Source organism: Sciurus vulgaris (assembly GCF_902686455.1).
Source record: "Sciurus vulgaris genome assembly, chromosome: 2".
Taxonomy (NCBI): Eukaryota; Metazoa; Chordata; class Mammalia; order Rodentia; family Sciuridae; genus Sciurus; species Sciurus vulgaris.
The window spans coordinates 91,367,167-92,473,432 of record NC_136462.1 but is presented as its reverse complement, the minus strand read 5'-3'; the positions used below and the strand labels follow the sequence as shown (position 1 = coordinate 92,473,432).

The following is a 1,106,266-nucleotide window of genomic DNA, read 5'->3' as shown; positions in this document are numbered from 1 at the left end:
TGGCTTTGAACTCAGATCCTCTTGCCTCAGCCTCCAAAGCTGCTGGAATTATAGGTGTGCACCACCACATGGGAGCGGGGAGCCGATTTTAACACCACTTGCATTAATACACTCAACAAATATTTACAGAGTTTATTCTAGTGAGGTAGGCACTGAGGATGCAAGAAGGACCAGGGCCTACACTCAAGTTGCTCAGTGTAAGCACATGGAGAAAGAAAAATAAGCAGGAGATGATAACATAGTGGTGAGAACCACCATTGGGGTAGCCTTGAGTGTGTGGAAAGACAAAGAAAGCCAACCAATCCAGTCTTGGGATTGTGGATCAAGGAAAACTTCCTAGAGGAAGTGGCATTTAAATGAAAACTATAAGACTAGGAGTTGGTCAAATACAGGCTCAGGATTAGGAGAGAGGGTGTAGTCTACCAGCCAAGAACTGCAAGTCATTCAGAGGTGAGAGGTCAGAGTTGGGGGAAGCAAGCAGCAGGAAAAAACCAAGGCAAGAGCCAGGGGCTCAAGAACTTCTGATGGCAGTCTGGATGGCCACCGTCTTCAGGCATCTGTTTCCTCTACATCCTGGATCACAGTAACTGCCTGCGGAGTTGATTTTACTTTGCAGAGCTAAAAAGAATTCATGTGATTTAAGAAGTGCTTAAAGGACAACTAGTTCCCCACCCTGATCTGCCACAGAAGTTGCAATTTTTTGAGTGAAGGCTTTCTTGAAAGCAAAGGTTGTTTTTTATCCATTCATTTAACACGTATTGAGTACCTCTGAGCTGTATGTTCTAGACCTGAGGAATGGAGCAGTGAACAGGTCAAATAAGGTCCCTCCACCCATCCCAGCCACGAAGGCAATCCCCCAACTCCAATAGAACTCAGTATAATTTTATTCTTACAACACCCAGTACAGTTCTGGGTATAAGGAAGCCTTGTAAAGGCACTCTTTAGAAGGAGCTTCTTTTTCCTCTGTGTGTAGTGCTTATGGATCCATCAGTGGAGATGTTCTGCTTTCTCACAGCCAGACGTAGGCATGAAACTTACACTGGACCAACTGCACTCTTCTCAGGACTTTGCTTCAGAGTGGAGTAAGTCAGAGAAGGGAAAAACCTGGAACCTGTCCTTCCCAGAAGAAAAGACCCGCAGGAAAACCAGTCCTCCCTTCCATTCCTGCTGCCTGGACCCCTGAGCTGGCCTGGATTCCTCCATTTCCCAACTCTGAGCCTGGTTCTCATTTTTTCCTATCAGTCTAGGAGCTTGTCATATCCACAGCCCACTTGTGCCAGGGCAGTGGAGTAGGTTGTGGGAAAGTCAAAGAAAGTATCTGGAGACAGCATGCAAGACAAGATTTATTGGGGAAAGCTTAAAAAAAAAAAAAAAATCAGTGACTACTCCAAGAAGAGTTCAGTGGTGACAAGCTGAACAGAAAGCACCTCTGACCCTTTCGGCACTTCTCCAAGCACTGCCTCTCCCTCTAGGCATTTTGCACAAGTGACACACATTCTTTCCACAGTGCCTTCAGTTCCCAACTAGTCCCCACTCAGAGAGGGGTGCAGACACAGTAACATCATCTGCGGGGAGCCATCCACGTCTAGCAGAATCAGGCTTGTCTGAGCCATGGGATATAGAGGTCTGACTCCCAGGAACTGGTAGTCATGGGAAACTGTTTCACATTGCAGAGGGTAGGTGGCCCTGTACAGAGTGGCTCACCCCTGAGGATATGCTAATTCTCTAAGTAAATGGCTTCCCTAACTCTACCCCATCCTGTTCCTCACAGAAGAAGCCCCTCCCAGTGTTGGCCCCTTCACATGTGGGACTATAAATAAAGGTGAAGGTGGGCTTCTCATCTTAGAGGCCAGATCTGGCATGGTTGGATCCATCACACCCCCTTCCACTTGAAAAGATTATTGACTCTTGTGCTTTTTGATTAAATAAGTTTATTAGTAATTAATTTATAGCCAGTACCGCTCTCCAACAGAAATTCCTTCCCTCATCTACACTGCACCTGGCTGAACCCCCCACAATCATCAACATCAGCTAGCTTAGTTTTCTTGTCTGACCAACATCCCAAGGAGCAACTCTCCTGGCATACACGCAAGAAAGTAGCTTTTTACAGATAACACTAATTTGCCATAGTTCCCAGTGTGCTTAAGAGAAAGTCAGTGTCCTTAAGAGCATATGCATCGGACTTTCCTACCCAGGCTTGCTCTTCCCTTGGCTAGGCTAGGTTTTTGAGAACAGAAATGGGGCATTCAGAAGCATGGTGTTTTATTGTTACCCCCTCTTTAGGGATGATACAGTTTCTTCACCCTTTTGCTTTTTTGTCTAAATTGACTAAAGATGGTTTCATTTGCTTGCATACAAAGGACTTTATCTGGTTCAGAGAGACTAGGTGATTTGTTTAAGATCACACAGAAAGTCCTGTCTGACTCCAAACTCCCCCTATACCAGGGTGCCCATTTCTCCTCAGTGTCTGCCCTTTGTTCCTAAAAGCTGTCTTTGTTAGTGTCATAAACTGGTCTGAAGTTTAAGGAAGTGGCAGAAACTCTCATTCTCCCCAAACCCATGAATAACTAGAAAGGCTGAGGCTGGCTGTGGAAAGGTCAGGCAGTAGGAAACATGATTTTGTTTCCCAGGTCCTGCTCCTCCTTTGGTCTCTGGCCCTACACGGCCCACTGTCCAGCCTTTCTCCACCATCATCTGCCCACTGACCACAGCCAAGCAGCTCAGGGCAGCAGTTCCCAGCTTTCTACATATCCCTGCAGCCTGACTTTCTAGTATCCAAGAAGCACCTAGTGCCATCTTTGGGCCTGCTGCTTTTTCAAAAGTACAGGGGGAAAGAATTTGTACAATGTGCTGATCTCAGACACACCCAGATTTCCTCTGACTCCATAGGATGGGACTTGGCTTCAGAATGAACAAGAGCATGGAGCTTCATGAGGGGAGGCAGGCCATGTGCCTGGCATAGCAAGGATGTTCAGGAAACATGAATGTGTGAGAATGTGAAAAAGAGCTCCATAAATAATGTCATACTTTGGATATTATGCTAAAAATCCTCCTGAGAATTTGCTTAGGAGGTTTGGATAGGGGCAAAGCACTGTAATCAAGACTGATTTAAAACCAGGTTTTCGTCTTTTATGAGGGTTGGTCTATTTCTTGTTTATTACTTTTACTCCTGGGGCTTAGCCCTTCTGGGTCCCAGTGAAAAACCTAGATTGTTCCTTGGGACTCCTCATCCTTGATGAGTCTGAAACTCCAACCCTTCGAGATGCCAGAAGATCTGCTCAGATTCTTAGCCAATTATGAATCAACAAATGCCCCAGATGGAAAAGTGGCAGTCAGGATCAAGCTCAACTCTGTGCACTCTTCTCCTGAGAACTTGACCCCTCCAGTCCTTGCTTCCATGATGCCTTAAAGCAGATATTCTATTTCATTTGTTTATTTTAAATATTTATTTTGAGATGGGGGTTCTCTCTATGTTGCCAGGCTGGTCTCAAAACTTCTGAGCTTAAGTGACCCTTTCACCTCAGCTTCCCAAGAGCCGGGGCTATATCCACATGTCAAAACACCCAGTCAAACAGATATTTTAAATATTTTATTCAGCTTTTCTAGTTGTTTTCAACATAAGGGTTGGTAAAAAGCTAGTAGGTTGAATCTAGAAGCCAAAATCAATGAGATATTTTGAAAGAAGATTGAATACAGAAACTTTTCAGCGTGACTTGGATAAAGACTAAGGGGAAATCAGACGTGTGGGATTTGAGTTGGAAGACTTCAATTTGAAGCTAGGCTTTATCATAAGCTGTGAGATATTGGGAAAGCCTCAACTTCTGGAAAGATTAGGGATAAACATCCAGTGTGTGGACAGTGTGTGTATATGTAGGTTATGATGTCCCTTTTTAGCCTCATCCTTGGCTATGTTTGGTCTCCATCTCTGTTCTTTCATCAATTGTATCATTTTAGTATGTTCTTCTGCCATATCATGTTTCATTGTTGGTCTTCTTATGTTCTTTCAGGAATACAGTATATTAACTGATTTATTCATTAACTCATTCATGGAAATAAATGTTTACTCCCTGAAACCATTTTTTCCCCAATTAAATTGAAATGATGATCCCTTATCTATTTTACAAGATTGAGGTAATATATGTGAAATTACTTTGTAAAACATAATTACTTTATTTGTACCTGGGAGTCATGTTGAATATCCTTTCTCCTTTGAACTCCCTATCCTGTCCATTACCATGTCTTTTCAATTACTTTTCTTCTCACATCTGTCCATGTCTCTTTTCACTGACACTCCCTGACCAAGCCACTGTCATCTGTTGCCTGAACCATGGCAGTGTATCTAACTCCTCAATTTCCTTCCCCTTTAGTAACCTTTAAATAATTCTCTGGGTTTTAATATCATGCTAAGTGAGATAAGCCAATCTCAAAAATCCAAAAGACAAATGATCTCACTGATAAGTGGATGATGACACATAAGGGGGGTGAGAGGGGGGCAAGAATGGAGGAAGGAGGGACTGTATAGAGGGAAAAGAGAGGTGGGAGGGGTTGGGGGAATGAAAAAATAATGGAATGAATCAAACATCATTACCCTATGTAAATGTATGATTACACAAATGGTATGCTGTTACTCCATGTACAAACAGAGAAACAACATGTATCCCATTTGTTTACAATAAAAATAAATTTAAAAAAATAATTCTCTCGGTTTTATCAAGTGTGATATTTTAAAAATGAAAATCTGTTTGTGCTACTTGCTTCCTTAAAGTGACTTCCCACTGCTCTGAAAATAAAGCCCAAGATGCTTAACTCAGTTCTGCCTTAGTCTTCTTTGCATTGCTCCTTGCCTTAGAGCTCTGAACATGCTAATCTCTCTCCCACTCTACCCACACTTTGCCCCATGGCCTAGCCAACTCCTAATTCTTTCTGTAATGAAGTAGTATATTAATTGAGTTGTTCATTAGTTTATTCATTGAAATAAATGTTTTGTTTCTCTTAGCTCAAGTACTACTTTCTTGGAGAAGCCTACCTTGACCTCCACTCCCAGATCTGAGAGCTCAGAACTTCTCTGCTAGCACTTAACACAAGGGCAGGTGAATAACTAATGGTGTAGACACCCAGTACAGTCTCCCCCTGCAGGAAGATAAGCTCCTCGGTGGCGGGATACATCCATCAGATTTACTCCTGTACCACCACTACCTAATACAGTTAGTTCTTGGTGCATGATAACACTCAATAAAGTGAATCCTTGGGTACACACCTGCTGATGGGCTGTTCTACCAGAGACTGGGGAGCTGAAAGGTGCGGGTGTCCGTGGGAAGCAGACAGACAGACCTTTCCGGTCGCCCCTCCTTCCATCCTTCTCACTTCTCCCACTCGCTTTTTCCTGGCTAAACAAAAACACAGCAGTATTTTTCTCATCACGGACACCCCAGTTAAAATAATGCTGCAGACTGGATATTTGTATAATGCTCATGGGCACTGTACCAGGAAAAAGAGGATTCTCACTGCTAGTACCAGAATTAGAACAAAACCCACAGGGAAGGCAACCCATGCCCTCCGAGCTTTTATTTAAAAAAAAAAATTCTCTCTCTCTCTCTCTCTCTCTCTCTCTCTCTCTCTCTCTCTCTCTCTCTCTCTCTCTCTCTCTCTCTCTCTCTCTCTCTCTCTCTCTCTCTCTCTCTCTCTCTCACACACACACACACACACACACACACACACACACAAATATTAACACATAGAGCGGAGACGCTTCTGGAAGAATCCCTGCGATGGCCGACAGGGGGAGCCGCAGGTGCAGTTCAAGCTGGTGCCAGTGGGCGACTGCGGCACTGGGAGGATGACGTTCGTGAGGCGCCCGGAGAGTCGAGAAGAAGCACGGAGCCACCCGCGGCGTGGAGGGCCACACCAGCAAGGGCCCCTCAAGGTCCACGTCTGGGTCGCGGCGGGCCGGGAGAAGTTCGCGGCCTGCGGGACGGCCACTACCTCCAAGCCCAGTGTGGCATTGCAATGTCTGATGTGACACGAAGAGTCACTGGAGGGGGTCTAGGGTTGTCGCTCAGTCGTGGAGCGCTTGCCTCGCACGTGTGAGGCATGTGTTCGATTTTCAGCACCACATAAAAATAAATAAAATGAAGGTCCATCAACAACTAAAAAAATTCGAAAAAAAAGTTACTTACAAGAATGTGCCTAACTGGCATAGAGTGTGTGAAAACATCCCCATCGTGTTGTGGCAACAAAGTGGATATTAAGGACAGGAAAGTGAAGGCAACGTCTATCGTCTTCTCGTAAAGGAGAACCGTCAGTCTAGGACATCACGGCCAGAGGTATCTACGACTCTGAAAAAGCCCTCCTCGGCTCGCTGGGAAGCTCACCGAGACCCTAACTGGGAGTTGTGGCCGTGCCTGCTCTTGCTCACCAGGCCCGCCCGCTTTGGCAGGCAGCGTGAGCGTGATTCAGAGGTTGCTCAAGGCTCTGCCAGACGAGGCCGAAGACCTGGGAGAAGACGCAGCGGGAGCCCGGCGTCAGAAGCCCAGTTTTGCAGCAACTGTCCTGTGACGTCAGCGGTGCTGCGTGTGTGCCACTTTACTAAGATCTAGCTAAGCAGACACGTGTTTCATTTGTGGAATGCTGAAGGAGATGAATGGGCTTCCGAGCGAAAGTGGCAGTTACAAAAATGCTTTTGTTTTTTGGACTTGCATATTGAGCTGTTTGGAACGCAGTTGTTTCCTTCTTGAGTTTCGATTATGACTGCCACAGTCACTTCACAACATTCAGTGGTCAATCTTGTTTGTTACTGTCATTCCCATTCCTTTTCCTTTACAATCAGAATAAAGTTGTTTTTCAAATATCTACAAAAAATATTAACACATAGATATATCCTCATGGTCCAAAGATATAAAAAGGTGAAGAAAGCCTTACCTCTAGGCACTGAATTTCCCTAACTAGAGCAGTAATTTTCCAGAAATATTCTGTCAACACAGCAAACTCATATATATTCTCTTCTACCTATCCTTTACAAAAAGTTAGCACATTGTTTATATTGTTCTATAACTTATTTCATTTAACAATATAGTTTGAGGATTGTTCCATATCAGTTTATATAGAGCTACTTCATTCTTTCTCATATCCATATATAGTGTTCTATTAAGTACATGTCTCATTATTATCTACTCAATACTTTATTTATAGTACTTTCCAATCTCTTCTATTATAAATATCAATACACTAAATATACTTACATAAATTTCCTATTATCTCTATTTGGTGTTTTTTAAATTTTTTAGTTGTAGAGGGACACAACAGCTTTATCTTTTTTATTTTTTTATGTGGTGCTGAGAATCAAACCCAGTACCTCACACATACTAGGCAAGTGCTCTACCACTGAGCCACAACCCCAGTCCTCTAATTGGTTTTTGGCAAGATTAATATATAGAAATAGAATGACTGAATCAAAAGTATATACTTTTAAAGTTTTGGTAGATAGTACTTAACTTCCCTCTGTTATATACTGAATTATGTCCTTCTGCCCCTGCAAATTCATACATTGAAGCCCTGACCCCAAATGTGACTGTATGTGGAAAAAGAGCACTATAAGAGAACCACTGTTTCCCCAAACTGTTGGAGTCCTCTCTGCCACGTCCTGCGTGGATGAGAAAAGAGTTAAATGCTGGAGGATGATGTTGTCGGTTTTTCTATTACCCAAAAAAACTTATCTACTCAATAAACACACAAGAGCCAATACTCTTTTTAAATGAGAGGGGGCATGACAGGTCTGGCCATACCAGCTCTGGTCTCTTACAACAACTTGCTCAACTCTTATTTATAATATTCAGGTAAAGGGGGCAAGGACCGGGAGGATATTCTTCTGTGATGGACAGGATAGGGTGGAATTAGGGGCGCCATCCTCTTAGGGGGAATATTCCAGAAGGAGACAGGGAACCACTCTCAGGCGCCGCCACATGCTTCCTGGCAGTTCCTAGAAGCCAGGCATCTGCATCCCATGGCTCAACCTAGTTTGATTCTGCTAAATAAGGATGGCTTCCCACACCAAACTGTCACCAACTCAGAATGTAGTCAAACATTCAAATTTTATCTTTGTCATTCTGATAGGGGAAAAAATATCTCAGGTGGGTTTTTTGGGTTTTGTTTTGGTACTGGGAATTGAACTCAGGGACACTCAACCACTGAGCCACATCCCAGCCCTTTTTATATTTTATTTAGTGACAGGGTCTCACTGAGTTGCTTAGCACCTCACTTTTGCTAAGACTGGCTTGGAACTCCCAATCCTCCTACCTCAGCCTCCTGAGCCACTGGATTTATACGTGTGCACCACCGTGCCTGGCTTCAGGCGGGTTTTATTTTGTATTTATATTCGGCAAGGCTGGATATCTTTTCGGGTATTTGGGAGACATGTGAATTGTCTATCAGATCCTTCCCCCCATCTTTCTAATGGTTTGTTGTTCTTATTGATTTGTAGCCTATTTTATATTAAGGAAACAAACCCTTTGTGATGAGTTTTAGATATTTCCCATAATTTATTTCATATCTTTTAATTTTGTGAGGTTTTTCATTTAAAAATATTCAAGTAATCCAATTTTTTGGCAATAATCCAGGGTTTTCATTACTGCCTCTGGGTTTTGCAGACTATTTTAAAAGACTTTCCCAAGCTGACTTAAAAATAAATGTCACAGTAGAATTAATTGGACATAACTGTCCTAGCCTTGTATCTGTATATACAACCAGGGTAACTCCACATCATGTATAACCACAAGAGTGGAAACCTAACAGAACAAGTAATACTTTATGTTTGTATATTCTGCCAAAATACAATCTACTGTCATGTATAACTAAAACTAAAAAATAAAAATATTAAAAAATAAAATAATATATGAAAATTTATAAATAGATTTGAAAAGTGTTTACATGCCTTCCTTTTGGATTGCGAAGGACTTTCCCTAGGATCTAACTACTTTCCTGTGAGGTGAAGGACTTTTGAGGTGAAATGCCCCTGTGAAGGCTTGGGACCTTGTAAGAGGAGCCAGTCTCCCTTATCACGCTCTACTTTTGTAGATACACTTCCTGCTTGAAAACCCTTACCCACAATCATATATCTCCTATAGTGGTTTTTGAAGCCTTGTGCACAACTATGTATCATTTTAGACTAGAAATTTTGTGACACTAGATAGTCTATAAATGTTGCAAAAAACTGGTAAGGGGTGCTCAGAATTTAGAGTGCTGATCTCCCCTGGGCCTGTGGGCATAAAATAAAGCATGGTTTCTCCCACTCTTTGAGTGCTGTTTGCTGCTTCATGCATGATTCCCATAACATTAGTACTTTTAGGATTTAATGTTTTACATTTAGAATTTTTATCAATCTGGAATTTATTTTGGTGTGTGGTATAAGTAGAAAAACGATACTATCTTGGTAAGCTGATGGATCTTTATTTTCCCTCATTAATTTCAAGTGTCATATTTAGGGTATACTTAATGCCTGTGTTTGGTCCTATGGACTTGTTAAGTTACAGTAATATCATATTATGTTTTAATATTTAGGAAAGCTGGACATACTTCATTACTGTTTTAGAAATTTTGTTGTGAAACTTGGAATCAGTTTAGTTTGAAAGAAAAGTTTTCTTGGTGTTTTTATTGGGCATACAATAAAAAATAGTTTTATATCCTTCCATAGGCATCCTACGCATAGGCAGCAGGTCAGCAGCTCCTGGGCATGCCTCTGGTGACAGTCTCAGAAGTCCAGGCAAAAGCTGAGCTCCAGAAGGCCAAGGAAGGACAGATAGGAGATCCTTTCCCATGTCTTACACATCTCAGTGACTAAAAAAGGAGAAACTGAAAAGACCTAGGGCCAAGCTCCAAGATTGTTCCATCTTCTCTGGTGGGTTTTCTCAGACCAGGTGGTCTTGGAAGAGCTGGGGCCCTATCTTCTGCTTTTAGAACTCCCTCCCCCCCAACAAACTCTATCTCCTTATCTCTTTTAAACAGATGAATTCCAGACACACATGTTCTCTCCTTATATTATCAAAACAGCCCATGAGCATCCAGCAATGCAATTTAGAGTTGGACATGGGCCTCCTGTTTGTGGAGTCACCTTCCAGGGTCTTCCATTTTTGTCCAGATAACATCTCCGAGGGGGTCTTGAAACCACTGAAGAAATGGACTTAGAGGTTCCTTTGGGGATTTTCCAGCTGGTAGGTATTCCCTGTTGCATCCCTCACTTCAGGGCTGAGAGTCATACCCTTGCCTAGGTCCCCTGGCACAAGAGATAGAACTCAGAAAGGGTTACTCCCAGCAGCTGGTCCAGGAGATACCAGCAGTAAAGGAGTAGGAGAGAAGAAACCCGTCAGGGTACTCAGAAGAGGAGTGGAGAGAAATTTTGCCATTTACAAATTTTTAAGCATTCCATCATTTTCTCTCTGGGAAATAGATTCAGAGAGGGAGCCCAGAGGCAACAATTCAAGACAGGCGTTTCCTGTGCTGAAGTCGATAAAGACAGCCTACAGTCATGGGACAAGGTGAGCCAAGCCACAGGGCTTACTGACCTGTCATTAACTCCTCCATCATTATGTGTTTTCATTAAAGGATGGCAAGAGAGGTGATGGTGGGGGAGGGAAGAGGAGATGGTGTGGCTGTGGTGGAGTAGGTAAGTGGGTGCTGGTGGAGAGGAGATGATGGTGTGGCTGTGCAGTGGTAATGGGTATATGGTGGTGGTAAATTGGTGGTCACAAGTGTGATGACAATAGTATTTAAAATGGTTTACATCCTTATCCCAGGATCATCATAACCTGACTGTTCACAGTTCACTGGGCTGTGATACAAATGAGAGACACAACAGGAAAGCACGAGTCCAATGAAAGGAAAGGGAAGGTGAGGTTCAGGGAACCAAGTAGAAGGGGCAGAGGCAGACATAAACATCAAGCAGACCTGGAGGGTGCAGAAGCTTCAGAGACCTCTGCAAGGGTCTGTCAGCATGGGCTTGGGCCCGAGGCTCCTGTGGTACCTCTGAGAAACTCTCCTTAGTGCTGACTCAATGTTCTTATTGGTTCACTGTCTGAGCAAACACTGACTGGTTAACTATTGTGTTCATCACCCTGCTGGGCAGGGGATGCAGTTATGAAAAAATGCTACCTCAGGAAGCTCAGTGGGAGGGACTGCAGAGAGAAAAACAGGTGATGGCTATGAACTAAGTGCAGAAAAGGGTGAAGCAGGCTGGGGTTGTGGCTCAGTGGTACAGCACTTGCCTAGCGTGTGAGGGGTCCTGGGTTAGAGTCTCAGTACCACATAAAAATAAAGGTATTATGTCCACCTACAACTAAAATTAAAAAAAAAAAAAAAAGAGTGAAGCAGAGTCTCAGAACTCAGAGGACTGACCTCCGCCTGGAGGAGTCAGTGACAGCTTCAAAGGGAGGTGCCTTTGGATCTTGGAAGATGAGTATGCACCTACCAGGTAAAAAGGCAGGAGAAGAAACCTTCCAGACTGATCCAGAGTCCAAATGGATCCTGAAGTGTGGCTCTTCTATAACACTGTGGTCATTAAGTCATTAAATGGACTCAGATACACCAAGGGGCAAATCACATGACTGTTCACCATTCTACCATCCACCAACACAACCAGTCTAAAGAGGCAGGATTTGTCCTGGGCAGCTTTGTGCAAACAGAAAGGAATCGTTTCTGGTTTCTGAGTGCTGCCATTTTCAATCTACAAATTTCAGCCTTCCTGTGGCTAGGTTATTATTGCAATGACCTAACCAACCCACTGGTGGACAAGGTGGCAAAAGGAGCATCTAGGGACACCAGGATCAGACACACAGGAAGGTGTGTCTCCTTTTTCTCCTCTGCCCACTTTCACACTTCTTCATGTTGAACACTGTCAGGTCTTGACCCCATTTTTATATCATTGGAATCTTCCATCAGCTCCATCACTAATGAAAGAAGTATTAGAAGAGGTAGGATGTTTTCTTTATCCTTCCCTTCCACTCTTGAGCTGTAAGCTATAAAGGCTGGGAACTGATGGAAATCAGAGGCAGGAGTACCATGAATTTGCCATGTCTTGGAGCCTGAAGAATTTTGCCATTGGGGTCAGATCACTTCCCTGCAGTAGGTTAGACTGTATTCCATGGCTGTGAGCAAAAGCTTCTCCCTCCCAGCAACTGAGCCCCTGCAAACACTGCAGACCACCTTTCAGACTAGGGAGACTCCCAACAGCCCTCTGCCATCAGAGAAATTTAAAAGTACACAACTTATTGACTGCATGAGGAATTGAACTTTCTTTTAACAGTATTGTGCCTTATTTTGGACTTGCCAATGATATTTATTTTTTTTAAATTCTCTGTTCCTTGTCTTTTCTCCTCTCTGTAAAATAAGAATTGATTGACAGATTCCTATCAGACCACCTCCTTGTAGAGTTTCTCTGAATGGCATGGTGCTGAGAGCTTGGTGAGTCCCTAGGTCAAAGAGCACACATGATCTCAAGGGAGCTGGTTATACTCTCAGCCTCACTCCTCTCCTCTTTAGGACAAGAGAATTGGATTCAGGGATCTCAAAACGAGTTCTAAAAATTACTTGATTGTGTTCTAAGAAAAAATGGATAGGGATGAACAAAATTCTGGGTCTTATTCATTGCTTGGAATTGGGACCAGAAAAGGAGATCAACAATGAAAACAAGCCTTGTTCTCTATAATAATAGTAACAACAACTGTCCCTTGTAATGGGTTTTAATATGTCTGACACTATACTAAATATATATATGGATATATATATTATATATATGTGGATATATATTATATATATGGATATATATATATATATATATATATATATATATATATATGAGCTCATTTAATCCCTACAACTCTGAAAGGAGGGGCAATGATTGTAAGGAGAAGGAAATTGAGACTCAGAGTGGCTAAGTTATCTGCCTGAGGTTGCACAGCTAACGAGTTGAAACAATGACTTGAACCCTTGTCTCTGACTTCAGAATCTCTGCTTTTACTTATATTGTCACATTTACCTAGTGTCTGTAATTTTTATCTTTTTCACAACAGCCCTGTGTATCAAGAGTTGTGATTTCCAGGCAGCAAAAAACAATGAGGAACACCATACCAAGGCCATCAGTTCCAGGCACCTCATTGTGCGGAGGGGACAGCCCTTCACTATCAGTCTGCACTTCTGTGCCCCAGTCCACACATTTCTTCCTACCCTGAAGAAGGTGACCCTCATTGCACAAACTGGTAAGTGGACAGGCCTAGACATCTTTGGCAGCAGGACTGCAGGGTTTCTCTCTCCAGCACAAAGGAGAGAAACAAAGGAACAAATAGCCCACACTGTCTCGGGGTCTTAAGAAGTCCTGCCCACCTGGAGATGCCACAAGATAGTGTGCATAATAAATGCTGTCTGTTATGACATAAGAAATGCTCATAATAAATGCTCAGCAGTATTGTCACTAAGGGGTTTCTTTGGGTTGTAAATTTAATTTTTGCAGAAAAGCCTGAATGGGATCTAACTTAGGGTACATATAATATCTAATTGCCACTATTTATTGAATCTGTACATGTCCAATATTGAACCCAGTACTTCATGTGCAATATCAGTCCTCACATTGGCCTCCCCGCTCCCCCCACTTTTTTTGGTACCTGAAAGTGAACCCAGGGGCACTTAACCACTGAGCCATATCTCCAACCCCTTTTTTTTTTTTTTTTTTTTTGAGACAGGGCCTCACTAAATTGCTGAGGATGGCTTTGAATTTACAATTCTCCTGCCTCAGCCTCCTGAGCCACTGAGATTATAGGTGTGCACCACTGGACCCAGCCTTTCCCCCCTTTTTCATATTTTTTATTGGTGCATTATAGTTATACATAATGCATATTTGTTGTTATGTATTAGCACATACACACAATATAATGATATAATTTGCCAATATCATTTCCCAGTATTTCCCATTCACGTTGTCCTCAGGAAGCAAGTAAATCATTCCTCCATATCTATGGGTTCCCCCATCCTCAGATTCAACCAACCACAAATGGAAAATTCCATGGGTTGGGGTTGAGGTATGTCTGTACTGAATACATACAGACTTTTTTCAATGTTCCTTAAGCAATACGGCACACCTGGTTCAGTGGTGCACGCCTATAATCCCAGTAGCTCAGGAGGCTGAGGCCGGAGGATCCCAAGTTCAAGCCAACCTCAGCAACAGTGAGGCATTAAACAACTAAGCGAGACCCTGTCTCTAAATAAAATACAACATAGTGCTGGTATTTGGCTCAGGGATGAGTGCCCTGAGTTCAATCCTTAGTATCCTCCCCCCACGCCAAAAAAAAAAAAAAAAAAAAAAAGCCCAGCATAATGACTCCTCACATAGGACTCACATTATAAGATATTGTAAGGTATCTAAAGATGATTTAAAATTATAGGAGGATATTCATAGGTTATATGCAAATAACTATGCCATTTTATGTAAGGGTCTTGAGCGTCCTCAGATTTTGGTATCTGCAGGAAGTCCTGGAAAAAAAATTCCCCACATAAATGGAGGAATGACTATATTACTATGGCCATTTCATTGACTATGTAGGTCCTGAGCAACAAGAGCCTGTGCTCTCCTATCACCTTTTACTGTTCCTCATTATTGGATGGGCCTCTTTCATTCTCTTCCAACACTCACTTTCACCTCCCCCATCTTTGTTATACTCTGACTTTCTTATTCTGAGTTGTGACCCAAGAAGTTCAAATGACTGATTTATCATTGTGGGATCACAGGACAGCAGCCTTCCAATACCAACAAGACCCGAGTCACTTTCCCCATTTCCTCTATGGGAGACCAAAAATGGTGGAGTGCAGCAGTGAAAGAGAGAGATGCCCAGTTCTGGACCATCTCTGTGACCACACCTGCAGATGCTGTCATTGGCCCCTACTCACTCCTGCTGCAGGTCTTGGGTGAGAAGGAACACCTCTTGGGCCAGTTCACAATGCTCTTCAACCCCTGGAGTAGAGGTGAGTTTGGACCTAGGCTAGCCTGGGCTGCACGTGGACAAAGGCACTGGAGCTGGGATGCAGGTCTGGGAGGGAGCACTTGCTGCAGGCTCAGAGGGCAGCTCCCTCCAAAGCCAGCCCCAGCACGCAGTTACTGCAGTTGCCTTCTCAAATTCAGCATCCTGTCTTGGTGTCACCCTGGCAGAAACAGCCTGAGGCTTCCATTGAAACCGTGGTGCTGACTCAGGTTATTTTGGTCACATGAGTTGAGACACACTCAGATGTTCCTAGGAAAGTTACACTTTATTAACTGTACAGCTGGAAAAGACTTCAGGAATGAAGAAACCCTTGGGATGGGCTTCTCTGTCATCTCCTTGTCTTCTTCAGTCTGGCTCCAGGGTGTTGTCAGGTTTTCTGGGGCCAGGGCTTAAATTTGAAGGACCCTCTTTAAGAAAAACAATACAAAAATTTTGAATTGCTAATCCCCTCCAAGAGGGCAACCTGTGGAAGGGTCCGTGTTAATGACAATCCCCAAGCTTCATCAACTTCACAGAAAATGTGCTACTTTTGCTTTGCTTCTTTGCATTTGTTTGTTCTGTTCTTGAGACAGATTGCAGGGTCCTCTCCATATTGACCTGTCCAAATATCTAACTGGAGCCCTGTAATTCAGCCAGTCTATGGGTGGGTTCTCCTGGGTCAGGCAACGTCCTGTGGCTCAGTAGGTGGCCACCTCTGGTAAAACTGAGCCCTGAGTGAAGCTAGGGCTACTTCATGTAGAAAGGGCCATATAGAGGGGCTGAGGTTGTGGCTCAGTGGTAGAGCACTTGCCTAGCACACATGAGGCACTGGGTTTGATTCTCAGCACCACATAAAAAAATAAAGATATTGTGTCCATCTACGACTAAAAATATTAAAAAAAAAAAAAAAGAAAGAAAAAGAAAAAAGAAAGGGCCATTAGACGTGATTAATTTGCCCAAATTAGGACCCAATGGGGCTTCTTCTCTTCCTTCCCATTCCAAAGATTGGATCTTTCCTTTACTTTTTAAATCTGCCACACCCACCTTAATCCTTTGGCTCCCTGAAAGGTTGACTGGGAGAATGGGAAATAGTTCCTCCTGGCTTCCTGTCCTTGAGACATCAGACCTTGAAAGATCCTTTTCATTTCGTGAGTCTCTGTGTCAACCTGAGGCCCCCTCCCCTTAAGGCAGGGAAGGGAAGTCAGAGGAAACAAGGGAAATAAAATGCCCTTCACAGTTACCTAGGTCCTGACTGTTTCTCTGTGGTACCTGAAGCCTAGTGTCCTCACTTTCTGTATTTCTCTTATCCAGGGTGGGGTTTTCCAATCTCCACCCCGTGCTTTGGATGGTCTTGCCTGTCCTCAGTTCAGACCCTCTCTCCTGCTCCAAAGGGGTAGGCAGATGGAGCAACAGATGGGAATTAGTGTCCATTCAGGTGCCCTTACTCCATGTGGGTGAATGTGGATTCAGGGCCTTCAGCTTGACCCCAGGGCACGGCATTCCACATGGTGAAGACCTTTAAGCCATTTCTCCAAAAACAGGCCTTGGGGTATCTCTTGCTAACTGAGTCCAAATCCAGAGCTAGGGCCTGGCAGCCAGACTACAGACCACCAAAAACAGCTCTAGAACAGTGCTGGGTTCAAAGGGAAGCCAGTCTTGACTGGTGCCAGGATTCCTGGCTTCATGCTCAGTGTGCGGGGAGTCACTTAGGGAGGCCTTTCATGTGAGTGTGCAATCGTGCATGGAGGTGCTGGTATGGGCAGTGGTGAGTTGTTGGCTCTGATCCACTGAGAGGTGATCAAAAGAGGTTCAGAGAGTCTTGAGCATCTGTCTCAGCACACTTGGAGATGGAACTTTCCTGGATTCAAAAGGAATTTTTACATCATGATGAAAGTCAGGCCATGGACTTTATAAAGGAGGACTGCACCCCAGCTGAGAAGAGGTAGTGGTGCTGCCTGTGTTCTTTCCAGATCCTGGAGTCAAATACCTACATTTGAAGTGATTTCTGAAGAAGTGACATCTAACTGACTTCATAGAGAGTACTCAATGGATACGCAGGAGTTCAAGGCTCCTTGGAATACAGTTCTGTGATTGTAGACCCCAGATTTTCCAGGACTTCCTTATTTCTAATATCTTATCTTTCTCTTACTTGAAGTACTTTCATTTCAGCTGGATGCCTGTGGAGGGCCCATTAGCTTCTCTGGATGGCCTGGAAATCCATTTTGGGAGGTTGGGCAAGGCACTGGGGATTGAACTCAGGGATACTTAGCCACTGAACCACATCCCCAACCCTTTTTTGTATTTTATTTAGAGACAGGGTTTCACTGAGTTGCTTAGTGCCTTGCTAAGTTGTGGAGGCTGGCTTTGAACTCATAATCCTCCTGCCTCAGCCTTCCAAGCTTCTGGGATTTTAGGTGTGCACCACCGTGCCTGGCCTGGAAATCCTTTTAATAGTTTTCAGGACCTAATCTAATCACCCCAACTCCTTCCCACCACCAGGTCAGAGAGATAGGACTTGGCAAACAGAGCGATTCCCTGTGCTGCTCCAGCTTCCTGAGTGGGCCATGGCCTCCTCCAAAGTTGCCCAGCCTAACTCTGGGGTGAGAGAAGCAGAAGGGGCATCAGGAAGAGATAGTGGAAGTTCTAGACCGAGGGTAGAAGTCCACTACCCCTTCCTATCCTGTTTACCTCCCACTCCTCTTTCTTCTGCTCACTCCTGTTAACCTATGACTTCCCTTGGGCTGATACTGCTCTGTCTGCAAACGCCTTCTTCTTTTTAGGATTGTTTTAGGGAACCATTCTTCTTTTTAGGATTGTTTTGTTCCTATCTGCCTGGCTAACATGAAGGCCACACCCTGACTGATCCAGGGATTCTGGGCCAGGTTCCAGAGGGGACAGTGGAAGAGGGACTTCTTCCTCAATCTTTATTAGGCCCAGAGTTGCAGAGGAGGTCTGTAGCCAAATCTGACCTGGGCTAGGAAGGCAAAGACCTGGGTGTGGAGGGCAAGCCTGGTACCCTTTAAAGTCCTCCTTCCTTCCTTCCTTCTTCTTGCCAGAGGATGATGTATTTTTGCCAAATGAGGCTCAACGCAGGGAGTATTTGTTGAACCAGAACGGCCTTATCTACCTGGGCACAGCTGACTGCATCCAGGAAGAGCCCTGGGACTTCGGCCAGGTATTAGGGACCTCCAAGGGAGGAAAAGGACAGTGGCTATCCCGTAATCTTCCACGTTCAGGCCAGAGAGAGCTGTCAGATCCAAAAGCCCCCGGTTGTGAGATCATTACTTTAGCACATTTCAGCACCGTGGTACCTCCCTTTCCACTGGGTCTCATCACACCATCTTCCACAGCTGCCAGAGTTATCTTCCCCAAAGTCATGACACATGAAGCCTCTATTAAATTCCACTATGTATAGGATCAAGACTAAATTCCTTGGCCTGACACCCAAGGCCCTTCCAACCAGGTCACTGCTTTCCTTTTCCCACAAGCTGCCCAGTGTCCTAGATGCAGGGCATCCAGGCTGAATGTCCCTCTGCCTGCTTCTCTCCTTTATCCCCTGGAAAACTCCTATCTATCTCTTAAGATTTTCTGAAACAGCCTTCCTCAACCCCTAAAAGCAGAGGGATTCTCTCCATTGCATTCTCTCCTCTGCATTGGTATCTCTATAGAGCCCTATAATCTAAGGGCCATGTATGTATCTCTAGTTCTAAACTGGGGGCTCCTCCAAAGCAGGAGTTACCTTGATATTCTCCATACCTGGCTCAGGTGTGTGGCAGTAGGAACTCATGATATGAAATAAAATGAAAAAGCGCTGTCCTCAAGAGTTCACACCTCTCATGTGCATCAAACAACAGAACAGGCAAAGGTCTGGATGCTGGGACACAGGGACCAGGGGGCCCAGTGGGAGAGAAGGAAAAGACAGAACAGGAGACAAGGAAGCAGGGGAGGAAGGCCCCTAAGTCTAAGACTAAGAACCTAAGTCTGGGAGGATGAGATGATGGGGCTGTCCTGGGGAATGAGGGCCTGACCTGGAGACCCTTCATTGTGGCCATGTGTGGTCTTACAGTTCGAGAGGGATGTCATGGACATCAGCCTGGTCTTGCTAGGCATGGACAAGCATGTGGAGAAGTGGAGCCAGCCTGTGCATGTGGCCCATGTGTTGGGCACCTTGGTGAGTGAGAAGTGGGGAGCCAGAGGGAGGAAGAGATGGGACAAGAGCCCTTTGACACACCTTTCCCATCTCTATGCTCTGGAAGTCCTCAAGTCACAAACAGCACCCTCCTGGGATGTGGGGGATAGTTCCCAGAGAAGGGTCCCACTAAGGAGGGGAGAAGGACAGGCAATAACCTCCACAGGGGCAATAAAAGCAAAAAGAGGTATCATCCCTCCAGAAAAAAAGGGACTGGGGTTGTAGCTCAGTGGTAGATTATGCTTGCCTAGCATGTGTGAGGCACTGGGTTCATCTCGGCACTGCATATAAATAAATAAAATAAAGGTCCATCAACAACTAAAATAAATACAAATAAAAGCCAGCTGAGGAGGAAAAGTGACCTGGGATTCCTCAAAGGACTCCTCCCCCAACCCATCCACTGCACCCTCCCAGCCCCAACTGTAGTGATTATCCTACCAGTGCTTGCTGCTACTGTGGTCAAGGGACTTGTCTTTATTTCTAGATGGTTCCTAAGAATAATGCAGACCATGAAGGTAGCCTGGTGCTTTTCCTTGTCTCTAAAAGTTCTTCCACAGGGGTAATGTGCTATTTCCTCAGGTGCCTCTGAGGTCCACTCTGAAAACGAAGTGAGGACCAAGGCCAGCCTATGTGGAGGAAGAAAGCCTCCAAGACCAGGGTAAACCAAGTCAAAGGAGTGAGGGCAAGGGAGGCTAATGACCCATGATCAAGCACCTCCCAGCAGCTCTCTTGCTCCTCTCTGTGGCTCAAGCAGGGGGACTTTTTTATTTAAAAGGCATCCTGGGCCTGACCTCTAACAATGACAACCCAGTGGGTCTAGGATACAGCACAGAAGCATTCAGATTTAACAAGTCTCTGGTGATTCTGATTTGAGCAGTGAAGCTTCAAGTATTTCATGTATTTTATGCTGTGTAACTCACACTGACACCCACATATTTCCCCAAACAGCTGCAAACTCTCAAGCAGAGGAGTGTTCTGCCCATTCCGAAGACCCAGACTGCACAGGAAGGGGCCTTGCTGAACAAGCGCCGGGGAAGTGCACCCATCCTGCGGCAGTGGCTCACTGGCCAAGGGCGACCTGTATATGAGGGTCAGGCCTGGGTGCTGGCCACTGTTGCTTGCACAGGTACAGAGCAGGCAATGCACAGGTCAGTCACCTGGGCTGCTGTGTATTATCTGTCCTGTGTCCTGAGTTGTCCCTTGGCCTTCCATTTGGGAGGGACATCTAAAAAGTAGGCACTGCCTCCACTCTGCAGCTTTTCCCCCACCTTCATCACATCCATAAATGGGTCAGCCTTACTAAGAAACCACCTCCTTGTCCTAGCCAATCCTTCCTGACAGCTTTTGCTTCTTTTCCCCTCAGCAAAGCTGGGCCCTTTTGCAAACTCTGCTCCCTGTCACTTTCTCTCAGAAACATTCCCTCACTTTGCTGCAAAGAGCAAACTCTGTCCTCTATTCTGCAGTCCTTTCCCATGCTCTGTACTCAAGTGCTGTGTAATTCATACCTCCTTGACCAGTCTTTATATGTCCTCTTCTTAGGTGTCAGTTCTAAATTCCTAATGCTGTGCTCCTCCTTCCATAATGTCACCTGACATTTAAGACAAAGCCTATCCGAAAGTGACACTGAAAATTCTAGCCATATGCATTGTGTCCACTCCCCTGGGCCCAGGTTCTCTGCTCCCTCTGATACCCTTCACCTCTTCTCTGCAGTGCTGCGATGCTTGGGAATCCCAGCCCGTGTCCTTACCACATTTGCATCAGCCCAGGGCACTCACGGGGACCTGTTGGTGGATGAATACTACAATGAGGAGGGGCTCCAGAATGGAGAAGGCCAGAGAGGCCGCATCTGGTGAGAAGCCCAATCCAGACCAGAAGAGCTCCAAACCCATTTGATAAAACCTCATGGGAAACCCCACATCCCAAGTGGCCATGGCACCGAGAGTAGGCCTTCAGGATTCTTGGAGGCAGGCACTAATGGCCAGTCCTGTTGTGTACCCACCTTCCTGGGAATGTTGCAGTCACTTTTACCATCCCCATGGTAACAATGACTCGGCTAGTCTGCATTTCTAGAATCACTTTAATGCTCTTTTTCTTCCCATTCGCATTTGATACCTTCAGGATCTTCCAGACTTCCACAGAGTGCTGGATGACCAGGCCTGATTTGCCCCAGGGTTATGATGGATGGCAGATTCTGAATCCACATGTTCCTAATGAAGGTGAAGGTAAAACCTGGGAGTGGGCCTAGGACTATCGAGGGGTCTCTCAGAGAGAAAACAGGAGCAGCAGGTGGGGGATCTATGTTCTCAAAAACAGGAGAAGCAGAAGGAACAATGGCACTAGTAGAAGGCTGACCTGATGCCAGCATGCTCAGCCATCCTGGTCATGTGTTGTAAGGAGATCAGGACCACCTTAGAGCAACACGCAAGGAATTTGCACTTCAATGAAGAGAAGAGGGTCTTAAGATCCTGGCTAGTGGATGTACTAGGGCAAGAGATAGCATGGTAGGACTTCTGAGATTCTGGATATGGATGGGGAAGGTTTCAGGACTTAAGCCCAGAAAAGGAAACTTCAGCCACCATGGAAGGGTGGCTCTTCCTTGCTCAGGAACAGAACTGGCAGACAGTAAGTGCTCAAGGAAGATGACCTGTCCCTGTCTTGTCTGTAGTACAGCTGACCTGGGAACCCCCGTGTATGACATATGTTCCTCTGGGGTCCTTCCCAGCCAGTTTCTGAGAGGGCTCCTGCCATATACTATAACCAAAAAATATTTTTACTTTGTAGTTGGAGTCTCATCTCTCTGATGCCCTCTTAGAAACTGCTTAGCATCACCTCTGACCTGGAGCTTGGGTGGTAGAAAATAGGGGGCAGGGTAGGGACTGATGTGATGCAGTTCTGAATAGAGCAGAGGAGAGGTCTGGGAGTGGTTCTTTTACTCTTCAAACTTTCTCTCCCTCAGTCCTAGGATCCTATGATCTTGTCCCAGTCAAAGCAGTCAAGGATGGGATACTGGAGCTGACCCCTGCAGTGTCAGACCTTTTTGCTGCAGTAAATGCCTCATGTGTGGTCTGGAAGTGCTGTGAGGATGGGAAACTAGAATTGACCAACTCCAATACAAAGTATGTTGGCAACAACATCAGCACTAAGGTTGTGGACAGTGATCGCTGTGAGGACATCACTCAGAACTACAAGTATCCTGCAGGTACTGACCAGGAAAGGGCCCCAGGCTTATCGGCACTGAAATGAGGGGTGGATATAGGTCAGAGAGATATAGGCCAGGAAAAGTTCCAAACCTTTGTCCATAGTATCTATCAAGGTCTTGCAACCCTGCTGGACATTATTGACCCTTTGGACCAGATATATCTTTGTTGTAGGGGGCTGTGATCATAGGACCTGTAGCATCACTGCTGGTCTCTATCCATGAGATGTCAGCACCTCACATACCAGCTGTGATAACCAAAAGTGTCTTCAGGCATTTCCAAATGTTGTGGGGGGTGGGGTGTAAAATTGCCCCTGAGTTGAGAACTACTGCTGCTGTAAGACAATACACTCAATACTAGGCCCAGTTTCCAGAAAAGTTGTTTTTTTGTTTTTGTTTTTTGCAGTACTGGGGATCAAACTCAGGGCCTTATACTATCAAGGCAAGCACTCTACCAGCTGAGCTATCTCCCCAACCCTCCAGAAAAGTTTTGATGTTGCCTTCCTCTCTCCTCCTCCAACTCCTCAGCTCTTTCTTCATGTTAGTCAGTGGCACTTCTTTCCACCTATTTGTCTAAACAAGAAGGGAGTCTTCCCCTTTTACCTCCACATATTATCCTCACATGAATCTGCCTCCTGAGCTCTTGTCCATTGCCTAGAGTTAATCCAGGCCCCATTACCTCTTGTTTACAAGATATAAGAGTTTGCTAACTGGGCCACCTGCCTCTAGTATCTTCATCATGGTTCTATTTTCAATTTTCGGTTTCCAGAATGAGCTAAGATACAAATATCATTATGCTCCCCACCAACTCCAGAATATTCCATGGCCCCACTGCCCTTGGAATAAGTCCAAATTCCTTCACATAGGGAGATTTAATTCCCTGAAAAACTGTCCTCAGAGACAGTGTTGACTTGTTGCAAAGCTTACTCTCTCCTTATTTAAAGGACAAATTTATTGCAGTTGAAGAACTTGGTCCTTGAGTGGCTTGGAAGAAACACATTATTTGTGGTGGCTCTGCCTAACACAGGCTTTTTGTGGCTAAATATGACCTTAGAGGTTTGCAAAGTTTTTGTGACTTTGGTATCTGAACTTTAATTAGAAGGGTCTGTACCTGCTAGGTGACAGACTTGCTTTGTCTCTTCCTTATTCCAGGATCTCTTCAAGAAAAAGAGGTACTGGAGAGAGTACAGGAAAAGAGAATGAAACAGCAGAAATGCAATGGCATCACACCCTCCAGCTATGAGTGGGCTGATCCTCTCTACCTGTTCTTGGAAGCACCCAGCTCCTTTCCCTTGAGAGGGGATGCCCAACTTTCAGTGACCCTGTTTAACCCAAGCGACCAGGAGAAGGCAGTGCAGCTGGTGATTGGGGCCCAGGCCCTGTATTACAACGGAGTGCTTGCTGCTGAGCTCTGGAGGGAGAAGAGGTCTCTCACACTCAGCGCCAACCTGGGTAACTCTACGGCCCCACCAGATATCCCTGACACACCAGGCTCCACCCTGGGCACTGCCACAGATCTCCAGAGAAGGCTTTCTCAATCAGTCATTCAACACATGTTTATTGAACCTGACACTAGTGAAAAAAATCACAATTTCAACTGCAGTCAGATAAGCAAACAGACCTATCATAGCAGTGAGGAGGCATCTGAGGAGGTGAACAGAGTACAGTGGCAGAAGAGTATCTCACCCAGGCTGGAGTGGGCTGCCCCCAGATGACTCCCACCATACTGAGTCTTGAAGGACAGGCAGGAGTGACATAGACAGAAAAGTGTCTGGCATTCCAGACAAAAGGAATATGTGCACAGATTCCTCCTCCCTGAGATTCTTGTTTAATTGGTCTGGGTGGGGTCCAGACACTGGTACTTTTTTTAAAGCTCCATGTGTTCTAGGGTTGAGTCCCTGGACTAGAGCAGTCATTCTCAAACTTTGTCTACATCAGTCACCTGGGGAAGTTTAATGCTTGGGCTGCATCCAGGCAATGAAATCAGAAACTCCATGATGGACACAAACATCAGAATTTTTTAAACTCCTCAGGTAATTCCAATGTGAAGGCAAGTTTGAGAAACAGTGGGATAGAGCTTGTCTACAGGATCTCATCAGCTTCCTGACCATTGCCTCCAGTCTCTCCGTCATTGTTCCCTCTCCAAGCACAGGGCAGTGACAATAGGACCAGTGGTGACAGAACTACATGGAGCCCAGATCATGATGGGTCTTGTATATAGTGCTAAGGAGTCTGGGTTTTGTTCTCTGAAAAAGGAAAGAAGCAGAGAATGGGAAAGAACTATGTAAGCAAATATTCAACAACTATTGTGTGTCAGGTTCTTCATTCAGCATCATCTCATTTAGAACAAACCATTCCATTATTATGAGATCAGGACACCAAGGCCAAAAGAACTTGCCTTGTTCTAATTCATGGGAACTTTTCCGCAATCACATGGAAGCAGTCTACCAAGAGGGTTGGTGGAGGTGGTAGTGGGAATGGAAGGTAAGAGTAGGGTCTTGAGCAAATGTAAAGTTTATAGCTGCTGTGGGTAGTCAGGTCTCTTTCTGAACTTGGTGAGACCGTAAGTACTTTGCACAGTGTGAGGAACTATGGTTTGTTTCAGGGGTGTATGCACTCACCCCTTTGCACTGACTCTGCCCATCATGTGTTTCAGTTAAGAGAATAACCACCAGCCTGTCCTCCTCCCATTTTGAACGAAACTCACCTGAGAATAGCTTCCTCAGACTCACTGTAGTGGCAACACATTCTGAATCTGGTCTTAGCTGCTTTGCTCAGGAAGATGTCACCATTTGTAGACCACACCTTGCTATCCAGGTAGGCACTGGTTCTTTCCTGAATTGCTCTCATCTGCTGCCACTCTGGTCATTTCAGAAGGAAGATGAGATCCTCAAGCCTTAGAGTAGATGAGCATGGTGCATAATTACCTAACAATGCTAGGTTTGAGAACTCTCTTCAAAGAGATGACTTCTTACATGTAGGATTAAAGTTTAAGTTTTTCAATTTCAGATGGTTAAGTAAAGGTTTCTAAACGTACTTAACCACACTTAATAATAGGCTGTGTTGATTTAGCCTTTAGTATTTTCACCTCTTTTATTTCAATACAAAAGTCTCTTAGGTGGAACTGTTTCTATTATTCAGATGAGAAAACTGAGTCCTAGAGAGCAACATATCCAAGAGCATAAATGTAGGAAGTTCTAGAAGCTTATGGCTCTTGACCCAACCCTCTTTCCACAAGTCTACCATGGCCAAAACGAATGATATCTGGTCCCTGTTGAAGAAGTTTAGTAAAGGAGACACAACATTTCGTCTTCTACTGCTTTAAGAGAGGTACAAAGTCATTATGAGAAAACTGAAGTAAAAGAGATTAACTCTAGCTGATGGGTTTATGGACAATTTTGTGAAGGAGATGACATTTATCACGTGCTTTGAAACATGGGTATGCTTTCAGTGCAGAGGTAGAGGAAGACCACTGAAGGCAGAAAAGGACACAGAGAGGTGCAAAGGAAAGGAGCCCAAGGGGTGTGCTGGGGATGGGAAAGTCCCTGATATGGATGGAGTGTCCTTATGCAGGGGAAGAACAGACAACGTTGGAAAGTTGGTTTTGGGGCAGATCGTGAAGGACCCTGAATGCAAACTAAGCTAGATTCTGAAGGCAATGGGAGATCCTCCAAGACTTCTAAACAGAGAACAGGAACCATCAGAGTGTTAGTGATGGATCAAGGGTGAGAGTAAATGTAGGAAGATTGGGGTGAAGGCAAAGAATTCAGCTGGGCAGCTTGGGTCAGGGTGGAAGAGATGAGAGGCATAAGTGAGGAGGGAAGGGGGGCACAGGAGGAGAAGGTGTGATGGTTCTGTGCCTTTTGTATCACTTTACATGTTGCCCCTTCCCACAGATGCCAGAGAGAGCCAAGCAATATCAACCTCTTACAGCCTCAGTTAGCATCCATAACTCCCTAGACTCCCCCATGATGGACTGCGTGATCTCCATCTTTGGAAAGGGGCTCATTTACAGAGAGAGGAGATACAGGTAAGAGATTGCAAGCTTCTTATCCTGTTGATACATCTGGTCAGAAAGGCAAAGACCCAAAAACAATGATTAAAAAATCTTTTTCCCATGGCTTGGAAGCGAAAAAAAAAAAAAAAAAAAATCTCCAGAAGTTGAATTAAATGAATTACATGATTAAGGCTACCAAATGGCCTCTCTGATCCTGGGACCACAGGTAGGGGTGAGTAGCATCTGTGCAGGCCTCTCAGGCAACCAACCACTTCACCCTAGTTGTTGCCCTGATCATACAGGGAGAGCCTGGGTATTGCCAGTGAATGTGGGGAGGAAGTCAGGGCTGGTTGCTAGAAAACATCACAGGGAGGGTGAGCTGCACTCTATCACCACCATGTACAATTTTAATTTATTCCCTATTATTCTCATTCCCTACTTGCACTCACACCACTACCCTTCATATATTTTTCTATATGTGTATCCTTTCTATATGTATAAAATGTATACTGTTTCTTCATGAGTATTTTTAACTTATATAAATGTCTACTTGTATCTTTTCACTAAGAACTGATTTTAAGATTCACACGTCAAGTTCATTGTTTCTACTACATAATAATCCATGATGTACATCCATCACTTTTTACCACTTCACTCCATGATGACAGCCACCCAGAATGCTTACAACTTTGACACCATAAATATTGTTGTAGTGAACGGCCCCATGTATGTCCCCTTATATGCTTGGTTTGATGGGGTCAGGGGATATATATGCCCAGGAATGAAATTGCTGGGTTACAGGATATGATCTGGTTTGACCAGGTACTTTCAGATCTGTTTGCAAAATGGCTACAGAAATCTACACTTCCTCCAGCAGTACATGAGAGTTTCTATATTCCTACCTCTCTACCACTGGTAGTAATACCCAGCTTTTTAATTTCTTCCAGTCTAACAGAAAACAAGTAATATCTTACTACTGTTTTAACTTGCCACTCTTCATGTTTCTTCACTGTTTATACTTCCTCCTCTATATATAGTTTATCCTTACCTTTGTCCAGTTTTTTGTTGTTCCTGCCATTTTTTCTTGTTGATTTGTAGGAGTTCCTGTGTATTCTACATATTAATCCCTTGTTGATTTTAGATATTGCAATATTCTTTCAGTATGTCCATTGTATCCTTCATTGGATATACAATATAGAGTTCAAAATCCCTATTTCTGTTTTCCCTGAGGTCCCTGACAGTCAGGTTATTGAGTCGCTGCCTTAGCCTCATGGAACTAAATGAACCACCCTTGCTAGTTAAGACAGAAGGAACTGCCAACATTTTACCAGACTTTTATGGTCTACCAAGTCCACTGTATGGCAAAACTCCTCAGAAGAAATCCACACCATTCTCTCAGTCACCAAAAGGTCTTCAGCAGGCCAGGAGGCTGACAGGGGCTCCAACTACCACCTACTACACAGTAATATTCTCCCAACATGCCTGTTCCACCTACTATGCTCAGCACTAAGTGAGGGTTCCAACACTATAGTATTTTTCAAACATACTCACATCCTATTACCAAGAACTGACAGACTGAATGACAGGTGATGAAAGAATGCATCCTTCGATATTCTTTTCTTTTGAACTATGCAGTTGCCCAGTGTAGGGAGGTTCTGGCCTTCTATTCCCTTCTAACCACCTCTGGCTTAAGAGCAATGTACATAGATGATTTTTCTCATGGTCCACCTCTTCAAGCAAACACTGGAGTTACTGTAACCAGGAAACCAATAGACCTGTTGACAGAATTAGCACCTACTTTTTCCTTTATTTCAGATTAGGTTCTGTGCGGCCTGGAAATACCTTGTGCACCCAGTTCCAGTTCACACCAACACAGCTGGGGCTCCAGAGGCTCATTGTGGAAATGGATTGCAACATGTTCCAGAACCTAACCAGCTACAGAAGTGTCACTGTGGTAGCCCCAGAACTTTCAGTTTAAACCTTCAGCTCTTATCACCATTCTTCCCACCAACTCTACTCTTGAAATTACAGTCTAAAATCAAACGTGCTGGGGAGGTAAACTTTATCAAACCAATGACTCTCCATTCAGGTTGAGGGCAAGAACCAAGAACAAAGTTAAATTCCGAGAAACCAAAAGATCTGTCACCCTGGCTTAAAGCAGCCAGGAAGGCTGGTTGTTTTAGAATAGAACAACTAAATCTGAGTAACAAAAGGAAGGCTTTAAAAAGGTACTCAGATAACTTTTCAAAGTATTTCTACATATTTGGAGTGCCTTTTCAGAGTACATTCAGATTTTCTAAGTTTGGGGCTTTTCACAACCATTTTATTATTCAATAATACATTCACTAACTTAGAGGCAAAGGAAAGAACCTAGTATGCAAATCATTCTTCTGTTTCTGATGAAGTAGGATAATATTAGCTAAGAGTAAAATTTTTAGATAATCCTAAAATTACACTGATTAGTGCTACCCCTGACCATTATCCTTAAAGATCCAAAGATGACTGAACAAACATAGGTCACACACGGTGGTGCACACCCATAATCACAGTGACTTGGTAGGCTGAGGCAGAAGGATCCCAAGTTCAAGGTCAGCAATGGCCACTTACCAAGACCTGCCTCAAAAAAAAAAAAAAAAAAAAAAAAGAGGAACTGGGCTGGGGCTGAGTGGCAGAGCGCTTGCCTAGCTCATGTGAGGCACTGGGTTCAAACCTCAGCATGTTAAAAATAAGTAAATAATGCCTTTTAAAAAAAAAAAAAAAGGAACTGGGGATATAGCTCTGCTCAGTGGTAAAGTACCCCTGGGTTCAATCCTCAGTATCAATTTAAAAAAAAATTTAAATATATAGGATTGGGGTTATAGTTCAGTTGGTAGAATGCTTGCCTTGTATGCACAAGGCCCTGGGTTCAATCTCCAACACTACAAAAAAAAAAAAAAAAAAATATATATATATATATATATATACACACACACGTATAAAAAATATATGCTCATATCATACATACATATATATATATATACATGTCTACAAATACACAAATGTATATAGACACATATATATACACATGCACATGTATATATACATATTTATGTTTGTAGAGATGTGTATATATGCATGTTATGTGTGGTATGCATAATCATACTTATATACATACCATATGTACATACATATATACTATGTAGAACCTGAGAGCATATTTAGCTGAAAATAAATCTTTATTAGAATTCTATAAAGAATTCCACAACTAAAGGCTGGTATTAAAAACATGAATTTGGTCCAGTACAGAAATATGAAAATTAAGTATATAGAAAATAGGCCCTATAAAAAAGAATAAAAGAACAAGACTCCTTTTATACAGAGTTGTTTTTTTGTTTACATTATATTGTTGCTTGAGGCACTAAGTAACTCAGTGAGACTCTGTCTCTAAAGAAAATACAAAAAAGGGCTGGGGGCACTGGGGTTGTGGCTCACTGGTAGAGCACTCACCTAGCACATATGAGGCACTGGGTTCAATTCTCAGTAACACATAAAAATAAATAAATGAAACAAAAGTATTGTCTATCTACAACTAAAATATTAAAAGGGGGGGGGGGGCTGGGAATGTGGCTCAGTGGCTGAATGCCCTGAATTCAATCCCCAGTACACCTTCCCCCCAAAAATAGTTAAAACTCATTTGGCTTAAGGAATTTCAAACCTAAAGTTGCACCAGTCACTCAAAAGAATGACTGCTACTGTTAATTATACCTTAAGAAAGACAGAAGTAGGGAGCTGGCATTAGAGGTTGCAGAGACCTGTAGTACACACATAAGGCCCAATTCAACTCACCACACATACATCCCAATAGCTTTACTCTGCTTTCCAACATGTGATCTTCTAGATAGATGCAAAAATATAATTAAGACATGATTTTGCAAAAGAATGTACCATATGCCCTTAAACTTACATAAACTCTAATACATGAAAACTTTTGATTTATAAAATGTGGTATTTACCTTTGGGAATATAATATATAATACAACAATAAAACAGATATCTATAAGGAAAACAGATTTGTTCAATAAAATGGACAAACCTAACAAATGAGCTCAATACCAATATATTTTAGAGGTAAGGAGTAACCTAGGGTAATATTCAGAAGGAATTACTGATGAGAATAATATGTAACATGCTAAAACACTAAGGGTCTTTGCAGTCATTTTCTCTAAATAAATTATAATGTCAAGGGATGGGGTCTTAGCTCAGTGGTAAAGTGCTTGCCTAGCATGTGTGAGGCACTGGGTTCAATTCTTAGCACCACATATAAATAAGTAAAATAAAGGTCCATTGACAACTAAAAAAATATTTTAAAAAGTTAATGTCAAGTGTTTTTGTTCTAAATAGACTTCTGATCAGAATCAGATATTTACACCTATAAACCCAAATGAAAATAATATTCTAATCTCAACAGACTGCATTTCTGGTAGGAAGAAACTTTAGAAGGGTATTCATTTAATCGCTAGCAGGCAGACAGCATTTCACTGAAACCACTGGCATCTATAACAATGAAACAACATACTTTATTGCAAATCAGGAAGGCAGCTTCCCTAGGAATCTCTTAGATGCAATTCAGGAACACCAATTCATGTGATTACCTTTTGTATCTAGCAGAAAAATATATCACACTCATGCTGTTTATAAATAATTGCCAATCTGGCCTAACCAATAATCTCTGGTAATAGAGTCTTTTGTTAAATAGACAGGAATTCCCTTTCCATCCAGCAAGTATTCTAGCTTCATTTTTAAAAGCAGGCATCATAGATCTGGCTAGGACAGTGAGAGAGGGAGAAAGAAGAATATGAATGGGCCTGAAAACTCATAATTCAACTTCACTCTGCGTGAACTCCTTAATTCTGTTCATGCAATGATCAACAGCATTAATGAGTAAAGGGATCCAACTATCTTCTGGCTGAGGGGTCACATGACTTGCTCTGTGGAATGAAATAGGAAAAAAAAAGTTAAGTTTAGTACAAGGTGAAGGGAAAACCTATCCTCAGGAGAGTGCACAGAAGAAAATTACAGTAAAAGGCAAGTTTCTTCACAGAAATTGAAACTAAAAAGAAAATCCCAATTTTTCCTTTCCTATTCCTTGATGTGGGAGCTTGAGAGTTGAGAAAAGTCACACAGACATTCAGTTTTATTCTCAAAAGGCCATCTAGGTAGAAGTCTTCATACTTACTTTGTAATTTCAAGTGCCTTCCTTAAAACAGATACAAGTTTTGCAGACTAGAAAAGAAACAGAGAAATTATTCACCCTGAGGCCTGCCATCAAAAAAGTAAAGGACAGCTTGAATTTTTAATAAAGCCCCCAAATTAACAACAACAAAATAAAACTCATTAAAGAAGAACCTTGAATATACCCAAAACAAAAATGTTGACTAGGTTGAGGTGACAGGGTTATAAATTCTTTTCTATTTAGCAAAACATTATTAATATTGTTGCTATAACATTTTTATAAGTCTTTGGAACTTAAAATATTTTTAATTTTTAAAAAAGAATGAAAAAGGAAGAATGTAATATGAATTTGTCCTGTTTGCCAAGAGCTCAAAATATAAAGCAGAAATAACTAATGTTCTTCACTTTTAAAATGTACAGAATTTTAAGAACACCAATATTAAGTTAACATGGGGAGGTGGGGGACACAGCTCAACAGTAGAGCATGCGCTTAGCATGCACAAGAATCTGGGTTCAATTCTCAGCACTAAAAAAAAAATTTAAAATAACATAAGGATGTATGTATGCCAACAATATAAAATAAGATATTTATAGAGTACTTATTTTTTAATTGCTATAGTAGTTATTGTTTGGGATAACTGAATAGGCATATTGCTAAAGATGTCTATTTCTTAAAGAAGTCATCTTTTAAACTTAATGCTGAAACAAACAAAAAATTTAATGCTTAAAAGGACACTATTTTTCAAGATTTTTGTATACCATGAACACACATTTTGATAAATCTAATTTCCACTATCAAATTTATCAAATATTAGAAGGGGTACATCTGACTATAAAACATGTCATTTGGCAGTTTTACATCTCCTTCCAATAACATTAGAGGTAAGAACTGGAGTTTATTAAAATTACAGAACTTTCTCTAGTAGGACTTGAAATAATAAAGTCATATCTCTATTAAGAATCATGGTTAAATCACATGATAAGATGATTTATATAAGAACAGAGTATGTTTCAGGAACACTTATTTCTGCCTAGACTAAAAATCAAAAACTTGTGATTTGGGTTGAGAGGTTCCTAAAACATATAATTAAGGTTTTCTTTTCAAAACAGCATTTTCAAGGATCTTTGGGTTTTTCCAAATGATTACCCAAGTAATGATGAAAGAGAGAATTATCAAAGGTCATGACTATTATAACTCAACCTCAGCAAATATTTATAATGCACAAATACATGCAAGAACTGTGACATTACTGTTGTGATATTACTATTGCATCCAAGTATGACAAATAAGTGCCCTACAGTTTACAGGAAATACTAGTAACCAGTGAAATTCTACAGATAGGTCTATAACTCCTCCCTCAAAGTCAGTACTCACATTGATTCGCACAGTCAGGGGGCACATAGGTGGATATATGCTCAGAGCCAAATCATCCACACTAGGAACAGAAAGCAAAAATAACCATCATCATCAACAACAACAACAAAGGAACAAAGCTAGCTAGGTTGTTTCTAGTACACAACTATGGACACAACTAAGGAGAAACTGGCTATCCCAGAAATGGCTGTCAGTTCCTTAAACTGGGCAACCAGGCAACCAATGAAGAATCAATTTAACCAGTATTCGCTGAAATGTATATACCCTATTTCACTAGGAAGTGGGGGCGGGAGGGGGGAGGGAATGCCCTTGGTTAATAGGACAGGACATAATCAATTTATTAAAAATGTGAGGACTGAAATTATCGATTTAATAACTAATGCAGGCTGGGCTCATCAATGGAAGGTAAAATTTTTACATAAAAGACACCCTTACTAAAGAAGACACCACTTAAATCGTGATCAAATTTAGGACTACCAATAATGGGACAAAGCGAAATCTTGCAACTCCCCAATATGATGTAATAGGAAGCACAAAACATAACAGCTATATAATATTCTTGCAAAAAAAAGTTTAACCTGACTATAATCCCTAGAAAAATTATCCTGAATCCAAATTGTTAGCTGTTTTATAGGACAACTGACCCCGGTTTTGTTTTAAAATGTCAATGTTGAAAAAGACTAAAAAGGATAGGGACCGTATTAAACTATAAGAAACTAATGTGAAATCTTGATGGAAACCTGGATTTATATAAAACATTTTAGAGACAAATGGAAAAGTTTTTGACTGTTGGATGATATATTCAACATTAAATTTCTTGGATGTGATGATAAGACTTTGTTCTTAGCAGATAGATGCTAGGTATGTGGAGGAAAAATGTCATTGATGAACACAACTAATTCTCTAATGGTTTAGGAAAACATATGGGACATTTATTTATCAAGACATAAACTAATACGGGAAAAAAATGTGAACAATAGGTGAATCCAAATGAAAGATGTAGAGGTATTTACTGAAGTACTTTTTCAACTTTCCTTGTAGAATATAGGTCTGAACATTTTCAGAATACTAGAAACTAGGCAAAAACCTTGGGGTGGGTGACAGCACAAACTGAGATCAGAAGGCTCCAGATATTTCAAGTGGGGAACATGTTTACCTAGGGCTGATCTCATCAGAAATATCCACAATGTCATCCAGCTGAGTCACTTGATCCTTCTTCCCATTCTCTGCCACTAAGATTCGGATTTTCTTCAGGCACGCTTTGGATGCTCTCACCAGTGCAAGGCATGGGATTATGAGTTCTTGATCTTCCTCAGACCAATATAAGTCTCGATTGCTTGGAAACCCCAACACATCATCACTGTGGTTGTCCTCCTCAGAATCATTCAAGAGGCCACAGTAAGGGTCACATTCTTCCACAGCCTAAAACATACCATGATAAATGTAAATGCAAACAAAAACAAAACACCTATTTTACTTTTAGCACCATAACTGAATTATTCAAAAACCCCAACCAGGCTGAGCACAATGTTGCACCTTGTAATCCCAGGGACTTGGGAGACTGAGGTGGAAGGATCTCAAGTCCAAGGCCAGTATGGGCAACTTAGTGAGACCCTATCTCAAAATAAAATATAAAAAGGCCTGAGCATGCAGTTCAGTGGCAAAGCATGCACAGGTTTAACACCCAGTACGAAAACAAAAGCAAAAACCCAGGCTGGCTATTTCACTAACAGCTACAGAGTTGAATTACTTCATGAACCCTGTTCTCACTCTCCTTGTCCAGCAAAGGAACAAATGGAAGTGATACAAATCACATACCAGAATGGAGTGGGAATAGAAGACACAGAACAGAAGTGAGAATGGAACCAATTCAGTCAATGTTCAGGAAATCCCTTTCCTTATAATCAATTCTCTACTGGTCATGGAATTTACCCTCCAATAAGCAGCAAAGACAGAGGTTCCCTTACCTGCTCCATTTCTTCATGTGCATCCTTCACAAAATCTACATTCTTTGTCAGCATTAATAGGGCTGCAGCTTTATTATCTATGAGCAAAAAATAAGAAACACTAGAATGAGAGGAGAAACCTAATAATTCTCTTAAGACCACAAAGGACAACCAACATTGTTCCTTTTGAAGAGAGCATCAAGGTAATCTACAGTGGTGGTTTAATGTAAAACTCTTTTCACTACATCCCCTGGAACTCAAGACAGAAGGTTAAAAAGCTTTTCTTTATTCATCACAAGAAGTAAAATGGTCACATAATATTTCTTAATCACAATCCTCTTGCTGACCACTACTTCTGGCCTGATAACTGCTTTAGTGTGCCCAATAAAACTGCCACTGGGGTAGTACTAGAAAAAAACCGTATCTGTTCAGCAAGTTATAAAACCACAAGTAGAATCTGAATTTAAAAGGGAAGGGGGTATAATTCAGTCACAGAGTGTTTGCCTAGTGTGCAGAAGGCCCTGGGTTAGATACCTAGCAGAACAAGAGAATGGCAAGAAGTATTAATATCTAACTATTAATGTTGAAGACAAACTAAATATATTTTACTAAAATCTTTATAGAAATTAAAATATATAAATGTTACAAAATGGGAAGTCAGACATGAGATGTCTCTCTGTTTTGGCCAGCAGTTAATGGCTCACCTTCTACTCTTACCTACCTCTTGGTAACCGAGGAACTTGCTGGCAAGCAACCCAGACACTGTTGCAGGAAATAAGGTCACTGTTTTCAGGGCTGGGGAAAGGAATCAATTAGAATATATCAATAACCTAGGTTCCTGTCTCTAAAAAGTTCCTTCCTCATGGTCATTATTCTCTGCTTTCAGTAACTTTTCTGTTAGGGCAAGTTTTCCCCTGTCAAGGAAGCCTATTAACTGGTAACTCATACCATGGCATCAGTACCTCTGAGGTGGAGTGATGAGAAGCACTTCCACAAGCTGAGCCATGCCATCCACAATGTCCAAAGTGGCGCCCCGTACCAGCTTTCTCAGGGTGATCCCTGTGGCCAAAACCAAGGAGCCTGGTATCATTTTCAGAAGTCACTGTCCATTTTCCTGAATCTGAGCATTAGAGCTCTACAAGGTAATGGCCACTCACATGCTTTAAAGGAAGTGTCAAACATAAAACTCAGGTCTTATTTATATCCCCATGTCATTTTCTTATCCCACCCACCAGTCCTTAGAGCTGTTCTCCAGGAGATTTGGAATACAACCTTTCCATGACAGACAACATGTATTCATTCATTAAGGACAGTGGTCCCTTGAGAACTGTGGATAAAACACTAAAAAGTTTAAATCATTTATGAGTAAAGATCTATGACATGTATTCATTTATAATTTTGGCATGATTATAATCAAGATATAAATCTGTACGCAGGACTAGTGCACATTTAACCTACAGAGAAGCCTAGAAATAGAGTATGCTCTAATATGAATGGAGGAAAGATGGAATGGCTTTGGTCTAGGGATTTGGAGATGAGATTCAGCCAACATGTAAGCAGTTAGATGGAAAGGAAGAGCCAAAGAGAATTAAAAGCCTTAAGAGTCAGGCAAAGCACAGGAGATGCATATACCTTAGCATAATGGAGTTTTTACAGAGGTCAGTCACATTTTAAAATTCTCCTTGAGGTGTATGCTCAAACTGGGGAAAGGCGAAAGTCTCAGGACATACCCATCATTTTAGCAAAGATGTAGCCTACAAACACAACACTAATGTGTACACAGTAGCTTACCCTGATCCTTGGGAAGTGAATAGTACACTGCAATAATTGCTTTGGTGGCAGCACGAACTTGTTCACTGATCCTCTGGGTTTCCTATGAGATGACAGACCAATTTAATAATAGAGAAGTGGATTAGATCAGTTTGTCCAACCCATCTACTGTGAAAGAGAACAGACATCTGTACAGCATCATCAAACATTTTCTGAAATTCCATTATGAGTCAGGCCTTGTGATATACTCATTACATACCACAGAAGAGTTAGCTGGACACCAGACACTAGTTGACAACTCAATAAGGCATAAAGAAAAAAAGGGAAAAACTTGTCCTGGATAACTCTATATCCCAAGATATTCATATGTCCCATGAGATATTCACCATCTCTTAGACCAAGAGTAGTCAAACTATGGTCCACAGGTAAATCAGACCCATTTACACTTATTGTAAATAAGGTGTTATTGGGACCCAGCCATGGTCACTGGTTTACATATTGTCTATACTTGCGTTTACACAAGGGCAGTATTGACTGGTTAGCCTGAAATATTTACTACTATCTTGCCTTTTACAGAAAAAGTTTGCCAACCCCTGATTAGATCATTAACCAAATCTCTATGTATGTGTGTCTCTCTCAACAGAATCAGAATACGTACCTAAAAATAAATACTATGAACTGAATATTGCTCATTACTCTGTTAAATTATAAATCAGTGTGCTACTATGTAAAGTGTGGTTCAGATTGGTGCCACTCCACAAACTGTTACTTGTTTGTGATGAGATATTTACAGTGATTTAGAGTAAGAGCTTAGAAACTTTTTAAAATTTTTTCAGTGCTGGGTATTCAACACAGGGCCCTGCATATACTAGGCAAGAACTCCATCTCTGAGCTATACCCTGACTCTGTTCAGAAACTTTTACCGCAATACACAAAATTTTATAAAAATATTAGGTCATAAGGATTTTTAGAATTTTAAAAACAATAAACAAACCATCCTGCAGTAGGACTAAAATGTTGACATCCTAAGAAGGGGACTATGAATCTCAAATATGTATTTGGATATATATTTGTATATATTTCCAATAAAACGATGTTCTAATTTTTCATCTATGAGTAAAACTACTGTCTTGAGCATATACAGAAAAATACTTCTATGCTGTCTCCTCATTGTATCTTTCTTGCTACAAATTTTAGCAGGAAGTTTTTCTTTTCAAAGAAAGGAGCCAGCAAAAATTTAAGAATAAGGTAACATTACTACTTCCTTTGAAATAAATACACCTTCTATGAATCTTTTAAAGCACTCTCACATAATTCATCATTGTTTCCTCATTGTAGACCTCTAAGGTCTGTAAGGAGAAAGTTTATCATTGTAGTCATATGCAACAAAAGAATACATCATTTCAAAACACCTACATATAGAAATTTAAAATATTGTAAAAACCAAATAAGATAACAAATATGCCATTTTAAAATAACCTTACTTTCAAGTATAGACAGCTCTAAAAATAAAGTGAATATAGGGCATGCTAGGTCATGGTCAACACATTTACTTTCAGTTTTATAATAAAGGCTTATTAAAAATGCATGATTTCATTGTTCTAGCAATTTCATTTCTGGGAATTTTTTTCTACAAGTATGTACAAAAAGATTATATTGGGCAATTCACCACAGAACCATTTACAGTAGTTACAAGTTGGAAACAGTTTAAATGTCCACATAGGGTATTGACTAAATTATGGTTATAGTCACTCTGCTGAAGATTAAGAAGCTATTACAATTTTTTAGGTGCTGCTAAGAATCAATTTCTAAGTTAATACTGTTAATTTTTTTAAAAGGAAGGTTCAGAAGAGTGTTGACGGTATCTGATCATTTGTGTAAAAAGCATATATGTATATGTATATATATATGTACATGAATGTATATATGCATAGAATATACTGTATGTATAATAATACAAAAGGAAGTGAAGAGAGAAGGCAAAAATGAGGAACAGGGGTGGGAAGAAAGAAACATTTTAGGATACTTTGTTATCTTTTGAATTTCATGTTTTCTACATGTTACTGATTAAATACAAACTAATTCAATACCAAAGGGTATTATGTACTATAATAGAATACGTATAGCTTAGCATTCAGATAGGCCTTATTTAAATTCAACTTCCACTGCTCATTAACCTTAACCTGAGCTTCTGAGAGTGGTTGCTCATCTGTCAGGGGTCATGTATGTGAAAATAACTAGAAAACAGTGTGCACATTAAAATTATTTCAGAAAGGTATTAACCAAGCTGAATTTCAGATTGCAAAATTTATAAGACAGGTCTACCCATGCTAGGCACTGCATTTAGGTAATTTGGTTTCCACAACAATCCTGTAAAGTAAAAAATGTAATCTCATTTGACAGATGAGGAAAACAAATCTCCTGGGGCTTGAGTGTAAAAAGGTGGAAAGAAACAGAGGATTCCTAAGGAATAACAAGACAGCACAAGAATTCCAGTAAAGTGAAGCCCACCTGTGGAGACGGCAATGGAAGTCGAGAGAAGACTGTGGTCAGAGTGGTGGCTTCCCCCGACACTTTAACCGCTGCCTCATCTGGTGAGTGGGCAGAAGAGGCGGGTGCTAAGGTTAGTGCCAAAATGCTAAAGCTGCAGCTGTGGCAGGGACTTGGAAGATAATGCGTTCACTCTCCACCTTTATCGGCCTAGACGACTCAAAAACACTCCAAATATCAATGTTTTATATTTTAACCACTCAAGTGCCGAGGACCAGCAAGGTGAGGTATCCCCACCGATATGCGGATGCGGGGATATGGGGACCAGCAAGGTGAGGTATCCCCACCGATATGCGGATGCGGGGGGGAGGCCGTCACCTCCAGAGGGGACCACCAGTAGGAAAGGGGCCGGGTCACTGGGATAGGAGAGAAAGGGGTTCCTGACGGGAGAGGCACTCACTGAGTCTTCTCCAGAACATCTCCCGATTAAACTCCTCGGTGGTCTCCCGGGCTTCGCCGACTTGTGTGTGTAGCGTGGTGGGCCGAAGAGCGGCGAAAGGAAAAACTTAAGTGAGCGGAGCCACCTCCCCAACAGGGGTCCTGCTACCAGTCGCCCAGCATGGCCTTTTCTCTACCCCAAGGTCGCCCCTGAACTGCCAGTCCCCACTGCGTCAGCTCACCACGCACTCGAGGCAGGAGCAACCGCAGCTCCGCCGCCAAGTGTCGGAGCTGTTCCAAAGGCGGAGCCAGGGTGAGGACTGCGGCTGCAGAAGCAGTTTCACTCGCCATCTCAGTCGCTAACCGGGACCTGAAAACAGACGCCCCTGCCGCGGCTGCCCGAGCCGCACTGCGACTGCGACTCGCTTCCGGTGCCGCTTCCGCGAAATGGTTTCCGGCAACAACCCAGCCCTCCCGCCCCGCCCCTTTTGCCCTGAGGCCCCGCCCCTTCTATTGGCCGGTAACGCCTCCCCGCCCCATCCGTTTCCAACCTAGAGACCAGGCCACACTGTAAGGTTCAGTTATATTTCTTATTCTTCATTCATTCATTTATTTGATTAGCTGAAACACTCCCGACTAAGGAAGCAGAAAGCCCATGACCCTATGTATGACGCTGGATGCTTTACAGGGGATAACCCCCCAAAACACTGGGCCTCCTGAGATACTCACACACCCAGCCCCTACCCTGTCGATCTCCTTATTTAGGGCTTTCTCTTTGCCTCCTTAGGGAAGAAAGAAATCAAGTCATTATTTAGACTTCTGCAGTCCACTCTCCAGGAATCAATAGTTGAGTGCCAAAAGGCTAAAGCTGCAGCTGTGGCAGGGACTTGGAAGATAATGTGTTCCCTCTCCAACATCCAGGTGTCGAAGGAGCAGCAGCTCTCTGAAGCTCACTCACTGAAATCTGCCTTCCACCCAAGAGGGGCTGGGACGTGGGCTACAGATGCAGAGGCTGAACTTCTGCTCAGCTGGCAGTGATGGGGCATGGCCTTCAGGAACTCAGGTGGCTTTTTAACTGCACCATGAAGGCTCCAAACTTTGTGGAGTTCAGTGTCCACACACAACGAATGAGTACTGGTGTCAGCAATGTCAACCAGGTCCGCAAAGGGGAGAAAAAAAGAGCCAGGGTGCCCTGTGTCACATGAAGAAAGTAGCAGGAATAAATCTGCCAGATGTACAGCAGTATCATAAGTAGGTGAACAGGTATAATTTTTAAGTATTTCCCTTGATGGAGATGAGACTTGAAGTTGTGACCAAAGCATCTCTGCAACAAGCTCCAACACAGGTAAGCCATCAAGGGAATGTTAAAAAACACCAGCTGGAAAAAAAGGAACAGAACACAATGTTAGCTTACCACCAAGCCCTTGGAGGAGTCAGGTCTCATTATTGGTGGCTCCTAAGAATATGTTGCTTTCTGTCTTGGGGTTAGCTGTCTAATTTTTTTTTTTTTTATACTTTGATCACATTTACTTGTAACACAACATCTAACCTACAGTTAGTTGCATATTTGCTTGTGTCTTTTTTTTTCATCTTAAAGACAGGAATCATTTAACTTATATTGAAGCCCCGACTTACAGAACAGTGTCATATATATAGTAGATATCTGCCAGTGTTTAAACTGGAATTGGGTACACATGCATGTGAGTGCACACGTACACACACACATACACACACGGAGTATACACTCTTTTTTGATGGAATGGAGGGACTTGGATATCAGTATATTTTTCCTTATCTCTATATTTTTGTTTGAGGTAGAATGATGAGTACTAAAATATAATTAGAAGATCTAAATTATAATATGATTTAAAGGCTGTGTGATTCATCAATTCATCAATTCAACAAATATTTATTTGGCACCCATTATGTAGCAGGTAATGTGCTAGGCTCTAGGTTAGGCACACACCAGTGAACAAGTCAAAAAAGATCCATCATAGAGCTATAGTCTAACAGCAAAAGAAAAAATAAACAAAAAAAGATAATTATAGATTTTGATAAATTCAGTTAAGGAAATAATTGGGTCACAAGAGGGTAAATAAGAGAAGCTCTGTGTAGCCTGAAGGACAGGAATGAGTCAGTTGAGGGAAGTGCATTCCAGAAAAAAGGAACAAATGAAAAGTCCAGAAGTGGGAGAGGTCTTGGGCTCTGTAAGGCAACACTGGCAACGGATAATGAATGAGGTCGAAAGTGGGACTGGAGCCACAGGTTTGAGGTGGAAATTAAAGTTTCAATTGGAGACATAATATTAAGATGCCTGTTATAGGGCTGGGGATATAGCTCAGTTGGTAGAGTGCTTGCCTTGTAAGCATAAGGCCCTGTGTTCAAACGCCAGCACTGCAAAAAAAAAAAAAAAAAAAAAAAAAAATGCCTGTTATACATCAAAGGCAATATATAAAACGGCAATTGTACATAGACACTTGAAGTACAGAGAAGATGTCCACATCAGAGATATAGATTTGGGAGTCAGGAGCCTGTATAATACATAAAATTCATTATTAGTATACAATTGCTTAAATATGAATGTAAACATTTTTATACAAAAAAAAGCATGCCTTTTGGCAAGATATAGGTTTCACTTGGTTTAAGAGTGCTCCTATGGGGCTGGGGAGATAGCTCAGTTGACAGAGTGCTTGCCTTGCAAGCACAAGGCCCTGGGTTCGATCCCCAAGCACAAGGCCCTGGGTTCAATCCCCAGCACCGCAAAAACAAACAGCCCTAGGATGGGCTAGAGTTAGAGTGCTTGTCTGGCATGTGTGAGGCACTGGGTTTGATCCTCAGCATCACATATAAATAAAATAAAGGTCCATCAACAACAACAAAAAAAATAAAAAAAAAAAAAAGAGTGCTTATCTAAGAGATATCCTCCATCTATATAATAGAAAATGGAAGTTAGAGCCAGGATGTAGCTCAGCAACAGAATGCCTGTCTACTATGCCTGAAGCCCTGGGTTCAATCCCCAGCACCAAAGTATGGAGGGAAAGAAAGAGAAATGGTCCCAGGATCTACTTACATGCTGCTGTGCAGAGAATGTTGTGGACTGGGGTCAGTGTTTGCTAAGTAAAGATTTCCCCTAATTGTCCCTAATCTTGCTGATCTTGTTTTACTGCTGTTAGGAGGCTTTGAACTCATTTTGCCTAATGATTTTTGATATCTTCCAAAACTTCAAATTATAACTGAGATTTTGGTCCACCAGCCCCATTAGATGAGTGAAAACAAAGGAACTATTAGATAAATATTTTTCAAGTCTTTTTTTATGGAGTTTTGCTATGGATGAGGATTTTTAAATTATATGTTTGTTTTAAAGGAATCAAATGTAAACCTAATATGTCAGTGTTTCTCAAACAATACTGCTAAGATATCATTGCCAAGCCCAGGTCTGATTTTTGAAGTTTCTACAAAATAATTACCTACTTTTCTTGTGTGTATATTTTTCCTTTCCCTCCTCCTGAAATATTTTCCTTCTTCCTTATCATAATCGGTTTTGGTTTAACTCAAAGTATATAACTTATTCTATCATAAATCCCTTACTCCATTTTCTGCCAATGAAAAAGCACAATTAAATAAACAACAAAAACCTCTTTCACCTCTGATCAACTCTGAATGCCAAAAACATGTATTTTAAAAGTTTACACAAGAGTAGTGGAAGAAAAGGGTTAGGAAGCAAACAAAACATCAGTTATTAAACACTACCCTGCAAGTAAAGTAGGAACAATGATCTACAGTATTTAAGATTTGGGATTTTTTTTTTTTTTTTTTTTGTGATGCTGGGGATTTGAACCCAGGGCCTTGTGCTTATGAGGCAAGCACTCTACCAACTAAGCTATATCCCCAGCCCTAAGATTTGGGACTTTTAAAAAAGATTTTGGATTTAATTTATAACTGTCACACAATTGTTCCAACAAGACCAAGATGTTCTTAAATGGTATTTCTGACTTCTTACCTGGAAAATTCCAGCTACAAATGTTGCACCGCCTTGCAGGAAATGTCCATTAACAAATATCCCAAAGGAAAAGCAGAAACCCAATTTGCCATCAATGATTTCACCAAAAAACCATGGTCCTGAGGGAGGCAATGGATAGAAAAGAAGATTAAATAACTATGACCCTGATTACAAACCTCCTGAGATTCATTTATAGGAATAATGAAGATACAAGAATAGTCATCTATGAGCATTTTATTTCAGTGTTTCTTCTCTACTAAACTCTATGTTACAGCTGATATCCTAACCACCTATTTGCCCTATTTTCTCTGGATCATAAAATCATTTCCATACATGCTATACTTGGAATTGATACATAGCTTATAGATACCCAAAACAGGTTGTATCACACTCATAATTTAAAAAATACTCTCTTGCACTAATAAACTCAATATAATAACATTTCCTTTAAGAAGCAGAGGTAGCTGGGTGCAGTGGGGCATGCCTGTAATCCCAGCAGCTCAGGAGTCTGAGACAGGAGGATCACAAGTTCAAACCCAGCCTCAGCAACGGCAAGGCACTAAGCAACTCAGTAAGACCCTGTCTTTAAATAAAATACAAAATAGGGCTGAGGGTATGGCTCAGTGGTCAAGTCCCCTGAGTTCAGTCCCCAGTAACCTCCCTTGCCAAAAAAAAAAAAAAAAAAAAAGCAGCATAGGTATTCTACTGAAGCTAATTTTTGAGATATATGAGATTTACTCCTTAAAGCAATACAACCTAACCACTTTTTGATGAAAGTCTTTCTAAAATGCATTCACATACTTCTCTTTCCTACTAATATAGTGAACATACTTTAGCCTTTTCCTGTTGACCCATAGCCATTAGTTCATACACTGACTACATAATCAACAATTCTTTAACAAGACTTCTTTTTTTTTAAATTTTTTTTTGTAGTTGTCAATGAACCTTTATTTATTTTTATATGGTGCTGAGGATCAAACCCAAGGTCTCACACATGCTAGGCAAGCACTCTACCACTGGACCACAAACCCAGCTCCATAAAAAGACTTCTAAAGCACAATAAATGAAACAAAAAATCAGTAAGTGGGATGGTATCAAATTTAAAAAGCTTGTTCACAGCAAAGGAAACAATTAAGAATGTGAAGAGAATGCCTACAGAATGGGAGATCTTTGCCACCTGCTCCTCAAGGCATTAATATCTAGAACATATGAAGAACTCAAAAGTACTTGACATCAAAAACCCAGCCCACCTAGTGTGTGTGAGGCACTGGGTTTGATTCTCAGTATCACATAAAAATGAATAAATAAAATAAGGTATTGTGTCCATCTACAACTAAAAACTTTAAAAAAATAAAAATAAATAAATGGACAAAAGAACTAAACAGACATTTCTCAAAAGAAGAAATACAACTGGCCAACAAATAAATGAAAAAATGTTCAAAACTCAAGCAATCAGAGAAATGCAAATCAAAACTACATTGAAATTTCATTTCACTCCAGTCAGTATGGCAATTATCAAAAATACAAATAACATGGGCTGGGGATGCACAGTTGGTAGGGTGCTTGCCTTGCAAGCACAAGGCCCTAAATTTAATCCCCAGCACAAAAAAAAAAAAAAAAAAAAAAAAGAATACAAATAAAAGGCCAGGTGCAGTGGCCCATGCCTATAATTTCAGTGACTCATAATTACAAATTCAAAGCCAGCCTCAGCAACTTAGCAAGGCCCTAAGCAACTTAGTGAGAACCTCTCGATAATTTAATAAAATTAAAATAAAAATGACCAGGGATGTGGCTTAGGGTAAATTACCCATGGGTTCAATCCCTGGTACAAAAAAACAAACAGTTTCAAAGAAAGAATATAGATAATAAGTGTTGACAAGGATGTGGGGAAAATGGTATACCCATACATTGTTGGTAGGACTGCAATTTAATGCAACTACTCTGGAAAGCAGTATGGAGATTTCTCAAAAAACTAGGAATGGACCTACCACATGATCCAGCTATCCCATTCCTCAGTATTTATCCAAAAAGATCTAAAATCAGCACACTATAGTGACACAGTCACATCAATGTTTATAGCAGCACACTTCACAATAGCCAAGGTACCCTTCAACAGATGAATGGATAAAGAAAATGTGATATATATACACAATGGAGTATTACTCAGCCATAAAGAAAAATGAAATTATGGCATTTACTGGTAAACAGGAGCTAGAGGCTATAGTGCCAAGTGAAATAAGTCAGACTCAGAAAGCCAAAGACTGAATGTTTTCTCTGATATGTGGAAGGAATTCAAAATAAGGAGATAAAAAAAAATAGAAAGAGAAAGGTAAAAGTGTGTGTGTGTGTATGTGAGAGAGAGAGAGAGAGAGAGAGAGAGAATGTATGTGTGTGGGGGGTAATTCTATAAAAATAGAAGGGAGACTGGTGGGCTAGATGAAGGAGACTGAAGAGGAGGGAGAAGAGACAGAATAAGGGAAGAACAGAGGGATGAATCTAACTTTCCTATGTACATTTATGAATATACCATAGTTAATCCCACCATCATGCATATCTACAAGACACTAACCAAAAAGAAAAAAAAATAAAAGTAAATAGCAGAGGCTGGGACTGGGGCTCAGTGGTGTAGTGCTTGTCTTGCAATGTGAGGCACTGGGTTCAATCCTTAGCACCACATAAAAATAAATAAAATAAAGGTATTGTGTCCATGTACAACTAAAAATATTTTTAAGTAAATAGCAGAAAGATCAATAGAGCAGTGAGAAGCAAACAGGGAGAAGGTTGAAGGGAGAGAAAGGGGACATAGGGATTGAATTTGAGCAAATTATACTCCATGTCTTTTTAATTATGTCAAAATGAATCTTAATGTTACATATAACCAAAAGGAAATAAAAAAGGAAGTGTAATAAGCAATTTTCTCAGATGTACATTAGAAAAACTCCATTAATTTCAACTTTTTGAATGGAGCAATTTTTGCCCTTTAATTGCTTTTCTTTTCTTTTTCTTTTTTCTTTTTTTTTTTTTTTTTTGCAGCCCAGGAAAACCACTTGCTTGGCTCTCTAGTGCAAGACAATTGTCAAAAACAGCTCCAACCTATCTTCTAACAAGAGAACTTATCTTCAGGAGCTGGAGGTATAGCTCAGTGATGAAGTGCTTGCCTAGCAATTTCACAGCCCTGGGTTCAAACCCCCCACACTTAAATAAAAAGAGAGCGAGAGAGAAATTATCTCCAAAGGGGATGAGTCATTGCTTGCTTTATAACACTGTAGTGTCATAATTTTAGTTTGTTCTCTACTGGAAGTTACTAATGAGCAAAGTCCAAAGTAGAAAAACAGTGTAAAACAAAAACTGACTAGGCAACCAGTTAGCTAATCTACTTCTAATTGACTTTTAGTCCCTGAAGAACCCGAACAAAAAACCAAAAGAAGAGAGACTTGCAGTGCTTTCCATATATATGAACCGCTAAGTGACTTCATAAGTATTGGTATAACAATCAATACAACAATCTCAGATATGCCTATACTCATTGCTCACCTTAGCTTTTCTTTTCTGACATGAGTTTTTCAGTGCCACACATTATTCATATTCACTGAACTACATACTAAGTATTGTGCTTAGTGCTGGTCATAGAGACAGACATGATGGCAACAGATATTCTATTAAGGAAAAATTATAAATATAGGAGATAATCATAAATTCTGATATGAAATTAAATGTGATCAGACTAAGGGTAAAACTTGAAGGTAATCAAACAAGGTTGCTTTGAGGAGGTGGCATTTAAGATGAACTTCCATCTTCTACTACATTTCCATACAAATACTAATTCCCTAATGGTTTTCTCAGCATCCTTATATTAACTGGGCATTGATTAAATGTCCTTTAAATGTATTAAGAAAGAACTTTATTTCCCCAAACCATATCCCAAGAAATGATTTATAAAGACTCATGGACTATTTGTTAATACTCTCAAGAGTCTAAGTTATTCTATTGTCAAAATCTCAATATATTCTTTGACAGAATTCTCTATAATTTGAAGTTTATTAATTTACTTACCAAATACTACATACAGGGTCATCAGCAACATAGAATAGTAGAAGATGTTTATTTTGCTCAAGAGATGAAGGGAAAATGACGTCAGATTTATAAATCGTGGAGGTTCTAAACAGAACAAATTTTTAATAAGTCAGCGAACATACGCAAAATTTAATTTCTTTATAACATTTTCTAGAAGACTTTCACGGGCTATCTGCTCTATATTGAGCAAATCCTTTGTTACATGGCAACTATACAGATACCACTTTAAATTTAGAATACTTTAAAAAAAATTTAGAATACTGGTGAGCTAATAGAATTATATAGGGTAGAAAGTTCAAAAAATGGTTTAGTTATGAGACTATATATATGCATATAATTACATTTATATATACTGTAACATACTGAACTCATACATATTTTTGACTAAAAATAGACATACCTGCCAGAGGTCTGTACTATTTTATTTTCATGTAGGTTTGAAAGATAGTGCTATGTTCAAAGGATCATTAAGTCTCTATTTTCCATAGGACTTAGTAACCAAATTATAAACTTCCAAGAGATGTATCAAAAATATATCAAAAGTACCTAAAAGAAATATCAAAATTTCTCCATTCTGATCTTAAATATGAGTATCTGTTCCAATAGTCCTTCCCTATATGTGATACAGTTCTTAACAAACAGTCCTGTCATTCTAATTAAGAGGCACCCCTAAAGCTCTCCCAATTGATATGCTCTTAAAATATGATGCCAAAAAGCTCAAGTATAAGTGCTTCACTCAAAGAAGCTCCATTCTGTGGCCATGGATAATCATTTTATTCATCATGGAGCTGGTCATAAACCAATCATCAGAAGACTATGATAAAAAGTTCAATGCACACTCAGTGACACTAGACAAATATTTAAAGAGCAGGTCCTGATGAAAGACAGTCTAATGTAAGTTAAATAAGTTATGATTTTGCTAATAGGCCAGCACACTCATTTCATACTTATAACATTATTCAGCTTCCTGACAATTAATTTTATACAAAGCCTAATAACACTTTTCTCATTGTATTACTCTCTCAGATTTTTTGTTCTAGTCTGGTACTTCTCAAATTATTTATCTGATTGAGGAGAAAATATATTAATTGAAGAGGTTACGTAAAGTAAGATGCTTAGCTAATTAAGTATAGAATTGGGGACTGGGACATAGCTCGGTGATAGAGGGCCTGCTTAGCATTCTTGAGGCCCTGGGTTCAATCCCCAGCACTGAAAAAAAATTAATAAAGAATTAATCATCAGAAAAGACTATAGGGATTCAGACAAGTGAGAACTCATTATGACTTGGAATGGTTAGAGTAAAGGGTACAAGAAAAGATGGCTTCAAGTAAATCATACAGGAGACTAATATTTAAATAAGTTTAGAAGAATAATTTAAGGTAGGAATAATAGCCTGGGCATAAACACAGAAGCATAAATAAGCATAGTTTGTATAGGGAACAGTGAAAAATTATCTAAGTTGAAATTTCAGTAATTGGTTGAAGACATGGTTAGTTACTGTAAGTAAAACTAGTTTGTAGAGAATCTTTAATGTCAGGCAGAGGTGTCTGATTTTTAATCATGGCATTTCATCCATAAAATCACTTCCATGACCAAAAAGCCTTACAGATAAAACGCTGTGAGAAGGATTACTGCCTAATGATGAAAATGATAGATTAGATGGACAGAGTGGCTACAGAAGCAACAGTTAGAAGTCTGTTTGGGAATCATGAGAGGAGGTAGTATTGACATAACATTGGTTACCCCTCAAAAGGAAAAGAAACATTTGAAAAAGGTTTTAATAATATGTTGGGAGGGCTGGGGAGGTAGCTCAGTTGGTAGAGTGCTTGCCTTTCAAGCACAAAGCCCTGTGTTCAATTCCCAGCACTGCATAATAATAATAATAATAATAATAATCATTAATAATAATTATTATTAATAATAATTATTATTATTATTTGGCATTAGGGAATGAAGAGTGAATGAATGAAAAATGAAGTAAGGAATAAAGGTGCCATGAGTGACATAGGAAAATCAAACCAGGGATGAGGGGAGCAGGTGTGAGGGATGTCAGGAGTTTCTTTGTAGAAATATCTAGCAGCCACTTGGGAATTCAGTAAGCAAAATCAGGCACAGACACTAAAATGTGGGAAGTATCCATAAAACCTTGATGACTGAAGTGCTAAACAGCCTAGTTTTCCAAAGGAGCAGATGTTAAAAAAAAAAAAAAAAAAAAAAAAAAAAAAGATGAGGGCAGCAGACCTTACTTACTTGAGGCTTATGCAAAGACAAATCTGAAGAAAATGCAGAAAGAGGATCAGAGATGAAGAAAAAATAGGACAGAACACTGACATACCAAAATGAGAGTTTAAAAAAAAAAAAAAAGAACAGCAAAAAATGTCCAGTTTTCAAGCAAGAGCAAGAAAATTGACCCAGCAAGTAGTAATTTGAGAACTGAATGTTTTACTTTCTTTTTTTTTTTCCCCCTCACGTGTGGACTGTGAAGATCTTTGTATCTGCAATTCAAATTAATATTTTTTCTTTCTTTCTTTCCATTCTTCCCTCCCTTCTTTTCTTTCAGTGCTCACAGGGATCAAACACAGCCTGTGCATGCTAGGCAAGCATTCTACCACTAAACTACACTCCCGACCCTCAAATGAATATCTTTTTAAATTCAATCATTTTGGTTCAACATTTAGAGAAAGGGTCTATAAAAAGGCATATAACCCTTTTTATAGCTTGACATGAGCTGACTTGTATCCCTCCAAAGTCATATGTTAAAGTTCTAACTTCTAGTATCTCAGAATGTGGCTGTATTTGGAGAAACAGCCTTTAAAGAGGTAATTAAGGTAAAATGAGGTAATATGGGTGGTCTTAATCCAATGTGACTGGTATCCTTATAAAAAAGAGATTAGGACACAAACAACACAGACCCAGGGATAACCATGTGAGCATACAGTGGGAAGGTGGCCATCTGTAAGCCAAGAAGTGAGGCCTTAGGAAAAAACAAAACAAACAACAACAACAAAAACTTGATCTTGAACATCAAGTCTTCAGAATTGTGAGAAAACAAATATTTGTTGGTTGAGCCAACCAGCCTGTAATATTTTGTTATGTCAACCCTAGCAAACTAATATAAACTTTATTTTAAAACTTTGTCATAAAGCTTTTTAAATACACTTTGAAACTAGATTTTTTGCATCTTAAAAAGATCATATTGTTTTTAAGCCAGACAATCAAGTATGTGGAATTATGTGTTGTAGTTAAGGAAAGTGACTAGATAAAACTATTAATAAGTAATTCTAATGTTACTTTAAAATTAGTAACATAAGTTCAACCCTCAAAAAACTTAGAAGCTAATGGAAAACCCCTATCAATACCTATAAAAAGGCTATGACTTTCTATGTTCCTCTATTTTTTATTTCAGACTATAAAGTGGTTTCTAAACCTGGCTGCCTTTCAGAATCACCTGGGAAGTATTTCAAAATGGAGATTCTCAGATTCCTCCCTCAGACATTTTAGTTCGGTAGGTCTGAGATAGGGCCTAAGAATCTATATTTCTTTGAAATGTCCTTAGGTGATTGTCATATACTGCCAGATTTGGTGATCGTTACAATAAGTACAAGCAATGAAAAGAGAAAGGTTTTCAAGCAAACCAAGAATGTAGGATGATTACTCTTTACCACTTAATAGCTATCGGTCTACACAGAGTCACAAGATAGAGAATCAAAGTTAATGTAAGCAGTGAATAATGAACATAGTGGAAAACTAATGCAAAAGGTTATCCAGATGTACGTACATGCTCATAACTCTCTATTGCTAATAGTCAGTATTAGTGCTTTTACATAGAAATATTTGTATTTGTTTTACTAAGCATGAGTGGAAAATGTGTTATTTTTCTGTTTTAACATACCTATAGGCAGCTTCACTGTACCAAAAAAAAAAGTACCACTATCCAAAATATTAGCCTAGGTATACTGATAGGATACTATGTAAGAGGAAATAAGTAGCCAACAGCCTTTTGAGTGTTCCAAACCCACACCTATACAGGTTCAGTAAAAACTTTTAGCACCTATCCAAATAAATGATTATCAATTTACCTTCACTATTCAATAACTTATTAACAGTTTTCTGCTAGTCAGCTCAGTATCCTGGCAAATATAGGCAGAGAACACACACAAGGACAGACAGCTGTCCCTGGGGAAGGAAGCATTCCAGGCAAAGTCAACTCTTTTACAACTGTTCTATAGCCTGCTCTGTGTATGTAATTCAAAATTATATACACATCGTTTAAGTTTTGTCATGCTCTGCTGGGCATCATAGCACATGCCTATAATCCTAGCAACTTGGAAGGCTAAAGCAAGAAGGATCCCAAGTTTGAGGCCATCCTCAGCAACTTAGCAAGACCCTGTCTTAAAATAAAAAAATACAAAGGGCTCATGATAGAGCTTGAGTGGTAAAGCACCCCTGGGTTCAATCCATAGTACAAAAGAAAAAAAAAAAAAAGTTTTGTCAAGCTTTGTTTAGTGCCTTATCTTTGAATATCTGAACTGAAATGTTATATTCTATTTAAAAGTATTTCATATATAAAATTACATTAAATAGTTACTTATATTAAAAGTTGGCCATTCTGAGCTATATTGTATTTTACCCTCATTTTGATTGAATCTCACTTTACTGGCATAAAGCAGCAAACATAATAATAATGTTCTTCAAGATAAGAGCATTATTAGGGCTGGGGAGAGAGCTCAGCTGGTAGAGTGCTTGCCTCACAAGCACAAGGCCCTGAGTTCGATCCCCAGTACTGCGAGAAAAAAAAAAAAAAAAGATAAGAGCAGTAATGATTTGAAGAATGCATCTCACAAGCTCATGTAAAAACAATTTATATTGTTATATATCACTTCATAATAGGACAATATATGATATTTTAAAGTCTTCTAAGGATGAAAATAACCATGACTAACCTTTAAACTCTGGATATTCTAGGTACCTAAAAGTAATGAGAATGAAGAGTTGGATCAGCACAATCAGCACAAAAAGGACCCGGGCCTGCAGAGAAAAAAGATGTTAATGTGAATAAATACATGCGGACAGCTCCAGTGAAGGTTTTCAAACTGGCCTCATTAACAAAAATGAAAATGACATCTGTGATATTATGATATAATAACAAATATGAATTTTGGTTTTCAATTTCAGCTTTTGGGCACAGCTCCTAAAAACCCTTATGATTTTCTAAATGGTAACAGAAAAAAATAAAGCATCTTTTGTTATATTTGGTTTTTATGTACAGCTGGACAAGCTGTGGAATGATAAAGAAAAGGAGTGTCTTCTCTGATGAATAACAAGACTATTTCAACCACACCAGAGATGGGAGAGAGGTTGTAGGTTGAATTAATCACTAATGGTCAAGGATTTAAACAACCATGCCTATTTAATGAAACCTCCATAAAAACCCGAACTGAAGGGGTTCAGAGAGCTTCCAGGTTGGTGAATACGTGGAGTTGCTGGGAAAGCAGCATGTGTTTGGGGAGGGCATGGAAGTTCACACCCAACCCCCATACCTTACCCTAGTATCTCTTCCATTTGGCTGTTCCTGAGTTGTATTCTCTCCTAAGCCAATAATCTAGTAAGTACACTATTTTCCTGAGTTCTGGGAGGCTTTCTAGGAAAATTTTGAACCTGAGGAAGGAAGCCGTGGGAACCTCCAATTTATAGCCAGTTGGTCAGAAGCACAGGTGACATCTGGACTTATGATTGGTTTTGGGGGTGGTGGATAGTAAGGAGGGTTTCTAAGATTAAGCTTTTTTTTTTTTTTTTTTTTTTTTTTTTCCACATAAGGGAGTTTATTAAGCAAACAGAGTGTTTCCCTGCAGGGTAAGAGAGAAAATGAGGGGAAAAGAGAAAGGAAAGAGAAAGGGCGCGCGCTATAGAGTGGAAAGCAAGGAGGAGAAAGAGAGTCAGGGGGAGAGAAAAGCAAGAAAGTAAGATTAAGCTCTTAACCTGTGGGGTCTGTGCTAACTTCCAGCAGTTAGTGTCAGAATTGTGTTGAACTGTATAACACACATGAATTGGTGTTAGAAATGTGTAATTACAGAGAGAAAAGCAATTTTCATGCTGGGTGTGGTGGCTCATGCCTGTAATCACAGCAGCTCAGGAAGCTGAGGCAGGAGGATCTCAAGTTCAAAGCCAGCCTCACCAAAAGTGAGGTGCTAAGCAACTCATTTATATTTTGTATAAAACAAAATAGGGATGGGGATGTGGCTTAGTAGAAAGAAAGAAAGAAAAGAAAGTTTCTTTTTTTTCTTTTTTTTTTTAAATACCATTAACAAAAAATGACTATAAGAAAAATACAAGTAGCCAGGTGCAGTGGCTATAATCCCAGCAACTTAGGAAGTGAAGCAGGAGGATCATAAGTTAAAGGTCAGCCTCAGCAACTTAGCAAGACCCTCAGTAACTTAGTAAGACCCTGTCTCAAACTAAAAAATAAAAGACTGGGGATATTGCTCAGTGAAAAAGTGCCCCTGGGTCCTGGGTTCAATTCCAAGTACCAAAATAAATAAATAAATAAATAAAAATAAATACACATATTAAAGAGAATCAAACATCTGATCCAGTAATAAAGAAAATTATAAGTTCCCTCAGCTTAAATTGGAGATAAGTAGTTTATATAGTTAAATTAAACTTTGAAGTTAAAATTGTCTACTTTCATTGTACTAGGAGAAGGATAATTTGTTTGGTTTTATTTAAAGTTCCGTAAGAAGGAAAAAACTATCCAGCACACTGCAGACTGAGTGAGCAAACTATATTTTCTTCTGCTTTCTCCACAAGAAGTCATTTATTTAGAGATTAACTAATATGAAAGAGACATCTGAGCTAGGTACTTGCTTTTAAAAGTATGATCTTCAGACCATCACTGCAATCACATTTAGCCTATAAGGGATACAGAATCCTAGGCCCCATCTCAGACCTATTGAATCCAAATCTACAATTAATATTCTCAGGTGATTCATTTATGCATCCAAATTCCCAAAGCTTGATCTACATGACTATTAAAAACCTCCCAAAGAAAAATTTTAAAATGACCCAAAAAATCACAGTACTGAAATATAAATGCCCATTAATCACATTTTTAAAAAAAATCACACAAGTAATCAAAATAATAGTAATTTCACATTTTAAGTCTGAGAATATGCCCCCTAAAGCTATTCAGGAGATGAAATTAAGAGAGGTTGAATTTTTCTTTTCAAATTTTTAATAAATAACTTTTTGTATTTTTTATTAATGTCCAGAATAAATTAGATCTTAGGAAGGTAGAGTATAAATTACAACCACTTCTCCAAAGATAATTTAATAGTGGATATTAGAAACAAAAAAAATACTCATTTATTCAATAAATATTGAGGGCTTACTATATGCTAGGCATTCCAACCAAAGATCCCTGATCTCACTGGACTTATATTTTAATGAGAGAAGATAGAAAAAAAGTGAATATAATACAATAAATAATTTGTATAATTATATAATAAAGAAAGGAAGTATATAAAACATTACACTCACCTTTGATCCAGCAAGTTACTTCTTGGAATTGATCCCAAGAAATTATGTTAGCAATATATGCCAAACTTACTTAAAACCATTATTTATGTAGTAGAGGGAAAATTTGGAAACAAATGCCCCAAAATAGACAAGTAGTTAAATATATTAAGGCAAATCTGTTTTTTTATACCTTTATTTTATTTATTTTTTATGTGGTGCTGAGGACTGAACCCAGAACACCTGTAAGGCAAGTGCTCTACCACTGAGCCACAACCCCAGCCCCAAGGCAAATCTTAATTTATCTAACTAAGGCATATCTTTATTTAATCATTTGCCTAAAGTAACTTAATAAATTAAGGTGTATATTAAGGTATTTATTAGTATAATAATGTGTGTCTTAACATAATATAGCTAATATCACATAAAATAATATAGTCAGGCAAAGAGGTATGCACCTCTAATCTCAGCTACTCAAGAGACTAAGTCAGGATAATTGCTTGAGCCCAGGAGTTCAACACCAGCCTGGGTAACATAGCAAGACTCCACTTAAAGAAAAAGTATACATTGATATGAGAAAATAGTCAAAACAAATTCCTCAATGGGAAAAAATCAGACAGAAAGAAAGAACAAATGTATAATATTAGAGGGACCAGGGATATAGCTCAATGGTAAAAGCCTTATCTAGAATGCACAGGCCTTAGGTAATCACATTTTATATTAAAGACTCATAAACAAGTATACAACAATACAATGGTTATAATGAACAGTGGGATGAAAATTATGTGGATTTGATCTTACTTTATTTCTTAATTTTCCAAGTTTTCCACATTGAGCACGTTATTTTATATAATATATGCGCATATATGTATACACACACACACACACATATATATCTATATATATATATGTATATTTGGTTGTAGACAGACACAATACACACAATACAGTTATTTATTTATTTATTTTTATGTGATGCTCAGGATTGAACCCAGTACCTCACATATGCTAGGCAAGTACTCTACCACTGAGCTACAACCCACGCTCCCAGCACGTGTTATTTTTATATGAAGAAATATTCTTTTACTTTACCCTAATTTTAAAGAGATTATACTGTATTTTGTGAATTCCCTACAATATATACTGGTATTTGCCTAGAAAAATTAAATTAAAAATACATTTTAAAAAAAGAAATATTATTTTAGAAGTTTTAATCCTGGATTGGGTGTGTGACTCATTGTAGAGTGCCTAACCTAAGTGAGGCCCTAGGTTAAATAAATAAATAAAATTAAAATAATAGGGCTAGGTCTGTAGCTCAGTGGCAGTGCACTTGCCTAGCATGTGAAAGGCACTGGGTTCTATCCTCAGTACCCATAAAAATAAAACAGGAGATCCAAGATGGCAGACGAGAGGGAGGCTGCGTTCCTTGTCGCTCCGTAACTCTGGTTTCAAGCAGAGGATATCTGTTTCTCGGGGAGGCAGTTTTTGCTGCTTATCTATTCCCTGGTGTTTACTCCATTTGTCTGCTGTAATGACCTGCAGTCTGCCAGCATATTGACGCCTTTTTTGAGTGCAGATTGCTCACTATCAGACGCCTATCATCCGCCATTTGCCTGCCTCTGGCCGGTCCATCGCCTGCCTTACGCCTATCCGTCACCCAACGCATGAGGTTCACCTACCGATTGTCCGACAACAGTCAGCAAACTGATCACCGACCACCAATGGAGCACCAGCTGCCTGCTGTTGCCTGGAAGTTCACTGATACAGTACCTGCAGGTTTGATTACACGTGGCTGCCGCCATTTTGAGACAACAGCCAGGCCTCGTAGGATCCCTGGCTGGACTGACTGAGCCCATCTCCAGGATCCCTCAGCCCAACCGATCACTCCCTGCCTCTGGGGCCCTCACATCGACTGACTGCTCCCTGCCGCCAGGACCCCCAGACCAACTGACTGTGCCCTATCACCGGGACCCCAGACTGACTGATTGCAACCAGTCTCCAGGATCCCACAACCACACCAAACACACCAGACCTCCAGGACCCCTGCCTGACCAAACGCATCCCGCCTCCAGGACCTCCTGCTGACCAGGTCCACACCCAGAACTGCAGCTCCCCATTTGCCAACACATTTGGAAGCCAGAGTGGACATCTTGGATAACCCTGGAAGCTATAGCTATAGACCAATATCCTTGATGAATATAGATGCAAAGATCCTTAACAAAACATTAGCAAACCGTATCCAAAAACATATTAAGGAAATTGTGCACCACGATCAAGTGGGGTTCATCCCTGGAATGCAAGGATGGTTTAACATCTGTAAATCAATAAACGTAATCCATCACGTCAGTAGACTTAAGGATAAGAATCATATGGTTATTTCAATTGATGCAGAAAAAGCATCCGACAAAATACAACACCCCTTCATGCTCAAAACACTAGAAAAAATAGGGATACTAGGAACATACCTGAACATTGTAAAGGCTATTTATGCTAAGCCCATGGCCAACATCATTCTTAATGGAGAAAAACTGAAACCATTCCCTTTAAAAACAGGAACAAGACAGGGATGTCCTCTTTCACCACTTCTATTCAACATTGTCCTCGAAACTTTAGCCAGAGCAATTAAGCAGACCAAAGAATTAAAGAGATACGAATAGGAAAAGAGGAACTTAAGCTGTCACTATTTGTGGATGACATGATTCTATATTTAGAGGACCCAAAAACCTCCTCCAGAATACTTCTAAATCAATGAATTCAGCAAAATAGCAGGATATAAAATCAACACGCATAAATCTAAAGCATTTTTATATGCAAGCAACGAAACAGTTGAAAGGGAAATGAGGAAAACAACTCCATTTGCAATAGTCTCAAAAAAAAAAAAAAAAAAAAAAACTTGTGAATCAATCTAACCAAAGAGGTAAAAGATCTCTACAATGAAAACTACAAAACATTGAAGAAAGAAACTGAGGAAGACCTTAGAAGATGGAAAGATCTCCCATGTTCTTGGATAGGCAGAATTAATATTGTCAAAATGGCCATACTACCAAAAGTGCTATACAGATTCAATGCAATTCCAATTAAAATCCCAATGACGTACCTTACAGAAATAGAGCAAGCAATCATGAAATTCATCTGGAAGAATAAGAAACCCAGAATAGCTAAAGCAATCTTTAGCAGGAAGAATGAAACAGGGGGTATCGCAACACCAGAACTTCAACTATACTACAAAGCAATAGTAACAAAAACGGCATGGTATTGGCACCAAAATAGACAGGTAGGTCAATGGTACAGAATAGAGGACACGGACACAAACCCAAATAAATACAATTTTCTCATACTAGACAAAGGGGCCAAAAATATGCAATGGAGAAAAGATAGCCTCTTCAACAAATGGTGCTGGGAAAACTGGAAATCTACATACAACAGAATGAAACTAAACCCCTATCTCTCACCCTGCACAAAAATCAACTCACAATGGATCAAGGACCTCGGAATCAGACCAGAGACCCTGCATCTTGTAGAAGAAAAAGTAGGTCCAAATCTTCAACTTGTTGGCTTAGGATCAGACTTCCTTAACAGGACTCCCATAGCACAAGAAATAAAAGCAAGAATCAATAACTGGGATAGATTCGAACTAAATAGCTTTCTCTCAGCAAAGGAAACTATCAGCAATGCGAAGAGAGAGCTTACAGAGTGGGAGAATATCTTTGCCACTCATACTTCAGATAGAGCGTTAATTTCCAGAATATATAAAGAACTCAAAAAACTCTACACCAAGAATACAAATAACCCAATCAACAAATGGGCTGAGGATATGAACAGACGCTTCATCGAAGAAGATCTATAAACAATCAACAAACATATGAAAAAATGTTCACCATCTTTAGTAATAAGAAAATGAAAACTACCCTAAGATTCCATCTCACCCCAATTAGAATGGCGATTATCAAGAATACAAGCAACAATAGGTGTCGGAGAGGATGTGGGGAAAAAGGTACACTCATACATTGCTGGTGGGGCTGCAAATTAATGCATCCACTCTGGAAAGCAGTGTGGAGATTCCTTAGAAAACCTGGAATGGACCCACCATTTGACCCAGCTATCCCACTCCTCGGCCTATACCCAAAGGACTTAAAATCAGCATACTACAGAGATACAGCCACATCAATGTTCATAGCTGCTCAATTCACAATGACCAGACTGTGGAACCAACCTAGATGTCCTTCAATTGATGAATGGATAAAGAAACTGTGGTATATATATATACAATGGAATATTACTTAGCTATAAATAATAATAAAATTATGGCATTTGCAGGCAAATGGATGAAATTGGAGAATATCATGCTAAGTGAGATAAGCCAATCTCAAAAATCCAAAAGACAAATGATCTCACTGATAAGCGGATGATGACACATAATGGGGGACTGGAGGGGGGCAAGAATGGAAGAAGGAGGGACGGTATAGAGGGAAAAGAGAGGTGGGAGGGGTTGGGAGAATGAAAAAACGGGATGAATCAAACATCATTACCCTATGTAAATGTATGATTACGTAAATGGTATGCTGTTACTCCATGTACAAACAGAGAAACATGTATCCCATTTGTTTACAATAAAAATAAACTTTAAAAAAAATAAAAAATAAACAAAATAAAGGTATTATGTCCATCTACAACAAAAAATATTTTTAAAAAATTTAAAATAATAAATAAAATTATTATAATTAGTTGTAATAATAGTAGTAGTAAATAATTAACTTAAAAGTCCTAATTCCAGTCAGCACCTAGAATTTCCTTACTCATCCTGGTTTTATGGCATTAGTTAGAACTAGGCCCTAAATTACTTGTTCATGTCTCTGCTTCTTTTAATTCAAAACGACTTAAAATCATTTTATTCTTCTAGACAATATCTAAACTTTAATTTCATAAGGCTCTGCTTTCATTACACATGATTATATTATTTAGAACTTTGCATTTATCAAATCCAATAAAAACACCTGTAACATTTAATTGAATTCACTTACCACCATGCAGTGGTCAGTAAGAAGAATAAATGATGCCAGGGGATTAAATGTGAGATGAATATTCTCTTGAACAGAAAATATGTGGTGAACACTCTTACTTCTTCCAGCAGAATCCTAGTTATAAGCATAGCAGAGAAGTGACTTTCATGCATATTTAGATATGTATAATGTTCTAAATTATGTGCATAACTGACAAGAGAGTTTGCAATAGCTTTTACCAGTTATCTTTGTTGAATAGCTACCTTTTTTGTCACTTACTTTTGAGTCTCCCTATAAGTGCTTTTGACAGAATTCTTTTAGACCCTATAATTCTAGATTCGAAAATACCAGCATATACTCATAATGTATTTTCTTTTTCAAGAAATCTTTTTCCCTTTGTTCACTGAAAAGTAATAATAAACCCATAACAGCAATGAGCTAGCAGGACTAGTGCTCAGATTGTAGACTCAAGAAAACATTTTTCACTACAAGGAAACAGTGCTTCTTAGAAAAATGACTGATTCCAGGTTTTAAGTAAGAAATGCAAAAGAACTTGGAATATCTTGTCATACCAGAAACTAAAAAAATCTAATGAAGAATAATGGGATTGCGTCAAAGAAGTTAGTGGTCAACATGAAGAGGGTCCCATCAGCCAAAGATGGACCAATTTGAGTATCAGAAAGAATAAATGCTAGGGCTGGGATTGTGGCTTTGTGTGAGGGACTGGGTTCAATCCTCAGCACCACATAAAAATAAATAAAGTAATTAATTAATTAATAATAAAGGTTAAAAAAAGATAATGATTTAAAAAAGAATAAATGCAATGGATTGAAATATCATATAAGTATAAGTATATATATATCTAAATATCTATATCTGTATATCTATATCTATATATCTTTATCTATATATATGTAGTTGTGGAATTCATAATGATACAAAAATTAAATGATTCATTAGTGACCTTTGGCAGATGCTAAAGAACCAACTCATTATTCTGAAAACTGGTTTAGAAAAGAGGGGTTTGGGAAAGAATCAAGAATTTATCCTGCATTTTCTTTAGAAACTCCATACCTAGAAACTAAATAGATGAGGGAATTTTTTTCTTTATAAGACTATTCTCATTACTACTCCTATCATAAGGAGAAAGATTTGAAAATCGCCATTTTATAGATAAAGAAAAAATGAGGGTCTGGGGTTGTGGCTCAGTGGTAGAGCCCTTGCCTAGCATGTATGAGGCACTGGGTTTGATTCTCAGCACCACATATACATAAATAAAATAAATGTCCATTGACAACTAAAAAAATATTTTAAAAAAGAAAAAAAAATTAATCTTGGCAAAAGTCATTGATGGCTGCTAAAAACCCTTAGATGAAAAACTGATAGATATGTAAGCTAGCAGTGTGATAGAGGTGACTTGACTAGCTCACAAGGGTCAACTATTAAATTTTCAGGAATTTTACAGGCTGCTTAGCATTATGTTGGTACCTTAAAATCAATCATGGTAGGAATATTTTTATTATGGAAACTGGCACCGCCATAATCCATCCTAAATTGATTGTTAAATATTTGCCAACACACCATTAGACAAGGATACCAACAATAGAATATACTGATCAATGTTAGTGTTACAAAAAGAGACAGCCAAGTATTGTAGGCATCCTGATAAAAGCAAAAACATCTAATGAAGTAGTTTTGTCAAAAATCAGACTCAAATCTTATCACATTTCTAAATCTACCTACTAGTTATAAAAACTGTTGGGGGCAGGCAGAAGAATATGTTAAATGACACCAAACTGATGTAAACAGCAAAAATTCTGAAGAAACTTTATAGGACCAAAGATCTGGATTCGAAAACAAACACAAATGAAGGAAAAAAAGGAGGACATAGAAAGAAACCTACAGAGTAAAAGAGATGGCAGAAACAATTCAGCTAATTTCAGTGCATGCACCTTGTCTGGATTCTGATTTGAACCAAACAAATGCATATGTGCGTGTGCGTGTGTGTGTGTGTGTGTGTGTGTGTGTGTGTGTGTGTGTGTAGCAAATTGGGAAAAACTGAACACTAGCTGGGGTAGTTTGATATTAAGGCATTACTATTAATTTTTTCAGATGTGCCATAGTATCAGGGTTGTGTTTTTTAAACAGTATTTCTTTTAGTGATTTATACTGACATATTTGCAGATGAAATGATACCAGGGTGCGGTGGGGGGAGAAGTAGAAAGGAGTATAGGTGAAACAAGATTGGTAATGAGCTGGTAATTGTTGAGACGTGCTGATAAGAGTCATGGAATTCATTAGAGTACTATCTCTTTTTTAAATTTGTTCTTTTTAAATATATATGATAGTAGAGTGTACTTTGACATACTATACATACATGGAGTATAATTCTAATTAGGATCCCATTCTTGTGGTTGAGAATGATGTGGAATTACACTGGTTGTATATTCATAGGCAAACATAAGAAAGTTATGTCTAATTAAGTCTACTGTCTTTCCTATTCTCCTCTACCTCCCTTCCCTTCATTCCCCTTTGTCTAATCCAATGGACTTCTATTCTTTCCCTCCCCACCCTCCCTTGTTGCGGGTTAGCATTCACATACAGAGAGAACATTTGGCCTTTGGTATTTGGGGACTGGCTTATTTCATTTGGCATGATATTCTCCAGTTCCCTCTATTTACTAGTAAATGCCATAATTTCATTATTATGATGGAGTAATATTCCATTGTATATACGTACCACATTTTCTTTATCAATTCATCTGTTGAAGGGTACCTGGTTGGTTCCATAGCTTAGCTATTGTGAGTGGAGCTGCTATAAACATTGATGTGGCTGTACACTTAGTATGCTGACTTTAAATCTTTTGGATTATATACTAAGGAATAGCATAAACAGGTCAAATGGTGGTTCCATTCCTATTTTTTTAATTTTATTTGTTTATTTGGGTTTTTTTAGGTATACATGGCAGTAGAGTGTATTATATAATATAACATTATACATATATGGAGTATAACTTATTCTAATTAGTATCCCATTCTTGTGGTTATACATGACGTGGCGTTTCACTGGTCATATATTCATATATGGACATAGGAAAGTTATATCCAGTTCATTCTACTGTTTTTCCTTTCCTCTCCCCCTCCCCTTTGCTTTAGTCTCCTTTGTCTAATCCAATGTACTTCCCTTCTCCCCTCCCTGGCCCCACGGGTGTGTTAGTATCCACCTATCAGACCATTCCTAGTTTTTTGAGGAAACTCCCATACTGCTTTCCAGAGTGGTTGTAGCAATTTGCAGTCCCACCAGCAATGTAAGAGTGTGCCCTTTTCCCCACATTCTCACCAACATTTATTGTTGTTTGTACTCTGGATTGTTGCCATTCTGACTGGAGTGAGAAAAATCTCAGTGTAGTTTTAATTTGCTTTTCTCTTAATTGCTAGTAATGTTGAACATATTTTTAGATATTTGTTGACCATTCATATTTCTTCTGTGAAGTGTCTATTCAGCTCCTTTGCTCATTTATTGATTGGGTTATTTGTTTATTTGGTATTAAGTTTTTTGAGTTCTCTATACATCCTGGAGATTAGTACTCTATCTGAACTGCAGGTGGCAAAGATTTTCTCCCATTCTTCATGCTCTGGATTGTTTCCTTTGTTGTGAAGAAGCTTTTTAGTTTGATATGTCCCATTTATTGATTCTTGATTTTACTTCTTGTGCTTTTGGAGTCTTGTTGAGGAAGCTGCTTCCTAAAGCAACATAATGGAGAGTAGGGCCCACATTTTCTTCTAGTAAGTATAGGGTCTCTGGTCTAATGCCTTGGTCCTTGATCCATATTAAGTTTTGTGCAGCATGAGAAATAGGGGTTTAATTTCATTTTGCTGCATATGGATTTCCAGTTTTCCCAGCACCATTTGTTGAAGAGGCTATCTTTTCTCCAATGTATGTTTATAGTGCCTTTGTCTAGTATGAGATAAGTGAATTTATATGGGTTTATCTCTGTGTCTTCTATTCTGTTCCATTGGTCTTCATGTCTGTTTTGGTGCCAATACCATGCTGTTTTTGCTACTTCAGCTCTGTAGTATGATTTAAGGTCTGGTATTGTGATGCCTCCTGCTTCACTTTTCTTATTGAGAATTGCCTTGGCTGTTCTGGGCCTCTTGTTTTTCCAAGTGAATTTCATAACTGCTTTTTATATTTCTATGAAGAATATCATTGGAATCTTAATAGAAATTGCATTAAATCTGTATAGCACTTTTGGCAGTCTAGCCATTTTGACAATATTAATTCTACCTATCCAAGAACATGGGAGATCTTCCCATCTTCTAAGATCTTCAATTTTTTTCTTTAGTGTTGCAGTTTTCATCGTAGAGGTCTTTCACCTCTTTTGTTAGATTGATTCCAAGTATTTTATTTTATTTTTGGTGGCTATTGTGAATGGGATAGTTTTTCTGACTTCTCTTTCAGTTGATTCATCACTGGTATATAAGAACACAATTGGTTTATGCATGTTAATTGTATATCCTGCTACTTTGCTGAATTCGTTTATTAGTCATTAGGGTGTTATCTCTTTTGCATATCTTTAAAACATTTTCCCCTCTTAAAAACTTTTTAAAAAATAAAAAAAAAACTTGTACTGGTGTCTATCAAATTTTTATTGTTCAAAATATATTTATCTTATGATAAGTTCTTATTTAAAACAGGTTTTTTTTAAAATTTTGAGATGTAGAGACTTTTAGAGTTAACCCTTTAAGTTGGCAAAGGAGGCACAACAATCTAAACTAGTGGTTCTCAAACTTTAGTGCATATTAGAATGATCTAGAGAGATTGTTAAAGTAGATTTCTGGGTCCTATCTCCACAGTTTCATGTTCTTTTGTTTCTTTTCTTTCCTTTGCTTTCCTTTTTCTTTTTTAGATAGCATCTCAGCATATTGCCTAGACTGGCCCAGACTGGCCTCAAACTCCTGGATTCAGGTGATCCTCCTGCCTTAGCTTCCCAAGTACCTGGGGCTATAGATGCATTCCACCATGCCCAGCTTCCAGAATTCCTGATTCAGTAGGTTTTAGACAGGACCTGACAATTTGAATTTCTAACATGTTTCCAGGTGATATTGATACTATTAGTCCAGGATCCACATTGAGAATTAATTTAAAGATCTAATTGCTACTAAATTACCGGGAACCTATACATATTCAATAAATACAGTGACACAGGTAAAGTATTAGATAATAGTGGAATCCTAGTTAGAATAAGATATATTCCATACTTGTATAGTTATATCAGAATGAATTCTATTGTTATGTATAACTACTAAGAACAATAAAATAAAAAATAAACATGTAGAATTTATTTTATATAAACTATACCTCAATAATGTAAGAAATGTTAAAAATGACCCAATCAGGGCTGGGGAGATAGCTCAGTCAGTAGAGTGCTTGCCTTGCGTGCACAAGGCCCTGGGTTAAATCCCCAGTACCACAAAAAAAAAAAAACTAAGATTTCATCTCACTCCAATCAGAATGGTAATTATCAAGAAGAAAGCAACAGTAAGTGTTGGCAAGGATGTAGGGAAAAAGGTACACTCATACGTTGCTGGTGGGAATGAAAATTGGTGCAACCAATTATGGAAAGCAGTATGGATATGCCTCAGAAAACTTGGAATGGAACCACCATTCAAACCCAGTTATCCACTCCTCAGTTTATACCCAAAGGACTTAAAATCAACATACTACAATGACACAGCCACATCAATGTTTATAGCAGCTCAATTCACAATAGCTAAACTATGGAACCAACCTAGATACCTTTCAACAGATGAATGGATAAAGAAAATGTCATGTGTACACACACACACACACACACACACACACACACACACACACACACACACGATGGAATATTACTCAGCTTTAAAGAAGAATGGAATTCTGGCATTTGCTGATAAATGGATGGAGTTAGAGAATATCATGCTAAATTAAATAAGACAAACCCAAAAAACCAAAGGCCAAATGTTTTCTCTGATATGCGGAAGCTAATTCACAATAAGTGGGGGATAGGGAAGAATAGAGTTACTTTATATTAGGTAGAGGAGAGTGAAGGGAGGGGAAGGGGTATGGGGGAAGGAATAATAATAGAGTGAAAGAGACATTATTACCTCATGTACATGTATGATTACATAACTGATGTGATCCTACAATATGAATAATCAGAAAAATGAGAGATTACACTCTGTATGATCTATCAAAATGTATAAATGCATTCTACTGTCATGTACAACTAATTAGAACAAATATAATAAAAAATTAAAAATTAAAAAAAGTTAAAAATTACCAAGTATGTAATTTCATATTTTTACTGTCTGCAACTAAGCAACCACGTATTTCAACGTATTTCAAGGAATGTGAGCTATGGTTTTTCTTCATAAAACTACAGAAGCTGTATATCTTATTAAAAAAATAATAAGGGAATCTAAAGCAATCCAAGGATTTGGGAATTTTCCATTCCTATAGCGGGAAGGTTTCCTACAGTTGCTCCTAGTTCTTCCCCAGGACTTAAAGATTGGGAATAATTTATTCTAGATTATATGTACCTTCAAGTCTCTGTAATCCAACTTCTAATATAAAAGATAATAAGAGTTTATTCCCATTCATCCCTCCTACTTTCTGCCTGTTGGTTATTCCTTCTATGTAGAGCACTTCAAAGATGGGTAGCAAAACAAAGTGCCTTCCCTTAAAAGCAGACACACAAGTATTCCCACCTATTAATGAAGAAAAAAACTACCCATTACATAGAATTGTCATGTGGATAAAATTAAAAAGTCCTATGTGGCTGGTATCTCCTTAAAAGGAGCTCAATAAACAGTTCCTTCTGTCTGGACGTATGTCTGGGAGAATAAAAAAAAGATGATGAACTAATCATATGTGTTTTTGAGGTAATATTCAGTGTTTCAAACTGAGACTTAACATTTGAAGATTAAATAGTTAAAAATTGTCAACAAATCATAAAATTGTAGAAATTAAGAATATATGTATATTAAAAGAAACTAATTTCTGAGCACAGCTTATCCCTTGAAGAGTTTGATGAAACTGTTCTATTTTGGTAATGCTTATTACTTTCTACTCTGGCAAGTACTAATTAATTAAATGTCCCAAAATGAATCAGAATAAGGACAAGGACCCTGTTACTGCTTGTGCTGACAATGCATATTCCCAAGCAAAAAGTTACTTTGAGAGGCTGGGGTTGTGGCTCAGTGGTAGAGCACTTGCCTGGCATGTGTGAGGCACTGGGTTTGATTCTCAGCACCACATATAAATAAATAAATTAAATAAAGGTCCATCAACAACTAAAAAAAATTAAAATTTTAAATTAAAATTTTAAAAAGTTTTACTTTGAAGCCTTGAAAATTTTATGTCCTACATCTTTCAAAGAGTGACAATTCTTCTACACTTAGAAATAGTAATCAAAGGCCTGGGAATAGAAATATGGTTTTTGACTTATTCTATTATCTTGAAGTATGTTGGGGAATTTGCCCCATTATAAAAACAAAACAAAACAAAAAACAAATCTGACCAAAGTTGGAATAATTCCCTAGGGATAAAAAAGGGGAAAGTAGACTTTTAGTGTTCTCACCACAGAAATAAGTATGTGAAGTAATGCATGGTTATTAAGATTGATTTAGCAATGTTACAATGTAGACAATAGATGCCTATTCTTCTTATCCTGTGATTCTAATAGAATTATTTGAGTGCCCATTTTTAGATATACTATATATACTGTATTCAACAAAAATTTTGTGCTGTTTATTAAACTGAGTTTTGTAGCAACTGACTAAAAACAAATCCCAAACCAGAGTTCACTGTGGCAAGAGCCTAATCAGTTACATAGCAAATTGAAAATCACTAACTTACCTGGACGATTGCTTCTATGTTATGTGTCCCATTACTGTAGTTTCTGGGGTTCCACTTCAGTATGAAAATAGGACCAGACAAATGAATAGCCTGTCCTAAATTAACTCCATCAATTTTAATGGTGACAGAAGTAATAGAGGATAAGGAAAAGGCCAAGACTCTAAAATGAGAGTACATATAAAATGCATATTTTTAGGTATTTGTCATTGTTTTTACAAAGGAGTATAACACTATCGTAACCAGACATTATATAAGTACAGGCAGAAGCATCACATTGCATAATAGTAGGACCACTCATGATCTGGTTTCCTTCTGAATGGTGGCTTTTAAAGTTGTGCAATTCAGCAAAACTACATTGGTGAGAAATTAAGAACCATTCTTTTACTTCTCAGAAAGGAAAGTTTTTTTGACAAATCTAGCTAGGGTAGATTCAAAATTCTTCCTGAAGATACTCCTAAAGTTCTGTTTTTTTGTTTTTTGTTTTTTTTTTTTTTCTCTTAAGAAGAAATTATAGAGCAGGGATCTCAATTTGTTAATCTAATGTCAAGCCCTTCATCTACTCATTTGGTTTCCAATGTATTTGCCTGTATTTGCAAGGTCACAACCAGGACTAGCTACCACACTCTGAGATAATACCTTACCCTGATATCCAGCTATTATCAAAAACTGTGACTGACAGGTGTCATGACACACACCTGTAATTCAACTACTCAGGAAGCTGAGGCAGGAGGATTGCAAGTTTAAGGTCAGTCTGAGCAACTTACTTGAGACCCTATCTCAAAATAAAATTTTTTTAAAAGGTGAGACTAGGGTTGTAGCTCAGTGGTAAAATGCTCTGTATACACGAGGCTGTGAGTTCTATCCCCAGCACCAAAAAACAAACAAACAAACAAACAAAAAACAACTGACATGTATTCTACTTCATTACTAATTTAACAAAAATTTAAACAGTTTGGTATCATTTCTATCAGATTAATCACTAAATTTTTCAAAATACAGTATCCAATAATAAGAAGGTTGTAAATTTTGCACTCATATTGCTTGATAACATCATAAATTAGTATCTGTTTTTAAAAGTAATTGGTTACTTGGTACATTGCTAGTGGAAATTTAAAATACTGCAGCTGCCATGAAAAACAATATGGTATCCTCTTAAAAAAAAAAAAAAAACAGAATTACCATATAGTTCAGCAATTCCACTTCTGGGTTTACATCCAAAAGAAGTGAAAGCAGAGACTTGAACAGATATTTGCATGCTCATGTTCACAGAAGCAATATTCATTATCATCAAAAAATGGGTGGGGATATATAAAATGTGGAATATACATACAGTAGAATATTATTCAGTCTTAAAAAATGAAGGAGAGTCTTACAAATGCTACAACATGGATGAACCTTGGGGACGTTATTAAGTGAAATAAGCCAGACATGAGGCACCTAGAATGGTCAAATTCACAGGGATAGTGAGTAGGATGGTGGTTGTCCATCCTACTTGGGGGGGAAGGGTAATGAGAAGTCTGTTTAACAAGGGCAGAATTGCAGCTTTAGAAAATGAAAAAAGTTCTGGAGATAGTGATCATGGTTACACAACATTGTGAACATACATAATGCCACCGAATTGTACACTTGAAAATGGCTGAATGGCACATATTTTACCATTTAAGTAAAAAGTAATCAGATAATTTTTAGCAACAGTCATAAGAATTCAAACTCTTTTACCTAGAATTCCACTTCTAGAACTCTATTATAAAGAAATTATTCAAGTAAAGGAAAAATCTGTATGTATCAGGTGTTTATCCTCAAAGAAGAAAAAATCTCAAAGTTCACCAATAAGATGGGAAAATTATTACATAAATTATGATACATTCTCTGTGTTGAAAGACAAAAATTAGGAATTAAATTAAACCATGCCCCAATGATTAATTAATTATGTAAGAATATGCCTAAGAGAAAATGCCTATGAAGGAGCACTCAGAAATGCTAATAATAGTTCTATTAGGGGAGGGCAAAACACACACACTTATAATCCCACTATTATATTTTAAAAAGGTTATTATGTTGGATTAGTTTTCAAAATAAATATATAAAAGTATATTTTTTAAAATGCCCTTATATTTAAAAAAAAGTCATACATATTTTTGCAAGAAGAATGATAATGATATCTCATTAACATCCTATTATTCTACATCATCAAATTTACATAAGGATTATACATCTTTTGCTTTTTTTGGAAAACTATGTAGCAAAATGAAAACCAATATTTCTAATATATAATGTAAAGTTTTAAAAGTAGAATATATGGGTCTAGAGGTGTAGCTCAGTGGCAGGGCACTTGCCTAGCATAAGGCCCAGCACTACAAATAAATAAATAAAGGAAGGAAGGAAGGCTATAAGGTAATATATACATTATGATAATAGCAATGGAAAACCATGCAATAAAAAGGCTGCAATAAAATATGCAAAAATGATAATTGGATTATGGGTTTCTAGACGGTTTTAAAATTTTTATAAGTTTAAAATATTGTATTTTTTTAACAGAATGGGAATCGAATAGTAAGCAATTTATCATTATATAATGTTTAGGTTGTTAAGAAAGCTAAAGGAGGACATCTCATAGCTTTCATATGAGAATATAATCACAATGACCTATTCTCTGTCAATACAAATTAAAAGTAAATTCTGAAAAATTACCATGTACCTGATGTGTGTTGAGTGAAGGAGTCTTTCTAGTGGTTCATGTTTAGCACAACTATACAGGAGCGATTTAGGATTGGTAATAAGGACCACAGGCCAGTTTCCAAAGATCAAATCTGCAAAGCTAAAGAGGTCATGATCAAAAGCAAAGATCCGATACCTAGAGAACAGAAGATGGTCAGGCAATTTAGTTACTTTATATTATAAGAGGGCTTAAAGGTAATAGACACATGTAAAATTACAAAATCAGAATGGTTTTACGTGATGAATTTGAGTACAGAGTAAATAATATTGTCTCTCTTTCTTCTCTTGCCTCTTCACTTTGTCTTTCACATTCGTCACATTAACTAGGCACTGACTGAGGCAATGAGTTTAACTATGTCCCAAAACAATTACTGGCACAGAGCATGTACTCTTTAATTTTTAAACACTTGCTGAATTAATTTGCTTTATTTCTATACATTATTTTAAGACTACTTTGAAGTTAAGATGTAAACAGATCATAATATGTAATCAGATTATTAGCTTACTAAAATCTGATATTCTTCATTCCATTAATAATGCTACATAAAATATTAAAGTGTTGGATATAAACCTTTCATACTTCTTTTAAACTTCTATTTATATAATTTCGAAGAAATTAAAGTGAAGTCATTTTGATTTTCCAAATGTACAATGAAAGGTATAAAATATTCATTAGAGCGTAACCAAAGTTTTATAGTCTACTTCCCCTTATCCCACCCTCTCTTGCTCTCTGTTGGGGATCAAACCCAGGGCCTCACACATTGTAGGCAAGTGCTCTACCACTGAGCTATATCCACAGCCCCTATATTTTCTTTTAGAACTTAAAAAGGAAATGATTAGCTATGATACAAACAATAATGCTTACCAAATGCTCTATGGGTCCCCTTGCATTTCCTAGTCTCCCTGTATTAAATTGGGACCATGTGACTAATCCTGGCCAATAGGCTATGTGTAGAAGTGTCAAGTATTGCACTTCTGATTCCAAGTTTTTAAGAGAGTATGTAAGTTCTCTGTTCCCTTCTCTGCTCTGAAATTGACATGTTAAAATGGTAGTCTTATAAGATGGAAGAAGTCAGAATGCCCAAGTCACCCCATGGAGGACAGCTGCCCTCATGTATACTAGATTTAGAGAAATGAAAAAATAAACATTCATTGTGTTAGGCCACTGATAATTTCTTTTTTTTTTTTTTTTTTTTTTTTTTGCAGTGCTGGGGAACACTGATAATTTTTGAATTTGTTTACATCCACAAGGCCTAACTATACTGCTAATATACTGTCAAAAAGTTCTTCTACTGTAATCAGTACAATTTAAAATGTTGCAAGAGCAGTAAAGGATAGGTTCTTTCAGGATTAAAACATGAAAAGCAGATGGAAAGAAAAACAAAGGAAATGGCTTCATAGTTAACACAACAACTTGTAACTGTAGCATTTAGAAGAAATAAAGAAGCTGGCCAAAAGTTAAGAAGCCTGAGTAACAAAAGGCAATAGCAGCCCAGCCCAACAGCTTCATAGTCATGAGCAGACAGGTCTTAGCCCAAAGTAATTACAGTTAACAAGTAATAATGGGCTTAGCTCATATAGTTTCCAGAAAAGCCAAACAAAATGAGGAAGCAGCTTCTAATATGTAAAGCTGCTTGTTAATTAATGAAAGTAGTTAGAAATAGGTAACATATTCAGTTCAACAAATATTTGAACAAATAATAAAGTTCAATACTTTGGATATTTCACTTCCATATTAAAAAAATATTTAAATAAACTGTATACTTCCAGTAAATAAGTTATTTCTATTATAGAGATGTTAAACTTAATAAAAGTAAAAATAACTATTTGAAGAATTTAAATAACTAATATCTTATAGAAATAACTAGAATGGTAAATATAAAATTCAGGAGGAAAAATGACATTTCTGTTTCTAGTGTTTCTCTAAGTATGATCCACAGACAAAGAAAGACCAACACAATTAAAATCTCTAGTAATAGGGCCTGAAAATTTTTATTTTTAATAAGATCCTCTGTAATTCTTTTTTTTTTAATATTTTTTTAGTTGTCAATGGATTTTTTTTTTTTTTTTTTTTTTTTTTTTTTTTTTTTTTTATGCAGTGCTGAGCATCAAACCCAGTGCATGCCAGGCAAGTGCTCTACCACTGAGCTACAACCCCAGCCCCTCCTCCATAATTTTTGTGTATGCTGGAGTTTAAAACTATTTCCTAATGGAGTCATCTTGAATCAACATGACACAGTGATGGTAAACATCACTGCTACAACGAGGTTTTTGAGTAATGACAAAGACTACGAGATACATATATTACTTTAAAAAACGAGTATCACAATTTTTTCCTTGCTTGGGATTGTCTATCATATTATGGGGATAAATTTTGTTTTGTGGGGTAGTTCCCTTACCTTCTATTATCTTTCCAGTCTCCTACCTCAAGTTCCAAAGTGCCCTGGAAGTGACGAGTGTGCAAAACAGGCATCAATCCACCAAGTGTATGGAGGTGCCCACACAAATAAGCTGTAGCAGAACTAACCAATGAAAAATAAACAGAATAAATGAACAAAGATAACTTGGGGGGCCAAACTAATAAAGAATGTCTCTTCAGAAAAGCAAGATAAGTACAGCAACATAAATGCTATACTACAAACAATTAGTTCTGATTTTGGAAGCTTGTTTCACCTCATGATTGACCGGATTCCAGGTGATGGAGAAAGGGTAGTGGATGTTGTAAAATGTCCAAACCAAATTGTATGATTGCTCTGTCTACTTTCCTTGGCCAATAATAAGAGGTCCTTCATCTGTTTCTGAAATGGAAGAAAAATAGAAGGATCTTCAATTAGGGCTCAGGCTGAAATCCAGAGTCAACAGGTTAAACAAGTCCCCTTAAGTTTTTTCTTTTTTTTTTTTTTTTTTTTTAAAGATTTTAGTGGCAGATGGACACAATACCATTATTTTATTTCATTTATTTATATGTGGTGCCGAGGATCAAACCCGTGCCTCATACATGCTAGGCAAGCACTCCACCACTGAGCCATGACCCCAGCTCCCCCTTAAGTTTTATAATTATAATTGCATTATATCTAGGTCCTAAATTCTACTAGGTATGACCTGAAGGGACCGCTGGAAGTTTCAAACTGTTTTCACGTATATTACAATTCATATGATCCTAAAATAACTCTGCTATTGGTAGAGTAGGTATTATCCCCATTTGAAAAACAAGAAAACGAAGAAATAAAGAAATCACCACTAATCATCTCAGCTTTTTATAGCACATGGTAATAAACAAAAAAGATATTGAAAATAAACTTTTAAAACATGTTCATAGGTCCATAGAAATACTTGAAACTAATTGTTCCTACTCATAGTAGCCCCAAACTAGAAACCATCAACAAATTGTAATATATCCATAAAATGTAATCCTACTCAGCAATAAAAAGAACTACTGATATACCCAAGAGTATAGATGAATCCCAACAATATCATACTGAGCCTAAGAAGCCAGATACAAGGGAACATTCTATATGATTTCATTTAGATAAATTTTTAGAGCAACTAATCTAGAGTGATAGAAAACCAGTTTAGTTCCATAGGGACTGAAGACAGACAAGGAAACATTCTAGGATGATGGAAATGTTCTGTTTTCATTATGGTGACAGTTATGCCAGTATACACATTTGTCAAACCTGTCCAGACACTTAAAATGAGTACATTTTATTGCATGTAAATCATATCTCAGAAAATTGATTTTAAAAACTTGCACATATATAAATATAAATTAATATTATCTATAAAGTACATATAGCAATACATTTCTGGACCTTCTAATCTGGTAAGTTTGAGGTAAAACCAGGGAAACTGTATTTAGTAATACTGCAGTTGATTTTCATGTACCTGGTCCTTGAATTGTACCCTTAAAAACACTATTCTGAAGAATATGACTTAACATATGTTAATCAATCCTGAATAAAGGCAGGATTGGTACCTAGGAAATACAATAAACCAAATAAAAATTAAATAAAATGCCTAAAATAATAGAATGTATTTGGCATTATTGTGTTCACTTGATTCAAACTCCTTTAAACCTTCATATAACTAAATCTCTTCAGTACTTAGTAAATTATTCTAGTTATTTCTGTACTGGTCTTATACCCCACAACTAAATTAAATACTCTTAAGAAGTCAGGGACTTGATCTTTCACCTTTGTACTTTTACACATGAGCATATGTGTCTTGCATAGTGTGCTTATTAATACATTGTTACACCAAGAAATAATGAAAAGTTCTCATATTTGACTTTACAGATGTTTGTAATCCAGCAATAGTTTTCACCTAACCTTGTCTAAAACACTTTTAAAAGAAACTTATATAGCTCAATAGTTGTCCTTCTCTTTTATTGGCAATTGTGGGGATTTAGCAACATGCCATATAGCTCACACAGACGTATACCCTGTGCCTTGCAAAGTACATCCTGCATTTTACATATTAAATAAATATTTACTGGATAAACTGTGAAGTGCCTTTTTCCTGGGTTTTGTATAAAAATAGAGATAGCAATAACAGTGCTAAAGTAGCCAGTATCTCCTAGCCATACTTGTAAGCATAGTTAAATTTTTCTTTAACATTTCTAGGTAAGAACTTGCTTAGCTAGGACAACTTAAAGTGATCCACATATATCTCCAAAGAAGTAAAAACAGAAAAAAATACAAAGAGAAATTAAAATTTTACTGTACCTCATCTAAAATTCCAAAGAAATTAAAGGGTCTTTTAGGCCCTGGATTTTGAGTGGCATCCACAGAGATGAAAGAGTAGTTGCCAAAGGGAGTACTGTGAACATAATGAAAAGAGCCATCCCTACGTACAGCAGAATACTTCCTAAAAAATACAAGACAGGTAAGTTTTAGTGCAATCTTAAAAAGACAGAAGGAATTTAAAATCTGTATTAGGGACAGATAAATAACTAAATGAGAAATAAAATGAATAAGCTCATTAAAAGACATTTTGAAATTTTTTTTCCATTGTTTCCAAAGACTCATGCAAACTAAATCATCAATAATCAAACACAAAGTCTCCAAATAAAGCAGAAAAGGAGGCTATTTTAAGAAGTCCCCTAAATATTTAAAAAGAAATTAATTAAAATTCAGTAAAATGTAACTTATCAATCATTAAAAAATTTAATGAGGGCTGACCAAGTACTTACAGAAGTTTTGGTATAATGAGACAAAAAAGGTGTTCACCTCTTGAATCACTGAGATTTAATTCACAAAAAGATTTGCAAAGATGAAGTCATCAAGCCAGAAGAAAAATGATAGTCTAGGTCTGTCTGGGTACATCTTTTTTGATTCCTAAAAATGTAATATCATTGTATCCAGGGTCTACACTACACTTAAGGTAGTAAGGTCCTCACTACCTTAAGTGTCAAAAGTGTTCAGGTGTCCTTATAGTTGGAGAGTGAAAAGCAGGAAGAAAGGATGGGTAAGGTAGTACAGAATAGGTACCGAGTATTTTTTTTAATAAAGAAGGAAAATAAAGGTTCTATTAGGGGCATACCTATATATTAAATGTCAACCTTATAAGAAAAATTAATATCATCTTCTAAGTGTCTTATATAATATTTTACCTAAGAGCATCTATAAGAAATTACAAATAAACTTCTGAAGTTTAATGTGCTAGCAGGGAGCCATATTCAAGCAAGACCAGACATCAATTAAACATATCATAAAGTCATAAAGTAAATATATCATCACAGATATTACAATTAAAATTTAAAAATTAGTTAACCCTAATTTAGACAAAGTCAATTAGTTCTATTGTTCTCTTTTGGGTATTTTTAAAATTTCTATTTCAGGGTTTTATTCTGCTTTAAAACTTTTTTTAAAATTGTTTTTAGTTGTTGATAGACCTTTATTTTATTTATTTATATGTGGTGCTGAGAATCAAACTCAATGTCTCACGCATGCTAGGCGAGCACTCTTACCACTAAGCCACAACCCCAGCCCACTAAAATTTTGAATTTATATTTTTTCTTATTTAATTTATTTTCAGTTATTCTTCAGGATCTTATAATCTCATATATATTTCTTCCTTTCCCACATTTTTTTTTTTTTTTCTGGTACGGGGATTGAACTCAGGGGCACTCAATCACTGAGCCAAATCCCCAGTCCTATTTTGTATTTTAGTTAGAGACAGGGTCTCACTGAGTTGCTTAGTGCCTCAAGGTTGCTGAGGCTGGCTTTGATTTTGTGATCCTCCTGTCTTAACCTCCAGAGCCACTGGGAATACTGGCATGCACCACTGTGCCAGCCCTTTCCTACATTTTTTGACACACTAAAAGTCAACTGTCTAAAAAGAACACTATTGAAAGCAGAGGTTAAAATATATGATGTCAACATCTTTTTGAATTCTGGACTTTGGTATTCTCTGGGAGTATTCCTAAGAAGAAGATTTAATTTTAATATTATTTCTTTATTTTCCTCAAGTTGATTTTTTAAAATACATTTTTTTAGTTGTAGGCAGACAAATAAATGCCTTTATTTTTTTAAGTGGTGCTAAGGATAGAACCCAGGGCCTCACACATTCTAGGCAAGCATGCTATCACTGAGCTACAATCCCAGCCCGTCAAGTTGATATTTTTGTAATACCTGTATCTCTAGCAAAATGTTATTTATTAAATTCAGATAAAGTTTAGGTGTCCAGAAATAGATATATAAAGGTAAGAAATTTTTATGTGGCTAACTGCTACTTTCCCAATAATCACTCAGGCCTCAAATTCTATTGTCTTTGAAAATGTCTAAGTCCATTCCCACAGTCACCATCAAAGATGCATACAGTTATAGGAAGCAAGATATTTTCATCTCTTTTTCATGTTCTTTTCCTTTTTCATATTAACAAAAGAGGACAACCTCCTCTTCTAGTTATGGTGACTCTACTTTTATGAATTCAGTTAGTTAAACAATGATTTTTATCTTGTAATCTTCAAATTGATATTACCATTCCCATATCCAAGAACTTTGTTCAGACAGTTATGTTTTCTATACATTTAAGTCCTTTGCATATCACGACTGAACTACTGGACCCTCTTCTTTGATACATATGACTCCAACCTCCCTCTCTCTATCTCTTTTTTTTTTTTTTTTTTTTTTTTTTTTTTAACAGGGTCTAGGAAAGTTGCAAAGTTGCTGAGGCTGGCTTTGAACTTGTAATCCTCCTGCCTCAACTTCTGAAATTAATGGGATTACAGAAGCATGCCACCCCACCCAGCTTTCCCCCTTTTTAACCCTACCTTTTTCCTTTTTCATTGTGAGATTACCCCTTATAAAATACTGTTTTTATTATATTACTCATGTGCTAAAGAACCTATACTGGATTATGAACTATTACCCATCATATCCAAATTTTTTTACACCTGTTAGTTAAGACTTCCATAAATTGGTTCCAAGTTACCTATCCAATATCATAAATCCTCAATGTGAACATTTATTCAGGCAGTACCAGTTTTCTTACTATTGCCTCAAAACCTCATTCTAGCTTTTTTTAAAACATTTTTTTAGATGTCAATAGACCTTTATTTTTAATTCATTTATTTATACATGGTGCTAAGAATCAAACTCAGTGCCTCACACATGCTAGGCAAGTGCTCTCTACCACTGAGCCACAACCCCAGATCCTTATTCTAGTTTTTAACATTCTGCTCATACCTATCTGTTTGCCTCAAATTTACTCCTTAGAATTTCTTCCTTCTCCAAATGCAACCCATCTTTTAAAAGTGGACACAACTTTTACTTCTTCTATAAAGTCTTTTCTTTGTGCCCCCTGTGCTGACCTTTGCCTTTCAGATTTCACATAGTGATCATCACGTGTACCAAATGTACAAAGCATTTCATCAAACATTCCTTCATGTTTAGAGAACAATTGTTTCCTAAACAATTGCTATCTCTCTTAACTCGACTACAAGTTCCTGGAAAGCAGGGGCCAAATTTTTAACATTAGCTCTTCCATCCTTCAGACTATCCAGTGATTGACTCTGGATAAGTAACGTGCTACTTGATTGAAAGACAGAGGGGCTGGGGAGATAGCTCAGTCGGTAGAGTGCTTGCCTTGTAAGCACAAGGCCCTGGGTTCAATCCCCAGCACCCAAAAAAAAAAAAAAAAAAAAAAAAAAAAAGACAGTGCAGAACAAAACTAGTGAATACCCTATAACTAAAAGTGAAATTCCAACCAAAATAAGAATCCCAACACAGTGAAACTAGAGAATTGGGTTTTCTAACTCAGATCACCAGCCCTTTTCACATTTGTAATATTAAAGAAAATGTTAATATTTACGTGACTTGGGGTGAAAGGATAAAGTAGTCAGGTGACCACTGAGCTCTCCAGCCACCTCAGAGGCTGAGAAAATCAATATCTCAGCATTCTGAAACCCCTTCGACTTCAGCAGTCTGGCTAACAAGCTCTGATCTAAGTGAATTCTACTATGTATCAGTCACCAAAAAATCAAACCACCACCAAGAACAACAACAAACAAATTATAGTCTGTGTAGAATATTAGAAGTACCATTTGCCATCACGAAACATTAAAGTATCCAAAACAAAAGCAATTAAAAGAAAGAAAGGTTCAAAGGAACTGAATCTGTCACACAGAAAAAAGAAAGCCTCCTTTTCTAAATTACCAAAGTTTCTTTATACAGACATTTTATCTGCCAAAAGGATGTTTTCACTCATTCATTGAATTGATGGTATCCTGCTTGTAATAGACTCTACATAGTTGTTTGTCTTCTGTTCATTTGGATACCTGTAATAATTCTTGACGCTCTCCAGACTTGGAATGTTGTATGCATCTAATTAAAAAGAAAAAAGCAAGTATTCATCTATACAAAAAAGAAAAATGCAAATATGTTAATGATTAAACAAAGAACATTTTTTTCTATAACACTTAAAATGGTAGAATGGAACTCAATTAGACTGAAAAGTTTTTAAAATTTCATAAATGAAGCAAGAAGATTGCAAGATCAAGGCCAGCCTGGGAAGCATGGCAAGACACTGTCTCAAAATAAATTTTTTTAAAAAGGCCTTAGGTGTAGCTTAGGCAGTAGAGCACATAACAAGCATGGGTAAGGTCCTAGTACAAAAACAAACAAATAAACAAAAACAACTTGATAGGTTAACAGAGTATCTGGAAGTTTTAAGGTACATAATATCCTAGAGATTAGTAGTTACTTTGAGAATAATAGGTGCTTTATTATTTTTTCAAAATAAATCAATTTGAAGTTTTAAGGTTGGGCTATTGTTGTTGCTGTTATTTTAACTGTGTGATTCTAGATGCAGTGGATTCATGCCTGATCTATAGATCAGTGCCAAGTGCTTCTAAACAGCAGATCGCTTTTATATCAGGAACAAAGCCCTTTCTTAAGACTTAAAAAAAGACATTATCAAATGGTAAGGGGTAAGGTTAAGCATATCATAGAACACTCATCTGAAAGCACAATTATTTCATAGATTGATTCCCTTGTTGTAGTAACTAAAATTATCAAATTTGATTTCCAGGAATCAACAATATTTCTAATAATCTAGGAGAACAAGCCATAAGTCCAATTTAGGTCAAAAGAAATATCAATATAAATGCAGTCTTCTTGTTAAATAAGAGAACAACTCTATGTTACAGCTAAATCTCAATTAAAAACTAGCTTCTGTCCCTATTTTAACAAAAATACAGAAATACATATAAACATATATATATCTATACCATAAATGTTTATGTCATAAATCAAATTACATTACTATGAATGCCAAAGTACTAACCAAATTATTTAATCACAAATCTTTTTTTAACTTTTTTTGGTAGTTGTAGATAGACAGCATGCCTTTATTTTATTTGCTCATTTTTGAATCCAGTGCTCCCACATGCTAGGCCAGTGCTCTGCCACTGAGTCACAGCCCCAGCCCCAATCACAAGCCTTTGAAATGTGTTACTTAAAATAAATAATTCAGGAGCTTGGCTTAGAAATTTTAAAAATATATACATATTTACTACTTATTGCAAAATAACTTGGCTTGGATTAGGAAAAAAGGGAAATGTAAACATATGAAAGAGAGTTGCAAGCCAAATGTCCTGTTTCTAATTTTTAATTCCTAGCTCTTTTGAAAGAACTATCAGGCATTTTCTGATCAAATCAATTGCTATATATTTCACCAGGCAAAATTATCTCTTTAAAATGAGAGTTAAGGGTTGGGGAGATAGCTCAGTCGGTAGAGTGCTTGCCTTGCATGCATGCATGCACAAGGCCCTGGGTTCAATCCCTAGCACTGCAAAAAAAAAAAAAAAAAAAATGAGAGTTAAGGGCTGGGGAGACAACTCAGTTGGTAGAGTGCTTGCCTTGCATGCATGCATGCACAAGGCCCTGGGTTCAATCCCTACACCACAAAAAAATAAATAATTAAATAAAAAAAAAAATGAGAGTTAAAAAATCACTCATAGACTCATCAGCAATGAATAATCAAAGAAAGTAGACGAGTGCAGTATTTAACTCTAATAAGAAAGTCAACCTTTATAAAATAAACCTATTATCAGGACTCTCTTTTTGAAGGAGAGTTCATTTCCTTACTAATATAACAATGATTATCTCAAAAAAGGGAAGGGATTTTCCATTTCTCTTTCATGTCTGTATATTTGCATGCAGTTTAAATTTTTTGAAATTTTCATACATTAAAATTCATTCTTTGTGATGTATAGTTCTATGGATTTTGACAAATACATCATCCTGTATCCAAGAACATAATCAAAATACAGAACAGTTCCATCACCCCCAAAATTCACCCATGATGCCTCTTTGTAGTCAATCTCTCTCCGTCTTCCCTCCTGGCAACCACAACCTGCTCTGTCTATAGCTGTGCCTTTTCCTGAATGTGATATAAATGGAATCATACAGTATTAAGAGTTATGTGTTTAGTTCTTTCACACTTAACAAAATGTAGAGGTTTCTGTTTTTTTGTTTGCTTTTCTATTTGTTTGTTTTTTGGTACAAGGGATTGAACCCAGGATGTTCAAACACTGAGCCATATGCCCAGCCCTTTTTTATATTTTATTTTGAGACAGGGTCTCTCTAAGTTGCTTAGGGCCTCACTAAGTTGCTGAAGCTGGCTTTGAACTTATGATCCTTTTGCCTCAGCATCCTGAGTCTCTGGGATTACAGGCATGTACCACCTTGCCCAACCAAACTATAGGTTTTTAAAAACATTTGTCTCCATGAGTTTTGGTGGAAGCTTTTCTTTTATCCTAAAGAAAATATCATACTAATTTTCATCTCAAAGGATAACAGTGACATTTGAAGTTTAAAAATAACATATTATAGCTGTGTTTCAGAGTTGTGGCCTTCAGTATATTTAAACTTATGTTACTATTTCCCCACTTTATAATTTTACAATCTAAATTGAAGGATCCAGATTTTTGAGGGAAAAATATATCTAGTCTTTATTATATCTGGATCTTGACTCTTACCATGATTTCCTCTAATGTCCAGCCACTTGGTTTTTTCCATGACCCTTGTCTTCTTCAGAATACTCTGGTAAGTTTGCCATTCTATCTCCTGCTGCCTGGATCCCAACTGTTCCTTTGTTTTGGCATCTGTCAGGTCTCCTGTAGGTTTACACAAGAATTGAATCACAATGTAAAAGAAACTCCAGGGAGTTCAAATTTTTTAAAAATGCATACCAAAGGAACAAAGATACTTAAAGTACATAACATGTATGAGCTTAATAGGTGAATTCACCTATGTCCAAGCCATGACATCTAAACTAAGAAGATTGTCTCGGCAAAGGCTTTGTTTATTAGAGGTTAATGAGTGCCTATTTAACCTCCTGTGATTGTGGAAAATGAAGTATCTTTAAAGAGAGCAGTACAAAATGCAGCAAAAGACTGATAAAATAAAAATCCTTTGTAAGAAATTCTGACAGTTTGGGAGGGGCCTAATATCTATGCAACCATATTACCACATCCCAAATCAGGGTATATGATCTGACCAAGTGTTATTTTTATAGCAAGAAGCAATCTGGAAAGTGTAGTTTGGACAATGACATACCAAAATTTCTAGGAAACTAAAAGAACACTTGAAATGGGGCCCATCAATAAACTAAGGACTAATAAAACTTAAGGTGTTTCAGTAAAGTGAGTGACAGATGAGCCACCCAGCAAACAGGAGAGATAGATGTTCTTTTAGCTACTTCTCCCTACCACTTTGGGAATACATGATCAAATATTTGAAGAGTCTAGGAAATTCAAGTCACAGAAGTATGGGGGTGGAGGAAGAAAAAGTGCCTGGAGTCACCTGAAGTCTCGAACAATGGAAAGCATCAAATTAACGAATGTATGAAGAAAATGGAAACATTAGCAAAAGAAGAGAACATCTGCTTAAAGAACTTCCCCTAATGCTCTCTCAATTCAGAGCTGAAAAAAAAGACACAAATATAGCAGACAACAACACACTTACATGAACATTACAAGCCTTCCTTCACTGCTTTCACAAAACCTTAATATGTCAAATCATTTAGCCTGGACCTTGGCTCCATTATCCATCAGCAAATTAAATCATTAAGTCCCATCTCCTCTACCTCACAGAGCTCACCTGGAGTTGTGACTTGTGGCTAGTGTTCCCAACGCCCCCAAAGTGAACAACTGTAGTCCTGGCTAGCATTCTGCTATCCGGACCACTGAACACCACCACAGCACGGCAATCCTCCCTACCTGTTGCTAGGACGAGAGCTGGTTGAATGATGTCAATAGTTTCAGAACAGAACTTCTCTAAGTCTACTGCTCTGCTTGGATCGCGAAACCTGCTCACGTGAATGTCGGATATCTGCCAAAAGCAGGTATTGAACAGAGATAGATATCTGAGTCAGGAAGAGGCAGTATGGGCAGAGGCGGCCCAGTGGCTCTCTCGGGTGGAAGGAAAAAGGCAGAGATGCAGTGTGTCAAAGATACTCCCCACCCCCGAAAGGACTGAACGGAGGCCAGCACTAGACAGATCCTCTAGTGACAACCAGACCCAGGCCCGCAGCCAGTATGGTTCCAAACAGGCACAGGTCGCGCCACCACAGGTACAGCAAGGGTCTCTGTTGCCGCTCAGCACCCCCCGCCCGCCAGCCTCCCGCCGCGTCACCTGCAGGCCCCAGAAGATGTTGCTGTCTCCAGGGCCCGGCGCGGGGTGCGGCCTCTGGGGATTGTGGGGCTGGGGCAGTGAAGACGGCGGCCCAGCCAGGCCGTAGTGCTCCAAAAGCAGGGCCGCCAGAGCCGCAGCCACCAGCCCCGCGAACACCCTTAAGGCCAGCGATATTGCCATCCCGCCAGCCAGCGGGGCCGCAGCCCTCACTGGTCCTGGGCAGCACTGGGCGGCGCTCCCGCGCCCACTCCCACCCCTCCCCCTCCCCCGCCCGGCGCCGCTCTGTCCGCGCTTCCGGACTCTGTGGTCTCGCGGCCCCGGCCTGACTCCCGGCTTAGGGTTCCGCGCTGCGTGTCCCCGCGCCTTTTTCTCTCTGGCAGCGGGTGTTTCGGGTCTCGATTTGCAAATGTAATGCGGGCAAAGAAAAGGAAACTGACGCTCTCAACGCTAGGGCAGTGAGGTGTGGTGGCAGGGAAGCAGCCTTGAACCTGCAACTGGGAGGCGGGGGCTAGAGTCCTGGCTCCGCCTTGGTCAGTCATTCCTGACCTCGGCTGCTGATCACCTTACTTATAAAACGGAGTTAATGATACCTCCCGCGAGTACTTCACAGGGTTGTTTTGAGAATCAAAGTGAGTATGTATGAGGACGCCTTTTAAATTGCTGTATAGTGCGACAGCTGTTCGTCTCCGGTCCTTTCTGATGCACACGACTCCATAGGCTTACCATAGGCATGATTTGTATGTTTTGTCAAAGTTATTTTTTCCTTAACCTGATTTCATATGTGCTGGATCACATAATGTTGCAAACAATGATATGCCCCTCATCTGATATTAAATACTTCATATGGATCAGGCACATAAGGCCCTGGCCTTAATTTATCTAACAAGTCCCGTGTAGTTAAGGCATTAGATAGTTTATGTGTTGTTGTTCTGAATAAATATTTTTATATGAATAGCCCTTTAAAAAAAAAAAAAAACCCTCTTTGAGTTATTTCTTTGAGATGTATTGCCAGTATTGGTTTTATGCCAATTTCAATTCATTAAGTTCTTTTTGAGTACTTTTGGAATGCAAGAAATTGATGTAAGCAGAAATCATAATAATAAAGCCATGGTTCATTTTCTTTTTCTTATGAGCTTGGATAGGAGAGAAATAACACAAGTACATTTAATGTAAGAAGAATATGTTACTTGCCACAAGAGACAACCAAATATAAAAGTCTAGGGGAAGGTTAAAACTGGGAGAGATCTTACCTTTGGAAAGAATCAAGAAGTGTTTGATTAAGGAGGTGGCATATAAAAGAGGGTAGAATTTCTGACCGATGGAAATTGGGGTTGGGATGAGAAGAAGCACTTTCTTCGAAGACCTAACAACATGAATCAAAGCATTAAGATGAGAAAATGCAAGACATGTCGAGGAAACAACTTCAGGTTGGCAGGGCCTGCATTATGCCTGGAGGAACAGTGGTAATTACAACAGACTATTGAACCATATTATGGAAGGCCTCTATAAATGGCATGAGTGGAAACAACAGTTTTGTCAAAATGGATATGACAACAACACTGAGAACTTACTGGAGAGGACTGCAATAATGCAGTCAGTAGGTTATTACAAAGATCTAAGAAAGAAGATGGGAGAGTATAACACTGAGGTTAGAAAAAAAAGGGATCAGATGTAAAAATAATTGTAAAGATAGAAATTACAGAACTTAACAACTGATTGCACATTCTAGAGGAAATAAAAGAGATCCTAGAGCCTGGCACCATGGCACATACCTGTAGTTCTAGCTACTTAGGAGGTTGAGAACAAGGATTGCTTGTGTTTGGTAGTTCAAGGCCAGCCTAGGCAACACAGCAAGACACAAGAAAGAAAGAGAAGGGAAGGGAAGGGAAGGGAAAGGGGAAGGGGAAGGGGAAGGGGAAGGGGAAGGGGAAGGGGGAGGAGAAATGGGACCAGGGTTATTTCAAAGCCAAATTTGAAAGATATAATTGCTGGGATGTAAAGTGCTGGCAATAAGACATACATAAAATTCATTTAGAAAGGTCCTAGAGGAACCTCACAGATACAGGAAATCAAATAACAGAAATGGAATACAAGATACTGCATAATAGCAGACAGAAATGTGCCATTAAGGGATCCTGGACAGAGAAACAGTTTTAAAGTCACTAAGACCAATAGTCTAAATTTCAGATACTGAATTGCAACCAAGCCATCTTCCCCATAGTAATCAAGTACATAGGAACAGGAATTTATTACTCAGTGATGATTAATGATTCTCTAGGGAAATACTGGTTTGACAGCTAATCACTACAATTCAGTGTAAACGGTGGCTCTCAGTTCCTGACAGTCAAAGAAGAAAGGTAAATAGATCATTTGTTATCTCATAAAGAAAGAAGGCAGCAATTTACCATGAGAGAAGACTTACCTAGAACTCTAGTCAAGTAAGAATTTACAACTTGGATATTTAATAATACAATGTATATTATCACTGTATTGAATTGACTCATACATAAGATATAGAAATTGTCTTCAAATCACCATGTCATATACTGACATTATTAAAAATCCAAAAATGTAGTATTAAAACATGTTTTGCAAAGTCATTTCCATAAAGAGCTAAAGTAATCAATACAGGTAGTTTTTTTGTGTGTAAAGATTTTAAAATTGACTTTAAAATTGGATGAATTCATCTTCTTAACCACTTTTAAGTATACCATTCAGGGCCATTAAGTACATTCATGTTATGGAACCATCACCACTGTCCATCTCCTCAACTTTTTCATCATCCCATCTGAAACACTATACCCATTAAACATTAACTCTCTACTTTCCCAATCTCCCCAGGCCCTGACAACCACCATTCTACTTTGGTTCTGTGAATTTGACTATCCAGAATCAAATTTGATTGTGGAATCATATATTTGTCCTTTTATCTGTTGCTCATTTCAATCAATAGGACATCCTCAACGTTCATTCATGAAGTAGCATGTGTCAGAATCTTCCTTTTTAAGGCTGAATCATGTTCCCTTGTATGTATATCCAATGTATGTTTATCCATTCATCTCTTGATGGACAGCTGCATTGATTCCACCTTTTTGCTATTGTAAGCCATTTGTTTTTGCTTGTTGTGGTGCTGGGAATCAAACTCAGGGCCCTGTCAATGCTACACAAGCACTCTACCATAAAGGTACTTCAGCCTATTGTAAACCATTGAAAGCTGTGGTTCAGTCAAAGAGAATATGTCAATATAACCCTATGGACTGTAACCACTATGGACTGAGTCAGTCAAGGCAAGTTTGGATAACATCAAATTCACCCTTCACATCCTCTTTAAAGGTGTGGGACAGATGGAGAAACAATCATAAAGCTTTCTCATTCCTTAGATATATATGCCATCCTGCCACCCCTGCAAAGACATGAATCCATAAGACTTAAAAACAAAACAAGATACCCAGAAAAACTAACCTTCAGATTTGAAGATGAAATAAAATCCTTCCATGATAAACAAAAGTTAAAAGAATTTACAAATAGAAAGCCTGCACTACAGAACATTCTCAGCAAAATATTCCATTAGCAGGAAATAAAAAACAACAATGTAGGTCAGCAAAGGGAGGAACTACCTTAAAGGAAAAAAACCAATCAAAGGAGAAACCAAATCAAGCTGATAACCAAAAATAAGTCCAAATGACTGGGAATACAAATCATATCTCAATAATAATCCTGAATGTTAATGGCCTAAACTCATCAGTCAAAAGACAGACTGACCCTATGTACATGTATGATTACACAAATGGTGTGATTCTAGTTCGTGTATGATCAGAGAAAGAACAGTTGTACCCCATTTGTGTACAATGAATCAAAATAAATAAATTTTAAAATGCAAAAAAGGACATATACTGGTAGATTTGATTAAAAAGAAAGACCCAACAATATGCTGCCTTCAAGAGACTCATCTCATATAAAAGGACAGCCACAGACTAAAGGTGAAAGGATGGGAAAAAACCTACCACGAGCACAAACTCAGTAAAAAAGCAGGGATTTCCATTCTGATATCATATAAAGTGAACTTCAAGCCAAAGTTAGTCAGAAGGAATAAAGAAGGACATTTCATACTGGTTAAGGAATACATAAATCAGGAAGACATAACGATCATAAATATTTATGCCCCAAACAACGGCACATCCATGTACATCAAACAAATCCCCCTCAATTCCAGGACCACAACACAATAATTCTGGGTGACCTGAACACACCGCTGTCACCACTGGATAGATCTTCCAAACAAAAACTAAACAAAGAAACCATAGAACTCAATAACACAATCAATAACTTAGACTTAACAGACATATAGTATGTCCATTCATCAACGAACGAATACACTTTCTTCTCAACAGCACATGGATCCTTCTCTAAAATAGACCAGATGTTATGCCACAAAACAGTCCTGAATAAACGCCAAAAAACAGAGATACTACCTTGTGTTCTATCAAATCACAATGGAATGAAATTAGAAATCAATGACAAAATAAAAAACAGAAACTACTCCAATACCTAGAGACTAAATAATATGCTATTGAATGAAGCACGGATAACAGAAAACATCAGGGAGGAGATAAAAATTTCTTAGAGGTAAATGAGAATGACTGTACAAGATATCAAAATCCTGGGACACTATGAAAGCAGTACTAAGAGAAAAATTCATTGCATGGAGTGCATTCAAGAAAAGAATAAACAGCCAACAACTAAATGACCTAACATTACATCTCAAAGCCCTAGAAAAAGAAGAACAGAACAACATCAAAAGTAGTAGAAGACAGGAAATAATTAAAATCAGAGCTGAAATCAATGAAATTGAAACAAAAGAAACAATTCAAAAACAAAAAGTTGAATTCAGAACAACAAAAACAAAACAAAAAGTTGAGAAAACAAAAAGTTGGTTCTTTGAAAAAGTAAACAAAATAGATAGACCCTTAGCCACACCAACAAAGAGAAGAGAGAAAACTCAAATTATCAAAATTCATTTTGAAAAAGGAAATATCATGACAGATACCACTGAAATACACAACATAATTAGAAGCTACTTCGAAAATCTATACTTCAACAAATTAGAAAATCTCAAAAGACATCGACAAATTTCTGGAGACATGTGATCTCCCATATTGAACCAGGAGGACATACACAATTTAAACAGATCAATTTCAAGCAATGAAATAGAAGAAGCACCATCAGAAGCCTACCAACCAAGAAAAGCCTGGGACCAGATTCTCAGCTGAGTTCTACAAGACCTTCAAAGAAGAGCTTTGAGAAGAGCTCAAAGAAGAGCTCCTCAAAGTATTTCATGTAATAGAAAAGGAGGGACCCTTCCAAACTCATTCTATGACGCTAGTATCACTCTGATACCAAAACCAGACAAAGATTCATCAAGGAAAGAAAACTTTAGACCGATATCTCTGATGAATATAGACGCAAAAATTCTTAACAGAATTCTGTCAAATCGCATACAAAAACATATTAAGAAGATAGTGCACCACGATCAAGTGGGGTTCATCCCAGGGATGCAAGGTTGGTTCAACATATGTAAATCAATAAATGTAATCCATCATGTCAATAGACTTAAGGTTAAGAATCATATGATTATTTCAATAGATGTAGAGAAAGCATTTGACAAAATACAACACCACTTCATGCTCAAAACACTAGAAAAAATAGGGCTAGTAGGAACATACCTCAACATTGTAAAGGCTATTTATGCTAAGTCCAGGGCCAACATCATTCTTAATGGAGAAAAACTGAAAGCATTTCCTTTAAAAACTGGAACAAGACAGGGATTCCCCCTTTCACCACTTCTATTCAACATTGTCCTTCTATTCAACATTGAGCAATTAGACAGACCAAAGAAATTAAAGGGCTACAAATAGGAAAAGAAGAACTCAAGCTGTCACTTTTTGCTGATGATATGATTCTATATTTAGAAGATCCAAAAAACTCCACCAGAAAACATCTAGACTTAATAAATGAATTTATAAAAATAGCAGGATATAAAATCAACACTTGATTTTGGTTTTTTGGGCTTGGCCTATTTCACTTAGCAAGATATTCTCCAACTCCATCCATTTACCAGCAAATGCCATAATTTTATTCTTCTTTATGGCTGAGTAATATTCCTTTATGTATATAGACCACAGTTTCTTTATCCATTCATCAATTGAAGGGCATTTTGGTTGGTTCCACAATCTAGCTATTGTGACTTGAGCTATGAATAGTGATATGACTGTATCACTGTAGTATGCTGATTTTAAGTCCTGATTCTAAGGCTGAGGAGTGGGCTAGCTGGGTCAAATGGTGGGTCCATTCCAAGTTTTTTGAGGAATCTCCATACTGCTTTCAAGAGTGGCTGCACCAATTTGCAACTCCACCAGCAATGTATGAGTGGTGCACTATCTTCTTAATATGTTTTTGTATGCGATTTGACAGAATTCTGTTAAGAATTTTTGCATCTATATTCATCAGAGATATCGGTCTAAAGTTCAGATGATTGATGAATCATCTGAAAGGGAAATGAGGAAAACAACTCCATTCACAATAGCCTAAAAAATAAAATAAAATACTTGGGAATCAATCTAATGAAAGAGGTGAAAGATCTCTACAATGAAAACTACAGAAAATTAAAGAAATTGAGAAAACCTTAGAAGATGGAAAGATCTCACATGTTTTTGGATAGGCAGTATTAATATTATCAAAATGCTCATACTCCTAAAGGTGCTATACAGATATAACACAATTCCAATTAAAATCCCAATGACATTTCTCATAGAAATAGAGAAAGCAAACATGAAATTAATCTGGAAGAACAAAAGACCCAGAATAGTCAAAGCAATCCTGGGCAGGAAGAGTGATGCATAAGGTATCACAATAACACAACTTAAACTCTACTATAGAGCAACAGTAACAAAAACGGCATGGTATTGGCACCAAAATAGACAGGTAGACCAATGATACAGGATAGAAGACACAGAGACATACCCACATAAGTAGAGTTATTTTCTGCTAGACAAAGGTGCCAAAAACATACAATGGAAAAAAGATAACCTCTTCAACAAATTGTGCTGGGAAAATTGGAAATCCATATGTAGTAAAATGAAATTAATCCCCTATCTCTCATCCTGTACAAAACTCACTCAAAATGGATCAAGGATGTAGGAATTAGTCCTGAGATCATTCACCAAATAGAAGAAAAAGTAAGCCTGGATCTCCGTCACATCAGCTTAGGACCAGGCTTCCTTAACAAGACCCCCATAGGGCAAGAAATAAAAGCAAGAATCAATAAATGGGATAGATTCAAACTAAAAAGCTTTTTCTCAGCAAAGAAAACAATCAATAATGTGAAGAGAGACTACAGAGTGGGAGAAAGTCTTTTCCACACACACTTCAGACAGAGCACTAATCTCCAAAATTTATAAAGAACTTAAAAAACTTTACACCAAAAATACAAAGAACCCAGTAAATAAATGGGTTAAGGAATTGGGCAGACACTTCATAGAAGGAGATATACAGGTGATCAACAAATATATGAAAAAGTGTTCATCATCTCTAGTAATTAGAGAAATGCAAATTAAAACCACCCTAAGATTTCATCTAACTCTAATTAGAATGGCTGTTATCAAGAACACAAGCAATAATAAGTGTTGGCGTGGATGTGGGGGAAAAGGCACACTCATACATTGCTGGTGGAGTTGCAAATTGGTGCAGCCACTCTTGAAAGCAGTATGGAGATTCCTCAAAAAACTTGGAATGGACCCACCATTTGACCCAGCTAGCCCACTCCTCGGCCTATACCCAAAGGACTTAAAATCAGCATACTACAGTGATACAGTCATATCACTATTCATAGCTCAAGTCACAATAGCTAGATTGTGGAACCAACCAAAATGCCCTTCAATTGATGAATGGATAAAGAAACTGTGGTATATATACATAATGGAATATTATTCAGCCATAAAGAATAATAAAATTATGGCATTTGCTGGTAAATGGATGGAGTTGGAGAATATCTTGCTAAGTGAAATAGGCCAAGCCCAAACAACCAAAGGCCGAATGTTTTCTCTGATAAGTGGATGCTGATACATAAAAAGGTGGGGGTGGTCGGTGGGGGTGGGGAGAAGAATGAAGGAACTTTGGATGGTATAGAGGAAAATGGGGTGGGAGGGGGTGAGGGAAGTAAAGACAATAGAATGAGACAGATAGTATTAATGTATATATATGAATGATTATATGAATGGTGTGAATCTACATTGTATACAACCATAGAAATGAAAAGTTGTACCCCATTTGTGTACAATGAATCAAAATACAGTCTATAAAAATAAAACTGTAAAGAAAAGAAAAAGAGGACTAATGCCCTTACTAAAAATTAGAAAAAGCACTAAACTCAGCAATTAAAACTAAAAACTACCAGAAAAATCTTTTGGTCAATTTTTTTTTTTTTTTTAGTGTTTAAAAGTTGGTTTATTTCTTAAGTTAGTGGTAGATATGCTGGTATTCATTTTATTATTATTCTTGTTACATGCAATCATTATTTATAAAATATTTTGCACAACATTCTTATGAGCAATTTAATAAAAAATAACACACATATCATTTATTTTATCTATTAAAATAGAAAATAGGGCTGGGAATATAGCACTAGTAAAGCACTGGACTAGCATGTGTGAGTACCTGGATTCTATGCCCAGCACTGCAAAAAAAACAAAAAAAGGAAAAATATCAAAATGTACATTTTTTCGACCTGTTACTTTTACTTACCCTAAAGAAAAATATGGATAAGTAAAGAGACTTATCAATAAGTACATTCATGAGAGCAAAATATTTAATATTTAGGACTGGGGATGTAACTCAGCACTGCACTCTTGCTCAGTATATGCAAGACCCTGGGTTTGAGCTCTTGCACCACAAATAAAAAATAAGAAAATTAGAAACAAACTAAAGTCAATGTTCCACAATAGGAGTTTTTAAAATGGCACATACACACACACACACAAGGCAATACCATGCAGAAATCTTAAAATAATTTTGAAAAAAAAATTAAAGATATGGAAATGTTGTTAACATGCTAATACATATTTTGTAAAAGTGTACAGTATAATACACAGACAAACATTCTAGGCCAAGGGACTGATCTATGTACACAGAGGTGCAAGACTCTATGGTGTGTTTGTGTTGGGAAATATAATGTGGAAGAAGTTTAATGTCAGGGATAATAAAGAGGGTTGCCCTGGCAAAAATCACTTCAGGTCAGATTGAAAAGGGCTTTGAATGCCATGCTCAGAGGTTAAATTTTAGCCACAGGCACTCCCCCAATTCATGTAGGTAAGAGAGTCACATGAACAGATTTACATTTAAGAGTAATTCTGGCAAAACAGAGGATGAATTTGAGGAAGAGAACGGAAAGAGAGAGACTAATTGGGAAGGCTGCTCTTCTCTTACATGGGTGAATAATATCAAGGATTTGTTTAGGGTGGGGTAAGCAATTGAACCCAGAACCTCACACGTGCTAAGCATGTGCTCTACCACGGAGCTATATTCACCTACCTCAATATGAAAAATTAAAAGGTCCTAGGCAATTCTAATATGCAGCCAGAGTTGAAAACCATGAGAACAATTTAAAAAATGAAGATTCTAAGTAAAAGAGTTCTAAACATGGCTAACATATACAGCCATGCACTGTGGTGCACACCTGTAATCCCAGCAGCTTGGGAGGCTAAGGCAGGAGGATCACAAGTTCAAAGCCAGCCTCAGTAATTTAATAAGGCCCTAAACAACTTAGTGAGACCCTGCCTCAAAATAAAACATAAAAAGGGCTGGGCATTGGCTCAGTGGCTAAGTGCCTCTGGGTTCAATCCCTGGTGCTTCTCCAACAAAATAAAAATAAATAAATTAATTAATTTTTTAAAAGGGGCAGTACTGATAAAAATTTTTTTAAAAATCCATAATCCTGCTCTAAACTAATCCAAAATCCTGCCCTGATCTAGACAGAAAAGAGCAATAAGTTACCAATAAATTAAAGTCAGACAGATATATATTTTGAATCTAGATTTTTGTCACTTAGCAATTGGACAAGCAACTTCACTGTTTTAGGCCAGGAATTCCTTGTCAGTACAATGGTAATAATAGGAGCTATAACACAGGATTGCCGCACTCCCATCACAAGGATTGTTTTGAGAGTTACACTTTAAAATGGATAAAGAAACTCTGGTATATATACACAATGGAATACTATTCAGTCATAAAGAAGAATAATTTTATGGCATTTGCAAATAAATGGATGGAACTGGAGAATATCATGCTAAGTGAAATAAGCCAAGCCCAAAAAACCAAAGGCTGAATATTTTCCCTGATAAGTAGAGAATGATATATAATGGGGGCGGGGGATGGGGAGTGAGAGAAGAATGGGGGAACTTTAGATTATGTAGAAAGAAATGAGAGGGAGGGGGGTATGAAAAATGGTGGAAAGAGACATCATTACCCTATGTACATGTATGATTATAGGAATGGTATGAATCTACATTGTGTACAACCATAGAAATGAAACTATGTACTCCATTTGTGTACAATGAATCAAAATGCCGTCTGTAAAAAAATTAAAGGATAAATTTGAAAAATGTATCTAAAGTTGTTAGCATAGAAACTGAATTTCTAGCCAGGCGCAGTGGCCCGTACCTGTAATCCCAGTGACCCGGGAGGCTGAGGCAGGAGGATCACAAGATCAAAGTCAGCCTCAGCAAAAGCGAGGTGCTAAGCAACTCCATGAGACCCTGTCTCTAAATAAAATACAAAATAGGGCTGGGGATGTGGCTCAGTGGTTGAGTGCCCCTGATTATAATCCCCAGTACACCCTCCCCCGCAAAAGAAACTGAATTTCTATGGATAGGCCTTAGTTCCTGTGCTCCAGGAGCAAACAAATTAGGGCTACAGGTCATGAAAAAGTGTAACAAAAAGCAGTGTTGTATGTTATAAATAACAATTTTAATAGTTAATGCATCAATTAGGAAACTAAATTTTAAATACAGAATGTTCATTCCTGATTAGAAAATCCAAAATTGGGAATGCTTCCAAAGCTGAAATGTTTTGAGTACTAACATAACCTCCCAAGTAGAAAATTCCATACCATAAAACTTTGTTTTATGCACGAAATTATTCAGGCTGTGTGTATAGAGCATATATGAAACAATTTAATTTTGTATATAGACTTGTGATCTATCTTAGTGTCTATATGCAAATATTCCAAGATCTGAAAAACCAAAATCTAAAACAATTTCTGGTTCTAAGCATTTAAGTTGACTAAGGGATACTCAACCTATGATAAAAAAAAAAAAACAAAAAAAAAAAACAAAAAAAAAACACCTCTAGCTATCTTAAGCAAAAAATATATCTACTGAAGGGACTTAAGTGACTCAGAGATTCTGTAGGAGCCTGGGGATAGGATTGGAAAGCAAGCAGAAATCTGAGGAAGAGCCAGAGTACCAAAGAGCAGGAGGCAAGACCTATCTTTTAGCAATAATCTGAAAGAAAAATGCAGGGCTAGGGGTGTAGCTCAGTGGTAAAGCACTTGCCTGGTATGTACAAAGCCCTGAATTTGATCCCTAGCAACACACACACACACACACACACACACACAGTTAAAGTACAAAGTACAGTTAAAGTAGAAAGTAGAAAACAAAATTTCCACATTTCTGCAATCCGGGAATAACCAAACGTAATATTTTGGTGATTAGTATTCTTCAATAAACACATTTAATATAAAAATAGATGCATTTTTTTGTCTTATGAAAATCATATATTAATTTTTCTACACAACACTATATTTTGAATATCTTTTCCGATCAAAAAGAATGACTCTTAAAGAATGATCTTTATTAGTTTGCTTTCTCCCTTTTTAAACTTATTCCTTCACATTTATATGCACACATGTGTAAATGCATAGTTTGTTGCAATTTGTTTTTTCACACTTATCTTGATCTTTTCACATAAATCTACACACACACACACACACACACACACACTAATGAAAGAATATTGCTACCTGAGTGTACCAAGCAGAAATGAATTCTAGCCACATGGCTGGCGACACCTTCTCCCAACAAGATTTCCACGATGGAAAGACCCTACTACCCCATCTCCCATTTGAAAGTGCCTTTGGATGCAGAACAAATAAAAAGTCCATATAGCTGGTAGTGAACTCTAGCAGACACTGTACTGCATTGAAGGCAGGTATTGAGGACTTTAGGTAGGTGGTGTGTATCATTAATCTTTACAATCATCACATGAGGAAAACAATCTCATTACATCTGTTTTATAGATAAGGAAACCAAATTTCAGGTTAATTCTCCTAAGTTTCACAAAATCAATAAGTAGTAAAAATAGACATTCAAATCCAGAAAGTTTATTCCAGAGGCTTAAGTACATAGGTATTAATTCCTCCAAGAGGAGGAAAGATGCCATCACATCTGGCTAGGAGAGCAAGGAAATGCTTTTTGAACTGGATAGATTGGGTATCCCTTGAAAAATGGATAGATCTTTAAAAAAATACTTTCACATAAAGTAATGCATGTTGTAAGAAAAACTAGAAAGTACAGTTAAAGTAGAAAACAAAATTTCCACATTTCTGCAATCCGGGAATAACCAAACATAATATTTTGGTGATTAGTATTCTTCAATAAACACATTTAATATAAAAATAGATGCATTTTTTTGTCTTATGAAAATCATATATTAATTTTTCTACACAACACTGTATTTTGAATATCTTTTCTGATCAAAAAGAATGACTCTGCAACGTGGTTCCCAAATTTTATGGTCTGAGATCATTTTATACTCAGAGATCTCATGTATATGTGGCTATATCTGTCAATGTTTGCATATTAGAAATTCAATAAAAAATTTAAATATATAACAATTCTTTTAAAATAATAAGTCCAATATATGTTAACATAGGCAGCATTTTAAATGAAAATTAACTGAATTCCAAAAACAAAATTATCTGGAAGTGTGGCAATCTTTTACATACTTGCAAATTTCTTTAATGTCTGGCTTAATAGTAGATGGGTTAACTTACCTGCTTGTATATTAATCTATTTTAATGTATCATTTTAGTTGAAGTATGTAGAGAAAATGTGACCTTGAACAGATTCCCTTGGTAAAAATATTTTTATTCATTTTATAAACCATTTAAAACAACACAGATGAAGCTAAAACAACACTGACCCCTTTTCTCCTACAATCCTTTGTTGTCTTGGCCTTCAGATCTTTATTAGTTTGCTTTCTCCCTTTTTAAACTTATTCCTTCACATTTATATGCACACATGTGTAAATGCATAGTTTGTGGCAATTTGTTTTTTCACACTTATCTTGATCTTTTCACATAAATCTACCTTTTTTTTTTAACATTTGGAGATAACTTGACAGAACACTTAAAATTAGGATGTGCAAATAGTCCAAAGATATTCTTTTGAGAATTTTGACTCCCCCTTTCCTTTCAATAATCTTGAAGTTGCTGAAGAGTAAAGTTCTTATATAAATCTTCAAACTTTTGATCAAATAAATCTTACAAATTGTTCTATGAAAACAACCTTCAATTTTAGTTCTTCCCTCCATATTTAGAATAATTATCTTCCAAGATTCACAACTTTTCCCAGTATCTCCAAGAATAATTCCTGATACGAATTTTTTAGGCTGGAATCTTATTTCCCATTTAATTCCCTCATCACGGCAAAGTAACTTTCAGAAAGAGTTCTTTGAATTAAAGAGTCGTCGCATACTCATATTAGACTCTTACTCAAGCTCCTCTAGAATCACACAAACTTATCTCCAATAATGCCAACAGTTCCTACATTCCGCATCAGAGCGGCAGAGACCTATCAGCATACTTTGGATTCGCCCTCTTTCTCGACCTTGTTCTTTTCAAGAGCTGCGTGGTATTCCATAACGCAGATGTAACATAGTTTATCTTCCCTCTTCAGAAGACTGTTGCCAATTTTTTATTATTTCACCTCCCCACCGAAAAGCTGGGACTCATTGTACACATGTACAAGTGCCCGAGGCTACAGGTGGAAGAGCTGTGAGTGCTTTCTTTCATTCTGTATCCTCTGGAGAAGCACTGCAGGTATGTCAGGAGACAAAACACCCCCAGGCCAACAACCCGGCCAGCCAGGACAGGGTCTCCCAGACAGCTTCCTCCTTTCAAAATGGACGCTGAATTTGTTTTCTTTCTAGTAGACACAAGAAATCTAAGCACCAAAGACAGATACACACTCAGTCACCAGGCACTACGACTAAATTAAGGGGAAAAGCCTCCGTCAGTTCCTTCAGTTGGTGACGCCTGCTTCCGGGAAGCGAACCGGAAGCCGCTCCTCTATTCTGCGTCAAACCCGACTTCAGGGGCCGTCGTAAAAGTGTCGCTCCTCGTCACTCCGACCGGCCACAGGTTTCCGCTTGCCTCCGGCCGGGGGTCGAGAACTGCGGGCGTTAGTTTCCCTTAAGATGGCGGACGAAGAGGCCGAGGGTGCGGAGAGGATGGAAGTCAGCACCGAGTTGCCCCAGACCCCTCAGCGAGTGGCATCTGTAAGTCCCTGTGGGCAAGTTTCTTTTGTCCTCCCCCCAGTGCCTCCCTGTCACGTTCAGGAGGATGCGGGGCTTCACCCCTTATGGCGGCTCTGGGGAGGGGGAAGTCGTATGGATTGATCTGGAAGGAAGCCACCGAATAAAAAGTTAGTCGTCACCCACATTCCTGCCAGCCAAGTCTACGACATGTAATGACTGTCATTTCTTAGTCTTCATGAGCTCCAGCATGCATGTCTCAGTCCTGAAGTAGAAGGAACTGGGGATGTTATTAGGTGGTTTGATGTGGGAGCTGAGGCGAGGTTGGAGAAAGCCATTTTCTGATAGACGCAGTGCTAACCCCTCTTGATGGTAGGAACCCACGGCGCAGCACCTGGTGTTGTATCGCATAGCAGGCTGGGTGGGATCTGGTAGTGGCAGGGAATGTTGCTGCTGTCAAGTCATATCCAGATGTGGGGTGTAGGAATTGTAGTCTTTCATTATAACATTTTGAGATTACGAGGCCCAATCCTCAATGGAGAAACCCATCATCTGTCGCTGCTTTTAAGAGGTGAAGCAAGGACTCCCCTAGACATTCCAAGTCCGCGCAATACCATTAATTAATATCAGAATCTATACTTTGCTCTTGTATTTTGAGAGAATGGGAAGGCAGAATTAGTGAGCAAATTTGAGTCAGTAGTCTGACCACAGGGAGAAAGCTAACTGAGGAGGATAAGAAGTGGGGGGCAATGTTAGGGAATGTTCTGGATGTTTCCCTCCCTCCCCAAGCGTTTAGTGGAGAGTTATATAGGAAACATTCCAATATCTATCATGGCATGATGTTTTATCAGTTTTTCAGCTGCATGTAGAAAAATGTGTGACAAATGTCTCTTAATGAAGTTTCTTTGGGTTGCAGTTTTAATAAGATACATTCTTGAAGTATTTTAACTCTGTAGACACTGAGTGCTTTTTTATGAGACAACAGAGTGAACTGTGGAAATGAGTCAACAATAAATTGGAGAGACCAGCTGGGAGATAGAATAGGGATGAAATTGGAATAAGGGTTTGCATTAGGTCAGTGTTTCCTATTTTCCTCTACTTCAAATAGCACTCCATACTCACTTCACTACTTGTAGTGTAGGATGAAAATCTATTTAAGATGATAGGGAGAGAGAAAATGTGAAAAATTTAGAAGCAGCTGAAACTTTTGGGGGTTTGGGGGTGCTGGGGCTCAAACCCAAGGCCTTGGACATGCTCAGCAAGGACTGTACCACTGAGCTATATCCCCAGCCCTGAAACATTCCTTCTTAGTGATAAGCCAAGGTACTCTGGAGGCTGAGGCAAGAGGATTGCCTGAGCCCAGGAGTTACAACATGTAAGACCCTGGCTCAAAAAATAAAAAGGTAGTTTGTGCTTTTACTTGTTGAAAGGAGTAAATAAACTATGTTGTGGTCAGAAGAGTTGTTGTAGTTTTATATTACTAAAGATGCCTAATATTTATTTAAAGTTTTGATATATTCCTTACAGTTGGCACAATAAAACCTCATCAATCTGGACTCTACTAATTTGGAATTGGAGACAGTGGTACAGGAATTGAGCTACAATTTATGTAGCAAACTCTTTTAAAAAAATAACAGATTTCTTTGGGTTTTGCAAAGTCGTAGGTGGGTAGTGTAATACAGCCTCATAGACTAGTGTCACAGATAATATACTATTTCAAGATAGGATGATATAACTGGATAGAAACATGACTTAAGCCTCGTAACCACTCTTTTTAGCTTGAATCTATCTGCTTGACTCCAGAGTAGACTTGACAACTTTCTTTTCTTTTCAAAGCTATTTTATTTTCAATTTTATTCTACTGATGGAGTAAGATACTTGCTTCCTTGTTTACTACTGTCTTGCTGTTAAGCAAAACATGGTCAGTTTTAGATATTTTAAAAATAATTTGTATTTTAAATCACCACTGGAGGCAGGAGAAAAAATAATAATAAAAAGGAGTCAATTACAGAGATTTAGGAAATCTTACTAATTCCATTAATCAATCCCTGTTTATAATTTCTGATTTCCTTAAACTTCTTTTAGACCTTGGGACCTTTTTTTTCTTTTTAAATCAGACTCTACTAGTGATATTCCTAACATCACCTAATATGAAATTAGAATGAAATAATAGGTATGAATTATTAGTAAAGTCACATTATAAAAGCCATTGCTTAAGAGTCAGAAGGGGAAGGCCAGGGATGTAGCCTTATGGTAGAACACTTGCCTTGCATTCATGAGACTTTGAGAGTTCAATTCCTAGCACCACCACCACCACAAAAAAAAAAAAAAAAGAAGAAGAAGAAAAAAAGAAAAGAAAAAGAAAGAAAGAAAGAAAATCACAAGAGGAACTGACTCTGTAGGTCTGCAGTGAGTAATGAGGTTTAAGAATCTACATTTTTCCACAAGCATGCCCTGAAATCCTGGTCTGTGGGCCACACTTTGAATAACACTTAGCTAGACATTTGAAGTTATCAGTATAGAATTGACAGTTGAGGCTGTAGAAATGGATAAGATCTTTGAGGAGAAGTGTGTGTGTGTGTGTGTGTGTGTGTGTGTATACTTTTTTGTGTAAGGACTTGGAAATGAAACAACCTAGGAGCTCAGAGTAATATTCAATGTCAACTAGCTCAAAACTGAGCTAGTTTTGAGGAAAGGGTGATTTATTGGGTCCGGGTTGAGTGCTGAGAAAAATTGGAAATCCAGAGGGCATTTGGGGCAGTCTGCTAGAATTTTGCCTTCTGTCTTGGACTGAATTTTCTTCTTTATCTGACATGGTATTAACCTCTTTTCTTTTGCTTGTCTACATACTCTGTCTAGGTGATTTCATCCAGTTCTATGGCATTAAATATCTGTATGTGTTCAGTCTCTAAGTCATCTCACGTCTGAGCTCCAGATTCATAAATTCAGCTGCCACTTGGCATCTCCACTTGGATATCTGATAGGTGTTTCAAACAGGGGATCAATTCAGAAGTCACTGCAGTAACCCAAACCATATTTAATAATAGCTTGCATTAGATAGATTATCCCTGGAGATGGAGTGAAGTAGATGAATTTGAGAGAGAGTTTGGAAGTATAGTAGAAACAAAAAGACTTTCTGATGGATTAGGAAAATGGAAGAAATAAATGACATCTGGATCCCTAGGTTTTGACGTTAGCACTTATGACAATGGTTGTGTCATATTCTGAGAGGAAGGACCAGGTTCTAGAAGAAAGGGGGAAGGCAGATCAAGAGTTTTCTTACCATGCTGGGGATATAGCGCAGTTGGTAGATTGCTTGCTTAGCATGCACAAGGCCCTGGGTTCAATCCCCAGCACCACTAAAAATAAATAAATAAAGTTTTCTTATCCCTGTCTCAGTAGATGACACCTCCACAATAGCTTTTGAACACAAACATCATTCTGTCTGCATTTCTGCAATCAAGGCACTTTCTGTTGCTTGGACAATGTAATGGCCTCTTAACTGATTTCTTTGCTTCTGTTTTTGCCATCTTCTAGTCCATTCTTCACAGAACAACTAATGTAATCTTTATAATTACAGTCTTGCTGAGCACAGTGGCACGTGTTCTGTAATTTCAGTGACTTGGGAGGCTGAGACAGGAGGATTCCAAATTTGAGGCCTGCTCAGCAACTTAGCAAGACCCTCAACAATTTAGTGAGATCCCATTTCAAAATAAAAAATAAGAAGGATTGTGGATATAGCTCAGTGATAAAGCAGCCCTGGATTCAATCCCTGGTGCAATAATAATAATAATAATAATAATAATAATAATAATAATGTCTCCTGCCTGAATCCTTCAGTAGCTTCCTTTTGCTACATTGTCCTGCCCCCTACCCTTTTTTTGGTACTGGAAATTGAACCTGGTGCACTCTACCACAGAGCTACATTTCCCAGTCCCTCCCTTTTTAAAAAATTTTTGAGACAGGGTCTCAATAAATTGCCTAGTAGGACTCCAAATCTATGATCCTTCTGCCTCAACTTCCCTAATCATTGTCATTACAGGCATACATCATCACACCTGGCTGTGTTGTGTCTAAAATAAGCCCAGGCTCTATCTTGCTTCAAGGCCTGCACCTATGCTTGCTGTTGCGTTTTCCTAGAGTGCTTTTTTTTTTTTTTTCTTTTTCTCTATGTATACTCTAATAGGTGGACTTCTCTTATTCTCTGTCAAAGAACCCCATTTATTTCTTCCTTTGTGCTTGTTACAATTTGTAATTACTGTATTGTACTCTAATTACTTATTGAAATGCCTCTCTCTCTCTCCCACCAGAATGTAAGTTATATGAAGGTAAGGATTATGTCTGACTCTTCACTGTGTATCCTTATATGTGCTTGATATAGCAGACACACACTTACTTTTTTGTTTATTTTTGTTTATTGGTATTGTTTATTGACACTCACATACTTTTTTGTTTATTGGTGCCAGGAATTGAACCCTGCCCTTGTTCATGCAAAACATTTGCTTTACCACTGAACTACCACTCCCCACCCCAGCCCTTACTCTTAAATGAATCAGTAACTAAGGATCAGTATCAGTGATTTTATGTTAGAAAGATTGGTACTAGCTTGGGGATTGGAGGTTGTGGATGGAAGGAGGAGGAAATGAAGGCGCATATTAGAGTAGCATCCAACCTTGGAATCCAGGCAAACAGGGACGTTTAAAAAGTCAAAACAGGAATTCTGAGGATATCATGGGATTTGAGATATTAAAAGTCATGTCGTTGATATAATTGAAATGACTGAATGTTCTGGCTAGAAAGGGAAATTTAGATTTTGAGAACATGGGAGAATATCATGCTTCTGTGATGGTAGAGCTGGGTTACATGCACTTGTTATATGTTCTTATAGCACCTATTTCATACTTCCATTGTATGACGCATGCTTCAGGCTATATTCTGGATTGCCTGTTTATTCTGTTCTTTTTAGACAGAACATGAACTGTTTCTTGTTCATAGCTACTACCTACACTATCTAACACATTGCTTTGAAATCTTTATTGAATGCATGAATGAATAAATGATTAGATACTAACTGAGGTATAGTGGAGGTAGAAGTTATAGGAGTTGAGGAGAAAAGTAACATTATGGAACATAATTTATATACAAATAATATGCCCACGTTAAGCATTTTCTGGATAAATTTTGACAAATGTGAATATCTGTGTGACTACCACCAAATCAGGATATGGAATATTTCTATTCCTCCCCCAAATTGTCTTACCTCCAAGTGTGGAGATTTTTTTTTTTTTGAAGTTTAATATTGTTGTGTTTGTGTGATAATCATGTACATCAGGGAAAATATATCCACAATCCACATCATGTATAGAAGATATTTAAACAAAAACCAGTCTTTTAATAGTTGACTTTAAAATGTTGATGTATTGAAAGGGTGAGAAGTTACATGGCATATTCATTGGAGGTAACTTTCCTTAGAAATTGGGGTCTATACCATTTTAGACTACAGCACAACCTTTTTTTTTTTTTTTTTTAGTAAGGATTTACTTCCAGTAGGAAAACTAGATGAAAACCTGGGTCTCTTGAATCCTAACTGAAGTGCTTTGTCACCAGGTCTTATCAAGGCCTAGTACCTGTTGTTTTTTCATCATCTCATAATTTCTATTGTGGGCACTTAGGGAAATTCAGATTTTCAGCCATATTCTATATAGTTAGATATGAAGTTAAGTTCTAAAACCTCAGATCAAAGTGACAGGTTCAGTCCCACTACCTGGCTAGGGAAAGAACAGTAATTTAGTGTAGATGAACTAGAGCTAGAAACTGACTTCTTATGTTTAATAACAGATATTTTCTGGCAAATAAAAATGTTCTTGTCCTGAGTACTGCCTAAAGAATCTAGCTAGATAGATATGTGTATGAGTCAGTGATACAGTATGAAGCAGTGAGGTATCTTGCCCATCCTTTTTTTTTTTTTTTTTTCCTTGATACTGGGGATTGATCCCAGGGTGCTTAACCACTGAGCCACAACTCTAGCACTTTTTATATTTATTTTTATTTTTATTTTTATTTTTTGAGACAGGGTCTCACTAAGTTGCTTATTAGGGGCTCATTAAGTTGCTAAAGCTGACTTTGAACTTGGTGATCCTTCTCCCTCAGCCTCCCAAGTCCCTAGGGTTACAGGTGTACACCACTGAGCCTGAATTTGCCCATCCTTTATTTATGTACTAACTTTGAAGTCTGCCTCAGATTTCCCTTGCCATCACTTTATCCATTTCTCTAAAGGTCTTAGTCATATAATGTTCTAGGAAATGATTTTCCTTAAGCTTAAGCCCATTGCCTCCTTAAAACTTAAGACAAAATACTAAGACCTTAGTCCCACTGACTTACAATGAATTCTTGTGTATTCTTTCATGGTATTCTGAATTAACATCTCTACAATTGAAGGAACAATAGTCATTTGATGAGTTTGGTTTTTAAAGCATTTGATATACCTTTTTTTAATGTTTTATTGCTCTGATAAGCTGAGTGCTTATGAAAATATGCTTTACTAAATAAACTTTACTGAAAGACTCCAAGTGATTGTGGTTCCCTAAGTACCCACTTGCTACCCAGGAGTGACATAGGCCCTGGCCAGAATGGAGTTTACATTTATTCTTTTGAATATAATTCTTCTATTTGTTTATTTAATACTGTTCTTCAGAACAAAATCTATTTGACTTATTTGGAGGAGTGGGACAATAACCCCTTAATGTATCTTTTATGGGCTAACTTTTAAAATGCCATTCAACTTTGATATTTATAAGTAAGTTAGAAATGACTTTAGTCATGGGAAGGAAAATCTATTTATCCATTAATTGTTTTATGTACACATGCTCTACCTTGCATTCTTATCTAAGAAAGGATTTTAGTTGCTTTGCAAGTATAGTTTAGGAAAGTAGATTTCATTCATCCAGAGACCTTAAGGAAAACCTAGAAAATTGAGGCGTGACCTGTAGTCAGAGATGAAAAAGGAAGAGAATAGCTTACTAGAGATAGGATATTTTTAAAAACCAAATTCAGTACAGCTTAAACAGGGAAGAAAAGAGAGAGACCTTGAATGTCATACACCTCAATATTTGACCCTGGCTTATATTATCAATACCTTAAATACTTAAATAAACTTAAATAGACTTACTGCTATTATATTTAAAGACAGCACAAGGTTGCAGGAGTAACAAAACATTATAAAATGAAAAGATCTTCTTAGGCTGAGTATTGCATCAAAACTAGCAAGGTAAAACTTATTTGGGATGAAAATAAATTCCTTTTTTTTTTTGGTGTGTGTTGCTGGGTATTGAACCCAGGGCCTTGTGCTTGTGAGGCAAGCACTCTACCAACTGAGCTATATCCCCGGCAATAAATTCTTAACAATTAGGTTCATTTGTGTATAGGGCTAGGTCTCTTCTGTGTTATTGATCTAAGGCTTTTAGTTGTCTGCATACTCACTAGTCATAAGTGTGATGTGGTTGCTAGGTTAGTGCCCAGGACTAATAAATAGTCCCATTTCTCTGTACAGAAGCATACTGTGCATATTCCATAAGAGTGTAATCAACAGGAGAACAGTTTGGATACCATATCACTAAAGATGGCCAAATTTCATTTCTAGGAATGGACTAATTTCTTTGTTTCTTCATTCCAGTTTAATCCTGAAGTGTAGAAATTAATGAGACATAAGAGTTACCTTTGTTTATTGGAAAAGGCTGTCAGATGAAAGAGCAGAGTGAATTGTATTGAGTTATTTCAGGAAGGTAGTTTTTGGGTTAGTTATAAAAATGGAAGTTGGTTGAGAATTGTTCAGATAGGTTCAGGTAGCTAAAAGATATATTATAGATTGAGTTTCCTGTGGAGTAAGCAGTTGAACTAGCATTTGTTGTCATGTTTGTTTCTAAACTTGGAGCTTGTTAAATAGCATTCCAGGAAAATTTTGTGTAACCAAAGATTTCTTGGTGCATAGAGATACTCTAATTACCAATCCAATACTGCCTATGAAAAATTCTACAGCCTCCAGATTTTGTTACCATTTTAAAAAAGAATTTAAAAATGACTGGGCCTCCAAAGGCTCTATAGATGTCTATAAAAAAGAATACATAGTGGTTTGGTGAAAAAGAAAAGTACTTTTATTCTTAAATTCCTTTTTTAAAAAATATTTTTCAGGGGCTGGGGAAATAGCTCAGTTGGTAAAATGCTTGCCTTGTAAGCCCAAGGCCCTGGGTTCGATCCCCAGCACCCCAAAAAAAAAAAAAAAAAATTTTTTTTTTCAGTTGTAGATGGACACAATAGCTTTATTTTATTTATTTATTTTTATGTAGTGCTAAGAATTGAACACAGTGCCTCACACATACTAGGTAAGTGCTCTACCACTGAGCCACAACCCCGAATTTATTTTCAGTCTGGGGATATAGCTCAGTTGGTAGAGTACTTGCCTCACAAGCCCAACCCTCCTTAAATTCCTTTTTAAGAATGATGTTCTCAAACAGGCATCTATGTCCCTGGGTTGTCAAGATATCTTTTTGTCTCCATGGGAATGAGGAAAATGTTTGGATATTTGGGAATTAAAATGTTGTGAGAACTTGTTTTTACAGGATAGTCAACTGTGGGAATGCCTTCCCTTAATTTCAGATGTTAGGGGAAAATGTTTTTTTTCTGGATATTAAAGTTAAAACTTCTTAATTTTATGTCTCTTGCAAATGGAGGAAAACACTAAAACAACCAAAAAACAACAACAAAAATCAAGCCTATGCTAATCACCAATAATAATTCCTGAATAATTGCTGTATTTGTTCACCTAGTAAAAAACATACCATTTTTTTTTTCTTGTTTGTTTTGTTTTCTAACCTGGGGAAAAAGAGACAGAAAATTTATTTGAAAAATTCTTTTCCATCGTTGTGACAGTAATGAAAAGTTTTGTTATATGAAAGAGTATAACTGGACAATATCTCCCTAAGAATTTAATAAATAAAGTTACAGAAGGCTTAATGTCAAAATTTGCTTTGTTCTGTCTAGCAGATAATATGTGCTATTTAGTGATTACTGTAAATTTTTATGGCGTACTTGTGCTATAATATAAGCCTGTGGGAATACAGGGATTTGAAAGATGAAGTTCTTCTCAGGAAACTTCCAATTTAGAGGAAGAGGCTAGATTTACATATTTAAAAGTAACACCAGTGATACCAAGCAGAAGTTTGAATACAGAATAAATACCTCCTTCAGTAAATGCTGTATTAGCATTAACAGGGGAGATAAATTTTTTTGGATTTATCAGCAAAGGGTTTGTTAAGGTGGTCCTTGAGCTGGGGCTTGAAGAAAAGATAAGGAAGTGGGTGGAGGCTGGAGGGGGAGGAATAGAGCAGTGAAGAAGGAACTTAAGGCATCTGCAGACATTTTGCCCAAATCAACCAACAACATAGATATTTTAAAATATTGATTCTTCATGCTAAGGCATTTAATGACAGCTACAACTTAGGAATATTTAATAGTGTTAAAGAACGTTAGGCCATTGTTAGCTAAGAAGCTTCATTTGGAGGAAAAGATTAAAAATAAGGCAAAGCTTTGTTGTTTTGTTTTACTGTTAATGTGAACTTGAACAAATCAATAAGAGTAACTTAAAAGACCTGTGCTTTTGTATTTGTAGGGTGAGCACTGAATTCTAGGAGTTAGGATACCTAGTTTTTTCCCTCAGTGTTGGATATCAAACCCAGGGCCTTATTCATGCCAGGCAAGCACTGTACCACTAAGCTACATCCCTAGTAGAAATCTGTAGGAATTTTGAAAGTGTTTTGTCTTTTTAAAATGTTTATAAAATTAAGATTATATTATGTAAAACTTGCTTTTTCCACTTAACAGTACTTCATGGGATTCTGACTATATAGAAAGGCATTTATTGATAGGCACTTAGGTAGACTTCATCTTTTCATTTATAATTGATGTGGCAAACATCCTGGTATGTAGTGTGTATGTGCATGTGTGTGTGTGTGTGTGTGTGTGTCTTTGCACACTTGGGCAAGTACAGCTAAATGATAGATTCTACAATTTCTTAAACTGTACTCCTGTTAATGTATATTCAGGTTATTAGTGTTTTACTGTTATGAATAAATTTGTACCTGAAATGTGTAGGATTGAAAAGCTTTAAAATGATTTCTGTAAATGATGCACACACACATATATATACACACACATATATGTAAATACATATATATATGTATTTACATATATATAAAACGTGTGTGTATGCATGTAAATATGTATATAAATTGAAAATAGTAAAAAGGGTATTCAGTGAAAACTAAGTCCTTCCTAGGTTTTTTTCTTACTGTTAAATTATTTTGAAACTTTCCAGAGATTTTTTTTGTTCTCATATAAACCTACACAGATATGTCTTCTCCTCCTACTTTCCCACTTCTCCCTTTTCTTCCTTCTCTTTTGTCTCTTAACTCCTCCCCTTCCTTCCTATTTCCCTCTATAAATGGTAGTGTACCATACTCAGTGTCCTGTTGCATTTTATTTTAAAGTATAATTTGAGGAATGTTATATATCAGAACATTTCTGTACTCTCTCCCTTATTATAATGGCTGCATTGAATTTATGTTGGATGATTTATTCAACTGTTATTTTGGGACATTTAGATGGTTTCCAGTCTTTTACTATTGTAAATAATACTACTAATAAAAATACTTGTGTATACTTTCTATACATGTTTGGGTTCATTCAATGAATAAATTCCTAGAAATGGGAATGCCTGAGTCAGGATATATAAATTAAAATTTCTTTTAGATATTGATGGGCCTTTATTTTATTCATTTATTTATATGTGATGCTGAGAATTGTACCCAGTGCTGCACACATTCAAGCATTCTACCACTGAGCCACAACCCCAACCCTAAATTAAAATTTTGAATAACTATCTGCATATTGCCCTTTATAGAGAATGGGCTAATTTAATTCTTACAGTAATACCTAACTTATACAAATTTTCCACTAAGTTTTATTGAGTGGAGTTTATTTGTGAATGGAATATTAAGCTTTATAAAAGCAAATTCAGATGGCTTCGTATATAATAAAATAACTTGCATTTTCCTTAGTTATCTATTGTAAAACCTAGTATAAAATACTAATTGTAATTACATTGTTAACTTACAAAACTGCTTGGATTAATAAACTTTTGTAAATTTATCATAGCTTTAAAAGTTCCTTTTCTTTACCCTAAAAATTATGTTTGTGTTTTGTGCATTGAATCTAGGGTCTTATCTGTGCCAGGCAAATGTTCTACCACTAAGCCACATTCCCAGGCCTAAAAATTATATGTATATTTGCTTTTGGTAGCAGGGACTGAACCCAGGGAAACTTTAACCACTGAGCCACATCCCTGGCCCTTTGTATTTTTCTATTGTGAGACAGTGTCTCACTAAGTTGCTGAGGCTAACCTTGAACTTGTTATTCTCTTGCCTCAGCCTCCTGAGTCAGGATTACAGGCATGTGCAACCACACTGGCCTGAAAATTATATTTTTAACATGTCAAGGAGGCGCCTGCTAGGAAGTAGTGAACAGATACATATTTACCTTGTCGAAGCTCTTGTGTGATTTTATAAACATTATTCAGTCTTTGTTTTTACAGACTGAGACGTTTTAATTTTCCATCGGTGTTACTTTTTCTGGGGTTCCCTCATGGTAACTTTTTGCCTGGATAACTCTTCCCAATGGCTCTGACCAGACAGCATCTGATGTTTCACAGTTTGAATCAGGGATGTTCTAGTGTCATAAGGGCCAGGGTTACATAGACAACTTGTGGGTGGGTACCCTATTTTAAGTTGGGTTAGTGTATAATAAATATGCTTCTAACTTGCTGTTTATTTCTGTGTCATTTCATAGAAGGTGTAGCTATCTGGACTAAAGAAGAAGAGGCATATTTATTTTAACATATATCACTTCCCAAATTTATCTTCATTATTGTGTTAAATGAAAAATTTTAAAAAATGCATAATGGGTACCAGAATTGAATATTAGTTACTCATGTTCTATTTTGAAGACTAGAGGTTTTAATTTTGAATAATTCCAGTTTATCGGTTATATTTTCACAGTTAGTGCTCTTTATATATATGTTTAGTTGTTGATGGATCTTCATTTTATTCACTTATTTATATGTGGTGCTGGGAATCGAACCCAGTGCCTCACACATGCTAGGCAAGCACTCTACCACTGAGCCACCAACCTAGCCCCTTGAAGAGTTTTCTTCAAAAAAAGTTGTAGTTTTAAATCTCTTTTATAACTAAGTCTATGGCCCATTTTGAATTAATTTTTGTGAATGGCATGTAGTATGGTTTAAAAAATAATTTTTTTTATGCCTGGGATTGATTGAACCCAGGAGTGCTTAACTGCTGAGCCACATCCCCAGCCTGTTTTATTTTTTTTTAATTTTGAGACAGTGTCTTGCTAAGTTGTTCAGGGCCTTGCTAAGTTGCTGAGACTGGCTTTGAATTTGTGATCCTCCTGCCTTAGCCTCCTGAGCTGCTGGGATTATAGGCATGCCCCACCATGCCCTGCAAAGTTTGTTTATTTATTTATTTTTTTATAAGGGTATCTAATTGCTCCTGCACTATTTTTTAAAGTGACTATCTTTTCTCCTTTGAATTGTGTTGATTCCTTTTTAAATCAGTTGACAATATGTGTGTTGATTGGTTTTGTACAGTATTCTATTCTGTTATTATTTATGTCTATTAAGGCCACACAGAATAGCTGTACAGTAAGTCTTAAATCAGTCCTACAGTAAGTCTTAAAATCAGTTCCCTAGGCCACTGTGCTTTGGCTTTGGTGCAGGTAGCAGCTGCCATCATCAAGACAGCTTTGGGGTGAGCATCCCCAGGTAGCAAGTGGAAGCTGTTCCCAAAGGTATCTAGCCCTTACTGAATACATTTTGTTCTCCACACATCCAGTGTGAGGTACCTCCAGCTATAAAGTGGGTACTATGAGAAGTTGGATTGGCACTACTGCAGGGACCCCTTGTAGGGGAAGAAGTATGTGCAGAAGGCTGGCACCACTGCTGCCTGAAGGGTTTTGACAAGTTCTGTGCCAACACCTGTGTGGAATGTAGCAAGTGCATTGGTGCTGACTCCAAGGAGATGCACTACAAGAACCGCTACTGGCATGACACCTGCTTTCAGTGTGCCAAGTGCCTTCACCCCTTGGCCAATGAGACCTTCATGTCCAAGGAGAACAAGATCCTGTGCAACAGTGTGCCACTTGGGAGGATTCCCCCTATTGCAAAGGGTGCTTCAAGGCCATTGTGGCAGAAGACCAGAATGTGGAGTACAAGGGGACCATCTGGTGTAAGACTGCTTCACCTGCAGCAGCTGCAAGCAAGTCATTGGAACTGGAAGCTTCTTCCCTAAAGTGGAAGACTTCTACTTCGTGACTTGCCATAAGTCCAAGTTGCCAAGCACTGCATCCAGTGCAAGAAGGATTTGGTAAAGTCTTCAGTGTGGTGGCCTGTAAAGGACAATCCTGGTACAAGTACTGCTTCTGCCTCAAAGTGTGCTCTGTGAATCTAGCCAACAGGTGCTTTGTTATTCATGAGGAGCAAGTGTATTGTCCTGATAGTGTCAAAAAGTTATAAATCAATAGAATCCCCTGTCCTGTAAAATGGAATTTGCATGATGTTCTTTGTGTCCTTGCCCTCTCTGCCCAACACCATCTGTAGGGAATGAGTGGTTTTTTAACTCTTCAAAGTTGCTCATTCTGTCTTTTCTCCCATTTTACAGTATTAGTCACATAAGGGCACACAGTGATCATATTAGGATTTAGCAAAAAGCAACCTTGCAGCAAAAGCTCATTTCTCTATGGCTACAATGAAAAAAACATAAACTTAGATAGATTGACTTTTCTGCATGTTTATCAGCTAACCATTTAGTTCCTTCATGATGTAAGCAAGAAGCATAAGTGATAAAGCCCCCACTGAGAATACCTTTCATGGTTCAGCTCAGACCCATCATGTAGTGACATGACATGCTAGAGTTGCAGCATCTGCTCCAACTCACTGCTCACCCTTTTCTGAGCAGAAAAAGAACTTGCTGAAATGCATGGTTTAACTTTCTCATCAAAATTCTGATTTTCCTTCCGTTCTTTTGTGCTTTCACATGACTAACACAAATTTCCAGAAAATCGACATTTGAACTTAATGGTAATTCTCATCTGACCTTTCCGCATACTAACATTTGATTTCCTGGTGTGGCATGTTTTCTGAGTGTTCCTACTTTAAAACATGGAACATACAGGTGATTTGGAAAGTATAAACAGACCTGAGAAAACGAGCCTGTTTCAGAGCAACAGTGTCTCAGTTAATACTTAGGGAAGCTTAACAAAACTAAACCTGCTGTCCTTTTTATATTTTTAATTAATGACATTTTTGTTTTAATTAATAGTAAAATAGTTTATGGGTTTGGAAACTTGCATGACAATATTTGAGCCCCCTCACACATACCTGTAGTTTTGAGATTCATCCTACAGAAGAGACAATAAAACTCTAGAGGGATAGCTGAGCAGGTACTGGGGCTTTCATCCATGTGGTCATGACATTTCAAAACCATGATGAATTGAATCCCTTATAACATAGTAGTTGTCTGCTCTTTGTCCATGTGTTCAAGAGGACTGCAAAGTCCCTGCTCTGTAATTCCTATAACTTTTCCTTAAGAGTTTAGTTGGATCTCTGGAGGACCACTGTCCTCACTGGTGGAACCAGATTTCCACCTTCTGCTTCCTTGGAATGCAGGATCACCCACTTTCTGTATTCGTCATTATTATGTTTCATAGTATAATGAGAATATCAAAAGTAAACATGGAATGACAATACATATTAACATTCTCATAGAAGTGGTTAAAGAAGTAAGCCAGTCTCATATTCTCTTTCAACATTTCAGTGTATCCTTGCAGAAATAAAGTAGCATAGAAAGCAAGAAAAAAAATCAATCCTACCTTTCCATATTCATCTTAGTAACAGCTTATCAGTTTCTACAAAAAACTTGTTGGGATTATGTGGAATTTATATATCCATTTGGGAAGGGTGGACATTTTAACAATATTCAATCTTACAACCAGTGAACATGGTATGTCTCTTCATTTATTTAGATCTTTTAGAAATTTCTGTCCATGTTTTGTAGTTTTTAATGTAGTTTTTAATCTTTTGTTAAATTTATCTTTTGTTAAATTTATGTGTGAATGTTTTAGATAGTAATTTTGTTTTGTTTTGTTTTGTTTTGTTTACAAGCACTGAGAAATAAACCCAGGGAGACTCTACCCTGAGCTACATATATCCCAGCCCTTTTTATTTTTTTGAGATAGGGTCTTACTAAGTTGTCGAAGCTGACCTCAGACTTGTGATCCTTTTGCCTCCACCTCCTGAATCACTGGTATTACAGGCATTCTCCACCATGCCTGGCATGTTTTATATTTTTTGAGACTACAATAAGTGCTTTTAATTTTTTTTTTACTTTCCAGTTGTTTTTTGCTAATATATATAGAAATATGGTTGATTTTTGTATATTGACCTTATACGCCATAATCTTGCTGAATTTACTTAGTTTGTGTGTTTGAGTCCTTGGGAAGTTTTCTATAATCATGTCTTCTATAACAAAAGACAATTATTAAAGACAATTATTACTTCTTCCCTTCTAATGGTTATGCCTTTTTTTCCCTTGGTCAGGTACAATATTGACCTCTAGTACAATATTGAATTGGAGAGGAGAGAACAGATAGATATCTTACCTTGTTCCTGATCTTTGGGGAAAAACATTAAGTTACAATGTGCAAATATTTTCTCCCTGTTTGTGGTTATCCTTTACCTGTTTATCATCTGTGTTCTTTTTTATGCGCTTTTAAAATTTACATAAACTACATTTTTTTGTTGTTTTATAATTTGAGTTTAAAAAAATTTTTTTTGGTATTCATTTATTTTCATGTGATGCTGAGGATCGAACCCAGTGCCTCACATGTGTGAGGCAGTCACTCTACCACTGAGCCCCAGCCCCAATTTGAGTTTTGACAATTGCCAGTGGTTGTGAGACCACCACAGTTCCGTTTTGTAGTCAACCCCTTTCCCCCACTTTCAAACCCTGGCAACTGCTGTGATATTTTCTATCTCTAGTAGTTTTGCCTTTGCCAGAATGTCACATAATCTTTTACAAATTTAAAATTAGTCTTATTGAACTATAAATTTGAATGTATACAACTATACAACTGAATACACATAACTATGAAGCAAACATGCAGTACAAATAAAACCAGAGAGCCAACCCATTTGAGGTGAACAGTATTAGTTTAATTGGAAGAATGTTAATTGCAACTAAATTGCCAGTGTTGAAAGGGTAGTAGAGAGCTATTCCTTCCTGCCTGTTTTTCCTGCTTACCAAGTGCCACTGATAATATTGGGTTGGGTGGATGATTTGGGGTGATCAGACCTAACATTTAAGCTCAAACTGGCAGTGAATAATTCCCAGATGTCTGTTTTGACAGAGCATTGCTTGATATCTGGAAAGCTGCTGTTTTTGATTAAAGATAGGAGCAGAATTGTGATGTTATTGAAGTCTGCATATAATGGCTATTAAACACATTTACCATGGGAATAAGAAATTTGGCATAGAGATAGGCTTGCTGATTCACACACTTTCACCATGGTCTAAGCTGCCAAGAGAACATAGCACTTTGCACATGACTTCTTTTACATTAACACATTTTGAAGTTATCCACGATATTGTGTATATTAATAGTGCATTCTGTTTGTTAATGAATAGTACTTCATGGTTTGGATGTAGCTTAGTGTATTTATTTTTACTAGAGTTTTATAGTTATGCATAGTAGTTGGGTCATCCTGACAAACTCATACATACATGGAATTCAATTTTAGTTCATGATCTCCCCCTTTTCCCTTCCATCTTCTTCCCTTCTGTCCTCTTTCCCTTTCCCATTCTCCTTCCTCTACTACAATTCCTTTTGCTAGTCTATTTGTTTATACTTGATTGGTTCTTTCTACTTCTGCATTAAGATGAAGTTCCCTGTGGCACACACACACACACACACACACACACACACACACACATATATATGATTTTTTAAGCATTCATCCTACGTTGCCTACCCTTACCCATCCTTCCACTTTACCTCTCCATCTCCTTCTTACATTACTGATCTTCCCTTTATCCTTATGTTATCCTGTCCATCCTGCCCCCTTTCCTTTACTCTAGCTTCTGCATATGAGAGAAAACATTCCACTCTTGAGTTTGAGTTTGAGTTATTTCACTTAGCATGATATTCTCCATGTACTGGCAAATGCCATACTTGCATTCTTTTTTTATGGCTGAGTGGAACTCCATTTGTGTGTGTGTGTGTATCATAATTTCTTAATTCATTCATCTGTTGAAAGACGTGGCTTGATTTCATAATTTAGCTACTGTGAGTTGTGCTGTTATAAACATTTAGGTGGCTGGATCACTGTGGTATACTGATTTTTAGATCTTTTGGGAAAATACCAAGGAGTGGGATGGCTGGGTCATATAGTGGTTCCATCCCTCGTTTTTTGAGGAATCTCCATACTATTTTTCAGAATGGTTGTACTAGTCTGCAGTCCCATCAACAAAGTACAAGTGTACCTCCCCCTCACCACATCAGCATTTATTATTTGTATTCTTGATCATTACCATTTTGACTGGAGTGAGATGAGATCTTAGTGTAGTTTTGATTTGCATTTTCCTGATTGGTTGTTTCTTAAAAAAATTAAATACACACACATATTTATATATTAGCAGATGAACATAATACCTTTATTTTATTTATTTATTTTTATGTGGTGCTGAGGATCAAACCCAGTGCCTCACACATGCCAGGAGAGTGCTCTACCACTGAGCCACAACCCCAGCCCTGCATTTCTCTGATTGCTGGAGATAATTGAAGATTTTTTCATACATTTGTTGGACATTTGTGTTTCTTTTGAGAAATTTCTGTTTTGTTCTTTTACCCATTTATTGGTAGGGTTATTTGGTTTTTTGGTGTTAAACTTTTTGAGTTTTTTTTTTTATATACGCTAGTTATTAATTCCCTATTGGAGGAGTAGCTGGTCAAGATTTTCTCCCATTTTGTAGGCCCTTTCTTCATGCTCTTAATCATTTCCTTTGCTGTGTAGAAGCTTTTTAGTTTGATGGTATCCCCCTTATTGATTCTTGGTTTTATTTCTTGCACTTTGGGGGTCTTGTTAAGGAAGTCAGTGCCAGCACCTATACAATAGCTTGTTGACCCTATGTTTTTTTCTAGCAGTTGTAAGGTTTCTGGTCTGATTCCTAAGTCTTTGATCCATTTCAATTTAAGTTTTATATAGCTTTGTCATAAATGGCCTTTATGATATTGAGGTAAGTTTATTCAGTCCTTACTATTTCCAGCTTTTTTAACATGAATGGGTGCAGGATTTTATCAAAGGCCTTTCTTTATCTGTTGAGATGATACTGTGATTCTTGTCGTTGATTCTGTTTAAGCGATGAACTACATTTATTGATTTGCATTTGTCATACCAGCCTTGTATCCCTGAAATGAAACCTATTTGATCATGGTATATTGTCTTTTAGATGTGTTTTTGAATGTGGTTTGCTAATATTTTACAATGAATTTTTGCATTTTGTTCATCAGGGATATTGGTCTGTAGTTTTCTTGACGTGTCTTTGTCTGGTTTTGATATCAGGTTTATACTGCTTTCCTAGAATGTATTTAGGAGTGTTCCTTTTCTTTCAACTTCATGGAATAATTTGAGAAAGACTGGTGTTAGTTCTTCTGTAAAGGTCTGGTAGAACTCAGCTGAGAATCCATCTGTTCCTGGACTTCTCTTTGTTGAAAGGCTTTTAATGGCTGTTTCAATTTCATTACTTGATATAGGTCTGTTTAGGTTTTCTGTATCTTCTGGATTGAATTTAGGCAGGTCATATTTGTCTAAAAATTTGTCAGTGTCTTCCAAATTTTCCAGTTTATTGGAGTATAAATTTTCAAAAGAGGTTCTGATAATCCTCTGAATTTCAGAAGATCTGTAGTGATCTCTCCCTTTTCACCTCTGATCTTGTTGATTTTGTTCTTCTTTTTTGGTAGTTTGGCCAAGGGTTTGTCAATCTTATTTATCTTTTCAAAGAACCAACTCTTTGTTGCATTGATTCTGTGTATTTTCTTATTCTCAATTTCATTGATTTAGTAGTTGATGGACCTTTATTTTATTCATTTATTGTTTATATTCAGTGCTGAGCATCGAACCCAGTGCCTCATGCATGCTAGGCAAGTGCTCTGCCACTGAGCCACAACCCCAGCCCAACTTCATTGATTTTTGGCTCTTAATTATAATCTTAATTATGTTCTGTCTTCTACTGGTTTTGGAATTCATTCTTTTTCTAAGGCCTTGAGATGGAGCATAAGCTTATTTATTTGTGATCTAATTTTTAAATGTAGGTACTTGTGCTATAAATTTTCTTCTTAGAATTGCTTTCATACTGTCCCAGAGGTTTTGATATGTTCTATCTCTGTTCTTGTTTGTTTCCAAAAATTTCTTGACTTCTATTCTCATTTCTTCCTTGATCCATTCTTCATTTAAAAGTGTTGTTCAATCTTATGTTTATGTAATTTCTATTATTTTTCTTGCTGTTGATTTCCAGTTTCATTCCATTATAATACGATAGGATACAGGGATTATAATTTTTTTTTTTTTTTGGTAATTTGCTAAGATTTGCTTTGTGGCCTAGAATATGATCTAATTTGAGAAAAATTCCATGCGATGCTGGGAAGAAGGTAAATTCAGCTGTTTTGAGGTGAAATGTTTGTAGATGTCTCTTAAGTCCATTTGATTTATAGTGTTTTTTAGTTTGGTTATCAATATCTTTATTGACTTTATGTTTTTTCCTTTATTTTTTTAGTTGTAGATGGATACAATACTTTTGTTTTACTTATTTATTTTTATGTGGTGTTGAGCATTGAACCCAGTGCCTCACATGTGCCAATCAAGTGCTCCACCACTGAGCTACAACCCCAGCCCTGACTTTGTTTTGATGACCTGTCCATTGGTGATAGGGTGTGTTGAAATCCTACAGTATTATTGTGTTGGAGTCTATCTAGGATATAATGTTGTAGAGTTTTTTGTTTGTTTGTTTGTTTTCGCTTTTTTAAATTGGGTGCATTGACATTTGGGGCATAAAGGTTTACTATTGTTATATCTTTTTGTTGTATTCTTCCCTTTACCAGAATGTAGTGGCCTTCTTTGTCTCTTCTGATTAATTTTTGCTTGAAATTTGCTTTGTCAGATATGAGAATAGCTATTCCTGCTTGTTTTCAGGGTCTGTATATGTGGAACATTTTTTTCCATCCTTTTACGTCTAGCCTGTGGGTGCCTTTGCTGGTAAAATGAGTCTTTTTTTTTAGTACTGGGGATTGAACCTAGGGGTGCTTAACCACTAAGCCACATCCCTAGCCCATTTTTATATTTTATTTTGAGACGGTCTCATTAGTTGTTTAGAGCCTCACTAAGTTGCTGAGGCTGACTTTGAACTTATGATCCTCCTTCCTCAGTCTCCTGAGCTGCTGGGTTTATAGGGTACCACTGTGCCCAGCAAAATGAGTCTCTTGATAACTGCAATTACTTGGATCTTGTTTTTTGGTCCATCTTGTGTAGCCTAGTTTATTAATTCGCAGGTTGAAGGACAGTTGGATTATTTCTGGTTTGGGGCAGTTATGAATAGAGCTGCTGTAATATTTGTATACAAGTTTCATTTCTTTGATAAATACCTAGTAGTTTGTTTGCAGGCTCATATGGTAAGTATATGTTTAGCTTTATAAGAAACTGTCAAACTCTTGTTAAAATATCTTTGTCATTTTGAGTTCCCACTAGCACCTTCCTGTCTCATTTTTTCTGCATCTGTATTGGTATTTTATATTATCATATTTTTATTTTAGCCACTCTAATAGGTTGTGTAGAGATATTTCATTGTTATTTTCATTTGAATTTCCCTAATGACTCATGATGTGGAGCAGCATGTTTTCGTGTGTGGATGAGTTATCTGTAGAGTTTCTTTTGCATAGCAGAGAGTTTTCCTTTTTTGGTACTGGGGATTGAACCCAGGGCCTTGTGCATGCTAGGAAAGTATTCTACCAAATGAGCTACATCCTCTGCCCCAAGGGTTTTACTTTTAATGAGGTCTAATTTAACCCTTTTTTTCTTTAATGTTTTTTATGTTAACTCTTTTTGTGTTTTCAGAACTGTGGTTTCTTTCTTTCTTTCTTTTTTTTTTTTCTCTTTTGGTACTGAGGATTGAACTCAGGTACTCAACCATTGAGCAACACCCCAGCCCTGTTTTGTATTTTATTTAGAGACAGAGTCTCACTGAGTTGCTTATTGCCTCAATTTTGCTGAGACTGGCTTTGAACTCAAAATCCTCCTGCCTCAGCCTCCCATGCCACTGGGATTACAGGTGTGTGCCACCACGCCCAGCCTGGGTTATATCTTTTTGATTGCTTATTAAAACTATGGTTCCCCTAAACAGTTTAAGAATATAGGGAATACTTTGTATAACCTGTGGCTGATAATAGCATCACCTTTATACAGCAAGATTGACCATTGAATGAAGAAGAATTCACTATAATTCGTCTCCTTGCTCCCCCATATTTATTATATATGGGCAACTGCTTATTACTAAGGTTAATTTTTTAATCATCCATTTTCCTTTTGTATTGGTGAAAGATAAAATATATTGCAAATCACCTTGAAAGGCATTACTTGTGCTGCTAGGTTATTAAGAAGGAACTAACCAGTAAGAAAGTCTAAATTGTCGTTTCCTTTTCTTTCAGTGGTGGGATCAGCAAGTTGATTTTTATGCTGCTTTTTTGTATCATTTGGCACAATGGGTGCCAGAAATTTATTTTGCTGAAATGGACCCAGACTTGGAAAAGCAAGAGGAGAGTGTACAAATGTCAATATTCACTCCATTGGAATGGTATTTATTTGGAGAAGATCCAGATATTTGCCTAGAGAAATTAAAGCACAGTGGCGCATTTCAGCTCTGTGGGAAGGTTTTCAAAAGTGGAGAGACAACATATTCTTGTAGGTAAGAATTATAAATTTACAAGATTGATTATAATTACTATATTGTTATTTCATACCTATTTCATGGTTTACCATTTATAGGTTTATTATCATTTATAATATATTTACTCTTACTTAACTTCCTTTTATTTTATACTTTGAATCTGTTTTTGCTAATGCAGTTTTGTTTTTGATATATGACTTATAGTTTAAATAGTTCTCTGATTTTTTTCTTCCTGTTCCCCAAAGCATATAAATAATCCTTTTGTATAATATAGTCATTATCTGCTTATCTGAAACCATTGGGGCCCGGTGTATTTTCAGAATTCTGAATACTTTTCCAGCAGAATCAAGCTAGAACCCTGTAATCAAATCACGGGTAGATTTCTCTAAAAAAAATCTATGGCAATTCACAAGTGGTGTATAATCTATAGTCTCATGTCATGTCATGTGTTTTTTTTTTAACTACCAACTGAGATTTGGTGCAATCCAACAAAGTACTGAAACCCTTCAAGGCTTTTTGGATTTCAGAATTGCAGGGAAAGGATTGTAGAACTGGAGGAACAGTTGAATGTAGTTGAATAGAAGAGGCCAATGACAGAGAAATTCGAAGCAGGTTAGGTTTTTTTGTTCTTTGTAAGTGCAGTTGCCTTAAATATGGTAGGTCAGAGTTTTTTACTGCTTACCTGGCCTGAAATTTTTGACTTTTAGATCTTAGCAGCATCTGTTGTTTTTCTTTTTTGTTAGAGGTGGTTTAGGTTAGAAGTATGAATTTTTGGACTTTATAAGTATAGAGTTTTTGTTTTTGTATCCCTGTAATTCTAGACTTGACTGGTTTTGTATAGTTAACAGTCATTTTAAACATACTACCTTTCTTTATGCTGTTTTCTCATGAAAAAAATTAGTTTTTGCATTTTGCATACTATTTTCTTACATTGCACAGTAGGCTTGTTTATGTTCTTATATATTTATAGCTAAATCCTAATCACTTTCCACCAAAGAATGGTAGTCATTCTTAAAACATTGTGAGAACTGGGGATTGATACTGGCATCTAGTGGGTAGAGTTCAAGGTTGCTGCTAAACATCCTACAGTGCATAGGATAGTTCCCTCTGCACGGAACATAATTATCTGGTCCACTCAAAATGTCAGTAGTGGTAAAGTTGAGAAATCCTGCTCTAAATAGGTCAATAGAGCATAAATATTTTATAGAATATTATTAAGTAACCTTTACATACTTTTATCCTTTTTCTTTCTTTCTTTTTTTGGGGGGGGCGGTTACTGGAGATAGAACCCTGGGAATCATACATGTGAGGCAAGTGCTCTACCACTGAGCTTCATGAACCCTGGCACTAAAATGCATTTTTTAAACTTCCTAATTTCATCTTTTCAATTTCCCTCCACCCTTGTGGTACTGGAGATTGAACCCAGGGCCTTGGGGTGTGCTAGGCAAGCACTATACCACTGAGCTACATCCCTAGCCCTCTTGAACTTTTAAAATATTTTTTAAAAAATGAATCCTATACTTTGTACTAATTTATGTTGTTTGTAGTGTTTCCCTGAAAATATTAAATAATACATTTCAAAAGTTGTTACTAGAAGAGAGATTAAGGGAGATTGAATATCTTTCATTCACAACATAGAGTATCTACTATGTACCAGTCACCATCCCAGGTGTTTGGGGCACATCAATCTTTAAAGTAAAAGTCCTTTCTGTATCATGTTTGTTTTCCAGTGAACTTTGTCTTTATCCAAACCTTACTTAACTGTGCACAATCAGTGTTTGTAAAATATATTTATAACTGTAATTGGGTGAGGTGCAGATAATGGGAGAAAATTAAGTATATTTTGACAAAATTAATTTTCTTTTTGGTTCTGAGTATTGAACCCAGGGGCACTTAACCTCTGAGCTATATCTCCAGCCCTTTTAATTTTTTTAGTTTTGAGACTGGGTCTTGCTGAGTTCCTTAAGGCCTTGCCAAGTTGCTGAGACTGGCCTTAAACTTGCGATCTTCTTGCCTCAACCTCCCAAATCACTTAAGGTCCCAGGCTTGCACCACCCATGCCTGGCACAAGTTAATTTTGAATTACAACTTTATGGTTTGAAACCAGGTGAGTTCTCAAAGTTTTGAGGATGATTTAAGAAACAAAACTAAACATTCACATTTACACACTCAAATGTGGTTTAAATAAGGATAAAATTATGTTAACAATGCTGTCTTTGTTCAAAACATTTTTAGAATTCCATTTTTTGAAATATTTTCAGATTGTGAGGAAACTCATTCACATTATAATTGTACCTTAAGCATCAGTGGGAGTCATCTAAATTTTGGAATTTTCCATCTTTTTCAGGGACTGTGCAATTGATCCAACTTGCGTACTCTGTATGGACTGCTTCCAGAATAGTGTTCATAAAAATCATCGTTACAAGGTATGAAAATAGGTTTATAAAATCACTGGATTAACTGGAATCTTATAGCCATCTTGTCCATTTAGTTAAGACAAATACTTGACTTCCTGCTTAATAGCACTGTTATGTACATCTTTTGCCCATAGTTAAACATAAAATGTCATGGGACATCTACTACCTCAAGAAGTAGCCCCTTAGAACTTAATTGGTGAGACCTATCATGCATACACAAAAGATTATATAAAGCATATGAGTAGTTTAAAGAATAACTATAAAATAAATACCTGTGTAACCACTACTCAGGTCAGGAGGTAGGACAAATGAGATCTTATGGATCTCTTTCATTCTCTCCTCCTTTGAGAGAACCTCATTTGTGTGGGGTTTTTATTTTTTCTTTTCCCACAGTACTGGGGATTGAACTCAGGGGTATTCTACCACTGAGCTATATCCCCAGACCTTCTTATTTTAAATTTTGAGACAAGGTCTTGCTAAGTTGCACAAGCTGACCTCAAACTTGGAATTTTCCTGCCTCAGTCTCCTGAATCACTGGGATTACAGGCATACACACAATGCCTGGCTTTCCTGTATTTTGCGATAATTGTTTCCTTGATTTTTTTCCTTTCTAGCTTATCACCCAAATTATATTGAATAGCTTTATCAGTTTTTGAACTTTATGTAATTGAAATTATATGGTACATTATTCTTGTTGAGTACCCTTGTCTGTAAATGTAGTTTTTCCTTTGACCTTGTGGTGTTCAATAAACCATATTGTCTTCATTTGTTGTACTATATATGGATTCGTAGATTGCTTCTTATTTGGAACTATTATAAACAGTTCTGCTATGAACATGTTTGTATATTTTGATTCACATGTACAGAAGTATATATGTACAGGGTATGTATATAGAATAGAATTGCTGAGTTTTAGGGTATATGGATCTTAGTCACACTTGGATAATGTCAGACTGGTCTCCTAAAGTGATTATACCACTTTATATGCTCTCCAGCTGTATATGAGAGTTCTCAGAGTTCCATATTCTTGCAAGATTTGGTATTGTCAGTCTTTTTAAATTTAGCCAATCTGGTGAGTATATGATATTAATACCCTATGGTCTTCATTATATTTTTCTAATTCTTTCTTTTTTTAATTAGGTTGAAGACTTTTTCCTTTTCTGTTACATTTTTGTCAACCTTGCTGTTTAGAGCTGAAATGCATTTCTCAAGTAATAGTGCTGGTTCTGTACTCTGAGCTTAGACAGACAATAATTAATGTCTGTTTAGCTCAGATATATACATGGTATATACATGTATATACCATTCCTAACATCCTCTGTAAATATAAATAACATTTTGAAGTTATATAGATCATATCTTCCATAAACTTGAAAGTTCTGTTCATGACTTCAGACTGGCCTCAACATTGCCACTTCCATCTCAGGAAGTTTTAGGTATAAGATTTAGGTATTATGCACAAAGAAAAGCAGTTTTGGGAGCCCGTACTATATAGTGAAGTTAAAATACTTCCCTAAGTTTGCCAAACTAGTGATTGGTTCAGTTTACAAAGTGGATCATTGGTTATGTGCTCTGTGATCACTTCTGTTAATCATAGTGTGCCCTTTCCACCCTCTCTGTGCTCGGGATTAAAATCAGGGGTATGTATATACCAGGCAAGCACTCTGCCATTTATGCTAGAGAACTCAAGAGATAATTCCAGAGGTAGAAACAAGGAAAAAATAGTTAATTTCTTCTCATTTTTACTTTGGGAGAATAAAGGGAAGAGATACTAAAGAATCAAGACAGAGTTTTCAAGTTCCTTTTATTTAAAGACTGCTGTGCAGTGCTTCCCAAGATTTTGGGATTTCATGGGTCAGAACAGTGTTCAGAAAACTTTGGGGAAGACATAGGGTTTTTAACTTTTTAAATAACTAGGTTGAATTTTAAGTTTTTTTTAAAAGGGGTGAAAAATAGCAAACAAAAAAAATACCCGACATTATTTTATTAAAAAAATTTTAATTTCAAAAAGGAGGATAATTTCAGAATAAAGAGCAGTCCTTTAGGTTGATTACCTGTGGTTCTGTGAAAGAACTTGCCACAGTAGCCTTCCTTTTCTGATTTTTTGGGTAGATTGGTCAAACATTGGTCAAACATACACGTGTATGTTAATTTTGGGAACTTCTGCACTAAGCTATATAAGGATATGGGACTCCAGATGATCACATGGGGAGCTTCAACAGTATTGATAGTCTCTTAGGTTGGATGCTGGGTTCACGGGTGTTCACGTCTTTATTATATTTGTAACTTACCTCTACATTATGCATATTCTTTTCTAACAAAACACTTCAGAAAAGAAACAAATGAAACCATTAAAAATTGGAAGAAATAAGGGATATGTTTTGCTTCAGAGTAGAGATAAAAAGAAGAGTAATGACTGGGGGGTACTCAAGATTATTTATTATCTAAACAAAGGACCAAGAAAAACCTTCAGTGGCAAAATAGTACATAACTTTTGAGAACAAGACACAAAGCTTTTGGCCTTTGTTTTGCAGTATAATTTTGCTACTTATTTTGCCATCATCCTTACAGATGGGACTGATGTCTTTGATGTAATAAGTAGATAAAATTCTAAGAAGCATAGATCAGAATCTCATAACTTGGTCAGATAGAAACAAAATTGTGCTGAGTTCATCAAAGTAGAGTCTTCTGTTATCTCAGAAGATAATGCTGAAAGTCAGGCTTACTTGTAACCTTGAGAGCTATATGATAATACATTAAACACATTCAGAAGCCATTTAGAACATACCTGGAGAAGAAAACAAACCCCACTGACAGTCTTGTTTCTTCTGTCCTTTTTCCTGTTTATCCCTCTGCCTTATTTTGTGTCCTTTGTCTCCAACTGACCATGCACATCTCATGGACAAGGTTCAAGTCTTACGTACTTTATACCTCCTGTGTCTGTTATAGTACTTAGTATACAGGGGCTTTTGATAAACTTTTGTTGAAGTGTTATGATCTAAAGGTTGAAATCATAGGCAAAGCTGAAATCTAAGATTTAATCATAAAATCAACTATTAGAGTATATTTTAGTATTAGCATGCTTTATACATTCTGTAGTCCTATCATATGATAATGTATATTCATATATTGTCTTTGAAATATAAAAGGATTAAAATTTTATTTATTGAACTGGAGCTGGAGCTCAGTGGAGAACACTTAATTGGCATGTGTAAAACCCTGGGTTTGGTCCCCAGTACTGCAAAGTAAATAAATTAGTTAAAATTATTTATTAAGGTAATACATTAAAAACTACCTTTTGAAAAATTCAAATAGTGCAGAAGAATATCAATAAAAATTACAGTAGTGTTTTTGCCCTGTGGTATTTTCCTCCCCAGAGAAGAACATTGTTCAAAATTTAGTATATATACTGACAGGTTTTTTTTTGTTGTTGTTTTTTTGTTTCATTTTGTTTTGTTTGAGACAGGGTCTTGCTAAATTTCTTAGACTGACCTCAGATTAGCAGTCTTCCTGCCTCATTCTCCTGAGTTGCTAGAATTATAGATGTGTGCCACCGTGCCATGCTCTGACAGAACTTATGTTTAGTTGCTGTATTTGTGTATGTGGTGATGGTGGGGTTCTACTGTTTATTCTGTTTTGCAAACTCTTTTTAACCTAGTATATCATAGGGATCTGTTCTGATACAGATAAGTCTTGGCTTATTTAATTGCTGTATAAATTTTTTGTGTGAATATATCTTATATTTAATCAGTTTTCTTTTTCTAGACATCTAAATTTTACTTGAGCAATACAATGTTTCTTTGAATAAACATATATGCCCTTGTTTTTATATAAGAAATATTAAAGAGTGTCCAAGACTAGATACTTAGAGGTAGATTTTCTGGGTTGAAGTATATGTTCATGTAAATTTTTTAAAATATTTTTTCCAGTTTTTCTTATTGTAATGTACATATAAAATTTATCATCCTAACCATTTTAAATGTACAGTTCAGTTGTATTGAACATATTCATAATTTGCATTCATTACCACCATCCATCTTTATAACTCATTTCATCTTGTAAAACAGAGTTAATTCCTCATTCTTTGCTTCCTCCAGATCCTGCCAGCCACCAGACTTTTTGTCTCTATGAATATGGCTACTCTACGTATCTCATATAAATAGAATCATGCAGCATTTGTTGTTTTGTGACTGGTGTATTTGACTTAACATAATGTCCTCAAGGTTCCTCCACGCTATAGAATATGTCAGAATTTCCTTCCTTTTTAAGGCTAAATAATAGTCCATTGTATGTATGTGCATACCACATTTTATTTAACCATACATTTACTGATGGACTCTTGGGTACTGGGTTTGATTCTCAGCACTGCATATAGATAAATAAATAAATAAATAAAGGTCCATTGACAATAACAACAAAAAAATTAAAAAAAAAAAAAGATATGGGAATCTGGGCGTGGTGGCACATGCTTATAATCCCAGCTACTCAGGAGGCTGAGGCAGGAAGATCACAAGTTTGAGGCTGTTCTGAGAAATTTAGTGAGACCCTATCTCAAAATAATGGCCTGGGAATGTATTTTAGTGGTAGAATGCTTGCCTAGCATTCTCTTGGCAATGAGTTCTATCCCTAGTACTGCCAAAAAAAGGTATATGGAATGTTCTTATACTGGTCCCCAAACTTATATTTAATCAGTCTTAACTTTTGCTAACCTGTTAGTCAAATAATCTTATCCTAATTTACATTTTTGTTAACATGTTTTCACAGTTTAATTGTATGATTAATTTCTCTTGTATGTTATTTCCTTCCTTTACTCATTTTTCTGTTGTTTTATTCTTATTACTGTAATGTTATATAAATGCTTCCTCTTCGTATACTTGTCTTTTTTTAATTTTAATTTTTTACTTTATTCTTTTTAGATATACATGATGGTAGAGTGTATTTCGACACATAATACATACATGAAGTATAATTTATTATAATTAGGATCCCACTCTTGTGTTTGTACTGTGGAGTTACACTGGTCATGTATTCATATATGAGCACTGGAAAGTTATGTCCAGCTCATTCTATTGTCTTTCCTATTCACATCACCCTTCCCTATTGAACGGGTTTCTTCCTTGGAAGGGTGAGGGCGACAGTGTCACCTACACACAGATACCGGGGACTCCCTTGAGGTTGTGGTGAAGCAAAATCCATTTATTGCGTACAGAGCTTTTTGTTACATAGACTATGCAGCTGCTTACGTGATGGGAGGTTCCTTCTGCATCAACCAGTGAAAAAGTCATTAATGCCACTTATCGTGGATGTTCCCAAGGCTATAGGCAAGCATCACAAATCCACTGGATGGCATTCCAATCCAGCCTGAGTGGTGGGCCTTTGCTCACAACATTGACTCAGTGACTGCTGCCAAGTATGCCTGTGGGACATTACACCTCCCTTCTTTTTTTTTTTTTTTTTTGGTGCTGGGGATTGAACCCAGGGCCTTGTGCTTACAAGGCAAGCACTCTACTGACTGAGCTATCTCCCCAGCCCTCCCTTCTTTTTAAAATTTCTATTTTGATAGATTTATTGAGGCTTAAATTACATACAATAAATCTATCTAAGTGTATAGTTTCATGAGATTTGATAAATATATACAGTTATCTAGCCAGCACCACAGTCAAGACAGAAATACTTTATCATCTAAAAAGTTCTCTGGTGGCCGGGTGCAGTGGTGCACGCCTGTAATCCCAGCGACTTGGGAGGCTAAGGCAGGAGGATCAAGAGGTCAAAACCAACCTCAGCAATGGTGAGGCTTTAAGCAATTCAGTGAGACCCTGTCTCTAAATAAAAGAATATCAAATAGGGCTGGGAATGGGGCTCAGTGGTTGAGTGCTTCAATCCCTAGTACCCCCTCCCCCCCAAAAAAAGTTATCTGGTACCCCTTTGTAGTCATTTCCCTTTCCTCTAGTTCCTGGCAACCACTGATTTATTTTCTATTCCCTGTAGTTGTGCTTTTTCAGAATATTATATAAATGAAACCATGTATTCTATAGTTTCTCTGGCTTCTTTTACTTCTTTTACTTTAGAAGTACTTAAAATGCCTTTGGGATCCCCTCATGTATTGGCAATTTGTTCCTTTTGAGTACTGAGTAGTGTGCCCTTGTATGCATGCACCTCAGTTTGTTTATTCATTCATGAGTTGATGGACATTTGGGTTGTTTCCCAAATTTATTTTGTTGTTTTCTGGTAGAAGTTTTTGTGTAAGCATATGTTCTCATTTCACTTTGGTAACCTTAGAATGAGATTGCTGGATCATAAATGGATGTTTAACTTTCTTAGACTTTTTTCTGTCCTTTTAATGTGGTTTATGCTTCCGTTTATCTAATTGACATTTTAAATTTGTATGTTGTCAACTTTGCTAATTTTTTTATGCTTCTAGATTTTGTGCCTTGCTTCTATGGCATTTCCTTTTTCAAAATTATGCTTTTAAACAACTACATTTTTAGTAACAGTGGGGTTCCAACATTCATCAGTATACTACATATATGAAAGAAGAATATCTTAATTTCTTAAGATATATCTTAATTTCTTGTTACTTTTGTTCTTTTGGTTACTCTAGTGGTAATAATTTTGTCATCTAGTCTCCTTTTATCTAGTCTGTCAGTTTAGTGGTGTTCTTTGACTCTTTGTATTATCCGTTGTTTTAGTCAGGGTTCTATAGAGGAACAGAATCAACAGGAAGTATGATTATAAAAAGGGGATTTATTAGATTGGCTTACATGACCAGACGCTGGATAGTCCAAAATGGCTGTCTGTAGCTACAGAGCTGGAATAACCAGCAGCTGTGCAGTCCAAGACACAGAAGCCCCAGAGCAAGAAAGATCAATAGATCTATAGTACTACCCTAGTCTGAGACCAAGGCTTCTGGAAACTACCTGGCGAAACACTGGCAGGGTCTGCTTTGGAACTGTGAAGAAGCAAGAGTCTAATATCCTCAGATAATTGAAGCAGTGATCAAGAACCTATTCCAAGAAGAGCCGATCTCACATCTGCATCTGCTTCCTTGTTCTTCCAACTTTTATTCCACCCTATTGAGTGATGCCTCCCAGGCTTAGGGAGAGTCTCCACTTCAGTTCACTGTCCCATATTCAAATCATTCCTAGGCACGCCTTCATTGACACACCCAGAGGCCTCTTAATCATCGGCATCTCTTAATCCAATCAAATTGACAATAAGATCAACCATTACACCTGTAATCAATGATGTTCTGTTATTTTGCTTTCCCTTCTCTCGTATTTGTGTGTTTCTGAATGTCAGATTTTGTAATGTTTACATTATTTTATCCATATCTCCTCCTTTGATTGTTCTTAGCTCTACAGTTAAGGATATAAAATGGTTGCCATCATTTTTCTGTTTCCCTAGTCACCTCTTGGTTAGATGAAGCTCATCCTCTGGTGTGGGGTCAGTAGCTTGTAAGTCAAATCTGGCTTACTATTTTGTATGGCTTATGAGCTAAGAATGGTTTCAGTAGTTAAGATGGTTAGGGAAAAAATAAGAGGAATAGTTCATGATTTATTGAAATTAAATTTTCAGGAGTTGAGGATATAGGTTACCATTAGAGTACACGTTTAGCATGTGTAAAGCCTTGAGCTTGATCACCAGCACCCCCACCACCACCAAATTCAGTGCCAATAAATGAAATTTTATTGTAATATAACTACACCCATTTATTTATCTATAATCTATGGCAGCTTCTGAACTACAGTAGTAGAAATTTGAAGGAGGCTCTCTGACCTGCCAAAACTAAAAACCTAAAATATAGAAAGTTGCAGCTCTTCAATCAGACAGACTCCTTCGGAAGAGCACATGTATATAGTGTTCCCTAATTCTTTTTTTATTTTTATTTATTTATTTATTTATTTATTTATTTATTTATTTATTTATTTATTTATTTTTGGTACCAGGCATTGAATCCAGGGTTGCTTAACCACCGAGCCATATCCCCACCCTTTTTTTTTTTTTTTTTTTTTTTTTTTAATGTTTTATTTTGAGACAGGGTCTTACTCAGTCCTAAAGGCCTTACTGAGTTGCTGACACTGGTATTGAACTTGAAATTCTCCTGCCTCAACCTCCAGAGCCACTGGGATTATAGGTGCTAGCCACCACACCTGGCTGTTCCTAAGTTTTGACATGTCCAAAATGTATTTTTATAGCTTGACTAGAAATAATAATCTTAGTTTGCATTTTTTCCTTTCTTCCTCCATTCTTTCCCTTTTTTTGATCCTTCCCTTCTCTTTCCTTTCTTTCATACAAGGGATAGAACCAAGGGCCTTATGCATGCTAAGCTCTACCCCCACTCTCTGTATTTCTCATTGAAGGAATTTTAGTTTGATTAATTAATTAAGGTTTTCATATCCACAAATACTTTTTTTGGGGGGGGGGTGCCCAGTATTGAACTCAGGGGCACTCAACCACTGATCCACATCCCCAGCCCTATTTTGTATTTTATTTAGAGACAGGGTCTCACTGAGTTGCTTAGAGCCTCGCCATTGCTGAAGTTGACTTTGAACTTGAGATCCTCCTGCCTCAGTCTCCCAAGCTGCTGGGATTACAGGTGTGCAGTACTGCACCCAACCCAAAATATATTTTTTTTTTTATATTTCTAGTTGTAGATGGACACAATAACTTTATTTTTTCTTTTTATGTGGTGCTGAGGATCGAACCCAGTGCGTCACACAGACTAGGCGAGCACTCTATCACTGAGCCACAACCCCAGCCCCCCAAAATACTTTTTTAAAAAAAATTATTTTTAGTTGTAGATAGATATGATATTTTATTTATTTATTTTTATGTGGTGCTGAGGATAGAACCCAGTGCCTCACGTGTGGCAGGCAAGCACTCCAGCTACAACCCCAGCACCCCCAAATACTTTTTTTAGGTAATGTAATTTCTTTTGGAACATGGTGTTACATTGTTCTTCAACTTTATGATTGGATTTTTTTTTTAAATATTTTTTAGCTATCAATGGACCTTTATATATTTATATGTGGTGCTTAGAATCAAACCCAGTGCTTCATATATGCTAGGCAAGTGCTCTGCCACTGAGCCACTATTCCAGCTCCATTATTGGGTTTTGACTCTCATTTACATTTTTTGCTTTTCATTTTATTTTTTTACGATATATGTTCTTTTTCATATTGTGTATAGGAGTAACAGGTGCTTTCTTCTGTCATTTCTGCCTTCTGTGTAATTTCTTTGATAGATGGTGGTGGTAATGATGTGAGAAAAAGGTTTGGCATGTCTTATTTCTGTTTCTCTAGGATCCTTAATTTTCCTGTTTCCTTTTTCCTTCATTGCCACATCTTTCTGCTTATTTTCTCAGTGAATCAATGAACGCTAAACTTTGTTCAGTTTTTTTCCCTTAGTGTTTGACTTTGTCTTTGGGGAGACATTTTGTCTGTGTTTTGTCTGCCTTCTGTACCTCTTTGCTCTTTTTATGGAGTAGCTTAAGTTACCCTCTCTGATTGTCTGTACCCAGTCTTGAAGTGATAGGCATTGGAAACTGTTGACATTATATGAAGGTCATGGGTCTTTGATCCTAGTAATGCTGAAAAGTGTGGATAATATGCAGTTTTATGCCTTATTATTGTATGTTTTGAAGGGGAAAGTTTTGGGAAAAGTTAAAAATTAGATTGCTGTCATTATCTTCTACCTGAGTTAGTATATGTGTTTGTGTGTGCGTGCGCATAAATATGTATGTACACTGAAGGGAAAAAAGTTACAAGTAAGTTTTAGTTGGTGTGGGACATCAGTGTCAATGAAGATACTATATATATTTCTTTTTCTTTTTTTTGTGGTACTGGGGATCGAACTCAGGGCCTTGTGCTTGTAAGGCAAGCACTCTACCAGCTGAGCTATCTCCCCAGCCCCTATATATATTTCTTAACTACTATATATGTATCTTTGATTTTTAAAAGTCTGTTTATTTAAAAAATCGAATAACTCAAGCAATCTAGGTGGTATAGATTTTTTTGCACACTTTTCAGTCTGTTCTTCATCATCTCAAAATTTAAACAGATTTTATTTTAAAATTAGAATTACCTTTCAAAAACTTAGTTTTGAAGGTTCATTTTGTTATGATGAAGTCTTTAGGATTTTGGTGTTTTTTTGGTTTGTTTCTATTTTGGGTAATAAATATTTATAATGAGTTTTGTTATATTCATTTTCCATTACATTAAAAGCAATTAAGGTTGAAATATTTGTAAGAATGTATTATTTGAGTCATCTTCATTGTTCTTTCTTGCTTTGTGATATATTTTGATATCAAAATAAGCTCATTTCCTTTGTCAGATGCATACCTCTACTGGAGGAGGGTTTTGTGACTGTGGAGACACTGAGGCATGGAAAACTGGCCCTTTTTGTATAAATCATGAACCTGGAAGAGCAGGTACTACCAAAGAGGTAAGACTATTATTTTTAAAAAAATTGCTAACAATTTTAAAGTTGTTGAAATTAGATAAGAATAAATGTGCTGTATAGGGTTAAACTGAAATCCATTTATAAGTCCAGTATTGTTGTTGTTATTTTTAATTATAAAGAGGTTTTTTTCCACTCGAATTTGAGGACTTGATAATTTGTCTTAAAGTAGGAATGGGTTAACAGTGAAAAATTCAATTTAGAATACTCATTTAACCCTGTAAGAGTAAATAATGTATAAGCCTAAAATAACAAAAGGACATAATTATTAATAGATAAGAATAGAGTGTAATACAATAGAAAACAGAAGAATTGATCTAAATTCACTTACTGCTTTTCTTCTCTTTTTGGTACTGGGGATTAAACCCAAGGGCACTTTACCACTGAGATACCTCTCCAGCCCTTTTTATATATTATTTTGAGACAGGGTTTTGCTAAATTGCTTAGGACCTCCCTAGGTTGCTGAGGCTGGCTTTGAACTAGTGATCCTCTTGCCTCAGCCTCCCAAGCCGCTGGGATTAAGGCGTGTACCACTGTGCCTGGCAGTAACTGCTTTTCTGAAAGGAAAAAGTCAAATAGGTTAAATAGATACATTTTAGTCAAGAAAAAACAAGATGAGTGTAGACACTTAGAAATGTGATGAGGGAAATATTCTGTGGTTATAGAATCATAGATACAGAAGAATTTAAAGGATTATAAAGATTTTTATAATCCAAGTGCTAATCCATTTGAGAATGAATTGTTTTTTGAGGCAGTATAAAGTGCCTTAATGTATTCAAAGGCAAAAGAGAAAACTTGGTCAGTAACTATTGAAAAATTTCAGAAAATTGCCACAAGAAAGTACTTCCCCCAAAATGCCATGTTCACATAGTTTTGCAGATAAACCCTTTTAAAACATCAGGTAGTAGCTTTTGTGCTCTTGGAGTTCTAGATACTCCTATGGCAGTGAATACTTCTAGGACCCAGATGTTGATTTCTCTTTTTTTTTTTTTCCCTCCATTGTGGTACTAGGAATTCCAGCAGAACCTCGGGCATGCTAGGCAAGCACTCCACCAATAAGCTACACTCCCAACCCTTTTTTAAGTTTTATTTTTGAGACTGGGTCTTTTTGAGTTCCCAGTATTGACCTCAAACGTGCTGTCTTCCTGGCTCAGCCCCCTGAATATCTGGGATTCGTTGTGTGGTATTATGTGACTTCAGATGTTAATCTCTTTTGTACCATTTCCCACTAAAATAAATGAGACTTAATATAATACCTGATTCCAGGTTTGGGACATGTAAACTTGTGTGGGTAGATTTGTGTCCCAAGAACCAAGGACCCAGGCTTGAAAAGATTCCCATTGATCTTAGTTGGATGATTGGATCATCAAAACATAGTAATAGGGCTGGGGAGATAGCTCAGCTGGTAGAGTGCTTGTCTTGCAAGCACAAGGCCCCAAGTTCTATCCCCAGTACCGCAAAAAAAAAAAAAAAAAAAAAAAAAAAATCAGTAAATATCTACTGTAGTAAACATGGAATATGTAGATATTCTAAAGAAACTTAAATGAGAATTAAATAAAACCTGGTTTTCACCATGGCAATAACTATTGTTATCAGTTCCTTACTATGAAAAGTGAAGTATTTGAAGCAAATTAAATAAGCATTTATTCTACCTTTTCTGTAGGAATTATATTTCATGGTAACCAGGTATCCATAGTTCCTTAGGAAAAGCTCTTGTTTCTAGAAGAATGTAGGCTAAGAAGGGGTGATGGGATTAGGAAAATCAACATTTTGCTAACTGGTTTGAGACAAGGATCATTGATGGATGCTAAAATCATTAAGACTCAGGTTGATGAGGAATAATAAAAACATGGTTCCACATTATTTACTAGGCATAGACTATTTGCTGATGGTTAAGAGGGGAAAATGAAACTTTTCAATGGTAGTATACTACTGTTATCTCCAACCAGGCATCAGTGTTAATGTTATGACTAACAGGAATGATATGGTATCATAAGCCTTCTCATGTGATGCAAAATAAAATATTGGTTGAGTATTTTATTCAAAATGCTTAGAACCAGAGCAATTTATATTTTGGAGATTTTTTGAATATTTGCATCGATTTTACTCATTGAACATCTCTGAACCAACAATCTGAAATGCAGACTTCATCTTAAGGATGTCCAACTTTTATATAGTTTTAACATGTAAAAATCAATCAATGTAATATATCAAGTAAGTAGTAAAAAAACCAAAACTACACGATAATTTTAGTAGATGAGCAAAAGCATTTGCTGAAACCCAACACCCTTTCATGATAAAAATATTCAACAAAACTAAGAATAGAAGGGTTCTCCCACAGCCTGATAAGGTACATGTATGAAAAATTTACAGCTAATATAGTCAATGGCAAAACACTGGATGTTTTGCCCTTATGAACAAGAACAAGACAAAGATGTCAACTCTTCCCACATTTGTTCAATATTGTAACTGGATAGTCTACCAGTGCATTTAGGTAAGAAGATGTAGTGAAGTCATCCAGATTGGAAAGGAAGGAAGAAGTAAAACTAATTTTATTTGCAGATAACATTATTTTGTGTATTTTTGAAAATCCTGAGGAATTTAAAAAAGTTATTAGCACAAATAAACAAGTTCAACAAGGTTGCAGGATATAGGATAATTTTACAAAAAATTTCTTGTATTGCTCTATATTAACAATGAACAGTTACAGTTCAGAGATGAAATTAAGATGAATTCCATTTACTATAGTTTAAAAGAGTATAAAATATTTAGGAATAGATTAACAAAAGGTGTATAGAACTTGTACTCAGTAATTTTTTAAAAATATATTTATTAATTTTTTACAGACTGCATTTTGAGTCATTGTACACAAATGGGGTGCATCATTTCATTTGGTTGTACACGATGTAGATTCATACCATTTGTGTAATCATACATGTACCCAGTAATTTTAAAACATTTGACAAAACAAATGAATGAGGATCCAAATAATGGGAAAAAAAATCCCTTCTTTTTGGCTTGGAAAACAACATTGTTAAGATGCCAGTACTCTCCCAGCTGACTTACAGAGTCAGTGCAATTTCTATTACAATTCCAACTGGGAATTTAAAAACACAAAAAAACATTTTTTTTGATAGGAATGAATAAGCTGACTCTAAAATTCATATTTAATTGCAAGGGACTCAGAATAGCTAAAGCAGCCTTGAAAAAGAAGAAAAGAATTGAAGGGGCTCATGTTTCCCTATTTTAGAACTTACCATGAAGCAACAGTAATCAAGATGGTGTGGTACTGGCATAATGATAGCCCTTGGTCAGTGGAGTAGAATTGAGAGTCCAAAAATAAACCCACACGTGTGGACAACTAATTTTCAGTAAGGGAGTGAAGACCATTCAGTGGGGAAAAGAGTAGACTTTTCACCAATGCTGGGACAACTGGACATCCATATGCAAGAGAATGAAGTTAAACCTCTCCAGTCACATGCGTATGTAATTTTTGATATTTAAGAATTAACTCAGAGCTGGGCCTGTTGGCACATGCCTGTAATCCCAGTGGCTCTGGAGACTGAGGCAGGAGAATCTAGAGTTGAAAGCCAGCCTCAGCAAAAGTGAGGCCCTAAGCAACTCAGTGAGACCCTGTCTCTAAACAAAATACAAAATAGGGCTGGGGATGTGGCTCAGTGGCCAAGTGCCCCTGAGTTCAATCCCCAGTACCAAAAAAAAAAAGAATTTAGTGTTTCAGAGACATAAGTGCAGGAACTAAAACTATAAAACTCTTAGGAAAAAAAAAAACAGGGATAAATCTTCATTACCTAAGGCTTGGCAGTAGATTTATAGATATGGCACCAAAAGCCAGTGAAAAGAAGAAAATAAGGGGGCTGGGATTGTAGCTCAGTGGTACAGTGCTTACCTGTCATGTGTGAGGCACTGGGTTGAATCCTCAGCACCACATAAAAATTAATAAATAAACAAAGGTATTGTCTATCTATAACTAAAAATATATTTTTAAAAAAGAAGAAAATAAGGGCTACATTGAGCAGTGTAGCTCAGTGGTAAAATGTTACCTTAGAATATGTAAGACTGGGTTTGATTTCCAGCACTGGTAAAGAAAAAGAAAAATAAATAAATAAATTAGATTTCATCAAAATTTAAAACTTATCAATTATGCCACTCCTTGGTGTTTATCCAAAAACATTAAAATCAGCATTCTCTAGTGATACATTCATATCCATGTTTATCTCAGCACAGTTCACATTAGCCAAGATATGAAAATAGCCTAGGTGTCCAAGAAAAGATGAACGGGTAAAGAAAATGTGATTTATATATGCATAGAAGAGTCTTATTCAGCCATAAAGAAGAATGAAATCATGTCATTCAGGAAAAACTGAGACCATAATTTTTGAGTGAAATAATTCAAATTCAAAGAGAAAAGTAATGTTTTCTCACACGTTTCATGGAAGAGAGACCATTAAGAGAGGAAGTGCATCTGGGAGAGTGGAGGAGAGAGTTGGGAGCTATGGGGAATGAAATTAATCAAATTGTGTGTGTGTGTGTGTGTGTATACGTATGCCACAATGAAATTCACCATTCTGTATAAATAATATGCGCATAAAAAAGTATAAAACTGTTTTGCTCCAAAAAGCACTATCAACAAAGTGAAAAGGCAGCCACAGAATTGGAGAAATATATTTGTAGATCATATAACTACTAGGATATTTATATATAGAACTTATGAAGAACTCCTAAAACTTAATAAAAGCACAATCTAGTTTTAAAACTGAACTAAAGGTCTGAATAGACATTTTCCCAAAGAAGTATATAAGCAGCTAATAAGCACATGGAAAATGCCCAACAACATTAACCATTAGGGAAATAAAAATCAAAACCCCTGTGTACTGCCTCTTTACAACCACTAAGATGACAATAACCAAAAAGGCAGATAAGGGACTGCGCATATGGCTCCAGTAGTAGAGTGCTCGTTTAGCATGCGTGAGGCACTGGGTTTCATCTTCAGCACCACATAAAAAATAAATAAAGGCATTGTGTCCATCTACAACTAAAAAATTAAAAAAAAAAAAAAAAAAAAGGCAGATAAGCCAGGCATGGTGGCACACGCCTGTAATCCCAGCAATTTGGGAAGCTGAGGCAGGAGGATCAGGAGTTAAAAGCCAGCTTTGGCAAAAGTGGTGCTAAGCAACTCTGTGAGACCCTGTCTCTAAATAAAATACAAAATAGGACTGGGGATGTGGCTCAGTGGCCAAGTGCCCCTGAGTTCAATCCTCAGTACCCCACCCCCCAAAAAAGTTATCATTGTTTTGTGATTGCCTCCTTTTTTTTATTTTTAAACTCATTTACATGTCCCAAATGATAATTTCTTCATTTGACAAGTATTTATCAAGTGCCTAGTACTTGGTTAACATCATTAGATGTCTGTTACTTGAAATATTCTGTCCAGTCTTAACCCTTTCAGTACATTCTCTTGTTTTTGTTTTGTGTAAAGAGCCCTTTTAATTCTTAATATTTTAATTTCTTTTGATACTTTTTAAAGCATAGTGGAATGTGTGCACTGTGATTGTATGTGTGTATGTTTGTGTTGGATTCAGGGCCTCAAGCATCCTAGTCAAGTGTTCTACCATTAAGCTATATCTCCAGTCCTGTAGCACGACTCTTGATTCATTAATTGGTCTTTCAGGAAGACTGCTTTTGGACTTAGAGTAGCTAAGGAGTTCTTAGGAGTTAAGTTTGGCTTGTTGAGTTTTTATAAAACTAGCATCCCACTTTGGGGTTTTCCTGAATCATAAGACCACAAAACACTGAAGTCATTCCCAAACTAACCCAATCTTGGATTTCTTTGGATTTATAATTAGGTTCAGATGGTCATAGATGCATACTGGAACTGATTCATGGTCGGGGGTGTGAGAAAGATACCTACTTTATTGGTAGCACATAACTGATCAACTCAGGCAACACAAACAATCCAGTGTATTTAGCATTTTGCTTTCTCTCTGCTTTGGTGAATGTGGAATCCATAAGCTGCCAAATGCATGGCATTGTGCCAAACAAAATGGGAATTTACCTAGTGTAATCAGATCTGGCTGATACTAATAACCAATCACCCAACATTTGGCAATATCTTTTGAAGAGAGGCTCCTTTCTCAGATATGTAAAAGCAGTTTTCCTGTAGTCCTACAGTGCATTTCTGCTTATTAATTTATTTTGGTTTTTTTATTACTTTCATTTAAGTTACAGTACTTTTGTTCCCTTTAATTGACCATATTCTAAGGTATAGATGCTTTTCTTGAAAACTTCTTACATATTCACCAGACCTCTTCCAGAGAACTCAGCTTCTGATACTATATGAAAATAATGATCATTTAACTGTTCACCTTAGGCTACTTTTATGAAGAATTTGAGGAAATGCTGAGTGGAAAAAAGAAACAGGAATGTAATGGACCAGTAATAATCCTAGTACCTTTGGCATTTTTTCTCTCTCTCTCCAAAAAAGGCTTCTGAACAGAATCTCTGGAGAGAAGATGATCTGTCGAGGAGAGGGTATTAAAGAGTAAAAGAGTAGGTTAGTGGTTTGGTGATGATAGAGTAAAATACAATATATTAATATAGTTAATAGGAATTTTATTAAAATTTATTATTAAAAGTCTTACCCTGAATTAGTTTTATCATTTTTATTTTGCTTTGTTTCAATTTTATGTACTTAATTTTTGTCTGAAAGAGCTGATGTATATATTTTTTCTGTTTATTCCAGTTTATTGAGATGTAAATTGCATACATATAAAAATTCATTCATTTAAAGAATATAATTCAGTTATGTTTTTAGTATATTCACAGTTTTGCAACCCTCACCGTAATTGTAGAACATTTTCATCACCCAAGAAGAAATGCTATACCCATTGGAACGTCATTCTCCATTTCTCCCTACTCCCCTCCTTAGACAAACATTAATTTACTTTCTGATTCTATAGATTTGCCTCTTGTGGACATTTTATAAAAATACAGTCATGAAATATGTGGTCATTTGTAGTTGGTTTCTTTTACTTAGCATAATGTTTTCAAGATTCTTTCATGTTGTGGTATGTATTTCATTTCCTTTTATGGCCAAGTTTTCTGTTGTGTAGATACATACCACATTTTATTTATCCATTCATAACTTGATGGACCTTTGGGTTGTTTCCACTTTGAGGCTATTATGAATGATGCTGCTACGAATATTTGTATATAGATGTGTGAACATATATTTTCATTTCTTTTAGTTATATACTAAAAGTAGAATTTCTGTGTCATGATAAACTATAGGTAACATTTTGAGAAACTGCCAGATCATCTTCCAAAGTGGCTTCAGGTTTTTTTTTATGTCTACCAGTAGTATATTAGAGTTCCAGTTTGCCACAGCATGGCTAACACTTATATTTTCTGCCTTTTTGATTATAGCCACCCAACTAGGGGTGAAGTGATAGCTCTTTGTGGTTTTGATTTATATTCTATAATGGCTTATGACATAGAGCATTCAAATGCACTTTGTAGCTGATTGAACATCCTTTTATTAATGTTCTGTAATGAACATAGCATTGTTGTAGAATTTAAAAGACTCAAGTTTTAATTTTCTTTCTGTTATTTGTAGGCTCTTTGACCTTAGATGGATTCCTTATCTTTTTTTTAAATTTTAAAAATCACATTAAATTTTCCATCTTAACCATTCTTAAGAGTAAAGTTCAGTAGTATTAATTATATTTACACTATTGTGCAATAGATCGCAAAAACTCTGTCATCTTTCAATACCGAAACTCTGTACACACTACACACTAACTACCCCTCCTCCCAGACCTTGCCAATCAACTTTCTGCTTTGTTTGTATGATATGACTTCCTGTGGTTATGATACTTCATATGAGCACATTCATAAAGTAGCTGGCTGGGTTACTTACCTTCTTTTTTTTTTTTTTTTTTTTTTTTTTTTTTTCCAGTGCTAGGGATCACACACAGGGCCTTGCTTATTTTAGGCAAATGCTCTAGCACAACATCTTTAGCCCAGTTCCTTATCTTTTTTTTTTTTTTTTTTTTAAATATATATTTTGTTTTAGTTGTAGCTGGACACAATAACTTTGTTTTTTTTTTTAATTTATTTTTTTGTGGTGCTAAGGATCAAACCCAAAGCCTCACATGTGCTAGGCAAGTGCTCTACCACTGAGCCATGACTCCAGCCCTCAGCTCCTTATCTTAAAATGTCTTTAATACTTGATTTGCCTTTTTCTGAAGTGACTGTGCAAGTCTGTTGAAATAAATTATGAGTACAATTCTTATAAGATACAACCAGTTGTTACACGATATTTTCCTAATAAAGCTTCTCAGGCAGAGAAGAATATTTATAAGGGAGAATATTAATAAATTGGCTCCGTGGTTCTACCTTGGCACCTTCTGTGATCTATAACACCAACTGGGCCAAAAGAAGGTAGACTAAACTGATAGCAACTTTCTTGAGCTCATCTTGAGCAACTCTCTTAGGCTGTCATTCCTTGAAGATGTATTAATGAACTCATAGAAGTGATTATTTTAAATAAATAATATTATCATCCTCTCTGTTTATTTGTATACAGTCTTGGTTAGTTTGTTTTTCTTTACTTTCTTACAGAATTTACGTTGTCCATTGAGTGAAGAGGTAATTGTTCAAGCCAGGAAAATATTCCCTTCGGTGATAAAATACATTGTAGAAATGACTATATGGGAAGAGGAAAAGGAACTGCCTCCTGAATTGCAGATAAGGTGGGGAAAATTGTTAAAAGGAACAGGTTTTAGTGATGATTGTTTATATTGCAAATAAGTATTGAATAGCTACTTTTGTGGTTATTTGCTTCTTAATATCATTATGTAAAATATGTAGAGATTATCTCTTGGAAATATTTTCAAAATGTCTCTTTACCTGAGATGCTTTGGTAGACACTATACAGAAGTTAAACCTAAAGAGGAGCCTATTAGGGGCTTTGCATTTATAGGATAAACCAGTACTTTGATGATTTTGTTCTGAGTTTGTAAGAACCTAGCAGCCATGGATCCCAGTAAGTAAATTCCCCTGTTTGATTCTGGCCTGGACCAACACTTAGGTTTCCCAGAATGTTTGTGAACAAATAGGAACATTGGAACAGTATGTCTCTCATTAGCCCAGATCTTTTAAATCTTTTTCTAATCAAGAAAAGTTTTATGGTGGGGATGAGGAAATACCCTTTCTACCCATGCTTTGGTAATGGTATAATAGAATTTTTGCAGTTGTAGGAAATTACCTATTTTTTAGTTAAACCTCAGTAATTTCTAACAGCCATAAGTCTTTGGTGACAGTAAGAGTTGCTCTTAACTTACAAATGAAAAAAAAAAAAAGAAGATACGATTGAGCCTTGTGGGAGTTTTTCCACCTGTGTAATATTCAAAATTTCACAAAACCACAGCACAAATCTAAATACAACTATTCTTTGAATTTACTGGGACAATTTGTTTATTTTGTTTAGAAGGGAGAGAATTAAGAGTTTTACTTCACAGCACCATTAAATGTATTGTTTTGACTCTTCTTGATCCTACCTTCTTGGGGAAATAAAGATGTTGAGAAATTGTGTCTACAGATAGTTTAATTTCAAATAAGTGATAAAGTCAATTAAGCCTTTTAAGAAATTTTGAGTCAGTAAACATAATTTAAGCCATCTGCCTACCAAAATAGACGAGTTGCTTGAATGTCATTTTGTAATAGGTAGCACTGGTCTCTGGATTCACAGATCTGAGTTCTAGTTCTGCTTATTGATATATGTCACTGCTTATTGATACTGTGACTATCCATAAGTCTTAAAGTCTTAACTCATCTGAGTCTCTGTTTCCTAAACTATATATGAGGACTGAGACAGTCTGCTTTTTAAGAGTTATAAGGATCAATTGAGTATATTATAAAAGCATATTATAAATTCTTTAAAATCGATAACTTGTAGCCCATAGCAGCTGAGAATTGAACTCAGGGCCTCACACATGCTAAGCACATACTCTGTGATTGAGTAAATCCTCAGCCTGTATAACATTTTTTCTTTATACATTTACTAGAGTTGACATCTTTAGATTTTCAAAATAGCAACAAAAATTTTATTTTTTTTTTTTTGGTACTGGGGATTGAACTCGTGGGCGCTTTGCCACTGGCTATATTCCCAGCCCTTTGTACTTTTTTATTCTGCAACAGTTTTGCTAAGTTTTTAGGGCCTCACTCAGTTGCCCAGGCTGGGCTCAAACTTGAGATTCTTCTGTCTCAGCCTCTCGAGTTGTTGGGAACCTACACATGTGCCACTCTCCCTGGCTATTTTTATATTTTTTATGATATCCTCATGTGACTTTTGAATATAGATATTATCCTTTTCTTAGATGGAAAAGGCACTGTCATTTCAGCAAGATTAAGAGAGTACATGACGTGCTTAAGGTATTACAGCCTAAATGTGAGTGCTGGCACTTTATACAGCTTTACAAAAAAACCTCTTTAAATGTGTTATAATACGAGTGTTACTTAAATAAAAGCAATGCACAGAAATAAATATGATAAAATTCAGTAAAAATTAAATGTTAATAATATCTAATCATGTATTGTTGCCTGCTTGAAGCGTCTAAATCCGAGCTTGAAAATGTATCTCCCTTTATCAGAATAGTAGATAAACACAGAGTGGTATTTAAGACATAGTGGCACTAAAACGAGATTTCTAGTAGTAAGAAAAATTGGAGGAAAAACATGGAAAAGGTAATACTTTTATTAATTTGCTTTGAGATTGGGCCTTAGTAGGTTACCCAGGTTGGTGCCAAACTCAAAGATTCAAATCTTCCTTCCACCTTAGTCTCCCAAGTAACTGGGATTATAGGCATATGCCACATGCTTGACTAGGATTTTAAAAAATTCCATGGCACTATTCCACTTAAGATCATTTACTGCTGGGCACAGTGATGTAAACTTGTAATCCCAGTGACTTAGAAGGCTGAGGCAGGAGAATGACAAGTTTGAGTCTGGCCTGGACAACTTTGTGAGACCCTGTTTCAAAATAAAATAAAAAGAGCTAGGGATGTAACACAAGGTAAAGTGCCCAGTGCCCTCCTCCCCACAAAAAATCATTTCCTTTATCACTGTTACAGTATTATTTTCCCACAGATATCAGTCTATATGCTGCTTTATATAGATGTCATATATTACTTTTGACTATTTTTGTTTTTCTTTTACCTGTTGCAGTTTCTAAATGTATATCTTTTTAATTAAAAGGGAGAAAAATGAAAGATATTATTGTGTCCTTTTTAATGATGAACACCATTCATATGACCACGTCATATACAGTCTACAAAGAGCTCTTGACTGTGAACTCGCAGAGGCCCAGTTGCATACCACTGCCATAGACAAAGAGGTTTGTAGTCACCATTTGAATTGTGCTGCTATCTTACATTAGCTTCCTGGGAGTCAGGTGTTGCTGGAACCCTTGCCAAGTGCCTCAGTATTGGTTAAGTATAACCATTCTCTTTATTCCTTAAATCTTGTGTAAATTGCTAGAAGTTTGATTTTGTGTGTTTATATTTCATAGTTTTGGATCGCTATCTGTAACTTTTCCCTCTTTTATTCTTTTTTGGTACTAGGGATTAAATTCAGGGGTACTCACCTACTGAGCCACATCCCCAGCCTTACTTTTTGTATTTTATATAGAGGCAGGATCTCAGTTGCTTAGAGTCTCACCATTGCTGAGGCTGGCTTTGAACTCTTGAGCCACTGGGATTACAGGCGAGTGCCACCTCGCCCAGCTCTCTTTTATTCTTAATAATTAGAAACTTACTGAATGTTTGACAATTACAGGTTAAAATGTCAGTTTAAGGTTAATCTGTTCCTGTAGTACTTATTTATTGAATGAGTGAATTATGCATAAATTAAGAAATGTTGATCATATCTGAGATTTTCAACATGATTTATTTGTATTATTTTTAGAATAATGTTAATTCTGTGGCTTAGCTTTTATTTAACATCCATCCAAAAGAAAATGGGTTTTTAGGGGACAGAGGTATTTGAAATTAAGATTAATTTAATCCCTGCCCTTGGGAGGAATAGAATCTAGTGAAGAAAGAAAATATTAGTAACTCAAAACTTTCCAATTTTCTTTCAGTGCTGAGGTTTGAACACAGGACCTCATGCATGCTAAGCAAGCATTCTACCACTAAATTTGCAACCACCGAACAAAATTTCCATTAGTTATTTATTTTGTGTGTGGGGGAGGGGGTGTCTGTGTGTATAATACTGGGATTCAACAGGCTCTCTGCGCTGAGCTACAAACCCAGTCTTTCATATTTTTTTATTTTGAGATGGGAACTTGCTAAGTTGCCCAAGGTTGAAATCCTCCTTATTCCCCAGTAGCTAGAATTACAGTTGTGCATCCCCGTGCCTGGCTTCCATTTTTCTAATATACTTATTGTACAAAGATGGCTTAATATAGACAGAATAGGTGGTTAACTTCCCTTCTCTGTGTTTCTTATGTGTGTCTTATTTGATTGCATATTATCAAAGAAAAGACAAATGGGAGTAAAAGAAAAAGGTATGAACAGTTAATAATATTGGCTAATATTTGCCGAGCATTGACATATTTCAGACATGGTGTACTTTAAGATCTCATTTGGTTTTGAGAACAACTTTTAAGATAGGTACTATCATCTCTGTTTCATAAACCTGTGCACAGTACTTTAAGGATTAAGAAGATCAATATCTTGGCACACATATAACCCATTCCCAGTACATAAGAATTCTGGTTAGAATGTTGTCCTTAAGCTAGGCATGGTGGCACTTACCTGTAATCCCAGTGACTCGTGGGGCTGAGGAAGAAGGATCGAGAGTTCAAAGCCAGCCTCAGCAAAAGTGAGGCACTGAGCAACTCACTGAAACCCTGTCTCTAAATAAAATGCAACATAGGTCTGGGGATACGGCTCAGTGGTCGAGTGCCCCTGAGTTCAATCCCCCTGCTGCCTGCAAAAAAAAGAATGTGGCCCTTAAAATTTTAATTTTCAGCCCAAGTATGGCAGCACACACCAGTAATCCTAGTGACCTGAGAGGCTGAGGCAGGAGGATCACAAGTTCAAAGCCAGCCTCTTATCAAGGCCCTAAGCAACTTAGTGAGACTGTCTCAAAAAAAAGTGATGGGGAGCAAAGGAGCTGGAGATGTGGCTCAGTGGTTGAAGTTCCCCTGGTTTCAACCTGTGGTGCCAAAACAAACAAACAAACAAATAAAAAAACCTTTAATTTTTATGTGAAACCTATTGGGATTTTCTTAAAATGTAGATTCTAATTTAGTAGATTTGATGTGGGGTAGGCAGTACTTCATTTCTAACTAGTTCTGAGGTAATTTTCATGATTGCCTGTGCAAAGACCATATTTCAACTAGTGTGTATCTTCAACATTTCTCCCCTGTATAAATAATTCTTTATTTGCTCAAAGGCTAAAGAAATCATTTGTGGACTGGGATTGTCGCTCAGTGGTGGAGCGCTTGCCTAGCATGCATGATGTGCTGAATTTGATCCTCAGCACCACATATAAAACTAAATAAAATAAAGTTAAAAAAAAAAAAAGAAACCAGTTGTTCACTGGTATTGTCTGTGATTAGACATGAGCTGAGTTTTCTCCTACATTTTGGATGCTCTCGTATGTTAGGAATAGTCTATGGGATATAATAATTCCATGTTAATGATTAATTGGCCTCAGGTCAACTATATTTCCAGATCAAAAAATTTTTTATACTCTATGGTTGGTTGATTCTGAAGTCAGATTTATTTTAAGGAAGTGAAGAGTCTAAGAATATGAATAGGTATGAGGAGGAATGGTAAAATGTATATTTATTTACAGTTAAGAAAATTGAGCAAAAGATATAGGTCAGGCAGTCTTGAAAGAAGACAAGAAAGGAGAAGATTTAGGAAGCAAGAGAATAGTAGGAGAAAAGGCAGCTGAGAAAAGGTGGGTGGGTAGAGAAGCATAGATAGAAGAAAAGAAGAAAAAAACTGAAGTGGTTCATTTAACAAACATTTTCTAGTCCTGCACAGTGATATTAGGTTATGCCAGGTCTTAGTGCCCATATTAGTATTGATACACTGTGGTTATAGCTTATGTATAGAAGGAACTGTAAAGATTGGTCAGGCTGATGATTTTCAACTACTGGTTGAACAAGGTAAAGTCTACTTGGATTTTGTATATGTATATACAAAATATATATTTATATTCTGTCTTATTCAGAAAGGTTGAAAGTATCTATAACAACAAAGCCTTAACAAATACTCTTTCAATTCCCTTCTTAAGGGAAAAAAATGGAGACTTTTGTTTTTGTCCATGTAGGAATTTGTTTACTGATGTAGTGAGTATTAACATATAAGTCAGAAAAAATGTTGGAAACAATTGAAATTTCCTATGCCTATATTGAGAATATAGTATCCCTGACCAATGGTCCTCTAATTTCTGCTTGAATACTTAGAGAGTTTGGTTCTGTTGAACAACTTATTCATAGAACTTATTTCTACATTTGGTCAAAATCTGTCTCCATGTATTTTCAGACTAATTTCTTTTAATTAATTTATTTTGTAATACACATTCTTATTTACAAAATAAACAAAGATTGGAAAACTCAACAATCAGCAAATAATGCAATTAAAAATTGACATAACAGATAAATAGGTATTTCACTGAAGAGAATAATCAAATGACAAATAAGCATATGAAAAAATACCCAGCATTATTTGTTGTTAGAGAATTTCACATTAAAACCATAAAACCATAATGGGATACCTAAGAGATTGTCTATGGTACTACATAGCTATATATCTGTATCTATATCTGTATTCATATACACACAATGTGTATATATATACACGCACACGTGCATATATATGTATGATTATTTTTTATTTGCAAAATAAAAAGTTAACAATAAATTAAATCTGTTGTATATAATATGATAAATGAGAGAATGAACAATTGCAACAAAAGCATTCCAACAATCTTCTCTCTCAGCCTGACATCGGAACTATTCAACTCGTTTTCCAAAATATTTCATCATCAAACCTATCATTTACCCAATTCTAATTTCTTTTAAACAACCTCAAAAAGACCTTTTGTTTTCAGATGGCAGCCCATCAAGTACTTTAGGAAATCTATAATTTCTTCTTTATTATGTCTGCTTTCTTCCCTTTTTTTGGCTATTTGTTTTGAGATAATAAGCTCAGACTGGTCATACTCTCTTTCTCTCCATCTGATTCCCTTGGATAATAGTCACCTTGTTGAGGACTCTCTTAAAATATGGTACTCTGTCACCACATAAACATTTATACAGGTACTTAGAGGAAATATAAAGATGAGTCGGATTGTTCTTTGCCTTCAAAGGATCATTCTCTGCCATTCTCATGAAAGAAACAGACATTCAAAAAGATTTTAAGGATGTAATGATGCTCTTTTCTAGTCCACATTTTGCCATCTTATATGCAAAGTTAACATTGCAGATTGTAAGAGATAATCTTGGTAAATATTGTAAATATCAGGGTGCATTATTTCTTTAGAATTACTGTGAGCTAGCATGCTCCTAGGACTCTAGGAAAATACATACCAGCAGGTAAGCCAACTTCCCAGGAGAAGACTTGACTTGGGAAAGTTTGGGCCTAGGCTTTCTTAGTTTTCAAATATAATGGAAAAACCTAGATCTCCCAGTGTCTTTGTGTTATTTTACCCCTTTCCTACCATCATTTCCTTTTCTTCATTCCCCAATAAGAAACTTTTTTTTTTTTTAACTCATTCAAAAAGAAAAATAAAACATGATACATGTTAAACTAAAAAATATGCTTGGCCAGCTAGGCTGTATTGCAATTAGTCTATTTTACAAACCTGTAAAGATGTATAGTTGTATATGTGTATACCTATTATAATTAGTTGATGAGGTTTTTTTGGTGTTTTGTTTTTGGCCAGCTCAGTCCTACTAAATTAGCAGTGGAAATACGGGAAAATGAGCAGAAAGAAATGCCCCATGTATTTAAAAAAATCTGCCTTTCTTCAAATGATGTACTTCCATGTTCACCCCCCCCCATTATTTTGTCATTTTAAAAAATTTAATAGTGATAAAATTCATATAACATAAAATTTACTGTTCAACATTTTTTATGTATACAGTACAGTGGTGTTAATTTTGTGCACATTGTTGTGCAACAGATCTCTAGAACATTTTTCTTATAAAGGTAAAACTCTGTATCCATTGAACAGCTCTCCTACCAGTCCCTGACAACCATCATTCTACAAAGAGTTTGACTGTTTTAGAAATATAAGTGGGTTCATGCAGTATTTATGTTTTTGTGTTTTGATTTATTTCACTTAGCATAATGCCCTCAAAGCTCATTCATATTTTGGCATATGACAGGGTTTCCTTCCTTTTTAAGGCTGATTACTATTCCATTGTGTGTATGTACCTCATTTTATTCATACATTGATGGACACAGATTACTTCCACCTTTTAGCTTTTGTAATAATGCTGTTATGAACATGATCATACAAATATTGGTTTGAGACTTTACTTCCAGTTCTTTGGGGTATATATCCAGAAATGGAATTGCTGGATCATGGGAATTTTATGTTTAATTGTTTGAGGAACTGCCATACCTTTTTCCATAGCAGCTGTATTGTTTTATATTTCTTCTAGCAGTGTCCAAGTGTGTTCTAGTTTCTCTACATCCTTGCCAACACTCGTAATTTTCTGTTTTGTTGACAAGCAGCCATGGCATCCTATTGCATGTGAAATATTCCCACTCTCCCCACTTATATTGAGATTCACTGCTTTAGGTTATATTGTTTATTCTTTTTAAAATACATTTCTTATGACTTTATTTGTGCATTTTTTTTTTCAGTCATGGCAGTCTTAACTGGTGTAGTTAACATTTTAAATATAATTGGGTAATTTGTGTGTGCGTGTGTGTGTGTGTGTGTGTGTGTGTGTGTGAGATTGAACCCAGGGGCACTTAACCACTGAGCCATATCCCTAACCCTTTTTATATTTATTTTGAGACAGGGTCTTACTAAGTTGCTTAGAGCCTCGCTAAATTGCTGAGGCTGGCTTTGAACTTGTGATACTCCAGCTTTAACCTCCGAAGCTACTGGGATTAGAGGCATGTGCCACCATGCCTGGCTTCAGTTCTTACCATATATACTAAGGAGCTGAAAAAGGAATATTGGATGATTAGAAGTATAGACTGTGGAAATGGACTGCCTGTAATTGATATCTTTATTAACTTTCTGATTTGGAGAGAAAGTACTTAACCTTTCTGTGTCTTACTGTTCTCTGTAAAATAGTGATACCTTCTTTATAAGATTATTATAAAGGTTAAATGAGAAAGATAGTGCTTCTTCGCCTTGTTCACATGACATATATAGAAAATGATAAATTTTTACAGATAACTAAAAGAATGAGTTACCAGGAACTCCTAGGTAGATCTTTTTTAGCTCGCTCCGGGGGTGGAAGAATCATTAACTCAGCCACACCTCTTTACCCCCATTAAGGGACTACAAGTAGTTTATAGAATATATGCTGAGAAGCTCTAAATTCATTCATGAAAATATGAATTCATTTGTTTACAATATATAGTAGGAGTTTAGTAAACCTAAGTTATTATTACCTGATAAAAATAGGAAATGCACTATTATAAGTAAAGAACTAGCCAGCACCCTAAATTATAGAATTCTCTTTTGGAGATTCAGATGCTTCATAAAGGTGTTAAACATTTATGTTTATCTTCTAAGTAGTGTCCTAGAATCTTAAAATCTTTTAGTCAGCAAAATTACTTATAATTGACAGCTCATTAGATCTGTGGGCAATATATTACATATTGATTCTTCTTCTTTTTAAAAAAAATTTTTTTTTTTTTTTTTTGGTGCTGGAGATTGAACCCCAGGACCTTGTGCTTGAGCACGCTGCCAACTGAGCTACATCCCCAACCCTACCTATTGCTTGTGGTTATCATTCCACTACCTAATTCTCATTCTTATCTATAATTAGGGTCGTCGGGCTGTTAAAGCAGGTGCTTATGCTGCTTGTCAGGAAGCAAAAGAAGATATAAAGGTAACTTTCTGAATGAGAAAAAGAGATTGATAAACAGGGAGTTTTAAGAGGTCTGTATGTTTATAAGATCCCAAGTAGGACAAGTAGAATGATCATATTGTTGAAATGGTTTGACATCCTAAGTAAAGATAAGATTGGGATGAGATTTGGTACTGGCAGGGGTATGTGATGATTATCATTATCATTATCATTATTATTATTATTATTATTATTATTATTTTAAAGAATACATTGTTTAGCTGAAAGCAAAATTTACATACCAGCTTTTTTTTTTTTTTTAATGTACCTTTTAATTGTAGAGCCATTCAGAAAATGTCTCTCAACACCCACTTCATGTAGAAGTATTACACTCTGAGGTTATGGCTCATCAGAAATTTGCATTGCGTCTTGGCTCCTGGATGAACAAAATTATGAGCTATTCAAGTAAGCATACAGTCTGTTTTTCTTATTACTAATAAACTATTGTGTTTTTATAGCCATAAATTTTTAAATGTCATTGAATATAAAATAAAATTTCTTTTTTTGTCAAGAATCTATTTTGATTGTCAGGATTAAATTCTAAATGCATAAATAATATATTTCAACTGCATAATATAAAATAATATTCTTCATTGGCTCTCAAGTTTTTGATGATGGCAGAATTATTTTTGACATCAAGCATAGCAGGATTAATGTTAGTCTTTCATATATTATTATAGGACATGTACTTTAAGGAGAAATCATAAAAATAAAAATTATTTGACTTCTTTTATTTTTCAGGTGACTTTAGGCAAATCTTTTGCCAAGCATGCCTTAAAGAAGAACCTGGCTCTGAGAATCCATGTCTCATTAGCCGGTTGATGCTTTGGGATGCAAAGCTTTACAAAGGTAAGTAGACCTTTGCTTATGCTACTTATATGAAGGAAAATTATCCAATTTGTATTATTCTGTGTTGAAACTAGTTATATTGCCTTATAATTACAGTACCTTTTCATTTAATCAGAACCAGTTTTTAAAAAGTGGGTATGTATTTTCATGTAATAATGTGCTTATTACAGCTATGTTTTCATTTCAAAAATCTCAATGAACAAAAAGTAAAAGATGAGAGAAAAAGGGTATGGAAAAGGAAAAGTACAAAGTAAGAGTAGTTCTGAGTGAAACAGTGAAAATGAATGAAAAAGTTGAAAGGATAAAGTAAGATAAGGTAGTGGAAGAGATGCAGAAAAAGAAAGAAAATGCAATATATGTGTGTATTTTAAATTTTAGTTGTATTAGTATCACTTCAGTAAATGTTATTCATTCTCCTTGAGGACTGTTAGCATGTGAGATATTTTTATAATATTCTACCGCTTCTAATGGCTGGAATAATTTGCTTTCATTTTGCTTATATCCTCCTATCCCAACCCCAAATGATCTATAGGTGCCCGTAAGATCCTTCATGAATTGATCTTCAGCAGTTTTTTTATGGAGATGGAATACAAAAAACTTTTTGCCATGGAATTCGTGAAGGTAATTGCTTTTTATAAATAGAAATCAATAAACATAAATAGACATTTTGTAAATGACTGATAGAAGCAAAGGAATGATTATTTATCAAAAGAATTGAATTTTATGATTGATTTGTTTGTCAAAAGATTGATATTTTATGTTAAATAAATATTTTCACAGATGGCACTTGGTAATATGGAAATTGCAGGAGAGGAGATAGGTTTGGAAAATGATCAAAGGGCCAAGCAAAGGGAAGTTATCACATTTACACATTTGTTCTTTTTGATAATTTATTTGCTGTTAATAAAATTTTTGTAACAAGAGTAGCAGTAACTAATTGAAGGAATGACAGGAAAGAGAAACAGATATGCATAGTAAAGAAGGCAAGAATTAAATGGCAAAAGTTATACTTACCTAAGGCTAAAACACAAACTTAAAACATGCAGCTTTTTAAGTTGCTTTATTGATCTGTTATATATCCTTTATATTCTTGTATCTTTTTGTCTATCTTGCAAGTTAGATTGTAAGGTTACACACAGGAGGGACTTTGAATTTTCTGCTTTGCCTTATACAAAATTATACAATAAATATTTGTTGATATCTCCTGATTTTAAGTTGAAGACAGTTCTGTAAGACTTAGGATATGGCAGAGTTAGGACCCAGAAAGGAATTGGAAGCAGAAAGGAAAATAGTCATTGTTAGAGGCATATAATAGTGGAATGAGACCTGTGTTATATTGATTATATAAACATATTGTAACATTTGGTGTACATCTTAATCCTTGGAAGCAGTGGTAACTGAAGATGGAAAAACCAAACTTCTTAAACTCTTTAGAGGTAGAATGTTGGACTGTGTGTGTGATCTGAAATGAAATTTATTTTCTTTATCTCTCTCTCCCTCTTTCTTTTCCCTCCCTCCCTCCCTCCCTCCTTCCCTCCCTCCCTCCCTCCCTCCCTCCCTCCCTCCCTCCCTCCCTTCCTTCCTTCCTTCCTTCCTTCCTTCCTTCCTTCCTTCCTTCCACTCAAGGCCTCATGCGTGCTAGGCAAGGGCTCTACTTCTGAGCTACATCCTTACCTGAAATTATATTTTCTTATACAAAAACTAGTCTCTCAACTTAGATGATATCTTGTTGGTACAGCATGTTATCTCTTAAATTCTGTAGGAATTCTTGGAGGTAAAATTAAATATCTAATCCCACTATCCAGCTCTGTGCTTTTTTGTTTGTTTGGTTGGTTTTTGGTACTGGGGGTTGAAATCAGGGGGCACTCAACCACTGAGACATATCCCCAGCCCTATTTTATTTAGAGACAGGGTTTCACTGAGTTGCTTAGTGCCTTGCCATTGCTGAGGCTGGTTTTGAACTTGCAATCCTCCTGCCTCAGCCTTCTGAAGCAGTTTTTAAATATTTTGAATGTAATCCCAGCTGCTCCAGAGGCTGAGGCAGGAGGATTGCAAGTTCCCAGCCAGCCTCAGCAACTTAGAGAGGCCCTAAACAACTTAGCAAGACCCTGTCTCAAAATAAACTATTAAAAAAAAGGGCTGGGGATATGGTTCAGTGGTTAAGCACCCCTGGGTTCAGTTCTGGTACCAGAAAAAAATTGCCCCATATTCTGCTTGGAGAAAGGATAAACTACACTATTGCTCTCCTCCATGATTTTCACCTGTGTTTTTTATTTGGTTTTATTTTAGCAGGTCTTCAGCTCTACTTGTTGTTTGGGTAGCTGAATTCGTATTTGGTCTTTTGTTATTCTCTAGTTTAGTTTTGTTGATCATGATATATCTTGCCTCAATAAATAGGAAGTCTACATGTCATCTTCTGGATAGAGACATTCTTGCAGCACTTATTAAACTGAGATTTAAATTTTAAAATATTTTTTAAATTGAGATTTTAAAAGTTTTTAGTAGTAACTTGGAATTGATTCTCCATTTGTATCTTTCAGTATTATAAACAACTACAGAAAGAATACATCAGTGATGATCATGACAGGAGTATCTCTGTAACTGCACTCTCAGTTCAGATGTTTACTGTCCCTACTCTGGTATGTATCAATTATGTATATCCCCCACCCCCAGACTGGGCAGGATTTCTAAGTAAAGCTTGTTTTGCTTTAAGAATTTCACTTAATGTTGACTAACAATGTCATAATTACTAAGTTGGGCTAATTCCATTTGGAAAATCGAATACTATTTCATTGGTATCTGCATGTGTATTTAGTGGTACCCAAGGACCAAGTAAGTGGGCATTACTCTCATCCAGATATCCTGATCATCATAGATGACATCCACAGCTTATTTCTCACTTAATGGAGTAACTTAGGAGACTTGTATTTCAATACCAAAACTTTTTTATTTTTAACATTTTACTCTGCTTTTGTTCTTTAGTTATTCTTCAGTTTGCCTTATAGAGTAAGGTAAAACTAAGAAGGGAGAGAGTGTGCCTGTCAAACATGTGTAAGATGGTGCCACATAGGCCTGGGAGTACAGTGGATTACTTTGCTTCCTTTTTGTGCTGCTACTTTTCCTGATTCTTCTGGATAGTTTGATTAATTCTTCCTTCTTTCCCTTTTCAAAGGGCCAGAGAAAAGGATAGGGAAAAGAAATTGAACTGGGGGTGAGGAGGAAATTCTAGAGTAAATAGTAATATAGTAGAAGTCATGAAATATTTTTGTTATGGTGTGCCCATTATGTGATTACTGAATATGAATGTATATTAAATAACCCATTTAAGGGCTGGGAGTGTCTAGGCAGGTGTTTTCTAGTTACTGAGTACTAGGAGATAGGGGATTTTTTTTTTCCTTTTTCTCCAGTACTGGTGATTGAATGCAGGGACTCTCTACCACTGAGCTACATCCCCAGCCCCTTTTATTTTATTTGGAGACAGTTTTGCTAAGTTGTTGAGGCTGACCTTGAACTTGAAATCCTCCTGCCTCAGCCTCCCAAGTTTCTGGGATTAGTGTACACCACCATGCTCAGCAAGGATTTTTACTTTTAAAAACTAACTTTTTATTAGTTGCTATTCCGTAAAACTAAGGACTGTGGCTAATGCTTGATGAACATTTATTAAAAATTACTGACCAACCAAGTTAATGAATAAATTAAGCCCATGCTACTATGAGTTATTGCTAAAGACAATATTCTTGAAATATTCTGCAGGCTCGACATCTTATTGAAGAACAGAATGTTATCTCTGTCATTACTGAAACTCTGCTAGAAGTTTTACCTGAGTACTTGGACAGGAACAATAAATTCAACTTCCAGGGTTATAGCCAGGACAAATTGGGAAGAGTATATGCAGTAATATGTGACCTAAAGTAAGTTGTGAGTCAAAAGGTGAGGGCACCTGTTAAACACAGCGTGCTTTTTTACTCTGTCTTATAAGTAAATCTCTGATCCTTTTGATTATCCAGGATTCTCTTTATAATGCTGACAAGTTCAAAGGACTCTTACTGCTTCATGTTAATAGAGTTGGCCCACCCTATCCATGGGTTCTGCATCTGTATATTCAACCAACCTCAAACTGAAAATATTCAAAACATAATTGAGTCTGTACTAAACATGTATACTTTTTTTCTTGTTCTTATCTCTTAAAGCAGTACAGTATAACAAATATTTGCATGGCATTTACATTGTATTAACTATTAAATCATCTAGAGATGATTTAAAGTACATGAGAGAATAGATGTGCATAGATAAGTTCTGTGCAAATACTATGCCATTTTATATATACTGGGTTGGGAACTGGAGCCAATCCCCCCACTAACACCAAGGGATGTCTATAAATATCTTTAGTGCGGGCTTCTCCCACCCGCTTAGTGCTGGGAATTAAATTCAGGGCCTCATGCTTGTTAGGTAAGCGCTCTACCACTGAACTATATTCACAGCCCCAGTAAACCACTAAAGCCTTCTTTTTGAGTTTAAAATCAGGTTAATAAGGTACTGAGGAGACCCCTGCCACAGGTACTTGGGATCTCCTGAGGTCACCAGATGAATCTCCATTGTAATTAGCACGCCTCTCACTTACTTCCATTCACATATTTTGTGGTTCTGTCCCATTTGTATAGTCTCTTTGTGCAGCCTCATAGTTGCAGAGGATCTGTTGACTTTTTAACTCCCCTTTTCATATAAATACCAAGTATCAATATACAGGAATTTCTTAATAGTTTTTCTCCCTGAAGAGGATTGAAAGTTTCTTTTTAAACTCAACTTGTAATCACATAATAGGTCATATTTGGGATTGTTGGACCTAAAAGAAAATGAATTTCCATTTATTTTTGAAATAGATAATGTTATGAGGATTATGACAGATCAGCTATTCAATAAATCAGAGACTTCAAAAAATTCTTTAAAAAATATATTAGAAAGCCAGGCATGGTGGCACATACCTATAATTCCAGTGACTTGGGAGGCCGAAGCAGTAGGATCACAAATTCAAGGCCAGCCTGAGCAACTTAATGAGACCCTCTCTCAGTATAAAAAGACAGGGGATGTAGCTCTGTGGTAAAACTCCCTTGGTTCCATCCCCAGTACTGCAAAATAGAAAAGAATATATTAGAACAAAATATATTTCATTTAGTTTGCCATTGAAAAGCAAACAAACAGAAAACTCCAGGTGTAGGTTATAGCTAAGTGGTAGACTGCTTGCCTAGCACGTGTGAGGTCCTGGATTCGATCCCCGAAACTTCAGAAAATAATAATAAAATAAAATTGGAAGAAAAAAAAAAAAAAAAGTTCCAAGGCATATATGATTATTTATTTCTGGTCCCAAGGGGGAAGAATTCCAATTTTATCTACTTCTAGTGATCATGGCAGAGTACAGAGCGGGTGGGAACAAAAAACCTTCTAATTCAACTTTGAAATAATCTAGTCTGTTTTAAAAATAGGGCTTGGGGGTTTACCTCTGTGTAGAGCACTTGCCTAGCATGCTCAAGGCTCTGGGTTCGAGTCCCAGCACTGCAAAACAAAAACAAAAATAAAAAACCAAGAACTTGACAGATAATCTGAACTATGAGGTAGATCCTTGGTATTACTGAGGGAGGTTCTTTTTCAAGCCCTTTTTACATCCCTCAATTTCAGAATACAATTGTGGCATATAAACTTTTCTTTAAAGTTTGGTAAATTGTTGTTTTCACACCTTTGGTATAAAGTATAAAATGGAAATGAATTCAGTAGTGAATCAGCATATAAACATTGTGATTCAAATTTGTTCTGAAGCCAAATTGTGAAAGTATATATTATGCAAAGCATATAAACTAGAACTAATGGCTGAACTTAAAGGTCATCCTTGTTAAGTCAGTGAATAACCTTGGTCTGCTTTACAGGAAAACAGAAACAAAAACAAAAAAAAACCCTCGGTCTTGTGACTCTCATTACCATGCAGAAGTCTCATAAATGTGTTTAGAGAGAACTAACATATTTTGAGCACTTAATCAACAGATAACTGTAATTCACTCTCATAAGGATCTTGTGTAATTTATTTGAAACTCCTGTGTGCTGAAGAGCTTTGCTTATTTTACCTCATTTTAATGTTGTAACATTTTTATAAAGCAGGTGAGGTAATCTTGATTTGTAGATCAAAGTTTTTTCCTTAAGTTTGTTTTCATGAAACTAGTAAGTGGCAGAACTGGAATTTGGGCATAACCACTATTTATCTGTAAAACTCCTATTCATTTCACTATAATATGCAGCCTCAACAGGATACATAAAACCCCCCGCCGACCAAACCTATTCTGAAACTAGTCAGTAATATCCTTTGTTTAGCAAATAATTATCAAACCCCATTTCTGCCCGTTTTTATAGAAATTTTGCAGTCATATCTTATTCTATATACATTTTTATTTTCTACTTCTTTCTGAAATCTGCTTTTAAACCAGTTTAAACCACAAACACTTAATTTGTTTCCAGAATGAAGTGTAAATTTTTCTGAAATTTATAGTTTTCCATGGTCTAGCCATATACTCTACTTATCTGATGGTGCCTTACTGTGAAATAAATTTGTTGGTACTAGTAGATACTGTTTATCCTCTCTCAGGAAATTTTCATTCTCTCAAAATATTGCATTTCAACTTTGGAAAGCCCCTTCAGACTTTTAGACAGTTTATTGTACATTGAATTCTGTCTTTTTGTATCTTTCATAGTCTGATTCTAGCTTTTCCTTAGTCCATTTATTTATTTTTAGAGAATTTCTTTTTTATTATAATAGTGCATGTTAATTATACAAAATAGTGGGTTTGTCACATTCATACATGCACATAGCATTACTTTGATCCTTTATTCACTTAGGACAAAATCAATTCTCATTTAACTTAAGTATTTAAAGACAGCAGTTTTTAGTTTTTTCTAGGTTAAGTTGTAAACATTTAAAATTTTTTTCCTATTTCATGTTGTTTAACTTCTAAATCATTTGTCCTCCTCTTCTGAACCTGTTCCAGTTGAATATATATACCACTTATATGCCAAAAAAGGAATATAGTGCTCCAATTGAGGTCTGCCTAGAAAAAGCATAGAAGGCAAGGGTTACTCTCATTTTAGTTAATATACCTCTATTAATTTAGTCACTTGCTTTATGGACAGAATCGAATGGGTTATTTTGTTTCTCAGTTGCTAATGCAGTATGGAAATGAAACTTAGAGATGTGGTTGAACCTTGGTTCAATTAAGGAATCGTTATCCTTCTATTACTCCAACCTGTTCCTATGTCCCATTTCTGAAAAGTGTAATAGGCCCTCAAACCAGATCACTCCATTACTCTCCCATTGCCACCTACTTTGGTATACAGGCTTGGCTTGACTTAACTTGGCGTGACTTGGCTTGGCTTGGCTTGGCTTGGTTTTGTTTGGCTTGGCTTGGCTTGGCTTGGCTTCTCTTCTCTTCTCTTCCCTTTCTTCTTCCCCTTCCCCTTTCCTTTCCTTTCTTCCTGCCATTGGCATCTTCTTTACTTGCTAGGGCAACTATAAAGGTCAGGTATGAATTATGTGAGAAACTAAAAATGTAAATTCTCTTCTACTCTGGATCAGTGCTTCTTAAATTTTAATATGAGTACTGATTGTATAAGGATCTTGTTAAAATGCAGACTCTTTAGTAGGTCTGATTAGAGCCCAAGAGCTTGCATTTCTAAAAAGTACCCAGGTAATGATGTTACTGCTGTTTTATGGACTACATATTGAGTAACAGTAATATAAAAAACAAGAAGACCTTGATGGCATTTGTTTATTGTGACAGATTTTAAGCTTTAGTTTTTTTAAACCTTTAAAAGAAAAATTTAAATGATAATTAGCAAATTTCAGTTATTGCTTTGATAAGTTCTTTATAGATTCTGGAAATTAGCGCTCTATCTGAAGTATGAGTGGCGAAGATTTTCTCCCACTCTGTAGGCTCTCTCTTCACATTATTGATAGTTTCCTTTGCTGAGAGAAAGCTTTTTAGTTGCAATCTATCCCAGTTGTTGATTCTTGATTTCTTGTGCTATGGGAGTCCTGTTAAGGAAGTCTGATCCTAAGCCGACATGTTGAAGGTTTGGACCTACTTTTTCTTCTGCATTTGCTCTGTCATCTCTTCCTTCAATGCCTGCATTTGCTCTTTTATCTCCTTGTTTGCTTCCCTGATTGTTTTAATTATGTACATTCTGAATTCCCTTTCTGACATTTCTTCTGCTGTGCTGTCATTGGGTTTTATTGATATAGTATCTAGTTTTGTTAGGGACATTTTCTTCCCTTGTTTTCTCATATTGGTCAGATATCAGTGGGACTCTGAGATATTGCAGATTTCCTCTATTGGCTTATAGTGTCCCTGTAGATTTCCAGTATATCACCTCCCGGCCTTCAGTAGCCTGAAGTCTTGGAGGAACTTGATAATGCAGTGTTCCCGAAGAAAGCTGCCCCTAGCCCTACTGGGTCCAGGGCTGGGGGCTGGTTCTGCGTGGAAATCCTCTCACTGGGCAGTCCTACTCCTAGAAGCTGGCTATAGATAGGGCCTGCCCCTGCCTGGGGGAGCCAGGCTGCTAGGGGAAAGCCTCTCCCTGTCCTGCCTTGGTCCCAGAAGTCGCCTCGGGCCAGGGCCTGCCGCTGGGTTCAGGGCTTGGGGTTGGCTCTGTGCGGAAAAGCTCTCACTGGGCGGCCTGCTCCAAAAAGCTGGCTGTGGGTCGAGCCTGCCGCTGGAGGTAGCAGGGCTGCTTGGGGAAGTCTCTGGCTGCCCTGCCCTGCTCCAAGAAGCTGTCCCTGTCTGGGCCTGCCGCCCAGGCTGAGCTTCACCCAGTGGGAGACACTCACCCCGTGGCTCTATGTTGGTCCGTGTCTCAGTACCTCCCCTTCTTGAATCCTGGGTTCTGGAGCGACAGGAGATGCAGTCACCCTCTACTCCGCCATCTTGGATCTCCTCTAAGGTCTCTGATGATTGTATTTTTAATGCATAGTCACCATTATAATATCTAAAGAATGGGAATAATTAAACCACAGTCCTGTCTTTACATTTCCTACATCTGTTGCCTTGTCTTTTATGTTCTTATATTACTTCCTTTGTACATATTTTTAGTGCTTACCTTTAGATTGCCATGTCCACTGTATGTGTCTGTTTTCCTCACTGTTCTGAACTTAAGGGCAGGATATGTCTTGTTCATGTTTATATTTACAATACTTGGTAAATATAATAGAAGTATATTTTGATAGATTGAGTACAAAATAATGATTTTTTTTTTTTTTTTTTTTTTTTTCGGTGCTGGGGATTGAGGAAAGCACTCTACCAACTGAGCTATTCCCCAGCCCTCAAAATAATTTTTAATAATTGTTAATGTTTGCTTCCTGAGAAGTCATTTGGTGATAAACATTGTTCTCACTTGATATGAAACCAGTCATTGTCTTTTTATCCTAAATAAATAGTGATCTTGTAAACTGTAGGCTGAAATATGTCTGTCTGTTTGTTTGTTTTGGTATTGGAGATTGAACCCAGGGATGATTAACCCCTGAGCCACATCCCCAGCTCTTTTTTTATTTTTTCCATTTTGAGACAGGGTCTCACTAAGTTGCTAGGGGCTGTGCTTATTTGCTGAGGCTGACCTTAAACTTGGACTCCTCCTGTCTCAGGCTCTGCAGCTGCTGGGATTATAGGCGTGCATCACTACACTCAGCTTTGTTTTTTTTTTTTTTTTTTGTTGAAACTAATATATTCTGATGTGCAAACCATAATGACATAGGTGTTTAGATTCTTCTTCTAGGTTCTGAGTTCTCAAAACTTCTAGGTATTAAATCTGTTCCAATTTTCCTAAGCCTGAAAAGATTTTCTGCTTTGGATGATGAGTATGAAGAATCCTGGGAAATTTATACTGTTTGTCATTTGTCCAGAGTTGACTGTGATAAGCTAGGTTGATCTGAGGCCCACTTAATCTGACTAACCTCTGAGGTCATAATATATAGAGAAGTCAGGCTTAGCTTTGATATCTGCCTCTTATAGGGCATTCCCACATTTTGCTGACTATATATAAAACAAAACAAATAATTCTAGCTCTGCCTAGAGCTTCTAATTATTATAAGAAATTAGAATGCATAATTTTGATAAGTTAATATTGTCTATAATCCTAAGAACCTTAAAATTAGCCCAAAATAGAGAAGTGAAATATTCCTTTCTCTTTTGAAATGATATAGATATATCCTGATCAGCAAGCCTACAATATGGACAGAAAGATTAAGGATGCAGTTCCTTGAAGGTTTTCGATCTTTTTTGAAGATTCTTACCTGTATGCAGGTATGATAATTCTTCTGTATACCATAAGAGAAATTTATTTAAAAAAATATAATCTCAGTCTTTTTCTTCTTTTTCATCTTCTCCTTCTCCTTTAGCAAACTTTTTTTATGAGAGAAATTTTTTCTAGCAAACTAGATATAAAATTTAAACACTGATTCACTTTAACAGATCTATGTACCTTAGTAGTAAAGTTAGTTATTAATACCTTAATAATAAACTTCATTTCCTACTGCTACTATTATTAATGTTTATTGAATGTTTACCATGTGATAAATATATAATAAGCACTTTACAAGCATTATCTCTTTTGAGCCTTATAACAATCTTATGAGCCTTATAGCAATTTTATTTAAGGAAATAGGGGTTTAGTAATAATTTGCCTACGTTCCCAAAGCTAGAAATCCCAGACAGAGCTGGTATTTGCACTCAAATGTTCTACTTCTGAGTTGTACCCCTGAGAGCTGGGATTTGAACTGATGTATTCTGACCTAGTACAACAACCATGTTAAAATACTTCAGCATGTATTATATGAATCCCAATGTTTTTATATTTTGCCAGTGGAGGAGCAAAGAAAGAGGGTTATATGTTGACAAATCTTTTCTTGCAGGGAATGGAAGAAATCAGAAGACAGGTTGGGCAACATATTGAAGTAGATCCTGATTGGGAGGCTGCCATTGCTATACAGATGCAATTGAAGAATATTTTACTCATGTTCCAAGAGTGGTGTGCTTGTGATGTAAGTAAGATTTGTTAGTAAGTACTTTTAAAATACTCTAATAGTTATTAATAGTATAGGTTTATGTAAGTTTTTGTTATTTAATAAATCATAAATTTCTTAATTATTTAAATTTATTTTATTAAATTTAGGAGGAAAATGCAGTTTTTTACACTTAATTAGAAAATGTATCCTGGGGTGGTTTTGCTCATTTTGGGGAATTGCAGGGTTTAACAATATACGTCTTGCCTATTTCAAATGTACTTATTTATTTGAAACATTTATTTATTTATTAATAGTAATAATGATAATTAGAACCACATAGACTTTTAACTATTTCAAGAATGGAGAGGTGAATATTTTATTCTGTCAAGAGGTTTGTTACACATGTTAAACTATTCATAAAATTAATTTCAAAATACAGAACTAAGGTAGCTTCTTAAGCAATAATTTTAGGCTATAACCCTCTATTGATTGATTGATTGATTTTTTGTGGTACTGGGGATTGAACCCAGGCCCTCACGAGTACTAGGCAAGTACTGTCTCACGGAGCTACGTCCCCAGCCCCATAATTTTCTTTAAACACAATACTACTTCAGATTCCCTTTGAGGAATATGACTTATTTCTTTTCTGGGAAAATTAACATTATCTCAGTCAAATTCTATTGTCTCCGTTTTCTCTGTATTGTCATCATCATGTGTTTGTTGACTAAATTTATCTGTGTCTTCACTATTGGTCTCTGAGTCTTGTTTTATTTCTTTTCTAAAAGCAATGCCTCTACCTAGCCTCTTGGTTATAGTTTATATTATTTTTTCCTGGTGTGTGCCTCCTTATTTATCTCCACTTACATTCTACATTTTCTGCTTATTGTCTAGCAACTGCAGCACATGTATTTTAATTCTCTCACTATTATGAAATAGCTGTACAGTTATTAGGAAATTGGGTCAAGGTGTATGTTGTTCATCTTCAGATCTCCCAAACCTTCTGAAGTTGTCTACATTTACCATTCTTCATTCATTATATCCTAGTATTCCTTAGAAACTGACTCTGGCTTCAAAAATTGGCTAGACTTAGTTCAGAGAAAACTCCCAAAGGATCCAGTTAGTAAACCAAATTTAGAGATCTTTTCTTGTAAACAAATGGGATACATGTTGTTTCTCTGTTTGTACATGGCGTAAAGGCATACCATTTGTGTAATCATAAATTTACATAGGGTAATGTTGTTTGATTCATTCTGTTTTTTTTCCCCTTCCCCCCACTCCTCCCACCACTCTTTTCCCTTTATACAGTCCTTCCTTCCTTCATTCTTGCCGCCCTCCCTAACCCTAACTCTAACCCTAACACTAACCCCTCCCTCCCCCCATTATGTGTCATCATTATCCACTTATTAGCAATATCATTTATCCTTTGGTTTTTTGAGATTGGCTTATCTCACTTAGCTTGATATTCTCCAGTTTCATCCATTTGCCTGCAAATGCCATAATTTTATCATTCCTTATGGCTGAGTAATATTCCATTGTATATATATATACCACAGTTTCTTTATCCATTCATCAGTTGAAGGATATCTAGGTTGGTTCCACAATCTGGCTATTATGAATTGAGCAGCTATGAACATTGATGTGGCTGTATCTCTGTAGTATGCTGATTTTAAGTCCTTTGGGTTTAGGCCAAGGAGTGGGATAGCTGGGTCAAATGGTGGTTCCATTCCAAGTTTTCTAAGGAATCTCCATACTGCTTTCCAGAGTGGCTGCACTAATTTGTAACCCACCAGCAATGTATGAGTGTACCTTTCTCCCCACATCCTCGCCAACACCTGTTGTTGCTAGTATTCCTAATAATCACCGTTCTAATTGGGGTGAGATGGAATCTTAGAGTGGTTTTGATTTGCATTTCTCTTATTACTAGAGCTGTTGAACATTTTTCCATATGTTTGTTGATTGCTTGTAGATCTTCTTCTGTGAAGTGTCTATTCATTTCCTTAGCCCATTTGTCGATTGGATTTTTTGTATTCTTGGTGTAAAGTTTTTTGAGTTCTTTATAGATTCTGGAGATTAGTGCGCTATCTGAAGTATGATTGGCAAAGATTTTCTCCTACTCTGTAGGCTCTTTCTTCACATTGCTGATAGTTTCCTTTGCTGAGAGAAAGCTTTTTAGTTTGAATCTATCCCAGTTATTGATTCTTGCTTTTATTTCTTGTGCTATGGGAGTCCTGTTGAGGAAGTCTGGTCCTAAGCTGACATGTTGAACATCTGGACCTACTTTTTCTTCTATAATCTGCAGGGTCTCTGGTCTGATTCCGAGGTCCTTAATCCATTTTGAGTTTAGTTTCGTGCATGGTGAGAGATAGGGGTTTAGTTTCATTCTGTTGCATATAGATTTCCAATTCTCCCAGCACCATTTGTTGAAGAGGCTATCTTTTCTCCATTGCATATTTTTGGCCCCTTTGTCTAGTATTAGAAAATTGTATTTATTTGGGTTTGTGTCCGTGTCCTCTATTCTGTACCATTGATCTACCTGTCTATTTTGGTACCAATACCATGCCGTTTTTGTTATTATTGCTTTGTAGTAGAGTTGAAGATCTGGTATTGCGATATCCCCTGCTTCACTCTTCCTGCTAAGGATTGCTTTAGCTATTCTGGGTTTCTTATTCTTCCAGATGAATTTCATAATTGCTTGCTCTATTTCTGTAAGGTACGTCATTGGGATTTTAATTGGAATTGCATTGAATCTGTATAGCACTTTTGGTAGTATGGCCATTTTGACAATATTAATTCTTCCTATCCAAGAACATGGGAGATCTTTCCATCTTCTAAGATTTTCTTTAATTTCTTTCTTTAGTGTTCTGTAGTTCTCATTATAGAGGTCTTTCACCTCTTTTGTGAGATTGATTCCCCAGAATTTTATTTTTTTCGAGGCTATTGTGAATGTGGTAGTTTTCCTAATTATTCTTTCCAAAGATTCATCACTTATGTATAAAAATGCATTAGATTTATGTGCATTGATCTTATATCCTGCTACTTTACTAAATTCACTTATGAGTTCTAAAAGTTTTCTGGTGGAATTTCCTGGTTCCTCTAAGTATATAATCATATCATCAGCAAATAGGGATAGTTTGAGTTGTTCTTTTCCTATTTGTATCCCTTTAATGTCTTTGGTCTGTCTAATTGCTCTGGCTAGAGTCTCAAGGACGATATTGAATAGAAGTGGTGAAAGAGGGCATCCCTGCCTTGTTCCAGTTTTTAGGGGGAATGCTTTCAGTTTTTCACCATTTAGAATGATATTAGCCATGGGCTTAGCATAGATGGCCTTTACAATGTTAAGGAATGTTCCCACTATCCCTATTTTTTCCAGTGTTTTGAGCATGAAGGGGTGCTGTATTTTATCAAATGCTTTTTCTGCATCTCTTGGAATAATCATGTGATTCTTGACTTTAAGTCTATTGATATGGTGAATTACATTTATTGATTTCCGGATGTTGAACCAACCTTGCATCCCTGGGATGAAACCCACTTGATCATGGTGCACTATCTTTTTAATATATTTTTGGATGCGATTTGCTAAAATTTTGTTGAGAATTTTTGCATCGATGTTCATTAAGGATATTGGTCTGAAATTTTCTTTCCTTGATGTGTCTCTGTCTGGTTTAGGTATCAGGGTAATATTGGCTTCACACAATGAGTTTGGGAGGGTTCCCTCCTCTTCTATTTCATGGAATACTTTGAGAAGTATTGGAATGAGCTCTTCTTTAAAGGTTTTGTAGAACTCGGCTGAGAACCCATCTGGTCCCGGACTTTTCTTTGTTGGTAGGCTTTTGATGACTTCTATTTCATTACTTGAAATTGGTCTATTTAAATTGTGTATGTCCTCCTCATTCAGTTTAGGCAAATCATACGTCTGTAGAAACCTGTTGATGTCTTCGAAATTTTCTATTTTGTTGGAGTATAGATTTTCAAAATAGCTTCTAATTATGTTTTGTATTTCAATCGTGTCCGTTGTGATATTTCCTTGTTCATTCCGAATTTTAGTGATTTGGGTTTTCTCTGGTCTTTGTTAGTGTGGCTAAAGGTTTATCAATTTTGTTTATTTTTTCGAAGAACCAACTATTTATTTTGTCAATTTTTTGTATTGTTTGTTTTGTTTCAATTTCATTGAATTCAGCTCTGATTTTAACTATTTCCTGTCTTCTACTACTTTTGGTGCTGGTCTGTTCTTTTTCTAGGGCTTTGAGCCGTAGTGTTAGGTCGTTTATTTGTTGAGTTTTACTTCTTTATTAAATGCGCTCCATGAAATAAATTTTCCTGTAAGTACTGCTTTCATAGTGTCCCAGAGATTTTGATATGATGTTTCTTTGTTCTCATTTACCTCTAAGAATTTTTTAATTTCCTTCCTAATATCTTCTGTTATCCATTCATCATATAAGAGCATATTGTTTAATCTCCAGGTGTTGGAGAAGTTTCTGTTTTTTGCTCTTTCATTTATTTCTAACTTCAATCCATTATGATCTGATAGAATACAAGGTAGTGTGTCTATCTTCTTGTATTTGCTAACATTACCTTTGTGGCATAATATATGGTCTATTTTAGAGAAGGATCCATGTGCTGCTGAGAATAAAGTGTATTCGCTCTTGGTTGGATGGTGTACTCTATAAATGCCTATTAAGTCTAAATTATTGATTGTGTTATTGAGATCTATGGTTTCTTTGTTCAGTTTTTGTTTGGAAGATCTGTTCAGTGTTGAGAGAGGCGTGTTAAAATCACCTAGTATTATTGTGTTATGGTCTATTTGGTTTCTGAAATTGAGAAGGATTTGTTTGACATACATGGATGAGCCACTGTTGGGGCATAGATGTTTATGATTGTTATATCTTGCTGATTTATGCTTCCCTTAAGCAGTATGAAATGTCCTTCTTTATCCCTTCTGACTAACTTTGGCTTGACGTCCACATTATCTGAAATGAGGATGGATACTCCAGCTTTTTTGCTGAGTCCATGTACATGGTATGTTTTTCCCCATCCTTTCACCTTTAGTCTATGGGTATCTTTTTCTATGAGGTGAGTCTCTTGCAGGCAACATATTATTGGATCTTTTTTTTTAATCCAATCTGCGAGTCTATGTCTTTTGATTGATGAATTCAGGCCATTAACATTCAGGGTTATTATTGAGATATGATTTGTATTCCCGGTCATTTGGTTCATTTATTTTCTTTTATTTGTTTATTTATTTATTTATTTGACATGACTGGGTTCCTCCTTTATTTGACAATTCCTTTAGGATAATTCCTCCCTTTGCTGATTTGCTTCTTTGCTTTTCATCTCTTCCTCATGGAATATATTGCTGAGAATGTTCTGTAATGCTGGCTTTCTTTTTGTAAATTCTTTTAGCTTTTGTTTATCATGGAAGGATTTTATTTTATCGTCAAATTTGAAGGTAAATTTTGCTGGGTATAAGATTCTTGCTTGGCATCCATTTTCTTTCAGGGCTTGAAAAATGTTGTTCCAGGCCCTTCTAGCTTTTAGGGTCTGGATTGAAAAATCTGCTGATATCCATATTGGTTTCCCCCTGAATGTAATTTGGTTCTTTTCTCTCACAGCCTTCCAAATTCTGTCTTTATTTTGTATGTTAGGCATTTTCATAATAATGTGCCTTGGTGTCGGTCTGTTGTAATTTTGTGTATTTGTAGTCCTATAAGCCTCTTGAACTTGATTTTCCATTTCATTCTTCAGATTTGGGAAATTTTCTGATATTATTTCATTGAATAGATTGTTCATTTCTTTGGTTTGTTTCTCTAAGCCATCCTCAATCCCCATAATTCTTAAATTTGGCCTTTTCATGATATCCCATAGTTCTTGGAGATTCTGCTCATGATTTCTTACCATCTCTGTTTGTTCAACTTTGTTTTCAAGGTTAAATATTTTGTCTTCAATATCTGAGGTTCTGTCTTCCAGGTGTTCTATCCTACTGAATATGCTTTCTATGGAGTTCTTAATTTGGTTTATTGTTTCCTTCATGTCAAGGATATCTGTTTTTGTTTTTTTTTTTCAATATCTCTAACTCTTTATTGAAATGATCTTTTGCTTCCTGTATTTGCTCTTTTAACTGTCGATTGGTGCGATCATTCAATGCCTGCATTTGCTCTTTCATCTCATCATTCAGTGCCTGCATTTGCTCTTTCATCTCATCGTTTGCTTCCCTGATCATTTTAATTATGTACCTTCCGAACTCCTTTTCTGTCATTTCTTCTGCCATGCTGTCATTGGGTTTTATTGATGTAACATCTAGATTTGTTTGCAGCATTTTCTTTCCTTGTTTTCTCATACTGTTCAGGTATCAGTGGACCGCTGAGATATTGCAGATTTCCTCTATTGACTTATAATGTCCCTGAAGATTTCTAGTATGTCCCCTCTTAGCCTTTAGTAGGCTGAAGTCTTGGAGGAAGTTGGTAGTGCGGTGCTGCACAAGGAAGCTGCCTCTCTAGGGGTGGTGGCCTTCAGGTGGGGTATATTCCCTGCTAGTGGGCAGAGGTGCCTCCACTTGTTGACCAATGGTCATCCAAAGGTGAACTAGGCTGCGGGCTGAGGCAAGGCCTGTTTGGGCCTGTGTTTCTGTTTTTTCCGTCCTTGTGGGAAAACCTCACCGGGCAGGGAAGACTCACCCGATGGGGAGGTCTCACTGGTCAGTTCCCCTCCTAGAGGTTCCCCTCAATCTAAAACTACCGCCTGGGCTGGGCTGTCTTCCTCTGTAATGTTCCCAGGTGCCCGTACCTACCTCCTGGGCCTGGGAGCCTCACTCTTCCCAGTCAAGTCTCCTTAGGCTGCCTCTCCTCACAGAATCTGGAACCTTTGCTCTGCCACTCAGCTTGTCTCTGTGCGACTCTTCCACCAAGAAGCCTCCTAGGTCCTGGGACCCTGCTCTGCACCTAATCGCCTGGCTATGTGTCCCCTCCTCTGAGCAGTCACCTGGAGCCCTGTACCGTCCCTCCGAGACCCAGCGACCCGCCGCACACCTCTTCCTCCGGTTAGCCGCCCAGTGTTCTGGTGCTGTCACTAGGAGTCCAAGCAACTTGCTGCGCGCCTCCTCCTCCCGCCAACCGCCGTAGCCCTGGGCAATCATTCCGAGTCGAAGAGACCGGCCCCATTCCTCCTTGTCCTCTGGGCAGCCCCCCGGGTATTCAGGAGTGGTCGCTCTACGTCGCTGTGAGTCCATGCGACCCGCTGCACGCCTCCTCCGGGCAGCTTCCCGGAGCTCTGGTGCGGCCACTCGAGACCAAGCAACTTGCCGCGCTCCTCCTCCAGGCAGCCCCCCGGTGTTCAGGAGCAGTCACTTTGAGTCCAAACAACTCACCACTTGCCTCCTCCTCTGAGCAGCCGCCTGGAGCTCTGATGCAGTCACTCCGAGTCCAAGCGACCCACTACGCTCCTCTTCCTCCTCCGGGCCGGTTCCTGGAGTTCAGAAGCAGTCACTCCAAGTCCAAACAGCTCACTACACAGCTCCTCCTCTAGCAACCACCTGTAGCTCCAGTACAGTCACTCTGAGCCCAAGCGGCTGCACTCTTCCTCCTCCTCCTCCGGGCAGGCCCCGGTGTTCAGGAGTGGTTGCTCTGAGTCCAAACCTCAGGGCGCAGCTCCTCCTCTGGCAACTGCCTGTAGCTCTGGTGCACTCACTCCAAGTCCAAGTGACCTGCCACGCTCCTCCTCCTCATCCTCCTCAGGGCAGGCCCTGGCGTTCAGGAGCGGTGGCTTTGAGTCCAAGCAGCTCACCGCGCAGCTCCTCCTCTGGCAAATGCCTGTAGCTCTTGTGCAGTTGCTCCGAGTCCAAGCGGCCGTGCTCCTCCTCCTCCTCCGGGCAGTCCCCGGTGTTCAGGAGTGGTCACTCTGAGTCCAAACAGCTCTTCTCGCCGCTCCTCTTCTGAGCACCCACCCGGAGCCCCAGTGGTTGCTCCATGTCCAAGCGCTGTGCTGAGCGGCCTCCTCTACAATGCTCCCAGTTGTCTGAGTTCACTGCTCCAGCATGGGGAGGGGTGTCTTGCCGGGCAGCTCTACTTCACAAAGTTCCCTGCGTTGCGGGACTACTGCCCCATCCGGGACGCCTCCTCAACGGGAGAGACTCACCTGGCTGCTTTGAGTTGGTCCCAAGTCTCTCAATATCTCCTCTTTTGAATCCTGAGTCCTGGAGCAACATGAAATGCAGCCACCCTCTAGTCCACCATCTTGAAACCCCCCCCTTAGTCTTTTTAAACCTTTCTTTGCCTCTGATTTTCACAAGACTGTACTATCCTAATATTTCATTATCATTTGCCAATTTTAATCCATTATTGCTTTTCTCCAATTCCTTCTCCCTGCTTGCTAAGAACACTGAGGCATTCCCCAGTATTCTTTTATAGATCTTTATTTCTATCATTTAATTAAATCCTCATAGGGATGATTTTTCCCGAACTCTACTATCACTTTTGTTTGCCATATATTCCTTAGATATTACATTTGTATTTCTTATATTTTAATCTCAGAATATCTTTTCTTTCACATTTTATTAATGCATTATAGTTGTATTTAATGATGGGATTTGTTACTATATTTCGTACATGCACACAATATGACAATATAATTTGTCCACTATTACTCCTCATTACTTCCTTGCCTCCTCCCCACCTCTACCTCCCACCTCCTGGTCCATTTCCTCTGCTGATCTCCCCTTGATTTTCATGAGATCCCTGTTGCCGCCTTTTCTTTTCTTTTCTCCTCTCTTGTTTCCAATATGAGAGAAAACATACGACCCTTGACCTGAGCAAACTCCAGATATCTTAAGTTGATTTGTCATCATTTTCTTCTACTTCCAATTTGCATTCTCTTTTTTTGACTTCCCTTGTTTTATTAATAATATGTTACTCTTAATATAGTCATCCATACAGGAAATTTCAGAGTCACTGTATTCTGTGCGTTTGATGTTATCAGATGGTTTGACAAGAAAAATGTTCTGGCCTCACATAAGATTGGGAAATTTGGAGTTGAACAGAGAGAAACTTTTAAAGCTACTGAACTTTTCAGAACCTTTAAAATTAGACACTCTACTAATGTCTGTCCCAAAATTCATTTGGCCATGGAGTTTCTTTCTCCAAGTAAAATCAGTAGTAAAAAAACACTGCATTAAGAAAGTGACCTGACCACTTGGAAGGCTAAGACAGGAGAATCACAAGTTTGAGGTCAGTCTCACAAGTTACTACAAAGTGACATTAGTCAAAATAGTATGGTATTGTTATAAAGATAAACATATAGATCACCAAAACAAAATTGAGGGTCTAATAGGGCATGGTGGCCTAAACATGTAATCCCAGCTACTGGGGAAACTGAGGCAGGAAGATTGAAATCCAGGACTTGCTGGGCAATTTAGCAAGACCGTATCTCGAAATAAAAAATAAAAGTAGATCGCCCCTGGGTTCAATCACCAGTACCACAAAAATAAATTTAAAAAATTTTTAAGTAAGGCACATCTAGAATCCCAACAACTCAGGAGGCTGAGGCAGGAAAATCACAAGTTCAAGGCCAGGCTCAGCAATGTAGTGAGACCCTCAACAATTTAGTGAGATTCCATCTCAAAATGAAAAAAAGAACTAGGGGTGTAGGTGGTTAAGCACTCCTGGGTTGAATCCCTTATGCAAAATATATAGAGAAAGACCTTTGACTTTTCTCTTTTCCTACCATAATCACCTAGATTTGGTTCTTCCTTATCCCAAATTTATTTTAAAATCCTATCGTTTTCTGTGAGTTCATTCTTTTCCTTCTTCACTGCCCCATCCTAGTCCAGATCCTTATCACTTACACCTAAATGTTAATACTATTTTTCTTGTTTTCCTTACCCTCTCCACTTTGTTACCTTCAACGCACACATTAATTCTTTGTGGGGAACATTCCTCAAGCTTATTTGACAGCAGTTGCTAAAACCATGGTTTAAATAAACCAAATAGTCTGGAAGGAGAAACTGAGGAAATGGTAAAGACTCGCCATGGATTGTAGGCTTTTGCAGTTACTGAGGTTGAGCTATGAGTTAAGGGAAAGCCTTGCTCAACAGGCATCACAGCAAGCTTGTTGTGAGTTCACCAGTGCTGCCTTGCTTCATGCTGTGTCCTGGAGCTTGCCCTTCTCCTAGTCCTTTGTCTCAGACTAGTTGCCGGACAGACTCACTTAGGGATACTTGGTTTGTTTACATTAGTATGACGTATAGCTTACCTATAGGTTGGTTCTGTTATGTTTTAACAAGAGTCTTAACCTGATTGGATAATGTACATATATATGTCGTGTACAATCCTAAGTAAAATTAGATCTGTGCCTTCCAAGCCTGGTCTCCGATGTCTGTGTTTATTGGGGGACATCATCGTCATCACCCTCAGTGGGACTTTGGTTCCATAACTACAGTTCTTCTTGGAACAATGTGTTCACTAATGTTACCCATCAGATACCACTAATGTTTTGCTTATTTTTACGTCTCAGCATAGAATGCCACCTTCTTATCTTTCCCCATACTTAAATCCGGCATATTGTGTTTTGGTCTATTTTGGTGGTAAGGAGTGTTGGGGATGTTATATCCCCAACCCTAAATTCTGCATATTTTTTTAGGTCCCATTCAAAAGCTGCTTTGATTTATATTGTGTGCATGTATAAAAAGTAATAACAAGTCCCACCATTATGTACAACTATAATGTATCTGTAAAAAATGTGGGGAGAAAATGTGCTTTAATAAGTTATGTCTTTCCACTTGTTAGTGGTCTTTTATTTGCTGTCTTAGGGCAATTAATTTATACCATGTTTTACTTTGATTATAAGAGTGCTTATGTTACATTTCCTATTGATTTGCAGATCCTTATGAAGTAGTCCTAGTAATAATTAGAATACTTTTAGACTTATAAATAATGAATATTTATTGAATGATGTGTGGTAATATAGCTAACTTGTCAACATGTTTGTGTTTTTGTTTTCTCTTTAGGAAGAACTTTTACTAGTAGCTTATAAAGAATGTCACAAAGCCGTGATGAGGTGCAGTACAAGTTTTATATCCAGCAGCAAGACAATAGTACAATTATGTGGTCATATTTTAGAAACTAAGTCATACAGGGTATCTGAGGATCTTGTAAGCATACATCTGCCACTCTCTAGGACTCTTGCTGGTGAGTATTTGTTTTGATGGTTTTTTTTTTCTTTATTTAGTATATATAGGCATACTCAGACTAGACAAAGCAGTTAAGGGCTCTCATTGTCACTGTCCTTCAAGGAACTATTACCATAGTATTTATCAAATGATGATTATTTACCTGGACTACTTTTTGTCTGAGTTGTTTAATGAATCTTAAAGACTAACTTGACAGCTCATCTTCCACTCATATTTATTTGTTTTTCACACATAAGTTGAATAATAAGATGTACTAAATCTATGTAAAATTTCTGACACATGCTCCTAACTTTTTCTTTTTTTGACTTATTCTTTTTTTTTTTTCAATTTGTTTTTTTTTTTTTAGTTACACATGACAGTAGAATGTATTTTGACATATCATATATATATGAAGTATAATTTCCCATTCTTATTGTACATGATATGGAGTTACCCCAGTCATGTATTCATATATGAACATAGGAAAGTATGTCCAATTCATTCTACTGTCTTTCCCATTCCCATCCCCCTTTCCTTCTCCCCATTCCCCCTGTCCAGTCTGTTGAACCTACACAGACACACATACACCCGCCTATTGTAAGTCAGCATCGGCATATCAGAGAGAACATTTGACCTTTGGTTTTTTGGGATTGGCTTATTTCACTTAGCTTGATAGTCTCCTGTTCCATCTATTTACTGGCAAATGCCATAATTTCATTCTTCTTTATGGCTGAGTAATATTTCATTGTGTGTATGTACCATGTTTTCTTTATCCATTCATCTGTTGAAGGACACCTAGGTTGGTTCCATAGCTTAGCTGTTGTGAATTGCACTGCTGTGAACATTGGTGTGACCATACCACTATAGTATGCTGATTTTAAATCCTTTGGGTATATGCCGAGGAGTGGGATAACTGGGTCAAATAGTGGTTCCATTCTAAGTTTTCTGCAGAATCTCCATACTGCTTGCCAGAATGGTTGCACCAATTTGCAGTCCCATCAGCAGTGTATGAGTGTAACTTTTTCCCCACATCCTCACCAACATTTATTGTTGGTTGTATTCCTTTTTTTTTTTTTTTTTTTTATTTTTTAGTTGTAGAGGGACACAATACCTTTATTTAATTTATTTATTTTTATGTGGTGCTGAGGATTGAACCCAGTGCCTCACATGTATATGCCGAGGAGTGGGATAACTGGGTCAAATAGTGGTTCCATTCTAAGTTTTCTGCAGAATCTCCATACTGCTTGCCAGAATGGTTGCACCAATTTGCAGTCCCACCAGCAGTGTATGAGTGTAACTTTTTCCCCACATCCTCACCAACATTTATTGTTGGTTGTATTCTTTTTTTTTTTTAATTTTTTAGTTGTAGAGGGACACAATACCTTTATTTAATTTATTTATTTTTATGCGGTGCTGAGGATTGAACCCAGTGCCTCACATGTGCCAGGCAAGTGTTATACCACTGAGCTACAACCCCAGTCCACTTGTATTCTTGATAATTGCCATTCTAACTAGAGTGAGATGAAATCTCAGTGTTATTTTAATTTACATTTCTCTAATTGCTAATGATGTTGAACATTTTTTCATGTATGTGTTGACCATTCGTATTTCTTCTCTGACGTGTCTGTTCAGTTCCTTTGCCCATTTATTGATTGGGTTATTTGGTTTTTTGGTGTTAAGTTTTCTTTATATATTTTGGAGATTAGTGCTCTATCTGAGAAGTGTAGGTGGCAAAGATTCTCTCCCATTTTGTAGACACTCTCTTCACATTCTGGATTGTTCCCTTTTCTGAGAAGCAGCTTTTTAGTTTGATAAAATTGCATTTATTGAGTCTCAATTTTACTTACTGCGCTTTAGGAGTCTTGTTGAGGAATTCAATTCCTAAGCCAACATGATGGCACATGTTCCTAACTTTTAAGAAGTTAATATGACTGAATACTTGGAAATTTACTAACCTAATTAATCAGCTTTACTAATATGTTTTGAATGAATGTCCTAGATTCACCTTCATACAAGGTGGAATTTTTCTGGATTTAAAGGTGTATATTCATTCTCTGAAGAAAGGCTTCTTTACATTGCAGACTTTGCAATAAAAAGTTTGTTTCCAGCACACTTTTCTTTCTTACAAATATTATCTTTTCATTGTTTTAAATACTAATGCATATTAATTGTACAAATTAATGAATTTCACTGTAGGATTTCCATACAAGGATATATCATGCTTTCATTATGTCTACCCTCTTTTCTCCTACCCTCTCCCACTACCATCCCTTCTTCCCAACCCCTAATATTCCCTCTTCTATTCTCAGGTCATCTTTTTTTAAATTTCCTTTAGTTTCCATATATGAGAGGAAATGTGATTCTTAACTCCCTGTGTCTGGCTTAATATAATATCTTTGAGTTCTATCCATTTTCCTGCAGATGACAAGATTTCATTCTTCTTTATGACTTAATCATACTCCATTGTGTGTGTGTGTGTGTGTGTGTGTATATATATATATATATATATATATATACCTTATTTTCTTCATCTGTTCTTTTGCTGATGAATACCTAGGCCAATTTTGTGTCTTGACTCTTGTGAATAGTGTCACAATAAAAAAAATAGTGCCACAGTAAATATGGGTATGCAGGAATCTATTTGGTCTACTGACTTAATTTCCTTTAGATATATGCCTAGAAGTCGTATATGAATCATATGATAGTTATATTTTTATTTTTTTGAGGAACCTTCATTTGTTTTCCATAGTGAAAGTACTAATTTACATTCCCACCAACAGTATATAAAGTTTCCTATTTCTTCACAATCTCACCAGTGTGAGTGTGTGTGTGTGTGTGTGTGTGTGTGTGTGTGTGTGAGAGAGAGAGAGAGAGAGGCAGGGAGAGAGAGAGAGAGAGAGAATGAACTGGGTGAGATGGTATTTCCATATAGTCGTTTATTTTTCCATGTAGTTGTTTGTTTGATTTTTTTTGTTCTGGGGATCCGAAACCCAGAGCCTCATGTATGCTAGGTGAGAACTCTACCACTGAGCTATAACTCCAGCCCTTGGTATAGTTTTGGTTTGCTTTTCCTTGATGACTAAAGATATTGAACATTTTTCATCTGTTGACCATTCATACTTCTTTGGAGAAATGTCTCTTCAGGTAGGTGATTTACCCACTTATTAATTGGATTACTTTTTCTGTTAAGTTTATCGAGTATTTTCTATATTCTTGATATTTAATCTGTCAGACGAATAATGGGAAAGATTTCCTTCCATTCTATAAGTTGTCTTTTCACTCTGTTGACTGTTTCCTTAGCTTTTCAAAAGCTTTATTTATTTATTTATTTATTTGCTTGCTTATTTATTTATTTATTTATTTATTTAGTGGTACTGGGGGTTGAACTCAGGGGCCCTCAGCCACTGAGCCACATCCCCAGCCCTTTTTTTGTAATTTATTTAGAGACAGGGTCTCACAGAGTTGCTTAGGGCCTCCCTAAGTTGCTGAGTGTAGCTTTGAACTCATGATTACAGGCATGTGCCACTGCACCTGGCTGTGCAGAAGCTTTTTAATTTAATGTTATACCATTTGTCAATTTCTGTTTTCGTTTCCTGGACTGTTAGAGTCTTATTCAGGAAACCATCGCCTGTGTCACTATCTTGAACTCCTTCTCCTATGTTTTCTTCTAGTAGTTTCAACATTTTGGGTCTTACATTAGGTCTTTGATCTATTTTGAGTTGGTTTTTGTGCAGGTTAGGAGATAGTAGTCAGCCTTCTACTTGTGAATATCCAGTTTTTCTAGCACCATTTGTGGAAGAGGCTGTCCTTTTTCCAGTATATGTTTTTGGCACTTTTGCCAAAAGTAAGTTTATCTATGAATATTCTCTGATATGTGGATGCTAATACACAATGAGTGGAGGAGGAAAGAATAGAAGTTCAGTAGATTAGACAAAGGGGAATGAAGGGAAGGGAGGGGAATAGGAAAAGGAAAGACAGTGGTGTGAATCTGACATAACTTTCCTATGTTCACATATGAATACGTGACCAGTGCAACTCCACATCATGTACCACCACAAGAATGGGAAGTTATACTCCATGTATGTATAATATGTCAAAATACACTCTACTGTCATGTGTATCTAAAAAGAATTCTTTTTAAAAGTCAATTGACTGAAGATGCATGAATTTATCTCTGGGTTCTCTATTCTGTTCCATTGGTCTACCAGTCATTGTTATACCAGTACCATGGTGTGTTTTACACTGTGTCTCTGGAGTGTGTTTTGAAATCAGGTATTATGATGCCTCCAGTATTGCCCTTTTTGTTCAAGATAGCTTTGGCTTTTTGGGGTTTTTTGTATTTCCATGTGAGTTTTATGATTGTTTTTAGATTTATGAGTTTTTGGATTTATAAAGAATGTTATTGGTATCTCAAAGGGGATTACATTGAATCTATAGATGTATTTGGGTAATATGGTCATTATAACAATATTAATTCTCCTACTTTATGAACATGGGAGGTCTTTCCACCTTCCAGTAGCTTCTGAAGAAGCTTCATTTTTCAGTTCTTTGTAATTTTCATTATAGAAGTCTTTCATATTCTTAGTTAGGTTTAGTCTAGGTATCCTTTTTTGTGTGTGTGTGTGGCTCTTCTGAATGGGGTTGCTTTCCTGATTTCTTTCTCAGCAAGTTCATTAGTGGTATATAGAAAAACTACTAATTTTTGTATGTTAACTTTGTATCCTACTACTTCACTACATTTGTTTATTGATTCTAAAAGTATTTTGGTAGAGTTTTAGAATTTCTAATGTAAAATTGTATCTATAAACAAGGATAACTTGACTTCATTCTTTCCTATGTGTATGCTTTTTATTTTTTTTCTCTTGCCTGATTGCTCTGGCTAGAATTTGTAGCACTGTGTTGATTAAGAATGGTGACAGTATGGGCTGGGGTTGTGGCTCAGTGGTAGAGCGCTCGCCTGGCATGCATGAGGCACTGGGTTCGATTTTCAGCACCACATATAAATAAATGAATAAAATAAAGGTCTACTGACATCTAAAAAATATAAAAAAAAAAAGAATGGTGAGAGTAGACACCCTATTTTGAAGTTAGTAGTGATACATGACCTTATTTTTTCATATTTCTTGTGTTTCTATATTGAGATTTGTCCATCTATTGGAGTGAATGTCTTTCATTTTTATGTAGTGGTCTCTCAGTGTGTGACTTTCTTTTGCCAATATATCTTGGGGTATCAGCTTGTTTTGTAAAGTTGAGTATTTCCAACTGGACTTCACAGTGTAGTCTCCTTGTAGCTTCTTTGGTTTTGATTCTTTGGTTTATGCAGACTGTACCGTATCAGAGTCAGGGAGACATACTGTCTCTGAAAGCTTTGTAAGAGTGGGAACACTCTGGTACTTCAGACAGCTGTGGGGTAGGCAGCAGAGTATGTGGAATATGTCTTCTGTGATTCCTCCTTCTGTGGGAGTGGTAGCCCCTATCAGGAGTTGGGAATTTCCACAGGCCCCATTGATGGTACCTGTTACTTGAAATTGATTCCAATGCTACTTGCTCTTTTCCTCTGATTGGAGACTGGTACATCTTGATAGTCCATGAAGAGGAATAGGGGCTGGAATCACATTTCCTCCTCTATGAAGCTAATTGCAATTCCTCTCATCTTTTACTAAATGAGTTAGGCTAGAAGACCAGTTGCACAAGGTGTTTCACACCAAACAAGTTGAAGCACAATACTGGCAGTGCCAGTGCCAGGGGTATATTTTCTCTGGAGGGTCGTAGTCCCATGGGTTGCATACCCATGGACATGGCAAATTCCCAAGCCTACAGCAAATCTCTGGATGCCTTCAGTGTGCAAGAAGCAATTGAACCACTGAGCTCTGTGCTGGAGAAGGGGGATTAGAGGAACCTAATGATCTGCTACCCTTAATCATGGCACTTTCAGATGCAGCCTCCATTTATAACCACCCATGACTGATGTCTCTCTATGTCACAATGGGTCTGTTCTCATAACCAGTCACCTCCACATACAATAACACACTTATTGCTTTGATTCTATCTAGTGGAGGAGCATACTAGTACTGGGTGCCTCTATTCTGCCATCTTGCCCTTCCCCACCCAAACTTGAATATAATTAAATCTTCTTGTTGGCTTTAACCTTTCTCTTTGCTCAGTTTTACCAGAGTATTGTCTTTGACAGTATTTCTTCATCACTGAAAGAAAGAAATTGTAGATTCTAGCCAGAGAATTTCCATGTGAATTGGCCCTTTGTCAGGTTTTTTTTAATAACTATTGAAGTATGTATTTTAATATTTTTAATTGTGATAAAATATACATAAAATTTACCATTTTAACCATTTTTAAGTGTATAACATCATTGAATGCCTTCACATTGTTGTATAGCTATTACCAACATCCTTCTCCAAAACCTTTGCACCTTCCTAAAATAAACTTCCAAAACTGAAATATATATTAAAATTATTAAATAACTCTGTTACCTCTTCCTCATATCCCCTGGCAGTTATACTTTCTGTCTCAGTGACTTTGACTACTCTCAGTTCCTATGATGAATGGAATCATGTAATATTTGTCCTTTGGCTTATTTTATTTAGCATAATGTCCTCAAGATCCATCCATGTTGTAGTATGTGTCAGGATTCTTTTCCTTTTAAGGCTGAATAATATTCCACTGCATGTATATACTATATTTTTTTCCAACTATTCATCCATTTAACATTCTGGGTTACTTTTATCTTTTGACTGTTATTAATAATGCTGTATGGAACCTTTGTTCAGGTCTTTGATTTTGATTCTATTGATATGTACCCAGAAGTGTAATTGCTGGATGGATTTTTTTTTGAAGACCCATCATACTGTTTGCCATGGTGGCTCCACCATTTTACATTCCCAGTAGCAGTGCACAAGGGTTTCCAGTTTCTTAGCATCCTTTGTTATTTTCTGGGTTATTATTTTTTTTATCCTGAGGATTAAACACAGGGGCATTTAACCATTGAACCACATACCCATCCCTTTTTAAAATATATTTTATAAGTTGCTTAAGACCTTCCTAACTTGCTGAGGCTGGCTTTAACTCAGCCTTGTGAGCCACTGGGATTATAGGCCTGTGCCACCTGTGCCTGACTTTTTCTGAGGATTTTTGTTTGCTTTTTAATTATAGTCTTCTAGTATATTTAATGGTATTTCATTGTGTTTGTTTGTTTAGTACCAGGCATTGAACCCATGAGTCCTTAACCACTGAGCTACATCCCTAACCCCTTTTTTATTTTTTATTTTGAGACAGGGTTTTGCTAGGTTGCTGAGACTGACTTTGAACTTGTAATCCTCCTGCCTCAGCCTTCCAAACTGCTGGGATTATAGGCATGTGCCACCATGCCCAGTTCATTATGGTTTTGATCAGTGTTTCCCTAACGATTAGTGATGTTGATTATCTTTCTAGATGCTTATTGTCTTTTTATGTTCTATTCTTTGGAGAGATATGTATTCAAAGTGCTTTGTCCAATTTTTATTTGAGTTATTTGAGATTTGTTTTGGTTTGGTTTCAACTGTTGATTTGTAAGAGTTTTTTATGTACTGTGGATATTGACTGCTTATCACATGATTTTAAAATATTTTTTCTTGTTTTACTCTTGATAATGTCTGATGGTATATAGGAATTTTTGATGTAGTCTAATTTATCTATTTCTTCTTTGCCTGTGCTTTTTGGATTATATCCAAGAAAAATCATTGTCAAATCTAATTTCTCTACATTTTCTTCTAAATATTTTATACTTTTCACTCCCATATTTGGATCTTTGATTCATTTTGTAGTTAATTGTTGTTTGTAGTATAATTAACATCATGTGATTTTATGTGAATTTTGTTTTGATTTTCAAAATACTTAGTTTTTTATCCTTTAATAACTCCAAGATCCTCAATTCTTCAGTCTGATTTTTAATATAAACAGAAAGGGAACCATTGAGTCACAATTTCTTGAGAACCTCAGGTGTTCAGCAAATAATCTTTTCCCGTGTGTCTTCTGTTACCTAAGAGCCAGTTACTTTGTTTGGCAGTTATATTTTTTGGTGTTTTTTGTTTTGTTTTGTTTTGTTTTGTTTCCTGCCTGGCACTTGACTCATTGCACTTGAGTTTTTTATCCTTATAACTAAAGGATTAGGATGACTTTAGAAAGATCTGAGTTTCAGAGCTTTCCCATCTAAAAAGAAAATGTCCTAGAGTTCTGATTCTTTACCAAATAGTTCTCTGCTTTTATTTACAGCTTTTTCTTTACCTTACCCCAAATTCTGGCCTTGCAGCAATTTCCCTATGCCTTTGCCTTTCTCATTTTCTCAGAGGCTTAGGGTTTTAAATAAAACCCTGGATAAAGGAACTAAGGGGAAAGGTAGGATGGCACTTTTTTCATTGGCTTCTCCCACTCCACCTCCTTTATTTTTTAAGATTAGCCATTCTCTGCAGCTTGTTCCTTGCAAAATTAAGTGTTTAACTGCAGTTTCAAGATGATTGAAATGTGCTTGAGGCTCTTTTTATTCCCCCTTAATTTGAAAAGGCCTTGTGAATTTTATTTTAGGATTGAGTTCACCTAAACTTGCCCTAAACATCACATATTCCTTGGGTAATATTAAGCAGCAAAAAAGGGAGGATTGGGGTCAAGCCACTTATTCAGCATGGACCAAGTAGCCCTTGGGGATTACAGTATTTTCCAGGAATGGCTTTAGAACTCTATGATTTACAGAAAGCCAAGAAGGTGCAACTCTAGGTTCTACTAGCAAGCAACCTATGAAAATGTCAGACATCAACCTTTTAGTATGGAAGACTGAAGTCAGTTTCAGTCATTTATCTACCAACAGTGCCAAAAGAAAAAGTGTCATTATACAATCCATTTAACTCATAACAATATTACTCTGAGGAACTATCTAGCCATTCATCAGATCCTTGATCAGTAACTTCTGAAATCAGACATGTTCCTGTAGAAAGAATTTTAAATCATGTTGTCTGTGCACACGTAGGTATTGGGGGCGGGGGTCTGCTGAGAGTGAATGACAGCAGTGCCTCCCAATACACACAGGCATTGGAGACCAGGCTTGGAAGGCACAGATCTAATTTTACTTAGGATTGTACAAGACATATATATGTACATTATCCAATCAGGTTAAGACTCTTGTTAAAACATAACAGAACCAACCTATAGGTAAGCTAAACATGATACTAATGTAAACAAACCAAGTATCCCTAAGTGATTCTGTTCGGCAACTAGTCTGAGGCAAAGGACTAGGGGAAGGGCAAGCTCCAGCACACAGCATGAAGCAAGGCAGCACTGGTGAACTCATCACAGCTTGCTGTGATGCCTGTTGAGCAAGGCTTTCCCTTAACTCATAGCTCAACCTCAGTAACTGCAAAAGCCTACAATCCATGGCGAGTCTTTACCATTTCCTCAGTTTCTCCTTCCAGACTGTTTGGTTTATTTAAACCATGGTTTTAGCAACTGCTGTCAAATAAGCTTGAGGAATGTTCCCTGCATGCACATATAAAAAATACAGAGAACTTTGTATCAAAAAATGGCAGGGAAATCCTGCAGCAGTTCTAATCCATTTTGGATTTTCAGCTATATTTACATCTAAAACAATAGCAGACTCAGTTGAAATCTCTTCTACTTTATAAAGTCAGTTGTGGAATTCCAGGAATTCTGGTGATTATATATATTAAGGTGAAATAACCAAAAATACATAAGCAAACAGAAGTTCCCTTTTTAACAATTGACAGTAAAGTTTAGTAGGAGAGAGAACATGCAACTTCATTTTGGAACTGTTTCCCAACAAATAAGGGCTTTTTTCCCATAACACTTAAAGAGCCATATGAAAAGTGACAGCTATAGAACTTGATTTTCTAAGTATTTTACAAACTTTTATTAAGCCTAATCATAATACTGTCTAATTACCATGATCCCAGAAAAGGGTTTCTTTGTCTATTAAAAATAAAGCCCTGAAAAGCCAAAGGACGAATGATATCGCTAATAAGTGGAGGATGACACATAATGGGGGGGAGGGAAGGGTTAGTGTTAGGGTTAGAGTTAGGGTTAGGGAGGGGGGCAAGTATGGAGGAAGGAAGTACTGTATAGAGGGTAAAGAGGGGTGGGAGGGGTGGGGGGAAGGGAAAAAATAACAGAATGAATCAAACAACATTACTCTATGTAAATTTATGATTACACAAATGGTATGCCTTTACGCCATGTACAAACAGAGAAACAACATGTATCCCATTTGTTTACAATAAAAAAAATAAATTAATTAATTAAAAAAATAAATAAATAAAGCCCTGAAAAAGAAATAGTTTTCAATTATTTTGATATTTGTTTAAGAGTATATATATAATAAGCATATCTGGAGAGGCAGCAAATTAGTTTTATGTAGTGAATGCATACACCTTGCATAATATGAGATTTTAAGTGTTGGTAATATTGTGTCTAGAAATTAGAAGTCAAAAGTTGACATTTTATAGAGCATCATTTGTAAACGTAGTAAATGTACAGTGTGTGTACACGTGTTGTTAAGGACTAAACACAGGATTTTGCACATGGTAAGGAAGCACTTTATTACTGAGCTATATCCCTAACCCTAATAAATATACATTAAAATCACCCATGTTTCCAAACTTGATGAGCTAAGTAAACAGATTTATTGAGTTTAATCACTTTCTCATTTTCTTTTTCTTATTTCTTTTATTTCACTTTTTAAAAAATTTTAGGTCTTCATGTGCGTTTAAGTAGGCTGGGCGCTGTTTCAAGACTGCATGAATTTGTACCTTTTGTAAGTGACTCTGTTAAATATTGATTTGCTTATGTCATATTTTTGAACAACTCTCTGTTGATGAGTGGAAAAGAAAATAACATTTTACAACCCATCTAAGTAATTCCCATTTAGTAATTTAACAACTATATATCACATTGAAATCTGAATCACACAGACTTGGAAATCATCTAGTTCAAGTCCTTCCCATTATACAGATGAGAAAACTAAGAAATATGCAGTGTCATAACTAAGATATATCTGAGCCCTGTGAAGAATAATAAAATTGAGCTTTCTGTGTTTCAGGAGGATTTTCAAGTAGAAGTACTAGTGGAATATCCTTTGCGTTGTTTGGTGTTGGTTGCCCAGGTTGTTGCTGAGATGTGGCGAAGAAATGGTCTCTCTCTCATTAGCCAGGTATGGCAAGATTCATTATTCATATTTATGAATTGTGTTCATTTTCTAATTGCTTTTCTTTTATATAGTTTTACCCATGTTCCTATATTTTTCTGAGTGTTTGGTTTTATTCTCTTATATAATCTCTTAGAAATGAAAATTCTAGGGATCACATAGATGTTTCTTTTATCCTGTTTATTGCTTAACCTTTCTGAATTATAAGAAATTTAGGGTGCTTGAGTGGATAGATTAGGTAAAAGCCAGTAATAGCACAGAAGTTTCACTGTTAACATAGCTTTTTTCTGAGGATTACTTACTTGAAGATCTGTAGTCTTCCCGTCATCTTTCTTTGTGTAAGTTTAGGTCTTACCAACAATTTATTATTAATCTGTGAAACCCAATCACTTACCAATCATTCAGCATTTGTTGTAAAGGACATTGTTTCTTTAGGAGTAATTTCTGTCAGAACTTTGAAGGGGGAGTAGTTACCCCATTGTTCCTTTCCTCTCAGATTTTAATAAGAGATCAAATTGGGTTTTCGTTTTATTTTTTTACTGTATTGGAAATTGAATCCAGGGCTATCACTCATGCTAGACAAGTGCTAGGCACCGAGCTATCTTCCCAGCTCCTGATATCAGATCTTGATACAGGTGGGTCACGATTTAGAGTGCTTATACTTTAGGGACATTTTGTGTTCTAGTTATAGTTTTCTATTTTAGTAGTGGAGTTATCTTGAGGCTAACTCAACAGAAATTTCTAACTAAAGGCTATAAGGGTGATTGCTACATGCTTGTTTTTCCAGTTAACCATTCATACCACCTTTCCCACCCTCTGGAATTTAAGCTGTTTTTTTTTTTTTTTCAGGCTAATCCTGGAAGTTGGTACCTTTTGGCAAAGCTTAGATTTAGCAGAAGTTGTTTGAGTCCCTGTTCAGATGGTCTTTGGTTTCTCTCTGCTTGTTCACCTCTGCCTGCAACCCTGGCAGACCATACTGAGCTGAAACACTTTCCAGGGTATTTAAACCCTCACTCTGCCACCTTTCCAAGGTGGGAAGCTGGCAGAGAGATGCTGCAGTGCTTGATAATCTCTTGACCATGCTGAAATGTCCAAAGGGAGCTCTTTCCGGTGCATAAAACCAAAGTTCCAGGACATTTCAAACTTAAGGAAAATCCTATGAATCCAATACAGCATGTTCACTCTTGCCACAGTGTACTCCTTTTCTCTTCAGTGGAGTCTTTAAGAGAAAAAAAAGTCCCCAAACAAGAGAAGTTCTTACTCAAAAGCGGGGGAGTGGGGGAGGAACACTAGTATGAGCTAGGAAGCCTGTTGGGCCAACCATCCTTCTCCTTCCTGGTGTCTGATCCAAATTACCAAGTCCCTTGCACCAGTGCCTTTCCTTCACCTACAGATGAGCCCATCTTTTCTACCAGGGTGAGGGGACCCTTCATGACCCCAGGATAAGCCTTAAAGTGTCTAGAAGAGCCCCAAGGATGCTCACATATTCAGATGTCCATTTTAAGCATCTTTTTAAAATATTTTATATAAAAAGCTTCCCTTTCTAGTACCACCAGTTCCAACCACACCAAATGGAAAAGCAGAGACTGCCAGCACTTTTCTTGGTCTTCCTGTCCTCTCCCTTGATGTGTTTGTTGTCCCCTTACCCCTCCCATCCATTCACTGTTGGAATGGTTAGCGGAGGGCACCATGCGGTTCTGAAGCAGTCCTGTGTGATTCCATGACCAGTCTTTTTGTTTTTAACTGTTCTTCCAAACCAATAGGTGTTCGGAAATTAGGGGGAAAACAATCAGCTCTTACCAATGGTTGCTGTTACGATTAAATCAATAAAGATCTTGAGTATTAAAAAAAAAAGTTTATGTCTTACTGGGGATTGAACCCAGGAACATTCTACTTCTGAGCTACATCCCCAACACCCCCCTTTTTTAAAATATATTTTTTCAGTTGCAGATGGACAGAATATCTTTATTTTATTTATTTATTTTTATGTGGTGCTGAGGATTGAGCCCAGTGCCTCACACATGCCAGGCAAGTACTCTACCACTGAGCCACAACTCCAGCCCTCCCCAATCCTTTTTAAATTTTTTTATTTTTATTTTTTATTTTGAGACGTGAGGTTTGCTATGTTGCCCAGTCTAGACTCAAACTTGAATCCTCCTACCTTAGTCTCCCTCGTAACTAGGAGTCAGACATGTGCCACTGCCCCTGGCCCACTGTTTTAATCAAAGGCTACCTTTTAATTTTTCCTTCTGTTTTAGAGCAAATAGGGAGAAGCTGGGAAAATAGGACTTGTAAAGTTCTACTTGGAAGAAAAACAGTGTTAACTGAGGAAGTGTAGAATTCTTTTTTTTTTTTTTTTTTTGGTACCAGGGATTGAACCCAGGGATGCTTAACCACTGAGCCACATCCCCAGCCCTTTTTTAGGGACAGGGTCTCAGTGAGTTGCTAAGTGCCCTGCTAATCTGCTGAGACTGGCTTTGAACTCAACAATCCTTCTCCATCAGCCTCCTGGTGAAATTGGTTTCCTTTTATTGAAATATTTTAAACAGAGGGGAAATTGATTTTTTTGTTACAAATGTTGAGAATAATGGTCGATGTAGAGCATTTTTAACTCTGAAGTGTTTTCATGCCATATTTCCTCACTTTATCTTTACAAATCACTTAAAATGATCCAGAAGTTTGCAACATTTTTTGCCACTAAGGAGTTCCAGGGGTTTCTGAGAGAAAGTTTTAATAATTGTTGAGAATTTTGCTTGAAATAATTTTTCTAGAATCTTCTTTTATTTTTTAGGTATTTTATTACCAAGATGTTAAGTGCAGAGAAGAAATGTATGATAAAGATATCATCATGCTTCAGGTATCTGTTAAGTTCCTTTTTTTCATATTTATGACAACCTTCCCTCTACGTTCCTTATAATAAGAGAAGATACAGTTATTTTTAATTTCACTTGAAGTTTTCTCACCATTAAACTGAATATGATATTATAGAAATAGAAGGAGATCTACTATACTATCTTTTGTAAACTTTAATTTTCTAACAGTACTGCTAGAGACAGTGTTTCTCTATTTAATATGTAAGAATTGTGATGCTGGATTTCTTTGACAGATTGGTGCATCTTTGATGGATCCAAACAAGTTCTTGTTACTGGTACTTCAGAGGTATGAACTTGCCGATGCTTTTAATAAGACCATATCCACAAAAGACCAGGTAAGTGATAGAAACTGACATGTGAATTAATTCCAAAGTAAATATCATTGATACTATTTTATTCATATTTTAGAAGTTTATTTCTTTATGTATACAGTTGAGTCTTTCTCTGTGGGTTCTGTGTCTACAGATTTAACTTATAGTAGATCAAATTATATATAAAACATATGTGTGTATATATTTATATATACACATATAAATATATATAATTTATGTATTGATATAATATTAATATCTATATATTTACATATTATTTATTTATATTACATATAATATTAATATATACATACACTTATATAAACTGTGTCCATACTAATATGTAGACTTTTTCCCCTTATTTCCAAAATAACGCAGTGTAACAACAATTTATATAGTATTTACATTGTATTAGGCCTTAGTGATCTAGAGATGATTTAAAGTATATGAGTTGATGTATATAGGTTATGTAAATACTACATTGTTTTATATAAGGGACTTGAGCATCTTGGGTTTTGATATTCTAGGAGGAGTGTTTCTTGTGTCTTAAGGGATAATCTCCAAAATTTCCATGTATATGTATGGTGTACATATATAAACACACACATGCTTACACACACAAACTCTTTTTTACTCTAGAAAAGTTAGAATATATAGATTAACAATGAGAAATCATGTGAAACACAGAAGTGTTAAAATCTTTTGTTTTTAAAACAAAAAGAATTACATCATTCTGCATATGCTGTTTTGTAATTTGCTGCCTTTGCTTAAGAAATATGGTAGGTTTTTTTCATATTAAATAAATATACAACTATATCATCATTTTTTGCATCATTTCTAATGACTGTAAGATTTCAGTATGTGAATATATTCTGCTTTAGTTTCTGGTTGCTAAAGATGTTTTTCTAGTTTTTTGATCTTACAGACATCAGTGCCTCTGTTTTAATTACTTATCTATTTTTTTCTCAAGATAAAATCTTAGAAGTGAATTTGGTAGCTAAGACAGCATGCTCTTTATAAAGGCTTTTTATACATATCAACAAATTGATCTGAGAAAAGTTCTCTCTTTATATATACGTGTGTGCATATATATACACATCTATAATTTTTTTTAATTGTAGACGGATACAATACCTTTATTTTATTTATTTTTATGTGGTGCTGAGGGTGGAACCCAGTGCCTCTCATGTATGAGGCAAGTGCTCTATCACTGAGCTACAACCCCAGCCCAGAAAAGTTACTTCTATTTAGATTCTCCAAGTATGTCCATTTCTAATGGCACAGTATTTTTTTTAGTTGTTCTATTTAGTTACACATACAGTAGAATGTACCTTGACTTATATATACATGGAGTGTAACTTCCCATTCTTTTTTTATTATTAAATTTTTAAATTTTTACAGACTGGATTTTGATTCATTGTACCAAATGGGGGACAACTTTTCATTTCTATGGTTGTACACAATGTAGATTCACACCATTCATGTAATCATACATATACATAGAGTAATACTGTTTGTCTCATTCTACTATCTTTCCGTCCCCCACCCCCTCCCACTCCATTTTCCTCTACACCATCCAAAGTTCCTTTGTTCTTCTCTTACCCCCTCCACCACCCCGCCTTGTTTTATATCATCATCCACTTATCAAAGAAAACATTCAGCCTTTGGTTTTTTGGGCTTGGCCTATTTCACTTAGCATGATATTTTCCAACTCCATCCATTTACCAGCAAATGCCATAATTTTATTCTTCTTTATGGCTGAGTAATATTCCATTTTATATATATACCATGGTTTCTTTATTCATTCATCAATTGAAGGGCATCTCAGTTGGTTGTAACTTCCCATTCTTAAGATTGTACCTGATGTGGAGTTACACTGGTCGTGTATGCTTATGTGAACATAAGAAAGTTGTATCCAATTCATTCTACTGTCTTTCTTGCCCATTCCCACCCACTCTTCTTTCCCGTCACTCCCTCTGTCCAATCCGGTGCACCTCCACTCCCTCCCTCCCATAGTGAGTCAATCAATATCCACACATCAGAGAGAACACTTGGGCTATGATTTTTTGAGATTGACTTATTTCACTTAGCATGATAGTCTCTTGTTCCATCCATTTACTGGCAAATGAATGGCACAGTATTTTTAATCCTTGATCTGAGAGGTAAAAGAAGATATTTTAACTTTCAGGGTTTGGGATTTTTTTTCCCCCCTGTTCTTGGGGATTGACTTCAGGGATGCTTAATCACTGCGCTACAGCCCCAACCCTTTTTATTTTATCTCTTATTCTGAGACAGAGTCTTGGTAAGTAACTGAGACTGGTCTTGAACTTGTGATTCTCCTGCCTCAGTCTCTTGAGTTGCTGGAATTAAAAGCATTGTACCACCACATCCTGCTAACTCAGTTCTTTATCAGTGGAATTGTCTATTTTTTACTTTCTTTTTTTCCTTGAATTTTTTTTTTTTTGGCAAGGAGCAGAGGGGAGTGTGGAAGCAGTAAATTATCAGTTCCTGTCCTTTACCCTTGTCCTATTTTTATAAATGCTCCTTATATTTTTTTCAGTTTGCAGTTCATTTATATTGTTTTAATATTTGCAGTACTGTCTTAAAAAGTAACCAGTTTTGAAATCACATTACTTTGTTACTTCAAATTAGAAGTCACTTGCAAAAGGCCAAAGAATAGGATATAAAATAGAAACTGATTTGTAGTCACATTTTATACTTAGTAAAAATGAATTATCTGATTTGATGGAAGTACTTAAAGAAGGGATGTGTTAAGGGAAGGGTACTCTTATCACAACTATTTGAAACCAATTTCTCACTAACCCAATAAGAAGGAAGCCAATAGTAGTTGGAGACTTAAGAATTAGAATTAATTTGTTGAGTTAGGATAAATAATGATATGAGGATAATGATAATGTAAACAGTATTTAATAATTGTTATTCAGTACTTGTTACGTGCCAAGTATTGTGAATTTTATTGACTTTGATGTCAAAAAGAGAACTCTTAACCTCATAACTTTTCTGTTGCTGTGCTCTGAAAGATAATACTAGACTAGATGGACCATGAGTCTGATCCAGAAATGCATGCTTTATGGAGGGTTTTGGTTCTTATGTAACTAATTTATTCTTTTTTTTCAATTCTATAGGATTTGATTAAGCAATATAATACATTAATAGAAGAAATGCTTCAGGTTCTCATCTACATTGTGGGTAAGATTAAAACAAAATGTTGGAAATAAAACATGGGTTATTCTTTGGAAAGAACATTAATAAATATAGATCATTTTACTTTTCTTACAAATACTTAATAGAATATTAGTTAAGATTAGTATAACAAATGTATTTAATAGGTTTTGAAACTTACTTTTTAAAAATCCATACATCTTACATCTTTATTTTGGGGAAGAGTACTGGGGATCAAACCCAGGGGCACTCTGCCACTGAGCTACATCCCCAGCCCTTTTTATTTTGAAACAGGGTCTTGCTAAGTTTCTGGGACTAGACTCAAATGTGAAATCCTTCTGCCTCAGCCCCCCAGTTGACTGGGACAAGCATGTACCACCACACCCAGGTTACATCTTTATTTTTTAATACCTGATTTAAAATTGTTGGGAGTTTGAAAGCCTGGGAAATAAGTATTCCAGATAGAAGTGTAGATTTTTAAAAACTACTTGTTCAATACTGAAAATTGCATCTATATATGAAATTCAAACATAACATAGTTGTAAGTAAGATATGTTTTCATTATATCATTCTGTTAAATTACTTTGTGCAAATTTTGGCCACTCTTGACTTCCTTAAAATGAGTTAGGTAAAAGAACATTCTTTGCCAGAAATATTTATCAAGTTATGATGACATTAACCTCCAGAAATTTGTTCTGTAATTCAGCTGAAATTAATATTCTAACCTGTTAAATATGAATATATACTGTATTATAGTCTACTGATTTTTCCAGTTGGATGCATCTGTTTACCATCATTTTGTTCTTGACTTCTCATTCTGCCTTTATTATTTAATTTGTTGCACCAGATGCTGTTTTAATAGTTCTTAGGGAGGATTTTATCCCTTACTTTTTTGTCAGAGGACTAGTTGCTGGACCAGTTTTTGATCTCAGTACAAAATGTAGTTTATAAACCTTTACTGCTGAGTGAAACATAAATCCTTCAGACAGCAAGCTCTTCCTGTCTAGAATATTCCAGTAACACACTAACAAAAACTAGGTGTGATGGTGCATGCCTGTAATCCCAGCAACTTGGGAGGCTAAAGCATGAGAATTCCAAGTTAGAGGCCAGCCTCAGCAAATTAGCAAGACCCTATTTCAAAATAAAAAATAAAAAGGACTGGGGATATAGCTCAGGGATGTCATATCCCTGGGTTAAATCCCTTGTACCACCAAATAAAAAAAAAAGACACTAGTCAAAAGAGTCACCAAATTAAAATGTGTAAAAAGATTTTGAAATTCATCATGTGCTTTATCAAATAATACAAACTGGAAGGAATTTTTGTGTTTGTTCTTGGAATACTTTATGAAAAATCTCTAATATGTACAACATTTTTAATATTTTACTTTTTGTTATTTTAGTATGGTAATTTTTTATTATATTTCCTCAAACTTTACTGGGTGTTTTCTTCTGTGTGATTTGATTTTTAGCTGATACTTGATATATTCCTGAGTATAAATTCATTACTTTCAGGAATCAACATTTGTATTTCAACAAAATTCTCTGATTTTACAATAAGCAAAACATTAAAAAGTAGAAAAATATTTGGATTAGGAGTCAGAAAATCTAGTTTTGGCCTTGATATTAACTATCAACAGCCTCCCATTTATATTTTTTGGGCCTCAGATTCCTGATTAATAAAATATAGAGGAAATCTACAGGATCTTTATAGTTTCTTATAACACTAAAATTCTAGGGGATTCTCTTTTTGTTGAAAAAATATGAAAATTACAAAATGATCTAAAACTGTAAAGGTGAATGAGTGTCAGATATGAATTCACTTAACAAAATCATTCTGTGGCAAATTTGTAAAATTAATTCTCTTAGTTGAAAGTTTCTTTCTTTGTAACTCTGTTATAGATATCATAGTTTTTTGTACAGATGTTGTAATGTTGAAAATCAGTGATAAAATAAGACCATATATTGTAAATCTTCTTGAAGCAATAGGAATTAGATATCACTGACACCAATGAAGTTCCCATAGTTAACTATTTCCTCTCTCCATTTGGCAATTTATTGCAGTGAAAATGGAAGCCTGACCATGTGGGCATTTTTACAACACCAGTCATTCCTGATACGTAGTGTTTTGTCATTTAACCCATAAAGACATTTTTAAGTGTTTTGTTTTTCAGTTTTCACTTTGTTCTTTCTTATAAAACAAGTAGAGACAAAATTGAGGAAGATGTTGAAAGAAAAGCTATTCAGTGATGGCCACTGCTCATTTGCTCATTCATATGCCATCTGCCTTGTTTTCTGGATTAGAAACACATGCTAATTTAATTGAGGGGCCTTGTTTATAATGTGTGAGTATGTGTCTATATACGTATGTATATGTGTGTTTGTGTGTATGTGTGTATAAGTTAGTTAAGACAAAGCCTGGATTCTCCTTCAGGTCACTCAGTTTTCTCTCTGTCATTTAACAATAGACTCTTCTTCAGAGTTGGGGAAATGTTAAAGTTATTTTTGGTCCCCTTCTCACAGACTTAATTTAATGTAATGTTCTGTATCAGTGCATCTGATGGGAAGAGATTTAAATAGAAATCAATTAATTTTTCTTTTTCTTTCTTTCTTTCCTCCCTCCCTTCCTCCCTCCCTCCCTCCCTTCCTTCCTTCCTTTTTGTATTAGGAGAGCGTTATGTACCTGGAGTGGGAAATGTGACCAAAGAAGAGGTCACAATGAGAGAAATTATTCACTTGCTTTGCATTGAACCCATGCCACACAGTGCCATTGCCAAAAATTTGCCTGAGAATGTAAGTCCAACGATGTTGGGTTTGTTTTTCCCCCTTCACCTTAAAATGGGATGGTTTTATCTGTTTCTTTAATTGGAAGAAACTTCAAATATCAGGAAAATTTGTTGAGTGAAAAACTATAAATTTTTTACCTTTATAGATCTAAACCACGACCCCATCTCTTAAAAGACTAACTAAATAAATTAAAATAAAATAAACTTACTTTTTAAAAGTAAGTTAAGTTCGAGTACAACCAGAGAAATGAAAGTTGTACCCCATTTGAGTTCAATGAATCAAAATAAAATTTTTTTTTAAAAAGTAAGTTAAGTTTACTAATTTTTGCAGGGCTGTAGATATCTGTAGGCTTACCATAGTAGCTTAATTATGTATTTATCCTCATTTTAAATGACTTCATAAAATACAGTGTACTGCCTTCAAGAAAAAGTTCAGGTCTATCACCAAAAAATTCTGTAGAAAGTAGAATACATTAGGACATTTATACATGTGTTTTGCTATAGATTTCTCATTACATTCCATTTATTCTGTAACTTTGGTTTTAGGGATTTGTAAAGTATAGGCATGTGCCTAAATGTGGGCAGTGAACATATTACATTCAAAATTGTTATTTCTTTGAACTGTTGGTAATGCTGTGTGTGTGCGTTTGTGTGTGTGTGTGTGTGTGTGTGTGTGTGTGTGTGTGAGAACACACATAAAGGCAAACTTAGATAGCATTTCTTGTTTGGTTTACACATAGATCTTATCCTCCTAAGGAATTGGTCCATCACAATGTACCTAACTGGTTTTAGATATAACTTTTCATACTGGAAATTTATTTTTTAATTTATTGTTTACAAAGTACTTCAGAGATGAAAATGTATTTCATTTCACATAAAAGAAAATCAATATATAAAGTTAAAAATGATAAAAATATTGTTTCAACAGGAAAATAATGAAACTGGCTTAGAGAATGTCATAAACAAAGTGGCCACATTTAAGTAAGTGCCTAATATTTATGCTTATTCTGAGAGGTAGTTTGATCTTTGTTCTTATGCTTTGGATACTTTGTAGAAGCTCTGAAGTTCTCTCCAGAACTCTCAAGAATGGAATACAGATTAAAAGGGGTGAGAATGAGGGACATACAGTAGGCACTAAGTACATGTTTGTTGAAGAAATGAGTTTTGGGGACAGCTATATGAGAAATACCCATTTATGATACTAGGTGATTTAGATAGTCAACAAACCTTTCCAGTAGTCTCTTTCCGTAGTTTGAAGCCATGACTTTATTGCTTCATAAATTTTTATTTTACACGCTAATTTCAAATTTTTCTTTAGTAGAGTTAAAACAGGATTTTATAATTCTTTTATTCTTTGGGTTATATTAAATAGGAATAAAATCTTAATCGGATTAATTCATGAAATTTGAGAAATTGATACTGGTCACTGGTAGTGAATTTCTACTTGTTATAGTATTTATAGGTAAATTATTAGTTTCAGACAGCTTATAAGAGAAGATGCAGCTTTTCTTTTGCTCTAATAATGTTAAGTGATATATTAAGAATTGGACAGAAACCCAAAGCTATTTAATGTTCTAAGCAAATAAAGTATATTCCTTTTGGCTTTGCTGCTTTTCCTTATAGTACTGTATAAGGTTTCAGCACTAGTTTCATCTGCAGTTTACTAAGGATGTGATATCTCTCTACCATTTTCTATTTGACCTTACACAATGCAGTGTGCTATAATTAACTGCAGTTTATCTCTCTATTTTCCATCTATTTAGGAAACCAGGTGTATCAGGCCATGGAGTTTATGAACTGAAAGATGAATCATTAAAAGATTTCAACATGTACTTTTATCATTACTCCAAAACACAGCATAGCAAGGTAGGAAAAAGTACCCTCTTCAGTAAATAAATCTAAAATGCTTTATGTTTTTTAAGTCCACAGAAAAGTTCCTGATTATTTAGTCCTTATTATTAAAGGGCATTATCTTACCCAAGAAATTAAGAGTGACTCAATAATGTTATCTAGTGTTCAGACAATATTCAGATTTTCCTTATTATACTGGAAATATCCTTTATAGCTGTCTAGGGAGAAGAGGATTCAGTGAAGCATCATGGATTTCATGATCATGCCCTTCATTTGGTTGTCATGTTTCATTAGTTTCCTTTAATTTAGGATAAGTGTTTTGTCTGTTTTGTCTTTCATAACATTGACTTTTCTGCAAAGTACAAGCTAGTTGTCTTTTAGAATATCCTGCATCCTGCATCAAACTAATTATATTTCAGTTTTTGGCAAGAATGCCTATATAGGTGAACTAGTGCATCACATCAATAAAGCATGTAGTAAATGTATGATTACACAAATGGTATGCCTCTACTTCATGTGCAAACAGAGAAGATGTATCCCATTTGTTTACAATAAAAATGAATTTTAAAAAATAAAATAAAGCACGTAGTATCTATATGTTCCCTGAAGGGTGGTGTAAAGTTTGATCACCTACTTGATGTGATGCCTGATTTTGTCCTTATAAATAAATAACTGACCATCACATAGTACCAAATACACAGTAGGTACTAGGCAACTATTTTAGACTGAATAGAATAGGGACTAAGCACTTGATGAGGAACTTATTTTGTCTATTTTGCAATGACTTCCCCTCAGACAGCTGTTTTATTTCTAGGATAAGGTATCATTTTGAATACATGCTTTAGCATATAAAGTGTTTTAGTAGGTGGATAAATCTTTTCTGCCTACTTTTAGAAATTTTTCCATTTGTTTTGTGCTTGCTAATTCTTTTTCTTTTTTAAATAGGCTGAACATATGCAGAAGAAAAGGAGAAAACAAGAAAATAAAGATGAAGGTAAAAAGTGAGATTCTGAACTGACTCATTTTGGTTTTTGGGAGGTGTGTTGTTTTTACATCATATTTTGTTTTTGTTGGTTTTGGAAAGTAGCGGGGCTGGGGTTGTGGCTCAGTGGTAGAGCACTTGCCTAGCATGTGTGAGGCACTGTGTTCAATTCTCAGCACCACATATAAATAAACAAATTAAATAAAGGTATATTAACAACAAAAAAAATTTTTAAAAGAAAGTAGGCCACTAAAGTAAGTTTAAAGAACATTTTGATTGTTCCCGTATTAAGATGTGGCAAACATGAACGGTGATAGAATTTTAAATTGATAGCAAGTGGAAATTATTTTGGGAGACTGACATTGTAACTTTAATTTTCCTTGATGTTGATATTTTAGAACCATAGAACTAGCAAAAAATCATGTGTTTAGCACATAATCTATTTATTTCTTAGTTTGCAATTTAGTATGCAGAATAACCTCAAAAATGTATCTATTTGTCTTTTTTCCCATGCAACCCTACCCTCTGTAGCACTGCCACCACCACCACCTCCTGAGTTCTGTCCTGCTTTCAGCAAAGTTGTGAACCTCCTCAACTGTGATATCATGATGTACATCCTCAGGACCATATTTGAGCGGGCAGTAGATACAGATTCTAACTTGTGGACTGAAGGGATGCTCCAAATGGTATGTTTGCCTGAAACATTTTCTCTTGTTGAGTCCTAAGAGATATTAGGGATCTGGAGAAAATCCCTGGTTTAACTTCAGTCAGAACCATATATGGAGTACCTGATGCTTAGGGGTCATTAACATAGTTTACATGTGGCATAAGTTTCTTTAGTGATACATTTCTTGTGTTTTTATATCTCAACTCTTGGGAACCATTTGTGTTTTTAAAAGCTCACGAAAACAAAAACAGGTCTACCCATGATAGTGTAATAAATTGGCATGTCACTATTGAATCATGATATTTTTAATCATTTATTTCATTCATATTAAAAGGAAATGACATAATTAAGATTTGAAGACAAACAGGTCTAGTTTTGAATCATAATTTCCCCACTTTTCATATAAGAGCAAATAATGTTCTTCTTATTAGAAAATGGGTATAATTATTTCATAGAGTTGTTATGAGAGTTAGCTCAGATAGAAGCAGTTTTTTGTTGTTATTCTTTTTCATTTTTGTTTTATGTACTGGAGATTTAACCCAGGAGCAGTTTTCCACTGAGCTACATCCTCGGTCTTTTTTATTTTTTATTTTGAGACAAGGTCTCGCTACGTTACTGAGGGCCTTGCTAAGTTGCTGAGGTTGGCCTTGAACTCATGATCCTCCTGTCTTGGCCTCCTGAGCAGTAGCAGTAATTTTTTTTCTTGATACTGTTACAATTACCTAATCATGCCACTTTGTAATTGCTGTAACTGAATATTTATTTAGCACCTACTTAAATAAAGTTTTTTTTTTCTTGATTGTTGTTGGTCTGCAGCTCTCAGTGCAGTCATGCCATATGTGTATCTCAGTTTTTGTTACAATAGATACATGCAATATAAAATTCCATACTGTAGAGACAGGTTTGAAATCAATTTAAAATTTCCATGTCTTCTAGTGCCCAGCATAATAGATACACACTGTTAGAATTTTGCGTATTCTGGAAATCATTCCAACAGTAGCACATTATAGGTCTGGCTCATGCTTTATAGTTGCATATTTCATTGCATAAGTATACTATCATGCATTTAGTCACCTATTGATAGACATTTAGTTTGGTTTTAGGTCTTTGCTAAAATACAGAACATTAAAATGAACATCCTTATACAGACATCTTTTTATACTTAAATAAACATTTGTCATACTAATTCCTAGTCTGTGCTTCTCATTTTTGATTGATAATGTCAAATTGGCCTACACCCTTTTACTCACCCATCACCAATACAGTGAAAATTCTTTGCTTCCTAAAACATTTGCCAGCTTTGTATTTCATTAAACTCAAAGTGTTTGCCACTCTTCTTTTTTTTTTTTTCTTCTTACCAGAGATTAAACCCAGGGGGGGCTTACCCACTGAGCCCTATTTTGTATTTTATTTAGAGACAGCAGGGTCTCACTGAGTTACTTAGCACCTTTCTAAGTTGCTGAGGCTGGCTTTGAACTCTCTATCCTCCTGCCTCAGCCTCCCAAGCTGCTGGGATTACAGACAATTTCAAGTGAGGATTGACATTTTTATCATAACTTTCCATTGAACTGCTTGTATATAAGTTTTGCCCATATTTTTACCTGCCAGGTGCTTATTTTTAATACCCCCAATTAAAATATAGTTACCTAAAGTAGCACAGTTTTAAAGATTTCTAATTTTCTTCCTTCAGGCATTTCATATTCTGGCACTGGGTTTACTAGAAGAGAAGCAGCAGCTTCAAAAAGCCCCTGAAGAGGAAGTGACATTTGACTTTTACCATAAGGCTTCAAGTATGTTTGAGTATCATTTTTCAATACATGTCCATCTAATTACCAATTTTTAATTGAAAGTTTAGATAGTAAAGATTTTAATTTGTTAGACCTTAAAATGTAGAAATCCTGAAATTGTCTTTCCTTAGCATCTTTGGTTTTTAATTGATATTTTTCAGTATAATAATTTTTTTTAATTCCTACTATAATCTTTTACTGCATTATCTCCCCCTTCAACTGCTTTGTGAGGGGTGCAGGAGAGCATTACTAACATTGGTGGTTTCTTACTTTGATTCTTTGTCACAATATTTCCAAGTATTGATGCATCAACCATAGTATTCATATGATATTCATACGTAGAAGATACTAATATTTCTGAATTTTAAATGATTGCAGAGTCTTATTGATAATGTATTTATTTTGCACTGTTTTCAACTTGTAAGCACAGTGTAGGTTTATATTAGATTTCTATTAAATGCTACCTGATTAAGACACATTTCTCAAAGACATTCCAGGGACATTATTATAAAACCAATAGTTGAAAGAAAAGCATCTCACTTTCTTTTACACATTGTATTTTTGGATCATTGAAGACATCATAAACCTGTTTGGTTAATGGATATAAGATCTCCCACTTACATATTTTCTTTCTCATTAAACACTTTTGCTTAGACAGTGAGCCAAGGACATGTGAGAGATAGTCTTAAGGGTAAATATAGGAAAGAGACTTGAAATAATTAAATTTTTTCAAATATTATTTTAAAAATTTTGTACTTATCACTTCATATAATGGTAACTCAGTAAGTTTGAGTAATTGCATATTCTTCCATTCAAAAATTAAGGTAGTTAAGGGAATGATTAGCAGACCATAGGTTATCAGTGTGAGTAACGTTAATTAAGAATTGTAATTTTTACATGATTATAAAGACGTTTATCATATGTGATTTTTTTTTTGTTTTAAAAATAGGATTGGGAAGTTCAGCCATGAATGCTCAGAATATACAAATGCTTTTAGAAAAACTCAAAGGAATTCCCCAGTTAGAAGGCCAGAAGGACATGATAACATGGATACTCCAGGTAAACTAATGTAAACTGATCAGATATTGGTTTTATATAGTCGTGTGTCACTTATCAGTGAGGATACATTCTATTAAATGCACCATTGAGTGATTTCATTCTTATTTGAACATTGTGGCATTTATTTACATAAAGTTAAATAGTACCTAAGTCAGTCACTTGATGTGACCTCCTGTGCAATCAAGAGATTGAGAAAACACAAAATATGAGACTGTTGCCTGTGTAACTTGCATACCACTTACAGTAAACTTTTCTTTTTTAATAAGTAGAAAGAGAACACTCTAAAATAATGTTAAAAAGTATAATATAGGAGCTGGGGGTGTAGGTCAGTGGTAGAACACATGCTTAGCATGCATGAGGCCTCCTTGGTTGAATCTCAAGCATCACAAATCAGTTAATTTTTTGAAAGTGTTGTATTGTAAATACATAAACCAGTAACATTTATTATCCTTGTCAAGTAGCATTTGCTGTATCTAAATTCGTATGCTATACTTTTACATGTCTGTATGCCGTAGGTTTTCAGCCTTGTTATAATCTTGTAGGACCGCTGTCATATATGTTGCCCATCATTACCTGAAGTAATAGGGAGGAGGGAAAGGTAAGAATAAAGTCAGAAGGACAACAGGTATCAGATCTTGTAGTACCTTATGGGTCAAAATAAAGAGGAAGATTTTTACTTTTGATGAAAGTAGGAAACAATTTAATGATTTTAAATGACATAATCTGGTCTATATTTGTACAAGATGACTGGCTGTTGTGTAATACAAAGCTTACAGGGTATAAGCATAAAAGCAGGGAAACTACTAAGAGACTATTGCATTAGTCATAGTGAAGTGAGCATTACCTGGACAAAGATGAAGACAGTGCAGAATTGGTCTGATGAAAGCGTACTTTGAAGTTAATGTGTAGTATTCGCTAACAGATTTGATTGAAAGGCTGAGGGAAATTGAAGAACCAAACATGACTCCTAGGTTTGGTGCTTGAACTGTTGTACAGATGGCCATGCCTTTGGGGAGAAGAGAATAAAGGGTATAGAGAAGGACCAGAAATGTTACTTAAATAGGATATCCTCCTCTAAGCCAGGATTATGGAGCTCCTTTGTTACTATATTCATTCTGATGTTTACAGCTAGGTGTTATTTTGATAATTAGAATATACAGAGAATGCGGTAATTTTCTAAATTCTTATTAACTGGAAATCTTTGTGCTGATTTGTACTTCAAAAGACCAGCACTTTTTCTGTTTGTTTCCCCCACCACCACCACCAATGGTGCTGGGGAAAGAAATGAGGGCCTCATACTGCAAGTGCTCTACTGCTGAAAAACATTATCCTAGCCCTACAACACCATTTTTCTACTTAATTAGAAGTAGTCTTTAAAAGAACTTGATGTAATAAGATATGTAACTAGAAGATAATGACTTTATTAAGATTTCTCTTGAAGTAGATTGCATGAATATTTAGTATTTGTGTTAAATTTATCAGTAATATTATTATTTTTTAAAATTGTTCTCAATAGATCTGATATTTTATTTATTTATTTATATGTGGTGCTGAGAATTGAACCCAGGGCCTCACACATGCCAGGCAAGTGCTCTACCACTAAGCCACAACTCTAGCCCATCAGTATAATTATTTTTTAAAATAAAATCAAAATAGAAACAAAATAAGTAGATAATGATTCCACCTTTATTTAGAAAGTAGATTAAGCTATTATTTAGTCCAATTCATATCTGCTAGACAGTGTTATAATTTGGATGTCTATTCCCCAAAATTTATTTTCTACTAAAATATGAAAGCTTATTACCAAAATATGCAAAAATCATAAGTATATGCTCTTAGAAAAAAATCTCAGTTATCTTAGTCAGATATTTAATATGAAACCATGTTGTGAGTGTTCTTGTGGGAATTTTTCCGCATGAGACTAAGTCTTTTTCAAGGTATAAAATTGTTTTATGGATATACCATCTTATTGCCAAAACTTTGACATCTGTTAAAAATAATGAGGCAGTGATACACACCTATAATCTCATCAGCTCAGGAGGCTGAGGCAGGAGGATCATGAGTTCAAAGTCAGCTTTAGCAACTTTGCAAGGCTCTAAGCAACTCAGCAAGACTCTGTCTCTAAAATATTAAAAAGAGCTGGGGATGTGGTTCAGTAGTTAAGTGCTCTTGAATTCAATCCCCAGTACCGATAGATAGATAGATAGATAGATAGATAGATAGATAGATAGATAGATAGATAGATAGATAGATAGATAGATAGATAGATAGATGAGTAGATAGACAGATCTGAATATACTGTTGTGGAAATGTCTCCAAAGATAAAGTACAAATAGGAAGTATGAAATAGTAAATATAGTAGGATCTCTTTTGTGAAAATATGTGTAGATATAAAATATGTGTAGGTATGTGCCACTTAACATTTCAGTCAACAAGAGATTACCTAAGGATGGTAATCCCATAAAATTTTTTAAACATATTTTTTTAGTTGTAGATGAACACAATACCTTTATTTATTTATTTACTTTTATGGGTGCTGAGGATCAAACCCAGTGCCTTATATATGCTAGGCAAGCACTCTACCACTGAGCCACCACCTAAGGCCTCCCCCCCTATAAAATTGTATTGCCTAGTTATGTCATGGCTCTCAGTTTGTATAAGTGTACCCTCTGATATTCACATAATGATGAATCACTCAACATATTTCTCAGAACATCCCTACAAAGTGATATGTGACTGTGTATACAGTTGTCTCTTAGTAACCCCTTCATCTCCATTCTGCCCAATCTCTGGCTACCTAAGTGCTGAAGTCTCTAGTATAAAATGCATAACTATGGGTCTGGGGTTGTAGCTCAGTGGTAGAGTACTTGCCTAGCACATGTGAGGCACTGAGTTTGATCCTCCGCACCACATAAAAATAAATAAAGTAATAAAAGTATTGTGTCCATCTACCACTAAAAATATTTTTTAAAATGCATAAGTTTTAGCATGTAACCTATACACTCCTTCCTTATACTTTAAATTATCTTTAGATTACTTATAACTCCTAATGCAATGTAACTATGTAAATGGTTATATTGTTTAGGGAATAAGAACAAGAAGAAAAATCTCTATGAGTTCTGTACAGATGCAATTTTTTTTTTCCAAAAATTTTTGATCCATGATTGGTTGAATCCATGGATATGGGACCAATAGGTATGAAGGACCTATTCAGTTACTTTTGTTATTGCTGCTGCTGCTGGGGATTAAACCCAGGGCCTTGTGCCTGTTAAGCATACAGATCTATCACTGAGGTATACTCCATTCACAGACCTTCTGTATTCTAATAATATTTTCCTAGAAAGAAATATTGATTATTTTAGTAATTGCTTTTTGACACAGATATTATGATCAAAGATGGGTATTTGACTTTTCATTTTATATTTTTGTCTTTGTTTATCTTTGCATTAAAAATGTTATTTTAGTGAGGCATGGTGTGGCACACATCTGGACTCTCAGCTACTTGGGAGGCTGAATCAGAATTGGAATTTCAAGGCCAACCTGGACAACATAGTGAGATCCTGTCTTAAAAAAAAAAAAAAAAATAGCTGGGAATACATATACTTCAGTGGTAAAGCATTTATTTGTGAGCATGCACCAAATCCTGAGTTTAATCCCCAATATGACCAAAAAGAAAAAAAAGAGTAAAAATGTTATTTTAAGCCTGGTATTGTGATTTGTACTGTTTGTGGCCATAGTTACTCCTGAGGCTGAGGCAAGCTGATCACTTGAGCATATAAATTTGGGACCAGTCTGGGCAACACAGGCCGTATTTTTAAAAAAGTTATTTTAAATTAAAAATTTTTTTTCCTGGTGAATCTTACTAGAGCAAATAGAAGCCTGGTCACAGCTACAGACTGAACCAGCTAGTTTGCTGTAAGTGACTTAACTCAGCTGATTGCTCATTGACCAAGTTTTTTGGGGGGTTACTCCCCCCCATAAATCTAAATAGTTTAAATTGAAGGCATTTGGAGACATGATAACCAAATCAGATTAGTAATTTTTTTATCCTTCCTGGTCAGTTTAACCAAATCTTGTAATATTTCCTTTGTTTTTTTATAGATGTTTGACACAGTGAAGCGATTAAGAGAAAAATCTTGTTTAATTATAGCGACTACTTCAGGATTGGAATCTATTAAGAATGATGAGGTAAAAACACTTTGACAATAGTGACATTCTTCTGTCTTTGAACAAGATATATTTCGTTTTGTCAGGAGGAACCTGTTTATTGTGAAGTATGTGAGATCTGTCCATCTTTCATTCATTATGCTTCTGTAGTTGACAGATTTTTATTCAGTATAATTTATTTTACAAAAGCAGAGAAACTTGATGTACAGTGGAATTCTACAAGAAATGCCATATTTTATTAATTTGAAAAATATTTTAAGCAGGCACAGTGATACATACCTGAGCAATACATACACGTAATTCTAGTGATTTGGGAGGCTGAGGTAGAGAATTGCAAGTTAGCTTCAGTAACTGAGCAAGACCCTGTCTCAAATTAAAAACAAAAAGCATGGGGAAGTAGCTCAGTTGTTCAATCCCCAATTCTCCCCCCCCAAAAAAAATTTTTTTTAATGTTTAAAAGTAATATATACATCACAGTCTGTGGCATCTCATGATTTAATCACCAATATTTTTTTATTGGAAGACCATAAGGTAATGGTACATCTTCTCAATGAAATGCAGTAATGTTTAGGTCATTAATTTTTATTATGTGGTGAATCAGGTTTTAATAATTCCATTCTCTAAATTATTAGAATATCTTTACTTGTGATTATTAACTGTCCTTCCTAAGAGAAAAGCACATTGGACTTAAGTTAAAATAGAAAAACAAAAGGCACCAAATACATCTCAGTAATATTGTTAAAATTCTCAGTCATAGCAGTACGTTTAGAAATGTTAAACATTAATTAAGTTGATTTAAATTGTTTAAATATCAGTGATTGATTGACAAATGACTTTCGTTCCTTTTTTTTTTTTTTTTTTTTGCGGTGCTGGGGATAGAACCCAGGGCCTTGTGCATGCAAGGCAAGCACTCTACCGACTGAGCTACCTCCCCAGCCCTGTCCATTTAATCTTATTTCTTAATATGCCTGCACTGAACATCAAAGGCAGGTCATTGAATAATTAAGGTACTTGGTATTTTACATTAAATTATTGAATAATAATAATTGAATAAGTGAAGTAATAACAAAAGAAAAGTTGAAGTAATAATGTTAATTTTGAAACATTATATTGAATCTAGGCCTTAAATTTTTTCAGACTCTTACTCTAAGAAATTTTGCCACTGAACAGTGTACAGGTTGAGCATTTCTAATTCAAAACTCTAAATCCAAAACTTTGGAACACTTCAGAATTCAGATTAGGAATGCTTAATTGATGAAGTCTTTGCAATATTCCAAAATCCAAACTATCTTAAATCTGAAACACTTCTAGTCCCAACCATTTTATATAAGGGATACTCAGCCTGTATGTAAATTTTTAATAGTAATCTTAACTAATGTTGTGGTTTCTTAATATTCAGATTACTCATGATAAAGAGAAAGCAGAACGAAAAAGAAAAGCTGAAGCTGCTAGACTACATCGACAGAAGATCATGGCTCAGATGTCTGCCTTACAGAAAAACTTCATTGAAACTCACAAACTTATGTATGATAATACATCAGAAATGCCTGGAAAAGAAGACTCCATTATGGAAGAAGAAAGGTAAAACAAGGCAAAGTAAAAATTAACTCAACTTTTAGAGAAAAAAATTAAATATTCACTTTAAATCATGTTTTCCCAAAACATATTTTATAATAATGGAAAAGACAAAAGTGGGAACAGCAGAAATAAAAATCAACCCCTGTTACTGTATGTGCATGGGCATTTTTAGATACACATTTACATTTTGATTCCATATTGAGGGAAATTAGATAACCTTTTGATCCATGCCTTGTGAGATGTTGCATAATATATAGTATATATATTATATACACTGTTATTATATAGTATATAATAAATAGCCATAATGAATAGTGGCTATTTTGAAGTTAAAAAATAAAAGGGGGCTGGTGACATAGAGGTCAGAGGTAGAGCACTTGCCTAGCATGTATGAAGCCCCAAGTTCAATACCTAGTACCTTAACAAAATTAAATTAAATAAGTAAAAATGAGATATGAAGGTAAGCTTTCCTTGGCAAACTAGTGTAGTATAATCAGAAGTAACCAAAAACCAAACAAACCAAATCCTGAACTTTCTAAATGTTATGTATCAACAGCATACTCTTTAGAAGAAGTGAGAAGTAAGCAAAGTTATTCTCAGAGTTGGTGGTGTTAATGCTTTTATTATTCATTTTTATTGCCTGCTTAATTGAATATGTAATTTATTAGTGTTTTCTCATGGAAAATAATTCAAATGATGGATTAAATTCCCTCAGACTATCCTGTATAACCCTGATCTTTGTCCACAGACAAAAATGGTTATAAGTAACGTCTTCCTAATGCATTTATAAATATTTACATAAATAATGGATTGTTGGAGGGAGTAATCCTCACCTATACCTTCTTTTGGATAGTAGATTAGAACATGATGAGAGATTTTGTGCTAGGTGATTAATATCTCTGCATAATCAGTACTTACCCTGATTTCTCCTGTTTGAGTATTCCTAGGAAAAAAAAAATGAATGAATGAGAGTCATCTTTTGTGTTTTTAGTGGTTTCTTATTTCTTTCTTTTTTTTCTTTTTTGCCTTTTTTAGTGATTTGTTTTTATTTTACCATACATTTTATTCTACAGTTTGCTTTCTCAGTATCTTATAAATCTTTTCACATTAGTATATATAGATCTATAGTGTGAATTCTATAGCATTCTTTATGATTGCTGCACAGTCTGCCGTGACACAGATGTATAACACTTTATCAGATATTAGACCTTTAGTTGCTTCCCTTTTCCCTCATTATAATTGGTCAGAATTTTTTTTATATGTGTCTCCTTTGTATTTGTGCAAGTAATTCTCAATGGTAGAATTCAAAAAGGAAAATATCTGGGTCAAAGTTTTAATAGATATGACCACATTCCCTTCAAACTGGATCTAACCAGTTTCTACTTCCAACAGTGTATGAGCATGCCTGTTTACTTCATTCTTACTAATACTTAAGATTATTAGTACTTGAAAATATCTGATATTATCAAAATTTAAATTTATGGGCTAGGAATGTAGCTCAAATTATATTATCATGTGCAAGGCTCTGGTTTTGATCTCCAGCAGTACCAAAAAAAAGAAGGAAAAAAAAGAAAAAAAAAATCGTGACTAAATTTTTCTTGATACTAATATTAGGTTGAGCTTCTCATATGATTGTTCACCTTTTATGTTTTATCTTCTACAAATTGCCTATTGTTAAACTTTGAATTCTTTGCTCTTGTCTTTGTGATTTTTAGTTCTTTTTTTTTAAATTTTTTCTTTAAATATTTTTTTATTTTAGTTATAGATGAATATAATACCTTTATTTTATTTAATTTTTTCAATGTGGTACTGAGAATGGAACCCAGGGCCTCACACATGCTAGGCAAGCACTTTACCACTGAGCCACAACCACAGCCCATGATTTATAGAAGTTCTTTAAACTATATTTCCCATATTTTGTCCCTATTTCTTTAATATTAATTATGAAATTTAGCCATGAAGAAGTTTTCAGTCTTCATGAAGACAGATTTATTGATCTTTTAGAGCTTTAGCTTTTTGTATCTGAAGTCTTTTCCTATCCCAAATCACAGCTTTAATTACATAGTTGCATTAATACATTTTCCTTTTCAAAATGTTAGAGAAAAAGCTGAAGTTCCATTTGGGTACTAGCTCAAATCCTGGATCCCTTTCTGCTCTTCCTCAAAGATTGGTTTTAAGTTTTATATATTTTTGTCAGAATTTTTACTGTTGTTATATATAAATATGTATAACCATAGAAATTATATATTGTCATTCAGTGTTTTGTTTTAGTTGCATAAATGATATGTGCATATCTTGCAATATCCAATTTTCACTCCATGGTTTTGAAAATATGTATGTGTTCTTATACACAAAATGAGCTCACTTTTTCTCAGTCATGGCATTTGGGCAACCATTTTTTTTTCATGTAGGACTATTCCACAGATTACAGAATACTTAGCATACCATGCCTACTAGTCCTATGACAACCAAAAAGCAAATCTTATCTATATATTACTGAAATCTTCCTAGAAGCTGAGTAATATTATGTATCATGTAAGCTCATTTAAGTTGGTGAACATTTATTTCTAGTTTAGTAAATGATACACTATATTTCAGGGAACTTCTTGCACAGATAATATTGCAGTATAGTTCAGAACATGGCCTCTGAGGTTAAATACTGGCCCTACTACTTACTAGTGATGAATTACAGGGTCTGTCTCTTAACTGTCTCTAGGCCTCAGTTTTTTCCTCTGAAAAATGAAGGTACCTACCTCATAGAATTGTTGTAAGGATTGAGTAAACATAATTAAAGTATTTGGAACAGTGCCTAGTTTCATAATCAGCACATTATAAATATTACTCTTATTTATATATGATTATTGCACCCATCAACAGATCCTAAGATTTGCTAGCCCATTAAGAGTAAATCCTAGTCAAGCGAGGTGGCGTACGCCTATAATCTCAGCAGCTTATGAGGCTGAGGTGGGAGGATCAAGAGTTTAAAGCCAGCCTCAGCAAAAGCAAGGTACTCAACAACTCACTGAGACCCTGTCTCTAAATAAAATACAAAATAGGGCTGGGGATGTGGCTTAGTGCTCGAGTGCCCCTGAGTTCAATCCCTGGTACCCAAAAAAGTGTAGATCCTAAGTATGGCTACATCATTAAGATATAAGTTTTTTAGTTTTAACGCCTACCAAAATAGAAATAGATACCTAAATGCCTAGTGAGAGGAAATAAAGAAACTGTTATGCCACAAATAGTATAAGAATACCATGTAGGTTGGGTGTGGTGGCACATGATGTAATCCCAGTGGCTCAGGAGGCTGAGGCAGGGGGATCTCGAGTTCAAAGCTAGCCTCAGCAAAAGCAAGGCACTAAACAATTCAGTGAGATCCTGTCTCTAAATAAAATACAAAATAGAGTTGGGGATGTGGCTCAGTGGCTGAATTCAATCCCTTGTACCCTTACGCCATGTACAAACAGAGAAAGCCCCTGAATTCAATCCCTTGTACCCACTCCCCCTTAAAAAAAATAGAAAGAATACCATGCAGCCATTTAAAAATGTTTCTGAAGAAATTTTAATCACATGAGAAAAATAACAGAAATTTTTGTAAAAGAAATAAGAAGGATATAAGTAAATATATATGTAATATAATCTTATTTATATCAAACATATTTTATAAATGTTTCTGAAAACTGACTTAAAGAAAATATACAGGGTTACCAGTAGTTATTGCTAGGTTGTAAGACTATGTAGGAAGATCCCTGCATCTTTTTCTTCTTTATTATAGAGCTTTTTATCTAGATTCTCCAAAATTTATAATTTATTTTACCAATAAGCTAGGTTATTGGTAAAATAAATTAAATATATATACCATTTCATGATCAGCCTCTTTTTTTTTATTTATTTATTTATTTATTTTTTATTGTAAACAAATGGGATACATGTTGTTTCTCTGTTTGTCCATGGCGTAAGGGCATACCATTTGTGTAATCATAAATTTACATAGGGTAATATTGTTTGATTCATTCTGTTATTTTTTTCCCTTCCCCCCACCCCTCCCACCCCTTTTTTCCCTCTATATAGTCTTTCCTTCCTCCATTCTTGCCCCCATCCCTAACCCTAACTCTAACCCTAACACTAACCCCTCCCACCCCCCATTATGTGTCATCATCCACTTATTAGCGATATCATTCGTTCTTTGGTTTTTTGAGATTGGCTTATCTCACTTAGCATGATATTCTCCAATTTCATCCATTTGCCTGCAAATGCCATAATTTTATCATTCCTTATGGCTGAGTAATATTCCATTGTATATATATATATACCACAGTTTCTTTATCCATTCATCAATTGAAGGGCATCTAGGTTGGTTCCATAGTCTGGTTATTGTGAATTGAGCCGCTATGAACATTGATGTGGCTGTATCTCTGTAGTGTGCTGATTTTAAGTCCTTTGGGTATAGGCCGAGGAGTGGGATAGCTGGGTCAAATGGTAGGTCCATTCCAAGTTTTCTAAGGAATCTCCACACTGCTTTCCAGAGTGGCTGCACTAATTTGCAGTCCCACCAGGAATGTATGAGTGTACCTTTTTCCCCACATCCTCTCCAACACCTATTGTTGCTTGTGTTCTTGATAATCGCCATTCTAATTGGGGTGAGATGGAATCTTAGGGTGGTTTTGATTTGTATTTCTCTTATTACTAGAAATGTTGAGCATTTTTCCATATGTTTGTTGATTGCTTGTAGATCTTCTGTGAAGTGTCTGTTCATTTCCTTAGCCCATTTATCGATTGGATTATTTGCATTCTTGGTGTAGAGTTTTTTGAGTTCTTTATAGATTCTGGAGATTAGTGCTCTATCTGAAGTATGATTGGCAAAGATATTCTCCCACTCTGTAGGCTCTCTCTTCGCATTGCATGATCAGCCTCTTTTACACTTAGCATCACAAACTATAATTTCTAGTAAGAAAATTAATTAATTATAGCCAGAAATATTAGTGGGGGAAGCTTTGAAGATTATATTGCTAAATACCATTTTTATTCTTAAAGTTTTTGCCTACATTTACTTAAAATCTACGAAAATATAAAGACAAGTGACCAAAACATATGTCTTCATTTCTGGTTGTTTCTTTTGGTAGCACCCCAGCAGTCAATGACTATTCTAGAATTGCTTTGGGTCCTAAACGGGGTCCAACTGTTACTGAAAAGGAGGTGCTGACATGCATCCTCTGCCAAGAAGAACAAGAGGTGAAAATAGAAAATAATGCCATGGTATTATCGGCCTGTGTCCAGAAATCTACTGCCTTAACCCAGCACAGGGGAAAACCCATAGAACTCCCAGGTGGTATGTATTGTTTAATAAATATCCTTTTGAGCATTTCTTTTCATATGTATGCAATTAGAAAAAGTACTCTTTGAATGAAGTTTCAGAGTGAGGTTGTATTTAGTTTTATTTGGTTACATCATGATTTACCCACATGTAAAATAGACCCTAGGTTTTTATATGCCATGTTGGCTCTTTTCCTTTATTTTTTTATTTTAATTTTTGTTAGCACTTGGCCACATTATTCATTCTATCTCTGGTTGTTATTTTGTTTTTTGGTTTGTTTTTTTTTTCTTGCTGAACCACTTAAAAATAGGTTGTAGGCATTATGACATGTCATCCCTAAGCTTTTCTGCATGTATTTTTTAGAACTAAAGACAGTCTATTATATATCTACTATACTATTATCATATTTAAGTGGGTTAATAATATTTCAAGAATATATCATCTAATAATAATTCAAGAATATATCATCTAATATAAAGTACACATTTCTTCAACTTTTCTCAATGTCTTAAGTAGGTGGATTTTTTTTCCCCACACAGGATCCAAACATGTTTCACATGTTACTTTGGTCAGGTTTCTTCCAGTCTATTTTAATGTAGAGTACTCTCTTGCCTTGTTTTATTTTGTTCACGCTAATTGAGGAATGTAGGCCAGTTGTCTTGTATAGTGTCTCAGATTGTTAATTTATCTGCTGTTACCTCATGATTTAATTCATGTTAAACATTTACTTGGTTAAAAATCATAATTATGTAATTACTCCATTTCTTATATTACATCAGGAGTTAGATGCTTTAAATACCCTTGAAATAATGATAAAAGCTAATATTAATTGAATATTTAATGTGTGCCAGGTTCTAATTAAATGCTTTATATGTATTTACTTAATCCTCACAACAACCCTGTGAGTTAGTTACCAGTATTGGCCCCATTTTGCAGGTGAGGGAACTGAGGCACAAGGAAGTTAAATAACTTGCCCAAAGTCATTAGTGATGTAGTGAAATGAGAATTTGATCAATCTCTCCATAGCCTGTGCTTTTTTTTTTCCTACTAGATTATAATGTCCCTCAATATCCCTTAAAATCATCATTCATTCAAATAATTCTTTAAAATTGCAAAGGAAAATTGTTCTTAAATCAGAATATCATTTCAATGACGAAGCTAATGCAGTGTAAACCTAATGTTCAAAATGAAAGATTAAATTGTTATTAATCCACACTGATTTTAGAATCATACCTATAGTCTTGCTTTACATTTACCTCTTTTTCTTATGCTTAATAATATATAGCCTCCTGTCATGATATTGTGATACTTAGATATTCCTAAGAAATGAAAGTTTGTAATTAGAATTTTAGACCTCTTGACCGCTCTTTCCCAACCCCCATTCCTTTGTTATAATCTTGGAAGAGATGCATTCATACCTCTAACTTTTGTCTTTCTAAACCAGAAACCCTGGACCCACTTTTCATGGATCCAGACTTGGCCTATGGAACTTATACAGGAAGCTGTGGCCATGTAATGCATGCAGTGTGCTGGCAGAAGTAAGTTGTTCCTCTGACATGTTCTTGAAAGAGACTAGGAACAGTGAAGTTCACAACAGGCCACAAAAAGGCATGTTTTCTCATGTCTTCTTTCCTTTCTTCTTATTGGAATAATTAAAATAGTTTTAATTACTAATTCTGCTTGCATGATACTAATTGTTCATAAGCCTTAGAAATTGTTGCATAAAGTTATCAAGTTTAAATTTTTAGGGACTAGGAAGCCCTGGGTTCAATGCCCAGCACTGCTTTAAAAAAAAAAAATTAAAGTGTTCCTTATTCCCTCGTGTTTGCTTTCCACAATCTAATCAATAGTCACATTGCTCATCAGTATTCACATAAAAGTAATGGTTATCTTCATTTTTAAAAAAATCTCAAAACACAGTGAAAGTTACCTTGAGACAGGACAAGACTTCTCATTTTAAATCAAGAAAAGATAAAAATTCAGAAATGCAGTTCCTGAGAAATCTTTTGCATAAGAATTTACCCACTTAGCATAGGATTAAAACATAAAATTTTACTATGATATTCCTCACTACTGTAGTTGGTCACTGAAAATTGAGGGAAGTAGTATCTCCACGTATGTCAACGTGCTATTGAAGTAGGAGACAAGTTATGATTCAATAAATTAATTTTATTATGAATTCATATATGTCATGATAAATTTTCCAATTTGTCCCCAAAAGGATGGGAAGCCTATTTCTTTCATAATTTAACATGTGTATTTTTGAACATAAGTTCTACACTTGATCTTAGCCAAAAGGCCGAGAATCAATGTATGTAAGTTGTAAGTTCTAAAGATGTTGACTGGGGCAAAATTTTTAGATCTTTTTACTTGGATTAAAGCAAGTTCTAAAAGTACCCATGTCTTTGGAATTTTGCAGGTATTTTGAAGCTGTACAGCTGAGCTCTCAGCAACGCATTCATGTTGACCTTTTTGACTTGGAGAGTGGAGAATATCTTTGCCCTCTTTGCAAATCTCTGTGCAATACTGTGATTCCCATTATTCCTTTACAACCTCAGAAAATAAACAGGTATATTTTATGTTATGTTTTGGTAAATTTTTTTCAAAAACTATCTTTTAATTTTTTAATTCGTGCCTGTTTTGTTAGATTATTAGTTTCTTTTTTTACTCATTAGAAAAATTAGTATTTTTTATTTCATAACTTAAATCATATTTTAAAATGAAATTAAAAGCCCAATTTTTGGTCTTTAAGAGAACTAGGATATTCATTTACTCAAATCAGTATGTTATACATATATCTTCCACCCAACATTACAGTAGAACCCTGATCTCTGCCTTAGCACTCACAGAAGGTGAAAAGATAAGAAAAAAATTCTTTACTTTCATTACTTGCTATTTGGACTTTTGTAGCTCTAAAGGTCTTAGTATTATTTTTTAGCTCTACTTTTTTTCCTGAAGGTTCAAATGCTATAGTTTTAGAGATCTGGAAGAAAAAAACTAATGATAACAATAAAAACAATGTATATATTTTGATAATGGGTGAACATTTGGAGCTTTAAAATTTTTGTATTCTGATAATCTGTAAATGGAATTTAACAACAAATGCATTCTTTTTTTAATGACAACTGGGTTTCTTAATTGTTTCTGCATTCTTACTTTTTTACTTAATAGTACTATTTATAATTGTTGAGTTTGTTTTTATTATTTATTTATTTTAATTAAAAATCATAAATTTACATAGGGCAATATTGTTTGATTCATTCTGTTATTTTTTTCCCTTCCCCCCCACCCCTCCCACCGCTCTTTTCCCTCTATACAGTCCTTCCTTCCTCCATTCTTACCACCCTCCTTACCTACCCTAAACCTAACCCTAACCCTAATGCTAACCCCTCCTCCCCCCCCTTATATGTCCTCATCCGCTTATCAGCGAGATCATTTGTCCTTTAGTTTTTTGAGATTGGCTTATCTCACTTAGCATGATATCCTCCAGTTTCATCCATTTGCCTGCAAATGCCATAATTTTATCATTCTTTATGGCTGAGTAATATTCCTTTGTATATATATGCCACAGTTTCTTTATCCATTCATTAACTGAAGGGCATCTAGGTTGTTTCCACAATCTGGCTATAGTGAATTGAGCAGCTATGAACATTGATGTGGCTGTATCTCTATAGTGTGCTGATTTTAAGTCCTTTGGGTATAGGCCAAGGAGTGGGATAGCTGGGTCAAATGGTGGTTCCATTCCAAGCTTTCTGAGGAATCTCCATACTGCTTTCCAGAGTGGCTGCACTAATTTGCAACCCCACCAGCAGTGTATGAGTGTACCTTTTCCCCACATCCTCGCCAACACCTATTGTTGCTTGTATTCTTGATAATCGCCATTTTAATTGAGGTGAGATGAAATCTTAGTGTAGTTTTCATTTACATTTCTCTTATTACTAGAGATGTTGAACATTTTTTCATATATCTGTTGATTGCTTGTACATCATCTTCTGTGAAGTGTCTGTTCATTTCCTTAGCCAATTTGTTGATTGGATTATTTGTATTCTTGGTGTAGAGTTTTTGAGTTCTTTATAGATTCTGGAAATTAGCGCTCTATCTGAAGTATGAGTGGCAAAGATATTCTCCCACTCTGTAGGCGAGTTTTTAAAAATTTCTTTAAAACTCAGTGGTTTTGAAATGATAAATCCAAGTTCTGCTAAAGTAAGTGGTTTTGTTGTTTTAAAAAATCATCTTTGGACTGGGGATGTAGCTCAGTGGTAGAGTGCTTTTCTCTTGAGAGCAGTGATGGAGGATGGGAGAGCAGTTACTGAGATCAGGGGTCTCTGATGCCCTCATGGCTGTGGCATGCCCGGTTCCTGGGAATGTTTCTGTTCAAGGGCACAGGATGCCTCGCTACTGCAGCAATGCCCTACATGAGGAAGCTCTGTGCAAGAGCCCTATCAGTTCTAACCTTGGTCTCAGGCACACAGCTCCTGGGAAAAAAAGAATTCTTATGCTAGACAATCACAATGTTTCACCAGCTCTACTTCTCCAGTTCCTGTATACCTTCTTGAGAGCTGCACATAGCTCCTAACATTGCACTTTACAACTATGGATAGCTACTGTGGAAAAGCTACATAGATGTCCTATTTTCTGTAACATTCCTGAATACAAAGAATAATGCTTGCATAGTCTTTCACCTGATAATGAGACATATATAAATAAAGATTGCTGGCATAATTCTTAAGACCTGCATCTCCATCAGAGAACGGGCTCCACCTGATCCCAGCTTAATCTTCAAGATCTGTGTCTGTGAATGTTTATTTTCCAATCCCCCTTCGCCCCTTACCAGACCCCAGAGTTTGCCTGCTGGTCGTAACACTTTTCCTAAATGTGAGGCCCTGGGTTTGCTCCCCAGTACTGCAAAACACCAGTCAACAACAAAACCACCTTTGACATGTTTCCATAGCAAAAGAGTTAAGAAGTGATATGTTTGGCAGGTGGAGTCAAGTAATAGTTGCACTGTATCTGCTATTCCATGTCTTTGGAAAACCTGGTTTACAAATTTTTGTCTTCAGTAATTTGGGACATAGAATGTCTTTGTATAGGAAGAAGTTTGCATCAGAAAAAAAACTATTTCATTTATTAAGTAATTAATGTATTCTAGGCACTCTTCCAAGTGCTTGCTACCTTATGTTGTTTAATTCTCACAGTAAGGTACTGAAAATAGGTACTGTTATTTCCATTTAAAGATATAAGGAATTAGAGACTATGAGTAGTTTTTACATCTCCCCAAGCTATCTAACTGTACACTTGAAAACAAAAATAAATCATAACAAAGTGATTTCCAACATATTATTAACCTGCACAGCCTTTAAAAAAAAATACACTATTGTTCCCTCTAATAAAGATTATTAGGCATGTAAATTATTCTCTAAAGGAAGACTCAGCAACTTTCCTTGATGTCTTTAAGAGTAGGATCCTTCAGGGCAGTCCTTTCGAAAGTCAGAAAAACTGATTCTTACAGCCGGATCTCTTAGAACCCTGGGACGCTTACTGTCAGTAATAATTTTGTTAACTGAGAATCTGACATGTATAATTGTACATAACATTTTTATTAGGCACTTGAACTTACCTGTATAGTTGCATCTATTTGCCTTTGTTTTTTAGAACATTAGTATGAGTATAGTAAAAGTCATAAAGTTAAAAGCATATAAGGAATTTTATCAAAAGTAGTTTGATAAAATTTTGTAATATAAATTTATCAAAAAAATCAAGCTAATATGCTAGGTTTTTTTGTTTCTTGTGGTATTGAGGATTGAATTTAGGGCCTCACACATGCTTTTTTTTTTTTTTGTACCAGGGATTGAACCCAGTGGCATTTAACACCTAAGCCACATTCCCAGCCCTTTTTATATTTTATTTTGAGATGGGGTTTCACTGAGATGCTGAGGTTGTAATCCTCCTGCTTCAGCCTCCTGAACTGCTAGATTACAGGCATGTGCCACCATGCCCAGCTCCTGAATTTTTGAATTAATTTATTGATTGGTACTGAGGTTTGAACCCAGGATCTTTCACATGCTACACAAGAGCCGTACCTCTGAGCTACTTCCCCAACTCTTTATTTTTATTTTAAGGGTATTGCTAAGCCGCCTAGCAGCCCTCAAACTTTTAATCCTCCTGCCTCAACCTCCTGAGTAGCTGGAATTACAGGCATACACCTCTGCACCCACCTAGGTTAGTCAAATTTATGCCCAGATTTTGGCACAGTTCATTATATATTTTAACTCCATTTGAGATTATCCTTTTAAAAATAAAAAAGATTGTCGTTTCAATAACAGATTCCTCTTTTGTAGTCTTTTTTAATAAAATGGTTTCTGGTTCCCGTGGTACTTAGCACACTGGATCATATTCCTATCTTTATGAAATTTATATTCTATAAAAGAAATGGTGGCAATAAACAAATATTAAAAGCCTAAATACTGAGAAATTTTATGAAAAAACTAACATAACAGGGTATAAAGAGCTAGAGTAAGGCTAGTTATAGAGTTGTTAGGGAGCTCATCTCTGAGATGGTAACAGTTCATCTGAATGAAGTTAGGGACAAGTAATGTTGTTCTCTGGAAGAAGAGAATTCTAAGCACAGGCAATATCAACAAAAGACCCAAGTTAGGAACATAGTTGGCATGTTCTGGCACAGCAGGAAGACAACATCTTGGAATGGACTAGCAAGGAGGAGCCAGGTTATAAAATTGTAAGCTCATAAGTGAGCTAAGACAGGAAGTCAGAATTTAAAATTCTTACTTACAATGGGAAAACACTGGGGCATTTTGAGCAGGGGAGTCATTATCTAGTGTATAGTTTTAGAAGCTCCTTTGGGCTGCTGCATGATGAATTCATACTTAAAAAAAAAAAAAAAAGGAATGGAAGCAGAAAGAACATTTAAAAGTCTATTGATTTCAGGTTAGGAACTGCTTAGAGTGGTCTAGGGTAATAAAGGTAGAAAAACATGATCAACTTCAGATATTTAGAAAGTAAAACCTGACTGGGTGCAGTGGCACATGGCTGTAATTCCAGTGACTCAAGAGACTTGACACAGGAGGATTGAGAATTCAAAGCCAGCCTCAGCAACTCAGTGAAACCCTATCACTAAATAAAATACAAAATAGGGCTTGATATGGCTCAGTGGTCAAGTGTCCCTGAGTTTAATACTGGTAACACCCCCCCCAAAAAAAAAAGAAATACGAGCTAATAGAGTAACACTATAAAATAATATTAGCTAATAGAGTGTGAGGGAATCAGAAAAGTTAATGACAACACCTATTTTTTTACTTGAGCAATTAGAATGGCATTTCCATTTATTGTCATTTCTTACTTTTAGGTATCAAGTGCATGGAGTGGTGTTTTACTCTTTGTATTCCCTTTCTTCCCCCAAAAAACATTTTTAAATGCATGTTTCCATGACCTAGAAAGTTAATCTGGAGGAATTTTGGTATTTGTATATAGCCATTTATTCAAGGAAAGACTCTGCAAGTTTGGCTTTTTAGATTGACTTTCTACCAATGGATTTAATTTTTAAGTAATTCTTAAATGTCATTTTTTCAGTGAGAATGCAGAAGCTCTTGCACAACTTTTGACCTTGACAAGGTGGATACAGACCATTCTGGCCAGAATATCAGGTTACAATATGAAACATTCTAAAGGTTTGCTTAAAATTTTTTTATGTTAACTGTATGAAAATTATCTCAGAATTTTTGATTTAAAGAAAAAAGTAATTATGGTAAAATATAATTCACAAGTACAGATTTGCTGAATATCATGAAAGAGACACTTTTGAGGCCAACACTAAATTTGGCCTACATAATTTTCTCAATTTAGTTGTTTTTCATACTATCAGGCAGAATAGACAGTGATTAATCTAGAGTCAGACTGCCTGATTTAAATTTTAGATCCAAGATTTATCCTAATCAGTAAGATTCACATATTGTTATGTTGTCTTGGGCAAGTTACTTAAGTTCTCTGTGCCTCTGCTTTCTTATTTGCAAGTCAGGAATAATAATAATAATAATAATAATAATAATACCGGGTTGGGGAGATAGCTCAGCTGGTAGAGTGCTTGCCTTGCAAGCATAAGGCCCTGAGTTCGATCCCCAGTACCACAAAAAAATAAATAATTAATTAATTAAATAATTTAATAATAATACCTATTCCCTTGGTCAAAGAAGTAATCGAGTTATGTGTAGAGTTGCATAGTCCATGGTATATAGTAAGTGCTATGTAAGTGTTAGCCATTATTATTACTGATATTGTTAATATATTGTCATTAATGTTAAAAGCAAAACACTTTAAAATTGTTATCTTATTTGTATGTTATTTATAATTGAGAGACAAGTGTTGGCTATTAATGGAGATGTGCTTAAAAAAGTAAAAATGGCATTTTAAAATTTAGCAAAGTATTTTTCTTTACTCAGCTATGAATCAATAAGATGAAGAAGGAGAAGTACAATATAGTTTTTGTTGTTGTTGTTGTTATTGTTTTCTTTTTCTTTTTTGAGATTGTGTCGTTATTGTTTTCTTTTTCTTTTTTGAGATTGTGTCTGTGTTGCCCAGGCTGGTCTTGAACTCTTGGGCTCAAGCAATCCTTCCACCATAACCTCCTGAGTAGCTGGGACTACAAGCAGTGCCACTGTGTCCAGCTTAAAAAAATCATTTAATTCTCATTCCCTCATTGGAATTAAAATTGATGAATAGTATACCTAGAGAATATTTCAAAATATTTCTAGGTGTTTTACTCAAAATATTTATGTCTTATCTTTACCATCCATACCTTCTTGTATTTTTAAAAATTTTTGTTGTTGTTGTTATTGATGGACCTTTATTTTATTTATTTATTTATTTGTTTGTTTGTTTGTTTGTTTGTTTATTTATATGCAGTGCTGAGAATTGAACCCAGTACCTCATATATGCCATGCAAGGCTGAGCTACAACCCCAGCCCCTACCTTCTTGTATTTATCCAACTATTTCCTGGTTATTTCACCCTCTATCATGCTTAAATTATTTACAACCTTTTAGTTATGTATATTTAGGGAAATTGAAGGATGTATGCAAAAACTACAGATAAAAAATAGGAATTAAGGTTTTCTTTTTTAACACTGTAGTCAATCTAAGTTATCAAGTTTTAAGTATTTAATTGTACTGTACATTAAAAAAAACTGTAGAAGATTTTGTGTTCTTTACTTCATCAAACATGTATTTTATACAGTTAAGAGAATGTTCCAAGAAGAAATGGTGTTAATAACCATATTTTATAGTATAGAACAATAGGTCTCATAGAGCTTTAAAGAAGGAATAGATTATTAGTAGAGACTGTAAAGGAAAGTGTCATGGAGAAAATGAAATTTGAATTGACCTTAGACCAACTTTGTAGGCATGGTAGGGACAAAGGAGAGTATTCAGGTAGAGAAAAGAGAAAACATTTTTAAGGAAGTATGAACATGGCATTTCAGAAATACAGAATAAGCCTGGCGTACCTGAGTTGAGGGTACACAGTGGGGAATAAGAGGAGAGCACAGGAAAAGTTATATAGAGGGTTGTGAATAAAAATTTGGGCTTGGTTTTTAGAAATAGAAAGAGGGAAGACAGTAATTGGCAATGGATGAGTCTAGCATTGTTCTATCAGTTACTCTTCCTCCTTCATTAACTTTACAGCAAAACCTTTTTCACAACTGATGAGTATAGAGTAACAGTCTATCTGCTGAAAAACTCCTTAACAGAAGACCTTTTGCTGAGAAGTGATTTGGGGCATGCCACTTGTTTTTAACAGTGAAAATTCATTATACAGGGCTCTTCTCATTCATTTTATTAATTTTAAATGGCTTGGACAAATGTGAATAATTTTTTTTGTTTGCTTGTTTTTAAGTAGATGAGCATCCTGATTGTACATCCTTATTTTTGGGTCAAAAGTTCAGCCTTAATTTCAGGTATTTTTTTGTCATTTTGACCTTTAAATGATTTAATTGGAAGTCTCAAACATGGCTTTAAGTGGAAAGGTTCCTTTATTATTGATCAGACCACCGTGACTAGAGAACCACAACAAAAAGTAAAGAGCGATTAGTGTTTTTAAGCATACTCATTAATTTTTTTAGATGTCTGTATTTTTAAAGGAAGAAAATACTGAACATAATCTAAAGAAAAACTGTTGAAATAAAGAACTTAAAAGAAGAAATCACAGAATGATTAAACATTTTGTGCAAGTGACTAGCATTTTTTCTGGTAGCTTTTTGAAAAATATATGAGGTCTTGCTTTGTTGCCCAAACAGGTCTCAAACTCTTGAGCCTACAGGTATACACCAGCACACCCACTTCCTATGGCAGTAGTGCATTAAATGGAGTAAAGGAATGAAGAGATAACTCAAGAAGGTCAATCAGTAATTAGTTGCCTTAGTCCTGAATGAGGCAATGAGAAGTAGTGGCAATAGGCATTGAAAAGTCTTCTCTAAATGCTTTTTTAATGACTAATTGGGGAAAATAAACAGAGCCAAGAGATAGCAAAGGAAATATTACAAAGAAAGTGTAAGCATATCCAGTATTACCATTTACAAATATAGAGAGGTTAAGAGAGAAGACAGAAGATAATGGATTCAGTTTCTCTGTAATTTCATGCTGTTTGGTGCATAAGGAAATTATAAACATGGCAATAGAGTGAGATTTATCAGCTCTTTCTAAGAATGCAGATAACTATGCAGATAGTCATAAGATAAATAAGAACTTAAGAGGATTTTTTAAATTAAGCTTAATTTAATTTAATAATTTTCATAAAACCTTGTTCCCACTTTTATCAAATATCTGTGGATTACTAACAAAGATTAATGAATTGGACCATATACAAATCTCAGAAATTTTAAAAAATAGAACTGTCCACAATACAGTAAATCTAACAAAATATCCAGAAACTTAACGAGTTAGGAATATTAAAATAACTGTTCTAAGCTGGGCACAGTGGTGGCGTTCAAGTGACAAAAGCAGGAAGATTGCAAATCCAAGGCCAGCCTGGGGAACTTAGCAAGATACCATCTCAAGAAAAAGTGGCTAGGGACATAGCATAGTGGTAGATCTCTTACCTAGCATGTGTAAGGCCATGGGTTCAATACTCAGTAGTTTAAAAAAAAAAAAAAAAAAAAAAAAAAAATGTTCTAAATGCTAGGAAAAAAACTAATAAAGAAATCACTGATTATTTAAAAAATAACAATGAGAAGAGTAAAGATCAAAATCTATGGAATATGGCCAAAACCATACCCAGAATACCGTTCACGCCCCAAAAGGAATGATCACATTAGGATTATCTAAGGGTACAGTGATAGAAATTTCTTACATTAATAGGTTGAAAACTGATGTGATTGTTACAATAGATGTATTTATTTATTTTGCAGTGTTGGGGATAGAACCAGAGCCTCATAGTATGAGGCCAGTGCTCTACCACTGAGCTATATCCCCAGCCCAATAATACATTTTTTAAAAGACATTTCCTAAAATCCCAATATCTATTCCTAATAAACATAATTTCATAAAAAGCCAAAATATCTAAAGACACTAAAAAGTAAATAATAGCAGGCATATTTAAGGAATCAAAATCTGAAGAATGGTTAGTACAGGCAATGAGTTTCCTGGGGTGGAGTTTCTTCTTTATTTCCCAGCTTTGACCCAAGACCAACCTGAATCACAGAACTATACAACAGACTTGAACATACACACACCCAAAATAAGATATCCCTCTTTCTGGCCAAAGGACCAAGAGCTGGAGGATAAAGGGATATTTTATATATATTTATATTTTATTTTTCCTTTGGCCCTGTCCCTAGCTAAACCCAGTAATGGGTCTGCCATGGTGGCCATGTTGACACATAAAATTCTAAGAGTAATCCTGTCTATTTAGCCAGGGGAAATGGGAAAAGGGCCCACCAACCCCCTCCATGTTCCGAAGAAGGTGTGAGATTAATTTTCATTATTTCTCTTTGCATCATAGCTCTACCCAGGGACAGCCCCAGTCACTTAGATCTGCCTGACAGCATTTGAGACTAAAATTGAGAGAAACTTGCCATGTTGGTCAGAGAAACTGGGAAAGACAGTATATGCTAGAGAGTATGGGAGAAATCCCAGACAGGAGAGAGGAGAGAGAGATTCTGAATTTTTGAGTTTTAGGTTCACCTCCAGCCTGCTTATGTGCCGAACAGGCCCAAAGAGCATAGCAAATGCTTTGAGAAATAAACTGCATTTCAGATACCACTCAAGTTCCAGAATAACCCCTTGAGTAGTACACGTGCTGGGCCGGTAGGATAGCAGAGGAACTGAAAGCTAACATGGATACCACCACTCATAGAAGGTGAGAAAACTCATCGAACCTAAAACTGAGTTGATTGTTCTGAGAGTCTGGTATTAAATCCCACCAAGGTTTCTCTTTTCACCTATCTCAAAGAGAAGCTGTTCGACCACTTTCCTAATCTCACAGCACAGCAGCTCGGAAAGCAAACTCCTCTACTCTGCTGTCTTGACCTGTGGTTTTTTCAAAATTTTAATGGGTCCTGGAATCTTTTAATGGGTCCTGTGTTGCAAGAGCAACACAGTAGTCAAAATATCCAAGATATGACTCGGGATATAGCCCAGTAGTAGAGTGCTTGCTTAACATGCATGGGGCCCTGGATTCAATATCCAGCACAGCAGAAAAGAAAAAAAAAAATTCAAGATACAATCAGAATTATTTGACATATAAAGAAAAATCTAACCAACTCTCCAGAGGAAAATGCAAGTCTGGGATGTTGTAAATGTTAAACTTATCAGACAAAAAGTTTAAAATAGTTATGGAACTATGAAACTGAAGGTCAAGGTGAATATCCTTGTAATGATTAGCAAGATAGGAGTTAGCAGAAAGAAAACAAAAATCGAAACATGGATATAATAGAATTGAAAAAATGCTATATGAAACAAATTAATTGGATAGTCTTAGTTGTAAAGTGGAAATGAAGAGGTGTCAGTGATTTTGAAATTAGGTCAATGCAAATTATCCAGTCTAAAGAACAAACAGAAAAGAGATGGAAAAGACAGAATAGCCTGTGAGACAGTTTTTTTTTTTTCTTTAATGCAATATTTATTTCTTTAAAGTTCCAAAAAAGAAAGGAAAAAAAGAGTATAGAGGAAAATATTTGAAGAAATTATGGCTGAAAACTCCCCACACTTGGTAAAAGATACACATATACAGATTCAAATAGTTCAGTGTACTTTAAACAAACTTAAAACCCCACTCAGACACATCATAACCAAACTGCTGAAAACAAGAGATAGAAAAATCATCAAAGCAACTGGAGAAGAGGATCCTGCTCCATATAGGAAAATAATGTACAAATTTGATGAGTAAATAGATCCACAAAAAAAGTTAGGTCTCAAAGCAGGCAGCTTGGTTCCAGATGCTTTTTTTCTTATTCACTAATAATATACTGCTTTGCTAAGAGAATACATATACAGTGTTATTAAAAATGGAAGTACAGAGGGACAGTTGCTGATGAGGAAAGATATTCAATACTAGGTGAAACAGCAAGCTGCAGAACAGCAATGTATGATGATATCTTTTGTTCAAAACAAAACAAATCAAAAATGGTATGTGTAACATTTCTGTGGAGAAAAAAAGATCACTCAAATGTCATCTGTGATTGTGTTGGTGGGAAAAGTAAAGGTGATTCTTTATTGCTTATTAGCATTTTCTAGGTTTTCTAAAATGACCATGTATAATTTGAAAAAGAAACATTATTGTCAGAACTAAACTTATTATTCTCTTTCTTTTCCTTTTAAATTGTTAGGAGAAAATCCAGCAATTCCTGTCTTGTTTAATCAAGGGATGGGAGATTCCACTTTTGAGTTTCATTCAATCCTGAGTTTTGGAGTTCAGTCTTCGTAAGTATCTAAATAATTAAAAGAAATTTGTAAATAGGTAATAAAAAAGAATGAGAAACAGTTCTTCCCTCTTGCTTTCCTTCTTTATTTGTAAAATTGTTCTTTTATCCCATTTTTCTTTCATTTTCTCCAAAGTTTTATTTGTATTAGCAAAATTAAGTGCTTTGAGATATAAAAATTGTATTAGGATGGATCATGCCTTTGTGTAACAATTTTTGACCAATAAAAAATGCCATTTCTGTGTGGTCCAAGCTATACAAGGACCAGAATTCAAGAGACTTCACTTAAAGTCACATCTGACTTTCTCTGAAAAGCCTTAGGTCACACTCCTCCACCCCCATTTTTTATTTTCATGGATGTAAAATTGAGGCAGTGGCTTTCCCTACCTATCTCACAAAGTTATTGGAAAGATATTTTTGTGATGACACTTAAAACATATAGTGTGTCCAAATCAGGTATTATTTTTTGAATATGACTATATAGAGTACTTTATTCTGTTTGTATTCCTTATTTATATTATCTGTCCCATTCCTACTAAAAATATTTATTACAAATAGAAGTTCATAAAACCAAAAATTTTCACTCCAAATACATATTATCTGTCACTCATACACATAAACACACACCCCTCTTATCAGTGAACACAGAAGTATTTCTTGGTCTGTTTCCTAGATACCAAAATTGGGTCAGATCTGTTTCCTCTGAATGTTATTTGCTTCTAACCGATCTGTCCCATAATTTGGACCTGAACCCTTCCAGCTATAATCATTTTCTGCATCCTTAATGATAAACTTATATGGGGTCTCTTATCTTGTGTAACTTATATGGGTCTTTAATATTATGTAAGAGATATTTAGCTTTTCCCATCTTTTCTTATCGAATAAATCATCTACAGAAGTTCTGATCTCTAATTTGACAAAGAGCAGTTTATATAAGTCAGGAGTTCAGTTGTTTCTATTGCTTCATCACTTAATGAGCCTTCTTAGGAAATAGCTCTTTTTACTAAATTTTTGTGTATTTTTTTGTTCTATTTTTAGGATCAAGTATTCTAATAGTATCAAGGAAATGGTCATTCTCTTTGCCACAACTATTTATAGAATTGGATTAAAAGTGCCTCCTGATGAAACAGATCCTCGAGTCCCCATGATGACCTGGAGCACATGTGCTTTCACTGTACAGGCAATTGGTAAAGTCTATAAGAAAACTGGCTTGGAAGCTGGGCACAATGACACACACCTCTAATCCCAGCTACTCGAGAAGCTGAAGCTAAAGGATATCAAGTTCAAGATCAGCCTAGACAACTTAGTGAGACGCTGTCTCAAAATAAAAGGGCTGGGGATATAGCTCAGTGGTAGAGCACTTACTTGTCTGGCTTGCAAAAGACCCAGATTTCTCTTCCTAGTACTATATACCTAAGCCCAGTGACTCCAGAGACTTAGGTGGGAGAATCATAAGTTTAAAGGCAGCCTAAGCAACTTAGTGAAACTATCTCTCAAAACAAAAAACAAAAAGGGTTGGGGATACAGCTCAGTGGTAGAGTACCCTAGGTTCAGTCCCCAGTACCAGAAATACCACAGGGGCAGGGGTAGGTGGAAAGGAGAAAGGAAGGAAAGAAAGAAAGAAAAAAAATGGTTTGGAGGTTTTAGTGAAATAATTAATATTGATTGACTAGAAAGTTATTTCTTTCTTTTCCTGATGGCACAGAATAGTTTTCCTTGCTTGAGTGAGTATTACTAATATTTCAGTATAGTAGTGTGACTTGATGCCATTAGGTCTGAGAATTTTTTTATATTGATCTTCTTTTAACTACTCCTGTGCATTTTGTTTTTTGGTAGTAATTTTTAGGAACCTTCTGCATTTTCTACACTTTGAAGTATTTTTGTAACAGTATGCTGTTTCATACTTTGAATTAATTGCATTTTTTACCCCAAATTTTCCTACATCAGTGGATATCAGGTTTTAGAAATCACTTCCATAGTTTCAGTATTTTCAGTTTTATCTTCTTTTTTCTATGAATCTGTTCTAATTCTTTTTAAATTATAAAGTTACTTGCATCTGCCTTACACACTTTTTTTTTTTGCAGTGCTGGGGATCAAACCCAGGGCCTTGTGCTTGCAAGGCAAGCACTCTACTGACTGAGCTATCTCCCCAGCCCTACATATTATTTTTAAGCAAAATGGGTTACTATTACATATAAAAATTACTTTTAAAAATTTCTTGCATTAAAAAATATTAAAATCAAACATGTTTTTTGCAAGAATTCTTTATAGGTTGCTGTAGGGACTTTATCATTTATACTAGTAATTTATAGATTATCTACATTTGCTTCTCTAATATTCTCTCAAGAATGAGAACATTTTGGCATATACAAACATGAGACATTGAAGTGGAAAATGTAAATCATCTGATCAAAAATATAATTAATTGGAGACCTGGTATATAACTCAGTGGTAGAGCTTTCCCCTAACATGAGCAAGGTAGTGGGTTCCAGTTCTGCATGCCTATAATCCCAGTAGCTCCAGAGGCTGAGGCAGGAGGATTACAAGTAAAGCCAGCTTGGCAACTTAATGAAACCCTGTTTCAAAATAAAAAATTAATAGGGCTAGAAATGTAGCCCAATAGTAGAGCACCCTGGGTTCAGTTCCCAAGACCCCTCAAAAATACATATATATTTAAAATTGAAGAACATTTGATAGAAACTAAGTATAATATATAGTTGTTGCAGTATTTATTATTTTTATGTTTTTCTTATTTTTTAAGAAAACCTATTGGGTGATGAAGGAAAACCTCTGTTTGGAGCACTTCAAAATAGGCAGGTATGTATTTATAAGTAGGGTTTGTGTAGTTCATGGAATACTTTTTTTTAAGAGATGATTTTTTTTTTTTTTAATCTTCCTTTCTTTCTGTAAAGAACAGAATTCTGTAGGGAGTTAAAAAGAGCTTTCTCAGTCTCATAGGAAATGGCCTATGTTGTGCACTTTACAGAATTTACTCAATCTTGGTGGATAAATGTATTTCACACAGAGATTTCAGGTGATACTTGATTACTTTTCCTCATCTTCTCTGTGTATTGACAGATCAGAAACCTGTCATCTCTTGTGTTTTTCCCTCTCACTAATTTTTCACCATCACAGCACATTGAATATTTATGCTGGTTAGCTTAGGCAAATGATCATACTGAATTCAGGAATAAAATTAAGTCATAACTCCTCCGTGGGTAGATCCTGACACTATATGGGAGTATACTTCTTCCTCAGGCCGAAGCCTTTTAACATAGGCAACTCTGGAAAACAGTATTAAAGAAATGTGCTCAGTAGCCCTGTAAAGATGAAATGGGCAAGTAAAGATTCTCTAAACCATTTCCCTCTTATTTTCCTGATAGTTAGCATAGCAGACTATTGTAGTCCATAGTGTGCTTCCCATCCTGCTATTAGGGAAGCAGATGTATTTCACTGGTTTTCTTACCATCATTTTAGAATTTCTAGAAATACATTTGCACAGACCTAAATAGAATAAATTAGGCCAGACATTTAAGAAAACGACACTGAATAAAAAAATGGGTACTCATGGGCTGGGGATATAGCTCAGTTGGTACAGTGCTTGCCTTGCAAGCACAAGGCCCTGAGTTCAATCCCCAGCACCGCAAAAAAAAAAAAAAAAAAAAAAGGGTACTCATCCAAGCACACCTGTGCATGCCTGTAATCCCAGCCAAGCACCGTGGGTTCAATCCCTGATACCATTTAAATAAAAAAAGGGCTGGGGTTGTGGCTCAGTGGTAGAGCATTTGCCTAGCATGTGTGAGGCACTGGGGTTTGATTCTTAGCACTGCATATAAATAAATGAATAAAATAAAGGTCCATGACTGGGGATATAGCTCAGTTGGTACAGGGCTTGCTTTGCAAGCACAAGGTCCTGGGTTCAACCCCCAGCACTCCACAAAAAAAAAGAAGTCCATCAACAACTAAAAATATATTTTAAAAAATTAACAATTTTAAAAAAGAATTTTGTAATTAGAATGTAAAGCATATAATACTTGTCATCTTTCCTTATCATTTTACATTTTATTTCCCTCTTACTTACAATCTAGCATAATGGTCTGAAAGCATTAATGCAGTTTGCAATTGCACAGAGGATTACCTGCCCTCAGGTTCTGATACAGAAGCATCTGATCCGTCTCCTGTCAGGTACAGTCTTTTCTGAATTACTATGTTTTTGGTTACACATATATTTCTGGCAGTATATTTCTTTAGGAAACAACACACTGCAGTAATTGTTAGTACTCACTAATGAAATCTTAATGCCTACCACAGATTTACCAAAAATAAAGTGCACAAGTATCCCTTTAGTACTTGCAACTTTATTTAAAAATCACGTATTTTCCAAGTATTTTTAGCTTATATTCCATATTCCTTCTCTTCTCCTGGGTCATTAAACCAGTATCCTCAACCACAAACATACCTGTTTCCCAAATCTGGTTAGAAAAGGGATAGACTTGGATAGATCATTTTAAAATTTAATTTCATTGTCAAGTCAAAGTCATGTAAAATAATAGAAATGCTAAGAGTGGTAATCTCAGAACTTAGGCCTGTGTTGTTGTTGTTATTGTTGTTTTATAATAACTTTACTTATTTATTTTTTTTCTGTGGTGACTGAGTATTGAACCCAGTGCCTCACACATGCTAGGCAAGTGCTATACTACTGAGCCTCAACTCCAGCCTCAGGCCTGTGGTTTTTCTTGTTTGTTGGTTTGTTTTTTAGAGAGATAGGTTATAACTATTTCTTGCTGATTTTCTTGCATTCAAACAAGCTAGAATTATAGTAAGGGCCCATGTGATATTCTCAGTTTAAAAATAAAAAGGATGTGATTACATTTTGGTAGTCTACATTTCCATTATGCATTTAAAGTTACTACAAGAGCTCCTCTGGGCCCAAACAAATCAATTTGTTCATAAATCCAAAATGTCATTAATGGGGGTTTCAGCTTGTTCTTCCTACATAAATTCCTACCAAATAAAAATTATGTGAGTTTTTTAAGTTTTTAAGCCAAATATAGTTTTTTCCTAGCTGAATTAGCAGTCATTTTTCCTCTAAGATAGAGTATATTATTTACTTTGAAAGTTTGTTGAGGTTAATTTTTCCTCTTTACTAATCCCCACAGGCCTCTTAGGAATCTCTTCTTGAGTAGCTTTCTGCTCACTCTGATGATATGATGACTCCACAACTCAATCCAAATCTGCCTCCCAACTTTCATTAGAACTTTTCAAGGCTTAGTTTTTTCTATTTTCAAATTAACTTCCAGCTGTTTCCTGAATTAGCTCATGATAATAGGAATCTAAGATTGAAGCTGTTCCCCTAGCCACACACTTCAAAAGTTGTTTTATTTTGTTTTTGTTTTTTAATCTTTTGGTATCTCTTTCATTTCAGTCATAATCTAGATACCTTGTTTTACTAGGAGTTCCAAACAGTCTCACTGCTTTTGTATTTATTGCACATTATGGAATTTGTAATATTCAAAATATCTCAAGTGCCAAACCAGAAGACTAAACATCATTACTGATGACAGAGACAAAAATGATTATGATAGCTAATAGTTTCTGATTAGCAGTAACTGATGGGATTGATGTGCTTTTGATTTGTAGTGTAGCTTTGTGCCTATTATGAAATTTTTTCACACAAAAATTTATTAGCAGGGGCATCTTTATTTATAAGGCATTGCAGGGCTGGGGATGTAGCTTGGTGTGTTCAGTGCTTGCCTGTCAAGCACAAGGTCCCAGGTTCAATCCCCAGCACCGCAAAAGGAAAAAAAAAAAAGTATAAGGCATTGCAACTATAAACAATATTATTATAAGATTTGTTACATATTTGCCATTTTAAGATTTGTTTTTTAACTAAAGAAACAGAACCTCTATAAAAGTACACATTAGAATAGTATATTCAGATAGACAAGTTTGATGGTAGTGGCATCTATAGAGAAGCTTGATATTTGTGTGTTATGTGTATGATGCTGGGGTTCAAACTCAGGGCCTCATACACGCTAGGCAAGTGTTCTATCACTGGGCTACATCCCCAGCCCCCATGAACTTATTTTGATAAAAATAGAGGGTCTTAATGGGCTAAGGACATACTTTAGTGATAGAGGGCATGTCTAGCATGCACAAGGCCCTGGGTTCTTTGCTCATTACCACCCCCTAAAAAAGTATCTTAAATGCCCCAGAAGTAAATTTCAACTTTATGCTTTAGGTAATTAGGAATGTTTGAAAAGTTTTTGAGTGATGTGGTATTATTCATGTGTTATCAGTTATAGACATGCTAGTTGATGTATCAGAAATATTGAAAATTTTCAACATGAGGAAATGAGACCTGGAAATAGCAAGTGACTTGTCAAGGTCACACAGCTAGTAAATGGCAAAGCCCTGTTATCACTTTAGTTTGTTTTTAACATAGCCAGTATTAATAACATTATTGAGTGACTCTATGCCAAGCTTGGGACAAGTTCTTCAAAAGCATATGTGAAAGGACTTCTCAAGAGTTTGGTAAATAACATAGACTTAGAGAAGTCACTTTGCCTTGACAAATAGTCACAGCCAGTACTGGAACCCATTTCAGTCTGTCTCATGATCTTAACCTTTATACTTTTTGTTTAGAATCTTGGAATTGAGGTTAAGAAATTGACCTAGGCTGAAAAGAGTCTTCCTCATTTTAAAAAATGATAATTTTGCCAAGTGCAGTGGTGCACCAGTAATCCCAGCAACTTGGGAGGTGAGGCTGGAGGATAGTACGTTTGAGGACAGCTTCAGCAACTTAGACCCTCTCTGAAAATAAGAAATAAAAAGACTGGGGATGTAGTTCAGTGGTAAAGTGCCCCAGGGTTCAACCCAGTATAATAATAATAATAATAATAATAATAATAATAGTTTTATTAAGATAGAATCAATTCCCTCATTTTAACATAAATAAAAATCATTCCTGTTGACTTGACTTCTTGATTTCACTTTCTTGCTACTTTCCTGGACTTCTGAATTTATTGCTTTTCCTTAGATACTGATCAGATAAGAAAGATCATAGCTTTTGATCTGTCTGCATTTCCTTCAAGTCATTGGTTCATATAAACCATTATCAGTTTTATTAAGGAGAATGTTCTGCATCCTCATTTCATCTAAATTGCTTTGCACACTTTCCCTGCTCCTCCACCCCAATCTGTTCATATAATACATATCATAGAAAATTTAGAAATGTGCAGTTTAGGGGGATACAGGTAGAGGGAACATTTTGTAAAAGCAACTCTTCTTGTTCAGCATTTTTTGGGATGTGGGTTCCCTGCTGGAGCTTGAACCCAGGGCTTTATACATGTTAAGCACACACTACCACAGAGCTACAGCTACAGCCTAGCAACTATTTCTTGAACAATCTGTATTTCAATTATCCCAGTTTATTCACTTTTCCTCCTAGATCTTATCTTTCATTCAATATCTTACTTTGTATTCAATGCTTTCTTGTAGCCTTTTAGCAATTCAGTTTATCTTATATTTCCCATATCTTAAAGGTGCATATACTGGTTTCTGTGTTTTATAACCATGTTATATTTTCATTTTAGATGCCTCTGGTTTGCATTTTATTTAACTCCAATGCTGTCTTACTGACTGAATTACATTAACTTTTTGTTTTAGTTGTTCTCCCTAATCTAAAATCAGAAGATACACCATGCCTTCTGTCTATAGATCTGTTTCATGTTTTGGTAAGTGTTTAGTTAAAAAAAAAATTTAAACCCAGGGTCTTAAGCATGCTAGGCAAGTGCTTGTAAGGAAAAAAAAAAAAAATTTTTAAGTCATCAAATTTCTAATTTTATGTTTTTCTCCTTCAAATATATGCTGTCTGTTCAAGATTATAAATTATTGGTGTTCCAATGGAATATTACTTGGCTGTGAAGAAAAATGAAATTATGGCATATGCTAGTAAATAGATGGAATGGGAGAATGTTAAGCTAAGTGAAATAAGCCAGTCCCAAAAGACCAAAGACAGAATGTTCTCTCTGATGCGTGGATGCTAACCCACAACAATGGAGAGGAAGATTAGAAATTCTTTCAATTAGACAAAGGGGAATGAAGGGAAGGGAGGAGGAACAGTAACAGGAAAGATAGTGGAATGAATCAGACACATCTTTCCTACCCTCATATATAAATACATAACCAGTATAACTCTGCATCATGTGTAACTACAATAATGGGATCCTAATTAGGACAAGTTACACTTATTCTATATATGTATAATATTTCAAAATATACTCTACTGTCATGTAAAAAAATAATTAAAAAAATATATTATTGGTGTTCATCCTATTAAGTTTGGTCTCTTATCCATTCTGCTTATAATTAAGTGTAGATTTGACTGAGACCATCAAAACAACTTTTTTGGGGGGAGGCGGGTATTGAGGTTTGACTCAAGGGCACTTGACCACTGAGCCACATCCCCAACCCTATTTTGTATTTTATTTAGAGATAGGGTCTCACTGAGTTGCTTAGCACCTTGTTGTTGCTGAGGCTGGCTTTGAACTTGCCATCCTCCTGTCTCAGCCTCCCCAGCCACTGAGATTACAGGTGCACTCCACCACAGGAGGCTCAAAACCACTTTAAAAATGAAAGTACATTTCATTTCATTTTACTTTGAAATTGGTCTTGTTAGTTATATTAGTTTGTATATATTCAAATAAACTTTTGCTAATTCTGTATTATGCTTCCTTTCTCTCCCCTCTTTTCTTAACTTGTTTTTATTTTAAGCAGTAAATCACATGATGAGCTATCTTAAAAATCATTGTTTAAGCGATAGGAACCAGGCCACAGGTGCATTTAGTCTTTCCCAGAACATCTGTGGACAAATGGCAACTATATTGTGAGTTTCTTGCAAAACTTTTCCATCCTTGTGATGATCTCATTCCTTTAAACCAAGCTCTATAAAGAAAGCAGCAGTGAGGTTGGGAGCATGTAGTTGCAGTTATAGGGTTAGCCAGCATCCCTAACCCCACCCCATCCCCATTATCTAGGCCTCTACTGGGTGATTGTCAACCCGGACTCTCTTTTGAAGTCTCCTGGGAAACTGGGAAAAATGCTGATAACTGGACCCTATCTCTAGAGATTCAGATTTGGTTGAACTGGGTTGAAACCTGTGTGTCAGTGTTATTTTAACAGTTCTCCAAGTGATTGTAATGTTGAATCATGTGATGAACCACACAGTTGACCACAACCTAGAACTCAAATAAGTGGACTCAGCAAAGGGATAACATTTGTTGATGACCTTTGTCCTCCATTTATGGTACATTATATTCTAAGATATTCTGTTGAATAACTAGGAAAAACATGGTTATTTTAAAAACAAACCACAAACAATGCAGCATCCATTGCCCGTTACATTTAATTATGAGATTAATCCATGTTGGCCTTTTGTTGTTACACATGTTGATGCCCATTTTTCTCTCATAGGTAGGTGCTGTGTTAGCATTCCCATCCTTATACTGGGATGACACTGTTGATCTACAGCCTTCATCAATTAGTTCTTCCTATAACCACCTTTATCTCTTCCATTTGATCACCATGGCACACATGCTTCAGATACTTCTTACAATAGACACAGGTAAATTTCTCATCCAGGTGCTATAAATGTTCATTTATAAATAACATTTGACTGTGTTTTACTGGCAAATTTAATTATGCTTATAGTTAATCATATTTCTAAATCTTCTATTATATCTTTTGTTGAATGATTATTCATTTGTATCTTTACAGATGCCATTTAAACATACAAAGGTAGAATAAATGTGAAAAGGATAACTACCTGAAGACACTTGATTGTCTAATTTGTAGCTGTTTTACAGATAATGCAGAGACTGTTTGAGCCTACTTTTCCCTTTTTCCCCCCATATTTCTCATTCTCACGGTCTAAGGTTTATTTCTACCCGAGTAAGCCTGTCCATGAAACTGTTCTTGATTCCTCCAACTAGAATGGTAGTACTTTGTTCTCCTTGTAGAATATACCATATACTCCTTTTTTATAGTTATTTATGGTTATAGCTTATTGTTGTTTCCCTACTTCTTTCTCCCTACTCCTCCATCCTCAGTATAAGTTTACTGATGGTAGAGAATAATCAAACTCCAAAATCTTCGCTGTTACCAAGTATCTAGCAGCCTTTGTTATACTGAATAAATGCTCATTAAGTGATTTTTGAGTGAATGACATAAGTACATTATTCATAGTATTGTTATTTAGAATAACAAAAAAAAAAAACAAATAATTCAGCTATCCATAAATGGGTGAATAATCTGTGTGTATCCATATATTGAAGGGCTATACAGCTATAGGAAGAAGTGAATGACATCTGTTTACATGAAGCAATATCTAGTATATATTAAATGAAAAAAGATTGGAAAACATTGGCAGTAGTATGTAGTACCATTGTGTAAGGTATTTTATGTGTTTATATGCTTATGTATATTCATATTTGCCTATGTTTTTTTTTATAAAAGAAACAATAGAAATATAAACTAAAAATGGTTGCCTCAAAGGTAAGGTAAAAGACATAGGAATTTGAGCAAAGATTCCAGTGAATATCCTTTTTAAATACAGTTTGATTTTAAAGCCCTGTAAGTGGTTTATTTAACTAAAAAGTAATAAAATATGGGAAATAATTTTTAAAATTTGAAAAAATAAAATTTTATTAAGCATATCAAAAATGATTACTTCACATGACTTTAAAACATAGTATTTTATCTACACTTCCATTGGAATATGCTCACAACAAAAGACATATGCGTCCCCTGCATCTTAAATTGGATTTATATTAGTGATACTGGTCATAGTTAGTGTTATGTCATTTTGAAATTATTATAGGTAATTTTTAGGATAAAATAATGTCATTGAGAACCAAGCTTTTTGGTACACAGCAAAAGAGAAATGAGTAAAATCTTTAACAGCAATAATATTCCAGTTAAATTCCAGCAAGTTATTTTGTAGATATGGACAAAGTGATTCTAAAGTTTATATGGAGAGATGAAAGACCCAGAATAGCCAACTCAGTACTCAAGAACAGAAAAGTTGGAAGTCTGACACTACTCAACTCAAGAATTCTTACTTGTTGATAAGAGTGCAAAATGGTACAATCATTTTGGAGGATTGTTTGGCAGTTTCTTACAAAACTGAATGTATTCTTCTATGATCCAGCAGCTATGCCCTTTGGCATCTACCCAAATGAATTGAAAACTTATGTCTACATAAAAATCTATACATGATGTTTATAGCAAGTTTATATTTATTCATAATTGACAGACTTGAAAGCAACCAAGATGACTTTTTTGGTGGGTGAATGACAAATAAATTGTGATTCATCCAGATAATAGAATGATATTTAGTGCTAAAAAAGAAATGAGCTATCAAGCCATGAAAATACATAAGGAATCATATACAAAGTTGAAGAAGCCAATCTGAAAAGGAAACATTACTCTTAAATCCAACCACATGATACTTCAGAAAAGACTGAACTATGAAGACAGCAGAAAGATAAGTGATTTCCAGGGGTATGAGAAGAGGAGAAGATGAATAGGTGGAACACAATGAATTTTTGAGACATTGAAATTACTCAGGACAGTACTACAATGGTGAATACGTGTGTGTTTGTACCAACCAAGAGGGAACCCTACTTTAAACTATGGAGTCTGAGTGATAATGATGTGTCAATGTAGGTTCATGAATTATAAAATATGTACTATTCTGGTGCTGGATGTTGATATTGAGGGAGATTTTGCATGTGTGGGAACAAGGTAGTATATAAGAATTATAAGAATTCTCTGTACCTGCTGCTCAATTCTGCTGTGAACCTAAAGCTGCTCTAAAAAGATTAAGTTTATTGATTTTAAAAAAGTACTAGTCATCTTTTTACATGAATGCGTTTATCAAACTCATCAAATAGCTTTTTTTTTAAACATTTTTTTTAGATGTTGATAGACCTTTATTCATTTATTTACTTGTGGTGCTGAGAATTGAACTCAGTGCCTTACACATGCTAGGAAAGCACTCTACCACTGAGCCACAACCCCAGCCAAATAGCTTTCTTTCTTTCTTTTTTTTTTTTTTTTTTTTTTTTTTTTTTTTTGGTGCTGGGGATCAAACCCAGGGCCCTGTACTTGTAAGGCAAGCACTTTACCAACTGAGCTATATCCCCAGCCCCCCAAATGGCTTTCTTAATATTGCAGTTCATCATATGTTCAATTTTCTTAAAATACTCCCTCCACAAAGAGAAGAAAAAACCTATACAAACATTGAACTCTTTGAGTTTTTTGTTTTGGTTTTGGTTTTGGTTTTGATTTTCGTTCAGGGAGTTGAACCCAGGCCTTTAGATATGCTATTGGTAGAACGTACCCTACCAATTAACTATCCTTCCAGCCCCAAACTCTTAATATTTGAATTGAGAAAAATCAGTATGAATTTATAATATATTTTCTGCTTTTTAAAAATAAATTGTGCTTTTTAAAAAGATCTTACTTGGGAACTTAAAAGATCTACCAGTATTTAAGATAAGACAAAATCACTTGGGGTAATTTTTAATTGTGACCTTTCAGATGAATTATTGATTGCATAAGCAAAAGCATTTTTAAAACAACAGAGTGCTAGCCAGGCATGGCAGTACACATGTGTAATCCTAACAACTCAGGAGGCTGAGGCAGGAGGATGGAAAGTGCAAGGTCAGCCTCAGCAACTTAGCAAGTCCCTAAAAATTTAGCAAGGCCCTGTCTCAAAATAAAAAAGGGCTGGAAATGTAACTTAGTGGTCAAGTGCCCCTGGGTTCAATCCCTAGTACCAAAAACAAAACAGAGCACTATTCAAATGTGCTATAACCATCCCTCATCCTTCACAGCAAACTGCAAGGTAGACATTTTAATCTCTATTTTAAATATAAGAAAACTGAAGTTAGAGAACTCAGTGACTTATCCAGAACCTTAATGTAATAAGCAAAGTTGGCAGTTACTGGAAAGGTTTTGGAACCTTGACATTGAGGTGCAGTTTGTAAACTGGATAGCAAATTCATAAATTCATCTTGCAGTGTTTATTTTTCAGGCCTCCCTCTTGCTCAGGTTGAAGAAGACAGTGAAGAAGCTCATTCTGCATCTTCTTTCTTTGCAGAAGTTTCACAGTATACAAGCGGGTGAGTAACATTTCATTTGCTAGTTTACTTAGATAACATTTTAATAATTCTGTGTCTTTGTTCAGTTATTTGGCATTATAACATTTTTTTGGTATCAGGGATTGGATCCAGGGGTGCTAAACCCCTGGTCTACATCCCCAGCCCTTTTGTACTTTTCATTTTGAGACAGAGTCTTGCTAAGTTGCTTTGGGCCTTAGTTGCTGAGACTGACCTTGAGCTTACAATCCTCCTGCCTCAGCTGGGATTATAAGTGTGTTACCACACCCAGCTGGCAGTATAACTTTTGAACCATTTTAATTCCAATTTTAAAAAATCAGTCAAGAACTTTCAGCATGTGACTTTGCTATAAGATAGGCTTATGCTGGGGAAGCAGGAAACTTATATTGATATTTTGCCTTAAAGTTTAAGGTAGTAGGTTGGAATAACAGTTACTTTTTAATTTCTGAAACTGAAAGAAGTTCATATCTTTACCCTTGTTCTGGAAATGTAGGTAAAAGATGACAGAAGTTTAACTAATGGCAGTATTTTAGAATTTAAATAAATATAGAAAATAGAAAGTAGAGTTGTCCTTTTACAGTGAGCTATACAGCTGATGTGCTTAATTAGAAGTTTTTTAATGCTCTTATGAGTAATGTGGGAAATATTTTGACATTTATTTTTAATGTGTAATTATGTAAATAATATACAAATATATGTGTATAATATATAATTTCAAATTTATGTACCTTTAACCTCTATATAGAGGTTAAAACCAAAAATAAAATTGGAGTGCTTGCTAAACTTCCTCTGCTGCCAGGTTTCCTCTTTCCACATTTGTTTTTATCTTCACCAGTCATCTTTTTTCCCCTCTTTTTTTAAGTTAATAGACTTTGTATTTTAGAGCCCTTTTAAGTTTACAGAAAAACTGAAGAGTGAACCAATGTTAATATATTTTTATTAAGGAAAGTCCATAGTTTACATTAAACTCACTCTGCTGTATCATTACAGTATAATATAGAATGGTTTCATTGCCCTACAAATCCTTTGTCAATTTTAATATAGAAGCCCAGAAAAATATTTTTTTAATTGTCAGTGAACACAGTACCTTTATTTAATTAATTAATTTATTTATTTTTATGTGGTGCTGAGGATCGAATCCAGTGCCTCACACATGCTAGGTAAGTGCTCTACCACTGAGCCACAACCCCAGCCCAGAAAAATATTATTTAGTGAACCTAATTGTTTCAATTAGTTATTGAATAAATTTTTCTTCTCCATATTTCATTGTAAGAATTTTTAATCTCAAAAAAAAAAAAAAAAAAAAAGACAGAGCTGGGGATATAACTCAGTTGGTAGAGTGCTTGCCTCTTAAGCACAAGGCCCAGGGTTCAATCCCCAGCACCACAAAGAGAAAAAAAAAAAAAAAAAAAAAGACAACTTTAGCAAGCTTTAAAGAGAGACCTGTTTTGAGAATCAAGATTCTGTGAGGTAGATTTTCTTATTGAAGTGGGCAGTGCTGAGGATATAGCCCATCTCGTAGAGTGCTTGCCTACCATGAGCAAGGGCCAGGTTCAAATCCCCAGCACCCGGGGTGGGGGATAAATAAAAATTAAGTGGGTAGTAAACTATTAAAACTATTTATATGTTTGTGTTTTTGACAAGGAATGTGTTTGAAATCTTCAGTTTCAGTCTGATAAGTAATTTCTCCTGTTCTGGAATTATTGTCTTCTAGATGCATTGGGTGTGATATTCCTGGCTGGTATCTGTGGGTCTCATTGAAGAATGGAATTACCCCTTATCTTCGTTGTGCTGCATTGTTTTTCCACTATTTACTAGGGGTAACTCCACCTGAAGAACTACTTACCAGTAAGTAGAACAATGAAATCAGAGTAGAAGGTGGAGACTTTTTTTGTTCTTATATTCAAGCTCAAGAATACAAGGTTAGAACAGGCAAAACTATTTCCCATTCCCTATTTCTTCAATCTGTATTCACTCTGAATGTCTGTGCCCTTCTCTGATATAGGTTAAAAGTGAAGCCAAAAACTAGATTAGCGTCATAATCTACAAAACCTACTCCTGGCTCCTATCAATGTATAGTTTATGGGCCTGAGTTTAAAAATTACCTGCATACAGAATATAACTGATAGGTTAGCTAGGAAATTAGAGACATTAGTTGCCTTCAGGGAAGAGAATTATTTGACTAGGTTGAAGGAAGGCTTTATTATGTATTGTTATTTAAATTTTGAACATATGGCTATATTAAAGAATTAAAATGCTGCTGGAAAAAGCGTGCTGGAACCAACCAAAATCATTTATATTTAAGCAACAGGTCATTTCTTTCTTATTTACTTGTCTCAAAGTCAAGACCAAAATAGAGGCTTCCTTGTGGCTTTGTATGGGTCACAATCAGAACTTTTATATGATTTTTAAAGAGTCACCAAAATTGTTCTGAGTTTCTTCCTTTTTCCTTTTAAGAATTTATTAACCATGTCACCTCTACTAGATATCAACTTCCTTGTCTTGGACTCAGTTCAGTAGGGTATATATCTTATATCTGATGAAGGTTTGTCATGATGAAATATAAAATAGGATTCTACTTTCCAAGTATTACCAGTACAGATCTGTCATTTGCACACATACAAAAGTCATGTATTTGTTTAATAGGTACGACAGAAAATAAAGTCCTTTCTTTTATTGGGAGGAAACCAAATACAAACAAACAAATAAATATGTACAATATAATATCATGGTGATAATTAGTACAAAGAAAAATAGAGAGTTCTGGGACCAAAGTAGGAACTGTTTGTGATAGGTGGTCATGGAAGACTTCTCTGAGGAGAAATTGAATAATAAGCTACACAGATGGGTTTGAGCTGGACATTTAATTGAAAAGTATTCTTAAGCAGAAGAAAAAATAAATGCCAGGGCTTTGCTTGGCATAGAGAACAGTAAAGATATGGTATGACTGAAACTGAATGAACAGAGAGAAGGTAGTCGATCTAAGAAGCAACCAGGTGGCATGCATATCACCTAGGACATTATGCCACAATAAGAACTTCATATTTTATATTAAGCATGGTGATTAGTCATTGGCACTATCTGATCAGAAGAGTGAATCAAGTACATTTATGTTGTAAAATGATCACTGTGGCTTGTCATCCACAGTTTAATAGAGTACAAAAAATACTCTATTTAGAATATATAAATAGCATAAATGGGCTGGGGTTGTAGCTCAGTGGTAGAGCACTTGCCTAGCATGTGTGAGGCACTGGGTTCGATTCTCAGCACCGCATATAAATAAATAAATAAAAATAAAAGTCTATGGACAACTAAAATATTTTTTTTAAAAAAGAAAAGAAATGAGCATAAACAATGAGGAAACTACTAACAATTTGACCAGGTAAGAATAATGTACTTATTAAATGTATATTTTATTCCCTTGCAGATTCTGCAGAAGGAGAATATACTGCACTATGTAGCTATCTATCTTTACCCACAAATTTGTTCCTGCTTTTCCAGGAATATTGGGATACTGTAAGACCCTTACTCCAGAGGTACTATGGGGTATAATGTCATTGTTGGGCTCCTGTCAAATTTGAAAATTTTAAATTAAAGTTATTTACTAAACTTTCAGGTTGATTAGCATTGAGTTAGTTTCCTAATTCACACACTTAAGGAGTTGTAGACCAGCATCTTTGAACAGATGGAATTTCTGCTTGTTCCACCTTGACTACCATCCATTTATTTTACTTGTTTTCTCCTCGGCTCGTGTCTCATTCCAGTTTTAAAAAATTGAGGGGAGGAGCTGCTTCAGATATAAAATCATAAGAATCAAAAGAACCCAAATTGGGACTGTATCCAAAACAGTAGCACATCTCATGTAGGAACATACATCTCAGGAAGTTGTGTGAGTAGAGAAAGAAAGCCATTTGGTAGATAAATTTAAGATTTGTCACTTAAATTTCCTAGAGAAAAGTATATCTCCCTTTCAGAAAACTTTCAGCTCCATTATTTACTTGATCTGTTCTCAACTTCCTAACCTCCACTCTCCTTACTGTATTTTTGCACCATTTTCCATCATTTTTATAATCACTTCTCACTGTTATTCTCATTTCCCTGATGATTTTTTTCAGACTCTTCACTTTTCTTTTTCTTCCTCCCTTTTCTTTAACCAGTGTCTTCATTCTTAGGTCAGGAGTGTCAGCCTCTGTCTCTCTCCTGCCACTTTTCTTGTATGTTAAGTTCAGTGTATTAGATTCTTTTTTTTTTTTTTTTTGCTTCTTCATTTCTCATGAGGTATTCTGATCTCCAGTGTGATGAAAATTGTTTTAACAAATTAGTATCATGCTTTGTGTTGAGTATAAGCACAGTAGTTGTATTCATTTAAGTTCATGGGATAGGTAAGTTTTGGACTTGCTAGTTTAATCAAATATTAAATTTTCAAACTTCCAAACAAAAAGTTATGCTTTTTATGTCATTCCTGGACCTGCTTGCCCCATCCTTCTCTGCTCTGTAGTGTAGGAGAATGACCCTTGCAGGTCATGCATATTAGCTTTTTTTTGCCTGGATTTAGCCAGTGGAAGGTACAGCAGGATATTAGGGGCCAAGAAGAAAAAAAAAAGAAAGGTCATTTGGAAGATCTTCAGGTTGCCTGTCTGCTTTGTGGGGCATTCGTGGCATTGGTACAACTCTTCCCTGACTCTAGTTCCAACCAAACAAACCTACTGTGATTCTAGTACCCACTGGTGACCTCCCTGGCCTCCAGTATTATAACAGTTCCCTTTTGTTCCTCCAACATGGTGTGGGGCAATGATCTTAGATTGCCTTGCTTTTTTCGTTTTAAAATTGGCTTCTCACATCGCAAAAAAAAAAAAAAAAAAAAAAAAATTTGGCTTCTCAGCCCTTCCATCTTTTCTTTTCTTTTCTTTTCTATTCTTTTCTTTTTGGCATTGCTGGTGATTAAACCCAGCGCTTACTCATGCTTTGGAAGCACTCAACCACTGAGCTGTAGCCCCGACCCAAAATGTAAATTCTTAGGAGAGTCTGGAGATTAAACCTAGGACCTCATGTATAGTAGGCACTGAGCTACGTCCCCAGCCCCTATCACTTTTATTACCACTTCTCATTAAATTTCCCCTTTTTTAAAGACAATAGTTTCTATTGTTCTAGTTAGACCTTAATTGATAAAACTTTTTAAAAAGGATTTCATAACAGAGGAGGAAAATTAACTTGATAAGAAGGGGAGGGGGAAAAAAGGAGAAGACAAGGGGCAAGATGTAAGGTAAACATAGGAGGAGGAACCTGGAAAGAAGGCACACAAAGAGAGAATGGCTCATTGATGAATATTGCACTGAACCTGTGGTAATCCATTCATTTTTTTTCTCTTGGCTCCACATATAGGTGGTGTGCAGATTCTGTCTTACTGAGCTATTTGAAGCAGAAAAGCACTGTGATCAGGTTGGTTTTACTACTTAAGCCTCTTCCCTCAATCCACAAGTTATGTTTCCCAAAGTAATAGTAATTGATTTGTTGAGTATGCTTCCTAGTGTCTACCCTTGTTTGTTTGTTTGTTAAGAGTAGGATTTATTCAAGTGAGAAGAGACAGAACTCCCACAGGGTGAGAGGGGAACCAACAGGGATTGCCATATTCTGCCTCCTTTCATTCTTGCTCACTACATAAGTACCTGTATATCGCTTAGTCTTTGCCAGAAATCAGATTCTTTCTATAATTGTTTTTTCTTGGACTGATGACTCTTTCCCTCTTAAATTGTCAGAGTCCGCCAGCTCTTATGAAGTGAATCATCCTTAAGCTAGTGTATACCTATCAAAAAGCAGAGGAGGTGGCATCTTGGAGCTGCTGGTATAGTAAGATCAGAGAGTAGTGGTTCTACTTCTTTTTCTTTGAGAATAAAAATAAAAGAACTGTCTCCCTCCTCCCCTTTCCTGTCTGTATGGTTAGAAACTAATGTCTTCAAGCCTCCTATCACCCTTAAAGTTACGCCTCTATCAAAATCTACTTCTTAGCTGGGCACAGGTGTGCATGCCTATAATCCCAGCAGCTCTGAAGACTGAGGCAGAAGGATTGCGAGTTCAAAGCCACCTTCAGCGACTTAGTGTGGCCCTAAGCAATTCAGTGAGACCCTGTCTCTCAATAAATTACAAAATAGGGCTATGGATATGACTCAGTGGTCCAGTGCCCCTGGAGTTCAATCCCTGGTATCAAAAAAAAAAAAAAAAAAGAAAAGAAAAACTACTTCCACAAGTACCACATCAAATAGATGCCACCTTCTTCATGAAACCTGTCCTAATATGTGCTCACGTATACCCGCCAGCACCCTATATCACTAAATAGTAAACAAGGTGAGAGCTGCATGTTTGTCTTCTTTGTATTTCTTCCAGGGTCAGTCTGGCTTGTATTAGGTAATGTCTAATTTTTATTTTAATTGAATCACTAGAATAAACAAGCAGAGGAATTGATCCCAAACTTTAAGTACCATTTTTTAATGTATTAAACAGAGATTATGAGACAATGTACATTTGTCTCCTCTGTTTCTTATCTACTCTCATCCCTGAACTCCTTTCAACTCCAGCGTAAATGTGCATATGCCTTTTTCCCTTGTAACCCAGCTTTTGTAAGTTGGTGATAATAGATCTAGCTCCTGTGCTTCGATCCAGTAGTAGTCATATCTCACTAAGAAAAACAAGATCTCAGAATACAGAGGAAAAGAAAAATTTGCAATATGAGTACATATTTTTGGACTGGTAATCTAACATAATTTTTTTTTTTTTTCTTAATTTCAAGTCATTTTGTACCTTTTAGATGTGTTTCCCCATCATGGTACTAAAATACTCTGGGAGACTTAAAAGAGTTAAAACGTACATACAGCTTTTGGTCACGAGTAATTTACAATATAGTTATGCACATAACACTGTAGCAAAGTTATCTATGGCTGTGTAGTATATGTATATACATACACATATTCAGTCCTCATCTGATTAGGATTTATAACCAGATGTATCTAATTTCAACTGCTGTGTTCTTAACTATTACTTTATGTTCCCTTACTAGACAGTTCAGAAATATGGCTCAAACAATTTAGTCTTAGGAAGTAGTGGAACTTGAGTTTAGAAAGAAAGCCAGCTGATGAAAGATGTTGAATTCTAGACTACTAAATTGCAATTTTGAATCCTTTTATTATTTTAAAGATATTCTTCCTTTGATCGCCTTGGTCAGATTTTTAGGTTTTTTTGTTGTTGTTGTTGCTTTTTTTTTTTTTTTTTTTTTTTTAAAGTTGTAGATGGACACAGTACCTTTGTTTTTTAAATTTCTTTGTATGTGATGCTGAGGATCAAACCCAGTGCCTTACATGTGCCAGGCAAATGCTCTTCCACTGAGTTACAACCCTAGTCCTCCTTCCTCAACTTTTTATCTGGGCTTATTTACTCATAAATAAAATTGCCTTTTAAATTACCTCCTAGGTACCCTAGAAAAAGAAATAGTTTGATAGAGCTTCCTGATGACTACAGCTGCCTACTAAATCAAGCTTCTCATTTCAGGTGAGAGAGAGAAAGAATGTGTGTGAGTTTGGGTATGTCTGTGTACACGTGTGCACAAGTGCACATTTGTGTATGTATGTACTTATGTATATTTTAAATAGTTTCCTTAGTCTGTACTACCAGCAACAAACTTTTTTCAAATTGACCACTGAGCATCCTCCATAAAAGTGATTGTCATTTTTAAAAATTGAGGTAAAATCCAAATAACATAAAGTTAATCATGATAAAGTATGCAATTTAGTGGCTTCTAGTATATTCACAATGTTGTATGCCTATCATCTCTGTCTAATTTCAAAGCTTTTTCATCACTCCAGATACTTTATACCTACTAATCACTTCCCATTCCTCTTGTATCCTGTTCCCTGGTAACCAGTGATCTTCTTTATGTCTCTGAATTTGTCTACTGTGGATATATCATATAAGAGGAATCTTATAGTATATAACTTTTGGCTCTAGCTTCTTTCTTTCTCGATCTTTCTCTCTCTCTAACACTGATTTTATTGAAATAAGCATGTATATTTCCATATGTACACTTTCTTTTAATGATAAAATCTTGGGAAATTGTAGTTGAGTATTTTTTGTATGAGAAAATACTTCAAATTTTATCATCTAGAGAAAACAAAACAAACAAACAAACAAACAAACAAACAAAAAACACTAAAACTCCAAACTAGAAAATCATAGAAACAAAATTTGGCCACTCATCATGATTTTATGTAGAAGAAAACAGGTCTGTTTAGCTTCTTTTATTCAACATTTTTTTTATGGCTTATCCAGGTTGTAGCATGTATCAATAGTTTGTTCCTTTTTTGGCTAAGTAATATCCCATCATAATATATATCCTAGTTTGTTTATTCCTAAATCCATTGATGGGCATTCATATTATATTTTATAATGGTGTTGTTTGCTCATTTCAACTTTTATAAAGTTGCTATGAAAAGTCATGTACATGTTTCTGTATGGATGTGTGCTTTTATTTCTTTTGAGTATATACTTAGGACTGGAATTTGCTAGGTCATATGGTAATTCGGTATCTAACTTTTTGAGGAATGGTCAAACTGTTTTCCACAGAGACTGCACCATTTTACATTCTCATCAGCAATGTGTGAGATCTCATTTCTTCACATGCTTGTCTGTCCCTCTGTGAACTACCAGATAAATCCAAACATGTAGTTCCAGTTTCTGTAGGACAGAGTTCCTTTGGCCCACCCTGACACAAACAAGTCACACCAGAAACACAAGCTCCCATTCCCAAAACTACCTGTCATGGGGCTGTGGGTAGGGGATGGTAGCTGCTACACAAAATACTAAAATGTACCAGTCCCCTAGTTGCTGCAAATATTCAGCTAGGCTTGAGTCCCTAAAGAGTAGATTCAGGTAGTTCTTCCTAGTTCAATAGGTGGTTCATCAAAGGGACCAATACCTAGAGCTGCCTATCCCCCCATGTTCTGGAACTCCTCAAAATTTTTATATTAAGTTGTAAGAACCCTTTTAAAAAAAATCTTATGGAAACTGATCATAACAGCAAAACAGATAATAGCATAATGACTCAGAGTCAAGCCTGCTTGGATCTTGGAGAGAAGAAAATCCCCTTCAGCTTTTTTTGGCATCATGCCATGCCATTCTCCCACCTTAGTCAGAACCTAAAGCAGTGGTCCTCAAACTTTATTTTTTCTTCTCTCCTTTCATTGATTGTTTCAAGTGAAAAAAGAAGAGGAGATAACAAAGACTGAGGAGAAGTAAAATAAAATATACTCATTAGTAACATCATATATGAATTACCTATTAGTTATTTTATAAGAGAAATGGTAATAATGTCCTATAAAGTGAGAAATTTTTTTATATTTTTAAATTTTTAATTTTCTTATATTTCCCTTTCAATAAGATATTATTTAAATAGCATAAAATCAGTGACTGCCAATGAGATGTCTGTGATTGAATAGAGAAATTATATTCCTATCTGCTTTAAGCATTGGAATGTGAATATTTCATATCTGAATCACAGTGCATCATGTTTTAAAAATAATCAACCCAAAATTTTATACATACAGTTATGTATCTTGGACACTCCAGTGGAATCACATCACTTCCTATCACAAACCAAATTGATAATGATGACATGAAACTAGTAGTAATTTGTTATTAAATAACAAGAATCTCCGCAGCCTGAAAAATCAGTCTATTCGAGTCTTACTGATGATGTACTGATATTGATTGCTATGTGGTATGAAACTAGAAGGGGTTAAATGTCCCAGTAGGGGCTTGGGTATCCTATACTCCAGCCTCTGTTACAAAGAATTGATAACTCCCTTGCTAGTCGGCCAACTAAAGGAATGGTTGAGCCACTTCACTCTCATCCTTCAAAAAAAAAAACTTGATAATAAAAGATTGCACATAGCTCTAAATCCAGTGATTCTCCTTTTTTCCCCGATATTTTTATTGGTGCTCTATTGTTGTACATAATGGTGAGATTTGTTGTTATCTGTACATGTACACAATATAGTAATATAACTTGACACATCATTCCCCAGTGATTCTCCTATTCTTAGAGTTGCATTGCTACTACAGAAACCCTATCAAAAGATACTATCTTCTAAGCGTTCAAGGATATCAGATTATTTCCTCTTAGAGGGAATCTTAGAAGAGTTAGTCTTTAATCACAGTGAAGATGCTCCTGGATGATGTTGCCACTTACTGGTGTCAAGAAAGAATGGAGGCTGGGTACAGTGGTGCAGTCTTTAATCCCAGCAGCTTGGGAAACTGAGGCAGGAGAATCTTGAGTTCAAAGCCAACCTCAGCAACAGTGAGGCACTGAGCAACTCAGACCCTGTCTCTAAATAAAATACAAAATAGGGGTGGTGATATGGCTCAGTGGTTGAATGCCCCTGAGTTCAATTCCCAGTACCCACAACCCCCCCCAAAAAAAAGAAAGAATGGCGATAAATCATATGATCTCTTCCAGTTTTATTGCCATCACCAGTTTCCATTGTCTTGGATGGATGCTGCTTAGTTAATATCCTTTAGGCATATCTCTTCTTCCCCCAGTCCCCTGCCTTTTCATCTGTGGTTGACGAGTAACTTAGACTCAGCCGTCCTGCTTTATAAGATGCCGAATAAGATTTATTTATTCAGAAATAATATTTCAGCTTTATCTCAAAAGAGTTTTAAATATATTCTGGGATACCCTCCTAGAAATGAAAACACCCCCTCATCTTCAGGAGACAAGAATGGATTGCCTGTGCAGACAGTTCTGTATTCCTGTATAGGCGATGGCAGTTTTCTTATCTTGCTTTAAAAAGTGGGAATCAGAGAAAAAACTGTCAATACCCATTGGAGATTCTTTTGGTGCTGTTTATTAAGACTCTAGCTGAATCTCTCCTCTAGTTGTATTTATTTTTTACTATCCAAATTAAGGATTCTTGATGTATGTTTCCCATTATGTCCATATACTGCAGAGATAGAGTAAGGGAAACTCCTTTATTTCAGAGATAGCCATTATTCCCTTTTAGGAAACATTATAGTAAGGCTCCAGCATACCACCAAGTAAAATGGTCAAGTTTCAAAGTACTACTTGGTTCAAGCAAGTCAGTTGTCACTTTTTCCTTCTTAAGACTTGCTCTGATACTGAGATGGGAAAGTGCATCAACTCAGAGGCTATAATCTTCCATTTCAACCCTGAAGATCCACTAAGGTTCAAAGAGGAAAGTCTTTGGACACTTACTGTAAAATGTCATTTCTTTAAATAATAACGTACCTACAAGATCATATTCCTTCAACATTGGAGGCCCAGCATAATACAGGCAGCTGACTAATAAATGACTACTAGATTCTGTAAACGTCAAGGCATATTTAATCACTAAATTATTATGTGAATTATCAGGATACCATCTATTTAATAATAGATTTGCTTACTATGGATTAATCAGAAGGTTTGTTTATTAGTTCTAGGGTAAAGCCCAGGATCTCACACATGCTAAGCACATACTCTACACTGAGCTACATCCTTAACCAAATCACAGTATTTTCAAGTTCTCTTAGTGGAGAGCTATTAAAGAGGAATCACCTAATTAAATATTCCATTGTTAAGATCTTTCCTTGCTAGAAAGAGGCAAGTATGGAAACATGCTTCATTGCTAACTAATACATGGTGCTTTTTTTGTTTTGTTTTTCTGCCACTTTGATTGTTATCTTTCCTTTTCAGGTGTCCACGATCTGCAGATGATGAACGAAAGCACCCTGTCCTCTGTCTTTTCTGTGGGGCCATACTATGTTCTCAGAACATTTGTTGCCAAGAAATTGTGAATGGGGAAGAGGTTGGAGCTTGCATTTTTCATGCACTTCACTGTGGAGCAGGAGTCTGCATTTTCTTAAAGTGAGTAATGAATGATCTGGAAGTTTGATAAGGAGCTTAGGGAAATGTGGATCCAATCTAGAGGTCATTACATGGGACAGTATGCTAATAGTAAATGATTGATCAGAAGTTAGAGCATAACAGTGGCTCGGGAGGCTGAGGCAGGAGAATTGGGAGTTCAAAGCCAGCCTCAGCAAATTAGCAAACTCAAGCAACTCAGTGAGACCCAGTCTCTACATAAAATATACCAAAGTAGGGGAGGTTGTTGCTCAGTGGTTAAGTGCCCCTGGGTTCACTCCTTGTACCCAAAAAATGGAAAAGAAGAAGTTAGAGCATAAACCTTTTATTCATATGAAGTTGTATTTAAGAAGAACCGTAGAATAAGTAGTTTAAAAAGTAGCATTCTCTTCATACATTTCCATGATTTACAGAAAATCTTAAATAGGAGAGACTTTTTATAATGCTCTCGTATGTGTAATATTCAGGTGTAATGAAAAAACTTGGAGTCATGAAACTTCCATTTAAAAAATAAATATAAATTGTTACTTCTGGTGGTCCTCTGAATGTTTTCATTTTTCTTCACTTCTTGTGTCAACCTAGCATTTCTCCTAGTTTTTCAGCAAAAGATTGAATTGAACAGTAGTAATATTTATTTATAAGAGCATAGATTGCCTGAAAGAAATAAAATTCAAAGTTGATATGTATGCTTTTGCTTTCCATTCTCCCCATTTAATAATTTCTCTTTGTAGTACTTATTCATTCCTTTGTTACAAGAGTCCCAAGTCTATCTGACATTGGTTCTTTATATAATCTGCACTGCTAGAGATTGGCTCTAACCAGAAGTGTCTTTATACTGACCTAGTTGACATTATAACTGACCTTCAGCTATAAGATTAGAAATTGTGGTTCTGTTCTGTTAAGCTGTTCCCACCCCCACTCCTCAGTTTGTGGGTTAGGAAGCAGAACAGGAACACCCCAGCTACCATTTTCTGTGGCTCAAGTAGGACAGCCTCCTTCCTTTCTTCAGTATATCCAGCCAGTATTGTGGTCCCATTTCCCACAGATCTTTTTCTGTTGCTTCAAGAAAAAATAGTAATTTTTTGTTTGTTTGTTTGTTTTTTGAATAGCCACCTTTGGCTAAGGGCTATTTTATTTTCTAAAAATAGTAATGTTTGTTCTCTTTTATTTAAAGAAAACACAATGTAGTCTATTCATCTGTGTTTATATTGTCTTTATAGTGAATTCCTTACAGATACCAGTTATGTCTTTACTCTGGATTAACTTTCGTACAGTGCCTAACATTTGTACATATGAATTTAACAGTGTTTCCTGTTGGTTGTTTTGTGTTTCAGAATCAGAGAATGCAGAGTGGTCCTGGTTGAAGGAAAAGCCAGAGGGTGTGCCTATCCAGCCCCTTACTTGGATGAATATGGAGAAACAGACCCTGGACTGAAGTAAGAATTTCTCTTTCAATAGGAAGGCTTCAATCACTTCTCTTGTATAATTTTTTTTTTTTTAATTTAGTCACATTACTGTATGTGGATGGTAACTCATTGTTTAAACATAATTTTCAATAATTTTGTACATTCCTCATTTGAAGATAACACTTCTCCAGCTATTAAAGACATTCTAATGTTGTGTGTTTTCTTTTCTTTTTTTAAATATTTTTAGTTATATATGAACACAATACCTTTGTTTTATTTATTTATTTTTATGTGATGCTAAGGATTGAACCCAGTGACTCATGCATGCAAGGGAAGCGCTTTACCACTGAGCAACAATCCCAGCCCGCATGTTCTATTTTCTTTAACCAACCTTTCTTTCTAATTACTTAGAAGGTATGGCCTTGGTATATAAAAGAAAGAAATTTGTAGTGTCCAGTGAGACAATTTGGTTCAGAGTGAATATTCATTGTTTCCATTACAACATTTGAAGCTTTTCATTGGCCAGTAGTATCAGCCTTCTTTGCTTGTGAGTATCAGAAAACTTAGAATCCTGAACTTTTCTTGTTGTTGTTGTTTTGTGGTACCAGGGATCAAACCCAGGGACATTTAACCACTGAGCCACATCTTCTAGCTCTTTTTTTGTTTTGTTTTGTTTTGTTTTGTTTTGTTTTGTTATATTTAGAGACAGGGTCTTGCTGAATTGCTTAGGGCATCACTAAGTTGCTGAGGCTAACTTTGAACTTCCGATTCTCCTGCCTCAGCTTCCCATGCAGAACTGCTGGAATTGCAGGCATGTGCCACCATGCCTAGCAGAATCCTGAACTTTTCTGTGTTCTTCCCCAGAAGGTCCTATTTATGGGGTCCTATTTATAACTTACTAGAATGAGAAGGTAAAGGCCACTTTAACAGTCTCAAAATTACATAAAGATTAAATTCCCTAACAGTAAGCTATTTCTTTTTAATTTTAACTAAGATTTTATTCTTTTATTTTTCTTTTCTTCCTTTTTTGGTACTAGGGATTGAACCCAGGGCTTTGCCCATGCTAGGCAAGCACATTACCACTGAGCTACATCCCCAGCATCACAATTTTGTTCTTTTTAAATATTACTTAGAATGAATAAGCTTGGGACTTATTTGACCATACAGAAATTTTTATTGTGACAGCATTTGCCCTGACTTTAGATTTAGGGAGAAAAACACTGAATGATCTGAGTGGTGGTGGGGGAGGGGGGGAATAACAAAATGAATCAAACAACATTGCCCTATGTAAATTTATGATTTTTAATTAAAATTAAAAATTAAAAAAAAAAAGAAGAGCAACAACAACAAAAAAAAAGAAAATCTGGGTTTCACTAGTTTTATATTTTCTAACAGTAAACATCACTTAGATATGTGCATAACATAAAACTGAGTACATAGTAGGCATAAAGTGATTATTAGTTAATTGATGAAATAAGTCAACTCACTGTAAAAACTATTTGGAAATTGTGGAAATAGAAGAAAAATGTAAATAACCTATAATGCTATCATTCACACACAGATTTTAAAAATCTACTCCTATTCATTTTTAATTCCCTAATTTAGAAAATATGAATCATTCCTACCTACTTTAACTTGAAATTAAATATTAAGCGGTTGTCTATGCAAAAAAAAAAGTTAATGACTGAGTTCCAGAAAGATACAAAGCAGCCAAATTTTAAAATTAATTAAGCAGTTTAGTAGCCAACTGAGGCACCGGAATGCTTCAAGGAATGAGGATCTTCTAGTTCTCCATTATTGGCAATTCCAAATTTTAGTCATTTTGGATTAGGTGTTACACAGTGTTACAAACTGTGCACCTCTAGAATTGAAGGGGATTTTATTTGACTATTTCCTAAGCCAGACGTGGTGTCATGCACCTTTTGTCCCAGCTACTTGGGAGACTCCAACAATAGGATCAGTTGAACCCAGGAATTCGAGGTCAGCTTAGGCAACATAGCAGGACCTCCATCTCAAAAAAGATAAATATTTGCTTAGCACCATAAGGTGCTTTGTATCATAAGGATAATTGTAACCAAATATTTCTGAGTAGAAGAATGTAACCTGAGAAATTAGTGTTTGCCTCAGACCCCATCGTGTGCTTTGTAAGGATCATAAGTTGAAGCTGAATAAGCTGTTAGAAGTCAGGAAGCCATTAGAGCTCCATTGAGGCTAACTGACCAGAAATAACTTCAAGTTGTAAATCTCACTGGAACTTAAATTAGGTCCTATTATGTCTGTTTTCCTTGACCTATTTCCTGAATAATCAAGGAGTAAATTTCTGACAAAGTACTATATCAAGTTCTTAGCGCAACAGTGAAGTGATATCTCTTTTAAACCTTTCCTGGTGGTGCCTCTCAGTTCCAGAATCATGTCAAGAGTGCATACTAATTTAAACAAAAAAGATGTTACTGTTATTTGATTCAAACTTACATGTTTTGGGGCTGGGGTTGTAGCTCAATGGTAGAGCACTTGCCTAGCATGTGTCAGGCACTGGGTTCAATTCCCAGCACCACATAAAAATAAATGAATAAAATAAAGGTTCATCATCATCTAAAAAAAAAAAAAAAAAAAAAAAAAAAAAAAAACTTACATGTTTTGTTTTGTTTTGTTTTCCCCTGAAGGAGAGGCAACCCTCTTCATTTATCTCGTGAACGGTATAGGAAGCTCCATTTGGTCTGGCAACAACACTGCATTATAGAAGAGATTGCTAGAAGCCAGGAAACTAATCAGATGTTATTTGGATTCAACTGGCAATTACTGTGAGCTCCAACTCTGCCTCAAGACAATCACGAATAACAACAGTAATAAAGACTGATTTTAAATTACAGAGATCTTTCTGAGGGCTGGGGAAGTATTGGAGGGTCTTTTGCTCCATGTCCAGATTCATGTATATCAGTAAGAATTTTCTTAATGGTGTATTGCTTTCAATTAGCAAATACACTTCAAGGGGGAAAAGGACATAGACTAATCTGTTTTATGTTCTACAACACTAAAGAAATGCTTGTTCACCCCAAGTGTCTGATTCTGCTAATATTTTCAGGAAACTCATTTTCCTTCATAATCTGTCCTACTTCATATCATTTTATCCACCTGGTAGATGAAGTCATATCAAGCAGTTATGGACATTTTTATATGTTGGTTAACTCTTCTGCAGTTTTGTATTTGGTGTTTTCTCAAATAGTCAGCTAGTGTTGAATCACTGACATGATTCTAATAATCCATGATGTTCTTCTTGAAACTAAAGAGGAGTTGCAGAAAACATTCAGTGTTTTTCCATTAAGAAAGATTTCAAAAAAGTAAACTTCATTATTTCCCCTTCAAGGAAATATCTTTAATGTGCCACCAGCTGCTTTAGCCAGAAATCAATCTAAATCTTTTTTGTACAGAGTGCAAATTCTGCCAGTATGGAAAAGTATCTTTCCCTCTGTAGACCTCAAAAAGTTAGGATAACATATTTGTTATTTGTTCCTAATGCTACAGAGCCTGAAATCCTCACCTCTGACTACAAATAGCTTTGTTGAGTTTATGTTATGCTTTGCATTTTCCAAAGTCAAGTTTCTACAGTGAGATCTCTTATCTTTTGATTGGCACCATCATATTTGACTTTCAGAAACCTGTTATAGTTCTGATATAAACTATTTGTAGAATGAGGGTAAGAAAATCCCCCCCAATGAATGAAGCATAACAACTGTAAATTACAACAATCAGATTTAAGCCCAATTCTGCCATCCTCTGTGTCTTTGTAAAAGACAGATCCTTAATTTATTATCTGTGTGCAACCTTTTCATAAACTCTGATTTTATAACTACAAACAAGCCATGTGATCAGTGGTCTGTGTCCTGTTTTGCTGTGGTTGAGCCATCTTGTTTATAAATAATAGAGCTCTCCCAAATTTGTGCATAGACTTTTTGGTTCTTGGCTTTAACTTTTTATATCAAGAAGTTGTGATATAAAACAGCAGACAAATATAAAATGAAACTTTCCATTTTAAATTCTGTTGTCTCTGGTAATGTTATCAGTTTGAATGATGCTTTCAAAGATTGCATCTTTTATTGCCCATGGTTACTGCTGTCATGTTTGTGTATAAATGTTTTCCTACCTTCTTTGCTCAGCAAAGGCAAGCAAGTAAAGATATATTTGCTAAGTGATCAGTGGTGCACATTTGGGGCTAGATTTTTTGTTATTTTTACTTAAAGAAAAGTGAATTTTGCAGTAAGGGATTGGCATGAGTAGGCTTCAGAATTACAATCATGATTTTCTACTTGGATAATTTCAATTTGGAAGGTATCAGGAAATCGATGCCTCTCTAATGAATAATTTGTAACAAGTAACAGGTGAGAATGCAAAAATTCAGTTCTCAGTTTGTCACATTTGCCAGTATGATTACAAATTGAACATTTCCCTCAGTTTCTTATATAATTTTGTTGGATTGATTATTTGACTGTGAAATGTGGGTTAGTATAAACAACAGAAGATACTGACTTCTGCCCTAATTGGCTTCCATTTAGCAAGGATAAACTGACATTATTTCTGGTCTTTTTATACTCACTTCATAAATCCTAGAGTTAAACGATCAAGCTGCCCGGAGGGACTGTCTCTGGGACAACCATGGACAGTCGGCCAGCCAACCTTTACTGCCAAAGAACCCATTTCTTATTGAGTTCTGCCCAATGAGATTGAGATCTCTGCACTGTAGATGTCTCAGTGCTGCCCCCAGCCCAAGGGATTTTTAGTGCTATTCAAATGTCCTAGTAGTTTGCCTTCATCATTGCAAACAATTTAATTATGCTTATGAAGTTTACTTACAAGCAAGCAACCAAGTCACTTTATTTTCTTTAGTGTAGTACGTGAAGGAATTGGTTCAGAATGGCTTCAGAACTGTGTTTTTCTAATGTTTGGTGAGGGGTTGGTAAGAATTTTAATGATACCGTGAAGAAAAGCATATATCTGTATAATTAATTTATTATGTTGGTGTATGGGCTGTGAGTTCACCTTCTAGTGGTCATTTGTCATTTCATAACAACTATGCATTTTGGTTCACTGTGATGTTCTATATTTAGTGACTGCAACATGTTTATACCACTGATTCAAATTCCATCCATGATGAAGTTATACAAATAATACATATATTGATATCTTTTATTGCAAAAATGTAAATTTAAAACTTGTATAATGTTCTTGTGCTTTTTGAAATAAAATATATGTGTATATTTAAAATGAAAAAAGGGACTTCTCATGTTTGGGGATTTGGGTTTGAAGTATAAAAATCTATACCTAAAAAGAAGCTCTAAATAAAATTTTCTTTGTCAGTCCAGGAAATTTTCACAAAAGAAATTTTTAGTGTAAGTGGATCTCCAAACTTTTTGATCATATACTCCATCATAAATATTTTTTAAGCATGCACATCAAATATATGTATGTAGATACGTGCATATATTTTATATTTATTAATGCTATATTAATACACTAAGTACATTTTTAAAATTTTTGTTTTTAGATATACATAACGTTAAAATGTATTTTGACATACATACATTGAAAAATAGCATAAAAACAGAAGGTCAAAGATCAGTCAGATTTAACAAAGTCTACACCAAGATACATCAAGTTCTTACAGGGAAAACACAAAGAAGATTCTCAAGAGAGGAAGAAACAAATACATACGAAAGTCCCAGTTCACCTGACAGCAGACTCCTTGACAAAAATCTTACAGGCAACAGAAAGTGATGTGAGATTTCACAGTAGTGAAGGATGAAAACTGCCAAGCAAGAATACCTGGCAAAACTTAGTTAAGAAATGAAGGAGAGATAAAGATATTCTGAAATTCGAAGAAAAATATATCTCTGCCACAACTGTCCTAAAAAAAATGCTACAAGGTGTTCTTCTAATAGAAAGATGTTAGGGATGGCAGTATCGCTCAGAGTAGAGTGCTTTCTTAGCCTGCACAAGGCCCTGGGTTCAATCCCCAGCACCACCACCCAAAAAAAAAAAAAAAAAGAAGAAGAAGAAGAAGGAAAAAAAGAGAGAAGAAATTAATAACAAACAAACAACTTACTCTTCAGCAACCAATGGACTAAGAATAAAGAAGGAAATTTTGAAACAAATGAGAACTGAAACAGTACACTAAAAAGCCTATGGTGCTTGCCTTACAAGCACAGGGCCCTGGGTTCGATTCCCAGCACCGCAAAAAAAAAAAAAAAAAAAAAAAGATGGAAAAGCCAATGGAATACAGCAAATGCAATAAATACCAAAAGGGAAATTTATAATAGTAAACACCTGCATCAAAAAAGCAGAAAGAGGGCTAGAATTGTGGCTTGCCTAGCACATGTGAGGCACTGGATTTGGTCCTTAGCACTGCAAAAAATAAATAAATAAATAAAGGTATTGTGTCCATTTACAACTAAAAGAAATATTAAAAAAGCAGAAAAGGGCTGGGAATATACCTCAGTTGGTAGAGTGCTTGCCTTGCAAGCACTAAGGCCCTGGGTTCAATCCCCAGTACCACCAAAAAAAAAGCAGAAAGATCTCAAGGAACTCAAGCAGCATCTCAAGGGACTAGAAAAACAAGAACAAACCAAACCCAAAATTAGTAGAAGCAAGTAGATAATAAAGATCTGGTCAGAAGCAAATGAAATAAAGTAAAAAAAGAAAAGAAATATCAATAAATGAAGAACTAGTTCATTTGAAAAACAAAACTGACAAACCCTTACCTAGATTAAGATAAAGAGAAGACTAAACATTAGAGATGAAAAAGGAGACTTTACAATACACACCATAGAAATGCCACGCATCATTACAGATTATATTAAACAACTATAGGCCAACATATTTGATAACCTAGAAAAAATGGGCAAATTCCTGTACATGTACAACCACAATTGCATTCTGGAAAAATAGAAAGGCTGAACAAACCTATAACAAGTAACAAATCAATAATTAAAAAGTCTGTCAAGAAAAGCCCAGGATCACCAGGGCACATACCTATTTATTCTAGTGACTCTGGAGTCTGAGGCTGAAGGATAACAAGTTCAAGCCCAGCCTCAGCAACTGAATGAGAATCTGTATCAAAAGTTGAAAAAATAAAAGGACGGGATGTAGCGTGGTGGTAAAGTGACCCTAACCTCAGTCCCCATCTCTGCAAAAAAAAAAAAAAAAAAAAAAAAAAAAAGGACCAGATGGCTTCACTGTTGCATTTTCTACCAAACATTTAAAGATGAACTAATACCAATTCTTAAATTATTCCAAAACATTGGAGAGGAGGGAATTATTCCAAATTCATTCTACAAGGCCAGCACTACCCTGATACCAAAACCAAACAAGGATGAGAATTCAACAACAAAAACTACAGACCAGTATCCTGAATGAACACACATGCAAAAATCCTCAACAAAATACTAGCAAATGGAATCTAACAGCACATTTTAAAAGATTACCCCAGGGATATAGGATAATGCAACATGCAGTTCGATAAATATGATAGAACACATTAACCAGATGAAGGTAAAAAATACATGATCATCTGCAGAATAGATGCAGAAAACATATTTGATGAAGTTCAACATCCATTCACAGTAAGAGCTCTTTAACAAATATGGTATAGAAGGAATGTACCTCAACATAATAAAGACCATATGTAATAAGCCAGCATCTAGCAAAATACTGAATGGAGATAAGCTGAAAGCTTTTTCTCTAAGATAAGAATACCAACTTTTACCTCTTCATCATTGTAATAGAAATGCTATAGAGCAATCAGGCAAGAAAAAGAAAGGGTATCCAAATTGGAAAGAAAAAGCAGAATTGTCACTGGTTGCAAAAAGCATGACCTTATAGAAAACCTCAAAGACCGCACCAAAAAAAAAAAAAAAAAAAACTCTTCAGACTAAGCTAAGCAATGAATTTAGCAAAGCCTCATATGTGTGAGGAACTGGGTTCAATTCTCAGCACCACATATAAGTAAATAAAAAATAAAAATCCATTGACAACAGAAATATTTTTTAAAAAAACTGATGGTTCTTTCCAGTGGGAGGGAAGAAGGCAGGGAAAGGGGAAAACACTGGGAAATGATATCGGCCAAATTATATTGTTCATGTACAAACATGTACAAGTATAATGCACCAATAAAAATATGGAAAAAAACTGATAGCTTTTTTATACACTAGTAGTTAAATCATCTGAACTAGAAGTCAAGAAAGCAGTCCCATTTACAAGAACTACAAAATATAAAACACCCAGGGATAAATTTAAAAGATCTCTAGTATGAGAACTATAAAAGTGATGAATGAAATTGAGACACAAAAAATGTAAAGGTGCCATGGATTGGAAAAGTCAATATTGTTAAAAATGTCCATACTACCCATACAAATCTACAGATTAAATGTAATACCTATCAAAATACCAGGGACATTCTTAACAAAACTAGGAAAAAAATCCTTGAATTTGTATGGAACACAAAACCTCCAAATAGCCAAAGCCATCTTGAGCAAAAAAAAAAAAAAAAAACAGAACAAAGCAGGAGACATTGTACTACCTGACTTCAAAATACCATGGCCATGGCACTGGTATTAAAACAGACACATAGATCAGCGGAACAGAATAGAGACTCTGAAAGTAAACCCATAATAGCAACAGCCAACTTATTTTCAACAAAGTACTAAGGGTATGCTTTGGATATAGGACAGTCATCTCAATACATGGTGCTAGGGAAATAGGATATTCATGTGCACAAGAATGAAAGTAGACCCCTGTCTCTTAACCAGTTATAAAAATCAACTCAAATGGATTGAAGTCTTAAGTGTGAGGGCTTAGGAGTGTAATGCAGTGGTTCAATGTGTGCTTTGCATGTGCCAGACCCTGGGTTAAATTCCTAGCACAGAAGGAAAAAAAAAAAAAGACTTAAATGTAAAATCTGAAACTATGAAACTCTACTAGAAGAAAATGGTAAATGCTTCAGGACAACGTAATGGGCAAGTAGTCTTTGGATAAGATCCAAAAAGCATAGGAAGCAAAAGCGAAAATAGACCAAGTGGTATTATGTCAAACAAAAGCTTCTGTGTAGCAAAGAAAAAAAAACTGGATAATGAGACAACTTACAGAATGGGAGAAAATATTTGTAAACTGTACTTCTGATAAGGAGTTAATATACAAACTATGTAAGGAACTCCAAAAACTCAGTAACAGAAAACCAGATAACCCAAGTAAGAAATGTACAGATATATTTCCAAGTTCAGGAACATTTAGGTTGTTACAGCTTGTGATGATTATGAATAAAGTTTCTATAAAGAAATACAAATGGCCAAGAGGTATATTTTAAAAAGTTCAACATCTCTAATCATCAGCAAAATGTAATCCAAAGCACAATGAGTTATCACCTCCATTAAGAATCAGAAAGCAGGGCTGCAATTGTGGCTCAATGGTAGAGCATTTCCCTAGCATGCATGAGGCACTGGGTTCAATCCTCAGCACCACAACTAAAAAAATTAAATTAAAAAAAAATCAGGAAGCCATGGCCATATCAATGTTTATAGCAGCTCAATTCACAATAGCTAAACTATGGAACCAACCTAGGTGCCCTTCAACAGATGAATGGATAAAGAAAATGTGGTATATATACACAATGGAATATTACTCAGTCATAAAGAGGAATGAAATTATGGCATTCACCAGCAAATGGATGGAACTAGAGACTGTCATATTGTGAAATAAGCCAACCCAAAAAAACAAAGGCCAAATGTTCTTTCCAATAGGTGAATGCCAACACACAATAAGCTGTGGGAGGGAGAATAGAAGTTCATTGAATTAGACAAAGGGGAATGAAGAAAGGGTGGGGGATGGGAATAGGAAAGACAGTAGAATAAATCAGGTATAACTTTCCTATATTCATGTATGAGTGCAGGACCAGTGTAACCACATCATATAGGAAGTTGTACTCCATGTATGTATAATATGTCAAAATACATTCTACTGTCATGTATAACTAAAAAGCACAAATTAAAGAAAAAATTTAAAAATTCAGAAAGCCAAAGCATAACAAGTATTGGTGAGGATGGTAGAAAAAGAAACTTGCACCCTATTGATGGGAATGTAAATGAATATGACCATTATGAAAAACACTGTGAAAGTTCCTCAAAAATTCAAACTGAATGACCATATTGGTAGTATAATAAAAATATAGCCAGCACACTACTGTGTATATATCCAAAGGAAATAAAATCGGTATGTCGAAGAGGCATCTGCACTCCCATATTTTTAGCAGAATTATTCACTATAGCCAAGAAATGGAAATAACCTAAGTGTTGATCAACTGATGCATGGATAAAGAATATGTGGTACATAAACACAGGGAAATTCTGTTCATTGATAAAAAGAATAAGATCCTGTCATTTATGACAACATGGATGAAACCGCAGATCATACCTTAAGTGAAGTAATCCAGGCACAGAAAAATAAGTACTACATAATTTCACTCATGTGAAATCTAAAAAAGTGAGTTTCAGACTTGGGGTGTGACTCAGTAATAGAGCTAACCCTAGTATGCACAAGGCCCTGGGTTCAGTTGCCAGCACCACAAGAATAAATAAAATATATTGAATAAAGCTAAGCTTTAATAGAAGAAAATTAGAAATAAACTTCGTATGTGATACATATTGAGGTTATGTATAACTTTTTAAGAAATTGTCAGGCATTTTCCAAAGTTCCATGTTGTTGGTAACACTTAGTATTGTCTGCTATTTTGGTTTGTTAGTTGGTTGGTTTGTGGCACTAGGGATCAAACCCAGGGCTTCACATATGCTAAGACAAGCACTCTACCAGTGAACTATTTCTTCAGGCTCTGGTTTGTTTGTTTTGTTTTTTAATTGAAATCAACTTTTAAATTGTAGCCATTACTTTTTAAAAAATCTTTTTAGTTGTCAATGGACTTTATTTATTTATTTATTTATTTATTTATTTATTTGTATGTGGTGCTGAGGATGGAACCCAGGGCTTCACACATGCCAGGCAAGTGCTCTACCACTGAGCTACAACCCCAGCCCCACCATTACTTTTAATGGTTTTTTTTTTTCTTTAGATAGATATTTTTGGGATTTACTGTGTAGATGATAGAAGTGTTCTTTCTCTTCTAGTACATATACCTTATTTATTTTCTTCATTGACTAGAGTATATTGTGTGGTGACTTAATGGAAAGACTGGGAAATGATCATATAGAGCTTATAAGTCATGCTAAGGCCAGTGAGGAATCACTTTTTTTTTTTTTTCATAGATAAGCTATGTGGTTAAATTTGTATTTAGATCCCCTGTACTGCTAAAAAAAAAAAAAAAATGCATTTAGAAAAAGCTGTCTGGCTACAGTGTGGAAAAAAATAAGACACCAGAGAAGACTGGAGGGACAAACAGGCCTCCTGAAGTAATTAATATAGATAAGTGGTGGTGACCTAAGCTAAGGTTGTGGCAACTGGAATAGAGAAAAATTGATTTTTCAAAGATAAAATGTCTCCACTTAGCCCACATCGTGATTTAAATAAACCAATCAATAAAAATATACTCATATTTCAAGCCCTTTGTGGGGAGAACAGACATTTCTTTAGGGGAAATTCATCTCCAGATGCCACTAAAAGGAACATCTTAACAAATACTGTAAAGCTCTTAACAAAAAGAATTTGAAACAATTGGGTTCTATGTATAACAGAAGCAAAAATACTGCAGTTTAATTAATGCAAAGTCAGTTACTGTAACTTATAATTCTGCTCCAATCAGGGCAGGTCATTAGTTGTTTATGCCAGCATCAAGAACTGGTTAACTAAATTGTAATAGTTGATGAAGTCGTTTATAAGTGATATAGATCAACTGAAAAGAGTAAATTACCTGTGGCAAATAAGTTCAGATCAATTTGGGGGTGGGGGAACAAGAGAGAATCAGGAAAAAGGTGACAAAAGAAAATTTGAATTATAAAAAAAAAGTGCAGGTTATTTTAGAGAATGTAACTCATGTAGCTGTGATATTTAATCAAATCATTAATAACTCTAAAACTTTAGGTCTGTAGTTCCAGCTATTCCTAAGTCTGAAGTGGGAAGATCCCTTGAGACCAGAAATTTGAGACCAACCTGGGCAACACAGTGAGACCCTGTCACAAAGCAAACTCTAAAAGTGCCTGAATCTACTACTCTGCCTCCATTACTTTTCCTTTCTTCCTTTTGCCATGAGCCCTCCATTCATCTCACCTCTCAGGGATGCTTCATTCCTTCGGCTTCCCACAGCTTCAGTTTCATTCTAGGTCAAAAATGTCCAAGTCTGTGTGTTCAGACCTGACAACTCAGACCTGCATTTCTAACCTTTTACCTGGTAGGATGTCTGGATCTTCAAACTCATAGCGTCTAACTTTTAACTCATTTTCTGCCCCAATCCAATTCTTCTTGTTCGCTATTTGTGTTTCAAAGTACAACCGTTCCCAAAGTCATACAGGTTTGGCACCTAAACTTTCTTTGACTCTTCCTCTCACTGTAAATCACTTGCCAAATTTGCCAAATCCCTACAATTGCTTCTGCAGATTACATCCTGCACTGTACTATCTCAGTGCTGGCTCTTCTTATACCTTTTCCAGAACAGTTGCAGAAGCCTCCTTCTTGTCGTCTTTTCTCTTGTTTCTAACTTTTTTTTTTTCTTTTGCTGGTGGGGCCAGTACTAGAGAGTGAACTCAGGGGCGCTTAACCACTGGGCCACATCCCCAGCCCATTTTTTGTATTTTATTTTATTTAGAGACAGGGTCTCACTGAGTTGCTTAGGACCTCTGGTCAGATTTTTTTTTTTTTTTTTTTTTTTTGGTGCTGGGGACCAAACCCAGGGTCTTGTGCTTGCAAGGCAAGCGCTCTACCGACTGAGCTATATCCCCAGCGCCCCCCCGCCCCCCCCCAGGACTCGATAAGTTGCTGAGTCTGGCTTTGAACTCACAATCCTCCTGCCTCAGCCTCCCAAGCTGCTGGGATTAACAGGCATGCCTGCCACCACGCACGGCTCTAATGTTTTATATTTTTTTAAACTAAATTTTTACATTATCATGTTTCATCTCGAAAAGCCCAGATCCAGAATATACCTCTGATCAATATGGTAGCTTCCTTGTAGCTCCCCTTTGTTGAAAATTTTCAGTGGCTTTTGAAACCCAAGTCTCCAAAACATAACTGCAAATTATTTTTTACGGTTTTCTTCCTTTCCTTTGCAACTAGCTATACTCTTAACTTATAGTTAATTTTTTAAAATAATTTTTAACAAGTATTTAAAATCTTCCATTTCATCACCACTCCTTATGGATGGCCTATATATAGGTATTGACTTCCTTCCAAAGAAGGTAGTGTGAAAGGGGGAACAAGGGCAACTTTACACTGGAGGAAACTGATTCTATCTCAGTCAGGTGACCAAGATCATATCAATAGTAATAAATCATGTTGATAGGATACCCCTTATATGATACGATGATAATGACATTTCATGTGATTTTCTTCCACAAAGGCTTTAACCTGAACATAATGAAGGAGAAAACAAACATAAAATTTCAATAAAGGGGCATCCTACAAAACATTTGATCTGTATTCCTGAAAATCATCAAAAACAAGGCTGTCATGGCCAACAGGAACCTAAGGAGACATGACAAGTATATGTAATGTGGCACCTGGATACCCTGGAACAGAAAATGGACATGAGGGAAAGACTAAGGAAATCTGAAGAAACTATGGGTTTTAGTTAATAATAGTGTATCAATATTATTTTATTAATTGGAATAAATGTTCTATGCAGATGTAAGGTGTTAATAATAGAGGAAATTTGTTGTATGGAACTCCCTATACTAATTTCTCAATTTTTTCTGTAAATTTAAAACTATTCCAAAAAATACATTCATTAAAAAAAAAAAATCTACATCCAACTGAATTTTATACAACCTTTAAAAAGAATGAGACACGGGATGTGGTACACACTGGCAATATCAGAGACTTGGGAGGCTGAGGCAGGAAGATTGCAAATTTGAGACCAGCTTCAGCAACTTTGCAGGACCATGTCCCAAATTTTAAAAATAAATAAAAAGGAATGGGGATGTAGATCAATGGTAAAGCGTCCCTGGGTTTGATCCCCAGTACCAAAAAAAAAAAAAAAAAAAGAGGCGAGCCAGTTGCTATAGTTCATTTCTGTAGTCCCAGTTACTCAAGAGGCTGAGACAGGATGGTTTGAGCCTAGGAGTTCAAGAACAGCCTGGGCAACACAGTGAGATACTGTCTGAGAAATGGGGTGGTGGACAGGCAGAGGCTGATCTTTATGTACTAATAGTTACAGAACGCTAAGAAAATAATGGGAAAAAAAAGTTGTAGAATAGTGTATAAAGTACTACTTGCTATTCATATAATGAAAAAACTCTAGAGCTCTGTTGGTTGGCAAATGTGTAAGATATCTCTGGAAAGATAAACAAGAAATGAGTAAGAAAATGGGGGGGCTGGGGTTGTGGCTCAGTGGAAGAGCACTTGCCTAGCATGTGTGAAGTCCTGGGTTCAATTCTCCGCACCACATATAAATAAGTAAAATAAAGGTCCATCGACAGCTAAAAAAAAAAAGAAAAATAGGGGAACTGAATGACTAGGACACATGGATGGAAACGAGGCCTATTCCTTACAATATACCCTTTTAATCTTTCTCACACTTATGTGTTCTCAATCTCTCTCTTTCTCTCTCTCTCTCCTCTCTCCTCTCTCTCTCTCTCTCTCTCTCTCTCTCTCTCTCTCTCTCTCTCTCTCTCTCTCCCTCTCCCCCTCCCTCCTTCTCTCCCTCCCTCTTTTTTTTTCTTTTTATTGCAGTATTGGGAATTAAACCCAGATGTGCTCTATCAGTGAGCCATACCTCCAGCCCTTTTTATTTTTTTATTTTTATTTTTGAGACAGGTATTAGTAAATTGCTGAGACTGGCCTTGAATGTGCAATCTTCCTGCCTCAACCTCCCACATAGCTGGAGTGTGTGCCACTGTGCCCAGCCCTTTTATATTTGGAATATTGAACTGTATGACTTCCTTTTCTATTAAACAAACAAACAAATAAAATCAGAAGAAAAAAAAGATGATTTGCCAAATCCTCCTGACATTTTTAGTCAAGAAAGAAGTTACATTTCAGCTGAGAATAAAGAAACTGTTCTAAGATCTTCTCAGGAGAAGCTTCAGGATAGAAGTAAACAGTGAATTAAGGATCATAGAAAGATGAGCCTTGAGCTCAGGCAGAAATGCTTTTTACACAGGTCCATGGCCTCTTTTGAATCCTGTTCCTATTTCTCCCTTTAAATGCTGACTTTTCTCCAGGTTTCCAATCTTGCCCTCTTGTCTTCTGTTCTAATGTTCTTTTCTTCTGTTCTTGTTCTCTTGCCTTCTTGCTTCCTATGCTCTTCCTTGTGAATTTCTTCCATTCAAGTCATTGTAATTAGGGCCAGGGTCAAATGACAAATGAGAAAGATAAATAACTAAAGCTATTCTGAGCAGCAAGTCTGTTTTTTGAAGTTCAGGTCCATGGCCTATGGGGACTTAATGCTTAGGTGAGTTGGTAGAGTTTAAAGATAGGGGAAGGATAACTGCGCAGGCACGGACGGGGCGGTCTTTCCCCAGAGCCGGCAAGATGGCGGAAGTGGAGCAGAAGAAGACGCGGACCTTCCGCAAGTTCACCTACCCCGGCGTGGACCTCGACCAGCTGCTGGACATGTCCTACGAGCAGCTGATGCAGCTGATGCAGCTGTATAGCGCACGCCAGCGTCGGCTGAACCGGGGCCTGCGTCGGAAGCAGCACTCGCTGCTAAAGCGCCTGCGCAAGGCCAAGAAAGAGGCACCCCCCCATGGAAAAACCAGAGGTGGTGAAGACACACCTGCGGGACATGATTATTTTGCCGGAGATGGTGGGCAGCATGGTTGGTGTGTACAATGGCAAGACCTTCAACCAGGTGGAGATCAAGCCTGAGATGATCGGACACTACCTGGGCGAGTTCTCGATCACCTACAAGTCTGTGAAGCATGGCCGGCCTGGCATTGGAGCCACTCACTCGTCCCGCTTTATCCCCCTCAAGTAGCTTGCCTGGACAATAAAGGCCCACACAACTCCAAAAAAATAAATAAATAAATAAATAAATAAAAAATAAAGGTAGGGGAATTCCTACATTTGCTTTTTATTTTTACTTCCCTGTTTATTTCTTCCTCATTGTACATGCATGACACTGTGCTAGCTGCTATCTAAAGGTTAATAAATTTGCTCCTGTAGAGTTGGGCTATGTAGTTTGAAAAAGACCAATACAGTTGTTATCCAGTGTATAAAATGGGACAGGGTTAAACCTATGGTTGGAAGATAATCAAAATAAGTCTAACTTAATTTTTCAATTTTGGGCTGTTTCTTTCAAAGATGACATTATAGGCATTTAGAGCCATTTCTTGAAGGAATCTCTAAGTCCTAAAATAAATTTAAATAATTTATGCAGAAACAACAAAGCAAGAATATACAAATGAATAATATGAATGCAAATTAACAGTTGCAAGACAGGGGTAAACTCAGGTGTTAATTTTTCTAGGAAGTTTTTCTTAACTCTCTGTGTGGTAAATGCAATTATGTCCCCTTCCCTTCAAAAATCATCCATGTCCTTATCCTGGAACCTACAAACATGTTTTACCTTACGTGGCAAGAAGGACTTTGCAGATGTGATTAAGCATGAGATGGGGAGATAATGCTGGGTTATTCAGATGGGTCTAAACTAATTACAAGAATTCTTAATGGTTGAAAAGGAAAGCAGAAGGGTGGGTCAGAGAGACGTGCCTTGAGGACTTACTTTGTCCTCTCGTTTTTTTTGGAGGGTGGGTACCGGGGATTGAACTCAAGGGCACTCAAGCCCTGAGCCACATCCCTAGCCCCTTTCTGTATTATATTTAGAGATAGAGTCTCAGTGATTTGTTTAAGGATTCACTAAGTTGCTGAGGCTGGATTTTTTTGGGGGGTGGGGTGGGGGGAGTTGTAGATGAACAGAATGCCTTCATTTATTTTTATGTGGTGCTAAAGATCCAACACAGTGCCTCACACATGCTAGGCAAGTGCTCTGCCACTGAGCTACAGCTCTAGTCCCCAGGTTGGCTTTTTGAACTTTCAATTCTCCTGCCCCAGCCTCCCGAGCCACTGGGATTATTGGCCCACTCTTGTTTTTGTTTGTTTGTTTTTTCAATTGTTTTGTTTTTATAGTACTGGGGATGGAACCCAGGGGTGCCCTATTACTGAGCTACATCCCCAGACCTTTTTTTTTTTTTTTATTTGTTGTAATTATTATACATGATGATAGAATGCATTTTGATACATCATACATAATTGGAGTATAACTTTAATTCTTCTGGTTGTACACGATGTAGAAATACACTGGTTGTGTAATCATATGCACATGGGGTAAAAATATCCAATTCATCCTATTATCCTTCCTACCCCCATACCCCCTCCCCTCCTTTCACTCCCCTCTGTCTAATCCAAAGTACCTCTATTTTTCCCTAGCACTCCTCTTATTGTGAATTAGCATCAGCATGTCAGAGAAAATGTTCATATTGGCCCACTCTTAATGTTGACTTTGAAGTTGGAGGAAGGAGACCATGAGCCAAAGAATATGTGCAGCCTGTAGAAGTTGGAAAAAACAGGGGTCATATTTTCTGTACTTGAACCTCTAAAATGGATGGCACCTTGAGTTTAGCCCAGTGAGACCCATATCAAACTTCTGACCTACAAGACTCAAAGATAGAAAATTGTTGTTTTAGGTCTCTAGGTTTGTGTTGATTTGTTACATCAGTTTAGAAAATTGCCTCTAGTGCTTCATTTTTATCTGCTTTGGATCTTATGTAGATTCTCTATGGACTCATTTCCAAGATGGCTCACTAACACAGTTGTGAAATCCCAGACCCCATATTTTCAAACATATACAGCAAAGTTGAATGAACTTTACAGCAATCATCCCTGTACTACTACCAAATTCTACCAATAATAATTTGCTATATTTACTTTATCATCTATCCATTTATCCATTCTTCTATTCATCCATCAAACCATCTTATTTTCTGTACAAATTTTAAAGTATATTGTAGCTATCAATACCAAGCTCCCTACATAGTTCCACATACATATAATTAACTAGAGTTCAATATTCGTTAATAGCTTTTTCTTTTGATGTAAAAGTATACATTAACTGAGTTTTGATAAATGCATGCAACTGGGCAACTCAAATTCCTATCAAAATATAGAATATGTACCCATAAATACATATAATTATTATGTCAATTAAATTTTTTTAAAGGATGTAAAGCATTATCATCATTCTTCATCTTTATCAGCTAAACTCTGTCCCCATCTCCCCAGAGGCAAACATTGTTTTAAATATTTTTCACCATAGATTATGTATCCTGCTCTAGAGCTTTATGTAACTGGAATAATAATATAGTATACATTGTTTTATATGAATTTGTTCATATAAATGGAATCATATAATATGAGCTCTTTTGGTAAGGTATTTCATTTAGCATACTGTTTTTAAGGTTCATCCATGTAATTTCAGTTCCTTTTTAGCATTGAATGCTATTCCACTTTTGAATATAGTACTGTTTGTTATCTATTGTCCTATTGTCCTATTGATGAACACCTGAGCTATTTCCTAGTTGGGGCTATTATAAACAAAGCACTCTGAAAATTCTTGAGTTAGTCTTTTTGTGAGCATATATTTTCATTTCTCTTGGGTAAGTGTCTGGAAGACAAATTGCTGAATCATAGGTAGATGTATGTTTAGACTAAAAGAAACTTACAGATCTTTTTTCAATGTGAATATATCATTTACATTCCCATACAATGTATGAGAATTCTGATTGCTCCATAGCCTCACAAACATTTGATACTGTCAGTCTTTTTAAATTTTAGCCATGTAGCAAGTGTATTTTATTCTTGCCCATTTTCCACATTTTTTATTGGTGCAGTATAGTTGTGTATAATGATGGAATTTATTGTTACATATTCATACATGGATATAACAATATAATTTTGCCAATATCACTCCCCAGCACTTCTCCCCTCCCCCTCCTCCATGTCTCTCACCCCTTGCTCCTTTTTTTTTTTTTTTTTTTTTTTTTTTTTTTTTTGCAGTGCTGGGGATTGAACCTAGGGCCTTGTGCTTGCAAGGCAAGCACTCTACCAACTGAACTATATCCCCAGTCCCTTTCTTTTTTTATATTTTTATTTTTACAGGCTGCATTTTAATTCATTATACACAAATGGGGTACAACATTTTCATTTATATGGTTGTACACAATGTTGATTCACACCATTCATGTAATCATACATATACATAGGGTAATAATGTCTATCTCAGTCGGCTATCTTTTCTTCCCCCACCCCCTCCCACCCCATTTCCCTCTACACAATCCAAAGTTTCTCCATTTTTCCCTTACTCCCTCCTGCCCCCCATTATGTATCAGCATCCACTTATCAGAGAAAACATTTGGCCTTTGGTTTTTTTTTGGGTTTGGCTTATTTCACTTAGCATGATATTCTCCAACTCCATCCATTTACCAGCAAATGCCATAATTTCTGGGTTCAATACCCAGCACCACAAAAAAATTATAATTTTATTATTCTTTATGGCTGAGTAATATTCCATTGTGTATATATATACCTCAGTTTCTTTATACATTCATCAGTTGAAGGGCATCTAGGTTGGTTCCACAATCTAGCAATTGTGAACTGAGCAACTATGAACATTGATGTGGCTGTGTCACTGTAGTATGTTGATTTTGAGTCCTTGGGTATAAACTGAGGAGTGGAATAGTTGGGTCAAATGGTGGATTCATTCCAAGGTTTCTGAGGAATCTCCATGCTGCTTTCCAGAGTGGTTGCATCAATTGCAAAACCACAAGCAATGTATGAGTTTGCCTTTTTTGCCACATCCATGCCAACACTTATTGTTGCTTGTGTTCTTGATAATAGCCATTCTAATTGGAGTTAGATGAAATCTTGGGGTGGTTTTAATTTGCATTTCTATAATTATTAGAGATGGTCGATCACCTGTATATCTTCTTCTGTGAAGTGTCTGCTCAGTTTCTTAGTCCACTTATTGATTGGGTTCTTTGTATTTTTGGTGTAGTTTTTTAAGTTCTTTATAAATTTTGGAGATTAGTGCTCTGTCTGAAGTATGTGTGTAAAAGATTTTTTCCCACTCTGTAAGCTCTCTTTTCACATTATTGTTCCCTTTGCTGAGAAAAAGTTTTTTTGTTTGAATTTATCCCATTTATTGATTCTTGCTTCTATTTCTTGTGCTCTGGGGTCTTGTTAAGGAAGTCTTGTCCTAAACCAACATGATGGAGATTTGGGCCTACTTTTTCTTCTATTTGGTGAAGTATCTCAGGTCTAATTCCTAGATGCTTGATTCATTTTGAGTTGAGTTTTGTACAGGGTGAGAGATAGGGGTTTAATTTCATTTTACTGCATATGGATTTCCAGTTTTCCCAGCACCATTTGTTGAAGAGGCTATCTTTTCTCCATTGTATGTTTTTGGCACCTTTGTCTAGAATGAGATAACTGTATTTATGTGGAATTGTCTCTGTATCTTCTATTCTGTATCATTGGTCTACCTGTCTATTTTGATGCCAATACCATGCTGTTTTTGTTACTCTTGCCCCTTATTCCCTTTCTTCTACTGATCTCCCTTCGATTTTCATGAGATCCAGCCTGACCTTTATTTTCCTTTTTTCCCCTCTAGCTTCTGCAGATGAGAATAAACATATAAACCTTGACTTTCTGAATTTGAATGATTTTGCTTAACATAATGGTCTCTAGTCTCATCCATTTTCCTGCAAATTACATAATTTTGTTTTTATTTATAGCTGAATAAAACTCCATTTTGTATATATACCACTTTGTCTTTATCCATTCATCTGTTGATGGATATCCAGGCTGGTTCTGTAGTTTGGCTATTATGAATTCTGCTGCTAAGAACATGGTTATGCATGTATCACTGCAGTGTAATGATTTTAATTCTTCAGGATAAATACTGAGGAGTGGTATAGCTGTGTCATATGGTGGTTCCATGCCTAGCCTTTTGAGGAGCCTCCATACTGGTTTCCATAGTGGTTGTACTAGTTTGCAATTCCACCAACAGTGTAAAAGTTTCTTTTTCTCCATATCCTCTCCAGCATTTATTATTATCTGTATTCCTGATGACTGCCATTCTAACTGGTGTGAGGTGAAATCTCAGTGTGGTTTTGATTTGCTTTTCCCTAATTACTAATGATGTTGAACATTTTTTCATATATTTGTTTGGCCATTTGTATTTCTTTTTTTGGTGGGGGGTACTGGGGATTGAAATCAGGGGCACTCGACCACTGAGCCACATCCCCAGCCCTATTTTGTATTTTATTCAGAGTCAGGGTCTCACTGAGTTGCTTATCACCTCACTGTTACTGAGGCTAGCTTTGGACTCCTGTCTGGCAATTCTGAGGCTGGCAATTCTCCTGTCTCAGCTTTCCCAGCCAATGGGATTATAGGCATGCACCACCATGCCTAGCAGCTACTTGTATTTCTTTTGAGAAGTATCTTTTTCATTCATTTGTCCATTTACTAATTGGGTTATTTACTAATTGGGTATAAATTTTTTGAGTTCTTTATATGTTCTAAATATTAATCCTCTGTCAGAAGGTAGCTAGCAAAGATTTTTCTTTCATTCTGTAGGTTCTTTCTTCACAATCCTAATTGTTTCCTTTGCTATGCAGAAGCCTTTCAATTTGATGTCATCTTATTTATTAACTCTAAGCATTAGAAAGTTGTTGTCTGTGCCTATGTGCTGGAGTGTTGCTTCTACATTTTCTTCTTGGAGTTGCGTAGTTTCTGACCTAATTCCTAGGTCTTTAATACATTTTGAGTGGATTTATGTGCCAGTGAGATCATAGGGTCCAGTTTCATTCACTTACATATGGATAAACAGTTTTCCCAGCACCATTAGTTAAAAAGATATCTTTTCTCCAGTGTATGTTTTTGGCACCTTTCTCAAGGATCAGACTGTTGTAGATGTGTGGGTTTGTATTTGTGTCTTCTATTCTGTACCATTGGTTTATGTGTCTGTTTTTATGCCAGTACCATGCAGTTTTTATTACTGTATCTCTGTAGTATAATTTGAAGTCAGGTATTTTGATATCTCCAGCATTCTTTTTTGCTTTAGAATTGCTTTGGCTATTCTAGGTCTTTTATTCTTCCAAATGAATTTTAGAATTATTTTTTTCTAGTTCTGTGAAGAAAGTCATTGGTTTTTGTTTTGTTTTGTTGTTTGTTTTGTTTTTAGAAAAATAAAAATAAGTTCTATTGCTTTGTAGCAAAGGAGAAACACAGGGACTCCTGTCCCAGAGAATATGATTCTCCCCATCAGGGGGAACATGGGTTTTTTAAAGAGGTGGTTCAGAGGAACCTGTTTCCTGAAATTAGTGAGGAGAGATTAGGGAGGAGAAGACCAGGGAGGGAGAAGATCAGAAAGCAGATAAAACATGTCAGTTTTAGAGCAGCAAGGGATATATTCAAAGTATAAAGTGGATCACTGTTTTCCCCACTGTCAATTCCTATGTTCCATTACTATGCAATAAGGGGCGATGACATCTCCAGGCTGCTTCCTGCTGAGAAAGGGTGAAGATGGGGAAAGTGACCTGAAGTCCTTGTTCTCTAACATGTGGAGCAGGCTCCAGTAACTTATTGAGACCATGCCTTAAAATAAAAAATAATAAAAGGTCTGGGGATGTGGCTCAGTGGGAAAGTGCCTCTGGGTTCAACCCCCAGTACGCCCCTCCTCCCTCCCCACCAAAAAAAAAAAAAAAGAAAGAAAGAAAAACTAAACTTCAATTTATTAAGAAAAAAGGGACAAAGGCAATGTCCTTCTGGCAAGAACGTAGGTTAGTGCTCACCTCTACCTGTATTTAGACATACTCTATATTAGTGCAAACTTGAGTTACCTAGAGGAAGTATAACAGGACACACGATAGTATGCAGTGCTGGAAATAGCAGGAACTTTGTTGGAACACAGTGTGTCAGACTGATTGACCTGGGACTGAAAAAGCCCAAATCCTGATTTTATACTGCTATTACAACTTGTAACTTTACTAGGATTGTTCTCTCTCCTCTCTCTTCTGAGGGTTTCACACTGTGGAATTTTTCTCTGTTTATTGTTGAAATCATCCTTGTTATGTTTCTGGGTAAGATTTAAAGACTATAAAAATGCAATATATAATCATCTAAATCAAAACGTTCAGAGAAAGGCAAACCCAGAAGTACCTATAGCACTTTTTTGGAAGTTAATGCAAAATGTGAGCGCTCATATATTTTTGTACTTATTATATTTTACTTACTTTATTTATTTGGCACTGGGGCTTGAACTGTGCATCACTCTACTACTGAGCCACATCTCCAGCCCTTTTTATTTTTATTTTATTTTTTATTTTTTATTGTTTTTGGCTTTTTCGTTATTTAATGTTTCCAATTTTACAGGAAAAATATTAACTTGTTATAAGTTCAAACTTATAAATTTATAGGAAAGTAAAATAATATCTTTAGTATTTAGTAACTCTTTTGAAATTTAATAATTCTTATTTAACAAGTATTACCACTCTAAAATTTTTCATACAATTGTATGTCTTTGCAAGGCTTGTCAACATAATAAAGTAATTGAGAGTTTGAGTTCTGGAAATTGACTACTTCTACGTAAGTCAATCATTCTCCAAATAATAGCTGTATAATTTTAGGCTAAATTAATCTCTAAAATGGCAATCATAATGCTATCTACATTGCTAGTATCAAATGAGATTTTCTTTTTTTTTTAATAATGTATTTTTTTATTGTAAACAAATGGGATACATATTGTTTCTCTGTTTGTACATGGCATAAAGGCATACCATTTGTGTAATCATAAATTTACATACAGTAATGTTGTTTGATTCATTCTGTTATTTTTTCCTTTTCCCCCACCCCTCCCACCCCTCTTTTCCCTCTATACAGTCCTTCCTTCCTCCATACTTGCCCTCCTCCCTAACCCTAACTCTAACCCTAACACTCACCCTCCCCTCCCCCCATTATATGTCATCATCCACTTATTAGCGATATCATTCGTCCTTTGGCTTTTTGAGATTGGCTTATCTCACTTAGCATGATATTCTCCAATTTCATCCATTTGCCTGCAAATGCCATAATTTTATCATTCTTTATGGCTGAGTAATATTCCATTGTACATATATACCACAGTTTCTTTATCCATTCATCAATTGAAGGATATCTAGGTTGGTTCCACAGTCTGGCTATTGTGAATTGAGCAGCTATGAACATTGATGTGGCTGTATCTCTATAGTATGCTGATTTTAAGTCCTTTGGGTATAGGCCAAGGAGTGGGATAGCTGGGTCAAATGGTGGTTCCATTCCAAGTTTTCTAAGGAATCTCCACACTGCTTTCCAGAGTGGCTGCACTAATTTGCAGCCCCACCAGCAATGTATGAGTGTACCTTTCTCCCCACATCCTCACCAACACCTGTTTTTGCTTGTATTCTTGATAATCGCCATTCTAATTGGGGTGAGATGGAATCTTAGAGTGGTTTTGATTTGCATTTCTCTTATTACTAGAGATGGTGAACATTTTTCCATATGTTTGTTGATTGCTTGTAGATCTTCTTCTGTGAAGTGTCTATTCATTTCCTTAGCCCATTTGTCGACTGGATTATTTGTATTCTTAGAGTTTTTTGAGTTCTTTATAGATTCTGGAGATTAGCGCTCTATCTGAAGTATGAGTGGCAAAGATTTTCTCCCACTCTGTAGGCTCTTTCTTCGCATTGCTAACAGTTTCCTTTGCTGAGAGAAAGCTTTTTAGTTTGAATCTATCCCAGTTATTGATTCTTGCTTTTATTTCTTGTGCTATGGGAGTCCTGTTGAGGAAGTCTGGTCCTAAGCTGACATGTTGAAGATCTCAACCTACTTTTTCTTCTATAATCTGCAGGGTCTCTGGTCTGATTCCGAGGTCCTTAATCCATTTTGAGTTTAGTTTCGTGCATGGTGAGAGATATGGGTTTAGTTTCATTCTGTTGCATATGGATTTCCAATTCTCCCAGCACCATTTGTTGAAGAGGCTATCTTTTCTCCATTGCATATTTTTGGCACCTTTGTCTAGTATGAGAAAATTGTATTTATTTGGGTTTGTGTCCATGTCCTCTATTCTGTACCATTGATCTACCTTTCTATTTTGGTACCAATACCATGCTGTTTTTGTTACTATTGCTTTGTAGTAGAGTTGAAGATCTGGTATTGCAGTACCCCCTGTTTCACGCTTCCTGCTAAGGATTGCTTTAGCTACTCTTGGTTTCTTATTCTTCCAGATGAATTTCATAATTGCTTGCTCTATTTCTGTAAGGTATGTCATTGGGATTTTAATTGGAATTGCATTGAATTTGTATAGCACTTAAGGTAGTATGGCCCTTTTTATTTTTTATTTTGAGACAGGGTCTTGATAAGTTGCCCAGGTGAGCCTCAAACTTGTGATCCTTCTACCCTAGCCTCCCAAGTAACTGGGATTACATGCATGTATTAGCCTGCCATTAACTTTTTGCATTAGTGAATTAATTAGTAATTTTTGGTGCTGGAAATCAAACCTACGGCCTTGTGCAGGATAGGCAAGCCCTCTACTATTGAGCTACATTTCCAGATCTGCATTAATTTATTTTAAAAATCTTAATGAGTGTATTTAAATATTTAGAGAGTGAAGAAAGTATCGGGAAAGTGCAGTACGATAAATGATCTCTCTACAGCTTATATGATGAAAGATGTGCACAAAAACTGCTATACGTGAGGGCTGGGTTGTAGCTCAGTAGTAGAGCACTTGCCCGGCATGTGTGAGGCAATGGGTTTTGTCCTCAGAACTACATAAAAATAAATAAATAAACAAAAGACATTGTGTCCATCTACAACTAAAAAAAATTTTTTTAAATAGCATATGTGAGAACCATATCTCATATTTCTTTGATTTGGCATAGAATATCATGCAGTAACCTTGCTGTAAGTACCTGATGCATTTCTGAAAATTTTATCTGCCATCTATGAATATATTTTATTTTGTAGAATATACTATGTCCAGAAAAATACTTTAAGATAATATTTATCATAATCACAATCATCAGATCTAAAAATTATAAAAACCTCTAGCCAATGGATAATCTGCTTTGATTAATAAGACAAAAATATAATACTATTGTATTGTTTCGACAGCTTGCAGTAGGATACTATGGTCATTAGGGTGTGCTATTAGCACAGCCAATCCATCAGTCATTCTACCAATAGAGTCTGAAAATCACAGAAGGCTGTTGAGTATTTGCAGTATTTGAACACTGAACCATACTGAAAAGTCCCAGAACTTTTTCCATACTGTGACAGCTATTTATCAGGAATCACAGCATCACCTCACCATTTTTCATTTTAAAACTCTGAGTATACAAAAAGGCTAGATCATAAATGATGCTGCAACAAAAAGGAGACCCAAAAGACTAAGCAAACATGTATAGAATTCACTATTCTAATAAAACTCACAAAAATGAGCTGTTAAATTTAATGGTATAATAATTCTGAGTTTCATTAAAGTCAGGGGAAAATGGGAATCGCATTTTAAAATAACTATAATTACTGTGTGTGTGTATGATACCTGGGGCCTCACGCATGCTAGACACTCTACCATTGAGCTCTATCCCCAGTCCTAGAATTACTTTTATATACGTAAACTCTTATAGTTTTTCTCACTTAACCAGCTCTAATCAGCTCTGGTCTTCCCTGATGTTGTAGTCTATCATCATTAAACACAAATTGACAATCAATTTAAAGACGATGAAGTCATATTCTCAAAATTGCAGTTACTTGCTGAGTACTGTGGTACATGCCTATAATGCCAGCAGCTCAGAAGGCTGAGTCAGAAGAATTGAAAATTTGAGGCCAGTTTTGGCAACTTAGTGAGAAAATGCCCCCATCTCAAAATAAAAATAAAGAGGGCTGAATATAAAGTTTGGTGGTAAAGTGCCCCTGGGTTCAATCTCTAATACTAATACTAATACTAATACTACTACTAATAATAAAAATAAAAATAAACAACAAACACTTGAGAAAAATTATAAACAAAAACTTAAGGTACTTAATATATTTGGTGTGAATGCATTTCTGTCAAGTTCAAAATCACAATGCAGCTGATGAGTTTAATGGGTTCGGACACTCAGAGGATCCCAAAGATTTGGCCTATGTTATTGTTTACTGACTGTTGTCCGAGAGTATTTATATAAGTTGTATACCTCTATTATAGTTATTACAATGCCTTGTCATAAGTTTTGCATGTTTGGTAATCATTACGTTGTGAAACTCCTAAGGACAGGATTATTTATTTCTATTTATTTCTATTTAAGTTTATTTCTATTTGTTTTCACAGTGCCAGGAGAATAGGTGACATTAGTAGACCCTATGATTTTGTGAATTAATTACGTTTAAAAGAAACTAGTTTGATGAAAAATTGTAAATCAAGGCTGTTTACTGATTTACAGAAGTACTGGGCCGTAGTCCACTATTGAAATTCATAGTTCAAAACACTCTGCATTGAGATTTAAAAACAGCTTCATGAGATACAACTAACATAGAATTTAAAATTTACAATTCTGAGGTTTGTTTGGCATTAGGGATTGCACCCAGGGACTTGTACATGCTAAGCAGATGCTTTACCATTGATTTACAACCCCAGGCCCCCAGCAATGTATTTTTTGTTTTTGTTTTGATATTGGGGTTTGAACTCTCAAGGCACCCTTCTACCCCTAAAAGCCCCTGAGATTTTTTTTGGCACTGGGATTGAATCCAGGGGCACTTAACCACTAAACCACATCCCCAGCACTTTTTGACATTTTATTTAGAGACAGGGTCTTGCTGAGTTGCTTAGGGCTTTACTAAGATACTGAGGCTGGCTTTGAACTCACCATCCTCCTGCCTCATCCTCCTGAGGTGCTGGAGTTACAGGCATGTGCCACCAAGCCCAGCTCTGGTTTCTTACTTTTTAAAACTAATTCTTCACATTGTCACATATTGTTTTTAAAGACAGATTAAAAGAGAAAAGGGCAAAGGTCTCTTTTCCTTGGTTTGTACACTGATTCATATTATTGTATTGTCCTGGTAACCATGTGATATAAATGAATCTTTTAGATTATTTACCCTTTGAATCAGGGGAAGAAGGTTACAAAGTGGTGCCCAAAGATGGGTTAAGGAGAACACAAATGGAAGAGCAGGAAAAGAGGAAACAGATTCTTCAGTGTGTTGTTTATTTCATGCCAGGAGAAAAGTAAAAGCTATATAGAAAACATTATGTTTTATGTGGAGACTCCTTGGAGTAAACCCAAACCTGAATATTCTGTAAGATTCATGTTAGAATTGGCATTTTATTCCTTCAGATATGGTAATCCAGGGCCCCCTAAATTTGAGTCATTCCTTTCTCTCATTTTCTCAAATCTTTAGTTATCTATTTCTACATGACCAGTTAGTATTTAAAGCAAAGTAAACATTTATTTATTTTTAGTGCTGGGGATTGAAAAATATTTAGGAATATTTATCGTATCACACGGATTCTGTGGGTTTGGATTTTGGGAGTGAATTGAGTGGGATATCTTACAAGGTGGCTCTGAAGATGCCAGGTGGGTCTTCAGTCATCTGAAGGCTTGACTGGGCCTAAAGGATCTGTATTCTAAAGGATCCAGATTCCAAGAATAGCTCACAAATACGGATGGCAAGCTGATGCTGATTATCGGTATAGTGTTCAGTTCCTTGTCAGAGGACCTCACCTTGGGGCTGCTTGAATGTCCTCATGATATGATAATTGGTTCCCCTCTAAGAAACTTATCCAAGAGCCTTAAGGCAGAAGCTACACTGTCTTTTAGGACCTAGCCTTAATATCCACACACTGTTAACACACCTAAATTCCTGGAAAACATTATTGGCTACATAGGTTAGCCCAATTCGGTATGGGAGGAACTATAGAAGGAGGCAGGGATCATCAGGGACCATCTTGGAAGGTTTGCTACCATGTTTATTTTTTTAATGTCATACTATAATATCCAAGAAGATTCCTGAATCTAGGGCTAGATCTTGAATAATATATTACCTTGCCAATTATCCTAACAGAAAAAAGTAACTCTGGGGACAGACCAAAAATTCTTAAAATGAAAATTTCTCTCTGGTCTGTACCAGAAAGAAGGGGAGATTTTTATTGCTAGACATAATTCCAGTGGATCTGGACATTTCCCTCCATAAAACCCTTTTAATTTAAAAGAAAAATATTTACAGAAACCTTGATCGTTTTCCATAAAAATTCTGTATCTGGCCAATACTCTGAACTATATTCTATTACACAAAGTAATGGGAAAAAAAGCAACTCGTGGTTTTAATCAGTAGAAAGAAAACAATTTGGCAACTCCTTTATGTTTGAATAGAACAAGATGAGCTGCATCATCAATTGCCTTTAATGTACATTTTGTCCTGCTTTAGTCCAAAAATCTGGACATGACAGACAGGAGAGGCACCTCCTGCTTTTAAAAGAAAGTGAAGAGGCAGTGACATTTCCTGCACAAGATTAAACAGATTCTGTAAGAAGAGTTTTGAAATTTAGCATAGGATTTATATTTAATTTTTCTATATTCTGAGTCAGCTTCAATAATAATGTCACTTGATTGAAGAAAAAGATTTGAAGTGAAACCTATAATTCATTGTATCCTTTCCGACTATGGTAATTCCTGGGAGTATTTCTGATTATTAAGAAGAGCGAGCACGGGACACAGGAGGTCTAACAGACCTGTTTTGGTTCTACCACTAATTAGTTTTTTATGGCCTTGAGAAAGTTTTAATCTCTTCAGTTGAGTCTGCTCCTCTGTAAACTGGTAGTTAAAGACAGGCGAGGACCTTAATCTTAAGTTTTTTTTTTTTTTTTTTTTTTAAACCAAAGAAGAAGACACAACACTAAATACAAATTTACTCCACACAACTTCACTGCTTCACCTTCCTCACTATTCTTTTGAAAGTCTTTAAGCTACTCTCAAATACTCTTGCTTAGAATCCCGGTACTGGTCCCCACCGAAGTTGCTCGTTGAGTCTTTTAACTGGTGATGTTTCCATAAGGGAATGAAATCTTGTTCTTTTCGGGCTGTGAAACCGCAAGGGCTCTCATCTCCAGCCTGACATTCCTTTGTAAGTCCGTCTTCTTCTCTCCTCACACCTTTATGCCTTTCCCTGGCCTTTGCTGTGATTAGCTTCAGGTCAGGTGGGATGGCGCCAATTCGCGACATGCTGGCCGCTTTGGTTCAGACGAAGTGATAGATCCCCTGATCCTTGACAGGGCCTCACGATTCCAAGCCCTTCATCTCGACTGCCTCAGTGTGTATATTCGTATCTTGACCAAGCACTTTCGATTTTCTTCTTCAAAGCTCAACCTTGGGGTCACAGCCATACCTCTGTAACCAAGTTAACCACTGAGCTAGAACACCCACTTGCGCCAACCACTCTCAGAAGCCCTACGTCTCTCTTTGGGACAGGCTGGCAGTTGCGGCGGTGGCTGGAACTACGAGGCCCAGAATTCCTAGGCGCATGCGCGCTGCCATTGTGATGCTCCTTTCCCGGTAACTCGCCCTCTCAGGCAAACCTGAAGATAGCGGCAATTCTCCGGTGGGGGCGGAGACGCTCCTTGTCCGACTCTCCGCCCCCCTCGTGATAGGCAATGGGACCAGCCAACCGACGCTGTGGGCTCGCAACGCGCTTTCCAATCAGCACCTGTGGTGGAGAGGTGGGCGTGCGCACTGGCAGGGCAGGTGGGCTAGGCTGTGCCGGGTTGCGAAGGGGGAGAATAACGTCGGGTCGGGTCAGCGAGCGCTGCAGTAGTCGCCGCAGCGGCGATGGGAGCGGTGGGGACGAGGCGGCGGCGGCGGCGGCAGGAGGAGGAGCAGAGGCTGGCACAAGAGCAGCGGCTGGGGGCGGCCAGCAGCAGCAATAACAGCATCAGCCGCCGCCGCCGCCGCCAGTGAAGGCGGACGGTACCCGAGGGGACTACCCGCCCGGCCGGCCGGCCCGCGAAGCCGCGCTCGGGTCCCGCCGCAGTGGGCGGCGGGGGATGGGCAGGCGGCGGCGGTCCCGCCTGCTGAGGGTTGTCCCCTTACAGTCCCGGTTCTGAGCTGGACCGGAGCCCTCCGCCCGAAATCCCTGCGTCCGCCACGGCCCAGGTAGGACACACCCCCTGAACCCCCAGGGTGCCGCGGGTTAGCCCCCGGGCCCCGCCCTCCCCCAGTTTTGACCCCCTCCACCCGCCGCACCCCTTCCCGAGTGACGGATCCTGGAGACCAGGAGAGGAGTACCTGAGACTCCTAGGTCGCTCCACGCCCTGGGCTTGTGCCAATCCCGGTCTCCCGGAACCTCGGAGACCGTTCTGGTTCTGCCCCGTTTCCCCAAAGGCTGCTGCCGCGTTTCCCCTGAGGCTTTTGGTGTTTTTACTGAACTTGGAGGGTCATTAAGCTGCGTCTGTTTCTTTGTGGGTGACCCACATATCACTTGTACTCACGCCTATTTAGGTTCCAGGACGGAACACAGGATTGTTAGGAAATACAAGCGTTTCCTTCCCACCCTGCCTCCCGCACTATAATGGAAGCGGGCATGGGACTCTCCTTGCATATTATAAAGACAGGGAAGGCCAGGACTTTCTGATACTTAGAATGCTGAAGTAATGACCTGAGGGATTTGCTTGTCATTCGATTTAATAAAGCTGATGTTGATACCCTGAGATTCTTAGGGAGGGATAAAAGACTACACATATATGTACTATCAGATCAGAGAAGTAAATAATCCATAGGAATGCCCGGATACTTTATCTTACAATGAAGTTATTATTATTTTTTTTTTTTCAGTCGTGGCTGCATTAGAGTTAAAAATGACATTGAGTTGTACTTTGCTTTGAATTAAAGTTGATAGGTGGCAGCAATCCTGGTATTAACTCTTCTCTAACCTAGCTTTAGGAATTGTTCTTTGAACATTAAAGAGGACAGTTTTATTATAATCTGTGTATGATTTGAAAAAAGATTTGTTAATAGAAAATTGTGTGTGTGTGTGTGTGTGTGTGTGTGTGTGTGTGTGTAGGAGGGTCATGTTATGAATGGGGACACACACACACACACACACACACACACACACACACACACAGTGTGGATTCACTCTTTTGTTAACAGTGTTTGGTTCTGAGACGTTTATCACAGTTGAATTGGTATATAAACATGGATTGCCAGGATAGACAACATAGATGTATCTGCTGTTTTCTTTTGGCTAGATGGAATAGAATAACGTTCATGGGGCGGGGATGGGGAATAATTTTAAAGTACTGAGGGAGTTGAATGCTATGTATTGCTCCCCCGCTTTTTAAAGAAGCCATAATGGTGACAAATATAACAATGTGACTAATCTTGGAGAATTTGTCTTAACTCTGTAATTTCAAATAACAAGGGTTAAATACCTTGGATGATAGTCGAATTGAAACATACTGGAAGAAATCTAATTCAGAGGCTTATGTTTTCCTGTATGAAACATTTTTGTTAAGACACCAAAAGGGTTGCTTGAAATGTGATTATAAATAAAAGTTTCTCTAATAGTTTTTTCCTTTGTGATAATATTTGAAAGTGCTTTTTTTTTTTTTTTTTTCAATTTTGGACAAAGTCCATAGCTTCATTAATTTAATTTATAATATCAGTTGCAACAAATGGGTAGGGTGTAATTAAGAGTAATCTTGCTCATTATTTCCTACTATAGTTCATACATAATTTAGTGAATTCTCTTGTGTTATAGATGACTTCAGATTTTTATGTCTTGATTTTCTTTTAAGGAAATACTTTAAGAAAGCTTTATGAAGTTAGAACTTATTTGCTGTACAAATTGAACTTTCAATTATGTGGAGCTTCAAATATCTTCAGATGTAATGTTAAAAGCTAAACCTATATAATTTGACAATTTTTGAGGGCATTTTATTTTATTAATTTTTTTTTTTTTTTTTTTTTTTTTTTTTTTTTTTTTTGCGGTGCTGGGGATTATGCTTGCATGGCAAGCACTCTACCAACTGAGCTATCTCCCCTGCCCTTGAGGGCATTTTATATCTAAAAATGTGATAGTTGTTTTTTTTCCAAAATAGATTAATATTACAGAACTGAGTTAGCTCTGATCATGAAATTTAAATTTCACTTTCATGGTGGGTAGGCAGTTCTTTTCTTTTTTCCCCCCTTTTACCTGTATGCAGGCAGTTCTTCACAATGCCTTACAACTTTAAAAGGTAATATATAAAAATAATATGTACAAATGACATCTAATTTTTTTTGATGGACCTTTATTTTATTTATTTATTTACATGTGGTGCTGAGAATCCAACGCAGTGCATCGCACATGCCAGGCAAGTGCTCTACCACTGAGCCACAACCCCAGTCCCACAAATGACATCTTTTTTGCAAATTTTGGGACACCCTGAGTTAGAATGACCCACCCAAGACACTTTGAGATTTTTAATCTTCACATACTGTGTGAGATAATGCTTGTAGCATAAGAAATTGTAACAAAGGAAAATGTTTAATGACCAATATGAATTAGTGGGCTCTAGATTTACCAGCAAAACAAAAATGGCCTTTGAGAATTAATGGAAACATGATTTACTTCCTTCACCACTTTTTTTTTTTTGCAGTACTGGGAATTGAATCCAGGTGTGCTGTACCACTGAGCAACATCCCCAATCCTTTGTATTTTGAAACAGGGTCTCTATAAATTGTCTAGTCTGGACTCCAACTTCTGATCCTCCTGCTTCAGCCTCCCATGTAACTAGGATTTCAGAATGTGTGTCACTGTGACTGGACTTTTTTTTTTTAAATAGCTCCTATAGGAAAAAATTCATTTATAGATACGTGGTGAAGTCTTTTTAATTTGAGAGCATGTTATTCACACTCTTGTTGCGTATTTATTTTCTGTTCTTTTTGAGCTTATTGAGAAACTACTATAGTTCATACATAATTTAGTGAATTCTCAATATATAACTGAGGCTGTTTCTCTTTATTTGATTAGTAGTAGTGCAGGATATCTTCAATATTTATAGATTTGTAAAATTAAACACATTGTAGGGTATTGCACTCCCTTTATTTTGTTGTTAGCCAAGCCTGTTGTAAATAATAGTGATGGTAGTAATAGTAGTTTTTCTCCCCAGGCTTCAGTGGACACATCGTTTTACACTTAAAATACACAGTGTTTTTAAGTTAGATACCATACTTCTATATTTAATAAAAGAGACTTTAAATTCATATGAAAAATTTGAGTCTTTTTAGAGCTAAATTTTTGGACATAAGCAAAATACATATTCACTACTAAAAACCATTTCTGTCCTCATTAAAATTTGGTGATCTTTGATTACAGGTTTAAAACGTGAATTTAATTGTTTTATTTATATAATGTGAATATCTATTTTGCCAGAAAACTTCATCTTTCTAGGAGGTAACTTTTAATCAGACCTCTTGTTGCATTTTTGTTATATGATTTTAAGTTAAACATAATTCTCTTTGTGATTATATGCTCTTAATGCTCGATTGAACATATAGTGCATATTGTGAACATTTTGGACTTTTTTCCATTTGCATATAAGATCTTTGATGCTTTGGATTTTGTTTTGTTTTATGTTGAAACAAGATCTTACTGTGTTGCCCAGGCTGGTCTTGAACTCCTGAACTGAAGTGTTCCTCTTTCCTTAACCTCCCAAAGTGACTGCTGTTACAGGCACAGCCACCCTACCCAGATTGCTTTGGGGTGTTGTTAGCTGTTTTTAAAAATATTATTATTATTATAGAAATTTGCTTTCACTTCAGTCAGCAAAAAAACTCCTAAGGTAAAAAATTAACCGTTCTTTGAAAAGAATTTGGAGTGTAATTAATGTCTCCTGAAGAATGGGAGATAGAAAGTAGCTGCTTGGCTCTTTTTGGTAAACTATCAAGATGGAATCTGGCCATGTTTTAAGAGTCATTTATTTATTTATCAAGGGATTTGTGTTTTTATTGCAAATAAGAATCAGGTGTTTTTTGTTGTTGTTGTTGTTGTTGTTTTGTTGTTGTTGTTTGGATACCGGGAATTGAACCCAGGGGCACTTAACCACTGAGCGATATCCCCAACCCTTTTTTGTGTGTTTTATTTAGAGGATCTCACCAAATTGCTTAGGGCCTTGCTAAGTTGCTGAGACTGGCTTTGAACTCTCAATCCTCTTGCCTCAGCCTCCCAAGACACTGAAAAATCAGTATTTTTAAAATATTTGAAGGAGAATTTTTGTTTTACCATTTCATCTGTTTACCCAAAAGCCTTTTATCATTAATATTTTTATACTTCTTTTTTTTCTTTCCTGCTCTTTTAATGTAATTGCCTTTTAAGAAAATGAGATTGCATTGTTCTCTTTTTGTTCTAGCCATATGATCATCTAAATTCTGTATCTTGTTAATATTTGTCTGATATTTTAGTTTTTCACATGTGTTGTATATTGTGGATTAATCTTGTGCAGTCTCTTTTTTTCTCTCCTCCTGGTCCATCAAGTCCTCAGTTTCTAAAATATCTCAGAATGGCTTTATCAACACTTTTCAATGACTCTTACTGCAAAGATGAGAAGAAAGTAGGAAAAAAATAACCAAAGAGAAAAATGTAAGCCAAGTCTCTCATGAAATTTGATTTTTAAAAAATAATCTGGAAGCTAAATTACATAGTAGCAGTGAACTAGATTAGGACTTCATTTCTGCTTGACAATCTGGAGCACTTGAAAAATTTGACATGTCCAAGACAAAAGTCCACCCTCTTTTAAACATCCTTGGTTCTACAAATAAAGGTATCATCAGATAGTCACCCAAGCTCAAAAATCTTGATTTTTTTGGGGAGGTGGTGGGTGGATTCCTTGTTTCTCCTGGATCTACTTGCGCAAAACCTCTTTCCATCCACTGCTGCCTCCTTAAATCAGCCTCTCTGACCCTTTGAACCATGAACTATTGCAGTAGCTGCATCCATACATTCACTAAATACTTGCTAATGATCTACCATGTAATTTTGCTAGGGTTAGAGATTCAGCAGTGAGCAAGACAGAAATCTCTTCACTTCTGAAGCTTATAGTATAATGGAAGCAGACATTTGTAAAAAGGAATTGTAAGTGTTCCAAGTATTATGAAGGAAAATGTAACAGACAAACCTAAGAGTCAGGTTGAGGGAAGAACTTAATCAGCCAGAGTTGATTTTATATACTCTGCCAGATTCAGAGGTTAGTGGATATATTGCAACTATAATTAGTTAATAATTAAGAATAAATGTTTTTAAGTGAAAAATGTTAATAAAAATTAAACTTTCACATAATCCCAGAAATAACTTTAGAAAAATTTTTTCAAAATACCTGAACAAGTAATTTTATCTTGAAGAGTCTTACTTCTTCTTCCAATGTGGGTTTCTACTTTGGGTTTCTCCCAGGCTTCAATTGCTTGAGTACTTAATAGGATTCCTTTGTTGTTTCAGAGTCTGAACTCTCTGAAGTTAGAAATAGATATTACCAATAGCCAGAGTGTGTATAGTTATGAGAAAGAGATGTTCCAAGTAAGTAGTTATAGTGTATCTGTTGTAAGAATCCAGCAACATATAATTAAATGAACAATTAGGATATCATTTGAATATCTGTAAATTTAAAAAATACATTTATAAATTAGAAAAAATATATCTTACCATACACTGGCACCTAATTTTTGGACTAGAAATTGAGATTACTATAGTCACTACCCCTTAAATTGATAAAGGCTCATAAAACAAATGAATATAAACTGTTAATTGTGCATCCAGATGAGTTTTTGATCTATTCACAACTCTGTTCTATCGTAAGACCTTAAATTATTTAACCTCTCTTTGCCTCAGTTTTGCTATTTTTTAAAAATGGAAGCTACTATACTTAATATTTTATTATAAAAGATCATTACAGAGGAGGTTCTATATTGATTTTTCTTTGTCTTATTGGGAGGATCATAGACATTATACTTTGCTTGGCTAATTTGGTTATAGTAGATTTTACTCAAAGAATGATCTTGTTTACTGTTTTCTTATAATCTGGCCGTGAAAGTTACACTGTACTTTCTTTTTTTAATATTTCGTTTTTTAGTTGCAGATGGATGCATTACTTTTATTTTGTTTTTTATTTTCATGTGGTGCTGAGGATTGAACCTAGTTCCTCACCCATGCTAGGCAAGTGCTTTACCACTGAGCCACAACCCCAGCCCTACACTGTACTTCTATAAGGGGAGAATTTGTTTGTGTTGTTAGTGTTGTAGCCAGGGGTGAACTAGGTTGTTTACACTTTCATTCTGTTGTCAGTAACTGTAACCATACTGTAAAGTTTCTTTTCATTTTTTTTTTTTGTCCTAGGGATTGAACCCAGGGATGCTTTGCTATAGAGCTACAATCCCAGCCCCTCCTCTTTTAAATTTTTATTTTGAGACAAGATCTTGCTAAGTTGCTGGGGTCTGGCTAAATTATTGCCTCAAACTTGTGTGCTTCAGCCTCCCAAGTTGCTGGGATTACAGGAATGTGCAACCATGCTTGACTTCCTTTAGTATTTTTTGGTACCGTAGATTGCACCCAGGGATACTTAACCACTGAACAACTTCTCTAGCCCTTTTATTTTTTATTTTGAGACAGGGTCTCACTGAGTTCCTTAGGGCCTTGCTAAATTGCTGAGCCGGCTTCCTCTTGCTTCAGTCTCCTGAGCCGCTGGGATTTACAGGCATGTGCCACCATGCCTGACTTTCTTTACTTTTGTGATTTTCTTTTTGTTTTGTTTTGTTTGGGTGCTGGGGATTGAACCCAGGGCCTTGTGCACACAAGCTAAGCACTCTACCAACTGAGCTATATCCCCAGCCCTCTCTTCACTTTTAATAGGTATTTTACTTTCTTGGATTTATTTATTGGGCTCAGAGATAATCTGTGTAATTTGCCTCCCGTAAAAGTTTAGAAGGAACAGTTTCAGTGTGAGTGAGGACTGAATTTTCATTTTCTTTTGCTATCAGAGAGGTTATTTACAGATTGTTATCTCTTCTTACTCTTTTTTTTTTTTTTTTTTTTTTGGACTGGGGAGTGCATCCAGGGGCACTCAACCACTGAGCCACATCCCCAGCCTTTTAAAAAATTTTTATTTAGAGATAGGGTCTCACTGAGTTACTTAGGGTCTCACTAAGTTGCTGAGGCTGACTTTGAACTCACAATCTTCCTGCCATAACCTCTGGAGCCTCTGGGGATTACAGGTGTTTTTAACTCTTTAGAGGGGTTCTTGCCATGAGATAAAAACACAGACTCCCACTGGGATTATCCTATTCTGGAACCTTATTTATGCTGTTTACATAATAGGTGCCTTGAAAACAGCTGGCATATAGTTTTTGTAACCTTATATTTATGCCTAATAATGTTTTATTTTAAGATAACAATTTAGATAATTTTTATAATTTAAAAAATGTAATATTTTGACTTGAGATATAACCACTGTGCAGCTCATTTATTTGTATGTTTTTTATTAAATTTGAAAAAAATTCAGACATTCCTTCTGCCCCCACCCCTAGAATGTATTTATTTGGGCTCAATAAATGTATTCAGAAGGTAAAATAATGTTACACATGAAAAGAAACTTTTGAAGGCAATATATTTACATAAATGATAACGGAATAAAATAATAAATAGAATTACAGAATAAAAGGGTAAATGATCTCTTTTTTTTTTTTCTCTCTCTTTCTGGACTCTTTACATGTGTGGTAGCCCTTGCTGTTATTCCACAGCTTATTAATTAGTTTTTCTTTTTTTCCCCGTGTGTTTCATTTGTATAGTTTCTTTTTTTCATATCTTCAAACTCACTAATCTTTTCTTCTTCACTGCTAATCTAATGCTAATCCTATCCAGTATATTTTTTCCAGTGTATTTTTCATCTCAGATGAATACTTTTTAAATTTTTTAAAATTTTATTTGTTCTAATTAATTGTACATAATGGTAGAATGCATTTATATATTTTGGTAGATCATACGTAGAGTGTAAGATGAATACTTTTTATCTCTACAGAATGTTATTGTTATGTGCTAGCATTTTAAAAATATTTTCTTTTAATATTTTGGAATTTATTTTGGGATATAGTTATTTGTAAATAGTTTCATGCATTCAAGGCCCTGACTATTTAAAGATCTTTTTTACTCTGGCAAGTAAGTATATAAACTATTCAAAATCCTGTATTGCCATCAAGGATGATTCTGCCTGCCCCTTTCTAGTGGTTCTTTCCTTGGCCTTAACTACTTTGTGTGTGTGTGTGTGTGTGGTGCTGGAGATTGAACCCAGGGCCTTGCACATGCAAGGCAAACACTGTACCACTGAGCTACACATTCAGCTTAACTGCTTCCTTACAAAAATGCACTGATAAGTCTTCATCCAAAGTTTCAAGGAGAACTGGGTGTAGATCTCCAGAGCTTGCTGTCTGTGCAGTTCTTTTGCAAACTTTAGCCTCCTTGGCCTCTCTGTGCCTTTTAACTCTCTCAAATAACTGAGTCTTGTGAGTCCTGTTTGTGTTTCCCATTCCTGTGTTATATCTTAACACAGTGACTTGGGGCAATCATAGCACTTACTTCATTTATTTCCCTTTTCTCATGAATTCCTGTGTTGTGCTGCCTATTATCTAGTGTCTGAAATCCATTGCTTTATCTGTTTTGTCTGTTTTTTCTAATTGTCTAAGATGGGAGGCTAAATCTGGTTCCTGTTACTCTGTGGTGACCAGAGCTCAAGTGGTGTGGTAGGTGTATTTAAATCTCAAAAGGGAGTCATATTTCTCACTTTCGCTGTTACTAGAAATATATGTATTATGTTTATACTCAATATAGCTTCAAGTATATTTTCCTTACCTTTAGATACATCCTAAGCTTTTTGTATGAATAATTCTAGGTTTGTACTCATTGAGATTAAAATCATGGGGTAAAAATAATTTCCTATACTTTTCTGTTAAAGAGCAGAAACTTATATAAACTCTGTGACATAAAACCATGGTAATTATTTAATCAATTATCTAACTTCTACCTTATCTGTAGAAGTGTATCACTTCAGTTTGTTGAAAATAGTAGTAATAGTCTTCTAACTGAAGTTTTATTCTGAGCTCCTTCAATCCCCCTTGCCCTCTGAAACAGAAGGAAGTTCATGCTCTTCTTAGCCTGATTGGTAAAGTCTTAATTCAATTTACCTTTGAGGACTATGTGTTCTTTCTTCCAAAAAGAACTCTTTTTCCATTTGGACGTATCTGATCATTTTTCCATGCACTTGTATGTTATGCTTGTTTATTCTTCTGTGCCTTTGCTTCCCTCCTCCATTAGTTAGATAGTTCTTGCTTTGAAACAAGCTATCCCAAAATTTAGAGTCTAAAACAATAATTACTTAGTAGTTAACAATTTTGTGGGTTGGCAGTTTAACTGGGCTCAGCTAACTAGTTTTTTTTTTTTTTTCCAGAGGGATGGTACTGGGGATTGAACTCAGGGGTACTTACCACTGAGCCACATCCCCAGCCCTATTCTGTATTTTATTTAGAGACAGGGTCTCACTTAGTTGCTTAGCGCCTCACCATTGCTGAGGCTGACTTTGTACTGGGGGTCATCCTGTCTTAACCCGAGCTGCTGGGATTGCAGGTGGGAGCCATCTTGCCTAGCTGCCGAATAGTTCTTTTGTCTTATCTGGTCTCACTTATGTAGGCAGTCAGCTGGTATATTAGCTTTCTGTCACTGTGACAAAATACTTTAGAAAAACAACTTAAAGGAGGAAAGATTTATTTTTGCTCACTGTTTCAGAAGTTTTGGTCCTTTGTTAGCTGGCTCCATTGTTTCTGGGCAGTAAATGCATTATGGTGGAAGGGTCAGGCAAAGCAAAGCTGCTGACCTCACAGAATCCAGGAAGCAAAAAGAGAGAGGTGGAGGTGGAAAGACGAAGAGGAGGATAATGACGAGATAGAGTACCCAAGGCACACCCCCAGGGATCTACTCCTTTCAAATAGGACCTACCTTCTAAAGTTTCCACCATTTCCCAGTAGTCCATTTAGCTATGAATCTATCAGTGGATTAATCCATCGATGAGGTTTGAGCCCTCATGATCCTAGTCACTTCCCAGTGGTTCCACCTTTGAACATTACATTGGGGACCTTTGCGGGTTGTGGGGTGGATTCCAGATCCAAACCATAATAACTAACTTGGGTTTCTTCTTATTAACCTGGGTTCTGAAACCAACAAGGGTAGCCAAGCCCAGTGCATATGTGCTTTTTAAGCTACTTGGCCATGTTTGCTAATATCCCATTGGCCAAAGCAAGTCACATGGACAGTTCATTTCGGGGATGGATAAATTATCTATTGATGGGAAATGGAAGTGGTCACATTGCAAAAAGATGTACATACAGGAATGGGAAAAATGTGTTGCTTTTTTTTCCAATTTACCAAACCTCCTCTACAAATCCTATCCACCTCATCTAATATGCTAGATGATGATTATCCTATCCCACGTTAACCTCTTTTGTTCTGATTTGCCCTTAAAACAGTTTGAGGTTGGTTAACTTTTAAAATATTTTTTTGACCTTTTAAATTCAGAGAATTATTATTAATTTCTATTTTTGTTTTATGTAATCTATATCAAAGAATATTTTGGAAATAGTCATTTAACTTTTTAACTTGTTTGTTAACTCAGGGCACCACTACATATTATATTTCTTTTTACTTTTCTGTGTATTCATTGCAATTTACTGAAAATAGTATATGTTGAGTTTTCACATCAACTTTCAGTTTTTGCTAGAGGACAGTGTAATTTCATTAAACTATATGGGAGATGAAAGACATTTCACTTGTTAAATACTTACTGAAAGATTTTTTTACATATTAAGAACACAAATATGAAGACTGGGGATGTAACTCAGTGGTAGAGTTTGCCTAATATAAGTTGAATTGAATAAGTAGATAGTCTTGACCTTGAGAATTAGTTTGTTTGAAGATAGTATAAATTGTGTGCGTGCTTCTAAGACTGTTTCTGTGCTCTGAACCTAAATTTCTTTCCTTGCTTAACTCACAGAATTAACTGGATTTTTACTATTGCATAGATGGAACACTCTCCTGTCTCTTACACTTGTAGATTATTGTTGCCTACCCTATTTTATGTCTGGCTTTTTCCACCTCTTGATTTATATAACTACTATCTGCTACTGTTCTTTTTATAAAAAATATTAATCATAGAGTACAAAAACATATGTGTGCAGTTTAAAGAATAATTACAAAGCCAAGTGTTCAAGAAAGAGAACATTGCCAGTATCTCAGAAGCCTGTTCCTGTTCTCGCCTACCTTCTTTACCCCAAAGTTGTCATTTTTTAAATAATCATGCCTTTACTTTATAAACTTCCTACCTATATTTGCATTGCTATGTAATGTAGTTGGGTTGTAACTTATTATTTTTTGTGTGGTGCTGGGGATTGAACATGGGACCTTGCACATGCTAGGCAAGTGCACTAACACTGAGCCACATCCCTAACCCTTGTAACTTATTTTTGAACTTTATATAAAAGAACTTATATTGTGTGAATAATTTTGCCTTGCTCGATTTGTTTTAAATGTTATTTGTAAGACTCATCCATGTAGTTCAATGTAGTAGTTGTTTCTTCTTTTCATTTTAGTATAGATAGGAGAATGACCCCCAAAGATGTTCATCTCCTAATCCCTGAAACCTGCAAATAAGTTACCTTATATGGCAGAAGGGACTGTATATTTGCAAATAAATTAAGGTTTTGAGAGGGGAGGATTGTCCTTGATTATCCACGTGGAACCAGTGTCATCACAAGGGTCCTTATAAAAAGGAAGCATATATTTTGTCAGCAGACGTGACTGTATGTATGCATGTATCTGAGAGAGGAGGGGGGGATGGAGGGAGGGAGGAAGGGAAAGATACTGAGATTTGAAGATGTTACATTAACTGGCTTTAAAGATGAAGGATGGGATCATGAGCTGAAGAATTCAGGCAGCTTCTCGAAGCTGGGAAAGGTGAAGAAATGAATTTTCCCGCTGAGCCTCTGGAGGAAACGTAGTCTTGCTTACACATTTATTTTTAATTGAAGTCTGGACTTTTGACCTCCAGAACTGTGAGATTATAAATTTGTGTTTAATTTGTCATAATTTGTTATGGCAGCAAAGGAAACTAACAAAACTTTCTGCTATATGAATATACCATATTTCATTTGTTCTTATTTTGCTGGCCATTTGGTTGGTTTTATGGACAGTGTGACTATGAGTATTCTTGCATCCATTTCCTGGTGCCTTAGGGGAAGAGTGTAGGATATATACACAGAAGAGATACTGGGTCACCGAGTATGCATATCTTCAGCTTTATAACACAAAACTAGCATATCTTCACTAGTGGTGTATAAGAGTTCTAGCTTTTTTAAAAAAAAGGTTATTTATTTGATATTAACTTTGATAATGCTTTCTTCCTTTATGTTGGTGGGTACTCAAAATTTGCTTCAAGTCAAAACATGTCTGGGAACTAATTTATGCTTTTTCCATTGTAGAGAAGGCATTGGTTTATTTTTATTCCCTTTTGATCAACTAAGTTTTGTACTAACTTTAAAAGCAAAATTATAACAATGCAAATGCTATAATTTGTGATCATAGTTGTAGAATAATAATTTTCTCCTGCTGACAAAAACATTTTTACATAATTTTGGTAAGTAATAGTTATTTAATAGGTTCAATTCTGGACCTCCATGCAAACATCATTTTCTTTCATCAGTATTCAAGCAGTACAGAGGGACTGTTTTGGATGATATTATATCTGTGAATGTGACTATTTCTCCTATTGATGAGTACTAGACTACCTCTATTCAAATCCTGGCTCTTGTGCCTGTCACCTAACTTTTCTGTGCCTCATTTTCCTCATCTATTAAAAAAAAAGAATAACAATGGTGGCTAAAGATTTAAAATGTTCATATGTGATATTTATATACATATGTATATGTATAAATGTGTATTTATATATATAAAGTGTTTCTTCATCACAGTGCCTAGTACACTGTGCTCAACAAATGGTAGTCATTACTTACATAATTTTTTACAAATCTATTGTCTCAAGTTTTTAAATTAATTTCATGAAATTAATTATTTACAAGTGGCGTATTTGTTGCTGACTTGAAGTTTTTATATGTGTTCCACATTGGGACAGTGGGGCAAAATTTATAAATCTATTTTGTGAAGCATCCCTGAAGTTAGAAGATAGTAAATTTACCATGATATTATGTTGATTTCTCAGATAATACTTTTGTAGTATGTTCTCTGGTCTTATTTAATCTGATTTGTTTGTTTATTTGTTTTTGCAGTGCTGTGTATCAATCCCAGGGCTTTGTGTATGCTAGGCAAAGACTCTACCACTGAGCTATATACTTCCACCCTGCTTTATGTTTTTTGACATTCTTATATAATTTTGAGGGGAGAGGTGCTGGGGTATTCTATCACTGACATACATCCCCAGCCCTTTTTATTTTTTATTTTGAGATAGGGTCTGAGTTGTCCAGGCTGGCATTCAACTAATGATCCTCCTGACACAGCCTCCCAAGTTGCTGGGATTACAGGTGTGCACCACCGTTCCTGGCTCTTATACAGTTTTTTAAACATTTCCCTTTGTTCCTGTTATCATTTTTGTTGTTGATGTTGTTCTTTATCTTTTTCTTATCATTCTGTTGTATTATTTATGTGTCTCTATATGACTTAAATTACATATAGTTTAGAGCCTCATTTTGAGCTGATTAATTAATTTCACCAAATACTTGTTGATTTACTGTGAAGTGTAATAATTGGTATGGCAGAAGACATAATGATTGTGATATGGTCTTCTTGTTAAAGGTGTTTGTAGTGTAGGGTATTGTTAGTGTTTACTTATTAATTTGTTGACTATTTTCTTCTCAGTCTTTTTCTATCTAGCAAATGTTTCAAATGATTCTCTCCCCTCATGTTAGTTTACATGTTCTGTCCATATTTTGGTCCTCTTTGGGTCAGTTTTGGTAACATGTCCAGGTTTAGCATCATAGACAGAATTCATTAGAATTCATTTCTACTTTAAGTCTTACTGAAAAAAAGAATTCAAGTGATTATTAACAGCATTGATTTTGCAACCAAAGTTACATTATTTTTTCAGGTATAATCCATGATTTAGAAAAAAAGGGTATGGTACCTGTAGTTACATCCAACTTTGAGAAACTAATGCCCTGTGCCCTGGTGTTTAGTTATCTGTATTGCTGCATAGTGTATTACCGAAAACTTAGTGTTTTAAAACAACAATATTTATTATCTTGCAATATCTGTGAGCCATGATTTTGGGTGTGATTCAGGTGTGTAAATGAGAATAATTTACAGACTGCAATCAAAGTAGTCTGTAGCCATCACAAAGCTCAACTGAGAAAGGATCTCTTTCCAAGTTTATTCCGATGATTGCTGGCAGATTCAATTTCTGTGGGTTGTTGGACTAAGTGCCTCAGTTTCTTGCTAGTTGTTGATACCTGATATAAGCAGAATCATGTAATATTCCAGCAGAAGCTGCCTCAGTTCTTTGCCATGTGGGCCTTTAATGGGGCAGAATGACAGCTTGCTTCATGAGATCACGCAAAGTGGAAAGAGCCAGAAAGGGAATGTAAATAAAATAGATTCTGCAGTTTTTATAACCCATCAGGAAAGTGACATCTCATTTGGCTATATTCTTTTCTTTAGAGGCAAGTAACTAGATCTAGCTCACTACTGGGTGGGGTAGGGGTGGGGCAGTTTGGAGGGGAGGGGATCAATAATAGAAGATGAGGATCATTGGAACCTATTTTAAAAGCAGTCTACCAGGGCTGGGGTTGTGGCTCAGTGATAGAGTGCTTGCCTAGCAAGTGTGAGGCACTTGGTTCTATCCCTAGCACCATGTAAAACAAACAAAACTAATAAAAGGAGTCTACCACACCCTGGGTATCCTGTGGGATTCGGGACCCTTCCCTTATTAGTTCAGTTCCTAATTGAGACAGGTCTAAAATTTATTTCAGTGTTCTGAAGGACTCTATCCAGCATACCATTTTGTTCTATGATCTTTCCACAAACAAGTTAGAGTGAGATAATGATAAACTATTTGTCTTTTATAGTTCCATCTGAGGGGTACCTAATAGTTTTAATTTAAAATTTAAACTTCCTTTTTATTGTGGTAAAATTTATATAAGAGTTACCATTTTAGCCATTTTTCAGTGAACATTTCAGTGATATTAAGTGTATCCACATTGTTATGTATCACTGCCATTCATCTCCAGGGTTTATTCATCTTTCCAAATGGACACTCCTTATATTAAACACTAACTCCCCAGTCCTTCTCCCTGTGGTCCTCTGAAGCCTCCATTCTACTTTGTGTGTCTATGAACTTAACTGTTCTAGGTATCTGTTATATGTGGAATCATGTAATATTTGTCCTTTCGTTCTAGCTTATTTCACTTAGCATGATGTCTTGAGGGGTTTATCTGTGTTGTAGCATGCTTGAGAATTCCCTCCCACTTTTTACTATTTTTTTTGAGGTGCTAACAATCAAACCTAGGTTGCCCTACCACTGAGCTACATTCCCAACCCTTTTTATTTTTTACTTTGAGTCAGGTTGTTGTTAAATTGCCTACGTTGGCTTTGAACTTGCCATCCTCCTGCCTCAGCCTCCCAAGTCTCTGGGGTTACGGGGATGTGCCACTGTCTCTGGGGAGCCCAGGGCCTTCTGCATGTTAGGTAAGCATTCAATCACTGAGCAAAATTTCCACTCACTCTTCCTTTTTAAAACTGAATAATAATCCATTGTTTGCATATACCACATTTTGTTTATCTATTCATCTGCTGATGAACACTTGGTTTGCTTCTACTTTTGGCTGTTTTGAATAATGCTGCTATGAATCTGACTGCGCAAATAATTGGGTCCTTACTTGCAGTTCTTTTGAATGAGTATCTAGAAGTAGAATTGCTAGATCTCACAGTAATTTTATTTCATTATTTGAGGACCTACCATACTACAGCTGCCTCATTTGCATTTCTACCAGTAATGTATAATGGTTCCAATTTTTCTGTTTTGTTTTTTTTTTTTTTTTTGAGTAATGATTTTTTTTTTGGTCCTGGGGATTGAACTCAGAGGAGGCACTCAACCACTGAGCCACATCTCTAGCCCTATTTTGTATTTTATTTAGAGACAGGGTCTCACTGAATTGCCTAGCACCTCGCCATTACTGAGGCTGGTTTTGAACTCAACGATTCTTCTATCTCAGCCTCCCGAGCCTCTGGGTAAGTAATGATCTTAATGGGTATGAGATGGCATCTCATTGTAGCTTTGATTTGCGTTTCTCTGATGACTTATGATATTGAGCATGTTTTCATACATTTATTTTCTTGGGAAAATTCAAATTGTTGGTCCATTTTGTATCCTGGTTGTCATATTGTTATTAAGTTGTTGGAGTTCTTTAAATAGTCTGGATGTTAACCTCTTATATATTATTAGCAAATGTTTTTCTCATTCTGTGGTTCACCTTTTAACTTGTTTAATAGTGTCTTTGAGTGTGTGTTTTGGGAGGAGGGTACTGGGGATTGAACCCAGGGGCACTAAACCACTGAACTATATAGCTCCAGCCCTTTTTAAATTTATTTTGAGACAAGGTCTTGCTAAATTGCTCAGGCTGTCCTCACATTTGTGATTCTCCTTCCTTAGCCTCCCAAGGCTCTGGAATTATAGGCATGTACCACTATGCCTGACCTTTTGAGGCTCAAAAGGTTTTATCTTATTTTATTTTTTTTGCGGTACTGGGGATTGGTATTGGGGCCTTGTGCATGTGAGACAAGCACTCTGCCAACTGAGCTATATCCCTAAGCTCTCAAAAGGTTTTGATTTTGAAGTATAATATTTTCTTTTAAATTTTTGTTTTGCTGTCATATTCAAGTAATAAATACCAAATCCAGTGTCAGAAAACTTGCCCCCTGATTTCCTCTGAGAGTTTTAATAGTTTTAGCTCTTCCAAAGAGGTAAAAGATCTCTACAATGAAAACTACAAAACATTGAAGAAAGAAATTGAGGAAGACCTTAGAAGATGGAAAGATCTTCCATGTTCTTGGATAGGCAGAATTAATATTGTCAAAATGGTCATACTTCTCAAGGCGCTATACAGATTTAACACAATTCCAATTAAAATCCCTATGACATTTCTCATGGAAACAGAAAAAGCAATCATGAAATTCATCTGGAAGAACAAAGACCCAGAATAGCCAAAGCAATCCTGGGCAAGAAGAGTGATGCAGGAGGTATCACTATACCACATCTTAAACTCTACTATAGAGCAATAGTAACAAAAATGGCATGGTATTGGCACCAAAATAGACAGGTAGACCAATGGTACAGGATAGAAGACACAGAGACATACCCACATAAGTACGGTAACCTCATACTAGACAGGGGTGCCGAAAACATACGATGGAGAAAAGATAGCCTCTTCAACAAATGGTGCTGGGAAAACTGGAGATCCATATGCAGTAAAATGAAACTAAACCCCTATCTCTCACCCTGTACAAAACTCAATTCAAAATGGATCAAGGATCTAGGAATTAAACCTGAGACTCTTCACCAAACAGAAGAAAAAGTAGGCCCGAATCTCCATCATGTTGGCTTAGGACCAGACTTCCTTAATAAGACCCCCATAGTGCAAGAAATAAAAGCAAGAATCAATTAATGGGATAGATTCAAACTAAAAAGTTTTTTCTCAGCACAGGAAACAATCAACAATGTGAAAAGAGAGCCTACAGAGTGGGAAAAAATCTTTTCCACACACAACTTCAGAGCACTCATCTCCAAAGTTTATAAAGAACTTAAAAAACTTTACACCCGAGCGGTGACCCACAGTGATTCGGCCGCTGCGCCGGGGGGTGGGGGGGCTGCGCGGGACTCTTTTCTTTCAGACTGACCGCGGGGCAGCTGGGAAGCATGTCGACCCCGGCCTGGAGGAGGCTCATGTGGGATTTCAAGCGATTGCAAGAGGACCCACCTGTGGGTGTCAGTGGTGCACCATCTGAAAACAACATCATGCAGTGGAATGCAGTTATATTTGGACCAGAAGGGACACCCTTTGAATATGGTACTTTTAAACTAGTAATAGAATTTTCTGAAGAATATCCAAATAAACCACCAACTGTTAGGTTTTTATCCAAAATGTTTCATCCAAATGTGTATGCTGATGGCAGCATATGTTTAGATATCCTTCAGAATCGATGGAGTCCAACATATGATGTATCTTCTATCTTAACATCAATTCAGTCTCTGCTGGATGAACCAAATCCAAATAGCCCAGCTAATAGCCAGGCAGCACAGCTTTATCAGGAAAACAAACGAGAATATGAAAAAAGAGTTTCGGCCATTGTTGAACAAAGCTGGAATGATTCATAATAGACAACTGATCTGTAATCTTTTTCATCATTGTTGTGTATAATTTACCTCCCAGTAGAAAGGCTAACAAATTTTAAGTGCCACAGGTTTTAAGGATTCTGCAGAAAAAAAAGAAAAAAGTCCTTCAGTTTAGAACCTACAAAAGCTTGTGTATCTTGATTAATGTACTTTTTATTGCATGGTGTGAACTAAGTTATTGCTGCATAAATTTGTAATATATCCTGTTTGTATTTTTTTCCAAGTGTATAATGTTGGTGTGGAGTTTTCATGACAGAATATACACATTTTGTAAATCTGTACTTTTTTCAAATATTGAATGCCTTATTTTTGAATTCTTTAGATTTTTAAATTGGAGAAAAGCACTTAAAAGTTTTTTATATATGAATATTACATGTAAAGCTGTTAAAATACATAACTTCAGTGCAAGAGACTTTGTCACTTATTTCCTTATCTGTGTAGGAGGGGTTAATAAGTCTATAGCTCTCCATCAATTGATAGTTTCATTTCCAATTTCAAAAGAACATATTTCTATTTTATCAAGAAACTCTTCAAATTTGATTCTAAATACCAATTATAATCTCCAACTTTATTTCGAATGTACCTATATTAGTTCCAATTGAGTAATTTTAGACATAACTGGTTTGATTGTGTCCAACTCTGTATTAGGCCACTTGTCACAGTTTTTTCATGCATATGTTAAACTGTAAACCTTTTGTGATTTCACAATTGGCACCTCTACCATGAGCAGAGAACTGATGGCAGCTTATTCTGCTACTTGGTAGCACTTTAAAAGGTTTTTGACTAATGAAGAAAGTAAAACCATAAGCATTTACCAAAAATTCATGCCCCAGTATTAACAATGAATTGGTTGCACTGGTTTGAGCAAGGCAGATATTTGGAAGGAATCTTGGTGTAATTTAAACATTTGAAAACTACCTTTTAATGCAATTGCCTATCTGTTTATTCCGGGAAATGTTTAACACCAGGGCCTGCTGAGTTGATTTCTCTTGTGGAGACTTTTTTTTTCTTTAAAATCTCCTCTAAGTTGTGTAAAAGTTGTACTGCATCTTAGTTTACTGGATAAATTTAAAACACAGTATTGTAGAAAGCTAATACAAAGCTATCCTATGCCTTCAAATAGTATAGAAAATGGAAAATATACAAGTAAATTCTGTTGAACCACCTGTGTAGTCTCTCTAGTAGTTAAAATAGCTATTTCAGTAACCCCAGAGTTTTTTGTCATGTCCATACCAGCCTCCTAGAAATAACCAACAGCGTCTTCTCTATTGGAAGATTGGGTTACAGGATGGCAATATCTGCAGCCTCTGTTCATTAAGCAAAGTTTAACATTGGAACGGATAAGTGCTGATGTTTCCCTTTAAAAGTTATTGGCAAATTTGGGGATAAGTGTATGGTCTTAGAGAACTTTGGTACAAATGGGAATTCACTCACTGGAATCATGGCCAAAAACAAAAGATACTTTATTTAAAGGTACTCTATGGTCTTACTAATTGTGTTGATGCTTCTGTAGTTTAGCTGTAAATCAAATTATAGACCTTTACTCCAGTGATTCCCAGATTAAATAAGCAGAAGCAATGAGTGTCTCCCCTCTTATTTCATTAAGTGTTGTTGAATATTGCTTCAATACCCATTTTTATCCTTAACCTGTTTGAGTAAATTTTATAAATGTATGGTATCCAAGGATCTAGAACTATTTAGGTGCAAAATGATATTGTTAGGTTAAAGTTTAAATGCATTGGTAATGTAATTCCTTGGTAACAATACTTCTAGCAGAGAACAATCTGTGCAAGGCACTATTTGAAGCACTTTAACATATTATTTCAAACTCAAGGTAACTGGATGAGTGAGAATTGTTATATTACAGATGGGGAAACTAAGTAAGAGAGATGACGTGACTTGTTCAAAGTCAACCAGCTAGTAAGTGATAGAGCTGGGATTTGAACGTAGTCTAATTTTATAACCAGTAATTGTACTATCTCTGAAGGGTATTAAGGGAATTGAGTTTACTTTTAGATGTTCTACTAGACATAAATATTCATTCCAATTTGTGGAAATATTTGGTTAGAGGTATACCCAGACTTGTATCTATCCAAAGACAAGGTCTCCTTGACCACCATTTTTCATTTTTTTTTTTTCAATGTAAATAAGTAAAGTGTGGCCATAGGAACACACTCTGGTCTCTGATATAAAGAACTGTGATGTATCAATAAACCACATTTCCCCCTTCCTGGAAAAACAAAAAACAAAAAAACAAAAAAACAAAAAAAAAAACTTTACACCCAAAATACAAAGAACTCAATTAATAAATAGGCTAAGGAAATGGGCTGACACTTCACAGAAGAAAATATACAGGTGATCAACAAATATATGAAAAAGTACTCAACATTCCTGGTAATTAGAGAAATGCAAATTAAAACCACCCTAAGATTTCATCTAACTCCAGTTAAATGGCTATTATCAAGAACACAAGCAATAGTAAGTATTGGCGTGGATGTGGGGAAAAAGGCACACTCATACATTGCTGGTGGGTTGCAAATTGGTGCAGCCACTCTGGAAAGCAGAATGGAGATTCCCCAGAAAGCTTGGAATGGACCCACCATTTGACCCAGCTATCCCACTCCTTGGTTTATACCCAGAGGACTTAAAACCAGCATACTACAATGATGCAGCCACATCAGTGGTCATAGCAGCTCAATTCACAATTGCTAGATTGTGGAACCAACCTAGATGCCTTTCAGTTGATGAATGGATAAAGAAACTGTGGTATATATACACAATGGAATATTACTTATCCATAAAGAACAATAAAATTATGGCATTTGCTGGTAAATGGATGAAGTTGGAAAGTATCATGCTTAGTGAAATAAGCCAAGCCCAAAAAACCAAAGGCCGAATGTTTTCTCTGATAAGTGCATGACAATATATAATGATGGGGGTTAGTGGGGGGAAGAGAAGAATGAAGGAACTTTGGAGGGTGTAGAGGAAAAGGGGGTGGGAGGGGATGGGAATGGAAAAACAGTAGAGTGAAACTGTATTACCCTATATATATGTATGATTACATGAATGGTGTGAATATACATTGTGTACAACCATAGAAATGAAAAGTTGTATCCCATTTGTGTACAATGAATCAAAATGTGTCTGTAAAAGTAAAAAATATTTAAAAAATAGTTTAGCTCTTTTGTTCATAGTTTTTTGGTTTACTTTTTAAAAATTAAAAAATTTTTTTTTATTTTTACAGACTGCATTTTGATTCAGTGTACACAATTAGGGTACAACTTTTTGTTTCTGTGGTTGTACATGATATAGATTCACATCATTCATGTAATCATACATGTACATAGGGTAATGATGTCTGTCTCATTCTACCATCTTTCATGCCCTGCCCCCTCCCCCCTCTCATTTTCCTCTACATAATCTAAAGTTCACTTTTAGTTTATTTTTTGTCTATGGTCTAGCTTTATGGTCTAGTAAGGGTCTAGCTTTATTCTTTTGCGTAGTCAATTTTCCCAGCACCATTTGTTGAAAAGACTGTCCTTGTTGAATATCATTTGACCATATATTGAGAGTTAGAAATTTTAACTTTTAAAAATATTGCTTTCCATCTAATTGCAAAAATATGTGTTTACTGTAGCAAATTAACAGAAGAAGAAATCCCCACCAGAAAGTAAACATCCTACATAGAAGTAACCACTATTGAGCTGGGGGTATAGCTCAGTGGTAGAGGCTTTGCCTAGCATGTACAAAGCCCTGGGTCTGACCCCCAGCACTGCAAAACACAAAAACAGCTATAACAAAAAGAAATCAAACAGTGTTAATAATTGGTAAATTTCAGTACATGTTTTTTTAATGAAGAATTTATTAATGAGTTTTTTTTTTTAGAAATGGGATCATACATATGTGCTATTTTGTATTTTTTATTTAAAACACAAATAACTTTTCATGTTTAAATATTCTTCTATATATTGTCCTTAAATTTAATTTTTATTTTTGTCAGTTAAATATGCACAATTTAAAAAATGTAATGATAGTATATAAGTTGTTGTAGAAAAGGACATACTTCTGCCCCATTTTCCACTGTACTAAAATACTCATTTTCAATACATTTTACTGACTATTGGTATTTACATCTGTATCTTAAGCTAGATCCTTGTGTTACTTCTGATTACTTTTTCCAGTTTTAGTCATTATTTATTGGCTTTCATCTGTGGAATAAGAAGAGTTAATTTTTTCACTCTCCACTGGGACTATACATGCATAGTTAGGTCCTCCTATTTTTCCAGTAATGTCTTATATTAATTTTGGTTAGATAAGGGCTGAGGGTGTGGCTAAGTGGTAGAGCACTTACCTAGCATACTAAAGGCTGTGGGTTCAATCCCCAGCACCACCAACCCTTAGCCACACTAACAAAGAGAAGGAGAGAGAAAATTCAAATTACTAAAATTCAAGATGAAAAAGAAAATGTGACAGACAATATTGAAATACAAAACGTAATTAGAAGTTATTTTCAAAATCTATACTCCAACAAAATAGAAAATCTCAAAGACATTGACAAATTTCTAAAGATATATGATCCACCCAAACTGAATCAAGAGGACATACACAATTTAAAAAGATCAGTTTTGAGCAATGAAATAGAAGAAGACATCAAAAGCTACCAACCAAGAAAAGCTCAGGACTAGACAGATTCTCAATTGAGTTCTACAAGGCCTTCAAAGAAGAACTTATACCAATACTCCTCAAAGTATTTCATGAAATAGAAAAGGAGGGAACCCTTCCAAACTCTTTCTATGAGGCTAGTATCACCCTGAAACCAAAATCAGACAAAGACATATCAAGGAAAGAAAACTTCACACCAATATCCCTGGGATGCAAAAATTCTCAATAAAATTCTGGCAAATCACATACAAAAACATAGTAAAAAGATAATGCACCCCAATCAAGTGGGGTTCATCCAAGGGATGCGAGGTTGGTTGAACATCTGGAAATCAATAAATATAAAACATCACAACAATACACTTAAAGACAAGAATCATATGATTATCTCAGTAGACACAGAAAAAGCATTTAACAAAATACAGCACCTCTTCATGTTCAAAACACTAGAAAAACTAGGAGTAGTAGGAACATACCTCAACACTGTAAAAGCTATCTATGCTAAGCCAAAGGCCCCATCATCCTAAATGGAGAAAAATTGAAAGCATTCCCTCTAAAAACTGGAACAAGACAGGGATGCCCTTCTTAACACTTCTATTCAACACCATCCTTGAAACTCTAGCCAGAGCAATCAGACAAAAGAAATTCAAGGGGTTTGAATAGGAAAAGAAGAACTTGAACTATCACTGTTTGCCGATGACATGATTCTGTATTTAGAAGATCCAAAAAATTCCACTAGAAAACTTCTAGAAATAATAAAATGATTTCAACAAAGTAGCAGGATATCAAATGAACACTTATAAGTCAAATGCATTTCTATTCATAAGCGACGAATCCACTATAAGAGAAATTAGGAAAACTACCCCATTCACAATAGTATCAAAAAAAAAAAGCACAAAAAACAAACAACTTGAGAATCAATCTAACAAAAGAGGTGAAAGACCGCTACAAAGAAAATTACAGAACGCTAAAGAAAGAAATTGAAGAAAACCTTAGAAGATGGAAAGATCTCCCATGCTCTTGTATAGACAGGATTAATATTGTCAAAATGGCCTTACTACCAAAAGCACTATGCAGATTCAATGACATTGAATCCCAATGACATTCTTCATGGAACTAGAAAAAGCAATCATGAAATTCATTTGGAAAAATAAGAGACCCAGAATAGCCAAGACAGTCCTTAGTAAGAAGAGTGAAGCAGGAGGTATCACAATAACAGACCTTAGACTATACTACAGAGCAATAGTAACAAAAACAGTAGTAAGGTATTAGCACCAAAATAAACAGGTAGACCAGTGGTACAGAATAGAAGACACAGAGACAAACCCACATAAATATGGTTATCTCATTCTGGACAACAGTGCCAAAAATAAACATTGGGGAAAAGATAGCCTCTTCAACAAATGGTGCTGGGAAAACTGGAAATCTATATGCAGTAAAATGAAATTAAACTCCTATCTCTCACCCTGCACAAAACTCAACTCAAAATGGATCAAGGAACTAGGAATTAGACCAGAAACATACCCTGCACCAAATAGAAGAATAAGTAGGCCCAAATCTTCATGATGTCTGCTTAGGTCCACACTTCCTTAAAAAGACTCCCAAAGTGCAAGAAATATGAGCAAGAATCAATAAATGGGATAGATTCAAACTAAAAAACTTTTTCTCAGCAAAGGAAATAATAATGTGAAGAGAGAGCCTACAGAGTGGGAGAAAATACCACATGAACTTCAGATAGAGCACTAATCTCCAGAATTTGTAAAGAACTCAAAAAACTTAAAGCCAAAAAAACCCAAAAAAAAAACAAAAAACAAAGAACCCAATCAATAAGTGGGCTAAGAACTGAGCAGACCCTTCACAGAAGGAGATATACAATCAATCAACAAATATATGAAAAAATGTTCAACATCTCTACTAATTAGAGAAATATAAACCAAAACTCCCTTAAGATTTCATCTTACTCCAATTAGAATGGCAGTTATCAAGCACACAAGCAACAATAGGCGTTGGTGAGGATGTAGGAAAAATGGTACACTCATACATTGCTGGTGGAATTGCAATTGGTGCAGCCACTCTGGAGAGCAGTATGGAGATTCCTCAAAAACCTTGAAATCGCTGGTTTTCAAGATGGCGGACTAGAGGGTGGCTGCATTTCATGTTACTCCAGGACTCAGGATTCAAGAAGAGGAGATATTGAGAGACTTGGGACCAACTCAAAGCCACCAGGTGAGTCTCTCTCATTGGGGAGGTGTCCTGATGGGGCGGTAGTCCTGGAATGGAGGGAACTTTGTGAAATAGAGTTGCCCAATGAGACACCTCTCCCCCCGCTGGAGCAGTGAACTCAGACACCTGGGAGCATGGTAGAGGAGGCTGCTCAGCACAGCGCTTGGACTCGGAGCAACCCACTGGGGCTCCAGGCGGCTGCCCAGAGGAGGAGGTGCGCGGTGAGCTGTTTGGACTAGGAGTGACCGCTCCTGAACACCAGGGGGCTGCCCAGAGGAGGAGGAAGAGGAGTGTGGCGGGTCACTTGGTCTCGGAGCGGCCGCATCAGAGCTCCTGACGTGTGCCCAGAGGAAGAGGCATGAGGCGGGTCGCTGGGACTTGGAGTGACTGTACGGGGCTCCAGGTGGTTGCTCAAAGGAGGGACCGCACAGCCAGGCGATGAGGTGCAGAGCAGGGTCCCAGGACCTAGGCAGCTTCTTGGTGGAAGAGCCGCACAGAGACAAGCTGAGGGGCGGAGTAAAGGTTCCAGGACTGCGGGCAGCTTCTCTGAGGAGAGGCAGCCTAAGGAGACTCCCTGCGAAGGGTGAGGCTCCCAGGCCCAGGAGGTAGGTCCGGGCCCCTGGGAACATTGCAGAGGAAGGCAGCTCAGCCCAGGCGGTAGTTGTAGATTGAGGGGAACCTCTAGGATGGAAACTGACCAGCGAGACCTCCCCATCAGGTGAGTCTTGCACGCCGGGTGAGGTTTTCCAACAAGGATGGTAAAACCAGAGACACAGGCCCAAACAGGCCTTGCCTCAGCCCACAGCCCAGTTCCCCTTTGGATGACCACTGGCCAAAAAGTGGAGGCACCTCTCCCACTAGCAGGGAATATACCCCACCTGAAGGCCACCACCCCTAGAGAGGCAGCTTCCTTGTGGAGCACCGCATTATCAACTTCCTCCAAGACTTCAGGCTACTGAAGCCTAGCAGGGGATATACTAGAAATCTTCTGGGACATTATAAGTCAATAGAGAAACTCTGCAATATCTCAGCGGTCCACTGATACCTGAACAACATGAGAAAACAAGGGAAGAAAAGGCCCCAAACAAATCTAGATGTTACATCAATAAAATCCAATGACAGCATGGCAGAAGAAATGACAGAAAGGGAGTTCAGAATGTACATAATTAAAATGATCAGGGAAGCAAACGAGGAGATGAAAGAGCAAATGCAGGCACTGAATGATGAGATGAAAGAGCAAATGCAGGCATTGAATGATCGCACCAATCGACAGTTAAAAGAGCAAATACAGGAAGCAAAAGATCATTTCCATAAAGAGTTAAAGATATTGAAAAAAAACCAAACAGAAATCCTTGAAATGAAGGAAACAATAAACCAAATTAAGAACTCCATAGAAAGCACAACCAATAGGATAGAACACCTGGAAGACAGAACCTCAGATATTGAAGACAAAATATTTAACCTTGAAAACAAAGTTGACCAAACAGAGAAGATGGTAAGAAATCATGAACAGAATCTCCAAAAACTATGGGATATCATGAAAAGGCCAAATTTAGGAATTATTGAGATTAAGGAAGGCTTAGAGAAACAAACCAAAGGAATGAACAATCTATTCAATGAAATAATATCAGAAAATTTCCCAAATCTGAAGAATGAAATGGAAACTCAACTTCAAGAGGCTTATAGGACTCCAAATACACAAAATTACAACAGACCCACACCAAGGCACATTATAATGAAAATACCTAACATACAAAATAAAGACAGAATTTTAAAGGCTGTGAGAGAAAAGAACCAAATTACATTGAGGGGAAACCAATACGGATATCAGCAGATTTTTCAATCCAGACCCTAAAAGCTAGAAGGGCCTGGAACAACATTTACCAAGCCCTGAAAGAAAATGGATGCCAAGCAAGAATCTTATACCCAGCAAAACTTACCTTCAAATTTGACGATGAAATAAAATCCTTCCATGATAAACAAAAGCTAAAAGAATTTACAGAAAGAAAGCCAGCATTACAGAACATTCTCAGCAAAATATTCCATGAGGAAGAGATGAAAAACAAAGAAGCAAATCAGCAAAGGGAGGAGTTATCCCAAAGGAATTGTCAAATAAAGGAGGAACCAAGTCGTGTCAAAAAATAAACAAATAAAATAAAATAAATGAACCAAATGACCAGGAATACAAATCTTATCTCAATAATAACCCTGAATGTTAATGGCCTGAACTCATCAATCAAAAGACTGGCAGATTGGATTAAAAAGAAAGATCCAACAATATGTTGCCTGCAAGAGACTCATCTCATAGAAAGAGATACCCATAGACTAAAGGTGAAAGGATGGGGAAAAACATACCACGCACATGGACTCAGCAAAAAAGCTGGGGTATCCATCCTTATTTCAGATAATGTAGACTTCAAGCCAAACTTAGTCAGAAGGGATAAAGAAGGTCATTTCATCCTGCTTAAGGGAAGCATAAATTAGCAAGACATAACAATCATAAACATCTATGCCCCAAACAGTGGCTCATCTATGTATGTCAAACAAATCTTTCTCAATTTCAGAAACCAAATAGACCATAACACTGTTATACTAGGTGATTTTAACACGCCTCTCTCACCACTGGACAGATCTTCCAAACAAAAATTGAACAAAGAAACCATAGCTCAATAACACAATCAATAATTTAGACTTAACAGACATTTATAGAATACACCATCCAACCAAGAACAAATACACTTTCTTCTCAGCTGCACATGGATTCTTCTCTAAAATAGACCATATATTATGCCACAAAGCTACTGTTAGCAAATACAAGAAGATAGACACACTACCTTGTATTCTAGCAGATCATAATGGATTGAAGTTAGAAATAAATGAAAGAGTAAAAAACAGAAACTACTCCAACACCTAGAGATTAAACAATATGCTATTATATGATGAATGGATAACAGAAGATATTAGGAAGGAAATTAAAAAATTCTTAGAGGTAAATGAGAACAAAGAAACATCATATCAAAATCTCTGGGACACTATGAAAGCAGTACTTAGAGGAAAATATATTTCATGGAGCGCATTCATTATTGAGTAAAACTCAACAAATAAATGACCTAACACTACAGCTCAAAGCCCTAGAAAAAGAACAGACCAACACCAAAAGTAGTAGAAGACAGGAAGTAGTTAAACTCAGAGCGGAAATCAACAAAATTGAAACAAAAGAAACAATACAAAAAATTGACAAAATAAATGGTTCTTTGAAAAAATAAACAAAATTGATAAACCTTTAGCCACACTAACAAAGAGAAGACGAGAGAAAACCCAAATCACTAAAATTCGGAATGAACAAGGAAATATCACAACAGACATGGTTGAAATACAAAACATAATTAGAAGCTATTTTGAAAACCTATACTCCAACAAAATAGAAAATTTCGAAGACATCAACAGGTTTCTGGAGACATATGAATTGCCTAAACTGAATGAGAAGGACATACACAATTTAAATAGACCAATTTCAAGTAATGAAATAGAAGAAGTCATCAAAAGCCTACCAACAAAGAAAAGTCCAGGACCAGATGGGTTCTCAGCTGAGTTCTACAAAACCTTTAAAGAAGAGCTCATTCCAATACTTCTCAAAGTATTCCATGAAATAGAAGAGGAGGGAACCCTCCCAAACTCATTGTGTGAAGCCAATATTACCCTGATACCTAAACCAGACAGAGACACATCAAGGAAAGAAAATTTCAGACCAATATCCTTAATGAACATCGATGCAAAAATTCTCAACAAAATTTTAGCAAATCGCATCCAAAAATATATTAAAAAGATAGTGCACCATGATCAAGTGGGTTTTATCCCAGGGATGCAAGGTTGATTCAGCATCAGGAAATCAATAAATGTAATTCACCATATCAATAGACTTAAAGTCAAGAATCACATGATTATTTCAATAGATGCAGAAAAAGCATTTGATAAAATACAGCACCCCTTCATGCTCAAAACACTAGAAAAAATAGGGATAGTGGGAACATTCCTTAACATTGTAAAGGCCATCTCCATTAAGCCCATGGCTAATATCATTCTAAATGGTGAAAAACTGAAAGCATTCCCCCTAAAAACTGGAATGAGGCAGGGATGCCCTCTTTCACCACTTCTATTCAATATCGTCCTTGAAACTCTAGCCAGAGCAATTAGACAGACCGAAGAAATTAAAGGGATACGAATAGGAAAAGAAGAACTCAAACTATCCCTATTTGCTGATGATATGATTATATACTTAGAAGAACTAGGAAATTTCACCAGAAAACTTTTAGAACTCATAAGTGAATTCAGTTAAGTAGCAGGATATAAGATCAATGCACATAAATCTAATGCATTTTTATACATAAGTGATGAATCTTTGGAAAGAATAATTAGGAAAACTACCCCATTCACAATTGCCTCGAAAAAAATAAAATACTTGGGAATCAATCTCACAAAAGAGGTGAAAGACCTCTACAATGAGAACTATACAACACTAAAGAAAGAAATTAAAGAACACCTTAGAAGATGGAAAGATCGCCCATGTTCTTGGATAGGAAGAATTAATATTGTCAAAATGGCCATACTACCAAAAGTACTATACAGATTCAATGCAATTCCAATTAAAATCTCAATGACGTACCTCACAGAAATAGAGCAAGCAATTATGAAATTCATCTGGAAGAGTAAGAAACCCAGAATAGCTAAAGCAATCCTTAGCAGAAAGAGTGAAGCAATACCAGATCTTCAACAATACTACATAGCAATAGTAACAAAAATGGCATGGTATTGGTACCAAAATAGAATGGTAGATCAATGGTACAGAATAAAGGACATGGACACAAACCCAAATAAATACAATTTTCTCATACTAGACAAAGGGGCCAAAAATATGCAATGGAGAAAAGATAGCCTCTTCAACAAATGGTGCTGGGAAAACTGGAAATCCATATGCAAGAGAATGAAACTAAACCCATATCTGTCACCATGCAGGAAACTCAACTCAAAATGGATTAAGGACCTCGGAATCAGACCAGAGACCCTGCAGATTATAGAAGAAAAAGTAGGTTGAGATCTTCAACATGTCAGCTTAGGACCAGACTTCCTCAACAGGACTCCCATAGCACAAGAAATAAAAGCAAGAATCAATAACTGGGATAGATTCAAACTAAAAAGCTTTCTCTCAGCAAAGGAAACTGTTAGCAATGCGAAGAAAGAGCCTACAGAGTGGGAGAAAATCTTTACCAATCATACTTCAGGTAGAGCACTAATCTCCAGAAAGAACTCAAAGAACTCTACACCAAGAATGCAAATAATCCAATCGACAAATTTACTAAGGAAATGAACAGACACTTCACAGAAGAAGATCTACAAGCAATCAACAAACATATGAAAAAATGTTCAACATCTCTAGTAATAAGAGAAATGCAAATCAAAACCACCCTAAGATTCCATCTCACCCCAATTAGAATGGCGAATATCAAGAATACAAGCAACAACAAGTGTTGGTGAGGATGTGGGGAGAAAGGTACACTCATACATTGCTGGTGGGGCTGCAAATTAGTGCAGTCACTCTGGAAAGCAATGTGGAGATTCCTTAGAAAACTTGGAATGGAACCACCATTTGACCCAGCTATCCCACTCCTTGGCCTAAACCCAAAGGACTTAAAATCACCATACTACAGAGATACAGCCACATCAATGTTCATAGCTGCTCAATTCACAGTAGCCAGATTGTGGAACCAACCTGGATGCCCTTCAATTGATGAATGGATAAAGAAACTGTGGTATATATGTACAATGGAATATTACTCAGCCATAAAGAATGATAGAATTATGGCATTTGCAGGCAAATGGATGAAATTGGAGAATATTATGCTAAGTGAGAAAAGCAAAAATCTCAAAAAACCAAAGGACGAATGATATCGCTGATAAGTGGATGATGACACAAAATGGGGGTGGGAGGGGTTAGTGTTAGGGTTAGAGTTAGAGTTAGGGAGGGGGGCAAGAATGGAGGAAGTAAGGATTGTATAGAGGGAGAAGAGGTGGGAGGGGTGGGAGAAGGGAAAAAACAATGAATCAAACAACGTTACCTTATGTAAATGTATGATTACAGAAATTGTATGCCTTTACTCCATGTACAGAGAAACAACATGTATCCAATTTGTTTACAATTAAGAAACAAAACAAAACAAAACAAAAAAAACCTTGAAATCGACCCACCATTTCACCCAGCTGCTGTGCTAGTTGGTTTATACCTAAAGGACTTAAAATCAGCATACTACTGTAACACAGTCAGATCAATGTTTATAGGAGCTTAATTTACAGTAGCTAAACTGTGGAACTAGCCTAGGTGAATTCAGCAATTGATGAATATATATAGAAACTGTGGTATATATACACAGTGGAATATTACTCAGCCATAAAGAAGAATAAAATTCTGGCATTTGCTGGTAAATGGATGGAGTTGGCGAAAATCATGCTAAGTGAAATAAGCCAATCCCCAAAAAACCAAAGCCTAAATGTTTTCTCTGATAAGTGGATGCTGATACATAATGGGGGACAGAAAGGGGTAAGGGAAGAATGGAGGAACTTTGGATTTTGTAGAGGGAAATGAGGGTAGGGTAGGGGTCAGGGAGAAGGAAAGATGGTGGAATGAGACAAATATATGTACATGAATGGTGTGACTCTATATTGTGTGCAAATAGAGAAATGAAAACTACTCCATTTGTGTACAGTGAATCAAAATGCATTCTGTTGTTATGTGTAACTAAATAAACAATAAAAAGTTGATGTATATCATGTAACTGTCATTTATTAAGCTCTTATTGTGTGCCAGAATGTATGCTAGGTGCTTTACAAGATTAATTCTACTTAAATCAATAACTACATGCTATGTAAAGTGTTAATTATTAAATATTATTTATTTACCAAAAAAAGAGAAAAACTGAAAAAAGTTGAAAGTTTGGTTAGGCCAGTATTCAGTTTAAGTTTTTATTACTCTGTAAATCCTTTTGACATCTAGACCATGATGTATATAATGTAAGTGCCTTTTCTTTCCTATGCTAGCTTTTGTTTTACCTGGAGTAAATATTATATTTTTTCATTTGATTACTTTCTGATCACCAATTCAGTCTCAAACTTTTCATCAGTTGCATAAATTCCTCTAAATATGTTCACGTTTGTGTAGGTTTATCAATAGTGTCATCTTTGTGAAATCTCTCCTGGAGCCTGTTGATTTGGTCCAATTTGGAATGCTGTTCACCTGGCCTCTTATATAACTGTTATCTTGAAAGCAAAAATTTAAAACCTTAAATGTTTGAATCTATTTTTCCTTCATATACTTGAGAGTAGGGTTAAGTATAGAATTTTAGATTGGGAATAATTTTCCCTAAGAATTTTGAGGGTGGTGCCCTACTGTTTTCTAACACCAAACCTTGTTATCGAAAAATCTACAATCATTCTGATTCTTTGTATGGCACATTTGTTTTTCTCTGTATCCTTAGAAAATATGGAGAATTTTCTCTTCCTGAAAAAAATTTCAGATATTCTGAAATTTTTCTGGTTTGTTAGTTTCTTTTGTTTGCTACTTGATGTATCTAATCAATCAGAAAACTTGAGTATTTAAAATTGGGGAAATTTCTGGAGTTACTTGATGATTTCTTGACTTCTTTTTCTTCTTTTTGACCTCTTATTATTCAAAAGTGTGTTATCATCCAGGCTGCAGGTTGGTTCTCTGTTCAGCAAAGACTTGAAGAACAGAACACAAAGATAGTAAGCAAGCAGCAGGTTTTTTTTGGAAGAGCAAAAGTAACAAAGTTGCACTGAATCATTTTTTATGTTTGATAAATTGTTTCCCTAAAATGTAATATTGTATTTCAGTTAAAAACATTGAAATAAATCTGTGTATATGGAAACTAACTAACTAACTAAATAAATAAAACACTTAAAAATAAGTAACAAAGTAACTGACTTCTTTGAACAGAGGGGGGTCCCAGAGCTAGGAGTCTGATAGGAAAGTACTGACTTGTTTTTATGAGCTTTGGGTTTTCCTCCCCTTTCTGTCTCCTCCCCTCTATAAGCTCTGTATTTCCTACAGTTATTAGCAGGGTACTCATCAAATGTTTATTTTATTTATTTCAGCCAGGGTCTTCCTAAATTGTATTGCTTTGTTTTAAGTATATGAAGAAAATATGTCCTCATTCAGGTATACAGATGTAGAAAGGATTATTTTAGTTTACTTTTCCTAAAATTGTGGGACTTTCATTATATAAATTAAAAATTACTTTTAAAATTAATATTTGAAATTTTGATTTTTTTGTTGTTATTGTTGCAGTGGAGTTGGCGATTAAACCTAGGGCCTCACACATGCTAGGGAAATATTCTACCACTGAGCTGTACCCATAGCCCTAAATGGACATTGTTTTGGTATATAATTCTGAGTTTGAACACATGAATAGATGTGTTCATAACTCATGGTAGTTATAACCATTCATAATAGCTCATAAGCATTCATAAATAGCTCCAACACCTCTAAACAATCCCATCATCTTATCCCTTTTGTAGTCCCACCTTCACCCTGCTGCCAGCCCTTGGCAACTACCCATGTGTTCTCTTGTTACTATAGTTTTGTCTTATAAATGTAACCATACAGTGTGAAACTTTTTGAGACTGGCTAGTTATGTCAAACTTTTTTGTGTATTTACTTGTTTTTTAAAATCAAAATGTTTACTGAGCAATAAAAAGATGATTCATGTATTTATTTGTAATCAATATATCCTCTTTGATGACGTCTGTCTTTTGCCCATTATCCCAAAATTTGGTCATTTGTTCTCTTATTGTTGAATTTTAAGGTTTCTTTGTTAGGTTCAGGTATAAACTGTGATTTGTGGATGTTTGCTCCCATAGTTTAGCTTATCTTTTCAGTCTCTTAACACTCTTTTACACAATAAAAGTTTTGAATTATGGTGAATATCAGTTTATCAGGTCTTTTTCTTTTATGAATTGGACTTTTCTTGTCATGTCTAAGAACTCTGCATACCCCCTGGTCACCAGATTTTCTCACAAGTTGTTTATTTTACATGTACACTATGATACATTATTTCAAGTTAAATTTTGTGTAAGATGTGAGGTTCAGATTAACGTTCAAGTTTTCACATGTGTCTCAACCACATTTTTGGAAAGAGTATCTTTTCTATATTGAATTGATTTTGTATGTTTGGCAAATATCAGTTGAACCAGAAGATGCAAATTCATAGGGACAGAAATAAATTAATGATTGCCAAGGGCTAGGAGAGGAGTAGGAAGTGACAGCTGATAGGTATGGGGTTCCTTTTTTTTACTTTGGTACCAGGGATTGAATTCAGGAGCATTTGACCACTGAGCCACATCCCCAGCCCTATTTTGTATTTTATTTAGAGGCAGGGTCTCACTGAGCTGCTTATTGCCTTGCTTTTGCCAAGTCTGACTTTGAATTTGGCTATCTTCCTCCCTCAGCCTCTCTCACCTGAGCTGCTGGGATTATAGGCATGTGCCACTGTGCCCTGTGGTATGGGGTTTCTTTCTGGGTATGTAAAAAATGTTCTAGAATTAACAGAAGGGATGGTTATACAATCTTGTGACTATACGATATAAATCACTGAATTGTGCACTTTTTAAAATGCTGAATTTTATAATATGTGTTTTAAATGTAAACTTTAAAAAAGCTTAAAAATATTTGGGTATGTTTCTAAACTCTGTTGTATTTAATTTATATTTCTGTTCCTTTGGCTTTAGCTCACTATTTTGATTACTCTAGCTTTATATAGTAGGTATTAACATCATATAATAGAGTTCTAACAAATTTACTATTTTTCAACAATATTTTGGATATTTTGGCCTATCAACATAATTTTTTTTTTTTTTTTTGGTGGTGGTGATACTAGGGATGGAACCCAGGGCACGCTACCACTGAACTACATCCCAAGCCCTTTTATTTTTATTTGTAAAAAATTAAAAAAAGGATCCAAGATGGCAGACTAGAGGGTGACTGCATCTCCAGTTGCTCCAAAACCCAGGATTCAAGAAGGGAGGCATTAAGAGACTCGGACTGAAATAGAGCCATGGGGTGAGTCTCCCGCACCTGGTGAAGTGCTGCCCGGGTGGCAGGCCTGGATTCGGGTGGCTTATTAGAATAGGGCAGGGCAGCTAGAGTCTTCCCCAGGCAGCCCTGTGCACTCCGGCGGTGGGCTCCTCCCACAGGGCCAGATTCTCCAGCATCTCTGAGCAGGCCCCCGAGTGAGAGCCTTCCTGCACAGAAACAAGCTTTAAGTCCCTGAACCAGGGCGGCAAGTTCCTGCCCGCAGGTTGCTTCAGGGACCAGGACAGGGCAGCCAGGGACTTCCCCAAGCAGCCCGCAGCCCGGCCCCCTCCGGCGGGAAGCACCTTTCCAGGCTGGCTTCTCGGAGCAGGCCCCCCAGTGAGAGCCTTTCCACACAGAGCCAGCTCCAAGTCCTGGAACCAGTAGCGGGCTAGGGGCAGCTTTCCTTGGAAGCACTGCATTATCAAGTTACTCCAAGACGTCAGGCTACTGAAGGCAGGAAGGTGATGCACTGGAAATCTTCAGGGACACTATAAGCCAATAGAAGAATTCTGCAATATCACAAAGTCCCACTGACATCTGACCAATATGAGAAAACAAGGGAAGAAAATGTCCCAAACAAACCTAGATACTATATCAATAAAACCCAATGACAGCACAGCCGAAGAAATGTCAGAAAGGGAGTTCAGAATGTACATAATTAAAACAATCAGGGAAGCAAACGAGGAGATAAAAGAGCAAATGCAGGCATTGAAGGAGGAGATGAAAGAGCAAATGCAGGCATTAAATGATTGCACCAATCAACAGTTAAAGGAGCAAATACGGGAAGCAAGAGATCATTTCAATAAAGAGTTAGAGATATTGAAAAAAAAAAACAGAAATCCTTGAAATGAAGGAAACAATAAACCAAGTTAAAAATTCCATAGAAAGCATAACCAATAGGATAGAACACCTGGAACACAGAACCTCAGATATTGAAGACAAAATATTTAATCTTAAAAACAAAGTTGACCAAACAGAAAAGGTGGTAAGAAATCATGAACAGAATTTACAAGAATTATGGGATATCATGAAAAGGCCAAATTTAAGAATTATTGGGATTGAGGAAGGCTTAGAGAAACAAACCAAAGGAATGAACAATCTATTCAATGAAATAATATCAGAAAATTTCCCAAATCTGAAGAATGAAATGGAAAACCAAGTTCAAGAGACTTATAGGACTCCAAATATACAAAATTACAACAGACCCACACCAAGGCACATTATTATGAAAATACCTAACATACAGACTAAAGACAGAATTTTAAAGGCCATGAGAGAAAAGAATCAAATTACATTAAGGGGGAAACCAATAAGAATGTCAGCAGATTTTTCAATCCAGACCCTAAAAGCTAGAAGGGCCTGGAACAACATTTACCAAGCCCTGAAAGAAAACGGATGCCAACCAAGAATCTTATACCCAGGAAAACTTACTTTCAGATTTGACGATGAAGTAAGATCCTTCCATGATAAACAAAAGCTAAAGGCATTTACAAAAAGAAAGCCAGCATTGCAGAACATTCTCAGCAAAATATTCCATGAGGAAGAGATGAAAAACGACGATTCAAATCAGCAACGGGAGGAACTAGCCTAAAGGAATAGCCAAATAAAGGGGAAACCAAATCATGTTCAAAAAACAAAAAAAGAGTCAAATGACTGGGAATACAAATCATATCACAATAATAACCATGAATGTTAATGGCCTGAACTCATCAATCAAAAGACATAGACTGGCATAATGGATTAAAAAGAAAAATCCAACAATTTGCTGCCTGCAAGAGACTCATCTCATAGAAAGAGATACCCATAGACTAAAGGTGAAAGGATGGGAAAAAACATACCATGCACACGGATACAGCAAAAAAGCTGGAGTATCCATCCTCATTTCAAATAATGTGGACTTCAAGCCAAAACTAGTCAGAAGGGATAAAGAAGGACATTACATACTGCTTAAGGGAAGCATAAATCAGCAAGACATAACAATCATAAATATCTATGCCCCGAACATTGGCTCATCCATGTACGTCAAACAAATCTTTCTCAATTCCAGAAATCAAATAGACCACAACACAATAATACTAGGCGATTTTAACACGCCTCTCTCACTGCTGGATAGATCATCCAAACAAAAATTGAATAAAGAAACCATAGATCTCAATAACACAATCAACAATTTAGACTTAACCGACTTATATAGAATATACCATCCAACAAAGAACGAATACACTTTCTTCTCAGCAGCACATGGATCCTTCTCTAAAATAGACCATGTCTTATGCCACAATGCTACTGTTAGCAAATACAAGAAGATAGAGACACTACTTTGTACTCTATCAGATCATAATGGATTGAAATTAGAAATAAATGACAGAATAAAAAACAGAAAATTCTCCAATACCTGGAGATTAAATAATACAGTATTATATGATGAATGGATAACAGAAGACATCAGGAGGGAAATAAAAAAATTTTTAGAAGTAAACGAGAACAAAGACACATCATATCAAAATCTCTGGGACACTATGAGAGCATTACTTAGAGGAAGATTTATCTCATGGGGTGCATTCAACAAAAGAAGTAGAAATCAACAAATAAATGACTTAACACTACAGCTCAAAGCCCTGGAAAAAGAAGAGCAGACCAACACCAAAAGTAGTAGAAGACAGGAAATAGTTAATATCAGAGCCGAAATCAACGGAATTGAAACAAAAGAAACAATCAGAAAAATTAACAAAATAAATAGTTGGTTCTTTGAAAAAATAAACAAAATTGATAAACCTTTAGCCACACTAACAAAGAGAAAGAGGGAGAAAACTCAAATTACTAAAATTCGGAATGAACAAGGAAATATCACAACAGACACGAGTGAAATACAAAACATAATTAGAAGCTATTTTGAAAATCTATATTCCAACAAAACAGAAAACCTCGAAGACATCAGCAAGTTTCTAGAGACGTGAATTACCTAAACTGAACGAGGAGGACATACACAACTTAAATAAATCAATTTCAAGCAATGAAATAGAAGAGGTCATCAAAAGCCTAACAACAAAGAAAAGTCCGGGACCAGATGGATTCTCAGCCTAGTTCTACAAAACCTTTTAAAGAAGAGCTCATTCCAATACTTCTCAAAGTATTCCATGAAATAGAAGAGGAGGGAACCCTCCCAAACTCATTCTGTGAAGCCGATATCACCCTGATACCTAAACCAGACAGAGACACATCAAGGAAAGAAAATTTCAGACCAATATCCCTAATGAGCATCGATGCAAAAATTCTCAACAAAATTTTAGCAAATCGCATCCAAAAATATATTAAAAAGATAGTGCACCACGATCAAGTGGGTTTTATCCCAGGGATGCAGGGTTGGTTCAACATCTGGAAATCAATAAATGTCATTCACCATATCAACAGACTAAAAGTGGGTTGGGGATATAGCTCAGTTGGTAGAGTGCTTGCCTCACAAGCACAAGGCCCTGGGTTCAAATCCCCAGTACCACAAAAAATAAAAAAGAACATCAACAGACTAAAAGTTAAGAATCACATCATTATTTCAATAGATGCAGAAAAAGCATTCTGTAAAAGAGAGCAACCCTTTATGCTCAAAACACTAGAGAAAATTGGGGTAGTGGGAACATTCCTTAACATTGTAAAGGCCATCTCCATTAATCCCATGGCCAATATCATTCTAAATGGTGAAAAACTGAAAGCATTCCTCCTAAAAACTGGAACAAGGCAGGGATGCCCTCTTTCACCACTTCTATTCAATATTGTCCTTGAGACTCTAGCCAGAGCAATTAGACAAACCATAGAAATTAAAGGGATACAAATTGGAAAAGAGGAACTCAAACTATCCCTGTTTGCTGATGACATGATTATATATTTAGAGGAACCAGGAAATTCCACCAGAAAACTCTTAGAACTCATAAGTGAATTCAGTAAAGTAGCACGTTACAAGATCAATGCTCATAAATCCAATGCATTTTTATACATAAGTGATGAATCTTCAGAAAGAGAAATTAGGAAAACTACCACATTCACAATAGCCTCGAAAAAAATAAAATACCTGGGAATCATTCTCACAAAAGAGGTGAAAGACCTCTACAATGAGAACTACAGAACACTAAAGAAAGAAATTAAAGAAAACCTTAGAAGATGGAAAGATCGCCCATGTTCTTGGATAGGAAGAATTAATATTGTCAAAATGGCCATACTACCAAAAGTGCTATACAGATTCAATGCAATTCCAATTAAAATCCCAATGATGTACCTTACAGAAAATAGAGCAAGCAATTATGAAATTCATCTGGAAGAATAAGAAACCCAGAATAGCTAAAGCAATCCTCAGTAGAAAGAGTGAAGCTGGGGATATCGCAATACCAGATCTTCAACTCTATTACTAAGCAGTAGTAACAAAAATGGCATGGTGTTGGTACCAAAATAGAAAGGTAGATCAGTGGTACAGAATAGAGGACATGGACACAAACCCAAATAAATACAGTTTTCTCATACTAGACAAAGGGACCAAAAATATGCAGTGGAGAAAAGATAGCCTCTTCAACAAATGGTGCTGGAAAAACTGGAAATCCATATGCAAGAGAATGAAACTAAATCCCTATCTCTCACCCTGCACAAAACTCAACTCAAAATGGATCAAGGACCTCGGAATCAGACCAGAGACCCTGCATCTTGTAGAAGAAAAAGTAGGTCCAAATCTTCAACTTGTTGGCTTAGGATCAGACTTCCTTAACAGGACTCTCATAGCACAAGAAATAAAAGCTAGAATCAACTACTGGGATAGATTCAAACTAAAAAGTTTTCTCTCAGCAAAGGAAACTATCAGTAATATGAAGAGAGAGCCTACAGAGTGGGAGAAAATCTTTGCCACTCATACTTCAGATAGAGCGCTAATTTCCAGAATCTATAAAGAACTCAAAAAACTCTACACCAAGAATACAAATAATCCAATCAACAAATGGGCTAAGGAAATGAACAGACACTTCACAGAAGAAAATGTGCAAGCAATCAACAGATATATGAAAAAATGTTCAACATCTCTAGTAATAAGAGAAATGCAAATCAAAACTACCCTAACATTTCATCTCACCCCAATTAGAATGGCGATTATCAAGAGCACTAGCAACAATAGATGTTGGCGAGGATGTGGGGAAAAAGGTACACTCATACATTGTTGGTGGGGTTGCAAATTAGTGCAGCCACTCTGGAAAGCAGAATGGAGATTCCTCAGAAAGCTTGGAATGGAACCACCATTTGACCCTGCTATCCCACTCCTTGGCCTATACCCAAAGGACTTAAAATCAGCATACTACAGGAATACAGCCACATCAATGTTCATAGCTGCTCAATTCACCATAGCCAGATTGTGGAACCAACCTAGATGCCCTTCAATTGATGAATGGATAAAGAAACTGTGGCATATATATACAATGAATATTACTCCGCCATGAAGAATGATAGAATTATGGCATTTGCAGGCAAATGGATGAAATTGGAGGATATCATGCTAAGTGAGATAAGCCAATCTCAAAAAACTAAAGGACGAATGATCTCGCTGATAAGCAGATGAGGACATATAAGGGGGGATAGGAGGGGTGAGCATTAGGGTTAGGGTTAGGTTCAGGGTTAGGGATAAGGAGGGTGGTAAGAATGGAGGAAGGAAGGACTGTATAGAGGGAAGAGGGGTGGGAGGGGTGGGGGGGAGGGAAAAAAATAACAGAATGAATCAAACAATATTGCCCTACGTAGATTTATGATTTTTATTTAAAATAAATAAATAATAAAAAAATCACAGTGGATGGCTAAAAAAAATTTAAAAAAAATTTTTTAGTTGTAGATGGACAACTTTATATGTTTATTTATTTAATAAATATCTTTATTTATTTATTTTTATGTGGTGCTGAGGATTGAACCTAGTGCCTCACATGTGCTAGGCAAGTGCTCTACCGCTGAGCCACAATCCCAGACTTCTTTTTATTTTTATTTATTTGTATTTTTATTTAATTTAATTTTTTTTTCTTTGGTAGTAGTGTTTGAACCCTGGGACAGTTTACCACTGAGCTACATCTCCAGCTCTTTTATTTTTCAAATTTGAGACAGAAGTTTGCTATGTTGCTGAGGCCGGCCTTGAATTTATGATCTGCCTATCTCAGCCCCCTTAGTCACAAGGAAGGTCACATTCACCACCACTCCCTGCCCTTTTTATTTTTTAGTTTGCTAAATTGTCTAGGCTGACCTGGAACTTGGAATCCTTCTGCCTCAGCCTCCTGAGTCTCTGAGATTATGGGTGTATGCCAGCAGGTTTAGCTTCTTTGGTAATTCTTTAAGAGCAGGTTTGCTGAAACACATCTTAATTTTCCTTTATCTGACAATAACTCTATCCCTGAAGGATATTTCTCTGGATACAGAATTCTGATTTGACAGTGTTTCATTTTTAGTACTTTAAAACATATTTTTTGTCCTGCTATAATACCTCCTTGGTTTCTTTCTTGTTTTTAAATTTAATATTCAAACAGTCTTTTGGAAGATTTAATGGAAGAAAAGATTTCATATGTAACCATAACAAAAAATATACTAATATGTTTGTCAATAAAAATGTGAGACCTATTAAAAATAAAAATTAAATACCACTGAAGCCAATAATATAGACTTTCTACAAATAGAAGGACCATATTATTGTATAAATTAATTTGTAAATTTAACAAAATCTCAATGAAAACTTAATAGTTTTAAGTTGTATCACCTGATGCTAAATTTAGTTTAAAAAAAAAAAAAAAAGAAAACACAGAAGTGGGATCAACACTAAAACACATTAAAGCATTTTTAAAAGCCTAAATAATTTAAGAGTATCATACTGGTCTATTAGCAAAACAGAATGCCCAGATGTAAGTATATTCAGATACATATAGAAATTGAATGTATAAAGAGGACATCATCTCAAATCACTGAAAAAAAAGTAGTCAATAAATGTTATAGGGATAAGTAAAGTAATATCCCTGCCTTACTTTATATACCATGATGAATTCCATATGTACCAAAGATATTTTTAAAATAATAAAACCATTAAATAATAAGAAAACTTGAAAATTTTTTCTTTACAATTCTGGAGTTAGCAAGAACTATCTAACCTTTCATGACTCAAAATCTCCAAGTCAAAAATTATTTCACTGGTACTTTTTGTTACATGAAAATAATTTTTTTATGGAAAGAAGCATCATAAACAAACTTTTAAAAAAAGACAACTAAGGAAGATATTTACAGCTATATCACAAAGAGCTATCTTTTTTTTTTACCTTTTAGATTTTTATTATTAGTTCTCTCTGAAGAATCAAAATAGTTAGCAAATTGTTTTAGATTCATCAAGACTGTATATCCTTTGTATTTAGATCTTTAATGATATACAACATAATACAAAAGAAACCAAGAGTGATTTCTAAACCTAGGTGTTATTCGTGTGTCATCCTAAAGCAGGGCTGGAGGAAGAGGCTGTTCAGGGAGAGCAGGGGAGGGTTAGTGCTAGGCCACTGAGTTGTGGCCTGTTTTCTCAACCCATTCAGTGTGCTGGGAAGGGGCCAATGATTACTCAAACTGACAATAGGTTTCCTAGAGCAGGGGCTCTGACAACTTGGGCAGCAGAGGATTGTGGTCCAAACCAAGCTGAAAGAAACAGGCTGGTCAGGGAAGCATGGTGACTCCCTGGCAGAAGAGGCAAACTCAGACCCCATGGAGAAAAGTGCTTTCTTTGCACCTCAGAGACATTACAGAACCAGTGTAACACTAAAAGATTTTGTTAAAAGGGAGAAAGAACAAAATCCTGGAAGAACCTTCTTGTACTCAACTTGGATTAGAGTTCAACCCTCCAGTGCAGGTAGTGGGAGAAGTATCTAACGCCAAAGCAGCACTGAGTCTAGCCCTCCCCTTTCTCCCCACTCCTGTTGGCAGCTAGACCAGGTTTCTACTAAGGATGTAGAGACCCCAGAAAGACCAAGGTAGTCTCTCTGGAGGGCCAAAAGTGGGAAGGACACTTCTCAAATATAAATACATTTAGTATGAAGGAGCCAGAACAAGTCTGGGGCATTCTTATGCCCAAATCTTCCCCACTTTCTCCCCAGCTCAGGACCTAGGCTCACAGAGACTGGCAAGCACAGTCTCCACACCTGATCTTCTAACCCCCAAAAGAAAATCCAGAAGTGTGCCCCTTCTTCTCCACATGTGGGCTCTGCAGGGCCTCTGGGGGGGGGGGGTGTGGTTCCGTGGCAGGGCCTGGGCAGGGCCTGGTCTCAGCTGGCTCCAGCCCGAGCCATGAGGTCTTCCAAAGCATTGTCCTGGTCATTGTTGTGTAATAGCAAAACTTCCTTAATGTCTTTCAGTTCAAAGCCCATTTTCTTAAATTTGCTTATTAACTGAAGGAACTCCATCATCTTTTTTTCTAACACTGGTGCATTTCCAGAGCCTCTTCCACTAAAAGAGGTAGAAGCCCTTCTCACAAAGCTGTCCCTGTGCAAAGAGATAGTCGAGAATCTGCTTGATATTCTCTCCTTTCTTCTTCATGGCTCTCAGGACACGCTCATATGAGTAGCCCATGTTAACCATTGTCTCCACACACTGCTGCTCACTGGGGGACAGTGTTTGCAGTTCAGAATAGGCATGGGGACAGCTGGGCATTTGGGGCATTTGTGACACTGAGAAATTTGGAGGGGTGACTGTGGGACCTGTATTTGGAGGTGATGATTCTTCTGTGCACACAGACAAGACAGACTGGGAAGGCATCTGGGAGGATGTCAGGGTTGGAACCTCTGTGCCACTGTCCAAGTTCAAAGCTGAAAGCCCAAGAGTATGGTCCCCATTGAGCTCATTGGCACTGCTTTGGGTGGAAGGCTTTAGGGAATTCTGGAACATGCTACTGTGGAGGCAGTATGTGCTATGGAAAGTGCTTGCCAACTTGACTGTCTTCTGATTGCTGTCATCAGAGTCAAGTTTTGGGAAGGACAGAGATTTGATATTGCTTACTGCAGAGATAGTGGGCAGGGACACTTTGGAAGACAGCAACATCTTTTCACAGTTGCCCAACTGTGGTAAGGTTATAAAGTCATTGGGTTTATGAAGAGGCTTGAAATCTAGGGTTGCCCACTCCAAGGATGCCAAGACCTCCTCATCCTGTAACACAGACCCAGAGCCTCCTCTGGGCAAGTTATTGTCCGGTAACTGAACCATAATGTGTCCAGTGGTTCCTCCCAGAATCTCTCTCAGCTCTTCCTTCTCATCAATAGTTTTCAACTCCAGATTATCAAATGAGTCCTCTTCACACTTGGAATCAGCAGGATTGAAATCTGCCTTGTGTGGGATGGGCTGAGAACTTTCTGTTTCATGGCACTACTGCTGATCCAAGTTGGAGTGAGGATGCTGTTGTGCTGTAAGCTGGCAAGGATAGGGTTAATATGAGGTGACATTGTGGCTGTACGTGAGTCTTGGAGAAACTCATTTTGCTATCATTCTTTGGGCCACTCTTAGAATTCACTTGAGCTTCTGTTTCCTTGGCCTTGCATTCTGCTTCCTGTTGGGCTTCTTGGATTTTCTTAATATCTTCAGCCCACTCAATGGTTTTCTTTTCCAAGGAGAAGTCATACTGTACTTCTCTGACAACTTGCAAACAATCAGGCAAGGAGAAGCCAATAGGTAGACCAACTTCAGCTGGTGTTTTGAATTTGTCTCCTGTCTTAAATGGGACATCATTGAGGTAACTGAAAGTACCATGAAAATCTGCACGCAACTTCTTCGAAGCCATTTAGAACCTGGAGAAGACTAGATGATGCCAAAGATATCCCTAAAGAAAATCACTCACTCTAGGTCTGGTCTCCATTTCTCCCTAATCTCATTGCCTCACAGAGAACTAAATCTACACATTTCCAGTTCACCCTCAACTCCCCAGTGCTCAGCTTCTTTATTAAAACCTGGGTCCCTCTCCTCTACATGCTCTAGTTTCCACTGAGTTCTCCCTTCAGCCAGATAGGTGTCTACTATGCCCATCTTCCTAGTAGAGTATTAGTGCCTGTAATCCAAACTCATTTTCCCACATCTCTTCTGCCCTCCACTCCTTTAATTCACGCGTGTCACTCTGACCCTTCTCCCAGAATCTTCCCCAAGTCTGGGATCTTGGTCTTGCCCCTTCTCCCTCCCACCCCTTTGCTCCAGTTCTTTTCACCCCGCAGGGTCTCCAGCCCTTTCCCCAGGTTTCCTCCTCCGTAGGTCCCTCAGTCAATAACCCTTTTGAAACACAGAAAAGGGAAATAAAATTTGCTATTAATAAACAAGATAGTTAACTTCACTCATTAAAATAGAGAAATGTAAATTAAAACTGAGACTGAAAGACCATTTTCTTTCTCTCAATTGGCAAAAATCCAAAGTTAGCTAACACACTCTGTTGATAGGATTCTGGAGGGGAAAGCATTTTCTCATGCATTCTGACAGTGGTATGTTAAAGTCACCCAGAATTATTATGTTGTGCTCTATTTGATTCCTGAAATTGAGAAGGATTTGTTTGACGTATATTGATGCGCCATTTTTTAGGGCATAAATATTTATGATCGTTACATCTTCCTGATTTATGGCTCCCTTAAGCAGTATGAAATGTCCTTCTTTATCCCTTCTGACTAACTTTGACTTGAAGTCCACTTTATCTGGTATAAGGATGGAAACCCCCACTTTTTTTACTGAGTCTTTGTGTGTAGTATTTTTCCCCATCCTTTTACCTTTAGTCTGTGGATGTCGTTTTCTATGAGATGAGTCTCTTGAAGGCAGCGTATTGTTGTCTTTTTTTTTTTTTTTTTTTTTGGTGCTGGGGATCGAACCCAGGGCCTTATGCTTACAAGGCAAGCACTCTACCGACTGAGCTATCTCCTCAGCCTCCTGTGTCTTTGTTTTTAATCCAACCTGCCAGTCTATGTCTTTTGATTGATGAGTTTAGGCCATTAACATTCAGGGTCATTATTGATATATGATTTGTATTTCCAGTCATTTTGGCTTATTTTTGGTTTTTAACTTGACTTGGTTTCTTCTTTGATTGACTTTTCCTTTAGGGTAGTTCCTCCCTTTGCTGACCTCCATTGGTTTTAATTTCCTCCTTGTGGAATATTTTGCTGAGAATGTTCTATAGTGCAGGCTTTCTATTTGTAAATTCTTTTAACTTTTGTTTATCATGGAAGAATTTTATTTCATCTTCAAATCAAAGGTTAGTTTTGCTGGGTATAAGATTCTTGGTTGGTAACCATGTTCTTTCAGAGCTTGAAGTATGTCGTTCCAGGCCCTTCTAGGTTTTAGGGTCTGACCTGAGAAATCTGCTGATATCTCTGTTGGTTTCTCCCATATGTAATCTGATGCTTTTCTCTTGCAGCCTTTAAAATTCTATCTTTATTTTGTATTTTGGGCATTTTCACTAGAATGTGCCTTGGTGTGGATCTGTTATAATTTTGTACATTTGGTGTTCTATAAGCCTCTTGTAGTTGATTTTCCATTTCATTCTACAGGTCTTGGAAATTTTCTGATATTATTTCACTGAATAGGTTGTTCATTCCTTTGGTTTGTATCTCTGTGCCTTCCTCAATCCCGATAATTCTTTTTTTTTTTTTTTTTTCACACGAGATTTTATTAAGCAGACAGGCAGACTGTCTACAGAGAGGAAGAGGGAGGGAGAGAGAGAGAGAGAGAGAGATGGAGAGAGAGGAGGAGAGAGCCCGATAATTCTTAAATTTGGTCTTTTCATGATATCCTATAGGTCTTGGAGTTTCCATTCATGATTTCTTACCATCTTTTCTGTTTGTTCAACTTTATTTTCAAGAGTAAACATTTTGTCTTCATTGTCTGAGTTTCTGTTTTCCAAGTGATCTAGTCTGTTGGTGATGCTCTTTCCATTGAGCTTTTTATTTGGTTTATTGTTTCCTTCATTTCAAGGATTTCTGTTTGTTTTTCCCCCCCCCAGAATCTCTCTTTGTTGAAACGATCTTTTGCTTCCTGCTGTTGCTCTTTCAACTGTTTATTGGAGTGATCATTCATTGCCTGCATTTGCTCTCTTATCTCCTCCTTTGCTTCACAAATCATTTTAATTAAGTATATTCTGAACTCCTTTTCTGACATTTCTTCTACCATGCTGTCATTGGATTCTATTAATATAGAATCTTGGTTTGTTTGGAACACTTTCTTCCTTTGTTTTTTTCATGTTGTTCACATATCTTCCCTTCTAGCAGTGCAGATCTGGGGTGAAAAATATTTTTCTCTCATTGTTTCCTGAGATGGGGTGTTTTGTCTCCAAACTTATAGGCTCAAGTGAACCTCCCACCTCAGCCTCCTGAGTGGTTGAAACTACAGTCATGACCAACATACCCAACTCTTTTGTTTTCAGATTGAAAATTTTCTATAGATTTATCTTCTAGTTTACTAACTCTTCACTCTGACAATTCCATTCTTACATTGACCCACCTGGCGACATTTTAAAGTTTTAGTTATTATATATCTTTCTTATAAAATTTCAATTTACTACTTTTATCTTCTGCTTCTTCACTGAGACTTATACCCTTTTATTTATTTCTAGGATGGACACCTTCACTTCTGAGAGATTTTTATAGTAACTGCTTTAAAGTCTTTTTCTACTAAGTGCTAAATGTATATCATCTTAGAATTTGTACGTGTTGAATACCCTTTTATATGTAAGTTGAGATTTTCCTTTTTTTTTTTTAAGAACTTTACAGTTATACACAGTAGTTTGATTCATCAGGACAAACTCATACATGTATGGAATTCAATTTCAGTTTATGATCCCCCATCTTTTCCCTTTCTCTTTTCCCTCCTGCTCTCCTTCCCCTCTCCCATTCTGCTTTCCTGGTTTTTTTGTTTTTTGTTTTTGTTAGTATTGGATTGTATACTCAACATAATAAAAATTATGTTTTGAGAATTGAGTCTTATTTAAATTTTGTGGAGAATGTTGGTATTTTTGTCTTAGCTACCTAGTTGTGTTCATGTAGCAAGTTCTACTAGCCTTCTAAATATTTTGGTTTTCATATTAATTCACTTTTTGTAGTGATATTCAGACCTGTTCCCAGATGTGTCACTGGCTGGCGAGTCAGAACTGGACCTTGGTCTAAGCCTTAGTTTTATTTCCAATGTCAGTAGAATAGTGCTCTTTGCAGATTATATAATTGATTAATAAGTTTGAGTAGTATCAGTCAATCTCCATTTTGAAGTTCCATATCAACCACCCTAACCAGCATAGCAGCACATGCCTATAATCCCAGGTGCTCCAGAGACTGAGGCAGGGACACTACTTGAATTCCGGAGTTTGAGGCTAAGCTGGGCAACAAAGAGCTGAGCATGGTGGCACTCACCTGTAGTCCCAGTGACTTAGGAGACTGAGGCAGGAGGATTGCAATTTCAAAGCCAGCCTCAGTAATATAGCAAGGCCCTAAGCACTTCAGTGAGACCCTGTTTCAAAATAAAAGATAAAAAGGGCTGGGAATCCAAACAAACAAACATACATGTCAACCACCCTTTCTCTCTAAAAGAGTTTTAGCAACTGCTGAGAGTCACTACTTAGATTATTTCATTAGATACAGCAAAATGGTGAATTTTAAATGAAATTATCATCATTTAGTTTTCTTGAAATATAGTTAGTATGGGAAAGGTAGGGTAAACACTTGATTTAGTTTCCTTTTATTTATATGCAGAGTAATGGATTGATGCCATAGCAATTGTTTACAGTATCTGAGTTGGTAGATTTTTTTAAAAGATATCATTATAAAAATTCATGTATTTAAACCCACACACGTGCGTGCGTGTATGCAGTTGTTTTTTGGGGACTGGGGATTGAACCCAGGGGCACTCTACCACTGAACTATATCCCCACTCCTTTTTATTTTTTATTTTGAAATGGAGTCTCTCTGAATTTTCAGGCTGGCCTTGAACTTGCAATCCTCTTGCCTCAGCCTCCTGAGTCTCTGGGATGAGGCCTGCATCACTTGTGCCCAGCATACATTTTTATATGTTCAATGCTTCAATTCATTACACCTTTTTTTTTTTTCTTTTGGTACTGGGCATTGAACTCAGGGGTACTCAACCACTGAGCCACATCCCCAGTCCTATATTTTATTTTATTTGGAGACAGGGTCTCACTGAGCTGCTTAGTGCCTTGCTGTTGCTGAGGCTGGCTTTGAACTTGAGATCCTCCTGCCTCAGCCTCCGGAGCCACTGGGATTACAGGCATGCGCCACTGTGCCCAGCTTCATTACACCTATTCTTTTTGATACTGAAAATTTCACACTTTAATCTAGTGTTAACCCCTTCAAGTTGGTGCTTGGGTCCTTTTGACTTGTCTCCATTATCTTGGTAGAGGTGAATTTACTTACTAAGAAGATAATGCAACTTAAGCTTCAGCATTATTGTTTGGGCTTCTGTCAAGAATTTGGAACCATGGCCTTAGCAATTTTACAAAAGTAAGATTTTTAGGAGAGCAGATAGGCTGGTGGGTGCTTAACATAGAAGGTTCAACCTCCACAAAACCTGGATCTGGCCCTAGTCTTCAATATATTCCTGCTTTTAAGCAACAGCAAGATTCTAGGTTCACCTTTTATATTTCCTGTTCCCAGTCTTAAAATTACTAATTTCTCCAATTGACTGAGGGTCCTTTTGCACAATTTAGATAGGAATCTCAAAAAGGCAAAGTGCAGCTCCATTACTGTTATCAGCTTCTGTTGGTATCTCTCAGTGCTAGAATTAGCAGCTCTCTGCAGCTTTCTGGCTGCTTAGCAGTGTTACCAGATCTTAGTACAGCCTGCTCAGCTTGCTCAATTTGAGATACAAATCACATATAGGCAAAATAAAACCATTTAAACCATGTTTTATTGAGGCTTGTGCTACAGCACAAGGGAGACAGTATGAGGAAGGAATTCCTCAAGGATAAGAGGTCATCTGCTTATATAGACAAAAGGGGCTCTCTGCACAGGCTCATAATCATCTGTCCATAAACCATAGAAGTTCTGGACTGTAATGTTCTATAAATGTATGCTGGACCTGTGGGCTCTTGGTTTTCCTGAGGTATGGGGGAGGTGTTTATCACCACCACTGTAGGAACCTATTGGAAAATCCTCAGCAAGTCCTAGGGGAAGCAGACTCTAGTTGCAAACTGAATGGACTTTGGAAGCTGCTGTGCCTTAAATGGTGGTCGCCCGAGCAGCCCCAGAAGTTTGGTGTTCTCCTGAGCATCTGTTACTAGTGCAACAGTTGTTGGGGCAGTTTTGGCCCCAACTCTAATCCCCCACCTCCTCTCTACCCTATCACTGCAGGCCCAGCATAGCTCCTTAGCAGAGTTACCAGCTCTTAGTACAGCCTGCTCAGCTTGCTCAATTTGAGATACAAATCACATATAGGCAAAATAAAACCATTTAAACCATGTTTTATTGAGGCTTGTGCTAAAGCACAAGGGAGACAGTATGGGAAGCTGTTCATGGCAACAGATTTGTCAGGTGCAGTGATACCTGCTCCTGCTGACCTTGGGCATCTTTAGCCATCAAATAGCAATCTATGTACATAAAGACAGAACACACAAAAAAAAGCTAAAAACCATCCCTTTGGGGAAGGGTTTGGACCCCCTTCTATTCTGTTTCACAAGGAGTCTTGTTTTTTTTTTTTTCCCCCCCGTAGGGAAATAGTATTTTGAACATATAATCTGGATATTAGGGTTGCTTAATACCACCACTTGCATTGTTTAGAGTTGTAAAATGTGTAGTTAAATAAAGATTGCAATGTTGTTCATTTTCTTAAATATAAGATTTCAGGATTTTAACCTGACTTATTTGATATTTGTATTTATATCTCTTTATATTAAAATTTTGAATCTTAATGAGTTAGTATAATCACTTAGTTGCTCCATCATTCAATATCATAATTTTAAAACAGTATCATTATTACTTCTAACAGTAAAACTACTGAATTGCAGTTTTTGAGGTTTCTTTTTTCTTTCTTTTGCAGCCCTGGGAATCAAACATAAGGCTTCACTCATGCTAGGCAAGCATTTTACTACTGATCTGTTCCCTCCAGCCATAAGGTTTCTTTGTGGTTCATTTGTTCCCTAAGATATATTCCAGTGGGATATATAGTCAAAGTGCTATATTTTAGGGACTGGAGTTGTGACTCACTTGCCTAGCATAGGTGAGGCACTAGGTTCGGTTCTAAGCATCACATATAAATAAATGAATAAAATAAAGGTCCATCAACATCTAAAAAATTTTTTTAAATGGTGTATTTTCTTTATTTGTTTATTTGGGACCCAGAAATTGAATCCAGAGGCATGTAACATCCCCAGCCCTTTTTTATATTTTATTTATAGAAAGGGTTTCACTAAGTTGCTTTAGTGACTTGCTAAATTGTTGAGGCTGGCTTTGAATTTGTGATCCTTCTGTCAAGGCCTCCCAAGCTGCTGGAATTATAGGCCTATGTCACAGCACCTGGCCAAAATATGCTGTATTTTAAAACCACTTATAATAACTACTTTCCGTGTGATTATGGCACAAACTGGTATGCAATGGGTTATTGGTTTGGGTTTATTTTAAATTTTTAGAAATTGTACTTCCATTTTTAGTGTTTTTTTTTTTTTTTTTTCTTTTTCGGTTTAATTTTGCATTTTGACTATTTTGCAGGTATCACCATCCAATATCTGAACAAAATAGTAAATCTATTGTGTGCTATGCAAGGAATAGGTGTGACTATAGGGCATGGTTTTTTTGAATGAAGTGAACTGCTAATATATTGGGTTTGGGAATTGTGTTCAGGGATTGGTAAAACAGAAGTATTTAGGTATAGGTTAACCTGTTATCATTATTTGATCTGTTTTTTTGTTTATTTATATTCTGGTACTGGGGATTGAACCTAGGAACACTCTACCATTGAATGACATCCCCAGCCCTTATTTTTTATTTTGAGACAAGACCTTGCTAAGTTGCTGAGGCTGTCCTTGAACTTGTGATTCTTCTGCCTCAGCCTCCCCAGTCTCTGAAATTACAGCTGTGTGCCACCAAGCGAGATTTAAGTCCAGTTTCCATGACCATTTGTTACTATATTGCTTTTTTTAAAAATTTGAAGTATAGGATTTTTTAAAATCATATACAAAACCGTTACATGTTTCCAAAATGAAAACTATATTATAAGATAGATTCACAGAAGTTTGGCTTCTGTCCTTAAACATTAACCTCCATCCTCTCCCCCCATCCCCCTTTCTATTGAGTAAATGTTGGTAAGACAAATTTGCAAGTCAGATTTGACCAACTACCTACACCCTGCCCCCTCAAAATATAAACTCATTTGTTTACATATTTTAAAAAAAATTTTTTTAGTTGTCAGTGGATCTTTTATTTATTTATATGTGGTGCTGAGTATTGAACCCAGGGCCTCAAACATGCCAGGCAAGTGCTCTACCACTGAGCCACAACTCCAAGCCCCTCATTTGTTTATATATTGTTTTGACTTTTTTTGGTACTGGGGATTGAGCCTGGGGGGTGCTTATTACTAAGCCACACCTCCAGTCCTTTTTATTTGAGAAAGGACTAAGTTGCTAAGACTGACCTCAAATTTATAATCTTCCTGCCTCAGCCCTCCTACATTGTTGGGATTACAGGACTGCACCACTGCCAAATTGCTTATGGTTTCTTTTGTGTTTCAGTGGCAGAGTTTAATAACTGTGACAGTGAATGTATATGTCCTGTGAAGCTTAAAATATTTGCATTCTGGCCCTTCACTGAAAAAGTTTGCCTAATTCTGTTATGGAGAAATCATTTTCATCACTTTTTGACTTCTTTGTTCTTTGTTCTTTTTTCTTTTTTAAAAAAATAAAAGGAAATAGGGTTGGGGTTATGGCTCAGTGATAGAGTGCTTGCCTGGCATGTGTGAGGCACTGGATTTGATCCTTAGCACCACAATAAATAAATAAAAATAAAGGTATAAAATAAATAAATAAAAGCAAATATTTATATGGGGCTGGTGTTGTAGCTCAGAGTGCTTGCCTAGAATAAAGACATCGTGTCCATACACAACTAAAAAAAATTTTTTAGAAGCAGATATTTATGCTCAACATTTACTTACCTTTTACATAAAAGGAAGCATACTACAAACCCTTTACTGCATCCTGCTTTTTTCTATTGAACAATATTTCCTGAAAATCACTCTTTGTTAATCTTTAATTCTAGATTCGTTTAGTTTTCATCTCTTTTAGGCTGTGTATTTCTGCTCTTTATTTCCGGCACGTATGCTATTCTTTTTACTGTTATCCTCCTTTTTTACATATCATCGTCGATAAGGTTTGATCAAAAGCCTGTTTCTGTGTTCATGTTTATTTCCTGTGCATTTAAGTGCATTTTGTAACATTAAAATATGATTAGCTCTAATGATATTAAGGTAACTATATTACAACCTAGCAAACTATAAACTTTTATAAATTAGGTACCATGCCTTGTTCACAAAATATACTCACAGTAGTTGTCTATCAGGGTCAAATGCCATTGACCCCATGCTTGCTCTTTAGTCTCCCAATCTCAGTAATTATAAATGATGTATGTGTTTTAACAGTGTCTTTGCAATGTAAAAAAATAATGTGCTATTTAAAATATGTATTAAACAACTTTTGAGGGCTGGGGTTGTGGCTCAGTGGTAGAGTGCTTGCCTAGCACATGTGAGGCACTGGGTTCAATTCTCAGCACCACATAAAAAAATAAAGTTATTGTGTTCATCTACTACTAAAAAAAATATTAAAAAAAAAAACAACTTTGAAATAGCTTCTTTGCCTATTTCCAACAAGGCATTCTAATTAATATATAGGATTAATAGTGCTTCTTGATGTTGAAATGTTGTGTGGATTAATTAGCCCTGATATGTTGCTGTTTCTTTTGTTCTAGGTTAAATGGAAACCACCCTTGGGAGCTAGATGCCTGTGTAGCTGTTCTACCACATCAGTGTTTTGCAATGAGTGGGGGAGGAGAGCAGCCGGATATCCTCAGTGTTGGAATCCTAGTCAAAGAAAGATGGAAAGTGGTGAGTGTACTTCTCTGGAGAGTGTGTGTGTGTGTGTATGTTTGTACATATGGAGGTAAATTTTTGTGTCTTGGTAAAAATAACATTTCATTAGGCAATAATACCTACATTTTTATGTGCCTAAAGCAGTTATTTTCTTATGATTAAGTTCTGTTTATATTTGAGTCCTTAGTTTTTCTTCATAAAGTACTGTATCTTCTTAACTTCTAGTAGCTATGTTGAATAAGGTAAATGAAAGTGTACTTAGGGAAAGAACACATGATAAAAAAAAAGTGTTTGAAAGTACAATGAACTGTACTTTCTTTTAATTAAGGAAAATTGTAAGTATACATGACAGATACATGAACCTCTATGTACTTCTGACAGCCTAAAATAGTCATTAATTTATGGTTCCTCTTGATTGTTCTCTTTCACCTCCCTTTCAGAGTATTTTGAAGCAAACTTTAACCTTAGTATTTCTGTACATACTTTAGTATGCATATTTAAAAGATCAGGACTTTTTTTTTAAAACAATCATACTACCATTATCATAGCTAAAGAAGTAATAATTTCTTAATATCACAGAATAGGCGGCTTTCAGTTTCCACATTTCCCCCTTTTGTTCCCTTTATTTTTTGTAAATTATTTTTGGTAATTTGAATCACAGTCTAAATAAGGTCTGGGTATTGCAAGTGGTTTATATTACTTAAGTTTCTTTCATTTTCTAGGTTTCTGTTTATCTCTCTCTCTCTGTCTTTTCCTTAACATTTATTTACTGAAGAAACAAGGTGATTTATCTGTAGAATTTCACATTGGTTTGAATATTACTGGTTGCTTCCATCAATGTTAATATGTTTTTCTGTCTCATATATTTCATGTAAATTGGTAATTGTATTTAGAGGGTTGATTATACATGAGTTAGGTTTGTTTTTGCGTTGGGAGCCCTCTGTTTTTTCCATAAATGACATAACATAGTTTTAACTAGAAGGGCTATTTTGTGATATTAGTAGCTATTGATGTGTATTGCCTAGGTCTGTTAAATTCTTTTTTTGGGGGATAGTAGTAGTACTGGGGAGTGAACCCAGGGATGTTTTACCACTGAGCCACATCCCAGTCCTTTTTATTTTTCATTTGAGACAGGCTCTTGCTAAGTTGTCTATGGCCTTGTTAAATTGTGGAGCCTGGCCTTGAACTTGTGATCCTCCTGCCTTAGCTTCCAGAGTTGCTGGGATTAAAGCCACCATGCCCAGATCTATTAATTTTTTAGAGATTGAAAATTGCTGATATTCTATCATGTTTTTCATTTATTAGTTGAAATACACCTATAAAGAGAAATTCCCAAAAAAAAAGAAAAAAAATTTCCTATTATCAACTATTTGATTAGGAAAGCAATGCTTACTTCTTTTGCTTAGTTCCCTAGCATCCTCCAAAAGTGACCAGTGAAATTTGTTTTTTCATAAAATTAAGAATTTGTGGATTTGATGTGTATTCAGTCCATTGTAGTAACATTGTCCTTACAGATATTCAAATTGACTCATCTGACTAAGGAATACCCTTCAAGGAATACCCTGAATTCCTTTGACATGGTCCTAATGGACTATTTTTTAAAGGAATTGTTTTTGTTTTCAGTATACTTAAGTATTTTTATTGCAACTCAGTCTTTTGTTGCCCAAAGTGTTGTTCCATTAGCAGGTTTCACAAAGCCATTTTAGTGGTTTCCTTAATCTGTCAATAGATAGAAAAAAACCCTTTATCAATATATATATATATTTTTTATTTTAAACCCAGGGCCTCACACTTTGAAAGTATGTGCTCTACCACTGAGCTATATCCCCACACCCCTCTTTTTTTCTTTTTTGCAATAAAAATTTTGTTTCTGTATTACAGTATGTTTACTGATTAGTTAAATCAGTAGACTTTGAAAATTTGCTTCACCAAGTATAAAAAAAGAACCATGTCATCATCCCTGCCTGGTGCAGGGAGATTACAACAGTTGGTAATTGTTAAATCAGACATGAGTGTTGCTTTGGTTCCTAGCATTGTTCTAAGTACTGTGATAGGGCTGACTCTTCTCCAGGAGACATATCAAAAGGTAACAAACCTAGCATGGCTCTTGATTCCTGCTAATGAGAACTAATATGTTTGTGGCATTTATCCCCCAAATTTGAAAGACAGAGTGGCTTTTTTAATAACAACACAAGCTCATTATTAAGGATGGTATTTTAGTTACTTCTTGTTATATTACAAAGTACAACAAAACTTAGAGATTAAAACAGTCATTTTAATTTGCTCATAATTTTGTGGATTATAAATTAGGGACAGGTTTACTTGGGTGGTTTGTCTTTTAGTCATGTGGCACTAGCAAGATTGGTTGGTTTGGAGGATCCACTTCCAAATGCTCACTTCTGATATCTTGGGGATCCTTAGCTTTTCTACTATCCCAGTTTAGTAGTTCATTTTCTAGGAAATTTCCTATGGCTAAGACTTTTTTTTTTTTTTTTTTTTTTGGTACCAGGGATTGTACCCAAAGACACTTAACCACAGAGCCACATCCCCAGCCCTTTTTTTTGTGTTTTATTTTTAAAATCAGGGTCTCACTGAGTTGCTTAGGGCCTCAGTAAGTTTCTGAGGATAGCTTAGAACTCATGATCCTCCTGCCTCAGCCTCCTAAACTGCTCGGATTACAGGCACCTAGCCTGGCTATGGCTATGACTGTGATTTCTAAAGATGGTCACATGCATTATATTGTGTCTGACTTTTTAAAAAGTGGTTTGTATTGGTGCTTTATAATACATAATAGTTGGGTTCATTGTGACATATTCATTTGTGTACATAACACCATTTTATCACTTTCTTTCCCCTTACCTCCCTTTTTCCTTCTTTCCTTCCTCACTCTGATCCCCCTTCCTCTATTTTACTGGTGTCCCTTCTATTATTATTTTTTAATTAGTGCATTATAATTATACATAAAGTGGGATTCCTTGTGGTATATTCATGCATGGACATTGCATAATTTGATTGATTTTTTTTTTTTTTTTCCTCCTCCACCTTTTCATACTCTCCCTCCTTTTTCCCTCTTGATCCCCTTCCTCTGCTTCTTGGGTTTCCCTTCTATTTTTGAGAGATCCTTTTTTTATTGTGACTTACTTTCAAGAGACAGGAAACAGAAGCTACCAGGTAGTTAAGGGGTGTCCTCAGAACTGGTATAGTGTTCCTCTGCTCCTTTTTGTTGGTTAAAGCAGTTACAAGATTCACCCAGATTTAAGGAGGTGAGAAAATAGACTACCTCTTGATTGGAGAATGACAATGTCACATTTTCTTCTATAATATGAAAGGCCTTCTTTTTTTTTTTTTTTTTTTTTTTGCGGTGCTGGGAATTTGAACCCAGGGTCTTGCGCTTGTGAGGCAAGCATTCTATCAACTGAGCTATCTCCCCAGCCCCTGAAAGGCCTTCTTGACACTGAAAAAGAGTAAGAATGGGAGGGAGATATAATAGTGGTCACCTTTGGAAAATGCACTCTGCCACAATCCTTAATTATTTTTTAATCTGTTTATCCCCGTCTACTAAACTGCCTCTGTCTCTTAGCCTCAGAAGCATTGATAATGTCTTAGGTTTTGTCAAGCTAACAAAAAACAAAACAAAACAAAACCCGCTAATACTTTATTAATACTCAAATGGCATTATAAGAATAAACTAATGGCAAAAACATTTACTGCAGCCTATTTTTTTTTTTTTTTTATTCTGTCATTTGATAAGGTTTTCTCGTGAGGTAAAACAATAAGCCACACCTCACCAATCCATAATTAGAAGGACATTCCTTTGGAACTATTTGTGAATTTTTTGTTGTTTTAAGCAGGATCTCATTATGTTGACAGCTTGGCTGTGAGTTTTTGAACTTGATCCTTTTGCCTCATCCTTCTGAGCAGCTGGGACTACAGATATATACCACCATGCCCAGCTTATTTTCGAGTTTTTCAGATTAAACTAGGCTTTGTTTAATGGACAAAATATATATAATCATAAGCACCAATCAGGGCCCAAGAAATAGCAACATATTTAATAGAATAGTTCTGGAGCTTATTTTTTAATCCTAAACTCATCCTGTAATTCCTTAAAATATCCCCTTCCCTGCATCAAACCAAAATGAAGATAAATTATGACTCATACATGCAAAATAAATAGTTATTAAGCAACTGGGACTTTTCCAAATGCTGTGGGATATAAAGAAATAGTATAAATGACTCTGAAACTTTCTCTATAGTGGGATGGGACATTGACAATAGAAAGTTAAGCAACATGAGTTAAAAAGTAGTAGAATAATACAAGTGATATTTGAGTTATGGACTGATAAAATGATTAATTGAATGACTAAATAAATTATTTCCATAGAAATTCAGATGGTAAAGAAATTAGCATCAGTACAATAATCAGTGAAAATTCAGTGGAGAAATAAGTAGGACATGAGATGAGGCCTCTTTAGGGGTTAGGATTTAAGACCCTATGCTTCTGGTAATGACTTTCCTATGTTATATTAATCCTAGGGATTTGATAATGTGATAAGAAGATGGTCTAGGTTCAAGAAATGGAAGATACTGATTTCTTGCTATCTAACTTGAAGTATATTGCCTACTCCAGTTTCTTCAGAACCCTACAGGTCCAGTTGTCTCTAGCTCATTGGAAATTATTTATGATACCAAGACAAAATCCTGATGTTTCCCAGTTAAATTAATTTGACATCTTATTAAGAAAAATATTAAATATTTGATGAAAGTACTTAAATCAATCACAGCTTACTCTTATTTGAATGTGTAGATGTGTAACTCTGGGATAGTTTAGAATAGTTCTCTGCCTGCTCTGTGTAGCTTTTAGTTGCCTCAGAGAAGAGTCGATAGTGGTGAGAGGGATGGGTGCTGGCTCCATCTTCTGACCTCCCCTGTACGCATACACCACATTGGTTCCAGGTGAGATATCAGTTGGAAAAAGGATTTCATAGTTTAAAAAGTGTGCAAATGACTGCTTTAGAGTTAAAACAATAACTTTGAGTGGCATTTATGGAAATTCAGATACTTTATTTTTTGTGACATTTCTGATGTTTTAAAATTGTGACTGAAATAATTTCATTACTTTTTGTGGAAGAACTGTGGGAAAAGGTTTTGATGTTATTTTCAGGCTTTTTCTTTTTGCCATATACATAATTAATTTAGCAATATCAAAGGTTTTTTAATCAGAAAAGAGGCATTGTTAAATTTTATATATTTTTTCTAAATAAGAGATCTGAATTTGTTCCCAATTAGAATCTTCTCATAATTTTGAGTGTATTCTTATTTTATTTTCTGTGCAGCTGAGAAAGATTGGGGGTGGGGGCTTTGGAGAAATTTACGATGCCTTGGACATGCTCACCAGGGAAAATGTTGCACTGAAGGTGGAATCAGCTCAACAACCAAAACAAGTTCTGAAAATGGAGGTTGCTGTTTTGAAAAAACTACAAGGTAAGCTGCTTTGGATGATACACAATTTATAATTTGTATATTTTATAGACTAGTATTCTTGAACCTTGACTACATTTTCTAACTACGAATATTCTGGTGTCTGCTAGGTATAGACTTGCTGAGCATTTTTTACTTGGAAATTTTATCACTAGTTAGTAGTAATAGAAATGTGTGATTACTTAAACTAATTGTATTTTGAGAATTCCTTTTCAAGGTAAGGATGACAGAAAGTGAATTAGCAGAATCACTCTATTGCTTTAGAAAGTATTATACTAAATCTGCTATGGTAAATTTTGCTTTATTTAAAAAAATCAATCATAAAGTACCTCTGAGGTTTCTTTGGGTGTTAAAAAAATCACATTAAGGAAGTTGCCTTCAAATCATACTTCAGGATGGTTTTAAAAGAATATACTATTCTTTATGTATTCTCACTACTTCAGTTTCAGAGTATAATTCTGGCCATTTTCACTTGGAAGTCCATTGTACTACTTAGGTCCCTATGTTTTTACTCCAAGGTAAAGTAAGTTTTTTCTGATGTCAATCCAGTCATGTAAAAACCCTGAATACATTGCTAATTTGTGTTCATCTTTGTAATATGTTTAATGATACACTGTGATACTACTAATATTAAAATGTTTGATCTGAGTCAAAATTAAATAAGGATGATCATGATCATAATAAAATTATAAATCTACTTAGTAGTCATATTGAATGCAAACTTAACTTTACCACAGCATGGCAAATCAGTAAGACAGTAATAGATCGGCACCTATTGTCTCTACTAGAAAAACCAAGAAACGGAAAAGAAAGAAGAGAGAAAAAAGATGGTTTTTTATTTTTCTCACCTTTTATCCCTTTCCCCATTTCTCTTGAGTTGTTCTTAACTCAGTTATGTGGAGGCCACAAACAGGTACAGCTGGAGCCCTTTTCAAAATTGCACAGATCCCAGGATATTTGTTCTGCTCCCAGCATCAGCTTGGCCTGGACATTTATCATCACTGACTTTTCCTGTATTTGGCCCTGAGGAGATGCTTCGGTGAGGCAGGAGACAGCTTTGCAGCCCCTTTAGGAGGTTCTTCTGCCTATTTTTGCTGTACTTTATTCAGGATTTATGTGACAAAACTTAAAGATCAGTTAGTGCCTTTTATAAGTAAATCGGAGACCATTGGATATTAGTACTCTCCTTTACTTCTACTTATTTTTCCTATTATTTCCTAGTTTTTTTCTATCTGCTTCTAACCACATGATACCCTATCCCTCATAGTCCTTCATTTTCCAAAAACGAACCAGTTTTAATCTTCTGGTTTCTATTTCAATGAGGCAGTCTTGGATTCTGTTCTCTTGACTTCTTAACGTAAGCCTTCTGCATACTTATGCCTTACAATTTCCTTTTACTGATGTTGCTTTGGAATCTGGATCCTTTTGAGAACATTTTTATGGGTCTGAACTGTTTTTGCCTTCCTAAGTGACATAAAGATTTAATACTGAATGACCCCAATTAAAAGACTTAAGTGTATAAGGAAACAGTGTATAAATAGAGGCTAGCTCTTTGTAGGATTAGTTGGTCTTAAATTGATGTTCAGTTTTTGATAACTGGTATAAGAATTTGTTTTTTTTTTTAACAAGATAAAATGATATCTTATGATGAGTTTAGCCTGGATCCTAAATCTTGCTCCACTTAATAAATCAATCCTATTTCTCAGAATTCATATAATACCTTTTCTCAGATTCCCTCCATTCTCATTTATCTTTTTTGCAGTCTTTCCTGCACTGAAGAGCTCTAGTTTTAAAACTCTCATTACTGATATTTTTCTTTTTTGTTGACCTTAACCTGTGAAGTCCTTAGCATTTTATCCTGCATTTTCTTCCGAGAAATCTTTTCCATACTACTCCACCAGATTAGTTTCTTGGATCTCTCTGAAACATTCTAGATGCAACCTGCAATACTTTATTGAATCAAGCTTGGCTCTTCACTTTTCCTTGGTTTTCACAAATGTGGTTGAATGTTTTAGTCATTTGTAAACTAAACCATCTATTTTTAGGTCAAGTATTTCCATACTGAGCTGTTAGTCTCTAACCTAATAAGTAGAGCCTTAAACTCATTCAGCTTTTCTGTTTAGGAACATCATTGTTCAGAGATGAATCTATGTAACTATTTGTGTGTCTTCTTTCTCTCCATTTGTGACTATATTATTTTTATCCTTTATCAGTTTCTTTGCACTGAAAAGCCTGTGCAGAGGGGATAGTTGCCTTTCTAGTCTGTTAAACTCTTTTTTCTTTTTCTTCCATATTAAGTAAATGTTTGACAGTGATATCCTACTTATTGTTACTTTTCCATTTTAATCATCTCTTATGCTGTGTCTCAATTCATGATTGTTTCTTTTTAATAAGTCCAATTTTATTTGCAGTGCTATTACAAGATTTAAACAACTTCTGTCCTTTGACTCGGAATCACTAGTAATTCTGTAATACCTCAGGAACCATCAGCACTTAATTAAAAAATGGAATTTCCATTTTAGTCTTAACAAAATTTGGTACAAGTTTAGAATCCCAAAGTGACACAGGCAAATCTTAAACTATTTTCCCTCTAATTTTCTAAACACTATTTGAGCAGTTTAAATTCACAGGAAAATTGAGAGGTGCAGGTGTATAGAGGCATTCCACATATTGCCTTCTCTATCATACACAGCCTCCCTTATTATCAACTTTCCCTACCAGAGCAGTGCATTTATACTATTCTTGGACCTACATTAACACATCATTATCACTTCAAATCCATAGTTTGCAATAGAAAACTGTTGGGTTACTCTGTGGGGTTAACTTTTGGTGTTGTACATTCTGTTCATTTAGAGGTACTATGATATATTACAATATAAAAAATAAATACACATATTTTTCACTGCCCTAAAAATCCTCTGAGCTCTTTTTTTTGTTCTTTCTCTACCCTCTAACCCCTGGCAATCTTTTTACTATCTCCATAGTTTTACCTTCTTCAGAGTTTCATATAATTGTAATCATATGGTATTAGCTTTGTTCACTTAGTAATGTGCATTTAAATTTTCTTCACAACTTTTTATGGCTCCATAGCTCTTTTTTTTTTTTAATAATATTCCATTATCAAGATGTATCAGTTTATCTATTTACTGAAGGATGTCTTGGTTGCTTCCAAGCTTGAGCAATTATGAATAAAGCTGCTCCTAACATCTATATGCAGGTTTTTGTATGGACATATTTTCAGCTCTTTTGGGTAAATATCAAGGTAAATTACTGCTGGATTGGATAGTAAGAATATGTTTAATTTTGTAAGCAACTGCCAAACTGTCTTCCAAAATGGCTATACCATTTTGTATCCAGTGACTATAACTGCATTTTACAGTTAGCAATGAATTAGAGTAGCTGTTTCTTCTTGTCATCCCTGGCATTTGGTATTGTGAGTGTTCTGGATTTTGATCATGTAATAGATATGTAGTGACATCTTGTTTTATTAATTGGCGTTTCCCTGATGACATATGATGTTGAGCATTTTCCATGTGCTTATTTGCCATTTGTTGTTGTTGTTGTAGTTATTCCTCCCCCCCCCCCCTCCTCCTCTTCCTCTTTCTCTTCTCCTTCTTCTTTTTTCTTCTTTTGGTATTATGGATTGAATCCAGGGATACTTTACCACTGAGCTATATCCCCAGTCCCTTTTGAGACAGGGTCTCCAAGTTACTGAGGGTCTTACTGAATTGCTGTGGCTAGTCTGAAACCTGTGATCTTCCTGCCTTAGCCACCTGAGTCTCTGGAATTACACGTGTGTGTACCCAACATCTGTCTATCTTATTCAGTGAGGTGTCTGTTAAAACCTTTGGTTGTTTTTTTTTTTTTAATTGGTGTATTATAATTATACATAATAGTGGGATTCATTATGTCATGTTCATATATAATGTAATTTTACTCAATCCTTTGACCCATTTTTAAATGAAATTATTTTCTTATTGAATGTTGGGATATCAGACCTTTATCAAATAGGTCTTTCATGTTATTTTCTCTTTCACAGAGCAGAAATTTTTAATTTCAGTGAATCATTTTCTTTCATGAATTGTACCTTTGGTGTTGGATGGAAAAAGTCAGTACCAAATGCAGGGTTATCTAGATTGTCCCCTATGTTGTTAGCTTTCTTGAGTTTTTCATTTTACATGTAAGTCTATTATTGGTTTGAGTTAATTTTTGCAAAAGGTGTAAGGTTTGTGTCTAGACACATTTTGTTGCATGTTAATGTCCAGTTGTTCCAGCACCATTCATGAAAAAGATTTTTTTTCACTAATCTATTACCTTTGTCAAAGATCATTTGATGATATTTATGTGGATCTGTTTCTGGGCTCTCTTGTCTGTTCCTTTAATTTATTTTTCTATTCTTTTGCTGATATAATGTTGTCCTTATTACTATGATTTTTATACATTGACCTGTATCATGCTACCTTGCTATATAGACCTTTGTTAGTTCCAGTTTTATTGTTGATTCCTTTGGATTTTCTACATAGGCAATATTATTACTTGTAAAGAGAATTTTATTTCTTCCATCCCATTCAGTATACTCTTTATTTCCTTTTGTATTATTGCTTTACTAAGCCTTGTAGTGTGATGTTGAAAAGGAATGGTAAGAGGGGACATCTTTGTCTTTGTTCCTGATCTTAGCAGGAAAGTATCTAGTTTCTAGGGTTAGGGTTATCACATTAAATGTGATATTTGCTTAGGATTTTTGTAGACATTCTTAATCAAATGGAGGAAGTTCTTCTCTATTCCTGGTTTACTAAGAGTTTTTATCACAAATGGATGTTGGATTTTGCCAAATACCTTTTCTGTCTATTGATATGTATTTGTGAGTTTTCTTCTTTAGCTTGTTGATGTGATGGATTACATTAGTTGACATTTGTATGTTGCATTAGCTCCCTGCTAATCTGGGATAAATCTCACTTGGTGCATAATTATTTTATTCATTGCTAGATTTAATTTACTAATATATATTTTTAAAATTTTTGTATTTGGGTGCCTAAGGGATATTTCTCTGTAGCTTTCTTTTCTTATAACTTATCTTCATCTGATTTTGGTAGTAGGTTATCTGCTGGCATCGAACAGTATTCCCACTGCTTCTATCTTCTGGAAGAGATTCAGAGAATTGGTATAAGCTGGGCATGGTGGTGCATGCCTGTATTCCCAGGATACACAGGAGACTAAGGCAGGAGGACTCCAAGTTTGAGGCCAACCTCAACTACTCTGTGAGAATCTGTCTCAAATAAAAAAATGAAATGTAATGGGGAATAATTTCTTCTTTAAATGTTTGGTCAAATTTACCAGTGAAAGTACCTGCACTTGGTGTTTTTTTTGGGGGGAGATTATGTTTTTTCTTTGTTTTGTTTATTTATTTATATATAGTACTGAGGATCACACATGGTAGGCAAGTGTTCTACCACTGAGCAACAGCCCCAGCCCTTGGGGAGATTATTGAGTCAACTTCTTTAATAGATACAAATATAGGCATATACAGATTATTTATTTCTTCTTGTGTGAATTTTGGCAGTTTGTGTCTTTCAAGGAATTGCTCTATTTTATCCAGGTCATTTAATTTGGGGGCATAGAATTGTTTATAGTATTCCTTTCTTATCCTTTTAATGTCCATGTGATCTGTAGTGATGTCCCACCTTTCATTTCTGATATTAATTATTTATCTGCTTCTTTTTTTCTTTACTACACTACAGATTTACTGATTTTCAAAGAATCAGCTTTTGGTTTCGTTGTTATTTTTTTTTTTTCTATTGATTTCCTGTTTTCAGTTTCATTGTTTGCTGCTAATTTTTATCATTCCTTTTCTTCAACTTCCTTTGGATTTTTTCTCTTTATTTTCTAGTTTCTTAAGGTAGAAATTTTGATTATTGATTTTAGATCTTTGCTCTTTTCTAATTTATGCATGTAGTGCATAAATTTCCCTTAAGACACTGGTTTCACTGCATCCCACAAATTTTGATATATTGTGTTTTTATTTTTATTTATTGTAGAAGTTTTAAAACTTTTTAAATGAGGTTTCTTTGACTCATGTTTTATTTTAGAAATGTTTTGTTTAATTCCTCATATATTTTAGAATTTTCCAGTTATCTGTTATTAATCTGTAGTTTAATTCCTTTGTGTTCTGAAAGTGGACATTTTATGGTTTATGTTCTCTAAATTTGTTGAGGACTGTTTTATGATTCAGAATGTGATCTGTCTTGACAAATATTCTGTATGAGTGTGAGAAGAATGTACTCTTGTATTTTTGTTGGTTGAAGTAGTCTGTAGATGTCAGTTATATCCAGTTAATTGGTGGTAGTGTTGAGTGCAGCTGTGTTCTTATAAATTTTCTGCCTGCTCAATCTTCTATTTCTGATAGAAGAGTACTGAAGTTTCCAGTTATAATAGTGCAATTACCTATTTCTCCTTGAAGTGGTACTAAAGTTCTGTTGTTTGGTGCATATGTTTTTAAGGGTTGTTAAACACATACCACAGGTATTCTGGAGAATTGACCCATTTATCATTATCTAATGCCCTTCTTTACCTTGGATAATTTTCCTTAATTTAAGATCCACAGTGTCTGAAATTAATAAAGCTACTCCTATTTTCTTTTTAGTTTAGTATGATATATAACTCTCCACCAGTTTGCTTTAAATTTATGTCCTTGTATTAAAAATGTTTTTTTCAGCTACCTAGAAAGCCCCTGCCTCAAAATAAAAAAATAAAAGGAACTGGGGATGTTTCTCAGTGGTTAAGCACCTCTGGGTTCAATCCCCAGTAAAAAGGAAAAAAAAGGGGGGACAGCAGAAGAATGTTCTTCCCCTGTATTTCTTCCCCTGCTGGAGGCATCGCGGAATTTCCCCCAGTATTTGCCGTTGAGAACCTGATTGGACTGCTGGAGGTAAAACAGAAGTGTTGGGGTCCCCTATGACTGAGTATCCATGGAGTTTTTAGCACTCTGACTTTCCCACACCTAACTTCCAGCAATTCATCTATTTTAGTTCAGGTTTCCCTATCTTAGCAATTGTTTTCATGGTGGTTTCTGCTCTGATATGTTATGAGTCTCTGAATCTGCCTTTCTGTCCAATTTTGGAGAGTGGGGTATGGTTTGTCCTGTGATTTTAGTTCTCTTCGTAGAATACTAGTAGGTTTTTCAGTTTGTTCAACTTTTTACTTGTTAAGATGGAGTAAAACTTTCTAAGCTCCTTAAATGCAGAAATAGAAACCAGAGGTTCCGTCACCTTATTTTTTTATTATGAAAAAAATTCAAATGTACACAAAAATAGAATTATATAATGAATGTTCATGTACTCCAAACTCAGCCTCAGTAAGTATCAGCATTTGACCAGTCTTGGTGCATCTACATCTTACCCATTCATCATTTTTTCCTACCTTGCTTGAAAATGTTTTAAAAGAATTTCTGGTCACCATGTCATATGTAAATCCTCCAATACGTATCTCTGTTTGACAGATGAGGACTCCTTAGTTTTCTTAATAAAAATATTTAAATATTCTTTATTTTATAGAGTTGTGTTCCCAGCCGTATAGGGAATGCATGAGATTGAGGTGGGGGTGTCTGGAGACTTGTCAAAGTTTGGTAGACTTTGCCTACGAGAACTTAGTTGATGATTGATGATTTTGTTTAAATTGATGATTTTGATTGATTTTGATTAAGTTTTATTTATTGGAGGCTAGGATATTTTAGACACTTGAGAGAGTGGTATAAGAATGTATCATAAGTAATTTATGTTAAACATTAGAAAAATTTGGAGTATCATGGTATTTAAAAAGTGAAATAATCGCTGGGTGCATTGGCACATACAAGTAATCCCAGTGACTCAGAAGGCCGAGGCAAGAGGATCACAAGTTTGAGGCCAGCCTGGCAACTTATTGAGACCCTGTATAAAAACAAAAAGACTTGGGGATATAGTTCAGAGGTAGAACATATCTAAGTTCAGTTCCTAGTACCATTAGAAAAAAATAAAAAGTGAAGTAAAATCTCCTCTGGTGACCAGTTTTAATGTTGGCAATAAAGCCCATATTCCCAGTTTGTGTTTTTTTAATTAATATGCTGCACAATTCTGGTTTTGAGTTTGTAGAAAAATTGAGTAGGAAACAATTCTTGAATACTCAGGCCCCCATCCTGTTTCCCTCTATTATTAACATCTTGTATTGTTATGATATATTGGTTATAATAATGAACCAATATTGATACATTATTATTATCTGAGATCCTCAGTTTATGTCAGATGATCCCCCTTTTGAGTTTTATTCCTTTTAAAAATAACATACACACAGTAGTATTAAATACTTAACAAAACTAAGGGTTATTTCTCAATACCATCTAATATCTAACTAGTGTTTAATTTCCCCCATTATCTTAAAAAGGTTCCTGCCAACCACTGTGATGTCCACCTGTAGTCTCAGCTACTTCAGAGGCTAAGGCAGAGGATCTCTCAAACCCAGAAGTTCAAGACCATCCTGGGCAACAATAGTAAAAAAACAAAAAAACACTACAAATGTTCTTTGACAATTGACTTGTTCAAATTAAGATTAACGTAAAAGGCAGGCACATGGAATTGTATTTGATTGACAGGTCACAGAGTTCCCCTCTTATTTCTTTTTCATTGTGCCTTATTTATTGGAGGAATGTCCTCCTTAGCTTGGTAGAATACTCCAAATTAGGGATTATTTGGCTGTTCGCAACCTTGCAGTGCCTTTTTTTTTTTTTTTTAATTTTTATAGTGTTATTTTATTTTTTATACCATTATTTTACTTACTTATTTGTATGTGGTGCTGAGGATCAAACCCAGTACCTCACGCATGCTAAGCAAGCGCTCCATCACTAAGCTACAACTGCAGCTCCCCTTGTGGTGCCTTTAACATGTTTCTCTATTTTTCTTATTTCCTTTGAACTGCTTGTTAGAACTAGAGGCTTAAGGGGATTCATATTGCTGCCATTGTTTGGCAAGAATACATTGTCTAGATTAATTGACATTAGGGGTTATGAAATGATTATTTTTCTGATTCTTTTATTTATTGTAAAGTTCTTAACTGAAATTATTCTACAAAATAGAACTTTATTCCATCAACTATTTGTTTCCCCTGAAATATACTTATTATAAGAAGGGCAGGATAAAGGCTTGTTTTTTCTTTCTTTCTCCATCTTCCTTCCTTCCTGTCCGTCCGTCCGTCCGTCCTTCCCTCCCTCCCTCCCTTCCTTCCTTCCTTCCTTTCCTTTTGTTCCAGTTAGTTATACATGACAACAGAATGCATTTCAACTCATTATACACAAATGAAGCACAACTTTTCATTTCTTTGGTTATTTATACACAAGGCTTGTTTTTTTCTTTGTCAGTTTTCAGACTGATGAGTTGTGCTCTTAAGTGATCACTGAATTGTTTATTTGTTTAGAGGAGCATTATGAACTCATGGGTTTGTATATATTCAGTTTCAAACCTTTTTAGCCATTTTCCTTTCAATTTTAAAATTTTACATTATTGGAAGCCTATTCAAGTTGGTATCAGTGTCCTTTTGTAATGCCAGTACTCTTTGATATCATACTTGTTTCTACTGCAGCAGCGTTTTAGATTTTTCTTAAAATTTCCCTGTGCTATAGTTAGAATCTTCCTCGTGCTATAGTTAGAATCAGGAGCCTTATATTGGGAACGTATAAAAGGCCTAGTGGCCTTGTATATGGCCACTAGGGCACTAGTTGCTATTGAGTTAGCGTACTTTTCTAAGTAGATTTTAATAATTGCTATATTTTGACTTGTTTATTCTTTTTTCTAATATTTTTTAAATTATAGATGGACACAGTACCTTTATTTTATTCATCCATTTCCATTGGTGCTGCGTATCGAATCCAGTGCCTCACTTGTGCTAGGCAAGTGCTCTACCATTGAGCTACAACCCTAGCCCTTGACTTGTTTATTCTTTTGTGCACTGTTCAATTTGTTATTTATTTTCATGGTACCTGTACATGTTAGGCAAGTGTACATGTTAGACCATGTACATGTTAAGCAAATACTCTAACCACTGAACTGCATCTCCAACTCCATGTTATTTTATTTTTAAAAATAAATTTGTGTTCTCTTCTAAATTGCAAGTTTCTTAAAGGGCAGGGATTACATATATTTAAATTTGACATTTATATATTCCTCAGTGACAAAATGATAGCACAAAGTAGTTTTATATTTGGTAATAGCATACATTTGTAAATGAATGTAGGAGGATAGTATAACATAGCTCTTCTATTTCTAGTTATTTTCTCCATAAGCTTCATTGTTGATATTTTTAACTAAGGATAAGAAATATTGAGGTTCTAGAATAATTTTTTAAAGAGTTCTATAAAAAACAATTGATATAGTCACCTTTGGATGACTAGGGCTTAGTCTCTCAAGACTATGTTATGTAGAGATTCAGCTCTACATAGTAATGGAAGACAATAACTTGGATCTTCCAGAAAATAAATTTCTCTTTAAAAATTTGAGTTTTTTTAACCTTTGCATATAGGTGGGCCTAATGTTTTGGAAATTCAGAATGCTATGAAATTATTACTGTTTATACTTAGTATATCTTTCTTATCAAAGGGAGTTTTCTTGGGATCTTTTAAATTTTATGCATTGTTCATTTATTTACTCCCATTTGTTACATAAATATGTATGTAAGTGTAACAAAATATTTTCTACCAGTAATTCTGCAGATCTGATTTCTAAGTAATTCATGTATGTGCTATCTCCATAAAATGTTCAATCTGATGAAGTTTGTTGTATTTTAAAATCACTGCTTTAAGTCAGTGAGTCACTAGAAAGTTGTCCAGTCTTTCTGTCCTGTATTAGCTTCTTATTTCATGTTGTGAATGATGAGCATCATCTCTTGGAATATCAAAGCACCAACATGAGTAAAACTGAGGTTTTTCTGTTTGCATATTCCCTTGGATGTGGAGGTCACTAATTAAAGGATTATTTAACTATTTTTAAAAAATTCTCTGTACATCCTCCAAAAGCAAATAAAGATCGTAATATTTGGGGAATAATAAATACCATTGTTTGATGATTAAATAATTTTATTCTTAAGTAAGATGGTTGGGAATTAATTTGTCATTCCCACAAAAATACAGGGGAAAAATACATTTTTCTTTATAATCCATAAAGAGGAAAATGATTTTGTTTTAATTTGGGGGACCTTTTTTTTTTTTTTTTTGGTGCTGGGGATCGAACCCAGGGCCTTGTGCTTACAAGGCAAGCACTCTACCAACTGAGCTATTTCCCCAGCCCCCCTTTTTTTTTTTTTTTTTAGTCTGCAGTATTGGTCCTGGATTTTATTTTTGCTTTGTAGGCTGCAGGGCACAAATTGATAGTTGGGAAGAAGGGTTACTGTTAGAGGACAGCAACTGTACGTGTTCTGCCATCCTTCCTTAAAGTCTTCAGCTACCGCTGCAGAATATGACTACTCCCTTTCCCAGTCATAAGCATACAAAAAACATGTTATTTCTGGATTGGATCATTGGTCTATCCAGTTACCAGAAGATTGTCCAGGAAAGTTACTCCAAAGGGACCTTTTGTTGGAGAGCATTGTATTGTAGTTGCACTCTGGGAATTGAAAGTTTACTTACATCTCATTAAATCTGTTATGCTTTTGTAAATCTATAATCTACTTGTTTATTTGAACCTATACATTTTTTACCCTTAAAGTAACTTTTGCTAGCCCTTGTTGATTTTTATCATTTCATCAAAGGATGTTAGTAGAACTTTAGTTTTTGTTTAGAGTGTGTGTGTGTGTGTGTGTGTGTGTGTGTGTGTGTGTGTTTTCTTTTCTTTTTTTGAAGTGCTGGGGATTGAACCCAGGACCTTGCATATGCTAGGCCAGTGCTTTACCACTGAACTACACTGCCAGCCCCAGTGTGTTCACTTTAACATTTCTCTACTTGGAAGATTTAGCATTTTCTGCAGGCTTGGGAATTTATTCTCATTAGGGTTTAGAAAAATGATATATAGGAAACTGAGTAAGTCTAGATTATTTTAAGGAACAGAAATAATTTCCTTCAAGTGGATTATAGTGTGTGTGTGTATGTGTTTTTGCACACATAATACACACACACACACACACACACACACACACACACACACACACACCTGTATTTATATATGTTCTATATGTACAGAGTATGGTATCATAACGTAACTTAAGAAACCCTTGAAGGAATTGAAATGAGAGGGGTCGGAGAAATAGATGATCTTTTACTTTTTCTTTTTGTACCTTTTTGTGCTTAAGAAATTTAAAAGAATAATACAGTCTTTCATAATAAAGTGGACTACAAGAGTAATTATAATAGCTTCAAAATCCACTTTCTTTATTTTCTCTTTGAATTTGTATATGCTTGAAAATAGCAAAATATAATGTCATATAATTAAAAGCTATTTGGGGGTATGAACTTACTTTATAAATAGTTAGTAGTGTCTTATTTGTGTGGAGATCTGTAGTAGTGTTTGAGTGCTAACTATATGATAGGAAAAGGATTCCTCAACATTAGGCTCATTTATATTTTATCTTGCTTTTAGTTTGTTTTGCAATATTGCATCTGAAGGCACTTTACCACTGAGCTACATTCCCATTCCTTTTATTTTTTCTTTTGAGGCAGGAACTCACACTGTTGCCCAAGCTGGCCTCAAACTTGTGATCCTCTGACCATAGCCTCCCAAGTCACTGGGATTATAGGCATGCATCACTATACCTGACTTTATCTTTTTTGTTTAAACACAGCATAGATTTATTGAAAGTGAAAGTAACACTCCTTAAAGAGCAGAGTGGACTAAGCAAGAAAGAAAGTGTCTCAGGGACCCCATGTCTGGATGAGTCTTGTCTTCTATATTGAACTGTGCCTTGTCTCCCTTCCCTGTAGCCTAATTGAAGACCTTGCCCTATTAATTCCTATTGGTTACTTTTTTTTCCACCTAATTAGAATATAGAATTTATGACGGGAATTGCTATGGTAATAGGACTATACAGAACTTGTGGTGGGAGTTGCTGTGGTGATAAGCCCTCCATGGTGGGAGTTACCATGGTAATGGAACTTATTGCAAATAGAGACATGATGACTCATCTCCTGGTCTTGAACTTTAGTTGACATTTTTCTTGTACCCTGCCTCCACCATCTTGATATCCCTAAATTTCCACCTCTTTTTCCCCTGGGAAACATGACTCCAAAATTCTAATTTTAATTCTAATGTACATAATTACATGTATATGTATACAGTATCCCTCCCTCACCCAGCTCCCTATAGGTACACACACACCCAGTTTTGCAATTTGATGTGACTCCTTAGATTTAATCAGTAAGACTGATCTTCTGCTTACCTTAGTGTTCTGTGACAGGATTGATTCTTTAAACATATTGATCACACTTCCCAGTTCTTGCTAAAACAATTCAAGATCTTTTGTTTCTCAGGTAAAGTTCACACACTGTAACATGGCATATAAGACACTAAATTAACCCCTGCCTGCTTTACCTGCCATTTTTCTTGAAATTCTTGGGCTTACACTTAACATGCTGGTCATCCTGAACTTTTTTCAGTTTCTCACAAGTTTATAGCCTCTCACCTGTAAACTGCCACCTTTGTCTCCCACTTTGGATAACTCTTATTAATTTTTCATCTTTTAAAAAATGTAATATATTATATTACAATATAATATTGTATTTTTATAATTACATATAATTATAAAAATCTATATGTAAAGAAATAAAGCACAATTAAGAACTTAACTTTTTTCATAAACATACAATATCCAAAAGTTACATTTGCTTGAAAAATGTGATCCTACTTTCTTTTCCCCCTTTTCTCAGCAAGACTAATCCAGGATTATTTATTTTTAAACTTTTAATATCTTACAAAGTTATACAAATAGTTTAGTCAGTTCTACAAAGATTGTTATGAGCAACAGTAGTCCAGGTTCTGGTTCCAGATAAGATGGAGTAAGCACACTTCACCCTGTCTCTCCCACTGAATGCAGCTATATATACCTGGACAGAATGCTTGGAGTGGCTATTTGAGGACTCTGAAAAGTTAATAGTAGGAGGCAGATTGGGGACGAAGACCAAAGTACCTCTGAACCAGCGGTGAGTTTACCTTTTTTTTTTTTTTTTTTTAACTTCCAGTATGCCCCAGCCTGAACTTATATCCTGAAACTTGGAAGTGGGCATTAACATGGACAGAAAAAGCACCAGAAGTCCCCCAATTTTGACTCATGGAGAAGGAAAGGGGTTTTATAATACTCAGAGAAAGTGTGGACATCCTACATCTTTGTTTTTTCTTCTTATTTCTTTTCTTCATTCTCTTGCAGTCCTTAGAAATGGCTGCAGTGGTCTCCATGGAAGCAGGCAGGAACTTAAAACTCAAAGGGAGGGGACCCTTCCTCTCAGAATGGAGGAACTGTGGTCTGAAGAGAGTGTGACATATTTCCATTGCTTTTCTTCTCCATCTGCCCTTTTGTTGCTTGGCTCTTTCAGTACAGTCATGGGAAAATAGGCCAAGATTTAAAAAGCCCCAGCTTTTTTCTAGAGGGCTTGGAAAGGGAACTGAAAGACTACAGTAGAGGGAGGAGCTTGGGAATCTGATCACTAAAATGGCTTATGTACTTCTGAGCTGACTTCCAAGCTATGTATGTGTGCGTGTAATAGATTATACAGACAGTGAAAGTTGAATTATGAGGTAGATCACTGCCCACATCCAACTGGACACTGTGTGGGGCACTTGTGGAACACATTCAATATGACTGCAGAGGCTTTGAAAACTGAACTGACATTAGAGAAACAACCCATAGAAGACTGGTCAGTTTGTGAAGCATGAACTCAACAGAGTAAATTACTGGTTAAAACAAAAATACCAACATTCTTGGTGGTACTTAAATAAGACCTAGAGTTTCATAATTTAATATTCAAAATGTCCAGAATGTAATCTGGAATCATTCATCTTTTTAAAAAAATAAAAAATCTGAACTCACATGAAGAAGGAAAATAGATGCCACTGCCAATATCACCCAAATATTAAATTTATTTCAAAAAGCTAAATCAGCTGTTAGGACTGTGTTCCAGAAATGATGAACAAGATAGGAAGCCTTAGCAAAGAAATAACATATAAAAAAGAACTAAATGGAATTTTTAAAGCTGAGAAATAAAATAATGGAAATGAAAATCTTAATGGATGGGCAATATGACAGATGAGAGAAAATATATCAATAAGAATTACCTCAAAAAACAAACAAAAAAAGAATTACCTCATTTGAACAACAGAAAGAAAGAGTTAAAAAATAAACACAGCCTCTTGGACTTATTGAAAAGGTCTAACATTTGTATCATCAGAGACTCAGAACAAGAAGAGAATGAGTGTGGTGCAGTAAAAAATATGAAGAAATAGTGGCATATGTATTGAAAATGAGATCAAACTGTTTCTGTTTGCAGAGGACATGATTATTTAAAATCTTAAGAAAATCTTAAGAAATTCATGAAAAAAAATCCTAAAATAAATAATTTAGCAAGTGACACAGGACAGACCACAAAAAGCATTCATATTTGTGTATACCGGCAAAGAAAACTGAAAACTGAATTTAAAACACAGTAAATCCTCACCCTCATTGAAGTACTTTGGTATTAATGTAACAAAATATATGCGGGATCTCTTTGCTGAAAACTATAAAGCCCTGATTAAATAAAAGAAGATTTAAATAAATGGAGGGATATACCATATTCATGGATTGGAAGAAATTTGGTTCTTCCAGTGGATGTATACATTTAACACAATAATAAAAATCTCAGAAACATTTTTTCTTGTTATAGAAAATTTGATTCTAAAATTTCTATAGAAAGCAAAGACCTAGAATAATCAAAACAATTTTGAAAAAGAAAATTAATGTTTGAAAAAACAGTCAAAGTACATAGCAAATTTTAAGTGTTACCAGAACAAAAATATTATAAGTAACCAAAGTGCAATACATGATATTTGCTTGTTTGAGCTATTCCACAATGTATACACATTTGAAAACCTCATGTTTATATGACAAATTCATACATTTTTTGTCCACTTAAAAACATATAAGCCCCCAAAAAAGATGAAAAAAAAACTACATGATTTAAAAACTTAGTATAACGCTTTTGTAATCACAGTTGTGCTGCTGACTAAAGGGATAGACTAATAAATATCAATGGAATGGAATGGAGAGATCAGAAATGGACTGCATGGGCTGGGGTTGTGGCTCAATGGTAGAGTGCTCGCCTAGCATGTGTGAAGCCCTGGGTTCTATCCTTAGCACCACATAAAAGTATTGTGTCCATCTACAACTAAAACAAAATATTAAAAAAAGAAGTGGACCTGCAGAAATACAGCCGAAGTTTTTTTATAAAGTCACAATGAAAATTCACTGGGAAAAAATAGTCTTTTTAATAAATGCTTTTGAAACTCTTTGACATCCACATACAAAAGTAATGAACCTCAGCCTAACTCACACACATACAAAAATTAAGATGTATCACACATCTAAATGTGAGATAGAGCTGTGTGCAGGTGGTGCACCCCTGTAATCCCATCTACTCCAGAGACTGAGGTAGGAGAATTACATGGTCACATGTTCAAAGCCAGTCTGGGCAACTTAGCTAAGACCTTGTCTCAAAAAAAAAAAAAAAAAAAGCAGGGGACAATGGGGTGATGGGGGTGGCTGGGTATGTAACTCAGTAGTAGTGCACCACTGGGTTCAATTCCTAGTACCTGAAAACAACAACAACTACAACAACAACAAACCCAAGGAAACAAGAGAAGAGAATCTTCATGCCTGATTTTGACCTTGATGAGAAATGAGAAATTCATTAATGAATTAGACTTCATTAAAGAGTTTGCTTGTAAAAGACTTTCATTAAGAGAAAGAAAAGGCAGGTTGCATGCAAAATGGGGAAAATATTTTCAACTCACATCTGCAAAGACATATTCAGGATATGAAAAACTGTAAGGAAAGATAATTTAATTAAAAATATTTAATAGGCTTTGGCAGTTAATTCCTAAAAGGATATAGAGTGCAAATCAACTCTTAAAAGATGTTTAACGTAACTAAGCATTTTGAGAATGCAAAGTGAAATACCACTACACACCATTAGAATGACAAATTAAGCCTGGTGCCATGGCACATGCCTATAATCCTAGCGATTTGAGAGACTGAGGCAGGTGGATCAAAAGTTCAAAGCCAGCCTTAGCACTTAAATTTTTTTAAGAAGAGTGTTGGGGATGTACCTCAGAGGTAAAGTGCCCCTTGGTTCTATCCCCAGTACCTTAAAAAAACAAAACAAAAAAACACCAAGTACTGTTGAGGCTGTAGAGCAACTAAAACCTCACACATGACTGTTCAGGATGCAAAAAAATATAACACCTCTTGAAGAGTTAGACACATACTTACTATATGTTAAATATAACTCTTTGCTGTCCTTAATGGTAGATAGCCTTCTATTCATAAACTTTTGGATTTTATCCCTGCATTTTAAATAATGTGATGAATTATTACTTCTTGGATTTAAAAAAAAAATTTTTAGATATTATCTACTAATTCATCACAATGGAAAGGGATGATTTTGCTCCCCTTCCCCCATACACCTATATAACCTTACCATCCTTCTCTCTCCACAGGATGTTTTACGTTGACTCAGTGAGTTTTTACATTATTTTGACTGTGTTAATACTGTTCACAGCCGAGTCATGTAATGAACACATTACTTTTTTATATGTGTGGCAGTACTAGGAATTGAACCAAGGGATGCTTTACCACTGAGCTATATCCACAGCCCTTTTTATTTTTTATTTTGAAATAGGGTCTCACTAAGTTGCCCAGGCTGGCCTTAAATTTTAGATCCTCTTGTTTCAGCCTCCTAAGTAGCTGGGATTACAGGCATGTGCTACAGTACTTAGTGAATGTATTACTTTTTTTTTTTCCTTCCCTGATTTGTCTTCCCTAAGTTAATAATTTTAACAAATTTCTTGATTTTTCTCTTTTCTTACCACTAATTCAGTTTTGTGTCCCTTTATCCAGATATTTTAATTTTCTCTTACATTAATCTCCCTATGTAAACATTTATTGGTGACCTCAGATCTATTTTAGGTTTTCAAAATTGTTCTTTGATGTTAAAATTGTTTGTAGTCTGATGATTCTTTTAATTCTTTTAAAAAATTTTTTTAGTTGTCAATGGACCTTTATTTCTTTTTTATTTATTTATATGTGGTGCTAAGAATCTAACCCAGTGCCTCCCTCATGCTAGGCAAGCGCTCTACCACTGAGCCACAACCCCAGCCCTTATTTTAATTCTTAAAAGCAGAACAAGAGCACATCAGGGCAGAGAAAAGGGTCTGAAAGGTTTGAGCACATGCTGTTTTACCTAGTGCTGCTTCGTTCTTTATTTCCACATAGATGCAAACTCAGAATGACTTCTTCAACAAGCACATGTTGTACCCATGTTACCACTAGCAGGGATCATTCTTCAGTGGTTTTCACCTGAGTGTAGTTTTATCTTTTATAAAACTCAGTGAACTCTTATTCTGGCATTTGAATGTGTGTTAATATACTATCTGTTTTGTCTTGAAAAACTTTATTTTGAAAAAAAATTTTCTCTTAAGATGTACAGATGCTTTGAACTTACTATAAATTTCATTGGCATAGGGAAATTTCTCCCTGGAACCCTTTAGTATGCTCCAGTCAGGGCTGGTTGTTCTGTGTTCACACTTATCATCCTTGGATCATCCCCAGCATCTTCCTGGGGATTCCATTGCCTTTTTTTTAATACTGTATGCCTTGTTAAATTCCATGTCTCATTTTCATTCTTATTTAGTGAAGCATCCCTTTACAGCTTCCTGAATATAGGGTTCATAGGAAGTACCTTTTTGATATCTCTCTTGTGTGTCTGAAAGTGTATTTATGATACCCTGACATTTGAATGAAAAACTGGCTCTATAGAATTCTGGATTAAAGATAATTTTACTTCAGAAATTAATCTTTAGGCTTTCACTGTTGCAGTTGAGAAGTGCAGTTCCATTATGATTCTTGTTACTTTGGCATCTTCTAAGTTCTTTTTAGTCAGTGTTTTGCAATGTCATGATTATATACCTTAATATGAGTATATTTTCATTTAACGTGCCAGGCTGTGTCCTTTATTGAAACTCACTGAAGAATTTTCTTGGAAAGTTTTCGTGATTTATTTTGTTGTCAGTTTTCACTTCTCTGTTTTTTTTTTTTTTTTTTTTTTTCTCTCTCTCTCTCTTCTCTCTTGAAATGTCCATAATGTGGATATTGGACCTCTTGAGGTGGTCTCCTAATTTATTCTTTTTCCTCCTATTTTTACTTGTATTTGTTCTTCCCGTTTTTGTGTGTGATAAGCTTATTTTTCAAGTAGATAAGGTGATAAAACTGCTTCTTCTTCTTCTTCTTCTTTTTTTTTTTTTCTTCTTCCATTCTAACCACAAAAGCCTGGCAGTTTCATTTTATTAAAAGAAAAAAAATTTTTGGCACTGAGGATTGAACCCAGGGGTGCTTTACCACTCAGCCACATCCCCAGCCCTTTTTAATTTTATTTTATTTTATTGTAAACAAATGGGATACATGTTGTTTCTCTGTTTGTACTCCCCAGCCCTTTTAAATATTTAGAGATGGGAGTGGGGGTGTCAGGCGGTCTGAATGAGTTGCTAAGTGCCTTGCTAAGTTGCTGAGGCTGGCTTTGAACTCATAATATTCCTACCTCAGCCTCCTGAGCTGCTGGGATTACAGGTGTGCAAGACCACACCCAGCAAAAGAAAAAAATTTTTGAAATAGTATCTGGCTGTTTTGCCCAACTGACATTGAACTCCCAGGCTCACTCAGTGTTTTGCCTTAGTCTCCTGCATAGCTGGGTCTACAGGTATGTGCTGCTGTGTTCCACTAACTTAGTAGTTTTAAATTGGATTGATGAAATTCCTTGTTGGATGGACATCCTCAGAAAAGTTTCCTAGACCCCATGGCTGAGTTAATCTTACTAGTATGTGGTTTGAATCACTATCTTAGCAGTTAATCAAGCCCCATGGTTCTTGATGCTTTTTCTAACTTGTTGATTTCTCTGTAGTGTTTATACTTTCTCATAATTTTTTTTTTTTTTCCTCTAAGGGCTTTCTACCACTGAACTACATTCCCAGCCCTTTTAATTTTTCACTTTGAAACAGGGTCCTACTAAGTTGCAAAGGCCATTCTCGAACTTATGATCCTTCTTTCAGCCTCCTAAGTAGCAAGATTACAGGTGTGTGCCACTGCATCTGGCTAATCTTATGATTTTTAAATACTTATTTTTTTTTTAAACAAAATCGTAAATTCTTTGAAAATAAAACCCATACCTTATGCTCCCCCCACTTTTGGGGACTGGAAATTGAACACAGGGGCACTTTAACCACTGAACTATGTCCCCAGTTCTTTATTTTTTAATTTTGAGACAGGGTCTTGCTAAGTTGTGGAAGCTGGCCTTGAACCTGCAGTCTTCTTCCCTCTTTATCCTTCCAAAACATTCAGAATACAGGCATGTGCTACTATGCCTGGTGTACCTTATGGTTTTCTATCTCCCATGGTATAGATATTTTATAAATTGTTGTTATTAGGATTGTGTGTGTGTGTGTGTGTGTGTGTGTGTGTGTATGTGTGTTCCTGGAGCTTGAACTTAGGGCCTTGTGCATGCTAGGCAGATTCTCTGTCACTGAGCTACCCCCAACCTAGGATAGTATTTTTATGTTTTGTTTTTGTTTCTTTTGGTGGGGAATGGGTAAATAGGTATAGGTGGTAAATAGGTATAAGACTGATTTCATTGTGTCCTTAGCATTCCAGCATTCTAGCATTGTAGAGGTTATAGTATTTACTCATTTTTATTTACCTGAAATTTGTTCTTTAAGTCTCGGAGCAGGGCTGGAAATGAAGCTCAGTGGTAAATAGACTAGCATGTGTTAGGCTCTGGGTTCATTAAATAATTCTCAGCATTCTCATTACTGGGTTTGGGATACTTTTTCACTAAACTACTAAATTTTATTTTAAAAGGGAAATAATTGATACCCCTTTCTGATTGTTTTACTTTCTTCTAGCAGCAAGTTATATAAAATTACTTGACTTTTGTATAACATTGTTACCTAAATGAATATTTGATACTGTGATATAGACCACCATACCATAGTTTTGGACTCTTGAAATGAAAGCAAGAGTAATAATAGTTCACTATCTAAAATTGTCAGAAAAAGGAGATAATAAATTTATATGCATTTAGCTTTAGAGTACCTCAGATCTGTTCCTTAAAAAAAGACATCAAGCATTTAGGGAGGATTTTATCACTACTTGCTTTAGATGAGTTGTTATGGTTTATAAATGAGGTATCTCCCAAAAGTTCATGTATGAGACAATATGAGACCATTCAGAATTGAAATGATTGGGTTATGAGAACCTTAACCTAATTAGTGTGTTAAACCACTGATAGGGATTAATTGGGTGGTAACTATAAACAGGTAGTGTGTAGCTAGAGGAGGTGCATCACTGGGCCAGGGGTGTGCCTTCAGGATATATATTTTGTCCCTGGTGAGAAACACTCTCTCTGCTTCTTGATTGTCATGTCCTAAGCTGCTTTCCTCTGCCACACCCTTCTGCCTTACTTCCATCACACAGCAATGGACTGTGGCCACTGTGGATGAGACTTCTGAAACTGAGCTCCAGAATAAACTTTTCCTCCACCAACTGTTCATGTCAGGTCTTTTGGTCACAGCTGTGAAAATGCTGACTAAAACATGAGTGAAGGAATCCTTTTTAATATCACAGTTAAAAATCTGTGTTTTATTAGCAAGGTGTAGTATCTTATCTGTAATACCTACATTATATGTAGTAAGTCCACTTCTTTTCTTGGTTGGAGATATAACTGATAATTTCTATTTTGGCAGAGAGCTTCATGAGAAGCCGTAAGAATTCCCTATTGGGTTAGCATGGTCAAGAACCAAAATACTAAGAAAAAGTCTTAGTTTTGATATTTTAAGTAGTTTGTGAAGACATTGTTCGTACATTCAGGACTCCTTCTGTCTTTTATTTTTTTTCCCTTTTATTTTTCTTTTTGTTACCCAGGATTGGACCCAGGGTGCTTAACCACTGAGCCACATCCCCCCCCCATTGTATTTTTTATTTTGAGACAAGGTCTTGCTAAGTTGCATAGGTCCTCGATATATTGCTGAGGCTGTCTTTGAAATCTCAATCCTCCTGCCTCAGCTTCCCGAGCTGCTGTGATTACAGACATTCACCCCTGTGCCTGGCTCCTATCTTTTGTTACAGAGAATTCCTTTAACATAAGAAAGGTATAATAAAAAAGTTAAGATTGGTTTGTCGATATACTTCTATCCTGTTATTTTCTTATAGTCAACAGCCTTTGACTTCTGGAGCTCAGTGCTGCCTTGCCCTAACTACTACTTTTTCTCTAGTTGTGAGCCAGACTCTATTGTTCTTAATTTTCTCTAAGGAACTCCTATTTTAATTGTTTTGTTACTCCTTACCACTGCCTACTGCCCCCATGTGGGCCATCCTAGGTAACTAGCTTGCTAATATCTGAAAATCTCATTCATCTTGAATACTAAATGGTTGATACTGCTTCCTACAGGAATATTTAGACTTTCAGAGGAATATTTGATAGAAGATGAGATTTGAGAGGGATGTTACCTGCAAGCAATAATTTAAGCTAAAAACAAATGTAGAACTGACATTTTGTGTGTGTTAGGGAAAGGTTATTGGAGATTGAATCCAGGAGTATTATACCTTTGAACTACATGCCCAGCAGGCCCCCCTGCCTTTTTCTATTTTATTTGGAGACAAGATCCTGCCAAGTTGACTGGGCTGCTCTCAAACTTGTGATCCTACTGTCTGTGCCTCCCAAATAACTGAGATTGTAGGCATGCACCATTGCACCTGGTCTGATGTGGCATTTGAGAGGGAGAATAAGAGAGACCTCATCAGAGTGTGTAACTTATATTGAAAAACTGGGCTGGGATTGTGGCTCAGTGGTAGAGTGCTTGCCTGGCATTTGTGAGGCACTGGGTTTGATTCTCAGCACCACATATAAATAAATGAATAAAATAAAGGTCTTTCAACATCTAAAAAAATTGTTTTAAAAAAAGAAACTGAAGGAAATGAGGCTTGATAAATAAAATAGAATAAATTCTTGAATTCTAGGGTAATCATTTTAGATTTGTTTCTGTAAGCATTATAAGTCTATGGTCTTAGAAGACCATATTTCTTAAGAAGACAAATGTCATGATAAAAGTAGCATTTTAGGGCAAAAATGTGTTGAATAATGACATTATGGCTTGGCCTCGTCCAATGAAGTGTCAAATTGGACAGAATGAATGGAGCTAGGGGGAGGCATGTGCTAGAAGAACCTGGTTAATAGACAGTACTTCATTAGAGCATTATATATCAGGGGAGCCCTGTAGGATGCACAGAAGTCAGGCAAAGCACTGGACAAGATATTGGTAAACATCCAGTGCATCCAGGACATCCAGTATGAACATTTGGCATCATGGTGTGGGGTTTTGGGCCAGTGGAATGGATAAGGGAAAAATAGCTTTAGCCTGAAAGGGTTCAGATTTATTAGAGAGTTTACTAATCTTTATTTTCCTTCTCATTTCTTTATTTCTTAGATACCTGGTAAATTTGAGCAACCGTATAGTTGCTAGGGGTGTGACTAAGCCATGGTGTTTGTTCACAGGGGCTTACAATCAAGCCGGATTGACACAGAAAGGATAAATAATGACATTGTAGAATAAGTGATAAGAGAAATACATAAGGGGCTGGGGATGTAGCTCAGTGGTAAAGTGCTTGCCTAGCAGGTGTGATTCCCTGGGTTCAATCTCCAGTACCATAAAAAAAGAAGAAAAAAGAGAGAAAATATATAAAAAGGATGAACAGAAGCCAGGTGTGATGATACACACATGTAATACTGGCTACTTGGGAAGCTGAGGCAGGACTGCAAGTGTTATGGTGTCCCCCAAAAGCTCATGTGGGAGACAATGCAAGAACATGCAGAGGTGAAATGATTAGATTATGAAAGTTGTAACCTGATCAGTGGTTTAATTCACCCATATTGATTAACTGGGTGGTAACTGTAGGCAGATAGGGTGTGACTGGAGGAGGTAGGTCACAGGGAGCCTGCCTTTGTTCTTTATATTTTGTCACTGGTGAGCAGAGCTCTCTCTCTTTCCTGTTGCCATGTCCTGAGCTGCATTCCTTCACCATGCCCTTCTGCCATGATGTTTTACCTCATCTTGGGCCCAAAACTATGGAGTCAGCAGGCTATGGACTGAACCTCTGAAACTGTGAGCCAAAATAAACTTACTCCTCTATGTTGTTCTTTTTTTTTTTAAATAAGTTTTTTGTTGTTGTTGTAGATGGACATGATACCTTTATTTTATTTATTTATGTGGTGCTGAGGATGGAACCCAGTGCCCCACCCATTTGCAGCATACGCTGTACCACTGAGCCATAAACCCAGCCCCCTCTATGTTGTTCTTGTCAGGTCTTTTTGTCAGAGTGATGAAAAAGCTGACTGAAATCGCAAAAGTTTGAAGCCAGCCTGGGCAATTCAGTGAGTGAGTTTCTATCTCAAAATAAAACAAAGAGGACTAAGGATGTAGCTCAGTCTGCAAAATCCTGGGTTCAAAACCCAGTCCCCTCCCCTCCAAAAAATAAAAAAGGATGAATATATTAAAAGTTCCATGGGAAATTGGGTGTGGTGTTACATGCCTATAATCCCAGCAACTTGGGAGGCTGAGGCAGGAGAATTGAAAGTTTTTAAGTCCAGTCTCTGCAACTTATGAGACTCTGTCTCAAAATTTTTAAAAAACAAGCAAATAAAAAGGGCTGTGAGTGCAGCTCAGATATGGAACATCGCTGGGTTCAATTCCCAGTACTCCTTCCTGGCATCCCAATAAAAAAGGTTTCATGGGAAACATTGTGAAGGGAACAGGAAGGAAACTAGAGAGAAACTTAACTTTCAGAACCAAGAGTTTGATTAGGACAAGACTAGAAGTAGAGATGAATAGATGCTGATATCCAGAATATAGTACAGTGAGTGGTGAATTAAATTTTTCCTGCTGAGCAGAAGGGAGAGAATAAAGTAGGTTTGATTCTTCAGCGAGAATTAAGTGGCACTAGTAATGGACAGGAAGTGGCACAGAACCATTGAAGATTGTAATTTACAGTGTTTGGAGAACATAGAGGTAAAGGATTCTAGTTGAATGCTCTGTAAGATAGTAATGCTCTATGCTAAGGTAGTCAGTCAGTTATAGGAGTGGAGAGAGATTGGACAGGCCAAGGATAAGAACTGGAAGTCACAAAAAAAGAAACTTTTAAAAAAATAAATTAAGTATATATTCAATGTTTATTTTAAGAAATTTTTTCACAATGCCTTCATTTTATTTATTTTTATATGGTACCGAGGATTGAACCCAGTGCCTCACACATGATAGGCAAGTACTCAGCCACTGAGTTACAGCCCCAACCCCCAACAGAAAAGAAATTTTGAATGATCAGTAAATAGATGAAAGCTGCTCAGTCTCATTAGTAATTAAAAGAATTAAAATTATAATAACACATTATTTCATATCCATCAGGTTAGCAAAAATAAAAAGCCTGACCAATGTGCACATACAACTATGCCACAATGAATCCCACTATTGTGTATAATTATTATGCATCAATAAAAATTTTAAAAATGACATTGCCTGAAGAAAAAGCCTGATCACATATATTTGGATGAGAATGTGGAGAAATATGAATTCTGTCAATGTCCTGTTTGTAGAAGTAAAAATCAGTACAACTTCTGAAAGCAGTACCTATCATACATAATATTGAATTTGGGAAACATTATTTGTTATTCATTCTTGCCCGGCATTATTTTAATTTTTTTTTAAAAAAATTATTTAATTTAAATGTCTGAATTTTTTTTGAAATGGGGTCTTACTATGTTGCCTGTGTTGTCTAGGCTGGTCTCAAACACATGGTCTCAAGATATCCTGCCTTAGCCTCCCAAGTAGCTGAGACTACAGATATATGCTACTGTGCTTGGCTCTAATTATTTGATTTAATTCTTAGCCCAAGCTTTCCCCCATTTTGTAACTGAGAAAATTGAGCCTAAGAGAAGTTTAATAATCTGCAGTCACTAAAGTGATAAGAAGAGTCATTATTTTAGCTCAAATCTGACTCATTCCAAAACTAGTGCTCAGAGTTATGACACTTTGATGTTAACAGGGAGCATATATTGAGCACTTGACTATGTGTCAGGCCGTATATTAAGTATTAGATATGCATTAGCTGATTTCAACTGTGCATTAAATCTTTGAAGTAAGTACTGTTGTTACTTCTCATGTGGCTTGCAGGAGTAAATAATAAACTAACTGATAATTGAATTTATGAGCTTATGCAGTTTTTCTCCATACAAAACTTAAAGATCCAGAGGTAGAATAAGCTTTAAGCATAGGTTTACCTGTGATTATTTTATTTTCCTCTGTGTTTATCTCTTCCATATTGAGTACTTTATCCTCCTGCTGGTTTCCTGTATAGTTAAGAGGTGGTTAAGACTTAGGAATGAGCTATATCCTTTCTCTTTAAATATCATCTCTTTCCATAATTATCAAACAAAAAAAAAATGAATTTTGCTCTTCTTAGAAGTTTCTTGAAACAATTATACTTGTCAGAGAAAAGGCATACATTGATTGTCTAAGACCTTAAATATCTAGTTTTTTTCCTATCACCAAACTGATCTCCATGACAGAAGAGAAATTTCTGGATTACTCTAATTGACATAGAGCAATTAATGTGCAACTCTGGACCTGTGTGTGGATCAAGCTTACTGAGACAACAAATATATAATTAAGAGAATTCCCTAAGGGAAATTAGGGTACTGTTAGTAGGGAAGAATATACACTAGTTAATCAAGAAAATGCTTTATTAAATATATCATTAAATTCTCTTAGTAGCTCTACTGAGGAAAGTGAATCTTATTCAAGGTCCCATAAATAATTAAGTGGTAGAGTTGAGATTTTAAAACATTTTTTTAAAATACAGGGGATTGAACCCAGGGGTGCTCTACCACTGAGTTACATCCCCAACCCTTTTTGTTTTTTAATTTTGAGTTAAAAATTAAGAATTAAGTTGCTGAGACTGGCTTTAACCTTATGATCCTCCTGTCCAAGCCTCCTGAATCACAGGTGTGTGCCACTATACCTTGCTTAAATTAAAACTTAATTAAAACAGAGTACCAAAACTTAAAGAATGCAGCTAAAGCAATACTTAGAAGCAAATTTATAGTAGTAAACACCTGTAGTAAAAAATCAGAAAGATTTCCAATCAATAACCCAACCTTCTATGTTATGACTCTATAAAAAGAAGAACAAATAAAACCTAAAGCAAGCAGAAGGAAGGAAATAATAAAGATTAGAGTGAAAATTAATAAAACAGAGATGAGAAAAACAATGGAGAAAATTCAGGGAACTAAAAATTGATCTTTTGGGGAAAAAAATTAACAAAAGGATACCTTTAGCTAGACAGATCAAGATAAAAGGACTGAAATTACTAAAATCAGGAATGAAAAAGGAAACTTTACTACTGACCTTACAAGAAAGAAAAAGAATTATAATAAGGAAATAGTATGAACACATGCATGGCAACACCCACATTACCTCACTGATGAATTCTATGAAACATTTAAAGAATTAATGCCAGTTTTTTTTTTTTTTATAAACGCTTAAAAAAATAGAAGAGGCAGAAACATTTTCCAATTGCTTCTATTACCCTAATACCAAAACCAGGCAAATATATAAGAAGAAAACTGTTGTCTTAGCCTGTTTTCTGTTGCTAACATCTCAGTACTACAGATTGAGTAAGTTATAAAGAAAAGAGGTCTATTTTTGGCTTATGGTTCTGGAGGTCCAAAGTTGAGGGGCTGCCTCTGGTGATGGTCTCCTTTCTGCAAAATTCCCAGGTATTACATGACATCACATGGGAAGAGACAGGGAGCTTTGTGTTTGTATGTGTGTCTTGTATATGTATTTTCTTGTCTCTGTCTCTGTCTCTCTCTGTGTCTCTCTCTCTCTCTCTCTCTCGGTTTTTTTTTTTTTTTTTTTTTTGGACTAGGGATTGAACTCAGGGGCACTTGACCACTGAGCCACATCAACAGCTTCTGGGATTACAGGCGTGCACCACCACACCTGGCTCTCTCTTCCTCTTATAAAACTACTAGAATTGAGTTTTGGGGGCTTCCCCCTAATGACCTTTTCTAATCCTAATCATTTCCCAAAAACTCGACTTCTAAATACCATAGTCAGATTAAGTTTCTGCCCACTCAATAATTAACAATAAGGATTAAATTTCAATACATGAAGCTTTGGGAGACACAGAAACCATTTCCAAACCATGACAACCATCGGCCAGTATCTCTTAAGAACATAAAAATAATAATCTTCAGCACAATGCAACCAAAAGCAGGTGACATATAATACACACCATGGCTAAGTGAGATTTATCTCCAGAATTGCAGGTTCATTCAACTCAATTAATATAATGGAGCATATCAATAAAATAAAGGACAAAACACACATTGATGGGATTTCTTCTCACACAGAAAACCCATTAATAAAGTCCAACACTCCTTCATGACAAAAATGTTCAAACTAGGAATGGAGAGAAATTTCTTAAATCTAATAAAGGGGCATTAGGAAAAGTCTATACCTAACATGGTAAAAGACTGAATGTTTTCCCCTTAAGATCAGGAACAAGACAAGCATTTCTGCTCTCACCATTTTATTCACCATTGTACTAGAGGTTCTTTTTGAGGTACTGGGGATTTAATCCAGGGGTACTGTACCTCTGAGCTATATCCCTAGCTCTTTTTAAAGTTTAATTAATTTTTTAAAATTTTGAGGCTGGGTCTTGCTAAGTTCTCCAGGCTAGCCTCAAATTTGGGATTCTCCTGCCTCAGTCTCTCAAGTCTCTGGCTATATAGAAGGTTCTAGCTAGGGCAAGAGACAATAAAATGAAGTAAAATGTATCCAGTTTGGAAAAAAGTGAAACTCTATTTGCAGATGACATGATTTAAAAAAAAAAATCTATTTTAAAAATTTTTTACAGGCCACATTTTATTCATTGTACACAAATGGGGTATGGGTACATCATTTCATTTCTGTGGTTGTACATGATGTAGATTCATACCATTCGTGTAATCATACATATACATAGGGTAATGATGTCTGTCTCATTCCATGATTTTTCATACCCTCTCTCCCTCTCATTTCCTTCTACATAATCTAAAGTTCCCCCATTCTTCTCTCACCCCCCCACCCCTCCACCTCCATTATGTATCATCCTCCACTTATCAGGGGAAACATTCGGCCTTTGGTTTTTTCGGATCAACTTATTTCACTTAGCATATTCTCCAACTCCGTCCATTTACCTGCAAATGCCATAATACTATTATTCTTTATGGCTGAATAATATTCCATTGTGTATATATACCACAGTTTCTTTATCCATTCATCTGTTGAAGGGCATCTAGGTTGGTTCCACAATCTAGCTCTTGTGAATTGGGCTGCTGAAAACATTGATGTGTCTGCATTACTGTAGTATGCTAATTTTAAGTCCTTTGCGTATAAACTGAGGAGTGGGAGGTCTCAGTCAAGACATGATCTTATATGTAGAAAATCTTAAATCTAAAAAATATAATAAACAAGTTTAGCAAGATTGCAGGATATGACATCAATATCAAAATTCACTTATATTTCTGTACATTAGCGATGAGCAATTCAGAAATGAAATTAAGGGAACAAATCAATTTACAGTAGCATCTAAAGAATAAAAATTCCTAGTAATAAATTTAACAGAAACACAAAATTTATACTTTGCAAATTTCAAAACATTGTTGAAAAAAATTGATGAAGACATAACTACATGGAAGACATCTCACATTCATAGATTGGAAAACTTAATATTAGTGTAATGGAAGTGTCCTAAAATTGGTCTACAGATTCAACACTATACCTATTAGAATCCCAGCTGACTTTTTTGAAGAAGTAGACAAGCTGATCCTCAAATTCATATGGAATTACAAGGGACCCAAATGACCAAAAATGACCAAAACACTCTTTTATATATTTATATATGTATGTACTGGGGATGATTCAGGGGTGCTTTACAACTGAGCTACCTCCTCAGCCCTTTTTTAAGTTAAAAAATTTTTTTTTGAGACAGGGTCTCACCAAGCTGCTTAGAGTCTCACTAAGGTTGTTGAGACTAGCCTCAAACTTGTGATCTTCTTACCTCAACATCCTGAGTTGCTGGAAATGCAACCTTGTGCCACTGTGCCCAGCAACCAAAACAGGCTTGAAAAGAATAAAGTTGAAGCACTTTAAAAGTTTAAAGTTTAAGTACTTTGAAATCAGGGTTCCTGATTTCAAAACTTACTATAGAGTGACATTAATCAGAACAGTGTGGTATTGGCATAGAGATAGACATATAGATCAGCGAAATAAAATTGAGAGTCTAGCCAGGCATGGTGGTACACACTTATAATCCCAGCTACCAGGGAAACTGAAGCAGGAGGATTGCAAGTCTGACGCTAGCTTCAACAATTTAGAAAAACCCTTTCTCAAAATAAAATACAAAAGAACTGGACATAGCTCAATGGTAGATCACCTCTGGGTTCACTCACCAGTAGTACAAAGATAAATAAATAAAAATTTGTAAGCCGGGTGTGGTGGTACGTCCCAACAACTCACGAGACTGAGGCTGGGGACATGGTTTAGTAGTAAAGTACCTCTGGGTTCAATCTCCAGTATAAAAAAAAAAAAAAAAAAAAAAAAAAAGAAAAGGGAAAAGAAAAACAAAAAGAGGAAAGAAGAAGAAAAACAAAGTTTTAAGAATCAAAAGTTCAGAAATTGTCACATTATAGTCTTGTGATTTTTGGCAATAGTGCCAGAAAAAGGCATTTTAATGGGGGAAAACTAGTTTTCAGCACATGGTGCCAGGACAATTGGATCTGATATCCAAATATAAAAGAATGAGGTTGGACCTTTATCACACTTTATATGTTAACTCAAAATGGATGAAATTCCTAAATGGAGGAACTAAATTTATAGCTTGGCACACTGGCACCTGCCTATAATCCAAGCCACTCAGGAAGATCTCAAGTTTGAGGCCAGCCTCTGCAATTTAGCAAGAATAAAAATGGGTTGGGGATTGTAGCTCAGTGCTAAGGTGCCCCTGGGTTAAATCCCCTTTCTCCCCGCAACAACAACAAAAAGAAACTCTCTACTCTCAGGTACTCGATGTTATGTCAGCACAAAAGGGACAAGAACTTTATCTTGAATATGTAAAGAACTTATGACTCAGTAATAGAGAGACAAATAGCCCAATTTAAAAAAATCAGCAAAGGATCTGAGACTTGAGATTTAGCTCAGTGTCAGAGGGCTTGCCTAGCATGTGTGAAGCCCTAGGTTTGATCCCCTAGCACCGAAGGATCTGAATAGACAGTTCTCCAAAGAAGTTAAAGAGGTAGTCAAAAAGCACATGAAAAGATGCTCAGGATAATTAGTCATAATGTAAATGTAAATTAAAACTACACTGAGATGCCACTTTACTCCTACTTGGATGGCTATAATCAAAAAAGACAAGAGGTATTGGTGAAGATGTGGAGAAATTAGAACCCTCATAACATTATTGATGAGAATATAAAATTATACAGTTCCTTTGCAGAACAGCCTGGAAGTTACTGAAAAAAATCAAACATATAATTATCATATGACCCAACAATGCCACTCCCAGTATATTCCCAAGAGAATTGAAAGTGTATGTCCACACAGAGACTGGTACAGGAGTGTTCATAGCATCATTATTCATAATAGTCAAAAAGTAGGACACCCAAATGGACAATCAACTGTTGAGTGAATGAACAAAATGTGAGTTATCTATACAATGAAACATTACTGACAAAAGAAGTGCTAATACATGTAACAACATAGGTAAAACATTGAACATATTATGCCCATTCACAAAAGAACTTATTATACAATTCCATTTGTACGAAATGCTCAGAATGGGCAAATCTATAGAGATAGAAAGTACATTAGTTCTTATAGATCTGGAAGATTTGGAGAGAAATGGAAAGTAACCACTAATGGACTAATGGGTCTGGTTTTTTTTGTTTGTTTGGTTATTTTGGAGGGACCAGATGAAAATGTTCTAATATTAATCTTGTTGGTAGCTGTGTAACTTTATGAATACACTGAAAATCATTGAGTTGCACACTTTAAATTGGTGAATTTTGCCCTATGTTAATATTTCAGTAAAGCTGCTATAGGGCTAGAGGGTGTAGCTTAGTGGTAGAGAGGCATGTGTGAGGCCCTGGGTGTAAGGCCCTGGGGTTCAGTGCTTAGTATCACACATGTGTGCACACACACAAAACTGTTATTAATAAACTTAGGTATGTATTTGTTTACTCACATTGTACTTATTTATAGACTTCTTAGTATGAGTCCTATGCAAAGCTGGGTATTAGAGTCCCTGCTTTTGAAATGCTTACAGCCTCTAGGGGTCAGATTAAGCAAGCAAACGTAGTATAGCATAAATATGCTGAAACTAAGTTCATATATTATATTCTGATGATTTTTTGTGCAGTTTTTTTTTTTTTTTTTTTTTTTTCAGTGCTGGGGATTGAACCCAGGGCCTTGTGCTTGCGAGGCAAGCACTCTGCCAACTGAGCTATCTCCCCAGCCCTTTTGTGCAGTTTTGACAGTCTATAGGGATAAAATGAGGGTTGGCTTGGAGTTGAACATCATTTCTACATAGGATAGTCTTACTCTAGGATAACATGGAGATTATTTAAAAGTCTTCTATAGTAGCAGTTCTGAAAGTTTATAAGATGATTTAACCACAGATTTTGAGTTCCTGTACTATTTCTGAATCTTTCTTCTAGTCTTATTACATATAAAATTGAATAATGCTGTTTTTGTGAATGGAGAGTTATGATCAATCCTAGTGATGCATAGTGTACGACTGTTTTTGTTGCTATTGGTTTTCTAACTAGATATGACCTAGTATACTGCCTGATTTGTCATAAAAATTGGTATAGTTCTGGTATCTGGATTCTACTCAAGACTCTTAAAAATTTTTATTATTAATTTTTGCAAACTTATAATCCTTCTGCCTCAGTCTCCTGGGTATCTGGAATTTACAGCAACTTGATTCTTTTTTTTTTTTTTTTTTTTTTTTTGGGGGTGGTGGTGGTGGTGGTAGGAATGGAATTCAGGGCCTGGCATATGCTATGGACAGCAAGCTGTGTCTTGCCTCAATCAGGCTGTGCCTAACTCTGAGTTACTTTTTTTTTTCCCCCCCCTTTGGCAATACTGGAGAATGAACCCAGGATTCTTTGCCACTTAGTTATATTCCCACCCCTTTTATTTTTTGTCTTGAGACAGGGTCTTGCTTAGTTGCAGAGTCTGGCCTCGAACTTGTAATCTTCTTGCCTCAGCTTCCCAAATTAATGGGATCATATCCATATGCCATTATGTCCAGCTGGAGTAACTCCATTTTGTAAAGTGGTAATTCTCCATGAGTTATTCCATTTTGGGTACAAGTGCCAAGGTAGAATGACTCTATAGCTTGTTTGTACAAGTGAACAACCACCATCTGCATAGCACAACTATAGGCACAATCTGGCAAATTAATTGTGCTGATAAAAATGAACACCTGTGAATTTATTAAATTAAATCAGAAGCATGTGGATGCATGGGAATATTAATCTTATATCAGAAAAACTAGGGCCATGAGCTTATCAAACACACCAGATGACTGAATAAAGCAACCCTGTCACCTGAGACCCATAAAAGAAGCACCCCAAGACTGGTTATGGTGGTATACATTGATCTGTTATCCATCAGACTATTTGATGGATGTATCATGAGGTTAACAGGCAAAGAAACTCAGACTCTCTGTCCTCAAACTTCAGCTCAGCTGTTATTTACCTCCTTGTCATGGCCCACTTATCACCTTCCTATTGTCTGTACTCTGGCCTAGAATAAGTTCTGTGGTCTGACAGCTTAGTGCCCTGAACAAATTCTTGGTCTTATAATTTTATCTGACCACTTATAGTGATTTGTTTGCATTAGTATCTGCTCTTTTCACTTGTTCTTAGTTCTGCCTCCTGAAACCCTGTGTACACCTTAACCCTTCCTTAGCCTTTCTGTAACCTATATATATCATTGTGTGAATTATAATGTATGAGTTGAATATATGAATATTAGTAGTTAAGATTGGAATGAAAGAACCTTTGAATTCCCAGCTTATAACTACAGTGACCCATGAGTACTTGGAGAATTACAACCAATAAGAGTAGTGTAACTTCAATAGCATAAAAAAAAAAAAAACACCTTGAGAATCAATCTAACAAGAGGTGAAAGACCTCTACAATGAAAACTGTAGAACACTAAAGAAAGAAATTAAATAAAATCTTAGAAGATGGAAAGATCTCCCATGTTCTTGGATAGGCAGAATTAATATTGTCAAAATGGCCATACTACCAAAAGCACCATACAGAGTTAATGCGATTCCTATTAAAATCCCAATGACATGCCTCATAGAAATAGAGAAAGCAGTCATGAAATTCATTTGGAAGAATAAGAGACCCAGAATAGCCAAAGTAGTCCTTAGCAGGAAGAGTGATGTAGGAGGAATCACAATACCAGATCTTAAACTATACTACAGAGCAACAGTAATAAAACGACATCAAAATAGGTAGATCAGTGGTACAGAATAGAAGGTAGATCAGTGGTACAGAATAGAAGACACAAAGACAAACCCACATAAGTATAGTTACCTCATACTAGACAAAGGTGCCAAAAACATAAAATGGAGCCTCTTCAACAAATGGTGCTGGCAAAACTGGAAATCCATATGCAGTAAAATGAAATTAAATCCCTATCTCCCTCCCGGCACAAAATTCAACTCAAAATGGATCAAGGACCTAGGAATTAGACCAGACCCTGCACCAAATAGAAGAAAAAGTAGGCCCAAATCTCCATCATGTTGGCTCAGGATCAGACTTCCTTAACAAGAATCCCAAAGTGTTAGAAATAAAAGCAAAAATCAATAAATGGGATGGATTCAAACTAAAAAGCTTTTTCTCACAAAGGAAATGATCAATAATGTGAAGAGAGAGCCTACAGAGTGGGAGAAAATCTTTGCCACATGCACTTCAGATATAGCACTAATCTCCAGAATTTATAAATAACTAAAAAAACTTAACAAACACCAAAAATACCAGTCAATAAATGGGCTAAGGAACTGAGAAGACCCTTCACAGAAGAAGATATACAATCAATATACAAATATATGAAAATACACATATACAATATATGAAATATACAAATATATGAAAAAATGTTCATCTCCAGTAATTAGAAAAATGCAAATCAAAACTCCCCTAAGATTTCATCTCACTCCAATTAGAATGACATTTATCAAGAATACAAGCAACAATAGGTGTTGGCAAGGATGTGCGGGAAAAGGCACACTCATACATTGCTGGTGGAATTGCAGATTAGTGCAGCAACTCTGGAAAGCAGTGTGGAGATTCCTCAGAAACTTTGGAATGGACCCACCATTTGACCCAGCTGTCCCACTGCTCGGTTTATACCCAAAGGACTTAAAATCAGCATACTACAGTGACACAGCCACATCAGTGTTTATAGCAGCTCAATTCACAATACCTAGATTGTGGAACCAACCTAGATGCCCTTCAATAGATGAATGGATAAAGAAACTGTGGTATATATACACAATGGAATATTACTCAGCCATTAAGAAGAATAAAATTATGGCATTTGCAGGTAAATGGATGGAGTTGGAGAATATCATGCTAAGTGAAATATGCCAGTACCCCAAAACCAAAGGCTGAATGTTTTCTCTGATAAGTGGATGCTGATACATAATGGGTGGGGTGGAGGGATAAGGAAAGAATGGAGGAATGTTGGATTGTATAGAGGGAAATGAGGGGAGGGGAGGGCCCGGGTGGGGAAAGATGGTAGAATAAGACAAAACATCATTACCCTGTGTACATGTATGATTACATGAATGGTGTGACTCTACATTGTACAACCAAGAAATGAAAAGTTGTATTCCATTTGTGTACAGTGAATCAAAATGCATTCTTTTGTCATGTATAACTCAATAGAACCACAGTTTTAAAAAAGAGTGCTGTAACTTTGTAAATTTATTGTTATTCAATAAATTCTGACATCGTGGAAAGACAAACATATTTGGTCTATGTTAATGGCATGACTCTCTCATAATATCAACCCTGTCTCTTAAATCTTTATTTGAAATCTTTTTTTTAATTTTTATTTTTTAAAATATTTTTTAGTTGTAAATGGACATGATATCTTTATTTTATTACTTATTTTTATGTGCTGCTGAGGATTGAACCCAGTGCCTCACACGTGCGAGGCAAATGCTCCACCACTGAGCTACAACCCCAGGCCCTTGAAATCTTTTTAAATTCTCCTAATTGATATCCTTGCTTCCCATTTCTTCGGCAAATCAGAATCTAAAGGTGAACAGCAAGGGCTGGGAATATATCTTGGTGGTAGCCACTTGCCTAGCATGTGTCAGACCCTGAGTTCAATCCCTAGCAGTGCAAAAAAAAAAAAAAAAAAAAAAGAACACTTCCTTTCCAAAACAATTCAGATCATGTAGCTCTCATGCTTGAAAATTCTGGAAACCTCCTTCTCCCATTATCTCATAATGAGTTGAATCTGAATTCTTTAATGTGGCTACAAGAGAAAAGAAAATATTTTTTCCTTTTACTCTCAAAAACTCTTCTGTATGTGTGGAATTTCCCCCCACACACCAAGCAGTTCTCCAGCAGACACCAACTGAGTATCCTATAATTCAGTTAAGTTCTGGTAGATAGCATCGGATCCCGTAGTTGATGGCACATCTCCACAAGATAGTCCCTCCTTCAGTCACCAAATTGCAAATAGTATCTTGTCTACTTCTGACTGACTGGCTACAACCCATGGCTCCCATGACCCTCTCTGTGACTTAATTTGCTAGAAGGACTCATAGAACCTTGGGAAATGTTTACTTACTTATGTAAGTGAATTGCAAGTTTGAGGGCTACCCAGGCAATTAGCAGGACCCTGTCTCAAAATAAAAATAAAAAGGGCTGGGGTGTAGTTCAAGGGCTAGAGCACTTGCCTACCATGTCCACAGCCCTGGGTTCAGTCCTCAGTACTGGGAGAAAAAAGATGCTCTTCTCATCAACTTAAAATCTAATGATATCTAGTGACTTAACTTTCATTTAAAGCCTCAGAAACAAAAATTTTAAATCTTCTCTATATTCACTGCATTTTATCTATACATCATACTACATTAATTTTTTGATGTACATACATGGGCTGTGAACTCCTTGAGAGCATAGACTTAATTTTTCTTGTATTCCCTATTACCTAGTTTAGTACTTGTCACATAGTAGGTCTTCTATGTATTCTGTCACAGTCTTTATTTCCATAGGGGGGGTTGCAAGTATGCACCATCATATGCAGTTTCCCTTTTAGTTTTAATATTTATTGACAAGATGTTACTTAAATTTAAAATCTATTTCAATTTTTTTATGGCTTAATGATTAAGAAAAATGGCTCTGGAATCACACTGCTTCATCATTTTCTAGCTGTATGATTTTGGAAGAAGTAATTTAATCTCAGTAAGCCTCCATTTCTATATTTGAAAAATAGAAAAAATACTAATGTTTATGTTATTATGAATATTAAGTGCATGTAAAACACATAGAACCTCACATAAAATGCATATTTTGTGTGTGTATTCATATTTTATTAGCTGTAATTTCCTCTTAATTTGTTTATTCATAAATATTGATTGAACATTTCACTCTGTTAGATATTGATTGAACATTTCACTCTGTTAGGTATCAAGACAAGATAGATATGGTTCCTGTCCTCATGGACTGCTGATTTCAGTATGTACTTATTATTATAAGTTATTCCTACAGCTGGGTGCTGTGGTGCTTGCTTTATTCCCAGTGACTTGGGAGACTGAGGCAGAGGGATCACATGTTCAAGTGCAGCCTCAGCAATTTTGTGAGATCCTAAAAAAATTAAAAAGGGCTGGGGATGTAGCTGAGTGGTAAACTGCCCTGGATTCAATCCCCAGTACCAAATAATAAATAAATAAAGTTATTTTAACAATTTCACTAAGTGGTAGTAAAGAGTTATTGTTTAATTAAATCGTTTCCCCATACTTCTAAATGTTTGTACATTTTTATTGAACTAACTTTATTAAGTAGTTTCTTTAGTCGCATATACAAATATGTATATATGAACAGCCGTATGTGATGCCATAAAGTATGAAACAAGACAAGAACTCTTGTTTATTTTTCCCCCCCGAGGATTGAACTCCACGGCACTTAACCATTGAGTCACATCCCCAGTTCTTTTTATTTTTTTATTTTAAGACAGGGTCTTGCTAATTTGCTTAGTGGCTCACTAAATTGCCAAGGCTGGTCTTGAACTTGCAATTCTGCCTCAGCCTCTCACATAGCTGGGATTATAGGTGTATACTACCATACCCAGCAGTGAGACAAGAATTTAAGCCAGGCATGGTGATGCATGCCTGAAATCCCAGGGACTGGAGAGGCTGAAGGATTTTTTTTAAAATATATTTTTATTGTAAACAAATGGGATACATGTTGTTTCTCTGTTTGTACATGGAGTAAAGGCATACCATTTGTATAATCATACATTTACATAGGGTAATGTTTGATTCATTTTGTTATTTTTTCCTTCCCCCCACCCCTCCCTTCCCTCTTTTCCCTCTGTACAGTCCCTCCTTCCTCCATTCTTGCCCCCTCCCACCCCCATTATGTGTCATCATCCGCTTATCAGCGAGATCATTTGTCCTTTGGTTTTTTGAGATTGGCTTATCTCACTTAGCTTGATATTCTCCAGTTTCATCCATTTGCCTGCAAATGCCACAATTTTATTCTTTATGGCTGAGTAATATTCCATTGTATGTATATATATATATATATATATATATATATATCACAGTTTCTTTATCCATTCATCAATTGAAGGGCATCTAGGTTGGTTCCACAATCTGGCTATTGTGAATTGAGCAGCTATGAACATTGATGTGGCTGTATCTCTGTAGTATGCTGATTTTAAGTCCTTTGGGTATAGGCCAAGGAGTGGGATAGCTGGGTCAAATGGTGGGTCCATTCCAGGTTTTCTAAGGAATCTCCACACTGCTTTCCAGAGTGACTGCACTAATTTGCAACCCCACCAGCAATGTATGAGTGTACCTTTTTCCCCACATCCTTGCTAACACCTATTGTTGCTTGTATTCTTAATAATCGCCATTCTAATTGGGGTGAGATGGAATCTTAGGGTAGTTTCGATTTGCATTTCTCTTATTACTAGGGATGTTGAACATTTTTTTGTATATCTGTTGATTGCTTGTAGATCTTTTTTTTTTTGAGAGTTTACTTTCTTGCAAATTTTATTTCTTCGTAGATAAGACACAACTTGAGTTACGACATTATAGTTATCACATATGTTTTGATGCTTGTAGATCTTCTGTGAAGTGTCTGTTCATTGCCTTAGCCCATTTGTTGATTGGATTATTTGTATTCTTGGTGTAGAGTTTTTTGAGTTGAAGAAGGATTTTAAGTTCAAGGGTAGCCTTAGCAATTTAGCAACATCCTCACCAACATAGCAAGACCCTTTCTCTAAAGAAAAAATAAAAAAGACATGGGATGTAGCTCAGTGGTTCAAGTCCCAGTGCCAAAAAAGAAAAAGAGAAAAAGAACTTATTTAATTCTTTTTAAAAATTTTTTTTAGTTGTAAATGGACACAATATCTTTTTGTGTTTATTTTTATGTGGCGCTAAGGATTAAACCCATTGCCCCGTGCATGTGTGGCAAGCATTGTAACACTGAACTACAGCCCCAGCCCAAGAATTTGTTTAATTCTTACCTAAAATGATGAATGTACATTTTTGAATCCTAGAAAATTTGATACTGACTTTGATTTCTCAATAAAGATCTACTGTCTATTCAATTTCTTTCTTTTTTGGGAGGTTGGATACTGGGGATTGAACTCAGGGGAGCTTGACCACTGAGCCACATCCCCAGCCCTATTTTGTATTTTATTTAGAGACAGGGTCTTACTGAATTGCTTATTGCCTTGATTTTTTGCTGAGGCTGGCTTTGAACTTGCAATCCGATTCTCTTGCCTCACCCTCCCAAGCTGCTGGGATTACAGGGGGGATTGCAGGCGTGCACCACCCTGCCTGGCTCAACTTCTTTTATTCAAATGTTTTTTTATTTTTAAAAGTAGGGTGATTTTGGTATTAAGAGATAAATAATGTTTTGGTATAATTTACGATGTTTATTGTAAAAGGAGCATTCCAAGAGGAATGAAATCTAGCTTGGCCTTCTGTTTTTAGATGTCTTTGTCATAGAGGTACTGCATTTAAAATGTTACATGACAGGAAAGTAGAGTCTTTGTTTTTCCTAGTGGTGGGGGGGTCTTTGAACCCAGGGCCATATGCATGATAGGCAAGTGTTATACTATTGACCTACACCTAAAGCCTGAAAGTGGAATCTTGAAGAATAAATAATTAAAGGACTAATTAAACGTTTTAATTGTTTCTGTGAAGCAGAGGGAAAATTTTGGTTATTGACTATCATTTTATCCTTTCATTGTTATTACAGTCTACTAGACGATAAGAGTTTTTTTTGTGTGTGTGTGTGTGGAGGAGGGGGAGGACTGGGGTTTGAACCCTGGAATGCTCTACCACTCTATCTCCAGCCCTTTTTTAAATTTTGAGACAGGGTCTCACTAAGTTGCCAAGGCTGACCTTGAAACTTGTAATCCTCCTGCCTCAGCCTCCTGAGAAGCTGGAATAATGGGCATGAGCCACTGTCCTGGCTAGATGATATAGTTTTGCAATTACTTGTAAAATAAATGTGGAATGATCAACGTGTATTTTGTACACTGGGAATTGTGTTCCCATTGTACCCATTCTTGCTTGTTTATTTTTAACAAAAGCACAGAGAATGAGAAAATTGTGATAATTGGTAACCCAGATACAAAAAAGAAGCATGAAATTATTAAATGTGTCTTTATTGTATTAATATTTTGAGTTAGTCAGTGGACAAATTCTTTCTAAAATTGGTTTTGCTTTTCATCAGTGTACCAAATCTTGGTCTTATAGTCTGTGGCTTATCGTTCTTCCTCATTTTGCAAGCAAGCTTCTTCAAAGATTATCTGACATCATTGTCACATATTCCTTAACTTATTATAAATTGGTTTCTTTTCTTCCAATCACTGGTGACAACAGGCCTAATTGTTTATGAGGGAGCACTTCCTAGCCTTTCTATAGTTTTTGTCATTGGTCACTTCTATAGTTTGTGATACCCCTTTCTCAGAGTTTTCTCCTATCTCTTGGACTATTATTCCTCTATTTCCTTGAGGGGCTCTTTTATTTTTGCTCAGGCTTTAAGTTACACTTTTTCCAGAATTACATTCTAAAATTTCTTTTTTCTTTTTTTTTTTTTTTTTTGTTCTTTTACTTATTGATCTTCCATCTGCATTTGTGGTTCCATCTATTTTCCATGATAATGGTGTATCTGGAGCTCAGTCTTTTTGTCTCAGCACCAGGCCTAAAATTATAATTTTCTACTGAATTCAGTTTGCATTGTCCTCAAAGCTGGCATTCTTTATCCCTTAAAGTATATACAACCTATTTTATTCTCTTATTTCAATAGTTTTCATTTTAATTATACCAGTTAAATGAAACTACATGTTTAGTTATCTCTCAGATTTATCCTTTTTAATCTATTTCTTCTACTATAGTACTTACAGAGTTCAACCCTCTTCTTCACTCTCCCAGGTTATTGTTATTGTTCCCAGGGCAAATTCTCTGCCTCTTTTAGAGTGGACCTTTCCTGAGTCTGACATCCTCACTGCCAATACATGATATTCTAAAATGTGGTACTGTAGTAGTAATTCTTTATCTAAAAATATTTTAGGCCTGGTATGGTGGTGAACACTTGTAATCTTAGTCACTCGGGAGGCAGAGGCAGGAAGATCGCAAGTTCAAGGCCAGCCTTAGTAACTTAGGGAGACCCTGTCTCAAAACAAAACAAAACAGGGCAGGGGATGTACCTCAGCAGTAAAGTGCTCCTGGGTTCAATACCCAGTACTACACAAAATAAAACAAAACTTTTAGATCTTTCTCATTATCCAGTAGTATTTTCTAGTATCCATCCATGTTCTGCCTGCTTTTGGATCATTTAGAGAATTTTGAAAAGATCATATTCTTTATTTCCCCCACAGATTCTGACTCAGTATAGAATTTAGGAATCTTTTTTAAAATTTTTCTTTAGTTGTAGATGGACACAATACCTTTATTTTATTTATTTATTTTTAGGTGGTGCTGCAATGCCTCATGTGTGCTAGTCAAGTTCTCTACCACTGAGCCACAAACAGCCTGAACTTAGGAATCTTTAAAAAGTTTCCCAGATAGTTTTGATAAGCAACCGGGTTTGGAAGATACTGACCTATCCATGTGGTTCAGTGTAGGTCATTAATTTTTCAACATGAGTACAAGATTCTTCAGGATCTGGTGCTTATCTGCTTCTTCAGCACTATCTTATTCTACTCTCCACCCCCCTCATTTACTATATTCCAGCCAGATGCCTTTTTCTGGTCTTGAACTTACCAGGCTTGATCCATTTTTTAGACTGTGGCATGCTTTTGTTTGTTTAAATCAGATCCCAGATTTCTACCTCCTCTGCCTCTGATCCTCTTCCATTATCCCAACCAGCACATCCTTGGATTTTCACACATGGAATTCAGTTGGAAAACTGCTGGCCTAATCTGTAAGTCAGTGAGGTTCAGAAAAATGATGTAATTTGGTGAAGTTATATAATAGTGAATGGCAGAATGTATCTAAAATTCAATATGTATATTTCTAATGTTCTTATTTATGGCTTCTCTGTGCTTTCTTATGTATCGCATCTGAGCAGGTTGAGTTGAAATGACCTTTTAATCTTTTCCTTTGTGAATAAATTACTATTTATTTGTTTCTTCATTGATTTATTCATTTGTTTATTCACTCAACAACATGTATTTGCACAAGGAACAGTACAGAAGCTGGGGTGGATAGGTAAAAAATTTGAATAATATAAATTTCCTATCCTTAAATCTCAAAACATTTTTACATTAAATCATAAAACACTGTACAGAAAACAAATTATTGATTTTTTTAAGAAGAGAAACCATATTATATCCTTTTCCACTGTTTTCTTCCTTTTATATTTTTTTATCCAGGGAAAGACCATGTTTGTAGATTTATTGGCTGTGGGAGGAATGATCGATTCAACTATGTGGTCATGCAATTGCAGGTAGGTTGCCTTGAAAATGTATTTTAAAATCTTTCAGTTATGGTGAAAGTACCTAATTACAGTAGATATGAATAAAAATGACAACATTGTTGGTGTCATATCAGAATGTTTTACACTGTACAGATGGAACTTTTATTTAAATAGACTTGATATAGATTTTCTAAAAAGAGAAATGGTTGTCTTTGATAGCTATTTTAGTTGACCTGTATCTTCACTGATTGTCATCATTATATACCAGCATGTATTGTGAGATATAATGTGAGTTTTGTCCTGTCCTTGTTCATTCCTCTGCATCTTTGTTACCTTAGGCATTTAATTTCCCATTTAGGTTCTCCAATATCAACTGTGACTTCTTAAAAATTTAAACATTAGGTGAGATATACGTTAAAAACTTTTCTGTCTTTCCATTATTAACATAGCTCTGTTCTCTCTCTTTTGGATGGGGGAATTGGGTTGAGAGAGCAGAGGAAAAAAAAATTCAGAAAGGGAATATGAGAGTAATGGCTATAGGAGGGAGTAGAGGGAAACCGTTACATTTTCTCTCATACTGCCCTCCTCTGCCCCTGAAAACACACACACACTCACTCTCTCTCTCTCTCTCTCTCTCTCTCTCTCTCTCTCTCTCTCTCTCTCTCTCTCATCACCATCAAAGCCATGGTTCACTTTGCTCCTTAACTTTGCAATCTTAGGATTACTTTTCATCTATAGCAAATTTTGTTTGGGGTGTTTGGTTCCTTTGTTATCTTTCAATTTTCTGACATAACAGTGAGAGACATAGATTGAAAACAGATCATGGCCTAAATGCTTCCTCTTCTCATCAGAAGGCTTTTCTTCTTTACCTCAGCCTTCCTTCAGCATTTGATTTAGACCTAAAGATACTACCCTTTCTGTAGACTCTAACTAGAATCTCTTTGAATTATGTGGTTCACTATCTTTTGAGCCAGCTTAGTTTTATTTTTTGAAGAAACTATTTCTACAACTTTTTGGTTCATTAATGTGTACCCTGCTTTTTCTCACATTGACCATTAGTAACAGAACTGTTTGTTATTTTATAGTTTTTGTATGTATTTATTAATACATCTTATTTGATTCTCATCATACTCAAGGGAAGGAGAGGACAGGTTTACCCACATTTTGCAAATGCAGAAACTGAAGTGAAAAGGAGGTTTGTGGTTTGACAAGGACTGCTTGATGGGTTTCAAAACTTGATGGGAAGCCTGAGGCCAGTATTCTTGTTGCAATGGAGAAAACTCTTCAGTTTTATCTTCAGGTTACTGCTGACTGGATAATTATGGAGAGGAGCTTTTCTTAGACTATAGATTCTCTCTCAGTCTCAGGTCATTCTCATTTTCTTTCTTGCACTTACCAAAATCTCACTCTATAAATGGAAAATTTGTTAATACTGGGAGTCTGCTGTAAGGGGATTGGTGTCAGGTAACCACGGCCTTCATGGCCTTTGGCAGACTCCTATAAAACCTTTCCATTTGACTTACATACTGTATTTTTCCCTTTCATAATAAAGTTAACTTACCATTAAATCCCTATGCTTACAGTTATGGTTGAACCAATTTGGGACAAGGCTAAAGCTAGTATAACTGACATGGAATATAACTACTGTGTCTCCCCCATATATTTTGATAAAATTCAAATGCTGTCTCCTAGCTACCCACTGATGGTCCTAAAAACCCTAAATGCATTATTATTCTTAAATTAACCTCAATCTCTTCTTCCTGGTAGTTCAGTTATATAATATCTGCCTTGAAATTTTTAAGGAATTTCTGGTACAGTGGCACATGCCTGTAATCCTAGTGACTTGGAGCTGAGGCAGGAGAATCACAGGTTCTAGGCCAGCCTCAGCAATTTAGTGAGGTCCTAAGCAACATGGTGAGACCTTATTTCAAAAGAAAGAATAAACAGTGCTGGGGATATAGCTCAGTGATAAAGGACCCCTGGGTTCAATCCCCAGTACCAAAATTTTTTTTCTATTATGGATTTCTAGCTATTTTACCATATCAGTGGGTATTAAAATATTTTAAGTTAAAGCAATTGGATACATTTCTAAATTCTGCTACTAAGATTTACAACCAGGTCTCATCTAATGTCCAGTCACCATTGGAGCTTTACCTGAGCATCCTGACTTATCCAAATGGTGATATTTTGTGATATGTTCATCACCTAGGGAGTGGCAAAAAGACATGTTGAGTCCTATAAAAGTTCTTCATAACCTGAAACCCCTGAAGATGAGTATTTGAGATGAAAAAAAAAAATCTCCTTTATTTTAATCAGTGCATACCCTGAACAAACTTGTTTCCTTTCAATAACTTCTGTCTTCTGAGTCTTTTGTTGAGCAGGGAGCAGCACATCTTTAACTCCAGTAACTAATTAAAATGGAGTCATTTGACATCTAGAAAGGCCCATATTCTGGATTTTCTGATTATTTCCATGTGGTATTTAACATGTTCTTATGTTTCTGTGATTCCTATAAATTGATAATTAGGTAAGATTTCAGTTTTCTTTTCTTTGGCAAAGATACTTGAGAGGTGGGCATCACAGGAGGCAGCATCAGGATGTCTCTATTTTAGTTATATTAAATTGGTCACTAGGTTTACCAACTCTGGCCTGATTCACCTATTTTTAAAGTTCCCATTGGTTTATCTCCTAGTGATTTTTATTACACCATCAACAATGTTTGTCTACAATATTATTTTCAGTGGGAGTTGTAAATATGCTATTCTAATTCTACCATTTCTTCTTTATTTATTAGCCAAAATTACTCTTTAAAAAGCATTCCATTCACTCTTAGGATATCCTGATGTAATTTCTTATAGGAAAGGCAGGACTAATAATTGATTCTTTTATTTATCAATTTTCAGAAAAATGAGCTGTTTTCCTACTATTTTTGTATAGAAGACTAATAAGCTATCTCTCTCTTTAAATATAATTATGAATCATGGATTTAACATATTTGATGTCTTCCATTTATTGTAGCTTTTCTTTTTAAAGCTTACATTGTCCCATTGCCTTTTTTTTTTTTTTTTTTTTTTTTTTTTTTTTTTTTGGTAGTAGGAATTAAACCTAAGGGTGCTTTACCACTGAGCTACATCCCCAGGCCATTTTATTTTTTGAGACAGGGTCTCACTAGGTTGCTTAGGGTGACCTCAATTTGCTATCCTCCTGTCTCAGCCTCCTGAGTTGCTGGGATTATGGGCATGCACCGTTGCACTGGGCTCTCCCCTTGCCAATTTTTGACCCCAAAGGCTGGGTCCTTTTTCTCTTAGGAATTGTGGAACCAGTAATAAGACCAAGCACCAATTAAGCAGTGAAGGAGACTTTTATTCTTGACGAGAATAGAAATAGGACATAAACTCACAAATCAACTTCCCACCCTTTAGGAATCAGGGGTTAAAAATATAGGGTAAAAGAAACGAGGGTTGGCAACTTTTCACCCTGTCTCAAAATAAAAAAATAAAAAGGGCTGGGGATACAGGTGGGTAGCAGAGTCTTTTCCTAACATGCAGGAGACCCTGGGTTTGACCCCCCCCCCCAGCACTGAGAAAACTAAACAGAGGTGAGGGGAAGCATATTACTGCTTTCCGGGGGGATGGGCAGAGAGTTTTTGAGAATTTGGGCTCCTTTTTTGACTTTCCAGTTATCATGGCAGTTGTCAATTGTCTGGATGTTAGGAGAAAGTGTCATTTAAAGCATACACCAAAAGTTTGTCTGAGGTCTCTCTGGCAGTCATCTTAGATTCATCCAGTTTCAGCTGATCCATCCGAAGAACTTCTGACCTTCAGGCATCCTGTTCTGATAAGCAAGATTAGGGTGGGGTAGAAATTCTGCTGTCACTGCGGCAGTACAATATTATTAGGGCAGTGTAACACCGTCTTTAGCCAGTTGGACTTTCTTCAGGTTGAGTCCTGATTTATTTTGACAGGATTAAATAGCAGTCTTTGATAGCATTCTTATTTTTTGGATCAGTAACACGTACTAAGCTCAGTCTACATATTTCATGCTCTGAATCTGAAACCAGCCATTTCTTCATTAAGCCTTTGTTCCTTTTAATGGGGTATTTGGAGACCACAATATGGATGCTATGAATGCCTATTGTATGGATTAATCATTGTTTTTAATTCTTTCCAAGTGACTGTATCCAGGAAATACGTTGGTTTTTTTAAATACATATATTTTAATTGTAGATGAATGCAGTACCTTTATTTATTTGTTTGTTTGTTTGTTTATTATATGGTGCTGAGAATTGAACCCAGTGCTTCATACATGCTAGGCGAGCGCTCTACCACTGAACCACGACCCCAACCCAATACATTGTTTTTAAAGAAAAAGTATGCGATGGTTCACACTGTTTACAATTAAAATTTACATTAGCAGAGTTGCTAATAACGTCTTAGTTTTATCTCTTTGCCCTTATGTAATCTTTAATATATATAGATATTAAAGATATATATAGATGAAGTGATATGATTATAATTTATATGAAAATAATATAGCTTGTGTGTGTGTGTAGGAGGGGAGAGGATATGTTTGAGGAGGTGGATATAGATGAAGAAAGATTGGCCATGAATTGATAATTTTTGATTCTGGTTGTATGGTGGATACATGAATGTATATCATGTTATTTTTTCTCCTTTTGGGTATGTTGTACATTTTTAATAACAAACAAATTCACTTGCATTTGTATTGGAATCTTGTTAAATATATAGAATTACTTGGTAGAAAAGGGACTTTTCTCATTCGTTGCATATTACTGTATGAAAAGATCATTTAAAAAAATACAAATAACTCAGAGACAGATATGGTGGCACATGCCTGTAATCTCAATAAGTTGGGTGGCCAAGAGAAGGAGGATTGCAGGTTCGAGACCAGCATCAGCAACTTAATGAAACCCTGTCTTAAAATAAAAATAAAAAGGGCTTGAGATGTAACTTTTTTTCCTTAAGCTCTTGTCAGCCTATTTATCTTCTCAGTTATTGCTGATTGATCAGCAAATGTAAAATAAAACCTTTTTTATTTTTTGGTCCTGGGATTGAACCCCGGGGACATTTTACCACTGAATTGCCAATCTTTTTATTTTTTATTTTGAGACAGATCTTATTAAATTGCTTAGGCCTTGCTAATTGCTAAGGCTGGCCTCGAACTTGAGATCCTCCTGCCTCAGCCTGCCAAGTATCGGGATCACAGGTGTGCCTCACCACACCTGGCTTCATATTACAGAATAAAAAAAGTAGAGAGGCTGGAATATTTAAGTCCCTGTGACATGGGAGCCAGTCTGTAATCTTTCAGAAGTAGGACAGTTTGAGCTAGCCCCGCTTTCCTTTTCAGATTACTAGTTGTTGCCTGAGCAAAAAGGAGTATTCTTGGAGGAGCAGAATTATGAAAAAGCATTGTAAGAAAAGAACACTGTGGAGTTACACAGTCATAGATTTGAATCAAAGCTCTACCACTGGATGCAGTGATGCACACCTGTAATCCCAGCAACTCCAGAGGCTGAAGCAGGAGGGCAGAAATTCCACTTGCATTTATATTGAAATCTTGGTAAAGCACCCCTGGGTTCAATCCCCAGTACCAAAAATTTTAAAAATAAATAAATAAACCAGCTTTACCATAACAGATTAACATTATTGACTCTCTTTGAATCTCAGTTTTTTAACTGTAAAACAGGAATAGGAACAATTTCTATTTAGGGTGCTGTGAGAATTAAATGGAATCATGAATATAATAAATCTGGCCCAGGCAAGGTACCATGCATTGCTTTTATCCAATGCTACAAGTAACAATGATTGTCATATCATATTTGGAAATAACAATACTTAATATTTGTTAAGTACCTAATGTATACCAGATGGTATTCTAAGAACTTTACATGGGTCTTGCTTAATCCTTACAAAACTCAGTGAGGTGTGTATTATTATCTATTTTATGAGAAACACGGCTTGCTTAATCCTTACAAAACTCTGTGAGGTGTGTATTATTATCTATTTTATGAGAAACACTGACGAAGAAAATTAAGGGGTATGTATAGGTATATGTATTAGGCAGTAATGAGGAATTACTGCCCCGTGATGTATATTTTATATCTTTTAAAATAATCAGGGTCTATGTTTTGTTATGGTATCAGAGATAAAAGGAAACATGATGAATCAGAAACATGATATGTTAAAAAAAACTGATGTTTTAAAATTTGTCTGAAATATTTGTGTTATTAAGAGAATCTCAGGGGCTGGGAATATAGCTCAGTTGGTAGAGTGCTTACCTAGCATGCACAAGGTCCTGGGTTCAATCCCCTGCACCACCAAACAAACAACAACAACAACAAAAACCAAGAATCTGTCCTATTGAGTGAGAGCATCACAACTTGGGTAAAACCTTTGCTATTTCAGTTGCAGCATTTTTCTAATGGTGTAAATGAATAGTTTTCCAGTTTTAGTACCATAATGGAAAGTAGTTATCTGGTTTCCACAGGGTCGGAATCTGGCAGATCTTCGCCGTAGCCAGTCCCGGGGCACGTTCACCATTAGCACTACTCTTCGCCTGGGTAGACAGATTCTGGAGTCCATTGAAAGTATCCATTCTGTGGGATTCTTGCACCGAGACATCAAACCGGTAGGGGGCTTTTCCTGTCCTAGCAGAGAAGGAATTTTGTGTTATAATGGGTCACAGTAAATTACAAATGCAGTCTTCTGTGTTTTCTGTGGTTAAATACAAAGGAATATTTTTATTTCTGTGAACACCTGGAAGCAAAAATGTAACTTGCCTCTTAGTTTTTCTTAAAGTGATAATTACAAACCACAACTAATTTTCAAGAGCTTTTCTCATAACCATGAAAATATTACTTGCCATTACAGGTGTGATGGCACTTGTTTGTAATTCCAGCTACTTGGGAGACTGAAGCAGGAGGATTGCAAATTTGAGGCTGGCCAAAGTAAAATTTATAAAAGAGCTAGGGATGCTCACCTGCCTAGTTAGATGTGAGGCCTTGGGTTCAATCCCTAGTCCCTTCCTCCCAACACACAAAAGTTTCTTGCCAGCCAAATTAAAAACAATTTATGTTTGACTGATACTATTATGTGTTAACATTGCAAATTACTCAGCCTTATATCTAAATCAATAGTTATTCTTTGGATTCCCCCCCATAGTATTGGTTTATATATATATAAATATATTTTGCTTTTAGTTGTTCGCATAGTATTCTTCATTTTTCATGTCAGAAATTGTATTTATAAGAAACCAAAATGGCCTATGAAAGACTGTTTTTCTTCTGAGTGCTGCTATTTCTGTTTTTCTTAGAAATTGTGATTGCTGTACTGAAATAATGCCGTTGTTTTTTCTTAGTGGTGTTTTATTGTTCATGAGAGGAAATGACCCATTTCTGATATGCTTTTTTTTACTGTAAAAGTATCCTATAGTTGTAAAGTATAGCCATCTGTTGTTATATGATTTCTAAAATTAGTTTACAGGAAAACACCAACTAAAATAGATACAATAGAGTCAGATTTAATGTTATATAGCATTTCTCCTGCTCTTGTTTCCGTCTTCATTTGAGAAACCTAATGATTGAAGAGTTTCCATTTCATCATAAGGTTCCATAAGTCCTTTAAAAAAAAAGTTAACAGTTCTATGAAAATGTGGATTTTACCTTACTTATATATTCATTTTCACAAATTTAGAGTCCTTAAACATTACATTGTTTTTTTTAAGGAAACAATGCAAAGTATATTTTCCTTAAGTCTGTTTTAAAATGTTTCCTGAAATTGTATTTTAGATTTGGTGAAATTCAGCTTTATGATGCTTATAGGAAGTTCTTTTAAATTTCCGAGCTATGATTATTTTTCTGCCTGCCCTGCCCCCCTTTCTAGTTTTAAAAAGTATGAATTGCCTGGGCACAGTAGCACATGCCTGTAATCCTAGTGACTTTGGGAGGCTGAGGCAGGAGGAGTCCAAGTTTGAGGCCAACCTCAGTAACTTAGCAAATCCCTAAGCAACTTAGCAAGACTGTCTCAAAATAAAAAATAAATAAAAAAGTACTGGGTATGTGATTCAGTGGTTAAGTGCCCCAGATTTCAATCCCTGGTACAAAAAAAAAAAAAAAAAAGTAGAGGATAGATCAGGTGCAGTGGTGCATACAAGTAATCCCAGCAACTCAGGAGGCTGAGACAGGAGGATCACAAATTCAAGGCCAACCTGGGCAACTTAGTGAAACCCTTTCTCCAAATAAAAAATAAAGGGGCTGGGGTTGTGGCTCAATGGTAGAGCGCTTGCCTAGCATGTGTGAGGTACTGGGTTCGATTCTCAGCACCACATAAAAATAAATAAACAAAGGTTTAAAAAAAAAGGAATGCTTTTAAAAAAAATAAAAAATTAATAAAAAGGAGTGAAGTGGGGAACACTAGGAGTTAGATTTATTTTTAGACTACAATTTCAAAGATCTTAAACGGTTTTTTTTTTTTTTTTTGCAGTACTAGGGATTAAACAGAGGTGCTTTACCATTGTGCTATACCTCTGTCCTTTTTTTTTCTTTTTGAGACAGCTCACTAAATTGCTGAGACTGACCTCAAAATTGCAATCCTCCTGCCTCAGCCTCCCAAGGAACTAGGATTACAGACATGTGCTACTGTATCTGGTTAAGGAATTCAGAGTTTTGAATTTAGTTAAGTCAGTATTATATTGTGTGCAACTTGATACAGTTGTTTAAATCCTTTTTTGCTCAAAGATACCAGATGCTAGGCTAAATTATATATTAATATGTAGTAAACATCATTGACTAAAATAGTGTATCTGGAACATGTTTCAGATATTACTAGATTAAGAATTAAAGTAAAGGTAAAATTAAATATTCTAAGACTATATTTTCCTTCTTTATTTTTCTAGTCGAACTTCGCCATGGGTCGTTTTCCTAGTACGTGTAGGAAATGTTACATGCTTGATTTTGGCTTGGCTCGACAATTTACCAATTCCTGTGGTGACGTCAGACCAGTAAGATCTTTTTTATACTACTATTAAATATTTGATAATTAACCTATTATTTATGGTATCCTTCATTTTAGAGAAGTACTAATTACGTATCAGAAAGAATGTTACTTAGCTCTGAGATGTAGCTCAGTGGGAAAAAAATAGCATTTTCTAAGAAGTAGCATGTAGATAAATTAGCATAGACAAATTAATGAATTTTATCATTGAAAGTTGTCATTTTAAAGTACTGTACATTACAGGCAGATTCAGAATGGTCTGAGAGTAAGAACATATATTATCCCTTTGGGATTAGAGGTCTTTTTGCAATCTAATGACCTTCCTATGTGCTACAATTCTTCTGCTTCAGTTATTACCACAGTGTGCAATTCCAAAATTTCTATGTGTTCTCTTTCTTGATGTTCCATATTTAATGTGATATTGTCATCATAATTTACTTCTCTAATTAAACTTTTCTTTAGTTCTGTGAATACATTTATAATGGCTGCTTTGAATATCTTCATGCTGAATCTGGCATTTTAACAGATTTTTTTTTTGGGGGGGGACCTGCTTTTTTCCCCTTTCATGGGTCATACTTTCCTATATCTTTGCTTGCCTGGTGATTTATTGTTGGAAACTGGATGTTTTGGATTTTAGACCTGAAAGGATTATTACTGAAGGTGCACCAGCATGATAAGATAGAGAAGGTGTGTGATAAAAAGTTTGACCGAATATCAAGGGTGGGAAGATACCAACAGTAGAGAATTTTTGCTAAACTGACCTACAGGATTCTTGCTAAAACTGAACTAAGTAGAAACAACAAGCATGCCCCCAAATCTGGGCCTACTTGAGCAGAGATTTCAGAGGAGCTTTGCCAGAGATAGGTCAAGAGAGAAAGTCTTTGTCAGAGGCAGAATTCGAGAAGGCACTTCCATCTCACCAGCTGCATCAGCCAAGGAGTTAGCCTCCTTATCAACAAGCATCTGGGGACAAGAAGAAAAATGCCAAAGTCTTGCTCCTTGAAGAACAAAAGTCCTCTGTCTGAGAAATGAGGAAGGAGGTTAGCTCTATCTTCTTGGCTATAGAAGTCTGCAGTGGGGTCACCCTAGTTGAGCTAGGACAGGGGAAGGAGCAGTCTTGGTTAAGATGCCTGAAAAGCTTAACCTTTCCTACTGGATTTTCGTAAGTTTTCTGGAAAAGTTGTTTCCTCATTTGTTTTGCTGGACTATTTCTAGAGGCTTTAAATGATTGCTTTTTAAATGTTTGCCAGTTTCACTGGGAAGTGGGTCAGGGAGCTCCTTTCATTGTCATGGTGGCACTCAGTCTCCCACTGCGATTCTTCTGATGTTTACTTTCAGCTTTCCTTTAAACTTAGTTACTGATTGTGAATAGTTTTATTAGTTTTCATTTCTATTAGATTAGTTGCACAAAAGTTAAAATACTGGTTTTTATTGAGGCAACTATCTTTTAATAGTTATATACATAAATGCAAATTTTAATTAAAGTACATGAGAAGCTTAAGTACCTCAAAATTCTTGGAACCTCTCCATCTATGGAGAGGGTTTGTATTTTTTTAATGTCTTGCATTAATAAGAAGACAGACAATAAACTTAGATTTTTTATGTGACATTAAATTCAAATATATTTTCAAATATATCTATTCTGATGATCATATTTTATTTATTTATTTTTTCCTTTCAGGTTTTAGTTTTTTTGTTTTGTTCTGATTTTTTTTTTTCTGGTATTGGGAATTGAACCTGGGGGGTCTCTACCACTATACTATATCCCCTTTTTATTTTTTTTTAATTTTGAGACAGGATCTTATTAAGCTGCTAAGGCTGGTCTCAAACTTGTAAGCCTCCTGCCTTGGCCTCCTAGCACTCCTTGCTGGGAGTATAGTCATGTGCCACTGCACCTGGCTCAGTTTAGTTTTTAGAACACTGCTAAGTTATTGTTTATTCATTCAAAATATATTCAATGAACACATATTACATCTGAGTCATGTATCTAGATGGTAGGCCCATAGTGGTAAACAAGAGCAAACAAAATCATGGCTCTTATGGAGGCTATATTTTAGTGAGGATGACTGATAATCCACAGATAATACATAATTTTATGTAGTAATGCTACAAAGAAACAAAAGCTGAATATTGACATAGAAAGTGATAATGAGGATAAGAGACTATTTTGAGGTGTAGATTAGAAAATACCTCTAAGGAGGTATTGAGTTGAAAATTGAGTGAAAGCCATATGAAAATCTAGAGGGAGAATGTTCTGGGCAGAGGAAATAGCAATTACAAAGATACTCTGAGGTATAATAAGTAAATATGTTTAAGGAAAACAAGAATGCCGCTGTGGCTATAGAATGGTAAAGAAAGAGTATGTAGAGACAGATTGAAGAAGCCAGTAGGCCCCAGATTATGTTTGACTTTGTAAAGAGATGGATTATATTGTAATACTGATAGAAAGCTTTAGCAAAATTTTGAGAAGTGTAATTTCTTAATCTATTACATGACCTGTTAATGAGCTAATGCTTTCCTTCTCCCACTTACTTAGCAGCTTGGGCTTTCACTCTGATTATTTTGCTAAGGTTTGTATGACCACATCAAACATGTTTTAGACTAATTGTCCTCTTTGGGTGTCCTTTGGAAAATACTCCAAACTTTCTCTTGGCCTTTAGTTAAAACATTTACATAACTTCTGCTGATATCCTTCCATATGTTGATGTGATGCTTCATAAAAGTGAGCTTGAAACCTTAGATAACTTCTTAAAGAAAATATCATTTTAGATGATTAAAATATTTGTGCTAAAAATATTTGAATAGATATATCATCAAAGAAGAGATACAGATGGCAAATAAGTATATTAATAGATACTCAACATCATTTGTTATTACGGAAATGCAAGTTGAAACCACTGTGAGATAACACTATACACCAATTAAGATGGTTAAAACAAAAACCAAACAAAAATCACGAATGCTAAGTACTCATGAGGTTGCCAGACACTGGGGGCAGCAAGGAGGAGTATGGAAGAAGACTGACTACAAAGGGCCATGGAAATTTCTTAGGGTGATGGAGATATTTTATATCTTGATTGCAGCTATAGTTACATTTTTATATTTTGGTCAAGACTCAGAGAACTGTGCATACATGAAGTATGGATTTTATTATACGTAAATGATACCTCAATAAACCTGATTAAACCAATTTAAAAGGTAAACAGTGAAACTAATCTCCATTTTACTTCTACTTATTCCACTCATTCCTCTACTGCTTCTGGTCCTTCCCTGCAATCCCTGCTTTCACTTTTAGGTTTAGCTTTGCTGTTTAACTAGTTTCTTAATATATTCTTCCAGAATTTCTTTATTTACATACAACAAATACAAATGAATATTTTTACTTTTCCCTTTTTGACTCAAAAGGTAGTGTGATATACATTCCCTACCTTTCTTTTTTGCACTTACTGGTTTATCTTAGGTGATCTTTCCACCTCAATATGTAGAACTTTCTAATTCTTTGTTGCAGCTACAAAAGTTATTCCAGTACAGTATATGAATATACTTGCATAATTATTCCCCTATTGGCAAATGGTTAGGGTCCAGATATTTCTTTGTTGTTCACAAACACTGATGTAGTGAAGTGACTTTATATCCAGTATTTTTGCACAGATGCTTTTTTTTCAAGTATCAGAGATTGAACCCAGGGATGTACTACCACTGAGTTACAACCCTATAGCCCCAGCCCTTTTTAAATTTTTTAAATTTTGAGACAGGGTCTGGGTAAGTTGCTAAGGCTGGCCTTGAACTTGCATCCTTCTGCCTCATTCTCCTCCAAGTATCTGGGCATGCACCACTGCACCTGGCATGCTTGTATATCTGTAAGATAAATTTACAGAATTGAAATTGCTACGTCAAGGGAAAATACACATTTGCAATTTTGATAGATATTACTATATTGCCATCACCTGGAGAAGTTTAAGAGACTGCCTTTTCAAGGACCATTAAAATGCTGCCTGTTCTTAAGACTTCGCTTCTTCACTCTTAGTAAATGGAATTAATTCTTACCACTTCTGAGCTTTTGTACTTGTACTTTGCTAATGGTGTTTATTATAATCTGCTTTGAATTAGAATTACTTGCATATATGACTTTTCCCCAATTGGGTTTGAGTTGTCCTTACTACATTAAATAAGGTAACTGAATTTCTTTGACTTGGTATTATTTCTTTGATCAGATAATTAAGATTTCTCTAAACAACTGATCTCTGTTCAACTCAATTTTAATCTTTCATAGCAGAAGTAAGGTCAGAGCCAGGTCAGTGATACTTGAAGTGGGAAGAATCTCCTGGTCTTGTCCTGACTATAATCCATCATAGGGAAGTCTAGATGCCCAATTAACTGGGAATGAGGTTCAGAATGTGATAATAGGTCTGAAGATTTTCATCCTGCCAGTTATTGGAATGAAAATAACTGGACAAACTTGCATGCTATAAAAACAATTTTGTTTTAGCTGAGGGCTTTGTCAATTAATGAACAAATATACCTATCCTGGGTGCAGTGGTGCATGCCTGTAATCCCAATGGCTCAGGAGGCTGAGGCAGGAGAATCGTAAGTTCAATGCCAGCCTCAGCCAAAAAGCCAGGCACTAAGCAACTGAGTGAGACTTGGTCTCTAAATTAACAAAAAAAAAAAAAAAAAAAAAAAAAAAAAAAATAGGGCTGGGGATGTGGCTCAGTGGTGGAATGCCCCTGAGTTCCATCCCCAGTCCCCTCCCCCCCCCAAAAAAAAAACCACAAAAAAACCTCTGAAATGTTACTGAAAACTCTTGATAGTAGGATAGAGATATCCTCTTAGATATTTTTCTTCTAGAAAGAGAAATCTCTGACCTCAGAGTTTCACCAACCAAGTTGAGGCTATTAGATATGCCAGCACTTTACCACTGAGCTATATCCCCAGCCCAAGATATTCCTTTTTTTTTTTTAAAGGAATATAAAACTATTTATTGACCATTGTTCACCAGTATATTTACAATAAAGTAAACAATATACAGTTGGGTAACATTCTGATTACTACAAAGTTATTTTCCTGGCTTGTGTTGAACCAGTAACCCAAACACTGAAAAGATTGAGCCTACATGTAAGGAATGAATTGGGGTAAAGAAAAAACATGCAGGTCATTAATTTAGACTATAAGAATTTTCTCACCCATTTGTGAGCAGGTTGTAAATTGCCAACATCTCTAGCCATCTGATCAGGTTTCCATAAGCCAAATCTTAAGACATTCCATGAATTTATGATCTTTTAGTACACAGATTTCAACTTTTAAAAAAGGAATGGCTAACCAGAGGAACCCTGAAAATGTCCACTTAAGTCTTGCTAATTAAGACAAACTAGGATTTGTCTAGTTTACTTGTTTGGGTGCAGAAGTTGTTGATAGTATTTTTCCTTTCAGGAATTTTGTAAATAAAACTGCTGCATTTATGTGACTATAGATGTAGATTTAATGTGGTTGCTTTTAATTATCCAATTTTAATTACAGAATCATTTATTTAATCTGAAGGGTTATGGTTGCAGGAAACATTTCAATTTAACTTGAAATGACTTATAGGCTGCAGAGAATGATGGCATCTCAGGAACATGGTTTTACACCCATGGTTTTTGTTTTGGTGAACATTTAAAAACAAAAACCATTATGAAAGTATTTTATGTACACACATACACACACACACACACACACAAATAACACCCCCAGAATGGTCCTTAGGAATATGAGTTAAAAACGAATCTGAGTAATGACTATGAAAAATTTCCCCAACTTTTAGAAAAGCAGAGGAAATATACCATCATATCAAATGCGATAAAGGAAGCAACTACAGAAAGCTTTTATTTGTTCAAAGTAACCAGTGCTACTGATGCAAAACAAAAAAATAAAATGCAACAACTCCCCCAATACTACTTTCAAAACCAACATATCAAACTTGATTTTCATTAGAATGTAGTTATTTTTTCACACTAGTAAATCAAAAGCCAAGACCCAGATTTTTTATATATATATATATATATATATATATATATATATATATATATATATATATATATAACAATGCAAGCAGTTATTGAGCTTCATCTTCTGGACAAGAGTGCCAAGTTAGTCTCTCTTCATAAAAAGCAATTACAATTTGAGGACACTTCATATTTGCTTCTTTTGCCAGCACCAAGTATGCCTCATCTGAATCTTTCCATTTCATGAGAAACATCAATTCTCCACTGCTGTCTGTAGCACCGATTATTCGTTTAGGATCAAGACCTCTGGCAAAGCCTCTTGGTTTGTCAGCAGCATCTCTCTTCTTCTTTGACTTGCTATCATCAGATTCACTGTCAGATAAAGATTTTCTTTTGGTACCATCTTTTTCTTTACCAGCTTTTTGAGAGTTAAGAAATGCTTCAATTAACTCTGGACAATCTAAATTTTCTTCAGGTTCCCAAGTATTGTCAGCATCTGTAAATCCCTTCCACTTCAGGAAATATTCCACCTTTCCATTTACTACACACCAGTCTAGTACTTTTTCCACCACAAATTCTTCAGGCTCTGCCTCTTCAACTTTTTTACTCTTTCCATTCTGTTTCTTTCCCATTTTTTGCAATGTAGTTTTATTGGAGGCCATTTTTTTTATTGCAGACTTGAAGAGCTATTACGTTCGCGGCTGGGGCCTAGTGGTTCCCAAGAGCGGGAGGGAGAAAGGGGCGAGAACTGCAACCGGAGTCTTCGTGTAGGCTTTTCTGTGTCACAGCCGATGGCCCCAAAACCAGACTCCGCCTACTTCCTCACCCCTAAGAGTGGGTGCCTCCAAACGCAGAGTGGGGAATTGGGAGCTAAGGACAAGTACCCCTCTCGAAGCCTCCCCCCTCTGGAAAGGCCTCTCCTGAACCCAAGTGGTCAGCCCCAAAGCCGTTGGCCAGGGCTAGGTTTGTGCACCATGAACAGTGTAAATTGTTGACTAGCCCAAGATATTCTTGTTACTCATGTCTTAGGAAAATATTGAGATCTGCCAACTCTGATTGTTAATAACTGGCAGCTAAGAAAATGAAGGGGATTTTAAGAGATTGTAGGAAATTTGATTACTAAGACATAATATTAGTGATTATTTTGAAAAAGAAAGTCTTAAAAAAGTATTTAGAGAGAAAAGAAGTGAGAGTAGACAACCAGCTTGAATACATTAAACCTAGATTACAAAAATGAGTAAATGAAGGAAGAACACTTAAATTGTTTACTCTTGTGCTCTAGCATATAACCAAAATGATTCTGGTAAATAAGAATTTTCTTTTTTTCCCCCATGCCAGATTGCTGGGAATTGAACCCAGAGCCTTGAGCATTCAGGCAGGCAGTCTACCACTAAGCTACATCCCTAGCCCAGGATTTTATTTTACTTTTTATTAATTTTTTAAATCATTTTTTTCATTCATTGTACACAAATGGGGTACAACTTTAATTTCTCTGGTTGTACACGAAATAGAGTCACACTGTTTGGTAATCTTACATATACATAGGATAATGATGTTTGTCTCATTCTATTATCTTTCCTTTCCCCAACCCCTTCCCCATCCCTCTTTTCCTTCTACACAATCCATCTTTTCTCCATTCTTCTCCCCCCCCACCCCCACTCCCAGTTATGTATCATCATTCACTTATCAGAGAAATCATTTGGCCTTTGGTTTTTGGGGATTGGCTTATTTCACTTAGCATGATATTCTCCATCTTCATCCATTTACCTGCAAATGCCATAATTTTATTCTTCTTTATGCCTAGCCCAGGATTTTAAAAACAACACTTACTGTAGTCTTTTTCTAACAAAAATAATATATATTGAGGAAAATTTGAAATTATTGGAAAAAAAAAACAACCAAAATGTATACTAATGAAAATGATTAACTATGATCCTTTTCAAGTTTGTCAGTTTTCATATTGAGCTATTGTGGTATCTGTGACTCTTCAGGGCACTGACTTGATCTCTATAAAGCAGTAGAATGAACACAGGGTATGATTTTAAGTTGAAAGACCTTACTTGATGCCTGATTTTATTGCTTACTGAGTTACCTCTCAGAGACTGTTTCTGTGTTTGTAGAATGAACTAGACAGAGTCCTCTGCTCACAAAGAGTTTGTATCCTGTGGAATGAATGAAGACAGGCAATACATTAAAATATAAACAGTACAGTAAAATTATAAATAAAATTGATTTGAGTTAGTAAAAGGTGTTATTAAAAGCATAGCAGAATATGACGCAGCTGGTATGGTGATGCATGCATATAATCCCAGCAACTTGGGAGACTGAGGCAGGAGAATCACAAATTCAGCAACTCAGTGAAATTCTGTCTTAAAATAAAAAAATAAAAAGGGCTAACAAAAAGGGTTCATGATGTAGCTTAGTGGTTAAGTGCCCCTGGGTTGAGTCCCCAGTACCAAAAAAAAAAAAAAAGTGGCATTTAAGCAGAGGTCTTCCTATGGAATAGGAGAGATAGCCCTGGGAGGCATACAGGGAGATGGCATTTTAAAGAGTAACAAGTGCAAAGTCTTGAGCTACAAAGAAAACTGGTGATAGAAGAAAACTGTAGTGAATCTGTTGTGGAAGTAGGCAAGTGCCAGATTATGGAAAGTCTTGTAGGCCAGATAAAAAGTGTTTGGACTTTATTCAAAGTTGCACACCCCAAGGGCTAGGATCATGTATTTATGTTTCATTTTATTCCCAGTACCTGGTACATACTAAGTACCCAATAATTTGAATTTTTATTGAATAAGTTGCATACATAGGTAAGGTACAAATTGCCACTACCTTTGGATTACATTTGAATGACATAGCCAAGATATAGTTGACATCTGAGGTTATTGAGTGATTCCTTATGGTCTTTCTATATGTATTTGCAATCAGAACCTGTTATATACCATGATACCATGATGCTTGGCATGATTCTGGGTATATGAAAACATTTAATGTTTTCTGCTGTACAGAGTTGCATATGTCATAAATGCCTTCTTTTGTATGTGGTGTGAGTGTGTGTGTGTGTTGTTGTTGTTGTTGTTGTTGGGGATCCAACCTAGGGCTTCTTACTGCTGAGCTATATCTCCAACCCCGTGCCACCATATTTTAAAATGTAAGTAGAAAAAAGGAGTGAAATAAAATTAACAAAAATACCAGTTTTCTTAAAGGTGTGGTTTAGAGATATTCTATCTCTAGTTTTCTATAATTTCACAATAGAAAGTTATAGTGTTTTATTGTGGGATTTTTCCCATGTATTTATTGACTCAAGTGCACTTAATCTGTTGCTATTTGAAGTTGATTTATTATTCTTGCTTGGCTTTGTTGTAGCCTCGGACTGTGGCGGGCTTTCGAGGGACAGTTCGTTATGCATCAATCAATGCTCATCGGAACAGGGTAAGTATCTGAACCAGAGTCATGTCTGTCTGTATAAGTATGCTCACGGGTTGAATCAGATTACTTCTTCAGTTACAGTACAAAGGTGTGGAAAGTGCTTGGGAGCAGGAGATCCCTTTTATAGCTATGAATCTGCCTGAACACTAATTCTAATTCACTTTTTGTGTGGCATTAATGGTAAAAGAGTTCATAATACTGATGCATGATAAGGTGTATAGTGGATAAGAGCAGTTGCATGGAAATTAAATTTGGAGCCAAGTGAGGTGGCCAGTGCCAGGAACTGGGTAGACGGAGGCAGAATGATTGCATGTACAAGACCAACCTCAGCAATGTAGCAAGGCCCTAAACCATTTAGTGAGATGCTGTTTCAAAATAAAAAATAAAAAGTGTTTGGGATGTAGCTCAGTGGTAAAGGGCCGCTGGGTTCAATCTCTAGTATCAATAAATAAGATAGATAAATTCTTCAGATGATTCTAACATGCTTCTTTCTGTGACCCTTATTTGATAATTGCTTAAAAAAAATACATTCCATTCCTATTTTTATTGTTATTCCCTAATCATAAACTTTTAACACACTTAATGTCCAGACAGTACAAAGACTTTTCAAAACACTTGAACTCTAGTCACTGTTTTATTGATGTCCTACATTCTTTTTTAATTCTTTGTTAATATTTGTTTTAATTCTTCAAAGAAATTATTTTATCTCTTCTTGTTCAATAATTACTATTGAGAAAATCTTTGTCTACTTAATTGTTACTTTGTATTTGAATACTTTTGACATCTCTTCAAATTTGAGTATGTGTGAACTATTAAATATTTATTCTGTTTGGGATTTTTTAAAATATATTTTTTAGTTGTTGGTGGACACAAAACCTTTATTTTTATTTTTATGTGGTATTGAGGGTCAAACCCAGGGCCCTCACGTGTGCCAGGTGAGAATGCTACCACTGAGCCATAATCCCAGCCCTCTGTTTAGGATTTATTGTGCTTCCTCAATCCACATTTTCATGTCTTTCATTGATTCTGGAGGATTCCAAATTTTTTAAGTGTTCCATCTTTCCCTTTCTCTCTATACTTTTTTTTCCCCTCAAATCTCTAAATTTATCTATGTTAAATCTTCTTACTCTGTCCTCCTTAAGAACACTTCTTAAGTTCACTTTCATACTTTCTAACTCTTTGTGTTTTTGTGCTGCACAGAAAATTTTTTCAGGTTTGTCTTCTAATTTATTGTTTATCTTCTAATTTATTGTTTATCAGCTATTTGATCATTGAGTTAATTTCTGTCATTTTACTTTTTATTTCTAGATGTTCTTTTTTCAAATCTGGTTGTTTGATTTTGTTTGCTTTTGATAGAATATGTTTCTCATGACTTTGATTTCATTTAATTTTTTTTTTTTTTGGTAGCTGCACTGGGGATTGAACCTAGGGCATTCTGCCACTGAGCTATACCTGCTGTCCTTTATTATTTTTTGAGACACTGTCTTGCTGAGTTGCCCAGGCTGGCCTTCAGCTTGGAATCCTCCTGCCTTAGGCTCCTGAGTCCCTGGAATTACCAAGTATATCACTGCATCTAACTCATTTAAACATTTTAAACAGTCTTATTTCATATTCTGTGTCCTGGTAGTTGCATTTTTACACTTGCTACGGGGTATTAAACTCAATAGTGCTCTACCCCACTGAGTTACATCCCCAGCCCTTTAATTTTTTATTTTATTTTAGGCATTTATTTTCGCTTTTAGGGGTACTCTACCACTAAGCCACATCCCCAGCCCAGTTTTATTTTTTTATTTTGAGATAGGGTCTTGCTGAATTGCTGAGGCTTGCCTAGAACTTGCCTCCTCTTACTTCATCTTCCAGAGCTGCTAGAATTAGAGACTTTAGGTCACCATGCCTGCCTTAAGATATTCTTTATATAAAAAAGTTTCAATACATAAATATTGCCTATAGATTGCTGTATAGCTAGGTAGATACAAAGATACATTTACCAGAAGGTTTTATGGGAAATTCATGTAAAATTTAATTAGACCTGATAAAATGAAACAAAATGGTTAGGTCTTCAACAATAATGCACTCAGAAGAACTGGCAATGTAATGTGACTGTATTCTGTTTTGTTCATGAAGGAAATGGGAAGACACGATGACCTTTGGTCCTTATTCTACATGTTGGTTGAGTTTGTGGTTGGTCAGCTGCCTTGGAGGAAAATAAAAGACAAGGTAAGTTTAGAAACAGTGATGTCAATTTTGGTTCAAGAAAGAAAAAAAATTACTCTTTAGTAGGCACTGTTGTTGAAAATATACTTACTGAACATTGCATAACGTGTGCAAGTATTTAAACGTCACATAGTACCCATTCACATCTACAATTTTTTTCTGTCAATTAAAATATCAATTTAAATTTAAAAATGAGAAAATATACTTCCTATACCTCAATATGTATATTTTTCTCATTGTGAGCTGATATAATTAATGTTACAACTTTATTTATTTATTTATTTTTTATTACTAGGGATTAAACCCCCAGGGGTGCTCTACCACTGAGCTACATCCCCAATCCTTTTTATTTTTTATTTTGAGACAGGGTCTTGCTAAATTGCTCAGGCTGACCTCAAACTTGAGAACCTTCTCTCTGAGCCTTCTGAGTAACTGGGATTACAGGTGTGTGCCACCCTGCTGGCTTATGTTATGACTTTTTTTATGTTCATGGAGAAAAGACACTAATGTGTCATTAGAGTCATTTTTTCTGATTTGATTTATAGCTTTCCTTCTCAGCATTTTGGCGGGGGGTGCTGGGGATTGAACCTAAGACCTCACACGTTAAGAACATGTTCTTCCACTGAACTATACACCTAACCCTTCCTTCTTTTAATTTCCCTGATTATCTCTTTTTTCCTAAGCCAAGTGAGCTTTCAATTTTTAATTGTCACTTATGTTGTTGGATATCAAAATTATGAATGTGTTGATAAGGAAAAGTAGATTAGATTTAAAGTACTCTTTTAGAGATGATTACATTTGCTGATGCAGTATTCAGTGTTACTCTTTTGGTTCTGCATAGTTTTTTTCCTTAGTAAGAGCTCAGTTCTTGCTTTATAATTACCTGCTATCATATTCCCTTGTACATTCCCTTGTGAATATTACTGGGGGACTTGTATTGCTATTGCATAGCTGCCAAGAGAAATCAACTATGGTTTCTTTTCTCTTTACTTCGCAGGAGCAAGTAGGCTCCATTAAGGAGAGGTATGACCATAGGCTCATGTTGAAACATCTCCCTCCAGAATTCAGCATCTTTCTGGACCATATCTCATCTTTGGATTATTTTACAAAACCAGACTACCAGGTAACTATCTTTTTAAGTTCTGTGGATTAATTCTCCTTTCTCTCTTAGTCTCTGCCTTCACTCATTGAGCTTTGAAGTTGTTATAAATAAGTATGGGGGTGGGGGATTCTAGAATAATAACTGTTTTTTGACGTACATAGTCAGAGAAATGTGGTGAAATTAACTGATGATGAGTGTGTTTCTTCTGGCTGAACTTCATGGAAGTTTTAGGTTTGTTATGTAACAGATTTTACTATTCCTGATGTGTAATTATCCTGGTATATAGAACTGCTGATTACTCAAATTATGTAAATTCTATAGCTAATCTGCTAACCAGAGGGAAATGTCCAGTTAGGTAATGTATCTGACAAGGGCTTGAGGGCTGCTATGCTATGGGACACTAGTCAGTGAAGATTTTCAGTCCCGTTTTGTCTGTGGTCAGTGAATAATTCTCTTAGAGCATCAGTTAATGAGACCTTCTAAGAGGTGACTAGATTTATCACAAATTGCATCCCAAACTCCAGCCAGCTATATTTCAGAAGATTCTGTTGCTCTTAGGAAGAACTTGGTCAGGGATTAATGCAAAATAATTGGCTACCACTGAAAACATAAATGAAACCACACATAGATGAATAATAAGAATACGTATTAGTATATCATTTTTATTTACAAAGGAAAACACAGAGACTTTATTACCTGTTAATGGAAGTGTGCAATTCTTTTTTTTTCCCCTCCAGTACTGGGGATAGAACTCTGGCATCCCTCTACCACTAAGCTATACCCCCAGCCCTTTTCATTTTGTTTTAATTTTGAGATAGGGTCTTACTAAGTTGCCAAGGCTGACCTTGAACTTGTGCTTCCCCCTTGCCTCCCCTGCCCAAGTAGTTGAAATTACAAGTATGTGCCACCATGCCCAGCAGAAGTTTTAAATTCTAAAGTGGTGTCAGCATCCAGTCAAGACACTAGGAATACTTACAGCACAATGAATTTATGTGTACATATTTCTTGTGAAATTGCAACTTTTAAATAAAATATAAACAGAATACAAAGAAGAGAGGCAACATTTAACTTTGGGTCCTTAGACACAGTAAATGGGTATGGCCATTTGCATTATAAACTATATATAGACTGTCTACAAATTGAGAAAATACTTTGTACTTGAGTTGTTTTGGAATGTTTCTTATATTGTCATTTTATGTCTATTTTTTTTAAATGTAGAGGATTTCCATTACTTGTAACAAAATATTGAAATTATATCTGTAAGACTAGGTTCAAGAGGAGAGGAAAAGTGTTGCAACTTTCCCATCTTGGATGCTAATAATTTTTTTGACAAAGATTGCTTGAAGGTATAAGACTTTAGGATTTTGATCACGTTTGCTTCTTAGTTAGGCTTGCAGTCTAAAGAATACTATCATATTCACCAGCTAATGTTTGAAACTTACAATTAAGTTAGCAAATTATGGTTTTCCAGTTTTTCATTTGGATATTCTGTTCTTTAAAAAAATGTACTCTTCATTATTATTATTAATTTTTTGTGGTGCTGTGGATTGAACCCAGTGCCTCATACATGCTAGGTGAGCCACAACCACAGCCCCTGTAAACTGGTTTTGCCTTACCTTCTGCTGCCTATAATACCCTATTGTGGAAGTAGCACACATTTTAAAGACCTGTTTAAATTGATATTATGTTACATACCATTTGTATGACCTTTCTAAATCTCAGTTTTATAGTTTGCAAAATGGTGAAAATATCTATTTCATGGTGTTTTAAAGATTTTAATGAAGTACTATGTAATTGATTTTTAAATTGTAAGATATCATGTAAATATAAATGGTTTTACATGTATTTTAGTGATACTGCTTTTGCTTATAATTATGTCTCTCTTCATTCTTATACTCTGTTATTACTTCTGTGTTAATAGAACTTATTTTTTAATTTCCTTTATGCTGCTTTGCAATAAGGCAATAAGAAAATTGGCCTCGTTCAGAGGCACTGAGAAGCCTTGTCATATTGCCAGGCAGTTTACTCTGTACTGACTGAGTGACTGAAAGGGAAGATGGTCGACCAGGGGGTCACTTCTGAGATGCTCTAGCATCTTGAAAGGAATGGTGAAAATAGCAAGACTCTGCAGCCTCTTTAATTCATTCTCTTTAATTGGTATCCATCATTTGCTGGTTCTTTTCTCCACAGAATGAGTACAACGCAATATTTTTTTTTCTACCAAAGTTGCTAAAATCCCTCAGAGGAGCCGAGAAGTAAAAAAAAAAGAAAAAAAAATGTGCATTTCTTTCCCTCTGTTGTGCATCTAATTATCACTGAAGTGAGGCAACTTTTTTTCAGTAAATAATGTCTTTGAATTAGCCAAGCCAGCATTGCTATTGTGTTCCGTTAGTTTTTATTGATTCTTTATTTTACCATTTATTAACTGAAAATTGGAGAATTAGGATTCTCATTAAAGTTCTTATTATCATGTTACAAATAATTCTTGTTTTTGCAAAGTCTAGACTTTATCTACCTTCCCTTTGAAAGGGCAAACTGGGATTCCATATGGAGGTAAATAGGATACAACTCTTGATTGCACTTTGTGCTAAGAATAAGAGAACTTCTTCCCTAAGGCATTGTGCCTATGTCAGATGACTGACTGCCATAATGAATAAGGTTATTCTAGGTGGTGGGAGCTAGCGCCAGACATCTTTATGTGCTATACCTGATTAGGTATATGTTATTCTAGATAATATGTTTTTGTTACTTAAATTTTTTCTAGTCATTAAAAATAATACTTGGTCATCAAAAAAGTTTGGAAATTATAGAAAAGTTGTAAGTCTAAATTTCTAAGTATATCATTACCTACAGTACTTGATTTTTATTACCTTTTCCATGTCTTGAAGAATTTGCTTTAGAAAAGTTATTTTCTTGTATATCCCATTGTAAATTAGCTTAAGACAAATGAACTGCCTCTTATTCATAAGTACAAGTAGAAAGAAGATGGACACATAATCCACAATGGTTACTGAATAAAATATAACATCGCGTCTTTGCCTGTCCATGTTTTCTTCCTCCCTCCAGTCATTGGCTTCCTTCCTACTTCCATTAAGAGATTAGTTCTCCTAACAATGTTATGCTTCTAGTGTTTCTCACACTATTTTGCCCATTACTCCCTTTGCAGCAAAGTATGAACATATTTCTCAAGAGGTCTAGGAGTAAAGTGTCAGCCATAAGTCCAAACTTTCTTTGCATTCATCTAATTTATCTTAAAGGCTCATGTAAATTTTACTTTCCTAATGTCTTTGAGTTCTATTATAAAATATTATAGCCAGGCACAGGGTGCACGCCTGTAATCCAGCAACTCAGAAGACTGAAACAGGAGGACAGCAAGTTGAAGGCCAGCCTCAGCAACTTAGCAAAACCCTAAGTAACTTAGTAAGATCCTGTCTCGAAATAAAAAGGGCTGGGGATGTAGCTCAGTGGTAAAGTGTGCCTGGTTAAATTTCCAGTACCAAAAAAATAAATAAATATTATAATAAATGTAATACCTCTGAATAAAATGCTCCAAGAAGCTGTGCCAGATTTATCAGGTGACTTTAAGCTCTCTGGCATACAGCTGCATCTCTTAGGGGAACCTGTTAGTCTAGTTTGAAAAACCTGGGCTCTAAATAAAATAAGTTTGTATTTTCCAAGAATATATTTTTAAATAAAAGAAACAGAGCTAGAGGTATAGCTCAGTGGTAGAGTATATGCGTAGCAGTCACGAGGTCTTGGGTTTAATCCCCCAAAACAAACACAAAAATATAGGAGTCAGATGTATTCTAGATTCCAGTGATTATCAGAGGAGAGATATGGAACATGTCTTCCTAGACGGAGGTGTCAGAATCATCTGGAAGGCTTTTCCAGATTTTGCCCTGCCTCCATTCCAGTTTGAAAATTACTGCCACAGTCAACCCCTAGGAAAGAGTTTTATTCCCCAGAAGTATCAGAGCATAAAAATGTGAGGATCATTCAAGTTTACACAAACAACACACACACACACACACACACACACACACACACACACACGTTCATACTACTATAATTTATGAATGATTTTTATAAAGTGACTAAATTATTCTTAAATCTGAGCAGGTAACTGAGTTGAAAATTTCTGGTTTTATTATATCTTAGAAATAAGTAATGCAGTGAATTCAGTTGTCAAAAAAAAGTGAGTCCTCGAATTGTTCTGTTTATACTATCCTGATGATGAAGATTAGAATTTAGAGTTACTCTTGTCCTTAATTGGAAAATTATTTTGTTAGGTTAGTGATATTTTTAAAATTTATTTTTATTATAAACAAATGGGATACATGTTGTTTCTGTTTGTACATGGAGTAACAGCATACCATTTGTATAATCATACATTTACGTATGGTAATGATGTTTGATTCATTCTGTTATTTTTTCCTCCCCCCACCCCTCCCACCCCTCTTTTCCCTCTATACAGTACCTCCTTCCTCCATTCTTGCCCCCATCCCACCCCGCATTATGTGTCATCATCCGCTTATCAGCGAGATCATTCTTCCTTTGGTTTTTTGAGATTGGCTTATCTTACTTAGCATGATATTCTCTAATTTCATCCATTTGCCTGCAAATGCCATAATTTTATTATTCTTTATAGCTGAGTAATATTCCATTGTGTGTGTGTGTGTGTGTGTGTGTATATATTATATGTATATATATATATATGTGTATATATATATCACAGTTTCTTTATCCATTCATCAATTGAAGGACATCTAGGTTGGTTCCACAATCTGGCTATTGTGAATTGAGCAGCTATGAACATTGATGTGGTTGTATCTCTGTTATATGGTTGTATGCTGATTTTAAGTCCTTTGGGTATAGGCCGAGGAGTGGGATAGCTGGGTCAAATGGTGGGTCCATTCCAAGTTTTCTAAGGAATCTCCATACTGCTTTCCAGAGTGGCTGCACTTAATTTGCAACCCCACCAGCAGTGTATGAATGTACCTTTTTCCCCACATCCTCTCCAACACCTATTGTTGCTTGTATTCTCGATAATTGCCATTCTAATTGGGGTGAGATGGAATCTTAGAGTGGTTTTGATTTGCATTTCTCTTACTACTAAAGATGGTGAACATTTTTTCATATGTTTGTTGATTGCTTGTACATCTTCTTCTGTGAAGTGTCGGTTCATATCCTTAGCCCATTTGTTGATTGGGTTATTTGTTTTCTTGGTGTAGAATTTTTTGAGTTCTTTATATATTCTGGAAATTAGTGCTCTGTCTGAGTGGCAAAGATTTTCTCCCACTCTGTAGGCTATCTCTTCACATTGCTGATAGTTTCCTTTGCTGAGAGAAAGCTCTTTAGATTGAATCTATCCCAGTTATTGATTCTTGCTTTTATTTCTTGTGCTATGGGAGTCCTGTTAAGGAAGTCTGGTCCTAAGCCAACAAGTTGAAGATTTGGACTTACTTTTTCTTCTATAAGATGCAGTGTCTCTGGTCTGATTTCAAGGTCCTTGATCCATTGTGAGTTGTTTTGTGCAGGGTAAGAGATAGGGGTTTAGTTTCATTCTGTTGCATGTGGATTTCCAGTTTTCCCAGCACCATTTGTTGAAGAGGCTATCTTTTCTCCATTGCATATTTTTGGCACCTTTGTCTAGTATTAGAAAATTGTATTTATTTGGGTTTGTGTCCGTGTCCTCTATTCTGTACCATTGATCTACCTGTCTATTTTGGTGCCAATACCATGCCGTTTTTGTTACTATTTTTTTGTGTGTGTGTGTGTGTGTGTGTGGTGCTGGGAATCAAACCCACGGCTTTGTGATTGCAAGGCAAGCACTTTACTGACTGAGATATCTACCCAGCCCCCGTTTTTGTTACTGTTGCTTTGTAGTATAGTTGAAGTTCTGATATTGCAATATGCCCTGTTTCATTCTTCCTGCTAAGGATTTGCTTTAGCTATTCTGGGTTTCTTATTCTTGCAGATGAATTTCACGATTGCTTGCTCTATTTCTGTAAGGTACGTCATTGGGATTTTAATTGGAATTGCATTGAATCTGAATAGCACTTTTGGTAGTATGGCCATTTTGACAATATTAATTCTGCCTATCTAAGAACATGGGAGATCTTTCCATCTTCTAAGGTCTTCCTCAATTTCTTTCTTCGATGTTTTGTAGTTTTCATTGTAGAGATCTTTTACCTCTTTGGTTAGATTGATGCCCAAGTATTTTATTTATTTATTTATTTTTTGAGACTATTGCAAATGGAGTTGTTTTCCTCATTTCCCTTTCAGATGTTTCGTTGTTTGCATATAAAAATGCTTTAGATTTATATATGTTGATTTTATAGCTTGCTATTTTGCTGAATTCATTGATGAGGTCTAGAAGTTTTCTGGAGGAGTTTTTTGGATCCTCTAAATATAGAATCATGTCATCAACAAATAGTGACAGCTTAAGTTCCTCTTTTCCTTTTGTATCCCTTTAATTTCTTTAGTCTGTCTGATTTCTCTGGCTAGAGTTTCGAGGACAATGTTGAATAGAAGTGGTGAAAGAGGACATCCCTGTCTTGTTCCCGTTTTTAAAGGGAATGGTTTCAGTTTTTCTCCATTAAGAATGATGTTGGCCATGAGCTTAGCATAAATAGCCTTTACAATGTTCAGGTATGTTCCTACTATCCCTATTTTTTCTAGTGTTTTGAGCATGAAAGGGGTGTTGTATTTTGTCGAACACTTTTTCTGTGTCAGTTGAAATAACCATATGATTCTTATCCTTAAGTCTATGACATGATGGATCACGTTTATTGATTTATAGATGTTAAACCATCCTTGTATTCCAGGAATGAACCCCACTTGATTGTGGTGCACGATTTTCTTAATATGTTTTTGGATACGGTTTGCCAATATTTTGTTAAGGATCTTTGCATCTATATTCATCAAGGATATTGGTCTAACATTTTCATTCCTTGATGTGTCTTTGCCTGGTTTGGGTATGAGGGTGATATTAGCTTCATAGAATGAGTTTGGTAGGGTACCCTCCTTTTCTATTTCCTGGAATACTTTGAGAAGTATTGGAATGAGTTCTTATTTGAAGGTCTCGTAGAACTCAGCTGAGAATCTGTCTGGTCCTGGGCTTTTCTTGGATGGTAGGTTTTTAATGGCTTCTTCTATTTCATGGCTTGATATTGATCTGTTTAAATCGTGTATGTCCTCCTGGTTCAGTTTGGGAGGAGCATATGTCTCTAGAAATTTGTCAATGTCTTCGGTACTTTCTATTTTGTTGGAATACAGATTTTTGAAGTAGCTTCTCATTATGTTCTGTATCTCAGTGGTGTCTGTTGTGATATTTCCTTTTTCATCACAAATTTTAGTAATTTGAGTTTTCTCTCTCCTTCTCTTTGTTAGTGTGGCTAAGGGTTTGTCTATTTTGTTTACTTTTTCAAAGAACCAGCTTTTTGTTTTGTCAGTTTTTTGAAATGTTTCTTTTGTTTCAATTTCATTGATTTCAGCTCTGATTTTAATTATTTCCTGTCTTCTACTACTTTTGCTGTTATTCTGTTCTTCTTTTTCTAGGGCTTTGAACTGTAATGTTAGGTCATTTAGTTGTTGACTTTTCATTCTTTTCTGGAATGCGCTCCATGCAATGAATTTTCCTCTTAGTACCATTTTCATAGTGTCCCAGAGATTTTGATATGTTGTATCATCATTCTCATTGACCTCTAAGAATTTTTTTATCTCCTCCCTGATGTTTTCTGTTATCCATGTTTCATCAATAGCATATTATTTAGTCTCCAGGTGTTGGAGTAAGTTCTGTTTTTTATTTTGTCATTGATTTCTACTCTCAGTCCATTATGATCTGGTAGAACACAGGGCAGTATCTCAATTTTTTTGCATATCCTAAGGACTGCTTTGTGGCATAACATATGGTCTATTTTCGAGAAGGTTCCATGTGCTGCTGAGAAGAAAGTGAATCTGCTCGTTGATGGATGGAATATTCTATATATGTCTATTAAGTCTAGGTTATTGATTATGTTATTGAGTTCTATGGTTTCTTTGGTTGGATTTTGTTTGGAAGATCTATCTAGTGGTGACAGCAGTTTGTTAAAGTCACCCAGAATTATTGTGTTGTGGTCTATTTGATTCCTGAAATTGAGAAGGATTTGTTTGATATACAGGGATGCACCATTGTTTGGGACATAAATATTTACTATCATTATGTCTTCCTGATTTATGGTTCCCTTAAGCAGTAGGAAATGTCCTTCTTTATCCATTCTGACTAACTTTGGCATGAAGTCTACTTCATCTGATATAAGGATGGAAACCCCTGCTTTTTTACTGAATCCATGTACGTGGTAGGTTTTTTCCCATCCTTTCACTTTTAGTCTGTGGATGTCTTTTTCTATGAGATGAGTCTCTTGCAGGCAGCATATTGTTGGGTCTTTCTTTTTAATCCATTCTGCCAGTCTGTGTCTTTTGATTGATGAGTGTAGACCATTAACGTTCAGGGTTATTATTGAGATATGATTTGTATTCCCAGTCATTTGGGCTTATTTTTGGTTTTTAACTTGGCTTGGTTTCTCCTTTGAGTGGTTTTTCTCTAAGGTAGTTCCTCCCTTTGCTGACCTACATTGTTGTTTTTCATTTCCTCCTTATGGAATATTTTGTGGAGAACATTCTGTAGCGCAGGCTTTCTATTTGTAAATTTTTTAACTTTTGTTTATCATGGAAGGATTTTATTTCATCTTCAAATCTGAAGGTTAGTTTTGCTGGGTATAGGATTCTTGGTTGGCAACCATGTTCTTTCAAAGCTTGAAATATTTTGTTCCAGGCCCTTCTAGCTTTTAGAGTCTGGGTTGAGAAGTCGGCTGTTATCCCTATTGGTTTTCCCCTATATGTAACTGATGCTTTTCTCTCACGGCCTTCAAAATCCTATCTTTATTTTGAATGTTAGGCATTTTCATTATAATGTGCCTTGGTGTGGATCTGTTGTGATTTTGTGCATTTGGTGTTCTGTAAGTCTCTTGTATTTGATTTTCCATTTCATTCTTCAGGTTTGGGAAATTTTCTGATATTATTTCATTGAATAGGTTGTTCATTCCTTTGGTTTGTATCTCTGTGCCTTCCTCAATCCCAATAATTCTTAAATTTGGTCTTTTCATGATGTCCCATAGTTCTTGGAGATTCTGTTCATGATTTCTTACCATCTTCTCTGTTTGGATGACTTTATTTTCAAGATTAAATATTTTGTCTTCATTGTCTGAGGTTCTGTCTTCCAAGTGGTCTAGTCTTTTGGTGATGCTTTCCATTTAATTTTTTATTTGGTTTATTGTTTCCTTCCTTTCAAGGATTTCCGTTTGGTTTTTTTTTTTTTTTTTTTTTTTTTTTGGAGAATCTCTTTGTTGAAATGATCTTTTGCGTCCTGTAGTTGCTCTTTCAGCTTATTGGTATTATCATTCATTGCCTGCATTTGCTCTCTTATCTCATACTTTGCTTCGCAAATCATCTTAATCATGTATAATCTGAAGTCCTTTTCTGACATTTCTTCTAACATACTGTCATTGGATTCTATTAATATAGAATCTAGATTTGTTTGGATCATTTTCTTCCCTTGTTTTTTCATGTTGTTCATGTATCTTCCCCTCTAGCAGTGCAGATCTGGGGTATTGCAGATTTTCCCCTATAGGCTTATAGTGGCTCTATAGGTTTCCAAAACCTCTTCTTTAAGGGGAAATCAATATTAGCAGTGCCCAATTCAGACACTATGCAATCCTAGACCAAATAGCCCCTGAAGATGAGCTTCAAGTCTCCAGCAGGCATCTCAGGGTGGGATTTGCCCCACCTAAAGATCGGAGCTACGGCTTCCAGGATTATCCAAGATGGCCACTCTGGCTTCCAAATGTGTTGGCAAATGGGGAGCTGCAGCTTGGGTATGGACGTGGTCAACTGGAGGTCGTGGAGGTGGGGTGCGGTTGGTCAGGCAGGGGTCCTGGAGGGTCGGGTGTGTTTGGTGTGGTTGCAGGATCCTGGAGGCCGGGTGCAATCAGTCGATCTGGGGTCCCAGTAATAGGGCACAGTCTGTTGGTCTGGGGGTCCTGGCAGCAGGAAGCAGTCAGTCGATGTGAGGGCCCCAGAGGCAGGGAGTGATCGGTCGGGCTGAGGGATCCTGGAGACGGGGCTCAGTCAGTCTGGCCAGGGGTCCTATGGGGCCTGGCTGTTGTCTCAAAATGGCCGCAGCCACATGGAATCAAACCTGCAGGTACTATAACAGTGAACTTCCAGGCAACAGCAGGCAGCTGGTGCTCCACTGGCAGTCAGTGATCAGTTTGCTGACCGTTGTCGGACGTTCAGGAGGTGAACCTCGTGCGTTAGGTGATGGATAGGTGTAAGGCAGGCGATGGACAGGCAAGAGGCAGGCAAATGGTGGATGATAGGCACCTGACAGTGAGTAATCTGCACTCAAAAAAGGCGTTGATATGCTGGCAGACTGCAGGTGAAAACAGCAGACAAATGGGGTAAACAGCAGGGGATCAATAAGCAGCAAAAACTGCCTCACCAAGAAATAGATATCCTCTGCTTGAAACCAGAGTTACAGAGCGACACGGAACGCATCCTCCCTCTAGCCTGCTATCTTGGATCTCCCTAGTAATATTTTTTTTGCCTTTAAAAATACCTGCAGAGCTCTGCCCAGTCTATTTGTTCTGACTGGGTACTTTTAAGTGCCTCAGTGCTTTAAATTTTCCTCCTCTTTTTTGTTTGATGTCCTCCACCTTTCTGCCTCCTGCTGCTGGTCTCTTATATCACCATAACAGTGACAAACTATTTCCAATTTGAGGCCCAGTGTCATTTTCTAAGACATTTGATACTATGCTAATTGTAAGAAAATAAATCCATAATAAAAGGACACCTGACATAAAAAACATTTAGGACTTTCCCTTTTGTAGCACAGTACAGAGAATTTAACAGTAGCGGTCCACGTAGTCACACAGCAGGTAGGTGCTGCCTCTGTGAAAACCCTTGAGATCCTTGATTCCAGTCAGGAGAAGGGGATTCTAATAATGCCTGGCACTTCAGTTCCCAAACCCTGGGTCTCAGTTCCCCTTTCTTTCCTCCCTTGTGTTTTCTATATGCCTCTATCTCTGATGTTCTGGAGCAGCCTAAACTGAAATTTAAGTAACCTACATCAACAAAAACTGGACCAAAACAAATTTTCCCAGATTTTATAAATATACCTTTTCCAATTCCTCTTATGTTTCTTTCTTTTTCCACATTCTTTTTCTTTTTGATACTTAAATGAAAGGTAAGTTATGTGACTCTTCCAGAACTATTATTCCAAATGAACATTTATTCTCAAAATGATTTTAGAGTAACTTTTATGTGTAAAGTCAACATGTTATACCCTGGACCAGTGATGAACAAGATCAGACATGTACTGGCTTGTTGAGGCTTACAGTCTGGGTTGAAAGAAAATGAAAGTAATTAATCAGAAATAAAAAGAAAAATAACTATGACCACTAACCACAATTGAGAGGAATCAACACTGATTCCATATTATCATCCACATATAATCCTTATTCAGATTTCCCTTTTTGAATTATCAGTTTTGAAGAAAATCACACTATGAAATCTTTTTATGAATGTGGACTGCTATCTCATATAGACGAAAGTGACTATGTTTACTCTTGGCTTACGCTAGTTTTTTCTTTGTGGTTTAGCTCCTTACATCTGTGTTTGAAAATAGCATCAAGACCTTTGGAGTAATTGAGAGTGACCCTTTTGACTGGGAGAAGTCTGGAACTGATGGCTCCCTCACAACCACCACCACTTCCACCACCCCTCAGTTGCACACCCGACTGACTCCTGCTGCAATTGGGTATGTCCTAAACACTCTGTTTAGTGGTACCTTTTCTGGATGCATTGTATTCGTAGAAATTTTCCTTTAGTTTATCCAGATTCCCTCAGATGATCATCAAATGCTTAGACATAGGGGTAAACCTATGTGTTTCCTTGAATTAACCTTGCTTTTAGAATATTTGCCTTTGGAATTACTTATCTTAGAAAACATTGGTGGATCATACTCTGAAATGAGAGCTTAGAACTTATGTGACTTATGATGTCAAATATAGAGTGGATTTTCTTCAAAATGAGAGGGGAGCATTCCTTATATTTCTAGAGAATATATGGCATCCTGGAAAGAATGAGGCTCAATTATATGTAACTATATTGGGCTTAAGTTTAGTGGGAACAAAACATGTAATATGTTCCTCTTATGAAAGTAATTTAATTCACATAGTGTATTAGGAACAGTTTGTGGTGTATTTCCATGTTCTTGATGTTTGTTTTGAATGCTTTGTCCTCTACATGTATTAAATGCAGTTCCTTTTGTTTTTATTTTGTTTTGTTTTTGGTTTCCTTTCCTCTTTATCTGCTTCTGCTACATGTTGCCTGTAAGCACAGACTATGTGTGTGACTTTCAATACTCTCAAACTGACTTTCTTATTCATATTTCTGAATGTGCTATAATATTCCCAAAAAGGAATTATTTCTTGGGGCTGGGGTTGTGGCTCAGTGGTAGAGCGCTTGCCTAGCATGTGTGAGGCACTGGGTTCGATTCTCAGCACCATATAAATTTTAAAAGTAAATAAAGATCCATTGAAAACTGAAAAAATAAATTTTTTTAAATTTATTTTTATTGTAAACAAATGGGATACATCTTGTTTCTCTGTTTGTACATGAAGTAGAGGCATACCATTTGTGTAATCATACGTTTACATAGGGTAATGGTGTTTGATTCATTCTGTTATTTTTTTCCTTCCCCCACACCCCTCCCACCCCTCTTTTCCCTCTATACAGTCCCTCCTACCTCCCTCCCACCCCCCATATGTGTCATCATCCGCTTCTCAGGGAGATCATTTGTCCTTTGGCTTTTTGGGATTGGCTTATCTCACTTAGCATGATATTCTCCAATTTCATCCATTTGCCTGCAAATGCCATAATTTTATCATTCTTTATGGCTGAGTAATAGTCCATTGTATATATGTATACCACAGTTTCTTTATCCATTCATCAATTGAAGGACATCTAGGTTGGTTCCACAATCTGGCTGTTGTGAATTGAGCAGATATGAACATTGATGTGGCTGCATCACTGTAGTATGCTGATTTTAAGTCCCTTGGGTATAAGTGGAGGAGTGGGATAGCTGGGTCAAATGGTGGGTGAAAAAATATTTTTTAAAAAAGGAATTGTTTCTCTATATAATGTCAAACTGCAGATTTGGATCAAGAGAAGAAAGACAATATTAATTATGGAAGAAGTAAAAAGTGAGGAGTAAATGCAGAGGGGGATGGGTGGGTAGAAGAGAGCCTGTGTGAAAGAGAGTCTGTGTGGAGAAGATGGATGAGTTCCTTTAAGTGTGTGGCACTGTCCTGAAGCATAAGCGATAAGTGGGAAACTATGTTTGAGTGAAAATAGTAACACATTAATAGGTAGAAATGTGGTTTATTTCTTGAGAAGCAGAAGGAGGAAGTGCTGAGGAACTAAATTAGTTGGAAAGGAGGAGGATAAATGCTGAGCAGAGGATAAAAAGAATTTGGTCAGAACACTGAGTGATTAAAATGTGAAAAAAGGTGAGACTAATAGACTAGGCTTCCTGAGTTCAGATATTCATCCATTTGCCTTTACCTTTCCTCAGGAATAAAGGAGATTCTTTCAATAAACATTTGGATTACCATATGGCACATGTACATTAATGTACACTGTGACTCTTGCCATCAGTAAATGAATTATATTGAACTATCTGAAAAAAATTTTAGTCAAGTTCTATTTTTAAAAATTATTTATATATATGTGTGTATATATATATATATATATTTACTTGTTGATGGACCTTATTTTTATTCATTTATTTATATGTGGTACTGAGAATTTAACCTAGTGCCTCACACGTTAGGCAAACACTCCACCACTGAGCCACAACCCCAGTCTACAGTTGTCAATTTATTTCTGATCTTTAATTACTTTTATAATAAGTTTGTTCATTTGAAATATTTTTAGGCCAAGCTACCTTTTTAATATGATTCTAGAGTCAGAACTACAGGGATTACTTTACTAGGCTATATGGGTTTTTTCCCCCTGGAAACCATTATAAGTGCTTTTCCAGATTACTTACCTTAAATCTATTGATAAAGAGGCTCAACTAGCATTGATCCATTAAGGCAGAAGTGGGAATAAAGGTATCAAGTCAGAAGGAGCATGCCCTTAAAAAATCATTGGTCTTCTCATGAGTATATGAAGTAATTGTCACCTATGCCAGAGTATAACTGTTACCTTTCAAGTGATTTTCTGAGAGGATGCTTATTTTGCTGCTCACAATTACACCTGTTAGTATACTCTAACAAACACTGTATTTTCCTACTCTTAGATATTCTAGATCACTTGTCAGAAGAGGTTTCATTGTGTGTTAAATGCTGTATTCAGTGAGCAATATTTTTTAAAAACCAAATGAGTATTTATAATTATAGAACATTAGCACTGGCAGGGACTTTTTCATTTAATAACTAATAATTGAGAACTACAAAACCTCTGTGGACCAAGAGTCTAAGGGCCAGATGACCAGCCATTAAATAGGACATGGAATTACTTTGAAAGAAATATATAGACAAATACCAGTTAATATTTTCTATATTTTCCTATGCTAAACTAAACTATACAATTGCAGAATTTCCATTTCTTCTAGTGTAAAAATTTTTTCCCTCATCTTTGTGTTGGTAGGGCTTTGCATGTGGTGGTACTTAGTAAGAAGTCTATAAATGAAAAAAACAGTGCACATTTTATTGTATAAAAAAATAACAGAGGGCTGGAGATATAGCTCAGTTGGTAGAGTGCTTGCCTCCCAGGCACGAGTCCCTGGGTTCAATTCCCAGCACTGGAAAAAAATAATAATAACAGAGATCTAACCCCTATTTATTTCCTTACTGCCCTTAATATTTTCCTCTTTATAGTTTTTTTAATTCTCTAAGAAAAATGGATAAAGTGTAGAAAATCTTATTAAAACTGATGAAGTCTTCTTGGAAATTAGACCAAATATTTCTGAAAATGATTGTCAAATTAGTGAGTTATTGGATTAGAATTTGTATTTTAAATCCAACTGAAATTTTTAAATTCTCAAAATTTAGAAATTTATTTTGTAAGTTGATATGACCTGAGTAAGTTGATTTTTTTTTCTCTCTTAATCATATATGCACTTGATCATTTAAATCCAGAAATAAGTATAAGATAGTCCCATAGTAATTTTTATTCTGGTCTTTCAAAGTTCTCTGATTTTTTTTTTTTCTCCCCTTGCTTTTAGAATTGCGAATGCCACTCCCATCCCAGGAGACTTGCTTCGAGAAAATACAGATGAAGTGTTTCCAGATGAACAGCTTAGTGATGGGGAGAATGGCATCCCTGTTGGTGTGTCACCAGATAAGTTGCCTGGATCTTTGGGACACCCTCGTCCCCAAGAAAAGGATGTCTGGGAAGAGATGGATGCCAACAAGAACAAGATAAAGCTTGGAATTTGTAAGGTGTGTATTTCCTGCATAGGAAGTAATATCTTTCTGTGTACTTATTATTTTTTTTCTTATTGTTGCACCAAAGTATCATGATTCTCAATTTTGAATGAGAAATAGACAGAACATAGTTTTGCTATTAAATATCTCTAATTGCAGCATTTTGGTTCATTTGTCCCATAACACTCATGTTATAGATATCAAACATTAATCTTAACCTTGAATTTTATGGAAAAGGTAAAGGTGTGGTATGGTAGTGAATTTTGTAATCTCAGCATCTTGGGAAACTGAGGCAGGAGAATTTCAAGTTTGAGGCCAGCCTCAACAATTTAGTGTGACTCAAATAAAAAGTAAAAAAGAGCTGGGGATGTAGCTCAATGTACTGAGCTGAGTTGGTTCAATCCCCAGTACCAATACAAACAAAACAAAAAACCAGGCTGGGGCTGAAGCTCAATGGTTAGTACTTGCCTAGCATGCACAAAGCCCCGAGTTTGATCTTCAGCACTGAAAAAAGAAAAGAAAAGAAAAGAAAAAAGAAGGAAGGGCAGGTGAACAAAAGGAATAAAGAAAAAGAGTTTTTAAAAATAAGCTAGACATTGAGACTAAAAGCAGAGAAATATCTATAGAACAAAAATTAATAGTTTTCCTCAAGAATGTGATAAAACTCTGGGCCCTCTATGGTGGACCAGTGGAGCTTTGAGTACCCATTCTGAACACTGTCTGAAATGCAGGTGGGGAAGTGAGGAGGGCTAGAAGTAAAACACATCAAACAGATCATCAGCTAATGAATTGGATGCTAAGTAAATAATTTTTTCTTCATTAGAATGGCAAGCAGGTACATTTATTAGTATACAGAAAGAGATTTCTTGATCTTTTCCCTTTCATATAAGATGAAGATAATAGGATGGAAGGGCAATGAATTATAAATTATTGTGTTAATTTTTTGTGTGTGTGCTGCTTAAGTGTTTTTATAAAAGTATAGTTGGAGCTGGAGTTGTGGCTCAGTGGTAGAGAGCATGCCTGGCACATATGAGGCACTGGGTTTGATCCTCAGCACCACATTAAAAAAATAAATAATTAAAATAAAGGTATTGTGTCTATCTACAACTAAAAAAATATTTTAAAAAAAGTTTGGTTAGGAAGGAGGTTAAACTTATATTTGTGAAATGAAGTTTTAGGTTTATACTTATTAACATGATTGATAAAAAGTTGGCTAATTATGCTTTATGAATGGGATATTTCCTGACAAGAATCCTCTGTGATTAGTTCTGAGGACTTTGTACAACAGTTAAATTATTTAATTAAAAAACTTAAGGATATTGTCTTTATTCATTTGGGCTACTATAACAAAATAAATATAATAGGTATCAATAACAGAAATTTATTTCTCACAGCTTTGGAGGCTGGGATGTTCAGCATCGAGGCAGATTTGGGGTCTAATGAGGACCCACTTTCTGACTTCTTCTTTTTGTGTTTTCACATGGCAGAAGGGGCAGATAGTCTTTCTTGGTCCTTCTATAAGGACAGTAATCTTATTCATGAGGTCTCTGCCTCAGTGACCTAATCACTTCCCAAAGGGCCCACCTCCTAATACTATTACTTCGAGTGTTAGGATTTCAATGTATGAATTTGAGGGGGAATACAGAAAATAAGACCATAGCATGGGGACTGAGGTTGTAGCTCAGTGGTAGAGCACTTGCCTAGCATGTGTGAGGCACTGGGTTGGATCCTTAGCACCACATAAAAATAAATAAATAAAGGTATTGTGTCCATCTACAACTAAAAAAAAAAAAAAAAAGACCATAGCATGGCAGGTATATACTTTTTGTCTTGCGAGTCATTTGTAAAAACATTGTCTGCATAGAAGTGATATGCCATAATGCAGTCTGACTGAAGCACACTATTTGAACTAAGAGTGATCAGGAATGAGTAATAAAAAGTAGACAGGGAGTCATTGTTGTGGTATGTGTGTGCAATATGGTGTGGTATGTTGTATGTGTTTAAGCACACATTCTACCAGTGAACTAGATCAGACAGTTAGCCCTTAGTATTTGATTTTTGTAATATCAACTGTGGCTGTCTTTATGGTTCTTATGCCAAAAAAATCACTAGTGACATTCTCAGTTGCCATCCCATGTGGATATTGTTGTATGTGAGAGTGAAAGGGTATTTAACATAAGAGTTAAATTAGTTTTCTGTCTTTCATTTGTGATCACTATTGATCTCAGTGAAATTTAAATGACTGATTTTTTTTGTGTCTTAAGTCACTGTCCATTATTTGCCATGGCATTATGCAGCTAGGTAAAGCATTAACCTAAATACTGAAACAAAATCGACCATTAACCTTCTATATTTATTCATTCTTTCATAAATTCAACAGTTAGTGCCTTCTATTTGCAGCTCACTGAGATAGGTTCTGTGCAGTTTAAGACATAATATTTGGGGAGGGGCAGATTGAACCAGGGGCACTTTACCACTGAGCCATATACCCTGTCCTTTTTATCTTGAGACAGAGTCTCACTAAGTTGTTTAGTACCTCACTAAGTTTCTGAGACTGGCTTCAAATCTGTGATTCTCCTGCATCAGCCTCCTGCGTTGCTGGGATTACAGGATGTGCCATTGTGCCTGGTTTAAGACTTATCTTTTATTTTTCAGGAACTTATAATCTGCCTGGATAGGGATGTTTGTACAGAACCCAATATAATATAGGTGGAACACTGCATAAAACAAGAACATTAAAAGGAATTGAAGCCAGGTGTGGTGGTACATACCTGTAATCCCAGCGGCTCAGGAGGCTGAGGCAGGAGGATCTCGTGTTCAAGGCCAGCCTTAGCAAGGTTGAAGCACTAAGCAACTCAGTGAGACCCTGTCTCTAAATAAAATTCAAAAAGAAAAAAAAAAGGCTGGGGATGTGGTTCAGTGGTTGAGTGCCCCTGAGTTCTTCAAGAAAGAAAGAGAGAGAGAGAGAGAGAGAGAGTGAGAGAGAGAGAGAGAGAAAGAAAGAAAGAAAGAAAGAAAAGGGCAAAGTCATTAAACAGTTTTAGACTGTTTATCTTTGTACCAAAAATTTAAACTAAAATAATATTGAAACTGAATATAAATTAAGAAAACTTATAATGAGATAAAGTAGTCACAGTAGCCTGATCTTCTGAAAACACATCTAACCATTTATTTCTATTATTTTGAAAGTCTTCAGTGATTTCTTTCATGTATGGTACCTGGAATTTATTTCATTGTTTTATTTTTCTAGGCTGCTACTGAAGAGGAAAACAGCCATGGTCAAGCCAATGGTATTCTCAATGCTCCAAGTCTTGGTTCACCAATTCGTGTCCGCTCAGAGATTACTCAGCCAGACAGGGATGTTCCATTGGTGCGAAAGTTACGTTCCATCCACAGCTTTGAGCTTGAAAAACGTCTGACACTCGAGCCAAAGCCAGATACTGACAAGTTTCTCGAGGCCTGGTATAAAATAGTTTTTCTTACTTTTTAAAGCGTCTAAGGTATCATCATCATCATTATTATTGTTATTTATTATTTAAAGTCTTTCACTAACTCCATTAAGTTTTTATTTTTCATTCATATTTTAGTTATCATCATCCTGATTCTTTTTTAAATTTGTTCTTATTAGTTATATGTGATAGGAGAATGTATTTTGACATATTATACATATATGGAGTATAACTTCTTATTCTTCTGGTGTACATGATGTAGAATTACATTGGCTATGTAGTCACATATGCACATAGGAAAGTTATGTCTGATTCATTCACTATCTTTCCTATTCCCATTCCTCCTCCCTTCTCATTCCCCTTTGTCTAATCCAAAGTACTTCTATTCTTCCCTAACCACCACAACCCCCACTTCCTTATTGTGAATTAGCATCCTCATATTAGAGAAAACATTCAACCTTTGGTTTTTCAGGATTGGCTTATTTCACTTAGCATAATAGTCTCCAGTTCCAGCCATTTACCAGAAAATGCCATAATTTTGTTCTTCTTTATGACTGAGTATAATATTCCATCCATATTTTCTTTGTCTATTCATCTGTTGAAGGGCACCTAAGTTGGTTCCATAATTTAGCTATTGATCATTCTTGATTCTTAATGTGAATTTTCTTCTCAAATCATTACAAATTCTATAGCAAAACGTTTGGCTGTGGTAACTGCTAACATCATAACACTAGGTACAGTCAAATGAATATTTTTGCAATAACCAACAGTATATAGTTGGAGAGGGTATGATAAAGATGATATTAGGTAGGAATGAGAGGAATACATGAAGAAGAAAAAAAAGTAATTTATATACAAAGGATAGGCATTCATAAATGCCTTCTCTGTGTAAGGCGCAGTAGGAAAATATATATCAATAACTTTATCATTCTTTCACCCTAGCACCCACAAACTACCCTAAAGAGCAGGGAAAGTGAAACTTTAGAGAGCTATAATAAATACTGTAATAATGTAATATGTTGTAGGTATATTATCACTATAACAAGTTTTGACAACAAAGGCAGAAATGAAACTTTTACAAGAAGAGTTTGGGTTGTATTTATGAATTATGGAAGTTTCAATAGTATTAAATAGTATTAATAGTATTAAAACTTTCATACATTACTATTGAAACTTCCATAATTCATAAATATGTCCCTTCAATGGTATTCCTTTTATGGTTCCTATTAATAATGAAATATCAGGTTAGAAGGACCATGGATATAACTAGGAGGAAAAAAAGTGTGCCATGCTGAGAGAAGAGCTCCATCCTCCAAAACAGGATTATGGCAGGTAGAAAAGAACATTATCAGCCTGGTAGAACTTTCCTTATGCTTTATCCATATTTTTTCATCTTTGTATAGAGATAAATTTTGTAATAAATGTTTCTCTAGAATAACTGAGTACCCTCTTTCCATTTGTTTAAGCTTGGAGAAAATGCAGAAAGACTCAAAGGAATCTGTTCTCCCTGCTCTGCTTCATAAGCCTTGTGTTCCTATTGTGTCCCGTACTGATCACATCTGGCACTATGATGAAGAATATCTTCCAGATGTCTCCAAACCTGCGTCTGTCAACACTCCTGAGCAGGCAGATGGTGGCGGCAGCAATGGATTTATAGCTGTTAACCTGAGCTCTTGCAAGCAGGAGGTTGATTCCAAAGAATGGGTGATTGTGGATAAGGAACAAGACCTTCAGGATTTTAGGACAAATGAGGCTTTAGGACATAAAACAACTGGAAGCCCTTCTGATGACGAACCTGAAGTGCTTCAGGTCTTGGAGGAATCACCTCAAGATGAAAAGCTCCGAATGGGCCCTTGGGTAGAAAATGATCATTTAAAGAAGGATACCACAGGTGTGGTCTTGGCATTTTCTGCAGAGTGCCCTGCCACTGCTGTTTCAGAACAATACGTGGATAGGCTGGAACTCCAGGTTGGAGCTGCTAGTCAGTTCATTGCAGTGACACCCACAAGTCCAATGGAAGCACAAGCCGAAGGACCCCTTACAGCGGTAAGAGATTTGTTCTGCCATTATTTCTGTTATCCACTAAAGGTGCTATTAAGAAAGGACTTACAATTGATCAACTCATATTCTGTGGTAAAGGCCTTAATTTGGCGAATACATGTAGGCAGTGATGTTTGCGTTAAGTTCTATAATCAACTAATATGAAACTTTTCAAAGTGAGCTTTCCTTTCATTATATCAAACTCAATACATGAAATCATTATGACCTAGTTTTAGAATAACATTTATAATTAGACCATAAGAACTATTTATGTATGTATGTATATAAAATATAATTTTTAAAAAATTTATAATTCCAAACATATGGCATACACCTATATCCCAGCTGAGGCAAGAGGCCCACCTGGGCAACTTAGTGAGACTCTGTCTCAGAAAATTTTTTTAAAAAGCTGGGGATGTAGTGGTAAAATGCCCCTGGATTCAATCCCCAGTACAATAAGCAGGAGGGAGGGAGGAATGAAGGAAGGAAATTTATAATTCTAGAGATTTTTATAATACACTTGGTGGGGAAGGCCTCTGTATAACTATTTGCAGCTTAATCTTAACTCTGTGTACTGTTAACTAGGTCTAAGCCTTCTTTTGTAATCTGTACCCAGAAATTTCTCCTATTTTACATTTCTCTCAAATAATAGTTTTCCAGCTTTGATGCCCACTGTTTAAAATGCAGAGTCTCAGGACTCATTTCTGGAACTTCTGCTTTCACAGGGCTTAGATAGAGAAAGCTTTTAATAATTTTGGCAATTAGCTGAAGGCACTTGTGATATAGGTCTTCCACAAAGGAACATTTTGAGGAAACACTATAGCTTACTCTCAGTGTTGGGCATTAACTGGAACTATCTGTCACTCTGTTAAAGGTAAATAGCAATGTCCCTAGTGACTGTGTGAGTAAGAGGAACCTCAGAAAAGCCAGAAATGACTAAACAAAGCCCTAAAAACTCCCTAGGCAATCAGGAATCTAGTACACAATCACAGGCACTCATAGGTATATCTGTCCTTACACAAGTGGGAGCTACCAAGTTTCCTTAGACTCCATAATCATCAGGCAGCCTTATCTTCCCACTCACCAACATTGTTCCCCAAGCTATAATGCTTTCTATTAGAACACAGATTCATATGCAGGTGCCAAACAATTGGAAAGGATACCAGTGAAATTTCATTTATGTACATTTCTGTAGGAATTTGCCTATGCTCTAAATAGGGAAATAAATGCCTTTCCACTTCTCCAAGTAGAGTTTACTTTGGTTGGTCTTTCTTTCCCAGGACTGCTTTGTACAGTTGGACAAGTTCTTCATGGCATAAAGGGAACAAGTTACATCTGAAATCCAGCCCAACCTGAATTGTGATTTATGATTTTTAGTAACCCTACAAAATGTTTGTAGTTATAAACCCCCTTAAAGACAAGGGAGGGGGAAAATCTGTTTTTACTTTTTGTTTACTTAGGTCTTGAGTCTTTTCAATTTTCCAACTTTTTAAAAAAGTTTTTTATTAGTGCATTATAATTATATATAATAATGGGGTTCATTGTGACATATTCATATATTCATATAGAATTATTTTCTCCATTTTATTCCCCAACACTTCCCCTTTTCCCTTCTTCCTCCCCCCACAACCTCTCCTCTACTCTTACTCTCCCATATATACACATACTTGTATATATATATATATATTTTTATTTATTTTAATTGGTGTGTTATAATTATACATAAAATGTGGGATTCATTGGAAATAAAATTGACCAAATTATGCTATGTGCAATTTTTTTTTTTTTTCTTGCGGTACTGGGGATTGAACTTAGGGCCTTGTGCTTGCAAGGCAAGCACTCTACCAGCTAACCTATGGCCCCGGCCCGCTGCTATGTGCAATTTTACCCACCTTTTAAAAAAAAAAAAAAAAGATTTTTAGTTACAGATGAACACAATACCTTTATTGTATTTGTTTGTTTTTGTTTGATGCTAAGGATCAAACCCAGTGCCTCACATGTGCTAGGCAAGCGCTCTGCTATTAAGCCACAACCCCAGCCCAGTTTTACCCACCTTTATAGCAGAGATTTCTGACCTCCCTATTCTTTCCTTCTTTTCCTCTTCCCCCATCCATCCACATAGGCAAAATAACAATATAACAATATCTTGATCATAAATAACTAACAAATAAGCAATAGGAATAATAAAGAACGAGAGACATCATGTATGGCCTCTATATCCACATGTAACCACTACTCTGTACTGTTTTTTTTTTAACAGAAATACAAACTTGGTATATAAAAATCACAGTTCAATGATAGTGTTTACTCATAATTTTCAACACTTGTATAAAGTGTTATATAAAGATGCTTTAAACAAAAGATGCCTGTAGTAGAATTTTAATGGCCCAATGAAATTTGAATAGTTAAAATTTAATTTCTTAGGGGCTGGGTGTGGCTTAGTGGTAGAGTGCTTACCTGGCATGTGTGAGGCACTGGGTTTGATTCTCAGCACTGCAAATAAGTAAATGAATAGAATAAAGGTTTATCAACATCTAAAAAAAGTTTTTAATTTAATTTTTAATAGGCAAGGAATTTGTTTATATAAGTTAATTCTTGGCTGTATTAGGAACCACAAATTATTCTACCACTTGTATCTCTTCTAAATTATTTCTTATCCACAAACCAAAATGAGATATAGCTATTTTGTACTTACATACCTTTCATTTCTAAGAAAGGCTGTTTGGTACAATGTTGAATTTCTTGAAGTTGTTGTTATCACAGTAGCATTACAGTCTGGGAAAGGGTAATTTCTCAGTTAAAATTCAAATGGTAGTTAGGTTTACACTTAATTGTCTTCTTGCTACGTGTCTAGTTCTAAACATAAGGAAACTGAAAAATGATGCTCTGTGTGAACTGCTAAATAATGAGACTGGATGTACTCATAAGTACAAAGGTATTAGCACTGGCATTAATAAAACTACAAAAATATGAAAGAAATGGAAAACATTGATTCCCTAAATCTGTAGAAAAGTGTACATGAAACAACTAGAGAACAACAAAAAATGAAAATGATTGAAATACTACCTTAAATGGAGCTGGGTGTGGTGGCATACACTTGTAGTCCAAGCAACTGGGGAGGCTAAGAAAAGGAGGATCAGAAGTTTGAGGCCAGCCTCAGCAACTTGGTGAGTTCCTGTCTCAAAATAAAAAATAAAAAGGACCAGGGATATAGCTCAGTGGTAGAATATCCTTGGTTTCAATCCCTAGTACTGGGGGAAGGGAGAAGGAAAATAAATTTTTTAAAAGTGAAATGATGCCTTAATGAAATGTTTGTGAATTATAAAATTAAAGACATGAGCATACATGTGAATTACTGACAGATCATTTATTTAGTCCATTTGTAGCCTATCCAAAGTACAGGAATTTTTTTTATGTCTTTGTGCTCTAGTTAAGGAAGCTATTTTCAGCTAAACTCAGAATTACCTTTCTCTTTTCTGTATTCAACTATTGATCCTGAGTTTTCTATTTTTACCTTGTCAGATAATGTTTTTTCAGGTTCACTTTCCCAGACTTCATTTGAGAGCATGTGCTGCATGTTAGTAGGCTATACAAACATTAAAATCCTAAAGTCCTATCCATGACCTTTCTTGGCTGTGTTTTTTCTCAGTTATGAAGTTGTATTATTAATGGAATCTGCCTGATGCAGTGGCACATGCCTATAATCCCAGTGACTTAGAGGACTGAGGCAGGAGGATCACGATTTTGAGGCCAGTCTCAGTAATTTAGCAAAAACCTTTTGCATTCAGTGAGGTGCTGTCTCAAAATAAAAAATAAAAAGGGCTAGGGATGCAGCTCAGTGGTATAGTACAACAACAACAAAGAAAAAAAAAAAAGAAAGAAAGAAAAAAGAGGAATCCTATTAAAATATAAGAAAGTTATGATATGGAATTTGTAAAAATAATTTTAGGATTTTTTTTTCTTTGCACTACTGCAGATTGAACCCAGGGTGCTTTTTATTTTTAATTTTGAGACAGGGTCTTGCTGAGGTGCTCTCCAACTCTTATCTTTCTGCCACAGCCTACAAAGTAACTGGGATTATAGGCTAGTGCCACTACACCATGCAGGAATATTTTTATAAAATTTATAAAGTTTTTGGAAATATATGAGAGTAATTTATGTACAGTTTATTGTAATTGCTCAGAATCTTTTCAAAAAAACACAGTCTCTTATCTGATGGTTCATATATATATATATATATATATATTATAAATCCAAGATTGTCATTCCTTTTTTCATACCACACATACACATGCATTTGTATCTTTATCTTATATGAGTTTATCTCAGAAGTAAAGAAGTTAACTTTAGCTTCAATCTCAGAAGACCAGTGGAGTCTTGCAAACACTGCTGGATTCATTTTCGCTGATGTACTTGGAATTACATATAATGATGAGGTGACAATTAGTTGGTTTATTTAGAATATAGGTATTCATCTCCCTTGTTATTTGGCATTTAATATAACTGCACATCTTTTTTTCTTATCCAAGTCTCTTTTGGATCTCAAAATGAAACTTACAAAATGAATTACCATAAATTTTAGATTTTAGTGTTATTTTTAAAATATAATAGAAAATTTTCATTTGCCTGAGTATATTTTGAAATAATTAATAAAGATATATAAGTATGTGGTAACTTCCTAAAGCATAACATCACCAATAGAACTTAATGCTGTTTCCCACGGTCAGTTTAGGCCTGGGCTTATTGCCAGAGTTCAGATCTAATGCAAGCAGCTTGTCTTGAATTAGCTTGTAACTCCTCAATACCCTGGTTCCATTTGGGAGCTACTTCAGTATGCAAGTTAGATGATTTCTCCCAGCACTGGTCTTAGAACAAGCTTTACATTTCCATAAACTGAATTGCATTTCTGATACAAAGTGAAACAGATCTCAGACACCTTAGCTGACTCTGGAGTCACACTAGTGTCTTTATATCTTTGGACTAGATATTGAGTCTTCCATGACTGTTTCACATTTTCAGACCAATGTCTGTAGTCTTCACAAAATTTAATGGACTTCATTAAGAGATTTGAGCTTAGTTAATTTCTCACAAAGACTTTTTTCCTTAGCAGTTTATATAGTTATTTTTAGACTTCTAATTGTTACTTTTTTAAAAATGGAAGGTGTGGAAACTTTAGGTGTCTTAAGAAAGGGCATTCTTGTTGGGCATGGTGTTGTATATCAATAATCCCTGTTTGGGAATCTGAGGCAGGAAGATCACAAGTTCAAGTCTGCCTGAGCAACTTAGTAAAACCGTACCAAAAACAAAACAAAACAACAACAATAACAACAACAACAAAAAGGGGGGCGGGTGGCACTGAGGGTAGTAGCTTAGTGGTAGATGCACCCCTGGTATTCAATCCTCAGTGCCACCAAAAAATAACAACAACAACAGAAAGGTGTCTTATTGGATATTGAATCTTACTTAGAATTGAAATGTCTTCGGTGTTAAGGATGGTAGAATTTCACTCATCATAGGCCTGATTTTTAAAAATTAAAGATACAAAACATTAATAAATACCTCTGTTATGTCTTTACTCATAGGAAGAGGTAATATTTCTAATATCAGTTGATAGAATTTATAGAAAAAAACAATGCATGAAAATTTGGAGGTTTTCAAATGATAATCAATTTCTCAATAAATTTCCCAAATCATCCTATGTTTGAATTCTGGCAGGACAGAGATGGCACACTCAAATGGATTTGGGGAGGGGCTAGGATTGTGACTCAGTGGTAGAGCACTTGCCTAGCATATGTGAGGCACTGGGTTTGATTCTCAAAACCACATATAAATAAATAAATAAAATAAAGGTCCATCAACATCTCAAAATATATTTTTAAAAAAAGATTTGGAGAGAATTTTATAAAGGAACTTGCTATAGATGTAGTTGAAGAGAGCCAATAAGACCAGCAATAGAGGGAGCCATCTCTAACATGAGTCCTGAATGGGAAGAAAGAGGGTATTAACAGAACCTGTGTGAAAGTCATAGCTGTGAGAAAGGGGCCATGTTACAGGAGCCATGCTGGGATGGTAGAGTATAGCCACCACTGAAACTGCAGTCCCCTAGGAGGAAGCCAGAATCAGCACTTGGTCCTCTCTTTCCTCCAGTCTTCCAGTTCTCTGTTGGTGTGGTGTCATCTGTGAAAATCAAGTCTTCCAGGGCATAGAACATGCTTAAGAAAGGGCCAGGATGAACATAGAGGGAGACTGTTTTCTACAGTTCCTGAGCAGGGGAGTGTGAACATCAATATCTTTATTCAAAATTGTTCATTTTTTTCTTTGAGTTGGGCAAAACTTGGTTTATATCTGTGTTTCTTGTATATGTTGGAATTTGAAGTGTTAAATATCAAATCATGCATCTTGATTGATATTCCACATAATCACATTTAATTTTTTTTCTCCTGCCTCCAGATTACAATTCCTAGACCTTCTGTGGCATCAACACAGTCAACCTCAGGAAGCTTTCACTATGGTCAGCAGCCAGAGAAAAAAGATCTTCAGCCCATGGAGCCCTCTGTAGAACTTTTTTCTCCAAGGGAGAACTTCTCTGGCTTGGTTGTGACAGAGGGTGAACTTCCTAGTGGAGGAAGCAGAACAGATTTGGGGCTTCAGATAGATCACATTGGTCAAGACATGTTACCTGATATTAGAGAGAGTGACAAATCTCAAGACCTGGGACCAAAAGACCTTCCTGACCCTAACAGACTGGTTGTAAGAGAATTTGAGAATCTCCCTGGGGAAATTGAAGAGAAAAGCATTCTTCTAGGGTCAGATAATGAAGATGAAAAGTTAAGTAAAGGGCAGCAATGTATTGAGATATGTCTCCCAGATTTGGTAACTGTGGAAAGGGATCATTCTGCTACTACTGAACCTCTTGATGTGACAAAGACACAGACTTTTAGTGTGGTGCCAAATCAAGACAAAAATCATGAGATAATGAAGCTTCTGGCAATTGGTACTTCAGAAGTTTCTCCAAGAGTCATTGACCCACATGTTGAAGGACAGATAGGCCAGGTAGCACCAATGCAAAAAAGTATACTATCTAAGAATGATGACATTAAGAATGAAGACTTGCCAGCTCATCAAGGAGACCTCTCTACTTTTTTGCACCAAGAGGGTAAGAAAGAGAAAATTGCTCCTAGAAATGGAGAACTATTTCATTGTGTTTCAGAAAATGAACACGGTCCCCCAACTCGGAAGGATATGATTAGGTCATCTTTTGTAGCTAGACATAGTCGAATCCCTGTCTTAGCACAAGAGATAGACTCAACTTTTGAATCATCCTCTCCAGTTTCTGCAAAAGAAAAGCTCCTTCAGAAGAAAGCTTATCAGCCCGACCTAGTCAAACTCCTGGTGGAAAAAAGGCAGTTCAGGTCTTTCCTTGGTGATCTCTCAAGTGCCTCTGATAAGTTGTTAGAGGAGAAACTAGCTGCTGTTCCTGTTCACTTTTCTGAGGAGGAAGTCTTCACTCCATTTTCAAAACTGGCAGTAGATTCTCACTTGAGTAGGTCAGCTGAAGATAGCTTTCTATCACCTATCATCTCCCAGTCAAGAAAGAGTAAGATTCCAAGGCCAGTTGCATGGGTCAACACAGATCAAGTCAATAGCTCAACTTCATCTCAGTTCTTGCCTCGGCCACCACCAGGAAAGCCACCTACAAGGCCTGGAGTAGAAGCCAGGTAATACTGTGTGCTCTGAGTATGTTAATTGTGTCACATTATTTCTATATCTGCTTTACTGTAATGTCAGTGGTAGCATTTCTTTTTTGCCTGCTTTTCAGCATCTGCTTTCTTCCCTACCTTTCACAGGCCTTATTATATAGCACAGTACAAATTAATTCTTTTTTTCCAATTTTTTATTATGCTAAAATATATACAATATCTAAATTTGCCACCTTTTTAAGTGTACTATTCAGTGGTATTTAGTACATTTTATTGTGCAACTGTCATTACCATCTACTTCCATAACTCTTTTTTCATCATGTGAAATGAAACACCAAAACCAATAAATCCTCCTTACCTCCTCCCTCTAGCCCATGGCAGCCACTAATCTATTTTCTCTATGGTTTTGATCACTATACATCCCTCATATAAGTAGACTCATACAGGAGAATTTTGAGTTTGAGGCCAGCCTGGGCAACATAGCAAGACTCTATCTTTAAAAAAATTTTTTGTATGTGTGAATATACTCCCACAAATATATACACATGCATATGAAAAAAATAGTTTGACAAATAGTTAATACCCCTGTTTTAAGTTGTATTTGATTATTCATGAGACAGTTGTTTTCATGTATATTTTTACTTGAGCTTCTTTTATGAGTTATGGTGGTGCTCCTATCAAACACCCTGTTGAATGATTTTTCTTAAAACTGACTCCTTTGCAGAATATATTGAAGAAATTTTTATCCAAGACTAGTTTTGCCTTTTACTTGGGTTGTGGTACCTTTTGCTTGATAGAATAGTATTTACAAAAATGAATTTTTAAAATGACTTCTTGTTTTATATCATGCATAAGGAAGGTACTTTCAACATTAAGGTTTTTATTTAAAAGATAATTTCTTCCAGTACTTCTCAGTGACACTATGAGAATAGTATTCCTAGTGAAAGCTTGGAAAAGTTAATTGGTCTAGGGTCATATCTCTCTAGTATGTGAAAGAGTAACTTTTTGTCCTGTTAGTATATTTTCTGATTTTGGCACACATGGCACATTATGATTTGGGACATTATAACTTTTAGGCATACTTGGAATGAATTAAAATGAAAATGATTCTTCTCTGTTCTTTTAAGGCTACGCAGATACAAAGTCCTAGGGAGTAGTAACTCAGACTCAGACCTCTTCTCCCGGCTAGCCCAAATTCTTCAAAATGGATCTCAGAAACCACGGAGCACTACTCAGTGCAAGACCCCAGGATCTCCTCACAATCCAAAAACACCACCGAAGAGTCCAGTTGTCCCTCGGAGGAGTCCCAGTGCCTCTCCTAGAAGCAGCTCCTTGCCTCGTACTTCTAGTTCCTCTCCATCTAGGGCTGGAAGGCCCCATCATGACCAGAGGAGTTCATCCCCACACCTGGGGAGAAGCAAGTCACCTCCCAGCCACTCAGGATCATCCTCTTCCAGAAGGTCCTGCCAACAGGAGCATTGCAAACCCAGCAAGAATGGCCCAAAAGGATCTGGCAGCCTCTACCACCACACGGCCAGCACTAAAACTCCCCCAGGAAAGAGTAAGCCAGCCAGTAAACTGAGCAGATAGGAGCCGGGCTGCCTCTCTGGGAAAGTTGTGAGATCTTCCTCCTAAACCTGATGCATGTGTGTCTCTGTACTGTCTATTTAAAAAAATCAGTGTTGATCTTCTTTTGGAAAAGAAAGTAACACGATCAATTATTTATAAGAAGACATAAATGTATAATAAGGATTTATCTAAGGCAGGTAGCAAGCAGATTGGTAACAATCTCTTTTGAATAGGAAGGGGCAATCCAGCAAAATACAAGGGGACAGAAAACTCATTAAATGAGCTCTCTCATCTTTTAGCTGCCTTTGAAACAAGAATTGAGGGTAGAAGATAGAATGGAATTTTACTTTTAAGGAATTTCACCTAATTTTTAAAACCTCTACTCAAAAAAGATTATATAGCAAAAGTGATATTTTCATTCAAATCTTCTGACCCTTGGAGTCATTGCTCTCGTATTAGAGTATATATATAATAAGCTTATTGCCAGGGAGTCAGTACTCATGTATATTTGGCTTGTGTGTTTATCTAGTGTATCGAGAATCCACACCTTTGCTTTATTCCTAGTACCCTCCCTGGATTTCACATTTTTTAAAGTCAGCATTTCCTACTGGATTCAACCTGTCTTCCTTTAACAATACATCCCAATAGGCATTTAACAGCACATGCTGAGAATTTCAAATTCAATTACCTTTTTTTTTAGTACCCTAATATTTTTCTTTGGATCAACAGTTCTGTAACTCAGAACATTTTTATTATGAAAAATAACTGAGAAACTTAGGTACAGGGAACAAAAGTCTGAGTAGAGCTATTTATTTTACAAGCTTTAGATTTTAGGGAAAGAAGGACAGAGAGTGAGGTAACATCCTTAAAGATAGAACAACCCTTTTACAACCTGTTAAGTGTTCTTGTGGAAGGAAAATGAAGTAGAATGCTTCCTTAGGTCTTCTAGGTACCAGCTCTTTTTAATATCAACCTCCAAGATGATACTAGGGAAGCACAATGCTTTGGAATGTGACTGTGCTTTTAGAAATTTAGGAAAGAAAAACAAAGACATTAGGTATGTTATGGAGGCTTATAATCTTTAAATTTTATATTTTATACATTTAGCTAATAAGGAATGAATATTTGGGGAAATAAGAATAGGCTAAGTATTTTTCTTTCATTGTTTTATTACCTGCTTCTTCTGTGTTTTAGTTCAGTAGTTGGGCTTCTTGGCCTGATTCCCATGTAACCTCAATTTATGAAACTGTAAGGAGGATAATATTCTAATCTCCTCTGCTAACAGCAATCAAGCAAAATTAAAGTATACTAGACTTTCTAAATGGGTTCTTTTATACTCTGTAGGTGTTTTGTGTTGAAAAGACCTTATTAAGGTCAGGTAAATTGGTCTGCTTGCTGTTGAAATTTGCCTTCTAGCAAACATCTGTGCGTTTTCTCTTTGACCTTGTGTTTGTTGCCAAACCTAATATGGTTGAATTGGGAAAGAAACAAATTAAAAAAGAAATATATCTCCTCACCAAGTGAACACATTCTAATGCTGCATCAAAGTTGCCCTGAAGCTGCACTGAACCTCTCTTGTTCTCATATCTGTGTTGAGCTTTTTAACAGACAAACTCAAAACACTATATTGAGGCATATAAGGTCTACCCATAAGAAATGTAGCATAGTATGGAATCTTAATTTCTCTCCAGTTTCAAGCACTACAGAGGAATGCAGTGGATAAGACATATTTGCTGTTTATCTAAAGCAGCTGTAATATTGGAAGACTGATCTTTCTGTATTATATTGTATAATAGTTGCTATAACACTGCTTGCATGTCTTCATGGTAAATTATATAAATATTTATAAATATATAGAGACATATGCTTATATAAAGTCATTCTTTCTCATTCTCCATTTGTAATTTCAAGATCACAGATGGTGAATTTTCTTTTTCTATTGTGTGCCTCATGTACACTTGGGCCTTGTCTAACTTCACTTTCTGAAAATATGTTCTTGGCATGTGACACCTTAGATCCTTCTTGCCTTCCCGGTGTATAATGCAAGGGTTGGTGGTCTTTAACAAGCCAAGACAGGTTATTTAATTTTCTTTGGAAAAATATTTTAAAGGGGGAAAAATTACTGGGACATTCTTGTAATACTGTTCAAGAATTTGTTATGTTAATCACATAGTTCTGTCCTTATTACAATGGATAGACTGGGATTATAATCATGGGTCTGATTATAATTTAAATTGATTTTTAAAACATTTCTAATACTTGCTATCCTGCTTTCATCTTTTCACATTACTCTTTGGTTAGGGAGTGGGGATGGATGGAGGATAATTAAGAAATTATCTTTATTCTATTGCATTAGCTATAAATTATGTTAAAAGTAGACAAATTTAAATACTGACCCCTCAGTCAGAAATGTGCTAATAGTACCCATTGAAAAGCTGATGAGGCTATAACTGTGGTGTGTGTGTTATTTTATTCTTGGCATTTCTCTGCTGGCTGTCAAAACTGACAGTGATGGCAACATGACAATAGGATGTTTTCTTTCTTTCTTGGTTCCTTCCATTTTCCTACCAGTCTTTCCACTGGGTTCCCTCCTTTTCTATGTGGCATTAACAAACTCATCAAGATCCAGAGATAACAGCCTTATTGTGTAAGAATATTTTACTTTGCACGTAGAGGAAAGAGTTAACCAAAGATGTTTCTGCTCTGAAACTTTCAAAACAGACTAATTATATCGTATGTACCAATAGGTCCATTTTTACATACTGTCCTTATATAAAGAGATTACTTTATGGTTTTTAAAAGCATAGTTTGTTCTTTTAGATGTTAGATGGTCTCTTAGGCTAAAAATAGAACTTGACAGCCCTGAGCAAGCTCTTTTGGCACAAGGAGTTTTGTTTTTATTTTACAATATGATACAAAGAACAAAGTTTTTGTTTGGTTTTGGGTTTTTTTCCCTCTTTATTTCTGGGTTTTTCAGTGATGGCATATTTCAGATTACAGTTACAGATCATCCAAGTAATTTTAAACAAGTTTGGATATTTTACTTAAGATGAATGTGGCCATTAACTAAAATGATCAAACCAAAATGTATTAAAAGTAGTATTGGGCATAAGTTTGAATTACTTTTTGAAAATTAAGCACCTACTGGTTTCTCCTATCACAACAGAATGGCTGGTTACCTAGCCACCCTTGCCCTTGCCTTCCCTTGTCTAGTCCTTGGGATTACTTGGGTGGAGCAAAAGACAGGAATAACACCAGCCCAATGCCCTCAGGTAGTATTCTTTCTCAGTTATGCTGCCAGACCTCCAGGGTCTATGAATTAGATAAAATATTAAAATCCCACCTAGTAATATTATTAGCTTAAAAATATTTAACTTTAATGAATAGTGAACAAAGAAAGAAAACTGTATATCAAATTTAACATTATGACATAGATTATGAGTCATCTTTGAATATTAGGCCTTCAGCAGGCAGGCACTCTCATTCTCAACTCTGGTATGCAAGCTGGCCTTGCTGACAGTGGCATAGATGCATTTACTGTTTTTTAAGTTGCATGTTTTGGAGTGGATGTTTTTAATAAAAGTTGCCAAGTTAATCAAGTCCTAAATAAGTAGCAAAATGGTAATTGAGACCCAATATTATTTGCTTTAGCATACTAAGCCACTGCTTAATGATTCAGTGTTCTAGATGTGCAGTATCTCGTCTCATTCCTAGCTGCTATGGGAATTTGAGGTTCTTCAGTAGGCACCAGAGATTCCTTGCAGGCCACAGATTCCTAAGCTAATGTTTCTATAGTTGCATCCACTTTACAAGGGAAAAGTGTACATTGGTGCATGTTTTATAAACCCAGATAGTTAAAACCATAGTTTTTCTATGCCCAGTAGCTTTGAATTAAAAACAGATGCCTTTTTCCCAAGAGCAGACAATTTTATGTTCCTAACCTAACATTAGGAATTAGTGATAGGGAAACCGGATCCAGAATTCAGAATTTTAGTGGCTTTGGAAAAAAATGCATCTTACTTCGGCTGTTTGAAAATATATTTATTTGTAGATAATCTAGATTTAGTCTTGGAGGTCAAAGTTTTTCATATTTTAAGAACTTCTTTCATTCCTTTATAGCTATCAAAACATGGTATATATTAGAGACTTCCTCTGTCATGTTCATGTGTTTTGGAATTATTTCATTCACTCTTAAAATCTTCCCATTTCTGTTTTTGTGCATTTTACCACCCATGTTTTTGGACTTTGGTTATAGGGAGAGATGGTTTAGCATCTGTCATTAAGGAGATAGAATGGTTGACATCAACTGCACTGTTTAACTTTCTTGAGTTTGGTTCTACAGACAGTATAGTAGCAGAATAGCTACTTATCTTGATTTGACACAAAGGTATTATAGGAATAAGGCTTGTAAGTGACTATGGTTTCCCCTGTGTGTCAGTATATACCCAAATTCAGTGACCACTGGTGCTGTTTTAGACTCTAACTTAGAGAAAGAAACTAGAGGCTGTTCCAGTTCTCAGACCATATGGGAGATGTAGCACCTGGAAAACCCCAGGTGGCTGTCAGGACATCCCACTTCCCTGCCCTCACTAAAAGCAGAAACAAAAACAAAACAAAATAAAACAATAACTTTGTGGATGTGTAAGTAGAGTGGAAATTCATCATATTATTGGATATTTTCCATATTTTGGCAATTTCTCTGCAATCATGAGAACTGACAGAGTCACTGGGTCCTTCAGAATTTGTTGCCCAGCATTGCTAGCAGGTATTCCAGGAGATGTACATGGGGGAAGTTCCCAAGACATTGGACAAGGATCACTCCTCTCCACTTAGAGGAGAATCTGGATACTGCACACTTTAATCCTTAAGAAATCCCCCACTGGATATGGCTCATCAAGACATTTGCTAATTCAGTTGTGATTGTCTACTTCTACTTTAAAACTATATAAGCTTAATGTTTCAGTTATTTCCCTTGAGCAAATTTGGATCCGAAAATTAATGTGACAAGATTAGGACCACTTTAGGTTCCATTTAATCTCAAGACACTAAATAGCAAAATAAGTAACATTTATTCAGTAACAATTTGAATATTTCCTTATACTTAGCTGGATTCTTCATCTTCAAGAAGCATTTAACAGAGGTGAAGCCCTTCCTTTCATTGCCCTGTGCAACTTAACAGGTCCTGCCTCCTCTTTAATTCGAAGTGACAGTGTGGGCATAGTATGTACACTGGTGATGCTAACAATGTGTTCCAGACCCTGGGCCAGTGGTTCTGGGTAAGAACAGGATATGTGAGGCAGACCTTTGAGCCTGACCTTTGAGCCCCTGGTACTACAGAATTTGATGACATGCTTTTACACTAACAATGGTTAGAAAATTTACCTCCTTTTAGTAGTTTAATGTTTCACATTTTGTATGAAAGTGTTCACTCACCTATTTAAAAGCATTGGACAAATCAAGTATTTATATATTATACCCTTCCCATATGTTGCTTTTTTCCTCATATAATTTAAATTCCTAAAAAATTCATTCACAGCACTTCACCATACATTGGACTCTGGGTGTTCTTCATTCATCAACAAGGGGTAACAAGGCTATCAGAGCTTGACTGTGATTTATTTGGGGGAGCTACCCAGGAAAAGGAAAGCTTTGAGACTTTCCAAAACCATTTTCAACTATGCACAACATAGTGAAATTAGTTTACTAAGGTAAAATGCTTTGAAACATTCAAAGATAAGAAGATAAAGGAAATATACAGCACTGGGCCACTTAGGGCTTTGAAATTGGATGAACCGAGGAAAGAGGAGAACAGATGACCCAGGCTTGAGTCCTCTTCACTCTCCCTGATGCACAGTTCCTAGACCACCTCTGATTCCTTCCTAAAATAGCACCTATTTTATTGGGCCATTTACTTACAAGTTCCCAGCTTTTAGGGAAGGGGAGGGGCATCCAGTTTTGAATTAGATACACATCTTGAAAGTTATAAGCTATTGGCAGCTGTGAAATCAGATTTAACCACAAACCAGAATTCTCTCTTTTTACCAAGACCAGTGAGTTAAAATAGATGACTAATAATTCTACTTTCCTGTTCCTCTCTTCTCTTCATGGCATCAGAGAGATGAGAAACTGCTCTTCAAAATATCTCCAAAGGTACTGCATAGCCCCCATTCCCCTCCAAGCAGCTCCCTTTATGTGTTTTTGCTCAGGCAACCAGGACATAAGAACATTGGCAGAAACATGGAGTGCTTTTGTATAGGCCATCTGTACATAAAAAAATGTAATTATTTATTTAATTTTATCATTTGTATCATATTAAAGCTTTGTACAGTGTTTTAAGTTCTGTTTTAAAATTATTTTGTATTTTATTTTTATAATCTAGTAATAAAATATTCATTCCGCATGCAAACTAGTTCTATTTGTGTGATGGTTTTGATTTCAAAGTGGGAAATACTATCTAATTTAAATAAAATTTTGAATGCATTGGCAATTACAAGATTAATTGGGAGCAAAAAGTGTCACTGTAAATGCAGTACACTAGAAAAAGTGACCAGAAGTGACCTAGAAGAGAAGCCCTGGGCTTAATAGAAACTAGGTGTTCAGTGTGCCTGCAGGTGAAAACCAGGTTCAGAAATATGAGATGGTTCCTTTAACAAAATTAAGTCAGAATCTCCCTTTCAGTGCATCATTCTGCCTCCTCCATAGGGAACACCTCTGGTACCGCTAGAGGGATTCAGGGTCCTTCCAACCTCTTACTTCCTGCAGTAATCTTCCTTTGAACCAAGGAACCCAGGAGGCATTTGCAGGGTCCTGGGTTCACTCTTCCGGTTTGACCTGGAGTATTAACTGCCATTCATTTTTTTCTCTTTAATTTTTCACAGAGGAGCAACATCCCAAAATGCCCAGAATCTCAAGATTTTTTTCAAAATAAGGGGCTAGGGTGCAATTAAGTGGTACAGCATGATGCCTAGCGTGTGTGCAAAGCCCTGGGGTTCAATGCCCCCACCCCTACCTTGTAATAAAAAATAAAACCATCTCCCAGAAGCTACATGAATATGCTTATTGACATCTCAACTGCAAAACAGTTAAAATATTAACGTGTAACAATGTGTAAAGGAGTATATGTGCAGTTCCCTAGGGATTATTAAAGGTCTTTCAGGAAGAATCCTATTAACAGTTGATGGAGAAAGCTGCAAAGCTTGACCAATGGGTAAAAAGTCAGTCTTTGAGAAAAACGAGGTCGAAATGAGACGTTGAGTTAAAACTTCATAACTACTTTTGGGTGATGAATCTAAAAAACTCCCAACTCTAGGAAATGTGCTTATTGCAGAAGACGTGGGCGTAGGCTGGTGTCTGTTTTAGAATTGTTCACCTTTACGGTCGGCCGCTCTTCCGCGCCCTTGGTTTCCCGAGAGTAGCGTCTGACTCGCGGCGGCCCCATTCCTAGCTCGAGTCCCGACGAGTCACCCGCTCCGGCCGGCGTAGTTAGGACAAGGGCCCTCTCGGGCTGTGCAGCCAGTGGCTGGCTCCGCGGATCCGTAGACGCCTTGACCGCAGGCCCGAGCAAGACCCGCCCGCCGCGCCCTGCCGCCCAACGGTCGCTCCCCGCCGCCGGCCCCGCCCCCCGCAGGCCGCCCGTGGCGCGCCGGCGCCTGCGCAGTTGCCCGAGAGCGCCCCGACCGGGATGGCGGCCGTTTTGGAGTCGCTGCTGCGAGAGGAGGTGTCGGTCGCAGCAGCCGTGCGGTGGATCGCGCGCAGCACCCAGAGTTCGGAGGTAACAGCGCCGTCACGCCCCCAGGGCTGACCAGAATCGGCTTCCCGCGGGAGATACCGCCTCTCCAGTCCCTTCCCTTAGGTGCCTTGCTGCCAGCCCCGGCCAAGTGCGCTCGGACCGGGTACCGCTGCCCGGGCCACCCACCCTGGGCGCGCCCTGCGGCCCCAGCTGCCCCAGACCTGGGCTGGCAGCTGATCCTCTTTCCCCTTGACCTCTGCTTCTTCCTCAGGATAGCCCCGGGGAGGCGGCCGTGCTGAACTCACTCCGGCCCCTACGGAAGGAATTCGTGCCGTTCCTGCTGAACTTCCTGAGGGAGCAGAGTAGCCGCGTCCTCCCGCAGGGCCCCCCAACCCCCGCCAAGGCTCCAGGCGCTTCGGCAGCCTTGCCAGGGAGGCCGGGGGGCCCGCCGCGGGGCGGCCGCGGGCCGCGCAGCCAGCTTTTTCCTGCGACTGAGACCCCGAGCACTGCCGCTGAGGCCCCTCTGACCCGCCGCGGGGGCAGGAGGCGGGGTCTGGGGCCGGCCCGCGAAAGAGGAGGCCGTGCCCCCGGGGTCCCGGAGGAGGGGGTCGTCGGGGATAGTCTGTCCTGGGCCGGAGGCCGGAGGCTTAGGGGCTCCGGTAGCCCCAGTAGTCCCAGCCTCACGCTCTCTGATCCACCAAACCTCAGCAACCTGGAGGAGTTCCCTCCCGTAGGCTCGGTTCCTCCCGGCCCTGCAGGGTGAGAATCAGCCCTCACTGAGAAGATGGGTGGCGCGAAGCCTTTGCTAGGGAAGTTTGTAAATCAGGGCTGCGCGCTCGGGAATGGTTACAAGGTTGGGAGCGAGATGACCAATGGTGAGGGGCTTTTTGTTTTGTTTTTTGCAAGAGGCCCAGCTGTTGAGTGTGTGTGTGGGGGGGGTTGTTATCTGAAGATAGAATTTTGAGAAAAACCTGTGGCTATTCTCAGCAGGACGAAGCCTTCACGCAGGATCAACCCAACTCCGGTGAGCGAAGAGCGGTCACTCTCCAAGCCCAAGATCTGCTTCACCTCACCCCCAATCAGCTGTGTCCCCAGTTCCCAACCCTCAACCCTGGACACTAGCCCTTGGGGCCTTGGCCTTCCCCCAGGGTGCAGAAGTCTGCAAGAGGAACGGGAGATGCTTAGAAAGGAGCGGTATGGCCTTGCCACCCCCTGGGATGTCAGCTTCCTCCCTGTGGGAGATCTGCAGGGCTTTTCCTTTTGAAATTGATTTTCCTCTTGGGAACTCTGGGTTTGTTTCTCTGGCTGTCATGTCTTCTTTGGAGGGATCTGAGTGTGAATGTGTATGGGAAGCCAGGCTGACTGCTTATGAGATCTCTCTATCCCCATAGTTCTAAACAGCTGCAGCAGTCACCTACACCTGCCTGTCCCACCCCAGAACTGGGATCTTCCCTCCCCAGCCGGACAGGAAGCCTCACTGCAGAACCTGCTGACCCTTCCAGAGTGTCTTCCCCCCAGCGCCTGGAGCTGGTAGCCCTTGTCTACTCCTCATGCATTGCTGGTGAGAGAGAGTAAAGGGAACTACAGTGGAGATACTCGTAGAACTGCAGCATAAGAGAATTAAATGAGGCACGTAAAACTGACCCTTGGCTCCAAATTGTGCCAATGCTAAGGGATTTCTTTTTATATCCAGAGAACCTGGTCCCAAACCTCTTCTTGGAGCTTTTCTTCGTCCTTCAGCTCCTTACTGCCCGGAGGATGGTGGCTGCCAAGAACAGTGACCTTGAACTGAGTCAAGGTGCCCTAGGTAAGATACTTCATTTTATAGAAATGCAGTCTACAGATGGGACAGCTCTTAATTGACAGTTTGTTCTATCTTTCTAGATTCCCTGGAAAGTCCACTATTCCAGAGCATACATGATTGTGTGTTCTTTGCAGTGCAGGTTTTGGAGCGCCAGTTTCAGTGAGTTTCCCTTATTCTCAATGTTTGTCTGATTCTCTTGCCCCTTGGGTTGTATGCTTGTGCTTAACAGGTACAGTGGTCCTGGACCTTATCCCAACTGTAATTGTTGTGTAAAGACTGAGTTTGTCCCCTAAAAGCATCTAGTATACTTGATAGCTGACCTTTGGGTTTATACCTAATGTTCCTGGCCTGTTCTCTTGATCTCTACTCCATAAAGTTTAATTTCCTTGCCCTTTGCCTCTGTTGTCTTGGTTTGGTCCTTGATCCATGGCCCTGCTGTACATTTCTGGACTTACATCCCTGCTTCATGCTCCTGATAAACTTTAGTAGGGTGCCTGCTTCCTATTTGTAGACTGTGTCTCAGTCTGTTATCTGTGCTCTTCTCCCTGCAGGGTTCTTTCCTCCTTGGACAAAGGGACCTTAAAGCTGCTGGCTGAGAATGAACGACTGCTGTGCTTCTCACCAGCTCTGCAAGGCCGCCTTCGAGCTGCTTACGAGGGCAGTGTTGCCAAGGTAGTGTGACCCCAGCTTTGATGACTACTAACTTGGACCTGACCCTTCCTAGTTTTCATGAATTCAGGAAATCTGCTCATGACACTTGTCATATGGGCTAACTCTGGGTAACAATAAGGGGGTAAAGGCTTCTGAGCATGACTTCCACAGGCTATTTAAAGTTTCTAATGTCTCTGCCATGTTTTAGGTCTCTCTGGCGATGCCACCCTCTGCTCAAGCTGTCTCCTTTCAGCCAGAAACTGACAATCGTGCCAACTTCTCCAGTGACCGAGCCTTTCATACTTTTAAAAAACAGAGGTGAAAAGAAAAGGGAATATTGAGGAAGGGAATGAGGCAGTATTTTCTTTATAATAGGCAGCTATGGGGGCTGGGGAGATAGCTCAGCTGGTAGAGTGCTTGCCTCGCAATCACAAGGCCCTAAGTTCGATCCCCAGTACTGCAAAAAAGAAAAAGAAAAAATAATAATAATAATAATAGGCAGCTATGTTGTTTTCATAGAAAGTAGGAGTCTGGCACTAACAAGTGGTAGGTCAGTACCCCCAGGTTCTTCTTGATAGCCATTGTAAGGGCCAGTTGTTTTCATTCTCATGGACTTGAACCCTTGAGCTTGACAGCCCTCTCTCACAGATGTATAACTGGAGTCTCAGGGTTCTCAGACAGGAGTATGCCAGGATCCACTTTCACTGCCCCTGGAAGTATGTGAGGCCAATGATGTGCTATTGCTGTGTCTATAACATTACCATAACATAGAGAACTTTGGAGCTTAAAGGAAGGACCATGGACAGGGCTGTCCCCAGTCTTTCAAGCCAGGGAATGCTTCACTGGAAAGGATTTAGAGGTGGCTGTGCTGCAGCTGATCAGGTATTCTTGTGTGTCTGTCAGGGATGTGTTCTATGAGGTGCTTCGAGAGTGGGAAGATCGTCATGAGGAGCCTGGCTGGGATTTTGAGAAGGGCTTGGGCAGTAGGATCAGGTGGGTACTCAGATGCTGGTCCCTTTGTCTTTCTTCTGACAGCGGCTCAGTGATGAGCTGATTGGAAGAAGGCTTTCCACCACTCCTTCCAGCCCAAAGCTATTTTCTTTTCTCCTCCTTTGTCTCCAGTTATTAACAACTATGACTCTACTCAAAAGGGATTTCTTTCAGCCACTTCCACTCAGAAGTGCCTTGCACTTGTTCTGTAATGGCAAATGGGAAAGTGCAAAGCTCATAATCCAGGTTGCTTGAATTTTGGGTGAAGTCATTGGCTAGACTTCCACCTCTAATTTGGGCAAGTCTGATAATTTTGCATGGATAGATGACTAGGCTGTGGAATGAGTATTTTCTGTCCACATATCTCTCATCCACATTGGTCTTAAAGTTCATTGGCACTTAGTGTGACCTGAAGATTTAAGAGGTGGCATTTCTTGTTTGGTTAAGTGTGTCTTTAGTCTTGAGGGATCTTGGTGCTGAGGGGAGTGTCCTTTACCTTCTCCCATGCCCCTATGCAGGCCAGCTCTGGAAAATGTCTGTTCAAGTCCCTGGTAAACAGCTGAAAAGCCCAAGGATTGGCTTGCTTGCTCAGATCTTTGTCCCTCTTTACCTCCTTCCCACACACCTGCCTCTTATTCCTCAGAGCCATGATGGGTCAACTGTCTGCAGCCTGCAGCCATAGCCACTTTGTTCGGCTTTTCCAAAAACAACTTCTCCAGGTAATACCATGTCAAGAGATTAATCTACAGCAAACTGCAGGTATTTATTGTAGGCAGCCAAGTAAAGGATAGCACTCTGGACAGTGTGGACAGCCAATTAGTCCTTGGGTAGCAGTTAAATTCAGGTGGCAGAGAAAAAACAATGCTCTCTGATGTGTCCTGTATCCTATTTCCCACACCTTTTGCCCTGCACCTTGTGCCCTTCCCTGATCTACTACTTCCTCTTGTGTGTTGGGGGGGGAGTGGTACTGGGGATTGAACCCAGGACTGTTCTACTACTAAGCTATGTCCCTATCCCTTTTTTTTGTTTATCTTGAGACAGGGTCTCACTAAGTTGCCCAGGTGGGCCTCAAATGTTACCTCTTTTTTCTTGATTGGTGCTGTGGTAGAAAGCTGAACTTAGTAGTCAAGTCTCTTCAGATCCAACTGTGGCACATGGTTAACCTTGCAATTTTAGTTTCTTCACCTTTAGAGTAGGGGTATCATTTCTCCCTCATAAACTGTCCAAAGCACCTGATATGGAGTTGGCATTTCATAAATGTTCATTACTCATTACTTTGTGCTTATTTTGTTCAGTCCATTTTCACTTACTGGTTTCCAATTTCATTCCTTTCCATCACCTCAGATGTGTCAGAGCCCCGGTGGTACTGGCGGCACTGTCTTGGGTGAGGCCCCGGATGTGTTGAGTATGCTGGGAGCTGACAAACTGGGCCGGCTGCGGCGATTACAGGAACGACTTTTGGCTCCTCAGAGCAGTGGGGGGCCCTGTCCACCCCCTACCTTCCCAGGCTGTCAAGGCTTCTTCAGGGACTTCATCCTGAGTGCCAGCAGGTAAGGTCTCCTGTGTCTTTCAGGAAGAGGGTCAGGGCAAATCACTTTCTCTCCTTTGCCTGGAACATTACAGGGTAGGACTAAGTGATCTCTGGCTCCTTTCAGCTCACACTTTCTAACTTCATTTCATTTTTCATTTTTTCACCCATCTAGGTAATTTCATTATTCCTCCGCCTCACCATCTATCATGTAAATCTTTTCTGTATGGGGTACCTCCTCTCAATTCTAGTTCTTCCTGCACCCCTAGTGCTTTTTTTTCTTTTCTTTCGTTTTTGTTTTTTGGTGCTCCCCAACCTGCCCCCCAGTTTCCAGTTTAATCAGCATCTCATGGATAGTCTGAGCTTGAAGATACGGGAACTTAATGGCCTTGCCCTGCCTCAACATGAGCCTGGTGATGAAGATGGAGAGTCAGATGTAGACTGGCAGGTTAGAAAGCAGAACAAGGGAAATAAACAGGGTCTGACTTGTGAGGGAAGGGGTATATTCAAAGAGAACAGATTTGTAACTGTTCTAGAAGCCTTATACTTAGGACCTTTTATTCCCTTGGTGCCATGCAGGGTGAACGGAGGCAATTTGCTGTGGTGCTTCTTAGCCTGAGACTTTTGGCTAAATTTCTGGGCTTTGTGGCTTTCTTGCCATACCGGGGGCCTGAACCACCCCCAACCCGTGAGCTTCAGGACTCCATTCTGGCCCTCAGGAGCCAGGTGAATGACTGGGCGAACCTGGAAAGGAGGGAGCTGGGAGGACCAGCAGGACACAGAGGTTGACTGGTTTCCTTAGCTATTCTGGAAACCTGGCAGGTAGAGGGTATCATCCAGGTCTTTCAGGGGCCAGTCACTGACTGAGCCTGGCTCTCCCAGGTTCCTCCTGTCCTGGATGTGCGAGCTCTGCTGCAACAGGGGCTAAGGGCCCGCCGGGCAGTGCTCACTGTGCCCTGGCTGGTGGAGTTCCTTTCCTTTGCTGATCACATTGTCCCCTTGCTGGACTATTACCGAAGCATCTTCACTCTCCTGCTGCATGTACATCGGTGAGTAGAACAAGGCTAAGGCTCTACTATTTATAAAGAGGACCAAACAGTGAACTTCATGTGTGGTTCCACAGCTATAACTGAGCTTTGGAGGAAGGGCAGAGGTCGACCCACAGACTGGGCGATTGTTTACCCTCTCTTGGCCCTTTTCTATCTCCTGTGGCCTAGCCAAGAGGGAATACATACAAGGCAGGGGACACCAAGGCAACCCTGATTGCCTGCATGACAGCAGTACGTTTTATGTCTGCTTTTGAGAACCACCTTCCCAGTGAAAGCTTTCCATTACTCCATTCCATCCCTCTGCATGAATTCTATTCACACTCTCCATTTACCTTTTAGGAGCTTGGTCTTATCTCAGGACAATGAAGGGGAGATGTGTTTCCTAAACAAGCTGCTCCTGCTTGCTGTCCTAGGCTGGCTCTTCCAGGTGGGCAGAGTGAGGGTCCAGGTGAGGGGATGGTGGCTACTGTGGTAGAGATGGGGAGAAGAGCACTGGAGTATGAGCAAGGTGGGGCCCAAGAGATGAAGGTTCTGAGAGGCATGGGCATTGCCTTTAGAGGAGGACCCCTTGGCCCTGGTACCTCACTCTTGGCCCTGTGAGGTCAGAGGTGTGGTGAGTCTCAGAAGTGCTGGGTGGAGTTTTGGCTGCCTTGTTCTCTTGCCAGATTCCCACAGTCCCTGAGGACTTATTCTTTCTGGAAGAGTGTCAAGTGGATGCATTTGAGGTGGACATAGCAGCTTCAGAGCATGGCTTGGTGAGTGTTGGAGTATAGCCAGAGACGTGGGAGCCCCAGACATAAAGCAGTGTGTTTGGGAGGACCCAGCAGAAGGCAGACCAGGGTAGATTCAACCCTTAGATACTTCTCCTGATTGTTGCAATTCTGGGCATGCTGGGGAGGAAAGGATACCTGCCCGCCTGCCCTCCCAGCCCTGGCCTATTCTCCCCCAGGACAGTGTGCCTGTGGTGGATCAGCAGCTGCTCTACACCTGCTGCCCCTACATCGGTGAGCATCCCATCCCCCTTAACAGTCCTTGGCCTGTGTCCCTTTAAGACTACCTGTCAGATACCCCATTGGCCTAATTCCTCAATGCTGTGGTCTTTCATGAGGCTCTCTAGGTGCCATCTCTTTACCCCACAAGTACTTATAGTCCTGCCTTCTTGGGGGGGTGAGGGGGACTCTGAAACTAAAACCTTAGACTTTCCTGATGCAGGAGAGCTCCGGAAACTGCTCGCTTCATGGGTTTCAGGCAGCAGTGGACGGAGTGGGGGCTTCGTGAGGAAAATCACCCCCACCACCACCACTGGCCTGGGAGCCCAGCCTCCCCAGACCAGCCAGGGCCTGCAGGTAAGGGTAGGGAGAGGGCAGAGGCTGCCCAGTGGTGGAGGCAGAAGGAAGCCCTCATGGAGCTGCTCCCTCCTTCCCCAGGCACAGCTCGCCCAGGCCTTTTTCCACAACCAGCCACCTTCCCTGCGCAGGACCGTGGAGTTTGTGGCAGAGAGAATTGGATCAAACTGTGTCAAACACATCAAGTAAGAGTGGGTTGCAGGTCCTATTCTCAATCTCTTACCATTTGTCCCCTTTTAATTCCCTTTTTTCTTTTCTTTAGTGCTCATGAGTGTATGCGTGTGCGCACGTGTGTGTGTGTGTGTGTGTGTGTTTTGCTGGGGATCCAACCCTGGGCCTTGTGCACATTAAGGAAGTGCTCTACCACTGAGTATACCCCAGCCCCCTGTTAACTTTTTTTTTTTTTTTGGTGGTAACTGGGGGTCAAATGCAGGGGCTCTACCACTGAGCTACATCCCTAGTCCTTTTTATTTTTATTTTGAGATAGGGTATTGTTAAGTTGCCCAGGCTGACCTTGAACTTGGATCTTTCTACCTCAATCTCCTGAGTCTTTGGAATTATAGGCCACCATGCCTGGCCCCTTTTAATGGCTTTTTGTCAAACTGAGGAAAGTCAGCTGTGGGGGGCGGGGAGGAAGGGGAGGCTAAAATTTGCTAACATTCTTTGAAGGTAGTTCTGACCAAATTTCCTTGAATTTACAGCCCCTTTCCTACTCATCCCTTCCAACTACCCCAAACCCCTCTGTCCCTGCTGCAGGGCGACGTTGGTGGCAGATCTGGTGCGCCAGGCAGAGTCACTTCTTCAGGAGCATCGGGTGACACAGGGACAGGAAGGGGGAGATCCAGCCCAGTTGTTGGAGATCTTGTGTTCTCAGCTGTGTCCCCATGGGACCCAGGCATTGACCCAGGGGCGGGAGTAAGAAATACCGATCTATTTGGACTTACATCTCCTCCACTCTCCTCTTAGCTTTTGTCTTTCTGTTCTCTCTGCTCTTTCACATTCATACCCTTTATTCTATCCTCCCATTTTCTGTTCCTTTTCACCCTTCTCTGTAGGCTCATATCTTTGGTCACAAAGTTCAGATGTTGAATTGAGAGAGCATGTAATGCTGTAGGGCTGATGGTTGGTTTTTCCTTCTTCCAGCATCTGGGGCAGGGTAGGGTTCAGACAGAGCTTCCTTCTGAGGTAGAACCTCCCATGTGTCAGTGGCTTAGAGCATTTGGGTTGTGCTCAGGCTAAATACATAGACTTCACTGAAATCCATATTTCAGGTTCTGCCAAAGGAAGAGCCCTGGGGCTGTGCGGGCACTGCTTCCAGAGGAAACCCCAGCAGCTGTACGTAGGAACAAGGCCTGGAGCTAGCAGGCCAGTGGTTGTGTTTGTGTATGCATGCACGAGTGTACACCTGTAGCTGTTGTGCAGCTGCTGTAGGGTGGGGAATTAGTCCTGAACTCTGGTATCCATCATTGCACCCAAGTGTTCTCTGTCCTGACTCTGTAGTTCTTCTGTCACAGGTTCTAAGCAGTGCAGAGAACATTGCCGTGGGGCTTGCAACAGACAAAGCCTGTGCGTGGCTGTCGGCCAACATTACAGGTTAGGTCTGAGAAAGGCAGGGGAGCTAATCAAATTTGGAAAGGTGGATTGGCAGGGTGCTGGGCAGTTTTGGGGAGATGAAACTCATAGCCAATGAGCTGGAAACTGAAGGGTATGGGTTGGCATGGGGAGCCTGTGTGGAGTGCTCCTGTAACCCTGTTTCTGTTCTCCCTCTGCCCTGTAGCGCTGATTAGGAGGGAGGTGAAAGCGGCTGTGAGTCGCACACTTCGAGCCCAGGGTCCTGAACCGGCTGCCCGGGGGGAGCGGAGGGGCTGCTCCCGCGCTTGTGAGCACCATGCTCCCCTCCCCTCCCACCTCATCTCCGAGATAAAAGTACACAGCTACCCTATTCCCTTTGGCTTCCCCATTCCCTTTCCTTGCTCTGTTCCTGGTGTCTTTCCTTTCTCACATCAGCTCCAGGATTTCTGTATAGAAGCTTTCTGTGTTACCTGTCTAGTTTGTTTCATTCACTACTGAATAGAATTAGGTAGGGCAGAGCTGAATCAAATGGTTTTTCTTTGGTACCTGAATCACCCAAAAGGGCAAGAAGGAAGATCTAAAATTTTTGACTAAATTTATATTATAAATTTTTGACTAAATTTATATTGTAGGAGGAACAGCTGGTAAATGGCTGTGGATATCAATTCAGTACTGTTCTTCTATGTGGGTCGTAATGTTTGTTTAGTTACAGGCAGTAAGAATAAACTGTTCTCCTTACTTGATCTGAATAATTCAGAGACTTTCTAGAGTGAGGGTCAGGAAACAGTCCATGGGCCATATTGTGCCTGCCATTTAGTTTTGCAAATAAAGTTTTTTATTTACATCCATTTGTTTACCAACTATCCATGGCTGCTTTTGGCTAACACAGCAGAGTAGAGAGATCTTATGACATGCATACCTAATGTATTTACTATCTGGCCCTGGTCAAGGGATAAAGATATGGAATAAGGATAAGGAAACTGCCCAACAATGGAGAGTAGATACGGGAGAAAGGAAAAGACATGACCACTAGATATTGGTTATCAGTATGGAGATTTTTGTATTGAAACCTCAATTGCCTGAGAAGACGGGACAGAGAAGCATGAGGGTTAGAAAATATTCAGACTGTGTATCTCATAGGACAGTTTCCCTAAGTGCTGGAAGATGCCCCTGGGAGTGGTTAGATAGTTTTGACCCATGTTGAATGATATCTCTTAAGCTCTGTGGCAGCACATTGTCCTTTGGCTTACCTGCTTCATCTGTTCCCTCTTGGGTTACCCACATGGCTGCTTTTCCTAGCTGTGTTGTCCTGCCTGAACCCCAGCTCTAGGGATATCTTGGTCCAGATGCCTCATGCCCCTGGGACCAGATTTTCCTTTTCCTTCTGCTTCACTCTACTGGCTGGTCCCCACCCCAATCCAAATTCTCTGGCAGCCTAGTCCCAGCCTGGCATGAGGTCTTATTCTGCTCTCTGCAGGATGTGCTCTCCCTGGCTGCTGGGCCCCGAGACCCTGATGAGGGTGTTTCCCCAGAGCACCTGGAGCAGCTCCTAGGCCAGCTGGGCCAGACACTACGGTGCCGTCAGGTGAGACATGGAATGTGCTACATGAAAGGTGCTCTTCTGTTGCCTTATAAATGGAGCCACACTGTCCCAGGGATAGTCTTCACAGCAGTAAGGATGATGCTGATGTTTCCCTTCCTTTTCCCTCAGTTCCTGTGCCCACCTGCTGAGCAGCATCTGGCAAAGTGCTCTGTGGAATTAGCTTCCCTCCTGGGTATGGTTCCTTTCTGTCAAACCCCTCTCTTGCTATATCCCCCCAAACTTAGAGAGTATAAGCAGAATTAGAACTACGTAGCTGTTTTCTGCCTCCAGTTTTTTAAAATTTGGCTTCCATCATGTCCCATAGTTGCAGACCAGATCCCTGTCCTAGGGCCTCCGCCACAGCACAGGCTGGAGCGAGGGCAGGCTCGAAGGCTTCTGCACATGCTGCTTTCCCTTTGGAAAGATGACTTCCAGGGTCCAGTTCCACTGCAGCTGCTACTGAGCCCAAGAAATGTGGGGCTTTTGGCAGATACTCGGCCAAGGGAGGTGAGTCAGTAATAGGGAGGTGGGAAAGCCTTTCCTTTTTGTACTGAGGATTGAACCCTGGGGTGCTTTAGCTATATCCCCAGTCCTTTTGAGACAGGGTCTTACTAAATTGCTGAGGCTGGCCTCCAACTTGCAGTCCTCCTGCCTCAGTCTTCTGAGTTGCTGGGATTACAGGAGTGTGCCATTGGGCCTGGTGGGAGTAGGAAGGCTTCTGAGCCCTCTGTAGTCTTACTTTGTTTGGAGGGCACTGGGGAATGAACCCAGGGCCTTATGCATCCTAGGCAAGTGCTCTGCCACTAAGCTACACCCCCAGCCCTGTGATCATATTCTTAATGTTCACCACCCTCATCCCAAACTTAAGAGCTACTTTCCTTTTCTTGTGTATATGTGGTGCTGGGGATTAAGCCCAGGGCCTAGTGCATGCTGCTTCTGTATTTTTTTATTGGTGTGTTACGGTCGTACAGAATGGTGGGATTCACTGTTCCATATTTGTACATGCATACAATATAACAATTTAATTTGGCCAATATCATTCCCCTTTATTTCCTCTTTCCCTCCTCCTGGTCCCTTTACTTATCTCCTTTTGATTTTCATGAGATTCCTCCGATCCCACTGACCTTTTTCCTCTAGCTTCCATGAGGAAAAAAAAAAAAATACCCTTGACTTTTTAGAGTTTGGCTTATTTTACTTAATGTAACATTCTCAGGTTCCATCCATTTTCCTGCAACTGGCCTAATTACATTCTTTTTTATGGTTGAATAAAACACCATTGTGTATATCACATTTTCTTTATCCCTTCATCCATTGATGGACACCGAGGTCGGCTCCATAGTTTGGCTGTTGTGATGCTATAAATGTGTGCATGCATTGCTATTGTATGCTGACTTTCTTTAGGATAAATACTGTGGAATGTTTGTTTCCTTTATCCTCTCATTCCTCTTCTATGTTGAAATGGGACTCCCTGTACTTGTCTCAAGTCTCCACTTCTCAGCAGCTCTGCCCTTTGGATTTCAGTCTATACCAGTGAGGGTAACTATGCAGTCCTTGCAATGCTGAGCTTGCCTGTGGTATGTTTTGCAGTGGGACCTGCTGCTGTTCTTGCTCCGAGAGCTGGTAGAGAAAGGTCTGATGGGACGGATGGAGATAGAAGCCTGCCTAGGCAGCCTTCACAAGGCCCAGTGGCCTGGGGTAAGAAGTTCTCGTCCCTTGTCTTGAAGAGGTCAGGTGTCATATACCCCTTTTGTCCTGAAATGGGCAAGTGATGGAACCAAAGCTAAGTGGATTTTTGTCAGGTGTCTTCAGGACAACCCTATCATTGAGGAGTGGCTGTTGTAGTTGACCTCCTTCAGATCTGAGTGGCCACTGTATGAGGGACTTGTCATGAGAAAGGGAAGTGGAAAGCAGGCAGGTAGAAAGCAGGATGGTACAGTATACATAGGTCTTTATAATCAGAGTAACCTGGACTTCAATCTCAGCTACTACTTAATGTTTTTGTGATTTGGCACAAAGTAATTAGTTTTTTCATCCTTAAAACAGGACTGATAATTTCAAGATGAAACATCCATTGAGCTGTGTGCTCAACAGATGGTAAAGCCTCAGCCTATCAGAGTTCAATTTTCCTGCAATAATTTAAACCTCCCAAAATACTAGTAAGACAAAGTTTCATACTCATTTCAGTAGAGAGGACAGTTGGGGAATAATAAACCAGATTGTTGTCTACTCACCAATTAGCTACAGACTAATCTTTAGAAAGGGTGGATGTGTCCAGAATTCCATGTCTGCCTTTTCTGTCACCTTTCTACATATTGCAGGACTTCTCTGAAGAACTAGCAACACTGTTTAACCTGTTCCTAGCTGAGCCCCACATGCCAGAACCTCAGCGGAGAGCTTGTGAACTTGTGCAGCCAAACAGGGGGACAGTGCTGGCCCAGAGCTAGGGCTAGGAAGTGGCCCTGCCTTGGGCATGTCACCAGAACCCTGGAATCCTGCCTGTGCCTCAGGTGGAGACCCAAGAGCACTCAGCAGCCCTTGCTGGGGTGGGAGTAGCTGCGTCTGTGATCAGATTTCCTGCTCAGGTGAGAAGTATGTCGCTACTGGGCATCCCACAGACTGCAGGCTTGCCATCCGAATCTAGAGGAAGGAGCAGTCACCTGATTCAACATGAAGGTGGAAAAGCTGGGAGGCTCTAATCCTGGAGCTGAAGAGCTGACATTTGCCACTTGGATGCTAAATGAAATGAGTGTGTGCTGGTCAATACAGGATTCAAACCTCACTTGCTGCTATCCCAGATCTGTTAAAACTCGGTGGTTCTGGGAAATCATGACAGAGTCCAATGACTTCTAACTTGTTTAGGAAAGTTAAAACATGGATCTTGGGAGTTGACATTTTCTTACCACCAGGAGCTGGACTGCCATTTTAAATATGCACAGCAGATTAGGTAGGACTTACCCAACAGAAACCTGGCATTACCTTGGACTTCACCCTTGTGCAGATAGTAACACTTCAGACCTGGTCAGTTTGGGGACCAAGCACAGGGCAGCACATTGACAGTTTAAAAAATAAACTGTTTTCTTTTAACAAAGGCTTGACGGCTGTTCTTGCCTGTTTTTCCCCTTTGGTGGGTGGGCCTTGAATTGGGAGTTATGATTATGGCTTAGGTCTGCCTTCCTCTAAATAACTCCAGGTGGACAGCCCAGTCCTGACATTGTCTAGAAACTTACTGCCAGCAGTATCAACTTCTGTGCAACTCCCTCATTTATGGAAGGAAAGTTTAGGGCAAAGTGCAGGCTCTACTCACAAGATGTTCCTGCTGAACCACATGAGGCCATCTTTTGTGATGCTTGTTTTGTTAGGGCTATAGTGTCTGATTTGGCTGAGATATCTCAGAGCACAAGCCGTCTTACTGGATTATAATTATCAAGACCACATCTTGATAAATGCATATTTGATAATATGCATTTGATATCATGCATATTTGATAATATGCATTAAGTTCATTCCTATAAAATTCATTGTTTTTCTGTTTGGAAAGTAACACTCAGGCTCTTCTGGGGAAAGGACAGGGGACTTAGTTCTTGCTAAGTGGCTTGCAAAATCTTATGTGTGCAACCAGCATTTCTTAAGGGAAAAATTCATAGCTGTCAAAAAGGTCTCAAACCCAAGAAACTGTAAGATTCTCTGGGCCTAGAGGGATCCCCATGTACAAAACAGGAAAGTCACATCAACACAGTTGAAAAATGGATTGTTTCTCAGTCCTACTTCTCCCCAATATTATTTACCTAGTCAGCCTATGCCTTTCCCCTCCCCTCAGCTCATCCTATTCACTCCTTTAAAGTTTCTTCATCTGAACCTCTTTTCCTAATCTCTTCATTTTCAAAGGCTTTTATTTTTGTAATCCTTTAAATCCACTCTCTCTCTCTCTTTCTTTTTTTTTTTTTTTTTTAATTCTTCAGGACCAGGGTCACTTAACCACTAAGCCACAGCCCCAGCACTTTTTTGAGACAGGCTTTTGATAAGTTGCTTAGGGCCTTGCCTCAGCCTCCCAAGCCACTGGGAAGTCTAGTCTTCTGAGTGCCTGGGAATTTGAAAAGGTGGTTTTGATTTTTGGTGCTGGAGATCAAGTCCAGGGCCTTGTCCACACTAGGCAATGCTCTACCACTGAACCATGCCTCCCATGTGGGATTTTTATTTTTTTATTTTTTTTTAAAAGATGGTCTCACTAAGTTGGTGAGGCTGGCATTGCGATCCTCCTGCCTCAGCCTCCCAGGTTGCTGGGTTACAGGTGTGTGCCACTGTGCCTAGCCCCACATGGGGCTTTTAATTTACAAATGTTCTGACCTTTTTTGGTCAACAGTCTTAGGAAAAGGGGAATACATAAATAGGGTGCTAGATATATCCGCTGTTAAAAAAAACCAGAAAAATAAGTTTAAAAGCATTATAAAAACAATATATAAATAACTTAATCTGAGGTAAGAGAAAAAGGAAGCCCTGCAAATTTTTTTAGGAAAAAAAAAAAAAATCTTTGCTGCATTGTACAGAAATTTACCCTTTTAACATCTCAATCCCCATACGATTACCCCTTTTTACTAAAGACTTGGGGCAACAGAACTAAAGATGGGAATTTCTCTCATCCCTGTCACCTCTAGGTAAACATACAGAATCTTCAGAGCTTAAGTTCAGCCAAGCTAAGTTCCAAGAAAACTGAATCCATCCTTCATCCCATTTCCGAATAGGTAGGGCCAGAGCAGTAGCTCAAGACTCACCACTTACCTCCTCTACCAGTTGATTTCTCTTCCATCTTCAGAGGTCAATTTTTAATCTCATTGAAATCCCTCTTGCCTTGTCATCTGGCTACCCCTACCCACCACCAGTTCTCAAAGGGCCAGGCCCCACACCCCAACCTGATATCTGTCCAACCTGTGTCTACAGTGCTCTCCCATTTTCTTGAACTCTAAAGTGCTCTGTAGCAGCAGTGCTCAACACTCCTGACTCAGGCAAAAATCCAAATATCTTCTCCTAGGAAGGGGAGGGGGGAAGAAACATGAATAGTATTTTGCAAAAATTTGAGAAAAGATTCTGAATCTGTTTCTTATTTGTGCAGCTGATTTTTTAAACCTTTTTTCTGTTCTGGTCCTTTGTAATATTCTACACAGTGGAGCTGAATGCTGGAGGCAGCTCCAGAGTGGAGTCTTGGCCAGTGGCTGCTTGCTTCCCACCAGCCTGAGAGCTGGGCCAAACTAAGAAGGCATCTTGCCAAAGCACTGCAGTCCCCAGCTCTGCTGATTATGCCCAATTCTGGTCCTTGAGTGGCCCGTGTGCCATAGTCCCAGAAACAAGAAATAAAGGTGAGAAATCCAAAAGGTGAGTTGAGCTTCATTCTGTCTGGACAGTCAGGGCCAGGAGCTCAGGCTTCTTGTTCTGCAGAGGTGACTTGAGTACTGTCAGGGCTTTACTGGCAACCCTGGGCTAGTGCCATCTATGTGGTCTGCCACTGCAGGTAGCCTCAGCTTTGTTTCACCTCAGGTTGCTGACAGTAAGGAGGAGCAGCCACAGCACCTCTGCAGCATCCTGGCCTGCATCTCAGCAGCACCATATCACTGGTGTGATGCTAACTACCAAGGAAGGAAGCTAGCCTGGCCACAACCAGTGGTTGCTGCTTGATGAAGGAGCTCAGGAGATGAGGTGGGAAGCCTGGTGCACCTAGTTCTACCTGAAAGCAGAAAGGGAAGAGTTGAAGGTACATAGCTGGAGACTCCACTGGCTTGGTGTCTATGACCCCTGGGCTCTGCTCTTCACCTCTCACTGATAGAGCTCAAATCCAAATGGGAGTGGAGGTGAAAAAAAATCTGTGAACAGTGATTCTGCTCTGCTGAGGCTGCTGCTTTTACCTTTCAATGATTTGTATATCTTCTAAGGACCCTGGGGATAACCACAAGATGTTAAGTTACTACTAGATCCCTGGTACTAGCAACTTCAGCTGACAACACTCATTCCTTCCTCTCTGATTCTCCACTGACTCTTTTACTTTGAACCCAAGAGTTCCTGAAGCTCCAACTCTTAGGGCAATGGGCCTGGCCACAGCTAGACAGAAAGGTCCCAAGGTGTTCGCAAAAGGCTGGCTGCAAGGGCTGTATCACCTGGGCCAAGTAGATGACTCTGGTAATTTCTTTCCCTTCCATGGTGATAGGCTGCAGGATCCAGGCACTGGGCAGTATCTCCCCTCGGACCATTTTTCTGTTGGGTCTTGGCATGGATGTGTCATATACAGACTGAACTGCCATGACAGACAGGTGCCCCTGCAGACAGAGAGATGTTATGTAATGAGGACAAAACAAGGACAGGCTCAAGTGTAGTTAGTATAGTGGAAGTCAACACTGGGCCTGCCTTCAAGCCACCCATGTCCTGGTCCCAGCCTCAATTTGCCCTCATCCCCCCATAGGAACCAATTCCCATAAATTACCACCAGCAGGGCAGGCACCTCTTTGGCTTCCACGCAGACACAACAGAAATCCCGTGGCTGCTTCAGTGCACACAGGGTGGTATCGCATACCAAGTACACTGGAGTGGGGGTAAGCAAGAGTCAGGAGGCCCATGGACAGACCTAGTCCCAAGTCCTCCCTGGACCAGGAGCCTCTCCTTCATCCTATGACTTGACACCAACATGGCTAAGCAGTCTGGAAGTAGGCTTGAGTATCTGGCCTCTCAACAGGGCTGACTCCAATCCTCTGCCTCTGTCTCTTGGCCAGAGCCCATAGGACATACCAGAAACCAGGCCCCATGGGAACTTCCCTCCCTCAAGCTCACCTAGGCTGATGCTGTTGGTCACCCGCTGATGTAGCCTTGCTGTCTGAATGGGCTTGTGATACAGGGGCCACAGGGTAGGGTCACTCACAGCTGCCCATACGTGAGATAGTGGCTGGGACACCACACCTGCCCCTAAGAAGCCATGCCGAGTAGAAGAAAACTCCTTGTAGTAAAGGTGCACCTCCTGCTCCTCACCCTGATAGCTGGGGGACACCAAGGATTGGAAAGAGGAAGAATTTTTTTTTTAAAAGAGGGTTCCCAAGGCACAAAGGAGGAACTTAGGGGGTGAGAGATTCCAGAAGCCAGGGTAGAGAAACGGAAGGTGAAGAGAAGCCAAGCAGGATAACAGGGTTAGGACCAAGGCACTGCAAAGGGACTTACTTCCAGCCAGCTGTTGCCTGGTGGCTGAAGAGGTTGTGTAGATTATTTGAACAAGCAGCCATTACCTGGGGACACAGTGGCCATACCCAAATTAGTAGGAAAAGTACACCCCAGCCCCTAGGTTCCACTTTCTGATCCATGTTTAATATATATACATCATTCAAGATGGAGAGCCACTGAAGAAGTCTACAAGCGTTGGTGGCCCTCATCTGCCCAGCTCTTTTCCTCTTCCTCCCCACCCAGCAGAGGTCTGGCTAAAGCAATGATAGGGAGGAGTGGGAGTGATTACTCACGTCAGCCATGGAAGTGTCTACCATGTGTTTGGCCAGATCCTGGTAGGAGGAGGAGAAGCTGGATGGGCTGGATGGAAAACAACAGGAACTGCCCAGGGAGGCTCTACAGCCTACAATAAAGAGATGGAGGCTCTGGGAAGGCATAGAACATCAGGGTCTTATGACAGATACAGCTCTCCAGCAGGGGTGGAGACACTGGACTCAGTCTCGGGCCAGTGACTTTCTATGATAGAGTAGGCATAAGCCCCAGGACCAGGCAGATATCTTTGCCCAACCCTCCCTGCCACTCACTGTAAGCTGAGTTCTTCCAGGCCGATCTAGCCAGATACAGGTTCCTCACTGCAGAATGGGCCTGCCCATCCCCTATCCAGGTGTCTCTGGAATCAGGCAAGTTTGAGTCCCCCTGCAGAACAGAGGACACTCAGGACCAGACAGCAGGCATAGAATAATCTCCTGTGAAGTGAACCTAACAGCTTCCACCATGATGGTTCCATTATAAAGGGAAAAAAAAAATCTTCCCTACTGGGATTACAAGAGCCTGGATACCCACAATAGCAACACAAATCAATCCAGGGACAATCTCTCCTCGCCCACAGGCTTACAGGCTACTTGCAGGAGGGTTCCAACAGGGAGATGACAAATAGGGCCTGAGAACCCTCTGCCAGCCAGCCAACCTGGGGTCAGCGGGTGGGAGGCCCCTCTGCAGCACTGGCAACAGGAGTAGGGCCATGGCTGGAGGGGGTTAGTAGAAGGTGGGATGGGAAAGAAAAGCAATGTGCTCTGAAAAGTTGAACCTTGGCCCCTAGCCCCAGCTAAGCCAAAGCTCCTAATCTGGAATCAGTGGGGATGATCCTCTATATCTGCAATAGGACAAAAACACCTTCACCTCAGCCAGCTCCTCTGTGACACAGTCCCTGATCTCTGTTGGATCTCTCAGGCATCCTTTATGTTAATTCTATCATTGCTTCCTAACCTACTGCTACTTTGAAGACAACAGGAAGTGAACAAAGAAAGTTCTACCTCTTTCCTCACCTCCATCCCTTCTGCCTCAGGTTTAGACCTCATGCCACCCTCTCAGGAACCTTTTACTACTAATCATCTCTCTATCCACTTGCCTCCACTTCTCCCTCTTCACTGGATACTTCTTATTAGTACTTTAGCATACAAAAAAATTCTCCCCCACTCTTCACACATAAGCTTCCTGAAACAATTATTTCCTTTGCCATCTCCCACCTCTCACTTTCTTCTGCAGCACCTTCCCTAAGCTAGCATTTGCTCCCATCACTCCTTCAAACAATAATCATCAAGGCCCATGCTATCCATGTGTCCCTGCCCCATCTTCCTGCATCTCTCATAGCAAGCTCTGATTCAGGCTTCAGCTTCCAACCTCTCTATGCTACTTTCCACTTTCTTTTATTGACTTGTTCTTCTCAACAATAAATTGATATTGTGGGATTCTTTCAAAATTCAGGTCAAGTCCTGATTTTCCTATTCTATAATATATTCCCTGGTGATTTTGTCTATTTCTAATTTTGTACTGATGACTTCCAAATATAATCATGAACTAATTAATAAATATTACCGAGGCAACTGGATAGCCATTTGAAAATAAGATTTATATCAGAGACCTATTCCATAGGTCATGCCAAAATAAATCCTTTATACTTTGTGGATTGAAGATATATTGGGGGTGTGGAAGTATAACATTATTATAAGAAAATATAACTTAAAAAATTCATAGAGAGGGAAATTCCTTTCTAAATCAGGCAAAAATTTTGCACATAAATATATGGGCAGGGGGATTGAACCAAGGACCTCAATACATGCTAGGCAAGTACTATACCACTGGGCTACACCCCCAGTCCAAAAATTAATATCTTGAAAAACAAACAATTGGAAAAAAACTGGCAGCTCAAATGACAAAGGATAATTTTCTTTTCTTTTTTTTTTTTTTTTTTTTTTGGGTAATTTTCTTAATATGCAGAAGAGCCACCAAAACCAAAAGGCCCGACAACCCAATAGAGAAATGAATATAGGATATATATAGTCACCAAAAAAAAAAAAAAAAAAAAAAAAAATCTGACAATCTCAGACATGAGAATATAACTATATAACTAAAATACTATAATATTAGTAAAGACTAATGAACCTTTATAATACTGTTAAGCAGAGTATAGCAGGGACTGTAGGTATATAGGTAGGAACTATGATACAGTATCATTTGAGAATATTAGTTGATACACTATGGAGATATTTATCAGCTGGGCATGGTGGCTCACACCTGTGATCCTAGCAACTTGAGAGGCTGAGGAAGGAGGATCTCAAGTTCTATGTCAGCAACTTAATAAGACCCTGTCTGAAAATAGAAAATAAAAATGGATACAGTTCAGCAGTAGAGTACCCTGGGTTCAATCTCTGGTACCAAAAAAACCAAAAAAAAAAAACCAAAAAAAAAAAAAAAAAAAAAAAAAAAAAAACACCCACTTTGTGCTTTAAAGCGAACTGAAAAGACAACACACAAATACCCATAATGGGAGAAAGTTTTGTAAATTATATCTGATGAAGGACTTTTACTAGAATATATAAAGAACTCAATAATAAAGACAAAATTACAATTTAAAAAATGGGCAAAAGACCTGAATAGACATTATCTCCAAAGAAGATCCATGTAATGGTCTCAGGGAAATGCAACTAAAACCATGTAGTACCACTTAAAATCCACTAGGATGGCTACAACCAAAACCAGTTATCCCTTAGCTTCTGCAAGGGACAGGTTCCAGGACCTCCTAAGGATACCAAATCTGAGGATGTCTAAGTCACTGAAATACAATATTTGCATATAATCCATGCAAACACTCTGCATCTTCCCAAATACTTTAAATAATCTCTGTTATTTTTAACACCTAATGCCATGTAAGTAGTATGTAAATAATTGTAGGGAATAATGACAAGAAGAAAAGTCTGTATGTGTTCAGTATAGATATAAACATTTTAGGCCTGGTACACATCAATAACATAACATTTTTAAAAAATGTTTTCAACATGTGGTTGGTTAAATCTGCAGATGTATAACCTATGAATAGAGGACAGACAGTATACCAAATGTTAATGAAATGTAGAGAAATACACTGCTCAGATACTGCTGATGGAATACATATGGTGCAGGCACTATGAAAAATAGTCTGGCAGTTCTGTGATCCAGGATTCAAACCCAGAAGAAATTGAAAAAAATGTTGATTTAAAAAAAATTAAACTAACACTATTGCTAAAGCATGTTTTGATTTACCACCAACAGAAATAAAGCATTAAATCTTCAAAAAAAAAAAAAAGAAAAACTTCCACAGAAATGTTCACAGTAGCCTTATTCTTAAGTGGCCAAATTGACAGACACAACCTTAATGTCTATCAAATGATAAACTGATAAATAAAATGTGGTCTATTCATACAATGAAGATTATTTGGCCAGAAAAAAGAATGAATTTTTGATATATGCTACAACATGAATGCATCCTTGTTTTGGGCGGAATTAGTCTCCAGTAAAAGATATGCTGAAGTTCAAACCCCAGTATCTATGAATATGACCTTATTCAGAAATAGGGTTTTTGGAGATGAAGTTGAGATACTCCTGGATTAGAGTGGGCCCTAAATCCAATGATTGACAACATAAGAAAGTCATGTGAAAAAACAAGGGAGACACACACACATACACACACAGAGAACAACATGTGAAAACAGGCAGAGATTGTAAGGATGCAGCTGCAAGAATTGCTGGTGACCACCAGAAGCTCAGAGAAAAGCATGGAACAGATTCTCCTTCAAGGAGTTTTCTGAGGGAGCCTAGTGTTGCTAAACATGATTTCAAACTTGTAGCCTCCAAATTTATGACAGGATAAATTTCTGTTGTTTTAAGCTACCCCATTTACACTAATTTGTTAGAGATTCTAGGAAACTAACAATGCTGAAAATATTATGCTAAGAGAAAGAAGCCAATGAAAAAGGACCAAACATCATATGATTACATTTATATTAAATGTCCAGAATAATCAAAACTGTAGAGACAGGAAATAAATTAGTGGTTGCGTAGGGCTGGGGGATGGTGGGTTTGGGGAGAAATGAGTGGCATGGGGTTTCTTTTGGGGTATAATGAAAAGGTTTCTGAATTAACTTTCACTGGTGCACTGGTGCACACCTATAACCACGGCTACTCAGGAGGCTGAGCAGGTCTGTAAGTTGAAGGTCAACCTGGGCAACTTAGTGAACCTTGTCTCAAAAATGTGAAAAAGGCCTGTGGGTATAACTCAGTAGTAGAATGCCCCTGGGTTTAGTACCTGTGTCTCAAAAAGATAAAAATAAGCTGGGCATGGTAGGGCATGCCTCTAACTCCAGGCTGAAGCAGAAGGATTGCAAGTTGATTTTTTGTTTAATATTTTTTTTTAGTTGTTGATGGATCTATATTTTATTTATTTATTTATATGTGGTACTGAGAATCAAACCCAGTGCCTCACACATGCCAAGCAAGCACTCTACCACTGAGCTACAACCCCAGCCCAGGATTGCAAATTTGAGGTCAGCCTCAGCAACTTAGTGAGAGCCTGCCTTGTTATATTTAAAAAAATAAATATAAAAAGGTTTGGGGCTATAAGCTCAATGGTAAAGATCCCTTGGGTTAATCCCCAATATGAAAACAGTTTTTTTTTAATAAAAATACTAATAAATTCTTAATTGAACTAGAAAATCTGATCCTAAATTTCATATGGAAAATAGACAAGAAAAAATATTCTGAAAAAGCTCAGGGCAATGTGGGAGGTAGAAGGACTGGTACTATCAAAGAGTAGGCTCATTCTAAGCCTTAGTGCAGGGAAAAGGGACACTGTGCACTGGTGAGACCAAGATGAATAACTAATAATTAACTACAGGAACAAGTGGATATTCCTGAAGGAATAAAGGTGGATACACACACCTCACAATATACGTGAAAATAACTGCAAATGCAACAAAGATTTAAATATGAAAAATAAGACCACAGCAGAAATTCTTTATAACTTTGGAATGGAGAATGTATTTCTAATTATTATTGAGAACTTAAGTACTACAAAAAGAAAGCTGATAAATCTTTTTCTTAAATCTACTTTGAGATTGCTTTATTTTATATATATATATATATATATATATATATATATATTTTGTTTTTTTTTTTTGTCAATGGATCTTTTATTTATTTGTTTATATGTGGTGCTGAGAATTGAATCCAGGGCCTCACACATGCCAAGTAAGTGCTCTACCACTGAGCCACAACTCAGCCCAAATAAATCTTTCTTAACACTTTTTTTTTTTCTTTAACCCAGGGGTTCTTATCCACTGAGCCACATCCCAAGCCCTTTTAATTTTTTGAGACAGGGTCTCACTAATTTGCTTAGGACCTCACTAAATTGCTGAGGCTGACTTTGAACTTGCAATCCTCCTGCCTCAGCTTCCTGAGTTGCTGGGATCACAGGCGTGTGCCACCACATCTGGCCAATAAATAAATCTTTCTGAATGGTCCCAAACAAAACAAGCAAAGTTGATACAAGAGTGAGGCACAGAGAAAAACAAATTTGTAATTCATATAAGGCAAAGGGTTAATTCTTGTTAGTATAAAGAACCCTCAAAAACTGGTAAGAAAAAACCAGAAATGAGCAAAGGACATAAACAAAGGGTCAGAAAAAAGAAAATAAAAATATTTAAATAGGTGTTTAAGGGGCTGGGGATATAGCTCAGTTGGTAGAGTGTTTGCCTTGGAAGCACAAGGCCCTGGGTTCAATCCCCAACACCACCAAAAAAAAAAAAAAAAAAACAAAAACAAAAAACCAGATGTGTAATAAAAGAGATCCTATATGAGACAAATGAGACACTATTCTTTATGGTAAAAAATAAAAAACAAAAAACATTTTCAGGGCACAGTGGCACATACCTAAAATCCCAGCTACTCCAGAGGCTAAGGCAGAAGGATTGCAAGTTGGAGGCCAACCTTGGCAATTTAGGGATATGCTGTCTCAAAAATAAAATGTTTTAAAGAAGAGTTTGGGGGATGTAGTTCAGTGGTAGACTACTTGCCTAGCATACATTCGGGCCCTGCACTCAATGCTGAGTTATACAAAGAAAACAAAACAAAACCAATGAATGAAAAAGAATTGGAAATGTTGATAAGAGAACAGGGAGAAATGGATTCCTACCCTTTGCTAATGGGAGTGTAAATTATATCTGAGAGGGAAACTTTATCAAATGGTATCAAAATTTCAAAGGCAAAAAAAAAAAAATTTCAAGTGCATGTACTCTTTGTACAAGCCTACTTATGGGAATTTATCCCACAGATGTATCTGCACCTGTATGAAATGATTCAGACACAAAGTTATTCACTGCAGCATTGTTGATAACAGCAAAATACTGAAAACAGCCCGAGTTAGAAGAATAAATAATCACAGCACATTTCTACAATGGTGTGATAGGCAGAAATGAAAAAAAAAAATTGGAAAGTTCTCCACATACTCAAATAGGAAAAAACTCCAGGATACACTGGGTGGGGGAAGGTAGAGAACAGTGTGTATAAAGACTTTTATCAGGATCCATCCAAAAAACCACACTGCTTTCCCTGGATGGAAAAGGACCAGGTTAAGTGAGAGCAGGGATTCCCTATGTACTTTTACATTTATTTTTTGCTTTTTTACTATATGAACATGTTTTCTATAGAAAACATCACGCTTTAAAAAAAAAAAGTAGTAAGGGATAAACACTACTCAGCTGTTAAAAATGAATGACTCAGGCTGGGTGCAGCAGTACACACCTATAATCCCAATACTCAGGATGCCACAGCAGGAGGATCCCAAGTTTTGAAACTTAGCAAAACCCTGTCTCTAAATAAATAAGTAAGTAAGTAAAATAAAAAAATGAAAAGGGCTGGGGATGTGGCTCCGTGGTAGAGTGCCCTTGTGGTCAATCCCCAGAACCACCCAAAAAAAAAAAAAAAAAAAAAAGTCAGAAACAAATTTACTGATATGCAGTAATATATAAAAGATATTTTTAAGGGAAAAAGCAAAGAAAGTGGGTAAAGTATGCTTCCACTCATGTGCTTTACAAAAGATACACATTTACATAGCTGTATATGTTATCTTTGGAAATATAAACTGAACTGGGATAAGATGGCTGCTTCTGGGAAGGTAAATAGGGGACTGAAAGAGGCACTTGAAGCCATGCCCTTTGCTGTTATTTATTTCTTTACCATGTGAAGTTTTATTTATAAAGTGAATTTCAAATGTTTATCCTCAGGCAGGTTTTACTCTGAGCTCTAGATCTACATTTCCAACTGCCTACTTGATTCTAATGGCTGCAACTGATTTCTCACAGCTTCTACTTAATAAAGGAGAAATCAAACTCACAATCTTCCCCACAAAACTTGGTCTTCCTCCAGTGTTTCTTGTCACGATTGATACCACCATCCCTTCAGTTGCTCAAGTCAGAGGCATGTGCCATTCTTGATTCCTGTCTCCCACTTCCTCTGACACAGATGCTCTCCCCATTATGTCCACCACCTGTTTATCTTCACTGGCAGTGCCCTAAACCCAAGCAATCACCACCTCTAACTCAACTTTGCCACGGACCTCTTTCAGGTCTTCCCACAGTTGCTCATGCCTCCTCCTCTTCCAATCCTATCATTCTATTCTTCTACTTAAACACTTCCTTTTAAAAGGTTTTCAACAGGTTTTTTTTTTTTTTTTAACCACTAAACCACACTCCCAGCCCCTTTTATTTTGAGAAACAGTCTCACTAAATTGCTGAGGACCTTGCTCAGTTCAATAGCTTTCTGTCACTTTAAGGGAGTGTTATTATCAGATGGATTAGAAAAGGGTCAGAGGGCCTGGGGTCATAGCTCAGTGGTAGAGTACTTGCCTGGCATGTGTGAGGCACTGGGTTCCATTCTTAGCACCACATAAAAAAATAAGTGAATAGATAAAGGCATTGCATCCATCTACAAACTAAACATATTTTAATAAAAAAGGGCCAGAATTCTCAATATAGTCTATATGATTTGGCCTTTTCTAGTCTTTTCTCATGTCATTTGCCCATCTCACTATATACTCCAGCCACAATGTACTCCATTTAGTTTCTCAAGGCCTCACTTGCTGGGTGAACAACTTTCCAACAGCAGCACAGCTTTGTTTACATTACTCAGCCTTTTGGTCTCAGCCTAAATGAGCTATCTTTATTGACCCTGCAGACTAGGTCAGGTCCTCTATTTTGTCCTGGCTTAGCATCAATTTTCCAAATAATTTCTTGCAACATTAGCCAGCAGATAAGCTGTTTATCCCTCTAACAGTCTGTTTAAGGAGAACAGTTTTGGCCAGATCCCGTGGTGCATGCCTGTAGTTCCAGTGACTCAGGGGGATGAGACAGGAGGATCATGAATTCAAAGCCAGCCTAAGCGAGGCAATAAGCAACTCAGTGAGACCCTGTCTCTAAATAAAACACAAAAAAGGGCTGGGGATGTGGCTTAGTGGTTGAGTGCCCCAGGATTCCATCCCTGGAACAGTTTTGCTCACTGCTACATCCTAAAACAGTGAATACATAATAAACATTCATTTACAAATGAATAAACAGAGGGAGAGGAAGTACAACTAAGGGAAGATCAAAGGTCATAGCTCATAGGAAGAGCTAATGGTAGCAGTAGCCTCAAGGTCCTGCTAAAACTCCCCTCTCAGCAGTCCTGGCCCCTGAATTGTTCCCCACATCTACTCACTCACCACACTCTCTGGGGACCGGAGCTGGCCTGACAGAGCTGGGCTGCTATTGTAACCAGAAGTGACACCAGAGGAGAGGCTTCCATTGGAGCTGGTGCACAGAGAGCTGGAGTTGGCCAAGGTGTGTAGTCTTTCCTCTTCCTGAGAAGAACAGATCATCATCATCCAGCTCCTGATGCACCCTTACCACCCAAATTTCCTTTCCCAAACCATCTCTTCCTGCCATGGCTCCCATAAGCCATCCCCAGTACCTCACGCCATGGCCGCTCCCACACCCTGACTACATACTACCTGAGGACAGGAGCCTGGTCTGATGAGGATGTCAAGAGTGAGCCCAAGTAATCAAGAAAACAGTAATAATAAATGCTGGTGAGGATGTGAGGAAAAGGGTACGCTCATAAATTGTTGGTGGGACTGCAAATTGGTACAACCATTCTGGAAAGCAGTATGGAGATTTCTCAGAAAAACTTGGAATGATCATGAAGCTGAGGCAGGGAGGATCATGAGTTCAAAGTCAGCCTCAACAAAAGTGAGGCACTAAGCAACTCAGTGATACCCTGTCTCTAAATAAAATGGAAAAATAGGGCTGGCTCAGTGGCTGAGTGCCCCTGAGTTCAATCCTCAGTACCAAAAACTAGGAATAAAACCACGATTTGACCCAGTTATTCCATTCCTCTGTATATATCCAAAGGATTTAAAATCAGCATACTATAGTAATGTAGCCATATCAATGTTTATAGCAGCTCAATTCACAATAGCTAAGCTATGGAGCCAACCTAGGTGCCCTTCAACAGATGAATGGATAAAGCCCATATAGTATATATACATGATGGAGAATTACTCGACCATTAAGAAGAATGACTTTATGACATTTCTGGTAAATAGATGGGTCTGAAGACTATCATGCTAAGTGAAATAAGCTAATTCCCTCCCAAAACCAAAGGTTAAATATTTTCTCTGATATGTGGGAGCTAACCCACAATAGAGGGAAGATTAAAAAAAAAGAAGAATTGAAGTTCAGTGGAGTAGACAAGGAGAATGAAGAGAAGGAAGGGGAGATGGGAAAAGGAAAGACAGTGGAAGGAATCTGACATAACTTTCCTATGGATGTGTATGAATCTTGCCATTGTGTACACCCACAAGAAATAAATAAAAAAAAATAACTGGGTAGATAGCAGAAAGATCAAGAGGGAAGGGAGCAGGGAGTGAGAGGAGGGAAGGAGAAGGAGAGGTACTAGGAACTGAAATTAGAACAAGATATATTCCATGCTTGTATAATTATGTCAAAATGGATTCTCCTGTCATATATAACTTAGAGAGAGAGAGAAAGAGAGAGAGAGAGAGAGAGTCCAGCTTTGAGCTGGCACCAAGGGGTCCAGGCTCTCCTCCAAGTGTTATATCCTCAGACTCAGAGACAGCCACAGTGAAGGCTACCCCAAGTCTCCAGGTCTGCTCCAGTCAATCCTGAAGTCAGAGGCTCACCCCATTCCTCACCCTCAGCAGATGGGAGATGATCTGCTCACGGATTCTCAGCTTCTCTTGTTCAGTTCGCTCCCGCAATCTGTCCCGTGCCTTGGCAATTTCCATCTTGGCCTCCTCACGGGCCCGTTGATAATTGCGCAGCATTAGATCAATTTCAGAGGGTGAGTGAGCAGACTTTGATGCCAACTCAGGGCTCCTATGGAAGATCACACATCAGAAAGATATCTTCTAACATGGTGAGTGCATAACAGCCCTGACCATTCCACCCAAGGCTAGCTTGATGCCATGTTCTTGAAGATCCTATCCTCCCTTTACCACAGGGTCATGAAATTTGATTTTATATCCTCAGGAGAGCTGCTGGACAGAGAGGAACAAGCCCTTCCGAGGTCCAGGTCTGCAGGCTTGCTTTGTGTCAGAGCCACTGTTTATACTTTCCCATAACTTCTCTGCCCAACCCCTTCCTCACCCCATTCCCTCATATACACTATTCTTTCCTTGCCTGGGTCTCCCACATTCACTTCCACATGACCACAGGCATGCAGGGCCTTCCACAATGTTAAAACTCCAGCTCCTGCTCCCCACAATCCCCTCTACCACACAGAACCTGCTTCCTGCAGGGTTCAGGGGACCACCCTTACTTGGTGGTTTCTACAACATCCTTCCTTAGTCGTTGTAGGTATTCTCGGCGCCTGCTGGGCAAGTCAAGGTCCTGGGTGGGAAGAGCCCTACTGGGCAGGAGGCTCAGTTGTTTTGGGGGGCTTCTTGTCCTACGGACGTTCTGAAGTCGCTCAGCCCGCTCTCTCCTGAGGGTTTCGATGGCTTTTTTTTGCCTACAACAAAATGAAATTGAGTCATGAAATTGTCCATGAGTGTCCTTCCCCTGAAGTTCTTGCTCTCTGACCCCCTCTGGAAAATCCCCAATGAGCAAGGACAGAGGGAAAAGTCAGCTATTAGCTTTCTCAGGTTCTTTCACCTTGGCCCACACTTGACCTCCAGGATGGGACCCTTACCTGGCATAGAGCTCCTCCCAGGTGGACATCATAGGTTCCTCAGGAGCAAGTGCTTCCCCTGTTCCGCTCTGCAGCACCTGAAGCAGTGCATCTGCCTCCCCAAAGCCATGGTGCAGCTTTGCTTCTGTGAGTTCCAGGCTAAGAGACGGCTTCTGGGCTCCAACTTGTAGGGGAATCTGCTCCCTCTGGGACCACTCAGGATCCTGGCTCTTATCCTCAGGAGGTTGTAGGGGCCTCTGAATCTGCTCCCCAGGGCTGAGATTAGTGCTGGCCCCCAGCTCCTTGCTTACACCCAATTCCTCAAGAGAGCCATTCTGAACCCTACCCCAGTTACTAAATTCATTATGTACTGGAGGGTCCCTCATGCTGCAATGCTGGGGCTGGGGAGCAATGCATACCTGCGAAATGGGGCACAGCATCCCCTCAGGTTGGCAAACCTGAGGTTGGTCCACATTAGAACCTCGAAACCCTGCAGTGTCAGTCAACTCAGAGACAGGGTTGGGGCTGAGGTGCTGGAGGCTTCTCCACGAAGAGGTGAGGTTCAGAGGGAGCTGTGACTCCACCAGAAGTGCTGAACTCTCGCCTCCACTTTCTGGCTTGCTCTGCCACTGACTTGGCCCCCTAGGGCTCAGCAGGCTGTGCCCTGGGGAAGCCACCTCTTCAGGCACAAAGCTATTGGCCAGCCTCTGGCTCTTGTCCCATGGTGGTAGAGGTGGCAGTGTACTTTGGACCTCAGTGGTGGCTCTGGGCTGAAGCTGCTGAGAAGGTTGCCCTAAAAAGCTAACTTGGAGTCTGGAGTTTTGCTGTGGGGTGGAAGGGGAGCTTGACTCAAGGAATGACTTCCCATTACTCCTTCCTAAGTGACTTGAGCCTTCTCTACCCACTCTCTCAACTCTCTGGTAACCACCTGACTCATCAGCGCTTTGAGAATAATTACCCTTTGGAGGTCTTGAAGCACCACAAACAAGGTCTGGACTAGAATCAAGCTTCTGGTGGCCCTCAAGAGCATAATCAGAGGGAGCTGAGAGACTCAGAGCACCTGGGAGCAGACCTGACTCCTGTGTGCTGGCACTAAATGTGAGGATTGGGGAAGAGGCCCTGTCCACCATCAAGGCACTCCCTGGACTCAACTTCTCCTGGACCTCAGGTTCCTGAGTGGACCCCCCTGAAGTACTGGGGAAGAGGCTGGGGGTAAGACAGATGCTGCAGTTGGGGCTGTTAACAATCATGCAAGAAGATTCCTCTGGCTGGGAACTGGGAGGTAGGGAAGCATTGAGAGATGCTGGTGGGCTTATAGGAAGGAGGTTGGGCAGAACCTCCCTTTTGTGGGAGGAGGGTATTAGAGGGCTCTGCAGCCTGTGGTAAGTGCTTTCTTCATGAAGATCTGGGGGTGTTGCCATTTTCCATGCTGTTTCCTCAGCCTCAGTCCTCTGAAGTGCCCCTGGGACATCTCCCTTTTGTTGAGACTTGGCTGAGATATCTGAGCCCACCTCTTCAAGGATCACACTGACTTCCTGAGATTTGGTCTCTGAGGTCTTGAGGTACAGAGTGGGTAAAACCAGCTCAGTCTGGCTTCCCTCATCCACAGTGGTCTGAGTAGTACCATCTGTCATAAGGGCCGGTGGAGCCTCAACTGGGGTGTTCCTTTTGGTGCTCTGCTCTTTCTGGGTCACACTTGGCTGGGAAAGACTCCCAAGTAGCTCTGAGGTACTGTGCAGGAGTTGTGAGAGGTGGAGAGACAAGTTATGCATGCTGGTCCAAGAGGCCAGGTCAGAGGCTGACCCTGTACTGGCTTCCAGCTGAGCAGAGGAGATGCTGGCACAGCTCTGGTGGAGCCTACAGCCCAGGGTCTGTGTGCCTTGCTCAAAGGTATTTGTTCCAGCCAGTCCCACAGGACATTCTGCCTCTGATGGATACAGCAGCACCATCTCATCAAGGAGACCTGCAGAACTTCCTTCAGCCAGGGGCAGCTCATTCCTCAGATAGCCTGCTTCATCAATGGGGCCCTTGAACTGGGTTGTCTTGTCAGGACCCAAAGTGGAGGTTACTCCTTCACGACCTGAAAGGATGTGGGAGTCCTTGAAGGGAAACAAGGAACTGCATACTTCCCAGGCCTCATTTGAACCTTGGACATTATCAATGCTGCCATGTGTGCTTGACAGGTCCTGAGTTTTGGCAAAAGTGCTGAGGTGAGAGTGGAAAGGGGAGCTCTGTTCTTCTAGGCCGCTGTCCATGCTGGAACTCCTGGCCACATTTGATGATATCAGGCCATGGGGTTTCTGGGTACAGGAGACATCAACTGTACTACCAAACACATATTGTTTCCAACCAATGTGTATAGGTTCCTCTGGACACCAGGGCAGGATGTAAGGATTGATGTCACTAGAGCCAAACATTTCTTTGTCCATCTGAGCGCACCAATTCCCTGGCCTACTCTGGACACTCAGTTTCTCTGGCTTTGCTTGTTGGGCCTGTTCCAAAGAACTAGACATCCAGCTGGCCATTAAATTAGGGGTTGGCATGCATGAGCGTGTGGAAGACGTTGGGTAGGGAGGGGTGATAGGTTTCAGGGGCTTGTGATCAGCAGGGTCATTGTTCAAGTTAGATGAAACTTTCTGACTACAATCCTCAGCCTTTGTAGATGTTCTTGACACCTGCTTTTCTAAGGAATAGCTCTCAAGATGTGGGTTCCACAATCTGTTAGGCTCCAGTGCATCTTCATCTGTAGGAGAACAAGGCTCCACACTCAAGTTCAGCTCCTGAAGAGATCGAGATGAGCTGACCACAGAGAACTGGGATCTGAGATAAGACTTTGAGTGTTTGGGGCCAGAGAAGACTGCAATCACAGGAAGTGAGCACTTATGGTGGGGAGATAGCTGCTCCTTATCACAGTAGGGCTGGCTAGGCCTCTGGGTAGCAGGCTGTGGAACTTTACTTTGCTCCAAAGGCACAAAAGCTAGGTCTTCAAAGGTTGATAAGGAAGTCTGGGACATGGAAGTCTTGGTTACAGCCACCTCCTCTGTCCTAGCACTACTAATGTAACAGCTGTCCAAACCACCTTCCTTAGAGGGTAAGGAATTCCTGTCCTGGACAGGGTCCTCACCACCTCCTAAAGCCTGGTCTCTCTGCTGCTCTTCCTCCTCCCAAAGACTGTCAACCTGAGGATAGCAGATACGTTTTAACCTTGTTACAAATTTGGCAGCAGGGTTCAAGCAATTGTGATCCCTGGACTCGTTGGAACATTGTAGCTTTTCTGAAAGGCATCTGATGGTTTTTCTTAACTCTTTGAGTTGTGGCTCCACCATGAGCTCACTTTCAACTGACCCTTCACTTAAATTCAGGGTGTGTGGTGTGTGAGTTGTTCCAAGTGGTTCTGGCTTAGTTTGAGACACTTGCTCATTCTGGCCACCTATGGAGCTCTCTTTCAGATTCCTCAGTGGCTCAGAGTACATGCCTGCTGGGAAAGGGGCAACCTCAAGTTCTGGGCTAGCTTTCTCAGCAACCTTTTTCTCAGGATTCCCTATGAGCCTTGAACTTCTTTCAGCAGCTGAGTGGGTGAGGGAACTTGTCCTCACATCAGGGGTAGAAAGGGAGCTACGACCTTGAGCTGAAGATAGGACAGATTCTGTAGTAGAGGGCTCAAAAGTGGGACTGTCTATTGGTCCAAGTTCCATATTAAAGCCTTTTGGCTCAAGGCCATGTGCCAAGAGTACATGGGGTTCCTTGGAAGAGCTCTCTCCTATCTGACCCATTTCACAGGCCCTGGAAGCTACTATGAAGGGTAGGTGGATGGGATGTAGGGCAGCCTTGGAAATTCCCTTCCCCAAGTCACCATCTCTATAAAACAGTAATGTGGAACAATGGGAGGAACAGGTATGAGTAGCAATGAGTTGAGAATTGCAGGGTTGTTGAAAAGGAACAGTTCTGCTCTCTTCCTCCCCACTAGATGGGCTGAGAGTCCTGCTGCCTTCAGTATTCCCTGAGAAGACAAGGGGATCTCTGGTTTCCTCTGGGCATCTGCATGGGGTCTTGTCCTCAAGTCCCCTAGGATCTGGGTTAGGTCTTTGATCTTGCAATGGAATTGGCCTGGGATTTGTGCTACCAAACATACAGGTTTCTGCCAGCCCAGACCCAACACTCCCCTTCCACTTCCCTGGCTGCTGTGTGGGAGCTTCCAATTCATCCCTTCCCAGGCCTCCAAGCAGAACAGCATGTTGTTTTGGACTTTTTCTCCCTTCTTCTGAATCACTGGAAACCTCACGGCATTGGACATGATCTTGCTTAGGCCCTAAGCAGCTTGAAGTATTCTGAACATTACAGATCACAGGCTGACTTTCAAAATGGGTTGTTTTTTTTTCCTGTGCACTCACAGAGACGTTACCCAAGCCTCCTTCATATGTGGTGCCTCGAGTTTTAAGTTCCTGGTGCTCTGGGCTGCTGTCCCAACTTTCATGAGACATGTCCTCTGTAGTATCCCCTGTAGCTGACTGGGTCTGCTCATGCAGAATCAACCCGAGATCATCACAAGGGGCCTGAGAAGAAAAGGCAGACACCTCTTTTTCTGATCTCTGTCTCTCCACAGATGGTGAAAAAAGTCCATTGAAGGCCAAAGGATCAGCATAGGAAGGTGTTCTGGGTACTTCTTTCTTTTTCTCTATGATTTCAGAAGAACCAGGGTGATATGTAAACTGTTCACTTGCTCCAAGGACATATCTCAGTTCTCCAGTACAATGCCCTTTGCCTAGAGCAGGGGCAACATGAGAGGAAGCCTGTGAAGGAGGCCATAGCCCTCTGTTAGTCTCAGGGTTGGGCAGAGATAGAAAGCTGTTTTCACAGAGCGGTGTGGTTTGCGATTTCCCATCATCAGTCAGCAGATGTCCTGGTGCAGTAGACAGAAATGCCACGTGGAATCCCTGTGCTTCACCCTCCTTCCTGGTCTCATCTGACACTAACTGATCCATTTGCTTACCCTGAGGCCTGCCAGTGGCCCCTGAAGAACACTCAGGTTCTAGTGAAGTTTCATAGTAAGGAAGGACTGTTCCCCAAGTCACAAAGTCATTAAGTTGCTTTCTCTGGGCCTTTGCCTGTCTGACCTCCTCCAAGATAGCCAGGCACATGGATACAGATACAGAATGCTCCGACTGCCTGGGCTGTGGATCAAGCATCCTAGGCAGGGAAACAGGTGCTAAACAAGCCCTGCTGGTAGGGGAGCCTGGGTTCTCAGATTCCTTCTCTGCCTTTTGCCTGGCCTCTCGGTCTCGGTCACTGTCCTCTTCTAAGGGGAAGCTGACCCTCTTTTCAAGCTGTCTAGAGATGCTGTTCAAGGAACTGGCTTGTATTTCTTTTGGTACAGCTGTCTCAGTTTCAGAACCAAAACCTTCCTGGGTACTCAATTCCATCAAAGTGATTCTGAGTTCCTCTTGTTGGTGTTGGGGGCTGGTGCTTGCTGTTATCCTGTCCACTGTCCCTAAGGGAATGTTCTCTGGAGAACTAGACTGACCATGAGATCCCATGGCTCGACGTATCACAGATCCACACCAAGCAGAGTGTTCCATGGTGGAGTCCCCTCTATCATTTCCCTGAGGGCTGTGGCTTCTCGTCTCTCCACTCTGGTTCTGATAATCTATTTCAGTTACCAAGGGATTGTTATGAATTTTCAGTATTGTGGAATCCAGCACATACTCAAATGAAGAGATGCCTTCTTCAGTATCAAGGGAATGAAGACAACTTCTTCGCAGACTTGGAGAATGCAAAGGCAAGGTATTGCTCAGCTCTTGGCGAGAAGCTGTAGAGAAATCTGTCTGGCTCAGTAATGGGAAGACGGTCTCCTGGCTGAAAAATGGACCCATATGGTGCTGACTTGCACTAGGAAGTTTCTGAGTTGATAAGACCATATTGTTTTCATTCTGTGGGCTTCCTTCCTTTTGCATGACCATTTCTTCAACTTTACCTTGAACTTTTGGTCCCTCTGGCTTGGAACTACTTCGACGTCTGACAATTTGGCTTTCCAAAATACCTTTCATAGTCTCCAGTTCTTCAAGACTTCCTAAGTTCCAAGATTGCTCTTTGGAGTTTGCTGATGCATCTGCCAGCTCACCATCCTTCTCAGACCTTTCTGGCCTGGGCTGCAAGGACGGAGTTCTAGTCGACGTTTTCATTCTCCCTGGGTGAAGAGAAGTATTGGTGGACTCTCTATGAGCTGAGTCTTTCTCTAAAGAATCACATGTGTCCCTGGCAGGTCTGTCTAATCTAGCTGGGTGGGTGTGCTCTCCTATAGACTGACTCTCTATTACACATTCCCTCGACATGAAGGTGCTCAGAGTGATTCTCTGTGCCTGAGGATCATCCATAGTAGTACTGATAACCTCCATTTCCCTAGTTCCACTATCATTAAAAATAATACCCTTTGCCTGTCTTGGAGAAGATGGCTGATCCTTGAAGGACAAATGGTTTCCAGAGCTGTCTGGCCTCAGAACATGGTAATCCCTTTCCTGGTCTCTTTGGTCCTGGATCACAAACTCCTTACTGATTCCTGGTATGGGGGAAGCATGAAGCTGCTTATTCTGCTTGGATTCAATTTCTAAGATGTCATTTTCCAGCTGCGTTACACTTCTAATTAGCCTAGCCATTTCATCAGTGTTATTAATTCTTTCATTTTGTTTCTTTCCCAAAGGTTCTTCTTTGTAGTTTGATATTTCTTGTGACCCTCCAGGGCCCTTGCATTCACTGGGGTTTCTTTCCTGAGCATATGTAACTGACTGAAAACTTTCATAGGTAGACTCTATCCCTGGATGCCTAAACTCTTCTGAGATGTCTTTGGGATGAAAAGTTTTTCCAAGAAGCCCAATTTCATTCCTCCCTTCCCACGTTTGGGTTAGACTCTCATCCTGGGCCATGAGGATGTGGCTGCTTACACTACGATGCATTGATCTGAACTTGGAAGAAATAGCAGTTTCCCCTGGCACATCCTTTTCAAGGCTTACACTGGTTGTTTTACAGATAAAATCAGACCTGGCTCCAGAAGGAATCTGTCTGTTTGTATCACAGGCCTGAATCTGCTGCAGGACTGCATTCTGATTCTGCTCTTCTTCCCCACCTGCTCCAGATCCATCAACAAAAAAGAAAGGCTTGCCAGACACAGATCTATCTAAAGAAACACTGCAATGAGACTGCTTAGTGACCTTTTCTCCCTCGTTTAGTGCTAGAAGATTGTGCTTTTTATTTAAAATTCCAATTTGATTTTCAGATTCACATAGTTCTGTGCTGGTAGAAGGGAGAAAGTGTCTGTTCTGAGTAACAAAAACATAAACTGAATTATGACTTTCTTCTTTAATATTTCCAGCACATTTCCCTAACTCTCCAATAACTTCCCTGGTATTCAGATCAACTGGCCCCTCTGCTGTGACCTGCTGAGATGAGGCAATCTTGGAATTTTGATTTTGAAACATTACTGGCAAATTATTCCTCAAACAATTTTCCTGGAGGTCTTGGTGGTTGTAACCAAAGCCCCAGGCTTCTCTGGGGGGTGGTGAAGGGACATGTACTTCTCTGTAAGCTGGAATCTCTAAGGCAGTTTCTGTCAGGGCATCCCTGCTTTTGGTTATGTAGAATGTTTCCAAGGGAGGTGGCTGCAGGGAAGATGGGAAAGGATTCCAGGGAGCAGAGTGGAGGTACAGCTCTGGACCTGATGGAAAGGCAAAGGAAACATTTGTGTGTCTTCCAACTACTTCCTTAGAGCTCTCTTGGCAGTCTACCTTTTCTTTCTGTAGGTGGTGGTGGCTGTTTTGACTTAATTGCCCTGGATGAACTGCACTATTTTTTCTGAGAGGAGCCTGGCCTTGGGGCCAATGGTCTGTTTTGGTGGCTACACTGATGTTATTGCGACAAGCATTATTCTGGAAGAAATGCTCTTCAGAGGAAGTTATCAGTCCAGGTTTCCTAATACCCTGAAAACACTCTTTCAGATTATTCTGTTTGATTTCACATGCTTTTTTCATGGAATTTAGTATCTTGTTCTCTGATCCAGAAGCTAATGATTCTAAGTCTGCTGAATAAGCTCCATTACAACTCACCTCTTTCTCACTAGTGCTAAGGAAATCTGAAGTCATTTCTAATTTGGCACTCGAACTGTTCTGTTCTTTCTCTGCTCTCAAATGCTTGATTCTGGATAGATGAATGGGAAGGTTGTTGGAATCTGAATTGCTGGATAGCCCAGAACCAACTGACAATCGAGTACCTCCTCCTTTTCCAGAAGCTTCTCCTAGAGAACTAGAGTCTTCCTCAGGGCAGGGGAAAGCTAGCCTGGGCTTTCCTATGGCCTCCAAAACAGGATGAGAGAGTTCAAGAAGGTACTTCTGCTGAAGAGCAGGCCAGTCCCTTTCATGGGTACCATCTACATAAATGAATGAGGTGGCAGAGGGAGCCAGCACACTTGGCACACTAGAATCATGGGAAACTTCGGAGCTGTCCTGTTGGGTTGTATCAGTAATACTTATGCCCTGAAAGCTGCCATCAGTTCCTGGCTGAAGAAAGTTTTGAGTTTCCCAAAGTGACAGCTTGGATGTATCAGAAGTAGAGGTTGGGCACACAGCTCTTGCATTGCAGGGCAGTTCAGTATTGCCTTGGGGAAATTTTGAGCTACGTTGGAGGACTGTTCCTGTACCCGATGGCTTTAGTTTTCCAATATTTAGCCAGTATCCAGGCTTCTCCTCACCACAGGGTTGAACTTCCTGGACATTAGGACTTGGACATAAAGAACTGGAATTGATCTTAGAGTCACAGGAAAACCAGGAATCCATGGACACCAGCGGGCTCTCTCTTGAAACCTGTATACCTTGGAGAGAGTCGGTTGGTTCAGAGTAGCTTGCCCCCACCTGTGACTCAGACTGCTTGCAATGGGGCTGGAACTCAGGTTTGAGGTAAAATGAACTGCTCGTTGGCAGGATGGCATTCAGCATAGCTCCTGTTCTGTGGTAGATGGACCCAGGTCTGCATGTTGCCTCCTGGTCTACTATAGGCAGAATAGAGTTCTGCAGGTGCCAGAAAGTCTCTGTGGGCATCTCATCAGATGAATCAAGAAAAGTCACCCCCTGCTGATATTCCCCCAGTTCTTTCTCAGCCTCGATTAGACTATCCAAGGAAAAGCTCCTGTGAGCAATGAGACCACAGTCTGAGGATGTGGTAAAGTCCTGCGCAGAGGTTCCAGCTCGGGTCCTTGGGTGAACATGGTCTTTGATGGGAAGACTGGCCCGAGGACTTTCTTGTGGGCTTTGGTACCCCTTCTCAACCAAAGAGTCCTCAGATATTTGGCTGTTGTCACTTTCAGAGTTCTCTGGCTCTGGGTGATCCCACTTTCCTTGAGGGTCCTCTGGCTTCAGTAGCTCCAACAATGAGGATTTGGCATAGACATAGGAGAGAGAATCCACTGAATAATTGCTATCTGTGTCAGATAAATCATTTTCTTTTTCTTCGGCACAATCCACTACGGGGCTGGAATCTGTAAGTGAAGTCATAGTGTCTAGATCCTCTACACTGCATTGTCTCTTCAAAGGACTGCTATTAGACAAATGAGAGGAATTTTTGGCAATGTCTCTGACCCTAGCTGCCCGCACCTTCTGATGCCTTTTCGATGTCCTGTTTGGAGAAGGTGGTTTGGATTCTGCCTGAAAGGCCTTGGGTATTTTTCCATGCTCAGCTGCCTGCTTGGGTCTATGGGGATAGGAGAAACTGCAACTGGTTCCCTTAGCAGCCTCATGGATCCCACGGTTCTCTTCTTTTTGCCACCCAGCTTGTATGTTGCCGGAGTCCACTAGTCCCTTAGCCTTTCTGTTCTGGGAGGTAGGGGTTAGAGTCTTTGGTTCATTCCTTGGCTTTAGCATGTTAGCTGACTGGCACAGAGTTGTTAAGCCCTGGGATACCATCCGACAGGGCCATTTACTCATTCTCTCTGTTTCCTGAATGTCAACAGACTCACTGCTCACAGTGAAGCAGGTGGGTGAAGTTGAGGCTCCCTTCCTGGTGAAGGCTCCTCTGGCTGTGTAGAGCTGCTCCAGGCCTGAGGAACGGAGGCCATTCTTGCAGAGACACCTTGTACTTGGAGGGTAAGCAGCAGTCTGGGGAAAATTATATTCTGATGGTGTTTTCTCTGATATGTGATGAGTAGGGTCAGGCATAGGTGGTAACATAGTAGAGAGATCCCAATTTAGAAAAACCCTGTGAAGACAAGGAAGATCATCTCAGAACAATTTATTGGTGCCCTACACCTTGTTGACAGAAGGAATATAAAGTTCCACTTAGTTTACTCTGAAAGAGGTTAAAAATCACGCTCAATGTCACTGTGTCTTACAACCAGAGAATTAGGGTCAGAGAAAAACACAATAGGTATAAAAGAAAACTGGACTATAGACCTGGGTCTCCCAGATGTTCCAAATATACTCTGTTTTTCAATTTATCTTATAAAAATGTTAAACTGAATCTAAGCACACCTTTAGGCAAGGTGAGGAAAAGAGAAACAATTTAAATGAATGGAATCAAACAGATTAATCTGTAAAGTAGTACATTCTACAGAACCAACCCACATTCCTTAACCAATCAATGATATGAGGAAATAAAAACAAAAAGTCAATAAAAGAAACTTTCATACAAGACAATCACATGAAGTGTTAAATTCTATTTAATTTTGATTTGAAAAAACAACTATAAATAGATATTTTTAAGGCAACTTGAGAAATTTATGACCTAGTTAAAGATTATATCAGGTAATCTTAATTTTGGTAAGTGTGATAATGACACTGTGGGTTATAAGAATACTCCATTATTTTTAGAGGTGTCTACTAAAGGATGTAGGGTAGGAATAACATAATGTCTAGAAGTTACTTTAAAATACTTCAAAAAACAGGAAGGTGGGGAGATAACTGAAAAATCTTGATAATTGCTGAATGTGGATGATACATAAACTATTTTCTCAACTTTGTGTATGTGTGAAAATTTTCCATGGTAAAAAGTTGAAAGAAAAAAGTCTGCTTCTACTCTAAAGTCAGAAAGGTGAGTTAACACAGCAGACATTAATTGTGAGCCTCCTATGGGCAAGATCCTGTGCTAGACCTTGAGGATACAAAGAGGAATAAGACACAGGTCCTTGCTTCAAGGAGTCTGGAAGATAGCACATCCTCCCTGCTTCCTGCACATAGGTAGTGAAAAGAGAGAAATAAGGAAGATCAATAAGAACCTGTGAGGGGCAGGGGTGGTGGCTCAGTGGTAGAGCGCTTGCCTAGCATGTGTGAGACACTGGGTTCGATTCTCAGCACCACATATAAATATATAAATAAAATAAAGGTCCACTGACAACTGAAAAAAAATATTAAAGAATAAAAAAAGAAACCCATGAGTCAGAAAGAGCTTACTTACCAGGTAGAAGGGGGAGTCAAGAAGCTCTCTCGTGTGTGGTGGTACTTTTTTTTGTTTGTTGTGTTTGCCTTATGGGGATTGAACCTAGAGGTGTGCTACCACTGAACTACATCCCCAGTCTTTTAATTTATTTAGAGACAGGGTCTTGCTAAGTTGCTAAGGCTGGCCTCCAACTTGTGCTGCTCCTGCCTCAGTCTCCTGAGCAGCTGGAATTTTAAGCGTGTGCTACTGTCTGACTCAGGCAAGGAGGCAAGGAAGGTAAGGAAGGAGGAGGCAGCATGTGGAAACAAAGAAGTATGGTCTGAGGCAGAAAGAGACTGAGGTGGTAGAAGGACATATATGCAGTATGTTTGGATACTCAGGGTCTGAAGAGCAGATGAAAAATGAGGCTGAGATCCTTATTCAGAAGATACCCTGGGGCTGGGGCTGGGGCTCAGTGTTAGAGCACTTGCTCAGCACATGTGAGGCATTGGGTTTGATCTTCAGCACCTACATAAAAAAATAAAAATAAAGGTATTATCTGAGAGGGGAGGGAAAAGGCAGAAGTTTGAATCTGAAAAGATATACAGAAAAAGAAGAGATGCCAGAAGAAGGGCAAAGTGATGAGGAAGAGAGGAATAAACAGATTTTTTTTCTATTTAATGACTGAGGAAACTGAGGTACTAGGGAATAAAGAACATTGCCTGGGGCTGGGATTGTGGCTCAGTGGTAGAGCGCTTACCTAATACATGTGAGGGACTGGGTCTGATTCTCAGCACCACATAAAAAAATAAATAAAAGTCCATCAACAACTAAAAAAATATTTAAGGAAAAAAAGAACACTGCTGAGACAACAAGGTTGTAAACTCTAGCCAAGTGCCTCCATGATAATCACTGGCTCGTACCTGTGTAGGTGGGGCGAATGCTGGCTGTAGAGCCTTTGGAGGTTCAAAGCACTGCAACTTGTCCATTTGCTTCTACATCGAGGCCCTGGGACTGTGGCACTAGAGTTGGGGACCAAGCATGAGGACTTGTGTCTGCTGTCATTCTGGAACCAGCACAATGCCCTGAGCTGCTCCAGTCTCTTCTGGGCCTCCAGAAGCCTCTGCTTCCTGATGATTCTGTCTAGCTGGAATAAGACCTTTTTACGCCAGATGTTCCCTTCTGCTGCCCGAAGAGCGTGTCTCCGCAGGAGCTGCAGTTGCACCAGTCTCTTCTGTTTTTGGACCAGTGGGGATGATGGAGCATCAGGATCTGTCTGAAGCCAAGCATCAGGTGCCACAGAGGCCTCAAGTTCGTTCCCTGCTCCACAGTCTTCTTGTTGCTGTTCCTGTAAGCTGGCCAGCAAGGTCTCTTCTCTGAGCAGCCACCGCTGGTCTGGGAACCAAAAATACCAGAGAGAAGGTCAGTGCATGCCTCCCTGCCTATGGCTGCCTGGGCTCAGACATCTCCAACCAGAGTTGGACCTGTGCAGAGTAAAAATTCTGTCGAGGGTTATGTGTCAGAGCAAAGGTTACAGGGCCTCCTTACCACAGGGGAAGGAAACAAAGACAGGTAGACCTCAGTATAGCAGTCAGCACACCCTAGGGCAGGCAGAAAACTTGGACAAGTGTGCCAGTAAGAAAGAATGAGTAGGAGGCCTGCATTCTGAGAAGCCATAAAGAAGTTAGCTTCCTCCTTGCTTCCAGGCCCCTTGGAAGAGCCCCTGGTTTCTCAAAGCAGGGAGAGAATACCTAACACCAAAGATTATATCAAATCACCAAGAAAATAAAAGGTTATGGAAACATAACAATGGAAAAATTAGGTCAGGCAGACACCTAAAATGGTTGGTACCTACTGTCTTTAATCTGTTGGCTGATGTAAGTCTGGCTGAATTCCAGTTCCTTCTCAGCTCTAATCTGTCCTACTACGATTTGTGGCCTCAAGGCCTCCACACAGCACTGCTGTTGCTGAATCTGGGCTCTGTGGGATGTCTCTCCATCCCTCAGTGGCTGGTGGTCCTCAGCACACTGCTCTTCCAGTATTTTCCTGTGAAAAAAAGGGAGTGGGGTTACCCAAGCAAACCAAGCTCGGGATAAAAATGGTGGCAGTCTAAGTCGCTCTGAGAGAGCCTCTGAATTCAACACGGTAGAGAGGGCTTTAGACTTCTGGTGGCTTGGGACAAACAGGCATGGTGTCACAGGCAGCTCATGATGTCACAGTGCAGGAGGAAGAACAGTCATTAGACTAGCATATTCTTAGAGTTGTGGGTTTAACAGAAACACATTCATTTCAGTTAAGGAAATCGTAAGGAAAGTAAACATATTTTTTAAAAGACAAAAAAATTCTAGTTATATGGAGAAGCTCTGTCCTTAAAAAATAAATAAATAAATAAAAAGGGTCTGCTAAAAATCCTTGTGAAACACTGAGTAGAACAGAAGCTCCAGAAACACTGGGAGGGAATGTTCAGAGATCACCTCTATACCTCCACCCCCTGAAACAGAACCCCTCTGATCTGGCAAGCAGAAGCCGCTGATGCAGAGAAGAGATCACTTACAGGCAGCTATATCTCTGTGTGTGGCAGAATACCCAGAGGACAGCTGGTCTCCAATCCAGGGCTGTTCCTTATGAAGAAACCCTCAAAATAGGGGGTGAATTTTAGACTCTACCATACCTTTCAGAGATACATACTAAGATATTTACTGGTGAAACGTGTCAAAAGATTTGTTTAGCTCCAAGTGGGAGAGAGTGAGTGTGGATATTGATGAAATAAGATTAGCCCTGAGTGTATATTTTGTGTTGAAAAGTACCAAAATAAACAATTTACAAAGAATTATTAATTGTAGCAATGCTATATTCTGCCCTACGTGATCACTCTGAGAGCCTATAGAATGGGAGAGTCAACAAATATATGAAAAAATGTTCAACCTCTCTAGCAATTAGAGAAATGCAAATTAAAATGACACTGAGATTTCATCTCACTCTAGTTAGAATGCCAATTATCAAGAATACAAGTAACAATAAATGTTGGTGAGGATGTGGGAAAAAAAGGTACACTCACACATTGCTGGAGGGACTGCAAATTGGTGTAACCACTCTGGAAAGCAATATGGAGATTCCTCAGAAAACTTGGAATGGAACCAACATTTGACCCAGTTATCCCACTACTTGGCACATACCCAAAGGACTTAAAATCAGCAAACTACAGTGATACAGTCACATCAATGTTTATAGCAGCTCAACTCAACCTAGGTGCCCTTCAACAAATGAATGGATTAAAAAATGTGGTATAGATACACAATGGAAATATTACTCAGCCTTAAAGAAGAATGAAATTCTGGCATTTGCTGGTAAATGGATGGAACTGGAGACATCATGCTAAGTGAATTGAGCCAATTCCAAAAAACCAAAGGCTGAATGTTCTCTCTGCTATGTGGACACTAACACACAATAAGTTGGGAGAGAGGGAAGAATAGAAGTTCATTGGATTAGACAAAGGGGAATGAAGGAAAGGAAGGGGGTAGGGGTGAGAATCCAAAAGACAGTAGAATGAATTGGACATAACTTTCCTACGTTCATATATGAATACACGACCAATGTAACTCCACATCATGTACAACCACAAGAATGGGAAATTATATTCCATGTATGTATGTCAAAATACATTCTACTGTCATGTATAACTAAAAAGCACAAATTGAAAAGAAAAGAAAATTCCTCTGAAAGATGACAGTTTCCAACTACTGCTAACCTTTGTCTGGGTCATGCATTTTCTTCTTTTATATAAGGACCTCAAATACTTTCTCAAAGTATCTCTCCACCCCTGTCACTCAGGATTCTAAATGAGCCAAGTGCATGAAGTTGGATGCACTGGTGGGTGCCTCAGGAGGCTGAAACAGGAGGCTCAATCGAAACTAGGAGTTCAAAACCAGCCTGGGCAACATATCTCAGTCAACTAACCAACCAGATAAGAAATACATAAATAAAAATAAAGAAGACAAGTGCATGAGAGCTCCAGGATGGGGATGGAAGGGAGCTGCTGGGAAGAGTCAGATTCTTCCAGAGGCTGACAAAAAGCCCGAATTAGGTTTGCTTTACTCAGTTCTCAGTCCTCACTCTACTCCCAAGTTGTTACGTCAAAGGTTTGGAGAGGCTTGTTTATCGGTTTGATACTGGAAGCAGATGTCGAGTAATATGAGCATGTTATTCTAAGGGATTCACCCTTTTTGCTACAGTTTGGATCTTCACTGTCCCCCAAAGTCCACTTATTGAAGGCTTGGTCCACAACCCATGGTGCCATTGAGAGGTAGTGAAACCTTCAGGAGGTGGGGTCAACGGGAAGAAAGTTAGATCACTGAAGGAATGCTCTTGAAGGAAGATATCGGGACTCTGGCTTCTCTTTTTCTGTCTCTCTTTGCTTTCTGGCTTCTTCTATCACGGGCTCCTACCATGATATACTATGCTGCCACAGGTCTAAAAGCAACAGGACCAACCATAGACTGAAGCCTCTAAAGGCCAGGGATGGCAACCAGAACTGAAAACCAGCTAATGCTAAATAGAAGTAATAGTTAATGTAAAACATTTTATAAATGAATTTATATGTATCATGCCTGTACTACTACTCTAATCCTTTTCTGACCATTTCTTACAGAAATGGCTGAACTGTAAGCATGAGGCAGCCCAACCATAAGACCCACAGATTACCAGATGTGAGAGCAGGGAGGGGATCTGTATTCTGGATTCCCTGACGTTACTCAGTTTCCTCCTCTGGCTGCCTCCCCAGCCCTCAGATTTCCAATTTGCTTCTTCCTAGAAGAGAGTTTCCCTGTTCCTCCTCTATGAAAGTAGCAGCTACAACAGCTTTCTTCATAGCAGCAATGGGACCTGCAGTGGGAAACTGGGGTGATCACTACAGACATAGTGCATTTACCCAAGACACCATACAGGATTAGCCAGGAGAGGTCCTCTGCTAAGCACATCATTCAAGCTCCTAGCAAGCAGTTGAAAACAAACATATCTCTTATGTTAATGTGTACAGGTACATTACCAAAGGTAATGCTTCATTACCCACCAGCCAAAGGACCTCTGTCCCTATCAGATGACTTCCCTTCATCTTCAGTGGCTCCAGCATCCCATAACTTCACTGCACCCTCTGCTTTTCCCTCTGACAGCCCTCCCCAGCTGCAGAAGAGTCTGGCAGCTTCTGCAGCAGAATGCAGTAGTGTCTACTTACTAAGTCAACAGTGGCAGCAATGGCACTAACAGCATTTTAGACTGTGTCCTCAAAATTCCAAATGGGAAAATGCCAAGACAACAGGCAATAATTTTCAAGAACAAATTCCTCTCTGGTCCAGATCATGGATGCAAAGGAGAAAAGGAGGGCAGACTGGTCAATTTTCTTTGGTTCTGAAGTCGGCTCCAGCTCCCACAAGTGCTCATCCAGATAGAAAAATGAGAGCAAGCCAGCCTAGGATAAGGGGAGGCTTTGAAATCATGCCCAACCAAGGCAAGAGCCAAAAATCCAGACTGGGAGTCCAGCTGACAATGTGCGTTTTTCTCTCCTCTTACAGGTTCCTCTCACTGGACTCTTTGCCAATCATAGGCTTGAGCACCACACCACACCACCTGACCAGGACTGTCATACAGATGCTGACTTCAGTAACTGGGCAGGACCAGCCTAGCCTACCAGTTCCTAGAGTTGATGTTGAATGGTGAAGGCAGTAGGTGGGAGAGGTCTTGATTCTGAAATCCTTTTCTGTCCTCTAAATGAAAGGGACATTTTAAAAATTAGAGCATTATACATAGTATTTGGGTTCATTTTGACAAGATCATTAGTGCAAGCAATTTTATTTCAATCCCCTTTCCTCTCCAACATTCATGCTCTCACTGTCCTCCTCCTTCCCCCTATTCTCTCTTTTCTGCTCCACTGAACTTCCTTTCTTCTACATATACATAAAGGTGAAATTCAAAAGGAACATTATTGGTATTACTGAAAGGTCATGTCAGTATCTGTGGGACTGGAAAGCTCTAGAAGACTTTGAAGAGGCTGAAGATCACTGGGTACTCTAGGGTGGATAGGCCAGCTGGTTGAGATGGGAAGACAGGAAAGAGAAAGGGAGGCAGCCTTCCCGGGAAGCTTGTCCCTAGACCCTTCCAGCAATAGGGGCTGTGGGCCATGTCAGTACCAGGCACATGCACTCGTTATTTCAGTCCCATCACAAGGATCCTGGGAAAGAGAGGGCAACATCCTTACTTCAGAGGTAAGGAAATGGGCTCAGGAGTTCAGTGAACCACCTGAGGTCACACAACTTTTATGTCATAGGGCTGGTATGTGAACTCTAATGTATCTCATCCACATTCACAGCTCTTTAAGTTGCAGTATTGCTCTCTGTAAACCTCTGAACTCTGGGAAAACGAGATCTTCAAGACATCTTCCTAGTTGAAGCCTTACCTAAAACAAAGTCTCCTTTTGAGACTTCACTACAAAGAAGAGGGACCACAACTGACAAAATAAGAGCTCTGGCCTCAGTTCCGAGTTCCCCTTGTTCTTGGTACTCTTCATCTTGTGTTGTCTCTCCCAACTTACCCTTTACCCTAAAAAGCCCTCAGTCACTCAACTCTAGGATCATCCTCCATTAAACCATTGTCAGAGCATCCTTCAATCCTGAGCAGCCCTCCTATGAGGAATTGCCTACTGTACATGCTCCCACTGTTCCTCAGTCCATCATCTCTCACTACCAACGTTGGACCCAAGGCTGTCTTCCTCTGCCATTGAATACTGCTGGCCTGAGGAAAGAGCAGCTGGATCCCTCTGAAGGGACCAAGGGCCATCAGAACCTGCTGAGAACCCTGAGCTCAAGGTGCTCAGCAGTCTCCTTCCCGACACCAGTGATCTCACAGGCATTAAATCTCCTGCTGATATTTTCTATAGGAAATTCCAAAGACAGAAGCCACTGGCTTTTTGGAACAGAAGAACTACCAATACCAAACCCATTAGGCATTAAGACCTGGGAAAGGGATTCTATGTAGAAATGGATGAACTGTGACTATGAAGTGGAAAAGTAGTTGCTATCAATCACATACAAAATTCTGACTCGAAGGTTTTGCAGTTAAAATGCAGGTGAAGTGGATTAGAGCCCCAAAATATTTTCATATTGTTCCTATAATTCCTGCACCTCTTATGCATACTTTTGGATTTTTGGTTATGAGAGAAGAAAAAGGATTGTCAGTCACATAATATCTTTAAAAATTCAGAGTAAGTCATAAGTTCTGGAGGCTAACTTACTTACACAATGAGCTCATACACAGGTCAGAATTTAAAGAGGAATGCAGAGAGGTAAATTTAGAAACAGTATCCAAGATATCTGCAAATGCTTCATAGTTTAATCTTGTTGATGGAAAAGTGGCCACTGGAATTATCAAATGGTATATACATCTTTCAGTAATAAAGAAAGGTGAAATATCAAACAGGAAATGAAGGTCAAGGCCACTTTTCTGTCAACTACAAACTCAGCAGGTTGTTCAGCATCATAAGATCACTTGCCCAGGTTTATTCAGAACAGACCTCACTTAGACCTTGGCTGCTACACCAGTCATTTCCTGCTGTATATTGTAATAGACCAAGAAGCAAATGTAGGAGGTTCCACATCAGTACAAGTAGCTGATTCTCACCTGTCCTTCCAAAGTGAAGGGCAGAGACTCAGCCGGAAGGCAGTGATATCTCCATCCAAGCCCAGCCATTCCAAAGAGCCACTACTACCATAAATCTCTCCAACCTGGAACAAGATAAAAGACAAAATGAGGTTGCCATCATCCTCCCCAGTCCAACAGAATAGGACAAAGAAGAAACAGCAAAACCATCAGCAACCTGGAATTCACAGCCACACTGACCTGCCTTTGTTGTCGCAGGATAGCAGCCTCTGCTGGGTGGTAGAATCGGAACTTTTGTGCTTTCCCCAGTGTTAGGAGAGCTCCTGCAGTGCAGAGACAAATGAGAATTTAATCAGATCACATTTAAGTATATAATCTGTGCAGGCCACTGGTTTGTGAGATAAAGTCATGCCCTCAACAAGTTGATGCTTTAGCTGAGTTGATATGTATTAATTATATGCCTCACAACATATGTTTTGAACTAATAAACGGGAGGAGTTATTGTACTCTATCAGAAAGCAAGAGGAATTTCAGCTGGAGTAGTTAAGAGAAAACTTCATTGAAGAAGTAGAAACTAAAGTTTAGTTTCAAAAGACAGAAAGAACTTTAATAGATTAATAATACTAGTGACAGTAATAACAACAGTAAAATGACAATGAATCTTTACTAAGTGCCGACCACTCTGTTAAGAACCTTACAAGGATAGGGTTTCTTCAATCCTTGCAATCCTATTGTTATCTCAATTTTACAGATGAGGAAATTGAGGTTCAGAGACTTTCCTAAGGACACAGAGCTAACAAACACAGGCAAAAATTCCAGAGAGTCATTCTCAACTCTAAGGTCCTAGATAATTGTGTTAGGAAATCTTCAGGTCTCTGGGTGTGGAAGGTAAGTGATTCATCTTTAAAGCCTGCATCATTGAGCTCTTTGGGCCCTTAAGAGACTGGAATTGCTCCATCATTCATCCTGGTATAAACAGGGCTGTAGACAATCCTACCTTGAGTCAGACGACAGGAGGCAGTGACCTCACGGCCATTGACTGTGCAGCGTGCCCCCTGTGCAGGCCAGAGAATGACTACCCCACAGGTGCTGGTGATTGTACAGTGATCTCTCTCAATCCACTGACCCTGAAGAACTATAGAAGGGTTTGGGGGTCACTTGGGTGGGTGGGTGGTGGACAATCCAGGGAAATACCTCTTCCAGTCTTACTATGGGATCAGAATCCAACATCCATAAGATCTCCATCATAGAAAGAAAGGAAAAGCTTCCACTTCAAACCACCCAGAGCTAATATCCTCCCACTGTGTAGTTCTTAAAAAGCCTAGTAACAGAGAAGCAGACCCTTAATACTTCAAAGATTCCTTTCCTCTAAGAGCATCATCAGATTTCTCTGAAGAAATATTTCAGGCACAAATAACTGCCACGAGTGTCAAGCCCCTGTGTGATGTTACTTACCAATGTCCTGTTCTTGGTCTGAGTCGCTTCTTCCAATTTTTGTTATCCCCTCCTATGAGAAAACCATTTTAATAAAATAAAAAGGGACACTTGCCCAAAAAGGAGAGTTCATTCTTGAGTGTTATCATTGTCTTTCCATTCCTATTTCAGTCTTTTCTGTACCATTTCTCAACTTTGGTCTAGGTGGTTCTGACCTTGCCCATATTACACTACAGCCCAGGAAGCCCAAAAGAAGGTGGTGAGGGTGGGAGACAACACAGCTCTTGCTCTTTGCAAAGCTGGCAAACTTCTTTATGTCCTGTAACCTGAAGCTAAGGAATAGCCAGTCACTGGCCAGAAATTCTCTAGTCAGAGAAAGTAGACATAAAGTATAGCTTTCCCCTCCAATAGGGCTAAGGTCAGTGTGGTCCAAGTTTGATCCAGTAAGTCTTAAAGAGACAAACTTTTAGTAAAGATTTATAGAAACACAGAATTATTACCTTCTTGGTCCGTAGATGAAGTTTAACAGACACCAGATTCTAAGAAGGGTAAAACACAAATAGGAAAAAAGCACCTCTAGAATCAAAGAAAACTGGAAGAGAATATAAAAGAGTAGAGGAAAATGGGAGTTAGTGTAAATAAATCACTGGGTTAGTAGAAGACAAGACCTTCTAGCCCTTGGAATATGGCAAAGCTGCTTAAGACTACAGAACTCTATGTGGAGCAGGCGGCAACATGGCAACAAAGACACTGAATTTTAGATACATCTAAAATTCATTTACTGAGTAAACCATTCCATATATCCCAGGCATTATGCTGAGTGTTTTATAGATATCATCTTATTTAATTCTTTAACAACCTAAAACAGGTATTATTGTCCTCTTATAGAGGAGAAATCTGAAACACATAGAGGATAAATTGCCCAAGAAACCCACATATTCAGTAGGAGAGCTGTGACTAGAATTTAGGTGTTTTAGGTATTTCTGGATCCTACAGCTAGGTTTTTTTGGACTCAAAATACCACCTTCTCAGTAACATGTTTTCATAGTGACTAGAGTTATCTACTAGGTTTCACTGTCAGCAGCAAGAACAGGGAGCTCTCCGGAAGTAGCTTGTGTGAAGAAAGAATCCTGGAAGTAATGAATGAGTTGTTGGCCTCACTATTTGCCCCTCTGCCGCTCCTTCCTGCATATGCACACCCAGAAACTGGCCTTTCCTGCTCAGCCACTGAAGATCAAATGAGTCAATGGGTGATAGTCCCCACAAACTATCTTATTTATTAAAGTTTTGTTTGTGGTACCGGGAATTGAACCCAAGGGCACTCTACCACTGAGCTATGGATATATAGCCTTTTTACAATTTTTTTTTGTTTTGACACAGGGTCTCACTAAATTGCCCAGGCTGGCCTAGAACTTTTGATTGTGCTGCCTCAGTCTCCTGAGTCACTGGGATTATGAGCAAACACCACCACACCTGGTCCTTACAAACACTGTCAAACAGAATCAGGAAGAGTTCAAAGAAAATAGGTCAAAACTCTTCATGTGGGCTTAGGAATGAACTGCCCTGATGATAAGACACAATCTCCTCCCCAAAGAATAAAGCCACGGCGTATCACAATGTCCAAAACTGCAGGGAAGAAACTACCAAAAAAACTTTGCATCTTAAGTAACAAGGACCTGTGTTTGCTGCTCCTTCTGTCTCTTTATGCAGGGAGCATTGACTGCACAAAGGTGAATACAAGGATATTAATAACCTGTGCTCTACCCATCCTTTCTTTAGCCCCATCTCTATCCAAGGAGCTTCTCAAGGTGATCCAAGGGAAAAACAGCTTCCAGGGTATCACCAGGAACTACTTCCAGAACTGTTACCATATTAGCAAAGTAAATATAAATACAGAAATTTTTTCTGAGTACAGTATCACACCTATAATCAGCCATTTGGAAGACTAAGGCATGAAGATCACAAGTCAAAGGTCAGCTTCACAATGTAGCAAGATCCCATCTCAAAAATAAAAATTTTAAAAAGGGGTTAGGGTGTGGCTCAGTGATGAAGTACTTGCCTTTCATTCACAAGGCCCTGGGATCCATCACCAATACCATAAAACAACAACAAACCAACAGACAATCTTGATACATTACAGTTAAATCATTACCTAAACCAGGATCTAAACAAACAAACAAACAAACAAAACAAAAAAAGAAAGAAAGGAAGAAAAATGGTACATAAAATGCAGAAGTGCCAAAATTAGAACCAAACTAAAATCTCATGACACAGGTCCACTGGAAATGCACCAAGGAAGGAAAACCCTCCCTAGGTGCCAAATGAAAAATCAGCAATCTGCTATTCAGGTAGCATCATCACTCATCTCCAGGACAATTAGATTCAGCAGAGATGGTCCTTAACCCTCTGATGCTACCCTAAGTTTTCCTACTTAACACCTAACTTCATTGGCATACTCGATATCCAATTAATACATCAGATCAATTCTACTCAGTCAATTTAATGGATCTGATCTCTTCCTGACTCCTAACCTCTCCCTATGGTTCTGGACTAATAGATGGATTTATAGCCTTTTGGTATTTAGATTTGTTGTTAAGGTAAAAGGAGACACCCCCTTCTGCCTGAGGCATTTCACTGAGATAATTTATGCCCAGTATGCTAGAAAATAAGCTACTTTACCATTGAGACACACAGCCTCTGACAACTTCCCTAGGGGCTTATCCTAAGAACACACATGCACTGTAGCAGCAGAAGCCTAATTTCTCCTGGGATAACAGAAGCATTACATATCCCCATCAAATCTTTGTTCTTTTTAAATGTCACCTGGGGATAAAGAGAATAGAAAATGAATTTTCAGTGAGCACAGGGATGGTGGCTGGTAAAATGTGGTCTACTATCCATATGAACTGTCTTTCAACAGAAGGACATATTTGACAAGGACACAGCATAAGACTCTATCTACCATGGGGTAATTAACTCTCTCTCTCTCTCTCTCTCTTCTCTCTCTTTAATGATTCAATGTGATTTTTTTACACAATATCTTTATTTTATATATTTATTTTTATGTGTGCTGAAGATTGAACCCAGTGTCTCACATGTGCTAGGCAAATGCTCTACCACTGAGTTACAATCCCAGTCTGGGTCACTAACTTCTAAAACTAGCTCATTTCAATCTCCAGGATACATAAAGAACTCAAAAAACTTAACACCAAAACCACCCCCCCCCAAATAACCGAATCAATAAATTGGCATAGGAACTGAGCAGACACTTCACAGAAGAAGAAATACGAATGGTCAAAAAACATGAAAAAATGTTCAACATCTCTAGCAATTAGAGAAATGCAAATTAAAGCTACACTGAGAGTTCATCTCACTCCAGTCAGAATGGCAATTATCAAGAATACAAGTAACAATGAATGTTGGCAAGGATGTGGGGGAAAAGGTACACTCATACATTGCTGGTAGGACTGTAAATTGGTGCAAACAATCTGGAAAGCAGTGTGGAGATTCCTTAGAAAGTTTGGAATTGTAATCAGGAAGCTGAGGCAGGAGGATTGCAAGTTCAAAGCCAGCCTCAGCAATGACGAGGTGCTAAGCAACTCAGTGAGACCTCTTTCTAAATAAAATACAAAATAGGACTGGGAATGTGCCTCACTGGTTGACTGCCCCGGAGTTCAATCCTTGGTGAAGGAAGGAAGGAAGGAAAGATGGAAGGAAGGAAGGATGGAAGGAAGGAAGGAGGGAGGGAGGGAGGGGAAAGGAAAGAAGAAGGAAAACTCAGAATGTAACCACCACTAGATCCAATTATTCCACTCCTTGGCCTATACCCAAAGGACTTAAAATCAGCATACTACAGTGACACAGCCACATCAATGTTTATAGCAGCTTAATTCACAACAGCTAGATTGTAGAACCAACCTAGATGCCTCTATCTATAGAATTTTAGAGCACTGACAGCATTTCTTTTTTCTCGAGAGGTCTTGCTATGTTGCCCAGGCTGGCCTTGAACTCCTGGACTCAAAGCAATTCCCCTGCCTCGACCTCCTAAGTAGCTGGGACTACAGGGACATACTACCATGTCCAGCTTACACTGAAAAGTATTTCTGAGGTTAGGATTTTATTCTCTAAAACTGCATGCCCTGTGCTTCAGAAATCCAGAAAGGAAATAAAAGCATCATCATTCTTATTTTAAAATAAGGAAATAAAGATACAGAGGACAGAAGCAAATTATAGACCAACAACACTAGCAGTTAAAAAAATGATTTTTCTGATTTCCAGTCTTATATGCCATTACACAAAATCAAAACAGATCACAATTTGTCAGTCAGACTGGTTTCCTAAGAGCAAACCTGAAGGCAGCTCTGTGGCACCTGTCTCAACTCATAGAAACATGGCTGCTACCTCCTTTACTTCTGGGGCCAATGGCTCAGGAAGAAAGGAGGTGCACCAGTCTCCTCACCTTGAGGTAGTACAGCACAACACCTGTGCTAAGCACATCATCCTCCAAGGCCATCAGGTGTGGTAGACTGGAGTCAATGACCACCCCAGACCTCCTCTTGTTGATGTCCACACTGTAATATTCCAGGAGGGCCTGCCAGTCTTTCCACTTCTGGGTCCATTCTTTAGTCAGCTTGTCTATCTGCAGAGGTACAGGAAGTGATCTTAGACAGTTGGTGTGGGAAACAGACTAAAAGTGAGAGGCCACTGTGATCTCTTTCCCCAGGGTATTAATTTCTCATGATTCCCACTGTTACCTTTTTCAAAGCCTCACAGAAGTCCTTGTACCTCTTCCAACTATGAGCTCTTTGTATTGTTTTCTTCAATAAGTCTTACTTTTATAAATAGACATCCCCTCAATAAATGTTAAAGTTTTCTATAATAAGCATGTACTGTCCCTCTAATTAGAAATGTAATTAGATTATTTTGTAAAAATTAATTGATGTTACTCAGATATCTATGTTTATAATTCCCCTTTCCCCAATTTTTTAAAAGTTTTTTTGTTCTAATTAGTTGTACATGACAGCAGAATGCATTTTGACACATTATACACAAATGGAGCACAACTTCATTCCTCTGGCTGTACCTGGTGCAGAGTCACACCAGTCGTGCAATCATACATAGGGTAACAATGTCCACCTCATTCCACCATCCTTCCCACTGCCCAATCCAATCCCTACTTTTTTTAAAGGTACTGGGAATTATACACAGGGTCTTGTACAACAAGTCCTCTATCACTGAGCAACACCACCTGTCCTTTTTAAATTTCATTTTGAGACAGGGTCTCCCTAAATTGCCCAGGATGGCCTCAAACTTGCAATCCTTCTGCCTCAGCCTGAGTAGCTGGGATTACAGGTGTACACCACAGTGCCCAGCCCCCACCTTACTTCTACGTGCTTCATATTTGAGATTCCTTTTATGATTTACTGAAGCCAGGAGAAAGAGATAAGCCTAGGCAGACAGGGAAATGGGCACTGGGACAACTTTCTGGACAGTAGAACACAAACAGCAGCTACAGGATTTTGCTGAGAAACTGCAAGAAAGTTATTTTTAAATGGAGACATATATGACCTGGAGTCTGTGGTCTCTCCAAAGAAGGAAAAATGCCTGGTCAATATTTTATTTTATTGTATTGTATTATACTGAATTATTTTATTTTATTGGTACCAGCGATTGAACCCAGGGGCACTTAACTACTGAGCCACATCCCCAGCACTTTTTATGTTTTATTTTGAGACAGGGTCTTGCTAAGTTGCTTATGCCCTTGCTAAGTTGCCGAGGCTAGCTTTGAATTTGCAATTCTTCTGCTTCAACCCCTCCACCACTCCCCAGCCACTGGGATTACCGGTGTACATCACAAAGTCTGGTGCTGGTATATATATATATAAAATATATATATATATATATATATAAAATATATATATATATTTATACACACACACACACACACACACATACATATGATACCTTTGTTTTATTTATTTTTTATGTGGTACTGATGATTGAACCCAGTGCCTCACAAGTACTAGGCAAGCACTCTACCACTGAGCTACAACCCCAGTCCCTGGTTAATATTTTGGTTGGACTAAAGGCTGCATAGATACCTCATAGACATCTACCTAGTGCCTTATCCAGGACTGGTCAGGTGGCTGACTTCCTTAAACCTAGAGATCCATATAAATCCTAGACAACAGCCATTCACTGATAACCTTATCAGGTCCCCTTCCAGTTGAGGGAGTTGTGCTTTGCTTTAATAAAATCTTATACTTTGCTTTTACCCACTGCTGTCTGTGAATCTCATTCTTTGAATTTGTGAGACAAAAAACCCACCAATTTCACAATCTGTGTTACACTATGTAGGGGGATCAAACCTCCTTCGAGGGATACTACTTGGTCCACCCACCTTTACTTCATTTTTGAGAACTAGCTCCTTCAGATTTTCATCCTTTTCATCATTTAATGAACGGAAGTTCCTCTGCACAAATAAAAAGACAAAGTGCTTTGATGTTTTCCTGGTGTGAACTATAGATAGGTCCTACACTTATACTTGCAGAAGGTAAAGGATAAAGGAAATACTTCATCATTAAAATCAGAAATAAATCAGGAGTCCAAGTATTTGGGATCATACTGGTACAAAGGAAATGTTCAAGGAAATGTTCCTCTAAGATCCTATTCCCCTCACACACAGAACAAGGGCCATTCAGTCAAATACCCTCTGGACAAGAGATGATAGAGCCAGAAGATGCCCAAGCCATCGGAAGTTACATAGAGAAATCAGAGTAATCCCCCTCCTATCTTTGTTCCATGAATGTCAGCTGTGAATATGTAGTACAGCAGGTCCCAGATACTATGCAGAAAAAAAGGGACTTGGGAAGAGAACCTCACTTAAGTATGGAAAAGTTCTGATTGCCCATATACCAATTCAAAGCTCAGCAGCAAGGCTTTCAGTCTCTTGATCTCTTCCCTGAGTTCTCTGATGAGCTTCACATTTGCATCCTGAAACACAGAGGACTCAGTCACTGATTGATATCAGGTCCTCACCAGTTATGAAATGCTATAAGCAACTGCTTGGAAGAAGTGGACTAATCCTTTGGAGTAACTTCTAGAATAGTTGTTCTCAAAGTACGGTCCCAAAACCAGCTGTTAAGTAACTTCATCTAAGAACCTGTTAGAAATACAAATTATGGCCTCAACCCAGACCCACTAAACCATCAATTCCTGAGGGCTGGAACCCAGCTGTATTATAACAAACTCTCCAGGTGACCCCCAACCCCACCCCAACATTGGGAATTGAACCCAGAAGCTTTCTACCACTGAGCAATATCTCCAGTCCCCGTTTTTGTATTGTTTTGTTTTGTGTTTTTGGTACTGGGGATTGAACTCAGGGGCACTCAATTACCGAGCCACAACCCCGGCCCTCTTCTGTATTTGATTTAGAGACACAGTCTCACTGAGTTGCTTAGTGTCTCGCTTTTTTTTGCTGAGGCTGGCTTTGAACTTATGATTCTCCTGCCTCAGCCTCCCAAGAAGCTGGAATTACAGGTGTGCACCATTGCACCTGCATCTAGGTGATTCTTGTGCTCATTACCCTAGAGCAGGAGGTCAGGAAGGTAACATAAACCAGGGTATGCATAGGTAGTAAGTGCTAATCTCCCATATTGTGAATAAACTTGATACCTGCCTAATTACATTGCCTCATACAATAGTCTCTATATGGGCTATCTATGCCTGGTCACTAGTTGTGACCTGTGCGCTGGAATTTTTCACTGAAACTGCAAAGGAATAGTCTCGTGATTATGCAGCTCTCATAAAAAATAAATTTCTTATACTCCTTAACTCCAAAACAGAGATTATACAGAGAAAAACAAAAACTCACAAGACATAAATTAACATCAATTTAAAAAAAAGTTTTAAATCACCTTTCTCAGGGTAGTAATGGTACACTAGGGATCTTAAGAGGAATGGGTTTAAAGAAATACCTAAAATAAATTATCCATAAATGTTACTGACTGAAAATAGTAGAGCTATCAGAGAGGGGTACAGTATTACATTGGAAGGAAGAATTTCACTCCCTTATCATTTGGAGAACAAGTCTGACAGGTGAGTAAAAAGAAAAAGAAATCAATCAGAATGTCATTAACTACACCAGACTGGGACTTCCAATGAAGTTCTCACCTCATTTACCCGTGGCTTATTGATGATGTTTTTGGCATTTGATGCATACCTCAGAGTGCTCATGGTCTCACTGTAGCTAGTATGTGCAGGAGACACAGCTACGATAGAAAGAGAAAGTTGAAAATACATTTTGACAAGTCCTTCCAATCTAACTCTTAACACTCGCCTTGATGCTACTGCCCACACTGTATAAGAGACCCTTGAGGGAATGAGGAACATGAGTGGTCAGGTCTTTTCTGAGGCAGAGCAGTGCCAACAAGGAAGCAGCTCCAGCATCCCACTTACTGGCAACCATGATAGTTTTGGAGTTGCCGCCAAGGCTGTCCTTCAGCAGCCAGGTCAACACAGAGTCCCGGTAAGGGATGTAAGACTGCCTCTGGGAGGGTACCCTTCTACTGTCCGTTCCGGAAGAGACAGGAATTCCACTGTCACCACCAGTGCTTGCTGTGCTCTTGAGACTTTGGCAGCTGTTGAACACTTGAGAGTTCTGGGCTTAATAGATTAAAAAAAAAAAAAAAAAAAGACACACACACGAAAGAAAGAAGAAATAATTATGAAGCAAATGCATTAAAACAAAACAATAGTTGGAGAACACAACTTAACAATCATACTTCCTGATCCCTTTTTGCATAAGATGTGATGCCTTAAATTTGAGCCCTAAATCAAACTTTGAATTCATGATATGGATTGTTTGAGTGACATAATTTTTTAGTTTCTCCTATTTTTTAAATGATAATAATGGAATTGTGATCATGTCATGTTCTAAAATTACAGATATTTATCTGGTCCCAAACCAAAAGATAACTTTATCAAGAACCTTGTAAATATCTCTACCACCACCCTCTTATTTTTTTTGGTAGTACTGGGAATTGAACCCAGGGGCACAGTACCACCAAGCTACATCCCCAGGTTTTTTTTTTCTTTCTTTTAATTTTGAGAATGGTCTTGCTAAGTTGCCCAGGTTGGCCTTAAACTTATAATTCTCTTGTCTCAGTTGTCTACCTATTTTGAAAAATGAAAATAATGAGAGTTATTTTCCAAAACTCCCTTCCACTCCAATCATCCCATCTGCCAGCAATACCTAAGGTGGAAATGACGATTCCCAGAGTCACAAGAGACTTGTTGATATTGGCTCCTTCGGTAATCCGGTCTTTACAGTAACTGGGATCTGCTCTTTCACTAAAACACAATAATGAAAACAAAAACACAAGCAAGCCAAAAACTACCCTTGTCATATTGTTTAAAGGTACTATTCATTATGCTGTACATCATGCTGTAAAAGACCCACATAATACACTCCTTTTAGGATTCAGTCCTAAATTAACGTCTTTTAATGATCTGGCCAACTTTTCAGGCAATAAAAATAAAATTCACTACATTACTGTTTTTGTCTCCCAGAGTACTTTAAGCTAAATGTATTTTAATGTTCATTTAAAATAATGATATTAGCATAGCTTTTTGGTTTATTCTTTTCCCCTCTATCTTTATTATTTTAAATTTACATATTAATGGCCTTATAGTATCTGTGCCATTAACTATGGACAGTCCCAAATTCCCTTTAAATTAATGATAAATACTGAAAATTCAAATGTCAGAATGGCTGACAAAGTTTCTTCCAGAAAGCACTGGTTCTTAAGGAAATGTTATGCCCTATTAATTGTTTAGCAGTTTCAAATTAAGAAAATTTGCTTTATTTTATCTTATGTTTTCCCATGACATTATCCTCAAAACTTTCATCTTTCTGGATGTATACATGGCTACAATTCACACTTCTTTCTAATAATTAAAAGGCAGTACCTTCTCCCCAACCCCACAATATCTTTAAAACTATTTTTAAAGTAGTACTAGAACCACATAGAATCAATATTAAAGGAAAAATTTGGCTAACTGTTTCCTCCACTTAGAATAGTTAATTTTTCTTTTTTTCAACCTCATACCCTACAACTGAGCCACAACCCTAGCCTCTAAAGTAGTTATTTTCAGTTTGGCTGTACACTGGTTTAAAAAATACTGATGCCTACACCCCCATCACTCACACTAAAAATCCAATTTGTTTGATCTAAGGTGCAGGTATTAGGAGTTTTAAAAGGTCTCCAGGAGATTTTAATGGGTATTTATGACTGAGAACCCCTGATGTAAAGGAATATTTTCAGTCCCTGACACACCATAACTTTTAACCTATCATTCAAAGAATTTCTTTTGTAATTTTTCTCAGAGTGACTGATAAGTAAAAAGAGACTGGACCAAGCTTATTCTGTGTAAAATGGGCAAGAAAAAGATCGTTATCAAAGGAGTAATTAGCCTAGGCTTAGAAATCCTAATTACCTGCCTGCTAGGTCCACAAGGTTGATCTTGCTAGCAATCTCAGAAGGGAGGTTGTTTTCCAGGATTGCCTAAAGGGGAAAACACATTTAAAGTTATCATTTGGGATGATTTGAAATTTTTTCCCCTTAGACACCCTCCAGCCCATAGTGATATTTTGAATTTTTATCCAACTCACTCAAGAAATGTGTGTTCTAAGGTGCTCTGAACCAAATGAGCTCTCAATAGTTGACAAATAAAATCAGTAAGCTCTGGGTTATTACTTCATTAAAATCACTAGCATGTCTCACAGAATACGCAGGGAAAATCCCCATAAAGTTGTCTGAGCACAATATAATGCTTTAGGTAGTATGGCCATTTTGACAATATTAATTCTGCCTATCCAAGAACATGGGAGATCTTTCCATCTTCTAAGGTTTTCTTTAATTTCTTTCTTTAGTGTTCTGTAGTTCTCATTGTAGAGGTCTTTCACCTCTTTTGTTAGATTGATTCCCAAGTATTTTATTTTATATTTTTGAGGCTACTGTGAATGGGGTAGTTTTCCTAACTTCTCTTTCTGAAGATTCATCACTTACGTATAAAAATGCATTAGATTTATGAACATTGATCTTATATCCTGCTACTTTACTGAATTCACTTATGAGTTCTAAAAGTTTTCTGGTGGAATTTCCCGGTTCCTCTAAATATATAATCATGTCATCAGCAAAAAGTGATAGTTTGACTTCTTCTTTTCCTATTCATATCCCTTTAATTTCTTTGGTCTGTCTAATTGCTCTGGCAAGTGTTTCAGAGACGATGTTGAATAGAAGTGGTGAAAGAGGGCATCCTTGTCTTGTTCCAGTTTTTAAAGGGAACACTTTCAGTTTTTCTCCATTAAGAATGATGTTGGCTGTGGGCTTAGCATAGATGGCCTTTACAATGTTGAAGTATGTTCCTACTAACCCTATTTTTGCTAGTGTTTTGAGCATGAAGGGGTGTTGTATTTTGTCAAACATTTTCTCTGCATCTATTGAAATAATCATGTGATTCTTAACCTTAAGTTTATTGATGTGATGAATTACATTTATTGATTTCCGGATGTTGAACCAATCTTTCATCCCCAGGATGAACCACACTTAATCATGATGCACTATCTTCTGAATACGTTTTTGTATGTGATTTGTCAGAATTTTGTTAAGGATTTTGCATCTATATTCATCAGAGATATCGGTCTAAAATATTCTTTCCTTGATGTGTCTTTGCCTGGTTTTGGTATTAGAGTGATACTAGCTTCATAGAATGAATTTGGAAGGGTTTCCTCCTTTTCTCTTTCATGAAATACTTTCAGGAGTATTGGCGTAAGTTCTTTTTGTTGTTGTTGTTTTCTGTTTTTTGTTTTTCAACATGCCTTGTCTTATGTCCCCCCCCCACAGTTTTTTTTTTTTATTGTAAACAAATGGGATACATCTTGTTCTCTGTTTGTACATGGAGTAAAGGCATACCATATGTGTAATCATAAATTTACATAGGGTAATGTTGTTTGATTCATTCTGTTATTTTTTCCCTTCCCCCTACCCCTCCCACCCCTCTTTTCCTCTATACAGTCCTTACTTCCTCCATTCTTGCCCCCCTCCCTAACCCTAACTCTAACCGTAACACTAACCCCTCCCAGCCCCCATCATGTGACATCATCCACTTATCAACGAGATCATTCGTCCTTTGGTTTCTTGAGATTGGCTTATCTCACTTAGCATGATATTCTCCAATTTCATCCATTTGCCTGCAAATGCCATAATTTTATCATTCTTTATGGCTGAGTAATATTCCATTGTATATATATATATATATATATATATATATATATATATATCACAGTTTCTTTATCCATTCATCAACTGAAGGGCATCTAGGTTGGTTCCACAATCTAGCTATTGTGAGTTGAGCCGCTATGAACACTGATGTGGCTGTATCTCTGTAGTATGCTGATTTTAAGTCGTATGGGTATAGGCCAAGGAGTGTGATAGCTGGGTCAAATGGTGGTTCCATTCCAAGTTTTCTAAGGAATCTCCACAATGCTTTCCAGAGTGGCTGCACTAATTTGCAGCCCCACCAGCAATGTATGAGTGTACCTTTCTCCCCACATCCTCGCCAACACCAGTTGTTGCTTGTATTCTTGATGATCGTCATTCTAATTGGGGTGAGATGGAATCTTAGGGTAGTTTTGATTTGCATTTCTCTTATTACTAGAGATGTGGAACATTTTTCCATATGTTTGTTGATTGTTTGTAGATCTTCTTCTGTGAAGTGTCTGTTCATTTCCTTAGTCCATTTGTCGACTGGGTTATTTGCATTCTTGGTGTAGAATTTTTTGAGTTCTTTATAGATTCTGGAGATTAGTGCTCTATCTGAAGTATGATTGGCAAAGATATTCTCCCACTCTGTAGGCTCTTTCTTCGCATTGCTGATAGTTTCCTTTACTGAGAGAAAGCTTTTTAGTTTGAATCTATCCCAGTTATTGATTCTTCCTTTTATTTCTTGTGCTATGGGAGTCCTGTTGAGGAAGTCTGGAACTAAGCCGACGTGTTGAAGATCTGGACCTACTTTTTCTTCTATAATCTGCAGGGTCTCTGGTCTGATTCCAAGGTCCTTATTCCATTTTGAGTTTAGTTTCGGGCACGGTGAGAGATATGGGTTTAGTTTCATTCTGTTGCATATGGATTTCCAATTCTCCCAGCACCATTTGTTGAAGAGGTTATCATTTCTCCATTGTATATTTTTGGCCCCTTTGTCTAGTATGAGAAAACTGTATTTATTTGGGTAGGTTATCATTTCTCCATTGTATATTTTTGGCCCCTTTGTCTAGTATGAGAAAATTGTATTTATTTGGGTTTTTGTCCATGTTCTCTATTCTGTACCATTGATCTACCATTCTATTTTGGTACCAATACCATGACATTTTGATACTAATGCTTTGTAGTAGAGTTGAAAATCTGCTATTGTGGTAACCCCTGCTTCGCTCTTTCTGCTAAGCTATTCTGGGTTTCTTATTCTTCCAGATGAATTTCATAATTGCTTGCTCTATTTCTGTAAGGTACATCATTGGGATTTTAATTGGAATTGCATTGAATCTGTATAGCACTTTTGGTAGTATGGCCATTTTGACAATATTAATTTTTCCTATCTAAGAACATGGGAGATCTTTCCATCTTCTAAGGTTTTCTTTAATTTCTTTCCTTAGTGTTCTGTAGTTCTCATTGTAGAGGTCTTTCACCTCTTTTGTGAGATTGATTCCCAAGTATTTTATTTTTTTCAAGGCTATTGTGAATGGGGTAGTTTTCCTAATTATTCTTTCCAAAGATTCATCACTTATGTATAAAAATGCATTAGATTTATGTGCATTGATCTTATATCCCGCTACTTTACTGAATTCACTTATGAGTTCTAAAAGTTTTCTGGTGGAATTTCCTGGTTCCTCTAAGTATATAATCATATCATCAGCAAATAGGGTTAGTTTGAGTTCTTCTTTTCCTATTCATATCCCTTTAATTTCTTTGGTCTATCTAATTGCTCTGGCTAGAGTTTCAAGGACGATATTGAATAGAAGTGGTGAAAGAGGGCATCCCTGCCTTGTTCCAGTTTTTAGGGGGAATGCTTTCAGTTTTTCACCATTTAGAATGATATTAGCCATGGGCTTAGCATAGATGGCCTTTACAATGTTAAGGAATGTTCCCACTATCCCTATTTTTCTAGTGTTTTCAGCATGAAGGGGTGCTGTATTTTATCAAATGCTTTTTCTGCATCTATTGAAATAATCATGTGATTCTTGACTTTAAGTCTATTGATATGGTGAATTACATTTATTGCTTTCCTGATGTTGAATCAACCTTGCATCCCTGGGATAAAACCCACTTGATCTTGGTGCACTATTTTTTAAATATATTTTTGTATGCGATTTGCTAAAATTTTGTTGAGAATTTTTGCGTCGATGTTCATTAAGGATATTGGTCTGAAATTTTCTTTCCTCGATGTGTCTCTGTCTGGTTTAGGTATCAGGGTGATATTGGCTTCATAGAATGAGTTTGGGAGGGTTCCCTCCTCTTCTATTTTATGGAATACTTTGAGAAGTATTGGAATGAGCTCTTCTTTAAAGGTTTTATAGAACTCGGCCGAGAACCCATCTGGTCCCGGACTTTTCTTTGTTGGTAGGCTTTTGATGACTTCTTCTATTTCATTACTTGAAATTGGTCTATTTAAATTGTGTATATCCTCCTCGTTCAGTTTAGGCAATTCATACGTCTCTAGAAACCTGTTGATGTCTTCAAACTTTTCTATTTTGTTGGAGTATAGATTTTCAAAATAGCTTCTAATTATGTTCTGTATTTCAATCGTATCTGTTGTGATATTTCCTTGTTCATTCCAAATTTTAGTATTTGGGTTTTCTCTTGTCTTCTCTTTGTTAGTGTGGCTAAAGGTTTATCAATTTTGTTTATTTTTTCAAAGAACCAACTATTTATTTTGCTAATTTTTTGTATTGTTTCTTTTGTTTCAATTTCATTGATTTCAGCTCTGAGTTTAACTATTTCCTGTCTTCTACTACTTTTGGTGTTGGTCTGTTCTTCTTTTTCTAGGGCTTTGAGCTGTAGTGTTACGTCGTTTATTTGTTGAGTTTTACTTCTTTTATTAAATGTGCTCCATGAAATAAATTTTCCTCTAAGTACTGCTTTTATAGCGTCCCAGAGATTTTGATATGATGTTTCTTTGTTCTCATTTACCTCTAAGAATTTTTTAGTTTCCTTCCTAATATCTTCTGTTATCCATTCATCATATAATAGCATATTGTTTAATCTCTAGGTGTTGGAGTAGTTTCTGTTTTTTACTCTTTCATTTATTTCTAATTTCAATCCATTATGATCTGATAGAATACAAGGTAGTGTCTCTATCTTCTTGTATTTGCTAACATTAGCTTTGTGGCATAATATATGGTCTATTTTAGAGAAGGATCCATGTGCTGCTGAAAAGAAAGTGTATTCGCTCTTGGTTGGATGGTATATTCTATAAATGTCTGTTAAGTCTAAATTATTGATTGTGTTATTGAGATCTATGGTTTCTTTGTTCAATTTTTGTTTGGAAGATCTGTCCAGTGATGAGAGAGGTGTGTTAAAATTGCCTAGTATTATTGTGTTATGGTCTATTTGGTTTCTGAAATTGAGAAGGATTTGTTTGACATACATGGATGAGCCACTGTTTAGGGCATAGATGTTTATAATTGTTATGTCTTGCTGATTTATGCTTCCCTTAAGCAGGATGAAATGTCCTTCTTTATCCTTTCTGACTAACTTTGGCTTGAAGTCCACATTATCTGAAATAAGGATGGATACCCCAGCTTTTTTGCTGAGTCCATGTGCGTGGTATGTTTTTCCCCATCCTTTCGCCTTTAGTCTATTGGTATCTCTTTCTATGAGATGAGTCTCTTGCAGGCAACATATTGTTGGATCTTTCTTTTTAATCCAATCTGCCAGTCTATGTCTTTTGATTGATGAGTTCAGGCCATTAATATTCAGGGTTATTATTGAGATATGATTTGTATTCCCGGTCATTTGGTTCATTTATTTTATTTTATTTATTTATGTTTTGACACAACTCGGTTCCTCCTTTATTTGACAAGTCCTTTAGGATAACTCCTCCCTTTGCTGATTTGCTTCTTTGTTTTTCATCTCTTCCTCATGGAATATTTTGCTGAGAATGTTCTGTAATGCTGGCTTTCTTTTTGTAAATTCTTTTAGCTTTTGTTTATCATGGAAGGATTTTATTTCATCGTTAAATCTGAAGGTAATGTTTTGCTGGGTATAAGATTCTTGGTTGGCATCCATTTTCTTTCACGGCTTGAAAAATGTTGTTCCAGGCCCTTCTAGCTTTTAGAGTCTGGATTGAAAAATCTGCTGATATCCGTATTGGTTTCCCCCTGAATGTAATTTGGTTCTTTTCTCTCACAGCCTTTAAAATTCTGTCTTTATTTTGTATGTTAGGTATTTTCATTATAATGTGCCTTGGTGTGGGTCTGTTGTAATTTTGTGTATTTGGAGTCCTATAAGCCTCTTGAACTTGAGTTTCCATTTCATTCTTCAGATTTGGGAAATTTTCTGATATTATTTCATTGAATAGATTGTTCATTCCTTTGGTTTGTTTCTCTAAGCCTTCCTCAATCCCAATAATTCTTAAATTTGGCCTTTTCATGATATCCCATAGTTCTTGGAGATTCTTTTCATGATTTCTTACCATCTTCTCTGTTTGGTCAACTTTATTTTCAAGGTTAAATATTTGTCTTCAATATCTGAGGTTCTGTCTTCCAGGTGTTCTATCCTATTGGTTGTGCTTTCTATGGAGTTCTTAATTTGGTTTATTGTTTCCTTCATTTCAAGGATTTGTTTTTTTTTCAATATCTCTAACTCTTTATTGAAATGATCTTTTGCTTCCTGTATTTGCTCTTTTAACTGTCGATTGGTTTGATCATTCAATGTCTGCATTTGCTCTTTCATCTCATCATTCAATGCCTGCATTTGCTCTTTCATCTCCTCATTTGCTTCCCTGATCATTTTAATTATGTACATTCTGAACTCCCTTTCTGTCATTTCTTCTGCCATGCTGTCATTGGATTTTATTGATGTTACATCTAGATTTGTTTGGGGGCATTTTCTTCCCTTATTTTCTCATATTGTTCAGGTATCAGCAGACCGCTGAGATATTGCAGATTTCCTCTATTGACTTATAATGTCCCTGAAGATTTCTAGTATATCCTCTCTTAGTCTCAGTAGCCTGAAGTCTTGGAGGAATTTGATAATGTGGTGCTCCACAAGGAAGCTGCCTCCCTAGGGGTAGTGGCCTTCAGGTGGGGTATATTCCCTACTAGTGGCAGAGGTGCCTCCACTTGTTGACCAATGGTCATCCAAAGGGGAACTAGGCTGTGGGCTGAAGCAAGGCCTGTTTGGGCCTCTGTCTCTGGTTTTACTGTTCTTGTGGAAAAACCTCACCTGGCAGGAAAGACTCACCTGGTGGGGAGGTCTCACTGGTCAGTTCCCCTCCTGAAGGTTCCCCTCAATCCACAACTACCACCTGGGCTGGGCTGCCTTCCTCTGCAACATTCCCAGGGGCCCGGACCTACCTCCTGGGCCCGGGAGCCTCACCCTTCGCAGATGAGTCTCCTTAGGCTGCCTCTCCTCAGAGAAGCTGCCCGCAGTCCTGGAACCTTCGCTCCGCCCCTCAGCTTGTCTCTCTGCAGCTCTTCCACCAAGAAGCCGCCTAGGTCCTGGGACCCTGCTCTGCACCTAATTGCCTGGCTGTGCGGCCCCTCCACTGAGTCGCCACCTGGAGCCCCGTACAGTCACTCCAAGTCCCAGCAACCCGCCGTGCACCTCTTCCTCCAGGCAGCCACCCGGTGTTCCGGTGCAGTTGCTGGGAGTCCAAGCAACTCACTGTGCACCTCCTCCTCCCGACAACCGCCCGTAACCCTAGAGCAGTCACTCCGAGTACAAGCGACCTGCCGCACTCCTCCTCCTCCGGGCAGCCACCCGTAGCCCTGATGCAGTCACTCCAAGTCCAAGCAACCCACCGTGCTCCTCCTCCTTCTCTGGGTAGCACCCAGGTGTTCAGGAGTGGTCACCCTGAGTCCAAACAGCTCGTCATGCAGCTCCTCCTCTGGGCAGCTGCCCGGAGCCCCGGTGGGTTGCTCCAAGTCCAAGCGTTGTGCTGAGTGGCCTCCTCTACGATGCTCCCAGATGTCCGAGTTCACTGCTCCAGCGGGGGGAGGGGTGTCTCTTTGGGCAACTCTACTTCACAAAGTTCCCTGTGTTCCAGAACTATTGCCCCATCCGGGACACCTCCCAAATGGGAGAGACTCACCTGGTGGCTTTCAGTTGGTCCCAAGTCTCTCAATATCTCCTCTTCTTAAATCCTGAGTCCTGGAGCAACATGAAATGCAGCCACCCTCTAGTCCGCCATCTTGAAATGCCTGGTGTAAGTTTTTGAAGGTCTCATAGAACTCAGCTGAGAATCCATCTGGTCCTGGGCTTTTCTTGGTTGGTAGGCTTTCGATGGCTTCTTCTTTTTCATTTCTTGAAACTGTTTTGTTTAAATTGTGTATGTTCTCCTGGTTCACTTTGGGAGGATCATATGTCTCTAGAAATTTGTCAGTGTCTTCGAGATTTTCTATTTTGCTAGACTACAGATGTTTAAAGAAGCTTCGTTTATGAAGGTTCGTTTATGTATTTCAGTGGTGTCTGTTGTGATATTACCTTTTTCATCATGAATTTTAGTAATCTGAGTTTTCTCTCTTCTCTTTGTTAGTATGATTAAGGATTTATCTATTTTGTTTACTTTTTCAAACAACCAACTTTTTGTTTTCTCAATTTTTTCAATTGTTTCTTTTGTTTCAATTTCATTGATTTCAGCTCTGATTTTAATTATTTCCTGTTTTCTACTACTTTTGGTGTTGTTCTGCTCTTTTTTTCTAGGACTTTGAGATGTAATATTAGGTCATTTAGTTGTTCACTTTTTATTATTTTCTTGAATGTGCTCCATGCAATGAATTTTCCTCTTAGTACTGCTTTCATAGTGTCCCAGAGATTTTGATATGTAGTATCATCATTCTCTTTTACCTCTAAGAATTTTTTTTTATTTCCTCCCTTATGTTTTCTGTTACCCATGCTTCATTCAATAGCATATTATTTAGTCTCCAAGTATTGGAGTAGTTTGTTTTTTATTTTGTCATTGAATCCTAATTTCATTCCATTATGATCTGATAGAACACATAGTAGTATTTCTATTATTTTGCATTTACTAAGGGCTGCTTTGTGGCATAACATATGGTCTATTATAGAGAAGAATCCATGTGCTGCTGAGAAGAAAGTATATTTGCTCATTGATGGATAGACTATTCTACATTATATCTGTTAAGTCTAAATTATTGATTGTATTATTGAGTTCTATGGTTTGTTTAGTTTTTGTTTGGACGATCTATCCAGGGGTGACAGTGGTATGTTAAAGTCACCCAGAATTATTGTGTCATGCTATATTTGATTACTGAAATTGAGAAGGATTTGTTTGATGTACATGAATATGCCATGGTTTAGGCCATAAATATTTATGATCGTTATGTCTTCCTGATTTATGGTTCCCTTAAGGAGTATGAAATGTCCTTCTTTGTCCCTTCTGACTAATTTTGGATTGAAGTCTGCTTTATCTGATATAAGGATGAAAACCCCCACTTTTTTACTGAGTCTGTGTGCATGGTATGTTTTTTCCATCCTTTCACTTTAGTCTGTGGATGTCTTTTTCTGTGAGATGAGTCTCTTGAAGGAAGCATATTATTGGGTATTTTTTTTTTAAATCCAATCTGCCAGTCTTTGCCTTTTGGTTTATGAGTTTAGGCCATTAACATTCAGGGTCATTATTGAGATATGATTTGTATTCCCAGTCATTTGGGTTTATTTTTGGTTTTTAACTTGACTTGGTTTCTCCTTTGATTGGTTTTTCCTTTAGGGTAGTTCCTCCCTTTGCTGACCTACATTGTTGTTTTTCATTTCCTCCTCATGGAATATTTTGTTGAGAATATTCTGCAGTGCAAATTTTCTATTTGTAAATTCTTTAAACTTTTGTTTATCATGGAAGGATTTTATTTCATCTTCAAATCTGAAGGTTAATTTTGCTGGGTATAAGATTCTTGGTTGGCAACCATGTTCTATTAGAGCTTGAAGTTCCAGGCCTTTCTAGCTTTTAGGGTCTGGGCTGAGAAATCTGTTGATATCCATATAGGTTTCTCCCTATATGTAATCTGATACTTTTCTCTCACAGGCTTCAAGATCCTATCTTTATTTTGTAAGTTAGGCATTCACATTATGATGTGCCTTGGTGTAGATCTGTTGTAATTTGGTGCATTTGGTGTTCTGAAAGCCTCTTGTAGTTGATTTTTCATTTCATTCTTCAGGTTTGGGAAATTTCCTGATATTACCATTGAATAGGTTGTTCATTCCTTTGGTTTGTTTCTCTGTGCCTTCCTCAATCCCAATAATTCTTAAATTTGATCTTTTCATGATGTCTCAGAGTTCTTGGAATTTCCATTCATGATTTCTTACCATCTTCTCTGGTTGGGCAACTTTATTTTCAAGATTAAATATTTTGTGTAGGTCTATTTTAAGTTCCATTCCACTGATCCATTTTTTGTCTTAGCATTCATGCCACATTCTCTTGATTACTTTAGCTTTATGGAGTATCTGTTTATCCTTGAGAATGTTCACATACTGCTTGACATTGAGGTGTTTTGCAGATGTTCAGTGGAGTCTCCTGTAAATGTCAAATCATGTTGGTTGATATTGTTCAAATGTTCTAGTAGTTTGCTGACTTTTGTCTGATTGTTCTACCAATTACTGAAAGTGAAGTATTGATGCTGAATTGTTTATTTCTACTTTGAATTTTGCAAGTTTTTCTCTTCACATATTTTGGGGTTCTGTTGTTGGAAGTATACATAATTATAATATCTTGACACTAACCCTTTATCAAAATGTACTTTTTTAGGGGTGGGCACCAGGAATTGAACTCAGGCACCAGGAATTGAACTCAGGGGCACTAAATCACTGAGCCACATCCCCAGTCCTATTTTGTATTTTATTTATAGACAGGGTCTCACCGAGTTACTTAGCACCTAGCTTTTGCTGAGTCTGCTTTGAACTAGTGATCCTCCTGCCTTAGCCTCGGGAACTGCTGGGATTACAGGTGGGTGCCACCACACACAGCAAAAATGTCCTTTTTGTCTCTAGTCTTAAAATACTTTTGCCTGACATTAATGTAATACTCTGGTTCCCTTATGTTTGTTAATAGTATTCTATTGTATATCTTTCCACTATTTTACTTTGTGTCATTGAATATATGTGTGTGTGTGTGTGTGTGTGCATAGTATTTGCATAGAACCTACACAACATCCTCCAGTATATTTTAATTCATCTTTAGATTGCCTACAATACCTAACACAAAGTAATGTTATGTAACTAACTGATATACTGTATGGTTCAGGAAACAAAAGAAATCTGTATGTGTTCAGTACAGCACAACCATCACAAGCTTAACTACACTTTGTAGTATGTACTTTTGTAGCATACCATTTTAATTTCTGTTGATTTTTTAAAGTATATTTTTAACTATTTTCATTGTGATTGCTCTATAGATCTCACTGTGCATCTTACCATGTGATCTTCAAAACACTAACTTAATTTCTATAAAATATAGAAACTTTGATCCAATGTATCTTTTGCCCCCCCCCCAGCTACCTTGTGCTATTACTGTCAATATACACAATGTGCACATACAACAATGTGTATACAATGACAGGGTACAGTACAGTGTAGAATTATTGCTTTATATAAATTTATTCTTTTAATGATATTAGAAGAAATGAAATGTATTTATGTAGCCTTTTATATTTACTCACATATTTGCCATTCCTAGAATATTTCATTTTGTCCTGTGGATTTGGGTTACTTTTTTATCACCTTTGTTCAGCCTAAAAGATTTCATTGAGTTTTTCTTATAATGTAGAGCAACTAGCAATCTCAGTAATGCTCTAGTTTCTTTCCTTTCTTTTCTTTTCTTTCTTTCCTTCCTTCCTTCTTTCTTTCTTTCTTTCGTACTAGGGATTGAACCCAAGAGGCTTTACTACTGAAGTATATGTCCAATCCGTTTTATTTTTTATTTTCAGAAAGGGTCTTGCTTAGTTGCTGATGCTGGCCTCAAACTTGCAATCCTCCTGTCTTAGACTCCCAAGTTGCTGAGATTATAGGTGTGGACCACCACGCCCAACTGTCTGTGTTGATTTTAACTGGAGTTCTTGAGCTTCAGAGATCTATAAATTAGTAATTATAAACAAATTTGGGAAATTACGGGTCATTATTTTTCAGTGTTTAAAAAAAATGGCCTTTTTCTCTCTTCCTTTTGGTATTTTCATTCATGCATGCTGGGACACTTGATGTTCCATACATCTGTGTTCACATTTTTACTTCAATCTTTTTACTCTCTCCTGAAAAATGATTTCTACTGATTTGTATTCAAGTTCACTAATTGTTCTGCCATCTAAAATCTACTATTAGTTCTACTCGTGAATTTTTAATTTCCGTATTATACATTTCAATCCTAGTGCCTGTTTAAAAATTAATTTCCATCACTTTTTTGAGATTTCCCATTGAGTCACTGTCATCAAGTTCTCCTTTAGTACTTGGAACATGGTTTGTTTCTGTTCTTTGAATATAGTTACATTAGCTTCTGGAGACTTTTTATGCTAATTCTCACATCTGGGGTATTTAGAGTTTGTTTCTACTGGTTTTTATCCCCCTAAGCATAGATCAGTTTCTTATGCTTTTATATGTCTACTAATTTTTTACTGAATACTAGGCATATTAGAGAATATACTGTAGAATTCACTAGCTACATGGCCCTCTTGTGCTTCCTTCTGCACATATGTGCAGGTTCTGTTAGGGCTTTGTGGGTGGCATGGCCCAATTAGCGTCTGCTGTGGTGTACACAGCTTTTGGAACCCAGGATATGACAGAAACTTATCAAACTCCTATGACTGTATCATCTCCTAAAATTCTCTAGGAAATCCCCAGATAGTCTGCCAGGCTGTGTCTTGCCTGCAACAGACCCACACCTAAGGCTAATGGTGTCACTAACTCTTTTTGATCCTTTCTCCACAAAGATTACCACTTTAAGTGACAACATTCAAAATCAAGTGAATCTCTCTAGCAGCAGTAATAGAAAATTTCTGGTTTTCATGGTCTTCCCTTCCCTGACTAAACTTCCCCATTGACAGAGCTGATGGTATTGGTGAGGATGGGAGCAGCTCAAAGTAAGAACATCATACATTTGTACTATTTTTACCTAAAATTCAGTAGTTTCTTGAATAAATGCTTCTCAATTTGTTATATGTGTTCAGTCTATTTTCAGAATACAGCTTTAAAGTTGCTTTTGGGGGACTGGATTTGTCAAGTTCCTCACCCCATTATAATGGAAGTGAATTTTTTACTTCTCCATTTTAATGCTCATTTTCATTTCAACCTTGATTTTCATTAAAATAAACATGTACTGGTTAAATGACATGAAAAGTGTTCCAAAATATTAAAAGCAAAATATAAGTAGAAAATATTGGGATGTCTTTAAGGTATAGCTCAATAGATTATGTATAGGTCCTTTATATTATTAGGTCATATCAGAGAACTATAAGTAGATGGGTAGAAGAAAAAGAAAATAAATAAGAAAACCATCAAAAGGAACAAGAAAAAGAAAGCTCACCAAATTTGAGGAGTAACCAACCTGAGTGTAGTGGATGGTGAAGATGGCATGGGATCTGCTGCTGGCCTCGTGAACATGGGTGGCTGCTGTGATTCTGTGTTCATAAGAGAAGACAGTATAAAATTTTTTTATGCATGGCGTACTCTAAATGATTCATGGGGAACAAAAGAAATGTTAGTACTGAAGGTCACAGGTGAGAAACATAAAACTTCATATGAAGTCTAGAACAGTTAGGAAAGAGGTCCAAAGAAGGCAGAAGCAGTTCTAGGTATTGACATGTGAGAGTAAATGGGAGAAAGGTTACATATTAACCCACATTAAAACATTTTTTTAAGTGATGAAAGCAAAAGTCAGAGTGAAAAGGGGAATATTAGAGTGAGATCAATCAGGAAAAGTATCCCTAAGACAAATCCATTTTTTAATTTAATTTTATTTTAGCTTCTTCAAATTGAATCCAAGGGCACTTAACCACTGAGCAACATGCCCAGCCCTTTTTCGTATTTTATTTAGAAACAGGGTCTCGCTCTTGCTAAGTTGCTGAGGCTGGCTTTGAACTTGCGATCCTTCTGCCTCAGCCTCCCAAATCGCTGTGATTATAGGTGTGCACCACCACACCCAGCTAGACAAACCCGTTTAAATAAAACAAATACAGGTAGACAGTTTGCTAGAGAAAAAAATCTCAATGACAGAGAAGGTAAGTTGTGAAGCAGAATGTTAATCTTACAGTATGAGAAAGGCTTTTGAAATCAGATCTTGAATTACATCAATGTTATGCCTAAACCAGAAGGAATTCATACTCCCTTAGAAATCCATTTAGAGTTAACCTTTACAGTCAGGAGTCCTCCCTTTATCTAAGTCCATTGCACTTCTGTTCAGGACTCTCTCAGACTATTTCATTGACTTCTTTTATCATGGGAGCTAAAGAATCGAAGACAAGGTCAAAATCTTGAGACTGATCTCATAATTCAAGGTTAAAGAATAAAAATGTGAAGCCTGACACTTAAGGATCAAGTTCAGCATATCCTAAAGACCAGATGCAAAATCCTCTTGGAGAGTGTTATGAAACCCCAAGAACAGAATATTAAAATTTCCCTTTATTTTCAGTTAAAATAAGGGACCTGCTATTAATAGGTTAAACAGAAGACTTTAAATACTTTTTCTTCTTTCAGGGAAAATAAAACTGCACCCAGGCATTTATCAATAATTCTGAGTATTTCATAGTAACTAAAAACATAGAATGTTATCACAATTTACAACTCCTTTTAGAAGAGTCTTTAGACTTATTTGTAGGAGATTCAAAATAGTCTTTGGGGGTTAACCTTGTAAGTAGGCAAAACTAGAACACAAATGATTTTCTGAAAAGTTTTATGCTATATTCATCTTTGTCAAGTCTGAGGAAAGGACAATTCAGGCAAGAATCTCTTCTTTGATCATAGTAGGAAAAGTTGTATATTTTAAAATGAAAGTATACCAGTAATATCTGGGTTTACTGCCTAATATTATTATATCCAGAACAAATTTCCTTTTGTTTGTAGTGAGAAAAGCACTAAATGTTAGTCATTGCCCCTTACCCTGGGTACACTACTATTCTGAGAAGGGCCTCCTGGTAGAGTAGGGAGCTGCAGACAGAGACAGTTGTAAGTGTTGTCATGCACTCCAAAGGGGAACAAAACACAGGGCAGGAGAATGAGGTGGGAAAAAATTATGGGAACAAACAAACCTGTTACCTGTTTGCTATTCCCTCCTCCAAGAGTTGAATTACTTGCTTATAGTTGGTAACTACATGTTGAGACAGACCTGCCATATTTATGAGGGAAATAAAAGAAATAAAAATAAAATTTTTGATAGAGTTTAACCTTTTCATGTAGGTCTTTATCACTCATTTTTCACATCATTTAATAAAAAAGGATGAGGAAATAGCTAACTCCATTCAGATAACAAATCAACAAATACTTATAGGAAACCTACTGTTAGGTACAGGGTGATGGGCTCTGCACAGGTTTCTTCCCTCAGACATTATGATCTAGAATTCATGTAATACCTATGCTAATGATTTCTTATAATTTTGTTATTCAGGTTACACAAAATGTTCTCATTTGACCCACAGGATTCCTGAGATGGGCCAGTGCTATTCTTCCCACAAGGTGGCATACTTGGTTCGGCATATAAAATATATGCTGTGCACAATTCTATCGCTCCCGCCTCAGCAGTTTACAATCATGAGAAGTTTTATTGTCTACACAAGATAGTACAGACAAGTGCCACAGAAATAAAAGAAACACCAAGGAAATCAAAGCAGTATTCACGGAAAGTTCCATGGTAGAAAGACTTAAAGTGAGCCACTACAGAATGGGTAGGTTTTCAACAGGTGAAAAGGAACCTAAGTATGTAAAAAAAAAATATATGGCTGGTATTGATCAAGTCACAAAGGGCCTTTATAACCATTCTAGAGAATCTGTATATAGTATTATAGTTTCAGAGAAAAGTAACTTTGTAAGCCTACTGCTAAATACAATTGTATCAAAAATTAACAGTTATTTTAAGAGTTATTGGATTTACTATATTAAGGAATTCTCATTATTTAGATGTGATAATAGTTTTGTGGTTATATTTTTTAATGGTCCTTATCTTTAGTGTTACATACTAAAATGTTTATAGTTAGGCTGATGTGACATCTGGAATTTGCCTAAAAATAATGAAGGATGATGGAAGTGAATGCCAATGTAGATAAGTCAGGAGTGGACAAGAATTAATGGTTATAACTGAATAACAAGCACATGTGGGTCATTATTCAAGTGTGTCTAACACTGCATATATTCAAAATTTTTCATGATAGAATTTAAACTTAAATTTAACTGAGTAGGAAGACATTCTACTTTTGATAATAGCAAATTAGATAATATAGAGCACTAAAGACTACTAGAAAAAGCTGCATAAAAAACAGACATCTGCTTAAAGGCACAGAGAGATAACCAGATAGTGAAAATTTTTCAGGCTGTATACTAGGGAAGATGGAGAACTAGAGAGATAAATTCAACATTTGGGGATGCTTATCATACCCCTAAGGACATTTTCCAAATCTTGAGGGGAAGTGACTGAGAGTATTTTGACAAACTGTCAGGAATTGGGAGACAGGATTAGAGTTCAGAGCCCATTCAAAGTGGATCCTCCACTTCTTTGAAAGAAAAAGCCAAAGGACCATAATACAAGAATAGGTTGAATCAGAAGTAAATAATCCTTTTAAAGGACTGCTTCTAAGCTTTGAACATTTTCAGACCTTAAACTAAAATGAGGTGATTCTCAACCACTAGTGTGCACAGAAACCTAGTGCAAATAAATATGTTTTCTGTAGAGGAAGACATCATTGTTCTACACCTCTAAATTATTCTATTAACAATTTTGCAAATACTGTCTAGCAAAGAAATTATAGCAAACCAAACATATAAGTAGATCTGGCAACATAAATGCTATTAACAAAAATAATAGTTAATTGGGCGTGGAGGCACACTCCTGTAATTCTAGTTACAGGAAGCTGAAGGAGGAGGATCTCAAGTTCAAGATCAGCCTAGGAAATTTAACAAGACCTATCTCAAGAAGACAAAGAGCTGAGGATATAGCTTAGTGGTAAAGCACTTGCCTAGCATGTGTGAGGCATTGGTCATCTCTAGTACTAGGGTGAAAAAAAAGGTAATAGAAAGAAACCTAAGAAAGACTCGAATATTGGAGTTAGCAGACAAACTTTAAAGTAACTCTGTTTATTGTATTCAAAGACCAAAAAGACAGGATAGAAATATTTTCAGAGAAAACTGGAACTATAATGAAAGATTCACATGGAGGTTCAAGGAATGAAAAATACTATAAGTGAAAAATAACTTGATATTTAAGTTTAGTAGCAAGTTAGAGCTGGAGAATTAGCGCGAACAGGAAGATAGGTCATAAATATCCAAAATTCAGCAGAAAAAAAACAAAAAAAAATAGAGATTAAGAGTCAGAGAATATAGAAAATAGATATAATATGCCTATAATTGGAGTCCCAGAAGGAAAGAACACAATAGGATAAAAGTAGTATCAGAAGCCAGGTACAGTGGTGCATGCCTGTAATTCCAGCAGCTCGGGAGGCTAGGCAGGAGGATTATGAGTTCAAAGCCAGCCTCGGCAACGTAGGACCAAAGCAACTCAGGGAGACCCTGTCTCTAATAAAATATAAAAAGGGGCTGAGGATGTGGCTCAGTGGTTAAGTGCCCCTGGGTTCAATTCCCAGTACCAAAAAAAAAAAAAAAAAAAATCAGAAAAAATAGTGGCAAAGAACTTTGCAAAACTGATTAAAATACACTTATTTTAAATCAGATATATACGTATACTTTTATGTAAATATAAAAAAATTCAAAAAACCCAGTATGATTTTTCAAAGATTTTAAATATACCCTGGAACTTTATGACAAACTGCTAAACATCAGAGACAAAAAGAAAAATCTTAAAATAATTATATTGAGAGATGAATTTTTTTAAAAATTACTTTTATATATTTTTAGTTGTTGATGGACCCTATTCACTGGGTGCTGAAAATTGAACTCAGTGCTTCACACAAGCTAGACAAGCACTCTACCACTGGTCCACAACCCCAGCCAGAGATGAATTCTTAATAGGGACAATGAAAGGTAAAAGATAATGGAATTTTTTTTTTGGCAGGGAGACACTGGGGATTGAACCTAGGGGTAATTTACCACTGAACCACATCCACAGCCCTTTTTATTTTGAGACAGGGTCCTGCTTAGGGCCTCACTAAGTTGCTGAGGTTGGCTTCAAACTTGCAATTCTTCTGCCTCAGCCTCTCCAGTTGCTGGGATTACAAGCATGTACCACAGCACCCAGCTAATTTTTAATTTCTAAAAGAAAATAACCATCAACTTAAAATTCTATACTGAGCAAACTTTCCTCCAAGAATATACAAGGAATAAAGACATTTTCAAGGTGGGCACAGTGGTATATGCCTAAAGTCCCAGCTGTGTGGGAGAATGAGGCAAGAGAATTGTTTGAGTCCATGAGTTCAAGATCAGCCTGGGCAACACAGCAAGAACCCATAATAAAAGGGGAAAAAAATATATTTTCAATCAACTAAAAGCAATGTCAACAGCAGACCCTCCTACAGAAAACCTTGGCCTTCCTTGTCCTAAATTTTGCATCCATAGATTCGACCAACAGTAGACTGAAAATTTGAAGAAAAAAAAGTTAAAAATAATACATTTGAAAATAATTAAAAAAGGAAACAACATAAGATGACAACTATTTACATAGCATTCACATGGAATTAGATATTACAGGTTATCTAGATATGATTTAAAGTATATGGGAGGGTGCAGGGTACAATGACACATGCCTAATCCCAGTTACTTGAAAGGTTAAGGCAGGAGGCTTGCAAGTTCAAGGTCAGTCTTGGCAATTTAGTAAGACCCTGTCTCAAAATAAAATTTAAAAGGGCTGGGGACATAGCTCAATGGTAGAACTCTTGCTTAACATGTGCAAGGAGGTCTCTTTAGGTTGCTTAGGGCCTCATTATGTTGCTGAGGCTGACATCAGATTTGTAATTCTTCTGCCTCAGCCTCCTGAGCTGTTGGGATTACAGGCATGTATCATCATGCCAGGCTCAGAAAGTATTTTTTGAATAAGATCTTATGGAGCATATTCTCTGATCTCAATACTATTAAACTGAACAACCAAGACAAAAATACAACTAGAAAACTTCCAAATTCTTGAAAATTAAGAAACATTTCTAAATAACACATGGGCCAAAAAAGATATAATGGAAATTATATACTTTTAAAACTGAAAAATGATGAAACTACTAGGCATTAAAACAAGTGCAATAAGCTAATACATGCTTACATGAGACAATGTACAGATGACCTATGTTAGAAATGAAAAAAGAAAAACCTACATTTAATAAAATTACAAGAAGAGATTATACTTCATTAATTTAAAAAAAATTTTTTTTAGTTGTAGATGAACAATACCTTTATTTTGGTTTCTGGTGGTGCTGAGAATCGAACCCAGTGCCTAACTTGTGCAAGGTGAGCACTCTACCACTAAGCTCCACCTCAGCCCTCTTTATGTAATTTAAAAAAAATTTATAGCTATAAATAAACTTATCAGAAAAGTGGAAAGGATTAAAAAAAATCCACAAGCTAAACATTTATTTTACAAAACTTAAAATTCCAGTGAATTTAGTCAGGCATGATGTTGCATGCCTGTAATTTCAGCTACTTGGGAGGATGGTAAGCTTGAGGACAGCCAAGGGCAATTTAGCAAGACCCTGTCTCAATAAAATTTAAAAATTTATTTTCTTTCCTTCTTTTCTTTCTTTCTTTTTTCTTTTTCTTTTTTTTTTTTTTCTTGTTGCAGTTCTGGGGATTGAACCCAGGGCCTCGTGCTTGCAAGACAAGCACTCTACATCCCCAGCCCCAAAAATTTTTTTCAAAAGTGACTTGGGCTTTCTCCCTGCTTTCAGGCTGCCATGAGTCAAGGAGCTTTCCTCTGCCATATCTTCCCACCATAATGTTCTACTTTATCTCAGTCTCAGAGCAAAGGAGTAGGCTGACCATGGACTGAACTGATTCCACCAATTTCCACGGTACATGCATCTGTGAGGGAAGCAGGCTGTATAATTTGTTTGGAAAGTCACTTAAGAGATTTCAAGATGGTGGACTAGAGGATGACTGCATCTCCTGTTGCTCCAGAACTCAGGATTCAAGAAGGGGAGGTATAAAAAGACTTGAACCAACTCAGAGACGCTGGGTGAGTCGCTTCCACTGGGTGAAGCTTGGCCCGGGCGGCAGGCAGAGAGAGTGGGCAGCTTCTCGGACCCAGGGCAGGGCGGCAAGAGGCTTCCCCGAGCAGCCCGGCTCCATCCAGCAGCAGGCCCTGTCCACAGCCAGCTTCTCGGAGCAGACCCGCCCAGTGAGAGGCTTTCTGAGCACACCCAGCCCCCAGTCCCACACCCAGCGGTGGGTCCCGGTTCACAGCCAGCTTCTTCGAGCAGATCCGCCCGGGGAGAGGCTTTCTGTGCACACCAGCCCCCAGTGACGGGCCCCAGTCCGCAGGCAGCTTCTCCGAACAGGACAAGGCAGCTACAGGATTTCCTGAGCAGCCCGGCTCCATCCAGTGGCAGGACCCATCCACAGTCAGCTTCTCGAAGGAGACCCAATCAGTGAGAGGCTTTCCCAGTACACCCAGTTCCCAACCCTACACCCGGCATCGGGCCAGGGGCAGCTTTCTTCAGAAGCACTGCATTATCAGGTTCCTCCAAGACTTCAGGCTACTGAAGGCTAGGAGGTGATATACTGAAATCTACAGGGATACTATAAGCCAATGGAGGAAATCTGCAATATCTCAAAGTTCCACTGATATCTGACCAATATGAGAAAACAAGGGAAGAAATGTCCCAAACAAATCTACATGCTATATCAATAAAACCCAATGACAGCATTGCAGAAGAAATGACAGGGAGTTCAGAATGTACATAATTAAAATGATCAGGGAAGCAAACGATGAGATGAATGAGCAAATGCAGGCACTGAAGGAAAAGATGAAAGAGCAAATGCAGGCATTAAATGATCGCACCAATCAACAGCTAAAAGCAAATATGGGAAGCAAAAGATCATTTCAATAAAGAGTTAGAGATACTGGAAAAAAAAAAAACACACAGAAATCCTTGAAATGAAGGAAACAATAAACCAAATTAAAAACTCCATAGAAAGCATAACCAATAGGATAGAACACCTGGAAGACAGAACCTCAGACATTGAAGACAAAATATTTAATCTTGGAAACAAAGTTGACCAAACAGAGAAGATGGTAAGAAATCATGAAAAGAATCTATAAGAATTATGAGATATCATGAAAAGGCCAAATTTAAGAATTACTGGGATTGAGGAAGGCTTAGAGGAACAAACCAAAGGAATGAACAATCTATTCAATGAAATAATATCAAAAAATTTCCCAAATCTGAAGAATGAAATGGAAAATCAAGTTCAAGAGGCTTATAGGACTCCAAATACACAAAATTACAACAGACCCACACCAAGGCACATTATAATGAAAATACCTAACATACAAAATAAAGACAGAATTTTAAAAGCTGCGAGAGAAAAGAACCAAATTACACTCAGGGGGAAACCAATACGGATATCAGCAGATTTTTCAATCCAGACTCTAAAAGCTAGACGGGCCTGGAACAACATTTTTCAAGCCCTGAAAGAAAATGGATGCCAACCAAGAATCTTATACCCAGCAAAACATTACCTTCAGATTTAACGATGAAATAAAATCCTTCCATGATAAACAAAAGCTAAAAGAATTTACAAAAAGAAAGCCAGCATTACAGAACATTCTCAGCAAAATATTCCATGAGGAAGAGATGAAAAACAATGATGCATATCAGCAAAGGGAGGAAATAGCCTAAAGGAATAGCCAAATAAAGGAGAAAAACATGTCCAAAAACAAAAATGAGCCAAATGACTGGGAATACAAATCATATCTCAATAATAACCTTGAATATTAATGGCCTGAATTCATCAATCAAAAGACATAGACTGGCAGATTGGATTAAAAGGAAAGATCCAACAATATGCTGCCTGCAAGAGACTCATCTCATAGAAAGAGATACCCACAGACTAAAGGTGAAAGGATGGGAAAAAACATACCATGTACATGGACACAGCAAAACAGCTGGAGTATCCATCCTCGTTTCAGATAATGTGGACTTTAAGCCTAATCTCCAGAATCTATAAAGAACTCAAAAAACTCTACACCAAGAATACAAATAATCCAATCAACAAATGGGCTAAGGAAATGAACAGACACTTCACAGAAGATCTACAAACAATCAACAGATATATGGGAAAAAACATACCATGCACACGGACACAGCAAAAAAGCTGGAGTATCCATCCTCATATCAGATAATGTGGACTTCAAGCCAAAACTAGTCAGAAGGGATAAAGAAGGACATTATATACTGCTTACAGGAAGCATAAATCAGCAAGACATAACAATCATAAATATCTATGCCCCGAACATTGGCTCATCCATGTAGTCAAACAAATCCTTCTCAATTCCAGAAATCAAATGGACCACAATACAATAATATTAGGCGATTTTAACACACCTCTCTCACCGTTGGATAGATCGTCCAAACAAAAATTGAATAAAGAAACCATAGATCTCAATAACACAATCAACAATTTAGACTTAACCGACTTGTATAGAATATACCATCCAACAAAGAGCGAATACACTTTCTTCTCAGCAGCACATGGATCCTTCTCTAAAATAGACCATGTCTTATGCCACAAAGCTACTATTAGCAAATACAAGAAGATAGAGATACTACCTTGTACTCTATCAGATCATAATGAATTGAAATTAGAAATAAATGACAGAATAAAAAACAGAAACTTCTCCAATACCTGGAGATTAACTAATACACTATTATGTGATGAATGGGTAACAGAGGACATCAGGAGGGAAATAAAAAAATTCTTAGAAGTAAACGAGAACAAAGACACATCATATCAAAATCTCTGGGACACTATGAAAGCAGTACTTAGAGGAAGATTTATCTCATGGGGCGCATTCAATAAAAGAAGAAAAACATCAACAAATAAACGACTTAACCCTACAGCTCAAAGTCCTAGAAAAAGAAGAGCAGACCAACACCAAAAGTAGTAGAAGACAGGAAATAGTTAAAATCAGAGCCGAAATCAATGAAATTGAAACAAAAGAAACAATCGGAAAAATTAACAAAATAAATAGTTGGTTCTTTGAAAAAATAAACAAAATTGATAAACCCTTAGCCACACTAACAAAGAGAAAGAGGGAGAAAACTCAAATTACTGAAATTCGGAATGAACAAGGAAATATCACAACAGACACGAGTCTGAGCATACTACAACCACATCAATGCTTATAGCAGCTCAGTTCACAATAGCTAAACTATGGAACCAACCTTTATCCAATGAATGGATAAAGAAAATGTGATTCATACAAAATAGGGTGTTACTTAGCCTTAAAGTAGAATGAAATTATGGATTTGCTGGTAAATGGATGGAGTTGGAGAATATCATGCTAAGCAAAATAAGCCAATCCCCAAAAACCAAAGGCCAAATGTTTTCTCTACTGTGCAGATGCTAATTCACAATAGGGGGCAGGGTTAGGGAAGAATAGAGTTACTTTAGACTAGGTAGAGGAGAGTGAAGGAAGGGGAGGGGTAAGGGGGCAGGAAGGATGGTAGAAGGAATCTGACATTATTACCCTACGTGCATATATGATTACACAACTGTTGTGATTCTACATCATGTACAACCAGAAGAATGAGAAAGTATATTCCATATATATATACGATGTGTCAAAGTGCATTCTACTGTCATGTATAACTAATTAAAACAAAATTTTAAAATAATGTATTCCTATCATAGGTATTCAATAAATATTACCTGAACATTTTTTAAATTAAAAAATGTTAATTTTCCTGATTCCATTGGTTCTCTTTTAATTATGTAGGAGATTATTGTTTATAGGGAAAATGCCCTAAAATATTCAGGAGAAATAGAGCATCAGGTTGGAAATTTATTGACAAATGTCTCAGGATAAAAGTTCTTTTTGTACTTGCAACTCTCTTGTAAGTTTGAATTGTTTCAAATTTTTTAAAAAATTAAAACTCTTCAAAACTAAAAAGAGAATTTTCTTAATCTGCTATGGCAGTGCTACTCAAAGATGGTCCACAGACTAGGGCTAGTCCTCAAGTTTTTAGTGGTATGCAATGAGATAAGTACAGAAATGGAGAGTGTAAGAAACTTATATAACAAAAAAAGAAAAATTTTTAAAAATAATTTCATATCTGTTGAATCTAATAAAGATAAGTCAGAGCTTATAACCAAGATATCTTTTTAATTTTTCTAGTAATTCACCCTTAGTTTATAAAGTACTGATATAACAAGAGCTGGATTTTTTTTTTAAAGTGATCTATTCTGTGGCGGGGGCAGGCAGTGCCACTCAGTGGTAGAGCACTTGCCTCTGATGCACAAGGCTCTGGGTTTGATTTCCAGCACTGCAAAAGAAAAAAAAAAATTAAAATAAAAAAGTAACAAAAAACTGGTCCTTCACCACTTTTTTAAAAAAAACTTTTTTTAGTTGTAGATGGACACAATACCTTTATTTATTTATTTTTATGTGGTGCTAAGGTTTGACCCAGTGCCTCATGTGCTAGGCGAGTGCTCTACCACTGAGCTACACAGCCCCAGCCCCCAAACTAGCATTATAACTTTTATTTAATAGTGAACTAGTTCTAGTCAGTGCAGAAAAGAAAAAAGGGGGGGGGGGGGGAGAAGAATTACAGGGGACTTTGTGTTTCTTTTTTCTGATTGAATACATAGAAAATACAAAATCATATTTTTCAGAGCCCCAATGACCCATCACCAACATTCCTTGCTTTGTACCCATTCCTTTATAATAAAAGAAAGGTTAAAGCAAAAAAATATGATATTGTCTTGGTCTCGCTAAATTATCACTTTAGATGCTATACCCACTAGCCTTTAAGTGATCTTTGGACAGGGCTCTATACATTTCAGACTTTGATTTAATTTCTTATCTAATTATTTTTTAAATTTTGAGACAGGGTCTCACTACGTTGCCCAGGCTGGTCTTCAACTTTTGATCTTTCTGTTAGGTCGGAATTTAGGCAACTGTAGGGGGCAGAGGAGAGCAACTGAAACAAAGGTCAGCCCGCCAAAAACTGACCGATCAAGTGGGCTAGAAAATTCCACTGACCCTTAACATCTACCTGTCACTCAGCAGGACCCCTTCCCATTGCAGCCTATAAAAACCCTGGGCAGCCAGGGCCATGCAAGATTTTCTCCGGGTCCCTACTTGAGCTGAACCCCGGGGGTCGGGGAATTTCGCCAGATAGCCAAATTCCAATAAAGCTTGCTTCAGTCACTTTCTGTCCGATTTTATTTGGCTGCTAACTGTGCCCCAGAGCTTACACTTTCTTCCTCGGTCTCCTAAGTAACTAAGATTAAAGGTGTGTACCACCATGCCCAGCCTAATAAATTTTATTGAAAAGTGACAGGCTACTCCTTTTCTTTTCTTGAATTTGGGCAACTATCATGTTCCATCTCACAATTCTGTAGTGGAACAACAATTTAAGGACCTTATATTCTCTCACTTCCCATAGCACTCTGAATAATGTAGGCATCTAGTAGGTACTCAGTGAATTCCCAAAGAAGTGGTCTCAAACTACCACTTTCTACTTTGGAGTCATATTCACAGAATGTGTGAATTTGAGAGACAGATAATATATGAAGAAAGAAGACCTTTAAAAATACAAAGTTGGATAAAATGTCATCAGAGGTTAGTAATTGAAATGACACCATTCATTGTGACTACTAATGGCTTCAGCTTCCAAGGCTGGCTCTGCTATATTATTTATTTATTTATTTATTTATTTATTTATTTATTTATTTATTTATTTATTTATTTATTTATTTATTTATTTTTGCAGAGCTGGGGACTGAACCCAGGGCCTTGTGCTTGATAGGCAAGCACTCTACGAACTGAGCTATATCCCCAGCCCTCTGGCTCTGCTATTTTTGAGCCAATGACTCCTTCACTAAGTAGCAGAAATAGCCTATAATCACAGCAACTCAAGAACCTTACACAGGAGGATCACAAGTTCAAGGCCAGCCTCAACAAATTCAGTGAGGTCCTAAGCAACTCTGTGAGACCCTTTCTCAAAATAAAAAATAAAAAGGGCTGGTTATGTAGTTCAGTGGGAAAGCACCCCTGGGTTCAAGCTCCAGGAAAACCACCCCCCCAAAATAGCAGAAATGTTCACCTATGTTTTTTTTTTAAATATTATTTTACTTGTCAATGGACCTTTATTTTACTTATTTATATGCAGTGCTGAAAACTGAACCCAGTTTATCACACATGCTAAGCAAGCACTCTACCACTGAGTCACAACCCCAGTCCATGTTCACATATTTGTAATGGTTTCAGAAAGTCCTAAGTGACTTTAAGAGACCTATAACTTAAAGGACTTAAAACTCTTTGCTGCTGGAGAACTTAATTTCTACCAAAACTCCTTCCCTCTCCCAAGGGTTCACTTTATAAAATGTTCTCAAAAGAGCCCTGTGCTCTGCATCAGGAGCCCTGAGATTTTAGTCCAGATCCTGTCATTGTTGGGTATGTGACTCAAGCTCTGACTTTATATGAGTTCATATGTTTTCTAGGTTTCAGGAACTATGCCAATCAAAGAATCTATGATCCTAGGTCTCCTGCCAGGTTCCCAATATACAGTTCCATTCCTATATTCCAGTCCTAAGTAAGGTTCCTAGTTCCAACATTGCCCCAACTTGCAGTGTAACTTTGGGAATGTCTCGTAACTTTTTACATAGTTTGTCTTTTGTACAAGGACATTTGTACTGTATCTGAGGTCTCCTCTGCTTGCTCACTCCCACTAGAAAATAAAAGGATATTTTGAGACGAGACATTATGACATTCTGTATCAACTTGTGATTTGCCTTGAAAAGTATTGCTTTACATAGAAAGTTATATGAAACTTTACACAGAAGTTCACAAAGTAGCTCTTAGCAAAGTAAATGTTTTTGTTATTTCCAGGCTGCCATTTATGATGAAACATTCAGGAAAAGACAAACACAGAATCAGTGACTGTCACACTGGCTTGGTCATTTATTGGCCATGCCTGACCAGAAGAGACAGCTATTGATCTTTCATGTCCCTTATCAGGATTTAAATTAGCATACTACTATGAGACTAGAAATTTAACATTTATATGTTACTTCTTATAAGCATCCTAAAGTATAAAAATTTCTTCCACTAAAGAACCTAAATTTTCCTACTTATCAGCAGGACCTAACCTAAGGAAATAAGACATATGGTACTAAACTTCAGTGCTGTCTCATGTCCAACATCTACTCATCTTTCCCATCCTCCCAGGGATCATCACCAATGGAAGAGAAAGTACTCTGGAAAGGAGACCCAGGAACTAGTAAAGGCCCTATCAGATCTGGCACCTGCAGACCTAACCTATTTCAGAGTCCTTTCCCCTCATTCACCATGCTTTAGCCACTCTGGCCTCCTTGAAAACACCAAGTGGCCTCACAGAACTATAGATTACACTGCTGTCCCTACCTGAAACACATCTCTCCTTGTGTCATGGTTCTCAATGGGACTGGCTCCTATGCTCCCTTCAGGTCTCAGTTTTAGTGCTATCTCCTCAGAGAAGCTTTGCAGACCACTCATACAGGTAGGTCACCTATACCTCCCAAGGTTCTTTTCCATCACTCATCTACTTATATTTTTATTAACCTTTATCACAACTTGCAATTAAGTGTTTGTTTTCTGACTCTCTTCCACTAAACTTTAAGCTTATCTGTGAGGGCAGGACCATGTCTTTTCTGTTTATCATTATATATCCAGTGCCTACTAGATATAGCAACTGGCATATAGTAAATTTTTATTACAAATAGGTTGAATGAAATAGTGAACATTTGGAGAGCTTCCTAGACTTCAGTGTGATTTCTGATTTCCAGGACCACAATAGCTCACCTTGCACATAGGGCCCCATTTCTGGATGCTCCCTGACCCGCAGGGTATAGGACTTCTTCTGATTAGATTGCCTTAACAGATCCCGCACCCGTTCATTATAGATTTCCAGAAAACTAAAGACAAGGAGAGAAAGGCAACATAATTAGATTTTGAAAAAAGAAGGAAAAAATACTAAGCCAAAAATCAGAATGTTTTAGGTTCCTTTTCCAGCTATGCCTCTGACAATCTAAGCCTTTGATCAAGCCAGGGCTCCTCCTCGTGTGTCTTTCCACATGCTTACGATAGAGTTTTGAGCGATGGCTTTCATCACTTCACAGTTTTAGGTTTAGAATTATCAGTGCTTATTTGAGCTTAGCCCTTGAGGCACTATTTCAGCATGATTTCTAGAGTACGTGGCCACTAGACTGTGCCCTGATCAGGTCTCAATGGCACACAATCTATAGAGTATGTTTCTTGAGTGATTTTGAAATGTGACCCTTCTATTGTTCTATGAAGGCATCCCAGGGGCCACTGTTGATCAGTGAGGGAAACTAATTAGGAAGGAAGGGTTCCAGTTCTTATCTCTGCTTTAAGTAGGGCAATTCCCATCTGTTTTATACACTGGGATTACATATAAGTTATGCTCTATCTACTGGCATTTTATTCTGTTTTTCTTTTTAAAGCAGTTAAAATCCTTGATTAAAACCAGTAAAGAGCTGGTTATAGTGGCACATGCCTGTAATCACAGTGACTTAGGAGGCTGAGGCAGGAGGATCAAAAATTTCAGGCCAGTCTGGGCAACTTAGTGACATCCTGTCTCAAAAAATAAATAAATAAATAAATAAATAAATAAATAAATAAAAAGGGCTGGAGATATAGCTCAGTGGCAAAGAGCTACTCGGTTCAATCCCCAGCACCAAAGGCAAATAAAAAAAGGAAAGAAAAGAAAAACAGTTAAGATTTTATGAAACAAGAAAGTATCCTTCTCACAGAAAGATCTTTCTCATCAGATCATAGATGATTGCCTGTGGAGTCAGAAAGAGAGGCTTCAGTTCAAAGCTGAACTATATTCATCCTTGTCCCATAAATTTTTTCTCCTTAACATTCTCTTATCTAAACATAGGAATTCCAGTTATCTCTTGACACAGCTGTTCCCAGATGTTATGGACAATGAACAGTAAAATGTGGGTGTGTCTCTGGGTATGTGTACATTCATATGTAAATATACACTTAAGAGGTTTGTAAATTTTTATTTTGTACACTTATAATTTTTAAAAATAACATTCATGCTGGGTGCGGTGGTGCATGCCTGTAATCCCAGCAGCTAAGAAGGCTGAGGCAGGAGGATGGCAAGTTCAAAGCCAGCCTCAGCAACAGTGAGATGCTGAGCAACTCAGTGAGACCCTGTGTCTAATAAAATATAAAAAAAGGGCTGGGAATGTTGCTCAGTGGTTAAACACCCTTGTGTTCAATCCCCAGTACCAAAAAATAAAAATAACACTCATGATCACTTAATTATTAAGAAAGAATATTTGTTCCTTCAGGGGTGATGAAAATGTTCTAGAACTAGTGGGTGATGCTTGTATAATCTCAGAAATATTGTAAAAATCACTAAACTATATACTTCAAAATTTTATGGTACAGGCAGTTTATGGTAGGTGAATTGCATCTTAATTTTTTTAAAAAAGAACACTGAACATAGAATAAGGGAATAAAGGAAGGAAGCAAACTAGGTTTAAATGAAACTTAAACAGAAATTGGTAACCTTACATCAACATATCACTACAAATTGGTTAAAATTTTATCTTAGAAAAGAAGGTCTCAGTCTGAGAACTAGAGTTTGAGAATCACGTCCCTGCAAAACCATCCAGTAGAAGATTGGAAAAAGAAATCTCAAAATCTAGTATTAAACCTTAGAACCCTAGCCAGGGTAAGCTAAGCCACAGAAGGAGATGCCTGCTTATTAAGTTCAAGGGTAGGGAATTAAGTTTTCTATAACTTAAGAACCTAATTGTTTCTCATCTCCCTTCTACAGGATGGGTCTTCTTTGGCTTCGCTCCATCCTATGGTGACTCTGGAAGCAAAGAGAGGACAGCTGAACATGCCAAAATTTGAAATGACAGAACATTTTAGGTCCTTGGCGACTGACAAATTCTTACCTTACTTTTATCCTACAGGAAGAAGGCAATGAGGCACAGTCTTTCTTGGTGAAGAGACCCTGCACAAACCACAGGGTTGGGATTTCATTGAAAGGATTAGACAAAGGAGACCTACTTTGAGAGAATCCAGTTAAAAGAGTCAGTACCTCACATATCCGTGGTGTCAGCCCAACAGAGGCCTGAAGAACAGAAGAAAGGGAAGAATTATTGTTTATTCCAGGCAATGCTCTCTACCACCCAATACCCCAGAATACAACTCAGCATGGAAGATGGGCACATGGAATCTTTGTGTTAGCCTCTTTACTTTAGGCAGTTTCACTAGAAGAATATAGAAAACTTATGCATCCCTGTCATCAAGAGACCCTAAAGGGAGGAATGCACTGAGTGAGTCAGACCCCACCATAAGAAAGAAGAAAAGAAGAACTGGCAAACTTAGATATGTGCTTTCATGCAATAAAGACTACGTCCTTCTTGCATATACCCACTTTACTAATGTGGTCCCTCCTAGACCCCTACCTCCTAGATTCCTATACAGGATATCCCTATATGGGAATACTAGAAAACCTCGGTGTCCAAAACATACATCTATATCTAGAAAAAAGCAGCATCTTTTTTCATCTTATATTCAGGTTAAGGGCTTCATATCCTTTGGTTTAGTGGACAATTTCTTCTTTTAATTTCAAATACATGAAAACACACTAAACACAGATGAAAATTCATCCATTTTTAAGGGATGAATCAGGCCTAAGGCAGCAGGATAATCTTTCAGGAGAATAGTATCTCAGAGAATGTCCCTGTATAATATTATCTGTCGTGCTTTACACAAGTTCATCTCCCTGGGATTCTTCTAAAGCACAGGTATTCTTAGCGAATGCTGCCCTCCTAAATAAAGCAAAGTACTCATTAAAACCTAAATATTTTTAAAGCCCCTAGTCCAGAAGCTAGTTTTCCTGCTTCCTTCTAATACACAGATCTAACACCAGTAGCCTTTTAGTGGTGACAACAAGGGTGATAAAAAGTTTCAAGCAATGAATTTGGAAATAATATAACAAATTCAGTAGGACTGACAAGGACACCTTTGTCAAAGGGAGTTGTAAAATCCTAAGATTCTTCAGGGTTGAATAAACAGGCTAATCAAAGTTTATCTTTCAATTAAAGTGATAAAAAAAATCCATTTTAAAGGGATGAGGCTGTAGCTCAGTGGCAGAACACTTGCCTAGCATGTGTGAGTCACTGGGTTTGAGACTATACCACATAAAAATAAAGGCATTTTGTCCATATTACAACTATAAAAAATTTTTTAAAATACATTTTTAGTATAGAAAAGGGTTCATCAAATTTTCTTAAAGATGACTAGCAAAGGAAATCACATTCTATTTCACATTTGCAAGGACGACACAAGATATAGGTTTGCCGTGACTTTAGAAACATCATTGCAATACTAATACTCACTGGGGTCCCCAGCATGGTATATGTCTTCCCAGAGCCTGTCTGCCCATAGGCAAAAAGGCATATGTTGTAGCCTCTGGCAGCTCCAGAGAGTACTTCAGTTCCCAAGTCCTGAAACACCTATGGCAACAAAAGCAGAGCATGTCATTGGTCCTACCCATAGCAGATTTAAAATTATTTTTTAATCTAAAAATTTACAAAATATTTCAAACACACCTGAATATAAATTTCCACCATTTCACAAGAATCAATTCAACTTTAGAATAAAGATGGCTAAGGAAAATTCAGTCATTCAAATATTTTTATTTTTATATTTTTATACTGGGGATTTAATCCAGGGGCGCTGTACCACTGATCTATCCTCAGCCCTTTTTTATTTTTACTTTTTAATTTTCTTTTAGTTGTAGATGAACACAATACCTTTATTTTATTTATGAGGTGCTGAGGATCAAACCCAGGATCTCACATGTGCTAAGCAAGTGCTCTACCATCGAGCTACAACCCTAGGCCCCATTTTTTATTTTTAATTTTAAGACAGGGTCTTGCTAAGTTGCTTAGGACCTTGCTAAGTTGCTCAGGCTGCCAATGAACTTGCAATTCTCCTCTTTCAGTCTCCCAAGTCACTGGGATTACAGGTTGTGTGCCATCACACCTGGCCATGATCCCTAGTCTTAAGGAAAAGAGTCTAGAAAAAGGTAAAAGACATGCTGGCAAAAGAATTATTTTGCCCTCTCATGACAAGAAAATGTTTGCTATGCTTAAGTGGATAAATCTACAGTGAAACATTACCCAGCAACATGTAAATTCAAGGTCTAAAGACACCACTCTAAGTCTCAGTTAAACTCAGAAATTAGGGTTTTCCCCATGAGTTCACTGCATGTTTTCTCCTCGATTACCCCGGATAGCTGGATGGTTCTGTTGGTCATTTAGCTCTATGATAGTCAGTTCTTGTTACTCAGTGAACTTTGTGTACTGACTGAAGGTCCTACTGGATTCAAATAGGAGCCCTGGTCTCAGGAAAAAACAGCCAGGCTTATGAGGAAGGCAGAGTTTCCCAGTTTAACCTTTCTACGGCAGTATGCACATGGATGTCTACCAGCACCTGGTAGAGCTGACCTTGATCTTTGTATAGTTGTTGCTCAGCATTGAAATACTCTTCCAATCTGGGGGGAATTCTCTGAATATGTCAGTCTTAGTGGCAAGCGGGGCCCAATCCTCTACTACAAAAGCTAAGCAAGCCAGATAACGCTCTTCACTTTCTGGCAGCTAGAGCACTGGCACATGAAATGAGGCTCACCAACTATGTAGATGTTCCCACATGAGTTTTGAAAGAAAGATGCAAAAACAAAGCAGTAATTGATAAATCTCCAAGAGTTCAACAGTAGTGCATGAAGCTGAACATACAGCGGCAGAAGTGCCTAGTGTGGTGTTCAGTCAGACTATTTTGTGCTATGGTTTTGCCTGGATTCCCTGCTACCTGGGGTCCCAGGTTTTCCTGACCATTTTTCCAATTTTCCTTTCAATTCTGTGAATTATCTGATACATCTCCAAATTGTAGTATGATTCTTTCACTTCAAAGCTGTGTGTTCTTTGGCAAGTTACTTAAATACTGTACACCTCAGTTCCTCTAGCTCTAAAATAGATATTTTGTACCTATATAACAAAAATCGTGACGATTAAGTGAGATCATACATGAAAGCAGGGACAACAGGCACAAACACAGGAGTTAACTAAGTCAAGATAACGCTACTGGTTCTGTGTTTTAGCAGCTGCAGTTATGGTTCTTGGCCAGTGAACTATTTGTTTTGTTTGTTTTTTTAATGCTTCCAATATTCTGGCATAAGGCCAAAAGAATCCAGGGTGCAGTGAAAGACTTGGACCTTGTATAATTCCCACTCCCTCCCCCCATATTGCTAGCAGTCCTCTCTACTCACTAACTCTATGTTAGCAAAGCTGAACATTTAGTAAGGTCATTTGCCTCCTGAAATCTGGCTGGGTGAAATTTCCACAGTTTGAAGAAGGAGGGGTATGTTTCTTTGCAACAGACCATGTAAATTGGTTGCTGTCCATTTATTTGGTTGGAAAATTTCTCATAAAACTCCCCCTTTAATTCTAGTGCCCCAGCAGGAGGTGGGAACAGAGGAGCAGACAGAGCAAGGCCACATCTAGATCTCAGTGTTATTTCTTCCCATAGCTCATGCACAGCTGAGCACAAAGTAAGGATTATGAAAAAATAAATAATGTTACTTTGTCCATGTCATTATTCAAATTCAAATAATTGCCTGCAAGTTTCATGTAAATATCTTTGAAGAGACAATTTTACCTCAGTGTAAAAGATGTTAACAGTCAAAATCACTAGGTTGCAAACCTGAGATTCATAGAAACTATCAAGATATACCAACTATTCTTTAAGAACTGTGGGGAAGAGCTGATTAAACATTCCTAGAAAAACCACAGCCTGAGATAGAGTATCTCGGGGCCAGATAGCACCATGTTCCACTCTCCCCATGATAATAAAGTGAAACAGAAGGAAATAACTCACTGTGAACACCAAGAACAATTTGAAAGCTAAAAGAAGCCACTGAACAGGAATCTGAAGATGCAGGGTCACAGTTCAGGAGAAATGGGCAGTCTATTTTTTCCTGGGGTATGAGTAGGAGGAAGCATTAGACAGAATGAATGTAATAAAGCACTTTCAATTTTTTAAAGTACTAGCTAAATAGGTGACAGTCCAGTAGATGCTGCCGTATGAGGACTCCTAGAACTTAAAGCCCAAACCAAAAGCCTAGCAATACCCAATATCCTAAATTCGACTGAATCTAGGAATGGGGATTTTTTTAAAGAAGTTTTCAAAAGAACAAGACAAGCCACACACTGGGAGAAAATATTTGCAAAAGACATATATGATAAAGGACTAGGTACCCAAAATACACAAAAGAAACAACCTAATAAAAAATGGGCAAAATATTTCAAAAGATATCTTACCAAAGAAGACACATACATAGCAAATATATGAAAAGGTGTGAACCCACAGGTAAATTATGGACTTTGGACGATAATGATGTGCTAATGTATGTTCACAGTTGGTAATAAATGTATACTGTGGCAGCAGGATGCTGTCAGTGGAGGCAGTTCTACACAAGGGGGTAGAGGGTATATGAGAACTCTATGTACTTTCTGCTTAATTTTGCTATGAACTGAAAACTGCTTTAAAAATAGTCCATTAAAAAATAGGTTCAACAAGATAAATCTTAAGGAATGGAACGCCCTGCTTATTGGAGAGATATTAGCAACATAATCAGGCAAACCCTTCTTAAATCCAATGAGAATGAACCTCACCTCTGGAGATTCCATGACTATTTAAGGTTTATATTTTCCTAAAGGAATTTTTCACTGATAGGTTTGTTTGGGGTAGGTTTATAGTTCTTTCCATTTATGTATTGTTTTCTATCCCAAGTAGACTCATAAAAAAAATAACAATACAAAATCACACAGTTCCAACTTAAGGTGACAAAATGTTCAAAATAATTAAATATTGAACAGTGATACACACCTGTAATCTCAGCTACTTGAGAAGCTGAGGCAGGAGGATCACAACTTCAAGGCCAGCCTTAGCAACTCAGCAAGACCCTGTCTAAAAATTAAAAATTAAAAGAGCAGGGTACACAGCTTAGTAGCAGAATTCCCCTGGGTTCAATCCTCAGTACTGAAACAAACAAACAAAAAAAAATTTAAGGAACCCTGAGTGGCACATACCTACACTTCTCATCACTGGAGATGATGAGGTAAAGTTGATACTATCTGTGTATCTACTGACCCATCTCCTCTTGTGATAGTACAGAAAAGGAGACTTCAGCACCACTTATTTGAAGTCAGAGTTATCTGCATAAGATAAAAATAAATTTAAAAGGCCATTTTGAGACAACAGCCAGGCCCTGTAGGACCCCTGGCCGGACTGACTGAGTCCCGTCTCCAGGATCCCTCAGCCCGACCGATCACTCCCTGCCTCTGGGGCCCTCACATCAACTGACTGCTCTCTGCCACCAGGACCCCCAGACCAACTGACTGCGCCCTATCACCGGGAACCTAGACCAACTGATTGCACCCGGCCTCCAGGATCCCACAACCACACCAAACACACCCGACCTCCAGGACCCCTGTAGGACCAACTGCATCCTGTCTCCAGGACCTCCAGGAGACCACATCCACCCCTGAGCTGCAGCTCCCCATTTGCCAACACATTTCGAAGCCAGAGCAGCCATCTTGGATAATCCTGGAAGCCGCAGCTCCGATCTTCGGGTGGGGCAAATCCCATCCTGAGACGCCTGCTGGAGGCTTGAAGCTCATTGTCAGGTACCTCTCATACATAAGGCTACTGAACACTGGGAGGTTTCATTAGTATATGACTATTATACAGTAGATTTTCTTTTCTCTCATTTAAAAAAAAAATTAAGTTTTTATTTCTTTACATTTGTTGCTTTCTTTTCCTTCTGTTTACCTGTTCCCTCAGAGTCGCTTTCTCCCTTATTTACATGATGTTATTGTCCCCATAGGGGCTATTTGGTCTAGGATTGCATAGTGTCTGATTTGGGCACTGCTAATATTGATCTCCCCTTAAAGAAAGGGTTTTGCAAACCTATAGGGCCCCTATAAGCCTAAAAGGGAGAAATCTGCAATACCCCAGATCTGCTGCGCTAGAGGGGAAGATACATGAACAACATGAAAAAACAAGGGAAGAAAATGATCCAAACAAATCTAGATTCTATAGTAATAGAATCTAATGACAGTATGTTAGAAGAAATGTCAGAAAAGGACTTCAGATTATACATGATTAAGATGATTCACAAAGCAAAGGATGAGATAAGACAGCAAATGCAGGCAATGAATGATAATACCAATAAGCTGAAAGAGCACCTGCAGGAAGCAAAACATCATTTCAACAAAGAGAGATTCTCAAAAAAAAAAACAAACGGAAATCCTTGAAATGAAGGAGACAATAAACCAAATAAAAAATTCAATGGAAAGCATCACCAAAAGACTAGACCACTTGGAAGACAGAACCTCAGACAATGAAGACAAAATATTTAATCTTGAAAATAAAGTCGCCCAAACAGAGAAGATGGTAAGAAATCATGAACAGAATCTCCAAGAACTATGGGACATCATGAAAAGACCAAATTTAAGAATTATTGGGATTGAGGAAGGCACAGAGATACAAACCAAAGGAATGAACAACTTATTCAATGAAATAATATCAGAAAATTTCCCAAACCCGAAGAATGAAATGGAAAATCAAATATAAGAGGCTTGCAGAACACCAAATGCACAGAATCACAACAGATCCACACCAAGGCACATTATAATGAAAATGCCTATTCAAAATAAAGATAGGATTTTGAAGGCTGCGAGAGAAAAGCATCAGATTACATATAGGGGGAGACCAATACGGATAGCAGCCGACTTCTCAACCCAGACTCTAAAAGCTAGAAGGGCCTGGCCCAACATATTTCAAGCTCTGAAAGAACACGGTTGCCAACCAAGAATCTTATACCCAGCAAAAATAACCTTCAGATTTGAAGATGAAATAAAATCCTTCCATGATAAACAAAAGTTAAAAAATTTACAAATAGAAAGCCTGTGCTACAGAATGTTCTCAACAAAATATTCCATGAGGAGGAAATGAAAAACAACAATGGAGGTCAGCAAAAGGAGGAACTACCTTAGAGAAAAACCACTCAAAGGAGAAACCAAGCCAACTTAAAAACCAAACATAAGCCAAATGACTGGGGATACAAATCATTTCTCAATAATAACCCTGAACGTTAATGGCCTAAACTCATCAATCAAAAGACATAGACTGGCAGAATGGATTAAAAAGAAAGACCCAACAATATGCTGCCTGCAAGAGACTCATCTCATAGAAAAAGACATCCACAGACTAAAGGTGAAAGGATAGGAAAAAACCTACCATGCACATGGACCTAGTAAAAAAGCGGGAGTTTCCATCCTTATATCAGATAAAGTGGACTTCAAACCAAAGTTAGTCAGAATGGATAAAGAAGGACATTTCCTACTGCTTAAGGGAACCATAAATCAGGAAGACATAACGATAGTAAATATTTATGCCCCAAACAATGGTGCATCCCTGTACATCAAACAAATCCTTCTCAATTTCAAGAATCACATAGACCACAACACAATAATTCTGGGCGACTTTAACGCACCGCTGTCACCACTAGATAGATCTTCAAAACAAAATCCAACCAAAGAAACCATAGAACTCAATAACACAATCAATAACCTAGACTTAATAGACATATATAGAATATTCCATCCATCAACGAGCGGATACACTTTCTTCTCAGCAGCACATGGAACCTTCTCGAAAATAGACCATATGTTATGCCACAAAGCAGCCCTTAGGAAATGCAAAAAAATAAAGATACTGCCTTGTGTTCTACCAGATCATAATGGACTGAGAGTAGAAATCAATGACAAAGTAAAAAAAGGAAATTACTCCAACACTTGAAGACTAAATAATATGCTATTGAATGAAACATGGATAACAAAAAACATCAGGGAGGAGATTAAAATTCTTAGAGGTCAATGAGAATGATGATACAACATATCAAAATCTCTGGGACACTATGAAAGCGGTACTAAGAGGAAAATTCATTGCATGGAGCACATTCCAGAAAAGAATGAAAAGTCAACAATTAAATGACCTAACATTACAGCTCAAAGCCCTAGAAAAAGAAGAACAGAATAACAGCAAAAGTAGTAGAAGACAGGAAATAATTAAAATCAGAGCTGAAATCAATGAAATTGAAACAAAAGAAACTATTCAAAAAATTGACATAACAAAAAGTTGGTTCTTTAAGAAAGTAAACAAAATAGATAAACCCTTAGCCACACTAACAAAGAGAAGGAGAGAGAAGACTCAAATTACTAAAATACATGATGCAAAAGGAAATATCACAACAGACACCACTGAGATACAGAACATAATGAGAAGCTACTTTGAAAATCTGTATTCCAACAAATAGAAAGTACCGAAGACATTGACAAATTTCTGGAGACATATGCTCCTCCCAAACTGAACCAGGAGGACATACACGATTTAAACAGATCAATATCAAGCCATGAAATAGAAGAAGCCATTAAAAATCTACCATCCAAGAAAAGCCCAGGACCAGACGGATTCTCAGCCGATTCTACAAGACCTTCAAAGAAGAACTCATTCCAATACTTCTCAAAGTATTCCAGGAAGTAGAAAAGGAGGGTATGCTACTGAACTCATTCTATGAAGCTAATATCATCCTCATACCCAAACCAGGAAAAGACACATCAAGGAAAGGAAAATTTTAGACCAATATCCTTGATGAATATAGATGCAAAGATCCTTAACAAAATATTGGCAAACCATATCCAAAAACATATTAAGAAAATTGTGCACCATGATCAAGTGGGGTTCATTCCTGGAATGCAAGGATGGTTTAACATCTGTAAATCAATAAACGTAATCCATCATGTCAATAGACTTAAGGATAAGAATCATATGGTTATTTCAATTGACACAGAAAAAGCATTTGACAATATACAACACCCCTTCATGCTGAAAACACTAGAAAAAATAGGGATAGTAGGAACATACCTGAACATTGTAAAGGCTATTTATGCTAAGCCCATGGCCAACATCATTCTTAATGGAGAAAAACTGAAACCATTCCCTTTAAAAACGGGAACAAGACAGGGATGTCCTCTTTCACCACTTCTATTCAACATTGTCCTCGAAACTCTAGCCAGAGCAATTAGGCAGACTAAAGAAATTAAAGGGATACGAATAGGAAAAGAGAAACTTAAGCTGTCACTATTTGCGGATGACATGATTCTATATTTAGAGGATCCAAAAACCTCCTCCAGAAAATTTCTAGACCTCATCAATGAATTCAGCAAAATAGCAGGCTACAGAGTGGGAGAATATCTTTGCCTCTCATACTTCAGATAGAGCACTAATTTCCAGAATATATGAAGAACTTAAAAAACTCTACACTAAGAATACAAATAACCCAATCAACAAATGGGCTAAGGAAATGAATAGACACTTCACAGAAGATGTACAAGCAATCAACAGATATATGAAAAAATGTTCAACATCTTTAGTAATAAGAGAAATGCAAATCAAAACTACACTAAGATTCCATCTCACCCCAATTAGAATGGCGATTATCAAGAACACAAGCAACAATAGGTGTTGGAGAGGATGTGGGGAAAAAGGTACACTCATACATTCCTGGTGGGACTGCAAATTAGTGCAGCCACTCTGGAAAGCAGTGTGGAGATTCCTTAGAAAACTTGGAATGGACCTACCATTTGACCCAGCTATCCCACTCCTCGGCCTATACCCAAAGGACTTAAAATCAGCACACTACAGAGATACAGCCACATCAATGTTCATAGCGGCTCAATTCACAATAACCAGACTATGGAACCAACCTAGATGCCCTTCAATTGATGAATGGATAAAGAAACTGTGGTATATATATACAATGGAATATTACTCAGCTATAAAGAATAATAAAATTATGGCATTTGCAGGCAAATGGATGAAACTGGAGAATATCATGTTAAGTGAGATAAGCCAATCTAAAAAATCCAAAAGAGGAATGATCTCACTGATAAGCGGATGATGACACTTAATGGGGGGTGGGAGTGGGACAAGAATGGAGGAAGGAGGGACTGTATAGAGGGAAAAGAGAGGTGGGAGGGGTGGGGGGGGAAATAACGGAATGAATCAAACATCATTACTCTGTAAATTTATGAATATGCAAATGATATGCTGTTACTCCATGTACAAACAGAAACAACATGTATCCCATTTGTTTACAATAAAAATAAATTAAAATAAATAAATTAATTAATTAAAAAAAAAAAAAACTTACTTGGGCCTTAGTTGGTGAAAGGGCTCAGAATGGTTTTTCTCTTTCTCTAATAGCTACATGAACCTAGCTAGAGATCAACAGACATAATTTGGGACCTGGCTTAAGTGCAGACCAGATACTATCTCTAGTCTTTTGTACAGATTTCTCCAGAGGAAACAAGAAACAGCCTGTATCTGACTTGAACAGATGAATCTAGATTTCCTATTTGCCTTCTCCATTTTATACTATGAACTACAGAGAACTTTATCTCCTGTGTTTTAGTATATTTATCCATGTAGTGCATACTATGGAAATTGGTAAACAGTTTCCAAGGAACCAAAGGAGGGAGAACCTACAACAGAAATTTTGAAATGCAGGTGAATATGAACAAAAGTCAACTGAAACCTGTGCCAGACCCAATGGAAAGAAAGAACAGTTGTCATTCTGAAAGAAACCAGCCTTGAGACATGCAGGTCCCAGAACTGCATTAATCTTAGCCTAAGGCAGGAGACATTTATGTACAGAGTTCCCAAAAGGGACTATGAGAATTAGAAAGTTCACTTGTCTATTTTCAGAACATAGTATTTGACCTTAAATGTAAAACGGGAATGTAAAAAAGGTAGCCAGAGGGGAAATAGAGCAGAATGGTAAGTTACAAGCAATTAACTCACATAATAGCACCATACCCTATGGATGTGGCAGGTTCAAAGTCCATGAACCTAAACAGTCCCTTGACAAACAGAAGCAGAGGAGGAAGGGGCATTCTGATCGACAGAGATAGAAATCTCTCTGTTAAGAAATAGTAACTTGGGCTGGAGTTGTAGCTCAGTGGTAGAGCACCTATGTAGGATGTGTGAGGTACTGGGTTCGATTCCCAGTTCTATATATAAATAAATAAAATAAAGGTCCATTGACAACTAAAAAAAAAGAAAAGAAAAAAGAAATAGTAACAGGGGACTGGGATTGTGGCTCAGTGGTGGAGAGCTTGCCTAGCATATGTGAGGCACTGGGTTCTATCCTCAGCACCACATATAAAGCTAAATAAAATAAAATTATCATTTTAAAAATCCACTTAACAGCCCGGCGTGGATCTATAGCACCATGCTGTGACTTCCCATCTACCAACGCATTGGGAAGCCTCTATTGCTATATTGAATTATCCCAATGCCAATGCCACTATTTTTATTGGGGCAGTTTCCATCCTGGGACACCTGCTGGAGACTAGAAGCTCATTATCAAGGTACCTACAGGTTAGCTGCTGGTGCAGCCACCAACTCGGGATGTAGCCACTTACACCAGGGATATCAGCCAAGTCTTGAAAGATCATCTCCAAGGGTCCTGCAGGCTTGGATGCATCTGAGGTACCCCTGCTAGGTGTGCTAACAGCCACCATCTTGCTACAGAGGGAGGAGGGAGCCTTGTAAAAGGACAGTCGATGGGTAAAAGGTGTGAGGGCATCTTGATCCCGGTTTGTCTAGCCAACCAGTCAGGTACCCACTGAGATCCCAGAGACAACTCGGGAGCACTTGTTGGGACCCAATATCAGCCTGGTCCACAACTCTACTGAGTACATGGTCCCACCAGTTTGGCAACCAACAGGGCCCTCCAACTCCTCAATCCCTAGTCTCCCAACCTTGCCCTGGCCACCAACTGGCCCAGTGAATGCAGCTATGTGACTGGCACACAGCTTTCAACGTCTAGTCCTGATTTGCCCAATACAGAACAACTTTCCAAGACAGGTGCACAGGTCCTGGTACTCAACCCTCAGGAGTTAAGACCAGGCTCCTCTGTCATATGAGTGGACCCCAAAGGAGAGTCCTGGGGTGCAGTCTTCCAAAGGGACTGGCAAGTGATTTAACCTGCCTCTAGGAGTCCCACCTCCAAGTCTAATCCTCCCATCTTAGTAACCGTCATCATCCTGAGGGTGGGGTTACCAGCAAACTCCAGATAACCCCGCCTACCAGAAAAGACAACAGAGAAGATACTGAACTCCAACAGAAACAACTGTTCAATTTTCCTTCAAGACTTTTTTTTCCCCTTTTCCCCATTTTTTTTTCTTATTTCTTTTTTCATTTCCCGCTCTTACATCCCAATCATCTTTGAAGTCAAGAATCTTGATGCACCAGACTACTGAAGACAGGGAGGTTTAAATAGTATATTACAGTTTTGTTATAAATTTTTAAATTTAATTTTAATTTTTAATTTTTAAAATTTTTGTCACTGTTTTCCTCTTATTTATGTTTCCTCAAAGTCTCTTTCTTCCTTTCTCATGCTAACAACCAACTTCTTCTGATTGTGCTTTCACTCTTCCTATGATCTAGTAGTTCTCACATTCTCACTTCTTACCTCATTAACATTACATCTTACACCCCTCCCCCATCCTCTTTGTCCACCATTAGAAACTGCAAACCTTATTGCAAACCTGTTGTATATGCTGTAGATAATAACTGAACTCATCATTACAGCAATACTGTTAATGTCTTATAAGGGGCTATTTGGTTTAAGGCTGCATATTGTTTGTATTGGGTGCTGTTAATATTAATCTCCTCCTTAAAGGTGAGGTATTAGAAACCTGAAGGGACACTATAACCCTATAGGGGGAAACTGTAATACCCCAGATCTGTACTGCTAGAGGGAAGATACACTAACAACATGAAAAAATAAAGTAAGAAAGCACCCCAAACAAACCAAGATGCTATATTAATAGGATCCATTGACAGTACATAGAAGAAATATCAGAAAAGGAGTTCAGAATGTACATAATTAAAATGATCTGTGAAGTAAAGGATGATCTAAGAGAGCAAATGGAGGCAATGAATGATCACTTCAATAAACAGTTAAAAGAGGAAATGCAGGGGCTGGGGTTGTGGCTTAGTGGTAGAGCACTTGACTAGCATGCATGAGGCACTGGGTTCAATTCTCAGCACCACATATAAATAAATGAATGAAACAAAGATCTATCAAAATCTAAAAAAAATTTTTAAAAAAGAGGAAATGCAAGAAGCTAAAGATTATTTTGAGATTCTTAGAAAAAAACAAATTCTTGAAATGAAGGAAATAATAAACCAATTAAAAACTCAATAGAAAGCATCACCAACAGACTAAATCACTAGGAAGACAGAACCTCAGACAATGAAGACAAAATATTTAATCTTGAAAATAAAGTTGACCAAACAGAGAAGATGGTAAGAACTCATGAACAGAATTTCCCAGAATTATGGGATAACATGAAAAGAACAACTTAAGAATTATTGGGACTGAGGAAGGCACAGAGATAGAAATAGTCTATTCAATGAAATATCAGAAAATTTCCCAAACCTGAAGAATGAAATGAAAAATCAAGTACAAGAGGCTTACAGAACACCAAATGCACAAAATTACAACAGATTCACACCAAAACACATTATAATGAAAATGCCTAACTTACAAAATAAAGATAGAATTTTAAAGGCTGTGAGAGAAAAAGATACGATTATATATAGGGAGAAATGAATATGGATATCAGCAGATTTCTCAGCCCAGACCCTAAAAGCTAGGAGGGCCTGGAACAACATATTTCAACCTCTGAAAGAACATGGATGCCAACCAAGCAAACCTAATCCAGCAAACCTAATCTTCAGATTTGATGATGAAATAAAATCCTTCCATGATAAACAAAAGTTAAAAGAATTTATAACTAGAAAACCTGAACTACATAATATTCTCAGCAAAATATTCCATGAGGAGGAAATGAAAAGCAACAATGAAAGTCAAAAAAGGGAAGAACTACACTAAAGGAAAAGTTAATCAAAGAAGAAACCAAATCAAGTTAAAAACCAAAAATAAGCCAAAATGACTGGGAATACACATCATATCTTAATAATAACCCTGAATGTTAATGGCCTAAACTTATTAATCAAAAGACATAGACTGGCAGATTGGATTTTAAAAAAAAAAGACCCAACGATATGCTGCCTTCAAGAGACTCATTTCATAAGAAAAGACATCCACAGACTGAAGGTGAAAGGATGGGAAAAAAATGTATCATGAACATGGACTTAGTCAAAAAGCAAGGGGTTTCCATTCTCATATCAGATAAAGTGGACTTCAAGCCAAAGTTAGTCAGAAGGGATAAGGAAAGACATTTCATATTGCTTAAGGGAAATATAAATCAACAAAACATAATAATCATAAATATTTATGCCCCAAACAATAGAACATCTATGTACATCAAACAAACCCTTCTCAATTTCAGGAATTAAACCACAACACAATAATACTGGGTGACTTTAACACATCACTCTCACCACTGGATAGATCTTCCAAACAAACACTGAACCAAGAAACCACAGAACTCAATACAATCAATGATTTAGACTTAACAGACATATACAGAATATTCCATCCATCAATGAGCAAATACACTTTTCTCAGCAGCACATGGATCCTTCTCTAAAACAGACCATATGTTATGCCACAAAGCAACTCTTAGCAAATACAAAAAAACAGAGATACTACCTTGTATTCTATCAGATCAAAATGGAATGAAATTAGAAATCAATAATAAACTAAAAAATAGAAACTACTCCAACACCTGGAGACTAAATAATACACTACTGAATGATATATGGATAGCAGAAGACATCAGGGAGGAGATAAAAAAATTCTTAGAGGTAAATGAGAACCCTGACACAATATATCAAAATCTCTGGGACACTATGAAGGCAGTACTAAGAGGGTTTCATTGCATCGAGTTCATTCATTAAAAGAATAAAAAAGTCAACAAATAAATGACCTAACATTACATCTCAAAGCTCTGAAAAAGAACAGAGGAACACCAAAAGTAGAAGAAAATAGGAAGTAATTAAAATCAGAGCTGAAATCAATGAAACTGAAACAAAAGAAAAAATTGAAAAAATAGACAAAACAAAAAGTTGGTTCTTTGAAAAAATAAAATTGATAAACCCTTAGCCACAATAACAAAGCGAGAAAACTCAAATTACTAAAATTTATGATGAAAAAGGAACTATCACAACAGTACTGAAATACAAAACACAATTAGAAGCTATTTTGAAAATCTATACTGCAACAGAATAGAAAATCTCAAAGACATCAACAAATTTCCAGAGACATATAATCTACCCAAACTGAATCGGGAGGACATTCATAATTTAAATAGACCAATTTCAAGCTGTGAAATAGAAGATATCAAAAGCCTATCAACCAAAAAAAGTCCAGGACCAGACAGATTCTCAGTCAAGTTCTACAAGAACTTCAAAGAAAAATTAACACTAATACTCCTCAAATTATTCCATGAAATAGAAAAAGAGGGAACCCTTCCAAACTCATTCTATGAGGCTAATATCACCCTTATACCAAAACCAGACAAAGACACTCTTTGGCTTATATCCAAAGAACTTAAAATCAGCATGCTATAGTGACACAGTCACATCAATGTTTATAGCGGCTCAATTCACAACAGCTAGAATGTAGAACCATCCTAGATGCTCTTCAATATACACACAATGGAATATTTCTCAACCATAAAGAAGAATAACATTATAGCATTTGCAGGTAAATGGATGGAGTTGGAAAACATTATGCTATGTGAAATAAGCCAATTCCCCAAAAACCAAAGGCCGAATGTTTTCTCTGGTAAGTGGATGCTGATACATAATGGAGGGAAGGGAGTAAGGGAAGAATGGAGGAACACTGGATTGTATAAAGGGAAATGAGGGGAGGGGAGGAACTGGGGGGAAGGAAAGATGGTGGAATGAGACAAACATCATTACCCAATATACATGTATGATTCCACTAATGGTGTGACTCTACATTGTGTACAACCAGAGAAATGAAAAGTTGTACTCCATTTGTGTACAATGAATCAAAATGTATTCTGCTGTCATGTATAACGAAATAGAACAAACAAACAATAAATAAATAATCCACTTTAAAAAAAAGAAAGAAATAGTAACTTAAGTAAAGAAGTAGGAACTGCACATGTGCTATTATCAAAAGCTCAGTCCCTGTCCCTGTGCCAATTCAATAACAAAGACACGGTTTTGAGAAAAAGGAAAAAGAAGTTTCTTGCTTTGGTAGCAAAGAAATAGCATAGGGTACTCCTGTCCCATAGGCCTTGATTCTACCCATCAGGGAGAACAGCGGGTTTTTAAAGAAGAGATTCATTCTAGGTGTTCCCTGTGAGGAGTTGTGATTCACTTGTTAATTTGGGAGACAGTCAATTCTTAGATCTTCTGGCATCATCTCCAAAGTCTGAATTCCGTGGTTCTTGTGGTAGGTGTGTGATCAGACAGATAACTCTGACCTAGGATTAGGATAAGGCAATCCTGTTCCCAGCCTCCAGGTTAGGGACTGGGAGAGGAAGAACATGAAAACAAAGCATGTCCATTTTAAAATACGCCTCAGTAGCAGAATAACAAGGGATATTACATTCAAAGCATGTGATGACCACTGTTATAGTGCCAAAAGGTACTCAATCCCAGAAGGACCTTCCTGCCAGAGGAGAAGAAAGGGAGGTAGGGACAACTAAAAAACATACTTCTTTAAATAACCCACAGGAGGCAATAAAACCTAGGAGAGGTTTGGGAAAACTGTACACCTCACAGTATTCATTCAATGAGGAACCAGGGGAGGACCTTGCACACTAAGAAATAAAATGCTGATTGTAACTCCTTTGGGTATACTGGCTCACCCAGACACCTGATCTCTTGCAAGACTGTCAGTAAATACCTCGCTTTTTGCTATAGTTCATGTCTTTTAGTCCATTTTTGGGGTTTGGACAGGTGAGTATGTTTCTCACAGGGATCCAGACTGGACACAAATTTTTATTATTTATTTTTTCAGTACAGGGGACTGAACCCGGTGGCACTCTACCACTGAGCTATATCCCCTCCTTTTTTATGTTTTCATCTTGAGACAGAGTCTCATTAAGTAGCCCTGGTTGGCCTCAAACTTTCAATTCGCCTGCATAAACCTCCAAAGTAGCTGGAAGTACAGTCATGCACTACCATGCCTGGCTCCAACAAAAATATTTATTAATTACAAAGCAGAGAGAAGAGTAACTTTTCAAGCTGGGCTCAGTGGCACACACTTGTAATCCCAGTGGCTCAGGAGGCTGAGGCAGGAAGATCATGATTTCAAAGCCAGCCTCAGCAACTTGGCAAGGCCCTAAGCAGCTCAGCAAGACCATATCTCTCAATAAAATATAAAAAAGGGCTAATGATGTGGTTCAGTAGTTAAGCACCCCTGGATTCAGTACCTGGTTTAAAAAAAAAAAAAGTAACCAAGAAAAAAGAATTTAATAATCAAATAGTAATATAATAATCAAAACTGTTTAGCAGAATCTTTTTCTATATAATTGTTGAACATCATAATGACACTTTTTTGGGGGGAGGGGGGGTTACCAGGGATTGAACCTAGGGGCACTTAAGACACTGAGCTATATATCCCAGCCCTTTTTTGTTTTTTTTTTTTTTTAATTGTTTAGGACCTCACTAAATTGCTGAGGCTGGCTTTGAACTTGCAATCCTCCTACCTTAGCCTCCTGAGTTGCTGGGATTACAGACATACACAACCACAGCCAGCTAACAGTGACTTTTTAAAGTACAAATTAGTAACTTCACATTCCCCTACTGAAAGCTGTGTGTATTTAAGTACACAAAAGTCTCTATTATTTTTTAATTTGTTAATTAAGATTAACCCAAATTATCACCTAAAGATGTACTTTTCCTTTTAATTTTCTGAGACCAAATAGAAATGTGAAATAATGTTAATATACTCAGAAACTAATAAAATTATGTAAAAGAAGTTAAAATTATTTATTCAATCAGTATTTATAGTGTCTCTAAAAGCAAAATAACAATGCCAGGCAACTGGGCCTGGTGGCATATACCAGTAATCACAGAGTCTCAGAAAGCTAAAACAGGAGAATTGCAATTCTGAGGCCAGCCTCAGTTAAAAAAAAAAAAAAAAACCCTATCTTTAAAAAATAAAATAAAAATGGCTGGAAATATAGCATGTAGCTCAGTGGTAGAGCACCCCTGGGTTCAATTACCAGTACCACCAAAACAAACAAAAAGCAAATGCCAGGAACTGATCTTACTATTTAAGGTGAATTGTTAGGATTAGTTTGCACAATGAATACTTCATTAGAAATGTTTTATTCAAAACCAGGGTTTTAGAACCAAAAAGCTAATGACATTTACTAAGCAATTATTTTGTATTAAGTTTTTAGCATCTTAAATATCAACTAATTTAATCCTCACAAAACATCTCTGAGGGAGTTACTATTACTCTCTAATTTTCACATGAGGATAGTGAAGTGACATAAAGTCCTTCCTCTCAAGCTAATTCTGTAGCTTATAAAATAACTGCTGGCAGAGTTATTAGGAAAGGCAAATCTTATCTGTTGAACTCCAAGTTATTACCTAACAATTTAAAATTGTTCTTCAAGGTTTTCTTACTTCCTGTTATTTTAATCTGCACTGGAACAAACTTTACTCTGTCTCCCTCTCAGTATTTATGAATAGAAGTTTCACTAATGTTTTGTAATGGCCTTTGGCCAAAAGCAATAAAATTCAATCCTACAGCCATTTCTTGATCATTTCTGGAGTCTTTTTGTTCCATAAATTTTTTTATTTAGCACAAGAAGAGAATTATAATCCATTCCCAAGTTTCATTCACATAGGCATTACTACTTCATCAGAATTTGAAATGTTATTAGAAACTGACACAATTATATTTTTTCTTTGCTATTTTTCAAATAATAAAGAATACTCACTTTTTACTCCTAGGGAAAAAAATACAATGAGGAAAAAACTTACCCTAATCCCACTCAATGAAGTATTCAAAAAGTACCTTCCATATCTTTTTACACATATACAATGATATATAGTTCTGTTTTCACTGATATAGATTCATGAAATACACATCAACCTGTAAATTGTTTTTATCATATATCATGACTTATGGGTTACATTATTAGCTAGAGCTATAACTCTCACTATTTTCATGTGTACATACAAAACTACAGATGCACAAATAGAGTTTAAAGTAACTAAGACAGCATTCATGCTATGGGGAGATGTTGTGTTTTTAGTTCCTTTCTGCCTTCACTGCTTCCTCTTTCTCCTACATTAATCCCCACTTCCGGTAACATGTTAACAATTGGCACCCTTTTTTGTTCTTCCTATAGTCATTATCATAAACACACACTCTTACATATTTACGGGTTTTAAAAAATGGAATTTTATTAAACACCTTGTTTTTTTCAGTCATACCATTGCACAGAAATTCTTCCAAGTCAGCTGCAATATATTCAATGGCATGAATGCACCAAAATTGATTTCAACCATTCCCCTAGGAATGAGCAATCACTTTGTACTATTTTATCCCTACCAACACTGTTTCAATAAATATTCTTGAACAATATATATTATGAACTGATATTTTAATGGTACTCATAGGACAAAAATTAAATTTTTATTTTAATAAATGTTGCCAGATTGCTTTCCTAAAAGGTTGTAACAATTTACATTCTATTGACAATGCATGAGAGAACCCTTTTCTGCATATTCCAAACAACAATCAGTAATAGTTTCTTTTTTTAAAAAATATAGTTCTTTTTAACTGTTTTTAGTTTGAACACTACAAATTCATATCTTGTTACCATAATAACAGTGAGTTTGAACTTAATACCTTTTGACCTTTTGGATTTGCCCTCCTATGAGGTGACTATTCAGATATTTTATCTAATTTCCTATTAGTTCTGTTTTTCTTTGTCCATTTGAAAGTCTTATTATAAACAGCAGCCTTTTATCTGTCATATACATTGTGAATGTTTTTTCAAGTCTAATGATATTTTTAAAGTTAACATCTCCTTCTCTTCTTCCTCTTCTTTTAAGTGGATTTAGGATTACAGAAAAATTGAACAGAAAGTAGAGAGTTCTTGTATAACCTTCTCAGTACTTCCACCTCCCAGTTTCCTCTATTTTTAACATCTTAAATTAGTGTGGCACATTTGTTACACTGATGAGCCAATACTGATACATTACCATTATAAAGTATATAGTTTACTTTAGGGTTCACACTTTGTGTTACACATTCCACAGGTTTTGACTTGTAATTGTACAATGTACAATGATGTATATCCATCATTATAGTATACAGAATAGTTTCAGTGCCCTAAAAATTCCCTGTACTCCATCTATTCATCACTCCCTCCCTTCCCCAGAACCCTTGGACACACACATCTTTTTACTGTCTCTTTGGTTTTTGCCTTTTCCAGAGTGTCATATAATTGAAATCATATAATACGTAGCCTTTTCAGATTGGCTTCTTTCATTTAACAATATGCATTTAAGGTTTCTCTGTCATTTCATGGCTTGATAACTTATTTATCACTGCATATTAATCTATGTGTGAATGTAGCATACTTTATTCACTAATGAAGGACAGACATTTTAGTCACTTCCAAATTGACAATTATGAATAAAGGTGCTAAAAATATGTTTCACATATTTTTGTGTGGACATAAGTTTTTAACTCATTGACCAATGTCAACTTTATTCTCATATTGTATTGAGATAGGAATTTGGGGATAGGGAGGGTGGGGGGAAAAAAAAAACCTGAATCTCAAAAGAGAAGCACCATGGACCAGCAGAATACAGGAAACACCCATGAACTGTTGGAATGCAAAACAAACAACTTAGCCCACATCCTTGACTGTAGAAAGTAATAGAATGATGTAAGGGCAAGAAGCAAGTGCAAGAAAAACAAAATTGTATAACTCTGCCCTGACTCCAACTCTAGTTCATCCCCTAGCTACTGTCCCTCTTTAAATATTAAAATCCCAGACCAAGGCATTGCTCCTCACTCTTGAAATAACCTGCTCTCTTTCCCTTCAAGTGCTTAATTCTTGCTTTCCTAAATAAATGTTTATCCTTAAAACTATTTTCTATGATGTCTGTCAAGAACTCTCATTCTGAGTTGTGGTCTCCCTCCACAGGATCTCCTTGGGGCCTCACCAGTGACAGTACCAAGATCTCTTAAGATCCATACGTTCCAATTCTTGCCTTTGGCAACTCCCAAATAGTCCCTAGGTCTGCACAAAGCCCTATACCAGCTTTCTTAATTAGAACTACAGGAAAGCTTCAGGCCTTCCATGTACTCCCTAGGTCCTGATTCCTAGCTGATCCCAGTAGCTTCTTTGCTTAAGAAAAGTTTGGACTAGCTATGGAAGGAAGCTTGTAACAGGGATGCACTTCACGCTTTGAACATAACCCTTGCTGCTCTGACACTGTGGCTTATATTAAAACACACCGGGCTTGGTGCAGTGGCTGACACCTATAACCCCAGCAGCTCAGGAGGCTGAGGGCAGGAGGATCACAAGTTCAAAGCCAGTTTCAGTGAGACCTTTCTCCAAATAAAATACAAAAAAGGGCTGGGGATGTGGCTCAGTGATTGAGAGCCCTCAATCCCTGTTACTAAAAAAATAAAAAATAAAAAACACCTGACACGGGTTTCTGTTTTTCTGTTTTGTTTTTCCCATCTTCTCCCTCTTCCCCTCCCTAAACTTAAGAGGAAAACAAGGTTGCCCTTCTTCCCATCCTAGGCTGAGTTATCTGTCCTTGAGCAAACATACACCAAAGAAATGAAGTAATTCAGACTTCAGGTTGGTGCCAGAAGACCTAAGAAACAGCTATCTCTGAATTATAGCCCCTGACAAGACACACCTGGAATGTAGCCTTTAAATTGCCTCTTTAAGAGCTCTCTGTTCTCCCTGATGGTTATAATCACAGACTTGGCACAGGAGGCCCTGTGCTAGCAAAGCAATAAAACTTCTTTTTCCTTTTCCTCAAAACTGTGTCATTATTTGATTGACACCAGGGACAAGGACTGAGCTTTTGGTAACAAGCAGTGACACTTTCAAGCTTAGATCTTTCTGGTTATCCCTTATGTATGTGATCTTCCCTGATTCTTCAACCTCTTGACAAGACGTACCCCACCATCCTGTAGAGTACTAGAAATTCTATTAATCAACCTGAGTTAGCTATACCTTCCAAGTGCTCTGTTAAAACACAAAGGCTACCAGAACTATTATATATTTATTGCTGAGACAGAAGAGAAGGGTCTGATGTTCCCAAAGTGGTACTTTATTTACCCCCCTTTCCATTTTTGATAGCCAGGGCAGCAACTATATCCAATGGCCAGAGGCCATTCAGAGACTTTTGCTTAGACTGCAATAAACTTCAGTAGCAGGTCCATCCCAGATGACTCTATCACTTTGCAGGCACTTCAGCTGTCCCCAGTCTAGTCCATAAGGAGTGCCTACTTTACCCATGACTAAGCACAAAGTCTGTGGTTAGCTAGCAGGATATTTGCACTTGTGTAAGCAAATATAAAAAAAGCCTTTTCCTCACCCTTCCTGGAACAGTCTGTGTACTGTTTCCTCCAATGCTAAAGCAAAAGTCCTAATAAAATCTCTTTTGGATGATTTTATCTTGCCTATTTGTTATTTATTTATTTATTTATTACCTTTTCTTTCCTTTGTAGTACTCACAATTGAACCCAGGGGTGTTCTAACACTGAGTCACATCCCCAGCCCTTTTTATTTTTTAAGACAGGGTCTTGCTAAGTTACTCAGGTTAGCTTCAAACTTGCAATCCTCCTGCCTCAGCCTCCTGAGTCCTGGGATCATAGTCATGAGACAGTATGCCTGGCTCTGTCATTTCTATCTGGACTAGAGCAGACAGAGCTGGTTACACTAAGAATTGGTAAAGGCTGCTTACAGTGAAAATGGCCAGCAGTGAAGGCTGGTAACACTGAGGGCAGCTGGCAGTGAGAGAATGACAGGGAGAGAAAGAGCAAGAGAGCTATGGGGAGCTTCCAGGAGCTACTAGTTCAGTCTGATGAAAGAGTTCCAGAGAGTCCTTATAGCTGCTGGCTCTGGCTGCCAGGAGAGCAGCGAGGAGAGCTGTTAACACTAACAATTGGAAGCTGCTGGCATTCAAAGCTTAGAGCTGCCAAGGCAAAAGAGGCTGCACTTTGCTTATTCATGATTTCTATCTGAATTAAGCAGAAGAACTCTTAGCCGATTGAAACACTGCCACAGACATCACATCAGGGTTACATTGTTTTGAATGGAAAAGTGATTGGAGAAATTAAATTATAGTATACTGGATAAAATTTTGATTCTGATATATTAGAAAAGTCAATGACAACAAGAGACAACATTCATATAATATTTACTATCTGCTAAGCACTGTTCTGAGTCCTTTCATTTATTTACTAATTTAGTCTTCACACCTTTGACACATTATCATTATTTCTATTTTATAGGTAATTGAGGCACTTGCCCAATATCATAGACAGTAAGCTATAAGCATGGGAAATAAACCATACTTTTAATTACCACGCTTGACCACTTTTCACCTAGAAGATGGTTGGGGCAGCAAAGTCTAGAGTCTCCCTGATATTAGATTATAAAATATCTCCTCTCTGCTAAATGTGACTTTTTTTTTAATCACATTCATTAGAACATGATAATGAGAATTCATTCTGTTCCTAGGCCAGTCCCTTAGTCCCTTTTATATAAAATTTCCCTTTCTGAAAAATTAGAAAATGAAAGTAATAGCAGTGAGACCTTTTATAGAGGCAAAACATACACAAACTAATACAGATACATATTCATGCACATAGATATAGATTCATATTTCCAGCTAAAGTCCTTAGTTCCTAAAAAACCAGAAAACTGAGCTTTGAGCTCACTAAAGAAATACTTCTTTGCTTATACAGGATTTGCTATTTCTAAAAGTGCTCTCTTTTCTTTTTTTTTTTTTTTTTTCCTTTTCTAAAGAATGTTCCCATGGATAACTGCCCAAGTGACATGCGAGATCTGGTAAGTTCCATATGTGGCTATCCTACTCTTCAGACATAAGCAAAGCATTCAAGGACAGATATCTAGCTTTAATGCTTTCCTCCTACTATTTTCATGTGTGGCTATAAAGCACCAATTAAAACAAAACAACACTCTAAATAAACAGAAGGAAGACCAATAGAGTAGAGGAAGGTGAAGAAGGGGAGGGATGAGGGAGAAAAAAGGAAGTAGTAGGGACTGAAGTAGAGCAAATTATATTCCATGAATGTATGATTATGTTACAATGAACTTCAATATTATATATAGCTATAATTAACTAATAAAAATTTTTAAAAAGATTCATTGGGTAGGATTCACTAAAAAATGATGAAAGATGATTTTACTGGAACAGAAGACTAGTTTTTTGCAATTTTCACAGCCCTTTCTGAAAAGAAAAAAATGATTTCTTGGTCATAATTTGCTGTATTCCTGTCATTTGACCCCACTTTCCAGGCCCTCACTAACAGAACCTCAAGCAAAGGTCAGCATATTTAGTATGGGCATATGAGAGACTGTCAGCTGTTAGGTGACACAAACAAGAAGGCTAATAAGGGTATGCACAACTGGATAAGGATTAACTGACATAATCACCTTTCTTGGGAAGTTCTTAACAGGAAACAGAGAGTTACTATTGGCCTCCTGTAGTTACTATTGAATGCTGAGCAGTAACAAATGTTCCTATGTCCTTTGGCCTGGCTGTGACTGCTGACAGTTTCTAGTCTCCTTAGTTCTCCACATAGCCTTCCATTCATGACCTACCATGTGTGTTAAACTAATCACATCTCTTCTTATAGCCTGAAAAGGCCCAATCACAATGACAAATTTAACAACGAGTAGCAACAAACACAAAGCAGAAACAATGAACAGTCATTGCATAAGAAGAGGACTTGTTAGCAGTCTGCCCAGAAGCTGCCCAGAACAAGGATGATGGCAATATGAAAGACAGTTTGGGGCTGAGGTTGTTGCTCAGTGGTAGAGTGCTCTCCTAGCATTCGAGACGCCCTGGGTTTGATACTCAGCACCACATAAAAATAAAGGTATTGTGTCTACCTACTAATTTTTTTTTGAAAGTCTGATTATCAGGGTCTTTGCCTTATCATAGGCAGAACCAAAGAGGGTTAAATTGTGTCCCTGCCTAAAGGCTGTAAAGGAACAGTGGAGACCCAGGAGAAGCCCTTTTACTCCATCAGGTAGACCTTCTAAGAACAAAGATGTTTCCAACAACTGAGGCAAAGCCTCTGGGAAGTTTCTCTAATAATGAAGGATCCCAGGGCTGGAGTTGTGGCTCAGTAGTAGGGCACTTGTCTGGCATGTGTGAGGCCCTGGGTTCAATCCTCAGCACCACATATAAATAAATAAATAAATAGAATAAAAGATCCATTGACAACTAAAAAATATTTTAAAAGAAATAAAACAAATAAATTTAAAAAAAAAAAAAAAAAAAAGATCCCAGGGCAGGGGGAACTCCTTAGTTCCCACTACAGTCTTCTAGATTAGCTTTGATGCAATAGCAGATGCTGTCAGTGTTCTGCTTATATACATTTGAGTCCCTTTACTATTCTCAGGAATGCAAGATGGCTGATGTGCTTTCACTTCCAAGTCAGTGCCTGTGAGTCTGTCAGAGGACCATGCTCAGGTTGCTAGAAAGCCTTTGGAAGGCCAGACTCCTATGGAGCAGACTTAACCAATGACTGATGGGTACAGGAAAAATCTGATGAAGAAATTCTTGATGAGGAAAATTCTACACGCTGTAAGTTACCTGGATGAAAAATGATCCAAAGTTATTCTCCAAGGAAATTTTGCTTGGCCTCACTCCCTCGCTGGTCCCACTTCCTCATTCTACCTATCCATTTTTCCCCCCAGGCAATATATCCTAGCAAATTACTTTCATACAACTTCTAATTTCTGGATTTGTTACTGCAGAAACCAACCTGAAAATTGTCCATCACAGCTTTAGAATAAAAAGTTGTGGGGTGCTTAGAAAAAGCCGAAGCATTTGGACTTAGAAGACTCCAACTGACAGCTCCAGCTCTGTAACTTATTAAATAAAGGCAGCCTCTAACAACCTTTCTAAAATGTAGAGGTACATGAATGTAATTCAGTGGTGGAATGCCTGCCTATCATGTGAGAGGCCCTGGGCTCAAATCTCAGCAACCAAAATAAAGGAAATAGAAATAATGGCAACTGTCACAACAATTCAGGGATAATCAACTATATATGAATGTAATAATATATGTGAAGCACTCTGTAAACTAGACAAAGAATTTAGCTAATTTAGGACAGTCATTTTCCATCACAGAACAACCTATCTCCCAACTTGTAATTATAACTATACTGAGTTTTGTCAACAAATAGTAGAAAATTTAAAATAGTAAATTTTTAAAATAGTAGAACCAATAGAAGACTGGTTGTCATATTTCATCATGCATCACAATCACCTGAAAGACTGTGTGGTGGTGGGTGGGGAGATCCCTTCGTGTGATGTTAGAAAGCTTTTAGTGAAAGAGGTTCAAATAGTTGCCAATCCAGTGTCATGATACATGTTAGAATATCAAGAACAACTTATTTAATATTTACAATGTACAAGGTAATGTGCAAAGCATTTCATATGCATTAACTCATTTTGCTTCTCACAATAACTCATGAAGTAGATACCATTGTCATCATCTTCACTTTACAAATGAGGCAACTCAATCATAGAGAAATCAAGAAAGTGCTCAGAGTCACAGAGCTAGTAAATGAAGAGGTGGGATTCAAATTCAGGCAGTTTGGTTTTGTAGTTCACCACCTTAACCAAAAGCTGCACTACATTGCATAATGGGTATTTTTTTTTTTTTTTTTTTTTTTTTTGTATTGGGGATTGATCCAGAAGCTCTCTACTACTGACTAAATCCCCAACCCTTTTTATTTTCTTTTTTTATTTTGCATCCTCCTGCATCAACCTCCCAAGTTGCTGATTACAGATGTAGACCACCACACCCAACATGGATGATTTTTTAAAATCCTGCCCAGTTTACAAAATTAATAAAAAAAACTTTATTGAGATATAATTCACATAACATACTATTTACTCATTTAAAGTATATTCCAATTGTTTTATTATTTTCAGAGTTGGACAACCATTACCACACTCAATTTTAGAACATTTTCATCACCTCCAAACCACTCTGTAACCAGTAATTGTCATTCCTCATTTCTCTCTCTCTCACCTATTGTTGCTCTACCATCCCCTTAATTTAAAAAAAAAGAAAAATCCAACTCCACAATCTTTCTTCTAATTGGCTGTCCTTTATACACCTATCACCTCCCATTCCTTAGGGGAATCAAGCTTGGAGCCACCCTAAAACACACACCCAGCTCCCCTGGAAGCCTGATACTTGCTTTGTCTGGATGTGGTTAATAGCTAATAATGCTGGGCTGCAATACAATCAATCCTACATGAAACTACCAAATATGGCAAGTAGTCAACATGAACATACTAAAAGGGTGATAAATAGAAAACATAGTAAAACCTCATTGATTTACACTATTTTGAAGATTGCTGAATGTCATATAGATTTATTAAAGAAATATAATTTTTAACTTTCAGAATATTTTATAAATAAAACATAAAGGAAGGACAATTAAAATATATCTCCAAGCTAGAAACTAGCCCTGGGTGGAATGTAAGGAGGTTAATGAGATATTAACAGCTTTCAACCTAATTGCATTAAAATCTTACATAAACTAAGTACAATATGAACAGAGAAAGAGGGGCACTGTCTTGGGACTCAGATCTTAGAAAAAGGTTTGAGGAGTCCACAAACCATTCTTTTGCATGTGAGGCAAGCACTTTACCAACTGAGCTATATCCCCAGCGCCCCCACACCATTCTTGAGGTCATAAAAAGAAGGGAAGGCTGAAGACAAAGCCTGGTGGGAGCATGTATGGCTTATCTGTCCTATTGTACATTAAGAGGTTAACAAGTTATACAGGGACTTTACTGATGTACAGAGAGAAGTAATTTGCTCGAGGTCACATAGGAAGTTAATGGTAAAAGGGATACCTAAGTCTAAACTTCCTATCCACATTACCCTTAGGCACTTTTAGGACACAGTCCTAAAGTCTCCTGGGTCTATATTGCAGTTTCCTCAGTGTTTCAGCCTCTCAGCACACTACAGACAGAGACTGTCCTCAAATCATTTTTATAAGATCCTCTGCAAGGTCTGCTAGGAAGCAGCATGATGACACTCACTCTTGATCTGAGATGAAAAGACCCATCCATCCACAAACAGCCCAGCTCTCAACATTACAAAGCACTCACTGGAAAAAGTCTCTGGGACTTTTTCCCAAAGTCTCATTTTAGCAGAGTACAAACAGGACTTCTGAGCTAATGTTCTTTTTTTAATATATATATATGTACACACACACATATATATATACATTTTATATATATATATACATATATATTTTATATATATATATTTTTTAGTTGTCAATGGACCTTTATTTTATTTATTTATTTATACGCAGTGCTAAGGATCAAACCTAGGGCGTCACACATGCCAGGCAACCATTCTACCACTGAGCCACAATCCCAGTCCTAATATTCTATTTCTTGTTCTGAATGTGGGATACATGGGTATGCTCAGCTTGTGAAAATTCATTGTACTGTATACATATTATACATACATATGTACATACATATTATACATATGTGTATGCATATTCTATATATTTTCATAAAAAGTTTTTAGGAATAGTTCAGTGTTATCACAAGCATGTGCATGCACAGGCACACACACATTCACACACACAAAGACGCAGGTCTCATTGATTGATTGGTATTGGGGATTGAACCCAGAGATACTCCACTACTTAGCTATATCCCCAGACTTTTTTATTTTGAGACAGGGTCTCACTAAGCTGCCCAAGTTGGCCCTAAACTTCGGATCCTCCTGCTTCAACCTCCCAAGTTGCTGGGATCACCGGCATGTGCCACCCTACCTGACAAGGACGTGGGGCTTCTAAACAATCTTTGAAGCACACCGTGTTTTCTACTGCAGAAGTCTATTCATAACACATTTATTGAGCCCAGGTTACAGAGAAAGCTTGGGTCATGTTCTGAAGGCTTCCAAAACGCTGGCAACACTGAATTTATATACGGAAAATTGATATCACAGCAGGGGAGGAAGAAAATAAGTGAATTTTCTATCTAGCTTTGAGCCTCCTTTTTGCCCTTCTCCCTTCTTCCAAAATGTCCTCTTTTCTCAGCTTTCAGCAGCAAACCATGCCAAAGAGTAGCAGTTTCAGGACTTTGATCCCTGGATCTAGGGATGACTATCACAAGCAAACTCAAACAAGCCCCTGAGGTCCTCCAGAGAATATCACACATCTAAGGCTGACATGGGACACGGCATGGATGCAAAACACTCAATGCACATTTAATTACCACTGAATAAATGAATATATGATCATTGAACCTGGAATGCTCCCAATAAATGTGCATTGAATAAAATAAAATTATGTTTGTTCCCTAAATCCTACCTGCACTAATTTCTAGATATTTGATCTTCAGTCAGAGTGAGTATCACCAGATTAGTATCTTTCACATAACACTGTTTTCCTATTTTTTTAGTGTACTCATGAGAACTCTTTGCCACTTTTTTGTAATGGGTTTTGTCAGACAGCACCCTGAGAGGTGGACAAATAGGACAAAGTTGCTTCAAGCATTTGAGTTGCTATACTTTTATATAAGAAAAAAAAAAAAAAACTTAAAAGATGGAGTTTCTAACACTCATTCCTCATTCCTGCCTATGTGCAGGAAATGTCTTCTGGTAACTATGCTGCTTGGAGCAAATTTCCTGTTTTTCACATTGTTTAGTCTGAATGGGTCTCTTGAGACCAGTCTTAATACTGGAGAAGCAAGTGAGTTGGGTCCCAAAAATAGTTCTAATTTTATAGCTGGGTTCAGCCAGCCCAGCTGAAGTCCATATCATTTTCAGCAATCCAAAGTCTGGTTAAAGAGATTAATTTTGTGTTGATCTGAACAGCATCAGCCTCATGCATCCCACTGGCAGGGCACACTTGCCTCCTCCAATCCTACAGACTGCTTACAAAAGGAAAGGTATGCATGCTAGAGTCACAATATCTATAACCACATTTTTAAAAAAACTTTTTAAAAGTATTTTTTTTAGGGCTGGGGCTGTAGCTCAGTGGCAGAGCACTTGCCTAGCATGTGTGAGGCACTGAGTTCGATCCTTAGCACCACATAAAAAAATGAACATGAAATAAAGGCATTTCTGTCCACCTACAGCGACAAAAAAAAAATTTTTAAGTATTTTTTTTGTTGCTGCCAATGAACTTTTATTTATTGATTCATTTATTTATTTATGTGTGATGCTAAGAACTGAACCCAGTGCCTCATACACACCAGGCAAGTGCTCTACCACTGAGCCACAGCCCTAGCCCCTCTAACCACATTTGTTTTGTGCCACTTCTTCCACTTCAGTCCCTTTTGTCAAGTCTCTTCAATCAAGAAAACAAAACCTGACTCAGATTTTAGCCAATATTCCTAGGAAAGATGCTTTTTAAGATTGTCTCAGTCACTTACCAAAGTGCATGCAAAAGACAAAATATAAGATGATGGAAGAGAGCCCTGAGGTGGGTGAGCACTCAGTTTAATAATGACTTGCTGGTGACAACTAGAAGATAATACCGACATAAACCACAGTCCTGGATAGTCACTCAGAAACTTGAGACTGATTTTTAAAAATTTGTTTACAGACTGCATTTTGATTCATTATACACAAATGAGGTACAACTTTTCATTTCTATGGTTGTACGCAATGTAGATTCACACCATTCATGTAACCATACATGTGCATAGGGTAATGATGTCTGTCTCAGTTCACTATTTTTCCTTCCCCTACCCTCTCCTGCCCCATTTCCCTCTACACGATCCAAACTTCCTCCATTCTTCTCTTGCCACCCCACCACCACCCCCATTAAGTATCATGATCCCCTTATCAGAGAAAACATTTGGCCTTTGGTTTTTTGGGCTTGGCCCATTTCACTTAGCATGATATTCTCCAACTCCATGCATTCACCAACAAATGCCAAAATTTTATTCTTCTTTATGGCTGAGAAATATTCCATTTTGTATATCTACCACATTTTCTTTATCCATTCATCAATTGAAGAAGTCTAGGTTGGTTCCATAATCCAGTTATTGTGAATTGGGCAGCTATGAATATTGATGTGGCTGTATCACTGTAGAATGCTGATTTTAAGTCCTTTGGGTATAAACCGAGGAGAGGGATAGCTGGGTCAAATGGTGGGTCCATTCCAAGTTTTCTGAGGAATCTCCATACTGCTTTCCAGAGTGGCTGCCCCAATTTGCAACTCCACCAGCAATGTATGAGTATGCCTTTTTCCCCACATCCACGCCAACACTTAATATTACTTGCGTTCTTGATAATAGCCATTCTAATTGGAGTTAGATGAAATCTTAGGGTGGCTTTAATTTGCATTTCTCTAATTACTAGAGATCATGAGCACTTTTTCATATATTTGTTGATCACCTGTATATCTTCTTCTGTGAAGGGTCTGCCCATTTCCTTAGTCCATTTATTGATTGGGTTTTGTATTTTTGGTGTAAAGTTTTCTCAGTCACTTACCAAAGTGCATGCAAAAGACAAAATATAAGATGATGGAAGAGAGCCCTGAGGTGGGTGAGCACTCAGTTTAATAACTACTTGTTGGTGACAACTGAAAGATAATACTGAAACAAACCACAGACCTGAATAGTCAGAAACTTAAGACTGATTTTCTTTCTTCCTTTTTTTTTTTTTTTTTTGGTATTGAACCTAGGGGCATTTTATCATTAAGTTACATTCCAAGCTATTTTTATTTTTTTATTTTGAGACGGGGTCTTGCTAAGTTGCTTAGGGTCTCACTAAATTGGTGAAGTTGGCCTTGAACTTGCAATCCTGCCTCAGCCTTCAGAGTCACTGAGATTACAGGGCATGTGCCACTGCCCCTGGCTTAAGACTGATTTTCAATGAAGCACAGATAGTAAATCTCTCAGTTTGTTAATAGAGCTAACAAAAAAATAACAGATTTATCTGCTCTGTTGTCTATGTGAAAGACACTGATTAGAAGAGATTTCTACTTGCTGAAAAATAAATACTTAGAAGTTAGAAGTTAAAAAAGGTAAAATTTAGGATAAACCTAAAAAACATATAAAATTTTATTCAGTTAAAAACATACTAATTCACTCCCTCAAAGGACTGAAATAAAACATGCTTCTGTTTTTGTAAAAAAAAAAAAAAAAAAAAAAAAAAATTACACACATACAGAGTTCTCTGGACTCAATTTGGAGGTCCTGCATTCATTCTTTCCCTAATATGAAACTGGACACCCTAGGATGCTTTATTTCAAGGAAGAACCTACTCAAAGAAAGAAATACCAGGAAATATTGAGTTGGGTTGGGAAGGAAAAAGAGCACAATAGCTACCGGGTTGATGCACAGACAGGACTCCTTCACGAGCACCTCTGGTCCCATCTGAAGTACACTTCAAAACCAGGCGCATGAGTCAGAAAGGGTGAAAGTGTAAGATATTTTTTGTGTTTTACAGAGTAGATGGGTCAATTAGGGTTGTTTGGGAGATTTAAATCATAGCACCCCAATGGCACCATAGATAAGAATTTGTTCTGGATACTATATGTTAAAAATAGGCGGTATTCTCCACATCTCCCAGAGAGAGAGGAATAAACAGGGAGGCTTAAAAACTCATGTTCCTTATTCTTGGTCCTTTCCAATAGTAAATGTGAGACTTAACTGTTCAATATCTTCTAACTATGAGGTAGTTCACATCATACTTCAAACATCAGAGGCAAACACATAGTGAAGAGAAGGCCTGAGTTCACACAGCAGGTAGCAATGTGTAGTGGAAAGAATAAGAGCTCTGTAGGCAGCAAACCTGAGTTTAAATTTAAGCTACACTTCTTAGTGTGTGACTGTGAACAATTTACCTAAACTTTCTGAACCTTAGTTTCCATATCTGTAAAACAGATGATAAATGACTCACTTTACAGGTTTCCTGTGAAAAAGGAATAAGCCAAATACTCAGTTCAATACCTGGAACAGAGAAGGTTCTCTAAAAATGCTATTTTCAGGGCTGGGGAGATAGCTCAGTTGGTAGAGTGCTTGCCTTGCAAGCACAAGGCCTTGGGTTCGATCCCCAGCACCACAAAAAAATAAAATAAAATAAATAAAAATGCTATTTTCTTTTCTCCCTGCCCATTGAAGCAAGCTGGTTATGAGAACATTTTCCAGAATTGAGTACAACTTTTACAATCCCTGAAAGTTCCATGGGAATGTTTCCAGATGCTTGTAGGAGGAGGAAGTTTTTTTTACTTTCTTAAAATCTCTTATGTGGGAGAAAAGGAAAAACACTACCAGACAGAAACCATTATGTTTGTGCTTTACACATCACAACACCACCACAAATAATTTGGGGTGAGTTTAACAGGGGGAAGAATAGTAAAAAAATAAAAGTAATTACAGGTTTCTATTCCTGTCAAGAGCTCTTCTCATCTCAAGAGAACCACTGTCTTTACCAACTGCATGGAAAATTTATTATTCTTCCTCCTACATCATTTCAGCCAATACTCCTAGAAAGAATTTGTATATTGTCTAATAGCCTTACCACAGAGACAAGACTTGAGCAGTGGAGTGACTAACAAAGAAATAATCTTCCACCTAGGAAGAGGTGCAAGAAAAGTGAGTTTGAGTATACTCTTCTTGCCTTTTTCACTCTTGAGGACTGCTTTAAGGGGCTGCTTGAATACTGACAGTGCTCCTAGGGCCTGAGTTTTCTGTCTGACATCAGCTCCCCAGGGGCTCTGGCTTTTACAACCTCAAAATCCAGACTGGAGGGGCTGGGGTGGAGGCTCAGTGGTAGAGTATTTGCCTCACATGTGTGAGGCACTGGGTTCGATTCTCAGCACCACATATAAATAAATGAATAAAATAAAGGTTCATCGGCAACTTAAATTTTTTTTTTTTTTTTTTTTTAAATCCAGACTGGAGATGCAGATGCATGGGTTACCATTTGATTTCAGGCTTCTACTGTGTGCAGTCAGGGGAAGTGAATCTATAAATAGCCCACACTATAAAAATGCCTTTCCTGAAGAAAGAAGAGGTTTTCACTGAAGTTTCAACATCTGAACCCACCTGCTTGCCTAATGATCATATATCAAATAATATACTAAGTAGCCAGTCTCGGTCAAATGATTCATACACCTATTTCATTAATGATAGAACTAAATGCTATATAGAATGAACCCAGGAGAGGCCTCCAAGTTAGAATTAGCAAATGATTCATATGCTTTGAGAAGTCTTTAATCTTTTTGTAAACTCATGGTACTTTGAGGTCAAACCTAAGTATGTGAAACAGAACCTTCTAGTCTTAAGAAGAAATGTCCCTTTCACCTTTGGAAGAAAATCTACAGATTTAAATCCTATTTAATGTTGACCACAGTAATAATATTACAAACTAGATTTCTGACAATCTCCTCTCCCTGACAAAACCAACCTACTTTCCTCTTTAAGTTTCATCAAAAGCTTGACTAAAATAGTTGTTACAATATATGCCAGACTATGAAGTATCTCTTTATATATGTTTATATATTTAAAGAACTATTAGTTTATAAAAGGCAAGTACAATGTCTAATTCTTATTGGTTATTTCCAATGCCTAGCACAATTTTTGGCATATAGTTTAATAAACATATGCTAAATGAATGAACAATGTAGGATAATTCCATATCATATAAACTTAATGTGCTTTCACAACTAAGAGAAACATCAAATTTGATATTGATTTAAGTGAAAGGCAAGAAAAAGGGGGTCAACCAAATAGAAACAGACAGAAAAATTACATAAACAAATTGTTTCCTCTTCATCCCCACATCTGCTCACATTATAAAAATACTATTTTTGCTGAAGACTAAGCTTTTGTAAATGTATGTAAATAAAGTAGAACCACTATATTATAAGGACCAACCCTAACTTTAGACACTGGAAAATAAAATGTAGGCCAAAATCCTGTCACAAAAATGCAGTTCAGGGGTATTGTACACAATCATCATGGCGGCGGCCGGGGCCCCGGATGGCATGGAGGAACCTGGCATGGACACGGAGGCCGAGACCGTGGCCACCGAGGCGCCCGCGCAGCCCCTCAACTGCATGGAGGCCGAAGCCGCGGCGGGGGCGGCGGCCGAGGATTCCTGCGACGCGAGGCAGTCTGCAGCCGGCCCCGGCCCAGCCCCCTGGGGACCCCGCGGTGCAGGCCTCGGTCAGCAACGGCGAGGACGCGGGCGGCGGCGCGGGCAGGGAGCTGGTGGACCTGAAGATCATCTGGAACAAGACCAAGCACGACGTGAAGGTCCCTCTGGACAGCACAGGCTCGGAGCTAAAGCAGAAGATTCACTCGATTACAGGTCTCCCACCTGCCATGCAGAAGGTCATGTATAAGGGACTTGTCCCTGAAGATAAGACGTTGAGAGAAATAAAAGTGACCAGTGGAGCCAAGATCATGGTGGTTGGCTCCACGATAAATGATGTTTTAGCAGTAAATACGCCCAAAGATGCCGCGCAACAGGATGCAAAGGCCGAAGAGAACAAGAAGGAGCCTCTCTGTAGGCAGAAACAACACAGGAAAGTGTTGGATAAAGGAAAACCTGAAGATGTGATGCCGTCTGTGAAGGGGGCCCAGGAGCGCCTGCCAACAGTACCCTTGTCCGGCATGTATAATAAGTCTGGAGGAAAAGTGAGACTCACCTTTAAGCTAGAACAAGACCAGCTGTGGATTGGCACTAAAGAGCGAACCGAGAAACTGCCCATGGGCTCCATTAAAAATGTTGTCAGTGAACCTATTGAAGGACACGAAGACTACCACATGATGGCGTTTCAGTTGGGCCCCACGGAAGCCTCTTACTACTGGGTGTACTGGGTTCCAACTCAATATGTGGATGCAATCAAAGACACTGTGCTGGGCAAATGGCAGTATTTTTGAAAGCACTTTCACCTCTGGCCCAGGAGACTGACCCAAAGTGAAGGACATTGCCGGGAGAGGCCTGCAGCATCCCTAGATTTCAGAGTTCTGGAACTTTGTTCACACACACAAAAATCTCTATTCAATCTGAGGTGATGTGGTGACTGAAGCCAGAGGTGATGTACTTTCACCATTAGCTTAATTTTAACTTAAAATCACCGATTTCCTTTCTTGCAGTCAGCTTCATACCATTTTTAAAGTCAGTATGGTGGAAATCAATAAATCTGAATTCCGAAAAAAAAATAAAAAAAAATTTAAAAAAAAAATGCAGTTCAGAAAAAGCTGAAAGTAGCAGCAAGGATTCATGTTGGATATATGCAAGACCTACAACTTGAAATGCTCTAAAATGTTTCAGAGTAATTTATTAATTTCTTAGTTTGGCTTTAGCATATAAAGAAGTCACAGCATACTACCATTATGCCTGATAAAGCCTCTAACTGCCCTTGGTTTAGAAAACAAATGCTAAATTAAGATTTGCTATAGAGTCCATAAAGCAAACCAGACCACTGAGGATCATATGCTGAATGCTATATAATTTATGGGATATAAATCAAATATACTCTCCATCTTCACAGTTTCTAAAATATGATAGCTGAAATAAAGTTAAAGAACATACTGACAGCTGGGTACAGTAGCATGCGCCTGTAATCCCTACTACTTGGGAGGCTGAGGCAGGAGGATCACAAATTCAAAGCTACCTGGGCAACTGAGACAGACAGTGTCTCAAAATAAAAAATTTAAAGGGCTGGTAAAGCTACTTGGGAGGCTGAGGCAGGAGGTCACTTGAACACAGGAGTTCAAGGGTCAGACTGTTCAACATAGCAAGAAAGAAAAAAATTTACAGAAGGCCTTTGGTTTGGACTCAGCTCCTGCACTAGGTAAAATAGAGTCACTAGGCTCTATTGACATTCCAGGTCACTAGCCTGAAACTAAGTATATCAGATCTGAGAAATCAGGAGAAAGATGAAAGTCAAATTCCCGAATAGGTCAGTTTTTCCTGGCATGGAAAGGAAGTCCTCTGTGCTTTATTCTTTTCAAATAAAGTAACTTCAAAATGAAAAAAAAGTGGTGAAGGGAGACTACTTGACATAGCTCAGTGGTAGTGTGCCCCTGGGTTCCCTCCCTAGTATACCCCACAAAAGAATATATTAACAAACAGAAGGAAAATGTACTAAATGCAAATATGGATCTACAAAAAGGAAAAAGGAGCACCACAACTGGTGACCAAAGGGTAAATATGGTATAAGATTATTACTGCTACTATTAAATTCTATAAAAGATAATTCAATGTTTAAACATAAGTATTAATATATTATGGGGTAAATAACAGATATAAAATATATGACTTGATAGCATAGTGACTAGACAGGAGAAACAAAAGTATTCTTGTGCATCTTATTTTATGCAGAAAGTGATATATTGTCATTTGAAGGTAGACTGTGATAAGTTAGAAAAGTAACCACTAACAAAACAAAGGATTATAGCTAATAAGTCAACAGAGAATATAAAATAAAATAACCCAAAATATTCAACCTAAAAAAAGGCAGAAAAATACAGAAACAGGAAAAAAGAATAAATAGGATAAAAAGAAAATGAGATAGACTATATCAAAATGCTATTAAACTTAAATAGACTAAATAACCCCAATTAAAAGGCAGAAATAGTGAAACTGGGGAAAAAGTCAAGACCCAAATTCATATATGCTATATAAAAAATTCCCTGAAGATACAAAGACAAATAGTTTAAAATTTCATAGTAGCAAAAAAAGTATGTTTCCACACAGAAGACTAACTAAGCAGTGATCAAAATAGTGAGGTGGGTTTTATGTAGATACGGAAATGTCTCTGAGATATATATTACTTAAAGCAAGTCACAGAATAATGTGCGTATCCATTAATGAATTATGCCTGTGCTGTGGAATATGGAGTGTTCATAGATGAATCAGACCTAGTCTGCCTTCAAGGATCACCTACTAAGATAATATGTATCAAAAAAGCATTAAGTTTAATTAAGAAACACAGTGTCACAGGGAGTAACAAGATATGAGAATTCAAGGGTTGGTGACTTCAAGGAGGAAGTATCATTTTAATTAGATCTTGAAGAACAAGCACCATTTTGAATGGTAGAAAATGGAGAAATTAGATGTAATATTATATACTAGGAACTAGCCCAAACAGCATCAAGAAAATACATGAATTTTGGGGAAAGTCAATAACCAAAATAACTGGAATTGTTGGAAAAAGAAATGCCAATATTAAAAAGTAGCACAACAATATGGTAGGTGTCTATATATGTGTGTGTGTTTGTGCACATGCATATGTGGGTATATATGTTTGAAAGTTTCTGAAACAGTATGGCTCTATTACTAAATTATAAACAGATAGATGGAAAAAATAGTTTTTTGGTTATTGCATGTTTTTGGTACTGGGGAGTGAACCCACTGAACTACATCTCCAGACCTTTTTTTAAATTGTGAGACAGGATCTTACTAAGATGCTTAGGGCTTTGTGAAGTTGCTGAAGCAGGCCTCAAATTTGCAATCCTCCTGCTTCAGCCTCCTGAATTCCTGGGATTATAGGTGTATACCACCACACCTGGCAAAATAGTTTTAAAAGAGACTTGAAATATATATAGGAATTTACTAAATAATAAAAGTGGCTTTTCATGAATTGGAGAAAGGACAGTTGTTCAATAAAGGGGTATTGGGACAACTGGTTAGCAATTTGGAAAACAAAAGTTGAAGCCTTACCTCATCCCTTTTATTGAAAAAATTTCAGGGGCTGGGGTTCAAGTTCAGTATTAGAGCACTTACTTAGCATGTATAAGGCCTTGAGTTCAAACTCCAGCATCACAAAATTAAAAAAAAAAAAAAAAAAAAAAGCCAAATGGACAAATATTTAAGTATTAAAAAGATAAACCCCTTAGTGTACCAGGAAAAACAAAATACAAAAAGCTATGAAAAATATGTTTATAATCTCAGAGTGGGAATGTCTAAGCTTAACATGCCAAGAAGTCAAAGAGAAAGGTTGATAAATTTTACTATATATTTTTTAATTTACACATAAGCATGCACACACACAAATACACAATCATAAACAGAATTAAAACAAAAGTATAAAAAGAGAAAATATCTTCAATATCTATCACAAATAGGTCAATTTCTTAATATGCTAATTCCTCTTAAAATAAGTAAGAAAGGGCTGGGGAGATAGCTTAGTTGGTAGAGTGCTTGCCTTGCAAGCACAAGGCCCTGGGTTCAATCCCCAGCACTGCAAAAAAAAAAAAAAAAAGTAAGAAAAAGATGATGTCAGAAGATACCAAATATAGATAGATAGTGGTTACCTCTAGAGTACCTCTAGAGAAGGAGACTAGCAAGGCAGTATAGAAGGGAAGGCTTTTTTCTTCCTTACTCCATACTGTGGATGGAACCTAGGGCCTATACATGATAGCAAGTGCTCTACCACTGAGCTGCATCCCCAGTATTTTATTTTGAGACAGGGTCTTGCTAAATTGCCCAAGTTTGCCTTGAACCTGTGATCTTCCTGCCTTAGCCTCCTGGGTACCTGGAGGCTGGTACAGGCATGTACTGCTGCCTTCCAAGAAGGGAAGGCTTTTAAACTTTTTTATTGTACTCTTCTGTATTGTTTGAATGTTTTACAATTAGCTTGTATTTTTTAAATATTTTTTAGATGTTGATAGACCTTTATTTTATTCATTTATTTATATGTGGTGCTGAGAATTGAACCCCGTGCCTCATACATGCTAGGCAAGCATTCTACCACTGAGCCAAATCCCAGTCCCTTAGCTTGTATTTTACAGCAAAATATTTTAATAAACTAATTAATTAGGTGACACTTTGATTTATGCCATTATTTGAGCACCAAACTAGGGAAAAACCAGTCCCATTTCTTTCCCCATACTTTCTCTGAGCACTGGATTTTAGAAAGGGCCTTTTGTTGGTCCCCTGCACTGGTTTCCCAAACAGAAGACTATTGAAATGTGGCAGGGTGCTTAGACCAGGCTTACTGTGCAAGTATGTGGGAAAAACGTTTAGCATCTGGCAAGGCTGACCAGGGGCCTTCCTCAGGACAAACCTACTGTTATCAGTCTGCCTGTACATGCTTATTTTGGTGGATGTACAGATCTTTTGTTTAAAGGTGCACCTCTTAGGGCTGGGGATATAGTTTAGTTGGTAGAGTGCTTGCCTTACGAGCACAAGGCCCTGGGTTCAATCCCCTGTACTGCGAAAAATAAATAAACAAACAAATAAATAAATAAAGGGGTACCTCTTATTTAAATGATTTTGCAAACTGGTTTTTCTCCAAAATTCAAAACAATCATTACCATCATATGTCTCTTCTTCAAGTAATTAATTGGCAATCAATTATTTTATTTTTTGTGCAGTACTGGGGATTGAACCCAGGACCGCGTACATGCAAAACAGGGCTCATCTACTGAGCTAATCCCCAGTCCTTGACAATTCCTTTAAACCCCATAACAAACTCAAGTAGAAGGGGTACCGTGGGAGAAAAAGGCAATTTCTCAGCACTGCAAATGTAAGCAAGAGAACTTGTGGGTAACATCAGGACAACTGCCTCAAGAACTCTGTATTTGTTCTTAGGTCCGCAAATGACTATCAGGCTTTCAGCATACCTACCCTGCAGATAACCTCCCTCTCCAGCCTAGATCTCAAGGGCTCCAGCTACTCCCAGGAATTCCTACTACTCTTGGCTCACAGGGGAAAAGAGCCCAAACAAACTTTTGCATTTTAAAGGAATGCTCTAGAGTTGTAGTTAAAGCTCAGTGGTAGAGCACTTGGCTAGCACATGTGAGGCACTGGGTTCAATCCTCAGCACCACATTAAAATAAATAAATAAAATAATGGAAAAGAATGTTCTAGTTTCCACTGTTCATATTTGTGTAGGCATTTGGCACCAGCAGCAAGCATTAAGTTTCACAGATTTCAGATGTCCTTCAGATGTTTCTATGAGTCTGAAAGCTACTCTATAAAGATTCAATCAAGTGGGGCTAGGGTCGTGGCTCAGTGGTAGAGCACTTGCCTAGCATGTGTGAGGCACAGGGCTGATCCTCAGCACTGAAAGCAAAATGAAAGCATTAGGACAGAGCCCATTGTTGCTGGGAAATGGTTAAACTCCAGAGCCCATTGTTTTCCTTCCCTCCCTGGGACCCATTGTCCTCCTCTTCTCCCAGGGGGTTGTTTTTCCGTATCTTTCAAGCAAAATAAGTAAGTAAAATAAAGGTATTGTAATTGCATTCATCTACCAAAAAAAAAAATCAAGTTTACAGAGAGAAGTTAGTTGAAGCCAAAAGGATGATCTTATTCCTTTAAAACCCAGCCCATGGATATGTTTACGGAGCTAAGCAGCTGTGCTGCTGGCAGAAGGAACATACTGAAAACTTTAATGGTAATTTCCCTTCCTCCACTCAGTCCCACAGAGCCCCATCCAATTATTGCACAAAAGCCTTTTTCTTATAAACTTCTCTTCCTTCTACTTCTGTCTCCATATCGGTTGGAATGAAGTAGCAGTAGAGATGGAATGTACAAAGATTTGCAAATATTCATGAAGGAAATGCTTTAACACACCCACACTCCCCAGCTCCTAGTACATAAATGCATCAGGGAAAGGAGATACACATTGAAACTTATAGACTCTATGTGGTTCTATAACTTAACCAAACTGGTAAAGCATCTCAAAATAGGCAGCAAGATTCAAAAAGTAGGACCTGGGGGTGTAGTTCAGTGACAGAGCATGTGCCAAGCATGTGCCTAGCATGCACAAAGTCATTCCCAACACTACAAAAATAAGCAAACAAAAAAACCTAAAAAACACTTTAGAAGGCAGAGTCCTATCTTGTCTGTTATCCGACAGATCATTAAATAATTAATAGCCATTAACTGATCATTAATTTCAGATGGGTAGCACTGGAAATAGAGGAATAGAGCTGTGTGTATGTGTGAAAGCCTGGATTCTGGAGTCACACAGTCAAGATTCTGATTGCTGGTTCCACCAATCCGTTGTGTGACCTTAAGCATTTGAGCCTGTTCTTATCCCTTAAATGAAGATTACATCTACTGTTTTTAAAAAAAAAAAAAAAAAAGCCATATAATCCTAACAGTATCTACTCCTCTGTGAGCTCTCAAATTCCTCCTCACCTTAATTTCTTCTTTATGTTTCCCTCTCCTCTTGCTCCTCCAAGGTCCCTTTTCAGTTTAAATAACTCTTCCACTCACTTTATCCTTTTGAAGCCAAAATCGGAGACAGGCAGAATAGGGGATTGGGTCAAATGAAGGCCATGAAAGTCATCTGCCTCTGGAAGTTGGAGACTGCCCCTAGGAGAATAGAATGTCAAGGATCTCCGGGAGCCCATTGATTACCAAATTTACCTGCCCTTATCAAGGACTGCAAGCAAGGAGCTGCTAATTAATGCCCCCTGGGCCCTTGCCCAGTTGAATCACTTTGGCCCTCCCCTGCCCCATCCGCTTCTCACTGTTTACATCTCACCTGCAAAAACCTGGCCTAGTCACATAGGAGGAAGGAGAGATAAGGGGGGAGAGAACTGGAGAACAAAAGAGACCTTAATATAAAAAAGATGTAGGGTGCGCTCACTTCTTGGGACTTTAGAACATCAGCCATGGCCCCCTTCTCCCTCCTGGGAGAAGTCTGTATTATTACTTTTAAATAAAACCTGCTTAATATGCTTGCCTTGGTGCGCTTCTCTAGTGTTCAAACTTCAACATTAGAGGGAGCAGAACTCGTCACCGGTGAAGAGCAGTATCATTTTCACCAAAGCCTTCATTCACAGTCCAATTTCAATAGATAGAACAGACAGAAGGTGCCAAAGAAGTAAGGGTCACAGTTCTCCACACCTTACCCTACTTACTTTCTGGAGGCAGCAGATAATAGATTACTTTCCTTCATCTTGTAACAGATGGAGGCTCCCAGACAGAAATGCTGCTTCTGAGGCAGCAGTATCTAATCACAGCCTGGTCACACTGGAAAACCCTTAACAGGCAATACTCCTCTATAATACTAGAAGGGGAGAGTGCAATTTCCTTATCTCAAATGAATAAAGAATGGGTTATAGGTCTGATCTAAAGAACAGGATCTTTCCTTAGGATTCTGCTATCAGCACATTAACAGCCATGCTGGGACCTTTGTGCTGCAGTTCATGGTATATACCACTAGACTAAACAGGCATTTCCCTGCAACCTCAAGAACAATTCCGGACTGCCAAAAAGAAAAAAAGAAAAAGAAAAAGAAAAGAAAGAAAGAAATCTACAACTATTACTTTGTCTCTTGAAGCCTTCACCTTTAGAATAAATTATCTTGAATTGTCTTCAGTGTTTCTAATGTTAACACTTTGGAATTCTAAAGTCAAACTCTTTAGCAGTCATATATCAGGATTCAAAAATTTTACATGTTATTCTTCATGTCCTAATTATATAAAATTCTCTGCAATTTAATTAAAATCCTCTATTTTATCCTAATGGAAATGAAGACCAGCTGGTTCTCAAGCTCCATAAACTCATCATGTTCTGTATTTAGGGAGTGTTATTGTCTCTCTCTCTTCTCATCTCTGGACCAACATTCCTTCATTAAATAACTCTGTCAAATGCATGTGAGATACACTACACCAATAGAAGCTTTTGTCTTTATTCCTGCAGTCCAGTCCTTTAATCACTTTCTGGGGTGTATGTTGTTTCCCTCTGATGCCTCTCCAAGTTCCTGACATCCTCATGCTTAAATACAGAACTAGTGATAATATTCACCAAAGAATTTGTAACTTTCTCTTTCTCAAGGCTCTTAGAGGGTAGGCAATGGTACACTCTGTGTGTTGTTGGGTGTTCAGTGTACTTCGGAGACCAAACAAATATAAACACAACAACTGCAATCATCTTTAACGCTATAATTTTAGTTTTAGATTCAGTGGTTGTGTGGAGAAATTCTGCTCACACACATGATTTTTGTTTTTAATCTGGAAAAGTTAACAAGAGTTTTAGTCAAATAACAGACCATTTTTAACATCGAGATTCCCAGGAGAATAGGAGCAACTGATTTTCACAAAGGGCTAGGTAGCTTTGTCTTCCTGCACAAGCTTTTTGTTGACTCAGTCTGGATTTGTTTTCAGTAGTTACAGTCTCTTGGCGGGTAAAACTGAGCTAATGCTCCTCATGGAAAGTTTTACACATAGAGTCAACTGAACACAATACACTTGAGCAGAGGACTCCTGCTCCAACAGATGTTCCTCATCAGGACAAAGGGTAGTTATTTTAATTTTCCAAGTAGAACATGCTTGTCTCAGAAGGGATCATATACAGATTCAGGGAAGAGATTTTCAAATCTAGTTCAACTCTTGTTTCTCTTGTTCTATGATAAAGTTTATTACAACAGAGATCAAAGTCACAAAACTCGAGAATTCAGTACTTATTAGGTAGGCACTGTGATGGGCACTTTACATAATTATTTAATTTCTTCCTCATGATAAACCTCTTTGAGACATATATTACTGTCACTAATGATACTAGGATGCAGAGAGGTTAGGTAACTTGTTCAAAGTAACATCAGCCTAATAAGTAGCTATACCTGAATTCAAACCCAGGTATAACCTCAGAAAAGTAGATTGACTTAAAAATAGATCAAGTCAGATAAAATACAGCCAATTTTTTTAAAAAAAGCTTGGGCTACAGTCCAAATACTAATAAAGAGTAGAAACACGGGGCTGGAGTTGTGGCTCAGTGGTAGAGCACTTGCTTCGCATGTGTGAAGCACAGGGTTCGATTCTCAGCACCACATATAAATAAACGAATAAAGGTCTATCAACATCTAAAAAAAAAAGAGTAGAAACACAATTTAGACCAATGAGACCTGCCTTAAGAATGGGAAGCTGGGGCTGGGGTTGTGGTTCAGTGGCAGAGTGCTTGCCTAGCACATTTGAGGCACTGGATATGATTCTCAGCACCACAAATAAATAAATTAAATAAAGGGCTACTAACTAAAAAAATTATTAAAAAAAAAAAAAGGAAGCTGGTGATAGCAGGGTCTACCAGGGTCCAGGGGTAATGCACAAGACAGGAAGTATGATTCCATACCACTGTCCATCCACTGTAGTCCCACAGTTTATCTATCTCTCCCACCCAACCATCCACCTCTTTCTTTTCCCATGTATTCTTTTTTCCTTCCTTCACATACTTTGGCATAGTGAAGATGATGAACTTTGAAGATGATGAAGAAAAACTGCATGATGGTTCAATGTTCAAATCCAGGACTCACTTGTGTGTGTTGCACTAAAGATCAAATTGATGGTCTTGCACACGCTAGCCAAGTTGAGCTACATCCCCAGTCCTTTTTAAAAAAAATTATTTTGAAACAGGATCTTGCTAAGTTGCTTAGGCTGTTCTCAAACTTGTGATGCTCCTACATCAGCCTCCTGAGTAGCTGGGATTACAAATGTGTTCCACCACACCTTGCCCCAGGACTAACTTCTCATTGTGTCACTTTGGCTGGTCATGTGACATCTCTAAACCTAAATTTCCTCTCAATTATTAAAAAAAAAAGTGGGGGGACATAAAATCTTCTACTCTTTAAGGAAGTTGAAGGGATTAAATCAGATAATGTGTAAGGAGATGACCAGGTCACAAGTAGGCTAAATAGGATTTTTTTTTTTTTCTTTTCGTGGGGTGAGTACAGTTGAGCATCAGTGAGGCTTAGTGGAAATGACAACAATTTAGAGTTGGACAATCCTGGATCTCTACCACCTACTGTCTATGTGACTTGGGGCAAATTTTGTTGCCTTTCTGTGACTCAGTTTCCTAGTTTATAATGGAGTAAGTAATACAGATTTAACTGAAAGTAAATGATGTGATAAGCACTTAAATTACACTTGGTCATCAATGGCATTTTACAACTGCCTCACAGCAGAACTTTGGAGTATCTGATACTCCAGTGGTCCATATTTATTGACACCTAATCTATTTACTCAGGTTATGTTACAACCAAGAGCTGAAAGTGACAAAGTACTACAGAATTTTAACCTTTAACCTATCTTTTGAGGTTATAAAATAAATATACATGGGGAGGTAGAATAATATAAAGCGATGAAGAGACCATCATAAGGAAGCATGGATCCAGCCCTCCTTGGGCATTAACTGCCTATAAAACCCCCTGTAAATTATATAGCTACTTTGATAAATTGAGGGGATTGCTTAGATTAATAAGCAATGTCTGCAGATCTTTTTTTTTTTTTTTTTTTTTTTTTTTTTTTGAGGTGGGGAACCAGGGATTGAACCCAGGGGTGCTTAACCACTTAGCCACATCCCCAGCCCTTTTTTTTGAGACAGGGTCTAAGTTTCTTTTGAGACTGGCTTTGAATTTCCAATCCTCCTGCCTCAACATGCTGAGCCACTGGGGTTACAGGTGTGTGCAACCACACCCAGCTGGAGATATTTCTGATTGTCACTGTTGAGGGATTGCTATTGGCATCTAGTGGGTAGAGGCCAGGAATGCTGCTAAACATTCTACAATGCACAGGACATATTCTCACAACAAAGGATTGTCTGGTCAAAATGTCCTGAGCTTGAGAAACCCTGGCATATATGACTACTAAATTCCCTTCAATCTCTAAAAAATTAAAAGACTATGATAAGGCAGCACCAATACTGAACAGGTGACATTCTTGTCAACATCTATAATGTTGCCCAAAATTCCCACAAGGAATATCCCCTGGATATTTCCCTCAGTTATTTGGATATCTCAAATCCATACTACATTTCTAAGGGTGATGACGGTCCTTCTTTCACACCAAGAAGAAGCCCAAGAATGAAAGAGGCACTGGTTTCCGGGGGACTTTGGTCCCTCACTTTTGTAGTTGGAATCAGGGTTTCCAAATCCTTAAGAGTTCATTTAGGTGAGCAAATGATTTAAATAAGTCTGAATCAAAGTCAGAAGAAGATGTGATACATACAACAGCAGAAATGAACCTCAAATACATCATGCTAAGTGAAAGAAGCCTAACTCAAATAACTATATACTACATGAGTTCATTTACATGGTACTCTGGAAGAGACAAAACTGTAGTCAGGAAAAAAATCAATAGTTGACAGGGGCTGGGGACAGGAAAGATAAGACTACAAAGAGGCATGAAGGAATTTCTGGGATGACGGATTGTTTAACATACTGATTGTTTAACATACAGGTTACATACTCGTGTTTATTAAAATTCATAGTTGTATACTGTACACTAAAAAGGTGAATTTTACTGCATATAAATTATACTTCAATGATTCTCATCACCAAATGTGATCACAAATCCTGGAGAGAGGATGAGATAAATAACATCTAAATTCTTTCCTCCCAAGTCCTGTGACTTTATGACATTCTGCCTCTTTTACCCCTCATGGTTTTAAAGCCATAGTAATTAGGATTAACTCGGGGCTCTGATTTCTGTGTTAAAGCAATGAGGACTCTTGAGTGAATCATGAGGCTATGAGTCCTGCCACCATTCTAGCACTTCTGGCCCTACTCCAGCCTTTGACAGAAGTTCCCTTCCTTCTCTCTCCTATATCTCCAGCTGGGTGTGGTTTGGGGACCAGTGAGAGACTCAGATAATTAATAAATAAGCCAGAATAAACCTCAGGAGACACAGGTTTTATCTCTCTGCACAGGCTTCCTGTCTGGATTCCATTTGATCTTTCCATTAACTTTCAAATCGGGCAAGGGAAGAATCATTTAGGAATTCCTCTCCTCCATGGTCTTTTGGGCTTCCACTAGATACTTATACAATTAAACCATGTAAATGTAAATTAAGCCTCACACAAAATCCATAGCCAAGCTTACTGATACTAATATACATACATAAGTTTCGTTTTAACACATATATACCTGCTCCAAGATTACTGATTTATCACATTTTATATAAAATAGCTTATTATTCTTATGTATGTACATTACTGACCATAGGTATACTATGGCCAGGGAGCTCTGAAACAGCTATCGGAATGTTATTTTCTGCTAACGGACCACTATTTTTTTTTTTTTTTTTTTTTGCAGTGCTGGGGATTGAACTCAGGGCCTTGTGCTTGCAAGGCAAGCACTCTACCAACTGAGCTATATCCCCAGCCCCTAGACCACTATTTTCTTTGCCACAAATACAGTCACTATGGTGGACTGATGTAGGAATTGTATCCTCTCTTACTGAGAATCAGTTCCTTTCCTGGTTCTTCTTGGAAGATTCCAATGGAAAAGTTACAAATATCAGTAACTAGATATCTTACCCACATTGAGTGCTGGGATAAAAATCAAGGGCCACAACAGCAGTGGTGGTGGTAGTGGGGTCCCCAGCTGCAGGCCAGTGCTCCCAAGGCACAATGGCTAGGGGCAGTGCTGGGAAGTCACTAGTAAGGTGGCTTCTCTGGCTGCTGTGAGCATGGTACATGGGGTCAGCTCAGTCGTGGAAGAGACTGGTGTCAAGGGCAAGATGCAGCTTGTGGCCGATCTGCTTCTGTTGCTCAGAAAGGCTCAGCTGGTGCTCTTATGCTGGCACAAAGTCCTTTGAACACAGCCAGGACATCATCATCATGTGTACCAAGAGGCTCTCCATCCTCACCCACAACATGCAGAGCCAGCTTAACAGGGGCCACTTTGCAGAGGCCAGGGACAGTCTAGTGGAGCTGGGTGATCTGGTGGTGTCACTGACAGAGGGCTCAGCCCACACCACCTATCTGGCTGCAGTGGCCACATCTGGTGCTCAACCTGCGCAGCAAGGCCTGGTGGACCCCTACCTCATGACATGCTATCACAGGTACTACAAGCCCCTCACAGGCCAATATGACTCCACAGTTGCTGCTGGAGGTGTCGCAGGGCTTGTGTCACAGGACCGCTTTTGGCACGAGCAACTCAAGCTGGGCATCTAGTGCAATAGCACAAGTGCGACGGTGCTGGTTTGCCTATGCGAGGTGAAGGTGGCACCCAGTGAACTGGCCAGCAGCCACTGCATGCTCTTTAGCAGGTCCCTGGTGCAGGCTGTGAGTGCGCTGGTGGGCATGGCCACCAAGCTGTGCAATTCCTGGGTCACCTGGCAGCTGTGTGTGCTGAAAGGAAGGTAGTGCAGACCATCATCCTGGGTGGTGCCATGACCATGGTGTCAGCCTGCGTGCTTCTGACCCAAAAATCCTCAGGGATCTGGTGCAGCACCCAGACTGGGGCACCAAGATGTCAGACCATAGGAAGAGGCTGAGGAACTCAGCCTGTATCATGTCTGAAAGCTGCACCCTGCTATCTCAGACTTTGAGAGATCTTCACCAGTACTTGACCACCAATGAATTCCAATTTTGTGAATTAGCAACTCCACATCTCATACCCCTTCTGCCACTTGCAGGATAAAGGAAGATACATTCTCTTTTCCTCTCCATTTATACCAAAGAAATCATAGGTGACTCCTTCCCCATGTTAAATGCCCAGGAAGAATCTTCCAGAAGTCAGGGTCATGCACACAACTCACATGCATCAGAGCTCAGGTGTCAAGCAGTTCACAAGGCGTAGGGAATGGAAAATGGGTAATCTGCAGGCTGTGGTTTTACCATATCCCTGTCCCTCAACTGAATTTTATTATTAATTGGGCAGGAAGAAGGTCATGGATTAATTTCTTCTTTTTTATTTTAATTAAAAGAAAGGTTACCTCAGTTTTCACTCCTTAGACATGACGTAGTACTTTTTTTTTTATATGTTGTTTTTATTTTAGCAGTCATGTTGAATTAGGAGTACACTTGGTGTGGAAAGAGTATGATCTTGCCATGTGATTTGCAAATGGGGAGAAAGCTACTGTGACCATGTTTTATTTTTAATTTACATCATACAGTGATTTTTTTCCTCCAATGTTGTTATTACACTGCATGTACTGGTGTATTTATTTCATCTATTAAAATGCTATGTTTCTATTGACAAAACAAAAAGTTGATTCTTTGAAAAAATAAATAAAACTGATAAACTCCTAGCTATGCTAATGAAGAGAAAAAGATAACTCAAATTACTAAAATACATGATGGAAAAGGAAATATAACAATGGAGACTACTGAAATACAGAAGATAATTACAAACTACTTTAAAATTTATACTCCAATAAAATAGCAAATCTTGAAGACATCGACTAATTTATAGAGACATACAAACTATGCAAACTGAATCAGAGGACAAACACAATTTAAACAGATGGATTACAAATAATGAAACAGAAAAGCCATCAAAAGCCTACCAATCAAGAAAAGCCCAGGACTCTACTATAGAGCAACAGTAACAAAAAACGGCATGGTATTGGCACCAAAATAGACAGGTAGACCAATAGTACAGGATAGAAGACACAGAGACATACCCACAGAAGTACAGTTATCTCATACTAGACAAAGGTGCTAAAAATATACAATGGAGAAAAGACAGCCTCTTCAACAAACGGTGCTAGCAAAATTGGAAATCCATATGCAGTAAAATGAAGTTAAACCCCTATCTCTCATCCTATACAAAACTCAACTCAAAATGGATCAGGATCTAGGAATTAGGCCCAAGACCCTTCACCAAATAGAAGAAAAAGTAGGCCCGAATCTCCATCATGTTGACTTAGGACCAGACTTCCTTGACAAGGCTCCCATAGCACAAGAAATAAATGCAAGAATCAATAAATGCAATAGAGTCAAACTAAAAAGCTTTTTCTCAGCAAAGGAAACAATCAATAATGTGAAGAGAGCCTACAGAGTGGGAGAAAATCTTTTCCACATATACTTCAGACAGAGCACTCATCTCCAAAGTTTATAAAGAACTTAAAAAACTTTACACCAAAAATACAAAGAACCCAATCAATAAATGGACTAAGGAAATGGGCAGACCCTTCTCAGAAGAAGATATACAGGTGATCAACAAATATATGAAAAAAGTGCTCATCATCTCTAGTAATTAGAGAAATGCAAATTAAAACCACCCTGAGATTTCATCTAACTCCAATTAGAATGGCTATGATCAAGAACGCAAGTAATATTAAGTGTTGGCGTGGATGTGGGGAAAAAGGCATACTCATACATTGCTGGTGGAGTTGCAAATTGGAGCAGCCACTCTGGAAAGCAGTATGGAGATTCCTCAGAAAACTTGGAATGGACCCACCATTTGACCCAGCTATCCCTCTCCTCGGTTTATACCCAATGGACTTAAAATCAGCATTCTACAGTGATGCAGCCACATCAATATTCATAGCTGCCCAATTCACAATAACTGGATTATGGAACCAACCTAGACTTCTTCAATTGATGAATGGATAAAGAAAATGTGGTAGATATACAAAATGGAATATTTCTCAGCCATAAAGAAGAATAAAATTTTGGCATTTGTTGGTGAATGCATGGAGTTGGAGAATATCATGCTAAGTGAAATGGGCCAAGCCCAAAAAACCAAAGGCCAAATGTTTTCTCTGATAAGGGGATCATGATACTTAATGGGGGTGGCGGGGGTAGTAAAAGAATGGAGGAACTTTGGATGGTACAGAGGAAAATGGGGTGGGAGGATGTGGGGGAAGGAAAGATAGTAGAATGTGACAGACAGTATTACCCTATGTATATATGTGATTATGTGAATGGTGTGAATCTACATTGTGTACAACCATAGAAATGAAAATTTGTACCCCATATGTGTATAATAAATCAAAATGCAGTCTATAAAAATAAAAAAGATTTTAATTAAAAAAAAAAAAGAAAGAAAGAAAGGAAAAGCCCAGGACCAGACCGGACAGATTCTCAGCCAACTTCTACAAGACCTTCAAAGAAGAATTAATACCAATACTCCTCAAAGTATTCCATGAAATAGAAAAGGAGGGAACCCTTCCAAACTCATTCTTTGAGGCTAATATTACCCTGATGGCAAAACCAAAGACACATCAAAGAAAGAAAACTTCAGACCAATATCCATGATGAATACAGCACAAAAATTCTCAATAAAATTCTGGCAACTTGCATACAAAAACATATTAAAAAGATAGGGCACCACGATCAAGTAGGGTTCATCCCAGGGATGCAAGGTCAGTTCAACATTAATGAAAATCAATAAACATAATTAATCACATCAATGGACTTAAAAACAAGAATCATATAATCATCTCAATAGATGCAGAAAAAGTATTTGACAAAATACAGCACCCCTTCATGCTCAAAACACTAGAAAAACTAGGGATAGTAGGAACATACCTCAACACTGTAAAAGTTTTATATGCTAAACACAAAAACGACATCAGTCTAAAAGGGAAAATTGAAAGCATTCCCTCTAAAAACTGAAACAAGATAAGGATGCCCTCTTTCACCACTTCTATTCAACACCATCCTTGAAACTCCAGCCAGAGAAATCAGACAGGAGTAAGAAATTAAAGGGATACAAATAGGAAAAGAAGAACTCAAACTATCACTATTTGCCAACAACACAATTCTATATTTAGAAGATCCAAAAAATGCCACCAGAAAACTTCTAGAACTAATAAATGAATTCAGCAAAGTAGCAGGATATAAAATCAACACTCATAAATCAAACGCATTCCTATACAACAGTGATGAATCCTCTGAGAGAGAAATTGGGAAAACTACCTCATTCACAACAACCTAAAAAAAAGGTAATATACTTGGGAACCAATCTAACAAAAGAGGTGAAAGACCTCTACAATGAAAACTGCAGAACACTAAAGAAAGAAATTGAAGAAGATCTTAGCAGATGGAAAGACCTTCCATACTCCTGGATATGCAGAATTAATATTGTCAAAATGGCCACACTATCAAAAGTGTTATACAGATCCAATGCAGTTGCAATTAAAATCCTAATGACATTCTTCATAGAACTAAGGGAAAGTAATCATGAAATTCATTTGGAAAAATGAGACCCAGATCCTTAACAAGAAGAGTGAAGCAGGAGGTATCACAATACTAGAACTTAAACTATACTATAGAGCCATAGGAATAAAAACACATTATTGGCATCAAAATAGACACATAGACCAATGGTATAAGATAGAAGACACAGAGACAATTCCACAAAAATACAGCTATCTCATCCTAAACAAAGGCGCCAAAAACATTCACTGGAGAAAAGACAGCCTATTCAACACATGGTGCTGGGAAGATTGGAAATCCACATGTAACAGAATGAAATTAAACCCCTATCTCTCTCCCTGCATGAAACTCAACTCAAAGTGGATCAAAGACTTAGGCACTAGAACAGAGACCCTGCACCTAAAAGAAGAAAAAGTAGGCCCAAATCTTCACCATGTGGGCTTAGGATATGACTTCCTTAACAAGACTCCTAAAGCACAAGAAGAAAAATCAAGAATAAATGGGATGGATTCAAACTAAAAAGTTTCTTCTCAGCAAAGGGAATAATCAATAATGTGAAGAGAGAGCCTACAGAATAGGAGAAAATCCTTACCACATGCAGCTCAGAGCATTAATCTTCAGGATATATAAGAACTCAAAAAACGTAACAGCAAAAAAAAAAAAAAAAAAAAAAAAACAAATAATCCAATTAATAAATGGGCAAAGGAACTGAAAGGCACTTCACAGAAGAAGAAACATGAATGGTCAGAAAACATATGAAAAAATGTTCAACATCTCTAGCAATTAGAGAAATGCAAATCAAAACTACCATTTCATCTCACTTCAATCAGTGAGATGGCATTATCAATAATACAAGCAACAGTAAATGTTGGCAAGGATGCGCGGGAAAAGGTAAGCTTATACGTTGCTGATGGGACTGCAAATTAGTGCAACCACTATGGAAAGCAGTATGGAGATTCCCCAGAAAACTTGGAATGGAACCACCATTTGACCCAGCTATCCCACTCCTCAGTTTATACCAAAAAGACTTAAAATGAGCATACTACAACCACATCAATGCTGATAGCAGCTCAGTTCACAATAGCTAAACTATGGAACCAACCTTTATCCAATGAATGGATAAAGAAAATGTGGTTCATACAAAATGGAGTATTACTTAGCCTTAAAGTAGAATGAAATTATGGATTTGCTGGTAAATGGATGGAGAATATCATGCTAAGCAAAATAAGCCAATCCCCAAAAACCAAAGGCCAAATGTTTTCTCTACTGTGCAGATGCTAATTCACAATAGGGGGCAGGGTTAGGGAAGAATAGAGTAACTGTAGACTAGGTAGAGGGGAGTGAAGAGAGGGGAAGGGTATGGGGGCAGGAAGGATGGTAGAAGGAATCTGACATTATTACCCTACGTGCATATATGATTACACAACTGTTGTGATTCTACATCATGTACAACCAGAAGAATGAGAAATTATATTCCATATATGTACGATGTGTCAAAGTGCATTCTACTGTCACGTATAACTAAATAATTTACAAAAAAAATTTTTAAATGTTATAATTTTCAAAATAAATAAATAAATAAAAATCAAGGGCCACAAGACAAGCATGAACCTGCCAGTGTCCTCACAGTCTAAAGGACAGAGAAAACCTGGTAGGGATTAAGTAATGTTCACTTTTCTCCTGAGTATTTACAGCAAACACATTGATACACAGGTAAGATACTCATATTATAACAAGGGGCTCAAAGAGATAACAAAACCAATAGTGCACATAGGGTCTTGTTTCCATGTGCTCCCCACAGAAGGGAAGAATGGAACAATTACACTTCCATGATTTAGAACTATCCAGTCACTTTTAGCAGTCTGCATTAGCTGAAAATCAGTACTATCTCCCCTGAGTAACTCAAATTTGATAATATTGCTCCCTTGGCATGAGTATAAAAAGTTTCACAAAAGATAAACACTTAGTAGAAAACAGACTCTGACTTTTTATTCAAAGGCAATGGTTGTCCCCTCAAATTATTACCAATGGTACTTCATAAGGATATATTCCTATAGTGTTCTTTTCTTTCATATGTATTATACCAAACCATGAAAGGCCAAATAAATGCTGTTGTTTTTAATTTTAGGGATAGACTTTCACACAGAACCTTATGGTTGTTGTCTGTGGTCACAGAATTGAAAGAGGCAAGGCTTGGTGATCATAATGGGGACTGAAGAGAGGCCTTCAATGGTGCTCAAAGCAATAGCATGTTGTATCTTCCCAGAAACAAAAATGTCCCATAGACCGGCTGCTCAAAGCAATAGCATGCTGTATCTTCCCAGAAACAAAAATATCCTATAGACCTGCTGCCAGACTTCCAGCTGTCTTAGAAAATTGAGAGATCCAAGGACTATGAGGCATAGGAAGAGTGGGTAACAGCTCAGCTGGTAAAGATTTGGCTGGTCCTCTCAATTCTCAGATAATAGATCAATAGGATTTGCCTCTTACATACCTTGCAGGCTCAAAAACTAGCAGTCCACCATTTCACACTCTGCCTAGGAGCACAAGTATAATCCTAAGGCTCAAAGAAGACACTAGCCCCTTGGATTCTCGGGCCCTTCTGTTGCACAAACAAGTCAAGGCCATGTTTAACGTGAGCACCATTTACTTATCATAGGATAGAAACACCCCCTGAGCTAATTAATACCCACCTAAATCATGCTGAGGCCTAAGCCTAAAAATATACCAGCCAGTTTTCATGCCCTGATCAAGTATTCTTTTCTTACTTCCTTTGTTCCTTCTAGACCTGATGCCTCTTACTATCATTCTCAGCCCAAAACACCATTAGTTTCTGACCAAATTATCTTCCATGCTAATTTACTATCATCCAGTTATGAAGAACTGAGGAGACATACAATGAGATTTCTGCATTTGAAATAAGTTTCTTTTGTTAACACTACCATAGAAATTATTACTTGAAAACATTAAGGTTTTTCTGTGTATTTGCTTTAATTGGTGCTGAGGATCAAAGCGAGAGCATCTATGCTAGGCAAGCACTCTATCACTGCGCCGCAACTCAAGCCCATCAATGGCTTTTTGATGTACTAGAGTTTTTTCTTTTTGAAAATCCATCAGTATGTATTAAAATTTAAAGTGCCATTTCAGTATTTACAATTGGTGCAATTATGCCATTAGGACCATGACAAATATCTTTATAATAAACATTTTAAAAGAGAGGGACTAAAGAAAGGAAAGTGACAAATGACATTACCACATCCTGAGATGCATACTGAGGGTCTTCTGGGTTGACTGACCAGTAGCAATAATCAAAGTTGAATGCCACAACCTTCTCCCGGGAGTCTCCAAAGCTGTCTGGTCGATCATCCACCTAAAATCAAACATAGAATCCATTGTCTTCTCTACTATAATATCAGACACAGGCCAGTGGCACTTGATTACTCCACACTATAACTAGAGAGACCTGGACTAGTCATGGAATGTTTATGAAAGCTATTGTCAATGGAAGAAAGTAACTTTTATCTCCATCTCAATGGGCATAAATAAAGCCCCAGAGAACTAAATATACATATCAAACCATCATGTATTGTCTTCATATGCAACAACCATAGGAGACATAGGACAGCTTAAGAGAAAAAGTCTCTCCCTCTCCAGGCAGCTTCACCACTATCGTTTCCTCTCTATATATTTCTGCAGAGGATACTAGGAGTACATGAGTAGTTCAGCTTCTACACCTGGCAGATTCCATCAACCTGGAGCTTTCCCTGAGGTTCCTGGGGTACCCACCCCTAGGAAATTAGAAACCATGTTGGAAAGAAGAGCTAGGAACAATCCAACAGCCCAAGGCAAAGTCAGAGTTGGAACTGCACTGAACACTGAATACTGGGGAGAATGTATTGTTCACAGAAATACCTTGTGTTAATATTTAAAATTCAAACTCTGAACAGGGAAAGAACCCTGGCATTAACCATCAAAAACTACAGAAGCAGCACTGAGCGCACTGGTGTACACTTGTAATCCCAGAAACCTGGGAGGCTGAGGTAAAGAACTGCAAGTTTGAGGCCAGCCTGGACAACTTAGTGAGACCCCGTCTCAAAATAGAAAATAAAAAGTGCTGGCGATCATCAGTACTTAAAAAACAAACAAACGAAACAAAACACTGCAGAAGAATGAGGTTATCAGAATGAGTAAGAGATTGTTAGTGTATAACTGACCTTAGGGAAATAAGCAGCCAGAGGAGGTGTTCAGAGGGCAGATTAAAGTTTGAGTTTGGCTGAGATTTATTCTTAAGAACCAAAAATATGAGATCTTAGAACAAAACAGCTGAAGTGATTAGGCAACAGAGGTATAAATAAGAGACAGCAAAGAATAAAATAAAAGGTCCTTTGTTTCCAGGGAGCTCCGTTGAAAGTTTGACAGTCCCATTCTCTTTTAGCAGGGAGCTACTGACAAGGGAAACAGATCACATCACAGGAATAACAGAAGTGGGCATGGTTCTAAGGCCTGGGATCCAGATAACCCTCATACTTGCCACTCAACTTCCTCAGCTCTTAGGAATGCTGGCTTCCACTTGCAAGCTGACTACAGCAGTAGTCACATGGTCAACTTCCCCAATCTCCACTCCTCAAAGTTCACAAAGGAAGAACCCTTCCATTTTTTGCTCCTCTGATAAACACTGGAAGGGATGGAGGAAATTAGTTCTAGGAGTGGCTAAGCGGGGAGGAAGGGAATTTCCCATGTCTGTCCAATTGTGACTCAAAGTTCAGTCAGATCTGTGAAAGAAAACCTGTAACAAGACTCAGGGTAGTAACTGACTCCCTTCTGGGATCTGAAGGCTGTTACTTGGACCTCAGTATGGCAAAAGTAAATCCTGCATTATCAGGTGCATTCTAAAATCCCTAATAATATCTCTCCAATACAATGATAACAGTTGAGAGGCTTGAGACAAAGTCTCACTAATGGTCAGATGAGCAAAAGAGACATACAGATTGCCCCGGCATGATTTAAGCTAATCATGGTCTCCATAACATCCTCAGTGTTTATTTGCAAAGCAGTTACCAGTTTCCAAAATGGCTGCACCGAATATATATGTGTGTATATGTATATGCATGTGTATAATGCATGTGTTATAATGTATATATAACATACACATTATATGTATATATGTATATACATATACATATGTATATAATGTGTATGTTATATAAATATAATAAGTATAAATAAATATATATATATATATATATATATATATATATATATATATATATATATTTCCCCCCACCCTGCCAGTACTGGGGATTGAATACAGAACCTTACACATGCCAGGCAAGTGCTTCACCAATGATCTACATCCCTAGTCCTTTTTATTTATTTTTCAAATTTTGAGACTGGGTCTTCCTAAGTTGCCCAGGCTGGCCTCAAACTTGTGATTCTCCTGCTTTAGCCTCCTGAGTAGCTAGGTTTACAAGCATGCACCACCATGCCCACCTCTATTTGCTATGTGATAGAACCTAGGCTGTAGTAGCCCACATTCCCTGCCCTTTTCATCTTATTTTAAAATTTGCTTTATGATTGGTCCAGGTTCTTCCTACAATTCTCCTTATCTGCTCCTCCCTTCCTCACTCTAAATACATCCATATATACATTTTCACCCCAGAATCCTCTGTAACAATTTTAAGTCCTCAGTGGAAAGTAAATGGAAAACAATTTCAGGCTTACCTTTAAATTCTTGATCTTTGCCACTTTGTCATTAACTTCAACAATAATTCTTCCCCCTTCTTTGGTCTCCCTAGAAACAAGACCCCAAACCATATGAGAATAAACATTACTTTTGCTTTAAAAAAAAATCACAAAGAGAGAAGCTCAGATCAGCATTAGGGGAACAAAACTTTTCCCTATAAGTCAAATGCCTTTCTCCATAAAAAAGCTCTAAGCATCCTATCAAGGACTCCCGTAGATGGTATGCTTCCCTAGATCATTACAGTTTAACTCCAGGACAGTTAATAGTCACCATTTATTGCACATGCCTGAATGTGCAAGGTATTATATTAGGTGCATGACATACTGTACTTCATCCTACCTATCCTCTACTCTTCTGATAAAACTTAATGTATTTTCACTTTCACAGATGAAACACTAAAGCTTAGAGAAATTACATTACTTGTGGAAGGTCACACAACTAGCACGGGCAGAACCAGGATTTAAATCCAGACTTGTCTGACCACAAAACCTGAGCTTTTAACTATAGCTCAGAAATCAGGCTTGGAAACCTTAGAAAGTATTCTTGGCCCCACATATAACATCTTTCATCTTCTCTGGGATTTTGAGTATAGGTATGAAAAAGGTGTGGAAGTCCTCTCTGTTGAGACACTGAGAACATAGTTCCCAAATCCTTTCCTTAGATCTTCTTACAGCAGAATGAGAGTCAAAATCCTTAAGAATTTTCCTATGTTGCACTTATGTGGTAACACTGCTAACACTAACTCTTGTTCATTCCTTAAGGTTAAAGGTTTTGAATAAGTCCATAAGCTGCCTACATCAAAATTATGGGGGATTAGGAGAAGTCCTAGTTAAATCAAATTTGTGGTTGGGGGGCAGGAATAACAAATTTACAGTATAACAAGATCGCCAGGTGCTTTTATGTATACTATAATCTGGTAATCACTGCTCTAGAGAGGAACAGAACCAAAGTGTTACCACTTGATATTTATTCCTTTGAAAAACTTAAAAAAGAAAACACAGCTAAGTGCAGGGACCAGATGAATAAAAACAGTCACTAAAACTCATAGAGCTTCACTTTATTAGCACTTAAAATGAGCCACGCTCTAAGTATTTTCAATGTATTCTTTAATTTAATTTTCATTTAAAAAATGAAGTGGCTCTCCCTATTTCATAGATTTTAAAAAGAAAAAAAAAGAAAAGTTATATAGTGTATGAGAAGTAATTTTTCACAGGTCAGGGTGAATTGTTGCAGAGTCTACAGAACTGACAGAACCATTCAATGCTGAATGGTTTTAGATTGAAAAGGGGTAGGATCTCATAATGAGAAAGAGAATTTCTGATTATGGGAAACAACCGTGTGGTAGAGGGAATGACATCGAAATCACTTCCTACATTATTTTATTCAGGGCTGGTTCTAGTCCTAATGAGTAGAGGAGCATTTTAGAAAGAAGTACAACTTTCCTGTAATCTCAGGAAGCAGCAAAGTGGTTTAGTAAATCTATCTTGGTTTTATCTGCTTTTAAACCTTAAACACCACCATTTTCTCATCTGGAAAAACAAAAAATATAAACTTGGGTCAGATGATCTCCAAAATTTCTTCCCAAGAAAAACATAAGATACAATGACTTTGTTAACTGAATCTGTGCCAATGACTTATTTGAAGGTTGGAACAAACTACACAATCAGCATACACCCCACATGCAGAACAGTCTTGACGAAAACAGTGGAAGTTAATACCTTGGAGCAAATCTCTGCAGGACTCTGTGGGAAGAGGGGAGTCATCTAGGTTCTTATTTGGGGTTGCACTGGATTTTTCTGTATTTGTGTCTGAATCTGTGGTCCTGAAACTCCAGCCTGCTACAATCTGCTCACAACTGAAGGTCAGCAGTCTTGGCATTCTACCACTTACTCTCAAGGGACTTCACTTGAACTAAAAGTAAATAAAAGTTCTTGTGCTCTTCTTTCTACTTTTGTTGGATGAAGATATGTTATTCTCTATCATGCTATAAATAACAAATCCAATTTCAACACCACTTTCTTAATCTAATCCATGGTATTTTAAATTCGTAATTCCTAAAGAACTAAGAAATTACTGCTAGGAGTGGTCAGTGTTGTTATCCTGAGAATCCTAAAAGAACCGTTTTGGAAAAAGAGGAGTTGCCACAGGCGATCTCCAGCATAGCAGCTATACCTATGAATCCCTAGTCATAAGTCACCACATCTAGTTATGCAAAAGGCAGATGTCATAAGCCATTTACCAATCAAAACACAGCAGTTTAGGTACCTGCTGCTTTTCTTTCTGTATAGTACCTCTTTTGCCTTCTTCCTATTCTCTTTTCTCTCTTTCCTGCATCTCATTACTCTCCTAATTATTCTGTCAATTAGAAGACTTTTCTTCAAAGTCAATCACCTCTATATGAGGACCAACGTAATTAACCAATTATACCAAATTTTGTTATGGGAGACAGTCTTTCTTTTTGTTTTGTTTTGCAGTGCTAGAGATTGAATCTGGTTCCTTGTACATGATAGTCAACCATTCTATCATTAAGCTATATTCCCAGCCTGAGACAATGCCTTTCTTTACTTTTCTGTACAATTATCAAGTTATCTTATGTCCTCGAAAATTTTAAACTTCTCAGATAATTCCAATATGTGCTTTCCAACCACACTCTGCTAGTTTTACTGCCTATCACTCACCTCCCTCCCTGCAAACCCTCTCTCAACCAAAACTAATCTGTTTCCTAATAGCCTAAATCCTTTTCATTTGGTGTTCTTACTCCAGCAGAGGGCCCTCTGCACTTTTTCCACCTGTCAGCAAACTAAAAGATCTTTAAAAAAACAATTTGAACACCAACTCTTCTGCAAAGTCTTACCTGACTCCCCAAAGGTCTGAGTGAAAAATTAGTGGAAAAGAGAAGGAAATATGTGGCTGGACACAGGATGCCTCAAGGGCTTTAAAGTTGCAAGATCAGATTCACTCCTGAGGAGCTGAGGATGTGGAAGGAAAGGGTTAGAGTAACTTCCTTTACTTCAGTTTTCTTTGATCAGGTCAATTGTTGAGCGCAAACTGAAACCACAATCTCTCTGGCCCTCTATTTTCCTCTCAAGCCCTTACAATCTGCTTTTCTCCACATCCTCGCAGCAGAAAACCATGCGCACCCTTTTGTCTCAGTCCTTAAGGGTTATTCCAGGGACACCAAGAAGAGAGACTGCCCACTCCTCTCCAAATCCTTCACAATCTATCGAATGAGAAAGGCCCAATCCTGAGCCTCGAGACTTAAGCCATGGTCCCTCGAAACCCCTGGCTGGCAGGACGCCAGCAATGCGCACACAACACGGGGCTTCCCTGAAGTCGCCTGGGAACTGCTCTCCTGCAGATCACGACGCGAAAGTTCGACTCGAGGCCCTGTCCCGCCAAGCCTTTACGGCTTCCGGACCCTGAGTCCCTGGGTCACTCTGTGTCTTATTTCTCCGCGCCAGAATCTCCTTGAGAGGGAATGGGGCCCTCGCGCTCCTCTGAGTTCTGATGCCTCAGGCGCCCCCTCCTGCACAAACTCACCGCTTGCTGAGGGGCCTGACCCTCACGGCCACCCGCACATTCGCCATCCCTCGGTCACGACACAAACCCCGGAGGTCCTTCCAGTCTATGCACCCCTAGTCTAGCCAGGGCCAGGGCCAAGCCCAGCCCCAGCCGACCCCACCCGCCCCACGCGCCTCCCGCAACGCCCCCGCCCAAATCCGCGCCACTGCCCAAGAGGGGCGGTGCCGGCTGAGCCTCATCCAATCCTGAGCCAGGCAGGCGGGAGGACAGTCGACCGCCCCTCCCCGTTCCACCCCGCGAGCCGCCGCAACTAGCAGGCGGTGCCGGCAGAGTTCAGACTGGACCCCACTGCGCGCTAGCCTTTGTTCTTGTACTTGGTGTCCATACTATATCATAAAGTAAATCTGTTAAATTTTAATTAATGTTCAAACGTTTATAACCTAAGTATTTTTGTTCACTGTGTTGGTATGAGCTGTCCGTGCTGTGGCAAAAAAGAAATGGGCAGAAACCGCTTTCCAGCAAGGAGTATTTGGTATATGAAGAGAATTTTAAGTGTTGAGCTTCCCTCCATTGTCCCGGAACCTCACGGCCACCTTGGCAGCGTTTGTAGTAGCAGAGGAAGTACTGTCTTATCAGAATTAGTTAATTTGCAGAGGTACAAAGTGTCAAGCGCTGATCTAAGGCGCAGATACAGTGACGAACAAAACAAAGTCCCTGCCTTATTGGAAATTAGAATCTGCAAGGAAGGAGAAGGAGACAAATACCTAAATATATAACATACCAATGGTGCTAGGTACAGTGAAAAAAACAGGATGGGGAACCAGGCGCGGTGACCCACGCCTGTAATCCGAGCCACTCTGGGGGCTGACGCAAGAACATCACAAGTTCAAGGCTAGCCTCGCTCATCAACTTAGAAAGACCTTGTCTCAAAATTAAAAAAAAAAAAAAAAAAAAAAGGGAAAAGGGCTGGGCATGTAGCTCAGTGGTACAGCGCCCCCACCGGATTCGATCTCTAGTACGCAAAAACAAATAAGAAAACTAATAGTCTTTGTGTATATGAAGGGCGAAAAGTGCTATTATGCATAGGATCTTCCGGAAAGTCTTCACTAATAAGGGGACATTTGAGTAGATTTGAAGAATACAAGAGAGGGAGTCATGCAGATACTCAATTATTTAACAAATACATCCTAAGTAAGCTCCTAGGCATTGTTCTAATCACTAGGGACAAAACAGTGAAGAAAATAGGCAAAACCTCTCAGCTCATGGAGCTGAGACAGAGAGACTAATGATAAGTAAACCAATTTAAGTAAAATGTATATCAGATTAGCTAAGAATAAAAATAAATCAGGATAGGGAGTAGGAATGGGCTATGAAACTTCAGATAATATGACCAGGGAAGACTTCAATAACAGTGACAGTTAAGAAAAATATGAAGGATATAAAAGAGTTGGGCTACTATCCAGAAGAAAGGCAGACACAGGGACAGGCCTGAGCTTAGAGACAGACTGAAATGTTAAGACCATAGAAGAAAGCCAGGGCAGGTAGAATGGAGTGAGAGGTGGAGAATCATGGAAGTAGCATGAGGGCATGGTAGTCTTTGGATTTATTCTCAAAGAGCTGGGAAACCATTAGAAATGTTGGAGGAAACAAGCAAAATGATTTGGTTTATGTTTTTAAGGATTACTCTGGCTGCTGTTTTGAGACTAGTTTGAGAAGTGAGGAAGGGTATAAGCCCAGAGAGACCAATCAGGTGGCTATTTTAGTACTCTAGCAGAACATGAGTTATGTCAGTCCCCCTTTTCAAAATCTATCTAGACTAAGGTACTGGGATAACTGGTTTATAATTCAAACTCAATTGAACCTTGGTATCCTGGCTGGCTTCTATTCACTGTGCTTTGCAGTGAAAAGAACTGATACATTAATAATTCTATTTTCAGCTTAGAGAACTTGATTTAACAGTAGTCTATATTTTAAACATTATTTTATCATAAATATGTATGTGTCTTCAACATAACCACAATACCATTATCACACCCAAGTTCCTTAAGACCATCAAATACTCGGGTTTCTTTGTCTTGAAAGTCTGTCTTTTTAAAACAGTCTCTTGTTTGAATAAGTATCCAAATAAAGTTTAGTTTTTCAGTCTTTTAATCAGAAAGAAGTGCTTGGTCCTAATAAATTTGAAATCTTGGTACTCCAATATACAGAGGGCTGGTTCAGTATTGCTAGCAGAAAAGCCTTTAAATTCGTATGTTACAATCAACTAGAAATGAACTTTATATGACAACATATAATTAGGGAAAATAAAATTGATGATCACTTGACATTAGTCGTTTGGGTATGACTTTTAGAAGTAAAAGGTAATGGAGGAATTATAATATCAGATTTATGAAGGTAATTTTCTTCAGCTAATATTTTGGGGATACAAGAGGAAATCTCCTTTTGTTGTTCTCGCCACTTGAGTATATTCTCTGCTAGTTCTTCTGTCTCAGTCACCAAAATATCCATCTCGGCTAAAGCCTTGCTCTGTAACATTTGAAAGAAAGGGAAAATAGAAATCATGTCTGTCATTAATTCATTATCATAAGATCAAAAACAATTATACCAAAAATTAACATTTGATCTTTTTCCAATCCCTTATTGCAAAAGCTCCTTAAAACTGCACTCACTCCATCTTACAGTACCCACCTTCTCTTTGTGAGTTCCCTTGTCCTTTGTCCTCAATAATCAACTCAACCAAGTCAATGACCCTCAATCTAAGTAGTTAAACCTACCTCCTTCCTAAAATGCAGACCCATGTTTAAGGCCATTGGCAATCTTCATCTGGATATACAATTTCTCAAACTCAATTTAACTGCAGTTCAACAATAACTGAACATTTACTAAATGTGCAAGACATTAAAAAAAAAAAAAAAAACCACACCCTCATTAACGTCTTTAATTCATACTTAATCCTACTCAAATCAGCCAGGTTAAAAACTTCATTACCTTGGATGTGTCCCTTTTCCAAATAGTAGCAAAGATCTAGAAATGTGACCTCAAAAATCTAAATTTAAAAAAAAACCACAACTATATAATCCTTTGTATTCCTGTGCTTTAAATCCTCTATGTAAATGGCTACATTTAGTCCCCAAGTTTCTCTTGGCTATTCCTCTAATTCAGAGCAGATCATATCTTAATATATACAGGAATCCCCTGAAAAACTTATTAAAATCCAGATTCTGATTCTGAAATGAATGATGTCTACTGTTCTCCCTCCTTCCTTCCTTCCTCCCTTCTGTGATGGTGATAGAACCTAGGGCTTCATGCATGCTAGGTAAGCACTCTACCATTGAACTAATCCCCAACACTGCAATTCTACATTTCTACCCCCCCCCCCCCCATGCTGGGGATTGGACCCAGGGCCTTGGGCTTGACAGGCAAGCACTCTGCAAACTAAACTATATCTCCAGCCCCTGCATTTCTAATAAGCTTCCAGCTGATGCTGCCCATAATTTGAGTATCAAGGCTCAGTAGACTCTATTCAATATTTTCTACGTGATTTAGGTACTGTTCTAACGAAGTCACTCTTCTGGACCCTTCACTAAAAAACAAAACAAAACAATACATTTGATGGTTCCCAGCCCTGACACCTTTAGACACCAATCAAAGTAGACTATCATTTTCTCCCCCAATTACTGGTGCTCTCTTTCATGTGAGATATTGTTGCTTTGGTCAAATGATTCTTTCTGTGGCAGGTCCAAATTTCATAGATTCTTTAAGATTCAGTTCTGTACTAATTCCTATATAAATCTTTTTAAAGTCTTCCTATACCCTATTCTGCTATCAATTCCCCTACACTGGAAGTAATCCCTCCCTTTTCTGTGTACAATAGATAGCATCTCTTCAGAATTTTATGCTGAACTTATGCAAATATAATCCTATAAAATAGTATGCATCTTCTAGTTGTCTCAATGAACTGAGAATTTGAGAACAGTGATCAGTCATATCTATTTTTCATAATACATGTAGCATAGCCCTTAAAAGATGATGACAATATAAACTTATTAAATGTTGGAAGAATTAAAATGACTTCTAAAGAAAAATGATGCCACACTTCTTGACTTTAAAAAAACAATTAGCTCAGGGAAGTGTAAGCCATTTTGAGTGGCCAGGCAGCCACCATGTGGAGAAGCTGGTTTACAGGGTACAGAAGGTGGCTAGCTTCTGCTTCTGCTCAGAGAGCAAGAAATGGAAGACCCACGTGGAATTCATCCTACACCACCAGTCGAATTACTATGACCCACCTACCACTGGCGGCTACCTAGACCAGCTGCTGTCCCTCTCCAAGGTCTGGGTCAACCATCTTTTCCTGGGCTGCAATTAATAATAAAGACCTTCTAGCCAAGGTTATGGAAATGGCTGGTAGCACTGAAGTGGAAGACCTGCCACTGTTTACTATTGGAAGTGAATTAATGAAAAAAGATCAAAGCTAAAGCATAACATGTATCACATTTTCATCATGGGACACAGGCTTTAATAAGGAGGCTGAAATGAATGTGACAGTGACCACAGCAACTCTTAAGACACCTGGGAGAGGCAGCTGGAATGAAAAGATATCTGTCTAGGAAGAGTGAAGCAGGGGGTATTGCAATACCAGAACTTCAAATATATTACAAAGCAGTAGTAAAAAAAAAAACGGCATGGTATTGGCACCAAAATAGACAGGTAGATCAATGGTACAGAATAGAGGACATGGACACAAACCCAAATAAATACAATTTTCTCATACTAGACAAAGTGCCAAAATTATGCAATGGAGAAAAGATAGCCTCTTCAACAAATGGTGCTGGGAAAACAGGAAATCCATATACAACAGAATGAAACTAAACCCCTATCTCTCACCCTGCACAAAACTCAACTCAAAATGGATCAAGGACCTTGGAATTAGACCAGAGACCCTGCTGCATATTATAGAAGAAAAAGTAGGTCCAAAACTTCAACATGCTTAGGATCAGATTTCCTTAACAGGACTCCCATAGCACAAGAAATAAAAGCAAGAATCAATAACTGGGATAGATTCAAACTAAAAAGCTTTGTCTCAACAAAGGAAACTATCAGCAATGCAAAGAGAGAACCTACAGACTGTGAGAAAATCTTTACCACTCGTACTTCAGTTAGAGCACTAATTTCAAGAAGATACAAAGAACTCAAAAAACTCTACACCAAGAATACAAGTAATCCAATCAACAAATGGGCTAAGGAAATGAATAGACACTTCACAGAAGATCTACAAACAATCAACAGATATATGAAAAACTGTTCAACATCTTTAGTAATAAAAGAAATGCAAATCAAAACTACCCTAAGATTCCATCTCACCCCAATTAGAATGACGATTATCAAGAATATTAGCAACAATAGGTGTTGGCGAGGATGTGGGGAAAAAGGTACACTCATACATTGCTGGTGGGGCTGCAAATTAGTGCAGCCACTCTGGAAAGCAGTGTGGAGATTCCTTAGAAAACTTGGAATGGAATCACCATTTGACCCAGCTATCTCAGTCCTTGGCCTACACCCAAAGGACTTAAAATCAGAGCTGCTCAATTCACAATAGCCAGATTGTGGAACCAACCTAGATGTCCTTCAATTGATGAATGGATAAAGAAACTGTGATACACACACACACACACACACACACACACACACACACACACACACACAATGGAATATTACTCAGCCATAAAAAATAATAAAATTATAGCATTTGCAGGCAAATGGATGCAGTTGGAGAATATCATGCTAAGTGAGATAAGCCAATCTCAAAAAACCAACGGACGAATGATCTCGCTGATGATGATAAGCAGATGATGACACATAATGGGAGGTGGGAGGGGGGCAAGAATAGAGGAAGGAGGGACTGTATAGAGGGAAAAGAGGGGTGGGAAGGGTGGGGGGGAGAAAAAAATAACAATGAATCAAAAACTATTACCCTAGGTATGATTACACAAATGGTATGCCTCTACTTCACATACAGAGAAACAAGATGTATCCTATTTGGGGCTGGAGAGATAGATCAGTTGGTAGAGTGCTCGCCTCACAAGCAAAAGGCCCTGGGTTCAATCCCCAGCACCACAAAAAAAAAAAAAAAAAAAAATGTATCCCATTTGTCTACAATAAAAATAAATTTTAAAAAAATCATGAAAGAACTTTGAAATGAAACAATAAAAAAAATCAGCACTGAAATAAAAACAGGATGGTATAAAACAAAAAAAAAAAAAAAAAAAGGAAAGGTATCTGTCTAATTGGCTTTTAGAAGTAATCATTCTTCCTGTAGCTATCACGGTAAAAGTATGCATGGATATTTATGAATTTATAAAGCAAGATGATTTCATCAACATCATATAAGCCTCTGTTTAAAACATTCTTTTTTAAAATTAGTGATGTAATAATAGCAGGTCATGAATTTTATAGTTTGGATTTTTAAATTTTATTTTCTTCTTTTTTTGTTGTTGTTGTCAATGGATCTTTTATTTTATTTATTTATATGTGGTGCTGAGTATGGAACCCAGGGCCACACACATGCCAGGCAAATGCTCCACCACTGAGCCACAACTCCAGTCCTTTTCTATATTTTATTTAGAGACAGGGTCTTGCTCAGTTGCTTAGGGTCTCACTAATTCGAGTTCCTCCTGCCTCAGCCTCTGGAGCTGCTGGGATTACAGGCATGCACCACAGAGCCTGGCTGGCTTTTCAATAATAAACCTTTAGGTGTAAAAAAATAATTAGCTCACAATATTAGTCAGTAAAAAGTTAAACAAGGAGCTGGACTTGATGATGCAGGCCTGTAATCCCAGCTGTAATTCCCAGGTGAAAGCAGAAGGATCCCAAGTTTCAGGCCAGCCTGGACAACATAGTAAGACCCTGCATCAAAATAAGAAATAAAAATTAAAAATTTTAGAAAAGGGTTGGGAACGTAGTTCAGTGGTAGAGTGCTTACCTAGCATTCACAAGCCTTGGGTTCAATCCACAGTACCATGGGGCGGGGGGTGGTTAAAAAGGAGATCACACATTTGATATTCAAGTATAAGAGAACTAAAGAAAGCTATATGAATACTCACCATTTTCTTTAGATTTGCATTTAAATGAGGGATATTTCTAATTGTTTCAAGATGGGTTTCCAATCTCTCAATGAATGTCACAGCCAACTCCAGCAAATGTACCATATATCTGAAAGAGGGAGAAAAAAATTCAATTATTTTTAAAATTTAATTATTTTGTGTCTCCCTTCTTTTTCTTTAATTAGGACTCCTAGTTTGAAATAAAAGAATTATAATCAACCTAATGAGTCAATAACAATCTTTCTGTATTCCTGGAAATATCAGTGATAAAGAAAGGTCCTTCTCTTTCACTTGAAAAAACATGTAACTTGTCATCCAAATAGAAAAACAGAAAAACACAACATTAATCATCATATCTGGAACCCACCCTAAGAACTCTCAATGATAGTAATGTTCTCACAGAAGGAATTTCCCTAGATAAAATCTCATTCCATTTCAATCTATTCATTCTCAATGAAGACAATAAGGATAACTATACTACATTGAAACAGTCTTCACATTAAGCTAATAAATGCTTAAAATAATTAAATGCTTAAAATCATTAGCTCTTCTTTAAAGTAGTATAACATACACATTAATGGCTAGTTACTGAATACAGCCACAAAGAATGGGGTTTTGAATGTCTATTATTTTACTAAAAGTAAAAAAATTCTGCCACTTAAGATAATCCCGGCTACTCAGGAAGCTGAGACAAGAGGGTAGTGAGTTCAAGACCAGCATGGGCAACATGGCAAGAACCCATCTTAAAAGGAGAGGGGATACTGATTTGCTCAGGGTCAGCTATTGAGGCAGTGGTAGAGAAAGAAATCAGATTCCTAGATGCTGGCTTTATTATTGTATTATTATTTATTAATCATATGCTAGACATTCAAGTTGATACTTACAATATTTCTATAAGAAAGACAGCAACAGAAATAATCCCCATTTTGCAGACTGGAAAACTGAAGCAAAAACTGATATCATTTGTTCAGTAGAGATGAGACCAGAATCCAGTTTTTCCTTTCTTAATTGACAATGTTTTTTTCTGTCCATGTTAAATACCCTCAACAGATTTTTTATGTATAGGTGACTTTAACTCAACAATACATTTACTTCACAGAAAACAGTCTATATGTAATAAAACCAATTTTTATCCACCTTGCCACATGTTAAGGATCTAATTGTTTTCACTAAAATCATAATTTATAATTCCCAAAACCCAATGGGCAAAAGAAGTTCTTTCTTTTCACCATAGTAATACTTATTTTAGAGAAAAGAATTTTCTTTCTCATTTAATGTATCAACATTAATAATGTTAACAAATACATCAATAACACATTGTTTCATGAATTATGCTTTAAAGATAACTGCTAAACGAAAATTACCCTCGGAAAACATGTACAACTATTCATTTCTTCTTCTCAGTCTAACCTGTGAAAAAAAGCTTCCATAGGTAAGTTTTCCTGGCACATGGGTTTCAACAGTCTTTGCCTGAGGGACTTCTTCTCTTTTAGCACAGCTTCCAGATGATTATTCATACTTTGTAGATCATAACACTTTTGAGCTACAAAAATCAGAAAGTTATTTATAGTTAGCAATAGGATAAGTAAGTTTTGAAATCACTAATGATTTCTACTTCCATTTGCTAATACCAAAAATTAATCCAAGCCAAGGTGCGGTGGTACACAACTGTAACTGCAGTACTCAGGAAGCTGGGGCAGGAGGATCACTAGAGGTCAGAAGTTCAAGACAAGTCTGGGCAACATAGAGACCCAGTCTTCAATGAAGAAAAAAAGGAAGAGGTAAACTGGGAATGGTGGTGCTTGCCTATAATCCCAGTGATTTAGGAGGCTGAGAAAGGAGAATCACAAGTTCAAGGCCGGCATTGGCAACTTAGTGAGATCCTGTCTCAAAATTTGAAAAATAAAATTAAAAGGGCTGGGAATGTATCTCAGTGGCAAAGTGCCCATGGATTCAATGTCAGTACAGGGGGGTGAGAGGGTGTCACCTTGCAAACTGCTACTGATTAGTTCAGAATTTTTTCCCCCAGAATTCAGTTTACGGCTGCCAAGTGACCCTTTTATAAAATTTTAATTTGAAAAAATTCAGAATTACAGAAAAGTTTTTTAAAAGTTCAGTAATCTCCTATGTACATATTACCTAGACACTAATTATTAACATTCAGCTGGAGCTGGGGTTGTGGCTCAGTGGTAGAACACTTAACTGGCATGTGTTAGGCACTGGGTTCAATCCTCAGCACCACATAAAAATAAATAAATAAAATAAAGGTAATGTGTCCATCTACAACTAAAAAAATAAAAAAATAAAAAAACATTTAGCTACATTTTCTTTTTTTTTTTTTCCTTTTTCTATCTCAACACACATACACCCCTATCTTTTGTTCTCAAAATGACTCATTGCAGACAGCATGATCTTTTACCCTTAAAAAGACGTGTTTCTGGGCTGGGGATATGGCTCAGTTGGTAGAGTGCCTGCCTCGTAAGCACAAGGCCCTGGGTTCAATCCCCAGCACAGCAAAAAAAAAAAAAAAAAGTGTTTCCCATGAACAGCTACATACTCCTAACCTAACTATAGTACATTAGCAAATTCAGAGATTTTTTTTTTTGAGAAAAGTTAACACTGATACAATGTTACCAATATTTAATATAGTCCATATTTAAACTTCACCAATTATCCCAATATGTCCTTTACAGCAAAAAAAAAAAAAAAAAAAATTTTTGATCAAATATTCAATCCATTCATATAGTACTTTAGTTATCATGTCACTTTAAGTCATTACTGGTGGTTATCTTGAAACTATTAAGAGCAAGACTGACCCCTGAATCACTCTCTGGCTTCCCATCTTACCATGTGATCTCTTCATCTTGCCAAGTGCTCTGCCATTGTGATGACATCCACCATAAGGTCCTAATCAGAGCCAAGCCAATGACACCCTTGAATCTCCAAAGCTATGAACTAAATAAACCTCTTTTCTTTATATATTACTGAGCCTCAGTAACAAACTATAGCAACAAAAAAACTAATAAAGGAGCCAACTTAGTTTCTTTCAATGTTATTTGCACTAGTCAAGTCTACAGGATACAGGACTTGACTAGTCAGATACAGGACTTGTATCTGAGCACAGAAAAAGAAGATGTAGTTAGTTAGCTATAGGGCTGGAAAAACTATGGCACATCACAATTTTGCCGCCTGGTGTTTATTTACAATAATCTAAGAAAAAGTTGAAATTCCAATGATTACCCACTTAACCAAACCACTTACCCAAATAGAAAGGATGAACAACATCTGCTGCATCTTTTTCTAGTTTCAGAAGTTCAATTTCCAGGCTTTTCTACATTAGGAATAAAAGTAACATAAATTTACTCAGAAAGCATCCTGAAGTTAAAAGGACAAAAATGGACACTCTTTAACTCAGGAACAAGCTACAAGATGTATATTCTTTAAGGGGTTGGGAGAATGATATAGATATATATAAAAGTGCAGATAATTTACTAAAGCTTTTCATTTTGGTGTTCTTGCCCTCTGGCTGTTACGTTTACTATAATTGTTTACTGATTACTACTATTTCTATTAACTACTACAATAAACTTTTATCCAACTATGTGCTACATGCTGTTCTAAGTGCAAGGGAATTGCTGTTTGAACCAATTAAGGTTTCTTAGGTTTTGTTGGGGGAGGTGCATGCTGGGGATTGAACCTAGGAACTCACACATGCTAAGCACCTGCATTATCACTGAACTACATCTCCACCTAGAATTTTTCTTTTTTCTGTATAAGTAGAAAAATAATAATTAAAAAAAATAAAAGTAATAATTTACCTGATAGATTTCAGCTTGAATATTTGTGATTTCTTGTAGCCTGGAGAATTTCTCAAAACAAGGAACTGTTTTCTTAGATATATTTAACATCTCCTATTGGTAAATGAACAGGGAAAAAAGGAGTATGTCACAAACAGTTCCTGTGTACATTGGAAAAACATGCCCATGGGACTGAAAATTGATAATATATTATGTCCAACACAGTCCCTAAACATAAAGTAGAGAAAAATGAGTAGTAATGTGTATTTCCTGTTTTTAGAAACTTCACTGTTAGAAATCTCTTGCACAAATATTTTAAAAATGAGAAAGAAAGAAGACAATCACTTCATACATATTCAACAGGTCCATATTCAATAGATTTCCATTACTAATAACTTATTAGAAGATAAGCTGAGGTTTTTGGAAACTCATCTCTGCCCTTCCAAATGAACCAAACCTAATCTCTCTGACCTTTTAGATTGAAAATCAAAAACCCTGCCACATGGAATATTTATCTGATTCATTTAATGATGTTAACTGCATACAAGTCATTCATATCATCTCTGTTCACATGTACTCTCTTACACAAAGGAGTATTTATGTCCAGGCATAATGATTTTTCTCTAAAGGCAACTTCTTTTTTATCTTTAATTCTGTAATTCTGTTACTCTGCCCTCTTAAGTGCAGTTTATCTCAGAATATAGATGTTATTTTGTTTGCCTCCACCCAACTTCCTCCATAATTTTCTATATCTTCTTCTTTTGTAGAATGTTAGCACAGAGGCAAGGCACAATGACCCATGGGTATAATCCCAGCTACTCAGGAGACTCAGGCAGAAGGATCACAAGCTTGAGGCCCAGCCTCGGCAACACAACATGACAAGACTACATATCAAAAAAAAAAAAAAAAAAAAAAAAAAAGAAAGAAAGAAAGAAAGAAAGAAGGTAAGGAAGAGGGAACAGAGGAAAGAACTTTAGAAATCATAAATGGCCAGGGACTAGGAAACTAAATGCAAGCCCACTGCCTATTTTTTTTTTACAGCTCTTGAACTAAGAATGTTTTTTATATTTTCAAATTGCCAGGGATTGGGGGGGGGGGTGCAGCAAAGAAAAATGATATTCTACAACACATGAAAATTATATGACATGCAAATTTAAGGGTCCAGAAATAAAATTTTATTGGAATTCAACTTATCTCATTCACATATATTTTTTACACTATAACTGCCTAGTTGAATAGCTGCAACCATATGGCCTATAAAGCCTCAAATACTTATTCTTAGGCCATTTATAGGAAAAGTTTGTTGAATGATGATAATCAATTTAAGAACCAATTATTAAGGTAGACAATGGATGATACAAAGATTAATCAAACAAGCTATTTGCCTTCAAGAGGTTCATAAGGCCAGGCATGATGGTGTACCCCTGTAATCCCAGTGACTCGGAAAGCTGAGGTAGGAAGATCCTAAGTTTGAGGTCAGCTCAGCAATAGAGTACAACTTAGCAAGATCCTGTCTCAAAATTAAAAAAGAAAAACAAAGGACTGGGGATGTAGCTCAATGATAAAGTGCCCTTGGGTTCAATCCCAGTATCAAAAAAAAAAAGTTCATGATGGATGTGATGTGGAGGAAAAGGTGTCCAGACAGAAAGAATGAAACATAAATGCTCAACAATTGTCAACTGGTATCAAATTACATGTAAGAAGGCAAAAGATGAAGCTGGAAACGTAGTTTCCTATATGATCATAAAAACATTGAGGGTTATACCAAATAATCATAATGCAGAAAATGAGAACAACTGAACATTTTCTGGTGAAGCAGAAACATGGTCATATATAAAATATATATTTTAGAAATTTAACAGTGAGTACTATAAAAAAAAAAAAAAAAAAAAAAAAAACAGAGCAAGAGGTCAGAGGAAGGAAAGAATGGGAAGTAACTGCTCAATGAATATGGAGTTTCCCATACAGAGTAATGAGAGTAATAAGTTTTGGAAATGACTGCACAACATTGTGAATGTATTTAATGCCACCGGATTATACGTTTTAAGATGGTTAAAATAGCCAGGCATGGTGGCACCCATCTATAATCCAGCTACTCAAGAGACCAAGGCAGGAAGATCAACAATTCTAGGACAGCCTGGGCTGTTTTTTAAAATAAAAAAGGGCTGCACATGTAGCTCAATAGTAGAATGCCCTTGGGTTCAATCCCCAGACATACACTTACACAAAAAAAGATTCAAAGGTTGGGGGTGTAGCTCAGTGGTAGAACACTTGGCTTGCTTAGCATGTGTGAGGATCTGGTTTCAATCCCCAATAATATTCACATGTAGAAGACTGAAACTAGATCCTGCACAAAAGTCGAATGAAAGTGGGTCAAAGACTTAAGAATCTTATCAGAAACTTTCCAACTACTAGAAGAAAATAAAAGGTTAAAACTCCAACATGGAGGCACAGGCATCAACTTCTTTAACAAGAATCCAAAGGTTCAAGAAATAAAAATCAAGAATCAATAAGTGGGATGGCATCAAATTAAAAAGCTTCTGCATGGCAAAGGATACCATTAAAAGCATTGGATCTCATGAAAATAAAAGGAAACTCAGTGGAGTAGAGGAAGGAAATGAGGGGGAAAGAGGAGGAATAGAAAAAGGAAGGAAATGAATGAATTTGATAAAATTAGTAATGTTCATGTACAAATATACCACAGTTAATTCCACCTTTATATATGCATGTAAAATTGTGTCAAAAGTAATGACACAATTTAATTATAATTAAATTAATTATAATGCACTAATAAAAATAATTAAGAAGTGGCTGGGGTTGTGGCTCAGTGGTAGAGCACTTGCCAAGTGCACCTGAGGCATTTGGTTCGATCCCCAGCACCACATAAAAAAACTAAATAAACAAAATAAATATATAAAAAAAATTTTAAGAAAAAGGTTAATGTAATAAATGTTATATGTATTTTACCACAGAAAGAGAGAGAGAGAAGAAATTCCTACAATTGGCCATCAACATAAAACAAAAACACAAGTGGAAAGATGGGCTTAATGTTGACTATTTAAACAGGTAGCTGCTATAATATTCCAGGTAAGATGAGGAGAATGTATAACTAGGTCCAAACAGTTTAAAAGGAAAGGGAAGACAAAAATAAGAGTACCTGTCAAAATGAAACTGACAAGTCATAATTGATATAGTGAATGACAGTTAAAGTCAATACTGATTCCAGTGATCCTGTTTCAGGTGACTATAAAGATAATTATGCCATTAATTGAGGCAGATAACCCAAGGTATTTTCTGGAGGCAAAATTGAGGACAAGCAAGATTAAGTATGAGTCCAACTTCACACTGTTAATGTGTGTCAGAGCAGAAATGAGAACACATCTAATTCACTATCTCTTACTTTTTCTTTATGTTCTCTCTTAGGTAATAAAAGGTAAATGAAAGTAAAACATCATCTGTATCATGTAACTCACTCACTCTGGTATATCTCCATCATTCCATGTGTATACAATAAGCTTAGTTGCTCATTTGGCAAACTAGTAAACTCTTGGGTTCAACAACAGGGTAATGATGCTTAGCTAAGAATATGCAAGAGAAACCAGAGTGAAAATTAGAATGTTGAAGAAGTGGGTAACAAAAGAAAGAAAGAGCAGCCAAATTCCCCAAGAAAATAAAAATCACAACTACAGAAGGAAGTGTTTGCTTTTAGTTATTGCTTTATTACATATTTTTCATGCCACCAGGGCAAAGGGACCCTGAAAATGAAATGATCCTAAGAAAGAGGAGTCTATTTATGGTATTATTGTTTACTTTGTTACTAGGCACAAGAAGCTGAAATGCGGGACCTTTATGTTTAATATAAAATCTTTGGGGCTATAGGTGGAGCTTAGTGGTAGGGTGCATGCTTAGCATGTGTGAATCCCTGGATTCAAAGACTGTGTACATTTGTATGTATAAACTTGTAACCAAGTGATTACCTGCCTTCTTCTTCCTGTTTTTTTTTTTTTTTTTTCCCCCTTCTTCCTGCTGTATTTCATTTGTGGGGCATTAAAAGGGAGCCAGTATAGTAAAGACGTTAAGAGCAGAGGCTATCAAATAGGGGTCAGGGTGCAGAGAAAGGCAGGACACAGATTGAGAAAAGAGATTCTAAGGAGATTCTAAGGAGTTCTGTAGGTCCAGCTCCTCATACACTGCCAACAGAGGAAACCTTGATCAAGACTCTGACTCACTAAAGCTTGCTGGAAAAATATCTAGAATGTAAGACCACTAAAGCAGTCCTGGGGCATAAACTAAAGCAAATACCTCATTATGCTACAGTTAACCCTACCTTTCTTTTTTTTTTTTTTTTAATATTTTGTTTTAATTGTAGATGGACACAATACCTGTGTTTTATTCTTGCATGATGCTGAGGATCGAACCTAGGACCTCATGTATGCTAGGCAAGCACTCTACCACTAAGCCACATCCCCATTCCGACCCTACCTTTCTTTCACCAGATCATTCCTTCATGGATAGATCAAAACAGAACAAAGTTCAAACATATTTCCTACAAGAAATTTTAGGTACTACTCTTAAAGTGTGTGTATGAATTTGTATGTGGTGCTAGGGACTGAACCAAGGGCCTTAGGAATGCCAAGCTAGCTCTTTACCACAGGATTACATATACCCCCATCCATCCCTCTTAATTTTTAATGTACATGAATGATATTCACTAAAGGGATGGACTGTTTAGAGAGATCACATGACAAATCATTTTGAAAAAACTAATGCTAAATCCTTCTAATAAAAGTAAGTTTTCAGGGCTGGGGTTGTGGCTCAGTGGTAGACAACTAGCATGTGTGAGGCACTGGGTTCGATCCTCAGCACCACATAAAAGAATAAATAAATACAATAAAGGTATTGTGTCCATCTATGACTAATAAATAAATAAATAAGTTTTCAAATATACTGTTTGTTTAAAGTCAACCTGTAGTCTCTAAATAGTTATTTTATTGGGACTAGGTGTACAGTAAGATTCTTTAAGGTCTTAAGGCACTATGGAATGGTAGATCTTCACTGTGGTTAAAAGAAGTTACTGTCTATTGAGTGTTACTTGAGAGACAGTACGATGATATCGCCTAAAACCACCACTATCCCAAATGGGAACTCACCCATCAATGCTTAAAATTCTCTCAACAGGGCCTGGGATTGTAGCTCTGTGGTAGAGTGTTTGCCACTGGGTTTGATCTTCAGCACCACAAAAAAATAAATAAATAAAATAAAGGTATTGTGTTTATATACAAGTAAAAAGTTTTGTTTTTTTTTTTAAATTCTCGGTTAGGCATTCATATCTCCTATTAACACTTTCTAAAGGGATATTAAGTTTCAAATGTCTTATGAGTTTACCAAATTATTTTGTGACAGAAGAACTGGGCAATACAAGTGAGAGTACTAGGCAAACTTGGTAAAAAGAAAACACAGGAGAGAAGAGAGAAAGGATTAAACTGCAGAGTGTGATGGTAGTCCTTGGAATAGCTGGTGTACTGGCACTACCTGAAATCCTCAAACACAACACTGGGTGGACTGGGATTGTAGTGCAATAGTGGAGCATTTGCCTAGCATGTGTGAGACACTGGGATCGATTCTCAGTACCACATAAAAAGAAATAAATAAAACACAACACTGTGTTTTAACAGAAATTTCAAAATCTTTCAAGAAGCTCGGTGCAGTGGTGCACTCCTATATATCTATATATAATCCCTGGCACTAGGGAGGCTGAAAGAAGAAGATTGTAAATTGGAGGCCAGCAGGGACAACTTAGTGAGATTGTGTCTCAAAAGAAAAAGAAACAAAAGGGTGGGGATGTAACATAGAGGTACAGCACCCCTGGATTCAATCCCCTGTACAGAAGGGAAAAATAATTCTGTTCAAGAGTTATCACAAGGGCTGGGGAGACAGCTCAGCTGGTAGAGTGCTTGCCTCTCAAGCACAAGGCCCTGAGTTTGATCCCCAGTACTTCAAAAAAAAAAAAAAAAAAAAAAAAAAAAAAAGAGTTATCACAATACCTTAAGAGATACTATAATGTCAGAAAAAGGAGAGCTCTGGGATTTAATTTCACCTTTTTGGATGAATGACCTTGGACAAGTTACTAGGTCATTTAGGCTTTAGTTTCTTAATTTAAAAGAAAATACTAGAGTCTGGGGGTGTAGTTCAATGATAGAATGCTTGCCTAGCAAGAAAGAGACCCTGAGTTTGATTTCCAGCACTTCAAAAACAAACAAACAAACAAATCACCTTAAGGTATTAGAATTCTCTAACAAATCTTCTGAATATAAAAAGTTATATATTTTAGCTGGGTATATGTCACAGGCCTGTAGTTCCAGCTCTTCAGGAGGCTACCAACAGGAGAATAGCAAATCTGAACTTATAGAAACTTATAGAGACTCTGACTCAAAATAAAATTTTAAAAAAGGACTGGTCAAGGAAACTTATAGAGACTGACTCAAAATAAAATTTTAAAAAAGGACTGGTGATGTAGCTCAAGGTAGACCACTCCAGTTGCAAAATTAAAAAAGAGAGATTTTCTATGTATCTTCCATCATGTTTGTATTGCTATTTTTCTGCAGATGTGTTGACCTTCTTAGCTTTTCTCAATGTTCTTTTTAGTGAAATTCCTCTTTATATCAAAGTTTCCCTTAATCACAATGCATTTGGTCCCACTTGCCTCATTCTCCTGTCACTTGCATTCCCTGACATGTTCAATTTCTCCCTCTACTGGCTCCTTCTCCTTGGGCTATGAAAATGCTTTTCTTGCCCAACCTAAATCATCATTCCTTGGGCTAATCTCCCTTTTTTCCTCAAAGTTAATCCCTTCAAAGGCCTTTATGTCTTTTTCATCAATGCTTTTTTTTTTTTCCTTAAAAGATACCCCAAATGAACTTTCCTTGGGGCTCCTCTGTACCCAACCCCTCCTGCCCCAAATACGTTTCAATACTTTCCATAAATAAGCATGTTGGGAAAGTTTACTTTCAATTATCTACTATTACTTCTCAACCCCGCTGCATACTACACTCTAGAGGCGGTATCACTGGATGAAAATAAGCAAGGCGACACTGTTCTATCCCCCATAAACTGATTTGGCATAATTCATTGGCAGTCTACTCGAAACACCACCTATTCAGATCCTCGCTTACAAAGAATCCACAGCACAAAAGTCACGGCTGCAAACTGGAAGACGCTCTTTCAACCTTTACCTTGGTACAGACCCCAACCAGCACCCTCAACACTCCCGCGGTCAGTACCACCAATCACCTCACAGCCAAATTCTGTCGCCACCATGGACACCCGCCTTGATGACGCCGTCGTTGCCCCCACTCACCTCAGTGACCAACCCTGAAGCCACGAAGTGGCCCAACAGTAGCCCTGCGGCGTTGGGCGCGGAAGCCGGGTCCCAAGGGTTGGCAGCAGCCATGGCTCTACCACACCTCCCCGCTTGGCGCCGGGAGTGAGCTAAAGGCAGGACGAACGGTCGGCGCGGCTCGATGACATCACAGGGCGTTCCCGCCCGGGCGGAAGCCCTGGGAGCGCATCCCAGGCTAGCGCGGGTGTCTGGTCTTCACCTACTGAGACTTTTCTCTACTGAGCTGTAGGAGGCGAGTCCGGGGCTCCCTGGTCCTCCAGAGGCTCTCAGGAACGCCTGGCCTTAGCACAGCTGCAAAAGCAGCAGGACTTAGTGGTCTGTTTTTCTTTCTTCCTTGCCACTCGGGCTGGCCCCCAGAATCCTGGGCTCGGCTGGAGGTGACAGCTGGGGCCGGAGACCCAAAGGGAGATTGACGGGGGTGACTGTGTGCCTAGGTTGGTCGCTGATCGCTGCGCTTCCTTCCCGCAGGGACCTGAGTCTTGGTGGTAGGATGGGAAACAGTGCTCTCCGCGCTCATGTAGAAACGGCGCAGAAAACTGGTGTCTTTCAGCTTAAGGACCGTGGTCTGACCGAGGTGAGAGTGGGACCATTAAGACCAGGGGATTTACAGGGAGAGGGACTGCAGGGGCGGAGAAGTTAATCCGTGAGGGCGTCTCCACGCTGTGAACCGTTTCTCCAGTTCCCCTCAGAGTTGCAGAAACTGACGAGCAACCTTAGGACCATCGACTTGTCCAACAACAAGATAGAGAGCCTACCGACTCTGCTGATAGGGAAGTTCACTTTGCTGAAGAGCCTCTCCCTGAACAACAACAAACTAAGTATGGTTTTTGCTCCTGGGAAGCTTTTATTAGTGATCAGAAGTTTAAAAGGGTGGATTTCTCTTATAATATGATTTTTGTCATCATTATGAAACTGTTCAGAGGGCTCAAGGATGCACAATGTCAGAGTCCTTGAAACTTTCAACCTCCACTGCAAGGTTTCTTGGGTTATATGATGATTGATCTTTGGGATGTGATGTAAGCAAAGTAGCTAATTTGAAAGGGGGAATGGAATGGGAAAGGGAGGCTCTTCCAAAACTCACAAAATTTGCTGTGGAATTGTGCCTCATCCACTTTGTAAAAGGAGCACATTATATACAGAAGTGCTGCATTTTGATGGCGCACTCACCTTCTGAAGACTGTTAATAAAATGTAATATCTAAAAGTGGTGCAGGTGGGAATTTTATATGTATTAACAAGAAGTGAAGCAGACTGACAGAGCCTTTATAATCTTCATCAAAGGTGGTTTTTCAGCTCTATCGGATTCGGATTTTTACTTTTTTTTTTTCTTTGCTAGCTGTTCTACCTGATGAGTTATGCAATCTAAAGAAACTAGAGACTCTAAGCCTAAACAACAATCATCTGAGAGAGCTGCCATCTACCTTTGGGCAGCTTTCTGCCCTCAAGACCCTGAGCCTATCTGGGAACCAACTGGGAGCACTACCACCCCAACTTTGTAGCCTACGGCACCTGGATGTGGTAGATCTCTCTAAGAACCAGATTCGGAGTATACCTGACATCGTGGGGGAGCTGCAGGTCATCGAACTCAATCTCAACCAGAACCAGGTCTAGAACTTAAGGGTTTTTTTCTAGCATATGTTTGGGTTTATAAACTGTTGGTCACTAAACTGTAATCATCAGGTTAACTATTAAAGGCTAGAAGAGAGATGTATTCTATAAACTTAACCAGTTTCAAAGCCCAAAGTGCCATGGAATTAGTGGGAATGTTTGCTGTCTAGATGTTTTGGGGAGTGTGTACTAGGTAACAGGGTAAGGATAATTTCAAAAGTTAAACTACTAGCCTGATGTGGTGGCATATCCCTATAATCCCAGCAACTCAGGATGCTGAGGCAGGAGGATCACAAATTTGCCACTATTTTGGGCAACTTAGCGAGACCCTATCTATCTCAAAATAAGATTTTTTTTAAACAGAGGGATGGTGGTGGTCAGGATGTAGCTCAGTGGCAGAAATGCTTTTAGTATATATGGGGCCCTGGATTCAATCCACAGTACCAAAAAGAAGAATAAAGCTACTGAAAGTCCCACAAATCTTAGAGTTCTTTGAATATTCTTCAAGTATACCCCTATAACCATTTAGTGAGGAGCTATGCCAGACATACAGCGTGGGGGTGAGGTATAAACTCGATTGAGTTGGACAGCAGAGGTTCAGTTTGTTTTTAACATCTTTGTTAAGTGTGTATTGTACTTTTGCTGAAAACCTTAAATGATAGGCTTTCTGGGGATAGCCCATTTTATTATTGGACAGCTTTATGTTAGAAATTTGTATCCATTACTTTGGAAGCATTTTGGCTAACATTTGTGTCTGGAGAAGAAATCTTTGTCCTAACCATAGGCACAAGTACTAAAACATTAAACACTGAGATTGGGTGACCTTTAGCTTTCTGGCATCTGTGCTTCTAGATCTGCAGTCCAATATAGTAGGTTCCTAATCACTTGGTTATTACAAGTGGTTGATATTATGAATCAGTCTTTGAGGAAATTGATTTCATGTTTTCCTTGAGATTATGGGGGGAAAAATGAATCAGTTAAGCTACAGGTATTCGTTGAGGACTTGTTGCCCATTGATCTCTGCTGATGCCTTAGATAATATCTTAGACACACTGACTTTAATATGCACTATAGTAACCTGGGGAGCTTGTTTAATGAGATCACTGGGCCTTCATCCTTAGTGTTTCTGATTAAGGAAGTATGGGATGAGATATAAGAACTGGCATTTCTATTAAGATTCCAGGTGATGGCCTGAAATACCGTAGAATACCGTAGTCAATAGAATTTGGTGACAGGATGGGAATGTAGCTCAGTGGTAGAGCACTTGCCTAGCATGGGTGAGACCCTGGGTTCAAACTTCAGTACTGCGAAAATAAGAAATTTGGTGACTTTCAGTACTTGATGGACTTAACAGTGAATGAATCAGACAATTGTTTGGTATTGAGCTTGAGAGCCTAAAGGAATAGTGGTGCAATTGCGTGGACATGCTGAGTAGATTATGGTGAATCATCTAACTAGACGTTCTGCTGAAAGTTGGAAACAAAAGTAGCATAGAGATGAGTAAATATGAATGTAGATACAAATTTTGAGGTTATAAGTGATGACTTCAAGAATGAACTTTCTAGGAGAAAGTTGAGAGAGAATATGAAATTTGAAGTATTAGGGATGGCTGTTTGAAAATGTCCATAAGGAGCAAGGGAAGCCAAAAATTAGAAGTAATTCAAAAGATGGGAAGATACAGAATGAATCAAACAACATTGCCCTATGTAAATTTATGATTTTTTAATAAAAAAAAAGATGGGAAGAAAAACCATGTACTTACGTACAAGAAGTTGAGCAGTCAAATGCAATAATGAGAATGATAGATTCTTGGCTTTGGCAGTGAAGTAGTTGGTATATTTGTACACATAAAAGGTTGGCAGTAAATGTACCAAAATGGTAGTTATATTTCCACGGGGCACATTACAAGTAAACTTTTTCTTTAGACTTGTTTAATTCTCAAAATTTTCTGTGGTGAACATGGAGTACTTTTATAATCAGAAATTTTTGTTTCCAAAAGCCACTGGTAACTTCAAAAAAGCATTTTATTTTTAAAGTGGAGGACTAGTAACAGAAGGTCTGTAACAGAGGCTTCTGTAGTGAGTAGGCAGTGAGAAAATGGAGGCGGTAAAAGAAAGAACTAGGACAAATAGTCAAGGTTTTTGTTTTCGTAATGTAGTAAAAAGGACCATTAGAGGGCTTATGCTTTTTCCTTTTATTGTTTTGTTGCTCAATAGATATCTCAGATCTCAGTAAAGATATCTTGCTGTCCTCGCCTTAAAGTTCTTCGCCTGGAAGAGAACTGTCTTGAGCTCAGCATGCTTCCACAGAGTATCCTCAGCGATTCCCAGATCTGTCTGCTTGCTGTGGAAGGCAATCTTTTTGAAATAAAGAAACTTCGGGAACTGGAAGGCTATGATAAGGTATTTATTTGCATTGTAGCGTACTTCTGCATTTCTAGTTACTCCCCCAGAGAATGCTCAGGTAACCCACATGAATATTTTGTTCTTCCCCTCTTCGGGGTGGTTCTAAGAACTGGCCACATGATATTGTGCCAAGATAGCTTTCTTTATAGACAGCTTATTATAAATCATCTTCTGATGTTTCCTATTAAAATACAAAAAAAAAATTTAAACTATGTGCTTTAAATTAGGTAGGCTTTTTATAGGAAATGGACCAAATCCATGTAAAAACTTAAATATTAACAGATAAACTTATATTTGCTCATGCCAAAATACCACATATATATTATTCTTTCATGATTTTTAGTACATGGAGAGGTTCACAGCCACCAAGAAGAAGTTTGCATGATGTTCTCCAGGACCATGGGAACCTTACTGGACAATGACATGGAATTGTTGGAATCTGGCTGAAGCAAAGACTCCTGTTGTTGTCAAAGAATATCTGCAGTAAGGAGATGACACTCCAGGAGATTATGTTTCACTCAATGATCTTTTTTCCTTTTCAGGGCTATCTCAAACAAGCTAAAAGAAAAAGGAGTCAGGAGACAGGAAGAGTCCTCCATTTTGAGACATGGATAGGGCAATGGACAATGCTGATCTGCAAAACCACCATTAGTTTGGCTTTAAGAAACCAGTAGCTAGTTGCTATTTATATGGTGAGGGGGTGCTGCCTGGTAACAGAATAGCTCCACACCACAGCTTGAGATTATGTTTAGTTTCAAAGTGTGAGCTTCCATAAAAGTCAGTTGTCATTCCACCTATGTGTAAACACTTTATATTTTTATCAAATTCATATTTGAGTTGCTATGGTTACTTTAAGGATTTATTGTTTTATTCTAGTCCGTAAGTTTAGCTGTCTATACTTAGAATTTAGGATGCACATAAGTTCATAACTGTCTTGATTAAATTGTGCTTTGTTAGCGAAGCACCAACACAACACTAAGAGATGTTCCCCAAGGCTGCAGTAGCAAATCCTTTACTATTGCACGTGCCTTATTGATTGAGGGCTCTAAAGAGCTAAAAATGTATATGCAACACTTATATGATTTAAAAGTGATTTCAATAATCAAGATTTTCCTGAAGCTTTGTTAAAAATTATGTCTTTTTTCTGTAATCTTCCCCCTTTTTGTATTTATAACTCTACTAATCAAATTACCTTAAAAAAAAAAAAAACATTGCTACGGTATTTTAAAACAAGTTATGTTTATCAAGTTTATTCTCTGAATGAGAGAATATACTAAATAAAAGAATTTTTAATGAACTTTGGAAGCAAGTTTAATCCTTTAAAGGAAGAAGGCAGCTCTAACATGTAAAGGGCCACTCTGAAAGTAAATTAATTAGGTAGAAATGTTTCATGTTCTTGTTCAGGTTTCATAAGTAGTGAAATGCCTTTATGTGATTGATAAGTAACATTTTGGGATACTGGAATCATGTTTATTAAGAGAACATGAGAGGCTGGGGTTGTGGCTCAGTGGTAGAACGCTTGCCTAGCACGTGTGAGGCATGGGATTCGATCCTCAGCCCCACATATGAATAAATTAATAATATAAAGATCCATCAACATCTAAAAAAATACTTAAAAAAAAAGAGAACATGAAGTTTATAGATCTCGGATTGCCAATGACATGAACATTTGGAAAACTACAATTTTGGTCATTTTCTCAAGTTTTATCTTAGTCATGGATATATAGGCAGTTTTCAGTAATGGTTAAAACTTGCTTAAAGGCAAGAAATCACAAGAGCTTACTATTTATGAGGCAGTGTCTCTGACCTTAACCTTAAATTTGGTCTGGATATTCTCTATTTCCTATATGTTAATTTCTCTCAGTTTGGGGAGGGATAGGGGTTGCCAAGTTTATCAGTATCAATTGAGGAGTCTTTTTTCCTAAACTTTAATGTTTATTAATCTTTGATTCACTGAATTATTAATGTTTCTCTAAATACTTTATATTTAACAACTTAAATGTACCCATTTAATGATTAGCATTCTCCACCCCTGTTAAGAATCAGTGACAACCACCCTTCACAATTTTTCAGATACCTTCTCTTCACTCTAATTTGCCTTTCCAATCTTATCAGATCATTCTGCTCCTTAAACTCATGGTGCATTGTCTCTCTCCTACCTTTATGTTGTTCACTCTGTCAGGAATGCCCTTATCATGCTCCTTCTTCTCTATGTCTGAGCCTCTTCTCTAAGTCTTATTAACTGTTCCCCCATCTGCTATTATAGCATTTCTCACATTCTATATTTATCTTTCTTGCTAAACTAAACCACTTGAGGTCAGAGGATATATAAAGTAATATGCCCAGAGTTAATAGTGACCAAGATTTAGACTAAAATATGAGCTAACAAAGTAGTCTGATTTATAGTCAAAGATCCTGATTCTAGCTTGGCTACCAGCCTTAAATCACTTAATAGTTTTTAGAGCGTGATTTGGAAGTCAATAGTCTATTGAGTAAGATTATGGACCTTGGAGTCAAAAATTTCTAATTCAAGTTTGAATCCATAAAAGGCTACCATTTCTTAGCTTTTTGAGCAATTTACTCTCATCTGTAAATATAGGCAATATCCTAATTCTCATGTGCATTACAATATACATAAAAGCACATAGTATAGTACCCACGACAGAGTAAGCAATTAATGAATCATGCCATTTGTTTTATCTACAAGGCATAAAACTAAAATTTAATTTGTTCAGGAATAGGCTGCCATTAAAAAGATAAAAAATAACTAGTGGATAAGGCATTTGAATATCAACCTGAGTTATATATATATATATCTCAGATAGATGGATGAATGGATAGATAGATACCTGATTAGTAATAAACTGGGATAATCTAGAATTTTAGCAAGTAAGTAAACTAAAGAAAACAACTTTTTTTTTTTAAAGCACTGAGGATTGAACCCAAAAATACTCTTCCACTAAGCAATATCCCAAGTCCTATTTTATTTTTTATTTTGAGACAGGGTCTCCCTAAGTTGTTAAGGGTCTCACTACATTGCTGAAGATAGCCCTAAACTTACAACCCTCCTGTTAGCCTTCTGAGTAGTTGGACTTACAGGCATGCGCTACTGCACCCTGTGAATTAGAAGTTAATTCTAAGTGCACCTGAGTATAATATGTCTGGGATGTAGATGTTTAACAGATCAATCCATATGTGACGTGGAAAGAAAGATCTACAGTTCGAACATGGAAACAAAGGACGAATTAAAACTAAAGAAAGAAAAATATGCCCAGTGGTAGAGGATAAAAATCTGTCATTATTATAAGATTGGAAACTTGAAGGAGCTTACTGTTTAAAAAAAAATTAAATTCAGTAGGGGATACTGTTTTTTTTTTCCCTATATAATTATAAATTAGTATTATGTTTAGGGCCACATAACTAGTAAATAATTTAATCAAAATTTGGACTCAGATGGTCACACTCCACAGCTTGTGTTAACCACTTGTCAGTACTTCTCAAAAGTAATGGAAAAAATTGAGCTGGGGATACAGCTCAGTTGGTAGAATGCTTGCCTCCAAGCACCAAGGTCCTGGGTTTAATCCCCAGCACTGCAAAGAGTAATGGAAAAAAGTTTCCAGACAGCATTATAGAAGAAAACCAGAAAACTCTTTAAGCCAATAGCTTCCATTTCTAATTCATTATGGGCCTAATTTCTAGGACTCTACTTCTCACCTTTCTCAGTAGCAGAAGCTGTGGAAAAGTTTGTAACCTGGGATCCATGAATGGGTTTTCAGGATCTGCATGATTCACATTCATGTGTCTACCTCTCTAGGGAGAGGGGCTGTGGTTTCTGTCATCAAATTCACAAATGGATCCTTGACCAAAAAGAGCTCCACTCTAGAGAAAATAGCAGCAATCACTTATTAAGTTCCTACATTTGCTAAGCACTATTGTAAGGGCTTTAAAGGCATTACAACTCTAGGCATTGCAATTTTATGAGGTAGGAATCATTACTCTCCATATTCAGAAAAGGAAACTAAGGCACAAAAACAGGCTTATAGTCACCAAAGCCAGCAAGAGCTAAAGTGTAAATCCAGACAATCTGGTGCCTTAACAGGCACTTCTAACCAATTATACTGTGAGGGCAGTATAGTGGTATCCTTCAAATTATTTCCTTCAGCCAACAGTGTTTAAAAAAAAAAAAAATGTTTAAGTGCTTTTAGGAGAAGGGCACTTAGTATAGTACAATCTCCACTGATTTACACCTTACTTTACACATTTACCTTCACCTGGTAAACTACTCTTTCTGACATGGAGCATTTCTATGACAGAGGGCCTAATTGAGTCTTGCTTTATTTAAATATTTCCCTCTCCACCCTTTGAAAGTTAGTTGTGTCTTCTCCAGTAGTGGGTTGTTCTTACTCAGAAACATCATCCTTTCAGTCACTGGTATATGTGAGTGCAAGTGAATGAGACTAGTAATGATTAAAATAAATGCATCACAGAAAGGAAAGTTCCGTTAATATTTCTAATAGAAATTAGAAAAGAGCTAACAGCAGCTTTCCATTGGAGTGCTTCTTGACTTATGGACCTTTGCTTTATTCAATTTGTTAGACAGCAGCTGATGAAATTACTGCCCCCAAAATAACAGTCATAGAAACATGTTACCTAGCTTAAAGAACAATACCACTAGTTAGTTACAAAGTTTAATTACAAGAATCAAGCAGTGGCTAACCTATCCATATCCATAGGTTTGAAGTGTGCAGAGGCTAGTTTTTAAGTAATGCTGACAAATCCAATTAGATTCTCGTAACACTGTTCAGGATTTACATCAACTTGATTCTGGACATAGTTCAATACACAAAGTTAAAAGAATGACAAGTGCAATCATTAATAATTAAACCAAATGTAATTTTCCAAATCACTTTTAGTAAGACAGAATAAATTCTAACTTTTAATAACTGTCTAAAGCTATATAAAACTCAAAGCAACCTATTTTTTCACCTGAGATCAACATAAATTTCCTTTTTCCTATCTAAACATAATTCTTAGCATTGAGGTAAATCTGAATTCACATGATATACTTTATCAAACTTCCACAAAAAATTTAAGCCCTGCTTTTGAGAGAAACTCTCATATTACACATATATATTTACATATTTTTTTTCTTCAAAGACTAATGATAAATTTACGAGATTAATAGGCCTGTAATGGGACAATGATACTATTAATAATATGAAAATAAAAAGCCACTCATTTACAAAGTTTTCCTGAATGTGCAATATGAAATGAGATCATGGAATCTGTGTGTGTGTGTGTGTGTGTGTGAATCAGTAAGAGTTCAGAAACTGAGCTCACTTTAACTAAAATTCATTATACTTTTTGGAGCAGAGGTTGCAAAAACAGTGATGTCTGACAAAAATACTGCATATAAAAGCTCCAAAACTAAGCATTAGCCCTAACTGGCAAAAACTAAACCCAACTAGATCTTTACTGTGGCTATTCAACTTGATTGTGGCCTGCAGGTTTTTACTGAAATGATGACTTCTCACTTCTTGTTTTTCACTCACCACAAAACCAAAGCCAAACAAAAAAAAAACCTCTACAGCTCTCTTCTTCATGGCCGTCTTTGGCAATGCTTCAAAATCTTGAAAACAAAAGAAACTGCACAAATAAACATGAAGGATGAAAACACTATGTGTGATGTATAAAAACCAATCTAAGAGTATGAACTGAGAAAATCCTAGAGGGAAGGATGAGCAACAGCCTACCCTCAAACAGGAATAAAATATCAGGTAGGCTGTTATTCTTCTGGCCCTTCTTCCACACTATCTCCAGATTAGAAGAGTATAGAACCAAAATATCAAACTCTGAAAAGGTAATGATTTAGGAGGAGGAACTGAAGAAGTGAATAAATGAGAGAGAAGTACAGCAGTAACTTTAGCTGTCAATAAGTTTCTTTGCTCTGACATTGGCATTGTCAATACGATCTTTGTTGGTGTCAGCCTGAAAAAAAGAAAAAGACATGAGCATTAGTTCACAATGTAAGCTACTCTAATAAAAGTTAATTTTAGGCTGGGTATGTTCTTCAGGAGTAGAGCACATGCTTTGCAAGTGCAAGTCCCTAGGTTCAATTCCCAGGACCCAAAGAAAAGTTAAATTTTGTACACTTGGAGTAATCAATGATAAAACTCAAGAAACACTAAGTCACATTACAAAAATAATTTTAGGTAAGAAGTGACAAAATATAAAATTCATCTGGAAAAACCCTAACACACAGAAGAACTTGCTAGTATTCATCAATTCTACTACATATTTTTTCATAGTTCAACATGTCTGAAACTAGGATGCATCTTACAATCAATGGCAGTTTCTTCTTTTTTGAGACAGGGTCTCACTATGTTGCCCAGGTTGGCCTCAAATTCCCAGGCTCAAGTGATCCTCCTGCCTCAATCTCCCAAGTAGCTGGGACTATAGGCAAGTACCATTGTGCCCAGATCTTTGACAGCATTTTTTTGGGGGGTGCTGGGGATCAAACCCAGGGCCTTGTGCTTACAAGGCAAGCACTCTACCGACTGAGCTATCTCCCCAGCCCCTTTGACAGCATTTTTGATGCAATGAAATATGGTAAGAATGCTCTCTGAATCACATCTCAATGGGGTTACTCTAGGTCTAACCTACAGAAACTGAAAAAGATCTTTGGAACAGATATATTACCACCACAGTAACACTTAAATTAAAATCATGGTTAATACATACCCTAAACCCAGACAATAGTATTAAAAGTATCTTATGAAGCAGTATTTGCTTCACTAAGCTGGGGATATGGCTCACTGTTACAGCAGTTGCCTACCATGGGACAAGGCCCTGGATTTGATCCTCAGCACCAAAAAAGAAAGAGAAATTCAACAGACAGCCAAGCTTAAATAGTGGCCAACCTCTAAAGTACACTGGAATGTTAATCAAGTATGGCTTTTAGATTTGACACCCAAATACTGAAAACATTTTCTCTTTCAGTATCTTTTATATATCATATAATGTTAAAAAAAAAAAAAAGGAATCACAATTTTCCTTTACTCATACGACTATATGCTACAAGTTCATAAAATAAAAGCAATATCTATGGGAGAAGGGAAACATACTCAAAAGGTTAGAATAGAGTCTAAGCTTTATGTGTGAAGGTTTAAGTAAAACAATTTTATCCCAAGGCTGTGGTTTCAAAATGAACCAAATGCCATGAGCAAGATAGGATTTGACCTTTGTTTTTGATGTGTTAGAACTGCCACCTCATTAAAACTGTAAATCCTATAAGGATCAGATCTTAATCTATTGTTTTCCCCCAAAGTATCTAACACAGATGTCCTTTACTAAAACAATTACCAAACTGCATGTTTCATTTTGTTATGGCCAGGAAAGGCTTTTACCTTTTCTGTGATTCGGTCTATTTGTCGATTCTGAGCTTCAATTTCATTGCCCATGTCCAGAGCCATGTTCTTTAGATTTCCTAGGATACTGCCCACTTGAGTCAGGTTCTCTTCCATCTCATCTTCTCTGGCATCATTAGTTATACTGTCACAAAAGGAGAGTTAATTTAATATTTTTTGTTCAGTTGCAATGAACCAAGTCTGGATTTAGTTTTCATAAAAATGAGTAATCAAAAAAAATGATTTAAAAAAATGGTAAGTAATTAATATTATGCTCAGCAAGCGTTAGATCCAAGGGAATACAGGTTACTATCCTTGGGAGAAAAACAGAAGTGCCTTAAAGCCACATAAGAGATTAAGACACAACTCTAGAACAACATTTCTCAAAGTGTGATTCCCAGTATCACCCAGGTACCTGTTAAACACAAGAATATATTAATTCTCACACTCTTACAGATTTACTGAATCAAAAACTATATTTGGAGCCCAGCAATCTGTGCTTTTGTTTTTATTTTCCCCCTACCCCCAATAGGATCTTGCTATGTTCCCCAGGCTGGCCTTGACCTTCTGTGCTGGGCTCAAGTGATCCTCTTGTCTTAGCCTCCTGAGTAGCTGGGACAGGCATGCATGCTACCATATCACATCAATCTATGTTTTAACAAACCCTCAGGAGATTCCATTAAGATTCCATTAAGAACCACTGCTTTGAAACTGATTGGAAGCTGGGCGTGGTAGCACAGGCCTGTAATCCCAGCAGCATGGGAGGCCAAGACAGGAGGATCCTGAGTTCAAAGACAGCCTCAGCAACAGTGAGGAACTAAGCAACTCAGTGAGACCCTGTCTCTAAATAAAATACAAAACAGGGCTGGGGGTGTGGCTCAGTGGTTTAACACTGGATGAAGGTCAAAATATGGCCTGGTACCTTATTTTTATAAATAAAGTTTTATTTAAACACAGCATGCTCATTTGTTTACATATTTTCTCTGCTTGCTTTCTCTGACAGAGCTGAGTAATTTCAACACAGACTGAAAAGTCTGAAATATTTACTGACATCCAGTCCTTTATAGATATCGTTACAGGAATCTAGCCAACCCCTGCTCTAGATGTTACATTCTGTAACATACTTATCCTATTTGAGAAGTAAATGTCTACTTCAGTAATTTGGAAAGTACTGAAAAATATAGAGAAATGAATCCCATCATCCATGAACAACAACCATAGTCAACATTTTGTCTGAAGACAGATTTTTAAATGCATTTTTAAAGTGGAATAAATATTATTTCTGTTTGGAGCATTAGGGTTCCTATACAACTACACCCAATCTCCTAAGTGAGTCATTCATTAGGAAAGGTATACAAATATCAGGAAGAGCTGGCATACCGTTTAATGTATCCACCACTGGCTGCTCCTGAAGTTGGTTGCTGAGGCTGACCATTTGTTACTCGGCCTGGTTGCTTAGATACTACATTGCTAGGTGAATTGTCTCCACCATCTCCCCATGTTGCCTTATAGGCCTTACCAGACTCAAAGTTCTTCGTCCTATATGAGAATCAGGAGTTCAGAAACATACCAAACAGCAGGAGAGGAAGGGTTGTGATTATTAGTGCTAGTTACCTTAAAGATGACCCTAATACCTTTAGCAGAAAAGCTGCAAACAGCTAAATCTAGATTATCTATACTATGTTCCATGGTAATATAAGATATGATAAAGATTAACGATGTAAACCCACTACCATTAAATAATTTTTAAAAGGTCTAAATACTACTACTATTAAATCTGCTAAGCTGTCAGCAAGTAGCAAAATGCAATTATTTGATTTTTCAGGCTCCTCAGTCTGTAGCACTTCCCAGAAAAGAGATTAATGGATGCCAGGGGAAAAAAAAAAACTTTAGGAAAAGTGTTCTAGATGCCTTAAGAAGTTGCTTGGAGGCATCTGAGATGTTGAAGAGGGATGACAAAGTAAGTCCACTGAGTAGGCAATAATTTGACCCTGTTCTTTGCTCCTTCTTACTGGACCAGAGTAGTTCTGGCTGATCAGTTTTATGTGCTTTTATTTTACATGAAAATTTCAAAAAAAAATTTAAAAAACAAAACAAACAAAATGCCATAAAGCAGGCACAGGTTATTTCCAAATTGGACAATCATTTGATAAATAACCACCTTGCCACACTGGTGCCAGTTACAAATTGAGGGTTTTTTTTTATTTAGGAGTTTACCTTTCCTTCTTGTTTAAAAAAAAAAAAAAAAAAAAAAAAAATCCTAAGTCTAGGACTCTTAAAAATAAAAGCATATGCTTTAGGTCAAATTGAGATAGCCAAAATTAGTCATCGCCAGAATTTTGCCATGGGATATACTACTCAAACTGGGGCAATTATCAAGTAAAAGATAGGAAAGTGGCTTTTAAATGACTATTTCAAAAAAGTGACACAAAACTTTCACAATTTGGCTATATACAAACTTTTACTCAATTTTAGTTTTTACTTTTATAGAAACAAAAAATAAAGCAGTATATTCCTATAATACTAATATCTGATTCATTCACAATGAGGAAGTCTCACAATTGCAAAGTTTGCAAAAGCAGAAAAGAAATTCTATGGAAAAATGGCTCCTTCCTTAATAGGCATGTGAGGATTAATTTCTGGCAAACCTAGAATTGGATTTTAGACATTATTAATTTGACAGAAAGGGTACTACCTTTTTTCCACAAGGCATTGCAAAAGATACAATTTATGAACACTGAAAGTACCTTTTTTAAAAATATGTTTTTTAGTTGCAGATAGATACAACACTTCCATTCCATTCATTTATATGTGGTGCTAAGGATTGAACCCAGCATCCCAGTGGTAGGCGAGTGCTCTACTGCTGAACCACAATCCCAACCCTGAAAGTGCCTTTCTTGGTTCCACTTTAAGTTCTCATATTTCCTACTTATGCTATTTTATTAGTATGTTTATTAATCAATCATATTAAATCTTTGCTGGAATAAGGTGGGATACACAATTTTTAAATGAATATTTTCATAAAACTGACAGTTTAGTGAACCAATTTACACATATTCTTTGTTAATAGTAAGTCCCAGAGCAGAATAATAGTACACAAAATATCAATATAATAGTTTATCAGAAAGCTAATAAGTTTTTCGTTTGTTTTATGTGGTACTATGGACTGAACCCAGGGCATCCCCCATTCTAGGCAAGAACTCTACCATTGAGCTATACTTCCAGTCCAATAACTAGAAGTATTAATTGAGGTAAAATAAATGGGACTTTTATTAGGATGTCAGACTGTGAATTCAAAGGTGACTAATGAGATACTATGTTTTGAACTCTCAGCACAGAAAGAAGACTAGATTGGGACAGAAATTATGGGCTACTGGTCTACCCAGGTTTCAACTTCAACTAGACTGTGAGTTAATAGTTCATGACTACAACTCCACAGATTAACAACTAGCATGTTTACTTTTTGGCCCAATACACCCTAACTCTGAAGTCTACAGCTAGCTGAATAAAGTTGGAATAGGCTATATGAAAAACATCTAGGTTATTTTAGTACACACTAAGAAAGAATGGTTCTGACCTGTAATAGAATTCTTTTGCAAACTAAGATTTGCAGCCCCTTCTGTGAAGAAATTAGCCTTCATGATGATAAAATGCTTAATCAACTTCGTTATAAACTCTGTGTGTGTGGTACTAGGGATTGAATCCAAGGGTACTCTACCACTGAGCCACATCCCTAGAGTTTTTATTTTCAATTTTGAAAGAGGATCTCACTAAGTTACCCAGGCTAGTCTCAAACTTGTGATCATCCTGCCTCAGCTTTCCAAATTGCTGGGATTTACAGGCATATGCCACTGAGCCCAGCTATGTAATAAATTTTAATGAGATTAAGAACTTAGTTTGGAGCTGGGCAATCTGGTGCACACCTGTAATCCCAGTGACTCAGGAGGCTGAGGCAGGAGCATTGTAGGTTCAAAGCCAGCCTCAGCAATTTAGAAAGGTCCTAAGCAACTCATTGAGACCCAGTCTCTAAATATTTTTAAAAGGGCTGGGAATGTGGCTCAGAAGTAAAGTACTCCTGGGTTCAAACACTGGTACCAAAAACCAAAAATGAACTTTGGTAAATTAGATTTACACTTGATTTGTCACTTCTTTGGAATCTAATAACCTTTAACTATCACTTTTTCTTTCATTTAAATGTCTCATTTAAGAATAGCAAGTTTGAAAAAAGGATCTGAAATATTACTTCATTTAGGAAGCTGCTATGAAAGCAGAAAATACAGTAACTATCAAGATATGAGCACAAAAATGTTAACGCTTTCTTTTTCTAGTTCTGGTTGTCAACAAAAATAGCAAAAAAAAAAAAAAAAAAAAAAACCAGGCTAAATATTACCTATTATTCTTTCATATTGAGGAGAAAAGGATTAAATATTACCAATTGTAACATGAGTGAGTGAGTATGTGTTTTGGATGATCAAGCTACAGGGAAAAAGAAAAAGGCAAAAAACAAAGGGTAGGAATCACATGTTTGTTTTTTCAGCACTTAATCATTGTCTTCATAATTTTTTATAAACATCCAAAATTAAGGAGGAATCAATACATTAAAACATATAGTAAACTGATTAAAGGATTAACTCCCATGAAAAATTAAGCTCTGTATTAATTCAACATAAAATCACAGTAAGCTAATACAAGACATAATAGAAATTATGGGACAAATTATAACATGTTAAAGAAGGGAAATTCTTACGAAAAAAAAGAAGACACGGGCTGGGGCTATAGCTCAGTGGCAAAGTGCTTCTCTAGCATGTGTGAGACACTGGGTTTAATCCTCAGCACCACATAAAAATAAATGAAAAAAAGGTATCATGTCCATCTACAACAAAAAATATTTTAAAAAAAGAAGACACTACACATGGTAACATTTAAAATTTATATCCCACCTTATTCCAAATAGGATTTAAGATGACTATATTAGCGATTAATTCCTGAGAATTCCTTGATTTGGTAGTGGCCTAAATCAGGGGGAATCCAAATCATTAGAAACAAAACTTGAATGGAAGAAATCCTGATTCAGGAACCAGAAAGGAGTAACGAAATTTAGTGAAGACAGGATGCTGAAATCAAAGTCCTATGAAGTAAGAGATGCATTTAGCCTCAATTCCCTTACCTTTGATTAAGAACTAGACTGCAGCCACTCTCTACAAAGATCAACCTATTTAAATCTTAGAATACTTTGGGAGTATTTTTATTTTGGAAATATTAAAGTTAGCAAAAACTTAGTTTTTGGAGCCATTAGTCAAAGGGAGTTATCAAAAGATCTTTTTGTCAAGTCCATCTTTTGTCAGGTAGCACCCACCCATCTAGAACAAATTCACTTTACATTACACACCACAGCATACTTTTTAAGACAGTCTCCAACATTCACAAAACCATGCACATGCACAGAAAAGCCATTTGAAGCATCACCTTTAAGTAGCAGGTTAGCAGCCCAAACTGCGCCATAAGACTGCATCTTAAAGTTACTGAGCCCGGCTTCTGATGTTAAATCTTCATTTTTAGTAAGCAGGTTAGAAAGGAAAAGATTAGGTGAGAGAATGAAATACAGAAAATAGTAAATGCTAGTCAAACAGAACAGAAGCAGATTTAGAGTTTTAAAAACATAATGAATTCAAATTCCTGTCTGGTTTCAGAGAAACAACCAATATCTGAGAATCTAGATAAAAAGAAAAACAAGAAAACTATTTAAAACGTAGCACACTTTATTTTTCCTCAGAATATTATTAGGATGATAATACCTTTTCCTGAAAGAAAGTACTAATGGTGATATTGTGAAACTTGCTTGCTTATTCCTTAGAGATTATTAATGTTTTTAAATTATTTGTTATGTATTTTATTTGCAATGTAATTTTTTTGTTTTGTTTTGTTTTTTTTTTGGCAGTGCTGGGGATTGAACCCAGGGTCTTGTGCTTGCAAGGCAGGCACTCTACCAACTGAGCTATATCCCCAGCCCTGCAATGTAATTTTTAAAAATCTTTTTATAGTCTAACAAATTGCTCAAGGCCATTCAATCCACAATTATTTACTGAGCATCTATTATGGATCAGATATCATGTAAGGCATAGCATAAAAAAACAGTAATGATAAATAAAACGGGCAGGATCACAGGTATGCCTTATTGATATTTGTTATCTCCAGTGAATAGGACAGAGGAATAACTCAACTGTTGAATGCTATTTAATTCATTATTTATTTTAATCACTCCAAGCTGAATTTTTAACCTTAATGTGACCTAAGATTAAAACAGAAAACCTATCATACCAATTCTGAACTTCTCTAGCAATTGGTCCAGAAATACCATTGTCTTCAAAGTAGGTGCCATTATGTTAGGTGATAGTTTAAGTACATTATAAGAGAATCAAGTTAAGACAGTAAAATACCTTGCCTAAGAATTATTAAACTGAGACATCAAGCAGCTTACTACTCTTTGATTTCCCAGGTCTGCCTTTTTTTAAACTCTTGTTAATTAAAATTACAACTTATCAGTTAGTACAAAAAATATAGGATTAATTTGGAGGCTAAGGCAGGAGGATCACAAGTTTGAAGCCAGCCTCAAAACATTAACAAAACCCTGTCTCAAAATAAAAAAAAAAAAATAGGGCCGGGGATACAGCTCAGTTGGGAGAGATTGCCTTGCATGCACAAGGCCCTGGGTTTAATTCCCAGCACCACCAAAAAAAAAAAAAAAAAAAAAAAAATTAATTAAGTTAGGTTAAAAAATAAGGACTGAGGATATACTTCCATGGTAAAGTGTTCTTGGGGTTCAATCAAGAGTATGAGGGGTGGAGGGGAATGTATATACACATACTAGGGAATGAATAGAGGATTAGGAGAAAAAAAAACAAAGAATATGTATAGAAAAAAACAAAAAATGCGGGATTTTTAAAAAAATCTATACTGTGCTTTTAGAATCAAAATGTTTAATGTCATTTATCTGAAATTTTAAAGTCTAATCCTCATAGTTTATTATTAAATTCTAATAGTTCCTTAGGAAAAATTATCTGTAGTTATAATTTCCACATGGGCATGGGGATGTAGCTCAGTGTTAAGAACACCTATCAAGCTTACATGAAGCCCTGAGTTCAATCCCCAGCACTGGAAAAAACAAAAACAATGACAACAAAAAACTTTGCTTCTAATTCCAAGTTCCTCTAAGTAAAACTATTTTTCCATATCTTATATAAAAATATTTGCTGACCTAGCTCCAATTATCCTTTTGAACAAAAACATCTGAAAGAACAAATCTACAGAAGACAGCTTTTATTCAGCAATACACCAACAAACATCAATAACAAAAAGGTTCATTCTTTTCTTCTCAAAAGTCAAGCAATGTAGCATAGAATTCCATGACAGTACCTCATTGTTTACTTAACTTTTTCAGAGGAAAAAAATACTACTGTAAATTGGAAACAGTCAATACATAACTGTATTGTATGCATCTATGCTTGTTAGTAATGTCGCCACTGGAGGAACAACATTTATTCACTATAAAGAGTGCTAAAAACTTTCCATAGCTTCAGTTTAGGTTACCTGTTTTTAAACATTCTCAGCCTTCCCACACCCTTGTTTTTTTTCCGTGAAGAACTGGGGATTGAACCAGGGCTGCTTTACCACTGAGCTACATCCCAGTCCTTTTTATTTTAAGACAGGGTCTCACCAAGTTGCTGAAGCTGACCTTGAACTTGTGATTCTTCTGCCTTAGCCTCCTAAGTGAATAGGATTATAAGTGTGTACTACTTCCTTTTAAAAAATTATATGTATGTATGTATGTATATATTTACTTATTTATTTATTTTACAGTACTAAGGGTCCACAAACCCAGGAACATACTTCTACTGAGCTATATCCCTGGTCCTTTTTATATTTTATTTTGAGAGAGGGTCTCACTAAGTTACAGCCTGGCTTCAAACTTGTGATCTTCCTGCCTTAGCCTTCCAAGTTACTGGGATTACAGGTGTGTGCCACCATGCCTGGCTTCAGTGTGTATTTTGTAGCCTAATGAGTTGTGGCACCATTATGGAAAAGAAAAACAAAAACAAAGCCCCTGACTTTCAGAGTTTTTTAGATTTCTGAATAGCAGATATGATTGTAGACCTTAACAATTACTATGTGTCAATCCAAAATGAGAGAGAAAGTGACAGAGACAATGTGGACCTGAGCTGTAGTAACTACCAGTTAGTATTATCAGAATACTAGCATTATACAAAGAGGAAGTTCATGTTATGACTGTTTATACACTGAGCCCAACTGAAACAGATTATCAGATAAGATTAGAAAGATCAAGACATGGCAGGAATGATGGGAGACAGAATCCAGAACAAGGGATGTCACAGCAGCCAGAGTCTCAATGTATAAAAAGGAAATGGAAAAAAGGCTATATATATATATAAATATATAATTTTTTTCTAGTACTGGGAACTGAACCCAAGGCACTCTACTACTAAGTGAATAGGATTATATCCTCAGCCTTATTTATTTATTTATTTATTATGAGACAGGGTCTTGCTAAATCACCCAGCAATTAGGCAACTGGGATCCTCCTGCTTCAGCTTCCCAAACAAAAGGGATTACAGGTAGGCTCCAACATGCCCAGCCAAGAAAGGCTATTAAAATCAGACATCTTTAAGCTGGGATATTACTTTTTCCTCTTCAGGGAACAACTATTCGGTAATAAAAACCCCTTGCTCTGAATCCACTGAGAAAGGGTTCTGCTAAGGTTAGAGGCTGAGGATTGCTAGGGTACTCTACCCTTCTTCCCACCTGTGTCAAGAAAAGCTTGCCTATGCTTGGCTGTGATACAAAAGAGAAATATAATAAATACTTCTACAGCTCCACTTTCCACTTTTTATGACCTTTGATCATTTTAGGATTCACTGCCCTTCTCTTAATCCATGACTTAAAGCTGATCTTGCCCTAGACTCTAGAGAGGACCTCTTCTTTGTTCTTCTAACATCTGATCTCAAGGAAATTAATCTTCCTCCCTCCTATACTCCAAGAGGGTATAAGGAACACAGGAGAAAGGCACAAGTGTGCAAAACATAGTTGAGAGTTTGAGTCACATAATCTGTGCACTTAAAACGTGTTTGCTTAAAGTAACCTGCTAAACCCTGACTGATAAGTCATACTTATTAAAATGTGGACTTTCAAAGAGTAAACCAAGGTTGAAACATGTCAACAGACTTGTGTTGAAATAGGAAGCCTAAGCTGGGTATGGTGGCACATGCCTATAATCCCAGCAACTCAGGAGGCTGAGACAGGAGGATCACCAGTTCAAAGCCAGCCTCAGCAAAAGTGAGACACTAAGCAACTCAGTGAGACCCTGTCTCTAAACAAAAAACAAAACAGGGCTGGGGATGTAGCTCAGTGGTTGAGTACCCCTGAGTTCAATCCCTGGTACCAAAAAAAAAAAAAAGAGAAGTCAACGGAGAAGGCTAGGAAGAACACTGTGAAATCTTAATTTCTCATGATCAAAACTACAACTAAAACAAGACAGCATGCAACTTAAATCTATCCTATCTAGTAGAAATGGCACAGATAATGCTGTCACATGAAAACACTTATCTGAAATTATGAAAGAATAACATAAGCTCCTCCATTTCTAACTCTTGAGGAGTAAAAATGCTGAAGAATTTGTAAACCTTTGTATGCCATTCTTGGTTTACCTTATCAATTGAGACAATCAAATGGAACTACTAATGTTTATGAAACTCCTTAAAAACAAATATTTGCAGCAATATATCATTCAACCTCTAGACACTGTCATTTCAACTAAGAGTGTAATTCAAAGTTGTTTTGTTAATTGCTTTTTAAGAATAAAGAAGAGGGGCTGGGGTTGTGGCTTGGTGGTACAGCACTTGCCAAGCATGTGTGAGACCCTGGGTTCAATTCTCAGCACCATATATACATAAATAAATAAAATAAAGGTTCATCAACAATTAAAAATATTTTAAAAAATAAAGATCTTTAAAAAAAAAAAAAAAGAAGAAAGAAGAGTTCCTTAAACAGAAGGGAAAATAATGGTTAACTGCCTCAGTCCAAACTTCATCTTAGTCTGAATACATACAATGTTCACCAACACATGAAATCTGGTTTACCCAGGGGTAAGAAGACAATGTAATATTCACAATGTTATCCCAAAAGAATGAATTCCTTCTATCAAGCATAATCTCACACATTGTACATAAATGAGTTACAGACTTCTCATCTCCTTGTTTACTAGAGACTTCAAATCTTTAGTGTCTTTTTTGATTCTTCCCTCTTCATAAGCAATAGTTGATTTAAAATAAATTCTTTGAATCACAGTTTCCTCTCCAATCTTATGGTTAAAGTCTTATTTTACAGATCTCAGTAATAAAAGAGATTTTTTTTAATTTTTTTTTTTTTTTTTTTTTTTTTTTTAGTTGTCAATGGACCTTTATTTTATTTATATGTGGTGCTAGGAATCAAACCCAGTGCCTCTCACAGGCTAGGCAAGAGCTCTACCACTGAGCTCTAATCCCAGCCCTAATAAAAGGTTTTTAACTGGTCTTCTAGTGTGCAGTCATAAACTTTGATCTACCAAGCTCATAGTTTGGCATACAAATTCATCTACTATGTACTTAAATCTTATTTTCTACTTCTTATCTCTTCCTTACTGTTGCTTACTTTGTACTTTCCACAGGAAATGCCCTCCTTCTCACTCCATGTTTTGTTTTGTTTGGTGTTTTGTTTTGGTGCTAGGAATCAAACCCTGCGTCTCCCATGAGCTACATCCCCAGTACCTTCTTCCCTCCATGTTCAGCCAAATCCTTCTAGTTGCTCAAAATCCAACTCCTGTCCTATCTCTTCTATAAGATGTTCTCTAACCTAACCATTATCAGTTCTATGTTCCTAGCCTTAGTAGATACCACATGATCTCATACCAGATTTATATATTTTCTACTTTTCTTTCTCATATATTCAGTCACATGATAAGTCTTTTGAAAACAGGATCTAACTCCTTACTCCCTTGTCCATTTCTCATGTGCCTACTACAGAATTTGTGTTTTGTTAACCCTCCTTGTCTGAAAGGAAGACATTAATTTTACCCTGTTCTGTATCATCCTGGTATATATATATTTCTTCAATCTTTTTGTGTATGAATTAAAACTGGATACCAGGATTAGTCAAGTCATGCTTTCCATGAACATGCCTACTTACATGAAAAGTTTTATCTGCTTAAAAGAGAAATATCTTAAGTTTGTCTACAACAAAGTTCCTCATTTAGGCCCTGTTATAGTTTGAATATGAAGTGTCCCACAAAAGCTCCTGTGTGAATGCAGGAAGTTCAGAGGTAAAATGACTGGATTGTGAGAGCAATGACCTAAACCGTCCATCCAAGTTTGAATGAACTAACTGGATGGTAACTGTGGGTAGATGGGGTATGGCCAGAGAAGACAGGTCACCAGGGACTAGCCCTGAAAGGGTTCATCTTCCCTGAGGTCCCTTCCCCACTCTCTCTGTTTCCCAGCCACCAGGAGGTGAGCAATGTTCCTCTACCATGCTTTTCCCCATGAACTGCCTCACCTTGGGCCCACAGCAATGGAGTCAGCCCACTATGGACTAAACCTCTGAAACTATGAGCCAAATGAAACTTTTCCTCCTCTAAGTTTTTCTGGTAAGGTATTTTGGTCACAGTGACACAAAGCTGACTAACACAGACCCAGTCATACTTCTGACTTTATTTGAGGGGTGGAGGGCAGGTACACTCTCATTTATACATTTTCAAAAGGTCTTGATTTATCAACTCACCTATTACATGGGCAGACACAAAGGCCACAGCACTTGTTGAGTTCTGTTAAAGTCTTCTCTGCCTCTCTCATGTCTTTATTTATTTGATCCATGCCTTCTTCTATTCGGTTTAGTTGTTCTAAGAATGAGTTGTAAGTATTAAGTTTTGTGTTGCATTCAGTGTTAACCAGAATCATAGAGTAGTAAATTCAACCCCAAACCTACCAATAACTCACAACAGTGAAAAGATCAAAGTTAAAAGGTATTATAAATTATTAACTTGAAAATAATCTTTCACATCCTGGATCCTGAGGTACCTGGCCTTTTATTGTGGAAAAAAATTATTCTAAAGAAACCTGTTCAGAGGAAAACTCTTAAAACCAACTGTAACTTTGCCCAGACCAGATTCCTAGCATCACTTAACAGGCTCAAAACATGAGGGCTGTTATAAGACTAATAAAAATTAGACCAGATTACCTAAGACCAGCTCAAATTGAATGCTTCTAAGCTTATCAGAATTTAGACCTGTTTTAGGACTTGATTTCTGAAGATGATGCAAGAGTATCATAATATCTAAGGTATATATAACCAATGCATACATAAACCACATCCACCTAACACCTACTTGGTATATAGTTAGGAACTGCTATCTCATTCTAAACCAGCTATGAACATGATATAATTCAAATTAGAAGAAAATAAGCAAAAATATCACTCTAATCTTACAAAAAGAAGACATTCCCAAAAGCTGAAATTTATAAGTGGGTAATTTGACAGGGTTTTTTAGCACAGTAAGTCAAATTAAAAGTTTCTGCCAATGACTTCAACTTACCCCCTTGTTCATCCAGCATAGTGATGGTCTTGATTCCTGCATCCTGAGACTAAAAGAAGGGGGAGGGGGAGCTGATAGTACAACAAAACAAACCCAAAATAACAGAAACAAAACCTACTAGAACTGACAAAGAGCAAGAAAGAATCATTTAGAAACCCAAGTTCTCAGAAGATCAGAGCTATAGACAGAACTAGCAGTCTTAAATCAATACACTTTAACATATTAACCACCAAAATAATTAGGTCACAAACTCATGGTGAATTCATCTTCCCTGTCATATTCCAATACTGTCAAAGGGAAAAGCAGAAAAGGCCCATTAGTGCACGGTTTGACAATTTCAGCAGTTGTTGGTTTCAAATAATGAAGTGTATTGATATGATACCCTTTAATACCAATTCCAGTGAGTGCTACTAGGATCCCTCCTATAAACTTCTATACTTAACTTGATGATTAAACACTGCTTACCTCAATAGCCAAACCCAGGATTCTTCTTGTACTTTCCAGAGACTAGGAAAAAAATGCAGATTTTTAGTATTTCAAATTATGCAAAATACATAGAAAAAAATCTCACCACAGGTCATATTCATGATGCTACTCTATATTTAAAAACTGCCGCCCATCTCTTCATAATAAAACAAAGAATGTTGGCCACCATACTTTTACTAATTTTCTTCCTACCAGGTACTCCTTAAGAGAAATGTAGAGTTAACAGGATTCATAAAATTTTAATCTAGGTAGAAATCAAAGTATATTACACAGATATCTGGAAATTGTTAAACAAAAATCAAAATCTAGCCAGGTGCAGTGGCACATGCCTGTAATCCCAGCAGCTTGGGAGGCTGAGGCAGGAGGATTGCTCAGATTCAAAGCCAGCCTCAGCAACTTAGTGAGACTATAAACAACCTAGTAAGATCTTGTTTCATAATAAAAAAATATTAAAAAAAAAAAAAGCTGGGGATGTGGCTCAATGGTTAAGCACACTGGGTTCAATCAATCCTTGGTACTAAAAATTATAATTAAAATTAAAAATTAAAAATCAAAGTCCAGAATTCTTTCCAGAATTATAAGTATCTGTTAGGAAATGATTTACCTTAAAAAAAAAAAAAAAAAGTCATACAAACTGTTTTCACCTATGTAGTTTTTCAGTGGATTGGGGAAAAAAGAAGCTGGTAATGGCCCTATGGGGTAAAGACATTCTTTAATGTAAGGGAGAGGGAAGAATCCAAAATAACCACTAAGAAAACCCTCTTACCCCTCCACTGTGAAACTGAAATGGCATCAGTTATTGATTCTAAGTAAAATATTTACCTCATCAGTAACCTGGTGAGCCCTTAGTTGAATCTCTTCTGATGACAGATTATCCATGATGAATCAAAATTCTATCAGGCACAGAACTGTAAATATAGAGACTCTATAAGAAAAGATACAGGAAAATTTGAGCAAAGAGCATGGATTTATAGCATTTAGCTTCTTAGGATAAAGAGTTGATCTTTTGATCTACCTGCCTATCTATACCATAGGTTAAGAAATTAAGACTAAACCAGGCATGATGGTGTTTGCCTGTAATCCCAGCAGCTCAGGAGGCTGAGGCAGGAGGATTCCAAGTCCAAAACCAACCTCAGCAAAAAGCAAGGTGCTTGTCAGTGCCGGCCTTCCTTGTGTAAGGGGATCTTCTGGATTCTTCCTAATTCAATTTCTTTCCCTTTCCGGGCCCTTCCTCATCATCACCCCCTTTACCTTGGATCACGTTCAAGAAATGTGATGGAAAAAAAAAAGAAATGTGATGAAAAAGAAAATGTGTCCAACTGCATTCACTTGAAAACATCAGTTATTAAGAGTATTAAGAACGAGTTGATAAGAGTAATATTCAGGTACTGAACCATGGCTAAATCAAATCATGCCTAAGAAAGATACTGTCAAAATAGTCTGATGCCATGAACATATAGAAATCCTTACAGTAAATGGAGAATTACTGTTTTTTAGACAAAGAGAAGGGCATTTTTATCCAACCCTAAGATTACTCCACAAATATTCTGCTATACCAGCAGGTTGATAAAGCAGCCATCAAATTTGTACTCAGTGAAGCAAATACCATGTGTCCAGGCTTAACTTCTCCAGGAGCTAAGCTTTACCCCACTGCAGCAGTTACCATTGAAAAGGGAGGGAGTGGGGGCGGTGCTGGGGGTGTCGCTCAGTGGTAGAGCATTCCTGAGTTAAATCCCTAGTACCCTAAAAAAAAAAAAAAAAAAAAGCTCTTCATATGTTGTCTGAATAAGTCCAAGTAATGTACATAACATAATTCAAAGTCTTGTGAATGAAGAACATAGGAATCACTTCTAAAATATGTCCAAGCTAATCATTGGAGAAATTAAAATAGTTCTCATTCTTAACAAGGAAAGGGTATAAAGCACTCAGAAAAGAGCTAAGGTCTTTATTATGAGAGTCTCCTGCCATCCAATTATTTGTATTGTTTGTTGTTTTACTGAAGTTTCTAAGAAAACAAATAATATTTCTCTAATACACAGACACTCAGAAAAACCTTGTGCAGTCAACTTAAAAAATAAAACATTTAGTTAGGTGTTGGTTCAGTTCCACTATTGCAAGAAGTCTCATGGAGCACATAATAAGCACTGTGGGATGGCTCTAGGTTTTTTTCTTCATTACATTTGCTAGCTTTATATTAAATTTTTGAAAGCTAATTTATCAAAACTCTATCAATGACAAAGATAAAGTCTGGTTCACATTCCAGAATTGGTCTTGGTCACAACTTGAGGGGTGGGATGTTACTGGCAACTGTCTAGTAGACATATGAAAGGGAAGTTACTAAATGTCCTTAACACTCTTGGTGAAAGTTCTTCAACAAAGAATGATCCCACCTAAAACACTAAAGGGCTAAGGTAAGAAACCCTGCTCTGCTGCAATCACTGATAAACAGGGAACCCAATAACTCTTGGAGGGGAATGGTTTTATCTTTGTAACTCTAACACCTAACAAGACCTGACGGTATGTACTCTGAAAATATGCTGAATGAACAAAATAGAGAAACAGGGTGCACTTTCAAAGTAAAGTGGCTCTTAGGAACAAAGCTACATTTAACAGCAGTACAAAGCCTGCTAACAACCACTAGAATCAGGAACCAAAATCATGTGTATTATCTTTACATGGTGAATAGCTTGCTGGGTGTAGCTCAGTGGCAGAGCACATGCCTGGCATTATAAGGTCATGGGTTCAATCCCCAGCACAGTAAAACAAAAACAAACAAAAATACCCAGATCTTTTCAATCACTTTTAGTAAGGAATTTTACTAATCCTAGTAGTATTAGTACTAGATTACTACTAATTTCTATTTTTAGTAGAATCATCTTTGATAATCAAATACCTATCAACAGAGGAAGGCAACACAATCTGAATCCTGTTCATAAATCTACTGACCCAGCTAAATGTTTTAAGGTACTTGGGTTGAACCCAGAAGTTCTTTACCACTGAGTTAGATCTCCAGCCCTTTTTATTTTTTATTTTGAGACAGGATCTTGCTAAATTGCTGAGGTATTAAACTTGATATCTGTCTGCCTCAGCACCTCCCCTCTACCTCCCCTGCCCCCCCACTCTCTGAGATTAAAGGTGTGTGCCACTGTGCCTGGCCATTTTAAGGTTTAATTAAGTGTGCTAAGAATAGTGGCACAAGCCTATAATCCAGTGACTTGGAAGGCTTATCCAAGAGGATCACAAGTTTGAGGCCAGCTGGCAACTTCATGAGACCCTGTCTCAAAATAAAAAAGGGGCAGCTGGGCGCAGTGGTGCATGCCTGTAATTCCAGCAGCTCAGGAGGCTGAGACAGGAGGATCGTAAGTTCAAAGTCAGCCTCAGCAAAAGTGAGGCACTAAGCAACTCAGTGAGACCCTGTCTCAAAATAAAATATAAAAAAGGGTTGGGGATGTGGCTCAATGTTTGAGTGCCCTGAGTTCAATCCCTAATACCAAAATATAAAAAAATAAATTTAAAAAATTATAAAGGGATTAGGAATGATGCTTAGTGGTAGAATGTCCCAGTATAAAAACAAAGGCTTGAAAATTCCAAGAGTCATGCCTTCTAAGTATCAAAAAAATGCAGATGTAGTTGGGAGATAGATGTGAAGACTTACTCTTGACAAGACAGTGAGGTCATTTGGAAGGACACACCCTTTCAGTGAACTCAAAGTTCTGTTTAATACTTTTTTTTTTAATTCCCTAAGGAGATGACATTCAAAAGCAAGGATCCAGAATCTCTAAAGCTCTCACATATTTGGTATGCTGACATTAGGATATGGCTGCTAAAGATTTCTCTACTTTGGATGCCTGAAAGTGTTACCCACATGATTATGGTATATGAAATTAAAAGACAAAGCAGAATTTTAAGGAGAAGGACAAAGACAGACAAGGAATAATACTCCCCAGACTCACCAGTCTTTGCAAATCTTCTAGAGGGTAGCAGAATTAGCTAAACTTACTAGATGGCTCCTAATTTAACTTTCTTAACTCTTTTTTAAAACTGAGTGAAGGAAAATGGCTGGGCATTATGGCACAATGCCTGTAATCCCAGGGACTGGAAGGCTGAGGCAGGAGGAATGCAAGTTTGCAGCCAGCTTGGGCAACCCCTGTCTCAAAATAAAAAATAAAAAGGGATGGGGATGTAACTCAGTGGTAGAGCACCCTTGAGTTCAATTCTCAGTACTGGAAGAAAAAAAAATAGATGATCCATGCAAAGTACTTAGCAAATCACCCGGCATGTGTTTGGTGTTCAATAAATGTTAGCCATTACTTCAATATTATTACTGAAACAGAAACAGTAGGCAAAATAAAAGTTAAGCAACAATGTTAAATTGTTGACATTGTTAAAAGTAGTGAGTGACACTTATGGTGAAAGCAATTAAAAATAAGTTACTAAATATTAATTGTTACATCTGTCAGGCTAAATTTGAATATTAAAGCTGATGATATTGTATAGGCTACATATCTCTTTTCACAGCAGTCATGAGACTGCACACAAGACAAATATCACACAGGTTAACATTAAACCAAGTTTCCTGTTAGGTACCTCTACAGACAAAAAGAAAAGTGTGTGTGTGTATATGTATGTATATAGAGAGAGACACACACATACACATACACACAGATACAGATATAGATATCTTTGTATGTCTAAAAAAAATAAAATCTGCCCTTAAATGTTGTTGTTTTTCTGGCTAGGACTGGGCAAACAAGGAACAAAGTGACACAAATCATGAAGAGGACTTAGGTTATGAAGACTAGAATATAGGGTAAACAAAAACAGGCTAAAGAAATAAAGTATGTGCTATAATTACTATGGGAATTAAATCTAAGGAGAAAAAAGTTTGGTAGGGAATTATCAAAATAATGTCAAGGGCTGTGGAGGTATTCACAGAACTAAGAGGCTTTTCTTCTTTTCTCAATTTTCCAAGTAGTCTGCCATGTACTTATATTTTAAATTTCATACATTTGTTTTTAATCATAAAATATGATAGCTAAGACAGCAAAGAAAGCAGATTTATAAGACTGGAGAAAACAAAGACAAGCAATAAATTCTAGACCCTAATTCATAAGCATAATACCAATTATTAGCTTCTCTTGAGAGAAGTCTTCCAGTTGGCACACATAGTAGAAATAATTTTGTGGGAATATTCTCAGATAATAAACAATTTCAATTCATAAAAGTACAGAAATATAATAGCAGAACGTATGTCTTAAAACTATTAAGAGAGGTTTAGAGGAAAAGTTCTTGATAAGTTTAGCTGGAAAACGTAATTTACATTTGGTGGCTGGAATGTGTTCTAATGGGGTCTGAACAAGTTCTTAATACTTGTATGACAGAATACTAAGAAGTAGATAAGGGCTAGGGTTGTAGCTCAGTGGTAGGTAGTGTGCTTGCCTACTATATATGAAGCACTGGGTTCGATCCTTGGAACCACATAAAAATAAATAAAATGAAGGTATTTTGTCCATCTACAAGTAAAAATATTTTTTAAAAAGAAATTATTTACCTTATGTACATGTATGATTACACAAAGATGTGACTCTACTTCATGTACAGAGAAATGAAAGTTGTACCCAATTGTGTACAATGAATCAAACAAATTAAAATATTAAAAAATAAAAAAAGGATCCTTTGTTTTTAGAGATTTAAAATCATTATACAAGATTAAATACTTGTTGGAGAAACGGCATGGTATTGGCACCAAAATAGACAGGTAGACCAGTGGTACAGGATAGAAGACACAGAGACATACCCACAGAAGTACAGTTATCTCATACTAGACAAAGGTGCTAAAAACATACAATGGAGAAAAGACAGTCTCTTCAACAAATGGTGCTGGCAAAACCAGATATCCATATGCAGTAAAATGAAGTTAAACCCCTATCTCTCATCCTATACAAAACTCAACTCAAAATGGATCAGGATCTAGGAATTAGGCCCAAGACCCTTCACCAAATAGAAGAAAAAGTAGGCCCGAATCTCCATCATGTTGACTTAGGACCAGACTTCCTTGACAAGGCTCCCATTGCACAAGAAATAAATGCAAGAATCAATAAATGCGATAGAGTCAAACTAAAAAGCTTTTTCTCAGTAAAGGAAACAATCAATAATATGAAGAGAGCCTACAGAGTGGGAGAAAATCTTTTCCACATATACTTCAGACAGAGCACTCATCTCCAAAGTTTATAAAGAACTTAAAAAACTTTACACCAAAAATACAAAGAACCCAATCAATAAATGGACTAAGGAAATGGGCAGACCCTTCTCAGAAGAAGATATACAGGTGATCAACAAATATATGAAAAAAGTGCTCATCATCTCTAGTAATTAGAGAAATGCAAATTAAAACCACCCTAAGATTTCATCTAACTCCAATTAGAATGGCTATTATCAAGAACGCAAGTAATATTAAGTGTTGGTGTGGATGTGGGGAAAAAGGCATACTCATACATTGCTGGTGGAGTTGCAAATTGGGGCAGCCACTCTGGAAAGCAGTATGGAGATTCCTCAGAAAACTTGGAATGGACCCACCATTTGACCCAGCTATCCCTCTCCTCGGTTTATACCCAAAGGACTTAAAATCAGCATACTACAGTGATACAGCCACATCAACGTTCATAGCAGCTCAATTCACAATAGATTGTGGAACCAACCTAGATGCCCTTCAATTGACGAGTGGATAAAGAAATTGTGGTATATATACACAATGGAACATTACTCAGCCATAAATAAGAATAAAATTATGTCATTTGCTGGATGAAAATGGAAAATATCATGCAAAGTAAAATAGGCCAAACTCAAAAAACCAAAGGCTGAATGTTTTCTCTGATAAGTGCATAAAGATATAAAACGAGGGAGGGGGGTGGCAGGGGGAAGAGGAGAATGAAGGAACTTTGGATGGTATAGAGGAAAATGGGGTGGGAGGGGGTGGGGAACAGAAAGGTAGTAGAATGAAACAGTATCACCCTATGTATACATATGATTACACGAATGATGAATCTACATCGTATACAACCATAGAAATGAAAAGTTGTACCCCATTTGTGTATAATAAATCAAAATGCAGTCTGTAAAAATAAAAAAGATTTTAATTAAAAAAAAGATTAAATATTTGTTGGGGTTATAGTTCAGTGGTAGAGCGCTTGCCTAGCATATATGAAGACTGGGTTTGATCCTTAGCACTACATAAAAATAAATAAATAAAATAAGGGTATTGTGTCCATCCACAACTAAAATAAAAAATAAAAAAAGATTAAATACTGGGGCTGGGGTTGTGGCTCAGTGATAGAGCATGTGTGAGGCACGGGGTTCAATTCTCGGCACCACATAAAAATGAATAAAGTTACTGTGTCCACCTACAACTAAAAAAAAGAATTAAATACTTATTGACGATATACTATCAACTAAGAGAATATATTTCAAAGTCAAGAAAATTCCACATATGGGCCAGGAATGTAGCTCAGCAGTAGAGTGCTTGCCTAGTATATATGAGGTCCTGGGTTTAATCCCTAGTGCTATAAGGAAAAAAAGGGGGGCGGGGAAAAAACAAAAAAGAGTTACTTGGGTTGTATATGATTTTATTTATTATTAAATCTCCTGTTAGTATGCTTGTTATGTCTACAAAAGGTGAATAATTAAATAAACTGTTGAGTGAGCATAACACAGAGGTTTGTAACAGACAATGCATTCATCCTAGCTCTGATTCCCAGTGACTTAGTTCACCTTCTGTTGATATCAGAAAATACCTGAGTCTGGGTACTTTATAAAGAGCTTTATTTAGCACACGGTTTTGGAAAATGAAAGTCCAAGATCAGATGGTCCCCATGTGTTTGGCTTCTTATGAAAGACCCCGTGGCTGGGACAGAGAAATGGAAAGGGAACCAGCTGTATACAGGAGCCAAGCATGTGGGGTGGCCTCTCTTCATAACAAACCCACTCTCAAGAGCACTCCATGAGACCAGCAGTGCCAATGATCTAATCACCTTGCACTATGCCCATACCCAGCATGGCAGAGACACCTGTTGTGCCACATTTTTGAGTACGAGATGGGAGGTTCACTTGAGCCCAGGAGTTGGAGATCAGCCTGGGAACATAGCAAGACCCTGCCTCAAACAAAACAAACAAGGTTCCACTGCTTCAATGCTACTACCAAACTGAAGAACAAGCATTCAGCACTCGAACTTTTGTGAGGAAGGGGTGGCACATCCAAACTACAGCAGCTAAGCAAGTTGCTTAACCTATTTATGTCACAGTTTCCATTCATTGAGATAAACATATATTTACCAGGGTTATTTCAGAAATAAAATTAGTTAATGTACATAAATTGCTTAGTACAGTGGCTGGTACAAAGTAAAAGTTTATAAAATGACAGTTATTAATGACCTGAGCGTTTATACTCATGTTATCAGTTATGTTCTGTGTCTATGGTACTGATGTGGCACCAGAGTGAGGACCTAATTAGAAAGCTTCCAGGTGAACTTGGAATCATAGCCAAAATACTTGAATGGTTTGGGTATACATTTTACTTAGGCAAGGTGAAGGCTTGCCAATCATCTTCAACCCACACCTGTTATCTCATGTCATAAATGCCTTCACTCTAGGCCCTAATGAAGTCCAAGTAAGCGTATATACAACATGGTTACACGCTTCCTACTTCAAAACTCAAAGATGAATAACAGAAAATAGATGCAGGGAATAGAAGAAAGGATTACAGAAAAAAAAAAAAAAAAAAAATCAGAAGCCGGGCATGGTGGCACACTCCTATAATCCCAGTGGTTCAGGAGGCTGAGGCAGGAGGATCCCAAGTTCAAACCCAGCCTCAGCAACTTAAGAAAGGTCCTGAGCAACTCAGGGAGACCCTGCCTCTAATAAAAAAAAAGAGGGGGTGCTTAGGGATGTGGCTTGGTGGTTAAGCAGCCTGGTTTCAATCTCCAGTACCAAAAAAAAAAAAAAAAAAGAAGATGAAGAAAATAAATTAGAAATTCAGATTCATATCATCACTTACTGGGTAAAAGAATTTAATTTCTCTTTAGGACTGTATTTTTTGCTCCCAGATAGCATTTCTAATATGAAATGCTAAAAAGGTTCACATACTTCCTCAAAAACTACAGGTACATTTGAACTACTCATGCAAACAATGGGTTTTGATTATTCCAAAATATTCTACATACCCTGGTCCAAAAAAAGAAACTATGCTCCAATTAGGAAATGTAATTCTTCCTGAAGGCATTTAGTTGCACTTAGACTTTCATTTACATTAGAATAGTTTCCTCCTTTTACTTCCTCTTTCAAGTTTGCTTCTACCTTCCTCCGTGAACAACTTTAACCATTTTTATGTAGGGGCCCCAAAACTATGTAAATACTATAAGCAGACCATGGAAGCATATCTAATATAACCATCTTGGTTTCAAAATACACTAAAGCACATGATTCAAGACAGAAATCATACTGGGTGAGAGAGAACCACTAAATATCAGGAATCAAAACAGGAAGACCAAATTACACTTGTTTTACACAAGTGCCTAGAAATTTAATTGCTTGGTGTCCAACACCTGGTCTTTAATGTCCCTGCCAACCTTGGAACTTTCACAATTCTACCCTAAGTGACCAGGAAATAATTCTGGGAAGACAGATGTGGGTATGATTATAATTAATTACATTGACCCTTAGCGGGTCTGATTCATATGCCTGTAATCCCAGTGACTCAGGAGGCGGGGCAGAAGGGGCAAAAGTTCCAGACCAGTCTGGACAACTTAGTGGAATCCTGTCTCAAGAAAAAAAGGCTGGAACTGTGGCCCAGTGGTAGAGGACCCGTGGGTTCGATCCCCAGTACCACAAAATAAAAAAATAAATAAATAGATAAATAAATGAATAAAACAATAAAAAAAAGGAAGAAGAAACAAAACAAAAAATCAATTATATATGTGAAAAGTAAGAAAGAGGCTTAAGAGCCAGAAGCTGGCAATCTATCTAGGGAAGACAATCTGGCAGGCATAAATATAGAGGTCTACTAGGGAGATACCAACGGTGGGATAAAGATGAATAGCAAGGTTTCACTCTGAAACATTCTCCCAACCATCTTAGCTTTTTGGCTCTGACTCCAAGTTTATTTAGATGGTTTTAACTTCTCAAATGTTCTGACACCAGGAATCAGAAGTCACATATAGCATACTAAGGCTGCTGGTAAATAATATCCCTAAACAACATTAAGAGTGGTATTATTATTTGGAGGCATAATGGTTTCAAATCCTGTCAACTGCTTATTTAAACTTCTCTACACTTTAGTTTCCTCATTAAATGAAAATAATAATAATGTTTACTTCAAGTGTTATTATATGGATTGAGTTAATCCATGCAAAGCATTTAGAACATTGGCTAACACTGGGGGGTATGGCTCTGTGGCAGAACATGTGCTTAGCATGCAGGAGCCCTGGGTTCAATACCCAGCACCAAAACCAAAACAACAGTAGGCCTGGCACAAAATGCTCAATAAAGCTACTATGATCTTTCAATACAATTTTTTAACTGCAAATATGAAAGATTTATTTATTTTTCCATTTAGCAACTTGCATCTATTGGATTGTTTCAGTATACCCAGATGCTGTGGGAAGCAGGAGTAGAAAACCAGTCCTTGTTCTTGAGCAATTCACCATGGAGTGAGAGAGCCAAAGATAAGTATGTAAAAACAATCTCAATCAGAAATAGTAATTTTAAAAAATTAATTGCACAAGACAAAAATTCCTCATCATAAAGGTTATATGCATATTTTCTAAAAGTCCAAATATTTTTGAAGTATACTAAATAGTGAAAGATCCTTGCTATTTTGCCTCCGTTTCCCACATAGTAAGAGTAAATATATTAACAGAACATGTGATATCTTTCCTAGTACAGAATATAAATTTACACATATTATAAATACATATACACATACATACGCTGATTTACTTTTGTACAAAGAAAATAGAATCATACATATTATTCTGCAGATTTTTTCACTGAACAATAGTTTTCTTCAGTGATATACCTGATCTCTTTTTAGTGGCTGTACAGTATTCTTTTGAATTCAATATTCCCCTAGAGATAATCACTTATCCTCCTATTTTCCTCTTTCACAAATAATGCTTCAGTGAGCATTCTATCACAAAGTTTCAGTTGTGTGCTGGTAAACAGTTAATAGTTTGTTCTCTGAATTTAAAAAAAAAAGTCTTGATTTGTTAACATTTGCCAATTCCCACGGTATAAATAACTCCACTCAGCAATTTCAAGATACCATTGGGAAACCATGGAAAGTGGAGGTAGGAAGAGATGTACTATCAGCTTGTGCTACCCAGTTCAATCAGCTCCAGAACACCACTGAAGATTTCATTATGCACATTCTTCTGAGTGTTTTACAACACAAAGCAAAATATTAAAAGGCAATTACTGGGCTAGGGACACAGCTCAGTTGGTAGGGTGTGCCTTGAGTTCAATCCCCGGCACCACACACACACACACACACACGCACACAAATAAAAAATAAAGGCAATTTTCATTTGCCAGACAGGGGAAACATAACTAGCATATTAGTATAATAAAAGTGAACCACGAATTAAAAGCTTTCCTTCTGGATTCTAAAGAAGGCCCTCTGTTACCTTCAATAGACTGTTTCAAAGTCAAGGAAATTTCAAGCTTTGCCTTTCATTTTTGCCATCAGAAAAAATTATTTAAGGAAAGTAGGGTTTTTTTTCCTATTACTAGAAATTTATCCTATAGATACCCTCATAATAGTACAAACAAGATTATTCACTAAGCACTATTTATAATTATAAAAAATTTAAGAACATCCTAAATTCCACAAACAGAAATTAGTTTAACAAATGATTATATACCCAACCAATAAAAATATAAAGTTGTACAAATAAGTAAGAAGTCTGTTTGCATAATGGTCAGGAGTGATCACTAAGCTCTATTTAGCAAAAACAAAAAGGGCAGAAAACTATGGTGTCAATATAATTATTAAACATCTCAGGAGCTGTGGGTATAACTCAATGGTACAGAATATACTTATTACACACAAGGTCCCTGATTCAACCCTTAGCACTGAAAAAAATTATTTAATATCTCCAGTTCTGATATGTGTGAATCAAAATCCAAGTATGATCAAAAATCCAAGTATGATCTAAAATCAGTATGATTTTAGATTATCAAAGAAATGCCTCAGTGCAAGGCCTCAGTGATCTGGGAGGGATATGTGTGTGAGTGTATGTGTGCGTGCCCGTGCTCACTCACGTTTGTGTGTGCTCGCTCATCGCATGTATCTGGCAGGGGGGCTTAAAAAGGAGATACACTTTCTGTCTAGGAGATAGACTATGAAGGATTTTGTGTATTGTACTAATAAGTTTGTATTTATTTTATAAGCACTAAGAGAACATGTAAAGCTATCTCAATCATCAACATAGTCAAAATAAATTCAAAACTTATAAACCTAAGTTTCAGAACTCAAAAATATCAACAAGATGAAGGAATACCAGCAAAATGTAGTGACCAGTGATTTCAATATTTTAATAGCAATACAATCTAAACTGAAACCAAAATGTCAGTGAATTTAACTGAGTGCAGAGACCACTTTCACGCCAACTCCTAAAAAGGAACAGGGCTGTAGTTCAATGGTAGAGTGCTTGCTAAGCATAGAAGAGGGCCTGAGTTCAATCCCGCAACACTGCTAAACAAATAAATAAATAAAGGCAGTACATGCTGTTTCCTGGCTCCATAATCCACTTTCTCCAATTGTTGAAGGCACAGGATCTGTCAGTTTCAGACCTCTCTACACCACAACAAAAACCTGTCTCTCTCATCTGCTCCCCTAAATATAGTACCAGAATAAAAAGTTCAGCAGTAGTAGATGCAACAACATATTATAAAAGCTAACATAAGCATAATTGCAGACCTTGCCAGAAAACAGATGTATAGACTGTGATATAAAAACAAAAGGCCTTAACTCAGGGGGAAAAAAAGGGGGGTAGGGCAGGGGAGGAAAAAAGGATTTCACAAAAATATCGAAAAGCAAACATCCTCTTTGTCCCCCCTGCTATTCCAATTTGCTTTCATCTATAAAACCAGATAAATGTGCTAGAACTAGGTAACTATAATAAATGTTGTCATAACAGGGTTCACAGATTTTTCAGGTGTATAAGTTGGTAGTTTATACACTGACTAGTTATATATTTATTATAATGTGTGCTAGAAAAAAGTATAAAATACATCAAAACCATGATATCAACAGATTGTCACTTTAGAAGAGGGTAATTTTTTAAATTTTTGTTAATTTTTAATTTTTGGTACTGGGGGTTGAAACCAGAGGCACTTTACCACTGAGCTAAATCCCCAGCCCTTCTATTTTTATTTTTTTGCAACAAGGTGTCACTAAATTGCTAAATTGCTGAGGCTGGCCTAGAACTTGAGATCCTCCTAACTCAGTCACCCAAGTCACTGGGATTACAGGCTCATGCTACTGCCCAGGGAGGGTAATGTTTTTTAAAAAGTTCATTTAAAGTATTTAGTAAAATTTGGGTTGGGGATGTGGCTCAATGCTAGAGTGCATGCTTATTATGGGTTCAATCCCCAGCACCAAACAACAATGACAAAATAAAATGGCAAAAATTATGATGATGGTGATTTATAAGTGAAGACCCAATAGTTGTGCCATGAGCACAGGGCACAGGGCCTGTTTTTGTTTGTATGCTTTCTTCCTGGTTCTAGGTTGTGCTCTGAATAATGAGAAAAGATATGACCATTAGGTTAAGTAAGCTTGGGTATTGTACTTTCATTCAGAGTTAAAGAAACAAATACCAAAATGCATATAGAAATTCTACTGTTTTTAGGAAACAGTGTAATACTGTTAGGAAAATAATGGCACAATAAGCCACTCCTATTCAGAAATAATGATTTTCTAAGGCAACTGCGCACTACAAGCACCTCAAGGAAAACAAACAAACAAAAAAAAAACCCTAGTGAGACTTACTATTTAAGCTGCAGGTTGTTATATGATCACTTAACTTACTTCCTCATGATCTATGACAGAAGCATGATAATGTGAAGAGGTGTTTCTCCCACCTACTAGTATTATAAGAATGTTTTTTTCCTGGGGAGATAGTTCAGTCGGTAGAGTGCTTGCCTTGCAAGCACAAGGCCCTGGGTTCGATCCCCAGCACCCAAAAAAAAAAAAAAAAAAAAAAAAAAAAAAAAAGCTGGGGTTGGGGTTGTGGCGCAGTGCTACAGCGCTTGCCTAGCATGTGTGAGGCACTGGGTTCGATTCTCAGCACTACATACAAATAAATGAACAAAATAAAGGTCTAGCAACATCTAAAAAATTTTTTTTAAAAAAGGAGTTACGCTATTTTCACAAGACTGAGGGAACACTATCAGAAAGCTGCCAGTATCCAAACTTCCCTCTCCCAGTCACCGTTCCCCGTCTTGGCAGATGATAAACAGCAGGTAAAGCGATACTCCCTTCTCGTCCAGTTTTCCCAACTTTGATTTCTTTCGGTTTCCTCAATCATCAGCTGCCTTTCCTAACACTGTAATGACTAATGACTAAAGAGGAAACAAAGCACGAGGTGAAACTACACTTTACAGAACTTTCTTAACCCCACTACCTTCTTTCACTGATCCTTTTCTTTGTGCGTCGGCGGAAAAGCCGCAAGATCAGGACGCACTTTACTAGACAGGCAAGGACTATCCAATGTCCTGAACCTCAGAGTCCTTCTTCAAACAATTATCTCACAACTACTAGACTACTGTGGTCACCACGCAGTCTATGAATCCCGACCACACCAACACTGTGAGGATGGGGAAGAGGGACTAGGAGTTCATCTGTGTGGTTTCGAGGAAGAATATAAGGAACCACCATTCGGCCATCCTTCCTCCGCCGGCCCCTCGAACTTCTTGCGCCTCGCATCCTCATTCCGGGCCCAATCTGCCGAGCCTGGGCCGGAGCGCCCCCTCCTCAAGTCCGACACCACCAACTTTCCGACCTTCACGATATTCCCTTTATCCTCAAGATATGCTCTAAACCTTCCTCCCGGCCAGCTACCTCAGCTCCATTCCTGGACACTCACCAAGCTGTTCCGGCCACTCCTCTCCGGCCGCGGCGGCTCGGACACCACTAGACTTGACCAGGAGCAGCGCCCTTATCGCGCCTGCGCGCGCCGAAGCCACGCGCCTGCGCACTTCTCGAGCTCAGCGGTCGCGGACACACCCCTACAGCTAGAGCCAATCACCGTGCGGAGGGTTTAAATCTCCGTGCCACGCAGGCTGAGAGGCTGGTAACTCACCCGTTAACCGGACAGATTCCCGTCCCGCCCGCGGCTGGAAGGCGTTCGTGCAACATTTGCCGAAAGCATCCGCGTGCCACAGATTTTGCTGGATGAACACTGAGGGAAAAAAGCGACTCGAATGCCTTCCCAGACCTGCAGGGTCTTTTTGATCTGTCTGGACTGGGAGATAGATACGTAAACAAATTATAGTGGCTACAGTAGGGTGCATGGCACGTAGAACATCGGAGACGCCTTTGACTTACACAATGAACAAAACATTTTATTCTTATGGGTGTCTGAAAGGGTTACCGGAGGAAGTGACTTAGCGAGTCTTAAGGATAAATTAAGAGTTCCCCCGGAAGTCCGGAAGGGAAGGAGATAGTTTTCCAAGCTATGGATGGACACAGGGTATGCCAAGACCAACAGAGCGCCGTCGGGAAATGTCTTGTAGTTCATTCTTGAAGGCTTAGAGATCATCCTATATTCCTGAGTGTAGGGAAAAACAAGTTTTAAAAGTCTGGCAACAAACAGTGGCGCAGTCGCATATTCTCAGCTACTTGGGAGGCTGACACTGGAAGATGACTTAAGCCTAGAAGTTACAGGCCAGCCTGGGTAACACAGTGACACCCTGTCTCAAAAACAAAAACAAAACAGAAAGAAGGAAGAAAGAAAAGGGGCGGCGGGGGTGCTGGGGATATAACAGTGGTAAAGCACTTGCTTAGCTTATGTGAGGCCCTGGGTTCAGTCCCCAGAAGAGGTTGAGGTGGCAGAACCAACCCCCCTCCCCAAACTAACATTGCCAGACCTTGGAAGATCTTAGAATTTATGATTAGTGAGCCTAGCTTTCACAGTATGGTCACTGAGAACTATTACAGGATTTTATGCAAGTGGATGATTATTTTAAACCACTTGCTCCAGGAACTCTTCCAGACACCTCTAAGAAAAAACACAAAATGCTGGAAATCAAGGGAGGGATGTGTTTCCAAGAAGTACTCTATTCCTAAGAGATCAAAGAAGATGAGCCTGAAAACAAATGTCTTTTGAATTTAGTAACACAGGTCATTGGTGATCCTAGTGATGCTGTTTAGGGGAATGATGGGGTTGAAATATAGATTGAATAGTTTGAAGAAATGCAGAAACGAGGACAGGTTGTAAAATGCTTCTGGAGACTTTGATCTTGACAAGAGGAGGGAGAGAGGATGATGAAGAGTCAGGGTTTTAAGGTTTTTTTGTTTTTTTTTTTTTTTGGGGGGGGGGGGTGCTGGGGATCGAACCCAGGGCCTTGTGCTTACAAGGCAAGCACTCTACTGACTGAGCTATCTTCCCAGCCCCTTCTTTAAGTTTTGTTGTTGGGTTTTTGTTAAAATTAATACAAGAGAAACTTGAACATGATATGGAAGATCCAACTGAGAAAAAGTTGATTGAAAGAAAGAAAGGGATAGTTAATAGATAAAGATTTTGAGAGGTAAGGGTAGAGGCAGTTTGCTACCTGCAAACTTGCCTTGGTGGCATACACTTGTAATCCCTGCTACTCTGGAGGCTGAGACAGGAGGATCACAAGTTTGAGGCCAAACTCAGTGCCTTAGCAAAAGACCTTGTCTCAAAAAGAAAAGAAAACAAAACAAAACCTAACAATCAGGCATCGTGGCTCACCCTACAATCCTAGTGACTTGCCGACAGGCTGAGACATGAGGATCACAAGTTTGAGATCAGCCTCAACAATTTAGTGAGACCCTAAACAACTTAGTGAGACCCTGTCTCAAAATAAAAATAAAAAGGGCTGGCGGGCTGGGGAGATAGCTCAGTTGGTAGAGTGCTCACCTCACAAGCACAAGGCTCTGGGTTCAATCCCCAGCACCACAAAAAAAAAAAAAAAAAAGAAAAAGAAAAAAGGGCTGGGAATGTGGCTCAGTGGTAAAGTACCCCTGGGTTCAATTCTTAGTACCAAAAATAAAAAAAATACAAGGGCTGGAGTTGTAGCTCAGTAATAGAGTACCATCACCACCACCAAAAACAACAACAACAACAGAGAGAGAGAAGAAAAAAGAAAAAGGCAATTCAAAGCACTGGTGGGAGGAATTGTCTTGGAAGAAAAAGGAGAGAGAGAAAGGAAATACCTCAATTATAATGAAAGGAAGTGTTTGTTTGGTAACAGAAAGTTAAATAAGTTCTCATTTGAGGACTTATTTTCTCTGTAAAGTAGGAGACAAAGTCATCTGCTGACCAAAAGGGAAGTAGAATTGGGAGTCTTAAGGAAGTTGAGAAGCTTTGGAAAAGTAGTAAGGATTAATAATCAGTGTAGAGGAACTTTTTGAGATGGGTAGAAATGAACTCACCAGTTTCTGTTCTGCATAGCTTTCCAAAACAGTAATCACTTTGAGGGCAGAGGTGAAGAAAATATATGATTGAGTTCACTTAGTATTGAGATTGTCATGCATATAATACCATGGTTCTCAATCAGGAACAATTTTGTCTTCCAGTGGACATTTGTCAAAGTCTAGAGATTTTTTTGATTATTTTGATGATGAAGAATGGTGGAGTATTACTGGCATCTAGTGTCCAGGGTGATGCTAAACATCTTAGGATACACAGGACAGCCCTGAACAACAAAGAATTATCTATTCCACAATGTCGATATTCTTTCTTTCTTCTTCTTTTCTTTTATTAATTAATTAATATATATTTTTGTAGTACTGGGATTAAAACCAGAAGCACTCTACCACTGAGCTACATCTTCAGTCCTTTTTATTTATTATTATTGTTTTGTTGTTATTATTTTGATACTGGGACTTGAACCCAGGGGAGCTTAACCACTAAGTCACGTTCCCTTTTATTTTTTATTTTGAGACAGCATCTTCTCTAAATTGCCCAGATTGGCTGGCCTCAAACTTGTTATCCTCCAGCCCCAGCCTCCCAAGTCTCTGGGATTACAGGTATGCATCACCCTGCCTGGTGCCAAAATGTCAGTATTCTAAAGGTTGAGAAATCCTGATCTAGAATTACCTTCATGTTCACCGATATCTGACTATTTTTGATATTGACTAAGATCCTGAGCTTATATGGTAAAATGGTTCTTCCTTTGCATGATTTTAAAGGAGTAGAATGAGCAGCATATCACAGACCTTGAATATTTCAAAGAGTTGTGATGTCACAAATACAGAATTAGGAGAGTTTCCTAAACCTCTAGAAGCAAATCTGGATTTATACATAGATTAAGGTAGTTGCTTATTTTGATTTGGGGCATTGAAGGTCTACTTAGGCAGAGATGTTATTTTAATTTCAATCATATAAGAGTAGTAACATTTCACATCATTATCAACCTTAATGTAACAGTTTTTCTGACTAGTCTTGGCTACTAATATAGGATCCCCAGGAATGAGTATGGACGAAGTTTAATAATAAAAATACTTTAGGCACAAATAAGAATATAATCACTAGTATGATGGAATGTATGCTGTTTGATAGGCAAGGATCATAGATAAGCACTTGACCTCTGCTCTCATTTCACCTTAGCAACACCTTGTGAAATAAGATGTTATCCTAATTTTAACTTAGACAACTGTAGTTCCAAGAAAACTTGCAATTTGTCCAAAGTCACAAATTACTAGTAGCTAAGATTTGAACTTGGGTCTGTCTGTTCCAAAGTTCTTGTACCTTCCATTAAACTTCAGTAAGTTTTACAAAGAATGAGTGATTTGGAAATTGAGCCAAAATAGTTGCCACTGCCTATGGTGGGGGGCTTGGAGAGAAACTAGAAGCCCAGAAAGAGCAGGGAGAATGGAAAAGATTCAGAAAGGCTGGTGCAGCGCGACTACCTTTCTTCTTCCTCCATTCTTTTTGAGCAAAGCCTCTTCCCCTGTGTCCGTTGTTCACTCTCTTGTGTTCAAATAAAGCTCGATTGTTGAGAAAGGCGATGGGGTACGGGGAGGGGCAGGGGGCGGGAGGAGGAGCGAGAGGACGGAGATGTGCGCCTGCGCGCTGGTAGCGGCGGTGGCGGAGGTGGTGGCAGCGCCCGGCGGGGAGCGGGTCCGGAGCGGGCCACCGGACCCAAAGCGGAGGGGGGCGTCAGGGAGCTCCCTCGCCGGGCCTTTGGCGGCCTGATGGAGTAGCGGGGTTGGCTGTGAATGTGAGTATCCAGGGACCGACCTGCATTCAGGATTTCGGAGCCCCAGGGTCCTGGTGGTCTGTCTTTTAGGGTGGTAGTGGGGCTGCAAGACGCGGCCGGGTCTCTGCTCCTGCAGGTTGTGGCTCAGGCAACCCGGCCACCCGCTCTCCTGGAGCCTGCGCGGGTTTGGCCAGGCAGTGCTACTGGCTTCAGGGTACACATTCTCGCGGGGGCGTTTCGAGTCTGTACCCAGCCCCAGAAGGAAACGTGGCTCCAAAGCCTTGACCTTTTGTAGAGGCCGCCGACCTCTTTGGGCCTCTTGTTGGGGAGGGGGCCCTAGACCCTGGTGCTCAAAGATTTACGGGTCTCAGGCCAGGGACACCTTGGGGCCTCTCATGATTGACGTTTCGGTTCTTTTTCCTCCTTTCGTGGTCTCCCCTTGTGGTGTGCGTCTTAATAATAGCAGCTTAATAATGGAGCGCTTACTATGTGTCTATTTAATATTTAGTACGATCTCGGTGCATAATTATGGAGAGGAAATGCTTTACATCACTCTCTGTCCTCAGTCTGTTCAATTTAATCATCTCTGAGAGTAAGATTAAGCCTTGTTGTTGGGAAGTTTACTTCCGTGGCTGTTAACTTGGAACTGCAATCATTAACTAAGGAAGTTTTCTCTTATCCAGCAAATGAGTGCTTTATACACTATAATGATTTTTACTGTGTGATTATCAAGCCATAAATGATGTTGTTTGCACCACCCCCTCCGTTGAGAGAGGGGTCTCGCTTTATTGTTCAGGCCGGCCTCAAACTTTATATCCTCCTACCTCAGCCTTCCAAGTAGCTGAGAGTAGCTGTAAATAAAGGTGTGCACCCCCACACCTGGCCACAAATAATTTTTGAGTATAAGAGCTTGATACTGTTCTAAATCCTTGGGAAATCTTAAAATTTCTTTTAAGCTCTGTTCACAAGTTTGGCTGAGAATGAAACAGTGGAAGATAATATTTAGATTCACCTAAGATTTACTTAGCACTTACTACAAATATGCCAAATACACTCAGGTGTGTCACAAAAAAATGCAATATTATAATGGCAGGTGGTTTTATGCAGCATGTTTCAGATGAGATCACAGAAATTTCTGATGGTAATTTGCTTAAGCTAGCCTTGTTAGTGTAATTGCCATCCCTTAATACGATGCTAAAACTTTACACAAGTTAGATATTTTAAGCACTTCTGCTGGGAAGGCAAACTGCTTTATAGTTACAGTTTCTAGAGTTAAGTAGAGTCTAGAAAATGGTAGGAGGCTTAAATTAGAGAACTTTTACTGGGTGGTTTTTGAAGAAAACTTCAAAATGGCCTGAAAGGAGGGAAAGGTTATGAAGAAATCTGACCAGCCTAGTTCAGAACTAATTGCTTGTATTAAAAGGAAGATATTTTAAAAGGAGAACTGGGGTTGAAGCTCAGTGATAGAGCACTTCTCTAGCAAATATGAGGCACTAGGTCTGATCCACATAAAATAAAAATAAATAAATAAATGAAAATAAATAAATAAACAAATAAACCACATAAAAATAAACAAATGAAAAACTATGGTGATTATTGTACATGTAGATTGAGCATGTGTAATCTAAAAGCTACTCTACAAGAAAAGCAAGGAACACAATGGTAAATGCCAGATGACTTGGTTCAGGGACCAGGTATGGCTCAGTGAGAAGTGTACATTAGGTGTCTTGGAGTCACATAGTGGGAAGTTTAGGATTATACCCAATGAATAAGGGTACCGAGGCAGACAAGTTACACCTGAGTACTCTAATTGCATGCCTAACATGCAGAATTGCTAATTGAAAGCTTACAGTCCCCTGGGGAAGTAGCCAGGAACACTTGCCTAGTAAGGCCTTGGGTTCAATCCCCAGAACTAGAAGAAAAGGGAAAGGGGGGGGGGCAAGCAAGTTTATAGTTAGTTGAGTGTTTTGTTTTTTAATCTGTGACTATCCAGTATGAGTTCCAACTGGGCCTAGTGGCATATGCCTGTAATCCCAACTACTCAGGAATCTGAGACAGGAGATTCCAAGTTTGAGTCCAGCCTGGGCAATTTACCAAGATCCTGTTCAAAATAAAAAATTAAAAGGACTGGGAATATTACTTAGTGGTAGAGTGCCCCTGAGTTCAATCCAGTACCACCAAAAAGAAAAATGGAAAGAAGAGAAATATGAGTGAGTTTCCTGGTATTCATCAAAAGAGGACTGGTTAAACAAATTTGTGTATTTGTTAGAATGAGCCAATTCTGTATATGCTAATATTGAAAGATATACAAGATATAGTGAAAAGATGCCAAAAAGGGTGTGCATTTTGCAACCATTGTGGTTTTACACACACACACACACACACACACACACACAAAAGGACATAGATGTGGATGGTAATTAGAATCGCAGAGACAGAAAGTAAAAAACTAGTTGCCAGAGGCTAGGGAGAGGGAAATGGGACTTACTGTTAGCGGGTCCAGAGTTGCACTTTCACAATGTCATCTTAAGGGGCTTTGAGGAATTTTCTCTAGAGGGAACTCTACTCAGACCTTCCAGACTCTTTTTCCTGAGGCTTTTTCCTGGTACTGGGACCTGACCCTAGGAGCTCTCTATCATGGAGCTATATACCTATCCCTTTTTATTTTGGACAGGGTCTTGCTGAATTTTTGAGGCCGGTCTCAAAATTCTGATCCTCCTGCCTCAGCCTCCTGAGTCTTTGGGATTACAGCTATATATCCCAGCAGTGTGCCACTGTGCCAAGCTCCTTTCAGGCTCTTGATATATCCCTGAAAAGAATTTAAGGATGAATCAGATTTTGGCAAAGAGGAGGAAATTTATTAGAAAGTGAAAGGTGAAGATACTGTACTTGGAGGAGAATGCAAGCTATCTTGAGAGTGAGAAGCACTTTTGGGGTCTGGGACTTTCATGGGAAAGTATGTGGGGATGGCATCAGCCTAAATCCCACCATTGGTCTGTCAGTTCTCAGGATCTTTAGGTTGATGTTATCTTTTCCATCTGATCAACAGATGATATATTATAGGTTTCTTAAAATACATCTTCCTTTCTTTAATCTGAAAGTACATTGTGTAGTCTAGTTGCATGTAAGCTTTAATTAAAATGAGGAAGTTTTCATAGTCAGTGAATTTACAGTTACTCTAAGATTTGTAGATTTCTCAGAAATTTGGGAGTGACAGGCCTGGAGAAAAACACAGGTTTGGGGAGTAAGTCTGATAATGGAACTTTTCGATTTGCATCTCCCTAGTTTGTTTCCTTTTCTTTCCTTTTTTTTTTTTTTTTTTTGTTGTTGTTGTTGTTGTTGTTGTTGGGTGGTGGTGTTGGTGGTGGTAGTGAGATTTGAACCCAGGGTTCTCCCCAACCCTTTTTTATTTTGAGACAGTCTTGCTGTGTTGCCCAGGCTGACCTCAAACTTGCGATTCTCCTGCCTCAGCCTCCGAAGTACCTGGGATTATAGGCTTGCTAACATGGTGCCTGGCTCCTTATAGACCTTTTTTATTTGAAAAGATTATAAATACCAAAAAAGTAGAGAAAGGAAATTGTTGAACCCATGTAAGTCTATCACTCTGATTTTTAAATCTGCTAATATTTTGCTATAATACTGTATTTGGTCTTATTCTTGATCTTTTATTTCTAAATATTTTTTAGGTCTCTAATAAAAAAGAACATTTTCATTCACAATCCTAGATATTCAGGAATAATTCCTCTATATTATCCAATATCCATCCAGTTCCTGTTAAATTTTTTTCAAAATTGTCCTCTTTTTAAACTTATTTTGAGAGGGCAGTTGCTATTTTGCCCAACCTGGTCTTGATCTCTTGTGCTCAAGTGATCCTTCCACCTCAGCCTCTCCAGTAGCTGGGGACTACAGGTGCTTGCCAGTGATCCGGGCTAAACCATTTTTTATTCATTTTCCAATAAAGGCTACACTGTTACACTTGATTATAATGTATAGCTTTAAATTTTTGAAATAACTCATATTACCTATTCAAAATATAAATGATTATCATTTAAAAAGACAAAGCTCATTATAAGAAATTATTTTTTTAACTGAATCCATGATAACTGTTTCCTTTTTTTATAAAGGAGGAGTTTGAAGATTGGAGATACTAAAATTTACTCAAGGTTGTAGACCTGTGAAATTTCTTTGTCTAAATCCAAGGTTCATATTTTTTCTATCATACTTTGTAAACCATACACTGGTATATAAATACAAAGTTATTATTACTTTAGTACTTCTACTTGTTTATTTTATTTGTATCTTTTTGGACATGTAATCAATACCTAATAAGATTATAATTTTTGGAGTATCAGTGAACCAGGACAGATCTCACTAAATGTGATATCTGTAGCCATTCTGAAAGTTCAAAATATGTACAAGTCCAAACATCTTGATTTCTGGAGTTCCAAAAAAGTCCCATTCCTAGAATTTTTACAGTCTTATAGTCTTATTCTTAGGTATAAGTTCTTCTAAGTGTTAAAAAAACAAAACTGGATTTAAAAGGTGGGTATGGTTTTGTTTTGGTTTTAGTTTTTTTTTTTTTTTTTAATAAATTTTTTAGTTGTAGGTGGACCAAATACCTTTATTTTTATGTGGTGCTGAGGATTGAACCCAGGGCCTCATGCATGCTAGGCGAGTGTACTCTCACTGAGCCACAATTCTAGCCCTTGGTTTTCATTTTAAAAACAATAATATTTCTTGCTTAATTGTGTGTGTGTGTGTGTGTGTGTGTGTGTGTGTGTGTGTGTAGTACTGGCAGTTGAACCCAGAAAGACACTACCACTGAGCTCCATCTCCCAGCCTTTTTTTTTTTTTTTTTTTTTTACCAAGGATTGAACCTGGGGATGCTTAGCCACTGAGCCACATTCCCAGCCCTTTTTATGTTTTAGGGTCTTGCTAAGTTTCTTAGGACCTCAACCTTCTGAGCTTCTGGGATTACAGGAGGGCACCAGCGTGCCCAGCCCACTTAATTTTTTTTGAGACGGGGTCTTGCTAAATTGCCAAGGCTGACCTTGAATTTGCCATTCTCTGCCTCTGCCTCTAGTTGGGATTACAGGCATGTGCCACCACACCCAGCTGCTTAAAATCTTCAGAAAGTTCAAAAGAATTTTCAGTGAAAAGTAAATTTATATCCCCAGACCCTCAGTTCTTTTTCCACAATGACTGTTAGGGGTTTCTTGTGAATACTTCTAGAAATATTCTGCATGTATGTATATCTTAAGGATAAATTCCAACAGTAATCTATATGAGTATTTTAGCAGTATAATTTTAAGTAATGCTGTTCAAGGTTATACTCCAGTTTTTATTGTTTCTGTTCCAAACATCTTTGTTAATTTGTATTCATTTATTCAACACATATTAACTAAGGACTGTACCAGACATGTGCCAAATAGTAGGAATAAAATGATGAGCAAGAAGGTATTCTGCAATTAATATTTATAGGGTCCTCTCAGCAACTTAGCAAGGCTCTAAGCAACTCAATGAGACCCTATCTCTAAATAAAATATACAAAGGGGTGAAGATATGGTTCAGTGGTTAAGTGTCCCTGGGTTCAATCCTCAGTACTAAAAAAAAAAAAAAAAAAAAAAAAAAAGATATTCCAGTAAGAAAAGAACAATGTTCCATCTTTAGGATTGATTGCTGTCACCATGTTGCCTCTTTTAAGTTTCTGACCTTGATTGCTAGGAAACTGACTTGGCTTCTTGGGCTCCTAATTTTTGCCATTTAATAATTGTTTTTGTCTCAGTACCTTTTTTGTTGTTTTTTCAGAATTGTGTTTCAAAAAATACACAAAAGGGAAGGGAATCATATTTAATCACTGGACAGAAGTAATATTATTGATATTTTGGTTTATAACCTCTTGGTTTATGTATGTTTTTATTTTTTATTTATTATTTTTAAAATAACCTAACCTTTATTTTTTATTGTTTTCTATGTGGTGCTAAGAATTGAACCCTCACCCACACTAGGCAAGTGCTCTACCACTGAGCTATAACCCCAGCCCTATTTTTTAATTTTTTAATCAAAAGTGAAATCATCCCCTACCTACTAATTGTAATCAGTTTGTTTCATGATATGTTATTTTCATGTGCCATTAAATAATTATCAAATTTTTAAAAAAGCATTCTGCCAGCAATGATGGAGCTTATAGTTTACTGGGGGAGACATTTAGCAAATAATTATACTAATAACTAAATAGAACATAGATTTAGTTAGGGTCTGCTTTGTGTAAAATACTTCATATCAATGTACTAATTTATTCCTCAACAGACATATGACATTGATACTAAAATTCATATTTTATAAATCTGGAAGCAGACACAGAAAGATTATATTACTTGATCAACATCACACCAGCTAGTGAGTGATAAAGCCAGGTTTTGAACACAAGCATTCTGGCCTCAAAATCTTGCTTTTAGCCATTAGCCTAATCTACCAACTTTTATTGAGTTTGGGATCATTCCCCAGGGAAATGTAGAAATTTGTGAGGATGTTTTTTCTTTTCTCTCGCTCTCTTGCTCGCACTCTTTTTATTTCAGCACTGGCGATGAAACCCAGGACCTCACATGTGCTAGGCAAACTCTCTTCCTTTTATTTATATCCCCAGTCATTGTGGGTTTTGTTTTTTTGTTTTTTTTTTCCAAAATAATTAGGAGAGTACACTGATATTTAATGTATTAAATATCTGGGATGTTAGACATCTTCTAATGTAAGAGACATTCCTCTATAGTTTTAAAAATTGTTTTTAAAAATTGTGTTACTTTTTAAAAAAAGGAAAAAAAAGTTAATTTTGAGCCAGGAATGGTAGTGCACATCTGTAATCCCAGCCACTCTCAAGGCTGAGGCAGGAGGATCTCAAATTCAAAACCAGCCTCAGCAACTGAGTAAGTCAGTGTCTCAAAATAAAATAAAAACATAGGGGTTGGGATTTTAGCTCAGTGGCAGAGCACTTGCCTAGCATGTGCAAGGCTCTGAGTTTGGTCCTCGGCCCTGAAAAAAAAAAATAAAAAAATAAAAGGGGCTGGGGATTTCCCTCAGTGGTAAAGCACCCCTGGGTTCAATCCCCAGTAACAACAAAAAAGTTAATTTTTACATTGACAAAAATTATGTGCATTGTGTATAATATGATGCTTTGGAAAATATGTGTGCTATGGAATAGTTGGTTCCAGATAATCAGCATACGCATTGCCCTCAATAAAGCTTTTTGAGGAGAATATTGGCAGTCATCTAGGCTTATTCATTACCTTGCAGTGATTACAAAATTGTGAATTATGGTGTGGACTTCTGGGATTGCTTGGGGAAATCATATAGATATGATTCTGTTAAATACAGGAATGTAAACTTTCAGCTATTAAAATAAATGCAATAAGCCATCCAGTTATCCTTTTGCGGAGGGGTACTGGAGATTGAACTCAAGGACACCCGGCCACTAAGCCAAATCCCCAGTCTTTTTTTGTGTTTTATTTAGAGACAGGGTCTCACTGGATTGCTTAGTGCTTCACTTTTGCTGAGGCTAACTTTAAACTTGCAGTCCTGAGCTACCAGGATTACAGGCATGCGTCACTGCACCCAGCCAGTTATACTTTAAATACAGTGTATATAGTTGCTGTCTTGGAGCTCATGGTTTATTCCATTATATGAGGATAACTTGTGCTAGCATTTTTATTCCCTTATTAGGGTCAGCATTATCCCAGCTTTTTTCTCACCTTTTTCCCACAAAGGGCATAGTATTTGCCAAATTCCAGAATTGAGTAAGGAAAGGGAACCTGACTTAGTTCTAATTCTGAGTTAAAGAATCAGACTCTGATTTTGCCTTGACAATTTCCTTGTTCAGTGGTGGGCATTACAAACAGCATCATTTGCTGGAGACTGGACTTCTGCCTATTAAATCAGATGCCTTTTCCTGAGTCACAACATTAACTTCCTGTCCTGTTTTTACCCCTGTGCTTACTGTAAAAGAGTCGTTGGTTTATACACTCCTGCTAAGTATTAGGGGGAATTGTAAATGCCTATTAAGTTTATGTTCAATCAAAGATTGATACAGAAAGCCATCAATCACTTTCCTTCACAAAGGAGTGTCAGCAACTTAGAACTAGCAAATAGGATAACTACCAGGAGTGAGAATTTGAAATTCTGGTTTTTAGTTGATGTGTCCCAAAATACTTCTCACCTTTTAATTTTCAACTTTGTAAATTTTTAGTAAGACCTACTCAGTAAAGTGAGATTCTCCTGCAAATGTCAATCATATCTTTGTTCCATAGTCTCTGGGAAACTTACGGGTAGTGGCAAAAAGCCTCCCTGTTGCCCTGTCTTGCTCACCAGAAAGCCACTCGTTTTTTAACAGAGTTAAATGAAGGTATAGAAAGTTGCCTGTAGACTTGAATAGAATATTAAGAGTACTACTCACCCAGCCATCCTCCCTGCAAAAAATAAAATAAAATAAAATAAAATAAACTTTATTTCTTTCTTCAGTATTTTATAGCATATTATTATCATGTAGATTCCAAGTTGACTAAAATTATATCAAAGTTTAAATTTCTTAAGTACTACTGGGTTTATTGTACTGAATGTTATGCAGATATAAAAAGATATATCTCTTCCTCATTTTAGGTTAGGGAGATCAAACAAGCCTACCATCAAACAGCCTGTTTTTAACTTATTTCTCAGGTCGTTTTAACAAATAAAATCAAATGTGATGTTTTGAATGAAATTCTTTGACGCCAATAGGAGTTTTTGAGCCTTGAGTTATGTAATAAATATTTAAAGGTATTCTGACATTGATGTTTGAAGTGGACTACTGTTTTATTAAATAATGGTTACTTGAAAGACTACCTTCCTGACCAGTGTAAATCACACCCCATTCCCATACAGGCCCCCAGTACTGGAGACTGAACTCAGGGTTTGCACATGCTAGGCAAGTGCTTTCACTGAGCTACATCCCCAGCTCTTTTATTTTTTTATTTGAGACAGGGTCTCACGAAGTTGCTGAGCTATCTTTGAACTTGCAATCCTCCTGTCTCAGCCTCTTGAGTAACTGGGATTATAGGTGTGTGCCATCAACCTGGTTGACCAGTGTAAGTCACTGAGTGACTGCTTATGTAATAAGGATAGGGAGAACATGATGAAGTATAGAATGAACTCTTTGATGACTCTTAACACAGTAGTTCTGCTCTGCCTGCACTCTGGTATTTCTATTTTGTGAACAGGCATATGAGTGCTAGGCATGGTGGAATACTCCTGTAATCCCAGCAGCTCGGGAGGCAGAGGCAGGAGGATCTTAAGTTCAAAGCCAACCTCAGCAACTTAGCAAGACCCTAAGCAAATCAGCAATACCCTGTCTCTAAATAAAATATAAGAAAGGACCCAGGCTGAGGAGATAGCTCAGTTGGTAGAGTACTTGCCTTGCAAGCACAAAGCCCTGGGTTCAATCCCCAGCACTGCAAAAAAAGAAGTTGATCTACAGAGTATTTTTATTTTTCGGGGGTGGGTACCAGGGATTGAACCCAGAGCCTATCACATGCTAAGCATACACTTTACCATCAACCTACATTCCCAGTCCATACAAGCTTTATTTCTTTATCCATTTATTAGAGGTTGATATCTTTAGCTTTTTAAAATAGCAACAGTTATTTTTTTGTTTTTGGTCAGGGAAGGGGAGATGGGAATTGAACCCAGGAGTGCTTCACCACTGGGCTACATCCCCAGCCTTTATTTTGAGACAGGTTTTCACTAAGTTGCTTAGGGCCTCACTAAGTTACTGAAGCTGGCCTCAAACTTGTGACCCTCCTGCCTCAGCCTCCCAAGTCTCTGGGATTATAGGCATGTACTACCACTCACAGCCACAGTCTGAATTTAGAGCTTAGTTCTCAACGAAGTAAAAATATAAAAACTTAACAGTATTGTTGCGTGTACCAGGAAGTCACACTTTTGGGGCTGGGGATGTAGTTTAGCAGTAGAGTTCTTTCCTGGCATGCACAAGGCTCTGGGTTCAGTCATCAGCACCACCATCAAAAAACAAAAACAAAAAAAAACCCCACACTTTTTTATTGACTTTATTGCTTCTAAGTTTTTTTGTTTCTATTTTGCTTTGATGGTTAGTTGCTTTGAAGCAGAATTTAAAGCATTTTAATATCTGATGGGAAATGAGGGAGTAGGCCCATGAAAACCATAGGACATTTTAAGGAAGAATATTCCCCAGCAAAGAGAAAAAGAAATGTTGAAGCCTTAAGTGGGAAAGAATCCCTGGTATAATCAAGGAATAGCAAGAAGGGCATTGTGACTGAAACGGAATGATAGAGGGAGAGTAGTAGGGCACTGAAGTCTGAGAGGAAGTGGGAAACAGATTGGTAAAGCAAAGACATAATTTATAATTTTCTGTAAGCCTTTGGAAAATTCCAAGCAGAGGAATTACATGACCTAACTTAAATATTAAAAGAATCCTGTTCCAAGAATCTTTTGCTATGTATATTTTGAAAGTAGACTACAAGAGGACAGGAGCGGAAGTATGAAGTCAAGTCAGTATGCTTGATTATCATATGTCAAATGATAGATGTCCTAGGTAGTGAGAACTGGTAGGAATTAGGGTATATTTCAAGGTAGGATTGACAGGACTTGCTGATAAGGGTGGATATGGAATGAAAGAGCAATTGAGGGTGACTTGCAAAGTTGTGGCCATAGGCACCAGGAAAGTTGGAATTCCTGTCTGTTAAGATAGGAAGACTGATGGAGAAGCAAGGAAGATGAGACTTGTAATCTTGGTTATGTTAAGATCAATTCAAGAAGGTATCTGGGGAAAAAGTTACTAAATGTTACTTCTTCGTTGCAGGTTTGATGTTGAGTGCTTCAGATCTGGTCACTATGGTACGGGAACGAAAATGCATATTGTGCCACATTGTTTACGGCTCAAAAAAGGTAATCATGGAAGAGGGAGAATCCGAGGCTATATGGCTAATCATTTTTTCAGAGACATCTTATTAATAAATGAATAAAAGCTTTTAACAGAGTTTTATTTATGTTTTTTTCCTGAACCATAGTCTCAATCTGCCTTTCTCAGTCCACCTTTGTCAGTACTACCTAATTAAGTCAGTAACTGTATTAATAAACTTCTACCCAGAATTTGAACATACTCACAGGTGGATAATATAGAGAAATTTAGTTAGGAACCAATTACAGAGAAAATACCTTGAAATTCAGGTTATTTGAGAGTGTCACTTTCTGAGATTTTAAGATTTATACTTTTTTTTTTTTTTTTTTTTTTTTTTTGGGTACTGGGAGCGAACTCAGGGCCTTATGCTTACAAGGCAAGCACTCTACCAACTAAGCTATCTCCCCAGCCCCAGATTTTATACTTTTTAAATTCACAAATACTCAGTAAATACGGCATTTTTCATGTGTACCTGGTTTCTGTTTATGCCCAGTCTTGTGAAAAGTACAATATAGTAGAAATGGTACTAACAGTATCCTGTACATCCACAAGGTGGGGATATTGCACAAAGAAATATAGACCTTATCTGTCCCTTCATTCCCCACCCCAGTACTGAGGGTTATACCCAGGGTCACTTTACTACTACATCCCCAGCCCTTTTTAATTTTGATATACAGGATCTTACTGAGTTGCTGAGACTGTCCTTGAAGTTGTGATCCTCCCTCCTCAGCCTCCCGAATTGCTGGGATTGCAGGCATGTTCTTGATTGTTATTGGAAATTCAGAAAACTGGGAAGATAATGGTCTAGGTTAACCAAGGAAATCTGATGGGAAGTAGTGCACCTTGAAAGAGATCTAGGAGTAAAACAATTTAAGTGAAATGGAGAAAGAGATAGACAAAAAACAACATAAACAAAGACACCCAGGTAGAATGGAGTTGGCAGTTGTAGGTGTCAGTAAGAAAGCTTATCTGATTGAAACAGTTTTGTTTTGGGATTAGTAGGATTATTTGTAATTTAAGCAAAGACAATTGGTAAACAGTATCAAATGTGCTAAAAGATTTTTTTAGTTCTATTGAGAATGTCAGTGATAGAAAATAATCAAGCATAGGGACTTGAAGATGTTGTACATTCTTGGAGTTGAGATTTTAAAATCCTATTTAATAATATATCTGCTACCTTTTAAAAGGAATTGTTCTTCTAGTTTTAAACTTGATCAGGGCTTATGAAACTTGCCAATAAATCCAAGTTCCTTATGTTTGCTTTCAGATTGGAGGGAGATGGGATTAGAGAGACCAGTGTTCAGAGATGTGGTGTTAGATGTTCTTGGAGTAGCAGCCCTATCTTGTCACTTTACACCTTCCCATGATCGTAATGAAGTAAAATCAATGTTCTAGGGTGACTTGAGCAAGGGAAAGCTATATACCACATCCCTGAGCATCCTAATGCCCATTAACATATAAAAGACCAAGAAGCTGTTAAGTTAAAAAAATATGTATTCATTTATTTTTATTATTATTTTTTGGCACTAGGAATTCAATCCAGGGGCACTTTACCACTGAGCTACATCCCAGCCCTCCCCCACTTTTTAAAAAAATTTTGAGACAGAGTCTTGCTAAGTTGCTTAGGGCCTGGCCAAGTTACTAAAGCTGGCCTGGAACGTGGACTCCTCCTACATCAACCTTCAAAGTCACTAGGATTACAGGTGTTTACCACCATGCCCAACTGTATTTATTTTTTTATTTCAGTGTTTTCCAGATTTGTTCAACCTTGTTACCCACCCCTTTAAAAACAACACTAACTAACGTACAAGAAACTAAACAGAAGCCTGGTATACAAAAAGTTATATATTTAGAACTCTTACCTTAATCCTAGTCTATGGGTCTTGTCCAGGTATTTTGAATACTTGGTTGTTTTCACTATTCATTTTTTCGAACAGGATTGGAGAGGATTTTGCTTGTAACTTTGAGAAAAATTAGTGAAGTATCTTAGAAAGTCAAAAGTCACCTTGCAACTAGTTTTGAATTATAACATTTTTATAATAAACACAGGATCAGTTTTTATATCAGAGGGAATAACTCATTTCAATTAATATTGTTTGGGTCATGAACAGCTTGATAACTAGGAACAGAACCCACTTAAATTCAACTTAAGAAAAGGAATTCTGCCAGGCATGGTGGCGCGTGCCTGTAATCCCAGCAGCTCTGGAGGCTAAGGCAAGAGGATCAGGAGTTCAAAGCCAGCCTCAGCAAAAGTGAAGCACTAAGCAACTCAGTGAGACCTTGTCTCTAAATAAAATACAAAAATAGGGCTGGGGATGTGGCTCAGTGGTCAAGTGCACCTGAGTTCAATCCCAGATACTCCCCCACCCCTACCCCCCCCAAAAAAAAAAAAAAAAAAGAAAAGGAATTTGAAATACAGATAAGAATCTAAAGAATAACAGCAAGCATAGGGATTTGAAGATGTACATTCTTGGAGTTTTTCATTCTAACACAGTGTTTGAAATGTTGACGTGGTGTCAGGTCTGCCTGGTTTGGAGTCCCAGTTTGACTACTTGGTTAACTGTAACTCTGAGAGGCATCTTTTTACATTTATCCCTTCAGTACCTCACTGACCACTTGGCACATAATAAGCACTTGATAAATATTTGATAAATGAAGATGTTAACTTCTCTGCATCCTGTGTCCTTAGAAAGTTCATAACATGCTCAGCAATATTTTGCTGTTCAAGTGAGAAAATGTTTAGGGCACTTATCATAGAATATAGTAAACAGTAATATTCAGAAGTTGTGGTAGCCCTTTATTATTGTATATGTAAATAGCTGTGCTCTAATTATGACATGCTGGCTATATATACTTTCAAGTGACAAAAGGATAGATAGTTACAGCTCTTTGTGTTTTCTGTGTGGTGTGCTTTTCCACAGATTTTATTTCCTTCCCATTAAGGGAGCAATAAGGGAAGGGGGAAGGGGGACATAGTAAATGTTCAAACTTTTCATTAGACCCAACCAAATCAGTTGGGGAAGTGGAAGAGTGGGCAGTGAAATAAAGCAATAACTGAACTATTGTGTTCATAGTATTTTTTTTTAAAACTTCCTGATCTGCTATAGAGATTGTTATATTTGTAACTCCCATCTAAAATTGATGTAGCCATTCATATTCATTCAACAAATGTTTATCAATACTGATATTCCAGGTCTGACCAAACTATGTGTAAACCTGTTACTTTTTTCTTTTTTTAAGGTACCAGGGATTGAACTCAGGCTCACTTAACCACTGAGCCACGTTCCCTTTTTATTATTTTTTCTCTATTTTGAGACAGGGTCTGGCTAAGTCGCTTAGGGCCTCAATAAACTACTGAGGCTGGCTCTGAACTTGCAAGCCTGTCTGTGGCTTATTCTTTTTGGAATTCTGGGGATTTAACCCAGGGGCACTTTACCACTGAGCTACATCCCTCAGGCCTTGTGATTTTTTTATTTTGAGACAGAGTTTTGCTAAGTTGTTCTGTTACCTGAGTTGTCCTTGATCTCGTGATCCTCCTGCCGCAGCCTCTGGAGTAGCTGGTATTACAGGTGTGCACCACCATACCAGGCTGTAGTTTACTCTTGAAACATTCAGTTGATTAGGGAAAGAGAGTGTGGACAAAAGTAGTCAAATAGTTGAAACGCTAAGTGATTTAAGAATTTAAAAAAAAAAAAAAAACCTTAGTAAATTCTTTGTAACAGGATAGAATTAACCTACATAGTTTATTCTTAAAAGTCTTTTGCCCTCTGAAGGCAATACTTTATAACCATTTTGGAAAGATACCTAAATATTTTTTTTAATACTTTCTTTTACTTAAAATATGTTGCTAGGCACAGTGGCACACACCTGTAATCCCAGCAATTTAGTAAACTAAGGCAGGAGGATTGCAAATTGGAGGGCAGCCTTAGCGATTTAGTGAGACTTTGTTTCTAAATTAAAAGTAAAAAGCACTGGGGGGTGTAACTCAATGGCAGAATGCCTCTGGGTTCAGTAATCCCCAGTGTTCCCCGCCCCCTCAAAAAAAAAGAAAAAAGAAAAAGAAGAGAAGGAAAGAAAATATTTCAAAAAGCACAGCTGAGGGCTGGGGTTGTAGCTCAGTGGTAGAGCACTTGCCTAGCACTGGGTTCAATCCCCAGCATCACATTAAAAAAAAAAAAAAAACTAAACAAAAATGCTAAATTTAATTGCCTTACTTTTCTCTCCATAAGTAACTCTTAAAAAATAAAAACATAGCTGAAAATTATTTAATAAGCAACTATGAATTGAGAAGAGTAGTCACAAAAAAAGTTTGACAAAGGAAGCGGAGTCCCCAATTGTTGATTACATAGGACACAGGAATTTTGTCTTTTTCCCCCTCCCCCCAAAACAATCCCTCTTAGTTTAATCTGCTTTTTTTGATTTTGAAGGAAATGGACGAACACATGCGGAGCATGTTGCATCACAGGGAACTTGAGAACCTGAAGGGCAGGTATGGGAATGGCTCTCTTCCATAAATTTGCATATGGGGGAGGCGGGCTGAGTACTGATGGTGCCTCTCAGCTTATTTTATAGTAATCTTTTGTTGATGAATGCTGTCTGTGGCATAGAACAATCTGTTTGCTTTAGTAATGTGTACAGTAGATTTTTAGCATTCTAAAGGGATAAACCCTGTAATTCTAGCTACTTAGGAGGCTGAGGCAAGAGGATTTTAAGATTGAGGCCAGCCTGGATAATTTAGTGAGACCCGTCTCAAAAATAAAATAAAAAAGAACTGGGGTTGTAGCTCAGTGCTTGCCTAGTATGTGTGAGTCCCTGGGTCCAATCTCCAGTACCCCACCTCCATAAACACATACAAAGGGATAAACTCTGATTTCTTCATGCATCTCAAATGTGTAAAATTCACAGCAGCTCTGCTTAAAGTAGTTTACAACAAAGATGAGTTAGAATGAACTAGTTCTGTCATTAGTAAGCTGTCTCATTCCCACCAAGAGCCTTGAAGCTAGGACATTTCTTATTTTTCCTTTAGCAGTGTTATAAATTATTGCATACTGTAAGCTTCCAGTGTCCTGGAATAATCTCAAGAAGTTCAGAGTCGACTAAGTGTCTCGTTAGTATAGAAAAAAAAATCAAATGAAAAAAAAAATCAAATTACTTGCCGTAAGTGTATTTGAGAATGCTCTTTTGTTATTTAAAGCTTGAGGTGTTTAAGGGAAGAAAATCTAATAAGCAGCTTTCAAATAAATGTATCATATGTATATATGCCTGTCCTTTTTCCATTTATGGTTTCTTTCTTAAAATTTTTGACTTCAACATTTTGAATTTGAAGTTTGGAGGCTGGATAAACAGCATCATTGGGAAACTAAGAAAAATGAAATGTATTTTATTCTATGACTAATGATTATGTTTTGATCAGAATGCCATCCTGTATCATTTGACATTATTATATTAACTTTAGTTAAGTCATAGTCATATCATTTTAGATTATGTGGGCAAGTTAATGTGTTATGAAACTTTCATCATCTCTTTAGCATATTAATGGAATTTTTACATGTCCCTAGTCCCATACTTTACAAAGGTTAGGTTTAGCAGCAGTATAAAGAGAATTTCCCTCAGAGTTAGTGTGTGGTGAGCCATTATTATAATAACTTGAATATATATGATTTCTAACTTATTACCATTCAAAACCTATGAAAAACAGTAAAAAAAAATTGTAATATGTAGGTTATTTTAACTAAGCCCATTTTCAGTGAACTTTTTGGAGTTTACCTTATTCTGGACTACTTACCTGCCTATCCCATATGTACATATTATAAAATCAAATGAAACAAATAAGGTCAGTAAATCTAGTTAATAGGAGAGTAACCCATTGCATTCAAAGACTAATGTCTTATTTAATTCAGAGGTCACTAACAGCCATTTAAGACTTTAAAAAACAATTTGTATGTGTGTTTTGGGGGGAGTACTGGGGATTGAACCAGGCTCCACAAATGCTAGGCAAGCTCTCTACCGTTGAACTATATCCCCAGCCCTTTTTATTTTATCATGAGGCAGGTCTCAAACTTAGAATCTGCCTGCTTTTTCTCTAGAATAGCTGAGATTCCAGGGGCGTACCACCACATCCAGCAAAAAATTAAAACAAGTTTTGGTTACATAAGATTCATGTTGTAATGAATATAGAATCACAAAAAGCAAAACTCTTCTTGCCCCAATCCCCTTTAAATTCTACTTCTATTTTAGAGAAGAGTCAAGGGTTTGGAGTATTTCCTATCCAGTATTTACATAGACTTGTTTATATATACACATTTTGGTTTGTTTCAACATAACTGGACCACATTCCATCTGTGTGGTGGTCTGTAATTTGCTTATTATTTCTTCCCCCCTCTAAGCAGATTCACTGTGTGATGGAGATTTTATATATCATTTTCAATTACTTGGAACATAATTACAATATTAAAGCATCTGAACTGCCAATATAAATGTCAGTGTTCCTGCCCTAATTCATTTTAATGTAGAGAAAAGCACTTTAGTACTAATTTACTCATATGTTATATGCAATGCTAACACATTTTAATAGTTTCCTGGCCTTTAACAAATTATAAGGGAGAAGGCAACAGGTAACAAGAAAAAAAAAAAAAAAAAAAAAAAAAACAGATGATAAAACTATCCAAAAAGACATAAAATCTCTCCAGGCATGGTGAAACACACCTATAATTCCAATGACCGGGGTGGTTGAGGCAGGAGAATTGCATGTTTGAGAGCAGTCTCAGCAACTTAGTAAGACTCTGACTTAAAATAAAAAATTTAAAAGAAAGAAAAAAAAGCATACAATCAAAAAGCATTTATTGTCTTGGAACATTTACTGAAAGGAAAGTCATCAATAGTCTATCTGGTTAAGGATAGGTAATCTCCAGGCATCATTCCTTTTCCCTGATATCCTCAGTTTGTGATCATTACCTCTGAATTTTGTGTTTAATTACTGGATTTCTAGTGTTAAGACTTTCTATTTATAGTTGTATCTGTAATTTCTGGGTTTGATCTGGCTAACAGTTGTAAAATATATATTTTTAAAGTTTTTAATATAAGCTTGAGTGAGAAGTAAGTAACTGATCCTCTTTGGTTCACAATTAGGGATATCTGGAGTATTTCCATGTTTTTTCCCCCTATTATGTTTGTTCAGATGTGTGGTCTATAAGTAGCTTGTCCAGAGAGATGCTGTTAAAAAGGCTCGAACCTTTATTTATCAAACAGCTGTTGTGGTGTAGTTAGAGCAGGCTTAATAAAGAAAAGCTTATGCAGAGAACATCTTAAGGCTGCCTTTCACACTTGAGAGGAAATTGTGTGGTAACAGGATGAAGCTAATTTGAGACCTTTAAACATCCTAAGGAAAATTTACTGCTTTTATTAGATAAAGAAGGAAAAGTAGTTCATTTTTCTCATAATTATTTTATGTATTTACATAAATTATTTAAACTGGTTGTTAATTAAAGAATTGAAAAATAGCATCAATGAAATATTATTTAATTTGCTATTAACTTTTTAAAACGTGGTTTTCTGGCTCAGTGATAGAATGCTTGCCTAGCATAGGTGAGTCACTGGATTTGATCCTCAGCACCACATTAAAAAAAAAATCAAATAAATAAAAAATAAAGGTTAAATTCTTTAAAAACAAAAAAATGTGATTTCCCAAACACGGTGTGTGGAAACATGAATAACTATTGAGTGTAGAACAAATTTACCTTGAATTTTCAGAAGATGTAGTTGTCCTACCCTGTCCCTTCTCTATACAAATGAGGATTCCTTTTGAAGTGTCTTATAAAGTTTATCTCTCTTTTTTAAACTAGATTTTATTTTTTAGGAAAAAAAAGGATTTCTGTGTTTTTGATAAATTATTTTTAGTGCTTACTTTTATGTCACACTTATTGCCTGTACCCTCTAGATAACTGATGTATTTTGTCTATCAAATAACTTTGGAACTGTGATTATGTTCTTGCTCAACAAGGAAAGCAAAAATCTGTGTTTGAATGTCAAGTATCCCACATGTGCTTTGGGGGTTGCGAAGTGTTTGGGTTTCTGATTATGTATGCTTATTTTTAATGAAGTTAAATTCTGCCACTTTATACTACATTCCTTAATATTTTAAAAAACATCATTGTGGCTCTCCAGTTGTCTTTTTAAAAATATCTCCTCCTGCTCCCTGCCCCCCCATATGTCTCTCTCTCTCTCTCTCTCTCTCTCTCTCTCTCTCTCTCTCTCTCTCTCTCTCTCTCTCTTTCTCTTTCTTTCTCTCTCCCCTTCTCCTCCTGCTCTCCTGCTCCACCATCTCTGCACCAGGCCCGCCCCCCCCACCCCCCCCGCCCCAACCACTGCTGGGGATGTACCCAGAGCCTCATGTATGCTAGGCAAATACTCTACCACTGAGCTACACCCCCCCCCACCCGCCCTGATGTATCTTTAACGAAGGAGAGATTTTGATGGTTCAGACATGAGAAAATTGTCTGCATCTTAGAAGTAAAAGTAAAATCTGGAACTTTATTTAAAAATCTTTTAAGGTTTGTACTAAAAGTCCCCAGTAAGATGATGTTACTGCTACTACAATATACAGTTAAGCATTCTATAAGTTCTTAGGTAGAAAAATGAACTAACACATTTTCCATGGTTTTAGAGAGTTTAAAGACAAAAATATTTTCTAGTAGAAAATTAAGTTAATTTGAATTGCTATTATAGTATAAATTAGGTATACTAATTTTGTTATATGGTCTCTAGATTCTTCTGATACTGCATATTCTGATCAGATTTATTTATATTTTTAATTTATTTTTATTTTGCTGTACAGAACAACTTGTTTTCTATTACAAGTTAGTGTTCACTTAGAATGAGCCTCATCAGTGTAATTACTGCAGAGAAAAGTATGCTATCCCTGGTAAACTGGGGAAAGTTGACGATTGCTATTCTTATATATAAATGTAGTAAGTACGGTTGAAAACTCTTGGTGAAAATAATGTATTTAAGTACCTATGGGATTAGAAGGAATTAGAACATTGATAAGAGTAATCTAGTATTATTATTTTTAGGAAACCTAAAAATGAATCTTTAAAACATCAGAATTTGAGTTACAAAGTCCTAAAAATGTGAAAACTTGTAAATTTTCTCCTTTTTTCCCTTTTCCATTATGTTTACAAAATTAGAAACAGTGTTGTGTGTGAATTTTATTGGGGGGCATCTGTATGTGTGTGCACTGCTGGGGATCAAACCCAGGACTTCATTGCATGTTATACAAATGCTATAACACTGAGCTACATCCCCACCTGCACAATATTTTTCTAAGCTTACCAAGCACTATGTAAGGGTTTATCCTTTGTCACACTTGGCAACAGTGACCATAAAAAAGTAATTGTTCAATAAGTTGGTTTTTAGTTTTTTGCTTTTTAATGAACATTCAGGTGACCTCTAAACAGAAACTGTCCTCTAGTAACTAGACAGTTTTGAACATCTCTTCTGGCTAATTGACATGAATTCTGCCTATATCTTGTTAAGTATATGTAAGGAAAGATGGGGCAGAAGCACACCTGCATGTGTTTCTGTCTGGCCAAAGACATTGTGTCTTTTTGTGTTGATGTATTTTTTTAATAGATTGGCATAGGAAATGCAAAAATGCCACTAGTATAAACCCAAGTCACATGATACAAGGTTAAGCCAAATTGAATTATTGAATGGATACCACTGCCATGTGGTCTTGGTATTTAGAAGGTTCTCAGAAATCACTGCAGACAGCTGACTCAATCAAAGAATTTCAAGAAGCTAAAAAGCAGTTAAATTATTAGTGTGTTACAGCTCTGGAAAAGATTTAAGACTTTAGCTTCTTACAACTGGCCACATATGAGATTTACCATTAAATGTGTCAGGTAAAAGAAAAGAATAAATACTATCTGCCCCATTTAAACCAAAAACCTAGTTTTCCTCTTTTTAGAATGATAGCATTTTTTGTGACTTGAGAAAAAAACAGCTGTTAACTGCTTACAACTGAAATTCTTTTCATTCCTTTTAAAATAAAGCTCTTCTGAAGCAGAATGTAGATCACATGTATCATCCAGACCAAAAAAAGTTCCCTGGGACTACTCCTATCATTTGTCTCAGGGTCCGGAATCTTCACATTCCAGGCTGAGCGCCAGCTGTTGCGATTTAGTTACTCAGTTGGGATTGGCTGTACCACCTACTCTTTTCTCCACCCCTTAACTTTCACTGGAAGAAGACTCTGAAGCAGGAGATTAAATGAAAGTGCTGTCACTAGCTTTCTGAGTGCAGCTGGCACCATGGGTGTGCTTCAGAGCAACTTGTATTTGCTCTGAGCCCCCTGCCCTGCCTCCCCTTTCACCATGTTTCCTCTGGCCAAGATTTTAAGTACAGCAATTCAAGAAGATTTCTCCTCCTAAAGCTCATTAATCTGAAGTGTATTGCCTCTTGATTGCTGGAAAATAATTTGAAATTCATTTCAAAAGTAACTTACAAACAAACTTATTAAAGTGATGAAAGGAGCATTGAAATTGATTAGCACTGATTTTTTACTGTACCAAATTGTGCGGTCTCTTTCAGAGGAAAGTGTAACAGATCTGGTGAGTGTACCATGCCAGTGGGGAGAATTGAATGTCCCTCATCTCCCTCTCTCCCTAGGGACAGTAGTCATGAGTGCCGAGTATGTGGGGTCACAGAAGTGGGTCTTTCTGCATATGCAAAGCACATTTCTGGCCAGTTGCACAAAGATAATGTTGATGCCCAGGAAAGAGAAGATGATGGGAAGGGAGAGGAAGAGGAAGAAGATTATTTTGACAAGGAACTCGTTCAGTTAATAAAACAAAGGAAAGAACAAAGTCGGTAAGTGATGATTTTGATTTTTTTTTAAAAAGCTTATCTGTAAAACCGCATAACAGAGAATATATTTTACATTTTTGTACTTTTTAACCTATAGCATTTAAACTTAGTTATAAAATGTAGCTCGAGGTTATTCTCTTATGAATATAAAGGGCAGTGAAATGCTTTCTTGAACTATTGTGCTATCTGCTTTAAAAAATTCTAAACTCAGTATTGTCCCTATGTAAGCTAGCTCTGGCTACATTTCTGAGGTTTTTACTACATTGATAACTGTGTTTAGAACTGTGTTTTAATGGTATTCAAATTTTCTAGTGGAAAACTTATAGAGTTTAAGCTTCATTGAATATATAGCATTTTTAATTACGAAAGTAACATCTAGGAAAATAATTTTTACCTGGTATGATATAACATGATGCTTCTGCCAAATTTGATTTCTGTCTTTGAATCCCCAGTACCTAAGTGGTCTTATAAATATTTATGAAATAAATTTATATTTTAAATGTGACAGTGTCAGTATCTTTTGAGCAATATAAGTTTTCTAGTTTGATATAATTTTATGCTTGTATTGAGGTGTTAGGAATTTGTAGTTTTGCCTTATTGATTTTATTTTCTGAAGAGTTTAATGACAGAAATTTTCAGATATGAGAGAGAACCATTTAGAGAGTGGAATAAATTTTTCAAGTCCTAAGACATGATAAAAAAAATTAAAATTCTAAAATAAAAATTTGGAGGTCTTTCTTGAATACTAATTATTCACCTTTTTAGAGATTTGGTTATAAAAAGGAGATATATCATTTTTACTCTATATAATTAGTTTTTTGAACACGTCCTTGAAGTAGACTTTCTTAGCCTTAAAATATCAATAACAACATGGTTCTTTGAATCATTCAGTTGCTTAGTCCTTCAAATGACATTCTCATTACTTTTAGTACAGCAGGTCGTTCACTCTTTCTGCTGTTTAAGGGAATTGGAGCCTCTAGGAGACTAACTTCTGTTTTATTCTTACACACCAGTGCCATTGTTAGTGTATCTGTGTAAATGGTTGATGAGTCAGAGGGTGAGAAGCATTTCAATAGATTCAGACATTGGTAGCACAATTCTTCAAATTTTCTTGTAAGCTTCTGTGGTAACTTATTTATAAAATTATCTATTTCTTTATGAGGTCCCCCTCCCCTGCATAAGATATTTAACTTTGTTCTTTCTGGGTTGTGGGTTTAGCTGAATACTATTATCTCCTCAGTCTAGCCAGGTCATGATGATGTAGGAATTCTACTTTGTGTTTGATTTATTTCCCAATTCTCCTCCCATTTCTGTTCTCATTTGTATAACTGAATCAGTGGTTCCATTGGATATTAAAAGTTGCCTACTGCCTAGAAAGATAAAAGCAAATTAGTTAATGGTAACACAGACACACACACACACACACAAAATCCTGTGAGTGTATGTAATAACACTTGTTACTCGGGGACTTCAGGTCTCCTGGTTAGGTATGTTGTAATTTATAATGTAAGTAGTATTTGCATTTTTAAAAGGTACATTAACTTTCAATTCCTTGTGAAAAAAAAGGAATTATAATTTGTGTTCAAAATATTACATTAGACATTAAAATATTACAATAGACATTAAAAGCTCTTCAAGCCAATTAAACTCAATATTGAATTTAAGATGTAAGTCAAGTTTGGAGAAAGAAACTTAACTGCAGAAACTTTTGTTTTGGGATTTTTATCTATCAAGGCCTAGTATAAACTCTGGAGTCAGACTGCCAAGGTTCACATCTTTACTCTTTCACTTTCTGGCAAATTGCTTTACCTGTCTCATCCTCAGGTTGCTCATCTAAAAAATAGGAATAATAAGAATACTTGCCTTAGAATTGTGAAAATTAAATAGTAATCCATTAAAAGAACTTAGCATTAGTAAATTTTGGCTAGTATTACTCAGTATTTAGAACACCTAGCACATGCTAAGCTCTGTGCTAGGTACACTGTATGCAATTTGTAGAAGAAAATGGTTTTGTACCTACTGCCATGGTGTTTACTTAAACTTATTCACATTTTTATGGACTCCTTATTTAACATGAATAGTTCAAACAGCTGTTACTTCTTTATAAAATCCTCTACCTCATGGAGCTCCTTATAGCACTTATTGTGATTACTACTTATTTGGTATGTGCTATTTTACTCATGTTGGACTTTATTTCCTTGCCTAGGTTCTGAACCCATCATGAGCAAGAACTATATATTAAAGTTTTCTTATACCACTCACGGTCATTGTCTAAGTGCTTATAAAGTGTTTATTAATGAAAATAACCATGCAAAATATGATCTTAAAAGTAGGTTAAGGAGAAAAAATAGGTTAAGAAACTGGATTTTTCAGAAGGAACCTGCAAATGGAGAAATCATGTATTAAGGACAGATAAATTACATAAAATTATATTAACAATAGAATAATAGGAACAAAATCCTAGAATATGCCAATAAAAACAGGACCAAGGAAGGATAGTATACATGTGTCTAATTTTTAATATTTCTGGGATGATGTGGGAAGTAATATATTGTTGAATATTAAATTAATTAATTGAGGACTATTTTTTATCCATACCATTTAAAGATATGAAAGCACACACTATTAGAAATAAAAATGGACTCTATTACTTAATATAAATAATAGGGGAGAAGGGCAGAGGGGAAGTTTGGTGGGTTTTGCTTATAAAGGATACATTAACATTCCTTTAAATTCATAACAAAAAACTATTTTTCTTTCAGACAAGATGAGCCTTCCAATAGCAGCCAAGAAATAAACTCTGATGACAGGCAACCCCAATGGAGACGAGAAGACAGAATCCCTTACCAAGACAGAGAGAGTTACAGCCAGCCAGTGAGGCATCACCGTGGACCTCCACAGAGGGATTGGAAATGGGAAAAAGATGGCTTTAATAATAATAGAAAAAATAGCTTTTCACATTCTTTGAGAAATAGTGGTGGACCAAGAGGATGTTCTGGGTGGCATAAAGGTGTTGCAAGAAGTTCCTCAACCTGGTTTCACAACCACAGTAATTCTGGAGGTGGTTGGCATTCAAATAGTGGGATGGTAGATTGGAATTATAATGGTACAGGAAGGAATTCCAGTTGGCATTCTGAAGGAACAGGTGGCTTTTCCAGTTGGCATATGAACAACAGTAACGGAAACTGGAAATCCAATGTACGTAGTACAAATAGTTGGAATTACAATGGCCCTGGAGACAAATTTCAACCAGGCAGAAACAGAAATTCTAACTATCAAATGGAAGACATGACTATGCTTTGGAACAAGAAATCTAACAAGTCAAGCAAATATAATCCAGAGAGATATAAATGGCAGTGGCAAGACAATGACAAAATTGGCACAGTTGCCACATACAGAAGTCCTTCTGAAGAAGGATTTACAAGTGATAAATTTCCTTCAGAAGGCCTACTTGACTTCAATTTTGAGCAGCCAGAAAGCCAAACCATTAAACAAACAGACAGTGTAGCTTCCAAAATTAGTGGAAAGAATGGCAGTGTAGCAAGGGAAAAGCCCCGTCGTTGGACTCCTTATCCTTCCCAGAAGACTCTGGATTTACAGTCAGGATTGAAAGAAGTCACCAGTAACAAGTCAGAAATGATAGATAAGCCTCTCTTTGATTTTAGCTTGATAACTGCAGGAACACAAGAACCTCAAACTGATGAAACAAATAATTCCTCAACACTAAAAACACAAAAAGAAATACATACTGGATCTCTTAATCACAAAACCACTTCTGACTGCACTGTTTCCTATGAGGTGGTGAGAGATTGCCCCATTACAGAAAAAAACGAACAAGAGCATAATTCAGATAGGATTTCTTCATTGAAATCCCCACTCCTTCCACTTCCAGCTACTAAATCAGTTCCTCAAAAGCAAGATTCAAAGAATCCCTCAAAAAACACCAAAACAAATTCTTTTTCCCCTGGAGAACACTCAAATCCCTTGAACAAACCCACTTTAGAAGAGAGACATGGTTCTCCCTACATATCCAAATTGCGAAGTTCATGTCCTCGTGTTTTAAAAGGGAATACAGCTACATCTGGCACTCAGAAAGAACCTGATGATAATTTAAATGAAACATTACAAAAAGCCAGAGAAGTGCTACAGTGTCATGAGTCATTGCAAAATCCACTTCTTAGCACTTCTAAGAGGACAAGGAACTTTGCAAAAGCAAGTAGGAATGTAGAAGAATCTGAAAAGGGATCTTTGAAGATTGAGTTTCAAGTGCATGCATTAGAAGATGAAAGTGATGGAGAGACATCTGATGTAGAAAAGCATGGAACAAAAATTGGAACCCTGGGTTGTGCAACTACAGAAGTTTTATCCTGCAACACTCACACTGTTGATGAGAAAGAACAGGATGAACAAATCCTGAAAACACCTCGAAAACTTTCCACCTCCCCCTGTAATTCCACAGTTCACCAGAGTGAATCTGAGTTACAAGTGACAACTGCAGCTAGTCCACACTCTGGATTATTACTAGACTTGAAAACCTCTCTAGAAGATGGACAGGGCGACAACCCTATTAAATCTCACATATCTTATGAAACAGAAGGCTTTGAGAATACTAGTTTGGATGCTGAGCTTCAAAAAAGTGATATTAGTCAGCCCTCTGGTCCTCTCTTACCTGAACTAAGTAAGCTTGGCTTTCCTGCCTCACTTCAGAGAGATCTAACCCGGCACATTAGCTTGAAGAGCAAAACTGGAACACACCTTCCTGAGCCAAACCTCAATAGTGCTCGCCGCATTCGCAATATTAGTGGTCATCGAAAGAGTGAAACAGAGAAGGAGTCTGGACTCAAACCAACCCTACGACAGATTCTAAATGCATCTCGGAGAAACGTTAACTGGGAACAGGTCATTCAGCAAGTAACTAAGAAAAAACAAGAGCTGGGCAAAGGCTTACCCAGGTGTGTGCCTCTCTTCAGTATCTATTGTTCTTTCTTGCTTTCTTTTAAAGTTATCTTTTGACCTTGGTCAAGAGGATTCTGCTTGTTCCTTTTAATTAAATATTTGCCAAAAATATCCACTGTAGATGTCTGATTTGATTTACTATCAAAGAGTGACGAATGGAATACAGTTTTTCTTAGTGGAGATTGGAGGTTAAAATGGAAGCACACCTCCTTTGAGAAACTAGATGGGGCATAGGAGAAAATCATGAGCAATCCATCACTTTGGTTTGCATGTCCATAAATCTGTATCTATCTTTAGGTCTTGATTTCTATAGATCTAGATCTTGAATAAATGGCACAATTTTAAACATAACTGTCCTCCATTGCCTTTTACTTAGAACCTGTGGATAGTTACCTTTCTATATGTACTCTGGGCATTATACTTCAGATAACAAAATGTTATCTTAAGCACTTCTATAATATTTTGGCTGTTCATCTTATGTTAAGGTACTATTCTAATTGGTAAAGTGTTCAATTATAATTCTGTGGCATTATAAACTAACCTCCAGACTTAGGGTAGTTTCTATCCTTGTTTAAATAATAGATTTATTTTGCCCCCTTTGCCTTTCCCCATAGTATTTGAAATTATGAGTAAAAAACAGTGTAGTGCCTAGCACTTGTAAATGATCAGCAAAAGTTTAGTTTGTTTTGGTTTGTTTGCTTTTAAAAATTAGGTGTTCATTGTAGATTTAGAGTTCTATTTGAAATAAAATCCTCAGTTTTTATTCTCATATGTATTCTTATGGCTATAAGTCTATAATTTAGTATTTGTGACATAATAATATTATTTACTTTATGTCTGGATTCCTTATCAGACTTTAAGCTCTTAGAGGGCAAGAACCATCTTACATATTTTGTAACCTGTGCTTGACAGTCTGGCACAGTAAAAAGAGCCCCTCCCTACAACCATGTCTGATTTATGTTTTTGTTTTTCTTTCTTAAGGTTTGGCATAGAAATGGTACCTCTGGTTCAAAATGAACAAGAGGTCTTGGATTTAGATGGTGATCCTGATCTATCTAATCTAGAAGGATTCCAGTGGGAAGGTGTTTCCATTTCCTCATCTCCTGGGTTGGCCAGAAAGCGAAGCCTTTCTGAGAGCAGCGTGATCATGGACAGGGCTCCTTCTGTGTATAGCTTCTTTAGTGAGGAAGGTACTGGCAGAGAAAACGAGCCCCAGCAGATTGTTTCACCTAGTGATTCCTTGAGTGCTGCACAGAGTCAGAAAGCAACGATGTGCCTTAAACAGGAATTGACACCTCTGACTGCCTCCCTCAGAACAGGTGAAAAGGCTGAAAATGTTGCTACCCGAAGGCGACATAGTGCACAATTACCCTGTGATCATATAATACCTTTGATGCATTCAGCAAAAGACCTAAACAGCCAGGAGAGGTCTACACCACCGTCAGAGGATCAGAATGCCCAGGAGAATAATGGAGAAAGAAACTCTCTCTTATCGAATGCATCCTCAGTCCTTGCAACCTCCAGTTTAGCAGATGCAGCCACTGATAGCAGCTGTACCTCTGGTGCTGAACAAAATGACAGCCAGAGTATTAGAAAGAAACGAAGAGCCACTGGAGTGAGTATGAGTCCTTGTACTTTTTATAGAACATCTCATGTAGCAATTTAGTTGTTTATAAGGAAAGTTTAACTATTTGATTTTGGAGGGTATTTGAGATTGTGGTTCTCTACACTCTAGAATAGAACTATGAGGCTCTTATTTCATCCTACTGGTTTCTTTCACTGAGTAGTTCCACTAAATTAGATGTAATGTAATATGAATGTACAGTACCAGGAAAATATGAAGTCATCTCTAAAACTAGTCTCCAACCCAGTGATTCTTTGTATCACCTGACCAAGAATAAGTCATATCTTCAGCTGTAATGCAGTCTATTTTCATAGTTGTACCCTGTAGTGCTTCTGAAGAGCATTCTGTTATATTTGTAATGCATGTATGATTGTTTAATTCAGAACTGCTAGGATTAACACTAAAGTAACTTGATACTATTAGAGTGCATATGTAAGAACATAGCATAGAAGTATTTTTATTTAGTTTGTTTGTTTATTTTTGTGGTGTTGAAAATTGAACCCAGAGGCCCTCTACCATTGAGCCATATCGCCAGCACTTTTTATTTTATTTTGAAACAGGGTCTCACTAAGTTGCCCAGGCAGACCTTGAACCTGTGATCATCTTGCCTCAGCCTCCCAAGTCGCTGGGATTACAGGCTTGTGTCCTGAGGCCCAACTTTTTAGTTTTTGTAACTCTGTCTTTTGTCCTTTAGCTACCCAGCCTGGCTCCTTAAGAATCTTGTCCTTCACTGATACCACTTCAGCTCTTCTGGCATTCCTGCTTAATATTGCTTAATCCTCTCAGAATTCCTTTTTGGAAAAAAAAAAAAAAAAAGAGTTGCTGGTAGTGATAGAATCTGGAATCTGGCACTGTGAGAAAATAGTTTATTTCCTTTAAAACTAAGGTAGTAAATAAAGTAGTTAGGGTCATGGGTTTTAGTCTTGCTTCAAATTCCAGTTCTCCTTTGAGGTAGACTGTATATAAGGAATATTGTTAGATGATTTGTTTGAAATACAATTTGTCAAAGATTGTCCTTGGCAAAGCTAATAATTTTTTTTATATCCCCTTAATTCACATTTATTTCCAAATATTGATTGACCATCTCCTTTGTGCCAATAACATGCTAGCTACTGGGAACACAATAAGAAATACAACAATTCTTGTCTTCAAGGAGTTCATGATCAAGTAGAAGGATTAATATTCTTGTTACAAGGATTAAGGATACAAAAAAGTGGTCAGAATTGAGTATGGACACAACTTCTCCCTCCTTTGCCCATAACAGGCATTCAATTGTCTTTTTCTCTTTGAGTTTAAAACAATCAGAGTCCACCTCTACTCCAACAGAGCTAGTATCTTGAAGTTTGTTTTACAGGCATTTTAGCTGCTTATTGTAAAGGTTTTCTTGCTGAAGTTTAAAATAGAAACGATGCCAAAAATAAAATTAGAGTTTGTGTTATTGACTTTGTTCACATGTGTGAATTACTTCACCAAGGTGGAATGTTTTGCCTAAGCCCTATGGGTTTTACCACCTCTAGAATACTGGGAAGACACCTGACCTTGTACTTGCCCCCTCATTTCTTTTTTTCTTTTTTATCAGATGCATTGATTCAACTAATATTTGATTTGTGTGTGAGCAATAGTGAAGGATAATGTATGACTATTGGAGAATTCATTCTTTTTCTCTTTCTCCTGGGTAATGGCCTTTATTCAATTTTTTGTTTTGCCCCACAGGATGGATCTTCTCCTGAACTCCCAAGTCTTGAGAGAAAAAATAAAAGAAGGAAAATTAAAGGAAAAAAAGGTATGGTGCAGAATATTGTGGCAGAAAGAAGTTGTTCTTATAGCATTTTAGTCTTTATACAACTTGACACAGCATAACTTGTGGTCATCAAACACTGATACCCATTTTTTTTTTTTTTGACATTGTCATCTTGCTTAAGAGCAAAGTTTGATTTCCTACAACACCCAGTACAAGTAGAGGAAGAATATATGATGCCACATAGCCCTGTAAGCTGAGGTTATATATCTCTCAGACAATATAAGCCAGAAAATGTTATTGGGCTTTTCCAGTAGGATCTAAAAGAGCAGGTCATTTAGTGAAAACATTAATCATTTATAGGCATTTCTCTCACTTTTTATTTTTTGAAGCATCTTGGTTGCTTTTCTAATAGTGAATTAAGGAGAGAGCATTGTTCCCCCACTGTTAGGCTTCTGTGACTTTTGCTTTTCCTGCAGGGAGTGATTTGATGAGTGGATGTGATAGATAAGGGAGAGTCAAGGACAATCCCAATTTCTGGATTGGGAATTAGGCAGATGATGGTATCATTTATAGAGATAGACGACTTTATGGCAGGAACAGGTTGAGGCTAGAGAAAGATGAGTTCCCTTTTGGATCCTTTGATTTAAGGGACCTTTGAGACACTTAGAAAGGGATACCATAATTGGATATGTGAATCTGACATTTAGGGGAGAGGTTTTAATATTGAGGAAAAGACAAACATAATGATGAGAAATACATATTGTCAAATGTTGGGGGCTGTGCCATGTTGGCAGCGCCGGGATGGCGCCTGATCACATCAGCAGCGAGGAGGTTAATTGACATAAGCACACTCAGGTGATTTTATCGTCCACACACACAATGTATGCGCATGTGTTCTCGAGCACTAATTGCCTGCTCGGAGCGTCTCACCTAATCTTTGTGTAAGAGGCGTGGCCCTGCTCTCCACCTCCTGGAGGTGATATAAGCGTAGGCAGAGCGAGACATACACAGCAGCCATTAGCAGAAAAGCAGGAGAAGAAAGACACACGCGTGGCAGCAGCCAGAGGGAAAAACACGTGGCAGCAGCTAGTAGGGAAAAGCGGCGGCAGCAGCAGAAGAAAGAACACAGCAGCTAGTAGGGACGGACAGCAGCCATTAGCAGAAAAGCAATAGAAGACGACACACGCAGGGAAAAGCAGCTAGGAAACACGCGATGGCAGCTAGTAGGGAAAAGCGGCACAGCAGCTAGCAGGCAGCGGCGGAAGGCAGATCACAGAATGGAGAACTGAGACGCATCACTAGGGCACCTTAGGTAGACACACCCTTCGTTCACAGGATGCAGGACGCACCAGGAAGCAGCAGAATTTAAGTGAGGCGTAGCAAGTCTCTCTTCCTCTAAGCAAAGCCTGTCCTTCTCTCAAGGTCTCTCTTAAGCAAAGACTCTTCTTTCTCTCTGATAAGCAAAGTCTCTCTCTCTCTCCTCTCAAAGCAAGTAAGCCTCATTTCCTCTATCCTCTATGAACAAACAAGAAAGCAGCGCACTAAAGAGAAAGATAGAAGTAGCTCAGTTTCCACTCCACCACCCATAAGACCCATGCAAGTTGTTGCTGCAGGCGGTGACAAATATCCACGGATTTTGGAACCGCAAAGAGCCAGTGACGGTCAAACACTTTATTTAAGTTAAATACACTCATCTGTGATATTGTGAAGTATATTTTTGGTCTTTGTTTTGTTTGCTGGCATACAACCTAAATCCTTGGAATCTCTGAAGTGATAGAATCCTTTTTTGTGTTCTACTGGTTGACTTATGGTTGGCAGACCCTACCCAGGTAGCTTCAGGATGAGGGTTGCTCACCTGAAAGATCGAAGCAGGATTGGAGGGTTGGGACTCTTCAACCCCCTCACCCTCCTCCCTGCAGCCTTTTGCAGAAACGGGGAGGTGCTGAAGGTTAAATTAATCTTCAGTGGCTTATGATTTAATCAATTGTGCCTGTGTAGTAAAGCCTCCATAAAAGCCTAAAGGGACAGGGTTCAGAGATCTTCCAGGTAACTGAACACATGGAGGTTCCTGGAGGTGGCTCACCTAGATAGCATCAAAACCCCTTTCTTCATATGTTGCCCTATGCATCTCTTTGTCTGTATCCTTTGTAATATCCTTTATAATAAATGAATAAATGTATGTATTTCCTTGAGTTCTGTAAGCTGTTCAAATTAATCAAACCTGAGGGTTTTGAGAACCCTAAATTACAGCCTGTTGGTCAGAGCAATACGTAAAACAACCTGGGACTGTTGCCTAGCATCTGAGGGGTGGGGTGTAGTCTTGGAGACTTAAGTGCTCAGTCTGTAGGATATGATGCTATTTCCAGGTAAATAGTGTTGGAATTGAATTGGAGAACACTGGCTGGTGGTGTTCCCTGAAGAATCAATTCTTGCTGCGTATGGGAAAATGCCCACACGTCTGTCATCAAAGTGATCTGTGTGGTTGAATGTATGTAGGAGAAATAGTCTGAGTTTGACCCTATGTTTCTACTGACAAAGTGTATTTTCTTCACAAAGCATTCTCTAATAAGAAGAGCTATCTAACTATGAAAATACCAGAAGAAAATGGAAAATGTGTTAGGACATTGGAATAGGCAAGGATTTTTTGGATAAGACCCCAAAACACAGAAAGCAAAAGCTTGACAAATCAGATTGCATCAAACTAAAAAGCTTCTGCACATTAAAGGAAATAACAGTAAAGAGTCAATCTTAAGAATGGGAGAAAATATTTGCAAACTGTACATCTGACAAGAGTTTAATATCTAGAATATATACAGAACTAAAAATACATGTATCAGTAGTTAAAAAGAAAAAATCTGACTAAAGAGAACCGTTTGAAATTAATAGACTAGAAAAATATATGGTTTTGGAGGAAAATTCCAAGCAGATCAGTTCTGGGGCCCAATCTAAGCAAAAGCCTTAAGTGAAGTGGATGGTAGCTAAATAGTGAAAAATGAAACATAGAACAGTGGATGTGCCTGAACAGAGATTTCGCCTGGAAAGTAGTGGTAGAAGGTAGTGATTAGGTTAGGTAAGATAGTACAATGTGGCATACTTGACCTACTGTCCTGCCGATTCTTATTTCATTTCTCTCTTTGATATCATCAGGCTTAACCACATGTTTTTTTGAGATTTAATGAGTCTCCATTTTAACCTCTTGAGGAGAAAATAAAAGTTTTTTCCTGAATCACTGGTGCGTAGTTCAGTCTTCTGAGAAATTATTACTGACGTCTCCAGTATTAAGCTGGGCCTTATGATTTCTTTCAGCAGAACGTTCTCAGGTTGACCAGCTGCTGAATATTTCCTTAAGAGAGGAAGAACTAAGCAAATCACTGCAGTGCATGGATAACAACCTTCTGCAAGCCCGGGCAGCCCTGCAGACAGCATATGTTGAAGTTCAGAGGCTGCTCATGCTCAAGCAGCAGGTAACAGCATATGGATGGTCTAATGAAAACAGATCATCTCAGAAGTTGGATTTTGAAATGCTTAACAAGATACTTTGTTTTCAGATAACTATGGAGATGAGTGCACTGAGGACTCATAGAATACAGATTCTACAGGGATTACAAGGTATTCATAGGGTATCCATAGCTTTTTGTTCTGTATAGAAGGGAAGGAAAAATAGTTATGGAAAGGTCATATTGTTTCACCCATGTCTCTTTGGTTTCATCCTTCTGTAAAAAGCTTGAAACCAGCTAGGCACAATGGTGCTCACCTGTAATTCCAGCAACTCAGGAGGTCAAGTCAGGATGATTGCAAATTTGAGGACAGCCTCAGCAATTTAGTGAGGCCTTCTCAAAATAAAAAATGAAAAGGGCTAGGGACATAGCTCACTGGTAGAATGACCCTATGTTCAATCCCAGTGCTGCAAAAGACAAAAAGGAGAGAGAGAAAAAACAAACAAACAAAAAAACCTAAAACTGTATATTCCAAAAATGTTGAGGGATGGAGATAGTAACTCTGGATTAAGAATCAAAAGACCAGGGTTCAAATCTTGACTCTTCCGTTAGTGCCTGTATAACTTTGGATAAGTCACTTAAAGTTTTGAAAATTGATATGCTGATGCCTATTCTACACCTGTATCATTGGTAGTTGTATAGGTTAGATGACATTCTATTTTGAAGAATTATGAGGGAGTGTACTAGTATATTTATTTAAAATTTCTTTCTAATCTTTATAGATACAGATTGGTTCAGAAATAAGTAACTTTTCAGATAACATTTTTGTATTCGTATATGTGCTTCCTGTTCTAGAAACATATGAACCTTCTGAGCACCCAGACCAGCTTCCCTGTAGCCTCACACGAGAACAAAGGAACAGTAGATCTCAGACATCTGCTGATACCACGCTGCTGCCTAGTCCTTTTTTCCCAATTTTTCTGGAGCCTCCTCATTCCCATGTATCTCCATCATCCTCTGGAGCCCTTCTCCAAGTAACTACATCTCCTACTTTCCAAGCCCATGGCAGTGTCCCTGCTCCAGACTCATCAGTTCAGATTAAACAAGAGCCCATGTCTCCTGAACAAGATGAGAATGTGAATGCTGTGTCACAAGGCTCTGCTTGCAGTGTGTCCAAGGAATTACCTCAAGCTAATAGTAAGTAAACTTTTCTCTGGCTTAAAGGGTATCCCTGCAGTGAGACTAGGGCAGTTGTATATCAGTTATGTATCAGTGCAAAACCATATTTGTCCATTAAAACTAAAGTTATTATAATTAAGTTTTTATTTAACTGCCTTCCTATAGGTGGGTTACTTTAAAATGTTTCAGAAAATATAATTTAAATATCAGTAACTTTCCTTAATTTTCTCTAATTTAAGGTTACTGAGTTGACTTTGTATTAGTACTTAAAAGTTTCCATTTATGGGGCTGGGGCTGTGGCTCAGTGGTAGAGCACTCGCCTAGCATGTGTGAAGCACTGGGTTCGATTCTCAGCACCGCATATAAATGAATGAATAAAATAAAGGTCCATCAACCACTAAAAATATAAGAACATTTCTTTTAAAAAAAAGTTTCCATTTATTAGGCAGTTGCAGAATTTATTTGGTCTTTGTGATAAATGGGTTAAAGTCGTTTAGCCAGTTTTTTAGATAAGGCATATATGCTCTGAGTTTCTCATCAACTGTCTTTATCATCTCAAATACAAGTCAGAACTTTTATAAGCCTGAAAGGCTGGTAGCCAAGATAAGGTGACATGAGTTCTGGAGTTTGTAGTCATCTAATGGGAACTTGGGTGGTTTTGAGAAGTAGCCAGAATTTTTTACTCTTTTCATAAGATAACACCTGGTTAACATTTGAGAATAACTTCTTAGCTATTTAAAATTCTCTTAGATATTTTCGTGACCACAGTGGTGCCATACTGAAAATTAGGCCAAACAAAGAAATAAACTGGCATTGTATGATTTCTTGAGTAGAAATTGTCTGAAAACCCTAGCTTTTAGTTCCAGCACCCTGTTGTAATAATAATCTAGATAGTGATATCAAATGGAAATTATCCTTCATATTGATCTTAAGTTCCTTTTTTTGTAAATAGTTTTTTGGATTTTAAAAAATAGTAATAAAGAATTACAGTGACTTTTAAATCTTTTTAAAAAAATAGCTTTTATTAGATTTCTTTTTCTGATTACAAAAGTAATTCACATTCCTTATAAAAAAGTTGGGAGACTACAAAAATGAAGATGTTATTTGTTATATATTTCAGTCCTTACTCTTTATTTATTTTTTTATTTTTGGTACTGGGGATTGAACCCAGAGTACTTTACCACTTAACTACTTACTTCCTAGCCCTTTTTATTTTTTATTTTGAGAAAGGGTCTTGCTAAGTTGCTGAGGCTGGCCTTGACTTTGCAGTGTTCCTGCTTCAGCCTCCTGAATTGCCAGGATTACAAGCATGCACCACCATTCCTGGCTATATTTCAAGACTTTTTTTCTTCTTTTTGTTTTGACACTAGTGATTGAACCTGCCAGGGCCTTGTATATGCTAGGCAAGCACTTTACCACTGAGCTTTATCTAGCCCTGAATCTTTCTTACATCACAGGCATTTGTATGCTTATATGTAGACTTTATATAAAGGAGAAATCATAGTCTATTATAACCTGACTTTTTGCTTTTAATATTTCATTTTCCTTTGTCATAAAAATAATTCATCTAGAGCCAGGTCTGGTAGCATATGCCTGTAATCCCAGCCACATTCAAGGCCACCCATGGCAATTTAGCAATACCCTGTCTCCTCCCCCAAATTTTTTTCCATATTTTTATATTTCCATATTTTAAAATATTTTTAAAATTTTACTAGTTGTATAATATTTGAAAAATTGCACAATCAAGCTATACAATAATTTGGGACTGGGTTTGTGACCTAGTGGTAGAGCACTTGCCTAGCATGTGTGAGGCACTGAGTTTGATTTGCAGCACCAAATATAAATAAATGAATAAAATAAAGCTCCATCAATATCTTAAAAAATTTTTAAAAGATGCACAATAATTCATGTAATCTTTTGAATAATTTTTTCCACTTTTTTCCATATTCTGTGTAACACTACATTGTATGTCTTTGAGTACATCTGTAAATATTTCATCAGTTTAAATTCCTAGACATGAAATACTTTAGTCAGTGAAAATAAGCATTCTTAAGTCAGCTGAATTTCTAATTGCCAGTGTATAGTGAAATAGGATGGTATGTGGGTAAAAAGAAAACTTCTAAGAAAAGTAGAAATACTTTAGCTAAATAGATATCTAAATATCTACTAAGAATAAAACACAGTGTTAAATTTGTGGACATTTAAAGTAAGAATAAGAGTAATAGAAGCAATCCCTATCTCCTCATAGAATTTTTTTGTTTTGTTTTTGTTTTTTGGCAGAGCTGGGGGTCAAACCCAGGTCCTCACAAATACTAGTCAAACACTCTATTACTGAGCTATACCCAGAGCCACATAAGGAGCTTTTGTAGGGAATAAGACATGTCTGTTATTTTTGAGATTGATGCAAAGCAGAAGATAAGTGCTCTAATAGGGATGAGTGTAGGTTATGGGAAACTTCATGAAGGATGAGTTAACAGCTGTAACAATCATGGATTTATTAATGAAATTATTTGGTAGCGAAGTCAATTAGTGATAAATAATTTGTAGTTTGCAAACACACAAAAAAGATGCAGTAGTTTTTTCCTTCTCAACTTAGGAGACATCAGTTGTCCAGTTTATCCAGTCATCACTGCCACATTGTCCTTATCAGAACTAACAGAAAATTGCCATGAGCCTGTCCAAGATCTGAAGTTTCCTGTGGAGCAAGGAAATACCAGAAACAGAGAAAACTCTCCCTCTTCCCAATCAACCGATCTTCCTAGCATAAATAAAGAAGATGAAGAGCCAGCCAAAGGCAACAGTGGGTCTGAAGCATGTAGCAGTTTGTTTCTAAGATTATCTTTTGCTTCAGAAACCCCCTTGGAGAAGGAGACTCATTCTCCAGTTGACCAGCCTGAGCAACAGGCAGAATCCACTCTGACATCAGCTGAAACTAGGGGAAACAAGAAAAAGAAGAAACTTCGGAAAAAGAAAACTCTACGGGCTGCCCATGTTCCTGAGAATAGTGACACTGAACAGGATGTATTTACTGCTAAACCCATAAGGAAAGTGAAAAGTGGAAAGTTAACTAAAGGGGGTAAAGTAACAACCTCTACCTGGGAAGATAGAACTGGTCAGGAGCAAGAGAGTGTCAGAGATGAGGCAGACAGTGACTCATCCCTGGAAGTACTGGAAATTCCTAATCCTCAGTTAGAAGTAGTAGCCATTGATTCTTCTGAATCTGGAGAAGAGAAACCTGACAGCCCATCTAAAAAAGATATTTGGAATTCTGCAGAACAAAACCCACTAGAAACTCGTTCTGGTTGTGATGAAGTTAGCTCAACCAGTGAGCTTGGTACTCGCTACAAGGATGGCATCCCTGTAAGGTAAGGATGTTGTTGTTGGTCCAATCAAAAGAGCTTTCACTAGTCTTTTATTTTTATTTTTTATTTTTTTGGCTACTGGGGATTGAACTCAGGAGCACTGAAACACTGAACCACATCCCCAGCCCTTTTTTGTATTTTATTTAGAGACAGGGTCTCACTGAGTTGCTTAGTGCCTTGCTGTTGCTGAGGCTGACTTTGAACTCGAGATCCTCCTGCCTCAGCCTCCTGAGCCACTGGGATTACAGGTGTGTGCCACTGCACCCGACCACCAGTGTTTTTTTTTTTTTTTTTATTTTAAGAACTTCCTATGGTGCTGGGGAGGTAGATCGGTGATAAAGTGCCTCTGGGTTCAGTCCCCAGTACAAGAAATAAATAAAACTTTTATTTATGAATCAGAATTTGTTTAAAGGCCAAAATTTATGTGAGAATAGTAAAGGTTATGGAAATGGAGGAATCAGATCTTAATAGTGGAGATTTTTCTGCTTTCTCTTTTGATTAGGTTATAAATATTCATTCTGTTTTTATTTCTCTTCATATAGAAATTTGAGATGGAAAAATTGATCTCTTATGTTATCATTTGCTACTTTGCCTATTGTTTATAAAAGTTCTTTGGGTTAGAAAATTTTTTTAGATTTGCTACCTGTCCTGTTCTCACAGATGCTAAGAAGACTTGCTATTGTTTTGCAGTGTGGCAGAAACTCAGACTGTGATCTCCTCCATAAAAGGATCAAAGAACTCTTCAGGTATTTGTCATTTTATTTTATTTAAATCAACCACAGGAAAAAAGGCTTGTAGACCAGGGTTTAATATTTACAGAATGGCAAGCAGGAACATCAACAGAATCTTCAAAACCTGACTTTTTCAGGTCTCTTACTTCCTTCTTTCTTATCTGAGTCCCTTATCTCTTCATCTAATTAATATTATTTTTATTGGCTCAAGAAATTTTTGCTTTGAGAAGGAACTGCTTAAAGAATAATCCCTTATTCAGAGAAATAACTTTAGAAGCAGGAGAGGCAGCAAGGAGAGAGACTGGGTACCTTTCAAGTATCACTGAAAAGCTCATTCTATAAGAATTTTCTTCCTAAGTGAAAGGTCCCCCCTGCCTTCTCTTATTTTAGAAACTTCAAACTAAAGATTTTCAGTGAGAATTGTTATATTCTGCTAGAGGAAATAGACTTTAAGGAGATCTTCTGTAGGTTTAATTCAGGGACAACTATATGGTATAAAGTTGTTGAATTTTGAGTATCTTTCCAGACTGTAGCAGACAAATCTCTGAAACCTATTTTTGTTTTCTAGAAATATCTTCAGAGCCAGGAGATGATGATGAGCCCACAGAAGGAAGCTTTGAGGGGCACCAAGCTGCAGTAAATGCTATTCAGATATTTGGAAACTTACTGTATACCTGTTCAGCGGATAAAACTGTCCGAGTTTATAATCTAGTAGTAAGTAAATACAACATTTTGAATGTTTTTGGTTATAAGTTTTGAAAAATCTTGTTCATACTCTTTTAAACATGAAGGGGAGTTTATTAAGGGGCTTTACTGACTTTAGTTGTAGTTGATCCAGCAACTCAGCAGGGTCACTGGGTACTTAATTTATCTCTCTCAACTTTGCATTCTCTGTTACCACCTTTTCCTAAAATATAGTTCTCTTGTCAAGTGCCTCTGGGGTTTATTTTCCCTTTTACCATCAGAAAGGGGGATGGAATTATATAAACAGGCTTGAGCCAGTCAGGTCCCACCCTGGAGTTGGTGATGGGGGTCAGTTACATAGCTGCTGTATTAGGAGTGATGGTATAAATATTGGGGAAGTATTAGAGGAAACATTTTTCCCTAATAATTAATTATAGAATCCAAGTTGTTAAGGAGAACAACACTTTTCTACTCCCTCATACTTTTATGATCTGATGTTCATTTTAAATTTTGGATTTGGATTTGATGTATATCAAAACTAAATCTGTTTATCAACAGTGATAGCCAAGAAACGTTAGAAACACTGTTATCTGCACAAACACTGTGAAAATATGTAAAGTTACTAAAGTTAGTAAAAACTCAAAAGCTGATGAACCAGAAAGATGTGTTTACTATAGGCAATGGGTATATAGGTTCCTTTAGTCTAGTGATATGAGTAGCAGCAGCAATGACACAGAAGGAGGGAAACAGTGGTACAAGAAGTATGAGTGTAAGATCTAAGGGATCAAGTCCAACTCTACTAAATTACAAGATATGTGTGTTTATGTATATATATGCACATTCTAAATAGATCTTGGTATATACATGGAAATGACATTTAGAATATTCCCTTAGGAAATCATACCTAGACCCTGAAGACTTGTGATAGCACCTGACACATTTTTTTTTTTTTAGTATTGTGGAGTGTTCTCAAGCTGATGATCAAACATGCAACTTTTATGGGTAATTAGCTTCAATTTGGATTGGCTAGGTACTTTGTCTGGGTGTTAGAGAATCTTGCCCTAGGCATGAAAATTCTGATCTTTTTTTTTCTCAGTGCTAGGGATTGAACCCAAGGCCTCGCACATGCTATAAGTATATGCTCTACCACTGAGCTACACTCCCAGCACAGGCCTTTGTTATAGTGAATTGCCCTAAGTATTTTTTTGTATGACTCAGTTGACATAATTCTGTGTACCTCAGTATATGTTGTGTACTTCAGTATATTGGACTGTTTTGCTAAGCATTTGGTGAACAAATATTTATCGAACCCCTTTTGTGTACCAGGCACTATTTTAGGCACTGAGAATATAACAGTGAACTGAAAGTTTTAGCATTTATGTTGTTGTTGTTGTTAATTAAATATATTGTTTAATCCTATATCTTACAAGTAATTATCTATTCTGTGCTTGACTTTAGAGTCGGAAGTGTATTGGTATCTTTGAGGGCCATACTTCCAAAGTGAACTGCCTTCTGGTTACTCAGACCTCTGGAAAGAATGCTGCCCTTTACACTGGTTCCAGTGATCACACTATTCGCTGCTATAATGTTAAGGTAAGTGGGTCTAGAGAAATCAGAAGTATCATAATTTTGCTGGACATGGTATTGCATGCCTGTAATCCCAGCAGTTTGGGAAGCTGAAGCAGGAGGATCGCAAATTCAAAGCGAACCTCAGCAATTATCAAGGCCGTAAGCAATTTAGGGAGACCTAGTCTCAAAATAAAAAGGGCTGGGGATGTGACTCAGGGCTGGGGATGCGACTCAGTGCTGAAGTGTCCCTGGGTTCAATCTCTGGTACCACCCCTACCCGCCTGCAAAAAAAAAAAAAAAAAAAAAAGACGATAATTTCGAGCCTTAGACTATTTACTGTATTGAGTGGAGATACTGTGGCAGGTATTTCATTCTACCCATTTGACTTTATTTGCTTCTGAACCTGTTTTAGCATTACTGATATAACTTTGGGTAGATATGAGACTTAGACATAGACCAGATTTTCTGTCTCTCCTCCAGTATTTTTCATATCCTGCTACTAATAATTTATATCCCCCCTTGGTCTTTCCCACAAATATTATTCTTAATTTTTATTTTTATATCATGCCAAAATTAATCCTAGATAGAATGAATAATAAAATGTTTGAATTTTTTAAACCTGAAATAAGTACGAAAATTGCATTAAAATTATATGTATTATATAGTTTCATAATTCTATATAACGTATAGCTCAGTGGTAGTACATGAGGCCCTGGGTTCAAGTGGTAGTACTACTCCCACCCAAAAATTGTACATATTGTGTTCTTAATTTCTTTAAAAGATATAACTATGTAAAACAAAATTTTACTACATCATTTGGTTTATCACGTATATAGATGGAATCTATATGATAATGGGAGGAGAAAGAAAGGGAGAGAATGGAGTCAGTGCTTGTTCAAGGTTCTTATATTTTACTGGGAAGAAGTCAGTATTTAATTGGATTGTTAATGAAGATTTGATTCCTGCAGCACCATTTACAACTTTAGTGTTCATCAAATTCATGGAGAGCTTGTTAAAACATATTACTAGACCTTTTGAAAAGCTATACCTTGGCCTTCAGTCACTTAGTACTTTTCAGTAATTCTTTTTTTTTTTTTTTTTTCATTCTTGTGCTGTTTATCAAACCCAGGGCCTTACATGTTAGGCAAGTTCCCTACCACTGAGCCACACCTCCAGCCCTCAACAGTAGTTCTTTCCTATACTATGTGACTGACCTTGTATTTGGTTCTAGGTAATTAGATTTCCTAGTATATCCAGTCTGGGAAATTCATGGAAGTAATTTCTTGAAGGTCATATCAAGCATATAACTCCTTAAATTTGCATGTTCATTTGTATTACTAGAGAAATTATTTGTTTGTAGTGCTGGGGATCAAACCCAAGGCCTTGCTTATGCTAGGCAAGTGCCCTGCCACCGAGCTAACTACATTTCCAGCCCCTTAAGGAAAATTTTAAAAGAATAGGTTCCTGAGTCTACTGAATTACAATCTCAGGAACTTGCGGTTCTATATTTTTTGAAAGCTTTCTGGGTAGTTATGGCCTAGTTAATTCAGCACCAGATGGAAGGAGGCATTTAAAAGTTATTGAAAGAGAGAACCAATTATAGGAATACACATTTGATTAATGCATTTATTGATATACATTTTCCTTTTTAAATGTCAAATACATTTATCTTTTTATCTTTGTCCACTTAATTTCAGAGACTAAGACCCAACTCATAGTGCTCTTTGAAGATTTTCTGTATTTTTATTTAGAAACATAGATATCATTATTAGAATATATGCATATTTTTTCCATTGTTACCTATAGCCTGGAGGTCTTTGGCCTCATATTTTGAGGAGGAAAAGGATCTTTTAAAAATCCTCTATAAGGAGCTGTGATTGTAGCTCAGCAGTAGAGCATTTGTCTAGCATGTGTGAGGCACTGGGTTTGATCCTCAGCACCACATAAAAATAAATAGTTACTGTGTCCAAAATTTTTTTAAATCTTCTACAAAATAGAGAATGCCATGTTTTTCTTCCTCATCAGAGTCATTTGAAACTCTACTTTCAGGAGGAATTGTTTTCATATCTTATTTGCTGATTAAATATTGTGTACTTTTTTCAGACCCGAGAGTGTGTGGAGCAGTTACAGCTGGAAGACCGGGTTCTCTGCCTCCATAGTAGATGGCGAATCCTTTATGCAGGACTGGCAAATGGTACTGTGGTGACCTTTAACATAAAGGTTAGTAGTTGGGAGAAGAAAAGGCTATATTCCCTTGCCATTTGAAAATAGAATAAGCATGTGTGGGAAGAAGTAGTGGGCAGGCATTTCCATTTTCTATTGAAGAAACAGCAGAATTGGCATTACTTAAAAACTGTTGTCTTCTGATATAAATGAAATAAGATCCTTTGTTCTGTCTGTTTAGACTCAAATGTGCCAGGACTGAAATATAATTCTGCTAAGTTAAACCATGTCTGAAGATCTAGGGCCAAATAATGAGTCACAGGTTAAACCAGTCTGTTTCATTTTAAGAATGATACCATAAGAAATGAATCTGAACTCCTTTACATATGACATTGGTGTGGTTTGGAACTAATGTAAGGCTTCATGAGAACAACCTTTTCTTTAAGGTGAACTCATCTGAGGTTTGCCTTAATGCCCATGTGTCATTATTTCCTAACCCAAAGATAAATTCATTTGTTGAACAAGCCTTTATTGAGTATCTGATACGTGCTAGGCTTCGGGTAAGATTTAGGAAGTTCTTGAGGGCCTCTGTATTTTGCTAAGGTTGTTGGACTTCATTTTGTTAGTTTTAAAATGCTAGAGACAGTATCCAGTTTATATTAGAAAAGTCACTGGGGAGTTGAGGAGATTGGGAAAGATTAGTAGAAGCAAGGAGATCATCTACGAGACTTTATAATGGAAGCTGACATGAAAGGTTACACTAAGAATGAAGAGAAGGAAGTGGATGAAAGATGTAATCTAAGAGATGGAATTGATTAGTCTTACACTAATTAGTATGACCATATCTCCTGGTCACTTTCTAATATCTAAAATGTTTACTATTATAATGACATTCATATGTTAAATGCTAGTTGGAACATGCTTTAAGGGATGTAATAAAATGCATTGTGGTTTCTGCCTTTAAGAAACTTAAAATCAGGGGACTGGGGTTGTGACTCAGTAGTAGAACATTTGCCTAGCATGTGTGAGGCTGGGTGGTGAGGGTATACACCTTTAATCCCAGTGACCCAGGAGGCTGAGGCAGTAGGATCATAAGTTCAGAGCCAGCCTTGTAAAATAGTGAGGCCCTAAGCAACTTAGTGAGAACCTGTCTCAAAATAAAAACAAAAACAACTGGGGATGTGGCTCGGTGTTTAAGCGCCCCTGGGTTCAATCACCAGTTCCAAAAATAAAAAACAAAAAAAGAAAGAAACTTGTTGAAGAATGAAGTGCCAGCTTATCTTGTCCAGTTTATACAAATAGATCACAGAAGGGAATTAGTGATGATTTTTATATTTTAGATGTGAAATGCTAAGAGCCTGATGAGATTAGATTAGGGCAGTAGAAATGGAGAAGAAAGAATAAGTGAAGAGTGGACAAACTTGAAAATTATCTGATTTTCTTATGTGATATTAATTAATGCTATCAGAGGTAGATAATAATTAAAAGCAAGACATTTGAGGCAAGGTGATGACAAAAAATAATCAAATGAAAAAGTTCTTTAAATAATTGAAAATCTCTGAAGCAGATGGATCTAAAGACAGTTTTGAGAATCTCTGCATAGATGTGAATTTTAAAGGTTAGGGTTGGGACTTTTTGTGGGGGTTCCTAGGGATTGAACTTGACAGCACTCAACCACTGAGCCACATCCCCAGCTCTATTTTTTGTATTTTATTTAGACACAGGGTCTCACTGAGTTGCTTAGTGCCTCGCTTTTGCTGAGGCTGGCTTTGAAGTCAAGATAGTCCTGCCTCAGCCTCCTGAGCCACTGGGTTTACAAGTGTGCACCACTGCGCCTGGCAGAGCTGGGACTTTTCTAGTTTGCTTATTCTCCTACATTGGTGCTTCTGGAGTCTCACAGAAAGCCAGGACTAGCTAGGGCCTATCCACCATTGGGTGCTGAACTCTTCATCTCTATGACCCTAGCACTTCAAGATAGCTAAAACCAGCTCTGTAGGCTCCTAGTGTTGCTTTCTGCTTAGTTTCTGGAAGCTTTACTCCATGCATACACCTAAAGTATCTTCTTAAAGACTTTGGGAAAATGGGAGACTTTATGAACAAGATGGAGGCAATCAGAGAAACAAACTAAAATCTGAACTAAAAGAATATTTTGGGATTTAGGATATAACCACACTTCTTATATAAAGACTTTTATAGTTCACTAAGTGTCATAAGAGATAACATAGAACCAGAGGACAGAAGAATGTCAAAGTAACAAAAAGGTGGAAAGTTTGAGACTCTTAATGAGGTCGTTTAGGAAGGTCATTCTCAGAGATTTTTGGAAACATCATGACAACTAGATTGCATAAATTTTGCATGGAAAAAAATGTGTTTCTGTGTCTGCAGCATGAAAAATGGAGTATGAAAAAAAGGGTGATCCTTTGTTATCATTACGGGAAGTGAAAAGGAGCATAAAAAGAGAATGATTTTTTTATTAGGATTAGGTTAATGTAGGTTGAAGTTATAAAATAGTTTATTATGTAGGAGTTTGCCCCTGCTAGACTTTAGAGGAAGGAGGTCATGAACACAACAAAGAAGGTTGGAGTGAGAATAGCAGAGTTAAGGAAGTTAAGGATTTAGAGTCAGAGAATTGGAGTGCAGGTAATCGATTTGAGAGTTTGTAGTGATTTTGGTTAGTTGGTCTTTGAAGTTTTCCAGGTAAGGTTGCTTTTGTTTTATAAAATGGTGACTTATTTTTCAGAACAATAAACGACTTGAAGTCTTTGAATGCCATGGCCCTCGGGCTGTTAGTTGTCTTGCCACAGCTCAGGAAGGTGCCCGAAAATTACTGGTTGTGGGATCTTATGACTGTACCATTAGTGTACGTGATGCACGGAACGGACTGCTTCTCAGAACTCTGGAGGGCCATAGCAAGACCATTCTTTGCATGAAGGCAAGTATAGTATAAAAGACAAGATTTGTCTGGCACAAATAGAGTTTCAAATTTTCCATGTTGTCTAATACATTTAGAATACAGCCATCTCGAAAAGATCAAGGAGATTGCAATTCTTTTCTTTATGCGTGGGTCACCAAATAACATGCTGATTTTTAATATATTAACTCAGAGACAATAGAGTATTTTATTGTAGAAGGTGAGTGTATTCTAAGGCCCTTCTTAATCCATCCAGAGAGGTAACAAACCTGGCAATTCTTTTCAATTCATCAGCGTTCACAGTGGTGGACCAAAAGTTTCATTTGAGAAAATTTGTCTTGGAATCATTATTTTATACCTGGTTCATGCTCAGCTCAAAATAGGATAGAAATTAGATCCACCAGTATTATAAATTAACAGAGGGAACTAAGAACTTTGTACAGAATCTAACTCATTGAGGTTTTTTTTTTCCTCTAAGGTGGTGAATGATCTTGTGTTCAGTGGCTCCAGTGATCAGTCAGTTCATGCTCACAACATTCATGTAAGTTAAGTTGATGTAGTCTGAGGAATTCTTTCATAAAATGGTGGTTAAATCTTGAAGGTTTCCTCAGCCCTCTTGCAATTTAAATTAAGCCCTTTGTTCAGTGAAAACATTAATAATAATCCCTATGCATATGCTCTTGGATAAGATTGAGCAATCTAGAAATCCTGACTTTGTCAAAATTTTTATTAGGAAACAGGCTCAAGGTTTCATTTGAAAGCCTCATTTAAACAAATTAAATTGAGCAGCCAAGGCTCTTAGAAAGTGGATATGATATGTAGTTTAAAACAGAACAAATAAAAACAGCTGAAAGACTGTACTTGGGTCATAACGGCAGCTCTGAAGCTCAGTTCCTGTTCTATAAACTGGGCATAATCCTACTTGATGAATTTGTCCAGATCCAGTGAAATTATAAAAGTGAAAGTACAGGTGGAATATCCCTTGTCTGAAATGTTTGGGTCCCAAAGTATTTCAAAGTTTTTTTTGGATTTTGGAATATTTCCATATATATAATGAGATATTTTGGGGCTGGACACAAGCCTATACATGAAATTTATTTATGTTTCATATACACATAGCCTGAAGGTAATTTTTTTATTTTTAGTGTGCCTGTAATTTTGAGTGATCTGTCACATGAGGTCAGATGTGGAATTTTCCATTTGCAATGTCATATCTGTACTCAGAAATTTTGGATTTTTAGAGCATTTTGGATTTCATATTTTTGGATTAGCTATGTTCAACCTGTACTTCAAAAGCTGTAGATAGAATTATGATCCTTCCATATTTTATATAGGTAACAAATGCCTGTAGAAGCACTTCATCTTTTGAAATTAGAACAGTTGCATGTGTTTACAGATAACCTCAGAATTATGCCTCTTAGGATTATAGAATCATTGATCTCACAAGTAGAAAAGAATCTTAAAAATCAGACTAGTGACTGTTACTTCACTTTTGTTGTAGACTGGTGAGCTTGTGCGGATCTATAAAGGTCACAATCATGCAGTGACTGTAGTGAATATCCTAGGAAAAGTGATGGTGACTGCTTGCTTGGATAAATTTGTTCGTGTCTATGAATTACAGGTAAAATTGAAATCCAGAATTTTGCTTGAATGATTTGGGGAAGTTGTCTCTTGGGATTAGTGTTGATTTTTGATACAGTAAGGCTGGGGTGGTAAGTTCAATAATCTGCATTTTCACAAACATTCTAAATAACTATGAAACAGCTGACCTATAAATTACACTGTGACAGACACTACCAAGATACTTGGTGAGGTTCATGGGTGTCAAAATGTAAATGGTTTCTAGAGGGCAACCTGTCTCTTTTGAGAGTTCTGTCAATTCTCCTTATGTGCAATTTTGAGACTTTGATATTAAAGAAATTGGTTTTACTGTTTCTTATTATCAGCTCCTCTCTTCGAAGTGGGACTTAATAAGAAGACTGCCATTAGGTTCTGTTAGAATACTACTGGTTTTTCTAGTTAGTGCCTTAGATACAGTTTTAAGCCTCTTACAGGCCTAAAGAGACTGTTTATTAAGCACAAAGTAAAAATAAACTTTTAACACTATTGTTTTCCTTCTAAGTCCCATGATCGACTACAAGTTTATGGAGGACACAAAGACATGATAATGTGTATGACCATTCATAAAAGCATGGTGAGTATTATTTGTCTTCTCAGAAGTTTGCCTCCAAATGTGTTTATGTGACATTCTACATACTGTTAATATGTTACTACTTGTGACTTTCCCAAAGTGACATCTGTTTCTGTATGCCTCATTATTGAATGTCTGTTTATCTCTTGGCCTAATAACAACTGAGAAGTAACACAGTAACATTGTTGAATATTCTATTTTTGTTTATAGTGAAAATAATTATAGTAAAAATCTTAATACCACCATTCACTAGAATATATATTTAAGACGCTTTTAAAAATTGAGTGGTGCTTTTTCCAGAGACATCATGATCTGAACAGAACTCTGAAGTGGAGTCAGGAGATTTGGCCAGTGTGACAGTTATAGCAGACCTAAAAGTAGAAGCTAATTGATTTAACCCTGCTAAACCTTCATGTATTTTATTTTGGTTTAAATTGTGGGGTTGAGCCAGGATGAATGTTTTTCAAACTCTGAGTATTAGAACCCTTTCCTGCAATGAAATGCAGATGCCTAATAAGCAACACCAATTAGAAGCCAGAGCTACCTTGGTTGAAGAATAAGTCGGTTTCACCAGACAAGATGTCTCACACTCATAATCCCAGCAGCTCAGGAGGCTGAGGTAAGAGGATTGTGAGTTCAAAGCCAGCCTCAGCAAGTTAGTGAAACCCTAACCAACTCACTGAGCCCCTGTCCCTAAATAAAATATTAACAAGGGCTAAGAATGTGGCTCTGTGGTTAACTACCCCTGGGTTCAATTCCTGGTACCAAAAAAAAAAAAAAAAAAAAAAAAGTAGGTGCTTCCGAGCCCTACCAGCCTTGCTCTCAGCCACAGTCGCAAGAGTGGCTCTCTTAGGAGTACAGCTTCAAGGTGTCTAGACTAGAAGATCTAGAAATTACATCTCATTCTAGTACCTGGAGCTCATTTTGCTTTAGGCTTGTATTTTCTTTTAACTCTTATTTTGAAGGTGTTTTGTAGTTGTTTCTCTGTGTGTATTTTGATCTGGTATTATAAACCTCTTTCTTCAGATTTATACTGGCTGTTATGATGGCAGTATTCAGGCTGTGAGACTAAATCTGATGCAGAATTACCGCTGTTGGGTAAGCAGTGAAACTGTTCTTGTTAGGAGTTGCTTAACCCTGGGCTAGTTTATAGATTTTCATTGTCATTAGTTTAGCATTTTTGTATTTGAGCATCTTCTTTCTGCCTTTTACCATTAGACAAGGAAACTTATTTTTATACTTCTTTAATGAAAAGTCAAAACTTTAAGATGAGATAATATTGACTATACCAAAAATATATGAAATAAAAGCAGAAGTGGTTTTTTGTGGGGCTTTGTGTGTGTGTGTGTGTGTGTGTGTGTGTGTGTGTGTGTGTGTGTTGTGGGGGCATGATCTCAGGGATTATAAATATTTAATGGCTTGGTTTATACCCTCATTGGTTTCTGAGGAATAAGTAAATAAGACTTTGGAGTCTTAACTTTAATACTTTATAAACCTCAGTTCACCAAGCTAAGTTGTATAATTTTAATTTTGGGGAAGGGACCAATGATTAGCCCTTAAAGCTTATTTTACCTTCAACTTTAGGCTTATCCACAGCCTAATTACTTTTCTGCTTTTTCATACACTGCTGTCTTTTTCAATTTTGCCAATGAAGGTAAGCAAAATTTAGTACAGTAAGATCCAGAATACACAAATGGAGTTAATCTATCTAGAAAAATGGAGAAAATATCTCTAGTTTTAAAAGTAGAGGGTTGGATGCTGGGTGCAGTGGCATGTGCCTATAATTCCTGTGACTGGTGAGACTGAGGCAGAAGGACACAAGTTCAGTATCAGCTTCTGCAACTTAAGAGATCTGACTCAAAAGAAAAAGTAATAAGGACTGGGGATGTGCCTCAGTGGTTAAGCATGCCTGGGTTCAATCCTTCGTACAAAAAAAAAAAAAAAAAAAAGAAAGAAAAGAAATAGTAGGATGGAATAGTCTGACAAAAGAAAATCTCAAAATTTGCCTTACTTTTTAGAAATAATTTGTTGGAGTTACAAGGTTTATTACAATCAAATTATAGGGAAAATTCCAACCCAGTTTTTATGCTGACTAATAATGAAAATGAGCCATGTTAAAGTTACACTTTTAAAAAGTAGGTAATCAGATTGTGATTCAAGTGATAAAATGTTGTGAGAAAAGTCAGGCTTCCATGATAAAGTTTCTACAACAAATATTTCCACAAATGTAGTTTTCTTTATCAGACATTTATATTTCCAAATTTACAAGTCCTCAGTTCTTAGGATTGTTAAACATTTCCCTTTTAGTATTACAGGAAAATTATTTACCCTTTGTAATAAATAGAATAAGATAGAAATTCTGTTTTATGATGGCAAGGTAAAGAATGTAATTTGAAATGAATTTATGCTGGTTCATTTATACATACTTGCTAACCTTTTCCCTGTCTAAAAAAATGTAATGTCTACCTTGGTGGTTTGTCTTTTCAAAATACCAAAGTATCAAAAGACTACCCAATCTTTCAGAGTTCCTCATTATATTGATAATTTGGTTGTCTCTGGCTCTGTTTTGTTTATAGTTGAGAATAAAAAATAAGGGGCATACTTTTTGCTTCCTTAGTATTTATGAGATAAAATAAGGAATGTTCTGATCCCATGTTTACTGTGCTCTTTTTGTTTGTTTCTTGTTGTTTGGGGTTTTCTTATTGTCTTTTGCTTTTTACTGTGCTCTTCTTTACCTACTCCCCTCCTTCTTTTCCTTTGCAGTGGCATGGTTGCTCTCTGATATTTGGTGTTGTAGATCACTTAAAACAACACTTGCTGACTGATCACACGAATCCCAACTTTCAGACTCTGAAATGTCGCTGGAAGAACTGTGATGCTTTTTTCACTGCTAGGAAAGTATCCAAGCAGGTAAATGAGTGGGATTCAAGGTTACCTGGGGTTTAGTACACTGCTCAGAGCAGAGGCTGGCAACCCTTTTCTTAATTGTAATTCTGGACACTCTTAATAAATAGGGGGAGGGATTAGGGATTTTTCTTTTTATTATTCAGAGACTTAAGGAATAATTTCAATGAGATTTTTCAATGAAGAATTAGGTTTTGAGAAAGAGCTTAAGGAGAATATTTTCATATGTTTCAAACCAATAACTGAACATCTTGTGTTAAGACAAGAATCATGTTTTTTAAATGCATACTTTCATGTAAATTAGCAAAGTGCTGGCTCCTAACTGCCTGCAGGTATCAATCCCATATAAAACATATCCATATGACTTGACTTGGTTTTGGCTTGTTCCTGTCCTACCACCAACTTGTCTCTCATGGCCCTTCTCCCTTTTCCTTAGGATGCTGCAGGACACATTGAACGACATGCTGAAGATGACAGCAAAATTGATTCATGAAGTTTTTTTGCCTCCCATGTTGGGAAGTCATTAGTTGAACTATTTTCACATAGGCCCCCTCACACAAGCCACTGTCTTCCTTTCTCCAGTGAAGTGGGGGAGAAGAAAGTGGTTACTAGCCAGGCTCACAACTAGCATAAGTCTGGGCAGCTCTGTGAGATGATAGGGTACACTTCAAGTTCATGCTGGAGGGTTTAAACAGTCAAGTTTAAGCAGATTTTAAGGAACCATCCTCCTCTGTGACTGCATGACATTTAGTGGTTTATGCTACTAGCATTCTTCAGATGTTTATTAAAGATTCAAATCTTACTTGGCTTCCTAGTTTGACCCTAATCATACATGTTTTATTGATTTCAATTTGTAATTTTAAGTGTATGTTCTTATGATGGTTTAAACCTATAGTCAGGCTTTTAAATACAAAGTTTGTTCAAATGCTTAGTTTTCAGGATCATTTTTAATTTCTCCAGTTAAAACAACTGGGTATTTAAATTGGAAGCAAATCATTTCCTTTCTTAACAATTATGTGCAGTGTATTTCACTATTCACCTGCTTTGTAGATGGACGGAGCTGACTTTAAATGCTAGGGGACACACAGTAGATTTTTTTTTGATAAATAGCTAGAGTAACTGCTCTGCTCACTATTTTAGAAATTCTGAAGTCCCATTATGTAAGTCCTTACAAGTTGCGTTTCCTAGTGAACTTCAGTGCAAATTTTGAGAAAGTGCTCAGTGTGAGGCAGCATGCTGATCTAATGTCTGTCTACCTTTCTATTTTGCTGTTAGACCTGGGTGCTGCTCACTGCTACAGATACTTCCAGGCTGTTTGAACTGGAGGTATATCTTTGTCTCCCCTTCTAGTTTCTGACACTCAAAACCTTATGTGGGTTTGAAACCTTTTGATTTACTCCTTTGCTACCCCCATCTCTCACTGTTGAACCTAGACTAATGGCAACCATATAGTATTTCTCTGGGCTCATAGGGTGCACCTGCAGCACCCAAGATGGGGAAATTATAATAAATCATCTGGATACAATTTTTAGGGCCTCAAGCAGGCTTACTGGAGACTTATTTCCACAGCCAGTGTTTTTGCTTTCACTTCCCTGCTAGCTGGGAAAGGAGAGGTCTATGATGAAAGGAAAGACTTTGTCCCTCAAGAACATCTGAAACCCCAAAAACTTAGTGGAACTGCTTCATTTCTGGATTTTCTGTAGACTCTTACTGGTAAAGTTATATAAGTATTACTTTCTAACCTTTTGTTTCTAGATTCTCTAGATTCTCAAAACTCAGATTGTTCAGAGAAGTCAAGAGGGAGAAGCCCTATGCCACTTACAGAGCTATAGGACATGACACCTACAGTTTCTTAGGATTGCCAGCATCCAGGTTTAATCCCCTGTTAGTACACACACATCTTTGAGTATCCTTCCCTCAGGTTCCAGAGCAGGGGCTTCCTCAGGGGCTCATGGAAAGGTGCAAGAGGGGCTGCAAATCCCCTGATATTTTATGCAAGACTAAGAATGTGTTCTTTTTTCCAAGAAAGGCTCCAGTGGTTGTTACTGGATCCAGAAAATGTTAAGAACTAATCTAGGAGCTACTACTAGATAATGGATGGCCCCATAAGCTATTTCTGTCCTTGTGAGTGGAAAACCCTTATTAACCACACTATTTAGTTTTGCACAATGCTGAATAGAGAACAGAGAAGATCCTGTTGATAAAGCATATATGCACTGTTTCTGTGTGAGATTAAAAGCTTTTCCTACCTTCCATTTCCTGTAAAGGGTGACCAGAGAAATCACACTGTTCTGAGTTTGGAAATAGTAATTTTCCAGGAAAGTCTTTTTGGAATTGTTGCTAAACCTGGCAGTTTCCTCTGGACTGCAGTGACTCTGTTTCCACATTGGCAGGATGGTATGCTAAGAAAGCCTGATACATAGGTGCTTTGTTCTGCCCAAGGATGAGTCTGAAACAACCATGGTGGAACTTTGTACAGCAGGAAAAGGGAATGTAAGGTGTTGGGCAGTCATGGGGAACTTTTGAGGGTATTGCTGATTGATAGGATAGGTAAGAACTGTGATTTGGATTTAACTTGGTAGACTCATGTGCATGTATCTGCCTCTGGATATGTATGTGTGAAAGTTCCTTTGTATGTGTATATATGGGTGGGCACCTGTGTTTGTGGTATTTTTTCCTCACTTCACAAAAGACTTCTTTGAAAAAGTGTGGCAGTAATGTGTTCTTTTCAAGAACATGTGAAATTTCTTTTTAACAGCAGGTTAAAGTATTATCCAGAATGAACTGTTCAAGCCCTCTGTTGAAAAATAAAGGGACCATAAGCATTTCATCTGTTTATGGTTGTGTTATCACCTTTAAGTGTCTTAAGTTATGCAAAACTTCTGCTGTTTTTTAAGTTCTCTGATGTTACAGCCATAGTTTCTTTCCCATATGGAAGAGCCTGTGGCTCAGGGGTCTGTGCTGATTCTGCTGCTAGGCTTCAAGAAGGAAACATATAGTATAATGACCTGACAAAAGAGGCACGTTTCTTATAAGTAGTTGGAGGCCATTTGTAGAATGTGATTTTTAATTGTTTGTGCCTATTTGAACTACTCAGAGCCAAGAAAACCATAGAATAAGTTATTTTGTGTACATATTCTAGTGTTTTAATGGCAGTTTGTTCTGATAAAATATTAGTCACTTCAAATTTTATGAAAAAGTTTTTAATTAAATTCAAAATGTATTTTGGCATATTCCTCAGTTACAAAACAAAAGTGGAAACAAAAAGAGCAAAGAGTTATCTTTACCTGATATTATTCAAATTTGAGAGAAAGTCATTACTTGTACACTCCTGCTTTGGGGGGAAAATTTTTTCCCCCTCGGTTTAGTTCATGACCTACATATAATTTGTAAAACAATACTGTTTCTGTTTAAGTGCTTATTTGCCTAACAAAGGTTTCATTTTGCTGTTTTTTCTGAAAAATTTTAGTGACGAGGCATGTGGGCAATTTGGTGGGAGAAGAGGAATGGCATGGTATATTTTATGGAACAGAATTAATTGGAAAAGATTGAAGTATATTGTACAGTGGGATTTGAACAGCACATACACTCTGGTTTGCTCAAACAATTGCAGTTTGTGTAGGCTTACTTATAAAATTTGATCCCATTACCTAAAGGAGTGCTCCTAGCTTTGTGATGAGAAGGCCTCACGTGCCACTTTTATAAAGCAATGGTTTCATCCGTGCCATAAGTCAGTAGGGCCCTTGGGGTTTAAGAGAGGTGGTCTAATGAATAGGAAAGAGGCTGTGGTGGGGGTGATTTGGGATTTAATGAGTTTCATACAAGTGGATGAGGAATCCTCATGTAAATGACACCTACTGTTTATCAGACAATACTTCTAACTTCACCTTCAGCCCCAGCTATGTGGCCCTGCTAGGTCATATGGTGACTGAAGTTTCCCAGAGTTGCTCTAAATTTAAGATAATACCCCTAATGAATTGGGTATAAAGGGGGTTAAGAAAAAAAGGCTGTTGAAGATCTTTCTCCTGTTAAAGATAAATACATGCCTAGAGCTGTTCCAGCACCCTTGGTTTCAGATTTTTTTAAAATATTGAATATGGATTAGAAGAAAGAAACACCTGACTGCAAAAATGTTTATAAGCCAATAGCCTAGCCTTCTTACATTTTGGTATAAAGCTGTGAACTTCATAACTTTGTAAAGCAAGATATAAAGCAAATACAAGAGGAAAATAAAGAACTTTTACTAATTTACTGTTTACTTTTGTTACCTTGTCTGCATATTCATAATTGACCCTTTCTTTCCCATTTGGCATAGAGAACAAAAAGGAAATTAGGTGGAAGACACAAGATGCTTATAGATATACTGCAGACCATGGTCCAGATTAAGTTTGACAAACAGCTACACTGAAGGGTTTATCCAACACCATATGACAAGTCAGTGAGTAGAGGACTTGAGATTAAAAACTGCTTCTTTACCCTTGGGTAATTGGCACCTCCAGTAATTGGTTATCCATTTTTTTTTTTTTATGTCCAGTACTCCAGCAATTATTCCCCTTCTTCCTAATATGTCTTAGAAAATATCTGAATGATTCCTATGCTCAAGAAATAGTAATAGCTGGGTGTGGTGGCAGTTTGGGAGACTGAGGCAGAAGGATTATGAGATCAAAGTCAGCCTCAGCATCTTAGCAAGGCCCTAAGCAACTCAGCAAGACCCTGTCTCTAATTAAAATATTTATTTTTAAAGGCTGGGAATGTTGCTCAGTGGTAATGTGCCCCTTTTGAGATAGGGTCTCACTGAGTGTCTTAGGGTCTAAGTTGCTGAGGCTGCCTTTTAACTTGCAATCCTCCTGCCTCAGCTTCTTTAGTCACTGGGATTACATGCGTGTACCACTGTGCCTGGCAATAAGTGTGACTTAAGTAGGGCTTGAGGTTTTGTTTTTGTTTCCCATGTTCTGAAATGAGGACTTTCCTCTGTGTGTATTTGTTGCTAGGGGTTAAAACCAGGGTCTCATGCATGCTAGGCAAGTCTTCTACTGAGCTACATCCCCAGCGTGAAACCAGGTCTTTCTATAAGTGAATGAGTGCATAAGTGGAATGCATTCAGTCCTGCTGGTGGCTGATATCTACACACAAGAAAACAAAACATAGTGGAACCATCTGTACATGTGCCTTTATTTGGATCAAGTTTTTGTTTGTTTGTTTGTTTTTTCCAGAATACAGCCAAACATATGTGTCTGACAACCCAAAGTATCCAGCCCTATTCCAATGGGTTAGTTTACCCCAGAGCAGGCCCATTGTAAAACAGGCAGATCCAAGTGCAGGTTTGGTTACTGTCCCATGGATGGGAAAGTATAAAGGTGAGAGAGGGCTTCAGTGAGTGGCAAGTGCCATTGGCAAATGCTCCTGCGAATAGCCTAGTGCAAGCTAAGGGGGTAGTATTTGCCTCAGAGCTGAGGCAGCTCTGAATCAGCCAACCTCAGGTAGGTAGGCTACACAGCTGAGGCAGAGGCTTGCCTTCATGTGGCAGAGGAACAACGTTATTCTCCCAAAGATCAGTCTAGACATGACAGATAAGACAGTATAGAGCAAAGTGGAGGCAGAACAAGACCAAAGAGGTGCCTGGAAGCCTGCTGGTGCAGCTACTGGATCCTTTGAGGTAAATGACTCGAGCTATATTGGGTGAAATTGAAATCCTGAGCGATCTTGCCTGGCCTTGGATGAGGCCAGCCTAGTTCAAGCATACATGGTGAGCTGTAGCCACTGAAAGAAGAAGTCCCAAGATCAGAATGTAGACAAGAAAAGGAAATCCCAGCCCTAGGAATCTTATGGGATAGGGGAAAGGGAACAGACACCAGAAGCATAACATTTTCCAGCATGAAATAATTTGGGTAGCTGAGGCCCCTTTGGAGCCTTTGCTCAGTACATGTGCTCTGTGGACCACCTTCCCCACCAAGCTTCCCTTCTATCCCATCCCTTATCCATCATTTGGAAATGAGGAGCACACATTGGGTCCAATCTGCCTTATTGACTCTTCCACCTTGAATATTTTAAAAACATTTTTTAATATTTTGAGTTGTAGATGGACATAATAACTTTATTTATTTATTTTTATGTGGTGCTGAGGATCAAACATGGTAAGCAAGTTCTCCACCAGTGAGCTACAACCCCCATCCCCAACCACCTCGAATTTTATGGTGCAGGGTCAATGTGTTACATCTGTTACACTTTACCTCTAGAACATTGAGTTTGATGATACCATCTCCATCCTTGTCAAATGCGTTAAAAGCTCCTGTGTAAAAGAAAGCACAGGCCAGAGGCCTGTTACAGGCTCATTCCAACCACTATTCAATTTTCTTAAGAGGAGCATGTGTTTTTAAGAGGACTATCTGCAGGCAGAGCATCATCAGTAACCCTTCCTTTGCCATCCTTTTCTGGGCCTAAAGATGGCCTTAGCCTTTGTTCAGCCTGGACAGAGTAGACTGGAAGAGTATCTGGCTGAGATTCCTATTGCCAGAGCTGTCCCTGTGGGAGTGGGCTGGAAGTACTCGAGAGCAGAAGGGCAGCCCCCACTTACTGAACATGCCCTCCAGCCTGACGAAACAGCAGATGAAACTGTCAAAGTCAATGTTCATGTGTTTGTCTGCGTACCGCATGGTAATGATGTCATAGAGTTGGCTGTTGAGGTGGAATCCTGTGAAGGGGGCAGGATAGAGGAGAAAAGTGAAGCTGGAATTCTTAGGCCTCCGTTCTATTTCCTCTAACCATTTAGGCTTGCTGGCCTCGAGGGAAATGAGAAACTCCTTTCTTTTGTAGGGTCCTAGTAGCCTAGTCCCCCTCTCCCATTCCTACACCCACCAGTTCTAGTCCACATGTCTGCCACCCCCTTTCTTCCCAGCACCTGCGTCATTGACAGCATTTCTCATCTCATAGCTATTGATGGTGCCAGATTGGTCTGTGTCATAGTGTTTGAAGATTTTCTGGCAATAGAAAATTTGAGGACAGGTCACACACAAGCCCTAAATCAACTCCCCTTTTCATTCCCACACTTCACTCTTATCACACCTGCCAGGCCTTGATCTTCTTCCAGAGATGATGGAACTCTTGCAGGTTCAACCTTCCAGATCCATCTGTCTGGAGGAGGAAGGTTAGGGCTACTGTCACATAGCAAAATCCCCCTAGATTAGGAGGGTGTGGCTAGGGGACTCTGCAGGGAAGGTGGCCCCATAGGAAGCCTGGACTTCCCTATCCATTGCCCTATGCTGCTCTTAACCACCCTACCACCACCACCACCACCAGTAAAGTTCCTGCAGGCTCCATAATATGCCTGCCCTCTAAGGATCCTTCATATTTAGAATTTCAAGCAGGATCTCAGGCCTCAGTTAAGAGCTGGGGATAGGGGCCAGCCACACCCCAGTGTCCTTCCTTCTGACTCCTTTCAGACCAGTATCCAGGATGTTCTGAGTCAAAAACCCCTTTCAGACAGCATCCAGGATGTTGAGTGAGGATCTCCTTAAGTTTCTCTTGGGCCCAAATTTGGGCCTTCTGCCTGACAGGGCATCCCTGGTTTTCCTGGCCCCTGTGGACAGATGCCAAAGGGTTGGGAAGGATTGACAGGAAGGATACATCCATGAGAGCAATCATGCTACGGCAGGACTCCAGCGTGAACCCTTGTGTCTTCAGATCCTTGTCTGGGGGCATGGAGAAGAATGAGGAGCTACTTTTAAACAACTGGACCCCTCCCCCTCCCCCCACCTGGTTTGAGTTGCTCACGCTTGTTCACAACTGTATTAAGGACATTCTTGAGCTCATCTGCACAGATCTCCATGTCCTGAGGAGAAAAGAAGAGTCCTGGTTCAAGGGTAAAGCAGCTAATGGAGCAGAGACTTTGCAAAATAAATCTCAGCTATGCACTTTTGTGAAATCCCTGTTGATGCTATTCTGTCATGGAAAGCTGAGGCTTTTCTTTTTTGGGGGGTGCTGGGGATTGAACCCAGGGCCTTGTGCCTACAAGGCAAACACTCTACTGGCTGAGCTATCTCCCCAGCCCCCAGCTGAGGCTTTTCTGAGGAATATGGGGACTGATAATGCACCCTTAGCTGTTCAGACCAGTAGGCAACTAACTTATAGCCCAAAGGCCTCTGAGCTCCCTTGTGGATGTGTCAGTCCAAAACTCAAAAGACAGATTTCTGTGCTTCACCCATACATGCCCAAAATCCAAATGACTTCTATGAACAATAATGAAAGAACTGGTAATTTGAATAGTTAATCGAGTAGAGAAGTAAGCTCCTGTGGGAGTCCTAGGGTTGGAGGTACTTACGTCACCAGCTATCTGCTTGAAAATGCTGCGAAATTGCTGCTGTTCCTCACTTTCGTGGTCTGTGTTGCCAGGCCGTGGCTGTAGAAGACAAACGAAAACTGATTCACAGGAATCAGGAATGGATGGATGAATTTTGAGGAAGGTTTCTTTTGGACCAAAGGAGCTGGGGTGCCCAAAACAGCCATAGGTGGCAGCTGGAGCTGGGAACAGGGCTAATGCTCTTCTTAGTTGAACATGGTGAGCTGGAGTGAGAATCATCTAGGCCTTAGCGGCTCTTCACTCCATACCCTGCTAGCCCTGACACCTCCAGGCAAAGACATGCTAGCGATGCTGACATGTAGGCCACACTCCTTGGTCCCACCCCAACCCCTAAGCAAAGCCTTCTCCACTCTTTTCAGCCCAACCATTTCAATCAAATAGACTCCAGCAGGTCAAAATCATTCTAATTCCTCCAGCTGCCTGTGTCTCAGAGGATCCCCTCCTTCCCACTCCCCTGTGTCACTGCTCCAGGATAAGAACATGGCTGTGGATTTGTCTGGGGACCTCTGCCCTTTAGCTTCACCTCCACTAAGCCTTATGTAGCCACCTCTCCCCACTCTAGTAGTACCCTCCCCTGAGTTGTAGAGGATTCCATTTCTGATAGCAGCTCCCCCACCTTTCTGCTACTATATCCCCCTTTATCAGGAGCTCAAGGACTAAAGAGTTGTTCGGTCTCAGCTCTCAATCTGATTCTGTCTTACTCAGTCTTTGCGTCTACTCTCTGTCATTGTCCTGGCTGGATAAGCCCCAGTGGGGAGGCTCAGCCTATCATTCCAGACCTAGGACTGGTTTCATGTGGCAACAAACCCCAACATTCACCCAAGCAGCATCCCAAATTTTAGGGAAACTTGCTGAGAGAAAAGGTCAGTGGGACAAATTCAAACAGATGTTAAAAAGACACACCCCCTGGAAACCCTTCCAGCCCCCATGTCCCCCCAAAGCATAGAGGACCCCTGTTGTGCTCTAGCGACCCCATTCATGCCACATGCTCAGAAACCTGTGGGGATTTTTCTTGCTTATCAGGGCTTGTTTTGTCTTTGCCCTCCTCTGACTCCTGGTCCACACCCAGCTCCTTGTTGCTGTTTGCTCTGTCTGAAACGAAGATGATGGGCTGGAGAGAGGAGGGAAGTGGGGAGGGGCAGGAAGGAAGCAAGGATTACAGGCTGAGCAGGCACATTGGGGCAACCTCCCCCCGGAGCAGCTTTGTCCAGTGAGAAGAAGAAAAGATCAGAGTCAGGAGCTCTTGAACCTCAGTTCAAGCTCCATCTGCCACTAATAAGCTGTGTGACTGGGGGAAAGTTGCCAGGCCTCTCTGGACCTCAGATCTTCGTATTTTAATACCCACCTCTCCTCATGGTAGTACAGAGGTGCAACAAAGTAGAACATGTGAAAACGCTAGCAATGTTATAACAGCACAATCTAGGGCAGTGATTTTCAAATATTTTATAGGCTTTTTTCCAAATGGAAATAACTTCAAATTCAGTTTCCCCAAAAGTCCAGTATAAATAAAGTCATTAAAAGCAGTTTCAGCTGGCCATAGTGGTGCATGCCTGTAATCCCAGCTACTTGACAGGCTGAGGTAGGAGGAAGGTAAGTTTGAGGCCAGCCTCAGCAACTTAAGGAGATACTGTCTCAAAAAAATTAAAAGGGTTGGGGGTGTAGCTCAGTGGTACAGCACCCTGAGTTCAATCCCCAGTAAGCACACACACACACACACACACACACACACACACACACACACACACACACTCACACACACACAAAAGCAGAGCTTCTTTGGTTAACAAGGGCAGCTCTTTCTCAGTACCCAAATCATCATTGTGGCTACTGAGGAACCTCCCATCAACCTCTAGAAGGACTCTACAGAGTGTGGACTAAAAAAGACTGATTAATGGTGTGGTCAAGGCCTGGTCAGAACACTGACTAGCCCTGCCCCTCACATAAGAAATACCTTCACTGACCTGTTTACTCATCTATTAATGGGGATGGTAAAACCTGGGCTTTTCTCCTGACAGGGCTCTTGTGGAGATCAAAAGAGAATGTAAATTATACTGCATGTAAAATTGTACTGCCAAAACATTTAAGATGCTACACAAATATAAGGGATGTTTTCAAGATATGCTCATGCAAGTGAAGAGGATATATAAGGGTGGCTGCCGTGTCATGCCAACACTGGTGGGGGCTGTGTACCCCATAGGCAAAGTCGGGGAAAGGCTCAGCTGTAGGGTTTGGGTGCTGCAGTGCAGAGAACAATAGGGTAAGCAGATTTCAGAGCAGAAAAGCAACCTGGCCCATCTCTGAGAGAGGTCCCACTGTCTTTCCCTGCTACTTGTCTAGGATATCTCAAGTGGGCAGGCCTGTGAATACAGTTCCCTAGCTTCGGCTCCCAGCAGGCTCTGAAGGCCCTGGCTTGTTCTGCCTTTTAAAAAAAGGGCCTTGTCCAAGCAACTGAAGCTTGCAGGGATCCCAAAGCAAGTGGGAGTCACAGTCTGAGAGGGGATACATGCCAGGAGACATGATATAGCCATGGAGCATCCCTGCCAGGCACACAAATCCAGGCCCAGATGTGGGTGTACATGACACAGATTTTGAAGCATATGGGACTGGCACCAGAGAAGTGAGGGCAAGAAACTCAGGCCTTAGGTATAGTTTCCAGTTCCAGTTCCCCCACTCATTATTTATGTGTCTGGGGGCAAGTCACTTCCCTTCTCTGAATCTGTACCCTCATCTGTAAAAGGGGAATAACAACAGCATTTACTGTTTAAATACTGTTATAATTAAAAAGTCAAAAACCTAGTTTTACCACCAGCACAGTGAGTGCTTGGTGAGTGTTGGTTCTAGTCTGGGCCAGCCACCATATTTGGAGAACCCCTGTGATGGACTCTCTAGGCACCACCATAAACACTAGCACCAAACCTTGTCTGATGGCCTCTGGTGGGTGATTCAGGGCACAGGTGGAGCCAGAACACTGGGCTGCAAATCTAGCTCTGCCTCTCCCTGGCTGTGTGACCCTGGGCAAGTTAGTCAGTTTGTCTGTACCTTTTCTTCCCCTCTGAAAATGGGGATAATAATGGTGCCAATCTCGCAGGGTGGTTGTAAGGATTGAGTTAACCCATGAAATGCACCTAGCACAGTGTCTCCTCAGCAGGTATCAGCTGTCACTGTTACACACTCAAGCTCCCAGCAGGGGCACAGGGAAGGAGGGAGAAGAAGAGGCAAGTCTGGCACATGCATCATATGAGCATGCACATGCGTGCACACACACACACACAGCTCTCTACCCACTCACCCCTTTACACCCACCTTGGTTTTTTTCTTTTTCTGCATAAGAAAAGGAAACAGTAAATGCAGAATAAGTGAAAAGCAAGTTGCCAGAATGGCTGATGGCATTGAACTTCCCTGTGTCCTGATCTATAACTTGGGGTAAGAGTCTGGGGTCCAGGTATATGGATTACTTTGAGTCAAAAAGGTGAAATAGGTGAAGGAGAGAATTCTTTTTCCACATCCATGTCCAGAGATGTGGCTGCTGTGGCTTTATTTTAATAATCCACTGTTGTTGAATATGGCCAGAAGGGACCTTTAGGCTTTTTCTTTTTAATGAATTTGGTAGCCGAGCTTGGTGGTGCACACCTATAATCCCAGTGACTCAGGAGGCTAAGGTAGGAGAATTCCAAGTTCAAGGTCAGCCTGTGCAATTTAGTGAACCCTTTTTCAAAATAAAATATAAAAAGGACTGGAGATGGAGCCCAGTGGTAGAGCGCCCCTGGGTTCAATCCTGAGGTCGGGGATAAGATTGTCTACTAAAACACCAAAAAAGTGGCTCAAACTGGCTTGAAAATGAATTTGACTTACAGAAAAAAAATCTTTTTAACTTTTGAGCAAACATTTAATGTAGGGAGACAATGTGGAAATCCAAGTTTGGGGCTTCTTTTGTAAAATTAGAAGGTCTAATGGGCTACACTGGGCCTGCAATTCCCTGTGGTAATAATTAGCTGAGCTAAGAGCGGCTGTTCTCTGCAGCCTCCAGAATGCCCTAGTTGCTGCCACCTCAGTTGTCCCTCCAACACTGAAGCCAAGTGATATGTGAGAACTGCTGACAAATATGGCAGTATTAGGGACAACTAAACCCCTACACCTGCCTGTTCTATTTCAGTTAGGTGACATGCCAACTCCCATAAGTATTTAAATATACAACTTCTGATAGTGTACATTGATAATTAGTTTCCAAAGAATAAGAATAGAACCAAATGCATGCTTATACTAAAAAACCAAATGTCTGTCGTGCTTCTGAAGGCACTTAGAGATCTAAGTACTAGCACAGGGCAGGATCATGACCATGTATGTCACTACCAGGAAGGCAGTTCAGTGGGGCAGTTGTCCTCCTATTGCCTCATGTCACACTCATTGAGCACAAGGGATAGTTTACTGACCAGGGCCCAAAGCCCTAAGGCAGACATGAGTTTCCTCAATATAGAGACCTTAATGCACACCAACTCTGCTTCTGGTGTTAGGCTTCTCAGCCATGGAGGCCTGCTTCAGCAGGAGGTTGGGGGGGACCTAAGTCTGGAGTTAGAATCTGGATTTGAGTTCCAGTCCTGCCTGTCACTTATGAGCTCTGTGAGCGCAAGGAAGTCATTTAACTCTACTGAGCCTCTGCTTCCCTGAATCAAAGGCAGAGATGATAACCTCATCTACTTCTCAGAAAACTTGAAGGTTTAAGTAAGATCCATATAGAAAAGTACCTTGTAAGTTGTAAAATGTGAATAATAACCTCCATTTGAGTGCCCATGCTGTACCAGACATTTCACACATGATCTTATTGAATTAAACCCCACAAAAGCATTGTTAGGCACATTTTTGTTATCCCCATTTTTCAGAGTAGGAAACTGAGTCAGAGGGGTTCTATAATTTGTCCACGTCAGGTCACCCCAGGTGGTAGGTCTGAAGGATCCAGATTTTGAAACTGGGTCCAGAGCTGGTGCGTTTCCTTTTCTCTATGTGAGAAATCCACTGTTTTCCAACTTCATAATCCAACATTGACTGTAGTTCTTGTTGTCATCCTTTCCTATGGTCTTGTTTCCTTCCTCTAATTGTTCAAACTACTCCCTTTTTCCACATTTCCCAATCCCTCAACTAACAAAATGTCCTTAGGACTATAAGACCCATTACTTCTGGCCATGCCAACTAGAAATTGCAGTAACATCCCCTCTGCCAATACCCACTCACCCCTTCATCACCACCTGTTCCCTGCCTGAATTGGGGAAGATGACATGCTGATCCTTGTCACACATATGAGCTAAGCCACTCACCACTGGCCGATCCACGGAGATTGTATTTTCAACTTCCCTGTGAGAAACACAAACATGATGTCTCAGTGTCACCAAGAGCAAGCAGGAAGCACATGGAGGATTTGTTTATGGCTTCTTGGTGGCCAAGTTGGGACTAACCTTAAGAGAACTCCTGGAATTAAACCTCTATCCCAGGAACCAGCCTCATGTAGGCACCATTCCCAACAGCCCAGCCCAGCCAGGGGTTCTTGTTGGTGTTGCCCAGAGCTCCCCAAAGGCATGACCCAGCCACCTCCCCATGTATCTCGCACTTCCAGGGACATAGACAGAATGTGGCAGGGACTATGAACACATCTGTGTTGGCCAAGGGCAGGATGTGGCCTTACTGGCTTCCCTTGCCATACTAACCTAAAATTTCAACATCCCAACACTCCCTATATCTCTTCCCTACTTTGTTTTTATTCCTTTATCAATTCCCAAATCTAGCATACTACAGTGTGTGTGTGTGTGTGTGTGTGTGTGTGTGTGTGTGTGTGTGTGTATTTCCACCCTCCCCAGTCCATTATTGTCTCACACCAACTGTTAAATTCCATGAGGGCAGGAATTTATTTCTGTTTAAATCACTTCTCTATCCCTAATGCCTAAAAGAACCAGAAACATAGTAGGTACTCAGTAAATATCTACAGAATGAATGAAAGAAAAAAGGAGGGAGAGGTGGCGTGGCTTAGGAGTAGGAAAGAGATGCAGGCTGGTCAACATGTCCCAGGAACCTTAAGTAAAATGATCCAGTTACTTTCTGCCTCCATTCTGTGGAATGAGCCATGCGAGCTTTTAGGGATAAGCTGGAAAAGTCAGGCTGTTACTCACTCAGAGAGGTTCCGCTTTTCAGAGAAGACCCGGAGAATGAATTCCCCCTCCTGATGGGGCTCATAGGTGGAGGGCACAATGACATACTCGCTGGGAGGCAGGCGGAAACGCTGAGACACCTCCCGCATGTTAATGTAGGTTTTGCTCCTGGCCTTGGAGGCATTATAGAGGAAGAAGTCCTTCTGCAGGTGCTGCTTGTTCCCGTGCATCTGGGGGACAGAAGAGCCTGTGGAACCTGAACCTCTTGGGAGGGCTGTCCTGTCTGGTTCACAGTCCCCTCCAGGGGTCTCTTCCCAACTCTGTAGTCACCCATTCACAGTCTCCACCTACCAACTTCCAATTCCCAAGGCCTCAAATAGCTCAACATCACTGGAGCTCCCTACCTCACTTCCTCTTCCTTTTTTGTTGTGATTCAGAAGCGAAGGTCAAGTCTATTGTTTCCACACACAAGGCCACTTACCAGAACTGCTGCTTGTCTGCTCCGAATCCCCTCAGGCTGGGAAGGACCCCAAAGAAGCAGAGGGGCCTTGGCTGGGTTCTGAGGGAGGTGGTTCCTCCATCCCAAAGAGGGCAGCCACCCTCAGAATGTGACTGTGTGACTCTGCATGTGAGTGTGTAATTGCATGGGAGTGAGTATGAGTGCATGAAGGTGTGTGTGTGATGGGCACATGTCTGGTGAGGGGAGAAAGTACACATCTTAGGGGTGCAGGACCCTGAGGCACCTTCTCTGCAGATGAAATAATGTGGGCAGGGCCCTCTCCTATCATAGTTCTGCCCATAAACCCCACCAGGAAGTGTCTCCATGAGCCACAGACAGACTCAGACTCAGGACCCCCAGGGAATGCTGCACACAACTGCTGGTGCTGCCACTGCTATACCTCTTTGGGAACCTTGAGGAGAAACAGAAAAAGAAGATATCTCAGATCTGAATGAGGATAAATAGTTGGCAGAAGAGAATGCCAGCAATGATAGAAATGCAGAATGTGATTCCTGCCAGACCCAGCCCCTCTCCTCTGCACCCCTGGAATTTCCTACTTGTTAACAAACACAAGTGAGCCTGATAACCAGAGTTCTGGGGTTCACTGAGTATCAGGGAAGCTAGAGGACCCTTTTGTAGTTCTCCCAATCATTGCTGTGAAGGTGATTCCTAGACTGGAGCTGGTCAGGGACTGCACACCTCGTAGATGGCGAAGCCGATAGTGAAGAGGTTGGCCCCCAGTTTTCGGTCCTTCCGCCGGTTCTTCTGCATCAGGGCCACCAGGAAGCTGCAGATCACCTCAGAGTCATCAGGGTCATCGTCTTCCTCAAGGAGCTTCAGGCGGTACTGTGGGTTGGTCCAGAAAGTGTCTGTGTCCCCCAGAAAAGAAATGCAAATTCAGATATGTCTCTTGGAGAAAGGGCAGGAGGGAAAATGAGACAGAACCGATTCATCTCTATTCCCCATGTGATGGTAAAATTAAGGTGTCGACTGGATTAATGAACACCTAGGGAACTGGTAAAGCATTATTTCTGAGTGTGTCTGTGAGTGTTAACAGAAGGGATTGGCTGTGTGTTGGTAGACTGAGTGGGGTGGGCACCCTCTTATCAGCTGGGGGCCCAAAAAGAAAAAGAATAGGGCAAGAAAAGAATTTCTCTCTCTTCCCCCCCACCGGACCCCCTCCCCCCTTTCTCCTGGAGATAGGATACTCTTCTGTCCTTAGACATCATAATCCCAGGTTCTCTGTCCTTTACTCCAAGACTTATACCAGTGCCACCACCTCCCTGTGCCAGTTCCCTGCTTTGGCCTTGGACAAAAATTATACAACCATCTTCCCTGGTTCTGACGCCTTTCGACTTGAACTGGACCACACATACTGGCATCCAAGGGTCTCCAGCTTGCATATGGCCTGTTGTGAGACTTCTTAGTTTTCATTATCATGTGAGTCAATTCCCCTAATAAATCCTCTATCTATTTATCTATCTATCCACCAATCTATCATCTATTCTACTGGTTCTTGCTCTTCAGAGGACTCTAATATGCCCTGAATCTAGGTGCTTAATAAACATTTGTGGAAAACATGATTTAAGTGTTTTTCTAAATATTTGGTGGGTGGAGTCTCTACTTTTATCAGACGGAACCACACTGATAGTATGTGTAGTTCCTTTTTCTCTCTGAAATTTGATTCTCAGCCTTTTCTGATGGCTTTGCTTTCCCACCTGCACCATAAATGTTGTTGTCCCTGGGATCTGGTACTAGACCTCTCCTCTCACTTCTTATCTCCCTAGGCAATCTTACTCCCAATTCCACTTTTTTTTGCCCCCGATATACTAATGGCACCTGAGCCAGTCTCTCTTCTTACTCATTTCCTTCCTTTCTTCCTTTTTTTCTCCCTCCCTTCCTTCTTTCTTTCCTTTCTTCCTCAAGCATTTAAGAGTTCTTATCATGTAATTGTCTAAAGAATGTAAATCTTCATCTGGATATTGGTTAGGGACCTCCAACTTGCCATGTCCCAAACTAAAATCCTCTCCCTATAACCTCACAACCAACCCCATCTAAAACAAACAACATGCTGATTTTTTCCCTCAGTGTGTCTTATATTGTCTTATATTGCAATGTTAACACCATCTACTCAGGTCCCTACACTGGGAATCAACCAACCAAATTTCCTTCCTTCCTTCCTTTTTCTTTTTTTTTTTTTTAAACTGGGGATTGAACCCAGGGATGCTTAACCACTGAGCCACATCCCCAGCCTCTTCTATATTTTATTTAGAGACAGGCATGATTGCACACACCTGTAGTTCCAGCAGTTCGGGAGACTTAGGCAGGAAGATCATGCTAAGAATTCACGATCCTCCTGCTTCAGCCTCCTGAGCTGCTGGGACTGTGGGTGTGTGCTATCATGCTCAGCACCTTTCTTTTTTCTTTACAGTACTTGAGATCAAACCCAGGGTCTCACGTACTAGGCAAGGGCTCTACCACTGAGCTACACTCCCAACCCTACACTGGAAATCATGACATAATTTTTTATTCTTCCCTCCCTAAATTACCTTATAGACAGTACCCTAAATCTGCCTTCTCCCCTCTATCTCTGTAGCTACTGATTTAGTTCCCATCTTAAACATCTCTGACTTGAACAACCATAGTAGATTTAACTTGGTCCTCCATTACTATCCTCAACATGACTGACACCATATTGTTCTGACAGTTTCCTGCGTAAATATTACCAGCTCCCTATTGCAAACTCCACAGCATGGCAGTTTCCTTCTCAGTAACGTGAGCAGGATTTCATAAGATAATCAATGTCTGGAGCTTAGCAGAGATTCAGTAAATGATCACTGATATGATTCTACCTGGAACTTGTTCTGCTTGGACCCTTCCCCCATCAAGAGTATCTCCCACCTGGGAAGTTGCGGCAGCCTCCAGCAGAGCAGCCCCTCACCCAGCGGCCCTCATTCACAGACACTGTCCAGGTCTGAAGCTTGTCAGACTCCAGAGCATCAGCTGTGAGGTTGCAAATCTCCAGCTTTGTAAAATGGTAGATGAAATCCTCATATGACATCCTGACAGATTGAAAGAAGAAAGATCCATATGAGGGTAGGTAAGAAGAGGCCAGGGATGGGAAGCCTCCAGGGCTGACACAGGACAATACATTAGTTTAGAGGAACTTAATCAATGTCTCAGAGAATCCTGCCTTTTCTTTTTAGGGTACACTGCCAATTCTAATGTATCTACCCCAAACTATCATCAAGTCTTCCAGCAATGACTCAAACTCATGCTTGATGGAGAAGCCAGATAAAAATCTGGTTATCCAAATGGCTGTGTCCCACTACTCTGCACCAAGCAGAGTACCAGGCCCAAGGGAAAGAGGGAAATTTGGGGGAAGAATGGACAATTAAGCAAACAATATTAGGGGTGACAAGCCTCACAAATAAATGAATCTCAGTACTGGGGAAACTAAGAGAGCCCCGAAGGAAGTTCCCTTCAAGCTGGGACTTGAAGGCTGAGTAGAGATAATCTGAGTGAGGGTGAGAGTGGCATTAGGGATCAGGGGAAGCAGAGCTTCCCAGGCTCAGAGGAGAGTGGTGTTAAAGCCAAGGAGCAAGTATGGCTGGAAAAGAGCTGTGTTATGCTGCCTTGGTCCTGGACTCAGTTATCACTGTGACCTGACTGTGGTTACTGTGACCAGAACCTCATCATTGCTGGCCCTCTAGCTAGAAGAAGAGAACAGAACCCCGGTCTCCCTTTGCTGAAATCTGACAGCATGTGCCTAGGGACTCAGGTCTGAGATCTGACCTCCTTTCCCCATCCTTTACCCTTCTGGGTCTTCTAGGTCCTGGACTCACCAAAACTCTCCATCCTCAGTGACCTGGTGCTGCAGACGGGCCTTCTCATCCTTGTCCACAAAGCTCCAATCCTTCCAACTGGTGGAGAAATGGAGGGATTGTAGAAGGAGAAAGAAGGAAAAGGGCTGAGGTGTGTTGGGACAGGAGATATCAGAGAAATACAAAGTTGAAGCAGTAGCCCATCTCCAAACTGCAGCCAATGTGAACCATGAAAATGCTGGTCTGACCTGTCACCCTAGTGAAAATCTCTATGATTTCTTCCTGCCATCCTCAAGATGAAGACCAAACTCTATATAAAGAGTTTATGGGCTTTATCCTTCTCCAGCTGAATCTTTTTTCCTTCTTACACTTCAAAGGTTAAGAGCTGGACCATGGGGGCTGGAACTGTAGCCCAGTGGAAAAGCACTTGCCTAACATATGTGAGGCACTGGATTTGATCCTTAGCACCACATAAAAATAAATAAAATAAAATAATTATTTGGTCAAAAGAAGAAGAAGGGGGAGGGGGAGAAGGAGGGAGGACTGGACTCTGAAAATATAAAAATTGAGATTGTCCTTTAATAACAGATCTATGTAGCTATGTAACCATGGACATTTAACTTTGATCAGGTTCTGTTTCTTCAACTGCCAAAGGTAAATGATTACATCATCATCTCAGGACTGTCATGAGCCGATGAAATCATGCAATGCTATATAAGAAACTGAGTTACTAAGAAAAAGACCAAAAGGCCAAGCATGTAAACATCTTTTTTTTTTTTTTTTTTTTTTTTTCTCCTGTCAGGAAACACCCCAGCATTGTGTTTCTGAGGCTGGAAAGGTTTTTATAAACTCTGCTGCAAGAGGGAGGGGGGAAAAGCACATTTCTGTTTCAAGCTTACTGAGGAGAAGAATTAAGCTACATTGGTTCTGGAAATGCTTAGAGTCCAGGATAACTGGAGGGGAAATGGAGATTCCTGAAGCCAAAAGAAGGGACATGGGCTGGAGGAGTCTCTTTGAGAGACTAAGGGTCGGGCCCCACTTGCCAGTAGTGCCCACAATGGAGAGATCAGCAGGAAGTAGATCAAATCTGGACATCAAACTGAGGCTGAAAAGCACAGCAAGGGTCCCTGCAGGTGATAGGTTAATGGAGTAGACAATGATGGGGCACCAAACGCCTTTCCAGAGCTGAGAGTCCAGTTTATAATCACTCCCTCCAAGCATGTCTGCTTTTCCCATCCAACCCAAACTAGTCAAAGGGCTCCCTCTTTGTGATCCTTGCCACAGGAATGGTCTCAATTATTAGTGCATGTCTGTCTGTCTGTTTTTTGGATGGGCAAAGCCCGTGTCTCTGTGTTTGTCTCTACATCCTCAGACAGTAGGGCCTGGCAGACAGTACCAAGGAAGTAAGGATTTGTCACATGAATAAAAGAAGCAATGCATGTGAATGTCTACAGGAGGTTGGAAGCACACAAAGTTAGCACCTTATCACAGACTATCAAGAGAGGCTGCCTGCTCACAGAGTATCCTCAGTGCCTAGATCTGTGCCTCCTATTTAGTTGGTGCTCAATAAATATTTGCTAAAGGAATGAGTGACTGAAAAAAATAGTAATTGCAGTGCCCTGGGATAAGAGGTATTAGGTACATAAGAACAAGTCCCACACAGGACCTGGGTTTCATTCTCAGCTACTGAGTTCTGCTATCACCTCCTCGGAATAAAAAAGAGGCCACCTGCCATTCAGTAGAGACAACTTGGAACCAGTGACTGAGTGGGACTGTAGAGGTGTTGTAAATGTTCTGTATCCTTCACATAATTTTTCCATGTTTGCTATTTTTGATGCCCCTAGTTTATTCCTTTAAGTGATAAGCAGTAAAATTCTTTCAAAGGGACTGTGTACCTTTGTATGGGGACAGAAAGGGAGAAAAAAAAAATTTCAGCACGAGTTAAGTACGTTCCAGAAATTGTCACATTTACTTCTCATAACATCTACAAGGTAAGTGCTAATTGTTCCCATTTTACAGATAGGACAAAGAAGGAAAGTCACTTGTCCAGTGAAGACCCCTGCATTGAGACTCTCTTCCTGCCTGGCCTGGCCCAAGCTCTCTGGAATCCTTCCTTTCCAGCCTAGTGACCATCCACAACCTCTCTGTGTCCATGGTTACCCTGGCGTCACTCCCAGCTCTTCCCTGGAGCCCACACCTGCACCTTTCTTCTCTGAATGAAGGTTTTGAGGGTGATATTACACCAAGTAGTCATAGTATGTTCATGACGCGGTTCCCAGTCCAGCCTTTCCCAGACCCTCTGCACCCTCCCACAGGTCCCCTCACTTACCCATCACTCCAAGAGCCATTCCACTCTACCTGGCCCCAGGGATTCCGCAGTCGCACCAGCTTCACTTTCTCACCTTTGAACAAGGCCTTAGGCAAAGTGAAAAAGTTCTCATGATCTGGAGCCTGTCTAGGAAGGGGAGCTTCTGTCTTGCCCTGAGGGCTGGGATAGGGATGAAGAGATAATCTGTTATGGGGACTGTCCTGCTGGTGGAATGTTAGGGTGTTGGGCCAAAACCTTAGGACTGAGTCAGAAGGAGTTAGGGCCTGACTGCCACCTTACCATCTTCCAAGAAGTGACTTTCCTGGAGAACATCCTAGGCCATTCTGAGCCTCACAGGAGGAACATACAATAGGGCCCTGCTTACACACATTGTCTTTGTGTGACTTTTATTTTTTATTTTATTTTATTTTTTTTTTTACACTTCATTTTTAAGGTGCGCACTTTTATTTGTGTGACTTTTAAAAAAGCTGCCTATTGGCTGAGAAACTACAGACAAATGCCCCCTCTAGCTGAACCAATTAGAAAAAGGTGCCTGTTCTTCAGGTGGCTCCCATGGGCTAATGCAGACATGAGCCCCTTTCTGTCCATCCCTCTGTTCTGGGCACAATCTGTCCACCTGACAAGGTTTCTATCTCTGACATGACACAGGAAAACCCAGAATTCTCAGAGGGAACAAAACATTCTAACTGTTTGAACATGAGAGAACAAAAACACAAGAACAGGAGATCACCTTTATAGAACCAAAGCAATAGTTCTATTTGTTCCTTGGAAATTTGAGGAAAATTACCATCTTTAACATTAAAAGCAAAGATAAACTGAGCACCCTCTGAGGCAAGGTCTCCCTCTACCAGTTCCCAGGAGTCTCCCCCACTCCCAGGTGCTTAGCTTGTACCTTGAGTGGAATTCCCTGATTTGAGGTAAGCTCTGTGCATGGGGAAGAGGTCACAGAAAGCTAAATTCTGACTTCAGGAGGTCAATTCAAGTAGGTCCCCATAACCCACCAAGCCCCAGCTGTCTCACCTCCTCCAGCCCAGTGACGGAGTAGGCATGACCTTTGACCAGCCCGCAGGCCATTCTTGTCTCATACTGAACAGGAACAATTGTCTGTGGAGCAATAAACAGGCAGCCTGTTAGGAGTTAGGGGAGCAGAAGTTTTGCTGCCTGAAGACGAAGTTCATACTAGTCCATTTTTCTGGTTTCTGTGAGGAAGAGAATTATCTCATTCCCTGCCTCATGACCAGGAGCAGAGGTACTCCTAGCCCTTTAAGAGCTTTAAGAAGACAGCCCAGAGCAGTTGGTTACTCTGAGAAGTTTCTGTCTTGACAACCAAATGTAGATGCTGGGTTACAAGGTGGGTAAGAGCATTTCTGCTCCTCCTTTCTGGACCCCTTAGGGTTCTTCAAAGAAGGAAGAAGGCTATCTGGGAATGCCCTGGATTTTGGGCTCCTCCTTTCCCTGAGCCATCCAGGATTGACTATTCCTACAAGAGAAAGGGGCTCAATGAAACATATGGGTCGAAGCTTTTCTTTTTACATTCCCTCACCTCCTCCACAGCCACCTAGAAGATGATATTCAAGAAATCAAGAGTCACAGCCTCCAGGGATGGATTTCTTAGGAGATCCTTGTTAGATCTCTAAAGTGCAGGGGTTCCACGTGTAGAAATTCTACAGTTGCAGCCACAGGAGATCCTTGGCAGAAGGGTAGGACTGCCGAGGCTCAATGAATGCTAGATAGACTGTCCAGGTGTCCGCAGGCCTAGAAACACACCAGATTCAAGGGGAGCTTCCTGGAACCATGTTGGGCTGTGGAATTCCTGCAGCCTTTTTCAGGTGATGGGTGTGGGTTGAGCTGAGGTTTTTGCCATCTCAATCTCTCCCAGATCTCAGTCCTCAAATGATCCATCACTCATTCTCATGTCTACATCTGGGAAGCTAGCCAAGTCTGGTGGCACATGCCTGTAATCCCAGCAGCTCAGGAGACTGAGGCAGGAGGATCACAAGTTCAAAGCAGCATCAGCAACTTATCAAGACCCTGTCTCTAAATAAAATACAAAAAAGGGCTGGGGATATGGCTTAGCGGTTGAGTGCCCCTGGGTTCAATTCCTAGCACCAAAAAAAAAAAAAAAAAAAAAAATCTGAGAAGCTAATTGAAATGAATCCTTTGGCATTACATAAGCCACTTCAATAAAGCATTTAAAATAAAATAAAACTTCTAACTTTCCAATAACAGAGTATTGGGTAAGTAAATTATAATATCTGCATATTAGGATATTGTGCTGCTAGTAAAAATGTTATAGGAGAATACTTCTTGGCATATTAAGAATATAAAACTAGGGAGCTGGGGTTATGGTTCAGTGGTAGAGCACATGCTTAGCACGTGTGAGGTGCTGGGTTCGAGCCTTATCACTACATTAAAAATAAATAAATAAATAAAAATACAGTTGTCCACCTACAACTAAAAAAATTTTTTTTAAAGAATATGAAACTAATTGAAAAAAGCAGGCTGCAAAAAAGTACATAAAATATGATAAGATTTTGAAAACAAAAATATAGATTTTATGCATAGAAAAATACCAGGACATATACCAAATGTTAATAGTGATTATTTTTAAATGGGGAAAATATAGGTTAAATTTTTCTCTACACTTTTGTGTATGACTCAGTCTTCTTCAATGAACATGTAGAACTTCTGAAAGTATTAGACTCTAAGGCCTGTGAAGGGGGAGACATTGCTTTCTTCACTAGACTATTGAACAAAGGGGAGAGAATTTGCTTCATTTGCACTGGCTGCTAAGGAGAGTCCGACACCAGAAGGTCAGGGTCATGCAGTTTGGGGGTTGGTCTATCTTGACAGTGGGAGTTGTACACACCCGTGTAGGTCTGTCATCTGAGCCTCTGGGGTCGAGGTCTGAGTCCCTGAGCAGCGAGTTATCCATATTCCTCACCATCCGTGCAATCAACTCCCCCATGTTCAGACCAGAAGGAGAGGTTCCATAGGTCATGTTCGTGCCATCCTGAGGCCCAACGGGAGTGTAGGGGATAACCCAGGAGAGGGGAAGAGAACAAACAAAGGAGGGTGGAAAGGGAAGGAGATAGAAAGAAGGGAGGGGACGGACAAAGGAAAAAAGGAGAGATCAACAGAGCATGAATAGAGAAAAGATGGAGAAAAGTGATACAGAAAGAAAATGTTTATCTGTGTTATGCTAACTGGCCTTTTAAGGCCTCTTATCCATTGGGAGTGTTGTGCAAGAAGGGAGCAGAAATTAGTTTGGGCCCCTTCCTCTGAAATGGAAATTGCCAAGACTACTATGCACTGAACAGCCCTCAGGGAAGGTGTGTTTCCTGAAACTCAGGAGTCCTGGCCATGATCTGCCATCTCCTTACCCTTGGTTCCTGTATCCATCCATTCACACCACCTTCTTGCACTGAGAGGCTGATCTTGCAGATAATAATACAAAGCCCATGTTCCAAGCAGGCGATGTGGCCAAGGCCAAATGACTAGGAGGCTTTCTTAAGGAAATGACTGGTGGGCTCAGGCTCATAGTCAAGGATGAGGCCAACTTATGGGGGCAAGCTTGCACTGAGCAACCCAGACAAGACAAGCCTCCATTGACATAGGCCTCTAGATCTATTTCCATATAAATTTCAGAGTTTGGAATGTCCTTGCCCAGTTTCTTTATTGGAATTTTTAGGAACAACACTCTCTTTAAAAATTCCTAATTTTCGAAGTCAAGAATCTGTTCCTGCTTCTTAAAACGAAACATTCATTCTGTCTCACATGGAAGCTTGACATCGCTAGTAACTGAGTGAAAAGCTTCCCTGCCCTGCAACCCACACCCTAGACTTACGTCAATGGAGCAGCCCATGAGGGAACCTCTCTCAATGGCTTTCCTCATAATCTTGTACATGTCTCTGGGAGCATCCTTGATCTCAAAAAACTCTGTCACCCCTCCTGTGAAGTCCTCCATGGCCTCCGTGGTGTTCCCACCTTTCAGGGCTTCATAGGAACCATGCAGCCTTGAAGAAAGGACAAAGACCAATCTGAAGTCACAGAGTTCTAAGAAACATGACCAGGTAGCATTACCACCAGAACTTTACTCTTAAAATCCTGTGATATCCCCCAATAGCTCTATGAGCTAATGAAACAATTAATATGACTGCCTTTCTTCATAACAACAGAGCTGAACTCAAGAGGCTCAGGAACCACCTAAAGTCACAGAGAACCAGAAGCACTGGCATCGGAACCCAGCTTTTCTTTTGCTGGCTTTCTTTCCACTATAAGCTGAACCTTGAGGTAGGGCTAAGTTAAAGCCACTAGCAGTGGGGGTGGAGCTTCTAAGTTAAAAGAGTATGGCATTATGAATATGCTATAAGTGCACATGTCTGCAATGAGCTCATGAGATTGAGTCAAGTAAAATCCTGGGACCTGAGCTCCAGAGATACAATGCTCTGACCAGTGACTTGCAACACCATCAGGAAGGTAGAATTTAAAGAGTTCACTATGGAAAGCTAAAGCTAAAGATTTCTTGTACAAAACTTCGTTTCTCTTCTTAAACTTAGTGTTCTTGGAGATGTTACTGCTTGGACCTGATCTTCTTTGATTTGGGGTAACAGATGAACTCCCACAATACATATGAACATACACACAGGCATTCTGCTGTGAATGGGACTTGAGCTTACTTGCCTCTCATCCTGCCTTACATTCTATGGTACTGCCTTACTTAGCATATGCCTTCTCCAGCAGAGCACTCCAGAACTCGTTGCGGTGGTTGGATTTGGTGAAAACCAGTTGATTGTTGTATGTTGGCAGACAGTCATCAACAACCACATCCACCCAGTCTCCATAGCGCCAGAACTGCACAGAAGCATGAATCATAGAGTCATATACTCAGATTACCATTAGGACATATGCTTTTCATCCCATTCTGAGTTTGTGGTGTATGAATCTATTTCTAACTGTACTGTGAGCTTCTTGAGGGCAGGAAATAAGTTATAGACCACTTAGTCTCCTCCACAGAGTTCAGCCTAGTACTGGGTACAGTGGGTGTTCAATGAATATCTTAAGATTTGAGATTTTCATTCCCTGGCCCAGGAGGTCTGGAGCTGTGGTTGAATATGCATATTTTTAGGTGTCCCAGATGATTCTTAATCTGTAGCCAAGATTTAGAACTCCTATTCTCCTGTTATCAGTTAAGGTATTGTACTGATTTTTTTTTTTTTTTTTTTTTTTTTTTTTTTTTTTTTTTTTTAGTGATACTGAGGATTGAACCCAGGGTCACTTTACCACTGAGCTATACCTCCAGCCCTTTTTAATTTTTTGCTTTGAGTTGGAACAGTTCTCACTAAATTGCTCAGGTTGATCTCAAACTTGTGATCCTCCTGCCTTAGCCTCTGGAGTAGCTGAGATTACAAGAGTGTGCCACCATGCCTGGCTGATTTGTGTATTTCTTGGTGACAAACTGAAGAAGGCTCAAAATGGAAGAAGAAAGTGACTGAGAATATACTATAGCAGAAATATTGTCCAATCATTTCTAGATATTCTTTTTTGGACAAGTGAATTTGAACTGAAGAAGACCAAATGTGTAGTTTGATCTCCCTTCCAATGATACTTTCTCCTTTATTGAAAAAAAGACAAAAGTCTGTCTGGTCTTGTATTTATGGCCCTTTAAATATGAGACCCTTTAAATGTCAGAGTAGTTTGGTGGCACTGGGAAGACATAATTCAGGACCTGGCTGCCATGCCCATTCAGAAGCCATCAGGATGCAGAACCTGGACCTGAACACAGACCCCTTCTGAGACCTTCAGTGCTGCGGTACAAGACCAGCAGGTACATCAACTGATGACATGAGTCATCCCAGGATATTAAGGAGCTATCAGAACTGGAGACAGACTTCTTAGGACACCAGAAAGTACCAGATCTCCACATGCAGAATTCAATTTAGTTCTGGTCCAACATCAGGATTTAGTTCCATATCAAGATGATTTGGACTCAGAATGTTTCCAATGGCTGAATGGATTCTTGAATTAAGAGACTCAGTTCTGGACTAAACCAGAAGCCAGATCCCCAGATTAACTACAATTTTCTTCCAGGCTCTAGAAGAGGTGAGTGAAAGAGTTAAAGGGCAGAAAGTAAAAGGAGCTGTCGTTCATGAACCAGGAATTCTGATAAAACCCAAAGGGACCTGTGGCTTCCCAGAGCTAATGTCTCAAGGGCCTACTTGAGAAGGCCTGCTGGCAACAACACAATAGCCAGCCAGCTGGAGGGCAAAAATAGACCCCAACAGCAAACAGGATGTCTTCCAGGCATTCTGGGGGCACAGTAGAAGGTGTACGGGGAAAGGTGTGTGCGGTTGGGAGCATGGAAAGAAGCTTTTCTGAAGCTGCTGGGAAGTCAAGGCCAGGAGACCAGTGGTGTGTGCTGCAGCTGGCCCTCTTAACTACACTTTCATGACCTTACCTGGAAGTGGAAGATCCCTGCGTAGTTTTCTGTGAAACTTTGATCATGGGGTATAACTCGGAAAAGGAGCCGTTCATTCAGGGTCAGGCAGGCAATGGCTGCAAGAAACCAGCAGTCCCCTGCAGGCAAACACATGACACAGGTTTCAAGTGGGACCTGTCACTCCAGGGAAGAGAAGACCCCATCCCAGCCAGCTGCTCCACTTTGCTGAAGATTGGGGAGTCACGTGGTGCCCACTTTCCTGCTTCTAGATCAGACCTTACCAAATTATTTTCATTTAGTCTTGGATGCCCTTTTCTCTCAAGTTTTAAATTGTGCCTGCTGATGTTCTCTCTAATCTTACTTAACAGAATTTGTCTGTAACACACGTCAAATGTAATACTTCCTGAACAAGAGGCTGAGAGAGGAGGGTCTGATGGAACAGCTAACAAGCAAAAAGAAAACTGGATGCTCCTTCATATTATAAAAGTCATTTTTGTTAAAAGACTCCTTTAATATGGAGCTGTTCTGGGGCAACTTAAACAAGAGTTCCAGTTACAAACATTCTTTTTGGTAATACAGTTTTTGGGGTGTGTGTGTAAGAATTCTTCATGCTCAAGGAGCATGGTTGGTACACAGACAGTCACAGAGCTATTTTCTAAAGAAGGGGGTACAGCTAAAAGCAGAGCTTTGGTCATACTGAATGGGGTGTGTTGATGTCTTTGAGACTCTAAAAAGGGAAGCTGTAGCTGTGCCTCCTATGACACAAAGTACTAATGAGAAATGGGGCAGGACACAAAAGCAATCACCAGCATATAAGTCAATGAGCAAAAAGTAATTACTGTAAAATACTTTCAAAAATGCATTAAAAGCAAAAACACATTTTTGTCCCTTTACCTCCTGGAAAGGGACCACACCTTTTAATCACCTCTGGATCATTTGTCAAGATATGGCTGGAGAGACTTTCCTACCTAGATCTCCTTGACAGATGTCAGTCCTATTGGCTCCACCAATGATAAATCTGGGATTCTCACAAATTTCCTGTGAAACAAAAAGGAAATGACCAAGGTAAAACTAATAATAGTAGCTATTATTTGTTGAATTCTGTTATTTAGTATTGATTTGCACCCTCTATCAGGAGCTTTACACCCATCTCTCATTTAAGGCTCCAAAAAACATCCCTGTGAACTGGATACTATGTTTGTTCTTTATCAAATAAGAAAATCAAGGCTCTGAGCGGTTAAGAAACTTGTCCAAGGATACAGAGATAGTAAGTGCTAAAAGTCAGCTGCATGTCTCTCTTTCATGATTCCATAATACTCTCCAAAATGTCATACTATTTGAGTAAGGATGAACCTTGAGAGGGCAGTATCTTCCCTGCTTTGACAAAGTGACAACAGAAAGCATGGTTCTTGCTCTTTCCATACCAGAAGAAGGAATGCCAGAAGGAAAATAAAGATCTTTCTCCCCAAGATGTGGCAACATAGATATTTGAAGTCAATGTATGTGCCTACTTCCAAGGACTTGAATGCTTGGGAGGCAGAGAGTAAATTTGGTGTGAACCTCACCAGCCTCCTGGTCTGTTGGAGGGGACACATCTTTATTCAGTTTCACCCAGTAAAGCACAGGTGGCTCCAGCAATTTTTAAGTCTAGGTACTATGTTAATGTTTCACCCAACGAGGCCAACAGAGGGCACTCTTGGTTTTGTGAGCAGAGTTTTTTTTTTTTTTTTTTTACTTTTAAAAATTATAGATTCAGTGTTTTGGTTTTAACACTTTTATTCACAGCTTCAAGAATCCTTGCTATTCCTCTGCCCCATCTCTTATCCCAACAACCCAGTATATCCCAAGTGAGCTAAAAAGCTCCTGGCACTCAGGAATGGAAAGTCTTGCTTTTACCACACTACAGCTCTTCTCCTGTTGCATTAAAACTCTGAATGCAATGGAAGGATAAACCACTACCAATAACTTTTTAAAAAATTACCTCTATTTGGAGAGAGGGAATAGGTGTAGGGAATTGGAATGCAATTAAAACTCTGAACATAACCATTTGAAAATAGTTTTGACATAAAAACCATGTAAAGTTTTATATAATTAAAAGCTAGAATTAAAGAGAAGTAATATAAAAAGCAATCTGTAAAAGTTGAAAGCAAACTGAAGCAAAAGAAGCTAACTGGTGACATAAAAAGAGTTATTTCAAGTGACTTAAAATATAACTTTTTGGCTATTTATCCCTTTAGAGATGTTGCCTAAGAACAAAACCCAAAACCATAAAGAAATAAGAACTATAACAAATAATAATATTTTTATTTCAAAGCTGACATGTATATAGTAGGATAAAGCAAATGCTAATGTAATTAGTATAAAAAATAAAATGTGTAAAAGTGTAAAAGAACTAAAAACCCTACAATGCCCAAGTTGAATTGCATATATAACTTATGAATTACAAAGAAGGAAAGCAAAGGACAACAAATACTGAAACTATAATTCAAAAATCTTCCTCTTAATAAAATAATATAGTTGATACTGCATACTAAAGTAGCAAATGGAATACTAAGAATATCAACCTAGATTGACTAACATGACTAAAATATTCCAGCATATTACTAGACTTCAAAGAAAAGGGGGGAAATTTTTTTGAACATGTAGGGAAAAAGTAAGTGACATATAAGGGGAAAACCTTCTATTAGCAATTCTTTATCAGTAGCAATTCTTTAGGCCAGAAAAAAAATCAAAGCAATATATTTAAGATACTCAGAGAAAGAAAATGTGAACCAAGAATTTATATATAGTACAACTTTTTTTCAAGTGTTAAAGAGTATGGGCAAACAGGTTCCCAGTATGTAAGAATTCAGGGAATATTGTTCTCATTAACTATTCCTATGGAATATGCTAGAGAATGAGCTCCAGACAACCAGAAGAACTTGAAAGACATCAACATAGGAAGGTGGAGCACTTAATATAAAACAGCTATTTACAGAATCAAAACTAAATGATGTTTAGCACAGTATCCTTGACTGCTTGGAGGCTGAGGCAGGAGGATTGTAAGTTTGGGACCAGCCTGGGCAACTTTTGGAAAAACAGTCTCAAAAATACAATTTTAAAGAAAGGGCCGAGGTGGAACTCAGTGATACAGCATTTGCCTAGAATGTGCTCAGTTCCATTCCCAGTGCCAGGGGTGTGTAGGTGACTGGGACCTAAATGGTGGTTAAAAGGGAGAGTATATAGTATGTAATGTATTACCTCTACTGTTCAGGAAATGCACAACTACTTAAAACTATTTCACATGGGAGGAGAAAGAAGAGATCATATGAAAAAAATTCTGTTTTCAGTAACTACTTTGTAGTGATATTATTAATGTTGTTATTCTGTAGCTTAATATTTGGACAAACAAAAGTTGAGGGAATTCACTGCTAGCAGACTTGCCTTGAAAGAAACAAGTTAGTTCATTAAGGAGAAAAAAATTATATAGGTAAAAAACTTGAATTCATATAAAAAAGAAAGCATGTAGGAGAAAGAATAAGTAAAGGTAAAAGAAAACTTTTCATTTTTCTTATTGTATGTTAATTTCAGACAAAGAAGACTCCAAAATGAGAAATTATCAGAGAGAAAGAGGGCTTTATATTATGATAAAAAAACATTGTGGTGGTGGAGGGTGGCACACACTTGTAATTCCAGAGACTCCGGAGGTTGAGGCAGGAGGATCTGAAGTTAGAGGCCAGTATCAGAAACTTAGTGTGATCCTGACTTGAAATAAAAACTTAAAAAAGGCTGGGGATGTAGCTCAGTAGTTGAGTTCCAATAACACACACACACACACACACACACACACACACACACACGGACAATCAATTTTGCATGAAGACATAATTCTATATGTGTGTGTACCTAACCAGTGTGCCAAAATACATGAGACAAAAAGTGATAGAACTGAAAGGAGAAATAGACAAATCCAATATTATAGTTGGAGAATTTACCATCCCCTTTTCAGTAATTCAAGACCAAGCAGGCAGAAAATCAGTAAGAATATAGTTGGCCTGAACAACACTATCAATCAACTAGATTGAATTGATTTTAATTAGAATAGTCCATCCCAAAATGGAGAAATAAGCAGTCTTCTCCAATTTCCATGTAACACGTCATTTAAGCAGATCACATTCTGGGTCATCAAACACACCTACATCTCAACAAATTTAAAAGAACAGAAATCATACAAAGTATGTTCTCAGACCATAGTGTAATGAAATTAAAAATCAATTAAAAAAAAAAGACAGCTGAAATTATTTGGAAATTAAACAAAACACTTCTAAATAACACATAGGTCAAAGAAATTTCAAAGTAAGTTAAGATATTTAGAACTAAATGACAAATATAGTGTCACAATTTTGGGGATGAATCAAAGCAATGCTTAGAGGGAAATTTATAGCATTTAATGCATATATGATAAAAGAAGTAGGATCTAAAATCAGTAATATTCTACCTTAGAAAAGAAGAGAAATTCAAGCCTAAAGCAAGAAATTCAAGCCTAAAGAGGAAGAAAAATAAATTTAGGAGCTATAGCTCAGTAGGGAGAGTGCTTGCCTTGAATGCACAAGGCCCGGGGTTCAATCCCCAACACCACACACACACACACACACACACACACACACACACACAAAAGAAATTTAAAAACTAGAGCAGAGATCAGTGAAATAAAAAACAAGAAAACAATAGAAAGTTAATGAAAGCAACAGTTTTTGGAAGGATCAATAAAACTGATGAAACTCTAGCATGTTAAACAAGAAAAGAAGAGAAGATGTAATTTACTAACATAAAAAGTGGACACGTTAGGAATCCTATGGACAATCCCACACCACTAATCTGATAATTTAGATGATATAGATACATTTTTTGAAAGATACAAACTACCAAAACTCACACAAGGAGAAATAGATCATCTGAACAGGAGTATACCTCTCAAAGGGACAATAACTAATAACTTCCCAAAATGAAAAGCACCAGAATTAAATGGCTTCACTGGTGAATTCTACCAGATATTTAAGGAAGAAATGGTATCAATTCTGCACAATATTTTCCATGAAATAGAAGCAGAGGGTTCATTTTTTATGACTCATTTGATGAATCTAGCTTTACCCTAATGCCCAAGCCCATTTAAAATCAAAAACTCACAACTCTTACCCAAGTAGAAATAGAGAACTTCCGTGACTTGGCAAAGAACATTCACTTTTGCAAAGAATAACTAAAACTTCATACTAAAAGTGAGAAACTAGATGCTTTCCTCCTAAGACCAGTAACAAGGCAAGATGTCCCCCTTTACTACTCCTATTCAACATCATACTCGATATTCTAGCTGATGCAATAAGAAAAGGAAATGAAAGATATACAGATTAAAATAAAAAATAAACTGTCTTTATTCACAGATTCCATTGTCTATATAGAATATCCCAAATGATCACACACATACACACACACACACATATACACACACAAACAACAACAAAAGAAAACCCACTGAGAACTAATAAGCAAGTGTAGCCTAGGTGAAGGTTATAAAGTTAGTATATGAACATCAATGGCTTTCATAGATACCAGCAATAAGCAATTGGAATTTGAAATTTGAAACAATCCATTTACATGACCACATTAGGTGTTCAGTTCTAACAATGAACTCATGTTTACCTTCATGTAGACATAGATGGTTATACCGAGAAACATTTATAGCTAAGTGTATATGTTTGAGTACATGCATGAGTATCTCATTTTTCTCTATCAGCTGAGGGTCAGTAGCAATGATCAAAACTAGCAACCAACCCTGGTTTCTAATACCATTTTCCAATAAAAGAAACAAGTGTTCCTAGGAGAAATGACTGATTTAAGACTGGGGCAGGAAATAAACCAGATGAGCCTGGAGTTTCTTATAGTGGTAGAATGTAAGGGAGTGCTCAAGAATAAAACTGCACAACAAGGGTATATGAAATTAACACAGGAACCAACTGAGAACTCCCAGTGGTCACAGCTGGAACAATGAGCAACAAAATAAGGCAGTATTGGATTATAACCCAAAATGAAAAATAAATACCCACGAGTCCAAACTGATAAAAATAAGTGATAGAACAAGTTAATGGAGAGAACAGACAAAGCTCTCAGACAGAATTATTCCCAATAATTTATAGAGATCCTCTGCCCTCAAGCAGGTGGAGTATAACTTCCATTTGTTAAGTGTGGCTTTGTGTTAAGGATCTTGCTTCTGAAGAGTATGGTAAGGAAAAAGAGGAGGGAATAGGAGCTTTACAGTAGAGAAAGCTGACAAACCATTTCCGTCAAGTTAAAGCTCACCATCAACAATGATGAGGTGTGTTTCAGCCTGTGACCTTGATAGATACCTAATGAGATGAGAATGGCACGTTACCTCCATGGACCCATAAGTCTAATCAGGAGAAAAAGAACAGAGAAATGCCAGTTGGTGGATATTTTTCACAATACCTGACCAGTACTCTTTAAAACTGTGAAGATATAGAAACAAAGTGAGTTTGAGAGATTGTGACCGATAAGAGGAAATAAGGAGACAGCACCACCAAATATACTGTATCTTGGGTGGAATCTCTGAATAGAAAAACGCATGCAAAAACTAAGGAAATCTGAACAAAGCAGGGTCTTCAGTTCTAACAATGTGTCACTATTGTTATTGTAATGAATGTGCAATACTACTCTCAGATGTCAATAATAGAGAAACTGGGTGCAAGGTACAGAGGACTTTGATTCTCCACAGAAACCACCTTCCAAGACCCCCAGTGTATGCTCGAAACTGTGGATAGTTTCTAACTCTAAATATACTGTTTTTCCCTATATATACATGACTATGATAAAGTTTAATTTATAAAGTAGGCACAATAACAACAATAACTAACAATAAAACAGAATAATTATAACAATATACTGCAATGAAAGTTATTTAACTTAAGATTTATTTCTGGAATTTACCACTTAATAATTTCAGTCCACATTTGATTACAGGTAACTGAAATCACAGAAAGCAAAATTGAAGATAAGGAAGAATACTGTATATGGAAACTCTGTACTTTCTCCACAATTTTTCTGCAAGTCTAAAACTGTTCTAAAATTTAAAGTTTATTTTAATAACACATTAAAATATGTCAATTATTTTTTTCATACACTCAAGTGAATTCATCTGCGGGATTGCACACACACACACACTGCCTTAGAACCCTCGGGTTTAGAGTTCTTTGCCTACTTCTAAATGCAGGAACCCTTTAGGGATTTTAGGCACCTCCTTGCAGGAAGAAAGGCTTTACCCTATGTGCCCCTAAGCACTTTGACCTACTCCTGCTAACACAAATGGGCTCTTCAGATGCCCAACAATAAGGTAACCAGGAGAAAACTGCTTCACCCTGGAAGGAGTCTGGCTGGTCAGCATGAATCTTTCTGTTTAAACAGCAGTAACATCTCACTAATGAGCCAGGCTTAGATTAAAAGTTAAAGGTCAGTCTCCAGCCTCCCATTATCTTTAGTGTTCAAAACCTTGCATGGAACTCTCCCTGAAGCTGTGAGGCTCAGTACTCTTAACCACTCCACTCTCCCAGCCCTCAACTCCTGCTTTCTAGAAGAGCCAGGATGGTCAAATATAGCTTATAATCTCACTGCAAATTTAAGACAATGTATTAGCTGTCTTAAAAAATATTTATAGTCTCAAAAGAAAGAAAAAAATTTTAATTAAAAAAATTAAAAATTAAAATAAATATTCACAGTCTCGGGAGCCTATGAAGTATTATAACAATCTGTAGCTCAAGAATAGAAAATAACACCTCCAGTTTCAGAGGAAGCAGGAGGGTATTTGGGGGCATGCAGGTAAGGAAAGCCTTCATAAGCCACTTTCTCAGAAGGGTTTAGGGTCCGTGGCTTCAGGTTTTGAACCACTTGACCTCCTGTTCCCCAAGAGCTGTCTCCTGAATCCGTGTCCCTTTCATCCCTACCTTTGGCCTTTTCCACATGATGGCCTTCATCTTGGTTTTCTGGCTCAGCTCATGAGAGCCCAGAGCCTGTACACCTGCTGGGAAGACACGGTCTTCAAAGAGGCACTTCTGAGCCAGGCACCGTTGTTTGAGAACGACAAAATCCTGCCCCTCAAATTTGAGGGGCTGTGCGACAGTGCCCTCGCCATTTCTCCTGTCCCTTTCTCGGATCACGCGATCACAGAAGAATCCTGGCAGCAGGTAAGGCATGGTGACCGCTCAGGGAGAGGAACTGGGCCTTCACTGCGGCCTCTCTCCTGCTGCACCCTCAGCCCAGGCCTAATCCTCTCGTGAATGGCCCAGAGCCTATATAGCTCCTCCACCCTCAGCAGCGCGATGCAAATGAACACAGCCCAGAGAAAGGCCGTGATCAGAGTCAGCAGCTTTGGCTGGAGGCCCCTGAGTCCACGGTCTAGGGGCAACACCATGCGAGTCAGAGAGGGAGCCAGGGAGGGGAGAGAGAGAGCCAGAGATGGCCCCAGGACAGACCACAAAGGCTTGTAGACCTTACCGGCATCTCCAACAGCCTTGCTGAGACTCTTTCTTTAAAAAAAGAAAATATAGTTACAGAGAGGCTTACCCTGCCTCAGCAAAAGGCATTCATGCCTTTGACACTGGCGGTCAATGGGATATAGCATGGGGCCTTCTAAACATGCTGTATACACTAATCCTATACAGGCTGCTGAATGCATAGGAGGAATCTGCTTCAAGCCATTGTCTGAGGGTAATGAAGCCTCCATTCTCCTGATGTCCCTGCCCCACCCGACTCCCAAAGACCTTGACTAGCCATTTAGGGACTCTAATCTGTGAGAAGGATCCAGAGGGGAAGTAACTGTACCTCAGATGAAAGTCTCTGTTACAGTAGACCCCAGTGGCAGAGAACAGACATCCATGATGCAAATTTAAATTCAGGACCTGTGGGGCAAGAACGTGGTGGACAGGGAAGGAAGATAAATGTGTTGGAATTATATTCTCAAGAAAGCTTGGCTTTTTCTAAGTTTCACCTTGCTTAAATGGGCAATGCTTTCGAAAAAATAAACAAAATTGATAAATCTTTAGCCACACTAACAAAGAGAAGACGAGAGAAAACCCAAATCACTAAAATTCGGAATGAACAAGGAAATATCACAACAGACACGATTGAAATACAAAACATAATTAGAAGCTATTTTGAAAACCTGTACTCCAACAAAACAGAAAATTTTGAAGACATCAACAGGTTTCTAGAGACATATGAATTGCCTAAACTGAACGAGGAGGACATACACAATTTAAATAGACCAATTTCAAGTAATGAAATAGAAGAAGTCATCAAAAGCCTACCAACAAAGAAAAGTCCGGGACCAGATGGGTTCTCAGCCGAGTTCTACAAAACCTTTAAAGAAGAGCTCATTCCAATACTTCTCAAAGTATTCCATGAAATAGAAGAGGAAGGAACCCTCCCAAACTCATTCTATGAAGCCAATATCACACTGATACCTAAACCAGACAGAGACACATCGAGGAAAGAAAATTTCAGACCAATATCCTTAATGAACATCAACGCAAAAATTCTCAACAAAATTTTAGCAAATCGCATACAAAAATATATTAAAAAGATAGTGCACCATGATCAAGTGGGTTTCATCCCAGGGATGCAAGGTTGGTTCAACATCAGGAAATCAATAAATGTCATTCACCATATCAATAGACTTAAAGTCAAGAATCACATGATTATTTCAATAGATGCAGAAAAAGCATTTGATAAAATATAGCACCCCTTCATGCTCAAAACACTAGAAAAAATAGGGATAGTGGGAACATTCCTTAACATTGTAAAGGCCATCTATGCTAAACCCATGGCTAATATCATTCTAAATGGTGAAAAACTGAAAGCATTCCCCCTAAAAACTGGAACAAGGCAGGGATGCCCTCTTTCACCACTTCTATTCAATATCGTCCTTGAAACTCTAGCCAGAGCAATTAGACAGACCAAAGAAATTAAAGGGATACGAATAGGAAAGGAAGAACTCAAACTATTCCTATTTGCTGATGATATGATTATATACTTAGAGGAACCAGGAAATTCCATCAGAAAACTTTTAGAACTCATAAGTGAATTCAGTAAAGTAGCGGGATGTAAGATCAATGCACATAAATCTAATGCATTTTTATACATAAGTGATGAATCTTTTGAAAGAATAATTAGGAAAACTACCCCATTCACAATAGCCTCGAAAAAAATAAAATACTTGGGAATCAATCTCACAAAAGAGGTGAAAGACCTCTACAATGAGAACTACAGAACACTAAGGAAAGAAATTAAAGAACACCTTAGAAGATGGAAAGATCGCCCATGTTCTTGGATAAGAAGAATTAATATTGTCAAAATGGCCATACTACCTAAAGTGCTATACAGATTCAGTGTAATTCCAATTAAAATCCCAATGACATACCTTACAGAAATAGAGCAAGCAATTATGAAATTCATCTGGAAGAATAAGAAACCCAGAATAGCTAAAGCAATCCTTAGCAGAAAGAGCGAAGCAGGGGGTATTGCAATACCAGATCTTCAACTCTACTACAAAGCAATAGTAATAAAAACGACATGGTATTGGTACCAAAATAGAAAAGTAGATCAATGGTACGGAATAGAGGACACGGACACAAACCCAAATAAATACAATTTTCTCATACTAGACAAAGGTGCCAAAAATATGCAATGGAGAAAAGATAGCCTCTTCAACAAATGGTGCTGGGAGAATTGGACATCCATATGCAACAGAATGAAACTAAGTCCATATCTCTCACGGTGCACGAAACTAAACTCAAAATGGATTAAGGACCTCGGAATCAGACCAGAGACCCTGCAGATTATAGAAGAAAAAGTAGGTCCAGATCTTCAACATGTTGGCTTAGGATCCGACTTCCTCAACAGGACTCCCATAGCACAAGAAATAAAAGCAAGAATCAATAACTGGGATAGATTCAAACTAAAAAGCTTTCACTCAGCAAAGGAAACTATCATCAATGCGAAGAAAGAGCCTACAGAGTGGGAGAATATCTTTGCCAATCATACTTCAGATAGAGCACTAATCTCCAGAATCTATAAAGAACTCAAAAAACTCTACACCAAGAATGCAAATAACCCAGTCGACAAATGGGCTAAGGAAATGAACAGACATTTCACAGAAGATCTATAAGCAATCAACAAACATATGGAAAAATGTTCAACCTCTCTAGTAATAAGAGAAATGCAAATCAAAACTACCTTAAGATTCTATCTCACCCCAATTAGAATGGAGATTATCAAGAATACAAGCAACAACAGGTGTTGGCGAGGATGTGGGGAGAAAAGTACACTCATATATTGCTGGTGGGGCTGCAAATTAGTGCAGCCACTCTGGAAAGCAGTGTGGAGATTCCTTAGAAAACTTGGAATGGAACCACCATTTGACCCAGCTATCCCACTCCTTGGCCTATACCCAAAGGACTTAAAATCAGCATACTACAGAGATATAGCCACATCAATGTTCATAGTTGCTCAATTCACAATAGCCAGATTGTGGAACCAACCTAGATGCCCTTCAATTGGTGAATGGATAGAGAAACTGTGGTATATATATACAATGGAATATTACTCAGCTATAAAGAATGATAAAATTATGGCATTTGCAGGCAAATGGATGAAATTGGAGAATATCATGCTAAGTGAGATAAGCCAATCTCAAAAAACCAAAGGACAAATGATCTCGCTGATAAGTGGATAATGACACATAATGGGGGGTGGGAGTGGTTAGTGTTAGGGTTAGAGTTAGGGTTAGGGAGGGGGCAAGAATGGAGGAAGGACTGTATAGAGGGAAAAGAGGGGTGGGAGGGGTGGGAGGGGTGGGGGAAGGGAAAAAATAACAGAATGAATCAAACAACATTACCCTATGTAAATTTATGATTACATAAATGGTACGCCTTTACTCCGTGTACAAACAGAGAAACAACATGTATCCCATTTGTTTACAATTAAAAAAAAAAAACAAAAAAACCCCACCCTGGGGCTGACTGCCTGGTCATGTTCAGGCTCCAGTCCTTCTAGCTGGCGACCCTGGGAAAGCAGAAAAGGAATATGAAAAGTACCTCTTCATGGGGTAGTCACAGGAATGAAATGAGATAGCATATGGGAAACACTACAGCCAAACTCGGTTGTTGTATATGGTCTGTTTCTGTTGTTATTTTACTGTTGATAGAACTAACTTTTGCTGTATAATGTCTTTTATATTAACTAGGAGCCCTATAAATTAACTGTCTTATTATTTAATAGATAAGCTAAAATTGCAACAGCCAAATAAACAGAATAAAAGTGCTAAAAAAAAAAAAAAATGGGCAATGCTAATGTGACAGCAGGAAGTTGAAGTGGGTGGTAACTCAAGTCTGGCAGGACACCCACTGGATGGTGCTCAGTTTCCTTGTCTGTTCATTGGTCCCCATTGCCTTCCTCTGCTCTGTGCTTCTCAACATGTGGTCTTTGAACTACCACCCTCAGAATCACCTGTGATGCCAATTTAAAATGCAGATTCTCAGGGCCCATCCTCAGAATTCAGATAACTCAGGTATTCAAGTAGGTGTCTAAGACTTTGCATTTTAAATAGGCTCATTAGGAGTTTCTTGTGTCCACTAAAGTTTGAAGCCACGATTTTAGCATTATAGGGTACTGTGTAATAGCTCAAAATAATTTGTGAGGTCAGTTCTTTTAAGAAACATTTTTAGGGCTGGGGATATAGCTCAGCAGTAGAGAGCTTGCCTTGCAAGCACAAAGCCCTGCATTTGATCTCAAGTGCTGCAAAAACAAAAACTAAATAAAAATAATAAAAATAATTTATTTTTTCAATTTATACATGAACAGAGTCTTAAATAATCAAATGATAATACAAGAAGAACACAGAGAACTAGCAATCTTTTGCCCTTATTCTTTCCATTGCCAAATCCTTCTCCTCAGAGGAAGTCACATTTAATTCTAATTTTAGATTTCAGCTATTGCAGTTTCTAAGGTCAATAGTTGTTAACATTTGCCACCTTTGTTTGCCTACCTATGTATTTGTATTTACAGATTTTGTTTCTTTTGCTGAAACATATGAAAGAATATTGCAGTTATGATACTTTTTATCTATAAATATTTAATTATACTTTGGATACAGCAGGCATCTCCTTAGGACAAGAATATCCTCCTACTAACCACAATACCATTACCACTAAGAAAGTTAAAAATCATTCTGTGATATTTTCCAAGATAAATCCAAATCCATGTGTTAATTTCTTCAGTCATTCCCTCAGTGCCTTTTTTTTTTTTTTTTTTTTTTTTTTTTTTGGTACCAGGGATTGAACTCTGGGGCACTTAACTAATGAGCTACATCCCCAACCCCTTTTTGTATTCCATTAGAGACAGCATCTCGCTGAGTTGCTTAGGGCCTTGCTAAGTTGCCGAGGCTGGCTTTGAACATGCTATACTCCTGCCTCAGCCTCCCGAGCTGCTTACAGGTGTGTGCCACTGCACCCCACCCTCAGTGCCTTTTATTATACCCTGCCCCTGAGAATTGAACCCCCAGGGCCACTCTACCACTGAGTTACATCCCCCACCCTTTTTATTTTTTATTTTGAGTTGCTGAGGCTGGCTTTGAACTTGTGATCCTCCTGCATTAGACTCCTAAATCACTGGGATTATAGGTATGTGCCACAGTGACTAGTTTGCCCAGTTTTAAAATTGTTTTTTAGGAATTTTTGTGCGTGTGTATATTGCTGGGCATTGAACCCAGGGTCACTTTACCATTGAGTTACATCCTTATCTCTTAAAAAAAATTATTTTTGAGACAGGGTCTCACTAAATTGCCGAGGCTGGTCTGAAATATGCAGTCCTCCAGTTTTAGCCTTCTGAGTCTCTGGGATTACAGGTGTGTGCCACTGTGCCTGACCTGCTTTTGTTTGTTTGTTTTTGGTACCAGGGATTGAACTCACTGAGCCACATCTTCAGCCCATTTTATTTTTAATTTTGAGACAGGCTCTCACTAAATTGCTTAGGGCCTTCATAAGTTGCTGTGGCTGGCTTTGAACCTGCAGTCCTCCCATCTCAGCCTCCTGAGTCTCTGGGATTACACTGTGCCTGGCCTGCTTTTGTTTTTTGAACCAGAATCCAATTAAAGCTCAGATATCAAAATTCAATAATTAAATAGTTGGATCAGGTGCTGTTGAAGTAAGAATTAATGTACCAGAAGCTAGATGAGAAGAAATCACCTAGAATACCATATACAGAATAGAAGAAATAGGAAAGTGAAAAAAAGAGGAAATGGTGAGATGGTGTCATTAAGATATATGCAGGATAGAGAAAGGCAAATTCAGCTTTGCATCTAATTTGAGTTCCAGAAGAAGATAATAGGAAGTATGCAGGGAATAACAATCTAGGAGCTTTTTAGAATTGGTTAGTGATTCCAATCTTCAGATTCAGGTATCACAATGAATCTTAAGCAGGAAAGATATAAAGAAATATGTTTGGATGCAATATAGTGGCATTGTAGAATACCACAGAAGATCTTTGCCTCGTGTGGAATCTAGGAAGGCATGAAAAGCAACAAACTGAAGAAGAGGAAGGGGATCAAAGGGAAGGGAGAGGGGAGGGCAGCGAAGGGAATGGGGGTGGATATGATCAAAGCATGTTATTTGCATGTAAAGTATGCCACAATGAAAGCCATTATTTTTTAGAAAATAATTTTGTAATTGCAGATGGACAGCATGACTTTATTTTTTTTATTTTTATGTGATACTGAGGATCAAGCCCAGTGCCTCACACATGCTAGGTAAGTGCGCTGCCACTGAGCTACAGCCCCATTCTGAAACCCATTATTCTGGATAATTAAAATGCACTAATGAAAAAAAAAAAAAAAGGAAAAGGAAAATTATTCTAGAAAGAAAATTCTAAGACACAAGAAGGAATGGTAAGCAAAGAAATTGGTAAATATATAAAACTAAGCAAATATTGACTGGATTAAAAATTATAATTTCTCATGTTTAAGATTGGAAAATCAAGATAGAACTAAAATGGTGCATAGCAATGGCATGCTACTCAGAGCACTTAAAGTGCTCTGCAGTCCTCATGCTACTTAGGAGAATTACAAAGTTATTGATTGGTTTCAGACTTTGTTAAGACAGAGTATGCATGGTAACATTTTTAGGGATACCACTGAAAAAACTATAAATTTGGAATTAGAAAAAAAAAAGAATGAGAGAAAACACAAACTGAATTTTTAAAAAAGGATAGGAAAGGATTGGGGTTGCGGTTCAGTGGAAGAACATTTGCCTAGCATGTGTGAGGCACTGGGTTCAATTCTTAGCACCACACATAAATAAATTAATTAAATAAAGGTCCATCAACAACTAGGAAAAAAAAAAGATAGGAAGAGTAAAAAGGGAACATTTAAAAAGAAATACATGGGGCTGGGGTTGTGGCTTAGTGGTAGAGTGCTTGCCTGGCATGTGTGAGGCACTGGGTTCGATCCTCAGCACCACATAAAAATAAACAAATAAAATAAAGGTATTGTGTCCATCTACAACTAAAAAATATTAAAAAAAGAAATACACATAGAAAGCAGAGAGTTAAGATGACAGAAACAAATTCAAAATATATCAATATTCATCATGAATTTAAATGAATTAAAATCTCCAGTGAACAAAGGTTTCAGACAGGATTTTTAAAGAAAATTTTAAGCAATTAGTAAGAAACATACCCAAGGAATTAGAATACAAAAATGTTAAAAGTAAGAGAATAAGAACATATTTCACATAAAAATGTACCCTAAAAGTTGTATGCCTATGTTAATATTAACAAAATTTAGTTTAAAACAAAACAAAAACCCCAAAACTTTATTAGAGAGCATCTCTACAAATTCCTAGAAAAATTAAAATCAGTGACTCAAGAAGAAAACAATTTCATATGACTCCACAATTATTAAAAAGGTTGTATCAGTAGATTTAAAAATTACCTTTAAAGAAAACACTGGCAATATTCTATCAAATATAAAAGAAACCCTTAGTTTTAATCATATACAATCTTTTTCAGAAAACAGAAAAAAGAATATTCCCCACTCACTTTATGAGACTAGTATAAGCTTGATACCAAATTAGACAGCACAAGAAAAGGAAGAGTAAGCTAATCTTACTAATGAGCATAGATACAGAAACGTAAACAAAAGATTAGTAAACCAAGATGTAATGTGTTAAAAAAATGGACAAATGACTCTATTAAAAAACAAGACATTAACAAGTGTTTCATGGATAGCAAATTAACCAGTATTTAATAAGTGTTTAATAAATAGACAAAAGATGCTGTGCCTGTTCATAACAAGGAAAATGTATATTTTCCTATGCTCCTTGGTCATTTCTGCTCACCCCTCCCATTTTCCTCTATACAGCTGAGTCATTTCAGCTTGTTCATCATGGTGTCTAGATATATGTCCCTATTATGACCCTCAGGAGGAGCTGCTGTTTTGTGGGATATAAGGAGACAGTCCTAAAGTTTAGAGAATTGCCACTTTCACACTTTCAGTGTACAGGGCCCTCCCCACCACTATCCCTGGTATGATACTATAATGATCTCTGCTGAGTAGAGAGAAGGCTGGCTCTCAACTGGATAACTCTTTTGCCTATTCATTACATCATCACCGCTTATTGATTCATTGTGCTAAGCATGTCATGTGTATAGTATCTCATTTAATTCCCACAACAACCCTAATGAAGGTAGGAATTTTCATTTGCTTTTCACAGATGGGAAAACTGAGCCCTAGGACTGGTCAGTAGCTTGCCGGAAGTCAGGGTTAATTGGTGGGGCTAGAATTTGCGTTTGGTTTGTCTGACTTTAATTAGCTTGTGCCCTTCATCCCTGGGCTGTCTGTGCTGGTGGTAGTTGCTACCTTACCTTGAGCACTTAGGACTTTATGGATGCCAACTCAAAACACCTACAAGATGAGGATTTTCTTCACAATAGGAGGGAAAAGTGAAACTTGGAACATTTATGTGACCGAGTAGTGGCAGAGCTGGTGTTTAGACTGGGTCTGACTGTTTTAAATCTCTGCTCTGAACAATGCCCCAGTTCTTGCTCTTTGTGGCTAGTACAGTGATCTGCCTTCTTTTTCAACTAACAGAACATGACAGGTTAAAGCAAATCATAAGCAAACCTTGTTGCCAAGCCAGCTTCACTGAAATTAATGGTTTCCCTGGGAGGAGCAGTGATTGAGCCCCAGGCCCTAGGATTGGAGGATTCCTGGCGCACAGACTAGATTTCTCTGCAATTCAGCTCCTTCTCTCTCATCTCTCATTGGCATGGAATATTGTTATTTAGTGCCAACCTAGGATTTCTTCTTTTCAGCATTGAGTAATGCAGGTCAAGTGATCTCTCTGACTGGGAATCTACACAGGATATGTTCATTTTAGCTCTCCAGTGTGCAATGGGACACACTGGAGAGCTCATGACAGCAGGAGACCTCCCCACGTTGGCAGAAAACTTCCATATGATGTGATAGCCAAGTGTGTAGAGTGCTTAGAATTTTCCACAGCTCTGAGCAAATCCAGAAATTACCACAAAAGCACCTCCAGTACTGATTTTGGGGTTACAAATGAATTTTATTGAGCAGGTGAATTGCAATTACGGAATCTGCAAATAATGAGCACTGACTGTATGGATCACAGCAATAATATCCACAGTACTAGAAAAAGCATACCTCTGGGGTAAAGTTAGAGGAGTTTTGTGACTATTTGATCTGAAGCAACTAAAGGAGGGATGACATACTTCAAGAACAAGGAGGAGTACTGTATAGAGGAATCAGTCGATTCTCTTTCACTGTCTTCTGGGTCTGAGCCAGTTGCAATCTGAAGAGCTCTGGCTAGAAATAAAGATGACCTTTCAATGGTGAAAGTTAAGAAGTTAAAGGTTACAAAGGAGAGGAGGCATCCTTTTCCCTTCACATCAGGAAAGAAAGCTGTTTTTCTAGAATTGTTGAAAGCAGTAGCTCCTAGACAGTTTGCTCTTATGATCTATAAGAATTAACAGCAGGCAGGACATGGTGGTGCAAGTTTGTAATCCCAGTAGTTTGGGAGGTTGAGGCAGGAGAATTGTGAGTTAAAGCCAGTCTCAACAACTTAGTGAGGCCCTAAGCAACTTAGTGAGATCCTCTCTCTAAATAAAATACAAAAAAGGGCTGTGGATGTGGCTCAGTGGTTAAGCCCCCCTGGGTTCAATTCTGGTGCTAAAAAAAAAAAAAAGAATTAATAGCAGTTTTTATACTATATGGCTGGTGCTGTGGAGTACAGAATACTCTGCTAAACATTCTGATAGTAATTATTTAAACTTGAAAGTTGGACAAAAACAGTAAAATAAGTGTCAACTTCTCTTAAATGGACTGCTTCCCACATGTTAGTAGGGGCCCTGGACTTCTTTGGAAATTTAAACATGTCCTGAACCCTCACTTCATAGCCTGCAAGAGGGCAGAGCCTCCTCCCTTCTTCCCTCCAGATCTCAGGGAGCGCCTGGAAGTTTCCTTCTTTTTGCTTCTTTCTCTTTCCACACTCCTGTGCTTTCTACACCCTGACTTCCAGGCACATTAGCTCAGTTCTGCCTGTGTAAATCAAGATACAGAGTAAATCTCTGCTCTTTAACACAAAGTTACCTGCCTTAGGCATATCACAAGTTAGTCAGTAGAGAAGTCTGTGAGGAGAAGGCCAGCATCTGCCCTTTTGCTTCCCCCACTCAACTTCCATTTCAGTTCTAGCTCTCCTAAATTAAACCAGCAAATTTTCTTTTCTTTTTTTTTCCCCTAGAAAACATTCATGTCTCTCCATCCTGGAGAAAGTACTCTTTGTATAATTATAAGAATACTTCTAATTTTCCCTTATGGTAAATCCTTTTGCTCTTTTTATTTTTTTATTTTTTGGTACTGGGGAGATTAAACCCAGGAGTGCTTGACCACTGAGCTATATCCCCAGCCCCCTCCCTTTTGCTGTTAAAGAAGTAGAATGTTTTCTCTATGTTAAGAATTTATAGAGAATAGGCACATTTGGCTAAATATGTCTCAAGAACCAAAGGAAATTCTGTAGCAGTAATGAGACCTAACATCAAAAGTATAATAATATCAATCCCCCACCCCAACCCCAGGGTAACACAATCCTGAGATCAGGGAGAAGTTGGTACTGCCTGAAGATCCAGATGGGAGGAGGCAAAGACCAGGTCATATAGAAGGCAGCAAAAGCCAGCTGGTGTGGTTGGATCCATGCTAATAGGCAGCATGGAAGAAAGAAATTGAATGGGAAAAGTAAGATGGGAAGGGCAGAACTGTGAGTTAGTTAAGTGAGAAAGGGGTCTTTGTCTTAGTTTTTCCACTCCACGGTGTTATTTTCCCCTCACATTTCACATTTTCCCCTCACATCTCTGAAATCATGATGCATCTTATATTAGAAAGACTACTTTGAATTCAGCTGGGATGTAGGTGGTTATTAACTCTGTGGATACTCTTAAGATCAAGAAAGTGCTAGCATTGAATCTGGGCATGGTGGCACACGCCTGTAATCCCAGTGACTCAAAAGGCTGAGGCAGGAGAATTGCAAGTTTGAGGCCAGCCTCAACAATTTAGCAAGACCCTCAGCAACTTAGTGAGTGAAACCCGTCTCAAAAATAAAATAATAAATAAATAAATAAATAAATAAATAAATAAATGGGCTGGGGATGTAGCTCAGTGGTAAAACATCCCTGGGTTCAATCGCCAGTAAAACACACACACACACACACACACACACACACACACACACACACACACTTAGCAACAGAAGTTTCACAGTTGGACAAAATGTGGCTTATGGCAAGTTGCAGCTTGGGAAGCCTACCTAAATTCTATCCTTAAATGGAGTCTAATTTAAGAGATTTGGTGGTATGGAAAAAGTAATAAGGTCAGCTTTATGGAGTATTAAGGGGCCACTGATTGGCAAAGAATTTTCTTCAGGTTCAGGAGTTGGCAGAGGGAACTTGCTGGCTGAAGAAGCGAGGAAGAGCACACATAAGAATGTGGTTTGGATATGGAGGTTGTAGTACTAGTGGCGGGTAGAAGGGAAGGCAAACACCAGAGAACTGTGGGTGATGTTGAGGCCTCAATTTACTTTCCTGGTGCTTTTCCCCATAGAACAGAGTCTCCTTTTAGACTGCTCAGGTCTGATAGAGGTCACTATATCCAAGGAAGTACATGGAAAACTGATGTTTCCAAGAACAGATTTACATTTCTGAAAGTTCTGGATTCATTTCAGTTTTTCAATTTTAACCCATACTGAAATTTTTCATTTCAATTTCAATTCAATGACTGTAAATAACTCATTTGCCCTTTCTGGACCTTAATCATTTCACCCATAAAGTAAACAGGGATTACATCTGGACAACATCTCCAAGATCCATTCCAACTCTGACTATCTCTAATGCTATTTTCTAATTTATGCTAATGAACCCAAGGCATGTTTCCCTGATCTTTTGTTGTTGTTGTTGTTGTTCCTCTGATCTTAACCCCAGCAGAACACATAGGCATTTTAATCAACACTGGTCTTTTCTATCTGATCTTGTAGCAACTCAAACTGTAGAAAATTCAGGATCTTGTTGTTGGTGATGGTGATAGTGGGAGCACACCCTGAAATAGCCGGGTCTCCTGGTGCACATCATTTCACACCCTGACCCCAACAGGGGAAGTTTCAGGACCAAGGTAGTGCCTAGAGCATAAGACACCCTTTAAACGTTTTTATTAATTTTCAATTCTTTTAAGGCTCAGGTTTACTAGTGACTTCAGTAAAAACCTATTTGTAGGTTTTGGTCTCCTGTCTTCTGCAGTGGTATTAAAAAAGGCTTTTAGGAGCTCCAGGCCTTGGAAATAGGGCTGCACTGTCTTGGTGACCAGTATCCTCAAGATGTGGGTTTTCATTCACCAGTTTCAGCTGTGTACCACTGTGGAACTGGCCCATGTTGGTTAAGAGGGTCTAAAGATGAACAGGAGAAAGTCACCTCTGGGAGAGAAAGTGAGGAGAAACTAACTAGATAAAAACAAGAAGGACATTCTAGGCAGAGGACAGCATGAATGAAGACCTCCAGGGCAGAAAACCTGGGTCAATGAAGCAGTTGGACATTCAGCTCTGCTGGTATGTCAGGGTCCCAGGGGAGGAAAGTAAAATCTGGCAGTGTGGACAGGGTCAGCTTGAGAAGGGCCAACATCTCAGTTAAGAAGTTTAGACTTAGTAGGGTGTGGTGGTGCATGCCTGTAATCCCAGTGGCTCAGGAGGCTGAGGCAGGAGGATCACTAGTTCAAAGCCAGTCTGCAAAAGCGAGGTGCTAAGCAACTCAGTAAGGCCCTGTCTAAATAAAATACAAAATAGGGTTGGTGATGTGGCTCAGTGGTCAAGTGCCCCTGAGTTCAATCCCTGGTACCTGCCCCTCCCCCCAAATGTTTGGACCTATCCTGAAGGCAGTGGTGGGAGGGACTAGGGTATGTCAGTGAAGATATTTTAGCAGGAGTGTGACATGTCCAAGCCCTGGCAGCAGGGAGGAGTGTGTGTGTGTGTGTGTGTGTGTGTGTGTGTGTGTGTGTGTGTGAAGATCTTTTCTGAAGCAAGGGCCTTCAGGACATTCAAGGGCCTTAGCAAAAGACTATCAGGAGAGGAAAGGAGCCCTGTGGCATACACAGGGTTGTTGGGCAGTACAGCTCAGGTTCATAAAGAAAAACATGGTTAAGGAAAGGCATTGGGGTTCAGCCTATCATTTCCTCATGGAGGGTTTCCAGACTGAGTTAGCTGTCCTTGCCACCTGATCCCATACTATGCTGAACACTGACTCCTGACAGTCAATGAGACAGTCACTATCATTCAATGCCCCTCTTCCCCTCAGGACTTTAGGCTCCAAGAAAGAATAAATTTTTGTCTCTTTTTCACTGCTATCTCCCTAGTTACTTGCCCAGTGTCCAGCACTAGTAGTTGCTCAATAAATAGTTCTTTTTTTTTGGTGGTGGTGATTACTTCTTGATCAAAATGTTTCTTGAATTAAGAACAAGAGTCATACTGGAGGAATGATCAGAGAAGGGAGCCAGGAGAACATAATTTTCCTTTGGTAGATCACTGTAAATGAAACCCAGAGGCTGGAAATGTTCCCTAAGGGAGTAGGTGTTTTTATCCAGGTTCTGTCATATGCTCTACTGGGTATATTTCACTCTGTATGCTTTTATATCATTTGTGAGGTGAGATATACAGACAAAAATGCTTGCTAGAATTCCTCTGATCCTAACATTTCATGCTTGAAAAAGTAGTCTGTCTGCCACTCTCCTCTTTTTAGGGCTTTTGTGTTTCAGAAGATCATGGCCACTGGCAAAACGAAGAATAAACAAAATGATTTTAGCTTGAGAAGTAGAAGGAATCTTACAAAGTTATTTAAACAGAGAAGATAGATCTGGGCTGTATGGAATTTATTCTGGAGAAGGCAGATTTATTTTTATAGGATGAACTAAAATGAGTTCCAATCACTTTCATAAAAAGCAAGATATTTTTTCTTCTGAGTGAAAAAGAAAGAAAGAGAGAGAGAGAGAGCAAGAGAGAACAAGCAGCAGCCCTTCCTCCCACTCTCAGTTTGGCGAATTATCTAAGACTTGTCCCTCTCCTCCCTGCTTCACACATGAGGACAGAGCCCAGTAGAGCTGCTGCCAGGATCCGTCCCCCAGTGCCCATGTGCACAGCTGAACTTCGGGAGATGTGAGTAGGAGGACTTTGCTGAGAGAAAAACCCTGACCAGCAACCAGTTAGCTACTTACCGGAGGTCTCTTCCAGACAAACTGGATGGGGAACTTCTGGCTATAGAAGAGAGAGGTCTCATCTGGTGGGAACTCAGGATCCAGAAAAAGAACTTTCTTCTCTAGGCATTTCTTGTGAAGCTGCTCAAATGTCTTCTCTTTCACTCCAATAATAGGAAAATTGCGGCTGATGATGGCTGAATAGATACCACTTGGGTGTCCACCCCCAGCCTCCGTGGTCTTGCCCTGGGCTGGGTGGGGAACTGGCCCTGGGGACCTGGGCTCGGCCCCTGTCCGTGGGGCCACAGTTGGACTAATGACAGTCGGCATGGCAGGCAACTTTGGAAGGTAGAGTTTTTTAAAGAAAACAAGAGATAGCTACCTTCAAGGAAAGGAGGCAACTGCAAAGGGGAAGATGGAGGGATCCTGTCATCTGAGAGAAAAATGTCCACATCCAATTCCAAGTTTAAAATCCATTAGAAGTTCACCTGGCTTAGGTCCAGCTTAGAACACTGAGCTGTGATCCTGAAACCATAAGTTTTCCCGAGGAAGGAGTACTAAAGGAGTTCTGGGCAATTTTTACCTGGGGGCTCCTACCAGCAGCATGCATGCCAGAGGGAGAGAAAGAGAATGAGGGTTGTGTTTCAGTGGCCTGAAGAAGCTTGAGCCAGGAAAACTAAAAATAGATGTGAAGAAAGATGGTGAGTATGAGAGAGACAGGGTAGTGCTGGACTGCATGGTAAAGGGAAAAGGTCCTGGTTAGAGAGACTTTGAGTTGCATTAAGTGCTGGTGTTGTCAGGAAATGAAAGGAGAATATCTGAGTGAGGTGAACATTGAAAATCGGCAAAGAGCTGCTTATGTGTCATTGAACAGTTCTCAAGACTATCAAACAACCGGCCACAAATCAATGGAAAACAGTAAAAACTACCTAGAATGTGAGACACTGAATTCTAGGGGAATATTCTGTGCACTTTAGAGAACATGACTTTTACTTCCTAAAACTCCAGGATATCAGAACATTACTCAGTATTGGATTTGGCATCTCTTCTAGAATGTTCTGGTGTCAGTGCTGAGTGGAACTGACTATAGAAAATACCACTCAGCAGAGTCCTCAGTTGAGGGAATCCCTGTTTCTTCTTACCTACTTGACTCAGGTATCTCTTGTCTCCCCATCCCTAAAGTAAACACTGGGATCAAATCTGCCATAAAAAGTGCTTCTGAGTAGATCATATATTGGCTATTCAGCCAGGCCATGATAGGTATTTGAGACAGAAATAGATACAAAGCTAGGTTGGCCATCAAGTCCTGGGATGTCATATCTAAGTAGCTGGTTTCAGGACTCTTAGATGAGAGCATAAGTGGCATAGGAAGGGAATTGCCTGCCTGGCCTTCACTGTGTCTTCTACCCATGATAGCTGCTCTCTGGGCTGAAAGGAGATGGCTACATCCCAAGTCTGGCCCAGTGGGAACTTGTCCCAGACTGCAGCCATGCCTGTTCCCCTGTGACCAGTCTCAACAATTCAAAAGTAGAAACTTTGGGAGGTGGGAAGTGAAAGTTGAAATAGGGAGTCCTACCAGGCTCACGATCTTTGGGCCTGGTTTACAGCTCTGAGAAGCCCTGTATCTGGGACTATAGGGACCATCAGCCTATCCTTCTGTCCCTCCAAGGATATACCCAAGGATCTTTACTGCTCTTGGAGAGGCAGAATAGAGTAGAACAGTGTCTGGAGGCTGACTGTCCAGGTTCAAAGTCTGGGTTGGCCACTTAGTGACTGTGCCTGTATAACTTTGAGTTACTTCTTCCTTTATTCTTATGTATCAGTTTTCTCACCTATTAAATTGGTGTGGTGATAGTCGTTCTTTTAAGTATTAAACAGGTTAATTTATGTCATGCATTTAAAATAATACCAGGATTGTTTTAAACACTCAATAAATGGTGGTCTTAAAGAAGACCTAATTTAGTATTTCTTTGGGGTTAAGCCAGGTTGAGTAATACCTTCACTCATTGTGTTAGTCAGCTTTCTGTCACTACAATAAAATACCTGAGATAATTAAGAGAAAAGGTTTATTTTGGTTCACAGTTTTGGAGATTCCAGCTCATGATAAATTGGTCCCATTGTTTTGGGCCTGTGGTGAGGTAGCACATCCTGGCAAGAACTTGTGGCAGAGCAAAACTGCTCACCTCCTGGCAAAGAACAAAAAGAGGAAGAGGAACAGACTAGTGTCCTACAATCGCCTTCAAGGGTTCATACCCAATGACTGAAGGATCTCCCATGGGCCCAATCTCCTAAAGGTTCTACCACCTCCCAGTATTGACACCTTGGGGACCAAGACTTTAACACATGGACCTTTGGTGAACATTTATTTGAACCATATCTCTCATTGATGCAAATCAGCGTTCACTCCATGAGCATTTACTGAACATACTCTCTGTGTACAGCACAGGAATCTAGGTGCAATCTGCCCAGGCTCATGTGGTGTCTCCAATCAGTGGTTTGCCTGTCCACCTGTGCTATAAAAACCCCTAAAAATATTGGTGCCCTCCCTCAAGTCTATCAATGGCTCAGAAAGCAAGGGTGGAGTTTCCTTTCCCCACTGTCATTATTTTGGTTCCCATGCCAGCACTCTATACCACCCTGAAATTCATAGCACTGACCCACATTTTATTGTTTTAGCTTATTTAACTTCCTGCTTGCCCACAAGACTATGAAGATGGGCCTAGGTTCCCATTCCACCTTCAGGATTAATCACAAAGAAGCCCCTTAATAAATATGTGTTATCTATTTATTGAATGAATTTCCCCATTAGTGCAGAAATTTCTTATACATAAAGTCTGTATATGATTTTATACATAAAATCACAGTCTCTTGGCTGATTTGCTCCTATGGGAGGAGCTGTTTCTGGGCCACACATCTGCTAAGCTTTCTTTCCTCAGCTGCCTAAGCCAGCTGCATCTGTTAGTAACTAGAATGAGTATGTGACAGGGTAAGCCTCTTGTCAGAGCAGGGTGGGAATATCCAGCACATAGAGGGCAAGGGGCTATTTATTTTTCTTCATCAGTTGTTGTGGATAAAATGTCCTTTTAGGCATGTAGGCCAAACTTTATTTAGCTGCACAGCTGTGGAACTCATGCTGTTATGGAGAAATCCAATCTGAGCCCATAACGAAAGGCAGATAATGGACATATAAACAGCTATATATTTCAATTCCCAGAAACCCCTTCAAAGATAAGAAACTACCTTTATTCCCCCCCCTTTTTTTGTACTGAGGATTAAATACAGGGGTGCTTTACCATTAAGCAATATCCCAAGTCTTTTTATTTTTTATTTTTCATTTTGAAACAGGGTCTCATCAAGTTGCTTAGAGCCTTGCAAACTTGCTCAGACTGGACTCAAACTTGTGATCTTTCTGCTTCAACCCTCCAAATCACTGGGATTACAGGCATGTGCCACCATGCCTGCCAAGGAACTAGTTTTAAGAACATATCTCAGTCAAGGACACATGACAACTGTGGCTGGAACGCTTTTCCATTCCAACACAATAGTGACGGGTAATGGCTGCTATCCCTGTCTTTTCTGCCAAAAAAAAAAAAAAAAAAAAAAAAGCCAAAAAACACCAAAAAAACAAAACAAAACAAACCCCCCCCCCACATTTCTTTGATGCAACATTATTAGAAGTAACATATTTGCTTATAATTATAATACCTACCATTCATTAAAAGCCTATTGTGAGCCAGTCACTTCATGGAGTCCTTTTAAAAACCTTACAAGAAAATAAGTTAAGACATATATTTAAAAAAACTTACATAAGAGTTGCAAAGACAGAACTCCTTAGCGACCTCTAATCTCTGACAATTTGGTCTGTCATGACCTTGATACGTTTGAGTAGTATTTTTCAGGTACTTTGTAAATTGTCCCTCAACTTGGGTTTGTCTGATGTTCTTCACGTGATTTAGATTGAGGTTGTGGATTTGCAGGAAGACTATCACAAATGTGATGTGCGCTTCTCCTTGAATTATATTTGGGGGTACTTGATATTGTTTTATTATAGGTGTTCAAACTTTTTTAAAAATATTTTTTAGTTGGCAATGGACCTTTATTTTATTTATTTATATGTGGTGCTGAGAATCGAACCCAGTGCCTCGCATGTGCTAGGCAAGTACTCTGCCACTCAGTTACAACCCCAGCCCCATGATTCAAACTTTGATCACTTAGCTAAGTAGTGGCTACCAAATTTCTCTACCTTTCTCTTTTCATATCCATAGAGCATTTTTAACCTGTAGAATAACTCTGTACATTTGATTAATTTCACTTTACAAATGAGAAAATGTATGATTTTCCATTTTACGATTGAGAAAATCTTTTGTATTTTTAGTTAAATCACTGAAAACTCACAGAATATAAATAGATTATCTATTTCATTTAACAAATAAGGAAACCAAAGCCCAGAGAGACTTGATGGCATGGTCACAACCAGTCAGCCTGTTTAATGTAGAACAAACTAGACCCCAGGTCCCCTGACTTGCAATGAAGAGGCAAACGCATGACTGAGACTTCATTAATGAGATCAGGCATAAGATCTCTGAATCCTCACTTATAGTCACAGCTCCCTTTCCATAGCTCTGATTGGGGAGGAATCTAATACCTTCAGCCTTGCTGGAAACAACTGTCAAGAAATAGTTGCCTAATTCTGTGTGACGTACTATGGCACTGCAACCTTTAGCAAGGCAGGTTATAAAACGAGCAAATCAGATATCAGGTGCCAATGTCTCCATATCCTGTATTTCTCCTAGAATGCTGCCCCACCATATGTCCTCCATTGTTTGTGGCTAATTTGGTAGTCTATTTACAGTGTTGTTGCTGATAGCTTCCTACCCTACCACCACCACGCTGAGAAGTTACTTTAATTAAACTGCCCTCTGGAATTATGCTGACCATTTGAAGGTTTTGGTAGATGAAAATCTAAAACTCAGAGTGGAATGCTTGATATTGTCATAGGAATCTCATTACCTAGAAGGTTTTTAGGTGTGGTTAACTATGAACTAAAAACCATATAGCTCTAGGGGATGGGGATGTGGCTTAGTTGCCTAGCCAGGTATAAGGCCCTGGGTTTGATCCCCAACATGGCATAAATAAAAGATAAATACCCTCCAGATATTTGTGTGTTTTGACTGCTTCTGCTGCCTATCATTATGATACCCTGATATTGAAAGAGATGTGAAAGTGAAAGTGAAGGAATTCTGCATAGACTGAACTCTGTTCTTTTCTTTAAACTCAAGGAAATTTTTCTATGTAATCATAGCACAACCAGGACAATTACAATGCAATCAAAAGATCCCATTCAAAATGTTGCCAAACTGTCCCAATAATGTCCTTTATAGATCCAGAATCCAATCCAGGATCACAACTAGGGTCATGTCTCTTTAGTTTCCTTCAATCTGGAACTGTTCCCACCTTTTTGTGTGTGTGTGGCCTTCACGTTTTGGAGAGTATATGACATCCTTTAAATTTCAGTTTGTTTTATAATAACTTTTACTTAGATGAAATCACTCAGTAAATATTTTATCAAAACATTTCTGTTGATACATGTAGATTAATTTTGAATGGTTGCATAATATTCTATGTCATGGAGGTGCAATATTTAGCAAATTGTCTATTAAAGGACATTACATTTATTTATGGTTTTCCACAGTATAGATCACATTGCAATTAGTTAGCTGTGAGCATTTATCTGAAGTGGAACTTCTGGGCTCCAGTATGCAAATTTACAATTTTGATACTGCTGCCATCCTGAAGGATGATATTTAAAAATCTGTCAGTGATGCACAGAAGTGCCTATTCCCACATCAGAATTGGACATTTTCATTTTTTTTTTTTTTTTTTGGTACAGAGGATTGAACTCAGGGACACTTAACCACTGAGTCCTTTTACTTTTTTTATTTTGCAGCAGGGTCCCGCTAAGTTGCTTAGGGCCTTAGGGCCTTGCTATGTTACTGAGACTGGCTTTGAACTTGAGATCCTCCTGACTCAGCATCTGGAGCCACTGGGATTACAGGAGTGTGCCACAGCACCCGGCTTTCATTCTTTTTAATCTTGGCCAATCAGGCAAAAAATAATTTATTTAATTATTAATGAGCTGAACATCTTACATATGCTTATTTTTGTCTGTTTCAGTTTCGTTTGTGTTTACCTTTGCCCATTTTTCTGTTGGGTATTTTCTGTTTTTAAATGAATTTGTCAATTCATTCCTTGGTATTTAAGTCTTAAAGGAAAGATAAATTACACATTCATTTGAGTTTTGCTAGAATCTTTGTTCAAACAATTTTAATTTCTCACATAAACATCAAGAATTAACTACAAGGTAACTGAATATTGGCAGGCCAATTCAGTAGCACATACTCTGGTACATAGCTTTCCAAATAGAAGGCAAAGTATGAGAAGCAATAAGACCAGAAAACAATTAAAAACACCCAGACAATATTTCTCTGTTGTCAAATGTATCAGTATAGATTTGGGTAAAGGCAGAGCATTTCCTCACTAACTTCAGTAGTTCCTGTTTTCTTTCTTTCTCCAAAGATATTTCAAATGGAAAAATAGATATGAAATAAATGTTGGTCTAATTATTAAACTTCAAGTACTATTAAAAACCATTTTAGGACTGGGGATATAACTTGATAGTAAAACACTTGCATGTTAAGGACATGGGTTCAATACCCAGCACTGCAAAACAACAACAACAACAACAACAACAACCCCATCATTTATATTAGGGAAGAACACTCAGTTTTTAGGCTAAGTTTTATTTTAGGTTGGCAAGCGAAAATTGAATCTGTCATCTATGACTTCAGTTAATGTAGGGGTCTTCCTTTCTCCTTAATTGTAAAACATATACAAATAGGAGCAAAGGATATACATGTAGCTATGTAAGCTTTCATTTGGTGCAAAATTCAAATCTCAACTAATACAATTAAATGTGACCATATAGAAACATATAATATTTACTGCATTTGCATATTCAGAAAAATAAAATGAGAAATAAATACATTCTATACTCACTTTTTAATCATTATAATCTACCAGTTAACTAATCACAGCCAACAATTACTGCAAGTCAAGTGTAAAGGTGCTCTAGCAGATATAAGAGAAATATAACATGCTCTTAAGCAACATAGAATCTAGCAGGGAAAGGCAGACATACTTGAGACATTATGGTACAATCCCTGAGAATGCAGAGTAGAGTACAATTATGAGTGGGGCAGCATTTCAGAGAAGGGCAAAATCACTACTAATGGGTACCGAAGAGTTGGGATGCTAGGATGGTTAGAGTGTGTGGAAAAGCGAGATTTGAACTGGGTCTGGAAGGATGGTAAGATTTATCTGGGTGGAGGGAGGGAGGATACTGAAGCTCAGAGAAGGGAACGCACAGAGATATCATTTTAAGTAGTTAAGTGGAGGAAGCCTGATGAGAAAGTGTGCATGCTGAGCAGTGCTGAGGAGTTGAGGCTGTCCCAACAGATGCTGTAGTAGGCAACAGGGAGTTATTGGGGTCTCTAGAGGTCATTGTGATGCAACTGGTATGTTGTGATGTTCTACCCCTTGCCAAGCAATATTGGAGCCTGAGGCAAAAGAAAAACTCAGTAATACCGAGTCTGTCTTTATTTAGGATTTTGATATTTTGTTCAGCATGTCTTCTGCAAAAATTACAATTTTAAAAAATAGTACATACTTATTATTTTGAATATCAATCATGCCTGAAGCAAGTGCCTCACTTGCCTTCTCCTAGTCCCAGCCCTGTGCTCTGTTTCTGAAGTTCAGTAGGGGGACATGGGTATTTATTGCATTATTATTAATTATAGCTTAATCATGTTTTCAATATCCTTAGGCTAATAGACAGTATTTAATAAAAACTATAAAAGATTTAAATTTTAAGATTAATTTAGAACTTTTGAGCCTGAGAAGCATGAAAGGGGAAATAATCCTTTGTGCTTCTGAGTAAATCTTGAGAGTAGAACAGGTCCCCACTGCTGTAGTGTATGCAGTACACACTGAAGAGGGTTATCTTGCCCATGTCAGTGTAGGTGAAAAATAACTGTGGCACCAGACACTACTGTCCACTTGAAGACTGGCACTGGGCAACTCCCCTGCTGTAGCCAGAGTGAATCTACCACATAGGTCTGAGCCAAGCCCCAACAAATGGGCCACTTGGGTAGGCTTGGCCCACCTGAAAATCCATCCAGTCCTGTTCCAGAAAAGGCTACTCTCTGGCCCACAGAGCTTACCACAAGGCCATGGTCCAAGAGGCAATGGAAAATTCACCAACTCTATCAATGTCTCAGGGTTTTGTAGGTTATGTAAGAAGAGTGGTATTTGTACAGAGTGTCAATCATTAATACATCTTAAAATGTGAAATCTGAAATCTTTTTTTTTTTTTGCGGTGCTGGGGATCAAACTCAGGGCCTTGTGCTTGTGAGGCAAGCACTCTACCAGCTGAGCTATCTCCCCAGCCCTGAAATCTTAAAATATGAAATCTATTGTTCACTAGTATATTAGTGACTAATAAAAGATTATTTTCAGCCAAAGAAGACAATTAAATTGCAGCACAAATCTCAAAAAAGGCCAAAGGAAGAACTGAATGGTGTAGGTAGCTCCTTGTGCGCAACACCAGGGGAGCTTCTTTGTCATTTGATGTGGACCTCCCAGTCATAGCCAATGTTCAGTGAAAGCTTCTCCAGTTTCAGGGTGGATGTTTTGGCACAATACATAAAAGTCACAGGCTGATCTTTACCATCTACATAGCAAGACAATAAAAGAGGGAAAATTGAGAAACAGGAGGGAAAAATTTTTTCTTCAAATCTGACATGTTTTCTGACTCTTATCATAAATTCAAACCTCATTAGGAGAATCTAATTTGTGTGTGTGTGTGTGTGGTGCTGGGGATAGTATCTATGGCCTTGCACATGCCAGGCAAGCTCTCTACCCAGAGCTACACCTCTAGCCTTAGAATCTAATTTAACAGCACTTTTATTCATGAATTTCTATGATTTTTTAAAAATATGAGAACCTTCATTGTTTTGAACATAGCCCTGGTTGAAAAGACACTGTAAGAAACAAAGTGATGTGTCCGAGAAATTCAGTAGGTAAGGAAGGATATAATTCCCATTCTATGCCCTTTCATAAACTCCATAAACATGGGTAGGATTCTCCAGGACTTCAGATGTTTGCAGATTAAAAATGCATTCAGAAACACCTAAACTATTAAGTCAAACCCCAAATAATTTTCCTTAGAAAAAATATTAACAGTAAGAAGAAAGAAGAGGATGGCCTTACTCACTCTACAGACTAGAATACTTGACCTCTATCAGTAAGTGCAGAGTCCATTTGGGCTAAGCACATTATGTTAGTTTAGAAACTAAGCAGATACTTTCACATTTACAAAAACAAATGCTGAGGTAAAAATGGACTATTTCCTTACCAGATGAGTGGGTGGTCACAGAAGATGGCTCCTTCTTGAGGCCTAAGAACAAGATCTGCTCCACCACACATGTGCTGGAATAACGACCCCTCTCATCTGCACAACTGGAACAGATAAAATAGTATTAGGAGAAGAAGGTTGGGTATTTGAATTAGTCGCAGGTCAACATCTTTTGTGAGTTCCCTTCCATCTGTCCCTAGGGAAGTCATGATTCAATACAGGGTCATATTGACTATGATGAAGAGATGAAAAAAGATGACTCTGTGCCAAGGATTCCCAAACCAGTGGCCAAATCAATCTCCCTTTAACAAACCATTTAAGTAAAATCACTGAAGGACACAAAAATCACAGATGTGACTAGGATATTATAATTAAATGATAAGAAATCAGCACTTAATGTGTTGGTAGATGGAATTAATAAAAGTTCAAATTGCATTAAAAAATTTTTTTAGATAGAGAGGAAATGAAATGAATATTACAAAAGGAACATCCATGGTAGAGTAATTGAAAAATATTCCACCAATTCATTTCTTTAAACAGTAACCTAAAAGATCAGCAAAGCATTTATTTGAGGATGCCAAAAGGATAGTATGATTTACTTAAAAAAGTCACACAGCTTCTTTAGCTGCAATTACCTGTTGATTAAAACACTGGAACAGAATGAAAACCTCCTGTGCAAGAATTGGTTCTGGTGGAAGTACTGGAATGAATGACCATCATCGAGATATAACTCCCCGACTGCAGAACCCTGCAAAGTGAATCAGAGAATGTGTTTTATGTAATAGCTTTATAGGAAAAGAATGTCAGCTCCTAAAGGAAAATAATTTTGAAAAATGTGTAAACTTATGTCAAACAAAAACTTAGATTTGCTATAGTTTGAATATGGAATGTCCCCCAAAGTCCCACGTGTTGGTCCCTAGCCTATGGTGTTATTGAGAGGCAGTGGAACCTTTAAGAAGTGGGGCATAGTGGTAGTCTTCAGGTCACTGGGGTTGTGCCTTTTGAGGGGACTGTGGGACCTCTGAGTGGCTTTGCTCTGCCATGTACTCTCCTTCATAATATGCTACCTCACCCAGGTCCAAAAGCAATGGGACCAACTGATCACAGACTGAAATATCCAAAACTGTGAGCCCAAATAATCCTTTTATTATAAGTTAATTAGCTCAGGTGTTTGTTATAATGATAGAAAGTTAACTAGTGATATTTAAACTGCACAAAGTAGTCATACAAATACCTAACATATTCAATACCCAATCACTCTCAAATAGATACTGAAATAATATGAACAGGGAAGTCACATAAGAGGAGCACAAAGAATTAAACCTTGTTGGAAGAAATTTAAACTATGAAGTACGATCAGGGGCATCCCTGAAAATACTAACCAGAATGTGACAACAAGGTCAAAAAGGTTCACAGAATGAAACTGATGAAAAAAAAATCAGAATATTATGGATGAGATCAACTATCTTTAGATCTTCCATTTAGAGAAAGGTATCTGGTACCTACTCTTTTCGGTAGGAGGGCCCTTTTGCGTGTCATATAATGCCACAGCACTCCATATGGCAGATTACTATTATTGACAATACTTGTTGTGCTATGGATCTCTAGTCTTTTGCATTTATTCTGGGATTTCATATGGGTCCAACATCCCTCATTTGACCCATAAATAAAGACATGCCTAACTGAAACAGAAAAGCTATTACCTAATTATTTTATAATGCTAATATAAATAAGGTTACATATTATTATAATAAGAGTTCAAATGTATATTTGACCCTATATTTTGGCACATGGACAGGAGAGGAGTCTGAAACAGGTTTCATGTGGTTCAAAGGATCTTTTCAAAAGGACAAATCAGATCTGGATCCTCCTAGGCTTTACTGAAGGAAATTTCAGTTGTTTGAGCTATCTGATGAGAAGTCATTTAGTGGGATTGGAGTCCCTGAAATGGTCCATAGTCACAGGTGCCCTTGTGTGAGAGAATGGATTTCAGAGCTAATCCACAGGCTGCCTATGGTCTAATGAGCTTTTAGCCCAGCAGTAATCACTGCTCAACTACAAAGCACCAACAGTCAACTGCTCCAGAAAGACATTTTCCTCTTTCCCAGACTTGAATTATTTTTTAAGACAATTCCAAGGAAGGTATACTGGAAATACTTCAGAAATAATTTAAAACTTTGATTTCTAGATAAACATTAGAAGTACGTATCTCATAGATGGGGCTCACCACTTTTACATGCTATCAGACACTTGAAAGACTATAAAGAGACAGAGGAGTAATAAAAAGGATAACCTGTTTTCCAAATACCTTAGTGCTGAGAGCGACCCGGAGTCCAAATGAGGAATTAGTCATCCAGCCTGTGGATTTTCCTACAGTTGTCTTTATTGGTACCACACTTCCACCTCGTTGAAACACTGGTATCTACAGTAGAGCAATAAATAATCTCAGGAAGGGTGGATTGGTATAAGGACATTTCAAAGTAGAATTTTAAAATATTTCATTATATAAGATTCACACCTTTTAGGAGTACAGACTCTAGGGCAAGATAAATTTGTGGGCACAGAGATGGTAAATGCGGGGACTCTGGCACTAAAAGGAAAGAGCGTAACAAAAAATGGTCAACTTTCTAATTATTAGGGAAACTGACCACCTTCATCAATTTATTACATATACTTATTTTTGCTGATTTTTCTTTTTACTTTCTTTTTTCTTTGCAGACTGGGGATTGAACCCAGGGTCCTGCACATGATAGGCAGGCCTTTCCTGTGTTGTAATCTAGCATTCTCATCAGTTATAATAAACATGTTTATTTCTAGAGCCTGGCTAAAGTGATGTATGTGTGTATATGGGAAGTATTTCTTGGTTTGGGGAGATGACTTTTGTGCTTAATCACTGCACCAGTATACTTCTTGCTCTCTGCTTCTCTGGATCACCAGAATGACTGACTCAATTCTGAGGGTAGATATGTGAAATTGCTTCTGTTATAACTGGGCATGGTGGTGCACACCTGTAATCCCAGAGGCCCAGGAGGCTGAGGCAGGAGGATTGCAAGCCTGAGGCCAGCCTCAGCAACTGAGTGAAGCCCTCACCAACTTAAGAAGACCCTGTTCAAAAAAGTATAAAGGGCTGGGATGTAGCTAGTGGTAAAGCACCTCTGGGTTCAATTCCTAGTATCAAAAATAAATAAATAAATAAATAAATAAATAAAACAAAACAAAACAAAACAACAACAAGCAAAAAATCCAACCACCACCAAAAAAGCAAACCCTCCACCCCAACTGCTTCTCTTATAGAAATCATCAAGGGTACTTTAAGTGACTCTAACAATATCATGCGGGCATGGCCCTGGGCTCTAAGTCTTCTGGACTGGCACTTGGCAGGGAAAGCGTGGTAAGGATCACATGAGGGCTTGTACTTTGCTCTGGGTAAAGTATTAGCAAGGAGAAGAGTAGAAAAACATATATGAAGTTGATAGTGAGGGTAGAGTAGTTAAAATATCCCTCTGTACTTAATTCACAGTAGGCAGCAAGAAGTAAAGAACATCTTTTTCCTCCCCCATTTCCCTCCCTAATTGGCTAATCTCTATTTTCTTCTTCATTTTTTTTTTTTTTTTTTCAAAAGAGCACAGTGCGGGGCTGGGGAGATAGCTCAGTCAGTAGAGTGCCTGCATTGCAAGCACAAGGTTCTGGGTTCGATCCCCAGCACCACAAAAACCCACAGTGTTAAATTAAAGTGGAACGGGCTCTAGATGGGGAATCAGCAGACTTGAAAGCTTGTCTCATTTCTCCCACAATCCAGCTGTGTTCCTGGACAGGTAAACTAACTTCTCTGAACCTCAGTTTCTTTACCTGCAAGTGTGAGGGATCTGAGCAGATGATTATTAAGGTCTTTTCTAGTTCTGAAAGTTAATATCTGAAATAACTTTCTTTTTTTAATACCTTTATTTTATTTACTAATTTGTATGTGGTGCTGAGGATCAAACCCAGGGCCTCACATGTGTGAGGCAAACGTTCCACCACTGAGCTACAACTCCAGCCCCTGAAATAATTTTCTTTATAATGAAATCACTGCTGGCAATTTTAAAATTAACATCACTGCCTATTTGTTAGTCTTCACACTTCTCAGGGACTGTTGTAGTGATTAAGATTTAGCGGCAGGAAAAAACTTCCCTTCAGAAACTCGAAACTGCCCAGATAGTCCCCTTTGATGCTAAAATCATACTGATTCATTCCCTTGGGCTGAGAGGCCCAGTGTCATACCTGAAAATTCATGTTTTTTAACTTAGTCTTGTAGAAAGACATTGTATATGACAATGTGCAATAATCACTGCATTTTCCGTTGTCAGTGTTACTTTTCTTAAGACATACAAATGTAAAACCTATGGTGGAGAGTTGGGTTTATCCCTGATGTTTCATACCATGAAATCTGTATTTGTATATGTATTTCAAGACTCTTTTCTTCACATTTTAACAGCATTCTTGATATACTTCATATACTATAAATTTCACATTTAAAGTATACAATTAAACAGGTTTTAGTATGTTCACCTTGCAACCATCACCACTATTGATTTTAAAATATTCTCACACTTCCAAAAAATTTCTACCAAGTAGTAGTCACTCTCTATCATCCCCCCATTCCTCTCCCTAAGCAACTACTAATCTACTTTCTGTTTCTATATGTATATGTTATTATAGGGAACACTAACATTCTTGGTTCTTTGATTCAGGGACACAATATATACTGAAGGTTATTATCCCCCTAAAATTCATTTGTTGAAGTCCAATCCCCAAGCTGACTATATTTGGAGATAGGACCTTTATGGAGATGGTTCAATAAGATGAGATCATACTGGTGACGCCCTAATATGATAGGAATAGTGTCGTTATAAGAAGAGACAGGGGCTGGGGTTGTGGTTTAGTGGAAGAGTGCTTGCCTAGCACATGCGAGGCACATGGTTGGATCCTCAGCACCATGTAAAACAAACAAATAAATAAATAAATAAATAAAATAAAGGTATTGTTTTGTTTACAACTTAAAAAAATAATAAATTTTAAAAAGAAGAGACAGGAAAGGGCTGGGGCTGGGGCCACATAAATATAAATAAAGGTATTATGTCCATTTACAACTAAAAATAATAATAAAAAAGAAGATACAGGAAGAGGTTCCTCACTAGAAACTGCATCAACTGGCCTTTTAATCTGGACTTCTACCTTCAGAATTTTGAGGAAATTAATTTCTGCTGTTTAAGCCACCAAGTTGGTGGTGTTTGGTCATGGCAATCAGAGCAGATGAATACAACACAACAGGTAAAAATAATATTCTGAAAATGACTTACAGTATTCAAGGCTACTGGAATCTTCACAGTACATCCTCCTTTCCAATGAGCAAATGTCTTAGAGTGATACCAGATCTAAAACAGACCCCAGTGAGAAAGAGTTTATGAGCAACTCTGCTCACAATTTCTTTATTCATTACAATATTCACTTAATTGCATTTAAAATAACCAAAAACTAAAATAAGTGGGAATAAGTAGGGGTTTTGTTTGTTTTTGTTTCATTGTGGTGTAGGGGAAGTGCTTTTCAAAATTTATTTATTTATTTATTTTGGAGGTACTGGAGATTGAACCCAGAGGTGCTTTACTACTGAGCTACATCCCCAGCTTCCCCCCTTATTTTTTTTTTAGCAAGGCCCTTAGCAACCTTCCTGCCTCAGAATCCCACACAGCTGGGATTACAGGTGTGTGCCACCCTCTGGGCATGGAAGTTTTTTGTTGTTGTTGTTGTTTTGTGTGTGTGTGTGTGTGTGTGTGTTTAATCTTGGGTAGAAGTTAAGAAGTATATATGCTTTTAAGAAGATCTGAAAGAGTGGGGTCTTACGGTTCATGGCTATGATCATAGCTATTCAGAGGGCTGCCGCAGAAGGATTTCAAGTTTGAGGCCAAGCCTGAGCAACTTAGTAAAACTTTGACTCAAAATAAAATAAAAAGGGCTGAGAATATAGCTCAGTGGCAGATGGCTTACCAAGCATGTCCACGACCCTGGATTTGATCTCTAATACTGCCAAAAAATCCCCTCCAAAAGCAAAAACTCAAGGGACTATGACTGATCAACTTAATGAAGGTCATTTGTTTGTCCATCTGTACATTCAAAAATTATTTGCTAAACAACATACCACTATGCCAGGTGCTGGATACACGTGATAATTAAGATGTCTAATGAGTGAAAAGACAGTTCCTGCCCTCCTGGGTCTTACTGCCTACTTGGCTTACAAAAAGTAGTACTTATAGTAGTAAATGAGATGATAAAATAGAAAAAATAACATCAAAAAAAGGAGAAAAGCACGTTGCAGGTAAAGAGATTACAAAATGAGGTAGGAGAAAAAGTAAGCACCAGAGAAAGAACAGATCTGGGAGAAAAACCAGTTGAAATATGGATTGCTAATATGGTATCACTTTTTTATGTAGTACAATTCAGAGCTAAGGTTCTAACTCTTATGTGAAATCCCAATCAAGAGGGAGCTAGTTGCTGAAGTACAAAAAGAGCCCATAAAGTAATTTGGTAGAATAAATCCTTAAAATATCATTAGAAGGAGTATGAAAACAAAAACCTCATTTTCTCTCTTTTAGCCAGTATACTTTCTGGCAGCCACTGTTGCATGTTCACCTTGAGGGATTACCACATCCTTTATATAGCACAGTTGTTGAATCTGTCACTCTCCTGTTATGAAGGTGACAGAGCTGTGATTTCACCATCATTAGCTACAGTGAATTCTCTCTCTTTTTTGGGGGGGTGGGTACTGGGGACTGAACCCAGGGTTGCTTAACCACTGAGTCACATCCCCAGTCCTTTTTATTTTATTTTTTTAAATTTTGAGACAGGTCTCGATAAGTTGTTTAGGGCCTTGCTAAGCAGCTGAGGCTGGCTTTGAACTTGCGATCCTCCTACCTCAGCCTCCCGAGCCGCTGGGATTATAGGCATGTGCCACTGCACCCAGCTGCCACAGTGAACTCTTAATTTAACAGTGTCAAATCTACTGCAGTCATGATATATTATTTTTGGTTGGATTCAATTAGTTAATATTTTGTCAAGATTTTTGAGTCTGTGTTTATCAGGATATTAGCTTTCTTTTTTTCTTTCTTTCTTTCTTTTTTTTTTTTTTTTGTATGTCATTCTCTGGCTTTTGCTCTCCTCTTTCTGGTCAATCCAAGTAGCTTCAGATAAATAACTGGTGGAATAAAAGATAAACTGATTCAAACAAGGTTTGAGGATTGTCTGTCTACCACCAGAATTGATTAAAATGAGAAGTATAGGATTTATGTTCTGGTGCCATATCCAAAGATCTCCAACTTAGGAAGGGTATAACTAGTATAAACCTTCCTACCCAGAACTCAGTCCTGGGCTCCTCAGCAAGTACTTACTGAGTGCCAGCTACATGCCAGGTATCTGTCTAGTTGCTGGGGATGCAACAGTGAACCTAACAGATGAAAACTACTGCCTTCAAGGAACTCACATTCGAATGGGAGAGGTATGTATTATGCAAACTGTTCAGTAAATATACAGAATATTAGATGGTGGCAAGTCCTGTGGAGAAACAGAAAGGCTGGAGAGGGCTAGGTAGCACCAGGGGCAGCGGGAGAAGTCTGTAATCTTAAACAGGTGATCAGAGAAGGCCTCATTGAGAAGTCATTTGAGCCCAGACTTGGAGAGGAAGGGATGGGCCCCCAGAAATATGGGGAAGAGTGACAGTGTGGACTTCAGACAGTCTGCTCATTTAGCATGAAATGTATTAACCAGTCAGCCAAGGTAAAGGGGCAGGTCGGGTAAGAAATTGTTTTTCTTTTTTACCCAGCATTTGCAAAGATGTTGCAAGAGAAACAATCACAGAATACCCTGGGAAAAAATGAAGGAATATAATTCAAAGTCACTACAATGTATTTGCAATGCTAGATCATTAGTAAAAATTCTTGACTAAGTTAGAAAGGGAGCCAGTTCCTCTTCATGGGTGCCTATTGCTTTGTTAGAATAAACTTGAGAAACTATTAGTAGACATACTCAGCAGGACCATTTATTTAGCTGTTGTTGTATTTAATGTTTTCCTCAGGTTTCTACTTGGCAGGGGGAATCTTTGTAAAAATCCCTGAACTCCAGAACTTCAAATTACTGAAGAAACCAAGAGGAAAGACTTTAAGTTCATAAATATTCTGGAGAAAAACCTGGTTAGTCATACCAATAATAAAAAGTGTAGGTGGCTGAATGGTGGCCACTGAAAGACTCTCTTGATATGGTGGTCTCAGACTTGCCCAGCATCTCTGTGGCTCTTTTCTCTGTGTGCTGAAGCCCGGGGTGAAGCTCTAGTTCTTGAGGACTCGCTCTAGGTTTGTCTCCTTTCTGTTTTCCATTCCACACCCCTCTTTCCCTAGTCTGAGGCACCAAGTTTCTGTGGTCTATGATCTGTAGAGCAAGGGTTGTCCCTGCCTCTCCTTGTGCTCTGCCTAAGTTCATTGCCCTGGGCTCTAGTAGGCCAAGACAGTTCATATAGTAATAATAACAAATGACAACAACTAAAAAGAGAGCAAAGGTGGAGACAATAGAGGGAAGTCATTGCTGATCTTGATCCACTTTAGTGAGTATTGAAGACAAGTTTTTGGTAATAAAACTTAGGCTCAAAGGGAGCCAGAATCAAAGAGCAAAGCTTCTTGATACTTAAAGTTTCCCCCCAGCATCTGATACCTGGTGGGACAAAAGATTTTTTCCTACCCCAAGCATCAGTGTGTTTAGGAACTCACTTAAGCAAGTCAAAGTGTGAAGATAAAAAAAATTCTGATCCTTCTTGGGGTCAGCACCTATTCATTTTTCCCCCATCTGTCCTCTACTAATTTCTTAGCCTCAGTGGACATGACTTTGTGTCATATCTTTGAAAAATCATCAGTCACTATAATCATTTGGTGTGTGTTCACCATTGCAAGATGGAGAAATTTAGTTGCTTAAAGAAACAAAGGGATGGAGGTGGGGCTGTAGCTCAGTGGTAGAGTGCTTTCCTCACATATGTGAGGTGCTGGGTTTGATCCTTAGCACCACATAAAAATAAATAAATAAGGATAATGTGTTCATCTACAACTACAAAAAAAAAAAAAAAAAAGGAAACAAAGGGATGAGACTTGAGCTAATTGATTAACTGTTATTAGTCTTACCTCATTTGATCTTGGCAGAAATACATCAACCATAGTGGTTTTTGGTTCTGTGACTGGATGAACCAATAAAGCACTTCCTTAAAAATGGAGAAAAAATAAAACTGAGTGTCATTATGAGAATTCTTTCCCTTTAATTTAATAGTATTGTGGTTTTCATTTTTGCTTTGTTTTGATACGGGACTTGAACCCAGGGATTCTTCACCACTGAGCTACATCCCCAGCCCTTTTCATTGTTATATTTTGAGACAGGGCCTTGTTAAGTTGCTTAGGGCCTGGTTAAATGCCTGTCCTCCTGTCTCAGTCTCCTAAGTAACTGGGATTACAGGCATGTGCCACAACATCTGGCAATAAAAACCATTAGATTGTGAATTTATATAGGGCAGACTATAGTGAATTGAACCAATGATTCATCATAGAGATGATGCATTGTTAGAAAGAGGACAGGGGCTCAAAGAGGTGACCATTATCACCAAACATTAATCCATATATGGAATATCAGGGTTTAGGAAAGAACCCTGACACAGTCTATAACAGTATCATTTTGTAAACAACTGCTAATGCACCAATAATCTGAAAGCACCACTGCATCTCTCCAAGGGCTTTATTGTTTTGTGTGAGTGATGTTGATGATGGTGAGTCTACAACTGTTATCCAGAAGTGTGTCACTGTGGCTACTCAGGTTCTTTTGGTTGGGCAGTTATCATTAGGAAGGTTGTAGTTGGCAAGTATTATTAATTTTGCTTTGATCTTGGCACTACACAGATAAAATTCATCATCTATAAATTCTTTCTTTCATTCAATAAATACTGAGTACCTACTGAGTCCCAGGCACCTTGATAGGTTCTGGGGATAGAGTAACCGATAAAACAAGCATGATCCCTGCTCTCATGGAGTTTATACTAAGTGAAGACAGATATTAAAAAGGAATTAAAAAATAGAGTTAAGACAAATATCAAGAGGCAAAAGTACAAAGCAGAGATGAAAGGTTTTTTTTAACAGGACAGATTGGCTTTGATGGAGGAGGACAGACTAAGGTACAAGGAAGTAAGGAGTGATCAGGGAGGTTTCTTCGAGGCAGTGATTATTGAGACCTAATGTGCTAGGGATTGAACCCAGAGCCTTGAAAATGCCATGTGAGTGCCCTACCACATTCCCAGACCAAGGACTCTATTTTTTAACATTTGGAGGTTTCTATTGTTTAGAAATAAGGTTATCTTTTGGGCAACTCAATGTATAGACTGGCTTTTTGAGCCTTGTCCCTGAGATGATAAATTTCCATGTTTTAGATTTGATGGTTAATCCTTATTAAAGAGGCCTATTAGTTTAATGAAATAAACTCTTCTGGTTCTTTACTATATGATTTACTTTCTTCCTAATTCCTTCTCTGTAGTGGTCTCAATTGGCTTAGAAGAGTGGACACAAAAGTTCAAACTACACCTATAAATTGAATGGAGATATTTGACACTGGCAAGAATAATACTGTGAGTGCTATATTGTAACAGAATAGATTCCACTAATGCATTAAAAATCTTGGTGAAGGGATTTCTTTTATTTTTTTTTTCAGTTTCCTTGGGATTGGGATTTTTAAAAAGTGCTCTCATAGTGGAAAATTTAATAAAAATATAATTATAGTATTTATAGCTAAAATTAGTAAATGCTCACCCAGCATATATTCGTCTTCCACACCAAAAGTCTCTAATTCATCAGGGAATTCTATCCACAGAGGCCTGGAAAAAGGGAAAGTTACATTTTAATGTCATTAGATTTTTAAAAAGATTTTTAAAGTTTTAGTTTAAAAACCATTCAAAGGAAATTGGAAAACACTGAAGAGTCAAGATTCTTTTTCATATGATTCAGGTTTTTGTGAGAAATTGCTGTGATTACGTTTTTCTTATGTGAAAGGAGCTTTATATTAATTAAAATGTTCTAAGGAAATATTGAGAATTCTAGTACCTGCCACTTTTCCTTCTGATTGTTGAGCATTAAATGCTACTCAAACAGGCAGAATCAGAGCTTTATGCAAGTCCAAATGTCTACCATCCTTGGTTATGATTTTACAATGATGATAATTCTGTGCTGTCTTTCTAGAAATTTTTTTTTAGTTGCAGATGTACATAATAACTTTATTTTATTTATTTATTTTTATGTGGTGCTGGGGATTGAACCCAGTGCCTCACACGTGTTAGGCAAGCACTCTACCTCTGAGTTACAACCCTAGCCCCTCTACATTGTTTTATTCTTGTGTTCACTGCCTTTCATGCATCACTTAATCATTATACAATTAAGTGAGAAGAATTGATGTTTCTTGTTTTCAAGCTGGCAATATTTGGGGGGCGGGTTTAAGACATTCTGAATATTCCTTTTTGATTGTTATTGTTTCATGTAACTAGGAGGTATTTGGGTTCATAAAACTGTCAATATCTATCTGTCTGGATATCAACTTAATGGTTAAAGTCATTTTTCAATTTCACAAGAAAAGGATATCTTACAATAAGTGAAATTTATTTTTAGTTTATTCACTACCCTTTGTAATAACATATTCCTTTCCTACTGAACAAAGCAGCAGTCTCTATACCTGGGTGATGTCTAGAACCTAGAAGGGAAATTTCTAACAAATATAGATTTCTGAGACCTACCCAAGGAGACCCCTAGAATGTTTTGGAAGTGTGACCTTTGGAATCTATAGTGGAAAGTTCCCCAGGTGATTCTGATCTCATCTAAGTTTAGGAACTTCTGATTCTGAAGTCTTGGTGAATTGTGTATGTTGTATGTGTATCATTCCCTAACCTAGAAAGATTTTTTTATAAACATATATTTTGCCTTCAAAATAGAATTAGAATTTATAGGGCTGGTGATGTAGCTCAGTTGGCAGAGTGCTTGCCTTGCATGCACAAGGCCCTGGGTTCAATCCCCAGCACCACACACACACACACACAAAAATTATAAACTAGGAAAAAATGTTTACCTCAAACTTGGAACAGTTCAGTCCTAAGGGTAAGATAAAGGAAAGCCTAGGACTGGCAGGTAAGCTATTCTTCCTGAGAAGATGCTTATAGTTAAATAATGATTGTTATAGTCACTTCCTTAGTCTTTGAGATATCTTCATTTTTGTTTCTCACCTAGCATGTACAAACATTAATCACAGTAGTAAGGGGTCTACTTTTTATTAACTGTGTCTTCAACAGCCAGGATCCTTTGCATAGTTTGTAGTCAAGAAGCTCGCTGAAACTTGATTACACATGTGGCTTTTCTTCACTTTTTCTCTTAAAATCACTGTGCAATTAGTTTAGTTCCTAATCACTTCGTAAGAGGATTAGGCTGCTGCAGTTCCTGAATGGATGATGCTTTTTTACCTCATGACAGGTTCAGAAGCCACATGCACATGGTAGAACAGAGAATACAAATAGGGCAAGAGGGTGTAGCGCTCTCTGATGACTTCTCGGATGAGCTGGGTATACTCCTCCCCAAAAAGCCAGGGTTCCCGACGCTTGGTGTTCATGGTAGCATGACCACGGAAGAAGGGTTGATAGGCTCCTGCCTGGTACCAACGCACCAGCAGTTCTGCATCTGGATTCCCAATGAAGCCACCCACATCAGCTGGTTAGGAAAGAAAGGCCAAGTAAGGCAACAAGACTTCAAATAAATGATGTACATGGGTAAGATAAGGACTTGATGACTGGCTGGAGAAAAGAGCATATGTGCATTCAAAACCACAGCCTCAAACAGGGGAGCACATATATAAAAGAGCCTATTTGGGAATCTGACCAAACACTCTTTGAACATTCTCTTCTTGTCAAAAGACCAGAAGGTTTACTGCAAAATCAATACTCCTATATGCTCCCAAACTCATATTACCCAGAAATCACAAAATGTTGACTTGATTGATTGTGTGTGTGTTTGTGTTGAGCGGAAGGGGCTGATAACTGATTTCCTTTGGAAGCAATAGGCAAACGAAGATAAAAATTAAAGAAAGAACTAAAGAGAAGCAAATAATTAGAAGTTTAGGTAGAATTTCATGCTGAGTCCTAGAGCAAGATATGTATTTCTTATACCGTATGTAGACCAATGCCAAAAATCACATATATAAAAATATAATATTAACTTGTTTCTATTTCTGCTGAAAACAAGGAGTAGCCAGAACTGCAGTCACATTGAGTTACTTGTAACATTTATCTACAGAGAATTCTCCGGATGCAAGGAATGCAGACCATCAGAGACACTCATTTTAAGGCAGACCATCAGAGAGACTCATTTTAACTAAATTTATCTTTCTCATGAGCATATATTTTTAAAAAACAGTTAAAACATGTCATGGAATCTAAAATTTGCTGAGACTCTATTTCTACTTGTCTTCCTTCTTCTTCTTCTTATTTTTTAGCAATTCTGGAAAATTGAACCTAGAGTCTTGCACATGCTGGTTGAAAGCTGTATCACTGAGATACAACCCCTGTCCTACACTAACTTCTGATTCACTAAATTCTTTATAATTCTCTCTACTTTTTTCACCTTTAAGAAGAAAAATTTTTTCAGGAAGGAAAACTTAGTTTTCAAGTGCTGCATCCAAGAAGGAAGTGATGAAAGAATGAGGGGAGGAAGCACTCTTTGGTGCTTCCTTTTCTCCTTCTAAGAAACTGATTCTGTGTCTTCAATTTAGACAATATACAAGAAGTTCTGAAGCATCTGCTTTCACTTTTCTCTCTAATCTGCTCCCCTTCACTTTCTTGGTTTTCTTTTCCCCATATTTATCCTAGCCCAAAACAGCTAAGGAGAAGTTTTGAAGAATACATCTCACTTTTCATTTTCTCTCACTTCAAGCTTCAGGACAGGAGTCATCTTACCTCCACAAAAAGAGATCCCAGTAATGCTGAGAGTGAGTAACATGGGGATAGAAATTTTCAGGTAACTCCAATCTGCTATGTTGTCACCAGTCCACACTGCACCTTTGGTCACCAGTAAGAAGGTATTAAAAAAAAAAATTCACAAATCAGTTCATGTACTCAAATTCATATTTAGAGTCCTGATTATTTATTTATTTGGTACAAGGGATTGGAATCAGGGGCACTTAATCACTGGGCCACATCCTCAGCTCTTTTTAATTTTATTTTGAGACAGGGTTTCACTAAATTGCTTAGGGCCTCATTAAATTGCTGAGGCTAGCCTTGAACTTGTGATCATCTTGCCTTAGCCTCCTGAGTCTCTGGGATTATAGGTGTATGCCACTATGCCTGGCTTAGAGCCTTGATTTTTAAAAGACAAGATAATAAAAAGGAAAACAGATTTCTTACCTAAAAATAAACAAAGTTTGAACTTCTACAGTTAAAATGTATTAATTTCCTAATATAAAAAGTTATAAATATAAAACTTATATAATATAAATATAAAAGTTATAAAAATTCACAAAACATTATGAAAATATTCTGAAATATGCCTACTTTTTAACTGTAATTCTTTTTTATCAGACAATTACAGCTTTAAATAATAGTTGGGTTCATTTTGACAAAATCATACATGCAAAGAATTTGATTTACTTCATTTAAGTCTTGGTGAGCCCCTCTTTCCCATCTTCCCTCCCACTAGTCTCCTTCCTCTATTCCGCTGATCTCTCTCACTTATTGTTTTAAAAATTTTTCATTTGTCAATGGACCTTTATCTTATTTATGTGCAGTGGTGGGAATTGAACCCAGTGCCTCATACATGCTGGGCAAGTGCTCTACCACTGAGCTACAACCCCAGCCCCCACTTATTTATTTTTGATTGGTGCTTTATACATATTACATAAAGAAAGGTGAAATACACTGTGGTATTTATACATGCACATAGTGTGATTTTGTTAAAATTCGTTCTTATTTCTTTCCCTTTCTCATCCCTCCTCCCTCCCTCTCAATCTCCTTTTACTCCATTGATCTCTCCTATATCTTTATGATATCCAATCCCACCCTTTCCCCATATTTTGCTCTAGTTTACAGGAAGTATAATTCAAATCTGATTATAGGAGGAATATCTTTAAAAATAAACTTTATTGAGATGTCATTTACATACAATAAATGTACCTATTTTAAGTGAAGAGTTTGATTCATGTAACCACCACCACCACAAGCAAGGCATAGAACACTTCCATAACTAGCGAAGTTTCCATGGGTTTCTTAGCAATCAACAAATCCCCACTTTAGCCAATTTGCTCACGTGATTTCTATGATTACAGATTAGTCTTTTAGTCTTTTCTAGAATTTCCATACAAATGGAAACATATACTGTATTGTGTTTTTAGCTTTTTTTACTCAGCATAATGTAGTTTACTATTTTTTATTTGCTGGGTAGTATTCCATGATATGGAACATATCACAAGTTACTTATCTATTTACCTATTGATGAATATATGAATTCTTTCCAGGTTTGGGCTATTACAAATAAAGGTGCCATAAATATTTTTGTATAAGTCTCTGTGTGATGTTTTCATTTATTTCTAGATAAATACCTGGGGGTGAAATTGTTGGGTCTATGTTTAGCATATGTTAAACACTTCAAGGTAATTCCAAACCTTTTAGGAAGGGTTGTACCATTTTACATTCTTAACAGCAATATAGGAGAGAACCAGTATTTTTAATTCTAGGCATTCTAAGGAATGTATAGTGGGTATCTCTTTTTTGTTTTAATTTATATTACCCTAATAACTGATTATTTCTTCATGTCTTTACTGATCATTCTATGTCTTCTTCTGTAAAGTATTTATTCACGTTTTGTTCTTTCTGTTTTGTTTTTGTTATTGAGATGGGGTCTTGCTATGTTGCCCAGGCTGATGCTGAACTCCTGGGCTTGAGAGATCCTCCTGTCCCAAGCTCCCAAATAGCTGGGACTACAGGTATGCACTAATGCACCTGGTCTCTTTCCTAATTTTAAAAATATGTTGTCTGTCTTATTGTTTAGTTGTAAAAATTATTTACAGCTGTAAGGGTTGAGGTTCATCTTTGCCCCCCAACATAGATATTTAGAACCGTTAATTGAAAAAAATGGCAACTTTATACTTTGCTTGGATTATCATCCCACTTAATCATCCCAACAACCATATCTGGTAAATAATATCATTAACTCTATTTTACAAATGAAGGAAATATGGCAAACAGTAGACCCCTAATCTACCCACAGTCACATGGTCATTAATTAGATTTAAGGCAGGATTTGAATCCAGGCAGTCCAACTCCAAAGCCAGTGTTCTTGTTCACTGCACAGTTGATAAGAGTTTATGAAGACAGATTACAAAACACTAAAGAGATTCATAAAAGAAATCTTATTTTATTACATCTACATTACTCCAGAAGCATTTTTGTCTATCTTCTACCAAAATTGTTCTAGTAGATATTTTTGTTTTTATTTCCCATACAAATTTTGAATTTTCCTACAAAGAACAGTATTTCAACAAAGAAAAATATTTTCAAGGGATTGCCCTTTATAAATTGTATCTAATAAATTTTCCTTAACTTCAAGTGAAATATGAATGTATCTACATAATGATTTTGAAACCTTGTCAAAAAAGCTCATCATAATAAATATGCAAATGTTCTCATGGCTCATATGGTTGTTTAGACAGAAGCTCTCTCGGGCTATTGGTTTTAGCATTTGACTGAACAAAATATATTTCTTGTAAAGCCTTGCTACACACTGGGGCAAAGTTGATTAAGTTGGAGTCTTGCTATGTTGCCCAGGCTGGCCTTGAACTCTGGGCTCAAGAGATCCTCTTGCCCCAGACTAGAAAAAGAGTGGGTCAACATTTATAAGATTAAAAAAAAAAAAAAATTAGTATTCATGTTTCCTCTTATTTTTTAAAATGGGTGTTTGTAAAATTTTCATTAAATATACATTTTAGTGATGAAAAATGATACTTGTACAGAATTTGGAAAAATAAGGATAAGAAGAAAATTAAAATCACTTATAATCACTAAGGTACTAAATTTTCTTGTATTTTATCTGACTGCCTATCTACCTACTTATTGGATTACATTACTACCTTATATTTATATTTGATAAAATTGGGATAATACGTAAATACCTAGGCATTCTTTTCTATTTTTCCTTAAACATGGTAGCAGAAACATTTTCTCATGCAGTTAAAGTTACCATTTTAAATAGCCTCATGGTAGTCTGCCACACATACTTTTGTAACTATTCTCTATTGTTACATATTTAGATTTTTTGGTTTGTTTCAAGGACTAATGCTGTGGTGATCCTCTCTGTATATGAATTGCTGCCTAAGATGATAATATTTTGATCTTTGGTTGAGTACCACATGGGCTGGTTTTCAGGGGTAGAGTGGGAGACCTAATAATGTCTGCAATACAGTAAGGGTTGGTTTTTGAAACTAGGACCTATGCTGTCAGTTGTTTATACAAGAAAAGAGGACTTAAAATAGCCTTTCTACCCAAGGGTGCTTAAGTTGAACTAGATCTTCATTAGTTAGTAAACTAGATCCAGTTATAAATTACCCTGACCACAAGCAACAGCCAGGTCTATTTTAAGCCATATTGCTAAGTAGAACAGAACAGGTGATTCAATGAATATGTTAGAAGTATATTCCCTGATTTCAATAAATCAAAGTGACAGGATCAGGGATAACCATGTCAATAAACTGAATATGATAGAGTCAGTGTCCTATCAAGTAACTGGCCACTTTTTCAGTGGGAAACAAGTATTAAACTTGATTAAAATTGGCTTACTCTATTTTCTAAAAAAGATTTTTAGTTGTAAATGGATATAACACCTTGATTTTATTTATTTTTGTGTGGTATTGAAGATCGAACCCAGTGCTTCATACATGCTAAGCAAGTGCTGTCCTACTGAGCCACAATCCCAGCCCAGCTTACTCTATTTTTTAAAAAATATTTTTAGTTGCAGATGAACACAATACCTTTATTTTGTTTATTTAGTTTTTCTTCTTCTTTTTTTTTTTTTAATGTGGTACTGGGGGTCGAACCCAGGGCCTCATGCGTGCTCGGCAAGCACTCAACCACTGAGCCACAACCCCAGCCCCCAGCTTACCCTATTTTATAGGACAAAATGCATACTTCAGATCATATCACTCTGTAAAATCAAAGGTCTGAGGAACAGCTATTGAAAATGAACACAGGGGCAGCAAATGCCAGAAAGAGTCAAAAAGGACAGGTAGTTAATTTGTGTTTTTCAAGTAATAAGAGTCATTCCTTACCATACTTTTGTGACCCAGCAAAGAAAGAACGTGAAAGAACAAAGGGTCTCTCCTTCCCTTTAGATCGTTGTAGCAGTCCTTCTGCAGTAGCCATTTGCTATCAAAGTCAAGAGAAAAATTTCAGAGATGATAGGATTAGGGCATTGTGCCAATATATCCTCAATAAGCTATAATGTGAAAAAAGTAAATAGTAGGTGGAAATGTGAAATGTTAAAATAAATCCACAAAATTGTTTTCATGATATAAATTCCTCTACTAAAAGAATGGAAAACTTTCTTTGATTAACAGTAACAATGAATAAATAAAGTAGCATCTATTTGATGCTTAATTGGCATTTTGTAATATTTTCTCACATAATTTACAAAACAATTTCTGAGACAGTTTTTAGTGGTGGGGGAAAAAAAAAACCAGATTCAGCAATGTTAAGTGACTGGTGGTCCTGGTCTACATGAGAAAATTCTCTAAAGTAGTTGGCAGTAATAGCAACAGGTTGTTAGAGAAGTAAGTAGATACTACCTGAAATCTGTGCTATCTCTAGCCAGCAGCTCCCATTGGAAAATATCAATAGGTGGGAGGGCAATGGGAACATAGTTACATTTTGAAAATAACAAAGAACCATGGATATAAATTAGGGTACATGATTGTCAAGGCTTTGGATATGACTGGCAAATAAAAGACAATTTTACCACTTTTTTTTTTGGTCCCAGGGATTGAATTTAGGGGCACTTAACCACCAAGTCATATCCCCAGCACTTCATATTTTTTATTTTGAGACAGAGTTGTACTAAGTTGCTAAGGGCCTCACTAAGTTACTGAGACTGGCTTTGAACTTCAGATCCTCCTGCCTCAGCTTCCCCAGTCACTAGAAATAAAGGTATGTGCCACCACACCTGGCCAATTTTACCACCTGTGATGAGAAGGCTAAATACTTAAGGAAAGGCTTCTAAATTTTTTTTAAAAAAAGCATATTTATTGAAATTATGATCTATATTCTAAATTATGCTCCCTTGGTATGAATATTAGGGTTGCTATATTTGGATATTTGTGACGTTTTTAAACTTTTATTTCAATTACCTTTGTTAATAGATTTATATAATACCTGTGTCTATAAAAGTTTTGTGGCAGTAGCCAAGGCCATATACTAATGGCTCTTATCAAGGTACATGTTTCCATGTTATCATTAATCTCACAATATTTTAAAATTCATTAAGTTGATTATGGAAGGAAAAAGAAGCAAAGGGAGAAAGAATAAAAAGTCCCGTATTGGTTATAACCTAAGATTCACTGCACTTATCAGAAAAGACACACAAAGAGACATGAACAGTATAGTATGGCTGTTATAAAACAAATGATTTTTTAGGGAGGGCACACAAATCTAGTTGACTTCTTCTTGGATATCTTACCTGATAAAAACCATAGATATTGTGAAGTTCTCTGTGCTCCCAGTTGCCATGATGAATGGCATTCTTTTGCAGTGTTAGCTCTGGCCCTCTAAAGACTGAGGGCTCATTCATGTCATTCCATATGAAAAGGATATCTGTAGACCCCTAGGAAGTAAATTCCGGTCATAAAACAGTACCACAGTGATGATATTAATATGACAGCATTCCCATTATTCTTTCCTAACACCATTTAACTTATTTATTTATTATGTTTATTGGACAGGGAATTGTGTCTGTTTTGTTCACTGATAAATTCCAAACATTGAGAACAGTACCTGGCCTACAGAAAGTTCTTAGTAAATGTTGATTAACAAATGTTGCCCCGTGTTGTCTATGAAATATACATTGCCCAGCAAGTTTCCCTAGAGAACCCCTACTGGAAAGGTTGTGCATTTTCACAATTAGGCTCTATAGCATTTGCCATATGATATAACTCTTTTTTTTTTTTTTTAATTTTGATTCATTGTACACAAATGGGGTACAACTATCATTTCTCTGGTTGTAAGTGATATAGAGTCATACCATTTGCATAATCGTATGTACATAGGGTAATGATGTTTGTCTCATTCCCTTTTCTTTCCCCATCCCCTCCCCACCCCTCATTTCCCTTTATGCAATCCATCCTTCCTCCATTCTTCCCTTACCTTCCCCCACATTATGTATCATCATCCACTTATCAGAGAAATCATTCAGCCTTTGGTTTTTCGGGATTGGCTTATTTCAATACTACAACTCTTAATTAAAGGCAATTATAACTATATGTAGAAGACTCTATCTTCCCTCTAACACTCTGAAAGACTTGGCAGCTTAGATATCTGTTTGTTACCATGATCTACATTTAGTGTTCTATGTAAAATTGTTCAGAGGAAGAAGGGACAGGTGATTCATCTAGTTATCATCTCGTTGTAATTCTTTTTATTTTTTTAATATAGAAATCTCTGGTCTCTCAGCATTTGGCTGAATAGCTATAATTACAAGGACCCTCTGGGGAGCTCATTCCATTATTTTCTGAATGTTCTGTTCCTTGCAATATCTCCTCACGAGATCTAGCTTGCCTTCTCAGACACCATAAGATCTCTTCAATTACTCAACTCTGCCATACTAGTGTGAAACAGCCATAGAAAACAGTGGAGTGAATGAGCATAGCCATATTTGGTCCAAGGGTGTTTGTCTATTCCTGCTTTAAGTTATTTACTAGTATCCTAGTATATGTTTGATGGTTAAGAGCTGGGTTTGGCAGACAAACAGTCCTGAGTTCAGATCTTGGGCCTATCACTTGCTAGATGAGTGACATTGGCAGGCTTACAAACTCTCCATTACTCAATTTTCTTATCTGTGGAATTAGATTTAGTTAGAGTTCTTATTTCAGAAAATTATTATGAAGAAGAAATGGTATAATGCCCATAGAGTGCTTATCACAGGGCTTGGTATGTATTCATTTTGTTTTAGGTAACCATCAGTGTCACCACCATTATCATTATCAATATCAGTGTAACTAGTTGAGAATAGTTTTCCAGATGTGGCCTCTCCAGTTTTTTTTTGTGGTTCTTACAACATCTTAAAATAATTATTATACTTTGCTTTTAATGAAAACACTACAGTTTATATTTTCACATTTATCATATCTTTAAATATAGTTGTAGAATACTATTTTATATAAAATGTATATTGGTAATTTGGAAATATAATAAATATGTTATAATGTACTTTGATATATCACAGAGTCTATTATAATTGTGGTAAAAAAAAAAAAATTGCAGCTTTTGTGCCTGTAGTAATGCACATGGCACCTCTCCCAGCTAAAGTTTGTAATGTAGTGGCCATCCTTGCCTTTTCATACAAGCATTATATAACAAGAGCTATTCAAAGAAGCAGAGCAGTTCTATTCACTTTTTTTTTTCTTTCATCCTTTCAAGTTAACTAGGAAAGAACAAAAGAATAAAGACCAACCTGATAAGCAGGAAAAGCAAAAAGACCCGAATACCATTCTCTGACCTTGGAATTGGTAAAATCCAGGTAAGAAGAGAGACCTGTAGAAACACAACAGTAGACAGACTGTTAGGAATAGAGGTTATCACAGTAAAATGTGTCATAAAGAAAGTATCAGATGTGAGAACTATGTAATCAATGGGCACTTTGCAACATTCCTAAAAGATAGCTGGGAGAGGCATGGTCTCCAAGAAGGGAACGAAGGTGATACTGGACTCCAATGAAAATTACTAGACCTTTCAACACAAGAGGCCCTGGGGAATGCCAGTAAACAAGCATCAAGACATAGCATGTCCCTCTCTAATGGCCTAAGATAGCCCAAGTAAGGATGGCAAGTATCCTGCAGTGAGCCCTTAGTTTTTTTTTTGTTTTTTTTTTTTTTAAGACTGAGGATTGAACCCAAGGGTGCTTGAGCACTGAACAACATCCCTAGCTTTCACTTTTTTTTTTTCTTTCTTTCTCTCTCTCTCTCTGTGTCTCTCTTTCTCTTTGAGACAGGGTCTTGCTAAGTTGCTGAAACTGACTTTAAACTTGTGATCCTCCTGCCTCAGCCTCTTGAGCTTCTGGGATTACAGGCATATACCACCATACCCAGCTCCTTAGTTTTTAAAGAGTAATAGAGAAGAGAGTTCAAATAGTTCAAGGAGAGAAAAGGAAGACATAGGGTTTCTCTATAGAGTACTATGATATAATAAAGTGGTAATTTCCTTTTGTTCTTGTTTCTACCAAGGCATTTGGTAGAAATATTTGAAATGAAAAACCCATAGTTGCCAAAGGCAGCTGAGATCACTCAAAAAAGGCTGAAAAGTCAAAGGTATGGGTGAAAGGACAAAGAATAATCATAGGAGAGAACCTGCCAGACACTTTTTTTCTTCTCTTCTTCCCTCCCCTTTTTTCATTCATTCTCATTCATTCTCTCTTTCTCTCTCTGCACTTCCCTCCCTTTCTCCCCCTTTTTTGTTACTAGGAATGGAAACCAAGGCCTTGCACATGGTAGATAACACTCTACCACTGACTATACTCCCAGCCCTTTAAAAATTTATTTTGAGACAGGGTTTTGATAAGTTGCTGAGGCTGGCCTCAAACTTGCAATCCTCCTGCCTCAGTCTCCCAAGTTGGATTATAGGTGTGTGTCACCATTCCTGGCTCATTCTCTACTTCTTATCTCTATTTGTTTAGAGAAATGCATACCACTGAGGTTTGCTTATTTGTTTGTTACATTCATTCAATTACTGATTGATAAGTATATCCAAACATATATTTCCAACTGTACCAGGTTGTTATGGTTTGGATATTACATGTCCCCCAAAAGCTCATGGGTTGAAGGCTTGGTCCTCAGCTGATGGCACTATTGAGAGATGATTGAAACTTTAGGAGGTGGGACCTGGTTGGAGGAATTAGGTCATTGGAGCTAAGCCCTAGAAAGGTATATTGGGACTCTGTTTCTTTTTTCTCTCTTGCTTTCTGGCCTCAGTGAGGTGAGCAGCTCTCCTCTGCCATGTGCTTCCAGTGTGATATACCACTATGATATACTGGCTTGGCATAGACCCAAAAGCCATGGGGCCAAATGATCATGGACGGAAACATCTGAAACTGTGAGCTAATATAAAGCTTTCTTCCCTTTAAGTTAATTTTCTCAGGTATTTTGTCACCTAGGCGAAAAGCTGACTACCTCACACGTGTTATAAAAGATACAAAGAGGGGCAGGGGATATAGCTCAGTTGGTAGAGTGCTTGCCTTGCATGCACAAGGCCCTGGGTTCAATCCCCAGCACCACAAAATAAATAAATAAATAAATAAATAATACTAGAAGGCAATACTCTATTTTCCTTGAAAGTGACTAAGATGGAGGTAGAGAAGTAAGTGATATTTACTAGGAATGAGAATGACAGCCATGTAACCTTCATTAATTGGTATTAAATAATAGGAAACAGTAAGTGTATATAGCAATATCATACCAGGCCAGCATATTCCTTCGAAGTCACTCCCGTCACGATTTCTCACAAAGAAGCCCTGTTCTTTGGCCTTAGTGTACACTGAGTAGTCAGGATCAATCTTGATGTGGGGGTCACTGATGACCACAAGCTGTCAGAACATAAAGGTTTGAAGATCTCATCAGTTGTATGGTTAGACTTAACGTTCATTTATATGTTTTCACCATAGCTTTAGGGTAAAATTTTATTTTAAACAACTATAACTCATCATGAAATATTTCATACTTCAGTAAAACTATAGCTTTTCATGTGCTCAGGGAAATTTAAACTGATATCAAAACCAGGCTAGTTTTTTTTTTGTAATTATTGCTGCCTAACCAATACATGCTTTTAAGAAGGTATTTATTAATCTTCTGACTGTGATGCTGGGTACTGGACGCTATGCATCAAGGATTAGTAGGCAGTGTCCATGCTCCCTGAACATTCAGAGTCTAAGTTAATACTGATAAAAGCAAATCTTGAGCCAATTCTTATTACATAATAAGAACAAACAAAAATTCATAAACCCAATGGTACAGATGTATTTGAGAAGGAAGTTTGAGAAATTTTGAGAAAAGCTATGAACCACAACTGTGTCTCTAGCACCTCTCTCTGTCTGATATCATCACGTCCACTCAGTTCTCAATATCAATTTATTTGGCACTGCACCAGTCTTCTAATCATTTCTACTCTATTCATCCTACCTAATAAAGTTTAATTCCTCATTGTTCAAAGTCTTAAATGTTAAATTACAGTAAAATACACATAACAAAATTTACCATCATAACCATTTTAAGTGTTCAGCAGTGGTAAGTAGTTCACATTGTTGTGCAAACAATATCTAGAGTGCTTTTCATATTGCAAAACTGAAACTCTACACTCATTAAATAATAAATTTCTATTCCTTCTCCCAGCCCATGGCAATTACCATTCTACTTTCTATCTCTAAAAATTTGACTACTCTAGTTACTTTGGATTAGCAAAGTCATATACTATTTGTGGGCTTTTTGGGGGGTGGGGCACTGGCTTATTTCACTTAGCATATGTCCTCAAGGTTTATCCATGTTGTAACATGATCAGAATTTCCTTCTTTCTAAGGCTGTGTGATAATTTACTGTGTGTATATTCCACATTTTGCTTATCTATCATTCATCTACAGACCCTTGAGTTACAGACCTTTGGCTACTATGACTTATGCTGTACGGAAAACCACCGCTTCTTAGCCTGGGTTGCTTCAAGCGGCTCACGCCGCTTCTTGCTCTTTCAGCCTGACCAGTGGGACAAAAGACACGTACTCTTCAGAAGTTCATGAAGCAGCTTCCGCTTTATTCAGATATCACCCTCAATATATAAGCAGTCTCATGCATAAGCAATTGTAACCAGATATGTCCATCCAATCCTGTTAAAGGTCAAGTGATCACTCGCTCAAGCATACATGTAAAGTATATCTGTCCATGCGCTAGGCGGCTGAACTGATTATCATACAGCCAATTGTAAACACTTCCTGCCTCTCTCCAGGCATAATCAGGACGCCGTTTGCTTTCTGCCAGTCACCATCTTTAGATGCACATGGTGTAACCCTGGGCCCCGGGTCTCGCCCACCACAACTCCCCCTTTCTGTTTATAAAAGGGACCGTGCCTGTCTTAGGTTGTCCACGGCAGAGCAACATCCTTACCCGTCATTGGACAATGAGGCTCTAGCCCTCATTTCCTGTCTTAGGTTGGTATGAGCTCCCCATGAATCTTACCCATCATTGGCTACCAGTCCAGCATATTTAACCAGACGTGGGGGGATGGGCCAGCATCAATTGCAACGAGAGCTTGGCGAATAATGGCTGTTTCTCTGCGCGGATGTATATGCATTTTGTATATGCACAGGACAGATACAACACACAAGAGACCTCCCCTGGACAAAAACCCAAACCATTCTTTTCCCCATAGAACAGCGGACTGCAGAACTGTGGCCAATTGTTGTAAAAATAGGAGGATATAGAATAGAGGAGTTGGTAAGGGGTATAGGATAGGGCCACATCTTCACTATCCCCCATAGTTCATGCGAGTCTCCTCCATTAACTTGGCGAGAATTCGCCAGCACCATCAGCGGGAGAAGCCTCCTCATCTTCTTCCTGTTTTTGGGTCTCTGTTGAGGCCTTGACCAATCTCTCCGGCATCCAAATTGGTGATTGTGCGTCCTGTGGGAAAACACAAACAGACCCTCGGGTCCAGATTAATACCGGATCTGGGCCTTTCCATTGTCCTGATAGAATGTCCTTCCAGAGCACTTGAGGTAGATGCTTTTTATTAGGCTCTGAATGATGGTCAGCAGCCGATCAGCCCTCAGAATCAAGATTTAAAAAATTTAAAATGAACAAGACAACAGACAATTTGTCTTTTGGGGATCTGTATGATGCCCCTATTCCCCCTTCTTGTTTATAAAGCATGTTTTTAAGCGTTAAATGGGCACGCTCAACAATGCTTTGTCCAGTAGGATTATAGGGAATTCCTGTGACATGTTGAATATCAAAGGTGGAACAAAATTGTTTAAAGGCCTGGGATGTATATCCAGGACCATTATCTGTTTTAATTTGTTTGGGAACTCCTAGGATGGAGAAAGAGTGTAAACAGTATGTTATTACATCTTTGGTTTTTTCTCTAGTATGAGCAGAGGCCATAATAAATCCTGAAAAGGTATCAATAGACACATGAATGAATTGTAGTTTTCCAAATTCTGAATAATGAGTTACAACCATTTGCCAAATATGATTGGGCTGAAGCCCTTTTGGATTTATTCCTGACGAGGGGTTAGGAATAAGTGTAACACATTTAGCACAAGACTTGACTATGTCCCGAGCTGTTGCCTTAGTAATTTTATAGCGTATGCGTACAGTGGAAGCATTTACATGAAATTTGGAATGAAAAGTTTTTGCATTTTCAAGCATATTAAAGATGTGTGGGTCTCTGGTGGCCATGTCTGTTAAATCACTGTGTAAACTTAAAGGACCTGGAAGGCCAGTATGAGCCTGAACATGCCCAATAAAAAAAGGATTTTTTCTGTCCCAAATAAGTTTTTGTAAACTTTGCAAATATTTAGTAATAGTGGAGGTGAGGGAAATCAGACCAGTTATCAGAGAATAGGTTAAAAGGTTCATGGTGGGTTTTGAATACTTCTATAGCTACTAATAGTTCCATTTGTTGTGCAGATAGAGTATTAAACAACAATGTTTCTGTAACATTATCTATAGTAATAGCACAAAAAATAGTACCATTTTTTGATCCATCAGTAAATATAAGGGTAGCTCCTGTAATAGGTTCTTTTCGGGTGACTTTAGGAAAAATTATAGGATGTTGACTCCAAAATTGGAGAAGAGGATCAGATGGCAAATCATTGTCAAACACAGCAGAAGTACTAGTAAAGACTATAGCCCATGAATTTGAATTATTAATAAGATATTGTATCTGATCAGTAGTATATGGAGTAGTGATAGTTGAGGAATGTGATCCAAAGGTGGAAAGGGATACTTTTAACGCCTTAAGGATTAATTCTGCCACAGATTCAGTAAACAAGGCTAAGACCTTGTTAGGGGCATAATTCATGTGAACCCATAGAATAGGACCCTTTTGCCAAAACACTCCTGTGGGTAACTTATTTGTGGCCAAGACAATGAATGATAAAGGCTTAGTTAGGTCAATCCGATCAAGATGAGCCTTTTCCATAGCTGTTTCAACAAGCTTGAGAGCTGTTCAAGCCTTAGGGGTAAGCACTCGCTTAGAAAGAGGGTCAGAATCACTTTTAAGAATATCAAACAGGGGGCCCAAACTTGAGGTGGGTAAATGAAGGTAAGGTCTAATCCAATTAATATCACCCAAAAGTTTTTGAAAATCATTTAAAGTTCTAAGCTCATCCACCTGAATGGTAATTTTTGCGGATTTAACCATAGTTTGATTTATGATAGATCCCAGGAAGTTTTTGGTGTCTGTGATTTGTACTTTATTAATGGCAATATGTAAGCCCCATCTTTCAAGTGACTTTAGTAAGGAATTATAACATTTCTCTAAGACAGGTTTTTCCTTATGAGCTACCAAAATATCATCCATATAATGATAGATTAACAGTTGAGGGTTTGCTAGGAGTATGGGTTCAATAGCCTTGCCTACATATATTTGACACATGGTAGGGCTATTGGCCATGCCTTGAGGGAGGACTATCCATTCATATATTTTATAGGAGAGCTAGTATTAAGTGAGGGCACAGTAAATGCGAACCTTTTGGTGTCTGAAGGATGTAATGGAATGGAAAAGAAACAATCTTTTATGTCAATTACAATGGAGGGCCAATTAACTGGGATAGTCGATAAAGTAGGTAATCCTAATTGAATAGGTCCCATGGGCTCCATTATAGAATTTACTGCTCTTAGGTCATGTAAGAGCCTCCATTTTTCTGATTTCTTTTTTATTATACATATTGGTGTGTTGAAAGAAGAGGTGGATGGTTTCACGTGCCTCTAGTTGTTCGTTAACCAATTGCTGGGCCGCTTCTAATTTGTCTTTTGAGAGGGGCCACTGAGGGACTCAGACAGGTTTATCAGATTTCCATGTTATTTTAATTGCTTCAGTGGCCCCTAATGAAAATCCAATCCCTTTCTATCTTGTTTTGGAGTAACTAAAATGGGTGAAGTAGGTCCTTGACTATTTTTCCCAAGACCTTTTCCCCATATGTGTCCTTGGGCTAACATCATTTGATTAGCTTTTGGATTACCGTATGGGATCTCGGATGTGAGATGTAAATCCATCTATTCCATGATATCTCTCCCCCATAAATTTACCGGGAGATGTTCAAGGACATAAGGTTGGACGGTACCACTATGACCTTCTTTATCCTTCCATTTTAATATGGCTGCACTCTTGTTAAGATTGGAAGCTATACCCAATCCTCTTAAAGTCTGATCTGCCTGTTGAAGTGGCCAGACTTTTGGCCATTCTGTAATTTTGATAATACTTTTGTCAGCCCCAGTATCTAATAAGCCCTCAAAACTTTTGCCTTCTATCACTAACTTTGTCATAGGCCTATCTTTTAAACCCCATGTTAACATGACTATATTTTGGCCAGTAGAACCTAACCCTTTATTTCCCCTAATAATATTTTTTGATGGATATTGATCATAGCAACTGGGTAAGACAAACAACTGTGCTATGCGATAACCCTGAGCTATTATTGCTACACCTCTTGGTGAAGAAGCAAGGATTTTTATTTCTCCTGTAAAATCAGGGTCTATAACTCCAGGGACAATATTTAATCCTTTTAAAGCAGAAGAACTCTTCCCCAGAACTAGTCCCACTGTTCCTTTAGGTAATGGGCCGACAACTGAAGTTGGCATTGGTTGTACTCCCATCTCTGGAGTTAATACTGCTCTGGCGGAGGCACAGAGGTCTAATCCTGCACTTCCTCTTGTTTGTCTAATTGGGGAGTCAAGGGGTAATGGGTCCAAGGCACAGACTGGATAGCCCCGTATATTTGTGGGCCCCGAGGCCAAGGGCCCTGATTCCTGTTTTTTTGGAGGTAAAGGGTTACCATCTTTGTCTCTAGTTGATTTACAGTCACTTGCACAGTGTTTCCCCTTTTTACATCGGGGACATAGTTTTGGCACAGAACCTTGGGGGCAGTCCTTTTTCATGTGTCCAAATTGTTTACATTGATAACACTGTTGGCCTGGGCGGGAACTGGTATTACCTCTAAGACCCCGTGCAAGCGCTGCAGCCATCACCTGACCTTGAATAAAAGTTTCATTAATATCCCTACAAGCCTTTAAGTAGGCTCCAAGGTCTTTGCTTTTCCAAGGTCTTATCGCCTCTTTACACCATCTATTTGCCTGTTCATAGGCAAGCTGTTTGACTAAGGGCATTGCCTGGTCCACATCTCCAAATATACATCCTGCTGTTTGAATCAATCTGTCTACAAAATCAGCATAGGGCTCATTATGACCTTGAATAACTTTAGATAACTGTCCTTGACAATCACCAGCACCTGAAAGCGTTCTCCAAGCTTTAGTGGCAGCAGCACTAATTTGTTGATACACACCAGGGTGGAAATTAATCTGGTTACCTTGCCCTTCATATGGTCCTTGGCCTATTAGCATGTTTAGGTTCCATTGAGGATTGCCCGCAACTGCATTATGTCGGGCAGTATCAGAACATAACTCCTGGTTAGCCACCTTTCACATAAGATACTGTCCCCCAGATAAACATGACTTTGCTAAATTACCCCAATCAGTCGGAGTAAGATTTTGACTTGTGACATTCTCTAATAAAGAAATGGTAAATGCAGCTTGTACTCCATAGGACATAACTGCCTCTTTTAATTGTTTTACTAATTTTATATCTAATATTTGATGATAACTCTGATTGTTTTGATCTTCAAATATTGGGAGTATTGGGAACACTGATCGAGATTCTACATCAGCCCACTGTCTGGGGGCCTCCCCTGTGCAGCAAGTACATGTGCCCTTACAACTTGAAAAAGAGTGATGATCTGGATTATACACCGGAGGGCGTGGCGCGGTAGGGGTTAAATGCCACTGAGGTAACTTCTTTTCCGGCTCTGTCTCAGATTGCTCCTGTTCCTCAGAGTCTGAACATCTACTTTCTCTTTCAGAAGTTTGACTTGATTGTTCTTTTTCTACAGTTTCTAATATCTTTTCCCCTTCTCTTAACTGTTTTTGAAATCTTGGTTTTTTGGAAGTCAGACAGAAACGAACTAATGTACACATCGCTACAACAACAACAAACAGAAACCAAACAAGGAAAGGTAACACAAATAGCAACTTACACATATTTGTTATGGGACATCCTTTGCTGTCTCTTGGGACAGCCTTTCAATATATTCTCTCTATAGGAGAATCTTCCATTACGCTCCCTCTCTAGGGGACCCTTCCGTTAAAACCTTAAGGCAACCGTTTCCTCAAATAGGGAAACCTTCTCGTTAATTACGCTAGCAAAACTGTCTTTTATTTATCTGAGTGCTCACCAATTTCCAGTCTGATCCTCGTCTGATCCCAGTCCAGGCCACCACTTACAGAAAACCGCCATTTCTTAGCCTGGGTTGCTTCAAGCGGCTTGCTTCTTGCTCTTTTGGCCCGACCAGCGGGACAAAAGACACGTACTCTTCAGAAGTTCATGAAGCAGCTTCCGCTTTATTCAGATATCACCCTCAATATATAAGCAATCTCATGCATAAGCAATTGTAACCAGATATGTCCATCCAATCCTGTTAAAGGTCAAGGATCACTCGCTCAAGCATACATGTAAAGTATATTGTCCACGTGCTAGGCAGCTGAACTGATTATCATACAGCTGATTGTAAACGCTTCCTGCCTCTCTCCAGGCATAATCAGGACGCCGTTTGCTCTCTGCCAGTCGCCATCTTTAGATGCACGTGGCGTAACCCTGGGCCCCGGGTCTCACCCGCCACAATGCTGCTATGAATATAGGTATACAAATATCTGTTTGAGTTCCTGCTTTAAATTCTTTTGGGTATATATCCAGAAGTAGAATTGTTGGATAATATGGTGATTCTATTTTTAATTTTTTTGAAAAACTTCCATATTGTTTTCCAAAGCAGATGTACCATTTTACATTCCCGTCAACAGTACACAGGGTTCCAATCTCTACATCTTCACCAATACTTATTTTCTACTTTTTAAACAGTAGCCCTCCTAATAGTGTTAAGTGGTATTTCACTGTGGTTTTGATTTGCACTTCTCTAATGATTGGTGATGTTGAGCATCTTTTCATATGCTTGTTGGCAATTTGTCTATTTTCCTTGGAGAAATGGCTACGAATTTTGCTCATTTAAAAATTTTTGCTCTTCTTGTTAAGATGTATGAATTTCTTATAAATTCTGGATATTAACCCCTTTTAAAAAACCTTTAATATCTCCAAATGCATTCAAAGAACCCTATAATAAGGCCCAACCCTCTGGACAGATTCCCCACTACTCAAACCTTCACATGCTTTGTTCTGTCGAAACAGCCTATGTGCAGCTTTCAAACATGCATCTATGCTCCCTCCTCTGGCTACATTGCCCTCTTCTCCCTTATCCTCTAATTAGAGACTCATTCTTCAGGGGTCCCCTACAATATACCTGTGACACAAAGCCCTGACTGACGTTTCTAGTAGGTTAAAATTTTCCTCCTCTCGGTCCACTCCCACCCCAAACTTTCTTTGGATCTCATATTACTGCCCTGTATTGTGGTTATTGTACACTTGCCTTTCCCCTACTTGCTGGAAGACCCTAAGGAGCTTATCTCTGCATTCTGTTCAGCACTAGCACATCTTGAATGTTCAGAGGTCTCAAAAACAACCACTTCTAAGGACAGAAATTTCTAGAGTCGGGCAGACCAGAGTTGATTTTGCTACTAATCTACTGTGTGCAAATTACCAAATCACTCTAAACCTCAGCTTCTTTATCTGAAAAATGGGGTAATAAGACTATAAAAACATATTATACCATCTACCCAATAGTAAGTACTTAGCAAATAGTAGCCATTTTAGAGTAAACAAGATTGGTTCTAGAGACCTGTGAAAAGTCTGAGGATCAAAGGAATGGGTTGAAAAGGGAACTTTAATATCAAGGAGAGGGACTGTATTCATTTATATGATGCATATGGGGTTCACCCCCTTCTCCTCTCTCCATTTTCTTTCTCTCTTCCTCTTTTTATTATTGTTAACACCATCACCACCACTTCCATACAGGAAAGAAGCACTATACACTTTCTGATGGTTCCTCCTTCTCCCCATTTTCTATCAGTTCTTTTCTTGGCCAGACTGACAGAGTCCATCAGAGAAGCATGCAGAAAAAAGAATGTAATAAAGAATCTGACTCCATTTTTGATATTTGGCTGTTAAGAACTTTCAAGCCCCACCACTCCCTCTTACCCTTCTGCCCACATTGGGGAAGCTGACAAGGGAAGTCCTGGTGCTCCTTCCTTCAGTGTCAGTAGAAAGTTCAAACCATGCAAGACCCAGCCCATAGGCAAGAACCCTTACCCTGGAGAGTGGATACAGTCCAGCCCCACCCTCCAGCCACCTAAGAGCTCTGCCAGGCTCCCTACCCTGTTCTCTCATTTCAAACCATCTTGGGAGCTAGCCCTGTTCTCCCCAGAAGGCCTCATTTTGTAATAAATTTTCTCATACATTTTTGGTACATGTACAGCGTTAATCAATTTTCACACTGGAACAAAAGTTTGAATATGGTGGGGAATCCATCATGTTACGACAGGGTAGCCACAAAAAAAATGGAACTGAAAATGCTAGGCCCCTTCATCATTCTATAGACATAGACAACTAAGGCAGGGATGGATGGAGTCACCACCTTTTCACCATTCATTTTCTGTTATCACAATTATAATTACACTTGAAGGTACTATTTTTGTGGACTTTTTTTTTTTATCAGATGGTCTTCTTCTACCGATGAGCCAAGACAAACTTAAAATAATTTAAAAAGCTTTGTAGGGGTAGGGGAAGAGAAGAATGAAGGAACTTTGGATGGTGTAGAGGAAAATGGGGTGGGAGTGGTGGGGGATGGAAAGATAGAATGAAACAGACAGTAATACCCTATGTATATGTATGATTATATGAATGGTGTGAATCTACACTGTGTACAACCATAGAGATGAAAAGTTGTACCCCATTTGTGAACAATGAATCAAAAAGCAGTCTGTAAAAATTAAAAAATTTTGATTAAAAAAAAGCTTTGTAATGAAAAGTTTAAAAATGTTGGCTTATTCTACCTTACGTTTTTTGCTCCTGAGCATCTCTTGCATCCTTTTGGGATTTGCAAATCTTTTTTTGTCCCAGGTGAAGTACCTCTTGCCCTCAGTGTGCTCTATGTCCAGCCATATGACATCATAAGGAATATCATGTTCATCAAATCCTTCATCCACTGCCTTTACATCCTGCTCATCTTCATAGTTCCAGCGGCACTGGTGATACCCCAAGGAGAACAGAGGGGGCATGGCTTGTGTGCCTAAAGACAAAGATAGGAACTGAGTCAACTACCATAACCATAATCATTATTAATTTGGTAAGCATTTCCCCATTGGGTACTAAGGGTATTAAAGATACTGAACACTGAGCTTGGTACTTTACATAGAATATCAAGGAGAAGAAAACATAGCCCCTACTTTCAAGGAAGTAACAATTAGGGTGATAAGCAAGCATATAAATAAACTGCTTTGAACTGAGGTATAACTGCTATATTAAAGGTATCAGCCTAGGGCTTTGGGACTATAAAGATGCCAATAAATTCTGCCTTGAGTGAAGTGTGGGGTCTTGAGAGGCTTCATAGAGCAGGTAACACTGGTTTGGATTCTGAAGAATAAATAGGAGTATACCTGACAGGGAGAACAGATAGAATGTCCCAGGCATAGGGAATAGAAGACACACGAAGATGTGTACATGACAGACTTAGGAAAAAATAAATATTCCAGGGTATTACAGGGTAAGGCCGATAAGGATAAAACTGGAGAGGGTCAGTTTGTACAGGGTCCTTTAGTTCAGGCTAGTAGTTCTGAATATTCTCTTATAGAAAGCCATAAAAATTTGGCAAAATGTAACCTTAATTGATCTTTGTTTTAAAAACTCATGTCAGGGAGCACTGTTGAAGCTGACTTAAAGGGAAATAGACTGAAGTTAGGAAGAACTGTCAAGACATTATTGTCAAACCGTTTACTGATACTATGGAGGGCATTTTGTCACCCACTTGCATTTATCTTGTTCTCCAAAGTCTTACTAAAGTCAGGGTAAAGAAAATAAAAAAAAACAAATAAAGACATAAAAACAGTATGGTAAAAAGAGTAATTAAAAAAAAAAAACAAACAAACTGGAAGGTGGCAGGCAGGGGAGGGGTGGTAAGTGCTGATGAGAGCCAGGAAAGCTCTCATCAGAGTACTTGAGGGAAGCATACTGATGAGGAAGAAACCCATCCCTCCTCCTAGTATACAAGAAGACAGGAGAATATTCCCACTCACACCCCCATACTAGAATGTAAGATCATCCAGGCACACAAAACTTCCGCTGAGCCACATTTGAGTAAAATTTCCAAAATTAGAGACAGGGACCCAAGTAAAAAAAAAATAGAATAAAAGGATTTCTGAGAAAACAGTGACAATGCAAGGAACCAAAGTAACAACCATCAAAACATTATCAGTATTTCTACAGATGAAAAAGGATTTGAATCCATAAAACATGAATAGGATAGCACAAAACAAGCGTGAGTTGTTATTAAAAAGGAACAACCAGAGAATAAAAAAGTACTCTTTGACATTAGAAATAGGACAGAATAAATGGAAGGTCTAAAAGATAAAATTGTGAAAGTTGATTAGAAAATAGGCAAAAAAGGGAAAGGAGATCATAAACTCTGTAAAGGAGTAAGAGGAAAAGGAGGGGAAGAAATTATGAAAGAAATAATATAAGATTGTATTCCAGAACTGAACAACACAATTCTCAAGATTGAAAGGGTCCACATCTAAACCCTGGCATAATAACAACAACAATTATTATTATTTTGCAGTACTGAGGATTGAACCCAGTGGTAGAATACCTGTTTATTTTCTTTGTAAACAGGGTTTCACTAAATTGTCCAGGTTTATTTTGATCTTGTGATGCTCTTGCCTTAGCTTCCCAAGTAGGAGTGGTGAAAGTGGGCAGCCTTGTCTTGTTTCTGACATCAAAAGAAAGTCGATAGCTTTTCTTTTCTTTTTGTGGTATTGGGGATTGAATTCAGGGTCTTGCTAATGCTAAACAAGTACTCTGCCACTAAACTATACTCCCAGACTAAGCTTGTAGTCTTTTAAAGATAAAATGCTTTATTGCTAAAACCAGAATGTGCGTGTGTGTGTGTGTGTGTGTGCGTGTGTGTGTGTCCGTGTTTTTCTTTTTGTTACTGGGAATTGAATCCAGGGGAGCTTTACTACTGAGTTACATCCCAGCCATTTTCATTTTTTCTTTTGAGTTACTTAAGGCCTTGCAAAGGCTGACTTTGAAATTTTAATCCTGCCTCAGTCCCATGAAGTTGCTGGGATTATAGGCATTTGATACCATGCCCAGCATTCCAGTGGTACCTTTTAATGTAAAAGAAAGCATGGAAAAGTTCATTTTGAAATCTTAGTTATCTAAATTAGAGATAGATAATACCCAGAGGCTAAATGTGCCAACGAGGGTAGATGGTGAGTATTAGTGATTAGAGAGTGGACAGTTCTAGGCAGTGCATCTTGGGTCGGCATAGCCATGGTGGCTCGTGTGCTTTCCGTCTGTGTCCGCCACCTTCCTGTGGCCTTCGCTCTACTTCAGTCGGTCCCCGCATCGGCCCTGGCCCGGCAGCTCACACCGTTTTGTGGCCCGCGGGGAACCGGATGAGACCCAGGACTACGCAGCCAGCCTTAGTGCTCTCACGGGTTCCAGAAAGTTACACATTTGTGCCGCCAGTATAGTGACGCACCCCCTTGGGCATTAGAGGGAATCAGGGACCGTGTTTTGTATGTCCTGAAACTCTATGACAAGATTGATCCAGAAAAGCTTTCGGTAAATTCCCATTTCATGAAAGACCTGGGCTTAGATAGTTTGGAACAAGTGGAGATTATCATGGCTATGGAAGACAAATTTGGGTTTGAAATTCCTGATAGAGATGCAGAAAAGTTAATGTGTCCATAAGAAATTGTTGATTACATTGTAGATAAGAAGGATGTATACGAATAAAATAAAATCAGAAAAATATCAGACCCCTTTTCCTCACCGAGAGAGGACTCAGATGATCCTGGTGAGTGTGTGGAAGTGAGAACCCATTCTGGCGTCATCACTGACTGACAGAGAAGTTCTCCTGGACTTGTATTTAAATTCTCTAAGTGTACTGCCCTTTGAAAATAAATCTATAAAACCAAAAAAAAAAAAAAAAAAAAAAAAAAAAAGAGGGGACAATTCTAGATCCAGTATAATTTTTAACTGTGTTAAATGGTATGAGGGTGGGAAGGGGAATACTTGCTACTTAAAAATGCTTAGGTAAGTTGCTTATAAGTTCTAAATAATGTGCAACAAATATTAACTTACACTGATGATACATGGGATAGAGGAAACATACTGGAACTATAAAATGGCACCTCTACATGCAAATACCTGTAAGGTAGGAGTACTGCTTGAAGACATCAAAAGGTGTAGGTCCTGTCAGCAGAAAAACATCAATGATCCCACTCTCTGACATCCAGCGCACATCAGTTCGAGATCTGACCTTTTGTTTAGCAGCAGCTGGGCCCATCTGGGTTAGTGTATACTGAAAAGGAAATGGAATGAAAATCTGAGAAATTTCCTCTAAACTCTAATATCCAATTGTATGTAAATCCATTCCTTTAGATAGTGCTGATTACACTTAAAGCTTTTGGTGGCAAAAAACTGTAACTACAAAGAAAAGAGCTAGATTCCAATGCAGTGGTTTTATTTCTTCAGTAAGTATGACATACAATCATGATCCATAGCTTACCTCTACTGCAGGTTGTGTATTGATCTCCACTAGTGTTTCTGAGGCATTCAGCCAGAAAATGCCTATAGTCCTTCCCAGTTTGTGGGCCAGGAGATAAGGTACTGAGCCATAAATACCCATTTTGTCATGTATTTTATATCCATAGACATCCAGGTTATAAAGACGGTAAGCATCTCCATCCCTGAAACATAAATGAGGGTTATCATCAATTACCATTACAAATGTATAATTAATGAATAGGATAGCTCCACTCTCCGTTTTCCCATGCAAACACTTAGGTCCTATTATTCTCCCAAGACTTAACAGTTACCATTTCCCTAAATATTTCCTGACATAACCTGGATGAATGTGGTCCCCCTCTTTTGATTCCTTTGGCACCCCCTCCTGTGACAACTGGCACACCTAAGCCCATATCTCAGATCTCTTTTCTAAATATCTCTGTGAGAGGACAGTATCCTGTGAATCCTCCACTAGGAAGCACAATACACATCTACTGACAAATTTTGAGAGTTAAGTTTCTGTAGATAAAACAAAAGGATAGTGTCCTAATAGACTTCCACAGAGCTGGTAGGGAAAGATCAAGAAGTGACTGGGGTGGGGGCACAGAATTAGGCTAGTATGAGAGTAGCACAGTTTTTTTAATGTTATTTGTTCTTCTTAGTTATACATGATAGTAGCGTTTTACTTTGACATATTTATACAAACATGGAGTATGTCTTATACTAATTAGGATCCCAGTTTGTGGATGTCCATAACGTGGAGATTCACTGTGATGTATTCATATACGTACATAGGAAAGTCATGTTAGATTCATTCCACTGTCTTTCCCCGCTCTCTTCCTTTCCTTCCCCTTTATCTAATCCATTCAACTTCTATTCCACCCTCTCCTGCCCCATTGTGTGTTAGCATCCACATATCAGAGAGAACATTTGCCCTTTGTTTTTTTGGGATTGGTTTATTTCACTTAGCATGATAGTCTCCAAATCCATTCACTTACCAGCAAATGTCATAAAGTCATTCTTTTTATGACTGAGAAATATTCCCTTGTGTATATATACCACATTTTCTTTATCTATTCATCTGTTGAAAGGCACCTATGTTGATTCCATAGCTTAGCTATTGTAATTTGAGCTGCTATAAACACTGATATGGCTGTGTCACTGTAGCATGCTGATTTAAACTCCTTGGATATATACCTAGGAATGGCATAACCAGGTCAAATGGTGGTTCTATTCCTAGTTTTTTGAGGAATCTCCATACTGCTTTCCAGAGTGGTTGCACCAATTTGCAGTCCCATCAGCAATGTATGAGTGTATCTTTTCCCCATATCCTCAACAACATTTGTTGTTGATAATTGCCATTTTTGATAACTGCCATTCTGATTGGAGTGAGATGGAATCTCAGTGTTGTTTTAATTTGTGTTTCTCTAATTGCAAGAGATGTTAAAGATTTTTTTTCATATATTTTTTGACCATTTGTATTTCTTCTTCTGTGAAGTATTTGTTCAGTTCCTTTGCTCATTTATTAATTGGGTTATTTGTTTTGGGGTGTTAATTTTTTTGAATTCTTTACATATCCTGGAGATTAAGAGAGTAGCACAGTTTCTGATGGACTTATCACTATGCCTGTTAAATAAACAATATCTGACCCTTGCAATCTTGATTAGACTCTGTTTCTCTTTGGTTTTGTTTCCTCCTAGACTGATGCCTCTGGTGAATGTCTGTTAGTGTTAACCTGAAATGACCTTCCCCAGGGAATCAGAGGTTATATGAGATGCCATTTTCTGTCTCACTATCCCCTTTAGAGTAAATGCTATTTTCTAGGTCAGTGATTTTTCACAGTTATTTTCCTAGGGCTCTACAAAAAGGCCTTTAGGGTGAACATGAAACGTAGAGATAAAGATCTCTCCCCAACTTTGACTGCAGTAGTTTCCAATCTTTACTTCTTCTATATTGTTAGGTTCAATATTATAGTTTGTACACTTAGCTATTTTTAGGAGAAAATTGAAAACTATTCCTCTGCATGATCATTCAAAGAAGGTTCTTAAAACTTCACAAGTAATATCAAACCAGAGCCTCCTGTAAGAATTCTTATTTTCACATACCCAGTATTTTTAAGTTGGTGTGATTCTGCATGTTGTGGGATCCCATAGAGATGTTCAAATCCATGTAAGGAGAAATCCAAACCAATGGAGGTAGGACCTGTAAAGCCCAGGATACCAACTGAGTTTTGCTTCTCAACAGGACTGACAATTAAGGAGATTCAGTTAACAATGGTGTAACAAGACAACTAGACCAGGTGTAGAAAGAACTTGTGCTGATCAATCAGCAAATGCTCTGTAATGACTCTCTGTAAGATGTTATATTCAGGTATTGTTGGGAAACAAAAATGCATATACAAGACAAAGCTATGGTCACTTATTATGTTGCCCTAGCTGTGTGCTGAAATTCTCTGTCTTCATTTATAATAAATCCCTTTATTATTATAAAATACATGGTTATGAGGTTTTAGATTTTTTCTTAATCAAAATATTTCTAAAATATATTGCATACTTATTTGTTTTAGAATGCAAAACATATTGGACATTTTTAATATCTGCTAGATGGATGACTAGATATCTTCCACCTGATTAACTTATTCTTACTGCCAACTTTGTGGCTGTCTATAGGGACTGTAATGTCAACTCCTTTCCTAATTCCTCAAAATTCTACTTCCCTGTGATTGTAGGTATATAAATTTCCTTTAACCAAACAGTCCTTTAATTAACAATAGTTTAGAGATAAAAGTATAAATAAGTAGGAGACAAACTTTACTTAAATTAATACTTAGGTTAAAGTATTTTACATATCACTTATAGGATTTTTTGGGGGTAAAGATGCTAAAGAGAAAGTAAAAAAAGATTATGATGTCACAGAAAGGAGAGACAGAACCATACCAATTCATATAAATTTTGAGCATTCTGTCAGCCCTAATAATTATACCGTGCTGTATAATATACAGCTAGAACAAGGATTCTCAAGGAGTTAGGGAAGGTTTGTTATTCTATAGGCAGGGATGAGGGGGGAAAATGAGTGTTTTCTAACTACATATGACCATGTATCTTAAAGGGATCTCCTAAGAGATAGACTCACTCTCCTTCTCTAACCCCATCACTACGCCTAGTGAGAAATGTCACAGATGGGCACATGACACCCATGTGAATGATGGGAAAACCTGGAAAAGGTTAAGAACTGCCTTGGAATGTTGAAGCTGATAAATTCTATAATTTGGTTTCTCATCGCTTGAATCTCATAAAAATAGAATGCAGAATTTGTAGCTGCTTATCAACTGGACAGTATAGCCACATACTGACATAGGCACTTCCACAGGGCCTGTATTTTTCTTATATTTCCCCCTAAAAGCATATAATCACCATTTCTTTATTGCAATGCATCACTGAAGGATAGAGGACAGAAATTTGAGATTTCTGTTCACTTTCAAAAATCACTTGTTTGAGGTGCCAAAATTCACAGAACTTTTAGGTAGGTACTTAGCCATTTTGAAGCTTGACCAGTTTCAATTTACCATTAGCTTTTACATCCACAAAATTTTCAAATTTTTCCTCCCAAAGGCCTAGATCCTCTTGATTTTCCTGTTAATACAAAAAAGAGAGTTATTTGAGTTTATAAATTCCAACAAACGTAGTTACCACCCTTATAGGCCTATGGCCCTAATTAGCAGGAAGTAGATTTGATTTCATTGCCCCTAATCCCCTATATGATTTAGGTTCTCCAATCCTTGATGGGGGAAATGTTAGGTAGCAGTTAGTAATGAGTAGTGAAATATGAACCATAGCATAGCAGGATCAAAGGTTTCTTTGAAATTGCCTTTGATGAACAATCAAGTAACTTATAGAAGAAAAAAGGTGTACTAACCTTGAGAATAAGCAGGTAGATACAAAGGGAGTCAATTAAGAAATATGTCAAAAAAGAAAGATCAATGGGGCTAACTTTTGGAAGGGTCTGTTAAGGTCATGTGAAGTTAGGATTTATGGCCATAGGTTTCTCAATCTATTTCAGAAGGGAAATTTCATTAATAGTGCAGGTACACTAAGATGAAGTCTGCCTGATCATTGACCCCAGAACCTGCATTAACATAGAACTGACTGGTATTGAATAGGATGGTCACCATTACAGTTCTGGAAAGGACAATCTAGGGTCAAAAACTCTCCACCCTTAGGTGAAGGAGGAGATAAACATTTGATTGATAAAGACTGCAGAAGGTGATACCTAGTTCTCCTGACAGACATCAAACAGTAATAAACTTGGAAGCCGCATTGTTTCCTTTATTGTTCTTTTCTTGGAGGTGAACCATTCTCTCCAGAGTGTGCTCCACTTGAGCCTTACTATACTTTCACTCACAGTAAAATAATAAAATTCTATTGCTTGCCTTTTCAAGTCTGACTTTAAATTTTCTATTGTAGGGACACAAGAACTGAAGTTTGGAGCTTCTGCTCCCAACTCTCCTGTGATGCCACAACTGCATGTTTTATTTATATTATTAAAAATAATACTAAAAATGAATCCATCTTTTAGAATATGAGTTTATGATGTCAGTATATTTAATAAATCTCTATTTTATATAAATGTCATTAATCATCCTTATGAACTATAGCTGACATTTTTATTATGGTAAAATAACCTAAAATTTACCATTTTCACCATTTTCGAGTATACAGTTCACTGGCATTAAGTATACTAGCTCTGCTGTATGATGATGTCCATTATTATCATCTCTCTCCAGGCCTTTTTTTCATCTTCCCAAACTGAACCTCCCTATCCATTATATAGTAACTCCCCATTTCCTCCTTTTCAACCCATGGCAATTCCTTTCTGCTTTCTGTCTCCACAAATTTGACGACAATAGATACCTCATAAAGTGGAATCATAGAGCATTTGTTCTTATGTGATGGGCTTATTTCACTGAGTATAATGTTTTCAAATTTCATTCACTGGCAGCATTAATCAGAGTTTCCTTTCTTTTAAAGGCTGAATAATCAATTTTTTTTTTTGTATAATACCACACTTTGAATATGTACTCATTCATTAAGAGACTTGGGTTGCTTTTTCCTTTTGTCTACTTTGAATAAGCTGCTGTAACTTCACTTTGAGTGTAAACCCAGAAGAACTATTGGATCATACTGTAATTCCATTTTTAATTTTTTGAGGAAGAGCTATACCATATGACACGAATATCTGCACATGAACTAAAGTGATGTGAAAACACTTCAAAAAAGGGTAGTGTTTATATATGCAAGAATTTTAAAAAATTGGGCTGGGGATGTAGCTCAGACACAGAGTATTAGCTTGGCAAGTATGAGATACTGAGTTTGATCCCTAGCACTGTGGGGGAAAAAAAAGAAGAATATTTTTCATGTAAATATGTGAAGTAAAACATTGAGATCAAATAACTTCAATCTGTTTCTTTAAAATTTTTAGTTGTGGATGGACACAATACCTTTATTTTATTTATGTGGTGCTGAGGATGGAACCCAGTGCCTCACACATGCGAGGCAAGTGCCCTACCACTGAGTCACAACCCCAGCCCTTCAATCTGTTTTGAGAGACCCTAAATAGAGATTTGTTTTTGCTGAGATGGGCACTTTTCCCCTTTTCTTTCAACTAGCTCAACTACAGCTATATTCTTATGTTAACTTGAGAAGTCAAGTCAACTGGCATGGCAATGACTATTCAGGTCCATAATCTTTTGATCTAGACCTATGAACTTTGCCAGATTTATAAAAGTCTCCTTTTCCTTAGGAGAATGAAAAAGTTATTTTTAAAAAACTGCATGTGTATGAAATGCTTATTTCTTTAAAAGGAACTCTTTGTCCATTTCTGGATTATTTGCTCATAATTAAAGGTTCTGTAAGGTGGACCAGTGCATTTTTAAAAAGCATGCCTGAAACCTTAATAGAGGGGTTAGTATCCTGGAACCCACGAATGGGCTTTAGGGTCCATGAACTCTATCAAAAACTACGAAATTCAAAAACTTTTCTACAGGAATCATTCATAGTTTTCATCAAATTTCTGCAAAGGGTCTGTGACTCAGGCTTTAACATTATGTTCTTCAGAAGGTCTTTTGCAGCCCCTCATCTTGGTCAGGACCCTTCTTGTATTCTCTTAATTATTTAGTCAATGCCTGCCTTTCCCAAAAGAGTCCAAGTTCCTAAGACATGTTTGGGATTTGTCTTATTCAAGGATTATTCTTTTTGTCCAATATAATGCCTGGAAAAAAAGCAGGCACTTAAGATGTATGTGCTTTTATGAATAAATGAATGTATGAATGAATAAATTAAGGACAGAATCATATGATGACAAGGCAAGCAAAGAGACGTAATCCCATTTACATGTAGTAGAATATTTAACAAGTACTCTTCTGTAGAAGGAAGGAACAGAATTCATTATGTGCCACAAAATTATGATAGTGGCAAAAAGCCAGATGGCGGACTAGAGGGAGGCTGCGTTCCTTGTCGCTCTGTAACTCCGGTTTCCAGCAGAGGATATCTGTTTCCTGATTGCTCACTGTCAGGCACCTATCATCTGCCATTTGCCTGCCTCTCGCCTGTCCATCGCCTGCCTTACACCTATCCATCACCCAATGCACACGAGGTTCACCTCCCGATTGTCCGACAACAGTCAGCAAACTGATTGCCGACCCCCAGTGGAGCACCAGCTGTCTGCTGTTGCCTGGAAGTTCACTGTTACAGTACCTGCAGGTTTGATTACGCGTGGCTGCCACCATTTTGAGACAACAGCCAGGCCACGTAGGACACCTGGCTGGACTGACTGAGCTCCGTCTCCAGGATCCCTCAGCCCGACAGATCACTCTCTGCCTCTGGGGCCCTCACATCAACTGACTGCTTCTTGCCGCCAGGACCCCCAGACCAACTGACTGTGCCTTATCACCAGGACCCCAGACCGACTGATTGTATCCGGCCTCCAGGATCCCACAACCACACCAAACACACCCGACCTCCAGGACCCCTGCCTGACCAACCGCATCCTGCCTCTAGGACCTCCTGCTGACCACTGCCACACCCGGAGCTGCAGCTCCCCATTTGCCAACACATTTCGAAGCCAGAGTGGCCATCTTGGATAATCCTGGAAGCGGTAGCTCCAATCTTTAGGTGGGGTAAAACCCATCCTGAGATGCCTGCTGGAGGCTTGAAGCTCATTGTCAGGTACCTCTCATGCATCAGGCTACTGAACACTGGGAGGTTTCATTACTATATGACTGTTATACTGTAGATTTTCTTTTTTCTCCTTATTGAAAAATTTTAAGTTTTTATTGCTTTACTTTTCTTGCTCTCTTTTCCTTTTGTTTACCTATTCCCTCAGAGTCTCTTTCTCCCTTTTCTGCATGCTAACATCCAATTTCTTTTGATTACACTCTCACCCTTTCTTTAATCTAGAACTTCTGTATATTCTTTTCTTATCCCATTAACAGCCACATTCTACATCCCTCTGCATCCTCTCTGTCCTCCATTTGAAACTGCAGACCTTATTGCAAATTTGTTTGTTTTACTGAAGATAATATTTGAACTCATTCCATTTATTATGACAATTGTGTTATTGTCCTCATAGGGGCTATTTGGTTTAGGATTGCATAGTGTCTGAATTGGGCACTGCTAATATTGATCTCCCCTTAAAGAAAGGGTTTTGGAAACCTATAGGGACACTATAAACCTATAGGGGGAAATCTGCAATACCCAGATCTGCACTGCTAGAGGAGAAGATACATGAACAACATGAGAAAACAAGGGAAGAAAATGATCCAAGCAAATCTAGATTCTATATTAATAGAATCCAATGACATTATGTTAGAAGAAATGTCAGAAAATGACTTCAGATTATACATGATTAAGATGATTTGCGAAGCAAAGGATGAGATTAGAGAACAAGTGCAGGCAATGAATGATAATACCAATAAGATGAAAGAGCACCTGCAGGAAGCAAAAATCATTTCAACAAAAGATAGAGATTCTCAAAAAAAAAAAACCAAAATGAAAACCTTGACATGAAGGAAACAATAAACCAAATAAAAACTCAATGGAAAGCATCACCAAAAGACTAGGCCACTTGGAAGACAGAACCTCAGACAATGAAGACAAAATATTTAATCTTGAAAATAAAGTTGCCCAAACAGAGAAGATGGTAAGAAATCATGAACAGAATCTCCAAGAACTATGGGACATCATGAAAAGACCAAATTTAAGAATTATTGGGATTGAGGAAGGCACAGAGATACAAACCAAAGGAATGAACAACCTATTCAATGAAATAATATCAGAAAATATCCCAAACCTGAAGAATGAAATGGAAAATCAAATACAAGAGGCTTACAGAACACCAAATGCACAAAATCACAACAGATCCACACCAAGGCCTAACATTCAAAATAAAGATAGGATTTTGAAGGCCGCGAGAGAAAAGCACCAGATTACATATAGGTGGAGACCAATACGGATAGCAGCAGACTTCTCAACCCAGACTCTAAAAGCTAGAAGGGCCTGGAACAACGTGTTTCAAGCTCTGAAAGAACATGGTTGCCAACCAAGAATCCTATACCCAGCAAAACTAACCTTCAGATTTGAAGATGAAATAAAATCCTTCCATGATAAACAAAAGTTAAAAGAATTTACAAATAGAAAGCCTGCGCTACAGAATGTTCTCAATGAAATATTCCATGAGGAGGAAATGCAAAACAACAGTGGAGGACAGCAAAGGGAGGAACTACCTTAGAGAAAAACCACTCAAAGGAGAAACCAAGCCAACTTAAAAACCAAAAATAAGCCAAATGGCTGGGAATACAAATCATATCTCAATAATAACCCTGAATGGTAATGGTCTAAACTCATCAAAAGATATAGACTGGCAGAATGGATTAAAAAGAGAGACCCACAATATGCTGCCTGCAAGAGACTCATCTCATAGAAAAAGACATCCACAGACTAAAGGTGAAAGAATGGGAAAAAACCTGCCACACACATGGACTCAGTAAAAAAGTGGGGGTTTCCATCCTTATATCAGATAAAGTGGACTTCAAACCAAAGTTAGTCAGAAGGGATAAAGAAGGACATTTCATACTGCTTAAGGGAACCATAAATTAGGAAGACATAACAATAGTAAATATTTATGCCCCAAACAATGATGCATCCCTGTACATCAAACAAATCCTTCTCAATTTCAGGAATCACATAGACCACAACACAATAATTCTGGGTGATTTTAATGCACCACTGTCACCACTAGATAGATCTTCCAAACAAAAACCAACCAAAGAAACCATAGACCTCAATAACACAATCAATAACCTAGACTTAGTAGACATATATAAAATATTCCATCCATCAACAAGTGGATTCACTTTCTTCTCAGCAGCACATGGAACCTTCTCGAAAATAGACCATATGTTATGCCACAAAGCAGTCCTTAGGAAATGCAAAAAAAATAGAGATACTGCCTTGTGTTCTATCAGATCATAATGGACTGAGAATAGAAATCAATGACAAAAGAAAAAACAGAAATTACTCCAACACCTGGAGACTAAATAATATGCTATTGAATGAAACATGGATAACAAAAAACATCAGGGAGGAGATAAAAAATTTCTTAGAGGTCAAAGAGAACAATGATACAACATATCAAAATCTCTGGGACACCATGAAAGCAGTTCTAAGAGGAAAATTCATTGCATGGAGCGCATTCCAGAAAAGAATGAAAAGTCAACAACTAAATGACTAAATGACCTAACATTACAGCTCAAAGCCCTAGAAAAAGAAGAACAGAATAACAGCAAAAGTAGTAGAAGACAGGAAATAATTAAAATCAGAGCTGAAATCAATGGAATTGAGACAAAAGAAACAATTCAAAAAATTGACAAAACAAAGAGTTGGTTCTTTGAGAAAGTAAACAAAATAGATAAACCCTTAGCCACACTAACAAATAGAAGGAGAGAGAAGACTCAAATTACTAAAATTCGTGATGAAAAAGGAAATATCATGACAGACACCACTGAGATACAGAACATAATGAGAAGCTACTTTGAAAATCTGTATTCCAACAAAATAGAAACTACCAAAGACATTGACAAATTTCTAGAGACATGTGCTCCTCCTAAACTGAACCAGGAGGACATACACAATTTAAACAGATCAATATCAAGCAATGAAATAGAAGAAGCCATTAAAAATCTACCATCCAAGAAAAGCCCAGTACCAGACAGATTCTCAGCCGAGTTCTACAAGACCTTCAAAGAAGAACTCATTCCAATACTTCTCAAAGTATTCCAGGAAATAGAAAAGGAGGGCACCCTACCAAACTCATTCTATGAAGCTAATATCACCCTCCTACCCAAACCAGGAAAAGACACATCGAGGAAAGAAAATTTTAGACTTGATGAATATAGATGCAAAGATCCTTAACAAAATATTGGCGAACCGTATCCAAAAACATATTAAGAAAATTGTGCACCACGATCAAGTGGGGTTCATCCCTGGAATGCAAGGATGGTTTAACATCCATAAATCAATAAACGTAATCCATCATGTCAACAGACTTAAGGATAAGAATCATATGGTTATTTCAATTGACGCAGAAAAAGCGTTCGACAAAATACAACACCCCTTCTTGCTCAAAACACTAGAAAAATTGGGATAGTGGGAACATACCTGAACATTGTAAAGACTATTTATGCTAAGCCAATGGCGAACATCATTCTTAATGGAGAAAAACTGAAACCATTCCCTTTAGAAATGGGAACAAGACAGGGATGTCCTCTTTCACCACTTCTATTCAATGTTGTCCTCGAAACTCGAGACAGAGCAATTAGGCAGACCAAAGAAATTAAAGGGATACGAATAGGAAAAGAGGAACTTAAGCTGTCACTATTTGCTGATGACATGATTCTATATTTAGAGGATCCAAAAAACTCCTCCAGAAAACTTCTAGACCTCATCAATGAATTCAGCAAAATAGCAGGCTATAAAATCAACATGCATAAATCTAAAGCATTTTTATACACAAGCAACCAAACAGCTGAAAGGGAAATGAGGAAAACAACTCCATTTGCAATAGCCTCAAAAAAAATAAAATACTTGGGAATCAATCTAACCAAAGAGGTAAAAGATCTCTACAATGAAAACTACAAAACATTAAAGAAAGAAACTGAGGAAGATCTTAGAAGATGGAAAGATCTCCCATGTTCTTGGATAGGCAGAATTAATATTGTCAAAATGGCCATACTACCAAAAGTGCTATACAGATTCAATGCAATTCCAATTAAAATCCCAATGATGTACCTTACAGAAATAGAGCAAGCAATCGTGAAATTCATCTGGAAGAATAAGAAACCCAGAATAGCTAAAGCAATCCTTAGCAGGAAGAATGAAACAGGGAGTATTGCAATACCAGAACTTCAATTATACTACAAAGCAATAGTAACAAAAACGGCGTAGTATTGGCACCAAAAAAGACAGGTAGATCAATGGTACAGAATAGAGGACATGGACACAAACCCAAATAAATACAATTTTCTCATACTAGACAAAGGTGCCAAATGCAATGGAGAAAAGATAGCCTCTTCAACAAATGATGCTGGGAAAACTGGAAATCCATATGCAACAGAATGAAACTAAACCCCTATCTCTCACCCTGCACAAAACTGAACTCACAATGGATCAAGGACCTTGAAATCAGACCAGAGACCCTGCATCTTACAGAAGAAAAAGTAGGTCCAAATCTTCAACTTGTTGGCTTAGGATCCGACTTCTTTAACAGGACTCCCATAGCACAAGAAATAAAAGCAAGAATCAATAACTGGGATAGATTCAAACTAAAAAGCTTTCTCTCAGCAAAGGAAACTATCAGCAATGCGAAGAGAGAGCCTACAGAGTGGGAGAATATCTTTGTCAATCATACTTCAGATAGAGCACTAATCTCCAGAATCTATAAAGAACTCAAAAAACTCTACACCAAGAATACAAATAACCCAATCAACAAATGGGCTAAGGATATGAACAGACATTTCACAGAAGAAGATCTACAAGCAATTAACAAACATATGAAAAAATGTTCACCATCTTTAGTAATAAGAGAAATGCAAATCAAAACTACACTAAGATTCCATCTCACCCCAATTAGAATGGCAATTATCAAGAATACAAGCAACAACAGGTATTGGAGAGGATGTGAGGAGAAAGGTACAGTCATACATTGCTGGTGGGGCTGCAAATTAGTGCAGCCACTCTGGAAAGCAGTGTGGAGATTCCTTAGAAAACTTGGAATGGACCTACCATTTGACCCAGCTATCCCACTCCTTGGCCTATACCCAAAGGACTTAAAATCAGCATACTACAGATACAGCCACATCAATGTTCATAGCTGCTCAATTCACAATAGCCAGACTGTGGAACCAACCATGATGTCCTTCAATTGATGAAGGGATAAAGAAACTGTGGTACATATATATACAATGGAATATTACTCAGGTATAAAGAATAATAAAATTATGGCATTTGCAGGCAAATCGATGAAATTGGAGAATATCATGCTAAGTGAGATAAGCCAATCTCAAAAATCCAAAAGATGAATGATCTCACTGATAAGCAGATGATGACACATAATGGGGAGTGGGAGGGGGGCAAGAATGGAGGAAGGAGGGACTGTATAGAGGGAAAAGAGGGGTGGGAGGGGTGGGGGGAGGAAAAAATAACAGAATGAATCAAACATCATTACCCTATATAAATGTATGATTATACAAATGGTATGCTGTTACTCCATGTACAAACAGAAAAACATGTATCCTATTTGTTTACAATAAAAATAAATTTAAAAAAAATTATGATAGTGGTGAAGTACATAACAAAGATAAATTGCTCTATCTAGATTACCTGAGAGGTATTGATTGATGCACTCTCCTCATTTCCTTTGGTAGTTCTGTTTAACATAAAGAAAGTTGTTTCCCTTAATGATGGAAGGACTGATAGAATTTTCTTCAATGATAAAGATTTTCATTTTCTACTTTGAATACTTCATAAATTATATCCTTTAACTTACTAAATGTAATAGCATTATAAAATTGAGCTTAGAAAATTGAATATTAAGGAACATTAAACCAATAGCTTGATGTTTTACAATGCACATGTATTTGAAAATTTGTTAACACTTTAAAATACCTTTTTAAAATTATAAGTGTAATACATGCTCATAATATTTTAACAAAAATAAGTAAGCAACATAGAACATAGCTTTCCCCACTCATTGTTACTCTGGTGCACAGCAACATAATGTAGTCTCCCAGAATGATTGTGACACTTTATTCTCAATTTATTCTTCCATCCAAAGTTGTATCTGAGTGTTTACCTCCATACATTTTTTTGTTTTGGTATACCTCCCTACATTTTTTTGTTTTGGTATTATACCACTGAGCTATATTCCCATCCCTTTTTATTTTTATTTTTTATTTTGAGGCAGGGTCTCACTAAATTGCCCATGCTGTCCTCAAACTGCCTCAGACTCCAAAGTCTCTGGTTTTATAGGTATGCACCACTGTGTGTGGTTCTCCTCACATTCTTTTTGTGTCTGTGATACTAGGGATTGGACCCAAGGGTGCTTAACCACTGAGCCACATCCGCAGTCCTTTTTTATAGTTTTTATTTTGAGATAGGGTCTCATTAAGTTGCTTAGGGCCTTGCTAAATTGCTGAGGCTGGCTTTGTACTTGGAATCCTCCTGCCAAAGCCTCCCATGCAGCTGGGATTACGGGCATACACCATAGCTCTCCTTACATTCTTAACAACACTGGGCTTTACCAATCTTTTGGGTCTTTGCCATTCTAAAATTTTAGAAAAGATATCTCTGTGGTCATTAATGTTGTAAATTGCTTTTTTGTACATTTAATGGTACTTCTATTTCTTCCTCTATGAATTATTTATTCATACTCATTATACATTAATTTGTCTTTAATGTAAAATACAGAACATAGATAAAAGGACACAGAGTATATACAGAAAGTTTAAGGAATAATAGTAAGTGAACAGCTATAAACATACCACTGTGCTTAAGCAACTGAAATAACTTGTTCCTTTGGAGTGTCTGTGCACCTCTCTTCAAATCTATCTGCTTTCTCCCCACTCCCTTCAGAGACACCACTATGAAATTTTGTGTTAATCATTGTAAAACACCATTCTCTTGGTGTTTTTAAAATAGTATTGCCGCATATATGTATATATATATATATATATATATATGAATCCCCAAACAATACATTGTTAGGTTTTGCCTTTCAAAAATATATATACATAAAAGTATACTGTTTATATTTTTTGTGACATGCTTTTTTCACTCAATATTAATTTTTTGACATTCATTATATTAACATGACTTGCCGTAGTTTGTATCTCCCATTTCCAAATTTGCTTATTGTTCTTTTGCTTATTGATTTATATAACCTTTTTCTATGTTGTACATATTAATTTTTTTTCTTTTGGTACTGGGGATTGAACCCAGGGTTGCTTAGCCACTGAGCCATGTCCCTCACCCTTTAAAAACATTTTTTTTTAGTTGTAGATGGACACAATACCTTTATTTTATTTATTTATGTGGGGCTGAGGATTGAACCCAGTGCCCCATACATGTGCGGCAAGCGCTCTACCACTGAGTCACAACACCAGTCCCAACCCTTTTTTCAAAATGTTTTATTTTCAGATAAGATCTTGCTAAGTCCTTACGGCCTCACTGAGTTACTGACATTGGTCTTGAACTTGTAATCCTTCTACCTCAGCCTCTGGAGTTGTTGGAATTACAAGTGTGAGCCACTGTGCCCAGCTTGTACATGTTAATTTTTAATTCTTATAGAAGTTAAAAATATTCCCCGGTATTTTACTATTTATTTATTTTTGTGGTACTAGGGACATAACCTAGGACCTTTTACATGCTAGGCAAGTGCTCTACCACTGAACTACATCTCTAGCTCTTCTTTTTTTTTTTTTTTTTTGTTGGGAGTCTTGCTAAATTTCCAGTTTGTGTTGAACTTGTGATCCTCCTGCCTTAGCCTCTTGAGTAGCAGATATTACAGGCATGTACCACAGTGCATGCCTACCTTTAAATTTTAAAATATTAATAGACTTTATTTTTAAAAGCGGTTTAGGCATGGACAAATATATGACATGAATCCTCCATTGTAGTATCACATAGAGTAGTTCTACTACTATAAAGTCCTCTGTGCTCTGTCCCCAGAACCTCTGGCCACCATTCATCTCTTTACTATCTCCATAGTTTTGTTTTTTCTAGAATGTTCTAAAATTGGAATTGTACAGTATATAGTCATATGCATAGATTTATGATTAGGTTTGTCTTGAACTTGTGATCAAGAACTTCTATTATTTAGTAATAGGCATTTAAATTTCCTCCATGTATTTGTTTTTAAACATTTAAAAAATTTGCATTATTATTATACATGAGTATGCCATATTCATGTATGTATATAATTTGATCAATTTCATTCCCCAGTCCTCCATGATATTTTCATGGCTTGACAGCTCATTTTAGTGCTGAATAGTGTATTCCATTATCTGGGTGTTCCACAGTTTATTTGTCCATTAACCTACTAATATTTTGGTTGCTTCCACTTTTTATGAATTATGAATGAAGCTGTTATTAACTTCCATGTGCAGTTTTTGTTTTGGTGGACATAAGTGTTTAGTTCATTTGGGAAAACACCAAGGTGTGTGATTGCTGAAGAATATGGGATGAGTATGTGTTCAGATCTGTAAGAAATGGCCAAGCTATTTTCCAAAAGTGGCTGTTCCATTTTGCAATGAATTAATTTCTGTTGCTCCACATCCTCTGCAACAATTGATTTTGTCAGAGTTTTAGATTTTGGTCATTCTAATAGGTGTGTGCTAGAATCTCCTTATTTCAACTTGAAATTCCCTAATGAAGTTGACATGCCCACTTGCCATCTGTGTATCTTCTTTGGTGAGTTGTTGATCTTTTTTATTTCTGCCTTCTTTTAAACTGGGATTTGTTTTCTTATTGTCAAGTTTCAAGTGCTCTTTATATACTTTGGATAATAGTCCTTTATCAGATATGTCTTTTGCAAATATATTCCCATAATCTACAGCTTGTTTCCATTTTCTCTTGACATTCTCTCACAGGGCAGAAGTTTTTAATTTTAATGAAGTTATACTTGTCAATTATTTATTTTATGTTATATCTAAAAAGATCATCATATTCAAGGTCATCTAGGTATTCTCTGTTATCTTCTAGGAGTTTAAAAGTTTTGTGGTTTACATTTACCTTTATGATCCACCCTGAGATCATGTTTTGTGAAGTGAATAGGTTCCGTGCCTAGATTTACTAGTTGCATGTAGGCATCTAATTGTTCCAGTGTCATTTGTTGAAGACTATCTGCTCCATTGTACTAATTTGCTCTTTGCCAAAGATCAGTTGGCCATTGTGTGAGTCTATTTCTGGGCTTTCTATTTTGTTCCACTGATTTATATGTCTGCCCTTTCATTAATACCACACTATCTTTATTACTGTAGCCTTATAGTAAGTCTTGAAATAGGCTATCAGCTCTCCAACTTGTTAATCTCCTCGGTGATGAGTTGGCTATTCTGGGTCTTTTGCCTTTTCATATAACTGGTTTGTTGATATTCACAAAATAACTTGCTGTGATTTTAATTAATTAATTTTTTATTTGTTCTGATTAGTTATACATGACAGCAGAATGCATTTTGACGTACACAAATGGAGTACAACTTCTAATTCCTCTGGCTGTACACAATGCAGAGTCACACTGGTCATGCAATCATACATGCACATAGGGTAATAATGTCTGTCTCATTCCATCATCTTTCCCATCCCCAAACCCTCTCCCCTATTCTCACTTCCCTATGCCCAATCCATAGTTCCTCCGTTCTTCCCTAGTACCCCACCCCCATTATGGATCAGCATCTGCATATCAAAGAGAACATTTGGCCTTTGGTTTTTTGGAATTGGCTTATTTTGTTTAGCATGATATTCTCCAGTTCTATCCATTTTACCTGCAAATGACATAATTTAATTCTTCTTTAAGTTTGAGTAATATTCCATTTTTGGTATTTTAATTTATATTGCATTGAATCTACAGATCAGGTTGGGAGAACTGGCATCTTGACAATATTGAGTTGTTCTATATATGAAAACAGAATATCTCACTATTTATGTGGTTCTTTGAAATCTTTCTTTAGAGTTTTGTAGTTTTTTCTCACAGATCTTGTACTTATTTGAGATTTAAAGATAAGCATTTTGTTTGTGGGGTGCTAATATAAGTGGTAAATGTGTTTTTTATTTCAAATTGCACTTGTTCATTGCTGGTATACAGGAAAGTAATTAATGTTTTTACATTTAATTTTGTATCCTGCACCCTAACTCACTCATTAATTCTAGGAAGGTTTGTGTTTGTGTGTGTGTGTGTGTGAGAGAGAGAGAGAGAGAGAGAGAGAGAGAGAGAGAGAGAGAGAGAGAGATACTCAGGGCCTCACATATGTTAGTACTCTATCACTGAGCTATAGCTCCAGGCCTTAGAAAGTAAGATAATTTTTAATATTTAAAATTCAAGATAGAAATAAATGAAACCCAGGGAAAAAAACCCTTACGATTTGGGAATGATAAATGCTAAATGCTCTCTGCAGACTATGTAATATGTTTACTATTATGATAAAAATGCAAAGAACTACTGACTGGAAGATTTAAAAAATAATTGATTTTTTTAAAAAAAAGGAAGAAGAATCTCTTCCTTATCATTATTTCTCAATCATGTGACTGGGAACAAGTAGCTTTGATGGAGTAGATAGTCCCAGAAAATTCCTGTAGAACTATTCACATCTACAGTTATTCAAGTTATTTTAGGGGAGAAAAGTGACATTCTGAAGCCACAGGAGTTCGCATTAATATGTGTCAAGTCAACAGAGTGCTTTTTTAGAAGGCTGTGGAGGGAGAGAATGCCATCAATCACACACAGGACGTAGTAAGAGTACAACATTCTCAAATGTTTGGGAATCATTTGTCACAAAGCATGTATTAACCTGCATTAGTGAAAACACGAAATTTCTCAGAATATCACAGTAAAAAAGGCAAACCAATTTTCTATGATGATTTGTTATCTAGTTAGGCAAGTGATATTATAACCAGGTTTTGTTAGGTCTTTATGCATTAAGTAATGTGTAAAAGTACCTTTGTTTGGGAGGAATCTGTAGGTGCTCAAAGTATAATTGGCCCAGGGAATTTATGCTCATCACAACCTCTTTTTCGGATACCAAGTCTATCTTGAATGGATTTGCTGTGATATGACACTTCAGATCTCCTTTTCCATCTGTCAATATCAGACTGCCTGTATCCCCTGAGCATGAAATCAGCCTAGAAAACAGAGCAGGAAGGGAAAAATAAATTTCTATAGGTTTACATGGCTCTATTTGATTTGTAATTCAAAGTAATTAATTAGTAAATCAATCTTCATATAATATAGCACAGATGACAGTGGAAAACCATTGTTGGGAGCATGGGCTTTGGTGTTAGAGAGCTTGGTCTGAACATAACTTTACCATATACTTTATAATGTAATGAAGTTATCCAACATTTCTAAGTCTCAGTTTAAAAAAAATTTTTTTTTGTAGTTGTAGGTGGACAGAATGCCTTTTTTTAGTTGTTTATTTTTATGTGGTGCTGAGCCCAGTGCCTCACACATGCTAGGCAAGCACTCTGCCACCAAGCTACAGCCCCAGCCCCCTCAGTTTTCTTATTTGTAAAGTACAGACAAGATAAAAGTTACAATGAATACAGTTTTTGAACAGAAGTGAGCTCATGCATACTGTCTGACACAGAAACACTCAAATGTTAACTGTCATCGTCAGTATTACTTCTTTGTGTAAAGTCTAGTAACACTTCAGTGTATAGAATTAAAGCATTATTTTCCTTTCTCATTAGCACATACATTCAGAAATTAAGAAAATACACAGATTGAGTACACACAGGAAATGGAATTAGGTCAATTTTTATTTATCTACTTATAACCTCTTTCTTACCAGCCTCCAATTTGACAGGCAGACTGTTAAGATGTTTTGGAGCCTGAGGATGCAAAGCTCAAAACCAGCACTTAACATCCTCTCAGGTCTAGATTTCTCCCTTTCTGTAATGCACATTTGCCCTGGTAAATGATCACAGGACTCTTTAGGGATGGTTGATGGGACAGTTTATGTTCTTTATTTATTTATTTATTTATTTATTTTTTCCCAGTTTATGTTCTTATTATGTCCTTTCAGTCATCTTCTGTGGATTCTAGGCCTCCCTTTCAAGTAGATGGTTGGGACCTGGAAACCAACTCTGTCTGGAGTTGGTGGAGAGGTTGTCTCACTGTTCATTAATCCCACAGTTCTGATTATTACATCAAGCAGGACTCTAGTCAATCTGTCTTAGTCGAATGGACTGCAGGATAAATTATTAACTGCCCTGAGGGTTAAAATGTTTTGTGTACTATGTGAGCCCTACTGCACATTATGAAATTATGTCCACTTTGTCTCTGACAACTAAATGCTGCTACCTTGTCTCTGTCACCTTGAGGCTTATCATCACCACAGCAATGAGAGAGGCCATTTTAATGGCATCATTTCTGGCCAATATCTGTAGCCCACAAAAGAAAAAAGCATTTATTGCAACACTATCCAACTATTCCTTTGCCAATGTATTTCTCAATGAAGGAGTAGTATCTTCTGGATTCTCTTGCAGAAAGAATGAGGGACTTGGATGAGTTGGCTGCATGTAACAAATCTACTTGAACACCTTTATCTCCCTAAGTCTATGAATAAGTATATGAATACTGTGCTATGGAATTTTGATCTCAGCAGAATCCATAGCTGAGTTCAGTTCAAAGTCAATCAACCAAGCAAACAACCTGAACCACTCTCTGCTGTCGAACTTGGCATATCAAATCTATATTCTCTGGTACATGTACCTATGTCAATAAATTTAACCTGATCTAAAATAGTTTCTTCTTTCTTCTCTAGAAATCCCCCAGAAATCATTTCCACACGTTTCCCATTATAAATTCTTATAATTCTGTAGGCATGCAAGGCTTCTCCTAAGTTTGAATGTAACCGGCTCAAGCAAGTTGGGATCTGGCTGTGACAAGGAGTTTGGAGGCAATTAAGGATGGTAAGGGTAAGGTACGATGAACATTGAAATCCCTTCTCAAGGTTTATCTTAGGTGAGGTCAGGGTGTTCAAGCAAGTCAGGATCAACCTCATTGAACACAGCAAGAGGAGCTATTTCTGTAAGAATGGGAAGCTCAGTGGAGTTTGGAAGTTTGGGTATTTAGAATTATGCAACTCTTGCAAATGTTGCCATTCAATTTTAACAGGTCCTACCTCTTCCCAGTTAACACCCTAAGTTCACAGAGGTGAGGAAGTTATGAATTCAATTTAGGATCTCATTCAGCAACTTTTAGTATCAAACTCTGTATGTTACTTTCAGCTACAAGGACCCTGTAGCTACAAGAGATAGGAGAGAGCTTTAGGATAGTTGTAGAAACTTACTAGTTCTCTGACCATACCATGAGTTAAGAATTTAAAGTTTGGAGACTATTTTCTTTCATTAAGCTCTTCAGGGAAGCTAATAGCAGCTAGGCTACCACAAAGTTTTGAATTTTGAATGACAATCATAATGTGCTATGGTTCTACCACCTGGTTTGCTTTCAATCGGTGTTTTATTACAGTTGACCACCAGTAGTAATTTAAATAACTGCCATAGAATGCCATGGTTTATTATTAGATGTATTAGTTTGTTATGCTGCCAAAAAAAAAATCACAGACTGGGTGGTTTAAACAATAGAAATTTATTTTCTTGTAGTTCTGGAGGTTGGAAGTCCAAGATCAAGGTGTTGGCGGATTTGGTTTCTATATCCTCCCTACCACTGTGGTATTGGAAATTGAATCCAGGGACACTCTACCACTGAGTTACATTTCCAGCGCTTTTTGTTTTGAGATAGTGTCTCACTAAGTTGCCCAGGCTAGCATCAAACTTGTGATCTTTCTGCCTCAGCCTCCCAAGTCACTGGGATTACAGGCATGTGCCATTATGCTTGGCCAGGTATGGTTTCTTGTAAGACCTATGCCCTTGGCTTGCAGATGGATCTTATTGCTGAGTCCTCACATGAGTGTCCCTGTGTGTGTGTGTATGTGTGTGTGTGTGTGTGTGTGTGTGTGTGTGTGTGTGTTCCCTAATCTCCTCTTCTCATAAGGACACCAGTCCATAATGGATGAGGCCCAACCTAATGTTCTCATTTTAACTTAATCACCTCTTTAAAGACCCACCTCAAATACTGTTACATTCTAAGGTACTAGGGGTTAGGGATTCAAAAAATGAATTTTTGGGGAAGATACAATTTAGTTCATACATTAGTATTCCATCACCTAATGGTAACCATGTTCTCATTGCCTTCAAATCTAACTAGGTCAAGAGTCAATCTCATATTCCCATTCTTCAGGCTCTGTTGTTTATACCCACTTCTTATTTATTTATTTATTTATTTTTTAGTTGTAGATGGACACAGTGTCTTTATTTTTATGTGGTGCTGAGGATTGAACCCAGTGCCTTGCACTTGTGAGGCAAGTGCTCTACCACTTAGAGCCTTAACCCTATACCCACTTCTGATAGCAACTACTTTATTAATGAGGGATCAACTATTGATAATAGGAGCAACTCTGGCTATTTTAAGCAGAAAATATTGCTTACATCATGGGAATGGTTGAGGTTACAGATTTCAGGCTAGATATCTAGTAATGACCCCTAGGAACAATAGTATATTACTGTACGGTCAATGGAACTTTTATCTCAGCTTTAAATTTTGAAGCCCTAACCCCTAGTACTTCAGAATGTGACCGTATTTGGAGATAGGACCTTTAAAGAGGTAATTACTTGCAGGAAAATTATGAGAGGACATAGCAAGAAAGTAGCCAGGCTTCTAGTAAGGCCTAGGAGATAGGCCTTCTAAGAAATCAAGTCTGTTAACAACTTGATCTTGGATTTTGAGCCCCCAGAACTATGAGAAAATAAACAGAACTTCTATATTAGGAAATTGAATAATCAGAAGTCACTGTGGCAACTGCTGGGCTCTAGGATCATGCCATCTTAGCTGTACTATGGAGATTAGGAAACTGTGATCATAACTAATAGCCTTAGAGCCAGTCTACAGCTGCTGGATCTACACAAACAAAATGGAGAATTCAGTACTAAAATCAACATTTATGTATGCACATGTGATTGGTAGAAACTAAATTATATCATGAACTCTAGGTACAAGGGAATCTGAGAAATGGCTAAATGCAGTTTTTAGCTTTTTAGTTACTACAATAGCAAAAGGGCCCCTAGAAAGAGTGGGAACAGAAGCAGAACTAATAGATCATATTTACTACACAAAACTAATATCATCCAGAACCCAAAACATGGAGAAGACAATAGAGAAAAAGAAAATTAGGGTAATTTTACTTGTGAATACAGATATTGAAATATCAAAGGATCTCCTAGCAAAGTGAAACCTCCGCCATAATAAAAAATAACTTATTGTGACCAAATCGTTATGTATATGCATAGACTCAATTGTCAAACTGCAAAACCTTGAAGATGGTCTTCTTTAATTTCTGTTTTCTTGGTATAGAGTAGCAATTCAAGTTTAAAATTTTTCTTTAAGAATTTTTATAAATTTTTCAGTTGTAGGACATAATACCTTTATTTTATTTTATCGATTTAATTGATTAATTTATTTAATGTGGTGCTAAGGATTGAACCCAGTGCCTCACACATGCTAGGCAAGCACTACATCACTGAACTGTAACTGCAGACCCTCTATTGACCTTTAATCACATAATTTTATTTTATTTTTTCTAATTAGTTGTACATAACAGTAGAATGCATTTATACATTTTGATAGATCATACATAAATAGAGTGTAATCATATTTTTATGGAAAAAATAATCTACATAAAACCATGGTAGTAACATAGTGAAAATTAAAGCATCTGGCTTTATTTTCCCTTAGTTTCCCTAGTTTTATTTTTCTTTAGTGAAATAATATGAAAAACAAACAAACAAACAAACAAACAAACAGAAATCAACTGGCAAAAACAGACTTGAAATCTCCCTAGAAAGAGTGGGGAAAACTGATGATTTTGCATGTATTCAAAAAATGCTTTAGTCCCTAAAGATTTTTTTGTCTAGACACCAATTATTAATTTCTCTCTAAGTAAAATTACGTTAGACTTCTGAGAATACCCTTAATTAAGAGTGAGTTAGTCTAAGTGTATAAATTACTGTCAGCATGGGAGTCTGACTGGTATAGTAGGTCTCTAGAGCCTTGCTGTTAATCTGAATAAGTAGCTTTCTTCCTACTTGCTCCCAAAATCTAGCTAATACACTGTTTTTGTTGTGAGAAGGAAAGTGGGGATCAAAGTTCTGTCTCCCTATTAATAGGTGAAGGTGAGTAAAATGGTAAAGAAAAAAAATAGAATGGATAACATAGAAAACTGATCAACTTATCCCCGAATAACTAAATACTAACCCTGAAAATGATTATACCTTTGAACAGACAAAATAGGAGGTATATAAAAAAATCTACTATTCAAGGTATGATGAAAGAACATATAGAGGGTGTATCTATGATATCTTGGTCCTTGACTTACCTTACAGTGCTTGGCTTGCTGGTGAGGACATCGGGAACTTCATACCTGGGTTTCAGTGGAGTCTCTTCATTAATTTTAAGCCTGAAAATGTTTCTCTCTATACCATAAACTTCAGCCAAAAGAGGAACCTGGGAACAAATACAAGAGATTAGCTTCAACAGGTTATCCCAATGATATTCTAACAAGTTACAACAATCAGAAAATAATTTGTTTAAATTATTATAAGCCAAGAAAATTGGAGAAAAATGGAAATAATAGAAAGAACAAGCTCCCCAATTTATGTACTTACTTGGCTACATCTGTGGTAGCACGAGAAATACCTTATGAGTTATATGGCTAGGTAAACATATTGTGCAAACCAGGATCTTTAGAATGAAAAGGGTGTCTATTAATAATTACACTGGATAACAGCCATAAACTGAAACCAGCCTTGGGAAGCTGAGATATATGGCCACTGTATCTATAACTATAGATGTGCTAAGAATAACAGTTTGAGGGCTGGGGAGATAGCTCAGTTGGTAGAGTACTTGCCTTGCAAGCACAAGGCCCTGGGTTCGATCCCCAGCACCGCAAACAAAACAAAACAAAACAGTTTGAGTGTTAAAACCACAATAACTAGATTCCAGCTTAATAAAAGATGAGGGCTAGCGGGCCACAAAAAAGAATAGAGAGTAAAATGATGATCTTTGGGGTTCAGTAGTGAAATAAGGCTTGTTGCACTAAAATCAAGTCTTCTATAGCTGCAAATAGGCCTGGGAAACTTTCTCAAGGGAGTGGGCATTTAGGTAAACTTCTGCCTACAATGGAAGATGAAAGCAACACATAACTATTAAGACAGTACATTTGAAAAACAAAACACAAAACAACAAACCCTATGAGACAGAAATGTTTGGATTTAGGTCGCAAAATGAGGCATCTAGATCAGAGGACTATTTTAAGACAGTGGCTTTCCACTGGTGTGCCATGCCACGCTGATCTATGCAAATTCTCCATCTAGTGTAATGCCAAGTTTTGGTTACAAATGGATACCTATATTATTAGTATGTCTAACAAAGAGTAAGCTGGGTAGACCATGTGATGTACTGTAGAAGAGATGATATATGGTGAAAGTAAGAGATAGGAAGCATGGAAAATATCAAGCTGCACCAAAAATTTATGGTTTTCAAGGAACTTAGAAAATATAAAAGTGTCTCCTGAGAATACAGAAGAGTAGTCAAGACATGTAAACAGTGACATGATACTGAAGAGTGACAGACTAACTGGTCCTGTGGCTGTGAATGCTTTTATAGACTCTTTAAAACAGGATGTGGAGTACATTTCTATTATTCTCTTAAATTCAACTAACCTTTATTTAGCACTGTGATGATTAAACTCTTAGGAAGACTGTAATTTAAAAGAGATGAAACAGGTACAAAGTTCACATAAGGCATTTTATAAGTGCAGACAGAAAGACAAGTATAGTAGTAGGGGGAATAAGGAGAGGAACTATTTTTTGTTTTATTATATTTTATTTTTGGTACTGAACTCCAGGGCACTCTACCATTAAGCCACATCCTCAGCCCTATTTATTTTTTATTTTGAGACAGGGTCTCACTAAGTTGCTTAGGGATTGGCTAATTTGCTGAGACTGGCCTTGAAGTTGGGATCCTCCAGGAAGGGGACTATTAATGATGAATGTAAGGTGAGAGATTCTGGAAGAGGAGGAATTTAAGCAGGGTATTAGAACATTACTACAATTTCAGGTAGGTGAAAATGGGCAAAACATGCTACAAAGGGCAAATAGGTTCTCTGCCTAGATTTGATTAACAAATTATATCTAGTTATGTACCCAGAATCCTTCTATTTTTAGTAAAATATCTTTCTTTAAAAAAAAAAAAACCAAATGGGCAATTTTTAAAATATTTTTTAGTTATCAATGGATCTTTTATTCTATTTATTTATATGTGATGCTGAATATTGAACTCAGGGCCTCACACATGCCAGGCAAGTGCTCTACCACTGAGCCACAACTCCAGACCCTAAACAGGGAATTTTTAAAAAACCTAAGACTGGCTATTTCTCTCTTTGGAGACTGCCTGCATTCTCCCATTGAATGTGCCTCTATATTACTAAATAAACTTCTAGATCTCTGGAAAAACAAACAAACTTAACTCCAAAATGGAAGACTATTCTGCATCTTATGTTCTTGAGGTTGCAGTCCAGAAAAGAACCTTAATTATATGAAGTGAGGTAGAAATAACCCTGCTTTACCATAATGATGTTATGAACAAATCAGAGTCAAAGCTCCATTTTAAATTTTTAAAAACTTAACTGAGGAAATTTCCCCAATAGGGTGGCTCTTTTCAAAGTCAATATTCACATTCATTCTTTTTTGGTTTTGGTGCTGGGGATTGATGCTAAGCATGTGTTCTATCACTGAGCTATCCTAGCTCCCAAATTCATTTTTATCTCTTTCACCAACACAGCTTTCATGTTCCAGCACATTATCTCCTAAGATGTTAGTATGCATTTACTGCTATGATCTGGTTTATGCTATATTTTCTGTTGGTTTAGTTATTTTCTTCTCATATCAGTATACTCCAAGAAGTCCAATAAATAAAGCTACTTGGGTTAAAGAAAGTGGGAGTGGCCCAGAGTTTCTAGCTTGGAGCCCCCTCTCCTTTCTGCACTGAGCTCTAAAATCCCACTTCCACTGAAACCCCAGGACTCTGTGGATGACAGTTTAAAAACCACTTCCCTGAGCCTTCTTAACTGCCACTATTGCCCAATCTTTTCCTCAAAACCTTGCTCTTTCAAAAAGTCTAAATATGAATGTTACATTATTTTATTTGTTTTGAGAATTTCTAGATGTTCTTGTTCTTATTTTTTAGGGATCTATTTGGATATTTATGAACAAAAATATACCAATGAATTGACAAATTACCTCCTATTAGTGATGGTTGGGAATATCAATGAAAAATATATTAAGAAGATAAGTTTTATAAGTTGGATTGCTTAAATTGAGAATTTAATATTAATCCTTAGATAACAGAAGCAGTTATACTTCAACTGCAGCTGGATAAACAAATATACACCTAAAATTTTTAAATGGGGTAAGAGCATGTGTTTTGCTCCCTTAGAAATATTTAAGGTGTAAAACATTCACAAATGAAGAGAAACTGAGATAAATCCTCACAGAAGGATACTTTCTGGAGGTTCTTTCTGATATTACAGATCTCTGTTGATTTTTTATATACCATTACATAGAGGCCCAGTTTTTCAGTCAGTGTATAAGAGTACAAATTTCCTATCTTATTTTTCCTACACTGAATAAAAACAAAGCCTGGTAGTGTGTCATCCATAAGACTAATTGTTTTTAATGTCCACATGGGCAAAAACATGGGCAAAAAGCATGGTGGTAGAAATAGCTTTGTCTATGTATTCATGCAGAGGATTGACCATAATTACACTAAAGCAACTTTTTATTCACTCATAACGGAATCACAACTTTTAGAATCTGTAATCAAGTTAACAGAACAGTCCTTGAATACATATTTAAATGACAGTGGATGTTATGAAGGGAAATCATGACTCTATCAATTCCTCCTTGATTGGCTGATCTTACTTGTCCTCTGACACCAGGGTTCCACACTATATTAAGAACAGTTATTCTAAAAGGCCTGTAAGAATGAGTGACCACTTCTTCCAGCTGTTAAGGACCTCCCAGGATTCAGAGAATGGTTTAAGAGCTCATTTAATCATTGTAGGGCACTAACTTCCCCATTCAGTCAATTGGTTTACTGTAAGCACTGATTCTCTAGGGAAAGCACTGAAAACTTCACACTGGGCATTAGCCTGTTCTTCAAGGACAATCAGCTTGTCCAGGTGTGCTTCTGATTGTCCACTTCCCAAATTTTCTGCCTACTCTGGCCATTTCAACAGAAATGGCACTTGCGAAAAAGTGATACCCATGGCTTATCTGCTGCAGATATCGTTGGTTAGGCTAATTCTCATTTTTATTCTGCTTAGATGAAGAAGCAAGGAGTAACTTCATGGAGGTGCTCAGAAATATCCTGGTATCCTTGGAGAAACTGAGAGAAGTGCTGTCTCTGGTGAAACCTTATAAACAGGTTGCAAAAGAAAGTATATTATGTTGTCAAATGATCATCCATATTATGAGGAAGCGTCAAAAGTAGCAATACAAAGTAGACTAAAGATAGAGATCTGCTCCTGACAGCCTTGCTAGCTGTGTTCAGAAGACAGCATGTATTTCCTTGTATTGAAGTCACAAGGTTAGAACTCTGTTTCTTAATCTAGGTCGCAGAAGGTATGAACTTCACTGAAGGTGGGAAAACAGCAGTAAACATTTTTATGATGACATTCCTTTCGGCTTTCTTTTGTAAGTTTCTTTATCAAATATCTATTTGATTATTCTGTCTTTAGAATTAAGAACAATACTATATTGGGACCCTATGTGACAAAAATTCAATATCTGAACCTGCTACCAGTATCTCTTCAAAGTCTGGATGCCCTGACCTGATGATAACATACAGATCGGACATTCAGCTTGTTTTGTAACATTAATGTATCCTAGGAACATGATGTATGCTATGGACTGAACTGTGAACCCCAAAATTTGCCTGCAAAATTTCTAACACTCAATGTTATGTTATTTGGAGATGGAGTCTTTGGGAGGGATTAGGCTTAGATGAGGTCATGAAAGTAGAATTCTCAAGATGGGATTAGTGTCTTTATAAGACCGGAGTTTGCTCTGTCCTTTTCCACAATGTGAGGAAGAAGCAGCCTTCTACAAGCCAGGAGGGCCATGACCAGTGAATGTGTTGGCATCCTGTCTTGGAATTCCCAGCCTTTGGAACTGCGCAGAAGAAACTGTTGTTTAAGTCACCCAGTCTATGGTATTTTATTATGATGGTTCAAGCAACAAAAAGACAATGTTGAATGAAGTTTGATTCTGTTTCTTGATTGTTTATTAAGGGACAATTTGGGGGAGGAGAATTGGGAAGAAGGATTAAAAAAAAAAAGCAAATCCTGGCAAATCTGAAGTTATTGCTTTAAGGGTTTTAAAGGAGAGGGGGAAGTCAGGCACTGAGAGTGCTGTGTTTGTTAGAATCTGCTTCATCAGTGCAATTTGAGAAGTGCAGCTGTGAGCTGAATATGATCCTCACAGACTTTGGGATCTGTCTCTCTGAATCTGAAATAAAAAACTAGCATTCTTATTAAGTAGAGGTATGCAGCTAACTTTAAATCTCCAGACAACAATGGTTCCATATCTTAATGTGCAATCAATCCCCTTAAAAGAACCATCTCATCCCAGAAACAACCTTTAACGGAGATTCTATTTCTAAGTGATGAGATGAACTGTGCTGTCAACTTTAAAGATTACTGTCTGGATCTTCATTGTTCCTACGAAACTAAAAGAGGGCATGAAACTTTAAGTTCCTATTAGTGTTCTCAACTCTACAGGATAAGGAGGGCATTATAGAGTTCAGTCCAAATTTCAGGGTGACATCTCAAAATATAAATTTGCTTGCACTCAAGAATGCACAGATTTCTTATGCAGTTCTGATATTTTCAAATACCTGAACACAGAGGCTGTTCCAAGGTGTCCAAAAAATTCTCAGTCTTGGACGCTATGTTGCTGACATCCGAGATAATCTGTCCTTGCTTTCAGGCTCCTTAACTCCATTGTGAGCCAAATGCTGTGTGCGTTGAGATCCTGTGGGTCCTCCTGTACTGTAAATTCTTTTCCTCTAAAGGCATCAAGATCTGTTGGACTTTGGTGCTGGCAACTGACCTCAACAACAGTCTCACATGTTCAGGATCAAAAGAGAGAGAAAGACCTACAGAAATGTAAAGGGCATATGTGGAAGGGGGTCTACCACTAACTATTGGTATCCAGATGTGTTGAAAATTTTCATTTTGATAGCTGGGCACGGTGGTTCATGCCTGTGATCCAGCAACTCAGGAAGCTGAGACAGGAGGATTGAGAGTTTGAGACTTAACAACCTGAGGTGGGTGGGGGGCAAGACTTTTAGCAACTTAGGGAGAACCAGTCTCAAAATTAAAAAAAATAATAAAAAAAATCAAAAATAAAAATGGTCTGGGGATGAAACTCCGTGGTAAAGTGCTCTGGGTTCAATTTTTTTTTTCCATTTTGGTTCATCAATGATACTCTAATTTTGCCTTATTGATTTTGCTTCAATGTGTGTCTTCATGATAGTGAATTATTCAGTATTCTCAAAATACTAAGTCTCCCCAAGGATGGATAACGATTCTTGTTCTGATCATGGACTTTACAACTCTTTGGGGTTAGCTATATTGAAGACAGGAAGGAAAATGAGAAAATGACCCAAAAAATGAGAAAGGAGAGTTCCTAATATCTGGTGACAGACTTTAAGACTCCTGGAAAGTCTGTGGTAGGCTTTGCATTTTCTGTAGCCATGAGCTTCTGTTGATCTCAACCAGAGTTTCTAGATTAAAGGTCTTACAAATGTTATAAATGTTATAGAGAATTCTGATGTGGGCAATTTTTGTTCTGTCTTCTCTGGTAAGTTTATTTAGTAGAGTTCTCTAGGGCAGGAACTATTGTAGGTACAAGGAGATCTCACATAGCTTTCAGATAAAAGTCAGCATCCCAGAATTTGTTAGTGAGTTGATGGAGTCACTGTCCAAGCTGTTACGGGACCCAGGTCATATTGTCTTAACTATATGTTTCAGTTATAGAATTACCAGAATTAGTTCTGATTGATCTGAGAGGACTTGGACACTTAGGATGACTTTACAAGATGGAGAAGAATCTGGAAGCCAGGGTCAGGTTGAGTGCATCAGGTACTTGGGCACAGCCACACTTTCTAGTGTGCCCATAGTACTTCTATGACTGACCTATCTTTGTGGCACATATGAAGTAGTGTGATGATCTGACAAGTAAGAAAAAATACTTAAGATATTCTTTTACATGTAATAACTATGATGATTCACTAGTGAAGCAGCTTAGGAGATGGGATACTTGTGACTTAGATTTTCTACTGAATGGTCCCTTTACTATTCCTTGGTCATCTGCATTCTGAAGTCTGAACATTCACTGAATCTTCTTAGGCTGCAGGAACAATCATATGTTATACAACATGCTAGGAAGTGCCTGGATGTTTGATGGAGTTTGACTGATACAAGGGGATATTCTGGTTACTGTGATTTTTGACTTTCTAGATCCAAATTTTGTTATCTGATAACTGAGAGTAATGCAATGTACCTTTAGGTGCACTAAGAAGATTAATTAAAAAGAAACAACATTTGTAAACACCTAGAAAAACATCTGATACATAGACAATCTATGTTGACATTAAAATTACCATTAAAATACTATTAGTATAGATATAAAAAGACAAATTCCTTCTCTAACGAAATATGTTATGAAGACATACTTTTTTTTTTTTTTTTTTTTTTTTTTAGTGCCGGGGATTGAACCCAGGGCCTTATGCTTGTAAGGCAAGCACTCTACCAACTGAGCTATATCCCTAGCCCTGAGACAGTTTTAATTAGCTACTGTGGAAATTTATATCATTCAACCCACAGAAACAAAATTATTCTCTGTAGAAGATACTTCTATCTCACCTTAGTTGCTTCATTGATGATTTGGAATCTGGTGCTGTCTTTGTCTGTTGTGACTGAGTTTAATAATGCCCGATAGGTAGAATTCTTGGAGAGTTGCTGTTTTTGACGCCTATAGATATGGAGTATAAAGATGTGTGAGGACTATTTGTGACTTTCAGCATCCAATAGACTATATTATCTTGTAGAAGTCATTAAAATGCATTATGAAACTGGGAGTGGTGGCAGACACCTAAAATCCCAATGACTCAGAAGGTTGAGGTGGGAAGATCATGAATTCAAGGTCAGCCTGGGCAATTTAGTGAGACTTTCAGCAGCTTAGTGAGATCCTGCCTCAAAATGAAAAACAGAAGGAACTGGGAATGGAGTACAGAGGGGTAAAATGATCGTGGGTTCAATCCCCAGTACCAAAAAAAAAAAAAAATTCACTGTTATTAAGTGAATTGGTCATAGGTAATACTAGTACTCTCACAAAGTATTAAGGGCATTACACATTATTTAAGAACTAATAAAATTGGTATTTATAAGAATATTTAAGTAATTTTTCAATATAACATCCTCAATTTGCTTAAGGATGGCAACTTGTATCCTTTACTGAGCAGGTGGGGTAATTTTCAAAGACGACTTTTATGAGTTTGTTCATTTCCTGCTCTCTTTTCAAGAAATGGATCCTTTAGGAGCAACTCAATAGATTCTGGTGGAAACTCATGTAATGGTTTAACAAGGTGAGCAGGCATATCCTATGAATAAGACTGTGAAGTGGATTTTTGCTCATGTAGAATCTAGAGTGTATCCCAAGAATAGAGGGAATCAGTGGACAAATCTTCCTATAATTGTGAACACTGCTCATATGGATAGTACATAGTGGAAGTGAGCTACAATGTAATGTGAAGCCTGTAAAACACCACCTAGTGATGAGTTGGCTACATCTATTTCTGCACAACCTTCAATGTTAAAGAGGGAAATAAATACAAGGGTTCATAGTACTGTGGGAGATCATTTAATGTTTCTGCTGTGTGGTATTGCTAGTCAGCTAAAGACTTTAACCCCTGTTGGAATGGAGATAATTATAGTAGCTGATGTAAAACATGCTCAGGTATCAACATCTATTCCTATGGTAATTATATGGCAGGCTCAGACAATAAATCCTAAGAAATCAATAGATATTATAACTCACACTGTTCCTATGTAACCAAAGGGTTCTTTTTTTCCTGAATAATAAGTAACAATATGTGAAATAATTCTAAATCCAGGTAAAATAAGAGTATATACTTATGGATATCCAAAGAATTGAAATAAATATTGATAGAGGATTGGGTTCCCTCCTCCAGGTGGGTCAAAGAAAGTTGTAATGAGGTTATGGTCAGTGAGAAGCACAAGAATTCCTGCTTCTAGTACTGGGAGGGAAAGAAATAATAGTACTGCTGTAATTAGCACTGAACAGACTAATAGTGGTGTTTGATATTAATATAGACTTCCCTCTAAAATACCTGTTCTGAATTAAAATAGTATGCTTTCCTGGGTTGGGTATGTAGCTCAGTGCTCACCATCAAAAGAGCTTGCCTAGCATGTATGAGGCTCTATGTTCAATCCCTAGAAAGACACACACACACACACACACACACACACACACACACACACACACACAGATTTCCCTTCCTCTATAGAGTAAATTAGAAAGTTAAATTTTATGAAACAATTTTTTATTATTTGTTGCAGGATCATTTGAGGCTCTGGGAAACAGATGATCTCACAGAATAGTGATGGGAGTATAAAATAGTACAATCCCAGTAGAGGAAATCTGGTAGTAATTAACATGTTTCAAATGCATTTATACTTTAAACCAATAATACCATTCCTAGAAATCTGTTCTTTATAGAATATGGAGGTCTTAGGTCTATGGAAAATGACCTAAGCTGCCTAAATAGCTCTTCTTTGTGGCAGTGCTATTATAGCATAAGACTGAAAACAACCCAAGGATCTAGCAAGAGAAGGACATATGAAATAGTACATCTACCCTTGGAATACTATGCAGCTATAAAAATGGAGGAAATTCTCCAAGTAATCAAGTAAAGTTTCTTTAGAATAAACTAAAGCAGAAAAAAGATGAATACAACAGTGTATGCAGAAATTTATTTGGTATAAGAAAGGGGGTGATGTCAGAATATATATCTAAACAAAGAGAACTACTAGAAGAATAAATAAGTAGTTACTGACAGAGACAAGGCGAGGAATGGGGTGAAAGGGGACAGATGGGAATAACACTTTTCAATGTATATCTTTTATATTACTTTTGAATCACATAAAAGTGTTATCTATTCAGACATGATACTTTTAAATTAGTTAAAAATTTAAAGTAATACACTGGTAAGTATAAAAAATTAAAGTCTCCTGCCTGAATAATTCCTTAATCATTATATTTCCTAACTGACCCTTTCCTTAGCCTATCAATTCTCAAAAGTCTAATAGCATTAATTTTGAAATATTGTCAGAATTTTTAATTAAAAAATTTTTTTGTGGTTCTGGGGATGGAACCCAGGACCCTGTATATGCTATGCAAGTATTTTAGCACTGAGTTGCACCCCCAGCTCTTTATTTTGAGACTGGGTCTCTCACAAAGTTGTCCAGGCTGGCCTGGAACTTGTGATCCTCCTGCTTTAGCCTCTCAAGTAGCTGGGATTACAGGTGTGCAACTCCGCATCTGGCCAGAAATGGTTTGATCTAGGTAATATATTTACTTTCTTTACCTGTAGAAAGCAATCTTGCTGCAGTCTTTGAAAACGTTTTTATCCACAGCTTCATCTTCAACACTAAAAGACATTTTAAGAAATGTATTTTACATAGTGTTTGTGAATCCAATTTTTGTACCTTTTCTAACTATAGTTTGAAGATGCAAAATAAACCTTTGGAGTCTTGTGCAATCCAAAATTGTGTTACAACAACTTCATGTAATACAATGGCATAAGTGTTGCAGAACTGATATCCTTCTGTAAAATATCCAAGTTAAACAACAAAATATCAAATTTTGGGATTACTCTGAAAGCAAAGGAGAAAAAGCACTGTCACCTATGAGGAAGGGTTCTTCTAAAATTATGATTGTAACAGTAAAATCCAAAAGAACAAAGGAAAAAAACAAAACCACTCCAAAAACAAATGAAAACTAAAACCAAACAACAACAAAAACAACTTACTCACCTAATCAGCAAAATATTTTCAGAATATATTCTTACTGGGTTTTGGGCTCTAGACAAGATAGGAAGGACTATGTCCATACTTTCTGTAAAAGCCTAGCCAGGAATCACAATAAAATCTGACAAATACTCTAAGAAAGGTATTGCAAAGTAGTAGAATTAGAAACAATCACAGAAGGAAAACCTTTTGCTTTTTAAGATGCTGCTGCTGACAATCCAGAGGTAAATGTTTTTTAAAATTAAATTTCCAGGGCTGGGATTGTAGCAGTGGGAGAGCACTTGCCTGGCATATGCGACACACGGGGTTCAATTCTCAGTACCATGTATAAATAAGTAAAATAAAGGTCCATTGACAACTAAAAAAATATCAAAACAAAACTAAACTAAATTTCCAGAAGAAATGTTTCTAGAACAAAACATGAACAAGATGTACATTGCTATTTGAGTATGTGTATTTAACTTAGTCTTCACTGGATTAAAACAACTGTAAAAACAAAACATTGGCTTTCATGCAGAGTTGTGGCTGAATACATCTGTATTCAGCATGTCCATGATCTTTTTTTTTTTTTGGACACAAACGTCAAAATATGAAAACAAGTCCATACAGAAACATAAACTTAGTCCTACTAAATTTTTTTCTTATCATGGAAGCAATTATATCCTTCATTAAATTCAGTTTTTGTTACTGTTTCTTGTGATCAAGTGTGAAGACTTTGCAGTCTACTCTTTCCACATTTGAAGCAGTAGCTCTGGAGTGACATAGTAGGAGGAGGGTATAAAGTGTACTCCGAAAGCAACATGCTTGAAATTCATGTTAAGTGTTATGATGGCAACTTTTTCACTGTTAATGTTATTCAACCATCCTGAAAATATTTTGCGAGACTATTAACATTAGCTAATTCCCTGTAAAATTGAGTAAAAATGATAAAGCACACAAATACCTAACATTCACATAAGAAATGTAAAAAACTTTTTTTTTTTTTTCCAATAAAAACTTCAAAACCAGAAGGCTGTTTTCAAAGTACTTTCAGTCCTCCCTGGGGTCAGTCCCTGCAAGAGCATTTGGTCTTTACCTTATTTCCTCTTTCTCGGCTGCTGCCATGGCTTCTTTGTCTCTCCGATTGGCTCTCAGCTCTCAGGCCACAGCCTAGGGCGATCTTTATAGAAAGCCAACTAGCGGTGTTTCTAAATTATGACCAGCATTTCACCATCGTCAAGTTTCTGGTAAATGGGGTCTCCCCTAGGTTCTATTTCTTCAAGCATCTATTGTAGCTTAATCTTTTTATTAATTTTTTTAGTTGTAGATGGACACAATACCTCTATTTATTTTTATGTGGTGCTTAGGATCGAACCCACTGCCTCACACGTGCTAGGCGTGCTAGGCAAGCGCTTTACCATTAAGCCACAATCCCAGCCCCTCCCCCAGTTTCTTAAGGAGTGACAGATCTTGGTTCTTGCTCCTTGGATTTTTAAAGCGCAACTAGCATTTCTACAGGTATTACCGTGGCAAATTTTTCTTGATTATGGGTGACTGATGAGGACTGTGCTTTTATTAGGGACCGAAACTGTTCGCAGTGGAGAAGGCGTGTATACAATGAGCCTTAGAAGGTAAAAAGAGCGTGAGAACCAGGAAGCAAAGGAAACGGCCTCCTGATTGGAGCAAAGCTGCTGCAGTTCCACCTCAGTAGCAGAAAACTAACCCACTCTCTCCCCGATTTTAGTTCGAAAGGGAAGTGCCGGCTTCGTAGTTTTCAGGGCTCTTTGAAGGTTATCTATTATACTAGTGCCAAATTCCAGCCTTTGCTTAAACAGCTCCCAAATCGGAGAACTCGCTAGTGGACGCCAATCAGGCAGCCAGAATGACCGCTTCTCCAGACTTCTGACCCCGTTGGACTTAGGACTGAGGGACTGAGGCAAGAAGGAGGAAGAGAGAGGAGAGCGCTTGCTTGGTCCTCAAACCCTTTAAGGAATGTAAGACAGAGGAGAAGCCTGAGGCTTCAGTGGCTTGGGGAGATCATCCTCATCCAAATGACAAGGCTACCATAGGATGACGCATGCGCAATAGGTCCAAACTCACACTTGAACTAGGACGACTGTCTGAGCGAGTGGCCGCTAGGTTGCAAAACAAACAAGTCCCACGAGCTTTCGAGGACCCGGATGATCCCGCCCTCAGAGCAGAGCCGGAAGAGGGCGGGACAAACCGGAAGGAGGTGAAATGCTTTTAGTAGGCACTCCATGGCTGTGAAGATGGCGGCAGCTGCGTGGCTTCAGGTGTTACCTGTCATTCTTCTTCTTTTGGGGCCTCAGCTGTACCCATTATCGCTTTTTGGCGTAGGACTGTCACCCGTGTCTGCTGCCGATCGATCCAAGTGGCACATTCCGATACCGTCGGTGAGTGTTAAGAGTAGCGACTGAGCCTGGAGGAGCAAGAGGTGGGGCTACGGCGGCCCAAGGGGTTCATGAAGGTTCAGCAAAAGGCTGCGCCCGAAGGGGTGGGATTCCGGGAGAATCGGTGTAGCGCACCAGCTGGGACCACCTCCTTGGAGCGAAAAGCCTTTCACTTGGTGTAAAGGCTGGGCGGAATGTCAAGGATACTTAAGCAGCGCAGAGGAGCGGTAGAACAGGTTCTTATCGCAAAGTAACAACTTTCAGTGCCTGACTTGAGAGATATTTAAACTTGGTATTTCAGGTAGTGATTTATTTTTCAGCTGAAGTTTTACAGAGTACAGTGACCCCAAGTTGGATTAGAAGGATATGTACATAGACGTCTTCGTTTCTTTTTTCCTCTGAACTCTTTTGTTTCTGGGTAATTTCCGCTTTCGAAATGGTTCTATTTTAACTTTAAAATGGTTATTCTAAGATTTGCTAAGATTGGGAAGCCTAGGTATTTAAAGATCTGTTTTCAAACTGGAATGGCTAAAGTGGAAGAAACAATTCTAAAATGTAAGGCTAATCTTTTAAAATTTGGACAATTAACTTGTCAGGTGGACTTCCTCTGCTTCTCCCACTTTTAAAAATTTCATTTTGTCCTTCATAGAACAAAAACCAGGTGCAGGCACGACATGCTAAAAAAAAAAAAAAAAAAAAAAAAAAGCATTAGCCCTGTGAAAACCACATTGGCCTTTTTGTTTCATTCTGCTTTGCTTGCTGACTGTAAATTTATAGCAGGCATTATAGCTTTTATTCACTTGGTGAAGAACTTGTTCTCACTTTTAGGTTTTTCCTTGTTCCTAAAATGATGTATAGTTAAGTCTTAGATTTGAAAGTAAGACTCTTATAGAATAATTATTGGGGGGGAGGGGGGGCGGAAAGAAACCAAAAACCTCAATTGGTTGTTTGGACAGTGTTTAGTGAGTAGAGGAAATGAGTTGCTTATTTCATGGGTAAGACCCATGAAAATAGGTTGAGCTTTCTTGTGGCCTCTCTTCTAGAGTCCTTGCTTTGTGGCCTGTGGGAAAAAATTCTGCATTTTGATTGTGATCAAATTTCACTAAAAGGAGAGGTGTTACTATTTTTTAGTTAAGAAAAATAACTTGGGGGGAAAAGCTAACTTGAATATTTTATACATTTAAGTAGTTATATTCTGTTGTGGGAATTGAAGTGATCTGATGCTAATTATCTTTTTTCTTTTCTTTTTTAAATCTTTGCAGGGGAAAAATTATTTTAGTTTTGGAAAGATCCTCTTCAGAAATACCACTATCTTCCTGAAATGTAAGTTTTTGAATTTCATGAATTTACTTGAGTTTTGAAGTTATAAATAAAATTTTTAAGTTACCCATTTTTCACTTCTGATCGTTCACTTGTAGTGTATTTTCAAGGTTGGAAATTTGGTAGTCCAGCACTGTCTAGGTATAAACATTTGGTATAACTGATGTCCTTTCATTAAGTACTTTTCAGAATACTTCTGTGAACTTTATTTTCTTCTCTTGTTTTTTCAGTTTATTATACATGAGGATATACTCTGTTATATACAGTATTATATATTATGTCATATACTTATTTATACTATATTGAATTTGTGTTAACTAAATAATATAGTATGTCTATGTATAAGTAGTTATACATTATGTATATAACAGTCAATCATCTTAGTTGAATTATATGTAATTATGTTGGTTGATTGCATAGTGTTTTACTCTGTTCTGAGTTAAAGATAACACTTATTTTACACTTGTATGCTTGCTAGATGTTTATTGAAAACATGATCTAGGTTTGTCAGAACATTGGCTCTGAACAAATGTGTTCAATGAATCTTTTCATTACCAAAGGAGTATTTTACCACCTCAGTGAAGATGAAGTTTAGACATATTACCAGAAAATAGGGATTCTGTAGAACAAAACCAGTTTGTCTAGGGGGATAACCACTGTATCTGAATCTAAACTATCCCATTGTGTATTAAAGAAAAACTTCCTGTTAGTTTTTAAACTGGCTTTATTTTAGAGAATAAATGGTCATGAGAAGTTCAGTGTCAAGATGATGGATGAAATCTAGATGATTGCTGTGTACTTCTATTTTTTTTTTTTTTCAACTGGGGACTAAATCCAGGAGTTTGTTAGCACTGAACTACAATCCAAGCCCTATTTTATTTTTTAATATTGATTCAGGGTCTTGCTAAGTTGTTAAGGCGGGTCTTGAACTTGAAATCTCGTCTCAGCCTCCTGAATTGCTGGGATTATAAGTGTGCACTACCTATTTTTAACTAATATGTACTTCTAAACATACCTCTCTCCAGAAAGTGCAAAGTTATAAGACATAGTTCGATGATTTTGTTTTTAATTAACAATTTTTAATTGTTTAGTAAGTAGCTGTTAAATACTGTGTACTAGGTACTCTTTTATTTTTGTGGTACTATGGATTGAACCTAAGGGTGCTGTTATCACTGAGTTTCATCTGCAGCCCTTTTAATTTTTTATTTTGAGACAGGGTCTTATTGGGTTGCTGAGGCTGGCCTCAAACTTACAGTCCACCCCGCCTCAACCTCCTGAGTAGCTGGAATTACAGGTGCCACCTCTCTTGGCTTGGGTGCTCTTTTAGATAGTAGTATTTTTCTCACCTGCGTTTTGATCTAATATGCCATCAATTTGAACAAACTGTATATTTTAAAGTTTTTTGGAGGATTTGAGGCTCCCTCAATTTTTTGTTACTTCTGTGTACCACTTGCCTTTGATTTTATACTTTGTGAGTATGGTATATAGTCTTCAATGGCATAGACGGGACCATTTTCATTATCTCTAGACAGGCCTTCCTTTCAGAGTTCTAAACTTAGTTGTTTTTTAACATAAACAGCAACATTTTTGCAGCTCAGTTCCCTTGCTTATCTTTTTTAGGGAATGTTTTCTTACTGACTTTTAATTTATTAATCCTATCTCTGCAGGGATTCGTCTGAATAGTTCGTAGCCAGATTACAGTATCCTTTATATCATTTCCATAAATTATACTCAACAGATCAAATTTTTGCATATTCTATCACATTTCTATGAAAAATGTGTTGGTTATTTAAAAATTTTAGTCTAAGAAAACAATTTAAAACAAAAAAAGGTGGGGGGAAGCTTACAATTAGGTTGCTTCTTTTGTTATAAACCAGAGGTAGATTCCTGAATGCTTGTCATATTTGTAGAAAGCAGGGAGTCTTTAGTATTTTGTCCTTTTCCAGAGCTGGAATCAAAGATAAAGGGGAATGCTGATTTCCCCCAGATGAGTTAGCTAATCAGTCAAATAGTTAGATTTACATTCCCAAGTCTTCAGAATAGTGCCTTGATCTATTAGAATAAGTTCCAAACTATGTTTAATCAGTTATATGATGTTTCCATGACTTCATGAGGCCTCTCTTATGGTGAACTTCGAAAAAAAAATCTAATACTGTCTTTGCTTTTGCTTTTCCTGCCTTTCCCAGCCATACTTGCTTTTTGTTAATTGCTCTTTGTATCCATTCTTGATGTCTTTCAAGGTCCAAGCCACGATTTTTTTCTTCAGTGGAACTTATATTTAAACCACTGTGTAACAGTTGTGAATGTTGCTTCGTGACATCCCTCATGTTATTCCGTATCTCTTCAACTAGAGTGTAGCCTCTTTAAGTATCTTCAATGATTTGTTTCTGTCCATTTCTTTCTTTGGCCTAATCCTGTGCTGTTGTACCTTTGTATGCTCTGCTCAATAAATATTTGATTACTAGAAGTTTGGTTTTAACTTAGGACTATTTTTATCCCTCCCAGATTTTTCCAGTAGAGATCTAGAAATTGGGGTTTTTAAGGCATAGAAACAGATCCACATTTTCAAAAGAATAAAAAAACTACTTAATTATTACCCCTTTCTGTGAATAACTATACTTTTATCTGAAGAATATTCAGTTGTTTTTGTATATGTTATTCCATTCCCTTACGTTTGGAGAAGGGATGATCTTTGAGTATCTAGGTAGAGGGTAGAAAATACATAGAATATGACAGGAAAATGCTTTTTGGAAAAATGCTTCATTTGGTAATCATCTTTTGTTGATAATGATTTTTTCCTTTATAGTTGATGGAGAACCTTGTGATTTGTCTTTGAACATTACCTGGTTTCTGAAAAGTGCCGATTGTTACAATGAAATCTACAACTTCAAGGTAAGGAACATAAAATTACAGATTTTTCTTGGACCTTAGAGGTCATCTGGCCCCAACCTTTTAATTTTATAGAAGAGAGAATGTCATATAGTTGATGGAGAAGTAGAGCTGTAACTAAAATTGATTCTTCTCAGTTTATAGACCTCTATATCAGCAATTCTCAAACTTTATGGTCTTAGAACTCTTATTATTTTTCTGTCAATTTTTTAAAAATATTTTGATAGTGGGAATTGAACCCAGGGACACTTTTTTGAAATTTTGAGATAGAGTCTTGCTAAGTGTTGAGGCTGGCCTTGAATTTGTGATCCTCGTGTGTTAGCCTCCCTAAGTCACTGGGTTTACAGACCTGTGCCACCATGCTGACAGAAATCTTAGCATTCTTAAAATCATTGTGGATACCAAAAGCCTTTGTTCACATGGGTTTCCTTTTAAAAATTAAAAGGGAGGAAATACAAAAATATTTAATGTTATTTCAAAGTAGCAATTATAACTTGTTACATGTTGCTATAAATAACATTTTTAATAAAAATAACTTTTTCATAAAACTGGGAGGGTTAACATTATTTTGCATTCTTCCAGATCACTCTCTTCTTTCTCCCCCACCACCCCTGTATTAGGGATTGAACCCAGGGGCACTCTACCACTGAGCTACATCTGTAGTCCTTTTTATTTTTTATTTTGAGACAGAATTGTGGTAAGTTACTGAGGCTAACTTCTTGCCTCAGCCTCCCAGGTTGCTGGGATTACAGGTGCATCACCATGCTTGACTTCTAGAGCTTTTTAATTGAACAGTTTCCTATATCTCTTTTTTTAACCTATTGTGATGGGTTGAAGTGTATGTTGAAAATCTAACCTCATACAGATACATTGTTGGGAAAAGGATTGAAATTTGAGTAATCTTTCAGATAATTAGGGATATATTCCGAAACTCTTAAGGGGAGGTTTGAATTTTTTATTTATTTTTTATCAGTGGGGTTTCATAAAGATTGGTTGGAATGTGAAATCTGAAATCATAGTAGTGAACTTTTTTGTATCCTGTAATATAAAATGCACTTTGAATGGATCTTTTACCCATGCATGATTTTAATATCATTCATTAGTCATGTAGGAAATATTGGTTGATGTAATTATATAAATCTTTCAAATACTAACTCATTTTATAGTTAATTGTAAATTACACTGTTAGTAACTCTTACCTTCTACTTTCTTATCCATATCAATCAATAGTTCCATAACTATTGGAAACCATTTATCTCATATAGCAGATAGAGTGCTCTGAAATTTCAGTTTTTACTTGAAAACTCAAGTTTAATCACTGAAAGTAATATTATCAATTTCTTCCTTGAAGTTATAGCTCATTTTCAGGAGAATATGTCCCAGATCACAGTCTGAATAACCGTAGTTTGTCAGTCAAGTTAAAAAAAAAAGGTCACATTTAGCTCACATGTCAAAACAATTACAAAGTGCTTTTCTCAAGACAGTCATTTATCATATTTTGCAAACTTCTCATTTTGTTACTTAGGTGATTAAAAAAGGCATGCTCTCACAGATCCAGATTTATATTTATTAATAATCCTTTGTTGTGGTGGTGGAGGTAGTGGGGATTGAACCTAGGGACTCAGGCATGCTTAGCAAGTGTTGTACAACTGAGCTACATCCTTACCCCTTTTAAATTTTTGAGATGGGGTCTTGCTAAATTGCCCAGGCTGGCCTCCAACTTGTAATCCTTCTGCTAAGCCTCCACCATGCCTGGCATAATATTAATTTTTAAATTTTTACTGTGTGTCATTAAGGACATTTTTATATCTTAGTGGGTTTTTTTCTTCCCCTGTAGCTGAGTTTGTGACCAGAGTTTCATACTACTACTTTGGTTCTTAATAAGTGGCAACAATTTATCCACCATTGTTTTTGTACTATGAGTGCACAGCAAAAAAATTTGATCTCTTAGACCTATGAGAGGGGTTATGAACCATTCTTTTTAGTATTGCCATGGTGCATGATATTTGAGCATTAAAGATACATTTCTCTGAGACGGATTTTTCAGGCCTTTCATTCTCTTTCTAGACCACCGTTTGCAGTTTGCATCATTCCTTTCTCTTGTTCTTTTTTTTTTTTTTTTTTCCTAAAATTTTCCTATTCTTGGGCTGGGGTTTTAACCCAGTGGTAGAGCATTTGCTTGACATGTGGGAGGCACTGGGGTCAATCCTCAGCACCACATAAAAGTAAATAAATAAATAAAAATAAAGGTACTGAGTCCATTTACAACTAAAAAAAAATTTTTTTTTTCCTATTCTTGAAATTTCTTTACAAAGATAAGTTGGTCTTTAAAAAGTGCCCACTGGTAGTTTTTCAAAACATAAGCATTTTGAATCTCTGCTTAATATTAAAGTTTTACATGATTTTTTTATTATTAATTTTAAAATTTTGTCTAATTAGTTGTACATGACAGTGGAATGTATTTATGCATTTTGATAAATCATACATTGCATGATCTTTTATGCAGTGATAGTGATTGTGTTTTTGTTATATAACATTGGTGCTGTCGATGATGACAGGAAGGAATGAAAAGAGTAAAGAATTTAGAGAGAAATGACACTTCAGAATATAGTTTGAATTATCATTAATATTTTTTTCTTACTTGATCACTAATTGAATTTGCAATAAAAGGTTCAGACATTTGAAACTATATAAACTGGTTAAGAGCAGATTATGTCTTCATAGGACATGCAGGTATCAATTATTTTGGATTGCTACAAGTGAAGTATGAAGATGATAAACCAAAAGGTTGGAGATTGGATATTGGAGCTTTTTCTAATGAAGGCAAGATCAGAGATGTGGGTATGGGAGAAAAATCACAGAGCTAATAGGTGAAACCATAGAAATTATATTTTTTTGGTTGGGGAAGAGCGTTAGCGATGGGCTGTGAATGGCTACAGTAGTTAGCTTATGAGCATATCTTTTTATTGATGTTAAGTTGGTCAGTGACACTTTTAAGTGTATTTTCATGTGACAGAAACCGAACTCTTGACAGTTTCCCTCAGAATTGCTAGAGAACTATCCTTTGTGAGCAAAAGACAAGGATTTTGTACTTCAGAGTTTATTTAACATTAGATTCCTGGATACTGTTTTATGGCCTTTGCTTAATGCTATTAATTTTTAAAATAGGAAACTAAATATTTGTACTGCAGGTGATCTATTTGTTATCCTCTGAATATTTTATTTGTGACAGGTAAATTAAATATTTCATCTCTCCCCTTTTCCAGGGAGAAGAAGTAGAGACATATTTGGAGAAACTTAAGGAAAAAAGAGGCTTGTCTGGGAAATACCAGACATCATCAAAATTATTCCAGAACTGCAGTGAACTCTTTAAAGCCCAGGTAATCTTTAAAAGTGGGAAATGGAAGATGTGGGTAGTGTAATGTCTATATTTTTTTCACATAATCATTTTCCACCTGCAGTTATTTCTGGTAGGTGAAATAAGTGGGAATATTGTTTTGATAGGTGCACAGTCAACCACTTACATATTCATCTCCTTAAAAAAAGGATGTAATTTGAATGTAAAAAGCAAACTTTTTCTTTAATTATGGAAGATATATTTTGTCATTTTAACCTTTTAAGTGTACAGTTCATTGACTTTAAGTATCACCACTGTCTGTCTCCAGAACTTTCATCATCCCAAACGGAAACTCCATACCCATTAAATAGTCACTCCCATCCACTCCTAATCCTTACTAACTTTCTGTCTGTATGATTTGACTATCCTAGATGCCTCTTTTATGTAGAATCATACAGTTTTTTGTTCTTTTTGGTCTGAATTCTTTCACTTCACATCTTTTCAAGGTTCGTTTGTGTTTTAGCATGTATCAGACTTTTATTCCCTTATAAGACTTATTTATATTCTCTTCTAAGATTATATCATATCCATTCATTTGTTGATGAACATTAATGCTTGAAAAATAAATTATTATTTATTTTTCAAACCCAGTGTTTCATGCATGCTAGACAACACTCTACCACTGAGCTACATCCCCAGCCCTTAACACCTCAAATTTTTTTTAAAAAATATTTTTTATTTGTAGATGGACACAATACCTTTATTTATTTATTTTTGTATGGTGTTGAGGATTGAACCCAGTGCCTTGCGTGTGTGAGGCAAATGCTTATCACTGAGCTACCGCCTCAGCCCAACACCTCAAATTTTTAATTCTCTTGGCTCATTTAATTGATAGGTTCCCAGAAAAATTAGAGTTTTTATGTTTTATTACTATAAATCTGAAGTCAAAGACGTATCACTGCCTTTGAGTGGAGTTTTACACCTTATTTTAGAGAAAGAAGAGATGACTAGTATATATGTTTTGATGCTTTAAATATTCGTAATCATATAAGTGGTTTCTGATATAAAATTCTATTTACTTAGAAATAGAATCAAACATGTTTTTTTCTAGAATAGCAATGCTGTATTTATTGATAAATGAAATTGTTGAATCATAAGATATGTGCCCTTAACTTTATCAGATATAATCATTTTCCAGTTTTTCCAGTTAGACAACTTATGCTCTTCCTGTGAGTAGAAGGGTACTTCTAGTGGTGGAATTTTAAGTAGCAGAGAAGTGAAAGTGGGAGTCATTGATGGGTAGATTTAGATGGGTAGATGAATTCATATGGTGTGGGCATTCCTCCTTAGGTTTCTTTTCTTTTCTTTTCTTTTTTTTTTTTTTTTTTTTTAATCTATTTAGTTATACATGACGGCAGAATACATTTTGATTTATTGTACACAAATGGAGCACAACTTTTCATTTCTCTGTACACAATGCAGAGTCACACCATTCATGTAATCATACATGTGCATAGGGTACATGTTTGTCTCATTCCACTACCTTTCCTTCCCCTAACCCCCTCCCTTCCCCTCATTTCCCTCTACACAATCCAGTGTTTCTCCATTTGATAGAAAATTTTATAGATGTTGAAAATTGTTATTTTGATTGTCTTTGCTTTGCCTTACTGATTTAAAAATTGCTTTGGAGGGGCTGAGGATATATCTCAGTGGTACAGCACTTACCTAGCATATGTAAGGACTTTGATTCAGTCCCCAACCACCCCCCTGAAAAAATACCCAAAAAGTTGCTTGGGAGTATTTTGCAAATTGCCTTGAAATGGCAGGGAGTTCCCTGAAAGCTAGGCATTGTATCCAGTCACTAGAGGTAAAGTTTATTTATAAGATTTGTTTTTGTTTGGTACTGGGGGTTGAACTGTAGCTCTGCCACTGAGCTACACTCCCAGACCTTTTTATTTTTTATTTTGAGACAGAGTCTCACTAAATTGTCAAGGCTGACTTCAAAACTTTCAGTCCTCCTGCCTCAGCCTTCCTGTGTATCTGGAATTTCAGGTGTGTGTTACCACCCTGGACTATTTATAAGATTTTAATTAAGTATTGGTAATTGATAAGCAAATGAAGTAATTGGTAATTGAATATAAGAATTTGGTTCTTGTCATAACAGATTTTATGTACTTGAAAAGAAAATAGCTTTTAAATGGAAGAGGAATGGTTAAAAAAAAAAATACTGGAAACAATGTGATGTTGAGACATTTATATTATCTGTTGGTTCTCCAAATTTATCCCCATGCTAAGAGAATTGGTTGGTCTCTTAGATGTGATTATGGAAAGTTGCCTATTGAATCCTTGTGCTTGAGGTTCCGTACTTTTAAATTTGATACTCTTTCCAGATGCATGGCATATACCCATTTTGGTAAGGTTTTTCTTCTCCAATCTAATTAAATTTTAAGAGTTAAATTACATACATAATCTAACTACTTAGGAAGGAGAATGCCTTATCTTCCAATAACTGGTAAGATGAGCTATTAATGTAGTCTTTTTACAACCATGAAGTGTGGTATGATAGAAAGAATAGTGGACCTGAGAGTCAGGAATCTTAGGTTCAAATCCCATTTCTGCATTTGTAGCATTAAAACTTATTCAATCTTATTTTCCTCATTTGTAGAATAAGAGGGAATTTTGTCATCCATCCTCTGCAGATATCCTATATCTTAAGGTTTTGTCATTCTTAAACATTTGTTATCCTTACATAGAAATGGAGTGCCAATATGGCTTATTATTTTATAGTTTTCAACAGGGTTTTAACCACTTTTTTGTAGTTAATTAGAAATTTTTTGACTGTAGATGCTTTATTATTATATTTACTCCTGTGGTGTTTATTATGCTTTGCTTTAGCCATTTCTGGGTATTTTAAAGCACACTTTCCTTTTGCTATTTATACATCTTTAATTTCATTTATGTTTCTTTTTTGTGGTATTTTTTTTATTTGCAAAACAAAGTGTTAAACAATAAAATAAATCTGTTGTTGTGTACCATATGATAAATGAGAAAATGAACAATTGCAACAAAAGCATTCCAACAATCTTCTTTCTGAACCTGACAGGAGGACTTTTCAACCTATTTTCCAGAATATTACATCATCAAACCTAGCATTTACCCAATTTTTCACTGACCTTCATGTTTTTAATAATATCAATAATTAATTTAAATATAAATGGACTAGATAGAGTAATTAAAAGGTCTAATTGTTCAACGTGTAAAAAACCATTTATGTTTCTTTTAATAGAGTTTTTCTGGGGAGTTTGTGCATCGGCTACCTCTTTTAGGAGAAAAACAGGAGGTAATTGTTTTCCTTATACATTTTTATTTCTTTATAACCTTTATATTTCTGAGAGTCAAGTAAAGATTTCTGAATTAATTTTCTTTTTTGCGATGTTTATAGGCTAAGGATAATGGAACAAATCTTACCTTTACTGGAGACAGAACTGTAAGTGTATTTGGGTATTTGAGGCATTGAGCCTATTTTAGTTTTATGTTCATGCATTTTTTAAATTGTTCTCTCATTATGCTCATGTTTAAAAAGAAACTTAAAACTGGAAGCTAAACACCAGTAATGGTTATCTCTGGGTAACATTACCAACTTCTTATTTTCTCTTTTGTGTTTTCTGTATTTTCCATATAAACCTGTACTGTTTTGATAATTATTCCCCCACTTCAATAAGTATAGCTTAATTATAAACAGAAAAAAGCTTTTTCAAAAGGACCTTAAATTCCATCTAAAATTATCAGTGGAAGAGAGTTTGGGAAATTAAAAGGCTAAAAGTTATATATGTGCTTTAAATTTTCAAAAATACACCTTATATGGAGGCTTATTTCACTTTCTAATTTATAATGACTAATTCTTCAAAAATTTTCCAGTTAAAAGTATTGAGGAAGTAAGATAGTTATCCATGTTGGGTCATTTTTTTTTTTTTTTTTTTACAAAGCTGATTATAAAGTTTTTAATTTTGTAACAACTTAAGATATGATAACACGAAGATATGATAACACAAAACTTATCCTTTTAAAGCATACAATTGAATGGTTTTTAGTATATTCATAAGTTGTATAACAACCAACCACTAATTCTAGAATTCTTTATCATTCTGAAAAATAACCTGGTAACCGTTATCAGTTATTCACCATTTCTCACTTTCCTCAGTCTCTCGCAGTCACTAATCCACATTTTGTCTCTGTGGATTCGTCTCTTGTTGACATTTTATATATATGGACTCATATAATACGATTCCTGGTATTGACTTCCTTTATAATTTATAACTGTCTTAACCTTTACGTCATTCTTGCACAGACCCTATGATCTGCCAGAGATGAATGATTAGAACCTTCTAAGGTTTCTCCTGGCCTGTGCACAGCTATGGGCGGGCATGTGTGCACTGCCCTACACATTTGCCTGACCACTAGATTTCCATGAGTATTTTGGAATTTTTTTAAATTTCCTACGGGCATCTCATTCTTCACTTTTTCCCTTTCAGTTTTTGTTCTACTTCTTTGACAGCTCCAACTCCTAGTGTCATATAGGCAGCTATGATCTTTAATGATTGCTGCTAAGTGTTTTTGACAGATGCCCTGAGTATGGATTTTCATGTTGAGTAGTCCCTGAGACCAGATATAGAGAAGCCCTGAGATTAGAGGTTTTTAGCAACCTGCTGATCTTCTCAGGTGCTTGGTCTTCAGGGACCTGCAAACCTGTTTTACTTTTTCCTGTGGCATCAGACTGCTGTTTTTCAATCCTGTCATCAGTTTCAAGGAGCTTGGAAGAAAGGAATGTAATTAGGTTAAACAAAAACTTCATGAGCTTGTTTTTCTTACTGAGATTCAGATATTTTTCTTGAAGAAACAGTTCTTGGATTGTCATAATTTCTGAAGTTCCAAAAAAGTCAATTTTGATAGTTTTTGTCAGTGTTGTTACTTTTGTGGATGATTGGATTTTCAGAAGTTCTTACTTGGCCATTCTGGAGGTGTTCTTGCGACCTCCATTCCAGTTTTATTGTACAAAAGTTTAAACTGAACATGAGGTAGGCATGACAGCCTTCACTAATTGTTTTTAAACAAAAGCTAACTTTTGGGGTTTTTTTGTTGTTGTTGTTACTAACATGGATGTATTTACTGTCAAAAATTTAGAAATTGTGCATAAGCAAAAAGAAGAAAATAATCACCTATAATATTACCACACAGATATATTACAAATATATTCATTTTCTTCTGTGTGCACTTTATATTTATTTTAAAAAGGGAGGGGCTGGGGAGATAGCTCAGTCAGTAGAGTGCTTGCCTTGTAAGCACAAGGCCCAGGGTTCGATCCCCAGCACCCAAAAAAAAAAAAAAAAAAAAAAGGGAATCTTACAGTGTGTGTTATATGGCAGTCTGTTTTTTAACTTAGCATATTTAATTTTAACATATATAACATGGACATCTTTCCAGTTCAATAAATGTTGTATTGCATCATTACTTAAATACCTGCACAGTATCTTATTTATCTTGTTGTATCAGTTTTTTTTTTATTATTTTGTAGTTTCAGTGTTGTGAATTTTGTTACAACTTTTGTTTCTAAGTCTTTATTTTCTGACTTCAGTGGAATTCCATGTTGGTTAAAGGTTTTGATTTGATTTAAAATTTAAAATTCTTTCAAAGAGGATTTCTTTCCCTAGCAGCTAATTTTATTTTCTAGCAGTTTTAGCCATTTGGTGTGATTGCACAGAGTACATGTATGTTAACCAAAATGAGGTCACTTTATATATATCTTTTTGTCTGTCTTTCTTTTCTTTTTTCCATTTTGTGAGGTGCTGGAGATTGAACCTCCAGCCCCAAAGATACTACTGTTTAATTCCCCCCCCACTACTTAATTGGTACCTTGAATACTATTTCACTTTTCATGACTGCATAGTATTCCATTTACCATGTTTTTAACAATTAACTTAATCAATTTATCTTGGGTTGTTTCCAAATTTTCAGTTTTGGTAGAGTTGTATCCATAATGTCTGGTTATATCTTTGTGCACATTTGTAGTATTTTCTTTCATCTTAATTCCTAAAAGTGGAATTTTTGAGTCCCAGTATATCCATGATTTAGAAATTCTTTTTCTGTGCTTTTTCAAAGTACTCTGCAGGGAAGTTGTAGCAATTTATGGTCCTAAGAAAGTAAGAGTGGTTTCCTTCCTGTTCATAAGCACTGGCTGTTATCATTCAAAACAGATTTTAGGTAGTTTGTTTAGATAAAGTGAAAGTTTATTACTATAAATTGCATTGAAAAATATTATCCTTGAAAGTAAACACTTATGTGCATATTGGCCGTTTGTAATTGTGTTCAGTTGTCTTCTCTGTATATCATACTTTGAATTCTCTTCAAGGCTTAAACTGTGTTCCTAGTGAAAAAAAAAGCTGGCTAAAAGATGACCCTGTTGAATATCGCAAGTAATCTTATGAAATGCTTAGATTATAGTTAAAAGAAGTAAAAAAAAAAAAAATCTGTGCTTTGCTCTTCCTGAAAATCTGGGTCTAAGGTGAATACTTTTAATTCTATTTAAAGACTACTCACGAGTTCAGTACCTCCACCCTGTTTTATTAAAGTTCTCAGGAAGCATGCATGTCTGTAGAGGAAATGTCCTCTCCCTGTCCCTTCCATTAAGAAGGGATTGATAAAAGAGAATGTTTTGAATATTTGGACTATTTTAAGTTTAAGCAGTAATGCAATATTTAACAAATTAATAGACTTTAATAGTTTTAGTTTTATCAAAAAATTGATCTCAGAGTACAAGGAATTTCCATGTACTCTCTCTGCACCTGCATACTCAGCCTCCTTCACCATCAACATACTGTAACGTTGTAGTATGCTTGTTACAACTGACAATCCAGCGTCCACATGTCAGCAGCCAGTTTTCATTAAGATTCACTCTTAGTGTTGTGTATTTTGGGTTTTGACAAACATATAATGGTATTTTCACCATTACGCTATTGTGCAGAATAGCTTCTGTGCCCTAAAAATCCTCTGTGCTCCCCCTGCTTATCTTTCCCTCCTTCCTAACCCATGGCAGTCACTGATCTTACTATTTCCCTAATTTATCCTTTTCCAGAGCTTCATATGGTTGAAATCATACAAATATGTAGCCTTTTCAGATTGGCTTATTTCTCTTAGTAATATGCATCTAAGGTTCCTCTTGGTGGTCTGTTTAGTCGTGAATAGAATTCTATTGTCTGGGTGAATCACAGTTAATTCATTCAGCTGTTGAATATCCGATCGTTTCCAAGTTTTAGCAGTTATGAATAAAGCTGGTTACAGGTTTTCTGTGGGCACAAATTTTTAATTTTATTCAGTTAATGCCAAGGAGTGCACTTGCTAATTTTATGGTAAAGGTGCATTTTGTTTGAAATCATTACAGTTCTACCAGTGCTTAATTAAAAACAGAATGTATTGGGAACAAAACCACCCCTGTAGTGCACCTTTCTCCCAATACTGATAAGTAGAATCCCACATGCATGCATGCTTTAATTATTTTACCTTACTGATGGTTTTAGAAAAGTTTTATTGAAGCCAGATGCAGTGGCTGAAACCTGTCATCCCAGCAACTCAGTAGGAGGAGGCAGGAGGATTGCAAGTTTGAAACCAGCCTCAGCAAACTTAGCAAGACCCTGTCTCAGAATTAAAAGTAAGGACTAGGGATGTAGATCAGCACTCCTGGGTTCAATCCCCAGTAAAAGAAAAAGAATCGTTGAAGGGGTATTACAGTGTTGAGGCAGTATCATGAAGACAATGTTTTTAAGACAGTTCTCTTAAGGAGGAGGAGATAATTGGTAATTGAGTTGGTATGATAGTTAAGAGACAGGTTCTATCTAGATATCCTAGATTTCAAAGTTCTCCACAACTTAATACTTTTCCTCAGGATAGTTATTTATTCTCTTGTGAGCTTCAGTTTTGTACACAGTAAAACAAAGGTCATTAAAATGATGTCTTTGATACACTTTGAGTTGAGTTTTGTGCAGGTTGAGAGATCGGGGTTTAATTTCATTTTGCTTCATATGGATTTCCAGTTTTCCCAGCATCATTTGTTGAAGAGGCTTTCTTTTCTCCAGTGTACGTTTTTGGTGCCTTGGTATAATATATAACTATTTGTGTGGGTTTGTCTCTGTGTCTCTTATTCTGTATCATTGATCTACATGTCTATTTTGGTGCCAATACCATGCCTTTTTTGTTACTATAACTCTGTAGTATAGTTTAAGGAAAATCAGCATACCACAGTGATGTAGCCACATCCATAACACATCCATAATTGAGCTGTTTATAACAGCTCAATTCACAATAGCTAAACTATGGGACCAATCTAGGTGCCTTTCAACAGATGGATAAAGAAAATGTGGTAAATATATTCAGTAGAATATTACTCAACCCTAAAGAAGAATGAAATTATCACATTTGCAGGTAAATGGATGGAGCTGGAGAATATCATGCTAAACGTTTTCTCTGATATGCAGATGTTGATCCATAATGGGGGGTGGCTAGGGAAGAATGTAGGAACTTTGGATAGGGTAGAGGTGAGTAAGGGGAGGAGAGGGAATGTGGGGTTGGGAAGGGTGGTGGAATGAGGCAGACATTATCCTATGTATGTATGATTGCATGACTGGTGTGATTCTGCATCATGTACAACCAGAGGAATGAGAAATTGTGCTCCATTTGTGTACAATGTGTCAAAATGCATTCTGCCAGCATGTATAAATAATTAGAACAACAACAAAAAATATGTCATTGAGATTACCAAGTAGGGGTGTCCAGGTTTCCATTCTTGCACTGAAATGACTAATAAACTGGTGAACTGTCACGTTCCAACTTTCACAGAACTCTTTTAAGTTTAAAAATCAAAAATAACTAGGAGAAGCTTAATGGGGAAAGAAGCTGCTACCTTGCCCAGACATTAGACTTTTAAGTAGACAAAGACTTTAAATGAACTGTCTTATATATTCTCAGAGAGCTAAAGGAAAGCATGGATAAGAACTAAAGGAAACCAGGAGGACATAGAGATAAAAATTATAAAAAGAAATAAAATACAGAAATGTGGAGCTGAAAAGTAGGTAATGGAAATGAAAAATTGGCTAGAGGGGCTCATGGTATTTTTAAAAAAAATTTTTTTAGATGTTGATAGATGTTTATTTTGTTCATTTATTTTTATGTGATGTGGAGAAGTGAACCCAGTGCCTCACACATGCTAGGGAAAGGCTCTCCCACTGAGCCACAACCCCAGCCGCTCATGGTAGTGTTGAGTAGGCAGAAGAGAGAGTGAACTTGAAGATAGGGCAATTGAAATTATACATTCAGAGGAGCAGAAAGAAAAAAGGATGAAAACAATGAACCGTGCCTAGAAGACCTGTGGAACACCCTCAAGTATACCAGCATACACATAATTATGAGAGTATGAGAAGGAGAAAAGAGATGATATGGAATGAATAGTTGAAGAAATAATAGCCAGACATTCCCAAATTTGATGATAGCATGAACTTAACTCAAACTCCAAGCAGGAATGAATAAACAGTGTTTTATGTCCATGAAATATCACTCATCCATAAAAATGAGTGAAATACTTAAATATGTTTCGATAGAGATGGACCTTGAAAAACAGTGTGTTAAATGAAAGAAGTCAGCTCCAAAGGACAAATAATGTGTGATTCAATACATATATATAAAATGTCCGTAATAGGTGAATCCATAGAGACAGGAGGTAGACTAGTGGTTTTTAAAATTTTCTTTTAGTTGTAGATGGGTACAATACCTTTATTTATGTGGTGCTGAGAATCAAACCCAGTGCCTCACATGGTGCTCTACCCCTGAGCCACAACCCCAGCCCCTAGACTAGTGGAAGGGAGAAGAAGAGATGGAGGGTTATTGCTTAATGAGTAAAGATTTCCTTTTGGGATGTTGAAAATGTTTTAGAACTCAGTGTGGGGTGATGCTTGTACAACATAATGCGTGTACCACATTCCATTGAATTGTGACATGTAGAATTTACCTCAATCAAAAAATATAAAAGATAACAATAGTAATATTTTGGGGATTCAGCTTATAGTATGGGTTACATGCCTAGCAGTGCTTGGAATATAATGTTGTTTTTTCAGGGTCAAAATATGTACATTGAAATTACAGTGCATACTTTTGTTAAGTCCTGGACTATGAGAATTAGTCAGTACCTTTTGAAATTTGTAAGAGGTAGTTTTAAATATATACAAAATTAATAACAAAGCAGTTTATTGCAGTAAACAAATTTTATTAGCTAATGAATATGTTCAGGAAAGTGTCAGTAATTATGAGTGATAGAACATAATATAGCATGATGTTAAAGCTATGAATTTTCCTCACAAACTGCAGAATCTTGTCAGAAGACTTGGAGGTTGTTAACTTCCATTACTTGAGCAGGCAATGAAATGACTTGCTTCCATGTAGACTAGCCTGAGGTAAAATATTGACATGTGAGACTGTGTCAGCAGAAATTCTGATAGTCTTGGAAAGGACATTTAACAGAGGCAATTAAATTCGGGAATTGATGTATATTATTCATGTTTATTGACATCAGATTCCTTTTGTGATAACTGCTTAAAATGTAACTTAGTATCCGAGCATGCTAGGCTTAGAGGTTAAGTGATTTTAGTTGAGGTTTTCTTTGTCAAAAAATATATGTTAAATGTGACTTTTGTATATAATGTACAAGGTATCCTATTTTTTAGTACTTTATGATCCAAGTACTTTGCACTACAGGCTTTTGAAATTTGTGGTACCTACTATTTTAATGAATGAAAATGAAGAACTTCCATGTTTCTGGGGCATATTCTATAGCAAAAACTTCATATTGTATTATTAACTTGTGTTCCTTTTTTAAAAATTTGTTCGTTCTAACTATATGACAGTAGAATGTTTTTATGCTCTTTGATATTTCATACATAAATGGGGTATAATTTCTCATTTTTATGATTGTACATGTTGGAGAATCCTATCAGTCATGTAGTCATATATGTACATAAGGTAATAATGTCTGTTTCATTCTACTGTCCTTCCTATCCCCATATCCCCTCCGCTCCCTTCACTCCCCTCTGCCTAATCTAAAGTAATTCAGTTCTTCGCTAGTGCCCCACCCCCTTGTCGTGAATTAGCATACACATATCAGAGAAAACATTTGGCCTTTGTTTTTTGGGGGATGGGCTTATTTCGCTTAGCATGATGTTCTCCAGCTCTATCCATTTACCTGCAAATGCCATAATTTCATTTTTTAAAGCTGAATAATATTCCATTGAATATATATACCACATTTTCTTTTTTCATCTGTTGAAGGGCACCTAGATTGGTTCCATGGTTTAGCTATTGTGAATTGGTGCTCTTAATTCTGAAGACCTCAAATTTTGATGTCTTTTCTCCCCTCTTTAGGTAATGCATGAACCGTTGCAAACCTGGCAAGATGCACCATACATTTTTATTGTACATATTGGCATTTCATCCTCAAAGGAATTATCAAAAGAAAATTCTCTAAGTAATCTTTTTACCAGTAAGTTCAATTCATTTCTGCTTTAAAAGTTTGTGTTCTTTTCTACTTGTGTTATGTATGGCAGGTAGGGGTAACATTGCTTTAAGTGAGGGAATAATTTAGTAAGTTTTTGTGAAGTGAAAAAATTGGAAGAGAAAAATTACCATGTTTTTGCACTCCATATTACCAGTCAGTCACAGGCACTTTACATATCCTTTCTTCTTAGGTATTATACATAGAATTTCATTTTCCTTTGGTTCTTTTGCTTTTAAAATTTTTAGTTAGTATATGTTCTTGGTATTCTGAACTAGAATTGCCAAAACTTGGTTGCTAAGTCAAAACTTAAATTTTTAAATTAACTATCACTGATTATTTTTCAGTGCCTCAAGAATTTTTAAATGTTCTCCTTTCTGTTATTCTTGCCAGCGGAGTCATTGCCTCTTACCTGGAGTTTGGCAGTGGCTTCCTAACTAACTGTACTTTCTGTGGTGTCTTTGTATTTTCTTTTTGTGGTTTTCTTCCTTACCTTGCTTTCTTAAGTAGAATATGGAATGGAATCAATGATAGCAGTCATCCTTATCTTGCTTTTGACTTTACTAGCAATTTTGGCAGATTTCACCATTAAATACAGTGCTTACTATAGATTTTTCAAAATACTCTTTATTTGATTAAAGATTTTTTCCCAAGTTTACTAAGTATTTCTCTTCCTCCATCCCCCCCCCCTTTTTTTTTTCTTTCAGTGCTGGGGATGAACTCAGGGCCTTTCACATGCAAATTATGCAAAGCTGAGGTGGTGTGGCACAATTTCTGGACCCCTAATTTTATGTGTATCCTTCTGCCTTCCTAGGCCCTTGACTTTCTAGTGGTCAACTAACTAGTCTCCAGGAGCAGTTGCTGACCTTTATTTTCAACCTTTCTTTGAAAAGGATGGAAGGGAGGGTCTCCTTCACTCCATTTGAGTTGCCTTCATGCCTCAAACCTGACCCTGGTTCCTCTTCTTTTTCTTTGAATCCTTCTAGTTTCAGTGATCTATACAAACCACTACCATATCTTGCTTTGGGGTCCAGGATCCAACATGACCAGGGATTCAACCTCCTGCACTGTTCTGTTTCTGTTCAGTTTTGATTCTTGGAAGTATTTATTTTTGAACTTATGCCCTTTTTGTTTTCTCCTTTATGTTTTATTCGTCAGATGTTTGAAGCTCAGAAGGTAAATGATTACAGGACTTTACCATCTGAAAGACCTAGAATTATATTCTCTCTAAAACAGTTTTATCTTCTTTTCTCTCTTTTAAAACCTTTGATGGAGCTGGTATTGTAGTTAGGTGGTAGAGCACTTGTCTAGCATGTGTGAGGCACTGGGTTTGGTCCTTAGCACCACATAAAATAAATAAGTAGAATAAAGGTATTATGTCCATCTACAACTAAAAAAATATATATATTTAAAAAAATTTAAAAGCACCTTTGATGATTCTTCATTGCCTATAAAATGTCCACATTTTGCAATAAGGTCTTTAAAACTCTTTACAACTTGTCCAAGTTTACTTTTGGTTAACTTATATCAAAACACTATGTATGGTACTATGTACTCTTAAGGCTATATGTCCTTTTAAATATACTGCACACTTTCACAACTGTCTTTCTTTTTTTTTTTTGTGGAGGCAGGTACTAAGGATTAAATCCAGGGGTGCTTAACCACTGAGCAACATCACTAGTCCTTTTTATTTTGAGACAGGGTCACACTGAGTTACTGAGGGTCTTGCCAAGTAGCTAAGGCTGACCTTGAACTTTTGATCCTCCTACCTCAGCCTCCTGAGCCATTGGGACTACAGGCCTGTGCTACATTGCATGACTCACGACTCTTTATTCGTGTTATTTTCTCTGTCTGGAAGGCTTTTTACCTTATCATGGAAAGTACTCATCCTTCTGGTTCTGGCTCATAGGGATGGTTCTCTCTGTTGCTTTCCAACCCTTTTTTTCCTGCTAGATGGTTATCCATTCGATGACAGAAAACATCTTATCTCTCTGTCTGCTGTTTCCCATAAGCCTCTCACATAGTGAGTGCTCTATAAATGTATATTTTAACATAGACCACTGGTTAGCAACATTCCTCTGTTTTTTTTTTTCTTTCTTTCTTTTACCTAAGTATTTCTTAAAGGGCCAGTTAGTATTTTCTCTGTTCCAACTACACCAACCATGGTGGTCCAGAGGCAGCCTTAGATGATACATAAATGAGTGGACATGACTTTATTACAATAAAACTGTACAGAAGTAGTAGATGGCTAAAATTGATCTCTATGCTGTATTTCGTTGACCTCTGGCATAGAATAAGCAAAGAATATGTGAGACAAATATTTACTAATTATTTTGTTTGTTCTTTTATTAAATTGGGCAAAGTATAGATTTAATAACAGTTCTGGTTTGAAATTTTTATAATTGCTATTATGGGATGCCCTCCCACAAAAAGTATTGGACCTGGTTTACTTTTAATAATGGTGTGTGTCCTTTTAGCCTGATAAAAGTGATAGGAAATTTTGGTCTAATGGCAGGTATTACTTTTCTGTCTCTGGAGGAAATCTTATTTTAGAAAAATCAGATTTTTATTTATCAAGTCATACCTAAATTTTACCCACCTTTTTTTTTTTTTAACAATTACAGTCTTAAAATAGTCAAAAACATAGTTTTATCAGTTATGGACAATCTTATAATACTCAGATCGATTTACTTCATAAGACTGACTTTTAGATTCACTTTGTTGCATTTTAATTATAGCAAAAGTTTTGAGAAATGTTAACTACCAAGTTTTAGGAAAGGCCAGTTCTAATTTTATTGAATGGTCCTTTGCTTCCATCTGACTTCAGAGTTTTTTTTTTTTTTTTTGGGTGTGAGGATCCTGGATACATGTTTAGGAAACTGGATTGTTTTCACTTTATTTTGTCAGGGCAGGTACATTATTTGTATGACTTAATTTGAATTTGTAGGGTTTAAAAAATACTTTCTCAAAATGATATACTAATATAGCAATAAAATTGAAGCCAGTTAAAAAAAAAGAAAGCAGTAGGAAAATATAAATAAGCAGGTACAGAAGACAAAGGTGATAGAATGAAAAAAGGCAGTCCTGTAAAACATATTAGTGATAATATTGTGAGAAATATACATATGAAGTGTATTTGGAACTTAGAGGAGATGGGGGATAGTTCTAGATGGCCCACTCAGAGAAGTCTTTGTGGAGGAAATATCATTCAGTCCAGTCATTATGGAATATAAGTATGGGAAAAAAGGCTTTCCCACATCAGACTGGAGCATGGGCTTTGGAAACCTGTGTAGGACACAGGCTGAATGATGAGAATACTTAATTTCAAAATGCTGTACAAAGTGTAATACACTATTCATGAGAATTGAAGTCGTTAAAAGTAAATGACCCAGTAAAATTGTCATTAATTTTGTCAAATACTAGACAATATTTTTGTCTAATTTCTGAATCCATTAAATTAATTTTGAGGACTGTGTTTTGGCAGTGACTGTTGAAGTGAAGGGTCCCTATGAATATCTCACACTTGAAGACTATCCATTAATGATTGTAAGTGAATTTATATTTTTAACTCAGTATTTAAACAAGTTTAGCTTGACAGATTATCCATGTTTTGTGGCGATATTTTTTTTAAAAGAATATTTCCTGGGTAGCTCAGAAAATGTTTCTTGAGGTTCTGTACTTAACTTTATTAGACTGTTAATTTAGGAGAGTTAGTGTACCCTGTGGGCCTCATTTTTTTTACCTGGAAAACGAAGAAGTTAATGACTTGCAGATTTGAAACTTGAAAAGTATCTCATAGATCGTCTCATATCTCATAGTCTCTCTAGGATCCAAAGTAGGGTGACAACCCTACAACCCTATAGTTATACAGTGCTACAACCCTTTAGTTTCTGAGTCCACTTATAGTAACTAAGTGATGAAGCTTCCCTCTTTTCATTTTGTATGTGTTTGTAGGCACATGGCTATCCCTGTGTTTGAGAATATCCTTAATCTGTTTCAGACTTCCTTTGTTCATGATTGCTCTGTTCTTCCTATACCTTTAATAGTTTTCCCATTTTGTGTTTTATGGTCTCTTCAGTGTCGTCCTCATTTTTATAAATTTGGATTGTGAGCTGAAAAGCTCTGTTGATAGAGGAGAGCAATCATTCTTTGAGGATAAGTCCTTATATACTTCACCTTTGCTCAAGAGGAGATAATTTTTCAAATTTGTTAGTATTAGACTAGAAAAAAAATGTTTTTCAGATAGAAGGTAGGATATGTATATTTTATAGTTCATTAATACTTAGATGCATGGCTCTTGCCCTAATTCTCATTTTTATTTCTTACCCAATTGGATGACAGTTTTTCATGGTCATGTGTATTGTCTATGTCCTGTTTGGTGTTCTGTGGCTGGCATGGTCTGCCTGCTACTGGAGAGATCTCCTGAGAATTCAGTTTTGGATTGGTGCTGTCATCTTCTTGGGAATGCTTGAGAAAGCCGTCTTCTATGCAGAATTTCAGAATATTCGATACAAAGGAGAGTCTGGTATGTAATAAAAAAAATTACCAGTTTGAGTGATTGGTGAAATGTATAAAAATTTTCCTAAGGTCAGGAGTAATTAAATAGGTCTACTTTTACAATTTCCTAATTATTAGAATAACTTAAGAAGAATCACTAAGATAGTAACTTTTCTTTTTAATCTTGTAACTTAAGGGATCAGTAGTGTGAGGAAAATTTTATTGAAATATGCTCACAAAAGTAGTGGCCATTTTGGGAATGATTAAATTAAATATCAATTGCAATTGATATCTAAGACATGATTATTGTTGTTTGTGGTGCTGGTGATCAAACTCAGGGCCTCATACACCCTAGCAAGTGCCCCATCACTTAGCTAAATCCCAGCCTTAAGGCACCATTATTATGTACACCAAGAAAGAAAGTAAACAGTACCAATTTAAGAATGCCAGTAAGCTGCTATTTATGGTAGGATACACCTTGATTTCAAAGATCTTAAAAAAATGTGGAGGAAAAGTATATCCAAGAATTTATAAAAATGTGGTGATACCAAGATAATCGGAAGTTGCTTGCATTTTATTAAGGTGAACTGGTTATAACAGAGATTGTTTTGTACTGAAGTTTATTGAGATAGTTTCTGTAGCCTCAATTTTTCTGTCAGGCTATTTGATTGTTAATAATTATTGTTGCAAAATATACTGATTAGATCTTTGAAAGGGCTTAAAATAGTGGATGCAAAGTTGTAAATCAGACACGTGTGTGGGGGGGGGACTTTTCTATGTATGGCTATTTTTACAGTCTTAAAAAATGGAGAAGAAATACCCTTGATACTATAAATATGGACAAACTCCATGTGGGATGAGCTGTTCTGTTAAGATTTTAGTGAAGTTGGGTGGGAGATGAGTTGAACATACCTAGATTGCTATACATGTAAGATTTAAGAGAGAACAGCTTTTGTGCTTATACAAATTATGGAAGAGGTTTTCTTTTTTTAGTAGGACTTAATATCAGTGCTCAGTAAGAGTGTTTCAGTGATTTATATTCTGATACTGAATTATGCCTTTTGCTGAGCCTGGAGTGTAGTGCCATTTCTTGCTTTTTTTCTCACAGTCCAAGGTGCCTTGATCCTTGCAGAACTGCTCTCAGCAGTGAAACGCTCCCTGGCTCGAACCCTGGTCATCATAGTCAGTCTGGGATATGGCATAGTCAAGTAAGTATTAACTTCCTATAAGAAAAAGCAAATTAATATGATGACTAAAATGAAATACGATTGCAGGTCCCCTATGTAGTAGTTCTGAAAGAAATAATTCTGAAATAAGAAAAGATATCTGAAATTTTGCAGCAAGTGTTGGGAAAATATTAGTTTTATTTCACTTCTTCAGGGTGCACCTGCAGAAAAATCTGCAGTGTTACAAATAGTTTTAAAATACAGAACTTAAAGAAAACTTACAGTGACTTTACTCTTCCAAAAATTTTTTGCAAGTCAGACTTTTTTGTGAGAAGAGCATTCTTACTATAACTGTCTAAAAATTACTTTTATTAAGATTTTTTTTAAATTGGGCACCTTCTATATACTAGGCATTGTTCTAGGTCCTGAAACAGAAGATTTAAATTTGGAAGAAAGGGGACACAGGCAAAATTGAAATAAGCGAGTTAAATAATGTGTCAGTGAAAAGTGCTGTGGAGCAGGGGGTGCTAGGCAGGAGCTGGAGTTACGTTTGTAATAGGATTCAAGGAATGCTTCACCTAGTGACATTTAAGCAGAGAACTTGAGGTGAGGGAGCTATATGTAGACCCAGGGGAAGAGATGCTGAGATGTGATCAGATTCTGTATATTTTAGAGCCAATGGAATTTCCTAATGAAAAAGATTTGTGATGTAAAAGAGAAGAGGAAGCAAGGATGATGCCAACTCTCTTGGTCCAATCAAGTGACAGGAAGGAATTGATATGTAGTGAACTCAGGAAGACCTTAGGTGAAACAGGTTTGTGGCTGGGGAGATACTAGGAGTTGAGCTAGATATCCACATAGGGGAGGAAAAGGGAAGAGGTTGGGGCGGAGATGTATGTTTCAGAGTTATGAGGTAAGATGTCACTTAAAGTCCTGAGACCACCAAAGAGGAATGTATATACAAAAGAGGTCCAAAGATGGCACCCTTGAACATTTTCTGTTATTTAGAAGTCAGTGACATGAAGTAGAGTTAGCAGAGGAAACTGAGGAGTGAACAGTGAGGTGGATAGGAAACTGAAGAGTGTTCTGAGGAGGGGTGTTAATTGTGTCAAATGCCCTCATAGTTGAGGTCAAGTAAGAGGATTGAAGATTAACCATTGTCTTTAATTACATGGAGGTGTTAATGACCCTCACAAGAACAATTTTGGTGAAGTGGTAGGGTCAAAAACCCAATTGGAGGAAGTTCTAGAGAGAATAGAAGGAAGAGAATTGGAGTTAGCTGTGTATATACATAATTATTTGAAGGAGTTCAACCTTAAGCAGGATTAGAGGACTGGGGATTTAATAACTATTTAAGTGCCTTTTGCTCTAAGACAGGAAATATTCAGGGTTTGTGAGATATACCAGTAGGGAAATTTCCCTCCCCTAACAGAGTTTTCCTAGTGGCAGACATGATTTAAGTGAGTGCATCTTAAACACTAGTGATTACCTGGGAATCGTGTTAAAATTGTAGATTCTGATTCAGTAGAATTTTTATTAAGGATTTAAGTCTTTCTGTCTTCAAACAGAAGTTGTTCAAAAGACTTTTTGTATTTTGTTGGGTTTTATTTGTTTTTCTGTGATAGGGATCTCATCCAGGGCCTGAGGCATGCCAAGGCACAGGTGCTGTATCACTGAGGCACACCCCCAGCTTTTGTTGGATTTTGAGCTTGCACATATATCATTTGTTTAGTGAACTGTAATAAGGTATTCGATTATACTCAGAAATTGTTAAAACATTTTTATATTTGTTAATAGTATCGTACTTATGTTGTTTAAAAGTTTTAACACATACTGAAACACACAAAAAGATATGGTATCTAGGATTTGCTTCAAGATAATAGAAGAGTGGGGAAATGAGTAGGGTGTGTATGGGGCAGAATTGACCATAGGTTTGTAGTTGTTGGGACTGGTTGATGGGTTTGTTTATAGGGACTTATTTTTAAAATTTTTTTAGTTGTAGATGGACACGATACCTTTATTTTATTTATTTATTTATTTTTATATGGTGCTGAGGATTGAACTCAGTGCCTCACACATGCTAGATAAGCACTCTACCACTGAACTCCAATAAGTAGGGACTTATTTTACTACTTTTGAATACATTTCAGAATTCTCTATAATACATTTTTTTCTTAAATAGTAACCAGAGACAGGATCTTAAGTTCTAGTATTCCCTATTTTGCTTTATGATCAGTTTTTAAAAAATAATTTTTAGTTGTAGATGGACACAGTGCCTTTATTTATTTATTTTTATATGGTGCTGAAAATCAAACCCAGTGCCTCACCTGTGCTAGGTGAGTGCATTCTCACTGAACCATAACTCTAGCCCCTTGGTTTGTTCTTACGAGTTTTTTTTTCCTCTGAAGTGAATCAGATGTGTGTTGCTTATCATTAGATTGTTAGCCTGTACTGATTAACAATTTCCTGTGACTTTGCTTGTGTTAAGGTTTGCCCTAAACTCATTCAACTCTTCCTTTGCTTCCTCTATAGGCCTCGCCTTGGAGTCACTCTTCACAAGGTTGTGGTAGCAGGAGCCCTCTATCTTTTGTTTTCTGGCATGGAAGGGGTCCTCAGAGTTACAGGGGTCAGTACTGCTTTTTGTGATCAGTTCACTTAACATCATTTTGGTTTTGAGAGGGGGAATTGGAAGTATCTGTGGGAGTTTCTTTACTGTTGCTTCTCTCACCTATGGGCTCTGATTTTTCAGAATGTAAGTATAGGTTGAGTATCTCTTATCTGAAATATGTGAGACCAGAAGTTTTTGGATTTCAGAGTTTTTCATATTTTGGAATATTTGCATAAACTTTACTATTTGAGCAGCCTAATCCCAGAAGCAGAATTCCAAAACATTCCAAAATCTAATACTTGTTGAGGGTCACAGATTTGGGAATTTTGGATGAGCAATGCTCAACCTATGTATTTTATTCCTTTTAATCTATCTATTAGAGCTTTATAAATTTAATGTATGACCCAGAATGAATGCTTTCCCCGTCCCCAGATTGATAATTATTAAGTTCCTTCTCTTGAACATCAGACTCCCATTCTTGAATAAGTGACAAACGTTGGAATCATGTACTAATTAGTTAAAGTAGTAGTACTCTTTGCTTACCCAGCACTTGAGTTTTGAAGATTTCCTTAAAATGCAGCTAATTTTTACACAATCCTTGAAAATTATATAAGTATTCCCTTTGCCAAGAAAGGAAACCAAAGCTCTGAGATCTAAGTGATAAAGAAATTTATGTTACAAATTAAAAAAAAAGAAAAATTTATGTTAGAGGATAGAGGATGTAGCTCAGTGTTAGAATGCTTGTCTAGCATGTATGCGAGGTCCTGTGTTAAATCCCCAGTACCAAAAATAAAGAAAAGAAAGTTATGTTACAGATGGAGTAATGGAGTAAAAACAAAATCAGTCTCTCTGGGCTATTCAAGTTATCTTGTTTATTTAAAATCAGATTCTCTTAAAAACTTGTTAAATTCAAGGTGGTAAATTCTATAAACTTCACTTTGCCCTCAATAAAACTGGACTCATTAAGTTTTACAATAAGTTTCTTTTTAAATACAACACTTCATGATTGCAAATTTGTTTTTCAAACCTCGCTGTCCTCTGTACATAATTTTCTTAGACTTTTGGCAACTTTAACCCTCTGTCAATTTCATTTTCTTCTGCTGCTGCTGTAGTATTTTTCTTATTCCTTGGCTCTGATAGTAAGCCTGGCCCTCTCAGCAATTGATGCCTGTATTATTTTATGGATATCCTTTCAATAATGTCCTGATGATTGGGTTGTTTTTAGGATTATATAAAAAGGATCTTGGCTATCAACTTGTGGAAACTAGTAGCATAGTTTTGGGAACAGATAATTACATTTTATTTTAGGGTGATCTATTGTAATACTTCATTATATAACAATTTTGGAAATCAATAAATTTTTGTGTATTAATGACCCACAATTTTTTTTTTAAATATCAGAAGGATCTTTTAAGACTTTAGCTGAAATCACAATAATAGGAAATCAGATGCGATGGAGGTTATAAGCATGAGAACTTTTTAATCTATCTATTAGAGCTATCTAATATATCTATTAGATCCATGACACCTCTTACATGGATCTTAATATGGTGGGAACTTTGTGGTGGTGACCTCTATGGTAGTTAGCAACGATTTTATTGTTTTGAAATTGTAATTGACAGTTTGTGTGAAATATCTATTACTGTATGTTCTGTGTGAAGGTTTGTAATAAGGGAAGAATGATTAGATGCCATATGTTAGACCTTTTTATTTTCTTTCAGCCGAAAAGCAGAGTCATTCCAGATGATTATATTGATGCAGAATCATGTGCTGGTTTCTTCTCTATGCCTCTTTAGCCATCTGTTTTTCACTACCTCTTGTTCTTTGTCTGCAGGCCCAGACTGATCTTGCTTCCTTGGCCTTTATCCCCTTGGCTTTCCTAGACACTGCCCTGTGCTGGTGGATATCCTTCTCATTGGCTTGTTTGATGGAGGTCCATTTTCTCCCTTTGGAGATGGGTTTCTATTTAATCTTTCTGCAAAGAATTTTTACTAGTTTTATTAATTTCTCTTTAACCTGGGATAGTGTATTTTAAGTCTTAACAACCTGAACATTCAGGTAAGCAGCTTTTTGTTCTTTGTTTCTTTTTTCTTTTTTTAAATCTTAAAATCATAAAAGTGGGCAACTGTGAACTGCACATAAAATAAAAGATTCTGGCTTTTCTCTTTTAAATAAACATTTTACCTTGATTTTGGATTTGTTATTTGCTCATCTCACTTTGGTGTTAGAATCACTGCTGCTCTGGTGCTGCTCTTTCTTTTAACCTCTAGCAATTATTAAATGCTTTGAAACTAACAAAAAGAGTTTGATCCTTAAAATGTGGTTTCAGGAACTAATCAGGTGGTTTGATTCTTTTGGAACTCTTAAATAGGTTTAGCAGGTTTCAGCCATTATAGGATGAGTGTTTTTTTCCCTCATCAAAAGCTGACTTGGGATTGTTTGAAGACTTCCACCCTTTAGAATGAATATTGATTAATTTACATGCAAAGTCAGCAGCAGTAAACAAGTTTCTGTTTAAGTAATTTTTTTTTCCTTGCTCCTTAATATTAAAATTGTTTATTGGCCTTAATAGAGTGAAGGACTCAAATTTTGGGGGCTTTATCTCTTCTGGGTTATTTTGAATTTATTTTGGCTTTTATATATTTGGACCTATGTGTGATTGCACAGTATTATTGTCTTAATTGTGATTACTGTAAAAAGCAGAATGTGAACAAAATTGTAATTTTGTGAATTTGAGTGGATTGCCATATAGCAAAATGTTTGCAATTGAAGTGTCCTGGGTGCAGATAACCAAAACTTTCCTAGATCAGTATCTTTCTAAGTGTGTTTTGTGAACCCCTGTGAGTATTGAGAGGAGTAGAGAGGTAGATGGGATTGGACCATGAAGATAACCCAGTGGCTAGGTAACAGCCATGATGACTCTGATAAAGGGAAGAGCAAGTTCCAACTCCCTTATTTTTAGTCTGCTTCTCATTCTGAAAGGTGGACATGGGAGTGAATGTCATCATCCATAGTTGTCTTTCTCTGGCAAATTCCACTTGGGGATGGAGATTCATTACTTGCGGAGCCTAACTGCTTGTGATTTTCAGACAGTTGTAAGGTCCTCTTAATTCATGGTAGCGCAGGCATCTGATTGCAGGTTCCAGCAGATGGCAGAAAGGGACCAAGTGTAGAATTGTGTATGGAAGGTTGTAGGCAGGAGTGCTAATTATGGTCCTAGACTGAGTTAATCAGGCCAGTTAAGAATGGTTTCTAGCCTTGAGTGAAGATGTTGTTAACTCCTTGTACCTTGCTTGTTGCTCTTACCACTCTCCATTTGTTTATTTCCTTTTTTTTTTTTTTTCTCATCTTTTAAAATTTGTTTTCCTAAAAATCCTGTTCCTTGGGGCTGGGGAGATAGCTAAGTCGGTAGCGTGCTTGCCTTGTAAGCACAAGGCCCTGGGTTCGATCCCCAGTACCCCCCCCCCCAAAAAAAAAAAAAAAAAACAACAAAAACCTGTTCCTTTTTTTTTTTTCTCTTTCTCTTATTTTTGCATTCTTATTATATCTTGGTTCTTATTTTATCTGTCTTCAGTGTCTCATTGGAAAATGATGACTTACTAAGGTTTGGTGTGTTTGTGAGATTAAGTGAAAATAAGACAGTTTAGTCCTCTGAGATTGATAACTATTGATATGACCCCAGATTCTCCAAGAACACCTAAGGGTTATTTTGCAAGATTACTGGTGTTTTCCTGAATGTTTTAATTCCTTGACCTGCAAACACATATTTATTAGCCTGACTCAAACCATGAAGTTATTAAAACTTCGGAGGAACATCGTAAAGCTCTCCCTGTATCGACATTTCACCAACACACTTATCTTGGCAGTGGCAGGTAAGTCTGAGACTTTCTTCCTATTGTTTAAATGTGATCCTGTGATCCTTTTGCAACAGAGATTCATATGTGAGAGGTCATAGGTAGGCATAGAAATTTTGTGCATTTTATTTGAGGAAAAATTCTTAGCCCTTGTCAAATTCTCAAAAGGATCTGTGGTTTAAAAAAAAAAAAAAAAAAAGATTAAGAACCACTTACTAGCTAAAAGTCAACTTCATATAATTTCACTTCCTACCATGTCCCTTTCCTATCTCCATTCTCTGTCTGAGGCATTTTTCCTTGAAACAAGTTAACTGAAGTGCCAAATAGCATTTGGTTTGTTTTTAGAAGATATTACCATTTGCTTATTTGATTTTATTAAATGGCTATAGAATTTTAGATTAGGGTACATTGGTACTTTGGTACTTTACATATTTTGCTAAGCATACATAAAATACAGACATTAGGTAGACTGTAACGAAACTAGGCTAATTTGCTTGCTTACTTTTTGGCCCTTCTACCAAAAATAGTGAGGCCTGTCCTGTGATTAGAACTAGCTCTACTGCTTGTGTTGCAGCCATTTTATCAACTGTTTTTTGCTCATCTAATCAGGCTATGAAAAATTAGCTCATTTTACTAAAGATGAAAGAAAGAAAAATAAAATATTGATATGGTCAGGAAAAGTCATGTTTCCAATGCTTCTGTGCTAATTGTGAGGATTACTGAAGTAGCCAGATGGTAAACAAAGTTATTACAAAAGCTATTCTTTAAATGCAGAAAGTGTTGACAAGAGTATGTGACATGGGCCTTGCTTCTAGTAGGTGTTCAGTAAATTAATATTGTTTTAGTCAGCTTCTTTGCTGCTGTGACTAAAAGAACCTGACCAGAACAACTGTAGAGGAGGAAAGTTTATTCAAGGGTTCATGGTTTCAGAGGCCCTACTCCATAGAAGGCCAGCTCCATTCCTCAGGGCTCTAGATGAGGCTGAACACTGAACATCATGGTGGAAGAGTACGGCAGAGGGAAGCAGCTCACATCATGAGGAAGCAGAGAGACTCCACTCTAGCAGATACAAATATATACTCCAAAGCCTCGCCCCAGTTCCCTCCTCCTGCAGCCACACCCTGCCACTTCAGTTATCACTCAGTAATCCCTATCAGGAGATTAAACCACTGATTGAGTTATGACTCTCACAACCCAATCATTTCTCCTCTGAACCTTCTTGCATTGTCTAGTGCATGAGCTTTTGGGGGATACATCATGTCCAAACCATAGCAAATATTGAATATATTTGTGAAAATAACATAGAAAATGATTGCAGTGTATTGGATATTAGAGGATGTGTGGGATTCTACTTAACCAGGATCAGGAATTATAATTGGGGATGAAAACCAACATTGACCTGCTCTTAATCAGGTTTTTTATTTCATGTTAGCATCTATTGTGTTTATTATCTGGACAACCATGAAGTTCAGGATAGTGACTTGTCAGTCGGTAAGTCACACATATTTATAAATATAAATAAATAAATAGAAATTTATAAATAGAAATTTATAAATTTTATACATGGCGATGACAATGGCAAAGTTCTTGTAAGGCAAGCACCCTAATAAATTAGGGCTAGGTCTTCACTTCCCTCTTCCTAAGAATTCTGTGCTGTCATGGTGCTATGGTATGATAGTTGGCTTTTATTTGACTGCCCCTGTGGTGGGAGAGAATGTTTAAGTGGTAACCACCGTCTGTCCTAACCCCAGCTACCTTAATTGAAAATCTCAAACCAGAAGTCCAGAGTACTGAATTTTAAGTATGTGTGAATAGTACTGATTTGAGTAGAAACCCTGTCTTCAAGATCTGAGCACAAAGACTGTAGCCAATAGGATTTTCCCCCCCACATTTTTTAAATTAGTGCATTATAGTTGGCCAATAGGATTTATTTGGAGTCAGGTAAGGCTGTTTCGGCAAAATTAAATGAAAATGAATATTTTGAAGTATAAAAACCTAATACTACTTCTACTTTTTCTTACCCTGAATAAACCCTTCTACAGAGATTCTAAGAGCTGGTGAATTTCTTGAATGTTCTGTTCAGATGGTGCCTTTTCTTCAACTATAGCACTGCAGGGGAAGAAACTACATTTATTCACTTTGTATTCCCAGCACTTAACACACATCAGGCTCTTAGTAAATATAAGTACATAAATAAGTGATTCTTGTTCTGTGCCAAGGGCTTTGTGAACAAAGTATAAAGATAATAAATGTAGACGTTGTACTTTTCCCCCCTCATTGTAGGACTGGCGGGAACTGTGGGTGGACGATGCCATCTGGCGGTTGCTGTTCTCCATGATCCTCTTTGTCATCATGGTTCTCTGGCGGCCATCAGCAAATAACCAGAGGTTCTTGGAATCTTTTACTTACTCTGCTAATGGTTAAATAGCTATTTCATGAATTAGGATTGGTGCTTTAGAGGAGTGTGTCAGAGCTGTATCATATAGTGGAAGGAACAAAGGGACTGGAATCAATTGAATTAGGTTCCTTTCTTGGCTTTCCTTAATATGCTTAGTGATTTTGGCATGCTATCTCTTTTCATTTCTCTGGGCCTGTTTCCTTTTCATATAATGATGAGGAATTATGTCAAGTGATATGAGGTCCCTTTCAACTCTGACATTTTCTGATAATTATATAGGTAAAGGAAAGACAAATTTCTATAGGCCCAGCCCAACTCACCTTATAACAGTAGGATAAAATGAGGACTTAAGTAACTGACTTAGGAGTTAAAAATTCACATGTGAATTTGATTTGTTCAACTGTACACAAATTTCAGTTATTAAAGAACTGCCTGTTATTAATTTGTGAATATCCATGCCTTCATTTCCCCCTTTAAAAAAAAAAAAAACCTTCTCTTTTGTATTTAAACAGTTGAGCTTATATTAAACAATCATATTGAAGAAGGAAAGGGCTGTAACTAAACAGCTCTTTTCTATGAAATGGGGTCTTGCTATATTGCCCATGCTGTCCTCAAACTCAAAATCCTCCTGCCTCAGCCTCCTGAGTAGCTGGAATTATAGGGGATGCCACTGTGTCCAGTTTGAATAGCTAATTTTATAATTAAATATATCAATGAAAGAAAGTCAAGCCACAGAAAAGCCGTTCAAGAAAATAGAGATCTGAAATAACAATGTTCAAAAAGAACCTATATGTATTTTGGAGACTCTCCTTTTACATCTATCTATAGATAATACTGGTAACTTGCTAGCTATTTGTATTTAAAATGTTTTGCTTCCTTGGTCTTTAAAAAAAGTTTTGTATTACCTTCCCTTTTCCTTACCCTTTTCTTTTAAACATTGCCCCCATACCCCGTGACTACAGTGTTATTAACAGCTTAATGTGGTATATCCTTCCCCATTTTATTCCCTGTTCAAGTTAGAATCTTCTTATACTCACTTAACAGTACATATAGAAATTTCTATCCAGAAACTTGTTTCAATTCATTCATTTTCACGGATGGCATAATATTACATGATACAGATGTAGTACAGTTAAATTAACTTTTCCCCTTTTAATGGGTATTTGTGTTATTTCCAGTTCTAGGGTGTCTCAGCATTCTTTGTTTTACCTTCTTCCTCCTTTCCTCTCCCCTTCTCTCCCCTCCTCTCCTGTCCTCTGCCCCTCCTCTCTTCTCTCCCTTCTCTTCCCTTTCTCTCTGTCCCCCTTTCTTCCTTTCTTTTTCCTTCCTTTCTCTTCTTTTTGTCTTTTTTCTTTCTCTCCCTTTTTTCCCCTTTCCTTCCTTCTTTCCTTTCCTTTTTTCTTCTTTCCTTCTTTTTTTGGTTGGCAATCTTACTATATTACTAGGCTGGCCTAGAACTCTTGGGCTCACGTGATCCTCCTACTTCTGCCTCCTGAATAGCTGGGACTACAGGCATATCCTGCCATACCTGGCTCATTCCATTTTCTAATAACTGTTTAAAGACTTCCATTCTGCTGGGACAAGTCCCTTGACTCTCACATCTCTTACAAATCATTCTGACCTTTGCTCTATATTGTTTTAGCATAGTTTTTCCCTTTTGAAGTGATTCAGACATGACTGTGACTGCTCAGCTAGCAAGAACCCAAACTTGGCACAGTGTCATATCGGCCTACATGTGTTTTTTGGGTAGGGGCTCATCCAAGTGTGGCCCATGATAAGGATTTGCTCCAACACTCTTCCTTATTTTCATTTTAGCTATTACAGAAAACAGTAACCAAGGGGTTTGTCATTTTGATGATATTCACTGACATGCTCCAGATACTGCAACATTTATTTTATGTTAATCTCATTTCAATACTCATGTCTTTTTGTTTCTGTCTCATAGAAGCACCCACCCCCAGATGACTTTATAACCTGCCCTTCCCCAACTAGACTTCTATCATGGACCCCTCAATTGACTCAATTTCTAAAAGGGAACTCCAAACTGCTTGCCCTACGCTACCCCCTTCCAGCTCGAAGCAGCCCAGAGCAGTCATCACCCCCTTTCCTTACAGCAGTAAAGAATTCCTAAAGCAAAAGGCGGGAATAAAGCCAGAATTGAGGACAGGCAGTTAGTGTAGAAATAGGGGATCGGGTCAAATGGAGGAAATGGAGGCCATGAAAGCCCTCTGCCTCTGGAAGTTGGAGACTGCCCCTGGGAGAATGGAATGTCAAGGATCTGCAGAGCCCATTGATTACCAGATTTACCTGCCCTTGTTAAGGACTGCAGACAAGGAGCTGCTAATTAATGCCCCCTGGGCCCTTACCTGGCTGAATCACTTTGGCCCTTCCCCTGCCCATTCGCTTCTCACTTTATGCATCTCATCTGCAAAACCAGGCCTAGTCACATAGGCAGGAAGGAGAGATAAGTGGGGAGAGAACTGGAGAACAAAAGAGACCTTAACCTATAAAAAATGTAGGGTGCACTCACTTTTTTAGAGTGGGACTTTAGAACATCAGCCATGGCCCCCTTCTCCCTCCCAGGAAAAGTCTGTATTAATAAGCTTTAAATAAAACCCGCTTAATATGCTAAATCCTACTGTAATGTTAGGATTATCCTGTATACTCCTCCTTATAATACTTGCAGTTCTTAAATGTTGTGGTCCATTTTCAACAAAAGAATCATAAGAGTTCAGGTCAATCTAGACCTCCTGAAGGAATCCCTTGTCCAAATTAATAAAAATGGAAGTGTTGGGGGAAATCCTAGTTCTTGGCTGGCAGCAGTGAATGTCCCAAGTGTGTAAGGAAAATTTGCTGGGAGGAGCGTTCCGCTTTGGTCACCTAGGACAGTAAACAACTGCCCCAAATTGACTCTGTTACCAAGGGAACCTGTATAGGAACCTGGTGAGACGTCTGATCCCCTGTGGCACATTGTGATTGGGCAAGAAACCTATAAAATGTATAGCTGCTCCTGCAATAAACGAGTTTGCAGGCTGCTCGCCACAAGCCTGCTTCCACCCAGCTTCCAGAGTCTGGGTCTTAACTCCGCGCCCTTACCCCGTGTACGAGCTAGTCCGGCACAGGAGAAGTAACAGGGGTTATGCATTTTTCTTCTTTCTTGTTACTTTGCATTTTCTTACACATTCATTGAGCCAACTCCCCAGGAGTTGGAGCCATCATTTCTAAATTTTGTTGGTAATTTTTAACTCCAGTAATGATAAGAACAAAGCTGCAGTTCCATATCATGACTGACCCTGTGCCAACCTGGGACTCAAAGGTTCATTAACTTCCACCCTCTCATCCTTTATATTCTTAAACCACATATTTCAGTGACTCAGGGTTGTTGTAATTAATCTGAATTCTGACTCCAAGTACCCATAGTTAACCAAACTACAAAGTCCTTGGGGATGGGCCCCATTAGACAGCTCTCACTTCTGACCTGAGTTGCAAGCCTAGGGGGTTCACAAAACCACTTTCAGCTTTGATCATTTGCTAGGACTCACAGAACTTAGTGAAAGCTGGTAATACTTGTTAGCTACCTGTAACTTATTACAAAGGAAAGGCACCAATTGAAATCAACCAAGAGAAGAAACACATGAGGCAGAGTTCAGGCGGAGCCTAAACAGAAACTTATCTAAATGGAAACTTATCATAATTCTGTCCCCATAGAGTTACAGATGACATTACTTCTGGCTATAGTATGTAATAGTATATACAGAGTATTGCTGTCCAGGGTAGTCACCTGAACCTTTGATGTCCAGAGTTTTTAATGGAATTTGCTCAGGTACTGTCCTCTTGAAAGCTGGGCTGATACCTTTAGTGTCCAGTTCTCCAGAGTTTGGAACTGATGTGATGGAACCAAACCCCTATGATGAATCACACTGTTAAACTGTCTGTTAGCCAGATATCCTAGGCAAACAAAAACATTCCCATCGGGCAGGATAATCCAGTGCTATAGTGATTACTTCCCAGTAGTCAAGGGGAATGGTCAGACCGCCGTTGGTTACATAGGTTAACTTTTCATTGCACACTGGCACATAAGAGATGGTCAGCATTTAATGAGTGTGTTTCAAATTGCTGGGTTAAAGGGAATGCATATTTTTATCTTTGAAAGTATTTCCAGATTATATTCTCATAAAAAACATAAAAATATATTCTCATAAAAATGTGTATATGACAATAGTATGAAAGGAGCTTTTCCCTCTGCCCTTCTACATCTCCCATTACTTTAATTTTTGTAGGTGTAGTGGATAAAAGTTAATATTTAGTGTAATTTTTATTTACATCTGAGTTTGAGCTTTTCTTAAAATATCTTTTATATATTAATGGTCATTTAGTTTTGTGAATTGGCCTGTTGTATTTGGCTTATTTTTTATTGGATTATTGATCATCGTTTTAGTTCATTTTAGCAAAATGCCATTGACTGGGTAATTATAATGAGTAGAAATTCAATGGCTAATAGTTATGGAGGCTGGGAAGTCCAAGATTAAGGTGCCAAATTCTGGTGAGGGCCTTCTTACTGTGTCATCATGTGGTGAAGACAGAAAGGAAGAGGCAGAGTCCACTTGCAAAAAGCCTTTTTCATAACAGGATCAGTCCATTAACCAGGGCACAGCCCTCACAATCTAAACACCTCCCATTAAGCCCCATCTCGCATACTTTTGCTCTGAGAATGAAATTTCAACACGAGTTTAGAAGGTACGAGCATTTCAAACCATAGCAGTCATTTATGTACTGATTTGTTGTAATTCTTAATATGTTTTAAATGCCAGTATTTTGTTTGTAGTATCGAAGATATTCTTTTCTAGTTCATTACATTTTAATTTTTCTGTGCTGTTTTTGTCCGTATTAAAATGCAGAAATAACTGGATGTAGTGACTCACACCTACAATCCCAGAAGTTCAGGAGTCTGAGGCAGGAGAGTTTAAAGCCAACCTCAGCAATGTTGAGGTGCTAAGCAACTCAGTGAGACCCTCTCTAATTTAAATATAAAATAGGGCTGGGGATGTGGCTTAGCAGTCCAGTACCCCTGAGTTCAATCCCTGGTACCACTGCCACCGCCCCCCCCGCAAAGAAAAGGCAATATGAAGTCACATTTGTCATTTTTTTTCTTTATGAATTTTACGTTTTGAATCTTGTTTAAGAAATTCTTTTCTAGCCTAAGGGTGAGGTCAGAAGTTTATTTATTTACACACATATATATTTTTCATTTTATTTAATTAATTAATTTATTTTTTCTCCATCAAAACTTTTATTCACTAAGAATTGTTTGATTCTGGGTCTCTTTTTGCTATTATTTTGTTCCTGTATCAGTACCCTGGCTTAATTACATAACTTCCTAATGAATCTTGGTATCTGGAGTGCTTCAACCTTTACCCTTAATCTTCTTTTTCAAAAGAATGTTAATTTTAAAAATTAACATGCTTGTTTAACTCCAGGAAAACTTTATAAAGATTTGATTAGAATGTAGTTGAATTATTGAACTAATAAGGGAAGTTATATATCTTTTTGATAATTCCATCTTTGGATATGTTATTTCCACTCATTTAGTGCTTCAATTATGTTTTATTTAATTTTTTTATATGAATTCAAGCTTCAAAAATATTGCATATGATTTTTTCCAAATATGTAGGAATGCTGATTTCCCTTCACCCAACCACTCCCATTCCACCTCCTCCCTGTACTAGGAATTGAACCCAGGGATGCTCTGTCACTGAGCTACATCCTCAGCCTTTTTAAAATTTGAGACAGGGTATCAAGAGCTACCAAACTTGACCTTGACTTGGAATCCCCCTGCCTCAGCCTCCTGAATAGCTGGAATTACAGGCAGGTGCCACTGGACCCAGCTAAATACTGTTGATTTTTACATATTTATCATAACCATCAACCCTCCTACATTATCTTGTTACTTCTGACAATTTCACCTCAGAGAGGTTTTTGTGTAATGACAAATAATCCTCCTTCTTCGTTTCTGATTCTTATTATATTGGCTAGGTCTTCCTATATAACATTCAATAGACGTGGTGACAGTGGGTCTCCTTATCTTATTCTGATTTTAAATGCAATCAGGTATTATCACTAACTATAATATTTCTCATGACATTTTGTTATCCTTTAATAGATGATAGACATTTTGCATTTCTCGCTTAAAGAGTTTTCATGACGAAAGGGCAATTTAAAAATAAGCAGAATGAAAATATTAGGTAATAATAAAATGGAAAGTACATAGTGAGATCAAATCTAAAGCTGTGGCAGCTGCTTTACTGAGTCACTTAGGTGTGAGTGAGCGACATCAGAGGTGTACCCAATCAGACCTTCATCTTATGAACTCCCCACTTGGAAACAAGATTAGGCTTTCCTTAACTCTCAGTTTGGAGGCTGAGATTGTAAATTAGATGAAAATTCACTTTCCTTTGTATGATACGTAGTCTTACTGAATGCTTGCTAAAAGTTTCAGGTATTGTTCTAAGCACAAAATAACGTCTATGAGTGTTTTAAGTAATGCTCTGTTATCCCCATGCACATATGAAGAAATCAGGAGTACAAAGATTAAGTAACTTGTCTTAAGGTCACAGGTAGCCTGCACTCATAAATATGGGACTCTTCTGCTTCACTCTTGCTAATATAGACATTTAAGAGCTCTGAAGGGGAAGATTAGTATTCCCTAAACTGATTTTTGTGAGGTTTACTACAATTGCAATTATTTAAGTGTTGTAAAATCCAAGTAATAGCTGGGAATGCTGTCACACTACTGTAATCCCACCTACTAGGGAGACTGAGGCAGGAGGATCACAAGTTCAGGACTGGCCTCGGCAACTTTGTGAGATTCTATCTCTGAATAAAAAGCTAAAAAGGGCTAGGGATGTAGCTTATTGGTAAAGTGCTCCTGGGTTTAATTGCCAGTACTGGGGGGCAGGGGTAATCCAAATAATAGAACGTTTTTGTAGTTTTCTAATTTTTCTATTCTGCCCTCGTTCTATCAGGTTTGCCTTTTCACCATTGTCTGAAGAAGAGGAGGAAGATGAACAAAAGGAACCTATGCTGAAAGAAAGCTTTGGTAGTGATAACATTCACCTTTTATTTGTTTTAAATATTTTTTCATATAAGTTTATTATTTTTTTATAACAATTTTGTTCCTGAACTTGGTTTGTGGTAAAGTTAGGTAAAGAGCAAATAAGCATATATATGTATGTATGTATTTATATACTTGTTTATATATGTGTATATATATCTCCATGTGGTGGTGCTGCAGTTTGAGCCCAGGACCTTATGCCTGCTAGGCAAGTGCTATACCAGTGAGCTATACCCCCAGTGAGGATATAAGTTTTAAGATGACGCCATGATAAATTGATTAAATAATTCCACATTAAATGTCCAGTTTACTTGCTAGAAACAAGCTAGAAATTTAGCTTTGAACTCCCCAGCATAAATGTAAAGATGGAGCGATATCTGTTGTATAATTCACAGAGGTATTACTGCCTCTTAAATTCAGAGCTTAAAGTAAAGCTCTGAATTCAATTTTGTGTTCATTGCTGATCTGTTGACAAAGTTAACATATCTGTGAGTGTTTTTTGTTTTTGTTTTTTTTTTCCTTGTACAGAAGGAATGAAAATGAGAAGTACCAAACAGGAACCTAATGGAAATAGTAAAGTAAACAAAGCAGTAAGTATGACTTTTTTTCCTTTCCTCTTTGGTTTTTGCGTGGTCTATTAGCCCTTGTGGAACCCAGTAGTTATGGTTAGGCCTTAATGATTCTTGTACCTATCCTATAATTAGGCTTAATTTACAGTCTTATTTATTACATTTCTAAAAACAGGCAGCAAGTGAGTCTAGGGTTTAGTAATCTTTAACTAGATGATATGCTACTATATTTTGAAAAAATACCAGACCAATCAGATTGCTGTGTTTAATGCTTTTTATCAGTGAAGTAATAGTTACATTAGTAACCTAAAGTCTTCTTTTTTGGGGGAGATACCCAGGATTCAACTCAGGGACTATGCTACATCCCAACCATGTTTTGTATTTTATTTAGAGACAGGGTCTCACTGTGCTTAGTGCCTTACTGTTGCTGAGGCTGGTTTTGAACTCTCGATCCTCCTGTTTTGGCCTCCCGTCTTAGCCTCCCAAGCTGCTGGGATTACAGGTGTGCAGCACCACGTCTGGCCTTAAAGGTCTTTTTTGTGTAGTAAAAACCTTAATGTTTTTGGTCTAAGAACTAAGCATTCATTCTTCATAAAAGGGTTTTAGAGTTTATCTCAAACTGAAAGAGCAAAGCCTGCATGAAACAAACTCTATTAGGCCACTGAGAAGAGAATATTTAAGGCGGTTTGACATTATTTTGTATTTCTGTTACATGATTTTAAAAATAAAATTATTTCATTCTACCCAGAGCAAGTAGGCAAGAGAAAGAAGTAAAAGGCATCTTAGTTGGAAAGGAAGTTAAATTTGCCTGTTTGCAGGTGAAATTCTCTTATATATAGAAATTGTACTTTGTTAAGACTGCACCAGGAAACTGTTAAAACCAGTTAAACAAATTTAATAAAGTTACAATATACAAAATCAGCATAGAAAAATCAATTGCATTTCTATATACTGGTGTTGAATTATTTGAAAGAGTAATCAAGAAAGCAATCCTGTTTACAATAACTATAGAAAAATAAACTACTCAGGAATAAGCTTAACCAAGGAAGTAAAAATAAAAAACTTGTACACTGAAAACTATATATTTTATAAAATGTAAAATATTTCTGAAAGAAATTTCAGAAGACAAATAAATGGAAAGAACCAGCATTCATTGGATTAGAAGACTTAATATTGTTAAAATGCCTATATTTCCCAATGCAAGTCAGTGTATTCCATATCAAAATTCCAATGACATTTTTCACAGAAATAGAAAAAATAATCCTAAAATACATAAGGAACATTTTTTCACAGAAATAGAAAAAATAATCCTAAAATGTTTAAGGAACCACAAAAGACTCCTAATAACCAAAGTACTCTTGAGCAACAAAACAAACCTGGAGGCATCATACTGCCTGACTTCATGTACTGCATGGATCTGGGAATGTAATTCAGTGGTAGACCTTATGTTTCGCATCTGTGAGGCCCTGGATTTGAGCCCCAGCATACCACCCCACCTCTTGTCTAGAGGAAAAACAAAACAAAACCATTAGGCTGTAATATCAAAACAGGATGGTACTGGCATAAAAACAGACACACAGACCAATGGGACAGAATAGAAAGCCTAGAAGTAAATTCATTTATGGTCACTTGAGTCTCTCCAAAGGTACCAAGGACACAAAATAGGAAAAGGATTGTTTTTTCAATAAATAGTGTTGGGAAAACTGGATAGACATGCAGAAAAGTGAAATTAGACCCTTATGTCGCACAATATACAGATCTATTCAGAATGGATTAAGGATTTAAAGCATAACACCTGAAACTGTAAAACTACTGGGAGAAAACAGGAAAAGGTCTATATTAGTCTGGGTAATGATTTTTTTGACTATGACTTCAAAAGTGCAGGCCACAAAAGCAAAAATAAATGGAATTACCTCAAACTAAAAATAGTTTCTATAGTGTAAAGAAAATAGCAGAGTGAAAAGACACCTTATGGTATGAAAAGTAAATAGTTGTGAACCATGCATCTGAAGGGGGTTAAAATGCAGTTTATATAAGGAACTCAAGACAACTCAATAGCAAGAAAACAGCCCCATAAAAAACAGATCAAAGACCTAAATAGACATTTCCCAAAAGAAGACATTCAAATACAAACAGGTATATGAAGAAAAGGCTCATCATCACAATCAGGAATTGTGAATTAAAACCATAATGAAATATCACCTCACACCCATTAGAGAGGCTGTTGTCAAAAGGACCAAAGATGAGCATGTGGAGTGAAGGGAATCCTTGCACACTGTTGGTAGGAATGTAAATTAGTATCACCATTATGAAAGCCAGTATGGAAGTTTCTCAAAAATAGAACTGTGGGCTGGGGATATACCTCAGTTGGTAGAGTGCTTGCCTTGCACGCACAAAGCCTGGAGTTCAATCCCTAGCACCACTGCTCCCCCCCAAAAAAAAAAATATATATATTTATATATTCATATTCCATCAATCCCACTACTAGGTGTATTTTCAAAGGAAATCAGGATGTTGAAGAGATACCTGCATTCCCATTTCAGCATTCATAATAGCAAAATATAGAATCAACCAAAGTTTTAGTCAGTAGATGAATGAATTAAGAAAATGTAGATATACACAATTTAATACTATTCAGTCTTAAAATAGGAAACCTTATCATTCTCAACAGCATTGGTGAGCCTGGAAGACATTTTGTTAAGTACAAAAAGCGGGGCACAGGAAAACAAATACTGCCTGGTCTCTCTTTATGGGAACAAAAAATGTTGAATTCACAGAGGTAAAGGTAGAGCCATGGATACCAGGAAAAACAATGGTTGAAGATAATTAAAACTTCTTTTAACAATTTGAGTTTTCTATTAGCAGTGTCACTTTTTATATGAATGTGCTACTTAGAGTTATAAAAGACTAAAGGTCTTAAGTACATGATGTGTTATGCAGTGTGTTTTAGTAACAACTGGTGTTTTTATTTTCCCAGCAGGAAGATGATTTGAAGTGGGTAGAAGAGAATGTTCCTTCTTCTGTGACAGATGTGTAAGTATTTGAATCATCACTGTAAGAATCCTATTTCAGGCCCAGCATGGTGTCTCATGCCTGTTATCCCAGCGGCATGGGAGGCTGAAGCAGGAGGATCATGAGTTCAAAGCCAACCTCAGCAAAAGTGAGGTGCCAAGCAACTCAGTGAGACCCTGTCTCTAAATAAAATACAAAATAGGGCTGGGGCTATGGCTTAGTGGTCTAGTGCCCCTGCATTTAATCCCTGGTAGGAAGGAAGGAAGGGAGGGAGGGTCCAATTCCAAAGTTAGTACTGCTCTTTTGTTTTAAATGAAAGAGCTGAGCAGTATACTAATGAGAATTTAAGATGTTGAGTGATTTTAGTAGATTAGAAATAATATACAAATAATTGGGATTATTCATTCAGATGACATTTCTGCTTAGAAAGATTTAGCTATAGATCTTCCTAAAATCAATAAGAGAGTACTTTTGAAATTTTTGTGTTCTTTCCAGAGCTGTAATACTAATAAAACATGATTTTATTTTGTTGCAGAACATGTTTATTGTTTCCTATACGATTCTAGTAACTCTGATTCTTGTTTATTTTATTTGTGTTTTTCCCCCCTTAAAGGAGTGTTGATAAGATACCAATCTTAGATAAATCACAAGGAAGCTTTAAATTGCATTCATACTGGGGGCACGGTATAGTGCACACCAGTGTCTTGGGAGACAGAGGCAGGAGGATTGCAAGTTTAAAGCCAGCCTAAGCAACTTAGTGAGACCCTGTCTCAAAATAAAATAGAAAAACGACTGGGGATGTGGTTAAGTGCCCCAAAAGGTTCAAAACTGGATACAAAAAAAAATTGCATTCATTATTCCACTGTCTTTTTTGAACCATTTATGACTTTATTTTACATTGTTTAATTTAGTGTTTTTCTCTCTGCAGAGCACTTCCAGCTCTTCTGGATTCAGATGAGGTTAGTAATCAGATATTCATTAACTCTTTGGATCTAGTGATTTAATAGCAAGTCATGAATCCTCTATATAGGGAAATTCTATTTTTACTCAGTATGAACTGAAGAATTATAATTGGTATAGTTGAAAGGAACAAGAATGGAAATACTAATATTAGAACTTAAACATTCAAGGTTTCATTTTTTTATGTGTCTAGCATGTCCCGCTTTTTTCTTTTTCAGAGTAGGTTCAGACTTGAGAATATTTTCACTTACATTGAGTAAAAAATACTGTTTCTAAGAAATTAAAAATTTGCCCTAATGTAGCTAAATTTGGCAAAACTAATAAAAGTATTGAGAAAGGAATGTAGTAGACCAAAACAAAATGTAAATTATTTTGTTACCTTTTATATTTTATGTTCCAGTTTATGAGATGATTATGTTCCTAATCATCTCAGATGATTAGGATTATAATTAGTACTGCTAACGTTCATGTTGATTTTTAAAATTTAATACGCCTCCATACAGTTCAAAAAAAGACTTCATACGAAGTCTTATTTAAGAATTGTGGCCTGGGATCATAGGAATTCGTTTTAAACATATTTTGAATGTTAGATTATTCTAGAATGTCTTGATTTCAGAAAGCCTTTTGGAAGCATCTTGCCTGATTCTGACTCATTTTGTTGAACTGGGTACTAAAAATGATTTGTTCATTTACCACTGACCTGCTGTGTGACACTGCATACAGTGTCAAATTCCTTACCTGTTCTATTAGATGAAATAATTGAGACTCTGCCACTGAGATTTGAACCTATCCACATCGCACTTTGCTTTCTGTGGTGTATTTTGCAATTCTTAGGTCTCTATATCTTGGGGTCTTCCTCTGCTGATTTTTTGCCATCAAGGTTTCTCTTTGGTTTCAACTCTAGCCATGCTGTATTCGTACAGAGGTCTGACTGCATGATACCTGATTGTGTCATTCATGGAAATAAATTTTTGGTGATCTGATAACAATGATCTATTCATGTTTTTTTAAATTTATTTTTTATTTTTTTATTTGTTGTTTTTAGATATACATGACACTAGGGTGTATTTTGATATATTATATGTACATGGGGTACAACCCATTATAATTGTGGTACTATTGTGGTTGAACGTGATGTGGAGTTACACTGGCCATGTATTCATATGTGAGTATAGAAAAGTTATGTCTGATTCATTTTACTGTCTTTCCCATTCCCTTCATTCCTCTTTGTCTAATCCAGTGAACTACCATACTTCCCCTCCCTACCCTCCATAGTTATAGTTAACATCCACATATCAGAGAGAACATTCAACCTTTGGTTTTTTGGGACTGGCTTATTTCACTTGGCATGATGGTTTCCAGTTCCATCCATTTACCATAAATTTTGTTCTTCTTTATTGCTGAGTAATATTCCATTGTGTGTATATATCACATTTTTTTTATCCATTCATCTGTTGAAGGGCACCTAGGTTGATTCCATAGCTTAGCTATTGTAAATTGAACTACTACAAACATTGATGTGGCTGCATCACTGTGGTATGCTCATTTTAAGTCCTTTGGTTATATGCTGAGAAGTGGGACAACTGGGTCAAATGGTGGTTCCATTCCAAGTTTTCTGAGGATTCTCCATATTGCTTTCCAAAGTGGTTGCACCAATTTGCAATGTATATGTGTACATTTTTCCCCACATCCTCACCAACATTTATTGTTACTTGTATTCTTCATAATTGCCGTTCTGATTGGAGTAAGATGAAATTACAGCATCATTTTAATTTGCATTTCTCTAATTGCTACAAATGTGGAATATTTTTTCATATATTTGTTGACCATTTATATATCTTCTTCTGTGAAGTGTCTGTTCATTTCCTTTGCCCATTTATTGATTGGGTTATTTGAATTGTCTTTTGTTTTTTTTTGTTTTGGTGTTAAATTTTTTGCATTCTTTGTATATCCTGGAGATTAATGCTCTATCTGAGGTACAGGTGTTCATGTTTTCTTTTGTGAATAAATTATGCAGGATTTTGCAAGTATATGCTGTAATAAATAGTGAGACCTTTTTGTGATAAGAAAATATTACAATAAGATCTACCCTTAAAAATTTTTTTGGTCTATATTAACAGTATTGTTAAGTATAAGCACAGTGTTATGTGTTACATTTAGAAATTCTTGTTTAACTGAAACTTCATACCTTTTAAATAGCATCTCCTCCTTTCTGCCTCCCCTAGCTCATGGCATCCATCATTCAGCTTTTTTCCATGAATTTGACTATTTTAGATACCTCATACCAAGCAGGGTCATACAATATTTGTCTTCTGTGATGTGCTTATTTTTATTTCACTTAACATAAGCTCCTTGAAAGTTCATCCATGTTTTCACCTACGGCAGGATTTCCTTCCCTTTTTAAAACTGAATTGTATTCTATGGTATTTGTGTGTGTGTGTGTGTGTGTGAGTGTGTGATATTTGACTTTTTCTTATTAATTCCATGCCTTGACTACTGTGAATAATGCTGTAGTGAACACATGAATACAGATATCTTTTTGAGATCCTGCTTTTAGTTCTTTTCAGAAGTGGAATTGCTGGCTCATAAAAGTAGTTCTATTTTTAATTTTTTGAGGAACCTGCTATTTACGATAGTGGCTATACCATTTTACATTCTCAGCAACAGGACTCCAGGATCCGTTTTCTCCACCGTCTTACCACTACTTACTATTGTTTGCTTTTTGATAATGGCCATCTTAATAGTTATGAGGTGATTATCTCATTGTGGTTTTGATTTGCATTTCCCTGATGATTTGTGATGCTGAGCATTTACACATTCACACAAACATACACACACACACCTGTTGACCATTTGTCCATTTTTAAATTTAGTTGGCTTTTTTGCTATTGAGTTTTAGTTTTCCAGTATATTGGGTATTAACTCCTTATCAGGTACATGGTTTGCAACTATTTTCTTCTATTCCATATGTTGCTTTTCTTGCTCTCATTTCCTGTGCAGTGCAGAGGCTTTTCAATTTGAATTCTCTGGGTCAGTTTTGTACTTGTCATCTGTGCTTTTGGTGTATATCCAAGAAATCATTGCCAATATCAGTGTCAAGAATCTTATTTTTCTCCTAGGAGTTTTATAGTTTCAGGTATTATGTTTTAAGTCTTTAATCTGTTCTGTATATATTATAAGATTATGATCTAAATCTATTATTTTGCATGTGGATATCCAGTTTTTCCAGCACCATTTGTTGAAGAACCTATCTGTTCCCCATTATATAGACTTTACACCCTTTTCAGAGATCATACTGTGTATGTGTAGGTTTTATTTCTGGGCGTTCTTTTTTGTTTCATTGGTTTGTGTCAGTCTTGATGCCAGTACCATGTTTTTTCAATTACTGTAGCATTGTAATATATTTTGAAATCAGGTAATGTGATGCTTCCTGTTTTGTTGTTTTTACCACAAGATTGTTTTAACTTTTGGAGTTCTTTGTGATTCCTTAAGAATTCTAGGAATTTTTTCCCCCCTATTTTTATAAAAGATGGCATTGGTATTTTAGTAGGGATTGCATTGAATCTGTAGATTGCTGTGGGTAGTATGGGTATTTTACTAATATTGTCTTCCAATCTTTGAACATGGGATATCTTTGTATTTATTTGTGTCATCTTTAATTTTCATTGATTTTGATAGTTTTTAGTGCATACGTCTTTTACCTCTTTGGTTTATTCTAAGAATTCTTTTTTTCTTTTTGTTACTATTGTAAATGAGTTTGTATTCTTAGGGTCTTTTTTTAATAGTTCTTTGTTAGTCATTGATTGGGCCTGAGGAGTTGGGTAATTCTCCATTTGCTTAATAGTCTGTGTTGGTGTTTGTTCACTAAAAAAGAACGTAAACCACCATTTTCAACCACCACTTTCAGTGTTCATAGTTGTGCCTTGTACAGAAGACCCTCACAAATCAGATTGGCCAGAGACTCTGGAAAACTCTTCATCCTTCTCTGCACATGCATTTCTCTGTACTTACACACATGAATTCACAGTCAGAGGGATCTAGGTCTTTCCCCCAGGAATTTATAATCTCTTAATCTTTCTGGTGTCTGCTGCGCTGTGAGCAATAGCATGCCTCAAGCTCTTTTTTTGTGTTCACACTGGGCCCAAGCCACCTACAGTACAGGGGTTCTACTGTGTTCTCAGACAGAAGCCAATCCATCAGGCAACTTCCAGAAACTTTGGAATGTTTGGAATCATAGTCAAACTCTTTCTTCCTCAAGGAGAAGCTGAGATTTAGGGATTTTTTACTTGCTCTACTCTGAACTTTGTGAGACTCAGGTAGTAGTGCTGGCAAGTGTATGGTTGCTAGTCCAAAGCAAACCTTGGTTATCCATGACTTTTAACCTAGGTGCCCTTTGTTTTTTAAGACAAAAGTCAAGACAAAAACCAGTCCTTCAGGAACTCCTAGAAAAGTGAGGATGTTGAATATAGGTTCAAGTCCTTCCCTCCTTCCCCAGGGAGCTAAAGATTTCTTATAGTTCATGTGGCACTCTGCAGGGTTTGAGCACATTATGGCAAAAGGAGGACCTCACATGTTCTTCTTGGCTTTGATACAGTTGGTTTAGTTCTACTACTCCATGGTACAAGAACCCCTCTGAACTGCTTTCTGGATTTCTCACAACAGGAATTGTTCTGTGTATTGCTGAATCAGTGAGTTTGTGGAGGATCCAACACTTTGTTTTGTGTGCAGATGTCACTTTCCTTAAGGCCTTTCTTTTTATAAAACTTGAAAGAAGTTAAATCTGTTAAAGAAGAAACAAATTACATAACAATAACTTCTAATAAAAGGCAGAAGATATTAGAACAATGCCTTGGAATTCTGAGAAAAATTATTTTTAAATTTTTTTTAGTTATAGATGGACACAGTACCTTTATTTTATTTATTTATTTTTATGTGGATTTTATGAGGATTGAACCCAGTGCCTCACATGTGCTAGGTAAGCACTCCAACACTGAGCTACAACTCCAGACCAAGAAAAATTCTTGTTAGCCTACAACTTTACGCAAATAAACCATCCATATTAGGTTAAAGTAAAGATATTTCAGTCACATAAGAATTAATATCCTATGTGTGCCTCTTAGGAAAGTACTGGAAAATGTTCTGCATGGAAATGAGAAAACTAATAGAAAGTTTTGGGATCCAGGAAATAAAGGATCCAACACAAGAGAGGCAAGACAAATTCTTAGTATGGCAATGTAAGAAATTCTTACAGAGACAGCTGGGCAACAGACTTGGAAAACATCTAGAATGAAAAAGGAAAACAGAATTTTAGGAAGAGTATTTCTGAGAAAAACAGGAGAAGAATATAGATATTCTGATGCAATTAATTATTCAAAAAGGATTGACAATTCTGTCAGTTTGGGATATATTTGTGATAGGTACTTATAACAAATGAAGCAAAGGAAAAATGAGAAAAACCTTGTAAAAAAATTGCATGACAGATTTAATCATAGTACTTAATTTTCTTAGTTGAAATATGATAGTATAAATACTGTTTTAAAATTGTAACTTTTACATGATTTTTAAAAATTACAATAAGCAACGTAAGATCTCTTAGCCATTCTCAAGTAGAGTTAACTGTATTCACATTGTTGTGCAGCAGATTTCTAGAGCTATCTCATCCAGTGTAATTTTTAAAAGTTTGTAATATTTCATTGTAAAGATATGGTTTTCTCAAAAAAATTTATATTTTAGTTGTAGTTGGACACAATACCTTTATTTTATTTATTTGTATGTGGTGCTGAGGGTTGAACCCAGGGCCTCACACATGCTAGGTGAGTGCTCTACTGCTGAGCCAGAACCCCATCCCCCAAATACAGTTTTTTGTACATAAACCTTTATTTTTGGACTCTTGATTCTTTTTAGTATTTGGTTTAATGCTGAGTATTGTGGCTAAATCTTTGTCCACATCCTAGATTGGTTCTTCAAGTTAAATTCCTGAATTAATTGAGGTACAAATTCTTATTAAACCTTAATATTTGTTCAGTCATTTAATTGACTCTGAATACACATTTCCTTCTGAGTTATGGTTTGCTGTCCCAAAGACTAGCCATTTTGGTTGAGTTGATTTTGGACGGGGCATGGACATTTATTTGTATGTTTGAAAATCTTTGCAGATAATAAGAAACCATTGTTTGAAGTAATTAAGATAAGTATTGTGGAAAATGTATATTTGGATAGCTTACATATAAGATATTTGGAATGTATACTATTTTGAGTTAATATACTCAGAATAAACCTTTTTTTTTTTTTTTTTTTTTTAAACTTCCTAGGAACGAATGATCACACACTTCGAAAGGTCCAAAATGGAGTAAAGAATGGGAAGATTTGAAGTTGCAGATGGCTAGTATCAGGGAAGAGATCAGCTTCTGTGTCAGTCTTCTCCATTGTTCCATGGGATTAAAGGAGGCAGTGACATCCTGATCTGTTCCTTGGTCTTTGCGCATTGGAGCTGGCGAGAGGTGTCAGAACATGGAGAATATCTTATTGAAAACACGTTCATAGGATGAGAAAAATCTGCAAGCTTATTTACAGCATCGATGCCCTTTCCCTCCCAAACCCTGACATGGATGTTTATGCAACTTATGTGTTGTTCCTGAACTTTATATGTTTCAATTGTTTAATATGTCAGACTAAAAAGTTTAACGTCTTCTAAAGGACTTTGCCATCAACACCATAATATGTAATCTCCAGGAGCAACTGCCTGTAATTTTTATTTATTTAGGGAGTTGCATAGGTGATAGGGGAAATTGTTAAGTGTCTTTCAGTTTCCTGGGAAGTTTAGGTCCCATCTTGCAGTTTTGAATAAAAAGGGTCCTTCTGAGTAAAGGAGCCATGGTTCTATCAATGATCAAAAGGGGGAAAAAGGAGAGAGAGAGAAACAGGTACAGTGAGATTCAGATCATTTTTTAAAAAGCAAAATCAAGTGCAATTTTGTTTACAAATGGTGTATATTAAAGATTTTCTATATCAGATGTACTTTAAAGAGAAATATTAGCGTTAACTCTTTAGACATCTGCTATTGTGACACATCCCATTGCTGGCAATGTGGTGCACACTCCAAGACTTTTAACTACTGTTTTGTAAGCCTCCAAGAGCAGCATTGTGGAGGCAATGCTTTGTTTGCCTTCATGCCATTCTTTGGGAGTTGCACTAGATGCCAAGAGGCACTCCATGTAAGTGCTGTGATTGAGCACCCTGCTAAAGGGACTGTATGCCTCAGATAGGGGGAGCTTATAGAAAGGAAACAGATACTGCTGGCTTAAACAGTTATTCTTGCATGAAATAGTGGGGAGGCCCTGAACTGCTGCTTGTTCTTAGGATTGACTGTTCTAGTATCTGGTGTTATTTTAGAGACTGTTTATAAGGGATATCACAAGGTGATGGGATTCACTTGAAGCACTATATTTCTGTTTTAATGGTTTTATCCAATTTTGCCTTCCCAAGATTTTTGTTCTACATAAGAAGTCATGCCACTTTTTAATATAAAAAATTTTAACAAAATTAATGTTTTTTTCTCATTTATTTCAATTTTTCACTGAACACCCTTCTTCTAAACTTCCTCTTATGGAAATTTTCTTTTCATGGCTTTTACTCCAGATTGTTTTATTTTCTATAAAAACCACTGATGCCAGGTGCGTTGGTGCATGCCTGTAATCCCAGTGGGCTCGGAATGCTGAGGCCAGAGATCTCAAGTTCAAAGCCAACGAACCTCAGGACTGGGGTTGTAGTTCAGTGGTAAAGTGCTTGCCTAGCACATGTGAGGCACTGAGTTCAATTGAATAAAGGTATTGTATCCATCTACTACTAAAAAAAAAAAAAAAACGAAAACAAAAAACACCCAGCCTCAGCAATGGCAGGGTGCTAAGCAACTCAGTGAGACCCTGTCTTTAAATAAAATACAAAATAGGGCTGGGGATGCGGCTCAGTGGTTGAGTGCCCAAGTTCACTTCCTGGTACCCAAAACAAACCAACCAGCAACTGACTATATGACCACAGTCTTCACTAACTCATACTATTGTCAGAGTGTTTACATTAAGTAGCATTTCTCTCTCTTTTTAACAGTTTTATTATTTACTTAATAATGTAAGAACTTTGCAGCCATCAGCAGTTCTGGTGTAATTGGAAATTTGGGAAACTTGCTGGAGTTGTTAGTGCAGTGAACCTTGTAGGTAAAATATGTGCATACTTTTGATAGCACATATGGAAGCATACCTCTTAAAAGTTGACCTTATTGGTTTCATTTTCAGCAAGCTGACATTAGGCCACTCAACATGAATTTTATTACTCCTGATATTAGTGCATGTTCTCTTTTTACAATAAGTTCATGATCATTAGAAGATACCAATTTAACATACAAGTCATCAGAGCCTTCACAGCCTTCACACCTACTTTCCATACTGTTATATTCTTGCAAAATTCTGCTTTAGTTCCACAGGGTCATTAGTAGTTTTCTGATCAGATAGTGATACAGAATCTTGTCACCTACTCTGTCCATATGAGGCTTACATAGCATTTCTCTACAGCTCTTTGCTGTAGTAATTTTTTTAAAAGTCACCTACACAAAATTTCTTGCAGAGCTGGATATGAAGAACTGAGATATACTCATGCTTACCCATTAGCAAACAGTTGGTTTTATACTGCATTTGCGCACTTAGATGGAATAATAGTTATAGTGCAACAAAACGGTTGGTCAAATATTTTTTAGGCTGGTTTGATGTTGAAACTAGGAAACCTATTACCTGGACTGTATGGTACAAATTTTATATCCTAGGACCTGATAATTCTACTAATGGCTTCCTACGGTACTGATTGGCTATATTTTATCATTTCTTAGGACAGGCTCAGAAGGAATGTATGATTTCATATTGCCCTATCATTACCTTAGAGTTTACATTTATTTTTGTTTTGGTCCTTTAGCCTGGAACTAAATGTTCCTTTTTCCAAAGTGATCAGCTTTTATGGTGAAAACTGACCATAACACAAGATTTTTTTAAAAAAAGTGATTGTATTTCTAGCTACTTGCAAACATACTTTATTATCAAAATAGCATTTGATAAAGATGGGCTGTGTATCCCTACATATTAAGAAACATACTGTAAAAGCAAAGTTAAATTTTCTATCATAAGCTCACCCTTTTCCTTTAGATTTTTGCTTTCAACTCAAGTGCCTAAATTTATGACACAGTTGGTGCTTTTTAGTGGGAATTGTCAAGTACAGATAATTCTTGCAACTCAAAAAGACTCAGCTTTTTTTCTTTTTTCTTTTTTTTTCTTTCTTTTTTTTTTTTAAGTCTCTAAGGGGAATACTAAAAGTAACCCAAGACTGTAAGGACCCATTGGAGAAAAGAGCCACTTCACTTGCTTTTAAAAGGAGTATTAGGATATAAGACACAGCTTGTTTCTAAACACCTGTTTAGAAATCTTCATTTGAGGGCCTCACATTTTAGCAATGTATCCAGATGATTTGTATGCACATTAAGTTTGAGAAACATTGGCCTAGAACAGTGGTTCACCAGGGATGATTTTATCAACTAAGGGGAATCTGGCAAAGAGAATCTTTTGGTTCTTAAGTCCCTGGGTAGGGTGATCCTGGTATCTGTATCTGATGCATAGAGGCTAGGGATGCTGCCAAACATCCCACAATACACAGAACAGCACACCCACCCCAAGAATGATCCTGCTGTAAATGGCAATAGTGCTACAGTTGAGAAACCCTACTCTAGTAGAACAGTGTTTCCCTCCAGAATTGGATTCAATAGAGTTAGAGGTCTGAGACTGCATTTCTAACAAATTCACAGGTGATGCTGATGCTTCTGGTCTTAGGACCACAATGAAACCACTGGGCTACAATTTTAAAAAAACAAGGCTAAGGTACTTGATTGGTATATAGTGGTAATACTGAAGCTACTATTTATCACTATTTAAGAGTATGTCACATGGTGCTAGGCACTCACGACCGTAGGCGCCTAGTACTTAAGACTAAAACTGATTCGCAGTTTAGGAAAGTAAGGCCTGGAAATAGTTTCCTAAAATACTAATTTTCTGAACGGCAGACCTCCATTCCAACTCTAATGCCAAAGCATTAGTTCTTAAGCACCACAGCCATTGCGTAAGATGTTTTTAATATATAAGACATTTCCCCCTCCATTTAGACCTGTGTCTACTCCCCATCAACCTGGACCTCAGGATGCACTGATGGGAAACAAGACTTCAGAACTACTCCAAGGCGTTTTTGAGACCTAAGACGGAAGAGGCGGGACTTCGGCGGCGGAAGGGGCGGGACTACCTCGGCAGGAAGTCCGGTGTTGACCATGGCTGTGCTACCTAGGGGCCTATAGCGGGGGTCCCGGCTGTATCCCGATCAGGGGTTTCCCCGGCCTGGTTCCGTCCCGAAGCACAGACCCGCACACTCGGGGCGAGGCAGGAGCGGTGACTCTCTCCCTGCCGCCATGCACGACGCTTTCGAGCCGGTACCGATCCTAGAAAAGCTACCTTTGCAGATCGACTGCCTAGCTGCCTGGGGTGAGCCGAGGGGCCGCGGGGCCGTGGCCGGGTCAGCGCGGAATTTTCTCTAGGCTGGAGAAGTGGAAAGGCGTCTGACTGTGTGTGAACTCCGTTAGGATGCTATCTGCCGGCGGTCTAGAATGAGGGAGAGAGACCACCGACTATAGACAGCGATGTTCGTGGGGGCTGATTGAGCGATCCCTTAAGAACCGGTCTTTTTAGTTCCTAGTCTTGTGTTCTGTGCAATTTAGAGGTTGAGTTTTACTTATTGTGCTGAGCATTGGCTCATTTCTATCCCCAAGAAATCTTCAGTGTAGAGAGGCAAAGTAGTGGGAAGTTCTGTCTGCCAGGGACTTGAACTTGTCCAGATTATTGTGTTGTTTTCTGGGTGAACAAGTCAAAATCTTGTGCTTTTTCCCCTTAGTATTTACCCGAAGTTCACTTTTCCTTGCCGTAGGTAGCACACATCTTTATTGTAACACTTCATCTAGCCAAGAGATTACATTACACCCAAAATATCCATGTTACCTCTCTAGGTGAAAAAGCATCATACCCTCTGTCATGAAACCTAACCCTCATATAATCTTTTGGAATTGACTAGTGCAGAAAGCTGGGTCAGGCATCTCTTATGTGTTCTGGAGTACAGAATGAAGGTTTCAAGAGTCTAAACCTTGACTCTCAAATACCAACATTGTGTACTTATCCATGAGTGGTTGTGTCTGATAACAGTCCCCAGAGACCAAGCAGAAATAATTTCAATCTTTGTTGTTAATGTTCAGGTCCTAGAAATCAAAGGCCATAAAAAGGTAGCTTAGAACACCTAATCACATCTTTCTTTCTTTCTTTTTTTTTTTTTTCTTGTTGTTGTTTGGTGTTTTTTGTTGTTGTAGTTGTTGTTGTTTGTTTTTTGCTGTGCTGTGTATTGAACACAGGGCTTCATGCTTGCCAAGCAAGCTGTCTACCACTGACCACATCCCTAGCCCCCTTAATCATATCTTAGACTGAGCAAGGTACCCATAGTGTACCCCATGGAATCTTGGTGGCTGGCATTCTATCCATCATCTATTGATACCACCCTGGTCATCTGTGCAGAGTTATTCATGGCTTCTTCAGTATGGTTCCTTCACTACAAATCTTCTTGTGATCATGCACCCTCTTTTTAGCAGCTCTGGGCCTCTAAAATCACACTTCTAAAATAAGCTGTCCTAGTTCTTTAGATTAAGTAGAGAATCTTATTTCATCCAAACATCTCAAGAAAATCTCCATTCCTGGAGAAGATGCTCTCAATAAAAGTTAAAAATTAATAAATAGAGGAGGGGAAAAGAAATGAACAAAATGAAAGATCTGAGATAATGCATAGAGAGATTCATTTCTTTATTGGTCCATCAGATTCACATTATGGGCCATTCTCTCTGCCAGGGAAGGATATACAAGGATGAATAAGAAACAGTGCCTATACTCCTAGAATACGTTGGGGAACAAAGATATATATAAACAGGTTATGATATGATAAATGATATTAGAAATATATGCTGCCTATTATTACAACATACAGGAAGAGTACCCAACTCAGCCTAAGATATACTTCTTCTGATTAGGATGAATGCAGCTGCTTACTATACTTAACTTGTCAGTGATTCCCTATGAAACCATTAGTACATATCTCTCTTAGACTCTCTAACTCCACTTTGTCACAGGAAGTCACAAGAGGCCATTTTACTTCCTCCTGCCTCAAAACTACTTTATTTTCAGGCTTAAGCATCAGTAATTATTGCTATTTCTAGTTATTACCCCTTTTATCTATGTTGTGCCTGTAGATTAAAAGTTCAGTCAGGAGTCTCCAGGAGTCAGATCATGTTGCGCCAGACAAAATTTGAGTTGGATGGCCATGGTGACAACATAATCTATTTCCTGGGAAATGGAAATGAGGATGACACTGATGGTTTCTCCCTAAATTGAAGCTATATAATCCAGCTGTTTTTTCAGTATTTTCCTTTGGATGTCCAGTATGTGGCCAAACCTATTCTTGATTCTTCTCCAAAACATGCCTGTCCTCCTGTATCCCACATCTCAGCAAATGACATTTCTATTTACCTCTTTGACTTAGGCCAGAAACCTTGGAATCATTCTTGACTTCTCTTATTCTTTTTTATATCACATCCACTCCATTAGCAAATCTTGTCTGCTTTACCTACTTCCAGAACATATTTAGAATCCAGACTTTTCTCTCCATTTCCACTGTACTATTCTTGATGAAGACAACATCATCTCTCAGCTGAATTACTGTAGTAGTCTTCTGAATGTTGCCATGTGTTTGCTTGTGTCATTTTCAGTTTTTTACCTATAGAGAGAAAGAGTGAACCTTTGAAAACTTAAATTTGATCACATCTTTCATCTGCTCAAAATCCTCCAGTGACATATCACAACAAAAAGTTCCAAAGTCATAACCATATCTGGTAACACCTGATTTGATCTGGCCATGTTTAATTTCCTAACTTATCTCCTGTGTGCTTCCTTCTTTCTCCTGACTCCTTTCTGGTACCAGTCACACAGCCTTCCTTGTTTCATGAACATACAAGGTACATTCTTACCTCAGGGACCTTGCACTTGCTGCTTTCTCTGTCTGGCACTGTTCTTGCCCTAGATTTTTTATGGCTTATTCCTCATTTCACTCAGGTCTCTGCTGACATGTCTCAAAGAAGCAAGACTTTTCCTCAGTATTCTATAAATGAGAATGCCATATCCAATAATATGCTATTCTCTTTACTCAGCCTTATCTTTCTATATATCATAGATTGCCACTCCATGTTGTTTTATACATTTAGTTACTGTCTCTTTCTCTCCATACTAGAAATTAAGTTACTTCAGAGCACACTTGAATTTGCACATTGCTGTATCTCCAGTGCCTAGAACAGTTCCTTATCAGTGGATATTCATTAAACATTTAATAATTGAGCAATGATGATAGTAGTAATAACTTCCATGTCTATTAAGTACTAATCTATATTGGGCTTTTATGAAATAATAATTCCGTTTTATAGAGGAAGTACCTGAGACTTAGAGAACTCAAAGAATTTTTCCAAGGTCTCATATCCAGCATGTAATTTCTGATTCTAGAGCCTGGGCTCAAACTTTATTGTTTATTCAGAAGCTGTAGGAAAGTGAGATTTTGTGTGTGTTTGTATATGTATTTGTGACTAAAACAATGAAAGCCTAAGCCAAAAATTACTGAATGATATTTACACCAGAGGGAGTAGAGAAGGTGGAATGGAGTGAAGCTAGACTTTTCATAGTTTTAGTTTTGGAGCTACATAAATGTTTTGTGTAATTAAAACAAAATTAGGGTTGGGGTATAAGTCAGTGGTAGAGCACTTTCCTGGCCTATGTGAGGCCCTGCATTTGATTCCTAGAATTGGGGGGAAAATCATTTTTAAAACTAAAGATTTCAGGGTGCCACTCCAAAATCACTGAATCAGAATCTCTGGGTGCAGTGCTTAGGAATTTGCATTTTTATTAAGTCTGGATGATTCCGGTGCAGCTAAGCAGGAGCCTATGCTTGGAGAGACCCTATTCTTTGTCATATGACCCAAAGAAGGAAGACAGCCATTACCTTTTCCATCTCTGTTTTCCCTTGTGGAGGCCATCTTTGGGCCTGGAATGAAATTGTTTATTAAAGAGGTTGGACTCTGTTGCATTGTTGCATGAAGCTTCATTAGGGTAATTATGAGCAATAGGGCCCAATCTTACTTCCTAGGACAGATCAAGTCCAACCTTACTACACAGGACATTAAGAGCTTTCTGGGGCTGACTCTGGTTTATGTGTGTGTTACCTGTTTGTGTAATATGTTCTACTTTCTGATATGCAATATTGAGTTTCAGACGATTCCATGTTCCGCCTTCTTTGCAGACCTGTTCTCTGTGTTGTATGTGCACAACTGTGTTATATGATGACATGTCCTAGAGAGTGCAGGACCCAACATGAGTCAGGTCCTCTGGTCACCTGAGTTTCCACTTACTTCCATAACCACATCAAATCCCTTCAAGGTTTCTTATCTTAGCATATCTGGAGGACACACTGTTTGTCCTTATGAGTTTGAGGACTAGAAATGGTGTTCTCTCAGCACCTCCAAATGAAAGTTTGCAAAGGGACAGATAACATTTCAATTTTTTAAAAAATTCAGTGAATTTAATCTGATTTCTTTTTATGGCCAGTTGAGTAGACATTTGATAGGAAGTATCTTGGCAGATAAGCATTTCAATAAGAATGGGAAATAACTTGAATGTTGTGCCTAGTAGTTTGACTTCATATGTTGGCAGTGCATTTTCATGAGGATTTTTAGCCTCAGTGTAAGAGTATTGTGGATCTACTCTAAGATAGCTGGCAGCAAATGTGGAAAAATGTGCAGAATGAGACCAGTGAAGCTGAAAACTAGACAAAGCTGTTTTCAGGGATCCTTGGAGAGAGAGTATAGGAGAGGGCTGTCTCAAAGTACCTTGTGGAGTTGAAAATGAAGGACCTTGACTGACTTGAGAGGAGGCTAAAACCATTGATAGAAAAGAAAACAGGTTTGGGCAGGGGTCTTGGGGACAGTATAGTGGTAAGGATGGGGAAGATGGTAAGACATGTTTGTCTTTTGTTTTGGTTATAAAATTTTATGTGATATAAGTGAATTAAAATTTTTTCTATTCTATTTTATTTATGTCTGAAGTATCAGTGGTTGTCTCCAAAATTATTATTGCTAAATTGCTTGATACCATGCTATGTAAAAGTAGAATTCTAAACATAGTATCTTTTGCATAGTAGACATTGTAAACTGAATTACTTTTTCTCCATGTTCTGCTCTAGAATAAATTTCCAGCATTTTTTCATAGTATTATTTCTGATTTCTATGTATGTCACTAAGAGCTCCAGTGTCTTACTTTATGTACCCTTCCTATTCTTTAAAAAATAAGATAAAAGAAAAAATCACTATCTTTTTCTGGACAACTAAGGACATCAGGCTGGAGAAATATTCCTAATGTGGAACCCTACCTGATTTTTAAAATATTTACTGCCTTTCAGATAGCCTCTGACCAACACCCCTCTTTTGATGTGGGTTGCTGTAGTAAGTGCATCACAACATGTGGTTTTAACAAACAGGTTGGGGTTGGAATCCTAACTCTTGTCCCCTGTTACGTGTGACTGGGCAAGTTCTGTATCCCCTAGGCCTCAGCTTATTCATCTATAAAATAGATATTTTTGAAGAATTATTTAATGAGTAAGAATTAGTGAAATGAGATATGTATTCAGCATTTTTTCAAACACAACACATGCACAGTAAAGGTTTTCTGTTTGTATCATTATCCAATATAGTCATGCACCACATAACAATGTTTTGGTTAATGACAAATCATATATACAGTGTTGTATACCATGTGAATTAAGTATGTAGTAGGCTATATCATTTAAGTTTGTGTTAAATACACCTATGTTGTTTGCATAATAGTGAAATCATCTCATGACGTTTCTGTCTTTAAGCACAGATGACAGTATTTTATTTTGTAGACAATCAAGAGAGTTTATGAAAGGAATGAGTGATCTTTATGTTACAACTTCAAAAAAACTGAGGAGGGCCAGGCATGGTAGTGCATGTCTATAATCCAGGTGACTCTGGAGACTGAAGCAAGAGGTTTGCAACTTTGAAGCCAGCGTCAGCAATTTAGCAAGACCCTATCTCAATAGAAAAAAGAAAAAGGGCTGGAGATCTAGCTCAGTGTACAGTGTCTTTGGGTTCAATCCCAAGTGCAAAAAAAAAAAAAAAAAAAAGAGCTAAGAGCTAAGGAGGTATCTTTACATTAACTTCCCTGCATGATATAATATGGATCTGACAAAATAATCATTTAAACCTTTCTGAAATGCTTCACAAAATGTGGTCCTTGAGCTAGCACCTTTAGCATCACCTGGGAACTTGTAAGAAATGAAAATTCCTGAACCTGCTTCTTAATCTACTGAATCAGAAACTCAACAAGGCCCAGAAATCTATGTTTTAACATAATCTCAAATAATTATGATATAACTTAAGGTTTAGAAACCACTCAGTGGCAAAGGTCTTTTTTTTTTTTAATAATAGACCTTTATCGAGATATAATTCATATACCATACAGTTTACCCATTTAAAGTGTACAATTCTGTGGTTTTTAGTACATTTGCAGAGTTGTGCAACTGTTATCACAATTTTAGAGTTTTTATCACTCCCAAAAGAAACCCAGTATCCATTAGGATTCATTTCTCCTTGCCCCCTGAGCCCACCAGTCCTTGACAACCTCCGATCTTTCAGTCTATATGGATTTACCTGTTCTGGACATTTCATATAAACAGAATAATCGCCTTTTGTGTATGATTTCTTTCACTTAGCATAATGATTTCAGGTTCATTCATGTTGTAGCATGCATCAGTATGCTCTTCTTTTTAATTGTTTGCTAATATTCCACTGTTTGGATATACAACATTTTGTTTGTCTGATTACCAGTTGGTGGACATTTTGGTTGTTTCCACCTTTTAGCTATTAAAAATAATGCTGCTCTGAACTTTTGTGTCCAATTTTTATGTGGATGTATGTTTTCAGTTCTCTTGGGATGGAATTGCTGAGTCACAGGGTTGCTTTATGTTTAATCTCTTGAAGAACCACCAGTTTTCCATAGTGGATATTCCATTTTACATTCCTGCCAGCAATGTGTCAGGGTTCTAATTTCTTCACATTTTTGTCAACACTTGCTATTATTTGTGGACCATCTTTTGAGATAATGAATTCTGTAAGTTTATGGCATGAAAGCTCTTATTTTTTCTAAAATAAAATCATTAAACCCCTAAAGGATGCCTCTTAGCTGTTATTTCTGAGGTTGGATATCCTAGTTTCATGTTTATGCTGTTCATTTTATAATTTTATAAATTTCCATCATTTTCTTTTGTGTTTTTTTTTTTTTTTTTTTTGATACTGGGAATTAAACCAAGGAACACTTAACCACTGAGCCACATCCCCAGTCCTTTAAATACATATATATTATTTATTTACTTATTTTTTTAAAGATATGGTCTCACTAAGTTGCATAGGGCCTTGCTAAGTTGCTGAGACTGGCTTTGAACTCTCAATCCTCCTACCTCAGCCTCCCAAGTCACTGGTATTACAGGCATGCACTACCATGCCTGGCCCATCTTATTCTTTTTACTTGAACTAAAAGGTATATACCTTACTAAAAATATGTATCTTAATAAGAAATGAAATAATGAAAAATGAACATCTTTATCTGTTTATATTAATGAAAGTGAAAAACCCTTACGTCTTTTTGGTCTGCTTAATTTTGAAACAGTGGAGTCAGAGACTTTTTTTTATGTCCATAGGCTAATAATGTCTTGAGCCTAGTAATTGTTCAATAAATATTTTTTGATTGGTTCATTCTCACACATTTCTTTCTTTTATTTTTCCAGTGCTGGGCCCAGAACTTTGTGCATACTAGGCAAGCCCTCCACTACTGAGCTATACCCTCAACCTTTTCAGATAATTCTTTTTTTTTTTTTTTTTTTTAGGAAACAGTTGCAATTTTTATTCAAAAAATTATTAATCAAAATTACAAAAGCAGATTTACAGAGCCACAGATGGATAACAAAACCAGAGGGCAATGGAACATTCCAGAGACCTTTAAAAGTCCCAGAGTAGCACACACTAGATATTTCCAGTTGAACCATGGTTGCAGGAGGGCTGCCCTCCCTCCTGCCTCTTCTCAATGAGCTCTTCCTTGTATTTGCCTTTCTCTTTTCCAACTTGCCGAGACTTGGCTTTGCGTTCAAGAATTTTTTCCCTATCTTTATCCAATTTTGGCCTGGTATAACTACCTTGCTTGGGTGGATGCCCACGTGGACGGTTGTGCCATTAGCCTTCTCGCGCTGCACCCGCTCAATGTAGATGACGTATTTCTTTCTGTACACCTGGACTACCTTGCCAATTTGCTGACCTTTGTAATGTCCTCAAACCACCTGGACCTCGTCGTCCTTGCGGATGGGCATGGAGCGGACATTGTACTTCTGCCACAGCTCCTTGGAAAGCGGGGAAGACATGATCTTCCTGCGAACATGCAAGGGGGCATTGAAGTGGCGTTTGCGGTTTTTGCTTCGGTCCGAGGTCACGAAGGGGTTGAACTTCATGGTGGCGGTCTAGCGGCACGGCGAGCCTGGGTGTGAGTGCATAGAGCCGGAAGTCAGATAATTCTTGAATATGAATATTCCTTAGTTTTGCAGAACACATTCTATCAAAAGCAACTTGTTTTCTTTACTCTTTGATGGATTGTTACAAGCCCAGCTAAAGAAATAGTATCGTACTACAGCTAATTGACATTTCTCATAGCGCTTATCTTTTCCAGAGGAATGGCTTCTTGTTGGAACCAAGCAAGGACATCTTCTTCTCTATAGGATTCGGAAGGATGTTGGTAAGTAACAAACTCCCCAACCAAGAAAGAAGTGACTTATGCATTTAAAAAAATTGGTTATTGACAGTGTGCAACTGTGAAATTGTTGATTCCTGGACCATTAAAAGAATGATGATGGGGGTTGAAATGGGCACAATGGGAAAATTGGAAGAAATGTGAAAATTGAAAATCTCCAGGGTTTTTTGTTTTTTGTTTCTTTCCTCTGTATTTTCTACTCCCAGCTTGGAGTTGGAGCTGAATATTGCTCCCCTATTCACTTCTTGGAGACTCACTGGCAGTAATAAGAAACATTACTTATGGGAATAAGATTCCTGTAGAAATGATGTGTAGTGGTGGGGGGGAAATTAGGAACCACTGATACCAAATATCTTATTAACTTGTGAAGGGTAGACTAGGAAGAGAAGATGGGTTTGTATCAAGTTTTACTTCTCCCTGGCCACATGACTGTAAGAGACCCTTTGTAATTTCAGTTTCTCTTCTGTAAATTATCTCAAAAGTTATCTGGGGGCAGATAAAATAATAGGCTAAAAAGGACTTTGAAAACTATAGCTCTGATTAAATTAAAACTCTAATTAAGTGTGACTTTTCCATTAATAATATAGAATGACAGCTAAAGAATCTGAAATTTATTCTGTTAAAGACTAACCTTTGCTAATCTCTTAATTTTATTTCTTTGCTCTCTTTATGAAAAATTGTTGTTTAACTATTAGGCCCTGAAACCACAATCGATAGAAGCCTGCTGTTAATGCCACAGTAGGTTGAACCAAATTGTCATTATCAACTATATTAGACCTACAAAATCAGCGATTTCCTAATTTTCAATCCAGTGTGCATTTCCTTAGTAAATAGCTGAAGAGAAGAGTAGGTATAGCGAGGCCTCTTTTTCCTGAAGCAAGAATTATATAAAAATGGGGAAAAAGAGCTTCTTAACATAGGCAGTATGGAATAAGGAATGCACACTGTATGTCAGACTCTGTATGGAGTAAAAAGATGAATCAGATTAAAAAATATAGAATTTATTTCATTTCTAAGTTTGTCTACTTTTCTTTGACTTAGGGGTAGCAAACTCATTCCTAAAAGGTCCAAGTAGTAAATATTTTAGGCTTTGTAAGTCATAAGATCCATCAAAACTATTCTGCTCTGCCATTGTAACATGAAAGTAACCATAGGTGATACGTAAGTGAGTGGGTATGGCCATGTCCCTGTAAAATTTTATTTACAAAAATACACAGAGGGCTCAATTTGGCCCACAGATAGTACTTTGCTGGTCCTTGCTTTAAATTTTTAATTCTCAGAGCCAGAATATTTGCATTCTGTGACATATAACTGGTCAGTAATTTAAAAATTAATGTTGTCTTGGATATTATTCAGCATTTAACAACTATTTTTTCCTTATATACTTTGAACTCAGATATAAGTAGTGAGGCACTGAGAACTGAATTAAAATTACTTCTTGATCTTTTTGCTAAGATAAATTGTAGGAAACCAGAGTATAAAAATGAACCTTTCAACATAGCATAGACTCAAATTGGTAGTGTTAGTGTTACTCTCTCTGACTTGGAATCCTGGTCTAAAGGAAGGACTGTTTCTTGACCTGTGATCAGTTGACCTGTGATCATGTGGCCTTTGGCAAGTTAGTTAAATTATCAAACTTCTTGGGCCTCAGATTCCTCATAAGTGCCTTAAAAAGTAGTATTAACTAACCTACATTAAGTAATAAGGAAATCAAACTCTAATATGAAACTTTACTTCAATTAGTTCCTCTTCTCCCTGTATCCACAGAGAACAGTTTACTTCTGGCCTTCTCTGGCCTGGTAAGGGCTGGGAATAGACTTGGGCCTCTTTGAATCAGTCCAATTTCTAGGTTGGAGATATTCAAATCAAGGCTGTCTCTCTGAGGAAAGGGAAAAGAGATATTAAAATGTTGAGAAAGGCCTGGATTCTGATCTAATCTACATGGTCTCCCTGGAGTTTGAAAATGTCTCTCTAGATTTCATTCTACTCTTATCTTGAACCCAGGGGTTCAGTTAGTTCGCATCTAAGGTCTTCCACTCTGAGTTTATTTCAGTGGTACTGTCACATTAGAGCAGTGGTTCTCTGAGTGTGATCCATAGACCCCAGGGTTCTGAATATCCTTTCAGAGGCCCCAGAAAGTCAAAACTAAGTTCACAGCAACACTAAAATGTTAGGTTTTTGTTTTTGTTTTTTTACTATATTGAGATTTGCAGTGATGGTGAAAAAGTAATGGTAATTAAAACTGGTCTCTGAGCCCAATTCACGACAGTGGTGCCAAACTATGTTCATGGTCATTGTGTTATTTATCAGGCACTCACAATGGTAGAGTTATGGAGGTTTTGTTTTTTGTTTGGTTTGTTTGTTTTGATACTGAGGTTTAAACCCAGATGTTTTACCACTGAGCTACATTCCCATCCCTTTTTATTTTTTATTTTTAAAAGAGGGTCTTACTAAGTTACTTAGAGCCTCAAACTTGCATTCCTCCTGCCTTACCCTCCAGAGTCGCTGGTATTACAGACATGCATCCAGTGATTTTTTTTTTAGCTTAGATGGACACGATATCTTTATTTTAGGCATGTGTTCTACCACTAAGCCACAACCCCAGCCCTATTTATTCATTTTTTGTTGTGTTGAGAATCGAACCCAGTGCCTCACTCATGCTAGGCAAACACTCTACCACTGAGCTACAACCCCAGTCCATGAGTTTCGTTTTTAAGCTAGTATCCCTTAAGAATGTTCTTGTTGAGGGCTGGGATTGTGGCTCAGTAGTAGAGTGTTTGCCTCACACATGTGAGACACTGGATTTGATCCTTAGCACCACATAAAAATAAATAAATAAAGGTATTGTGTCTATCTACAACTAAAAAAAATTTTTTTAAAAAAGAATGTTCTTGTTGAAACTGTAAAAATAATTAAATTTATTGTATTTTGATCTTTGATAACACATTTTTAAAATTATCTTTTGTGATGTAATGGGAAGTATGCAACTTCAGTTGCCAGGTTGCACAGCTGATAACTTTTTTGATAAAAAGTAATTCTTGTGTGGTTGAGTTGCAAGCTAAATTGGCCACTTTTTTCATGGAGTACCAGTTTTGTTTGAAAGAATGACTGGTGGACTTGTTTTTCAGACCCTTTGGGAATTTGGTAGATATGTTTTCAAAATGAAGTGTTGTCCACTCAAAGAAAACAGGTGGTGGGTTTTTTGGAAATGAGAGCTTTCAAGAGAAAGTTAGAATTATGGAAGACTTAATATCTGCCTCCAAGAGCTTGCTAGCTTCTCCATACTAAAAATTTTCCCAGTGAGATTGGGGATGATAATAACAAGTGATTTTTTTTTTTTAAATATCTTATAATGAAATGTCTAGCATTTGGAAAATCTGCATGACTCAAAGAACCAGTATTTTCCAGCTAATCAATCAATGCATGACGTTTCTAAATCATGCATGAGTAAAAGATTCAAAATGTAAGATAGACCTATGGATTTTAATGTAACCAAGTGTGAGAAGTTCATTGATAGGTTTGAGATTGAGTCCACATTGCAAGATTCTATTTGTCAAGTTTTGTGTAGTATTTAAGAAGATCCACAATTCTCTGAAAAAGCTATCCAAACAGATTAAACATAAGGTTGGTGGTGTAGCTCAGTTGTAGAGCACTTACTTAGCGCACAGGAGGCCCTGGGTTTGATCCCTAGTACTGCAAAAACAAACAAAAACAATAGGTTAAATGCAGAAGCAGATGTGAGAGGTGAGATGTTTTCTATTGCGGTAGATATTAAAGAGGTTTACAAAATGGCTGGGGACATGCTCAGTGGTAGAGTACTTGCTAAGTATGCACAAGGTCCTAGGTTTGATCCCTAGCACTGGGGGAAAAAAAAGGTTTATAAAAATGTAAAACAATGCATATTTTTTGTTTGTTTTGGAAAAAAATAGTTGTCTTTCATTAAAATGTTATTTATAGGCTGGGGATATAGCTCAGTTGGTAGACTGCTTGCCTCGCAAGCACAAGGCCCTGGGTTCGATCCCCAGTACTGAAAAAAAAAAAAAAAAAAAACGTTATTTATGCTAACATGTAAATGGGCTTACTTCTGTTATTTTGAGTTAAATATAATAATGAGAAAATAGGTACATATTTTAAATGGTTCTTAATTTTAATTTCTAATATAATTAGCATTCATAAGATATAACCTACATAAGAGTTCTTTGGGGTGCTTAGTAATTTTTAAGATTAATTATGAAGAAGTCATGAGACCAAGAATTTTGGGAATCTCTGCTCAAGAGAATTCTGCATACAACGAGAATTGTCAAATGTAATAATAAGGCCCTTTTCAAATACAGAACTTTTTATCAAGCAGGAAGTGACTGAATTTTTTTTTTCCTTATGAAATGTGATGGCAGAATACCGTATTCCAGAATCTACCTGCAAGTTTAGGACCCCATCTTTTATGTCTTCTGCTGAGGGATACAACAGAAAGAAGACTGGTTCTGTTGACATGAATCCTTGTGACTGTCTCAGTCTCCACCAACTTCCAAGGGTTAAGGGCACAGCAAACCGTGGGGAACAGCTTAGGTCAGCAATGTGAGCATTCTCTCCATGAAGTAGAAGGCAGGAAACAGGATGTGGCTCCAAACACAGGCTCAGGGTGATCCCTAAATTTTTTCTAGGTTCCATTTCTCACTGCTGCTCCCTAACTACTTGACCCATCAGAATCCTGAAATATGAATTTGAAATACCTACTTCTTGGGGTTGGTTGTTAAGTTACAGAAAATATGTATTAAACTTTTGACCCAGAATCTGTTACCTAGTTATTGCTGAATGATAGCTGCTGCTATTATTATAATTACTCTCTGTTTGACTGTAGTGACTTCTGAGGCTGAATATTTTTGTCATCCCCAACAGGGCTGAGTTCACATGTTTTTATGCTATATAACTTTCTTCCCCTTTTTTGCAACAGTGCCAGGAGTTATAGCATCACCTGAAAGTGGCAGTAAGTGTAGATATTAAATTGCTCTGGCTCTGGAAATGGTGTTGTTTGCTCTCTTTCCATGATTTAGGACATAGGGAGCTACTGGGAATTAGTTGGTCTAGATGTAAGGATGCTTTGGGCTGGGTTTCATTGCTTGCACTCTTACATTTGACTATTACTTTTTTAAAACTGTTCCTTGTGAAACCCTTTGTCAAGGTACTTATTTTGTAGGGTAAATTCTTCAGACCCGCAGGTACCTTGCAGCTTCAGTAAACTTCATAAGGTCCTTTCTGTTCAAGAAATTGGTGCATGAAACTCTTTGTTCTAAAATTGGAGTTTAAAGCAATTAACTGTGCTCTGTAAAGATTGTTGGTTATTTTAGATCTCTGACTTTTAGATGTTTATGAATTTTTGAAGATTTATAGAAGAGCAGTATGAGTGGCATTTTTATTGTTGTTTTTGTGTGTATTCCTGTTTTGTAACTACAAACGTTTCTTTCTTTTCCATAGGTTGTAACAGGTTTGAAGTGACTCTAGAGAAATCCAATAAGAATTTCTCCAAAAAGATTCAGCAGGTAGGCTGTGATGATGGTCACTAACTTATATAAGGCCCTGATATATTGTCTGTTTTTCATTAATGAAATACCTGAAGCAGAGTATTTTGTAAAGAAGAGATTTATGTAGCTTATAGTGCTGGAAGTTCAAGGACATGGTGCCAGCATCAGCATAGCTCTGGTTAAGGCCTCCTGGCAGGACTACATGTAAGAGGGAGAGGTCCTATCACCAAACAGGAAAAAGCCAGAAAGTGATTCAGGAAAGGACTTAACTGTTTTATAACAACCATCTACTGAGAACTTACGCAAGAATTTCATGAGAATTACCTTTAGCATTTCTAATGGCACTTCTCTAATGACTTAAGGGCCTCCCACCAGGCCCCACTTCTTAATATCATCACACTGGGAACCAAAGCCTAGCACCTGCCAAAGATAAAACTTTGATAATGTTTCTTATTAACTGAATCCTCTTCTCTCTCCCTTCCATTTATACAGAGTCTTTGCCCATGTATCATGTGCCTGACATTCTCTTTTACAAGCAGAAATTGTGGTTGCACATAAAAATGAGTCAGATCCCTATAACTGGTATAGACAGGCTCTTTAGTCCCTTTTGATATTATTGCTAATGAATGTTTGTTAAGTTGTCAGAAATGTTTAATTGAGTCTTGTGATTTGCTATTTTCCAGATCCATGTTGTTTCCCAGTTTAAGATTCTGGTCAGCCTCTTAGGTAAGAAGAAGGTTACATTTGTATTTCATGTGTTAAAAAACTAAAGCTGTGACTAACTAACCCTTTCATGGTTGTTTTAATTGTAGGTATATAACAGTAAATAGACATGTTCTGTGCCAGATACAGCAGGGCCTGTGGGTAACAAAAGCAGCATCTCTTCATTTATTTAATTATTGATCAAGTTCTGTTGAGCCCTACTCTGTGTAAAGCCTGAACTAGACATTGGGAATACCAAGTTCAATGAGACATTGTTTCTATCTTTGATCCTTGTATTCCTATCATGAGGCTGAATAACAGAAAAAAAATCATGATACAAAATAAGTCAGTAAAAATTTATAAAAAGTGTGGTGGAGAAATGAAAGCAAGAATCAATAAATGGGATGGATTCAAACTAAAAAGCTTTTTCTCAGCAAAGGAAACAATCAACAATGTGAAAAGAGAGCATGCAGAGTGGGAGAAAATCTTTTCCACATGCACTTCAGATAGAGTACTAATCTCCAAAATTTATAAAGAACTTAAAAAACTTAACACCAAAAATACAAAGAACCCAATCAATAAATGGGCTAAGGAACTGGACAGACACTTCGCAGAAGAAGATATACAGGCTATCAGCAAATATATGAAAAAGTATTCAACATCTCTAGTAATTAGAGAAATGCAAATTAAAACCCTAAGATTTCATCTCACCCCAATTAGAATGGCTGTTATCAAGCAATAATAGGTGTTGGTGTGGATGTGGGGAAAAAGGCACACTCATACATTGCTGGTGGAGTTGTAAATTGGTGCAGCTACTCTGGAAAGCAGTGTGGAGATTCCTCAGAAAACTTGGACTGGACCCACCATTTCACCCAGTTATCCCACTCCTTATTTTATACCCAAAGGACTTAAAATCAGCATACTACAGTGACACAACCACATCAATGTTTATAGCAGCTCAACTCACAATAGTTAGGTTATGGAGCCAACCTAGATGCCCTTCAGTAGATGAATGGATAAAGAAACTGTGAAATATATATATATATATATATATATATATATATATATATATGAATATTATTCAGCCATAAAGAAGAATAAAATTATGGCATTTGCAAGCAAATGGATGGAGTTGGAGAATATCATGCTAAGTAAAATAAGCCAATCCCCCAAAACCCAAGGCCAGATGTTTCTCTGATAAGTGGATGATGATACATAATGGAGTGGGGTTGGGGAGCGGTAATAGAAGAACAGAGGAACTTTGTATTGTGTAGAGGGAAATGAGGGCGGGAGAAAGAAAGATAGTAGAATGAGACTGACATCATTACCCTGTGTACATATATGGCTACACGAATAGTGTGACTCTACATCATGTACAACCAGAGAAATGAAAAGTTGAACCCCATTTGTGTACAATGAATCAAAATGCAGTCTGTAAAAATAAAATTTAAAAAAAAAAGGGTGGTGGGATCATAGTAATGGGAGGGACTATGCTATATAGTTGGATGGATGGTTAGAATTTCCTCAGGAAGAAAGAAGTGACCCCATGATGTGATAGTACATGGCAAGTAGTTCATTATGGCCAGACTTGAGATATGTGGTAGAGTGGCAAGCTATCGGGTGAAAGACAGATGGAGGCCAGACTATTAAGGGCCTTGTTTACTATTAAGGGCCTTGTTTGAAAAGCTGTAGTTTTGTGGAAGACAGCCACTTACATGTTTTCTTCATAAGCTAAGGACTAGAAATTTGCCTAACCCTCTTCAGCCCAGGGCCCAAATAGCAGAATTATTGTAAACTTAGTTCCTAGGTCCACAGATGAACATTTAAGGCAACTAAATCTTCATGTCAGCAACTAGATATGAGGTCAGGGTGGAATTATATTAGTCCCCCTCATCCACAGTTTCACTTTCTGTGGTTTAGTTACCTGTAGCCAACTGTGGGTTTGAAAGAAGAGTGGTAGGTACAATATAAGAAAGTATATTTTTTTTGAGAGAGAGAGACCATATTCATATTAATTTTTGTTAACAGTATATTATTATAAGTGTTCTATTATTTTTAAAAATCTTTTACTGTGCCTAATTTATAAATTAAATTTAATCATGAGTATGTATATATAGGAAAAGCATAGTATATATTTGGTTTGGTACTGTACTGATTCAGGCGTTCACTCAGGATCATGGAACTAGGTAACCTAAAGGGAACCATTGTATTATTTTGCTACCTTTGCTGAAATAAATCTTTACCATGGGTTTGTACAAAATCCACTGAGGTTTTCTTTCTTTCTCATTAGAGCCTCCTGTATTATAGCTTTGAAAGACGTTTCTGGTACAAATACATTACAAATTTCCAGACTTGAGGACAGGTTGAAAAGGTGCTATAGAAATGAAAGAGCTTTTACTCAAGTCATACGAAATTTTTAAGGAATGAAATATCCAAGTTCAAAAGACCAGGTGACCACTTACGTATTTTGTACTGATAATAGCCCAGAAGGAAAATAAATAAAACTGAAGGTACATCCCAATCAACATCTTCTGCAAGTCAGACAGTTTTTTTTTTTGTCGTAAAGGTGGCTCTCCTAGAGAATGGTGATCATTGACAGTGACATTTTACCTCTTCCTAAACAGAAAACAACATTTATGTCCATGACCTGTTGACATTTCAACAAATCACTACAGTTTCAAAGGCAAAGGGAGCATCACTGTTCACATGTGACCTTCAGGTAAGTGTATGCACGATGAACTTGGTCTTTGGGCTTTAATCACTATAGTCTCCTACATTCCTACCATTCCATGGGAAAAATGACATTGACAATCTCAATCTAGCAAATTCCAGGAACTATTTTACTTTGGATTATATTAGAGAAATTTCCTCCAGAGTGTATGGTGCCAGGTTGAAATATGTGCATATGTGAAATATGTGTGTGCTAATTAGAATACCAGACATTAGTATGGCAGGAAGCAACTAACCAAGGATAAAAATACTTGTCATGAACAAACCATTAATGGGAAAGCAATACTATAATAGTATCATGAACATAATTAATGATATTAAATTGATTCTTTTTCTAAGCAGTTCACTGTGGTCTTTGTCTTTAGAGAGTTTTAGTTGTTAGAAAAAGACATCTCTCCTTATTTTTGCCAATTCTTCATCTTTACATTCTTCAAAATCTGCCTATCTCTCTACTCAGCTCTGATCACTTTTTAGCATTTATGGTTCACTTTGATACTGCATTGTTTCATGCTTAGGAATTTTCTCTTCCCCACTTCTTTAATGAGCTTGTCGATCCCTGACCCTGTTCATGATAATCATGATTAAACAACATTTAAGAGACGGGGAAGGAGGGAGCAGTTACATAGGGGAAGGCTACCCTGGAATTTTCCTCTGAATTATAAATGCCCACGTGGTTTGGGTTCTTTGCTGACAGGCCTTTAGGACAAAGTGTTCCTTACCCAATTGTTTCTAAATACATCTTAGAGAGCTTTTCTGACAGCAAGACTTTATATATTATAGGGGATTTTCAGATCAATAACTGTTTCAAGTTAGAAAATGCCTGATCCTGTTGTCACTCGGTTTATGGAGTCACTATATATGCATCCTAATTTGCTATATCTTTTCCTAGCACACAGAGACTGGTGAGGAGGTATTACGGATGTGTGTAGCAGTGAAAAAGAAGCTGCAGCTTTACTTCTGGAAAGATAGAGAATTTCATGAATTGCAGGTATAGTCCATTAGTGCCTGGTTCATGGGTTGGGTGGGAGCTGCTGCCAAAGTCAGCCCATAGCTTGAGAGACTGTCTATGGAAGCTTGTTCAGGCCCACTTGTGATGTAATTCTACAGCATTTCTGCAGATTGGTTTATTTCAGAATGAGATTTCTTTCACCTTTTCTAGATGCACTTTGTCCAATTCCTAGGTGACTTCTGTTTTTTTAAAAAGCAATTTCCTGACTTTGTGCTAAGAGAATTGTGCTAAGATGAGGGTGAGGGTTATTTTACAGAATAGAAGCAGAATAATAGAAAGATTGTGGTTTTTTTTTGGTTTTGTTTTGTTTGATTTTAATGTCTTTTCATTTGAATTTTTACTCTCTTTCTTCAGGGGGATTTCAGTGTACCAGATGTGCCCAAGTCCATGGCGTGGTGTGAGAATTCTATCTGTGTGGGTTTCAAGAGAGACTACTACCTAATAAGGGTAAAATCTTATGATTTTTCAAATGTCATCAGTTTACTTTGGGGAAGATGATTATGGGTTTACCTCGGGAAGCTGATTATGTGCTTCTGAACTATAGGTCAGAAGACCACCTCAGGTAGGGTTTTTGGCATAACAGGGTCTATGTTTATTTCTGTATTTGTTTATTTGTTTATACTCAGCATTTTCCACAAATAAGATGTCTGTGTAACTTAAGCCAAGCAGAGTTGACTCTCAGTTATCTACATAATGATTATCCAGTGTGTATCTAATTATTCGGACAGATAGTTAAGGCTGCTTGTGTTGGTCCAATCCATTATCATGGACTACTAGCCTAAGGCTTCGGTGTTCAGGAATTTTATATCAGTTTTAGTGCTAGCTTAAATATTTTTGAGGCTTTGGTCTCCTACTCCTTAAAATTTCTTAGTATATTTGTTTTTCAAATTACTTTCAGGATTTTTTTTTTTTAATTTCAAAATCTACATGTGTGTATTATAGAAAATATAGATAAGGAAATAAAGTAAATGCAGATCACCCAGAATCCTCCCCTGCCATTCAGAAATAATCATGGGGACAAGGAGTATAGCCCAGCAGTAGAGCACTTACCAGGCATGCACAAAGCTCTGGGTTCAATCCCCCTTACTGCACAAAGAAGAGAATCACTGTTAACTATTCAGTGTATAGGCTTCTGCCCTGTTTACAAAAATATCATGTTTTACTCATTGTTTTAAATCTGCTTTTCCTCTTAAGTGGTAAATATATACAACATTATTTTTTTCCTCTTAATATGTAGTCTAGAAAAGATTGATATACCGTTCATATTATAAAGCAATCTAAATTCCTTAGCTTTACACAACTTTAATAATCCTGTCTTTGAAATTCCAGAACACTTTCTCCCTAGTTTCCATTGTGTATATTTTCTTTCTTTCTCTTTCTTTTTTTGTTTAAATATCTTTTAGTTGTCAGTGGACCTTTTATTTTTATTTGTTTGTTTGTTTATATACAGTGCTGAGGATCAAACCCATGCCTGGCAAGCACTCTACCACTGAGCCACAGCTCCAGCCCCGTGTATCTTTTTAATGTATTTATTTTGTATGTTTATTTTTGATCAGCATTGGGGTTGCAAACTCCTGGAGGAATCACTGCTGTGTAGCTAAGTAACAACTGGGCATAAGATGCTGAGAGAAGTCTAAAAGGAGTGAGGGACTGAGCCAAAAGCCGGATTAGGGCTCTTGGTCCACTGAATTCTGTGGATTCTTCTGTCACCCCCCACCATGCCACACTTACTCACCCCATGTATGCTAGGAAAGTGCTCTACCACTGAACTGTATCCCCTGCCTCCTTCACCTTCTTCAGGGTAGTTTTCTTTTACATTTTTTATTACATATATATTTTTATTGGCATATTATTACTATTATTATATATAGTAGTGGAATTCATTGTTATATTTTTGTACATGAACACAATATAACAATGTAATTTGGTCAATTTTGTTCCCCAAAGGTGAAGTTTTCTTTTCTTTCTACTTTTTTTTTTTAGTGGTGGTACTGGGAAGTGAATCTGGAGGCACTCCACCACTGAGCTACATCCCCAGTCCTTTTTATTTTATTTTTTATTTTGAGATTTTAGGGTCTCACTAAGTTATCCAAGCTAGTCTTGAACTTGTAATCCTCCTTCCTCATCCTCTTGATTGACTAGGATTATGGGCATGTGCCACCATACCTGGCGAGGATACAGTTTCCTAAGGGTAGGAAATCTTGCTTTGTACCCTAAGCTCTTCAAAAGTTATTCACTTATTGACATACAATAAACTTTCATTCTTTTTGGTATATAGTTCTGGGTTTTGACAAATACCCAGAGTTGTGTAACTAATGTCATGGTCTAAATTCAGAGCAATTCTGTCACCTTAAAACTTCCCTCAAAGTGCCCCTTTGAAATCAGCCTCTCACCTAACTCCCAAGCTCTGGTAACCACAGATCAGTTGTCTCTTGCACATTTATCTTTTTCAGAATGTTATGTAGTAGAATCATATAATATGTAACCTTTTGAATCTGGCTTATTTCACATAACATAATATATTTGAGATGGACGCATCCATGTTGTGTATGACCATAGTTAATTTTTTTCATAGTTAAGTAGCATTCTCTGGTATGGGTGTATTATGGTTTATCCTTTCAACAGTTGAAGGATAATTATTCTCAATTTTTAGCAATTATGAATAAAACAATAAGCATCTGCATTCAGGTTTTGCATAACCTAACTTTTCATTTCCCTTGAGCAAATGCCTAGGAATGCGGTTGCTGGGTCATATGGTAAGTTTATATTTAACTTGTAAGAAACCAGCTGACAAAATGACTGTAGCATTCTGATTCCCACCAGCAGGGTATGAGAGCTGCAGTGACTCTGCATTCTTGGAGCACCTGACATCATCAGTTACTTTTCTGTATATTAGAGAACTGGTTTTACACTGTGATAAAGATTGTTATAATGAACACTGTGATACTTAATGTCAAATAAGGAATATTATGGGCTTTTCTTTTCAGGCTAGCTTCATGCCTCTGGCCAGGGAATCTTGGGTGACTCACTTTCTCTTCTTCTAGGTGGATGGAAAGGGGTCCATCAAAGAGCTCTTTCCAACAGGAAAACAGCTGGAGCCCTTAGTTGCACCGCTGGCAGATGGAAAAGTGGCTGTGGGTCAGGATGATCTTACTGTGGTCCTCAATGAAGAGGGAATCTGCACACAGAAATGTGCCCTGAACTGGACAGACATACCAGTGGCCATGGGTGAGACCAGCAGTAGCTATTGTTTCCTACTTTGTGCTGGGGTTGTGTGTCATCCCTGTGGCATGGAGTCCCACTCAGCTTTGGTAGACTGCTTCATGTTCTGTCATTCACTCAGTTCCCTTCTTTAAGTAGACAGTGTTTTAGGGTCATTAAAAATGAGATGACCTAGTTTTTGCAAGCAGCTGAGTTTTGCTCCAGAGGGGAAATAATGTAAACAGAAATGTACATTTAGGAAGTGATTGTCTCCTGCTATTTTTACTTCTTAGTTCCTTTTCTTTCACCTTCTTCTTAAAGTTTTTGTGTGGGTGTCCTCTGCCTAGTGGACTACATTTGGAAATTAGTTGAAATTCCTTATTTATTCCTTTAACATGTGTAAAGATGATTGCCATTATTTTTGAAGCTTAGAGGCACAAATTGAATTTAGGTGTCCGTGTCTGACCTACACATTACATGTTTCTGTTGCTATGTCTGCCTCAAGCTGACATAGTATCTCTGCAGTAGTATCACTTGGAAGCATAATGACCACTTCTGCAATAATTTCATTGTGGTCAGAAGCATGAGCATTTTTAAATAGTCATTGCTGTGTTGTGGGGCACAGACATGCTTTCTGTCTCTAAGGACTGCATTACGTCTTGGATAAAGACAAAAAACAAGTCACCACTTAAGGTGTTAATTGGAGTGCATTAAAATTCAGCAATTCACTGAGAGGGGAATTCATTGTTTAGTCAGGAAGAAGGTTCACTGTATAGGTAAGTTTGGATCAGACCAGGTAGGGAGTTTGGGATCTTGCTAAGAAAAATTTTCTTCCATTCTGGGCAGAAAGAGTAATGTGGAAATATAAAAGATATGCGGATATGTGAGAGGTCATTACAGATTCTGACCTAGTTGAAATAGGTGACCTGAATTATGTAGGTATAAAATAGAGCCAATTGTTCCAGGTCCATGAAAAGATCTGAGAGGCCCGCAGATTCTTCAATGGGTAGAATGTCTTAAAAGCATCATGTTCTGGTGGTGTTTAGAGGAAGGTAAATAAAAAGGAAGGTAAATCAGAAAGAAGAAAAATCAAAAGGACAGTGTTTTAAAAGATCCAAGATTATGTATGTTAATAAGTTTAGGAGTCCTGAGAGCTTCACAGGCAGCTTCCCAATGTTCTAGGGAAACTTATTTTCCTTTCAGGAGGGAAAAAAAATTGGTAGATGAGCCGAAGATGCACAATATTTGTTTTGAAGGGTATTTCTGATTCCCCAGCTTGACAGTTCCTGTTTTAAAACCTTTGCTAGTTCCCAGTACTTTCCACAGTGCTTCTCAAAAACATTTCTGTGCCTTAACATACTGAACCACATTTTGAGGCACTTCCTCTATGAAGCTTTCTCTGGGCCACAGACAGGATAAGTCACTCTTTCCAGCCTTCCACACCCCTTTGAGATATTGCTGTCATGGTACCCTATCACTCAGAATATAGTAGGAGCTTTTTAAGCTCTGGACTCAGTCTTGATCCTCTTTGAATCCTTACTGTTGTAGTACTGTGCCTGAAACACCAGAGCCTCTTAGTAAATACTTGTTGAATAAGTAAGTCATTATCTTTGTCAGTCATTTGTTCATTATATGTCTGCTATACACTAGCCACTCTGACAAGTTTTGAAGATATAACAAGATACGGATAATCAAAGAGTTGGGGAGACTGAACAAATAAGATAACAACAAAATGGGTTTCTATTATAGATTTAACTTTTTAAAAAATCAAATTAGACCTGTACAAATGGGCCAGATTTTACAAGGAGAAATAAATTTTTACATATTTATGTAAGTTAGCACTAAAGAAAATTGTATTGACTTTTCAAAATGAGGCCAGCATAAAAGGAAAGAAAAAAACACAAAACAACCTGCCTTTGAATTTTATTATTATTTTTGTTAAGATGAAAAATATGAGCACTGCCTGACATGGTGACACATGCTTGTGATCCCAGCAACTCAAGAGGCCAACTAGGAGGATTAGGGCCAGCCTCAGAAGCTTAGCAAGGCCCTTTCAACTTAGTGAGGCCCTGTCTCAAAATAAAAAAATGAAAATAAAAAGCACTGGGGATGTAACTCAGTGATAAAAGCACCCCTAGGTTCAATCCCCAGAACCCCCCCCAAAAAAATCAGCATAATAATTGCAGTAGCATTCAAACTGATAGAAATTTGACTTAAACTTCAAGTTACTTATTTTTTAGTTGCCTTCTAACCTTGAGATCTTATGGTACTGTTCAGAATATAAATTCAAATATAATATGAAAGCTTTTTATCAAAAAATAGATAATTAAGAATATAAATTCATAGCACGTTAACCATTCCAAGAAACTATTCTTAGGATTATGTTCTTTGATGTTAAATTTCTATATAATTATGCCAAATAGTGGTTTGCTTTTTAATATATATATTTTTTACATTTAATTTTTTTTATTTTTAAGCATGGCAAAAAACACAACAGCAGTTTCCAACATGAGTGTTAGATGAGACAAGCCAGGCAAGGTGGCATACACCTATAATCCCAGAGACTTTGGAGGCTGATAGAGGAGGTTACAAAGTTCGAGACCAGCCTCAGCAATTTATTGAGACCCTGTCTCAAAATAAAAAAAATAAAAACTGGTGGTAAAGCACCCCTGGGTTCAATTCCAATATCAAACAAATAAACAAACTAAAATTCACATAACATGAAATTTATCATTCTACCTTTTTTGGGGGAGCTGGGGGTTAACTGCACTGGGGATTGAAACCAGCACCTGACACATGCTAGGTAAGTGTTCTACCACTGATCTACACCATCAGTCCCTTTCGCTGAAGTTAGTACGGTTATATTTAATGTAGTGTACAATAAAAAAAAACTTATCAGAGTTCATTATAAAGCAGATCCTTCTTCAGTCTTATTCAGAATTTTTGTATTTTAAAATATGTTCTGTGTTGCTTATTTACTAAATTTCTCCATTTATGTTCAGTCTCCTTTACCATATAACCTGTCAAAGAAAGGAAGATTTTAGATTTTTTACATACTGTCTTTTTTAGCATGATTGTGGGATTATTCTGCTTCATTTGGCACTTTAAGGTTTATATTGCCCTATGCTTGTGAAAAAGTACAGGAAGGAAAGATCAAATATGGTAACTGATATTTTCAAAAAATTGGAGGGAAAAATGAAAAGAGTGTAATCCAAGAATTTACATGGATCAACAAGGGTAAATTTGGGGTAATAGATAGTAGAATGAAAGTGTTTGGGGCACATGCATGTATTCCCAGGTACTCTTGAGCCAGAAGAATCACAAGCATAAGGCCAGCCTGGACAGCATAGGCAATCTAACAAGGCCCCCCAACTCTTTTTTTTTTTTTCTTTCTTTTTGGTACTGGGTATTGAACCCAGGGCCACTTAACAACTGAGCCACATCCCCAGTCCTTTGTATCTTTTTATTTTTTATTTTGAGACAGGGTCTCACTGAATTGCTTATAGTCTTACCAGGTTGCTGGGGCTGACTTTGAACTTGAGATCCTCCTGCCTCAATCTCCCAAGTCACTGGGATTATAGGTGTGTGCCACTGCACCCAGTGAGACCTTGTCTTTAAAAAATAAAAAGTTGGGTTTTTAGATAATAGACTCATAAGACACAGCAAATGTCAAATAGAAAGTGACCATACTTCGGGATGAACCCAACTATTATGTATAACCATAAATACCTTATTTAAAAAAAAAAAAAAAAAAGTAAATGGCTACACTGAGAATTCTATCCAGGTACTTTCTTCTACCATTTAGCCATTGTCTAAGTTTATTCGTGATACTATAACAGAATACCACAGACTGGGAAATTTTTATAGAACAGAAATTTATTTTCTCACAGTTTTGGAGGCTTGGAAGTCCCAGAGCAAGGCACCAACATCTGGTATCTGGTGAGGGTCTTCTTGCTTCATGGAGGAAGGTAAAAGATAAGAGAGGGACAAACTCTATGTCTGCACATGACAGAAAATCGGAGAGAGAACCTCTTCCACAAGGCCTTTTTATAGCAACATTAATCCATTTGTGAGAGCTGATCCCTCATGACCTAAACACCTCTCATTAGGCTGTACCTCCCAGTGCTCTTGGCATCACAGATTGACTGTTAGAGGGGACAAAAGCATTCAAACCATAGTTGCAAAAGTGGATTTTGCATCATTTCCCTGTGGAAATTTTGAGAAGAAACAACATTGACTAGAAAGATGGAGAGGGAAAAAAGAAACTGCCTTCCTCTTGTCCTTTTCAAGAGAATGAACAAATTGTTTTTATCACCAGATTCTCCCACTGATATATTGTTAGGAGTAGCTGCATCCCACTTTGGAGGGCTGGTTCTGTGATTGATAAGAAAGAGGCACATGATGGTTTCATCCAGTTCTTTGGGGAAACAGTACGAGTGGATCAGATCATCGTTAGCAAAGGTGGATGCATTTTTGTGTGTGCAGATTTCTCTTGACATCACTCAGGCGAAGCAATATATATTTTTTTCCTTTCTATATCACAGTGTAGGATTCTGGCTTGGTATTTGACTCATGGACTTTTTAAAAGATAATTTAAGTGCAACTTAAATTAGGGTTAGGGGTGTAGCACAGTCATAGAGTGCTTGCCTAGCCCTGTGTTTGTTTCCCTCTTCTCCAAAATGAATGAATGAGGGGCCGGGATTGTGACCCGGTGGCAGAGCACTTGCCTAGCGTATGTGAGGCACTGGGTTTGATGCTCAGCACCACACATAAATGATAAAATAAAGGTCTATTGACAACTAAAAAAAATTTTAAATTGAAAAAATGAATGAATGAATGAAGCTTGGTATGGGCAACTGAAACACTCCATAAGCCCAAAGCTTTGACCAGAGCTATAACACAATATGTTTTTTTCTTGCACAGAGCACCAGCCTCCTTACATCATTGCAGTGTTGCCTCGCTACGTGGAGATCCGAACTTTTGAACCAAGGCTTCTGGTCCAGAGCATTGAATTACAAAGGCCCCGTTTCATTACCTCAGGGGGGTAAGGAATTTCTTTAGTGTTTGATATATTATTCCAAGGTTTAATATCACTTGTGTCATCATATAGCCTATGCCGTTACCAGTATTCTTACTCCTCCTTCCAGATCAAACATTATCTATGTGGCCAGCAATCATTTTGTTTGGAGACTCATTCCTGTTCCTATGGCAACTCAAATCCAACAGCTTCTCCAAGACAAGCAGTTTGAATTGGCTCTGCAGCTCGCAGTAAGTCTTGCTCCTGACCTTGGGGTGTGATTCTGCCTTCCTCACTGTTCTTGAAAGTAGGTGAATTTGAAGTTCATATTTAGTTTGGGCTACTAGAATAAGCACAGAGGTGAAAGAGACCTTCAATTCAGGGTCTGACTGTAGCTTAAAATAACTATGTAATTCTTAAGCGATTTTACTTTTTTACTTTATCTGTTCAAATGTAGGATGAATGTCAATTATAATAATAGTATCTTACAGAATTAATGGGTAAATAAAATAATTCAGTAGATATTATATAGTTTTTAAAACTAAAGACCCATGGGGTTGGGATATAGCTCAGTGGTAGAATGCTTGCCTAGCAAGTTCAAGGCCCTGAGTTTGATCCCCAGCACTGAAAAATGAAAGGAAGGAAGGAAAAGAAAAATTAAATACAATACAAACATTTAATTGTAATATTAGTCATAAATTTTATGACAGCCAAGTGCATCAACTAAAGGGCCCCTCAAAGTTCCTTTCAACAGTGAACTCCTGTGTATGAATAAGTAGACCTTCTTTAGATATTCTGAAACTACTTCAAGTTATTGTCAACCAGGCTATATCTTTTATTTATGATTATTACTTTATTAAATCACTAATAGAATTATCACTATAGCAAAGTAGTAGACACAGGATACTTAGAAGGAAAAAAGGTTTATTTAGCTCACAGTTTGGGAGGCTCAAAGTCTCAGTGGCAAGTGAAGGTTCTAGTGAGTGCTTTCCATTGACTGCACCTCCTCCTGGTATGAATAACGATGAGAGGAGCCCATGCAGGAACAAGCAATTACACCTCAAGCCAGGAGGGTCCAGGCTTGCCCCATTTATAGTCTTAAGAACTACCGAGGGATTGCATGAGAAGTACCTCATGCCCCCAGTGACCTACGGAACCTCCCAGCAGGCCCCACCTCTTAATCCACACCAGCTCCCATTACTGCCGCCCTAGGAACCCAGTTTCCAAAATGTGAACCTCTGGTGAGATATATATTCAAACCAAAGCAGATACTCTCTTTTATGTTATGTGGAATATTGTCAACAGCAAAGCAGTGACCTTACACTTGTGCCAGTGATGTTTCCATTGCCAAAAACCATTTTGGAAATAGCTTCAGAGTCTGTGTCTTTTTTTATTTTTTTATTTTTTATTTATTTTTTGGTGGTGCTGGGGATTGAACCCAGAGCCTTTTTCATGCTAGGCAAGCACTCTATTGACTGAGCTATATCCTCAGTGGTGTCTTATTTTTTAAAACATCCTCATGATTGTCATCTGTAGAGGGTGAATTTGATGTCAAGAAACAATCAAAAGTCATACTGAGCCTAATCTAGTTATTAAACTGGACAGTTCTAATTTAAAGAAATTTTGATGAAAATAATAGTAATAGAACTGAATCTCTAGAGTGTCTTATAAACTGTTTCTAAATGGAAAGCAATGGCAGCTTTTTAAAAGCCACTTATGGTGGCTACTTTTAAAAAGCAATATTTATTTTATATTTGTAAGTTCTGGATTTAAAATAAAAACCCAGTCTTAAGAGACATGGTTGCCAGACATGGTGGTGCACACCTCTTAATCCACACCAGCTCCCATTACTGCCTAAGGTAATGGATACTAAGGCAGAAGGATCACAAATTCAAAGCCCACCTCAACAATTTAGAGACTTTCAGCAACTTAGCAAGACCCTATCTCAAAATTAAAAATTTCAAAATGGATGGGGATTTAGCTCAGTACTAAAGCACCCCTGGGTTTAATCCCTAATACCAAAACTTAAAAATTTGTTCAATCTTTTACTTGTGATTCAATATAAATGAATAATATATTTAGATTGAAAACTCTACAAAAGGATATGCAGTACATAACTCTTTTTAGTGACTATTTTTTTCTTATCAGGCATTAGATTGTGCCTTGTGCAGTAGACAGTCTGAAAGTTGGAAGCTGGGGATGTAGTTCAGTAGTAGAACCCTTGCCTACCAGAGGGTGGGCCCTGGATTAGAGTCCCAGCGCCACAATTAAGAACATAAAGTTGCATATAAGAAGATGAAAGTGGGTTCCCACTTTTCTCATCTTTTCTATACTTGAATTACTATGTACCATTTTTATGACAAAAGAAGATTGGTTGGCATCACTTTCGTCCTGAGGGAACCCATCTTTTATTTAAATAGAGAATATACATGAAACTTTCAGAGGGCAATTATATATTAAACTTTTGGTATTGACAAAATGGAGCAAAATGTTAGGGGCAGTTCACTGTGGGAAAAGCATCTGAAGGTAGATGCTCAAGCATCTTTTAAGTATAGGTTAAGACTAGCATCAGAAGTAGGAAACAGCATTGAAAATTAGAGAAAGTTAAAAAAGTGAAAGCAAGTTTCATGCATTTCTGGAAGATTCACAGTCTGTACTGACTGGAACAGAACGTGTACCTTAAATGATTGGGAATAAGCTCAAAAAGGAGGCCAGTTCCAGGTTTTGAAAGTCTTTAAAGCACCAGGTTCAAAGAACTTGAACCAAGTTCAGCCACATGCTGACAATGGTTGAACTAAGGCTGCAATAGGGAGGGAAGGGAAAAGGGAGGGGAAAGGAGGAGGCAGAGAAGGGAAGGAAGAAATTGAGAGACATTTTAAAGAAAGAAATTAAATTTGGTCAATGGTTAAAAGGGATATAAGGAAGGAAAGGTTATCAGGAGAAACAAAGTTGATAGTAGCCCCATTTATTGAGCTTTTCTTATGACTACGACTTTTGCCAAATGTGTTGGCCATACCAGATGTCTCTCATTTCTTGGCATCCTGTGCTTTTACTGTCACTTTAGGCCCTTGCACAGTTTTGTGTGTCATTTTAGGGACTTGTACATGTACTTTCCCATTTGCCAGGAACATACATTTCTCTTCCATTCCCTCGTGTCACCTTCCCAGCTGAGCTTGTCTAACTAACTACAATTCATCCTTCATATCTGTTATAACTCAGACTGTGTTAGGTACCTCCCCCATGTTTCTGTCATCATTCTTACCCTGTTTTGTTTTGATTTTTTTTGTTTTTAAACTGAATACTAGAATTTATTCAAATTTGGCCAAATTTTCCATTAATATTCTTTTTGCTGTTCCAGGATCAAATCTGTCAATCACTTTGCATTTAATTGTCCCTAGTGTCCTCTAGCATTTGACAGTTTCTTCAACTTTTCTTGTTTTTCATGACCTTGACATTTTTCAGGAATAGTAGTTTGGCATTTTGTAGAAACGCTGGTGTGTTTTATTTGCATAGTTTCTTACAGTTAGACTGTCAGGGCAGTCAGTGAGTGCAGGTACCATGTTTTTTTCTTGCACACTTTGGCATCTGTGATTTCTATGATATTGTCTCACTTAGAATGTACTGAATAAATATTTGTTGAATGAGTTAGCTCTCATCTTTACTATATTCTTATTAGGAAATGAAAGATGATTCTGACAGCGAAAAGCAGCAACAAATCCATCACATCAAGAACTTGTATGCCTTCAACCTCTTCTGCCAGAAACGCTTTGATGAGTCCATGCAGGTCTTTGCTAAACTTGGCACAGGTAACAAGTGGGTGTAGCACTGAGATAGGAACTACAGAGAGAGGGGATACTGGAAAGAATGGGGAGAAAAAACACCAGACTTTTGATCTGCATGTCCAACGAGATCCTGTGGGTGGCACAGTGGTTGCATAGTCACAGTCCTAATCTTATGGAAATGGTCTCGTCCATTAATATAGACTTCTACTTTTCCAGAATGATTTACCCTCACCATTTCAGAAAGGTAACAGAGTCAGTCATTCAGTTCACCAAATGTGTATTTGATCATCTGGTGTTTATTGAATGCTCTTTTAGACAAAAGTCCCTGGCTTAACCAGTGGTTCATTTTTGAGAGCCAGCACAGGAAATTCTGTGAAATCCTCCCTAAGTAGTGTCCTAAGACCTCTCCAGGAGCTCAGGAAGAACTACTGGACCTTTCTGTGGCTTTAGTTTCTCCTCTACAAAAGATGGATAATGATCTGGGCATGGTGGCACACACCTGTAATCCCAGTAACTTGTGGTGGGATTGCTAAGGCAGGAGGACAAGAAGTTCAAGACCAGCCTTCGCAACTTAGTGAGACCCTGCCTCAAAAATTAAAAAAAAAAAAAAAAAAAAAGACCTGGAGAAGTAGCTCAGTAGTAAAGCACCCCTGGGTTCAATCACCAGTATCCTTTCCCTCAAAAAAAAAAAAAAAAAAAAAAAAAAAGCACCAAAAATCTTTTCATTTCTATATCATTTTTGCCTAATTTGGATCAGTTTATATACTTAGTTTTCTTCTGTATCATATTATTATCTTCTCCTTCCTCATCTTCTTTGCTTTGACTTTTTCCCACCATCTTTCAACACTGGCCTATAATACCCTATGATAATTCTTTGTATGAGTCCCAGTTCTTGGTTGTGATCAATAATGACCAAATCTGAATAATGTAAGCATAATCTGATGAAGTAAGCAGGGTTTATTGGAATATTATGGGGGTAGCAATTGGAGGGAACAAAAAATTGGGACACGAGGCTTAAGAATAGGCAGGGCCAGGTGGGGTGGTGCACTCCTATAATCCCAGTAACTTGGTAGGCCGAGGCAAAAGAATTGCAGGTTCAAAGCCAGCCGCAGCAATTTAGCAAGACCCTTTCTCAAAATAAAAAATAAAAAAGGGCTGGAGATGTGACTCAGTGGTTAAGCACCTCAGCGTTCAATCCCTGGTACCAAAAGAAAAAGAAAAAGAAAAAAAAAGAATAGGCAAAAAGGGAGCTTTGGAGGGCCTCCAAAGAGAAAGCAGGAAATAGGACAGTAAACACTTTGTAGCCAGGTGGGGCAGTCTTGCTCTGACATAGCCTCTTCCTAAGCTTTTACCATTACCACCTCCCCTGTTGTTGTATCCTCAGTGAAAATTGCTCCCTACCAATGCATTAGCTATCTAATGTTATATAATAAATTATCCTTAAACTTAAATAGCTCAAAGCAGTGATCATCCATGTTCTTTTCTTCCCTCCCTTTTTCCCCCTTCTCTTCCTCTCTCTCCCCCCCTCCCCCACTGCCACTCTTGGTCAGGAATTTGGGAAGGGTTAAGCCAAATAGTTTTTGCTGCAGGTCTCATGTGGTTGCAATTAGATGTCAGCTGGGCTACTATCATCTGACTAGGTTAAGCCGGCTTACTCTCAGGGCTAACAAGTTGGTGTGGGCTGGGGCGTCAGTTGTCCACATGGGTCTCTCCACATAGTAGCTGACTTTTCCCATAGGAAGTGGTCCAGGAGATACAGGTGGAAGCTTCAGTGCCTTTTGTGACTGTTGCTTCTGCTCTCTTTTGATTTACAAGGGTCCTTCCAGGTTCAAGGCAACATAGACTCTACCTCTTGATGGAGGAATCTTGTTGCACAAGAGGAGCATGTAGGATGGGATATGTGTTGGTGTGTGACATAGTACTTGTCATCTGCTTCTCTTTCTCAAGATCAGGGGAAATCATTGGCCAGGAGTAGGTCATAGTCCCACTTCCAAACTGTACCAGGGCTGTGGATGGTGGTTTGGCCCCTCTCTTCTAAAGGCTAAAACGGCCATCTGACTGAGACAACACACAGTGTGGAAGAGGGAGCTCCCCAAAAGGATATAGAGAGCTGTTAAGAAGGGTGTTGGACAAACTGAAATTGATATGTCTATCATCATTCCTTCAAATGAGCCAATGGGGAGTGATTATTCATCGGGTACAGAGTTTAAGTTTGGGATGATGGAAAAATTCTGGAAGTGGATGGTAGTGAAGGTTGCACAAAATATGAATATTTTGTGCTGTTTAACTGTACAATTATAAATGGTTAAAATAATAAATATTATGTATATTTTAACACACACACAGATTGTGGGATGAATCAAAAAAAAGCAAAGGACCAGTGTACACTACTGGACGCTTATTTCCTGGGCACATCCCATAATCCAGAGCTCAGCCAGTTGCTGCTGCTTCCACTGCTCAAGCCACACAACTGCCTCTTTTCTCACACAGCTGATGAAAGACATGACAGCTGCATCTGGGCAAGTGCCTCTATATGATGACAAAGCTAACTAGACAGTGAACTGTGCTGAGTCTAGCTGCCAAACACTAATGAATCAGCAGCTTGGTACGAAGAAGCCTTTCATCTCAATTCCAGGTTCCAACACTTACACATAATGCTACTCATTAGTAGAACCAGATTTTCATTTATTATACTGGCTGAACAGGAGTTTGAGAAAAGTCATTTTCAGCTTTATAGCATTCATTGGCAGGAAGGAACATCAAAAGAGGGAGAAATAGATGTTAAGTACCAATTGTTCATAAACAACATAGTGTTCCACAATATGAATTGCTATACTGCACTATTATTATTATACAGTATTTTGACTATATGCAAGCATTGTAAATTATTTAGCCAGTTCCCAGTAGCAGGAGAGGGATATGTAGACTGCTTACAGCATTTTGCTGTTATAGATACCCATAAGCACTGTGAGATTACAGTAAATTGTAAGGAGTTAAAAAGAGAAAGTCATCTTTTTGATAATTAGATGCTTAATGTGGCCACTTACTTTCATTTTTCCCTTCTCAGTTCTTTGGCCCATTTATCAGATGAAATCTTACATTTTTATTACCAAATTGTGTGATTTCGTTTTATATAATAAACATAGTAACCTTTTGCCATATATATTGCAAATATATTCTCTGACCTTTTGTCTAGGTATTTCTTTTTAACTAATATTCCCTTTTTGGTATACAAAATTTTTGTTATTAAGTCTTGATCTTTTTTAAAATATCACCAGTTTTTCCTTGGAAGTTTGTATCCTTTACTTTTAAAGAGTTGATAACTATTCCTTTCTAATTCTGTGTATGTGTCTTTGTCTTAGAAGATAAAGTTATGCCATTTTGGTAACATTTTAGGGAAAAATACATAAATAAAGTCCACAGATCATAAACTTCATTGAGTTTTTCTGAACATAGAGTCATTCCTCTTTTAAAAATCAGTCTGGAATTTGTTTTGTTATAATAATAGTTTTGTTTTATTTTATCCTTAAATTATTGGGTTCCTTCCTAGAAGAATCATATTTACCTTCCTTTTAGATCCCACTCACGTGATGGGCCTGTATCCTGACCTGCTGCCCACAGACTACAGGAAGCAATTGCAGTATCCTAACCCATTGCCCGTGCTGTCTGGTGCTGAATTGGAGAAAGCTCACTTAGCTCTGATTGACTACCTGACACAGGTAGGTTTAACACAGACGTGTATGGAAGCATTTACGTGGAATTTTCAATTCCTATTTCTCTATGACAGGGACATTAAGGGCCTTTGATAACACCACAGGTGTTCTGTAAATGGGTACTATTGAAGTCTTTGTGAGGCAGTGTTTCTTCTGCTACTTCTCCCATCTTAACAGTACCATTGGGCTTTTTTTTGCCAAATCATGATACCAGGGAACACACTCAATTTCTGATAAATTCAAACTAAACCATTATAGGGTCTAAAAGGGTAAATTTCAGTTGTTGGAAGAAAATTAAGGTTTTAAAATGAACTTTGATATGCGTACATAATTATGGGGAAATGCTTTCTCTATGCAGAAAACTTAGAAAACACAGAAAAATACAAAGCAGAAATACAAATCACCTATATCACTACTCCCAGAATAAGTAATTAACATTTTAGTGTTTTCCTTTAGGGTTTTGTACATTTATATGAATCAGCTTTTACTTATTTTTATTGACTTATTTATTACAAATGGATATCAAATTATATATTCTGTTTTGTAGCTTACTTTTTAAAATTTAGCCATATATTGGGGAGCTCCTTCCTTGTCAATAAATAGTCTTCTGTAACATGTGTTTTGGAGGTATTTAGATTAACATTTTTTCCAATTTACTATTACAGACTGATAAGTGAGATTTTCAAGTCAGCACTAAAACAGACATCTCCATTGAAGCCTCCTAAGTCACAGTTTCTGTCACAAAAAGCTGTTATTTCCTATGCATCTATTCAGTGTTCAAGACCTTATATTTTTTCCTGTTAAATGTTCTGCACACCTTTGTAAGGGGTCTCCCAGTGTGCAAAGTATTAGAAGTATCAGAAAAATTGCAATGTTGCCTTCTATTCCCCGCTTCTTGGTCAGTGAGTATCTGCAGGTCTGATTAGGCATGCTTAGTCTTGTCACTTCCTTGACATTGGGCTCTCCAGCTATGATTGCAAGCCTACAGGGAGCACCCAACTTGCCTCAGCGTGCATAGTGCACAGCTCTGTGTCAAGTGGAAAATGAGTTCCTGGGACATAGTATTTTCCAAAGTCTAAGGTGCTACAGAAGGCCCTGTACTGCCAATGACTTAGCTTTAGATTTAGAAATCTGAGCACACATTCTTTCCTGGTCTTTTCACTGACATTGGAAATGCATGAAGTTAACTGATACCAGTATTATGCTAGAGAGAGAGCAAAGCATATAAGACCATGGGCTTAGCCAGATACAAAAGAATGCAAAATGAATGATTCCACTTACATGAAGTTTTAGACTAGGCAAAAACTAATAGATAATTGTTGTTATTGTTATTGTGTCTGTGAATTTTTGGGAATTTGGTGGTCATCATATGATCCTTGATAATATGAGATCAGGGGTAATAGACATGAGCTGATTTAGAGGTATTCAGAGTTACTCATAACTCAGATTATGAAGCAATATATAAGCCTGGCCTTGACTATATATTTTGGACCTTTGCAGAAACGAAGTCAGTTGGTAAAGAAGCTGAATGACTCTGATCACCAGTCTAGCACCTCCCCACTCATGGAAGGAACTCCCACCATCAAATCCAAGAAGAAGCTGCTGCAAATCATTGACACCACCCTGCTCAAGTGCTACCTCCATGTGAGTTGCCTGAATACTTGAGTCCCTTGCTCTGAAACTTGGGTTGTGGGCTTAGGGGACCTGCCACTAATAAGAATAAAGTCTTTAATGATGCTTGTGAGCTAGTAAGATTGAGATTATTGCTACAAAGTCAATGAGGACAGTAATTCCTCAAATGTGTCCCATTTTCCTATCCCCAGAATATTGAGGTGTTGTGCAGAAGGGCATAAGTGTTCTAAAAGCCACTATCTGTCATCCTAAAAAAGAATTGTTTGCTTTCTTGTGCTCATGTTACATTCCTGGCCTTTCAGCCTGAAATAGGCTTAGGCTAGGGAAGGGTAAGACTCTCCAGGAAGCAGTTTCCACTGAGGTCCTGCTCCCCCTGCAGACAAACGTGGCCCTGGTAGCCCCCTTGCTGCGCCTGGAGAACAATCACTGCCACATTGAGGAGAGTGAACACGTGCTGAAGAAGGCTCACAAGTATAGTGAACTGATAATCCTGTATGAGAAGAAGGGGCTCCATGAGAAAGGTGACTGGAGGACTGACTTCTTCCCTCTGGGAGGGTCTCTTTTAATTTGGTGGGAAACCTGAGGTGTGATGAATTTCCCCTGGGGAAGAAGCTCATGACCTGTTCTCTGGCTCTATGGCTAGCTCTGCAGGTACTGGTGGACCAGTCAAAGAAAGCAAACTCCCCTTTAAAAGGCCACGAGAGGACAGTGCAGTATCTGCAGCACCTGGGTGAGTAGACCTTTTTGAAAATGGTGGGAGATAACTTTTGTTTATGTGAACCTGGTCTCCCTCCACTTCTGAGTCTGGCTGGTTGTTCTCCTCCCTCCCTGGTGTTCACTCAGCTTCATTCCTTCACTTGGCAGAAAACCCTCAGTGGTCCAACTGACAGCCCCTTGGCATTTGGCCAGCACAGGATGGCCAAGCAGCCTTGAGTGGTACTTGAAAAGAACTATCTTTGTGAGATGAATTTCTGGGCCACCTGCACACCTGCCTTCCTAGTCCCATTGAATGGGTCTGTTTTACTCTTGTCAACTACTGATAAGTCTTACTTTTCCTCCCAGGCACAGAAAACTTGCATTTGATATTTTCCTACTCTGTATGGGTACTGAGAGACTTCCCAGAAGATGGCCTGAAGGTAGGTCACAGAGCCCCTTGGATTTATCTGATGGCACGTTTGATCCTTACTATACCTGGGACAGGTGGATGCGGTGGGGAGGAAGAGTTCATGCTGTTTCTTTGGGGCTTGAAAGTATAGGTTGGGATGCAGGAGACCACAAGGCATATGGTAGAAGGAGCTTTGTCCCCAAATCAGCAAGACTACACCCTAGTTTGCCAGGTACTAACCAGCTACAGGCGCCTTCTTACACACCTTTCCCCGCCAGAAGTCTGTCTGTTTTATCTCTTTTCTTGCACAGTTTGGTGGAACTGTAGTGAAATGATTCCACTGCTCCAACTCAGGTTTGTTCTGACAGATATTTACTGAAGATCTGCCAGAGGTGGAATCTCTGCCACGAGATCGAGTGCTTGGCTTCTTAATAGAGAATTTTAAGGGTCTGGCTATTCCTTATCTGGTAAGATATTTTTTCAGTCTGCACTAAAAAGTTTTAGGCCCAGGATCCAGGATTACATGATTCAATTACCAGGCAGTTCAGAGTTGGGCTTTTTGTCACTTGGGGCTTGGTGAAAATATAAAGAAGAGGATTATTTTAATTTCCTCTGAAGAGAGATCCCCGGAGACCTAGCTGAAAATGCTACTTTGATGGTACCTTCTAAATCTAAGTAAAGTACAGAGTATAAAAGAATGATGTTTTAGAAAAAAAGTTTTACGTTTATACAACCAAATTCAGCTATGACCATAAGACAATCAAATTAAGTACTGGAATGCAAACATTTAGCCTTAATTACATGGGCTGATATAAAAATTTGAAGGATTATGGGTCAAAACTAAAAGGAGTGTAGATTGGAAATTGAAATAAAACAATTCCTGGATTTATTTTGCTGGTTTGCATTATGAGAGTTCCTGGTAGTTTTAGAAGAGCTATCACTTGGAAATCTTTGCAATTTAATCAAGGGATAATCTAGATGGGACCTGTTGACCTTTAAAAATGTGAGGGAGCCTGGGAGAGAGGGTACCAACCAAACAGACCTACCTCTCACCTCAGGAACACATCATACATGTTTGGGAGGAGACAGGCTCTCGATTCCACAACTGCCTGATCCAACTGTACTGTGAGAAGGTGCAAGGTCTGATGAAGGAGTACCTCCTGTCCTTCCCTGCAGGTATCAGTACCTTTTGAAAGCTAGCTGGTCCCAGGCTTTAAGCAAAGACAGAACTGGGCACCAGGTGGGTGAGGGGAAGCAGACCTCACTTCACTGTTCTCTGCCCAATCTGCAGGAAGTCCCTTAGAGGAGCCATGGGTGCTAAGTGACCCAGACACAGCACGTGAGACCTCAAGCCTTTGTCTGGGTCTGGGCATCTCTGGGAGTCATACCTGGGGGAGGGCAGAAGGAACAGATCTGTCTGCAAGATGACAGCTGTGCTGAGAAGAAACAGGTTGGCCTACCCATGTTTCTCTCCTCAGCCTGCTTTTTTTTTTTTTTTTTTTTTTTTTTAAATAACCTCAATATGATGTTTTGGGGTCTCAGAGACCATAAAGTAAAAGAACTCCACATGGAAACTACCACAGAGGTCCTTTCTGATCATCATTGAGCCCCATCCTCCTCATTTTTCTTGATGACCCCCACGTTGCTACCTGACAGCAGTATTCTTTCACATTGAACCTGGTTTCCTTTAAAGGCAAAACCCCAGTCCCTGCTGGAGAGGAACTGGGTGAGCTGGGAGAATACCGGCAAAAGCTGCTCATGTTCTTGGAGATTTCCAGCTACTATGATCCAGGCCGGCTCATCTGTGATTTTCCTTTTGATGGTGAGTATCTGCTAAAGGTAATGCAAAAGCTAGCCTTTCCCCTTTTATTGTTCTCCTGCCCTTCCTGGGGAAAACAGGGTGTTTGGGGCCAGGGCTCTTGTTTTTCCTCTCTGAAGACCCACTTTTGTACTGTGACTGAGAGAAGTCTCTTTTCTGATTGTGAACCACATGCTAATTGATACCCAGGTTGTAAGCTGTTTATTGCTCCAATGTTCTTGGCCAAGTTCATTGTTTAGAAGCTTTTGTAATCTGGCATAATTCAAAAAGATTTTTTGTCTGATGTATAAGCTCTCTGAGCACTGAGAACAAATGTTGGCTTATCTTCCCTGAAGTCCCTAGCTTGCTTTAGGTTACATACTTGGTTATTAAATAGTCCTTCTTAACATTTATAAGGGATCATAAGAAAGGTGGGATGGGCTGGGGATGTAGCTCAATGTTATAGTGCTTGCCTGGCATGCACAATTCCCTGGTTTCAATCTCTAGGACTTAATAGTGTATGTGGGGGTGGCAGGGGCATACAGTATCTCCTAAAATAGCTCCCTCACCCTTTAAAAAATTTAGTAATTTTCCCTTTGGGTGGGGAGAACCCCCAAATAACAAAAATAATATTTTCTTCTATTTTATTTTATTTTTATTATTTTGGTGCTGAGGATTGAACCCAGTGTCCTGCATATTGCTAATCAGGTGCTATACCATTAAGCTACGTACCCTACCTTAGTCCCCAACATTGGGCTTGCATAATGCTGGTAACAGTTACTTTCTTGTGGGGGGGTGGTGCTAGGGATTGAACTCAAAGCTTTGGGCATGCTAGGCAAGTGCTGTACCACTGACCTTCCAGCCCAGTGACAGTTATTTACTTATATTTTTTTCCTCCTAGGACTCTTAGAAGAACGAGCCCTCTTATTGGGGCGCATGGGGAAACACGAACAAGCACTCTTCATCTATGTCCACGTCTTGAAGGATACAAAGATGGCTGAGGAGTAAGTCAGCCCAGTTATCCCACCTCCCAAGGAGTTAACAAGCAGGCCCCTGGTTAGATGAAAAGGCTAACAAGGCAATCTCCCTAAACTCCACTGCAGGAATACAAATTGCCTCCCATAGGTTTTGGCTACCATTACTATAGGAGTAGGCCATGTGGATAACCTTTCATCTAGATATATTTCCTCCCACCTGCCCTCACCACTTTCTACCTTACAGGTACTGCCACAAACACTACGACCAAAACAAAGATGGCAACAAAGATGTAAGTAGTAACCCTTATATAGGGAGCATGTACACATTTCCTCCCCTTTAATAGAACTCACCCCATCTGGTATGACCACAGATGGCACTAGTATGAATTTCTAAATGGGTCTGTGCGTAGAATGATATTTGCATATGTATTGAAGGAGAGGCAAGGTGATTGTATGTCCTGGTTTGATTGGGATAGTTCTGACTGACTTCTGCTGTCAACCATGTGATTATTAATAGCATTCCTGTCCCTTTACTCTTAAGAGTCTTGATTGTATAATTAATTATGTGGTCAGCCTATTGAGAATGAACATCCAATGGATCCAATAATGTGTCTAGAATACGTGTTGATTTATTAATATATACAGATATGTGTGATTGTCATAATGAGGGATTGAAGTGCTGCTAGACTCTAGGAGGTAAAAGCCGGATATCCTGCTAAGCAATACCTAGGATAATCCCAACCACAAGAATTATCTGGCCCCAAATGTTGAGAGTTCTGAGGTGTGCAGACCCTATAGCTCCTCTTCAGGGAAAAGGCAGTCTTTAATTCCTCATTTGTCAGTTTGACTTTACTAACATTTAAAAGGTGAAAATGACACCTATAATCCTAGCAACTCGGGAGGCTGAGGTGCACAAGTTCAGGGCCAGCCTCAGCAACTTAGCAAGGCACTGAGCAACTTAGTAAGACCCTGTTTCAAAATAAAAAGGGTTGGGGATGTGGCTCAGTGGTTAAGTGCCTCTGGGTTCAATCCCCAGTACCACGAAAAAAAAAAGAAGAGGTGGAAAGAAAAGGTGAAAAAGATGTGTTTTAAATGCTCCTCATCAGGTGTTACTGTAGACCAACCCCTCTAGTCTTTGCAGGTGGGATGGAGTTAGGGTAGTTCTGGAAGTCTTACTGCCAACCTAATGTGTGCAACTTGTCTTTTTGAGACAGGTGTATCTGTCCCTGCTTCGGATGTACCTGTCACCCCCCAGCATTCACTGCCTAGGGCCAATCAAGCTGGAGCTGCTGGAGCCACAAGCCAACCTCCAGGCTGCCCTGCAGGTCCTTGAGCTGCACCATAGCAAACTGGATACCACCAAGGTCTGAGGTCCTTCTCCAGGAGATGGAGCACCAAATGACAAAGGGGTTGGGAAAAGAGACTAGGGTTTGGGAGCTCTTGGGTTCATATTTTCTCTGTCTCACCCACGTTATGCCTTGGCCTGTTCCCATCTCTGTCCCTAGGCTATCAACCTTCTGCCAGCAAACACTCAGATCAATGACATACGCATCTTTCTAGAAAAGGTCTTGGAAGAAAATGCACAAAAGAAACGGTTCAATCAAGTGCTCAAGAACCTTCTCCATGCTGAATTCCTGAGGGTATGGGCCTTTCAAACTCTAGGGTTGGCTTTTATTTTTTAGTATGAGACAGTTTATACATGGTCTGTTCCCACCAAGGCAGAGTCTCATGTATGAAAATAGTGTTGCTCAAGCTGATCCAGCAGCCAGCTTTATAATTAGTTGCAAGTGTTTCATCAGGAGAATCTGTGAATGTTGAAGGATGAAATAGTGCCACCCTCTGCTTTCTGTTTCTGTGTGCCAGATGTGGAACTTCTCTTCCAGGTCCAGGAAGAACGAATTTTACACCAGCAGGTGAAGTGCATCATCACAGAGGAGAAAGTGTGCATGGTATGTAAGAAGAAGATTGGGAACAGGTGAGTGCTGCCCTGCTCAGATGAGCTCAGATGGGGACTCCCCAGAGATGGAGAATGCTCATGATGGATTTCTGCCCTTTAACCAGGGAGGAAAGCACAACTGCTGACTATCTTGTCTGCTTTTAATTCTTATGTGTTGAAAGAGCTGTCTTTGTTCTCTGCTGGGGGTGGGCTTTGATAATTTAAAGACCTGAAACGTATGGCATGGGACTGTTGAATTCTTGCCTAAAAAACTCTTCCTCTTGCAACTAGAAGTAATGATGTAGACAGTGTGAGAGAGAGAGATGGGCAGAAAGTCCTTGTATCTTGGAAGAAAAAAAATTTTAAACCTGCTACCACCCTACAAACAAACTCCTGAGCTCATGTGCTGTAGTCAGTCCCCTTTCCTTCAAAGGAGAACTATTTGTTCTTTCTTCTATATGGCTAGAAGAATCCTTTTCTTTGGAAAGACTTAAATCATTGTCTTTTTTTTAGGATTAGCCTGGAACATATTCCAATGAGCATTGTCAACCTTCAGTAAGCCAGTACTGACCTATGGGCCATATGTTTTACATTGATTTTTTGTTTTGCAGTGCCAGGGATAGAACACAGGGCCCTGTGCATGTTAGGCAAATGCTCTACCACTGAGCTAAACTCTCAATCATGGACTGATTATAAAAAATGTCCTCGTGTACTTGAACTTTATGCAGTTCATTCTCTGTTCAGTTATTTGACAGAGATGGTGGCTGCAAAAATCCAGAGACCCTCAGGACAGGCTGTTCTTTGGGATTTGTGTGGGCTTCCTCCAGGGTGGCTCCCAGGTATATGGTACCACTTTGCAGGTACTGGAGAAATAGTCTATTGGAGAACATCCTCACTCCTGAGCCATTTTCCTTCCCTGCAGTGCATTTGCAAGATACCCCAATGGAGTGGTTGTGCACTACTTCTGTTCCAAAGAGGTAAACCCAGCCGACACCTGAGCCCAGCATCCCAGGGATTCACCATGGACAGCTCAGCTATACCAGAGAGGTGAAGGAGCAGCTGGCCTTAGGAATCAGGGGCTGCCACCACTCAGTGTCTCCCCATTTGGACACTGCTGCTTACCTTGCACCCTGGAACATCTCTGAATTAGCTGGACTTACGGTCTGGCATTACCAGTTTTTTAATAGAAGAAGAGATTAGTTACACCTTATACCATTGTGTTGCGGGCAATTCCAGAGAATTAACACCTGCTTGGACAGGAGGAGATGCACCATCTTGCCTTGGCATACCAATCACCTGAATAAGGAGACTTATCTCAAGTGTTTGTTGTACCCATGGGGTTATTTATTGAGAGTTTTTCTATCAAGATAAGTGCACGGCTTCACAAGGACCCCTCAGCGAGGCTGCCTGGAAAGTATCGTGGAACAATACAAGAGCCACTCCAGCTGCATAGGCCACGCAACTCGTCTGTGTAATGCCATTGATTTCTCCACAGAAGCTGAGCTCTGTGTCTCCTCAGTAGTCTCCCTACTTGTCTTTTTAGTTTTTAGTTTCCTTTTATTTCACATTATTTATTTTTCCCCTTTATCTATCCCCTCACTGTGCCACCCAGGCTGGCTCCCATTCTGTGGACACTGGGAATAGCTAACATTTAAATGAGGTAAAATGAGAGGCATGAGGAAGTCTCAGTTTCCAGGAACACACTGATAATCAGTTGTCAGGTACATTGTAAATAGGCCCTCTTTGGCCATACTACTAGGCACATGTTCCCATAGAGGCTTCTGCCTCACTCATCTCTGCCTGTACAAGTTGGTTTACCCTTTGGGAACAGAGGTCTTTATGCTTTGGACACCTTTCTCCTTTCCAACCAGTTTCTGTCCTCTTACCTTCCAGTTGGGCCTGGCCATTGTTCCTTGGCTTTATTTTGCAGGGGTTGGAGGATTGTGCTCTGATGGAAAGGTGGATCTCTGCCACATACTAGAATGGGTAAAATCAGGAACTGCCACTGCTGTAGTGCCGAGTGTTAGTGAGGCATTCAGGAACAACACAGTGATACAGGAGGGCAGGGGCAGGAGCATATAGTTTTGTAAGATAACTCACCACCAGCTTTGTTGAGTGCTGTGTGGGGACACTGCCAGAGATGCCCAGGATGGAGTTTCAAGCATTGTAGGCTATGTGGGGTAAGAGGTCTTGCATCCTGTCCTCACTAAGGGTTTTTGTAGATTTGCGATCTTGTCGCCCTCGTGGCTTTAAGGGTAGTGAGGATGGTACCCAATGCTGACACTGTTTAGTGGCTTCTTCTTGACCTACAGAGGTCTTTTGCAAATTGCAGTACTGTGCTGGGTTGGACCCTGTGCTGTAGGCCAACTCGTTGGAGATTAGTAAGTAGACTGGGCTTCTCCCAGACACTTAGCGTATGCGGGTGGGAAGGTCTAAGGATACCAAATGAGTCCATCAGCACCATTCACAGACATGGGGGACTCTACTCAGATCTGAGGACCTGGGCAATGTTTCAGAAAAGCCCTCTGGAGCAGCATGTGGAGGAAGAAAACTCACTGGCCATTGCCACCCATAAGAAGGAGTGCTGTGCATGGCCCTGTCTGCACTGCTCTGACTGCCCTTCCTCCAGGAGCAGCAGGGAAGAGCAGACCAACCTCCACTGTGTGGCAGGAACTTGCCCTGCCAGGCAAACCCTGCCTTCCTGGCCTGCTGTGCTTGTATCTTCCATTCTTATGAACTGTGTTGGAAGCAATAGAATAAAGAGTGTGCATTTTCTTCCCACGTGGTATCCCTATATGACCCCATTTTCTCAAACTCCAGTCTTCCTTCCCTGAACTCTCTGCCCTCTACATAGGTATGGAGAAGGCTGGAGATAAAGGCCCTGTAGTGAGAACTGATGGAGATTTCATAACTGCTCCTCCTAATAAACATAATCAAGCAAGAAACCAAGCTTGTCTGGATCTTTTATACCCCTTCCTGTGGACTTTGATAAAATTGATAGTGAAAGGATACTAATTTAACCAAAAATAGAGGAAAATAAGCCAATTAGTGACTAAGAAAAAAATTAGAATGAATGCTTCTCTGTACTGTCTGTATAGCAAGTGTGACTGGGGGCTAATGGGTTGACAGCACATACAGAACATTTTCCTCATCAGTGTCCTACAGGCTCACAGTCACTCTAGATAATCCACATTGTCTTCCCCTTCACTTCACATCCGCAGGGTCTCATGCCTTTTCCTGCAACTCAGGATGACTAGAAGGGTGGTGCAAGGAAGGATTTGGAATGGGTAGGAGTGAGGACCTAGGGATGTTTGAGAAATGGAGAATTATTAGTCCACTTTGGCCAGCTCCAAAAAGATAACTGAACTTGGTCATTTCTGAGAACCGTCCCCCTAGGGCTTAGGTTCATAGCCCAAATCAAGCAGAAACAGGCCCTTGAGTATTGACCTCCCATGGCAGACCCATCCCCATTGTTTCTGGGAGTTTCTTGCCCAGTTGGTTCATTTTGGACTTGAATCACCTTTTTTGTGTGGGGGTTTTGTTTTGTTTTAGGATTAAACCCAGGGCCTCACACATGCTAGGCAAGTGCCTACCACTGAGCCACATCCCCAGCCTTTTTAAATTTGTGAGACAGGGTCTCACTAAGTAACCCAGGCTGGTCTTAAACTTACCATCCTCCACACGTATGCTATTATGTCCAACTTAAATTGCCGTGTTGGATGTTCTTTGGGCCTCCAACTCTAGAGCTTGGGGAAGAGTGGAGATGACTGGATCTTGATTGAAGAAAAGAAATGCATCTTCCAATAGTTCACTGCCCCCGAAGTCCTTTCTTTTCCTGGAAACTGCCTATCTCAACCACCTAGAAGATTGTGTTCACAGAGAAGGAGACATCACATATATCTGCAGTCAGAGTCTACAATGGCTGGGAGGATTCTAGATCCTTTTTCTTTAGCACCTGAAGGACAGGGAGACCTGCTTTTTACCCACCCTTATTTATGCCACTTGACCTTATACCTGCCTCTGAGCCATATGGGTATTCCCACTGTCCCAGGAAGGGGACCCTAGTAAAAGCCATAAGGAGTCATGAGACCTGTGGATTTCTACAGAATATGCAGGACCCTCCTACCTGTGTAATATGCAGCAGGCTCTTCAGTACTTGGGGAATAAATGAGAGAGGCCAAGAGAGATGTGAAACATCTTTGAGTCCAGGTGAAAATGCTGAGGAAGAGATTCCCATGTTTCTGCTTCAGAGCCCTGAGGCAGGTAGAACTCAGAAAATGGGTTGTTTTTAAGCTTTTCCAGCAGCTGGAGGAGGCTAGTTCCTGATACTCCACTTCCCTGCTGTTAATGGGAGGGCTGTGTTGGCTCTCTAGAGGGCTGATCAGAAATAGGAATACCTGGGCTCACCCCAACCCACTAAATGGGCCATCAAAAGTGAGTATTGGGTATCTATTTTTCACAACTAGCCTAATGATAACCAGAGGAAGTGAGTTGGGGAACCAGAGTGCTAACCAGAGACTCCAAGACTTTCTTAGACTGAACTGCCTCCTGCCTGAGGTAATCAGGCTCCAGTCACTTCCTGGAGCATGACAAACCCCACCTCCACCCTCAGCTGGCCACCCAGCCCTGAGTCCTCAGCACAGCAGAGGCTCCACCCTCCCCACCCCAGGGATACCTGTGAGATTTGAACACAGTGAGTGTAGCCAGGACAGTGGGAGAACAGGGGCTCCCTGCTGGGTACTGGGATACCCAGCCATGCTTTGGGCCCTCTGGCCAAGGTGGCTGGCAGGCAAGGGGCTACCCCTCCTGGGAGCAGTGCTGCTGCGGAAGAAAAAGAAGGAACCTCAGTGGAGGCACTTGCAGGTATGTACTGATCTTACCTGGAAGTTATGGGAGCTGCTATCCTTTGTGAGGTCAAAGGCCAGCCCCTACACTTGATTTTGACTTGAGATGGGACTTACCACCAAACAACCTGGTAGACCTTAAATTAAAGATATTGGCTAAAGGTTTGGCTCTCAAAAATAATCCCCTCCAAATAGGAAATGGAGGGCACTTGTCTTTGATTGACTTTTCCAAGAATGCTCTTGTCTGGCTATAGAACCCACTGTGGTAGAAGGAATAAGGAATTTGGGGGGAATTATGAGAGGACAGTTTCACTCCCTGGAAACTGCAATCTGATGTTATCTCTCCTGCATCCAAGCTGCAATCTCCTTTAATGACTTGTCGAACCAGTACAAGCCAGTGACTCTTGACTTCCCTTCACCTGGCTGCTGCCTACTAGGCTGTCTTCCAGCCTCTTTCAGGGAGTTAATGGGTGTGGTGAATCACAGATTTCTTTTCTAATATTTAATCTCCTTAAACACATTACTCCATCCTCAGTCTACAGCAGAAGCACCATAGTCCAAGGGAGCTATAGGCTTGTGGTTATGACAACCATACTTTGTTCTGCTAGCTCATGACCGAGCTGAGATTTGAAACCAGGACTGATGGATTTTTAGGTTTAGGTTCATTACCAATGCTGAATTCTCAATTCCTAGGCCCTGTAAAGTCCTCCCAGGTAAAGACCTTCTAGTATAGTAACATCAGTGACTCTGGACCAAGCTGCTGCTTCTTGATGGGACACAGGGAGACCTGAGCTGAGGATCACTAGAGGGAAATCAGACCCCACCCCCAGGTTTCTGGAGCTGAATCCATGGAGTTCTGTTGTTTCAGCAGGAAACTCACCCATACTATGACCTCCAGGTGAAGGTGCTGAGAGCCAGAAATATCCAGGACACAGACCTGTGTGAGTGACACCCATCTCCACCTTTTCTTCCTTTTCCTAGGGCTTCCCCAAGTTCATCTTAAGTTGTGTATGTATGTGTGTATGTGAGTGTGTGTGCACATATTTGGAGTGGGGAGGATTGTTGCTGACTATTAAGCAAGGCTGCCTAGGTGAGGGGCAGACAGGAAGGGGCCACTGGCGGGAAGAGTTCTGCAGACTCTAGACTCCTCCCTGAATCTAGATGTCAGCCTGAAAGAGTATCTGTTGCCACAAGTTGATGCCTACTTTCCATGCTCGTGTTTACATGGTGATGGGGGTGGGAGGGTTATTGCTTGAACCAGACAATTTCTGGGAATTACTCAGTAGTCTCCATGTGATTTTTTCAATGTGTCACTGTAGGATTTATGTTCAGTTGAGTAGGACATGTAACTAGTCAAGTTGGAGTCAAGAACAGTAAAACTCCCTGCTCCCAACTTCCACCCCACCACACAACATGGGCAGCCTCCTCTCCACCCTGCTTCTTTTCCTCTAGGCCAGGAAACCTTTATAGCAATAGAAATTTGAGGCTGAGGACCTCTCTCTGCAGTGTCCAAAGCTGACTGCTATGTGCAACTGTGGCTGCCCACGGCATCCCCTATCCCTGCACAGACAAGGATGGTGGCTAATTGCAGTGACCCAGAGTGGAATGAGACCTTTCACTACCAGATCCATGGTGCTGTGAAGGTGAGAACCAACAATGGACCAGTCTGCAGAAGGAAAGGAGCTTCTCCAAGCTTCTTACCTCCTGCCTGCTTCCTTATCAGAATGTCCTGGAGCTCACTCTCTATGACAAGGATATTCTGGGAAGTGACCAGCTCTCCCTGCTCCTGTTTGACCTGAGGAGTCTCAAGCCTGGCCAACCCCACAGACATTCCTTTCCACTCAGTCAGCAGGTGAGTCCCATCTGGGCTAGCAGCCAGCCAAGCTGGAAGAGATGATACCAGCCCAGAGCCACCAGTGGGAGAGGGGGCTCCTGTCAACAAAGACAACCAAGTCTCCAAGACAGACCTTCCTCCATCCTGCAACATCAACCCTATAAAGCATATACTGCTTCCCTGTGTGAAAACAAAATGTGGGCTCCTAGAGGACAGTGTGCTTAGTCTGTCTGGGTCTCTGCTGAATCCTCAATAACTAGAACAGCATCTAGCACACACTTCTGAAAGCTTTCCTGTGTCCATGAGAAGCCATGACAGTCCTCTTCTAGTCCTTGGAACCCAGCAGGGTTGAGGGTCAGAGATGTCCCTGAGACTTTCATAGCCTTTTTAAAAGCAGGTGCCCCCATGTTCCCTCCATGTAGGATTCACGAGAGCTGCAGGTGGAATTTCTTCTGGAGAAGAGGTGAGTCCAGGCAGAGTCAATGCCTCACATTTACTCTCAGACTCGCAGAGACATGAGTTGTAGCAGTTCCTAGTTGCTGGTTACCATATCCTATGATGATCTTATAGGCCTGGCCTTAGAAGGGACAGCTTGCTTTGGATACCCACTTATTTGTTGGCAGACAGGTCCCCCACCCCCCAACCCTAATACTCCTCAGGCTCTTCCAGGTGTTTTGGTAACACTGTTGTAATAGCCATAGCAATGGAGCCAAATGGCTCATGAGCTCCTCCTTTGCAGCCAAGTGCCTGCATCTGAAGTCATCACCAATGGAGTCCTGGTGGTGAGTAGGGAAGATGGGCTTGGGGTTATCTGGGACCAGGGGGCAGAAAGGAATCCATGACTGAGTCCATGATGCTTACTTTTCTCCTTAGAGGGGAGATGAAGAATAGGAAGCTGTCCTGAGCCTGGGTGGACAGATCAGGACCTAGGCTTCCTACCTTGTGCACAGCCATTATTCCTTTGAGACCTTGACTGTTGAGACTGTCAAAGGAGCCACTGTCAGAGTCCTGCACTCTTCTTGCCCTCCAGGGCTGACTTACTCTGTGTCCTGGGAGGGGAACATGGTACAACATTGAGGCCTGCTAAAGAAGACCCTGCCCATAAGTTATTGGTCCTTGGATAGCTATTTTTTGGAACTTGCCCCAGATACTCCTCCCTCACTTCAACCTGGTCCAGACCTCTGGAGAGCCCTATGGGCTCTGGCTCCCAAGACTTCTGCCTTCCTCAGGCTCATCCCTGTCTGAGAATCCAGGGCACTCTCAAGGGAGATGGGACAGCCCCACATCCAGAGTATGGTAAGTCTGGTCAGGGCCTTGGGTCTTGCCTTCTCTGCTTTGGGGAGGAGGGAAGGCATTGGGGAAATGCTGATATCAAGAAGATGGGTCTAGGACAGGAAGTTCCTAAATTTTTCACTGCTTAAAACTGACCAAGGATGGAATAGATTGCCCCGGAGGAGGCAAAATTATGGAAGTGTTCAAGCATAGAGGTTCTATCCATCCAACTATTGCTCTAAAACAAATACCCACAAAACCTCAGTGGCATACAACAAGAAGCACTTATTTAGCTCACACATCTGGCAATCAGCTGTGACTTTGCTGATTAAGATTGGGCTTGGCAGGGGTAGTTTCATGTGCCTGGGCTCTGGTTCTGGCTCTGTTCCATGTGTCTGTTCTCTACCTCTGTGACCAGTAGACAAGCCTGGGCATGTTCTTAATGGGCTCGGGCCACCATTGAAGTCTGCCATAGACTCAGGAGGAGGAATCCAGATGTGGGAGTACAGTTGAGATAGTGTGACAGCTAAGATCTGTTCCCATATGGAGAGTCAGAGCCTTTGGGATGAATGCTGTTCAGGTGGCATGGAGCATTTACTAATGGAATGCTGTGTTAAGCACTTTACATCTGTTACATCTCGTAATCCTAGCAGCAACCCCATGAAACAGGAATAATCACTAACTTCTTTTAGTTAATGAGACTGAAATCTATTGTTTCTTCCTATGACTAACATATCCATATCTCCATAAACTTTCATGTGAATGAAATAGCACATTCCCAGTTTTCCCTAATTCTCTCCCTCTCTGAGGGCACATCAAGTCTCTAGTTTTATCTAGTGCAAGGAAGTACTATAAGGGGTAGGACCCCAACCAATGGGTCTACCATCCTTGGGAATGTTGGGTCTCTGTTGTTTTCGTGTTGTGTTTGGGATTTGGGACTCTCCTTTGATCTGTGGTGCCCACTGCCTTTATATCTTAAAGTTATTTCCCTCTGGTCTGCATACCACCCCTGGTAGGAAGCAGGGAAGGAAGCAGCCCCACTGCTCCTTTACCACCGGTCTGTCTCTGCTTCTTCCCAGCCTGGGTCTCAACTTCTATCCTGTACTGCCCCTCCCCTGCTTCCCCAAAACATATTCTCTCTGCATTCATGAATCACATTCTTCCTTTGTAACCTCCTCTGCCTACTTCCTATATTCTCCACTTTTAGAAACTAAGGCCAGAACAACTTGTAACCTAATTCCATTTTCTCTCTGTTCATAAACCTTCCCCAAGGCAATGAGCACAGAGCTTGAATGGGGAGAAAGTGATGGGGAACACTACCAGTTGAAAATTGATAATTAATATAATAAATAACTAATTTTATATAATTACATATCAAATAATTACTGTAATAATTTCAATCGCCAGGTCTATAGGCTATGGCCAGGGGTCCTCTGCCTCCCCACTTCCCACCTTTACCCTTTCCCTAGGCATTTGTGTATTCTCCACACTCCCCAGGGGCCCCAATTATAAATGGCTGATTATAGAACCCAAGAGCCTTCCATGATGCTTTTCTGTGATCAGGTGCCTGAGAGAAGGGTGAGCAGAGTTGGGATTCCTGGGGAAGAGAAGAGAGGAATTTTTGCTGTCCAGGGTGCTACTGTCATGAGGTACACTTACTCCTCACCTGGTCTCTCTGCCCTCAGGCTTTAGGCAGATCCAGCTGGCAGTGCCTGGGGCCTATGAGAAGCCACAGCTCTTGCCCCTGCAGCCATCCATGGAACCAGGCCCTCCACCCATTTTTACCTTCCATGTGAATCCAGTGCTGAGCTGCAGGCTGAATGTGGAGCTGGAGGAGAAACTCACAGTTCTACAGGTGAGGGAGCACAGTGAAGGGTGGGATGATGGGCTTGTCCAGGCTGAAGGAGGCTCCAGAGCCACATTTTCCTTCACTCTGGATTGATCCTTGGAGTCTTCTTCACAGTGTGGGCCAGTTGCTGAGCTTGAGGTGCAAACCAGCCAACTGGGAAAGCAGAGCATCCTGATCTCCACTCTGCCCCTAGGCCAGGAGGAACAGCACCTTATGGTCCTCGGGGAGGTAAGGTTCTATCTGGGTGCCAGGGACCCCTGACTGCTATGTGACCACCAAGAAAGGTCTGGGAACAAGGGAAAGATCAGGCCAGCCCTGAGCTTAGCCTTACTGTTCACATCTGGCCAGAGCTACCTGAGCAATGGGGACCAAAAATGGGACAGCTTTCCTGGGAGAGTCCTGCTCTGCATGCTTAGGGATGGTGCTGATGTCTTTTTCAGGGCCAGGAGGTAGCTCTGAATGTGAAGGCAGAAATGAGGTGAGGTGGGACTTCCAGCAGAAGACCTTTTGGGGCTGGGCTGGAAGTGTGGGGAATTACTCAAATTTTGTTGTGCTATCTGGCTCACTTGGCTCAGTTCATGGGAACCACATTCCCTCCCCAATTTTGGATCTGGTGGGACTTTGCTAGAAATTTTTTTCAGGGGGGCGTGCTAGGAATTGAACCCAGGGCCTCATGCTTGCTAAGTACACACTCTACCACTAAGCTACATCCCCAGAACCCCACACACACCTGTCAAGATCTTCCTGAAGGGTTCCACAGAGTATGGGGCTGCTCCTGAGAAATTGGGCTGGGCTTGAGGTTCCTCTCCACTGAACAGCCACCCACTACCCTTCCCCACTCCCTCTGAGGCAGCTCTGGGGACTTGGACCTGCGACTTGGCTTTGACCTCTGTGATGGGGAGCAGGAGTTTCTGGACAAGAGGAAGCAGGTTGTGTCCAAGGCCCTGCAGCAGGTGCTGGGACTGAGCCAGGCTCTACATTGTGACCAGGTATGGAATGGAGGCAGAGTAGAATCTCAGGGTTCCTGGACCAAACATTGCCTCTTTCTTTAAGGGAACTTGTATGGTAAGAGGTTACAGAAAGCCTAGAGGAAGCATGGGATTTAGGCTTGTTTTCCTGAGCTGATGAGAATAATCAAGAAAGTCAGGAGACCCTTTGTGGAACAAGGGCTAAATAGTCCTGGCCAAGGGTAGGTGTCTTAGTTACCTTGGGTCACTGTAACAAAATACCACAGAGTAGGTGGCTTAAACAACAGAAATCTATTTTCTCACAGTTCTGGAAGCTGGAGTCCAAAATTCAAGGTGTCATCAACCAGGCCTGACCCTGTTTAACTTCCAAAAGCAGATAAGATCCAGGATGTTCAGGGGTCAGGGTTGGGTTCTGATGAGTCCTCCCTTCCTGGCTTGTAGATGTCCTTCTTGCTATGATCTCACATGCCTCTCCTCTGTACATGCATGTGTGTACTTGTATGTGTGTATATGAGAGAAGGGGAGAGATAGAGGAGAGAGAGAGGAAGTTCTCTGGTGTTTTTTTGTTTGTTTGTTTTTGTTTTGTTTTTTTCCTGAGACAGAGTCTCACTAAGTTACTCAGGCTGAACTCAAGTTTGGAATCCTCCTACTCCTACCTCAACCTTCCGAACTGGGATTACAGGCATGCACTACTATGCCCAGCTTTTGTCCTTTTCTTATAAGAACATCAGTCCTATCAGATTGAGGTCCTACCCTATGACCCCCACTATGAGTCTGATCCTATCACACACCAGTGATCCTGCTAAGTATTTGGGTACCACTCCCACAGGTTCAGGCTGCTTGCTGGTCTTTGTTTCTTTAGCTTAGTGGTTCCCAACTGAGGGCAGTCTTGTCCCCATTCTCCAGAGAACATTTTTCACTATCTAGAGGTATGTTTTATTGTCACAACTGGGGTAGGGGAAGTAGAGGGATGCTACTGGAATCTACTGAGTAAAGTCCAGGAGTGCTGCTAACCACCCCAACTTATGGGACAGCACCTCACAACAAAGAATTATCCAGCACAAAATATCTGCATTGCCAAGATTGAGAAACCCTGATTTAACTTTTTGGTGAGTCAAATATAGCTTTCAGATAATCTGCCTTCCTGGAATACTGGTTAAGCATCATCTCTGGAGCCATAATGCTTGGGTTTGATAGCTCATTACTTACTAATGGTATGATCTTGGACACATTGTTTGACCTTCCTGCACCCCAGTTTACTCATTTGCAAAATAGAGGTCTCATTGGGTTGCTGTGGAGATTCAAGGAGGTAAAACCTGTAAGGCTTCTATACTATCTGACATAGATAAGCAATAATATTTAAAGCACAGTGGCAGTCATGGTTGTTGCTGTCCTTATTATTGTGCCCAGGTGCCTGTGGTAGCTGTGTTGGGTTCTGGGGGTGGAACCCGAGCCATGACTTCCCTATATGGCAGCCTGGCAGGGCTGCAGGAGCTCGGCCTCCTGGATGCTGTGACCTACCTGAGTGGGGTATCTGGGTCCACCTGGTAAGTGAGGCAGGGCAGGGTACAGGGTAAAAGTGAGCTCTGAAGGGCAGGGATGTGGCCTAATCTGATAGGGTTGTGAGAAGGAACTGGGAGCCTATCTTCAAGAGGGTGAGGAAGGGAAAAAAGAGGTTGAATCTCAAGGGCCCCTCTGAATGAGGGCATCAGGCGCACATGATGGGGAGGAGGGTCACTCACAGACTCCTGGATCCCCCTTCCCCTTGCTGTGCTCCCTTGTCCCTAACTCATAGGTTCCCCTATATCCCCAGGTGCATCTCCACACTCTACAAGGACGCAGACTGGTCCCAGGTGGCCTTGCAGGACTGCATTGAGCATGTCAAGGCACGGGTCTGTAGCAGTAAAATGGGGGCAATGTCCACAGAGCAGCTACAGTACTACACTCAGGAACTGGGGGTCCGGGAGAGCATCGGCTATTGTGTGTCCCTTGTTGACCTCTGGGGCCTCCTCATTGAGTATTTTCTGAACCAGGAGGTAAGAGAACAGCAAGAAGTAAATACACTCTCTCCCCTTCTTACCTCCTGCTCTTCTTTCTACCTTATCCTCTAGCCTAAGATATGAGACTTGCAAAACTGTCTCTGAGGGGTGAGCTCCTCTTAGGGGAAAGGGTGAGACACCAAGGTGGGCTGACACTATTTCATCTTTCAGCCTTCTAATCCTTGGGGAGGGAGAGCCATTCTGCTAGTCTCAACTCTGTCTGTATATTGGAATCTCCTACATGGTTTTTCAAAATATCCATGCCTGGGCCCCACTTTCAGAGACTGATTTTAGTTGGTCTGGAGTAAGGCCCTAGCACAGGTATGTTTCAAAAGTGGCTCTTCCTCTCACTGAGTCACAATGCCAGGTCCACTCATCCATCAGTGCAACCCTGACTCCTACCACCTGGTGGCTACTCCTAGAATTGCAGGCCCAGCCTGTCCAGGGCAATGAGGTTCAGAGCTGCTGGACTCACTGTGTATGGATCTCAGTTGAGTTGTATGTCACCAATGATTTCTCATTTCTAAGCCAAGAAGCAACATTTCCTAATAATTTTATTTTTAATTAAATTAGACTACCTTCTCAATGTCAAACTCTCTTGTGTTCTAATATGCTTCTTTGAATGGGAAGAAGAGGAAAAGCTATTTCCATAGACCCTGGAATTGTACAAAACCCACAGTGACCTGACTTCTGCTGCAGCCTATACTTCTTCCTTAGACAGCTCTCTCTACAACCCTGGCCTTAGCAACTCAGACTCTCTGTGGGCATGCCACACCCAATGGAGTGCTAATCTCAGGCCATGGGGGAAGAGACTCTCAAATGACCAAGTTGTCTCCCTTCTCTGATGCCCAGGAAAACCCTGCCAAGCTGTCTGACCAACAGGAGGCCATCAACCAGGGTCAGAATCCTTACCCCATCTATGCCAGTGTCAATGTCCACACCAACATCCGTGGGGAAGACTTTGCAGGTACCTGGGTGTGGAGACCAAGGAGACAGAGGAGGTGGTTGTAGAAGGATGAACCAGGGCTATCAAGTGGAAGGTGGCCACAAGCTGGGACCTTGGAGCACAGTGGGGTTGCTGCTTTCTGTTCTTGGCAAGGCAAGATTCCTGCTTAGGCTTGAGAGTGCTGATGGAAAGCCCCTGGTGACTTGCCCTTCCTTTGGGCCCCCAGAGTGGTGTGAGTTCACCCCCCATGAGGTCGGCTTCCCCAAGTATGGGGCTTATATTCCCATTGAGCTCTTTGGCTCAGAATTCTTCATGGGTCGACTGCTGCACCTCAGGCCCGAGCCACGCATCTGCTACCTACAGGGTGAGTCTAGAGTGAAGGGCTTTGGGACAGGCAGGTGCCTGGACCAGGCCCTGACGAGGGAGGCCTACCTGTCTTCTTAGGTATGTGGGGCAGTGCCTTTGCAGCCAGCCTGGATGAGATCTTCCTGAAGACTGCAGGGTTGGGTCTGGGATTCCTGGACTGGCACGGAGACAGTGTAAACATCACAGGTGAGGGCAGAGACCCAAACCCCCACTACCACTTGACAGAGGGATGAAAAATGAAGGAAGGGATAAAATAGAAGTTGGCTGTCCTATGGAATTCAGGGAAGTCCTGAGGAAATGACCTCTAACTTAGGGTCCTTGGGTGCCTAGGATGTGATAAGACCACACCTTTGAGTTCTCTGCTTTGAACTCTAATTAGATGAACTTGGCCCAGGATCACCAGGTATTTTTTCTTAACTCTTTCATGTCTCCCTCTCAAACTGGTCCTTAAATAGCCTGGGAGAGTCCTGCTATGCAGTTATCTTTCCCAGCTTTCTTTCCTGGATAACTTTTGCTCAACTCTTAAGATTCAGCTCAGGTATCACTTTCTCAGAAGTCTTCTCTTTTCCACTCTATCCCTCTAGGCGGATTGAAGGGTTTTACCACCCTGATCCCCTAGGATTGTGTGCATGTCCCATCATTGTTCATACCTAGGGCAGTGTTATGATTCATTATCTCTTTATATGACCATTCTACCAGAGTAAACCTGAGACATGCCTGGTCAGAGCCAAGCCCTATTCACCTTTGTATCCTTCATACCTAGCAGAAATACAATACTCAGTGTTTAAGGGATAGAATTCTGATCAGAAGTTGTATATACAACTATTTCAGAAGGGTAGGAGGTTAATTATTTAATGAATGCAAAGTCATTGGTAACTTTCAAAACACAAGGCCACAAAAGAAAAAGTCTTTTAAAAAGGATTCTGGTCACTGGGTGTGGTGACACACCTATAATCCCAGCTACTTGGGAGACTAAAGCAGAAGGATTGCAAGTTTGAGGCCAGCCTGGGCAATTTAGTGAGATCCTGTCTCAAAAGAAAAAAAGTAGAGTGAGGATGGGGTGGGAGTCTGGAAATGCTTGCTAGTAGTACATGTGAGGCCCTGGGTTCAATCCCCAGTACCACAAAAGTGTTCTGTGAAGCAGTAGTCAGAGGACCGTGGGGGTTTGGAAGAAGAGGAGGGGTAGGGAGGGTACAGAGTGGGAAGGATGAGAGCTTCTCTGAGCTGTAAGGGTCACTGGACAAAGAAGGTACCGCTTCTCACTATGTTTCACACACACCTAGGTGACTGCCAGAAGTTCCAGCTGCGTGACCCTACATGTCTACGTACCAGGCTCTTTACCCCACAGGGGCCCTTCTCCCAGGCCCTGATGGACATATTCACTTCCCGCTTTACCTCTGCCCAGAACTTCAACTTCACCCGGGGCCTCTGCCTGCACAAGGACTATGTGGCCTGCCGGGAGTTCATGGCCTGGAAAGGTGGGTTCTGCTCTGGGTAGGGAGTGGGTAGCCCACTTCTGCTCATGCCTGTGACTCACTGGGGCCAGCACTAGTTTTTGTCATGGGATGTAGGAGTGTTTAGTTGTGGTCTTCTGTTGCCTGGGGGCCAATGAAGAAGAGCTCTCTGGTCACTGTGCCAAGAGGTGGAAAGCAGGGTTGGAGGGCTGGTGTGGGAGAGTCCCTGGCTGTTAGAGGGAGCGAGAGAACTCTGCAGAGAGGATGAGACTACAAATGCAAAGAGGGTCACTAGCAAGAGCAACTGTGCTTGTCCCTATATACCTTGCAGACACACACCAGGATTCCTTCCCCAACCAGCTCACACCCATGCAGGACTGCCTGTCCCTGGTGGACGGAGGTTTTGCCATCAACTCTCCATTCCCACTGATTCTGCAGCCTCGGCGGGCAGTGGACCTCATTCTGTCCTTTGACTACTCCTTGGAGGCCCCTTTTGAGGTAAAGCAGGGAGACAGCAGGGGACTTGAGGTGAATGGGGAGGAGGGAGAAAAAAGGGCTCTTCTGAGGGGCCGGCGAGATGTTTGGAGCTCATCCTACATGGCCATGCTCTATGGCAGGAGACTTTAGAACACTGTTGGCAGTCTAGGTCCACCTGGAAGCGGAGACTGGCTGGGATTATGGGAGGAATTGCGAAGAAGAGGTCAAAGATGGTCCTCAGGCATCCTCTAGACTCTGCTCTACACCTTGACCATTAATGATAGGTTTCCCATTCCAGTCTGGGCCTGGGCCTGGCCTGTTGCCCTCTGCTACTATGGTAACAACAGAACCCTTTGAGTGACTCCAGCAGTGACTCCCTCAAACTGTGCAGGGCATTGGCTGGTGCCACTTCCAAAGGCGGATTCTGGTCATGCCACTGGACCAGCCCTTCCTTCTTTGTTTTTCTCTTTGTCCTCCGAGGTCCAAAGAGTGCCTGGGATTGGAGAATTGATACAGCCTCAGCCAGCACTGATCCCATGAACATTGTGTCCACCTTGTGAAATTGATATCAGTCCCCAACAGGGAGCAGAGTGGGGCCAGAGAGGAGAGGCCATGTCATAAGGAGGAAGGATGGGGAGAAATGTAATGACGGAGGCCGCATTGATTATTGATCATTATTGATTATTGCTAATCTTCTACAACCCCACTAGTTATTCACATTTTTATTTGACAAGTGAGGAGTATCACTCCAGAAGGTCACTCAGCTAATCAGAAGCAGAACTTGCCTGAAGCCTGGGTCTGAGTGAGTCCAGGTAAGGGTAAGGCAGGGGTGGGGAACAGGCAGGGCCAGAAACTTACCTCCCTACTCAGGTCTTACAGATGACAGAGAAATACTGCTTGGACCGAGGGATTTCCTTTCCCAAGATTGACGTGGGCCCTGAGGACTTGGAAAATCCCCGCGAGTGCTATCTGTTTACCAAGGCTAAGGACCCCAGTTCACCTATCGTGCTACATTTTCCCCTGGTCAACCATACTTTTCGCACACACCTGATTCCAGGTAAGAGGAAGACCCAGACCTGCATCTGACCTACAGAGCTTTGGGGAAGGGACGCTATTCCAATAGTAGACCTTCTGGACTCCTGAAGGGCCTGAGCTGACCATTGCTGCCCTCCTGCTTACTGGATCTCAGCATTCACACTGGGATACCTCCTCCTGATGGGCCTGAGAGCTTAGATGTGGGCCCAGGCAGCACCCATAGGGAACCAGACAGGTGTCTTAGGGCAAGGAAGTTGTTGGGCTATCAGCTCCCAGGCAGTTCCCGAGTGTTCCAGCCTGGCCTCACGTCTACTTCCCTACCCACAGGTGTGGAGCGGCAAACTCCTGAGGAGAAGGCCTTTGGGGACTTTGTCATCAATGGGCCAGACACCCCCTATGGCATGATGAATTTCACCTATGAACCCAAGGAGTTTGATCGCCTGGTGGCCCTGAGTCGATACAACATTTTGAACAATGTGGAGACCGTGAGGCATGCCCTCAAGCTGGCTCTGGACCGGCGGCAGACTGGGTAGAGGACTGGGAGCTGACCAGGCTGGAATCAGAGGACTACAGCAGAGGAAAGATGTGGGACTCTAGCCCAGAGCTTGCCAAGGGAGGAGTCAGGGCTTTAGAGGGGTTCTGTTTTCCACTTCTCTAAGAATTACCCTGAGATCCCCTGAGCCTAGACAGTCTTGCAGACTTGCAGCTTGGACTTAGGGTGGGGACTTTCTCTTGTGTTTCTTAGAGAAGATGGGGCAATCATCATTCCATGGGACCAGGGGATATAGGGCAGAAGAGAGCAGTGCTTGTTTTCCAGAGTGGTGTGGAGAAACCAGGCCTGTCTTGCCACAAGGGCTACCCCCAACACAGAAGGACTCAAAGCCCAGGCTCTCACTCCTACTTCCTAGAGTGAGAGTTGTGAGCACTGATGTGCAGGCTCCCTTCCTTACACTGGGACCTAAAGCAGAGATGCAGCCACCCAAGCTGCCTGCAAAGTGGCCCTGGTCCCCATCCTACCCCAAGCTCCTGGATGCAGCTCTCAAGAATAAAAAGAAGCCCATGGGTCACCAGCCTCCAAGTCACTGACTCCAAGTCCACCTGCTGACCCTCCTTTGCCTCCTGGCCTCCCTTATCCCTCCTCACACCTCACCATCCTTCTCTGTTCAGACTACTGAAGCCATGGCATGATGGCCCAACCTGGCCAGGTTCCAGCCCATGGGTATGTACAATATTCCACTCTTCAAACTTCAGCTGCATTCCCTGGTCATGTGTACCACTGCTGCCTCAGGCAAACACAGTCTCCCCTTTTCTAGGAACTAAGTGGGTGTGTCTAGAGGGGACATCTGTTTACCAGATGGGGTGAATATGTGCCTGCATGTGTTGCAAGATGTGTGCCTATTCCTAGTAAAGGTGGGGAGAGTGAGCACCTGTCTATTGGCGAGGGTTAGGCAGTGGTAGAAGGAGCCCTTGCCTCTTTTATAGATTCATCCCGATGACCTAGACAAGTCTGTTTTTCTCTCCCCCTCTTTCTCATTTCCTCCAACTTTGAAAACCTCTCTGGTGTATGCAAATTTCAGACCTGTGAAGAGATCATCCTGACCAGTCCCTCTCCCTTTGAGCCTTATCGTCTCACCCTGCCCTGCCCAAGTGTTCAGCCACTTGGGCCCCTGCATAGTCACTTGAATATTTCCTCCTTCTGTCCCCTGCGTATGCACACACATACACCCCTACCTGCTCTCTGGGACCTGAGAGCCTGTTTGAATCAGGACATCTATGCTGGGCAGACTTACCTGCCCTAACTTTGGGAAGAAGACCCTAGTTTTGGCTTCCAACTAGGAGGAGAGTGATCAGAGTCAACTGTGATCCCTGCCCAGTCTGGTCTGGGACCCAGAGACCGCCAGCTGATGTAAATGAATGGTAAGGGAAAGCTATATCCCCAGGCCCCTTCCGCCACACTTTATTTTTTTGAGAAAGGGTCTCACTAAGTTGCTGAGGGTTCTCAAGCTTGGATCCTTCTGCCTCAGTCTCCTGAGTTGCTGGGATTACAGCATGCACCATTGCACCTGGCCCAACACATGAATTTTTAGGGATACCCATATCCAAACTGTAGCACTGGTTCAGTTGTCTTTTTCCCACTGTTTTCCCTCTGCTGCTTTGAAGTTTATATAATCTATTTCTAGTTCTGGTGGTTTCTCTTATCAGTTTCGTTGACACATAATTTATATGCAATAGCTTACATCCTTTCTAAGTTAGTAGTTAGTGAATTTTGACAAATTTATATAAGACATGTACCCCACCTGCCACAATCAAGATATGGAACATTTCCATTGCCCAAAAGTATCTTGTGTTACGCTCTAGTCAATTCCCACCCACCCCCACCCCTGGTCTCAGGTGACCAAAATCCTCAGTCATATGTTTTGTGTTTGGTTTGGGTTGGTTTGTTTGGTTTTCAGTACCAGAGATTGAACCCAGGGGCACTAACTACAGAGCTACATCCCCAGCCCTTTTTATTTTTTATTTTGAGATGGGGTCTCACTAAGTTGCTTAGGGCCTCGCTACATTGCTGAGGCTGGATTTGAACTCACAATCCTCCTGCCTCAGCCTCCCATGTTGCTGGGATTTCAGACACGTGCCACTGCACCTGGCCCTCAACCATAACTCTTTTTTTTTTTTTTTTTCCACATAATGGAGTTTATTAAGCAAACAGGCAGAGTGTCTCCCTACAGGGTAAGAGAGAAAATGAGAGGAAAAGAGAAAGAGAGAGAGCGCGTACAAGAGAGAGTGAAAGCCAGAAGGAGAGAGCATGAAAGCAAGGAGGAGAGAGAGAGAGAGCTTGAAAATGGTGGGGGTGCCATTCTTAAGCCGTCAAATTCCGCAGGCTAACAGGGGACCAATAACGGAGAAGGATACTTGCAAGCTGACTGATGAACCAATAGCCAGCTAGGATGTTCACACTGACAAGCTAGGTTGTAAGTTGGGAGGCAGGGAAATGGCTGCAGCATAAAGGGTGGGGAGCAGCTTTATATTATATTCCCCCGTTTTTGTTTTTATAAGAAGATCTTTTGTTCTCCAGTTCTCTCCCCGCTTATCTTGCCTTCCTGCCTATGTGACTGGGCCTGGTTTTGCAGGTGAGATGTAAAAAGTAAGAAGTGGATGGGGCAGGGGGAGAGCCAAAGTAATTCAACCAGGCAAGAGCCCAGGGGGCATTAATTAGCAGCTCCTTGCTTGCAGTCTTTGATAAGGGCAAGGAAATTTGGTAAGCAATGGACTCTGAAAATCCAACTTCCAGATTTCCAGAGGCAGATGGCTTTCATGGATTTCATTTCCTTGATTTGACCGAGCCCCTATTTCTACACTAACTGCCTGTCCCCAATTCTGGCTTCATTCCCCCCTATAGTTTTAGGAACCCCTTACTGCTGTAGGGAAAGGGAGTGACAACCACTCTGGCTTCTTTGAGCTGGAAGGGGGGAACATGGGGCAAGTGGGTCAATTGAAGGGTCCATGGTAGAAGTCTGGTTGCGGGAGAGCAGGTTGTAAAGGCATCTGGGGATAGGTGCTTCTATGAGAGAAGAACAAAAAGACATGAGCACTGAAATGAGATTAATACAAGATAAATGTTGCAGAATCTGGAACATGACAATGAATATCATGAAGATGACAGAAGTCAATAATCCTTCACCAGAAGGTGGAAGGACTGAGAAATTGTTCCCATAACAAGGCCTAACAAAGGTTGGAGAGGACAAGGCCTTTATTTGGGAACTTTAACATTGTCCAGGTTATCAGGAATGTAAACACGACATTTAACTCTTAATGTCATTGATGTCCCCAGAAAATATAGTTAAGCTACTTAATGTCATCTGACTTATCCTTTTAATGCTATAACCTGTGTTTAGTAGAGATCTCTGTATTTCTGTTACTTAGGGCTAGATAATACAAGTATATATTTTAAGTTACATTTAACTATTGTTTCTTTTAAATGCCCAAGAATGGCTATATTTTGGTAATAGAACATTAAATGATAGGAATAAATTCCCAATAACATTTATTCTTCTTATAAGTTTAAAATTACCGTTACAGACAAGTTTAATTTAGAGAATAGTAGCTTGATAAATTTCCTGCTTTAAAGTCTTGTATACCTGGAAAATATGAACACATTTAATATACAAAGAATGACCATTCCACAATTATTACCAAATTTAGTTTTTAAAGAAAAATTTAGACTCTGTAACATAGTACAATACTTTAACAGTTGTTTAACCATAATTGTATAAACCCCAATTTTTAAGACTACTTGTTCTAAAGAATAGAACTTAACAGCCATAATATTAAGAGTAAATTTTACCCACCTATGAAAACACCAATAATGTTTGAGTATGTTACTCCATGGAATTTAAGGAGTTGAGAGTACTAAATGTTATTTAATAATTAGCATTTTAATTTTGGAAATTAATCAGATATCTCTAACAAACACATTTGAGTAATCCCATGCATGTCAACTCTAATTCACTCATCTTATTGTAAAAAAAAACAAGATATCAGACAAGTGTACCAACAGTATTTGCCGTCTCTTTCCTGTTGAAGAAAATCCTAGAAAAATTGATGTTAGACATTTTATAAACATCAACATTTTATTAGTTTGACCACCTAGAGACTTGTGAGTTAATTTTAAAGACATTATACTTTTATTAGTTTACCCAATGTAAATTGAATCTTTTTAAATCACATGAATTAAAAGTATTTGGATCCATTTTTAAAATTTTTTAATTTTATGCGTGCTTTTATTTAGTTGCACACAGACAACATGTAACACAAAAGCAAAGACCTTATAATGTTTATCTCCATTACAATGTAACATGTTAAAAAATAACTCGAGGTGAATAAAAAGAATTGATCAAAAAAAGTCATGAGCTCAAAAAATATAGAATTTAAGGAAAAAAAAAAACCAAGAGTCCTGGAAAAATACTATGGCTATTAATTGTTTTGGTAAAGCATCATATAATTTCTTTTGCTGGAGTTCAGATAAAACTTGTTGCCTTCCCCGCCCCCACCCCCCTTGGGTTTGAGACTGGTCTCCCACTGCACCTTCTGACTTTCTCCATTTACATTTCAATGTAAGCCTTGACTGAGATCTGAAAGGAGCTGAGATAACAGGTTCTAGCAGAAACTTGATGCCTAAGGCATTTTAACCCTTTTTCCTGGTTAGTGATCAGATCAGGTTTGGATGCAGAACATTATGAAACATTATCTCCTGCTACTTTTGAGGAATGGGCTGCTATATCCTTACTACGACATGCCACTGACTGTTGAGCTGGTTACTCCCTCCACACTGGCCACCTCCTGTAGGGGGACTAGAATAAGTGTGCAGGACCTCGTGGCAGGAGGACTGGGTGGGCTGGGCAGGAGAACAGAAGCAGAAACAGAATGGGGCAAAGGAGATGGGGAAGCAGTGGCCAGAGGGGCCTCTGCCACAGTGGACCGGTATGGGGGTGGTTTGTTAGCCAAGTTGGAGAAGGAGGAGGGATTAAGAGGGGGAGAAGAAGCCAAAAGGAGGTGTTGGAATTTGCAGAAAGAGCAAAGAAGTGCAAGAAAGAAAAGACTTGAAGATAAGGACTCCCTTTCCATCTGCCCGCTCGCTCACAGAAGCTATGTGCCATTACGTGGCCATTTTGGATTGATTATCTGAAAGGTACTGTGGCCAAATAGCATTACACAAACAAATAAGTTTTGATGGCTTTAAGCTGGAGGTCAGGCGAAGGTTTATGAAGTTGTCTAATAGACATCCTGGGGGGTGAATCTGCCGGAATGGAGGACCCAGATTCCATGGTGGAGATGGATAAACAGCCAAGTCTGTGCCCCGGTGTCCTGGGTAGTAGGGGTTTCTGCTGGAAGGAAAGACCTGCCATTTGAGGGGCATGGGGACTGGATGCAGGGAGAGACCATCTGGTGGAAGCCACCCAGGTTGCAGGCCCATTTACAGTCCTTGCAGCCTAAGCCTGGTAGTCACCTTTCCACAAACCTCTCCAGGGGTATATCAGAGTCCCAGCCCAATACTCTACGGGCCTGCCCTGCTAGAGCTCAGAACTACTGCACACCCATGCCACCTGTGCCACTAGCTGCTGATCACCTGCTCCCCTGTCTAAGCTCCAGAGCATGGCCTATTTCTTTCCCAGAAACTCCAGATCAGCTGTGGCCTGAACAGTGAGTTAAATGACTTGCTCCATTTGAATCCTTTCCAAAACAGTTCTTCCTTGAGTACGATTTCTCAGCCTAGGTTTCCCATATGAAGTTTCTTTATATCTTATGGTTATTCTTATGATATAGTCTATAATTCTTTATATTGAATTTCCTCTATATATTAAACTCCCTCTTGGATTGGACCCAGACTAGCTTCTATTACTGTGTTTGAGAAGCCTGCTCCAACCTAATTGCTAATCCTTTGTGGGCAACTTATCTCTCCTTCCTGAGGGCTTTTAATATTTTTCTTTGTTTTTTGTGTTCTGCAGTTATACTACAAGTTATACAGCATGAATTGGTTTTGTCCTCCAGACCTGTTGCAATTCCTGAATAATAGCTTGTAATAATGATAGCTACAATCTTTTGAGTATTAGCTTCAGGTTAGGCACTATTATAAATCCTTTGCAATGTTAATTCATTTCATATTCACAATACTATCATCTTCTTCATTCTTTAGGCAATTTAAGTGTTTTGTCCAAGCCACACAGTGGTACACGTTGAAGGCAGGATTTGAACCTAGGCTTTTCCCAGGCTGTGTTTGTCAGCTTTCTATCACTGTGACAAAATATCCGAGATAGCCAGATGTGGTGGTGCACTCCTGTAATCCCAGTGGCTTGGAAGGCTGAGGCAGGAGGATTGTGAGTTCAAAGCCAGCCTCAGCAACTTAGCAAGGGCCTAAGCTACTCAGTGAGACTCTGTCTCTAAATAAAATACATAAAATGCTGGGGATATGGCTCAGCATTCCAGTGCCCCTGAGATCAATCCCTGGTACCCTCCCCCCACAAAAAAAAATTCTGAGATAAACAACATAAAGGATGAAAGTTTTATTTTGGCTTACAGTTTCAGAGGTTCCAATTCATGATCACTTGGTTCCATTTTTTGGGCCTGTGAGGCAGAACACTGTAGCAAAAGAACATAATGGAGCAAACCTGCTTACCTTATAGAGGCCAGGAAGAAGAGAGAGAAAGGAAGAGAGTGTGCTTTTAAAAAAGTCCCTCTCCTCAAACCCATTATGGTATGAATCCATCAATGGATCAATCCATTGATGAGGTCAGAGCCCTTGTGATCTAATTGCCCCAAAGCCCACCTCTGAACACTGCTGCACTGGAACCAAGACTTTTGGGGGGACATTTAAGCTTAAAACCATACCATGGGTCTTCCCATGAAATTCATGAAACTCCATGAATTTCTTTTCTGCTTAAGCCAGTTTGAGTTTGGTTTTTCCTACTTGCAAAAGTCCTGACTAATCCATTGGGCAATGGGATAAACATTGCTGCTACTTATGAAATAAGAAATCTAGGAAGGAAGGAAAAAGTTTCTTTGAGAAATAAGAGGCACAACATGGTATTACTTCATTCAGGAACCTGCTGAATATCTCCATTGATGTCAGGAAGTTTCAAAACCATCTCTAGCACTTGTTATTGCTGTGTTCCAAATATTTCCTATCCATGTGGCCTCTCCTAGAACTGATGTCTTCAGGAAATGAACTGCCTCTGAGCTGTGTTTTGCAGCAGTGGGTCCTGGAATGTATTTTGATATATCATACATACATGGAATATAACTTTCCATTTTTGTGGTTGTACATGTTATGGAGTTACACTACTCATGTATTCTTATATGAACTTTGGAAAATTATGTCTGATTTATTATAGTCTTTCCCATTCCTGTCCTCCCTCCCTTCACTTTCCTCCACTCCTCCCTGTCTAATCCAGTGAACTTCTATTCCCCTTGGGCCTATTGTGAGTCAGCATCAGCATATGAAAGAGAACATTCAACCTTTGGTTTTGGGGGATTGGCTTATTTCACTTAGCATGGTAGTGTACAGTTCCATCCATTTACTGGTAAATGTCACCATTCTTCTTTATTGCTGAGTAATACTCCATTGTATATATGTACCACATTTGTATTATCCATTCATCTGTTGAAGGACACATAGGTTGATTCCATAGCTTAGCTATTATAAATTGAGCTGCTATAAACATTGATGTGGTTGTGTCACTGTAGTATGCTGATTTTAAGTCCTTTGGGTATGTGCAGAGGAGTGGGATAACTGGGTCAAATGGTGGTTCCATTCCAAGTTTTCTGAGGAATCTCCATACTGCTTTCCAGAATGGTTGCACCAATTTGCAGTCCCATGAGCAACGTATGAGTGTACCTTTCCCCCCACATCCTCACCAGCATTTATTGTTACTTGTATCCTTGATAATTGTCTTTCTGATTGGAGCGAGATAAAATCTCAGTTTGGTTTTAATTTGCATTTCTCTAATTGCTAGTGATGTTCAACATTTTTTCATATATTTATTCACCATTTGTATTTCTTCTGTCTGTTCAGTTCCTTTGCCCATTTATTGATTGGGTTGTTTTTGTTTGTTTGTTTGTTTGTTTTTTTTTGGTGTTGTTTGTTGAGTTCTTTATATATCCTGGAGAGCCTTTTATTCTTTATGTTTTCCTTGAGCTTAATGGTTACCTCACTTTTCATTTTAATGATTTTCTATGTTCCTATCACTAATTTGTCCTCAGACTCTCCACCAGCAGTGTAAATCTCTTGACACATCAGGTAATCAACTTCATTATTTTTTTTTCCTCTTTGACTTTCTCCTCTTTTTTTTTTTTTTGTACTGGGGATCGAACCCAGGGATGTTTTACCACTTAGCTACGTCCCCAGCCCTTTTTATTTTTTATTTTGAGACAGGGTTTCACTAAGTTGCTTAGGGCCTTACTAAGTTGCTGAGGCTGGCCTCGATCTTGGAATCCTCCTGCTATCACCTCCCAAGTCACTGGGATTACAGATGTGTGCCACTGTGCCCAGTCTTCCTCCTTCTTTTGGTATTCCTTCATCTCCCATGTTAGACTGGTTTGCATTTAGGTAGTATCCGGGAATTTCCTTCATCATCATCCTGAATATGCCTTCACCTTGCTTTTATTTTGCATCCTGTTTCCTACACCCTATTCCTTCCTCTTTCTTGGCTCATTGTCTTATTTTGGGGGGACACATCCTTTAGTACCTCACTTTTTAAAGTGTACTCTTTAACACAACAATGGCATCACCTGAAAGCTTGTCAGAAATGCCACTCCAGACACACTGAATCACAATATGCATTTTAACAAGTTCCCTGGGTAATTATGGCACTTTAAAGTTTAGAACATACTGCTCTGGTAGCATTTCTGCATTATGCACTCTACTCTTTTTTTTATTTTTTACTTTTTTGGTGGTAGTGGGTATTGAACCCAGGGGTGCTCTACTTTTGAACTACATCCCTAGTCCTTTTTATTATTTTGCTGAGGCTGGTCTTGAACTTGTGATCCTCCTGCCTCAGCCTCCTGAGTTGCTAGGATTACAGGGGTGTGCCACATACCTGCCTCTACTCTCATTTTTTTTTTTTTTTTTTTTTTTTTGGTACCTGGGATTAAACCCAGAGGCACTTAACCACTGAGCCACATCCTCAGTCCTTTTTTATATTTTATTTAGAGACAGGGTCTTGATGAGTTGCTTAGGGCCTCACTAAGTTGCTAAGGCTGGCTTTGAACTTGTGATCCTCCTGCCTCAGCCTCTTGAGCCACTGGGATTATAGGTGTGCATCACCATGCCCAGCCTCTACTCTCATTTTTAACTGGGAATAAAATTGAAAATAATTTTCCATCAGAACATTACCCTGGTCTTCTAAGCTCTGTTATTGCTGCATGTAAGTTCAGTCTCATTACGATATTCCAGTCCTTTATATGTGACCTTTGTCTTCCAGTTACTTTTACTTCCTGGTCTCAGAAATTTCATAATGTACCTTGGTTAGGGCCTTTTTGTTTGTTTGTTTAGTGTTCTGTGTACTCAGCAAACCCTTTTAACGTGGAGGTTCTTCTGGTTCTGCAATATTTTCTTATTATATTTCTCAATAATTTTCTCTAATTGTTTCTTCTATTATCCAACCTTGTAACTCACAACAGGAAGACATTGGACTTCCTCGCATACTCCTCTGAGACTTCTTATCTTAAACCTCCCATTTCCATGTCTCTGTGTTTTCATTTTGCTTTTCTAGGGAGATTTTTCTCACTTTTATCCCCTAATTCTTCTATTAATTTTATTTCCTTCTTCCATCATCTTTTTTTTTTTTTTTTTTTTTAATAAATCCCCTGGTCCACGTTTATTGTGTCTCTCTGAAGGCTTTAACTGAAGAAATGAAATGCACACTCATGGAAAAAAGTGGGCCTTTGGGATAAAATAGCCTCAGCCATTTGGCTTGCAGACTCTGACTATACTATAAAGGTCTGTGCTGAATCTGGGTACAACAGGAAAGGAGTGGAGGTAAAGCCACATCATGATGGCTGGATGCCTCCTGGGTCACAGTGTCCACTGGAATGATGCCTTCTTCAGTAGTAAGGCGGTAGGAATCACCATGAGCAAAAATCCAGTAGCAGGTCTGTAGGCAGATGGACTAGCAGAAGGAAGGTGGTCAGAAGGTCCAGGTGAACACTCAGCAATCAGGAGGCACAGGACATAATTCACTTTGGATGGAGTGTTGTCAGTTTGCACTGAAGGTCTGAAGAGAAACTCGGGTCTTCTAACTCCCAGTAACAGTGCTGGTGGCAGTGCTTGCGTAGTAGTTGCCTCTTTTCTCACAGCAAGGTCAACAGTTCCAAAATTAAAAACAAAACAAAACAACTACCTCCAGAGTTCCTGCCACGTTCTGACAAGCTCTTCTGGGTTGCAGGTCCAGTTCTTGAAAACGTGGAGTCCATGGCTGCAGCTACTAAAAGTTATCTGCTTCAATGATTGCAGGACACTGTAGCAACCTTTTTCAACCTCCAATCCTGGACAGTTCATGTTTTGTCACAGAATTTCAAGCTTTGAGTTCCACTTGTTATTTTTCTCCTTTCTCTGGAGGAAAACCTCTTATCACCACAGTCTTAAGATTCTTTTGAGGTACATCCAGATTGAATTATAAAAGAGCTAAAGACCAACACAGTTTTCTCCAAAAAAAGTCATTTTTTTTTTCTGGAAGCGAAACATTTGTCTCTGCCCTTTAGGTAAAGGGAACAGTCAACTGATTTTTTTTTTTTTTCAGACAATTGAACGAAACAGCATAATTGGCTAAAATCTAATCAGACAAACTACACTTAAGTGCTCATGTTCTCTTGCTTTGAGCTGTACCACTTGGTTAGCACCACTGCACAAAATTAAAATGTTTGAAATTCAACTATTCAAACATTTTTAGTGTTTGCTGGATAATGGTCTGGAATTTGATAAAAAGCAGCTGACAATTAACAAAGAAACAAAAAAATGGCATTTTGGCTATCTCATTATCACACTTATAAGCAAGTAGAATACATGGCAGGCCAGGAAAGTTTCAAATAGCTGATTTTTGACTTTCAGCAGAAGTTTTAACAAAACTTTTCAGAGCACATTAGCCTTCAAATAAAGAAAAAACCCAAAACACCTTCGTGAATTCCATGCCTGTTCCAATGAACCTGCCTGCTAAAAATCCATGTGCACCATTAATTAGCTGGGCATGGCAGCACCATTTAAAAATAAGCCTGTTCACTACCAACCACACAAAGTAGGAACACAAAATAGGAGCAAGTGACACACGGCAAAATGGTCGTGAAAAATGGTCAAAGATAGATAGGTAGTCAGGCACCAGTATAAACAGCAGAAAACAAAGAACCGCTGGGCCAAAGATTAAATATGCTTCTTGATACTACAGAACACATGCACTCTCAATTGTAGCTGCTTTACATTGGGTGCCATTGTACCATATGCATCAGCCATCCTTCAGGCACCCCATGGTGAAAGGAAAGGATTCAGAATAGAAGCCAGCGGGGCTTGTTGTTACCCCAAATATCTATTATGCATAGTAACAGCTCACATATCCCAGGGACTCAAACAGGGGCTTCAAATTGGTAGTGAAGGATCCCAAACGACATCTAGGCCTCAGTTTTCTCCCCGTGGCATAAAGCAAGTGGCACACAGGAATTGTTCTTAACTCTTCTGGGTCACAGGCCCCTTTGAAAACTTGCTAGCGGTGGATTATCATTCCTTATAATGCACGTTCCCACAAATTTTCGGCATACACTATCTGGGAGTTTTGGCGATCTCCAACTCCAATCCAAGTTTCCCAGGATCAAAATTCCACGCATGGGTAACTGTTAAGTTTTCTTACAACTCAAAAAAATTTACAATAATCATCCTTTATGTATACCAACGCTGTGTAGTTTACAAAGCCCTTTTCAACCCCACACACAACGACAGGCAGAGGAGGAAACTGAGGCGCAGACAAATTACAGAGTGACTTGCCTAAGGTCACTCGGCCAGCTGATGGCTAGGCCCGGAAGCAAACCCAGCTCCTCTACTCCGGAGCTCGTATCCCCACCCCGGAGCTGCTGCCAGAGATCCCGCATCTCACTAAGGCGGCATGAGGAGGAAAAGGCAAAGTAGAAAGCCCACCACCAACCATCTTCCAGCTCCCTCCTGCCCCAGCGAAAGCCCACCACCAACCATCCTCCAGCTCCCTCCTGCCCCCCCAGCTGGGTTCTTGCAGGCCCGGTAGGGTGGCGCCAGGCTTCCAGGCCGGCCCGGCCACCCCCGCCTCCCGGGCCACGCCAAATCCCGCCTCTGCCGCCGCCTCCCCGGGAGCGGGACGGAGCAGTTGCCCGCCGCCACCGAACACCCGGACGACTCCTCCTCCAATCGCAAGCGCATGGGCCGCCGCGTACAAGAAGAAGGACGCGGCGCGAGCGCCAACGGCCACCGGGCGCGCGCCACGGCGACCGGGCCTGCGCCCCAAGAGCTGGGTCTCATATCTTAAATATATAAAGATTCTTTATATTCTCAGAACATTTCATTTCATGGCATTTCCCCTTTTTTGCATAAATACATCATCTTTTTATCCCTGTAAAGACATCAATTATAAAGTTTTTTGTTTTTGTTTTTTTTTTTTTTTTTAAGTTTTCTCCTTGGCTCCTGCATTGTCTGTTTCCTGAGTCCCTATTTGATTTGTGGTTTTGAACTTCAATCATGTTAGAGGATTTCTTTGGATGTTTGCTGATTGCCAACTGTTTCCTCGCATTTAAGTGGGAGGCACTCAAGGAATCCCTAGGAACCGAGTGTGCAATCTGATCTGGCTGAACGGGGCCATAGCGGGTTGTTGGGGAGGGTCCTGAAGCTCTGTAGTACAGGAAGCATTACCTAGAAGCATTGATAGTTTAGGTTTGTTTTGCTTTCCTCCCATGTTGGTAAGTTTCCTAGGACGAAATCTGTTCTCTTGTCTGGTGGTGGTGACAGGGAAGGTGTGAAGGGGCCTCCAGCATCTCAAGGCTAAATGGGGAAGAAGTGTGGGGGCGGAGACTCACATTTCAGTATGTAGACTCCACTGTCTCTGCCTGTTTCAGCTGTGCCTGTTGTCCTTGTGTCTCCATCCTTTCCAGACAGAAATCTCTACTCATCTGCCAGGGTTGGGCAGATGATCTGTGGGATGATTACCCTTCTGGCAACTGCCAACTAATCCTCCCTCTTGTTTCAGGTTCATCTGCACCATCACCTTTCAAGGTGTCAGTCTTTCTCAAGTTTGAACCATTGCTCAGCTTGCTTTTTAGTTCTCTGCCTCCACCCTGCCCCCAACTGCAGACTACTAGTGTTTAAATATTTTTTTCTATTGAGCATAAATATTCAGTAAAATAGAAGATCATATATTTATGATTGGATGACTGTTTACATGTTTTTACATCTGAGTAATCATCACTGCCCAATGAAGTTTGGATATTTTCCTCATGAATGAAGATTCCCTTGTGCCTCCTTCCAGAAAATACCCACAGCCAAAGGTAGCCACAATTTTAATTTTTGTTACCATAGATTGATACAGTCTGTTCTAGCACTTGCAAACATGGAAACAGGCAGTATGTGCTCTTCTAGTCTGGTTTCTTTCACCCCACATTACATATGTAAGATATTTTGTTTCTCTGGCCAGTTTCCTGATGGCCATCTGGTGATGGACCCATCCTGGCTCAGCCCCACCTGGTGACTGTGAACAGGTTCCTGGTGACTGTGCACAGGTTCCTTCCTAATAAACCACAGTCATCTCTTTGAACTGCCACCTCATGCAAATATAGCTCATTACTACTGGCAGCTAACTGGTATATGAGTGAGTGAGTGAGTAAATGTGTGTGTGTGTGTGTGTGTGTGTGTGTGTGTGTGTGTGTGTGTGTGTGTATGGGTGTGTGGGCCTGGTCTGAATTCCTGGCTCTTTCACAGATGCATCTTTTGACCTGAGCAAGTCTCTCTTGCTAATCCCACTGTTTCTCATTCCCCAGTTCCTTGGATCCACCAAATATTTCAAGCCTCTCCAGGGTCAGCAGATTTTAGATTGGTGAAGAGGAGGCTCATTCTGACAAGTGGGGGGGGGGGGTTCTCACACCCATATCCCATGTTTTAAAGACCAGCAGGAGCTGGGATACAGGCCACACAGCAGCCTGACTGCAGGGGCCTCACCACTGACAGGTGCCAGGGTGGGCGGAATGAGACTGCTGGGTCCAAATGAGATTAACACTATTTAATATTCAAAAAAGTATGATCTTAAAACACTAAATGTTTAAAAGGTGTTTTTTTTTTTTTTTTTTTTTTTTTTTTTTGTGGTGCTGGGGATTGAACCCAGGGCCTTGTGCTTGCAAGGCAGGCACTCTACCATCTGAGCCATATCCCCACCCCCCCAAAGGTGTTATTTTGAAGTCAAGAGCCAGTAGTTCCTGCCGGAAAGGACCTCTCTGAATCTATTTGAGCAAGGATAATGGTAAAGAGTTAGTTGAAGCTGACTTAAAATTTTCAAACTTCAAACTTTCAAGCTTTTAACATTTCTCTGGGTCCTTCATATCCTAATAATGATATTCCTTACTTGATTGATGGTATCTTCATAAAATTTATTTAATATATTTTTGTAGTGATTATAATCTTTTAAGACTTAGCTAGGGTTTTATTTTGTTTTGTTTTTAAAGAAAGCATTTACTGTCTTGATCTTTACTTTTATCATGTACACAGAACATAGTCTTTTCAAAGAACATATTCAAAACTGCCATGTTTATAGTCCAGGTATTCAGAAAGTATTTAACTAGAGTGTACATTATTATTACAATGGAAGAGGATCTTTATATCTTTAAAAAATTTTTTTTAGTTGTAGATGGACACAATACCTTTATTTTGTTTATATTTATGTGGTACTAAGACTCAGTGCCTCACACCTGACAGGCAAGCACTCTACCACTGAGCCACAACCTTAGCCCCCTTACATCTTGACAGTGGCTTCAAGATGTAAAGATTCTGGGGCTGGGGTCTTGCACCTACTAGTCAGGCCTGCTACCACTGAGCAACATTCCCAGTCTGGATTCCATATTTTACATGCCGAAAGAAAGGTTTCTAGGGTCTTATGTTGCAGCAGGCTGGCTGTAACACCTCTGGTTTCAGTGCCTTCTTCTGTCTCTTCCAAAGGGCAACCTCTGATGGAACTGGCTCCTTCCCTGCTATCCAAGGCTTCCAGGAGTGGGCCTTTGTGGTCTAGTGCATCTACATTGCTCCTCTGTGCTGTGGTGGGCCTCTGATAGGTGCCCAACTTTTCCTATGCCTCCTGGGAGCCTCTACCTTGGAGGGCTATGCCGTTTAACCTTTTTTGGGGAGTAGCTGGCAATATGATATGGGAGGAGGCAGGGAGGTTGTGTCACCAAACCAGTCCTGTTTTACCTGCCCTGTCACAGTATGCTCATCACTGAAACCACACGTTTTGCAAAAGAGAGTTTGTTCACAGGGTGCCAAATGCAAGGAGATAGGAGTCTACCTCCCAGAAGGACAGGATTGAGGGGTATTTATGGCATAAAGAAGCAGGGTGATCTGAGGCATGGAGAGAGGTGATTAAAGGTAAGGGAGTGAAGTAGTTGGTGGTCCATGCATGTGTAATCGAACTTGATTGCTCTTCATAAAACACATGTTCAGAAAATGGTCTGAGGTTAGAGTTTGGCCCTCCAATGTTACCATCAGATACTTGGGCAGGCCCAGATAAAAGATCAGTGATTTCAACTGACTTACAATAGACAAAAGTGGCTCCCAAGTTCTGAAAAAACAACTTAGTCAACTGTTACCATCATGATCCATACATCAGAGGTACTGTCTACAGCAAAGCTACTTAGCCATAAGACCTCTAAAACTGGGGTGAGTAAAGCAAGTGAACTTAGAGGGTTTCCACTTGGTTTCAGTAGTAGGAGCTGAAAGATGAGAAGGATATTGAACAGATGGTAGTGAGAGATCTGGGAAGGGGGAAGGAAGAGAAATGGGGAGAGTATAAAGATAGCCCAAAAGGCAGATTTCAGCTTCTGGATGACCTCTGGAGTAACATCTTACACCAACATAAATAATGGTACTCCACTTTAAACAGCTCAGAATGCTGCAAAATGGTGTTAGCAACAATCAGTAAAATTCCAACACATCTTCAAAGTCTAAATGAATGCCTCCTCTTTGAATTTTTTTTCTGAATATCTCATTTAGATTCTCTTTTCTTTCCTTCTTTTGTTCCTTCCTCCCCCAATTCCTCCTCTTCTGTATTCTTTTTAATAACGTGTGGTACCTTATTTCCCAGCCTCCAAACCTTCAAATAATTGTGTAAGGAGATGAAAATAGGTTCGGAGAAAAGAAAATTTGCTATCTCACCCAAACAAATTTCAGTTTTGGCTTTGGGTAAACTCAGTTTCTTTTAACAAATACTTATTTAAGAGGTCTTCCCACCCACATCCTTGTAGCTGAGAGGACAGCTAAGCATAATGGAGAGCCCCAGTGGCCTTGGATGTGTCAAGGATAAAGCTCAAGAGACGTAGCACTGGTTCAGGGCACTTAAAATGGAGTCAGACAGGTTCACAGATAAGCCTTTGCACTGGGCTGCAGACATTCCCCACCCTGCCCTTTCGAGCTGATTTTTAGAATGGGCCAAACCAGCAGTTTCCTGAAACACTGTTAACCTCTACTGACAGACACTTTTCCCTGACTTATCCAGAGACTGAGACTATACCCAATCCCTTTCTTATAAAACAACTTAACTTTTGCCAATACTAATCATAATTTCTGACTAATAAGTGATGTAATTTCTATCCCCCTTGTGGTCTAAAGCTATAAATACAGTCATTATTTTGTAAAACCTTGCAGTAAATTTTTTGTTTTTCTTTTTGTGTTTTGTGGTACTATGAATTGTACCCAGAGATGCTTTATCACTGAGCCATATCCGCAGCCCTTTCTTTTCTTTTCTTTCTTTCTTTTTTTTTTTTTGAGACAGAGTTCCTAAATTACCCAGCTGGGCTTGAACTTGCAAACCTCCTGCCTCAGTCTCTTGAGTCCCTGGGATTATTGGTGTGTACCACAGCACCCAGGTTGGAGCACATTTTTAAGACTGCTTGCTTCTGTGTTTTTCCAGATTGAAACTCTAATTACCTCCAAGTGAATGTCATTTTCTTTGTTCTGAATTAGTTTGATTTTATTCTCAGTCAACAACTGATTGGATGGGGTTATAGTTAGCATCTACTTGGATTCTTTTGGGGTTTTTTTGGCCTGACCTTTGGGCTCCTGTTTATACCAAAGCTGAAAACATAGCCTATTTCTCAGCTCAGCTATTCCCAGAAGTAATATATATATATATATATATATATATATATATATATATATATATATATATTCCCCGCCCCCCCCCAGTACTGGGGATTGAACTCAGGAACACTCGGCCACTGAGCCACATCCCCAGTCCTATTTTGTATTTTATTTAGAGACAGGGTCTCACTGAGTTGCTTAGGTCCTTGCAAAATTGCTGAGTTTGGCTTTGAACTCGAGATCCTCCTGCCTCAATTTCCTGAGGGGCTGGGATTACAGGCATGCACCATCACACCCAACCCAGAAGGAATTTATACTCTGTTCCTTCTATACCTCAGGGAGGTGTAGGAAGATTAGGAGCATCACCACATGGAACATGGTGCTTCTCTCCCTGAGAATGTTATGGGATGCAACTTAAGAACAGACCGATAACCACTGAGAAGTTCAAATTTGAGAATCTATATTAAGCCAGCTGGCTAACTGTCTCACACAAACCCCCAAAAAATAGCTATTGGGAGAACAGCCCCGACCATAGGGTTGTACGGGTTCTTAATACCAAAAATCGCATCAATCATAAGCGTCTGTTGCTATGATTTGAAATTACAAACTAACATCATGAGATCATCAACAGAGGGAGAAGTGGGTTAAAATGACCTTACCTAGGTACATACTAAAGAATGGTTACTAACGTCCACACAATCACTGTTTACATGGTACATTGTTTAGGAGCAATAGGAATCAAAAGAGAGCAATTTTTCTTTACATAGGAATTGTCATTTTGTATTGTTAAACATGTCACACTAAGTAACTGATGATGGGTATAGAGGCGGGGTGTATCCATGGGAGAAACTTATTTTAGAGCAAAATGGAGTCTGTTTAGTCATTTCCCTTATAGTCTGGCCTATAACATTCTCATGGAGCCAGCTCTGTCAGCCCATCACAAGAACATGACTTTTCCTAGGATGTATGTGTACAGAGAGGGCCAAGCCTATGTTTATGGGATTTCACCCAAATTATGCATGTTATAATTTATGCATAATACCCTGTTATGGTTTGGATATTAAGTGTCCCCCACAAGCTCATGTGTGACACAATGCAGGAAGGTTTGGAGGAGAAATGATTAGGTTGTAAGCATCTTATCCCAATCAATGAATTAATCCCTGGTGGGAATAATTGAAGTGGTAGGGTGTGGCTGGAGAAAAGTGGAATTGGAGCATGGCTTTGGGGTAGATATTTTGTATCTGGAGAGTGGAGACTCTCTCTGCTTTCTGATGATGCAAGCTGCTTCCCTCTACCACACTCTCCCACCATGATGTTCTGCCTCACCTTGAGCCCCAAGGAGTGGAACCAGCCTTCTATGGACTAAGACCTCTGAAACCGTGAGCCCTCAAATAAACGTTTCCTATTCTATAACTGTGCTGGTCAGATCATTTAGTCACAGCAACTGACTAAAACACCCCATGAGGGCTTGGGCTTGGGGTGGGGCAGGAAGCTAAGACACTTGAATCTTTGACCACTTGCCTTCTCCCTGCTCCTGTCCTGGCAGTGCGGGGGCTTTATTTTAGGTGGGCACCTTCCCTAAGGACTCTCTCTTCACAGGACTCACAGTTCAAAGCATTTGTTATGATAAATGAAAGGAAACTCTTGGAATTTAGAAAACCCTTTCTTCTCACAACACTCAGCCTTAAAGCCCTGCTTCTGGAGAGCTGGCTGAGACTTGAGGCAAAAGAAGGGCGCCTCTCTCTCATGTTCAACTTTAACAATGGGCATCACTGGCCAAAAAGGGGGAAAATGCATAGGAGAAGGGGCCAGAATATTGGAAGCACATTTATGTATGTATTTGAAATCCTGTTGCAGGAGAAAAGAGCAACCACAGCTTTGCTGAGGAGTGTGATGAGGAAGGCTGGGCTCCTCCATCCCCCTCCCCTGTACACCCACCTCAAACCTCTCACTGCCACACTGTGTAGTGCCCAGAAAAAGGGACATCTCCTCAGCACCGGACAGGACTTGGGTGCTGCTTCCTTGGTATAGGAAGGGAGCCAACTGGCTGGGCTCCAGGTCTTGCAGGTGGCACAGGTGTATTCCTACCTCGCATCCCTCCTAAACTCAGGGCAAGGTTATTGCCTCCCAGTCCAACCTTTGGGGACTGTGGTGCTGGGCGTTTACAGAAAAGCAATTACATTTCAGATGAGTCATTGCTGGGTGGGGAAAGGAGGGCGAAATTTCATGTGAACTCCAGGCAACAGAGCAGGTAGTCTGAAATTCTAGAAAGGAGTGGGGGTTCTTTTGCCAAATCTGTGGTTGCGGGAGTTCACCACTGGAGTTTAGGGAAAGACTTTTTCTAATGAGATTAACTAGTTTCCAGAAATAAAAATCATTAGAGGATTTTATTGATACTTGTAATACAAAGCTGCTCTCCCCTCCCTTTCCAGGGCAGCCATTTCCCCGCCTCCCAACTTACAACCTAGCTTGTCAGTCTGTGAACATCCTAGCTAGCTACTGGTTCATCAGTTGGCTTGCAAGTATCCTTCTCTGTTATTGGTCCCCTGTTAGCCTGGCGGAATTCAACTGCTACCCTGCCATATTTTTCTCTTGCTTTCTCCCTCCTACTCACTTTCTTTCTCTTTCCTCCTCGCTTTTCACACTCTCTTGCGCACGTCCTTTCTCTTTTCCTATCATTTTCTCTCTTACCCTGCAGGGAGACACTTTTTTTGCTTAATAAACTCCCTTATGTGATTTCCCCGTGTCCGGTGTGGTTTCCTGGGTTCTACAATACTTTATAAACAGTTTAGTTTGGGCACATGTTTTGAAAAGTAAAAAAGGCTCAATCTATTTTTAATTTAATTAAATTAATTAATTTAGGTATTGGGAATTGAACTCAGAGGCCCTTTATCACTGAACTACATTCACAGCTCTTTTTTTTAAATTTTGAGACAGGCTCTCACTAAGTTACTTAGGGCCTTGCTAAATTGCTGAGGCTGACTTCAAACTTGAGATCCTCCTGCCTCAGCCTTCTGAATTGCTGGATTTACAGACATGCACCACTGTATTTGGCTCAATTTAGTTTTTGAAATTATGAGCTTGAATATGAAAGTTACAAATACAATAAATTTAAATCACACACAAATTTGCAATGTGTGGAAGGTTTATAAAAAGAAAAATAAGACAAGATCAACAAGACAGAGTGGGGGATGAGGAAAGACCCCTGAGATGGAGAAGTCCAGGTGGAAAAAGGCAAAGGAATTCTGAGGGAGGTGGTTCAGGGACATCAGTAACTCTTGAGACATGCTCCAGTTTCATAACTTATCCCAAAGTTTACATACCTGCCACACTGCCTCCAAACAAAGGTAATTCACTGAGTAATTTTTTTTTAAACATAGCTCTTCTATGTCTCTTTTCCTTGAAATTCCAGAAGCTTCATTCTGGAGGAGATTCTTGTCCCAGCACTCCTGCTGTGTACCACTGCATGTTCTAAAGCATGGATAAGTTCTGCTGGCTGAGAAACTGGGGTGGAAGCTTCTTGAGGTGCGGGTCAGGTCTGTTTTAACCTCCTACCTCTCTTTCTGGGACATGATAGACACTGAATAAATTTTTTCAAGTGAATTGGTGGTTTGATGACTGGATGGTGGTATCCTGCCCCTTGCAGAGAGAGAGGAATCATTCTTTCCAACAGCCCTAGAATGAGGGGAGGAGCCATGTGATCTTTCCTGCAAGGTTTTGGTCAGTCCTGGATAGGAAATGGTCTTTTCTCACTTGTCAACAGAATGAATAACCATGCCCTCATGAGGCAAGCACACAGACCTGCCTGTGCCTTGATCTTGACGTGGTAATTAGTTAGGGCTGAACCCCAACGTCTGTGTCATTCCTGCTTCACACCATATATCTTGCCACCTGTTCCACTTTCTGCCTCAGAACTTTTGCCCGGAATGGATACACAGTAGGGCATCTTTCTCTGCCCCGTTGACTGCCTCCTCTCCTCTATAACACTGCCATCCAGTACTACTCTAGGGGAAGGTACAGGGAGGGTAGTGACTGAGCCTTTCTTTCCTGGAGTTAAAGTGGGAAGGAACTGACATCCAAAAGAAAGGCTTAGAATTAGATTTACTTCTTCAGGTGAGACTTGATCCAAGGACTCCCTGGTGCTCCCTCTTGCCTGTTCTGCCTCTAGAGAGAGATCATATTGCAGGTAGAGGTGAGAGCACTGCCTCTGGGCTAGATTCCCAGGTGACATGGGGTAGTCCTTCAACCAATTCCCATCTCACTTTTCTCATTTGCAAAATGAGAATAATAGAGGTAATTGCCTCACAGAGCTTGAAGGGTAAATAAAGATATTCTATTTATAAAGTGCTTTGATCAGTGTACCACAAGGATTATGTTCTGTGGAGCCTAAAGTTTATGTAAATTGATTCAAAATCAGGCACTTAAGTGAATATTTATTTAGAACCATAAAAGGAATCACAAAAATTAAAATTTTAAAAAGCTGAAAAATGCCAAAACATCACAAAAAAATTAAATACTGTGGTATTTGTATTACACTATATCTCTTCCTTCATTTCGTGGTTGCACGGGAAACTCTTTGACTATCTCTTTTCTTCTCCCTCTCCTACCTCTTCTTTTTCTTCTCTCCCTCTGTTTCCCCTCCCCACCCCCTTCTTCTCTTTTTTTTGTACCAGAGATTGAACCTAGGGCGCTTTACAACTTTTACCACATCCCCAGTCCTTTTTTATTTTGATACAGATTCTCACTAAGTTGCTTAGGGCCTCACTAAGTTGCTGAGGCTGGCTTTGAACCCGTGATCCTCCTGCCTCGGCTTCCTGAGTCACTGGGATTATGGCCTAACTACCTCCTTTACAACACCAATTTTTAAATATTTTCTTGAGTGCAAATAAATAGCAATTTTTAGTCTGTTGGAAATTTTTAAAAATTATGGATAGTTAATAAAAGTTGTTGAGAACTTTCTTTTCACTTCATAAATCTTCCTTGATAATATATACAATTTAAAAATTATTAACAAATTTGGGAAAATTTACCATGGCTATGTAACAAACCACCTCAAACCTAAATGGCCTGAAACATAATCGCTCTATTAGGCTCACAGATTCTGTGGGTCACAAATTCAGTGGGCACAGGAATTGAAAATTGCTGGGACTGGAATCTATTCATCCATGTCTAGAACCTCTAGAACAGCTGACTCTAGTGCTGACCCTATGGCCTGGCTTCCTCACAGTCTTAAGTTACTGGAGTCTTACTCATGTAATCGATCCACTTCATGCTTTGAATATAAACCTTGCTGCTCAACCACTGGCAGCTTATTTTAAAACTGACATGTTTTCTTTTTCTCTTCCTCTTTCTCCTTTTCTCCTCCCCAGCTGTCGGGGAAACAAGATTTTCTTCCTGTCCTAAGACAAGTTATCTCCCCTTCCACTCACTGTCCACAAGAATAGAGAAACTCCGAACCTGGAAACTGGAACAACAGCTCTTTTCAAGGATGTAAGTTAAATATTAACTAGACTTACTGATAATGATACTTCAAAACAGTCCTGGTATCCACCTTTTTTAAAGCCCTTTGTTCCCTGTAGCTGTTGGAACAACAACCTCAGTGACATGAGTCTGTTGCCTTTTTCCTTTGTTAGCAAAGCAATAAAACTTCTTTTCTCCAAACTTTGCCCTGGTTATTGGATTGGCATTGGGGACGAGGACCAAGCTTTCAGTATCACTATGGCTGTAAGGAATCCCATGGAAACCACACTGGACACGGGAAATCACATAAGGGGGTTTATTAAGCAAACAAAGTGTCTCTCTGCAGGGTAAGAGAGAAAATGAGAGGAAAAGAAAGGGAACGAGAAAGGGTGCCCGCTAGAGAGAGTGGAAAAGCAAGGAGGATAGAGAAAGTGAGTAGGAAAGAGAGAAGTGTGAGAAAAGATGGTGGGGTAGCTACAGTGAAGCAGTTGAATTCTGCCGGGCTAACAGGGGACCAATAACGGAGAAGGATACTTGCAAACCAACTGATGAACCAATAGCTAGCTAGGATGTTCACAGATTGACAAGTGGTTGGGAGGCGGGGAAAATGGCTGCACCGGAAAGGTCAGGGGGAGCAGCTTTGTACATTATAATGGCAACCTTAGAGTTGGAGGCTCAGAGCTACAAGTGGGAGTGCTCTAGGAACTGAGAAAGCTGCATCTCCTTATGACCTGACTTCAGGAGTCTAGCAGTATAATTTTCCTCATCCTGTAAGTTATGAGACAATCACAAGCCCACCAGATTAAAGAAAATTGGCCTCTACCTCTTTATGGGGGTGTGATTCTAGAAGTTTCTAGAAGAGCAGGAAAAGTCATTGCTGTGACTATATATATATATATATATATATATATTTTTTTTTTTTTTAATATGATGCTGAGGACTGAACAACCCAGGGCCTCCCGCATGCTAGGCAAGTGCTCTACCACTGTGCAACAACCCCAACCCATGACTATATTTTTAAACAAAAACTGCACAACTTCTATTAAGTTTCTCTCATCAATGAACTACTGTAGTATTGTTATTGGAGTTCTATCCCAGAGGAATGACTCTGGGGAACCAACAAATCAGTAATGGTCCCTTGCCCCAAAAACCAAACAGAAAAGGTAGTGGTAAGAAGCATGAAAGGAACATTCTTCTGTGTAGCTACAGTGAGAAGACAAGGAAACCCATGTCCTTAGCTCGGTCTTTGAGGGGCTGATAACTTTTTTTCTTTTTGGCACTGGGGATTGAACCTAGGGGTGCTGTACCACGGAGCTACATCCCTACCCTTTTTATTTTGTATTTTGAGTCAGGTTCTCTCTAAGTCACCCAAGCTGTCCTTGCATTTGAGATCCTTCCACCTCAGACTCCCAAATAGCTGGAATTACAGACATGTGCCACTGCACAACAACTCTGAGGTTTTATAGAAAGGGGAATGAGGGCAAGCTTTGGGGGTTTGTATAGCTGGAGAGTTTTCACAGCTGTCAAAGCAGATGATCTTGATTAGGTGAGGTCTGGTCCATCATTGTCCCTGAATTGGTCAGGTGAGTCCTTATCAGTGATGAGAATTGTTGCCTGGAGGGTAGCTTTGATTTATCACAAGATCTTTATCAATCAGACCTTGTTCCTGGAATCCAAGGTGACTCAGAACAAAGGAGATAGATGCAGAATAGAGACAGAGATGCCAAGTCTTTAAGTCACTCATTGAACATTTGCATGCAAAAGTGAAGAGTCTAACGTATAATTATAGTATGTTAGCTACTTGTGGCACAGGAATTATGCTGTTATATTTCTTAGAATTTTCATCAAATAAGGGAAAAATAAAGGGAAAAAGTGCATTCAAGTTTTGATTGAAAAATACCCTTTTCAGTAGAGAATGTCTCTGTGTTTTTGTTTGTTTTGTGGTGCTAGGAATTGAATCCAGGGCCTTGAGCATGTTAGGTAAGCACTCTACTATAGCCTTTCTGGTTTTATTTATTTATTTGAGAACTTCTGTTTTGATAAGGTGTCAATAAAAACTAAATATTCCTATCACAATTTTATGTTAATTGGATCAATTATCTACAGACTGGTTTCTGGCTCCATATATTTCAGACCTTGTTTCTCTTCCTCTACCCAATTCTTCTGGCACACTGAGACAGAATGGATTGGGGGCCCTTGTCCCAGGCCCCACCTCACCTGGATCAGCAGAGCTGATGTGAGCTTAAGGACCTCCTTTCATCCTGACCCATTGCTGTTATCAGAGGAGCTAATTTCCCTTAAGTGTAAATAAGATCCTGTTTTTCAAAAGATTATTTAACCATTTAGGAATGTGCAGAGAACTCCACGTTTGACCTAGAGTAACCTAAGGAGGGAAACCCCCCTGTTTAAGACCCCATGCATGTTACCTGTTTCTCATGCACCTGATTTAAAACCTGGGAAGGAGCATTTGGTACATACACAATAACTGTCCCAAACTAGTTAAAGACCAGAAAAAGGGCAGGGCACAGGAATCTGCCAATCACCCCTTATTTAGTATAAATCACTCCTAGCAAAAAGCCTTCCAAAGATGAACAAAGAACTCAGAAGTGCATATAAGCCCAGACTCCCTCTAAGTCCACAGGCTGACATCTTTGTAGTGTTCCTGCAGGACCTTTGCAGTGTATCTCCCTCCAATAAACTCTCTTTGTAAGAACCCAGAAACCACTCCGGACATGAGAATTTACATAAGAGAGTTTATTAAGCAAACAGGCAGAGTGTCTCCCTGCAGGGTAAGAGAGAAAATGAGAGGAAGAGAGAAAGAGAGAGCGTGTGCACAAGAGAGAGAGTGAAAGCCAGGAGGAGAAAGCACGAAAACAAGGAGGAGAGAGAGAGCATGAAAGCGAGGAGGAGAGAGACAGAAAATGGCGGAGGAGCTATTTTTAAGTAGTAGAATTTTGCAGGCTAACAGGGGACCAATAATGGAGAAGGATACTTGCAAGCTGACTGATAAACCAATATCTAGCTAGGATGTTCACACTGACAAGCTAGATTGTAATTTGGGAGATGGGGAAATGACTGCAGCGTAAAGGGCAGGGGAGCAGCTTTATATTATGTTATATTTCCCTGTTTTTATTTTTATAAGAAGATCTTTTGTTCTCCAGTTCTCTCTCCCCTTATCTCTCCTTCCTGCCTATGTGACTAGGCCTGGTTTTGCAGGTGAGGTGTAAAAAGTAAGAAGTGGATGGGGCAGGGGGAGAGTCAAAGTAATTCAGCCAGGCAAGAGCCCAGGGGGCATTAATTAGCAGCTCCTTACTTGCAGTCCTTGATAAGGGCAGGGAAATTTGGTAAGCAATGGACTCCGAAGATCCTTGACATTCCATTCTCCCAGGGGCAGTCTCCAACTTCCAGATTTCCAGAGGCAGATGGCTTTCAAGGACTTCATTTCCTCGATTTGACCGATCCCCTATTTCTACACTAACTGCCTGTCCCCAATTCTGGCTTAATTCCCCCCTCTAGTTTTAGGAACTCCTTACTGCTGTAGGGAAAAGGAGTGATGACTGCTCTGGCCTTTTTGAGCCGGAAGGGGGCAGCATGGGGCAAGCAGTTTGGAGTTCCCTTTTAGAAATTGGGTCAATCAAGGGGTCCATGGTAGAAGTCTGGTTGCGGGAGAGCAGGTTGTAAAGGCATCTGGGGGTGTGTGCTTCTATTAGAGAACAAAAAGATTAATACAAGATAAATGTTGCAGAATCTGGAACATGACAATGAATATCATGAAGATGATAGAAGTCAATAATCCCTCACCAGAAGGTGGAAGAACTGAGAAATTTTTCCCATAACAAGGCCTAACAAAGGTTGGAGAGGACAAGGCCTTTATTTGGGAACTTTAACATTGTCCAGGTTATCAGGAATGTAAACACGACATTTAACTCTTAATGTCATTGATGTCCCCAGAAAATATAGTTAAGCTACTTAATGTCATCTGACTTATCCTTTTAATGCTATAACCTGTGTTTAGTAGAGATCTCTGTATTTCTGTTACTTAGGGCTAGATAATACAAGTATATATTTTAAGTTACATTTAACTATTGTTTCTTTTAAATGTCCAAGAATGGCTATATTTTGGTAATAGAACATTAAATGATAGGAATAAATCCCCAATAACATTTATTCTTCTTATAAGTTTAAAATTACCGTTACAGACAAGTTTAATTTGGAGAATAGCAGCTTGATAAATTTCCTGTTTTAAAGGCTTGTATACCTGGAAAATATGAGCACATTTAATATACAAAGAATGACCATTCCATAATTATTACCAAATTTAGTTTTTAAAGAAAAATTTAGACTCTGTAATACTTTAACAGTTGTTTAACCATAATTGTATAAACCCCAATTTTTAAGACTACTTGTTCTAAAGAATAGAACTTAACAGCCATAATATTAAGAGTAAATTTTACCAACCTATGAAAACACCAATAATGTTTGAGTATGTTACTCCATGGAATTTAAGGAGTTGAGAGTACTAAATGTTATTTAATAATTAGCATTTTAATTTTGGAAATTAATCAGATATCTCTAACAAACACATTTGAGTAATCCCATGCATGTCAACTCTAATTCACTCATCTTATTGTAAAAAAAACAATATATTAGACAAGTGTACCAACAGTATTTGCTGTCTCTTTCCTGTTGAAGAAAATCCTAGAAAAATTGATGTTAGACATTTTATAAACATCAACATTTTATTAGTTTGACCACCTAGAGACTTGTGAGTTAATTTTAAAGACATTATACTTTTATTAGTTTACCCAATGTAAATTGAATCTTTTTAAATCACATGAATTAAAAGTATTTGGATCCATTTTTAAAATTTTAATTTTATGCATGCTGATATTTAGTTGCACACAGACAACACATAACACAAAAGCAAAGGCCTTGTAATGTTTATCTCCATTGCAATGTAACAGATGTTACATTAATTTAATGTGCCACAAATTAATTTGCAAAGTTAAAACACTAAATATCAACTGTGAAATAAATCCAAGTATTCTTGACCTCTTAAATTCGATAACATATGTTTGTAAATCTTTTAAATGATTGCTTTATAACTGTCTTTTAAATTATTGCTTCATGACTGTTTTTATTTATGTCATTCAATATTCTGTAACTAAATAAGGGTAACCTATCATCAATAAGTAATATAAAAATTTTATGTGACTTTTTATACTGGGATGAAAATTTATATGTATTTTTGGAAAGGTAATGAGAGCCTTTCTTGTTTAAATGTTTTGAGAAGTGGAACATAAAAACATAAAAAATTTTGTCTCTTTTTCCGTAAAAAGAAAGTTAAAAGTTCTCAACCTTTTTTTTTTGATTCATGTTTCAGATATATTGTTGTATTTGTTAACTGATAATTAGAGTGAGGAAAAGTTGTTTCTTTGTTCAATACTATTGATCTTATTAAAACTGTTTTGCTCTGTTTAACTTCACTTTGTATTTTCCATGTAAAACTTTATAACTGTTGTCTATTAGTGTTTTGCAAAGTTACTACTAACAGAACAATTTGAATTAATTTAAAAGGAATAAACCATAGTCTACAGGAGAGAGTACTAGACAGAGTACTAGATATAACTTCTAGTACTAATGCTGACCCTAATTAAACAGAAGGGGTAATTGTAAAATTATAGACATTAAAGTTAAAACCCATTATTCCCACTTCAAGACTAGTGAAACTGACCTGCTGGATGTTTAAAACCAAAATTTGGAGATCAAAGTCAAGAAAGTAAAAGGGCTAAGGAAAAGGCAAGCAATATTTCAGACCTTTCCTTCTAAGGTCAACCAGAACCCAGGGAATAGTGGGACCCCTCTAAGGGCCCTGCAACTCTGGTGAGTCCCAATCAGGGGGATCATAAGAACCGGAGAGAATAGGAAGCCAACCAGTGCACATTCTATAAAATGGAGGATGATTAGAAAGGGAAATGTTTTTGATGCTTCCAAGGGAAGCAATCTGTGGTCAGCAAGAACCTGACATCCTGGCAGGTGGCACAGGAAAAGTTAAAGGAGGCAAGAGCCTTCTCACAAGTTCCCAAGAGTGACCCCAGATGAATCTCAGCTGCCTTAACAGTAGATAGGAATAAGGTCAATTTTTGACCAACTTGGTCTTAAACACCTGGCAGGAAAGTATAACCAAAGCACAGTCATACATGATTGCTTAAAAGGAAAGACCATGGTTCCTTTAATGTAACTTGAAATGTACACTTGTGTCAGTCCTGCCAAGATTAAGTAAAACTGGGAGGTTATAAAGAAAGGGTTCTTGTATGGGAGTGCCTAGTAACTATCACAAAGAACTCAGCCACAGTTTGTTCTGAGTTAATTTGAGCCTAATCTCACAAACCTACAAATCTTCTTTATCTCCTACATAGGTGGACTTGATCTGTTTTTCTGATTTTTTGCAGGTATGATTATTTAGCCCCAGTATTTATCCCTCAGATTGGTCCTAGATGTAATGTGGCACATTAAAGTCTTAACTAACTTTACCAAGACAGCCCTAAATGATACAGCTAAAGGGATTCCTCTACTAAACACTGAGGTAACACTAATAAAAAGACTATTTTACAGAAATCAGATGGCAGCCTTGGGACAGATTCCAAACTTGGGATCTCTTAGGAAGCAGTCCCTTCAGAGACCACACAGAGATTTATTGGGGGGCAATCTTCCCCAGGTCATGCCCGTGATAACCCCATTCTAAGAAGCCCTTGAATAGGACATTCTATCTTTTTCTTTTAACATTTTTAGTTGTAGATGGATACAATACCTTTATTTTATTTCTTTTTTAATGTGGTGTCAACAAACCCAGTGCCTCACATGTGCTAGGCAAGTGGTCTACCACTGAGCCACAACCTCAGCCTAGGACATTCTATCTTTAGAGACCTCTTCTGTTTTGCAGGTATCACACTCCTTGAACAATTTATACTTAATTTAACTATTATGGTTCATGAGTCCTGGAAGGCTACATAGCCATGACAGGAACAGTAGATGACAATCAATTCCATAGCTGGCATAGTCCTTCAAAACCAGCAAGAATTAGATTTCCTTATGGCAGAAGCAGGAAAGCTTTGCACACTTCTCAATGAATCTACTGCTTTTAAATAAATACCACTGGAAAAGTCCAAGAGAACTTGAAGTTCATTCAAGAAAATATTCAAATCATTGATAGATTAAAAAAATCTGTGGGCTCTGGCTCATGGCTTTTGAATCTGCTCTTGGGGGGGACAGAGGGTATTTTCAGGAATCTTCCCATTCCTACTGGTTTGCTCTTCATATTCCTTCTCCTATGTTTTGGTCCTTGCTTTTTTAAAACCTGCTTGTTCATTTTGTTTCTTCATTCCTGCAGACTCCCCGCCTCCAGGGGATGACTTGACAGGGATTTACTCGCATTCCCACTGTTGACTGTACACTGTTAGACCAGTCAGGCAGCCACTTTTGGGGCTTGGGACAACCCCAAATATAGGGAAGAGGCAAGGCCCCAAGGTAGGCAGTGACAACACCCAAATCCAGCAGGAAATAGACTCAGAAGATGGGACTTCCTCCCTCATCACCCTCTAAAGAAATTTTGGGACAATGCCTCTCAGGGGGAAATGAAGCAGGACTGATTGGGGACCCTTGTCCCAGGCCGCACCTCACCTCAATCAGCAGAGTTGATATGATCTTAAGGACCACCTTTCATCCTGCCCCACTGCTGTTATCAGAGGAGCTAACTCTCCTTGAGTATAAATAGCAAGATCCTGCTTTTCAAAACCATCCCCAGGAGCATATGCAGATTCCCAAGTTTGACTCAAAGTAACCTAAGGAAAGGAAGCCCCTTTCCTTAGTAATGCATGTTACTTGCATCTCATGCACCTGACTTAAAACCTGGGAAGGAGAATTTGGTGCATACACAATAAGCATTATGGGCAAGGCACAGAAATCTATCAGTCACCCCTCATTTAGTGTAAATTACTCCTAGCAAAAAGCCTTCTAAAGGTAAACAAGACTCAGAAGCGGATATAAGCCCAGATGCCCTCTCAGTCTGTGGGCAGACATCTTTGTTTTATCTATGTTGCACCCTTGTGTCATATGTCCCTCTAATAAACTTAACTGCTTTGCTTTGTCTTGGTGAATTCTTCTCACTGCCTGTGCACCAGCTATCACCCAGGTCCCATGACACACACCACTATACAGTCTCTGGCCTAGTCCCTTTGCCAGCTGAGTTGGCACAACATTGGTAGAATACTTCTGGAAACTTCTCAAATCTTACATCTAGCGATGACTTTATGGTATATGAAACTGACTGTAAACCACATAAACATATTCTACCAAACTGAAATTAAATATATTTCTAACTCTACTTTTCCTTAACCAGATCTTAAAGGTATCCACAGCCCCATCAATAGTAACAGAGATGGAGGAGGGGGAAGATAGTGGTCTTAAACAATCCTGGATAAAATAATTTACTTTTGCAAATTTTATTAAAAGATACAATTATGCCGGGCATGGCAGCGCATGCCTGTAATCCCAGTGGCTCGGGAAGCTGAGGCAGGAGGATCATGAGCTCAAAGCCAGTCTCAGCAATTTAGTGAGGCCCTAAGCAACTCTGTGAGATCCTGTCCCTAAATAAAATACAAAACAGGGCTGGAGATGTGGCTCAATGGTTGAGCACCCCTGGATTCATTCCCCAGTCCCACAAACAAACAAACAAACAAACAAACAAACAAACATAATCACAAGAGCTTACTGTTAAGACTCCTCTCAGAGCCTGGGGGAAGGATGTGCATGAGGTTGACCCAACTCAAGCATCATCAACTTCACAATAAACCCACTTCCACCTGGCACAAAGTCAGCATTGTAGAAATGTTAACTATTGTCATTGGCTCCATTTTCTTACAGATTTTCCTCCTGTGGTGGCTCCTACATTCAGTAGCTCCAGATTTATCCTCCCAGATTTTGGTTCAGCAGGAAAGACAAAGTTTCTCTTCCTAAACTTACTTTCCTTATCAAAGTAAACCAGAATTTACTTTGATTGTACCAGTCTGGGTCATGAGTCCCATGAACCAAATGCTATGGTCAGAGTGATTCCTTGAACTCATTAACTAACTTTGGGGCACATGCTGCATTCTTGCAGCTGGATGTGAGTCAACACCACCCAAAATGTGGGGACAGGGAGTGGGGGGAAAGATTGGTTTCCTATAGGAAATTTGAGAAAATTCAAAGAGCCATGAATGCTGAATTAAAAAAAAAAAAAAAAAAAAAAAAAAAAAAAACGCTGTTCATTTTCTGTGAATGTAGAGGAAAGTTCGAGAAGAGACAGTAAAGGAAAGTCTAGCCAAGGCAAAGACATGACAGAATGGAAAAGGTTGCCGCCACCTCCAGCTTGACATCTTGGGTCAGGTCTGCTCAGATGAGCTCTACAGGCATGGCCCTCCCTTGAGGACCTCACTGGCCTGGGTGAGCAACATGTGGTCTCAGCCCACCTCAGCCATGCTCACCAGACCTGATCTAGAATGACCACCTAGAATACTGTCATCTGTCTTTTTTATTCCCCCCAGTACTGAGGATTGAACTCAGTTGCTTTACTACTGAGTCACATCCCCAGACCTATTTATTTATTTATTTAAGGCAGGGTCTTGCTAAGTTGCCCCTACTGACCCTGAACTTATGATCCTCCTGCCTTAGCCTCCTGAGTCACTGTCATTTGTCTTGTCCTGGCCTGGTCGTTCTGGACATAGTCCCTATTCACATACCCTTATTCAGAGCCCTTGCAGGGCCTGTGTGGACAGACCTCCAGGATTTAAGCCTAAGGTCAACAACTTGGGTCTCAACCAAGTCAAATCCTAAGCCTTAGAATGTAATTCATGGGAAACTGCTATGGGCAGAGTAGGCAAGGTTGATTTATTGAGCAGTGTTTTTCAATCTTCTTGTCATCTTTCAGTCATAAAACCCTTTTTGAGAATCTGATGAAAGCTACAGACTGCTGTCTAGTCAGGGGGTCACATGTCTATGGAACGCTCTTTTTTCTTTATGGTACTGGAGATTAAACCCAGGGGTACTCTACCACTGAGCTACATCCTCAGCCCTTTTAAAAATATTTTTATTTTCAGACAGGGTCTCTCTAAATTTGTTAGAACCTCACTTGGTTTCTGAGGCTGGCATGGAACTTGTGACCCTCCTTCCTCAGCCTCCTGAATTGCTGGGATTACAGGCGTGCACCACCATACTTGGCTCTACTGGACACTTGAAGAGAAGCCAGGACACCCCTGAGAATAAGCTGTGTTTGTGGTTTTCTCCATTTTACATTTATGTTTTCATTCAATTTTACATCTGGCTCATGAGAATTAGAAATATTTCCTGTTCATTCAGTTTTCCCTTGTTCATAAGCATTCTCAATTTCCTGTTTTGACTGATTCTATAAGAATACATTTTAGGTTCATTTGTAATAATTTAGTATTATTTCAGTTTTGTTTGCCTTGCAAAGCAAATCATTATTGCTCAATTCTATGATGAATTGGCAATAAAATAACTGAATTTTTATCATTTCAGGAGAACACTTAGTGCAATGTGCATACTAAATAAACAAATAAGCGTCAGGCATGGTGGTGGGAGGCAGAGGCAGGAGGACCACAGGTTCAAAGTCAGCCTCAGCAACTTATTAAGGCTGTAAGCAACATAGTGAGATCCTGTCTCTAAATAAAACATAAAAAGGACTGTGGTTTAGTGCCCCAGGATCAATCCCTGTACCAAATAAATAAATAAACAAATAAATAAATAAACAGCTAAGTGACTTCACACAGTTTTCCTGTAAAATACAACCTGAGTGTCTTCTGATTGGTCCCTTTTCCCTTTCTCTATTATAAAGTCTGCAGCTGAATTCTAGTAGAAATCCCTTAAACTCCAAGGATGTGCTGAATCAGAGGGCATGGGATGGAGTAGGGGGTAAAGGACCTGTGTGTGGTCAGAGGTGTCCAGACCCCTCTGCCACTCTATGGAGTCTACTCAGGGGCAGGTGACAAGGATGTCCTCCCACAGGGCTGACCACTGCAACTGCACTTATTATTGTAGCTTGGATTCCTGGCTTCACAGGGCTATCAATGTATTCCGGCCTCTTGTCTGGTTTCATGTGCTCAACCTAACTTCCCTGGTAGCTTGTCTGGCTCAGATGGGGCAGGGGTTTCCTTGGCTCTTCCTCCTACCCTATCCTCTGCCCTTGGCCTCAGGGGAGCCATCCTCCTACCACTTCTCCTGGGACTTGTCTACCTGCCCCTGCTGCATCTGTGCTGAAGTTCCACCCATAGGACCTGGTGCCCTGCCAGAGATTTCTGGAGATGCTGGTTGGCCCAGCCTCTTGGGGAAGAAAAGAAGGTGCTGGGCTGACAAAATAACCTAGGGGTGGAGTCCCATCCTGTTTATAGGATTGTGGCACTCCTGGGGCTGGCAGATTCACAGTTGGAGCCATTTCACTGGGATAGTCCCCAATACTCAGCTAAGAAGTCCACATCTTGGCAGGAGCTGGGCCTGGAGTGGAGTTGAAAGGGTTGGCATGGAGATCCTGTCACCTGAAGGACCACCTGGTCATCCTCACCAGGTAATGGTGTTTGTAGAGCCTATGGGCACCAGTCAAAGCAGGGCCTGGGGTCATAGTGCATTCTGAAACCAGGGTGGCTCTGGTCTCTGCATAGACTAAGGCAGAGAAGGTGAGGGTGTCTGTGCTTGGGGATGTGGAGTGGGTGGGTATGTGAGCAGCACCACAGAAGCAGAGGCCTGGTCAGCAGAGCCTCCCTTCTCTACCATGAGTGACCAGGCAACAATACCATTGACCCCTTTTCTTCCTCCTCCCAAAGGCACATGCCCCACAGCAGAAAACAGTGGCTGCATGTTACAAGGGTTACCAGGCCCAGAACCCACTGCCTTAGGCCAATGGACTTCCCAAAACTGATTGGGGCCCTTGGATCACCCTGTGTGTCTCAGAATCTTAGGGAACCCAATCCCCATCCACAGCTGATTATTTACTGGGCCCAAGAACTGGAAGGCTACAGGAGGCCAAAGAGACCTATAGACTGCTTGCTTGGCCCCTCCCATGGGCTTTCTTCAGCCTAGATTGCTCATCTTTTGCCAGGGACCAAGGCCAAAAGAAATGACTCCTCAGGTCTTCCCTGGTACCCCAAATAGGGATTATAATGGAAGCTAAGTGTGTCAAGGCCATTATCTAAAAGTCCTTCCTTTCCAGACCCTGATGGACTGCTTCTCACCTTGGTCCTGAGACCCAGGATTGAGTTGTATCTAGACAAGCAGCTCCTGACTGGTACTCCTGGGAAAGACTTGGTCAGTGCAGGCTGAACTCAAGGAATTCTGGGGAAGATAGGGAGGGAACCCTATCATTGAAGGACAATATCCATTGCTCCAGCCTGAGGTCAGGAGGATCCATCCCCAAGTCATGCATCAATGGAAACGTTCTTAAAGGGGCTTAGGGGGAACCCAAGGCTTCAGCGTGGTGGAGGGCCCAGTAAGCCCTGATTTCATCACTATTTCCCATCAGGAGCCCCATGTCTCAGAACAGTCAGCTGTGGAAGTTTTCAAAATACCACCCTTCCAGCTCATCTCCCTGAAGAAGGTTGTGCAGTCTCCCGGTGCCTGCTCTGAGTCCAGCCCTAGGGCTAAAAGCAAAAGCCTGTAGACTACGAGATTTAGGAGTCTGACTTTGCTCTATACCTGGGAAGCACCTTGCTTCTGGCTGGTGTTCCTAGGACTGGGTCCCTAAAACCAGGTCCTTAACACTCAGCCTGTAAGCCCTGGTGGCAGGCGAGATCCAGGCACAGCTTCACTGTTCTCTTTCCTGGAATGAGGGCCTGGAGCCTGCCCTGGTGGCAGCAGCTTGGCTGTCAGGGAAGGCTGGGTACCAGGAACTTGTTCTGGGACATGCTTGTGTGGTCTGGGAGAGTGAGTTCAGCCTGACTCAGGAAGGTACAGGGCCCAAAGCTCTGCCCACAGCATCCATCCTTCTCTCTCCAGCCTCCTTCACCGTCACTGAGGGACAACAGTTGAAAAGGACAGGGCTGCTCATTCTCTGTTCTTGACAAAGACTTAGGATTATGGTCACAGATACTCTGCACCCCAGTCTGCAAGGGCTCAACCACTCAAGCTCCCTTGGGGTGCAACATTACCATGGACAGGGGCCAGTGCTGAGCCTCTTATGAAACTTCCCAGCAAACATGACCCCTGAGCCTTTCTAGGGAGGACCAGTCATTGTAATTATTGTCACAATTTAGCAATGATCACAGAGATGAAGGAAGTTGGAGCTTCACTCTAGGAAAAATAACCTACTGGAGTGTGAGGGCTTTCTGAGGTTGAGAGGCTTAGTGACTAGAAGGAGAAATGGACAAGGATACTAAAATTGGGGATGGTGACTGACTATTTGGAAATCAAGCAAAGGGGACACTTCTTAGTGGCTCCAAATAGCTTTAGAGCACCCAAAGGCTGTGAACTTGTGGAATTTTGGCTGGCTGAAGGAGCTGGGGAGTGAGGCCTGGCTGCCTCTGTCCTTCCTCTGTGTTGGAGTTGCAGCATTAAAACTCAACACCCTGCAGGGCCCCAGGATCATCCCAGTCATCACCTTCTCTGTGGCAGGCAGATAAAGGATGGAACCAGGTGTCTAAAAGTCATTAAAACCATTCCAGTTACATCTTTACCTTAAACAAGTTGAGATGTTGCTGGTGTCACTGGAGTTAATCCCCAAGAAGAGAGAAATCTACCTTGCTGGGAGGATCACATGTGCTCTGCTGAAATGACAGAGACACTCAGCATGGAGTGGGAGAGGGAAGATGCAGGGCAGGGCCAGAGTCAGGAGTTGCTCTGCTGCAGCCCATCGTCCTTTATGGCTGTCTGTGGGAAGTGAATAGTCAGGGCTCCACGGCACACAGCTAGCCCATAGCTGGCAGCATCTGTGCAGGGATCGGTTCCTACGGGCATGGAGAACTTCCAGTTACTTGTAGGAAGTGGGGCCAGTTATGCAACACAGTCAGGAACCAGCTTTGGTTTCTCCACACCATTGTTTCCCCACCACACAATGCCACCTGTTCTTATTCTAGCACCATGCTGCCTCTGTCTCCCTTGGGTGGGAACAGAGTGGGTGGGAGTGAAGAGATAAGGGTCATTCTTACTCAGTGTGGGTCTACCCTGGTGGCAGAGCCCACAGAGTGGCAGGAGTGTTAGCTTGGGATTTTCTGGATATGGGGAACATCAGTGGGTTCTTTTTCAGGGCTGCCATATTACATGTCTCCAGGGCTTACCATTTCATATGCCTCCATGTGAGTGGTACCCATTGAGGTCCTACCACCTTGGTCCGGCATAGCTGCTGGGTTAGACATTACACATTCCCCTGGGCAGGTGATGCCCATTTCTGATAAGAACCTTCCCTGTGCAGCCTCTTCCTGTTGGGGTCATACACTGCAGTGGGGGTCCTCTTGGGCAGGTTCCTTATTAGGATGATGCAAGGCCAATGACCTTCCTTGGGGTCAGCCCACAGTCTTGCCAGGCCTGTTTGAATTACCTCAAATTGTGAGGCCTTACTATCAGAAGTGTGTGCAGGGTGCTCAGAAATAGTCAGGAGGCTAGACACCAGGATGAAGAAGCTTGAGATCCCCTGAATCCTAGCTGTGTCAGCCTCAGCCATGCCCTTCTGCCCTCTGCTTTTCTTCCTGTCACCTGTTCAGTGCTTATCTTCTCTGCCCCACCATATTCTGCCCAGTTTCTTCTCCCTCATCACTTGGGTGTATCTTAGGCCCCATGTGGCCTCCTGATCATCATACACAATGACTCTTTACCCACAACACCTACTGCTCACTGTGCCTGAGGCTCCTGGAGTGGAGTTGCCTAATTCATGCCCAAGAAAGGACAGATAGGCTGAGATCCTTGTTAGTCCCAGTGGATTTCACAGGCCACCAGGCTCTGTGGTCTCAGCCTCCTTTGAGAAATGGGCCCAATTTCTGTCCAGAGGGCTAAGGGCAGGATGCTGGGAAGCAGGTCATATTCTTCACCAAAGGACTATCTTCCATGGGAGCTCTGGGTGTGGCTTACTCCCAACTGATCAGTGAAGTGACCGCTCCTTGGCCCTCAGTTCCTTGCTTTGTCCTCTACACTTGAAATCCTGATCCTAAGGGAAGAAAGGATTCCACAAACAGTCCCCAGGGTAGTCTGCCATTCCCTGAATGCCGCAACCCAGAACCATTAGCTTGAGGACAGTGGTAGACAAAGGTGGCAGCCTGCCAATATCACCAAGTATGGCAAGATTGGTGGGAATGTGTCTGTAGCCAGGGACTTGGGCAGCACAGCAGCTCCAGGTATGGGTAGTAGAATGAGCAGGAGAGATTCAGTAGTTTGATATTTCTTTCCAGGGAGAAGCCTCAGCCTGTTGGCAGCTCACTGTGACCATCCTGGAGGCTCGCAGGCTGCATGGGAATGACCTGTGTAAATAACTCTCCTGGGCTCCTGAGGGTGCAGGGAGGATGGGACCCCTTGAGAAAGGACCAGGCAAAGTGCCTAAGGGTTGGGCTGAGCAGTCCACAGCAGCCACTGGGGTCTTGGTAGGAATTTGGCAAGGCCCCTGGAAAAGGATGTGAGGGTTTTTCTCTACTGATGGTTCTCTTGACATTGCAGTGAGTGAGGTAGACCCATATGTGATCCTGCAGATGTCAACCACTCCTGGAACAAAGTTCAAGACCAAAACAGTCACCAACTCCAGTCATCCTGTATGGAATGAGACCTTCAGTTTCCTTATTCAGAGTCAGGTCAAGGTAAAGGCCATGGTACCCCTGGTCAGTCAGGCCAGACCCCTCCTCCTCCAGGGAGGGTTCTTGGGGTAGAACATACGTCCTCCGGAGCGCATGCAGAGAAACTCTGGGGGGATGGCGTCTTCGTGCCCCAGCTGTACTGCACATGAGAGAATGTGTGAACAAATGAACACAGTCCTTCCACCCCCAGCTACAGGACAAACCTCTACCAAGCTGTTGATCCCCTCTAAGTCCATCCATGTACACCTCATGGAACCAGAGCAGAATGGGGACAAATTTCCTTGATAGAATTTTATTTTATTTTATTTTATTTGTAAAAACAAAGATTAGGAGGGGGAAATTAGGAACTTTGCTGGATTTCCTTGTACTTCTTTTAAGTTTTACAGTTCTATGTGAGCTCTTGGTGCTTTGAGTAGATAATATGCTAAATTATTCTTTTGGGTCCCTCCCTAGAATGTTCTAGAGTTGAGCATCTGTGATGAAGACTTAATTACGAAGGATGACATCTGCTTCAAGATTTTTTATGATGTCTCAGAAGTCCTCCCTGGCAAACTGCTCAGGAAAACCTTCCTCCTGGATCCCCAGGTGGGTGGGAGGTCTGGATGAGATCCACTTCTTCCAGCTCCAGGCTGAGGAAGTTGTTCAATTTCTCCCATCTGAGGAATGTAGCTAGGTTGAACTCATCCACGGAAAAATGTAAACCTCTCCCAGAGATATTTGCATTTTAATAGAAAAGGAACTGGCTTAGTGTGCAGTTGCAGATTGAATCACTCTAGCAGGAGCTTTAGTCATCTGAGAGGAAGTTTTGGGAGATGGAGAACTTGCTACATTCCTCAAAACACAGCTCAGTGCAACCACCTCAGGGCAGTGTGGGCTACATCACTTCTGCTCATAAGGCCCAAGGCCTGCTCTGTGAAGGTCCTGGGGCTCTTCCTGCTGCAGGCTCGGGAAGAGAAGGACAGTGTTCTGGGGCCTCCTCAAGAGGAAGACGAATCGAGGCCTGGACATTTTCAAGCCTCCTTCGGTTGTGCTCCTTGTCTTCCTCTTCAGCCTGGCCCAGAGCTTGGGGTCCTAGAAGGGAATGAGACCTGTTCTATAGACTCACTAGTTGTAGGTCACGTGGGTAAGGAACCCTTCTTGCCCCATCCTCAGTTTCCTCATTTGTAAATTGGAAATAATTGTAAAAGAGTAACTGTGGTCCACGTTATACCTTGCTGCTCTGCCACAGCAACTTAGTTTTAAAATGGACTTGTTTCTTTCTTTCCCTCTTTCCCTGCTTCTGCAGTATCGCTCCCCCTCCATAATCTCAGGGGAAACAGGATTACCTTTTTTCCCCATACTAGGCAGTTTTCTGTTCTTGAGTATCCACCCACCATAGGGGTGAAGTAATCCAGACTTTGGGGATGACTGTCTCCTAAATTAACAAGTGAATTACGACTCAGAACAGAGAACACGTGGAATAGAATCACCTCTTTAAAAGTCCCCTGTTTCTGCTGATGGGTAGAATCACAGCCTTTGGGACAGGAGTCCCCCATGCTTCTCTTTTTTCTCAAAACCGTGTCCTCATTACTGAATTGGCATCAGGGACAAGGACTGAGCTTTCAGCAACAAAAGCATGCTCCTTTTAGAGACTGCTCGAGATGACTGTCAACTGTAAATGTTCATGATTTGCTCATCCTCTTTGATTTCAGGGACGGGAAGAGCTGGATGTGGAGTTCCTGATGGAAAAAATGTAAGTGATATCCCTAGGGAGTGGCTGAGGACCCCTCTATTCAGGGAAATGGCCCTGACCCAGGCCCCACGGATCTGTGCATCCCAGGCTATTCCTTCTCCTCAGTCCTGCCAAAGTGGTCCTAGAGACCTGAGAACAAGAAGCCCAAATTTCCCTTAACCTGCTCTCTCCCTCTCACCTTCCATTCTGCAAAGGCCTCTCTCCCTCACCCCAAATCTTAGTCAGGATTTAAGAGCCTGCAGCATCACCCTGGGAGAACTCACCTGGGCGGGAATCTCAGCAGCCAGCGGGCAGGTCAATGCAGGATGCCTTTGTCTTTGCAAGACCAGACTCTAAATGGTTTGATTTTTTTCTAGATCCGGCTATCCAGAAAACCTCATCACCAACAGTGTTCTTGTGGTAACCACCTTCCCCAGGCTTAGGGAAGACACCCCAGAGCAGGGGGCAGGGTGCCTGGGCTGTGGCTGAGAAGGGTCAAGGCAGGGGCAGGACTTGTGGTAGACCATCCCCAGCCTCCCAGCCAGGTGATCACCTGGGTCCCTGGGGCTTGGGGATCCTGGAGCTAAAGGGCACATGGAGAGAGGGGAGGTGGACTCTGCTGAGAAGAGGTTCTGGTCCAAAATTGAATGACTGAGGGATTGTTTGGAAATTTTTAGGTACTTTCTGAAGGTGTTTAGTTGTGTAATGAGCTCCAAGTTCTTAGGGACTGACTCAGAATTCTTCCCTGGAAGTCATAGTAAAGTCCTGTAAGCCAGGACCACCTTCAGGTTGTCAATACTGAGGTCTCTGAGGTTCAGAGGAAGTTTCCAGTGTAGCGTGCTTCCAACCTAAGCAATCAGGGCAGGACCAAGGGTTCAGTTAACTCCTCCTTGGGATCTGGGAAGTTCCTGGTCAGCTCTTTAAGCAGCAGCAAGCTCATGAGGCTGCAGTGGACAGGAAGGGCCACAAGGTGGCGAGCGCCTCATGTGAGAAGCTCTCTGCCCTGTGTCCTCAGCCCCTGAGTACTGGAAAGGAATTGAGAGCTAAAGGCCTACGTCAGTCAGAGAAGGTGCCTTAGCACAAAATCTAAGGAGGCTCTCACCCTCAAAGATGTGCAAGTGCCAGTTTGATGAACTGGATTACTCTTTTAAAGAATATACATTAAAATGAAGTCATACCCATGACAGCTGCCCTTTCTATGGGGCACCAGAGGCCAACAGTGTGTTGGTAAATTCAGCAGTTCTAGGGAGAGGGCCAATGCCAAGGGTGCGCAGGGCCATTGCCAGGGTGCTTAACAGAGAAAATGTCAAGGCAAGTCCCTTAAGTGATGACAGGAGGCATTCTAGTCACTACTGTGTTCAGTGTTTCTCTACCACCCCACTCGTCATCCTGGTGTGTGACCTATGTCTGTACATGCTATTTATAAGTCATTGTAGTGGAAGACACCCACCAGGTCGAGGCTGCAGAGAAACAGAAGAAGGACCTGTGCCTGGGAGCTGGGGGCTTTCAGAAATTCCAGAAGTTCTGTAAAGTCAGGAGAGCTGGGGTTGGGGTGGAGATGGGGTCCTCTAGCTGCTATGGAACTTCAGGCTGAGCAGTTGCAACAGATCTGAGAAGGAGTGAAGGATTCCTGTGTCCAGGCTCATTCTGAACCCCACTTCTTATTAGCGTGTATTGGATTTAGGACAGTGGGGTTCAGAGGGTTGAGGTTGAGGGGGCCTCAGTTTACCCTGCAGAGCCTCTGCCTATGATGTGGTCTGCCCCAGGCCCGAGAGCTGGCATGCCTGGATGTCTGCCTGGACAGAGCGGGAAGAACAGCACTGACAGCAGGTGAGACCTGCTCAGAACCAGGTCTGAACTCACTTGGAACATGGCAGGTGTCAGAGGGGCAGAAAAAGGCTTCTGGGAGAACTGCAGAGTTAAGCAAGGGTCAAGCTTGCCTCTCCCTTCTTGACCACATGAGGGCAGCATGTCTCCTCTGGGCAGGAGGAGCCACTGACCTGGAGAAGACATGTCACAGGATGTGGGAATCCCATGGGGGTTGTGAGGCCCAGTAGGCCAGAGAGAGCCCTTTTCAGAATACTGCTTACCACGGTCCAGCCTCCTGGACTTCACCATGCCCAACCAGTGTTGTTGGTTTCTCAAGTCCCAGCTGGGTTCCTGGCTCTTGTTCCGCTTATGCTAACTGCTCACTCTTCCTAGGGCAAGACAAACTGGAACTGGAGCTGGTGCTGAAGGGATCATATGAGGACACACAGACATTCACCCTGGACACAGCCCCTGTCTTCCGCTTCCACTACCTGGCAGCCCAAGATGCAGAGCTGAGTGGGCACCTGAGGGTGGGTCTCCACTTTCCAACTCTCCTGCCAACTCCAGCCTTTAGCCAGCTCCAGCTATTTCTGGCTTTCCTCCTACCAAGACCAGGCCCCCTGTGACCTTGTTGGCCTTTCCCAGTTAGGGACACCACCCTTGGAAGACTTGCAGGGGCTGGAACAGCTACACCTTGTCAGTCTTTGAAGCTTCTGAGGAATTATCCAATGATGCTCTTAGAATAAAACTTGATATCTGTGTCCACAAGGCCCTGCACAGCCTAACCCCTCCCCAACTCTGCTGTCTCAGTTTGTTCCATGTTCCCTTTGTTCATGATAGTCCAGCCATACTTGTTTCTGCTTCCTTTTCCAACATGCCACATGCTTTCCCTCTTTTCCTCTGGTTCCAGCCAAGGCTGCCCCCTGCACCTTCTTTATATCTCAGCTCAAATTGCACCTCCTCAGAGGATCGCTCCCTGACTCCCCACTGCAAACAGACCCCACTTTTGGTTACTTCATCATATCACACTGCGTATGTCCTTTACAACACTCATTAACATCAGTTCATTGTCCATTTCTTTATAAATTTGTAAATTTGATTCAGTGAGATCAATGCCTTTGCACTAAATGTTAGCCATGATGATGGTGACAATGATGATGATGATGATGATGATGATCCTTTGGTACTGGGGATTGAACCCAGGGGAGCTTAACCAATGAGCCACATCCACAGTCCTTTTTATTTTTTATTTTGAGAAAGGGTCTTGCTAAGTTATTGAGACTGACCTCAAACTTGTGATCCTCCTGCCTTAGCCTCCCAAGTCACTGGGATTACAGGCATGTGCCTCCATAGCTAGCCATGATTAGTTTATAATTATTAGTAATCATAATTGTTACTAGTGTTATATTATCGGGGGGAACTGGGACTATCTTGTTCATAGTCTAGATGCTCAGGATTTGTCAAATGAACAAATGAATGAATATTTCCCTCCAGAGTTCCAGAAACAGTGGCTGGAATTCAGACAACTCAGCTGGGCACTTCACTGTGCCCCTGAGGTCCCTGACCACAGGGAAAGAGGTCACCATCGATGTTCCTGCTACAAATGTAAGTGGCCTCAGCTGGATGGGAAGTGCCAGTTGGATGAAGATGAAGGAACCCAAGCCCCAGGGGATACCTTGTCTGGCTCAGGACCTGGGACATTCTGAGCAGGGTCTCTTGCTTTGATTTCAGGCTCCAGGAGTGAGGCTGCAGCTCAAGGCAGATAGCTGGTGAGGGGCATTCAAATCTGTGGGGGCAGTAAGTGGTGGGCAGGGGAGGGGAAAGCTCTGGTTCTTGGGGTTGGAGCAGGGAGGTTATTTGGCAGCTCATTGTGGAGATAGTCAATCAGTAACTGAGCCATGCATGGTGTCCCCTGACCCCTGGATCCTTCATTGCCCCAGCCCTAAGGAACTGGCCGTTCGCCTGGGCTTCGATCTGTGTGCAGAGGAACAGGCCTTCCTGAGCAGGAGGAAGCAAGTGGTGGCCAAGGCCCTGAAGCAGGCCCTGCAGTTGGACAGAGACCTGCAGGAGGATGAGGTCTGGGGTTGCGGGAGAGATGTGGGTACAGACACTCCAACTGGCCTTAAAGCCGTATCGATTCCTACGCCCTCTACAGATATTCCAGCCCCTGGAGAATGGATAATGGGGGTTTGTGGGGAGATGTGGGCCATGTGTAAGTGTCAGGGTTCTTGCTCCATTTGGGGGCTCTGACCTGAGCTGAAAGCTGTCCTTTCTTTGGTAAGGGTTTGCCCTAGCTCTAACCCTGACTCCAGAGTCACAATACCCGCTCCCTGGAGGCAGGAAGCAGGATGGACTCCTGGTTAAGAAAGGAGGCAGCTCATCCTTGCTCTTGTTAAATTGGTCTGTATCTGTGTGTGTTCCAGGTCCCTGTTGTGGGTATCATGGCTGAAGGAGGAGGGGCCCGAGCCATGACTTCCCTCTATGGCCACCTCTTGGCCCTGCAGAAGCTGGGTCTCCTGGACTGTGTGACCTACTTCAGTGGCATCTCGGGCGCTACATGGTGAGGGTGATGGGGGCTGGAGCAGCAGAGGTGGCCAGGCCTCAAAGGGAGGTTGAGTGGATGCTAGGAGTCTTTATATGAGGATGTCAAGCGGGTATGAGCAGTATGATCATCAGTGGTAAGACATGATGGGGATCACGCAGCTTTTTCAAAAGGTGGAGACAGATGTATACAGAAGTACTGCCCTGGGAGGGGTGATGCAGGAGGCCCCTTCCCAGATGTTACCAAGGCACTGGGAGATTGTTGGTGCAGAAGGAGCGGGGTTTGATCTCAGCAACTCCACATACAGGTTTGGGCAACCTTGAGCAACTTCTTTCCTCTGATTCTTAGTTGGCTTATCTCCAAAATGGGTGTGTATATGCCATAGAATTAGAATAGACAGCCACGTCAAACATTTAACCTAATGCTTGACACACACCAGGAGCTCCAAGTTGATGGATCTTTTTAAAATTTCATAGTTATTATCTTGGTTAATGCACACACTTTTTGAGGTAGTTTCTCTTCTTACTCATATATGATATAGATAAGGAAACTGAAGTTGAGATGCTGATTTACGTAAAGATGGCATTGTCTCCCTACCCCCTCATCTGCTTATGATGTTAAAGGTTCACCCCCTTGAGTCTCATGGAAATACGATTTTAAGGAGTAAAATAGAAATAAGCCTCAGATAAATTTAGGTGACAGCTGTTAAAAGCAAATTTTGAAAGGGCTTGAAGTCAACTCCATGAAGGTGGGAGTAGGGCTTAGTGCTGACCAACATGGTAGTCACTAGCCATATGTGGTTACTGACCTCTTAAAATGTGGCTAGTCCAAATTGGGATGTGTTGGACTGGGGATGTAGCTCAGTGGCAGAAACTTTGCTTCACATGAGAGAGGCCCTTTGTTTAATCCCCAGTACCACAAAAACAAAAAGCAAAATTTGGATATGTTATAATTATAAAATATATAGTGAATTTTGAAGACTTAGCTTGAAAAAAAAAAAACAAATTACGTAAGTAACTTATCAATAATCAACATTACTTGTTGAAATGATACTTTTTGGATATATTGAATCATTAAAATTAATTTTTACTGATTTCTTTATACTTTTTTAGTGTGAATACTTGGAAATTTGAGAGTACCTATGGGTTGGAATGTGGCTCATTGGTAGAGTGCTTATTTAGCATGTGTGAGACTCTGGGCTCCATGGTCAGCCAGCTCTATACCAAAAAAAAAAAAAAAAAAAAAAAAAAAACCGGAAAGAAAGAAAAAGGAAAAAGAAAGAAGAAAATTAATTATGTACATATAGCTCATATCATATTAATATTCATCATCACTGATCTAGATGAAGAGAAAGCCCTGACATACATTTTCTAAGCAGGCAGATCCTTGGCAACAGGAGCCAGGTGCTGGGAGTAGATGAAGGGTGGGAAGGAGGAAACCCATTCTGGGTTTCAGCATCGTCCTGCCTCCTTGTTCTCCCAGGACAATGGCCCACCTGTACTCAGATCCTGAGTGGTCACAGAGGGACCTCGAGGGACCCATCAGTCACGCCAGGGAGCATCTGGCCAAGAGCAAGCTGGAGGCCTTCTCCCCAGAGCGCCTGGCGAGCTATCGCAGGGAGCTGCAGCTGCGGGCTGAGCAGGGCCACCCCACAACAGTTGTGGACCTGTGGGCCCTGGTGCTGGAGTCCATGCTGCATGGCCAGGTAGAGCACCTGCCCAGATGGGGCAGAGTGGGTATGGGCATTTCTTAAAGAATCTGGGAATTGCCACGTGTTGGTATCTGTCCAACTTTGGTATGTCACCTTTCTGAGTTAGGCTTTTCTTCAGTTAACTGCCATGTAGCAGAAATTTCTGGACCTCCCACGATGTGGGGATCAGTCAGGGTCAGTTAAGCAAACAAAGCTTTTGCATGGTTTGAACAGTAAGATTTCTAGAATCACTTTTATTTATTTATACTGCAATATGGAATGTTATTGTTCTTCCTCATCTTGAGATAGTCTTAAAAGCACAGACTTCCCTGGGATCTAATTTAAGTGTATTTTACTTGTCGTGTATCATTAGGCAAATTACTTAACCTCTCTAATCATCTGTACAGCAAAGACGAAAACAGTATTTTCCTCTTGGGTGTGTTGTGAGCACTCAATGGCACCTTGGCATAGAGTAAGCAAAAAAGGGTTAGCTGTTATATGCCTTTACTATTATCCTAACAACATCAAGACAACGCTGAGCATATAAATTTTGGACCACAATGTTTCTTCCAGGAGAGTTTAATAAGTTAACTGCTGGATCTTACATGAATTGATATAATTATTAAAATTTAATTATTTTTTCACATTACTGTTTTATCATATACAATTATCTGAAAAAGTTTCAAAAGGATTAGAAACAACTAAAAGACAAAAAGCATCTTTTAACATGCAAAACAAAAAGTAAACTGGTTGGGGGTTCTACTCAGTGTAGAGCCTGTGCTTAGCATGCACAAGGCCTTTGGGATGAGTCACCAGCACCACAGAAGAAAAGGGAACTCTCAGTGGCTTGGGAGGCTGAGGCAGGAGGATCACGAATTCAAAACCAGCCTCGGCAAAAGTGAGGTGCTAAGCACCTCAGTGAGACCCTGTCTCTAAATAAAATACAAAATAGGACTGGAGATGTGGTTCAGTGGTCGAGTGCCCCTGAGTTCAATCTTTGGTGCCAAAAAAAAAAAAAAAAAAAAAAAAAAGGGAACTGTCAAGGATATTAAAGAAGGAAATGAAGTCACTTCAATTTTTCTTTAAATTTTATTCTCTGTGGCAAGCACAGCGTTACTTAGAAACTACAAACAGTTCTTACTTTTATTATTTTTAAACATATTTAGTATGCAAATATCAATATTTATTATGAAATATTTATTATTTGTCTTCACACCTAAGAAAATGAATCAAGTACAAAAACAATATAATGAATATGCATGACCTCACCAACCAACCTAAGAAATGAAATGCTATAGATAAAGAGTTGAAGCCTCCATATGCCCTCCCCTGTCCCATTTCTTTCCCACACCATCACATGCATATCTATAGCCTGTACACTTTAGTCTATTTTCTATCACATATAATTACATATATTTAATATACCTGTTATACATACTTTTATTACATATAATTTTAATATATACCCTTAAGAAAAACACATTATTTGAGTGAACAACTGTATACAAGAATCCTTATACAGATGTATTAGAGATTCTCTAAGCCTCTAAGATACATATTCAGCAGTTGAACTATAGAGCCATTGAGTCTGTACATCTTCAACTCTCCTAGCTCTGCTAAATTGTTCTCCAAAGAAGTGGTTTTAATTCATGGCCCCACAATCTGTGTGCATTAGTTCCTTTTTCTCTACGTCTTCTGCAGACTGATTTTTTTTAAAATCTATGGGTAAGAAAACAAACTTCATTGTAGTTTTTCATTTGCTTGATTTTTAGTAAGATATCATATTTTCAAGTCTATTTATCATCTGGGTTCCTCTTCCATGAAATGTCTCCTAAAATCCTTTTCTAAATTTCTATTTTTTAGTATCATTTTTTAGAAATTCTTTTTATATTCTAGATATTAATGTTCTTGTACCATTCCTTTTTTGGTACTGGGTATTGAACCCAGGGGCATTTTACCACTGAGTCACATTCCTAGTCCTTTTTATTTTATTTTGAGACAGGGTCTCGCTAAGTTACTGAGGGTCTCACTAAGTTGCCCAGACTGACCTAGAACTTGTGATCCTCCTGCCTCAGAGTCCCAAGTTGCTAGGATGACAGGTATGTGCCATCATTCCTGGCATTATATAAGTTTTGAAGAATTCAGTTTGAAGGTGCTGTGTTTTACTGACTGACTTTTCTGCCTGCTGGCAATGACTAGTTACCATAGTGGGGAGAAGCTTGTTCTAACAGTTCACTTTACAAGGTGCTAGGAAATTTAGTTTGATCCCAGGCTCAACAAAGGATTTCTACTTAATTACTACTTCATCCTCTAGTAATGACTTAATGCATGATTTTATGTATAAGATTTATAGTAATTTTCAAAAAGACAAACTAAATTCATTTTTTTACTGTTCACAAGAGTAAAGTCTTGTGGCATTATTGACCATGTATATATATTTTTATAATGAGCACCTATGCTGTTTTAAAATTTTGTCCCAATATACAGGTTTTTCAATTTATATTTTTCCTTTTTTCTTAGCTCTCATGTCTTACCTCTTAATGATAATTTATTATACTATATTTTTGTTTGTTTGTTTTGGTACTAGGGATCGAACCCAGGGGTGCTTTACCACTGAGACATATCCCAGCCCATTTTATTTTTTATTTTGAGATAGGGTCTCACTAAGTTGCTTAGGGCCTCACTAAATTGCTGAGGTTAGCCTCAAATTTGTAATCCCCTGCCCCATCTTCCTGATTTGCTGGGATTATAGATATGTACCACCAGACCCAGTCATTATGTGATTCTTAAAATAATCTTTTATTCAGATAATTTTAGCGTTGATTTCTAATTTTTACAAGTCTTAGGTAAAGACAGGTATTTATTGCCTCTATGAAATACTAAAGTATGAGAAGTCATTGTGAAATATCAGAAAATATAACTCCTTTTAAGACAAATCCCAATTTCATTAATATCAAGTATTATTAGGGAAGTATCATACCCTGAAACATTACTCAGAATGAATTTCTCAGTCTACTTATGTCTATAATATTCATTCAGTTTTTATAAAAACCCACTTACAAAATGTACCAGTTATGCTGAAGGTGTAGCTCAGTGGTAGAGTGCTTGCCAGGGATGTGCAAAGCCAGGTTTTGATACCTAGCACCATACCACACCACACACACACACACACACACACACACACACAAACACACAAACACACGTACCAGTTATATATCAGTGCTTTGCAAAGTACTTCTTTGTGTGTGTGTGTGTGAGTGTGTGTGTGTGTGTGTGTGTGTGTGGTATTAGGTATTGAATTCAGGGGTACTCTACCACTGAGCTACGTCTCCAGCCCTTTTCATCTTTTATTTTGAGACAGAGTTGCTTGGGCCTTACCAAATTGCTGAGATTGTCCTTGAACTTGTGATCCTCCTGCCTCAGCCTCCAGAGTTGCTGGGATTACAGGCGTGTGCCACTACTCAAACTACCTCTTTCGAATTTTTTTCTTTAATTTTTTTGCTGGCAAGTTCTGAACTGCTTAGAAGCTCCTTACCATTCCATAGGAGAAACTCCTAGTTTTTCTCTTATCCTTTCCTGAGTGAACAAGTTTTTTACATATTTTTCTGCAACACTAAACAAAAGATTTTGCATACCCTTTGGTCTACTATGTACATTGCCTGAACAAGATCAACACATCGCCAACACTGTACCAAGCACCAACATATCCAGTGGGTACCTTGAGTTGTCAGAATGGTGTTCTGCAGCATTGAGGATACTTACTTGGAAACTGGAGGGTTAGAGACTGAGAATCCTTTGCAGCTTAGTTGTGAACTATCACAGTGTATTCTTGAGGTTGTTTCAGTAGGTGTAAGGGTTGCTCATCCTTTCTCAAAACTTTCCCCAGGGCAGAAATTGTGAAACTGTAATAAAAGGCTAAATGTTTTCCTCATTATACTTATCAAAAGAGAACAGACAGGATTGCTAAATAAAAAGACATTAAGCTGGGCATTGAGGTGCACACCTGAAATCCCAGCAACTCAGGAGGTTGAGGTAGGGGTATCTAAAGTTTAAGGTCAGTCTCAAAAACTTAGTAAGATGTAGCTCAGTAGTAAAGCCCCCCCCCCATTGAATCCCAGGTACCATAAATAAATAAATAAATAAATATATAGAGAGATAGAGAAATATTGAAGCTTGTATGGTGATACACAGCTGGAACCTCAGTTATTCAGGAGGCTAAGGCAGGAGGATTGAAAGTTGGAGGTCACCCTGGAAAACTTAGTAAGATCCTGTCTTTTTTTAAAATAAAATTTAAAAAAAGTTTGGGGATGTAGCTCAGTGGTAGAGCACTTTCCTTGCATGTATAAGGCTCTGAGTTCAATTCCCAGCACCACACACACACACACACACACACATACACACACACACACACACACACAAAGACTTTGAAAAGGGAAATTACTGGTGTCACATGCAGCACTGACCTGTTGAGATACCATCACCTGTGGCAGGGGCTCAGGCCCTGTTTGGGGATTGTTCTGCGGATTCCCTCTAGAACTCAAGTTATATTGGCTGCCACTGAAGAAATGGGGGAAAGATGCATGAGTTGACACTTGAGAGCTCTTGTCAAGTGACAGAAGGACTTCCAGGGAGGATGAAAGTCACTAGATTTTTGCCACTGTTATGGAAAGGAGACTTCTTATTGGGTAGACTGGGCTAGATTCCTGGGACTCAGATCTTGATGATTATCAGAATCTCTTGGGGAGTTTTAATAAAAATGTTTAGTTGTCAATGGACCTTTATTTTTACTTGTTTATATATGGTGCTCAGGGTCGAACCCAGTGACTCACACGTGCTAGGCAAGCACTCTACCACTGAGCCACAACCCCAGACCCCTTAGGGAGTTTTTTTAAAAAGACAAATTTCAAAGTGACTTCTAATAGACTTATTCTCAGTAGAGGCCCAGCAAGCTATAAATTTAACCTGTTCTGTTAGTAAATCTGGAGACAAGGGCTGATGTGGCAAGTTGGGAGCTCCTTATGACTCAATACCCTTCTGCCTTGAAGAGCCTAAGATAGGCATGGCAAGTACTACCCTGTCCTGAACAGCCCAGGGCCAGCAAAGCCCCAGCCTCAGCAGTGGCAGCACCATCCTTGCCAAGGCAGGGCTCTGGGCAGCTGTCATCACTCACCCTTCACCTTGAGGGAACTTGAGAGGAGCCCTGTGCACACCTCTAAATAGAATGTGAACTTTCTGTGTCCCTAGAACTCAGGGATGCTCTGTGGGGGCTCCCCCAAAAGGCAAGTCATCGTCTTTGCCATCAAAAACAGAGCTTGACATTTTATTAAAGAGAGAATTAGGAACAGATGGCAGGAATAAACCACAAGGAACAACCTCATACCGTGTAAATATAGCAGGAAAGAAGGAGGAGGATGAGGGGGAGGCAGGAAGGCCAGGAAAGTATTTGAAGGGGGCTGAAACTTGAACCCTAAAAGGGGCCGTAAGTGCCCTGGCATAACTCAGTGTGTACTAAAAGGGGATTGTGGTGTGTTTTCTGGAAAGCAACATGTGCATGCATATGTGTGTGTGTCTTTGTGTTGGTATTCACTTTCACTCCACCCATAAATTCATAAAGACCAGGAGGTAAAGGGTGTGGGAGACGCACTTTTGGCACTGTAGTCTTTGGGAATGGCCCTCCCTCGAGATAGGTAGTACAAAACCTGCAGAGCCCTTCATGGCCACCCTGCATGTGGGCCTGGTGAGAACATAGGAGCATAAGTGAGAACTGGCTGCACATACCCACTACACCCCCCAAAACCCAGTGAAGCAGCTACCTTCTTGTCCCCAGCCTGTGTTCCTGTCCTGCCCCTGTCCTGGTAGAGTTGCTGCTTCCATGGTGCTCCCACCCTCACTTGGGTTCTCATGTCCTCCAATCCCAGGTGATGGATCAGAAGCTATCAGGACAGAGAGTCGCACTGGAGCGGGGTCAAAACCCTCTGCCCCTCTACTTAAGCCTCAATGTCAAAGAGAACAATCTGGATACCCTCGACTTCAAGGGTAGAGTCCTATTCACCCCATCCTCCAACACACACACTCCCCAAATCCTCTGCACCCTGAGAGTTCCCAGAGAATTCAATCTGGAAACTCCTGTGCAGATTGCCCAAACTTCTGAAAGGGTGGTGGTGCTGGTAGGCCCAGGAGCTACCTGGGGTGCTCCCTGCCCTTGTTGAGGATGGTGTTTGAACAAGCAGATGGAGTAGAGTGGGGCTGGTCAGCCCAGGAGCCTGCATTCCTCACATTTGCTGAGTTGGTGTCAGACAGGAGGAAGGCTAAGGCCTGCCAAAGGGCAGTATTTTTGACCCTTGGCAGAACTTGGCCTCCCCTAACCCACTCACCTCACATTCCTGCCTCTCCTTCCTGCCACATCAGAGTGGGTTGAGTTCTCCCCCTATGAGGTTGGATTCCTGAAGTATGGAGGCTTTGTCCCTCCTGAGCTCTTTGGCTCCAAGTTCTTCATGGGGCAACTGATGAAGAGGCTCCCTGAGTCCCGGATCTGCTTTCTGGAAGGTAAGAAGTGGTCACTCTACTAGGCCTCTTCCTGGACATGATTCCTGCAGCTCAGGTCTGGACAAAGTCCCAGGGTGAGGGGCAGGAGTTGGGCAGTGGGGAAGATCCATTGGAAGGAAAGCCTTCTTCCAGCTCCTATTTTTTGTCAGCACTCAAGGGTGGGAACCACTGGCTCCCAGGTGGAAAAGACAGGGCACTGGGGCCTGAGAGCTGACTTCTTTGTGGGTTTGGTCTTCAGGTATCTGGAGCAACATTTTTTCCCTAAACTTGCTGGACACCTGGTATGACCTCACCTGCTCTGGGGGGGATTGGAAACAGCACATTAAGGACAAGATCCAGAACCTAGGTAGGAGAGGGGATACCGAGGGGAGCCCATGATGAGGCTGCTTCCCATTATATACTGGTTGACGGGGTGGGGTGTCTGAGGGGAAGAAGGGCTGGACTTTTCCAGGCCCCTCATTGGAGTAATGTTTGTTCCTCTGGATGCAGAGAAGGCATCTGTAGCCTCCTCTGCAACCTCCTCATGGATGGAGTCTTCCTGGCTGAAGCCTGGAACAGCACTGGCCCAGGCATTTAAGGGCTTCCTGACTGGCAGACCCCTCCACCAGTGTGGCGCCAACTTCCTACATGGCCTGCAGCTGCACCAGGACTACTGCAACCAGAAAGACTTCTCCATCTGGGCAGGTAAGGGCCGCCATTTGTTCCATAACAAAGTTGGACTCCTGGATGAGGATGAACCATGGCTATTGACTGGAAGATGCTTGGGGGGTCACAGCATTTATTTCTGGTCTGTAATCTGGAGAAGATCACATTGGGAGGTCTTGGGGAAAGGCTGGGGTGGCATGTGCAGGGAGTGACACCAGAGGTAAGGAAGGGCCGTGGAGGTGAACATTGTAGGTGGGCTACTGTGGCAGGGTGGCTGCTTCTGACTGTCTCTACCTCTCCCACCAGACTGCCAACTAGACTCCACCCCCAGTCGACTGACTCCCCAGGAACCCCAGCTCTGCCTGGTGGACCCGGGCTACTTCATCAACACTAGCTGTTCCTCCATGCTCCGGCCCGGTCGCAAGATGGACCTCATACTCTCCTTCAACTACTCCCTAAACTCACCCTTTGAGGTGCCTCTGGTTGCCCCCTGGGGATCCCAGACCATCTGTCCAACTGGGCCAAGATCTAGGGGCAAGGAGCAAGGCCACTGAGCTACTGCCCCACACCTCCTGCATAAGGGAGGGAGAGGTAGCAACCTGTAGCCCACAAATCCTTCGTGGGTCCTCAGTGGGGAAGGGCCATGGTGGTGGTGATAGGGTCCTGAGCTCCCAGGACAACTGCAGGTTAAATACCACCACACCTGCCCCAAAGAAGAACAGCTGAACAGAGCTGAGAGGAGACCCTGGGCATCTCCACATCCAGCCCCACCTCCCCTAGGGACTTGGTAATGCTGGAATGCATATATAGGTTACCTACTGAAGCCCTCTAGACTCTGGAACTTGAATAATCTAGCAGTAGCAATCCAAATGGAGGTGGAAGGTGCTGGGTCTACACCCCACCTAAGATCTGAACCCCTAGAATCCTCAGACTCTTTTCAAGTCACATGCAGCTTAGCTGGGCCATAAAAGCAAGACAGAACCAGATTGATGTCTGGATGCCGAGGGAGCAAGTTGGGGCTGGAACCGGTCTAGCATGTCATAGAGCACTGATGCGGGTGGGTGGGTTCTCTGCTACTCCAGGCGCTGCAGCAGACTGAGCTGTACTGCAGGGCTCGGGGGCTGCCCTTCCCCCATGTGGAGCTCAGCCCTGAGGACCAACACCAGCCGAAGGAGTGTCACCTCTTCTCAGATCCCACCTGCCCCGAGGCCCCTGTCTTGCTGCACTTCCCGCTGGTTAACGTCTCCTTCAAGGACCACTCGGCCCCTGGTGAGGCTGCCCCTTCTCTACCAGCCAGGCAGCCTGGACCCTGGAGGCCCTGCCCCAGCCTCTCCCTAGTCACCTATGCAGAGGGAAGAAAGTCTACCCTGAAAAGGCTCAAGGCCTTAAACAGGCATCTTTGGCCTTGGTGGCTGATGCCACATCCCAGCAGCATCCTGATGTCACTGTGGAGGTGTCCTCATGGTCATGGCCCCCAGCTCCTTTAGCCTGCTCCTTCCCCCAGTATCCCTGATACCCCTGAGCTCCTCTAGTCCTGCTCTTGGCAGTAGTGGGGGTGGGCACAGGTCACTTGGCATCTTTATTATGCTGGGTAGCCCAGGCTAGAGCCCTTTCTCAGGAAGCCGGTCTTCTTAAGGGTCCCCAAATCAAAACCCTTATCCTCCTTCTTATTTTCTCCTCCCACCAACTTGTCAGAATTTATTTCCTCTGGGTGGGAAAACCTAATTTCTGTCTCAGTAAGTTACACCCAAACTTTTAGTTCCCACTGTAATTCCAAATCTTCCAGCTTTATTCTTAACATGGTCAGCCCACATCTTGGAATTCTAGGGAAATTTTCTCTCCCAACAAAGGCTGGTTCTTACAAAGCCAAAGCTCTCTTCCTTTCCACCATTTTTTAACCCAGTTGACTCTCATTCTGGCTATTTCCACCTTACCCAGAAGCAATGTAGAGCAATACTGTGGAGCTGGCTGAATAATGGAATAAGTGTCAAAATGCTATAGGAATTTGGGAGCAGAAAACTTCTCATACCTTGAAATAGCATTCTACCATTCACATTGACTTTTTTTGGGCAAAGGGCATGGAGAGCTGAGAGAAAAGCAAGGGCCCTTTCTGTGGGGTGCAACCTTCCCCTGTGCTCTGTTTGAGGCCTAGTCCTAGCCATCTGTGGAAGCCTCTGGTCCTTTTCTCCTGATGCCCCTCCTACCCCTGGTCAGGTGTCCAGCGCAGCCCTGCAGAGCTCCCAGCTGGCCAAGTGGATGTCACTAGGGACACGTCCCCCTATGCCCTGTACAACATGACCTACAAGGAGGAAGACTTCGATCGTCTGCTGAGGCTCAGTGACTACAATGTGCAAAACAGCCAGGCTGCCATCCTGCAGGCCCTGAAGACCGCTCTGAAGCGCAGGGTCCCTGAGACCAGGCCTTCAGGGGCACAGATATAAGGTTGCTCAGGAACCCCAAGATCCTAAGGCTGTATTAGGGGCTGGGAACTTAACCCAGTTTGCAGCTGGGCACAACCACAGCTCCCTGGCTGAAGTTTCCAGCTCTCCCAGGCTTGGGCTACTGCACAGCTGGTCCTGCTGCTCAGGATGGGCTGTACCCCATCCCTGTTTCTCTCTTATCCCACAGCTAGCTCAAGAGGTGGTAGAAAGAAACTGCCAGGCCAGTGTGTAGAGCAGCTGGTCATACCAGACAAGCTTTCACAAGTAGTTACTTCCATGCCTGAGCAGGATGGATTTGGGGTGGCCTTTGGTACCAGGAATCACACATACACACCCCGCCCCTCCTGTTCAGTATAAAGTCTTGCACTTATTTAAACTTATTCCTAAGTATGTTATTCTTTTTGATGATATTACAAATAAAACTGTTTACTTCATTTCCTTTTTAGATTGTGCATTGCTATTTTATAGAAGCACACATATTTGTACATTGATTTTGTATTCCATAATCCTGCTGAACTTGCTTCTTAGCTCTAAAACTTTTTGTATATTCCTTAAAACTTTCCATGTCATCTGCAAATGGAAATGGTTTCACTTCTTTTCTGATCTGAGTGCCTTTTATTTCTTTTTTTCTTACCTAATTAACTACCCAGAGTAGACCTTCCAGTAATGTTGAATGGACATGGCAGGAGCAGACATTCTTGTTTTTTTTTTTTTTTTTCTGATATGGGATGAAGACATTAAGTCTTTCACCATTAGCTGTGGGTTTTTCTTACAAACACTTTATCAGGTTGAGAACTTTCCCTTCTATTTCTAATTTGTTGAGTAAGTTTTTTTTAAATCATTTTTTTTTAAATTTTATCAAGTGTGTGTTTTTTGTGTGTGCGTTTGTTGAGATAACCATGTGGATTTTGTCTTGTATTCTATTAATGTATTTTGCATTAATTGATTTTGGGATGTTAAACCACCCTTTCATTCCTGGAACAAATCTCACTGTGTCATGGCATATAACCCTTTATATGTTTTGCTGGCACACTTCTTATCTTCCACTTTCAAAGGTACACACACACATAACTGTGGCTGCTCAGGCCTCAGATGGGGTCACAGGAGAGGTTAGGATAGACCCTGGCTTAGAAATTACCCTCATCTGATGTCCCCTGTCAGAACCCATCTTCCCTCTGCCTCTTCTGTATTTAACTTTATTTTGATTCTCTTCTTCCCCATTTTATCACAAACTCATTTTTAACAACACTGATGGAATTTACTGGCATTTGTGTTTTATTTTATGCAAGACATTTTATGTTATTTCTCTTCTTTCTTCCAGCTTCCTAATATGTTAGGCAGTGTTATTATCTCCATGTTATCAGTGATGAAATTCAGGGGTGAAAAAGAAAGAAGCATCCCCTCACTTGGTCTTCTGGGAGCTGACCTGACCCTTGTTGCTGGGCCATGGTGTCCTGATGAACAAAGCACCTTCACAGAGCACCAATGTCTGACAGGGTCACTGTACAACAGTGACAAAGCAAAAGGGAGGCAAGACTACTCCACAAATATGTACAAAGTCAAGATCACCGTGAAACCATAAAAATGGCCAATGTTGTCCTTTCTGTTTCATGTGAAATTGTTGTTTGTTTATTATTTATGGCTGTTTAACCCTGTCCTGTTCCTCCACCTCCTAGATAAGATTTATGAAGACACCCATTTATAGAACCACCCTCATTTCCTGATAGCACCGATTGATAGCAAACCTTTGCTAATTTGAATATTCTATAAAATCACTTCTCACAAGCCCAAGTGCTCCAATAACCCCTTCACATCACCCTCTTATTAGATACTCCACAGACCCCCCCAGGGTGTGCAGTCTCTTTTTTTTTTTATCTCCCCCCACCCCTCCCACCTCTCTTTTCCCTCTATACAGTCCCTCCTTCCTCCATTCTTGCCCCCCTCCCACCCTCCATTACGTGTCATCATCCGCTTATCAGTGAGATCATTCGTCTTTTGGATTTTTTAGATTGGCTTATCTCACTTAGCATGATATTCTCCAATTTCATCGATTTGCCTGCAAATGCCATAATTTTATTATTCTTTATGGCTGAGTAATATTCCATTGTATATATATACCACAGTTTCTTTATCCATTCATCAATTGAAGGGCATCTAGGTTGGTTCCACAGTCTGGCTATTGTGAATTGAGCAGCTATGAACATTGATGTGGCTGTATCTCTGTAGTATGCTGATTTTAAGTCCTTTGGGTATAGGCCAAGGAGTGGGATAGCTGGGTCAAATGGTGGGTCCATTCCAAGTTTTCTAAGGAATCTCCACACTGCTTTCCAGAGTGGCTGCACTAATTTGCAGCCCCACCAGCAATGTATGAGTGTACCTTTTTCCCCACATCCTCTCCAACACCTATTGTTGCTTATATTCTTGATAATCGCCATTCTAATTGGGGTGAGATGGAATCTTAGTGTAGTTTTGATTTGCATTTCTCTTATTACTAAAGATGTTGAACATTTTTTCATATGTTTGTTGATTGCTTGTAGATCTTCTTCGGTGAAGTCTCTGTTCATTTCCTTAGCCCATTTGTTAATTGGGTTATTTGTATTCTTGGTGTAGAGTTTTTTGAGTTCTTTATATATTCTGGAAATTAGTGCTCTATCTGAAGTATGAGTGGCAAAGATATTCTCCCACTCTGTAGGCTCTCTCTTCGCATTGCTGATAGTTTCCTTTGCTGAGAGAAAGCTTTTTAGTTTGAATCTATCCCAGTTATTGATTCTTGCTTTTATTTCTTGTGCTATGGGAGTCCTGTTAAGGAAGTCTGATCCTAAGCCAACAAGGTGAAGATTTGGACCTACTTTTTCTTCTATAAGATGCAGGGTCTCTGGTCTAATTTCAAGGTCCTTGATCCATTGTGAGTTCAGTTTTGTGCAGGGTGAGAGATAGGGGTTTAGTTTCATTCTGTTGCATATGGATTTCCAGTTTTCCCAGCACCATTTGTTGAAGAGGCTGTCTTTTCTCCATTGCATATTTTTGGCACCTTTGTCTAGTATTAGAAAATTGTATTTATTTGGGTTTGTGTCCATGTCCTCTATTCTGTACCATTGATCTACCTGTCTATTTTGGTGCCAATTCCATGCTGTTTTTGTTACTATTGCTTTGTAGTATAGTTGAAGTTCTGGTATTGCGATACCCCCTGTTTCATTCTTCCTTCTAAGGATTGCTTTAGCTATTCTGGATTTCTTATTCTTCCAGATGAATTTCATGACTGCTTGCTCTATTTCGTAAGGTACGTCATTGGGATTTTAATTGGAATTGCATTGAATCTGTGTAGCACTTTTGGTAGTATGGCCATTTTGACAATATTAATTCTGCCTCTCCAAGAACATGGGAGATCTTTCCATCTTCTAAGGTCTTCCTTAATTTCTTTCTTCAATGTTTTGTAGTTTTCATCATAGAGATCTTTTACCTCTTTGGTTAGATGGATGCCCAAGTATTTTATTTTTTTTTGAGGCTATTGCAAATGGAGTTGTTTTCCTCATTTCCCTTTCAGCTGTTTCATCGCTTGCATATAAAAATGCTTTAGATTTATGCGTGTTAATTTTATAGCCTGCTATTTTGCTGAATTCATTGATGAGGTCTAGAAGTTTTCTGGAGGAGGTTTTTGGATCCTCTAAATATAGAATCATGTCATCCGCAAATAGTGACAGCTTAAGTTCCTCTTTTCCTATTCATATCCCTTCAATTTCTTTAGTCTGCCTAATTGCTCTGGCTAGAGTTTCGAGGACAATGTTGAATAGAAGTGGTGAAAGAGGACATCCCTGTCTTGTTCGGTGTGCAGTCTCTTGATTCCCGTGAGCACCGACAAAACCAAATTTGAGCCAGTGCAGTGGCATACACCTATAATCCCAGAGACTCAGGAGGTTGAGGCAGGAGAATGGCAAGCTTGAGGCTAGCCTCAGCAACTTATCAAGAGCCTATCTCAAAATAAATAATAATAACAAAAAGGACTTAGGGTCTGGGGATGTAGTTGGTAGAGTGCTTGCCTCTCATGTACAAGGCCCTGGATTCAATCCCCAGAGCTACACACACAAAAAAGGACTCAGGATGTAGCTCAGTGGTAAAGCACCCCTGGGTTCAATCCCCAGTACCCCAAACAAAACAACAACAACAAACAAAAATACAAACAGAAAAAACAAATTTTTCAATGACCAGGGATGTTCCTTTTACTGGGAGCATCAACATATTAAGGAACTTTCTCAAAATCTTTAAACTTGAACATAGCAAAGCCAGTTCTGTTTTTAAAAGCAGTGCCCCAGCTTCTAAGCACTACTCTACATCTTTAGGCATTGACTTTCCAGTGTTTCATTTGTAGTGCAGAATTAACCTCACCCAAAAAAAGGTCTGGACTTAGCTCTTGACTACTGGGAGGTGATCTTTAGGTCCTAGAATGTCCTGTTTAGCAAGAATGTCTGTTTCCTGGAGTCCAAAGGACTGCAGCCTGAAGCCTGGAGGCTGAGACCATGGAAGTCAGAACCTGAGGAACTGGACACTGAAAGTATTAGTTGGACTTCCAGGAGGAGCTGGATACTAAAGGTCAACCATGTGGGCTCCAACTGATGGAGCCCCAGTAAAAACTCTGGATGCCAAGTGCTGGGTGAACTTCCCTGACTGGTAATGTGCTCACACATTTGCCCAGGAGGAGGTTTTGCTTCACAGGTTGAGAAGAGGAGGCTTGGAGATCTGGTTTGGAACCCTCCTGGGCATCTCTTCTTTTAGCTGATTTTAATTTGTATCTTTTTGCTATAATAAGACTCTCATCGTAAGTACAGAGCTTTCCTGGAGCTCTGGGTTTGGACCCCTCCAAGACTGAGTTCTGTGAGTCATCCTAGCAAATTATTGAACCCCAGGGTGGTTGTAGAGAACTACAGATTGGTAGCCAGCTGGCCAAAGTGAAGGTAAACATGGGGACCCCTCAACTTGCAGCTGGTGATAGAAGGAGGGTAGTCTTGTGGGATTGTTCCCTCCCACTGCAGAGTTTGGTACTCTCCATTTCAGGGTGTGGCCAGAGTCCTGGGAAGACTTGGTCACCTGGAGGACTGGGTATACAACATTGGGATTTGACCCACTCCTGGCACCTATGCTCTAGAGAGTATGATAGGACACAAGAAGAAAAAGTTCTCTCCATTTGCAGGACTTAATAAAGCCAGAGAGGGAGCTGAGGAGGGTTCTGTGCAGTCCCTGGCGGGTACAGACTGGGCTGAGACTCATGGTAATACTTGGCATGTGAGTATGCACGTGTGTTGTCACTCCAGGGCCCTGACCACCTGAGGGCCAGGAGGTCCTGTCAGCTCCACCCTGATCTGGATGAGGACTGTATCACCAGCAGGTATCAGGTCCTATACACAGGCTCCCAAGTGAGTTGCACAAGGCTCTTCCTGCAGCCTGTGGGCCCCTCCCAGCCAGGCCCAGAGACAGCAGGCAGAGACAGGAAAGCCCAACAAGCTGTTGTGTCACTAGTCCCGGGACTGGGCTGGCTCTCTACCCTCTGCTCAACACAGGTGGTGCAGTGGTAATGTGGAGCCAAGGATGAGCCGAGAGACATTTCTCTTTCCTGATGGTGAACTTAAAAACTCAAGAATGGCTTCTTATCAGAAAACTTACAAAACCTGATAATAATATATAGACCAAGTGAAAAATAATAATGTGAAAGTGACTGCTTGATAAAATTCAACACAAACTCAAGATTTATAAAAAGCTCTTAAATTAGGATATTTACTTAACCTGATACAGGGTATTTGGGAGGCTTAATTTAACGTGTCAGTGTGGCCGGACCACAGTGCCTGGATATTTAGTGAAGCAGTATTCTGGATGTTTCTCTGAAAAACATTTTTATAAGATTAACATTTAAACTGGTGGTTTCTGAGTAAAACAGTTTACCTTTTATAATGTTGGGAGGCCTCGTCCAATAAGTTGAAGGTCTTGATAGAATGAAGACTGACTTCCGTTGGAAAAATGGAATTCTAGCAGGAATTCAGAAAGCAACTCTTCCCTGGTTGTCCAGCCTGCCCATCTCTCCATTAGATTCTGCACTCACCAATTTCCCCAACTATATGAACTAATTTTTGTTTGAAGTTTGTTTTGTTTGAAGTTGTCAATGGACCATTATTTGTTTTTATTTATATGCAGTGCTAAGGATCAACCCCAGGGCCTCACACATGCCAGGCAAGTGCTCTACCACTGAGCTACAATCCCAGTTGCTAAACGTATATTTTAAAGTTACATTTTTTTCTCTCCCCTGACACACATTCTCTTTCTCTCTCTTCACACACTCACACACACACACTCGGTCAGTTAGCCATATCTACATGTTCTATATCTGTAGATTCAACCAAACTTAGGTCAAAAATACTCAGAAAAAAAAAAAAATCTGATCCAGAAGGAAAACCAAATTAGGGAGCAGGCCTTTGCCATTGGACCATCAGTAATTTTAGTATCAGACAGATACTCTATAGTAACTTGTGCTCATGTGCACCAGGAGACATAGATGACACTGGTTGTGGCAACACTGTTTGCATTAGCAAAGAGTTATCAACAATTCAAATGACCATCAATCAGGGAATGGACAAGTAAATTACAACAGAGTCAAAGAGCAGAACACGATACAGCAAGGGGAAATAATGAACTATGGCTTCACACATTGACAGCAATCTCCAAAACAGAGTTGAACGAAAAAAGTTCTATACAGTTGCATCTGAATTAGTACTCAAATATCCAAAACTTAACCATACGTTATTTAGGGATTTATACATTATAGTAAACATAAAATCAAAAAAATGAAGAAATGATAAACACAAAATTCAGATTAATTATTACCCTAAAAGGGAAGGTTCTAATTAAAGAAATACACATAGGAATTTCAAAAGCACTGTAATATCCTATTTTTAAACTGAGAAAAGGAGTTTGAGTACATGAGTATCTTTTTTTTAACCCTTCATATCACACATGTGAATGGGTGCTACACTCTTCCATTGTATTTATTAAACATCTCAAAATAAAAATAAGTAAAAGACTTGGGATCAATAATAGGGAGGCTCTTTGGCAGCTCCATGTGCAAGGAATAGGGAAAAGGCAGCCACTTACTGGGCACACTCTGTGGGCTCAGACCTCTGAGCATCTGCACTTTTCTCATTTAACTTTCACAAGTACAATGCCTGAGAATTAGGTTCTGAGGTTGGAGGTGGCAAAATCATTTGCTCAAGGGCACAGAGTCAGCAAAAGTGGAGCCAGGATCCAAATCCAGGCCACCGTCCTGCAGAACTCACATGCTAGGCACCCCATGTGCTACCAAAGCCTGCTTTTATAATAAGACAAATCCCTGATAACCCTAACACCAATGCAGGCACTGGACATCACTGGATTGTGTCATAAGCCAGGAGGCCTGAAGAATTTTTTGTTTTATATAATCCAGGACAACTGGATCTATGGTGAATTGGGGCTGACTTGCTAAATTTTAGGGTGAAAATCAACTTACTTGGGACTGAGGTATTAATCAGGATGGGGGAATTTCAATGCAAAATTGGAGAAGGTGCTGGGCATGCAGGGACAAGTTGGTCACCTCACCTAACACATGGCATTGAGCAGGGAAACTGAGACCAAGCACTGGCTGATCTGAAGCTGCCCAGGTAGAGGAAGATGGGGAAAACACCAGATGGCTCTTGGCCTTTAGGTGTGTTATTCCACCCATCAGTACAATTGACCCAGTCAAGGTTTTGGGTTTCTACTAGTCAGAAAAACAACTTGTCCTCTTAGATGGGGGAAAAGGGGCAATAAATATTTGCATCCTAGCGGGAAGCCCCAGGAGAGAGTGTGAACTTTTCCCTGACTATAGCCCTCCTGGGGAGGGGATTGGTTGGTCTGTGGGGATGAACTTGAGTGAACATGAGCATCAAACAGCTAGGAATACCCAATCAGAGAAGACAAGACGTCATTGTGGGAGAAGGCTGGAGTTCAAACCCTGGTTCTGTGATCATTGAACTTCTTTAAGCCTCCTTCTCCATCTCTAAAAGGAGACAACAACAAGTGAAGAATTTGATATAATATCCTGTATAATAGGTACTGAAAAATGGTAGTTGTTATTTTAAAATTTATATAATTATTTTAGAAATGAGCCTGTATCCTGATTGGCTACATCCGCATGGCGATGGAGCACTTTTATGCACATAAAAGATCACTGGTTCCAGTATAAATTGCCTCTGGGAAGGGAAGGGGTATAAGAATAGGAAAGAGAGTAGAATGAATCTAACATGACTTTCCTATGTACTTTTATGAATACACCACAGTGACTCTCTATATCATGTAAATCCACAAGACTGGGATCCTAATTAGAGTAAGACACACTTCATGGTTGTATAAATATGTCAAAATATACTCTACCGTCATGTATAACTGATAAGAAAAAAAAAAAGTAAATAAAAACCAAACCTGCAATTAACTAAATTAGAGTGCAGGTCATATGTCTGCCACCAGGGGACGTACTGTAAAGCCACGGCTGTCAGGATAGTTTGCCCGGCTGGCCCAAGTGGGCTACAATGGGCCCTGCAAGCAGAAAGCATATTTGTCACTGTAAACTTTTTCACAAAATATGCTTTAAAACTCATGTGGTGATCTTACACATTAATAAACAACCAGCATTTATATGTATATTCAACAAAGGACAAAATTTAGAGCAAAATTCAATGACATAGGCACCTAGGTGAAGTCTCTCACAGTATTTCACAATCCTGTGGCACTTGGGATTTTCTCCTCCATGGCTAGGATGTCCATCAACAGCAAAATGGATAAATAAATTTTGGTGTATTCATGCAATGGAATACTAAGTAGCTATGGAAATGAACATTGCATTACACACAATAGTGTGAATGGATTTTATAAACAAAGCTGATTGTGGAGGCCAGATGTAAAAGAATAATACTGAACCAGTGCAATGAGGCACACCATAATCCCAGTGATGCAGGAGGATCACAAACGAGTTGAAGGTCGGCCTTACCAACTTAGCAAGACTGTCTCAAAATAAAAAATAAAAAGGGCTGGGTATACGGTTCAGTGGTAGAGTGCCACTGAGTTCAATTTCTAGTACTGAAAAAAGAAGAAAGAGGAGAAGGACTGATAATACCGAATGACTCATTTATATAAAGTTCCAAAATTGATCAAAATAATTATATTAGAAATCAGGATGGTGTTTATCCTGAGGGCTATGATTGGAAGAAAGTACAGGAGGGTTTTCAGGTGCTGGAAATGTTCTACTTTTTTTTGTTGTTGTTGTAAAAACCATTTACTTTAAAGTAAATGGTTTAAAATCTGCAATCATTTAAAGAACTGGATGCATTGTTGGAATGGAAACCTCTACCATGTCATTTAAACACATTTACTTGGATTTAAAATTCTTCATCAATTTTGCCTCACTTTTAGGGTTTCGTGCTTTAATGTTTTGAATAAATTTAATCAACAATATTACATCAATGGTAGAGTGAAAGACTTGTTGATTGATTGACAAAAAGTAAGAGTTTTCTGTGTAATGGCAAGTTTTGCTTTGTATTAATTCAGTTTGGTAGTAGTGTTTTTTAAAAATCGTATGGGTATATCATATCTTTCATGGAATTCTAAAAGAGGAGCTGTTAAAGATCCTTACAGATTGTGATTTTATGCTTTTGTGTTAATTATTGACAGTTGATTTCAAACTGTAAAGAATAATTTTATGCTTAATCACAAAGAAAACTCATGAGTATACAATCAGGGGAAGTCACTGAAGGAAAACATCCAATCACAATTCTAACCATAAAATTGATCCTCGTGGGTATATATGCTGGTAAACCTCACCCCTTTTTTTTTTTAATCTCTGCTTTTAGATAACCTCCTGAAAATTTAAGACTAGCCTCTTAGGTTGTGGCCAACTTATAGAAAGTGTATTTAATGCTGTTTATAGCCATAGTTGCATGTTATATATTTAAATTGCATTTGGAGTTAGCATCTATTTGATGGTTGTGAGATTGACTTTTGAAAATTGATTTTGACAAACTAAAGTCCCTCCCCATTATTTTCAGTAAAACAACACTGTGCTCTAGCCAATTATGGTGCTTCTTTCTGATGGTCTCACACATGGTGCCCTCTAATGCAGGCTGAAAGGTTTTCTCCAGGAAGATTTAAAATAAATAAATAAATTAATTAAATGCATATTATCACCAAATTTTTCTCCTAATATTGAGCTGTTATATATTTCTGCTGTATAGTTAATAGAGACATACAATGTAGAATCTCTCTATTCAATCTCCTAATTCAATCTAAGAATTTTTCTACTTTTCATAAAGAAGGCATATGAGGATATGTACACTGCTATGCTGTAATGTGAATATGTTGAAACTTCTGTGATTTCACTCTCCCGTAATACAGGATGAAAATCAGAAGTTTTGAAATCAGAAGTTTCGAAATACAGATTCCTCAGAAGTCAAGCTGAATGTATCAGAACATTACAGTCTTCTTGTAATCCAGACATTTCAATTCATGTCTTCAGAAGAATCCAACCAATTGTTTTTCTGACATTTGTTTTTATCAGAAATATAATTATATTGCTTCCTTTTAAGAAAAATACCATGGATAAAATGAGCCAAACCTTCAAACAAGGAAATCAACTCAATTTTCCCATGCAGCAGACATTTCTGAGCTTGTCGAGTTTGTATTCACCTTAAATTCAGAGAATGACTCCTCAGTAAATTCCAGAATCTTTTCTAGAAGTTTCCCATTCTGCATGCTACCATGAGCCGTGTTTGAATTTAGTGAACTACTATTTAGAGCAAAAGCAGCATTCTCTCCAGTTTTCTGTTGTGTGTTGGAGCAAAAGCTCCCACCCTCTTTCCATGCAGCACCAATGAGAGCTAAAGGAAACTATAAATCTCCTTTGGGAAATAGACATTTGTGCATCTCAAACCATTTTTCTGTGCTATAGATTGGAAATGTTCTATTTCTTGATCAGGGAGCCACTTACAGGGTGTGTTCAATAGTGTCTTGGTCTGTTTCCTATTGCTCCAATATAAAAAAAAAAGAAAGAAAAGAAATAAATTATTTCTTTTAGCTCTGGGGACTGGGAAATCCAAGGTTGAGGTATTGCATCTAGGGAGACCTTCATGCTGGTGGGGGCTCTGGAGAGAGAACCAAGGTGATGTGGGGAGTCACAGAATAAGGTGGACCCATACGAGAGAGATCCAAACCAGCCAAACTGGTTTTTATAACAGACCCACTGTGAAAATAACTCACTAACCCATTAACCCATTAACCTATGAATGGGTAAGTCTATTCACAAGGGCAAAACTCTTATTACCCAATCACCTCTCAAGAGCCCACGCCTTTAAGTATTATTAACCTATGACTTTGGGGATTATGTTTCCAGCACATGACGAACATTCAAACCACAGCAAATAGTGAAAAGTCACCTAGCATCACACTGAGAACTTATGCGCTTTTCTTTGTGTATGTCATTTTTAACTAAGCACTTACTAAGATAATCTGGGGGTACCAGCATGTGCATAGTGGACAAAAGTAACCTTGGGTTTGTGGCTACCAAGTAAGTGTTCCTATCTTTCTTTAACACCTCCTACCCAGTGACATCACGGAGGGTGTGACCATGACTGGTTTATCTCAGTATGTCATCTCCCAGGCACTGGGGATTAGCCCAGGGGCAGACACCTAACTCAAGTGAGCTGATCAGAGCCCTTCCCTAAAGTAAGGATGCCTGTTGAACAAACTTCTCCCCTGATGCTGAGGTTGCAGATGGGCACAGAAGAGTCTCAGTTGCTTCTAATCCCAGATTTGGTCCTTCCTCAACTTGCCAGAATCTTCATTTCTTTCAATTCTGTGAGTCAATCCTACATGCCTCCCAGTTAGGTGAAGCACTAAATTGCTTTTTATGCTTAAGCTTGTTTAGTTTGGTTTCTGATATTTAAAACCAAAAGAGTCTTGACTAATCTGTTGAGCAATTGGGTGGATGGCAGGGTCACTGAATTAGGCACGCAGGAGGAGGAGAAAGGGTGAGCAGCCTGAGCCATCTCAACCAGGAAGGGGTGGATGCTCTTCCAGTCAGGGGGTTTTCATAGCTTGATGTTGGTGTTCTGCATCATCAATTTGCATGCCTGGGGTCATGACTAGCCCCCAGGTAACCACACATCATGTTTAATCACTTCTTAGCTTAGAGTTCAAATTGAGATTATATTTGCTTAAATTATCAAACTAATTGATTTCAAGCCTTCAATCAGTCTAGCTTAGAAATATTTCTTTCCTTCTGGGTTTCTCCCATCAGTGAGAACCATAAAGTGCTCCCCCGGGGGTGGGGCTTATCTAGTTCAAGGGCCTGGGTTCTGGCCATTAAAGTCCTCAAGAGAAGCTAACTCTTTTGTTTTTGCTCTCAGTGCCACATGGTGTCACTGTTGAAATAGATGTCCCATCCCTCTGCCCCTGTCGCCTCACATTGACAAAATACAGCAGCTCCAGCTTCTCCCACTGTCCTTCACCCACTGCTGGACAGTCTGGGTGGCGCAGGCACCCTTCCAGCATCTGCTGCCTGGTTCCCCTCTATCCCCTCTCCTGGAGTAAGGCTGGGAGGGTGTCACAGGGCATGCTGCAGGTTTCACACCCCTGGGGACAGGTGACTTACCTGACCCCATTTTCCCAGCTCAGACTCACCTCTGGTTCCTCAGCTCAGAACATGGGCACCAGTGTCATAGCCACTTTCCCCACAGCCTGTGGTACCAGGGTAACAGGCTCCAAGTGTCTCTCTTTGCAACTGCAGCCTCTCCATGGCCTGGGCTACTGTTCCCCTTCTTCTGCATTCTCCCCTAGAATGAGGAAAATCCTAACTCAGGCCCAACCCTGTCCCCATTTCCTACTTGTGATGAACTCCTACGAGTTGTGGATGCAGAGGGTACCAATGACACACTCTCCTTTGTGGGCGACAAACACAATATGTCTTAGTTTTAAAAAATAATTTAAAAAATAATTGTTACATTGAGACCATTTTTAGAAGTTGTACCATATGTATAATATTCACAGGAATCAAGGCTTGTATTTTTCTGGGTTATTAAAACTATGCTTTCTTTTTTAATTGGCATATGTATAATTGTAATTTGCATTCTAGTTTTTTAAACAAATGTTCTTGATCAGGATTTTGGTGGTTTTCCCCAGTCCTGTAATTCCTCAGGGCTCTGACTATTTTCTGATAAGTCATGGTCTTCTGATTGCCCTTTTTTTTTTCTCCTACAAAGTTCAGCAAGATTTTCTTTTCTTTTTGTAAAATACAAACTGAAAGATGCCTTTGATTTTACCAACACGTGGGACACAAGATGCTATCTGGGGATTGCACAGGGACTTCCAAAGGGGTTCCAGCAGTCAGAGATTCCTCCTACCTTTTCCTCCCCTTTGCTGGAAAACAGTAGTTTGCACCAACTGATTTTCAGTTATGTTCTGCAGAGGTTAATGAATATTTCCTTCAAAATAGAAGCCCACAGCACTGTTTATTATGGTTCTCCAATTATAGGCAGGGTCTTCTGTAGGCAACCCTCCATAGCAGCTGGAATTTCCTCCAATGTGAGGACAGTGGTTAATGAAAGTCAGGCAATCTTTCTAATCTGAGGAGTACTGAAGATCTGCAGATGAATCCTGAGTCAGTACCTCAAAAACATCTTCAAATGCTTGACCCAGCTTGTCCTGTTCAACAGAAGATTTGCTTCATTGATAAATTGATGATTCTGTTCCTAGGAGTCCAACGGGGACATTCATTTGTATGAGGTGGGAATAGCCTTCCCCTCTTCTAAAACACAGCTGCATCATCCAAACCTAACCTGTGACCTACCATTTTAATAGCTGTCACATTCAGCCAGGGGGAAAACCGCCGAAGAATTTTTGGTAAATCTTGTGGGTCTGAAATGGCACTCTTTATAATGGGGTTGGGCAGAAAAGGAACTAACAGGATTGTGGCCTATGATTGGCCAGGCGTTAGTTCTCACACTTCTAAGTTATTATTCCTGCTTTACAAATGAAGAAAACAAGGTTCAGGAAGATTGAGCAACCCAGCCTATAATATGCCCCAGAGCTGGGGCAGGGGTGGCACCCATCATCTCCTGCATCGGCGGGTGCATTTTCTGTGGAATCAGGGGATACCTGAGAAAGCTAAGCCCAGTCTTTCTGTCTGTCCTATACTACCTAGGATACTTTCCATAGGCCTCTGAGGAGAAATGCAGATTAATTACTATCTTCTTGGACCCATGGCTGCAGAATGTTAGCTCCTTTCGATGAAGTCTCATGCCCCTTTTTTGGAGCAAAAATAAGTGGGCTTTTGTTCCCTGAAATTAGAGCACCTGGGACAGAGCCTGTCTGGACCCAGTAACAATAGCAGCAGCTACTGTCCCCTGGGGCTCTAAGTTCTTTTCAAACTAAACCAGTTTACCAGATACAGTCTTAGTTCATTCTGGGGAAAACATGAAATAATTTATTTTTTTCAAGTAACTGTTGCCAACTGTCAAATTCCCCTTTCCTGCTACACATAAATATTTAAGACAAGAGAGTCCTCCTGTATGAGACCCTAGCCATTGTTTATCTAAATGATGTATTGAAGGATATGGTTACCTGCCTGTACTCCCGCCCCCACCCCCACCAAATGATCCCGCCACCAAAACTCCTCCCATGACCTGGCCCTGCCCCCTGCCCACCAAAAGGGCCCACCAAAAGTAACTGACTCCTCCCATGATCTGCTAAGGCTGTGTGACCCTCATGGTGGCCAGCAGCCACTTTCCCTGCCAAAAATGAGCCACATCAGGTGTTTGACCGATCGACCCTGCAGCTGAATAAAGAGCTCCCTGATTTGAGGTCTGCTTCCTGCTTCCCACCTCTGTCATTTGTGCTTTCATGTATAATATTATTATTGGATATGGAAAATGAAAAACCCCAAGATAATGTGGCCTGAAAAAGGAAATGAAAAATAAAGCCATACATTGATAGCTCTCATCTCTTTCAAGATAAATCCTTTTCAGATGCTGGCCACAGGCAGGGAGAAAGTGTTTCATCAAATCTAGCTTGATAGTCTCTAGGAAAACACTAATCCCTCCAAGATAACTCCTCTCCAGATGGGCCAAAGACCCCAAACCCAACAACTCAACTTCCTGAGTGCCCAAACTGACACGCTCACTAAATCACCTCTCACTATAACCTATAGCCTAGTCCCTTTCTTTGTTCAGTAGTTAATTTTCCACCAGGAAATGGGTCCCTCAGAGGTGCATCACTTCATCCCTGTCCCCCACCCCTCATTCCTGCATGAAACTTCGTTCCTGAATAAAAGAGCTGAGCTGATTCATGAAGTTTGTGTCCGGCTGGGTCTTTTTGTTCTAACAATTATTATGTGTGTTTTTAAAAATGTTTCAGAGTTTTTTCTCATTCATGTTCCCAGAATTGAAGGGATACAGATGAAAGGAATGCTTGTGAAGTCCTCAGCCTCCAAAACCTGGAGCTGAACAATTACCCTGCACAATTTAGTAGTTATATGTGCCCAGAGCTAAATCCAGAAATTTTAACTTAAGCACTACTGTAGTTTGGATTTGAATGTCCTGCAAAGGCCCAGTGTGCTATATATAGGTTTGGTCCCCCAACCTATGGCAGTATTGGTAGGCAGTGGAACCTTTAGGTTGTGAGGCATAATGGGAGTAAACTAGGAATTGTTGTGCCCTCGAAGGAACTGGGACCTTCCTCTCTCTGTTTGCTTCCTGACCAACCTGAGGTAAATGGATCTCTTCCAGAATGCCCTCCCCCCATGATATACTGTATCCCTACAGGCCCAATACAACAGGGCCAAACAACCATGGATGAAAACTGTGCAATATCTGAAACCCTGAGCCAAAATAAACCTTTCCTCCTCATAAATTGATAATTTGTTTTGTCACAGCAGAGGAAAGGTAACTAACACAGCACTGATGCAGAACTGTTAGGGAGTGCATGATACTGTTGGTCTGTATGGCAACCCTCACCCCCCTTTTTTTTCTTTTTTGGTACTGGGAATTGAACCCAGCAGTACTTAACCACTGAACCTACCCCCAGCCCTTTTTTATATTTTATTTTGAGACAGGATCTCACTCAGTTGCTTAAAGCTTCACTAAGTTGCTGAGGCTGCCTTTGAACTAATGATCCTCCTGCCTCAACCTCCAGAGCCACTGGGATTACAGGCATGTGCCACCACGCCTGGCTACAACCCCTTTCTCTACATGATCTGATCTTCTTTTTCTGTTTCTCACTAAAACACATTCTTACTGAAGAACATTCTTCCTTTCCAGAGCATGCTCCTAGAAACTGAGGGCACCTTTTTTCTATCTGTAGGATTTTACACATCCTATACTGTTATTTTATTATAAGAAAGCATCCTGCCATTTTAAAGAAGTCTTGAAAAATATGTTTTCTTTATTAATGCTTTTTGCAATTAAAAAAATAGTTCTTCATCCAATTTGCAGTGAGAATTACTTTTAGGAATAACCAATGCAAAATAAAACCAATAAGAGTTTAAATTCCACATGGTAAACTTTTTGAGAATCACATCTGGGGGATAAAAAATTGAGTTGCAAAAAGTTAGAATTGTTAAGGAATATGACCATGAAAGAAAATTCACCAAGGTAAGACTAGAATGGGAAAATTTCATAGTAGGTGGAAAAGTCTTTATTTCCGTGAAAATGTTTAAAATATCTAACTATTCTGTTGAAAACTGATGAAAAATTAAATTGGCTTGATCATATTTGCTCCAGAAAATGTTTTTTTTTTTCCTCTTTCCTTTATTTAGAATGATGTAAACTTAAATATACTTTCCTGTTATAAACAATTGGAATATAAGAGGAATATGCTGCCCCCTTCCACCCACTCCCTTCCCCTATTGTCAATTTAGGTATTTTTCATATAAAGCCTCTGAGGGTCTGCAGGTGGGAGTGTTAGTAGCTAGTCAGCCATGAATGGTTGAGCAGGGAAAGGACAATGAAGAGCCACAGAAAACCACAGGGAGCCTTATCTGACAGAGAAGCTCCTAGAAGATGGGGGCCATAGTTATAGCCCCTTAGAAAAACTAGTGTTTCAAGATCATGTCACACTCTACCAGGTGGCCTGGACCCTTCCTTATCACCCAGACTATCACAACCCCCAATCACCAGGCAACCCAAACATCAAGACCCTCACAAAGAAAGCTTATGGAAGACTACTCAAAGGATAATGAACCCATTAAAGGGGAAGGAAACTGATGCAAAACAGGGGAAATCAGTTTCCTTTAAAACCCCATCTCTGTGAGCACCACACCATCTTTTCTTCAAGGCTGTCTGTGGAGTTCCTATGCTATCAGTCAAAAGGCGGACCTGGGCAGGACTCTCTGGAAATTTCCCTGGGGCTCCCAATAAAGCTGGAGGGCAGGAGGAACACGCTGTCCCTCAAAGGCATCCCCTTTTCCCTTTTCCCATTCCTCCTAGTAAGCTTGTGCTTGTTGCTCTGAGCTTCATGTCTGAAATCTTTCTGGTACGATGGCAAGGACCAGTGAAGAGGGGGCCCCCTCAGCTTCGAGGCAGACCCGTGTTCTGTTACAGGAAGGGGGTTCCTCTCTCACCTCCTCTGTTCCCTCACTGCAGTTCTTGCCTTGCAGCAGCTCTGGAGTATGAACCAGTGGAGAGATGTGACCCAAACCATGAGAGGTTCTTGGAGGCCAAAAAGGAAGGAGTCCCAGGAGTCAGGGGGAGGACAGACACCTTGGCTCCCCCTTCCCAGTCCCACAACCAGGCACAGTTGGCTTCACCATATAACTCTCTACCTGCTACCTCTACTCCTTCTTCTACTCTTCATCCTGGGCCCTCAGCTTTGCCCACTACCCATTGGCACCGGTCAGGTCTGTGACCAAGAATTTCACTGGTCAGCTGCCCAGAACCAGTGCCAGTCTCACCTGCATGTGGGGTGGGCAGAACCATGAGGAACAGAGCCCCGCTTCTAGTTGCCCTGCACAGGCAGAGAGCTCTGGATGGCCATGCCTGGGTTTCCTTTTGCCTTGATTAAGCCCCAAAAATATTACCAAAAGAAATCTTAAGCTACCCCCATTCTAATATCCATGCTTATTTTATTTACTTATTTTTATTATTTTATTAATTAATTTTGTGTGGTACTGAGGATTGAACTCAAGGGTGCTCTACCACTGAGCTACATCTTCACCCTTTTAAGTTTTTATTTTGAGACAGTCTTGATAAGTTGCTGAGGCTGACCTCAAACTTTCAAATCCTCCTGCCTCAGCCTCCAGAGTAGCTAGGATTATAGGCATACACCACCACATCTGGCTCTATGTTTATTTTAAACCTACAATCAGGATAAGATTTAGAGACATGAGAATACCTGGGTACAATTGGGTATTTAAGTCACTCATCTCCAGCTAATGCCTGTCTCATCCGGGTCTCCCCCTCACAGTCCCAAAGAATCACGTTTTCTGAATCTTACATATGACTTTCTCTGACTTATTGGAAGCCTGCTTTCAAAGACCCTTGCAGATTAGATACCTTCATCCATAGAGCTTTTTTTTCTTCCATTTTAAACCTTCTTCTCCCACTTGTGGCAAAATTAAAAGTAAAATATATCCACATCTGACCTTCACACACTGACCACATGAACAGCTTCCTTATTGCCAGTACTAGCTTCTAATGAAGAGCTCCAAAAACGAGGCCCCTAAGAAATGGAAAACATACATGAGTGTGCTTTGTGAGCTACTAAAGCCACATTGGTAGGAGACCTGGCAACTATTCTGCTCACTCCCAAACTGGTTTTGATTTGTAAGGGGACCAGGTATGTGCTTTAAAAAACATCAACTACCCAAACACATGACACTGGTCAGTCTGGCTTTGGTCTGATTGTTGCTTGGTTTCTGATGGGCTGTGTACGCCAGGGACAGTCCACTGGGCAGCTGCTGCCTCAGAAAAGAGAAGCTTGGAATGGGGCATCGGGGATGAGGAGGAGGTTCCCAGCTAGAGAAGATGCCTGATAATTCAGTCAGAAAAATGCTCATTTTTGAATGTAGTTTTAAAAACAGTTTTAAGCAGAACACAAAGAGGGATTTATTTTGTTTTTATTTTTGTGGGATTTGCTTTTTATGTGTTTTTTGTTTTTAACACAGAGTATGATATATTCCCTTTAAGTTGCATCCATCAAACCAAAGAAAGGGCTGAAATGAGAGGCAGAGTAAATTATCAAATTCTATTCTGGCCCAGGGCCTCCATCATCAGTTCTGAACATAGGCTGGGTATTTATTTTCAGGGCTCAAAATTGAAGTCTGGGGTGTCAAGCCAGAGCCGAATGATTTCACTTCCCAGGAAAGAGTTTCCTTCAGGAGACAGGCCTGCAGGCCTCAGCCCTTTACCCCCAGCCCTCCATCTCTTCCCTCCCCACTGATATATTGAGTTTCACACATTTAAAAATAGCCTGTGAGCAGTCAGAACCTATGACTGAGCCTGGATTCCAGCCCTAAAATGTGTGCCTCCCTTGACTTTGCGCTGCCTCTGAGAGCTCAATTCTAGCTCCCTGATTACCCTCTGTGCAGCACGAGAATTTTTTCTCTACCTAAGTGAGCCAGGTCATCTGAAGTATTCCCAGAGATGTGGGACTCCTTAGCTGAGTCTGACTCTCTTCACCTCCTTAATAATTCATCTGGCTTGTCTTCAGGAGGATCCTGAAGGCATCACTTTCACTTTCTTACAAAACTCCCTTCAAATTCCCACCATGAGGACGCCTTGCTGTTAAGGAGTAGTCCCTACTCTACACAGCCTGTCCAAGCCCCAGAGAGGTAGACATGGCTGGAGTGACTCTCCAGGCCTTGGCAGGCCGACCTGGCCTGGGAACTAATGCGTTTGTCCCACAGAGCCTACAAGGAGATGAAGAAGACAGCAGGTCAGGAAGATGTTTCAATGAGGGTGAAGATCCACAGCACCTGGAAGCTCCCCACCTCCTGCCTTTATTACCTATAGCCCCTGGTTGCTCTCAGGTATGTCTGTGTTCCTAAGGGAGGGCTCTTGGCCCCTTAAACTTGACCCCCACTTTCCTGACTCTGAATATCTTGCATTGACACAATCAAGAGGTTGTGTTTTTCTATCACTCCTTTCTTCCCCAGAGGAGCCTCTTTACCTCCTCCCCATCACGTACCTGTCTGTACCTCTCTCTGTGCTCAGAAGACTTTCATGACAGTGGTGACTTTTTAATTGAATGTGTTCTAAGTGCCTGATACTCTGCTAGGCAGGGATTAATGTCTGTATTTGGTAAAGAAACTGAGACTCAGAGAGGTTAAGGAATTTCCCAAGGTCACAAACAGTTAGTCTTAATGGGCAATCTGAGATGGCAGATTTTTCTCTTACGACTTCTCTTGCTGAGAAGAGTGGATAACACCATGCATATGAAGGACCCAGCAGAGTGTCTGGCACATAACAGGTGCACAGCAAGGTCATACATATAGTCACATGCAACTCAGAGGAATAGCAGACTGACTTGGCTTTCCTCACAAACCCCACCTACCTGTGAAGAGAACACCTTTAAGAATTATCATCTGATAAATTTAGTAGGCTACAAAAACCAAACAGCATCTTTAGATAACCATCAGTTGCCCCAGATCTGCCTCTTCCAGCTCCTCCTCCGTGGCTCCCAGAGATCTGGGGAGTGGCCAGCATGCCTGTGTCCCTCTGGCTAAGCTCTTCAGGGATGAGCCTCACTTCCTTCTGCTGGGCCAGGCCTCACTCACAGGGAGCAGTGATCATGGCCCCCTTACCTTTGAGGGTCCCTCTGGTGTCTGCCTCTTTCAATTTGGCCCGAATTTGGCAGTTAGTTCATCCTGAGCATTGCTAGGTAACAGAGCCACTCAGGGGATTATCTGGCCCTCCTGGGAATACCACTCCACCCCTTAACCAGGCTGATTGCTCCATGAGGTGTGGGGCCTCTTCTGGTCACCCTTCTCAGAGACAAATGCGTAGTCTAGAGCCCCCACTGTTTCTTTCAACTTCTCAGGCCCACCCTTCCCAAAGAACACCTCTCCCCGCAAAGAACCAGATACCAGGCAGGCCTTTCTTTTCTTCTTCTCTGTGTTACCTTCTCCCCAGAAGGCTCTGTGTCTCCTCAGCCAGGCCTGCTCCTAATATGCTGAAGGGGAGGTGGGAATTGGGACAGCCTCTCTCCCTGTTGCCTTGCTAAAGAAGTCAAGGGCTTGTCCTCAGCTGCACAGGCCTCCAAGCCTCCCGACTCACACTTAGAGGTGGCAGCTGAGTACTGGCAGCAGCAATTGAGATACAATGGTTTACTATTTGGAAAAGTGTTGTCCTCATTAGAATGGTTAAGAGTGAGGGCTTTGGAAGCAGATGAGGTTGGGGCTCTTGCTCTGTCACTTGTCAGCTCTGTTTCCTCAGACCACTTCCTTAATCCTCTTCAATCTTCAGTTTCTTCATCTATGGGGAAATAATGATGTGAGGAGTTGATAACATGCTTTGCATAGTGCTGGAGCATGTGAAGTTGGAGCAGTTTGGACCACTGTCATTAGTATTTCTTACCTTATACTCCATCATCTCCATGCCTGTTGGAGTGTAGGAATGAGGCGGTGCCCAGGGCCCTCTTGTCTTTTTCTAGCAACTGGAGAACAGAAAGTCTTCATAGTCGGGACATAGACAACCACAGAAAGACATTTTAATGTTTCATATATAATTTTGATATTTAATTATAGTAACACTATTACCTAATAAAAAATACAATTATATCTAGTATTAATTTAACTTTATATTTATAAATTTAATTTTAATAGTTTTTTTTAAAAATACATTTTTATTTTTAGTTAACATGATAATTGTATTATCATGGGGTGTGATATTTCAATACATGGTAATTAGTAAATCTGTCACCACAGACATTTATCATTTGTTCATGTGAGCAAAATCCTCTACTAGGCATTTTTGAAGTATCCCATTAATTGTTGTCAACCACAGTTACCCTACTGTGCTACATTACATTAGAAGTTCTTTTATTCCTCCTGTCCGACTGTACCCTGGTACCAATTAACCATCCTCTCTCCATTTCATTTCTCTCACACCCTTCCAATATTTTGGGAACCAATATTCTAGTCTCTAGTAGTTTCATTTTATTATCTGTAAAAGTAATTTATAAAAATGTTTGAAAAACACAAAGAGCAAATCTGCCATAATACTATTAGCCCAATATAACTATTCCCTTTGGACCTTTTTCTCCTTAAGACAGTATCTATATAGCTGTCTTTATAATATTTATACATATCAATGCCAAGGAGATTTTTTAATCATAAATTACAGATATTTTCTAGTTTGCAGCCTAAACTTCGTAACTCTCATTTCAGTGACTAGATAATATCCCATTCTGTGCATGTATGTGCCATAATTTATTAGGTGTTCTGGTGAGCTGAGTTTTTATAGGTGCTTTATTTTTGTAAATTTTCATGGAATTTCTCAGAGGCTGGCCAGTTGGTCATTCTCTAAGACCATTGTAAAATATTTAAGTTACAAGAGTCACAGTCAGCTCTGCTGGAAGGAGTGTGTGCATGAATGGGTGTAATGGAAGATAGGAGGATGTGTGACATTCAGAGATGGTGGAGTCCTCCATTATTTACATGTCAGCTTTTGAGGGAATGACCCCATAATTTTCAAAGAGTTTCTCATCAGTCCTCCATTTTGGCCTCAAAGTTTCCCTCCAGGATCATCTGTGGATGTGTCCTTTCTCTTTCCAGGATCAGTCAGAGGCTCCCATTACTGGGCAGTGTATAGCTATCTAGTAGTACTGCAGCAAACAGCTCCTCAGATTAGCTGGCCTCACTCCTCCGAGTTACCACTTCCGGTCCTGTATTCTTAGGTAACTGTTCCTGCATGTTGCCACATTCTCTGGAGAAGACCAGGAAGCACATCTGAAACATTTTTTCATTCACTGAACAAATATTTATTGAGCTCCCACTATGCACCCAGTATTGTTCTAAGACTGCGTGACAGCACTGAGCAGGTCAGACAAGATCAGACTTCATGAAATCTACACTCTAATTGGGGAGGAAGACAATAAATAAATAATAAAACTCTTTCTAATATCAAAAACAAAATATGTGATAATGACTGACAGCAGAGAGGGAACATCAGATAGGTAGTAACTTTGAACTAAGATTTAAGTGCCCAGAGAGTAAATTCTAAATACGAACTACCTAAGGTGAGTACAAGGTTGGTAGGTTCTAGAAATAGAGAAAACCAGGTGTCTGGGGAGCAGAGGGCAGGGTAAGAGAGGGAGAAGTCAATAGTCAAAGATGAGATCAAGGCCTTATGATGGACCAGATGCTACGGAAAGTAGTTTTGAATGTTCTGAAGACCATGGGAACCACTGGAGGGTTTCAACCTGAGGATCCACTTTGTCTGTGTGTGTTCTACACAGATCACTGGCTGGTCTATGGAGAATGGAGCATGGGGGACACAGGAGAAACAGCAGACACTGAGGAGGTTTTTGTTGTAGCCCAAGAGAAATGGTGGTGGCTTGAGCAGGGGTGGTAGTAATGGAGGGTAGAAATGAACAGATTCTGGATTTTTCTGGAAGGATTTACAGGATTTAAGAATAGATTAAAAATGGAATGAGAAATCACAGATGCCTCCTAGGTTTCTGCCTTTATAACTGGGAGGTACCCCCTTACTCAACTGGGGAACACTAGGGTAGAAATGGGTTATGGTAAAAGGGACTGGAAGTTTTTGGATATTTTATTTATTTATTTTCATGGTACTGGGGATCAAACTCAGAGTCTCACATGTGCTAGGCAAGGAAGTGTCTACCACTGACTTATACCTCCATCCTGTCTTAGATACTTTAAATATCCAAGTGGAAATATCAAGTGGGCAGTTGGGAATGCAAGTCTGAAACTGAGGAGATAGTGGTGAATACACAAGGCAGAACACAGAGGGCTTTTAAAGCCACAGGGCTGAATGTGCTCTCAGAAGACAGAGCAAATGGACAAAAGAGAAGGCGCAGAGGTCTGTGCTCTCCAAAGGGACATCAGAGGGGACTAAGAAGAAAGAGCCAATTAGAATGGAAGAAAACCATGAGAAAGGGGTGACCTGGCAGCCAAGAGACTCCTTCTATCCACATTCCACACTGTCATCTTTCTGAGATCAGAGTAGGTGGTAGGGAAATATTTTCAGGAAGCACAGGCTCTGTGGCTGCTTGCTTGTGACTTTCCATCCCCTGACACAGACCTGGTTGCATAATAGGTGGACACTGGACTGATTGACTGCTGGCCTAAGAAGTTAACAACTTCCCACTATCTCTGACATCAAGGTGGACACCTACACCAGCTCCAGAGGCCTCACCCTAGCCCCCACCCTCCTGGTTCACACCCTGTGGCCCACTGCGCACACCCTTCCCTCTTGGCAGGGCTCACCCTACTCTGTGCCACCTACGTAGCAGGAGGCAAGCCCATTCCTGCCTCCTCTCAATTCTGCTGCTTCCCCTTCTAGAGTGCTCTTCTTCCTGTCCCTCTGTTGCCTCTCAGAACCCCATCCCCATTTCAAGACTCAGCTCAGGGCTTAGCTCCTCCAGTCGCTCCATCTGCCTCCATTTTGGTACCTGACAGACTTGCCTTCAGGACCACCCCTGTGTTATCCTCTGTGTTTCCTCCCTGTCTCCCAGGCCATCACTACCCCATAAAGGTGTTTTCCTGGAAAAGCCTCTCTCATATCATCACTTCTCTTACCCTGGTCAAAGTGACCATTTATTTCCCACCCAAGTCACTCTGGCTCCTCTTCCGACCTTCAGTCTTGTCCCACCAAACCATCAGAGTGATCTTATTCACATCACCTCTCTGCTTAATACCCTTCAATGGCATCCCTTAAAATAAAAAGCCTGATCTTTCCCACGGTTTTCAAGGTCACCTGTGACTCACCTTCCCAGACACTTCTCACCTTGCCATTTCTTACTGTGCCTCAGTTCTTAAAAATGGCAGGGGAATCAACTCACCTGTGTTATTGTCTTTCACAGTGCTCTGCTCTTCTCTTTGGTAGGATTATTCAGCTGAGAAAGATACATTGTTTGTATTTATTTGTTCATCATATATTAAATCTACTTTATTAAACCACAGGCACACGCCTACAATCCCAGCAATTTGGGAGGTTGAGGGAGGAGGATTGCAGGTTTGAAGCCAACCTCAGCAATTTAGCAAGACCCTAAGCAACTTTGCAAGACCCTGTCTCAGAATAAAACATAAAAAGGGTTGGGGCTGGGGCTCAGTGGTACTGGTTTCAATCCCCAATGCACAAAAAAGAAAACTGCTTTCCTGGAAGTTATATATGAGCAGGTACCATGTTAATTTTGATACTCAGAACTTCTAGCATAGTTTCTAGCATTTAGGAGACATTCAGATGTCATCACTAATGAACAAAGCTTTCCCTGACCTCCCCAGCCCCCACTGACCTTTAGGTTCTTTGGTTCAGACATTCATCTGCAGTTAGTTTTTCCCCATTTATTCATCCTGTAGTAAAACAAACAAACAAAAAACCCAAAAAACAAAACAAAACAAAAAATGGCAATAGCTACAATTTATTAAGATTTTTTATAAGGTCAAACTCTGCATACCAGTCATATAATTAAGGGTGTGTGTGTGTGTGTGTGTGTGTGTGTGTGTGTGTGTGTGTGTGTATCTTTACAACAATCCTTTGAAATAGATACCATTAATATCATTTTGCAGTTGGGAAAATTAAGTCTCAAAAAAATAAAATAATTACTTGATGCTGTCCAGTTAGAAAATATCAGAGCCCCGAGAGGTATCTCTGTCTCCAAATCTCCTGTTCTTTCCTCTGCCTTTGTTGGTGTGGGTCTCATCTCTCTCAGTCTGTGAATTTCGTTGTAAATTTTTGTGAGTGGCAGCTTTGGTTTGTGTTTATTGGAATCCTCCACCTCCGCACTGCAGGTGCTCCCTAAATATCATTTGTGTTATTTGTGAGGGTGCGTCAGCCACCTGTCAGAGTCATGAAGGACAAAATGTTCCATGTTTCCATCAAAGTTGCCCCAAGAGATGAGTTTCACGCCTGAGTCTAAGAACGGCCACCTACTAATCTTGATTTATTGGGGCCCAAAGGCCTGTCTTCTCCAAATATCTCCCCCTCCAGGCCAGACTGGCCCTGTCCCTCCTTTGTTCACTGCCCAGTGACATCTCCATCATGTTAGGCAACAAGCCAGGTTGACCTGGCTTCCAGAAGGCCTCTCACAGGAGCTTCAAGCAGCTAAAGGGATTAGCAAGTTGTTCCCTAGATTTAGGGCATGGCAGGATAGAGAGAAACAGAATCTAAAAGCTGAATCAGATTATCTGGATTCTAGGGCAACTCCTTGCTCAGCATAGTATTCTCTTCTCTATCTCCCAGACTGGTACCCTTGCATAATTCCAAGAACAGAAGCTTGTTGCTTCCCAAGTGACTAAGGTCTTTTCATACAGTGAGGTCAACTACCCACCCACAAAGGCCCTGTTTCCACCATCAGGTATGACACAACATCAGTCTAATCCTTTTCTGGACTTGATGGCCCTTTTCATACCTGAAGTTAGCTTCCATATTAGATCATTTCAAGGCCCCACTGTCCTGGACTCCAGCACTGGTTTTGCCCCTGCCTTGCCCACTAGGTAGATACTTTATTTGGGAAAAGAGCAGGACCCAGATGGTGGACAGGAAGCCAACTGCTTGGTAGGAGAAGAGAGGGCCTCCCAGCATTTGAGAAGGAATTCCTTCCCTGGGCGGACCTGCCTGGCCCCATCTTAGGAACAATGCCTCCTGCTACTCTCAGAGGATGGGCATGAGAGAATATGACTATTGTAGGTGTGTTTGTTCATGTGTGTGCACACGCACTTGAGCGTGCATGTGTGTGTTACTGTGGATCAAACTCAGGACCTCATACCTGCTAAGCAAGCACTGAGTTACATCCCCAGTCACTTCTATTTTTGTTTTGAGATAAGGTCTCACTAAATTCCTGAGGTGGCCTCAAACATGCATTCCTCCTGCTTTAGCTGCCCAAGTATTTGAGATTACAGCTGCTTATATACTTTTTACAAAGTTGACACATATAAATAGCAGGCATGAGAAAAATGTAAGTTTTCTTTCCCCATCTCTAAATGTGTATTTTTTGCTTTATTTATTTAACATAAAATAATTTCTTTGTTAAAAATATTGTTTTTGTCTGTAAATAATATGCAATATATTTTCAGAGTAGGCATCAGAAAAAATGTATTTTCTTAATAAAGAAAATAAACCTTCCCAATAATCTCATCATTTAGATATAACCACTTGAACCCTTGATTTTATTTCCTTCTAGTCTTTTTTTCTAGGTATATATATTCATAGAAATCAATTTTGGTTTTACATACATATGCTTATATATGCAAAATTAAATTTGTAAAATATTCTTTCTACTCACAGTAAATAGTTACTGTTTTCCTCTACCATTAAAAAATTTAAAAATTTAAATGTCTATATAATATACCATTTTATCACTAGACTTTCAATTTCTAATATATGAGTATTATTCAAAAGCCCAGGATGGGCTGGGGTTTTAGATCAGTGGTAGAGCACTTGTCTAGCATGTGTGAGGCACTGGGTTCAATTCTCAGCACAGCATATAAATGAATAAAATGAAGGTCCATCTATAACTAAAAATATATATATTTTTAAAAAGTTTAAGTAACATGTCAATAATATCCATATTACAATGATTCCTCTTTCCTCCTGGCCAAGTTGGCAGAGAATTCAAGATTTCCTTCCACATAGCCCAGAAAACTCCCAGGGCTGTTGTTCATGTCTGAGACAGATCCTCATCACTTTTCTGCAGACTCTAGACTTCTCCAATGAAGCATCTCTGCTGATTTGCCCTAAGACCTCAGTGAGGAGAGTCGCCAAGCAAAGTGACTTGTTTACCACATGCTATAGTTTGAGTATGGTTTATCTCCACCAAAGCTCATGTTAAGATTTGGCCCTCCGTGTGACAATGTTGAGAGGTGTTGGGGCCTTTAGGAGGTGATTAGGTCATTGAGAGCTATTAATGCAGTTTTCCAGGGAGTGGGTGACTTTCATTCTCCTGGAACTAGATTGGTAACCAAGAAATCTCACCAAGATGCAACTGTGGGATCTAACTTTCCAGCCTTCAGAACTGTGAGCAAAAATAAACATCTTTTCTTTACAAATCAACCAGACACTGAGTATCACTTGATAATGATGCAGGGGCCCAGTTCTGCCTGGCAAATAGATACTCAGTAGCAAGATGAATAAACATGAAGGAGTTTCAGCATTATCCCTGTGCTGTAGCTTCTGATAAACTAAGCCCTAATGTTAAGTTCAGAACAGAGGTCCAATTTTCCCTTACCCTTATGGCACATTTCCTCTCTGGGACCCCCATTGCCCTTGCATCTGACCTCAGTGAGTCTCCCCAGGGCGTCTTTAGTATATCATATACATTGTAATAACTTGAATCCCCAAAGGGAAGGGGCCAGAGTTCCAGCCTTTTTCACCAGGAGGCTTCTCTGTCCCTTTGTAACTTTATGGATGTAATTAGATTCCTAAGGGAGAGTGCTGTCCTGCTCCCTTCAGAGATGCCCAAGGCCAGTGGATATATTGGGGGGGGGGGGGGGATGATTGCCACCTCTTTTCATCAGTAACTTCCAAATCATAGCCTAAGCCAAACTGACAAACAAAAACAAACATCAAAAGTTACAAGAATTATGGGCTGGGGGTATAGCTCAGTGATAGGGAACATGGCTAGCAGGTAGGTGTGAAGCCCTGGGTTTGAATCCCAGTACCATGAAGGGGTGGTTATAAGAATAATGCTAAATTGAACCCTTTTGAGGATTCGTAATAAAGTTTATGTATAATTAATTCCTAGAAATAGAATTACTGGGTTAAAGGCCATGTAAGTTTTACATATTAATAAGATTGCCAAATTGCCCTCCCCAAAATTTTGCTTCATTTACATCCTAGCATTGTTTTGCTGACTATCTCACACCCTCAGCATCGCTAAGACTTACCAACCTTTTATCTTTCCTTGCCAATCTGATAATGAAAAATGACATTTTTTTTTTTTTTTTTAAATCCAGGGGCACTTTACCACTGAACTAAATCCCCTGTCCTTTTTATTTTTTATTTTCAGACTTGGTCTTGTAAGTTGCTAAGGGATTCATGGAGTTGCTTAGGGCCTTGCTAAAATTGCTGAGGCTGACTTCAAACTTGGGATTCTCTTGCTTCAGCCTCCTGAGTTGCTGGGATAACAGGTGTGTGCTATGATGCCTGGTGAAAAATGACATCTTTGATGTTTTTATTTAGACTCTTTTAATTATTTGTAATAATTTTATAGGTTTATTGCATAATCCATTTATTCCTAAACTTAGTTGAACATTAGGATCATCAGCAGAACTTTTTAAAATCCCAATGCCTCAGACATACACCCTACCAATTACATTAGAGTTTCTGGGAGCCAGGCATCAATATTTTTTAAAGGTCTCCAGGTGATTCAGATACTAAGCAAAGTTTGAGAACTGCTGACATAATACTACTACTATTAATGAACTGCATCTTTTTCCAATTGTTTGATTTTTGTTATTTTATTTCTTCTTTTTTTAGTTTTTAATATTTAATATTTATTTTATTTGTTTTGTTTTTTGAGGCAGGGTCTCACTAAGTTGCTAAGGTTGTGATTCTCCTGTCTCAACCTACGGAGTTGCTGGGATTATAGGTGTGAGCCACCTTGCCCAGCTTTAGTATTTATTGGACAGATATTTTTATTTATTGGGAAAATTAACCCTTCATCATAAGTTTGACAAACACTTTTATAAAAATGTGTTTTATAATTAGTCCTTTGTTTTACCATGCATATTGCTTTTTTTTTTTTTTTTTTTTTTTTTTTTTTTTTTGGTACTAGGCATTGAACCCAGGGGCGCTTAACCACTGAGTCACATCCCCAGCCCTTTTTATTTTTCAATTAGAGACAGTGTCTCACTAAGTTGCTTAGGGTCTTGCTAAGTTGCTGAGGCTGTCTTTGAACTTACGATCCTCCTGCCTCAGGCTCTTGAGCTGCTGGGATTACATCAGAAAGTGGTAATGTCAGAATCAAACAAGAAACCTCAAAAGGCAAAAGGCAAAAGTGGAAGAAACCAAACTTTCTTTTATGCGTGCTGGCCCAGGGGAGAGCAGCACTCCAAATTCTGAGTGCCCTTTACTAGTTTTTCACAACATTTATAGGCTATCTAGTGTCACAAAATTTCTAGTCTAAAATGATACATAGTTGTGCACAAGTTTTCAAAGAAAGATATATGATTGTGTGTAAGGGTTTTCAAGCAGGAAGTGTGTTTACAAAAGGGAGACTGGCTTCTCTTACAAGGCCTTCTGTAAATCTCTAGCCTTGGGCCTGAGCCTTCACAGGGGCATTTACACTTCAAAGGAAAGTAGTTAGATCCCAGGGAAAGTCCTTCACAATCCAAAAGGAAGGAGTGTTATGGTTATTTTTTCTAGCACACTTATGTAATACATCTTTCCTCTACTAATTTGAAATGCCATCATTTTATATGTAAATTTCCTGTATGTGCATAGATTTGTTTCTGGACTCCCTAAGTTTCATATACTGTTACTTTAAAATGCATTCAGAGACAGAATTAATTTTTTTCTCCTTAATTATATCCATTTTACAAGTTCACTGAATATGTTTCATTTTTATTCTGCATAAATTTTAGAAACTCTTGATTAAGTTTTCCAAAAACTTCTAGTCGGAAGTTTGATTGGTTATTGTACTGAATTAATGACTTAATTTAGAAAGAATCGATAGTTTTATTTTCTCATTTGAGTGTAAGATATGTCTATCCATTTGTCAAGTTGTTTTATATTCCTTAAGAGTTTTATAGCTTTCTACATAATCTCTATAAATTTCCTTATTTGTCCTCAGTTTTGCTTATTTTATTTTTCATTGCTCTTGTGTATGAGATCTTGTTTTCTCTTGTCCTGAGTCTTGTAAGAAAACTAATGTTTTTTGTTTATTTTATAATCAGCATCTTTATTATATTCTAAATTCTAGTATGTATGTATATATGTTTCTACATACATGCACATGTATATATTACTATATATATTTGGTTCTGTTTAGAGATATTCATTCTATTCCACAACTGTCTGCTAATTTTTACACCAGTATCACACAGCAAATAAAAGTATTTTTCTGAGCTGGGCATGGTGAGCATGCCTGTAATCCCAGTGACTCAGGAGGCTGAGGGAGGAAAATTGCAAGTTTGAAGTCAACCTTGCAATTTAGCAAAGTCCTGTGTAAAAATAAAAAAAATTTTAAAAAGGGCTGGTATGTAGCTCAGTAGTAGAGCACCCCTGGGTTAATCTCCAGGACCACAAAAGAACAAAAGTAGTATTTTTCTGTATTGATACATTTTCTTTATAGTCCTCTTTTCAATAACTGCATAGGATTCAATCAGAGCAATGTCATAATTTATTAATATTTCTACCAATATTTAGTATTTAGGTGATTTCCAGTTCTTCACCAAGAAAAATTGAGATACAATGAACATTTTTAACCATGTAGCATTTCCCCCTGGATGTGATTTCAAAAAAATGGAATAAGTTGGGCATAAATAATTGTGTAGCTATTGATGACCACTGCAATTTATTTAGATGTATTGAGAGTCATTGGATTTGACTATGATAAAGGAAGATAAGAGACTTGGAGCAGGGAGGGGTCAATGAAGAGTTCCACAAATACATGTAGAGAAAGTGAAAGCTCTTGAAGACAATTCTAGGATCATTAATAATCAGGAAAATGTTTGTCAAATGTACCAGGAAATACCATTGGATACCCACTGAATTGACAAAACTCAAAAAGTCATATGATACTCTTGGAATACCCCAAGGGAACCCTCTTACACAGTGGTGGGAGTGTAGTCAGGAAAAACTACAATGGGCAATAGTTTGACAATATCTAGTAATATTGGTGATAATATATCTCATAACCCAGCCATTTATTCTTCCAAGGGTATACCCACTAAAAAAACACACATGCATAAGAAAGTTCCCAGTAGCATTGTTTGTACCATTTGTCATTTAATCTATGGAAAAACATTAACAATTAAAATATTATGCATCATCATTTTTTAAAGTATTTTTATTCCAGATATTTTAAAATAGGAAAATAAGTGTGCCTTTGAACTGATGAAATATATTGATAACAAAAATTTAGACATGGGTTAAATGTTCATCACAGAAAACCAGATGAAAAATTGTGTTATAGCTCATAGCTATGAAAATGGATAAACTAGATCTATATTCTTCAATATAGGTGAATCTTACAAATATAATGTTGAATGGAGAAAAAACATGTTATAGCTGAGTAGTATTAAACATGCACAATAATACCAAATATAGCTTAGGAATACATACATATGAAGAGAAAGAATAAAGAAATGCACAGGTGGGCTAGGGATGCAGCTCAGTGGTAGAGTGCTTACCTTGCATGAATAAGACTCCAGGTTCAATCCCAGCCCTGCAAAAATAAATAAATAAAAAAGTGGTAAGAAATACATGAAATGGGGCTAGGGAGATAGCTCAGCTGGTAGAGTGCTTGCCTTGCAAGCACAAGGCCCTGAGTTTGATCCCCAGTATCGCAAAAAAAAAAAAAAAAGAAATACATGGAATGATGGATAAGAATGCAGGTGAAGGCCTAGCCCTAGGAGTGATTGAGTGAGAGTCACTCACACACGGCGCTTCGACTGTTACCAGTATTAAAGCTGTTACCCAGTATGAATTCATGGGTGTTTGCTTGATTATTCTGCATGCATTTTGTGTATTGGAATACTGATTAATACTTTTTGAAAAGGAGGAATTCAGATTAGAAGATAAGCAGGGAAGGTATGTTTTTCTAGGAGGATATATTTATCTCCCCTCCGCCCCCAGGACTAGGAATTGAACCCAGGACCTCATGCATGTTAGATAAGTACTCTACTACTGAGCTACATCCCAAGCCCTTTTTCTTTTATTTTGATACAGGATCTTTCTAGGTTGCCCAGGCTGGCCTCAAACTTTATCTTCCCCAGTAGCTGGGATTACAGGAATGTGCCACCATGCCTGGGTTTGTTTTATATTTTATTAATATACATTTTTAATTGACACATGGTGCTTGACATATTTATGAGGCATTCGTGAATTCTTCTACCAACTCACGCAGGTCATGACTTGCCTTTTCTGTGGCTGGTCTGATACCTGCCTCTTCCTAAGCTTTGTCCCCTAGGCCTGGCCCATCCTGTCTGCTTTCCCTTCCCTCAACTCAGCCTTTGTCACCGGGAGAGGATGGCTGCCTTTCCCACCCCCTGCAGGAGAACAGTGAGTCCCCCCATGCCATGCCCCAAGCTCTGGACAGGGAGAGCAGGCAACACTCCTCTATCCCAGTTACCAGATGTTGTAATGGATGATTCAGGTGCGGGTTGGTTCTTCCATGACTGGGAGAGGCTTTCCCTATTCAGGGATATCACAAACACAGTCAGGTGTGAGTGGTGGGTGGACTATAATAGTATTGACGTCCAGAGTGAGGAGAAGTGAGAGACTGGAACAGATGCTTGAATGGGGGGATGAATTGGGGCAGATGAGAGAAGAGACTTATAAGAGCACCTGCCCATTGTTTCCAAAAGAGGGCTCCTGAAGGCAAAAGCACAGACAGGTGCCTCCCACACTAGATGTCCCCTAATCTAACAGGACAGGGCACCACTCCTGTCATCCTTCCCCATGCTGCTCCCCTCCTCAGAGCCTATAGTGAAGACCTGCCACAGATGTGGAGGTCAGTATTCTCAGTGAGAACTCCTTCGGTCACAAATAGAGTAACAGAAGCCAAATTTAAATAAGCTTTAGTAAATCAAATGTTCCTTTACTATTTCATGTGTCTAAGAAGTCCAAGAGTTGGGTGGGCTTTAGGCAGTTTCTCAGAACTTTCTCTTTTCCTCTCTATCTCTCAACTTCTTAATCCTGAGTTCTCTATGATGACAAAAATGGCCACCAGTAATCAAGTTTACCTCTTCCTTAGAGTTCATAATCTAGAGAAAAGAAAGTGATCTTTCTCTTTCTCTCTTAACTCTCATATAATCCTTAAGAGAAGAAGGAGGAGGAAGAGAAAGAAGGGGAGAAGGAGGAGGAGATTTAGTTGTGTGGAACCCATCTCTGATCCTAAGGGTATGGCATGCCAGGGGTGCACCTTTGAGGCTGAAGAAAGATTCCCTATGATGGACAACTACTTTTCCCAGAGAAAGGGAAAGAGATACTGGAGGTTATGTGTTCCTATCCTGGGGGCCCACACACAGTCAATCACACTTTAATCTCAGAATTGACCTACATATTGGTCCCATTTAGATTTTGTCCACATTCTTTAAAATAAAATCCAAAACAATACAACTATTTTCCCTTGAATAATGATAAAGCCCAGGAGTATTCCACCTATGGCACACCAGTTATGTCTCTGCTTAAAAAAATACTTTCAAATAAAGTTAAAACTAGGATATCTAATCTCCCCTGTTTGCTTGGGACTCTGGTTTTAGCACCCAAAGTCCACAGTTCTGGGGAACCCTTCAGTCCCAGGCAAATGGGGATATTAGTCACCCTCTAAAGTGTTTGGTTATTGTTTGCAGTAAACAATTGCCAAAGGTACAACAAGGGGTCGGCCTGGTCTGTTCTCATGGAGCCCAGAGCCCTATCCTCCAAATTTCAACATCAGCAGAAGAGGACTCCAACTCCCCACTCCCTCCTCAGCCCTACAAACACACTGTACAGAAGAATGAAGTGTCACTGGCCTCTTGTCAAAGTATCCTTTCAGTACTGCCAGCTCCCCTGCATGAGAAGAGAGATCTGAGCCCAGCCCTGTCCAGGGCCCTGCTAGCAGCAAGAGGCTGCTATGCCGACTGCCTGGAAGCAACAGGAAGGCCCCAAGAGGAAGGCTCCTCTTCCTCTCCTGCTCCTCGAAGACCAAAGGCCCTCCTTGTGCCTACTGTGCAAGTCCCCACCCCAATCTTATCTTTGACCCCACCTAGGAATACAGCAACCTGGATCACAGTCAGCTGGAAGGGCCAGCCCCACCTACCCATCTGCTCCAGGACACCCTTTGTCCCACTGCCCTTTGCTGCCAGTGTATCTTGGCATCTCTGCCTTTCAAGCCAGTCATTTAGCTCACTGTAGCCAGACCCTGGAGCCCATAGTCAGCAGCCAGATGGATAAGAGGCTGGGTAGGAAGGGGGCTGGCAGCCAAGTGGGATGGGTCCCTTTTGGAAAGGCTTGATGTGTCATAAAAGCCAACTCAGCCACACCTCCCATTCCTCAGTACAAATTAACTGGAAAATTAAAATCAACTAAATATCACTAAAAATTCCTCAGGGTGTTTTGTCTGGACCAGTTGGAAGAATTACACTCATCCTATTCATCCCGAGACTTGCAGGGCAAGCTAGGCTGAGGCTTTGAAGACAGAAATGGGCCTATAGGGCCACATTCCTAATCCCACAAGCTGACCACTCTGACTCAATTTGGTGAAACAGGAGTTTATTCCCCAGTGACAACACAGATGCCTCTTTTTCCCAATGGTCTGCACCCCAGGAAAAAGCACAATGACCCCTTTCCAGGTACACACACACTCACACAGCATGTTCACATGACAGGCACTGACATGACTCCCTGACTGCTCAGTTACACAGACAGCCCACTAATCCCCACTGAGAAGCAGCAGTGGAGCAGAAGAACAGCAGCCCAAGTGGACTGGAGCACTGGCAGTGAGCATGGGAGCCCATGCCCATGGGGGCCTACAACACAGGGAGCCAGGGCCAAGGCAAGCCAGGGCGTGCCAACCTAACCCACCAACTGCAGCCTGACCCTGGCCTGGTGCTGAAGCCTGCTCCACACAGCACCAAGGCCAGGAACGGTGAGCATCCACAATCCTATGACCTCAACCTCCCCCTTGTGATGAGCCAGCAGGAAAATGGAAGTGGGGCAGATCTGAATGGGATTGCAGGGTTAACCGATAGCCTTGGTACTTTTCCAAACGCTGAGTTGCATAAATTTGGACGAATAACCTTGACTCAAGTGCTATATAAACCCATAGACTAGCACACTCAAACAGTTATCCCCGTTGGGTTCCTTCTTCTTCTTCCTCTTTTTTTTTTTTTTTTTTAAATTAGAGCTTTATAGTTGTACAAAGTAGGGGCTGGGGATGTAGCTCAGTTGGTAGAGTGCTTACCTTGCAAGCACAAGACCCTGGGTTCAATCCCCAGCAGCACACAAATTAAAAAGAAAGAAAGAAAGAAAGAAAGAAAGAAAGAAAGAAAGAAAGAAAGAAAGAAAGAAAGAAAGAAAGAAAGAAAGAAAGAAAGAAAGAAAGAAAGAAACTATAGTTATACAGAGTAGGTGGCTTCATCCTGATAAACTCATACATAGAATTTGATTTCAGTTCATGATCCCCACTTTTCCTCCTCTCACCTGTTCTCTTTTCTCTACTAGACTTCCTTTCACTCATCTATTTATTTATATTTGATTGGTTCTTTTAACTTATACATAAAGGTGAAATTCCCTGTGGTATATTTCTATATGTACATAACATGATTTTTAAGAATTCATTCTGCTTTGCCTCTCCTCTTTATGATATCCTATCCTTTCCACCCCTTTCTTTTATTTAATTCTAGCTTCCACATATGAGAGAAAACTTTCCATTTTTGAGTTTCTGTGTTTGGTTTATTTCACTTACATAATATTTTCCATTTCCATCCATTTACTGGCAAATGCCATAATTTCATTCTTCTTTATGTCTGAGTAGAACTCCATTCTGTGTATGTACCACAATTTCTTAGTCCATTCATCTATTGATAAGCACCTAGTTTGATTTTATAATTTAGCTATTGCAAATTGTGCAGCTATAAACATTGAGGTAACTATATTGCTACAGTATGTCAATTTTACATATTTGGGGGAAATACCAAGGAGTGCCATAGCTGGGTCATTTAGTGGTCCATCTCTAGTTTTTTGAGAAATCTCCATGTTGCTTTCCAGAGTGGTTGTATTAGTCTGAAGTCCCACCAACAATGTACAAGTGTACCTTTTTCCCCACAACCTCACCAGCAGTTATTGTAGTTTATATTCTTGATCATTGCCATGATCAAGAATGGATGGAATAAGATACATTTTCTAGTTTAGTTTTTATTTGCATTTTCCTGATAGCTAGAGATGTTGAACATTTTTTCATATATTTGTTGGCCATTTGTGTTTCATCCTTTGAGAAATTTCTGCTTAGTTCTTTTGCCCATTTATTGATTGTTTGCTTTTTTGGTGTGAAGGTTTTTGAGTTCTTTGTATATTTTAAATATTAATCCCCTATCAGAGGAGTAGCTGGCCAAGATTTTCTCCCATTCTGTAAGTTCCCTTTTCATGGTTTTAATTGTTTTATTTGTTGTGCAGAAACTTTGTAGTTTAATGGCATCCCACTTATTGATTTTTGGTTTTATTTCTTGTGCTTTGGGGGTCTTATTAAGGAAGTCAGTGCCAGCACCTAAATGATGGAGTGTTGACCCTCCATGTTTTCTTCTAGAAGTTGTAAAGTTTCTGGCCTAATTCCAGTAGTTATCTTCATTTTGTTGATGAGGAATTCAACATGTTGTTGTAAAATAATCTTCTCAAAGACATACAGTGGTACAGTTGCCATTTCAATCCAGACTGGTTGACTCAAAGGTATAACCCAAGGCTCATATTGGTTATCACACTTACCACAGTCAGGTGAGGTAGATATTATTGCCATTTTATGGAGGAGGAGAGCGAAGTTTAAGGTAACAGTGTTACAAAATCAGCGTGTATGTAAATTTGAGATTTGAGCTTAGATGTTATCTCCCTAGGGAAGTCCTGTCCACATTTGGTTTCAAGTACTATTTTTTCCTCCATGTACTTTTTTAAAACTTTCAGTTTTATAGTTCTACATGGCAGTTGGGTTCATCCTGAAAAACACATACACATGGAAATCTGTTTTCGGTTTGTGATTCTCCCATTTTCCCTCCTCTTTTTCCCTCCCATCCACCCTCATCTGCTTCCTATCACTGTGGATTAGATGTGTATCTTAAGGAAGTCAGTTCCAGCACCAATATGATGGAGTGTAGACTCTGTTTTCTTCTAGCAGTTATATGGTATCTGGTCTAACTCCTAGATATTTGATCCATTTTAATTTGAGTTTTGTGCAGAATGAGAGACAAGAATCTAGTTTCACTTTTCTACATGTAGCTATTCAACTTTCCCAGCACCATTTGTTAAAAGGACTCTTTTATTTAAAATATATTTTTGGCACTTTTGTCAAGTGTCAGATGACTGTAGGTATGTGGATTTGTCTCTGTGTCTTCTACTCTGTTCCATTGGTCTTCTTGTCTATTTTGATGTAAATATCATGCTGTTTTGTTACTATAGCTTTGTAGTATAATTTCATATCAGGTATTGCGATGCCTTCTGCTTCACTTTTATTGCTCAGGATAGCTTTGGCTATTCTGAGGCTTTTATTCTTCCAAATGAATTTAAGAATTTAAATTTTTTTAATTCTGAGAAGAATGTCATGGGTATTTTGATGGGGATTGCATTGAATCTGAATAGCACTTTTGGTAGTATGACTATTTTGACAATATTAATTCTGCCTATCCAAGATTATGGAATGTCTTTCCTTCTTTTAAGGTCTTTTCAATTTCCTTCTTTAGTATTCTCTCATTTTCATTGTAGAGATCTTTTACCTCCTTGGTTAGATTAATTCCCCATTTTTTTGAGGTTATTGTGAATGGAATGGTTTTCCTGATTTCTGTCTTGGATGAATTACTGTTGGAGTGTAGGAAAGCTAATGATGTATCGGTGTTGATTTTGTATCCTGCTACTTTGAAGAACTCATTTAAAAGTTCTAGAAATCTTCTGGTGGAGTTTTTGGGTCTTCTAGATATAGGATCATGTTATTGGCAAACAGATAATTTGACTTCTTCTTTTCCTATCCATTTCCTATTGGGTCCCTTCTTGCCCTGTGAGAGCTCTGTCTCTTCTTTCCACATGAATATATCCTACTCTTTTGCATTAACTCTTCCTCATTTGTGAATTTCATTTTTCAAATAGCTGAACAAGAACCTGGAAAGAAGTTGTCAATGAATTTCTGGGGTCTGATGCAACACTGGAGGGCAGCCTGCCATTAAGAGCTGCAACACATCCCTCAATGGTAGAGAAAAAGAATCAAGCTTTACTGGCTGCGACTCTCAGAGGTGACTCCAGCAGGCATCCCCTGCCTTGATTAACTGCTAACACCACCACAGGCTTTCTTGGTTGCAGAGGCAACCAAATTTACACAGACCCTACCTACCAGTAGAAACAGAGAAACTCCAATTTCAATTCAAAAATCTTCCACACGCCCACTGCCAATACAAGAAAGATCATGATTCTTTCACTCAGTGTCTAAGAGTCTCTTCAATCTCCTTTCCAAACCTTCATTCCTTTGCTAATGCTGCCTAGCATGATGAAAGTGCTCTTTCCCCTTTTTTCATTCTATCCTTCCTATTCTCAGACACACACTCACAACATACAAAACTCACACTCATACACAGACACACAACACATACCAACACGCACATTCTAATATACACAACCAATGTACACACACACAAACGCGCGCGCGCGCAGTGTGAGTAGAGGTAGTGGGTGTCACCAGCCCTGGCTGCTGCTGAGGACAGACCACAAGTTTTTTGTTTCATGTGCTGATAAGGACTCAGTGTGCATTATTAAACATCAGTCATTTTTAGTGACTTTAAGTTCTTTATTGACCATATCCTTGGCTATTCCTCCTTTCATGATTCAAATAGTTTTTAGTTTGGTGTCTTTATCATACCTTATTCAGAAGGATCCTGTCAATCATCATCTTATTCTCATTCTATGCTGATGCCCAAGCATGGTGTGACCTCACTAGGAAGCAAAGGACAAGTCCAATTCCAGAAGTTAGAAGCAAGAAAGGGCTCTGAGGCCCTTTGGATTGAGGGTCTGAATCATGGTCATATCTTGGACTCACCCGAAATGATGAAAATACACAGAGGCCAGGCCCCAATTTTGGGGCTCTGGACTGACTTGGTCCAAGAGAGGCTCAAAGACAGGGAGCCATTCATTTCATATCACAAGGCAGAGCTGGAAATCCTGCCCACAACTTCTGCTCCCAGAAAATTGCTCTGCCCAGCCTACCAGATGGCCTTCCTAAACACAAATGGACACTGGCCTCGAAACCAATAGGGAGCCATGGTATGCCTCTGTCCTTCTGTCCCTGTCAGACTCTGTACTTGATATGAAAGTACATCCTGCTTCTGGACCCTCCCAGGAATATCGTCCTGTTCCCATTCCCCTGCCATGCAAGATGGTGGGGAAGGGCTCCCAGGAAGTGACCATAGAGCCTTGGTTCAAAGACTTGAACCAAATGGTACTAGTGGGGAATTATTTTCCTCTGCTGGAACATGATTAGAACCAAATTCAGTCAAAAGATCAGTGAATGGGGTAGATTGCAACCATCTGGCATAGTTTTTAATACAGTGAAACCAAGACAAACCCAGCCCTGCCAATTTACCCCAGAGCTGAACTTGCTAGAAGGCCTGCCCAGCCTTCTCCCTGTGGGATCTGGTGAGGAGCCCTGACTGAGGAGCTGAGGTTAGGAGACTTGCTAGGGTCTTGGTAGTGGTGGGTGCTTGGTCATGTGGTCCTGGACAAAGCAAGACTGGAGGATGCCTGAGATCTCTTTGGGAAGAACCCAGGACTTAGCAGGAGAGGTGTGTGGGATGGAGAAGGCCAAAGGGAATCCAACAAGAGAAAGAGGGGGATGGAGGAAAGGAAGACTAAAAAACGAGAGAACAGAATAGAAAGGAAAGGAGTCTAGATTTGTCAGATGAGCCCAGACGTGCCCTAACTGTAAAAAAGTCAGTCAGACTTTTTTCACTCATAGACCATTTCACTCATAGGTACTTAGTCAAAAGAACTGAAAATGTATATTTACATAAAAACCTGTATACAAATGTTTATAGCAGATTTATTCATAATTGCTGAACATTGGAAGTGACTTTGCCATAACTGATACATAAGTAAATTATAATTTTACAATGAAATATTACACAGAAATGAAAAAGAATGAACTCTCGACACACAATCACCTGGATGAATCTCAAAAGCCTTATGCTTAACAAAAGAAGCCAACCACAAGAGCAAACACTACATGACTCCATTTATGTGAAACTAGAAGATACACATCTAATCTGCAGTGATAGGTTAGATGAGTGGTTACCTGGGGCCAGCTGGAGAAGGGGAAGGATCAACTCCCAGGGACTCCAAGGCAACCTAAACACAGATGGAGCAGGACTCTGCTCTAGTCTGGCAGGAGATGGCCAGAGGCAAAGTAGGAAATGAATGCTGCCTACAAGCCCAGCCTCCCACTACATCCCTCTGACACAGGCCCTGCTCCAGATTCCTATCCTCCTCCAGGGACATGCAGATCTCTTTCCTGAACCCTATCCCTCTGACCCAGGGACCAAGAATCCAAGGCAAAGTCTGCCCTGCTCTGGAAGCCAGCTCTGGAAACCAGAGAGCGCTAGACTCAGAGGCTTTTTTCCATAAGAAAAAAGGGAGAGGCATTTGTCCAGTGGCCTATTGCAGGCCACAGCTTGCCCCATGGAGCCACCCCGGCTGGTGCAGAAGGCACACCTACCTACCAGCTCACTCAGGCCACATGGTGCTGATGGCCACCTGTCCTCCTGTGGGAGTAGAACTTGCTCTTTCTAAAATGCTCAAAAACCTTCCCGAGTCCCACTGCCAGCATAAGAAAGATCATGATTCTTTTACTCAGTGTCCAAGAGTCTCTTCAATCCCCTGTTCAAACATTCATTCCTTTGCTGATGCTGCCTGGCCTTAACTGGGTCCCTATTGTTCCTCCAAGGGCAAGTTCAAGTCTTCTTCCTCCAAGCAGCCTCTTCCCATCTTCCCAGCCCTGAGTGGTCACAGTCTTTGAGCAGCTTATTTTAATCTCTCTCCTTACATGTGACACAATTATTCTGAGAACATTTGTATGAATTTTCCATCTTACCCAACTTGGGCTGAGATTCTTGGGGCAGGGATGATGTCCTTGCATCTTTGAAGTTACTGTCCTGTGTATCGCACCACTCAATTCATCACTAAGGGTCAGCCACATACTCCATACTTTATCTCATTTAGTCTTGAGAACCACTTTACGAGGCAGGAGCTATTTGATGGAGACACTTAGGATTGGAGGGATAAACTTACCCCGGTTCACATAGCCCATGTGTAACGGCACCTAGACTCTACCACTAAACCATGCTTGGTCAACTTTGAGACAAGGACCATGTTTTCCTCACCAGGGAGACCAGTGACAAAGAATCCAAGGTAACAAAAGAAGGACTCTTGGCAGTTGATGTATGAAAAGCTCTTGGCAATCTTGCTATGTGAGCAAGAGAGTTGGGAGCAGAAAAGTAAAGCCTATAATCCAGTTGAAATCAGAGGCCACAGGTTTTAATAGCAGAGACTTCATGAGATTGGGAAATGTTGAGCTGTGGACACAGGTGCTTTAAGAATGCAGAGCACTGAGCTGGCCCTTAACACTTTGTTATAAAAATAAAGAAGGACAACAAATATTTATGAACCAGTTGCATGGATGACACCAAGAATGCCAACATCACCCACAATGGGGTAGGGTTCTTTCTTGTCATATTTGTACTTATTTTGTACAACATGAAATAGTGTCACATCTCATTTATTAGCCAGAAGTTCTAAGACAACATATTAATTTTAGTGGTTAGTATATTTAAATCTCCCACTAATCTAGAGGAATTATAATGCTTGTCTTACGGTGTGTTATGAAAATTATATTTTAGTCATTATATGTTTGTTTTAGGAAATTAAAACATAGGAACATAGAAGAAGCTTTTGAAAACCACAACACAGAATCTCAGTTGTCCAGGACAGGAGCTTTCTACATGGTATCTGTGCATCTCCTGAGAGGTGGTTAAAACCAGAAGTTCTGGTGTCACAGCTCTGTCACTGCCATTGTGACCTTGAGCAAGTTACTTATCCTCTCTGTGTCTCAATTCTTCTTCTTTAAAGTGAGATAATAATATTACTTCACAGGTAATATAAAATCCTTAAATCAATCCCAGTCACTTTATGAACATTCAATAAATGTGAGCCACTTTGCTCTTGATGACGTCTGTATGGTACCCCAGTGAGTGACATGCCACAACTAATTTTACCACCCCCTTACTCATGGGAGTAAGGTGTTTCCCACTGAAGAAAAAGATAAGCAATGTCCATGTCCTGGAAAGGGTTATGGTCTGGTGGAAAGAGGCAAAAACGGATAAACAGACAAGACCATCCTAGATATGGTGCATTAAATTAAACTAATAACCAGAGTGACATGGAAGCGAGTAGGTGAGCAGAGGCACACACGTCATGTAGTATATGTGATCCAGGAAGGACTGCTAGAGAAATGACATTTGAGTAGAGCCATGATGGATGAGAAAAGCCTGGCTATGCAGGGAGTTGAGGGCAAGGGCTTCAGGCCAGCGAACCCCAAGCACAGAATCCCCGACATGGGAAACAATGTGGCACAATCAGAGCTGGAGCTGGAAACCTGGGTCCGATGGAAGAAGCAGAATAAGCCTGAGCAGGCAGACCACACAAGACTCTGCAGAGCCATGGCAAGACATCAGGGTGACCAGAAGTGTGGTTGGGTGTTACTGAGGGCAGGTACATAATCTGGTTTATATTTGTAGATCAGTTCTTACCCACCTGTACAGAATGGCTTACGGGAAGGCAGATGTGGAAGTAAGTGGCCCCATTAGGTTAATGCAGGAGTTGAGATGAATGAAGATAGTGGCTTGGACCAGAGAAGTGGTAGTAACAACTGGGAAAAAGTTGGAGGAACCAAAATTTCACCAGAGGTCATAGGTCTGAGTCAATCCTATGCCTCAGGACATGGTCCATTAGCATCATCCGCTGCTCTGGATTTCTTGATTGAATGCTCCTTCCCTATGCCCACATAGCCTTACCCATTCATTCCCTGAAGGAAGGCTACTGTTTGGGTGTATTCAATATGTATTCTATTTGAATATGTTGTATTATCATATTTTAGTTTTTCTAGTGCATTTGGTAGAGCTTCCACAGTCTCATTTCCTCTCAACACTGAGTTGTCTAGATCCATTTGTACTGTGGGTACATCTAATTTGTTGCTTTGAACCACTGTGTCACTCTCCAGCTTGTGTACCCTTCACCTCATGCCACTTCCCGCTTGCTAACGACCCACGGGACAAACGACACGTACTCTTCAGAGGTTCATGAAGCAGCTTCCGCTTTATTCGGATAACACCCTCAATATATAAGCAGTCTCATGCATAAGCAATTGTAATCAGATACATCCATCCAATCCTATTAAAGGTCAAGCGAGCACGAGCTCAAACACACATGTAAGATATATCTGTCCACGCGCTAGGCGGCTGAACCAATTATCATGCAGCCAATGGTACACGCTTCCTGTTTTTCTCAAGGCGCATTCAGCTCGCCGTTTGGCTCTCTGCCAGTCGCCATCTTAGATGCATGGGGCCCCGGGTCTTGCCCGCCACAACCTCGTCCTCTGATGGACACACAATTTACTTCCAAATCTCTGAAACAATAGGTGATGTGGAGTAAATACTCTCATACACACCTTTCTATGGGCATTAAGGGATATATATACTTGAATCAGAATTACTCTATGGACATTCTTACTTTAACTAAATGATGACAATTGACTGTAGTATCAGCTCTTCTACAGAAGAGCAGATGGCGCCTCTGTCCCCACACCCACCAAGACTTGTCATTATCCAACTCTCTCATTGTTTTCCAACTAACAGCTATAGCAAAATCAGTCTTTTAATGCATTTCCCTGGGTTTTGCCTGTGTTGGTCTCTTTTTCAGCTTTTGGCGGGGCACCGGAAATGGAACCCAGGGGTACTTTTACCACTGAGCTACATCCCCAGTCCATATTATTTTATTTTAAGATGGGGTCTTGCTAAGTTGCTGAGACTGGCCTTGAGCTTGCGATCCTCCAACTTCAGTCTCCCTAGTCACTGGGATTAAAGGTGTATGCCACTGCAACCTGCTAACTCATCTTCTTATATAGAATTGAGGATACTGACTTGTTTTACTCCACAAAGAAAGTGCCTTTTGCCCATGCCATCTGTTAAGCAGTCTATTCTTTTCCTGATTTGTGTGCAGATTCCCATTATTTAGAGCATCTCCTTGCAATGCCCATTAGCTTTTGGGATTTTCCCTCCTGTAAGTTGCAGAAACAAATCTTTGGTCCATTTTTATGTTCACATCCTTTCTTGTAAATTCTCTATGAATTCTTTGTATGCACTAGATTTTAACCCTTTCATGGTTTTCAAATGCATTGCAAATATATGATTAGTTATCTATTAACTTTACTGTGTTTAATAGACAGAAATTATTAATTCTTAAGTAATCAAATTTAGAAATCCTTTGCCTTATGGTTCATGGTTTCAAAATGCTGTTTAAGAAATTCTCTGGGAGCTGGAGGTATAGCTCAGTGATTGAGTGGGTGTTTAGCATACATGAAGCCCTATGTTGAACTCCCAGCACGAAACCAAACCAAACAAAAACAAATTTTCCTGTAATCCAAGATCATAAACATACCTTCCTACAACATCATTAGCTTCTATCAGCTTTATAGTTCTCTTTTTCATGTGTCAATGCCATTGATAGCCCATCTTTTTATATGACATTAAGTGGGGATAGTGTCTTATTTTACTCCGTGTAGTTGGTCACATTTTCCCATGTCATCTGTTAAACAAGTTTGTTCTTTTTCAATTGATTTGTGCCAACTTTATCACATATTAAGTTCCCTTAAGTGGCAGGAGTCTTTCCCAGATTCCTCTATTTTGTTTCCATTGGTCCTATTCTTGGGTCAACAATATGCTGTTTGCATTAGCGTGGCTTTGTAATGTATCTTAGTATCAGTGGAGTAAGACTCTCTTCTTTACCATTATTTTTTTAGAGGTGACTTTGTTCTCCATATACACTTATTAGAAGAAGGAAATTTGACATATATTTTGGAGATGGACCTGTGCTTATGACATCTGATACTTCACTGATGGTTTTAATTTCTATCTGTGCAAATCTGGCATTACTTCTCCCTTGGTGTCCAGGTTTTGAACATTGTATAGGAAGATCCTCCCTACCCCAATATTATAATACTAATACCATGTTATAAAATTATAATATATAAATACTCCCTAATATTTTATTATAAATCATATATAATTCTAATGGTTAGATAGTTACTCTCTCTGGAATTTATTTTTATGTAGTTATGAAATCAGGGTCTAACTTTATTTTATTCTAAATAGTGAGCAAGTTTTCCCAATAATGAATAGTATATCCTTCCACCACTGATTCAAGATACTTCCTTTATGGTACACTAAAATTCCATATATAGAGAGAGCTGTTCTCTAAGTACTGGAATCCAGAGGTTGTTGGCAAAGAGGGAAAGCATATTAGATGCACTTCAGCAGGAGAGTGACAGGCTGAGGGTAGTTACCATGCTCCAGCCAGGCATGCGCAGACAAAGCCATGAGAGCCAGAGCTGCCTCTGGTGGAAGGTAGGGACAGGCCCCTGAGGCCTCTCGAGGAAGAAAGGTGAGGATCATCCTCACTGACAGAGGGGAGTGGTCAGCTGTGCTGCTGAGAGGACTGTACTTTTCGGTGTGAGGTCACCCGAGGCATAGCAGCTGCTTAAGAAAGTCGGTCACCTCAACAGTGGGAACTGGGTAACAGGCCCTGGGGACACAGCAGCCTCAATTTAGCCCCTGCTCATCAAGGAGGAGGGGTATGGGATGGAAAAGAGCTCTATCATTGCAGAGCTGGCATCAGAATTTCCACACAGAAGGAATTCTGGGGGAGGGGCAGCTGGGGGACCTAACTTGGAACAGCCCTAGCATACCTAGAGTGCTGGTTCAGCCTCCACCTTTTGCTCATCTGGAGACACGTTGGATAGAAGCGGGGTGGGGGGGGAGGGGGGTTGTGCAGCCCTCACTGTTGCTCTGTTGTGGTGACATTGCCTCTTTGCCTGGTGCTCCTTACTCTCCTCACCAAGCCCCTTTCTGCTTCCCCAACGTCCTCAGCTTCCCCCTGTGCCACTTGAGTCCACGCTGAACAATTAATTGATCATTTAATTCAGCCCCTCCTCTCCCCTCCCTAGATGATAACTTCTTTGTTGTTGCCTTCCAGGGCCTGCCTGAGCAGTCAGCACAGAGACAGGCAGGCAGTAAATGCTTACTGGTAGATTGGTCCATTCAATGAGAGGTTGCCTGAGCTCCACCTTAGTTGGAGGCAACAGGAAGGGTGTGGAGGAAGAACTTTCCACTCCATCTCCCCTTAGCCTCCTATTCAATTTGATTTAATCCAAATAAAATGAGTAAATGAAGTCATGCTCTTGAGATGGACAGTGAGCACACATAGGGTTGGAGACCTAACCTGTGCAGGGACTAGAATGGATGGGTGGGGTTGACAGATTTGGCAGGTCTCCTTCCATGAGAAGAGGACCAAATGCCAGACCTTCAGGAAAGTTCTGGAGTTTGGGGCTTGGCCTGGGCCTGACTAGTGGGAAGGGTAGGGGAGTGGAGGGAATGGGGGACCACTAGGACCCCATCACTTGCAGGACAGTGTAGTGCTGTGGGTCAGACTGCCACAGCAATTCCAGGATTCCCCTCCTACTGTTCTGGCCTCCATCTCCCCCTTCATTTCCTAGTCTCCCACCCTATTTCCCTTACATGGTTGCCACCTCATCTCCTAATTGAGCCCCTGTTTCAACACCAATCAGTTTTTTCTTCTTAAAATTCAGTTTTGATCATATCACTCTCCTGCTCGGAAACCATCAGTGACTCTCCATGGCCAAGAGAGTAAGTCCAAATTTAAAGCACAGCCTTGGAGAGGTGACTAGATAGATTATTCTATCTTTTCAGACTTGTTCCTTTACAAACCCTGCCCAGCTTCCACTACTCCATGTCTCACTCTGTATCCCACATTTCTCCTCCCACACAACTCATGATTCAGACACTGGGTCATTTGCATACCTAAGCATATCCTGCTTTCTGGCCTTCCTGCTTTGCTCATGCTATTCCTTCCTCCTAGGATGCCTTTCCCTCTTATCATTAACTATTGAAATACTACCCATCCTCTAAGGCCCAGTGCAGATGTTATCTCCTCTGTGGAGGTTTCTTGGAGTCACTCTTTCCCTCCCCAACTGGAACCTATTTTCCATTTCTGTGCTCTCCAGACAGTTGTTGGTTGTGTGACAGAATTCTGTAAACCACAAATCTTTACAAATATGAAGGATTTATATTGATCTTTCTACAATACCCCTTGTCACCATAGGGAGTTGAGGACCTCAGACCCTCTGAGGATGCATCTGGCTCCCCAGCTGGGCCTCAGCAACTTCAAAGCTGTGATTTCCTCTCTTAGTAGCACATATACAGTAAATGCTCATTATGTGCACGAACGAGGTTGAATTTGTGAACTCTGTGAGGGATGTGGGTGCTGCACTTGTGTCCTTGGCAGTGAGTAGATAGCAGACCAGGAAGGAAGCTTCCAGGTCAGCAGGCTAAGGCCCCATCCTCTCTCTGGAGGACCAGGTACATGAAGAGGTTTCCAGATACCACTGACTGGGTCCCATCCTGGCATTTGGGCCCAGTCTGCCCTGTGTTCAGATCTCACCTTCAGTTGCTTAAAATCATTCCTATCTATGGGCCAGAAAAGCCGGTTGTGGTACCTCAGGCAAGAGTTTGGACAGGAAACTCCCAGCCAGCGACTGAGCAGGTGAAGCCACCCTTGTCAGGCCAGAGTGAGCCAACTACCAGGTCAGAGATAAGAATCATCTGGGCAGGGCAGGTGCATCCTCCAAGTTGCCTGAGACCAGCAGGGACTGGGCACACCCTCTCTACCTGGCCTCCCAGGAGGTAGGGAAGGGGTGCTACCTCTACTTGACTCCCTAATCTCACCAAGTCTTCAGGCAACTATCTTCTTTCTTTCCCCTCTAATATAAGGACCCTGCTCCTGTCCCTGCCTCTCATGAGGTCCCTGCTGACAGTTCCTGTAGTGCCTAGCTATAGCACTGAAGTGGAGTTAGGAGGGAGGACACCATCCCCCCACAGGGGTATCTTTGAGCCAAGACCACCATGAACTGGAGAGATAAGGATTTCCCAGTCATGACTGGGCCAATCCTAAAGTCAAGAGGTCCAGCATCCTCTTCTTAGCACCCCCTATACCTTAGACAGACTTGTCTTTCTCAGTAGCTATGGCTGCCAACAGCTGAACTCAACATCCAAAGCCCCTGATGATCCCTGTATTTCCGAGATCTGAAGACTTTGGTTCCCTTAGCACTGAGAGACCCAGAACCAGGCAGGCACCCTAATCTGTCTACATGCCCCTCCCCCCCTTAACCATTCCTTAGCCAACCAATCCCAGTTACTCCAAAAGGCATCTGGTAGGGTGGAGCTCTGAGTCAGAATATAAGTTCCTAATCTTGCCACCCAGTTGGACAGCCATCACGATGCCACAGAGGCAGGTACCTGCCTGGGTCTCCCACTCTCTGCCAGACCCATGCCAAGCAGAAGATGACAGGCATCTGGCAACCTGTGCCTTAAAGGTGAGGGTGCAGTGCTGGGGGTATTGGTACAGAGGCTTAGGGTCAGGGAGACATGGTCAGGAGATGAGGGGCTGGGGCTGGGGGCTGGGGGAGGAGATAGTCCCAGGGAGGGGTGGGGCCATTCTAACCTAGAATGACCTTGACTCAGAGCCTCTCACTACCCCTATGGGAAAAGGTTTTGGCCCATTTGGGCTCCTGAATGGATGACCCAGGCAAGAATATCCACAAGCCTTACAAGGCTACATGCACGGGTTCAGGGCCATCCTGGGGCCAGGTCAGCACCAGGATAGACAGTGCTCACAGTGTTGCCAGGTGGTGAGCGGGTATTTACCTAGTGGACATCTAAACTTCTATGCTGTGTGAGTGTGTGGTGTGGTGTAATTGTGATGGGAGTTGGTGGCATCACCAGTCTGTTGCCATCAGTCACAAAGTTGCTCGCCTGGTTTATTATAGGGGCTTCTAAGTCCAGCCAACTCCACAGTCTCCTAGGGAGACCTCTGGGCTCATGGATCAGGTTGCTAGCACTTGAGACTGACTCCGTGTTGATTTTCCTGTCTAGGCAACAGGGAGATGACCTCACTTTCGCAGTCTACCATAGACACCCCACAGGCAGGATTGTTAGCTAATTCCTCAAGGCAGCAGCTTCTTCCTCACTCTCTCCCAAGGCCCCTCATCCTGCCCACACCGAATCATTGGATATGAACGTTGTCCTGAAAGGGTTTTTGTTCCTTTAGGAACCCAAGGAGGGGAGCTCCATGCTGCATGGTGACTGGGGCCCAGCTGTCCAGGACATTGCCTCCTGGAGTGTGCCCAGGGTTTCCCACAGAAGACATCTTCCTCAGAGGGGACAGAGGTTACCTTAAAGGGGACATGTAAAGTTGAAAACTGAAGGCTCAGAGCATGGCTTCCCTTCTGCAAGTTGCACTTGTCCCTTTCTGGTCCATGTCACTCAGTGCTGGGACTTCTTGCCCTTACCAGTCACCTAACCTGGGTGATAAGAAGGAAAACAGCCATGTGACCTCTCTGGGGTGACCTGTAGTCCCAATGTTGCTCAGACTGTCTAGGACTTGTTCTGGGGTCCCAAATGTACCCATTCCAGTGATTTCCTGTTGGGAAGGGCCCATGTATCCTGGAAGTTATCCCCAGGCTGGTCTGAGCCCTGACATAGTGTTACAGGGAACGAGTGGCTACACCCAGCTCTCTAGGGAGGAGGAAGTGGCATCACCTGCCAGGCCTGCCCTGAGATGCCCTGGGGAGGGTAGCTGTCTTCCTTTCTCCAGGCACCCAGACCATATGGGACGGTTTGTGAGGAGATGCCTAGCTTGGATGGGCATCAGACCCTCCCTCATCCTCACCTCCACCCAGTAGACCATCTGCAACTAAATATTCTTTTGATCAATTGTGGTAACAGCTGGATCCTTGGGTATAGAGAGAGCTCCAAGTCGAGAGCTGAGGTTTTGCTTCAGCCTCTGCTGGAGACTAACCCAGTAATATAACCTAGAACAGGTTCTCGGCCAGTGTTGCTCATGCATGGTGAGAGCCAACCTCCAGGAAGATGGAAAGCACACCAGAAAGGCAGGTAGATGTGCACCTGGTCCTGGGTCGTAGCTCTGCTATCTGTAGACAGTGCAAGCCTCTGTGAGATGTAATCTCCCTAAACTCAGGCTTTTCCTCTGTGTATCAGGGATAATCACACCTTCTTGGGAGGCTGGCTAGAGGGTTGAGCCTCCAGGGGAAGGTAATACATTTTGTTTTCCACCTCCACCAAAAATCATATCTATAAAACTAGGGGTGGGAAGGGACAGAGTTGGAGTGCATAATGACGAATCCTGAGATTCAGCTCCTTCCATATGATCTGGCAAGGTCCCCCATCCTGACTAGGTCTCAAGGGGAAAGTGGAGTCCTGGCAAGATCAAACCTAGAGGTCAAGACTGGGAAGGAGGCTGGGGTTGTATGTATCTTCAGTCTGGGTTCTCTTCCCAATGTGGCTTCCAGAAGCGTTTGAAAAGCCTGTCTTCCCTGGAACAGTTGTATTGTTTGTTCAAATGGCTGAATATTCCTCTCTGCTGTTTGCTAAATAGTGCCTGCTTTGACCTCCCAGTCCCGGGTGTTCCCTGCTCCTCATCCCAGGGTCTGCCCCTTGCCCTATGAACTGAAGGATTATGTCCATTCCTAACCCAAAGCTGCAGCTCAGTGGCCTGGGGCCTGACCATGCCTGTTTCACCTTGAAGCCCAATCCCAATCAAGGCATCCTCTTTCAGGGGTGGGCTTATCCAAGTCCCTAAAGTTTTGACCACACCACAAATGACTCCATAACCTTGTTTTCCACTGGTTTCTGATTTCCATCTGCCTATTCATGAACACCAGGCTGTGGATTTTTTTTTTTTTTTTTTTTGCTTGTTTGTTTTTGTTTTTGTTTTTTAAATCAAACTGTGTTCTTTTGCAGCTACTATAGGTTAATTACCTCTGGGGTCATGAATTTTTGGACACTCAAACACCGATCCTTTTGAGTTGTTTCATCAGGAACAAACTATGTACATTCTTTCCAATTCAAGGTCACTTTACATAAGCTCAGTTCCCGGAATTCATCTGGGCCCAGACTCAAGTCTCGTAGTCCTTGCATACTCCCAGCATGGTCCCTCTGCAATGTCTCTCAAACCACTTCTAGGCTCTATCTCTGTGTGAGCAAAAAGAGCACTTTCTGGAGTATTTTGAAATTGGGTCTCTCCTGAAAATTCCTGAACTAGAAGGTGTGATATGATGCACAAGTAGACCACTAAGGAGTCCTCTGTACCTACTAGAAAATGGTAACTTCTCCAAGGACTCTGATAGTTGTGATGTGCTGTGGATGTTCATCAAAAACCAAAAAGAAATGATCAAAAGAGAATGATCATTTCAGTAGAAATGTTAGTAAAAAAAAAAAAAAAACAGCCAGTAGAAGGACTGCCAAATTTGGGGGTTATTTGGGGGCTCTGTGGGGGGTATTATGGTAAACAGTAGTGTGTTAAGAAAATTGGTTCTGAAAGAAGACCAAGAAGAGGAGATGAACAAAAGCAGTACCTCCTTTGTGATCACCAAGAGCCACTTTCAGTAAGGTGAGAAGTGGTCCTGAACATGGCCTTGAGAGTTAGAGTTATATTCAAAGTTGGTACCTCTGAGTCTAGCTCTATGTCAGAGCTCTATGTCAAATAACTTAGTCCCAGATTCTCCATCTGTAAAGTGAGGCTAGTAAGAACTGCTCTATAGGGTGAGTGTAAGGATTAGGTAAGAGAGTCTATAGAGAATAAGACACAGCATGTGGCATATGGTAGACCCTCAACAGATGGCCACTCATGTCACTATCATTGTTGCAGAATTAGAGTAGGAAGAAATGGTTGACCTTATTCACAGACAACAGGCAAGAATGTTTCCTGGAATGCAGAAGACCTTGGGTGAAGTCCTAAGGGAAGCAGTGGATTCTTCTCATCTAGAGCAGACACTCAAGGAACCAGGCTGGAATACCCACAGCACCTCCTGGAGGCAGGATAAGGGCTGTGATGGCTGAAAGGATCCTGGGCCCTGGGTTCAGAGTCCTGCAATGTCAGGGAATATCATCAAGAACAGACCCCTGCTGGAGTGAGACCTTTGTAGCTTCCCACCTGGACTCCAGGTACCCTGTGAGAAAGTGGTGGTGGGATCAGAATTGCCAGGACCACACTACTGCTGCAAGTCAACTTCTGCCTCCTCACCAAGCTAGACCAGGACCCACTCTGCCCAGGTGGGAGCAAGAAATGAGGAGCCCACAGTACTCAGAGGGCTCACATGTTTCCAGAACCAGAAGAGAGGCAGTGTGAGAGGCCTTATGCCCAAGTCACAATGCTCGCAACAGAAAGCTTATAAAGCAAGTTATTACCCATGAAAATAGTCAGTATTTCAGAGTTAATCTCACAAAAGGAATTCTTGGACTTACATGCAACAGTCAGTTTGATTTTACTTCTGGTTTTGAAGCAGCTATTGGGGAGAGGAGAGGAGAGGAAGAGACCATGAGATTTCATGTCTATCTCAGGGTCTGAATAACTGAGCTTTCCCAGAATTTCAACAGAACTGTCATTCTGTTGTTAAAATTAAGCCCCAGAGGGCTGGGGATGTGACTCAGAGAAGAGTACTTGCCTAGTATGTGTGTGGCCATGTTTAACCTCCAGCACTGCAACCAAAGAATTAAGCCCCAGAAAAGCAGAAAAGTCTGGAAGAACAGACAGCAAAGTAATAATGCTGATCGTCTCTGAGTGGTATGGTTATGCAAACTCTGTGTGTGTGTGTGTGTGTGTGTGTGTGTGTGTGTGTGTGCGCGCGCGCATGTGCATGCACGCACGTGTGTGTGAGCATGCTTGTGCATGTGTTTGGTACTGGGGACTGAACCTATGGGCACTTTACAACTGAGCTCATCCCTAGCCCCTTTTATTTTTAAATTTGAGACAGGGTCTCAGTAATTTGCCTAGGTTGGATGTGAACTTGTAATCCTCCTGCAAGTGGCCTCCTGAGTAGCTGGGATTATAGGTATGCACCACCACACCTGACTGGGAACTCTTGTTTTTTTTTCCAACTTCATTTTTCCGCAAACCTCAGTACTATTTAAAAGGAGAAGAATTGTATCCTCTAAAATATGCAGAAAGTGGTTTTAGAAGCACACATATACTGAACAACGAGCCCTGGGTTCTAGTACAGAGGCACCCAGGAGCCGACATCAGTGGACTGGAGGAATCAGGATTCAGGGGTGTTTATCGTGGGCTCTGACTGGCAGTGGATAGTAAGGTCTTGGCCTGGGTAAAGCTCTCAGGAATTCAAGTCTGGGTTCAAACATGAAATGTGTGAACTGCAAAGAAAGAACCAGAACACCTATAGAAAACAAGCAGGAAGCTTCCTTGGTATGTCAGCTTAGAGCAGGATGAGGAGGAAAGCCCCTCACCTCAGCAGCCTTAGCCCCAGGAGACCAGAAGAGTTTTCCCAAGTCCAGAAACATGATGGACTGTGAGGGGGCTTCTAGAACCAAGAAGATCACAAGCCTGGGCAGCAGAAACCTGTGACCAGCTTGACTTCTCCAGCACCTGCCGTCCTTGCCCTTCACTCTCAGCCTCTCCTCTGCCTTGGATTTGCCCTGCTCAGCCTCTAACACAGGGCCTGACCCACAGTAGGTGCTCAAAAATAATGCCTGGAAGTTGAGGACTGAGAAGATGATTCATCCTTGCAGAGAAACAATTGGAGGGGGCACCCCAAGTGCAATGGAGGCAGGGGATCATGTCAGTGAGAGCATGTGTCCCTGAGCTCTGGAGACTTGCATTCCAGAGGCTGAGAGGGATGAACCACAGTCTTGAAACCTGGGGCAGGGAGCCATAGGCAGGGGAAGCCTGAGAAGAGAGGACAGCTGAGGTCCCTTAGTAGGCAGAAAAGATGACTCAGGGAACACTTTGCAGCTGCAGGATAACGAGAAGCTGGTGAGGCTGGGAGAGGTGGTTTCAGGACATCTAAGAAGCAGAAAGTAACAGGGCTTGAGGAGGACTAAAGTGGACCAGAGGCTGTTGTATCATTCACAGAGGGCAAAGACAGCTAGGTAGGGAGGTAGGCAGGACTAGAGAGCCACACCCCCTGCCCCCATTACTGGCTTATGGCTTACTAGAGAGCTTGAGCTTGATCTTTTTTTTTTTTTTTTTTTTTGCGGTGCTGGAGATTGAACCCAGGGCCCTGTGCTTGCAAGGCAAGCACTTTACCAACTGAGCTATCTCCCCAGCCCTATTGAGCTTGATCTCGAAATGATGGCAGAGCTCCCTGAAAATGATCAGAAAAAGAGGAGTGGGATAGGAGAAACATCAACTCCAAATGAGCAGGGCTCAGGGTGTGTCTACACCCCCAGCCATTGGTCCGAAGCAGGCCTCTGGGGTTAGCGATACCTACAGAGGCATCTGATAGACATTGGTCATCAAATCAAGGATTACTTGAGCTCTTGCCATATGAAAGACAGGTTATCACAGACCTGCCAAGACTTAAGTATTAATAGCAAGACACAGCAAAGAAGAAAGAGACAGTTTTTTACTGGGAGGAAGAGATACAATGACCAGAAAGACTTGGGGGAAGATGCTCTGGGTGGGGGAGGGAGCCTGAGGAGCAAGGGAGATGCAAAGACCCTGGACTGGGAGCTAAGCATCAGGATGGTGGTGGGCCCTTAGCCTGGGGATCCCCAATAGATGTCCAGGTGTGGCCAGTGTCCATCACCCCTTCCTATCACATTGTGCATCCTCCTAACTAAGCTTGGACCTAAGCAAGGGAAATTTTTCTCTGTGTGGGGTTGGAATAAGAAGATAGTCAACGAAGGAGAGAGGGAACACCTCAAGACTCCCCTGCTATAATGTTCCTTGTGTGTTTGAGACCAGAATATTCATTCATTCATTTGCTCATCTAAAACATTTACTGAGCATCTTCTATATATCAGCATGTTACAAGCACTGGAGGTTCAAAGATGAAAACCCAGACAGGGTTACAGGGTCTTAGGAGTTTTCAGAACCTGAGAAAAGACAGATACTAATCAAACAACAACAAAGCAGCCTGAAGGCTATTGTAAGGCAAGTGGGCCAGGGACAGACAGGCGTGATGAGGAAGTCACCCAGGGGCACTGGCCTTGGGGTGATGCTTGAAGAATAAGTCCACTGTCCTCTCAATCTGCAGGATGGGCTGTCTCCATGCCACCTGTTGACAGTGAGGGTCATTCGGATGAAAAATGTCCGGCGGGCTGATTTGGGTGAGTATCCTTCTCTCCCCTGCTCCTTTTCTGCTTGCAGGACATGGATGGAGAGAGGCCTTGGCTGGAGAAATGATCAGGCATCTCGTGTGTGTGTGTGGGTGTGTGTGTGTGTGTGTGCGCGGGCGCGCGTGCGCGCGCACGCGCATGTGTTCTCTGTTTGTATTGTACACTCTGGGGTTTATGTCATTTTTTAGGACCCTCACTCTTGCCATAACCTTGACACTACCAGCCCTGACAGTCTGCCCTGCACCTGTTCCCCCACTACTCTTCTCTCCACTTGCTTCTCCTAGTATCCATTTCCAGGAGCACCTGCTTTATACTCTGCTTCTCTATGAGTTTAGGAACTGTTGGAGTGAAGTGGAAGGAGAGGCCGTTAGGCATTGATACCGGCCCTTTCCACAGCCCTTTCTCAGGACAAGGAGAAACTGGGCTCTGCAGGTCAAGTTGGAGCCCATAGCCCAGCTCTGCAGTCCAGATCGCTGGATGTGATTTGACTTACCAGGGCTGGTAGTGTTTTCTGATAACTTAACTTCCCCTTCGTTCTGGTTCTTACTGCATTCCCAGGCCGTGAGCACCAAGGGAGGCCTCTGTTTCAGGAAGATACAAAGGCATTTGAGTGGGCAGGATACTTCCTGCACCTGTCTTTGGGGGACCCTTCCAAGAGACCAGTGCCTCCCCATGCTGCTCTCACCTTGCCCTATCCAGAGAGGAAGCTTGCCCTACCCACCCCAGGAGAGAAAGTTCTATATCTAGGACCCACGGCTGTGGGGTGGCCCACTCCCTAGTGACCACACATGAATGACTGAAGTTCTAGAGGATTCCCCAAGGGTTAGTGAAAGCCTGAGAGGACAGATAAGCACAGAGCTGTAATACTGAGCCTGCTTTTTAACAAGAGGAAACAGCCTTGTCCAAACCAGTTACAGAATATTAGAAGATGGCATTCCAGTCTTGTCATAGTAGAATTTACATCCAGAGGGTACTGAGAACTGCAAGGGCCATGAAAGGGCCCTGTGTGTAAGCATCTAGAGACCTGGAAGCCTGGCAGGAGGAGAGGCTGCCCTGAGGGAGTGTCCTAACTCCTGAGCACCTGCCAGATGTCCAAACACCATTTGATCCTCTCAGCAACCTGAATAGTAGTCCTGGGACATCCATCTTGCAGGTGAGGGCTAATGATAGCCTAAGATGGAAGTAGTGTTTGATCTGGAGAGGTTAGGTCTGGAGAGCTGGAAGGAAATGAGACAGATCAGGAGAGGGAGGCTGAGGCCCCAGAAGCCTGGCAGAAGAAAGGATGGGGTGCCTCAGTTTTGTGGAAGAGATTGCATGAATCCTTGAGGTATCATACCCAGATCACAGATGGTTCTGGAGCACAGGTGGGAGAGGCTGAGAACCTGCAATGCAGGGATGAGGATGGAGGACGGAGGAGGAAGAGACCTGCAGCCCCAGAGACAACAAAGGGGCCAAGCAAGATTTAGACTGAGGGTGCGATGTCAGGGCCTGTGCCAACAGGAACAGTTCCAGGAAAGCTCAAGCTTGGACCTGTGTCTACCAAGTGGTCTGCCAGAAGGCCAGGGGCCTCTCCTCTGGCTTCTTGGGGCTTTTCCAGTCCACCAGTGGGAGATCTGAGGATCCAGGAAGTGTCCCCTGGGTCAGAGCTGTGGTCATCTTTTTCCTTTCCTGCCCATGCTATGAAAGTGGATCACTCACTTACTTCACTCCTTCTTGGGCAGAGGTCACCCTCCCTCAGGGATAATCCCAGTTCCCACATGCCCACAGCAGCAACACTTGCCTTCCTCTGGCTCCTCCTGAGGTGTGTCTGTCCCAGCCCCTCAAATCACCCTGGCTGCACATTCTCATTCTGCGTGTCTGCACCTGTATGCTAGACCTTCCCATTGTCCAGGGCCCTATTTTCTGTCTTATCCCTGCCATACCTGTCACTCAGGGGCTGACAGCCAGTGGGGCAGGCTGTGGTCTGGCTCTGCCAGCCTTTCCCTCCTCCACACACTCCTCTAGCACACAGGCTGCATTTGGGTGTCCTCTTTGGGAACCCCTTTATTGTTTATATTATCCTAAGGAACTGGAGGGCATATGTAGCATCTGAGTATCCAGTTCCAGTCATGTCAGGTCTGGACTCTACAGTTGTCATTACCCAACCATGTCGCTACCTTTCTCTGGTTAGGTTGGAGACTGTCCCTATGGATTTCAAGTCCTAGATCACTTTTGCTTGAAATTGTCCCCTTCTAGCCTTAATCTAAAATGAACAGCTCTCTGGTTTAGGCCTCTATCCTGTGCCATGATTCCCAAGATTCCAGAGAGGATAATGGCAAGGAATACACACCCCTCACCAAAATTGAAAGAGCACTCTGCCCAGCCCTGGGCTGGGACTGGGAGACAGCCAGGTCCAGAAACTTCCCAGTCATCAGGAGTTTTTATTCCTCTTGGGAAATCAAATTAAAACCCAAACCAGCACTCCAAGGGGCATAAGGTAGATATCTCCAAAGTTGTTAGGGAGACAATGTTCTGAATGTCTGTGACGATAACTGAGTCATTTCCACCACCCACAAGCTAGGAAAGGGGACAAGTCAAGTCATTCATATGACCAAGCCCTGTGTCACCCCACCAGGTGCAAGGATGGGAATCTGTCTTTGCCAAGGAAGTCCCCTGCAGTTCCTGAAACTCTCATATTGCATCACCACTGCTTTACTATTCCTCATGGCCAACACAATGGTCACTGTCCTTATAGTCAGCTAATGGTGCCTGCCCAGTTGTCACCTGGGGCCCAGCTGATCTTCCCTTCCATCACCCTCTTTCCAGGATTACCCTATCCTTGCACTGTACTCTCTTTATTTCCAACCTTTCATATATTTGGTGGGAGAAAAAACTTTCTGCAAAAGAACTTAAAAACAAATTAATGTTTAAAGGGTGGGTATCTGATCAATCTATTCTCTTCAAGGAGTATTTTTGTCTTAACTAGAGATTTAAGCCTTAGGCCAAAATACTGATATTTTATTTAATCGATTTAGGGGGAGAATTTTAGGCATGGACTAAATTGTAGGCATAAGAAGGAAGTAACTGTAGAGGGGAAAAGGTCTTTACAGGCCCATCAAGTCATGAATGCTGAGCAAACCTTTGGGAGCCAGTAGGTACATCATTGGTCCATCACTGCCTGCAGGCTCCCACCATACAGGAGGCAGACCTGAGGAGAATTTCCAGGCCCAGGAGGAAGGGACAATGTCCAGGAAAAGCCAAAGGGGTCCAAGAGGACCAAGCAGGTCCCTGGTGAGTTTCCTTATGGGCAGAGCAATTAGACATGCTGACCTGCTTACCTGGATCTGCAGTGACTCGGCCCAGAATTTCTTGAATATTGAAGAACAGGAAGTTGAGCTGTTTCATTCATTCATTTATTCTAGCCTTATTCCAAAGGGTGGGGACACACAACATCCCAGCTCTCATGGTATTCACAGTATGATGGACATAACTGAGTGGGTCTGACATCACAGGACAGTGTAGTGAGTGCTCTTTCAGGAGAGGAACAAACTTGGGTGCTCAGGGAAGGTTCCCAGAAGAGGTTCCTTCTGAAACCTGAAGCAGCTAGCCAGGAAAAGGGTAGGTGAAGGTAGAAGAGAAGGGCATTCCAGGCAGAAGAGAAGCGCTTGCAAAGGCTGGGAGATGAGACAGAACCACACCTTTAGATACCTAAAACTGAGTCTGGTTGGAACCTAGAGTATGAAGATGTGTGTGCACATGCAGGACAGGTGTGGGGTGTTAGAGAGGGTGGAAACATGAGGCTTAGCCGAGAAAGAGGGCAGGGAAGTGGAGCTCTTTCCTGAGGACAAATAGGAGCCATTAAAGGACCTCAACTATGGTCATATTTAAAAAGCTCCCTCTGACTTCTCTTGGGAGAAAATATTAGCATAGGACAAGACTGGAAACAAGGAGTCCAGTTGGAAAGTTGTCCCAGAGATGGCAGTGGTCTGCTCCAAGACAGTGGCAGTGCAGATGAGAGGAAGGGTGGAGCTTGAGAGATGTGACACATTAAATGGATTCAACATGAGAGTTGAGGAGGACACCTGGCTTCTGGCCTGGGCACCTGAGTTGATGATGAGAGAAGGAGGTTGGGCATGGGGGGCTGCAATGATGAGGTCACCATTTTCTTCTGATTCTGTCAGGGTTTGGTCATTCTTTCTGCCTGAACTAAATGATCATGATGATATCTAAAGGAGAGTGTCATCTCACCTTTATTCAATTGAAGGACGGCTATGAATTCCTATTCACTGATTGATGAGTTCTCAAGATGAATCAGACATCAGGAGTGAAATCAGAAGTCAGGAATGCTTGGGATGTGGCTACTGACACTGATAAAGTTCTCAAGTCTAGTGATAATGTGGGACTAAATCAGTCCAGGGAGACAGCCCCCTAACCCACCCTCATTAGCAATTAATAACAATATTATGAACTAGTTTGGATCAGTCTAACAGATAGGACTCCCATCTTAATCAGCTTTACCATCCAGAGGATTCCTGACCCTGGAAATTGATTGACTTTCACCCATTTTCTATGTGTCTGGAATGTTCCCTGAGACTTAGTTGCCAGGAGAATGACAAAAACAATGACATTCTTCTTCCCTTCTCCCAGACAAAATGGAGCAAGGGAACCAGACCAGGCTGCTATTCTTTGACCTATCCCATCTACTACTCCAACCAGAAGATGTAGGAGGCCTTCTTCCATTTTAGAGGCCTGTTGGAGGCAAAGGCTTTGTCTCTTCTCAGGGGTTTATAGGGAATGAAAAAAAAAAATAGAGAGAGGTAGAGAGAATGCAAATTTTAAAAAGTACTTTTTCACAAACAAGAGGGTTTCTTGGTAAGTAAAAAGAGCCTGGATGGGTGCAGTTGAGGTATTAAGCCTGATGGAGATGGTGGTCCTGCCCCAAGGTCCGGCTGAATAGACCTTCTGACCGAGCCTACTAGGGCCCCTATTGGCCAACTCACAGAAGACTGTTTCCTTCTCATCCTCACTTTTCTCCTCAGCTCAGGGGAAGAGCTCGACCCTACTATGGTTTCCCTTGTGCTAAGGCCAGAAGTAAACCAGACTTTAGGGGATTGATCTTCCAGATCTTTCCCTGACAGAGGGAAAATTGTGTGGCCATAACTCGTCTCAAACAACAGACATTTGCTCAGAGACTGGGTGTTTCTGTCATTTGTGTCCATGTGAATGGTCAGTGAAACCTATAGCACACAGTCTGTGACCTTCTTAGGGTCCTAGGACAACCATCTATGGAGAGTTAGACCATGAGTCAGGAGAGGACCTGAAGCTGAGAGGAGGCCTTGCTCCAAAAGAGACTTTGACTCCACAATTTGAACTTGTGGAGGTTCTTCTCCCTTCTCTTCCACCCTTTTTTTTATTGGACAGTGAGCCAGACAGACTGCTTTGTAAGCCTGTGGCTGCCCACTGCCTCTCAGGAGAAGCTGAGGACCAGGACCATCTCCAACTGCCCAAACCCAGAGTGGAATGAAACCTTCAGCTTCCAGATCCAGACCCAAGTGAAGGTGAGACATGGAGATCTGCACTTTCTGCCCTGCCTGCATTTTTGTCCTATTTGTCCTTCTATTTGCTTATATGTCCTTCTTAAGCCTTTTGTTTTTATTTCCACCTACTTCTTGTCCTTCCAACATGTGTCCACTCACCCACTACTTCCTTCTGCCTACCTCATTTTTCTCTCTCTGAGTCTATTTATCCTTCTACCTTCTTCTGGTCTCTTCTGTCCTTCTATCTAAATATTTCTGGTACTGAGTATCTCTCACTCTGACCAGATTGCACTTCCAGAGTATGCTCCAAGCAGAAGAATACACAGAAGGAAAAAGTCATTCTACTAAATAGGTCAAGGCCAATCCAGTCAAAGTATTTTCTCTCTTAAATTCTTTTCTGATTGCATTATTATTTTTGTTTCCTTTGGTGTGTATTCCTTCATTTGTTGAGTTTTTATTTCATAGTGTTGGTCTTCAGAGATGTGGTAACTCTAAGTCAGTTCATATCTCCTATAGGAGAATTCTCCCTTGAGCTCTCCAAGTTGTGACAACCTCAGCAGAGAGCCCTCAAAGACAAATCTGACCTCATCATAGAGGCATCAGCCCCACTCTTGAGGCAGCTTCAGATATTTCTTCTGTTTTTTCAGGTAGCTTCTCCATTTCTAGTTTACAAGGAGTTCTTTTGGTTTTCAAGAAGGTCTTTATAATTATTAATTTGAAAGTCTTTTTTTCTATCATATATATTAGTTTGGTGAGGGAGGAGGGTTTCCACATGGGCTCAGTTTGCATCTTAAAATCAGAATTTGGGCTTCCTTTGGTTTTAGAGTATGGGGCTGCTGGGTTGGTTCTCAACATGCTTAGTTTTCTAATAATTACAAGGTCAGCATATTTCATCTAGTTGGGAACCCCACCCCCATCCCCGAGAACCACATTTATGTCTACTAGGTAGGGATGTAAGAGGCAACCCTGATCTCAGTTCACATCTCACAGGATCCTTGGAACACGATCCTAGTCACTCAGAGACTAGTCCAGGTCACCTGAGACCATTAAGTTCAGTTGGTTGACTGGGTAACTGCTTGACTCTTAACATGCTGCCTTGGGACCACCCATGAGACCTTATTAGGGGCTCATGTGCCAAAGAATAGCGTTCATGAATCTCATTCCAACTCTGCCAATCATCAGAACCCCTATAACCTTTGCTCCCTCACTCTCCTGAAGTGTTAAAATGTCACTTCCCTGGTCTGGCTTTTCTAGCACAGAAGGGGCTGCCTTTGCTCCCAGGGCTCAATGCGTGGGAGCATTCTCTATCTTGGCAAGGATCTTGCTTGCTCTGCTCCTTTCATCCTCCTCCCAGATGAGATGAAAGCCCTCCACTCTTCATAGTTTTCTGCTAAGCTTGTAAAAGGTCAAAATTCTTGAGGAGTCACCGAGGAGAAGCAAGCCTTTAGAATTGGAAAGAATTTAATGGATATTTTCCTTCTTTAATTCATTTTCTTACAAATGTCTCTCACCCTGGAACAGGGACCTCTGTGTGTCCCTCATCCCTCCTCAGACCTACTTCCATGCTAGGACTGATGTCAGGCCTCTTGTCCTGGGCATGGATCAATGCAACCAGGGTAATCAGGCTTGCACTCTCGCTTTTCTAGAATGTGCTAGAGCTGAGCGTCTGTGATGAAGACACAGTGACACCAGATGACCATCTCTTGACAGTTCTCTATGACCTCGCCAAGCTCTGCTTCCGCAAGAAAACCCATGTGAAGTTCCCACTCAACCCGGAGGTGGGTTCAGGGGCCCAGGTCTTCAGCTCCTGACTGGGGCAGCTATTTATTTCCATAATGCCATTGCATGATCTCCACAGCCAAGTCAGGAGAAGATAGTGCTTTGGTTCATATCACAGAACAATTGCTTACTAGCCATGTGGGGATGTGTGAAAATTATTTAACTCCTCTGAGTTTCTACTTCTTCATGTATAAAACTACTGTGAAGGGTTGTTGTGAAGCTTAAATGAGAAAACATAATCAAGGCACCCAGTGGCCAGTGTTCATGGTACAAAATGAAGATACAAATGTTAGTTTCCCTTCCTCTTTTTCTTGCATTAGAAACATATTTGTGGGATGCCAGAGGGAACAGAGCACAGGTGAAGGTAAAGGAGGACAAATCTGCAAATCAGAGAAGGTTAGAACTGGAGAGGACCAGGTCATTCTAGATTCAGTTATTCAGCAAATACCTGCGTGTCTGCTGTGGGCCAGGCTGTTACAGACCCCGGGTGCACATCAGGGCACAAGCATCCCTGTCCTCAGCTTGTATACATTCCAACGGGGAAACTGAGGTTCAGAGAGGTCATGGTTTGCCTCAAGTTACACAAGAAGCATGAAGAAATAGGTGAGGGAAGGGCCTCCCTGTCAAATTTGGTCTCTCCAGAGGAGATGTTTCAGGGTTCTCTTGCCCAAACCCTGAGCCTCCCTGGGAAAGTGGGGGAGCAGTGGGAGCTGTGGATAGAGATGAAAAGAAAATGTTCTGGGGCACAGGGGGTCGATTCCATAACCTGAGCTGCTCCTGGGTTGTCATTCAAAGACTTGAAGACAGAGAAAGGTAGAAGGGTCAACAAGAGTAGCAAGGGTCACATGGTAACAGGTCCGTGTGTGGGGAGAACAGGGCAGGTCTGCAGGGACAGCAGAGGGTCCTGGCTAGAAGAGATGTGGAAACACAGATCACAGCTGCCTTCCCTCTTTCCCCCACCAGGGTATGGAAGAGCTGGAGGTGGAGTTCTTGCTGGCAGAGAGGTGAGTAGGCCCCTGTCCCCAGCCCACTCCACAGGGTCAGCCAACGTCCTGACCTTCAAGTGGCTTTCAGAATTGGGTTGGGTCTGCCTTTGTGCCACCCTCTCTCTTCCAGTCTCACTCTTGGTCCTCACCTGGGACTCCTCAGTGAGCATCAGGTCCCTTGGTGCAGGTACCTGGGCCCTGTCCCTCCTCCAGTGTCAACATTGCTCGAAAGAGTCCTCTACCTCAATCCCCCACACTCCTGAGGGTGGCTTCTAGGAAGAAATCCTGGATTCCTCCAGGACTTCAAGGACCATGTAGGAAGTCCTTGTTGAGGCCCGGCTGAGAAAGAGGTCAGGACCAAGGGTTTCATCCTTGAACCAGACTGTTAGAACAAACACCCACAAGTCCTGGCCTAAAGTTGAGGCCATTTCCCTCTGGAGCCAACCCTGGAACCAAGTCAGGTAGGAGACTCAGGTCTGAAATGTAGGACTGTTTCTAGTCATTTTCATAGGGTACCTTGAAACTAACTGAGGGAACTTATTTCCCATTGACAGCTGACTGCCAAATTAAAATTGACTTTATTTTACACTGAAGAAAATCTAATCTTTCTCCTCCAGTTCTTGATGTGACAGGACTTTTAGGGGTAGGAGTCTTTGGCTAAATTGGAAGGAGGCTTTCAAAATGAAATATGCCAAGACTAGTGATAAGAGTTGGTCTGAAGACAGTATTTTGGGTTTATTTTGGCAAGGAATGCTATGGACTCCACTAGGATAATTGTAATCTTGGAGGCTTACACGCTCCACTTTATAAAACAAGGACATTTAATATCCACTAAGCCCCTGGCTGGCTGGGTCAGTACCTGTCTATTAAGTGCATACATTAAAGGACAGAATGGAGAACAATTTTTGTCACCAAAATTGTTTCCAACTGGTCTAGTTGGTGGCTACAGCTGCGTCTTACAACTCCACGCAATCACATCTGGTTGGACATAAAGAAGAGTTCTACTCCTTCTAACCTATAAATCTATTTTTTCCTGGACATTCTATGTAAAACGTGTGCCAGTCTCCTCCTTGACATCCTACAGATCTAAGGTTTCTATTTTTTGTTTGTTTGTTTTTTTGATCTAAGTTTTCTTAAATCAATACTTCACATGAAAATCAAGAAGGCTCTGCTATTGATCCTACTTATATTCTTGTCATCTTCATGAGAAATCAGTCAAGAATGATGGAACTGACCAGGTGTTCTCATTTTGTTTTTCAGCCTCTCTCCACCTGAGACCCTCATCACCAATGGTGTGCTGGTGGTAATTATCCTTCTGAGTTCCTATAGCTCTAGAGGCCATATCTGGTTGCTGCTCTCAGGGTAAAGGACACTGAGGCCAGCTTGGGTCTTTGTCCCATCCTGAGCCCTGGAGCAGTCAGACAAAATGAGCCAGCCAAGTGGGGCACAGGGAGGGTGGGAAGGTGGTTTGGGTTCCTGCATCCAGGGAGGAGTAGCTGGGGTAGAACCCTGGCCCATCATCTCATATCTCAAAGAGATAACCCCAATTGGGATCTCTCTCAAAAAAGAACCCAATAAGGCAGCCTCCTCCCAGATTCAGTTCTGTCCTGATTCTGCCACAATCCCAAAACCTCTGCAAGTATAATTTCAGTATTGATTTATTTTTCATAATTTGGCTGCTGGTACAAATATTTTAATTAAATGTATCCAATACCCCAGGGTTCAAGGAGACTTCTCCCTGAAAAAGCAGAGTCTTAGAGAATTTGTGGTAAAAGAACTTGACCTGTCTTTACCTCTTGCAAAAGCTGTTTCATTTGAAGTTCTCACTTTCAAAGCCCAGAGCTAAACATTGCCTCAGATCAGACCCTGACCTGCCCCTCAGAACATGGCCCCTGGTAAACTGTGACCAAGCATCCTAGAGTTTTAGGACAACTTAATTTCTAATATCCTATCTCTCAGTGAGAAGGCATGCCTTGATTGGGTTAAAAATGTGGTTGCAGTGGCATACACATATAATATCAGCAACTCAGGAGGCTCAGGCAGGAGGATGGCAAGTTCCAGGCCAATCACAGCAACTCAGCAAGACCCTCAGCAAATTAGCGAGGTTCTATCTCAAAATAAAAAATAAAAAAGGGTGGGGATGTGGCTTAGTCACACACACACACACACACACACGCACGCACACACACGCGCACACACACACACAAATTGTAATCAGCACATCCAGCATTTCCAGTGTCAGCCTGAGGTCAACCAACACAGCTTTTATCCACTTAGTCTTCATCTCCTTCTTTCTATGTGAGAGAGCCAGGAGGTGGCTTATGCTCAGAGTCCCAGTGACCTTCCTTGCTTTGTTTCAGTCCCGGCAAGTCTCCTGCCTGGAGGTTCATGCAGAATCCAGGAGGCGGAGGAAGAGTAAAAAAAGTGAGTGTTTCAGCTATCCTGCCTGCTGGAGGAGGAAGGTTGCTTTTGAGCCGGGTCAACAACACCTGGCCTGGTCCAGGGTTCCCATGGGCTTGAACTGGCTTGGCCAACACTCCTCAAAATTATTGCATCCTCACCCTCAGGGCCATGAACCCCTACCTTCCCCAACCTGCTCTATAAGGGGTGCCCCCATAACCCTGGGAGTTCCCAGGCCTGCCAAATGCCCTGGGCCTGAGTCACAATGCTGCCCTCTGTGCCTAGGTCTCATACCGTGGTCAGCACCTGGGGTGGGCAGCCACTGACAACCCTCAGGTCCCCTCTAGCTGAGCCCCCTCCTCTAGCCAAGTCACAGTTCACAGCATTTAACAGCTGGAAGGGAACTGGCAGATCCACCAGTATGGCTCTCCACCCCACTGCCATCTTGCCCTTGCAAGTTTCCCACCCTGTCCCAGAAGACAGCAGAGAGAGAGAGAGACACACACATGGGGGCAGGGGGTGATGGTGGTGGTAAGCCTTTGTGCCCAAACTGACAGTGTGGTGAGGGCCTGCATTCTCTGCAGTGGGCAGGTGACACGGGGAGATCTTCTGGCAAAGCAGAGCAAAGCAAATTAGTCCTGAGGACTCTCTCAGCACCTCGAAGGGTTTTTTGGTGACAACATTTGTCAGCATCACTCATGAGCCTTGTTAAAATGCAGTTCCAGGTCCCGCCCCACAGACAGAATGGGGCATTCCAGTTTCCTGGGCATCTCCAGATGGGCTTTTGACTGGGTCAAGTGGGGGGTGGTAGGAAGCTTCCTGAGGGTCTCACCTCTTGTCCTCTCTCATGGTGAAAGGCCTCCTGGTGAAGGTGACGGAATCCTTCGAGAACACCCAGCGCATCTCTCTTTGCCAGGAGCCCAGCTGCCCAAACCCTGCCTGCTTTCACTACCCCAAGTATTTCCAGCCCCAGTTGCATGTGGAGGTGCCCAAGAGTCACTGGAATTGTGGGGTACAAGGCAGCCCCAGTGGGGGTGAGGGAGGGGCCTGGGGCAGGTGGGGGCTCACAGAGGAGCCCCGGGCCCCTCACAGAGCCTGCCCATCCTTCCAGGTTTGCTGCTGCTGCACACCCAAGAATGGCCCTGTCTGCCAGCCCCTCGACTGCTTTTCCGATGGCCAGGCGGAGACCCTACCTGTGGTGAGGGCTTAGGTCTGGGAAGGGACCCCTGGATGGCTCAGTCTGGAGCTCCTGTGGCAGGGAAATGGAGAGATCCTAGGACACAGTGGGGGAAGGTGACATGTAGGGTCTCAGGCAGGACAGAGAGGTCTTATGGAGTGTTGATAAACTACAGTGGGAGCCAGAGAGCGTGTGAAGTTGGTGGGAAGGATCACATCCAAAAGAGGGGAATGGGGCCAGAGCACACACCTGTGTGTACACGTGTGTACACGCATACATGTCACATGCATGCGTGCTGAGGCGAACCAAGGGGTGGGCATTGGGAGGCTCCACCTCTTTGGCTGGGATCAATGAAATCTACATTGTCATCCCTGACAAGCTTCTCATCTTTTGCTCCTCAGGGTGAGAATTGTGAATTACACATGAAGTCCGCGCCCTGGTAGAGTACCCTTTTTCTGTCCTTTCCTCTAACTTATTCATAATAGTAGGTATGGAATGCTATTTCATTGTGGTTTCCATTTGCATTTCCCTGATGGCTAATGATGTTGAACATCTTTCATGGGTTTATTGTCCATCTGTGTCTCTTGCTTTGAAGACCTATCTATTCTAATCCGTTGTTTACTTTTTAGGTGAACTATTTGTCTTGTTATTGTTAAGTTGTAAAAATTCTTTGTATATTCCGTGGGTTGTCTTTTCACATTCTTTTTTTCTTTTGTGCAACGAAGACTGAACCCAGGGCTTTGTGTATGCTAGGTAAGCACTCTACTACTGAGCTATACCCCCAACCCCTTTTTTGAATTTTTATTTTGAGACAGAGTCTCACTGAGTTGTCCAAGCTGGTCTCAAACTTGTGATCCACCGGTCAGCCTCCAGAGTAGCTGGGATTACAGGCATACACCACCATACCTGACTCTTTTTACAATCTTGACGGTGTCCTTTGAAAAACAATGTTAATTTTGACGAAGTCATTTGTTTTCTCTTTTTTTGCTTATGGTTTTGATGTCATATATAAGAATCATTACCTAGTCAAGTTCACAAGGATTTACTTCTGTGTTCTTCTAAGACTTTTATAGTTTTGGCTCTCATATCTAGGTCTACACTCTATTATATTTAGTTAATCTTTGTATATAGAATGAGGAAATCCAATTCCGTTCTTTTGCATGCAGATATCCAATTGTCCCGGCATCATTTGTTGAAAATATTATTTTTCCCCCATTGAATTGCCTTGGCAACCTTGTTGAAAATCAAGTGACCAGCTGGGCACAGTGGTACATGCCTGTAATCCCAGTTACTCAAGAGGCTGAAACAAAAGGGTCACAAGTTCAAGGCTAGCCTAGGCAATTTAGCAAGATCCTGTCTCAAAAATAAAAATAAAAGGGAGCTGGGGGTGTTGCTCAGCAGTAGAGCACTTACCTAGTATATACAAAACCCTGATTTCAAACCCCAGTACTACAATAAAACAAAAATAAAAAAGCAACTGGTCATAATTTCTATTTATAGTTTAATTAGCTATTTGTCCTTGCACAAGTTATTTGACCTCCCTAAGTTTTCCTCATCTGTAAATCTGATCACTTTTTTGTATCCAGTGAAGTAGGACATGTGAAGTGCTCTGTTATCTATTTGCTCAGTGGGATGCTAGCAAATATCAGCTAATGTTATTGTTGCTATTATCATCATTAGATTATCAATATTTCTTGTGAGCCCAGTGAAGAGTTATTTCCTTCAAGCTGTATCTGCAGGCCTATGCTAGAAAATGTGACAGGAGAGCTCTTAAGCCCTGCCTTCAAGGAGATGTGGCTTTGTTAGTGAAACAACATTGCTGGTTTTGGGTTGGAAACCGCCAAGGTCCATTCACCTCACGTCTCTGGGGCACTGGTCCTTAGTGGATGTAGGAAGTGTGAGTGGGCAAAGGGAGAATACTTCTGGTGAGGGGGAAGGCTTAGAAGTTGAGCTGTTCCTGAGTCTCTGAAAGCCTGATGGGTCCTTTCCAGCAGGTAGCTTAAAGTGAGCTTGGACAGGTCAGGTAGGGTCTTGGATGCCAGAACAAAAGCCTGGACTTGTTCAGGGCAGGGATGCCACTGACACAGAGGGCAAGCATTGAGCATGTCATGGCAGCTCCTGCCCCACCTGCCTGGAGGACCTGTGGGAATGACCTTCTGAAATCAGGGATGTGACAAATTTTTTTCAGTTACACAAATGCACAGGGAAATTATGCTTCTATGAGCAGGAAAGGCTTAGTAAAGAATGGGAGCTCTGTAGGAAGAGGGAACTTGTTTTTGGAGCTCAGAAGAGTTCACACGATAGAGCCTTGTCCAAGGATATTTGCCAAAAGGATCTCAGGGCCCCCATCACCCATGTCTGGTCTTGGACTATAGAAGGCACCTGGGGGATGCCTTTCTGAACTTTCTAGAGCCTGCTGATGAGGCAGGGCATTCAAAGAGTTTCTAATACATGTACCAACATTTATCTTTTGTCAAGCACCAGCTCACAGCATGCCAGCTAAGTCTTTGAGGCTTTACATTTGTTATTTCATTAAATGCTGAAGATGGTGCTGGGAGTTAAGCCCCATTTTACAGATTGGTGGGGGGCAAACTCACAAAAGTGGTAGATGACAGACTGGGCTTCAAGCCTGGGTTCTGTGACCATAAAGTCCCTTGAAGGTGAGGCTACAGGCCCACTCAGCCAGGATCCTCTCTCCCACAGCCCTGACACACTGGATGTGCGGCTGGGCTTCAGCCTGTGCCAGGAAGAGCTGGAGTTTCTGCAGAAGCGGAAGCTGGTAGTGGCCGAGGCACTGAAGCAGGTGCTGCAGCTAGAGGAGGACCTGCCCGAGGACGAGGTGGGTAAGCAGAGGCTGCTGGCCTGGGCTCAGGGCCACTCCAGACTAAGCTGGTCCTTCTAACTTCATACCCTACCAGCCATCCCAGCTCTTCCCTGCTCCAGATTGGCTAAGACCCTGCTTCCCCTTCATCATTGCCCCTATGACTAAAATTCTGGTGCCCAGGGAGAACATGCTGGATGTTTGTCAGTTATTAGAGTAGAAAGAGAAGGAAGAGGCTCCAGCTGCTCTGCTCCTCTCATGCACTGAGTCCTGAGGTAACTAAGGGTGTCTTATTAACCCAGATGCAAAATGACTGCCTTGCCCCAGCCAGGAAACATTTAAAGCTCCACCTCATGCATGCCACATCCCTGCCCAAAGGGCCCGGGGTGCTTCATCCTTCAGTTCTCTGTCTTCTCAGATATGCACATGCAGATACCTCCCAGAAATAACAACTATAGGAAGCTGGAGACAAGCAACATTACTCCCAGGGCCAGTTGCTTTCTCCCATGAAGGCAGAGAGTGGTACCTACGTCAGAGTCCGTTGTCACCTCCCCTTTGTGCACTGGGACCCACACTATCCTGGGCAGCTGGTTAGTCTTCCAAATATCTAACTTCTGAGACTAAGCACGGTGCACAAGAAGACCACATGGAGCCCAAGGAGGGCTTGTGATTGGACTTCAGCTGGTTGGAGGATCTTATAGTCCCCACCCAAATGGAAATGGAGATTGGGCCAAAAGCCCCTTCTTCTTCCCATCTTTAGAGAAAAACACACCAAAGTCATCTTAAACCCAGGTCAAACCAGAAGTGACCACCCAGTGCTTCTGACACTAGACATGTACTCCTCTTGCTCTTACAAACACAGGAGAGACTGAGCATGTACCATGTACCAAGCCTGGACCTGATGCCCTAAGATCACATCCACCTTCAGAAGATATTGATTTGTCACCATTAAGGAATCATATCCACTGCCCTGGACCCCAGTTTTATCATATGTTAACTGAAGTCTGGATTAAGAGTGCTAAAACCTCTTCCAGATGTGGCTTTAGGTGTCAAAGCTCTTTACTGGGTCACTGTGTTTGGAGCTCAGTTCTAATTCTAGATCTACCACATGGCCCAACTGTGAAAGGCACTTTTCAGGTCTCTCCCTGCTGCCCCAGCCCCCTGCTCTGGCTTTTACCCTGAGACCCCCTCCTCCACCATTCCTTCAAGCTGCCATCTGTCATTCCAAGTCCTCTCCGATCAGCTTTGCCCCTGGAGCCCCCCCAGCAGTCTGCCTCTATGCCCCCAGGTACCGCTGATAGCCATCATGGCCACTGGGGGTGGAGCAAGATCCATGACCTCCATGTATGGCCACCTGCTGGGGCTGCAGAAGCTGAACCTCCTGAACTGTGCCAGTTACATCACCGGCCTGTCTGGGGCCACCTGGTAAGGTGCTGGGAGCCACTGTCCAGTGGACCCCAGAGCAAGCAGCAAACAGGCTGGCCTGGGATTTCTGGTAAAGCTCTACCCACTCCTGCCCCAGTGACAGTGACTCAAGACACCAGGGAAACTCTACCTCATGCAGCTGTGTAGCTTCAGGCATGCAGCTTAACTCCTCAGTGACTCGGTTTCTGTATCTATAAAGTGGGGATAACAATAGTACTGACCTCATGGCTGTGGCAAGAGGTTCTCCCAGTACTACACACAGAGCCACTGTATACATTGGCCATTACTGGCAGTTCTATTTTCTTGGGGCTGTGGCAGGAGCCCAGGAACATGGGACCAAGGATGATTCCTGGTACCACTTCCTTCCTGATGAGAGATACAGATGCCCTCTTGGTGCTGTGCCAAGTCTCCTGGGGTGGGTGGAGCTGGCCTAGCTGCTGTGACTTCCTACCCCGACCCCCTCAGCCAGCTCCCAGCCCATTCTTCTGCCCTGTGTGAGAGGGGAGGCCAGGGCCCTGCCTCAGACTCCCACCTCCCCATCTCTGCTGGAAAGCAAGGTGAGTGAGCACTGGGCTCCCCAACAGGAGGCAGAAAAGGCTAACTAACTCAGAAAACACCATGCCTGGGGCCTCCAGAACTGTCAGGAAATCATAACAATGTGTTATTATTATTTTTTTTAATAACAAGGAAAAAAATGAACTTCTAGATTAAATAAAATGTTTTAGTAAATAACAATATATTTGTCTTTAAACAACACAGTCATAACATTAGCTTTTTAATATTTTCAATAGTGGGAGGGGGCTCACCAAAGTCATTGTGTGGCCCTGGTTCAGAATGGCAGGGGACTGTGACTACTCCAGGCCTCTCAGCCAGGGCTGCATCTTATTTTGTGGGTGACTGGTAAACCTGGGAACCCGTGAGATCCCATTCTGTGCTTTTTATGTTGGAGGAGCTCCACGTAACTCTCACCTGAGCAAGTGGATGTGAACTGGCCCTGAGAAATCAAGGGCTCTCCTCGCACTGTATCCTCTCATCAGGGGCCCAAGACTTCAACCCAGATGGAATAAAAGGCATGGCTACTCGTTATCAGTATGGCTTCTGAGCCACGCATAGTGGTCCCTCAGAATCTGAGAGGAATTGGTTTCAGGACCCTTCTCTCCAGAATTCCTCTCCAGATTCCAGAAAGAACTGATGTTCAAGTTCCTTTTACAAAATCACATAGTATTTGTATATAAACTACACAATCCTCTCTATACTTTCAATCATCTCTAGATTGTTTATAATACCTAATACAGTATAAATAGTTGTTATCTTATTTAAAGAATAATGAAAATGGGAAAAAAGTCAATACAGGTTCAACACAGAGTCATTTTTCCCCAAATATTTTTGATCCACAGTTTGTTAAACCTGCAGATGAGGAACCTGTGGATAAGTAGAGCCAACCATAAATTTTCCAGCATTATTTTACATCCCGAGAAACAAAGCAATTTGCCTGAGGTCACTCAGCTAATAAATTGTAGACCTAGAATTTGAACCCCACATTCTTTTTTTTTTTTTTTCTCTTTTTTTTTTATTGTAAACAAATGGGATACATGTTGTTTCTCTGTTTGTACATGGCGTAAAGGCATACCATTTGTGTAATCATAAATTTACATAGAGTAATGTTGTTTGATTCATTCTGTTATTTTTTCCCTTCCCCCCACCCCTCCCACCCCTCTTTACCCTCTATACAGTACTTCCTTCCTCCATACTTGCCCCCCTCCCTAACCCTAACTCTAACCCTAACACTAACCCTTCCCTCCCCCGCATTATGTGTCATCCTCCACTTATTAGCGATATCATTCGTCCTTTGGCTTTTTGAGATTGGCTTATCTCACTTAGCATGATATTCTCCAATTTCATCCATTTGCCTGCAAATGCCATAATTTTATCATTCTTTATGGCTGAGTAATATTCCATTGTATATATATACCACAGTTTCTTTATCCACTCATCAATTGAAGGGCATCTAGGTTGTGAACCCCACATTCTTAATCCCCATGGTAAAGAGCTGCTCCTGGGTAGTAGGCTAAAAAGATAACTTGTTTCCAGTAAGGTCAAGGGGCACCTGTATATCCCTGGACTATTGTGGGACAGGCAGGTAATGGGGAAAACTCAGGCCCAGCCAGGATGAGGGTGGGAGGGTGGAAGGTCTCCTAACCTGGGGAAAACATGAGAAATAGTCTTTTTAAAATGACCATTGGCAATGGATTTCAGAGGCCTTTTGAAAGTCTTAAAGTAACAAAGCAAACCTTATGGAAAGCGGAGTGATTTTTGTCAAAGTAATGTGACCAACTTCCATTTTCCATGGAACAAGTTCTGTGATGAAAGAGGCCACCATTCACATAACTGCAGCCACAGACAAGGTCCACCTTAAACAGGAAAGTTCTCAGGTACAGAAAAAGCAGGGGCCCTTTCCTGTCCTGTCATAGAAACACTGGCTCAAGGCCAAGAGCAGCAGACAGGCCAGACCCAGGCTATGTTAGTTTTGTTGCCCCCAGGATCCACATAGAGATTAAGAAAAAGAAGGGGAAATGCATCTTTAGCCAGTATCAACATTGTGGAAGTGAACGCAATGGTCAAAAGAACTTGGGATCTGAAATCAGCGAAACCTGGGTTCAGTAGATGTTCCCAGCACTGGCTTTGTGCCAGGCACTGCTCCAACATTTACACTCTGTTAACTCATGCAATCTTCCCAAGAACTCTATGAGCTGGGTACAATTATCACAATTCTCCCCATTCCACAGATAAACTGTGGTTAAATAGTTTGTCTAAGATAACACAGCAAATGAATGGTAGAGCCTTGTTTTGAATCCAGAAAGGTCTGGGTCCAAATCCTCATTTCAACCAATATTCTATACCCAGCACACAGTGGGCTTTGGGAGATAGTAGCAACTTTGGTTATGAGTAATAATGTTTACCCTCCCTCCTACCAGGCCCTATCTCACCCCTTTCTTCCAGGCGCCTCTCCTGGCAGGTTTGAGATTCCCAATGACCCACCCATTTTCTCTCCTGCCTGGATCCAGGGTTGATCAGACCAGAGCTGGGTCAGCTCTATCAGTCATACCTGTCTCTTTCCAGGACTATGGCTACTTTGTACAGTGACCCTGAGTGGTCCTCCAAAAACCTGGAGCCTGCTATCTTTGAGGCCCGGAGACATGCAGTCAAAGACAAGATGCCTTCCCTGTTCCCAGACCAGCTTTGCAGATTCCAGGAGGAACTTCGGCAGCGCAGCCAGGAAGGCTACAGGGTCACTTTTACAGACTTCTGGGGCCTTCTGATTGAGGCCTGTCTTGGGGATGAGGTAGGCATTCAGCTTCTACTGGGCCCCACCCTGTCCCGACTAATGCGGGGTTCTCTTTTTTCAGCAAGGGATCTGAACTTCCACCTCTGTACCAGTTAGGTCAGACCTGCAGGTGCGTGCTTAGAATGTAAGAATCATGAGGTGCTGACAAGCGTGATGGAGGGTGGGATCATCCTCCCCCAGCCCCTTTAGAGAATGATTGAGACCCTTGTGTTGGGAGCAGGTCAGGTGTACCCTGCATAGAAGCAACATGAACTTTGAAAGCCATGCCAAGATGTGGGAGAAAATGGGGAGGGAGCTGGGCAGGACTAGAGAACTGCCAACCATGATGGAAGTTTGGCTCTAAGTGGAGGAGACAGGAGGAAAAATCAAATGGAAGCACCCAAACTGCTGGATGGTCTAGGACGTTTCAGCAAGTCCCTTAGGAGATCCTTTGGCCAAAATTGTCTGTGTGAGGTACCCTGTGTCCCTAAGAATGGGCCTGCCTCATATCCCTGTTTTGCTTGGTCATAGGCAGCATGGTCTCAGCACAAATTCTGCCTTGGATTTCAGAGCACAGCAGCTGGGGTCTTTCTTCAATAATACAGTCAGCACTTGGAGCTTTGCAGGTCTCATTCTCATGGCTCCACACAGGGAATGAGCCTACCCAGATTCCTTCCTGCTCTGAGATACAATGATCCGAGCAATGTGTGCTCAACAAGAGAACCAGCTTGTGTTAGGATGCAGCTGCTGTGAGAATCATGTGAGAAATGGCAGAGCAGGCAGATCCCCAAGGGATGTTGTGATCCTGGACATCATGGTGAGCTCCACTCATACTTGGACCCTTCAGGCTGCACTGGCCCAATGGAGGAACCTTTGGCCTGTTGATTGGCAGAGCTTCCCACCTAACCTCTGTCCAGGTCCTCAGCTCTTGATGCCACTCCCAAAGATGTCTGGGAAATTCTTAATTCAAATCAGAAGTTTCCAGAAGCAGCAAATTATTTTCTAGTAGATTTCCTCTTCTAGAAAATCAGATAATTTGAACAACCAAGGATGGCTTGACCTTCATCTTCAATATTCATTCATTCATTCATTCATTCATTCATTCATGCAACTAAATTATTACCTCCTGCATGCTAGGAACTGGGCTGGCCATTGGGGATTCAGAAAAGAATCAGACATGGCTTCTTACTCATTGCTTTTGATAGATCCCATCCCTGCCCCTTTGAAAATCCCTCATCTAACCTGACCTCCTGATGGAGCAGGGAAAGCAGAAGCTAAGGGATTGATTTTGGGATTCAGGCAAGCTGGAGTTGCATGTGACCCTGCTCTGCACTCTTCCTTAAGGGGGATCACAACACTAAGTGGTTAATATTTTAACAACAGTTAGTAACCTGTGAGATAAGGAGGAAAGCACCAAAGTTTTCAAGGCCATAAATATAAGTATTTTGAGAGTTCAGTGTAGAGAAGAGCTGTGGGCCTCCAGTAAGCAAAACTAGAATTGCCTCTGCTCTTCCACTCTGACCAATGCAAGAGCCCCTTTCACTGCAGCCCTTTTATTTTTATTTTTTAAAAATATTTTTTGTTGTAGATGGACACAATGACTTTATTTTATTTATTTATTTTTATGTGGTGCTGAGGATCGAACCCAGTGCCTCACACGTGTTAGGTGGGCACATTACCACTGAGCCCAGTCCCAGCCCGCCTCTAGCCCTTTTGACAATGAGAGTGGACTAGGATCTTCTCTGAGTCTGCAGGACAGTCAGCTCTATGGCATCAGATCTATGTGCCCAATTGTGACAGGCACTCCATTTTCCTTCAAAGGAGACCCAGGAGTCATTGGGCCTCACATGTATTTTCCATCCCAGGGACATTCATTGAGCAGGCAGCTGCTTGGCTCGGCATCAGAGCCTGGGCCTCTAGACCCTCAACTCTGCCTCATCCGCACTGATTGATTCACTTTGGGAGGTGGCCTGTGGCCCAGGCTGATCTGCAGGGCTTGCCACTCTGATTAACATGGCACAACCTTCTGAGGACTTTAAGGGGCCTTGACCACTATGTAATACCCAGATTTCTAAGACTTCTGTTAAAAAGGAAAAGAAAAGACACATTTTCTCCTCCCATGTTTTATGAGGGAGGCCGATGTGCCAAGCTGAACCTGGAGCTTCTCAGTTTCCACTGAGATGGAAGATGATGGAAATAAGAGGGACAGTGGGGGCTCTCTCACCCTTACCTCATCATCATCTGGCCCTTGAGATTGGAGGAAGATATTGGGGCTCTGAGGGATATCCCTAAACTGCAGATCTGGCCACTGCCCTGTCTGCAGTCTGGGCTGTGGATAGCCCAAGGAGGTGGCGTATGTTCTCCAATGGATTTGAGCCAGGTTTAAGCCAGTGTGGTATTGCAGACCTGTAATCCCAGCAATTTGGGAGGCTGAGGCAGGAAGATAACAAGTTCGAGACCAGCCTCACAACTTAGCGAGACCCTGTCTCAAAATAAAAAATAAAAAGAGCTAGGATGTAACTCAGTGGTAAAGCATCCCTGAGTTCACTCCCCAATACAAACAAACAAACACACAAAACAAACAGGTTTGACTGATGTCATTTGCAGCTTACACAACAGCCTGGTGGACCTGGGATCCAGGAAAGGGCTGCTGAGTGATTGCTCCTCCCCAGGCAGATATGTGTGTGTGTGTGTGTGTGTGTGTGTGTGTGTGTGTGTGTGTGTTCAGTGGTCGGGGGAGTTGCTTGTCTGCTGCTTCTTCTTAACCATTTCATTTCCCCACAGAGAAATGATTGCAAACTATCAGAGCAGCGTGCTGCTTTGTGCCGGGGCCAGAACCCCCTGCCCATCTACCTCACCATCAATGTCAAGGATGATGTAAGCAACCAGGATTTCAGAGGTAACACTGGTGGCTAGTGATTTAGGATAGGGTATCTTCTTGGCTGTCAAAGGCACCTATTTTCTCCAAGGTCCATTCCCCAATCGCTACCCTCCCCAAACATACACACTTTGCCAACCCACATCAAAAAATTGTGCCAAGAGCAGAAAAAATGAGCTTAGCTTCCCCATCTGCCCTGTCCCATGGGTGGAGCTTGTGGCCAGAAACCCTTAGCTTACCGGTGTTCATCTGATGAGTCAGAGGAAAATAGGTAGGAGAAGGGAAAGAGTTCAAGACATTTCTTAAGCTACCTAGAGGGAAGGACCATGGAGACCTGCTCTGCAGCAGGGTCAGTTTTGGTCCTCTCTTATCTGGCTTTGAGGAAAAATAGAGAGCCAGGCATGGTGGTGCCTGCTAGACTCCCAGCTACTCTGGAGGCTGAAGCAAGAGGATCACAGCCTGGACAACTTAATGAGACTGTCTCAAAATAACAATTTTTGAAGGACTAGGGATGTAGTTGAGTGGTAGAATGCTCCTGGGTTCAATCCCCATTGCGGGAGCCGGTGGGGGGAGCAAAAGAGCCAGGCCAACAGTTTGCAAAAAAACCTGACCCAGTCTGCATAAGCCGGTGGCGGGCGCCCCCATGTGCTCCATAGGAGAACTGCAGCCTCCCAGTTCCAGGCACCCTCAAGGCCAGGAAGCCGCGGCTGGTTGGCAGGTGGAAGGGCTGGGCTATGTGGGAGTGTCTCGGTGACCTGAGACTGACACCCTCCTCTGTCGTTTCATGCGCAGAATGGTGCGAGTTCTCCCCTTATGAGGTGGGCCTGCAGAAGTACGGGGCCTTCATCCCTACGGAGCTCTTCGGCTCAGAGTTCTTCATGGGGCGGCTGATGAGGAGGATCCCTGAGTCGCGGATGTGCTACATGCTAGGTGACTCCTGGCTGGGGGACTCCCCTGGGCACCCACCCCATACTGGGCAGGACTTGCCTCTGTACAGAGGAATGAATGACAGGAAGGATTTTGCCCCAGTACTGGCCTGGTTAGCCCTTGGGCAAGTGGCCTCCTGACACTGCCTTATCCCAGGAGGGGTTTCTGAACCTACACCCACACCAGCCTCCAGGACTGTCTTGATCTCTCTGTAGCCCATTAGGCCCAGAAAGACTGGCGGGGTTCTAATCCAAGCCCCATCTCTTCTGTGAAGCCCACCCAGAAGCCCCCAACCCACAGTGGCCTCTTCTTCCCCTAAATATCTATGCTATCGGTCAGGTGGTTCCAAAAGCTGTAGTTAAAACAATAGAGCTGAACTCTGTTCTTCATTTTTTGGCTGTGGGAAGTGGGCTAAATTACCTAACCTCTCTGAACCTCAGTTTTCTTATCTGTGAATTGGGTTTAAGAGTAAAACCTATCTAGCTAGGCATGGTGACTGTGCCTAGAATCCCAGCTACTTGGGAGGCTGAGGAAGGAAGATTTCAAGTAGAGGCCAGTCTGGGCAGCTTATTGAGACCCTGTTTCAAAATAAAATAAAAAAGGGTCAGGATGTAGCTTAGTGGCAGAGAGCTTACCCAGCATGTGCAAGGCCCTAGGTTCAATATTTAGTATAAAAAAATAAAAAGTAAAACCTACTTTGTAGAGGACCCCAATGGGTCAATACATATGAGAAATTTAATACAAGTTTTCTTAATGTTACATTTGTTTAATAAGAAATAGCATTACATATATCAAATGCTCATCATATCGTAAATGCTTTAGCCATGTGAACCGATCCAAGCGGTGAACCTGGACTTGCACTCAAAGCTGCACTTGTCAGTGTCCAGCCCCTGCTGGGAATGTGCCTTGCTGCTGCCTGCACTGAGGGGAGGGGAAAGAGCTGAGGAGCTGTACCAGGGCAAAAGGAAACCAAAGTCTGTCCTACCTACTGAGCAGTCTGGCCTGAGGAGGAATCAAGGCCAAGGCAGAACCGTCAGGACTATGAGGCTGCTGGAGAGAGCTGCTCACGGCTGCTCTGCTTCCGTAGGTTTGTGGAGCAGCATCTTCTCCCTGAACCTGCTCGATGCCTGGAATCTGTCCCACACCTCAGAGGAATTTTTCCACAGGTGGACGAGGAAGAAGGTACATGACATTGGTGAGTAACCCACTGGTTTCCCCTTATGATTGGGGGGAGGGGACCTGGACCATGAGCCAAGGACCATATGCCTGCCACATATTTCCAGATTGTCCCTATGGCCCAGAGAAAGTAGCTGGGCTAGACTGTCACCCACCAGGCAGGGTGATTATAGGTGACACCTCTGCCAAGGCCCAGAAGGACACATCTGGTGCCCAGGAAAGCTGATGAGAGAAGGGATCTGTGAGCACAGTTAAAGGTTGCTCATCTGGACTCTGTCCTCCCTGGTACCTCATTATTGGTTGCCCATCCTCCCTCTCCACCATCTGTCCCTGTTCCATTCCTCTCTGCTGGGTCCTCCTGGTTCTGGGGCCAGAGCCTTGAAAGCTGGCAAGGAAGGTATGAGCTGCACTTACAGTGACGTGCCCCAGGGCCAGGTGGTGCTTTGCCTGGGCAATCTGGGACCCCAACTCTTGTGACCTGCCTTCCATCCCTCTCCCTTATAGAAGATGAGCCGCTCCTGCCTGAAATCCCCAAATGTGCTGCCGACATCCTGGAGACCACAGTAGCAGTTCCAGGGTCTTGGCTATCCGATACTTTCCGAGACATCCTCACCCATCGGCCCTTCGTGTCTGAATTCCACAACTTCCTGTTTGGGCTGCAGCTACACACTGACTACCTCCAGAACAGCCAGTTCTCCATGTGGAAAGGTACCCCCACCTGGTGCTTCTCCAGGGCTGGGTCTGTTGGGAAGAGGGAGAAGTGGATATTGAGGCTGCCATGGAGAAAGAATGAGAAGACTCCTCTGGCCACCATCATCAGGTAGACAACAGGTGACCCTGCCATGGAAAGTCCACCTTTGGCAGTATCACCCAGCATGGAGTATGTGAGTGCCAGCAGGGGTGGTGTGCTATTTAATTAATTGTACAACTGCACAGAATCTACACAATTCCAGCAGGAGAAACTGGGCCCATTATACACATGGAGAAGCATGGGCCCTTATTTTCTGCAGTTGTGCTCTGGGTGAGTGGTGTCCCATTGGAGTTGGGCAGGGGTGGCCCAACTCAGAAACCCCACGGGGTAAGTAGCAGAGCCAGACCTTAAACTATGCTCTGGTACCTTTTACTCGGCACCTCCTCCCACTGTAAGGCTCTAAGGTTGACTTTCTACCTTCTTTGGTATTTTATTTGACCTCGGAGCACAATGGCTGCCTGAGTTTGGCCTATGAATCCTTGTTCTCACAGTCTAGGGCAGAAGGGAAAGTGGGCTCTGGGCCCATGGCTAATTTATAGGATAGTCTTAAGATCCTGCTACTCCACAAGTTCTATGACTGGATCATAGTGGGTTTTCTGTGCATAACCAAGATTTGCTAAATACCATTTTATCAGCCCAAAAAGAGGAGCTGTAGGACTCAATGTTAAGCTGGACAGAAGGGGAAAGGCTGGAAGCCCAGGCTGAGGGGAAGGAGGCTCCAGGCAGGGCACTCTGTCCACGCTAGAAGCCCCACCCTTGGCTGACACCTGGGAACCAGGCATTTTGGTAACCAGAAGGTTTGGCTTTCAGACACGGTGCTGGACCACTTCCCAAACCAACTGACAGAGTTTGCAAAACACCTGTGCCTGCTGGATACCGCTTTCTTTGTCAACTCCAGCTACCCACCCCTCCTCAGGCCAGAGAGGAAAGCCGACCTCATCATCCACCTCAACTACTGTGCAGGGTCCCAGACGAAGGCAAGTGTGACCAGCAAGGCTTCCCCTAAGCCCTGGGGTCCAGGAAGCAGTGCCATACCTCAGAGGCCTCAATTGTTTGTAAATAAGTGACAGTGCACTTCCCTGCACATGATCTCATCAGGTCCTTACACAGCTCTTTAAGGTAGATGTCACAGCTGCTTTTATCCCAATGTTACAGATGAGGAAACTGAGTCATAGGGAGGGTAAGCAGCTTGCTCAAGGTCACACAGAAAGAGAGCCATTTAAGAGGTGCAGAACTAAGTCCTATGCTCTTTCTGCTGCCTCACTTTTCAGAGTCCAAGCCTCTGACACTTGTCAGTTCCAAAATCCATGTATGTCCACAGGAGCCTGGCCAGCCATAGCTGTACATGGCCAGCTCCAGTCTGCCATCCATGTCTACCCAGGTCTGTGTTCGGGTAAAACATCATCAAGAGGGCTTCTGTTCATTTCAACTGGGGAAGGAGCTCATAGCTGCATTGCACCAACCTACTACCTCAGGCTTTTTGTTCTGACCTGATTTTTTTCTAAAAATACCACAAACTGGGCAATCAGTTGGGGACTGGAATTGTTAGCTGGGGAAGTTGGGAAGCTGAATCCACAGACTCTGTATGTCTTATCCATCCCCAGCCCTCCAATCTCAAACATGTCCTCTGATGATATTCCAGCCCCTGAAACAAACCTGCGAGTACTGCACCACGCAGAACATCCCCTTCCCTGGTTACGAACTCCAGGATGACGACAGCAGTCTCAAGGAGTGCTACCTGATGGAGCATCCCCAGGAGCCCGGTGCCCCCATCGTGGCTTTCTTCCCACTCATCAATGACACCTTCCAGAAGTACAAGGCTCCAGGTAAGCAGCCTTTGTCTGCACTCTGTCCCCAGCCCCTGCTGGCTCTTGTCTTTAGACTGGTGGAAGCACTAACCAGGAAGGCTGGCTCAGCTCCAGTCTGAGCCAACCTTGACTTTGGCAAGGAAGAAAAGAGCCCCTCCCATCCCACCCCTGAATGGGAGGGCTGCCAATGTCATCTCCCACTCTTTCAGTCTTTCAACATTTATTGACATCCAACTATGTGCCTGGCACTGTTTGGTGCTAAGAGAGTCCTAAAATGGGTAATCTGCACCCTATGACCCAAAAAGCTTAGAGGGTGCAGCTGTGCATGGGAGTGTGTGTGCACGTGCATGTTTTCATGCAGGTGTGTCTGTCAGCATGTGTAGGGTGGGCCAGAGGGGAGGAAATGGAAACAAGTCCTTACAACCTAAGGTATTAAGAGTCTACAGTGAGTCCTTCTGCTGCACCAGGTGTGGAGAGGAGCCCGGAGGAGCTGGAACAAGGCCAGGTGGACATTTATGGCCCACACTCCCCCTATGCCACCAAGGAACTGACCTATACGGAGGCTGCCTTTGACAAACTGGTGAAGCTCTCTGAGTACAACATCCTGAATAACAAAGACAAGCTCCTTCAGGCTCTGAGGCTGGCCGTGGAAAGGAAGAAACGCCTGAAGGACCAGTGTCCTTCCTAAGCCCCAGGCAGCCCATCCATCCCATGTCTGCATGGGCTATGCGGCCCATGCAGGTAGCTGGGCTCTCTGGCCAGGGGTGCAGGCAGGCTGGCCTGGGCTTTCTGTCAAAAAATTAACACCTTAAAAAGGGGAGAGAAACAAAGGAAAATAACCAGGAGCCATATTGGGGTCTTAAGCTCCTGGGAATTTCTTTTACCACTTTCCTGCAGGGAAGGGGATCTGGTGGCTACAGGCTCCCACACACACCTCGAGTGTAGAGAGCAGGAACTGGCTGGTTCCCAAGAAATTTCAGACTCAGCTGGAGGTGAAGGTCTGGCAGCCCTCCCCTCTCTAACTCCTCTTCCTCCTCCCATGGCAGGCCTAGGGGAATGCATAGGAAGACTAAGGAGTACTCTGGGTTTCTCTAGGAAAACCCTTTTTAAAAATTTAAGGTAATAATTGCATTCTTATTATTTTTATCATCAACAATATTTTGTGATTTTTTTACTTTTAGGAATCAGGGTATTAATAGAAAACCTGAAGCTAGAAGCTTGGCCAGGTGTCTCTAGATGAAGTGCTAGAGACATCCTGGTCTGTACTGTGACAAAGCCAAGGAGGTGACCCATGTCAGTGGCACCTGTCCAGCCACCCAGAGCCCTGAGCTAGTGGTATACACATGATCCACACCAGGCAAAGCATCCAATTCCAATGAAATGCCAGGCAAATACGAGTCTGCAGCTCAGACTCACAGACAAGGATCTGGGATGCAGTTGGGAGAGGTCTGGGCAGGCCACAGGTAAGTTGCTGCAGGTGGGCCATGCTGGCCAGTGTGGCGGATGCTCACTGACGAACCTACCCCAGCAGCGCCTCTCAGCTCTTACCTCAGTATCACCCTGGTTTCCAGATGGGATTATTTATTTCTAAGTGATTCCTCTTATTTATCATGTAAACACCCCAATCAGGACATCCTAGTTCTTAGAGACTGACTCAGAACAAAACTGGCAAGGATGAGCTCAGAAAGGTGAGGAGAGAGAACTCATTCTGAGAGATGGCTTCCCACCAAGTTCCTGGGACACAGAGCAGCTCTATCAATGGAACCAACAGAACCCCTGCAGGCTGCGGACTTTGCTGAAGAAAGTACAAGCTGAGCCTCTGAGATACCCAGGCTGATAGAAGGTGAAGCGGGAAGGACAGAGAGGCCTGTGGTCCAAGTGAAGCCCAGCCAGCCTGAAAGGCACAGCCCTCTTTCTGGGCATCCATGCTAAACAGTCCTTTAGTTGTTGGGAAATAAGCAGTAACAGGTACCTGAAGTTTAGAAAAAATTGGGGTCCCATTTACATCCTTGTTACTCAGTGTGGTGGGGTGTTGGTTAGAAATGCAGACTCATGGGCCCGACCCACAAAACCGGAATGGAACCTGCATTGCAAGGAGACTCAGCCCCACCCCCACCCGCCCAGATGACTCCTATGTGTGTTAAAGTTTGGAGTGTGGATTTATGCCACTCTCTCCCATAAGCTTGGAAAGCATGAATTCATTGACTCTCTTGAGTCACTGATAAACTGGGCTTTTAGACCTGCAAAACTGGTCCCCACCCAGGTGAGCTAACCTGAAATGTCACCCTGCCCTCCACCAGAGCTGGTGGCTGCCCTGATTCTTCCCTTATAGTCATAGGGAACAGGCTCCCCAGCGATCAGAACACACCAAGCACCAAGCACACTGTCGTAAGGTGAAATCAGCCATGCCTTGGATACATCATAACATGTAAAATGAAGTTAATAAAATCATTGTATTATTTGAACACAGAATAAAATGGCCATGTCAGTAAAAGTTGTCAATTCATCTGCATTTGTTGTCTGTGGATGCAAAACTGGCATCCTGCCCTCATCCTGGACCTGGCTCCCATAATTTTTTTCTCCCTCCAGGACCCCTCCTCACCACTGCTGGGGGTGGAGCAGGCTGTCTCCACAACATGCCACCTCAGATGGCTTTGTACCCTACTCCCAGGTCCCCCCACTTGTGGTGAGGTCTCCCCTATTTGCATGAAGCCATGTTATCCACTAATGGAGTACTATCTCACACTGTCCCTGGCTGCTTCAAGCCCAGATGTTTTTCGGGAAACTAAGAGGAAGAAAAGGCAGCTGGCATCACAGAGCACCTACTTTGTGCCAGCAGCCTGTAAATAGTCTCTCTGTTCCCAGAACTTACTTGGGTTTTAGTTGCATGGAGGGAACATGGAGAGATTTTAATTTATGAGAAATTAAACAGTGACTTAGATACTGAAATGATGAAAGTGTCATCAGCTCTGACAGGAGCAAACACAATGTCCTGCAAAGGTCTGGAAGGCTTTCTCTCAGGTCCCCAGGTCTCTGCCTAGAAGCACGATTAACTAGAAAAGATAAACAATCCCTCCAACCTCAGCATCCCTTGCTCCTGTCTCCCCATCTCCTTCCCGGCAGTGGCCCACACATTTAGTACATGTTTTCTGTCCCTACATCCCTAAGAAAACACTTCTCCCCAAGGTCACCAATGTCCTCCACGGAGCCAAATGCCACCAACCCTTCACAGGCCTTATCTTACTCGATTGTTCTCAGCATTTGGCACTGCAGACCACTCCCTCCTCCCTGAAACCCTCCCTTCCCATCACTTCCTTGCCAACTGTGGTTCCATTCCAGCTTGCAAATAATTATTGCCTGCCAGTTACTCTTGCAGGTACTGGGACAATAAAAAGGAGTCAAAAGTGACTTGAGACTTCAAGGAGCATCCTTCTGGCCCCATGTGGGAGGCCTAAATGGAAACTTAACTCCTCAGTGCAAATAGGAAACTCCATGAGTTGTGTACAAAAGGACACACAGCAGGGGCTCCCTCCCCAACCACAGCAGGAAAGGGGCCAGGTTAACTGGACACCTGCCAACTTCCGTCCTGGACTTCTGCCCACTGCAAGGGAGTCCCTCATCCTGCTCCTCCTCCCCTACTTTCCTTTAACTGCTAGTATCCCTCAGGTTCTTAGCTCTCCCCATTCTCACTCTGTATTCTCCTTAGCAGTCTCATTTATACCCAAGACTTCAACTACTATTTCAAAAACGTTCACTCTTCTAGCTCTAGCCAAGCTTATCTGTTATTCTAAATATAT

The 1,106,266-nt window shown here is 38.6% G+C and overlaps 21 protein-coding genes and 7 pseudogenes across 71 annotated transcripts; 17 read left to right on the top strand and 11 right to left on the bottom strand.

Moving 5' to 3' along the window:
- Positions 1–10,458: 10,458 nt before the first annotated feature.
- Positions 10,459–29,033, top strand: EPB42 (erythrocyte membrane protein band 4.2). Its single transcript, XM_079128575.1, has 13 exons — positions 10,459–10,526; positions 13,056–13,241; positions 14,764–14,997; positions 18,050–18,168; positions 19,060–19,164; positions 20,131–20,308; positions 20,893–21,031; positions 21,301–21,404; positions 22,139–22,381; positions 23,531–23,830; positions 25,035–25,195; positions 26,275–26,408; positions 28,191–29,033. The coding sequence occupies exons 1-13, from the start codon at positions 10,517–10,519 to the stop codon at positions 28,351–28,353; spliced, it is 2,076 nt and encodes a 691-aa protein (XP_078984701.1). The 5' UTR covers positions 10,459–10,516; the 3' UTR covers positions 28,354–29,033.
- A 1,874-nt stretch (positions 29,034–30,907) lies between these two features.
- Positions 30,908–40,048, bottom strand: CCNDBP1 (cyclin D1 binding protein 1). Its single transcript, XM_079127717.1, has 11 exons — positions 39,848–40,048; positions 39,628–39,687; positions 39,189–39,268; positions 36,699–36,780; positions 35,870–35,966; positions 35,629–35,702; positions 34,929–35,005; positions 34,118–34,383; positions 32,962–33,022; positions 31,591–31,637; positions 30,908–31,342 (listed from the first exon to the last, which is right to left on the bottom strand). Exons 1-11 carry the CDS (start codon positions 39,954–39,956, stop codon positions 31,228–31,230), a joined length of 1,068 nt encoding a protein of 355 aa, XP_078983843.1. The 5' UTR covers positions 39,957–40,048; the 3' UTR covers positions 30,908–31,227.
- Positions 40,049–40,153: 105 nt separating this feature from the next.
- On the bottom strand, positions 40,154–84,206 carry TMEM62 (transmembrane protein 62). Of its 3 annotated transcripts, XM_079127779.1 has the most exons (14): positions 83,951–84,206; positions 83,536–83,647; positions 82,294–82,431; positions 79,591–79,636; positions 75,536–75,677; positions 73,485–73,609; positions 73,211–73,333; positions 70,792–70,947; positions 68,094–68,253; positions 60,213–60,326; positions 52,623–52,707; positions 47,659–47,763; positions 43,606–43,724; positions 40,154–40,983 (listed from the first exon to the last, which is right to left on the bottom strand). In XM_079127779.1, exons 1-14 carry the CDS (start codon positions 84,128–84,130, stop codon positions 40,657–40,659), a joined length of 1,932 nt encoding a protein of 643 aa, XP_078983905.1. In that variant the 5' UTR covers positions 84,131–84,206; the 3' UTR covers positions 40,154–40,656. The 3 variants fall into 3 exon arrangements, with proteins under 3 accessions (XP_078983905.1, XP_078983907.1, XP_078983906.1); XM_079127781.1 differs by lacking the exon at positions 83,536–83,647 and having other exon boundaries at positions 40,155–40,983; positions 83,951–84,204; XM_079127780.1 differs by lacking the exons at positions 83,536–83,647; positions 83,951–84,206 and adding an exon at positions 83,120–83,507 and having other exon boundaries at positions 40,155–40,983.
- Positions 84,207–98,341: 14,135 nt separating this feature from the next.
- Positions 98,342–258,141, top strand: UBR1 (ubiquitin protein ligase E3 component n-recognin 1). Of its 2 annotated transcripts, XM_079127740.1 has the most exons (47): positions 98,343–98,563; positions 120,416–120,672; positions 123,002–123,080; positions 133,404–133,514; positions 142,170–142,300; positions 144,804–144,942; positions 151,585–151,647; positions 151,947–152,070; positions 152,407–152,514; positions 153,047–153,135; positions 155,055–155,153; positions 156,268–156,425; positions 162,746–162,845; positions 163,454–163,582; positions 174,540–174,720; positions 185,450–185,511; positions 185,797–185,907; positions 188,693–188,758; positions 189,008–189,109; positions 192,232–192,295; positions 194,934–195,058; positions 195,980–196,032; positions 196,815–196,917; positions 197,848–197,896; positions 198,416–198,570; positions 200,242–200,341; positions 201,288–201,397; positions 205,499–205,585; positions 206,964–207,145; positions 212,263–212,468; positions 213,898–213,991; positions 214,873–215,022; positions 220,041–220,138; positions 226,284–226,377; positions 227,415–227,563; positions 229,138–229,193; positions 230,465–230,561; positions 234,045–234,112; positions 235,851–236,001; positions 239,476–239,563; positions 241,275–241,408; positions 242,988–243,096; positions 244,943–244,999; positions 247,022–247,099; positions 251,301–251,471; positions 252,803–252,904; positions 255,538–258,141. In XM_079127740.1, the coding sequence occupies exons 1-47, from the start codon at positions 98,483–98,485 to the stop codon at positions 255,677–255,679; spliced, it is 5,262 nt and encodes a 1,753-aa protein (XP_078983866.1). In that variant the 5' UTR covers positions 98,343–98,482; the 3' UTR covers positions 255,680–258,141. The 2 variants fall into 2 exon arrangements, with proteins under 2 accessions (XP_078983867.1, XP_078983866.1); XM_079127741.1 differs by lacking the exons at positions 239,476–239,563; positions 241,275–241,408; positions 242,988–243,096; ... (3 more) ...; positions 252,803–252,904; positions 255,538–258,141 and adding an exon at positions 236,154–237,245 and having other exon boundaries at positions 98,342–98,563.
- Positions 98,628–115,390, top strand: LOC306653683 (four and a half LIM domains protein 1-like; annotated as a pseudogene). Its single transcript has 2 exons — positions 98,628–98,709; positions 111,505–115,390. The product of its transcript is annotated as a four and a half LIM domains protein 1-like (transcript).
- Positions 258,142–268,508: 10,367 nt separating the features above from the next.
- LOC306654349 (small ribosomal subunit protein uS19-like) lies at positions 268,509–269,040 on the top strand (annotated as a pseudogene). Its single transcript has one exon. The product of its transcript is annotated as a small ribosomal subunit protein uS19-like (transcript).
- A 14,834-nt stretch (positions 269,041–283,874) lies between these two features.
- TTBK2 (tau tubulin kinase 2) lies at positions 283,875–446,667 on the top strand. 3 transcript variants are annotated; one of them, XM_079127765.1, is made up of 16 exons: positions 284,180–284,211; positions 300,268–300,361; positions 338,487–338,622; positions 343,944–344,091; positions 387,573–387,646; positions 394,124–394,264; positions 396,530–396,634; positions 405,969–406,034; positions 408,156–408,248; positions 409,243–409,368; positions 421,047–421,204; positions 424,679–424,895; positions 428,131–428,342; positions 429,796–430,375; positions 436,820–438,087; positions 439,197–446,667. In XM_079127765.1, the coding sequence occupies exons 3-16, from the start codon at positions 338,554–338,556 to the stop codon at positions 439,657–439,659; spliced, it is 3,720 nt and encodes a 1,239-aa protein (XP_078983891.1). In that variant the 5' UTR covers positions 284,180–284,211; positions 300,268–300,361; positions 338,487–338,553; the 3' UTR covers positions 439,660–446,667. The 3 variants fall into 3 exon arrangements, with proteins under 3 accessions (XP_078983892.1, XP_078983891.1, XP_078983893.1); XM_079127766.1 differs by lacking the exon at positions 300,268–300,361 and having other exon boundaries at positions 283,875–284,211; XM_079127767.1 differs by lacking the exons at positions 284,180–284,211; positions 300,268–300,361; positions 338,487–338,622; positions 387,573–387,646 and having other exon boundaries at positions 343,954–344,091.
- Positions 301,962–304,143, top strand: LOC306654348 (ubiquitin-conjugating enzyme E2 B). The gene has a single exon (XM_079127813.1). It carries the CDS (start codon positions 302,046–302,048, stop codon positions 302,502–302,504), a length of 459 nt encoding a protein of 152 aa, XP_078983939.1. The 5' UTR covers positions 301,962–302,045; the 3' UTR covers positions 302,505–304,143.
- LOC306654338 (ubiquitin-associated protein 1-like) lies at positions 326,842–418,169 on the bottom strand (annotated as a pseudogene). The gene is made up of 2 exons (XR_013766987.1): positions 417,633–418,169; positions 326,842–330,489 (listed from the first exon to the last, which is right to left on the bottom strand). The product of XR_013766987.1 is annotated as a ubiquitin-associated protein 1-like (transcript).
- On the bottom strand, positions 401,592–403,592 carry LOC306653433 (chromobox protein homolog 3-like). Its single transcript, XM_079126436.1, has one exon. It carries the CDS (start codon positions 403,268–403,270, stop codon positions 402,719–402,721), a length of 552 nt encoding a protein of 183 aa, XP_078982562.1. The 5' UTR covers positions 403,271–403,592; the 3' UTR covers positions 401,592–402,718.
- Positions 446,668–447,305: 638 nt separating the features above from the next.
- CDAN1 (codanin 1) lies at positions 447,306–460,980 on the top strand. 7 transcript variants are annotated; one of them, XR_013761935.1, is made up of 28 exons: positions 447,306–447,409; positions 447,639–448,126; positions 448,355–448,561; positions 448,759–448,928; positions 449,061–449,174; positions 449,252–449,330; positions 449,723–449,843; positions 450,031–450,140; positions 450,726–450,815; positions 451,456–451,531; positions 452,157–452,362; positions 452,668–452,788; positions 452,920–453,066; positions 453,223–453,389; positions 453,729–453,816; positions 454,055–454,144; positions 454,339–454,393; positions 454,602–454,735; positions 454,817–454,920; positions 455,492–455,650; positions 456,007–456,070; positions 456,250–456,328; positions 456,513–456,661; positions 457,785–457,892; positions 458,019–458,082; positions 458,215–458,396; positions 459,477–460,045; positions 460,208–460,337. XR_013761935.1 is itself a non-coding variant. In XM_079127770.1 (28 exons), the coding sequence occupies exons 1-28, from the start codon at positions 447,320–447,322 to the stop codon at positions 460,331–460,333; spliced, it is 3,693 nt and encodes a 1,230-aa protein (XP_078983896.1). In that variant the 5' UTR covers positions 447,306–447,319; the 3' UTR covers positions 460,334–460,980. The 7 variants fall into 7 exon arrangements, 4 of the variants coding, with proteins under 4 accessions (XP_078983896.1, XP_078983895.1, XP_078983897.1 ...); XM_079127770.1 differs by having other exon boundaries at positions 448,358–448,561; positions 459,477–459,584; positions 460,208–460,980; XM_079127769.1 differs by having other exon boundaries at positions 459,477–459,584; positions 460,208–460,980.
- A 143-nt stretch (positions 460,981–461,123) lies between these two features.
- STARD9 (StAR related lipid transfer domain containing 9) lies at positions 461,124–600,337 on the bottom strand. Of its 5 annotated transcripts, none has more exons than XM_079127719.1 (33): positions 600,185–600,337; positions 596,623–596,692; positions 594,155–594,271; positions 539,102–539,218; positions 537,796–537,828; positions 537,650–537,708; positions 535,512–535,624; positions 522,614–522,683; positions 520,908–520,980; positions 507,582–507,649; positions 506,338–506,435; positions 505,542–505,748; positions 505,257–505,354; positions 504,000–504,077; positions 503,485–503,556; positions 501,544–501,723; positions 497,106–497,157; positions 496,648–496,785; positions 495,891–495,973; positions 495,672–495,775; positions 489,859–490,049; positions 488,927–489,398; positions 476,637–486,848; positions 476,265–476,456; positions 475,639–475,822; positions 474,148–474,285; positions 465,665–465,776; positions 465,374–465,483; positions 465,081–465,145; positions 464,700–464,902; positions 464,356–464,453; positions 464,033–464,191; positions 461,124–463,605 (listed from the first exon to the last, which is right to left on the bottom strand). In XM_079127719.1, exons 1-33 carry the CDS (start codon positions 600,229–600,231, stop codon positions 463,504–463,506), a joined length of 14,115 nt encoding a protein of 4,704 aa, XP_078983845.1. In that variant the 5' UTR covers positions 600,232–600,337; the 3' UTR covers positions 461,124–463,503. The 5 variants fall into 5 exon arrangements, with proteins under 5 accessions (XP_078983845.1, XP_078983848.1, XP_078983844.1 ...); XM_079127722.1 differs by having other exon boundaries at positions 464,374–464,453; XM_079127718.1 differs by having other exon boundaries at positions 537,650–537,828.
- Positions 573,054–574,268, top strand: LOC306652128 (ubiquitin domain-containing protein UBFD1-like). The gene is given in 2 exon segments (XM_079125178.1): positions 573,054–573,207; positions 573,209–574,268. Coding segments are annotated over 2 exon segments (927 nt in total). The 5' UTR covers positions 573,054–573,067; the 3' UTR covers positions 573,996–574,268.
- On the top strand, positions 586,182–591,530 carry LOC306654346 (talin rod domain-containing protein 1-like; annotated as a pseudogene). The gene has a single exon. The product of its transcript is annotated as a talin rod domain-containing protein 1-like (transcript).
- Positions 600,338–601,899: 1,562 nt separating the features above from the next.
- Positions 601,900–618,578, bottom strand: HAUS2 (HAUS augmin like complex subunit 2). 3 transcript variants are annotated; one of them, XM_079129049.1, is made up of 7 exons: positions 618,421–618,481; positions 616,214–616,289; positions 611,085–611,177; positions 610,528–610,597; positions 608,677–608,809; positions 607,267–607,375; positions 601,913–602,692 (listed from the first exon to the last, which is right to left on the bottom strand). In XM_079129049.1, the coding sequence occupies exons 3-7, from the start codon at positions 611,172–611,174 to the stop codon at positions 602,483–602,485; spliced, it is 612 nt and encodes a 203-aa protein (XP_078985175.1). In that variant the 5' UTR covers positions 611,175–611,177; positions 616,214–616,289; positions 618,421–618,481; the 3' UTR covers positions 601,913–602,482. The 3 variants fall into 3 exon arrangements, with proteins under 3 accessions (XP_078985174.1, XP_078985175.1, XP_078985173.1); XM_079129047.1 differs by lacking the exon at positions 616,214–616,289 and having other exon boundaries at positions 601,915–602,692; positions 618,421–618,578; XM_079129048.1 differs by lacking the exons at positions 611,085–611,177; positions 616,214–616,289 and having other exon boundaries at positions 601,900–602,692; positions 618,421–618,576.
- On the top strand, positions 618,569–627,913 carry LRRC57 (leucine rich repeat containing 57). 4 transcript variants are annotated; one of them, XM_079129046.1, is made up of 6 exons: positions 618,569–618,687; positions 618,931–619,036; positions 619,142–619,280; positions 619,798–620,066; positions 622,286–622,471; positions 622,818–627,913. In XM_079129046.1, the coding sequence occupies exons 1-6, from the start codon at positions 618,584–618,586 to the stop codon at positions 622,857–622,859; spliced, it is 846 nt and encodes a 281-aa protein (XP_078985172.1). In that variant the 5' UTR covers positions 618,569–618,583; the 3' UTR covers positions 622,860–627,913. The 4 variants fall into 4 exon arrangements, with proteins under 4 accessions (XP_078985172.1, XP_078985170.1, XP_078985169.1 ...); XM_079129044.1 differs by having other exon boundaries at positions 618,585–618,694; XM_079129043.1 differs by having other exon boundaries at positions 618,640–618,777.
- On the bottom strand, positions 627,149–658,252 carry SNAP23 (synaptosome associated protein 23). 4 transcript variants are annotated; one of them, XM_079129051.1, is made up of 9 exons: positions 658,144–658,248; positions 643,826–643,896; positions 642,983–643,024; positions 642,518–642,566; positions 641,707–641,824; positions 635,563–635,593; positions 631,261–631,421; positions 629,881–630,025; positions 627,149–628,462 (listed from the first exon to the last, which is right to left on the bottom strand). In XM_079129051.1, the coding sequence occupies exons 2-9, from the start codon at positions 643,880–643,882 to the stop codon at positions 628,397–628,399; spliced, it is 669 nt and encodes a 222-aa protein (XP_078985177.1). In that variant the 5' UTR covers positions 643,883–643,896; positions 658,144–658,248; the 3' UTR covers positions 627,149–628,396. The 4 variants fall into 4 exon arrangements, with proteins under 4 accessions (XP_078985177.1, XP_078985176.1, XP_078985178.1 ...); XM_079129050.1 differs by having other exon boundaries at positions 643,826–643,928; positions 658,144–658,239; XM_079129052.1 differs by lacking the exon at positions 635,563–635,593 and having other exon boundaries at positions 631,261–631,419; positions 643,826–643,926; positions 658,144–658,252.
- Positions 658,253–662,317: 4,065 nt separating this feature from the next.
- Positions 662,318–717,975, top strand: ZNF106 (zinc finger protein 106). Of its 3 annotated transcripts, none has more exons than XM_079129042.1 (22): positions 662,318–662,467; positions 673,311–673,396; positions 677,837–677,898; positions 684,078–684,278; positions 687,038–689,227; positions 690,546–690,846; positions 692,569–692,638; positions 695,903–696,060; positions 696,145–696,205; positions 696,889–697,230; positions 699,809–700,577; positions 701,265–701,320; positions 701,874–702,019; positions 703,448–703,582; positions 705,662–705,778; positions 708,462–708,653; positions 709,111–709,173; positions 710,134–710,253; positions 710,755–710,826; positions 711,850–711,921; positions 713,587–713,733; positions 714,164–717,975. In XM_079129042.1, exons 2-22 carry the CDS (start codon positions 673,316–673,318, stop codon positions 714,218–714,220), a joined length of 5,412 nt encoding a protein of 1,803 aa, XP_078985168.1. In that variant the 5' UTR covers positions 662,318–662,467; positions 673,311–673,315; the 3' UTR covers positions 714,221–717,975. The 3 variants fall into 3 exon arrangements, with proteins under 3 accessions (XP_078985168.1, XP_078985167.1, XP_078985166.1); XM_079129041.1 differs by having other exon boundaries at positions 690,213–690,846; positions 695,906–696,060; XM_079129040.1 differs by having other exon boundaries at positions 690,213–690,846.
- A 562-nt stretch (positions 717,976–718,537) lies between these two features.
- CAPN3 (calpain 3) lies at positions 718,538–765,006 on the bottom strand. Of its 2 annotated transcripts, XM_079129064.1 has the most exons (23): positions 764,167–765,006; positions 742,277–742,346; positions 741,327–741,445; positions 739,590–739,723; positions 738,717–738,885; positions 737,739–737,882; positions 735,890–735,973; positions 734,870–734,955; positions 732,562–732,639; positions 731,618–731,778; positions 729,416–729,585; positions 728,239–728,447; positions 727,393–727,429; positions 725,387–725,404; positions 723,081–723,194; positions 722,045–722,122; positions 721,498–721,555; positions 721,351–721,415; positions 720,790–720,858; positions 720,626–720,704; positions 720,302–720,418; positions 719,958–720,016; positions 718,538–719,487 (listed from the first exon to the last, which is right to left on the bottom strand). In XM_079129064.1, the coding sequence occupies exons 1-23, from the start codon at positions 764,473–764,475 to the stop codon at positions 719,461–719,463; spliced, it is 2,454 nt and encodes an 817-aa protein (XP_078985190.1). In that variant the 5' UTR covers positions 764,476–765,006; the 3' UTR covers positions 718,538–719,460. The 2 variants fall into 2 exon arrangements, with proteins under 2 accessions (XP_078985190.1, XP_078985191.1); XM_079129065.1 differs by lacking the exon at positions 725,387–725,404.
- Positions 765,007–767,885: 2,879 nt separating this feature from the next.
- On the bottom strand, positions 767,886–847,075 carry GANC (glucosidase alpha, neutral C). Of its 6 annotated transcripts, none has more exons than XM_079126129.1 (24): positions 846,563–847,075; positions 845,046–845,108; positions 842,302–842,410; positions 834,691–834,818; positions 829,196–829,378; positions 823,868–823,940; positions 814,501–814,567; positions 813,041–813,137; positions 810,937–811,117; positions 810,576–810,729; positions 807,197–807,432; positions 797,397–797,523; positions 795,400–795,479; positions 793,411–793,554; positions 792,008–792,104; positions 787,650–787,751; positions 786,165–786,408; positions 784,474–784,538; positions 782,812–782,888; positions 778,957–779,031; positions 775,926–776,039; positions 774,253–774,365; positions 773,618–773,721; positions 767,886–767,908 (listed from the first exon to the last, which is right to left on the bottom strand). In XM_079126129.1, exons 1-24 carry the CDS (start codon positions 846,589–846,591, stop codon positions 767,901–767,903), a joined length of 2,670 nt encoding a protein of 889 aa, XP_078982255.1. In that variant the 5' UTR covers positions 846,592–847,075; the 3' UTR covers positions 767,886–767,900. The 6 variants fall into 6 exon arrangements, 5 of the variants coding, with proteins under 5 accessions (XP_078982255.1, XP_078982251.1, XP_078982252.1 ...); XM_079126125.1 differs by lacking the exon at positions 767,886–767,908 and adding an exon at positions 772,664–772,933; XM_079126126.1 differs by lacking the exon at positions 767,886–767,908 and adding an exon at positions 772,664–772,933 and having other exon boundaries at positions 823,868–823,916.
- On the top strand, positions 809,694–810,349 carry LOC306653257 (acyl carrier protein, mitochondrial-like; annotated as a pseudogene). The gene has a single exon. The product of its transcript is annotated as an acyl carrier protein, mitochondrial-like (transcript).
- A 226-nt stretch (positions 847,076–847,301) lies between the features above and the next one.
- TMEM87A (transmembrane protein 87A) lies at positions 847,302–900,727 on the top strand. 8 transcript variants are annotated; one of them, XM_079126135.1, is made up of 20 exons: positions 847,305–847,880; positions 849,140–849,200; positions 852,004–852,089; positions 855,353–855,466; positions 858,710–858,763; positions 858,866–858,910; positions 866,881–866,998; positions 870,495–870,556; positions 871,352–871,535; positions 872,616–872,715; positions 875,206–875,299; positions 876,394–876,469; positions 879,049–879,153; positions 880,568–880,626; positions 881,419–881,522; positions 888,556–888,629; positions 889,173–889,234; positions 892,194–892,246; positions 893,154–893,184; positions 899,497–900,727. In XM_079126135.1, the coding sequence occupies exons 1-20, from the start codon at positions 847,725–847,727 to the stop codon at positions 899,536–899,538; spliced, it is 1,680 nt and encodes a 559-aa protein (XP_078982261.1). In that variant the 5' UTR covers positions 847,305–847,724; the 3' UTR covers positions 899,539–900,727. The 8 variants fall into 8 exon arrangements, with proteins under 8 accessions (XP_078982265.1, XP_078982261.1, XP_078982263.1 ...); XM_079126140.1 differs by lacking the exon at positions 876,394–876,469 and adding an exon at positions 877,116–877,188 and having other exon boundaries at positions 847,312–847,880; XM_079126133.1 differs by having other exon boundaries at positions 847,312–847,880; positions 892,191–892,246.
- A 2,746-nt stretch (positions 900,728–903,473) lies between these two features.
- VPS39 (VPS39 subunit of HOPS complex) lies at positions 903,474–948,106 on the top strand. Of its 2 annotated transcripts, XM_079126130.1 has the most exons (26): positions 903,474–903,747; positions 912,124–912,189; positions 917,156–917,188; positions 917,677–917,741; positions 918,407–918,449; positions 921,050–921,144; positions 922,045–922,143; positions 922,519–922,611; positions 925,209–925,392; positions 930,289–930,409; positions 930,513–930,633; positions 934,059–934,188; positions 937,741–937,883; positions 939,378–939,521; positions 939,889–940,030; positions 940,153–940,239; positions 940,572–940,645; positions 940,983–941,081; positions 941,673–941,790; positions 942,308–942,436; positions 943,314–943,416; positions 943,634–943,679; positions 944,604–944,753; positions 944,895–945,029; positions 945,273–945,364; positions 946,248–948,106. In XM_079126130.1, exons 1-26 carry the CDS (start codon positions 903,675–903,677, stop codon positions 946,321–946,323), a joined length of 2,661 nt encoding a protein of 886 aa, XP_078982256.1. In that variant the 5' UTR covers positions 903,474–903,674; the 3' UTR covers positions 946,324–948,106. The 2 variants fall into 2 exon arrangements, with proteins under 2 accessions (XP_078982256.1, XP_078982257.1); XM_079126131.1 differs by lacking the exon at positions 917,156–917,188 and having other exon boundaries at positions 903,478–903,747.
- Positions 911,296–911,942, bottom strand: LOC306653212 (ribosomal protein uL24-like; annotated as a pseudogene). Its single transcript has one exon. The product of its transcript is annotated as a ribosomal protein uL24-like (transcript).
- Positions 948,107–948,395: 289 nt separating the features above from the next.
- Positions 948,396–966,419, top strand: PLA2G4F (phospholipase A2 group IVF). 2 transcript variants are annotated; one of them, XR_013761669.1, is made up of 21 exons: positions 948,396–950,188; positions 951,038–951,110; positions 951,676–951,812; positions 951,893–952,021; positions 952,426–952,466; positions 952,743–952,785; positions 953,233–953,299; positions 954,961–955,130; positions 955,239–955,352; positions 955,565–955,602; positions 955,978–956,113; positions 957,503–957,639; positions 957,906–958,128; positions 958,984–959,098; positions 959,304–959,441; positions 959,522–959,629; positions 960,727–960,921; positions 961,229–961,395; positions 962,245–962,431; positions 962,737–963,628; positions 966,033–966,419. XR_013761669.1 is itself a non-coding variant. In XM_079126132.1 (20 exons), exons 1-20 carry the CDS (start codon positions 950,081–950,083, stop codon positions 962,940–962,942), a joined length of 2,532 nt encoding a protein of 843 aa, XP_078982258.1. In that variant the 5' UTR covers positions 948,396–950,080; the 3' UTR covers positions 962,943–965,053. The 2 variants fall into 2 exon arrangements, 1 of the variants encoding a protein (XP_078982258.1); XM_079126132.1 differs by lacking the exon at positions 966,033–966,419 and having other exon boundaries at positions 962,737–965,053.
- An 8,531-nt stretch (positions 966,420–974,950) lies between these two features.
- PLA2G4D (phospholipase A2 group IVD) lies at positions 974,951–1,019,253 on the top strand (the record flags this gene model as incomplete). The annotated part of the gene is made up of 23 exons (XM_079129694.1): positions 974,951–975,061; positions 975,183–975,426; positions 985,612–985,732; positions 985,822–985,966; positions 1,000,959–1,001,067; positions 1,001,384–1,001,520; positions 1,001,971–1,002,102; positions 1,003,209–1,003,249; positions 1,003,606–1,003,648; positions 1,004,995–1,005,058; positions 1,005,431–1,005,567; positions 1,006,532–1,006,642; positions 1,006,769–1,006,806; positions 1,006,978–1,007,113; positions 1,007,461–1,007,597; positions 1,009,062–1,009,284; positions 1,015,188–1,015,305; positions 1,015,678–1,015,815; positions 1,016,054–1,016,161; positions 1,016,305–1,016,499; positions 1,016,767–1,016,933; positions 1,017,543–1,017,729; positions 1,018,675–1,019,253. The coding sequence occupies 23 exons, from the start codon at positions 974,951–974,953 to the stop codon at positions 1,018,899–1,018,901; spliced, it is 3,069 nt and encodes a 1,022-aa protein (XP_078985820.1). The 3' UTR covers positions 1,018,902–1,019,253.
- Positions 1,019,254–1,032,024: 12,771 nt separating this feature from the next.
- On the bottom strand, positions 1,032,025–1,033,240 carry LOC306655317 (transcription factor Spi-C-like; annotated as a pseudogene). Its single transcript has 2 exons — positions 1,033,149–1,033,240; positions 1,032,025–1,032,663 (listed from the first exon to the last, which is right to left on the bottom strand). The product of its transcript is annotated as a transcription factor Spi-C-like (transcript).
- A 5,256-nt stretch (positions 1,033,241–1,038,496) lies between these two features.
- On the top strand, positions 1,038,497–1,104,634 carry PLA2G4E (phospholipase A2 group IVE). Of its 4 annotated transcripts, none has more exons than XM_079126602.1 (20): positions 1,038,746–1,038,963; positions 1,075,419–1,075,491; positions 1,080,901–1,081,037; positions 1,082,663–1,082,794; positions 1,083,759–1,083,799; positions 1,085,042–1,085,084; positions 1,086,142–1,086,205; positions 1,087,039–1,087,193; positions 1,087,293–1,087,379; positions 1,087,760–1,087,797; positions 1,090,062–1,090,197; positions 1,091,468–1,091,604; positions 1,094,725–1,094,947; positions 1,097,714–1,097,828; positions 1,098,600–1,098,737; positions 1,099,822–1,099,929; positions 1,100,415–1,100,618; positions 1,101,472–1,101,638; positions 1,102,304–1,102,487; positions 1,102,937–1,104,634. In XM_079126602.1, exons 1-20 carry the CDS (start codon positions 1,038,772–1,038,774, stop codon positions 1,103,155–1,103,157), a joined length of 2,595 nt encoding a protein of 864 aa, XP_078982728.1. In that variant the 5' UTR covers positions 1,038,746–1,038,771; the 3' UTR covers positions 1,103,158–1,104,634. The 4 variants fall into 4 exon arrangements, with proteins under 4 accessions (XP_078982726.1, XP_078982728.1, XP_078982729.1 ...); XM_079126603.1 differs by lacking the exon at positions 1,038,746–1,038,963 and adding an exon at positions 1,066,097–1,068,722; XM_079126600.1 differs by lacking the exon at positions 1,102,937–1,104,634 and having other exon boundaries at positions 1,038,497–1,038,963; positions 1,087,039–1,087,166; positions 1,101,472–1,102,424.
- The last annotated feature ends 1,632 nt before the right edge of the window (positions 1,104,635–1,106,266 follow it).

Excerpts from the sequence above, each read along its gene's own strand:
- TMEM87A (XM_079126133.1), top strand. The coding sequence starts at position 847,725 with ATGGCTGTGAAGATGGCGGCAGCTGCGTGGCTTCAGGTGTTACCTGTC. Across the intron at positions 858,911-866,880 it reads CCTTTACTGGAGACAGAACT|GTAATGCATGAACCGTTGCA; the intron begins GTAAGTGTATTT and ends TCCCCTCTTTAG. Across the intron at positions 872,716-875,205 it reads CTGGGATATGGCATAGTCAA|GCCTCGCCTTGGAGTCACTC; the intron begins GTAAGTATTAAC and ends CTTCCTCTATAG.
- EPB42 (XM_079128575.1), top strand. Across the intron at positions 21,032-21,300 it reads GGCCAGAGAGGCCGCATCTG|GATCTTCCAGACTTCCACAG; the intron begins GTGAGAAGCCCA and ends TGATACCTTCAG. Across the intron at positions 23,831-25,034 it reads CACACTCAGCGCCAACCTGG|TTAAGAGAATAACCACCAGC; the intron begins GTAACTCTACGG and ends CATGTGTTTCAG.
- TTBK2 (XM_079127766.1), top strand. The coding sequence starts at position 338,554 with ATGAGTGGGGGAGGAGAGCAGCCGGATATCCTCAGTGTTGGAATCCTA. Across the intron at positions 394,265-396,529 it reads TGCACCGAGACATCAAACCG|TCGAACTTCGCCATGGGTCG; the intron begins GTAGGGGGCTTT and ends TTATTTTTCTAG. Across the intron at positions 438,088-439,196 it reads AGGCCTGGAGTAGAAGCCAG|GCTACGCAGATACAAAGTCC; the intron begins GTAATACTGTGT and ends TGTTCTTTTAAG.
- PLA2G4F (XM_079126132.1), top strand. The coding sequence starts at position 950,081 with ATGCTTTGGGCCCTCTGGCCAAGGTGGCTGGCAGGCAAGGGGCTACCC. Across the intron at positions 955,131-955,238 it reads AGAAACTCACAGTTCTACAG|TGTGGGCCAGTTGCTGAGCT; the intron begins GTGAGGGAGCAC and ends TCTTCTTCACAG. Across the intron at positions 955,603-955,977 it reads AATGTGAAGGCAGAAATGAG|CTCTGGGGACTTGGACCTGC; the intron begins GTGAGGTGGGAC and ends CCTCTGAGGCAG.
- LOC306653433 (XM_079126436.1), bottom strand. The coding sequence starts at position 403,270 with ATGGCCTCCAATAAAACTACATTGCAAAAAATGGGAAAGAAACAGAAT.
- HAUS2 (XM_079129047.1), bottom strand. The coding sequence starts at position 618,513 with ATGGCTGCTGCCAACCCTTGGGACCCGGCTTCCGCGCCCAACGCCGCA. Across the intron at positions 608,810-610,527 it reads TGTTCATCCTTTCTATTTGG|CTCAAAAGTGTTATGATCTA; the intron begins GTAAGTGGTTTG and ends TGATTTTTGTAG. Across the intron at positions 602,693-607,266 it reads ATGCAAATCTAAAGAAAATG|AGCAAGGCTTTAGCCGAGAT; the intron begins GTGAGTATTCAT and ends CAAATGTTACAG.
- SNAP23 (XM_079129051.1), bottom strand. The coding sequence starts at position 643,882 with ATGGATAATCTGTCATCAGAAGAGATTCAACTAAGGGCTCACCAGGTT. Across the intron at positions 643,025-643,825 it reads CTCACCAGGTTACTGATGAG|TCTCTGGAAAGTACAAGAAG; the intron begins GTAAATATTTTA and ends TTTTTTTCCTAG. Across the intron at positions 631,422-635,562 it reads TTGGTTGTTTCTCTGAAACC|AGGACGAAGAACTTTGAGTC; the intron begins AGACAGGAATTT and ends TGATTCTCATAT.
- LOC306654348 (XM_079127813.1), top strand. The coding sequence starts at position 302,046 with ATGTCGACCCCGGCCTGGAGGAGGCTCATGTGGGATTTCAAGCGATTG.
- GANC (XM_079126125.1), bottom strand. The coding sequence starts at position 846,591 with ATGGCAGCAGCCGAGAAAGAGGAAATAAG. Across the intron at positions 834,819-842,301 it reads TCATCAATGAAGCAACTAAG|GTTCCTCTTTTGGCTGAAGT; the intron begins GTGAGATAGAAG and ends ATTTGTTCCCAG. Across the intron at positions 784,539-786,164 it reads GCTTCTGAACCTGTCATGAG|GCCTCTGTGGATAGAATTCC; the intron begins GTAAAAAAGCAT and ends CCCTTTTTCCAG.
- CCNDBP1 (XM_079127717.1), bottom strand. The coding sequence starts at position 39,956 with ATGGCGAGTGAAACTGCTTCTGCAGCCGCAGTCCTCACCCTGGCTCCG. Across the intron at positions 39,688-39,847 it reads GCTCCTGCCTCGAGTGCGTG|TCGGCGAAGCCCGGGAGACC; the intron begins GTGAGCTGACGC and ends TACACACACAAG. Across the intron at positions 34,384-34,928 it reads CACATGAAGAAATGGAGCAG|GCTGTGGAAGAATGTGACCC; the intron begins GTAAGGGAACCT and ends GGTATGTTTTAG.
- PLA2G4E (XM_079126602.1), top strand. The coding sequence starts at position 1,038,772 with ATGGCTGGAGTGACTCTCCAGGCCTTGGCAGGCCGACCTGGCCTGGGA. Across the intron at positions 1,081,038-1,082,662 it reads AGATCCAGACCCAAGTGAAG|AATGTGCTAGAGCTGAGCGT; the intron begins GTGAGACATGGA and ends TCGCTTTTCTAG. Across the intron at positions 1,083,800-1,085,041 it reads GAGTTCTTGCTGGCAGAGAG|CCTCTCTCCACCTGAGACCC; the intron begins GTGAGTAGGCCC and ends TTTGTTTTTCAG.
- CAPN3 (XM_079129064.1), bottom strand. The coding sequence starts at position 764,475 with ATGCCGACTGTCATTAGTCCAACTGTGGCCCCACGGACAGGGGCCGAG. Across the intron at positions 727,430-728,238 it reads GAAAAGCGGAACCTCTCTGA|GGAAGTTGAAAATACAATCT; the intron begins GTGAGTAACAGC and ends TGTTTCTCACAG. Across the intron at positions 721,556-722,044 it reads TCAAGCAGATAGCTGGTGAC|GACATGGAGATCTGTGCAGA; the intron begins GTAAGTACCTCC and ends TTTTCTCCTCAG.
- CDAN1 (XM_079127769.1), top strand. The coding sequence starts at position 447,320 with ATGGCGGCCGTTTTGGAGTCGCTGCTGCGAGAGGAGGTGTCGGTCGCA. Across the intron at positions 450,141-450,725 it reads CATACTTTTAAAAAACAGAG|GGATGTGTTCTATGAGGTGC; the intron begins GTGAAAAGAAAA and ends TGTGTCTGTCAG. Across the intron at positions 454,394-454,601 it reads CACCTGCTGCCCCTACATCG|GAGAGCTCCGGAAACTGCTC; the intron begins GTGAGCATCCCA and ends TTCCTGATGCAG.
- TMEM62 (XM_079127779.1), bottom strand. The coding sequence starts at position 84,130 with ATGGCAATATCGCTGGCCTTAAGGGTGTTCGCGGGGCTGGTGGCTGCG. Across the intron at positions 73,334-73,484 it reads GGAATCCGGTCAATCATGAG|TTCTGCTACAGCTTATTTGT; the intron begins GTGAAACAAGCT and ends TTCATTGGTTAG. Across the intron at positions 52,708-60,212 it reads TTACTGACCACTGCATGGTG|GCCCGGGTCCTTTTTGTGCT; the intron begins GTAAGTGAATTC and ends TTTTCTCTGCAG.
- LRRC57 (XM_079129046.1), top strand. The coding sequence starts at position 618,584 with ATGACATCACAGGGCGTTCCCGCCCGGGCGGAAGCCCTGGGAGCGCAT. Across the intron at positions 619,281-619,797 it reads CCTGAACAACAACAAACTAA|CTGTTCTACCTGATGAGTTA; the intron begins GTATGGTTTTTG and ends TTTCTTTGCTAG. Across the intron at positions 622,472-622,817 it reads AACTGGAAGGCTATGATAAG|TACATGGAGAGGTTCACAGC; the intron begins GTATTTATTTGC and ends CATGATTTTTAG.
- VPS39 (XM_079126130.1), top strand. The coding sequence starts at position 903,675 with ATGCACGACGCTTTCGAGCCGGTACCGATCCTAGAAAAGCTACCTTTG. Across the intron at positions 943,680-944,603 it reads ACAAAGATGGCAACAAAGAT|GTGTATCTGTCCCTGCTTCG; the intron begins GTAAGTAGTAAC and ends TTTTTGAGACAG. Across the intron at positions 945,365-946,247 it reads AAGAAGAAGATTGGGAACAG|TGCATTTGCAAGATACCCCA; the intron begins GTGAGTGCTGCC and ends CCTTCCCTGCAG.
- UBR1 (XM_079127740.1), top strand. The coding sequence starts at position 98,483 with ATGGCGGACGAAGAGGCCGAGGGTGCGGAGAGGATGGAAGTCAGCACC. Across the intron at positions 207,146-212,262 it reads TCCATTATGGAAGAAGAAAG|CACCCCAGCAGTCAATGACT; the intron begins GTAAAACAAGGC and ends TTCTTTTGGTAG. Across the intron at positions 245,000-247,021 it reads CAGAAAAGCACTGTGATCAG|GTACCCTAGAAAAAGAAATA; the intron begins GTTGGTTTTACT and ends ATTACCTCCTAG.
- ZNF106 (XM_079129040.1), top strand. The coding sequence starts at position 673,316 with ATGTTGAGTGCTTCAGATCTGGTCACTATGGTACGGGAACGAAAATGC. Across the intron at positions 701,321-701,873 it reads AGGATCAAAGAACTCTTCAG|AAATATCTTCAGAGCCAGGA; the intron begins GTATTTGTCATT and ends TTTGTTTTCTAG. Across the intron at positions 702,020-703,447 it reads TCCGAGTTTATAATCTAGTA|AGTCGGAAGTGTATTGGTAT; the intron begins GTAAGTAAATAC and ends GCTTGACTTTAG.
- STARD9 (XM_079127718.1), bottom strand. The coding sequence starts at position 600,231 with ATGGCGAATGTGCGGGTGGCCGTGAGGGTCAGGCCCCTCAGCAAGCG. Across the intron at positions 505,355-505,541 it reads CAAAACTATCATGGTTGCCA|CTGTGTCTCCTGCACATACT; the intron begins GTAAGTGGGATG and ends TTTCTATCGTAG. Across the intron at positions 464,903-465,080 it reads CAGGCAACAGCTGGCTGGAA|CTATCAGGGTGAGGAGCAGG; the intron begins GTAAGTCCCTTT and ends GGTGTCCCCCAG.